Source organism: Ambystoma mexicanum, chromosome 11 (assembly GCF_040938575.1).
Source record: "Ambystoma mexicanum isolate Mex_15411 chromosome 11, UKY_AmexF1_1, whole genome shotgun sequence".
Taxonomy (NCBI): domain Eukaryota; kingdom Metazoa; phylum Chordata; class Amphibia; order Caudata; family Ambystomatidae; genus Ambystoma; species Ambystoma mexicanum.
The window spans coordinates 898,817,095-899,970,527 of record NC_090934.1 but is presented as its reverse complement, the minus strand read 5'-3'; the positions used below and the strand labels follow the sequence as shown (position 1 = coordinate 899,970,527).

The 1,153,433-nt window shown below is 46.6% G+C and overlaps 1 protein-coding gene across 1 annotated transcript; it reads left to right on the top strand.

Moving 5' to 3' along the window:
- Positions 1–321,078: 321,078 nt before the first annotated feature.
- Positions 321,079–898,710, top strand: LOC138503896 (mucin-2-like). Its single transcript, XM_069623967.1, has 17 exons — positions 321,079–321,282; positions 363,469–363,564; positions 399,757–400,018; positions 504,318–504,432; positions 545,849–545,939; positions 589,147–589,256; positions 591,371–591,593; positions 665,564–665,689; positions 665,987–666,104; positions 699,905–700,043; positions 717,979–718,086; positions 844,715–844,784; positions 847,264–847,401; positions 847,502–847,666; positions 857,479–857,573; positions 895,188–895,314; positions 898,419–898,710. Exons 1-17 carry the CDS (start codon positions 321,222–321,224, stop codon positions 898,676–898,678), a joined length of 2,304 nt encoding a protein of 767 aa, XP_069480068.1. The 5' UTR covers positions 321,079–321,221; the 3' UTR covers positions 898,679–898,710.
- The last annotated feature ends 254,723 nt before the right edge of the window (positions 898,711–1,153,433 follow it).

Here is a 1,153,433-nt window from a genome sequence, read left to right as displayed (position 1 = left end):
CACATTCCCACAGGTGTTCCTATGAAAACAGTAGCTCACATGTGTGGTTGCACCTACATGGGTGCCAAGGGGAAAGCCTAAAACATAGGTAACCCCAAGTCTGTTTCGACACTTGAATTTGACACTTTCCCCAGACAAGCACAACATACAGATATGGGCCTCGGGTGTCCAAGCCACCAAGGAACACAGGGAACCCCATGCATTTCCGAAAAGAGGACACCCGTGGGAATCCGCAGAGGTATGATTCGCGCAAATCGGCCTACAATTTATTACCCAGACACCCCCGCAAAGCACGAAATGTGGAGAAAAAAATGCATTTTCCGCACATTTCACTCGGCGCACCCATCGAAACACGCCGCCAACAACACATGGCTTACCATCCCGCTTTCGCACAGGCGTCCCGATGAAAACGGTACCTCACATGTGTGGGTAAACCTACCTGGGCACCAAGGGGAAAGCCTAAAACACAGGTAACCCCGAGTCTGTTTCGACGCCTGAATTTGACACTTTCTCCAGACAAGCACAACATACAGATATGGGGTTGGGTGTCCAAGCCACCAAGGAAAACAGAGAACCCCATGCATTTCCGAAAAGAGGACACCCGTGGGGATCCACAGAGGTATGATTTACGCAAATCGACCCAGAATTTATTACCCAGACACCACCGCAAATTACGAAATGTGGAGAAAAAAATGCCTTTTCCGCACATTTCACTCGGCGCACCCATCAAAACACGCCGCCAACAACACATAGCCTACCATCCCGCTTTCGCACAGGCGTCCCGATGAAAACCGTACCTCGCATGTGTGGGTGCACCTACCTGGGCGCCAAGGGGAAAGCCTCAAACACAGGTAACCCTGAGTATGTTTCGACGCCTGAATTTGACACTTTCTCCAGACAAGCACAACATACAGATATGGGCCTCGGGTGTCCAAGCCACCAAAGAAAACAGGGAACCCCCATGCATTTCCAAAAAGAGGACACCCATGGGGATCCTCAGAGGTATGATTTATGCAAATCGGCACAGAATTTTTTACCCAGACACCCCCGCAAATTCTGGAATGTGCGAAAAAAAAGCATTTTCCACACATTTCACTCGGCGCACCCTTCGAAACACACTGCCAACAACACATGGCCTACCGTGGCGCGTTCTCACAGGTGTCCCGATGAAAATGGTACCTCCATGTGTGGGTGCACCTACCTGGGCGCCAAGGGGAAAGCCTAAAACACAGGTAACCCCAAGTCTGTTTCGACACCTGAATGTGACACTTTCTCCAGACAAGCACAACATACAGATATGGGCCTCGGGTGTCCAAGCCACCAAAGAAAACAGGGAACCCCCATGCATTTCCGAAGAAAAGAGGACACCCGTGGGAACCCGCAGAGGTATGATTTGCGCACATCGGCCCAGAATTTATTACCCAGACACCCCCGCAAAGTCCAAAATGTGCAGAAAAAAACTCATTTTCCGCATATTTCAATCAGCGCACACATCAAAACACGCCGTCAACAACACATGGCCTACCGTCCCACATTCCCACAGGTGTCTCGATGAAAACGGTACCTCACATGTGTGGGTGCACCTACCTGGGCGCCAAGGGGAAAGCCTAAAACACAGGTAACCCCAAGTCTGTTTCAACACTTGAATTTGACACTTTCTCCAGACAAGCACAACATACAGATAGGGGCCTCGGGTGTCCAAGCCACCAAGGAAAACAGGGAACTCCATGCATTTCCGAAAAGAGGACACACATGGGACTCCGTAGAGGTATGATTTTTGCAAATCGGCCCAGAATTTATTACCCAGACACCCCTGCAAAGTCCGAAATGTGGGGAAACATTTTTTTTCCGCACATTTCACTGAGCGCACAGATCGAAACACGCCGTCAACAACAGATGGCCTACCGTCCCGCATTCCCACAGGTGTTCCTATGAAAACGGTACCTCACATGTGTGGGTGCACCTACATGGGTGCCAAGGGGAAAGCCTAAAACATAGGTAACCCCAAGTCTGTTTCGACACTTGAATTTGACACTTTCTCCAGACAAGCACAACATACAGATATGGGCCTTGGGTGTCCAAGCCACCAAGGAAAACAGGGAACCCCATGCATTTCCGAAAAGAGGACACCCGTGGGAATCCGCAGAGGTATGATTCGCGCAAATCAGCCCACAATTTATTACCCAGACACCCCCGCAAAGTGCGAAATGTGGAGATAAAAATGCATTTTCCGCACATTTCACTCGGCGCACCCATCGAAACACGCCGCCAACAACACATGGCCTACCATCCCGCTTTCGCACAGGTGTCCCAATGAAAACGGTACCTCACATGTGTGGGTGCACCTACCTGGGCGCCAAGGGGAAAGCCTAAAACACAGGTAACCCAGAGTCTGTTTCGACGCCTGAATTTGACACTTTCTCCAGACAAGCACAACATACAGATATGGGGTCGGGTGTCCAAGACACCAAGGAAAACAGAGAACTCCATGCATTTCCGAAAAGAGGACACACATGGGACTCCGTAGAGGTATGATTTTTGCAAATCGGCCCAGAATTTATTACCCAGACACCCCTGCAAAGTCCGAAATGTGGGGAAACATTTTTTTTCCGCACATTTCACTGAGCGCACAGATCGAAACACGCCGTCAACAACAGATGGCCTACCGTCCCGCATTCCCACAGGTGTTCCTATGAAAACGGTACCTCACATGTGTGGGTGCACCTACATGGGTGCCAAGGGGAAAGCCTAAAACATAGGTAACCCCAAGTCTGTTTCGACACTTGAATTTGACACTTTCTCCAGACAAGCACAACATACAGATATGGGCCTTGGGTGTCCAAGCCACCAAGGAAAACAGGGAACCCCATGCATTTCCGAAAAGAGGACACCCGTGGGAATCCGCAGAGGTATGATTCGCGCAAATCAGCCCACAATTTATTACCCAGACACCCCCGCAAAGTGCGAAATGTGGAGATAAAAATGCATTTTCCGCACATTTCACTCGGCGCACCCATCGAAACACGCCGCCAACAACACATGGCCTACCATCCCGCTTTCGCACAGGTGTCCCAATGAAAACGGTACCTCACATGTGTGGGTGCACCTACCTGGGCGCCAAGGGGAAAGCCTAAAACACAGGTAACCCAGAGTCTGTTTCGACGCCTGAATTTGACACTTTCTCCAGACAAGCACAACATACAGATATGGGGTCGGGTGTCCAAGACACCAAGGAAAACAGAGAACCCCATGCATTTCCGAAAAGAGGACACCCGTGGGGATCCACAGAGGTATGATTTTCGCAAATCGGCCCAGAATTTTTTACCCAGACACCCCCGCAAATTCTGAAATGTGGGAAAAAAATGCATTTTCCACACATTTCACTCGGCGCACCCTTCAAAACACGCTGCCAACAACACATGGCCTACTGTCCCGCGTTCTCACAGTTGTCCCTATGAAAACGGTACCTCACATGTGTGGGTGCACCTACCTGGGCGCCAAGGGGAAAGCCTAAAACACAGGTAACCCCAAGTCTGTTTCGACACCTGAATTTAACACTTTCTCCAGACAAGCACAACATACAGATATGGGACTCGGGTGTCCAAGCCACCGAGGAAAACAGGGAACCCCATGATTTTCTAAAACGAGGACACCCGTGGGAATCCGTAGAGGTATGAAGTGCGCAAATCGGCCCAGAATTTATTACCCAGACACCCCCGCAAAGTCCGAAATGTGGTAAAAAAATGCATTTTCTGCACATTTCACTCAGCGCACCCATCGAAGCACGCTGCCAACAAATGGCCTACCGTCCTGCGTTCCCACTTTTGTCCTGATGAAAACGGTACCTCACATGTGTGGGTGCACCTACCTGGGCACCAAGGTGAAAGCCTAAAACAATGGTAACCCCAAGTCTGTTTCGACACCTGAATTTGACACTTTCTCGAGACATGCACAACATACAGATATGGGCCTCGGGTGTCCAAGCCACCAAAGAAAACAGGGAACCCCCATGCATTTCCGAAAAGAGGACACCCGTGGGAAGCCGCAGAGGTATGATTTGCGCAAATCGGCCCAGAATTTATTACCCAGACACCCCCGCAAAGTCCAAAATGTGGGGAAAAAAACGCATTTTCCGCACATTTCACTCATCGCGCACATCAAAACACGCCGTCAACAACACATGGCCTACCGTCCCACATTCCCACAGGTGTCTCGATGAAAACGGTACCTCACATGTGTGGGTGCACCTACCTGGGCGCCAAGGGGGAAAGCCTAAAACACAGGTAACCCCAAGTCTGTTTCAACACTTGAATTTGACACTTTCTCCAGACAAGCACAACATACAGATATGGGCCTCGGGTGTCCAAGCCTCCAAGGAAAACAGGGAACTCCATGCATTTCCGAAAAGGGGACACACATGGGACTCCGCAGAGGTATGATTTTTGCAAATCGGCCCAGAATTTATTACCCAGACACCTCTGCAAAGTTTGAAATGTGGGGAAAAAAATGCATTTTCCGCACATTTCACTCGGCGCACCGATCGAAAAACACGCTGCCAACAACACATGGCCTACCATCCCACATTCCCACAAGTGTCCCGATGAAAACTGTACCCCACCTACCTGGGCGCCAAGGGGAAAGCCTAAAACATAAGTAACCCCAAGTCTATTTTGACACCTGAATTTGACACTTTCTCCAGACAAGCACAACATACAGATATGGGCCTCGGGTGTCCAAGCCACCAAGGAAAACAGGGAACCCCATGCATTTCTGAAAATAAGACACCCGTGGGAATCAGCAGAGGTATAATTTGTGCAAATTGGCCCAGAATGTATTACCCAAACACCCCTGCAAATTCCGAAATGTGGGGAAACATTTTTTTTCCGCACATATCACTGAGCGCACACATCGAAACACGCCGTCAACAACAGATGGCCTACCGTCCCGCATTCCCACAGGTGTTCCTATGAAAACGGTACCTCACATGTGTGGGTGCACCTACATGGGTGCCAAGGGGAAAGCCTAAAACATATGTAACCCCAAGTCTGTTTCGACACTTGAATTTGACACTTTCTCCAGACAAGCACTACATACAGATATGGGCCTCGGGTGTCCAAGCCACCAAGGAACACAGGAAACCCCATGCATTTCCGAAAAGAGGACACCCGTGGGAATCCGCAGAGGTATGATTCGCGCAAATCGGCCCACAGTTTATTACCCAGACACCCCCGCAAAGTATGAAATGTGGAGAAAAAAATGCATTTGCCGCACATTTCACTAGGCGCACCGATCGAAACACGCTGCCAACAACACATGGCCTACCGTCCCACATTCCTACAGGTGTCCCGATGAAAACGGTACCCCACCTACCTGGGCGCCAAGGGGAAAGCCTAAAACACAGGTAACCCAAGTCTGTTTCGACACCTGAATTTGACACTTTATCCAGACAAGTACAACATACAGATATGGGCCTTGGGTGTCCAAGCCACAAAGGAAAACAGGGAACCCCATGCATTTCTGAAAAGAGGACACCCGTGGGAATCCGCAGAGGTATGATTTGCGCAAATCGGCCCAGAATTTATTACACAGACACCCCCGCAAAGTCCGAAATGTGGGGAAAAAACGCATTTTCCGCACATTTCACTAGGCAAACATATCGAAACACACAGCCAACAACACATGGCCTACTGTCCCACGTTCCCACAGGTGTCCCGATGAAAACCGTACCTCACATGTGTGGGTGAACCTACCTGGGCGCCAATGGGAAAGCCTAAAACACAGGTAACCCCAAGTCTGTTTCGACACCTGAATGTGACACTTTCTCCAGACAAGCACATCATATAGATATGGGCATCGGGTGTCCAAGCAACCAAAGAAAACAGGGAACCCAAATGCATTTCTGAAGAAAAGAGGACACCCGTGGGAAACCGCAGAGGTATGATTTGCGCACATCGGCCCAGAATTTATTACCCAGACACCCCCACAAAGTCCAAAATGTGGAGAAAAAAACTAATTTTCCGCACATTTCACTCACCGCACACATGAAAACATGCCGTCAACAACACATGGCCTACCGTCCCACATTCCCACAGGTGTCTCGATGAAAACGGTACCTCACATGTGTGGGTGCACCTACCTGGGTGCCAAGGGGAGAGCCTAAAACACAGGTAACCCCAAGTCTGTTTCAACACTTGAATTTGACACTTTCTCCAGACAAGCACAACATACAGATATGGGCCTCGGGTGTCCAAGCCTCCAAGGAAAACAGGGAACTCCATGCATTTCGCAAAAGAGGACACACATGGGACTCCGCCGAGGTATGATTTTTGCAAATCGGCCCAGAATTTATTACCAAGACACCCCTGCAAAGTTTGAAATGTGGGGAAAAAAATGCATTTTCCGCACATTTCACTCGGCGCACCGATCGAAAAACACGCTGCCAACAACACATGGCCTACCATCCCACATTCCCACAAGTGTCCCGATGAAAACTGTACCCCACCTACCTGGGCGCCAAGGGCAAAGCCTAAAACATAAGTAACACCAAGTCTGTTTCGACACCTGAATTTGACACTTTCTCCAGACAAGCACAACATACAGATATGGGCCTCGGGTGTCCAAGCCACCAAGGAAAACAGGGAACCCCATGCATTTCTGAAAAGAAGACACCCGTGGGAATCAGCAGAGGCATGATTTGCGCAAATCGGCCCAGAATGTATTACCCAAACACCCCTGCAAAGTCCGAAATGTGGGGAAACATTTTTCTTCCGCACATTTGACTGAGCGCACACATCGAAATACGCCGTCACCAACAGATGGCCTACCGTCCCGCATTCCCACAGGTGTTCCTATGAAAACGGTACCTCACATGTGTGGGTGCACCTACAAGGGTGCCAAGGGGAAAGCCTAAAACATAGGTAACCCCAAGTCTGTTTCGACACTTGAATTTGACACTTTCTCCAGACAATCACAACATACAGATATGGGCCTCGGGTGTCCAAGCCACCAAGGAACACAGGGAGCCCCATGCATTTCCGAAAAGAGGACACCCGTGGGAATCCGCAGAGGTATGATTCGCGCAAATCGGCCCACAGTTTATTACCCAGATACCCCCGCAAAGTACGAAATGTGGAGAAAAAAATGCATTTTCCGCACATTTCACTCGGCGTACCGATCGAAACACGCTGCCAACAACACATGGCCTACCGTCCCACATTCCTACAGGTGTCCCGATGAAAACAGTACCCCACCTACCTGGGCGCCAAGGGGAAAGCCTAAAACACAGGTAACCCCAAGTCTGTTTCGACACCTGAATTTGACACTTTCTCCAGACAAGCACAACATACAGATATGGGCCTCGGGTGTCCAAGCCACCAAGGAAAACAGGAAACCCCATGCATTTCTGAAAAGAGGACATCCGTGGGAATCCGCAGAGATATGATTTGCGCAAATCGGCCCAGAATTTATTACGCAGACACCCCCGCAAAGTCCGAATTGTGGGGAAAAAAATGCATTTTCTGCACATTTCACTCGGAGCACCCATCGAAACACTCCGCCAACAACACATGGCCTACTGTCCCGCTTTCCCACTGCTGTCCCGATGAAAACAGTACCTCACATGTGTGGGTGCACCTACCTGGTTGCCAAGGGGAAAGCCTAAAACACAGGCAACCCCAAGTCTGTTTAGTACCTGAATTTGACACTTTCTCCAGACAAGCACAACATACACATATGGGCCTCGGGTGTCCAAGCCACCAAGGAAAACAGGGAACCCCATGCATTTCCGAAAAGAGGACACCCGTGGGAATCTGCAGAGGTATGATTTGCGCAAATCGGCCCAGAATTTATTACCCAGACATCCCCGCAAAGTCTGAAATGTGGGGAAAAAATACGCATTTTCCGCACATTTCACTCAGCACACCCATAGAAAAACACTGACAACAACACATGGCCTACCGTCCCACGTTCCCACTGCTGTCTCGATGAAAACAGTACCTCACATGTGTGGGTGCACCTACCTGGGTGCCAAGTGGAAAGCCTAAAACACAGGTAACCCCCAGTCTGTTTCGACACCTGAATTTGACACTTTCTCCAGAAAAGCACAACATATAGATATGGGCCTCTGTTGTCCGAGCCACCAAGGAAAACAGGGAACCCCATGCATTTCCGAAAAGAGGACACCCGTAGGAATCCACAGAGGTATGATTTGTGCAAATCGGCCCAGAATTGATTACCTAGACAACCCAGCAAAGTCTGAAATGTGGGAAAAAATGCATTTTCTGCACATTTCACTCAGCGCACCCATCGAAACACGCGGCCAACAACACATGGCCTACTGTCCTGCGTTCCCACAGGTGTCCCGATGAAAATGGAACCTCACATGTGTGGGTGCACCTACCTGCGCGCCAAGGGGAAAGCCTAAAACACAGGTAACCCAAAGTCTGTTTCGTACCTGAATTTGACACTTTCTCCAGACAAGCACAACATACAGATATGGGCCTTGGGTGTCCAAGCCACCAAGGAAAACAGGGAACCCAATGCATTTCCAAAAAGAGGACACCCATGGGAATCCGCAGAGGTATGATTTGCGCAAATCGTCCCAGAATTTATTAGCCAGACACCCCCGCAAAGTCCGAAATGTGGGAAAAAAACACATTTTCCGCAAATTTCACTCGGTGCACCGATCTAAACACAGTGCCAACAACACATGGCCTACCGTCCCGCGTTCCCACAGGTGTCCCGATGAAAACTTTACCTCACATGTGTGGGTGCACTTACCTGGGCGCCAAGGGGAAAGCCTAAAATACAGGTAACCCCAAGTCTGTTTGAACACCTGAATTTAACACTTTCTCCAGACAAGCACAACATACAGATATGGGCCTCGGGTGTCCAAGCCACAGAGGAAAACAGGGAACCCCATGATTTTCCAAAATGAGGACACCAGTGGGAATCCGTAGAGGTATGATTTGCGCACATCGGCCCAGAATTTATTACCCAGACACCCCCACAAAGTCCAAAATGACGAGAAAAAAACTAATTTTCCGCATATTTCACTCACCGCACACATCAAAACACGCCGTTAACAACACATGGCCTACTGTCTCACATTCCCACAGGTGTCTCGATGAAAACGGTACCTCACATGTGTGGGTGCACCTACCTGGGCGCCAAGGGGAAAGCCTAAAACACAGGTAACCCCAAGTCTGTTTCAACACTTGAATTTGACACTTTCTCCAGACAAGCACAACATACAGATATGGGCCTCGGGTGTCCAAGCCTCCAAGGAAAACAGGGAACTCCATGCATTTCCGAAAAGGGGACACACATGGGACTCCGCAGAGGTATGATTTTTGCAAATCGGCCCAGAATTTATTACCCAGACACCTCTGCAAAGTTTGAAATGTGGGGAAAAAAATGCATTTTCCGCACATTTCACTCGGCGCACCGATCGAAAAACACGCTGCCAACAACACATGGCCTACCATCCCACATTCCCACAAGTGTCCCGATGAAAACTGTACCCCACCTACCTGGGCGCCAAGGGGAAAGCCTAAAACATAAGTAACCCCAAGTCTATTTTGACACCTGAATTTGACACTTTCTCCAGACAAGCACAACATACAGATATGGGCCTCGGGTGTCCAAGCCACCAAGGAAAACAGGGAACCCCATGCATTTCTGAAAATAAGACACCCGTGGGAATCAGCAGAGGTATAATTTGTGCAAATTGGCCCAGAATGTATTACCCAAACACCCCTGCAAATTCCGAAATGTGGGGAAACATTTTTTTTCCGCACATATCACTGAGCGCACACATCGAAACACGCCGTCAACAACAGATGGCCTACCGTCCCGCATTCCCACAGGTGTTCCTATGAAAACGGTACCTCACATGTGTGGGTGCACCTACATGGGTGCCAAGGGGAAAGCCTAAAACATATGTAACCCCAAGTCTGTTTCGACACTTGAATTTGACACTTTCTCCAGACAAGCACTACATACAGATATGGGCCTCGGGTGTCCAAGCCACCAAGGAACACAGGAAACCCCATGCATTTCCGAAAAGAGGACACCCGTGGGAATCCGCAGAGGTATGATTCGCGCAAATCGGCCCACAGTTTATTACCCAGACACCCCCGCAAAGTATGAAATGTGGAGAAAAAAATGCATTTGCCGCACATTTCACTAGGCGCACCGATCGAAACACGCTGCCAACAACACATGGCCTACCGTCCCACATTCCTACAGGTGTCCCGATGAAAACGGTACCCCACCTACCTGGGCGCCAAGGGGAAAGCCTAAAACACAGGTAACCCAAGTCTGTTTCGACACCTGAATTTGACACTTTATCCAGACAAGTACAACATACAGATATGGGCCTTGGGTGTCCAAGCCACAAAGGAAAACAGGGAACCCCATGCATTTCTGAAAAGAGGACACCCGTGGGAATCCGCAGAGGTATGATTTGCGCAAATCGGCCCAGAATTTATTACACAGACACCCCCGCAAAGTCCGAAATGTGGGGAAAAAACGCATTTTCCGCACATTTCACTAGGCAAACATATCGAAACACACAGCCAACAACACATGGCCTACTGTCCCACGTTCCCACAGGTGTCCCGATGAAAACCGTACCTCACATGTGTGGGTGAACCTACCTGGGCGCCAATGGGAAAGCCTAAAACACAGGTAACCCCAAGTCTGTTTCGACACCTGAATGTGACACTTTCTCCAGACAAGCACATCATATAGATATGGGCATCGGGTGTCCAAGCAACCAAAGAAAACAGGGAACCCAAATGCATTTCTGAAGAAAAGAGGACACCCGTGGGAAACCGCAGAGGTATGATTTGCGCACATCGGCCCAGAATTTATTACCCAGACACCCCCACAAAGTCCAAAATGTGGAGAAAAAAACTAATTTTCCGCACATTTCACTCACCGCACACATGAAAACATGCCGTCAACAACACATGGCCTACCGTCCCACATTCCCACAGGTGTCTCGATGAAAACGGTACCTCACATGTGTGGGTGCACCTACCTGGGTGCCAAGGGGAGAGCCTAAAACACAGGTAACCCCAAGTCTGTTTCAACACTTGAATTTGACACTTTCTCCAGACAAGCACAACATACAGATATGGGCCTCGGGTGTCCAAGCCTCCAAGGAAAACAGGGAACTCCATGCATTTCGCAAAAGAGGACACACATGGGACTCCGCCGAGGTATGATTTTTGCAAATCGGCCCAGAATTTATTACCAAGACACCCCTGCAAAGTTTGAAATGTGGGGAAAAAAATGCATTTTCCGCACATTTCACTCGGCGCACCGATCGAAAAACACGCTGCCAACAACACATGGCCTACCATCCCACATTCCCACAAGTGTCCCGATGAAAACTGTACCCCACCTACCTGGGCGCCAAGGGCAAAGCCTAAAACATAAGTAACACCAAGTCTGTTTCGACACCTGAATTTGACACTTTCTCCAGACAAGCACAACATACAGATATGGGCCTCGGGTGTCCAAGCCACCAAGGAAAACAGGGAACCCCATGCATTTCTGAAAAGAAGACACCCGTGGGAATCAGCAGAGGCATGATTTGCGCAAATCGGCCCAGAATGTATTACCCAAACACCCCTGCAAAGTCCGAAATGTGGGGAAACATTTTTCTTCCGCACATTTGACTGAGCGCACACATCGAAATACGCCGTCACCAACAGATGGCCTACCGTCCCGCATTCCCACAGGTGTTCCTATGAAAACGGTACCTCACATGTGTGGGTGCACCTACAAGGGTGCCAAGGGGAAAGCCTAAAACATAGGTAACCCCAAGTCTGTTTCGACACTTGAATTTGACACTTTCTCCAGACAATCACAACATACAGATATGGGCCTCGGGTGTCCAAGCCACCAAGGAACACAGGGAGCCCCATGCATTTCCGAAAAGAGGACACCCGTGGGAATCCGCAGAGGTATGATTCGCGCAAATCGGCCCACAGTTTATTACCCAGACACCCCCGCAAAGTACGAAATGTGGAGAAAAAAATGCATTTTCCGCACATTTCACTCGGCGTACCGATCGAAACACGCTGCCAACAACACATGGCCTACCGTCCCACATTCCTACAGGTGTCCCGATGAAAACAGTACCCCACCTACCTGGGCGCCAAGGGGAAAGCCTAAAACACAGGTAACCCCAAGTCTGTTTCGACACCTGAATTTGACACTTTCTCCAGACAAGCACAACATACAGATATGGGCCTCGGGTGTCCAAGCCACCAAGGAAAACAGGAAACCCCATGCATTTCTGAAAAGAGGACATCCGTGGGAATCCGCAGAGATATGATTTGCGCAAATCGGCCCAGAATTTATTACGCAGACACCCCCGCAAAGTCCGAATTGTGGGGAAAAAAATGCATTTTCTGCACATTTCACTCGGAGCACCCATCGAAACACTCCGCCAACAACACATGGCCTACTGTCCCGCTTTCCCACTGCTGTCCCGATGAAAACAGTACCTCACATGTGTGGGTGCACCTACCTGGTTGCCAAGGGGAAAGCCTAAAACACAGGCAACCCCAAGTCTGTTTAGTACCTGAATTTGACACTTTCTCCAGACAAGCACAACATACACATATGGGCCTCGGGTGTCCAAGCCACCAAGGAAAACAGGGAACCCCATGCATTTCCGAAAAGAGGACACCCGTGGGAATCTGCAGAGGTATGATTTGCGCAAATCGGCCCAGAATTTATTACCCAGACATCCCCGCAAAGTCTGAAATGTGGGGAAAAAATACGCATTTTCCGCACATTTCACTCAGCACACCCATAGAAAAACACTGACAACAACACATGGCCTACCGTCCCACGTTCCCACTGCTGTCTCGATGAAAACAGTACCTCACATGTGTGGGTGCACCTACCTGGGTGCCAAGTGGAAAGCCTAAAACACAGGTAACCCCCAGTCTGTTTCGACACCTGAATTTGACACTTTCTCCAGAAAAGCACAACATATAGATATGGGCCTCTGTTGTCCGAGCCACCAAGGAAAACAGGGAACCCCATGCATTTCCGAAAAGAGGACACCCGTAGGAATCCACAGAGGTATGATTTGTGCAAATCGGCCCAGAATTGATTACCTAGACAACCCAGCAAAGTCTGAAATGTGGGAAAAAATGCATTTTCTGCACATTTCACTCAGCGCACCCATCGAAACACGCGGCCAACAACACATGGCCTACTGTCCTGCGTTCCCACAGGTGTCCCGATGAAAATGGAACCTCACATGTGTGGGTGCACCTACCTGCGCGCCAAGGGGAAAGCCTAAAACACAGGTAACCCAAAGTCTGTTTCGTACCTGAATTTGACACTTTCTCCAGACAAGCACAACATACAGATATGGGCCTTGGGTGTCCAAGCCACCAAGGAAAACAGGGAACCCAATGCATTTCCAAAAAGAGGACACCCATGGGAATCCGCAGAGGTATGATTTGCGCAAATCGTCCCAGAATTTATTAGCCAGACACCCCCGCAAAGTCCGAAATGTGGGAAAAAAACACATTTTCCGCAAATTTCACTCGGTGCACCGATCTAAACACAGTGCCAACAACACATGGCCTACCGTCCCGCGTTCCCACAGGTGTCCCGATGAAAACTTTACCTCACATGTGTGGGTGCACTTACCTGGGCGCCAAGGGGAAAGCCTAAAATACAGGTAACCCCAAGTCTGTTTGAACACCTGAATTTAACACTTTCTCCAGACAAGCACAACATACAGATATGGGCCTCGGGTGTCCAAGCCACAGAGGAAAACAGGGAACCCCATGATTTTCCAAAATGAGGACACCAGTGGGAATCCGTAGAGGTATGATTTGCGCACATCGGCCCAGAATTTATTACCCAGACACCCCCACAAAGTCCAAAATGACGAGAAAAAAACTAATTTTCCGCATATTTCACTCACCGCACACATCAAAACACGCCGTTAACAACACATGGCCTACTGTCTCACATTCCCACAGGTGTCTCGATGAAAACGGTACCTCACATGTGTGGGTGCACCTACCTGGGCGCCAAGGGGAAAGCCTAAAACACAGGTAACCCCAAGTCTGTTTCAACACTTGAATTTGACACTTTCTCCAGACAAGCACAACATACAGATATGGGCCTCGGGTGTCCAAGCCTCCAAGGAAAACAGGGAACTCCATGCATTTCCCAAAAGAGGACACACATGGGACTCCGCAGAGGTATGATTTTTGCAAATCGGCCCAGAATTTATTACCCAGACACCCCTGCAAAGTTTGAAATGTGGGGAAAAAAATGCATTTTCCGCACATTTCACTCGGCGTACCGATCGAAACACGCTGCCAACAACACATGGCCTACCGTCCCACATTCCTACAGGTGTCCCGATGAAAACAGTACCCCACCTACCTGGGCGCCAAGGGGAAAGCCTAAAACACAGGTAACCCCAAGTCTGTTTCGACACCTGAATTTGACACTTTATCCAGACAAGTACAACATACAGATATGGGCCTTGGGTGTCCAAGCCACGAAGGAAAACAGGGAACCCCATGCATTTCTGAAAATAGGTCACCCGTGGGAATCTGCAGAGGTATGATTTGCACAAATCGTCCCAGAATGTATTACCCTGACACCCCCGCAAAGTCCAAAATGTGGGGAAAAAAATGCATTTTCCGCACATTTAATTCGGCGTACCCATTGAAACACACCACCAACAACACATGGCCTACTGTCCCGTGTTCCCACAGGTGTCCCGATGAAAACGTTACCTCACATGTGTGGGTGCACTTACCTGGGCGCCAAGGGGAAAGCCTAAAACACAGGTAACCCCAAGTCTGTTTCGACACCTGAATTTGACACTTTCTCCAGACAAGCACAACATACAGATATGGGCCTCGGGTGTCCAAGCCACCAAGGAAAACAGGAAACCCCATGCATTTCTGAAAAGAGGACATCCGTGGGAATCCGCAGAGATATGATTTGCGCAAATCGGCCCAGAATTTATTACGCAGACACCCCCGCAAAGTCCGAATTGTGGGGAAAAAAATGCATTTTCTGCACATTTCACTCGGAGCACCCATCGAAACACGCCGCCAACAACACATGGCCTACTGTCCCGCTTTCCCACTGCTGTCCCGATGAAAACAGTACCTCACATGTGTGGGTGCACCTACCTGGTTGCCAAGGGGAAAGCCTAAAACACAGGCAACCCCAAGTCTGTTTAGTACCTGAATTTGACACTTTCTCCAGACAAGCACAACATACACATATGGGCCTCGGGTGTCCAAGCCACCAAGGAAAACAGGGAACCCCATGCATTTCCGAAAAGAGGACACCCGTGGGAATCTGCAGAGGTATGATTTGCGCAAATCGGCCCAGAATTTATTACCCAGACATCCCCGCAAAGTCTGAAATGTGGGGAAAAAAACGCATTTTCCGCACATTTCACTCAGCACACCCATAGAAAAACACTGACAACAACACATGGCCTACCGTCCCACGTTCCCACTGCTGTCTCGATGAAAACAGTACCTCACATGTGTGGGTGCACCTACCTGGGTGCCAAGTGGAAAGCCTAAAACACAGGTAACCCCCAGTCTGTTTCGACACCTGAATTTGACACTTTCTCCAGAAAAGCACAACATATAGATATGGGCCTCTGTTGTCCGAGCCACCAAGGAAAACAGGGAACCCCATGCATTTCCGAAAAGAGGACACCCGTAGGAATCCGCAGAGGTATGATTTGTGCAAATCGGCCCAGAATTGATTACCTAGACAACCCAGCAAAGTCTGAAATGTGGGAAAAAATGCATTTTCTGCACATTTCACTCAGCGCACCCATCGAAACACGCGGCCAACAACACATGGCCTACTGTCCTGCGTTCCCACAGGTGTCCTGATGAAAATGGAACCTCACATGTGTGGGTGCACCTACCTGCGCGCCAAGGGGAAAGCCTAAAACACAGGTAACCCAAAGTCTGTTTCGTACCTGAATTTGACACTTTCTCCAGACAAGCAAAACATACAGATATGGGCCTTGGGTGTCCAAGCCACCAAGGAAAACAGGGAACCCAATGCATTTCCAAAAAGAGGACACCCATGGGAATCCGCAGAGGTATGATTTGCGCAAATCGTCCCAGAATTTATTAGCCAGACACCCCCGCAAAGTCCGAAATGTGGGAAAAAAACACATTTTCCGCAAATTTCACTCGGTGCACCGATCTAAACACAGTGCCAACAACACATGGCCTACCGTCCCGCGTTCCCACAGGTGTCCCGATGAAAACGTTACCTCACATGTGTGGGTGCACTTACCTGGGCGCCAAGGGGAAAGCCTAAAACACAGGTAACCCCAAGTCTGTTTGAACACCTGAATTTAACACTTTCTCCAGACAAGCACAACATACAGATATGGGCCTCGGGTGTCCAAGCCACAGAGGAAAACAGGGAACCCCATGATTTTCCAAAATGAGGACACCAGTGGGAATCCGTAGAGGTATGATTTGCGCACATCGGCCCAGAATTTATTACCCAGACACCCCCACAAAGTCCAAAATGTCGAGAAAAAAACTAATTTTCCGCATATTTCACTCACCGCACACATCAAAACACGCCGTTAACAACACATGGCCTACTGTCTCACATTCCCACAGGTGTCTCGATGAAAACGGTACCTCACATGTGTGGGTGCACCTACCTGGGCGCCAAGGGGAAAGCCTAAAACACAGGTAACCCCAAGTCTGTTTCAACACTTGAATTTGACACTTTCTCCAGACAAGCACAACATACAGATATGGGCCTCGGGTGTCCAAGCCTCCAAGGAAAACAGGGAACTCCATGCATTTCCCAAAAGAGGACACACATGGGACTCCGCAGAGGTATGATTTTTGCAAATCGGCCCAGAATTTATTACCCAGACACCCCTGCAAAGTTTGAAATGTGGGGAAAAAAATGCATTTTCCGCACATTTCACTCGGCGCACCGAGCGAAAAACACGCTGCCAACAACACATGGCCTACCATCCCACATTCCCACAAGTGTCCCGATGAAAACTGTACCCCACCTTCCTGGGCGCCAAGGGGAAAGCCTAAAACATAAGTAACCCCAAGTCTGTTTCGACACCTGAATTTGACACTTTCTCCAGACAAGCACAACATACAGATATGGGCCTCGGGTGTCCAAGCCACTAAGGAAAACAGGGAACCCCATGCATTTCTGAAAAGAAGAAACCCGTGGGAATCAGCAGAGTTATGATTTGCGCAAATCGGTCCAGAATCTATTACCCAAACACCCCTGCAAAGTCCGAAATGTGGGGAAACATTTTTTTTCCGCACATTTCACTGAGCGCACACATTGAAACACGCCGTCAACAACACATGGCCTACCATCCCGCTTTCGCACAGGTGTCCCGATGTAAACGGTACCTCACATGTGTGGGTGCACCTACCTGGGCGCCAAGGGGAAAGCCTAAAACACAGGTAACCCCGAGTCTGTTTCGACGCCTGAATTTGACACTTTCTCCAGACAAGCACAACATACAGATATGGGGTCGGGTGTCCAAGCCACCAAGGAAAACAGAGAACCACATGCATTTCCGAAAAGTGGACACCCATGGGGTTCCACAAAGGTATGATTTACGCAAATCGGCCCAGAATTTTTTACCCAGACACCCCCGCAAAGTCCGAAATGTGGGAAAAAAATGCATTTTCCACACATTTCACTCAGCGCACCAATCGAAGCACGCCGTCAACAAATGGCCTACCGTCCTGCGTTCCCACTTTTGTCCTGATGAAAACGGTACCTCACATGTGTGGATGCACCTACCTGGGCACCAAGGGGAAAGCCTAAAACAAAGCTAACCCCAAGTCTGTTTCGACACCTGAAATTGACACTTTCTCCAGAAATGCACAACATACAGATATGGGCCTCGGGTGTCCAAGCCACCAAAGAAAACAGGGAACCCCCATGCATTTCCGAAAAGATGACACCCGTGGGAACCCGCAGAGGTATGATTTGCGCAAATCGGCCCAGAATTTATTACCCAGACACCCCCGCAAAGTCCAAAATGTGGGGAAAAAAACGCATTTTCTGCACATTTCACTCAGCGCACACATCAAAACACGCCGTCAACAACACATGGCCTACCATCCCGCATTCCCACAGGTGTCCCGATGAAAACGTTACCTCACATGTGTTTGTGCACCTACCTGGGCGCCAAGGGGAAAGCCTAAAACACAGGTAACCCCAAGTCTGTTTCGACACTTTCTCCAGACAAGCACAACATACAGATATGGGCCTCGGGTGTCCAAGCCACCAAGGAAAACAGGGAACCCCATGCATTTCCGAAAAGAGGACACACGTGGGAATCCGCAGAGTTATGATTTGTGCAAATCGGCCCAGAATGTATTACCCAGACACCCCTGCAACATCCGAATTGTGGGGAAAAAAATGCATTTTCCGCACATTTCACTCGGCGCACCGATCGAAACACGCTGCCAACAACACATGGCCTACCGTCCCACATTCCTACAGGTGTCCCGATGAAAAAAGTACCCCACCTACCTTGGCGCCAAGGGGAAAGCCTAAAACACAGGTAACCCCGAGTCTGTTTCGACGCCTGAATTTGACACTTTCTCCAGACAAGCACAACATACAGATATGGGGTCGGGTGTCCAAGCCACCAAGGAAAACAGAGAACCCCATGCATTTACAAAAAGAGGACACCCGTGGGGATCCACAGAGGTATGATTTATGCAAATCGGCCCAGAATCTTTTACACAGACACCCCCGCAAATTCTGAAATGTGGGAAAAAAATGATTTTCCACACATTTCACTCGGCGCACCCTTCAAAACACGCTGCCAACAACACATGGCCTACTGTCCCGCGTTCTCACAGTTGTCCCTATGAAAACGATATCTCACATGTGTGGGTGCACCTACCTGGGCACCAAGGGGAAAGCCTAAAACACAGGTAACCCCAAGTCTGTTTCGACACCTGAATTTAACACTTTCTCCAGACAAGCACAACATACAGATATGGGCTTCGGGTGTCCAAGCCACAGAGGAAAACAGGGAACCCCATGATTTTCCAAAATGAGGACACCCGTGGGAATCCGTAGAGGTATGAAGTGCGCATATCGGCCCAGAATTTATTACCCAGACACCCCCGCAAAATCCGAAATGTGGTAAAAAAATGCACTTTCCGCACATTTCACTCAGCGCACCCATCGTAGCACGCCGCCAACAAATGGCCTACCGTCCTGCGTTCCCACTTTTGTCCTGATGAAAACGGTACCTCACATGTGTGGGTGCACCTACCTGGGCACCAAGGGGAAAGCCTAAAACAAAGGTAACCCCAAGTCTGTTTCGACACCTGAATTTGACACTTTCTCCAGACATGAACAACATACAGATATGGGCCTCGGGTGTCCAAGCCACCAAAGAAAACAGGGAACCCCCATGCATTTCCGAAAAGAGGACACCCGTGGCAACCCGCAGAGGTATGATTTGCGCAAATCGGCCCAGAATTTATTACCCAGACACCCCCGCAAAGTCCAAAATGTGGGGAAAAAAACGCATTTTCCGCACATTTCACTCAGCGCACACATTAAAACACGCCGTCAACAACACATGGCCTACCGTCCCGCATTCCCACAGGTGTCTCGATGAAAACGTTACCTCACAGGTGATTGTGCACCTACCTGGGCGCCAAGGGGAAAGCCTAAAACACAGGTAACCCCAAGTCTGTTTCGACACCTGAATTTAACACTTTCTCCAGACAAGCACAACATACAGATATGGGCTTCGGGTGTCCAAGCCACAGAGGAAAACAGGGAACCCCATGATTTTCCAAAATGAGGACACCCGTGGGAATCCGTAGAGGTATGAAGTGCGCATATCGGCCCAGAATTTATTACCCAGACACCCCCGTAAAATCCGAAATGTGGTAAAAAAATGCACTTTCCGCACATTTCACTCAGCGCACCCATCGTAGCACGCCGCCAACAAATGGCCTACCGTCCTGCGTTCCCACTTTTGTCCTGATGAAAACGGTACCTCACATGTGTGGGTGCACCTACCTGGGCACCAAGGGGAAAGCCTAAAACAAAGGTAACCCCAAGTCTGTTTCGACACCTGAATTTGACACTTTCTCCAGACATGAACAACATACAGATATGGGCCTCGGGTGTCCAAGCCACCAAAGAAAACAGGGAACCCCCATGCATTTCCGAAAAGAGGACACCTGTGGCAACCCGCAGAGGTATGATTTGCGCAAATCGGCCCAGAATTTATTACCCAGACACCCCCGCAAAGTCCAAAATGTGGGGAAAAAAACGCATTTTCCGCACATTTCACTCAGCGCACACATTAAAACACGCCGTCAACAACACATGGCCTACCGTCCCGCATTCCCACAGGTGTCTCGATGAAAACGTTACCTCACAGGTGTTTGTGCACCTACCTGGGCGCCAAGGGGAAAGCCTAAAACACAGGTAACCCCAAGTCTGTTTCGACACTTGAATTTGACACTTTCTCCAGACAAGCACAACATACAGATATGGGCCTCGGTTGTCCAAGCCACCAAGGAGAACAGGGAACCCCATGCATTTCCGAAAAGAGGACACACATGGGATTCCGCAGAGTTATGATTTGTGCAAATCGGCCCAGAATTTATTACCCAGACACCCCTGCAACGTCCGAAATGTGGGGAAAAAAATGCATTTTCCGCACATTTCTCTCGGCGCACCGATCGAAACACGCTGCCAACAACACATGGCCTACCATCCCACATTCCTACAGGTGTCCCGATGAAAACGGTACCCCACCTACCTGGGCGCCAAGGGGAAAGCCTAAAACACAGGTAACCCCAAGTCTGTTTCGACACCTGAATTTGACACTTTATCCAGACAAGTACAACATACAGATATGGGCCTTGGGTGTCCAGGCCACGAAGAAAAACAGGGAACCTCATGCATTTCTGAAAATAGGACACCCGTGGGAATCTGCAGAGGTATGATTTGCACAAATCGGCCCAGAATGTATTACCCTGACACCCCCGCCAAGTCCAAAATGTGGGGAAAAAAAAGCATTTTCAGCACATTTAATTCGGCGTACCCATTGAAACATACCACCAACAACACATGGCCTACTGTCCCGCGTTCCCACAGGTGTCCCGATGAAAACCGTACCTCACTTGTGTGGGTGAACTTACCTGGGCGCCAATGGGAAAGCCTAAAACACAGGTAACCCCAAGTCTGTTTCGTACCTGAATTTGACACTTTCTCCAGACAAGCTGTGATGCTGGAAATGCATCAGAGGGACAGGGCCTCTGAATCCTTGTCCTTTTCTGCTTTTTATCGTGCTTTCTGTCGTGTTTTCTGCCCAGGAGTCCATATGGGACTCCTGGCAGTGCAGCTCTCTCTTTTGGTTTGGTGAACAGACCCATGGGATACCCTTATGGCACCCATGGGTAGGGGTACAACCCTGTGCCCCTAGTGTATGTTTTTGGGCACCTGTGGGTGGCCGACAGAGCAGGGCAGGGGCTGGTGGCAGCTCCATGCTGAATTTGACAGGTGCTCTGGGTGTCCTCCATTTTGGGATACCCAGGCCCTGCCATTGGGATCAGTTGATTCCTGATAGGAACCAAGATGGCCCCTGTGGCCTCTTGCTTCCTATTGCCTGTTACCTTGTTTTCCCAAAGTCCTGAGAAGCCCTGACTCTGTCCCTTCCCCCTGACTGGCTGTTGGGTGGAAGTTCCATATATGGTGTTGTTGTGAAGGCCCAGCTAGACTGACTGGAGCCTTCCCAGTGACTGTATGTTGTGGGTACCTCCTGTGGGTGGGACCTGGGTGAATGGAGTGTGTGACCAATATACACTCCTTGTTGTGGTTGTCTGGTTTCTAGCATGAGAGACAAAGACTGAGACAGCCCTGCCCGAAACTGGCCTGAATGCAGTGTGTAGTGTTGAATGGCTGGGTACTTGTCCCAATCCACATTCCTTGTTGTGAGTGTCTGAAAGGGAGGAGTGTGGCCTGAATGCACTGTGTGCCTGATTGGCCGACTGACTGCATGAATGCCCTTCTGTATGATTGGCTGCTGAGTGTGTGCCAGCAGTGTGGATGAGAGACAGAATAGTATATCTGGGGATCTGCCTCCCCTCTACCATATAGAGAGCAGAAGCACAGACCACCCCTTACCAGTCCTCTACACTGGTGGCAGCGGTGGGATGCTTATGGTTTTAAGAATCAGTGTATAACCGTGCCACTTACAAAATATCTGCACTTTATTAAATTAAGGTTTAGTTGTGTACCAGATAACTGCATTACAAACAATGGAGTCTATTGCAAATGGCAAATTGACTCGGATGAGCTTGGAGGCTCTCCAGAGTGCTTGTGAAGCCAGGGAGTTAGACTTTGTGGATAAGTCTAGGGCTGAGCTGATAGCTGCCCTGGTGGACTACCAGACTGATGGTGAAACTCTTGATGAGGGGGGGAATGCAACCAATGAGGACTCTGCCCCTGGGGTTTCTGCTGAATCTGTTTCTGGGAATGCCACCATTCCTGCTGCCTCTGTTCCAAACCCCAGCAATTCCTTGGAGCTTGAGTTATTAAGGATGAAATTGGCCTTTGAATACCGCAAGTTGGAAATAGATGCTGAACTTAAGAAAGAGGAGTTGGCTCAACAAGTGGAGCTCAAGAATAAGGACCTTGAACTGAAGAGCCAGGACACTGAATGTCAGAGAATCCAGCTAGAGAAAGCTAGACTGGAGACTTCAGCTAAAACCAGTGAGAGTGTCAGGTCCCCAGCCACCAAGTTTATGAAAGATTTGGTTGGTGTATTTGTGGAGGGTTCAGATATCCTCCAATGGATTGAAGCGTTTGAAATGGCTTGTGCGATTCATGATGTTGATAAAAGAGATTGGGCTAAGTGTTTGTTAAGCAGAGTGCCTCAAACTGGATATGACTGTATTCTGAAGCTGAGTGTGGAAGAAAGGGGTCAGTATGAGTGTATGAAGTCTGCTTTGATTGCCAAGTTTGGCAAGACACCTACCCAATACCTTAAAAGGTTCAGGGATTTTAAGAAAAGAGAGAATGTGTCTTGGGTTGAATGGGTGAGTGCTGCGCACATGAACATGATGGGGTGGATTGATGGATACAAAGTGAAAACGTTTGTTGAATTGTCCCACCTGTTGTTTTTTGAGCATTTTTCTGAAGCCTGTTCACCAGAGCTGCGTCAGTATGTTGCTTACAAGAATATTTTGGATCCCTTTAAGCTGGCTAGGTTGGCTGACAAGTGGGTCTCCCACGGGTGTCCCCTAAGGACTCTAGTGGGAAAGACAAGGACAAAGAAAAGGGGGCCTCTCAGAAAGGTGAGGAGTCCCACAAGCAGTCACAGTCGGGTAAACCTAAACCTTCCTCTCCCAAGACCCAAACATCTAGTGGGGATAAATCATCTGTGGGTGGAAATAAGAGTAGTGGTCCACCTGATGCAAAGCAGGCTCCCAGTGGTTCCCGTACCGTACCCCGCACTCCTGGCACTTGTTGGGACTGTGGGGCTCTGGATCACAGAAGGGGTGACTCCAAGTGTAACGGTAAGGCACTTGGAGTACAGGCTGTCAGCCTGACCTACCCTTACCCCGTGTCTGAGGTGGAGGCCACTGTCCTCCCCTCCTCTACCGGGATCACATTTGGTGCTCCGGTAGAGATTTCCTTAGTGTCCCATGGGGCCTGGGACCAGTATGCAGAAGTACTGGTGACTATCCCGCAGAACACCCGTAGGTTTTTGAGAAGTGTCCTCTTGAATAGCCAGCCTTCTACTGGTTTGAGAGACACTGGGGCAAGCATGACAGTGGTGGACAGGACCCTGCTCAAGCCAGAGGACTATGTAGGTGCTCCTCTGAGAACCACCAGGTTAGCTGGTGGGCCTCCCAAATTATCGCCTGTAGCCTTAGTCACACTCATGATTGGAGACAAGACAGCAAAGCTTCCTGTCCTGGTTCAGGACAAGGTCCCTGCTAACATTCTGTTAGGAAATGATCTAGTAGAGTTGGGGTTGATCTCGGATGGTCTTCCCAGGACTGCTGCTGCAGTCACTAGGTCACAGGTGACACCGGGTCTGGCTGTGAGTCAGGTACCCGAGCCAAAGGCGAGGCCTAAGGCAAGAAGAAGGAAGACCAAGAAGGCCACTTCTGTGGAGGGAACACCTTCTCTTCCTGCTGTTCCGACAGCACCCATTGGGATCCATGCTCCGGACGGGCTGGGTCCAGTGGAAAACCCAAACTCAACTCCTGTGGGAGAAGAGACAGAAGACTCTCCTGTGGGAGAGGTTCTCAACCCGGAGGATCATCCCGACCTTCAATGCTTGTTAGCTGAAGGGGGACCCTCCCGGGCAGACTTCTGTAAGGGACAGAGAGAGTGCCACTCTCTCGAGGGACTGAGGAAACAGGCCCTGTCCCAGGCACAAGGAGAAGTGCCTAGGACGTTCCGGATTTATTGGGAGGGTGAGCTCCTTGTTAGTGAGCCCACTAAGCCTGAACCTGGTGCCCTCAAGAGGTTGATGGTACCCCAGGTTTACAGGCCCTTCCTACTGCAGTTGGCGCATGAGGTGCCCTTGGCTGGTCATCTTGGGACCAAGAAGACTAAGCAGAGGCTCTCTGTCCATTTCTACTGGCCACGGATGGGAGTAGAGGTGGAGTCCCACTGCAGGACCTGCCCAACTTGTCAGTTGTCTGGCAAGACTGGAGGCAGTGTCATTGCCCCACTGCAGCCATTGCCAGTGGTTGGCACACCATTTGAGAGGGTGGGCATCGACATTGTCGGTCCCCTTGACCCTCCCACTTCAGGTGGACATCGGTTCATCCTGGTCTTGGTAGATCATGCCACCAGGTACCCTGAGGCAATACCCCTTCGGACTGTTACTGCCAAGGTGGTTGCCAGGGCTCTCCTGGGCATTTTCACCCATGTTGCATTCCCCAAGGAGGTTGTCTCTGACAGAGGATCCAACTTCATGTCTAGTTACATGAAAACCATGTGGAAAGAGTGCGGAGTAACCTACAAGTTCTCCACCTCTTACCACCCCCAGACCAATGGTCTGGTTGAGAGATTTAATAAAACTCTCAAGGGCATGCAAGGGGCTTTGGAAGAACCCCTAAGGAGGGAATGGGATCTCCTCCTGCCATGCCTGCTGTTTGCTTACAGAGAGGTACCTCAAGAGGGTGTTGGTTTCAGCCCCTTTGAGTTACTCTTTGGACATCCCTTGAGGGGGCCCCTCGCCTTGATCAGAGAAGGCTTGGAAGCCACCCCTCCAGGTCCCGCCAAGCAAGTGGGGGACTATGTGTTAGGCCTCAGACGGAGGATGACACAGATGATGGGTCAGGCAACAGCAAATCTCAAGGCCAGCCAGGAATTGAATAAGTACTGGCATGACCTTAAAGCCTCGCAAGTGGATTGGACTCCGGGACAGGAAATCCTTGTGATGGAGCCTACCAAGCCTAGAGCTTTGGCAGACAAGTGGACTGGACCCTTCAGGATCATCTCCAAGATGGGCGAAGTCAATTATCTGGTTGACATGGGAGCCTCTGGGGTAGCCCCTCAGGTATTCCATGTCAACCGGCTCAAGCCTTTCCACCAGCGAGCAGAAGTCTCATGTCTCTTGCTAGCTTCGGGGCAAGAAGAGGATGAGAGTGAGCCCCTTCCTGATTTGCTGCATAGCAACCCTCAGGATGGCTCAGTGGAGGGAGTACATCTCTCTCCGGATTTGACAACAGAGCAACAGAGGGCCTGCAGGGCTTTGCTCCAACAGTATGCCTCTCTGTTTTCACTGACGCCAGGCCTTACACCGTGGTGTAGGCATGAAATTGACACTGGTGACAGTGTGCCTGTCAAAAGCAGGTGCTACCGTATGTCAGATACCGTCAAGAACCACATCCAGGCTGAGGTTGCCAAGATGTTGGATCTGGGTGTTATTGAACCCTCAACCAGTCCCTGGTCCAGTCCAGTGGTCCTTGTCCCCAAGGCAAGTTCCCAGGCGGGTACCAAGGATTGGAGGTTCTGTGTGGACTACCGAGGAGTCAATGCCGTCACCAAAACTGACGCGCACCCATTGCCCAGGGCTGATGAGCTCGTGGACACCATAGGTGCTGCCAAATTTGTGAGCACCTTTGACCTTACCTCAGGCTATTGGCAAATAGCTCTGACGGACCATGCCAAGGAAAAGACGGCCTTCTCAACACCTGAGGGACTCTACCAGTTTAGGGTCATGCCTTTTGGGTTGAAGAATGCCCCTGCCACCTTCCAGAGATTGGTCAACCATGCGCTCAGTGGGCTGGAAGCCTTTTGTGTGGCTTACTTAGACGACATTGCCGTCTACAGTTCCACCTGGGAAGAGCATTTGACACATCTGGATAAGGTGTTGCAGGCCTTGAAAGGGCTAACCTCACTATCAAGGCCACCAAGTGCCAGATAGCTCCGGGGAAAGTTACCTATCTTGGTCATGAGGTAGGAGGGGGTCAAATCCAACCTCTCTCCAGTAAAGTACAGGATGTACAGAACTGGGAGACTCCCACTACTCAAACCCAGGTGAGAGCCTTTTTGGGCCTCAATGGGTACTATCGCAATTTCATGGCAGACTATGGAACCTTAGCTGCACCCCTGACAGCTCTAACTTCACCCAAACAGCCTAGGAAGGTTAATTGGACCGAAGACTGTCAGATGGCCTTTGATGGCTTGAAAGAAAGTCTGTGTAGGGCACCTGTGTTGTGTGCGCCTGACTACAGCCGACCCTTTATCGCCCAGACGGATGCCTGCGACACCGGAATTGGAGCTGTCTTGTCCCAGTTAGATGACAAAGGGAGAGAACATCCTATCATATTCATCACTGTTGAAAAGGAGTATTTTAGCATAGTTTGGAGCCTTAGGCGTTTTAGGCCCTACCTTACGGGGTCTACCTTCAAGGTCCAAACAGATCATAAGCCCCTGAAGCGGCTTATGCAAATGAAGGGTGAGAATCCGAAATTGCTCAGGTGGTCCATTAGCCTGCAAGGGCTAGACTTCACCATAGAGCACAGACCAGGGAAGAGTCACGATAATGCAGATGGCCTTTCCAGAAGGTATGTTGACCGTCTGGATGAGGGTGTCTATCCCGTGGGAGATTAGACACCCTCCACCTCAGTCTGGGGGGGGCGACTGTGATGCTGGAAATGCATCAGAGGGACAGGGCCTCTGAATCCTTGTCCTTTACTGCTTTTTATCGTGTGTTCAGTCATGTTTTCTGCCCAGGAGTCCATGTGGGACTCCGGGCAGTGCAGCTCTCTCTTTTGGTTTGGTGAACAGACCCATGGGATACCCTTATGGCACCCATGGGTAGGGGTACAACCCTGTGCCCCTAGTGTATGTTTTTGGGCACCTGTGGGTGGCCGACAGAGCAGGGCAGGGGCTGGTGGCAGCTCCATGCTGAATTTGACAGGTGCTCTGGGTGTCCTCCATTTTGGGATACCCAGGCCCTGCCATTGGGATCAGTTGATTCCTGATAGGAACCAAGATGGCCCCTGTGGCCTCTTGCTTCCTATTGCCTGTTACCTTGTTTTCCCAAAGTCCTGAGAAGCCCTGACTCTGTCCCTTCCCCCTGACTGGCTGTTGGGTGGAAGTTCCATATATGGTGTTGTTGTGAAGGCCCAGCTAGACTGACTGGAGCCTTCCCAGTGACTGTATGTTGTGGGTACCTCCTGTGGGTGGGACCTGGGTGAATGGAGTGTGTGACCAATATACACTCCTTGTTGTGGTTGTCTGGTTTCTAGCATGAGAGACAAAGACTGAGACAGCCCTGCCCGAAACTGGCCTGAATGCAGTGTGTAGTGTTGAATGGCTGGGTACTTGTCCCAATCCACATTCCTTGTTGTGAGTGTCTGAAAGGGAGGAGTGTGGCCTGAATGCACTGTGTGCCTGATTGGCCGACTGACTGCATGAATGCCCTTCTGTATGATTGGCTGCTGAGTGTGTGCCAGCAGTGTGGATGAGAGACAGAATAGTATATCTGGGGACCTCTCACCACTGGTAATTGTTCAGAAGCGTTCAGAAGCTGAGTCTCCACTCAAGAGTAACTGGAACTGCTGATCTTCGACGTCCAGCTGGAAGAAGAAGACTTGCTGCCGCATTTGCTTCGACCGATCCGAAGGCTGCCTAAATTGTCGAAGACTGACCCGAGAGAGGACCTGGTAAGGCGCCCTCTTCCCGTGCTCCGAGGGACCATCGAGCACCGCTCCATCTTCGCCAAAGCGCCCTGGAAGTCAGACCCTCGAAAGGCTGCCGACCCGAGACGGGACCGCCAAGGAGATCGAAGTGAAGCACCCGGACATTGCCGCCGTCGAAGTCCATTGCCGTCGACCAGGGTTCGCAGGTCTGTGTAACCGCTGGAGGCCCGTCGAAGTTGTGTTGCCCAGCCGTGGGGACCACTTGACGCCGTGCGGCCGACGACTGGAGCCGCCCGCTCCTTTGCCTAAGAAGATTCGAATCGAAGGACTCCCTCGCCTGCATCGTCGACCGCTTTATCCTGCCGGAGAAAGTCGAGGACGACCAACGCGCCGAGGATAAACCTGCCGGTGGGTTTCCCGCCACCCGAAGACCACAAAGACTCGAACGACTCGACGCCCTTGCTGGGCCCCCATCTCCACAATCTTTGCGGTCCAGAGCAATTGTCATCGAGGTGCCCCGCACGCCTCTGCCTTGCAGGACGCCAACGCTCCGTCGTTGACGAGCACCGCTTGGATCGAAGCTGCCGCCTCATCAACGCCGTTCTACCCTGTATGTTGTCGGACGTTCGACGCCCCGTGTCTCCCACTTGAAAGGGAAGGCATTCAAGAAGGGCCGTCGATTCCCCGACGCCGAACGCCGAGTTCCTCGACGGACGTTCGACAACCCGTGTCTCCAGCTTGAAAGGGAAGGCATTCAAGAAGGGCCGTCGATTCCCCGCCGCCGAACGCCGAGTTCCTCGACGCTTCTCGACACCTCTCGACGATCCGTGACTCCCGCTTGAAAGGGGGTCGCTCAAGAAGGATCTGTCGACGCCTCTTCGAAGAACTCGACTCCACCAGGTACATTGGGGGGGTAAAAACATTATAGGAGGGAATAAGACTTGCAGAACAATATATGGACTGGGCTTGTGCTATATCTTTATTTTACAGGTTGCCCAGGTGGGGGGATCTCCACACAGAACTGTGTCTAGTGGTAGGGGCCAGTATTCTGCCTATTGCTCAACCATCTTATTTTCTCTCCTCTCTCTATTGCTGGTTTCACTCTATTGATCTGTGTGACATTGTTACAGTATTGTTGATGCACTTTAATGAGATCGAATACAAAGGGTGGTACCACTTTAGAATTGTATATATTTGCCATTGTTGATTTTCCTAAGTACAAAGTGAGTTATTATGATAAGTGTACATAACCTTGAATATTGATTATATAAAGACTGTGTTCTAACCAATACAGTGTGTGGACATTCCTTTGTGGGGGCTTGGGGACTACACTGTACTTAAGAACCAGCCTGCATCACCTCCTGAGAAGCTAGGCCTTGATTGCTCGACCATAGCTACCGAATAGAGAATCTAGGCTGGGGTCCTCTGTGCCTCCCCTCTACCATATAGAGAGCAGAAGTACAGACCACCCCCTACCAGTCCTCTACACAAGCACAACATACACATATGGGCCTCAGGTGTCCAGGCAACCAAGGAAAACCCGGAACCCCATGCATTTCCGAAAAGAGGACACCCGTGGTAATCCGCAGAGTTAAGATTTGCGCAAATCGGCCCAGAATTTATTAGCCAGACACCCCCGCAAAGTCCGAATTGTGGGGAAAAAAAATGCATTTTCTGCACATTTCACTCAGCACACCCATAGAAACACACTGACAACAACACATGGCCTACCGTCCCGCTTTCCCACTGCTGTCCCGATGAAAATGGCACATCACATGTGTGGGTGCACCTACCTGGGTGCCAAGGGGAAAGCCTAAAACACAGGCAACCCCAAGTCTGTTTCGTACCTGAATTTGACACTTTCTCCAGACAAGCACAACATACATATATGGGCCTCGGGTGTCCAAGCCACCAAGGAAAACTGGGAACCCCATGCATTTCCGAAAAGAGGACACCCGTGGGAATCTGCAGAGGTATGATTTGCGCAAATCGGCCCAGAATTTATTACCCAGACACCCCCGTAAAGTCTGAAATGTGGGGAACAAAACGCATTTTCCGCACATTTCACTCAGCACACCCATAGAAACACACTGACAACAACACATGGCCTACCGTCCCACGTTCCCAAAGGTGTCCCAATAAAAACGGTACCTCACATGTGTGGGTACACCTACCTGGGCGCCAAGTGGAAAGCCTAAAACACAGGTAACCCCCAGTCTGTTTCGACACCTGAATTTGACACTTTCTCCAGACAAGCACAACATATAGATATGGGCCTCTGTTGTCCGAGCCACCAAGGAAAACAGGGAACCCCATGCATTTCCAAAAAGAGGACACTTGTAGCAATCCGCAGAGGTATGATTTGTGGAAATCGGCCAAGAATTGATTACTTAGGCAACCCTGCAAAGTCTGAAATGTGGGAAAAAAATGCATTTTATGCACATTTCACTCAGCGCACCCATCGAAACACGCGGCCAACAACACATGGCCTACGGTCCTGCGTTCCCACAGGTGTCCCGATGAAAACGGAACCTCACATGTGTGGGTGCACCTACCTGGGCGTCAAGGGGAAAGCCTAAAACACAGGTAACCCCAAGTCTGTTTCGTACCTGAATTTGACACTTTCTCCAGACAAGCACAACATACAGATATGGCCCTTGGGTGTCCAAGCCACCAAGGAAAACAGGGAACCCAATGCATTTCCAAAAAGAGGACACCCATGGGAATCCGCAGAGGTATGATTTGCGCAAATCGTCCCAGAATTTATTACCCAGACACCCCCGCAAAATCCGAAATGTGGTAAAAAAATGCACTTTCCGCACATTTCACTCAGCGCACCCATCGAAGCACGCCGCCAACAAATGGCCTACTGTCCTGCGTTCCCACTTTTGTCCTGATGAAAACGGTACCTCACATGTGTGGGTGCACCTACCTGGGCACCAAGGGGAAAGCCTAAAACAAAGGTAACCCCAAGTCTGTTTCGACACCTGAATTTGACACTTTCTCCAGACAAGCACAACATACAGATATGGGCCTCGGGTGTCCAATCCACCAAGGAAAACAGGGAACCCCATGCATTTCTAAAAAGAGGACACCTGTGGGAATCCGCAGAGGTATGATTTGCGCAAATCGGCCAAGAATTTATTACGCAAACACCCCCGCAAAGTCCGAAATGTGGGGAAAAACGCATTTTCCACACATTTCACTCGGCAAACCCATCGAAAAACACAGCCAACAACACATAGCCTACCGTCCTGCGTTCCCACAGGTGTCCAGATGAAAACGTTACCTCACATGTGCGGGTGCACTTACTGGGCGCCAAGGGGAAAGCCTAAAACACAGGTAACCCCAAGTCTGTTTCGACACCTGAATTTGACACTTTCTCCAGACAAGCACAACATACAGATATGGGCCTCGGGTGTCCAAGCCACCAAGGAAAACAGGGAACCCCATGCATTTCTGAAAAGAGGACACCCTTGGGAATCCGCAGAGGTGTGATTTGCGCAAATCGGCCCAGAATTTATTACGCAGACACCCCCGCAAAGTCCGAAATGTGGGGAAAAAACGCATTTTCCGCACATTTCACTCGGCAAACCCATCGAAACACACAGCCAACAACACATGGCCTACTGTCCCGCGTTCCCACAGGTGTTCCGATGAAAACCGTATCTCACATGTGTGGGTGAACCTACCTGGGCGCCAATGGGAAAGCCTAAAACACAGGTAACCCCAAGTCTGTTTCGTACCTGAATTTGACACTTTCTCCAGACAAGCACAACATACACATATGGGCCTCGGGTATCCAGGCAAAAAAGGAAAACCCGGAACCCCATGCATTTCCGAAAAGAGGACACCCGTGGTAATCCGCAGAGGTATGATTTGCGCAAATCGGCCCTGAATTTATTACCCAGACACCCCCGCAAAGTCCGAATTGTGGGGAAAAAAAATGCATTTTCTGCACATTTCACTCGGAGCACCCATCGAAACACACCGCCAACAACACATGGCCTACCGCCCCGCTTTCCCACTGCTGTCCCGATGAAAATGGTACCTCACATGTGTGGGTGCACCTACCTGGGTGCCAAGGGGAAAGCCTAAAACACAGGCAACCCCAAGTCTGTTTCGTACCTGAATTTGACACTTTCTCCAGACAAGCACAACATACATATATGGGCCTCGGGTGTCAAAGCCACCAAGGAAAACTGGGAACCCCATGCATTTCCGAAAAGAGGACACCCGTGGGAATCTGCAGAGGTATGATTTGCGCAAATCGGCCCAGAATTTATTACCCAGACACCCCCGCAAAGTCTGAAATGTGGGGAAAAAAACGCATTTTCCGCACATTTCACTCAGCACACCCATAGAAGCACACCGACAACAACAGATGGCCTACCGTCCCACGTTCCCAAAGGTGTCCCAATGAAAACGGTACCTCACATGTGTGGGTACACCTACCTGGGCGCCAAGTGGAAAGCCTAAAACACAGGTAACCCCCAGTCTGTTTCGACACCTGAATTTGACACTTTCTCCAGACAAGCACAACATATAGATATGGGCCTCTGTTGTCCGAGCCACCAAGGAAAACAGGGAACCCCATGCATTTCCAAAAAGAGGACACCCGTAGGAATCCGCAGAGGTATGATTTGTGCAAATCGGCCCAGAATTGATTACCTAGACAACCCTGCAAAATCTGAAATGTGGGAAAAAAATGCATTTTCTGCACATTTCACTCAGCGCACCCATCGAAACATGCAGCCAACAACACATGGCCTACGGTACTGCGTTCCCACAGGTGTCCCGATGAAAACGGAACCTCACATGTGTGGGTGTACCTACCTGGGCGTCAAGGGGAAAGCCTAAAACACAGGTAACCCCAAGTCTGTTTCGTACCTGAATTTGACATTTTCTCCAGACAAGCACAACATACAGATATGGGCCTTGGGTGTCCAAGCCACCAAGGAAAACAGGGAACCCAATGCATTTCCAAAAAGAGGACACCCATGGGAATCCGCAGAGGTATGATTTGCGCAAATCGTCCCAGAATTTATTAGCCAGACACCCCCGCAAAGTCCAAAATGTGGGAAAAAAACACATTTTCCGCACATTTCACTCGGTGCACCGATCTAAACACGGTGCCAACAACACATGGCCTACCGTCCCGCGTTCCCACAGGTGTCCCGATGAAAACGTTACCTCACATGAGTGGGTGCACTTACCTGGGCGCCAAGGGGAAAGCCTAAAACACAGGTAACCCCAAGTCTGTTTCGACACCTGAATTTGACACTTTCTCCAGACAAGCACAACATACAGATATGGGCCTCGGGTGTCCAATCCACCAAGGAAAATAGGGAATCCCATGCATTTCTAAAAAGAGGACACCCGTGGGAATCCGCAGCGGTATGATTTGCGCAAATCGGCCCAGAATTTATTACGCAAACACCCCCGCAAAGTCCGAAATGTGGGGAAAAAACACATTTTCCGCACATTTCACTCGGCAAACCCATCGAAACACACAGCCAACAACACATAGCCTACCGTCCCGCGTTCCCACAGGTGTCCCGATGAAAACCGTACCTCACATGTGTGGGTGCACCTACCTGGGCGCCAATGGGAAAGCCTAAAATACAGGTAACCCCAAGTCTGTTTCGTACCTGAATTTGACACTTTCTCCAGACAAGCACAACATACACATATGGGCCTCGGGTGTCCAAGCAACCAAGGAAAACCGGGAACCCCATGCATTTTCGAAAAGAGGACACCCGTGGTAATCCGCAGAGGTATGATTTGCGCAAATCGGCCCAGAATTTATTACACAGACACCCCCGCAAAATCCGAAATGTGGTAAAAAAATGTACTTTCCGCACATTTCACTCAGCGCACCCATCGAAGCACGCCGCCAACAAATGGCCTACTGTCCTGCGTTCCCACTTTTGTCCTGATGAAAACGGTACCTCACATGTGTGGGTGCACCTACCTGGGTGCCAAGGGGAAAGCTTAAAACACAGGTAACCCCAAGTCTGTTTCCTATCTGAATTTGACACTTTCTCCAGACAAGCACAACATATACATATGGGCCTCGGGTGTCCAAGCAACAAAGGAAAACCGGGAACCCCATGCATTTCCGAAAAGAGGACACCCGTGGTAATCCGCAGAGGTATGATTTGCGCAAATCGACCCAGAATTTATTACCCAGACACCCCTGCAAATTCTGAAATGTGGGAGAAAAAAAAATAATTTTCCGCACATTTCACTTGGCAAACCCATCGAAACACACCGCCAACAACAGATGGCCTACCGTCCCGCGTTCCCACAGGTGTCCCGATGAAAACGGTACCTCACATGTATGGGTGCACCTACCTGGGCGTCAAGGGGAAAGCCTAAAACACAGGTAACCCCAAGTCTGTTTTGTACCTGAATTTGACACTTTCTCCAGACAAGCACAACATACAGATATGGGCCTTGGGTGTCCAAGCCACCAAGGAAAACAGGGAACCCAATGCATTTCCAAAAAGAGGACACCCATGGGAATCCGCAGAGGTATGATTTGCGCAAATCTTCCCAGAATTTATTAGCCAGACACCCCCACAAAGTCCGAAATGTGGGAAAAACACACATTTTCCGCACATTTCACTTGGTGCACCGATCTAAACACGGTGCCAACAACACATGGCCTACCGTCCCGCGTTCCCACAGGTGTCCCGATAAAAACGGTACCTAACATGTGTGGGTGCACTTACCTGGGCGCCAAGGGGAAAGCCTAAAACACAGGTAACCCCAAGTCTGTTTCGACACCTGAATTTGACACTTTCTCCAGACAAGCACAACATACAGATATGGGCCTCGGGTGTCCAATCCACCAAGGAAAACAGGGAATCCCATGCATTTCTAAAAAAAGGACACCCGTGGGAATCCGCAGAGGTATAATTTGCGCAAATCGGCCCAGAATTTATTACGCAAACACCCCCGCAAAGTCCGAAATGTGGGGAAAAAACACATTTTCTGCACATATCACTCGGCAAACCCATCGAAACACACAGCCAACAACACATGGCCTACTGTCCCGCGTTTCCACAGGTGTCCCGAAGAAAACCGTACCTCACATGTGTGGGTGAACTTACCTGGGCGCCAATGGGAAAGCCTAAAACACAGGTAAACCCAAGTCTGTTTCGTACCTGAATTTGACACTTTCTCCAGACAAGCACAACATACACATATGGGCCTCGGGTATCCAGGCAACCAAGGAAAACCCGGAACCCCATGCATTTCCGAAAAGAGGACACCCGTGGTAATCCGCAGAGGTATGATTTGCGCAAATCGGCCAAGAATTTATTACCCAGACACCCCCGCAAAGTCCGAATTGTGGGGAAAAAAATGCATTTTCTGCACATTTCACTCGGAGCACCCATCGAAACACAACGCCAACAACACATGGCCTACCGCCCCGCTTTCCCACTGCTGTCCCGATGAAAATGGTACCTCACATGTGTGGGTGCACCTACCTGGGTGCCAAGGGGAAAGCCTAAAACACAGGCAACCCCAAGTCTGTTTCGTACCTGAATTTGACACTTTCTCCAGACAAGCACAACATACATATATGGGCCTCGGGTGTCCAAGCCACCAAGGAAAACTGGGAACCCCATGCATTTCCGAAAAGAGGACAACCGTGGGAATATGCAGAGGTATGATTTGCGCAAATCGGCCCAGAATTTATTACCCAGACACCCCCGCAAAGTCTGAAATGTGGGGAAAAAAACGCATTTTCCGCACATTTCACTCAGCACACCCATAGAAACACACCGACAACAGCACATGGCCTACCGTCCCACGTTCCCAAAGGTGTCCCAATGAAAACGGTACCTCACATGTGTGGGTACACCTACCTGGGCGCCAAGCGGAAAGCCTAAAACACAGGTAACCTCAAGTCTGTTTCGTACCTGAATTTGACACTTTCTCCAGACAAGCACAACATACAGATATGGGCCTTGGGTGTCCAAGCCACCAAGGAAAACAGGGAACCCCATGCATTTCTGAAAAGAGGACACCCGTGGGAATCCGCAGAGGTATGATTTGCGCAAATCGGCCCAGAATTTATTACGCAGACACCCCCGCAAAGTCCGAAATGTGGGGAAAAACGCATTTTCCGCACATTTCACTCGGAAAACCCATCGAAACACACAGCCAACAACACATGGCCTACTGTCCCGCGTTCCCACAGGTGTCCCGATGAAAACCGTACCTCACATGTGTGGGTAAACCTACCTGGGCGCCAATGGGAAAGCCTAAAACACAGGTAACCCCAAGTCTGTTTCGTACCTGAATTTGACACTTTCTCCAGACAAGCACAACATACAGATATGGGCCTTGGGTGTCCAAGCCACCAAGGAAAACAGGGAACCCAATGCATTTCCAAAAAGAGGACACCCATGGGAATCCGCAGAGGCATGATTTGCGCAAATCGTCCCAGAATTTATTAGAAAGACACCCCCGCAAAGTCCGAAATGTGGGAAAAAAACACATTTTCTGCACATTTCACTCGGTGCACCTATCTAAACACGGTGCCAACAACACATGGCCTACCGTCCCGCGTTCCCACAGGTGTCCCGCTGAAAACGTTACCTCACATGTGTGGGTGCACTTATCTGGGCGCCAAGGGGAAAGCCTAAAACACAGGTAACCCCAAGTCTGTTTCGACACCTGAATTTCACACTTTCTCCAGACAAGCACAACATACAGATATGTGCCTCGGGTGTCCAATCCACCAAGGAAAACAGGGAATCCCATGCATTTCTAAAAAGAGGACACCCGTGGGAATCCGCAGAGGTATGATTTGAGCAAATCGGCCCAGAATATATCACGCAAACACCCCCGCAAAGTCTGAAATGTGGGGAAAAAACGCATTCTCCGCACATTTCACTCGGCAAACCCATCGAAACACACCGCCAACAACAAATGGCCTACCGTCCCGCGTTCCCACAGGTGTCCCGATGAAAACGGTACCTCACATGTATGGGTGCACCTACCTGGGCGCCAAGGGGAAAGCCTAAAACACAGGTAACCCCAAGTCTGTTTCGACACCTGAATTTGACACTTTCTCCAGACAAGCACAACATACATATATGGGGTCGGGTGTCCAAGCCACCAAGGAAAACAGAGAACTCCATGCATTTCCGAAAAGAGGACACCCGTGGGAATCCACAGAGGTATGATTTGCGCAAATCGGCCCAGAATTTATTACCCAGACACCCCCGCAAAGTCCGAAATGTGGGAAAAAAATGCATTTTCCACACATTTCACTCGGCGCACCCACCGAAACGCCGCCAACAACACATGGCCTTCTGTCCTGCGTTCCCACAGGTGTCCAGATGAAAAGGATACCTCACATGTGTGGGTGCACCTACCTGGGTGCCAAGGGGAAAGCCTAAAACACAGGTAATCCCAAGTCTGTTTCGACACCTGAATTTGACACTTTCTCCAGACAAGCACAACATACAGATATGGGCCTCGGGTGTCTAAGCCACCAAGGAAAACAGAGAACCCCATGCATTTTCGAAAAGAGGACACCCGTGGGGATCCACAGAGGTATGATTTACGCAAATCGGCCCAGAATTTTTTACCCAGAAACCCCTGCAAATTCTGAAATGTGGTAAAAAAATGCATTTTCCGCACATTTCACTCCGTGCACCCTTCGAAACACGCTGCCAACAACACATGGCCTACTGTTCCGCGTTCTCACAGGTGTCCCGATGAAAACGGTACCTCACATGTGTGGGTGCACCTACCTGGGCGCCAAGGGGAAAGCCTAAAACACAGGTAACCCCGAGTCTGTTTCGACGCCTGAATTTGACACTTTCTCCAGACAAGCACAACACAGCCACCAAAGAAAACAGGGAACCCCCATGCATTTCCGAAAAGAGGACACCCGTGGGAACCCGCAGAGGTATGATTTGTGCAAATCGGCCCAGAATTCATTACCCAGACACCCCCGCAAATTCTGAAATGTGGGAAAAAAATGTATTTTCCGCACATTTCACTAGGCGCAACCTTCGAAACACGCTGCCAACAGTCCCGCGTTCTCACAGTTGTCCCTATGAAAACGGTACCTCACATGTGTGGGTGCACCTACCTGGGCACCAAGGGGAAAGCCTAAAACACAGGTAGCCCCAAGTCTGTTTCGTACCTGAATTTGACATTTTCTCCAGACAAGCACAACATACAGATATGGGCCTTGGGTGTCCAAGCCACCAAGGAAAACAGGGAACCCAATGCATTTCCAAAAAGAGGACACCCATGGGAATCCGCAGAGGTATGATTTGCGCAAATCGTCCCAGAATTTATTAGCCAGACACCCCCGCAAAGTCCAAAATGTGGGAAAAAAACACATTTTCCGCACATTTCACTCGGTGCACCGATCTAAACACGGTGCCAACAACACATGGCCTACCGTCCCGCGTTCCCACAGGTGTCCCGATGAAAACGTTACCTCACATGAGTGGGTGCACTTACCTGGGCGCCAAGGGGAAAGCCTAAAACACAGGTAACCCCAAGTCTGTTTCGACACCTGAATTTGACACTTTCTCCAGACAAGCACAACATACAGATATGGGCCTCGGGTGTCCAATCCACCAAGGAAAATAGGGAATCCCATGCATTTCTAAAAAGAGGACACCCGTGGGAATCCGCAGCGGTATGATTTGCGCAAATCGGCCCAGAATTTATTACGCAAACACCCCCGCAAAGTCCGAAATGTGGGGAAAAAACACATTTTCCGCACATTTCACTCGGCAAACCCATCGAAACACACAGCCAACAACACATAGCCTACCGTCCCGCGTTCCCACAGGTGTCCCGATGAAAACCGTACCTCACATGTGTGGGTGCACCTACCTGGGCGCCAATGGGAAAGCCTAAAATACAGGTAACCCCAAGTCTGTTTCGTACCTGAATTTGACACTTTCTCCAGACAAGCACAACATACACATATGGGCCTCGGGTGTCCAAGCAACCAAGGAAAACCGGGAACCCCATGCATTTTCGAAAAGAGGACACCCGTGGTAATCCGCAGAGGTATGATTTGCGCAAATCGGCCCAGAATTTATTACCCAGACACCCCCGCAAAATCCGAAATGTGGTAAAAAAATGTACTTTCCGCACATTTCACTCAGCGCACCCATCGAAGCACGCCGCCAACAAATGGCCTACTGTCCTGCGTTCCCACTTTTGTCCTGATGAAAACGGTACCTCACATGTGTGGGTGCACCTACCTGGGTGCCAAGGGGAAAGCTTAAAACACAGGTAACCCCAAGTCTGTTTCCTATCTGAATTTGACACTTTCTCCAGACAAGCACAACATATACATATGGGCCTCGGGTGTCCAAGCAACAAAGGAAAACCGGGAACCCCATGCATTTCCGAAAAGAGGACACCCGTGGTAATCCGCAGAGGTATGATTTGCGCAAATCGACCCAGAATTTATTACCCAGACACCCCTGCAAATTCTGAAATGTGGGAGAAAAAAAAATAATTTTCCGCACATTTCACTTGGCAAACCCATCGAAACACACCGCCAACAACAGATGGCCTACCGTCCCGCGTTCCCACAGGTGTCCCGATGAAAACGGTACCTCACATGTATGGGTGCACCTACCTGGGCGTCAAGGGGAAAGCCTAAAACACAGGTAACCCCAAGTCTGTTTTGTACCTGAATTTGACACTTTCTCCAGACAAGCACAACATACAGATATGGGCCTTGGGTGTCCAAGCCACCAAGGAAAACAGGGAACCCAATGCATTTCCAAAAAGAGGACACCCATGGGAATCCGCAGAGGTATGATTTGCGCAAATCTTCCCAGAATTTATTAGCCAGACACCCCCACAAAGTCCGAAATGTGGGAAAAACACACATTTTCCGCACATTTCACTTGGTGCACCGATCTAAACACGGTGCCAACAACACATGGCCTACCGTCCCGCGTTCCCACAGGTGTCCCGATAAAAACGGTACCTAACATGTGTGGGTGCACTTACCTGGGCGCCAAGGGGAAAGCCTAAAACACAGGTAACCCCAAGTCTGTTTCGACACCTGAATTTGACACTTTCTCCAGACAAGCACAACATACAGATATGGGCCTCGGGTGTCCAATCCACCAAGGAAAACAGGGAATCCCATGCATTTCTAAAAAAAGGACACCCGTGGGAATCCGCAGAGGTATAATTTGCGCAAATCGGCCCAGAATTTATTACGCAAACACCCCCGCAAAGTCCGAAATGTGGGGAAAAAACACATTTTCTGCACATATCACTCGGCAAACCCATCGAAACACACAGCCAACAACACATGGCCTACTGTCCCGCGTTTCCACAGGTGTCCCGAAGAAAACCGTACCTCACATGTGTGGGTGAACTTACCTGGGCGCCAATGGGAAAGCCTAAAACACAGGTAAACCCAAGTCTGTTTCGTACCTGAATTTGACACTTTCTCCAGACAAGCACAACATACACATATGGGCCTCGGGTATCCAGGCAACCAAGGAAAACCCGGAACCCCATGCATTTCCGAAAAGAGGACACCCGTGGTAATCCGCAGAGGTATGATTTGCGCAAATCGGCCAAGAATTTATTACCCAGACACCCCCGCAAAGTCCGAATTGTGGGGAAAAAAATGCATTTTCTGCACATTTCACTCGGAGCACCCATCGAAACACAACGCCAACAACACATGGCCTACCGCCCCGCTTTCCCACTGCTGTCCCGATGAAAATGGTACCTCACATGTGTGGGTGCACCTACCTGGGTGCCAAGGGGAAAGCCTAAAACACAGGCAACCCCAAGTCTGTTTCGTACCTGAATTTGACACTTTCTCCAGACAAGCACAACATACATATATGGGCCTCGGGTGTCCAAGCCACCAAGGAAAACTGGGAACCCCATGCATTTCCGAAAAGAGGACAACCGTGGGAATATGCAGAGGTATGATTTGCGCAAATCGGCCCAGAATTTATTACCCAGACACCCCCGCAAAGTCTGAAATGTGGGGAAAAAAACGCATTTTCCGCACATTTCACTCAGCACACCCATAGAAACACACCGACAACAGCACATGGCCTACCGTCCCACGTTCCCAAAGGTGTCCCAATGAAAACGGTACCTCACATGTGTGGGTACACCTACCTGGGCGCCAAGCGGAAAGCCTAAAACACAGGTAACCTCAAGTCTGTTTCGTACCTGAATTTGACACTTTCTCCAGACAAGCACAACATACAGATATGGGCCTTGGGTGTCCAAGCCACCAAGGAAAACAGGGAACCCCATGCATTTCTGAAAAGAGGACACCCGTGGGAATCCGCAGAGGTATGATTTGCGCAAATCGGCCCAGAATTTATTACGCAGACACCCCCGCAAAGTCCGAAATGTGGGGAAAAACGCATTTTCCGCACATTTCACTCGGAAAACCCATCGAAACACACAGCCAACAACACATGGCCTACTGTCCCGCGTTCCCACAGGTGTCCCGATGAAAACCGTACCTCACATGTGTGGGTAAACCTACCTGGGCGCCAATGGGAAAGCCTAAAACACAGGTAACCCCAAGTCTGTTTCGTACCTGAATTTGACACTTTCTCCAGACAAGCACAACATACAGATATGGGCCTTGGGTGTCCAAGCCACCAAGGAAAACAGGGAACCCAATGCATTTCCAAAAAGAGGACACCCATGGGAATCCGCAGAGGCATGATTTGCGCAAATCGTCCCAGAATTTATTAGAAAGACACCCCCGCAAAGTCCGAAATGTGGGAAAAAAACACATTTTCTGCACATTTCACTCGGTGCACCTATCTAAACACGGTGCCAACAACACATGGCCTACCGTCCCGCGTTCCCACAGGTGTCCCGCTGAAAACGTTACCTCACATGTGTGGGTGCACTTATCTGGGCGCCAAGGGGAAAGCCTAAAACACAGGTAACCCCAAGTCTGTTTCGACACCTGAATTTGACACTTTCTCCAGACAAGCACAACATACAGATATGTGCCTCGGGTGTCCAATCCACCAAGGAAAACAGGGAATCCCATGCATTTCTAAAAAGAGGACACCCGTGGGAATCCGCAGAGGTATGATTTGAGCAAATCGGCCCAGAATATATCACGCAAACACCCCCGCAAAGTCTGAAATGTGGGGAAAAAACGCATTCTCCGCACATTTCACTCGGCAAACCCATCGAAACACACCGCCAACAACAAATGGCCTACCGTCCCGCGTTCCCACAGGTGTCCCGATGAAAACGGTACCTCACATGTATGGGTGCACCTACCTGGGCGCCAAGGGGAAAGCCTAAAACACAGGTAACCCCAAGTCTGTTTCGACACCTGAATTTGACACTTTCTCCAGACAAGCACAACATACATATATGGGGTCGGGTGTCCAAGCCACCAAGGAAAACAGAGAACTCCATGCATTTCCGAAAAGAGGACACCCGTGGGAATCCACAGAGGTATGATTTGCGCAAATCGGCCCAGAATTTATTACCCAGACACCCCCGCAAAGTCCGAAATGTGGGAAAAAAATGCATTTTCCACACATTTCACTCGGCGCACCCACCGAAACGCCGCCAACAACACATGGCCTTCTGTCCTGCGTTCCCACAGGTGTCCAGATGAAAAGGATACCTCACATGTGTGGGTGCACCTACCTGGGTGCCAAGGGGAAAGCCTAAAACACAGGTAATCCCAAGTCTGTTTCGACACCTGAATTTGACACTTTCTCCAGACAAGCACAACATACAGATATGGGCCTCGGGTGTCTAAGCCACCAAGGAAAACAGAGAACCCCATGCATTTTCGAAAAGAGGACACCCGTGGGGATCCACAGAGGTATGATTTACGCAAATCGGCCCAGAATTTTTTACCCAGAAACCCCTGCAAATTCTGAAATGTGGTAAAAAAATGCATTTTCCGCACATTTCACTCCGTGCACCCTTCGAAACACGCTGCCAACAACACATGGCCTACTGTTCCGCGTTCTCACAGGTGTCCCGATGAAAACGGTACCTCACATGTGTGGGTGCACCTACCTGGGCGCCAAGGGGAAAGCCTAAAACACAGGTAACCCCGAGTCTGTTTCGACGCCTGAATTTGACACTTTCTCCAGACAAGCACAACACAGCCACCAAAGAAAACAGGGAACCCCCATGCATTTCCGAAAAGAGGACACCCGTGGGAACCCGCAGAGGTATGATTTGTGCAAATCGGCCCAGAATTCATTACCCAGACACCCCCGCAAATTCTGAAATGTGGGAAAAAAATGTATTTTCCGCACATTTCACTAGGCGCAACCTTCGAAACACGCTGCCAACAGTCCCGCGTTCTCACAGTTGTCCCTATGAAAACGGTACCTCACATGTGTGGGTGCACCTACCTGGGCACCAAGGGGAAAGCCTAAAACACAGGTAGCCCCAAGTCTGTTTCGACACCTGAATTTAACACTTTCTCCAGACAAGCACAACATACAGATATGGGCCTCGGGTGTCAAAGCCACCAAGGAAAACAGGGAACCCCATGCATTTCTGAAAAGAGGACACCCGTGGGAATCCGCAGAGGTATGATTTGCGCAAATCGGCCCAGAATTTATTACCCAGACACCCCCGCAAATTACGAAATGTGGAGAAAAAAATGCATTTTCCGCACATTTCACTCGGCGCACCCATCAAAACACGCCGCCAACAACACATGGCCTACCATCCCGCTTTCGCACAGGTGTCCCAATGAAAACCGTACCTCGCATGTGTCGGTGCACCTACCAGGGCGCCAAGGGGAAAGCCTAAAACACAGGTAACACCTAGTCTGTTTCGACGTCTGAATTTGACACTTTCTCGAGACAAGCACAACATACAGATATGGGGTCGGGTGTCCAAGCCACCAAGGAAAACAGAGACCCCCATGCATTTCCAAAAAGAGGACACCCGTGGGGATCCTCAGAGGTATGATTTACGCAAATCGGCCCAGAATGTTTTACCCAGACAGCCCCGCAAATTTTAAAATGTGGGAAAGAAATGCATTTTCCACACATTTCACTCGGCGCACTCTTTGAAACACACTGCCAACAACACATGGCCAACCGTTGCACATTCTCACAGGTGTCCCGATGAAATTGGCACCTCACATGTGTGGGTGCACCTACCTGGGCGCCAAGGGGAAAGCCTAAAACACAGGTAACCCCAAGTCTGTTTCGACACCTGGATGTGACACTTTCTCCAGACAAGCACAACATACAGATATGGGCCTCGGGTGTCCAAGCCACCAAAGAAAACAGGGAACCCCTATGCATTTCCGAAGAAAAGTGGACACCCGTGGGAACCCGCAGAGGTATGATTTGCGCACATCGGCCCAGAATTTATTACCCAGACACCCCCGCAAAGTCCAAAATGAGGAGAAAAAAACTCATTTTCCGCACATTTCAGTCAGCACACACATCGAAACATGCCGTCAACAACACATGGCCTAACGTCCCGCATTCCCACAGGTGTTCCTATGAAAACAGTACCTCACATGTGTGGGTGCACCTACATGGGTGCCAGGGGGAAAGCCTAAAACATAGGTAACCCCAAGTCTGTTTCGACACTTGAATTTGACACTTTCTCCAGACAAGCACAACATACAGATATGGGCCTCGGGTGTCCAAGCCACCAAAGAACACAGGGAACCCCATGCATTTCCGAAAAGAGGACACCCGTGGGAATCCGCAGAGGTATGATTCGCGCAAATCGGCCCACAATTTATTACCCAGACACCACCGCAAAGCACGAAATGTGGAGAAAAAAATGCATTTTCCGCACATTTCACTCGACGCACCCATCGAAACACACCGCCAACAACACATGGCCTACCATCCCGCTTTCGCACAAGTGTCCCGATGAAAACGGTACCTCACATGTGTGGGTGCACCTACCTGGGCGCCAAGGGGAAAGCCTAAAACAAAGGTAATCCCGAGTCTGTTTCGACGCCTGAATTTGACACTTTCTCCAGACAAGCACAACATACAGATATGGGGTCGGGTGTCCAAGCCACCAAGGAAAACAGAGAACCCCATGCATTTCCGAAAAGAGAACACCCGTGGGGATCCACAGAGGTATGATTTACGCAAATCGGCCCAGAATTTCTTACCCAGACACCCCCGCAAATTCTGAAATGTGGGAAAAAAATGCATTTTCCGCACATTTCACTCGGCGCACCGATCGAAACACGCTGCCAACAACACATGGCCTACAGTCCCGCGTTCTCACAGTTGTCCCTATGAAAACGGTACCTCACATGTGTGGGTGCACCTACCTGGGCGCCAAGGGGAAAGCCTAAAACACAGGTAACCCCAAGTCTGTTTCGACACCTGAATTTAACACTTTCTCCAGACAAGCACAACATACAGATATGGGCCTCGGGTGTCCGAGCCACCGAGGAAAACAGGGAACCCCATGATTTTCCAAAACGAGGATACCTGTGGGAATCCGTAGAGGTATGAAGTGCGCAAATCGGCCCAGAATTTATTACCCAGACACCCCCGCAAAGTCCGAAATGTGGTAAAAAAATGCATTTTCCGCACATTTCACTCAGCGCACCCATCGAAGCACGCCGCCAACAAATGGCCTACCGTCCTGCGTTCCCACTTTTGTCCTGATGAAAACGGTACCTCACATGTGTGGGTGCACCTACATGGGTGCCAAGGGGAAAGCCTAAAACATAGGTAACCTGAAGTCTGTTTCGACACTTGAATTTGACACTTTCTCCAGACAAGCACAACATACAGATATGGGCCTCGGGTGTCCAAGCCACCAAAGAACACAGGGAACCCCATGCATTTCCGAAAAGAGGACACCCGTGGGAATCCGCAGAGGTATGATTCGCGTAAATCGGCCCACAATGTATTACCCAGACACCCCTGCAAAGCACGAAATGTGGAGAAAAAAATGCATTTTCCGCATATTTCACTCGGCGCACCCATCGAAACACGCCGCCAACAACACATGGCCTACCATCCCGCTTTCGCACAGGTGTCCCGATGAAAACGGTACCTCACATGTGTGGGTGCACCTACCTGGGCGCCAAGGGGAAAACAAAGGTAACCCCGAGTCTGTTTCGACGCCTGAATTTGACACTTTCTCCAGACAAGCACAACATACAGATATGGGGTCGGGTGTCCAAGCCACCAAGGAAAACAGAGAACCCCATGCATTTCCGAAAAGAGGACACCCGTGGGGATCCACAGAGATATGATTTACGCAAATCGGCCCAGAATTTCTTACCCAGACACCCCCGCAAAATCCGAAATGTGGTAAAAAAATGCACTTTCCGCACATTTCACTCAGCGCACCCATCGAAGCACGCCGCCAACAAATGGCCTACTGTCCTGCGTTCCCACTTTTGTCCTGATGAAAACGGTACCTCACATGTGTGGGTGCACTTACCTGGACACCAAGGGGAAAGCCTAAAACACAGGTAACCCCAAGTCTGTTTCGACACCTGAATTTGACACTTTCTCCAGACAAGCACAACATACAGATATGGGCCTCGGGTGTCCAAGCCACCAAGGAAAACAGGGAACCCCATGCATTTCTGAAAAGAGGACACCCGTGGGAATCCGCAGAGGTATGATTTGCGCAAATCGGCCCAGAATTTATTACGCAGACACCCCCGCAAAGTCCGAAATGTGGGGAAAAACGCATTTTCCGCACATTTCACTCGGAAAACCCATCGAAACACACAGCCAACAACACATGGCCTACTGTCCCGCGTTCCCACAGGTGTCCCGATGAAAACCGTACCTCACATGTGTGGGTAAACCTACCTGGGCGCCAATGGGAAAGCCTAAAACACAGGTAACCCCAAGTCTGTTTCGTACCTGAATTTGACACTTTCTCCAGACAAGCACAACATACAGATATGGGCCTTGGGTGTCCAAGCCACCAAGGAAAACAGGGAACCCAATGCATTTCCAAAAAGAGGACACCCATGGGAATCCGCAGAGGCATGATTTGCGCAAATCGTCCCAGAATTTATTAGCCAGACACCCCCGCAAAGTCCGAAATGTGGGAAAAAAACACATTTTCTGCACATTTCACTCGGTGCACCGATCTAAACACGGTGCCAACAACACATGGCCTACCGTCCCGCGTTCCCACAGGTGTCCCGATGAAAACGTTACCTCACATGTGTGGGTGCACTTACCTGGGCGCCAAGGGGAAAGCCTAAAACACAGGTAACCCCAAGTCTGTTTCGACACCTGAATTTGACACTTTCTCCAGACAAGCACAACATACAGATATGGGCCTCGGGTGTCCAATCCACCAAGGAAAACAGGGAATCCCATGCATTTCTAAAAAGAGGACACCCGTGGGAATCCGCAGAGGTATGATTTGAGCAAATCGGCCCAGAATATATCACGCAAACACCCCCGCAAAGTCTGAAATGTGGGGAAAAAACGCATTCTCCGCACATTTCACTCGGCAAACCCATCGAAACACACGGCCAACAACACATGGCCTACCGTCCCGCGTTCCCACAGGTGTCCCGATGAAAACGGTACCTCACATGTATGGGTGCATTTACCTGGGCGCCAAGGGGAAAGCCTAAAACACAGGTAACCCCAAGTCTGTTTCGACACCTGAATTTGACACTTTCTCCAGACAAGCACAACATACATATATGGGGTCGGGTGTCCAAGCCACCAAGGAAAACAGAGAACTCCATGCATTTCCGAAAAGAGGACACCCGTGGGAATCCACAGAGGTGTGATTTGCGCAAATCGGCCCAGAATTTATTACCCAGACACCCCCGCAAAGTCCGAAATGTGGGAAAAAAATGCATTTTCCACACATTTCACTCGGCGCACCCACCGAAACGCCGCCAACAACACATGGCCTTCTGTCCTGCGTTCCCACAGGTGTCCAGATGAAAAGGATACCTCACATGTGTGGGTGCACCTACCTGGGTGCCAAGGGGAAAGCCTAAAACACAGGTAATCCCAAGTCTGTTTCGACACCTGAATTTGACACTTTCTCCAGACAAGCACAACATACAGATATGGGCCTCGGGTGTCTAAGCCACCAAGGAAAACAGAGAACCCCATGCATTTTCGAAAAGAGGACACCCGTGGGGATCCACAGAGGTATGATTTACGCAAATCGGCCCAGAATTTTTTACCCAGACACCCCTGCAAATTCTGAAATGTGGTAAAAAAATGCATTTTCCGCACATTTCACTCCGTGCACCCTTCGAAACACGCTGCCAACAACACATGGCCTACTGTTCCGCGTTCTCACAGGTGTCCCGATGAAAACGGTACCTCACATGTGTGGGTGCACCTACCTGGGCGCCAAGGGGAAAGCCTAAAACACAGGTAACCCCGAGTCTGTTTCGACGCCTGAATTTGACACTTTCTCCAGACAAGCACAACACAGCCACCAAAGAAAACAGGGAACCCCCATGCATTTCCGAAAAGAGGACACCCGTGGGAACCCGCAGAGGTATGATTTGTGCAAATCGGCCCAGAATTCATTACCCAGACACCCCCGCAAATTCTGAAATGTGGGAAAAAAATGTATTTTCCGCACATTTCACTAGGCGCAACTTTCGAAACACGCTGCCAACAACACATGGCCTACTGTCCCGCGTTCTCACAGTTGTCCCTATGAAAACGGTACCTCACATGTGTGGGTGCACCTACCTGGGCACCAAGGGGAAAGCCTAAAACACAGGTAGCCCCAAGTCTGTTTCGACACCTGATTTTAACACTTTCTCCAGACAAGCACAACATACAGATATGGGCCTCGGGTGTCAAAGCCACCAAGGAAAACAGGGAACCCCATGATTTTCCAAAACGAGGACACCCGTGGGAATCCGCAGAGGTATGATTTGCGCAAATCGGCCCAGAATTTATTACCCAGACACCCCCGCAAATTACGAAATGTGGAGAAAAAAATGCATTTTCCGCACATTTCACTCGGCGCACCCATCAAAACACGCCGCCAACAACACATGGCCTACCATCCCGCTTTCGCACAGGTGTCCCGATGAAAACCGTACCTCGCATGTGTCGGTGCACCTACCAGGGCGCCAAGGGGAAAGCCTAAAACACAGGTAACACCTAGTCTGTTTCGACGTCTGAATTTGACACTTTCTCCAGACAAGCACAACATACAGATATGGGGTCGGGTGTAAAAGCCACCAAGGAAAACAGAGACCCCCATGCATTTCCAAAAAGAGGACACCCGTGGGGATCCTCAGAGGTATGATTTACGCAAATCGGCCCAGAATGTTTTACCCAGACAGCCCCGCAAATTCTAAAATGTGGGAAAGAAATGCATTTTCCACACATTTCACTCGGCGCACTCTTTGAAACACACTGCCAACAACACATGGCCAACCGTTGCACGTTCTCACAGGTGTCCCGATGAAATTGGCACCTCACATGTGTGGGTGCACCTACCTGGGCGCCAAGGGGAAAGCCTAAAACACAGGTAACCCCAAGTCTGTTTCGACACCTGGATGTGACACTTTCTCCAGACAAGCACAACATACAGATATGGGCCTCGGGTGTCCAAGCCACCAAAGAAAACAGGGAACCCCCATGCATTTCCGAAGAAAAGTGGACACCCGTGGGAACCCGCAGAGGTATGATTTGCGCACATCGGCCCAGAATTTATTACCCAGACACCCCCGCAAAGTCCAAAATGAGGAGAAAAAAACTCATTTTCCGCACATTTCAGTCAGCACACACATCGAAACATGCCGTCAACAACACATGGCCTAACGTCCCGCATTCCCACAGGTGTTCCTATGAAAACAGTACCTCACATGTGTGGGTGCACCTACATGGGTGCCAAGGGGAAAGCCTAAAACATAGGTAAACCCCAGTCTGTTTCAACACTTGAATTTGACACTTTCTCCAGACAAGCACAACATACAGATATGGGCCTCGGGTGTCCAAGCCACCAAAGAACACAGGGAACCCCATGCATTTCCGAAAAGAGGACACCCGTGGGAATCCGCAGAGGTATGATTCGCGCAAATCGGCCCACAATTTATTACCCAGACACCACCGCAAAGCACGAAATGTGGAGAAAAAAATGCATTTTCCGCACATTTCACTCGGCGCACCCATCGAAACACACCGCCAACAACACATGGCCTACCATCCCGCTTTCGCACAAGTGTCCCGATGAAAACGGTACCTCACATGTGTGGGTGCACCTACCTGGGCGCCAAGGGGAAAGCCTAAAACAAAGGTAATCCCGAGTCTGTTTCGACGCCTGAATTTGACACTTTCTCCAGACAAGCACAACATACAGATATGGGGTCGGGTGTCCAAGCCACCAAGGAAAACAGAGAACCCCATGCATTTCCGAAAAGAGAACACCCGTGGGGATCCACAGAGGTATGATTTACGCAAATCGGCCCAGAATTTCTTACCCAGACACCCCCGCAAATTCTGAAATGTGGGAAAAAAATGCATTTTCCGCACATTTCACTCGGCGCACCGATCGAAACACGCTGCCAACAACACATGGCCTACAGTCCCGCGTTCTCACAGTTGTCCCTATGAAAACGGTACCTCACATGTGTGGGTGCACCTACCTGGGCGCCAAGGGGAAAGCCTAAAACACAGGTAACCCCAAGTCTGTTTCGACACCTGAATTTAACACTTTCTCCAGACAAGCACAACATACAGATATGGGCCTCGGGTGTCCGAGCCACCGAGGAAAACAGGGAACCCCATGATTTTCCAAAACGAGGATACCTGTGGGAATCCGTAGAGGTATGAAGTGCGCAAATCGGCCCAGAATTTATTACCCAGACACCCCCGCAAAGTCCGAAATGTGGTAAAAAAATGCATTTTCCGCACATTTCACTCAGCGCACCCATCGAAGCACGCCGCCAACAAATGGCCTACCGTCCTGCGTTCCCACTTTTGTCCTGATGAAAACGGTACCTCACATGTGTGGGTGCACCTACATGGGTGCCAAGGGGAAAGCCTAAAACATAGGTAACCTGAAGTCTGTTTCGACACTTGAATTTGACACTTTCTCCAGACAAGCACAACATACAGATATGGGCCTCGGGTGTCCAAGCCACCAAAGAACACAGGGAACCCCATGCATTTCCGAAAAGAGGACACCCGTGGGAATCCGCAGAGGTATGATTCGCGCAAATCGGCCCACAATGTATTACCCAGACACCCCCGCAAAGCACGAAATGTGGAGAAAAAAATGCATTTTCCGCATATTTCACTCGGCGCACCCATCGAAACACGCCGCCAACAACACATGGCCTACCATCCCGCTTTCGCACAGGTGTCCCGATGAAAACGGTACCTCACATGTGTGGGTGCACCTACCTGGGCGCCAAGGGGAAAACAAAGGTAACCCCGAGTCTGTTTCGACGCCTGAATTTGACACTTTCTCCAGACAAGCACAACATACAGATATGGGGTCGGGTGTCCAAGCCACCAAGGAAAACAGAGAACCCCATGCATATCCGAAAAGAGGACACCCGTGGGGATCCACAGAGATATGATTTACGCAAATCGGCCCAGAATTTCTTACCCAGACACCCCTGCAAATTATGAAATGTGGGAAAACAATGCATTTTCCGCACATTTCACTCGGCGCACCGATCGAAACACGCTGCCAACAACACATGGCCTACTGTCCCGCATTCTCACAGTTGTCCCTATGAAAACGGTACCTCACATGTGTGGGTGCACCTACCTGGGCACCAAAGGGAAAGCCTAAAACAAAGGTAACCCCAATTGTGTTTCGACACCTGAATTTAACACTTTCTCCAGACAAGCACAACATACAGATATGGGCGTTGGGTGTCCAAGCCACCGAGGAAAACAGGGAACCCCATGATTTTCCAAAACGAGGACACCCGTGGGAATCCGTAGAGGTATGAAGTGCGCAAATCGGCCCAGAATTTTTTACCCAGACACCCCCGCAAAGTCCGAAATGTGGGAAATAAATGCATTTTCCACACATTTCACTCAGCGCACCCTTCAAAACACACAGCCAACAACACATAGCCTACTGTCCCGCGTTCCCACAGGTGTTCCAATGAAAACGTTACCTCACATGTGTGGGTGCACTTACTTGGGCGCCAAGGGGAAAGCCTAAAACACAGGTAACCCCAAGTCTGTTTCAACACCTGAATTTGACACTTTCTCCAGACAAGCACAACATACAGATATGGGCCTCGGGTGTCCAAGCCACCAAGGAAAACAGGGAACCCCATGCATTTCTGAAAAGAGGACACCCGTGGAAATCCGCAGAGGTATGATTTGCGCAAATCGGCCCAGAATTTATTAAGCAGACACCCCCGCAAAGTCCGAAATGTGGGGAAAAAACGCATTTTCCGTACATTTCACTCGGCAAACCCATCGAAACACACAGCCAACAACACATGGCCTACTGTACCGCGTTCCCACAGGTGTCCTGATGAAAACCGTACCTCACATGTGTGAGTGAACCTACCTGGGCGCCAATGGGAAAGCCTAAAACACAGGTAACCCCAAGTCTGTTTCGTACCTGAATTTGACACTTTCTCCAGACAAGCACAACATACATATATGGGCCTCGGGTGTCCAAGCCACCAAGGAAAACTGGGAACCCCATGCATTTCCGAAAAGAGGACACCCGTGGGAATCTGCAGAGGTATGATTTGCGCAAATCGGCCCAGAATGTATTACCCAGACACCCCCGCAAATTCTGAAATGTGGGGAAAAAAACGCATTTTCCGCACATTTCACTCAGCACACCCATAGAAACACACCGACAACAACACATGGCCTACCGTCCCACGTTCCCAAAGGTGTCCCAATAAAAACGGTACCTAACATGTGTGGGTACACCTACCTGGGCGCCAAGTGGAAAGCCTAAAACACAGGTAACCCCCAGTCTCTTTCGACACCTGAATTTGACACTTTCTCCAGACAAGCACAACATATAGATATGGGCCTCTGTTGTCCGAGCCACCAAGGAAAACAGGGAACCCCATGCATTTCCAAAAAGAGGACACCCGTAGGAATCCGCAGAGGTATGATTTGTGCAAATCGGCCCAGAATTGATTACCTAGACAACCCTGTAAAGTCTGAAATGTGGGAAAAAAATGCATTTTCTGCACATTTCACTCAGCGCACCCTTCGAAACACGCGGCCAACAACACATGGCCTATGGTCCTGCATTCCCACAGGTGTCTCAATGAAAACGGAACCTCACATGTGTGGGTGCACCTACCTGGACCTCAAGGGGAAAGCCTAAAACACAGGTAACCCCAAGTCTGTTTCGTACCTGAATTTGACACTTTCTCCAGACAAGCACAACATACAGATATGGGCCTTGGGTGTCCAAGCCACCAAGGAAAACAGGGAACCCCATGCATTTCCAAAAAGAGGACACCCGTAGGAATCCGCAGAGGTATGATTTGTGCAAATCGGCCCAGAATTGATTACCTAGACAACCCTGTAAAGTCTGAAATGTGGGAAAAAAATGCATTTTCTGCACATTTCACTCAGCGCACCCTTCGAAACACGCGGCCAACAACACATGGCCTATGGTCCTGCATTCCCACAGGTGTCTCAATGAAAACGGAACCTCACATGTGTGGGTGCACCTACCTGGACCTCAAGGGGAAAGCCTAAAACACAGGTAACCCCAAGTCTGTTTCGTACCTGAATTTGACACTTTCTCCAGACAAGCACAACATACAGATATGGGCCTTGGGTGTCCAAGCCACCAAGGAAAACAGGGAACCCAATGCATTTCCAAAAAGAGGACACCCATGGGAATCCGCAGAGGTATGATTTGCGCAAATCTTCCCAGAATTTATTAGCCAGACACCCCCGCAAAGTCCGAAATGTGGGGGAAAAAACGCATTTTCCGCACATTTCACTTGGCAAACCCATCGAAACACACAGCCAACAACACATAGCCTACCGTCCCCTGTTCCCACAGGTGTCCCGATGAAAACCGTACCTCACATGTGTGGGTGCACCTACCTGGGCGCCAATGGGAAAGCCTAAAACACAGGTAACCCCAAGTCTGTTTCGTACCTGAATTTGACACTTTCTCCAGACAAGCACAACATACACATATGGGCCTCGGGTGTCCAAGCAACCAAGGAAAACCGGGAACCCCATGCATTTCCGAAAAGAGGACACCCGTGGTAATCCGCAGAGGTATGATTTGTGCAAATCGGCCCAGAATTTATTACCCAGACACCCCCGCAAAGTCTGAAATGTGGGGAAAAAAATGCATTTTCTGCACATTTCACTCGGCGCACCCTTCAAAACACGCTGCCAACAACACATGGCCTACTGTCCCGCGTTCTCACAGTTTACCCTATGAAAACGATATCTCACATGTGTGGGTGCACCTACCTGGGCGCCAAGGGGAAAGCCTAAAACACAGGTAACCCCAAGTCTGTTTCGTACCTGAATTTAACACTTTCTCCAGACAAGCACAACATACAGATATGGGCCTCGGGTGTCCAAGCCACAGAGGAAAACAGGGAACCCCATGATTTTCCAAAATGAGGACACCCGTGGGAATCTGTAGAGGTATGAAGTGCGCAAATCGGCCCAGAATTTATTACCCAGACACCCCCGCAAAATCCGAAATGTGGTAAAAAAAATGCACTTTCCGCACATTTCACTCAGCGCACCCATCGAAGCACGCCGCCAACAAATGGCCTACCGTCCTGCATTCCCACTTTTGTCCTGATGAAAACGGTACCTCACATGTGTGGGTGCACCTACCTGGGCACCAATGGGAAAGCCTAAAACAAAGGTAACCCCAAGTCTGTTTCGACACCTGAATTTGACACTTTCTCCAGACAAGCACAACATACAGATATGGGCCTCGGGTGTCCAATCCACCAAGGAAAACAGGGAATCCCATGCATTTCTAAAAAGAGGACACCCGTGGGAATCCGCAGAGGTATGATTTGCGCAAATCGGCCCAGAATTTATTACGCAAACACCCCCGCAAAGTCCGAAATGTGGGGAAAAAACGCATTTTCCGCACATTTCACTCGGCAAACCCATCGAAACACACAGCCAACAACACATAGCCTACTGTCCCGCGTTCCCACAGGTGTCCCGATGAAAACGTTACCTCACATGTGTGGGTGCACTTACTTGGGCGCCAAGGGGAAAGCCAAAAACACAGGTAACCCCAAGTCTGTTTCGACACCTGAATTTGACACTTTCTCCAGACAAGCACAACATACAGATATGGGCCTCGGGTGTCCAAGCCACCAAGGAAAACAGGGAACCCCATGCATTTCTGAAAAGGGGACACCCGTGGGAATCCGCAGAGGTATGATTTGCGCAAATCGGCCCAGAATTTATTACGCAGACACCCCCGCAAAGTCCGAAATGTGGGGAAAAAACGCATTTTCCGCACATTTCACTCGGCAAACCCATCGAAACACACCGACAACAACACATGGCCTACCGTCCCACGTTCCCAAAGGTGTCCCAATAAAAACGGTACCTCACATGTGTGGGTGCACTTACCTGGGCGCCAAGTGGAAAGCCTAAAACACAGGTAACCCCCAGTCTCTTTCGACACCTGAATTTGACACTTTCTCCAGACAAGCACAACATATAGATATGGGCCTCTGTTGTCCGAGCCACCAAAAAAAACAGGGAACCCCATGCATTTCCAAAAAGAGGACACCCGTAGGAAACCGCAGAGGTATGATTTGTGCAAATCGGCCCAGAATTGATTACCTAGACAACCCTGCAAAGTCTGAAATGTGGGAAAAAAATGCATTTTCTGCACATTTCACTCAGCGCACCCATCAAAACACGCGGCCAACAACACATGGCCTACTGTCCCACTTTCCCACAGGTGTCCCGATGAAAACCGTACCTCACATGTGTGGGTGAACCTACCTGGGCGCCAATGGGAAAGCCTAAAACACAGGTAACCCGAAGTCTGTTTCGTACCTGAATTTGACACTTTCTCCAGACAAGCACAACATACACATATGGGCCTCGGGTATCCAGGCAACCAAGGAAAACCCGGAACCCCATGCATTTCTGAAAAGAGGACAGCCGCGGTAATCCGCAGAGGTATGATTTGCGCAAATCGGCCCAGAATTTATTACGCAGACACCCCCGCAAAGTCCGAAATGTGGGGAAAAAACGCATTTTCCGCACATTTCACTCGGCAAACCCATCGAAACACACAGCCAACAACACATGGCCTACTGTCCCGCGTTCCCACAGGTGTCCCGATGAAAACCGTACCTCACATGTGTGGGTGAACCTACCTGGGCGCCAATGGGAAAGCCTAAAACACAGGTAACCCCAAGTCTGTTTCGTACCTGAATTTGACACTTTCTCCAGACAAGCACAACATACATATATGGGCCTCGGGTGTCCAAGCCACCAAGGAAAACTGGGAACCCCATGCATTTCCGAAAAGAGGACACCCGTGGGAATCTGCAGAGGTATGATTTGCGCAAATCGGCCCAGAATGTATTACCCAGACACCCCCGCAAATTCTGAAATGTGGGGAAAAAACGCATTTTCCGCACATTTCACTCAGCACACCCATAGAAACACACCGACAACAACACATGGCCTACCGTCCCACGTTCCCAAAGGTGTCCCAATAAAAACGGTACCTAACATGTGTGGGTACACCTACCTGGGCGCCAAGTGGAAAGCCTAAAACACAGGTAACCCCCAGTCTCTTTCGACACCTGAATTTGACACTTTCTCCAGACAAGCACAACATATAGATATGGGCCTCTGTTGTCCGAGCCACCAAAAAAAACAGGGAACCCCATGCATTTCCAAAAAGAGGACACCCGTAGGAATCCGCAGAGGTATGATTTGTGCAAATCGGCCCAGAATTGATTACCTAGACAACCTTGCAAAGTCTGAAATATGGGAAAAAAATGCCTTTTCTGCACATTTCACTCAGCGCACCCATCAAAACACGCGGCCAACAACACATGGCCTACGGTCCTGCGTTCCCACAGGTGTCCCAATGAAAACGGAACCTCACATGTGTGGGTGCACCTACCTGGGCGTCAAGGGGAAAGCCTAAAACACAGGTAACCCCAAGTCTGTTTCGTACCTGAATTTGACACTTTCTCCAGACAAGCACAACATACAGATATGGGCCTTGGGTGTCCAAGCCACCAAGGAAAACAGGGAACCCAATGCATTTCCAAATAGAGGACACCCATGGGAATCCGCAGAGGTATGATTTGCGCAAATCGTCCCAGAATTTATTAGCCAGACACCCCCGCAAAGTCTGAAATGTGGGAAAAAATGCATTTTCTGCACATTTCACTCAGCGCACCCATCAAAACACGCGGCCAACAACACATGGTGTACGGTCCTGCGTTCCCACAGGTGTCCCGATGAAAACTTTACCTCACATGTGTGGGTGCACTTACCTGGGCGCCAAGGGGAAAGCCTAAAACACAGGTAACCCCAAGTCTGTTTCCTACCTGAATTTGACACTTTCTCCAGACAAACACAACATACAGATATGGGCCTCGGGTGTCCAAGCCACCAAGGAAAACAGGGAACCCCATGCATTTCCATAAAGAGGACACCCTTGGGAATCTGCAGAGGGATGATTTGCGCAAATCGGCCCAGAATTTATTACCCAGACAAGCCTGCAAATTCTGAAATGTGGGAGAAAAAAGAATTAATTTTCCGCACATTTCACTCGGCAAACCCATCGAAGCACACCGCCAACAACACATGGCCCACTGTCCCGCGTTCCCACAGGTGTCCCGATGAAAACGGTACCTCACATGTATGGGTGCACCTACCTGGGCGCCAAGGGGAAAGCCTAAAACACAGGTAACCCCAAGTCTGTTTCGACACCTGAATTTGACACTTTCTCCAGACAAGCACAACATACATATATGGGGTCGGGTGTCCAAGCCACCAAGGAAAACAGAGAACCCCATGCATTTCCGAAAAGAGGACACCCGTGGGAATCCGCAGAGGTATGATTCGCGCAAATCAGCCCACAATTTATTACCCAGACACCCCTGCAAAGTACGAAATGTGGAGATAAAAATGCATTTTCCGCACATTTCACTCGGCGCACCCATCGAAACATGCCGCCAACAACACATGGCCTACCATCCCGCTTTCGCACAGGTGTCCCAATGAAAACGGTACCTCACATGTGTGGGTGCACCTACCTGGGCGCCAAGGGGAAAGCCTAAAACACAGGTAACCCAGAGTCTGTTTCGACGCCTGAATTTGACACTTTCTCCAGACAAGCACAACATACAGATATGGGCCTCGGGTGTCCAAGCCACAGAGGAAAACAGGGAACCCCATGATTTTCCAAAATGAGGACACCCGTGGGAATCCGTAGAGGTATGAAGTGCGCGAATCGGCCCAGAATTTATTACGCAGACACCCCCGCAAAGTCCGAAATGTGGGGACAAACGCATTTTCCGCACATTTCACTCGGAAAACCCATCGAAACACACAGCCAACAACACATGGCCTACTGTCCCGCGTTCCCACAGGTGTCCCGATGAAAACCGTACCTCACATGTGTGGGTAAACCTACCTGGGCGCCAATGGGAAAGCCTAAAACACAGGTAACCCCAAGTCTGTTTCGTACCTGAATTTGACACTTTCTCCAGACAAGCACAACATACAGATATGGGCCTTGGGTGTCCAAGCCACCAAGGAAAACAGGGAACCCAATGCATTTCCAAAAAGAGGACACCCATGGGAATCCGCAGAGGCATGATTTGCGCAAATCGTCCCAGAATTTATTAGCCAGACACCCCCGCAAAGTCCGAAATGTGGGAAAAAAACACATTTTCTGCACATTTCACTCGGTGCACCGATCTAAACACGGTGCCAACAACACATGGCCTACCGTCCCGCGTTCCCACAGGTGTCCCGATGAAAACGTTACCTCACATGTGTGGGTGCACTTACCTGGGCGCCAAGGGGAAAGCCTAAAACACAGGTAACCCCAAGTCTGTTTCGACACCTGAATTTGACACTTTCTCCAGACAAGCACAACATACAGATATGGGCCTCGGGTGTCTAAGCCACCAAGGAAAACAGAGAACCCCATGCATTTTCGAAAAGAGGACACCCGTGGGGATCCACAGAGGTATGATTTACGCAAATCGGCCCAGAATTTTTTACCCAGACACCCCTGCAAATTCTGAAATGTGGTAAAAAAATGCATTTTCCGCACATTTCACTCCGTGCACCCTTCGAAACACGCTGCCAACAACACATGGCCTACTGTTCCGCGTTCTCACAGGTGTCCCGATGAAAATGGTACCTCACATGTGTGGGTGCACCTACCTGGGCGCCAAGGGGAAAGCCTAAAACACAGGTAACCCCGAGTCTGTTTCGACGCCTGAATTTGACACTTTCTCCAGACAAGCACAACACAGCCACCAAAGAAAACAGGGAACCCCTATGCATTTCCGAAAAGAGGACACCCGTGGGAACCCGCAGAGGTATGATTTGTGCAAATCGGCCCAGAATTCATTACCCAGACACCCCCGCAAATTCTGAAATGTGGGAAAAAAATGTATTTTCCGCACATTTCACTAGGCGCAACCTTCGAAACACGCTGCCAACAACACATGGCCTACTGTCCCGCGTTCTCACAGTTGTCCCTATGAAAACGGTACCTCACATGTGTGGGTGCACCTACCTGGGCACCAAGGGGAAAGCCTAAAACACAGGTAGCCCCAAGTCTGTTTCGACACCTGAATTTAACACTTTCTCCAGACAAGCACAACATACAGATATGGGCCTCGGGTGTCAAAGCCACCAAGGAAAACAGGGAACCCCATGATTTTCCAAAACGAGGACACCCGTGGGAATCCGCAGAGGTATGATTTGCGCAAATCGGCCCAGAATTTATTACCCAGACACCCCCGCAAATTACGAAATGTGGAGAAAAAAATGCATTTTCCGCACATTTCACTCGGCGCACCCATCAAAACACGCCGCCAACAACACATGGCCTACCATCCCTCGTTCTCACAGTTGTCCCTATGAAAACGATATCTCACATGTGTGGGTGCACCTACCTGGGCGCCAAGGGGAAAGCCTAAAACACAGGTAACCCCAATTCTGTTTCGACACCTGAATTTAACACTTTCTCCAGACAAGCACAACATACAGATATGGGCCTCGGGTGTCCAAGCCACAGAGGAAAACAGGGAACCCCATGATTTTCCAAAATGAGGACACCCGTGGGAATCCGTAGAGGTATGAAGTGCGCAAATCGGCCCAGAATTTATTACGCAGACACCCCCGCAAAGTCCGAAATGTGGGGACAAACGCATTTTCCGCACATTTCACTCTGAAAACCCATCGAAACACACAGCCAACAACACATGGCCTACTGTCCCGCGTTCCCACAGGTGTCCCGATGAAAACCGTACCTCACATGTGTGGGTAAACCTACCTGGGCGCCAATGGGAAAGCCTAAAACACAGGTAACCCCAAGTCTGTTTCGTACCTGAATTTGACACTTTCTCCAGACAAGCACAACATACAGATATGGGCCTTGGGTGTCCAAGCCACCAAGGAAAACAGGGAACCCAATGCATTTCCAAAAAGAGGACACCCATGGAAATCCGCAGAGGCATGATTTGCGCAAATCGTCCCAGAATTTATTAGCCAGACACCCCCGCAAAGTCCGAAATGTGGGAAAAAAACACATTTTCTGCACATTTCACTCGGTGCACCGATCTAAACACGGTGCCAACAACACATGGCCTACCGTCCCGCGTTCCCACAGGTGTCCCGATGAAAACGTTACCTCACATGTGTGGGTGCACTTACCTGGGCGCCAAGGGGAAAGCCTAAAACACAGGTAACCCCAAGTCTGTTTCGACACCTGAATTTGACACTTTCTCCAGACAAGCACAACATACAGATATGGGCCTCGGGTGTCCAATCCACCAAGGAAAACAGGGAATCCCATGCATTTCTAAAAAGAGGACACCCGTGGGAATCCGCAGAGGTATAATTTGAGCAAATCGGCCCAGAATATATCACGCAAACACCCCCGCAAAGTCTGAAATGTGGGGAAAAAACGCATTCTCCGCACATTTCACTCGGCAAACCCATCGAAACACACCGCCAACAACACATGGCCTACCGTCCCGCGTTCCCACAGGTGTCCCGATGAAAACGGTACCTCACATGTATGGGTGCACCTACCTGGGCGCCAAGGGGAAAGCCTAAAACACAGGTAACCCCAAGTCTGTTTCGACACCTGAATTTGACACTTTCTCCAGACAAGCACAACATACATATATGGGGTCGGGTGTCCAAGCCACCAAGGAAAACAGAGAACTCCATGCATTTCCGAAAAGAGGACACCCGTGGGAATCCACAGAGGTATGATTTGCGCAAATCGGCCCAGAATTTATTACCCAGACACCCCCGCAAAGTCCGAAATGTGGGAAAAAAATGCATTTTCCACACATTTCACTCGGCGCACCCACCGAAACGCCGCCAACAACACATGGCCTTCTGTCCTGCGTTCCCACAGGTGTCCAGATGAAAAGGATACCTCACATGTGTGGGTGCACCTACCTGGGTGCCAAGGGGAAAGCCTAAAACACAGGTAATCCCAAGTCTGTTTCGACACCTGAATTTGACACTTTCTCCAGACAAGCACAACATACAGATATGGGCCTCGGGTGTCTAAGCCACCAAGGAAAACAGAGAACCCCATGCATTTTCGAAAAGAGGACACCCGTGGGGATCCACAGAGGTATGATTTAAGCAAATCGGCCCAGAATTTTTTACCCAGACACCCCTGCAAATTCTGAAATGTGGTAAAAAAATGCATTTTCCGCACATTTCACTCCGTGCACCCTTCGAAACACGCTGCCAACAACACATGGCCTACTGTTCCGCGTTCTCACAGGTGTCCCGATGAAAATGGTACCTCACATGTGTGGGTGCACCTACCTGGGCGCCAAGGGGAAAGCCTAAAACACAGGTAACCCCGAGTCTGTTTCGACGCCTGAATTTGACACTTTCTCCAGACAAGCACAACACAGCCACCAAAGAAAACAGGGAACCCCTATGCATTTCCGAAAAGAGGACACCCGTGGGAACCCGCAGAGGTATGATTTGTGCAAATCGGCCCAGAATTCATTACCCAGACACCCCCGCAAATTCTGAAATGTGGGAAAAAAATGTATTTTCCGCACATTTCACCAGGCGCAACCTTCGAAACACGCTGCCAACAACACATGGCCTACTGTCCCGCGTTCTCACAGTTGTCCCTATGAAAACGGTACCTCACATGTGTGGGTGCACCTACCTGGGCACCAAGGGGAAAGCCTAAAACACAGGTAGCCCCAAGTCTGTTTCGACACCTGAATTTAACACTTTCTCCAGACAAGCACAACATACAGATATGGGCCTCGGGTGTCAAAGCCACCAAGGAAAACAGGGAACCCCATGATTTTCCAAAACGAGGACACCCGTGGGAATCCGCAGAGGTATGATTTGCGCAAATCGGCCCAGAATTTATTACCCAGACACCCCCGCAAATTACGAAATGTGGAGAAAAAAATGCATTTTCCGCACATTTCACTCGGCGCACCCATCAAAACACGCCGCCAACAACACATGGCCTACCATCCCTCGTTCTCACAGTTGTCCCTATGAAAACGATATCTCACATGTGTGGGTGCACCTACCTGGGCGCCAAGGGGAAAGCCTAAAACACAGGTAACCCCAATTCTGTTTCGACACCTGAATTTAACACTTTCTCCAGACAAGCACAACATACAGATATGGGCCTCGGGTGTCCAAGCCACAGAGGAAAACAGGGAACCCCATGATTTTCCAAAATGAGGACACCCGTGGGAATCCGTAGAGGTATGAAGTGCGCAAATCGGCCCAGAATTTATTACGCAGACACCCCCGCAAAGTCCGAAAAGTGGGGACAAACGCATTTTCCGCACATTTCACTCTGAAAACCCATCGAAACACACAGCCAACAACACATGGCCTACTGTCCCGCGTTCCCACAGGTGTCCCGATGAAAACCGTACCTCACATGTGTGGGTAAACCTACCTGGGCGCCAATGGGAAAGCCTAAAACACAGGTAACCCCAAGTCTGTTTCGTACCTGAATTTGACACTTTCTCCAGACAAGCACAACATACAGATATGGGCCTTGGGTGTCCAAGCCACCAAGGAAAACAGGGAACCCAATGCATTTCCAAAAAGAGGACACCCATGGGAATCCGCAGAGGCATGATTTGCGCAAATCGTCCCAGAATTTATTAGCCAGACACCCCCGCAAAGTCCGAAATGTGGGAAAAAAACACATTTTCTGCACATTTCACTCGGTGCACCGATCTAAACACGGTGCCAACAACACATGGCCTACCGTCCCGCGTTCCCACAGGTGTCCCGATGAAAACGTTACCTCACATGTGTGGGTGCACTTACCTGGGCGCCAAGGGGAAAGCCTAAAACACAGGTAACCCCAAGTCTGTTTCGACACCTGAATTTGACACTTTCTCCAGACAAGCACAACATACAGATATGGGCCTCGGGTGTCTAAGCCACCAAGGAAAACAGGGAATCCCATGCATTTCTAAAAAGAGGACACCCGTGGGAATCCGCAGAGGTATAATTTGAGCAAATCGGCCCAGAATATATCACGCAAACACCCCCGCAAAGTCTGAAATGTGGGGAAAAAACGCATTCTCCGCACATTTCACTCGGCAAACCCATCGAAACACACCGCCAACAACACATGGCCTACCGTCCCGCGTTCCCACAGGTGTCCCGATGAAAACGGTACCTCACATGTATGGGTGCACCTACCTGGGCGCCAAGGGGAAAGCCTAAAACACAGGTAACCCCAAGTCTGTTTCGACACCTGAATTTGACACTTTCTCCAGACAAGCACAACATACATATATGGGGTCGGGTGTCCAAGCCACCAAGGAAAACAGAGAACTCCATGCATTTCCGAAAAGAGGACACCCGTGGGAATCCACAGAGGTATGATTTGCGCAAATCGGCCCAGAATTTATTACCCAGACACCCCCGCAAAGTCCGAAATGTGGGAAAAAAATGCATTTTCCACACATTTCACTCGGCGCACCCACCGAAACGCCGCCAACAACACATGGCCTTCTGTCCTGCGTTCCCACAGGTGTCCAGATGAAAAGGATACCTCACATGTGTGGGTGCACCTACCTGGGTGCCAAGGGGAAAGCCTAAAACACAGGTAATCCCAAGTCTGTTTCGACACCTGAATTTGACACTTTCTCCAGACAAGCACAACATACAGATATGGGCCTCGGGTGTCTAAGCCACCAAGGAAAACAGAGAACCCCATGCATTTTCGAAAAGAGGACACCCGTGGGGATCCACAGAGGTATGATTTACGCAAATCGGCCCAGAATTTTTTACCCAGACACCCCTGCAAATTCTGAAATGTGGTAAAAAAATGCATTTTCCGCACATTTCACTCCGTGCACCCTTCGAAACACGCTGCCAACAACACATGGCCTACTGTTCCGCGTTCTCACAGGTGTCCCGATGAAAACGGTACCTCACATGTGTGGGTGCACCTACCTGGGCGCCAAGGGGAAAGCCTAAAACACAGGTAACCCCGAGTCTGTTTCGACGCCTGAATTTGACACTTTCTCCAGACAAGCACAACACAGACACCAAAGAAAACAGGGAACCCCTATGCATTTCCGAAAAGAGGACACCCGTGGGAACCCGCAGAGGTATGATTTGTGCAAATCGGCCCAGAATTCATTACCCAGACACCCCCGCAAATTCTGAAATGTGGGAAAAAAATGTATTTTCCGCACATTTCACTAGGCGCAACCTTCGAAACACGCTGCCAACAACACATGGCCTACTGTCCCGCGTTCTCACAGTTGTCCCTATGAAAACGGTACCTCACATGTGTGGGTGCACCTACCTGGGCACCAAGGGGAAAGCCTAAAACACAGGTAGCCCCAAGTCTGTTTCGACACCTGAATTTAACACTTTCTCCAGACAAGCACAACATACAGATATGGGCCTCGGGTGTCAAAGCCACCAAGGAAAACAGGGAACCCCATGATTTTCCAAAACGAGGACACCCGTGGGAATCCGCAGAGGTATGATTTGCGCAAATCGGCCCAGAATTTATTACCCAGACACCCCCGCAAATTACGAAATGTGGAGAAAAAAATGCATTTTCCGCACATTTCACTCGGCGCACCCATCAAAACACGCCGCCAACAACACATGGCCTACCATCCCGCTTTCGCACAGGTGTCCCGATGAAAACCGTACCTCGCATGTGTCGGTGCACCTACCAGGGCGCCAAGGGGAAAGCCTAAAACACAGGTAACACCTAGTCTGTTTCGACGTCTGAATTTGACACTTTCTCCAGACAAGCACAACATACAGATATGGGGTCGGGTGTCCAAGCCACCAAGGAAAACAGAGACCCCCATGCATTTCCAAAAAGAGGACACCCGTGGGGATCCTCAGAGGTATGATTTACGCAAATCGGCCCAGAATGTTTTACCCAGACAGCCCCGCAAATTCTAAAATGTGGGAAAGAAATGCATTTTCCACACATTTCACTCGGCGCACTCTTTGAAACACACTGCCAACAACACATGGCCAACCGTTGCACGTTCTCACAGGTGTCCCGATGAAATTGGCACCTCACATGTGTGGGTGCACCTACCTGGGCCCCAAGGGGAAAGCCTAAAACACAGGTAACCCCAAGTCTGTTTCGACACCTGGATGTGACACTTTCTCCAGACAAGCACAACATACAGATATGGGCCTCGGGTGTCCAAGCCACCAAAGAAAACAGGGAAACCCCATGCATTTCCGAAGAAAAGTGGACACCCGTGGGAACCCGCAGAGGTATGATTTGCGCACATCGGCCCAGAATTTATTACCCAGACACCCCCGCAAAGTCCAAAATGAGGAGAAAAAAACTCATTTTCCGCACATTTCAGTCAGCACACACATCGAAACATGCCGTCAACAACACATGGCCTAACGTCCCGCATTCCCACAGGTGTTCCTATGAAAACAGTACCTCACATGTGTGGGTGCACCTACATGGGTGCCAAGGGGAAAGCCTAAAACATAGGTAACCCCAAGTCTGTTTCGACACTTGAATTTGACACTTTCTCCAGACAAGCACAACATACAGATATGGGCCTCGGGTGTCCAAGCCACCAAAGAACACAGGGAACCCCATGCATTTCCGAAAAGAGGACACCCGTGGGAATCCGCAGAGGTATGATTCGCGCAAATCGGCCCACAATTTATTACCCAGACACCACCGCAAAGCACGAAATGTGGAGAAAAAAATGCATTTTCCGCACATTTCACTCGGCGCACCCATCGAAACACACCGCCAACAACACATGGCCTACCATCCCGCTTTCGCACAAGTGTCCCGATGAAAACGGTACCTCACATGTGTGGGTGCACCTACCTGGGCGCCATGGGGAAAGCCTAAAACAAAGGTAATCCCGAGTCTGTTTCGACGCCTGAATTTGACACTTTCTCCAGACAAGCACAACATACAGATATGGGGTCGGGTGTCCAAGCCACCAAGGAAAACAGAGAACCCCATGCATTTCCGAAAAGAGAACACCCGTGGGGATCCACAGAGGTATGATTTACGCAAATCGGCCCAGAATTTCTTACCCAGACACCCCCGCAAATTATGAAATGTGGGAAAAAAATGCATTTTCCGCACATTTCACTCGGCGCACCGATCGAAACACGCTGCCAACAACACATGGCCTACAGTCCCGCGTTCTCACAGTTGTCCCTATGAAAACGGTACCTCACATGTGTGGGTGCACCTACCTAGGCGCCAAGGGGAAAGCCTAAAACACAGGCAACCCCAAGTCTGTTTCGACACCTGAATTTAACACTTTCTCCAGACAAGCACAACATACAGATATGGGCCTCGGGTGTCCGAGCCACCGAGGAAAACAGGGAACCCCATGATTTTCCAAAACGAGGATACCTGTGGGAATCCGTAGAGGTATGAAGTGCGCAAATCGGCCCAGAATTTATTACCCAGACACCCCCGCAAAGTCCGAAATGTGGTAAAAAAATGCATTTTCCGCACATTTCACTCAGCGCACCCATCGAAGCACGCCGCCAACAAATGGCCTACCGTCCTGCGTTCCCACTTTTGTCCTGATGAAAACGGTACCTCACATGTGTGGGTGCACCTACATGGGTGCCAAAGGGAAAGCCTAAAACATAGGTAACCTGAAGTCTGTTTCGACACTTGAATTTGACACTTTCTCCAGACAAGCACAACATACAGATATGGGCCTCGGGTGTCCAAGCCACCAAAGAACACAGGGAACCCCATGCATTTCCGAAAAGAGGACACCCGTGGGAATCTGCAGAGGTATGATTTGCGCAAATCGGCCCAGAATGTATTACCCAGACACCCCCGCAAATTCTGAAATGTGGGGAAAAAAACGCATTTTCCGCACATTTCACTCAGCACACCCATAGAAACACACCGACAACAACACATGGCCTACCGTCCCACGTTCCCAAAGGTGTCCCAATAAAAACGGTACCTAACATGTGTGGGTACACCTACCTGGGCGCCAAGTGGAAAGCCTAAAACACAGGTAACCCCCAGTCTCTTTCGACACCTGAATTTGACACTTTCTCCAGACAAGCACAACATATAGATATGGGCCTCTGTTGTCCGAGCCACCAAGGAAAACAGGGAACCCCATGCATTTCCAAAAAGAGGACACCCGTAGGAATCCGCAGAGGTATGATTTGTGCAAATCGGCCCAGAATTGATTACCCTGTAAAGTCTGAAATGTGGGAAAAAAATGCATTTTCTGCACATTTCACTCAGCGCACCCTTCGAAACACGCGGCCAACAACACATGGCCTATGGTCCTGCATTCCCACAGGTGTCTCAATGAAAACGGAACCTCACATGTGTGGGTGCACCTACCTGGACCTCAAGGGGAAAGCCTAAAACACAGGTAACCCCAAGTCTGTTTCGTACCTGAATTTGACACTTTCTCCAGACAAGCACAACATACAGATATGGGCCTTGGGTGTCCAAGCCACCAAGGAAAACAGGGAACCCAATGCATTTCCAAAAAGAGGACACCCATGGGAATCCGCAGAGGTATGATTTGCGCAAATCTTCCCAGAATTTATTAGCCAGACACACCCGCAAAGTCCGAAATGTGGGGGAAAAAACGCATTTTCCGCACATTTCACTTGGCAAACCCATCCAAACACACAGCCAACAACACATAGCCTACCGTCCCGTGTTGCCACAGGTGTCCCGATGAAAACCGTACCTCACATGTGTGGGTGCACCTACCTGGGCGCCAATGGGAAAGCCTAAAACACAGGTAACCCCAAGTCTGTTTCGTACCTGAATTTGACACTTTCTCCAGACAAGCACAACATACACATATGGGCCTCGGGTGTCCAAGCAACCAAGGAAAACCGGGAACCCCATGCATTTCCGAAAAGAGGACACCCGTGGTAATCCGCAGAGGTATGATTTGCGCAAATCGGCCCAGAATTTATTACCCAGACACCCCCGCAAAGTCTGAAATGTGGGGAAAAAAATGCATTTTCTGCACATTTCACTCGGCGCACCCTTCAAAACACGCTGCCAACAACACATGGCCTACTGTCCCGCGTTCTCACAGTTTACCCTATGAAAACGATATCTCACATGTGTGGGTGCACCTACCTGGGCGCCAAGGGGAAAGCCTAAAACACAGGTAACCCCAAGTCTGTTTCGACACCTGAATTTAACACTTTCTCCAGACAAGCACAACATACAGATATGGGCCTCGGGTGTCCAAGCCACAGAGGAAAACAGGGAACCCCATGATTTTCCAAAATGAGGACACCCGTGGGAATCCGTAGAGGTATGAAGTGCGCAAATCGGCCCAGAATTTATTACCCAGACACCCCCGCAAAATCCGAAATGTGGTAAAAAAAATGCACTTTCCGCACATTTCACTCAGCGCACCCATCGAAGCACGCCGCCAACAAATGGCCTACCGTCCTGCATTCCCACTTTTGTCCTGATGAAAACGGTACCTCACATGTGTGGGTGCACCTACCTGGGCACCAATGGGAAAGCCTAAAACAAAGGTAACCCCAAGTCTGTTTCGACACCTGAATTTGACACTTTCTCCAGACAAGCACAACATACAGATATGGGCCTCGGGTGTCCAATCCACCAAGGAAAACAGGGAATCCCATGCATTTCTAAAAAGAGGACACCCGTGGGAATCCGCAGAGGTATGATTTGCGCAAATCGGCCCAGAATTTATTACGCAAACACCCCCCGCAAAGTCCGAAATGTGGGGAAAAAACGCATTTTCCGCACATTTCACTCGGCAAACCCATCGAAACACACAGCCAACAACACATAGCCTACTGTCCCGCGTTCCCACAGGTGTCCCGATGAAAACGTTACCTCACATGTGTGGGTGCACTTACTTGGGCGCCAAGGGGAAAGCCAAAAACACAGGTAACCCCAAGTCTGTTTCGACACCTGAATTTGACACTTTCTCCAGACAAGCACAACATACAGATATGGGCCTCGGGTGTCCAAGCCACCAAGGAAAACAGGGAACCCCATGCATTTCTGAAAAGGGGACACCCGTGGGAATCCGCAGAGGTATGATTTGCGCAAATCGGCCCAGAATTTATTACGCAGACACCCCCGCAAAGTCCGAAATGTGGGGAAAAAACGCATTTTCCGCACATTTCACTCGGCAAACCCATCGAAACACACCGACAACAACACATGGCCTACCGTCCCACGTTCCCAAAGGTGTCCCAATAAAAACGGTACCTAACATGTGTGGGTACACCTACCTGGGCGCCAAGTGGAAAGCCTAAAACACAGGTAACCCCCAGTCTCTTTCGACACCTGAATTTGACACTTTCTCCAGACAAGCACAACATATAGATATGGGCCTCTGTTGTCCGAGCCACCAAAAAAAACAGGGAACCCCATGCATTTCCAAAAAGAGGACACCCGTAGGAAACCGCAGAGGTATGATTTGTGCAAATCGGCCCAGAATTGATTACCTAGACAACCCTGCAAAGTCTGAAATGTGGGAAAAAAATGCATTTTCTGCACATTTCACTCAGCGCACCCATCAAAACACGCGGCCAACAACACATGGCCTACTGTCCCACGTTCCCACAGGTGTCCCGATGAAAACCGTACCTCACATGTGTGGGTGAACCTACCTGGGCGCCAATGGGAAAGCCTAAAACACAGGTAACCCCAAGTCTGTTTCGTACCTGAATTTGACACTTTCTCCAGACAAGCACAACATACACATATGGGCCTCGGGTATCCAGGCAACCAAGGAAAACCCGGAACCCCATGCATTTCTGAAAAGAGGACACCCGCGGTAATCCGCAGAGGTATGATTTGCGCAAATCGGCCCAGAATTTATTACGCAGACACCCCCGCAAAGTCCGAAATGTGGGGAAAAAACGCATTTTCCGCACATTTCACTCGGCAAACCCATCGAAACACACAGCCAACAACACATGGCCTACTGTCCCGCGTTCCCACAGGTGTCCCGATGAAAACCGTACCTCACATGTGTGGGTGAACCTACCTGGGCGCCAATGGGAAAGCCTAAAACACAGGTAACCCCAAGTCTGTTTCGTACCTGAATTTGACACTTTCTCCAGACAAGCACAACATACATATATGGGCCTCGGGTGTCCAAGCCACCAAGGAAAACTGGGAACCCCATGCATTTCCAAAAAGAGGACACCCGTGGGAATCTGCAGAGGTATGATTTGCGCAAATCGGCCCAGAATGTATTACCCAGACACCCCCGCAAATTCTGAAATGTGGGGAAAAAACGCATTTTCCACACATTTCACTCAGCACACCCATAGAAACACACCGACAACAACACATGGCCTACCGTCCCACGTTCCCAAAGGTGTCCCAATAAAAACGGTACCTAACATGTGTGGGTACACCTACCTGGGCGCCAAGTGGAAAGCCTAAAACACAGGTAACCCCCAGTCTCTTTCGACACCTGAATTTGACACTTTCTCCAGACAAGCACAACATATAGATATGGGCCTCTGTTGTCCGAGCCACCAAAAAAAACAGGGAACCCCATGCATTTCCAAAAAGAGGACACCCGTAGGAATCCGCAGAGGTATGATTTGTGCAAATCGGCCCAGAATTGATTACCTAGACAACCTTGCAAAGTCTGAAATATGGGAAAAAAATGCCTTTTCTGCACATTTCACTCAGCGCACCCATCAAAACACGCGGCCAACAACACATGGCCTACGGTCCTGCGTTCCCACAGGTGTCCCGATGAAAACGGAACCTCACATGTGTGGGTGCACCTACCTGGGCGTCAAGGGGAAAGCCTAAAACACAGGTAACCCCAAGTCTGTTTCGTACCTGAATTTGACACTTTCTCCAGACAAGCACAACATATAGATATGGGCCTCTGTTGTCCGAGCCACCAAGGAAAACAGGGAACCCCATGCATTTCCAAAAAGAGGACACCCGTAGGAATCCGCAGAGGTATGATTTGTGCAAATCGGCCCAGAATTGATTACCTAGACAACCCTGTAAAGTCTGAAATGTGGGAAAAAAATGCATTTTCTGCACATTTCACTCAGCGCACCCTTCGAAACACGCGGCCAACAACACATGGCCTATGGTCCTGCATTCCCACAGGTGTCTCAATGAAAACGGAACCTCACATGTGTGGGTGCACCTACCTGGACCTCAAGGGGAAAGCCTAAAACACAGGTAACCCCAAGTCTGTTTCCTACCTGAATTTGACACTTTCTCCAGACAAGCACAACATACAGATATGGGCCTCGGGTGTCCAAGCCACCAAGGAAAACAGGGAACCCCATGCATTTCCATAAAGAGGACACCCTTGGGAATCTGCAGAGGGATGATTTGCGCAAATCGGCCCAGAATTTATTACCCAGACAAGCCTGCAAATTCTGAAATGTGGGAGAAAAAAGAATTAATTTTCCGCACATTTCACTCGGCAAACCCATCGAAGCACACCGCCAACAACACATGGCCCACTGTCCCGCGTTCCCACAGGTGTCCCGATGAAAACGGTACCTCACATGTATGGGTGCACCTACCTGGGCGCCAAGGGGAAAGCCTAAAACACAGGTAACCCGAAGTCTGTTTCGACACCTGAATTTGACACTTTCTCCAGACAAGCACAACATACATATATGGGGTCGGGTGTCCAAGCCACCAAGGAAAACAGAGAACCCCATGCATTTCCGAAAAGAGGACACCCGTGGGAATCCAGAGACGTATGATTTGCGCAAATCGGCCCAGAATTTTTTACCCAGACACCCCCGCAAAGTCCGAAATGTGGGAAAAAAATGCATTTTCCGCACATTTCACTCGGCGCACCCATCGAAACGCCGCCAACAACACATGGCCTTCTGTCCTGCGTTCCCACAGGTGTCCAGATGAAAAGGATACCTCACATGTGTGGGTGCACCTACCTGGGTGCCAAGGGGAAAGCCTAAAACACAGGTAATCCCAAGTCTGTTTCGACACCTGAATTTGACACTTTCTCCAGACAAGCACAACATACAGATATGGGCCTCGGTTGTCCAAGCCACCAAGGAAAACAGGGAACCCCATGCATTTCCGAAAAGAGGACACCCTTGGGAATCCGCAGAGGTATGATTCGCGCAAATCAGCCCACAATTTATTACCCAGACACCCCTGCAAAGTACGAAATGTGGAGATAAAAATGCATTTTCCGCACATTTCACTCGTCGCACCCATCGAAATATGCCGCCAACAACACATGGCCTACCATCCTGCTTTCGCACAGGTGTCCCAATGAAAACGGTACCTCACATGTGTGGGTGCACCTACCTGGGCGCCAAGGGGAAAGCCTAAAACACAGGTAACCCAGAGTCTGTTTCGACGCCTGAATTTGACACTTTCTCCAGACAAGCACAACATACAGATATGGGCCTCGGGTGTCCAAGCCACAGAGGAAAACAGGGAACCCCATGATTTTCCAAAATGAGGACACCCGTGGTAATCCGCAGAGGTATGATTTGCGCAAATCGGCCCAGAATTTATTACCTAGACACCCCCGCAAAGTCTGAAATGTGGGGAAAAAAATGCATTTTCTGCACATTTCACTTGGCGCACCCTTCAAAATACGCTGCCAACAACACATGGCCTACCGTCCCTCGTTCTCACAGTTGTCCCTATGAAAACGATATCTCACATGTGTGGGTGCACCTACCTGGGCGCCAAGGGGAAAGCCTAAAACACAGGTAACCCCAATTCTGTTTCGACACCTGAATTTAACACTTTCTCCAGACAAGCACAACATACAGATATGGGCCTCGGGTGTCCAAGCCACAGAGGAAAACAGGGAACCCCATGATTTTCCAAAATGAGGACACCCGTGGGAATCCGTAGAGGTATGAAGTGCGCAAATCGGCCCAGAATTTATTACCCAGACACCCCCGCAAAATCCGAAATGTGGTAGAAAAATGCACTTTCCGCACATTTCACTCAGCCCACCCATTGAAGCACGCCGCCAACAAATGGCCTACTGTCCTGCGTTCCCACTTTTGTCCTGATGAAAATGGTACCTCACATGTGTGGGTGCACCTACCTGGGCACCAAGGGGAAAGCCTAAAACAAAGGTAACCCCAAGTCTGTTTTGACACCTGAATTTGACACTTTCTCCAGACAAGCACAACATACAGATATGGGCCTCGGGTGTCCAATCCACAAAGGAAAACAGGGAATCCCATGCATTTCTAAAAAGAGGACACCCGTGGGAATCCGTAGAGGTATGATTTGCGCAAATCGGCCCAGAATATATTACGCAAACACCCCCGCAAAGTCCGAAATGTGGGGAAAAAACGCATTTTCCGCACATTTCACTCGGCAAACCCAGCGAAACACACAGTCAACAACACATAGCCTACCGTCCCGCGTTCCCACAGGTGTCCCGATGAAAACGTTACCTCACATGTGTGGGTGCACTTACCTGGGCGCCAAGGGGAAAGCCTAAAACACAGGTAACCCCAAGTCTGTTTCGACACCTGAATTTGACACTTTCTCCTGACAAGCACAACATACAGATATGGGCCTCGGGTGTCCAAGCCACCAAGGAAAACAGGGAACCCCATGCATTTCTGAAAAGAGGACACCCGTGGGAATCCGCAGAGGTATGATTTGCGCAAATCGGCCCAGAATTTATTACGCAGACACCCCCGCAAAGTCCGAAATGTGGGGAAAAAAAGCATTTTCTGCACATTTCACTCGGCAAACCCATCGAAACACACAGCCAACAACACATGGCCTACTGTCCCACGTTCCCACAGGTGTCCCGATGAAAACCGTACCTCACATGTGTGGGTGAACCTACCTGGGCGCCAATGGGAAAGCCTAAAACACAGGTAACCCCAAGTCTGTTTCGTACCTGAATTTGACACTTTCTCCAGACAAGCACAACATACAGATATGGGCCTCGGGTATCCAGGCAACCAAGGAAAACCCGGAACCCCATGCATTTATGAAAAGAGGACACCCGCGGTAATCCGCAGAGGTATGATTTGCGCAAATCGGCCCAGAATTTATTACCCAGACACCCCCACAAAGTCCGAATTGTGGGGAAATAAAATGCATTTTCTGCACATTTCACTCGGAGCACCCATCGAAACACACCGCCAACAACACATGGCCTACCGCCCCGCTTTCCCACTGCTGTCCCGATGAAAATGGTACCTCACATGTGTGGGTGCACCTACCTGGGTGCCAAGGGGAAAGCCTAAAACACAGGCAACCCCAAGTCTGTTTCGTACCTGAATTTGACACTTTCTCCAAACAAGCACAACATACATATATGGGCCTCGGGTGTCCAAGCCAACAAGGAAAACTGGGAACCCCATGCATTTCCAAAAAGAGGACACCCGTAGGAATCCGCAGAGGTATGATTTGTGCAAATCGGCCCAGAATTGATTACCTAGACAACCCTGCAAAGTCTGAAATGTGGGAAAAAAATGCATTTTCTGCACATTTCACTCAGCGCACACATCGAAACACGCGGCCAACAACACATGGCCTACGGTCCTGCGTTCCCACAGGTGTCCCGATGAAAACGGAACCTCACATGTGTGGGTGCACCTACCTGGGCATCAAGGGGAAAGCCTAAAACACAGGTAACCCCAAGTCTGTTTCGTACCTGAATTTGACACTTTCTCCAGACAAGCACAACATACAGATATGGGCCTTGGGTGTCCAAGCCACCAAGGAAAACAGGGAACCCAATGCATTTCCAAAAAGAGGACACCCATGGGAATCCGCAGAGGCATGATTTGCGCAAATCGTCCCAGAATTTATTAGCCAGACACCCCCGCAAAGTCCGAAATGTGGGAAAAAAACACATTTTCTGCACATTTCACTCGGTGCACCGATCTAAACACGGTGCCAACAACACATGGCCTACCGTCCCGCGTTCCCACAGGTGTCCCGATGAAAACGTTACCTCACATGTGTGGGTGCACTTACCTGGGCGCCAAGGGGAAAGCCTAAAACACAGGTAACCCCAAGTCTGTTTCGACACCTGAATTTGACACATTCTCCAGACAAGCACAACATACAGATATGGGCCTCGGGTGTCCAATCCACCAAGGAAAACAGGGAATCCGATGCATTTCTAAAAAGAGGACACCCGTGGGAATCCGCAGAGGTATGATTTGAGCAAATCGGCCCAGGATTTATTACGCAAACACCCCCGCAATGTCCGAAATGTGGGGAAAAAACGCATTTTCCGCACATTTCACTCGGCAAACCCATCGAAACACACCGCCAACAACACATGGCCTACCGTCCCGCGTTCCCACAGGTGTCCCGATGAAAACGGTACCTCACATGTATGGGTGCAGTTACCTGGGCACCAAGGGGAAAGCCTAAAACACAGGTAACCCCAAGTCTGTTTCGACATCTGAATTTGACACTTTCTCCAGACAAGCACAACATACATATATGGGGTCGGGTGTCCAAGCCACCAAGGAAAACAGAGAACTCCATGCATTTCCGAAAAGAGGACACCCGTGGGAATCCACAGAGGTATGATTTGCGCAAATCGGCCCAGAATTTATTACCCAGACACCCCCGCAAAGTCCGAAATGTGGGAAAAAAATGCATTTTCCACACATTTCACTCGGCGCACCCACCGAAACGCCGCCAACAACACATGGCCTTCTGTCCTGCGTTCCCACAGGTGTCCAGATGAAAAGGATTCCTCACATGTGTGGGTGCACCTACCTGGGTGCCAAGGAGAAAGCCTAAAACACATGTAATCCCAAGTCTGTTTCGACACCTGAATTTGACACTTTCTCCAGACAAGCACAACATACAGATATGGGCCTCGGGTGTCTAAGCCACCAAGGAAAACAGAGAACCCCATGCATTTTCGAAAAGAGGACACCCGTGGGGATCCACAGAGGTATGATTTACGCAAATCGGCCCAGAATTTTTTACTCAGACACCCCTGCAAATTCTGAAATGTGTTAAAAAAAATGCATTTTCCGCACATTTCACTCCGTGCACCCTTCAAAACACGCTGCCAACCACACATGGCCTACCATTCCGCGTTCTCACAGGTGTCCCGATGAAAACGGTACCTCACATGTGTGGGTGCACCTACCTGGGCGCCAAGGGGAAAGCCTAAAACACAGGTAACCCCGAGTCTGTTTCGACGCCTGAATTTGACACTTTCTCCAGACAAGCACAACACAGCCACCAAAGAAAACAGGGAACCCCCATGCATTTCCGAAAAGAGGACACCCTTGGGAATCCGCAGAGGTATGATTCGCGCAAATCAGCCCACAATTTATTACCCAGACACCCCTGCAAAGTACGAAATGTGGAGATAAAAATGCATTTTCCGCACATTTCACTCGTCGCACCCATCGAAATATGCCGCCAACAACACATGGCCTACCATCCCGCTTTCGCACAGGTGTCCCAATGAAAACGGTACCTCACATGTGTGGGTGCACCTACCTGGGCGCCAAGGGGAAAGCCTAAAACACAGGTAACCCAGAGTCTGTTTCGACGCCTGAATTTGACACTTTCTCCAGACAAGCACAACATACAGATATGGGCCTCGGGTGTCCAAGCCACAGAGGAAAACAGGGAACCCCATGATTTTCCAAAATGAGGACACCCGTGGTAATCCGCAGAGGTATGATTTGCGCAAATCGGCCCAGAATTTATTACCTAGACACTCCCGCAAAGTCTGAAATGTGGGGAAAAAAATGCATTTTCTGCACATTTCACTTGGCGCACCCTTCAAAATACGCTGCCAACAACACATGGCCTACCGTCCCTCGTTCTCACAGTTGTCCCTATGAAAACGATATCTCACATGTGTGGGTGCACCTACCTGGGCGCCAAGGGGAAAGCCTAAAACACAGGTAACCCCAATTCTGTTTCGACACCTGAATTTAACACTTTCTCCAGACAAGCACAACATACAGATATGGGCCTCGGGTGTCCAAGCCACAGAGGAAAACAGGGAACCCCATGATTTTCCAAAATGAGGACACCCGTGGGAATCCGTAGAGGTATGAAGTGCGCAAATCGGCCCAGAATTTATTACCCAGACACCCCCGCAAAATCCGAAATGTGGTAGAAAAATGCACTTTCCGCACATTTCACTCAGCCCACCCATTGAAGCACGCCGCCAACAAATGGCCTACTGTCCTGCGTTCCCACTTTTGTCCTGATGAAAATGGTACCTCACATGTGTGGGTGCACCTACCTGGGCACCAAGGGGAAAGCCTAAAACAAAGGTAACCCCAAGTCTGTTTTGACACCTGAATTTGACACTTTCTCCAGACAAGCACAACATACAGATATGGGCCTCGGGTGTCCAATCCACCAAGGAAAACAGGGAATCCCATGCATTTCTAAAAAGAGGACACCCGTGGGAATCCGTAGAGGTATGATTTGCGCAAATCGGCCCAGAATATATTACGCAAACACCCCCGCAAAGTCCGAAATGTGGGGAAAAAACGCATTTTCCGCACATTTCACTCGGCAAACCCAGCGAAACACACAGTCAACAACACATAGCCTACCGTCCCGCGTTCCCACAGGTGTCCCGATGAAAACGTTACCTCACATGTGTGGGTGCACTTACCTGGGCGCCAAGGGGAAAGCCTAAAACACAGGTAACCCCAAGTCTGTTTCGACACCTGAATTTGACACTTTCTCCTGACAAGCACAACATACAGATATGGGCCTCGGGTGTCCAAGCCACCAAGGAAAACAGGGAACCCCATGCATTTCTGAAAAGAGGACACCCGTGGGAATCCGCAGAGGTATGATTTGCGCAAATCGGCCCAGAATTTATTACGCAGACACCCCCGCAAAGTCCGAAATGTGGGGAAAAAAAGCATTTTCTGCACATTTCACTCGGCAAACCCATCGAAACACACAGCCAACAACACATGGCCTACTGTCCCACGTTCCCACAGGTGTCCCGATGAAAACTGTACCTCACATGTGTGGGTGAACCTACCTGGGCGCCAATGGGAAAGCCTAAAACACAGGTAACCCCAAGTCTGTTTCGTACCTGAATTTGACACTTTCTCCAGACAAGCACAACATACAGATATGGGCCTCGGGTATCCAGGCAACCAAGGAAAACCCGGAACCCCATGCATTTCTGAAAAGAGGACACCCGCGGTAATCCGCAGAGGTATGATTTGCGCAAATCGGCCCAGAATTTATTACCCAGACACCCCCACAAAGTCCGAATTGTGGGGAAATAAAATGCATTTTCTGCACATTTCACTCGGAGCACCCATCGAAACACACCGCCAACAACACATGGCCTACCGCCCCGCTTTCCCACTGCTGTCCCGATGAAAATGGTACCTCACATGTGTGGGTGCACCTACCTGGGTGCCAAGGGGAAAGCCTAAAACACAGGCAACCCCAAGTCTGTTTCGTACCTGAATTTGACACTTTCTCCAAACAAGCACAACATACATATATGGGCCTCGGGTGTCCAAGCCAACAAGGAAAACTGGGAACCCCATGCATTTCCAAAAAGAGGACACCCGTAGGAATCCGCAGAGGTATGATTTGTGCAAATCGGCCCAGAATTGATTACCTAGACAACCCTGCAAAGTCTGAAATGTGGGAAAAAAATGCATTTTCTGAACATTTCACTCAGCGCACACATCGAAACACGCGGCCAACAACACATGGCCTACGGTCCTGCGTTCCCACAGGTGTCCCGATGAAAACGGAACCTCACATGTGTGGGTGCACCTACCTGGGCGCCAATGGGAAAGCCTAAAACACAGGTAACCCCACGTCTGTTTCGTACCTGAATTTGACACTTTCTCCAGACAAGCACAACATACACATATGGGCCTCGGGTGTCCAAGCAACCAAGGAAAACCGGGAACCCCATGCATTTCCGAAAAGAGGACACCCGTGGTAATCCGCAGAGGTATGATTTGCACAAATCGGCCCAGAATTTATTACCCAGACACCCCCGCAAAGTCTGAAATGTGGGGAAAAAAATGCATTTTCTGCACATTTCACTCGGCGCACCCTTCAAAACACGCTGCCAACAACACATGGCCTACTGTACCGCGTTCTCACAGTTTTCCCTATGAAAACGATATCTCACATGTGTGAGTGCACCTACCTGGGCGCCAAGGGGAAAGCCTAAAACACAGGTAACCCCAAGTCTGTTTCGGCACCTGAATTTAACACTTTCTCCAGACAAGCACAACATACAGATATGGGCCTCGGGTGTCCAAGCCACAGAGAAAAACAGGGAACCCCATGATTTTCCAAAATGAGGACACCCGTGGGAATCCGTAGAGGTATGAAGTGCGCAAATCGGCCCAGAATTTATTACCCAGACACCCCCGCAAAGTCCGAAATGTGGGAAAAAAATGCATTTTCCGCACATTTCACTCGGCGCACCCATCGAAACGCCGCCAACAACACATGGCCTTCTGTCCTGCGTTCCCACAGGTGTCCAGATGAAAAGGATACCTCACATGTGTGGGTGCACCTACCTGGGTGCCAAGGGGAAAGCCTAAAACACAGGTAATCCCAAGTCTGTTTCGACACCTGAATTTGACACTTTCTGCAGACAAGCACAACATACAGATATGGGCCTCGGGTGTCCAATCCACCAAGGAAAACAGGGAATCCCATGCATTTCTAAAAAGAGGACACCAGTGGGAATCCGCAGAGGTATGATTTGCGCAAATCGGCCAAGAATTTATTACGCAAACACCCCCGCAAAGTCCGAAATGTGGGGAAAAAACGCATTTTCCGCACATTTCACTCGGCAAACCCATTGAAACACACAGCCAACAACACATAGCCTACTGTCCCGCGTTCCCACAGGTGTCCCGATGAAAACGTTACCTCACATGTGTGGGTGCACTTACCTGGGCGCCAAGGGGAAAGCCTAAAACACAGGTAACCCCAAGTCTGTTTCGACACCTGAATTTGACACTTTTTCCAGACAAGCACAACATACAGATATGGGCCTCGGGTGTCCAAGCCACCAAGGAAAACAGGGAACCCCATGCATTTCTGAAAAGAGGACACCCGTGGGAATCCGCAGAGGTATGATTTGCGCAAATCGGCCCAGAATTTATTACGCAGACACCCCCGCAAAGTCCGAAATGTGGGGAAAAAACGCATTTTCCGCACATTTCACTCGGCAAACCCATCGAAACACACAGCCAACAACACATGGCCTACTGTCCCGCGTTCCCACAGGTGTCCCGATGAAACCCGTACCTCACATGTGTGGGTGAACCTACCTGGGCGCCAATGGGAAAGCCTAAAACACAGGTAACCCCAAGTCTGTTTCGTACCTGAATTTGACACTTTCTCCAGACGAGCACAACATACACATATGGGCCTCGGGTGTCCAGGCAACCAAGGAAAACTCGGAACCCCATGCATTTCCGAAAAGAGGACACCCGTGGTAATCCGCAGAGGTATGATTTGCGCAAATCGGCCCAGAATTTATTACCCAGACACCCCCGCAAAGTCCGAATTGTGGGGAAAAAAATTCATTTTCTGCACATTTCACTCGGAGCACCCATCGAAACACACCGCCAACCACACATGGCCTACCGTCCCGCTTTCCCACTGCTAGTCCCGATGAGAATGGTACCTCACATGTGTTCGTGCACCTACCTGGGTGCCAAGGGGAAAGCCTAAAACACAGGCAACCCCAAGTCTGTTTCGTACCTGAATTTGACACTTTCTCCAGACAAGCACAACATACATATATGGGCCTCGGGTGTCCAAGCCACCAAGGAAAACTGGGAACCCCATGCATTTCCGAAAAGAGGACACCCGTGGGAATCTGCAGAGGTATGATTTGCGCAAATCGGCCCAGAATGTATTACCCAGACAACCCCGCAAATTCTGAAATGTGGGGAAAAAAACGCATTTTCCGCACATTTCACTCAGCACACCCATAGAAACACACCGACAACAACACATGGCCTACCGTCCCTTGTTCCCAAAGGTGTCCCAATAAAAACGGTACCTAACATGTGTGGGTACACCTACCTGGGCGCCAAGTGGAAAGCCTAAAACACAGGTAACCCCCAGTCTCTTTCGACACCTGAATTTGACACTTTCTCTAGACAAGCACAACATATAGATATGGGCCTCTGTTGTCCGAGCCACCAAGGAAAACAGGGAACCCCATGCATTTCCAAAAAGAAGACACCCGTAGGAATCCGCAGAGGTATGATTTGTGCAAATCGGCCCAGAATTGATTACCTAGACAACCCTGCAAAGTCTGAAATGTGGGAAAAAAATGCATTTTCTGCACATTTCACTCAGCGCACCCATCAAAACACGCGGCCAACAACACATGGCCTACGGTCCTGCGTTCCCACAGGTGTCCCGATGAAAACGGTACCTCACATGTGTGGGTGCACCTACCTGGGCGCCAAGGGGAAAGCCTAAAACACAGGTAACCCCAAGTCTGTTTCGACACCTGAATTTAACACTTTCTCCAGACAAGCACAACATACAGATATGGGCCTCGGGTGTCCAAGCCACCTAGGAAAACAGGGAACCCCATGATTTTCCAAAACGAGGATACCCGTGGGAATCCGTAGAGGTATGAAGTGCGCAAATCGGCCCAGAATTTATTACCCAGACACCCCCGCAAATCCGAAATGTGGTAAAAAAATGCATTTTCCGCACATTTCACTCAGAGCACCCATCGAAGCACGCCGCCAACAAATGGCCTACCGTCCTGCGTTCCCACTTTTGTCCTGATGAAAACGGTACCTCACATGTGTGGGTGCACCTACCTGGGCACCAAGGGGAAAGCCTAAAACAAAGGTAACCCCAAGTGTGTTTCGACATCTGAATTTAACACTTTCTCCAGACAAGCACAACATACAGATATGGGCCTTGGGTGTCCAAGCCACCGAGGAAAACAGGGAACCCCATGATTTTCCAAAACGAGGACACCCGTGGGAATCCGTAGAGGTATGAAGTGCGCAAATCGGCCCAGAATTTTTTACCCAGACACCCCCGCAAAGTCCGAAATGTGGGAAATAAATGCATTTTCCACACATTTCACTCGGCGCACCCTTCAAAACACGCTGCCAACAACACATGGCCTACTGTCCCGTGTTCTCACAGTTGTCCCTATGAAAACGGTACCTCACATGTGTGGGTGCACCTACCTGGGCGCCAAGGCGAAAGCCTAAAACACAGGTAACCCCCAGTCTCTTTCGACACCTGAATTTGACACTTTCTCTAGACAAGCACAACATATAGATATGGGCCTCTGTTGTCCGAGCCACCAAGGAAAACAGGGAACCCCATGCATTTCCAAAAAGAAGACACCCGTAGGAATCCGCAGAGGTATGATTTGTGCAAATCGGCCCAGAATTGATTACCTAGACAACCCTGCAAAGTCTGAAATGTGGGAAAAAAATGCATTTTCTGCACATTTCACTCAGCGCACCCATCAAAACACGCGGCCAACAACACATGGCCTACGGTCCTGCGTTCCCACAGGTGTCCCGATGAAAACGGTACCTCACATGTGTGGGTGCACCTACCTGGGCGCCAAGGGGAAAGCCTAAAACACAGGTAACCCCAAGTCTGTTTCGACACCTGAATTTAACACTTTCTCCAGACAAGCACAACATACAGATATGGGCCTCGGGTGTCCAAGCCACCTAGGAAAACAGGGAACCCCATGATTTTCCAAAACGAGGATACCCGTGGGAATCCGTAGAGGTATGAAGTGCGCAAATCGGCCCAGAATTTATTACCCAGACACCCCCGCAAATCCGAAATGTGGTAAAAAAATGCATTTTCCGCACATTTCACTCAGAGCACCCATCGAAGCACGCCGCCAACAAATGGCCTACCGTCCTGCGTTCCCACTTTTGTCCTGATGAAAACGGTACCTCACATGTGTGGGTGCACCTACCTGGGCACCAAGGGGAAAGCCTAAAACAAAGGTAACCCCAAGTGTGTTTCGACATCTGAATTTAACACTTTCTCCAGACAAGCACAACATACAGATATGGGCCTTGGGTGTCCAAGCCACCGAGGAAAACAGGGAACCCCATGATTTTCCAAAACGAGGACACCCGTGGGAATCCGTAGAGGTATGAAGTGCGCAAATCGGCCCAGAATTTTTTACCCAGACACCCCCGCAAAGTCCGAAATGTGGGAAATAAATGCATTTTCCACACATTTCACTCGGCGCACCCTTCAAAACACGCTGCCAACAACACATGGCCTACTGTCCCGTGTTCTCACAGTTGTCCCTATGAAAACGGTACCTCACATGTGTGGGTGCACCTACCTGGGCGCCAAGGCGAATGCCTAAAACACAGGTAACCACAAGTCTGTTTCGACACCTGTATTTGACACTTTCTCCAGACAAGCACAACATATAGATATGGGCCTCTGTTGTCCGAGCCACCAAGGAAAACAGGGAACCCCATGCATTTCCAAAAAGAGGACACCCGTAGGAATCCGCAGAGGTATGATTTTTGCAAATCGGCCCAGAATTGATTACCTAGACAACCCTGTAAAGTCTGAAATGTGGGAAAAAAATGCATTTTCTGCACATTTCACTCAGCGCACCCATCGAAACACGCGGCCAACAACACATGGCCTATGGTCCTGCGTTCCCACAGGTGTCTCGATGAAAACGGAACCTCACATGTGTGGGTGCACCTACCTGGACCTCAAGGGGAAAGCCTAAAACACAGGTAACCCCAAGTCTGTTTCGTACCTGAATTTGACACTTTCTCCAGACAAGCACAACATACAGATATGGGCCTTGGGTGTCCAAGCCACCAAGGAAAACAGGGAACCCAATGCATTTCCAAAAAGAGGACACCCATGGGAATCCGCAGAGGTATGATTTGCGCAAATCGTCCCAGAATTTATTAGCCAGACACCCCCGCAAAGTCCGAAATGTGGGGGAAAAAACGCATTTTCCGCACATTTCACTCGGCAAACCCATCGAAACACACAGCCAACAACACATAGCCTACCGTCCCGTGTTCCCACAGGTGTCCCGATGAAAACCGTACCTCACATGTGTGGGTGCACCTACCTGGGCGCCAATGGGAAAGCCTAAAACACAGGTAACCCCAAGTCTGTTTCGTACCTGAATTTGACACTTTCTCCAGACAAGCACAACATACACATATGGGCCTCGGGTGTCCAAGCAACCAAGGAAAACCGGGAACCCCATGCATTTCCGAAAAGAGGACACCCGTGGTAATCCGCAGAGGTATGATTTGCACAAATCGGCCCAGAATTTATTACCCAGACACCCCCGCAAAGTCTGAAATGTGGGGAAAAAAATGTATTTTCTGCACATTTCACTCGGCGCACCCTTCAAAACACGCTGCCAACAACACATGGCCTACTGTACCGCGTTCTCACAGTTTTCCCTATGAAAACGATATCTCACATGTGTGAGTGCACCTACCTGGGCGCCAAGGGGAAAGCCTAAAACACAGGTAACCCCAAGTCTGTTTCGGCACCTGAATTTAACACTTTCTCCAGACAAGCACAACATACAGATATGGGCCTCGGGTGTCCAAGCCACAGAGGAAAACAGGGAACCCCATGATTTTCCAAAATGAGGACACCCGTGGGAATCCGTAGAGGTATGAAGTGCGCAAATCGGCCCAGAATTTATTACCCAGACACCCCCGCAAAGTCCGAAATGTGGGAAAAAAACACATTTTCCGCACATTTCACTCGGTGCACCCATCTAAACACGGTGCCAACAACACATGGCCTACCGTCCCGCGTTCCCACAGGTGTCCCGATGAAAACTTTACCTCACATGTGTGGGTGCACTTACCTGGGCGCCAAGGGGAAAGCCTAAAACACAGGTAACCCCAAGTCTGTTTCCTACCTGAATTTGACACTTTCTCCAGACAAGCACAACATACAGATATGGGCCTCGGGTGTCCAAGCCACCAAGGAAAACAGGGAACCCCATGTATTTCCATAAAGAGGACACCCTTGGGAATCTGCAGAGGTATGATTTGGGCAAATCGGCCCAGAATTTGTTACCCAGACACCCCTGCAAATTCTGAAATGTGGGAGAAAAAAGAATTCATTTTCCGCACATTTCACTCGGCAAACCCATCGAAACACACTGCCAACAACAGATGGCCTACCGTCCCGCGTTCCCACAGGTGTCCCGATGAAAACGGTACCTCACATGTATGGGTGCACCTACCTGGGCGCCAAGGGGAAAGCCTAAAACACAGGTAAACCCAAGTCTGTTTCGACACCTGAATTTGACACTTTCTCCAGACAAGCACAACATACATATATGGGGTCGGGTGTCCAAGCCACCAAGGAAAACAGAGAACCCCATGCATTTCCGAAAAGAGGACACCCGTGGGAATCCACAGAGGTATGATTTGCGCAAATCGGCCCAGAATTTATTACCCAGACACCCCCGCAAAGTCCGAAATGTGGGAAAAAATGCATTTTCCGCACATTTCACTCGGCGCACCCATCGGAACGCCGCCAACAACATATGGCCTTCTGTCCTGCGTTCCCACAAGTGTCCAGATGAAAAGGATACCTCTCATGTGTGGGTGCACCTACCTGGGCGCCAAGGGGAAAGCCTAAAACACAGGTAACCCCAAGTCTGTTTCGACACCTGAATTTGACACTTTCTCCAGACAAGCACAACATACATATATGGGGTCGGGTGTCCAAGCCACCAAGGAAAACAGAGAACCCCATGCAATTCCGAAAAGAGGACACCCGTGTGAATCTACAGAGGTATGATTTGCGCAAATCGGCCCAGAATTTATTACCCAGACACCCCCGCAAAGTCCGAAATGTGGGAAAAAAATGCATTTTCCGCACATTTCACTCGGCGCACCCATCGAAACGCCGCCAACAACACATGGCCTTCTGTCCTGCGTTCCCTCAGGTGTCCAGATGAAAAGGATACCTCACATGTGTGGGTGCACCTACCTGGGTGCCAAGGGGAAAGCCTAAAACACAGGTAACCCCAAGTCTGTTTCGTACCTGAATTTGACACTTTCTCCAGACAAGCACAACATACAGATATGGGCCTTGGGTGTCCAAGCCACCAAGGAAAACAGGGAACCCAATGCATTTCCAAAAAGAGGACACCCATGGGAATCCGCAGAGGTATGATTTGCGCAAATCGTCCCAGAATTTATTAGCCATACACCCCCGCAAAGTCCGAAATGTGGGGGAAAAAACGCATTTTCCGCACATTTCACTCGGCAAACCCATCGAAACACACAGCCAACAACACATAGCCTACCGTCCCGTGTTCCCACAGGTGTCCCGATGAAAACCGTACCTCACATGTGTGGGTGCACCTACCTGGGCGCCAATGGGAAAGCCTAAAACACAGGTAACCCCAAGTCTGTTTCGTACCTGAATTTGACACTTTCTCCAGACAAGCACAACATACACATATGGGCCTCGGGTGTCCAAGCAACCAAGGAAAACCGGGAACCCCATGCATTTCCGAAAAGAGGACACCCGTGGTAATCCGCAGAGGTATGATTTGCACAAATCGGCCCAGAATTTATTACCCAGACACCCCCGCAAAGTCTGAAATGTGGGGAAAAAAATGTATTTTCTGCACATTTCACTCGGCGCACCCTTCAAAACACGCTGCCAACAACACATGGCCTACTGTACCGCGTTCTCACAGTTTTCCCTATGAAAACGATATCTCACATGTGTGAGTGCACCTACCTGGGCGCCAAGGGGAAAGCCTAAAACACAGGTAACCCCAAGTCTGTTTCGGCACCTGAATTTAACACTTTCTCCAGACAAGCACAACATACAGATATGGGCCTCGGGTGTCCAAGCCACAGAGGAAAACAGGGAACCCCATGATTTTCCAAAATGAGGACACCCGTGGGAATCCGTAGAGGTATGAAGTGCGCAAATCGGCCCAGAATTTATTACCCAGACACCCCCGCAAAGTCCGAAATGTGGGAAAAAAACACATTTTCCGCACATTTCACTCGGTGCACCCATCTAAACACGGTGCCAACAACACATGGCCTACCGTCCCGCGTTCCCACAGGTGTCCCGATGAAAACTTTACCTCACATGTGTGGGTGCACTTACCTGGGCGCCAAGGGGAAAGCCTAAAACACAGGTAACCCCAAGTCTGTTTCCTACCTGAATTTGACACTTTCTCCAGACAAGCACAACATACAGATATGGGCCTCGGGTGTCCAAGCCACCAAGGAAAACAGGGAACCCCATGTATTTCCATAAAGAGGACACCCTTGGGAATCTGCAGAGGTATGATTTGGGCAAATCGGCCCAGAATTTGTTACCCAGACACCCCTGCAAATTCTGAAATGTGGGAGAAAAAAGAATTCATTTTCCGCACATTTCACTCGGCAAACCCATCGAAACACACTGCCAACAACAGATGGCCTACCGTCCCGCGTTCCCACAGGTGTCCCGATGAAAACGGTACCTCACATGTATGGGTGCACCTACCTGGGCGCCAAGGGGAAAGCCTAAAACACAGGTAAACCCAAGTCTGTTTCGACACCTGAATTTGACACTTTCTCCAGACAAGCACAACATACATATATGGGGTCGGGTGTCCAAGCCACCAAGGAAAACAGAGAACCCCATGCATTTCCGAAAAGAGGACACCCGTGGGAATCCACAGAGGTATGATTTGCGCAAATCGGCCCAGAATTTATTACCCAGACACCCCCGCAAAGTCCGAAATGTGGGAAAAAATGCATTTTCCGCACATTTCACTCGGCGCACCCATCGGAACGCCGCCAACAACATATGGCCTTCTGTCCTGCGTTCCCACAAGTGTCCAGATGAAAAGGATACCTCTCATGTGTGGGTGCACCTACCTGGGCGCCAAGGGGAAAGCCTAAAACACAGGTAACCCCAAGTCTGTTTCGACACCTGAATTTGACACTTTCTCCAGACAAGCACAACATACATATATGGGGTCGGGTGTCCAAGCCACCAAGGAAAACAGAGAACCCCATGCAATTCCGAAAAGAGGACACCCGTGTGAATCTACAGAGGTATGATTTGCGCAAATCGGCCCAGAATTTATTACCCAGACACCCCCGCAAAGTCCGAAATGTGGGAAAAAAATGCATTTTCCGCACATTTCACTCGGCGCACCCATCGAAACGCCACCAACAACACATGGCCTTCTGTCCTGCGTTCCCTCAGGTGTCCAGATGAAAAGGATACCTCACATGTGTGGGTGCACCTACCTGGGTGCCAAGGGGAAAGCCTAAAACACAGGTAATCCCAAGTCTGTTTCGACACCTGAATTTGACACTTTCTCCTGACAAGCACAACATACAGATATGGGCCTCGGGTGTCCAAACCACCAAGGAAAACAGAGAACCCCATGCATTTTCGAAAAGAGGACACCCGTGGGGATCCACAGAGGTATGATTTACGCAAATCGGCCCAGAATTTTTTACCCAGACACTCCTGCAAATTCTGAAATGTGGGAAAAAATGCATTTTCCGCACATTTCACTCCGTGCACCCTTTGAAGCACGCTGCCAACAACACATGGCCTACCGTCCCGCATTCTCACAGGTGTCCCGATGAAAACGGTACTTCACATGTGTGGGTGCACCTACCTGGGCGCCAAGGGGAAAGCCTAAAACACAGGTAACCCCAAGTCTGTTTCGACACCTGAATTTAACACTTTCTCTAGACAAGCACAACATACAGATATGGGCCTCGGGTGTCCAAGCCACCAAGGAAAACAGGGAACCCCATGCATTTCCGAAAAGAGGACACACATGGGAATCCGCAGAGGTATGAAGTGCGCAAATCGGCCCAGACTTTATTACCCAGACACCCTGCAAAGTCTGAAATGTGGTAAAAAAATGCATTTTCCGCACATTTCACTCCGTGCACCCTTCGAAATACGCTGCCAACAACACATGGCCTTCTGTCCTGCGTTCCCACAGGTGTCCCGATAAAAACGGTACCTCACATGTGTGGGTGCACCAACCTGGGCGCCAAGGGGAAAGCCTAAAACACAGGAAACCCCGAGTCTGTTTCGACGCCTGAATTTGACACTTTCTCCAGACAAGCACAACATACAGATATGGGGTCGGGTGTCCAAGCCACCAAGGAAAACAGAGAACCCCATGCATTTCCGAAAAGAGGACACCCGTGGGGATCCACAGAGGTATGATTTCCGCAAATCTGCAAAGAATTTTTTACCCAGACACCCCCGCAAATTCTGAAATGTGGGAAAAAAATGCATTTTCCACACATTTCACTCGGCGCAACCCTCAAACCAAGCTGCCAACAACACATGGCCTACCGTCCCACGTTCTCACAGGTGTCCCGATGAAAACGGTACCTCACATGTGTGGGTGCACCTACCTGGGCGCCAAGGGGAAAGCCTAAAACACAGGTAACCCCAAGTCTGTTTCGACACCTGAATTTAACACTTTCTCCAGACAAGCACAACATACAGATATGGGCCTTGGGTGTCCAAGCCACCAAGGAAAACAGGGAACCCCATGCATTTCCGAAAAGAGGACACACATGGGAATCCGCAGAGGTATGAAGTGCGCAAATCGGCCCAGAATTTATTACCCAGACACCCTGCAAAGTCTGAAATGTGGTAAAAAAAATGCATTTTCCGCACATTTCACTCAGCGCACCCATCGAAGCACGCGGCCAACAAATGGCCTACCGTCCTGCGTTCCCACAGGTGTCCCGATGAAAACGGTACCTCACATGTGTGGGTGCACCTATCTGGGCACCAAGGGGAAAGCCTAAAACACAGGTAACCCCAAGTCTGTTTCGACACCTGAATTTGACACTTTCTCCAGACAAGCACAACATAGCCACCAAAGAAAACAGGGAAATCTGTTTCGACACCTGAATTTAACACTTTCTCCAGACAAGCACAACATACAGATATGGGCCTCAGGTGTCCAAGCCACCAAGGAAAACAGGGAACCCCATGCATTTCCGAAAAGAGGACACACATGGGAATCCGTAGAGGTATGAAGTGCACAAATCGGCCCAGAATTTATTACCCAGACACCCCCGCAAAGTCCAAAATGTGGGGAGAAAAACACATTTTCCGCACATTTCACTCAGCGCACACATCAAAACACGCCGTCAACAACACATGGCCTACCGTCCCGCATTCCCACAGGTGTCTCGATGAAAACGGTACCTCACATGTGTTTGTGCACCTACCTGGGCGCCAAGAGGAAAGCCTAAAACACAGGTAACCCCAAGTCTGTTTCGACACTTTCTCCAGACAAGCACTACATACAGATATGGGCCTCGGGTGTCCAAGCCACCAAGGAAAACAGGGAACCCCATGCATTTCCGAAAAGAGGACACACATGGGAGTCCGCAGAGTTATGATTTGTGCAAATCGGCCCAGAATGTATTACCCAGACACCCCTGCAACATCCAAATTGTGGGGAAAAACATGCATTTTCTGCACATTTCACTCGGCGCACCGATCGAAACACGCTGCCAACAACACATGGCCTACCGTCCCACATTCCTACAGGTGTCCCGAAGAAAACAGTACCCCACCTACCTTGGTGCCAAGGGGAAAGCCTAAAACACAGGTAACCCCGAGTCTGTTTCGACACCTGAATTTAACACTTTCTCCAGACAAGCACAACATACAGATATGGGCCTCAGGTGTCCAAGCCACCAAGGAAAACAGGGAACCGCATGCATTTCCGAAAAGAGGACACACATGGGAATCCGCAGAGGTATGAAGTGCACAAATCGGCCCAGAATTTATTACCCAGACACCCCCGCAAAGTCCAAAATGTGGGGAGAAAAACGCATTTTCCGCACATTTCACTCAGCGCATACATCGAAACACGCCGTCAACAACACATGGCCTACCGTCCCGCATTCCCACAGGTGTCTCGATGAAAACGGTCCCTCACATGTGTAGGTGCACCTACCTGGGCGCCAAGGGGAAAGCCTAAAACACAGATAACCCCAAGTCTGTTTCGACACTTGAATTTGACACTTTCTCCAGACAAGCAAAACAAACAGATATGGGCCTCGGGTGTCCAAGCCACCAAGGAAAACAGGGAACCCCATGCATTTCCGAAAAGAGGACACACGTGGGAATCCGCAGAGGTATAATTTGTGCAAATCGGCCCAGAATTTATTACCCAGACATTCCTGCAAAATCCGAAATGTGGGGAAAAAAATGCATTTTCCACACATTTCACTCGGCGCACAGATTGAAACACACTGCCAAAAACACATGGCCTACCGTCCCACATTCCCACAGGTGTCCCGATGAAAACGGTACCCCACCTACCTGGGCGCCAAGGGGAAAGCCTAAAACACAGGTAACCCCAAGTCTGTTTCGACACCTGAATTTGACACTTTATCCAGACAAGCACAACATACAGATATGGGCCTCGGGTGTCCAAGCCATGAAGGAAAACAGGGAATCCCATGCATTTCTGAAAATAGGAGACCCGTGGGAATCCGCAGAGGTATGATATGCGCAAATCGGCCCAGAATGTATTACCCTGACACCCCCCAAAGTTCAAAATGTGGGGAAAAAAAATGCATTTTCCTCACATTTCACTCGGCGCACCCATCGAAACACGCCGCCAACAACACATGGCCTACCGTCCCACGTTCTCACAGGTGTCCCGATGAAAACAGTACCTCACATGTGTGGGTGCACATACCTGGGCGCCAAGGGGAAAGCCTAAAACACAGGTAACCCCAAGTCTGTTTCGACACCTGAATTTGACACTTTCTCCAGACAATCACAACATACAGATATGGTCCTTGGGTGTCGAAGCCGCCAAGGAAAACAGGGAACCCCATGTATTTTTGAAAAGAAGACACCTGTGGGAATCCACAGAGGTATGATTTGCGCAAATCGGCCCAAAATCTATTACCCAGACACCCCCGCAAAGCCCGAAATGTGGGGAACAAAATGCATTTTCCGCACATTTCATTCGGCGCACCCATCGAAAACACACTGCCAACAACACATGGCCTACTGTCCCGCGTTCCTACAGGTGTCCCAATGAAAACGGTACCTCACATGTGTGGGTGCACCTACCTGGGCGCCAAGGGGAAAGCCTAAAACACAGGAAACCCCGAGTCTGTTTCGACGCCTGAATTTGACACTTTCTCCAGACAAGCAGAACATACAGATATGGGGTCGGGTGTCCAAGCCACCAAGGAAAACAGAGAACCCCATGCATTTCCGAAAAGAGGACACCCGTGGGGATCCACAGAGGTATGCTTTCCGCAAATCTGCAAAGAATTTTTTACCCAGACACCCCTGCAAATTCTGAAATGTGGGAAAAAAATGCATTTTCCACACATTTCACTCGGCGCACCCCTCAAACCACGCTGCCAACAACACATGGCCTACCGTCCCACGTTCTCACAGGTGTCCCGATGAAAACGGTACCTCACATGTGTGGGTGCACCTACCTGGGCGCCAAGGGGAAAGCCTAAAACACAGGTAACCCCAAGTCTGTTTCGACACCTGAATTTAACACTTTCTCCAGACAAGCACAACATACAGATATGGGCCTTGGGTGTCCAAGCCACCAAGGAAAACAGGGAACCCCATGCATTTCGGAAAAGAGGACACACATGGGAATCCGCAGAGGTATGAAGTGCGCAAATCGGCCCAGAATTTATTACCCAGACACCCTGCAAAGTCTGAAATGTGGTAAAAAAAATGCATTTTCCGCACATTTCACTCAGCGCACCCATCGAAGCACGCGGCCAACAAATGGCCTACCGTCCTGCGTTCCCACAGGTGTCCCGATGAAAACGGTACCTCACATGTGTGGGTGCACCTACCTGGGCACCAAGGGGAAAGCCTAAAACACAGGTAACCCCAAGTCTGTTTCGACACCTGAATTTGACACTTTCTCCAGACAAGCACAACATAGCCACCAAAGAAAACAGGGAAATCTGTTTCGACACCTGAATTTAACACTTTCTCCAGACAAGCACAACATACAGATATGGGCCTCAGGTGTCCAAGCCACCAAGGAAAACAGGGAACCCCATGCATTTCCGAAAAGAGGACACACATGGGAATCCGCAGAGGTATGAAGTGCACAAATCGGCCCAGAAATTATTACCCAGACACCCCCGCAAAGTCCAAAATGTGGGGAGAAAAACGCATTTTCCGCACATTTCACTCAGCGCACACATCAAAACACGCCGTCAACAACACATGGCCTACCGTCCCGCATTCCCACAGGTGTCTCGATGAAAACGGTACCTCACATGTGTTTGTGCACCTACCTGGGCGCCAAGAGGAAAGCCTAAAACACAGGTAACCCCAAGTCTGTTTCGACACTTTCTCCAGACAAGCACTACATACAGATATGGGCCTCGGGTGTCCAAGCCACCAAGGAAAACAGGGAACCCCATGCATTTCCGAAAAGAGGACACACATGGGAGTCCGCAGAGTTATGATTTGTGCAAATCGGCCCAGAATGTATTACCCAGACACCCCTGCAACATCCAAATTGTGGGGAAAAACATGCATTTTCTGCACATTTCACTCGGCGCACCGATCGAAACATGCTGCCAACAACACATGGCCTACCGTCCCACATTCCTACAGGTGTCCCGAAGAAAACAGTACCCCACCTACCTTGGTGCCAAGGGGAAAGCCTAAAACACAGGTAACCCCGAGTCTGTTTCGACACCTGAATTTAACACTTTCTCCAGACAAGCACAACATACAGATATGGGCCTCAGGTGTCCAAGCCACCAAGGAAAACAGGGAACCCCATGCATTTCCGAAAAGAGGACACACATGGGAATCCGCAGAGGTATGAAGTGCACAAATCGGCCCAGTATTTATTACCCAGACACCCCCGCAAAGTCCAAAATGTGGGGAGAAAAACGCATTTTCCGCACATTTCACTCAGCGCATACATCGAAACACGCCGTCAACAACACATGGCCTACCGTCCCGCATTCCCACAGGTGTCTCGATGAAAACGGTCCCTCACATGTGTAGGTGCACCTACCTGGGCGCCAAGGGGAAAGCCTAAAACACAGATAACCCCAAGTCTGTTTCGACACTTGAATTTGACACTTTCTCCAGACAAGCAAAACAAACAGATATGGGCCTCGGGTGTCCAAGCCACCAAGGAAAACAGGGAACCCCATGCATTTCCGAAAAGAGGACACACGTGGGAATCCGCAGAGGTATAATTTGTGCAAATCGGCCCAGAATTTATTACCCAGACATTCCTGCAAAATCCGAAATGTGGGGAAAAAAATGCATTTTCCACACATTTCACTCGGCGCACAGATTGAAACACACTGCCAAAAACACATGGCCTACCGTCCCACATTCCCACAGGTGTCCCGATGAAAACGGTACCCCACCTACCTGGGCGCCAAGGGGAAAGCCTAAAACACAGGTAACCCCAAGTCTGTTTCGACACCTGAATTTGACACTTTATCCAGACAAGCACAACATACAGATATGGGCCTCGGGTGTCCAAGCCATGAAGGAAAACAGGGAATCCCATGCATTTCTGAAAATAGGAGACCCGTGGGAATCCGCAGAGGTATGATATGCGCAAATCGGCCCAGAATGTATTACCCTGACACCCCCCAAAGTTCAAAATGTGGGGAAAAAAAATGCATTTTCCTCACATTTCACTCGGCGCACCCATCGAAACACACCGCCAACAACACATGGCCTACCGTCCCACGTTCTCATAGGTGTCCCGATGAAAACAGTACCTCACATGTGTGGGTGCACATACCTGGGCGCCAAGGGGAAAGCCTAAAACACAGGTAACCCCAAGTCTGTTTCGACACCTGAATTTGACACTTTCTCCAGACAATCACAACATACAGATATGGGCCTTGGGTGTCGAAGCCGCCAAGGAAAACAGGGAACCCCATGCATTTTTGAAAAGAAGACACCTGTGGGAATCCACAGAGGTATGATTTGCGCAAATCGGCCCAAAATCTATTACCCAGACACCCCCGCAAAGCCCGAAATGTGGGGAACAAAATGCATTTTCCGCACATTTCATTCGGCGCACCCATCGAAACACACTGCCAACAACACATGGCCTACTGTCCCGCGTTCCTACAGGTGTCCCAATGAAAACGGTACCTCACATGTGTGGGTGCACCTACCTGGGCGCCAAGGGGAAAGCCTAAAACACAGGTAACCCCAAGTCTGTTTCGACACCTGAATTTGACACTTTCTCCAGACAATCACAACATACAGATATGGGCCTCGGGTGTGCAACTGTGATGCCGGAAATGCATCTGAGGGACAGGGCCTCTGAATCCATGTCCTTTTTCTGTTTTTACCGTGTGTTCTGTCATGTTTTCTGCCCAGGAGTCCATGAGGGACTCCTGGCAGTGCAGCTCTCTTTTGGTTTGGTGAACAGACCCATGGGATACCCTTATGGCACCCATGGGTAGGGGTACAACCCTGTGCCCCTAGTGTATGTTTTTGGGCACCTGTGGGTGGCCCACAGAGCAGGGTATGGGCTGGTGGCAGCTCCATGCTGAATTTGACAGGTGCTCTGGGTGTCCTCCATTTTGGGATACCCAGGCCCTGCCATTGGAATCAGTTGATTCCTGATAGGAAACAAGATGGCCCCTGTGGCCTCTTGCTTTCTATTGCCTGTTATCTTGTTTTTCCCAAAGTCCTGGGAAGCCCTGACTCTGTCCCTTCCCCCTGACTGGCTGTTGGGTGGAAGTTCCATATATGGTGTTGTTGTGAAGGCCCAGCTAGACTGACTGGAGCCTTCCCAGTGACTGTATGTTGTGGGTACCTCCTGTGGGTGGGACCTGGGTGAATGGAGTGTGTGACCAATATACACTCCTTGTTGTGGTTGTCTGGTTTCTGGCATGAGAGACAAAGACTGAGACAGCCCTGCCCGAAACTGGCCTGAATGCAGTGTGTAGTGTTGAATGGCTGGGTACTTGTCCCAATCCACATTCCTTGTTGTGAGTGTCTGAAAGGGAGGAGTGTGGCCTGAATGCACTGTGTGCCTGATTGGCTGACTGACTGCATGAATGCCCTTCTGTGTGATTGGCTGCTGTGTGTGTGCCAGCAGTGTGGATGAGAGACAGAATAGTATATCTGGGGACCTCTCACCACTGGAAATTGTTCAGAAGCATTCAGAAGCTGAGTCTCCACTCAAGAGTAACTGGATTTGCTGATCCTCGACGTCCAGCTGGAAGAAGAAGACTTGCTGTGGCATTTGCTTCGACGGAACTGAAGGTTGTCGAAATCGTCGAGGACTGACCCGAGAGAGGACCTGGTAAGGCGCCCTCTTCCCGTGCTCCGAGGGACCATCGAGCACCGCTGAATCTTCGCCGAAGCGCCCTGGAAGTCAGACCCTCGAAAGGCTGCCGACCCGAGACGGGACCGCCGAGGAGATCGAAGTGAAGCACCCGGACCTCGACGCTGTCGAAGTCCATTGCCGTCGACCAGGGTTCGCAGGTCTGTGTAACCGCTGGAGGCCCGTCGAAGTTGTGTTGCCCAGCCGTGGGAACCACTTGACGCCGTGCCGCCGACGACCGGAGCCGTCCGCTCCTTGCCTAAGAACATTTGACTCGAAGGACTCCCTCGTCCGCACCGTCGACCGCTTTTGCCCTGCCGGAGAAAGTCGAGGACGACCAACGCGCCGAGGAGAATCCGCCGGTGGGTTTCCCGCCACCTCACGATCCCAAAGACTCGAGCGACTCGACGCCCTTGCTGGGCTCCCGTCTCTACAATCTTTGCGGTCCAGAACTATTGTCATCGAGGTGCCCCGCACACCTCCGCCTTGCAGGACGCCGACGCCCCGACGCCGACGAGCACCGCTCGGACGAAGCTGCCGCCTCTTCGACATCGTTCTACCTCGTTTGTCGACGGACGTTCGACGCCCCGTGCCTCCCGCTTGAAAGGGAAGGCATTCAAGAAGGGCCGTCGATTCCCCGTCGCCGAACCCCGAGGTCTTCGACGTTTCTCGACGCCTCTCGACGATCCGTGACTCCTGCTTAAAAGGGGGTCATTCAAGAAGGATCTGTCGACGCCTCTTCGAAGAACTCGACTCCACCAGGTACATTGGGGGGGTAAAAACATTGTAGGAGAGAATAAGACTGTTGAACAATATATGGACTGGGCTTGTGTCATATCCCTTTATTTTACAGGTTGCCCAGGTGGGGGGATCTCCACACAGAACTGTGTCCAGTAGCTAGGGCCAGTATTCTGCCTATTGTTTCAACCATCTTTTATCTCTCCTCTCTCTATTGCTGGTTTCCTTCTTATTGATCTGTGTGCCATTTTTACAGTATTGTGAATGCACTTTAATGAGGTCTAATATTAGTGGTACCACTTTAGAATTGTAGATATTTATCATTATTGGTTTTCCTGAGCACAAAGTGCGTTGTTGTGATAAGTGTACATAACCCTTGAATATTAATTATATAAAGACTGTGTTTTCAGTAATACAGTGTGTGGACATTCCTTTGTGGGGGGCTTGGGGATACACTGTACTTAAGAACCAGCCTGCATCACCTCCTGAGAAGCTAGGCCTTGATTGCTCGTCCATCGCTACCGTAATCGAGAATCTTGGCTGGGGTCTTCTGTGCCTCTCCTCTACCATATAGAGAGCGGAAGTACAGACCCCCCCACCGGTCTTGACAAGCTGGTGGCAGCGGTGGGATGCTTATGGTTTTAAGACTCAGTGTATAACCGTGCCACTTACAAAATATCCGCACTTTATTAGATTAAGGTTTGGGTGTGTACCAAATAACTGCATTACAGGCAATGGAGCCCATTGCAAATGGTAAATTGACTCGGATGAGCTTAGAGGCTCTCCAGAGTGCTTGTGAAGCCAGGGAGTTGGACTTTGTGGATAAGTCTAGGGCTGAGCTGATAGCTGCCCTGGTGGACTACCAGACTGATGGTGAAACCCTTGATGAAGGGGGGGATGCAACCAGTGAGGACTCTGCCCCTGGGGTTGTCGCTGAATCTGTTTCTGGGAATGCCACCATTCCTGCTGCCTCTGTTCCAAACCCCAGCAATTCCATGGAACTTGAGTTATTAAGGATGAAATTGGCCTTTGAATATCGCAAGTTGGAAATAGAAGCTGAGCTTAAGAAAGAGGAGCTGGCACAGCAAGTGGAACTCAAGAATAGGGATCTTGCGCTCAAAGACAAGGACACTGAATGTCAGAGAATCCAGCTAGAGAGAGCTAGAGTGGAGACTTCAGCTAGACCAATTGAGAGTGGCAGGTCCCCAGCCACCAAGTTTATGAAAGATTTGGTTGGTGTGTTTGTGGAGGGTTCAGATATCCTCCAATGGATTGAAGCGTTTGAAATGGCTTGTGCAATTCATGATGTAGATAAAAGAGATTGGGCTAAGTGTTTGTTAAGCAGAGTGCCTCAAACTGGATATGACTGTATTCTGAAGCTGAGTGTGGAGGAAAGGGGTCAGTGTGAGTGTATGAAGTCTGCTTTGATTGCCAAGTTTGGCAAGACACCTACCCAATACCTTAAAAGGTTCAGGGATTTTAAGAAAAGAGAGAATGTGTCTTGGGTTGACTGGGTGAGTACTGCGCACATGAACATGATGGGGTGGATTGACGGTTACAAGGTGAAAACTTTTGTTGAGTTGTCCCACCTCTTGTTTTTTGAGCATTTTTCTGAAGCCTGTTCACCAGAGCTGCGTCAGTATGTGGCTGACCAGAACATTTTGGACCCCTTTAAGCTGGCTAGGTTGGCTGACAAGTGGGTCTCCCACCGGGTGTCCCCTAAGGACTCCAGTGGGAAGGACAAGGACAAAGAAAAGGGGACCTCTCAGAAAGCTGAGGAGTCCCAAAAGCAATCACAGTCGGGTAAACCAAAACCTTCCTCTCCTAAGACCCAAAAATCTGGTGGGGATAAGTCCTCTGTGGGTGGGAATAAGAGTAGTGGTCCACCTGCTGCAAAGCAGGTTCCCAGTGGTTCCAGTACCGTACCCCGCACTCCTGGCACTTGTTGGGATTGTGGGGCTCTGGATCACAAAAGGGGTGACCCCAAGTGTAAAGGTAAGGCACTTGGAGTACAGGCTGTCAGCCTGACCTACCCTTACCCCGTGGCTGAGGTGGAGGCCACTGTCCTCCCCTCCTCTACAGGAATCACATTTGGTGCTCCGGTAGAGATTTCCTTAGTGTCCCTTGGGGCCTGGGACCAGTACGCAGAAGTACTGGCAACTATCCCGCAGAACACCCGTAGGTTTTTGAGAAGTGTCCTCTTGAATGGCCAGCCTTCTACTGGTTTGAGAGACACTGGGGCAAGCATGACAGTGGTGGACAGGACCCTGCTCAAGCCAGAGGACTATGTAGGTGCTCCTCTGAGAACCACCAGGTTAGCTGGTGGGCCTCCCAAATTATCGCCTGTAGCCCTAGTCACACTCATGATTGGAGACAAGACAGCAAAGCTTCCTGTCCTGGTTCAGGACAATGTCCCTGCTAACATTCTGTTAGGAAATGATCTAGTAGAGTTGGGGTTGATCTCGGATGGTCTTCCCATGACTGCTGCTGCAGTCACTAGGTCACAGGTGACACCGGGTCTGGCTGTGAGTCAGGTACCCGAGCCAAAGGCGAGGCCTAAGGCAAGAAGAAGGAAGACCAAGAAGGCCACCTCTGTGGAGGGAACACCTTCTCTTCCTGCTGTTCCGACAGCACCCATTGGGATCCATGCTCCGGACGGGCTGGGTCCAGCGGAAAACCCAAACTCAACTCCTGTGGGAGAAGAGACAGAAGACTCTCCTGTGGGAGAGGTTCTCAACCCGGAGGATCATCCCGACCTTCAATGCTTGTTAGCTGAAGGGGGACCCTCCCGGGCAGACTTCTGTAAGGGACAGAGAGAGTGCCACTCTCTCGAGGGCCTGAGGAAACAGGCCCTGTCCCAGGCACAAGGTGAAGTGCCTAGGACATTCAAGATTTATTGGGAGGGTGAGCTCCTTGTTAGTGAGCCCACTAAGCCCGAACCTGGTGCCCGCAAGAGGTTGGTGGTACCCCAGGTTTACAGGCCCTTCCTACTGCAGTTGGCGCATGAGGTGCCCTTGGCTGGTCATCTTGGGACCAAGAAGACTAAGCAGAGGCTCTCTGCCCATTTCTACTGGCCACGGATGGGAGTAGAGGTGGAGTCCCACTGCAGGACCTGCCCAACTTGTCAGTTGTCTGGCAAGACTGGAGGCAGGGTCATTGCCCCACTGCAGCCATTACCAGTGGTTGGCACACCATTTGAGAGGGTGGGCATCGACATCGTCGGTCCCCTTGACCCTCCCACTTCAGGTGGACATCGGTTCATCCTGGTCTTGGTAGATCATGCCACCAGGTACCCTGAGGCAATACCCCTTCGGACTGTTACTGCCAAGGTGGTTGCCAGGGCTCTCCTGGGCATTTTCACCCGTGTTGGATTCCCCAAGGAGGTTGTCTCTGACCGAGGATCCAACTTCATGTCTAGTTACATGAAAACCATGTGGAAAGAGTGCGGGGTAACCTACAAGTTCTCCACCTCTTACCACCCCCAGACCAATGGTCTGGTTGAGAGATTTAACAAAACTCTCAAGGGCATGCTAGGTGCTTTGGAAGAGCCCCTAAGGAGGAAATGGGATCTCCTCCTGCCATGCCTGCTGTTTGCTTACAGAGAGGTACCTCAAGAGGGTGTTGGTTTCAGCCCCTTTGAGTTACTCTTTGGACATCCCGTGAGGGGGCCCCTCGCCTTGATCCGAGAAGGCTTGGAAGCCACCCCTCCAGGTCCCGCCAAGCAAGTGGGGGACTATGTGTTAGGCCTCAGGCGGAGGATGACACAAATGATGGGTCAGGCAACAGCAAATCTCAAGGCCAGCCAGGAATTGAATAAGTACTGGCATGACCTGAAAGCTTCGCAAGTGGATTGGACTCCGGGACAGGAAATCCTTGTGATGGAGCCTACCAAGCCTAGAGCTTTGGCAGACAAGTGGACTGGACCCTTCAGGATCATCTCCAAGATGGGCGAAGTCAATTATCTGGTGGACATGGGAGCCTCTGGGGTAGCCCCCCAGGTATTCCATGTCAACAGGCTCAAGCCTTTCCACAGGCGAGCAGAGGTCTCATGTCTCTTGCTAGCTTCAGGGCAAGAAGAGGATGAGAGTGAGCCCCTTCCTGATTTGCTGCATAGCAACCCTCAGGATGGCTCAGTGGAGGGAGTACAACTCTCTCCCGATTTGACAACAGAGCAGCAGAGGGCCTGCCGGGCTTTGCTCCAGCAGTATGCCCCTCTGTTTTCACTGACACCGGGCCTTACACCGTGGTGTAAGCACGAAATTGACACTGGTGACAGTGTGCCTGTCAAAAGCAGGAGCTATCGTATGTCAGATACCGTCAAAAACCACATCCAGGCTGAGGTCGCCAAGATGTTGGATCTGGGTGTTATTGAACCCTCCACCAGTCCCTGGTCCAGTCCAGTGGTCCTTGTCCCCAAGGCAAGTTCCCCGGCGGGTACCAAGGATTGGAGGTTCTGTGTGGACTACCGAGGAGTCAATGCCGTCACCAAAACTGACGCGCACCCATTGCCCAGGGCTGATGAGCTCGTGGACACTATAGGTGCTGCCAAATTTGTGAGCACCTTTGACCTTACCTCAGGCTATTGGCAAATAGCTCTGACGGACCATGCCAAGGAAAAGACGGCATTCTCCACACCTGAGGGACTCTACCAGTTTAGGGTCATGCCCTTTGGGTTGAAGAATGCCCCTGCCACCTTCCAGAGATTGGTCAACCATGCGCTCAGTGGGCTGGAAGCCTTTTGTGTGGCTTACTTAGACGACATTGCCGTCTACAGTTCCACCTGGGAAGAGCATTTGACACATCTGGATAAGGTGTTGCAGGCCTTGAAAAGGGCTAACCTCACTATCAAGGCCACCAAGTGCCAGATAGCTCAGGGGAAAGTTACCTATCTTGGTCATGAGGTAGGAGGGGGTCAAATCCAACCTCTCTCCAGTAAAGTACAGGACGTACAGAACTGGGAGACTCCCACTACTCAAACCCAGGTGAGAGCCTTTTTGGGCCTCACTGGGTACTATCGCAATTTCATGGCAGACTATGGAACCATAGCTGCACCCCTGACAGCTCTAACTTCCCCCAAACAGCCTAGGAAGGTTAATTGGACTGAAGACTGTCAGAGGGCCTTTGATGGCTTGAAAGAAAGTCTGTGTAGGGCACCTGTGTTGAGTGCGCCTGACTACAGCCGACCCTTTATCGTCCAGACGGATGCCTGCGACACCGGAATTGGAGCTGTCTTGTCCCAGTTAGATGACAAAGGGAGAGAACATCCTATCATATTCATCAGTAGACAACTCAAGGGTAGAGAACTTAGGTGGGCTACTGTTGAAAAGGAATGTTTTAGTATAGTTTGGAGCCTTAGGCGTTTTAGGCCCTACCTTACGGGGTCCACCTTCAAGGTCCAAACAGATCATAAGCCCCTGAAGTGGCTTATGCAGATGAAGGGTGAGAATCCGAAATTGCTCAGGTGGTCGATTAGCCTACAAGGGCTAGACTTCACCATAGAGCACAGACCAGGGAAGAGTCACGATAATGCAGATGGCCTTTCCAGAAGGTATGTTGACCGTCTGGATGAGGGTGTCTATCCCGTGGGAGATTAGGCACCCTCCACCTCAGTCTGGGGGGGGCGACTGTGATGCCGGAAATACATCTGAGGGACAGGGCCTCTGAATCCTTGTCCTTTTTCTGTTTTTACCGTGTGTTCTGTCATGTTTTCTGCCCAGGAGTCCATGAGGGACTCCTGGCAGTGCAGCTCTCTTTTGGTTTGGTGAACAGACCCATGGGATACCCTTATGGCACCCATGGGTAGGGGTACAACCCTGTGCCCCTAGTGTATGTTTTTGGGCACCTGTGGGTGGCCCACAGAGCAGGGTATGGGCTGGTGGCAGCTCCATGCTGAATTTGACAGGTGCTCTGGGTGTCCTCCATTTTGGGATACCCAGGCCCTGCCATTGGAATCAGTTGATTCCTGATAGGAAACAAGATGGCCCCTGTGGCCTCTTGCTTTCTATTGCCTGTTATCTTGTTTTTCCCAAAGTCCTGGGAAGCCCTGACTCTGTCCCTTCCCCCTGACTGGCTGTTGGGTGGAAGTTCCATATATGGTGTTGTTGTGAAGGCCCAGCTAGACTGACTGGAGCCTTCCCAGTGACTGTATGTTGTGGGTACCTCCTGTGGGTGGGACCTGGGTGAATGGAGTGTGTGACCAATATACACTCCTTGTTGTGGTTGTCTGGTTTCTGGCATGAGAGACAAAGACTGAGACAGCCCTGCCCGAAACTGGCCTGAATGCAGTGTGTAGTGTTGAATGGCTGGGTACTTGTCCCAATCCACATTCCTTGTTGTGAGTGTCTGAAAGGGAGGAGTGTGGCCTGAATGCACTGTGTGCCTCATTGGCTGACTGACTGCATGAATGCCCTTCTGTGTGATTGGCTGCTGTGTGTGTGCCAGCAGTGTGGATGAGAGACAGAATAGTATATCTGGGGACCTCTCACCACTGGAAATTGTTCAGAAGCATTCAGAAGCTGAGTCTCCACTCAAGAGTAACTGGATTTGCTGATCCTCGACGTCCAGCTGGAAGAAGAAGACTTGCTGTGGCATTTGCTTCGACGGAACTGAAGGTTGTCGAAATCGTCGAGGACTGACCCGAGAGAGGACCTGGTAAGGCGCCCTCTTCCCGTGCTCCGAGGGACCATCGAGCACCGCTGAATCTTCGCCGAAGCGCCCTGGAAGTCAGACCCTCGAAAGGCTGCCGACCCGAGACGGGACCGCCGAGGAGATCGAAGTGAAGCACCCGGACCTCGACGCTGTCGAAGTCCATTGCCGTCGACCAGGGTTCGCAGGTCTGTGTAACCGCTGGAGGCCCGTCGAAGTTGTGTTGCCCAGCCGTGGGAACCACTTGACGCCGTGCCGCCGACGACCGGAGCCGTCCGCTCCTTGCCTAAGAACATTTGACTCGAAGGACTCCCTCGTCCGCACCGTCGACCGCTTTTGCCCTGCCGGAGAAAGTCGAGGACGACCAACGCGCCGAGGAGAATCCGCCGGTGGGTTTCCCGCCACCTCACGATCCCAAAGACTCGAGCGACTCGACGCCCTTGCTGGGCTCCCGTCTCTACAATCTTTGCGGTCCAGAACTATTGTCATCGAGGTGCCCCGCACACCTCCGCCTTGCAGGACGCCGACGCCCCGACGCCGACGAGCACCGCTCGGACGAAGCTGCCGCCTCTTCGACATCGTTCTACCTCGTTTGTCGACGGACGTTCGACGCCCCGTGCCTCCCGCTTGAAAGGGAAGGCATTCAAGAAGGGCCGTCGATTCCCCGTCGCCGAACCCCGAGGTCTTCGACGTTTCTCGACGCCTCTCGACGATCCGTGACTCCTGCTTAAAAGGGGGTCATTCAAGAAGGATCTGTCGACGCCTCTTCGAAGAACTCGACTCCACCAGGTACATTGGGGGGGTAAAAACATTGTAGGAGAGAATAAGACTGTTGAACAATATATGGACTGGGCTTGTGTCATATCCCTTTATTTTACAGGTTGCCCAGGTGGGGGGATCTCCACACAGAACTGTGTCCAGTAGCTAGGGCCAGTATTCTGCCTATTGTTTCAACCATCTTTTATCTCTCCTCTCTCTATTGCTGGTTTCCTTCTTATTGATCTGTGTGCCATTTTTACAGTATTGTGAATGCACTTTAATGAGGTCTAATATTAGTGGTACCACTTTAGAATTGTAGATATTTATCATTATTGGTTTTCCTGAGCACAAAGTGCGTTGTTGTGATAAGTGTACATAACCCTTGAATATTAATTATATAAAGACTGTGTTTTCAGTAATACAGTGTGTGGACATTCCTTTGTGGGGGGCTTGGGGATACACTGTACTTAAGAACCAGCCTGCATCACCTCCTGAGAAGCTAGGCCTTGATTGCTCGTCCATCGCTACCGTAATCGAGAATCTTGGCTGGGGTCTTCTGTGCCTCTCCTCTACCATATAGAGAGCGGAAGTACAGACCCCCCCACCGGTCTTGACAGCAAGCCACCAAGGAAAACAGGAAACAGGGAACCCCATGCATTTCCGAAAAGAGGACACACATGGGAGTCCGCAGAGTTATGATTTGTGCAAATCGGCCCAGAATGTATTACCCAGACACCACTGCAACATCCGAATTGTGGGGAAAATAATGCATTTTCCGCACATTTCACTCGGTGCACCGATCGAAACACGCTGCCAACAACACATGGCCTACCGTCCCACATTCCTACAGGTGTCCCGAAGAAAACGGTACCCCACCTACCTTGGCGCCAAGCGGAAAGCCTAAAACACAGGTAACCCCGAGTCTGTTTCGACACCTGAATTTAACACTTTCTCCAGACAAGCACAACATACAGATATGGGCCTCAGGTGTCCAAGCCACCAAGGAAAACAGGGAACCCCATGCATTTCCGAAAAGAGGACACACATGGGAATCCGCAGAGGTATGAAGTGCACAAATCGGCCCAGAATTTATTACCCAGACACCCCCGCAAAGTCCAAAATGTGGGGAGAAAAACGCATTTTCCGCACATTTCACTCAGCGCATACATCGAAACACGCCGTCAACAACACATGGCCTACCGCCCCGCATTCCCACAGGTGTCTCGATGAAAACGGTCCCTCACATGTGTAGGTGCACCTACCTGGGCGCCAAGGGGAAAGCCTAAAACACAGATAACCCCAAGTCTGTTTCGACACTTGAATTTGACACTTTCTCCAGACAAGCAAAACAAACAGATATGGGCCTCGGGTGTCCAAGCCACCAAGGAAAACAGGGAACCCCATGCATTTCCGAAAAGAGGACACACGTGGGAATCCGCAGAGGTATAATTTGTGCAAATCGGCCCAGAATTTATTACCCAGACATTCCTGCAAAATCCGAAATGTGGGGAAAAAAATGCATTTTCCACACATTTCACTCGGCGCACAGATTGAAACACACTGCCAAAAACACATGGCCTACCATCCCACATTCCCACAGGTGTCCCGATGAAAACGGTACCCCACCTACCTGGGCGCCAAGGGGAAAGCCTAAAACACAGGTAACCCCAAGTCTGTTTCGACACCTGAATTTGACACTTTATCCAGACAAGCACAACATACAGATATGGGCCTCGGGTGTCCAAGCCATGAAGGAAAACAGGGAATCCCATGCATTTCTGAAAATAGGAGACCCGTGGGAATCCGCAGAGGTATGATATGCGCAAATCGGCCCAGAATGTATTACCCTGACACCCCCCAAAGTTCAAAATGCGGGGAAAAAAAATGCATTTTCCGCACATTTCATTCGGCGCACCCATCGAAACACACTGCCAACAACACATGGCCTACCATCCCGCGTTCCTACAGGTGTCCCAATGAAAACGGTACCTCACATGTGTGGGTGCACCTACCTGGGCGCCAAGGGGAAAGCCTAAAACACAGGTAACCCCAAGTCTGTTTCGACACCTGAATTTGACACTTTCTCCAGACAATCACAACATACAGATATGGGCCTCGGGTGTGCAAGCCACCAAGGAAAACAGGAAACAGGGAACCCCATGTATTTCCGAAAAGAGGACGCCTGTGGGAATCCACAGAGGTATGATTTGCGCACATCGGCCCAGAATTTATTACCCAGACACCCCCGCAAAGTCCAAAATGTGGAGAAAAAAATGCATTTCCTGCACATTTCACTCGGCGCACCCATCGAAACACGCCGCCAACAACACGGCCTACCATCTCGCGTTCCCACAGGTGTCCCGATGAAAACGGTACCTCACATGTGTGGGTGCACCTACCTGGGCGCCAAGGGGAAAGCCTAAAACACAGATAACCCCGAGTCTGTTTCGACGCCTGAATTTGACACTTTCTCCAGACAAGCACAACATACAGATATGGGGTCGGGTGTCCAAGCCACCAAGGAAAACCTCATGCATTTCCAAAAAGAGGACACCCGTGGGGATACAGAGAGGTATGATTTACGCAAATCGGCCCAGAATTTTTTACCCAGACACCCCCGCAAATTCTGAAATGTGGGAAAAAAATGCATTTTCCACACATTTCACTCGGCGCACCCTTCGAAACACGCTGCCAACAACACATGGCCTACTGTCCCGCGTTCTCACAGTTGTCCCTATGAAAACGGTACCTCACATGTGTGGGTGCACCTACCTGGGCGCCAAGGGGAAAGCCTAAAACACAGGTAACCCTGAGTCTGTTTCGACACTTGAATTTGACACTTTCTCCAGACAAGCAAAACATACAGATATGGGGTCGGGTGTCCAAGCCACCAAGGAAAACAGAGAACCACATGCATTTCCGAAAAGAGGACACCCGTGGGGATCCACAGAGGTATGATTTACGCAAATCGGCCCAGAATTTTTTACCCAGACACCCCCGCAAATTCTGAAATGTGGGAAAAAAATGCATTTTCCGCACATTTCACTAGGCGCAACCTTCGAAACACGCCGCCAACAACACATGGCCTACTGTCCCGCGTTCTCACAGTTGTCCCTATGAAAACGGTACCTCACATGTGTGGGTGCACCTACCTGGGCGCCAAGGGGAAAGCCTAAAACACAGGTAACCCCAAGTCTGTTTCGACACCTGAATTTAACACTTTCTCCAGACAAGCACAACATACAGATATGGGCCTTGGGTGTCAAAGCCACCAAGGAAAACATGGAACCCCATTATTTTCCAAAACGAGGACACCCGTGGGAATCCGCAGAGGTATGATTTGCGCAAATCGGGCCAGAATTTATTACCCAGACACCCCTGCAAATTACGAAATGTGGAGAAAAAAATGCATTTTCCGCACATTTCACTCGGCGCACCCATCAAAACATGCCACCAACAACACATGGCCTATCATCCCGCTTTCGCACAGGCGTCCCGATGAAAACCGTACCTCGCATGTGTGGGTGCACCTACCTGGGCGCCAAGGGGAAAGCCTAAAACACAGGTAACCCCAAGTCTGTTTCGACACCTGAATTTAACACTTTCTCCAGACAAGCACAACATACAGCTATGGGGTCGGGTGTCCAAGCCACCAAGGAAAACAGATAACCCCATGCATTTCCAAAAAGCGGACACCCGTGGGGATCCTCAGAGGTATGATTTACGCAAATCGGCCCAGAATTTTTTACCCAGACACCCCCGCAAATTCTGAAATGTGGGAAAAAAAAGCATTTTCCACACATTTCACTCGGCGCACCCTTCGAAACACACTGCCAACAACACATGGCCAACCGTTGCGCGTTCTCACAGGTGTCCCGATGAAAACGGTACCTCACATGTGTGGGTGCACCTACCTGGGCGCCAAGGGGAAAGCCTAAAACACAGGTAACCCCAAGTCTGTTTCGACACCTGAATTTAACACTTTCTCCAGACAAGCACAACATACAGATATGGGCCTTGGGTGTCCAAGCCACCAAGGAAAACAGGGAACCCCATGCATTTCCGAAAAGAGGACACACATGGGAATCCGCAGAGGTATGAAGTGCTCAAATCGGCCCAGAATTTATTACCCAGACACCCTGCAAAGTCTGAAATGTGGTAAAAAAATGCATTTTCCGCACATTTCACTCAGCGCACCCATCGAAACACGCGGCCAACAAATGGCCTACCGTCCTGCGTTCCCACAGGTGTCCCGATGAAAACGGTACCTCACATGTGTGGGTGCACCTACCTGGGCACCAAGGGGAAAGCCTAAAACACAGGTAACCCCAAGTCTGTTTTGACACCTGAATTTGACACTTTCTCCAGACAAGCACAACATAGACACCAAAGAAAACAGGGAAATCTGTTCGACACCTGAATTTAACACTTTCTCCAGACAAGCACAACATACAGATATGGGCCTCAGGTGTCCAAGCCACCAAGGAAAACAGGGAACCCCATGCATTTCCGAAAAGAGGACACACATGGGAATCCGCAGAGGTATGAAGTGCACTAATCGGCCCAGAATTTATTACCCAGACACCCCCGCAAAGTCCAAAATGTGGGGAGAAAAACGCATTTTCCGCACATTTCACTCAGCGCATACATCGAAAAACGCCGTCAACCACACATGGCCTACCGTCCCGCATTCCCACAGGTGTCTCGATGAAAACGGTCCCTCACATGTGTAGGTGCACCTACCTGGGCGCCAAGGGGAAAGCCTAAAACACAGATAACCCCAAGTCTGTTTCGACACTTGAATTTGACACTTTCTCCAGACAAGCAAAACAAACAGATATGGGCCTCGGGTGTCCAAGCCACCAAGGAAAACAGGGAACCCCATGCATTTCCGAAAAGAGGACACACGTGGGAATCCGCAGAGGTATAATTTGTGCAAATCGGCCCAGAATTTATTACCCAGACATTCCTGCAAAATCCGAAATGTGGGGAAAAAAATGCATTTTCCACACATTTCACTCGGCGCACAGTTTGAAACACACTGCCAAAAACACATGGCCTACCGTCTCACATTCCCACAGGTGTCCCGATGAAAACGGTACCCCACCTACATGGGCGCCAAGGGGAAAGCCTAAAACACAGGTAACCCCAAGTCTGTTTCGACACCTGAATTTGACACTTTATCCAGACAAGCACAACATACAGATATGGGCCTTGGGTGTCCAAGCCATGAAGGAAAACAGGGAATCCCATGCATTTCTGAAAATAGGAGACCCGTGGGAATCCGCAGAGGTATGATATGCACAAATCGGCCCAGAATGTATTACCCTGACAACCCCCAAAGTTCAAAATGTGGGGAAAAAAATGCATTTTCCTCACATTTCACTCGGCGCACCCATCGAAACACGCCGCCAACAACACATGGCCTACCGTCCCACGTTCTCACAGGTGTCCCGATGAAAACAGTACCTCACATGTGTGGGTGCACATACCTGGGCGCTAAGGGGAAAGCCTAAAACACAGGTAACCCCAAGTCTGTTTCGACACCTGAATTTGACACTTTCTCCAGACAATCACAACATACAGATATGGGCCTTGGGTGTCGAAGCCACCAAGGAAAACAGGGAACCCCATGCATTTTTGAAAAGAAGACACCTGTGGGAATCCACAGAGGTATGATTTGCGCAAATCGGCCCAAAATCTATTACCCAGACACCCCCGCAAAGTCTGAAATGTGGGGAACAAAATGCATTTTCCGCACATTTCATTCGGCGCACCATTCGAAACACACTGCCAACAACACATGGCCTACCGTCCCGCGTTCCTACAGGTGTCCCAATGAAAACGGTACCTCACATGTGTGGATGCACCTACCTGGGCGCCAAGGGGAAAGCCTAAAACACAGGTAACCCCAAGTTTGTTTCGACACCTGAATTTGACACTTTCTCCAGACAATCACAACATACAGATATGGGCCTCGGGTGTGCAAGCCACCAAGGAAAACAGGAAACAGGGAACCCATGTATTTCCGAAAAGAGGACGCCTGTGGGAATCCACAGAGGTATGATTTGCGCACATCGGCCCAGAATTTATTACCCAGACACCCCCGCAAAGTCCAAAATGTGGAGAAAAAAATGCATTTCCTGCACAATTCACTCGGCGCATCCATCGAAACACGCCGCCAACAACACGGCCTACCATCTCGCGTTCCCACAGGTGTCCCGATGAAAACGGTACCTCACATGTGTGGGTGCACCTACCTGGGCGCCGAGGGGAAAGCCTAAAACACAGATAACCCCGAGTCTGTTTCGACGCCTGAATTTGACACTTTCTCCAGACAAGCACAACATACAGATATGGGGTCGGGTGTCCAAGCCACCAAGGAAAACCTCATGCATTTCCAAAAAGAGGACACCCGTGGGGATATACAGAGGTATGATTTACGCAAATCGGCCTAGAATTTTTTACCCAGACACCCCCGCAAATTCTGAAATGTGGGAAAAAAATGCATTTTCCACACATTTCACTCGGCGCACCCTTCGAAACACGCTGCCAACAACACATGGCCTACTGTCCCGCGTTCTCACAGTTGTCCCTATGAAAACGGTACCTCACATGTGTGGGTGCACCTACCTGGGCGCCAAGGGGAAAGCCTAAAACACAGGTAACCCCGAGTCTGTTTCGACACTTGAATTTGACACTTTCTCCAGACAAGCAAAACATACAGATATGGGGTCGGGTGTCCAAGCCACCAAGGAAAACAGAGAACCACATGCATTTCCGAAAAGAGGACAACCGTGGGGATCCACAGAGATATGATTTACGCAAATCGGCCCAGAATTTTTTACCCAGACACCCCCGCAAATTCTGAAATGTGGGAAAAAAATGCTTTTTCCGCACATTTCACTAGGCGCAACCTTCGAAACACGCCGCCAACAATACATGGCCTACTGTCCCGCGTCCTCACAGTTGTCCCTATGAAAACGGTACCTCACATGTGTGGGTGCACCTACCTGGGCGCCAAGGGGAAAGCCTAAAACACAGGTAACCCCAAGTCTGTTTCGACACCTGAATTTAACACTTTCTCCAGACAAGCACAACATACAGATATGGGCCTTGGGTGTCAAAGCCACCAAGGAAAACAGGGAACCCCATGATTTTCCAAAACGAGGACACCCGTGGGAATCCGCAGAGGTATGATTTGCGCAAATCGGCCCAGAATTTATTACCCGGACACCCCTGCAAATTACGAAATGTGGAGAAAAAAATGCATTTTCCGCACATTTCACTCGGCGCACCCATCAAAACATGCCACCAACAACACATGGCCTATCATCCCGCTTTCGCACAGGCGTCCCGATGAAAACCGTACCTCGCATGTGTGGGTGCACCTACCTGGGCGCCAAGGGGAAAGCCTAAAACACAGGTAACCCCAAGTCTGTTTCGACACCTGAATTTAACACTTTCTCCAGACAACCACAACATACAGATATGGGGTCGGGTGTCCAAGCCACCAAGGAAAACAGAGAACCCCATGCATTTCCAAAAAGAGGACACCCGTGGGGATCCTCAGAGGTATGATTTACGCAAATCGGCCCAGAATTTTTTACCCAGACACCCCCGCAAATTCTGAAATGTGGGAAAAAAAAGCATTTTCCACACATTTCACTCGGCGCACCCTTCGAAACACACTGCCAACAACACATGGCCAACCGTTGCGTGTTCTCACAGGTGTCCCCATGAAATTGGCACCTCACATGTGTGGGTGCACCTACCTGGGCGCCAAGGGGAAAGCCTAAAACACAGGTAACCCCAAGTCTGTTTCGACACCTGAATGTGACACTTTCTCCAGACAAGCACAACATACAGATATGGGCCTCGGGTGTCCAAGCCACCAAAGAAAACAGGGAACCCCCATGCATTTCCGAAGAAAAGAGGACACCCGTGGGAACCCGCAGAGGTATGATTTGCGCACATCGGCCCAGAATTTATTACCCAGACACCCCCGCAAATTCTGAAATGTGGGAAAAACATGCATTTTCCGCACATTTCACTAGGCGCAACCTTCGAAACACGCTGCCAACAACACATGGCCTACTGTCCTGCGTTCTCACAGTTGTCCCTATGAAAACGGTACCTCACATGTGTGGGTGCACCTACCTGGGCGCCAAGGGGAAAGCCTAAAACACAGGTAACCCCAAGTCTGTTTCGACACCTGAATTTAACACTTTCTCCAGACAAGCACAACATACAGATATGGGGTCGGGTGTCCAAGCCACCAAGGAAAACAGAGAACCCCATGCATTTCCAAAAAGAGGACACCCGTGGGGATCCTCAGAGGTATGATTTACGCAAATCGGCCCAGAATTTTTTACCCAGACACCCCCGCAAATTCTGAAATGTGGGAAAAAAAAGCATTTTCCACACATTTCACTCGGCGCACCCTTCGAAACACACTGCCAACAACACATGGCCAACCGTTGCGCGTTCTCACAGGTGTCCCGATGAAATTGGCACCTCACATGTGTGGGTGCACCTACCTGGGCGCCAAGGGGAAAGCCTAAAACACAGGTAACCCCAAGCCTGTTTCGACACCTGAATGTGACACTTTCTCCAGACAAGCACAACATACAGATATGGGCCTCGGGTGTCCAAGCCACCAAAGAAAACAGGGAACCCCCATGCATTTCCGAAGAAAAGAGGACACCCGTGGGAACCCGCAGAGGTATGATTTGCGCACATCGGCCCAGAATTTATTACCCAGACACCCCCGCAAATTCTGAAATGTGGGAAAAAAATGCATTTTCCGCACATTTCACTAGGTGCAACCTTCGAAACACGCTGCCAACAACACATGACCTACTGTCCCGCGTTCTCACAGTTGTCCCTATGAAAACGGTACCTCACATGTGTGGGTGCACCTACCTGGGCGCCAAGGGGAAAGCCTAAAACACAGGTAACCCCAAGTCTGTTTCAACACCTGAATTTAACACTTTCTCCAGACAAGCACAACATACAGATATGGGCCTCGGGTGTCAAAGCCACCAAGGAAAACAGGGAACCCCATGATTTTCCAAAACGAGGACACCCGTGGGAATCCGCAGAGGTATGATTTGCGCAAATCGGCCCAAAATTTATTGCCCAGACACCCCTGAAAATTACGAAATGTGGAGAAAAAAATGCATTTTCCGCACATTTCACTCGGCGCACCAATCAAAACACGCCGCCAACAACACATGGCCTACCAGCCCGCTTTTGCACAGGCGTCCCGATGAAAACCGTACCTCGCATGTGTGGGTGCACCTACCAGGGCGCCAAGGGGAAAGCCTAAAACACAGGTAACCCCAAGTCTGTTTCGACACCTGAATTTGACACTTTATCCAGACAAGCACAACATACAGATATGGGCCTCGGGTGTCCAAGCCATGAAGGAAAACAGGGAATCCCATGCATTTCTGAAAATAGGAGACCCGTGGGAATCCGCAGAGGTATGATATGCGCAAATCGGCCCGAAATGTATTACCCTGACACCCCCCAAAGTTCAAAATGTGGGGAAAAAAAATGCATTTTCCTCACATTTCACTCGGCGCACCCATCGAAACACGCCGCCAACAACACATGGCCTACCGTCCCACGTTCTCACAGGTGTCCCGATGAAAACAGTACCTCACATGTGTGGGTGCACATACCTGGGCGCCAAGGGGAAAGCCTAAAACACAGGTAACCCCAAGTCTGTTTCGACACCTGAATTTGACACTTTCTCCAGACAATCACAACATACAGATATGGGCCTTGGGTGTCGAAGCCACCAAGGAAAACAGGGAACCCCATGCATTTTTGAAAAGAAGACACCTGTGGGAATCTAAAGAGGTATGATTTGCGCAAATCGGCCCAAAATCTATTACCCAGACACCCCCGCAAAGTCCGAAATGTGGGGAACAAAATGCATTTTCCGCACATTTCATTCGGCGCACCATTCGAAACACACTGCCAACAACACATGGCCTACCGTCCCGCGTTCCTACAGGTGTCCCAATGAAAACGGTACCTCACATGTGTGGATGCACCTACCTGGGCGCCAAGGGGAAAGCCTAAAACACAGGTAACCCCAAGTCTGTTTCGACACCTGAATTTGACACTTTCTCCAGACAATCACAACATACAGATATGGGCCTCGGGTGTGCAAGCCACCAAGGAAAACAGGAAACAGGGAACCCCATGTATTTCCGAAAAGAGGACGCCTGTGGGAATCCACAGAGGTATGATTTGCGCACATCGGCCCAGAATTTTTTACCCAGACACCCCCGCAAATTCTGAAATGTGGTAAAAAAATGCATTTTCCACACATTTCACTCAACACACCCATCGAAGCACGCCGCCAACAAATGGCCTACCGTCCTGCGTTCCCACTTTTGTCTCGATGAAAACGGTACCTCACATGTGTTTGTGCACCTACCTGGGCGCCAAGGGGAAAGCCTAAAACACAGGTAACCCCAAGTCTGTTTCGACACTTGAATTTGACACTTTCTCCAGACAAGCACAACATACAGATATGGGCCTCGGGTGTCCAAGCCATCAAGGAGAACAGGGAACCCCATGCATTTTCCAAAAGAGGACACACATAGGATTCGACAGAGTTATGATTTGTGCAAATCGGCCCAGAATTTATTACCCAGACACCCCTGCAACGTCAGAAATGTGGGGAAAAAAATGCATTTTCCGCACATTTCTCTCGGCGCACCGATCGAAACACGCTGCCAACAACACATGGCCTACCGTCCCACATTCCTACAGGTGTCCCGATGAAAACGGTACCCCACCTACTTGGGCGCCAAGGGGAAAGCCTAAAACACAGGTAACCCCAAGTCTGTTTCGACACCTGAATTTGACACTTTATCCAGACAAGTACAACATACAGATATGGGCCTTGGGTGTCCAGGCCACGAAGGAAAACAAGGAACCCCAGGCATTTCTGAAAATAGGACACCCGTGGGAATCTGCAGATGTATGATTTGCACAAATCGGCCCAGAATGTATTACCCTGACACCCCCGCAAAGTCCAAAATGTGGGGAAAAAAATGCATTTTCCGCACATTTCACTCAGCGCACACATTAAAACACGCTGTCAACAACACATGGCCTACCCTCCCACGTTCCCACAGGTGTCCCGATGAAAACGTTACCTCACATGTGTGGGTGCACTTACCTGGGCGCCAAGGGGAAAGCCTAAAACACAGGTAACCCCAATTCTGTTTCGTTCCTGAATTTGACACTTTCTCCAGACAAGCACAACATACACATATGGGCCTCGGGTATCCAGGCAACCAAGGAAAACCCGGAACCTCATGCATTTCCGAAAAGAGGACACCCGTGGTAATCCGCAGAGGTATGATTTGCGCAAATCGGCCCAGAATTTATTACCCAGATACCCCTGCAAATTCTGAAATGTGGGAGAAAAAAAATTCATTTTCCGCACATTTCACTCGGCAAACCCATCGAAACACACCGCCAACAACACATGGACTACCGTCCCGCGTTCCCACACGTGTCCCGATGAAAACGGTACCTCACATGTGTGGGTGCACCTACCTGGGCGCCAAGGGGAAAGCTTAAAACACAGGTAACCCCGGGTCTGTTTCGACGCCTGAATTTGACACTTTCTCCAGACAAGCACAACATACAGATATGGGGTCGGGTGTCCAAGCCACCAAGGAAAACAGAGAACCCCATGCATTTCCGAAAAGAGGACACCCGTGGGGATCCACAGAGGTATGATTTCCGCAAATCTGCCCAGAATTTTTTACCCAGACAACCCCGCAAATTCTGAAATGTGGGAAAAAAATGCATTTTCCGCACATTTCACTCGGCGCACCCTTCAAAACACGCTGCCAACAACACATGGCCTACCGTCCCACGTTCTCACAGGTGTCCTGATGAAAACGGTACCTCACATGTGTGGGTGCACCTACCTGGGCGCCAAGGGGAAAGCCTAAAACACAGGTAACCCCGAGTCTGTTTCGACACTTGAATTTGACACTTTCTCCAGACAAGCAAAACATACAGATATGGGGTCGGGTGTCCAAGCCACCAAGGAAAACAGAGAACCACATGCATTTCCGAAAAGAGGACACCCGTGGGGATCCACAGAGGTATGATTTACGCAAATCGGCCAAGAATTTTTTACCCAGACACCCCCGCAAATTCTGAAATGTGGGAAAAAAATGCTTTTTCCGCACATTTCACTAGGCGCAACCTTCGAAACACGCCGCCAACAATACATGGCCTACTGTCCCGCGTCCTCACAGTTGTCCCTATGAAAACGGTACCTCACATGTGTGGGTGCACCTACCTGGGCGCCAAGGGGAAAGCCTAAAACACAGGTAACCCCAAGTCTGTTTCGACACTTGAATTTGACACTTTCTCCAGACAAGCACAACATACAGATATGGGCCTCGGGTGTCCAAGCCATCAAGGAGAACAGGGAACCCCATGCATTTTCCAAAAGAGGACACACATAGGATTCGACAGAGTTATGATTTGTGCAAATCGGCCCAGAATTTATTACCCAGACACCCCTGCAACGTCAGAAATGTGGGGAAAAAAATGCATTTTCCGCACATTTCTCTCGGCGCACCGATCGAAACACGCTGCCAACAACACATGGCCTACCGTCCCACATTCCTACAGGTGTCCCGATGAAAACGGTACCCCACCTACTTGGGCGCCAAGGGGAAAGCCTAAAACACAGGTAACCCCAAGTCTGTTTCGACACCTGAATTTGACACTTTATCCAGACAAGTACAACATACAGATATGGGCCTTGGGTGTCCAGGCCACGAAGGAAAACAAGGAACCCCAGGCATTTCTGAAAATAGGACACCCGTGGGAATCTGCAGATGTATGATTTGCACAAATCGGCCCAGAATGTATTACCCTGACACCCCCGCAAAGTCCAAAATGTGGGGAAAAAAATGCATTTTCCGCACATTTCACTCAGCGCACACATTAAAACACGCTGTCAACAACACATGGCCTACCCTCCCACGTTCCCACAGGTGTCCCGATGAAAACGTTACCTCACATGTGTGGGTGCACTTACCTGGGCGCCAAGGGGAAAGCCTAAAACACAGGTAACCCCAATTCTGTTTCGTTCCTGAATTTGACACTTTCTCCAGACAAGCACAACATACACATATGGGCCTCGGGTATCCAGGCAACCAAGGAAAACCCGGAACCTCATGCATTTCCGAAAAGAGGACACCCGTGGTAATCCGCAGAGGTATGATTTGCGCAAATCGGCCCAGAATTTATTACCCAGATACCCCTGCAAATTCTGAAATGTGGGAGAAAAAAAATTCATTTTCCGCACATTTCACTCGGCAAACCCATCGAAACACACCGCCAACAACACATGGACTACCGTCCCGCGTTCCCACACGTGTCCCGATGAAAACGGTACCTCACATGTGTGGGTGCACCTACCTGGGCGCCAAGGGGAAAGCTTAAAACACAGGTAACCCCGGGTCTGTTTCGACGCCTGAATTTGACACTTTCTCCAGACAAGCACAACATACAGATATGGGGTCGGGTGTCCAAGCCACCAAGGAAAACAGAGAACCCCATGCATTTCCGAAAAGAGGACACCCGTGGGGATCCACAGAGGTATGATTTCCGCAAATCTGCCCAGAATTTTTTACCCAGACAACCCCGCAAATTCTGAAATGTGGGAAAAAAATGCATTTTCCGCACATTTCACTCGGCGCACCCTTCAAAACACGCTGCCAACAACACATGGCCTACCGTCCCACGTTCTCACAGGTGTCCTGATGAAAACGGTACCTCACATGTGTGGGTGCACCTACCTGGGCGCCAAGGGGAAAGCCTAAAACACAGGTAACCCCGAGTCTGTTTCGACACTTGAATTTGACACTTTCTCCAGACAAGCAAAACATACAGATATGGGGTCGGGTGTCCAAGCCACCAAGGAAAACAGAGAACCACATGCATTTCCGAAAAGAGGACACCCGTGGGGATCCACAGAGGTATGATTTACGCAAATCGGCCAAGAATTTTTTACCCAGACACCCCCGCAAATTCTGAAATGTGGGAAAAAAATGCTTTTTCCGCACATTTCACTAGGCGCAACCTTCGAAACACGCCGCCAACAATACATGGCCTACTGTCCCGCGTCCTCACAGTTGTCCCTATGAAAACGGTACCTCACATGTGTGGGTGCACCTACCTGGGCGCCAAGGGGAAAGCCTAAAACACAGGTAACCCCAAGTCTGTTTCGACACCTGAATTTAACACTTTCTCCAGACAAGCACAACATACAGATATGGGCCTTGGGTGTCAAAGCCACCAAGGAAAACAGGGAACCCCATGATTTTCCAAAACGAGGACACCCGTGGGAATCCGCAGAGGTATGATTTCCGCAAATCTGCCTAGAATTTTTTACCCAGACACCCCCGCAAATTCTGAAATGTGGGAAAAAAATGCATTTTCTGCACATTTCACTCGGCGCACCCTTCAAAACACGCTGCCAACAACACATGGCCTACTGTCCCGCGTTCTCACAGTTGTCCCTATGAAAACGGTACCTCACATGTGTGGGTGCACCTACCTGGGCGCCAAGGGGAAAGCCTAAAACACAGGTAACCCCGAGTCTGTTTCGACACTTGAATTTGACACTTTCTCCAGACAAGCAAAACATACAGATATGGGGTCGGGTGTCCAAGCCACCAAGGAAAACAGAGAACCACATGCATTTCCGAAAAGAGGACACCCGTGGGGATCCACAGAGGTATGATTTACGCAAATCGGCCCAGAATTTTTTACCCAGACACCCCCGCAAATTCTGAAATGTGGGAAAAAAATGCTTTTTCCGCACATTTCACTAGGCGCAACCTTCGAAACACGCTGCCAACAATACATGGCCTACTGTCCCGCGTCCTCACAGTTGTCCCAATGAAAACGGTACCTCACATGTGTGGGTGCACCTACCTGGGCGCCAAGGGGAAAGCCTAAAACACAGGTAACCCCAAGTCTGTTTCGACACCTGAATTTAACACTTTCTCCAGACAACCACAACATACAGATATGGGGTCGGGTGTCCAAGCCACCAAGGAAAACAGAGAACCCCATGCATTTCCAAAAAGAGGACACCCGTGGGGATCCTCAGAGGTATGATTTACGCAAATCGGCCCAGAATTTTTTACCCAGACACCCCCGCAAATTCTGAAATGTGGGAAAAAAAAGCATTTTCCACACATTTCACTCGGCGCACCCTTCGAAACACACTGCCAACAACACATGGCCAACCGTTGCGTGTTCTCACAGGTGTCCCCATGAAATTGGCACCTCACATGTGTGGGTGCACCTACCTGGGCGCCAAGGGGAAAGCCTAAAACACAGGTAACCCCAAGTCTGTTTCGACACCTGAATGTGACACTTTCTCCAGACAAGCACAACATACAGATATGGGCCTCGGGTGTCCAAGCCACCAAAGAAAACAGGGAACCCCCATGCATTTCCGAAGAAAAGAGGACACCCGTGGGAACCCGCAGAGGTATGATTTGCGCACATCGGCCCAGAATTTATTACCCAGACACCCCCGCAAATTCTGAAATGTGGGAAAAAAATGCATTTTCCGCACATTTCACTAGGTGCAACCTTCGAAACACGCTGCCAACAACACATGACCTACTGTCCCGCGTTCTCACAGTTGTCCCTATGAAAACGGTACCTCACATGTGTGGGTGCACCTACCTGGGCGCCAAGGGGAAAGCCTAAAACACAGGTAACCCCAAGTCTGTTTCAACACCTGAATTTAACACTTTCTCCAGACAAGCACAACATACAGATATGGGCCTCGGGTGTCAAAGCCACCAAGGAAAACAGGGAACCCCATGATTTTCCAAAACGAGGACACCCGTGGGAATCCGCAGAGGTATGATTTGCGCAAATCGGCCCAAAATTTATTGCCCAGACACCCCTGAAAATTACGAAATGTGGAGAAAAAAATGCATTTTCCGCACATTTCACTCGGCGCACCAATCAAAACACGCCGCCAACAACACATGGCCTACCAGCCCGCTTTTGCACAGGCGTCCCGATGAAAACCGTACCTCGCATGTGTGGGTGCACCTACCAGGGCGCCAAGGGGAAAGCCTAAAACACAGGTAACCCCAAGTCTGTTTCGACACCTGAATTTGACACTTTATCCAGACAAGCACAACATACAGATATGGGCCTCGGGTGTCCAAGCCATGAAGGAAAACAGGGAATCCCATGCATTTCTGAAAATAGGAGACCCGTGGGAATCCGCAGAGGTATGATATGCGCAAATCGGCCCGAAATGTATTACCCTGACTCCCCCCAAAGTTCAAAATGTGGGGAAAAAAAATGCATTTTCCTCACATTTCACTCGGCGCACCCATCGAAACACGCCGCCAACAACACATGGCCTACCGTCCCACGTTCTCACAGGTGTCCCGATGAAAACAGTACCTCACATGTGTGGGTGCACATACCTGGGCGCCAAGGGGAAAGCCTAAAACACAGGTAACCCCAAGTCTGTTTCGACACCTGAATTTGACACTTTCTCCAGACAATCACAACATACAGATATGGGCCTTGGGTGTCGAAGCCACCAAGGAAAACAGGGAACCCCATGCATTTTTGAAAAGAAGACACCTGTGGGAATCCAAAGAGGTATGATTTGCGCAAATCGGCCAAAAATCTATTACCCAGACACCCCCGCAAAGTCCGAAATGTGGGGAACAAAATGCATTTTCCGCACATTTCATTCGGCGCACCATTCGAAACACACTGCCAACAACACATGGCCTACCGTCCCGCGTTCCTACAGGTGTCCCAATGAAAACGGTACCTCACATGTGTGGATGCACCTACCTGGGCGCCAAGGGGAAAGCCTAAAACACAGGTAACCCCAAGTCTGTTTCGACACCTGAATTTGACACTTTCTCCAGACAATCACAACATACAGATATGGGCCTCGGGTGTGCAAGCCACCAAGGAAAACAGGAAACAGGGAACCCCATGTATTTCCGAAAAGAGGACGCCTGTGGGAATCCACAGAGGTATGATTTGCGCACATCGGCCCAGAATTTTTTACCCAGACACCCCTGCAAAGTCCAAAATGTGGAGAAAAAAATGCATTTCCTGCACATTTCACTCGGCGCACCCATCGAAACACGCCGCCAACAACACGGCCTACCATCTCGCGTTCCCACAGGTTTCCCGATGAAAACGGTACCTCACATGTGTGGGTGCACCTACCTGGGCGCCAAGGGGAAAGCCTAAAACACAGATAACCCCGAGTCTGTTTCGACGCCTGAATTTGACACTTTCTCCAGACAAGCACAACATACAGATATGGGGTCGGGTGTCCAAGCCACCAAGGAAAACCTCATGCATTTCCAAAAAGAGGACACCCGTGGGGATACACAGAGGTATGATTTACGCAAATCGGCCCAGAATTTTTTACCCAGACACCCCCGCAAATTCTGAAATGTGGTAAAAAAATGCATTTTCCACACATTTCACTCAACACACCCATCGAAGCACGCCGCCAACAAATGGCCTACCGTCCTGCGTTCCCACTTTTGTCTCGATGAAAACGGTACCTCACATGTGTTTGTGCACCTACCTGGGCGCCAAGGGGAAAGCCTAAAACACAGGTAACCCCAAGTCTGTTTCGACACTTGAATTTGACACTTTCTCCAGACAAGCACAACATACAGATATGGGCCTCGGGTGTCCAAGCCACCAAGGAGAACAGGGAACCCCATGCATTTTCCAAAAGAGGACACACATGGGATTCCACAGAGTTATGATTTGTGCAAATCGGCCCAGAATTTATTACCCAGACACCCCTGCAACGTCCGAAATGTGGGGAAAAAAATGCATTTTCCGCACATTTCTCTCGGCGCACCGATCGAAACACGCTGCCAACAACACATGGCCTACCGTCCCACATTCCTACAGGTGTCCCGATGAAAACGGTACCCCACCTACTTGGGCGCCAAGGGGAAAGCCTAAAACACAGGTAACCCCAAGTCTGTTTCGACACTTGAATTTGACACTTTCTCCAGACAAGTACAACATACAGATATGGGCCTTGGGTGTCCAGGCCACGAAGGAAAACAGGGAACCCCAGGCATTTCTGAAAATAGGACACCTGTGGGAATCTGCAGATGTATGATTTGCACAAATCGGCCCAGAATGTATTACCCTGACACCCCCGCAAAGTCCAAAATGTGGGGAAAATAATGCATTTTCCGCACATTTCACTCAGCGCACACATTAAAACACGCTGTCAACAACACATGGCCTACCCTCCCACGTTCCCACAGGTGTCCCGATGAAAACGTTACCTCACATGTGTGGGTGCACTTACCTGGGCGCCTAGGGGAAAGCCTAAAACACAGGTAACCCCAAGTCTGTTTCGTTCCTGAATTTGACACTTTCTCCAGACAAGCACAACATACACATATGGGCCTCGGGTATCCAGGCAACCAAGGAAAACCCGGAACCTCATGCATTTCCGAAAAGAGGACACCCGTGGTAATCCGCAGAGGTATGATTTGCGCAAATCGGCCCAGAATTTATTACCCTGATACCCCTGCAAATTCTGAAATGTGGGAGAAAAAAAATTCATTTTCCGCACATTTCACTCGGCAAACCCATCGAAACACACCGCCAACAACACATGGCCTACCGTCCCGCGTTCCCACAGGTGTCCCGATGAAAACGGTACCTCACATGTGTGGGTGCACCTACCTGGGCACCAAGGGGAAAGCCTAAAACACAGGTAACCCCGGGTCTGTTTCGACGCCTGAATTTGACACTTTCTCCAGACAAGCACAACATACAGATATGGGGTCGGGTGTCCAAGCCACCAAGGAAATCAGAGAACCCCATGCATTTCCGAAAAGAGGACACCCGTGGGGATCCACAGAGGTATGATTTCCGCAAATCTGCCCAGAATTTTTTACCCAGACAACCCCGCAAATTCTGAAATGTGGGAAAAAAATGCATTTTCCGCACATTTCACTCGGCGCACCCTTCAAAACACGCTGCCAACAACACATGGCCTACCGTCCCACGTTCCCACAGGTGTCCCGATGAAAACGGTACTTCACATGTGTGGGTGCACCTACCTGGGAGCCAAGGGGAAAGCCTAAAACACAGGTAACCCCGAGTCTGTTTCGACGCCTGAATTTGACACTTTCTCCAGACAAGCACAACATACAGATATGGGGTCGGGTGTCCAAGCCACCAAGGAAAACAGAGAACCCCATGCATTTCCGAAAAGAGGACACCCGTGGGGATCCACAGAGGTATGATTTCCGCAAATCTGCCCAGAATTTTTTACCCAGACAACCCCGCAAATTCTGAAATGTGGGAAAAAAATGCATTTTCCGCACATTTCACTCGGCGCACCCTTCAAAACACGCTGCCAACAACACATGGCCTACCGTCCCACGTTCTCACAGGTGTCCCGATGAAAACGGTACCTCACATGTGTGGGTGCACCTACCTGGGCGCCAAGGGGAAAGCCTAAAACACAGGTAACCCCAAGTCTGTTTCGACACCTGAATTTAACACTTTCTCCAGACAAGCACAACATACAGATATGGGCCTTGGGTGTCCAAGCCACCAAGGAAAACAGGGAACCCCATGTATTTCCGAAAAGAGGACACACATGGGAATCCGCAGAGGTATTAAGTGCGCAAATCGGCCCAGAATTAATTACCCAGACACCCTGCAAAGTCTGAAATGTGGTAAAAAAAATGCATTTTCCGCACATTTCACTCAGCGCACCCATCGAAGCACGCCGCCAACAAATGGCCTACCGTCCTGCGTTCCCACAGGTGTCCCGATGAAAACGGTACCTCACATGTGTGGGTGCACCTACCTGGGCACCAAGGGGAAAGCCTAAAACACAGGTAACCGCAAGTCTGTTTCGACACCTGAATTTGACACTTTCTCCAGACAAGCACAACATAGCCACCAAAGAAAACAGGGAAGTCTGTTTCGACACCTGAATTTAACACTTTCTCCAGACAAGCACAACATACAGATATGGGCCTCAGGTGTCCAAGCCACCAAGGAAAACAGGGAACCCCATGCATTTCCGAAAAGAGGACACACATGGGAATCCACAGAGGTATGAAGTGCGCAAATCGGCCCAGAATTTATTACCCAGACACCCCCGCAAAGTCCAAAATGTGGGGAGAAAAACGCATTTTCCGCACATTTCACTCAGCGCATACATCGAAACACGCCGTTAACAACACATGGCCTACCGTCCCGCATTCCCACAGGTGTCTCGATGTAAATGATACCTCACATGTGTGGGTGCACCTACCTGGGCACCAAGGGGAAAGCCTAAAACACAGATAACCCCAAGTCTGTTTCGACACTTGAATTTGACACTTTCTCCAGACAAGAAAAACAAACAGATATGGGCCTCGGGTGTCCAAGCCACCAAGGAAAACAGGGAACCCCATGCATTTCCGAAAAGAGGACACACGTGGGAATCCGCAGAGGTATAATTTGTGCAAATCGGCCCAGAATTTATTACCCAGACACCCCTGCAAAATCCGAAATGAGGGGAAAAAAATGCATTTTCCACACATTTCACTCGGCGCACAGATTGAAACACACTGCCAAAAACACATGGCCTACCGTCCCACATTCCCACAGGTGTCCCGATGAAAACGGTACCCCACCTACCTGGGCGCCAAGGGGAAAGCCTAAAACACAGGTTACCCCAAGTCTGTTTCGACACCTGAATTTGACACTTTATCCAGACAAGCACAACATACAGATATGGGCCTCGGGTGTCCAAGCCATGAAGGAAAACAGGGAACCCCATGCATTTCTGAAAATAGGACACCCGTGGGAATCCGCAGAGGTATGATTTGCGCAAATCGGCCCAGAATGTATTACCCTGACACCCCCCAAAGTCCAAAATGTGGGGAAAAAAATGCATTTTCCGCACATTTCACTCGGCGCACTCATCGAAACACGCCGCCAACAACACATGGCCTAGCGTCCCACGTTCTCACAGGTGTGCCGATGAAAACGGTACCTCACATGTGTGGGTGCACCTACCTGGGCGCCAAGGGGAAAGCCTAAAACACAGGTAACCCCAAGTCTGTTTCGACACCTGAATTTGACACTTTCTCCAGACAATCACAACATACAGATATGGGCCTCGGGTGTCCAAGCCACCAAGGAAAACAGGGAACCCCATGATTTTCCAAAACGAGGACTCCCTTGAGAATCCGTAGAGGTATGAAGTGCGCAAATCGGCCCAGAATGTATTACCCAGAAACCCTGCAAAGTCCGAAATGTGGTAAAAAAATGCATTTTCCGCACATTTCACTCAGCGCACCCATCGAAGCACGCCGCCAACAAATGACCTACCGTCCTGCGTTCCCACTTTTGTCCTGATGAAAACAGTACCTCACATGTGTGGGTGCACCTACCTGGGCACCAAGGAGAAAGCCTAAAACACAGGTAACCCCAAGTCTGTTTCGACACCTGAATTTGATACTTTCTCCAGACAAGCACAACATAGCCACCAAAGAAAACAGGGAACCCCCATGCATTTCCGAAAAGAGGACACCCGTGGGAATCCGCAGAAGTATGATTTGCGCAAATCGGCCCAGAATTTATTACCCAGACATCCCCGCAAATTCCAAAATGTGGGGAAAAAAATGCATTTTCTGCACATTTCACTCAGCGCACCCATCGAAACACGCCGCCAACAACACATGGCCTACAGTCTCGCGTTCCCACAGGTGTCCCGATGAAAACGTTACCTCACATGTGAGGGTGCACCTACCTGGGCTACAAGGGGAAAGCCTAAAACACAGGTAACCCCAAGTCTGTTTCGTACCCGAATTTGTGTCACTCCTCCGCCAGTCCGTAGGTCTCACTGGTGTCTTTGGAATGGTTGGCGCTGGTGCCGCCGTTAGAATATTCTGTTCTAGCCCTCTTATGTCCTGGTTAACGGTCTAGTCTTTTCTTGTCTGTCTTGTTTTCCTATTTAGCCCCGCCTCCGCTTCCGGTTCCGTGCGTTGCAACTTTGCCTTTTCGGTTTGTTGCCGTGCTCCGCTCCGCTTCCGACTACATTGTTTCCTTTGCCCTTTCTCCCGTTACTTAGCCCTTCTCGCTCTTTCCCGCTTCTCTTTGGACTTGGCGGCGGTTTTCTTTTTCCGCTCGCTCCTCCATCTCCTCCCTTTTTCTTCTCCTCCCTCTCTCCCTTTCTCTCCTTCTCGGTTTTCCCTGTTTCTGCCTTTCCGTTTCCCTCTTCTCTCCGTTGTCTGGTTCACCAGTTTCACTTCAGCGTTCCCACTCCTCGGGCCGAGCTGCAGGGTAAAGTTCGGGTGCCTTCCTTGACGGGTTGTTTACTCCACGCTGCCATTCCAGACGTGCCTGCCTGCTACACTCTCCAGACTTCCTTGTCTTCAGTGTACTCTCAGCTGCATCCACGCCTCTTGGGTCATTCGTCCTGGGACACCTTGCCACTCCATCCATTCCATTGAGCATCAGAACCGGAACGAATCCTGCCTACCTGTATCGCACAGACACAGATCCGCTAGAAGAGGTTTTTTTTAAGCTGTTGCTTTTTTTCCTCTTCTTGTGTTTTCTGCTGAGGAGGGGTCCCCGGCTTCCCTGTTTACCAGGGAATCGGGGTGGCTTCCTACCGCGGAAGACCATTTCTCTTCACAAAAAAAAGAAGACCAAAAGAAAGCCCCGTCAACGCGGAAGCTCCTCTGAAGAAACAGGTGAGGAGGAAGGGGAGGTGGACTTGGACATAACTGATATACAGCCCGTTACAGCAGAGTTTGACAGTTTGCAACGCCAAAAAGACCAGATCATGGCATCTCCAGAACAAGTCCAGGAACTCCTTTCCGCAGTCCACAACTTGACTCAAGAATTACAGGCTGTCAAGGCCGAGAACACTGCCCACAGACAGAGAGTCGATCACTATGAACAGTCTTGTAGCGATTTACCCCCCATGCCGCTGTCTTGTGGCAAATACGATGGGTCTCCCCATAAATTCAAGGAATTCATGGAAGCATGCATAATCCACTTTACATTTAGACCACAGACATATGCCACGGATCAGTCCCGCATTGGGTTTCTGGTCTCTAACTTAACTGGGAATGCTTTATCCTGGGCAGCCCCTCTTGTGACTAGTGCTAGTCCATTGTTGCAGGACTATTCCGGATTCATTGCCCAGTAGCCCAGTTTAAAACGGCCTTCGAAAGACAGGAGATGGCCGTGGTCACCAGTGAGCAACTCTTGGATATACGTCAAGGTAATTCTGATTTACTGTCCTATATTTCACGCTTCAAAAGGGTGGCTGCTGACGCAGGTTGGCAAGAAAACGCACAATTCACCATTTTTCGTCGGGGACTAAGAGAGGACTTAAAGGATGAACTAGCAAGGGTTCCAAGGCTACACCTAGTGACCTTTGGTCCACAGTCCTCCAGTTGGACTTCCGTCTATCTGAAAGGCGTTCGGAGCGCTGAAAGAACCAAGGATTTCTTATTCCACTGGAACCTAACGCGTCCATCTCCACTCCCACCTGTCAAAGTAAGGAAAGTAAGGAAGAACCTATGCAAATTGGGACAACCAGAGGACCACTTTCTCCGGAAGAACGCAAGCGGCGCAGGAACAACAATCTGTGCATGTATTGTGGGTCGAATCAACATATCCTGAGGGATTGCCCTGATGTGCCTCCCCGATGGTCGGGAAACGCAACCCCTCGGAACTAGTAGGGACAAGTTACCGAGGGGGGTTCCCAAGTCCCTATGTGTCGCTGTCTATCTCTCCAGCCTACACCACCGAGGATAACCGGCTCATGGTAATAACGGTCCAGTTGTGTCTCCCAAGTCAGACCTGTGATCCGTTGGCCCTGCTGGACTGTGGGGCAGCAGAATGCTTTATGGACTTTGTGTGGGCAGACAAGACCGGCATCGGTAGGCTGGAAAAAGAAGAAGACCAAAAGGTGGAGGGAGTCGACGGAAAGCCGCTGAGTTCTGGTCTCATCACCCATACCACCTCATCACTGGTAATGAAGATTCTCCACCACACCGAGTCAATTCAATTTGACCTTATCAGGGCGGCTCACTTTCCCATTATCCTGGGAGTGTCATGGCTAAGAAAGCACAATCCACTTATTGACTGGAAGAGGAACCAGCTTTCGTTCTCTTCTGAGTTTTGTCGGCAATCCTGTTCCTCAATTATTCAGCAAGCCACGGTCCACACCCTTCCAGATCCTTCCATAACTAGGGAGGTTTTGAAGATTAACAATATACCCAAGGAGTTTGGTCAATACCAGAAGGTATTTCAGGATGGAGCCCCTCAAGAGTTACCTCCCCATAGGCCGGAGGATTGTGCCATTAATCTGACTCCAAATGCCATTGTTCCTTTCGGGCGCATGTTCTCCCTGTCCTTACGGGAGAAAGAGGTGCTTAAAGAATACCTGGATTCTAATCTCCAACACGGCCTCATCCGTCATTCCCACTCTCCTGACGGGGCATCCCTGTTTTTCGTTCCCGAAAAGGGATCGAGCGAACTGAGACCTTGTATAGACTATAGGGGACTTAATCAGGTTACCATCAGGGATCGGTATCCCATGCCCCTAATCAAAGACATCCTGGAGGCTGTACAAAGAGCCAAGATATTCTCCAAGATTGACCTCAGAAGAGCTTACCATCTGCTACGTATACACACCGGAGATGAGTGGAAGACGTTCCGCACACCATTCGGTCACTTCGAGTATTGTGTGATGCCGTTTTGTTTAGTGAATGCTCCTTCAGTGTTTCAGCGTTTTATGGACCGCACATTTTTGGATCTCCTGTTCCATTGTACCATCATCTACCTAGATGACATCTTGGTTTTTTCCAAGGATACTCAATTACATACTACTGATCTTCACCAAGTACTACAAAGGCTACAGGATAATCATTTAAAGGCCAACCCCGACAAATGTGTCTTCCGTGTTTCTGAAGTCCGCTACCTTGGATTCATCCTATCTCCGGAAGGCATAAGGATGGATCCCTCCAAAGTCGATGCCATTCTACATTGGCCCACGCCTGGATCTGTCAAAGAAGTGCAGAGGTTTCTGGGGCTTGCAAATTTTTATCGCAAATTCATCTCGGGCTTCTCTGACAGGGTACTACCCATCACGCAGTTGTTGAAGAAATCCTCATCCCCTTTTTCCTGGACCACAGAGGCCGATCAGGCCTTCCAGGTGTTGAAGACAGATTTCTACACTGCTCCCATACTCTGTCAACCTGATCAAAATGCGAGATTTATTGTTGAGACTGATGCCTCCGCCACTGCCCTTGGGGCGGTTCTTCTCCAGGAGCAGGACGGTACAGAGCATCCCATCGCGTATTTGTCCAAGACCTTGAACGACAGTCAGACCCATTACTCTGTAATCGAAAAGAATCTGTTGGCCATGAAATCGGCCTGCGAAGAATGGCATCACCTGTTGCAGGGGAGTCTCTATCCCTTTGAAATTAGAACAGACCACAAGAACCTCAAAGCCATACAGAGTATGGAATGGGTCAACTCCCGACAAGCCCGGTGTGCCCATTTCTTCACTCAATATGATTTCACCCTGACATACTTACCTGGTTCCAAGAATATGCTTGCGGATGCCCTCTCAAGAAAGCCTTACCCAGGCGTATCTCAATTGGAAACACCCAGTCTCATGTTTCCTGATACCAGAGTCATCTATACTATCGACTCTTTCTTGGAGAAGGTCCACAGTGCCTTGTCCTCTTCGGAAATTCCATCTATGTATTCTAAAGACTTGGTGTTCAAGGATGCTTTATCTTTCCACAAGCAACGCGTGTTCCTACTGTGATGCTGGAAATGCATCGGAGGGACAGGGCCTCCGTATCCTTGTCCTTTACTGCTTTTTATCGTGTGTTCTGTCGTGTTTTCCGCGCAGGCGTTGATGTGGGACTCCTGGCGGTGCAGCTCTCTCTCTTTTGGTTTGGTGAACGGACCCGTGGGATACCTTTATGGCACCCATGGGTGTGGGTACAACCCTGTGCCCCTAGTGTATGTTTTTGGGCACCTGTGGGTGGCCCACAGAGCAGGGTATGGGCTGGTGGCAGCTCCACGCTGAATTTGACAGGTGCGCGGAGTGTCCTCCATTTTGGGATACCCTGGCCCTGCCATTGGGATCAGTTGATTCCGGATGGAAAACAAAATGGCCCCTGCGGCCTCTTGCTTTCTATGACCCATTACCTTGTTTTCCCAAAGTCCTGAGAAGCCCTGACTCTGTCCCTTCCCCCTGACTGGCTGTTGGGTGGAAGTGCCATATATGGTGTTGTTGTGAAGGCCCGGCCAGACTAGCTGGAGCCTTCCCGTGATGTATGTTGTGGGTACCTCCTGTGGGTGGGACCTGGGTGAATAGAGTGTGTGTCGAATATGCATTCTGTGTTGTGGATGTCTAGTATCTGGTGGTTGTCACAATAACTGAGACAGCCCTGCCCGAAACCGGTATGAATGCAGCTTGGAGTGTTGAATGGCTCGGTACTTGTCCCAATACACATAACTTGTTGTGAGTGTCTGGAGAGAAGTGAATGGCCTGAATACCTCGTGTGCCTAACTGGCTGCCTGCCTGCATGAATGTCCTTAGTCGTGATTGGATGCTTGAGTGTGACCCAGCGGAATGAATGGGAGATCAACAGTATATCTGGGGATCTCTCACTGCTAGGAATCGTGTTCAGAAGCTGAAGTCCACTACGATGAGTAACTGGAGTAACTGAAGCTTGACCTTGAAGCCCCGCTGGATGAGAAGAAGTGCTGTTGCTCTCCTTCACAATCTGAAAGCTGCTGTGTCTCCAAGGACTGACCCAGAGAGGACCTGGTAAGGCGCCCTCTTCCCGAGCTACGAGGGACCACCGTGCACAGCTGATCTTTGCCAAAGCTCCCTGGTAGACAGACCTTGGACAGGCTGCCGACCCGAGACGGGGACTACCGCTGAATCTCAAAGAGAAGCACCCGGACTGCTGTCCACCACTGTCGACGACCGCCGTCGCCGACCGGATGTGCCGTGCTCCCGTTTGCCTAAGAACTTCTTTTGATCATCGGACGCTCTCGTCTGCATCGTCGCCCGCTTTATCCCGCTGGAGAAGGCCCGACCATCGACGCGCCGATGAGCATCCGCCGGTGGGTTTCCCGCCACCTAAGGACCACAGAGACGCCGACGACTCGACGCCCTTGCTGGGCCACAGTTCTTCATCATCTCTTTGTGGTCCAGAGCTATCGTCACCAAGGTGCCCTGCATGCCTCTTCCTTGCAGGACGCCAACGCTCTGTCGTCGATGAGCACCGCTAGGAACGAAGCTGCCACTTCACCGCCGTAGGTCAACCTGTTCGCCGTCGGACGTTCGACGACCCGTGACTCCTGCCTTAAAGGGAGGGCACTCAAGAAGGTCCTTTGATTCCCCGACACCGAACGCCAAGTTCCTCGACGCCTCTCGACGATCCGTGGCTCCTGCTTTAAAGGGAGTCACTCAAGAAGGATCGGTCGAAGCATCTTCGGAGAACTATACTCCACCAGGTACATTGGGGGGGTAAAATCTTAATAGGAGGAAATAAGACTTTCGAACAATATATGGACTGGGCTTGCGCTATATATCTTTATTTACAGGTTGCCCAGTGTTAAGATGGATTTCTGAACTCTGTCCTGGAGGGGCAGAGGTTCAGAAGGCCAGCCTAGTTTCTTGGAACAGGGTAACCTCTGGACAAGCCAGACCAATCAGGGTAGCGATCGCGGCGGTCAAGGCTAGGTCTCAAGAGGGGTGAGGGTGACTGAAAGCCCGCAATGAGCACACAAAGCAAGGACACTTACAAATTACTCCAAGCAGGTGTTATATTAAAAATATATACACATTTATTACAAGGCCTTTGTAACATTGACCGTAGCGAGAAATCACAATAAAACTCAAGTAAACCAACACATACCAATCCAATTCTATATATATACAAATACAAACGAGTCTTAAGAGTTAGACGCACAAAATGTGTAGACCACCTAGATGGGGAGGAAAACAGGCAGTGTGAATAATAATTAGACTCAATCCGCCTTCAGAGGCACCTAACTAAAAGGAAGTCCAAGCCCTAGGAAGAGTGGAGCCTTGTGCTCAAAAGTACCTGCACACGCTGGTGCCAACGGGCAAAAGGGGAGTCTCTTCGATGGAATCAGGCAGTTTAGTTCGATGAACAAATGAAGATGAACAGAGCTCCGTGACTCAAACGCAGCCTCCACTGGGGGCAGAAGCAGAGCACGAGTACGGAAAGGCGTGCTGTTAGACACACTGGGGAAAAGCTATGGGCTACTGCAGGAGGGCGACCAGTTCCTAGCGTTGCTACTCACCGGTCCCCAATGCAGGCAGACCCAGGCTTCTCCACGTCAGTTTCAGTGCTGGCAGGTTCAGATACGAGCAGGGGACGTCTCGGCATCATGTAGATTCGGCGGCAGCAGAAGTTCGAGTTGAGGATGTCCCAAACGCAGTGAACCCGCACAGATTGTTACCACAGCAGGGCAACGAAGCGGCCGTGTGTATTTCAGCCCAAGGTACACTTCTCACTTCAGACCTGGGAATGCCAAGTGTACGAATCGTGTGAGAGTGTCAAGGACTCGGAATACAGCACAACCTGACGGCGGTAAGACGCAAGACTCCTGTGGAGGCTGGTCAGTCCACTGGATGGCCCAGAGACGCTTCCGAAGGCCTACATGCAGGAGATGATGAAGATGCCGAGAATAGTTGTTCCCACTATTCCAAAGGGTCGAAGTACCAGTACAGGCCCTCTCGTTCGAACAGAGGCAGAATGGTTTCACAGAGTGACAGCAGTGCAGAGGAGCAGTCATTCGGCGGGTCACCAGCGATTCCTCGGTTCAGCCTCTTGGTTGCAGGATACTTGGCTCCTGTATCCGTCATTCATGAGAACTCAGGAGATCGACATGGTAGTGGTGTTTCCAGCCTCCTCTTATCCAGAGTTCCCTTTGCGCCAAAACGGAGATCTGCTCACAAAACACTCACACTATACGTGGACCTATCACGGACCGTGGTGGTCCCAGGCATTCACGACACACTAGACTCTCTGGCACCCAGGATGTGTATTGGGACCAGACATCCCAGCCCACCCTGGAGGCACACACAAGGCCTGTAGAAGCCCGCGAAAGCATCTGTGTTTCGCGGGAAAGTACATGCCCAAATAAGGAAGGCCCCGAGTCTGCTCGACCTGGGGAAGGTGAAGGGGGCAAGACGGTTAGCGGGCAGGACAAAGAGCCTCGTGGTCTGGCCATTTTGGGAGCCAGGCCACCATTTTGGGCTAAGCGCGAGAAACACGCTTAAACAGCCAAAAGGAGCTCAAAACTCAAAGAAACGATTGCTGCCACCAGTCCCGTCCGTGATTCACATGCACCATTCGTTAACAATCCAAAGAGAGTGTCGAGGGCCTGTAGAGTGACTAGAGACCCAAGAGAGCAGTAACTTAGCTTACAGTGCCCTCTTGTGTCATGTTGCGCAAAAGCTGCAACATGATAAAAGAACTACGGAAAACAACGTTTCCCGGTACCGACTGTCTTAAGGGCATGCCAGTTTCCCCGTAAGAATGGATCGAAAGCCCAGAGGAGTGTGGCAGAAGGCTGCACTTCTCTGGCAAAGTCTAGATCAGGGTGAAAACAACAGCAAAAAGTTTAGGGGTTGCCACATGGAAGGAAAATTACCCACAATTAAGAAATCTTTCCTAACAACATGCACACACTTAATGGGAATGACTCACATTCGAATGTTGTGAGCGACAACTGTGGTGGGGGCAACCTGTTCACAGGCAATGGAATGTCATTTTACCCCCAATAGGACAGCCCACGGAAGGACCTGATGTATTCCATGGTATTGTATGTTTTGACCGTATCTAAACGGTCGCACATACAAAAAGGTCTGAAAATGCTACCACCAAAGGTTTGAACACCAAAAGTTCGAACCTTTGATGGTAGCATTGTAAACAGTATAGTGAGTAGGGGTTTTGGGGGGTATACCCCTGCAGCCTTCAGTAAAAAAAAAAAAAAGAAAAAAAAAGGAAAAAGACCCTGCCGCGCTGGTTCCCGATCACGGAAGTGAAAGGGAACTGGCGCCGCAGGGACCCAGCGTGAAGAAGGTAAGTGGGGTTTGTTTATGTTGGGGGTATGGGTGGAGGTGTGTTGAGGGTGTGGGTGGGGTTTGTGTCATAGGTGTGTTGTGGGTGTGTTGTGGGTGGGGGTGTGGGTATGTACGTGTTTTCACATGAGAAAGGTGCAAACTTTTGGTAGTTTTCACCTTTCTCATGTGAACCTTCCGGCTGCAGCAAAATCAGCCAGGGTCAGATCACTTAGATCCGTGTTCCCTCCTATCGATTACAACCAACCCAGCAGAGGAACCACGTATAGGGTGATGATAGATGACAAGACTGTTTCCTTTCTCGTAAACATGGGGGCAACTAGATTGTGTATCAGGGAGGGAAGGTATACAATGTCAGGCAATGTCATGAATGCACAGGGATTTTATGGGGCAATGGATTTGCTTACTTTTACAGACGATCTTACACTTTCTATAGGGGAGCATGACTTAGCTTTACCATTGTTGTATTGCCGACAGACACCAGTGAACAGAATGGGAAGAGACATTATGAGCAAACTTAACATGACCAGCCATTCGCGTACCAAGGGATAGTGTGTTCCACACCTGAGAATCACCTCCTAAACATGAGGGAGATTATTCAAGCCTATTGCAGACGTTCAGTACAGAGACGGGTGCCAGCAGATGAAGAGTTGCTCCTATATGGAGTTGAAGTAATAATAGCATGGCTCCCAGGGATTCAGAGCAAATTGTGGCATCTTCCAAATTAATACATATTCAGACCAGAGCTACCATTGGATGAGCCAGAGGGGACGGTGATCCTGCTAGAACTAGAGACAGTAATAGTGGGAGAAGACAGGATAACAGTGCAGGGGACAGATTACACCCGATGAGCATGGAGGACAGTGATTGCAATGGGAGAAGGTTACCGGTTGACTACTGTGACTGACGCAGGATTGTTCAAAGACAACCGCTCGGATCATGAGATGGTGTTTGACATTAGCATTACATACTAGGTGTAGATACACTACATAAAGGTACTACAGAGAATGGCAATGATGCTACAAGCACCACCATCATTTCTCGAGGAGGACTTGGCCAAGGTCTCCAGTGTCTTATGGACCACAAGTCCCTATGACGTGCGGCTTTTGAAAGGAATAGGAGCAGTTAAGATAAAACTTAAGACAGGAGACATTTTACAGAGAGTAAGGCAATACCCTCTGTCAAGGGAGGTGGATTATGTCATTTATGAGACCATTGTGGCCCTAGTCAAGCAAGGCATTTTAATTCCATCAGAATCACTGGCCAACACAGTGGTGTACCCTGTGAAAAAGGCAACAGAGGGGCTGTGGCATTTTATATGGGATTCACACCCTTTCAACCACATTGCTGAGGCTGAATTTTCTCTAGTTCTGAATTCAGCAACAATTTTCTGTAACATTCCCACGAAAGCTACCCACTTCACAGTTATAGACTTGAAGAATGCCTTCTTCTCTATACCACTCCATACAGACTCACAAGATTTGACTTCATTGCTATATAGAAATAAAATTTGGAAGCACACTTGTCTCCCACAAGAGTACTGCAAGTTCCCTTCCATATTGAACAGGATCCTCCAGATGGACTTAGGCAATGTACAGTTAGAAAGGTTTGTTGTACAGTACGTGGACAACATTTTCATCTACAGCAAAACAGAAATGCAGTGTAGAAATGACTCTGTGCATATGTTGACTGTACTTGGAGAAAAGGTATATAAGGTAGACAAAGCCAAACTACAATATTGTCTAAAAGAAGTGTTATATATTGGACAACTGATATCACAAGTCAGACGAAAAATGACACCATAGAGGGCAAAGGCAATTCGCAAGACTCCATGCCCATAAGACAAATGCAGCAGTTTTTAGGCCTCTGCAATTACTGCAGAGCATGGGTATTTGACTACAGCACAGATACAAGGTATTTGTTGAAGACAGCAATATGCACAGCTCCACTGTTAGGGATCCCAGGCTATCATAACAAATTGTATTTATTCTCACACTCAGTGATGAGAGGACACTAGTCCTGCCAGCAGGCACTGGCTGCTGCCGCCTTTGCAGTGGAGAAATCAGTGAGTATTACCATGGGATGCATCACAACTCTTTTTGTGGAACATGCTCTCTTCACAGTACTAGAACAACCCAAAAGAACACTGACTACAGAAAGGGCTTCAGGATATGAGTGATACTATAAAATTGTAATGCTCACCTGATTCCCCTAGAGGTGCCGGTCTTGACTGGGCGTATACCGTATCTTCAAAGGTGATGTGTAACACACGGCTGGCTCTTTGGGCTGGACCTTTGTGCACTGTATGTCTGACTCGAAGGGTAAGATGTCTTAGGTAAGTGAACGCCGTGCTCTCCATCTGCCTCGGGGGCAGGGTGCTGTAACCAGTTTCTTCACTGGATAAGGGGAGCAGGCCTCTTGACTTCAGAGGACTGCTGTCCGTCGTTTACTGCACGAACGGTAAATTTCGAGTAATTCTAATGTCTTTAAAAGTCTTTAGTAATGATGTCTCTTGTTTTGCAGGGTTCCGGCGATGGCGGATGACGGGCTGAAGTGAGTTGAAGATGGAGCCCGTGTGATGAATAGAAGCGCCTGGAAGCACGTAAGTAAGCGCTTGTTGCCTGCTTCACGATGCGCTCTAACTGTCTTTTTATTTTGCAGGTACAAGTTCGGAGCGGCTGCAGGGTGCCGGAATACCCACTGGGTTAGATGTGGAAAGGAGTAATGGCACGTGAGAATTAAAGTTCCCCAATGTCTTTAAACGCACCTTGTTTTGTCTTTCAGATGCGGGATGCAGCGCCGAAGGCCTCCGGAGCGTGCGAAGAAATGGTGAGCTTTTGTCTTTCAGATGCCGGAATGCAGTGCGAAGACCTCCGGAGCGCACGAAGAGTAGGTAAGCCTTTGTCTTTCAGATGCCGGAATGCAGCGCGAGGCAGCCGATGGACCAGGTAAGTGAAGCGCTGTCACTGAAGACCGTAATGCTAACCTGTTCTTTCTTGTCTTTATAGGTGTTGCTGAAGACTGGATTCAGGATGGTAAGCCTTTTTCCTTAGGCCCAGGATCAGATGCAGAAGACACGATGAGCGTTCTGCTGCAGAGGATGCAGAATAACGCAAAGCAAGATTCATCCATCGGGTGTGGTTTAAATAGCCTCCTGTAGTGCTTAGGTGTCTCCTTCCACAGCCACGTCTAGGTAAGAAAAGAGTTCCTGCTTTCCAGAAGAGTTCCAGTGTTCTGAACCCAGGGAGTGGCTCCTGCCCCACCCAACAGGAAAAGTAGTTCCAAACAGAAGAGGATCAGAGGCTCAAATGGCAGGCAAGTAAGCAGCATGGTCTGCTGCAGGTAAGTCCACCCAAGCATTATGAGCCCGGCGCTTCCAGCGCTGGGACTGGGCATATTTATGAGCCTGGTGCCACTGGCGCCAGGACTTGGTCCAAAAGGTCCCAATTGGGACTGGTTGGCCCTCGGAACCTGGGTTATGGATCTGCTTCCAAGGGAGTTGGGAAAACCCTGACCTTTTGGAAGCAGAGATCATGACAGTACCCCCCCTCAAGGCCCCTCCCAAACCGGGCTTCTCCGGGGGTTTTGGCTTGTCAGGAAATGTTCGGTGAAATCTTTTGATTAGGCGAGGAGCGTGGACATATTCAGCAGGTTCCCAGGATCTCTCTTGGGGGCCGTAGCCTTTCCAGTCAATTAGGTAAAATAGTTTAGATTTGGAGATCTTGGAGTCCAGAATGCTTTTGACTTCAAACTTGAGTTCTCCATCAACTAGGATGGGTTTTGGAGATTTAGTTAGTCGAGTTTGAGGTTGCACGGGTTTTAGTAGAGAGACGTGGAAGACCTGATGTATCTTCATGTGTGGGGGCAAGTCCAACTTGACCGCTACTGGGTTTACTATGGTAGTGATGGAATAGGGACCAAGGTATCTTGGGTTGAATGTGCGTGGCCCTTTTAGAGGTAGATATTTGGTGGATAACCAGACTTGATCCCCTACTTGATATTGAGGGGCTTCCTTCCGATGTTGATCTGCTCCTTTCTTGTATTGTTCTTTAGCCCTTTGAAGGTGAGAAACAGCTTCCTTTAAGGCTTAGGTGATTGTAGAATGCAGGTAGTCTACTGCTGGTGTTTCAAGATCTTGGAGGAGATCCAACTCCGAGGTTCGAGGGTGACTGCCGTATAAAAGAAAAAACGGGGTTTTCCCAGTCCCCGAATGGACAGAGTTGTTGTAGGCATATTCGGCTATCCAAAGGATGTCTTTCCAAGTTTTTTCAGTTTGTTGCAGCATGCAGCGTAAATACTGTTCCAGAGTTTGATTGGTTCTCTCGGTTTGTCCGTCGGTCTGAGGGTGGTGACTGGTCGATAGTCTCACATCAATTTGAGCCGACCGACAGCAACTTCGCCAAAAATGAGAAATAAATTGACTACCTCGATCCGAAATTAGAACCGAAGGAAAACCGTGCAGTCGGACGATGTTTTCGAGAAATTCTCGGGCCAGAGTTGCTGCTGTTGGCAAGCCTTTGAGCGGAATGAAATGCGCCATCTTGGAGAATAAGTCCACGATTACTAGAATCGTATTGTATCCGGAGCATGGAGGTAGATCGGTGATGAAGTCCATAGAAAGCGTATGCCAAGGGCGAGGTGGGATGTCAATAGGGCGTAAGAGGCCTGCTGGTCTTTCCTTTTGACTCTTGTTTTGGGCGCATACTCCACAGGACATTATAAAGTCTCTGATATCTTTTTTCCAAGACGGCCACCAGAAGTAGCGCTTGATCTTTTCTGAGGTCTTGGCCATACCGGGATGTCCTTCCATTAAAGAATCGTGATAACAAGAGATTACTTTTTTCTGTAAATCTGTGCTGGGCAGGTATAATCGTTCTTGGAAATACAATAAGTTGTCCTTTACTGCAAAGTCCTTTCCCTGCAGATGCCAATTCTGTATGTCTGCTGGAGTTACAAGTTGCCTGGCTTTATCCTTAACTTCCTCTATGGATTGTGTGGCGATTACACCCAGAATTCTTTTTCGGGAATGATTGGTACAGGTTTAGGGTTGATCAAATGTTCTTCCACTCCCATCCGAGAAAGGGCATCAGCTTTACCGTTTTTTGTACCAGGTCGATAGGTAATTATGAAGTCAAACTCGGCAAAGAATAATGCCCAACGGAGTTGTCTAGAGGATTGGGCTTTTGCGGTTTTCAAATATTGCAGGTTTCGGTGATCCGTAATCACAGTAACGGTGTGTCGGGCCCCCAGCAGATAATGCCGCCAAGCCTTAAAGGCAGACTTGATAGCCAGAAGTTCCTTGTCAGTAATCGTGTAGTTGATTTCACGAGGCAAGAATTTGCGGGACCAAAATGCCACGGGATGCAACTGATTGGTTACCGGGTCCTTTTGTGATAGAACTGCCCCCATGCCAAGGCTTGAAGCATCAGTTTCCACGATGTAGGAGAGTTCGGGGCGAGGGTGTTTTAAGATTGGTGCAGAGATAAATCTAGTCTTCAAATCCTGGAAAGCTTGTTCCGCCTCGGTAGACCATTCAAAACGTTTGTTTTTCTTTAACAAGGCAGTGATGGGCTGGACTATCCGAGAAAATTCGGGGATAAACCTGCGATAAAGTTAGCGAAGCCTAACATGCTTTGCACACCTTTTACGGAGGATGGTGATGGCCATTTGAGAACTGCATCGACCTTCTTTGAATCCATCCGCACTCCGCGAGGTGATAATATGAATCCCAAGAATTCAACTTCAGTCACGTTGAAAACACATTTTTCCAATTTAGCGAAAAGTTTGTGTTGACGCAATCTTTCGAGGACCATTTTCACGTGTTTCCGATGTTCAGATTCCGATGAAGAATAAACGAGGATGTTGTCAATGTAAACCACAACACACACATCTATGAGTTCTCTGAGGACATCGTTCATAAAATATTGAAAGGCGGCCGGGGCATTGCAAAGTCCGAAGGGCATGACCTGATATTCAAATAGCCCATATTTGGTGCGGAAGGCCGTCTTCCATTCATCGCCCTCTTTTACTCGTACCAAGTGGTAGGCTCCTCTAAGATCCAGCTTTGTATATATGCATGCTTTTCTGACTTGGTCCAGGAGTTCAGGGATCAAAGGTAACGGATATCTATTCTTGACGGTGATCTGGTTCAGGGAACGATAATCTATACAAGTTCTAAGGTCTCCTTCCTTTTTTGGAACGAAGAACAAAGCTGAAGAAGCAGGGGACTTGGAAGGACGAATAAACCCATTTGCCAGGTATTGATCCAGGTATTGTCGAAGGTGAAGGTTCTCAGGCTCGGTGAGGGCATAAATTCTACTACAAGGAGGAGTAGATCCAGGTATCAGGTCTATCTGGCAGTCATAAGACCTATGAGGAGGTAGAGAGTTAGCCTGATCCTTCCGGAAGACATCTTGGTATTCTAGGTATTCGGGAGGTAACTGGGGAGTCTCTGAAGAAATTGCTGCCAGTGCAACACCAGGTGGAGGGTGACAAGTAGAGACACATTCTGGAAACTGGACCGTTCTTGCTCGCCAATCGATCAGAGGATTGTGTTTCTCTAACCAAGGTATTCCTAGAATAATTTGAAACTGAGGAGCCTTGATCACATCGAACACGATCTTCTCATGGTGTCCATCTTGACTTACTCGCGTCACTTCTTGAGTGGTATGCGTTACTGGTCCGGAGGCTATCTCCGTTCCATCCACCGTAGTAATGACGTCCTTTACAGCCTTGGGACAAAGAGTTAGATTCATCCTCAAAACCATTTCATGATCCACATAATTGCCGATGGCACCGCTGTCGACGTAAGCTTCAATTGCATGTAATCGATCCGGATTATCAGTGCTAATGAGGACCATAGGTATCACGAAATGCGAGGTCACGGAACTGGTTTTCACGCTCGGCAAGAGGACCTCTATTCTTGTCGGGCGAGGTCGTTTCCCTGCTCAGAGTTTGTAACTTTGGTAACTGCAGCTCCTACTGCCTTCTTGGCAGGTTTCACCGGACAGTCTCGAAGAAAGTGCCCTCAGTTTCCGCAATAGAGGCATAATTGCAACTGTTTTCTCCTTTCCCGCTCCTTTTGTGTTAGGGGACCTTTCAGGCCCCCTATTTGCATGGGTTCCCCGGAGTCTACTCCTTTGGAAGGATTTGACGGTTTGGAAAATACTCGAGCATCAAACTTGGAACGATCGGCCTTCCTGTTCTGCAGTCTGTGATCTATTTGAACGACTTAGTCTATATAGTCCGAACAATCTTGTGGGGGATTCACTACTTGGGCTAACACATCTTTGAGCTCTCCACGTAGACCTCTATAAAACAGCGTAATCCTTTTGTCCTCAGGCCATTGAGTTTCCACTATCAGTCTGTTGAAAGACGCAATATAAGCCAAAAGGTCTTGATTACCTTGTCGCAACGAAAGAAGCTCATTGTCCAAGGCCTGCCCCTGTGAATGTCTTGCGAACAGTTTTTCCATACTGAGCTGAAAAGCTTGAAAATCATGGAGGACCGGATCATCTTGATTTACTAGAGGGATCGACCAGTCTGCCGCATTGCCACTAAGGTACGAAAGCATGAAAGCTACTTTAGCTTGATCAGTTGGAAAGGCTGCTGGCCGGCATAAGAAATGCAACCTGCACGGATTGATAAATACTGCAAACCTCTTTGGGTCACCAGAAAATCGTTCGGGCGGAGCCAGAGGTACATTCCCAGGTAGGTTGATCTGCACTGGATTCATAGAGGATGTAGAAGGAAAACTTTTCCCCCAGATGCGGGTAACGGGGTCTGTCCGGCTTGTGACTGTAGCAATTGTCTAGCGAGATCATCTGTTCGCTCCTTGGAAATAATCAGTTCCCTTCTTAGAGCGTTCGTTTCCTGACGGGCTGCATGCACTTCTGCCCTTAGTTCCCCAAGTAACTGGGCTAGCTGGTCGGTATCCGAGGTTTCCATAGCGCCTGGACGGGAGTTTTGCGGTAGGCTTTGCGTTCTGTAACGCTCACCTGATTCCCGTAGAGGTGCCGGTCTTGACTGGGCGTATGCCGTATCTTCAAAGGTGATGTGTAACACACGGCTGGCTCTTTGGGCTGGACCTCTGTGCACTGTATGTCTGACTCGAAGGGTAAGATGTCTTAGGTAAGTGAACGCTGTGCTCTCCATCTGCCTCGGGGCAGGGTGCTGTAACCAGTTTCTTCACTGGATAAGGGGAGCAGGCCTCTTGACTTCAGAGGACTGCTGTCCGTCGTTTACTGCACGAATGGTAAGTTTCGAGTAATTCTAATGTCTTTAAAAGTCTTTAGTAATGATGTCTCTTGTTTTGCAGGGTTCCGGCGATGGCGGATGACGGGCTGAAGTGAGTTGAAGATGGAGCCCGTGTGATGAATAGAAGCGCCTGGAAACACGTAAGTAAGCGCTTGTTGCCTGCTTCACGATGCGCTCTAACTGTCTTTTTATTTTGCAGGTACAAGTTCGGAGCGGCTGCAGGGTGCCGGAATACCCACTGGGTTAGATGTGGAAAGGAGTAATGGCACGTGAGAATTAAAGTTCCCCAATGTCTTTAAACGCACCTTGTTTTGTCTTTCAGATGCGGGATGCAGCGCCGAAGGCCTCCGGAGCGTGCGAAGAGTTGGTGAGCTTTTGTCTTTCAGATGCCGGAATGCAGTGCAAAGACCTCCGGAGCGCACGAAGAGTAGGTAAGCCTTTGTCTTTCAGATGCCGGAATGCAGCGCGAGGCGTTGATGACAGCCGATGGACCAGGTAAGTGAAGCGCTGTCACTGAAGACCGTAATGCTAACCTGTTCTTTCTTGTCTTTATAGGTGTTGCTGAAGACTGGATTCAGGATGGTAAGCCTTTTTCCTTAGGCCCAGGATCAGATGCAGAAGACATGATGAGCGTTCTGCTGCAGAGGATGCAGAATAACGCAAAGCAAGATTCATCCATCGGGTGTGGTTTAAATAGCCTCCTGTAGTGCTTAGGTGTCTCCTTCCACAGCCACGCCTAGGTAAGAAAAGAGTTCCTGCTTTCCAGAAGAGTTCCAGTGTTCTGAACCTAGGGAGTGGCTCCTGCCCCACCCAACAGGAAAAGTAGTTCCAAACAGAAGAGGATCAGAGGCTCAACTGGCAGGCAAGTAAGCAGCATGGTCTGCTGCAGGTAAGTCCACCCAAGCATTATGAGCCCGGCGCTTCCAGCCCTGGGACTGGGCATATTTATGAGCCTGGTGCCACTGGCGCCAGGACTGGGTCCAAAAGGTCCCAATTGGGACTGGTTGGCCCTCGGAACCTGGGTTATGGATCTGCTTCCAAGGGAGTTGGGAAAACCCTGACCTTTTGGAAGCAGAGATCATGACAAAAATCCAGCCATCAACGTATTAAGATGCCGACTGGTGAACCCGGCGACATTCGAGGAAGATTATGTACATGACTGCACTACAAATATACAAAACTAGAACAACATCCCAAAAGTGAGAGACAAGGCACTTGAGGGGGGAGAAGTACTTTACATTGATGGTTCGTCAACTATAGACCAGACCACCGGGGAAAGACATACCGGGACGGCAGTAGCGAAGATAAAAGAGAATGGGACAAGTAAGGTTTTAGTAAGCACACCCTTACCATCACATTTTGCAGCACAAGCTGCAGAGCTAGTAGCTTTAATACTGGTGCTGGAATAGAGTAAGAACCAGGAAGTGACAGTATATTCAGATTCAGCCTATGTGATGCCTAAAGTCCATTCTGGACTGTCATGTTGGCTAAGGAGGGGCTTCCGACGCGCTGCCTGGTCACTGGTGCAGCACGCACTCTTATTGGGCAGACTGATAGAAGCGCTCCATTTCCCAGCAAGCATAGCGGTCGTGAAATGCTAGGCCCACAAAAGGTGGTAGGATCCCATCTACAGGGGCAACGAGGCAACAGATGTGGAACTAAATGTGCAGCATATTTCGCTGACATCCTAGATATGGACACCCCATCTCAGGTGCATAGTTATGCACGAACAATGGTACTGAAAGAAGGCTATAATACACTACCGTTGACACAAATAATGCCCACAGAGGAGAAGGGATTATGGGTAAAAAAGCAGTGTTATATATCACCTTCAGATGCCCTATGGTGGCAGAAAGCATGGGTAAGGTAGTAATGCCCTTATCGTTGTTACACACAGCACTGAAACAACTACACCATCCTACCGATATGGGGAAGGATGTAGTTGCTGCTCACATTGGAGAAGATTGGTTCTGTCCCAGCCTGGCAGAGCATGTGGCAGAACCTATGACTAACTGACTTGTCTGCATGCAATTTACAGCAGGCCATATGCTGAGGGTAGTGAGAGGAGCCATACCTTTCCCACTGGGTCCATTCCAACACCTTCATGTTGATTATGTAGACATGCTCCAAGTATGTCAGGGTTACCGCTACATGATAGTGGTTGTATGTCAGTTCTCCCAAAGGATCAAATATGGCCCCTGTTTCCATCTTGATGCCCTTCGGGTGGTAAAATTCCTGGTTAGAGAAATATTCCCAAGGCGTGGCATATGTGGGGTCCTGCGGTCTGACAACAGCCTTCACTTCGCCAATGAGATGTTCCATCACATTACTGCTTTGCTTGGAATTCAACACAAATTCTCCTGTGCGTACCACTCGCAGGTAAACAGGATTCTCAAGTGCCTCAACAGGCTGCTCAAAGAGTTCATCGTCAAGATAAAAGTCACCTTAAATAAAAATTTATCTCCACTGTCTGCCTTTTGCATTATTCACATTGCGCAACAAACCAGACTCTGACCACCACTTAACCCCACACAAGGTGGTAAATGGGCGGTGCATGTGATTTCCCCTGGCTCCTCCCACTGGGGCTTTCACAGCTGCATAATCAATGTCTAATGTATTGGGACAGGAAATGTATGATTAAACTGCTGCCTTGATGGCTAGTGCCTCTTGTATTTCTTGCCAACTGCAGGCATGACGGGAGGGTCTCAAAGGAAAGGAAGAAGGTAGCGATACAGAAACAAACAAAGAACAGCTCATGCCACCACAACTGTACCCTGGGGATACAGTGCTCTCTGGGACTTCACCAGGTCCTGGTTCAAGCCCAGATTCAAATGAAATAGAGGAGGTAACAGATCGAACATTGAAATAAAGGGCAAGAAGGCCTGGAATTTCCTCAGTCACATCAAACCCTGTCGAGCAGTGGCCTCTGTTAGCAATGACAACGAAAGAGCCAATGTCCTGCAAGAAGAAGAACAAACAGATCGACAAGGCGCATTACAGCCCAGTAGAGACTAGCCTATGATTACTCGCTCCAGAACGAGAGAGGTAGGGAAAGGACTTCCTACACACCCAGAGTGAAGATATACTGTTCATTTAGTATTTTCCTTTCCGAAAACTGACAGCATTCATCGTGAAAGTAGCAACTGTGATTTCTCCATTGTTCCATGCTTCCCCAAGACCCTCACCCCATGACCTTTCAAGGCCAATTTGTTCATTTCGCTAGAAGATGCAACCGTGTAAAATGGCCCTCTCCCAGTTCATTCTTTTGTATTTTCCTGGCCTATTTGTCCCAAAAATATCCACAACTCCATAGAGGAAGTCCCTCAGTGATTGAAGTTTTTCGGGACCCTAGAATACACATTGTGTAGGAACAATTATCCTTATTGCAGTAGAACAACATCTCTACCACGGAGCTTAAAGTAATATGTACTAATACCATAATAACGCATTTCTAGTGCATTGCAGGTCGTTCATCAATATTTTCAAAGCTGTTCCGAAGCAGAATATGTTATGAATGCCATTATTAAAAGTGTGATAATGTTGACTTGTGTCCTGTTTTTTCACTTTGCATCTTTGCTCTCAATTCTTGGCAAATGTCTTTCGTTGTAGAAAACAAAGCTGTGACAACTACTAACATAACCACAATTCCGGCAGGTATGGCTCCCATGTCAGGTAGGGAGGTAAACACTGCCAGACCAGTAAGGAGAGGTAAATGCAGTGTTGATGTAGTTGTAGGAGGGGTTGATTCATATCTTACTGACACTGTTAGAGTATCCAATAGCATGCGGTACAAACATATGACTATAGTAGGTAAAAAGACCACTGGAGAAAGCTGCTATGTCTGCTCTCTCATCCCCTATGCTATGCGTGCCTCCAGAACGTTTGTGGCCACTAAAATACCAGCAGCAAGAGCACAGTGCTTTATGTACCTATCAATGTTTACCACCCGAGGAAGATTCCAAGGGAAACAGCAACCTTAAGATGGATGTCCAAGACAAATGTTCCCTATGAAGACAGTTGTATAAAACACTAGACATGATGGACAGTTATTGGAAAAGGAGCTGAGCTATACAACATATGACTGACGGCCCGCAGAAAGGAGAGACTAAAACAATAACATTAAAAGAATTACCTTGTCCCAAGAAAAGACCAGCAGAAATAGGAGGTGAACCAGGATGCTGGTAAAGACCACACAGTCGAAGGATGGAAAGAGGGACTAGTGGGGAGAAAGGCGCATATGCTCCTAACTATTCCAGTTCATATAGTACAAGAAGAGAATGACAAATGCATAAAGGAATTGGAAGCAAGTGCAAAGCTACTAATGTGGGTGGACAATTAGGCTGGGCCCATGCCCATGGTGCTACTTATAGGAGCAGCATTGTGTTTCCAGAATGACAGAGCAGTAAAGGTTGGTGAGAAGAAAGGAATGCAAGCAGAAATAAAAGCTCCAGGCATGAAAGTACTAATGGATCATTATTGGGCTTGGGGATCCAAGGCGTATGAAAAAACTACCACCCAACTGATGAGGAATATGCTCACTGGTACACATTAACACACCAGTATTAGTAGTGCCACGGAAGGACATCAAAATAGACCAATTCCCTAAAATTGACTCTGCCAAAAGAAAGAAGAGGTCTGTCGAGTTAATTAGAATGAAAAGAGGAAACTACATATCAACGGCAATGGAAGACTCTCTAGATGACATACCACCTGAGCATCGATTATTCAGCAGGACATAAATGTTCTTCACATCCTTTGTTCCAGTAGTCCAGACATACATGAACGCAAAATGGCTTCAACGTCATAAAAGAAGAGCTCCGGGGAGTGAGGTTAATGGCCCTCCAGAACAGAAATGTTATAGATCTCGCACAGCATTGGAAGGAGGAAGGTGCGCCAAGATTGGATCTTCTTGCTGTACATTCGTTCCACTAAATGATGAAGCCAACATGCCACTCACTGAGGCAGTTACCAAGTTATCACAAATGCATACCGAAATGGAAGTAGAAGCGAAAGGTGCAGAGAAAGATAAAGATTGGCTATCATACATCTTCTCATGGATACCTGCATGGTTGGCCAATGGTGGTACAGGCAGCATTAGTTCTAGTGCTGCTGACACTATGCATGATCAGAATAAGCATCACACAATGCCGAAAGACGATAGAGAAAACTGTAGGAATGAAAATACTAGTAGAAACGACTTCCAAAGAAGATAAAATAATAGCAGCCTGAGATACCCTAAGAACACAAATAACAGGTTGTTCATTGTTCCGGTCTGGAGTTGTGTTCCAAAACCCCAATAATTACAAAGAAAATTGGGGAAAATGGGTGTGGTGTATCCCTGAAGGAGATTGCTATTACGTGACATGGAGTTAGGATGACCATGTAAGCGTTTATGGACACTTTGGAGGAGTAACAAAGATTTGGTTACCGAAGATGAAGGTGAATAGGTTTGGGGGACTAAAGAGAGGGTCCCTGGACTTGCCCTCATGTCCCCTATGCACATGTCAGCCTGAAGGATAAGAAACAAGAGATGCCACTCGCTGTTTGGCCAACCACTGGGTGAACCAGTGTATCTTACGTATGGGAAAAGATATTCTCTTATACAACCATTCAAACCTTATCCAGCTGATGTCTTCGCAGAGACATGTGCCTCATCACTGAATCAGGTTGACTGATAATAACAACCAGCTGTGCTGACATCACTGGTGATAACACGACATAGCCATGTTAGTCACAAAGTAAACTTGCACGCCTGCATGAAGTTACGCAGACACACATGCACACACGAAGAACATGCTTGCACCGTTCTGTAGATAGAGGACAGACACATATACATACTGTCAAAAGCTTTTCCTTTTCACTAGCCAAATGAAGAAGCACAAGACAGCAGAGCTTACACGGAGCAAGCTTGCAATTGCTTCATTGCATCTAACCATAAGGAGCTATAGGGACATATGAGGTACATATAAGGGCTCGATCAATACTAATCTCTAAAAAGGAAGTACTAGAACATATATGGTAACCATAGAAGGACTATAGTGAATTTGCATGAAGCCATAGGGCTCATAATATGGAAGAAGCGATGCATACTCTGCAGCGCGAAGCACAGAGCCAGTGTTCGCAACCAAGGACAGCGGCGGGTGGGAAATTCCTGAATTCAAAAGCAGTGAGTCACCTTCAAAATACAGAATAAAATCCTCAATAATTGCAGACCGAATGGCTCAATTTCATGGTCCTTGCCCACGTGACCCAGCCATGCCGAATAATGGCCATATACTCATGGTGGGAAGAGGAGCTGTTCCCAGCGTAGCAGACACGACCGATACATGCGTTGTCCACAGAATATTGCAACCTGCAGGCACTCTCCCAAGCTACGTGGCTATATCAGTGGCAACAATGGGGGCTCAGGGCCTCATTACAACTGTGCTGGTCTGGAAACACTGGTGCCGGTAAGCCTACCGGCACCAGTGTTTTCCGACCAGCACACTATGACTCTGCGGGCGGGTGCCATCCCGCCCGCCAGGGTCAGACATGGTGGGCGGAATGGCACCCGTCCGCAGAGTTTCAAGGATGCACCAGCACCGTTATTAATAAAATTACCGGTGCCTAACTTCCAGGCCGCTGGACTCGGAATAGCCCGGTGGCACTGGGAAGTCAGGCACCGGTAATTCATTAAGGGTCCGGCGGCAAACTGCTGGTTTTACCGGCACGGTTACCGACAGACCCGTAATGAGGCCCACAGTCTTTCCCGTCACTTTGAAAAGGTACACCGAGCGCTGTGAACAGAAGAGGGACCCAGGTCTGGGGTGGTGTATAATGATTTAGGGGCCAATGGTCATTGTGCGATCCTGAATCAAAGTAATAGATCGTTTTTGGGGAAGTCCCAGGCAAACGTACCAGACATGGGAAGACCAATGGAATAACTCATATAGGGGGTTTCCATAGGTGGTATCACCCAAGCGAGCCAATGGATACAGCCCTTAGGTTTTTGCGAGGGGTTGGTGGTTGTGACGCTACTAAGAAACACAATCAGGTGACGCAGACTCTGGAGCTATGATTGCAGGATATTTTGTTGTTTCCTGTATGATCCCTGTCTTTTTGGAGAATAACGACGGTTTATTTGCCCCATGGCTGAGTTCTCTATTATTGCCAGGGGAAGGGTTCGGATGGACCCCAAATGCCCTGCTAACATGTGACATTACTGGTACGAACACCCCCCGACCTCGGGTATCCTGTTACAGTTTTATGGCATATTTTTTATTTTTTTGCAGTGGAACTTATTCAGTTTTTTTCGCCAGTTAACTATGGAAGTGAAGTGACATTAGTGTGCGGGGAAGGAAACGCTGAAAGTGAGATCTGATTGGTGGTATGTCCCATGGGATTCATCGAGATGTAAATGCAGATGCCCTAGGGTGACACTTGGGTGCACAGATGAGAAGAGAATGCCTTAGGGCAGCATGTGCTATTGAGAGACAATAGGCCTCATTCCAAGTGTGGCGGTCCAGAAACAAGGGTGCTGGTAAGCTTACCAGCACCCTTGTTTTCGGACCACCACACTATGAGTCTGCCTGCTGGGGTCATTGCGCCCAACAGGGTCAGACCTGCCTGGCGCAATGGCCCCTGCAGGCGGACTTTTCACAGAAGCATCGGCACCATTAGCAACGGCGCCGGTGCTTCAGTCTCCCCACTCCATGGGAATGGGGAGTTACCAAATTCGCTGCCTGACTTCACACACCACAGGGACTTGTAACGGCAGATTCAGTGTTTCCAGGTCGGTGGCAAAACGCTGGTAGTACCGGCGGGTTACCACTGACCTCGGAATGAAGCCCAATGACTTCACACTTGGTATAGGGGAAAGTTACAGTGACCTAATCACATTTGATCACATTTATTTTACCTTTATTTCAGCCTAAAATGTAGGGGGGAGACTCCCAAAACCCTCCCCCACTTCCCCTCAACCTAATCTATACCCTTACACACACCCATATATATATTTAATTAAAGTTGACCAAAAAAAAGTCAACAAAATTCGATCAAATATTTTCGCTCCAATGTTTTTAGGTCACTTATGCTAATATCATCCAAACAGGCAGGAGATACATGTCAGTGACCATCCGTCTCTTCTATTGAGTGAACTGCGCAGATAGCCATGGGTGACACTGTATGTTTAGGGAAGATATTTAGGGAGTCACTGCAAAATATATCATGTCTTTAACTGAGGGAACTATGCAGGTGCAACATGTACGGAGGGGAGCAGAGACTCCCTTAGCACACCTTGTGATATTCTGTTAAGAGATAGTGAAGTGGCAATTGGGGTGGAAGTAAGTTTAACGGACAATTCTCAAACTGTTTTGGGTCTGTTCAAAATTCAAACCGGTTGTTCGTCCTATAGAATCACTAAGAGTTGGAGTTGCAAACTGTTCAAACCACTGTAAATTGGTTTGAAAATACCATGAACCGGTTTGGGAAAAGTTCAACCAGCACTAGTAATCAATCCATGGAGAGAACTGGTCAAATGCCTGTGACTGGATGTGAACTAAGGAATTTCATTGCTCAGTTTTCTTGAGTACCATCAAACAGTCTTGCCAGGAATCCCTTTCTGACAACACCTCCTTGTGATCATGTGCTGCCATGCACCAATCACCTTTGGGACCATTCTTGCCTGCCCTGCCAGTTCTCCAGTCAAATCCTTGCACTGTAGCTGCCACCCCATCATTACCCCCAAGTGCGCGAGACCATATACAGGGCTGGGAGTCTACCCTCAGTTTTCCAAAGGTTTTTCCCACAGCAGATGCAGGTGCATGCCCAATGCACCAATCCCAAATAGGGAAATGCCCCTCATGGCCCACCTTCCCGGGACACAGCTCTGATATTCATGACAGTGCCCTTAACGTGAAGGAATGACACACAATCCAAACACCACAGCATTGAGCCATCTTCTGCAAAGAATGATAAGAATAACAACTTAGCCACATCATAACACATCCTCTGCAATTCACACCAGACCTTGGGAAACCATCCTACACTAACTCTGGCTTCATTAATCACAGGGCTCAAGCTTCCTGACCTGCTCTTTCCCATATAATATACTGGCTGCAGACGTCACTGTCACTATCCAGAATAAATGTGAGGAAAACCCTCCCACCACAAGATCTGTTGCTTTGAGAGCCTTTCTGAAAACCCTGTTACATCGAAATAGCCACAATGTGGATCCATGTTGAGGAATCAGACGATGGCCAGTTTGGTTCTTCAGTCATACTGATAAGGATTCAGCCACTGCTGTCACTGGGCATGGCATGTGCCCTAGATCCTGGTGCAGCATAAGCCAAAGCCAGTGCCCTCTACGCATCCCTGACATTAATTTCTCCCAACTAGTTACCTCATCCACTAGTGAAAAGGGCACAACATTAGACTGGATACTGATGTTAAAAGTCTGCCTTTCTATTGATTCCAATATATCACAAAGAGAGTAGCCGCCAGACAGAGTTAGAACATACTGCCAATTCTGTATGTTGCTATTTAGAACAAGAAGATCGTGGTGTTCTATAAATCACCAGTGGCCCATTCTTATGGTCTAATGTTAGAATCCTTTAAGTCTTAAGATTACGTGCAACTTAATTTGTACATATATACATAGGGCCTCATTACACGGTAGGCGGAGGACCAAGGTGCTAATAGCACCTTGGTCCATGGCGGTAAAATACCGGCACCGCCTTGGTGGAAAGGGGAATTACCGCCCTATTCCAAGGTTGGCGGGGCGGTAATTCCCCCTTCCCCCATTGCCCTTCCCCATTCCCATTTTTGCCCCATAGGGCTCTATGGGAATGGGGAAGGCGCTAATTGCGGTACCGTAATTAGCACCCTGGTCCCTTTGCGGGTTGGTTTTTAACGCCTGCTAAACAGCAGGCGTTAAAGTACCAACCCACAAAGGGACCTCGTAGTAAGGTGGTAAGGGTTTACCGGTACCGGTGCCCTTACCGGTACCGGTAAACCCTTACGGCCGTCTGTCTAATGAGGCCCATAGGCCCTCATTACGACCCTGGCCCTAGGTGAAAAACGATGGCGGTAAATTTTTGCCGCCTTCGTTTTCCGCTAGGTCCGTTCATGACCCGTGACCGTTAACTACGATGCCATTAGCGGCATTGTAGTTAACGCTGCCGCTAACTGCACCAAGGACGCGCGCACGCGCCCTCCCACACCGTAATTACCGGCATGGCACAAAGGTACGCGAATGCCGACCCAAGCGGACATTCACCTATCGCCATCACCCAGCCCGTTAAGTACCTTACCGCCATGGTGCTAATTATGCCATCGCGTACCAACCGTAAAGGGCCTTGTGCAGTGAATCCAGCTGCCACAGGTGCACAGAATCAGCACAGGTGGAGGCAATACAGACTCAGGAAGTAGAAAAAGAGCACACCCAACCCCTTCCCAGACCCAGTCACTCTCCACAATGATACCAATAGGACTAGCAATGTTGGGGCTAGAGGACCTGATAGCAATGCAAGTGCTACAACTTCAATTACAACAACAACAACAACAACAACAACAACAACAACAACAGGCTGCACAGAGGAGACGCAGGAGGAGAAGGAGGGCAAGGCAGGGCCAGCAAGCCCCACCAGCACAGCCAGTGGCACCACGCAGGCAGCCCCCAATCCCACGCATCAGAGCCAGTCCATTCAACCTCACCGCTGAGCAGATCCACACCCTGTACCGACTGGACCGGGACACCATCACCACCATTGTGGACATGATACACAACGACATCGTCAGCATGATTGAAACACCCACCGCCATCCCCCCCCTACTAAAGGTAGTGTCCGTGCTCCACTTCCTGGCCACAGGCACCTACCAGCACACAGTGGGGCACTTGCATGGCATATCACAACCATTATTCTCACGTACACTGATCCAAGTGCTCGATGCCCTCCTCAAGCACACAGACAACCACATCTCATTGCCACGGTCTGGCCAGGAGATTGCTAACACCAAAGTGGGTTTCCATGCACTAGCTGGCATACCTGGTTGCATTGGTGCCATCGACTGCACCCATGTGGAATTGGTGCTCCCACATGACATGGAGGTAGCGTACCGCAACCGTAAACTATTTCACTCAATCAACATGCAAATGGTCTGTGACTCCAACAGGATCTTCACACATTGTTGTGCTCTATTCCCCGGATCAACCCATGATTCAATGGTCCTGAGGAACTCCACAATACCACGCAACATGGAGCAACATGCAGGCCCAAGATCCTGGCTACTCGGTGAGTCTAATGTCATGAGCATGGAAATGTGAAGTGGGTAGGTGATCGACGTACCAATGCATACTTCACCTGGCAGAAAGGGTGGGGGATGATGCATACTTCACCTGGCAGAAAGGGGGGGTGATGCATACTTCACCTGGCAGAAAGGGTGGGGGGTGATGCATACTTCACCTGGCAGAAAGGGTGGGGGGAATGATGCATACTTCACCTGGCAGAAAGGGGGGGGGTGATGCATACTTCACCTGGCAGAAAGGGGGGGGGGTGATGCATACTTCACCTGGCTGCGACTAGCAGTAGCCAGATCATACCCTGAGGCAGCACTTGCGTCATCTGACAACTGTATACATGATGCCTGACCTAAGCAGCCCTAACTTGGGAATGAAGGTGTCTCCCAACCATGACACAACCATCTGCAAGTGCATTGTACAAAATGTGACCACATTGACTCCAACGAAAAGCACCTACATGCACGTCACCAAACACCATCAACTGAAAGGCCTGTCCCCCATAACTGCGCACAAAGGAGGCACATGACGGACAGGAACATCAATACACCACAACACAGACAGCAAGGCCCACAAACTGTCCCTATTGACATCAGTATTGTTCACTGGGGTCATAATGAGGCAGACAGCAATGTTGCAATCATGTGAGCGTTGACCTCACAGGACACGTGCCAGGTCACCTAAAGAAACGGCCTGAACAGACACAGTGGATGGGCACTCACAAGGCACTTGTCCCCCCTGCATTGTGTCTTGGCATGAAAAACTGTACATGAGAGCCATGAACATATACCGGTTGCATAGTGTGAATCCATTAGCGCAACTAAAAGTGGTGCAAAGTAACAGTTGAATGCAAGGCATGGTGGCACGTCATGTACAGAAATCAATCTCATCCCTGACACATACATTGTTGCCCACTTACAGGTGATGCAGGCTATCCCCTAAAGAGGTGGCTCCTTACACCAGTCCGGAACCCACAGAACCAGCATGAGGAGGACTTCAACCGTGCCCATGCACGTACCCGTGTGGTGATTGAGCAGGCATTCGGCCTACTGAAGGCACGTTTCCGCTGCCTCAGCAGGTCTGGCGGGGCACTCCTGTACCGCTATGAGAAGGTTGCGAAGATCGTCATGGCATGTGTCATGCTACACAATATGTGCGTCAGATGAAATGTGCCCCTGCCCCCTGACGCAGAAGTGCAACCACCTGACGATGAGGATGATGAGGGTGGGGATGGGGCAGCACCTCAAGAAGGCAGCGATGCACAGGAGGGGCGTGAAATGCATCAGAATCTCATTGACCAATGCTTCTAGCACACACGGCGTGTGCGTGTAACATGGAGACGGCACTTGGGGCACTGTGTGTGTCTGGGACATGCACACTGTGGTCTGTACAACAACAAAGCACACATACGCAATGAGCAATGTCCACACATTTGATTTGTGGTAAATGAAAAAGTGTATTATGATTGTGAAAAGGTATGACACACCCACTCCCCCCTCCCCCTGAACACCCCAACACACCCACTCCCCTCTCCCCCTCCCTCCTCCCCCCTGAACAACCCAACACACCTGCTCCCCCCTCCCCCCTGAATGCCCCAACACACCCACTCCCCCCTCCCCCCTGGAATCCCTACGAAGGTGTGAGTGAGTCTGTGCAGCAGTGTGTGATGCAGTAATTCTCCACTGTCCAGCCACTAATGACAGTCCCCTCCCCTGGCCCCCGGGGCACCCCTGCCCGTGCTGCGCAGGTTCCTCCCTGATCGTCGGATGGTTGATGAGGAGGTTCCTGCATGCACATTTGGACGCATGTCCCGAATGGTCTGCACCAGTTCTGAGATTACGTGCTGCACAGCGGCGAGTTCTGTGCAGATGTCCTTCGTGGAGGACTCAATTGCAGCCGTGACTCTGTCTGCACATCTCTCCATTGCATCCTTTGCCCCCCCCACACTCTGCAACGTGCTCATTGAGGAGCAAGGATAGTTGCTGCTGCCGGGTGACGATCTCATCCAGGGTCTGTTGATTCCTCTGGCTCATGGCTAATGGCATTGGCATACCCATTGGGCTGCTCACCTCCGGCAGCGGGGATGGGGTGGCTGGCCAATCCTCGTCCTCTAACTGCCTCTGTGTGGCATCCGCATGCAGGCTGCTTAGGGATATGTAGGTGGAATGTAGGTGGGCAGTGGGGCTTGCATCCTCAATCTCCTCAATGGTCCCAGCTTCACTATCGGTGGAGGCTGCAATGGCAGTGATTTTGCCAAGAGTGCTGCTTGCAGCAGAGCCTGTCCCTTCGGTGGGCACGATTTGTGTAATGTGCGCTGCTGCTGCTGATTCTGTGGTGACAGTTGTGGTGGCTGTCAGTGCCCTGTCCTCTTTCCCTGGCAGGGATTGTGGCTGCTGTGGTGTTTTCATCGGGACGGCAGAGGTGGAGGCTTGCGGTCTTGGCACAGTTGTCCTGGCCCTCTTGGTGGCTGTGGAGGCAGTGGTGTCCTCATCCTGAGGGTCAGAATCTGAGCCTGTGGTGGAGCAAAGGAGGGATAGTGTTATTGATGGGTCAGCGGACATTGGGCCTGCATTGTGACGAATGGCATCTTATCAGTTAGTACATGCAGCACATTTGAGGCAGGGGCATACAGGTTGTCTGCCTTTTGTGTGGAAGTAGCATGGACGTATGTGGGTGCCGGCATTTAGGGTGTGCCTGCTGCATGTGTACAGGGTGGAGATCGGATGTGTCTGTGGTCAGTCTCCTGCTGCTGTGTTGCATTTGCACTATGGGGCAACATTGTACTTCCGATGATTGGACTTTGGTGAATTTTGCATGGCTTGATTTGAGCCACCTACCTGCATCTCCTGATGTCGGGGCTCCTCTCTCCATCCCTCCTACTCCTTCTATGCTCTCCATTCCAATAGTGGAGGCACAGATTTCCTCCCATGCTTGCAATTTGATGGGTGATTCAGATCCTCCCCCGGTTGCCGTGCCCAGGTTCCTATTCGCCGAGAGGATGCTCCTGACGCGGAGCCTCAGGTCGTCCCACCGCTTTCTACACTGCTGTGCGTTGCGGGGTACGGTTCCCACCGCACTGACCCACTCTGCCACCAGGGCCCATATGGCCTTCTTCTTGGCAATTGCCGGCCTGGTCATTTGCGTTGAGAAGACCACAGCAGCATTGTCCTGGAGGGTCTCCGCAAGCATGGTGAGTTCCTCACGAGAGAAGCGGTCCTGGCGCTGCCGATCGCAGGCTTTTTTGACAGCTTTTGGCATTTTCAAGTTGGTAAATGGGTGGGTAATGGGTTATGACAGGTCTCAGGGTCGGATGTGGAGTGGTTGGGGAGGATGGCAATGGATTGTGTTTTTAAAGATGGCCGCCGTGCTCTTTCCCGTTCCGCCGCGATGACGCTACTTCCGGTTCCGCTTATTTACGGTCACCGCTAATTACGGTGACCGCTAATTGCGGTGACCGCTATGATGGGTGGCGGAAGTGCACCTTGCGCGGCGTACGATGCCGGTACGGGCCGTTTTGGGGTCATTTACGGCATTGCGTACTTTACATTACCGCCATGGCATAATGCTCGAGCGCGATGGGTCGAAATGTGCCGCACTTTACGACATGGGGCCAGGGCGTAAACGTAAATTACGCCATGGCGGTAATGTTCGATACTTACCGCCTGGGTCGTAATGAAGGCCATAGTCTTGTTGAACAAGGAGCTTTTTTGGTATGCATAGGCTTCTCGTACTGGGTATGTGACAATCAAGGTAGAACATCCCAGTACAACTGTAAATAGGCAGACGAAATTAGAGCATGTGTCTCAAATATGTTCTGCATCAATACATTTCAAAGACATGAACTACAACAACATGTTACTTGCATTTAGTACAACAATATCATGAAAATAATATGAAGAAATAAAAAAAGAAAGAAAATGAGTACATTTCCAACAGTTTAGAAAATGGAACACAAAAGTGGACTGCAACATAATACAAGCAAGTTTAGTGGGCACTGGTTCCAAGTGCAAATGCATATAGTGAGGGGGGAAAGAAGAGAGCATGTGTCCTTATATAAAACAAGCCCCCTAAACTATTTGTTTGCTGTGATCTATTGGTACCAGTCCTCGGTCTGCGTTGGGAAAGTAAAATTCCCAGGAGTGTGAGCAGGACGTGCAAAGGTAAGGCTTGGTCCTGGGACATTTCGGCTTCCAGATGTGGTGCCTTCTTCTGGGCCATAGGCTTGTGTCTCCCTATAGGTAGTAAACACAAAGTGAAGGGGAAATTAAAAACTCACGAGGTGGGTTGTACCATACACTGCTACCATTAACTAACAAAGATGAGCACAACTGAGTGTGGCTAAAAAGAGAAGCACATTCTCCTAAAAACACAAATGCGGGCCAACCTTGAACTTGAGTCCAGGGGGAGCGTGGGGTGGAGTGACGGGTCAGTTTTTTATTCAATCAGTGTGGATCATGGTGTGATCCAGCAGTATTCTGTACTCAGCAGCCAGGGTGCGTCTGCAAAATAGTGGCAGCCATGAATCAGAAACTGAGCACGTGGTGCAGATCCCAAAATCACTGAAATCGTGTGAAGGTCAGGTGGGTTATATTACCTAATTGGCAGTAGCCAGTGGTAGAGCTTTAAGAGGTAAGGGACTGGCAGCTCGGAGCACTGAATGCACGTGTGTGCCCCGAAGGGTGGTTCTGAACTTGAGGCAAAGGGCCAGTAAGAGCTGGTTGCTGAAGTCAGCGTAGTGTGTAGTCCTCTTAAGATGTAGCAGGGATGCAACGGTTTGATTCCAATGTAAAGACTGGAGGGGGTGTCCAATATGCACTTTTTATTGTGGCTGTCTGGTTTCTGGTATGAGAGACAAAGACTGAGACAGCCTTGCCCGAAACTGGCCTGAATGCAGTGTGTAGTGTTGAATGGCGGGGTACTTGTCCCAATCCACATTCCTTGTTGTGAGTGTCTGAGAGGGAGGAGGATGGCATGTACTGTGTTCCTGATTGGCTGACTGACTGCATGAATGCCCTTCTGTATGATTGGCTGCTGAGTGTGACCCAGCAGTGTGGATGAGAGACAGGATAGTATATCTGGGGACCTCTCACCACTGGAAATTGTTCAGAAGCTGTGTCTACACTTTAAGAGTAACTGGAACTGCTGATCCTCGACGCCCAGCTGGAAGAAGACTTGCTATTGCATTTGCTTTGACCTGATCTGAAAACTGCCGAATTCGTTGACGACTGATCCGAGAGAGGACCTAGTAAGGCGCCCTCTTCCCGTGCTCGAGGGACCATCGAGCACCGCTAATCTTCGCCGAAGCTCCCTGGAAGTCAGACCCTCGAAAGGCTGCCGACCGGAGACGGAGACCGCTGAGGAGAACGAAGTGAAGCACCCGGACTTCGCCGCCGTCGAAGTCCATTGCTGTCGACCAGGGTTTTCAGGTTTGTGTAACCGCTGGAGGCCCGTCGAAGTTGTGTTGCCCCAGAAGAGGGGACCGATTGACGCCGTGCTGCCGACGACCAGAGCCGCCCACTCCTTTGCCTAAGAACAATTGAATCAAAGGACTCCCTTGTCCGCACCAATGACCGTTTTCTCCTGCCGGAGAGAGACGAGGATAATAGAGAATCTTGTCTGGGGTCCTCTGTGCCTCTCCACTACCATATAGAGAGCAGAAGTACAGACACCCCCCTCCAGTTTTTACAATGGTGGCAGCGGTGGGATGCTTATGGTTTTAAGAATCAGTGTATAACCATGCCATTTACAAAATATCTGCACTTTATTAAATTAAGGTTTAGTTGTGTACAAAATTGCTGCATTACAAGCACTGGAGTCTATTGCAAATGGTAAATTGACTAGGATGAGCTTAGAGGCTCTCCAGAGTGCTTGTGAAGCCAGGGAGTTAGACTTTGTGGATAAGTCTAGGGCTCAGCTGATAGCTGCCCTGGCGGACTACCAGACTGATGGTGAAACTCTTGATGAGAGGGGAATGCAACCAATGAGGACTCTGCCCCTGGGGTTTCTGCTGAATCTGTTTCTGGGAATGCCACCATTCCTGCTGCCTCTGTTCCAAACCCCAGCACTGCCCTTCAGGGGGAAGCCCTGAAGACTGAACTTTTAAAATTGGAGCTGCAACGGGAACAGTTAGACTTTCAATACAAAAAGTTGGCAACAGAAGCTAAGTTGAAGAAAGAGGAGTTGGCACAGAAAGTGGTACTCAAAGATAGGGACACTGAGCACCAAAGAATCCAACTAGAGAAAGCTAGAGTGGAGACTTCAGCTAAACCAGTTGAGAGTGGCAGGTCCCCAGCCACCAAGTTTATAAAAGATTTGGTTGGTGTGTTTGTGGAGGGTTCTGATATCCTCCAATGGATTGAAGCGTTTGAAATGGCTTGTGCAATTCATGATGTTGACAAAAGAGATTTGGCTAAGAGTTTGTCAAGCAGAGTGCCTCAGACTGGGTATGACTGTATTCTGAGGCTGAGTGAGGAAGACAGGGGTTAGTATGAGTGTATGAAATCTGCTTTGAATGCCAAGTTTAGCAAGACACCTACCCAATACCTTAAAAGGTTCAGGGATTTTGAGAAAAGAGAGAATGTGTCTTGGGTTGACTGGGTGAGTGCTGCGCACATGAACATGATGGGGTGGATTGATGGATACAAAGTGAAAATGTTTGTTGAATTGTCCCACATGTTGTTTTTTGAGCATTTTTCTGAAGCCTGTTCACCAGAGCTGCGTCAGTATGTTGCTTACAAGAATATTTTGGATCCCTTTAAGCTGGCTAGGTTGGCTGACAAGTGGGTCTCCCACCGGGTGTCCCCTAAGGACTCAAGTGGGAAGGACAAGGACAAAGCTGAGGAGTCCCAAAAGCAGTCACAGTCGGGTAAACCTAAACCCTCCTCTCCAAAGACCCAAAAATCTAGTGGGGAGAAGTCATCTGTGGGTGGAAATAAGAGTAGTGGTCCACCTGATGCAAAGCAGGCTCCCAGTGGTTCCAGTACCGTACCCCGCATTCCCGGCACTTGTTGGGATTGTGGGGCTCTGGATCACAAGAGGGGTGACTACAAGTGTAGAGGGAAGGCACTTGGAGTACAGGCTATCAGCCTGACCTACCCTTACCCAATGTCTGAGGTGGAGGCCACTGTCCTCCCATCCTCTACAGGGATCACATTTGGTGCTCCTCTGCAGATTTCCTTAGTGTCCCTTGGGACCTGGGACCAGTACGCAGAAGTACTGGCGACTATCCCACAGAACACCCGTAGGTTTTTGAGAAGTGTCCTCTTGAATGGCCAGCCTTCTACTGGCTTGAGAGACACAGGAGCAAGCATGACAGTGGTGGACAGGACCCTGCTCAAGCCAGAGGACTATGTAGGCGCTCCTCTAAGAACCACCAGGTTAGCTGGTGGGCCTCCCAAATTATCGCCTTTAGCCTTAGTCACACTCATAATTGGAGACAAGACAGCAAAGCTTCCCGTCCTGGTTCAGGACAATGTCCCTGCTAACATTCTGTTAGGTAATTATCTAGTAGAGTTGGGTTTGATCTCGGATGGTCTTCCCCTGACTGCTACTGCAGTCACTAGGTCACAGGTGACACAGGGTCTGGCTGTGAGTTAGGTACCCGAGCCAAAGGCGAGGCCTAAGGCAAGACGAAGGAAAAACAAGAGGCAACTTCTGTGCCAGGGGCCCCTTCTCTTCCTGCTGTTCCTACAGCACCCATTGGGGTCCATGCTCCAGACGGGCTGGGTCCAGTGGTAAACCCCATCTCAACTCCTGTGGGAGAAGAGCCACAAGACTCTCCTGTGGGAGAGGTTCTCAACCTGGAGGATCATCCCGACCTTCAATGCTTGTTAGCTGAAGGGGGACCCTCCCGGGCGGACTTCTGTAAGGGACAGAGAGAGTGCCACTCTCTCGAGGGTCTGAGGAAACAGGCCCTGTCCCAGGCACAAGGAGAAGTGCCTAGGACCTTCCGGATATATTGGGAGGGTGAGCTCCTTGATAGTGAGCCCACTAAGCCTGAACCTGGTGCCCTCAAGAGGTTGGTGGTACCCCAGGTTTACAGGCCCTTCCTACTGCAGTTGGCGCATGAGGTGCCCTTAGCTGGTCATCTTGGTACCAAGAAGACTAAGCAGAGGCTCTCGGCCCATTTCTACTGGCCTCGGATGGGAGTAGAAGTGGAGTCCCACTGCAGGACCTGCCCAACCTGTCAGTTGTCTGGCAAGACTGGAGGCAGTGTCATTGCCCCACTGCAGCCATTGCCAGTGGTTGGCACACCATTTGAGAGGGTGGGCATCGACATTGTCGGTCCCCTGGACCCTCCCACTTCAGGTGGACATTGGTTCATCCTGGTCTTGGTAGATCATGCCACCAGATACCCCTGGGCTATACCCCTTCGGACTGTAACTGCCAAGGTGGTTGCCAGGGCTCTCCTGGGCATTTTCACCCATGTTTGATTCCCTAAGGAGGTTGTCTCTGACAGAGGATCCAACTTCATGTCTAGTTACATGAAAACCAATGGGAAAGAGTGCGGGGTAACCTACAAGTTCTCCACCTCTTACCATCCCCAGACCAATGGTCTGGTTGAGAGATTTAATAAAACTCTCAAGGGCATGATAGGTGCTTTGGAAGAGCCCCTAAGGAGGAAATGGGATCTCCTCCTGCCATGCCTCCTGTTTGCTTACCGAGAGGTACCTCAAGAGGGTGTTGGATTCAGCCCCTTTGAGTTACTCTTTGGATATCCCGTGAGGGGGCCCCTTGCCTTAATCAGAGAAGGTTTGGAAGCCACCCCTCCAGGTCCCGCCAAGCAAGTGGGGGACGGTGTGTTAGGCCTCAGACGGAGGATGACACAGATGATGGGCCAAGCGGCAGCAAATCTCAAGGCCAGCCAGGAATTGAACAAGTACTGGCATGACCTTAAAGCCTCGCAAGAATTATCTGGTTGACATGGGAATGCCAGGGGTAGCCCCCCAGGTATTCCATGTTAACAGGCTCAAGCCTTTCCACAGGCGAGCAGAAGTCTCATGTCTCTTGCTAGCTTCAGAGCAAGAAGAGGATGAGAGTGAGCCCCTTCCTGATTTGCTGCATAGCAACCCTCAGGATGGCTCAGTGGAGGGAGTACATCTCTCTCCAGATTTGACAACAGAGCAGCAGAAGGCCTGCAGGGCTTTGCTCCAGCAGTATGCCTCTCTGTTTTCACTGACACCAGGCCTTATACTGCGGTGTAAGCACACGATTGATACTGGTGACAGTGTGCCTGTCAAAAGCAGGAGCTACCGTATGTCCGATACTGTTAAGAACCATATCCAGGCTGAGGTCGCCAAGATGTTGGATCTGGGTGTTATTGAACCCTAAACCAGTCGCTGGTCCAGTCCCGTGGTCCTTGTCCCCAAGGCAGGTTCCTAGGCATGTACCAAGGATTGCAGGTTCTGTGTGGACTACAGAGGAGTCAATGCCGTCACCAAAACTGACGCGCACCCATTGCCCAGGGCTGACGAGCTCGTGGACACCATAGGTGCTGCCAAATTTGTGAGCACCTTTGACCTTATCTCAGGCTATTGGCAAATAGCTCTGACAGACCATGCCAAGGAAAAGACGGCGTTCTCAACACCAGAGGGACTCTACCAGTTTAGGGTCATGCCTTTTGGTTTGAAGAATGCCCGGCCACCTTCCAGAGATTGGTCAACCATGCGCTCAGTGGGCTGGAAGCCTTTTGTGTGGCTTACTTAGACGACATTGCCGTCTACAGTTCCACCTGGGAAGAGCATTTTATACATCTGGTTAAGGTGTTGCAGGCCTTAAAAAGGGCTAACCTCACTATCAAGGCCACCAAGTGCCAGATAGCTCAGGGGAAAGTCACATATCTTGGTCAAGAGGTAGGAGGGGGTCAAATCCAACCTCTCCCCAGTAAAGTACAGGATGTACAGGACTGGGTTACTCCCACTACTCAAACCCAGGTGAGAGCCTTTTTGGGCCTCACTGGGTATTATCGCAATTTCATGGTGGACTATGGAACCATAGCTGTACCCCTGACAGCTCTGACTTCACCCAAACAACCCAGGAAGGTTAATTGGACTGAAGACTGTCAGAGGGCCTTTGATGGCTTGAAAGAAAGTCTGTGTAGGGCACCTGTGTTGTGTGCGCCTGACTACAGCCGACCCTTTATCGTCCAGACGGATGCCTGAGACACCGGAATTGGAGCTGTCTTGTCCCAGTTAGATGACAAAGGGAGGGAACATCCTATAATATTCATCAGTAGACAACTCAAGGGTAGAGAACTTAGGTGGGCTACTGTTGAGAAGGAATGTTTCAGTACAGTTTGGAGCCTTAGGCGTTTTAGGCCCTACCTTATGGGTCTACCTCCAAGGTCCAAACAGATCATAAGCCCCTGAAGTGGCTTATGCAGATGAAGGGTGAAAACCCAAAACTGCTCAGGTGGTCCATTAGCCTGCAAGGGCTAGACTTCCCCATAGAGCACAGACCAGGGAAGAGTCACGATAATGCAGATGGCCTTTCCAGAAGGTATGTTGACCGTCTGGATGAGGGTGTCTATCTTGCGTGAGATTAGGCACCCTAACCTCAGTCTGCGGGGGGAGACTGTGATGCTGGAAATGCATTGGAGGGACAGGGTCCCCTGTCCTTGTCCTGTAGTCCTTTTTTTTAAATAAAACATTTTATTGTTTTTTGGTAACATAAAAACATACAGCCCCAAACAGAACTTCCCTTACCCGCCTGCCAGTGCTCCCCCACCGCAGTCTTATACTAATGAACCTTTAAACATGTCCCGACACTTTTCCTGTTTACCTCACACACCCTGGAACACTCCTGAGTTTTGGATGACATTTCGGTTCGACGTTATATATTACTTTTAGTGCGCTTCTTCCCAGTTTTGCCATATTTTCTGAGATTTTTCAGGACACCCTCTAGCCGTGTTAACCCTTTTTTCCATTGCGATGCAGATGTCTACATCCGGGATCCATTGTTCGTAACACAGTGGCCTTTCAGAGCCCCACAGTTGTGCAATATTCCTTTTGAGGATCACAGTGGTGGTGGATAGGAACACCTTTTCGTATCTTGTTAGTTCAATATTTCCTTCTATCCCCAGCAGTAGTTGCTTCGGATTTACATCTATTCTCTTTCCCATTACCCTTGACAGTTCGTCGCAGCACTGCTGCCAGTATTGTTGAATGATGGCACATCCCCACAGTATATGATAGTAGGAACCCTCCTCCCTCTTACATCTCAGGCAGTTTGGGTTAGTGGTCTTCCCCCAATTGAACAATGCCACCCTCGGATAATAAATCCTATGTAATACCTTCAGTTGAATTAATCGAAGTCTGGAGCGAATAGCCGATTCTCTGGGGCACATTAATGTGGTTACCAATTCTTCTGGAAGTATGTCACCTACCTCCCTTTCCCATTTGGCTTCAGAACCTGACAGTTCGCGTTCCGGGAATTACAGCAAAGTGCTGTTTGCTGGGAGGAGACTCTGCTTGAGCTGAATCTCGCCTTCGCCGTGGTTGCTGAGGATTCTTGCCCGACGCTGTGTCGGGAGGACGTCTTTGTACGGAACACTCTTTACCTGACTCGGAAGTGGAAACCGAGGGCATTAACGTTGTAAGCATCCCCTGCATCTCTGTGACGTGGTCTAGGCCTCCATAAGACCCGGGGCTCCAGCGCACCCGCGCTCACACCGGGAAGTACAGCGAAGTGCTGTTTGCTGGGAGGAGACTCTGCTGGAGCTGAATCTCGCCTTCGCCGTGGTTGCTGAGGATTCTTGCCCAAAGCTGTGTCTGGAGAACGTCTTTGTACGGAACGCTCTTTGCCTGACTCGGAAGTGGAAACCGAGGTGACTTTTGCATGAACTTGTGTGCGGGAGCACCTGGTAGACTCTAGTGTTTTTGTTTTTTTTCCACTTCGTGGATGGTGCGCTTTACGCACGCTGTGTTTGCGTTGCAGACGTAGAATGCTGTGCTGTGCTTGGTCACACACACACTAATGCTTTGGTAGTGCCTATCCATTACATGGACCACTGCAATCTGCTTACAAGGCTGCTTATATTTGTTTGGTACTTTTGTGCATACTAGTCCTTTACTGATTATCATTATCTGCTCTCTTTTAGGGCGTTAACGTTGTAAGCATCCCCTCCCCTGCATCTCTGTGACGTGGTCTATGCCTCCATAAGACCTGGGGCTCTAGCGCACCCGCGCGCGCACTGGGAAGTACAGCGAAGTGCTGTTTTCTGTTCGCGGTGCACGCGTGGGTGTGTGGTGCCGCTTTCATCGGTGGGTCAGCCTTGGCTTGTAAGTTGAGGGGCTTAGCCCTACTGTAACTTGGGACGCTTGTCGGCAGCTTTGCCAAGTTAAGTGATTCACCCTCATAGGGAGAGAGAATTCCGACTTTAGGGGGGCCCATAAGATAGCGTTGATTGCGTGTTAGTGGGGACTGTACACGAATTATGGATTCCACATTGAGAAATGGGAAAAAGAGGAAGGAGTGTCCTTCAAAAATGCTTCCCACGTTGGAATCCCCAAAAAATGCAAATAAAAATAATTAGTCCCGCTTTTTCGTTGAATGGCAAGACATCATTCTTGTCGATGTCTCCCCACTCGGACGAATTGAGGGACACGCCTGGAATGAACCTGGCACCCGAAAGCCACCTGGTGGCATCGGACATTAAAGAACTCTGTTCCATAAAAGTAGCGAATGAAAACATTACTAACGATCCATTCGCTATTGATGAGCACACAAATGAAGTGCAAAAAATCATTGCTGACATCCATGCTAATAAATATTTGCCTATTTCCGATATTTCAATGCTGGCGCCGGTGATCATGTCCGACCTCGATAAAAGAGTTAGGCTGTCCTTGGGACCTTCAACACCGGTGTCCACTCATAGTCCATGGAGAGAGCATGTACACTTTCATAAACCTAGTGAGTTGCCTGCTGGACTAATTAGTCCCGACAGGGGAAATACTGATAATCTTGTTAGCCAAACTCCTGTAACCAGCTCTCCAGCTAAGAATGTAGCTGACATTAGTAATATGCAGAAAAATACCTTGGAACAGAGACCCTTTAATACGTCTATACCTATATTCAACTTTTCAAATGTCCCCGATGTGCCCCCATCTCAAGACATAATTGAGGATGAAGGTACAGAGCAAAAATTTTACGATTTACCTATCTTTACGAGAGTTCTAATTTTGCTCGATCGCGGCCATGGATATTCACACCTCCTACTACAAGAGATGAAAAAGGAACTTGCAAATAATAAGGCTCAACTTTCAAAAATTGAAGGTTATATGCTAGCACAAGAATCATGCCATGTATATCATTCAGAATGTCACATTAGAGCAGCCTCAATAGTAAAAAAGGATTTGCTCCAGGCCACTCATCTTGTGGAAAACAAAAATGCCGCTTCTCAGACCTCAGATGAACAGTTTCTGTCCAATGGAATTCTGATAACTTTCGCACAAATACTTCAGCGCAAAGACAACAGCGAAACCCAAAAAGCCAGCTTCGTAATTTGCGACAACATGGACTATTTGGAAATAGCAAAACTTCAACATGACATGAATGTAAGCCTGCCTGTCAGTTCACCAGACAGTCCTTCGAATTTGATAAACCTGATCGAAAAAGAAAATCTCAATGAAACTGCGCAGGGGCACATCAATGCTCAAGAAAAACTTTATTTTGTGTCTCGACGAGCCAAAAGAAATCATTTGAAAGCATTGAAAAGAAGACATAAAAATAAGGGGCACTCGGTAAGCGCAGAGACAAAAATTCGTGAATTAGTCTCTGAACTTGCAAACCATAATGCGGCAAAATCGTCAACTAACAAAAAAATAATACCTGCAGAGCGGTAGAACAAAATCTGAATTTAAATGAATTAAATGACGAAAGCAAGACCGCTCTACAAATTAGACCTACAAAGGCTCAGGAAATTAGCTTGCCAGTAAAATCTAATTCACCAAAAAAAAAAAAGATTACACTGAAATCCCCTATTCAAAAGTGCATAGTAGGAGATAAAACAATGAAGAAGGAAGCCGATTTACAGCCCATTATCGAAAATATGATCCAATCACAAGTAACAGCATTCTTCAAAGATCTGTCTTCGAAAAAATCCGAAAGCCTCTTGCGAAATGCCAAAAGCATATGCAATAATGGTAGCACAGAATATGCAGAGACAACGGAGATCGTCAAAGATTCTGAGAGAACGATTGCGCAGGACTCTGACGTGAATGAAAAACTCAACGCATCAGTGGAAGCATGTATCAAAAATGGAGGAAACAAACTTGATAGACAAATGCCACATGCCCAGAAGAACGATCAAGAACAATCGCAATCTATGCCATGTGTCTCATCTCTCGAGGAAGTGAAGCATTCACTGCAAAATCCATGCAACGTGAATAACTACCCAGAATCATGTACCCTCTCGATAGATCAGCAGCCGGGGGAAGGGAGTGCCTCTAAAGGAAAAGACAAGGTGGAGACTGAAAACAAAATGCAAGATCTATTTAGGGAAGAGCAAGTCTCTCAGATCATTGAGCAATTTTACAACATACCAGGAGAAATGCAAAACATCATCGGCTGGAGAAGCGATCCCAAGATCAACGGCATGGTTCGTATTAATCGATCATTTCTCATGAACTTACTCTACAAAATCCCATCTTTAAGAAGTTTAGTGACAAATGATATAGAATGGATTCGTCTACCAGCAACGAATAACAACAGAATGTTATCAAATATGACATCACCAATTATTGCCAAACTGATCTGGGAGCATCGCAGCGACCTCGTGGTACTTGGGCTAGAAATGGTGGGGTTTGATCATATAAAGACAGCTATGGAGTTCATGGAATTCCAGCATCCACCACCTGTAGTGATCTCTGAACCCAATGCTTCCAACCCGGGACAAACAAATTCCCAAAATGCCATGATGGAATAGCTCACCGCCCTCACAAATGCCCTTAATGGGCTGAAATGGCTAGAACCTTTGGTGAAAACAGTTGTTAACACAATTCCCCCTGTAAATATGTCATAAAATGATGATCTAGTCATCACCTCATGGAATTGTTGTGGCATAGGTAACTTTTTAAAATGGAGAGAAAATCTTCATTTAGAGCAGGTTCCTAACATTGTGCTTGTCCAGGAAACTATGGCACTTAATAATGTGGAAATTGAGGGATTTACTGTATGTTCTCATCGTGCAAAAAAAGGCACAGAAGGATGACCCTCTGGGGGTCTTATGATTTTGATTGATACCACTTTAAAGTTTATCATTAATAACATATATCATACTGACTTATTTATTATATGCAATATTTGTTTGGATGTGAATTTACATGGTCACCTACTTTTGATCTCCCTTTATTGGAATCCCTCGCAATTTAGCATAGAAGAAGCATGTGAACTTTTTGGTGAGACCCTCACTGTTGCCATTTCTAAGGCACATCTTGCGGAAATATTTATTGGAGGAGACTTCAAAGCAGCTTGTGCTTCCTGTAATGGCAACAGGAATGGTATTTCTCCTTACTTGCAGGGTTGAATTAGTAAAGGAAACACATGGATCAAGTTATTTGAAGCTTGGAACATCTTCCTAGTTTCAGTGTCAGTATCTCATGGAAAATGTTCGTGGAAAAGAGGTAATAGGCAGTCTTGGATTGATCATACGTTTGCATCTAAAGAGTTATCGGGCAGACTTTCCCCAGTTAACTCCTCCAAAATTGTATTTGGGGATCATTCCATGATTACATCGTCAATAACAAACTATTTTACACGCTGTTTACCTTCATCGCAATTGGCGCTCATTCAATGTGACAGACCAACGCTCTCTATTAACTGGTCTTTGAAAACATGTAGGTTGCTAACGGCACTAGTAAATAGAGACCTCTGGAAAACCTACAGTGGAAATAACAGTGAGAATTCAATCATCATAAATTGGAACTGTAGGATGATTGCTTCACATCTTGCAAAGTTGTCCACATCTGGAGTCACGCAGAATGTGAGTAAGGGGGAAGTTAGACCATTTTGTGCTGTCACTGCTTTTCTAAAAAGAAAGAAAATGCTAGACCTACGTAAAATAACGAAATCTAGGTTTAGCATCTCCCAGAGTGAATACCGCTCACAGAAAAAAACAATAGTGGTGAGTTATAAAAATGCTCTCAAAGAGTTACGTATCTTAAAGAAAATTCAACAAAATCAAAGAATTGTTAATCTGTTATGTAACAGGAAAAACAAAGAAATTTGGCAAACTATAAGATCACTCGAAAAAGAGGTGCCTCGAGAGTTTGAATCTGGCATCGACAGCACAACATGGTATTCATTCTTTCTCGAAAAATGTGCACTGCAGCTGAATTCTTATCGTATGAACACCCTCCTGATTCTCACTTAATTCCAGATTCCTGTCCCTGGAACAGGAATGACAATGTGCTGCAATTTATAATCTTAAAAGCTCAAAATGTCCGGGGCCGGATGGCCTCCCACCATGCTTAATTAAGGATGATCCACTGTTTTGGTCTGCTATGTTTTACAGTGTCTATCAAGAGATATTTCATTCTAAGGAAATTCCATGTTCTTGGCTCACGTCCATCATCATCCCTATTCATAAAAAAGGTAGAATCTCTGATCCCAATAACTTTAGACCAGTAGCAATTATTGATGTGGCAGCCAAAATCTTTGCAGCATTAATTCTTCAAGAACTTGAAAGCTTTGCCGCTAACAATAATAGCTTGTGTGCCTCTCAAGTTGGTTTCCGTAAGGGGATGGGAACGCCGCTTAATGCAAGTATCTTGGCCCATATGATTGCCCACGCCACAAGTTCGGATAATACACCTATTTTTGTGGTGTCCTTAGATCTAAAAGCAGAGTTTGACTGTGTGATTAGAGGGAGGTATGGGAAAAACTTCAAAGAGCTAGAATACCACAATATCTCATAACATTGATAGAAATGTTACACTATCACACAAACTTTAAAGTAAGAATAGATCGGTTGGTCTTTCTTACTCAGGCTATACCTTCTTGGATAGGGGTGAAACAAGGATGTAATCTCGCAGCGATTCTTTTCAACTTCTATCTCGCAGAAATCGATGAGATTTGGGACAAAGAGAAATCTTTTCCGATTCGTATTGGATCGTTTTCCTTGTCATGGCTCGCATATGCGGACGACATCTTGCTCTTTGACCGCACACAGGCTGGGCTTCAACAAAAACTAGAGAACTTCTTGGGTTACTGTAGAACAAATAACTTGTGGGTGAATCCCCAAAAATCTAACATAATAGTTTTTGCGAACAAAAAAAAAGTGCGTCATTATACATGGAGATTTGATGATGCCCTGATTACGACTGCAATGGAACTTCCTTATCTTGAACTTATTCTAACAAAAAACATGTCATTTAAAAGAATTAAGGAAGTGTTTACTATCAAGGCAAATACCCTAAATCAAATGAAGGTGCTCCAATATAAGATCTGTAAATTGCTAGAGTTTTATCTAAAAAAAGTAGAGGCAATATTGCTGTATGGCGTAGAGTTACATCTTTACGATTTGGGCCCGTTACTAGATCAATTGCAGGGGCAAATGTGGAAATACACCCTTGGTCTACCTGCGTCCATGCCAAACGCGATTGTTAGACATGAATTGGGACTGAACTCATTATCCACCAAATACAACTGGAGATTACTTGTGAACTTTGCGAACATTTTATATCCGCCACAGAATTCATTATACATAGATTTACATACTATGATGTTGAATAATAATCCACTCTCCGTATTGCAATTCAAAAATGCATATTAGGGATTATGGAAAAGATTAACCTACCATGTGAGGATCTAGAACTCTTTCAGGAAAAGATTTAAAAAAAATGGTTCCAATCTGATTGGGAGGACACTTGCACGAAGATTGCTTGTTATTCTTCGTTTGCAGAATACTATAAATTTGTGCACAAACAAATACCACGGATAGCGTATTTAACTCTATGTCCTTGTACCAAGGTTCGCCAAACTTTTATGTTGTTTAGACTTGATTCGCTTCACACACGGGTTAGACAAAAGCATTGGTTTAAGCAAGTTTCAGATGTTACTTGTGAAAGATGCCGCTTTTGTACGCAAACAGTAGAGTCCCTTAAACATCTCTTCTTATACTGCACTTACTTTGAAAATGCGCGCTGTAGAATGATAGAATCATTTGCAGATGCAAATACGATTGAAGGTAGGGAATGGATCTGGCTTAGATGCATGTGGGGTGCTACAAAAGCCTCGATAATTCAATCTACACGACTAGTAAAGACAATCCAATCTGAATTGACTCAATTCCTCAATATAATACCTGACAGATAAAAAAGTAACGCTAATGAAGTGTTTTTCACACCTGCATGTAGATGATTAGTCTTGGTTTAATAGATCAATTTTTTTTTGAGAGTGCGTTATTGTAGGTTTATGGAGCCTCTCTTTTTATGACTTTTGTAGCTGTATTGTCATGTTGATATCTAGTTTATGTTCTCTGTAATAGGTGATTCTACCTGATTTATCTTTTAATGTGTGAACTGTAACGGGTGAATTTTACAATTGGATACGAATGTAAACACGTAATATTTGTAAAGGTCTTGATGTTCTTTTTGGATCTTGACTAAAAACAAATAAACAATTTTATATAAAAAAAAAAAACCTGATAGTTCTTTCGTGGCAAAGGAGTTTATGGCATTGTACATTATGGATGTGACTTTATATTTAAGCAATTCTGGGAAAAGGTTCTGTTCCAACGGAGAGCAGTCAGGCACGTCAGCCAGTTCAGGGAGGTGAGCCTGCAGCGCATGTTTGAGTTGCATGTAAAGGTATTGTTCATTGGAAGGGAGTGCGAAGGTGGCAACTAGATCCGCAAATGGAATTCTTTCATTTTCTTTTAACACATCTCCGAGTCTTGCAATGCCTAGTTGGGCCCATGATTGCCACTTAGGGAGTTTGTTCACTTTCGGGAGGTGTCTATTGTTCCATAGTGGTTGTGCTAGGGTTCATTTTTTGTCCCAACCTAGGTATTTATGTATGTCTGTCCAGACCAGGGTTATATGTGTCAACATAGATGGGGTGGAAGGCCACTCTCTTTCCGGTAAAGGAGGTTCATGACGGGTCTTTCTTGCGTACGGGGTCCTGTATTTTGTTGTGTGGAAGTGTGATGTCGCCATGCAGTTTATCATTTACTACTGCCATTTGACTGGCCCATTAGTAGGTTTGCAGCTGGGGTAGTCCAATTCCCCCTTCCCATATGGATCTCTGTAAGGTAGTGAGTGCAAGTCGTGGATGACCCCGGTTCCATAGTAACTCTCTAAGTGTTACGTCTATTTTCCGGAACTCACTGGGTGCAATGGGTAGCGGTGCATTTTGTAACACGTAGAGAAAGCGGGGGAGAGTCATCATTTTGATAAGTGCAGCGCGACCCAGTAGCGTCAGTGGTAAGGACATACAATGGCGGATATCCTCCTTGAACCTGGTCATTATCGGGTGTAAGTTATTGCGACATAGTCTGATAGTTTATGTGTCATTTGTATACCTAGGTATCTGAATTGTTCCCTTTCAACGCGATAGGGGCATTCGTCTGGTATTGCATTATCTATCTGCTTCACTGGGAATAGTATGGATTTTGCCCAGTTGACAAGAAGTCCGTTGAACCTGCCGTATCTCTCTAGCAGACGTGACACTACAAGACAGGAACTTGTGGGTTCTCCAGGTATATTAACAGGTCATCCGCGTATAGGGACGCCTTGGCCTCCCACCCGTCCACCCACTTGAAGCCACCCCATGTTTGTGTGGATCTCAACAGGATCGCTAAGGGTTTGATTGCTAGCGCGAAGATCAGGGCTGATAGTGGGCAGCCTTGTCTCGTGCCTTTACCTAGCTGGAAGGGTTTTGAAGTGTACCCATTTACTTTTGTTACTGCTGCTGGACGGTGGTATAGTAGCTTGACACAGCTCGTGAAGTATGGGTCTATGCCCATTCGACGCATAATTTCCCAAATTGCTTCCCAGTGCACAGAATCGAAAGCCTTTTCAAAGTCTATGGATAGTAGGGCCAGGGGGTTTTGTAGCCTAGGTAGTTTTTCTAATGCTGTGTGCAGTCTATATATATTCTGCCTGGTGGATCTTTGCGGCATGAACCCACACTGGTCTGGATGTACGAGTGTGTGTATGACGTGCTGCAGCTGATTGGCCGATGGGTCTGTAGGAGCTACAGAGGTCAGGTGGTTTATCTGCCTTTGGTAAGACTATTATTGTGGCTTTTCTGAGGTCTGGGGGAAGGAAACCCTATGAAGGCGAGTGTTGGAACAGGTGCAGTAGGTGCGGGATAATTACGTTTGCGCCTATTTTCTTCCATATTTCGACCGGTAAGCCGTTTGGGCCTGGGTTTTCCCTGACTGGAGTTCTGACATTGCTTGGGTTATTTCTTCTTCAGTAATTTCTTGTTCTAATAGGCTGGCCTGTTGCTCACTTAGGGTAGGGAAGGTGATTTCCTCTAGGATATCGGACGGAGGCAGAGAGGAAGGTGCGCTGTATAATTCAGCATAATACTTTGCGAATCCTTCCACTATGTCTCGATCTGATGTTAGTGGTTCTGATTCGTTTGTTATTGGTTTCCTAACTTGGGTAAGGCCTAGGTCTCTGCGCTCTAACCATGCCAGTATTTTCCCTGCCTTGTCTCCTGTTTCGTATATATTTTCACTCGCATTGCTGCGTGCGTTTGCTTGGCGTTGTCTAAAGCTATATGTTGTAATTGCTTTTGTGCTAGTTGTAGCGCGTGCTGTGTCTCGGGTTGGTCATAGGATAGGCGATCAATCTCTGCGTTTCGTACCTTTGCTTCAGCTTCACGTATCGTTTCAAGATGTTTTTTCTTGTGGGCTGAGGTCCAGGCTATGATTTTGCCTCTTAATACTGTCTTTAGTGCCTCGCATAGTGTTGTGGGGTTGTCTACCAAGTCTGTGTTTATTTCTAGGTATGTGTCAGTGTGTTACGCTCACCTGGCTCCCACAGGGGCGTCGGTCAGACCCAGACTGCTGCGGCCTCCACCAACGTGATGCGTAGTGCAGCGATGACTGACTGGATCTGCCCTCCTAATCTTGTCTGCTTGGCCCGTAGAAATATTCTCCTACAAGTGGAGAGATGGATTTAGCCACTTGTGGATTCAAGTGATAGCACCCCCACTGTCCTCCCCACTAATTACCTCTGAAGCGCCCTCTCAGCAATCTCACCTTATATTCTTGAAGGATGAGCCCTCCATCCTGCGAAGCACCAGGGGCGCATTGATGACCAGTTACTTCACTGGCCTGAAGATATTGGAAGAGTTGTAGACGAATCCTGACTCCAAAAGATCCTGGCGAAGAGCCGTAAGTATATAGTTCGTAAGAGTTCAAAATGTCTGGAATGCACTCCTGTCCAATTCCTCTTTTATCTTGCAGCTTTGACCCAATAAGACGATTGACAGCTGAAAGGGCTCCGGTAAAAGTCTGTGTTACCCAACACTATCTGGTAAATAATGCCAAGGATTAAACTTGCTGCTTTCTCCTTATCTTACAGGTGCGGCATAAGAAGATGTGGCGTGCTGATGAATTATACCTCCGGCGGTAAAATGAGGTAAGCATATGGCGGCTAAAGAGATTGTCTCTGTCTATTCTCTCTGCTCACCTTGTTGTTTCTTGTTCCCCTTAGGTGCCGGGATTCGGCGATGTAAAGATGGAGACAGCGCCGGATCGAAGAAATGCTGCGTGGAACGGTGAGTTTGGCGCGGCGCTGCTGCTGGCAATGCGACGCGTTTAAAACAAAGTCTTTCCTCTGGTTTGAAGATGCGATGAATCCGGAATCAGGTAAGAAATCAGGTAATACTCTTGTTCTAACCTTTGCTTCTTTCCTTCTTTCTAGGTGCTCCAGGTTCGAGGCAGGCGTGGCAGAAGGCTGGATGCTGCTGCTGGCACGGTGAGCGTTACGCTGCTGGATGCAGAGTAACGTGAAGCGTGTGCTGCTCTTCGGGCGTTGTTTAAATAGCCTCCAAAGTAGTCCCAGGTAGGTATTCCTCCCCGACCACACCCGAGTAACAAAATAGTCCCTAAGGTAAAGTAGTCCCTTCAAGGCCTCACATGGGCTTGGATCTTCTTGCAGCATGGTCTGCATCAGGTAAGTGTGCACTTATGAGCCTGGCGCCTATGGCGCCAGGACTGATGTCCCATATGAGCCTGGCGCCATAGGCACCAGGACTGAACCCAGACAGCCCCTAGCAGGGTTTGCTGGGTTTTCTCAAGGCGACATGATGCCTGCTCCCGGGGCTGATGGACGTGGTCTGGATGCCTGGGGGTATGCATCATGACCCAGTGGCCTTTTGTATATGCTCCACTAGTTCTGGGAATCCTAGGTAGTAACCATTCAATCTCCAGCTAGGTGGGGGAGTTGCTCTGTTGGTACTGATCGTTATCGCAAGCAGGGAGTGGTCTGATATTCCCCTGGGGAGTAGTTGTGCTTCACAAGCTTCGTGTATGTTGCTTGGTTGGAGGAAGAAATATGTTAGGATGCAGCGATCTGCATACGTCGTGCAACCCCAGTGCATTAGTGAATGTGGCAAGTTTAGTATGTATGTCTGGATTCCTGGATCGTACATGCGTCCTGTCAAGGTCTATGTTCATGACTTCACTGAAGTCTCCTCCAATCAACGTGAGGTCTTCAGGGTTATTAGCAATTAGGGGCGTAATGTCGTTAGTCAGAGGGGTTAGTAGGTTAGGTGGTGCATACACAGCGATCATAGATATAGTGCGTTCCCAGAGGGTCCCCGTCGTGTGGACAAACCTGCCTCCTTGGTCCTGGGGGACCGTACTGGGGCTGTAGGGATGTCTTTTGTGTACTAGGATTAGTACCCCACATGCTCCCATCGAGAAACCGGCGTGAAAGTCTTGCCGGTAGTTTGAACGTCTAAACAAGGTACACTTTGTACCCACCAGGTGTGTCTCTGTTAGGAAGGCTATATCCGGGGAGTGGCGATTTAGTGCTTGTAAGACTAGACGCCTTTTAATGCTATTTCCGAGCCCGTTTACATTCCATGTCATCACCCGGATGGTTCTGCGTTTATTTATGTCGGTGATTTGTGTCATGTGATCTGTGTGTGTATGGCGTTGGTATGATGCATATATAAGGCTGTTACATGATCCAACCCTCTGGGTAGGCTATGGTCTTGATCATACTTGGGTTGGTTATTTGTCGAGACTCGCTTGTTCCATTGTTGTACCGGGCTCATGTCAGGCTGAGATCCTGGTGTCTGCAGAAGCTGCTGAGCCCCCGACAATCCACCCAAAATGTGGCACTCTGAGCTGATACTATAAACTGCTCAGTTTACCTCACTTCCAGGGGAAAGGGGGAAGGGACAAATTAACAAACACCAGGCTGGAAGCTAAGACTAGCTGGTTCTTCACCTGTGGTAAAACATAAACATATAATACACCTTGTTATTCATGAGGCACTATACTAACCTTAAGTATCAATATCCTTTACCAAATAAAGTAAAAACCATACCTGGAACTTCTCTACAATATGCCCAGAGAAGTGATAAGCTGACTAGACTTCCTTACTAGTTGACTTGAATCTCAACGATCATTCAGCCTTCTTAGTAGGTCCATGAATGTGAAATTAACTTTGCAGGTAATCTTCTTTAAACTCAAGAAGCTTGAACAAAGTCTTAAGTTCATTAAAAGTAAATGGAAGTTCTAGTGTTTCTGGAAAGTATTTATATTTCTTCTTATAAATTTCTTTTTAGAGTGTTTTTACTTAAATTAACAGTTCTTAAAACTTGCGTCAAAAATCTCACGTAGAAATCTCTTGAACTCGCATAGGGATCCAAACTGAGTGAAGATCGTTGAAGCGCTGTAGATTAAACCACAGAAGAAATCCACACGCGATTAAACGAAAGCACGCACACGCGCTGAAGTTCAACCGCGGGTAAAAATCCACACGCGCTTAGTCCAGGATGCGAACACACGCGCTGACGACAAACCGCGGGTAAAAATCCACACGCGCTTAGTCCAAGATGCGAGCACACGCGCTGACGACAAACCGCGGGTAAAAATCCACACGCGCTTAGTCCAATATGCGAGCACACACGCTGACGACAAACCGCGGGTAAAAATCCACACGCGCTTAATCCAATATGCGAGCACACGCGCTGAAGTTCAACCGCGGGTAAAAAACACACGCACAAGAGTATCACGCGACACCAAAGAGCTCGCGCTAGATACTCAAGCGAAGTCTCTCACGCGCAGGCTTCTGTTAACGGAAAAACCACGCGCTTGATAGAAAACGTAGCGTAACAAAGCCAAACATGCGACAGCAATAAAGTTCTTAGTAAATATTTTTCATATGAACTTGAAAATCAGATTAAATCTTCTACAATGACATTATAGAAAGAGTCTTGAGTTTTAAAAGAACTTATCTTGTGGAGAGTCTTTGAAGCCTTTCTTTTTTCTTGGATAACTCGAAATCTTCTTACTCCTGTTCAGTGCCAAAATGAATCTCCGCAAGATTCCTGTTTGCTTTTCCAAATAAGCCGCTCGACCGCTTGAAACTTGAAACACCTGAACAAGTTAAGCAGGAGCAGCTTAATACGCGACCTCTCAGCTGGGCAAAGACGATGAAAGGCAGTTTAGAATGTTCATTGTCTTCCCTATAAACAATCACCAGCCAATCAGAACTTAGACTGAGGACCTCCATCTTGGCTTGGGGCATTCTCCATAGACTGCAATGAATGTTAAGGGCAAAATTGGCTGTTTTAAAATTAAACTCATAATAGCTTCCAAAAACCTTTCTATACTAATTTTCCCCAGACCTAATGTCTCAGATTATGTCACTGTATCCTAACAGTACCTGACAGCTCATTCGTGGGGAAAATGTTACTATGCGCGCGTTGGTAGTGGTGCGGTTTTTAACATCTAAACAACGGATAAGAACATTATCCCCAACTCCCCCCTCCCCATACTCCACCCCCAACTGAAGTATCTGTCAACCCAACATAAACTTTCAAGCAGTTAAACTCTAAACTTTATCCAACATGCGCTCGCTCAGCTTTTAGCCGGGGTCAGCAGTTTGTGTGTAGCCAGCGCCAGTCTGTGTAGCACCTCTTTACGGTGCTTTGGTTCGTTGCCTTGTTTGGGGGCGGCTGTTTGGTTGGCCGGCAGCCTAGATGTGTCTTATATTTTATTTTCCGTTGTGGAGCATAAGCTCTGTTGCATTGCTTGTTTGATGTTTTGGGCATTTTCACTGGTTGTTGCAGCTCTCTATGCGTTTCCTTGATGCTGATTCTCTATTTGTTGTTGCTGCTGCAGATCCATGTCTGGTGGGTGCTCAGGATGTGGTCTATTGTGTTCCTCTCTCCCCCTCCCCGCAGAGCCCCAATTACCATCTATGTGTCTCTCTGCCCAGTTCCACGCCTCCTTGGGATTTATAAAATGCACTGATGTGCCCTTATGGTAAATCTTAAGTTGGGCAGGAAAGATTAGCCCATATTTAACACCCAGTGAGTGCAGGCGCTTCTTGAGTGGATCGAATGACTGGCGTGCCTTTTGCACTTCCCTGGTAAAGTCATGGAAGAAGGCGATTCTTTAACCATTATACGTGATTGTCCCTTTTGATCTCACCAGCTGCAGCACCGTGTCCCTATCCCTATAGTTTAGGAATCTTGCGATGACTGTGCGCGTTGGTGCCCCGGGAGTGATTTTGCCGGATGGAATGCGGTGGACCCGCTCAATGGAGAAACATTTCGGAAAGGATTGCGCATCGTAGGTGTCCACAAGCCATTCCTCGAGGAATAGTTCCATACAGTCCCCCTCCGCCTTCTCGGGGAGGCCAAGTATGCGTACGTTGTTTCGCCTGGATCTGCCTTCGCTATCATCCACTCTCGCCTCCAGGAGCTTGATGCGTGCCATCATGCCGGACATATTGCGATTTATTCCCCGTAGACTGTCTTCGGTTTCCGAAATTCGTGCCTCCGCCTTCCCAGTGCGCTAGGTCAACTTTTGGAGGTCGTGTCTTAGTAGGGACATGTCCGCACCGATACTGTCCATCTTTTTCTCCATTGACGTTCTGGAGCTGGCAATGGCACCCATTATATCTCTGAGGGAGATATCTTCCTCCATGCAGTCTGGGTCAGATATTTGCAGCCACTCTGGGGAGCGAGCCGATGGTGTGGTAGCGTACTGCTCAATTCTGCTTTGCGTAGAGGTTTTCCTGGGTTTATCCTTCCCCATTTACGGGTATCTGATCTGGTGTCGGTAGGGGCCCATCCTGTGCAGGGCGGGAGAAGACAGCGGCGGGGTGAAACGGCCGATGGTATCGCTGGGTCGGGAGTGCTTTTGCCGGGTCCTGGTGCCGAGTGGACGGAGTTCCCTAGGGTCTGCGTCAGTTATAGAGTTGATGTTCCAGTGTCACTTTATGTCCGGAGTGACTACCGGTCACCAGGACCTTCCCGGGATTGCCCTGGATACGGACTCGTGCACCGTTCCGATCATGTAATTCCGTTCGCTCTATTGAGGGTACGTAGCTTGCTCCGCACGGGGGAGGAGCGCAGTTCAGCTTTGGTGGTGTGCTCCTGTGCTAGAGTATCACTGCAAGCGATATTCTCGGTGCTCCGGGCCGTGTGAAAATTCAGTCGCATAAAATAGGTACACAGTTGTCATCCAAAACCAGGGGGAGGTTTCTACGGCTGTTTCGGGGGGTGTAATCACTGTGGTCCGCAACAGACAGTGTTGGAGCAGCTCTGCATAGTTGAATACCGCTCTGTTGCCCACTGCACCTTTACTTAATGAAGCTGGGTGCCTCAACCAGTCCGTTTGTATGGGGGATCAGAATGCCTGCCTTGTACTTGCACCTGTCGTCTTGTGGTATCTTTCTCTGGGTGGGGCAGTGTCGGGATGGTGGCGACCCACGTGCACTTCCGTTACTTCATGCTCCTGACACAGGGCTTGTGGGTTTTTTCTCTTGATCCCTTGCCGCCAGATACTCAGTTGCTTGTTTGCCCCTATACTCGGTTCCTCTAGGCCCGCTCTGTAGATCCAGGGGGTCCCCAGGGATCCAGGAGGGCCACCCCAGTGAGCAGGGGGGTTGGGAAGTGCGGACAGTGTCTTCAATCACGAGCCCCTCGCTCGCTGCCTCCCCCCTCTACTTACCACTTAAGTGTCTTCTGGGGTAGAGCAGCAGACGTTAATGGCTGCGGGATGTGGAGGCTTTCGCAGGCGCTCTACGCAATGCGGAGCGCCCACGCCATTGCAGGCAGTTTAACAGCCGTTGCAGGCAGTTTAACAGCCTGTGTCGGCTCCGTTCCCGCGTCGCTGAAGTGTCTTGGCAAGTAGGCCTCGGCTCGTCTCAGTGTATGAAGGTGTCGATGGGGGTGAGTTGGCGGCGGTCAAGTGCGTCTTCGTAGTTACAGATGCCGGCTCAGCACCATACCGCTCCGCGCCCCCTTCGGGAGACACCCCGGCTCCCCTCGGCCTCGGGGAGCAACCAGGGCACAGCAGGCTGTGTGATGCTGCTTCAGGGGCAGGAGCGCCGGCTCCGCGGCTCGTGCGCAAGCCTACACAGGGGGCGGGGGTTGGCAAGCGCCCTGTGCCTTCGCTGGTTCCACGCGTCCACCTTCACCGGCAGGATCGGTGTCCCATTGCGGCAGGCGATCCCAAACACCCGGGCAAAGCTCGTTTCCTCCTCCTCACTGCTCGTCCCCCTCTGCCGCGTCTCGTTCCCTCTGCCTACATTGGTCCCGTGGCGGCCATCTTGAGTTTGTTGCATGGCACAGAGACCGCGCCTACAAAGCTTCGACTCTGTTCCGCTGTCGCTGGAATCAATGCAACATATGTTCTCTTTTTCCCCTTCCCGTGCTCTGGTTTTCACAATGTCCAGCTACAAACAGTGGAGTGATCCCAGGGGTTGCAATGTCTCGTGGAGGGGGGGGGGGACCGGCCGAGGTGTGCCCACACTGATCGACCACCTCGCTCCCCTCCTTGCCCTCTCCTTGCCGCTGTTCACGATTTATCCCATGCGGGCAGTAGGGATTGCAGGCTCCGCACTGTGGGTTTAGCGGGTGCTCTACGCCGCGTGGAGCGCCCGCGGCTTTGCTCTGGATCTGGATGGTTCAGCGGTGTCGTAGCCCTCATCACTGGGGCGGGTTATGGCAGGGCAGCCCCCCGCGTATTGTCCCGGCAGTAACGACAGCTGAGCTGTCCATGTCTTCTGGCTTCCAGGGATTCGTTTTCCAATTAGGATTGCCCGCTTCTTGGGCGCTTCTACTCCTTGTCGCCGCCGCACAGCGGGGAAGGAGATCACCCGATTCCAGGTGCCTGCTCGGGCGGGAGACGGTTGCAGAGTCGCGCCGGCACACAGAAGGGGAGCAGGCAGTAGCGTTGACCACGCTCGCTCAGCACCCCAGTTCACAGTAGTCCAGCGTTCGTTTGGGTCGCTCTTCTCTCGTTGTCTCATCAATGGTATGGAGCTTCCTCCCAGGATGACTCTACCGCAGATGCGTGGCACCCCAGCTCAGTCGCCGCGTACAGTGGCCATGTTGTCAATCCCAAGCACTGCGGGTTCCGCTTCTTCCAGGCGTCTCAGCTGGGGTTTTCCACACCGATTCTGGTCCGGAATCAGTTAGTTTTGTGCCACAGTCGTTCTTGCCTTGCTCAGACAGTTTTGGCCCTCACAGGTCAATGATTGTGGCAGGATTTTGACAGGATCTGGCTGACGGCCCCAGAGCAATGCGAGATCACGTCTGCATCGTCCGCCTGCTGGCCACACCCCCCCTGTAGTCCTTTTTCATTGTGTTCTGTATTGTTTTCTGGCCAGGAGTCCATGTGGAACTCCTGGCAATGCAGCTCTTCCTGTTTTTGGTTTGGTGTACAGACCCATGGGATACCCTTATGGCACCTATGGGTGGGGGTACAACCCTGTGCCCCTAGTGTATGTTTTTGGGCACCTGTGGGTGGCCCACAGAGCAGGGTATGGCCTGGTGGCAGCTCTATGCTGAATTTGACAGGTGCTCTGAGTATCCTCTATTTTGGGATACCGAGGCCCTGCCATTGGAATCAGTTGACTCCTGATGGAAAACAAGATGGCCTTCTGTGGCCTCTTGCTTTCTATTGCCTGTTACCTTGTTTTCCCAAAGTCCTGGGAAGCCCTGACTCTGTCCCTTCCCACAGACTGGCTGTTGGGTGGAAGTTCCATATATGGTGTTGTTGTGAAGTCCAGTCCAGACTGGCTGGAGCCTTCCCAGTGACTGAATGTTGTGGGTACACCCTGCGGGTGGGACCTGGGTGAATGGAGTGTGTGACCAATATGCACTTCTTGTTGTGGCTGTCTGGTTTCTGGTATGAGAGACAAAGACAGAGACAGCCCTGCCCGAAACTGGCCTGAATGCAGTGTGTAGTGTTAAATGGCTGGGTACTTGTCCCAATCCACATTCCTTGTTGTGAGTGTGTGAGGGGGAGGAGGATGGCCTGAATTCACTGTGTGCCTGATTGGCTGACTGAATGCATGAATGCCTTTCCGTATGGTTGGCTGCTGAGTGTGACCCAGCAGTGTGGAGGAGAGACAGGATAGTATATCTGGGGACCTCTCACCACTGGAAATTGAAGAGTAACTGGAACTGCTGATCCTCGATGCCCAGCTGGAAGAAGAAGACTTGCTGTTGCATTTGCTTCGACCTGATCTGAAACTGCCGAATTCGTCGAAGACTGATCCGAGAGAGGACCTGGTAAGGCGCTCTCTTCCCATGCTCTGAGGGACCATCGAGCACCGCTAACCTTCGCCGAAGCTCCCTGGAAGTCAGACCCTTGAAAGGCTGCCGACCGGAGACGGGGACTGCTGAGGAGAACGAAGTGAAGCACCCGGACTTCGCCGCCTTCGAAGTCCATTGCCGTCGACCAGGGTTTGCAGGTTTGTGTAACCGCTGGAGACCCGTCGAAGTTGTGTTGCCCCAGAAGAGGGGACTGCTTGACGCCGTGCCGCCGCCGACCAGAGCCGTCCGCTTCTTTGCCTAAGAACAATTGAATCGAAGGACTCCCTTGACCGACGACCCCTTTATCCTGCCGGAGAGAGACGAGGCCGCCGATGCGTCGAGGAGAATCCGCCGGTGGGTTTTCCGCCTACTGAAGGCTACAAAGACTTCAACGACTCGATGCCCTTGCTGGGCCACAGTTCTTCTGAAACTCTTTGCGGTCCAGAACAATCAAATGCCGAGGGGCCCCGCACACCTCATCCTTGCAGGACGTCGCCGACAAGCACCGCCTGGATCGACACCGTGGTCTCGGCACCCTCAAACGTCTCATCGACGCCGTTGATGCCAAGTTCACCTTCTTCAATTTCTCTCGACGATTCATGGCTCCCGCTTTAAAGGGAGTCACTCAAGAAGGATCCATTGACGCTTCTTCGAAGAACTCTGCTCCACCAGGTACATTGGGGGGGGTAAAAAGATTATAGGAGGAAATAAGACTATTGAGCAATATATGGACTGGGCTTGTGCTATATCTTTATTTTACAGGTTGCCCGGGTGGAGGGATCTCCAGGCAGAACTGTGTTTAGGTAACTGACTCAGTATTCAGCCTATTGTGTCGACCATCTTGCTTTCCTTCCTATCTCTATTGCTGGCTTCCTTGTTATTGATCTGTGTGACATTTTAACAGTATAGTTGATGCACTTTAATGAGATCTGATAATATTGGTGGTACCACTTTAGAATTGTATATATTTACCATTGTTGATTTCTGAGTACAAAGTGAGTTATTGTGATATTGTACATAACCTTGAATATTAATTATATAAAGACTGTGTTTTCAGTAATACAGTGTGTGGACATTCCTTTGTGGGGGCTTGGGGACTACACTGTAAGAACCAGCCTGCATCACCTCCTAAGAAGCTAGGCCTTGATTGCTCAACCACGTACCAATAATAGAGAATCCTGACTGGGGTCCTCTGTGGCTCTCCTCTACCATATAGAGAGTAGAAGTACAGACACCCCCTCCAGTCTTTACATCCAACACAATAATTAACTGGTCTGACCACCACCTAATCTGCTTTACTATTGCACCACAATCAAAACTCGCCCTCCTCTCCACAACTCCCAGCCTAATCGAAATAAGAAACATCCGCAACCTCACGATAGACAACCTCCCCACAATACTAGCAGAGGCACTTGCAGCCCAATCCTATGCCAATTCTAACCCTGGCGATATCTATCACAGCTGTCTCAAAAACTCAATTGACGCCCTAGCTCAGCTCAAAACAAAAATTCCCAATTCAGCCAAACACTGTGGCCCTCATTACGACCCTTGCGGAAATTGACTGACCGGACCGCAACAGCGTAAATAGCGTTTCCGCCATTGCACGAAGGAGCAAAGTGCGGCCAATCACGACCCATCGGGCACGAGCATTACGCCATGGCGGAATCCGAAAGGCTGCGATGGCGGAAATGACCCCAAAACGGCCCTTACCGCCGCCGTACGCTGCACCAGGTGCAATACCGCCACCCATCTTAGCGGTCACCGTAATGAGCGGTCACCGTAACGAGCGTGCACCGCAAATTACGGCCACCGTAAATATACGGAAACGGAAGTAAAAGCATGTGGCCGGAACGGGAAACAGCACGCCGCACAACTATAAAATCCGAATCCCAACACAACCATAAAAAATCCGACCCTGACACACATCCCAACCCGTTAGCAACCCCAGTTAAAAAAATAAATATGGGAAAGGTAGCCAAGAAAGCGTGTGACCGCAAGCGGCAGGTACACTTCTCCCGAGAGGAACTGACCGTGCTCACCGAGACCCTACAGGAAAATTCCGCCGTCGTCTTCTCAAGTCAAATGACCAGGACGGCCCTTGCCAACAAGAAGGCCATATGGGTCCTGGTGGCACAGCGCGTAAGTGCGGTGGGGACAACACCCCGCACGCCACAGCAATGTCGCAAGCGGTGGGACGACCTGCGGATCCGCGTACGCAGCATACTTTCTGCGAACAGGAACATCGCCACAGCTACCGGGGGGGGTTCAGAGTCGCCCATCAAGTTGACCCCCTGGGAGGAAATCTGCGCCTCCACCATAGGAATGGAGAGCATAGAGGGAGTCGGAGGGATGGAGAAAGGAGTGCCGACATCCGGAGAATCAGGTAGGTTGGCCAAGAGAAACAATGCGAAATCCACAAACCACGAACATGTGCAGTACCATGTGACCCCATAGTGCAATACATACTTAGCCCTGACAGCGCCCTCTAAAAGTCAGAATGAACAAACAAATCAATCAAGAAGCCATAAACAACCCCTACATGTGCAGCATGCACCCCCTAACTGCAGGCAGCCAAATGAATGCATCCTCAATCCACACGGAAATGAGACCACCTCCAAGGCCCAGTCCCAAATCAGCCTCATGTACCACCCCAATGCATTTGATACGTTGCCATTCCAAATCCGACAGACCCATAACTAACGCTCGCCCCTCTTTACTCCACCACAGGGTCCGATACCAACGACGAGCTGCAGGACACCCCTACCAGCACGCCTGCAAAGAGGGCCAGGACCAACGTCCCAAGAGCCTCCACCTCAGGTGCAAGGATCAAGACACGGCAGCAGCAGGAATCAAGTGGCAGCACACTGGAGGGGACTGCAACAGGCACCCCAGCAGCCAGCAAGTCCACAACCCCAGCACCACAGGTCCCCCCAAAGAACGTATCTGATGGCACCGCCTCTGGTGGTAGCAGCACCATAGGGGACACAGCTGTCATGCCAGCATGCTCCGACACGGAAAACAGTGCTGGCGACGTAGGTACCATCCATGACCTTTCCCAATCCCCCTGCATGTCCCATCCCCTACACCATGACGAAACCACGCAGGGGCACCCTGAAGACGACGACTGGCCAACCCCCACAAGTCCTGTGCCAAGGCAACATGTGTTGAGCAGCCCCCCTGTCACACCACCGCAAATGTCCATGGCCCAGCAGAGGCAACAGTCCCTCGACCTGCTGATCGAGCAACAGCAGGAAGCGTCCACGCTACTCAAGGACCATGCAAATGAATGCGGGGGTTCCAGGGCAGCCATGGAAACATCCACCGAGACACTCAGGGCACAAATAGAGAAAAGTAGTGAGAGCCTCAGGGGAGAAATGGAGAGAAGCACCGAGAGCCTGAGAGCACAAATGGAGAAAAGCACCGAGAGCCTGAGGGGGGAACTGCATGCGACGTCCAAAGACGTCTGTGCTGAACTTGCTGCTGTGCGCCGTGTGCTCTCGGAGCTCTCACAAACCCTCAGAGACATGCATGGACGCGAGCAGGCAGAGACCTCATCCGTGGCAAGTTCCGTCCAGGGCAGCCCCCAACGCAGATCTGGCAGGAACCTGCGCTCCACGGGCAGGGGTGCCCCTGATACCCGTAGAGGGGGCTTGCAATAGCGTCTACCCACGGACAGCATGCATATTTGGACACTGGTGTTGGGGGGGGAGGTAGTAGGGTGGAGGGGGTGTGTTGGGCTTCACTGGGTGGCGGGTCCATAGGGTGTATAAATCAAATCACATTAACAATACAGCATCTCATAATCATCCAATGACATGTGTGGACATTGATATTTGCGTACGAGGCCTTCATAGGCGTACAGTCCACAATGTGCCTGTACTACACACACACAGTGCCACAGGTCCCCTTTCCGTGTAATAGGCACCATGCGTGGTTGCTAGAAGCATGCATCTATGATGCTCTGTCGGATTGCACGTGCATCCTGTGCCTCATGGACTCCTTGAGGTGCCTCCACATCCCCACCCTCATCATCATCATCATCTTCAGGTGCATGCAGTACAGCGTCAGGGGGCATGGGCACATTCCTACGTATGCACATGTTGTGCAGCATGACACATGCCATGACCATCTTAGAAACCTTCTCATGGCTGTATATGAGTGCCCCGCCAGACCTGCTGAGGCTGCGGAAACGAGCCTTCAGTAGGCCGAATGCCTGTTCAATGACCACACGGGTACGTGAGTGGGCATGGTTGTAGTCCTCCTCATGCTCGTTCTGTGGGTTCCGGATTGGTGTAAGGAGCCATCTCTTCAGTGGATACCCAGCATCACCTGTATGAGACGAATAAAGGGTGTCAGTGGAATGATAGTGCTAAGTAGCCCCCCCCCCCCCCCTGCAAGGTCATTGACGCATCAAATGGGCCACGATGTCATGCATGAAATGAGACTCACCGAGTAGCCAGGATCTGTGCCCTGCGTGTCGCTCCATGTAGCGTGGTATTCTTGTGTTCCTCAGGACCATAGAATCATGGGTAGATCCTGGAAATCTGGCACAACAATGCGTAAATATCTTGTTGGAGTCACACACCATTTGCACATTGATTGAATGAAATTGTTTCCGGTTGCGGTACTGGACCTCCATGGCATGTGGGACAACCAATTCAACATGGGTGCAGTCGATGGCACCAATGCAACCCGGGATGCCGCCAAGTGCATGGAATCCCACTTTAGCGTTGGTAATCTCCTGGTACGTGCGTGGTAGTGTGATGTGGTCGTCGGCGTGCTTCAGGAGGGCATCGTGCACTTGGAAGAGTGTCCGTGAGAACAGTGGCTGTGAAATGCCATGCAACTGTCCCACTGTGTGCTGGTAGGTGCCTGTGGCCAGGAAGTGGAGTGCAGACACCACCTTCAGTAGGGGTGGGATGGCGGTTGGGCTATCTATCATGCTCACGAGGTCAGCATGTGTCATGTCCACAATGGCGATTATGGTGTCCCGGTCCAAACGGTAGAGGGTGTGGATCTGCTCAGCAGTGAGGTTGAACGGATCGGCTCGGAGGCGTGGGATTGCGGGCCGCCTGCGTGGTGGTGGTGGCAGTGCTTGTGGGCCTTGCTGACCCTGCCTTGCCCTCCTCCTCCTCCTCCTCCTCCGTCTCCCCTGTGCGCCCGGTTGTTGTACCTGTTGTTGTTCGTCGTCTTCTTGTAGTTGTAGCACTTGCAGTGCTATCTGGTACCCCAGGCCCAACATCGCTAGTCCTGCCGGTAGCATTTTGGAGTGGGAGTGGTTGTGGGAGGGGTTTGGGTCTGCAATATATGTGCTGTCGGCCTGTATGGCCTCCACCTGTGCTGATTGAATGAATCTGTGGCAGATGCAATCCCTTCTGGTCGAGCACGGCCCGCACGTAAGGCTGCATTTGGCCGCATGGCATCTTGGGATTGGAATCATGTATCAAATCCCGATGGCAGTGTGATGTACTTTGACTGATTTTCATGCTATGCTCCCATTGTTACACATGCTATGATTGCAGCCGCTTACATACCTGTGAAGAGTCAGTGGTATGTAGGGCTCGATCGATGGCCGACCCTCATGCAGCACAGTAACGTAATTCACCGACGGGCGTGGCGTCCCATTTGTGATTGCAGCCAGTTAGCATCATGACACACAGCCGCACTACATTGATGTAATTGTGAATGCAAGCGTTCACAGAAGCCTTTTCGACGTAATGTTGCAAGTGAGGAATTCGAAGGCCAGCATTTTTGGTTTTGAAGTAGCGGCGAGGATACGCCCACAGGTCTGGCTGGAAATGTAACGTTCTATTGTAGAATGTCCTTGGGACATGGCCCATAACGAGCAGGCAATGAATGATATGAATTGAATGGGATGCGCAATAGCGTAGTGGACGATAAGGCAGGACGTTCCCAAATCCATCTTGCTTCACAACACTACAGATCCGGCCAGGGGCACAGTGGTTTTTGCGGACTGCATTACGCACAGACGCGATGGAAGTTTCACATATTATGTGAGTGAATATTCATGCGTTTTCATTGCGGGATGAGGGAATGATGTGTGGATGCATGGACTGATGAATCCGTTCAGGGTCTGCCATGTACATGGGTTTCTTGGTTCACTCCCCTTCCCCTGCGTTATGTGATGCAAGGCTGCCATAGTGGGACATACGTCTCTCTGCCCTTGTCGGATCCTCCCTGTCTCGACGCGCCTTCATACACTTGTGTCTAGGCACGTTACTAATCCCATGTCATGGGTTCTATCTTGACGGACGCATGCACAGTAACCGACGTTGCCAATGGTGTATTTAGCTCGATTGGTTTCGTTGTGATTCGATACTGGATTAGGGGTGTGTATATTCCTTTGGAGTGGGCTAGCATGCATATGGGTGTGGATTTGGTGTGTTGAATGAAGATTGTAATGCATCATGAGTCCCGTAATGCAATCGGTTGATTTGTGTTTCTTTTGGGTGACAGGTATCTCCTGCCCTATTGCAGATGCCATCTCTACGCCACTCCTCCAGATGGTTTTTACTCTCGACTCCTGCAGCTTCGGGTGAATCAGTGGAGCACCATTTCGATCATATGGGACGATCGCCAATGGGCCACATGCCCTTACGCTGTACTGGTGGCTAGGTGCAACATTTCGGCCTTTCAGCTCGACTAGTGCCTGCCTCATGGGACGGACCTGCGGTTCTTGCCGCTTCCATGTTGCCTTTTGGAACGTTGATGTAAGCCCTGTGTGCCATGATGGTACAGGGCGTCACACAAGTGGAAGCCGGTCAATTATTGCAGATGCAGCCCTCGGTGATGATGGTTGTTTTGGTGGGATTTTGCAAATTGATGTGGGGCCTTTGTCATTTGGATGTGCATTTAAATTGTATTCCGATATTTGTCGTGTTGCGTTGTTCTTTGCAGGTGATGTGGCGATTTTCGCTTTGTGGCGGTATGTATTGCATGATGATCTGCTTTGTGTTCCGCCTTCTGAGTTGAGTTGTGTGGTACAGTACTGGCCGCGTTTGCCTACGTAGCACAGTATGGTCACGGATAGAGGCTGCCATTGTGTCTGTTTACATGATGTGCTGTTCAGGGGCGGGGGATTGGCTTTTGGCCGACTGGTGCCTGTCAGCCAGGTCGATTGGTGGAATGATGGGTTGTTCAGAATGTGGCTGGTCACAGGTGACTGTGTTTGCGTGCGTTTGTTGGAGGGGGACTGGGGTCATGTCCATTGGAATAGCTTCTGTATTGATGCCATCTGTGCCCTGCAGCTCCCATCGGCCCCTCTTGGGATGGGCCTGGCTGCTCAGTCACTCTGCCGACTTGTGTGGTACATGCTTCTGCTGATGGTTGGTTTGTTTACTGGCATGAGTACAGGGCTGGTGCAATCCCCCTCAGGATGCTGTTGTGGATGTTGCCTTGCGCTGGTGGCAAGCGATGGGGGACTACTGTTGTTTTGTGTCATGTGTTCTTGATTTTCATTTTGATGTGTTGTACCTTCACATGCCTGTGCTGCGTCAGTACGGCTATGGTGACATGCCGTACATGGATGCCCACTCACGGGGCGCTTTGAGCCCCTGCATGCTTTTCTACGTTGGCATGCATGGGTGAATAGTGGATTTCACTGGTTGCATAGTGTGTGTACATTGCGCCTGCCAGGAGTTGTGCAATGAGGCCAGGGAGTGGAGTACAGGCACTCAGTGGGCCATTTACGGTTGGTTCGCGTTGCCGTATTTCTCGCCATGGCGGAATGGTACTTTACGACGTGCTTGATGGCGTTCAGTACATGTCCGCTAGGGTCAGAATTCGCGTACCGTTGCGCCATGGCGGTGATTCCGGTTTTGCAAGGCGCGCGTGCGCGTACTTGGTGCAGTTAGCGTTGCCGTTCACTGCGGTGTCGCTAATGGCATCGTACTTTACGGTGACGGGTCATGATCGCAACGAGCGGTGTTCGATGGCGGTATTGCATTTCCGCCATCATTTTTCCATTTCCGCAAGGGTCGTAATGAGGCCCTGTAACTTCTGATTGAATGAGGAACTTGCATCACTACGACAAAACGAAAGATCCCTCAAACAAATTCCCGGGAAATCCCCCTCTGTCGATTCAGCCAAAACATTCTTAGTAGCAAACAAACTCTACAAAGCCACTATTATAGCACATTACGCCAACACCTTAAATACCTCTATTAATAATGCATCTTCGAACTCTAAAGAACTCTTTACCATCCTCAAAGAATTGGAAATTCCCACACCGTCAACCACTCCTACTAATATGGGTAAAGCCTGGTGCACCACTATAAAAAATGCACTATCCTCAAAAGTAAATATTCTCCAAGACAAAATCTCAACAAAGAGAAAATTACTAGACGGCAAAAACTCACCTCCCTTACTCTTGGACACGGACCATGAAAATGCAGCAAATCAATTCAAATGTTCACAGGTCAGCCAGGACCAGGTGCTAGACACCATAGCCAGGCTAAAACCATCCAAATGCAAAGGAGACTGTTTTCCCGCCCACTTAGTTAAACTCTGTGCACCGACTTTAGGACTGATCATTACTAACTTTGTCAATTCCTAATTCTGCACTAATACTGTCCCGGCCAGCATTAAAGAAGTATGGGTCACCCCTTGCCTTGGCTTCTCACGTGTACTGTTCTTCGCACTCCGATAATCAATTCTTGACTGCTTCCAGTCTTTGACATCAGGCCTGACAGCCTCTCCAATCTTGCTTCAAATTGAAGCCTATTCTTTACTGCGACACACGTAACTTCAAATCCATCTTCCTTTATGTAGACTTGTTTGCTAAAATATGTCATCGAATGTCCAGAATTCTACATGCATATATGTTGGTGGCACCACATGCAGTCGATATACTACGCATATCCAGCCTTTTGAATACTTGTGTTGCAGATTCTGTACAGTTATTGAATGGCTTGCATTTTCTTCAGTGTTCTTCACACTTGTGCAATCTTTGTTCCGCACATGAAAGTCTTTGCAATTCTTTACTTCGTCATGAGATTCTATATCACCTATGCATTCTCCTCTCTGGTCGTCCTTCTCAATGCGTCATTCTCATTCTTCATGACGTCACCAGCTTCTCCTTTTCACATCTTTACACATCTTCAGGTGCCTTTCTCAAGAGATCATCAGTCTTTCGGGGATAATTCACATAGGGCTCTCTTAATAGATACATCATCTCAATGACTCTTCGCAGTATAGGTATCATTACTGGCGTTGCACATGTCGCAATTTCCGGTTTCCAACATATAGGCAGAATAGGGGAAGGACTTCCTGTAGCGGCACTCAGCTTCTCCTCTACACTGTCATCACGATAGGATACAATTAATTATACATAACATTCTGCACCAAACCGGATGACTTCCATTCTTCAGGCCACATCTGCATATACCACCTTGGCCCTAGTATTGCACTGAGCCCCACACTCCGTGCTGCATAAGTGAGCAAGCCCAACTCCTTACTTGAAACTACTTGTGTGCACCATACTGAGGATCTGTTTAAATCTTTTTGAAACTCTGCCTAAATCTCAGTCCCCTTTTACTTACACAGACAGACATATCCTTTGAGGCTTTTCTCTCAGACCTGACATTGCCCTTGAAATTGACCTTGGGAACAGACAACCAACCCATCAGTATATTCCACAGTGCAACATTCAACTGCCCCAGCAAGTACTGCAGTTGATTCAACAGCACCTTCCTTGCAGCTGTAGAGTGCTCTAGTGATAACTACAATTCTCAAACGTTACCCATAAGCAACCTACTCACCCCTGACACTGATTCCAATTCAATCCCCTAAAAGGTGAGTTTAGTCCTCGGTTCCTCAATCTTTTCGTGAGCTAAGGGCACCCAAACTTACCCATCATCCAAACAAAAATGTTGTAATATTTTAACACCCAAACCAACAGAGGGGGGTTTGCATGGGATTTCCCCACCCCCAAGAACATTTTCTAACTAATGGGTTCAACATTGTGAATTTTCAAGCACAATATTTGAGAATAAATGGTTAATAAACACCCACAAAGTGTGCAATCAGTTTTGTATGGAGCACATGAAACAATGCAATCCATGAAACAATGCAATCCATGTAAGTCACCAACAGTGCACAGGAGCTTTTTCCAAAACATGTCCATGACACTGTTGCCCACAATTTTTCATTTTATGTTTTATTTTTTACATTTGTATAGTGCAAAAAGCAGCCATTAGGCATTGCAGCGCTGTTACAGTGAGGTATATTTATGTTGCTTAGTTACAGAGGGGAGACATATAATGATGTACACAGTTCCTAGGGTTACAGAAGAACCTGGTACATATGTTACTTAGTTACAGCGGTGAGACAAATAAATGGTGTACAAGGTTTGTGTGGTTACAGAAGAACCTGGTACATATGTTACTTAGTTACAGAGGTGAGATGTATAAACGGTGTACAAGGTTCGTGTGGTTACAGGAGAACCTGGTAAACCATAATAATAACTTTGCACAAAGGGTAAGTAGAGGTTACAGGCTTGGGGTGGGTGTGTGGGTTAGTAGACAGCCTTCTTTTGAGGGCTTTGTGGAAAGCAAGATGTGAAGGTTCATTCCTGAGGGTGGGTGGCAAGGCGTTCCATTGTCTCACAGCAATGAAAGGGAAGCTGGCACCGCCCGCTTTGGCATGTTTAACAATGGGGATGTTGAGTTGGTGTGAGCTGGGTGTTCCGGTGGGCCTGGAAGAGCCGACTCTCACTATTTTCACTGACAGGTATGCTGGGGCCGTGTGAGTAAGGCACTTATGAGTGATGGCAAGGGTCTTGAATAGGATTTGTTCTTTGACAGGGAGCCAGTGTGCGGAGTGTCTGGCAGCAGAGATGTGTTCCCTTTTGGCTATATTGAGGGCAGCACGGAGAGTGTTGTTTTGAATTGTTTGAAGTGTATTAATGTTTTTTGCTGAGGTGCCAGCGAAGAGGACATTGTGGTAGTCCAATTTTGCACCTATTGTGGCTCTGGCAATGGAGAGACAATTCTCAGTAGATAGGAAGGGTTTGACCGCATTGATCAGCTTAGTGGAGTATGAGGCTGAAAAGGCATTAGCGTTGACTTGGCGGGACATTGAGAGTGTGACATCAAGGTAGACCCCTAGCGTCTTGATGGAGGGTGAGACATGAATCTGTGTGTTGTCAATATTGATGGAGATGTATTGACTGTTGAGTTTTTTTTAGGGTTTCCTTGGGGCCGACTAGGAAGTGTTATCTCTATTTAGGCAGAGCCAGTTGGCCCACCATCAAGGCCTGAATGGTGGAGTAGACTATGTTGAGGGCTTTTGCATTAGTTTCATAGTTACTGGAGAGAGGGAGGAGAATTTGGAGGTCATCGGCATAGTTGGTGTATGCTATCCCGATGGAGTCCAAGATGTCAAAGAGCGTCTTTGTAAATATGTTGTAGAGTGTGGGAGAGATGCATGAGCCCTGCAGGACTCCTGGTGGTGGGTGCTGCGCAGGCCTGGTCTTAGAACACTCTCATGGCTCTACCTTCAAGGAAGGAGGTGATCCAAGTTGTGGCTTTGTGGGCGTACTGAGCTGAGGTGGTGAGGTGTTGCCATAGAGTATTGTATTGCGGTCCACTAGGTAAAACACAGCAGATAGGTCGAGGAGGAGTAGTGCTGGCTTGCCTACAACAATGATCTTGCATAATAGATTTTTTTAGGTCAAGTAGTGCTGATTCAATGATGTGACCAGGGCGGAAGCCAGATTGACGCATACCAAGAATGCAGTTGGTTTCTAGGAAACGTTGGACCAGTGTGTAAGCTGTTTTGTCGAGGATTTGTAGCGGGAAGGGGACTGTTGTAATGGGCCTGTAGTTGTTGGGGGAGGCAGGGTAAAGTGAGTTTTTTTTATAAGCAGCCATACCCAGGCTTCTTTAAGGCAGGGGGGAACCAGTCCTGAGGCGAAGGAGGCATTTATGTATGCGTTGAGGAATGGTGCTAAGGTAGTTGCTCATTCTTTGCTGATAGTAGATGGGAAAATGTCGCCTTTACAGTTGGATGCTTTGATGTGTTTGAGGAGGGTGAGCACTCAGGTCTGTGAGTTCTTTGAATGCAAAGAGTGGCATGTCCTGGGTGGGAGTGTTGGTGGTTGGAGTGATAGGGTAATTTGGTGTGGTCAGGGCATTCTGGCTTGTTCAGATCCTGCTCTGCAGTAGGTTTAGTTTGTTGAGCATGGCCGTTTGAATGCTTGAGCCCCAAGTTTTATCTTTGGGAATTACCTTTGTGGTCGGAGCCAGTATTAGTAGTTCCCTGAAAATGGGTTCCGACTTCGCATTTGCAATTCTGGTGTTAAAAGAGGTGGATTTGGCTAGGATAATGGCTTTTTTGTATTGGGTAGCTATCTTGTTGAAGTCTTTTATGGTAGATTCTAAGGGGTTAGCTTGCCACTTAGTAGGCACAGTCCGTTTCTAAGCACACAGTTCCAGTAGTTCTGGGTTGAACCAGGAGTTAGCATGTTTTACAGCTTTTTTTTTTTTAATGAAAGTGGGGCTATGGTCTAAACAGCTTTCTTTAGTGTAGAGTTGTAGATCTCAGCTAAAACTGTAGGGTCATTGGAGAAGGGGGGTCTGAAGACAGGAGAATCTAGATAAGGTAGAAGGTTCTCTTTAGTTAACTTACATGAGCTCCACACTAAGGCCGGTGGTAGGGGAGTGGTGAGCGTTTTTGTTTTGTAGGTCTGGGAATGGAGACGAGGATAACATGGTGGTCTGTCTGTGGGCATGGGGAGTTGGAGCTGACTGTAGCGGAGCAATTGTGGTCCAAGATCCAGTCCAGGATACAGCCTTTTTCTGTGAGTGGGATTCGTGACCCGTTGTGTGAACCACATGGTATCTGGTGCTTTTGCAATGGAATTGGCCTGTAAGTCTTTTAGATCATTAAATCCCAGGTTGAGGTCGCCAAGGATAATGGATTTGGTGGAGGCTTTTAGGTTGTCACCTAGTAGTTGGAGGAGGTTCTCGTGGAAGTCAGCTGAAGGACCGGGTGGTCGGTAAACAATGTGAATTAAGATGGTGCAGTTAGGGTATAAGGAAAGTTTGAGGGAGATGGTATTGATGTTGCCATCTAGGGAAGTGATGATTTGTCTGAGCGGAAGGGATTCCTTGGCGATGAGGGCTACTCCCCCTCATTCCATGTGCTGGCGGTCCTGCTGGTAGATGGTGTTTCCCTGGGGAAGGGCTAAGGAAATGGCAGGGCCAGATGCCTCCTGGAGCCAGGTTTCCGTGATAGCTAGGAAGTCTAAGTTGTGGAAGGTGATTATGTCCCGGATTTCCGTGGTGTGTGCTGGGAGGGATCGTGCATTGATGAGTGCATATTTATTTATTTATTTATTTAAATTTATATAGCGCGCAAGTAACCCATGGGCATTGAGGCGCTGTTACTTGCAAGAGCTTAGTTACAGGCAAAGAAGCATTCATCAGTACATTATGTATTCAACAGGCATAGATCTGCTGTTTTGGTTGGTACAGTTGGTCATTACAAACAGTTTATGCAATGGAACATAGGAGATGTATTCAGCTGGTGCGAGGAATCTTATGTGAATAAGATGGTTTTTATGGATTTGCGGAAGGTGCAAAGGGAGGCCTCACCTCGGATTATAGGAGGGCGTTCCAGTGAGTGGGTGCGAGATATGGGAAGCTGGAGCCGCCAGCTCTGGCTTTTTTTACTAATGGCACAGAAAGCATGTTAGTATATGGTGATCTGGTTGGCCTCGTAGTAGAGACGGGGTGGATCCTTTGGGAGAGGTAGTCGGGGGCAGTAAGGTGAAAGCACTTGTGAGTCAGTGTAAGAGTTTTGAAGATGATCCTTTCTTTTATTGGGAGCCAGTGTGCTCGTTTTCTGGCTTCCGAGATGTGTTCTCGTTTGGCAATGCCTTGGGCTGCCCGGAGAGCGCTATTCTGAATGATTTGTAACCTCTCTAGGTTTTTGTTGGATGTACCTAGGAAGAGTACATTACAATAGTCAAGCCTAGATCCAGTGATGGCTCTGGCTATGTTAGTGCAGTTCTCTTTGGAGAGAAAGGGCCTGACTGCGTTGATTAGTTTGGCATGATATGCAGCTGCAGAGGCTATAGCGTTGACTTGTTTAACCATGGATAGGTTGGAATCTAAGTAGACGCCAAGTGTTTTGACTGATTCTGAGACAGGTATTTTGATGGAGTCTATGGTGAAGTGACTGAACTGGGAGTCTAGATTTTTCAGCGTGTCGGGTGAGCCTACCAGGAGGAGCTCAGTCTTGTCTGAGTTGAGGCATAGTCCATTGTCTGCCATCCAGGCTTGGATGGTGTTGTAGAGGTTGTTGAGGGTCATGGAGTCAGTGTCGTAGTTGCCAGTGAGGGTGAGGAGGATCTGTGTGTCATCAGCGTAGTTGGTGTATGAAATGCCCATGGCGTCAAGGATGAGAAAAAGGGGTCGAGTGAAGATGTTGTAGAGGGTGGGTGAGAGGCAGGAGCCTTGGGGCACACCACAGAGTATGATAGTAGGTGAGGCGGATGCTAGGTCCGAGAATACTTGCATAGTTCTGTCTTGTAAGAAGGAGGTGATCCATGCTGTGGCTTCAGGGGAAAATTTGGCCGTAGAGGAGAGGTGGTGGCATAGGACGTCATGATCCACGAGGTCGAAAGCCGCGGATAGGTCAAGAAGTAGGAGAAGTGCTGGTTTGCCCATGTCTCTGGCATCGTCCATTTGGTTTTTCAGGTCAAGTAGGGCGGTTTCGGTCCCGTGTCTGGGGCGGAAGCCTGATTGTCGGAGTCCTAGGAGTTTGTTCACTTCAATGAAATGTTGAACCTGCAGGTATGCTGCTTTGTCCAGTATTTTGAGGAGGAAGGGGACAGTGGTGATGGGTCTATAGTTGTTAGGGGAGGTGGGGTCAAGGGTGGGTTTTTTTAGGAGAGGGCGGACCCAGGCTTCCTTAAGGGAGGCGGGGACTTTCCCTGTAGCAAAGGAGGCGTTTACGAAGGCTGTAAGGAAGGGAGCTAATGCTTCGGCGCAGTCTTTGATAATGGTGGCTGGGCATACATCACCTTTGCAATTGGAGGGTTTGATGTTCCTCATTATGTTGGTGATGTCTTTTTCTAGAATGGGTTTGAATGAAAAGGGTTGGGGGGTGTCCGGGGCTGGTGGTGGGACAGAGGTGTGTGTGTTGGGTAGGGCTTGCTTGGTGGCTAGTATTTTGTTTTGGAGCAGACTCAGTTTATTTTTCATGGCTGCTTGTATATCATCACACCAGGCCTTGTCTTTGGTGAAGTTCTGGGGGGCAGGCGCGGGTGTCTCTAGCTCCCTGAAAATGGCAAAGATTTCTTTAGTGCTGGATTGGGCTTCAGAGATTCTGGATTCAAAGGATTTGGCCTTAGCTAGGGTGATTGCTTTTTTATATCTAGTGGAGCATGATTTAAAAGTCATCTTGTCTTTGTCAGAGTGAGAGATTTGCCACTGAGTGAGGGCATCCTTTTTTTCAGTGCGGAGTGCGAGGAGGTCTGGGGTGAACCAGGAGTTGGAATGGGTGGTGGGTTTGGCTTTACAGGGTTTAAGGGGGGCAATGGAGTTAATGGCTGCTTTGATGGCAGCTTCGTAGGCTGTTGCGAATGTTTCTGGGTCGGTGGAGAAAGGGGGTCTGAAGGCTGGGCCTTGGAGGAAAGGCAGTAGCCTTTCCTTAGTGAGTTGGCGGGAGCTTCTGGCGAGGCAGGGTGGCAGTGGTTGGGGTGGGGGGGTGGTGGAGCAGGTGGTGAGGATGCTGAAGGTGATGATGTGGTGGTCTGACCATGGGGTGGGAAGGTTTCCAGTGATGATGAGTGGGCAGTTATGTTGCGCAATCCAGTCAAGGGTTCTGCCCTGGGCGTGGGTTGGGCTAAAGATGGTGTTGTTGTAGCCCAGAGCCTTGAGGGCTGAGTCAAGAGATTTGGCTGCTGGGTCCTTCCTGTCCAGAAGACCTAGGTTAACATCCCCCAGGAGAATGGCTTGAGATTGTTTCTTGAGGTTGTCAGAGAGGAGGTGGATGAGAGAGGCTTGGAAGTCACCTGTTGGGCCTGGGGGGCGGTAGACAATGTGGACAGTAATGGTACATTGGGGAGATAGGTTAATTTTGACTTGGAGGTAGTCACTGTTGTGCAGGGATTTCTCTACTTTCCTGATAGAAAAGCAGTCTTTGGCAATAATTGCTACACCTCCCCCTTTGGATAGCCGATATTGTCTGGTGATGGAATATCCAGGCGGTAGTGCGAGGGTGAGTGCCGGGCCAGATGCATCGTGAAGCCATGTTTCAGAAATCATGAGTAGATCGAGGTCATGGGTGGTTAGGAGGTCATGGATGTCTAAAGCGTGGGCATTGATGGATCTAGCGTTAATCATGGCGCATTTAAGATGGGGTTCGGTAGTGGCTGGGGAGTGGGTGGACACAGGTTGTAAAACATTTGGCACAGTAGCATTCAAAATGGTGGTAGAAGAATTGCTAACCACAGATTTTACACTGGGGGGCCTAGTTTCAGAAGTGGTGGACACAGGTTGTAGAACATTTGGCACAGTAGCATTCAAAATGGTGGTAGAAGAATTGCTAACCACAGATCTTACACTGGGGGGCCTAGTTTCAGAAGTGGTGGACACAGGTTGTAAAACATTTGGCACAGTAGCATTCAAAATGGTGGTAGAAGAATTGCTAACCACAGATTTTACACTGGGGGGCCTAGTTTCAGAAGTGGTGGACACAGGTTGTATAACATTTGGCACAGTAGCATTCAAAATGGTGGTAGAAGAATTGCTAACCACAGATTTTACACTGGGGGGCTCACTTTCAGTAGAAGTGGGCACAAGTGGTGACAAGTTTAGTACGGTTGAGGCACACCTGTGGATGTGGTACAGTACTTTATTGTCTGCTTTATTGTCTGTATTCATAGACGCTGTAGGCTTTGGGCGGATGAGTCTTGCAGTGATCAAATATGGCGAGGGCGGTGAGGTGCGCGAACTTAGCCGGGCATTGCGGGTGTTCGTGGGTAGGGGATGGGAGTAGAGAGTGGCTTGCAGCGTGCGGGTGCGTAATCTGATGAATCTACTATGCAGGCATGGGTATGAGCGAGATGAGTTGTGGTTCTGGCTCTTACCTCCGGAGTGCGGCATAGATTTCTGGCAGACGGCAGACGAGCAGCAAAGAGCTGATAAGAGCATGGGAGGCCTTTCCTCACGGCCTTCCCTGCTCGGCTTCGCCTCTCGGCCCTCTCCCCCTCCGTTTAAAGCAGGAGGGGAGGGGCAGGCAGAGAGAGGCAGCAAATGGGCGCTCGGGCCCGCGGCGGTGATGTCGGCTGGCTTCTTTGCTGGGATGGCGTCCATGGCAACCATGGACGCCATTTCGAGTGCATCCGGAGCCGTGAGACACGCGGCGAATGGCGCCGTGTGTGTGGAACACATGGTTGTTCCGGCTTCGTTTCTTTCGGCTCTCAGCTGATGCGATCGCGGTCCTCGCAGCAGAGCTGATAAGAGCATGGGAGGCCTTTCCTCACGGCCTTCCCTGCTCGGCTTCGCCTCTCGGCCCTCTCCCCCTCCGTTTAAAGCAGGAGGGGAGGGGCAGGCAGAGAGAGGCAGCAAATGGGCGCTCGGGCCCGCGGCGGTGATGTCGGCTGGCTTCTTTGCTGGGATGGCGTCCATGGCAACCATGGACGCCATTTCGAGTGCATCCGGAGCCGTGAGACACGCGGCGAATGGCGCCGTGTGTGTGGAACACATGGTTGTTCCGGCTTCGTTTCTTTCGGCTCTCAGCTGATGCGATCGCGGTCCTCGCAGCAGAGCTGATAAGAGCATGGGAGGCCTTTCCTCACGGCCTTCCCTGCTCGGCTTCGCCTCTCGGCCCTCTCCCCCTCCGTTTAAAGCAGATGGGGAGGGGCAGGCAGAGAGAGGCAGCAAATGGGCGCTCGGGCCCGCGGCGGTGATGTCGGCTGGCTTCTTTGCTGGGATGGCGTCCATGGCAACCATGGACGCCATTTCGAGTGCATCCGGAGCCGTGAGACACGCGGCGAATGGCGCCGTGTGTGTGGAACACATGGTTGTTCCGGCTTCGTTTCTTTCGGCTCTCAGCTGATGCGATCGCGGTCCTCGCAGCAGAGCTGATAAGAGCATGGGAGGCCTTTCCTCACGGCCTTCCCTGCTCGGAGGGGCGTTGAAGGTTTGAAGTTGTTGGTGGAGGATTGGCTGTGGGGCAGGGTGACTTGGGCAAGGTTGGAGTTAACTGGGGTTGTTGTGCCAGTAAAGCTGGGGGAGTAGGTAGGGAGTGCCTTAGATGCAGCACAGTTGTTATTCCTGCAGACCGGAATTGGCTGAGAGTTTTGTGAGTGAATTGCAACTTTGGGTAGTGCAGTGTTGGCAGGTGTGGCAGTCGTGAGGGATAGGTACACTTTTGAGTGTGGAGTGCTAATGGCTGAGGCAGCATAATTGGCTGGAGCAATACAGTGGGCCTCATTACAAGTTTGGCGGTAGCCTTGCCGGTAAAACCGGAAGGTTGCTGCCGAACTTGCATTTTTTTCCCGGCCTCTGCCAATGGGCACATACAGGGCCATTACAACCTTGGCGGACCCTGTATGTCTTCATTGCCAGAGGCTGGAATCCATTACTCCCCATTCCCATTCGCGCCCCCAAGGGCTCAATGGGAATGGGGAGGTCGGATGCACCGGCACCCTTCAGAATGGTGCCGGTGCATCCGACATGCTGTGCTCGCGGGTGCTGCTCTGCACACCAGGTCCGACCGGGTGGGCAGAAAGGCACCCGCGAGCACAACTCGTAGTCTGCCGGTCTGGGAACTATGGTACAGGCAAGCTTACCAGTACCCTAATACCCGGACCGGCAAACGTGTAATGAGGCCCAGTGTGGCTGACTGGTCTTTGGAAAAGCATGGACTGCAGTGCACTGCGCTGGGGAGCCTGAGTCCAGGGAAGTGGAAGAAGTGTGGGATGATGGTGAGCAGGGTGCTGGGGAGAACTTCAGGGAGTCATGGGCATGGGCTATGGTAGGGTCAGTTGTTGCAGGATCACTGAAGGTGCCAGCGAAGGAGAAGGAGGGAGTACCAGGGTGCAGATGAAGTGCGGTTTTGCAGCTAATAGGTCGTTTAGGAAGGGAGACAGCTTTTATAAGGTGAGTGTGCTGGGGTGAGGCTAAGGTAGCGCTGTGGCAAATGTGGGAGAGCAAGGAGCACTCCTTGACAGGGTGCTACTGCTGGAGAGGTAGGGGCGAAACATATGGTGTTGCGGTGCATTAGATAGGGTGTCTCGTTTGGAATGGAGTGCATGGTGGGACCTTTTACTTGGCATGGGGGTTGAGTTACTAACAGGAAGTGTGTTGCTGGAGTCTGCAGAAGGGCAGGGAGAGACGACCTTAGGAGACTTGGATGTGGTGTGCTTGGTAATTATCCCAATGGTATTATTTGGGGGAGAGGCATGGTGCATGCTTAGGCCAAGAAGGTGGTTTCTCAAGGAGATTGGCCTAGGGTGTGATGAGCAGGGCAGGGGTTACATGCGGTACCTCAGCATTGCTAGTCTGTGGCTTGGAAAAACCTGCAAGGTCATGGGGCTGGGGCAGAAAACTGCTAGGTGTGAAGGTGTTAGAGGTGTCCAGGTGAGGGGTGGTGATTCCCGCAAGGTGGGAAGGCAGGGTACGTTGCAAGAGCACATATGGGAAGGTGTGAGTATACGTCTTGCTCGATGGTGTGACAGGGTGCTGCTGTGGTTGCATGGAAAGGATGTGCACTGATTGTCAGTGGTGGGGGGGAGATGGCATAGGAGATAGGCTTGGTGTTGCAAGCGAGTGGCTGAACTAATGTGAGGGGGCGAGTGGGCGTTTGGCAGGGACTATGTTGGTGCAGGTGTAGCAAAGTAAGTACAGGGCATAGATAGAAATACAAAATGTTGATGTACACTGAGAAGCCTAAACCATGCTTTATAGCAGGAAGCTTACTTTATAGGCTCAGAATCAACAAAGTGCAGGGGGCTGCTGCAGAATCCTAAGGTCCTTGAACTGGCTTCAGGTTTTCTTCGCATTCCGGTCCACGTGGAGAGCGTGGAGTAAGTTGGATCAGGTTTGAAGGGTCCTTCTGGCAATTTGGCGCCTGCGACAGTGTGTGAGAAGGGTGAAAATCATCAGACTCAGTTTACCACATCGTGGCCTAGGGGTGTTTCCGCTCGTGGCTCATCCTGTCTCGGACAGGCTCAGACAGGAGCTTTGATAAAGGGGCCTTGGGTAGGAGGGGCCAGCTTTCTGCCTGCCTGCGACATGATTGGGGCTTAAGGCAGCAGAAGCCAATCATACGGGTCTAGTAGCTCTATGCTACTTAGGTTGCTATGCTACAATGCAAGTATAAACAACATTTTCATGCTTTCTGTGCACATGCATATCTATGCAGAATTCACAAATTGTTGCCATTCTTACCATATGCCAATGTACTCCTGTTGGCCTTTGGCAGTACAAATGACATGTAACAGAACGAAAGTACATCCAAACTCTAGCTGCACCAGTGAAAGCCATTGTAAGAAGGTTTAGCTAGACTGGCTGCACCCATCACTCCTCATGTTCACTTTACCCCTGATGCCAAAGTATTGATGCCCAGTATTAATGCCAATGCCACCAGTAGCAGCCACTGCCTCTACACAAAGAGGCCTGCTCCCTCTCAAAGACTCTGCACAGGACAGGAACACACATGCTCTCATTCACATAACATACTCTCTTTCATACACCCAGGCATTCTTACATTCACACAACATATACTCACTCATTCACCCAGACATTCATACATTCACACAACATATACTCTCTCATTCACAAAGGTATTCAATCATTTACACAACATACATTCCCTCTTTGACCTATGCATTCACATATTCACACAACACTCGCATTTACCCACGCATTCACACACCATACACTGTCTCATTCACACGCATATTCATACAGCAGCCATGCACGCATAGATTAACACATTCACATATTCACAAGCATACACATTCCCCCATGCACACTCAGACAACCCCACTTCAAGGTACAAATTCATACAAACAAATTACACATCATACACAATATATTTTTACTGACCTCACACCTTCAGCACGCTGACAACGTCCATGACACAAACCGGAAGGCCTGCCCCATGCAGAGTGTGCTGGCTGAGAGAGGAGGAGAGGAATTTCAAAGTGCATCCAATATGTGAATTCAGGATGCACTTTGAAAAAAAAAACATTAGTTGTGCAAATGCGCAAAGACGGAAAAAAGCGCATCTGAATTGGGATGATAACTTTTTTTTTGGCTTACGTGAGGAAATGCGCTAATGCATCTCCTCACATGCGCCAAAAATGTGGTTGAGAATCTGGCTTATTGCCTCTTGCTTGTATGAGAACATACCAGTATGCCAAACTTCCTCACATACGTGTACATGTGCAAGGAAGGAAATAGTTGTGCAATGTTTGCTAAACTACTGATAGTGATATCACACGAGCTGGCGTCTAATGCCAACATCCTTTCTTGAACAAAATGTTGTGAACGTGGGCAAGATAGTATTTACATGTATCTTTCAAAACGAACAGTCCCTAGAAATATCCGTAACACCAGCACTAAGGTCTGCATCAAAATGTATACTGTTCTTTTTAGCCAAAATGTGTCTGATCTTTTATTTTGTCATGTTGCACTTTGCACCAATTTCTCTCACTTCAGGATCCAACATGTCTGACATTTGGGCCTGCTGCTCATGTTAAGCAGAAGCCAGAACTCAGTGATCTTTTTCTGCACTTGAAGAGTTTGTCCTGCCTAGCTTGGGATGCAACAATGCTTGCTCACTTGAATCCTTCCCCATTCCTGTCTTTGAAGAGGCTTTGTGATTAGCACAGACATGTATCACACTGGAATTCAGTGAATTTTTAGGGGAACATACTGCTCATTATAGAAGCATGATGGAGGTACTGGAGGCTGGTATCTTGTCCTGCAGTGTGCCCGGTTTCACATGGTGCTGCGCCAGAGCCCTATAACACATGGCAGAGATCAATCATCCCTTTTTCACTGCTCACATCAAACTGCTCATGTGGAGGGATTCACCCCATGCAACATGGAGATGCCTCCGGACATGTATCTCAGATCATGCATGAAAATTCAAATAAAGGGCTCAAATGCATGTACATGCGCAGGAACGTTTGATTTTAGCTGTGGCACACCTGTGCCATTTTACACCTAAACCTTAATTAGGCCGCTTAGGCTAAATTCGGGGCCTGGCACACCATATTGCACACATACAGATGTTGTATTTTGTGTTCAGAACTTGCAATCACCCCGTCTCCAACCCGCTCGACATTACCCATTTCAATCATGGTGAGGGCTTGTTCCGCCCACAATTGTACCTTCAATGGCACCTGTGGAACTTCCACCCTCAAAATGTTCTGCGTCTGACTGGGCTGTGCGCACACGCTACTTGAGGTCTTGCCTGTGTTTTGCATGTTCTCAAATCTGCAAAGAGGCCGTCAAGACGTTGCTCTTCCCTTGGATGTCCTCCAGTTTGTTGTGCTGAAGTGGCATGGTCTTTGCCACTACATACCCAAAGAGGCGGGTTTCTTCCTTCATGATACAGCCCATTGGGACACGGAGCTCTTCAGTTGAGAATGTTGCTATGCGAGGTGTCCTGCCCATGATCCGGGGAGACCACCAGCAGCAGAGAGTTAGAGTAGCACAGTGTGTAATGAGTGGTGTGATTTTTGAGACGGCGAGTTAATGTTCCAACAATGCTGGTTTGGTTTTCACCACAGTGTGTATTAATTGCTCAAACCTCAACTGGTTATTACATTTAGGAACATACATCTGTATGCTCTGATATCTTTATATTTAGGAAACAATGTGCATTCTGTTTTCATTCACCATGTACATTATACACGGTAATGTGTACTAGAAGATGATTTTTCAACCCATGATATGTGCTTTCCTGTAAAAAAAATGGTTGTTCCCTTTGAAAATGTTTGTTTTTTCAGCCCCTAAATTCATCTTTATTGGGGAATGGTTCTTACTTTTACCAAGAGCTGATTTTGAAATATTTAATATTTAATGTCATGAAAGAATGGGGCCAAAAATCCATATGTTAACGCATTACTGTGCTTATTGTTTTTTTCTTGCAGTTACATTTAAAACGGAAAGTGTTTTTCTGTGTTTTATTTTTTTGTGCTTATTGTTGTTAGGAGAATAGGAGATGCGTGACTTGGAGCAAACAGATAATGGGAATAAGTGTACTTTTTTATTTGATCATTGCAAATTGAGATAACGTTCAAACTGCCTTTTAAATTGAAGTGGACATTCAGATGCACTTGCACTTTGTGATTAGGGCTCAGCGACTGGCTCAAAAAAAGAACCTTAGGGACGAATTGGTTGGAGCCAATTCGAGCGGATTCAAGCATTTACTGACTCAAGCCGATTCTAACGTTTCCTTCAATGGTTCGAACTGCCATTAGCATCAAGCAATTTAAATCTTACACATCCCTAAATAAGCCCCATTTGTAGGCTGTCTGAGGAGACTGGGGTGACCTTGAGGTCTGGGTGCCATCGACCGCTCCATTAGGGAAACCTCAGTGGAGGTGCTCTGAGTATATCACTGGCTCCCTAGTCCATCAGCAGCCTCAGAGTCCAGTTGGACATCAGGACCACCAGTAGGTGGGAGTCAACGACCTGGCTGTCCCCTCAGACTAAAAGTGTCAAGCATGGAACCCTCAACTTGGTTGGGAACAATAGAACGGGGTAGAGAAGAGCACACCAGCTGTTGTGTCCCCTGGCAAGGTGTAAAGGGGGACCAATAGCTCAACAGCACTCAGGGGAAATTGTTGTGTCATTTAGGGCATATGTGAGACTCTCTATAACCACAAGGGTCTCTTGTCCATCGGGGTAAAAGACCAAAAGATTGCTGCCCACTAGGATGGGGGAATGGATCCTTTGCGATACACTAACATCACTGTTAAAAGACAAACTCCTGTGTTGGTGGACAGAAATGATTTCAGCACTGTAATTCATGTGGATAAATAGCCACGTCACTACCATTTTGTGGGAACCACATGAGAACTCTTCTGTGGGGCATCACAAGCTGGAGAGCATCAAATCTTACAACATGAAGAGAGTAAATCTGAGCATACTGTATGTGCCGGCTTAGGTTCATGAATTGAGTTTGTGAGATCCCAGACCAATGTAAGCCTGCCAATGCTTACCAGCAAAAGAGAAAGGACAATGCAGGGGTGGGCCAAGCTGTCTGCTCTGCAGCCACCAAACAAATGGATTTAAGAACGTGGCCCCCTCAGTTTTATAGTCCAGGCTGCGAGCTACAGTGTTTCATGCTCACCAATATAGAATATTTGCTGGTTTTGTAGTCGGAATGCGGGTCAACCATTCACAAGACATAGCAGTGTCGGGCATCAGGTGACAGGAATATGGCAACCACGCTGGTAGTGAGCGTATCTGCTTCACTAAAAAAGGGCTGAGGAGTTTTGGAAATATGGGGGAGTTAGGAGTTGGAGGCTTAGGGATCAGTAGAGTGTTCAGTGGTATGGGGAGGAAGTTAGAGGCAGGAAGTGGAATCATGTTACTGAGGAGTTGTTGTAGAGAAAGGCACGTGGAATGGAGGTAAACATGAGAGACAGAGAGATAGAAAAACTAGTAGGAGGAGGGCCAGGGCCGGTGCAAGGAATTTTGCCACCCAAGGCAAACTGTCAGATTGGCGCCCCCCCCCCCTCCGGATCCTAACCGATCTCAACCAACCATCCTCATTGTGTTACTGATTGCCGCAAACCCATTACCCCCACCTAACACATTGCTCACGCCTTCTGCTGTGGATCGATTCCATTGCACTTTCCTCACCCTCACGTCCACTCACAGTGTTAGGTTTCAGAGATGAGATTGAGGCGTTTGGGATCAACATCTACCAGTTCCCAGAATCTGACGAAGAGATCAGAATGAGGATGAAGAGATCAAGCAGCAGGACATACAGCTGAAGGTGAGGTGTATGAGTTGCATTGCAAGGGTTAATGGTCATCATCACGATTTGGGGGAAGGAATTCCCACACCGATACTTCACTCACAATACCACATGCCCACCTTTTGATGAACCCTTTGGTTAGATTTGCACTGCGTGATCCGCTCTCCCATAGACCAGCTCCTGGGGAGCTCAGTTGATAGTCTTGTACAACGTTATCCCATTTAACTCAATCTTTATTTGGTAGAACTGTAGTGCGATTGTGAATAGCATTACTGACCCCATTATTATACATTTGTTGCCCTTTTAAATAGGAATATTTTGGGAGCTTGCTTATTTTAAAGAACCGCAGTGGGTCGTGTGAATGTCGGGGGGGGGGGGGGGGAGTGAAGAAGTATTCTTTCTACCTCAGATATCATGATTGTGCATTTATAAACATTTATAAAGCTCTGATGGACTGTACGTAACATAAGTAAAGCTGCCTGGGCTGACACAGCAGTGAGTGATGGAAAAGGCAACTGAAAAAGAAGTAGGGGCTGGGGTGCAGAAAACGCCTGACATTGCACTAACAAGACACAGCGATGGCTACCAAACGAAGAGGCGTAAGAGACAATGAGGAGGCAAGGCAGGGTGCCGCCCAAGTGCACACTGATCGACTACTTGTGCAAAAAAGCCACGTGGGCTGGCACAGAAGAAATGTTGGACATCGCGTGGCTCCCCAGGAGAGACAAGTGGAGGGGCAGAAGCAAGTTGTTCAATGTTCATGGCTTCTGCTGCAAATGAAAGAGTGACGGGAGACGGGGTGGCACAGGCTTGTTCAAAACAGAGGTAACATGCATGGGCAACTTGAGAGGCAGCGAAAGGACACAATGCAGTTTGCATGTAATAAAGGGGGGCTGCTGTTGACCTGTGTGTGACAGGGCATTATGGCTTTGCTGACTTCATAACAATTTGTAATTTCAGAACACATTCCAGAAAAATTCATTTAACATTAACAAAAAAAGGAAACAAAAGGGGTCGAGAACGGTGCAGAGGGCTATATAGGAAGTGTGGGGAAGGTCAAACACCAAACCAGGCTGCCTGGGGGAAAGGAATAACAAAAAAATCAAAGGGGCAGGCGCGCAAAGGTGACATTGTTGGCCGCATCTCCCTGAATGTGCAATTCAGCAGAAACACAGGACAGGACACTGCAGGGAGCTTGAAAGGGTATCGGGCTGCACTTTCCTACCAAGAGGCTCACGGTTGCTCCGAGTGGAGGACTCTGCAGTGTCGACTAACAACAACAAAAAAAAACTCGACACACAAATGGGTAACCCTTTCGAGTCAAAAGGCGTTAATGTATTCACTACACTGCCTGACACTGTACAGTAAAGTTGCCTGTGCCCAGAGTTGGCTAATAAACACTAACAATATTGTACTGGTCGTCCATTCAATTAGCAGATGTAAGGCACAGATAACGCATACAATGCAGTTGTACTAAGTTTCCTGCAGCTTGATTAAAGAATAAATACAGGCGACATTCCCTAGTGAAGTATGTTCATGCTTATTATGTGAATGAGCTGCACGAAAACGTACATTATACATTCTGCATCATGCAGCGCCTAATGATTAATTGATCGGAGTGCAGCGCTGGATGCCCAGGGCACTGCGCGCAATTAGTTTACCTTTAAAAGCGAGCACTCTGCGGGTCTTGATTTATGATGGCGCTGCTCAGCTGGACATCTTCCCTTCGGGTGGGTGTGGGCCAGCCGGGCAGGCTTCGAGGCCTCTCCCGGCAGCAGGGGGACAGGGACCTCCGGCTCCGCTATGTTATCCATTAATTCCCAGCATATTTATTTCTATTTCCCCACAGCAGGCAACAGCAAAGAAAAGTACCTTGAGTCTTGGGGGTTCCTTACCTCCGCCGCCAGGGTGTGTGGCCTGCTCGGCTGGCAGCACACCACAGCAGAAGGCTGTTGCAGGCTTGCAGGCTGCAGCTAGTGCAGGGCCGGCCCAGGACAGGTGCAGTCAGGTCAGGTCACAGGCTCAGCCAGGCGGCAGCTCAGAGGCAGGCTGCATCGGACTGACGATCGGGCCTGGGTGGGCCGCTGGGGTATTTTAGTTCCAAAGAAGAAGTTAACTCTGCAGCAGCAGCAGACTGCAGCATTCATGACAGTCTACAGCGGGCAATGGCACGTGTGTGCTCTGTTCGTGATATGCCTAATGCGCAGGTGCCAGCGCTTGAGCAAGCGCTACTACGCCCATGCCCACACTCATGAGTGACCTTAGCCGACCTTACCCTAGCCATTTCACGTGCCTGGTGCTGCGGCCACGCTGCCGGGCCTGCAACTGCAACAGCTAGCCTCAGTCTGCAGACCGTGTGACCAGGGCCGGTGCTATGACAGGCAGAGTAGCGTTTTGCTGCTCTAACATTTGCAAATATAGGCAAACGCCTAACCTTGCCTAATGATAGCACCGGCCCTGAGGAGGGCTACAGAAAAAGGAAGGAGACAGTAAAGAACAGGAGGAGGCGAGCAGAGAAGAGATAGATAGAAAAGGAGAGAGAGAGAGAGCAACAGAGAGACAGGAGGAGGATCGTAGAGCAACTGAAGGAGTGGAGCAAAGAGGAGGGATGGAGAGAAGAGAAAGCGAGATAAAGTGAGAGACTGAAAGATATATACCCAGAGATGGTGGGATAAGCAACCAAGGAGAAAAAAAGAAATATCGATATCGAGAAACATTAAGAAGAGGAAATGGAATAACCAACTGCAGGACATAAGAAAGTTGAGGAGAGGCTGAGGAGAAAAAAGTTATGGGGAAGGAAGAGAGAAGCCGAGCATTGTATGACACTGAGAAGGGACGAAGGTGTGAGACTCAGAAGGTGCAGAACGTGGAGACAGGAGAATGTTATGAGAATGTAGTCCCCAAGTCAAGCACCAAGGCGTGATCAAGGTGCTTAGGGCCCAAGTGCGGGAAGAGACTGTGGCAGAGTGTGTGACCAACAATGAGATGCTTTAGCCTGACAGTCTCCAGGTCTAGCAGAATCCTGAAAAAGATACAACAAATTCTGATTGGATATCAAATGACCTGGACCACTAAGGACATTGATCCCATTGCTACAGCTGCAGGATAGCTAACATACTGAATACTGACAAAAAACACATTTCCAACCACTTCAGCCATAAAAGAAGTGTTGAGGCACTTTAACCCCAACAACTATGAGTTATTTGATGTTTTCACTGCTGGTTGGTGTGGATCAATTGAGAGGGAATAACTGTTGGACTAATGTCCTCCACAAAGCATACCTATTTGTGTTTATTTGGAATTGTCCACCATGACACCCCACTTCTAACCAACCCATTAGTATTTGAGTTGCACAAAACCCTTGAACTGTCAGGCCTTGGTTTCAATTTACGTGTTGATCCCCCACCCATAACAGTATGTTGTTTCAATCCATTGTTTTATGTGACTGCTTTTTTACATCTGCAGTGTGCCATGGTAATGTATGTGCCTAGGATATTTCTGCAAAGTGCTGAGTGTTGCTTCCCTGGACCCACTGCATGATTCTGATTTTCATCTACAGTGATGCTTAGTCTGCAAGGCATGGAATGGTGTCACTCCCAACCCACTGTACATGTACAGATATAGTGTCACATACTGTTAGGGAGAATTCTCTTATAAGGCTAATTTCCCAAACCTAGTGAGTCCCCCAGCAGCTTTGCTGGATTTTTGGGGTTTGTTTTTTTTCTCCTGCTAAGATTGAGACTCTTTTCCTCCCACTCTTAAGTTTGATTTGAGGAATGTCTTTGACTTTTTATGTGCTTATGGGCTATTGGGTCCTTTTCTCCATAGGGTATCATCTATTTTTTGTGTATGTGTTACACAGCACCCTCAGTGCAGTAGCACAGGCGTGTCATAGTGACCCCCAAACATAGACTCCATACCCTGGGACTGACTACTGTCTCCCAAGGCATGTAAAGTCACCATTGACTTTACTAGTCCTAAATTGTGAACAGAACCAGTACAAAACATCATATTGTGGAAGTACTGGAAGGGCTTAATTATATTGCCCCTGGGTCTGTTTTCAAGGGGGCACTGTCCAGTCCCCCCTTGTCGAGTTTCTGGCTGGTGGCAGTGGTTACCACGCAAAATATTCCACCGGAATATTCTCTATGGGTTTTTCCCATTGATTTTAAACGCACCACTTTTTGGTTCATTGTTAAAGATTCCGCCGGTTTATTTATTTAATATTAAATCAACGGTTGGGTTTTTTTGACAGAACTCTTTTCTAAAATGGCGTTTGTGTCCGTCTCTGTAACTCTGACCAAGGTCGAGCCCTTTGTTCCACTTTTTGGCGGGCATCTCCACAGAAGCCCTCCAAATGGTGCCACTGTGTCTGGGTTCCACAGGATGTGTGGGGAGGGGAATTGGCACCCTGGACTGCGTTGCCTTAGCAACTCAAGTCACACTCTATTCTGATTGGCCCCGTGGTGAGCCGCCCGGCTCATCACTTAGCATGTTTGAGTGAGAGCTAGGCTGTTGAATGGGGGGTTTTCTGCATAAAAGCAGGGCTTTTGGGACTGGAACTTCAGAAGTCGCCACAGGACCTAAGAAATCCAAAGAGGGAAGAAGTTGAGCCATCTGCAACGACGACACCACCGGTGGAGCCCTGCTGTGACGACCTCACCACTTTCCCGACGACAAGAGGAGATCTTCTGCTGGAAGAGTCTTCTCCCTCTTAGCTGGTGGGATCAACCAGTTCGCCCTTTTCGCCTTCCAAAGATGTCTCTTGTTCGAATCGCTCGTGCCAAGCACCCTGGGGGCCGGATAGCCAAGCTTCACCACTTTGACCGCAAATAAAAGTAACGCACCTTTTACCGACGAACTCCGCGGCTGGTTTCATCTCTGTGCAGTGCATCGACTCCATGTTTCCTCCTTGATGAGATCCTTCCTTCCCCTGGTCGAAACAATGAACTGCAACCACTGCCAGGAACAACTGCCACTGCTGGAGCTTCCTCTTTCTTTAAGGTACTGTGTCCCCCCTGGCCTCCCTTTCTTCGGTTTGCCCAAGGTGACCCTTAAATCTGTGGCTTTCCCACTAGGTTGGCCCCAGACCTTCTAATTTTACCTTCTTGAATCGCCCCAACCTCTTTTGAACATTCTGCAAAGACTTTTTAGTGCATTTTAAACTGTGTGATCCTGGGCACATTTCGCTTTGCTCCATTTAAAGTGGGCCTGGCCTATGAACTTTGGCTCTACAGTGTCTACTGCCTTTATTCCCTTGCTGAGAACTCCTAAAAGTGTTGGGACTTGTTTTATTTCTATGCTCTGCCTTTTTCTCTCCCTTTAACTGAACTATTGGAGTGCCATCAGGTTACGCGCTCACATCGGTTTTAACAAATCGTAGTGTTTTAACTCTGACTTGTCTAATAGTTATCAAGGGAGGTGTGTATACTTTACCTGACTGGGTTTTAACTTGCTTTTGATTTAGAATGCTAGTATATTGCCTAAAGTGTGTTTTAACTAAATAATTATATACTTTTTATACAAAGCTCTAGTCGGTGTTTGTTTGCTCTACTGTGTTTTTGGCCCTATTGTGTATACTCTATATACTGCATTACTCTTCTTGAGAGAAGTCTGACTGCTCAGCCACAGCTACCAGGTAAATCTGGGTGGTGCAGACTGCTACCAATTGGGTTCACTGCTAACTCCTGTAGTCTTAATATTTTTGCAGTGGTCCCCGAGGGAACTGCACAGGATTCTGCCTAACACATACATTTTGTTTAAAAAGGCAAAATCTCATATTTGACTATTTTTATTGTCAATATTGTTGCAGCATGCACTAGTTCACCTGTCACACAGCAGTTACGATTGGGACTAATTGTCTATGAAGTTTCAGAAAATACATTTAACTAACAACTCTTAAATTCGGCCAAGGAAATATGTGAATCCACAGTAACATTTTAAGGGTGGTCCTTCTGCACGGATTTCTTCCCTTTATTATGGATGGCTTTATATTTAAAAACAATGCTGTTTTGTTTGTGTTTGGAACAACCTTTTACATAGGGTTTTCTCAGAGGGAAAAAACAAAATGGTTTGGACCAAATATCTCAAAATTGGTCACTTCGATTTTCCAGACTTTTTGGGATGCACCTAGGTGTTATCATGAAGTGATGCACTGAAACGGAATTTAAACATCGAGATGGCCAATTTTGAGATATTAAAGTTTTAAGATTGCTCTATACATCACACATGTACATAATTAATGTCCATCCTTTATTAGAACTTTACACGTCAGTATAGAAGATGCAAACTTCGTTCATGTACACATATGAAAACTCAGATCCAAGTTAGCAATGACTTTCATGTCACTTTGAATCTGTATATAAGATGTATAGTAGATGTCACTTGCGTACATGTACAAAATGCAAAACTCCTTTACGCCTCTTAAATGTATTGAAAACGCACATCAAAGTTAGACCTCAATTTAAGATGAACTTTTATATGTATAGGAGGCATAGAAGGTATTATCAGAACTAATGTACATCTTATATGTAAACAATAGACGTAATTGTAGGAGATGTACATTTGTATATGTGCACTTATATACACATGAAAACTCATATCAAAGTCAGGATTGACTTTGATATCAGTTTTTAGGAGATGTTAATTGGCACATGTAAGAACAGTACAACCCTTAATCGCCTCCCACACTTACGACATGTGCTCTTACGATACTCACATGCATGCAACTTACACTTACAACATTCACATTTATGACACTCACACTTCCAACACATGCTCTTATGACATGCTTTTACAACACACTCTTATGACATATGCCCTATGACACACCCACCCATATGTCACTCACATTTATGACACACACACTAATGACAAATTCTCTTATGACACACGCATATACGACACATGCACCTAAGAGACAAGCTGTTTCTACTACATGCATTCTTATGACACACACACTTGCAATGCTCACAGTTAAGACACTCACACTTATGACACACATGCTCTTACGCTACTTAGTCTTATGACACACTCTCCTATGACACACACTATTATGACAAATGCTCTTACAACACACTCTCTTAAGACACATGCTCTTACAACTCACACTCTTGTGACACACAGGCTTACAACACTCTCTTATGGCACACATACCTATAACATGCACACACATTTACGCAACCTGCTCTTACACCACACACACACATACAACACATGTTCTTACAACATATGCTAGTATGAGACACACTCACTATCAATGTACATTGTCTATAAAAACTGTACAGGTAAGTCTAGCAGATTTACATTTACTACAGGCACACTAATATACATATAAATATCCACATCAAAGTACAGACTGACTGTTAAGTCTTTTTTCATATGTATTTGAAATATATAGATGTTAATTGTGTACATGTATGACTGTAATACTTAAAATGCCGCCTAAACGTATACACATTTAAAAACTCACATTAAAGTGAAACCTCATTTTGATGTGAGTCTTCATACATAGATGATGCCTATAGGACATGTGCATTTCATATTAATACACACCAAACACCCATGCACAAATGATATATTATACACACATGCCAGGCACTTACACACAAAAGACTCTTACACCTTACTCTACACACTCAAATGACACATAATCTGCAGCTCACACACTTATGCAACCCAGCCGCATACATATAGAAAAGCTGCAAGATATGTGCTACAAGAACTGGACATGTATATGTTTGAAATGTACATCACGCACATGTCCATTACAATATGTAAACAAACGCACTTCAAAACCAATACAAACTTTAATGTGAATTATTATACTTATATACAACATATTTGAGATGTAAATTGGGTACAAGTATCAACTGTAAACCATATTGCTCATTTGCCATACACTCAATACTTGATACACTTGCACAGCAAAGACTACATACACTTATATAACATACGCTCATACACTATATGCCATACTTAACACAAAAACACTGAAATTAGATGTATAAAAACCTCACAAAAAGAAAAGTCTTAAATAGTGGGGATAACATAGTACAAACACCTACTGTACACCAGGACAATTTCAAACTTAAGACTCAAAGTAGAAAGACCACCCCATACCACTGCAAATCCAACACACATACTGTCTTCAAGTATTAGCTAGCTTACATCAGCACCACAATGAGTGTTAAGGTTGGTACAGAGTGATGTCTCCAACCCATATCCTCCTGATGTGTCCAACCAAACTGCTTCCTGGGATCTGTAACCACCTCCTCTTAACATTCTTCTCCAGAGTACTTCTTTCATCCCCACCTCACCCCAAACACCCACCATGCCTGATTGGGACTCTAAGCCTATATTGCCTAAATAGCCCTGCAAACCCAACCATGGAGCTGGGCTTCTTGTGAAGGTCTGAACCTGGATTTGAATGAGAGAGTGACTGTTATTGGCTGCACTCAATTTGTACACCTGTATTTGTTTTGACAGTCTGGGGCCAGACTAAATATTTGGAAGGCTAATCCACCATCTTGGATGGTACTGTCACCAATGGTGGAGATGCTGCCAGTCTCCAGAATGTTCCTTTTTTCTACTAGTGGCCCCAGCCTGGTATTATGCTTTCGAGGAAAGCCAACAGGTGGTGAGCAAAGAAACGCACCTTGAAATGGACCAATGCTTCCCTGCTTGAACACTTTGAGCTTACACCACTGCAGGGAAACAAATACATAGTAAGTTTCAAACCGTGTGATTGTTAAACAAAAGTGTTGTATGAGATGTTTGAGAGGACTTGCTGTAGGAAGGCCATAAAAAATGTGATGTGCTTCTGATATTTGAGTGGACCCTGTAAATGATTTATTAATTTCAGTTGTCTCTAAGGTACAGTGTTTACCAATTCCTCTGCTCCAGGAATCAATGTAGTACATAATGTAGTTGATTTGGGGAATGGGGAGAGCTTTGACTTATTGATTCCATATTGCTGTAGCCTTCTAGGCGTATTAGTGTTCTCCCTTAAAATTACAGTGTCCTTAAATGTCCTCATGTGACAGTGCTCTGCCTTTAGTCACAGACTAAGTGTGAGTGACATGGTAATCCTACACCTTCCACCTCTGGGTCCAACATCCACTAGCTGTGGGAGGACCCCAGCTGCTTCATCACCACACTAGATATTCCCAGAGTTAAGCAGATAACTTCATCACAAAGGGGTGATGAGGAGGCAGAGACTGAGGATTGAGGAGGAAGTCATTTGTTTCTGGTGATGTATGCTCACAGTGCTTTGAAATAAGCAGCAGCTTTGTTCCTTGATTGTGTGACATTTCAGCAAGCTCCTGTTTCTAAATTCATTCTAGTTGCTTGCCTGCCTATTAGACCGGTGTATTAGTTGCTTTGCACTCGATAGACTAACAGACCAAGAGATCCTATTGCCCCAGGGAGACCTTGGGCTATCCAGGGGGGCAAGCTGTTCCTGACTCATATGTGACATGGGTGTTGCATCTCAGACTGAAGTACATGTGCAGAGCTTGTGAAGGAGAATCTAGCTCAGCTTGCATCTTCATTGCTTTACAAGGTCTCTTAGTCCCAAACCTTTTATTTCCTGGCAGAATGTGGAAGATGCTTTACAAGGTCTCTCAGTCCCAAATCTTTGATTTCCTGGCAGAATGTGCAAGATGGAAATGCTGACAAAGCCATTTTGGTCAGATTGCATTGCTTTTTTGCTCGTTCAATATGTTTAGCCTACCCCACGTTTATTATGTGTGTGCGTTCACCCTTCATCAAAGCACTTGGCAACATGACACACTTAGAACCTTAAAACAACAGCAATTACACTGTGCATTTTCCGCTTGATTGACCATTAACAGAATGCTCCCATTCCATATAAACAATTCAGCTAATGGCAAGAGCAGAGAGTGAAGCACAGGGAGGTTTGGTGACCAGCCAATTTCATCGCATATACATAACAGGTTACATTAATTAATCTTTTCAATATTGAAAACATTTACCAGCATACATCTTCCACTCATACCCTAGTTTCAACCCCTTTCTTAGTCTAGCAGCTGCGCTGTGGCTTAGGTTGGACAACATTATTCTGCTATATTTCTAATCAGCCAAATACAATTCAGTTGGAACAAACCCTCCCAATCTTCACACAGGTGAGGTGATTCGGGAGAGTTGGGGTGATGTCAAACAACCTATGCATGCTTGGAATGCATGATAAGTCTTGTAGGTAGGAGGTTGTTACAATAGTTGAGGGAGAGTTAGAACACTGAAACTGGATTTAGTTTAGGGAGAATAGAAAACTGAAATAGGATTTAGTTGAGGGAGAGGTAGGAAATTGAAATAAAGTAGGCAATCTTTTTGTGACTCATCGGAAATATTTCGCCAGGGACCGCCATTGACCAAACTGCATGAAATGCACACATGCCACATTACTTGCCAGTGATTAGTATGGGTTGAAAATCATGTAATTGTTTGCAGAAAGGAGATTACATTCATTGGCTGTAACTGGTGCCATCTTCTTTGTGGCTATTGGTGCTATGGGGAGAAGAATACCAGTGACCAACTTGCATGACATACATTCATGACATTTCTTGTCAGCGATTGGTAGGGAGCAGCAAATACCAGCATTGGATGAAGGCAGGCAGGCAATTACATTCCGTTCCTCTCTCTAAGTGTGATATCTTTTTGTACTGAAAGTTAATACTGTAAATCTAATACTGTGTGGATTGCACACTAAATTCACAAAGTAAGAAAAACTAAACAAATAGAAAAGTATTTATACTGTAAGAATGATGGTGCAATGTATAAAACGTAAGAGAGAGTATTTCCTGCAAGATTACTAATGACACACATGTCTTTCTCTTTAATTGAATAAGGTATCGGATTTACATTATTCTAGAGAGGCTTTTATATCGTTATGACCAAGATACAATATATCAATATATTAGTAGCACAAATAGTAACCACTGTGCCAAACCTCTGCGCCAAGAAACTGGCCTCTGAATGTCATCCATTTTATTTTAGTTTTAATGCCATGTTGAAGTAAAGTTGCAGTTCTGCATCCAGGGAGCCCTGACTGTATGGCTCAGCAGAGCAATTTATTACCTTTTATTCAGAGAAGTATGGTTCTCGTACACTATCTCATGAGAACCTCCAATGGGAGGCTAGTACACAATTAATTTGTAGCTTCGTCCTTGGCATTGCCAGACAAGAAGATGATAGTTGCAAGTGCAAACAGCAGGTGCAAAGAGTTGCACAGGAGTCCCAGTAACTAGTCTCACATGGAAGGGTGGCTTTGAGATTAGTTTATTGCCAAGAATGGAGATTTTCGCTCTCCTTGATGACTGCACGTAATTAGGTCACCTGCAGGGGATACACACCTTAATGAACCTTGTGTTGTATCAACCAATGGGGAGCGGGGAAAAGTACTAATCTATTAGAGCAGTGGTAGGCACTACAAATTAAATTAGAGGAATGTATATGGACTGATGTTCTCTATAGGTGAGAGCCAATCGAGTTCTTAGACTACGATTACAAATAATATTATGATTTCATAATCAATTAACCTAATTTTGTGGTTTTTGTCTTTAAATATTACTGAAGGATGTGGGCAGAGAGAGTTCTCAGCTTTTCAATCTGAAGAGACTGTCTGACCTCTCCTGGCCGTGAAATGTTTTAAACATTCCTGAATTTTCTTAGAACTCGTCCATCTCATAATTTTTACTGGAGAATCACCGAAAGGGCCTACCTATTCAATACTAAATAAGACTGAGCTACAGGTGAACACACCCTGGCTTTGTGTGAACTGAGAAATCAGTACTCAAGGTTTTTCCACCCTTTCGAGAGACCACCGATGCTCGACTCCACAAATGAAAATACATTCATAATAATGTTTGATCATTGCATATACATTTTGCAGTGACCCAGGCCAAGGTAAGGAGTCTCCCGACCCCCTCCTCCCCAAACACCGGCACGTGGTCCCTCTCCCTAGCCCACCTGCTTCCTGGTCCCCCTGTGCCCGCCTCCCCACTGTCCCGATTGGTCCATTAAAAAAAAAAAAAAAAAAAAACAAGGCCATGGCGAAGGTCTGCAGCCGGCGTCCCCGCCATTTGCAGTGACCCAGGCCAAGGTAAGGAGTCTCCCGACCCCCTCCTCCCCAAACCCTGCAATGCAATATTGCATAGGTGCTTAAAAGCACCATAGCGCACTAGGCGCGTGGTCCCTCTCCCCAGCCCACCTGCTTCCTGGTTCCCCTGTGCCCGCCCCCCCACTGCCCCGATTGGTCCTTTAAAAAAAAAACCAAAAAAAACGAGGCTGTGGCGAGGGTCTGTAGCCGGCGCCCCCGCCATTTGCAGTGACCCAGGCCAAGGTAAGGAGTCTCCCGACCCCCTCCTCCCCAAACCCTGCAATGCAATATTGCATAGGTGCTTAAAAGCACCATAGCGCACTAGGCGCGTGGTCCCTCTCCCCAGCCCACCTGCTTCCTGGTTCCCCTGTGCCCGCCCCCCCACTGCCCCGATTGGTCCTTTAAAAAAAAAACAAAAAAAACGAGGCCGTGGCGAGGGTCTGTAGCCGGCGCCCCCGCCATTTGCAGTGACCCAGGCCAAGGTAAGGAGTCTCCCCACCCCCTCCTCCCCAAACCCTGCAATGCAATATTGCATAGGTGCTTAAAAGCACCATAGCGCACTCGGCGCGTGGTCCCTCTCTCCAGCCCACCCGCTTCCTGGTTCCCCTGTGCCCGCCTCCCAACACGCCCACTCCATCCGGATTGGTCCCCATACCCCACTTCAATGACATCCAAGGGCAGCCCTCTGCCCGGCAGCCCTGCGGCGAAGGACCCCGAGGCAAAGGACGGCCCCAAGATGTGTCTGCAGGTGTCTGCAGGGGACGCCAAGGAAGCCAGCAGCTAACAGACACCAACAAAAACTGTGAGTGTGACATGGGTGGGGAGTAGAGCAATCACTCCACTCCAGAAAACCCCTGTCACTCTATCTTACCTCCCTTATTAGCATGTCCACACCTAGATAGAACTGTGAACATTAGCCTGCATCGCATCTAGATGGACTTGTGAATGATAGCATGTCCACACTTAGATAGAATTGTGAATGTTAGCATGTCAACACTTAGATAGAACTGGGAACATTAGCCTGTGTCGCATCTAGATGGAATTGTGAATGGTAGCATGTCCACACCTAGATAGAATTGTGAATACTAGCATGTCCACACTTAGATAGAATTGTGAATGTTAGCATGTCCACACTTAGATAGAATTGTGAATACTAGCATGTCCGCACTTAGATAGAATTGTGAATACTAGCATGTCCACACCTAGATAGAATTGTGAATACTAGCATGTCCACACTTAGATAGAATTGTGAATGCTAGCATGTCCGCACTTAGATAGAATTGTGAACACTAGCCTGCGTCGCAACTAGATGGAATTGTGAATGTTAGCATGTCCACACTTAGATACAACTGGGAACATTAGCCTGCGTCGCATCTAGATGGAATTGTGAATGGTAGCATGTCCACACCTAGATAGAATTGTGAATACTAGCATGTCCACACTTAGATAGAATTGTGAACATTAGCCTGCGTCGCATCTAGATGGAATTGTGAATGGTAGCATGTCCACACCTAGATAGAATTGTGAATACTAGCATGTCCACACTTAGATAGAATTGTGAATGTTAGCATGTCCACACTTAGATAGAATTGTGAATACTAGCATGTCCGCACTTAGATAGAATTGTGAATACTAGCATGTCCACACCTAGATAGAATTGTGAATACTAGCATGTCCGCACTTAGATAGAATTGTGAATACTAGCATGTCCGCACTTAGATAGAATTGTGAACACTAGCCTGCGTCGCATCTAGATGGAATTGTGAATGTTAGCATGTCCACACTTAGATAGAACTGGGAACGTTAGCCTGCGTCGCATCTAGATGGAATTGTGAATGGTAGCATGTCCACACCTAGATAGAATTGTGAATACTAGCATGTCCACACTTAGATAGAACTCCGAACATTAGCCTACGTCGCGTCTGGATAGATTTGTGAAGTTAGCATGTCATTGGCAGATGCACTGGCCACTAGAGTCTAAATGGAGGATAAGGGGAGCTATCAGAGAGCATGTTAGAGGCGGGGACTAGAGGAGTATGGAACCCCTATGCCAGTCAGACACAGATCAGGACAGAGCCGCAACAGGGAATCTACACTTCAATGCAAGATAGAGACGCAAACTAACCAACCCTACTAACAATTTCCCTTTCTGCATACACCTCTCCAAACCAAACTCCAAACCAAACACAACCAAAACCTACAGCACAACAAACCGCACAAACCTCACTACATTGCATCAACAAAACAAAAACACACATAGCCTTGCACAACAGTACACAATGACTACCGGCCGCAAACACCCCAGGCCCAGCCAACGGACCCACCGGGCTGAGGTCGCCAACAGCACATCACTGCTCTCTTGCACTTTTCCTGCTTCCTCCCACTAACTCAACCTCCCCTCCTCTTTCAGAACCGCCAGAGCGCCAAGGGACCACTACGGTGGTGATAGTGCGCGGTACAAATGTCCTTTAACATTAACATACATTTCTATGTAAAAATAGATAACATGCTAATCACTGTACTTTGCATGACATGTGTTAGATAGCATTTAATTTCTCAGTCTTCAGGGTTGCATTTGTAACGAATCCATGTCAGGATATTTAGCTTAATGCGTTTCAATCCTGAGACTTTCTTCAGAAGCAACAACGGCTAAAGAGAAGGGAAATAATCAGCATCTTAATAGTAAGGCTTAATTTGAAATGATCAAAACACACAGCTACACCTCCACCCCAACTTAAGTTGTACTTAGAAGATACCTGTATGTACGCACACCTGTATTTAGAAGGGCGACAATTGCAACTTCCTTGAAAGGAGAAGATAACGGGATTCAAAATCTTCTGCACAAAGTATTTCGGTTTAAATCATGATTGCAGAGTTCAGAAAAATAAGTAAACATTACCAATTAGGTATTCCATCTTCAGTGGACCATGGTGAAGTTAAAATTCACCAAACCAACAGAAGAGAAAACGTATGGGAAAAACATACTGCTGAAGCAATTTAGATATATCTTTAATAAAAAGAAAAACCCACTATGCGGAAAAATCAAAAATAAAGAATTATTCAAAAATATAATGAAACATCATTTTATTCACTCTTACCAGTGAACACTATATGTTCATGTGGACAAGTCCAGCAAGGGGTCAAAGGGATTCCTATGAATTCGAACCTTTGTTTGAAAATCCAACCAACTTACAGGGTAATTCATAGAATTTGGCACAAAAGTGGCGCACGCGGCTGGCGCACAGTGTCCCCGTGCGATACACTGCGCCAGCCGCGTGCGATAAAATCCATTTCATCGCACAGCGCATTCATGTATTTTAGCCTCCAAAACCAGCCGTGGCGCAGAGTGGCGCAGCGACCCTGCAGCAGTGCCAGTTATGCCCCCAAGAACGCCCTTGCGCAAGGAAAAGCCATCAAAATTCGCAATTCATCGCAAAGGGCTGCGCTAACCCTGGACCAGTTCACATGGCTGCCAAACAGCAAACGCCAAGCAGGGAACGTGTATTTCAGGGGTGCGGGGAAGTATCACACGCAATTCTATCAGGGTACGTGTATTTCAGGGGTTCGCGGGAAATATCACATGCGATTCCATCAGGGCATGTGTATTTCAGGGGTGCGTGGGGAGCACTACACGTGAATTGGCTGTGTGGGTCCTCCCAGGTGTTCCCTCTACACCCCCTACGGCCCCTGCAGCCAGCCCACACCACAGGGGACTACCATGCACCCCTGCTCATGTCCCGCAGGCAGCCCATCCACCATGGCCATGCCCCCCAGCCAAGCCACATGTCACCTTGCACTACTGATCAACAACGCATGTCTCCCAGCACCCTCACCCCCCAGCACTGTTGGGCACCTGCCAGCAGGCCCCCACACATGTCCAACTCATGGCCCCCTGCACTCCCACCCCCCAGCACTGTGGGGCACCCTCCACCAGGCCTACACTCATGTCTCCCAGCACCCCCACCCCCCAGCATCCAGGGGCACCCTCCACCAGGCCCCCACTCCTTTCTACCACCCCCCTCCCCCCCCAGCAGTGCGATTCGCCTGTGTACGTGTATAGCAGGGATGCGCGTGTAGTCTGACATGCGAATTCATCAGGGTACTTGTATTATGGGTCCGCATGAACTTCCACACGCGATATCAGCAGGGTACGTGTATTACGGGGTTCGCGGGAAGTTCCACACGCGATTGCCCTGGGTACGGGTATTTCGGGGTGCGCGGGAAGTTCCACATGCGATTTCAGCAGGGTACATGTATTCCAAGGTGCACGGGAAGTACCACACGCGATTGCCCTGGGCACATGTATTTCGGGGTGCGCGGGAAGTTCCACACGCAAATTCAGCAGGGTACGTGTATTCCAAGGTGCGCGGGAAGTTCCGCACGCGATTTCCCTGGGCATGTGTATTTCGGGGTGCGCGGGAAGTTCCACACGCGATTGTCCGTGGTGCGTGTATTCCGGGTTCCGTGTGAAGTTTCACACACGATTTCAGCAGGGTATGTGTATTCCAAGGTGCAAGGGAAATTCCATATGCGAATCCAGCAGCCTACGTGTATTCCGGGGGTGCCGGGCAGTCCTACACGTGAATCGGCCATGTGGGTCCTCCCAGCTGTTCACTCGACACCCTCCACGGCCCCTGCAGGCGGCCCACACCACAGGGGACTACCCTGCACATGTCCCGAAGGCAGCCCATCCACCATGCCCATGCCCCCCAGCCAACCCACTTGTCACCTTGCACTATTGCCCACCAACACATGTCCCCCTGCACCCCCACCCCCCAGCATCCAGGGGCACCCTCCACCAGGCCCCCACTCATGTCCCCCTGCACCCCCACCCCCCAGCACTGTGGGGCACCCTCCACCAGGCCCCCACTCATGTCCAACTCATGTCTCCCAGCACCCCCACCCCCCAGCACTATGGGGCACACTCCACCAGTCCCCCACTCAGGTCTCCCAGCACCCCCACCCCCCAGCACTGTGGGCCACCCTCCACCAGGCCCCCACTCATGTCCCCCTGCACCCCCACCCCCCAGCACTGTGGGGCACCCTCCACCAGGCCCCCACACATGTCTCCCAGCACCCCCACCCCCCAGCACTGTGGGGCACCCTCCACCAGGCCCCCACTCATGTCCAACTCATGTCCCCCTGCACCCCCACCCCCCAGCACTGTGGGGCACCCTCCACCAGGCCCCCACTCATGTCCAACTCATGTCCCCCTGCACCCCCACCCCCCAGCTCTGTGGGCCACCCTCCACCAGGCCCCCACTCATGTCCCCCTGCACCCCCACCCCCCAGCACTGTAGGGCACCCTCCACCAGGCCCCCACACATGTCTCCCAGCACCCCCACCCCCCAGCACTGTGGGGCACCCTCCACCAGGCCCCCACACATGTCTCCCAGCACCCCCACCCCCCAGCACTGTGGGGCACCCTCCACCAGGCCGCCTCTCATGTCCAAGTCATGTCTCCCAACACCCCCACCCCCCACCAGTCAGGGGCACCTGCCAGCAGACCCGCACACATTTCCCCCAGCCAACACGTCATCACAATCTAGATCCCTGGGCCTTATGGGCAGCCTCCAAATGCCAAACACCCACCCAAGTATTGCATCCACCCACTTAAAAATGGCAATTACATGATACAACCCCAGTGGCAAGTTTGTAAATGAACACATGTCCCTCACATACACACAATGGGTGTCAGTGAATGTCAAAACCCATATCATGATATGCATGAAACCAATGAGATGATACTACACATTGAAGTTTGAAGAAACAGTTCACAAAAGGAAATCCAATGGAAAATTAAAATCGAAAACCATTGCTCCATGGGTAAATTATTAAAAAAAAAATAGAAAATCCAACAGTCAACTATATACAGATAAACAATCCAGGGTCCATGATCCCAACAGAAGAAATGAAACCTATCTAATAACACTACCTAATAAAAAAAACTATATACAAAAATGTGGCCCATTGTCAAAAAGGTCCAAAAAAAATGCAAAACCAAAGGAAACCTAACAACAACTATAGAACTATTTACAAGGGCAGCGGACCAGTCCGACGGCTCACTTCAGGATGTTCCGGGCCAGGGCATCATCAAACTCCTGCTCAATGTCTCGGAGGCGATCCTACTCCATGTCCCCGAGGGTCTGCAGGGCCGTCGACATGTTCACCTCCAACTCCCTGCGGATTGCCTCGAGGCACTCGGCCCGCCTCAGGGCCCTCCGCATGGAGTTCTCCGCCCTGACCATCGTGAGCCGTGCCTCTTTCGCCCGCTGCCGCTCCGCATCTATGGCGTGGCCCAACCGCTGCCACACGTTAGACAATTCCCGTCCTGGGTCCTCCTGCCCTCTGGCCGATGCCTTCCCCTCCGATGTCGAAGGCCCCGAGCCATCATGGCTCCCACCTCATTGCTGCTGCTGCTGTGCCTGTGCCCGTGCCCTGGCTCCTGCTGCCTGCACATCCTCCACCGGCTGTGGTGCAGTCGTTGATGTGGCCACCCCTACTGGACGTCCGACTCCCGACTCTGGCAGGGATGCCTCCTCCACCAGCCTGGCCGCACCATCAGAGGCAGCTCCACAGGGCACCCAGGTGACTAATGGGTGTGAAGATGGCACGGAGGACGACTGGCGCATAGGGGGTTCAGTTGAGGAGGGGGTCGGAGCAAGCCCCATCAAACGGAGGAATCCGGCCTGGGTGACCTGTCCCAGTAGGCCGACGCGGTCAACGAGCCATTCGAGATGACGTGCAGTCTCCTCATGAAAAGACTGCAGGTCACCTCGCATGGCCCGTTGACGCAACGCCACACTAGTCAGGACAGGCTCAACCCGGACCCGGATAGCCACGTCCGCAGGCAGAGGAAGGCCAGTTGTTGTGAGCTCATTCCCTGCCTGAAAACGGGTCTAGACGTAGGCATCCCTGCTGGTGCAAGATGATGCAGTGACAGGATTGCACACAGGCACCTCCGCGGCGACCTGTGCTGCCTCCTGTCCCTGGTCCTGCACTGCACCACTAGCACCAGTGGAATCCCCACCTCCAGACCCCGTCTCTGTTGCTTGCACAGCCTCCTCCTCCACCATACCCCCACCAACCTGGATGACTCCGTGCCATCTTCCCTCGTTGGGCCCTGTGGGGTCCCAGCTGCCCCTTCTGCTGCCGAGGAGTCCAACTCTGACCTCTGCCTCTTGGACCTCCCCCCGGCAGCTGCGGCCTGGGACGCGGCACCAGAGTCCTCACTCCCCGACGAGATCACAACCTGGGAGGGGAGCCGGGCCTTGCGTCTCCGGCTGGCAGTGCGATCCCCGCCGCTGTGCTGCACAACACCTTCTCCGCCCTCTTCATCAGTTGACGCTGCAGACAGGGAGAAATAAAACACAGGCATCAGGGCACTGTACAATGGACACATACACACATGACAGTTGTACATGAGTGGCACTGGCAAACCTCAGACATGGCATCACAATCGCAAACACACATGTCATTTCAACTTGCACACATGAGCCATATCACAGCCATATCGCAACAGCCAGCACCATCCATACACATACAACAGCATGAGCAGGCAAAGGTGAGCCAGACATCACATGCAACACAGGGAGTGCACTGCTGTCATGATGCCTACCCCCGGAGCACCAGGCCAGGCCCAACACCCCCGGGAGCAGGCATCATGCCCCCGGGTAAAAGCCCAGCGGCCCCTTATAGGGGCTCTTTGGACTCTGTCCTGGCGCCTTTGGCGCCAGGCTCATGTTGGACATCAGTCCTGGCGCCATAGGCGCCAGGCTCATAAAGGAAAGTGTTTGGTGCACTTACCTGATGCAGACCATGCTGCATACTCACCTGATGCAGACCATGCTGCATTAAGACCCAAGCCAAATGAGGCTTAGGAGGGACTATTTTACTGAAGGGACTATTTTGTTACTTGGGTGGGGCTGTGGAAGAATACTTACATGGGACTTCTTCCAAGGTTATTTAAGCCACGCCCGGACAGCCACACGTGCTTCGCGTTGTTCTGCATCCCAGCAGCTGAACGCTCTCCGTGTCTGCTCCTGCACCTGGACTCCAGCCACGCCCGCCTCGAACCTGGAACACCTGTAAGGAAAGAAGAGAAGAGAAAGGTGAAAACCAAGATCTTATTCAAACTTCTTACCTGCATCCGGAATCTTCACGCCAGCATTCTTGAAGAAAGACTTCCATTTAAAAGCATTGCGTTGCTCGCTGCAGCGCCGCGCTTCACTCACCTGTCCTCGAGACATCTCCCGGCTCCATCGCGGCTGTCAGCACCGGTCGCCACATCTCTTCACCTAGGGGAGAGAAGAAGAGACAAAAGGTGAGCAGAGGGAACACAGGAGGAAAGCCGAATTTTCAGCCATAATACTTACCGGCTTTTCTTGGTGAACCATTCCACATTTCGGGTCGGCGCCGCTTCGTTGGCAGGTACCGCACCCCGGCCCCTATGGGGAAAGGACCAAAGACATTACTGGGGAATTATGAAGACATTTAGAGGGGTCGCCCTCATCACTAACTCACCTGATTTTACCATCAGCAATTTAACCCCTCAACGCATCGCCTTCGTTCTGCACCTGAAATAAAGGACAGATCACAGGTTAGGAAGACAACATAAAGAGAGGCTCACACTTGAACTTTTGAATCTTCATACTAACGGCGTATCGCTCCGAAAAGTCAAGTGGATTTTGCCAGTGCCATTCTGAAAACCAGTGAAGTAACTGGACGAACGCGCGCCCCTGCACCAGAAGCAGGATGGAGAGTTCATCCTTCCAAACCATAAAGTGAACTTAAACCGGGGGTTTTGGAGGAAGTCAGAGAAGAACGAAGGGGGAAAGGGGTGAGCAAGCACACTATTCTGCAGACAGTTAATCCCCTTTCTCATCTGCAGAAGGATATTCCTACGGGCCAGACAAGCAAGATTTGGGGGTCCTGTTCAATCGGTGGTCCGAGTTCTGCGCATCACGCTTGAAGAGGCCACAGCAACCCAGACTAGACCAGCGCCTCCATGGGAGCCAGGTGAGCGTTACAACTACACATGCACACACACCACCACACTTGCATGCATGTGTACACCTCTGCCAACTGTCGCAGTGTTCAGATCGGCATCCATGTCACATCTGCCAATCAGGCTTCCACATCCCGCTGTCACATGCATCCATGTTGCATCACTGTTGCACCCTTGTCAAATACACACACATGCACATGTACACAGTGCTGATACATGCAGCTGAAAACAACATCCATGTGTGACATCACGAACATGCCTACTTACATACACATTCATCCAAACATGTGTGCCCACACAACTGCATTTGGCATGCAAGCCTACACACACAAGCACCATCCATGTCTCACACATGAGAGCCCTTGCATGTGTTAGCCTCACGGCCCTGTACACCCCCACCCTACTTGGCCCCATACAAACACATGTGCAACCTGCACACTGCTGGCACATCACCACATGCACAGCTTACAATCATGATGCATGTACACTTACCGCTCGACTCCAGACGGGTCTGCCTCTCAAGGACCTGGACGTGGAGCGCTGGGGATATGCGCTCCAGGAACCTCATCTGATCGTCCGACAAGTGGCCCCGGCGCCCCTTAGCATCCGCTGCCTTCAAGAGGCGCCGGGCCTTGTTGAGGGTCCTGGACCTGAAGTCCTCCCAGCGCTTCTTGACATGATGGAATAGTTGGACTGCCACCCCCTCCGCGTTGATGGCAGTCACGATGTCCGTCCAGATCCGAGTCCGTCCTTCCTTGTCGGCGCTCAAACTTCCGAAGAGGGCATCATACTGCCCCAGGACTTGCTCCACCAGGACATCAACTTCGGTGGCAGTGAAGCTGGTGCCCCTCTGCCTCTCTGGCCGGGGGTTGTCAGTGGTGCCAGATGTTGCAGTGCCCGACATGACAACCCCAGAGGCAGGAGTGGGTGGGCAACTGGGTCCTGGGGCTGGGCTGTGGAGCGATGGAATCCCAGTCGGGAGTCTTCAGTTCCAGCAGGGGTGGTCACAGCAACAGCACCCCTGGCTGATGTGCAGGCAGGAAATGGCAGGACACTGTTAGGGAGAATTCTCTGTTTAGGCTGAATTTCCTAACCTAGTGAGTCCCCCAGCAGCTTTGCTGGATTTCTGGAGTTTGTTTTTTCCATCTGCCAAGAGTGAGACTCTTGTTCTCCCACTCTTGGACATGAATGTGTGTAATTCCTTTAAATGTCAATGCGTTCTATGGGCTATGGGGTCTTTTACTCCATAGGATCTCATATGTTTTTCTATGTGTGTTACACCGCACCCTATGTGCCATAGCACTGGGGCGTCCTAGCGGACCTCCATCATAGACTCCATACCCGGGGACTGACTACTCTCTCCCCGGGCATGTAAAGTCACCATTGGCTTTACTAGACCTAAATTTACTAACAGAACTAGTACAAACCATCCTATTGTGGACGTACTAGTAGGGGTAATTCGATTACTCCTGGGTCTGTTATGCGAGGGGGCACTGTCCCGTCCCCCCTCGTCGAGTTTTGGCTGGTGGCAGTGGAAACTACTTGTTATATTCGACCCCGAATATAACCCTATGGGATTCTTACCATTGTTGGAGATTGATACTTTTTCTCGTTAATCTCTAACATACCACCAGTCTACTTATCTTAAATAAGTCCATCGGATGGTATTCTCTGCCAGAACTCGGTTTTTAAAATGGCGTCTGTGTTCGTCTCTGTGACTCCTAAACCAAAGGTTGAGCCCTTTGTTCCACTTTTGGCGGGCTTCTGTACAGAGACCCTCCAAAGTGGTGCCATTCTGTCTGGGTTACCACAGGGGTGTGGGAGGGGGTTTAGGCACCCTGGACCGAGTTGCCTTGCCAACTCCGGTCGCACTCTGGTGTGATTGGCCCAAGTGGTGAGCCTCCCCGCTCACCACTTAGCGTGTTTTGATTGACAGCTAGGCTGAATAAATGGGGGTTTTCTGCATAAAAGCAGGGCTTTTGGGACTGGATCTTCAGAAGTCGCCACAGGACCTAAGAATCCGACGAGGGTAAAGCTGAGCCGACCTGCAACGACGACACCTCCGGTGGAGCCCTGCTGAACCGACTCACCACTTCCCGACGACAGAGGAGATCTCCCTGCCGGAGAGTCTCTTCCCCTGACTGGTGGGAATAACCAGTCACCTTTGCTTTTTCTTCGCTCCAGGACGCAGTGGTCGAATTGCCCGTGCAGAGCACCTCGGCAACCGGATAGCCACTACCCCTGTACCGCGACCAAAAGGTGGTGCCTTGTGACGGAGCACTCCGCGGCTGTTCTCTTCCCTGGTGGTGCACCGGACTTCACTTTTCTTCAACGATGAGATCATCTCTACTCTTGGCAAAGACCCGACGTGCATCCACCACCAGGAACAACTGCCCCCGCCGGAGCTGTCTCTCCACAAACAAGGTACCGTACCCACCTGGCTTCCCTTTCTGCCGGATAGAGTGAGGTGTCTGAATCCTCGCCTTTCCATTGGGTCGCCTCCAAGCGTCCTTTAACTTTCTGTTCTGAACTGGTCCAACCTTTCCATAACAATTTGCGATAAAGACTCGAAGCGCATTTCCACTGAGACACTTTTGGGACATATCGCCTTGCCTCTCTCCGAGTGGGCCTGGCCTCTGAACTTTGTGATCTGCAGTAGACCCTGCCTTACTTGCCTTGCATTTGTCCGTAAAGTATTGGTACCGAGTTGATTTCATAACCTGCCTTATTTTTCTCTCACGTCCTAACGAATACTAGAGTGCCATCTAGGTTAAAGCATACACCGCTGTCTGCAAATAAGTGATGCCGGTGAACCTAGACTTGTCGAACTATTGTTAGGGGGATTGATCTTTTTTTCTGCATATAGTAATTGTGATTGAATTTGTTTGCTGTATTAGTGCCAAAGTGTTTTCTATAGAGGTGTTGTTAAAAATAAATACCTTTATATCTTTACACCGAAGCCTTGTTCCGTGTTTGCTTGTTCTACTGTGTAAATTGCCCTATTTTGTATACTCCACATACTGCCTAACTCTTCTTGAGGGAAGTCTGACTGCTCAGCCACAGCTACCAAGTGAATCTATGTGGTACAGACTGCTACCAAGTGGGTTTACTGCCAAACACCTGTAGTCCTAAATCTTTTGCAGTGGTCCCAGAGGGAACTGCACAGGTTTCCGCGTAACACTGGTGTACAGCGGTGGGATTTGTATCGAGTATATAGTTTAGAGTGCTTTCCGACACTTTAGGATAACTAACCACAAATCTTAGCACTAAAAAGCAACTTTCAAAAACATGTCTACTATGGAAGCTTACAGTCAAGAGTCCTTGTCAGGTGAAAATACTGAGAGTTTACGAGCTCTCTGTAGGCAAGAGAATCTTTCTGTAAGAGGCAAGAAGTTAGAACTGTTAGCGAGATTGCTGAAAAACCAAAGTCTGGGTACTGGTTCAGAGGAACCAACTTCTCCAGCAGATGTAGATAACAGTGATGGTGTTGATCTAAATCATAATTCTGATGATAGTGATGAAGAGGCTGAAGAGGAAGGAGAGGCTAACGAAACTGTCTCCCCTGCTCCTCTACCTGCCTTACCAGCTGTACCTACAGGGCCCATACCAGGTCCCACATGTAACCCTGCTTATTTTGAACTTGAGAAAATTAAGCTTGAATTAGAATACAAATGGTTCTTGGCTCAATCTGAAAGAAACCAAGAGCTTGAGTTTAGACGGATGAATGCCCAGGCTGAGCAGAAGCAAGCTGAGTTAAGGCTCAGGGAAATAGAACTTAATCACGAGTTAGAGATGAAAAAGTTGTCTATGGAAAATGCTTCTCTCTCCTCTGGTTCCTCTAGGAGCTCCAGTCCCAAAAGTCCCCGGATGCCGAAGGAATTAGTGGGTATGTATGAACCGAGATTGGTGTGTTAGATTGGTTAAATCTGTTTGAGTACAATCATGGGCTCCAGGTCATCACCGGGAATGATTTACTTCGCTGGTTGTTCTCTAGGCTCCCTCCTGTTGCGACTGATGTGGTAATGGAGTTGGGGGAGGCGGATAAGACGGATTAAGAAAGTGTGAAACTAGCTTTGATAGCTAGATTCGGGAAGACCCCTTCCCAGTATCTTAAGAGGTTTAGAACCCTCAAAAAGCATGATGGTACCCCTTGGGCTACCTGGGTGAGTGAAGGGTTGAAAAACTTAGAGGGATGGATTAAGGGTTACAAAGTGAACACTTATGAGGGCATGAAGAATCTTTTTATGTTGGAGTCGATTTATGATGCCTGTTCTCCTGAGCTCAGACAGCACTTGGCTGATTCGAAGGAATTGGATTCCCGGAAGCTGGCTAAGGCTGCTGACTTGTGGGTTGCCAACAGGGCTACTCACAAGGATTCTGGGGCAACTCAGAAAATGGATGAGGGAAAACAGCCTAAAAAAAACTCAAAAGAGAATTCGAATAACTCAAATTCCAAAGAGGGCCCCAAACAAAACCAGAAGGGTAAGCCACATGGAAAACCGCAGCAGAATAGTGTGTCTTCTGGTGCCAAACCGGAAGAAGGCCAGAACAAGCCTCCATTCCAGAAAGCATTCGGTAAATGCTTTGTTTGTGGCTCGACTGACCACGTGAAAGGAGATCCCAGATGTAAGGGTAAACCTTCAGGGGTCCAGCTTGTCTCCTTAGCCTTCGCTCCAGAGGAGGAAGTCCAAATGGCAAGTGGAAACTTTCTACTGCTAGCTGACGAACCCATTGGAGTCTCAGCCAGCGTTTCTTTAGTATCTCTGGGGTTGTGGGAACAACAGAATTTAGATGTCTATAATTCTATCCCCCATAATACTAAAGAGTATTATAAGGACAGTGTCCAGGTGAATGGTCAGGAGACTCCTGCCATTAGGGACACTGGGGCCAGCAATAACTGTGGTGGATAAATCGTTTTTTCAGGCTGAGAATGTTGCTTAGGCACCCAAACGCCTCACCAAGTTAGCTGGAGGGCCTGTGCAGATGCTTCCCCAATTACCAGTTCTCATCCAGTGTAACGACATGACTGTGAAGATACTTGTCAGCATACAGAATGAGGTACCAGGACGCGTACTGTTGCGTAACGATTTGAAAACTCTCGGAGTTGTATCACATACTCCCAGACCTCCTAGTAAAAGGTTACAGGAGCTAACCAGACCTGCAAGAGAGAGGACGATGCGCGGTACTCTCCAGGAGATGATGAAGAAAGAGATCACTCCTGCTCCACTGGAATTGTCGGCAGCTGTCTCGAAGAAATCAGAAGCGAAAGGGAAACCTAAGACGTCTACCCCGAAACCAGCAGCCAGTTTCAGTGCAGCCAACAAGGACTTCCCCGCGGTTGTCCGAAGTTACACCCGTAACTCCACCTCCAGCTGAGGCTGAGAGGAAGGTACAACCCTGTGTGGTATAATTAGACTCTGAGGAAGCGCTAATGGAAGGCCAGTAACTCATTGCAGATCTGGATCCTGTTGACCATCCTGAGCTGCAGTCTTTACTGGCAGAAGGTGGACCCAGCAGGGCAGACTTCAGTAAGGGACAGAGAGAATGTCCAACTCTGGAAGGTCTTCGCCACCAGGCAGAAGCTCAGGCTGAAGGGCAAGAGCCTTGGAAATACAGGTTGCACTGGGAAGATGGCCTCTTCTACAGTGAACCGACTGAGTCTGCCCCTGGAGACTACAAGCGGCTTGTAGTACCCCAAGAGAACAGACCACAGTTCTTGCAGTTAGCCCACGAGATTCCTTTGGCTGGTCACTTGAGTTTCAAGAAGACTAAGGAAAGGCTCTCTCTCTACTTCTATTGGCCAAAGATGGGGGCCGAAGTAGAAAAACACTGCAGGAGCTGCCACACCTGCCAGACCTCTGGTAAGGTTGGCTCCAAGAATGTGGCACCGTTAGTGCCTCTCCCAGTTGTGGGAGTCCCGTTTGAGAGAGTAGGGATTGACATTGTTGGTCCCCTTGATCCTCCAACCTCCTCAGGCAACAGGTTTATACTTGTTGTAGTAGACTATGCTACTAGGTACGCTGAGGCAATTCCTATGAGGACTGTTACAGCTCCGGCTGTGGCTAAGGCCCTCCTTGGTATTTTTACCACGGTCGGGTTTCCTAAGGAAGTAATCTCTGACAGGGGGTCAAACTTTACGTCCCACTATATGAAAGCCATGTGGAAAACCTGTGGAGTTACTTGCAAGTTCTCAACAGCTTACCACCCACAAACCAATGGATTGGTAGAACGGTTCAACCGAACCATGAAGAGCATGATAGGTGCTTTAGAGGAACTCCTTAAGCGTAAGTGGGACCTTCTACTGCCATGCCTTCTATTTGCTTATAGAGAAGTCCCTCAGGAGGGAGTAGGTTATTCTCCCTTCGAACTTCTCTATGGTCATCCCGTCAGAGGTCCATTGGCCCTGATTAAGGAGGGGCTGGAGAGTACTCCTTCCCCCAAGCCAGTCAGAGTGACTGACTATGTGATAGGTCTCCAGAGGAGAATGTCGCACATGATGACGGAAGCAAGCGATAACTTGAAAGCTGGACAAGCATTGGTCAAGAACTGGCACGATCAAAAGGCTAACATGGTTGAGTTCGCTCAAGACCAGCTTGTTCTCGTTATGATCCCATCAAGGCAGAGGGCCTTGCAAGATAAATGGATGGGACCCTTCAGAGTTGTGGGTAAACTCGGAGAGGTCAACTATCTGGTGGACTTGGGCAATCCCAAGGAGGCTCCGACAGTCTTTCACACCAACCGACTCAAAGCGTATGTCTCCCGACCTGATGTAGGAGTGTTGCTTCTAGCATCATCCGAGGAAGAAGAAGAGAGTGAAGCTCTTCCGGATCTCCTCAGAGGCTTACCTTTAGACGAAAAAATTGAAGGAGTAAATCTCTCCTCCAATCTGACACCCGAGCAGCAAGAAGAGTGCAAATCTATGTTGAATCAGTTTGCCTCTCTGTTCTTGCTTTCACCAGGCTTGACCCCTTGGGGCCAGCATGACATACTCACTGGTGACTGTCTGCCAGTCAAAAGCAGAGGATACCGAATGTCAGAAAACGTACGAACCCACATCAAAGTTGAGGTCAGCAAGATGCTCGATCTCTGGGTAATAGAGCCCTCTACTAGTCCATGGTCTAGCCCAGTTGTGTTAGTACCAAAGGCCGGATCTAAAGAGCTTAGATTCTGCATGGATTATAGAGCTCTTAATGCAGTCACCAAGACTGATGCCCACCCTTTGCCAAGAACAGATGAGTTGGTGGATAAACTTGGTGCCGCCAAGTTCCTCAGCACATTTGACTTGATGTCAGGCTATTGGCAAATAGCCCTGACAGACCATGCCAAGGAGAAAACTGCATTTTCTACCCCCGTTGGCTTATACCAGTTTAAGGTAATGCCTTTCAGATTGAAGAATGCACCTGCTACGTTTCAACGGATGGTAAACCAGGTTCTGAATGGGATGGAGGACTTCTGCATGGCATACTTGGATGACATAGCAGTGTTCAGCAATCCCTGGGAAGAACCTGTAACCCACCTGAGAGATGTTTTGCAGGCTCTTGGACGAGCCAATCTGACCATAAAGGTGAGTAAGTGCCAAATTGGACAGAGTAAGGTAGTCTATCTTGGACATGAGGTAGGAGGTGGAGAAATAAGGCCTTTGCTCAGTAAGATAGAAGCTGTGCAAAATTGGACAACACCTACTACTCAAACCCAAGTGAGAGCCTTCCTAGGCCTCACTGGGTATTACAGGAATTTCATAGAGAAACCACTGAATGTCATCTCCTCGCCCAAATTTCCTAAAAAGGTTAGATGGAACGAGGAGTGCAATCAGGCTTTTGAAAACCTGAAAAAGGCTCTTTGCCAAGCCCCAGTACTCAGAGCTCCTGATTACCGCCAACACTTCATTGTCCAGACAGATGCTTCAAATGTAGGAATAGGTGCCGTACTCAGTCAACTGGATGGGAAAGGTAGGGAGCACTGCGTTTGCTTCATCAGCCGCAAGCTGAAGGATCCTGAAACAAGGTGGGCAACAATCGAAAGAGAGTGCTTTGCTATCGTGTGGGCTCTGAAGAAGTTTAGGCCGTACTTGTATAGTCTACTTTTGTCATTCAGACTGACCACCAACCCTTGAGATGGTTAATGCAAATGAAAGGGGAAAACCCGAAACTATTGAGACGGTCGATCTGCCTGCAAGGGTTTGATTTCACCATTGAGCACAGGTCTGGGTGTCACCACCAAAATGCTGATGGTATCTCTAGGATGTATGTCATCGACTAGAGGTATGAGATTCATCCAGGAGTGGATTAAATCCTCCTGTCCCTTAGTCTGGGGGGGCGAGTGCTAGGGAGAATTCTCGGTTTAGGCTGAATTTCCTAACCTAGTGAGTCCCCCAGCAGCTTTGCTAGATTTCTGGAGTTTGTTTTTTCCATCCTGCCAAGAGTGAGACTCTTTTTCTCCCACTCTTGGACATGAATGTGTGTAATTCCTTTAAATGTCAATGTGTTCTATGGGCTATGGGGTCTTTTACTCCATAGGGTCTCATATGTTTTTCTATGTGTGTTACACCGCACCCTATGTGCCGTAGCACTGGCGCGTCCTAGCGGACCTCCATCATAGACTCCATACCCGGGGACTGACTACTGTCTCCCCGGGCATGTAAAGTCACCATTGGCTTTACTAGACCTAAATTTACTAACAGAACTAGTACAAACCATCCTATTGTGGATGTACTAGTAGGGGTAATTCGATTACTCCTGGGTCTGTTATGCGAGGGGGCACTGTCCCGTCCCCCCTCGTCGAGTTTTGGCTGGTGGCAGTGGAAACTACTTGTTATATTCGACCCCGAATATAACCCTATGGGATTCTTCCCATTGTTGGAGCTTGATACTTTTCCTCGTTAATCTCTAACATACCACCGGTCTACTTATCTTAAATATGTCCATCGGATGGTATTTTCTGCCAGAACTCGGTTTTTAAAATGGCGTCGTGTTCGTCTCTGTGACTCCTAAACCAAAGTTTGAGCCCTTTGTTCCACTTTTGGCGGGCTTCTGTACAGAGACCCTCCAAAGTAGTGCCATTCTGTCTGGGTTACCACAGGGGAGTGGGAGGGGGTTTAGGAACCCTGGACCGAGTTGCCTTGCCAACTCCGGTCGCACTCTGGTGTGATTGGGCCAAGTGGTGAGCCTCCCCGCTCACCACTTAGCGTGTTTTGATTGACAGCTAGGCTGAATGAATGGGGGTTTTCTGCATAAAAGCAGGGCTTTTGGGACTGGATCTTCAGAAGTCGCCACAGGACCTAAGAATCCGACGAGGGTAAAGCTGAGCCGACCTGCAACGACGACACCTCTGGTGGAGCCCTGCTGAACCGACTCACCATTTCCCGACGACAGAGGAGATCTCCCTGCCAGAGAGTCTCTTCCCCTGACTGGTGGGAACAACAAGTCACCTTTGCTTTTTCTTCGCTCTAGGACGCAGTGGTCGAATTGCCCGTGCAGAGCACCTCGGCAACCGGATAGCCACTACCCCTGTACCGTGACCAAAAGGTTGTGCCTTGTGACGGAGCACTATGCGGCTGGTCTCTTCCCTGGTGGTGCACCGGACTTCACTTTTCTTCGACGACGAGAACATCTCTACTCTTGGCAAAGAGCCGACGTGCATCCACCACCAGGAACAACTGCCCCCTCCGGAGCTGTCTCTCCACAAACAAGGTACCGTACCCGCCTGGCTTCCATTTCTGCCGGATAGAGTGAGGTGTCTGAATCCTCGCCTTTCCATTGGGTCGCCTCCAAGCATTCTTTAACTTTCTGTTCTGAACTGGTCCAACCTTTCCATAACAATTTGCGATAAAGACTCGAAGAGCATTTCAACTGAGACACTTTTGGGACATATCGCCTTGCCTCTCTCCGAGTGGGCCTGGCCTCTGAACTTTGTGTCCTAACGAATACTAGAGTGCCATTTAGGTTAAAGCATACACCTCTGTCTGCAAATAAGTGATGCCGGTGAACCTAGACTTGTCGAACTATTGTTAGTGGGATTGATCTTTTTTTCTGCGTATAGTAATTGTGATTGAAGTTGTTTGCCGTATTAGTGCCAGAGTGTTTTCTATAGAGGTGTTGTTATAAATAAATACCTTTATATCTTTACACCGAAGCCTTGTTCCGTGTTTGCTTGTTCTACTGTGTAAATTGCCCTATTTTGTATACTCCACATACTGCCTAACTCTTCTTGAGGGAAGTCTGACTGCTCAGCCACAGCTACCAAGTGAATCTGTGTGGTACAGACTGCTACCAAGTGGGTTTACTGCCAAACACCTGTAGTCCTAAATCTTTTGCAGTGGTCCCAGAGGGAACTGCACAGGTTTCCGCCTAACAGGCACGTGGGCAGCAGGCAATCAGGCAGCAGCAGATGGCAGGTGGGAGCGTGCTCTGGGCTATGGGGGGCAGTAATTCGGCCTTCTGGGCAGGAGCGTGGTCTTCCGTGTGCTTACGCGTGGCCAGCTTGATACGGAGTGATTTGGCATGTGAAAATCCAGCACGTCGTCATGTAATTCGAGGAAAGGGCGTAAGCGCGTCAGCACACATATGCAAATTCATTGGCCCAAAGGCCACCAGCGCATATGCGCGTCTGTGACGTGCGTGCGCGGGCATTTCCCTGTACACGGGTGCATTTTACACGGCCAATGACTGCACGTCAGAGTGTCAGCTCGTGTAATTGGAGGATGGGGCCTTAGCGCGTACACGCGGAAGTGACGCTGGACGTGTGGGCATGTTTAAAAGGTACGTGGAGAGCGAGTGGGTGAAATCTGTACTTCTTGTCGGTTCACACGCGATTTACTTCACGGCCTTCCAAGTTTGTACTCCCTGTTACCTCTGCCAGCTTTTTCTCTTCTTGTCTTTTTCCTGGGCCTGTTTCCTCAAACTGCGTTCACTTCTCCTGTTGTCCTGTCTCCTCAGACAGCGTACAATTCTTCTTTTGGCGGGGGTGTTGCCAACGCGCACACGCGCGTATTTTTCATATGGTAGGTTGGAGGTTGTGTAGGTGATTGGTATTATTGGTAAGTATTTGGTAATGTGTGTGGTTGGTCATGCATTACTGTGAGCATTTCATGTGTGGCCAGTTTCCATTAGGGACACTGTAGTTGGTGACACTTGGGTCATGTTGTGGGGATTAATTTGTTTGCTCTCACATTGCATGACATGCCATGGTGTGTTGTGTGGCTGTGCCGGGGAGGGGTTGGGTGAGATGGCACTGTTCTCATGTTGTATTTTGCAAGTGGGTATTCATTTTTGCTGCATGGAAGTGTGTCTTTTCATGACACTGCATTGGTGGTGTTTGTGTAGGTAGGGATGCACATATTGTGACACTTCCAGATGAACAATCTCAGGCTGCTATGGTTCTGACAGTTGACTGTCCCTTATTTCATCAGAATTGTCAGATTGAGTCATCATTGATTGTCAGATGGTATGTGCCAGGGCTGTGTGCACTCCACAGGGGTGTGCTTTCTATGTGAAGTAATTAGCCACCAGCTGCGTACGGGCTGCCTCACCCCGTGCCCTTTCCCCTCCCATGCGCAGCGGTCGTGCATGTGGTTGGAGATGTGGGGGCACCACCATGTCCACAGCCAGGCCCTAGCGTGTTGCAACATTGTGCAGGACACATGCTGCCACTATGATCCTGCACACTACTGGGGGAGCGTATAACAGCTGCCCATCAGAACGGTCAAGGGAGCGAAAGCGTGACTTGAGCACTCCGAATGTGTGCTCCACTATGCCCCGTGTTGCAATATGGGCTGTGTTGTATCTTACCTCGGGAGGCGTGATGGGGTTCCGAATTGGCGTCATCATGTGTGTGCTCAGAGGGTAGGCACTGTCCCCTGGGGAGGTGGTGATGGGGATCATTAGTGGGGTATTGGCATTACTCTGTATCGGTCATGCATGCGTGTGCTGTGGCATTTCTACTCACCAAACAGCCATGCATCGCCATGCCGCCCAGCTTTCGTGTCCCGGTTTAGGGTTGACATCCTGTAAATGAAGCTGTCGTGGGTGGACCCTGGATAGTTGGCATATACTGAGGTGATGATTCCCTTGGCATCACATACTACCTGGACGTTGATGGAATGCCAGTGCTTGCGGTTTCTATAGATGTGCTCAGATGCCCTGGAGGGACGTAGAGCCACATGGGTGCAATCTATGGGGCACCTCGCACGTTGGGGAATTGTGCCACCCTGTAGAAATCCTGGCTGACAGCCTGCCTTTCTGCAGGTGTTCTGGGCAGGTATATGTGCCTGCGGACTGATGGGCGTGCAGTGATGATGGCCAACACCTGGTGTAGGCACCGTGACTGCGTGGCCTGTGACACCCCCCCACTATGGCACTTGTGCGCTGAAATGATCCGGTAGCCAAGAAGTGCAGTACATTAAGGACCTTCTCCAGGGGGCTGAGTGCTTGGGAGCACAGGGTGGGTGATGTGAGGTCATCCTCCCACTCACTGACCAGGTCGAGTATTATGTGTGGTGGAAACCGGTACCTCCCATACACCTGGTCATCAGGCATACCAAATAGGCTGGTTCTGGGTGTGAAGATTCTGGCCCTGACTATCCTTCTCCTCCTCCTGCGGTATCCCATGGCCACTGCTGCTAGGAACGGTATATTCATCCTGGCGTCTGAGCTTGTTTGTTGTTTGCGCACTCTTTTATGCTGCGCGGGACGTGCGCCTGCTTCATGCTGGCGTACGTGTTTCAGGATTGGACCTTTTATTTTTTGGCGCGTTGTAGGCGACCGTGTAAATCTTCCCGCCCACCCCAGGAATACACTTAACACGCTCTCCCAGGCCCAATCGCGAGTAAATATTCCCACCCACCCCTGGAATACACGTACCCCACTCTCACAGGCCCAGTCGCATGTGGAACTTCACGCGCACACCGAAATACACGTAACCTGCAAATTTGCGTGCCAAACGTCACGCGCACCCCGAAATACACGTACCCAGGGCAATCGCATGTGGAACTTCCCGCGAACCCCATAATACATGTACCCTGCTGGTATCGCGTGTGGAAGTTCACGCGGACCCATAATACACATACCCTGATGGAATCGCGTGTGAGACTACCCGCGCACCCCTGAAATAGACGTACCCAGGCAAATCACACGGCTGGGGGGTGGGGGTGCTGGGAGACATGAGTGGGGGCCTGGTGGAGGGTGTCCCTGGATGCAGGAGGGTGGAGGTGCTGGGAGACAGAAGTGGGGGCCTGGTGGAGGGTGCCCCTGGATGCAGGGGGGTGGGGGTGCTGGGAGACAGGAGTGGGGGCCTGGTGGAGGGTGCCCCTGGATGCAGGGGTGTGGGGGTGCTGGGGGTGCTGGGAGACAGGAGTGGGGGCCTGGTGGAGGGTGCCCCTGGATGCAGGGGGGTGGGGGTGCTGGGAGACAGGAGTGGGGGCCTGGTGGAGGGAGCCCTACAGTGCTGGGGGTGGGGGTGCAGGGGGACAGGAGTGGGGGCCTGTTGGAGGGTGCCCCTGGATGCAGGGGGGTGGGGGTGCTGGGAGACATGAGTGGGGGCCTGGTGGAGGGTGCCCTACAGTGCTGGGGCGTGGGGGTGCAGGGGGACAGGAGTGGGGGCCTGGTGGAGGGTGCCCTACAGTGCTAGGGGTGCAGGGGGACATGAGTGGGGGCCTGGTGGAGGGTGCCCCTGGATGCAGGAGGTTGGGGGTGCTGGGAGACATGAGTGGGGGCCTGGTGGAGGGTGCCCTACAGTGCTGGGGGGTGGGGGTGCAGAGAGACATGAGTGGGGGCCTGGTGGAGGGTGCCCTACAGTGCTGGAGGGGGGGGGTGCAGGGGGACATGAGTGGTGACCTGGTGGAGGGTGCCCCACAGTGCTGGGGGTTGGGGGTGCAAGGGGACATGAGTTGGACATGAGTGGGGGCCTGGTGGAGGGTGCCCCACAGTGCTGGGGGTGGGGGTGCTGGGAGACATGAGTTGGACATGAGTGGGGGCCTGGTGGAGGGTGCCCCTGGATGCAGGGGGGTGGGGGTGCTGGGAGACATGTGTGGGGGCCTGGTGGAGGGTGTCCCTGGATGCAGGGGGGTGGCGGTGCTGTGAGACAGGAGTGGGGGCCTGGTGGAGGGTGCCCCTGGATGCAGGGGGTGGGGGTGCTGGGAGACATGAGTGGGGGCCTGATGGAGGGTGCCCTACAGTGCTGGGGGGTGGGGGTGCAGGGAGACAGGAGTGGGGGCCTGGTGGAGGGTGCCCTACAGTGCTGGGGGGTGGGGGTGCAGGGGGACAGGAGTGGGGGCCTGGTGGAGGGTTCCCCTGGATGCAGGGGGGTGGGGGTGCTGGGAGACATGAGTGGGGGCCTGGTGGAGGGTGCCCTACAGTGCTGGGTGGTGGGGGTGCAGGGGACATGAGTGGGGGCCTGGTGGAGGGTGCCCTACAGTGCTGGGGGGTGGGGGTGCAGGGGGACATGAGTGGGGGCCTGGTGGAGGGTGCCCTACAGTGCTGGGTGGTGGGGGTGCAGGGGACAGGAGTGGGGGCCTGGTGGAGGGTTCCCCTGGATGCAGGGGGGTGGGGGTGCTGGGAGACATGAGTGGGGGCCAGGTGGAGGGTGGTGCCCTACAGTGCTGGGTGGTGGGGGTGCAGGGGACAGGAGTGGGGGCCTGGTGGAGGGTTCCCCGGGATGCAGGGGGGTGGGGGTGCTGGGAGACATGAGTGGGGGCCTGGTGGAGGGTGCCCTACAGTGCTGGGTGGTGGGGGTGCAGGGGACATGAGTGGGGGCCTGGTGGAGGGTGCCCTACAGTGCTGGGGGGTGGGGGTGCAGGGGGACATGAGTGGGGGCCTGGTGGAGGGTGCCTCACAGTGCTGGGGGTTGGGGGTGCAGGGGGACATGAGTTGGACATGAGTGGGGGCCTGGTGGAGGGTGCCCCACAGTGCTGGGTAGTGGGGGTGCTGGGAGACATGAGTTGGACATGAGTGGGGGCCTGGTGGAGGGTTCCCCACAGTGCTGGGGGGTGGGGGTGCTGGGAGACATGTGTGGTGGCCTGGTGGAGGGTGCCCCACAGTGCTGGGGGGTGAGGGTGCAGGGTGACATGAGTGGGGGCCTGGTGGAGGGTGGCCCACAGTGCTGGGGGGTGGGGTGCTGGGAGACATGAGTTGGACATGAGTGGGGGCCTGGTGGAGGGTGCCCCACAGTGCTGGGGGGTGGGGGTGCAGGGGGACATGAGTGGGGGCCTGGTGGAGGGTGGCCCACAGTGCTGGGTGGTGGGGGTGCTGGGAGACATGAGTTGGACATGAGTGGGGGCCTGGTGGAGGGTGCCTCTGGATGCAGGGGGGTGGGGGACCTGGGAGACAGGAATGGGGGCCTGGTGGAGGGTGCGCCTGGATGCAGGGGCTGGGGGTACTGGGAGACAGGAGTGGGGGCCTGGTGGAGGGTGCCCCTGGATGCAGGGGGGTGGGGGTGCAGGGAGACAGGAGTGGGGGCCTGGTGTCGGGTGCTCTACCGCGCTGGGGGATGGGGGTGCAGGCGGACAGGAGTGGGGGCCTGGTGGAGGGTGCCCCTGGATGCAGGGGGGTGGGGGTGCTGGGAGACAGTAGTGGGGGCCTGGTGGAGGGTGCCCCTGGATGCAGGGGTTGGGGGTGCCCTACAGTGCTGGGGGTGGGGGTGCAGGGGGACATGAGTGGGGGCCTGGTGGAGGGTGCCCCTGGATGCAGGGGGGTGGGGGTGCTGGGAGACAGTAGTGGGGGCCTGGTGGAGGGTGCCCCTGGATGCAGGGGTTGGGGGTGCTGGGAGACATGACTGGGGGCCTGGTGGAGGGTGCCCTACAGTGCTGGGGGGTGGGGGTGCAGGGGGACAGGAGTGGGGGCCTGGTGGAGGGTGCACTACAGTGCTGGGTGGTGGGGGTGCAGGGGACAGGAGTGGGGGCCTGGTGGAGGGTTCCCCTGGATGCAGGGGGGTGGGGGTGCTGGGAGAAATGAGTGGGGGCCTGGTGGAGGGTGGTGCCCTACAGTGCTGGGTGGTGGGGGTGCAGGGGACAGGAGTGGGGGCCTGGTGGAGGGTTCCCCTGGATGCAGGGGGGTGGGGGTGCTGGGAGACATGAGTGGGGGCCTGGTGGAGGGTGCCCTACAGTGCTGGGTGGTGGGGGTGCAGGGGACATGAGTGGGGGCCTGGTGGAGGGTGCCCTACAGTGCTGGGGGGTGGGGGTGCAGGGGGACATGAGTGGGGGCCTGGTGGAGGGTGCCTCACAGTGCTGGGGGTTGGGGGTGCAGGGGGACATGAGTTGGACATGAGTGGGGGCCTGGTGGAGGGTGCCCCACAGTGCTGGGTAGTGGGGGTGCTGGGAGACATGAGTTGGACATGAGTGGGGGCCTGGTGGAGGGTTCCCCACAGTGCTGGGGGGTGGGGGTGCTGGGAGACATGTGTGGCGGCCTGGTGGAGGGTGCCCCACAGTGCTGGGGGGTGAGGGTGCAGGGTGACATGAGTGGGGGCCTGGTGGAGGGTGGCCCACAGTGCTGGGTGGTGGGGGTGCTGGGAGACATGAGTTGGACATGAGTGGGGGCCTGGTGGAGGGTGCCCCACAGTGCTGGGGGGTGGGGGTGCAGGGGGACATGAGTGGGGGCCTGGTGGAGGGTGGCCCACAGTGCTGGGGGGTGGGGGTGCTGGGAGACATGAGTTGGACATGAGTGGGGGCCTGGTGGAGGGTGCCCCTGGATGCAGGGGGGTGGGGGACCTGGGAGACAGGAGTGGGGGCCTGGTGGAGGGTGCGCCTGGATGCAGGGGGGTGGGGGTACTGGGAGACAGGAGTGGGGGCCTGGTGGAGGGTGCCCCTGGATGCAGGGGGGTGGGGGTGCAGGGAGACAGGAGTGGGGGCCTGGTGTAGGGTGCTCTACAGCGCTGGGGGATGGGGGTGCAGGCGGACAGGAGTGGGGGCCTGGTGGAGGGTGCCCCTGGATGCAGGGGGGTGGGGGTGCTGGGAGACAGTAGTGGGGGCCTGGTGGAGGGTGCCCCTGGATGCAGGGGTTGGGGGTGCTGGGAGACATGAGTGGGGGCCTGGTGGAGGGTGCCCTACAGTGCTGGGGGGTGGGGGTGCAGGGGGACAGGAGTGGGGGCCTGGTGGAGGGTGCCCTACAGTGCTGGGGGGTGGGGGTGCAGGGGGACATGAGTGGGGGCCTGGTGGAGGGTGCCCCTGGATGCAGGGGGGTGGGGGTGCTGGGAGACAGTAGTGGGGGCCTGGTGGAGGGGGCCCCTGGATGCAGGGGTTGGGGGTGCTGGGAGACATGAGTGGGGGCCTGGTGGAGGGTGCCCTACAGTGCTGGGGGGTGGGGGTGCAGGGGGACAGGAGTGGGGGCCTGGTGGAGGGTGCACTACAGTGCTGGGGGGTGGGGTGCTGGGAGACATGAGTTGGGGCCTGGTGGAGGGTGCCCTACAGTGCTGGGGGGTGGGGTGCAGGGGGACATGAGTGGGGGCCTGGTGGAGGGTGCCCTACAGTGCTGGGGGGTGGGGGTGCAGGGGGACATGAGTGGGGGCCTGGTGGAGGGTGCCCCACAGTGCTGGGGGGTGGGGGTGCTGGGAGACATGTGTGGCTCCCTGGTGGAGGGTGCCCCACAGTGCTGGGCGGTGGGGGTGCAGGGGGACATGAGTGGGGGGCTGGTGGAGGGTGGCCCACAGTGCTGGGGGATGGGGTGCTGGGAGACATGAGTTGGACATGAGTGGGGGCCTGGTGGAGGGTGCCCCACAGTGCTGGGGGGTGGGAGTGCAGGGGGACATGAGTGGGGGCCTGGTGGAGGGTGGCCCACAGTGCTGGGGGGTGGGGGTGCTGGGAGACATGAGTTGGGCATGAGTGGGGGCCTGGTGGAGGGTGCCCCTGGATGCAGGGGGGTGGGGTGCTGGGAGACAGTAGTGGGAGCCTGGTGGAGGGTGCCCCTGGATGCAGGGGGGTGGGGGTGCAGGGAGACAGGAGTGGGGGCCTGGGTGGAGGGTGTTCTACAGCGCTGGGGGGTGGGGGTGCAGGGGACAGGAGAGGGGGCCTGGTGGAGGGTGCCCCTGGATGCAGGGGGGGGTGCTGGGAGACATGAGTGGGGGCCTGGTGGAGGGTGCCCCTGGATGCAGGGGGGCGGGGGTGCTGGGAGACATGAGTGGGGGCCTAGTGGAGGGTGCCCTACAGTGCTGGGGGGTGGGGGTGCAGGGGGACAGGAGTGGGGGCCTGGTGGAGGGTGCCCTACAGTGCTGGGGGGTGGGGTGCAGGGGGACATGAGTGGGGGCCTGGTGGAGGATGACCCTGGATGCATGGGGGTGGGGGTGCTGGGAGACATGAGTGGGGGCCTGGTGGAGGTACCCTACAGTGCTGGGGGGTGGGGGTGCAGGGGGACATGAGTGGGGGCCTGGTGGAGGGTGCCCTACAGTGCTGGGGGGTGGGGGCGCAGGGGGACATGAGTGGGGGCCTGGTGGAGGGTGCCCCACAGTGCTGGGGGGTGGGGGTGCAGGGGGACATGAGTTGGACATGCATGAGTGGGGGCCTGGTGGAGGGTGCCCCACAGTGCTGGGGGGTGGGGGTGCTGGGAGTCATGAGTTGGACATGAGTGGGGGCCTGGTGGAGGGTGCCCCTGGATGCAGGGGGGTGGGGGTGCTGGGAGACATGTGTGGGGGCCTGGTGGAGGGTGCCCCTGGATGCAGGGGGGTGGGGGTGCTGGGAGACATGAGTGGGGGCCTGGTGGAGGGTGCCCTACAGTGCTGGGGGGTGGGGGTGCAGGGAGACAGGAGTGGGGGCCTGGTAGAGGGTGCCCTACAGTGCTGGGGGGTGGGGTGCAGGGGACAGGAGTGGGGGCATGGTGGAGGGTAACCCTGGATGCAGGGGGGTGGGGGTGCTGGGAGACATGAGTGGGGGCCTGGTGGAGGGTGCCCTACAGTGCTGGGGGGTGGGGGTGCAGGGGGACATTAGTGGGGGCCTGGTGGAGGGTGCCCCACAGTGCTGGGGGGTGAGGGTGCAGGGGGACATGAGTGGGGGCCTGGTGGAGGGTGCCCCACAGTGCTGGGGGGTGGGGGTGCAGGGGGACATGAGTGGGGGCCTGGTGGAGGGTGCCCCCCAGTGCTGGGGGGTGGGGGTGCTGGGAGACATGAGTTGGACATGAGTGGGGGCCTGGTGGAGGGTGCCCCCCAGTGCTGGGGGGTGGGGGTGCTGGGAGAAATGAGTTGGACATGAGTGGGGGCCTGGTGGAGGGTGCCCCACAGTGCTGGGGGGTGGGGGTGCTGGGAGACATGTATGGGGGCCTGGTGGAGGGTGCCCCACAGTGCTGGGGGGTGGGGGTTTAGGGGGACATGAGTGGGGGCCTGGTGGAGGGTGCCCCACAGTGCTGGGGGGTGGGGGTGCAGGGGGACATGAGTGGGGGCCTGGTGGAGGGTGGCCCACAGTGCTGGGGGGTGGGGGTGCTGGGAGACATGAGTTGGACATGTGTGGGGGCCTGGTGGAGGGTGCCCCACAGTGCTGGGGGGTGGGGGTTTAGGGGGACATGAGTGGGGGCCTGGTGGAGGGTGCCCCACAGTGCTGGGGGGTGGGGGTGCAGGGGGACATGAGTGGGGGCCTGGTGGAGGGTGCCCCACAGTGCTGGGGGGTGGGGGTGCAGGGGGACATGAGTGGGGGCCTGGTGGAGGGTGGCCCACAGTGCTGGGGGGTGGGGGTGCTGGGAGACATGAGTTGGACAGGAGTGGGGGCCCGGTGGAGGGTGCGCCTGGATGCAGAGGGGTGGGGGTACTGGGAGACAAGAGTGGGGGCCTGGTGGAGGGTGCCCCTGGATGCAGGGGGGTGGGGGTGCAGGGAGACAGGAGTGTGGGCCTGGTGGAGGGTGCTCTACAGCGCTGGGGGATGGGGGTGCAGGCGGACAGGGGTGGGGGCCTGGTGGAGGGTGCCCCTGGATGCAGGGGGGTGGGGGTGCTGGGAGACAGTAGTGGGGGCCTGGTGGAGGGTGCCCCTGGATGCAGGGGTTGGGGGTGCTGGGAGACATGAGTGGGGGCCTGGTGGAGGGTGCCCTACAGTGCTGGGGGTTGGGGGTACAGGGGGACAGGAGTGGGGGCCTGGTGGAGGGTGCCCTACAGTGCTGGGGGGTGGGGGTGCAGGGGGACATGAGTGGGGGCCTGGTGGAGGGTGCTCCTGGATGCAGGGGGGTGGGGGTGCTGGGAGACAGTAGTGGGGGCCTGGTGGAGGGTGCCCCAGGATGCAGGGGTTGGGGGTGCTGGGAGACATGAGTGGGGGCCTGGTGGAGGGTGCCCTACAGTGCTTGGGGGTGGGGGTGCAGGGGGACAGGAGTTGGGGCCTGGTGGAGGGTGCCCTACAGTGCTGGGGGTTGGGGTGCAGGGGACAGGAGTGGGGGCATGGTGGAGGGTGACTCTGGATGCAGGGGGGTGGGGGTGCTGGGAGACATGAGTGGCGGCCTGGTGGAGGGTGCCCTACAGTGTTGGGGGGTTGGGGTGCAGGGGGACATTAGTGGGGGCATGGTGGAGGGTGCCCCACAGTGCTGGGGGGTGAGGGTGCAGGGGGACATGAGTGGGGGCCTGGTGGAGGGTGCCCCACAGTGCTGGGGGGTGGGGGTGCTGGGAGACAGGGGGTGGGGATGCTGGGAGACAGGAGTGGGGGCCTGGTGGTGGGTGCCCCTGGATGCAGGGGGTGGGGGTGCTGGGAGACAGGAGTGGGGGCCTGGTGGAGGGTGCACCTGGATGCAGGGGGGTGCGGGTACAGGGGGACAGGAGTAGGGGCCTGGTGGAGGGTGCCCTACAGTGCTGGGGGGTGGGGATGCAGGGGGACATGAGTGGGGGCCTGGTGGAGGGTGCCCCTGGATGCAGGGGGGTGGGGTGCTGGGAGACATGAGTGGGGGCCTGGTGGAGGGTGCCCTACAGTGCTGGGGGGTGGGGTTGCAGGGGGACATGAGTGGGGGCCTGGTGGAGGGTGCCCTACAGTGCTGGGGGGTGGGGGTGCAGGGGGACATGAGTGGGGGCCTGGTGGAGGGTGCCTCACAGTGCTGTGGGAAGGGGGTGCAGGGGGACATGAGTTAGACATGAGTGGGGGCCTGGTGGAGGGTGCCCTACAGTGCTGGGGGGTGGGGGTGCAGGGGGACATGAGTGGGGGCCTGGTGGAGGGTGCCCCCCAGTGCTGGGGGGTGGGGGTGCTGGGGGACATGAGTGGGGGCCTGGTGGAGGGTGCCCCACAGTGCTGGGGGGTGGGGGTGCAGGGGGACATGAGTGGGGGCCTGGTGGAGGGTGGCCCACAGTGCTGGGGGGTGGGGGTGCTGGGAGGCATGAGTTGGACATGAGTGGGGGCATGGTGGAGGGTGCCCCACAGTGCTGGGGGGTGGGGGTGCTGGGAGACATGAGTTGGACATGAGTGGGGGCCTGGTGGAGGGTGCCCCTGGATGCAGGGGGGTGGGGGTGCTGGGAGACAGTAGTGGGAGCCTGGTGGAGGGTGCCCCTGGATGCAGGGGGGTGGGGCCCTGGGAGACAGGAGTGGGGGCCCGGTGGAGGGTGCTCCTGGATGCAGGGGGGTGGGGGTGCTGGGAGACAGGAGTGGGGGCCTGGTGGAGGGTGCCCCTGGATGCAGGGGGGTGCGGGTGCAGGGAGACAGGAGTGGGGGCCTGGTGGAGGGTGTTCTACAGCGCTGGGGGGTGGGGGTGCAGGGGGACAGGAGTGGGGGCCTGGTGGAGGGTGCCCCTGGATGCAGGGGGGTGGGGGTGCTGGGAGAAATGAGTGGGGGCCTGGTGGAGGGTGCCCTACAGTGCTGGGGGTGGGGGCGCAGGGGGACATGAGTGGGGGCCTGGTGGAGGGTGCCCTACAGTGCTGGGGGTGGGGGCGCAGGGGGACATGAGTGGGGGCCTGGTGGAGGGTGCCCCACAGTGCTGGGGGGTGGGGGTGCTGGGAGACATGAGTTGAACATGAGTGGGGGCCTGGTGGAGGGTGCCCCTGGATGCAGGGGGGTGGGGGTGCTGGGAGACATGTGTGGGGGCCTGGTGGAGCGTGCCCCTGGATGCAGGGGGTGGGGGTGCTGGGAGACAGGAGTGGGGGCCTGATGGAGGGTGCCCCTGGATGCAGGGGGGTGGGGGTGCCGGGAGACATGAGTGGGGGCCTGGTGGAGGGTGCCCTACAGTGCTGGGGGGTGGGGGTGCAGGGAGACAGGAGTGGGGGACTGGTGGAGGGTGCCCTACAGTGCTGGGGGGTGGGGTGCAGGGGACAGGAGTGGGGGCATGGTGGAGGGTGACCCTGGATGCAGGGGGGTGGGGGTGCTGGGAGACATGAGTGGCGGCCTGGTGGAGGGTGCCCTACAGTGTTGGGGGGTGGGGGTGCAGGGGGACATTAGTGGGGGCCTGGTGGAGGGTGCCCCACAGTGCTGGGGGGTGAGGGTGCAGGGGGACATGAGTGGGGGCCTGGTGGAGGGTGCCCCACAGTGCTGGGCGGTGGGGGTGCAGGGGGACATGAGTGGGGGCCTGGTGGAGGGTGGCCCACAGTGCTGGGGGTGGGGGTGCTGGGAGACATGAGTTGGACATGAGTGGGGGCCTGGTGGAGGGTGCCCCCCAGTGCTGGGGGGTGGGGGTGCTGGGAGACATGAGTTGGACATGAGTGGGGGCCTGGTGGAGGGTGCCCCACAGTGCTGGGGGCTGGGGGTGTAGGGGGACATGAGTGGGGGCCTGGTGGAGTGTGGCCCACAGTGCTTGGGGGTGGGGGTGCTGGGAGACATGAGTTGGACATGAGTGGGGGCCTGGTGGAGGGTGGCCCACAGTGCTGGGGGGTGGGGGTGCTGGGAGACATGAGTTGGACATGAGTGGGGGACTGGTGGTGGGTGCCCCTGGATGCAGGGGGTGGGGGTGCTGGGAGACAGGAGTGGGGGCCTGGTGGAGGGTGCACCTGGATGCAGGGGGGTGCGGGTGCAGGGGGACAGGAGTAGGGGCCTGGTGGAGGGTGGGCTACAGTGCTGGGGGGTGGGGGTGCAGAGGAACATGAGTGGGGGCCTGGTGGAGGGTGCCCCTGGATGCAGGGGGTTGGGGGTGCACAGGGACAGGAGTGGGGGTCTGGTGGAGGGTGCCCCTGGATGCAGGGGGGTGGGGTGCAGGGGGACAGGAGTGGGGGCCTGGTGGAGGGTGCCCTACAGTGCTGGGGGTGCAAGGAGACAGGAGTGGGGCCCTGGTGGAGGGTTCCCTACAGTGCTGGGGGGTGGGGTGCAGGGGGACAGGAGTGGGGGCCTGGTGGAGGGTGCCCCTGGTTGCAGGGGGGTGGGGATGCAGGGAGACAGGAGTGGGGGCCTGGTGGAGGGTGCCCCTGGATGCTGGGGGGTGGGGGTGCTGGGAGACATGTGTTGGTGGGCAGTAGTGCAAGGTGACATGTGGGTTGGCTGGGGGGCATGGCCATGGTGGATGGGCTGCCTGCGGGACATGTGCAGGGTAGTCCCCTGTGGTGTGGGCCGCCTGCAGGGGCGGTGGAGGTTGTAGAGGGAACAGCTGGGAGGACCCACATATCCAATTCACGTGTGGGAATCCCCGGCACCCCCGAAATACACGTAGGCTGCTAGATTCGCCTGTCGAATTTGCCACGCACCCGGAGTACACGTACCCTGCTGAAATTGCGTGTGGAACTTCACGCGCACACCGAAATACACGTACCCTGCTAATTCACGTGGGAAACTTCACGCGCACCCCAGAATACACGTGCCCAGGCCAATCGCGCGTGGAACTTCCCACGAACCCCGTAATACACGCACACGCTATTTTTCACACAGCGGGTGTCTGTGTTTGTCGGTACCCCTTTGCACCTCATTTGTCCTAGATGGCCATTGTATGGATCATTCATCATAGCTGTATATGGGTGCTTTTTGTTAGCGCACATTTTGGTGCACATTTATTTCAGGCGCAGGGACGCTACCGCCTGCTTTCTTGTGGCGTACTTGTTTGGCCCTGTGCACGTCTTTGACCGTGCGCTGGTTTGCCCTATTCGATTCCATGAATAGGAGTTGTAGGCGAGCGTGTGGGCGTTCCGCGCACTTGCCTCCTGTACTTCCCCGTGACGCCCATATTTTCACGCATTTTTCCCCATTCCGAGTGTTACGCCCCGTGTTCCGCCTACTTTTGTAATGTGCGCCGTGCTATGTGCGATTTCGCAGCGGCCGTAGCGCACGCCGTTGGATGACCTGTGCGCCGGCGTGCACTGCGCACTTTTTCAGAGCACATCTAATATTTTTCTTGCGCACGGACTTCCATGAATCGATGTGCGCTGTTTTCCTTGCGATTTTCGCAGTTGCACTGCGATTTTCTCACTTTTACTGCGAATCGCACGTTTTGGCACCTCTGCACCAGAATTTTCGGCGCACATTAATTCCATGAATCGGCCAGTTAGTAGTGTTTAGCGCACATATGTGCACATGACACAGTTGTGCTGTATGTAATGATGTCACTGCGCTAGATGCGACGATGCTATTGCGCACCATGGGAAAGCACACCGACCCACATCATGGCTGTATTATGATGGTTTTGGGAATGAATTGACAGTTCCAGTTAAAATCCAGAGAAAGGACATACAAATTAACAAAAGTTGCAAACTAAAAAAACAGCATGTAATAAAATGAATTCAACAACTAGTGATGACATAATGTTCAGAATTTGACATCTCACATTATCTTTCACTAATATGTATGACCCTGTCATTCAAATGTCTCAAATTGATAAGAAGAATACACTATATAATCTATGGGCCAACATTTCTTTTTAAAATTCATAACCTGATCGAACTAAAAAAAGAATTGAAAATAAATAGATACAATGCATAGTGATTAAATGATCCACTATTTAGAAAAAATCTAAAAGTAAAATTCATAATACAAATTTCATCAGAGATCGAGTTTAATTGATGTCTCTAACTCTGGCAGTCTTAGGGTACATGCAAAACTCTTAAATCACTTTAGGAAATTATTCTTACAAGAAATGTAGGAACTTGTGCGTTTTTACAGGCCCTTCGGGATTAGGGTGTCCAAAAAGTATGTCCAGAATGCTTCACCCTGAGACAGCAAAAACTAGCCAATTGAAAATGATATCATTGTTTTGCTGGAGGAGATTGCATTTGTTGGCTCAGAGTATGCTACACATTTTCCATATTCTTGTGGCTACTAGTACTAGGGAGGAGAAATTCACAGGGTACACCATGAATTTCATGCACGTGTTTGACATTTCTTGTCAGTGATTATTGAAAGAAACCACCCATAATGTGTGAAATGCAGGCAGGATATTACAATCAATGACTGTACCTACATGTGTTATGTTTTTGTGACAAGAGAAATACTTTTAAAGAGAAAATCATATCATTGTTTGGAGACATGCAATTATATTAAATGGCTATAGCTGTATGTATAAAGCATGTGCCACGATGTGGCTATTAGAACTGAGAAGCGTGAATTAAAGTGATCACATTGCTTGAAATACATACATTTGACATTTTTTCTCAGTGAATAGGCATGCGAAAAACACAATATTTGGTGGAGTCAGGCAGGAGAATACATTTAGGAATTATACCTGAATGTGGCATTATTTTGTGACGAGATCGAATTATAACAAAAAAAGAACAATTATTTGGAAACAGTCAATAATCAGCGGCTGCAAGTAACTGTGCACATAGTATGCCAATTTCGTAGGCTAATAGTACCAAAGAGGAGAGAATCACTGCGACTACACTGTAAGATTTACACAATCATGACATTCCTTGTCAGTGACTAGAAGGGAGGAGAACACACCAGAATGTGTTAGTTGGAGACATTAGATTGCATTGTTTGTATATAGTGTGTCATTTATTTGGTGATGAGGGAGAACACTAACAAATACACAATAATATAATTAATTGGAGGCAGATGATTACATGCGGTGGCTGAAGAAACAACACACAGTGTAGGGGAGCAGGATATGGGACTGAGAATGAGGAAGATGATGATGATGATAAGCAAGGTAAAATGTTTGGCCCATCCGAGACTATGTTGCAATACATGATGCAGCAAAGTACTGACACTGAGGAAGAGAACAATGCCACAGTTACAGAGATGAGAGGAGCAGACTATGAAACTCGTCCATCTATGTATGGTGTATCCCAAACACATCCTGGAAAACCTCAAATTGCAAATAGTTAGTGTGGGCAGCAGGAGTACCATGCCACCACCACCATATCACATTTACAGCAAAATTGACATACTGGGCCATGTCTTAGCTCACCATGAAATTCAATTTTCCTTTTTGTCTTAATAAAGGACAAAGAACAACAATAGTCCACTCCCTGCACTATTGTCAAGAACATTGTCCATAGCCGAAATTCCAAGAACCAACCTGGGTACCACGTTTTTGTGGTTTCATATGATGTGGTACAATGCACAGGAACTCAGATAAACTCCAATACATTGTGCAGCCCTAACACCAGCGGTCAACCCGATGTCACCCCCAGCTGTATGGTAACCCATTTCCTTTGCAAATAAATGGGGCAGCATGCAACATCCCCCTTTTCCACAGTAATCCCATTGTGACCGGTCACTATGATGGAGGGGTTTGAGTGTGGAAATAAATATCAAAACTAGGATTATTTATTTTGTCAGGATGCTTGTCTGTTCCTCTGGAGATTTAGAGTGTACCCACACTATTAAACAGCCTCTTTGTGGTTTGTGGTCTGGTCACTCTTCTGGCTTGTATTCCCCTTGGCTTAATGTCCAAGCCACTCCTCCTTGTCGTATTCAAGTGTTAGTGACTGGTACTCTCTCTTGATTTTGCTTGGCCGGAACCTCCACAATTTCTTTCTCTGCCTTGTTTCTTGCTCAGGGCCTCAGCCTACTCATTCTCTGCTTTCTCCTTGGCCAGGGTGTTAACCACCTATTCTTTGCCTTTTCCTTAGCCAGAGCTCAGGGCAGCCTTTTTTTAAATCTGCACTCCCTCCTTCGCCAGAGACCCTACCTTTCCTTTCTGCTCACTTTTTGTCCAGAGTGTCTTCTTTTCCTCGCCTTACCTTGTCCTTGGTCACAGCCTCTGACTTTATTTTTGATGCCTTTGAAAGGGATAAAACCTAAACCCATTCACATGCTACAACCTCTGTACTGTATCGTTTCTATGGAGGTAAGGTGTCATGCTGACCTTCTTTTCACCTACCTTTTCACGGGCCACAGTTACTCCTTGTGCACAAGCCAGAGACTTTTTCTTTCTTCTTTGTGGGGAAGTTGGCCTTTTCAACATCCCCCCTCTGCCCTTTCACAGGCTACATCATTTGCCTGTATGTGGGCCACAGGCTGTTTATTTATTATCTGTTGATACATTGACCTTCCTAGTTTCCTGACGTAAGATTTGTCACCCATCCTTTTCCCTACCTCTATGATGTTCTCCTCTTCTACCTTCCTCCACACTCTGGATGCTCTCTTTCTATCACCTTCCTCCACTCTATGGATTTCTCTTTTGCTCCAAATTCCTCTACTCTCTCCGCTTTCCTTTTTCTCTACTTTCCGCAACTTTTTAGGTTTTCTTTTACTCTACATTTTCCAGAACCCTCTGAATGTTCTCTCCCCCTCTTCTTCCACCACTCGCTGGGTTTCCTCTTTCTTTTCACCTTCTTCCACTCTCTGGATGTTTCTATTTCTCTCCACCTTTCCCTCCTTCTCGCTGGGCTTTTTTTTCCCTTTACCTTCTTCATACTTTTACAGCCTACATCCTCTTCACTCCTCTGATGGTCACCTTCTCCACTCCACAGTCTTTGCCTCCTTATACAACAGTTATCCTACTTCCTAATATTACACTTGCTAGTTCTGCACTCGAAAACATTCACCAATGTCCTGGGATCTGGCCTCCATACAGGGACTGATCTGAGTAGCTTCTTCCTGAAAGGCTGGAAACCTCAGGTGTTCTTAGTGACAGGAATGCTTTGAAGTCCTGAACCTAGGATAGAAATATTTACATAGGTTGGCCGCTATTTTGGATTTCATTTGTGGTTGGAGCTGCTGTGATGCTACTGCTGTTCTGTCGCATCCCCTCTGGCTTCAAGGCATCTCTCTCGAGGAGTCCAGTATGTCTGCCCCCTGTACTCATTAATGGCATTTGTGTGCTCTAGAGACCTTTGGTTGGAGTGGTACTCTAGAAAAACATCCCCCCTATGTGCTGTATAATGCATGGGTTACTTCCAATGATTTCAATGGGTTTGTTGGCTGCAGGAGACTCTTTCACACAGGGTTCCAGCTGAAGGGAAGAAATTAATTTGTCATTCCCTAAGTCTCTTTTTACTAAGATAACATGATTGTTATTAAACTAATTGCCATAGTAATTGTCAAATTATTCGGCTCTCACACCTAAATATAACATGAGATGTAATAGCTACAGAATGCACTGCATTTGATCCATCCACCCAGTTCATATATGCATGCTGCTTTTCTCTCCCAAATCCTCAAGCTTTAACTGGCAAGAAAATGCATGTTACATGCCCACTGCAGTGTCTAAGATCTGTGAAAATGTCTCCACTTGAAAACCAAATGGTAGTTAAATAAAATAAATGTGGTCATTTCTTCAGAATTGTAAAAGTTCACATGATATGATGTAGTGCAATTATTGAGTCCTGTAAGTCTTGATGTTTAAAAAAAATATTAATCTTTATTAAGTTTTCTTAGGAGCAACGTTAACAAAGTACATTGAAGTGTGAACGTTGAATACACATTGCCATATTAAACTGTGAGCTGACATCTGTAATTGTGTTGATGTTTCCATGTTACCAACTTCTACTATAAACACCCACAGAGGCAAAAAAGAAAAACATAATTCACTTCTATAATGCGCCAATGTTTAGCCTCCCACTCACCCGGTTCCCTCTCTCCACCTTCTTTCCCTGAAGTGGGGTCCTACATCTAACTTACTTAATCACAGGTTGTCTAGTCTTTTTGACTCTTTCCGTAAGGTACTCACCTCTAGCCTAACTAACTAAATGGGACAAAACCCAAACAGTGGCCTGAATTCCGAGTTTGGAGGTAAGTACCATCCCTTACCGGCACAACGAAAATAGCGTGTCCGTGCTGGCACCAGCCCGTTAATAAAGGACTATTACGACTTCGCGGGCATGAGCTTTGCGCCATGCCGGTAAGGGACGTAGCATCATGCCGCAAAAGGCCCCCAAAAAGCCCTTACCAGCATGAAGCTAGGCGCAGATTACCCCTCCGACATAGTCCAATGCGACATTAGCAGTGATCCTAAATAGCGGTGACCGTAATTAGCGAACACCGCTATTTACAGTCACCGTTAAATAGCGGAACCGGAAATAGCGTCATTGCACAGAAACGGGAATGAGCATGGCGGCCATCTTTAAAAACACAATCCATTCCCATCCTCAGCACACAGAACCCCTGGGACACTGCTGACCGACCGAAAAGTACATCCTACTACCCAAGAATGCCTAAAGCACTCAAGAAGGGATCTGCCCGCCTCCGAAAGGAGAGATTTAGCCAGGATGAACTGCAGATGCTCGTCGACACCTTGCATGAGCATGCAGGGACAGTGTTCGGCAGCAACCTGAGGATGGAAGCAGTGTTGCGCGAAAAGGAGATCTGGGCACTAGTTGGCCAGAAGGGCAGTGCAGTGGGCAACACATCCCGCACGGTGAAGGATTGCCATAAGCGGTGGGATGATCTGCGCCTGAGGGTGCGCAACATTCTCTCGGTAAACCGTACTCAGGCCTTGGAAACTGGAGGAGGACCAAGTTCTCCCATTAAGCTCACCCCGTGGGAGGAAACATGTGCAAGCATGATTGGCCCGGAATCAATAGAAGGCATAAGAGAGATGGAGTGTGGTGCCACGACATCTGCTGATGGAGGTGAGTGTCCAAAGTAAAAACTGCTAAGCCAAATCTGATGAATGTGTCATGATCTCTGCTTCCAAAAGGTCAGGGTTTTCCCAACTCCCTTGGAAGCAGATCCATAACCCAGGTTCCGAGTACCAACCAGTCCCAATTGGGACCTTTTGGACCCAGTCCTGGCGCCAGTGGCACCAGGCTCATAAATATGCCCAGTCCCAGCGCTGGAAGCGCCGGGCTCATAATGCTTGGGTGGACTTACCTTCAGCAGACCATGCTGCTTACTTGCCTGCCAGTTGAGCCTCTGATCCTCTTCTGTTTGGAACTACTTTTCCTGTTGGGTGGGGCTGGAGCCACTCCCTAGATTCAGAACACTGGAACTCTTCTGGAAATCAGGAACTCTTTTCTTACCAGGAACTCTTTTCTTACTTAGGCGTGGCTGTGGAAGGAGACACCTAAGCACTACAGGAGGCTATTTAAACCACACCCGGTGGATGAATCTTGCTTTGCGTTATTCTGCAACCTCTGCAGCAGAACGCTCATCGTGTCTTCTGCATCCGGTCCTGGGCCTAAGGAAAAAGGCTTACCATCCTGAATCCAGTCTTCAGCAACACCTATAAAGACAAGAAAGAACAGGTTAGCATTCCGGCATCTGAAAGGCAAAGGCTTACCATCCTGAATCCAGTCTTCAGCAACACCTATAAAGACAAGAAAGAACAGGTTAGCATTCCGGCATCTGAAAGACAAAAGTTTACCAACTCTTCGGCGCTGCATCCCGCATCTGAAAGACAAAACAAGGTGCGTTTAAAGACATTGGGGAACTTTAATACTCACGTGCCATTACTCCTTTCCACATCTAATCCAGTGGGTATTCCGGCACCCTGCAGCCGCTCCGAACTCGTACCTGCAAAATAAAAAGACAGTTAGAGCGCATAGTGAAGCAGGCAACAAGCGCTTACTTACGTGCTTCCAGGCGCTTCTATTCATCACACGGGCTCCATCTTCAACTCACTTCAGCCCGTCATCCGCCATCGCCGGAACCCTGCAAAACAAGAGACATCATTACTAAAGACTTTAAAGACATTTGAATGACTCGAAACTTACCGTTCGTGCAGTAAACGACGGACAGCAGTCCTCTGAAGTCAAGAGGCCTGCGCTACCTATCCAGTGAAGAAACTGGTTACAGCACCCTGCCCTGAGGCAGATGGAGAGCTCGGCATTCACTTACCTAAGGTGAGAGCGTTAACCTTTGGGGGTCTACAGGAGAGGAGAAGAGGAAAGAGATAGGGACACCCCAATAACCCCAGTTCATTAACCCCATATTTTCTATCTGCAGACATCTTACTCTACACGTCAGGCATACAGTGCACAGAGGTCCAGCCCAAAGAGCCAACCGGGTGCTACACATCACCTTTGAAGATACGGTAGTCGCCCAGTCAAGACCGGTGCCTCTGCGAGAATCAGGTGAGCGTTACAGAACGCAAAGACTACCACAAAACTCTCGCCCAGGCGCTATGGAAACCTCGGATACTGACCCCCTAGCCCGGTTACTTGGGGAACTAAGGGCAGAAGTGCATGCAGCTCGTCAGGAAACGAATGCTCTAAGAAGGGAACTAATTATTTCCAAGGAGAGAACAGACAATCTTGCTAGACAAGTGCTACAGTCACAAGCCGGACAGACCCCGTTACCCGCATCAGGGGCAAATCTTCCTTCAACATCCTCTATGAATCCAGTGCAGATCAACCTACCTGGGAATGTACCTCTGGCTCCGCCCGAACGATTTTCTGGTGACCCAAAGAGGTTTGCAGTATTTATCAATCAGTGCCGGTTGCACTTCTTATGCCGGCCAGCAGCCTTTCCAACTGATCAAGCAAAAGTAGCTTTTGTACTTTCGTACCTTAGTGGCAATGCGGCAGACTGGTCGATCCCTCTAGTTAATCAAGATGATCCGGTTCTCCATGATTTTCAAGCCTTTCAGCTTAGTATGGAAAAACTGTTCGCAAGACATTCACAGGGGCAGGCCTTGGACAATGAGCTTCTTTCGTTGCGACAGGGTAATCAAGACCTTTTGGCTTATATTGCATCTTTCAATAGACTAATAGTGGAAACTCAATGGCCTGAGGACAAAAGGATTACGCTGTTTTATAGAGGTCTACGTGGAGAGCTCAAAGATGTTTTAGCCCAAGTAGTGAATCCCCCACAAGACTGTTCGGATTATATAGACTTGGTCGTTCAAATAGATCACAGGCTGCAGAACAGGAAGGCCGATCGTTCCAAGTTTGATGCTCGAGTATTTTCCAAACCGCCAACTCCTTCCAAAGGAGTAGACTCCGGGGAACCCATGCAAATAGGGGGTCTGAAAGGTCCTCTAACACAAAGGGAGCGGGAAAGGAGGAAACAGTTGCAATTATGCCTATATTGCGGAAACTCAGGGCACTTTCTTCGAGACTGTCCGGTGAAACCTGCCAAGAAGGCAGTAGGAGCTGCAGTTACCAAAGTTACAAACTCTGAGCAGGGAAACGACCTCGCCCGACAAGAATAGAGGTCCTCTTGCCGAGCGTGAAAACCAGTTCCGTGACCTCGCATTTCGTGATACCTATGGTCCTCATTAGCCCTGATAATCCGGATCGATTACATGCAATTGAAGCTTACGTCGACAGCGGTGCCATCGGCAATTATGTGGATCATGAAATGGTTTTGAGGATGAATCTAACTCTTTGTCCCAAGGCTGTAAAGGACGTCATTACTACGGTGGATGGTACGGAGATAGCCTCCGGGCCAGTAATGCATACCACTCAAGAGGTGACGCTAGTAAGTGAAGATGGACACCATGAGAAGATCGTGTTCGATGTGATCAAGGCCCCTCAGTTTCAGATTATTCTAGGAATACCTTGGTTAGAGAAACACAATCCTCTGATCGATTGGCGAGCAAGAACGGTCCAGTTTCCAGAATGTGTCTCTACTTGCCACCCTCCACCTGGTGTTGCACTGGCCGCAATTTCTTCAGAGACTCCCCAGTTACCTCCCGAATACCTAGAATACCAAGATGTTTTCCGGAAGGATCAGGCTAACTCTCTACCTCCTCATAGGTCTTATGACTGCCAGATAGACCTGATACCTGGATCTACTCCTCCTTGTAGTAGAATTTATGCCCTCACCGAGCCTGAGAATCTTCACCTTCGACAATACCTGGATCAATACCTGGCAAATGGGTTTATTCGTCCTTCCAAGTCCCCTGCTTCTTCAGCTTTGTTCTTCGTTCCAAAAAAGGAAGGAGACCTTAGAACTTGTATCGATTATCGCTCCCTGAACCAGATCACCGTTAAGAATAGATATCCGTTACCTTTGATCCCTGAACTCCTGGACCAAGTCAGAAAAGCATGCATATATACAAAGCTGGATCTTAGAGGAGCTTACCACTTGGTACGAGTAAAAGAGGGCGATGAATGGAAGACGGCCTTCCGCACCAAGTATGGGCTATTTGAATATCAGGTCATGCCCTTCGGACTTTGCAATGCCCCGGCCGCCTTTCAATATTTTATGAACGATGTCCTCAGAGATCTCATAGATGTATGTGTTGTTGTTTACATTGACGACATCCTCGTTTATTCTTCATCGGAATCTGAACATCGGAAACACGTGAAAATGGTCCTCGAAAGATTGCGTCAACACAAACTTTTCGCTAAGTTGGAAAAATGTGTTTTCAACGTGACTGAAGTTGAATTCTTGGGATTCATATTATCACCTGGCGGAGTGCGTATGGATTCAAAGAAGGTCGATGCAGTTCTCAAATGGCCATCACCATCCTCCGTAAAAGGTGTGCAAAGCATGTTAGGCTTCGCTAACTTTTACCGCAGATTTATCCCCGAATTCTCTCGAATAGTCCAGCCCATCACTACCTTGTTAAAGAAAAACAAACGTTTTGAATGGTCTACCGAGGCGGAACAAGCTTTCCAGGATTTGAAGACTAAATTTATCTCTGCACCAATCTTAAAACACCCTCGCCCCGAACTCCCCTACATCGTGGAAACTGATGCTTCAAGCCTTGCCATGGGGGCAGTTCTATCACAAAAGGACCCGGTAACCAATCAGTTGCATCCCGTGGCATTTTTGTCCCGCAAATTCTCGCCTCCTGAAATCAATTACACGATTACTGACAAGGAACTTCTGGCTATCAAGTCTGCCTTTAAGGCTTGGCGGCATTATCTGCTGGGGGCCCGACACACCGTTACTGTGATTACGGATCACCGAAACCTGCAATATTTGAAGACCGCAAAAGCCCAATCCTCTAGACAACTCCGTTGGGCATTATTCTTTGCCGAGTTTGACTTCATAATTACCTATCGACCTGGTACAAAGAACGGTAAAGCCGATGCCCTTTCTCGGATGGGAGTGGAAGAACACTTGGTCAACCCTAAACCTGTACCAATCATTCCCGAACAAAGAATTCTGGGTGTAATCGCCACAGAATCCATAGAGGAAGTTAAGGATAAAGCCAGGCAACTTGTAACTCCAGCAGACATACAGAATTGGCATCTGCAGGGAAAGGACTTTGCAGTAAAGGACAACTTATTGTATTTCCAAGAACGATTATACCTACCCAGCACAGATTTACAGAAAAAAGTAATCTCTTGTTATCACGACTCTTTAATGGAAGGTCATCCCGGTATAGCCAAGACCTCAGAAAAGATCAAGCGCTACTTCTGGTGGCCGTCTTGGAAAAAAGATATCAGAGACTTTATAATGTCCTGTGGAGTATGCGCCCAAAACAAGAGTCAAAAGGAAAGACCAGCAGGCCTCTTACGCCCTATTGACATCCCACCTCGCCCTTGGCATACGCTTTCTATGGACTTCATCACCGATCTACCTCCATGCTCCGGATACAATACGATTCTAGTAATCGTGGACTTATTCTCCAAGATGGCGCATTTCATTCCGCTCAAAGGCTTGCCAACAGCAGCAACTCTGGCCCGAGAATTTCTCGAAAACATCGTCCGACTGCACGGTTTTCCTTCGGTTCTAATTTCGGATCGAGGTAGTCAATTTATTTCTCATTTTTGGCGAAGTTGCTGTCGGTCGGCTCAAATTGATGTGAGACTATCGACCAGTCACCACCCTCAGACCGACGGACAAACCGAGAGGACCAATCAAACTCTGGAACAGTATTTACGCTGCATGCTGCAACAAACTGAAAAAACTTGGAAAGATATCCTTTGGATAGCCGAGTATGCCTACAATAACTCTGTCCATTCGGGAACTGGGAAAACCCCATTTTTTCTTTTGTACGGCAGTCACCCTCGAACCTCGGAGTTGGATCCCCTCCAAGATCTTGAAACACCAGCAGTAGACTACCTGCATTCTACAATCACCCAAGCCTTTAAGGAAGCTGTTTCTCACCTTCAAAGGGCTAAAGAACAATACAAGAAAGGAGCAGATCAACATCGGAAGGAAGCCCCTCACTATCAAGTAGGGGATCAAGTCTGGTTATCCACCAAATATCTATCTCTAAAGGGGCCACGCACATTCAACCCAAGATACCTTGGTCCCTATTCCATCACTACCATAGTAAACCCAGTAGCGGTCAAGTTGGACTTGCCCCCGCACATGAAGATACATCCGGTCTTCCACGTCTCTCTATTAAAACCCGTGCAACCTCAAACCCGACTAACCAAATTTCCAAAACCTATCCTAGTGGATGGAGAACTCGAGTTTGAAGTCAAAAGCATTCTGGACTCCAAGATCTCCAAATCTAAACTATTCTACCTAATTGACTGGAAAGGCTACGGCCCCCAAGAGAGATCCTGGGAACCTGCTGAATATGTCCACGCTCCTCGCCTAATCAAAAGATTTCACCGAACATTTCCTGACAAGCCAAAACCCCCGGAGAAGCCCGGTTTGGGAGGGGCCTTGAGGGGGGGTACTGTCATGATCTCTGCTTCCAAAAGGTCAGGGTTTTCCCAACTCCCTTGGAAGCAGATCCATAACCCAGGTTCCGAGTACCAACCAGTCCCAATTGGGACCTTTTGGACCCAGTCCTGGCGCCAGTGGCACCAGGCTCATAAATATGCCCAGTCCCAGCGCTGGAAGCGCCGGGCTCATAATGCTTGGGTGGACTTACCTTCAGCAGACCATGCTGCTTACTTGCCTGCCAGTTGAGCCTCTGATCCTCTTCTGTTTGGAACTACTTTTCCTGTTGGGTGGGGCTGGAGCCACTCCCTAGATTCAGAACACTGGAACTCTTCTGGAAGGCAGGAACTCTTTTCTTACCAGGAACTCTTTTCTTACTTAGGCGTGGCTGTGGAAGGAGACACCTAAGCACTACAGGAGGCTATTTAAACCACACCCGGTGGATGAATCTTGCTTTGCGTTATTCTGCAACCTCTGCAGCAGAACGCTCATCGTGTCTTCTGCATCCGGTCCTGGGCCTAAGGAAAAAGGCTTACCATCCTGAATCCAGTCTTCAGCAACACCTATAAAGACAAGAAAGAACAGGTTAGCATTCCGGCATCTGAAAGGCAAAGGCTTACCATCCTGAATCCAGTCTTCAGCAACACCTATAAAGACAAGAAAGAACAGGTTAGCATTCCGGCATCTGAAAGACAAAAGTTTACCAACTCTTCGGCGCTGCATCCCGCATCTGAAAGACAAAACAAGGTGCGTTTAAAGACATTGGGGAACTTTAATACTCACGTGCCATTACTCCTTTCCACATCTAATCCAGTGGGTATTCCGGCACCCTGCAGCCGCTCCGAACTCGTACCTGCAAAATAAAAAGACAGTTAGAGCGCATAGTGAAGCAGGCAACAAGCGCTTACTTACGTGCTTCCAGGCGCTTCTATTCATCACACGGGCTCCATCTTCAACTCACTTCAGCCCGTCATCCGCCATCGCCGGAACCCTGCAAAACAAGAGACATCATTACTAAAGACTTTAAAGACATTTGAATGACTCGAAACTTACCGTTCGTGCAGTAAACGACGGACAGCAGTCCTCTGAAGTCAAGAGGCCTGCGCTACCTATCCAGTGAAGAAACTGGTTACAGCACCCTGCCCTGAGGCAGATGGAGAGCTCGGCATTCACTTACCTAAGGTGAGAGCGTTAACCTTTGGGGGTCTACAGGAGAGGAGAAGAGGAAAGAGATAGGGACACCCCAATAACCCCAGTTCATTAACCCCATATTTTCTATCTGCAGACATCTTACTCTACACGTCAGGCATACAGTGCACAGAGGTCCAGCCCAAAGAGCCAACCGGGTGCTACACATCACCTTTGAAGATACGGTAGTCGCCCAGTCAAGACCGGTGCCTCTGCGAGAATCAGGTGAGCGTTACAAATGTCAATGCCAAGTGAGACACATGCCGATGCCTGGTGCAAGGCCATAACGTACATGACACATACCACACAAAGTAGGAAATTCCATGAGGCACACTGCGTGCATGACCTAAATTGTGAGCATGTCAGACAGCAAGGTACCTGGCTAACATGAGTGACACTGACATATGGCTGCATTTACTACCCATGTATGAAATGACGTGCCCTTCCCAACACAAATGCCTATGACCCACAATTGTGTGGATATGCAATCGTCCCAATGTATGTATGATGCCTATCCAAACATCACTCATGCCGTCCCTCTCTTTTACCCCCACAGGCAGTGAGCATGACAGTGAAGAGCAGGACACCACCCCTGCACAGGCCAGACCCAGTAAGAGGTCCCAGGAGGACAGCAACCATCCATCTACATCCAGGGGACAAGCCAGGGGGCGCCATGTCCCAGCAAGCAAGCCACAGCAGGGACACATAGCACCTGCAACACCAAGGTCCATGGAGGGCACACCAGCCCCCAATGTTCTGCCTGCAGACACCTGTCCGACACCCCGCTCGGTGGCTGGCGAAGTGGCAGCCATGGCACCCCTCACAGTGGAAGACAGCCAAGATGACATCTGGGGCATCATCGAGGATGATACAGTGGATGTTGTCCACACCCCAACACAATTTGCATCCCCCCAGGTATCTATGAGCGATACCGTTGACAGAAACACCCCGGAGCAGTCTGGGCAAGACCACACCCAGGGACATATCAGTCCGGTATTCAGTCTCGGGGAGAACGAGCAAGCTGGGCATGTCAGCCAGATTCCCAGCACGGCCACAGGGGCAGCCGCAGGAGCACAGCGGGCTGACCTGCGCACTGCACTCATCTGGGAATTTGTGCAGGACAACTGTCAGTCCATGGAGGACTGGCGCACAGAGTTGTCAGCACTGAGCCAGTCCTTCACGGATAACACCAACCGCCTCTGTGAGGAGGTCTCGGGGCTCCGGCAGGTGCTAGGGCGCTTCGTTGATGCTTTGGAGGCAGGTCATCCTGCACTACTACCTCAGCAGGAGGCCACACGATCCACCAGCAGTTCGACACAAACCAGCCCGCTCCGCCGGTCGGTCCGTGCAATGCGCCGATGGGACATGCCACCCCCTGGCTCTGGGAGTGCTGAGTGAAAGTTCAGGCAGCCTCATTTAGGCTTCGTGGACTCTATGGGACTTGTGTGGGGGAGTTTTGGGGGGAGGGGGGTGAGGGTGTGTGGGGGAGTTGTGGGGAGAGATGGAGGGGGGTGAGGGTGTGTGGGGGAGTTGTGGGGTGAGGGGGTGGGGGGTGAGGGTGGTGGAGGGTTTTGTCACGCATGTTAATTTTGTTACTTTCAATACACCGGTTGTGTGAAAAAGAAGACCAGAGTGGACATTCATCATTGCGCATGTGTCATTTAATCAATCACAGTGCATAGTGTACATGTACCCCCACACCCAGTGCCCAATTTCGAACCATTATGTCACCCTCTGCTAACATGTATGTCAGAAATATTGTGCGATCACTGACTGGCGCATGGCACATCCCTCCTGTGCATCGCCACCGTGATGATGTCCTGCCACATCTTCCTCACCCCCTTCATCATCATCAGGTGGTAGCAGTTCCATGTCAGGGGGCAGGGACACGTTCCGGCAGATGCACATATTGTGCAGCATTACACATGCCATGGTGATATTGGCCACCTTCTCATGCCTGTAGAGGAGTGCCCCACCCGGCCAACTGAGGCAGCAAAATCGTGCTTTCAACAGGCCAAAGGTGTGCTCGATGACCACTCGTGTACGGGTATGGGAACGATTGTAGTACTCCTCGTACCTGTTCTGTGGGTTTCAGATAGGGGTGAGGGGCCACGGCTTCAAGGGATAGCGACCATCACTTGCATGCGAGGGGAATGAAGGTAAATGTTCACAAATTCATGATGGACAACTGTACTAGTCTCACATGCCTGCAGGTAATAGGTGCCCACATGCACATGTCCCTGGATGCATTGACCCCATTTCAGGTCCCTCTATGTGTCCTGTGCCATGGACTAATGGCGTGGGTTGCAGCTTCAAGATTTTACATGGTGTGCACTGACATCTTGTTGCACGTGCATCATATATGCATACAGCAGTGTTGGAGTCAAATTAGTGATGTGTTGTGTTCTGTGAGATTTACTTGTAGGGAGCTTTGGCAGTGTTCTGTACAACATTGGCCATTCTGCGCTGATCATTTCCATGGTGGCATGCAGCACTCCTATGGGTGTGCGGACCCGGTGACACACTGTGGAATCCCTAGTTGGTTCAGTTCAATGCACTCCCAGGGATGATTGTTCTGTGTGGTGGTATGCTGGAGACAGCAACATAGTGCATATGCAGTGCATGGTGCAGGATGCCCTTACGGTGGGTGGGGGCGCTGATGAGTGGTGCATGTGTTGTGGGATGTGGGCTGGTTACCTATTAGTCATGTAGTGATAGGTGTCGACCTTACTTCATCACTATGGGATTTGGGTGTCATGTACCATTTGTGATGCTTTGGGGCACAGTGTTCGGTGATGTGCACATCGTGCAGTCACATCAACATTCCCACCCAGGTGGAGCATGCATCCCCCCCATTCCCACCCGGGTGGAGTATGCATCCCCCCATTCCCACCCAGGTGGATTATGAATCCACCACCCCCATTCCCATTCAGGTGGAGTATGCATCCACCCCCCCATTCCCACCCAGGTGGAGTATGCATCCCCCCTCATTCCCATCCAGGTGGAGTATGCACCCGCCCCATTCCCACCCAGGTGGAGTATGCATCCACCACCCCCATTCCCACCCAGGTGGAGTATGCATCCACCCACCTCTCAACCCCGATGCACTGCCATGGCCCAGTCAGGCAACTCACCAAGCAGCCAGGCACGTCGTCCAGCATGTCGCTCCATGAAGCGTGGTAGCATGGAGTTCCGCAGGACCATAGAGTCATGAGTTGATCCGGGATATCGGGCACAGCAATGTGTTTTGATCTTGCTGATGTTGCATACCATCTGCACATTGATGGAGTGGTATTGCTTGCGGTTGCCATACCCCACCTCCATGGCATGCGGGACCACCAACTCCACATGGGTGCAGTCGAGGGCACCTACACAATTTGGCATGCCTGCCAGTGCATGGAAGGCAACTTTTGTATCGATTATCTCCTGGGGAGTCCGTGGTAGGGATATGTAGTCCCTTGTGTGCTTGAGGAGGGCATCCAGCACTTGGTTCAAAATCCGGGAAAATAAGGGTTGTGATATGCCATGCATGTGCCCCACTGTGTGCTGGTAGGTGCCTGTGGCAAGGAAGTGGAGCACAGACACTACCTTCAGTAGAGGGGGGATGGTGGTGCGTATTTCTGTGAGGCTCACTATGTCACTGTGTATCAGGTCCACTATGGTGGTGATGGTGTCCCGATCAAGCCGGTACAGGGTGTGGATCTGCTCAGGGGTTAGATTGAATGGACTGGCTCTGATGCGAGGGATTGTGGGCCGCCGGAGTGGTAATGGTGGCTGCACTGGTGGGGCATGCTGGGCCTGTCTCACCGTCCTTCTCCTCCTGTGTCTCCTCTGTGGTGGCGGCTGTTGTTGTTGTTGTTGTTGTTGTTGTTGTTGTTGTTGATGTTGTGGCAATGCAAGCAAGTCCTCCAGCTCCAGTAATGCTACTACTATTGGAATCATCTTTGTGTGGGAGGGGGTGTGGTGTGTGCTCCTTTTGTACTGGGCCTGACTACATTGCCTCCACCTGTGATGATTGTGTGCACCTGTGGCAGTTTGGGACACTGCTCAGGGCTTTTTACGGCATGTCGGCGATGCCGGTATTTACGCCGTGCCGGTAAGCACTTTTTTCAGCTTCATGAGGCCGTTATTTGCATGTCTGCCTCACTTGTGATCTACTCCGATTTAAGGCATCCCGCTAATGCCGGCATGGTGGGTCGCGTGCGCGCGACCAGACCGCTATTAAGCACATCGTACTTTACAATGCCGTTAATAGCGGTCTGGTTGGTTGGAATATGCCGTAGCGGTAATCGATGCCGGTATTCCTTTACCGGCATCGTTTTTCCCTTTGCATCAACCACGGAATGAGGGCCAGTATCTGTAGTACTGTACTAATAACAGGTGCAGCTGGAACTCGTACCAGGATGGAGTACGAAAGCATACACTGTCAGGATTACTTGTACCTGAGCTGATCTCTTTATTCCCCCATTTAAGAAAAGCTTGTTTTAATCTTCAGTGATGCAAATTCTGCATTTGCCTGTAGTATGTCTGATGGGGAGCCACTCAGAGTCAATGTGACTGTGTGTTTCGGTAAGAATTGTAGGTAAACTCTCCATAAACTCTCCATATCATAGCTATCAAAAGCTTGTTGATCCATTCTTGTTGTGGTGGGAGATGGGCTTTTTTCCTGAAAACCGTTATGCATAACCTTGCCCCTAACATGTTCCTTGCCATATGTGAGAGCCCCATGTAATGTTCCCCATCCTCCTCTAATTCAGAAAGCTCCAAAAGTGGGGACATTGATCTCTCTATCCCATCAGAATGCTTCATCCAGGCCAGTACGTCCTTCGAGTACAACTGCTCCCATGGACAATCCCACCAAATATGCCAATACATGCTCACGATTTGACATCCCCTCTAACAGTATGAATTTGTTCACAGATACATCTTGGCTAATGTGACAGAGGCAGTTGCTAGCACTGTATCAATCTATAGTTGTGCTTTTTATATTGCAGTGCATTAGAGCCTGACCATACCTGCCTATATTTGGCCGACCAAGGATATTTGTCTTCAGGAACATCAACGTTGCATGCCCACAGTGATCAAGCCCTTTGTATGCCCAAGTTTGTAGCTTCCACCAAGGAAGTATACAATCTCGAGATGAGGCCCTGGTGTCAATGGACGATTCATGCAACCCTCCCAGGTACTCTCCATTAGGACCCCCTTTAATTGCTAGTACATAAATACTGACACAGGTTCCCCCTTCAGTACTTCATCTAGGACTGGTTTGCTCAGAAAAGTCCCATTGCGCCTCAACTGTCCAGCTCTTATCAAGCTTTGTTCATACTGGGGTTGGAATTGAAGCGGTTAATGAATTGTGGCAGAGAACAGAGGCAGCTAAGGAGCGAGGGCCAGGTATTCACTGCCTCCATAACCTTTGATTTTCACCTACAATCGCCATAGGATGGCCAGCACTAGATGTGCCCTTACCTTGTGGGGCAACTGTCTATAGGGTATCTATAGCCATTTACCAATGGTAACTAGGGCCATCGGATTGTTTTCTAGTTCAAGTTTTTCCTTGTCCCCCCATAGATGATCTAGGAGCACTCAATATTGTGCTACCTTATAGTATTCCTTTGGGCCTGGAAAGTTAACTCCTCCCTTTCCCTTTTTTCGTATAATTAGGGGCGCATTGGCAATACAGGGTTTCTTCTCTCCCCAAAGGAAATGTATAAACATTATTTTTCGCTTCCTCAAAGAACACAGAGGGAACGTCCACTGGCAATGACTAAAACAAGAATAGCAATAGTGGTAATACATTCATTTTCAGAGCGGCAAGACAATCTGCCCATGATTGCAGCAGTCCATACCTTCTAGTTAAGTCCTTTTTGATCTGGTCCCAGAGCGGATGGTAGTTTACCTCGTAGAGAGTGGCCAAATTGCTCTGAAACGGAATGCCCAAGTATCTAACTCCTTGAGTTGTATCCTGAGCCCCATATTGGTGATTGTTGGATCACCTCAGCTGTGAGGTCCATCAAAGGGAGAACTTTTGATCTAGTGAAGTTGATTTTAAAGCCTGGTAGGGCCCTGTATTTCTTCACTACCTTGATCAGTTTGGGGAGGGATGAAGCCGGGAGGTTATATATGTCAGGATGTCATCTGCAAAGAGAGCTAATTATATTCCCTGTCATGTCTTACAATCCCTCAAATCTCCCCCTCCCTTTAGATATTTTTGCCCAATGGTTCTAATGTTAGCACAAAATGTAGTGGAGAGAGGGGACACCCCTGTCTGGTCCCCCTGTTCAAAGGGAAGTTCTCTGAGGAGATCCCATTAACCATGATGAGCCTGCTCCTGTATAGCATCTGGATACCAACTCCGCCCTATGGAGGAATGCATTGAGAAAGGGTCATTCAATGCGGTCAAAGGCCTTTTCTGCATCTAAGGAAACCAGTAAGGGGGCCTTATCCCTGATGTGTATGATAGCCATTAGGTCTAGGGCTTTCCTTATCTTGTCCGAACCTTGTCTGCCTCTAATAAAGCCAACTTGGTTGAGGTGTACATATTTGGCATGTGCCTGCCCAGTCTCTCATCTAGCACACTTGTATACATTTTTGCATCTAAGTTTAACAATGATAATGATATCGGTCAATAGTTACCGCCCTCAAGCTTATCCTTCCCTTCTTTTGGAATCAGTACAATAATAGCCTGCATAAACAAAACAGGGACTGTACTCTCTTCTAATATATCATTAAAGAGCTTGCTCAAGAATGAGACCAAGTCATCTCTATGCTTTTTTATAGAAAGCCAATGTAAATCCATCTGGACCAGGAGTAGAGCTTGACTTCAATTTGCCAACTATGTGATTTACTTCCAGGGTATCAATCGGGGTATACACTTGAGCAGGATCGTCACTAGACTATCTGGGAAGCTGGATGTCATCAAGATAGGCCAATGTGTCTTGATCAAAAATATTACTCTCACTAGAATATAAGGTGGGAAAAAAGCAATAACATGTTTGTGCTATATCTTCCAGACGTGTCACTATATCCCAGAGTCGGTCTCTCAATTCGCCTACTGCTCTGTCGGCTATCTGTTTCCTTAGCCTTGCTGCCATCAGTGTGTCCACTTTTCCCCTTCCTCAAAGAACCCTTGTTTTAAACAACGGAGTTGGAACATGGCTTTGCCTTTCCAAAGATCTTTAAATTCTTGTCTTAGATCTGCCACATCCCTCTGTTTTTCTTCTGAATGTGCCCGGTCCTCCAGCAGAGCCACCTCATGTTCTCTATGGGTTGCCTCTGGACATTTTCACGTAGCACCACAGCCCTCTTTTTTGTGACACCTTCTGAAATCAATAGGCCCCTGAGGGTGGCTTTAGCTGCATCGCAGACCATGTGACTAGGAACCTCCCCAATATCCTTAGCTTTAAAGAACTCCCTTATCTCCCACTTGAACATGTCCCAAAAAAAGTACATCCCTGAATAATGTATCATTACAGGTCCATCGCCTGTCTGTTGTTGGCAGGGGACCCCAATCTATGGTGGTCCTGCCATGGCATGATCTGACTAGGCTACTACCCAAAAAGGGTATAGTCTATTTGTGTATAACTTCTGTGGGGGGTTAGGGGGTTGAATGCGTATGCTCTCTGATTGGGATGTTTCATCCTCCATGTGTAATTGTGCCCAGCTTATAGTCTGGGCTACCCACTGATTTGGTCGCCCCTTCCCTCAATGAGTGGGAGTCTTTGAATGGGTATGCTACCATGTTGAGATCCCCTCCGCATATCAATACACCCCTTTTCCACCTTTCTAGTACCCTGAATACCAAAACTACTTTGTTGTTGATTCAGAGAATACAAAGAACCTAGGGTCACCTCCATGGTGTGAAGCCTCACTCTCACAGCTAGGAGATGCACATCCATACCTCGTTTGACCTGTTGGAATGTGAAACACAATGATTTCCTAATCAGCATCCCTATCCCTGCCTTTCTTCTTCTCAAAAAGGCCCACAACACTGTACCTAAACCATAATCTCTCATCTGAATGTCTTCCCCTCTTTTATATTTTGTTTCCATGACAGATAAAACATCCAGGCCAGAGTGCTTGAATTCCCTTCCCAGCATAGAACTTTTGTGAGGCGAATTTAAACCATTTACGTTCAAGGTCCCTACCCGCACTACTCTATTACTCATGATCCATGCCCTCTCCACCATGCTCTCTTGTATTGCTCTGGAACCCTTTTCTCCTATGGTGTGGGGGGAGCCTTAACATCTTGCTAGTTATGGGACTTGATGCATCTCTTGTAGAGGCTTCTAGTTGTGTGGACCCTTCTCATAAAGGATATACTGTACCCCCCACTTTTGTTTTAACACCTCCGCCCCATTCTTATCCTATTCTATTATTATCAAACATTCCCCTCCCTACTTTGCAAGAGATGCCCTTTGGAACTAGTGCCACCAAAAAGGGACTCTTCAACCTGCTGAGACAATTTATAGAAAGTACAAGAAGACCCCTCTACGCAAAATGTCTTTGAACATATGAAGCCAGATGCTAAATCGCAAACCTGTGGATGCCCAGAGTTGAACCCCCCATATGCAGTGAGTCCTTAAAGTCGTTAACCAACATAAACTCTCTCTATCCAATCTAATGAACCAGCAAAAAGTGTTCAGTTTACAGTATTTTCTGGAACTATTCCGTTGTCCTCTCTTCAGTTGGGGCACTGACTCTCTTCACGTTGATCGTGGAAGTACGCCCTCAATTGGTATCCTTGGATCACGCATTTCTTTTACTAAATGTTTCAACGCTCCCTCTGCTTCTTCCAACAATGTGATCCTGAAATCCTCTTTCTGGAATTCAAAGATTACAGCAATCACTCTGAATTCTTGAATACACAGTTATGAACCCTCCCAATGGTATGTATTTTGCAAACCTCTGAAGCCTGAAAAGTAGATCCATGCAAGCTTCGCATGTGGCCAACTTTGCACCGACCTGCAGATGAACTGGCCTGCTGTTCAATCAGTTACCAGTTTAATGGTATCCACTAGAGTGTAATTTGATTTCTGACTTTGAGAACATTCAAACATGTAAATGCTAATTTTACTATAGCCGGTAAGAATGCAATAGCCGTCAAGATAGCTCAGTGGGTTGAGCGCGCTCTGTTGCAATGTGTGTGTGATCGTCAGGGTCGAATACCCACATGGACAACTGTGAGGTTGATAATTGAGTACCAACACAGGTTGGATGATATTGTATGCATATCTATTCCAAATAAAGCTCTTAAGGGTAAGTGCTATATAATAACACATCATTATTTTACTTCACTTTACATTTATACCGCGCACCAGGGACCCAAAGGCTGAGGGGCGCACACATCACAAGGAACAAACGCAACATAGACACACAGTGGGAGGGTGCATCTGTACTTAGAAGAGAGCCAGTTAGAAAGCGGCTCACCAGGTACCCAACAGAATAATAGTGTGCTTAATTTCTTTTTAAAGACATCAGTGGACTTGACCTCTCTTAGGTCCTGTGGGTGAGAGTTCCATGCTATAGGGGCAGCTATACTAAATTCTCCCTTAAGAACTTTGCTGGTTTTGCAGCAGAGTGTTCTCAATTGGTTGGTGCTATTGGAACTAAGGGCCCTGAGACTCTGTTTCTCCACTACGCACTCCTTCAGATAGTATGGCATACGACACATGCAACATTTGTGGGTGAGCAATAAGATTCTGAATTGAATTCTTGCCTTCACTGGGAGCCAATGCAGACTCCGTCTGGCATCAGACACATGGAGGCTCATTCTAAGCATACCGGTCCGGAAACAACAGTGTCAATAAGCTTACTGGCACTGTTGTTTCTGGACCAGCACACTACAACTGTGCGGGCAGGTGCCGTCCTGTCTGGCAGGTCAGACCTGCTGGGTGGAACAGCACCCACCCGCAGTGTTTTCACGGAAGCACCAGCACCGTTGATTCCGTGATCCCCACTCCAACTCTATGGAAATGGGGACTTCAAATTTACTGCTGCCTAACTTTCCGGATCGCCGGGGTTGTAATTCCTTCGGTGTTACTGGGAAGTCAGGCACCGATAAATCATTACGGGTCTGGCGGCAGCCTGCCGGTATCACCGGCAGGGTTACCGCCAGACCCGTAATGAGGCCCATGTACTCTCCACTTAAGGCCCTTCACCACCCTAACTGCACTATTCTGAATAACCTGCAAGCGGTTATTCTCTGATTTTGAAATACCAATGGGAAGACTACCACAGTAGTCAATCTTTGAACCAATTATGTCTCTAGCTATCGTCTCAGCATTCTTTTGCAAGATGAGCGGCCGGAGGTGAGCGAGTAGTTTTATATAGTAAGTTGATGAGGATACCAAATTGCTAACCTGGGATTTCATATTCAGGTTCTGATACAAAATTATACCTAAGGTTTTAACTTTCTTTTTCACCTCTATCTTGCAGTTTGTGATTGTGAAGCAATTGAACAGTGGACCTAAATTAGCCAAATTCTCCAGCTTGGGGTCTGGCATGGATTCACATGCTCATGAATATTCACTGCTGTCAGGCCGGAAATCCTCAGTAAAAGAAAAAATCAGTTTCAGTTTCATTTCTGAACTGTGTTTCTCCTAACAACCAATCACTGCTCTCTGGGTCATACGGCCCCCAGCTAATGACTGCCCTCTACCTAAGCCCCTTCTCTGGAAGGCATCTTCAGATTTTTACCACACGTTCAAGTGTTGGGAGTCTTCGTGCATAGCTCTCAAGCTTTTACTGTGTTTTTTCACTTTTTGGAAGAGTTTTACTAAATTTTTCGGTCAATCGAGCCTTGTGCTCCATCGATCATCCTTCTGATTAACGGGGACCCGTTTTTTGGATTCTTCAGCCCCCCTCAAGGTCGGATTTCGTCGGGTTTCTTCGTGGGAGCTTCCAGAAGATTCTTGAGGCCTACACCATGTGGATCATGTCGGAAGAGAGGAAGTATTTCCCTTCCCTTTTCAAGCTTTGCTCCGACTGCAGTTTGCAGAATGTTTACATGGACGATAAACATTCCCAGTGCCTGTACTGCCTGTACCCAACGCATAAGGAGGAGGATTGTGCATTTTGCCATGAACTCTCAAGAAGCATGTTGAAGGATCGGCGTAAATGGCTGGAGGAGTGGCTTAAGGCCAAGGCCTCTGCACCGGGTGGGTCCCAGGAGCATGCCTCTGCCGGATCTGGGAAATCTGAGCAGGATTCTAAGTCCTTAAGGGTGCCCCTCCCGTGGGTCTCCAACAAAAGGCGAAGCACCGCGAGTCTGCTATTGTCAGGAGTGCCGTTGCGACAGGCTCCTCAGCAGCTAGGGGGCATTCGACATCCCCAGCTGCATCGGTCTCCAGTCAACGCTCTGGATCTTCATCCAAGAGGAAGTCGGATCACCCGGGCAAGTTAAAGGTGGCCCCGGAGATGACCAAGGGGAAGACCAAACAGGGTACGTAGTCCGGACTACCATCGGCACAGAAGGCCAAAGGGGGCAGAGCCTCCGACCCGGCCCCTAAGGAGAAGGCCAAACAGGACATGGAGCCCTGGGCGACCATGAATTCCAAGGAGGACAAGGGTCCTGGCCTGACAGTGAAGGCCCAAGTGCGCCAGATGAAGGTGCCACCTTCCATCAAAGTGGTGGTAGCATCCCTTTTGAAGGCTGCTTAGGCGGGCCCGCAGGGTGCCCATCCGAAGGCAAGAGTGCCCCTTCCTCCCAGGAGGGAGGCTGCCTTCCAACCCATTGAGAAGACCCCAGAGAAACGGATGCCAATCATCTCCCCGAGACCATCCCCTCTGGACGCGAAGAAAGGAAGGGGAGGCGTTGAAGTCCTCTAGGGCATGGATATCTCCTCTACTGAGGAGGAGGAACTTGTCTACTTGTAGACCATCCAGGAAGACACTGGCGATGAGGAAAATGTCAGAGTCATGCCCTACGACGAGGGCACCAACGAGGGTGACGATGAGGGTTACGACAAGAAGATACTATCGAGGAAGGCGACGGAAGGCCTCAGCACGACAAGGGCCCAGACTCCTATGCCCGAGCCGCCTATCCCTACGCTGCAGCCGCCACCTAGAGTTCTTTCAATGGACATTCTCTGCACCCTGCATACACTGGTATCCGAGATACAGAAGAGGATGCTGGCGATTCCGCTGCCTGCTCTCCCAGCGGCGCTGCTGCCGACCGTCCCACTGACAATGGGGGAACCGCCATCTAAGAAGAGGAAGAGGCACCCGCTGCCTCCTTGCCACCTGTCGCCTCCTTCTCCGCCACCCCTCACGGGTGAGACTGAGTCAGACACATTGATGACAACAGACTGGGGGACCTCCCGTCACCAGCTCACACCGGAGGAGAAGAAGGAGGGTTTCTTATACCAGCGCTGCAAGGCGAGGAGAAAGACCATCCTTTCAGTCCCGCTCTTGGATGACATTTGGGTTGAAGGGCTGGAGCTCATGAAGAACCCTTCTAAGGCTCTGGTGAAGAGGGATCGCCTAGAGAAGAAGTACAGGGTGCCAGTCTCCCCACATAAGTGCTTGCGTGCCCAACCGTCGCCGGACTCAGTGGTTTCTGCAGTGACCAAGAAGAAGTCGTCGAGCTCTGCATCTTCGGCAGCATACACCCCTCCTGACAACAAGGGGAAGAAATTCGACACAATGGGAAGGTGAGTTATCTAGTCTACAGCGACAACCATTAAGGCTGCCAATGCCCTTACTATCATAGCATGCTACGACTGGGAACTGTGATTCAAGCTTGCACCTCTGCTGGACTTCCTGCCTGACGATAAGAGGTCAGAGGCATTGGAGATTCTACAAGAGAGCTAGGTGGCATCGGATCACGCCATCACGGTGGCCACGGACATCGCAGACGAGGGGTTCCGTCAGATGGGCAATGGCATTTGCCTTCGCCACCGTGGCTGGCTCAAGGCCACCAATTTTTGACAGGAGGTCCAAACAAGGGTTTTGGACATGCCCTTTGACAGAGACAATCTTTTCGGTAAGGCTGTGGATGAATCCCTACAAGCCATCAAGACAGATACAGAGATGGCACGTGCCCTGGGCATGCTACAGCAGCGACGGCCATCCTTTTGGTCCTAAGGAGGCAAGTCTCCCTGATCTTCGAAGGCTTACAGATGGGGCTCCTCTTCTTACCACCAACCCTCCCGCTCCTCGGCCCAAGAAACCAAAAGGGGCTGCTCCAAGGTCTTTGGAGGAGGACGCTGTCGTCGCCAGGGACCCCAAGGCGTCCCGTAGACCTCCAAGCAAGAATGAAATGGCCAGGACATCGGGCCCCCACCCGTGCACCCCTTTAGGAGGCCTGCTGGCGAACTTCATCATGCTCAAGCCCATGGACACACTCTAGAGTTCCAACGAAAGTGTCCCCAAATACCAGCGCTGGCCCAGCAAGAAAACCACGTCCCTCAGCTGCTGCTGGAAGTTCGACCCATGCCAAAGAAAGGGGCGATAGAGCTAGCTCCAAAGCGGCTCTTGGGCCCCAGCGTTTATTCAAGGTACTTCCTCGAGTAAAAGAAGACCGGGGGCTGGAGGCCCATTCTCGATTTGCAACGACTAAACAAATACATAAAGTCCCAGAAGTTCTGAATGGTCACTCTTCAACACGTGCTGAGACAACTTGAATAGGGAAACTTTCTGTCGTCGTTGGATCTGGAGGATGCATACTTCCATACCCCCATCCACAAAGGACACCGCAGGTTTCAGCGCTTCGTCGTTCGGGGGAAGCATTCCCAATTCAAGGCCCTCCCCATTGGGCTGAAGTCGGTGCCCAGAGTTTTCATCAAGTGCCTGGTGCCAGTAGAGGCCCATCTACGACTACCAGGGACGTACTTGGACGACTGGCTCATCCGGGCTAGTTCAAGAGACATCGCCGTCAACCACACAGCGAGGACCGTCCCCCTACTGACGGATCTGGGGTTCTCAGTGAATTATGCAAAGTCCTGCGTGACTTCAACAGAGGACATGCTGTTCCTGGGATCCTTGCTCAACACTGTGTCATGCCTGGCGTCACTGTCGGAAGAGAGGGTAGCGGCCATATTGGGCAAGGTGCAACGGCTGCTAGCTCTGAAGATAGCCACAGAGGGCTATCAAGTCTCTGCTCAGCATGATGTTGTCATGCATTTCCCTCATTCAACTCTGCAGGTTACGGATGAGCCCACTGCAGGAGTTCCCCGACGGCCATTGGATTCAGGTGTCCAGAAGCTTCCAGGACAGGATCACGCTCGACGAGGGGTTCCGTCGGGCGATAAGGTGGTGGGGAGTGCGCTCTCATATGACCAGAAGCGTGGATTTCCAGGCCCCACTGCACCAGGTGAAGTTCATGACGGACGCTTCCTTGGAAGGATGGGGAGCCCACACCGGAAGTCTTCACGCCAGAGGCCTAGGGCTGCTGGAGGAGAAGACATTGCACATCAATGTTCTGGAGCTATGGGCAGCGTTTTGAGCCCTCAAATTGTTCCTTTCGTCCCTCAAGAGCAGGGTGGTGTGGCTCTTTACAGACAATACCACCACAGTATTTTACTTCTGGAAACAGGGGGGCACCAGATCCCTAGTGCTCCCCAAAGAGGTGCAGGATTTATGGCACTGGGCCGTCGCCCAGGGGATGTTCCTCATTCCTTTTCATCTGGCGGGAGTAAAGAACACAGTTGCCGACTCTCTTCGCTCTTGCCACGATTGGGAACTTCAGCAGGACCTAGTGGAGAAGCTTTTGCTCAAATGGGACAATGCCCAGATCGACTTGTTTGCAACGGCGACGAACACCAAGTGCCAGAGGTTTGTTAGTAGGTTCCCCGAGCAGGGGAGCATGGGGGACGCATTCACATTCCCTTGGGAAGGCCTGTTTCTGTATGGGTTCTCTACGTTATCATTGTTACTTCGAGTTATCAGTCAACTCAGACGGTGCCAGTGCTGGATGATCCTCGTTACCCCGATGTGGCCGAGGAAGATCTGGTACCCAGACCATCTCAGCATGTCAGCATGTCCACCAGTCAAGCTGCCAGTGGTCGCGGATCTGCTCGCATGGGAAGGAGGCGTCATTCTTCACCACGATCCAGGGCTCCTGCAGCACTAGAATTCGGTGGCTACCATCTTCCGGCAGACAGCAAGGAAGTGCTCGCCAATGCTAGAGCATTGTCTACTTTGAAATGCTACCGACTCAAGTGGTAGAGATATGCTATTTGGTGCCGTTCCCAGAAGATCGACCCTCTGAGGGTCACGGCCCCTCAGGTACTTCCATATTTGCTGTCGTTGGCCAAATCGGGACTGGCTTACGCCTTCATCAAGGTTCATCTGGCGGCTATCTCCCCCTTCACCAGATCCCCAGGATGACCCTCCTTGTGGTTGCACCGGTTGGTCAAGGAATTCGTCAAGGGACTATTTTGCTTGTTCTCGCTGGTGAAGGCTCCATCCCCAGCGTGGGAGCTCAATGTGGTACTTACTAGGCTCATGGGACCCCCGCTCGAGCCTATGCATTCTGTTTCACTCAAGTTTCTGTCGTGGAAACAACTTTCTCATGGCCATCACCACTGAATGACGAGTGGGTGGGATCCAGGCCCTATCCTGTAAACCACCTTACTTGACTTTTCACGAGACGAGGGTGGTGCTGCAGACACACCCCTCCTTCATGCCCAAGGTGCCGTCGGACTTTTACCTAAACGAGCCCTTGGTGTTACCTGTATTTTTTCTGACGACTTTGTCGCCGGCTGAGAGGACTCTGCAATCGGTGGATGTGGCTAGAGCGCTGAAAATGTATGTGGCTCTCACGAAGAGTTTCCGGAAAACCTCTCAACCTTTTGTGAACTTTGGTCCTGTGAACTATGGGAAGGCCCTGTCCAAGGCTTCCATTTCCAGGTGGCTCTCTGGCTGTATCACTCACTGTCACTGGTTGGCAAACTGACCACTGTCTGGCCGTCCGAGAGCCCATTCCACCAGAGTGATCGCTGCTACAATGGCGTTTCTGTCTGGGGTGCCCCTGCTGGACATCTGCAGGGATGCTACGTGGAGATCGACGCACACCTTCATGAAATTCTACTGCGTCGACAGGGATTCCAGGAAGGAGTCGGCCATGCAGTGCTGCGCAAACTGTTCGCTTGAAGGTGAGCTTGGTGAGCAGGTAAGAGATTCTTATGTTGAGCCTTGCCACTCCCGTGGCTGTGCATTTGTGCACTCCTATGTATTCTTTATTCAGGAGCATGTGAATCTGAGCCAGACCCCATGCTGGAGAAGTAACAGGTTACTTAGCTGTAACTGTTTTTTCTCCAGCATGGGTCTGGCATGGATTCACATGCGAACCCTCCCGCCAATCCCTCTGCGGCCCTTCTCTTGGTCCTCCTCCCATTCTACGTGCTACCAAATCTGAAGATGGCTGCCAGAGGAGGGGCTTAGGTAGAGCGTAGTCATTGGCTTGGAGCATTATGACCCAGAGACCAGTGATTGGTTGTTAGAAGAAACACAATTCAGAAATGAAACTGAAACAGATTTTTTCTTTTACAGAGGATTCCCGGCCTACGACAGGGAATATTTCTGAGCATATGAATCCATGCCAGACCCATGCTGGAGAACAACAGTTACAGGTAAGTTCCCACCACCATGAGTTCGGTCTTTTCATTATTAAGGGCTAATCCATTCTGTACCATCCAGGTTTTGATGATATCATAGACCTTGTTGATATTGGTTTCATCTGTACTGTGCGACCCTGTTAGCGGGATGATACATTGAGCGTCATCCATATAATTAACAAATGTAATGCCATTGTGCACTAATAAGTCAAAAAATGGAGCCATGAAGATGTTATAAAGAGACAGGGAGACGCATGCACCCTGAGGCGCCCCATAAACTAAAGATACTGGTTTGGTCTTAGCTTCCCCACTGGCTACTATGCACTGTCTTTCACTCAGAAATGACACAATCCATTGGGAGGCATTATCTGAGAATAAGGCAAACTCCTTTAACCTGGTGATCAAGATGGAGTGATCCACCAGGTCGAAGGGCACAGAGAGATCTAAGATCATAAGAAGGGAGGCTTGGTCCATATCCATAGATTCCAATAGCTTAGATTTCAAATCAATGAGAGCTGTATCATGATTTTGTCTAAAACCCGATTGAAACTTGTTCAAAATCTGATAGCTGTTAAGATATAAGGAGATTTGATTGTATGCCACCCTATCCAGAATGTTTAAAATAAAATGTGTATTAATGATCGGCCTGTTGTTTGTTGGTGTCAGTGGACAGAGATCATGCTTCTTTAGAAGGGGGGTGATCCACGCTTTCTTTAACCCTTCAGGAACATAGTTTTACGCAAACTAGGTGTTCACAAATTTTCTGAGGGCCGATATTAAATAGGCAATCAATCTTTGATGATCATAGATGAGCAGGGGTCCCCCTTACACATAGTGGTGTTGTGTTGCATGATGACCTTAGACAACTCTGCTTCCGAAATAGGCGAGAAATGAAATACCTGCTGAACCCCAGACTCACCTAAAGTTTTGACGCAGTCTATCTCTGGCTGCTTGTTTAAGATACAGATTTTACCCTCTATACCTTTTTTTTATTTTCTCTAATTTGCCCATCATTGCATCCTGGATTGAAGCACACCATGCCTCATCTTTCAACAGAGGTTCCTTACTCAGTTCATTAGGAGATTCCTGTTCTTTTAAAATGTTAAATAATTCCTAACTATCTGAATTCGAATTTACAATTCTGTCATTAAACATTTCTTTTTTAGGCCAGCAAAATTGTGGTTTATAAGTCTTGGCTGGTTTTTCAGACATTTCCAAACTTGGTTTATCCAAATTCTTTCTCCAAGCCTAGAATGTTTTTTTTTTACTGTAATCTATTGGAGATCTGCATTAAACCACTTACTATACTTTTGTCCATCAGAGCAACATTTTTTCTTTAATGGCGCTAGAGCCTCTGAGATTTTCTCAAAGGAATCAAGAAAAGATGAAGTCATCTCTTGCATTGTCTCAGATTCAAGAATCTCTGAGGTCAAGGTAAAACCTATGGTTTTAATATCTCTGATGTTCGTTTTTTGCAGTTTCTTACTAACGTTGAGGCCTTACCATGACCTATTTTTTTTGCAAAACTTTCATTGTTGATCAGGAAATGAATAAATGAATGATCCGACCAGGGACATGGGAAGACTTTGAGATCAGAAATGTTCACATTAGGGGAGGCAACGTAATCCAAAGTGTGTTCCTTTACATATGTGGGGACTCTAACCGATTGCCGAATACCGATTAGCCTTGGATGTGTGCTTGGATTCACTGTAACTTGGTAATATGGGCCTATACACACTGATATTAATGATGCATATGGTGATACATTCTTCTTTGAATTGTATATCACATTACAGTGACATTGTAACCATATTTTGCCAGTCAAGTGAAAGCATCATGTGCCTACACTACTTGAAAATGCTTCATGTTGTACAGAATAATCCAGTGCATGTTGTTAGCAGCCACTCCAGAAAGATGCACATGATTGAGGCTTGTATCTCCTTGCACTGGCTTCCTATTAAACACTGCAATACATATAAGGTTCTACTCCTCACCCATAAATGTCTTAATGATAAAGCACCAGTCTACCTTAGGAATCGGATTAAGCATCCTCGTCCCGTTTGCTCACTTCGGTCCAATTTCACTAAGAAACTTGAACCACCTAGGTACAAGCTAGAACGCTATGGTGGCATCTGGTTTGATTCCATTGCCTCGCCCCTATGGAATCACCTTCCTACCTCTCTTCATCTCTGTGAGGAACTATCCTCCTTCAAAAGATCTCTTAAAACATTTCTCTTTAACTCAGATGACTAGTCTTTTATCCTCTGTGACGTCTCCTGATTCTAATCTCTTTCTTCGTTTCTGACTTGCTGTGCACTGAGGCCTCTGGCGAGTTGCGCCCTATGAAAGTTATATAACAATAACAATAACTTCCAGTGCTATGCTGATGGCACACAACACTCCTTCAAGCTTCTGTCTCCTCCTCTTCTTCCTCTCTCATTCCTGACTGTCTGACTACTCTTCAGGCATGGTGCATGGCCAACAATCTCTGTCTTAATGCCAGTAAGACCGAGATCATTCTCATTGGGAACCCTGCACCCTGTTACCCTCTCTCCCTCTGCACACCCTCCTTTGGGCCCTCTGCATCCTGTGAGGTGAAAAACCTTGGTGTCATCTTCGACTGACCTCTCTCCTTCCCCCTTCACATCTCGGACCTTGCCAAGAATGCCCACTTTTAGCTTCAACTCCTCAGAGGCATTCTCCCTTTCCTCGCCTTCTGCCACAAGCACCTCTAGAGCTCTGGTCCTCTCTAGGCTGAACCACTGCAAGCGCCTCTTCCTCAATCTGCCTCTATCCTCCTTTCGCCCCCTTTAATGAATCCAGAATAGGACTGCAAGACTAATCCTTGGCCTCAAGCCCAGGTAGCGCATCTCTCCAGCACTAAAATCTCTCGATTGGCTCTCGTTGGCTGCAAGGATCAAATTCAAGACCATCTGCATCATCCACAAGACTTTTTGGGGCCTGCCTACATCCAACTCTCTCTCCCTAAATACCTCCCTGCTAGAGCCCTTCGCACCTCTAGCTCCAACTCTCTGCAGATTAGATGTTTCCACAAGCAGAGAGTCGGGGGAAGATCTCTCTCTTTAGCAGGTGCCTCTCTGTGGAATGGCCTCCCTGCCCCTCTCAGACTTGAGCCAGACCTCCTTAAGTTCTGGAACCTTCTCAAGACTGTGCTTTTTCTACCTCCTTCCCTTTCAACCTCCCTTGCTAATGTCCCCATCTGCCGCTGCGACTGGTGTCCTGGTCACTTATGAGTCTTGCAGGTTACCAGACCCTCAGTGTCCAATCTTATCAGCACCCCCCAACCCCCCTAATCCAGCACTGCCCTTACGGGCCACCTTCCCTGACTAGTCTGGTGGGTTGGGCATCCCTCCTGAGCCTACCTCCGTCCTTGCACTTAGATGGTGGCACTTCTTGTTACTGCACTTCCATGATCCGAATATCACAAGGCCTAGTAGGACTGTTACTGTTATTATCTCCCCTCTTTTTTTGTCATGTTGCGCCTGGAAACACCATTTGCTGCATAGGGGCCTTATAAATATTCAATAAATAAAAAAATATATAAGGATCCTTTTAATTGATCTGCAAGGGGAAGCATCATTACCCAGAGCAGCTCAATACCCATTGAATAATTTTTTCAGATTCAGCTTATTTTTTGGCTCATGGTCCATTCCAATTGACACTAAATTTCTTTTAACGCTTTGCTATAGCAATTGGAGACCATGATGGGATTTATAGAAGGTTTTTGCCATTGGATTTGATATGTTGTTGATATTGTGGTTTATTCCATGATTTTTGGATTGTACAAACCCAAAAAGTCTTCCTCCAGCTCTAGGCTTTCCTCTCTCAGCTCTCTACTATCACAGATAACTTTTCTGAATATGAGCGCTGGCTTTATCCATTTTCTATATCACATTGAGAAAGAGGAGATGTAGTGAAAGGCAGTTCAATTTGTGAGGCTTTCTAGTGTGAATTGATGAGCAAGAGGTATGCTCTAAAGATTTTTGTTGATTGCTTCATTTGGAGTAGAGATGTGGGTAAGACAATGATAGAAGTGTTTTCATTGATAACCTTTCTCTTATTGAGTTTGCTATGTGTAGTTAAAGTGATAGCTGCAATGCTTTTCTATTACTTTTTTTCATAATAAAATGAAATGTGCTTTGCAAAAGAGTGTGAGAGTTTTCATTGAGTGTTCTTTATTGAGAATCAATTTATGAACATTTAAGCATGCACATTAAGTGTGTGGCCTCTATCTGTAGTACCTTATATTGTTTTACACAATATTGTGCATGCGTTTTTAAGGAATGGCTTGTTAGGAGTTTTAACGATTCTGCCCAGTGTGGATGAGTGAGGGTGGCTAGTCCACTGCAGGGGTTTTATTGAATACTTACTCTTTAATGCACAGTGACAGGAATACACCTTTCTCTACTGCAATTCCTACCACAGTCTCTACTGGAGCAGTCTAGTAAATTCCCCTTGTGGTGGAGGAAAGGCTCTGAATCTAGGGGTGATAAAAATCATGCCAGGAAAAACAAACATATGTGTTATCACGTGGCTAGCCTTGCCTACATTAGTAGTGCCAGTCTAAATTTGATTTCTTAATGTGGCATGATATTTTGTACATAGCATCAACTGTGATGCAAACATGATAAGTGTTATTATATGGCTAGCTTGGCCCATGGTGTCAGTGTGCACTGACTTTCTTACTGTAGCATGGCATTTGTTACTTTTCACTTACCTACCTGGCTAGATGGGCTTAAATTGGTGGCTACAATCTAGCCCTATATTCTTTGTTTGTTATGGCATTTGTGTACTTTGAATTAAAGGTAAAAGCAAACATAAGTGTGATTAATTGGTACACTGGCCTATCTTTGTACAGCCAGTAGAGATATACTTTCTTTCTCTGGCACTGCATTTTTTACTGGCTGGGAGTCCTTATATGGGTATAATGCTATATGCTGGTGCAGCACACACGGACGTTGTTGTGGGCAAAGGCATAAATAAAATGCATTGGAAAATTGTCCCATCCACTGTTGGTAATTTGCACCTATTAGATTTCTTTCATGCACTACCATACAAATTGATTTCAAATTCTATGGCTTTTTTGCTCAATGTTCACAGAAAGTGCTTTAAAATGCGCAATTTTAGCCAATTATTTAAAAATTGTTCTTGCGGGAGAACACCCACGAATCCTCCTTTTTCACATATTAGAGACATCAATTTATGCTGCTCGAGTTCAAATATTCACCAGCCGCCACTCAGCGTCTGCTCTTTTGTTACAAATTATAGACTTACAATGGTTTTCCAAAATTTTGTGAGATATTAAACATGAGGAATGATCACTTTCTGGCTGATTAATAACTGTAAAATCAATGACAATATGAAAAGAAAAATAATCAAACTGACAAAAATCTATCAGAGAAGACCTACCACCTTAACTAAAGGTTGCTTTTGGAAGGCTGTTGCACGTACACCTCCCGCTCAATTCGACCCGGAAATGTGATGCATAAAGGTGTTGATGATAAGACCTCTCTGGTCCTGTTCTGAAAGTAGAGCATTCCGCTCAGGGATACGGCAGGCTACTTCGAAATGCCCCAAATCAGTGCCTGAGTACACACTCTGTCCAAGCATTGTGTTCACTTGAAAGGAAGTTAAATAAAGGACTGTTCATTTAAAATAATGTATTATATTGTATTGTATTGTAGTAGTCATTTATATAGCACATTTTCCCTTTTGTATGGCCTTAAAGCACTTTGTGGTAGGATCACCCTTAGGGACCAACATCCAGGTATGGAGAAGGTTCTAAGAGAAGGCTTAATATGCGTGTGTGCATTTGGCCAAGATTAAGGTTTAGGGGGGCTGGCTAGGCTCCAGTAAGCAACCGAAGAGGTCAGGCACATTGGCGAGTGCTGAGGGAGGTCACGACAGAGAACTAGTGCAGGAGACTCGATATGTACCCAGCTAGACTGAAATTTGTTGTACGTTGTCGCTGTATTCTAATGGCAGAGGTGGTGAGGCAAGTCTGGTTTTTCAGTGCGAACTGGTTATGTGACCATCTAGACCGAATTTGCATTAGTCATAACTGCATTCCAAAGATTGTGGATAGATAGCTGTGCCTGTGGCAGATGTTCACTGAAGTTGTGCATGTATGCATACCTTAAGCTCAGATGGAGTTTAGCTTTGATATTGCTGTGTCATCCAATCTTCAGCGGGGAAGAAAAAGCCAGGTACCGTCGTTAGTTTTGTTAAGCAATTTGGACAGGTTACCCTCAAGTCTACCAGGTGCAATAGACTAGTTGTCATAGAACATCTTCTTGGTGGGACAGACAGGCTACCATAGAAACTTGGCTAATGGCATTCTCTGAGAGCAATTGACAGGTTACCTTTATAGTCTTACTACATAACTTCCACGTTCTACAAACGCTAACCAAAGCAGTCCAACAAGGGTATTATCAAGGATACCTGCATGTAACCATTGTGCATTACACTGGCTAAATTAGGCAGTTATAAGTGCAATGGAGGGTTACCAGAATATATTTCTGAGCATCATGGGTAGGCTAAACATGGTAGGTGTAAATGCTCTAAGTGTACCACACATGTTAACCTGCATTTGCCTTCTTATAGTTGCAATGCTAGGCTACCTGAAAATCTAGGTACAACCCCATGGCGTCCTTACAGGTATTAAAAGTGGGCTAAGATTAAACTGTCATGTCCAGTACCAAGGCCCCAGAGCAGTGGCAAACTATCCTGATGGATCTTTAAGCATATTAGGTGGTAATCCCAATATATCTTCTTGTGCAATTAACAGTCTGTCCTCAAATGTCTTTCGGTGCATTGGGCCAGTTCTCCCTATGATCTTTAGAGTGCTGGGGATAGGACAACATCCTAAACATCTGCGTGAATGGACAGGCTAACAAAAGTGTTTAACACCCTGCCCACCCCCAGAAATCCATCTAAGTGCAACACATGGCCTAGCCCCAAAATCCATTTAAGTGCAGTACACAGATAACTCCCAACAAATCTAACTGACCATCTTATAGACTAATGAAAGAACCACCCAGATTCAACTTTGGCAGAGTAATGAAAACCAGTTACACAAATAGGCTAGATGCCCGTAGGTATGAGATTTTAGGTAATAATAGTGGTGGGGTTTTACTGGAGTATAATAATGGCTGTTCTCCCCACTTACAAAACACTTACCTTATCAGTCACTGTAGGTTGTCTGTGTCAGGCGTCCCAGGGGAACACGGCCAAACATGGAGTGGAGCTGCTTAGTAGGGAGCTGCCCTTTGCTTTGTTCCCCTTGGCCGGTGGCTGCCCAGGCAAGGCTGCCCTGGCACATGCAGTGAAAAGGGCTAGTCATGAAGGAAGCATCCAATCATGGGCCGGGTGGGCGGGGGAGGTCAGGGGAGGGGATTGTGTAGAAGCAGGAATGGGAGCAGGATCAGGAAAAAGCAGTGTTTGGTGGGGACACAAATAAGCAGTAAACCAGGAGCAAATAAATAATGCCAGGAGAAGAGGAATATTAATAAAAAGCGCAGGAAACAGGGGCAAAATGTATGAATGCAGAGGGCGGGGTCACTCACCCTAGAGCAGGTTCACATAGCAGCGAGAGCAGTGCAGGACCCGCACTCAGGGTCGCACAGCCGAAAGAGGGTCTCAAGCTCTGTGTCGAGGGCTTTCTTTTTTCGCTTCTTGAAGGAAGCATCCAATCGTGGCCCGGGTGGGTTAGGGAGGGGAGGGGTTTGTGAAGAAGTAGTCATGGGAGTGAGATTCAGGAAAAAACAATGTGTGGAGAGGGCTGAAATAAGCAGCAAACCAGGAGCAGGGACAAATAATTGAATAATGCCGGGAGAAGAGGACAATAAATAAAACGCACAGGCAACAGGGGGCAAATTAAATAATGCAGAGAGCAGGCAGGGCCACTCACCCTAGTGCAGGATCACAGAGCATTGAGCCCAGTGCAGGATCTGCAACCGCGACCCCCACTGCAGAAAGGGGGTCTTGAGCTCCAAGCTTGTGGGTTTTCTTGATTTGCTTCCTGAAGGAAGCATCCAATCGTGGGCTGCGGGGGGTGGACAGGGGAGGGGGTTGTGAAGAATCAGACATGGGAGCGGGATCCAAGAAAAAGCAGTGTGTGGCAGGGCAGAAATTTGCAACAAACCAAGAGCTAGGCCAAATAATTAAAAAGTGCTGGGAGGTGAGGAAAATAAAGAGCGTGGGAAACAGGGGCCAAATTAATTAATGCAGAGATTGGGCGGGTGGCGGGCAGGGAGGGAGGCGGTCATACACCCTAGTCCAGGATCACAGAGAGCTCAAACCAGTGCATGACCCTCACTTAGGGCCTGCAGAGCAGAAAGGAAGAGAGTATTAAGTGTTTGCGTGACTACATGAAAGTCAAAGCAGAAACGATAAAGGTGAAAGACACGTAACTTCCAGGAGGGATGGGGGGGATGCATGTAAATCTAAGCAGATACAAGCATCAGAAATATGATTACAGTAAGTAATGGATGCCTTCTAAGGTTTGTGGATCTGCTTAGAATCACATGCTATGCATAGATTAGCGAGCAGTACCTGGAAAAGGAGCTGGGTTGTTTGAAGGTACAGCTGCAAATAGATGTCTTAATAGTGCTTCACTCGCCTGTGAATCTGCTTTACAGTGTGTATCTAAGCAGTAGTGTTGTGTATAAGTGTGAATGGTACTCCAAGTAACTGCTTTGCAAATTGCCTCTAATTGAACATTTGCAATGAAAGCCAGAGTAGCCCCTGTGCCTCGAGTAGAGTGGGCTCTTGGTGTGAAAGGTAAGGATTTGTTACATAGTTAGAAGCAAACTGGAATGCATTTGTCTATCCATTTTTAGATCGCAGACTTAGAGACATGGGGCCTCATTCCGAGATTGGAGGCAGCTATGGCGCTGATAGCGCCATGGCTGCCTCCAATAACGGTACCGAGTCCGCCCTCATTCAATGGGGACTTACCGGTCTAGTCGGACCTTTGCGGGACCGGTAAGTCCCCATTGAAAATACCATTCCCCATTCCCATTTGAGCCCCCATAGGGCTCAATGGGAATGGGGAAGGTGAAAATAACGGTACTGCAATTTGCGGTACGGTTATTTGCTCCCTGGACCCTTTGCGGCTCCCGCTAAGGCCGGCTGGTGAAACCAGGCGGCCTTAGTGAGACCTGCAAAGGGACCTCGGAATAGAGTGCAAAGGGATTACCGGCACCGGTGTCCTTACCGGTGCCGGTAATCCCTTTGCGCCAGCCTCGGAATGAGCCCCATGGTCTCCTCTAGAAGTCTTTATAGAAACAAAATGCTGATCTGTTTTCCGTAGTGGTTTAGTTTTATTTAGGGAGTACATGACTGCTCTCCTTGCAGTATGAAGGCTTCTTTCTGCAGAATTTCTAGGGTTTTGGAAATAGCTGTAAGTTCAATGACTAGTTAACATGGAACTTAGAGATGTATTTAGGTGAAAAATGAGGATGGGTTCTGAGAACCACGTTGTGTTTGTGAATAGTAATGAAGGGATCTTGAACTAACCGGGCTTGTAGCTTACTGGCCCTTCTTATTGATGTGATTGCAACAAGAAAAGCAGTCTTATAAGTTACATGTCTAAAAATAGTTTTGTGCAATGGTTCAAACTGTGACCCATGAGTTTTGTGAGAACAACATGTATGTCTCACCCAGGAAGTGGATTTTAAATTGGAGGGTGTACCCTTTTTATTCCTTCCATGAAATCTTTGATTACATGAACTTTCCACCATGACAATTTACAGTGTAGTGCAAGCAGAGAATGCTGCTAAATGCACTTTTAGGCAATTAAAGACTAAACCTTAGTCTAAAAGGTAAAGCAGATAGTGTACTATATGAGAAGGGGAACAGTCAATTGGATTTATGTTATGTGATTTGCACCGGATGACAAATCTCTTCCATTTGTTAAAATAGTAGTACCTTTTGTTGTGGTTTTGTGCCTCTTTTAGGATGTCCATACACCTTTGTGGAATGTTTAAATGTCCAAACTGTATGACTTCAGGAGCCAGTCTGCCCAGTTCAGGTTTGAGTTTATGGGTGGACTGCTGTCCCCTTGTGTTGGGATAGCATGTTGTATTGGCACAGATGTTTGATTGGCTTGCACATTGACAGGTTGGTGTGGAAATGATGGCCGTCGAGCCCACATTGGATCTATTAGGATCAGAGTGACTTGTTCCTGGTGCATCTTGTGGACTACCTTGTTGAGGAGTGGTGTTGGTGGAAAAGCATAAGCAAAACTCCCTGATCAGCTCATGCAAAGTCTGGGCATTGTGCATTTTGCTGTTTTGCAAACAGATCTAGATTTGGATGCCCCCATCGGTCAAAGACATTGTGTAAAATATTTCTGTGAATTTGCCACTCGTGATCTGCAGGAAGTTGCAGATTTCAGCTTAAAGTTTCTGCTAGTGAATTGTGTCCCCCCGGAATGTGGCGACAATAGAAAAATCTTTTCGGCCAACCTGGACAGACTTACTGAGTGTTTTACACCGTGCTTGTTGAGAGAGAACACGGAAGTAGAATATGGAAGTGAATGTCTGTGAGGACTAGAACTGTTGGTCTTCCTAAGTAATGCTGAAAAGCTTGTAAGGCTTTGACGACTGCTAGCAACAATAGTAGATTGATGTGATTTTTTGCTGTTGATTGTGTCCATACACCATGTGCAGTGTGATGAATGCAATGTGCTCCCTGCCCTGAGAGTGAAGCACCTGTTGTGAGAGTGGCCTGCACTGGAGGGTTTCCCTGCTAACATATTTTCTTTGGACCACCAGATTAGAGCCCGTACTAAGGGCTGCAAAACGACCACTAGCTTGTCCCACTGACCACTTGCCTGAGACCATTATTATGCTAGTGACTCTTGCATTGGACACATGCGCAGACGTGTGTTTGGGACCAGATATGTGCAAGAAGCAATCATCCCGAGCCGGCGCATTGCTTTGCGCACAGTAATCTGAGGTCCAGCCACATAATGAGGTACTTGGAACAGCATGTTTTGGACTCTTTCCTTTGAGGAAAAAACTAAGCCCACTTGAGTTTTTATTAGTGCTCCTAGGAATTGTTTTGACTGGGGACGAGAGTCGACTTTTCCTTGTTGATTGAGTACCCCAATTGGAACAATGGATTAATTGTTGCTTGAGTGTTCTTTGTCCTGTTATGAGCCAGCCATCTAGATAAGGGTACAATGGGATGGATGGCCTTTGCAGGTGTGCTGCTACCACTGCTAGAACTTTCGGTGAACACCCTTGGGCTGATGAAACGCCAAAGAGGAGCACTGTGAAATGATAGTGGATATTTCCTAGTTGGAAGCACAGGTATTTTCGATGCGCTGGAATGTTTAATGTTGCCATGCAATCTCCCTGCTTCAAGAGAGCAATTACTTCTTGGAGTTTTGTCATACGAAACATTTGAGGTTTCACATATGTGTTTGCTGGGTGAAGGTCTAACACAGTGAACATAGTTAAATCCTTTTTTTGGCACTAGTTAGTACACTGAATAGATACCCTTGTTTACCTCATGAGCAGGAACCAGCTCTATTGCACGTTTTTGAAGGAGAGACTTGATTTTATCCTGCAGGATTTCTTGATGTTTTCGAGACATCTTCCTGTGTCTTGGTGGTTGATGTTGGGGTATTTCTAGAAACTCGATTAACGCTTTGCCACTGTAGATTACACCTACTGAGCTGATGTGATTCCGTCCCATTCTTGGGTGAATTCAGAAATGCGGCCTCCTACTGGGAAGACATGGGAGGGAACTTGGATGTGAATGTCATTGCTTAGAGGCAGAGGCACCTCTAGCAGTGGCAGCTCTACCGCTACCCTGAGCTGCTAATACCTACCATCATTGGGTAATAATCATCAATAATAACTAGTCCTTATGGACTCACTCGCCTTTGACTATCACTGTTCTTTCTGCTTGTTACTCCCATGTTGTGATCCTGATGCGCTGTGCTTCCTAAAACCCTTTGCTAACATCCGATTCCAATATTGAAAAGTCAAATCTTGCTGTTTTTGCTTTGTGCGAAAAGTCAAACCTTGCTGTTTTTGCTTTGTGCTAAAAAGTCAAATCTTGCTGTTTTTGCTTTGTGCTAAAAAGTCAAATCTTGCTGCCCATTGCAAAATTCTCTGTATTTTGCTTGTATACTGTTTCTTCTCTGTAACTTGCCAGCCTAGTGACCTCACCACTCTCTTTTGTCCCACACATACCTACCTTAGCCCCCCCAGTATCTCCATCCTCTCCTCGCTTCCACCCCAATGGCGCTTTCTGTTTCGCCTATCTTTTCCAACTGCTTCTCCATTGACTAACCTTCCCTTCTCACTAAGTCTGGCAGGAAGAAGTTCAAAAAGGATATCTTGGCCTCTAACCCTGGTCTTCCTATCACCGACACCTACTCCAATGCTTACGCCAGACAGACCCTCATAGACATCCTCTTTGTAGTTCCTTCACCAGATCTATGGACTCCTCATATGGTCTCGGTGCTCTGCCCTATCTCCTCCTCTCCCATTAATGGTGCCTGGAAGTTCTCATGGCCTCCTTCGACTCCTCTAAAGTCAGCATTAATGTCTACCTAAATGGCACTGTCATGGTCCAAGGTCCTCAGGCCAATCTCCTCCTCTTTGATAGGCGCTTCCTTTGCCTCATCAATTTCCTCTCATCTCCTGCTGGCCCCTCCTCTCCCCCCTTGGCTACCTTGCCCTCTCTCTGATCCTCCTCCTCTGCCCCTCCTAGGGCTCTTTCTCCTCCGCAGGGCGTACCTCTGATCTGTAACCCTCCCCGGGAGGTCTTTAAGGCTGGCAACCTTCTTCATATTGCCACTCTCAACTCTCGCTCTGCTGTCAAATACTCCTCTGACATCTGCCACCTCCTTGAAGAACTAGACCTCGATGTCCTTGGTCTTACTGAGACATGTTTCACAGCCAGCTCTGTCATGAGCTTTGACACTCTCCTCCTTGATGGCTACAGGATCCTCTCAGCACCCAGATCCTCCCGGTCCGGTGGGGGTGGTAGCCCTGATCTTTTGTTCTTTCCTGAGTGGATTTTTGCCTCTATCATTCCCACTCAGACCTACTCTTTTGAATGCCTTGTCTGTAGGCTTTCTCTCTCGCCTACCCATTCTCTTACTCTGGTTACCATCTACCGGCCTCCTCGTCAAATCACCTCATTTCTCTCGGAGTGGGCAGACCTCTCCTCCTCCCTCCTGGCCTCTACCACTCAACTCCTCTTCCTTGGTGACCTCAATATACATTTAGACTCTCCTTGCTCCTGCTCTATACTCTTCTGTGACCTCTGCGACTCCCTCTCCCTGTCCATCTTCCCCTCTGGCCCGACTCACTCTGCAGGGCACACACTTGATGTCTTGATCTCCTCTGACCTCCCCTTCTCCATCCCTCTGACCACTCCTCTCTCCTGGAGCGATCACCCACTCCTCTCCTCTCATCTCTCCTTCTCTTCCCCCCAAACCAAGCCTACCCCAACACTGCCACCTACCTTCTCGGACATCCAGCCCATGAAGCGTGTGTCAGTTGAGGCTTTTACCGCCACTTTCTCTCCCCCCTCCACCTTTGGCTGTCTCACATCCTGACACAGCCCTGTCTCTGCTCTACTCTTCAATTTCTGATACGCTTTATGCTCTTGCCCCTGTCATGAGGATCCGTTTGAAGTCCAAAGCCAAGTGCAATTCCTGGTATGACTCTGACCTAGCTACACTTAAACGTAAGTGTAGGGTGGCTGACAGGAAATCGAGGACTTCCTGTTCATCCTCTGACAAACTGGCCTGTCGCCTGCTACAAAGGCAATACCGACTCTCTGTCCTCACCAAGAAGAGAGTCCACATTCAAGCCCGTGTCTCTGCAGCATCTAACAACTCGGCCGAACTCTTTAAAATCTGCAAGGAACTGGTCAACTCTGCTGCAGTCTCTTTTCCGCCTGTTGCCTCCCAGGCTCTTTGTAATGCCCTTGCCTCTCACTTCATTTAAAAAACCCTGGACATCCTGTCCACCCTCTTCACCCACACCCCTCCTCTCCCCTCCACATCTGTGCTTGCTGACCCTCCTTTAGCCACCCCCCCAACATCCTTCTCATCCTTTCCTCTTTTCTCCCCTGACGAGGTCACCAGACAAGTCCGATCTATGAAAGCCTCATCAAAACAGGTTCATCCCTGTTCCTCTAAAACCATCAAGGACCACATTGACACCCTGGCTCCGGCCCTTGATGATTTTTGCAACCACCCCTTTGCCTCTGGATCCTTCCCCTCCCCTCTGAAGCACTCCTTTGTGCATGCTCTTCTCAAGAAACCCACAGCTGATCCTTCTTGTCCAGCTAACTATCGCCCAATTTCCATTACTCCCTTTATGGCAAACTCCTGTCCTGGAAAAGTTGGCCATCTCTCAGTTTAACCTTCATTCTAATTCTGTGTGCTCTCTCCATGACCACCAGTCTGGCTTCAGAGCTGCCAGAAGCATGGAAACTGCTCTCCTGAACATCCGTGAAGATCTGCTCTCCAACCCTGACTCTAACATTCCCTCTGTCCTCATCCTCCTCGATCTCTCTTCTGCCCTCGACACGGTCAACCATACCATCCTGCTCAACCATCTCTGTTAAAACCTGGGTATCACTAATCAGGCTCTGGCCTGGCTGACCTCTTTCCTCTCAGATCGACCCTCCCAGGTCCAACTTGGGTCCTTCCTTTCATCTATCTTCCTCTCTACCTGTGGTGTTTCCCAGGGGTCTAACCTCTCGCCCTGGCTTTTCAAGCAATACCTGGCAACTCTCGCCCACTGCATTGCCACTTTCTGCTCAAATTTCCAGTGTTACGCTGATGACACTCAACTCATTTTCAGGCTGCCCTCTGCCACCTCCTCTCCCTCTGTCATCTTTGATTGCCTAACTGCCATTCAAGATTGGTGTGCCGCCAATGATCTTTGTCTGAACGCCAGCAAGACGGAGATCCTCATCGGTACACCTTCACCATGCTTTCCCCTCACTCTCTGGCCTGCCTCCCTTGGCCCTCCTCCTACCCCCACCTGCGAGGCTAAGAAACATGGGGTCATCTTTGACTCCACCCTTTCCTTCTCCACCCACTTCTCTGAGGTCTCTAAAATGTCAAATTTCTGACTGTACCTCCTCAGAGGTACTCTGCCTTTCCTCTCCTTCCCCCAGAAGCTCATGGTTATCCCAAGCTCTGGTTCTCTCAAGCTTGGATTATTGTAACAGCCTCTTTCTAAATCTACTTGCCTCTACTCTCCGCCCTCTGCAACTAACCCAGAACAGGACTGCGAGACTTGTCCTTGGCCTCAGCCCTGGATCATATCTCTCCAGCCCTGATATCTCTCCATTGGCTCCCAGTGGATGCAAGGATTAAATTCAAAACCCTCTGCATTGTCCACAAGGCTTTCTGGGGCCTGGGTCCAAAATACCTTCAGCTATCCCTCCGCAAATACCTCCCCTCTCGAGCTCTTCGCTCCTCTACCTCCAACACCCTCAGGGTCAGTTGTTTTTCAAAGAAACGAGCTGGGGGTAGATCTCTGTCTTCTGCTGGAGCCTCCCTAAGGAACAGCCTCCCTGCCACTCTAAAACTTGAGGAGAACCATCTCCGGTTCCGGAAGCACCTCAAGGCCTTCTTCTTTTCTTCTGCCTTCGCTCCCCTTCTCCCCTGCTGATCTGTTCTCTCTTGGCACTGTGCACCTGGCCACCCTCTGTCCTCCGGGCACAGGTACCTGCTCACCCTGCCACCCTCCCGCAATGCCTCCGGGCCACCCCTTGCACTGGGGTCTGTATCTGTACCCATACAGCCCCCCTTTTTTCTTCCTGCACTTATCAGTCCTACCCTGTCTGCTGTCTTAAACCTAGCACTTGCAAATTGCTGGCTGCACTGAAACTGTTTGTTACCTTTATTATTTATTGTTATTTATAAGTTTCTCCTCTGCTTTGCACTTTCCACTTCTCCCCCTTCTATGCACTTTTCCCCTCCCCCTCTCCCATGCACTTGCGCGTTCTCAATGTCACTGGGCCTAGTAAGATCGCTGTTTTGTTCTCCCCTGTTCCCCTCCCTTGCCTTGTCGCGCTCTGAAACACTTGTGTACGAGCGCGATAGAAATAAAATATCATACCATATCATACCAATAACCTATAAAAAAGTGACCATTCGTTTTACCTGAGTTTACACTAATTTAAGTATGCAGGCCTGATCTGCTACATTACTCAAGATTGACAAAATGTATTCCCAAGGATGTTCCAGGTGCAGCCAGCCAGTCAGTGGGGGACGATCTACTTTGAATACTGGGCATTCCTGGTTATGTGAACAACTATGCAGTCTTATTGTAACTTATTACAGGTATCGATACACACTAACCCATTCATTGCACTGGGGATTGTTGAAGCAAACAAGAACTTAACTTTGAAAGCTACAGAAAGGATCCGTCCAGAGCAGGGCCATATGTTAAAGAGATACATTGCTTGATCTTACTCTACAAGATGACATTGGTTGTGCTTGGATAGTCTTCTTTGAAATTGATGTTTAAGAACCGATGGGCAGATACATTAATGGAGATCGGTACATCCGGTTTTCTAGAAATGGAGAATATTATTTTGTCCAGCAAAGAAAGCTTGTATCAAAAGATGCAAGAATGGACTTTCCAAGAGAGTAACTGTTTACGGTATCTTTGTAATATGGGAATACGAAGACGGATGTTGCAATGAATCGAGATGTAGAGTGCTCCATTGATGGCAAGTATGGGCCTGAATTTAATACTTGGTTTAAAAACCAAATAATCCAATATTCTGCGTCAGGAAACCAGCAAACCAGCCTGGGCAACTTTCAGATATTTTGCAAAATTTCCTACAGAATGAGGTGGCAACCAATTAGAATAAACCATTATTAAGATAGTTGACAAAACACTTCTTTGTAGAGTCATCAAGTTCAGATCTGGTCAGAGAAAAAAAATAGTACCCTTGGGCTATCTGAAATTAACATTTAATCTTCCAAGACGGATCTACCGTCCTCACTAGCAGGGGGCCTCGGTTTGCTGAGATGAGCGCAAATGGCAGATAAACATTTTTTATTAATTTATTTTGATTTGTCTCCCACCACATTTCTATTGCATTTTTGAAAAGGCATGCTCACCATAAAAGCGGGCCTCAAAATGTCCACTATCCATGCGCTATTGTCAATGGACTCCTGAACAAGTAAAACATGTGCTTTTTTAACTGAGGGGACGAGATACTTGTTATTCCTGGCTAGTAATTTGAACTTGAAATAGAAGTGGTTTCTTGGCTATGTTGACCTGAATAAAAAGTCACTTCACAGTGCCAGGGAAAGGGAACAGTGTATAAAGTAGGCCATAGCGCTTTAAAATCACTCCCAAGAACTATGGAAAAATCACATTGCAGTGAATATAAAAGCATGTAATCAAATACTTCAGTGGTGGTTGTGTGGGGCAGGACTACCATGTTACATTAGTTTCAGCCTTCAGTGCCTTATTGACTCTTGACTCCATAACATCATAACTCCAGCAGCACTTCACTCCACACAGTTTGAGGCTCCGAATCAATGATTAGCAGTCTAATTTTCGATCTGGCAAAGTAAGTATTTAGTTGCTGGGGAAAGTAGTGTTCTTCCCTATTGGCAGTGAGGGACACTGATAGCTACTTCAGATCCATTTTCCAATAGTATATGTAGGTGTGGCAAAGTGACTTCAAACCAAATCCTCTTCTCAACAGACAGTTGTAGTAGCACTTGGGCGATGCGGCTGCTGGGAAACATTGTGAAGATGATGCTTTAAGGCCATACCGGTTCATGACAAGCTGGAATTGTCTAAGGAAGATTTTAGGCAAGCCCAAGTATAGGACATCACTCTAGTCAAGCCAATTTAATACAAACAGCACATTATCGTGGAGATCATGAAACAGACTTTTTGGTAGGTGTAATTTGAAATGAACATTTCTTTTCAGTGAATTGGTTTGGTGCTTAAAATATAGACAGCATGTTCTGTCAAGCTTCATTACGATGTCTGAGGGACAGGGTGGGTTTCTGAAGGGAGTTGAAATGTACGGTTGAAAGCCTATGATATCTAATAATGTCATCTTACTGTGTATATTGGTTTTGAAGCCAGAAATTCAGTAGCAGAAAAGGGCGTTAGATATGGAGTATGTTATACATGTTACAAATGCAAACATTTCTCGAAACTTACGGCCTGATTCATGGATCGTTTTCCTATCCGATTGTGCCATTTTAAAACACTTCCATGAATCAGGCCCTTAGTGAGGAAAGGTTTACTAGAGATGGGGCTAAAGTTCACTCTGCTTGAGGTGTGTGCATTCGGTCCCACTAAGAATGGAGTTGTTAGGGCGGTATTACCCAAACTGTTCGAACACAATTGTTCGAATGAACAACTCACCTAATTTAAAGGGTCCGAATTGACCTTTTCACAATTGACCGAATATATATCAATTGTCATTTGAGCAATTGTGACTCGAACAATTCGTATACAACTGTTAGGGCTCGTTTTACAGTGTCTGGAATGGAAGCAGCTTGGAAGAAGGAGTCACAAATCATAGTGATGATTGATCCTACAACAAGGATTTGGACCCTCATAGCTTACGCTGTACATCGTTGGCAGGGTTTTCATAACCTGTGCTAATTTGATTGTTGCTTGCTCTGTGCTAGTAGGCAAAAAAAGCACAGCTTGGACCGTGGTGTAACAATTCGTGCCTTGTGTAGGTGGGTGGGGGGCAAGATTTGTGCAAAAGGATGACTGCATGGAATTCATTTTTGTCATTGCAGGAGAGTCTGCAAAGTTCAGTACCGCCCTGTTAGACCTTGCCAAAAGACAATGGAGAAAGGAAAAAAGAAGTTCAAGTTTAAGTAAATGATTACATTTCCAGAATCGCTGTAATCTTAGTCTGCAGCTGCATAGTCAATTGTCAAGTCATTGCCAACTCATCAATTCAGAGAGAAAAATACAGACAGTAAGCTAGAGCACCAAGCCTGAGACGATATCACATCATCGACAACCAGGCTCAGAGCAGTGAATTCTAACACCATCATACATTACAAGGCTTTCCTACTGCACCAAATCACCCCTGGGTGGTCTCCGAAGAACACCTGTCAGAGATGACAAGGATGTTCGATGCCCCAGTAGGTTTAGAATGTACACTTCAGTATGTACCCATTCTCCTTCTGCTGCAAATTTATGTTAGCAATTATACATTTATCAGTTAATCCGGGCTTAAATTCAGCTCTGGCTCCCACTGTCTTCAATGTCTATCCTTCTGACATAGAGGAGTTGTGGGAGTCCAATGATTTGATTCCAGTGAAATTGGGCCTTCTTAGGATGGATTGGCCCACTTTTGCAGCTAACATTATTCTGTTCGACAAAACTCCTTTCGGTCTCCAAAGAAAGGTGAACATTTTCCATTCTTATACCGAGGGTAACAATCTTACGGAGAATGGAGTGAAATTCAAAGTGGTTATTTTTTCCAATGAAAGAAAAGTAAAAACTACATGGTGGTCTCTTGGAGGGGAGAGAGTGGAGAGGGTTGCTTCATTGTGCTACCTGGGGTATATTTTGTCTACTTCTGTCTTACTACAGACATAGAAGCTTGCGCTAAAGGCCAAGATGGTTCCTTTGTTGTCCCATATGAAGCGACTCCACGCAAAATTGTACATATTTTCACTTATCCCTATGCTAACATTTTATCTATCCAAAATAGAACCTATCCTGTTATACAGGAAAGATTAAGATTTGTGGATTCAATATATTTTTACTGTGCGCTCGTGTCCACTCTTGGGTATAGAGAGAAAAAAAATATTGATCTAAACTGGCAGCGACCACTCTTAACCTTCCAACTCATCCACCAGAGCTGGAAAGAATTGTAATCAGAAATGTGAAGGTAGGAAGGTGAGTCACGCTCAAGTTAATATTGAGTCATCAACATCCAAATGACAGTGTTCCAATACAAATTCTTCCCAAAGGTTGGAAATATACAGATGTCTATTTTCAGAGCTGGACAGCTGACACGTGTTTCGACCGACAGGTCGTTTTCAAGGCCAAAGTCGTATTCACGTGAAACCAATTGCTGTAGATGGACGTTAATGCATTTTCCCTCATGGGTTGTTATATGTAATCCGCACAACTGCGTGGAAGTAGATTCGTAGGTTAGGTAAATAATGCCCTACAATAGGTACAATCCCTGTGTTTCGCACTTTCGCACTATCTTGTGCCTGACATTGACTCATCGCTAAACCCATTGTAGGGCATTATTTACCTAACCTCAAATGAAAGGTCATGTCTAGGGCTTCAATGAAATTCAAAATGCAAGGACGAAAATGAAGATTCAGAAGCCCAAACCTAACGTTACACCCCTTGCAACACATGCACTCCGAAAAGTATACGAACAATGGAAAACAACTTAAAAGAAATGTGAGGATCTTTTGTAGGAATTTGTGTTTCCAAGTGTAAGGCCCTTGAAACAGCAATTTAAGCTCTATTTCCACCATCCCCCTAATGGATAATTCTGCAAGTCTACGCCTTCTTGAGCAAATGGCAAAGAGCAGTGTGAGCGAGTTAAGACTGATTCACTACTCCAGGTACTTGTAAAAACTGTTTTCTCAGGTCCAGGAACCCCTTCAATTTACTAACCCCAAATCAACCGCCTCCAAGCCCTTGATGAAGCAAATGCTGTGGGTAGAGACACTAGGGTCTTGATTAACTGGCGCCTTTTCTACAACATGTGGCAATGTTCTGACGAGGTATACTGCCCTTAACCACACCCTTCAGCCAGATAATATCCGAATGCGGTTTCGTCCTGTTCGCATTTGCTTTAGTTGTCCCGATAGGTAGGGCCTAACACTGCACTTACTCAAATTTTGTCTCTTGCATATCTGTTCGAGCTGCTTTTGCCCCTACCCCTCACCCCCGTAGCATGAGGAGTGTTTTTCCAGACTGTGCACCTACTCTAATTCTGACTCTTGCGTATCTGTTCAACTGAGGGAGCCCCCCGTAACATGAGAAGTGTTTTTTCCAGAATGTGCACCTACTCTAATTTTTTCCGCTATGCATATCTGTACAACTTTGTAGCCCCCCGTAACATGAGGCATGCTCAGCCAGATTATGCTTCAAGATCCCCCGTTTGTTGTAACCTTATGGCGTGATGTTCAAGGTGTAAGGACGTCGATCCCTTGAGCTCCGGCCGAGCCGCACAGTCCGATCCTGCTTTGGGTACTGAAAATTCATCCACATAACCCATCCTTTGGTGCAGTTGTACATCAGGTGATTAGCTGCACCCTGCAACTTGTTCCGACAAAAATCGGAGACCGGGGACCCTCTGAGACGCTCCGGCCCCCCCTGTCCCCTGAGGGAGGCACCCAAGATCTGGCCGAGCCACGCAGTCGGATCCTGTTTCGGGTGTTACAGATTCACCTGCATCACCCATCCTTTGGTGCAGTCGTACATCTGGCGATTGGCTGCACCCGGCAATTTGTTCCGACAAAAATCAGAGGTCGGGGGCCCGCTGGGACGCTCCGGTCCGGCTCCCCCTGTCCCCTGTGGGAGGCACCCAAGATGGCGGCCATGCTGCGCTGACAGTCCCAGAGCGACTGAGGAGTTCGTACCCCAAAGGAACCTGACCCCGGCCGCCCACACACCTCTCCCATCGTTCTCTGCTGCCCAGGGGTGTAGGGTGCCCGGCGGGGCAGATCAGTGGGCCCCATCGATACACCGGCTGGGGACCGTGTGACGGCACAGCGGAGGCTCCCGCACCGGGTACTGCAAACTCTGGGCGCCTGCTGCTGGTGCTCCCACGCCAAACGGAGCTGGAGTGCGACTGGTGGGGGACCACCGTGACAGGACCATTAGACTCTCTGGATCACCTGCTACGTACCCGGTCCGGGGCACCTAGGACGGATTTCCCACTTCCCGGGGAGCGGAGCTTCTCGCCCGCGCAGTCCTCCTCATCCCGACCTGGGGCCGGAAGCTGGCCGCATGGGACGGACTGCTGCTCACCTTATGTGAAGCGGACAGGCAACAGGCCCATCCTGATCCATCTGAATCATTATTCTGAGGGCAGTGTGACCCTCCCCCCGTAGTACACACAAGGGCTTCAGCAGGATCTGCCTCTTACAGGTGAGACCATCCTTCTCTTGAGAACTGATTTCACCATATTGCTCAGGCCGGGTCCGATTTCTCCCATATTTCTCAGGCTTGGCCTGACAACTTACTCACCAGATTGCAGGATCGCGCCTGTCCACCCCAAGCAACACTAAAAGGCCACGCTGCGCCGCTCCCCCTGTCCTACCAGCTCCGCTGCACCCTCATCCCCTCAGCTCATCACACTACACCAGGGGATCGGACCAGTAATGCAGACAATGATATCAGCCTGAGCGACTTGGGCCTCAGTTTCTCCTGTACTACTAAAGCAGGGCGACCACATCCTCTGAACGCCCGGATCCTGGACCACATTAAGCCTAGTAGCCCCGCACATCTGCGTGGCGTCATAATCAAACCGGAAAAGGCGAACGCAACTGCTTGCCCCGATAGGGATTTCGAGATCCTCTGTGCTGTCAACCAGGACCGAGACAATCCACCATGGCCGCCGCAAGAAACAAAGCCAAAAATGCCACTTCGACCCTTTTGTCACATCGAAATCTCACCCCACTGCCCAAACCACACCGAACAACCCAACAGCACGGGACAGCCCAGAGGCGGACACCAGACACAATCAGCTGTTGGGGGCGATTGAGGCCCTAAGATCATTCATAGACACGAAGATTGGCGAAGTAAAAGCCGACATCCAGCTGATAAGGCAAGATGCCCGCAACCTAACGGAATGTGTCACCATTGTTGAGTCCTCTCAGGAGGACATGGCAAGTGATACGGCGGCCCTGAAATCTGAAGTCGCAGACCTCAAAAATAAGGTATCCCTGCTGGAGGCATGGTCCGAGGAGGCGGAGGGCCGCGCTAGATGCAGTAACATTAGAATACTGGGCGTACCGGAGGGGACGGAGACTGCTGACCCGACGGCCTTCGTGGAATCCTTAATTCAACAAGAGATCGGGGTGGCAAACCTCTCACAGGGCTTCGCCATAGAGAGAGCTCACAGGTCGCTCCAGAAGAAACCCCCCCAGGCTCCTACCCTCGCCCCATCATAGCGAAGGTCCTCAACTTCCGAGACCGGGAGGTGATCCTAAAATTCTCGAGGGAGGGTGGAGAAATAGAGCGAGGCAACTCAAAAATCACCATATACCCCGATTACACTCAGTCGGTTCAGAGAGCGAGGAACTCTTTTGTCCCAGTCAAGGCCAGGCTAAGGAAACTAAACCTAAAATATATGCTGCTCTATCCCTCTAGATTGAAGGTAATTTATAAAGGAAGAGTAGTATTTCTCGAGACACCAGCCGCGGCTAAAATGTGGATGGAACATAATAACCTGGCCGAGGTCCCTATTGAATCCACCCATGGGAAACTTAACGAAGATAGTCAAGGATGAGGGCTGCACGCCCCGACACAGGTGCTTGCACCCTCCACAATATACCCGAGAACTCATGAAATCACCACCATCACCGAAGCAAAACTACACTATGAGAAGCTAAATGACTGCGGGGCTCACCTGATCGCCCATGCATGGACACAGACCACGACCCCACGAAAGACCAGTGCAGGCTAGTTGCCAGCACACACCTACTCGCGCCAGACACCCGGATTGGGACAGGCAGCGCGAGAGCACCTGAGCACTCCACCTTTGTGTCAGTTGCTGGGTGCACCAGTTATAATTGTTTTACACAAGTTGTTATTGTTTTGACTGCCCTAACTCTGAGGACCTTCAACCAAACTGAAATGAACCCAAAACTAAACACTGGAGTTGACCACTCCACACAACCAGAACTAGACATGGCTCACAACAACATACGACCAAGCCGCAGAGAGGACATAGATCTCCCCTCGACAATTAATACAACCATGCAATGGCATCAAAACTTAAGGTAATCACATGGAACGTCAGAGGGATGGGATCCTACCTCCGGAGAAACCAAATACACTCTTACCTGAAGAGGAAGAAGGTATCATTTGCCCTCCTACAAGAAACACACCTCTCTGCTGACTCTGCAGATAATTTATCAAATTACTGGGGGGGCCAAGGTAACGGCTCATCCTACTCGAAATATGCAAGAGGAGTGTACACATGAGTGAGCCCAGACACACCATTCCAACAGATGGGGGTAGAATCGAATAATGAAGGCAAGTACTTGCTGGTCTGGGGCATGCTGGAGAACACTCGAATATGTATAATGAACTCATACTTCCCCCAACACAGCATACCTTCTTACCTCAAGAAGTTATGCACCAAAGTCATGCTCCATAGGGACTACACCGTGCTGTGGGGAGGCGATTTCAATGGTGTCATGAATGTGGAAATGGACGGATCCACCACACCACAAATACACAATAACCTCCCCGCCGCTCTGGCCCTCCATAGAGCGATTGAGGACTTGCATTTGGTCGATATCTGGCGAGACCTTCACCCCGCTGATAGATCCTATTCATTCTACTCGGCCCCCCACAACCTGCACACCAGGATAGATTACCTCTTTATAAATGATGAGCTAACGCCTCAGGTCGAATCCGCAAATTACCTGGGCAGGTCAATTTCGGATCATTCCCCACTAATAATACAACTCTGCCTGCGACCCCCCCGACCTCCTATCCCAATGTGGTGTATGCCAGTAGAGACATTATCTGACCCCGCATTCAAGGAGTCCCTGGCCGAGAAACTAGAAGAGTACATAGAGATTAATAAGGGAACAGTTGAAAAATGGAGCACTCTTTGGGAAGCAATGAAGGTGGTGACGAGGGGAGCGGTGATTGCCGAGGCAGGTGGGATCAGGAAGCAATTGAGAAAGGAACTAGAGGCCGAGGAGGAAAAGATCAGGCACCTCGAAAACAATTCCTCCCCCACAATTGAGACGGAAATCAAGCTGAGGGAGATCAGGGAAGACTGCAGAACCGCATGGGAGAGGCTCTCAAAATTTGACTTCTCTACTCGCACTATGAAAGCTCATAAAGAAGCGGATAAACCAGGTAGGATACTAGCCTGGTTGTGCAGGAAGGAACACCCGAAGCTGGCCCTTACTGCGATCAGAGACGATAATGGCATAGTCCACAGAACACAACAAGCAATAAATGATGTTTTCTCCGATTTCTATGCGGAACTGTATGCCCACAGTGACCAAATTCCCGAAGCAGACATAAGAGACACCTTGGCAGAAGTTGGCCTACCTAAACTGAACCAGGAGCAAAAAAATATGCTGGGAGAGAACATCACGATCAAAGACATTACCGAGGCGATTAGATCCCTTTCCACAAGTAAGACCCCTGGAACCGACGGCCTTACCCCAGAGTTTTACAAGGCATACGAGGAGATCCTGTCTCCCATACTGCATGAAGTCTATGCGGAGGCATTCGAGACTGGCACGTTACCAGGCACTATGAGAGAAACCCTCATAGTGCCAATGCTCAAGCCTGGCAAACCTCCTGAAAAATGTGACTCGTATCGCCCAATAGCGCTCCTGAACTACGATAGCAAAATACTAACAACCATATTGGCTAAGAGGCTCTCAAAGGTGATAGGTTCCCTGGTACACGTAGACCAGAGCGGTTTTGTCCCTGGACGCAACACTACAGCCAACTTGAGAAGGCTCCAGCACATAATGGCACAAAAAGAGAGGAATGCAAAGAAGACCTAGCGGTACTCTCGCTCGATGCCATTAAGGCTTTTGATTCAATTTTCTGGGAGTGGCTGATTGAGACCCTGAGAGAGTTTGGACTGGGTGAACACTTTATCCGATGGGTCAAGGTACTCTATAACAACCCAGTGGCAAGAGTTAAGACAGGGGGCTTGGTATCAGGGGCCTGGGCTCTTCAGAGGGGGACCATACAGGGATGCCTGCTCTCGCCAATGTTATATATCCTGGGTCTGGAACCAGTAGCAATTTATTTTAGGAAACAGCTTTTTGACGCGGGCATCAACATCGGTGGAACAGACAATATCATCTCCCTGTACGCCGACGATGTTCTTTTATATCTTCGAGACCCCCAGAAGAATGCCCCGACAGCTCTAGACATCCCGGATAACTTTTCGAAATATTCAGGCATAAAGTTCAGTCGGCAGAAATCATGCGCCTTCCCTCTAGCTGGTCTCAGGGGAAGGAGCACAGAAGAACTCCCCGAGGTCGGGATTCCGTGGCAAGTGGAGGCCTTTCGCTACCTGGGCCTTACCATCAAGCACACACCAATCTCCACCCACGAGTGCAACACTGAGGCCGCAGAGTCTGGGGTAGGAAGATCCATCAAATTTTGGTCGAAACTACCGCTTTCGGTGATGGGCAGAGCTGCAATATCTAAAATGATAATATTACCTAGATTCCTCTATTACTTCACCAATATAACATACTACATCCCCCCATCCTTCTTTAGGAAGCTGGAATCCTTAATCAGAGATTTTCTTTGGGGACGAACCAGGCACAGGCTCACATTGAACATCCTCACACTTCCCTATGCCACAGGTGGTATCCAGCTACCCGATTTTCAAAGATATTATCTAGCGGCACAATTATCCCATGTCGCCAAGTGGCTGTGCGACGAACCCTCAGCCGAGACGAACCTTCTCTGCCAACTAACCTCACCCATGCATCCTAAAGAACTAATATGGAACACCAGAATTGGGCCTCCTGACCCGTCCATGATCGTACAGGTGGGTCGACAGGTATGGAAAAAGGTTAGCTCTATGCTTGGGCTACAACACTCATACTCACCTGAGATTCCCATCCTAGCAGACGTATGCAAAGTCCCCGGCGACTTACCAACAATGAGGAGATGGGAGAACTTTGGCCTCTACACGTGGGGAGATATGTTCGATGAGGGGCTATTCAGAGACTTTGAATCACTGCAGGGGAAAGACAGGCTCACCCCGAGCCAATTCTTATGGTATCAAAAGGTGAAACTTATCGCCAAGGAGAAATGGAATGTGTGGCCCGAGGAGCCTGAAACACACGCCCTTGTACAGGAGATATATGGTGTTAGCGATGGTTGGAAACCGACATCAAGGTTAAACACCCAAATAAACGACAGGCCCAACCCGAGAAGTGCACGTTTGAAGGAGAGATGGGAGTCCGACTTGGGGACCGAAATCACAGAGGGAGAATGGTCGAGAGCCCTATCATACCCGAAGGAGGTATCTAGGAACGCTAGATTCAGGCTAATTCAGCTCAATGTCCTCTATAGGACCTACATGTCCCCACATAGAGTATCCACCTTCAATGATAGATTCAGCCCGACATGCCCATGGTGCCCCTCTGACCATGCTGACATGATCCACATGTTTTGGACTTGCCCTAAGTCTCAGAAACTTTGGTTCGCTGCTGGACAGACCTGTAGGAAAGCTGGCCTGGAGGTATATGAATGGACACCTAAAGAGTGCCTCCTAGGCACCCACCTAAGGCTGAGTAAAATCAAGCACTTAGTGAAGCTCATGGACATAGCATGTGTGCTTACAAAAAGAACGATCGCCATGGACTGGAAATCCCCAGTAGGCCCCAGGTACGAACCTTGGATCAAGGAGATGGAAAGATGGACGGTAGCAGAAACTAGAGCCTGGGAGGAGGGGAACAACTGGGGTGGGGAAGACTCGAGCACCACACTCGAGGCCTGGAAGACCCTTCTGAGAGACATGATCTTCTCAACAAGCTACAAACCCCCCTGAATCCACCCCTCGCACTTTGTATAACGGCTTAATCCATGTACTGTACCATCAATCCCACACACACTCCCTCGTCACGCTCCATGAAGAGCAGACAGAGTCCAATGGAGTAGAGGCTGGGGTTCAGACTATGAATCAAGGACCACAATAACTCAGAGGACAAAAAGACAGTCATTGTTACCACTGTTATTTGTTTATTTGTTTGTTGTTTAATGTTATCCATGCCCTATATGGCATAAGTGATTTGTAACGCAAGATTTGACACACACCATGATTGTAATGGTTCTGTGTATAACCGTAAATGCCAATAAAAACATTTCAAAATAAATTGTTGTAACCTTATGCAGTGTCTTGCACCTTTGTTAATATCACTCCACACTTACTCTAACTAGCGCCTAGATGCCTGAGGGTTTTGTGCACTGCTATAAATGTTAAATAAATAAATAAAACAATTAAGGGTGACCACATCAAGATCTGCAGGAACCTCGGTCTCCGAGGTTTCATCAGCATGAGGTACTGCTGGCATACTAGATAAAACATCTTTGCAGGCACCCCTGACCAAATTACTTACAATGTCCAATAATGTATCAACTCATGAATCTTCTGTGGCCTTAACTGCCTGCAATAGGGTACATCTCCTTTTTTAGCTCCAGTAATGATGCGTGCAAATGGGCTAGCCACTTAGTCAGGCACTGCAAGCTGTGCATGTTCGGAGGGAGTTTCGAGGCACCTTGCACATGGCGTAACAGAGGCTGTCGATGGAGCAAACCTATCCCGTTAATACCTATTCCAGGAAAATGCGCCGGTAATGACAGCTTCACTGGAGTAGGTTGCTCACAATCATCCAGGAGTGGGACACACAGGGCAGCTTGCAAGTCCAGAGGTGAATTAAGTCTTGTATCTGAGCAATTCACTCCTGGACCCCAGGCAACAGCTCCCCAGTATAATAAGTGATCATTTTGTTGACACCTAGCATTTCCATATACTTTGGCAGGGTTCTATGCTCACGATTAAAACTGTAATCACCTTCAGGCACATTCGTATACTCCCCCACAGACGTTATGCTCTCCTGAGATGAAGCAACTTCACCATCCATCTTGGAGCAGTCCATCACGGATGCATTACTGTTAGACAGGTCACGAGTTTACTAGAGGAGTCAGCGGAGGGAGCAGCTGTTCATCGTAAGGAACTTCCACTTGGAGCAAAGGCTGGAGGCAGTTCCCCAAAAGTAAGCCGTCTATGGAGTTTTCCAGAGCCTCAACAATCGATCTGTTCGAGGGGGCAGTAAGGGCAGGGTGAACAAGGGTCACCTCCTCGCACCCTTTAATTATTCTAGTACTAAAAGAGTCTGAGGAGCCATCAAGCCCTTGAACCCTGCTTGCTGTACTCTCCAGCACAGCAGTATCAAAGAGAGGGGGTGCAAGGGCACCAAAATGCACTGGCACACTCAATGCAAAACTACGGGTACTATGCCCCAAAATACCCGAACTGCGAGCACTGCATACACTGTATCAGTAAGTCCCCCCTGACCAGCAAACGGCCCAACTGGGTCCGGGTTCTCGAGCCTCCTGCTTCTAAAAGCCTACTTAATAGATGACTGCCTGTTCTTGTCAACAGATCGCAGGGAGACATGCTGAGTTGCATGTTTACTCTTTCTACCACCTTGAATCCAGGCTTGCAACATTATGTGTTACTACTGACTTCTGCAATTGTATTCACTCTCCCCTCTTGCTTCTCCACTTTTTTTTGACTGCTTACTCTCTGTTCTCTCCTCCTCTCCCTTCTCCCATTTCCTATCTTCTCCCCCCCCCCACCTTACTTTCTTCAATGCACTTACTCTATCAGCATTGTCCCTGGACCTTGTATGATAGCAACCACAACTGTTTCCTCCCCCCTCCCCTTACTTGCCCTCCCCATCTCCTCCAGCACTATCTGAAATGTTGTCAGGCCTAGTACTATAGTCGCTTGTTTTGTTCCATTTTCCCTTTCTGCACCCCTCTCCCTCACCTTTTGTTTTCTCCAGCTCTACCAGAAATAGCGTCAGGACTAATACTGTAGTCGCCTGTCGGTTTCCATTTCCTTCCCACTCTCCCACTCCCTTCCTTATCTATGTCTTAGCTCTTGCACTATCTGAAATGTGGTCAGGCCGAGTACAATAGTGAATTTCACATCATTACTGTTCATGGCCTGTAAGACTGTCATTTTATTTTCCAATTTGTTCCCTCCCTTGCCTTGAAGCGCTTTGAGACACATTGAGTATAGGCACTAAATATATAAACTATCATATCGTATCATTACTAGAAATTGTATGCTTGCTCTTAGGTTTTAAACCCATGCTGTTACGGATGATGGGGATTTAACTGGGAAGTGGTACAATGGGACAGGCCTCTTGACTTTATTATCACCTCAACCTTATGAAGGGGCAGCACCACATTTTCTGCTCAGATCTTTTTAAACTCAAAGCCAGTGACCCAAAGGGCCGGTATGTTAATGCCAGGAACTGGGCCCACCAGCTGTAACCCCCAGTCCTCTCCCCACCAGGGAGGATTGCTGAGGGCCAACGTGTTTGTCTTGGAAGCAATACAAGGCAGAGCAACACAAGTTTGAATCCCAGTCCTGCACTGAGAGACTGGTCTCTGGTGTTAAGTGTGTTATAAAACATTAATTAATAACATGTATTAATTACCAACCCACCACGGGAAACCAAACAGCCACATCAGCGAACACTCTGTCAGTGACACACCAGATTTAGGAGGAGGTCCAAACAGCCACATCAGCGAACACTTTGTCAGTGACACAACAGATGTAGGAAGAGGTCCATGACTTGATTGGAGGGGGAAGCCAATCCAGAGGAAGCTGGCAAAGAGGTCTGTGATGCACCAGGCAGGTCATCTGGAGACTGAGGATGTTTTGTGGCTTGCATTTTATGTAGAAATGCTGGTATGCATGGTGGGGGACCAAAGTTATCTGAGAGCAGACCAGTGACCCAAGCGCATTGGGGAAGCAAGCAATAGAAAAGGGTTGCCTTTGGGTATAGTGCCAGAGGGCACCCAGCATCACGCTGAACATCATTTAGAAGGAGCGATGTGACAAGCTATGCAGTAGTCTAGTAGCCTGCTGAATGTTCCCATGGCACTCAGAAGTTGGGATAGCCAGCCTTTTTGAAAAGGGGTTATGCCAGTTTGTGTGGGGATGCTGCTTTGCATGTCATCCTGAATGAGCCAGAAGAGGAATTTGTTGGTTTGCCGGTTAGCTTTTCTAAAGTTAGTATTTTGCTAATTGCAGAGGTGCCAGGAAGAAGGTCCTGTCCTTGACACATGACCCTGCCTTCTCATTCTTCTCCTCTGGACCAGCTGTCTACTCTAATATTCCCACTAGTCTTCCATATCACTGTCAAAGATCATCTTCAGCTCCTACAGATGCCTGTTGATGATATCAAGCCCTTACATATTGCTCCATGGAGTGTATCTTGGGCTCTGACCTTGCATACCCTTTTTAATGTTATTGACAGCACTTATTGACAGCACCTGACCCTAATCTGGTCTCACATGCCAATAATTGGCTTCAGATGTGGCTTGTTGGTTATCTCTATCACTTACTTTTCTTTCAAATGTTGACATGCACATTTCTGTGTGATATGAGGGCCTACCATGGTACCCCAAATTGCAGAATGGCCACTATCCACTGTTTCTTTCTTGTAATGCAGAACCTGCCTACCACTGGAACCCTTTTAACATCCTTGCCTGGGAGGACTGAGCTGTTTTGAACCCTGGTGGGAAGATGTGCCTTCTGGCAATGCCCCATCAGTCAGTGGCCTTGCCTCTATTTCATGCTGTGTCGACTGGCAGAAACCAATCACTTGGGAGCCTAGCTTCCATTCTAATGTGTCATTTCCCCTTCCACCTTAGGTGGAACAATGTGTGGAAAGCATGGCCAAATATGGGATATTTAGCAATTGGTCCTGAATTTTGACTATTCCAAATGGCCAATAGACTAATCATTAGAGACAACCAATCATGTCAAAAGTGTGGTAAAGGGTATGCAGATTCCAATATGTTCTGTCCTGTGGAGGTGCTGAACCAACAGGGATATCACTCCATAATGATTGCAAGCAGAAAAAGTTGCTCCTTCTTCTAGATTTCTGGACAGGACTGCAGCCCTTACTCTCTGTGAATCACCTTTCCTTCTTATTGGTAATAGAAATATGGTTATGTGCATGGCTGACTGCCCAAATGAAAACATTGTTTGAAAGAATAACTTGATGAAACTGTGCTGTTCTTGGTCATCAACAATGTCTAATAAAGAACCATTCGTTGTTAGATTCAGGGCCATATTCGGCTAAATGGGGCAATTACAAACTCCTGTTGGGCTTTGTAGGGAACAGAGATGAGAGCTAATCAAGGGAGGAATACCAAATGGACAAGGACACCTAGTCACCCGACACGTCATTGATTTTAAGTACACGAATGTAAGTTGTTTTTGTGTTTTGTTCAGTCCTTCCTCAGGGTAAGGCGTCCCCTTCTCAGGTTATGGTTCTCACTTCAGCAATTTCAACGTTTGATCAGTAAGCATTGCATTCGTGGTAAATCGCTTCAATCAGCAGTCTCCATGTTCCTTCTTTGTTTTAATGGCATTTGAACCTCATGACCACAGCATTTACGTGCCAGTGTGACACATTAATTTTCTGTTTTTAAATTGATTCTTCGCGTCTGGAGAGGCTGACTTTGGCTGAGTAAAATGTGCTTGGGCAATGAGACTGCCTGTCACACCATGGCACCCAAACATCAATCAAAGAACAAATAAAACACACATTGTAGAATAATTCATCCTACAGGATCTGAAAGAGCCAGGGTACATAATGGTGATTTGTGTTCACAGTAGACTCCATCAATGTCAGAAATAGGATTTGTTGCCAGACCAGCAGGACTGAAAACCTGAATACGTTTGGCAGAGCAAGTTGGCATATGACTTAAATGCTAACCAGCACATGCACCCCCAGTGTGTCACACATTCTCTGGTATGATCAACTTTCAAGGGTAAGGGCCAAGGTCAGAATCGATCCGAACCTTGAACTTTGATATTCCTCGCCAAAGAGACAACTAAAAGCCAGAGTAATAAGGAGTGGAGTTGAGTCTCCATTCTCATCCAGTTCATACTTTTCTCGAGTTTTAGGTGAGAGAAGTAACCTGTACTAGGCCACCATTATTCAAGCATATTCACTTTTTGATCACTCTTCGGGGATTCCCACCTATGACTGAGGGCAACCAGTGTCCTTATTCTTTCACTGATTAGGCACATTCTAAAGACATCTAACATAACCATAACTTACTGGACAATTGGCGCCATGTGTCATCCTTGCTCTAAACATTAACAGCTTTCTTTCCTTCATGGTGTCCTTTACATCGCCAGCCACTCACATTGGGTGTCTCCTCTTTCAGCAAGCAGCACTGCTTGCTCTGGGCCCATCTGTCCCCTTCTCTTTTTGTAGGGGGGCCAAAAGGTGCCCACCTGACTGGATCTCTGATACCATCTTTCCCTATAATCCTGTTCCCACAGACTTCCTTTCCAATTCTTTCCGAGGGCTCCATCCCACAACAACCTGCTGTTGACAGCACCTGCCTTCCTGTCCTCTCCCGTCGCAGCCCTCTCCTGCCACCACCCCTAACCACCATCACTTTTGTGCTCCACCTTTGTCTTATTTGCCCTCCTTTGTCTACACTTGATTCTTCACTGCTCCTCTGATATTTTGTATGTCTCTCCCGAGTTTGTTGTTCACCAATGACGGCACCATCGCTTGGAAGGGGGTCTACTACTTCAGCCCTTGTCTCTCATGTTCTTCTCTCTCGCCTCCCCAAAGCGGGCTTGTTCTCACCTTTCCTCCACATCATGCATCTCTTTTTGCTATGCCGTCCATCTTTTCTGATGTAGGTGTGCCACTGTAATAGAACTTGAGCAATGAATTCAGCGATGGGCTTACACCTTGACACAAGTAAGCATTACAGTTAACAGACATGCCACTGTTCAGTCATGCTTTCTTCATGTATGGATTTTAGTGAGTGGGAGAAAGAGAGAAAGAGAAAGAGAGAGAGAGAGAGAGAGAGAGAGAGAGAGAGTAAGTGAGGGAGACAGAGAGAGCGAGAGTGTACAGTTTACTAGCTATACACATCACTTTGTTGAGCATTATGCACATGCACATGAAGGATCTCCTAGCTCCAGAGAAGAGAGGAGCATAGGGATTTCCCTCTCTGGCATTTCAATGAACAAAACAGTGATCCATAGAGTGAAAGGTCTTCCCTGATCCACAGTGAGAAAGGTGTTTCTTGATCCATAGTGAGAAAGGTATTGATTGATCCACAGTGATAAAGGTGTTCCTTGATCTGTAGTGATAAAGGTGTTCCTTGATCCATAGTGATAAAGGTGCTCCTTGATCCATAGTGAGAAAAGTGCTCCTTGATCCATAGTGAGAAAAGTGCTCCTTGATCCATAGTGAGAAAGGTATTCCTTGATCCACAGTGAGAAAGGTGTTCCTTGATCCAAAGTGACAAAGGTGTTCCTTGATCCATAGTGAGAAAGGTGTTCCTTGATCCACAATGAGAAAGGTATTGCTTGATCCACAGTGATAATGGTAATCCTTGATCCATAGTGAGGAAGGTGCTCCTTAATCCATAGTGAGAAAGGTATTCCTTGATCCATAGTGAGAAAGGTGTTCCTTGATCCAAAGTGACAAAGGTATTCCTTGATCCATAGTGAGAAAGGTGTTCCTTGATCCATAGTGAGAAAGGTGTTCCTTGATCCACAATGAGAAAGGTATTGCTTGATCCACAGTGATAATGGTGTTCCTTGATCCATAGTGAGGAAGGTGCTCCTTAATCCATAGCGGGAAAGGTATTCCTTGATCCATAGTGAGAAAGGTGTTCCTTGATCCAAAGTGACAAAGGTATTCCTTGATCCATAGTGAGAAAGGTATTCGTTGAGCATAGTGAGAAAGGGGTTCTGGTCACAACAGCAAGCAAATGGTTGCCACCTCTCTAAAGAAACCATCTACCAGAGAACTCAAACCAGTCATTTCTGTGTACACGCCATTTTAATATTTCTCTCTGGAGACATCACAGAATAGGAGTGAGGCAGGTGTGCAGCATTTGTGCCTATTCATCTATTGAACTGTCTGCAGGGACATTACAATAAGGAATGCAAGCTGATCTCACACTACACGGGAAGTCAATTCTAAGACTCTCTCTGGAGGTGAGGACCATTGAGAGAGGAGACAAGGTGGGGGCACTTAGAAAATACCATTTATTTTGGAGAAATACTTTCTAAGACAAGAGGAGTTCACTGTTAACACACCTTGGGCCTTATTACACTGTAGGCGGAGGACCATGGCGCTACTAGCGCCATGGTTCATGCCGGTAAAATACCGGCACCGCCTTGGTGGAAAGGGGAATTACCCTTTCCAAGGTTGGCAGGGCGGTAATTCCCCCTTCCACCATTGCCCTTCCCCATTCCCATTTTTGCCCCATAGGGCATAATGGGAATGGGGAAGGCGCTAATTACGGTACCGCAAATTGCGGTACCGTAATTAGCTCCCTGGGTCCCTTTGCGGGTTGTTTTTTAACGCCTGCAAAAAGCAGGCGTTAAATTCCCCCACCCGCATAGGGACCTCGTAGTAAGGCGGTAAGGATTTACCGCTACCGGTTAAATACCGGTACCGGTAACCCCTTACCGCCTACCGTGTAATGAGGCCCATTGAATCATTGGCCTCTCCTTTCAGTGGCCAGCAGTCTCTGGCTGAGAACAGTGTACCATCTTAAAGTGCACTTAATCACTGACCTCTCTCCAAAGGGACCAAGGACTGGTTACACACATGGCTTGCCTTTTATTCACCCTTTTACAGGGTTCACTTTGGGCAAGGTTATTGGAGGAGAAGATGCCATGAAGCAGAACTACAGAAGTGTGTATTACACTGTGGACCAGTCCATTCACATTATTTCCAAAATAACAAAACCATTACATTTGTGCAAAAGTAAGTTCAGACCACTTAACGTCGTGGGTTTTAACATGTGAAAGTATATAATAGGCTAGTTTGTGGAGTGGGTGTCACCAGACCTATGGATAAGGGGTGTATCAGCCACTTGTACTCCCTAGAAATAGGCAGATTCTCCCAAAAAATAAAAATAGGGAGTAAACATACTCCCAACAAAAAGTAGGAATCAAACATAGGGAACATTGTGCCCCTGCTTTCACCCACACAGCTTCATGGATATCTTTGGACCCGTACTGCACATAGTAACAGGAAGAAACTACTATTACTGCCTGATTGGAAGAAGTAAACATCTGTCTTGTAATGTGCATGCATAGCTAGGTGCAAAGAAATCATCATTACTCAAAAAAATCAGTTTTCCAGTTGAAACCTATTTTTACTCGTGTATAAAATACTTCTATTGGGAATTGGAATTACATTTTTACTCCCTAAAAAATCATTTTACTCACAACTTTAAAAAATAGGGAGTAACATACCCCCACTTCCAAATCTTATCTGGAGCACTGGTTGTCACAGAGCGCAACTAAAGGTGTGGGTGAACACACACACACACACGTTTGGTCACTGTTTATTGTCTCTGCTTGGCAACTAGAAAGTTCTCTGCTTGGCAACTTGAAAGTCCTACTGAAGAAAATGGAAAAACATGGCACTGAACGACTACAGTGTGGAACACAAACATTTCTGATTGACCAATGGAAAATATTATTGCTGTTTTAACAAGTTCCGAACAAAAACCCTTTCTTTTCTCCATCAAGGAATTGGTATTGATAGTGTTCCATCATCACAATGGCATACAGGTGTTGCCTGCCAACCAATCTCGATAGACATTCTTTCCACCAATGAAGAGATATTCCCCGCCTCTCCCCAATCCTGTGTGGCACAATCTGGGAAAGCAGCCAAGGCTTCTGTCTATAAAAAGGACACGCTCTCCCTAGGTGTGTGTGCCTCGTCCAGAAGCACAGCCCGACGATGGGGTCCCAGCTGCCATTATGTCTTCTTGTGCTAGTAGCTATCAGCCCACACCACAACGGTAAGATAACCTTGGCCTGACCCATGATCCCAAAAATTACATGAACATCTAGCGGTTCATCTGGCAAGTGTGGAATATGAATGTACCGCCTTGCCAGATCTTATCTTGTTGGCATAGCGCTATCAGTTTAGGAATGGAGTCCCCACTGTATGAGCCAGGGCGATTATGCCTTTGAGACTCCTCACTTCCACGGTTTGGGCTATGGAATTAAAACATGGCCAAGACAAACCCATGTTCTTGCAGAGAGTATTCTTGTTACCTCCCAGCACCATCATCTAGCACTGCATTTGCACCCAACTGAGCAGTCCCTCCCAGAATTCTCGGTTCACTGGACTCCTTTGCTTACAATGGAGCTCCCCTGCATCTTTGGGATTCTATAAGCCAACCATCAAAATGGAGTCCTTTCAAATCTTCTAGCTACATGTTCCAATACCATCCAGGCAATAGTGCAGACTTCTTACGATCCCAGAATGTCATACTAACATAGAGCCTCACTACAAGTTTGGCAATATTTCAGTGATGAATCAGCCGAAATGCTGTAAAACAGAATTGACGTTATCACCACTTGGTCCCGCAGATTTGCTGTGGGATTATAGGTGGCGGTAAGTGGTATAAGTGCTCATTATTTGGAGTCCATGGGATTCCATGGAAATTTCAGCAGAAATACCGCTGGTGGTAATTCTGCTGATTTTGCCATTTGTTGGCAGTAAGGTGGAGGGTTTACCTCCAGCATTTTGGTGGAGGAAAATCCTTCACCTTACCACCAAAGTTGTATTACAGCAGTGTGGTAATGCAGCGGTAATGTAGTGTACCAGAGTTACCACTGCCTTACCACTGTTTTTTTCCCACACTGTCAAACCCAGTTTCATGCCATTACCCAGGGGGTGTCCTAATACTTTCTGGATTTAGAACCACAGCTCTGAGGAACGTTCCTAGTGAATTATCTAGGCTCCAAGCCTCTTGACCCTGAATGACCAATGTGTTTCCTGATGCTGCAGCTGTCCACCCTGTGTGAGGTAGTCATCCTAGGTATTGCTCTGGCGCTGGGCCTTCTGGACAAGCCCTCATTTCTGAAAAGGACAACATGAAACCTATTTGCTAACTATGCCTAGGGGTGGTTGAATAGTTAATATCGTGCTCTGTTCCCTTTCCTGCAACATTTAGTGAAACATCGACATTTAAGCAACATTATTTTGTGCATTTTATAGTGCTCATTTCCTGAATGTATTATTGATTCTTGCAGCCACTGTAAACACAGCGTACCTATGTGTCAAAAAAGAAGGAAGAAATCTATACTTCGCTTCCCCATTAAAAGCAAGAGTAGGGAATGGATGCTCCTGCTGTGGTTTAATAGATTTATTTTGAAGCTCCATATAATTTGGTGGCAGGGATCTGGCATGTTTGCACTCAGGTGTAGCCAGATCCCTATTGCCAAATTCTTTAAATTTGCACGGCCAAGTGCAAAAGGCAGGGGGCAAAATGTGGCACCTTTCATTCATGTCACGGCTCATTTTGAGTAATTTGTTTGGCTGAGAGGAGTGGCAGAACACAACCAGCGGTTCAGCCGCTCACATCCTTCCGCCATACAAATGCCCTGGCATTTGCACTTGGCATGCATTTTCACTCCGGTGCAAATGCTGGGGATGCCTATTGAGTCCGCCAGCTTTAAGCTCCAGCAAAAAGCAGGCAGACTCCATAGGGAGCCATTGTAAACGCTGCCTGCCAGGCGTACCTGGCAGGCAGATTTTACTTTGCAGAGTGGAGTGCAAAAGATGAGGGCACCCAAGCTTGGAAACTACCTTTTGCCCTCACCTTTTGCACTCCGCCATGCAAATGATGAACAATGTCATGGAAAATGCATGTTAGTGCCTCAGTACTGAAGGCTTGGAACGGGTGCCAGGCCAGGTTTCTACGCTCACATTTCCATCTTTGTATAATAGCCCCCCTGAAAGGTCGGGGCTCCAGCTAACCACATGTTTTACATGTAATCCTTCAGAGTACTGTCTGCGGAGTTGGACCGTAGTGCTTCGAAGCCCCACCTGTAAGTAACAGTCCTGCTACTTGTTTGGCTGCAAGTTAATTTCATGGAAAGTTAGTCCTGAGGATTTCAGTTGGCCTCTCTTTTGTGGACGGAAGTTCTCCCTTTCCTTAACGGAGGTGCCTGCTACATCACTTCTCAAGATATTTTGTACTACCACTCCCATGAACCCTCACCATTGTCTTTGCGGGCTAGATATGATGGAGTTCTAGTTACAATCATCTGGAGAACCTAATGTTGCATACTACTGCCTTATCAGACCACATGAGTACTTTCCATGTTCTGCTCTTTGCTACCCATTAACCTTCATCTTGAGAACGTGGTTTTGCAGAATGTAATTCAGAGATTAGCAATCAAATCTTGCAGATCGCGTGTCCAACATGATCATTTAGTCAGTCCCTCAAAAGGCGTTATTTTGAAAAAATACAGACAGCTTCATAAACACACGACTCCATATAATACAGTACTCTATATTCTGAAGTGCACATTTATAAATCATTGTTATCATTTATATTATTTAAGTTCTACAGGCGGTGGCCTCTGCTATTCAGAACTCAGAATACATTAGATTGGATAGAATAAGATAAAATAGGGTCACATAAGAAAACGCACATGGTACACATATCACAAGCATTGGCAAAGTCAATGCGCCTAGTTTTTGATAGGTTTTCGTTTTATTTATGGATGGATGGAAAGAGGGGTGATTTTGATTTCGTGATTGGAGGATGGATGGACTGATGAACGTGCTTGTTTAGATGGATTGTAGATTGTCATTGTGTGAATGGATATGACTGGGTGGATATGTGGGTGTATTGTGCTGGACAAAACAGCACCATCAGGCTTTGCTGAGGTTCGAACTGGGACAAGTCACAGAGTTGGTGTGTAGAGGTGGGGCAGGCTGAACAGGTTTGGTGTGAGAGTGTCAAAGTGGCGGGCTGCTGTGTGTAGGGTGGATGGCACATGCCTCAAGGGGTTGGTGTGTGCTTGAGAGCATGGGGTTGATTTGAGGGGGCATGCTGCTGGGTATGGAGTTTTTTTTAGGAACATTGGGTAAGAAGCCATACAATTTATAATTTGCTCTTTAGGGTAACAAGTGAAAAAAAGAATCGAAAGATGCCACCACACCAATAGCACACATGAGCATTTACAACATTTTAAAGAAGCATGGGGCCAACAATATATGCCAGCATTGCCTCTTTAAACACTCTCATGAAGTTGATCCCACAGTATGTTTTAGCATGACCACTATAAGGCACATATTCATGGTGGCTTGTGCCCACAATATATGTCAAAATGTGCCTGTAAAATCTCCTTTCATGCTACCATTCCCCAAATATAGGCCAGTATCACCACTGTAAACACAATCATGATGGTTGCTTGGTACAGACCAACAAAAAATAGGTGGCCTATACAGCATTTTCATGATGCATGTGGCCAACAATATGTGCTATCATAGCCACCACAAAACACTTTAATGTATGCCTTTATTGCCTCTGTAAAGCACCATGCATTTGCCCAGCAATATATGCATGGATTCCATAACCTGAGTACAATTATAATTCTTCAGTCATTACAGCGCCTCTAACAAGTACAAGTTCTGACATTCTCAGACACAAAAACCTGCAACCCCACCTTTGCTGCAAAAGAGCTCCAACCAGAGCCCATGCCAGGCAGTGGTAGAACAAAGGCTGTTCAGTCCCACTGTAGTTGCTGTTTGCCTGGGGCTCTTCCAGACACACTGAAGTGGGAATGCCCATAGTCCCTGCAACTGAAATCTACATGGGACTAGCACTTCCAATAATCACATGCTCTCCCTGCCTCAGGTCCCACCCTCCTCTATACCCACTCATCCAGATTCAAAATCATGTTTGGTGGGGTCACTTCCATGTATTGACGGTGGTCAGAGAAGATATAAGGTTTTGACGCAAAATGGGCCTCTCTACAGAGGCACCAAAAGTAGGACAGCACGGTCATTGTCGATATCAACATTCCTGCTTCCACACCTGGCTGCTCACGTTACATTAATAGAGAAGTAAAAGGTGAATGTGCAAATGAGACATCAATAAATCTGACCTGTATTGGATTGTCCCTGCTATAGTACTCAGGCTGTCCGTGGTGTAACTACTCTTCATTGATTGACACCATTAAAAGATTCAATGATGTTCCTCTGATGTTGGACTGCTTGTGTGCCTTTAGTATTTTGAGGACATGCTTTATAGTGAATGAATAATGTGATGAATTATGGAGAATCATTATTATATGAATCAAATGATGGTTGTACACACAAAATAAAGCTCACTTGAGAGCTAGGAATATAGTATTCACTCCTTAGTTTGTAATACCATTCAGCAATCACTACGGCTCCTTTTCTGGTCACAGTCTAGTGAGAGCAGGCCAGGGTACAAAATCCATGTCTATAGGTAGAGGCAGAGGAATTGGTAACTGCTGGTTCAGGTTGGTGTGTGACGCGATTCTCCAGCGGTTCAAGATGAGGTCCGCCAGTTTGATGCCATGACCTTGGTGATCCGATGCAGGGTTCAAAGAGGCAGCAGTGCGAGTAAGTTATCAGCGGCAAGCAGGTTGTTCAAGAAGAACTGGTGAAGTGCTCCCCTTGGCATGATGCAGTGGTGAGCTGGTTTGACAGGTGAAATGCAGAGGTAGTTCAACATTTGATGGTGTGCCAAAAGCAGCACTGTGAGCACCTCTAGTTCAAGTGTAGTGATCATGGCTCAAATGTGGTTCAACTGGATTGATTCTGGTAAACAGGGAGCTTTGGCATACCGTGTCTTTCAGATGCTTTGAGACCCACTCCAGGGGCTTTAGGACAGGATGAGTCCATTCAGTTTCTGTTCTCCCTGCTTAGGGGGGTTTGGTGGAGAGTGATGGATCCTTGTCATCGGCAAGAGTTACGCCCAATGTGCCCTGGGAGTGGTAGGAAGCAGTGCTTACCTCTGTCTTGGACTTCTCCTTCCTCCCCTCAATGGCTGATGGCTTTGTAAAGATCAACTCGCCCAAAAGATGTCCAAATTATGTCTTCTTTAAATTCATGAATTCCAAAAGTGAATCAAAGAAGGAGTGGGAAACACCCTCTTTTACATTCAAAAGCCTACAGGTGATTGGACTAAAACAATCCTGCTTTAAGGGGTCCCATCCCTGGCCTTGAGACAAGTGGTATTTGCCTAAAGGAAGTGGAGGAGGCAGAAAGGAATGAGACCCTGCTGTGGCAGTGCCAGGCTGTCTGACAAGAATGCACACAATTCTTCCACAGCTGGCCTAGCTTTCAATGCTAATACATGTATGATATCAATCCGATGTGGCTTCTTATAGTTATGTGAATTACTATCCACCATACCCTAAACTCAGGCATGACTTTATGTTTAAAGATTAAAATGACAGGAGAATAGTAATCCTCATGACTATGTGGTTTTGGAACAAAGGTACAGACTTTAAATGCAGCCTCTGTTCTAAAGTGACTTTGCTGTCACAGCAGCTATCAAGGGGACTCCTGTGACCTCAGGACATGCTCTGTGACAATGGGGAGGAGAGGATGCTGCAGAGCATGATGCTGATTCAGCAGGGTACTATGATATGATATGATAGGTTATTTATAACGCGCTTAATACCCAGAGGTTTCTAAGCGCGGACCCGGGGATCGAACGTGTGTTGCTCCGTGTCGTCTTGCTTCCAAGGCGAACACGTTGCCCCTGAGCTATCCTCCCGAGACAATCTACACTATGCTTTTCCAAGTAGCTTATGAAAGGGGGATCTGATTATCAGATCACCATTACTGAGATTGAACTACCCTCATTATTTGATTAAATAATAATAAAAAAGTTACAGCATCTACATCCTTACCAGGTGGCAATTGCTCACAAATCCCTAGACAAAAAAGTTGAGACCCAACCTTCTAAGTGTCAGGCTCATCCTCAATGTCAGAAATATCTCGTGGCCATCTGCACTATAATTATTAGATCCTGGCTTAGGCAGCATGTCCATTTTACATCTCTGTAGAGATATTGCCCAATGCCCAAGTTCTGCATTCTTCTCAACTATCACCCATTTTTTCTCAGACCCCATCAGCTGCCTGTGAAGTTAGTCAATGGGCTTATCAGCAACTTTTAAGATCTGTTTTGCTGAGTCGACTCCAATGAAAGTTTTCCTTTCCTATAGTCTGGGAGTTTTAGAACTGATGTACTGCTCAAACAAGCTTTGTTACGCTGGATATGTGTCTGGCAGGCAGAGGCATGATGATTTATCTGTCGTGTCTGCACAGCTATAAATATGTCCTGAGGTTCCCTGTGGGCTCTGATTTCAAAAGGGGATCCCACCTGGGAGAAGTTTATTTTCATTTCACAAGACCACCCAGACACAGGTAGTGTATTTAAGGGGGTCTGGTGTATCTATCCTGGCTTGCCAGTGCCTAGGCAAGACTGGACAGAGTGCTCGGTTTGCATTTGTAAAAATGATCTGACAAGCTTGCAGATGTCCCGATCACATTTAAGTGACCAGCAAGTGTCTCAGAAGTCAAGTCTGGTAGGAAACCCCTGTGGTCTGGTTGAACAACCAATTCCTGGCTGTCCCATGCCTCAGAATTCTTGGGATCCTTGACTTTGAAATGGTCAGGGCTTTCACCTTACACCAGTTCCTGGTTTTTAAATATTGCAGGGCTTTCACTCTTTGCCTGGTCCCCTTTTTGGAATAGTTAAGGGCCTCTGCTGTGCACCTGCTCCCCTGTCTGCCTCAACAGACTTATCAGTTGGACATTCCCCTGTTCCTGGCAAACATCAACCTGACCTGTTACTCCAGCTGAAAACAATTATTTTAGTTATGGCAGGCCCTTCAGATTTTAAACTTGTCTCCTCGCCCTCACAGGCTCCTTTGCTATGCCAGTAGGCAACCCTGAGATCACTGAATTGTCAATTCGCAGAACCTTCTTTCACAAGAGTAGGTGACTCAGTGGACTTCAGGACTGAACTGGGAGTTGCCAGTGAAACCGGTCTCTCACGCTACCCAGCCGAGGATTTGTCTTGTTTTTGGAATAGGCCATGTCTTGCGCTCTGCACCTGTTCCCCTTGTGGGAGTCGCTCAGGCCCTCTGCCCTACACTTGCTCTCTGGTCTGCTTCCAAAGACCTGCCAGGGTGGCACAGTTACTCTGTTTGTGGCAAACTTCTGGTACTCCAACTGAAGGCAACTCATTCAGTTTGGTATGCCTTTTAGGTCTGAAACTTCCCTGTCCACCAACTCAGCTCTTTTTCTGTGCTGTAGGAAACCCTGAGATCACTGAGCCTGGTACTAAATCTATAGTGACCTCAATTGCATCTGATCCCTCTCTCACAAGAGCAGGCATCTCAGGGAGCTTCGGGTTAGGACAGGAAGCCACCAGCAAGACCCATCTCTTGTGCTCTCCAACTCAGGAAGCCTTATGACAAGGTTGTTTTGGAACATATCTGCAGACTTTACATGAAGCTTCTGTGCTGAAGTGAATTGGTTGTCAAGGCAGCTGTCAAATGGGCAACTCTGATGTCTGAACCTGCTCTGTACCACTGGAGAGCAGGTGCTGCAAATAAAGATGCTGATTCAGCAGGATTTATGAAACAAGGAACTGATTAGCAGATCACCATTTCTGAGATGGATTTACCCCCTTCATTTCATTAATTAATAATAATTGAAAAAGCTAGAGCTTCTCTATTCTTGCCAGAGGGCAGTTCCTCACATCATCACAGCTCCTGGACAAACAGTGTCTTACATGTTTGGATTTTTAAAATTTCAAAAATAGGGATATTGTAGGAATTATGAACTTTGACCCAGATTACATGCCTTGACGCAACATTCCAGATGTTGCAAATATCAATAAAGAACAAATAGCTACCATAGCAAACAAAATACTATTTTAGTTACCAACCAAATGTTCTACAGTGGTCTGTATTGCAAGTAGTGAAGCGTAATTTGATTACTTCTGTGACTCCACTCTAATTTCCTTGTCCCTCCTCATTGACTAGCTTGACTAGCCTGAATATTCTATCCTGCAACATAGCTGGCATTCAGGAAAACCTACTTGATGAGGTTTAGTGGGACCTTATTTGGTAATACGACCTGGTTTGTTTTCAAGAAACATAGTGCCTTTCCAACTTGTATTTTCAAGGATATTTAAGCTTTGCTATTTCTGCTGTGAATGGCACTCGATCGAAGACCTGGCGGGGGAATGATAACATGGCTGAGTGCTTCCTTTGATGCCTGAATAATTGCTCATGATTTTGCTCACCAGATTTACAGGCACTATTTATTATTCCCAAGGGTAAGAAACTTGAATATTTGTAACAGGGTCAATCAGACAGCCAGTATGGTCACTCCAATTCGTGCTAGATCTAAGACCTACAAGGATTTGCATATTATGTAACTAGACTACCTCAACTTATTTGAGCCAATTGAAATCATGACTCAAATTATGGAAGATGAGGATGTTACGTAGTCCATCCCAGATCTATATTCCACTAAACGTAAACATTTGAATAGACACGCCATAGAGAGAGCATGCATTTTATGCAGCCTGGAGTTGAGGGTCTGCAATGGCAGAGTTGAGGGAGACGAACCCGTGATTCCCACATATGCTGCTGGTAAAAATAGTTCCCATATCGATTACATTCTAATCAAATCCCACAACTGGCCGTATGTGAGATAATTTGAGGACAATTAACCACATTGAATGTGACCGTCGACCTCTATCCCTAGAACCTCTGATTCCCTTCTTCAATTGTACAGAAACAATAAGCGATGTTAGAAATAATGTCTGTGACCAGGAAACCTGGAAATGGGCCTTCTATCCATAGAACTGTACAAATGTATTCTACCTTTCCTGGAGAGAGTTTATCACCCATCCATATTGGTTGGGAGAAGTAATGGATTAGTATGCTGATACAGGCCTACAATACTATAATTCAGGCAAAAAAGAAATGCTTTGTACAAAACACATTGAATATCCTCCTTGAGGCTGTGAACAATAAAGATTCCAGGACATTGTGGAGAATAATATCTAAAGGTGAAACTGGTCATCATAATGAACTTGGAGTTAACATTAGGAAGGATGATTGGTTTCGTTTCTTATATGAAGACAATCGCCCACAATTCACCAACAATATCATTGTGCCCCTAAAGGCTGACAGTGCACCGTGTATCATCTTGCAATTTACATTGAATGAAGTTCAGTAGGCAATTTACGCCCAAATGTTTAGCAAAGCAGCGGACCCTGACAAGATACCCATTGACTCTTTCAAAAGCGAAATCATCCTTTGGGCACCTACCTTATTAAGTTTGTTTAACCTGTTAGCATGTTCTGCTGTAGTGCCTAATTCTTGGACAAAGGCAGAAATAATATCTGTGTACAAAAAAGACGATAGAAATGATTTGAAAAACTGTAGGCCTATCTCTTTACTCGACACAGAAGGTAAAATCTATGCCAATGTGCTGTTAGGCCGACTATTAACCTGGATTAAATCATGCAAACCGATCAATCATCACCAGGCTGGTTTACAACATGGCCTTAACACCACCGATCAATGATTTAGATTCTATCTGTTAGTGCTAAATTATATTACTCTAAGAAGCCCAACCTTTATGTCTGCTTTGTGAACTGCATTCAGCAGTGTTCCCCACAGTAGACTATGGCAGAGATTGGTAACTATCTACACTCCACTGTCTTTGGTAAAAGCAATCATAGCCTTGTATAGAAATAATAATGCTGCTGTCAGGTGGTCCCTGGCAGGAGTCCTGACTCCATTTTTTCCCATCCTGAAGTGGACCCAAAAGGGATGCATCCTGGAAACAACTTTGTTCTGTCTATTCATAAATGCTCTCTTTGAATTGCTGGACAGTGCGAATGTTGATGCACCCCTACTAGGTCATGACAGGATCTTGCTTCTTTTGTTCGAACATCATGCACTATTAATTTCTATGACGGCATCTTGACTACTCAAGTAGTGGGATCTTTTTTATAAATTCTGTGAGGAGAATGGACTAGAAATCAATATGACCAAAACCAAGACCATGGTCTTCCGTCATCCTAGAAAATAAGTGTCAAGGCTGCAAATCATTGTAGTTACACTTTCCTTGTGCAGGTGTATGAGTATGATTATTTAGGTATTAGATTCATTAGTAAATGCTCCTGGGTTGGTCAAATAGATAAAGCCACACTTGGTAGATCAAGTAATGCTATTGTTAAATTTGCCAGAGTTTGTGGTAATGGTGCTGGTTGTCCATCTCTCCAAGTATATAATGGCAGGGAAAAATAGGCCTCCTGTACTGTGCTGAATTGTGCGGCTACTTTAAAAACCATAACTTATCCAGAATAGAGACTAGATTCCTCAATAATAAATTATGTTTGCAGAGGACCCAGACCACCTCTCTAAAAACGGAATTCAATTGGAATAGTGTTAATCAAGAATTAATACTTCAATCGCTGTTATTCTGGGCTACAATTGGTCTTCTCCATCTTCATCCACGTTTTGTGAAAACCTTACTGATGTTCTTAACCAGAAGGTTCATCCCCCTTTGCCTTGGTGCAGTTATATCAACTTCTGGGAGCCCATTCTATTAAAGTGGGATTGCTTGATACTTAGCAATGAGTGTGTTACCTCAAGAAAGAGTCTTTGGAGAGAGGGCCCTCAACTAAGGTGAGGTGCCTGTCCCTAGGGGAGGGGTGACGTGCGGGTCTGGGGCTTGAGCAGTGTCACAATCACTAGGGCCACATTTCTGTGAGAAACTATTTGTGGGGGCCTTTTAGACCCCTCTGATTTTAATTCGAACTTCAGGGAAGTGTGTGGGCCCTAAGTTGTTGACTACTTGCTATTTAAAATAACGTACAGACAGACGTTACAGACATCAAGGTGCAATAGTAAAAAGCCCTCTTAGATAGGGCCTGGGATTAAGTGAGGCTGGATGAGTTCAGTAGTCCAGCCCCCGGGGGGTCTCATCGTTAAAAATGTTATACGGACCACAGGTTGCTTTTGGTGTTCAAAGGCCAATGTCCATGTAAATGAAACAGAGGAGTTGGAGAATCATTTCCAATTGGTATCCCTGCATAATCTTTGGGATATCCTGTTAGGAGGGGTTGACCGGTTTCGATGACGTCCTTAATTTGTCATCTTCTTCAGGACCAGATGGTTGACTCTGTCTTGCATGAGATCAGCGTTTAGGTCGATTTGGGGATGTGTCACCCCATCTACCTCATACCACAGACCCAGTGGTGAAGGTCTGGGTGTTTTTCGGATGGCTGTCCAGTCATTCACAGGTTGCCAAAGTCTGGAATGGACCCAATTGGGTCAGGGTGCTCCATATGTCTCGTTGAGAAGCTCGTGCTGGTAGTAGCGCGTAGCATGGGATGTTGCTCTCCGTGTTATCCCACACCTCACACGCTCATGTTGCCAGGCATTGTCATATGTTCTTAAGTACATTAAAAAAAATGTACAAAAACAACTCAGGATTGATGTGTCTCTACTTTTAACAAACTATCTAAACTCAGTACAAAGATAACCTCATTGAAACTGGACAACCACCAACTGCCAGCGCCCACACTCAACAAGGTTTGTCACCCCATCTAGTACCTAACGTCTAGGGAACCTTGGAGTTTTGGTTCTCTGACAAACCATATGCCAGGCTGCAGGCAATATTATAATCCAATATTGTGCGCAGGGGACCGGCTATCCCGAACACAACTTCAAACCTTTTGGACCTTTACTCTATCTATAGGCTGTATAAAGAAAAGGTGGAATGCGACTTTCAATGGATTATGTCTGTGCTGTTATGGCATGATCAAGACTTTTTACCATTTTATATTTTTCTGGCCTTTACTTAAAGATCTGTGAGCTGCTTATTTGATCCCATTAATGATCCCATGAATACAATGCTTCTGTGTTAGTTGTGTTAGTGATGCCCTAAACGTGTGTAGCTCTACGACAGACATCAAGATGGCCTTAGGCGTGGCTACTTATATTCACAGAGCCTAGCCTTGTAGAATTAAATGGTCTAATGCTGTTACTACTCGATTTTTGTAATCTCCCTTTTGCTGTTGTTAAGGGACATTTGTTATCATATTTGATACAATTGGGATATTTTTAAATACAAATTTTGCATAGTGCTATGCTCTCACGTGTATACTCTGGGTGGAACATATTTGTATATTGTTTTCACTATCATGTTGTATGCAGTGCTTTATTGACATGTGTCGAATAGAGCTTGACATTGAATTTTATATTACATGCCCCACATTGCATGGTATGGTATTGCGTGTCATGATGTCAAGTCATGATATTGCAGGGATACATCCAGAAGAACCAACAGAGGCCTAGAGCTGTGCCTTCATAGACCGTTACAGCAGCAACATTACAAATCGCTGCCACCCAGTCACAGTTAAAGCATCACATGCCCTCTATAGTCATCATATGCAGCACATTTCCACATGCTGCTATAAAATGCCAGATGCTGCCTCCTGCATGTGAGTATTGCCATCTTATATGAATTATCCCCATCCTAAATACCCCTGGTGGCAGCACAATATGCCACTCTATAGACTAGTGTCAGTGCTGTTCGACCAATATGGTGATGAGTGATAGAGTTAAGGGCCTAATTCATGGAACGTTTAGCGTTGTGCAAAGTGACTTTGTACTGCCAACAAACACGTTGAACTGGAACAAATTTACAGAGAGATGTGAAGTGTAATTTTTGCAGAGCATAGTCACTTGCACTGCAAAAGAACTCTTTGCACTGCGGTTTGTGGCCCCCGTTCGCATTTTAAAAATCCCTGCCTCTTCAAATTCATCTATGAGATTTTTTAGTTATTTTCACTAGACCTTAAAACGCATCTATTTCGTAGACCTTTGCTCCTGTTCTTGATCGTTAGCCATTGTTCTAACTGCACCCAGATGTGGCCTAGTCTTCTCAGTGCAGGTTATACACACACCCACAAACACACATATATATTCAATGAAAACACTTTGTTAAAGTGATGTTATGGTTAAGGTGCACTAATAAAAACCTATCAAATTCAGTTAAAAAAACGTTGTTGCCCCTCTAAGGGACCTGCAATGACATAATACACATCTGGCAACACCACCACACATGAGCTTACCTATGGTCAAGTGGCAATGACTAGAACCTCCCATCACAATATCATATTACCACAAGATGCCGTGAGCCTGTGGTACATTTTAAAGAAAAACGCGGAATCACTTGTAATCACTGATCTACTATTTAACAATGCTCTGTAGTTACAGACACTCACCGTGATGAGCACCTGCAGTGTTAGTTCTGTCTGCTAGGATTGGCAGGGTGTTGCAACTTGTCCCTTTGAAAGGTTGCTACAAACTGTGCTATTGGGCACTAGCCACACGATTAGCATTCTGCATGGTGTGCATCAAAATATTCTGCTTGTCCTTTGTGTGGAACTCTTGAAGGCACGCCCCTGTACGCTCATGCCAGAAAAATGACAACCCACCAGGGAAAAAAGGCCCAGAGACTTTTTGCAAGGATAACACGTTTGAATCATACAAAAATAAGAATGCAAGCAAAGAACTCTGCTGCTCGTGAGCTTTCTGGCCGAATTAGTACAAGCAGAGGCATATAAGACATCACAGCGTCATCATTGTACAGTAAAAATCTGCATGGCTGGTTGGTGAGACCATAAGCATGGGCCTGCTCCATAGGGGATGCCGGGCTGCGATTGGCTCCAGTCTCGGCTAGCTGTCTTCTGCCACGTATGGTCAGCTGGGCTCATCTCTCCAGGGACTGACGGTCAGGCTTTTCACATGTTGCTATCACGGAGTTACTATTATAGAATAATACTATTACATCATTATGGCATGCACCTGGGAAACTTGGGGACTGGCACAGGAGGAGGAACATGATCATTCTGACCCCCACATTCTTTCTCAGTTCATATCGCACTATCCGCACCCAAGGCTTTCACCTTCGCTTTGGACTATAATGTATTCCTCCCTGTACCTTGTATGGCAAAGGGTGTCATTCTGGGATAAGGTTAACGGCTGTGTTCATTTTAGATCTTTTACTACCACTGGGTCTATGGTTGGTGGTCTGAGGTCACCTACTTTCACGAAATTCAGGGGTCTTGGTTTGGGTCGGTGGTGGGTGGGTGCTATTACTCCTGGTGGGTTGGGTGGGGATTGGAAGTTTGCTGGTGGCCAGGCTATGATGAATGCGAGCCACATAGAGCCTGGTGCTGTCTCATGGCCTTGTAGGGCATGTTCCTCTCTGGGATAATGAGTAATTGTAACAGTTAAGGAACAAATGGAAGTTTCTGTGGGAATTAGCAATGCAGGTATATCTGCCCTCAGTTTTTGGGCCTGTTCAGGTTTCTCCGCCGGGCCTGCGTTTACCGCGCATCCATGCAGAACTGAATGTGTCTACCATAACTACAAAAATGGCACCTCTTTATATGCACACACTAAGTCTATACACCTACACTTCATGCAATATTGTGTTGTATTTTTGCTGGGATTCTTAGCACAGCCCTCTCCCCCCTGGTACATCACATGTCTATCTATGAGACTTGCCTCACTCTAACGCACATAGGGGGGGTTAGAAAGGCTAATTTCCTTCCCAACAATCTGCTGGTTGTTTGATAAACTGGACCACATTGTTCACGGCAATCGGACCGCTTGTACAAACGATCGCTGCACACGCCCTAGTACTTTCCTAACATAGTGCCATTACCGATTCTATTCAGAAGTAATTTTGCCACACTCCAATTCGGGATTTTGAATCATGAATATGTTAAACATGAAGCAAATGTTTAACCTTCAATTATGAAATAAGAGAGCAATCTACTTTATTTTTTGAAATTCACTAGCCACCAAACCCCTGAGGAACCGCCAGAGATCAAGCGGGGAAACATGTGTCGGGACTAGGCTGAACACTAAATGAATGTATAAATACTTAACTTTAATTTCACAAAGAAGATAATGCTAGACATTGAATGACTGTACAATTCAAATTGAATATATTATTCAAAACAACAAGCATAATAAATCAAGGTTAAGACAACTATACCATTTGTCCCATGCAAGAGTGAATTGTTTATTCTGTTTTCGGATTTTTTCTGACTGTGAAAGTCTTTTTTCTGTTCAAGCACGGACTACAATAAGGTATAGTTCGTTTTCTTTGCTAGGTTTTTGCCTTCTGCAGTCTGAGGGTAATAGACCTTTGTCCTGCTGCTTTTACATCAGCTGAAGACTGTGTTGTTTCTGGCTTTTTCTTTGTTTGATAAACTGCAGCTTAACAACACAATTTTAACTGTATTCAATGGCTACATTTTATCCATCAAGGGGACATTTGTTGGCTATTTGGTGAACTGCACTCTTCAATTTCAATGTAATTCTATGTGCATAGCTTCACATTCTCTGCATGCGTCAACTGCTAAATAAGGCACAGGTGATCATTTCAAAATCAATACCATGAAAAATACTGCTTTAATTATAAAGACACCCACTGGTTGTTTGATGTAGTGCAGATTACATCAAACTATTAATGGTATCCCTTAGCTCTACATTATCCATCGTGGGGTTATCACTGACTGTTTGGTGAAGTGCACACTTCAATATCCATTTAATTATTGGGTGCAGTTTCAACCTTTCTACATGAGTCTACACGCTTGTCAGGCGGAATTTCTCTGAAGCAGAGGAAAAGAATACATCCTCAAAGCCGTGCAGGATGATGCTAGACTGTCCTCAGACAGGGACATGTCTACTGGACCTGTCCCTTTTGTACCCTTCCATTTTGCCACATTATACATGGGTGCTAATCCCATCGTAATTAACTGTATAACTGCAACAGTGATACACGGGTCAGCTAAAACTGGATCACTTCTTCCTTCACTAACCACCATCAAGTGGCACTCCCACATTTTAAATTCTTTTCCTTCTTTACCTAAAATCTGGTGTTCCACTGGGTTCATCTTGTTCTTCTGTATTTAATCTTTATGTCCAGCTTATCTGTTGTCCCCTAAAGCTGACCGACATCATATTGGACATCCAATGTATGAGTATCTGGTAGATATCATGCGCGATGCTCGATTGTCCAACATGTTGCCAAAGTATTTGGTTTAAGCATCCAGAAATGAAATAAATCTAGCCCAGTAGTTTTCACTACTATCAGTGTTTTACGAATGGGTACTTGTAAGGTTTTTATTTGACTTACCATTGTTCTCTCAGCCAGCAAAATGTAGTAATATATGTTCAAAAGCAATGGCCCCAACACCTATTCATTGGATTTAAAAAGGCTCAAACAGCATGAATGTATTCTTTGCTCTTATTTGCTGCCTGTGATCTAATTGCTTGACTGATGTGTAGATTTCCTGCAAAGAGATAAGGTCAAACTGAAAAGACTTTTGTATTACATTCAGAGAGGAGTAGATGTGTTGGGGTTTCTCGGTCTGGCTATTTGGGATTCAAGAGGTGTCTCTCGGTTTGCTGTCAGCATACTATTGACTTTGGAGTAGATCTGCTTCACGTCCTCCACTATATACTATAGCAACAACACCCGATCTGGTGGTAACGGCCCAGGGCTGAAGTTACAGGCCTGAGCGCAGTGAGGGTCTTCATAATGATCCCTGGCGTTGTTACCACCAGATCCAGCGGGCCGGGTTGGGTGTTTTAGCACCACCCGTTTTCAATTCTGAAACACAGGGTGCTGAGAGCATTTATTGAGATAAAATATTTACCTAATATGGCCTCCATGGAGCTGGAAGGTGGAGCTTCATGCAGAGTCCCTCTTCCATCTCAATGGGAGCCGGGTAGGGTGGAGCAGCAGCGGTTGCACTGCCGCCAAAGTAATCAGGTAAGTGGGGTAGGTGGTTGGGGAGGGGAGGAAATGGCGACCAGAGGGGAAGATGACGGGCAGGGGAGCAGCCTTCTGGCTGATCGCAACATGGGTTTGGATCGTGGGATTCAGCTCGCGATGAGAGCAACCTGATTGGTTGGCTTCCCCACTCCAGGGGCTAATAAGTATTTTCTCTTTCGTTCATTCTTGTACTTCGACATTTGACTGGGAGTTTGCTCTTCAGTAAAAGACAATCGCTTTGCCTTTTTCAGTCATTCAGTCATTGATAGACTGGAGACAAATTAGGTATCCATTGCTCGTTCAGCCTTTCACGAGTTTGGGCAGCTGGGGTGGAGGCTATCAGGGTAATTCATGGAATAAATGTGCGCCGAAAAGGGGAGCGCACGCGTGAAAATCGCAGCGCACGCGTGCCAAAGCCACGCACGCAGCCGTTCATCGATTCATGGAATGCGCGGCGCTATTAAAACCTGGGATGTGCGCCAAATCCGTGGTTGGTGCATGCGGGCGCACACGTCACTAAACAGCGTATGCTACGCGCACAGGGAAAGCGCACATTGTGTAGAAAAGTGGGCAGAACATGGGGCGTAACATGCGGAATGGGGAACAACGCATGAAAATGTGGGCGTTACGGGGGAAGTACAGGAGGTAAATCTTCGCAACGCCCACACGCGGGCTAGCAACACGTATTCATGGAATCGAACAGGGGAAAGCCATGCGCCAAAAGAGACGCGCTAATCCGGAAACACGTACGCCAGCAGGAAGCAGGCGTAAGCGGCCCCGCGCAGCATAAAAGTGCGCGCAAACAACAAACAAGCTCAGACGGTACGATAAATATACCGTTCCTCGCAGCAGTGGTCGTGGGACACCGCAGGAGGAGGAGGATAGCCAGGCCCTGCATTTTGTTACCCAGGTTTACCCAGGACCAGCCTTTTTGGGATGCCTGATGACCAGGTGTATGGGAGGTACAGGTTTCAACCACACATAATCCCAGAACTGGTCAGGGAGTGGGAGGATGACCTCACATCACCCACCCTGTGCTCCCAAGCACTGAGCCCCTTGGAAAAGGTGCTCAATGTACTGCACTTCTTGGCTACTGGGTAATTTCAGTGGACAAGTGCCATAGTGGGGGGTGTGTCACAGGCCACGCAGTAACGCTGCCTACACCAGGTGTTGGCCATCATGACTGCACGCCCCTCAGTCCGCAGGCACATATACATGCCCAGAACACCTGCAGAAAGGCAGGCTGTCACCCAGGACTTTTACAGGGTCGCACACTTCCACAAAGTGCTAGGTGCTATTGCTTGCACCCATGTGGCTCTACGTCCTCCCAGGGCCACTGAGCATATCTATTGAAACCGCAAGCACTGGCATTCCATCATCGTGCAGGTTGTATGTGATGCAAAGGGAATCATCACCTCAGTATATGCCAACTATCCAGGGTCCAGCCATGATAGTTTCATATTCAGAATGTCAACCCTAAACCGGGACCTGGAAGCTGGGCGGCATGGCGACACATGGCTAATTGTTGAGTATAAATGCCTCTGCACATGCATGCATGTCAGAGACTGAGAAATGTGAAAACCCCACTAATGACAACCATTATCACCTCCCCAGGGGACAGTCCCTACCCTCTGAGCACCTACATGATGATGCCAATTTGGAACCACACCACCTGAGGTAAGATACAGCACAGCCCATATTGCAACCCGGGGCATAGTGGAGCGCACATTCAGAGTGCTCAAGTCACACTTTCGCTCCCTTGACTGCTCTGGTGGGCAGCTGCTATATGCGCCCCCAGGAGTGTGCAGGATCGTAGTGGCAGCATGTGTCCTGCACAATGTTGCAACCCGGTGGGGCGTGGCGGTGGACATGGTGGTGCCCCCACATCCCCAACCACATGCACGGCCGCTGTGCATGGGAGGTGAAAGGGCACGTGGTGAGGCAGCCCGTACCCAGCTTGTGGTAAATTACTTCACCTAAAATCCCACCCCTGCAGAGTGCACACAGGCCTGGCACACACCAGCTCACAATCAATGATGATGACAAAGGGACAGTCAACTGTCACAACCATACCAGCCTGAGATTGTTCACCTGGAAGAGCTACATTGTGTGCATCCCTAGCTACACAAAGACACCCAATGCTGTGTCAGAAAAGGGCACACAATCATGCAGCATGACGGACTACCCCCTTGCAAAATACCACATCAAAATGTCACCCAACCCCTCCCCATCTCACCTACCCAACACACCATGGCATGGCATGCAATGTGAAAGCAACCAAATGAATGCACAACACATGACGCAAGTGTCACAAAGTGCACTGTCCCAAATTGAAACAGGCCACAGACAGTTTGCTCTCAATAATGAATAAAAAAACAACACACATGAACAAATACTTACCAGCAAGAGAAACATCAGTACATGATCAAACAGTGGCAATATATGAGAATAAAAAATTAAAGTAGTGCAAGTGTCACAACCTGACTAAGGCAGCACATTGACCCCTTCCAACTGCAGAGTGTTGATGGTAGGCAAATGTTTCAGTGTACTGCATACAACATGAACTGCATCTGCAAAGTAGACGGGCTTGTTAAGACATGAAGAAGGTACATATATATAAGGAAAAAGTAATGGATGTAGAACCATACATAAATCCACCATGCAGTGGAGATTTCAACAACAATACCCACTAGGGATGTATACACAGTTTTGACTACAGACTGTCCACACAACCTATGGGAGCCCAATGTCACTGTGTAAGTTACTGTCACTTGGCCACACCCTTTGCGAGCCCATGGAAAGGGGAAGCAGGAGTGGTGTGTGTGTCAGGAACCTAAGTTTCTAACCCAAAGACAGGACAAGCCTGCATGTGCCCAGCTAGAATACACAGTGGATGCCTACAGGAGCCACACAAAGCAACTCACTGTAAAAAAAATATTTTAAAAAAATAAAATAGAAAACGGCCATGTGTGGACCAGGGGGGGGGCACCCAGGAGGGACGAGGTACATGCGTGGATGTTGAGAAAACAAAAAAAACCTCCATGGGCTCATGGCCTGCACGGCTACGCTACAGTGGGAGAACTGCCGTTGCTGTCATCACCCTCTGGTGGTACATTAGAAGGTGGGCGTGATATGGGGGGGCAGACCACGCAAAGCCCTGGTCTGCTCCTCCATGGCAGCAAGCATGCAGGTCTGAAAGGTTTGATTCTGCAGGATGATGGTATGGAGATCCCCATGCAGCACCTCACGGGTAGCGCGCATTTCTGCCTGCATGGCCTCGTGTGATGCCCGGATCTCCTGACGAGTTGCCTGGAGCTCAGCTGAGAGTGTGCGTGTCAGCTGCTCCAGCTGCTGTTCTGCCCTTGTACTCCGGGACACCTCAAGTTCACACAGAGTATCTCTGAGGGAGCTGTGTCCCAACCTCAGGACTTCGCTGTGGGCCTGTGACTCTACAGATATGGCTGTGCGCAGAGTCTCCAGTCCAGCCCGTCACTCCCTGTCGGAGGCCAACATGTCCTCCCTGTGTGAGTGGCAAATGGACTCTGTTGCCTGCTGCTGGAGCTCTATCTGCCTTTCATGGGGGAGAATGGAAGTGGCCACCCTATCCATTGCCTGAGCCATCATTTCACACAATGCCCCGTGTTGTGCTGCTATAGTGTAGATGTAGTTCTCCCACACAGTATTGCCTGGTGGCACACGGCCACCGCGTTGGCGGGCACCACACCTGTTTGGGTCAAGGTGATGTGCACCTTGCTGTGCTGGCACTGCCTGAGGCTGCAGGACTGCATTCCTCCTTTGATCTGCTGGCCCAGGAACAGGAGCAAATATTTTGGAGTGTGACCCTGCATCCGTAACCGCCACAGGCGGACCTTCCAACACTGAAATCCCCATAGAGGGGTCTACCCCCGGTGCAGGTGGGTTGGACAGAACAGCATCCCTGCCAGAAACACTCACCTGCAACGGGACATATGTCTCAATTGCCGATTCAGCACCTGATTCATAGCAGTCTCCGGAGGTGTACCCATAGACACCCGTGGACAGTATGGTCTGTAGGAGGATTGGGTTTTCACCCACCACCACCCTACGTCCTCCACTGGTGCCCGGTTGTGGCTGTGAGTACTCCTGGCTCTGCGCCATCTCCTCCTCCTCAACAGCATCAAGTGCCTCATCACCTACAAAAACATGAAAGATAACTAATGAAAAAAGGCATGAGCACCATAGCACACACACATAGGCATGACAAGGCAGACATCCAGTACATAAATGACACATGTCACACATGACAATAACTCTGGCATGCATGCACTGTCAATGAGTTGGAAGGGGAGGCAAAAAGCAGACACTGATGACTCCAAGATGGAAAACCAACACATGTGCTGCATTCTGGATAGCACTGGCATCACACATTAGCCTGTGAGTGGCATGGACAATCCACATACATGACACATGATGGCACATAGCATAGCCATGGCAGATTTGACACAGACACCCAGATGGTAGCAAATCACTACTGTCACCGATCCATGTGAGATGGACATCATGAAATTAAACATGGATAAAAGTGTGACAAAACATGCATGTGCCACATGCTGCAACAAAGCCAGTGTTCACTGATGCAGTGATGGCAGGCATATCGATGCAATGCATCAATGGTTGCTCACTTCAACATGACAGAATACAATTGTCATGTTCAACATTCAAACAGGGCCCCAAAATGGTTGTGTGCAGGCCATATGTAGGTGCACATTACTCAATCAGCCTGATTGTTCAAATCATTCCCATAATAAGTTGAGAAATGTGGGCCATTGTGGGGTGTAATCTCTGACTGATGTATGTCAAATTTGGGGCAGTAGGCCACAAAAATGTGTGGTAAAAATGCTAATTATTTCATCAATCAGGCAGATTGAACAAGAAAACAGTATGAATAATGTTGTGGCAAGAGGACAGTTGAAGGGCAAGTGCAGTAATCATGTGCAAATTGTCAACTGCAGTCAGAAGGGATACTGTGAAACGGAAACCCAAGGCCGGGGAATGGTTTGGAGGGACCACATGGGTGACCCATAGCAGTCATGACTACACAGCCTCACCTGGCACTCAATCAGAACACATCACCCAAGCAACATACACATGGATTGCACACACATGCATGGTCACTCACCGGACATTGCTTCAAGAACTGGTAGGTCTCCCACGCCTTGGATCTGATCCTCTGTGATGAATGCTCCAGCGATAGACTCATGATCAGTGAGTTGTTCCTCCTCTGGTGGAGACCCACCGTCAGTCACCAGAGTAGAGGCATGATTGGAAGCCAGCTTGTTCTTTGCTCTGCGTTTCAGGTCATTCCACCGCTTAGAGCAATCATCAGCTGTGCGCTTCACAAATCCAAGGGAACTAATGTGGTCCGCGATGGTCTGCCAGTGGGCCCTACGTTGAGCAGTCGTAGTCTTGCACCCTGTAGTTACCACCATTTCGCCGCCATGTTCCGACACGTAGCTCACAAGTGCATCTAGTTCAGCATCATTGAAACTAGGCTTCCTTGACGTGCCGGAGTGGGTAGCCGTGTCTGGGGTCCCAGCCTGTACCGAAAGAGCACCCTTCTTCCTCTTGGAAGGTGGTGCGGACCTTCAGTGGCTTAGCCCTTCTGGTTGGTAGGGGCAGAAGCGCAGGTGGACTGGGCACTGGAAGTAGCCAAAGGCACGATGACCAAAGGTCTCACTGCAGGCATTATCTGCTGGGTGATGTTGGCAGGACCAACCTTGGTGTGATGGACTTGGACCAACACTGTCCGGGCTGGGAGACTCGGAGCTGGGGTGGATTGAGCTGCAGCTGCCCCTGCAGCCTCCTCGCCCTGACTACTTGGGGCAGCAGATGACATTGCTGTCCCAGATCCATGTGGCCTGGTGACAGCAACTTTCACCGTCACACGTGGCTTCGACTTGGTGACACGGAAGTCAGCCTGGGAGTCATCCAGTGCCAGTTCGGTTGACAATATGGGCCGGGTTAACAAGGCCTGAGTTGGGATGGTGTCAGCTACATCTCCCCGCCCCATTGGGGGGGCATACGTGTCCCTAATTGGTCATCCACACACTGGCCTCTTGGGCCACCCTGCACATCCTGGCCACGCCCCCTACCGTGCCCACCTCTTTGAGGTCGGCCACCTTTGACTCCCTTACTGCTTGGTCGCCTCCCAACCATGGCACTGATATTGTTGCGCGAATGAGAGTTGCAGTAAACAATTGTCCTGGGCAATTGGGTTGAAAGAGGTAGGGTACTAGATGGAATACATACCCTAGTGCTCTAGCAAGGCTGTCTGTGACCCCAGGGGGAAGATGACGGGTCAGGCAACACAAAGGCACCCCGAAAACAAAATTTAACGTGCACGCGACCCCTGGTAGACCACGTACGTGGAATAGAGAACCCCCACTACGCTGTGGCACCCAGAAACACAAAAATAAGCGGATGCGTGGTACACACAGCCTACAATGACCTCTGAATGGGTATGCGACACACGGGGGCAACCACAGTTGAAAAATACGTGCGCGACTCACCATCTGCCTGGAAAAAGAATGTGAAAAAGATGCGCGTGTGCGCGTTGGCAACACCCCCGCCAAAGGAAGAATTGAACGCTGTCTGAGTATACAGGGAGTACGAACTGGAACCGTTGGGAATTAATCGCATGTGAACCGACAAGAAGTACAAGAATCACCCACTCGCTCTCCACAAAAAGCACGTACAAGAAAATGGCGTCCTAAGCGTACCTTTTAACCCAGCCCACACGTGCAACGTCACTTATGCGCGTATGCGCTAAGGGCCTTTCCTCCAATTACACGCAGTGACACCCGCACGTGCAGTTTTTGCACATGTACAATCAACATGCACCTGTGTTGAGGGAAACGCCCTTGCACATCACGTCACAGACGCGCTTACGCGCTAAGGCTAAGGGCCTTTCATCGAATTACACGCAGACGTGCAGTTTTTTTAAGTGCCAAATCACTTCATATCAAGCTGGCCATGCAACAACACACAGAAGACCTGTCCAGAAGCCCATTTTCCTGCCCTCCAGAACCCCGAGCACACTCCCACCTGCCTGCCTGTCTGCCTGCCTGCTGCCCACGTGCCCTGCTGTTTAGTACCTGCACATCAGCCATCTGCAGGGGTGCAGTTGCTCTGACCACCCCTGCTGGAACAGAAGACTCCAGACTGGTATTCCATCGTTCCACAGCCCAGCCCCAGGACCTAGTTGCCCACCCACACCTGCCTCTGGGGTTGCCATGTCAGACACAACACCATCTGGCTCCAACGGCAACCCCCAGCCAGAGAGGCAGAGGGCTACAAGCTTCAGTGCCAATGAAGTTGGTATCCTGGTGGAGCAAGTCCTGGGGCAGTATGATGCCCTCTACGGAAGTTTGCGCGCCGACAATGAAAGACGGAAGAGGATCTGAATGGACATCGTGGCTGCCATCAATGTGGAGGGGGTGGCAGTCCGCGACATTCAACAGGTCTGGAAGCGCTGGGAGGACTTCAGGTCCAGGGCCTTCTACAATGCCCGGTGCCCCTTGAAGGCAGCGGATGCTGAGGGGTGCTGGGTCCGCCTAAACAACAACCAGATGAGGGTCCTGGAACGTATACGCCCAGCGCTCTACCTCCAGGTCCTTGAGAGGCAGACCTGTCTGGAGTCAAGCGGTAAGTGTACATGCGTACTGATTGGACGCTGTGTATGTTGAGGTGTGGCAGGAGTGTGCAGGTTGCACATATGTCTTTGTAGGGCCATATATGGATGTGTATTTACAGGAACCTGTGCAGTTCCCTTAGGGACCACTGCAAAAGTTTTAAGGCTACAGGTGTTTGGCAGTAAACCCACTTGGTAGCAGTTTGTACCACACAGATTCACTTGGTAGCTGTGGCTGAGCAGTCAGACTTCCCTCAAGAAGTGTTAGGCAGTATACAGAGCATACAAAATAGGTACAGAAATACAGTAGCACAAGCAAACACTGACCAGAGCTTGGGTGTAAAAGTATATAATTATTTATTTAACACACACTTATAAAACACACTAGCACTCAATTTTTAAAGAACCACAGCAAGTTAGGAAGGCACAGTCTACTGGTGAGCAAGGAAGTTTAGGTGCCAGGCCCACTTTCAAGGGAGCCAGGCGGAAGATGCACAAGATCAGATTGTTACACAGAGTCTTCAAAGTTTGTGGGGATAGTTCGAAAAAGGTTTAGTTCAGAGCAGGAACGTTAGCTAAGTTGTCCCAGGCTAACCCAGGTTCGAGAGACGAGGATTTAATACACCCCGTTGAAACGGTTGCAAGGGAAGCCAGGCGGAACACAGTACCTTAAATGGAGAGGATCCTCCAGCGGGGGCAGTTGTTCCTGGCAGCGGGTGCAAGTTGCAGCGTCGTCCAGAGGAAGAGAAGATCTCGTCGTGGAGGAAGGATGAAGGTCATTGCACTGCCAGGGAAGAAACCAGCCGCGGAGTTCTCCGGTACAAAGGTACTACCCCTTCGGTTTGCGGTAGTGGTGAAAAAGTGGAATCCCGGTTGCCGGGGTGCTTGGCACAGGCAAGGCGGCCACGAGATGCTCCAGGAAGGCGAAAAGAAGGTAGACTGGTTATCCCCACCAGTCGAAGGAAGAAGACTCTCCGCGCTGGAGATCTCCTCTGTCGTTGGGAAAAGTGGTGAGACGGTTCGGCAGGGCTCCACCGGTGGTGTCGTCGTTGCAGGCTGGCTCAGCTTCTCCCTCCTCGAATTCTTAGGTCCTGTGACTTCTGAAGTTCCAGTCCCCAAAGCCCTGCTTTTATGCAGCATACCCCCATTCACTCAGCCTAGCTGTCAATCAAACATGCTACGTGGTGAGCCGGCCGGCTCACCACTTGGGCCAATCACACAAGAGTGCAACTTAAGTTACCAAGGTAACTCAATCCAGGGTGTCCAAACCCCCTCCCACATCCCCTGTGGTACCCAGACAGATTGGCACCACTTTTGGAGGCTTCTGTGGAGAAGCCTGCCAAAAAGTGGAACAAAGGGCTCGACTTGGGTTAGAGTCACAGAAGAGAACACAAATGCCATTTTAGAATCGAGTTCTGGCAAAAAATACCAACCGGTGAATTAATATTAAATAAATAAACCGGCGGTATGTTTGAGGCTATAAGAATTAAATAATTAAAGTTGGTAGCCTCGAACAATGGGAAAATCCCATAGAGATATATTCGTGGTCGAATATAAAAAGTAGTATCCACTGCCACCAGCCAAAACTCGATCAGGGGGGACGCAGACGTGCCCCCTCAAACAACAGACCCCAGGGCAATCGAATTGCCCCGACCAGTACGTCCACAATATGATGGTTTGTACTGGTTTCTGTTCATAATTTGGGACTAGCCAAGCCAATGGTGACTTTACATGCCCTGGGAGACAGTAGTCAGTCCCAGGGTATGGAGTCTATGTTGGGGGGTCGCTACGACACCTCTGGGTTACGGCACGGAGGGTGCTGTGTAACCCACATCAAACAAACTCATGAGACCCTATGGAGTAAAAGACCCCATAGCCCACAAAAAACATGGAAAGTTAAAGGAACACCTCAAATCATGCCTAAGAGTGGGAGAAAAAGAATCTCACTCTTAGCAGGAGAGAAAAAAATAACCCCAAAAAATCCAGCAAAGCTGCTGGGGGACTCACTAGGTTTGGGAAATTAGCCTTACAGAGAATTCTCCCTAAAACTCGCCCCCCCCCCCAGACTAAGGGACAGGAGGATTTAATCCACTCCTGGATGAACCTCATACCTCTAGTCGATGATATACATCCTAGAGAGTCCATCAGCATTTTAATGGTGACACCCTGACCTGTTCTCAATGGTGAAATCAAACCCTTGTAAGCAAATTGACCATCTCAATAGTTTTGGATTTTCTCCCTTCATTTGCATTAACCATCTCAAGGGTTGGTGGTCAGTCTGAATAACAAAAGTAGAACCATACAAGTATGGCCTAAACTTCTTCATTGCCCACACAATAGCAAAGCATTCTCTTTCGATTGTTGCCCACCTTGTCTCAGGATCCTTCAGTTTTCTACTGATGAAGCAAATGGGGTGCTCCCTACCCTTCTCATCCAGTTGGCTAAGGACTGCACCTATAACTACATTTGAAGCATCTGTCTGCACAAAGAAAGTTTGGTGGTAGTCAGGAGCTCTCAGTACTGGTGCTTGCCAAAGAGCCTTCTCCAGGTTTTCAAAGGCCTGATTGCATTCCTCATTCCATTTGACCTTCTTACGGAATTTTGGAGAGGAGATCACATTCAGTGGAGAAGCTATGGTCCCATAGTTCTCAATGAAATTCCTGTAATACCCAGTGAGGCCTAGGAAAGCTCTCAGCTGGGTTTGAGTAGTAGGTGTGGTCCAATTTTGCACAGCTTCAATCTTACTGAGCAAAGCCCTTATTTCTCCACCTTCTACCTCATGCCTAAGGTAGACCACCTTACTCTGACCAATTTGGCATTTACTTGCCTTTATGGTCAGATTGGTCTGTCCAAGAGCCTGCAAAACGTATCCTAAGTGGTTCACATGTTCTTCCCAGGTTTGGCTGAATACTGCAATGTCATCCAAGTATGCCATGCAGAAGTCCTCCATCCCATTCAGAACCTGATTCGCCATTCTTTGGAATGTAGCAGGTGCATTCTTCAATCCAAAAGGCATAACCTTACATTGGTATAAGCCAACTGGGGTAGAAAATGCAGTCTTTTCCTTGGTATGGTCTGTCAGGGCTATTTGCCAATAGCCTGGCGTAAGGTCAAATGTGCTGAGGAACTTGGCTGACCCAAGTCTATCCACCAACTCATCCGTCCTTGGCAAAGGGTGGGCATCAGTCTTGGTGACTGCATTAAGAGCTCTATAGTCCACGCAGAATCTCAATTCTTTGGATCCTGCCTTTGGTACTAACACAACTGGGCTAGACCATGGGCTAGTAGAGGGCTCTATTACCCCGAGATCAAGCATCTTCTTGACCTCCCCTTTAATGTGGGTTCTTACATTTTCTGACATTCTATATCCTCTGCTTTTGACTGGCAGACAGTCACCAGTGAGTATATCATGCTGTCCCCAAGGGGTCAAGCCTGGTGAAAGTGAGAACAGAGAGGCAAACGGATTTAACATGGCTTTGCACTCTTCTTGTTGCTCAGGTGTCAGATTTGAAGAGAGATTTACTCCTTCAATCTTTTCGTCTAATGGTAAGCCTCTGAGGAGATCAGGTAGAGCTTCGCTCTGTTCTTCCTCTTCTGTTGAAGCTAGAAGCAAGGCTCCTACTTCAGGTCTGGAGACATACGCCTTTAGTCGGTTGGTGTGGAAGACTCTAGGAGCTTCCTGGGGATTGCCCAAGTCCACCAGATAGTTCACCTCTCCAAGTTTACCCACAACCTTGAAGGGTCCCATCCATTTATCTTGCAAGGCCCTCTGCCTTGTTGGGATCATAACTAGAACTAGCTGGTCTTAAGTGAACTCAACCATGTTAGCCTTCTGGTCGTGCCAATGTTTGACCAGTGCCTATTTAGCTTTCAGGTTATGACTAGCTTCTGCCATCATTTGTGACATTCTCCTTCGGCGACCTATCACATAGTCAGTCACTCTGACTGGCTTGGGGGAAGGAGCACTCTCCAACCCCTCCTTAATCAGGGCCAATGGACCTCTGACTGGATGGCCATAGAGAAGTTTAAAGGGAGAATAACCTACTCTATAAGCAAAGAGAAGGCATGGCAATAGAGGGTCCCACTTTCTCTTAAGGGGATCCTCTAAAGCACCTATCATGCTCTTCATGGTTCTGTTGAAACTTTCTACCAATCCATTTGTCTGAGGGTGGTAGGCGGTAGAGAACTTGTAAGTAACTCTGCAGGTTTTCCACATGGCTTTCATGTAGTGGGACATAAAATTTGACCCCCTGTCAGAGATTACTTCCTTAGGAAACCCAACCCTGGTAAAAATACCAAGGAGGGCCTTAGCCACAGCCTGAGCTGTAACAGTCCTCATAGGAATTGCCCCAGGGTACCTAGTAGTATGGTCTACTACAACAAGGATAAACCTGTTGCCTGAGGAGGTTGGAGGATCAATGGGACCAACAATGTCAATCCCTACCCTCTCAAATGGGACTCCCACTACTGGGAGAGGCACTAAAGGTGCCACATTCTTGGACCTAACCTTACCAGAAGTCTGGCAGGTATGGCAGCTCTTGCAAAACTTATCTACCTCAGCCCCCATTTTTGGCCAATAAAAGTAGAGTGAGAGCCTTTCCTTGGTCTTCTTGAAACTCAAGTGACCAGCCAAAGGAATCTCATGGGCCAGTTGCAAGAACTGTTGTCTGTTTTCTTGAGGTACTACAAGCCGCTTGTATTCTCCAGGTGCAGACTCAGTTGGTTCACTGTAGAAGAGGCCATCTTCCCAGTGCAACCTATACTACCCAGGCTCTTGCCCATCAGCCTGAGAAGCTGCCTGTTGGCGAAGGCCTTCCAGAGTTGGACATTCTCTCTGTCCCTTACTGAAGTCTGCCCTGTTGGGTCCACCTTCTGCCAGTAAAGACTGCAGCTCAGGATGGTCAACAGGATCCAGATCTCCAATGAGTTCCTGGCCTTCCACTAGCTCTTCTTCAGAGTCTAGTTCCACCATACAGGGTTGTACCTCCTTCTCAGCCTCAGCTGGAGGTGGAGTTACAGGTGTAACTTTGGATAACCTCGGGGAAGTCCTTGTTGGAAGCACTGGAGTGCTTGCTGTTGGCTGTTTCTTGGAAGTCTTGGGTTTCCCCTTTGCTTCTTTTTGCTCAGAGATAGCAAGTTGTAATTCCAGTGGTGTAGGAGTGATATCTTTCTTCATCATCTCCTGGGGAGTACCTCTCATGGTTCTCTCCCTTGCAGGTCTGGTGAGCTCCTGTAACCTTTTACTAGGCGGTCTGCGGGTGTGTGACACTACTCCAAGAGTTTTCAGGTTATTACCCAACAGAACCCTTATTGGCACCTCACTTTGTATGCTGACAGGTATCTTTACAGTCATGTCATTAAACTGGATGAGAACTGGTAATTGGGGAAGCATCTGCACAGGCCCTCTAGCTAACTTGGTGAGGCGTATGGGTGCCTTAGCAACATCCTCAGCCTGAAAAAAAGATTTATCCACCACAAGTTATGCTGGCCCCAGTGTCCCTAATGGCAGGAGTCTCCTGACCATTCACCTGGACACTGTCCTTATAATACTCTTTGGTATTATTTGGGATAGAGTTATAGACATCTAGATTCTGTTGTTCCCACAGACCCAGAGACACTAAAGAAACACTGGCTGAGACTCCAGTGGGTTCATCAGCCAGCAGTAGAAAGTTTCCACTTGCCATTTGTACTTCCTCCCCTGGAGTGAAGGCTAATGAGACAAGCTGGACCCCTGAAGGTTTACCCTTACATCTGGGATCTCCTTTCACATGGTCAGGCGAGCCACACACAAAGCATTTACCAAATGCTTTCTAGAATGGTGGCTTGTTCTGACCTCCTTCTGAGTTACCACCAGAGGTTACACTACTTTGATTTGGTTTTCCTTGTGGTTTACCCTTATTGTTCTGTTTGGGGCCCTCTTTGGGATTGGAATTATTAGAATTCTCTTTGGAGTCCTTTTTTGGCTGCTTTCCCTCATCCTTTTTCTGAGTTACCCCAGAGTCCTTGTGAGTAGCCCTGTTGGCAACCCACAAGTCAGCAGCCTTAGCTAGTTTCCTGGAACCTAATTCCTTTGAATCAGCCAAGTGCTGTCTGAGCTCAAGAGAGCAGGCATCATAAATTGACTCCAACATCACAAGATTCTTCATTCCTTCATAAGTGTTCACCTTGTAACCCTTAATCCATCCCTCTAAGTTCTTCAAACTTTCACTCACCCAGGTAGCCCAAGGGGTACCATCATGCTTTTTGAGGGTCCTAAACCTCTTAAGGTACTGGGAAGGGGTCTTCCCAAATCTAGCTATCAAAGCTAGTTTCACACATTCATAATCCTTCTTATCCTCCTCTCCCAACTCCATTACCACATCAGTTGCAACAGGGGGGAGCCCAGAGAACAACCAGGAAAGTAACTCATGTCCTGTAATGTTCTGGAGCCCATGATTATATTAAAAAAAATTCAACCAGTCCAACACATCCAACCTTGGCTCATACATACCCCCTAACTCCTTAGGCATCCAGGGTCTTTTGGGACTGGAACTCCTAGAGGATTCGGAGAGAGAAGCACTTTCCACAGACATTTCTTTCATTTCTAGCTCATGGTTGAGCTCCATTTCTCTGGGCCTTCGTTTTTGGTGCCGTTGTTCTGTTTGAGCATTAATTCTTTTGAATTCTAATTCAAGCTTCATTTTTTCTAGTTACATATATTGAGGATTAAGTGTGGGACCTGGTAAGGGTCCAGTAGGCACAGCTGGCAGGGCAGGGAGAGGCCCAGGGGAGACAACTCTAAATTCTTCCACCTCCTCTTCTGCTTCTCACTCAAAGTTATCAATACTAACATTGATATCAATATCATTGCTGTTATCTACAGTTTCTGGAGTGGTAGGTTCCTCTGAACCACCATCCAGACTTTGGTTTGCTAACAACCTTTCTATTAGCTCCATTTTCTTGCCATTAGTCAGGAGATTTTTATGCTTACAGAGAACTCTTAAACAATCAGCAGTTTTTGTAGCAAGGGACTCTTGACTATAACTTTCCATAGTTGACAGGTTTTTAGAAAATACTTATTTTAGTGCTAAGCTTTGTGGTTAGTTGCACTAAGGTATCTTTAAGCACACTAAAATGTATACTCAATACAAATCCCACCGTTGTACACCAGTGTTAGGCAGAAACCTGTGCAGTTCCCTTAGGGACCACTGCAAAAGATTTAAGACTACAGGTGTTTGGCAGTAAACCCACTTGGTAGCAGTCTGTACCACACAGATGCGCTTGTTAGCTGTGGCTGAGCAGTCAGACTTCCCTCAAGAAGAGTTAGGCAGTATACAGAGCATACAAAATAGGTACAGAAATACAGTAGCACAAGCAAACACTGACCAGAGCTTGGGTGTAAAAGTATGTCATTATTTATTTAACACACACTTATAAAACACACTAGCACTCAATTGGTAAGATAAGTTCAAAACACAATCACTATTATCATATGTACATCCCTGATTACTTGTTGGGCAAGACTTAGTTAACACCACTTATTTCAGACAGAGGTGAGCGCTTAACGTTCGATGGCACTCCAACAAGTTAAATAAAAAGGGAGGGAAAAGCAGAATTATGGAAGCATACACACTAAACACTTTTTAAAGAACCACAGCAAGTTAGGAAGGCACAGTCTACTGGTGTGCAAGGATGTTTAGGTGCCAGGCCCACTTTCAAGGGAGCCAGGCGGAAGATGCCCAAGATCAGACAGTTACACAGAGTCTTCAAAGTTTGTGGAGGTAGTTCGAAAAAGGTTTAGTTCAGTGCAGGAACGTTAGCTAAGGTGTCCCAGGCTAACCCAGGTTTGAGAGACGAGGATTTAATACACCCCGTTGAAACGGTTGCAAGGGAAGCCAGGTGGAACACGGTACCTTAAATGGAGAGGATCCTCCAGCGGGGGCAGTTGTTCCTGGCAGAGGGTGCAAGTCACAGCGTCATCCAGAGGAAGAGAAGATCTCATTGTGGAGGAAGGAAGAAGGTCGTTGCACTGCCAGGGAAGAAACCAGCCGCGGAGTTCTCCGGTACAAAGGTACTACCCTTTCGGTTTGCGGTAGTGGTGAAAAAGTGGTATCCCGGTTGCCGGGGTGCCTGGCACAGGCAAGGCGGCCACGAGATGCTCCAGGAAGGCGAAAAGAAGGTAGACTGGTTATCCCCACCAGTCGAAGGAAGAAGACTCTCCGCGCTGGAGATCTCCTCTGTCGTTGGGAAAAGTGGTGAGACGGTTCAGCAGGGCTCCACCGGTGGTGTCGTCGTTGCAGGCCGGCTCAGCTTCTCCCTCCTCAGATTCTTAGGTCCTGTGGCGACTTCTGAAGTTCCAGTCCCCAAAGCCCTGCTTTTATGCAGCATACCCCCATTCACTCAGCCTAGCTGTCAATCAAACATGCTAAGTGGTGAGCCGGCCGGCTCACCACTTGGGCCAATCACACAAGAGTACAACTTGAGTTACCAAGGTAACTAAGTCCAGGGTGCCTAAACCCCCTCCCACAACCCCTGTGGTACCCAGACAGAGTGGCACCACTTTTGGAGGCTTCTGTGGAGAAGCCCACCAAAAAGTGGAACAAAGGGCTCGACTTGGGTTGGAGTCACAGAAGAGAACACAAATGCCATTTTAGAATCGAGTTCTGGCAAAAAATACCAACCGGCGAATTAATATTAAATAAATAAACCGGCGGTATGTTTGAGGCTATAAGAATTAAGTAATTAAAGTTGGTAGCCTTGAACAATGGGAAAATCCCTTAGAAATATATTCGCAGTCGAATATAAAAAGTAGTATCCACTGCCACCAGCCAAAACTCGATCAGGGGGGACGGAGACGTGCCCCCTCGAACAACAGACTCCGAGGCAATCGAATTGCCCCAACCAGTACGTCCACAATATGATGGTTTGTACTGGTTTCTGTTCATAATTTGGGACTAGCAAAGCCAATGGTGACTTTACATGCCCTGGGAGACAGTAGTCAGTCCCAGGGTATGGAGTCTATGTTGGGGGGTCGCTACGACACCCCTGGGTTACGGCACGGAGGGTGCTGTGTAACCCACATCAAAATAACACATGAGACCCTATGGAGTAAAAGACCCCATAGCCCATAAAACACATGGAAAGTTAAAGGAACACCTCAAATCATGCCTAAGAGTGGGAGCAAAAGAATCTCACTCTTAGCAGGAGAGAAAAAAATAACCCCAAAAAATCCAGCAAAGCTGCTGGGGGACTCACTAGGTTTGGGAAATTAGCCTTACAGAGAATTCTCCCTAACAGGGACATGAGCCTGCCGCATGTGAGTCCTCTCATGTGTGAGACACATCGATGGTTTATGTGTTGGTAAGCATGCTGGCCAAATGCAGGTGTGGGTGCACACATTTTTAAATTTCTGTGTATGTACTGTGGCATGGTTGTGGTGACACAAATGGATGCTTCTTCCACCTGCAGGTATCTGCACTATTTACATGTGCATGTGTTTGTATTTGACAAGTGTGCAACTATGATACACCATGGATGCATGTGACACTGACATGTAGGGGGCTGATTGCCAGATGTGACATGGATGGTGATGTTATCATTGCGACAGGTGGTGGAGATGTACAGATGCATGCATGTCTGGTGGCGTGTGTGCATGTGTTCTGCACTCCCCGTGTTGCATGTGATGTCAGGCTCACCTTCGGCTGCTCATGGTGTTGTTTGTGTATGGATGGTGCTGCCTGGTGCAACATTCCTGTTGATTTGCTCATGTGTGTGAGTTGAAATGACAGGTGTGTTGGGGAGTGTGATGTCATGTCTGAGGTTTGACACTGCCACTCATCTGTCATGTGTGTATCAGACCATTGTACAATGTCCCGATGCCTGTGTTCTATCTCTCCCTGTCTGCAGCGTCAACTGATGGAGAGGGAGGAGATGGTACTGTGGAGCAAAGCGGCAGGGATCGCACCGCCAGCCGGAGACGCAAGGCCCGGCTCCCCTCCCATGTTGTCATCTCGTCGGGGAGTGAGGAGTCTGGTGCTGCTCTGTGGCTGCAACTGCCAAGAGGCAGAAGTTGGACGTGGACTCCTCAGCAGCAGAAGGGGCAGCTGAGACCCCACAGGGTCTAATGGAGGAAGATGGCACAGAGTCATCCAGGTTGGTGCGGTGTTTGGTTGAGGAGGAGGCTGTGGAAGGGACACACACAGGGTCTGGAGGGGGGGATCCCACTGGTGCTAGTTGTGCAGTCCAGGTGCAGGGACAGGAGGCAGCACAGTGCCTGTGTGTAATCCTGTCCCCGATCCTGTGACTGCATCATCCCACACCAGCAGGGATGCCTACGTCCAGACCCGTTCTCAGCGAGGGGATGAGCGCACAACAACTGGCCTTCCTCTCCCTGCGGACGTGGCAATCCGGGACCGTGTTGAGCCTGTCCTGGCTGGGATGCCGTTGCGTCAACAGGGCATGCGAGATGACCTGCAGTGTTTTCGTGAAGACTCTGCACGTCATCTCGGATGCCTCTTTGACCACGTCGACCTACTAGGACAGGTCACCAGCACTGGATTCCTCCGTGTGCTGGACCTTCTACCGACCCCCTCCTCACATGAACCCCCTATGCGACAGTCGTCCTCCGTGCCATCTTCCGGCCCATGTGTCACCTGGGTACCCTGTGGAGCTGCCTCTGACCCAGCAGCCAGGCTGGTGGAGGACACATCCCTGCCACAGTCGGGAGTCGGAGGTTGTTAAGATGGATTTCTGAACTCAGACCTGGAGGGGCAGAGATTCAGAAGGCCAGCCTAATTTCTTGGAACAGGGTAACCTCTGGACAAGCCAGACCAATCAGGGTAGCGATGGCGGCGGTCAAGATTAGGTCTCAAGATGGGTGAGGGTGACTGAAAGACCTCAATGAGCACACAAAGCAAGGACACTTACAAATTACTCCAGACAGGTGTTATATTAAAAATATAGACACATTTATTACAAGGCCTTTGTAACATCGACCATAGCAAAGAATCACAATAATACTAAAGTAAACCAACACAACACAATCAATGCAATATGTATACAAGACCGAGGGGTCTAAGGAGTTAGGAGCACGTAATATGTAGACCACCTAGATGGGGAGGAAAACAGGCAGTGCAAGTAATCATTAGACCCAGTTCGACATCAGAAATACACCTAACTAGGAGGAAGTCCGAGTCCTACGAAGAGAGGAGCCTTATGCTCAAAAGTACTTGCACGCTTGTGCCAATGGACAAAAGAGGGCCTTTTCAAGGATATCCGGCAGTTCAGGAAGGTGAATGAAGCGATGCAGAACAAGTCCCCACTACTCAAGCAAGGCCTCCACTTGTGGACAGAAGCAGGCTGAGGGTGCGGGATAGAGTCTCTATTTCACAATAGCGGTAGAAAAGAAACAGGCTCCTGCGCGAGGGGCCACCGGTTGGGGTATGGACTACTCACTGGTCCCCGACGCAGGCAGACCCAGAGTTCTCCAATTCAGGTCACGTTGCTGGCAGGTTCAGCTGCGATGATCAGGACGTCCCGACACTGTGTAGATTCTGCATAGCAGGACGCAGGGTAGAGGGTGTCCCAAATGCAGCGGACGTGCACAGGTTGTTACCTCAGCAGGGCAACGCGGCAACCGCGTTTACTCTGGTCCGGGCGCACTCATCTCATTTCAGACCTGGGAATGCCAAGTGTACTAAATTCGGTGTGAGGGTGCCGTGGACGCAGAGCAAGCAGTGGACCAAGTTTCGAGGGCTTCCCCTAAACGGCAGCGGTGACAGAGCAAAGCGTCCTGCGCAAGCTGGTCAGCCCACTGGTTGGCCAAGGGACACTTCCGAAGAGGCTTACTTGCAGGCTTTGATGAAGGTGCCGGGAATAGTTGATCCCACTATTCCAATGGGTCGAAGCGCCTTCGCAGACCTTCTAGGACGATCAGATGCAGAGGGGTCTCGTAGGACGACAGCGGTTCAGGTTGCCAAACCTTCAGCGGGTCACCAGCGGTTCCTCGACTCAGCTTCTTTTTCCAGGATACTTGGCACTTTATCTCTTGTTCGGTGTGAACTCAGGAGATCGACATGGTAGTGGTGTTTCCAGCCTCCTCTTATCCAAAGTTCCCTTCGCGCCAAAACGGAGAGGACCCAATGGGAGATCTGCTCACAAACACTCACAGCATACGTGGACCTATCACGGACCACAGTGGTCCAAGGCATTCAGGACACTCCAGACTCTCTGGCACCCAGGATGTGTATTGGGAACAGACATCCCAGCCCACATCCTGGAGGCACACACAAGGCATGCAGAAGCCCGCAAAAGCTTTGGGTTTCGCGGGAAAGTGCATGACCAAATAAGGACTCACCCTGGTCGGCTCGACCTGGGGAAGATGAAGGGGCAAGACGGTCAGCGGACAGGACAAAGAACCTCGTGGCATGGCCATTTTGGAGCCAGGCCACTCATTTGTGCCAAACGCGGTAAGCGCGGATAACATGCCGAAAAAGGTTTCAAAACACAAGAGAACCGATAGCTGCCACCAGTCCCATCCGTGACACACTTGCACGGTTCATAATCAGTCCATCGAGAGTTTCCAAGGCCTTTGGAATAACTAGAGACCCAAGAGCGCGGTAAAGTAAGTTACAGTGCACTCTTGTTTCATGTTACACAAAAGCTGCAACATGAGAAAAGGACTAAGGGAAACAAAGTCTCGCAGTACTGACTGTCATGAGGGAATGTCAGTTTCCCCATAAGAATTGAGCGGAAGCCCAGAGGAGTGTGGCAGAAGGCTGCGCTTCTCTGGCAAAGTCTAGGTCCGTGTGTAAAACAACAGCAAAAAGTTTGGGGGTTGCTACATTGAGGGAAAATTACATATAATTATGACATCTTTCCTAACAGAGGTCCAGCAGGGGTGGCCACACCAACAACTGCACCCCAGCAGGAGGAGGACGTGCAGGCATCAAGAGGCAGGGCACAGGCACGGCAGCAGCAGGCTCAAGGTGGAAGCCATGATGCCTTGGGGCCATCAACATCAGAGGGGCAAGCATCGGCCAGAGGACAGGAGGACCCTGGATTGGGAGTGTCTTCCGTGTGGCAGCGTTTGGGCCAGCAAATAGATGCGGAGCGGCGGCGGGCAGAAGAGGCACGGCTCACTATGGTCAGGTCGGAGAACTCCATGCGCAGGGCGCTGAGGCGGGCTGAGTGCCTCGAGGCAATTCGCAGGGAGTTGGAGGTGGACATGGCTACATCCCTGCGAAACCTCGGGGCCATGGAGCAGGCCTGCCTCCAGGACGTGGAACAGGAGTTCGATGATGCCCTGGCCCAGGAAATCAACAAGTGAGCCGTAGGACTTGCCCGCCGCCATTGTATATAGTTAATTAGTGTTAGGTTTTCTTTCTGTTTTTATTTATTTTGGGGCGCTTGGACAATGCCCCACCTTTTTGTATATAGTTGTTCATTAGGTAGATTTTTTTGTAGATTTCCTTTCAATGGTTGGGCTCATGGAACCTGGATTTGTACTTTGTATATAGTTCTACACTGGATTTCACTTTTTTTTTTTTCATGGATCAATGGTTTTGTCTTATTTTCACTTTGGATTTGTTTTGATGGACAGACACTCGGGACCCATGTGCTTTTGGATTGATTTGGATTCTGCTTTCACACATTTTTATTTTATATTTTGGACATGCAGCTTTTTCATTATTATTTCCATTATTGTGTGTTTCATTTCATTCCCTTGCTTTTGTGTTTAATACATTTTTAGTTCATACTTCAATGTGTGGTATTCTATCTTTGGTTTCATGCATGTCATGATTTGTGTTTTCTCAATCACTTGCACCCATTGTGTGTGTGTGAAGGACATGTGTTGATATGCATACTTGCCATTTGGGATGTATCACGTGATGGGGATTTCAATGTGGGGTGGATGTAATACTTGGTTGTGTCTTTGGACTGGAATGGCGTGGTGTGTGATTTGGGTGGCCATAAGGCCCATGATTGTGGATCGTGATAACGTGTTGGGGGGGACATGAGTCGGAGCCTGCTGGCAGGTGCCTGTCACTGCTGGGTGGGTGAGTGGGTGGGAGGACATGAGTCAGGGCCTGCTGGCAGGTGCCTGTCACTGCTGGGTGGGTGAGTGGGTGGGGGGACATGAGTCGTGGCCTGCTGGCAGGTGCCTGTCACTGCTGGGTGGGTGGGGTCGCAGGTGGACATGAGTCAGGGCCTGCTGGAAGGTGCCTGTCACTGCTGGGTGGATGAGTGGGGGTGCAGGGGGACATGAGTCGGGGCCTGCTGGCAGGTGCCTGTCACTGCTGGGTGGGTGGGGGTGCAGGGGGACATGAGTCGGGGCCTGCTGGCAGGTGCCTGTCACTGCTGGGTGGGTGAGTCGGTGGGGGGCCATGTGTCGGGGCCTGCTGGCAGGTGCCTGTCACTGCTGGGTGGGTGGCGGTGCAGGGGGACATATGTCGGAGCCTGCTGGCAGGTGCCTGTCACTGCTGGGTGGGTGAGTGGGGGTGCAGGGGGACATGAGTCGGGGCCTGCTGGCAGGTGCCTGTCACTGCTGGGTGGGTGGGGGTGCAGGGGGACATGAGTCGGGGCCTGCTGGCAGGTGCCTGTCACTGATGGGTGGGTGAGTGGGTGGGGGGGACATGAGTCGAGGCCTGCTGGCAGGTGCCTGTCATTGCTGGGTGGGTGAGTGGCTGGGGGGACATGAGTCGGGGTCTGCTGGCAGGTGCCTGTCACTGCTGGGTGGGTGGGGTGCAGGGGGACATGAGTCAGGACCTGCTGGCAGGTGCATGTTACTGCTGGGTGGGTGAGTGGGTGGGCGGACATTAGTCTGGGCCTGCTGGCAGGTGCCTGTCACTGCTGGGTGGGTGGGGGTGCAAGGGACATGAGTCAGGGCCTGCTGGAAGGTGCCTGTCAATGCTGGGTGGGTGAGTGGGTGGGGGAACATGAGTCGGGGCCTGCTGCTAATAGCACCATGGCTACCTCCAAACTCTGAATGACCCCTACTGTCTTCTCATGATGCAGCTTACAAATAACTCCTGTGTCAATAGCCCCTTTTACTATTGGCCTTATTCCTACACTTTATAGCTTCCCATCTTCCAGTGGACCTTTTCCCTGACTCCTGCTCCTTTTCTTCCCACTGTGCACATTTCCCCCTACTCTCTTCCTTACACGCACCTCTGCTTCCCCACCTATCTTCATGATCGGTTACCAGCTCAGTGCTGCCCCACCAATGTTCTGTCATGCTGTTCTACTGATACCTTTTCGGTTTCCTGCTTACACTCAATGAGGGGGGCCGGGTTCCCGCCGGAACACTGTCTCCTCCTCACCTGGCCTATCTGCCATCAGTGTGCTACCTGTGGGAGCTTATGTCACAGAGGACCATCTCTCCAAATGCCTCCATTCTAAATACTGACGCTACTGTGCCACACGTCAGAGAATGGCACCTACGACATTCCTGCGCACATGTTCACACCCAAAAAGCTGTGATGACTCCAATTCATCCCTCTGCTACAGTAGCGCGGTGTATTTGTTTATTGTTTGCTGGTTTCCATGTGTAGCAGTTTACAGAGCAGGCGTGAAGAAGGATTGCATTCTCGAAGTATTTTTTCTATGTTTTGTTAGGCTATGCGGATTTATGCAGTGCACCGGTGCCACGTTCATGGTCTGAAAGGGAATTGGTGGGTTGGCTTAGTGGAAAGAGGGGCAAGATCACATGCACCACCTGCATCGCATTCTATCTCACTGTATATGTTAAATGTTCCGTGGGTATTGGACAGTTTTCCCAGCATGCAACAAGCAACTTAACATCACTGTCTGTGTTAGACTTTAGGTTGGTACTGGACTTTGTTTCTCAGCATGTAGCAAATTATTCAATTTGTGTGTCATTATTATCTTTTGGAGTTTTGTTCCATATTGTACTGTTTCCTATTGTGCACAAAATTATTGAACTTTTCCCAGGGGCCCCATTGATTGGTCCACAGTCCTTCCTGGTCCCTGCTCTCTGTGATAACCATACAGATTTCTCTTGCCTTACATGTGAACCTCCACTCTTCCTGCTTCGGTATTCTAACTGTGCTGCTTGCACCGCTCTTTGGTCCCATTTCCTCATTTTGGGATATACTTTCTGTGTGAGAGTCACCCTTACAGGGAGTGCCAAACTCCTACATCTCCACACCTTTCATCCCTGACGCAGGTTCACTGTAGTGTTTGCAAAGTCTGTCTCTGCTCTAGAGTGTTTTCAAATTCGGGCTCTGTTCTTTTCTGAACCTGCAACCCCTTCAGGATCTCAGTCAGGGGTGGACTGGCCTATATGGTACTGTGGAGATTTCCCTGTAGTCCTATGCACCTTGGGCCTCTTTTGTGTGGTAACCTCTTTTATTTTCTAATTTTCCCATAGGAAAAGGTTTGTGCTTGCTGAAAATTTGCAATATGGGGCCACTTTGAAAATTATTTCTAGGGCCTCTTTTGGTTGCCATTCCACCCCTGCTCAGTGTCAATCCATCACCATTCCTTCACCCTGCAGTACACTGCAATCTAGTTTGTGACATCCATGGGCTTGTCTGCTTTACTGCTCCCTGTCAGCGACCATCTGCCTTGACCACTAGATGCGCCACTGCCTTCCTTCTATTACGTCCTGTTTCAAAGGTCCATAGTTCCAGAGGCTTAGTCATGTGATGAGTAACATGGAATAAAGACTCTGTAACTTGCTTCCATAGTTTCTCTGTGCTGGGCGATGTCCCAATCTAAATTCATTGCGGAACGTGTCCAAACTCTTAATAGTTCCTGGTACTTGTTCGCCTTAGGTAGCTTATATTAATGATCAGCCTCTTTCCCTTGCTGATCGATTTAAATGTCATAATAGTCCTTTCAGAAATGACTTTTCCAATGATTTTCATTTGCATTGACATTTGCAGCAGACGGGATTTTTTTTATTATCATTGAGCCCCTTGGATAGATATTTCCCAAAAGGTTGGTAGTTCTTACCTCTGCCTTTTCTGATGAACCTGCTAATTAATTGTCCATTTATATGGCACAATTTTACAGATTTCCTCCCTTTAGCCTTCACATTTGGTCAGTTTTTAAAGTAACGTAATCATTGTTTTCACTCCTGTCAACTATGACGATAGTGTCCAAAATATTTTCTTGCCTGAATATTTAAAAGATAGTAGATGATAATAGACCGAAAAAAGAAGTGTGCCAATGCAATCAATTAGTTGGAAAGTATTATCATGGAAACATGCTATGTGGATCAGCATTTTTGACAAGTGTTCTTTGGATCTATGAATATGCAGCCCTTTCGCTGCATACTGTCTCAATCATATGCTTTAATTGGCTTTTTTCACCTCAAGCCAACTAACAGATGTGTGTTTGTTTTTGATTATATTCTTATTATAAAACTAGGGATACACCAAAATAACACTGTTTTTACAACTAGGACTAATCCCTATACTTTACTTTTCTCTTCTTTATTACTGTTTTTATTCCTTATTTTGTGTCTCTATATTCAGACCTACTATTTGCTTTTAATTCCTTCCTTCCTTCTTTGCTTCCTTCCTGAAACAGTTTGCTTTCCATTCATCTTTTGTAGTGAGATTGAAAAAGAGACGTTTCTTTTCAACTACAGCTTGCAAGTCTTGAATACACTCCAATTTTCTTTCCTAGCCCGTGCTAAGTATTGCCTGCCGAAGATCTTAGAGGGAAGCGTGAACTTGACAATGGACAGCCCCTCGAACCGCGCAGACTTTACAGACAATGAAAGTAAGCTCTTTATCCCTTGACAATGTGTGCCTCGATCTACAATTCAAAGGATTTTCATGTTTGAACATGTGAAATTATGTTTTTAATGGAGTGAATATGTATGGGAAAATGCGGCATTACTTCAATTCAGACAAGAACTCAAAACACTTTATTTAAAATACCAGGGAAACTAACCTTCACATGTGACCCTATTACACTACATGTATGTAATGAAAGGCTTTGATGAAGTGTGAACCTAGCTATGAAGGAATGGATGGCTGTAGTACATGTGGATTATTCGTCCAGAGGGTCCAATGCGCAGGTGACCGCAATATAGGAGGGAGCCGTCTGTCCAGCATGTTTTCAACATTGCACAGTTCAGGAATTTCTTGAACAGAAGTGTCTTTAACTTTAGGAGTGGAGGAGCGTGCAGCTATATGCTGGGATAGTACTCCAAAGTGCGTCACGTAATTTCCTGTGTTTTTTTTCGGACAATGTTTATTTCCAGTCTCAGGATGTTGCAGCCCCTGAAATTGTACTTGCCTCCTAAAATGACAAGTTTTTCAGCTAGGCATGGCAACAATTGACATTGTTCCACGCAGAGCAATGAAGTAAAGCTTAGAACATATCTCCTTTTCCTCCTACTGCAACCAAAACCATAATGGCCTCCAGGCCTGCACCATCCAAGCTACCACATCCTCTTTAACTTCGCCAGACAGATTGAGTTCCCTGCATAACCTGCAAGAATACACTCACTTCTGTCAGCAGGTTGGCTTATCCTTCTATATATAATAGGTTGCATCTCCACAGAGCCCACAACATGTCTCCTTTATGGGTTGACTCTCAGAGACCCCAAAGCACTATCTCCCAGCAGAGCCCAGAACAGTTCTCATTTTGCAGGTTGACTTCCCAGAGCCCGCAGCACAACAACTTCAGATACCGGGTTGCATGCCAGCAGATCCCAAAACAATTCATACCCGCATGCCACAACATTTCCCACAATATACACACCATGGGGTTGGATCCCCACAGAGCCCCGCATATTCTACCTCATTCATCAATAACACTCATTACTGGCAGGTTGCATCCTTACAGAGCCCACTATAACTTCTGGCATCACAATACTGAGCCCACGAGCCAACAATAACTTCCGATGGCGGGTTGCATAACACAGAGCCCGCATAGCATCTCCACTCACCTCCACACACTATATCTCACGTTTGCACTACGTCACAAATAGCGAATTGTATAACCCACAACCCAACATCTTGCACATTTCTACAAGCAGGTTACACTACCCGAAGCCTGCCAAACAACATATTGATTCATCCTTACACATACTGTACCTCACATTAATACAACATCCCCATAAAGCAGGTAGAACGATTCAGACCTGCAGTCGTTCTAAACATGGAAGCCACAACATGGACTGCACTTACCACAAGACAATGGCTTCTGAGATATTCTTCTGACATTACAATACACTATCCTCCCTTCACCCTCACTGCAATAATGTCTGACATACCCTTCTAACATTACACTGATATAACTTCCTTCCTCCCACCACCCTCATTGGAAGAATGGTTTCTGACGTACACTTCTAACATTACAACAATGTAACTTCCTTCCTCCCATCACCCTCATTGCAATGGTTTCTGACGTACACTTCTAACATTACAACAATGTAACTTCCTTCCTCCCATCACCCTCATCGCAATGGTTTCTGACGGACACTTCTAACATTACAACAATGTAACTTCCTTCCTCCCATCACCCTCATTGCAATGGTTTCTGACATACACATTACAATAATGTAACTTCTTTCCTCCTATCACCCTCATTGCTCCCTCTGAAGACCTTCCCTTCGCCTTCAGGTAGGCCCAGCCTCAAACTGGCCAACAACTGGAGCAAATCTGGTGCAAACTCTGCCAGTGCACTTTGAAGCTCGCAGCACTGTAGAGAACAAGTTCAACGTACATGCTGGACACTCCTCCATAGCCCATCCCTGCCAAGGTTCCAAATCGTCCCTTGCTCCACCTCCAGTGTCACTGTCATTCGTGTTAATGTAAACTCTTTCCCCCTCACACTGGGGATGACAGGTTCCAATACCCTGGTCCTGTCCATGTTCTCCTATTTGTTATTGTGCCACGTTCTCCTCTATTTTCACTTGCCACTCCTCCCTGTGCTTCGGGTTAATAACAGCGCTCAATCATGCTCTCTTGGCGCTGCAAAAGTTCTCTATCGCCCTCAAATGTCTATCTCCTTCACTCTCTGCTTTTGCTCCTGTGTTTTCTAGACTTCACCCATCAGAACAGATAAGTAGAACTTTCTTCTTGTCTCCGTCCCCACTTCAGTTCTGGTGTTGGTAAAATGCAGTGCCAAGCTTCCTTGCCATAGTTGGCTCTTCATCAAATGCTTCCTTGCAGCCAAACACCTTCCTCCATCTTATTCCAGGAATCATAACAGAGGAAAGGATCTTCCACCTCCTCCCTTCATGTATCCTTGGAACACCAACCTCCACGAGACCAATGGCCAGCTCTGCCTCCACTGACGTCATCGTTCCGAGTGTCATACCGGCCACGCCCAGAGCTCCTGTGGCTTCACCAACTCTCTCCCCTCCAACGTCGTTCACAACATTCAGCGGGGTGCCAACAGCCCCTACCATGGTGGCCATCCACTCACCACCACCAGCCCGCTCTCTAGGCCAACGCCCAGAAGCAGCTGCAAATCTGCTGATCTGGCAGTCTCTCCCTTTCTCACCAGATGCTTGCTGCATCCTCCAGCAGCAGGAAAGGTTCTGCTCCAGAATCAGAGAGTTCCTGTGCAGCTCAGGACTGCAGCTCCTCACTCCAGCGCCTTCACAAAACGCACTTCTGATTCAACAGCGTTTTCCACTCGAGCACCTTGACAAGAAGCACCACTCGATGCGCAATGACCTCCCAACGTTTCCACTTCCTGCTCCTGTGCCCTCAAATGGCCCCCTAGATAAGGACAAACGTCCTCCAGGACGTTGTGAGGAAGGCATGGTATCAATAGTAGACACAGACAAAATGAATGCAAGTTTCGAAAACCTTTATTTACACTTTTGATTGGATTGCTAGAATTCCTAACTGGCCCTAACTCTAAATACGTCCAAATCAGTCTGGTCAAAATAAAAAGGCTTATATGAAGAAAACCTAACCTGCCCTCCTTCTTAGAATAACAAAATGTGTAATGGGAATACCAAATGAAAATAGTGTCTTAAAAGAAAATTTCAGAATGGTTCGAGCACCAACTCCCTTCCCCAGGTTCAACCCTACTGGGTCTAGAGAGTCTCTCCAACAACAAAGGATGATATGATATGATATGGCATTTATGACGCGCCTATACACTAGTGTTTCAAGGCGCGACGAGGCACGGGAGGGGAACAAAAGGGAGGACGGACAACGATCCTACTAGGCCAGGTGTCATTCAGATCGCGCAAGTGCGTGGGAAGGGGGCAGTGCAGTACATGGCAAAGATAATAGCAAAAGTAAGTAGCAGCCAGCATGTGGCAAGTGCATGGATAAGTGCAGACCACAGGTGTCAAGGACTGGGAGGGGGACTGTAGGGATACAGAAACAGTCCCCAAGTGTGGGATTGCAAGGTGGACAGTGCAGGTGGTGCCGAGATCAGAGGGTGTTGAGGGGGCAAGTGCAGTTCTAATTCCAGTTAGGGGGTCAGCAGAGGAGAGGAGGCAAGAAAGCAGAAGCAAAGAGAAAGGTTTTGAGGTGCTTCCAGAACAGGAGATGGTTCTCCTCAAGTTTAAGGTAGGCAGTGAGGCTGTTCCAGAGGAAGGCATGTTAGGGAGAATTCTCAAGAACGGATAATTTACCTTGCCTACTGAGTCCCTCAGCAGCTTTGCTGGATTTCTAGGATTCATTTTTTCACCTGGTAAGAGTGTGAGCCCTTTTTCCCACTCTTACATGTCTTTTGCTGTGTGTGTTTAACATGTTTGTGTTCATGGACTGTGGAGCCTCACCACAGGCATCATCTTTTTATTGTGTGTTACACAGCACCTTCAGTGCAGTGACACAGGGTTGTCTTTTAGACTTCCCAACTCAGACTCCATTTTCTGGGACTGATTATTGTCTCCCAGAACATGTTTTTTGTTGACATTGACTTTATTAGTCTTTTAAAACCACAGACCCAGTACACACCATCTTCCATGGAGTACTGGAAAGGGTTAATATTTGTCCCTTTTTGTCTGTTTCTCTTGGAGCCTTGCTTCGCTCCCTTTTCAACAAGACTTCGCTGGTCGCAGTGGTAACTACCCTATTTTTCCTACCGCGGTTATCTTAAATAACCCTGGTATTGTTTTAGGCTATCTTGGTAGCCTCGAACTTAAACCCGCTTAACCATATTGATTTTAATATTGTTCTGGCTGGGTTTATTCGCCATTTCTTTTTGAAAATGTCTTTCTCGTGTTTTTCTCTGCGCGCCAAACCAGGTTTGGTTCCTTTGTTCACCGTCTTTTTGCAGGCTTCCACGCAGAAGCCCTCCTTGGGTGCCTGTATGTCTGGGGGAGACAGGATGTGAGGGAGGAGTTTAGGACTCCCTGCACAGGGTCTCCTTGAAGACCCATGTCACACTCTCACAGGATTGGCTGTGGTGGCTGTTCCGGCGGGACAGCAACCCTGTTGTGTGATTGAAAGCCAGGCTGTGTGAATGGGGGAAAACTGCATAAAAAGCAGGTCTCTGGGTCTGGAAAGGCAGTCGCCACTGGAATGAAAGAACTGACGAGGAGCTGACGTAAGAGTACCCCTACCACGACTGAACTGCCCGGTGAAGCCCTGCTGCAGGTATGAATCCTTGAACTCCAATGACAGAGAAGATCCTCCAGGAATCTTCTTCCCCTGAGCTGGTGGGAACAACCAGTTTGCCCAAACTGCAAGCCAGGACTCCCTCCTCTGGTCGAATTCGCTGTACAGAGCTACAGTGGGCCGGATAGCCAGGAAGGTCGGACCCTGCTTGGGTTTTAAGGAACGCACCTTTTATTTGTTGCTTTGCTCTGCTGCTGGTTTCTTCCCTGGGTAGTGCAGGACCCTCCAGTCTTCCTACTTCATGTCAGTCCGACAGTTGCTTCAGGAACTGTGAGCCTCTAGGAACTACCAGGAACGTCCGCCTCAGCTAAAGCTTCTTCGCCATTGAAAGGTATTGTTCGAATCCGGTTGTTCGTTTCGTTCAGCAGTGGTGAAAGTGTGTAAAATCTTTCTCCAATCCGAGGGCTGGTCCTTCTCTACTCTCTAAACTAACTTTTCTGCCGACCAACTTCGTCCGGAACTCTTGGCAAAGACTTAACCGCGAACTACCCTGAACTGTGTGATCTTGAGCAAAAGAGTTTTGTCATATTGACTGTGGCCCTAAGCCTATTTGATCTGATTCCATCACTGTAGTTCCTCTTTCTAGATTGCCCTGCCTACTTACCTGTTGGAGCTACTCAATTTCTGCCTAACTTTGTCTTTTCCTCCCTTTTAAATTACTAGAGTGCCATTTTGCTCCCACTTCATTTTGTGAGTTTAACTTGTCTAGAAACTATTGAGAGTGGTGTGGTGTATTAAGAGTGTGATTTTTGAACTGTTCTACTTTAGTGAAATGTTATATAACTGATGTGTAAATAAATGTATATTCTTTTACTCAGAAACTTTGAGTCAGTGTTTGCCTGAATCATAATAATTGCTGTCCTTTGTGTAACTATTGATACTGCTCACTTGAGATAAATCTGGCTGCTCAGCCATTTCTACCACTTTTACTGTGTAATACAGGCTTGTACCAAAGGCGAATTTGTGCTGCCACTTGTAGTCCTAATTGTGTTCGGTGTTCCCAAAGGGTACTGCATATAATTCTGCCTAACAAGGCACCAGCCGAGGCAAGAGATCTTCCACCAACTCGTTGTTTGGAGAAGTGACTGACCCTGAGGGAGTTGGAGGCGGATGAGCGAAGAGCTCTAGAAGGAAGGTATTTAGGAAGAGAGAGCTGAAGGTATTGAGGTCCCAAGCCCCAGAAGGCCTTGTGGACGATGCAGAGGGTTTTGAACTTAATCCTCGCAGCCACTGGGAGCCAGTGCGGATATTTCAGTCCTGTAGAGATACGATCCCTGGGCTTGAGGCCAAGGACAAGTCTTGCAAGTCCTATTCCGGATTAGTTGCAGAGGGCGGAGATTAGAAGCAGGCAGATTTAGAAGGGGCTGTTACAATAGTCCAGCCTGGAGAGAACCAGAGCTCTGGAGACAGTGAGCTTCTGGGGGAAGGAGAGGAAAGGAAGTATACCTTTGAGGAGGTGCAGCTGGTAGTGTGACTTCTTAGAGACAACAAAGATGTGAGTGGAGAAGGAGAGAGTAGAGTCAAAGATTAACCCGAGGTTTTTAGCCTTGTAAGTGGGAGCAGGAAGAGGGCCAAGAGAGGCCGGCCAGAGAGCTACAGGGAAGGAGGGAGAGGGTGTGCCGATGAGGAGAATCTCAGTTTTACTGGCATTAAGGCAGAGTTCATTGGCGGCACACCACTCCTGGATAGCAGACAGACAGTCAGAGATAAGGGAGGGAGAGGAGGAGGCCGAGGGTATCCTGAAAATGAGCTGGGTGTCATCCGCATAGCACTGAAAGTTGGGGCAGAGAGCGGAGATGCAGTGGGCAAGGAGTGCCAGGTATTGGTTGAACAGCCAGGGAGAGAGGTTAGACCCCTGGGGGACACCACAGGTACAGAAAAAGATAGCGGAGAGAAAGGACTTAAGTTGGACCTGGGAGGGTCAGTCAGAGAGGAAAGAAGTCAGCCAAGCCAGAGCCTGACCAGTGATAACCAGGTTATCACGGAGACGGTTGAGCAGGATGGCATGGTTGACAGTGTCAAAGGCAGAAGAGAGATCAAGCAAGATGAGGACGTAAGGGGTGTTGGAGTCAAGGTTAGAGAGCAGGTCTTCACGGATGTTCAGAAGTGCAGTTTGCGTGCTTCTGGCAGCTCTGAAGCCAGACTAACGGTCATGAAGACAACCAACAGATTCAGTGTGGAGATTAAGCTGGGAGATGGCCAGTTTCTCCAAGAGCTTGCCCAGGAACAGAGTGATGGAGATTGGGCGATAGTTAGCCGGGCAGGAGGGGTCGGCAGAGGGTTTCTTAAGAAGAGGGTGCACAAGGGAGTGCTTCAGGGGGTATGGGAAGACTCCAGTGGAGAAGGAGTGATTTCAGAAATCAGCCAGGGCAGGAGCCAGGGAGTCAATATGGTCCTTGATAGTTTTGGAGGAACAGGCGTGAACCTGTTTCGACAACTTTCATAGATCGGACTTCTCTAGAAACCCCGTCTGCAGAGAAAAGGGGAAAGGCAGTGAAGGAAGGAGGGGGGCTGGCTGCAGAAGGGCCAGAGGAAGAGCAGGGAATAGTGGGAGGGAGGCGATAGGAGGAGAGTGAGGACAGGATGTCCTGAGTTTTTGAAATGAAGTGAGAAGCCAGTGCCGTGCAGAGGGCCTGGGACGGGACAGTAGACGTAGTGACTGCAGCAAGATTGGCCAGTTCCTTGCAGATTTTAAAGAGTTCAGCCGAGTTGTGATGCCGCAGACATGCAGGCTTGGATATGAGCTCTCTTCTTGGTGAGGACGGAGAGACGGTATTGCCTTTGCAGCAGGCGGCAGGCCAGTTTGTCAGAGGATGAACATGAAGAACACCATTTCCTCTTGGCCACCCTGCACTTGCGTTTTAGGGTGACAAGGTCTGAGTCATACCAGAAGTTGCACTTGGCTTTGGGCTTCAGGCGGATTCTCATGACAGGGGCAAGGATATCAAGAGTATAAAATGTAGAAGAGTGGAGCATGGAGAGGGCTTTGTCAGGGTGAGAGTAGCTAAAGGGGGAAGAGGGGTGAGAAGGTGGCGGCAAAAGCCTCAACTGACACACGCTTCATGGGTCGGATGACCAAGAAGGTGGGTGGCAGTGATGGAGGTGGCTTGGCCTGAGGGGTAGGGAGGGTGAGGTGGGAGGATAGGAGAAAGTGATCACTCCAGGAGAGAGGAGTGGAGAGAGAGGGACAGAGAGGGGAAGGTCTGAGGAGATCAGAACATCGAGAGTGTGCCCAGCAGAATGAGTCGGGCCAGAGGGGAGAATGGTGAGTGAGAGAGAGTTGCAGAGGTCACAAAAGAGTCCAGAGGGGGGACAGGAGGCATCCAGGAGGATGTTGAAGTCTCCAAGAAGGAGGAGTTGTGTGGTCGAGGCCAGGAGTGAGGAGGAGAGTTCCGCCCACTCAGAGAGGAAGCAAGAAATCTGACCAGCTGGCCGATAGATAGTAGCCACAGTAAGGGAATGGCTATGGGAGAGAGAGAGCCTGCAGACGAGGCATTCAAAAGAGGAGTAGGTCTGCGTAGGAGTGAAGGAGGCAGGAATCCACTCAGGGAAGATAAGGGCTACACTCCCACCAGAGCGGTTGGGCCTGGGCGCGGAGAGGATCTTGTAGCTGTCAGGTAGGAGCATGTCAAAGCTGGTGACAGATCTGGCCGAGAACCATGTCTCAGTGAGACCGAGGACATTGAGGTCCAGTTCTTCAAGAAGGCGGCAGATATCAGAGGAATGTTTGACAGCAGAGCGATAGTTAAGAGTGGCAATGTGGAGAAGGTTGCCATCCTTGAAGGACTTCTGGGGAGAGGTACAGATCAGAGGTACACCCTGCGGAGGTGTAGAAGGAGCCCGAGAGTAGGCAGAGAGGGAGGGAGAAGGCAAGGTAGCCAAGGAAAGGGGAGGGGGGTCAGCCGGAGAAGAAAGGAAGTTGATGAGGCACGGGAAGCGTCTACCAAAGAGGTGAAGGTTGGCTTGATGTCCTTGGACCAAGGCGGTCCCATTAGCGTAAACATTAATGATGACCTTAGAGGAGTGGAAGGAGGCCAGGAGGGTGTCCCAACGTGTGCCACCATTAATGGGAGAAGAGGAGAAAGGAGAGAGCACAGAGACCATATGAAGGGTCCATAAATCAGGTCAAGGCACGACAGAGAGGATGTCGTGAGAGTTTCCTTGGAAGAGGCACTGGAGTAGGTGTCAGCGATAGGGAGGCCTGGGTTGGAGACCAGGATGTCCTTTTTAGACTTCTTCCTACCGGATTTAGTGAGGAGAGCAGGATAGTCAATAGAGAAGCAGTTAGAGAAGATAGGAGAGACAGAGAACACCATAGAGTAGGTGGGAGAGGAGGGGGTGGAAGAAGAGGGGGAGACACTGGCGAGAGTAGGCAGACAAGATAGCGAGCGGCAATCATGTTGCGCAATAGGACAGACTCTCACGGTTAAAGAGCTCACAAATGCACAACTTTAGAACCGGTGAGAAGCCACTCCTAAGTTTGAGAATCCTGAAAGGGGAGAAAAAGGCCTAGTCTTCACACTGAAAATGTTTAAATACTGATACAGTGCGTATTACAACAACATGGGGGACAGCACAGCCGTGTTTAAGAGTCTGAAAGTGGGGTAGGCATGGAGGCTAGTGGGACTAACCTGTGGAGACTGACTGGCGTCCCCTGCGGACACCTGCAGACACAACAGGAGCCGCAACAATGGGAGATGCCCTTTGCCTTAGGGGCCCTTAGCTGTGGGGTTGCCGGGCAGGGGCTGCCCTGGTAGTGCTTGTAATGAGGAGGGGATGTGCTCCAGCCAATCAGGGTGGGCTGGGAGGGCTGGGAGGCGGGAGGGAGGGAGGGGACACCAGCAAGACCACGGAAGGGGAGAGGGGCAGGGGAGCACACACGAGGGAGAAATATAAATCAAACAAATAAAGCTTTTTAAAATATACACGGCCCACAGAGGGGCATAATACCTTGTTGTGGAGCCTGCAGTCACCTCTCAGCCCTGGATGGAAGTGGCGAGTGCGGTGAACTGCTAGGCTACTTAGCTTGGCCTGGAACGTGCACCAGCCAATCAGGGTGGGCTGGGAGGGCTGGGAGTTGACAGGAAGGGAGGGGACAACAGCAAGACCACGGAAGGCAAGAGGGTCAGGAGAGCACACACGAGGGAGAAATATAAATCAAACAAACAAAGCTTTTAAAAATATACACGTCCCACGGAGGGGCGGAAAACCTTGTTGTGGAACCTGCAGTCACCCGCTCAGACCGGATGGATGCATGGCACAGTTCTGTCAGTCCTGCACACTTTGGCTTACTGGTACAATTAAACGGTTCAATCTTAGGCTTTCAACTTCTGGTAGTTCAATCACTTCCTTTGACTTTCCCTGCACTCAGTTCACATATTGTTAATTTCTTACAGTTCTGCACAGGCTTCCCTCTGCTGGGCTCAAGCCTGTCTTGTTAGGTATAGGATGAATTGACCGAATTTAAAAGTCCAACCCCACCAAAATACCTAAAACAAACACTACCAGCCTGTCTTGTTTCGCTTTATCACACACATTCTCTCAGTTCTGCACAGGCTCCTCTGCTGGGCTCAAGCCTGTCTTGTTAGGTATAGGATGAATTGACTGAATTTAAAAGTCCAACCCCACCAAAATACCTAAAACAAACACTACCAAAAGTTCAGACTACCAAAAGTTTGAACTTTTTGTGGTGTGAGTTTAGGTGTTTCATTGGGTTCAGACTTGGGGCTGGGGGATTGTCCCCCGCAACCCCCACTCAATGTTGTGAGCGGGGTGTTGCAGGGGACAACCCCGCCAAATGACAAAAAATAAATGTAAAAAAAAGCTAGGGCTGCGCGGGTGTCTCCCGCAATACCCCGCTCACTATACTTTACAGTATAGTGAGCGGAGTGTTGTGGGGGACACTCCCGCAGCACACCCGAGAATAAAGAAAAAAGAAAAAAAAAGAAAAAGAAAAGGATCCTGCGGCGCTGGTTCCCCATCACAGAAGTGAAAGGGAACTGGCGCTGCAGGGACACAGCGTGAAGGAAAGGTAAGTAGGGTGTGGGTATATTGGGGGTGAGGGTGGGGGTGTGTTAAGGGTGTGGGTTTGTCGTGGGTGTGTTGTGGGTGTGGGTGGGGGTGTGGGTTTGTAGGGGTTTTAAATGAGTGTTCGCATGGGAAATTTACAAACCTTTTGTGGTTCGCACATTTCTCATGCAAACTTTTCCATCGCTGACTTTTCTGTGATGGAAAAATCACAAAGATCCGTCTTGTTTCACTATATCACACAATTCCTCACAGTTCTGCACAGGCTTCCCTCTGCCAGGCTTGATCCTGTATCTCCTTCATGGGGGACCCCTTCCTGAAGTTTTAACTCCTATATCTTTTCTCTATCAAAGACTTTCGAGACTGCAAGGAATTTACATAGACCTCTGCATGACCACTTCAACCTCTCGCTCAACATTCCTTCAATTCACCATTAACAACATCTTGTGGCACCAATACATGTTGGTACTTATGATTTACACTCTGTTTAGTCTGCCCTCTTGGCCTTTTCAAAAGTTCATACGTAATACCAATACCTCTTGATATTTGTAGTTCTTGTTCTTTTTTTGTTTCAAAATTCAAATCAAAACCAATTGTGTAGTTCTTATTCGCCTTCACTTTCCATCGTAGCCTTTTTCCAAAGTTCTTATATTTTACTTTTGCCCTCTTGGCATATTTCACAGTTCACAAATGTTCCAAAATTCTTATATATTTCTTTTGCCCTCTTGGCATATTTCACAGTTCACAGATATCACTTTCTTCTTATTCAACTTTCTTTGCTTTTTGAGGCTTCCTTTGATCTCTGATTGCAATATCTTCCAAAATCCCAAAACATTTTACAGAGACTTTCAAATGTGCGACTTAAACTTACAGGACCACACTGCTACATTCGATCACAATTGTTCTCTTCATTTATGTTTTATCGGCGCACGGCCAACCTTCAACTTTCAAATTGCAGTCACTTTCCCTTTAACATCAACCAGACTTGTGTTTCCCTTGATAACTCCCTGGATGTGTTAATTGGATTCCTTTCATCTCTTTCCTGCAGATCAAGGCCATTATCAACACCTCTTCTGCTCCTCCCCACCACTGCCATTTACCCAGGAGGGTCGCGGGCCACTTTCTGGCAACCTGAAGGTTTCTTTTCTCTGCTCGCTCGGCTTTGTTTTTTGAATGCTCATGGCCTCCCGAAAGCATGGAAATCTTGCCTGGCTTTCTCTTGATCCTCTCCACTGTTGATCAGCCCGTTGACCTTCCACCTTCCAAAGCCTGGATCGTAAGAGCTATTCCCTCTCGTACCCAGCCTCGCTCAAATTGTCCCTGTGTGCACCACCTTTTATCTTCACAGGGAGTGCTAATAAGTGGCAGGTGTACATTGTTAGAGTTACGTCCCTGACTCTGCCTGGCCTCATTACAGGGACATGGTTAATGCAAGTCAGGGGAGGTAATCCGTCTAACCTCATTCCTCATCTTCCTTGGTGCAGTACTTTTGTCAAGGTAAAGTGGGGAGGAATTATGGGAGTTGTAGTTTCCCATAGAAAAGGCAGGGATAGGGGTTAGATGGGTTTTGGAAAAAGGGGAATAACATGTCTCACCATTGGGTGCTTCTCCCCCACTCCCTGAGGGCCACCGACCCAGGGGATCCTCCCTCAATTGTCCACCACCAGGGTCGGGATCCAAAAGCGATGGCCTTTCCCTAGCCACCAGAGTACAAGACCCCCGGGACTAGGTTGTGAAACACCATCTGGTTCTTCACATTTCCGTCCCCTGTGTGTTGTGGACGAATGTGTTTCACAGGAGAACTGGGAAGGAAAACCTATGTTGCTCTGATTCTTCCCTTTTTGATGTTCTACTGTGAAACGGCATGGATGTAAGTCCAGTAACCATCGGACATCCCGTTAATTGGACTCTTTTTGACGACTTACCCAGATTAGGGGAGAATGATTAATTTCAACAGGACCCTCTGACATATATCCCATAAAGGCCTCAGGTAGATCTTTCTTATTCCTTTTATGTTGTGTCTCACCTAAGGTGTTTTTGTTTTTAGCTTCTAAGGATCCCCCTTTATTTCCCAGGACTGAAGATCACTTGGATCCAGAGGCGAAAGGCCTCTCACGTTTTTCACAAATGTTTCCCTTGGGTCTTTGGCTACCCGCTGAAGAAACGCTTGGCATAGTATGGTTATTAGATGATAACTTTGACCGATCCCATGTTGGTGCTGGAGGGAAGAAAAAAGCTGATTGCCAATTTTTTGCAGGGGAAAATTGAGGGAGCTGCGGTGGAACATCCAGTATTAGCATAGGAAAGCTGGCAAAGTCCCTACCGATGATTACCTCTTCTTGAAGGCCTGGTATAATGGCAGAGGGTATGCTGATTTGCTGCCCTCTGTTATTAATGGGCACTGGTATTTTGGGATACATTTCATTGTCCCCATGCACACATGTGATTCTGACCCGTGTTTGCTTTTCGAGATCCTTCTGCAAGATCAGGTCTGCTCTGACTGATGTGTGTTTACTCCCTGAATCTATTAAAGCATTTACCACTCTTTCATGAATGGATGCTTTTTCATAGGTAAATGCAGCAGGTGAATGACAGAAACGAACATTAACAGACTCAATATCTTCTTCTGGCTCTTCCCATTTGTTCACCATCAAACATCCTATTTCCATGGGTTCTTCCTTCTGATTCTTGGGGCAATTTCTAGCCAGGTGACCAACCTCTTTAAATGAATAACAGATAGGCAACTGAATGTTAGGTTCTTTCGACTCATTCTTCCTTCCCTCTTCCATGACTTTGAATTCTGGTTTTCTAAAGTCATACTCTCTATGTCCTTTCCCATCCATTCTTCAGTTTTGAGAGGATTTCCTCCTCGTTCTGACATGAAGGGTGTCGAACAGGAAGAACATTTATGATCTCTCCTCTCCTAGAATTTATGGAGAGAGTGAAAATGTGTATTGGCATCTGAATAATTTTGTGCTTTCTCAATGGCCAAAGTGAGAGTAGGTTTGTTCAATTGTAAGACTGCCTTCTGTAAAGAGGTCGGTAGAGAGTTAATGAATTGTTCTATGGTTAACAGCTATATTAATTCCGGAAAAGTGTTTTAGCCGTCCAAAGAGAAATTGTGTTTTTAACTTGTTCCCCCAACTCTAAGGGAGTTTCTCCAGCGTTAAGTTTAATATTTCTTAATTTCTGTCTGTAGAAATTACTAGTTTGTCCTACCCCTTGCAGGAGACCTTCTTTAATATATGCAAAAGTAGCATCCCCTTTGAGATTGAGTATCTGATACGATGTTTGTAATTCACCTTTGACTAATAGTCCTAAATAACAAGATTTTCAAATTATCATCCCATCCAAACTGTACTGCCAAATCTTTCAAAGTTTAGAGAAAAATCCCCAAAGTCTTCACCATCCAGGTATGGTTGTAGAATAGCTTGAGGCAACATGAGTTTAGTGTGGATGTCAATTAATTGTTACAAACTGACTGAAGGCAGGTTTCCGCTTGTATCTGATGGGCAGCCAGTTGGGCTAATGCGTCTTCAATAGCGGTCACATTTCTATAGGGTACTAAAGTTCTTTCTGATTCTTTCCCTGACTCAGAGGAAAAAAGGATTGACCCAGCCTCTTCTTCTTTGGGATTGCTCTAAAATAAATCAAAGTCCTTGGCTCGGAACCAGATTGGGATACTGCAGGCTGAAATTTTAGGTCTCTTACTAGTAAAGCAGAGGTGGAAGGGGAGCTCCCTGCAAGGAAGGGTTTCCCTTTAAGGATTGATTCCAGGACACTAGGTCTAATAAAAGTATGAGATGGCCTTATCTTCAGGATTACACGGTCCCATTGCTGTAGATGATAATGGGAAACCGGCACAGTATCAAGCAACAGTTGGAACTGAAAAAACAGATCTTGATCTCTAACGGGGATATGAGCTTGTAGGAAAAGGGCCTTATTTATGGCATGAATTTGGAGTGAGGCTTCAAGTTCAACAATTAGTTTCTCACTGATGGGTGGTAAAACAATAATCAGTCAGTTTTCAACTTTTATCCATTGAATCGCATCCGACCCCTGACACCATGTGTGAGGAAGGCATGGTATCAGTAGTAGACACAGATACAATGGATACAAGTTTCAATAAACCTTTATTTACACTTTTAATTGGGTTAGTAGAATGCCTAACTGGCCCTAACTCTAAAATGGGAATAATCTCGACCATTAAGCAATAATAAATACGTCCAAATCAGTCTGGTCAAAATAAAAATGCCTACAGTAAGATAACCTAACCTTGCCCTCCTTCTTAGAATAACACAATGTGTTATGGGAATACCAAATGAAAATAGTGTCTAAAAAAGAAATGTCAGAATGGCTCGCGGACCAATTCCCTTCCCCAGGTTAAACCCTACGGGGTCTGGAGAGACTTTCATACAACAAAGGATGGAACCGTTCTGTCAGTCTTGCACACTTTGGCTTACTGGTACAATTTGACAGTTTAATCTTAGGCTTTCAACTTCTGGTATTTCAATCACTTCCTTCGGCTTTGTACATTTTGCCATCAAATACTTAGTTCACATATTCTCAATTTCTTAGAGTTCTGCACAGACTTCCCTCTACCGGGCTCGAGCCTGTCCTGTTTCACTTTATCACACAATTTCTCACAGTTCTACACAGGCTTCTCTCTGCCAGGCTCAAGCCTGTCTCTCCTTTGTGGGGGACCCCTTCCCCATGGTTTAACTAATATATCTTTTCTCTGTCAAAGACTTTCGAGACTGCAATGAATTTACATAGACATCTGCATGACCACTTCAACCTCTCGTTCAACAATGATTCAATTCACCATTAACAACATCTTTTGTAACCAATACATCTTGTTACTTATGATTTGCACACTCTTTAGTCTGCCCTCTTGGCTTTTTCAAAGGTTCATAGGTAATACCAATACCTCTTGGTATTTGTAGTTATTGTTCTTTTTTTAGTTTCAAAATTCAAATCAACACCAATTGCCTCTTGGTACTTGCAGTTCTTATTCACCTTCACTTGCCTTCTTGGCCTTTTTCCAAAGTTCTTATATTTTACTTTTGCCCTCTTGGCATATTTCACAGTTCACAAATGCTCCAAAGTTCTTATATTTTACTTTTGCCGGCTTGTCATATTTCACAGTTCACAAATGTCACTTTCTTCTTATTCAACTTTCTTATTTCATCTCCACTTGCAATATCTTCCAAAATCACAAGAACATTTCACAGAGACTTTCAAATGTGCGACTTTATCTTGCAGGACCACTCTGCTACTTTGTATCACAATTGTTCTCTTCATTCTCATTTTATTGGCACACGTGCAACCTTCAACATTAAAATTGCAGTCACTTTCACTTTATCATCAACTACACTTTTGTTTCCCTCGATAACTCACCGGCTATGCTGATTGGATTTATTTAATCTCTCTCCTGCAGCTGAAAGCTGTTACCAATGCCTCTTCTGCCGCTCCCCAACTCCGCTGTTTACCCGGTAGCATTGCGGGCCATTTTCTGTCAACCTGAACGTTTTTTCCTCCCCTCGCTCAGCTTTGCTTTTAAGAATGTTCACACCTCTCGAAAGCATGGAAATCTTGTCTGGCTTTCTCTTGATCCTCTCCAATGTTGATCAGCCCATTGGCCTTCCACCTTCCACAGCATGGCTCGCATCAGCCTCAGGAGAGCTGTTCCTTCTCGTACCCAGCCTCGCTCAAAGTGTGCCTGTGTGCCACCTTTTTTCTTCTCAGGGAGTGCTAATAGGTGGCAGGTGTACATTGTTAGAGTTACGTCCCTGACTCTGCCTGGCCTCATTACAGGGAGAGGGCCAATGCAAGTCAGGAGAGGTAATACGTCTAACCTCCTCCCTCATCTTCGTTGGTGCAGTACTTTTGTCAAGGTAAAGTGGGGAGGAATTATGGGAGTTGTAGTTTCCCATAAAATAAGCAAGGATAGGGGTTCGATGAGTTGTGGAAAAAGGGGTATACCATGTCTCACCATTGGGTGCTTCTTCCCCACTTCCCAAGGACCCACTACCCAGGTGATCCTCCCTTGCTTGTCCACCCCCAGGGTCGGGATCCAAAAGCAATGGCCTTTACCTGGCCACCTGAGTACGAGATCTCCGGGGATTAGGTTGAGAAACACCCTCTGGTTTTTCACAGGGGGCAGTAGCTGTATCTGGGTGTTCCCCTTGCTCCCCCCCACTTAGCAACTTCCTCCTTTTCCGTGGTTCTTTCAGCTCATTGCAATGTGATAATAAAGCTCCACGGCTGTAGGTGAGATTTCATGTTTGTTTATATGCTCATTAAGTATCCAGTACATATCACAAGATGTACACTTGATTCAACCACTGGCCTCCCTTGCCCAGAGCAACTGATAACCCCCTTCAAATCTCAACATTCCACCTGCATGACTTCACACTCTCAAACATTCTACAATCTTCATGCTCAGAGATTTCACACAGAACAATGATGTTAAACTGACTAAGATGCAAGTTACAACAGTGTGTTCATATTTGTTTAATCTCAGCAAATAGTCTGACGGTTACATGAGGCACTGCTTTGACTGGGGGGGCTGTAGCAAAGATTGTCCGGCTGTCTGAAACTCCAGCAGTAGCAAGTAGTGCTTTATCTTGTGTCGCGGTTATAGCAGGTACCAGGTAATGTGGGCTGTTATGGTGATCTGATCTTGGAAGGAGAGGTTGCAGTCGATGATGAAGCATAGCAATTTGATATTTGTGCCTAAATGCAGCGTGTTAGGCAGAAACCTGTGCAGTTCCCTTAGGGAACACTGCAAAAGATTTAGGACTACAGGTGTTAGCAGTAAACCCACTTGGTAGCAGTATGTACCACCCAGATTTACCTGGTAGCTGTGGCTGAGCAGTCAGACTTCCCTCAAGAAGAGTTAGGCAGTATGCAAAGTATACACAATAGGCACTCAGATACGATAATACAAACAAACACTGACCAGAGCTTTGGTATCAAAGTATATAATTATTCATTTAAAAACACACTGTTTGAAACACTCCAGCACTCTTATTGTAAAATACACTAAACACAGTTACTATTATAATATATACAACCCTTATTCCTTATCAGATAAGTCTTAGTTAACACCACTTATTTCCATACAGAGGTGAGCGCTTAACTATAGATGGCACTCCAATAAGTTCATGGAAAAGGGAGGGAAAAAGACAGAATATGGAAAGGTGCACCACTCGAAGATTTAGGAACACTATTAGCAAGGCAGAAGAGCAAAAGTCACTTGTGAGCCAAAGTCCATAGGCTGGGCCCACTCTTAGAGAGAGCAGAGCACAAATGCACCCAAGATCACACAGTTACACTAGGCTTAGAAAGTCTTGCAGGGAGTTTGAAAAGAGTTTAGAGAGGCTCAGAAAAGTTTAGCCAGGGTGTCCCAGGCTAACCCAGGTTCGAAAGCCCGGGCTAAATCTACCCCGTACAGTCGGTGGCAAGGGAAGCCAGGCGGGACACGGTACCTTAAGCTGGAAGGATCCTCCAGCGGTGTCAGTTGTTCCTAGCAGTGGGTGCAAGTCTCGTCGTCGTCCAGGGGAAGAGAAGATCTCGAATTGGAGGAAAGATGAAGGTCGTTGCACTGCCAGGGAAGAAACCAGCCGCAGAGTTTTCCGGTTAGAGGTAATACCCTTTAATTCGCGGTCATGGTAAAACGTCATATCCCGGTTGCCGGGGTGCTTGGCAAAGGCAAGACAGCCACGAGATACATCGGGAAGGCGAAAAGACGGTGAAATTGGTTATCCCCACCAGTCAAAGGAAGAAGACTCTCCGGCGGGAGATCTCCTCTGTCGTTGGGAAAAGTGGTGAGACGGTCCAGCAGGGCTCCACCGGTGGTGTTGTCGTGGCAGGTCAGCTCAGCTTCTCCCTCGTCGGATTCTTAGGTCCTGTGGCGACTTCTGAAGTTCCAGTCCCCAAAGCCCTGCTTTTATGCAGAAAACCCCCATTCACTCAGCCTAGCTGTCACTCAAACATGCTAAGTGGTGAGCCGGCCGGCTCACCACTTGGCCCAATCAGGATTGATTGCGACTTGAGTTGCCTAGGCAACTCAGTCCAGGGTGCCTAAATCCCCCTCTACTCCTCCTAAGTACCCCAGACAGAGTGGCACCACTTTGGAGGGCTTCTGTGGAGAAGCCCGCCAAAAAGTGGAACAAAGGGCTCGACTTGGGTTGGAGTCACAGAAGAGAACACAAACGCCTTTTTAGAACCAAGTTTTGGCAAAAAATACCAACCGGAGAATTAATATTAATTAAATAAACCGGCGGTATGTTCGAGGCTATCGTAATTAAATAATTAAAGATAGTAGCCTCGAACAGTGGAAAAATCCCATAGAGAAATATTCGCGGTTGAATATAAAAAGTAGTATCCACTGCCACCAGCCAAAACTCGATCAGGGGGGACGGAGACGTGCCCCCTCGACTAACAGACCCCGGGGCAACTGAATTGCCCCAGCCAGTACGTCCACAATATGATGGTTTATACTGGTTCTGTTCAGAATTCAAGACTAGTAAAGTCAATGGTGACTTTACATGCCCTGGGAGACAGTAGTCAGTCCCAGGGTATGGAGTCTATACTGGGGGGTCACTATGACACACCTGTGTTACTGCACTGAGGGTGCTGTGTAACACACATCACAAAAACACATGAAGCCCTATGGAGTAAAAGACCCCATAGCCCATTAAACACATCTAGAGTCAAAGAAACACACTCAAAGCATGCCCAAGAGTGAGGGTAAAAGAGTCTCACTCTTGGCAGGAGAAAAAAAATAAACCCCAAAAATCCAGCAAAGCTGCTGGGGGACTTACTAGGTTAGGAAATTCAGCCTAAACAGAGAATTCTCCCTAACACAGCGTGAGCCCCTCGAGAACCAAGTTAGCTAGACTAAACATTTTTTGATCTGGGTGTGACTTATAGGATTTCTGATATGCACAAACTTGGTTTTGGTCAAGTTGACTTTAAGGAATAAGCTTGGGTTCTATGTGTTAGGAAGAATTCTCCAAAATGGCTAATTTCCCTTACCTACTGAGTCCCTCAGCAGCTTGGCTGGATTTCTGGGGTTTATTTTTTTCACCTGGTAAGAGTGTGAGCCTTTTTTCCCACTCTTACATGTGTTTTGCTGTGTGTGTTTAACATTTTTGTGTTCATAGACTGTGGAGCCTCACCTACTCAATAGGCATCATCTTTTTACTGTGTGTTACACAGCACCGTCAGTGCAGCAACACAGGGTTGTCTTTTTAGACTGCCCAACTCTAACTCCATTTTCTGGGGCTGACTACTGTCTCCCAGAACATGTAAAGTTGCCATTGACTTTATTAGTCTTTTTAAAACCACAGACCCAGTACAAACTATCTTACATAGAGTACTGGAAAGGGTTAATAGTTATCTCTTTTTGTCTGTCTCTCCTGAAACATTGTTTCATTCCCTTTTCATTAAGACTTGGCTGGTGGCAGTGGTAACTACCCTATTTTTCCTACCACATTATCTTAAATAGCCTTGGTATTGTTTTAGGCTATCTTGGTAGCCTCGAACTTAAACTCGCTGGACAATATACGTTTTTATACAGTTCTGGCTGGGTTTATTCGCCATTTCTTTTTGTAAAGGTCTTTATCGTGTTTTATTCTGCGCACCAAACCCGGTTTGGTTCCTTTCTTTGCCGTCCTTTTGCGGACTTCTACACAGAAGCCCTCCTTAGGCGCCTGAAAGTCTGGGTAGGCAGGATGTGAGGGAGGGGTTTTAGGACCCCTGCCATGGGTTCCCTTGGTAACCCAAGTTACACTCCTGTTTGATTGGCTAGGTGACTGTCCGCCAGGACAGCCACCCTGCTGTGTGATTGACAGCCAGGCTGTGTGAATGGGGGAAACTGGATAAAAAGCTGGTCTATGGGACTGAGAAGTCAGAGTCACCACGGGATCGAGAGAACTGAAGAGAAGCTAAAAGAGGAGGACCTCCACAACAACTGAACCTTCCGGTGAAGCCCTGCTGCGGGTCAGAATCTTCAAACTTCGATGACAGGGAAGATCTGCATGGAATCTTTTTCCCTTGAGCTGGTGGGAACAAACAGTTCGCCAAAATGCTAGCCAGGCCTCCCTCCTCTGATCGAATTTTCTGTGCACAGCTACAGTGAACTGGATAGCCAGGAGGAACGGACCCTGCTTGCGTTTTAAGGAGCGCACCTTTTATTCATCACTTTGCTCCGCTGCTGTTTTCTTCCCTGGGCAGTGCAGGACCCTCCAGTCTTCCTCCTTCTTGTCAGTCCGACAATCGCTTCAGGAACCGTGAGCCTGCAGGACCTGCCAGGAACGTCTGCCGCAGCTACAGCATTCTTCTGCTTTAAAGGTCCTGTGCTAATTTGGTTGTTTGTTTCGTCCAGCTGCAGTGAAAGTGTGTGAAATCTTTCGCCAATCCAAGGGCTTGTCCTTATCCATTCTTTAAAGTAACTTTTCATCCGACCAACTTCGTTCTGAACTCTTGGCAAAGACTTAACCGCGAACTACCCTGAACTGTGTGATCCTCTGCAAAGACTTTGGTCCATTGACTTTGGCCCTGGCCTCTTGATTTGATTTCCTCACTGTAGTTCCTTTTTCTAGATTGCCCTGCTTACTTACTTGGTGGTGCTGCTCAACTTCTATCTAACTTTGTCTTTCCCGCCCTTTTAAACTGCTGGAGTGCCATTTTGCTCACACTTCATTTTGAGCCTAACTTGTCCAGAATCTATTGGGTGTGGTATAGTGTATTAGTAAATTGATTTTTCAACTGCTTGATAATAGTGAAATGTTTATTAACTGATGTGTAAATAAATGTATATTCTTTTACTCAGAAAACTTGAGTCAGTGTCTGTTTGAATCATAGTAATTGCTGTCCTTTGTGTAACTATTGATACTGCTCACTTTACTCTTGAGATAAGTCTGGCTGCTCAGCCATTGCTACCACTTTACTGTGTAGTACAGGCGTGTACCAAAGGTGAATTTGTACTCTCACTTGTAGTCCTAATTGTGTGTGATGTTCCCAAAGGGTACTGCATATAATTCTGCCTAACACTATGTTCTTTTACAACCAGGTTTATTTTTTTGATTAGTTTTTGAATGAAAATATTTAATTAAAAAAACGAATTTAAAAAAAAATGGGGGTCCCCCAGAAGCACCTTCTCTATTATTTAATCCCTTTCCCTAACCCCCTGCCCCTTCTATCCTCTTGCCCACCCATGAAAAACTCATTAAAACAAAAACATGGCAGTAAAACAACTGTATGCCATGATCTTGTAATCCAGGAATAAATGAGCGTGAGACACCATTTCAGACATGGGATTACATGCTTTTTGATTCTTGATTTACATAGCGCCCAGTCTAAGACAAAGTTGGTACTGAGTGCTCCAAAAGACAAGAATGAAAAGGGGGGTGAGGAGTAAGGTGGTCTGTTCATTCACAACCTTGCACATTCCAGATAAATTACGTCCAGGTTAAGGCAAAGAGGTGGAGTGGTGGGACTCCATGACTTGATAACAATGGAAGCGCAGTGTTGAAGTGTCCCTAGTAAGTACCTTCCTTAAAGAAATTACTGAAAATATACTGTGATGGCCCTTGTGGGGGCAGCGAGGCACTTAAAGTATTAGGGGGTTAAGGAACTTCTTAAACCAGTGTGTCACGAGCTTTTTGTCTAAAGGACGTGAGGTGTTCCTCATTGTGCATCATGTCAAGAAGATTGTTTGAATGTTGGGCACCGGCAATGTTCAGCATCTTACTCGGAACCTTTTCTTGCCAATTATTTTGGATTTAGTGGATCTTAGCAATCTGTTTGAGTGTTATATCCTGATTGCATTCAAATGGGATGAGGGGCCTGAATTCTAGTAAGCCTGATGGATGATATATATGGACTTGAAGATTGTACAACCTTCCATGGGCAGCCAGTGAAGAGCTTTTAGTGCTGGAGTAATATGGTCTCTAGGCTGGTAGTTGGCAAGGTGTATTTTATCTTCTGAAGGTTTCTTTAGCAGTAGGATGAACTGTGACTTTTATCATAAAGCCGAGGAACGTGTTGTGTGAGAAACAACTGTTTACCAAGCCAACAAGTGAAAAAGCCAGGGCACCAATGTTGGATTGGAAAACGCCTTAATATTGGTACGTGTTGACAATTTCTTTAGTCGTGATACCTCTAAATGATGAGAACATTGTGGAGGGAGAAGGTTCTGGGATTAGAGGGCCCAAAGGTCTTGAATGGATTTACCGTATTGACAAAGAAAGAGGCCAGGAATCCAGCCATGTCTTGTGAGCTAGTGGTAAATGCCTGGGTTTCCAGAGGATGTTTAGCTTGTAGATGTTGTAAAAGTGTTTGTTGACTGAACTATTTTGTCTTGAAAAAGTGATTTTTAGTATGTTTGTTAGAGGCATGGTACACATGTTGGTGTCTCAGTTCTGCCACTTTGTCAAGGGAGGAAAAGGGGGTAAGGGGCAATGTATTTCTCTATTTGGTCTCCAGTACTCTGTTTTTAATTTTGAGCAGTGCAAGAACTGTATTGTACCAGTCTCTATATTTGTGAGACACTTGTTTTCCTTTTACAAATAGCAGGAACCAGATGGTCTAAATGTCTATTACTTCATTCTTTATGGAGGCCAATAGCTTCCCAGGGAGTCCCAGATTGGTGCAGGTTGGTTCATGTTTCAGTGGTTCGGTCGGCTGTTACTCTCTTAACGGCACAGACCTGGATACATTCTTCCACTAGTTTTGGGTGCTGGGATTTTTCATTGGTTCTGTCCCACCTGTCATGCATGACCTGGTGGTTGGACCAGGGGTCTGGGATAAACCACATGCTAGCGGGAGAGAGTTTGGAGGCGAGCAGAGTGTCCAGAAAACACCCCCTATATGGATGGTGAGTAAAGGGCAGACAGCAGTAGATATGAAGTTACAGCGCCTGTAGAAAAAGGACATTGTAGGGGTCCAGAAAGTAGTCCTTCAATATCAGAGACATAAAATCATGAGGAGTGACACCTTAACAAGGAGGCACACATAAAAAAATATGAACTTCCTGCAAACAAGTCAGACAGCTGTATTCTTACAGGGAATTTGATGATGAGTCCTGAACCTCGAACGGATTAAGCTCATATGTCAGAGGAAGAGGTAAATCCTGTACATGTGTTCATCTGATATGCCTGTAGAGGGTCCAAATGCCAAAACGAGGTCTGAATCTCAATGTACGACACATGTTTTACATGGGCCAAATCAAGCTGAGCCCAATGGGACATGGTTCAAGTTTCTGCAATCTACCTAGATTTTGCCACTATCTGGAACCATTTTAGTGTTTTTTCAAAATGCCAGAAAATCAAAAGGTGCCCACATGGCAAAAACAAAATTAATTTCATATGTTTTAGAACTAGCTATCAAACTACAAAAAAACTGTTTTTACCATTTCCATGGTTCTTAGCCCTTTTGGTCTAAAGATTTATTTCATCTCACAGTAACTTTCACAAGACCATTCCAATCCTACCTGGACTCCAGCAGGTGGCCAACTAGACCAAGCACTATGAGGTACAATCCACACTCACTTTTCCTCTTCCCGTTGTGTGCCCACCACATTCACCTTGCACAAAGCCCACTCTGGGCTCTGTTACTTCCAAAATGCTTCCGTCTTGGGGTCTGACAGTCTACAGTGAAACCTAAGAATTCTGCAATTATCAAGGGTATCCTGGAGCACAAATGAACCCATTATCAAGACACTTCTTGGCCCATTTCAGTACTCATTTAAAGTACTAGAAACAGCCCTCATGGGTTAAATGGTAATTCCTAGGAGCATTGTGAATTAACTCTATTTGTGATCTGCCACACGCTTTGATCGTTCGTCACTGGCACCACAAGCATCCAAACTATCACAATCTCCATCCCTACCTTTCATACCATGTCTTACCGTAGTACATCTTGCATGTATTTACTGCTCTGTTCCCCTTCATCCATCTTATCTTCTGATGCCATTTTTCATTCCTCTCCAAATGATGGTGTGGATACCCATGGCAGACACAATACATTACTATCTGGACAAGCCTCAGCATTGTTCAACCACTACAGCAGTGCCTGATGCAGTATAAAACCTTACTAGCATACCATACTACAACGTATGTCAAGTACCAGGACCAGATACAACAAGCATTGACAAAGCCACAATGTATGGATTATTTAGTGAGAATGTTCTGTGTGTTGAATTTTGAAATGTACAATGCTTTTGTTTCATAAGAAAGAGAGGAACAGAGAGAGTCAAGAAACAGAGAGGCAAAGAGAGAGAGAGGCAAAGAGAGAGAGAGAGAGAGAGAGAGAGAGAGAGACAGCGAGAGAGACAGAGAGAGAGAGAAAGTATTTTTGTGTGAAAAGTTCACCCACACAGAACAAGCACAGTTTCAGCAGCAGTTTCATTCACACAAAAACAGACCCTGCATAGGTAGTCCCATGCAACTTCATTTACAACCACTGAACAGTTACAATTCAGAAATAAGTATTAGATGCCTGGAGCACCACTGGTGGATTGCATGCAGCAGCAGAGCAAGCTTCATTCCCAAATGCAAAACCGCAACTGTATGATAATCTGTACTGCAGGCTGCCCTGTCAAACACAAAACAATCACTGCACTGCACATACAGTGCTAGTGACAGCTGCTTGATGAAGGCTAACTCCCAAGTGGGCAGCCAGTTACACCAGAATACAAGATAACACTGTATTACTCTGCAGGGTCTGGCTAAACACGCACTCTAAGGCCAATACGAGATTTAGAGGTAGCCAACGTTTTGTCTCCCATAGAAATAGTGGAGGAAGCAAGTAGGCTTCTGATTGGCTGAGTGGGATACAGGTCCTAATATTGTGTTAGGTGGAGGCCTAATGTCCGAGTTTGGGTCTTGCTTTGAGGCCACAGTTTGGATCTTGGTTTGGGGCCACTTAGTAACCTTTCCAAAGATGAGCTGAGTGGGGGAAAACTTGCAGTTGATTATCTCTATGCCCAAGTGGGATGCGAGGTCATTGGTGGCAGGCACTGGAAGCAGAAGAACAGCTCTCATGATTTTCAATCAAATAGGAAAATGGTGGAGCAATTGGAAGTGAAGAATTGCAGAAGAAAGAGAACTCCTCCTGTTGGGGTGCGGTGCATCTTTCCAGGTCAGGTGAGCCATAGCCTGGTCAGCAGAAGGTAACGCTGGTGTCAAGCAATGATGGATCAGGTCGAGGACCCAGTCTCTGGAATGTCAACATTCACTAGAGGTTTCTTGGTAGCTAGCTGGTATTTCATTTTTAGCAGCCGTAGGTTTAGGACAATATAGTTTGCTGGTGCCTTCATTTTCTGTTGTCCCATCCTCTTCATGCGAGGCCCACAAATGCCAGAACATCAATGTTTCCTGGGAGCAGAAAATCGTCAAGGGCTTGTGCCACCAGGTTAGGAGAACATAACCTCGCTTTGCTCTCCGGTAACTTTTAAGCCTGGTAAATATAGTACTTGAGTAGGACTTTCCTGTCAGAAAGGGTGTAGGTAATGTGAACGTTCACAATAGCCTCCTAGTAATCCATCTTTTGGCATCTACGTCTGTACTTTGGGTCTCGTCCACAGTTGTTGCAAGGTAAAGGAGCAGACCTTCCACTTTTAGGGGAACTGGAGCAGGAGAAGGAACCCAGGTCTTAATCATAGGTTTACATCTATTCATTCATTCTCGCAGCCACCTGACCATTCAACGTTCAACTTTCACATGTTTCTTCCTGGTTAGGCTCTCATATGTTTATTCAGGATTAAATCTAGGCATTGTCCGCAAACTGGCCATAGCTTGTCTTAACAACTGTAGTCCATGATGTCAGAGGCAGGTAGTAACCATGACATCATATGAATGCAAAGGTATCCCATTCACTCTGACATAGGAACAATGTTCAGCCACAGTACTTCGTACTGGATTTTACGTAGGGATTCCCCATAGGGACACACCCAGGAATCAGCAAACTGTATCATGTTATGATGACTAAAAGGCTTCCACCAACCAGTGAACCCCAAACAGCCCTGCTTGCAAGGTGCTATGCTGATTCCATGGAACCTTGTCATGGAACACTTCCTTGTGGTATTGTGAGTGGGGATGCACTCAGAATAATGCCAGACACCCTCTGGCTTTTCTGGCAATCCCAGGTGAGCCTCCAGTATTGTGGGTGCTTTCAAGGTCTATGAGGGGGTTGTATAGTAAAATAATGGGGAAAAAATGCAAATGCGCATTTACGGAGCATTCGGTATTGATGAAAATGTCAGTCCCATAATAGCGAACAAGGGGAGCGTGGGTTGCAGAGGTGTCCTCCGCACCCCTTGTTTGGTAAAAATGGGAACAGGTTGCGTTTTTGAAAAATAAAGTTTGGATGAAAAAAAGAAAAAAAGAACCCCGCGGTCGAATTCCCTATCCACTTTAGGAATAGAAAACCTCTGTCGCAGGCAGACGGGATAATCGAGGTTGTGGAGTGAGGGTAAGTAAGCAGAGAAACAGGTAAGTATGGTTCAAGCGGTAGCGGGTATTTATTGAGTTATTTATTTGCATTTTTAAAGCGCTCACACAGCCCGGGGGCATCTAGGCGCTGTTATAGGAAGGAATATGTCTCTTGGTTGCGTATTTATAACACGCTTAATACCCGGAGGTTTTCAAGCGCGGACCTGGGGATCAAACCTGTGTTGCTTTGTGTCATTTTGTTTCCAAGGCAAGCATGTTGCCGCTGAGCTATCCTCCCGGGTAGATGGAAAGCAGTACAGGGTGATTTATTTAATCACGGTACACCGCCATTTTCATATTCAACATTTTTGGATTTGCCAGAACGAGATGCGCAGTGATCACGAGATCCTCTGAGGAGAGCAGGTGGTGCTGCCTACAGTGATGACAAGAAGGAAGCAGCCTTTTTAAATTGTCTAGGCACTGAAGATCTCAGAGTTTTCAGACATTTGCCAGGGGAAGACATAAGCGTGGCAGCCTCCGTAACAGGGAAGGTGAAACTGAGGCGAGCCTGTGCAAAACAGCCCTCAAGAAATTAGAAACGCGTTTCAGTAGGAGGCCTACATTAGTGCTTGATTGTTACCATTTCTTCTTGCGGGTGCAGTTGCCAGGAGGGTCTATAGAAATGTATGTTATGGCTCTGAGGACTCTTTGCTACTTGTAAGTTTACCAGGTTACAGGAGGAGTACATCAGGGACCAGATCATGATGAAAACTAGCAACAAGAAAGTGTGTGAGAGGTTATGGATTGATCAGAACTCTCCTCTGGACAAGGTTATAGAGACTGCCAGGGCTATCGTGGAGTTCTGTGCCAGAGTGCAGGTTGTCACAGAGAGACCCAACAGACCTCTACATAGTGACAATGTGCAAGCAATATTGACTGCCTAGAAGGGTGGTGGTGAAGGAAAAAACAAGCAAGAGGTGCCTCAAAGAGTGGAAGGACAAGGACCACATACAATAGGATCTTGACTGGCAGACAGAGGCAACTGTGCACAAAATGTGGATGTACAAGTCTCCCTACAGGTGCTAAAGAGTGTCCAGTTGGGGCAGTTGAATGGAGGAGTTGTACTGGCAAAGGCCATTTTGCAAGAATGTGTGGGTTGAATGGCAGCACGGGAGTGGAATGCAGTTCAGACAGGGCATTAGAATGGTTGAGGCGGATGACTGCGGCACTGGTGTGGTGGGAGAGGTACTGCTTTTGCAGATTCAAGGGACAGAGAAAAAGGTACTGTGGGACATGCTGACTGTTACTGGTATATGGATCAAAATGTTGGTGGACTCGGGTTCACCCTATATGATGATTGCTCCGCAGATTAATAGAGATAATTATGGAAAGGACCTGTCTGCACTCAGGCCAGCAGACATCAAGCCCAGTACTTATGAGCAAGTACCTATAAAGGTTTCAGGATATGAGTGGGCCAAGATTGAATTCAAGGGGTGGTGCACAGAGGGGAAATTATATGTAGCAAACAAAGGGGTGAGCGTACTTGGATGGGCCGAGCAGGCAGCTTTAGACATACAGATTCGTCCAGGTAGGAGTTGTGCCTGATTTGTGTGTGAGGACGGTGATCAGCCAATGGCCAGTATATCTGCTGAGGATTTGAGGTGGGAGTAGCCTTTGGTTTTTGTGTAAAGGCTAGGAATGTTGCATGGTTTTTCATACAAGATTGTGCTAAAGAGGAAGGCAGTGCTGGAAGTTCATAAGGCCAAGAATGTGCTGGTGCTTGCCAGGGAGGCACTTAAGAGTGAACTTTGCAACCTAAAAGAGGTAGGCATAAGAGAAAAAATTCAATCTTCAAAATGGCTGTCACTCGTTGTGTTGGCTAGCAAGCATGACAGCGGCTTGAGGATGTGTGCCGACTTCCGGGAGCTCACGCGAGCATTTGGGTGGACAGGCACACTTTGCCAAATATTAACACGTTGTTGGCAACTGTTGGCCACGCTGTGTATTTTTCCACATTCAATCTATTCTCAGCATACTACCAGATTGACCTACATGAGGAGTCTTACCCTCTCATATCTTTTGTTACCCACTTTGGGGCATATAGGTTCTGTTGTATGCTATTTCGGCCTAGTGTTGGCTTCCGCCATGTTCCAGCGGTTGATGTAGGTGTTGTGTAGGGATGTACCCGGCATAAGCTACTTTTAAGATGACACTTTGGTGTATGGGAGAGATGAGCGAGAGCACAATACTTGTGTGCACCGTGTGATGCAAATCCGGTGGGAGAGAGGTTTGATATTAAAGTTGGGGAAGTGTCATGTGGGTGTTTGTTGCATCACCTATTTGGGGCACACTATTAATGTCAGTGGTATATTGTCCAGGGAAGGTTTGTTGGAAGTGATAAAGGGGATGCCTGCTCCTCAAAGTAAGGAGCAGCTCAGGACATTCCTGGGAATTACTGCTTATAACTTGAAGTTCATTCCATTGTATGCAGACAAGGCGGTCAGTATGCGCGCTCTTCTGAAGAAGAATACCAAGTTTGAGTGGACGCCTCATTATCAGGCAGAGTTTGTGTGGTAGTAGGAGGATGTATAAAGGTGCCCTCTTTGTGTTCATTTGACCCCAAGTGCAAGACGTTTCTTACGGATGATGCCAGTGAGGTGGATTTGGGTGCGGTTCTGGCAAAGTGACAGAGTGGGGCGTATTGTTCCATTGTATTCGCCTCTAGGACACTTAGGGATGCAGAGAGACATTATGCACTAATCAAAAGGGAGGCTTTGGTAACATCCTGTGGGGTGTTCCATATATCATAAGAACATATCACAAGCCGTTCACAAACGTGTTGACTACTAAATGCTTATGGTCTGTATCTCCCAGGATAGCAAGGTGGATGGTGGATCTACAGGAATTCATTTTTGTGGTGGAGTACATTCCGGAATCTAAGACTGCTGTAGTGGATTGTCTTTCTAGGTTGCCCGTTCCAACTTGTGGTGGTGTTGAGGAGGTGGATGTGTGCATGCAAGTGGCTAGTGTTATTCTGTTGGTTGAAAAGAGTGAGTGGGAGGAAGAGTGCACTACAGATGTGGAGTTGGAATGGATCAGGTCTGCAGAATGGTTGGTTTGCCAATGTTTCTAGAGTGGAGGGGAAGGGTTACATGCAAGCTCTGGATGAGATGGCAGTGGACCCTTGGGGGGTGACCAGAGGTGACCGATTGGTACCACAGGTCAGTCTGAGCGGGAGGCTGGGGACTCTGGCCCATGAGTGCCATCTTGGCCAGTCACTGACTAAGCGGAGTCTGTGCGAGTCATATTGGTGGCCAGGAATGAGGAGGTGGAGGTCAGGGTGAAAGATTGCACAATGTGTATGACCAGTGACAAAAGCAAGGTTCTGCACCCGCAACCAGTGCATCCTGTGGAGGTTCCATGATAGGTATGGTGGATTCTGTCTCTGGATATCATGGGGCATATGGACACCATGGGCAGCGATGCAAGGTTCGTTGTAGTTTTCGTTCATTACATGTCGTGGTGGGTGGGGGCCATGGCAATGGGATCGGTGACGACAGAGAGAGTCATTGAAACATTACACAGGGTTTTTTGCCAGGGTGAATCCGCAAGCATAGTTACGGATAGCAGTTTTCAGTTTGTATCTCACTGCATTCAGGAATTCTTCACAGAGTTTGCCATCAGGCATGATAGGACTGTGCTGTATAATCCCTTGGCTAATGGTCTGGCTGTGTAGTCTCTCCTTCTAGCTTCCATCCTTGGCAATCACCATCTCCCCTATCTATTCTAACTGCTATACTATAACCTAGCCTCCTTCCCTTATGAAGTCTGGAAGGAAAAAGTTTACAAAAGACATCCTGACCACTAACCCCAGTCTACCCATTGCAGACAACTAGATCAGCGCAACTTCCAGACAGATAGTCTATGATATCCTCTTTTCTGTCCCCTCTCCAGATCTGTGGACTCCTCATCTTATCTTTACTCTCTCTCCATTCACATCTTCACCCATTAATGGTGGCACTAGATGGGAAGTACTTTTGGTGGGCTTCTCATCATCCAGGTGTATCATTGATGTCTATTGCAATATCACTCATGGCTCAGGGTCCTCAACCCAACCTCCTCCTCTTTGACCGACCGACGCTTGCTGTCCATCATCAATTTCCATCCTACACCTGCTAGTCTTTCTTCCTTTCTCTCTGTCACCATCCCCCCTCTTCCGACTGCTGTACCACGCCCCTGATCCCCTCATTGAATAACCTTCAAAGGCAGTGACCTGCTGCTTCTAGCCATGATTAATGCTCGCTCTGCTATAAAACGCTCTGCTGACATCTGCCACCTCCTTGAAGACCTTGACCTCAAAATCCTTGCTTTTACCAAGATGTGGTTCAATACCAGCTCAGTCACTGCTTCTGCCTGAGGGCTACAAGATCATCTCTAAGCCCCGCCCTAACCGTACTGGCGGTGGGGTTACCCTGATCTTCCCTGAGTGGGACCCTTCTTCCCTCATACCCACCCATCCATACTCCTCCTTCGAGAGCCTGGTCGGCAAGCTGGTCATCTCTCCCACTTCCTCCCTGACCATTGCCACTATCTACAAGCCACCTGGCTCTGTCACCCTGTTCCTCTCGGAATGGGCTAATTTCTTCTCCTCTCTCCTCACGTCTACCTCTAAACTCTTTTTCCTGGGTGACTTCAACATCCACCGTGACTCCTCAATCATGGCTTCCACTCTCTTCTGTGACCTCTACACCTTGCTCTCCCTCTCCATTATCCCCTCTGGTCCTGCCCACTTGGATGGAAATACTCCTGATGTCTTGCTCCACACTGATCTTTTGCTTTCTGCCCCACCCACCACCTCACTCTCCTGGTCAGACTACTCCCTCCTCTCTTCTCACCTGGGTCCTCTCTGCCCTCTGACCACACCTCCCCTAGCTCTGCCAACCTCGTTCATTGACATCCACCTGATGAAAAGAGTGTCAGCTGCTGCCTTCACATACACCTTCATCTCCCCTCTCCTGCCACTATAGATTCTACCTCTTACTCTGTTCTCTGCAACCTCCATCTTGCCATCACTAACACTCTCGACATTCTTGTACGACATTCTGTCATGAGGATCTGCCAGAAACATGCCACCAAGCATAATACCTCGTACGATTCTAAACTTCCAGCCCTGAAACGCAAGTGCAGAACTGCGGAATGGAAGATGCAGACCTCAGGCTCACACTCCGACAAACTGGCCTGTCACAGACTCTCCATTTGTTCCAAGAAAAGGACCCACATACAAGCATGCATCTCTGGAGCATCCAACAACACGGCTGAACTCTTTACAATCTGCAGGAACTTGCCAACCCTTCAGCAATCTCGACCTAGCCTCTTCCCTCTCTGGCTCTATGCAATGCATTGGCCACACACTTCACTGCAAAACGTCAGGACATCCTGAGCACTCTCTCTTCTTTTTCGCCCCTCTCCTTCTCCCATTCCACTGCCACCTATGGCCTCCCATCCTCCCTCTGCCATTCTCTCTGCCTTCTCTACTAACACATCCGATGAGGTCACTGGGGTTGTCCACTCTATCAAGGTCTCCTCCAAGTAGGTCTCGCCATGTTCTTTCAGAACTATTAAGGACAATATTGGCTCCCTTGCCCCTGCACTTGCTGATTCATGCAATCAATCCATTTCCCTCAAGCACTGTCTTGTGCGCCCCCTCCTGATAAAGCCTTCCGACGACCCCTTGTGTCCCGCTAACTACTACCCCATTTCTATCACCCCCTTCCTTGGGAAACTCTAGGAGAAGCTGGAGTTCCCCCAACTGAGCCAGCATACTGAGCTTGTCGGTTGCCTACACGACCATCAATCTGGATTCCGAGCATCCAGAAGCAGGGAAACTGCTCTCCTGAACACCCGTGAAGAACTGCTCGCAGCTCTCGACTTTAACTCTCCAGATGTCCTCATTTTACTTGATATCTCCTCTGCATTTGATATGGTCAACCACTTCATCCTCATAAAATGTCTCAACGATACCCTTGGTATCTCTGAGCGGGCACTGGACTGGCTGACCACCTTCCTCGCTGACCATCCCTCCGAGGTTATCCTGGACTCTTTCTCCTCTCCCATCTCTATTTCCACCTGTGGAGTTCCCCAGGGCTCCAACCTTTCCCCCTGGCTCTTTAATATCTATCTTGCTCTGCTTGCTCACCTAATTTCCACTTTCTCCCCTTACTTCGAGTGTTATGCTGATTATACACAGCTCTTCTTCAAACATGCCTCTGATCCACTCCTTACTTTCCCCATCATTCCTGACTGCCTATCTGCCATCCTGTCCTGGTGTACCTCTAATGATCTCTGCCTCAACGTCAGCAATACTGAAATCCTTCGCATTGGGACTCCTGCTCCCTCTTTCTCCCCTTCACTCTGGCCACCCTCTATGGGCTCTCCCCCTTCTGCTGCATTTGAAGCCAGAAGCCTTGGAGTCATCTTCAACTCATCTCTCGCCTTACTCCCTCACATCCAGGACCTTGCCAAGAAGGCCCACTTTCATCTCCATCTCGCGCAAAGGAATCCTTCCTTTCCACACTTTCCACCAAAAGCTCAATGTCTCTAGAGCTCTGGTACTCTCTAGGCTTGACTAATGCAACAACCTCTTCCTTAATCTACCCTCTTCCTCTCTCCATCCCCTCCAGCTTATCCAGAATAGGGCTGCAAGACTTATCCTTGGCCTCAAGCCCAGGAACCGTATCTCTCCAGCCCTAAAATCTCTCCACTGACTCCCGGTTGCTGCAAGGATCAAATTCAAATCCCTCTGCATAATCCATAATTATGTCTGGGGTTGGGGAACACGCTATCTGCAACTGGCCCTCACCAAATACTCTCCCTCCATCTCTTTATGCTCCTCCCGCACCAACTCTGTGTGTGGCAAGGGCTTCTCTAAACAGCAAGCTGGTGGCTGATCTCTTTCCTCAGCTGGCTCCCTCCTCTGCAACAGCCTCCCCCTTCCTCTCTGCCTTGAGCTGGATTTCCTCAATTTTCAGACACTCCTCAAGACTTCCCTTTTCACCTCCTTCTTCCCCCTCTCCTTCCCGTGCTAAACCCCACATTCCCTGATATTGGTGACCAGGCCCCTTATGTGTCCTTCTGGGCCCTGGCCTTCCCCCACAATCACCTTCAGACTCCGCCCACTCTCAGCATTTGCCTTTGGACACCCACTGGCCTGTGCTGTCTCACAGGTCTGCACTTATTGTATTATCTGTTGACCACTCTTACCACGTGATCTCTGACAGTTGCTATAACTTACTTCCTTGCACTTCCCTCTGTGGAACTCCTAGCATGTACCCCCTCTCTCTCTGCACTTGCCTTTCTCGCTTGCATGCTCTGAATGCTCAAAAGGCCCTGTGAGCGCTTTGAAATACAATTCCTTGATGTATAAGTGCCTTATAAATGCACAATAAATAAATAAAATAAATACATTAATTAAGTGGGCGGTAAAGATGGCTGTGGCTAATGGTTTGTCTTGGTGGGATACTTTCTCGGAAGCGTTGACGGCATATAGGCGCACTCCATCCTTTTTGACTGGGAGTAAGTACCCTGTTTGATCTCATGAGAGGAAGGTTTGAAGCTTAGATCGGCTGCCCTAGCTGAGGGTCAGGGGCTCACTGAGATCAACATGTGTGAGGTGCTGTAGAGAGTGCATGTCTTTCAGGATTTGATGAGGTTGCGGCGAGGGTACAAATTGCCGACCCAGGTGCAAGTTGGTGACTGTGTGAGAGTGAAGAATCCAAGGTATGTGCCCAAGGGTGTCCAAGTGTTCCTGGCCCCACAGGTGGTGGTTAAGGTGGGGGCGGATATGTGGTTTTGGATGATGGCTCACGGTGGAGCAAGAAGAGGGTTGTGGTGCTGGAGGACATGTTTGTGGTTCAGGGGGATGACCTGGGCAGGTAATTGTATTGGTCTGGTGATAAAAGTTCCAATTTTTCAAAGGAAGGGGAAAAGCTTGTGAGGCATGGTGCATATGGGGGAGAGATGGGTGCAGGAGAATTCGGTGCCCGTTGATGAGGACTGCGAGGTGGGTAGTGAGAATCTTGTATGTGAGGGTGTGGGAACATCAAGTGACTCAGGTGGTGAACGGGGTTGCATGGCATTGAGTCGCTTGCCGAGACCAAGGGTCCCACCCATGAGATTGAGAGATTATGTGTGTGATGGGAATTGAGGTCCAGTTCTTACATTTGTTGTTCCGCATTGGACTGGATGGAGTTCCATCTTCTGTTACATTTGTTGTTCCGTTAATGATTGGTGTTTGTCCATCCTTTCACTCTTCCTGTGTTTGTCTTTGTTGTTGTTGTTTGTTGTTAGAGAGGGAGAAGTGCTATAGTGGTTCCATGGAACCTTGTCATGGAACACTTGCTTGTGATTTTGTGAGTTGGGGATTCTAATCGCTGTCTCACATTGAATGTTGGTGGGCACTCCTGTTGGCTTTGCGCGTCCGGGTCTTCCTCAATAACCATTACCTGCCATCCCCACTCCCGACGTCCTCTCCTCATTTCACAAAGATACTCACAAAGAAAAGGCCTGGTTCAGGGTTCCCGGGAACCTGAGTGGCCTAGCTCCCTCAGGAGGCTCTCGTGGTATTTGTATCTCTGATCAGGACTTGGATGAGGACTTTTCAGGAAAAAAGTCAGTCAAACCAAAGCAGAAATCTGAAAACAAAATCACAGGTGATTTGTGCTACAGGGTTAGGATGGGAGTTTGAGTCTCACATTTATGACCTGAAAGATGTTGATGTTTATATGTTTTTCACATAATTTAGACAGATTACTGGAAATACCATACCATACCATACCATACCGTACCAAAGAAAACAAATGGCTGATATAAGTAGAATTTAACACAATGCATTAATTTCACAGCTGGACCCAATCTCAACAACAACTTGTTGTGCAGCACATGGGGAAACTTCCACTATAAGACCTTTGACCGGGATGTTTTCTACTTCCCCGGAACCTGCAATTACCTCCTCTCCTCCAACTGCAAAAGCAACATTGAGAGTTTCAACATCCAGCTTCGGCGCACAATTATAGATGGCATCCCAACTATCTCCTACATTACCATCGTGATAAACGGAGAGTTCTTCATCATAACCAAGGACTCCATCCGAATGAACGGCAACTTGTAAGTCCAGACGTCATAACAGATCAAGGGCCTATCTTAGAAGGCCTCATGCTATACACATGATTTTGTGCATAGGTTCAAGTGTGGTATTTGTACCATTCTTTTATAAATGTATATTTAATTAATGTTTTTGTGATATTTATAGAGCGTGGGCATATCTCTTAAATTTGGCAGATTATTATACGTATTATACCTAGAAAAAAGGTGTCCAGACATATAAAAGTACATGATAGTGGCAGTGTGAATGATTGCCATCTGACGAGGGTGTAAAAGCCCTGGACTTTTTAATTTGTTTTAAATTAATAAAATGATGCGGGTAGTTCTACTTCAGGAAGGGAAATCTGCTAATCAGATTCCCCTTTCATGAACTCTATGCCAAAAGAATAGTGTACAATTGTTCCCTGCTGCATTAGTAGCCTGATCTGCAGCTCCTCTGCTTCATTGGCACAGAACTTGCATTTAGAGGTCACTGGTGCCCAGTGACAGCCAAGTCTTTGCAGTGCAGGGGTTGCCTTTCAGATATGCACCTCTGTTTAAAAAAAAGCTAATTATGAGTCTACTGTTCTGGTGGCACGTTACACTTTAGGTATGCATAAGGTTTCATGGGATTTATTTATTCAACAATTTCATCTGTATTTTTCCATATTTCATTTTGTGCCTACATTATCTGTATATATTTTTTTACTGTGTAGAATAAAAAGGTGTTACTAATATTTTTCCACATATATTACAATGAGAAAATATATAATGCTTGGATGCAATAAGGAAATTCTCAAAGAGCTGAGTCCCCACACATCCAGCTACAATGTATTGTTACAACCCCTCAAGTGCCAAGGACGAGTCGTCCTTTCTGCATAAACTTGCATAAAAGCCTGTCATTTAAGGGACACATGGCCTGCTATTGTTACTGGCCCGAGAAACATCTCTGTAATCATGTACACAACTGGAAAGGGAAATCAATTCATTTTTATATCCTCTCTGTTGAATTAATTTCCAGACATTGGACAGAAAGACATGATAGAGATATAAGCAAGAGACCTTAATTTTTGCCCTTTTCTGTTTTTTACAATTAAATACTGAAAGGAACCCCACGTTATTTCCTTCTGTATTTATGTAAAGAAATCAGTAAAATCATAAAGTGGAAACCTTAGATTTAAGCCATACCTGAGTTAAGGTTTGGTGGATGGTATTTTTCAAAATGATTACAGCCACATCAAAGTGGTATCAAACATATGTCGGTGATCCCTGCTTAACTGTGGAACGATTATGTGTATTCCCCCAGCCAGACTGTTTCTGCTTTCCCAGCAAGACTGTAACCATGGGGGATTACCTCTCTTTGTTCATTTGTGAGGGTAGGTAACCGTGATCAATTGGATTCTGCTTCGCAGGAGTACAAGGACGAGTAGGGGTAAAATAACCCATTGAAACCTCACACTTCTACAAACCAAAACACAACACAATTTATTTGTATTTGTATTTGTATTTTATTATTTATATAGCGCTTTACACCAAAGCGCTTTACAGCATAACAACCAAAATACATTAAACATGGAACACAGAAGCAATAAAATAAACATGATTCAAACCAGAAAAACAGCATGTAGAACAATTTGCATTTGGGAAGGAAGAGAAGAGGAGAGGTATGGGAAGGAAGAAAGGGAAAGGGGAGAGGGAGTAGAGGGGAGGGTGGAAGTCAAATGGGGGAGAGACCGGATGAGGTAATGGAACAGGAAGGTGGAGGGGAAAGAAGAGGAGGAAGGGGAAAAGAGTCTTGGAGGGGGTTGCAGAAGGAGTGTTTTTAAGGAGGAACGGAAGGATGAATAGGTGGAGATGGGGCGTATAGAGAAAGGGAGCGAGTTGCAATGTAAGGGAGCAAGGAGTTGGAAAGAGCGGAAACGAGAGGAGGCACAGGGAGGAGGGGAACAGAGAGTAAAAAGTGATCAGCGGAGCGTAGAGAGCGAGAGGGGGCACAGAAAGAGAGAAGAGAGGAGAGGTAAGGAGGGGCAAGGTCTGGTCACTGAAGCAGCAGCTTAATCCTGCAGCTCCTGGGCCCTCTCCTTCAAGATATATAATTGACGATAATGAACTCAAAGAAGAAAATTTAAATGGTGGAAAATCCTACCCCCAAGTAAACCAAAGTAGACCTCTGAGATGAGTGAAACTCCCAGCCCTCAGGACATCTATACTCTTGTACTGAAGGTGGCCCAAGATGCTCGAGACGTCAAGACATCTATGGCTGAACTTAACCTGAAGGTGTCCCGTCTGGATAACAGGGTCACTGGTTTGGAAAAAGGCTCTGCATCTATGGGCTCAGAAATTGCAGGAAGCTTCAGAGCCTATAACAATTTGAAGGATGAGCTCCAGAAAGAGAAGGAGAAGTACCTGGAACTGGATTTAAAACTACGAGGTAAAAACATAGGATTGGTGGGGATATTAGAAATGGCAGAGTCCAAAAGTGGCAACTTTTCTTTACTTTATTTTATTTATATAGCGGACAATGGACCCATAGGCATGATGGCGCGTAACATGACAAACAATAATACAAACAATAGGTAACATAGAACAAGAAACATTATAAGTACGACCTAAAGACCAGTATAGAGCCCCTAAGTGAACAGGAAGGCAAGCCCATATTGCAACCATAAGCAAAATAAAGCTAACATGTAGCTTCATAGTTATTCACTAGAAAAACACTTTGAGAATTAATTTACAGTTAGTGTCCCCTCTCACGAAGTAGTTACACAGACTGAGATAGCAGGGGAGCGAGCTAAACCAGCACCTTACTATGGCACAATCACTGTTTGGCATGGAACACCAGTCGCTCAGCTCAATACGACGAATGACTTTAGGATCCGACAGTCTAACAGAGCCTGGTCCTCTGCGTTGGCATAGCCATGCTAGAACTTTATTTCTTAAAGTTTCTCTTGTCTCTTTTGCAGTAACTTTCGGGATATTTGAGATAATAAAATTACATTGGTCCATGATAAACGCATGTGTACTAAGGTCCTTCATACAAGGCATTAGCAGTTTAATTGATCGCACATTCCGCTTGACAGCTTGCTTGGGAGCAGGATTGCTTTCAGGAGCTTGTAATTCACAATTGTTATCTTGGATGTAATCTGGTACTAATTTTACCTTGGATATGTCCTCGAGTAGCTCCTTATCAACAGAACTGGAGTGATTGGTCTGTTCCTTAATGCTCGTCGGTGTCCCAACTGATACTTGGAGGGAGTCAGTGATGTGGTTAGTTTGCGGAGCTTGTTCATGACTCGCTACTAGTATATTGGTTACGGTAGCCATGCTCTGATTTTTTTTGCTGTTTCAGCTCAGCTGTGGGAAATGTTGGGACAGTTTGTGTTGCCATGCTGACTTTATGCAGACATATGACCGCTACAGACTCATTTAGAGTGGCCATAAGAGCACAGAGATTCTATAAGTTATGACACTGCTGGAGTTCTGTCAGGATACATTCTTTTAGATGTAAAAACTGCATAGTGGTAGTGTGATCTGCTTGGATAGATGATCTCTAAGGGCCCTTTGCTAAGGTTAAGGGTGTGGATCTTATAGGGTCAGAGTCTTTAACCCTCCTAATAGGCTAGCCACAGCTGGTGAGAAAGCTGCCCCAGCAAGGTCTATCAGGCTCTTGCCGACTGAATGCTCTTGGGTGGATGGTACTGTATTTTCAATAATGGGGACCGGACCGACCAGGTCCAGATTGAAATTCCTGCTGATAGAGTCTCCCTCGTGTGCTTAGGGCTAGAACCTCGGAAAACGGTCCCTGATGCACAGAGGTGAGATAGCTGGAGAGCCATGGCCAGACCAAGAGAGAGTCTCCCTCGCCTCCAATGCAGATTTGTTTACAGCCTGGTGACCAGGCAAACAGCTTGGAGAACCAGGCTTGTTTATGTCCTCCATATAGAAATGTGGAGGGAGTCAGTGGACTGACAGATTTATAGCTGCACCTCATGGCTGTCACCACTTGAATTGGTACCTGCAGTTTAGCTGCGTGCAGGTGTTCAGATGAAGAAAGAGATCCTAGCGAAATCTTACCCCGTTGGCTTAAGCCATGCAGTATAAAACACGGACCGGCACCTCAAAGATATTGCCCAGTAGCCGCCCGAAGTCGCCGGCCACTGTGTATACACCCCATTCCTGGGTAGCAATGGGCAAAAGGGGGTCGCAAGGTCCAACGGTCGGAGCAGCTATCAGTTTCCTATCTCGGCGACCCCTTTGTGATTCAGGTCTTTAAGAAATGCTTTAACTTTGACTCAGCTGCTGTAAATGATATTGACCATTTCTATAGAGTTGGGAAGAGATCAGGTCCCAGGGCCAGACAAATTCTGATTGCCTTTCTGAATACGAGGACAAAGGAAAATCTAATGAATGCAGCCAGAATTAAAGGTAACACCAGTTATAAAGGGAACCCTATATTCCTTTATCTGGATTATCCTAAGGAGATTCTGATGAAGAGAAGGGCTTTTAAGGGAGTTAAAGACTTGGCTAAACATTTGGGCATATATGTATACCTGACTAAAATTAACATTTTGACCTTACGCTTACCAGATGGAGAGAAAGCTACTTCTGATCCGAAAGAAGCCATGCAGTGGTTGGAAGTATTAAGAAAGGGGTCTGCCTGTGCCCCATGATTGGTTTTGTGGCTCCCTTCTTCTGGCTGGTGTTTTTGATTTTTTAGTGATTTTTATTTTTTAAAATTTTTTTAATTTTTGGTTGAAAATTGGACTACTTGTGCCAATAAAATGGCGCTGCATGGTTGTGGCAGTTAAACGTTATTCAAATCAACAACGTGGGCAGGATGTTTTCTTTCGTTTATTCGCTTGTGCGGAGTGAAACAAAGGACCTTTGACGTGCTATTGGTGTGCTGTGAGATTAGCTGACTCGAGTCTGCGGAACGGCACAGCTGACTTTCGGAGTTCGTATGCTCGGAGGAGGGAGCTGCGCAGATCAGAGTCATAGTTTCCCGCTCTGAAACAAGATTATTCGATACAATGAACGCGGGACTTAGATGCCTGCCAGAACCCGATGACAAGGTCAAATTCTATCAGACGGGTGGCGCAGATCTCACTACGGTGAGCTTGCGGGTGCTACTGTAACTCCCCCTTATTCCTGGACTGCAGCGCTGCCATTTCTTCGGTGAGAACAATCGCTTTGTTCTGGCTTGGTGTATGGAAACTTTCTTATCCGAGTGGCTGACAATGTATGATGTTTAATATTATGAACTAAATGAACTGCGCCCAAAGACAGTTTTCTTCTCTTTCGAGCCCAGCAATGCAACAGTGCTGTTTACATCCTGCATTGGCATGTATCTGATCATTGCATCTAATGCCATTCAATCGAAATTTTTCCATCTAAAAAATGTCCATCGAATGCATATTTTTGGGGAGTAAAGGGTTCATTTTTGTTTAGGTGCATTTTAAAGGGTAAAAAACAGGGGTTTGGGACAACGCTGGAAAAAATTTGATGCAAATGCATGTCGATGCAAGGAATTCGATGCAATGACCAGAAACGCATTGGCATTGAAGCTATGTTCATTATGACGGAAAGCATGCTTATACTTGCCAGCTTCCTGTTTGAGATTTTATTGGTTATTGCAAGGCTAAACGTACATGCTTGTTGTTGTTAACATATATGCAATCATTTTCTACGCCTGACACACGCTGAGTCTAGCAATCTGGGTTCATTGGTTTTGAATGCTCGTTGAATCAATATTGTGTAGTAGACTGTAACAAGAATTGTGCTCCACCTTGCTTGAAGTACTGGATGACGTGTCCATGAAACTCATTCATTTACTTATCTCACATTCTGTTCCATTGAGCTTATGAACCTCAAAGGCTTTGAGTCTAAACATGTTTCTGTTGCAAATCTACCTCTTCCAGGATCTGATATTATTTCTATTGACCTCAAGGGCCCTCATTTCGAGTTTGGAGGTAAGCTCCGTCCATTACCGGCATGGTGCAAATAGCGTGTCTGTGCTGGAAATAGACTGCTAAAAGCGCACCATTACGAGTTCGTGGGCACAAGCTTTGCGCCATGCCGGTAATGAACGTTTCAGCATGCCGCAAAAAGTCCCGAAAAACCACCTACCGGCATGAACCGCACCATAGCGAACATTACCGCCATAGAGCAACGCAGCATTAGCGGTGACCGTAAAAAGCGGAACCAGAAATAACGTCATCGCACAGGAATGGGAAGAAGCAGGGCGGCCATCTTTAAAAACACAATCCATTGCCATCCTCACCAGGCAGGACCCCTGGCACACTGTTGACCTACCGGAAAGTAAATACCACTACCAAGGAATGCCCAAAGCGCCAAAGAAGGGAGCTGTTCAGCCCAGATGAGCTGCATATGCTTGTGGATACCCTCCACGAGGATGCTGGAACTGTTTTCAGCAGCAACATGCGGAAGGAGGCGGTGCTGAAGAAAAAAGAAATATGGGCACTAGTGGCCCAGAAGGTGAGCGCTGTGGGCAACACCCCCCGCACCACAAAGGATTGCCGCAAAAGGTGGGACGACCTGCGGCTGAGGGTGCGGAGCATCCTCTCTGCGAATAGAAGCCAGGCCCTGGAGACTGGGGGAGGCCCAAGTTCGCCTATGAAATTCATGGCATGGGAGGAGACATGTGCAGCCATGATAGGCTCCGAATCCATTGAAGGGGTCGGAGAAATGGAGTATGGTGCTACGTCATCCGCTGATGGAGGTGAGTGTCCAAAGTCAATACTGCCAACACCAATGTTATGAAAGTCACTGCTAAGGTCTGGCCAAGGAGTCACGGCATGGTCGGCCACACCCCCCCTTGTAAATAATGCCGAAGCAAGTGAGACCCAAGCTAGTGCCAGGTGCAAGGCCGTAATGTATATGACACATACCACACAAAGTGGCCCATTCCATGAGGCACACAGGGTAGTTGAGGTAAACAGTGTGCATGTTAGACAGCACAGTACCCGGCCAACATGAGTGACACCGACATATGCATGCATTTACCACCCAAGTATTGAATGATATGCCGTTCCCTACCCAAATGCTGATAACCCACAGATATCTGAATGTGCTATTGTAGCCATGTATAAATGCTCGCTCTCAAATCATCACTCCTGCCGTCCCTCTCTTCCACCCAGACAGGCAGTGAGCATGAAAGTGAGGAGCAGGAGTGCAACCATCCCAGCACTTCCAGGGGCCAAGGCAGGGGCCACCGTCTCCCAGCGAGGAAGACAACACCTGGACATGTACCACCAGCTCCAGCAAGGCCCGTGGAGGGTGCACCACCACCACACCCACCCCCACCCTTCCCTGCACTGACTGCAGACACATGCTCAAAGCCACGGTCTGAGGAGTCGAGTGTGGCTGGGGTGGTGGCAACCTCGGCCCCCCTCGAAGTTGCGGACTGCCCCAATTCCATCTGGGGAGCGACTGAGGATGACTCAGTTGAAGTCATGCACAACCCTGAAGCCTACTCTAACACCCAGGTATCTTTTAGTGACTCAGGAGAGACCGACACATTTGAGCAATCTGGCCAAGGACCAAAACAGGGACATGCCAGTCCTGTGCCCAGTTCCCTTGAGGAAGAGCTGGCAGGACATGTCAGCCCAATCCCCAGCCCTGATCACAGATTTTGCGCAGGATGATCGGCAGGCCAGGGAGCAGTGGCATGATGAATTGAGGGCACTGGGCCAGGTAATAACGGACAGCACCAACCGGCTCTGTGAGGTGCTCAGCCGCATAGCCGATGCTTTGGAGGTTGCTCATTCTGGCCAACAGCCTCAGCATGAGGGCACCCCTTCAACGAGCAACTCCACCCAGACCATCCCACTCCGTCGGTCGATCCGTGCCCAGCGCCGCCGGGACATGCCTCCCCTTGGCCCCGGTAGCACAGAATGACTTTACTGCCAGCCACATGTGGGCTACGTGGACCCTATGGGACTAGTGTTGGGGAGTTGTGGGGGGAGGAGAAGGGGGTGAGGGTGTGTGGAGGAGTTAGGGGGGAGGGGAGAGGGGTGAGGGTGTGTGGGGGCGTTGGGGGGAGGGGGAGAGGGATGAGGGTGGTGGAGGGTTTGTTTTTCACTTAGACATTTTCACTATTAATACACCGGTTGTGTTGCAAAGAAAAACCAGAGTGGACATTCATCATTGCGCATGTGTCATTTAATATATAACAGTGCATAGTGTACATGTATCCCCACACCCAGTGCCCTATGTCTTCAAATTATGACACCCTCTGTTGACTTGTGTGTCAGAAATATTGTCCAATCAATGACTGGCGCACGGCACGTCCCTCCTGTGCATCGGCACCCTAATGATGTCCTGCCACATCTTCCTCCTCCCCATCATCATCATCTGCTGGTAGCAGTCCCATGTCAGGGGGCAGGGGCACGTTCCGACGGATGCACATATTGTGCAGCATTACACATGCCATGATGATCTTGGTCACCTTCTCATGGCTGTAGAGGAGTGCCCTACCCGACCGGCTGAGGCAGCGAAATCGTGCCTTCAACAGGTCATAGGTCTGCTCAATCACCACACGTGTACAAGTATGGGAATGATTGTAGTCCTCCTCGTGCATGTTCTGTGGGTTTCAGACAGGGGTCATGAGCCACGGCTTCAAGGGATAGCCACCATCACCTCCATGAGAGGGGAATGAAGGTAAGTGTTCGAACATTCATGGTGGACAACTGTACTAGTCTCACATGGCAGCAGGTAATTTCTGCCCACACACACATGTCCCTGGATGCATTTACCCCATTTCTGGCCACGCTATGTGTCCTGTGCAATGGACTGATGGAGTGGGTTGCATCTTCGAGATGGGTCATGGTGTGCACTGACATCTTGTTGCACGCGCATCGTATATACATGCAGCAGTGTTGGAGTAAAATCATTCATGTGTTGTGTCCTGTGAGATTTTGTAGTAGGGAGTGTTGGCTGTAGTCAGTACCATATTTGTCATTCTGCACTGATCAGTTCCATGGTGACTTGCAGCGCTCCTATGGGTGTGCAGAACCAGGGACACACTGTGGTATGCCTGGTTGGCTCAATTCAATGCACTCCCAGGGATGACTGTCATGTGTGGTGATATGCTGGATATAGCAACATAGTGCATATGCAGTGTATAGTGCAGGATGGCCTTACGGTGTGTGAGGGCTGCCGATGAGTGGAGCATGTGTTGTGGGATGTGGGCTGGTTAACTGTTAGTCATGTAGTGATAGGTGTCGGACTTACTTCATCACTATGGAATTTGGTTGTCATGTGCCGTTTCAGTTGCTTTGGGGAACAGTGTTCGGTGATGTGCACATCTTGCACTGACGTCAACATTACCAGCCAGGTGGAATATGTATCCCCCCTTCCCACCCAGTTGGAGTATGCATCCCCCCCATCCCACCCAGGTGGAGTATGCACCCCCCCTTCCCACCCAGATGGAGTATGCATCCCCCCCTTCCCACCCAGGTGGAGTATGCATCCCCCCCTTCGCACCCAGGTGGAGTATGCATCCTCCCCCTTCCCACCCAGGTGGAGTATGCAGCCACCCACCTCACAACCCCCATGCACTTCCATGGGCCAGTCAGGCAACTCACCAAGCAGCCAGGCACGTCGTCCAGCATGTCGCTCCATGAAGCGTGGTAGCGTGGAGTTCCGCAGGACCAATGAGTCATGAGTTGATCCAGGATATCGGGCAAAGCAATGTGTGATGATTTTGCTGGCATTGCATACCATCTGCACATTGATGGAGTGGTATTGTTTGCGATTGCGATACACCACCTCCATGGCATGTGGGACTACCAACTCCACATGGGTGCAGTCAAGGGCACCTACACAATTTGGCATGCCTGCCAGTGCATGGAAGGCAACATTTGAATCGAATATCTCCTGGGGAATCCGTGGTAGGGATATGTAGTCCCTTGTGTGCTTGAGGAGGGTATCCAGCACTTGGTTCAGTATCCGGGAAAATAAGGGTTGTGATATGAAATGCATGTGCACCTCTGTGTGCTGGTAGGTGCCTGTGGCAAGGAAGTGCAGCACAGACACTACCTTCAGTAGAGGGGGGATGGCGGTGCGTATTTCTATGAGGCTCACTATGTCATTGTGTATCATGTCCACTACAGTGGTGATGGTGTCACGGTCAAGCCGGTACAGGGTGTAGATTTGCTCAGGTGTTAGGTTGAAGGGGGTGGTTTTGATGCGAGGGATTGGGGACTGCCGGTGTGGTAACGGTGGCTGCACTGGTGGGGCATGCTAGGGCTGTCTCACCCGCCTTCTCCTCCTGTGTCTCCTCTGTGGTGGGGGCTGTTGTTGTTGTAGTTGTTGTTGTTGTTGAGGCCTTGCAAGCAGGGCCTCCAGCTCCAGTAATGCTACTACTATTGGTATCATCTTGGTGTGGGAGGTGTGCTCCTTTTGTACTGGCCCTCACTCCATTGCCTCCACCTGTGTTGATTGTGTGCACCTGCGGCACTTCTTAACACTGATCAGGGTTCTTTACATCTTCTCTGAGATGCTGGTATTTACACCATGCCAGTAAGCTCTTTTTCGGCCTTCAGGAGGTCATTATTTGCATGTCCACATTACTTGGGATCAGCTCCGGTTTACGGCATGCCGCTAATGCCGGCAGGGTGTGTCGCGCGCACGTGCATAGACCGCTATTTACGGCATCGTAAAGTACGATGCCGTAAATAGCAGTCTGGTTGGTCAGAATAGCCTGTAGCGGTAAGCGGTGCCGGTAATCCTTTACCGGCATTGTTTTTCCCTTCCCTCCAACCTCGAAATGACCCCCAATATGTACTGTTTTTGAAGCAGATGGCTCATATGTACTAAAGATGGAAATGTACTTTACCTCTCTGATGTTCCATTAGATTGCTAATTTTGTCAGTTCTTGAAACGGTTCCATGTGTTAATAAGTCTGCAAAAATATCACCATACAAAAATATCGCCATATTTTTGCAGTGATATTAAGCCATGCAACCTGCGGGGGACATTCCAGCAAAACCCATAATTTTTTTAATGGGAGCGGGGGACAACCCTGCAACCCCCAGACCTAATAAACCCATACATTATCCCCACTAATAATATCACCTATGGCCATACCCCCCATATATATGGTGATATTATTGGTGCGGATATTACCTGATACCCTTGAAACCTATAAACAGTAACAATGAGGGTTGGTCTGACATCTGTATAGAATATCATTCAAATATCAGTAACACAATTCTTCACAAGATAATTGTATGACTTGAGATATTTCATGAACTCACTAAGACCCTCTCGATGGGAGTATTTAGTTATTGTCATCACTTTCAAGCATACAGATTTGATTCATGGGTATCATTTCTGTACGTTGTTTATTTTATCTCACTATTTTAGATCATTTGTGACTCCACTGAGGCTTGGAATTGTCATTAGGTGGGAAGTTGCCCGTTGGCAATGTTTTTTTTTTTGTATCATGGTTTGGTATTTTATGTCTTTAAGCAACCTTCAAATATTATTGACAGTATTTATTGCAGATTCTCAGGAGTTTACACATGTTATATGCAGGAATTCTTTGCTCTTCACACATGTTTTGATATTTGCCTTTTAATCCCTGCTAAGCTTCAGATTTATGTCTCTGTTATTAAGGGTCAACTATCTATCCAAGTTAGTGTGCCTATGCTTAATGGGCTGAGTCGGCGGAACCAAAGGATAGTTGTTTAAATGAGTTACTTCTGTAGTCCTAGGAACTAGTTCTTTCATTGATGTGGCCCGACATTGCTTTCCTTTAGGATGTATATAAGTAGAATTCTTGTTTTGGACAGGGGAGGGGAGAACACGTTAGAGCCATGATGGTCTGAGTTTGTGCTGTCTTCTTTTGATTGGAGTTTGACAAACACTGTCTGTTGTTAACTTTTTGGTTGTCTACATACTGACAATGACCTGATTTCTACAGCATATAGCTTTACTTGCAGTATGGCTCTGATACTCGGTCTTGCCATGCGTTGAATTATATTAATTGTTGTATCTAATGAATGATTATCTTCTTTTTAAGAATCGGTTTTGATTGGGATTTTCAATCCTGAATTTGGATGCGTTATTCATAGTAGTCTTTATGACATTTTAGTTAATATGATAATTAAACATAGTTGAACGAAATCACCAGCCTGGAGTTAATAGGGAGGGCGCTTACGAGATTTATTTTATTTCGAATTTGAAAGTTGGTCAGTAGTAGTTAGGATTACTTGGGATCAGCTCCGGTTTACGGCATGCCGCTAATGCCGGCAGGGTGTGTCGCGCGCACGTGCATAGACCGCTATTTACGGCATCGTAAAGTACGATGCCGTAAATAGCAGTCTGGTTGGTCAGAATAGCCTGTAGCGGTAAGCGGTGCCGGTAATCCTTTACCGGCATCGTTTTTCCCTTACCTCCAACCTCGGAATGACCCCCAATATGTACTGTTTTTGAAGCAGATGGCTCATATGTACTAAAGATGGAAATGTACTTTACCTCTCTGATGTTCCATTACATTGCTAATTTTGTCAGTTCTTGAAACGGTTCCATGTGTTAATAAGTCTGCAAAAATATCACCATACAAAAATATCGCCATATTTTTGCAGTGATATATAGGATCGTTTAGTATGTTTAGTCCACATTACAAGTGGAAGTTGGTGTCTTGCATTTTCTTAAGCGGGTGGGTGTTCGGGTTTTGCATTTTTTGTTTAACATTGAGTCTAGTGCTTTTCCATGAATGTGAAAGGATGAATGGGTGCATGATGGGAAAATCTGCTGATGAAATATGTATTGCAACTTGGAATGAGAATGGGTTTAATAATCAAGTAAAAAAAAATATTTAAAACTATCTAGATGATATGAAAACCGACATATGTTTCCTGCAGGAAACTCATTTGCTGCAGGATAAACTTGTCAGTCTGGAAAAGGAATGGGTTGGGAAAGTTTTTGGCTCTTCATTCAAAATTAGATTTAGAGGTGTTGCGTTTTTAATATGCAAAAATACGCCTTTACAGGTACTAAAACAATGCTCTGATAAGGAGGGTAGGATAATTGCTTTGTTGGTCATGATTCAGGGAGAAGTTATGATCTTTTGTAACATTTATGCACCATCAGTAGATGATGGGTTGTTCTTCACACAGGTGACTCAGATGATCCAAGATTTAAATACACAGAACGTTCTATTAGGTGGTGACTTTAATGTGGTTATTGACCCCACAATCGATAAAAGCAAGTGTACAATACATAGGAAATATGATAATCAGTATTTGGTGCTTTAGGCTTTCATTAAGGAACATAATTTAAAGGATAAGTGGAGATTGGAGCATCCTTCCGTGAGGGAATATCGTTTCTACTCGGGCGCTCATGACACCTTTTCTAGATTGGATATGTTGCAGGAAAATTGGCAAAAAATTATTTTATTAGCAATGTTGGAAATATACTTTTAACAGATCATGCACCAGTGGCTATGTATCTGAAGTTGGATTTTGAGCTCTGCAGAACTTTTGCGTGGAAGATGAACACATCGATTTTAAATGACGAGAAGATTCTGGAGAAGATTGTTTCTGAGACGGCTCATTTCGTGGAAGAAAATCACTCTGGGGAACTAAGTCAGAAGTCAATTTGGAAAGCCTTTAAGTGTACTATGGGGGGGTTACTGCTTGGTCTATTTAGTAGCAAGAAAAAAAGTCTGGAGAAGGAAAGACAAAATCTAGATTAGAGATCCGGGGACTTTTAGAAGAACTGATGAATGAACCGATGCAATCAGAAAAAGTTAAAAAGCTGCGGAAATTGAAGACAAAAATGAATACTCTGCTAATTGAAATAGCTGAGCGGAGTTTGAATCAATTAAGATGCTCCTATTATGAAAAGGGGGGAAAGTGTGATCGATGGTTGGCGCAGCGATTGAGGAAGATTAATTCTGATAGGGCTATAACCTCAATTACAGGCCCTGCTGGCATAACCATGTTTAATCCCAAAGAGATAATTGACATCTTTAAGAGTTACTACATGAACGTATACTGCAATGAACCTGAGATATCTGGAGTGGGCAAGAATTTCTTTGCAAATCTAGAGATCCTGAAGATTTTGGAAATAGAACAAAAGTCTCTAGAGAAAGATTTGATGGTTGAAGACTTGAGAAACGCAATAAGTAAGTTGAACACAGGCCTGACGGCCTTCCACTTGAATTCTATAAGATTTTACTGAATTCAGCCCTTCACTTATTGAAAGAAATGTTTGATTTGTCATGAAGAGATGGTCTTTTGCCTCAAACGACTAACCACACCATTCATCTGTGTTTCTAAAGAAAGGGAAGCATGAAAACCTGCCTTCGAGATACCGCCCAATAATTTTAATAAATACGAACAACAAGGTTCTTTCCAAGTTTTGGCTATGAGGCTGGAACATTTGCTTCCACAGCTAATTCATGATAACCAATCTGGCTTCATAAAGAACAGACAAACTTCGAGTAACATACACAGACTTTTCCAAACAACGTCACAAGCCATGGACTCATGCGATGATATTGCGCTGTTGTCTTTGGATACCGAAAAGGCATTTGACCGCGCAATTGGAACTATCTTAATACTGTGTTGCGCAAAATGCGCCTAGGTGAAAGTTATTTATCTTGGATTACTTTACCGTATGCTAATACGACTGCAGACACAAATACCAATGGATTAAGACTGGACATTTTCAAAATAGAGAGGGGTACTAGACATGGCTGCCCATTATCACCGCTTTTGTTCATCATTGCAGTCGAGCCTTTGGCCATCGCTCTCAGGTACGAACAATGGTTAGGGAGGGTAAGTTGTTGGGTGTGGAACAGAAGATCTGGTTCTATGCAGACAACCTTCTCTTGATCCTGAAAGATTTGGAAACATATCTGCCTATTTTGATGGAAATTCTGTCTAGATTCAATGGTTCATCTAGATATAAATTTAACTGGGCGAAGTCAGAAGTAATGCCTTTGACAATGATGTATAATAAACCCATGATCACTTCCTTGGGTTTTAAGTGGTGTGCTGAAAGGTTGCGATACTTGGGTATTTGGCTAACACCGAAGATTGAGGACGTTGCTGATGTAAATCTAAAGGAGCTCTGCAGAGATTTCAGACTAGATCTAGAGAGGTGGGCGATACTAAATTTATCATTGTAAATGCACCAAAAAAAACCTCTAACCCGACGATTAACTATGTACTCGGCATGTCGCCGCTGAAAATTGGCCCGCATTATTGGAACAAAATAAATAGGCTTATGCAGAATTTCATCTGGGATCAGAAACCTCCAACATTAAAGCTTTGGAAGCTACAATTGCCTCTAGAAAAGGGGAGCCTTGGAGTACCTAATTTTTACGCTTATCACTTGGCGTTCATGGCTCAATTTCTTGTCCTGTTTCTTGATAACAATCCCGATGAATGGGCGATGCGGAAGCAAGCTTTGCAGGGCCATTGACGCCTAGAGCGATTTTAACTACAACATCAAGACCTGGCTGTAAGAATAATCAAACCACTGAATTTTGTGATGCTCCAGTACCAAACTGCTTGGTCTCCTGGGTGTTGATGCATTAAAGGCCCCTGAGGCTTCAAGTTGGTCCAATGCAGGGATTAAAGATAATGGAAGAACACTATTTTGGCCGCAATGGTTTTTGAGAGGGGCCAGGTGGATTGGGGACCTTCACAAGGAAGGAAAAGGGCTTACGGCTAAGGAGGTCAGAGTAAAATAGGATAGTACAGGTTTTTCGACCAAGGACTACCGGCGGTTGAAAATAGCCATAGGAAGGGTGGAATGGACGAATGGGCTAGACTTAGATCTTTTTACTATCAAACCCAAAAAGGGTGAGGGAGGTCTGACAAGCCGGATTTATATACTGATTTTTGTAAAATATACAGAGAATGATTGTTTGCGGGAAGAGTGAAGTAAGAGACTTGGCTGTGACATTACTACGGAAATCTGGTTGAGATTGTGCAAAAATGTGAATCTTTGCACAATTAGTTTGGGTGAAAGGTCCAAGCAAATAAACATTTCGAACAGATTCTTTTGGACTCCAGAGCATGTATACAAGAGATATTTCTGAATCCAATGCTTGCTGGGACTGTGTACACATCATATGATGTGGAAATGCACTAGGGTGCATGATTTTTGGCTTGATATTTGTGCAATATGTGAGGAGGTACTTTGTGAGAAAATGTATTATGATTTTAAAACATTGATCTTGGGGGGAGACGAGTTGCTGGAAGATTTGACTACCTCTCAAAAGAAATGGCTACTTAGAGGTCCTGCGATTGGAAAGAAAATGATTCTGCGTGGGTGGAAATCTAGGGTCTCCCCGATTATAGATGACTGGATTGATGAGATGCATAAATGAGCTGAAATGGAGAGAATGATCTATAGGAGAGAAAAGAAATTCTGTCATTTTGAAAGGATTCAGAGGAAATTCATGGACTGGTATTATTGTCTCTGTTTGTTGTGTAGATAACCTGGGAGGAGGGTGGGAGGGGGGAATGTATATATTATAATACTAATGTACATAGTTTGTATTGCTTATAATTGTATGTTTCTTTATTCTTATGCATTTTTAATGTCTGGATCATTTCCACTTGCTATTTTTAATTCTGAACAAAATGAACATAAATAATTTAACAAAACGCAACACAATAATAAAGGTAAAACAGGGACAGTTAAGACATATACCTCCTTAAACTTTTGTGGTAATGTAGAGGAGCAGCTGTATGCATCTGCAGGAGATCCTGCCCCCCCGCCCTACCTACTATGTATTGGAAACATGAGATCATGCCATGTCTAACACAGCCATTATACCAATACTGCAGCAAATGTTTGAAAGAAGATACCCATTGAGGCAACCCTATCAAATGTACCCTTGACGTGATGATAACCTACAGGCGAAGTTCAAAGACAATTTCATGGCAGAAGGCATGGGCGATGAGAGATGTTGCGTGGTGAGGTAGCTCTTCATGACCTACCTCCATGCACTTGAGTCTTGGCTTACGTGCTGCTAAGTGAACCGAATATTCCAGAAATGGCACAAGCGTGCCAACCAATTATATCAGACCATATAATGAAGGACCTTATAATTTGAAAACCAATGAGAAACTGTGTATCTAATGTTTCCAAAATGACATGTTTGTTAGAGGTAGGCATAAGTTGTCCACCGATAATGGGCAGCCAATAACAATCCTAGCTCCTATAGAAAAATATACTTAGATGTTTCCCTTAACCAATCCCAACCCGCCGTTGCTTTTCTATTATTGCCACGTAGTATGACATCACTCTCACACAGTATTGTTTTAAAAAGTATGTTCTTTGTGGAGATCTTTGAGAAACTGAGCGTACGCCCGTTGATGTTTGTTGTAACCTCCCTGCTTTAGATAATTGTTAATAAAACAGTACTTTGCCATCTTCCTGAGTTGGTTCCGTTATTAGATTTAGAATTATTCTGGTGTGATCCTATCCATTACATATGCACATTCCTAAAGGACCTTAAGCTCAGTAACGTAGGCTCAGACTGGACTATACTCTCAAGGCAGGCGTGAAGGTGAACTAATGGTGATCCAAACAACACAGTATCACAGTCCAAAATAAAGGGAATGTCCAATCAAGGTTATATATATATGAGAAAAAAAACTGATATGCCAACATAGTGCTCAGCCTACAAGTTTCTCTCTGCCTCTTTCCTTCATGTTCCCTTGTTAGGCAGAAACCTGTGCAGTTCCCTTAGGGACCACTGCAAAAGATTTAGGACTACAGGTGGTTGGCAGTAAACCCAAATGGTATCAGTCTGTACCACCCAGATTTACCTGGTAGCGGTGGCTGAGCAGTCAGACTTCTCTCAAGATGAGTTAGGCAGTATATAGAGTATACACAATAGGTACAGAGATACAGTAGCACAAGCAAATACTGACCAGAGTTTGATGAAAAAGTATATAATTATTTATTTAAAGACACACTTGTAAATTACACAAGCACAAAAAGATGTAAGTACATTCAACACACAGTCACTATTATATATATACAATCCTAATTACTTATTAGACAAGTCTTATTTTCAGACAGAGGTGAGCGCTTAACATAAAATGGCAATCTAATAAGTTATAGAAAAAGGGAGGGAAAAGGCAAAGTTATGGAAGCACACAATTTCAATACCTTTCAAAGAACCACAGTGAGGCAGGTTAGGCAAAGTCTACTTGAGAGCAAGGAATTTCAAATGCCAGGCCCACTCTTAGAGAGAGGAAGCAAAATGTGTCCAGGATCACACAGTGGGGTTATGCCCAAAGAGTCTTTGTAGATAGTTCACAAAAGATTGAGATCAAGTCAGGAAAAGTTAGTTAACAGGCCCCAGGCTAACCCAGATTAGAAAGTCGAGGATTTACTGTCACCCCGAACGATCTGTCGCAAGGGAAGCCAGGCAGGACACAGTACCTGAAATGGGAAGAACGCTCCAGCGGGGGCAGTTGTTCCTGGCAGCGGGTGCAAGTTGGTGTTTCGTCCAGAGGAAGAGGAGGTCTCGATGTGGAGGAAAGATGGAGGTTGTTGCACTGCCATGGAAGAAACCAGCCGCAGAGTTTCCCGGTTACAAGGCATTACACTCTTCTTCGTGCTGGTGGTAAACCGTGGTATTCCGGTTGCCGGGGTGCTTGGCACGGGCAAGGCAGCCACAAGAGGGTCCAGGAAGGCGAAAAGACGGGCAAACTGGTTATCCCCACCAGTCAAAGGAAGAAGACTCTCCGGACTGGAGATCTCCTCTGTCGTCGGGAAAAGTGGTGAGACGGTTCAGCAGGGCTCCACCGGTGGTGTCATCGTTGCAGGTCGGCTCGGCTTCTCCGTCCTCAGATTCTTTAGGTCCTGTGGCTATGTCTGAAGTTACAGTCCCCAAAGCCCTGCTTTTATGCAGAAAACCCCCATTCATTCAGCCTAGCTGTCACTCAAACATGCTAAGTGGTGAGCCTAGCAGCTCACCACTTGGGCCAATCACACAAGAGTGCGACTTGAGTTGCCGAGGTAACTCAGTCTAGAGTGCCTAAACCCCCTCCCACACCCCCTGTGGTACCCAGACAGAGTGGCACCACTTTTGGAGGCTTCTGTGGAGAAGCCCGCCAAAAAGTGGAACAAAGGGCTCGACTTGGGTTGGAGTCACAGAAGCGAACACATACCAACTGGTGAATTTATATTAATTTAATAAACCGGCGGTATGTTCTAGGCTATTTTAAAAAGTGGTAGCCTCGAACAATGGGAAAATCCCATAGGAATATATTTGCGGTCGAATATAAAAAGTAGTATTCACTGCCACCAGCCAAAACTCGGTCGGGGGGGGACTGGACAGTGCCCCCTCGAACAACAGACGCCGGGGCAATCGAATTGCCCCGACCAGTACGTCCACAATATGATGGTTTGTACTGGTTCTGTTCACAATTTGAGACTAGTAAAGCCAATGGTGACTTTACATGCCCTGGGAGACAGTAGTCAGTCCCAGGGTATGGAGTCTATGTTTGGGGGTCGCGACGACACCCCTGGGTTACTGTACGGAGGGTGCTGTGTAACCCACATATCAAAAACACATGAAGCCCTCTGGGGTAAAGGACCCCATATCCCATAGAACACATACAAAGTCAATGGAACACCTCAAATCATGTCTAAGAGTGGGAAAAAAAGAGTCTCACTCTTAGCAGGAGAAAAAATTAACCCCAAAAATCCAGCAAAGCTGCTGGGGGACTCACTAGGTTTGGGAAATTAACCTTTACAGAGAATTCTCCCTAACACTCGCCCCCCCAGACTAAGGGACAGGAGGATTTAATCCACTCCTGGATGAATCTCATACCTCTAGTCGATGACATACATCCTAGAGAGACCATCAGCATTTTGATGGTGACACCCTGACCTGGGCTCAATGGTGAAATCAAACCCTTGCAGGCAGATTGACCAATCCAATAGTTTTGGATTTTCCCCTTTCATTTGCATCAACCATCTCAAGGTTGGTGGTCAGTCTGAATGACAAAATTAGAACCATACAAGTATGGCCTAAACTTCTTCAGTGCCCACACAATAGCAAAACATTCTCTTTCAATAGTTGCCCACCTTGTCTCAGGATCCTTCAGCCTTCTGCTGATGAAGCAAATGGGGTGCTCCCTACCTTTCTCATCCAGTTGGCTAAGGACTGCACCTATACCTACATTAGAAGCATCTGTTTACACAATGAAAGTTTGGTGATAGTCAGGAGCTCTCAATACTGGTGCTTGGCAAAGAGCTTTCTTCAGGTTTTCAAAGGCATGATTGCATTCCTCATTCCATTTGACCTTCTTAAGGAATTTTGGAGAGGAGATTACATTCAGTGGAGAAGCTATGGTCCAACAGTTCTCTATGAAATTCCTGTAATACCCAGTGAGGCCTAGGAAGGCTCTCACCTGGGTTTGAGTAGTAGGTGTTGTCCAATTTTGCACAGCTTCAATCTTACTGAGCAAAGGCCTTATTTCTCCTCCTCCTACCTCATGCCCAAGGTAGACCACCTTACTCTGACCACTTTGGCATTTACTTGCCTTTATTGTCAGATTGGCCTGTCCAAGAGCCTGCAAAACATGCCCCAGGTGGTTAACATGCTCTTTGCAGGATTGGCTGAATACTGCAATGTCATCCAAGTATGCCATGCAGAAATCCTCCATCCCAGCCAGAACCTGATTTACCATCCTTTGGAATGTTGCGGGTGCATTTTTCAATCTAAAAGGCATAACCTTAAATAGGTATAAGCCAACTGGGGTAGAAAATGCAGTCTTCTCCTTGGCATGGTCTGTCAGGGCTATTTGCCAATTGCCTGACGTAAGGTCAAATGTGCTGAGGAACTTGGCTGAAACAAGTCTATCCACCAACTCATCTGTCCTTGGCAAAGGGTGGGCATCAGTCTTAGTGACTGCATTAAGAGCTCTATAGTCCACACAGAATCTCACTTCTTTGGATCCTGACTTTGGTACTAACACAACTGGGCTAGACCATGGACTAGTAGAGGGCTCTATTACCCCGAGATCAAGCATCTTCTTGACCTCCCCTATGATGTGGGTCCTTACATTTTCTGACATTCTATATCCTCTGCTTATGAATGGCAGACAGTCACCAGTGAGTATATTATGCTGTCCCTAAGGGGTCAAGCCTGGTGAAAGTGAGAATAGAGAGGCAAACTGATTTAACATGGCTTTGCACTCTTCTTGTTGCTCAGGTGTCAGATTTGAAGAGAGATTTACTCCTTCAATCTTTTCGTCCAAGGGTAAGCCTCTGAGGAGATCAGGGAGAGCTTCACTCTCTTCTTCCTCTTCTGTTGAAGCTAGAAGCAAGGCTCCTACTTCAGGCCTGGACACATACGCCTTTAGTCGATTGGTGTGGAAGACTCTGGGAGCCTCCTTGGGATTGCCCAAGTCCACCAGATAGTTCACCTCTCCAAGTTTTCCCACAACCTTGAAGGGTCCCATCCATTTATCTTGCAAGGCCCTCTGCCTTGTTGGGATCATAAGTAGAACTAGCTGGTCTTGAGTGAACTCAACCATGTTAGCCTTTTGGTCATGCCAATGCTTGACCAAAGCGTGTCCAGTTTTCAGGTTATCACTAGCTTCTGCCATCATTTGTGACATTCTCCTCCGGAGACCTATCACATAGTCAGTCACTCTGACTGGCTTGGGGGAAGGAGCACTCTCCAATCCCTCCTTAATCTGGGCCAATGGACCTCTACTGGATGGCCATAAAGAAGTTCAAAGGGAGAATAACCTACTCCCTCCTGAGGGACTTCTCTATAAGCAAAGAGAAGGCATGGCAATAGAAGGTCCCACTTTCTTTTAAGGGGATCTTCTAAAGCACCTATCATGCTCTTCATGGTTCTGTTGAACCTTTCTACCACCCCATTTGTCCGAGGAGGGTGGTAGGCGGTAGAGAACTTGTAAGTAACTCCACAGGTTTTCCACATGGCTTTCATGTAGTGGGACATAAAATTTGACCCCCTGTCAGAGATTAGTTCCTTAGGAAACCCAACCCTGGTAAAACTACAAAGGAGGGCCTTAGCCACAGCCTGAGCTGTAACAGTCCTCATTGGAATTGCCTCAGGGTACCTAGTAGCACGGTCTACAACAACAATGATAAACCTGTTGCCTGAGGAGGTTGGGGGATCAAGGGTACCAACAATGTCAATCCCTACCCTCTCAAATGGGACTCCCACAACTGGAAGAGGCACTAAAGGTGCCACATTCTTGGAACCCACCTTACCAGAAGTCTGGCAGGTGTGGCAGCTCTTGCAAAACTTGTCTACCTCAGCCCGCATTTTTGGCCAATAAAAGTAGAGTGAGAGCCTTTCCTTGGTCTTCTTGAAACTCAAGTGACCAGCCAAAGGAATCTCATGGGCCAGTTGCAAGAACTGTTGTCTGTTTTCTTGAGGTACTACAAGCCGCTTGTAGTCTCCAGGTGCAGACACAGTTGGTTCACTGTAGAAGAGGCCATCTTCCCAGTGCAACCTTTACTTCCCAGGCTCTTGCCCATCAGCCTGAGAAGCTGCCTGTTGACGAAGACCTTCCAGAGTTGGACATTCTCTCTGTCCCTTACTGAAGTCTGCCCTGTTGGGTCCACCTTCTGCCAGTAAAGACTGCAGCTCAGGATGGTCAACAGGATCCAGATCTCCAATGAGTTCCTGGCCTTGCACTAGCTCTTCTTCAGAGTCTAGCTCCACCATACAGAATTGTACCTCCCTCTCATCCTCAGCTGGAGGTGGAGTTACAGGTGTAGGTTTGGACAACCTCGGGGAAGTCCTTGTTGGAAGCACTGGAGTGCTTGCTGTTGGCTGTTTCTTGGAAGTCTTGGGTTTCCCCTTTGCTTCTCTTTGTTCAGTGATAGCAAGATGTAACTCCAGTGGAGTAGGAGTGATATCTTTCTTCATCATCTCCTTGGGAGTACCTCTCATGTTTCTCTCCCTTGCAGGTCTGGTGAGCTCCTGTAATCTTTTACTAGGAGGTCTGGGGGTATGTGACACTACTCCAAGAGTCTTCAGGTCATTACCCAACAGAACCCTTCCTGGTACCTCACTTTGTATGCTGACAGGTATCTTCACAGTCATGTCATTACACTGGATGAGAACTGGTAATTGGGGAAGCATCTGCACAGGCCCTCCAGCTAACTTGGTGAGGCTTTTGGGTGCCTTAGCAACATCCTCAGCCTGAAAAAAAAGATTTATCCACCACAGTTATACTGGCCCCAGTGTCCCTAATGGCAGGAGTCTCCTGACCATTCACCTGGACACTGGCCTTATAATACTCTTTAGTATTATCTGGGATAGAGTTATAGACATCTAAATTCTGTTGTTCCCACAGACCCAGAGACACTAAAGAAACACTGGCTGAGACTCCAATGGGTTCATCAGCCAGCAGTAGAAAGTTTCCACTTGCCATTTGCACTTCCTCCTCTGGAGAGAAGGCTAAGGAGACAAGCTGGACCCCTGAAAGTTTACCCTTACATCTGGGATCTCCTTTCACATGGTCAGGCGAGCCACAAACATAGCATTTACCAAATGCTTTCTGGAATGGTGGCTTGCTCTGACCTCCTTCTGGTTTTCCACCAGAGGGTACACTACTCTGATTTGGTTTCCCTTGTGGCTTACCCTTATTGTTTTGTTTGGGGCCCTCTTTGGGATTGGAATTATTAGAATTCTCTTTGGAGCCCTTTTTAGGCTGTTTCCCCTCATCCTTTTTCTGAGTTACCCCAGAGTCCTTGTGAGTAGCCCTGTTGGCAACCCACAAGTCAGCAGCCTAAGCTAGTTTTCTGGAATCTAATTCCTTTGAATCAGCCAAGTGCTGTCTGAGCTCAGGAGAGCAGACATCATAAATTGACTCCGACATCACAAGATTCTTCATTCCCTCATAAGTGTTCACTTTGTAACCCTTAATACATACCTCTAAATTCTTCAAACTTTCACTCACCCAGGTAGCCCAAGGGGTACCATCACGCTTTTTGAGGGTCCTAAACCTCTTAAGGTACTGGGAAGGGGTCTTCCCAAATCTAGCTATCAAAGCTAGCTTCACACATTCATAATACTTCTTATCCTCCTCCCCCAACTCCATTACCAGATCAGTTGCAACAGGGGGGAGCCTAGAGAACAACCAGGAAAGTAACTCATTTCCTGTAATGTTCTGGAGCCCATGATTATATTCAAACAAACTCAACCTTTCCAACACATCCAACTTAGGCTCATACATACCCACCAACTCCTTAGGCATCCGGGGTCTTTTGGGACTGGAACTCCTAGAGGATTCGTAGAGAGAAGCACTTTCCACAGACAATGTTTTCATTTCTAGCTCATGGTTGAGCTCCATTTCTCTGAGCCTTAGTTCTTGGTGCCGTTGTTCTGTTTGAGCAGTAATTCTTTTGAATTCTAATTCAAGCTTCATTTTTTCTAGTTCCATATATTGGGGATTAAGTGTGGGACCTGGTAAAGGTCCAGCAGATACAGCTGGCAGGGCAGGTAGAGGCCCAGGGGAGACAACTCTAACATCTTCCCCCTCCTCTTCTGCTTCTGACTCAAAGTTATCATTACTAACATTCATATCAATATCATTGCTGTTATCTACAGTTGCTGGAGTGGTAGGTTCCTCTGAACCACCAGCCAGACTTTGGTTTGCTAACAACCTTTCTATAAGCTCCATTTTCTTGCCCTTAGTCGGGAGGTTCTTATGCTTACAGAGAACTCTTAGACAATCAGCAGTTTTTGTAGCAAGGGACTCTTGACTATAACTTTCCATAGTTGACAGGTTTAGAAAATAACTTCTTTAGTGCTAAGCTTTGTGGTTAGTTGCACTAAAGTACCTATAAGCACACTAAAATGTATACTCAATACAAATCCCACTTCTGCTACCAGTGTTAGGCAGAAACCTGTGCAGTTCCCTTAGGGACCACTGCAAAAGATTTAGGACTACAGGTGGTTGGCAGTCAACCCAATTGGTAGCAGTCTGTACCACCCAGATTTACCTGGTAGCTGTGGCTGAGCAGCCAGACTTCTCTCAAGATGAGTTAGGCAGTATATAGAGTATACACAATAGGTACAGAGATACAGTAGGACAAGCAAACACTGACCAGAGCTTTGGTGTAAAAGTATATAATTATTTATTTAAAGACACACTTGAAAATTACACTACCACAAAAAGAGGTAAGTAAATTCAACACACAGGGGGTCATTACGACCCTGGCGTTAAGGGTTTAACGGCGTCGTAAAAGGTTTTGGCGCCGTTAAACCCTTAACGCCTGATTACGAAGTCCCTTAAGGTTGCCGCAAAGGGACCTCGGTGCTAATTACGGTACCGCAATTTGCGGTACCGTACTTAACGCCTTCCCCAGTTCCATTGAGCCCTATGGGGCGAAAATGGGAATGGGGAAGGACCATGGTGAAATGGGGAAATACCGCCCCGCCAACCTTGGAATGGGGCGGTATTTCCCCATTCCACCATGGCGGACTCGTTACAACACCGGCACCGAATATAAAAAGTAGTATCCACTGTCAACAGCCAAAACTCGGTTGGAGGGGCTGGACAGTGCCCCCTCGATCAACAGACCCCAGGGCAATCGAATTGCCCCAACCAGTACGTTCACAATATGATGGTTTGTACTGGTTCTGTTCACAATTTGAGACTAGTAAAGCCAATGGTGACTTTACATGCCCTGGGAGACAGTAGTCAATCCCAGGGTATGGAGTCTATGTTTGGGGGTCGCGATGACACCCCGGGGTTACTGCACGGAGGATGCTGTGTAACCCACATATCAAAAACACATGAAGCCCTATGGGGTAAAGGACCCCATAGCCCATAGAACACATACAAAGTCAAAGGAACACCTCAAATCATGTCTAAGAGTGGGAGAAAAAGAGTCTCACTCTTAGCAGGAGAAAAAATAAACCCCAAAAATCCAGCAAAGCTGCTGGGGGACTCACTAGGTTTGAGAAATTAGCCTTTACAGAGAATTCTCCCTAACATCCCTCCATTTCCTGTAGCACAAAGCACTTTGGGTGTGATGTCAGAAAGCGAAGTCCACTTTTTTCAAGGACATGGATTGGCTCCCTACAGCAGGCTTGATTTTGTCCAATAACCTGTAGACTTTAAAAGAAGGGGCCTCCCACTCCCCACTTCATCTGTGATTCATCTCTGAACTGCAAACCTTCAAGACCGGCCCCCTTCATTCCGTCAGGGTTTAAATATGAGGTTCCCTTTGCGGGATCCAGATCAGATGTCTGGTAAAACCAGGTGTCTTTTCCGGGTCCTGCGAGGGGAAGAGGGAGGTACCAACGGGACACTTGTATTGTGCCCGTTGTTACCTCCCTCCCCATCCCCATTAAGCCCTATGGGGGCTCAAATGGGAATGGGGAATGGTTCCTGCAAGGAGGACTTACCAGGTTCTCCTATGTCGGAATGACCCGGTAAATCCCCATTGCAGGCACCCAGTAATGGAGCCCGCTTTGGAGGCAGCCATGGAGCTAATAGCTCCATGGCTACTTCCAAACTCGTAATGAGGCCCTGAGTGTCTTATACAGAAGCAAGCTCTTACCCCTAGCCCTCCCTGAGGCACATTGGGGGTGGAACTGTCTCTCTGCCAGCCACATTGGTACTGAGGATCTTAATGTGTTAAAGTATGCCTGCAGTTGTGTGCCAGCCTCCCCTGGGGTTGGGAGATGAGAAAACGGACCCATCTTGTCCCTGAGGCTCTGGAGTGGGACCCATAGCACATGAAAGCCAGGACACTGTGCTGTCATGGTTGAACTGCTTTGAACCATGATTTTAGCCCGTTTGACCCATCCGAACCAACAGGACCATTTGGTGCTGCCTTGGACAATCTCTTGATCTACGAAACAATCTGTTGTACCTTTCAAACCAGTTTGCCATTGCACCTTTCTAACTGAGTGCGTCTTGGGAGGATAGCTTAGGGGCAATGCCTTCGCCTGGGAAGCAAGACGATGCAGAGCAACACAGGTTCAAACCCGGGTCGGTGCTTAGAAACTTATGGGTATTATGCGCGTAATAAATAACCAATTATAGTCGTTAGCCTGGCTTGAACTGGAAGCTCATCGTTGTACTGAACGTTTCGGACTGCCAACATCTTTGTTGCCAATATTTATCGACATTCAATAAGACCCTGGGGAATCCTTCGAACTGTGGCATTTGAATGCTGCACCAGAGCTTCCCAGCTTGAACTGTGCATCCATTTACCAGCATCTTCATTGATGAACTGACTGTTGACCCTCGTGGACCTCATCATCTGCACTTCCCTGAATGTCACTTTGATCTGCTCTTCGGACCATCAGCATCTTCACTGCTGATTTTTATCACCAGTCGAGCCAACCCTGATGGCCTCATCATACCACGACCCATGATACCGCATTTAACCACCTGTCTCGAACTGCGCATCCAGTCACCAACATCTTCACTATCAAAACCAACTGCCAAACTGACCGTGATGCCCTTATGATCCGAACTTCAAAATGCTACAGAACAACACAATCAATGCATATGCGCCAGATTTGAACCTTGCAAACAGTACCAAGAAGCTTGATTTGTTGCTGTTGAACTGCCAAAAACCACAGAAAGGTACTATTGACTCATAACTGCCCCCTTGGTCCAGCTTTGGGCCCTAGAGACTGGTTAGGTAACTTTGATCCCTACAAGAACATATGCTTTTAAAGAACATTGGGCTTCATCACAAGCTTGGAGGTAGTTTGGCAGCATTTTAGACAAACTAACTAAACAATTGATTAATGTTACATCTACTTGGTCCTGTGGGCTTACCAGGGGACAAGGGGTGTCATGGCAGTGTAAATCCCCATTTTTGGAGTCCAATCTCATAGTTCGGCGGTGTGAGAATGCGTCAGGAATGCAGTGCTAATGGAATTACTGCTGCATTCCCACTGATTTTTCCCACACCTCTGACTTTGTAATGAGACCCATTGTGTTTTTTAATTGCCTTTCACCCTTGATTTCTTACCCAGATTGCTACATATTTCTCTCTGTGCATACTGAGAGTCCGATTCATGGAAAAGTGCGCTTTTATCGCACAAAAGCTGCACGCCGAGAACGACACTGCACGAGCCTGCATGCAGAATGTATTCTGTGTGCTCCACGTATTCATGGATTGCTTGAGCAAGGTAACCGTATACGCAAGTCACAGCCGGACCGCCCCTGACATACCCCCATGCAAAGCAAAGACAGCCAGAACACCTACCTTTGCGTGCTCCCCCAGGCACAAATACATGCACCCTTCAAGCAGTGCATGGTGTCCCACTCAAGCAGGCCTGCATCTCGGAGAACCTGCACCGGGTCCCCAGTAACTGTTATTGGTACCATAACAACATGCATACGATTTATCTTAACTCAGGTAAACTCTGAAAATCTGTGTGTGAACCCCCGTAAACTGTTCCTGCACCCTGCTACACAGCGTACACAATCCCCTGAGTGAGATCAGAACCACAGCTGTGTACACACACCTGTATATTTGACACCGATCTTACCTATGCACAGTGAATCCCCTGTGCATGTGTCTGTACGCCTGCCTTCAGGTGGCAGATATTATGAGGGGTTTGCATGGCCATTTCCCCGCCGAGAGGTTAGTGCTTGGATCCATCAATAAGTTCCATTCCATGCAATAGTGGGTTGTGGGCTGTCCCTCGTAATGCCCACTTTTTGCAGTGTTCTTCTTCATTTTCTGTGTTCCACCCCCTACCTTGCCCTCTGTGCAAGCCACACCCACGCTCTGCGTGGTGTTTTGTGCAAGGCACTCGGCATCTCGCAGTGACGTGCCAAGCCTGTGCAAAGTCCTCACAAAGTACAAAAAACTGCAGCCCAGTAAATTCCATGAATCGATAAACAGGATTTTGCACGCAGTTTGGCATGCAAAGTCATGATTTTCCAAACAGATAATTCTGTGAATCGGGCCCTCAGTGTTTTTTCCTCAGGGGTGGTTATTGTGTAGTGTTTTTCAATTTAGTGTTTCACATAGATGGTGTGTTTAATTAAAGTATATACATTTGTAAAGAAGCTTGATTGGATATTCCTTTTATGTTAGACTGTTATGCTTTGCTGTTTGTGTGGCCTGTGTGTTCCATATTCTTATCCCTCTTGAGAGTATAGGATTCCCTCGGCCCACCTTACTAAAAATGGTGAAGCACATATATCTCTTACCTGTAGCTTTTTTTAACCTTTTTTGGGACCACTCTTGTTTTGTAGAAGATTGAGGGCTGAGTAGGCGCTTTAGCCACTACTCATCCTTGTAGTGCTGCAAGTCAGAAGTCATTTTGTCACATTGGTGGCAGCCGTTGGTATTAGAGAGATACGGCGCCTAGAGCTTAGTTTGCCAAAATAAAAGTGTGCAGTTAATGTTAGATTCACTGACAGGTATTTTTAAATTACTACCACAAAAGTTGATATGGGGCCTCATTTTGACCCTTGCGCTCCCGGAATGAAGGGGGCCGCTACGGGACCGCCACCTTCATTCCGGGAGCAAGTATTACGAGGTTCCCTTCGCGGCACCCGTATCAGACGTCTGGTAAAACTAGATGTCTTTTCCGGGTCCAGCGAGGGGAAGAGGGAGGTAACAACGGGACACTTATAATGTGCCCCTTGTTACCTCCATCCCCATTCCCATTGAGCCCTATGGGGGCTCAAATGGGAATGGGGAATGGTTCCTGCAAGGAGGACTTACCGGGTCCTCCTATGTCGGAATGGCCCGGTCAGTCCCCATTGCAGGAACCTGGTAAAAAAGCCTGGTTTGGAGACAGCCATGGAACTAATAACTACATGGCTACCTCCAAACTCGTAATGAGGCCCATGATCTCTGCGTCCACTTTGTCAGTAGGGGAAGTGTTTGATCTATGCCGAGCAAGGGGACCCCCATGCAGCAGCAAGGTTTGGAAAACTGAACTGTTGAAAAGCCTCCAAGGTTTTGTGGAAGCTATGGGGTGGAGGGTATCTGTGAGGCCAGTAGTAATATTAAGACCCCATATCAGTTACCCAACCCTCTGGGGGGCATGAAAGATAATGAGGAAAGAGACAGTGATAGCCCTTCCTCATATTCTGCCCAGAGAGAGGGCAGCGTTGTTTCCCAGAAGTCCCACTGGTCTCAGACCTCAGCCAGATCCCAAACTTCTGTGAAATCCAAGGCTTCCTGTAATTCCCGAATGAGCCACCCTAGAGGGGGCCTAAGTAAAAGAGAGTTCCTTTTCGAGGGTAGTAGGTTGGCCTTGGAGGAACAGAAGCAGAAGGACGAGAGGCAGAAAGAAAGGTAAGAAGCTGGTCTAGCAGAGTAGAAACTAAGAAATGAAAGTCAAGAGATAAAGCTGCAGCAGCTTTAGCCAAACAAAAACAGAGAAATCTGGTCAAGCTGATGCTGCGCAGACTGGCACTGGAGGCTCAGCGGAAACACAGAACTTCCAGTGTGGAAAGAGAAGTACCTCCAGCAGTGGTTCCCAAGGAAATCCTGGGCGCCACCTGACCAAAGACATGGTCGAAACTTTTGAGGAGGAGAAAGGTGTTCTCGACTGGTTCAGGAAATTGATGTTAGCTTTCTGCCTCCGGTTGAAACTGATGAAATCATTTAGTTGACTCCTGAGGAATGGTTAATCTATTTCAAGATGAAAGCTGTCATACTCAGGAAACTCTGCAAAACCCCTGAAAAATACCACAGGAACTTTAAAGAACTCAAAAAGAAGGGGGTCAAACTTTTGAGATATTTGTGCATCAATCCATGAAATATCTGAAAGGATGTAACGGTAACAGGTAACAAAGTCAACACTTTTGAGGGTATGTTTAATTTGATTGCATGTCAGAATATCCTTGAAAATTGTGAGCTGGATTTATACCAACATTTAGCAACAAGAGGATTCCAGAACCTAGAGTGCTGACGAAGGCTGCTGATAGGGATTTGAGTACTCAGGTCCACAAAAAGGCTTACGTGACCGCATTTAAGCCAATTAGAGGGTAATCGATGAAGACAAGCACAGGGATGGAATGGACAGAGTTTCTGACGGTTCATAGTGACATTTCCGAACTTCATATTTTCGAAATGCCATTTTTTCGAAAATGAATCTTTTTTTTTAATTTAATTTTGTTATGGGGGGGGGTCCTCCCAACCCCCTGTTGTTTTTATTGACACTTTCTTTTACTAACGAAACAAAAAAAAAAACATAAAATAAAAAAGAATATATTCAGAATTACCTGAATTTCCGCTCAGAAAGGTCACCAAAAACGTGACAGGAACTCTTAGCCCCATGTTTGGATGACCCTGGCAAAAAAGAAGAGTGGGGACATCTCTAACACTAAGGCACTTGCACCCTCAACACTTGGATGTTTTTTCTGTGTGGGGAGAGAACACATAGAAAGGGATATTGCAAGGGGAGACCCAAGCAGGCCAGGGTAACTGACTGGGCCTCATTACAACCCTGGCGTTAAGGTGTTAACAGCGCCGTAAAAGGCTGCGGCACCGTTAAACCCTTAACGCCAGATTCACACTTTAACGCCTGCTTTTTGCAGGCGTTAAAGTCCAACCCGCTAAGGGACCTTGCTGCTAATTACGGCACCGTAATTTACAGTGCCGTAATTAGCGCCTTCCCCATTCCCATTGAGCCCTATGGACCAAAAATGGGAATGGGGAAGGGGCCATGGTGAATGGGGATTTACCGCCCCGCCAACCTTGGAATGGGGCGGTAAATCCGCCATCCACCATGGCGGAATCCGGCATGGACCATGGTGCTAATAGCACCATGGTCCAACGCCAGGGTTGTAATGAGGCCCATTGACTCTTGGAAGAGCAATCCATGGTGAATGTGGGCATATTAGCATTTTCTGAAGATTCACAAGGTGTGTCACTTCTCCCCAAGGGGAAGCCCTTTTTCATGAGGCTAGGGAGGCGTGGCCACTACCCAGGGATGTCATTTGGAGGTCACCAGGGGTCTCTTCTGAGACCCCTGTGGTCTCCCGTCCTACCCCTGTGGTCTCCCATGCTACCGCTAAAAAAAAACATTTTATGTTCTTTTTTGTTACAGATTGAAGCTGCTGAGCTGTGCCCAATGACATGTGGCTCTTTATTTCTGGATCGCTGGCGTTCTTGTTCAGGCCTCTCAAAAAACAAGGGGTTCCACAAGTGTAACACTTCGAGCAGCGACCCTAGATGTCTTTCTGGAATTCTATACAATTGCTAGATTCATTAAAGGTTTATTTCAGGCACACTTCAGGGGGTGAGTCACTGATTTAGTTCTTAAACACCTCAAATTCACACTTCAGACAAAAACTTCCAAAAAGCACTTAGAGTAGAACAAACATCCATTTCAGACTATGGGCCTCATTACGACTCAGGCGGTAAGGGTTTTACGACGGCGTTAACAGCGCCGACCCTTACCGCCTGAGTACGAGGTCCCTTAGCGCCATGGCGGATTTAACACCTGCTTTTTGCAGGTGTTAAAATCCATGGCGCTAAGGGACCATGGAGTTAATTACGCCACCGTAATTTACGGTGGCGTAATTAATGCCTTCCCCACTCCCATTATGCCCTATGGGGCAAAAATGGGAATGGGGAAGGGTAAATGGGGATTGGGGACTTACCGCCCCGCCAAGGTCGGAATGGGGCGGTAAGTCCGCCAACCACCATGGCGTAAACGTAGTTTACGCCATGGTGGTAAAGTCACGGCCCAGGCGGTAACTTACCGCCTGGGTCGTAATGAGGCCCTATGTATTTTGCTTTTCACAATTTGCAGTTATTGAATATTTTTTTCTGCCGTTGTCTCTGTTACAATCATCACATTACATTCCATCTCGGTGTCCTCGGTCACTTGACAAAATCCTTGAGCCTAAAGCTTGTGTACAGTGTAGAAATGTTTGACCATTTCACGTAAAGTGGCTCTTGATTTAATTGTGCCAAAATTAATGCTTTGTTGTAATGGGTCTATCTTTCCTATTTCCATGGCATGCTGTTCAGGATGTTTGTTTGCATATATGAGGTAACGAGTGCCCAGAGTACGGGTTGCTGTGTGAGAGTACTGCTGTCCCCACGTTACTCTAAATTCACTAATACACATTTATGAACCCTACCAATGGTACTTTGTCAACGTCTGAAGCCTGAAAAGTAGATCCACGCAGGCTTAACATGTGGCCAACTTTGCACCAGACCTGTAGACGAACTGGCCTGCTGTTAAAGCTCAGTTACCATTTTGATGGTATCCACTACAGAGTGTAATTTGCTTTCTAACTTTGACAATATTCAAATGTAATTGCTCATTTTACTATAGCCGGTAAGATAGCTCAGTGGGTTGCACCCTTGCTGCTGCAATGTGTGTGTGATCTGCAGGTTACAGGTCTGAAGCCCGGCAAGGCCAACTCAGCCTTCTCATCCTTCTGAGGTTGATAAATGAGTACAACCACATGCTGAGTGATATTGTATGTACATTTGTTCTATATAAAGCGCTATATATAATAACATATCATTATCATTTGGCCTTTGATGTCTGCTTTCATTCACAGTTATTTGGTAATATGGGTCTTTAAACCCTGATATTAAGGATACATATGGCGATCCATACTGGTTTGAAATGTATATCACTTTACAGTGATATCATGACGATATTTTTCGTAGTCTACTTTGGAACAATGCTATGTGATGCCACTTCCTGTTTTGTCAAGAGGTGAACAGTCTTGTTCCATCGCTTCCTGTGATGTCACTTCGGGTTGGGGTTTAATGACATCACTTGCGCTACCCTTGGCATTTTGGTGAAATGCCATCCATGCAGCTACCCAATGGTCCCCATAGGGGTAATTTAAAGCAGGAGGATCTCATGCAGGGCTTCCCCTCTGGGGACAAGGATGATCACCTGGGATACAGCCCATTAAGCATTGTTACACTCTGACATTTTCTATCCCTCCCCAATGTTCAGAGCCACTATATTGAAGGCAAACCTATGTGTTACTGTCACCTAGGACATACAACCAAAAGTAGTCAGTCGAGGAAGAACACAGGAGGCATAATGATCATTGACTATAGATATACTTGTATAAGGTGGCCCTGCGGAGGCTGGAAGATATAATCATCAACAGAGTCAAAGGACTAATGCAAACTGCATTGGAGGAACTGGATACAAATTATAAAGAGCAAAAAAGGACAATCAGAAAGAGGAAGCTTCGTCGCGAAATCAAGCGCAGCTGTCAGGTGATGCAGGTACAGGCATTCTCCAGTGTGGGAGAATCAAATCCTGCTGGTGGTCCAGCAGCAGAGGTCCAGCAGCTGAGCGATGCGAAGAACACCAGCGAGCAGCCTTGGGAATCCTCAGTTGGGTCTGTAAGTGCAGACACAAGCTCATGACAAAGAGTAAGAAGGAAGCAGAGCTGTTCAGGGAGACACCGCACTGCCTGTCCCGACACGGAGTGAAGGCACAAGAGCCAACGAAGTTGATCCCAATCTCAGGAAGCCCCGGTTAAATACCTCCAGCCCTGAGGAGGTAAGGGGTTGTACGGGAATGAGTAGAAGAGGCGCTCAGTTTTCCATTTGCCTTGTGAGAGTGAAGCAGTTATTGGGCCTAGTCAGTGTCAGTCAGCCCTCCAGCAGCATCATCCTTGTATCAGTGGCAGACAGAAACACACTGACCACCAGGGAAGGGTTGGGGTCCCTACCACAAACCATAGAAGTGTCTTGGACCTACGAATAGCTACTGAAGGCATCAGGGGAAATATTCCTCATCACAGTGGGAAAGAGAAACACACTGACCATGAGAGAAGGGTCTGGAACCTAAGAGCAGATACTGAAAGCGTCAGGAGAAGGAGAAAACCACTTACCACTAGAGAAGGGTCTGGGACCAAAGAGCAGATACTGAAGGCAGAAGAGGAGATCTTCCTCTTCACAGTGGAAAAAAGAAAAACACTGACCACCAGAGAAAGGTCTGGGACCCCAGCAAGACTTGGAACTTTGCTAGCAATAGATCAGAGTGGCAAAGTGTGCATCAAACCAAAAGCAGAGAGAAAGAATTGTATCCAGCAATATCAAGAGAAGGGAGAAATTTTCCTGGAATGAAATTAGGATTTTTGATCAAGACGCCAGGGAAAGAGAGACACGGCCCTGCCCTTGTGTTAAACTGTATCAAGCAATACCAAGAGAGGGGAGTCATTTTCCTGGTATCGAACCAGGAGTGGAATTAAAGACTCCAGGTCAAGGGAGTCATTCCCCCTGGCCTTGTTGTAAACTCTGCAAAGTCATTCCAAGAGAAGGGAGGCATTCTCTTGGCCCGGAATGGAGACTTGAACTAGAGATACCAGGGGAAGAGAGTCATTCCCTCTGGTATTTTTGTTGTGAGAGAACATTCTTTTTGAGCACTATCAAAGAAGCCGGAGAAGGGAGTTATTCTCTTCAAAGCGAAACTTTCTGTTAGTTTACCTTTTATTTGTAATGTGAGTGACAGAAGTAGGTTGTGGCACAGGACGGTGGAAATGACTTCAATGCACATTCTGACAGGATGCTTTAGTATTAGTTTTGACATAGGGAAACACCTCTTAGAAGTTAGGTATAGTGATGATCTTTTTTCTTAAATAAAATCAAAGTCCGTAGCCAAAACCATGCCACCTTTGTGACAGCTTCCTTCTTCGACACCCTTACATATCGTGTCAGAGTGGGACCTGACTCAACTGATATTAATTGGGGAACCCTGAAATACTCCAAGCTGAGCAATAGAGGCATTAGAATGGGAGTCTAATTTTTTCCGTTGTCTTCGCAAGCCATTCTGCCAGTTAGAAAGAATGTGGACAAGAATACTTATACACTTTTTTGTCCCTGGGAGTATTTGGTTGCTGGCAGGCACACATTTATAATCTCTTTACATCTACAAATATAGCTCCTTACTGGCTCAGTCATGTATATAAACCCTCCTGAGAGACCATCATGTAAGAAGGGCATTAGAGTACTACCTCTTCTTTCATGTTGAGAGGAAATTAAATGTATCCTTTTGACTTTCTTATCTAACCTGGTTTGGCTGAAAAGCAGTGAATTGGTAGGCTACTTGGTGTATGGGATTCTAGGGGATATGGACCCAAACCCTGAAGATAAAGGTTGAAAGGCAGACAAACCAGAGAAACCCTTTAACTTTTTTCGACCTCTTGAAATTCAGAGGATAAGCCCCAAACAGGGAACGACAACACTTTGAGGGAGAAAAATTCATTACCTCAAGAGGGTGGTAAATGTAATGCTCTCCTCTCGATACATCCTGATGGTTCTGTTGTAACCCAAGGAGAAAAGGGCGAAACAAGTATTATAGATAAAGCTGAAGTTAATTTGGATGAGTTTTGTATCCTTAAATCATATGGAGAGGCAGAATCCCAAAACGTCTCTCAAACTGGTGAAACGTTCAGTTTTGAAGAGATCTGACTAGTTGAACAGGTATTACCATCGCCATCTCCAAACCCCTCTTCTCTAACCTTCCACCAGAATGGTCCTACACTGGGACGATAAGAGAAGGAAGGACAGACTAATAAGATAGAACCCTTGGGCACCTTGAAAAGATTGAGACTTGTAAACCGAGAGGGGAACCGACTCCATTGGATATCCCAAGGGATATGGAACTCAGGACAGGTACTCTCAATTAAGGGGGTAAAGATGACCTATCCAAATACTTTCTACCCTTATTTTCCACACCAGCTTCTGTGTGTAAAGAAGTGGGTCATCCGAAAAGCATTGTCCCTTTAATATTGTTCGAACTTCCCCCATACCACCTTTACAAGACCCCACAGGGAAAAGAGTATGGGCCCACTTGGACAGTGGAAGCAACGGGTGGGCTGTAAGACCAGAGCTACTTCCCGGGGACTGGAAGAAAACAGAAAAAGAAGAAGTCTGTTGAATTCATGGCCATGTCGAAACGTACCCCTCAATACAAATATCGGTTACCATCTTGGGGAAGGAGGTATGGATCACAGTGGCAGTGATCATTAACTTACATACCCAGTTCATCATCAATACTAATGTTTATGTTTATGTTTATTGAATGTACATAGCGCTTTAAGCCAAAGCGCTTTACAATATAACAACAGGTACAAAAGTGAGAGAAGCATATTTACAAACATGAACAGGTCATTAAAACAATAAGTAGAACTATTTACATTTATTTAATGTACCTCAATTCTACAAATGGGTGTTACAGGTTTCCCAAATAGACCGAAAAACAAAACCCATGGGCTTGTCGGGCACAAAATCCCAAAGGAGAGAGACATAAGATGGAAAGAAAATAAACAGTTCCTCTCTTGGTTATTTCCCTTTTCACAACAGGGAAAAAGGGCTTCAAAGTAGAGTTCCCAAAGTGGGGTTGGAACAGAATAAAACAAATCCCCATCAAGACTCAGACGATAAAATAACAGCATTAGCTTTAGATAGGGGAACAACAGACGTGACAGAAAGGGTATGTGATGATTCACAAGGTATTGTCACTTCTCCCCAAGCGGGAGCCTATTTTCATTAGGCTAGGGAGGTGTGGCCAGTAATACTGGCAATCCGCCATGGAGTCCTAAGGACTCCATGGAATGTGACTGCTCAAACCAATGCTTTGACTAGTCAGAAATGATCCAACTCTCCCATGCCACCACTAAAATGTGCACTGGTTAATGTCAGATCCATCCCTGCTCAGGCTCCAGACATTAATGAGCTTATCACTGTACTCAACCTAGATACCCTAGCAATCATGGAAATGTGATTACACACAGCCTCTGACCCAGCCCTCTCTATTGCTGTCCCCGTGGGTTTTACCATTTTCCAAGGTGACAGATCCATTAGAGTATTTTCGGAAAATGCCAGTGTGCCCCCCACCCCCACATTCATCTCTTGCAGCATGCCAAAAGGGTCTCCCTGGCCATCTATAATATCTTTACAAAACCTATTTTTGACTTACTGGACTCTATCAGCATTTCCTACTCCAACTATGCTGATGATACCTAAATTGTACTCCCCTTTTCCGGCATCTACCTTGAAGACTCCACCACTCTAAACACTGTATACATGACCATCCAGTCTGGATGGCCACTCACCGCCTCTACCTTAGTGATGAAAAGGCAGATATCCTTCTGGTAGGTCCGTAGGTGGTGATCAAGAATCGTGATGCTCAATACTCCTCATTCAATATTGACAGCATTCCAAACTCGGTCTCTTCCTCAGTGAAAACTCTTGGAGTCTACCTGGATGCTACCCTCTAGCTGACTTGTCAAGTGATTTCCATCATCTTCTATGCTGCCTACACTACAAAACTGATCAATGCTGACAGATCTTTCTTATCCCCCGATAGCTGTCATACAATTGCCCTAGCTATTATCAGATCCATGCTCGAGTTTTAGTAATGCACTTTTTGCAGGCACTTCTGAGAATAACATCCAAAAAATGCAGGTGATCTAGAATAACGCACTTTGATCAGCTCTCGACATCCCCAAACGTGATCATATCACCTCTGCAAGAAGAAAAGCCCATTGGCTCACCATTTGCAAACAGATTGCATTCAAATCCTTATCAATCACACACAGATGTCTCTCCAAGGTGGCTCCCCCCTACCTCTCACAGAAAATTATAAAAGCCAATTCGGGAGGCTCGAGTTTCCCGACTATTGCAGCCAAACAATGGAACTTACTCCCGCCGGCCTTGCATGCTGAGCAATAATACTGGATCTTCCGTAAATCGCTAAAGACTTGGCTGTTTGCATAAACAATGAAATTGAAACGTTCTGCTCTACTGACTTCTGTACATCTTTCCTTGCGAGCAACTGGTTTATGTAACAGCGCCTTGAGGGCTTTGGGTTAAGTGCACTTTATAAATGGGAAAATAAATAAATAAATAAATTAGTTGCCAGCACCGTTAATATGGCAATAATTCTGGCATATCAGGCGCCGGTAACAGCAAGAACGTTTGGTGTCATCCTTTTAGAATTACTGGTGGGATACCACCAAACATATAATGAGGGTGAATGTTACATACCAGGAGAAGGGAGTCATTCCCCCTGGCATTTTTGTTGTGAGTGAACGTTCTTTTTTTAACACTTTAACACTATCAAAGATGCCAGAGAAGGGAGTTATTCTCCTTAAAGAAGGAACCTTCTATTAGTTTACCTTTTATCTGTAGCTTCAGGGTTCGAAGTAGGTTGTGACACAAGACTGTGGACATTACTTTGACAGGCATTCTGACAGGATGCTTTAGTATTAGCTTTGAGGTAGGGAAACCCCTCTTAGAAGTTAGGGATAGTGAGAATATGTTTTTCTTAAATAAAATAAATGTCTACAGCCAAAACCATGCCACCTTTGTGTCAACTTTCTTTTTGGACACACTTACAATATGAAGTCCAACTAGGCATGGGAGTGGTTGGAAATGCCCTAAATCCGAGTGGGAATGGTACTGGTTCCTTTAAGTGGGCCCCAGTTACATCCAATATTTCTGTACCATGTGTCCATAAATGGGGAAAAGTCTGCCACTTTGTGTGATACCACTGCAAATATCAAAAGTGCCAGGCGACAATGGTTTAAAGAAGGGCAGTGCATATCAGCATCAAACCAGCTGGTAAGAGGGTTTGATGTTCTGACATACTCTTACTTGACAATGGTGATAGGTTATTTATAACGTGCTTAATACCCAGAGGTTTCTAGGCGTGGACCCAGGGACCGAACCTGTGTTTCTCCATTTTGTCTTGTTTCCAAGGCGAACACGTTGCCCCTGAGCTATCCTCCTGAGACTAATGGTAGAGCTTAGTCAGAAGGGCTAACACCTCCCTGCACCATGTTGCAGTCAAAAACTATATTCCAGTAGGGTGTCTGTTGGGTAATGACCTCTCAGATACAGACATTGTCGAGGCAGTCATTAGAGCGCAAGTCGGGGAAAGCAAAATGGGAGGGAGCGCTTGGGGGTCGAGGCCCTGAGGCTTCCTCAGCTGGCTAGTCTGAGAGACTATTTTCACAGGTATCTCCCAGTCCAGGCCTGAAGTGGCCTGAAGTGCCTACTCATGCGAGAGAGGGCCTAGAGACCACTGGCGTGACTATGGAGTTATTGCTGTATTCAGAGATCCCAGGGTTGGTTATAGGTTACTGGCATAGAAAATGAACTTGAGACGGTGGACAGGGAAGCTTCAAACCTAAAGGGCCTTTAAGAACTGAAAGAGTTATCTTCAGCTGGAGTCCCAGATCAGGTTGAGCCAACACAATCATAAAGGTAGAACAGGCACTGTTATGAGAAATACTTCTTTCGCTGAGTGGGCAGAGACAAGGCTATACTCTCAAGAGGGTTGTGAATGTGGTTCAGTAGCACTACAAACAGCAAAGTATAATAGTCCAAAATAAATGAATGTCCAATCAAGGTTCTATAAAAAAGATATGTCTTGGTGAAAGGCTGGATATCAATTCGCGCCAACAGAAGGAATTAGTCCAGGATTCAAAATATTTGGTTGTTACAAGTTTTATTGCAAAGTGATTCAAAATAATGGATCATACATTTTAGAAATATCCTCATTTTATTATTTTTGGCTGTTACAAGTATTATTGCAAAGTGATTAAAACTTGTGGATCATACATTTTAGGAATATCCTCGACACGTGTTTCTCCACTACATCTATAGTGGTTCATCAGGAGAATTATGCAAATTAATCATTGATTTGTTACTAAGGAAAAAAAGAAAAAAGAAAAGCAAAAGGTAGCAGTTTTGCCTTTTACAAACGTTACACATCAAATAATTTCTGGAAAGTGTTTCGAATCCTTGCTAAGATCCACATTAATCCTAGGGAAATTTCGAAGGACAGCTAAATTAAAACTGCTTTAGAATTATTACAATAGAGGCAATCTAAATAAAGTATTGCTTCAGGTAAAGCAGAGTCAGATTAAGGGTAGAGTATGAGAGAGAGAGAGGATGCAGAGGTAATGTTGACAGCAATAGTGCTTACCTGATTTGTAAGAGTCAAAAAAGCGTGGTATAAGATAGTCCCAAGTTGGTGCTTTCACAGTGATTTTTACCATGACTTAAAATGGCCACCTTTTTAACGTGAGAGTGTGATGACATCATCACATTTGCGCAAGCAATCGCGTCATCATGCTCATTGGGGATGTCAGCCATCTTGCATTGGGTTGCACAAAATGCATGCTAGGATGCCGGTATTTCTTCTTGTAACACCAGTTTATAATGAAATACTAATCAGTTTAGATGCCTTTACAGGTGAAGAAATATTTAGAAGTATTTTGAATTATTGTGTGGCTAATATCAGTATTTACAATATCTAAGGTCTAATTGTCAACTTTTCAGTATTCGCTCAAACAGATCTGAACTTTATAATTCATATTTAATAAGTGGACAATTTGGTATATCGCTAATCCAGGCTGATCAATTTATAGGGTGCCAGTTATTGTGTTGTGCAAGATGTGTAGCTTATTAGACCTCCAATTGAGGAAACAATAGTGAGCAATGGTGAAATGGTGACAGATTTAGTCATGTAAATTGAAGAAAAGGAAAAAAAGGGAAAAAGAAAATTGTAAAACAAAAAAGGCTAGTGTACAGCATGACCTAAACAGGTAATGGCTCATCTCTGAATCGCTGTTGAGGCCCGCATTACATGTGTCCATAACATTTATGCAAAAGGCTTCTCTGCATCTGAGGATCAGTTCTTTGTTGCCACCTCTTGGTGGCGCAGTTACTTTGTCAATACCAAAAAAAGTTACTTGGGCAATGTTGTCCTGGGTGTGTTCTGTTAGGAAATGGAAGGCCAATGGGTTCTTTAAATCAGCAGTTTTGATAGCTCTTAAATGTTCAAGAATCCTTCTTCTGTGGGGGCGAATTGTGCTTCCTATGTACAGCTTGTCGCATACACATTTGATGCCATAGACAACAAACTTTGTGTTGCAATTGATGAATTGCTTAATTTTGCGGTAAATTCTATCTGGGAGCATTATTGTTTTCTTGCCGTTTTCCGATTGAGGACAAATGGTAAATTTACCATTTTTGTGATTACCACGCAGATTTTGAAAATTCCATAGTTCCTGTAAGGTAGAGTAATGTTTCTTTGGAAGGAAATGGGATGGACTGATTAGATTTTTGATGTTTTTGGCTCTGCAAAAAGTAATTGATGGTCTGTGATCGATATGTGGCCTTAAGTCTGGGTCTAGTTGCAAAATGGTCTTATGTTTAGTGAGCAGTTTTTTCACCATGTGTGTATTGGAGCTATAGGTTGTGATAAATCTTGTTTTTGTTGTTACTCTTTCTGTGGAGTTGTTGGTCTTGATGGATAATAATTCAGCTTGACCTCTTAATTTGGTTTTTTCCAGTGCTTTTTGGAGATGTTTCTTATCATAACCCCTCGTTATGAATTTTTGTATACTGTTAGCTGCATGTTTCTCAAATTCTGTTTATGGATACAGTTTCATCATATGGGGTATTTCTGCTGATGTGACATGGATGGTTGCTGGCAGCATGAAGTATGCTTTTGCTAGCTGTTGGTTTGATATCAAGTATGGTCTGAATTGTATGGTTTTCGACATATAATACCAACTCCAAGAAGGTTAATCTTGTTGTGCTTTCATCCATAGTCAGTTGTAGGTGTCCCTGTTTTTGTTGGTACAATTGATTGTTCAAAATGAATATATTGTTCTTGAGAGTAAAATGGAGCATTTCAATTAGCATCAAATTTTGTGAGTGGTATGACACAGATCTGGATTTCAGTAAATTATGTGTTGTTTCTATTCCTTTGTCATGGAAGATGCTAGTATACAGAGACGTCACATCCATCATTATTAATCAGTAGTTTGGTTTCCAAGTGATGTGTTCCAATTGTTTTATTACGTGTTTTGTTTCTTGGATGTACAATGCTAGTCCTGATGCTAGTGGTTGAAGATGAAGCTCTATAAATTGAGAAATTGATTCTGTCAGTGAGCCAATGCCACTGAGGATAGGTCTGAATGTTGGGAGAGTCTGAAATGACTTGTGTATTTTTTGTATGAAATATATTGTTGCCAAAATTGGATATGGGTTATTCATGAACGTGAACTGCGGTGTCCGACCCGGCCCTTTAAGTCGAGGTAGCAATACTTTGAGATGGATGGAGATGCAGAATATACTCAAACATCAATAATCAAACTAACTCAGGAAGTTGGCAAAGTGTAACTGTTTTAATATCAATTATCTAAAACAGGGAGTTACAACGAACATCAACGAATTTGCTCGATATTCACACTCAATGCATGTCATAAAAAAACGTTTATACTAAAAAGTCATCATCATTGACATCAACCTACATTGCAAACTACAAAAACCTGTTTGGGAAGGTGATAGGATTACAGGGAACATCTATGTATATGTTCCATACTTGTTAGGAAGGTGATTGGGTCTCTAACATCAGGTGGGGCAACTAAGCCTTCCCTTAGTGCAGGTCACTATGAAAGTCATCAAATACACGACGTCCCATTGGTTATACAAACTATAGAGCTCTCTATTACATGGCCCTCTATAATTGGTTGGCACCCTTTTACCCCTCTGTCAGATTCCACTTACGCGAGCAGAATGTAGGCTAACATCCAGGTGACAGTGGGCTGGTCATAACCATAGCTTCCCACCAATTAGCCTGTTCATCTATCATCACCCTTGCAGTCTGCCAGTCAATTAAGCTTTGAACTTAGCCTTGAAAATTTTCTCTGAGCTCAGGAATATAAGGGAGTATAGGCATACTCTCTCTTCTCGGTTTCGATACAGCTCTTCCCATTGTCTATTTTCATCCAACCTTGTGACTGCAGACCATGTTGTGAAGTCTTTCTGAATTTAAAATCCAATTAAATGATGAACCTCTGACGTCTTCAATGTTCTCACTTCTCACCTAAGACAGGATCATCCATAGTTTATAACTTTCCTATGCATATACATTGGTGCATCGCCACAATTGTTTCACTACATAGCCAGCCTTTAAGAGTACTTTGTCTACTTGCGTTACTGCATCTGTACAATTGTAAAATGACTTGATGTCTTCTTCATTATTTCTGCAGCATGAACATCCTCCTCTCAAGCCTAAAATGTTATTCATCTTTGTTACCTCCTTCTTAAGAGGCTACAGATTGTTTACGTTCTCTCGTCTCTGCATCTCTTCTGGGTGCATCAGCTCTTTTCTTCACAATGTCACCAATCTTCTCTTTTGCTCAGTTTTCATGCTTCTTCTGGGATTTCCTTCAAATGGCCATCATATTGTCGTCAATGCATGTATGGCTTTCTCAATGGGAATCTTACTTCCATGATTCTCTTCGGCATTGGTATTCTCACTGGCATTGCATATGTCTCACACTCTGACGCCCAACAAATATGCATCACGGGGGAGGAGCTTTGGGTAGGGGTACTTGGCTCCACCTCTACACTCCCCCCTTTGGGTGATTCATCAACCACTCTCTCATCAGTCTTCACATCTAGACATCCTTGTTTGAAGAAATGCTTCTTCGGGACCCATATCTTTATGAGTCCTTTCAGGCAAACTGCTGATTTCACATGCTCATCAGTACTCAAAGACATAAGCATGCATTGTCCACTTGGACTGCAATAGATCCATTTCCTCACATACTTCTTATGGTTCTTTGGGTACAGGAACTTCGTTCCTTCAGGTGCGTGAATGCTGGCCTTTACGTAGTCTCTGATTTGTTCATCTGTCAGCTCTTTAGTTTTCCATCCTGATTCAACATCAATCATAAATCTTCATTCCTACAGCTTTTTTCTCATTCTTCTTGTATTGTGAGATTATTATCTTGATCATACAAAATCCAAGCAATATCATCACTATCAGGGCTCCCAGGAACTTAAACATATCTGCCATCCATTGTGGGAGCCACGAGAATATTGATCCAAACCAACTGCCATCAGCAATATCTTCCACTTCATCTATCATCTGGACGTGTAACTTCGTCAGCATCGATGTGGCCTCTGTCAAGGTGCCATTCTCGTCATCGTGAGAAGGTATGAATGTGCAACATGATTCTCCAATTTTGGCACAAACACCTCCATCCATAGCTGTAATCAAGTCCAGGACATATCTATTCTGAAGAGTCAGCAGTCGTATGGCTCTCAGCTCTTCCTTGATAGCATTGAATCCCTTTATGGCAGTGTTGATTGTTTCCAAAAATTCCCATCTGGATATTTGTAACCAATTAGTATTTGCATCTGTCTGGATCCTGAGCATGAAGATTATCGTGAATATCGATCAAGTCTTACTAAACAATCTGTGTTCACATGGGATGGAATCAAAAGCTTCTATTGACTTAGCTGAGAAATAGTTCTCTCTCTTCATTCGATTCAGGAGTTCACCAGACCTCTTTTTGCTTAGGTAAGCATCTGCTTTAGGAAAATCGCCAATGTCCAGGTCACTTTTTGGAATCAGCAATGCTGGAACATGAACGTTTACTATAGAACATAGTCCTCCCCAATCCTTTTGCAGCTTCATGTAAGCTCTCGATCCACAAGCCCAGTAGTGGTCCATTATCACTGCTTTTCCAATGCTCATTCCTGGTACGTCAAAAATTCAGCCACAATTCTTATTTTCTCCAAGTTTTCTTGTGGCATTATTTCTGAAACATAGCTTTACACTATCCAGAGGCACTATCTGCAGGGGCCCCGCTTTGTCTTCGACCCATGTCAGTAGTTTCAGCATAGAGGTTTGCATCCATTCTCTACAATGTCAATAGTCGGTCTGTAGCATCCAATCACTACCCATGCTATGCAGAGGACCACTCCTTCTTCCCATTCTTCTGGAGAAAGTACTGACCCCCAAATCTGCTTTTGGCCTTTGTCCTTCCATCTTGGAATGTCTTCTGCTGATTTTCCTTAACACTCAAGTCTTCTGTTCACTTCCCATCTGATTCCAGCCCCTTTCACTCCAGGCTGTTTGTATCTTAACATGTGATTTTTAGTGTGGGCTCTTGCTCTCGTCTTTGTGTCTTGCACATAATCATCTTCATCTGGATCTGTCCATTCTGTTGCCCGTGCTAAATAAGCAGTTTGGCCCATGAACTGACCTCTCGTTCGGCAGAGTGCAATGTGAGGTAAACAGTGTGTTTTCTGAGCATCTATCTCAATGGCTCTGAATCTCTTGGACTTCCCCATACTATAAGGCAGGCATGCACATACATAGTATTCCTCCTCTGAGGTTCTCCTTCCTACCTCTTTCATATGCTGATACCACATGTTGTTTCCCAAATGTGCTGTGCTGTCTAGATAATCAATCAAGTCATGATCATCTTCCCTTATACTTCTCTTAGGTCTCCTTCTTGCCTCATGAGCTCTTATAATCATCTCATGAAGTATGTCTGCATAGTTCCTTCTTAGTAGGGGAATCATAGGGACACTTGTCAGTGAAAGTGGTGTCTTTATATGTTCTACTGGTGTAGAAACAGTCACATAAGGTCTCTTCCTATTGTCAAAATACGAAGTTAACAATGAATCATGAATCACTTCTCATTCGCCTCCCCATTACTAGTTCATGGGGCATGAGATGATGGTCAGAGCCTGGTTGATTCCTCAATGTACATAATGCAAGAGGCAGGCAATGCAGCCATCCTTTTTCAATGTTAACTTAAGCTTTGCTATTCTCTCTTTGAACAGACCGTTGGGTCTCTCACATTTTCCGTTAGCTTGCGGGTGATAAGCTGAAGAAAACACATGCTTTATACTAACCAATAAGCTAATTTGTTTGAATACTTGATTCACAAAATGTGGGCCATTATCTGATCTTAATACCTCAAATATTCCCCATCAGGGAAATACTTCTCAGACTAAGAAATTTGCAGTGCAAGTGGCATCTGGGTGTGTGCATGGACCAGCCTCGATCCACCTAGAAAAGGGGCACACCATCATTATCATATACCTATATCCATTACAGACCTGCACCATATCAACATATTCAATATGTAAATGCTGAAAATGCTGAAAAGGACCATTTGGTCGAGGTATAACTCCTCTGACTGTTTGCAGCTTATGCCCAGCAGTAAACATTTGACATACAATGCAACTTACTAGATAAAAAGCAATGTGTTCTAACAAATTTGATCAATTTTCAAAGAACCATCAATAAAGAAAATCTCCCCAGCGGCTAAAGCATTTCTTTCACTCTTGGGATCTCATCATAGAACTCCTCATAATTCGAGCAGTCATGTACCTGTTCGTCCTCTGCCAGTGGTTCAGCTACAAACATGGCAGGGTTCACTGTTTTACATCTAACTATTTTAATTGCTGGATTTGATATAACGATCTCATAAGCAGAAGCTCTTTGTGACGTCAGTGTACCTTTAGGTTTTTGCAAAACAGCAAATAATGCATGCTCAACAAACAATGTCATGGACCACACCATTACAATGCTGGCAGATTTCTCAATGGTCGAACGTGGCATGTCCTAAAGATTGTTTGCAAGGGGAGTGACTCCTTATTACTGGGTCCAAAATCCCACTGTAATATGCTAAGGGCTTGTACCCCAATGTAGTTCTCTGCGTGAGTACTGCTGTCATGACTGTTCCATTCGTGTGCGGGAAAAAAAAGAATACCTCTCAATAATTAGGAATCCCTAAGACTGGAGTTGTGCGAATTGCCTTTTTTAACTCATCAAACCTTTCCTCAATTTCCTCAGTCCATACAATCTTTTCCTGACTCAATTGAGGCCTTTTCAGGGCCTGCAACAATGGCCTTGTCTATGAACTATAGTCAAATACCCATGCTCTCACATAATTACATAGTCCCAGAAATTCCTGCATGTGCTTTATCATGTGCGGTTTTGCTGTTTTCATAATTGCCTCAGCTCTTTCAGGTGCAATTTTCTTCCCTTCATATGAAATTAACTGACTTAAGTATAACACCTCTTCCTGGCAATATTACAATTTCTCGTTGTCCACCTTATATCATTTCTTGGCTAAAACTATCATTAGCTGTACTGAGTCTCATCTGCACTCTTCCTCTGACATGCTGCAGACCAAAATATCATCTACGTATTGCAACACAACACTTGGCAAATTCAATATTGCTTATGTCCATCTGCAGGACTCTAATGAAAATCTATGGATACTCACAGTACCCCTGTGGTAATCTTGTGCTTTTTAACTTAGTCTGTCTGAACGTAAATAACGTCAGATCTTGAGAATCTTTATGCAAAGTTTTGAGAAAAATGCAATTTTCAAGTCAATCACAGTGAAATATCGCATCTCAACAGGGATACTACATAAAATCATTGCTGTGTTAGGAACTAGAGGAAACTCGGCCTCTACAATCTGGTTGATCGGGCGCATGTCCTGAATTAAACTCCAGAACCCCCCTTCAATTTCTTGACAGGATACACTGTGGTACTGCATGGTGACGCTGACGTCACTAAAATGCCTTGCTCCATCATGGCAGCTATCGTCTTAAAAATACCCTTGTCTGCCTCTCGAGACATGGGATACTGTTGTGCTTGAGGTAAAATTGCTCCTGGCTTCAGTTTAATCTTAACTTCTCCAACCCCCTTTAACAGGCCTACGTCATAAGGGCCTGTGGTCCGTAATGAGACTGGCACTTTCGTCATGTCTTCATCAAAAAATGCAGGGTGATTTCTCACTATCATCATTCTCTGTGGAACCTCACGTTTTTTCTGCCATAACCCTGTGAAAGCAAAAAGAATATATCGAGGCTGAGTACCCTCAAAAGGAAATACACCAACACTGGTTTACAATGATACACAGATCTTTATTTGGCCTAAGCCAAGCGCTAAACTACTTGTAGTCACTTTACAAATAGCTCTACGTCTCAACGTTCATACACCCTGAATCACTTTCGGAGATATCAATTGCCATAAGATCAGTTACTAAGATTTCTTTCAACACATATTCATTGGAGTTCTTGTCTGGGGCATATACCTTGCGTCCTAATGTACCCATCGCCTGTGCGCAACATCCCCCTAGCATCGAACATACACCAGGAAGACATTGTATACAACAACAAAGAAACAGCAGAATTCCTATGATGATCAGCAAGACCGAAAGTAGCTTCCAACCCCAAGATCGCAAGAAGTCCCAGAACCAGGCACTAAGATCCCAGTTTCCCTCAGGAACATGCACTTCTGAACTTAGGACATGCAGATTCTGTATTGCCTTGAAGATAGTTGGGGAGGACTCTGGCACGAAAACACAGCAAGCCGACCCCACTAATTTACATACCCCACCACGTTCAGCCAGGATGACATCTAATGCCATCCGGTTCTGAAGTTCTACTAACCTTATTGCTTTCTGTTCTAAAGTCATATTATAGAGTATGTCAGTAGTCCGGTTGATGGTCCTCTCCAGTACTCTCGCTAGTCTCCTGATATCTTCAGAGTTCATTATTTGCCCAAAAATGGCACAAAGGATTTTGCTACATCGCCTAGAACTTGTGCTGAAGTGTCACCATTCTTGTCCTGCCGTGGACGAGCCTTTGAAATTTCCACAGTACTGGCTATGTATACCCCGGTTAACAGAATCCCTAAATAACAAGTTCCCTGCCAATCCCTGGGTAGCCATGGAAATGCTACATTACCGCAAACAAAGTAGACAGGTTCGCCTACATACAAAGGTCTGTCTTCACTAGTCAAATTCGCAACGTTGGCGCAACCTTTAAAATCACCCATTGACTGAGTACCATTCCTCTCTATGCAGAAAGAAACTGAATCGGGGCTATGATTAACAGTGTAAGAAAGAGGCATGGCCATTTTGAAGGAGATCAAGGCTTGAAAAGGACGGGACAGTTTATCAGAAGGCCTAATAGAAGCAACATGAGGCTTACTCCTATTTTCAAAGAGTGAGCATCCCAAGGGAGTCAGAACACATTTTTCAAACTGAACCAAATTAGTCCCATCAAAGTTCCCTGAGATGCTATTGTTCCAGCGACCAAAGAATAGTGCTCTAAGAGAAGCATAGCATGCAGTTGTCAAAGGTAGAGGATGAATATAGCAACCTAGCCCCTTATCCCTGTGTTGCGGTAAATGCGAGCAGAGCCAACAATTAGATTTGTTGAAGATGGCATGTGTAGCATTCATGATGAGTAATAGTGTATTATTATGATATCTCTGTCTGTGCTGAGACTCTCTAGGAGATAGAGTGTGCAGATGCACGAAAGGAGTAGAAACAGTAGGTACATTTTCAGTCTGCAACAAATTCTCAAGCGGATGTACTTCTTCTAAATACCAGAAGCCTAAAACAATAGCTATTATAAACCCAATTAACATTATCACAAAGCAGCAGTACGTTTTCGGGGCCCTCATAACAGTTTGTCCATTTTCACAGCTGGTCACATGTTCACTTATCAGTCCTGTACAAGCGGTAGCGGTTGCAGGCATTGTAATCTTCAAACGAAAACACGAGTGTTTTAAGCTGACGAACTCCAGGCTGAGCGTCTTCTTAGTCCTTCCAAAAACCCTAGCCAACAGAATCCCCTTTTCGAACAATTAATCGGGCCAAAAAGGCAAGCCCTTGATGACTTTCTTCTCTGAGCGCACAGCCAAACCGTGCCGTAAGTCTATTTCCTTAAACGCAGATCGTACCTTGTGATCCCTGGTACTGATTGATCCGTGAACAATGTGTCGTCACTTCCCGCTGGAAGCAACGAATCAGAAGTGGAATTGGATACAAGATCCGGAACAGTTTCCGGAACCAAAACTGTTGGAGAGTGCGGAGGCAAAATGGCTGTTTCCCCAGGCCCCACAGTCTCAGGGAGAATCCCCAACACACTCTCAATGCTGTTTACTGCTTCGGGATCGTTGGTTGCAGTACTGGTAAGGGGTTCTGTATCTTCTGTAGCGTGTGGCACTGGAAGTGGAATCCTCTTGGTGAGCGTTGCATGGATACAGTTTTTCTGGCATGCCACCCGCACCGCAGTCTGTGTGACCAGCAGGACTTGGAAGGGGCCCCGCCAACGAGGTGCGAGGCAAGAAGATCGCTCAAAGGACTTTACAAGGATCCACTCCCCAGGTCGTATGCTGTGACCGGGACCCTCATATCGTACAGGTAAAGCCTCTCGCACCTGGTGATAAATCAAATAAAAGTTCTTCTGAAAGAAGTACATTTTCAACATTTCGCAAAGAATGACATTTCGGAACATTCCAGATATTAGCAGGCCTCCCCATAACCACCTCAAAGGGGGAGAGTCCAGTCTTAGTTTGAGGGGTTGTCCGCATTGATAATAATACGATCGGTAAGGCGTTCAGCCATTTTAGTTTGGTGCCGGCACATGTCTTAGCGAGCTTGTTTTTGATGATGCCGTTGTGTCTTTCCACTAATCCGGCACTCTGAGTGTGTCTGGCCGAATGGAACCGTTTATCGATCTGCAATCTCGCACATATCTGCAGAATTACAGCAGCGATAAAATGTGGACCATTGTCCGACCAGATGACTCTTGGTAGCCCGAACCTCGGGAAGTTCTCCTTTAACATAGTCTTTGCAGTAGTCATGGCTGTAGCGTCTTTAACAGGAAAAGCCTCAACCCATTTGCTAAAAGCACAGATGACGACTAACACGTACTTTAGATTATTACACTGTTCCATCTCAATAAAATCAAAGTGGATAACCTCGAAGGGGACAGAAGGTGGACCAAAACTACCCCTAGGAGTTGATGTGCCCTTTCCCACATTATGCTGCAAGCAGATCATACATTCCTGAACAAAGCGTTCAGCCACTTTAGAGATTTTATCATTTACCCATACTTTTTCCAACATTTTTGTGATTTTACGAGCACATAGCCACTTCTCTTCAACTCTGTCCACCCAACAGCCATCATCATCAAGTTTCCCCAAGCCCTCAGCCCATTTCTTAGACTCCTCTAATGTGGCATTAGCTTGGATATCCCTTACGGAATCAATACCCTCATCCATAGTACAGGCATTTGTGGCTTCCCTTGAAGTATACATGTCTGAAGAGAGATCAGTGGCAGTCTGTTTAGCTATCTGATCAGCAAAAGCGTTCCCTTTTCCTACATCATCTACAATCTTCTGACGCGCTGCACGTTTTACGATAGCTAGCTGAGATGGGAGTGCAAGCGCTGAGAGTAGCCGTACTATCAAGGAGCCATGCTGGATTTTTGTACCATGTGAAGTCAAGAACCCTCTTTCTGACCAACGTCTCCCAAATTTGTGAACCACCCCAAAGGCATACTGGCTGTCAGAGTATATATTCACAGTCAGCCCTTCAGAAAGTTCACAAGCTCGGGTCAATGCTATAATCTCTGCGGCCTGCGCAGAGTTATGCGTGATTCTCTTGGTTTCCACGACCGTGCTCAATGTAGTGATTGCATAAGCAGCTGTGGATGTACCAGTTTGAAGCAGGAGCCATCGCAAAACAACTCTCCTTGTGGATTGTTCAAAGGAGTATCTTTCAGATCAATTCTACTCTTTGTCTCTTGTTCGGTAGTGTAAAGGCAATCATGTGACCCTTCGTAACTGCAAGCAGTACCTTGCAGGAAAGGTAAGAGTTCAGACAGATTAAGAACACAACACCTCTTAATTTGTATGTGTGGTGCAAACAAGATCAATTCATATCTCGTCAACCGTGCGGAAGTGAGGTGTTCCGTTTGAGTTCTGTTCAGTAGAATATCCACAGAGTGAGGTACCATCAGAGTTAAAGCATGGCCTAGGACCATTCCCTCACTCTGTTTTACAGACGCAGCAGCAGCAGCGACAGCTCGCAAACATCTTGGCAAAGCGCATGCTACAGGATCAAGGGCGGAAGAAAAGTAACCGCACGGCCTATTCTTCCCTCCAAGTTCCTGCATTAATACAGCCAAAGCACATCCATCACATTCATGCACAAACAACACAAAGGCCTTTTCATAATTTGGTGTGCCCAAAACTGGTGCCGAGCACAATGCAGTCTTGAGCAAATCAAATGCACGCTGGTGCTCCATGTTCCACAGCAATGGCGAAGAAATGCCCTTCTTCGTCAGAGCCAACATCGGCTTAATCACTAGTGAAAAGTTGGGGATCCACTGCCTACAGTTAGAAGCCATTCCTATCAAGGCTCTAACCTCTTTCTGTGTATTTGGGACAGACATGCTAGAAATGAGTTTTATCCGTTCAGGTGTCAACCTTCTTCCCTCCTTTGACAGGAGATAGCCTAAATAGGCGACCTCCTGACAACAATATTGACATTTTTTAAGCAAAGCTTTTTGTCCATTTTTAGCCAGGTGAATAAGTAACAACACAGTGCCCTCTTTACAAGCGCTTTCTGAGTCAGCAGCTAAAAGCAACTCATTGACATATTGAAGCAATGTACAAGTAGAGGGGGGCAACTCAAGGGTGTCAAGCTGTTCTTTCAAAGCCCTACTGTAGATGCTAAGACTTTCCGTGTAACCTTGCGGTGCACGGGTGAAGGTAAACGAACGTCCCCCTAAGGTGAACGCGAACAGGTATCTACTATCCTTGTGTATAGGAATACTAAAGAAAGCATTCTTTAGATCCACAACACTAAAGTAAGTAGTTGAAGCCGGGATCATGGTTAATATTGTCGTCACATCAGGCACAATTGGAAATTGTGGGGCGACAATCTTGTTGATGGCACGCAGATCAATTATAAAACGAAAAAGAATTGCATTATCGCCTTTTTTGTACACAGGCAAAATCGGACTATTGCACAAACTACCTGCAATTTCCTCAATCACCCTTCAATGCACAAAATCGGAGATGATGCATTTCAAAGCTTGCTCACCATCGACTGAAATCTTATACTATGGAATACGTGGCAGCTTTACTCCATGTTTCAAGACAATTTTAACAGGCTCAATTTGCAAAACACCGACATCATTGTCGTCAATTGCCCACAAACACTCCGGAACATCACTAAATTCCGGTGGCAAAGGTCTGGTCAAGAATTGAGAGACAGAAAGTTGCTGTGGTGAAATCGTCAAACGCACTCCATCCGGAGAACAATGAATTGCCGCATTTAATTCCTTCAACAGATTCAACCCCAGCAAATTCTCTCCACAATTTGAAGTCAAAAGGAATGGACAATGGTCCGTAAAGGGACCCAAAGAAATAGGAACCGGCGAAGAAACCGGACAAACAACTGGTGTGCCAGAAAACCCTACAGAAACATTGGTTTGCCCTGACAGTGGAATGTTTGGAACCTGAGAATGATCAATGGAACACTTCTGTGCCCCTGTATCTAACAAGAATAGATGTTTCCTATTTCCCACTATCATTTCAACGTAGGGACCTTTCTGATTAACGGGAATAGGCGTTGGTTCCAAACCCTGCTTCGGGCAATCCTAGCGAAACAGAATGTCGTCAAAAGGAAATTCTTCAGAGAGGTAAGCAACAGAAGGATGATTAAATATATTTCTAGTATCCACACTTGATGCCTGATTGTCCTGTGAAAAAGGTTGCTGTGAATCTTGTGAAAACTGACCTCTACCAGAGCCCCCTACACCCGGGCGACCTCTGGATCGTCTACCCATATTCCCAAATGTGTTATTTGACCTCTGTTGGAGGATCGGGCATTGTGCACGCCAATGACCCTCTTGCCTACAATAGGCACACTGGTTAATGTTTACAGGACCCAAGGGCGCATTACCTTGTGGAACATACTGACCTCTAAATTGTGAACTACCCCCTCTAGGGCCCCTAACAATTTGCTGTAATAATACTTTTATCTTTAAATCTCCTTTTCTCTTCTCAACTCTTTCTTTTTCATTATTGACACGATTCTCATAGTACTGAGCCATGTGCAGTACTTCTGATTGAGACTTCGCTTGCCAAGCGCTCTCAGAAGACATCATTTGCGACTGGATGTCAGGCAGCAATCCACGCACAAATTTGTCTACAAATAATCTTTTCCCAGACTCTGTGCCTAAGTCTTGTCCACTGAAATCTGAAAATACCTGTTTGAACCGATTAAAGAACTCGGTAGCACCCTCAGACTTCCCTTGAACACAGGCAGTAAGCTTGTCCCAAATAATTCTCTTCTTGGGAATTATAGTTTTCAATTTTGCAACTATTCTGTCAGGTAAAGTTAGTATCACCTGAGGCAGTCTTTCGCCAGTTGGCCTTTCTCCATCGAGTCTAATTATGTTAGTCCACGTGTGTCCTAGCCCTGCAACATCGTCTATAGTTCTAACCTGTTTCCACAAGTCAACAGGCAGAAGCACAGGATCAACATCACTTAGCGTGAATACTGAGGATTGCAAAACAGACTCTATTTCTTTGTAGAACCCTGTCGGGTTCTTCCTAATGTAGGGAATAGATTGTCTAATGGTGTTCACTTCCTGTCTCGAGAACGGGACATGAAAAAACTGTGACACATAGTGTGCAGGAATTTCATAGGCCTGTGCACCCGTTCCGATATCCGCTGGAACCTCGACTTTTGGGACAAGTGTCGGAGGAACCTCTCTCATAGGCAACTGAGAAGTAGGCAACTCCCAACGCTTAGTATGTAAAAGAGCCAAATCGAGCGCTAAAGCAGCCGAAGAAGTGTCAAACGAAAAAGCTCTCTTGTAAATATTCAATAACTCTGCGGGACAACAAATCTTTCTTTTTACACACTCATCCTGTAGGTATTCTACTATTACCTGTATCACTTTGCTCTGCATTTCTGGCGTATACTGACTATACGTGTCATATACTTCAACGGGAGTTATCGATGCATCTGAAATCCATCTAATTCATGCAAATTTGCGTTTCCCCAGATATCGATTTATGACAAAGAAGAGATTGTTTCTGCACATACATAATGTCCAAACTATCTCCATCTTCGTCTTCATTCTGCAATCTTTCCAACTCCTTTCTATACTCAAATACCCTCTCAACATGCTCTTGTACTTTCTCCGCAGTATCTCTAGAGAATGCTAAAGTGTTCAGATCCCTCAACCCCTGTGGGAGATCTGTATCGTTTAACCTGTCCCACATTACACACAAATGAATTCCTAATCCCTCAATAAAAAAAATGTTCTCAGGAAAATTGTCCATATTAGAAAGTGTGGCAAAAACATTAGCTTGATCACCCTTCTCCATGCAATGCTTAGCCCACGCAATTAACTCACGTTTTTTCTGAGGAGACACAGTATTGCAAGTAACAACCCTCGATCCCGCTCCCCGATCTACTACAAGCGGTGTAGAATCGCTTGGAAGAGGGAGAGTAGGCAAGTTCAGCGGAGGTGCTATCACTGGTGCAACAGGTAAAGGTGGAGGAGCAGGTGGAGGAGCAACGACAAAAGGAGGACCAACAACTGGAGGAAGAGGAGCAGATAGAGGAACGATAGGAGGAGCAATAGGAGCAGGAGGAGCAGGAGGAGGCAAAGCAGCAGGAAGCGGAACATACGGAGGTGGCGTAGTTGCACCAGGCCTTCGTTCATTCAACAATTTATCAATAAGTTTGTCAGAAACAAGAAAGTCTTTAGAATGATAGATTTTCTGGATACCAAGTGAGAAAGCCCTATTCATATTCCTAGCTGACTCAAACTGTTTATTTTGGTCATATAACAACGCTTTTTTGGCGTTCGTCTTATGACGGCGCGCATGCTTTTCCCCACTCTTAAACTGCTGTAAAGCTTCGTTCTTCCAATTCTGTAATACATCAAATGCTGCAGGTCTAGCCTTTTTCTTTAATAATGTAGATTCTAAATACTCAATATGAGGGATTTCAAAACTACCATTGATTGGCCACTGAAGTTCGGAAGCATGTCTAGTTTGTCTGTGCCAAATATCATTAAATACTATACTACCAATGCCGTGCTTACAGTACATGGTACACGCCAGTGATTCATCCATTGGCGCCTGTCGGCCAAATTCCAAAGATTGTCTGTCACTGCGGAGTAACGCCCTGAAGCAGTCAGACAATTTCCCAGGCATATCAGAATACCGGTGTTACCTGGTCAGTAATTGAACTCACGAGTGCAATGCACGAAAACAAATTATCATGATACTTAAGAATCGGGTCACGACTCACCTGATTAAATCCTAAGGAGGTCCGATCGGATTTCAAAGTTTTCTACCAAAGTTTACCTCGTGTTTGGTGATTTCGGCAAATCTGCCTGCCTCGATATGTGGACCCTCGTCAAGATGCCGACTAGGACTGCGTGCTCACCATCCAGGGATCGGGCCGTGCAGCGCTGCTGTGGTGTCCCTTTTCATTCAAGAAAGGGGCACCCTTTACACTGTCCGATCCCGGTCCGAAAGCCGCGTCAACCTTCAACGAGCTGGCATTAATCTTGAGGGTCCCTATTCGAGCGCCATCTGTGAAAGCAAAAAGAAGATATCAAGGCTGAGTACCCTCAAAAGGAAATACACCAACACGGGTTTTCAAAGATACACATATCTTTATTCTACAACTGAACAATTTTCAAAGGAAAAAGTAACAGATAGCTATCAGACCCTCAGTACAACACAGCGAATACCAGCCCTGTTCGGTGTGTGCAGTGAGTGGGACTGTACATCAGAATATTCATACCTTTTATACAGTTTTGTAACAAGATGTTCAGCCCCTCTGCACGTTAATAATTCCCAATCTAGGGTTTGTGCCGAGTTCACCTCTGACTCGCCCAGCTATATGCATATGGATCACCTTTAGTTTACATGTTCAACAAATCACAATAGCAACAGTATATTCTCGGATCTAACATAAGCCTTAGTACATATTTTAATACAATGCAGTCCAACAAGTATTCACGTTTAGTATTTACAGAACATTGTGCTTAATATATGTTCACAGATTAGTATCGTTGGCACAGGTAATCCTTTATCCACAGGTCAACGAAGGACAAGGTCTCAGTATATGACCCTAACATTTGGCCTACAGGCAGTTTAAGCATTATCATGCATGCAGAGGTCAAGACGGCCATGTTACTAACAGAAGAACACTGTCCACCATTTTAGAACACAGGGTGACTTTGGAGTGAGAATCAAAATGGTGGATGAACCTAAAATGGCGGCTAAATCGATGTAAGGTCAGAACCTTGAAGCACAGATTTCTTTGCAGAGCGACTGGGCTTAGGCCAATATATACGATCGAGAGGGTATACCCATTCGACAACCCAATATGCACTGCTCATCTCGAACACTACTTCATCATCAGATGGGTCGTCTTTAAATATATCCTCATCAGTGATGTCAGTTAATCTGTCATGAGCATTGCTCCCGAGAAGCCAAGTCAAGCCCAGCATCCCCGGAAGCAGGCTCACTACCCTCGTCCCCGGCTCCAGCAAACCCCTATTGGGGCCCTTTGGACCATGTCCTGGCGTCTCTGGCGCCAGGCTCATAAGGAACCTCAGTCCCGGCGCCAGGGGCGCCGGGCTCATAATTCTTGCAAAGGTGCTTGGGTGGACCTACCTGTAGCAGACCATGCTGCATAATCACCTTTGCAAATGCTGGCAGGATGAAGTCCCCAGCCTTCTGCTGGGAGGAACTATTCCCTGAACTGGGACTACTTTCTTACCTGGGTGGGGCTGGTGCCACTCCTTAGCTCTGGAACACAGGAACTCTTTTTCCTGGGCGAGGCTGAGGAAGAAGACACCCAATCACTCCAACACTATTTAAACCACACCCGATTGTGAAAACGTGCTTCGCGTTATTCTGCATCTGCAGCAGGACGCTCACCGAGTCAGCTCCAGCATTCCAGTGACATCTCCAGCTTCAGCTCAGCAACCTGTGGAAGAAAGACACGAGAACTATACTTACCATCCAGGAATCCAGAACCCGGCAGAACCTGCAAGCAAAAGAAACATAAGGTTAGCAAGTTGCAACACGTTCGCAGCCGCGCTCGCTTACCTGATCCATCTGTGCTTTCACAGATTCTTCGCGGCCTTCTCTTCAGCAGCCTAACGGCACCTGTAAAGACAAAGAACATTGTTAAGTAGGAATCGGGTGAAGGCGGCCGCATTTACTTTTCCTACCTGCTTTTGTGCGCGTATTACGATCTCTTCAACCGCAGCAGCCCGGCACCTGAAAACAAGAAAAGACATTATTTAAGTGCCATTAAAGACTGCAAGAAAGCCTAACACTTACGTGTTTCCCCACGTGCATCCGCGACTGGGAAAACGCCCGCAAGGTCCCGACACCTGCAAATAAGAAAAGAACATTGTTAGAGGTGCTATAATAAGGTCACAGATCATTATACTCACGTACTTCGCACGTGCAACGGCAACGGACGAACAACGCCAGCAACATCTCAAGACCTGAAAACAGAAAACAAGGGACATTATTGAGGTGTCATTGAAATTCCCATACCTACGTACAACCGCACGTGTCGTGCTCTCAGTGATCACGCCCTCAGCATCCAGGCACCTCAAAAAGACAATGCAAAGACTTCATTAAAGGTGCCCATCTCTTCAAGACTATAAACTCTTTATACCTACTGGCATCCGCTCGTGCAGTAACGGCGGCATCACCTTTTGGCATCTCAGCACCTGTGCCACTTCTAAGGCCACAAAAGACTTTGAGGACCTCCAGTGACGTAACTGGAACACACGCACCCCTGCATAAGTCGCAGGATGGAGAGCCCAGCATTTATACGCCTAAGGTGAGAGCTCACCAGGACATTGGACTTTCGGAGAGTTGGCGACTAGTGAGGAGGAAGTCCAGCCAAACGGTCATTAACCCTTTTTTCTTCCGCCTGCAGAAGCCTTACCCTGCAAGCCAGACGGTCAATAAGAGGAAGCCCAGTCCAGAGAGTCATCCGAGCTCTACGCTTCTCAATTGAAGAGACTATAACAGTTCAGCCGGGACCAGCGTCTCCGTGGGAATCAGGTGAGCGTTACAGAACGCGAATCCCTCCAATAACCTCCTACCCAGGCGCTATGGAAACTTCCGACACTGATCAACTGGCCCAGTTACTAGGGGAATTAAGAGCTGAAGTACATGCTGCCCGCCAGGAAACGAATGCCCTGAGGAGGGAATTGATTATGTCCAAAGAACGAACTGATGACCTCGCCAGACAGTTATTACAAACACAAGCGGGGCAAACCCCTCTACCTAATTCAGGAGGGACCTATACCCCGGTGGCTTCAGCCAATCCTGTTCAAATCAATTTGCCCGGAAATGTGCCTTTGGCTCCGCCCGAACGCATCTCTGGTGACCCTAAGAGGTTTGCGGTGTTCATAAATCAGTGCCGATTGCACTTTCTTTGTAGACCAGCTGCTTTTCCGACTGATCAGACTAAAGTAGCCTTTGTGCTTTCATATCTTAGCGGCAGCGCCGCTGATTGGTCGATCCCTCTGGTTACACAGGATGACCCGATTCTTCGCAATTTCCAGGCCTTCCAGGCCAATATGGAAAGACTTTTCGCAAGACATTCCCAGGGGCAGGCCCTGGACAACGAACTCCTTTCCCTACGGCAGGGCAATCAGGATCTTCTGGCTTATATTGCGTCATTTAAAAGACTAATCGTAGAAACCAGATGGCCCGAGGACAAGAGGATCACGCTTTTCCACAGGGGTTTGCGCGGCGAACTCAAAGACGTCCTAGCCCAGGTCGTGAATCCCCCTCAAGATTGTTCAGAGTACATTGATTTAGTGGTCCAATTGGATCACAGACTGCAAAACAGGAAGGCAGACCGCTCCAGGTTCGAAACTCGAGTATTCTCTAAGCCACTAACTCACACCAAAGGAGTTGAAGCCGTAGAACCTATGCAAATAGGGGTCGTAAAGGGTCCCCTAACCCAGAAAGAACGCGACAGGAGACGACACTTGCAGCTATGTCTCTATTGTCGAAATTCAGGACATTTCCTCCGAGATTGCCCGGTGAAACCTCCGAAGAAGACAGTGAGAGCTTCTGATAAGAATTCCGAAAAGCCCGAGCCGGGAAACGACCTCGCCCGACAAGTGTAGAGGTCCGCTTGCCGAGCGTAAAAACCAGTTCTTTGACCTCACACTTCATAATGTCAATGGTCCTCATAAATCCAGAACGACCGGATCGTTTGCATGCCATTAAAGCATACATTGATAGCGGAGCGATTGGAAATTATGTAGACCGCGAGATGGCTTCCAGGAGGAACCTACCCCTTTGTCCTAAGGTAATTAAAGACGTCATTACCACAGTGGATGGTACGGAAATAGCCTCCGGACCGGTAACCCATACCACCACAGAAGTGACGTTATTAGGCCAAGATGGACATCGGGAGGTAATCGTGTTCGATGTGATCAAGGCCCCTCAGTTCCAAATAATTCTGGTGATCCCTTGGTTGGAGAAACACAATCCTCAAATTGATTGGCGAGCAAAGACGATACAGTTCCCAGAGTGTGCACCTACTTGTTATCCTCGACCCAGTATTGGCCTAGCGGTAGCAACATCCGAAGGACCGCAATTGCCTCCAGAGTATCAAGAATTCCAAGATGTATTTCAGAAGGAACAGGCCCCCCACAGATCTTACGACTGTCAAATAGACCTGATACCCGGAGCCACTCCCCCTTGTAGTAGAATTTACGCCCTTACCGAGCCTGAAAATCTTCATTTGCGACAGTATCTGGACCAGTACCTGGCCAATGGATTTATCCGCCCATCAAAGTCTCCTGCATCCTCGGCTCTGTTCTTCGTACCTAAAAAAGAAGGTGACCTTAGAACCTGTATTGATTATCGTGCCCTGAACCAGATAACGGTAAAGAACAGATACCCCCTACCTCTGATCCCGGAACTCCTTGACCAAGTTAAGAACGCCTGCATTTATACAAAGCTAGATCTCCGGGGAGCCTACCACTTGGTACGGATTAAAGAAGGCGACGAATGGAAGACGGCATTTCGCACCAAGTATGGACTATTTCAATACCAAGTGATGCCCTTCGGACTATGCAATGCACCAGCCGCTTTTCAGTATTTTATGAATGATGTCCTCAGAGAACTCATAGATGTTTGTGTAGTCGTCTACATAGATGACATCCTTGTGTACTCATCTTCAGAAGCAGATCATCGGAAACATGTTAGAGCCGTCCTTGAAAAACTCTGCCAACATAAGCTTTTTGCTAAGCTCGAAAAATGTGTTTTTCACGTCACGGAGGTCGAATTTCTAGGCTTTATTCTGACACCCAAAGGAGTCCACATGGACTCGAGAAAGGTGGACGCTATCATCAAGTGGCCATCACCTACTTCTGTGAAAGGTGTCCAAAGCATGTTAGGTTTCGCCAACTTTTACCGCAGGTTTATTCCAGAGTTTTCACGAGTGGTGCAGCCCATCACCGCCCTCTTAAGAAAAAACAAACGTTTCGAGTGTTCAACAGAAGCAGAACAGGCCTTTCAAGAGCTAAAAGCCAAGATCACCTCAGTACCCATACTGAAACACCCACGCCCAGACCTCCCTTACATCGTTGAGACCGACGCCTCCAGCTTAGCAATGGGGGCGGTTCTATCACAGAGAGATCTGGAAACTAACAAATTGCACCCCGTGGCATTCTGGTCTCGCAAGTTCTCGGCGCCTGAAATTAACTACACCATCACAGATAAAGAGCTTTTAGCAATTAAGTCCGCTTTCAAGGCCTGGCGGCACTATCTCCTTGGAGCCAAACACACTGTCACGGTAATCACCGATCATCGAAACCTACAATACCTGAAAACCGCCAAAGCTCAGTCCTCCAGACAGCTTTGCTGGGCACTTTTCTTTGCCGAATTTGACTTTGTAATTACTTATCGCCCCGGCAACAAAAATGGCAAAGCGGATGCCCTTTCCCGGATTGGAATGGGAGACAATATTGTCAATCCTGAACCTCTGCCAATAATTCCAGAACAGAGAATCCTGGGCCTGATTTCTTCACAATCCATCGAAGATATTGAAGCAAAAGTTAAACAACTTGTGACCCCTTCGGACTTACAAAACTGGCAACTGAAGGGAAAGGACTTCATCATCAAAAAAGACCTGCCTTATTTTCAGGGACACTATTCCTACCACATGCCGATTTACAAAAACAGGTAATCTCTTGCTACCATGATTCCTTGATGGAGGGCCACCCAGGCATTGCCAAAACCTCGGAAAAAGTCAAGAGACACTTCTGGTGGCCGTCATGGAGAAAAGACATAAAGGAGTTTGTGATGTCCTGTGGTGTGTGTGGCCAAAACAAAGGTCAGAAGGAAAGACCAGCGGGTCTCCTGCATCCGCTAGACATCCCGCCACATCCCTGGCATACCCTCTCCATGGACTTCATCACCGATTTACCCTCCTGTTCCGGATACAACACTATTCTAGTAATTGTAGATTTGTTTTCTAAAATGGCCCACTTCGTTCTACTAAAGGGCTTACCTTCAGCTTCAGTTCTAGCACGGGAATTCCTTGAAAATATTGTAAGATTGCACGGCTTCCCTTCGGTTTTGTTCTCAGATAGGGGGAGCCAGTTTATCTCTCACTTTTGGCGAAGTTGCTGTCGTTTAGCTCAAATCGATGTGAGACTTTCAACCAGCCATCATCCCCAGACCGACGGACAAACTGAGAGGACAAACCAAACTCTGGAACAATATTTACTTTGTATGCTACAGCAGTCGGAAAGTAATTGGAAAGATATCCTTTGGATAGCCGAATATGCTTACAACAACTCGATCCATTCAGGAACCGGAAAAAGTCCCTTTTACATTTTATATGGGATTCATCCTCGAACCTCCAATCTCGACCCGCCCCAAGATCTTGGAACGCCTGCCGTCGATCAACTTCACAATGCTATCACTCAAGCTTTCAAAGAAGCGACAATCCACCTACAACAGGCTAAAGAACAGTACAAAAGGGGAGCAGATCAACACTGAAGAGACGCCCCTCAATACCAGGTTGGAGATCAAGTTTGGTTATCCACCAAACATTTATCACTTAAAGGACCTCACACCTTCAACCCAAAATATCTGGGACCATATCCAATTACAGCCATAATAAACCCAGTGGCTGTCAAGTTGGGTTTGCCATCCCACATGAAAATACATCCGGTGTTTCACGTATCTCTACTAAAACCTATGCAACCTGGAACCAGACTGAATAAACCTCCAGAGCCTATTCAAGTAAATGGAGAACCTGAATTGAGGTTAAAAACATCCTGGACTCCAAGATCATCAAGTCAAAATTATACTATCTGATCGACTGGAAGGGTTACGGACCTCAAGAACGATCATGGGAACCCTCTGACCACGTCCATGCTCCTCGTCTAGTCAGAAAATTCCACCAAACTTTTCCCAATAGGCCAAAACCTCCGGGGAAGACAAGTTTGGGAGGAGCCTTGAGGGGGGGTGCTGTCATGAGCACTGCTCCCGAGAAGCCAAGTCAAGCCCAGCATCCCCGGAAGCAGGCTCACGACCCTCGTCCCCGGCTCCAGCAAACCCCTATTGGGGCCCTTTGGACCATGTCCTGGCGTCTCTGGCGCCAGGCTCATAAGGAACCTCAGTCCCGGCGCTAGGGGTGCCGGGCTCATAATTCTTGCAAAGGTGCTTGGGTGGACCTACCTGTAGCAGACCATGCTGCATACTCACCTTTGCAAATGCTGGCAGGATGAAGTCCCCAGCCTTCTGCTGGGAGGAACTATTCCCTGAACTGGGACTACTTTCTTACCTGGGTGGGGCTGGTGCCACTCCTTAGCTCTGGAACACAGGAACTCTTTTTCCTGGGCGAGGCTGAGGAAGAAGACACCCAATCACTCCAACACTATTTAAACCACACCCGATTGGGAAAACGTGCTTCGCGTTATTCTGCATCTGTAGCAGGACGCTCACCGAGTCAGCTCCAGCATTCCAGTGACATCTCCAGCTTCAGCTCAGCAACCTGTGGAAGAAAGACACGAGAACTATACTTACCATCCAGGAATCCAGACACCGGCAGAACCTGCAAGCAAAAGAAACATAAGGTTAGCAAGTTGCAACACGTTCGCAGCCGCGCTCGCTTACCTGATCCATCTGTGCTTTCACGGATTCTTCGCGGCCTTCTCTTCAGCAGCCTAACGGCACCTGTAAAGACAAAGAACATTGTTAAGTAGGAATCGGGTGAAGGCGGCCGCATTTACTTTTCCTACCTGCTTTTGTGCGCGTATTACGATCTCTTCAACCGCAGCAGCCCGGCACCTGAAAACAAGAAAAGACATTATTTAAGTGCCATTAAAGACTGCAAGAAAGCCTAACACTTACGTGTTTCTCCACGTGCATCTGCGACTGGGAAAACGCCTGCAAGGTCCCGACACCTGCAAATAAGAAAAGAACATTGTTAGAGGTGCTATAATAAGGTCACAAATCATTATACTCACGTACTTCGCACGTGCAACAACGGACGAACAACGCCCGCAACATCTCAAGACCTGAAAACAGAAAACAAGGGACATTATTGAGGTGTCATTGAAATTCCCATACCTACGTACAACCGCACGTGTCGTGCTCTCAGTGATCACGCCCTCAGCATCCAGGCACCTGAAAAAGACAATGCAAAGACTTCATTAAAGGTGCCCATCTCTTCAAGACTATAAACTCTTTATACCTACTGGCATCCGCTCGTGCAGTAACGGCAGCATCACCTTTTGGCATCTCAGCACCTGTGCCACTTCTAAGGCCACAAAAGACTTTGAGGACCTCCAGTGACGTAACTGGAACCCACGCACCCCTGCATAAATCGCAGGATGGAGAACCCAGCATTTATACGCCTAAGGTGAGAGCTCACCAGTCCAGCCAAATGGTCATTAACCCTTTTTTCTTCCGCCTGCAGAAACCTTACCCTGCAAGCCAGACGGTCAATAAGAGGAAGCCCAGTCCAGAGAGTCATCCGAGCTCTACGCTTCTCAATTGAAGAGACTATAACAGTTCAGCCGGGACCAGCGCCTCCGTGGGAATCAGGTGAGCGTTACATAATCTATACCCCACCCCAAATGGCAATTACTGTGCTCCAGGATTTTTCTTTATCATCAAATGCTATGAGCATAGCCAAGACCCCTTGTTCTACAGCTGCTTGTAGCTCTAAGGGAAAAATCCACCCCCCCTATTCGTCCATGATAATCCCTGGTCTAAAGAGAAATTCATCAGGTATTCTCATGGTCTTACCCACTAAACCAGGCAAACATCTTAACAAAATGCGTACCCCATAATGAAATACTTCTGGTTCTAACGGTACTCCTAGTATGGCTAGGGGGAGCAGAAGGCTCTTCACTCCCCTCTTTACACTGGTTAAGCATCCAGTCTTCAGGAGGAGGGTCATCCCGTTCCTCCTGGTACTTCTTCCAAAGTTCTAAGCTAGATAACCTTATCTCTAACTTCTTTACCGTATATGCTCCATGCAAATACGTCGTCATATGTTGCGAAACTGCTTTAGACAGTGATCCCCCTTGTGGCCATGGCATGAACATGTTATCTGCCATTCCCTAAACCCATTCTGCACTGTATTGCTTAAGCTTGGGTGCATGTTTTGGCAACTGTTTGCACAGGTGCATGAGCAGAGTAATATCCTCCATCACGCCTCAGTCACAATTGACTGTCACAACTTTATTTTATTTTACACAAACAAATACTTTCAGAAAAATAATACAAAATGAGCTTGCACGAATCATCGCAGCTCCAAGCCTCTGTGTCACGTTTGCTTCAATTTACTTATTCACTGAGCATTATCAGTCGACTATATAAATAAATATCAATATTTCCACCACAGTCTAATTTTTTCTCGTTTTCTAATATTTCATTTCTTTGCCAAATATACCATATGCAATATACAGACAAACAGACAACTGACAGACTGGCCGGACCACATATTTTTGAGATGGGTGGAGAATATACTCAAACATCAATAACCAAACTAACTCAGGAAGTTGGCAAAGTGTAATTGTTTTAATATCAATTATCTAAAACAGGGAGTTAATGAACATCAACAAATTCGCTTCACACTTAATGCATGTCATAAAAAAACAACTTTTATATTAAAAACTCATCATCATTGACGTCAACCTACATTACAAACTACAAAAACCTATTTGGGAAGGTGATAGATTACAGCGAACATCTAGGTATATGTTCCATACTTGTTAGGAAGGTGATTGGGTCTCTAACATCAGGTGGGGCAACTAAGCCCTCCCTTAGTGCAGGTCACTAAGAACGTCATTAAATACACAACGTCCCATTGGTTATACAAACTACAGGGCTCTCTATTACATGGCCCTCTATAATTGGTTGGCACCCTTGTACCCCTCTGTCATATACCACCTATGCAAGCAGCACGTAGGCTAACATCCAGGTGCTGGTGGGCTGGTCATAACCATAGCTACCCACCAATTAGCCTGTTCATCTATCATCACCCTTGCAGTCTGACAGTCAATTAAGCTTTGAACTTAGCCTTGAAAATGTTCTCTGAGCTCGGGAATATGAGCGAGTATAGGCATATTCTCTCTTCTCGGTTTCTATACAGCTCATTGCAGTGTCTATTTTCATCCAATCTCGTGACTGCAGACCATGTTTTGAAGTCTTTCTGCATTTAAAATACGATTAAATGATGAACCTCAGGCATCTTCAATGTTCTCACTCCTCACCTAAAACAGGAGTTTTGTTCTTTTCACACATTCTGTAACTACTGCTTCGAACATTCAGACCCAAGGGGGCTTTGACTTCTTGGTGTTGAGCCAGTCAAGCCCTTCCTTGGTTCACCTCCATGGTTAAGCTTTCCAATTTCTAACTGCGACACACTGAAAAGCTTCCTTTTCACTAGATCTAGCTCTGCTAAAGTGCGTTGTGGAATCATCCATAGTTCATAAGTTTCATATGCATATACGTTGGCGCATCGCCGTATTCGATTCACTACATAGCCAGCTTTTAAGAATACTTTGTCTACTTGCGTTACTGCATCTGTACAATTGTAAAATTACTTGATATCTTCTTCATTATTTCTGAAGCATGAACATCATCAAATCGAAGCCTGAAATGTTGTTCATCTTTGGCACCTCCTCCTTAAGAGTGCCTTTAGAGTGTTTACGTTCTCTCGTCTCTGCATCTCTTCTGGGTGCATCAGCTCTTTTCTTCATGACGTCACCAATCTTGTCTTTTGCTCAATTTTCACGCTTCTTCCGGCTTTCATTCAAATGGCCATTATATTGTCGTGAATGCATATATGACTTTCTCAATGGGAATCTTATTTCCATGATTCTCTTCAGCATTGGTATTCTCACTGGCACTGCACTTGTCTCACACTCTGGCTCCTAAAATATAGGCAACATGGGGGAGGAGCTTTGGGTGGGTGTACTTGGCTCCACCTCTACAAACTGATATTCATCTTCTGTAAGTAGTCCAATTTGAAACCAGTTATGGCTTATGTTTTTCCATTCTTCCAAAAGGCTAGATATAGGATTGGTTGCAAGTTTTTCATAACAATTAGTGTCATTAAGATGTAATTCTGCGGATTGTATATAGTCACTGTTATTCATGAGGACAATCTTGTCTCCTTTATCAGCCATTTTGGTAATGATTGCTGGGTCATTGCGTAGGTCATCCAGGCCTTGTCTTTCTTTAAATGGTAAGTTGAACTTGGGTTTTATACCCGACAGATAGATTTCTCTTAAGTCTATTGTGATTGCTTTATGGAAAAGATCAATTACATTATCTTGTGAAAGGTTTGGGATGAATTTGGATTCAGATTTGAGTGTGGTTTCTTCAGATAGGTTCATTGGAATATGGAGATCCTCAGGGAAACTTTCAATTGTGTGGGTTTCTTGTGCCTCTTGTAGATTGAGGAGCACAATTGTGTGCTCTGTGTGAGATACTTTCAATTCCGAGGGAAGTAGGTTAGAAGTTAACTCTTTGGATGTGTGGATTTTGGTAAATGTTTTTTCAATTTTAAACATCTAGAGAATTTGAAGAGATCAAGATTAGTTGTGAAATAGTCCATGGAGCTTGATGGACTAAAAGAAAGACCTTTATTAAGGGCTGACAAAAGCCTTTCTGATGGAGATAAATGCGACAGACTGACTACTAAGTCTATCTGTTGTAGGTTTTTCTTGATCTTGTTTGCATTCCTGCAGTGATTTTCCTTGATTTGGTGAGCCTGTCCTTGCCGCACCTGCTCCCTCCTGTGCGATTTCTGCCTGTCCTGTTATTTTGTTTTGATGAAACCTGTAAGGAGGGGTCGAATTGCGAAATTATGGGGTAAGTCCTGGCATTTCTGTATTTTATGTATTCCTGACATTTCTTAAAGATATATACTTTAATTAAACACACAGTGTACAATAATAACTAACCAGAAAACACTTAATACCCACCCCTGTGCATTCCAATATGGTGGCGGGACGAGGAGGATGTGTGTGAGGGCATCTCAGTCCTCACCATGCTGCATGAATAGCTGGCAATGATGCAATATGACAAGCGGCAGTAAAACTCCTCCAGTACAAACAACGGAACCCCAGGAGGAGGGGAAGAAAGTGCGTAAGGAAGTGGTGTGGCAACCTCTGAACCCCATTGGGAGGGGAACAATGTGAAGCTTGGACCATAGGGTGCGCAAGATTGAGACCCTAAGTAGTGGAGAAGGCGTTAACAGCGATCGCGGGGGTAGGGGTGTGTGAGATCAAAGCCTCCACACCCCTTGGAGCACAGGACAAGGAACAACTCATCACGCATCCGGCACAGAAGTGGTCCCGGCGTGAGTTGGCAACCGTGACCCAGAACTGATTATGGGTAAGGTGCGTTATTAGTGTAGGAGGAGAGCTGGAGAAGCGCAAGGCTGGGGGGCGGCGGACCGGACGGGGAACAAGCTGTGTATGAACCCGTTGCCACGGTAGTGGTTGAAGACTCATGAGAGTAAGAAGCTCTCCCAGATCAGTCGGCATTGAAAATGCCGACCAATTCAATGAGGCACAAGGAGGGACGGCCCAAGCGTCAGAAAGGCCCAGATGCTAATCTGGGGAGGGCAGGCTCAGGAGGGGCACACGAGGGACGAAGAAGATCTGAGAAAGGGATAAGCGACGTACAAGAAACTTCGAGACACAATATAAAGCACCACAACAAGAGGATTTTGGAAACTCCCAGGAATCTGCATGGCAAGTAGCTCACAACATCAAAAACAGGGCAAGCAAAGTAATGTACAAGAACAAGGGCAATGAGGCATTGGTTGGATACAAACCCCCCATGTGCACCAGGAAAGAATCATTAAAGCATATGGGAAGTGGAATCACCCCCTCAGACAGCGGTAGGAGGAAAAAAGCAAGATATGTCGCAGCAGGGAAGCAGGGAGGAGGGGCATCGACAATGAGAAAAGAAGATCCGTAGAGCTGGTTTAAAGAGTTCCAAGAACAATTCATGACATCTTTTCAATCCTAGTTTGAGGTTTTAAAGGCGGAAATGAAACAGACACACTGGAAAGGGCACTCCAGCGTATCCAGGGGGAAATGCAGAAGAGTGATGAACATCTTAAACGTCTCTTTCATCTGTCATATAACTTGGAAATCCAATGCGAGGACTTGGAAAACCATTCTCAGAGATCCAACATAAGGATTAAGAACCTATCTGAGACAATTACAGATAAAGATCAGAGGGATACTGTGCAACAACTGTTCGCAGACATATTGAAAAGTACCCCGGAGGAACCCGTCCTGATAGATTGGGTAGATTGGGTGGACCCACGAAGGTCAGTGCCTGGCTTACACCCAAGGTATGTATTAGCAGCAGTGGCATCTTACAACCAGAAAGAGCAGATTCGAAGAGCAGCAAGAGCAGTGGGCCCAACAACGTCAATGGATTAGAGGTACAGCTATACCAAGATCTCGCCTAATCCACACTGCAGAAAATGAGGGAGATGGGGCCGGTGGTGAGATTCCTGGCTCAGAAACAAATTAGATACAAATGGACCTTCCCTTTCTGCCTCCTGTTCTTGTGGGAAAGGTGTCAATTTAGGATCAAGTCCTGTGACAAGGGAGCAAAGATACTGGACCTGCCAGAGGAAACCACAGAAGGTCGGGATAGCCTACAAATAAGAGAAACTGTCATCCGCAATCACTACCGCGGGTGGCGGCTCCTTCCACGTTGGAGGCTAACCGGCAGGTAGATAGGTTTTAGTCCCTTTTTTGTGTCTGGTAACAAGTCATGGCCAATCACAGCACTGCCGGGTGTTTATCTGCCCTTCTAGCCCGGCAGTCGCTGCGTTTCAACCCATTGCTGGATCTTGCACCAGCGGCTCTGGTTTTTGCGCTCCCAGCGTTTGCCCTCTGCTCGCCTCGGCGTGTGGCGGGTTTTCTCTGTTTGCTTTTCCCTTCTCCTTGGGATAATTTCCTTCTACTTACCTGACGGCCGTTTCAGTTTCTGCGGTGGCCTTCTTTTCTGCAGCCTCTTCCTTGCCGATCCCTCGGCACTACTTCGCTTTTTCCTTCTAGTCTCGCCGCTCCGGCGGCAGGCATGTTTTTTCTCTCCTCTTTGCCGCTCTTTTCTCTCGCGGCTCTCCAGTTTTCCCTTGTTTTCTCTGTCCATTGTTTTCTCTCCTGTATTTTCTCTCTTTCTTACCGCGCCTGGTAGGTCCTTGGGCCGGTGGTGGCTTCGGCTCCCTTCACCTCTCATTGGTGTCGCTTTGGACTTCTCTCCTGTGTTCAACCCTGTGGACCTCGCATCTGCTTCCAGTCCTACTGGTTACAAGCTTGGATCTTCACCTACCTCATTGCCAGAAGTATCCTAAGGGTTTTTTCCCACGTGTGGGTTTTTTCCCTTTATTCCGGCCTGTTCCCGGTAACGGGGCCCCAGGACGGCTGTCTATTCAGTTGTCACTGTGGCTTCTCACCGAGACAGGCAAGTGCTACCTAAAAAAGAACGGGACTACCTGAGCCGGCGGAATCTACGGAACGCAGGCAACTCTGAAGACTCAGGTGAGGAGAGTGTGGAGGGACGGGAAGAAGAAGGGGTTCTGCAGCTTACACAGTCACAGATTGAAACGCCATTAAGGACCAAGATGTCAGCCGAAGATCAAGTTCAGGAGTTATGGAAGGCTTTTCAGGCCATGTCACTGGAATTACAGGGGGTCAAGACGGAGAATGCCCTGCTAAAACAGATGGTAGCGGTCCGGGAACCCTCACATCCCCCGGAATTGCCTCCTATGGCTCTTTCGTCAGGAAGATTTGATGGCTCACCTAAGAGGGTAAAGGAATTCCTGGAGGCCTGCAATGTGTACTTTACCTTCAGACCACACACCTTCTCCACGGACCAAGCCAGAGTAGGGTTTATGGTCTCAAATATGACAGGGAATGCTTTAGCCTGGGCTACTCCGCAGTAATGCCGTTCTACAAGATTTCTCGGGTTTTCAGAACCTACTGAAACAGACTTTCGAGCGACCCGAACTATCTTTTACTGCAGGTGAGGAACTGCTGGATGCACGACAGGGTGCTCTAGATGTGCTGTCATACATCTCCTCCTTTAAGACACTGGCAGCAGGAGCGGGATGGTCCGAACAAGCACAATATGCGGTATTCCGGAGAGGGTTGAGAGATGAGATCAAGGATGAGCTAGCCAGATCCCCACGCTCTCCCACATTTCCGGACTTACTTGCTGCCGCTCTCCACATCGAGTACCGTCTCCAAGAGAGAAGGACAGAACGCAGAAAGCAAAGAGGATCAGGAAATCCCATGAACCCTCCTTCACACTCTCCCTCTGGACGTTTCTCTTCTACTCAGAGCGAAGAACCGATGCAAATCGGAGCTACCAGAGCACCTCTGTCATCAGCAGAGAGAAGGCGAAGAAGAGAAAAAGGATTGTGCGCCTATTGTGGTTCCGATCAACATGTACTGAAGGATTGCTCTGAGGTTCCGGAGAGGAAGGCGGGAAACGAATACCCTCGGCGTCAATAGGGACGGGCAGCCGAGGGTACTCCGATCTTTTTCAGCGTCCCTATGTCACACTTTCGGTGTCGGCTTCAGAATCCCAAGAGGATTCCAGACTGATGGTACTATCGGTTACCTTGAATCTAAACGGAAGACTGGTGGAAACTTTAGCCTTATTGGATTGTGGAGCGGCAGGGAATTTTGTGGACACTCTGTGGGCTGACAAGATGGGGCTCACTCGGATAGTTCGGAAGGTGGGTCAGAAAGTGGAAGGAGTGGACGGTACACCTTTGTCGTCTGGACTAATCACACATACCACCGAACAACTCTCTGTGGTCATCAACCAACACACAGAGGCCCTGCAGTTCGACATTATTAGAGCCGCACATTTCCCCATAATTCTAGGCATTCCTTGGCTGCGCAGGCATAACCCGTATATCAACTGGACGGAAAATCGACTAAGTTTTTGTTCTACGTACTGTTCGGTCAATTGTCTTCCTCCCAATACCAGGGAAGATCAACAGTCAGTTAGGGTTCTCTCCAAAGATCTTGTAGGTATTCACGCGCTTCCTCATTTTTGTGCACAATTCTCCGGGGTATTCCAAGAGAATCTTCACGCTCAGCTACCTCCTCAACGGCCAGAAGACTGCTCAATCGATCTCGAACCTAATGCACTGGTTCCATTTGGGCGCATGTTCTCTCTCTCTCAGGCCGAAAAGAAGGTATTAAGAGTCTATCTGGATACCAACTTGGAGAATGGCCTTATTCGACCTTGGAAGTCACTAGCTGGCGCCTCCCTGTTCTTCATCAAGAAAAAAGACACGACTGATCTCAGACCATGTATCGGGGCCTCAATAAGGTTACCATCCGTGATCGCTATCCCATGCAACTCATAACCGACATTATTGAGGCGTTACAAGGGGCTCGAATCTTCACCAAATTGGATCTCAGGAACGCATATCATCTGCTTCGCATCACTGATGGGGACGAATGGAAGACGGCTTTTCGAACTCCATACGGTCTTTTTGAGTACAGAGTGATGCCTTTCGGTTTAGTGAACACACCGGCTGCATTCCAGAGATTCATGGACAGGCTATTTTCAGATCTGCTGTCGGTCTCGGTGATAATATACCTCGACGACATTCTGATTTTCTCCCCTAACATGGAGGAACATATTCAACACGTCACACAGGTTCTGTCTCGTCTTCAGGAAAATCAGTTGCTGGTCAAGGGCGGGAAGTGCAAATTTGCAGTACCCTCGGTTCACTATCTCGGATTCATTCTTTCCGAAGAAGGGGTGGCCATGGACCAAACCAAGGTTGATGCTATCCTTGATTGGCCAGCTCCTACTTCGGTCCGAGAAGTCCAGAGATTCTTGGGATTAGCGAATTACTACCGCAGATTTATCTCAAACTTTTCGGAGGTAGTATACCCGATTACGCGCCTACTCAAGAAGGAGGCCGTTCCATTTTTTTGGTCTGATGAGGCAGAGAAGAGTTTCGATTCTCTCAAGAGATTGTTCTGTACTGCCCCCATTCTCCAGCATCCTGATCAATCACAACCATTTGTTTTGGAGACCGACGCTTCTGCGGTAGCTGTAGGAGCGGTATTGCTCCAGATCATCCTAGGAGTGGAACACCCCGTGGCATACATGTCAAAAACTCTTTCTCCTAGCCAGCTCAACGATTCGGTACTGGAAAAAGAACTCCTGGCCATGAAACTTGCCTGTGAAGAGTGGCGCCATCTCCTACTAGGAGCCAGACATCCATTTCTGATTAGGACCGACCATAAGAACCTCAAGGTACTACAAGATTTGGAGTGTTCAAATTCCAGGCAGGCCAGATGGGCCCATCATTTTGCACAGTTTGAATTCCAAGTCTCGTATATCCCGGGATCACAGAACAGTCTAGCGGATGCCTTATCCCGCAAAGACTCCACCAAGGAACATCCGGAAATCAAGAGGGAGTCCATGTTCAAACGCAACTAAATCCTAGCCTTTGTTGGCTCTTTCCTTAAAGAGGTGAAAACTGCCCTCATTCAGGAAAAACCCCAACTATCCCTACGTATTACCTCTCCTTTTCAACAAAGAGGTGGCTGGCTTTTCTACAAACAGAAAATGTACATTCCCAAGGGTCCTCTTCGTTCTAGAATCCTGAAGTGGAGTCACGACTCTCGCTCGGCCGGACATAGAGGGGCTGAGAATACCTTTGAGCTCCTCTCTAGAACGTTTCTTTGGCCAAACGCTAGAAAGGAGACATACGAGTATGTCAAGGCTTGTCCAATTTGTGCCAGAGCCAAATATCGCCTGGGAAAACCGTTGGGTCTACTCACTCAGGTCGAACTCCCAACGCGCCCCTGGGGTCTCATATCTACCGATTTCATTGTCGATCTGCCGGTATCGGAATCCTGTACCTGCATTATGGTCACGGTAGACGCCTTTTCTAAGTTGGCACATTTTTCTCCTCTTCCAGGTCTGCCCACTGCGGCTAAGATGGCGGAGGTCTTCTCTCGAGATATATTCAAGCTACACGGTCTCCCCGATAAGATAATCTCGGATCGGGGAAGTCAGTATATCTCGAAGTTTTGGACTGCCTTCTGCAACCGTTTGGGCATTGAAAGAGCTCTGTCTTCAGGGTTTCACCCGGAGACCAATGGTCAAACAGAACGCCTGAATGCGACCCTGGAACAATACCTAAGGTGTTATATATCTCAACATCAAGACAACTGGGTCTCGCTGCTCCCCACGGCAGAGTACTCGTACAACAATACCAGGCATTCCGCTACAGGACTCTCTCCTTTCTTCTGCACTTACGGGGTTCACCCTCGTGCCGTGTTTCCGGAGGTTCCCAGCTACACCAACTCCCCGACGGTAGAAGAGGTATTAGGGAATATTAAGGAAGCCCAGACTTCAGCCATGCGGAGTCTAGAGGTCAGCAGAAGACGGACAAAATCCTGTGCCGATCAACCTCGGAAAGAATGTCCCGTATGGAAGCCAGGAGATCAGGTGTGGTTGTCCACCCGGTTTCTGCCCAGATGGACAAGGCCTTCTAAACTGTCTCCTCGTTTTCTTGGACCTTTCACTATTCTCTCTAAAGACAATCCTGTAGTTTTTCACCTTCCCTCCTCTCTTCGCCGCATTCATCCGGTTTTTCATTCCTCTCTTCTCAAACCTTACTGTCCCGATCTTCACCATAGAATCATTCCCAGATCTATTCTAGCACGGTCCTCGGAGCCTGATGAGTATGAGGTATCTAAGGTCCGTGATTCCAGGTATTATCGCGGACGTCTTGAGTACCTGCTGTCTTGGAAGGGATACCCTGAGTCGGAGGACTCATGGGAACCGGCTTCTCAGGTTCATGCACCAAGGTTGTTGGCTACTTTTCACCGCCGCTATCCAGGGAAGCCTGGGGCGGTTAGGAGGGGAGGGGGTCATACTGTCATCCGCAATCGCTACCGCGGGTGGCGGCTCCTTCCACGTTGGAGGCTAACCAGCAGGTAGATAGGTTTTAGTCCCTTTTTTGTGTCTGGTAACAAGTCATGGCCAATCACAGCACTGCCGGGTGTTTATCTGCCCTTCTAGCCCGGCAGTCGCTGCGTTTCAACCCATTGCTGGATCTTGCACCAGCGGCTCTGGTTTTTGCGCTCCCAGCGTTTTCCCTCTGCTCGCCTCGGCGTGTGGCGGGTTTTCTCTGTTTGCTTTTCCCTTCTCCTTGGGATAATTTCCTTCTACTTACCTGACGGCCGTTTCAGTTTCTGCGGTGGCCTTCTTTTCTGCAGCCTCTTCCATGCAGATCCCTCGGCACTACTTCGCTTTTTCCTTCTAGTCTCGCCGCTCCGGCGGCAGGCGTGTTTTTTCTCTCCTCTTTGCCGCTCTTTTCTCTCGCGGCTCTCCAGTTTTCCCTTGTTTTCTCTGTCCATTGTTTTCTCTCCTGTATTTTCTCTCTTTCTTACCGCGCCTGGTAGGTCCTTGGGCCGGTGGTGGCTTCGGCTCCCTTCACCTCTCATTGGTGTCGCTTTGGACTTCTCTCCTGTGTTCAACCCTGTGGACCTCGCATCTGCTTCCAGTCCTACTGGTTACAAGCTTGGATCTTCACCTACCTCATTGCCAGAAGTATCCTAAGGGTTTTTTCCCACGTGTGGGTTTTTTCCCTTTATTCCGGCCTGTTCCCGGTAACGGGGCCCCAGGACGGCTGTCTATTCAGTTGTCACTGTGGCTTCTCACCGAGACAGGCAAGTGCTACCTAAAAAAGAACGGGACTACCTGAGCCGGCGGAATCTACGGAACGCAGGCAACTCTGAAGACTCAGATGAGGAGAGTGTGGAGGGACGGGAAGAAGAAGGGGTTCTGCAGCTTACACAGTCACAGAAACATGGTTCAGGGGACTGGGGGAGTGGAAGACAATAACAAAGAAAGGCAAGGGTGGGGACAAGAAATAAGAAGGTAAACGATCCCCAAACCAAGGTCCATATCTCATCAAGCAATGGGGAGGTGACACCATGGACTAATGATGACAATTGAGAGGGGAGGACTATCTATTGTTTCAAGGAAGGAAGCATACACGTTTTAGGCAGGCGGCCAAGGGCATATGTCTGGGTGGCGGAAGACAGGGAGTCAGAGTGAGGGTCAGTATTCCCCACAACATGACTCTGGGAATAAGTGAGGGCCAGGCACAACGGGCAATACGTCTGAGAAATCCTAGGAACCTGAGCCCTCCTCATGGAAGGGGTTGGGAGAAGTTGAGGGGAAGGGGGGAAACTATGGGTCTACCGAGTTAATTGTTGGGGGAAGTTAGGGGGAGGGGCAATACCAGAAGGGAACAACACTGCACAGATGTTTGTGGGGCACAGGTGATTTAAAGGAATCAGAGATCCAATGACGGCTCTCAAGGTACTATCATATAATGTGAGGTGTATGAACACCCCCGCTAATAGGCAAACATTGGAAGATTATTTGTGGGTGGAAAATACTGGATATTCTTATGTACCAGGAAACCCACATACGGAAGAGGGAAAAGGGGAAGCTAAGGATCAATGGGTTCTCTGAGATTTATCAAGCAAATGCTTTGGATAAGACAGTGGGGGTGCTTATAGCACTGCAAGATAGGTTGGGGGTACAGGTCTTGAATTCCCATGCTGATCCAGAAGGCAGGTCCCTATTTTTGAATGTAGCAATTGACTTAAACATGTACACATTGGCCACAGTGTATGCTCCCAACACAGGTCAGGATGGGTTTCTGAGGGAGAAGTTGTCAAGATTGGAGGATTTTGCGAAAGGGGACATAATATTGGTGGGAGATTTTAATATAGCGTGGGTTCCCCAACAAAATAGGAGCACATAAGCCACTCAACAGGCACAGGCCCTCTCCAAGGCTCTTAAATTAAGGATGATGGCACTGGGCCTACATGACACATGGAGGGTAAAAAGGGGACAGGCACAGGGATTTACTCGCTATTCACATGTACACCTATCCATGACTAGGATAGATTATATTTGGGCCTCCACACGCTTGATTGGGCTTCTCAAAAGCGTAGAGCTGGAGTCCATATCCCTATCAGATCGCACCCCACTAACGATTATAAAAACGTTGGGTACTATGGAAATGGAGATTTCCGCCAGAGGTGTTACAAGATCAGGTAATAGCTGAATCGATGCGCGATAAAATAGACTTGTATTTTGGGGACAATAAGACATCTGTCATTCCCCCAGAGACGGTTTGGGATGCCTTTAACGTAGTTTTGAGAGGCCAACTAATAGCTATTAAAGTGGTACGGGACAAAGGCGGCAGTAGGAGGGGGAATTGGAGACGAAACTGACAGAGATACAAGGAGAGCTTATGAAAGGTCCGAATAGGTTGTTGCAGAGGGCTCTGAGGCATGTTCAAGGCCAATTAGATGCTCGCCATACAAAACAAGCTGCAATGGCCTTACTCTATACGAAACAAAGATATTACCTGAAGGCAAATAAAGCAGATAGGCTGCTAGCTAGACGACTGAAGGATAAAACACGATCCCAGAGGGTAATGAAACTCCAGAATTCAGCGAGGCACATAGAGACAGCGAATGAGGCAATAGTGGACATATTCCAGGGGTACTACCAATCATTTTATATGACGGAGAATCCCCTGTCAGATAAACAGGCAATCTACTTGCCAAAAGTTAAGCTTCCTCAAATTTTGGAGGAGGAAAGAGGGCATCTAGAGGGGGAGATACAAGAGGAGGAGTGAAGAAGGCGATTAGATCACTACCGAAGGATAAGGTGCCGGGCCCGGATGGCTACCCAGCAAGCTTTTACAAAAAATATCTAGACATTTTAGCCCCACGACTTACAAAACTCTTTAATACATTTAAAATGAAAGGTACAATCACACAATCCATGAATGTGGCAAAACTGGTGGTATTCCATAAACAGGGTAAATACCCTACAATTCCAGGATCATATAGACCTGTAGTGCTGATCAATCTGGATGCTAAACTATACACCAAGCTCCTGGCAGGCAGAATGACCCAATTAATGAGCAAGCTTATAAACCAAGACCAACCGGAATTGATCCGGGAGAGGCAAGCGCACAATAACACCCACAGAATATGCCATGTAGTCGAGAAAACTACCATGATGCAAAAACCAGTAGTACTAGTGGCCTTAGATGCAGAAAGGGCATTCGACAGAGTCAAATGGTCCTTTTTATTCCACACAATGGAAAAGATGAGGTTTGGCAAAGGGATTCTCCAGATGATCAGAGCCAATTATAGCTCACTGACAATGCGAGTAGCAGTGAATGGGGTGGTGTCAGGTAATATAAAGATTAGGGGTGGTACTAAACATGGCTGCTTTTTGTCTCCCTTACTGTATGTTATTTACCTAGAAACTCATTGGCCAGAATTCGGGGCACAGATCAAATAAGGGGGATTGAAATGTCGGGGGATGAGCATAAAGCTATAGCATTTGCTGACAACATGTTAATTGCGCTGCTGGACCCAGGGAATTCTATCTCGGTATTAATGAAAGAACTGGAGGAGTTTGGGATTGTTTCGGGATTAAAATTAAATAGGCATAAGTCCGAAATGTTGAATTTATCTGTGGACCCAGAGACACTGACTAGGTTGGGCTCTCAGACGCAACAGAAGATTGCAGAGAAGGGGATCTCACATTTAGGAGGAACCCTGACCACAACATTGGGACAGCTGTATGGGGCAGATTACCCCCAACTACTCACTAAAATCTGCAGAAATGGTGCCCCCTAGCAACTTCCTGGCTGGGGAGATCAACAGTGTTAAAGATGGTAATACTACCCAAGCTTTTTTACAATTTTCAGGCACTACCAATCCGCATTCCAAAGACATACTTCCGATCCCTCACACAAATCTTGTCATCATATATATGGCAAAATAAACCCCTGAGGATAGCGAAGACCACTTTGACGGTGCCAAGAAACCAGGGGGTATGGCACTCCCCCTTTTCAATAGGTATTTTGAAGCAGCTCAACTACGGGTGGTAAGAGAATGGTTTGCAGAGGATTGACAGAAAATCTGCACGAGGCAAGATAGGGCCGTGGCAGGGGCACCCCTCTCGGAATTCCTGTGTCTAGATAAGAAGCATAGACACCCTAAACACTCAGGCCAACAAAATAGTAGATCTGAGAGCAGAGGTTTGCGACTCAGTAGTGGGTAGGGGGCCCTGAGTGAGAACACTTTCCCATTCCTAACAATTTTTGGAAATCCAGACATTCCGCCAGGGAACGAAAAAGGGGCATTTAAGGCGTGGAGGGTGGTGGGATGTCAAAAGATTTGGGATATTTTTCAGTGGCACACCCTTCGGACATTTGAGGAATGTATTAGGGATATAGGATTGAAAGAAGATGATAGATTTTGGTATAATCAAAAGAAGCAGTGGCTCAATGGTCCAATTATCAGAACAGCGGCCACACGCCAGCTGGCACCATTTGAAATGTTCATTGCAAACCACACGGACACAAGGAAAATGATCTTGACTTTGTGTAGGCATCTTAATGACCATACACCCCTAGTCGAATGGAAATATACGAAAAAATGGCAAAAGACACTTGGAACAGCCATACCAGAAGATCACTGGGTTTATGTGTGGGGTCTTATCCCAAAATTAACACGCTCCATACAAGTGAGGGAAATGTGGCTCAAAGTACTATTGCAATGGCACTACACCCTGAAAAAGCTTCATGTCAAGTATCCTCTAGTTTTGGATCGCTGCTGGAGGGAATCTGGGGCGTTAGGAGATTGGTTACATGTTTGGTGGGAATGCCCGATCCTGCAGCCATTCTGTAGAGGAGTGCAAGCACAAATGAGGGGAAAGTTTCAGGCAATAGACTCAATGGACGCAGTCCAAGAAACAGAAGAACAAGTTACTTACCCCTGGTAACGTTCCTTTGATTGGATGTTCCTCCCAAGTATTCCTCATTTTATGATAATTATCTACCGCATCAGCAGCTTTGGAAATTGTTTTCGACAGAGGGCACTGTGTGCAGTGTCATTGAGTGATGTACATTGAGGGCCTCCATTCGATAGTGTACTCATCGGCACACCCACTCCCTCCTTCCCTGCAGCTCTCTGGCCTGCCTCTCTTGGCCCTCTTCCTGCTGCCACCTGCAAGGCAAAAAACCTCAGGGTCATCTTCGACTCCACACTCTCCTCTCCTCACATCTATGACCTCTCTAAGAAGTCTCACTACCATCTGCACCTCCTCAGAGGTATTCTTCCTTTCCTCACCTTCCCCCAGAAGCTCACTGTCTCCAGAGCCCTGGTTCTCTCTATGTTGGACTATTGTAACAGCCTCTATCTAAATCTGCCTGCCTCCACTCTCCGCCCTCTGCAATTTATCCAGAACAGGACTGCGAGACTTGTCCTTGGCCTCAAGCCCAGGGATCGTATCTCTCCAGGACTGAAATCTCTGCACTGGCTCCCAGTGGCTGCGAGGATTAAATTCAAAACCCTCTGCATTCGCCACAAGGCCTTCTTGGGGCTGGGGCCGAAATATCTTCAACTCTCTCTTCCTAAATATCTTCCTTCCCGAGCTCTTCGCTCATCCGCCTCGAACTCCCTCAGGGTCAGTCGCTTCTCCAAGCAACGAGTTGGTGGTAGATCTCTCTCTTCAGCAGGGGCCTCCCTCTGGAACAGCCTTCCTGCCTCCCTGAAACTTGAGGAGAACCATCTCCGGTTCCGGAAGCACCTTAAAACCTTCCTCTTTGCTTCTGCTTTCTCTCTTCCTCTCCCCTGCTGATTCCTGGCTGAAACTGCACTGGTTACCTGGCCACCCTCTCTGCTCCCTGCCAGTTGCTCACCTGCATTGCCTCCCTGGCAACCCTGCACTTGGAGACTGTTTCTGTATCCCTACAGTCCCCCTACCTGCACTTATGCCTGAACTTACCTTGCACTTGCCACTAGCTGGCTGTTTTATTTATTCTTATCCTTCTATCCCATGTACTGCACTTTTCCCTCTCCCTGCACCCTCGCACTTTTCCCTTTCCCCCTTCCCATGCACTTGCACGATCTGAATGACACCTGGCCTAGTAGGATCGTTATCTGTCTTCCCCTGTTCCACCTGCCTTGCCTCAGAGCGCCTTGAAACACTTGTGTATAGGCGCGTTATAAATGCCATATCATATCATATCATATCATATCATATCATATCATCATCCTTAAAAGAAGGGGATGGAGGGCCCTTTGGCTTCAGTTCTGTTTTCCCCTCTCCTGAAGACCAGGCATACCAAAGACCGTAGGCTCACAGAAAGCACAAATTGTAATAACACGTAAATTGCATGGCGGGGTAGGCTGGAAGGGGTGAAGAGGAATACGTGGGTGGACATCCAATCGAAAGAATGTTACCAGGGGTTAGTAACTTGTTCTTCAAATGGATTGTTTCCTCCCACGTATTCCTCATCTTATGATAGACTGGCAAAGCAGTAGTAATTTCGGAGGTGGGAGTACTAATTAAATTTAGATGTGATCATGGACTGAATGAAGGGCTGCTTTTGCAAATTGTCCTCCCTGACTGGAAGATGCATCCAGGCAGTAATGTCTTACGAAGGTATTGATAGACGACCAAGTTCCCGCAGAACAAATGTCATTGATTGGTACATATCTTTGATGAGCAGCAGCGGTTGCCATGCCCCTTGCGGAATGTGCCCTTAGGCCTTCCATTGGGTTCTTGCCTGCTAATCTGTAGCATTCCCCAATAGCCAGGATGATCCATCTGGATATGGTTTGTTTAGTAACCGCAAGACCCAATTTGGGAACAGTATAGCCAATGAATAATTGGTCAACTTGGTCATATTTAACCATTCTGAATATATAAAAACTGAGAGGCCTTTTTGGGTCCAGTCTATGCAACCTCTCTTCCTCTCTTCCTGGATCAGGAGGTGGATAGAATGTTGATAAGGTAATCTTTTCTGAAAAGTGGAAGTCGGAGACTACCTTTGGTAAAAAAGAAGGCTTTACCTTGAGAATGACATTGGGCCTCATTATGCGTTTGGAGGCAGCCATGGTGCTATAAGCACCATGGCTGCCTCCAAACCGGGCTCCATTACCGGGTTCCTGCAATGGGGACTTACCGGGCCATTCCGACATAGGAGGACCTGGTAAGTCCTCCTTGCAGGAACCATTCCCCATTCCCATTTGAGCCCCCATAGGGCTCAATGGGAATGCGGAGGGAGGTAACAACGGGCACATTACAAGTGTCCCGTTGTTACCGCCCTCTTCCCCTCGCGGGACCCGGAAAAGACATCTGGTTTTACCAGACGTCTGATCTGGGTCCCGCAAAAGGAACCTCGTAATCAGCCCTGACGGAATGAAGGGGGCCAGTCCCGTACCGGCACCCTTCATTCCGTCAGCGCCAGGGTCGTAATGAGGCCCCTTGTCTTTATGGGATACCGTATGTGGAGGTTTGCAGGAAAGGTCCTGCAACTCGCTTACCCTGCGGGCTGACGTTATTGCAATAAGCAAAATGGTTCTTTTAATGGCAAGAGCCTTAAAGGGCATGAGTGTAAAGGCTCAAAGGGAATGCATGTTACAAAATTTAACGCTAGATTGATGTCCCATACAGCGACATTGAATGGGACTGGTGGATATACATTGGATAGGCCTTTCAAGAATTCAACAATCAGAGGGATGTTAAAATACGAATCCGCCTCTGAACAGCACTTGAAAATAGAAAGCACTGCTAAGTAACCCTTTATTGTTCCAATCTGCAGCCCCAGATTTGCCAAATGCAACAAAAAGGAAAGCATCTTTGGTGTGTCCCATAGAAAGGGATCCACATTCTTATCTCTGCAGCAGTTGCTGACGGCAACGGTACAAATATTTTGTTGCTTGCCTTCTGGCCAAAAGCAACATCTCCATTACGTCATCCGGGAGGTCCCAATCCTTGTATCTCAGCCTTTCAGAAACCATGCATGAAGGCTGAGTTTCTTGACCTCTAGATGGAGAACCCGACCTTCCTCTTGTGACAGAAGATCCTCTGTTTGTGGACGGCGTATTGGAGGGCAGATGGACATGTCCAGAAGATCCAGGTACCATGGGCCTCATAACACGGTAGGAGGTAGCCATACCGCTATTAGCGGCATGGCTACTCCCTTACGGCATACCTGGTCCGGGTAGGCGGTATGGGGATTTACCGGGTCATTCCGACCCTGGAGGACCCGGTAAGTCCCCATTCCAAATACCATTCCCCATTCCCATTTGAGCCCCCATAGGGCTCATTGGGAATGGGAAAGGAGCTAATAACGGTACCGCAATTTGCGGTACCATTATTAGCTCTGAAGTCCTTCAGCGGGTCCCGTCCTTAACGCCTGGTCAGACCAGGCGTTGAGAACGGAACCCGCTGAGGGACCTTGTAGTATGGCGCTAAGCGATTACCGGCACCGGTGCCCCTACCGGTGCCGGTAATCCCTTAGCGCCTACCGTGTAATGAGACCCCATGTCCTCCTGGCCCATTCCGGGGAATTGAGTATCATAGGTTTCCTAAACTTTCTCAACCTCCTGATCACATGAGGAATAACGGGGACTGGAGGAAACACGTACAGGAATGGAAGCTTCCAGTCCACCACAAACGCGTCCCTTAGAGCTCCTCTAGGAGGACATTTCCGTGAACAAAACAGTTTGCACTTCTGGTTGACACTGGTTGCGAACAGATCCACTTGAGGGGGTTCCCCAAAGGGTGAAGATCTCTTGAAAGACTTCCTGAGCTAGTTCCCATTCGTGGAAGACTGTGCTCTGCCTGCTCAGAGCGTTTGATGCCGTGTTATGCTCTCTGGCTAGATGAACTGCTGATAGAGAAATTCCTTCTTGTATTGCCTAGAACCAGAGCTGCATTGCCTCTCTGCACAGTGGTAGTGACCCTACACCTCCTCTTTTGTTGAGATAGTACATTCCCACTGTGTTGTCTGTCATTATCAGGACATTCTTTCCCTGTACAGATGGCAGGAAGGCCTTCGGCATTAGTCTAATTGCCCTCAGCTCCAAAAGGTTGATATGTAGTTTGGACTGCAATAGAGACTAATGACCTGTGATTGTCAGATTGTTGGTGTGGGCTTCCCACCCCGTGACCGAGGCGTCCGTCCTCTGGCACCAGGAAAATGCAGGATGCCATGAGACTGAGCAACCTCAGAAAATCAAAGGCGGGAAGATGCTGGGCCCTCTGGAATTTGCTAACCATCTGCAAAATGTGTTAAGATCTCTCCTCGGGGGGCGAGGCTTCCCCCGAGGAAGTATCCAGGACTGCCCCAATACATTGGAGTCTTTGGGATGTGAATCCCTCCTCTCTGGAGACTCGCTGCCACCACCGCCATCAACTTGGTGAAAACTCTCGGGCGGAGATCAGCCCGAATGGCAGAGTTCGAAATTGATAATGAGAACCCAGCAACTGCTAACCTCAGGTACTTTCTGTGCTTGAGATGGATTGGCACATGAAAGTAAGCATCCTGAAAGTCCAATGATACCAACCAGTCTTGGAGTTGGAGAGCCTGAAGAATCTGAGAAAGGGTAACCATCTTGAACTTGTCCTTCCTGAGGAACTTGTTCAAGTTTCTTAAGTCCAAGATTGGTCTCACTTCTCCGTCCTTTTTGGGGATCAGAAAGTATGGGGAATACAACCCTTATTCCTCTCTGCTACAGGTACATGTTCTATTGCACCTTTTTCTAGCAGGGTCAAAATGTCCCGCACAAGGAGCGGATCCAGAATTTTGAAAGAGTTGTTCCCCGGTGGATGATCATGCAGGCTTTTTTGAAAAGGAAGGCAGTAACCTTGGGCCACAGTTTCCAGTGCCCTAGCATCTGAAGTAATGCCCCACCATTCGTTCAAATGCTGAGTAAGTCTGCCTCCCACCAGGGTCTTGTGAGTCAAGGCCTCAGAGTGGTTTAGGGGCGACTGAAGCAGCGGCTGAAGGTAGGGCTGCCGCTGCTTATACTGACTTTGCACCTCTCCCTCGTCCCCCACGAGGGTATCTTCTCTGACCTCTTTGACCTGCTTGTTCTCTTCCTCTTCCACATGAGGAATAGAACCAAAAGGACTTAGCCTTTCCAGGAGGATCAGCCCGAATAGGGTTGTTGAGGCTGTCTAATGGCAGCACTAAGGGATATAGCTGCCACCTATGGGGTCTGGAGCTTTTCCAAACTTTCATCCGCCTTGCTGCCAAACAGCCTCGAGCCGTCAAAGGGCATGTTGTATAGTCTGGCTTGCACATCTGGTGCAAACCCGGACTTCCGCAACCACTCAAATCTGTGTAACAATGTGCCATCCGCCATGGATGTGGTCTGCAGTATCCAAACTTGACTGGAGACTTTCACCCATTGCCTGCTTACCATCCTTGATGATTGCCAGGAAGCCGTCTCTTCTCCTTCTGGGATGTGGTCACCTGCCATAGCAACAAAGTCCCACAGGGTAAACGTAAATCTAGATAATGTGCAAGTCACATTTGTAGACTTCAATGCCATACTACCCGCAGTGAAAACTTTTCTCACACCCAGGCATCCACTCTCTTATCATCCCTGTAAGTAGGGATGGATGGGTAAGCTGACTGCTTGGTAGATATAGCAGCCTGAACCACCAAGCCTTCTGGTGTGGGATGCTTAGTGAGATACTCCGGGTCACTGCTGGATGGTCTGTACTTCCTCACAAAGTTTTTATTTTCTGCACCCGCAGTTTCTGGTGTCTCCCAATTGGCAGAGACCCGTTCCTGTAATGTCACCTGAAAGCACAAAATTGGATCTTTCTGAGGACCCTCGTACAAGATGTCCGTCATGTCATCCTGCTCAAAAGATGGAGTAGCCCTACTCCATCCTAAACATTCAATAACCTTTCCCCTAAGTTTTCTGTATGATGAGTCCTGCAGCCATTCTGTAGAGGAGTGCAAGCACAAATGAGGGGAAAGTTTCAGGCGATAGACTCAATGAATGCAGTCCAAGAAACAGAAGAACAAGTTACTTACCCCTGGTAACGTTCTTTTGATTGGATGTTCCTCCCAAGTATTCCTCATCTTATGATAATTATCTACCGCATCAGCAGCTTTGGAAATTGTTTTCGACAGAGGGCACTGTGTGCAGTGTCATTGAGTGATGTACATTGAGGGCCTCCATTCGATAGTCTACTCATCGGCACACCCACTCCCTCCTTCCCTGCAGCTCTCTGGCCTGCCTCTCTTGGCCCTCTTCCTGCTGCCACCTGCAAGGCAAAAAACCTCAGGGTCATCTTCGACTCCACACTCTCCTTCTCTCCTCACATATCTGACCTCTCTAAGACGTCTCACTACCATCTGCACCTCCTCAGAGGTATTCTTCCTTTCCTCACCTTCCCCCAGAAGCTCACTGTCTCCAGAGCCCTGGTTCTCTCTATGTTGGACTATTGTAACAGCCTCTATCTAAATCTGCCTGCCTCTACTCTGCGCCCTCTGCAATTTATCCAGAACAGGACTGCGAGACTTGTCCTTGGCCTCAAGCCCAGGGATCGTATCTCTCCAGGACTGAAATCTCTGCACTGGCTCCCAGTGGCTGCGAGGATTAAATTCAAAACCCTCTGCATTCTCCACAAGGCCTTCTTGGGGCTGGGGCCGAAATACCTTCAACTCTCTCTTCCTAAATATCTTCCTTCCTGAGCTCTTCGCTCATCCGCCTCCAACTCCCTCATGGTCAGTCGCTTCTCCAAGCAACGAGTTGGTGGTAGATCTCTCTCTTCAGCAGGGGCCTCCCTCTGGAACAGACTTCCTGCCTCCCTGAAACTTGAGGAGAACCATCTCCGGTTCCGGAAGCACCTCAAAACCTTCCTCTTTGCTTCTGCTTTCTCTCTTCCTCTCCCCTGCTGATTCCTGGCTGAAACTGCACTGGTTACCTGGCAACCCTCTCTGCTCCCTGCCAGTTGCTCACCTGCATTGCCTCCCTGGCAACCCTGCACTTGGAGAATGTTTCTGTATCCCTACAGTCCCCCTACCTGCACTTATGCCTGAACTTACCTTGCACTGGCCACTAGCTGGACGTTTTATTTATTCTTATCCTTCTATCCCATGTACTGCACTTTCCCCTCTCCCTGCACCCTCGCACTTTTCCCTTTCCCCCTTCCCATGCACTTGCGTGATGTGAATGACACCTGGCCTAGTAGGATCGTTATCTATCTTCCCCTGTTCCACCTGCCTTGCCTCAGAGCGCCTTGAAACACTTGTGTATAGGCGCGTTATAAATGCCATATCATATCATATCATATCATATCATATCATATCATCATCCTTAAAAGAAGGGCACGGAGGGCCCTTTGGCTTCAGTTCTGTTTTCCCCCCTCTCCTGAAGACCAGGCATACCAAAGACCGTAGGCTCACAGAAAGCACAAATTGTAATAACACGTAAATTGCATGGCGGGGTAGGCTGGAAGGGGAGAAGAGAAATACGTGGGAGGACATCCAATCGAAAGAATGTTACCAGGGGTTAGTAACTTGTTCTTCAAATGGATTGTTTCCTCCCACGTATTCCTCATTTTATGATAGACTGCCAAAGCAGTAATAATTTGGGAGGTGGGAGTACTAATTAAATTTAGATGTGATTATGGACTGAATGAAGGGCTGCTTTTGCAAATTGTCCTCCCTGACTGGAAGATGCATCCAGGCAGTAATGTCTTACGAAGGTATTGATAGACGACCAAGTTCCCGCAGAACAAATATCATTGATTGGGACATATCTTTGATGAGCAACAGCGGTTGCCATGCCCCTTGCGGAATGTGCCCTTAGGCCTTCCATTGGGTTCTTGCCCGCTAATCTGTAGCATTCCCCAATAGCCAGGATGATCCATCTGGATATGGTTTGTTTAGTAACCGCAAGACCCAATTTGGGAACAGTATAGCCAATGAATAATTGGTCAACTTGTTCATATTTAACCATTCTGAATATATAAAAACTGAGAGGCCTTTTGGGTCCAGTCTATGCAACCTCTCTTCCTCTCTTCCTGGATCAGGAGGTGGATAGAATGTTGGTAAGGTAATCTTTTCTGACAAGTGGAAGTCGGAGATTACCTTTGGTAAAAAAGAAGGCTTTACCTTGAGAATGACATTGGGTCTCATTATGAGTTTGGAGGCAGCCATGGTGCTTATAGCAGCCATGGTGCTTATAGCACCATGGCTGCCTCCAAACCGGGCTCCATTACCGGGTTCCTGCAATGGGGACTTACCGGGCCATTCCGACATAGGAGGACCTGGTAAGTCCTCCTTGCAGGAACCATTCCCCATTCCCATTTTAGCCCCCATAGGGCTCAATGGGAATGGGGAGGGAGGTAACAACGGGCACATTACAAGTGTCCCGTTGTTACCGCCCTCTTCCCCTCGCGGGACCCCGAAAAGACATCTGGTTTTACCAGACGTCTGATCCGGGTCCCGCAAAAGGAATCTCCTAATCAGCCCTGACGGAATGAAGGGGGCCGGTCCTGTACCGGCCCCCTTCATTCCGTCAGCGCCAGGGTCGTAATGAGGCCCCTTGTCTTTATGGAATACCGTATGTGGAGGTTTGCAGGAAAGGTCCTGCAACTCGCTTACCCTGCGGGCTCACGTTATTGCAATAAGCAAAATGGTTCTTTTAATGTCAAGAGCCTTAAAGGGCATGAATGTAAAGGCTCAAAGGGAATGCATGTTACAAACTTTAACGCTAGATTGATGTCCCATACAGCAACATTGAATGGGACTGGTGGATATACATTGGATAGGCCTTTCAAGAATTCAACAATCAGAGGGATGTTAAAATATGAATCCGCCTCTGAACAGCACTTGAAAATAGAAAGCACTGCTAAGTAACCCTTTATTGTTCCAATCTGCAGCCCCAGATTTGCCAAATGCAACAAAACGGAAAGCACCTTTGGTGTGTCCCATAGAAAGGGATCCACATTCTTATCTCTGCAGCAGTTGCTGACGGCAACGGTACAAAGATTTTCTTGCTTGCCTTCTGGCCAAAAGCAACATCTCCATTACGTCATCCGGGAGGTCCCAATCCTTGTATCGCAGCCTTTCAGAAACCATGCATGAAGGCTGAGTTTCTTGACCTCTAGATGGAGAACCCGACCTTCCTCTTGTGACAGAAGATCCTCTGTTTGTGGACGACGTATTGGAGGGCAGATGGACATGTCCAGAAGGTCCAGGTACCATGGGCCTCATTACACGGTAGGAGGTAACCATACCGCTATTAGTGGCATGGCTACTCCCTTACCGCATACCTGGTCCGGGTAGGCGGTATGGGGACTTACCGGGTCATTCCGACCCTGGAGGACCCGCTAAGTCCCCATTCCAAATACCATTCCCCATTCCCATTTGAGCCCCCATAGGGCTCATTGGGAATGGTTAAGGAGCTAATAACGGTACCGCAATTTGCGGTACCGTTATTAGCTCTGAAGTCCCTCAGCGGGTCCCGTCCTTGACGCCTGGTCAGACCAGGCGTTGAGAACGGGACCCGCTGAGGGACCTTGTAGTATGGCGCTAAGGGATTTCTAGCACCGGTGCCCCTACCGGTGCCGGTAATCCCTTAGCGCCTACCGTGTAATGAGGCCCCATGTCCTCCTGGCCCATTCCGGGGAAATGAGGATCACAGGTTTCCTGAACTTTCTCAACCTCCTGATCACATGAGGAATAACGGGGACTGGAGGAAACGCGTACAGGAATGGAAGCTTCCAGTCCACCACAAACGCGTCCCTTAGGGCTCCTCTAGGAGGACATTTCCTTGAACAAAACAGTTTGCACTTCTGGTTCACACTGGTTGCGAACAGATCCACTTGAGGGGGTTCCCCAAAGGGTGAAGATCTCTTGAAAGACTTCCTGAGCTAGTTCCCATTCGTGGAAGACTGTGCTCTGCCTGCTCAGAGCGGTTGATGTCGTGTTATGCTATCTGGCTAGATGAACTGCTGATAGAGAAATTCCTTCTTGTATTGCCTAGAACCAGAGCTGCATTGCCTCTCTGCACAGTGGTAGTGACCCTACACCTCCTCTTTTGTTGAGATAGTACATTCCCACTGTGTTGTCTGTCATTATCAGGACATTCTTTCCCTGTACAGATGGCAGGAAGGCCTTCGGCAGTAGTCTGATTGCCCTCAGCTCCAAAAGGTTCATATGTAGTTTGGACTGCAATAGAGACTAATGACCTGTGATTGTCAGATTGTTGGTGTGGGCTTCCAACCCCGTGACCGAGGCGTCCGTCCTCAGGCAGCAGGAAAATGCAGGATGCCATGAGACTGAGCAACCTCAGAAAATCAAAGGCGGGAAGATGCTGGGCCCTCTGGAATTTGCTAACTATCTGCAAAATGTGTTAAGATCTCTCCTCGGGGGGCGAGCCTTCCCCCGAGGAAGTCTCCAGGACTGCCCCAATACATTGGAGTCTTTGGGATGTGAATCCCCCCTCTCCGGAGACTCGCTGCCACCACCGCCATCAACTTGGTGAAAACTCTCAGGCGGAGATCAGCCCGAATGGCAGAGTTCGAAATTGATAATGAGAACCCAGCAACTGCTAACCTCAGGTACTTTCTGTGCTTGAGATGGATTGGCACATGAAAGTAAGCATCCTGAAAGTCCAATGATACCAACCAGTCTTGGAGTTGGAGAGCCTGAAGAATCTGAGAAAGGGTAACCATCTTGAACTTGTCCTTCCTGAGGAACTTGTTCAAGTTTCTTAAGTCCAAGATTGGTCTCACTTCTCCGTCCTTTTTGGGGATCAGAAAGTATGGGGAATACAACCCTTATTCCTCTCCGCTACAGGTACATGTTCTATTGCACCTTTTTCTAGCAGGGTCAAAATGTCCCGCACAAGGAGCGGATCCAGAATTTTGAAAGAGTTGTTCCCCGGTGGATGATCATGCAGGCTTTTTTGAAAAGGAAGGCAGTAACCTTGGGCCACAGTTTCCAGTGCCCTAGCATCTGAAGTAATGCCCCACCATTCGTTCAAATGCTGAGTAAGTCTGCCTCCCACCAGGGTCTTGTGAGTCAAGGCCTCAGAGTGGTTTAGGGGCGACTGAAGCAGCGGCTGAAGGTAGGGCTGCCGCTGCTTATACTGACTTTGCACCTCTCCCTCGTCCCCCACGAGGGTATCTTCTCTGACCTCTTTGACCTGCTTGTTCTCTTCCTCTTCCACATGAGGAATAGAACCAAAAGGACTTAGCCTTTCCAGGAGGATCAGCCCGAATAGGGTTGTTGAGGCTGTCTAATGGCAGCACTAAGGGATATAGCTGCCACCTATGGGGTCTGGAGCTTTTCCAAACTTTCATCCGCCTTGCTGCCAAACAGCCTCGAGCCGTCAAAGGGCATGTTGTGTAGTCTGGCTTGCACATCTGGTGCAAACCCGGACTTCCGCAACCACTCAAATCTGTGTAACAATGTGCCATCCGCCATGGATGTGGTCTGCAGTATCCAAACTTGACTGGAGACTTTCACCCATTGCCTGCTTACCATCCTTGATGATTGCCAGGAAGCCGTCTCTTCTCCTTCTGGGATGTGGTCACCTGCCATAGCAACAAAGTCCCACAGGGTAAACGTAAATCTAGATAATGTGCAAGTCACATTTGTAGACTTCAATGCCATACTACCCGCAGTGAAAACTTTTCTCACACCCAGGCATCCACTCTCTTATCATCCCTGTAAGTAGGGATGGATGGGTAAGCTGACTGCTTGGTAGATATAGCAGCCTGAACCACCAAGCCTTCTGGTGTGGGATGCTTAGTGAGATACTCCGGGTCACTGCTGGATGGTCTGTACTTCCTCACAAAGTTTTTATTTTCTGCACCCGCAGTTTCTGGTGTCTCCCAATTGGCAGAGACCCCTTCCTGTAATGTCACCTGAAAGCACAAAATTGGATCTTTCTGAGGACCCTCGTACAAGATGTCTGTCATGTCATCCTGCTCAAAAGATGGAGTAGCCCTACTCCATCCTAAACATTCAATAACCTTTCCCCTAAGTTTTCTGTATGATGAGTCAGCATGCTCAGTTGGGTCTGGTTCGCCAACTCTATCTCTGGCGAGGTATCCAAACCACTGGCTGACTGAAGGTTATTGTATAAATATCTCAGACTGGACTCGTCATATATTAGTTCCCATAGCACATTAGGGGTACCAAACTGTAGTCCAAAAGGTGGTGTATTGTAATCAGAACGAGGTTCCTCCTCATATATGGCAGACAAAGATGTAAAATAGCCCTTTTTTTACTTAAAGGTTTGTAAACCTTTTCCCGTACCACTACAGGCTTCGACAATGTCGAAGTAGTCGCCATAGTCGTCGACGATGGTCTAGAAATCGGTAAAGATTTAGACTTCAGTTTCAGAGTCGAGGGCTTTGACGCTGCTGGAGTCGGCGAAGGCGTCGAAGTTGTCGACTTCTTGTGCTTCTTCAATGGAACCATAGATATGCTAGGTTACTGACTCGTCGAAGCCCTCGATGATTTTTCATCGGATCGAGAACTTTCTCAATGCAAAACCGGCTTCAAGCTCGGTTTTGAAGATTTCGTTTTCGACTTCACTTTGTCATCCTTCTGCGGAGCGACTGGGGCATGGCTTTTCTGCTTGACCTTCTAGGGGGTCGAGGCCGCATTCTCGAAGATTCAAAGCATTTCACTACACAAGGTGTCTCTTTTAGCAGGGGAATCCGATTTCGTAGGACACTTGATTACCGCCGTTGAGGAATCACTGCAATGTTGAAGGTGACCTATGACCCTCTTCTTGGCCTTCTTCGAAGAAGACGAAGAATGGCGTGATCGACTTCTCGATCAAGACTGTTTTGATTTTTTGCCTTGGGAAGAATCCCTCGACTCATCAGTCTTTTTTTAACACTTCGAAGGTGACTTCGAAGGTAACCTCCCACCGCCAATTTACCTTTACAATCCCTGAGAGCCTTCTCGGTCATCGCCTGACAAGAGTCACAGTTGGAGGTACGGTGTCCGGAACCCAGACACCACAGACATACATGGTGGGGGTCGGTAATTGACATCTTCGGCCCGCAGTCTTGGCACTTCTTAAAGCCAGACTTGGCCGTCGATGAAGATTTTCGTTTTTAAATCACTATTTTCACTAAAGCATCTTGCAATTCTCTCAAAGCGTTAGCTCGGAAAAACGGAACTGAAGCCAACGGGCGCTGCGTGTGCTACTTATATGGATAATGACATCAAACGGAGGCCCTCGGGGGACATCGACTCGACGACACTGCACAGAGCGCCCTCTGTCGAAGAAATAAATCCAAAGCAGCTGAAGCTGGAGATAATTATCATAAAATGAGGAATACGTGGGAGGACACAACCCATTAGAAGAGGGCCTTTATAACCCTAGTAGTAGCTGCATGGCTCACGATTGCTCAACACTGCAAACAAAGCCAGAGTCTGACAAGCCAGGATTGGTTGCAGAAAGTGTGGAGTTTCGTGTCAATGGAATGGGCAACCTACAACATTCAGGGCGATAGAGACTCCTTTAAGCAGGACTGGGAAACTGTTTTGAAGTACATTCAGAGTGACTATATGTTACAATGGTGCCCACATAAGATAAGGATTTTGGACTTTTTCTGAAGCTGTGTGTTGATTTGTGGTAAAAAGGAAGCAGTGCATAGTTCTGGTGGGAGGGGGATTAAGACATTTTGATTTAGTTGTATCTGTTTAGAAAATGATAAAAATAAAGATTAAAATAAAAAAAAAACCTGTAGATAGAACACAGAATATGCAAGATAATAAGATGCAGCACTCTGGGTAATGAGACAGGGGGACAAAAAGGCAATAAACACCTTCATATTCAAATGATATGTTCTTGAATTGCAATAAGAGATTAATGTGACCTAGCCAATCTCTAGGGGCCAAAATGGACCAGAGGGTAGATATCAGTCAATAATACATTTTCTATGTATTGGTGGATTTAACAACGGCGAACCAGGCTTCTTGGTGCTGTTTGGCGGTTTGATGCAGTTCAAAAAGCGACAGTCGCATAGGTCCAACTGCAATCAGATGTAAAAGCTGCATCAAACGGAAGAAGACTGGTTGAAAATGTTACTCAAGTGCTTCGGATCATGAAGGAGGTTTGGTGTGGTAGTCGAGGTTCAATGGTGGACGGGCCTGATGACGGCATGCACAGGTGAGTCAGTTCGATGCAGGGGCTTGAATGACACAGTTCGGGAAGAACACCAGGGTCAGTTTAGTCAGTGAACCATTAGGCAAAGAAGAAGCTGGAGATCTGAACAGCGATTCAAACTGTGCAAATGCAGCAGTACTTCTGAGGCAATGATGCACTTTCAGATGACGCAGTGCAGCGGTGAACACAAGCAAACTTGTGGGACAAAGATTTGAAGATCAGTGAGTACCAAAGGCAGCTCCGGAGGGTCCTAGTGGTTCGGGCTGTGAAGACACAAGATCTGGCGAGTGGAACTGGAGGCAGTGACCAATGGATCCCAAGTGAACACAGTGACCGTGACTCATTGCAGAGAGATATGAAGCAATGTAAACAGGAGCCTTGTCTGGCAGACAAGTTAAATAATTTATAGAGTGCCATCAAGTGTGTGGACAACAGGATTGATGCATGACAATTGAGAAGGGACGCATTGCAACATACATTTGAACAACTCTGTGAGCATCACAATGAGGCCGATCACAGAGTGTGAGCTACAGATACTTAAGAAAACAGACATGACTCACAGATTGCAATGTTGAAGAACGAACTTGCTACAGTCAAGGCTAAGAATGATGAATTGTAATCTAGGTCACTGAGCAACAATTTATGCATTATAGGCATGTCCGAAACTCACTTACATGGTCTTTTGGAGACTTTCTTACTAAAAATGCTAGCTGAAATAAGAGGAAGTCCAGTCTTTTCGCAGAGAGTGCACAGGTCAATGGGCCCCAGACCTGCCCCAAGACAACATCCCAGACCAATTGTAGTGCACATTTTTAAATACAGGGGCTGTGACCTGCTTCTGAAGGGAGCAAGGGAGGTGACAGAAATCCAGCCCAAAGGAGCGGCAGTGCCCAAGACATTCATTGACGTCAAGAAATCCCTGTGACAATGCAATGACCAATATCAGATGCTGTTCCCAGCAAAGCTCGAAATTATACACCAAAACAAATCTCACTTTTTTGATGCGCCCTCTGATGCCCAAGAGTATATCGATCAAAACCTTAATGTGTGTTAATATGCACAGAGCATAGAACATGCCTTGTTTTAATCCAGCAACAAGCCAGAATACATATCTACCTAATGTTATATCTTTGAATAGCCCCAGATGTACTTGCTTCGACCTGTTTGCGAGCTGAACTATACATCTCCCCTAAACGTATAAGCTACTTGGGGATTTGTTGACCTCTTGGAGGGATGTATCCACCATTAAGTTGGGATAACAGTCGGGGGGGGGGGGGGGGCTGTGTTCTTTTGCATATGTAACAAAGTCAGTAGAGTCGAATTTGATTAAACCAGTTGCGTGTCTAGATGATATGCAAACTCCAGGAGTCGTATCATTATATTGAGGATGACATGGCAGAGCTAACGTATGTCGTGGAATGTCAGAGGGCTACAAACCTGATCAAAACATGCAAAGTGCTGTCATATGCAAGGAGGCACAAACTGTATTATTCCTAAACCCATTTATTATCAGAACATCATACAGTGATAGCCCATGAATGCGGTCCTGGGAAATGGTACGCCTCTTATACCAGGGTCGCACAGGGTGCTTTGATGTTAATTCATAAGAATGAATTATTTACAGTGATAACGCATATTTCTGGTCCACGGCAGTCTATACGGAAAACCTATTACCTTTGTGAATATATATTACCCATATCACAATACCCCCAATTTTGTTTAGTCCGTGTGGGAGCAATGTGCGCCATACTTTGATCGAAACATACACATTGGGGAAGACTTAAACACAGTGGCCCTCATTACGACCCTGGCGGATTTTTTCCGCCATCGACGGACTTTTCCGCCATGGCGTAAAGTCCGTTTACGCCATGGCGGATGGCGGACTTACCGCCCCATTCCGAGGTTGGCGGGGCGGTAAGTCCCCATTGACCCATTTACCCTTCCCCATTCCCATTTCGGCCCCATAGGGCTCAATGGGAGTGGGGAAGGCGTTAATTACGCCACCGTACATTACGGTGGCGTAATTAACACCAAGGTCCCATAGCGCCATGGATTTTTACGCCCGCAAAAAGCGGGCGTAAAAGTGACCATGGCGCTTTGGGAACTCGTAGTTGGCGGTAAGGGGTCGGCGCAGCTAACGCTGGCGTAAACCCCTTACCGCCAGGGTCCTAATGAGGGCCAGTGTTGGATGATGCATTTGATATATCCTCTGTAAAATGTAGAATCCCCCCTAATGCTTCTATGAGGATCCTCGAGCTGATGTCCTTTTTCACTTTGTAGAATGTTTGCAGATGCACACATGACAGGGAAAGGCAGTACACCAATTACCTTAATATCTCCACAGGCATTGATGATTGACTGGCTTCCCCACAACTTTACAAGGCAAAGGTGGATAGTGGTGCTCTGTTGAGAACACTGTCAGATCTCTCCCTAATCATGATGAGCTTTCAGAGCATGAAGTTACATTTAGTTCTGGGGCACGGGATGCAAGGACATATGGGGAGTCCGATAGACCAGGTAGATTACTAGCCAGGCTCCTTATGTTAGAACGTGGGAATACTCTGATAAGTACCTTGAGACACCAGGATGGGAACATGTTACACGACTCTAACACAAATGACTGCCTTAGGGAATTCTATACCTCTACAGTGGAAGTGTTGTCAGATGAGATTAAGCCATTTCTAGACTACCTGGCCATGGGCATAGAGGATGGCTGGGGTTATCCCATAACCATAGAGGAGATTAGGGACACCATGAATGAGCTGGCAGTGATCAAGGCTCCTGGACCACATGGCCTAAGCGTATCATTTTATAGATATCCTAGCACCCAAATTGCAGCAGCTTTACCAAGCCTCACTTGAGTTATGATGGTTCCTTGATACGCTATGGGAAGCCAACATAATAGCATTGTCAAAACTGGGGAAAGACAGCAGGAGTGCAGTTCTTATAGAACTATCCATGATCAAAGTCAATTATAAGATATTGGCCAAACTACTGACGTGCAGGCTATTGCTGCTCATGCCCGATATTGTATTCCCAGATCAGTCAGAAATCGCTCCTGAAAGGACAACACATCTCAACCTTCGCAGACCGTTCACAATTGTGCACCATATATCTCCAGTCCTACCTGCGGTGACACTCCTACTAGTCACACAAATTATTTTGATTCATTAGAATGAAATTACTTACTTCTCGTTCTCCAAAAGGTAGGAATGGGACAAAGGTTCTTAGACATGTGGGCCTCATTACGACCCTTGCGGTCCCGTAATGAAGGGTGCCGGTACGGGACCGGCAGCCTTCATAACGGGAGCGCTGATTACGAGGTTCCCTTTGCGGGACTCGGAACAGACATCTGGTAAAACCAAACGTCCTTTTCGGGTCCCGCGAGGGGAAGAGGGAGGTAATAATGGGCCATTTGTAATGTGCCCGTTATTACCTCCCTCCCCATTCCCATTGAGCCCTATGGGGTCTCAAATAGGAATGGGGAATGGTTCCTTCAAGGAGGAATTACCGGGTCCTCCAATGTTGGAATGACCCGGTTATTCCTCATTGAAGGAACCCGGTAATGGAGCCCGGTTTGGAGGCAGCCATGGTGCTTGTAGCACCATGGCTACCTCCAAACTTGTAATGAGGCCCATGGTATTGCTACGATTTGAGATCTCTTGGCTAGAGTCCTTTCGTCTCCCTTACGAATGTCAAGAGGGACCAGTCAGGGATGTCCAATGTTGCCTCTGATATTTGCGATCGCAATTGAGCCTCTAGCCTGTGCTTTGAGGGACAGGCACAAAAATAGCGGTTTGACCATATACGGTATACATACTTTGGTATCATTATATGAAGACAGCCTCTTATTGTCTGTAAAAAACCTGCTGTAAACCTGTACCCTTTGCTTACAGGGGTTGAACCCTTTTAGCAAAACTTGGGGCCTTAAAATCAACCTTACCAAATCTGAGGTCTTTCCAGCCACGGACTGTAACCCTGATAAATTTCAATGAATGTGGTCCCCTGAAACAGTGTGGTATCTAGGGATACAACTATCCACGTCACGAGATCGTTTAGTAATACTCGATCGCATGGTAATGTTGGATCAAATGGAGCTAAAGGTTAAAAGATCGTCCACTCTCCTGTTATCGACGTTGGGGAAAAATAAAATTATCCATATGGTAGTGCCCAAATGGCTAGACTTATTTATGAACATACAGTCTGATTACCTGCATCCTTCTTTAGGAAACTCTGTCAATTATGCAAAACACAGATTTGAAGTCCAACGCAGTCCAAGGTAACACGATACATCCTAATGCAGCTACTGGATAAAGGGGGCCTAGGAATTTGTGACTTGGAATAACATTAATTAGTAGCACAGACATCACATGCATGTTACTGGTTCATGACAAATGTGGTCCCACCACATGTTAATCTAGAATAAGTATTGCAATATCTTAACAGTTTGACTAGCCCCATAATAGAGGTTCCCAGTGGGTTTATTGATTATATATACATAGGGCCTCATTACGGCCCTGGCGCTTCCGTAATGAAGGGTGCTGGTACGGGACCGGCACCGTTCATTACGGGATGCCTTATTACGAGGTCCCCTAGCGGGACCCGCACAGAACGTCTGGTCAGGCCAGAAGTCCTTTGCGGGTCCTGCAAGGGGACCAAGGAGCTAATAACGGGCCCGTTATTAACGGGCCCGTTATTAGCTCCGTCCCCATTCCCAATGAGCCCTATAGGGGCTCAAATGGGAATGGGGATTGGTTTTGTGAATGAGGAATTATCGGGTCCTCCAAGGTTGGAATGACCCGGTAATTCCTCATTCACAGGACCCGGAGCTGGAACCCGGTATGGAGGCCACCATGCCCTTATTAATGAGGCCCATAGTCAACATTACAGTCTCGGCTTGTTGGAAGATGCATAGATATCTTGACATCGGGAGATATACTTCCTTGAAAATATTTCTGCACAACATCAAAGGTTGGCCCATAAGATATGACACTACATTGCTGGGGTGAGAACGAAATGAAGATATCTTCCCTAGGCACTCTTTCCTGTCATTTGGACAACTGAAATAGCCGGGGGCCACGAGCAGCATGTATATTCTGTGGTATGAAAGCTTCCAGGCCTCTTTAAAGAAGCTGATCAATGGATTGTTCATACTGTTAAAGGACACAGCCAGAATCCCATCAAAGAATTCCTGTATGTCTCCAGGGTCAAGCGTGATCTCTAGGTCGCTAGACCTCATGTGCGCCAGTGTGCTAATTATACCCACGTTGTTAGGGATACACATATTTTAGAATGTGTGAAGGCATGGGAAAGTTGTCATGGTGTATTCCATTTCCTGCTCACAAGCAGACGGTGGGCTCGGCGGAAATGCTATGAAGTGTGTGTGGCAATGACAGATTGGAGAGTCTTATATCTTAGCCAATCTGCTCACCCAACCCCAGGGCCTGACACCCCTCATGAAAAGTCCATTACGCTGACGTGTTGACATGCTGAGTCCTGACAAGGGAGTAGTTTGTGGTCGAGCCCATAGGACAGCAATGTTCTGATACTGATCCAGGCTGGCGCCTTGTGAGTGGGTGAGCCCAGTGAAGGCCTCATCTTGTGCCACTGGATAAATATCAGACCTTGGATCGGGTGTGTCTTGATCTGGGGAGCCAGTTTGGTCGGTGGGATGGCTAAGACCTCTAGCGGGGAGTACCGAGCCAATAAAGAGAGCTCTATCGTCCTCCAGCTTGAAGCTTTGTCTTGATTGAGCCATTGTTTAGCCCAGCACACATGTGCTGCCTGATAATAACCCTTCCACAATGGGAGAGCCAGCCCACCATCAGTTGTCGAGGCATGTGATATTTTCAGTTGCAGTCTTGCCTTCTTCCTCCGCCAGATACATTTGGAGATGGATCTAAGGTCTTGAACATTAGGGGGTAGGTCCTGTAGGGATTACTGTGGCCAGGTATATCAACTTCAGCAGGGAGTTCATTTTAACAGTGTTTACTCGACCCATAAGTGAGAGAGCTAGGGAGTCCCACCTTTGCAGGTCTCGTTGAATTTTGTCAGGAATCCGGGGGTAATTCAGCTTCAGTATTTCACTAAATGTTGCACTAATGTTCATCCCTAGGTATTTGATGTGGCGTAACTGAAACCTAAAAGGGTAAATATACCCGGATTCCACAGGAAGTTGACTCTCAGTGGAAGGACCTCCGATTTAGCCCAATTAATTTTGTACCCTGCCATCGGACCAAATTCCTGCAGGAGCCGCCGCATCTGTGGGAGTGATGTATTGCATTTACTGACATCCAGGAGTAAGGCATCAGTGTATAAAGAAAAACTGTGTACTCCACCTCCCCTTGAGATACTCACCCACCCCGGGTCATGATGAAGCTTGGCTGCTAAGGGGTCAATGGTTAGTGAGTTTAGGGGGGGTACAGGGGGCACCCCTGGCTCATTCCTGTGTGTAGGCAGAAGGGCTACGAAGTGGTGCCATTCATGCTCAAGGCAGCTTTGGAGTCAGTATCTAATAACTTGACCAGCTTGACAAACGAAAGAGTGGCTAACCGAATATATCCAAGACCATAAACATAAAGTGCCACTGGACCTTATTGAATGCCTTTTAGGCATCTAAGGTGAGGACCACATCCTCAGGTTGTGCCTCTCCTGCCACAATATGAAGTAGTCTTTGCACATTGTTGGATGAATGTCTGTTACGAAGGAAGTCTGTTTGGTCCCTGTGGATCAAGAGCAGGAGGAGCCCCTCTATTCACTGCGCCAGGCCTTTTGCCAGGATGTTTGTGTTAGAGTTGATCAAGGAGATGGGTCGATAGGAGCTAAGTGCTCCGGGTCTCACCCCTTCATGTGGAATATTACTATGTTAGCAGCCAGCATTGACTGTGGTAGCCTGCCTCATTCAGCGGCCTTGGAAAATACTGCTTCAAGTATTGGTGCTATTTTATCGGTGAGCACCTTACAGAGGTCAAAAGGCAGCCCATCCAGACCAGACGCCTTGCCCCCTGCGAGTGATTGGATGGCCCTAATTATCTCTAACACTGTGATCGGGGTATCAAGGTTAGGAGTCTGCGACGCGCGGAGCATGGGCAGCGTAATAGAAGCAAGAAAGCTGCACATTTGCTGCACCCTCTGTGCTACAGGCTTAGCATACAGTGCACTATAATCCCCCTATTGGCCATCATATGAAGCAGCCTATCACCCTAACGAAAGAATGTCTGCATCCAACTCGTGAAAGACTTTTGGTTGCAAAGGATACTTGTCTTAATTCGGCCCAAAGTTTAAGAAGGCCAGTATATGGCTCGGATTCATGTGTGTGCTTATGATGTTTATCCAGTGCTAGGATGTCGGTCCCAAGTTGCGTCTTCCGGTTTCCCCAGGTTTTTAATTGGGATACATTGGCCACGCATGTATGCTTCAAAGGCATCCCAACACTCGTGCGCATCATAGCCCTGCAACAGGTTAGTCTGCCAAAAGATCTCCATGCCGCCTTCCATGTGAATGAGAAAGTCCGGGTATCATAAGGCTCTCAGATTCATCCTCCAGCATTGTACTCTATGCAGTACATTAGTCAACATCATTTGCAGAATTACAGGTGCCTGAACCGACAAGGTGGTGAGTAAAATGGCACATTTCTGAACTAGGTGAGTGGCGTTAGAGGGCAGAAGCCAGTAGTCTATTCTGGAATAGCTGTGATATTTATTGGAAAAAAAGGTAAAGTCCCTCTGCCCCTGATGTTGAAGCCACCAGACTTCCCGAAGCCTAAGGTCTTCCATAAGGTCATGTTTGTGCTCTGCTGGTCCAATAGTGGGTGAAGAGCAAGATTTAGCTCTCCCCCCTTCACCGTCAGATTTCCCATGTAGCGTGCACACTCAGTGAAGGCATGTGTGAAAAACTTTGGGGTGTCTAATGTGGGAGCGTAGAGATTGAGAAGGTTGAGAGGTTGTTGTTGGATCCAGCTTACATGATAACATATTGCCCCTCTTTATCTGACCAGCGTGTTAATAACCTGGAAGGGAATGCGCTTATTAATCAGTATAGAGACCCCTCTTTTGCCCTAGCAGAGGGAGTGCCTCGTAAAACAGAGACACAGCCGTGACCTAATTTCACAGACTGTGCAGTACTGAGGTGCGTCTCCTGTAGGAAAATGATGTCATCCTGGAGATCTTGCATGTGGTTAAGCATTCACCTTCATTTGGGGTGGCCCAGACCCTGTATATTCAGCGTCACAAGTGAAAGTGAAGCCATTTCAGTCTAACCATGGGATCACAGACATAGTGGCCCATGAGACCAACCCTTGTACCACCAACTCCACCCTGCAGCAAATTGTCTACACAGGGCGATAATTTGGCTAACAAACTCAGTACTCCTAGGATTAGGTTGCACCTACTTTTAGCCCAGACAGATTGGGGATTGTTTAATTTATACGTCTAGACCTCAGAGAAGCTCCCATGAGTGACCTGAGGTGAACTATGAGAAGTGCACTTCACGTGCACTTCAGGGGTACATTAATCCAGCAGCCAGTTTTTCAAATCCCCTGGTTCATACCGAACCATACTGTTCTTTGCTCCCTACCCTCTATTTTCCACCCACGTAGCCTCTGGATGTATATGGCACAATTCAACTTTTTGGATTCTTTTGCATTTCCAATTTCTAGGTTTTGGTTTTTAAGATGTTTCATTCAATTTGTGAAAATTGTATATTTTACTCTCTAGATATCATTTACCAAAGAAAACAATGGTGATAGCCTGAAAAACAAAACCGTGATGACTAATTTGGCAACCATGTGCTTCTTTCCACATTATACATCTTTCAACCAGATAAGTACTGACCTACAAACATTATGACTCACCTACAGGTCTGGTTCATCAGAGGCATTAGGCCGTGGGAAATCTAATGAATTCCCCATGCAGAAGCTCGCTACTGCTTTAATCTATGTAAAGCACATTTATGTGTGCAGAATTCATTCAAATGTTCTCATGTGTTGTCGCTGCTGCATTCATGGATCAAAATTCAGTATGTTCAGATCTGCGATTTTTCCCAGAGAGATTTTATATGGCTGAATTATGCTCCTTCGTTGCAGAATACAGCTGCCCTACCGAAGTTCGTGGATTGAGATCAAAAGTAAGAACAATTATGTGAAAGTGGTGGCTACGCTTGGCTTCACCCTGACCTGGAACTTGGAGGACAACATTCATGTAAGAAATCGTCTATCCAGGTGGACATGCAAAAAAAGCCAAAATGTTCTGTGCAACCTCTTCAAAATTTGGAAACAGCTTAAAAATGTAATGGGAATTAGCAGATGCTGGTAGTTTTTACAATGTCAAATATTTTGGCTAAAACTATGGGACTATTTTAAAACATCCACGTGGCTGATTTAATTATTTCCCAATCTTTTTGAAAGGATCTCTTTGCCAACAGATTAAAGGAATAAACAGTTTGAAAATGTCCTTATTTCACATTACTGCAACAGGGTTGTCAATTGCCAGACATTCCTCACAGAATAAAAAAGCTTTGCACAGCTCTGTAATATTTCTAGACCTTCTTCAGGCCCCCACAAAATATCTGCACAAGCATTACTTCCACAACCTAGGCTATCCAGCCACAGCATGGGGTTGTGGTCCCATACACAGTTTAGCAGGCTCATGGCCTCCGTTTACTTTTTATTTTTAATACTTTGGACACTCAAACCCTCGAGTTTACCCATGCAAGATTGTCACTATGCAACAGTAGGGAGCAATTAAATAGTTGTACCATCATACATGCCTGATAAGTTTGAAACATGTTTACATCGGTCCAATAATATTTTCAGCCTATAAGTAATTTGCTTATCCACTTCCTCATGTTCAGTTTTGGCTATTAGGTGCTGCTTAAGAGCCACCTATAAGCCAAAACTATTGCATTGGAGTACACATAGGAGGAAGAGGACATGTTAGGTGGGACACATATCTTGTGGGTGTTGTTTGGGTAGTCACCTACCCATCAACCGCCCATGACGATGCTAAACTATATGGTAATTCCCACCCATACCGGCCCCTCCACGACCAAATCACACCCTCCTGGGATCTCTTTGCGCTAGCTCTGTCAAACATTAACATCACTCTTTGGCATGACATCTTTATTTCTAAGCATTCTTCTAGGAGGTAGTGGCTTCATTGCAGTGGTGAAATCATTTCTCATACAATAAATATGTCTTAGCCAAGTGTGCCTTCAGCTACCTGATTTACATCTGTTCCTTGCACTGAAGGTCTGTTAAAAAAAAAAAGGTTTTGGCTTGTGTATCGGTATTAGGCCTTTCACAGGCACAGGTACTTATATCAAATACCCAGGCAATCATGCTGGTTTTTAGCTGTTCCCATCTTATGGCCAGCTACTACCAAGTTGGCAGTGCCGGGCAAATGCCTATTCCATGCCTACCAAAAAGTAAAAACGGTTAACTTATTGTGTTTGTGGCCAGTGGCCAGATCCTTGGAGGCATGGCCACTTGCCACACACACTGTAGTGATGTATGTGTAGTAATTATAGGTACTGTAGGGACAGTAGACAGTATTTTTAATATGGTGGAATTATATAATTGAAGTGTATATGGTATTTACTATTGCAGTACAATTAAGGATACTGCTTATGGGGTCTGTATTTGTTTCTTTGTGAAGAAAAAAAAGGATAATACTGGCTATGGTTAATTAGTTGAGTATAGTAATACAGCTGGAATCTCTGGTTCTTCTTCTGTGAAATAAACAGTATAATTTGTTAAACAAGATAGTTTGACACCTTTAATTGCATCCAAGTGTACATATAGATTTACTTTGTTGACCCTCATAAATAGTACATTCTATGTGCTATGTTTGGTACAACATTAGTGTGTGATGCACTGTTGTTGTATTAACATGAAATAACCACTGGGTCATTGGGAGAAAAAAATCTATAGTGGATTAAAAAAAAACGACTGTATTTACATACAGTTTTTGGCATTTACATAGTTTTCAAAACTATACATTTTACATAATACATGTGTGTGGTAGCATGGGTACATTATGTGAGTGAAAGTGTGATAGAATGTTTGTTTGAAGTGTGCTGTAATTAAGGGTATGTTTAGATTAGTTAGATACTGGTTGGCGTATTCTGACTATATTGGACTTTACAAGACAATTTATAGCAAAAATAACTGTGATGGCTTATTTTAAGTGTAATACAATGAAAGGTATTTTTAAAGTAGTTAGATACCCCTTTGACATAGTCTAACTGTCTTGGATTTAAAAATGACTATTGTAGTTTTATGGATGTAGTTAGATACCTATTGGTATATTCTAACTGTTTATTGCACTATAATTTAGTGAGTGCATGTGGGCTGAAGGTATATTAAGTAGGCATTTGTTAGATTTGCTGGTAGCCTATGTTTTGGAGTTACAGAAGTGTCGTTACATTCAAATCAACCACTTATTTTTTTTGGCACATGCAGTATAATTGCCTGAGGTGGTTGTGGTACCAGTGTGGTAGATTATGCCTACTGTTGTAAAGGTTTTCTGGCCAAGAGATACTTGGCCGTGTATAAAGATAGTCAGGTTACAGTTATTGTTGGTACCATCTGTATTGTACCTTAGAAGCATTTGTATGATATACTGGCCATGTGAGTATATTTGGTGGTGAAATGGCACAGATTCATAATTTGGCATGGTTACATACACAAATCATTCATTAGGGATGTGCTCTTGTGAAACATGGTTGCAGAGAGTGCATGCATGTTTCCACGTGTATGAAATCTGGAAGATTTCATTCATAGGGAAGTTTTTTGTTTCTAGTACTTGTAGTAAGTACATTAGGAATTTGTGTGGATCCACCTGTGTGTTTATGGTGAATTGTACCACTCCTGTACAGTAGTCCAATTCTTGCCTTATATCTGAGACACTGTAAGTGCTGTCAAGATTATTTGTGGCATTACGATGAAGGACATGCATTTGCAAACACAACTGGTCCAAGCCGTTTAAGTAAATGTTGTGAACAATTGGTAACAATTGGAAAAGAAGATTGATTGCTACATTTGAATAGCAATTTACTCCAGTTGTGTTGTTGAATTCAAATGGACCAGAGAGTTGTGCCGCTCTATCCTTTGATGGCTCTGCAGATGTTTTTTGAGAAGAGACTCTTTGGGCTTGATTCATGGAATTAATTGCACCGAAAAAGGGGGACTTCTAGTGCGTGCACGCGCAAGCGCCCATTTTCGATTCATCGAACACAATGCTTGGGGCTTACCAGAGACTGTTAGGAATCCGTGCAGGTCCAACACATCACTGCAACACTACAAACGCCTTGCGCGAGACTACTAGCGAAGTGGCGTACCATCTTGTCCAGTCACCTAAAAAGGGGTCGGAACAAATGGAATGAGAAAAAACAAGTGAAAATGTGGACGTATCGAGGGAAATACCACAGTAAAATCGCCCATATGCGTGCTAACAACCTGTATTCATGGAATTGACCAGGGCTCTCCGGCGTACAGAAAAGGATGCGCAAATCCGGAAACACATCCGCCATGCGAAAGCTGGCTTAAGCGTCACCGCGCACTACAACAAATGCATAAAAATGCAGTGCGAACAACCAACACGCGTATACAGTTACAATGAATGTACCATTTCTCGGAGCATTGATCGTGGGACACTGCAGGAGGAGGAGGATGGCCAGGGCCCACATTTTTCTACCCACGAACAAACTTTTTGAGATTCCTGATCACCAGGTCCATGCCAGGTATAGGTTTCCACCTCATATCAAATTAGACCTGGTCACAGAGTGGGAAGATGACCTTACATCACCCACCCTGTGTTCCCAAGCACTGAGCCCCTTGGAAAAGGTGCTCAATGTACTGCATTTTTTGGCCATTTCAGAGTACAACTACCATAGTTGGGGGCATTTCACAGCCCACGCAGTCACGCTGCCTACACCAGGTGTTGGCAATAATGAGTGTACGCCTCTCAGTACCACTGGAACATCTACATGCCCAGAACACCAGCAGAAAGGCAGGCCATGGTCCAGGACTTTTACCGGGTGGCACACTTCCCAAAAGTGCTTGGTGCAATTGAATACACCCATGTGGCTCTACGTCCACCTACGGCCACAGAGCACATCTATCGCAATCACAAGCACTGGCATTCCATCAACGTGCAGGTTGTATGTGATACCAAGGGAATCATTACTTCTGTATATGCAAACTATCCAGGGTCCACCCATGATAGTTTCATATTCAGAATGTCACCCCTACACAGTGCCCTGGAAGCTGGTAGACATGGCAACACATGGCTCATTGGTGAGTATAAATGCCCCTTCACATGCATGCATGTCACACACAAATGCACACCACTGACAAACATTTTCACCTCTACAGGGGACAGTGCCTACCCTCTGAGCACCTACATGATGACGCCAATATGGACCCCTGCCACACCACCCCACCCCAGGTAAGATACAACGCTTTCCATATTGCAACTCGGGCCATCGTGGAGCGCACATTTCGAGTGCTCAAGTCACGCTTCCACTCCCTTGACCACGCTGGTGGTGAGCTACTATATGCACCACAAGTAGTGTGCAGGATCATTGTGGCAGCATGTGTCCTGCACAATATTGCAACACAGCGTGGCGTACTGGTGGACTTGGTGGTGCCCCCACATCCCCAACCACTTGCAGGTCGCCTGCACATGGTAGGGGAAAAGGCATGTGGCGAGGCTGCCCGTACCCAGCTTGTGGCTACATTTCTCACCTAAAATCCAACCCCTGAAGAGTCCACACAACCCTGGCACAATCCAGATGCCATTCAATGATGACAAAGGGACAATCATCTGTGCCCACCAAATCACCCTGAGAATTGATTTTTGAAAGTGCTACATTGTGTGCACCCCTTAGAACTTAAAACTAATTCAATCTGATGTATGCAAAAGGAACACATAGAAGAGGGAGTATGCCACTAACACCATGTCAAAGTACACATCTAATTGCTGGTGTGTCACATAAACCCTCCCACACGTCATGTAAAATGTTTGCCACACCATGCCATGACATGCAATGTGAAACAAGATACATAAATGGCCAACACATAACACTACTGTCACAAAGCGCTCAGCGATGCATGGAACAAGTTTAGCAATAACACACGCTCATACATTTCCGTAGTAATGTTGACAGGAACAGTAATTGCCTTATACAACATACCATAAACACTGGACCTAACAGTGAATGTGTCTGACAGTGACTCATCATATTTCCACAAGTGCCCCAATGTGTCGTAACTTGTACAGGTCACCCAGGTAGGTTTTGTTTGGCTCTGCAAATTTAAGGTGGGCAGGTAAGTGCATATAGCAGGAAGTCAAACAAGAATGGAGATAGGCAAGGTAATGCATAACGATGGAACGGGAACAACGGATGGATCTCAATGTTCAACCAAAAAGGGATGGGAACCATGCACTGGATAAACAATGAGGAATCCCACTATGGGTGTATACAAAGGTTGGACTCGAGACTGCCCACAAATAAAAGGGAAGCATAATGCCTCTGTGTAAGTTACTTTTACAGGCACTCCTCCTTGCAAGCCCATGAAAGGGGAAGCAGGAGTGGCTTCTGTGTCTGGACCCTAAGGCACAAACAAGGAGTGCACTAACACAAGACAAGCCGGTATGGGTCCAGGCAGAACCCACAGCGGATGCCCTCGGAGGGAATAGAATGCAACACACTGTTTACATAAATTCACAGTAGACCACAGGTAAGACAAGGGAAGGGAAGGTGCAGAGATTGCCTCCTGGGAACCCCAGCAGCCTAACTTTCAACAAACCAATAACAGATGCACAAGTGAGGACAAGAACAGCAACTAAAATAACTAGCGTAAAATAGGCAGTAAAGTCAGCAAGGTTCAGAAGGGGAAAAACAAGTAAATAAAAATCATAAATGTCCATGGGGGGTAAGGAGGGCCCAGGAGGGTGGAGGGGTAGGGTGCACGTCAACACCGACATGTGTGGATGATGAGAACAAAAATACCCCTCCATGGGTTCATGGGCCACACGGCTATCATGGATTGGGAGGGCTGTCGCCACCTTCCTGTGTAGCATCTGAAGGTGGTAGTGGTAAGGGACGTTCACCACATATAGCCATGGCCTGGTCCTACGTGGCAGTGTCCAGGTGGGACTGAGATGAATGCATCTGCAACATGAAGCCTCGGAGGTCCGCATTCAACACCTCACAGGATGCACGGAGTTCCTCTGAAATGGTACAAGTCAACAGTTGCATCTACTGTTGATACTGCGTACTGTGGGCTGCCTCTAGTGCTTCCAGTGTAGCTCTGAGGGACAGAAACTCTTGCCTCAGGGCTTCCCTGTGGGCCCGACCCTCTGCAAGCACAGATGCCTGCAGAGACCTCAGTTCCGCCCGTCGGCTTCTGTTGCTGGCCTCCATGTGCAGCCTGTGGGAGCGGCATGTGGACCGCAATGCCTGCAGCTGGTGTTCTACCTTTGTTGCTGGTGGGATCCTGGAATTGGCCATCCTATCCAGGGCCTGAGCCAACATCTAATAGGAAGCACCCTGTTGTTGTGCAACAGTATACATGGACTGCTCCCACACTGCATCGCCAGCCGCAACAGGCCACCAGGTGTGCGGGCCCCACACCTGCCTGACACAAGGGAGCATGGCCCTTGATGTGATGCCACTGTCTGTGGCTGCAGGACTGCATCCCTACCCTGCTCAGCTGTTCCAGGACCAGTAACCATTACTCTGGAGTGTGACCCAACAGCCGAAACCACCATAGACGGACGTGATGACACTGACTGGTCCTGTGAGGGGACATGACCCCTGCAGATGCTTGGGCTACAACAGCACCAACACCTGATGCACTCACCTGTGACAGCATAGAGGAATTCGCAAATTTATTTCACCGCCAGAGCTACTGGTTTCCTCAGAGGTCGACTCATACTGAGTCAGGCCCGGATGGTCTGTAGCACCAGTGAATTTTCATGGGCTGCCACAACATATCCTCCACTGTTGCTGTCAGATGCGGGCTCACCCTCCCAATTCTCCTCACCTGATTCTTCGGAGGATGTTGAAGTGGGAATCTTGACCTGGGTCTTGCGACTTAATTGCTTCTTCCTTGCCTATTTCTCCTTAGGCTTGTGCTCCTTCCGGTCGTGTAAATAGGGTCTGGCTCCCCCGGAGGCCACCTTGGCAGAGATAAGACCCTGCCCTCGGGGACCCCGGGGAGCCAGCCCCGAAATCAGGTAAAAAGCCAAAAGGCAGAAAAAACCCTGGATAAGCGGTGAAGACTTGTAGTCCAGGAAGGATGATTGAATGAGGAACTGGATCAGGAACTGCCAAAGGCAAGTCTCTTTACTGCGTACTCAGTGCAGGAGTAATGGATCTCGAACCAGGAAATGAAGGTAAGTAAACAGAACTCCAACGGGAAGGGGTGGCTGAATGTAATAGCAATAAAAAGGAAAAAACTAAAGAATATAAAGAGCGATAGAGGATAGAACGAAGGACAGTCTAGATAGGAACAGGAATCCGCCTTGTTAAGAAGTAACCGGTGAAGGAATGGATAGTAAAGTGTGACCGAAACTGGGAAAGGCGTAAGACGCCAGGAGGAAAGCGGTGATTCGGGAAAAATCACGTAAAATACCCTGAAGAAAGATACAAAAGAAGGGGTAGTCACGGGCTATAGACAGCCGAAAGTAGGAAGGAAGGTGCAGAGTGATGCGAAAGGAATTGCAATACTCCGTTCAAGCTATTGACGGCGGCGGTAAAATGCCGAGAGAAACCGAAAGTAAAGGGAGAACGCGAGAACGTGTAAACGGAAAGTAAACAAGTAGGCTGTAGTAGCGAGGGAAGGAAAGATGCAGGGGAAACAGTAATGGACGTTACAAAGGAAGGCTGTTATACAAAGCTAACAGAAGGTAGGCACGGGAGTTCACGGAGCGAAGTACAAAGGTAATAAACTCAGATACAACGCACCGAGTAATGGGCGGAGTCTACCTTTATACGTGACTCCGCCATCTTGAGTGAGGACTAGAGCGAGTCCTAATGCTTCCACCCTCTCCACAGCGTCCATCCACATTTCCTGACAGTTGCTCTGTGGCAGCTAAGGATCCTGTTCCTCCTCAACCTCCTCCGCTGCATCCAGTGCCTCATCACCTGCAAATGGACAGAAAAATACACGAAGAGCCATGTAAATAGCACAGCCCACACACATAGGTATCACAATGGTGTCCTGCAACACATTAACATGCTATGTCACTCATGGCACAATATCCTGCCCGTTGCCAGTGTTAATGGAAGGAATGGGTAGCATGAAACCACCCATGGACATGTGTGGATGGACTTAACACCACATGCAGTGCATGGTGTATAGCACCTGCTTCAGACACAAGCACTTGACTGGCATGGTTGAGTCTCTAACATCACTAATGTAAATACCCAGATGCCACATTGTACAGGCATGCCAGAACTGTCTATTAGCATGAGACGGTTCTTGATGACCACTGTCCCAAAGCCATGTACAAGGTATGTGACATGATATGATTTGGTATTCATAAAGTTCATATACACAAGTGTTACAAGGTGCAACGAGGCAAGGGTGGGGGAATAGAGTGAAGCCAGGCACATCAATCATATGAGGCCAGGTGACATTGAGATTGCACAAGTGTTGGGGAAAGGGGAGACTTGGAGGGGGGAAGGGGCTGTGCAGTAGATGCGAATCGCAGTAAAAAAAATATAACAACGTAAGCACTAAGTAAAATGCAGCCAGATGCTATCAGTGGAAGGGTAAGTGCAGACATCAGGTGTCAAGTGCTGGTAGGGGGCTGTAGGGATACAGTAAACAGTCCCTAAGTGCGGGGATGCCAGGGAGGCAGTGCATGGGTGCAACTGGCGGGCTAGAGGACCGTGCCGGAGATCAGAGGGTGACCAGGTGACCAGTGCAGTTTCAGATTCAGCCAGGAGTTCAGCAGCGCATGCCCCAATAACCAAATTACAGTACACATTTCGCCTTGCTAACGGCCAGGCACTTTGCCCAGTCACCAATGTTAAATCACTTTGTTGTGTACTTACATTTGACACTTTTGAAAAAATAAAACACAGAACATATTTGCAAAACCATGCTTTCAAGTTATGCCTGACCTTCCTTGTGCATATTGCTGCAATCCCATCCAGCACTTCAACCTGTACCCATGAGCACATGTTTTTTCCCATTCAAACCTATCCTAATTTCAAAAAACTTTACCACATAGCCAGCCCCTGGTGGGCATGCCCACTTTAACCCCATTACTGGTCCCTCATGGTCATGGCTAGTAGCCTGATTGTCCGGGTCATGGCCTTGGGCCATGCCTCAGACAATCTGGCCACTGCCCATGGCCACAGGCTATATAGCTCAGTCACCAAAGGTATATCACTATTTTGTGTACCTACATTATGACACTTTTCAAAAAATAAAGCCTGTACCTTTGCAAAACCATGCTTTCAGGTCCAATGCTCCTTACACAAGTTTGCTGCAAATCCGCCCATGTTTTATTTTTTCAAAAGTGTCAAGATGTATGTACCTACTATAGTCATATAGCTTAGCCCCCACTTGATAAAATCCATTCACACTTTGCACAAATATTCAAGGTTGGGTGGATAATCCTTCTAAAAACGTTTGTCCACATTTGTAAAATGGCAACATAGTTATAAGCCATCTAACAATGTTGAGACCCCCATCTAATATTTTCCCCTCTGGACAAAATCCCACCAAACTTTTCCAAAAACATTAATATCTCGCTCTAACATCTTTCTGCAAACTGATGTGCAGATCTGTCAAATGGCACCACATTTATAAGCCTTTAAAATATGTTAGGACCCCCCTCTAATTGTGTTCCCTCTTGTCAAAACAGCACCACACTTTGCAGATCTATTCAGAATCAGGTCTAGAATGAAATTCCAATATTCCATACAGTTTCATTGAGTGGCACCAAAGTTATAAGCCATCCAAAAACTAATAATCACCAACCCTGTAATGCACAAGTAAGCATAGATGTCCCTGAATATCTTTGAGGTTCTTGAACATCACAGGACTGCCCGTGGACTGTTCCCAGACATCAGAGAATAAAGGTATTTGGGCTTTTTAAGGCCATATTACATCCCATCTTCATCAACCCTCACTTCCCCAGAGATTGTTTCATTAGTTTGACAAGTGCAATGTTGTGTTTTTTTATATGTCATAACCGCGGTGTTCATGAACAACAGCGGCTATCCGCAAATCCAACATGGCGGTTATTTCCAAAAATATGACCCACCTCACCATCCAATCAGCGGGTGCGTCTGATGTCTGTGGACATCACGTCACCCGCTGGACCATTCGGAGGCCCGTCTGTGGACCTCAAAGGGAAGTGAGTCTACGGACCAAACGCAGATATCACTAATAAAGTTTTACCTAGTTTTGGGTCATTTTAAAAAGAAATTACTGGATAGATTTACACCAAATTTACAAATGCATGCTTTCGGAACCAAGCCGCCACTCCTGGCGCACATTTGGTGAAAATCCGTCCAGCGGTTTGGGCTGTAGGCATGAGCACATTTTTTATTCCAATGCGTCTATGGGAAAAACCACACATTTTGGGACCCCATATAACTTTGCCCCCCTCCTTGATGAAATCTCACCAAATTTAACAGAATCAATCTGATGGGGCCAAATACTTTTTTTTGCAAAAGATTCGTCAAGGGGGGGCAAAATTATGAGCCGCCCAAAAAGTGCTCTTCCTATGGGGTGAGAAACTTAACCATAACTACAGGGCTGCTACCGCAGGCCCTGTAATAAATATTCACTGAAAAAACTTTGGTAAAGCAACGTTATGGTTAAAATGCACTAATAAAAACCTATGAAATTCAATGAAAACAAATTGTTAATGGGACGTTATGGTTACAAGTAAAACTGAAAAACCTCAGAAATTTGCCAGTTATGGTAAGCTAAGCAACCATAACTCGTGCCACCACTGTACACTGCTAAGACTTACACCAAGGACATCAAATATGACATCACAAATGTCATTGATGACATCACTGATGACATCATGTGTGAAATACATTTTGATGAAAAGTCCCTACAAGGGGTTGTGTTTATAATGTTGGTAATAAGATGTCAGGGGTGATCGGGAGACCTATCATGAACTACTTCATTTATTAAAGAATGTACTCATCTAAACAACATTATATTGGAGTGTTGTTGTTAATACAGGAACCTAATCATACATAAACATAGGCAATGGCTGCAGCATGCACCATAGAAGTACAGCATTTATAATCTTGCAATTTTGGATAGTACAATAATGAATGCTACCTTATAAGAGTTTTGAGTAACTAGCTAACAATAACAGCCCTACTACACGCTTGTGCTAGTACAAACAATACATATGAAGACCCACAATGCATACAAAGCAGAGGCACATACTGGGAAACTAAAGTAAGAAAGAAAGAAACAGCATCATCAGAAAATGTTAATAGCATTACATTTTATCTTCATGTATACAAATTAATTCTGTGGTTGAGGCCTGCTATTGCCCCATGTATGTGCACCATGAGCTGAGACCAAACCCTAAGGAAAGTACTTTAAGAACATATAACAAGGTTAACGTCCAGATATAAAGCACTTTTCGAATGTTCACATTGTGAATGTCATTGAACAAAACCACCTCGCCTAGATATTTAAGTGAACAAAAATAAGTGAGCCAGATATGTGATGTCATCAGTGATGTCATCAATGACATTTGTGATGTCATCTTTGATGTCCTGAGTGTTAATCTTAGCAGGGCGCAGTGGTGGCGCGAGTTATGGTTGCTGAGGTTTTTCGGTTTTACCTGTAACCATAAAGTCCCTGTAACAACGTTTTTTCATTGAATTTCATAGGTTCTTGCCAGTGCAACTTAACCATAACATCCCTTTAAACAAGTTTTTCATTGAATTTCATAGGTTTTTATTAGTGCAACTTAACCATAAAGTTCCTTTAACAAAGTTTTTTCCTTGAATTCTATAGGTTTTTGTTGGTGCAAGTTAACCATAACGTCCCTTTAACAAAGTTTTTTCATCAAATTTCATAGGTTTTTATTAATGCAACTTAACCATAAATTTCCTTTAACAAAGTTTTTTCATTGAATTGCATAGGTTTTTATTGGTGCAACTTAACCACAAAGTCCTTGTAACAAAGTTTTATCAATTAATTGTATAGGTTTTTATTGGTGCAACTTAATCATAAACTCTCTTTAACAAAGTTTTTTTCAGATAATTCCCTGGGTTTTTACCAGTGCATGCTATTTTACTACAACTTAGTAATATCATTCTTACCCCAATATAGCAACAGTAGGAAACAGAAGGAACCAGAGACAAGGTGGTCAACCATAGAGCGTGAACGTTTTGCCATTGTGTGGTGTCTGAAGAAGTTTATACTTGTATGGATCTACTTTTGTGATTCAGACAGACCACCAACCCTTGAGATGGTTAATGCAAATGAAAGGGGAGAACCCAGAACTTATAAGATGGTCAATCTGCCTGCAAGGGTTTGATTTCACGATTGAGCACAGATCAGGATTTCACCACCAAAATGCTGATGGTCTCTCTAGGATGTTTTTAACCGACTAGAGTGAAGAGATTCATCCAGAAGTGGATTAAATCCTCCTGTCCCGTATTCTTGAGGGGGGGGGGGTTCGAGTGTTAGGGAGGATTCTCCAGAATGGCTGATTTCCCTTGCCTACTGAGTCCCTCTGCAGCTTTGCTGGATTTCTAGGCTTTATTTTTTCACCTGGCAAGAGTGTGAGCCTTTTTTCCCACTCTTACATGTGTTTTGCTGTGTGTGTTTAGCATTTTTTGTGTTTATAGAATGTGGAGCCTCACCTACTCCACAGGCATCATCTTTTTACTATGTGTTACACAGCACCTTTAGTGCAGTGACACAGGGTTGTCTTTTTCAGACTTCCCACTTTAAACTCCATTCTCTGGGACTGAATACTGTCTCCCGGAACATATAAAGTTACCATTGACTTTATTAGTCCTTTTAAATTCACATACCCAGCATAAACTATCTTACATAGAGTTCTGGAAAGGGTTAATAGTTATCCCTTTTTGTCTGTTTCTTATGGAACATTATTTCGTTCCCCTTTCTTTTAATTTAGCTGGTGGCAGTTGTAACTACCCTATTTTTCCTATCGCTGTCTATTTAAATAGACTTGGTACTGTTTTAGGCTAAGTTAGTCGCCTCGAACATAAACCCGCTGGACCCCTTTTATTTTATTTCGGTTCCGGCTGGGTTTATTCACCATTTCTTTTTGTAAAAGTCTTTCTCGTGTTTTACTCTGCGTGCCAAACCAGGTTTGGTTCCTTTGTTCGCCGTCCTTCTGCAGATAAGCCCTCCTTAGGCGCCTGAATGTCTGAGGGGGACAGGATGTGAGTGCGGGGTTTGAGACTCCCTGCACAGGGTCTCCTTGGAGACCCATGTCGCACTCTGTATGATTGGCTGTGGTGACTGTCCCGCAGGGACAGCCACCATGCTGTGTGATTGACAGCCAGGCTGTGTGAATGGGGGAATACTGAATCTCTGGGACTGAGAAGGCATAGTCGCCACTGGATCGAGAGAACCGAAGAGAAGCTGACAGAAGAGGACCTCGACCACGACTGAACCTCCCGGTGAAGCCCTGCTGCAGGTTGAATCTTCAAACTTCGATGACAGGGAAATTCTGCAAGGAATCTTCTCCCCTTGAGCTGGTGGGACCAACCAGTTCACCAAACTGCAAGCCAGGCCTCCCTCTCTGGTCGAATTTGCTGTGCACAGCTACAGTGATCCGGATAGCCAGCAGAACCGGACCATGCTTGGGTTTTAAGGAGCATACCTTTTATTCGTTGCTTTTCTCTGCTGCTGGTTTCTTCCTTCGGCAGTGCAGGACCCTCCAGTCCTCCTACTTCATGTCAGTATGACAGTCGCTTCAGGAACCGTGAGCCTGCAGGACCTGCCAGGAATGTCTGCCTCAGCTACAGCCTTCTTCTTCATTTAAGGTACTGTTCAAACCCAGTTGTTTGTTCCGTCCGACCACAGTGAAAGTGTTTGAAACCTTTCGCCAATCCGAGGGCTTGTCCTTCTCTATTCTTTAAAGTAAGTTTTCATCCGACCAACTTCGTTCTGAACTTTTGGCAAAGGCTTAACCGCGAACTACCCTGAACTATGTGATCCTCTGCAAAGACTTTTGTCCATTGCCTTTGGCCCAGGCCTCTTGATTTGATTTCCTCACTGTAGTTACTTTTTCTAATTTATAATTTAATTATAATTTATAATTTATAATTATAATTATAATTATAATTATAATTTAGATTGCCCTGCTTACTTACTTGTTGGTGCTGCTCAACTTTTGTCTAACCTTGTCTTTCCCTACCTTTTTAAATTGCCCGAGTGCCATTTTGCTCACACTTAATTTTGAGCTTAACTTGTCCTGGGTAGGGTGTAGTGTATTAAGAATGTGATTTTTCTACTGCTTTACTTTGGTGAATTGTTTTACAACTGATGTGTAAATAAATGTATATTCTTTTACTCAGAAACCTTGAGTCAGTGTTTGTTTGACCATAGTAACTGCTGTCCTTTGTGCAACTATTGGTACTGCTAACTTTACTCTTGAGATAAGTCTGGCTGCTCAGCCATCGCTACCACTTTACTGTGTAGTACAGGCTTGTACCAAAGGTGAATTTGTACTGTCACTTGTAGTCTTAATTGTGTGTGGTGTTCCCAAAGGGTACTGCATATGATTCTGCCTAACACTTTTGTTTTCAATTTACAACATTTCAACTTAAAACTCTGTCATTTGCCACCTTCTAGCATCATTTTTAACACTTCTATACTTTTTCCACTGTTTTAGCTTCTGTCAATGTCTGCGAATGTCTGACGTCACTGTGGACCTTCCGGACAGTGCCATACATAGACTCAATATGTTTTTCCAACATTTCCATTCGCATTTTGTGTTATGCTAATGGGAATAATGTGGCGTTCATCCTCCATTCCAAGGACTAGAACGGGAGATAACGGACCGGCAGGCCAAGTTATCAGCCCAAGTGAAGTGTGTCTCTGTGTGCGCCCTGATGCCTGCGGGCTTTGGCACATTATAAATAAATAAATAACAAGGGCTCCAGACCATTATCCTCCATTGTAGCCCCTGCAATGGGGGATGAAGTCCATTGGTACTATTGGTTCCCAAAGCGGGATCCTGGGCGAGCATCCTGCTGTAGGAAGGAAAATCCTTTTCCAAGATGGCCACCATGGCAGCCTGCAGAAGGGGAAGTCTGAACCCTATGACCATATTACCACAAGCAATTTTTTTCCCCTTTCAAACCTATCCTACCTTCGAATAACTTTATAACATAGCCGGTCCCAGGTGGACATGGCCCCTTTAACTCAATTTTTCATCCCTCGCGGTCAATGCCAGTAGCCAGATTGTCCTGGTCATGACCTTATACCATGACCCGGACAATCTAGCCACTGCCCATGGCTACAGGCTATACCTCAGTCACCAAAGGTATATCACTATTTTTTGTACCGACATTATGACATTTGTCAAAAATAAAGTGAAGTGTGTCTGTGTGCGCCCTGATGGACGTGGGCTTTGGTGCGTTATAAATAAATAAGTAAATAAATAATGAGGGCTCTGGGCCATTATCCTTCATTGCAGCCCCTGCAATGAGGGATAAAGTCAATTAGAACTCCTGGTTCCAAAAGCAGGAACCCAGGGTACTAAAAAATAGATTTTACTTCCTACAACGGGACACCTGCGGCCGTCCCGCTGTAGGAAGGAAAATCCTTTTCCAAGATGGCCACCATCGAAAAAGAAGGTGAGGCTCAGTACAGAACCCCTCTTCCATTTCCATGGCAGCCTGCAGAAGGCAAAGTCAGAACCCTATAACCATATTACCACAAGCAATTTTTTTCCCCTTTCAAACCGATCCTACTTTCGAATAACTTTACTACATAGCCAGTCCTACGTTGCCATGGCCACTTTAACACAATTTTTCATCCCTTGCAGTCCAGGCCAGTAGCCAGATTGTCCGGGTCATGACCTTACACCATGACCCGGACAATCTGGCCAATGCCCAGGGCCACAGGCTATACCTCAGTCACCAAAGGTATATCACTATTTTTTGTACCTACATTATGACACGTGTCAAAAAATAAAACACAGGCACGTTTTCAAAACCATGTTTTTTTGGTCCTTGCCAATGCACCTTACATGGGTTTGCTTGAAATCCACCCATGTTTTTTTTCTCCAAAGTGTGAAAATGTATGTACATACAATAGACATGTAACTTAGACCCCACCTTCACAAAAACCATTCAGACTTTACACAAACATTCACGGTTGGGTCTATAATCTTTCTGAAAACTTTTGTCCATATTCGTCAAACAGCAACAAAGTTATAAGCCATCTAAAAATGTTGGGACCCCTCTTGAGAAAATCCCACCATACTTTACAAAAACATGTATATCTAGATTTAAAATGGGTTTGCAAACTTTTGTGCAGATTCATCAAATGGAACCACATTTATAGGCCTTTACAATATTTTGGGACCCCCCTCTAATTTTGTTTGCCCCTCTTGACAGAATCCCACCAAACTTTGCAGGAACATGTATATCTAGACTTAAAATCGTCTTGCAAACCTTTGTGCAGATTCGTCAAATGGCATCACATCCATAAGCCTTTGCATTATTTTGGGACCCCCCTCTAATTTCATCTCCACTTTACAGAATCCCTCCAAACTTTGCCGGGCCTTTCAGTACCTGGTCTAGAATGGAATTTGCCGAAATTTCATGTAGTTTCATTTATTTATGCCAAGGTTATAAGCCACCAAAGAACTGCTCCTGAACATCTGAAGTGTCCCCAAACTTCACAGGATTGTTTGCGAACATCCAGACAGTTTGCGTACTTTTACAGTGAAAAACGGTCATTTTTTTGGCTTATTATGGCCGTATACCATCCCATCCACATCACCCCTCACCTCACCAAGAGCTTGTTTGATAAGTTTGACAAGTGTAATGTTGTGTTTTTTTTTATGTTTTTGCCGCGATGTCCCGCAAATGTCTGCAAATCCAACATGGCGGACATTTCCAAATATCTGACGCACTGCACGCTTTTCACCATCCAAACATGGGGCGCATCCGATTTCCGCGGACATCACGTAGCCCTCTGGACCAATCGGAGTCCTGTCCGCTGACCGAACAGGGAAATGGATCTGCGGAGCGCAGCCAGATATCACACATTTATTTTTTTGGACCTACATTTTGCCTGTTTTTAAAAATACTACTGGACAGATTTCCACCAAATTTGCAAAAGCATGCTTTTAGGACCACACCGCCGCTCCTGCTGCAAATTTGGTGAAAATCTATCCGACGGTTTGGCAGGGACATCATTTCACCAAAATGCCAGGGGTCGCGGAAGTGATGTAATTTGACCACACCCCCGAGTGACATCACAGGAAGTGATGTCATTTGACCCCACCCCGAGTGACATCACAGGAAGTGATGTCATTTGACCCCACACCCTATGCAACATCACAGGAAGTGATGTCATTTGAACCTGCCCACATCCGACATCACAGGCAGTGGCATCTTAAGCCATTATCCCCAATGCAGGGAATAGGAAAGAGCATAGAACAAGAGAGTTGGATATAGTTATTTTTATAGTATCTGTCACCTCTAAATCATGGCTTTTCGCAGTTTGCAACACCTTCCCTCAACCCATCCACCAAAAGTAACTAATTCCAAACTCCTTCTCAATGAGGAGGGTCCTCCCCATGTATATGAATGTGGATTTGGTCACACACGCATTCATGTGGTGGTGGCTGATTCCAACTTTTGCCAAAACAGTTATGAGAAGTAGATTCTGCTTCCACACCATGAAGCCACGGGTCTGAATGGGAAAGAGTCAGGGACTTGGGAGTAGTTGGCCTGCTTTAGAATGGATATGTGGTAAGCAGATTATTTTCTTGTCACTTGAAAACAGAACGTGTTTTCAAGAATGATGAGACACGTGCATTCTGCTCAGAACCAAATGAACTGCTGGACTCCAAAGCCAACACTCTATCGCAAAGCGCTATGATTCATGTACTGCGCACCCTAAGGTGCAATGGCATATTTAACCTCAGAAATGGGTTTTACATCGGCCAACGCAGGTCCAGCATGCTTTCAACAAGCAGAGCAATCGGGACCAAGACTGTCTATGAAGAGTTTCACATTGAATTAAAGTGAATGTTTCAACTGGGGAGACATTGCAGGACCAAACTCCTCAAGCACTATGTACCAAACGTACAAGGAATATTAAATCAAAAGTCGGATACCATCAGAATATCTGAGGAATGTACCGAAATGTTGTTTTCCTTACACAACTTAAAAGGGTAAGCATTTTGGGGTCTTCGTGTTCTTATTTCAAAGCTGCATGCTGCTGTTTGCATTCTTACTAAATGCTCCCTTCAAAGCCCTCTCAGAAAAGCCCTGCAGCAGAGCACTTTCCGTTGACATCTTCAAAGCCATGAATAGTCCTGACCATGAGGCAGGAGGAGGAGGACGACGAGAATAAACATTTTTTTTTACATGTTTTTAAACATTTCAAATTAGTGGGGCAGATCGAAGTCAAGGGCATTGTGCACAATGAGCAGTCTAAATTTTACTGTGCGGCCACCATCGCAAACATCGTTTCACCATCAATGGTTGCATCAGTTTACATTTTGATTTAATAGTTTTAAATGATAAAACAACTAGCGTATTTACCAAAGCACTGCAAGTTAACGATGCCTGCTGCAGCATGCCATTTGTCCACGCTCTGCCTGGACCTTCACGCACAGACCAGGATTCACATCTCCCCTCTCAGGAGTATTAATTGTTGCAGGGTCACGATCAGGGCAGGAATGTTTACTCATTCAGTGACACCAGGCCAACACTTGTAGATAAACACAGCTTTTGTGAAATTGTAAAACGGCCAAGCGGGAGAATAGGCATTTTCTTCATTTTTCTCTTTGATGGTCAAGAAAGGGCAGCCTGCCTTCGCTTGGCCTGATCATTCAAATATCCCGAGTGCATTTATCAAGAGTGATAGAGAAACAGTGAACATGTTTTGCAAAGCTATCTCACCAGCAGTCTCCCGGCGGCAGGAACAGAATGCTGGCCGAGATAAACGGCTGCAAAAACGCTCTCCACACATTGTAGCTGGCAGCGGAAGCAGCCATTAATTGCCTGCACCCTGCTAATGAAAGTTGGCAGCTGGGGTCTGGGTCTGCCGGAGCTACAGTAGTGGCAGTGAAGATTCCCATCCTCTGCGCTGATTCTCGGGAGGAGTTGGAGCTTCTGTAAAAATAAAAATAAATACTTTAAAAAAAAAGAAAATACAGCGGACGCAAGATGACCACAAGGTTGCAGCCACGGACCCAGAGGTCGCAGTTGTGACCTCTGGCGACCCCCGAATGACATCCCTGCAGTTTGGGCTGTAGGCGTGAGCAAAGTTTTTCACCATTCAGTCAATGGAAAAAAGAAAATGTGGGGCCCGCCTATAACTTTGCCCCCCCCTGATGAAACGTCACCAAAGTTAGCAGAAAGATTCAGAGCAGGCCATATACATGTTTTGCAAGGCTTGGTGAGGATTTGTCCAGGGGGAGCGAAGTTATAAGCTGCCAAAAAGTGCTCTTCCTATATTTTTCAAATAAAAGGTTTGTCACATACCCCCCCCCCGACTGGAAATTTGGGAAAGATTTGTTAAAAAATTAAAAGGTTAATTAGAAAGCAAAACAATAGCTGTTTTCGACCTACTCCCATTAATTCCCCCATAGAGAAAAAGAAACATTTTGCACCGCGCACAGCAGAAACCGCTGGACGGAAATGGACTAGGTACAAAACAACTTGGGTATGAAGCATTGACTCGATTTACGGGCAGGGTTTGGGTGTTTTCCGTCCAGTAGTTGTTCAAATATTTGACGCTGAAGGGGGTTCCCCCTTTTCCCAAATCGATAGCTATATCTCCCATGGTGCTTTTCAGCAGAGAAGCTTTTTCAGAAATAAAAAAAAGCCACCCTTTTTTGGTCTATTTGAGAGATATCCAGGGTTATTACGTGCATAACCAGGGTGAGATGAAAACGAAAAGTGGAAAAATACCATTTGGAGGAGGAAAAGGTATGAAATGTCGTGAGGCTAAAGGTGGCGAGGGGGAAAGAAGATGCTATGTGAAATTGGGAAATCGGGTGGTGCTGGCGTCCAATTTGACAGCTAAAATGTTTTCGCATTACTGGGGTTATAGCGGGAATAACCAGGCTTATAGTAGAAAACGGGATAAGGAATGAAAGTGCATCACACAAATAACCAGGGTTTTACGAATAATCTGAGTTATTTTATGGATAATCATTGTTACTTTACAGATAACTGGGGCTATTTGTACTACATTACTATTTTCGGGGTTATAGTAACTGCAGTTATGGGAAAACTGGAGTGGAATGTTACAGCTAAAGTGAGGTGGGGAAAATGGATGTGGCGGAAGGTTATGGCTACAGGGTTAATGTAATCAACCTAATAGTGCAATATGGAAAGTCGATACGGCCGAAGGCCATGACTAGTGGGCCCCAAAAAACCTATTGGGGCTACATCTCAAGGGTACATGGCTACTGTGTCCAAAAGAAACCTAGTGGTATGGCTGGGGGCCATTGGCCATGACCCAAGTCATGGCTAGTGGGCCCGTTTAGGAAAGTTATTGTAGCAATATGTCGAGTGGCCTGTAATAAAACAATGGTATAACAAACCCTTTAATTTCACTGAAACAACTTAGTTACGGTGTAGCTAAACTGTGCAGATTTAACGCAACAACACCCTTGAAATTCAGCAGATGTAGGAAGTCATGACCACATGCATATTATAAGAGAAGGGATTCACAATGGCATACAAAATGGCATTATATGGGAAATGGCATTAAGGGGGACATCAAAGGGAGTGTGCGAGTTAAGCTTGTCATGACAACCAAAATCTGCTGAATTTCAAGGGTTATGCTGTGTTAAATCTGCACAACTTAACTGAAACTTTACTATTCAGTGAATACATATGTGACCATGTATCTGAAGATGATTTAATTGCAAAAAAGCAGTGGACATAATTGATATTTGCTTTACAGGTGCCTTTATCAACCTATTTATTTAAAGCAATAGCAGGCTTTCCAAGGGAAAGTTGTTTAAACAGCAGGATAGGGTCATACAGATTTTCCAACTTTATGGTCTTCATGACTGTTGTTATTACGTGTGGTCAAACAAGCATTTCATAAGGATATCTCTACAAGTGTCCTAGTGTCCTTGGTGCATTTAGAAATGTGAGTAGAGGTTGTTGTCCTTGGCCTGGTCTTAGCACAGAAGTGCACAGATGGGCTTGCATTCGGCTCACCTTTGGGGTGCCACCACTACACCTGCTGGGCACAATCACTTCATTGCTGTCCCATACGAGAATTAGCAGTTTTTCTGGGGGCATGTCCACCTAGCGTGAAAGAAAGTGAAAAGGGACTGGTATTTTAGTGGGGACTCCTACAGGAAGTCTTAATGCTAAATGTGAACAGAATGCAATCTCGGCCTTGCCTTCTATGCCAGGGGCACTTTGTATCTGCTGTGCTGAAAACTTTCTATATAACGTATTTCAATGAAATTAAATATTAAAAAACATGCTAAAAAATCAAATCTGTAAAATTGTCAGCTGCTAAATACATATACTTCTGAGAGGTTGTCACACATTAGAAATAGTATCCTTTCCAGGGAGCAGAGAGGATAGGGGGGAGCATGCCACCTAGTGCAGTAAAAGAGAAAGAGCTTTGGTGATGTAATGATATGGAGCTCTCACACTGGTCAGCAACTTCTGCTCAGGTTTCCAACCTGCTCAAAGAAGCTTCTCATGCTGCTGGGGATAGGTATTCTGATTACCCTAGAACTAGATGGTTTACACAGATTCTGCCTGGTTTTCTTGCACCTGAAGTAATCAGGAACTATTCATGTAAATAAATGAGTAATGATGGCTGAGATTTCTACAGTGTGTTTTGTCATTATAGTATCATTAACACTGGAGACAATCACTGAGTAGACCATACCTTTTAATCATAACTTAATTGCTGACAAACCTCACATTCCACATCCCCAATCCATCCCATCTTTCCATCAGTGACCTACTGACATTCTACATTCCAACAACTATTAACAATACAACAATCCCCCCTTACTTATCATTTAACTTATCCCTAATATAAAATACTCAAAACCGTTAACTAATGCTTAATTTCATCAACTATATATATAGGTTTATAGACATAATTTCGAAATCAAAAATTTCGAAAGTCAAAAAGTCGAAAAAAAAATGTCGAAAAAAATAATGTCGAATTTATTTTTTATGATGTTTTTTTTCGAAATGGGGGGGTTCCCCCCAACCCGTTTTTTCTTTTTTTTTTTTGTTTTGACCTATTTTTTTTATATAAACTAGAGCCCAAAAAAAAATATCGAAAAAAAAAAAATAATTCGACATTTTTTTTTCGACATTTTTGATTCGACATTTTTGACATTCGAAATTTTGTATTCGATATTATGACTGGACACCATATATATATATATAACATTGTTTACTTTGTACTTTGTACTCACAGGTCGTTGAATTACCATCTACATTTGCTCAATTAGTCGGTCTGGCTTACGCACCATTCGATGACGATGATTTCTCACCTCTATGGTTCTGGAATCAGATTCTCGCCACACCCTGACTCATCAGGATGTGACACATCTGCCACGGAACGCAAACCACCACCATAACCACCACCACCCACATGTCTAGTCACTTCTCCACTGTTTTGAAGATCTCATAAATTCACAGAGATATTGCCCAATATCAAACTGTCAATTACTTCACCACCAGGACCACATCCTGCTTCACTCTCGGGATCGCCACCAAGGTCCTCTTGAAACATCCTCCTAAAGAACGATGCATTCCTTATTACTTCATGATTGTCCTCATCAACGGCAGTGATCATGGGTCCTTTCACTGTCTTCACTTTCCAAACCACCGGTTTGTACCTTGAGTCTAATTTAGAGCGCACTCTCTGCTGTTCTAATACACGTTCTCCTACCTCAATCTTATTGTCCTTTGCTCTCCTTTTGTAATCAGTCCATTCGTTGACCTTCTTCCTCCTTACTTCATCTTGTTTCCTTATCTCTTCATCTTCTTCCAGTGTATAGTCACTAAACTGCGGGTTACGGTTCGAGGTTTATATCGGATCATTAGCTGTCACCTCATGCAGAGTATTCCGGTAACTCAAACTGATGTCGTTGAAACAGAGGTCCATTACCCGTCTTAACTGTTTTACCCGTCTTAACTGTTTGGGAATTTCCCATTCGCTGAATACCTCGTCAAGAACCCCAACGACATGATGGAAAGCCGTTGACATTACATGTTTTACCAGACGAAATTGCGAATATTCATCCAATATTACTACAAATATCCCCCTTCTTCCAGAGGTCCATAGAAATCCATAGATACTCTACTTCAATGTGCATCTGGTAAGGGGACAATTTGAAGCGGACAAGCATTGCTATCAGATGCAGAAACCTGACACGCAAAACACTTCTTCACCATATCTTCAACTATTACAACCATCCACGGGAACCATACCTGATTACTCAATATTTTTTTCGTATTTGTTATTCCTCTATGGCCTTCATGTGCTAGCATTACCAGCATTTTTCTTAAGCTCTTAGGTGCCACTAGTCTATTTCCCCTCAGGAGCATACCAGCATCCATTGATGCCAATTCTCCACTGATTCTCGCCAGTCTCTGCAACTCCTTCATGTCTACTCCCCTTTCAACCTCTTGTTTTTTCAACATCCTTTTCCACTGACGAGTCACGGTCAAACGTATAGCCGCTTGAATTCTCGGATCAGTCTTGCTTTTTTCAGCAAATAGTACTCTCGATATTGTTGGTGGTAAGGCATTAGCAGATAAATATGACACATAATGTTCTGCCTCCATTTGCATTTTATCATCATTTTCTTTTGTTGGATGTCGAGATAAATAGTCAGCCAGATTTGCCTCTTTTCCAGGTTTGTGTACGATAACATAATTGTATTCCAGCAGGTGTATTCCCCACCTTTCAATCCGTGGAGGCATTTTAACTCTGGGATTTCCAAATAGCGGTATCAGAGCCTTGTGATCTGTAATGAGCGTGAATGGTCTTCCAATTATGAAATTATGAAATTTTTCACATGCCCATACGGCAGCTAAACTTTCTCTTTCTGCCTGTGAATATGCTTGTTCAATTTTGTTCAATGCCCGACTAGCATACATTATAACGTGCCTTTCATCCTCTTTTCCTGGTTCAATTTGCGCCAGAATTGCTCCTAGTCCCACAGGGCTAGCATCCACAGTGACTTCCGTTTCCCATTCGGGGTTATAGTAGGCTAGTTGCCGGCCATTAACAAGTTCTTTTTTTATCAGCTCCAAACTGTTTTTGCACTTTTCATCCCATATGAATGCTGTTTCTTTCTTCAACAGTTGCCGCAAAGGGTCTGTTAATGTTGCGAATTCAGGCACATAACAAGCACAATGACCTGTCATTCCCAAGAATGATCCTAATTCAGTTACATCTCTTGGCGGTTCCAGATCAAGAATAGTGTTCACTTTGTTTGAATCTGCTCTTATTCCCTTTTCGGAGAATACCTGTCCAAAAAAACATAGACTTTGTTTATTCACATCACACTTAGATCCATTCAAAGTCAGGCCACTATTTTGTAAAGCCGTACACACTTACTCTAATGCTTCATCATGTTGTTTTTCAGTGGTACCATACACTAATATGTTGTCACTGTAATTAAATGCATTTTTTACACATGCAATGATCTTCCTGAATGCTTCTTGGAATATTTCCGCTGCAGATGATATTCCAAAACTTAATCTCTTATATCTATACAAATCCTCATGAGTTGTAAATATAGTTATATATCTGGACTCGGGATCAATTTTTAGCTGGTGGATCCTTGATTTAAATCAAGCTTTGTGACTTTAGTTGATCGATTTAATCTAATGATTATGTCTTCGATACTAGGTCCCGGATGTCTTTCTCTTTGTATAGCCACATTAGGGATCCTCATAACCACACATAAGCGAATGCGCCCATCATCCTTTGGAACCACTGCAAATGGCGACACCCATGGCGTGGGACCACTTTACACTTTTTCATTTATATCATTGTTAATTAGTTGTTTTAGTTCCTTAGACACTTTTTCCTGAAGGTGGAACCCTATTCTCCTTGGATGCTGGGAAACCGGCTGAACTTGCGAATCAATGTGATGATGTACTGCATCTCCTTTCAACTTCCCCACTCCTTTGAACAAATTGGGAAATTTCTCTTTGAGCATTTCTATGTTCATTGTGCTTTCTGTTATAGTTTGTACATCCTGTCTTTGTGGTGGTATGCCCTTTATCATCTCAGATATGTTGTAGTTCACATTGATGATTTTCAGGCTTGTTGCAGTCTTGCAGCTGATGAGACATCTGCCTTCTACAGGACTGTCTATGACAAACATTTCCACAGGTATGTGAATATCTTTATGTATTAAATCACATATGAATTTCCCTTTTACAACCAATGGTCTTATGGCTCCCCATTGAAATATGTTAGCTCTTGTCGGTCGTAATGGGTATAACTGTGCTATTTGTTCATATATTTTGTTGCTCATTACATTCACCTTAGCACCAGTGTCCACCCAGAACGGTATGTTTTGATTTCCTAGATTTATGGTTACCTTTATGGCTCTGTTTCCGTCTGATACATCATATATCAGTCTCACATATTCCTTGTTGTATATGTCGTAGTCTAGGTATTCATTGTTCATGTCTGCGTTCATGTTTCTGTCTTTTCTGTCTTCTATTGGAGGATTTTCATAAGGATCATTATATACTTCTTTTGCACATTCTTGATCATTATTTATCTGTGGCATGAGTATTTGTTCATGCCCTGTTTGTCTGGTTTCGTCAACTTCCAGCGCATCCATTGTTCTTACAAATCTTGGTCGATATTCTGGTTGATTTGAACTTGGTCTCCCACTTCCGCTTGGTCTTTCCATGTTTGTTCTTGTATTAAAGTGTCTTTGATTTTCATACCTCCGAGCTGGAATTATTTGTGCATTTGATTTTTGTATGGGTGTCCAGGACAATTTTTCTCTGCACATATTTTGAAAGTGGTTTTCTTGCCCACATCGTAAACACATGTGGCCTAAAGCCGGACACTGACCTCTATGTGGGAATTCGAAACCACACCTGTAACATTGTCTTTCTCCACCAACTTTATGACTGCTGTTCCAATAGGATTCATTTGGAATTCTTCTTTGTCATTGTTTGCCTTGCCTCTGGTTTATAATAGCGATGGTATCCAGCCTTTTTGGATTTTCTATATTAGCTGCCTGTGTATCCACTCTTTCATAAATTTGTGCCAGCCAAGTACTTCCTTCAGTGGAAGGGACATTTTTAGTAAATGTTTTCTAAACTGTGACGACAGACACCCTTCAATAATCCGTATTCTAATTGCTTCATCATCATTGAAATGCAAAAAATCACAATATATCGCTTTCCGTTGCAAACGTGGTGCAAATTGTGCAATGGTTTAATTTGGGCTTTGAGTGCATTGATTGAAGATGTAGCGCTCATAGTCTCTATTTGGTGGTAGAACGATTCTAGCGTTTATTGCTGTTATCAGCAGTTGGTAGGTCGTTTCTGGAGGTATTGTTTTAATTACACTCTTAATTTCACTCCCCACTACATTTGTAAAAATGTCTAATTTATTGACAGCATTTTGATTTCCTACCGCTCTCAAAAATTCTTCGAATTCATCTAGCCACTCCTGCCATCTTTGTCCTTGGTCATCTTGTGGTTCTAGTTTGAAAGGAGTGGATTTTCTCAAATAATTGGTTGGGTCTGTTGATATGACTGGTGTCCCTGATATGACTTGTGAAGAGGCACCTGTGTCCCAATTGCATTATCAGAAGACATCTTTCTGCTTTCCTTGTGCAATGTTTACATGTGCTGTGCTGTACTGTATGTGTCAGTATTGTTACTGTTTCTTTGTATGGTGTCCTTTCTTGGTGCTATTGACTGTTTGCTTTATTTGTTTGCAACTCTGCTTATGTATGTCTTTTATTCACTTGTCATCACGAGTCACGGTATCTATAACTGTTGCGTTGACTGGTTGATATGGTGTATTTCTTAATACTGCATTCACCGTTTTGTTTTTGTAACGCACTGTTGCAATCGTGTTTCCTCGTTATATTGATTCTTGGCTTTTGTATGATTGCCGGCGCCGGGTTACTATAGTAACGTTTCCTTAATGATGCAGTGTTATTTAAGATGGCGGCACATTTTGGTGCCTTTTTCTAATGATTCCACATCACAAGGCATGTCTGAGGGTCGCGCTCTGCCTCGTGCTCTGCCTTGCTTTATGTATTTTGTTTATATTATTTAAATGATGCAACACTTTCTTTTCTACGCGCTTTGATGCCACCTTCACTACACATGCTTTCTTATTAAAATACTGCTTGTCGATCACCCTACCATTTATGCGTGTTCCTCTGTTTTGTTTATCTGGGCTCAGCTTTCCGATCTTCTGCTGCTCACGTTTAATATTTCATTGTTTTCTCACTCCTGCTTCATATGTTGCATGTTGCTTATTCTTCTACGCCACGTTTATCCTCGTTGCCATTGTTTTGTCATTATATTATCATTAGCACTGGAGACCATCACTGAGTAGACCATACCTTTTAATCATATCTTAATAACAGACAAACCTCACATTCCACATTCCCCAATCCATCCCATCATTCCATCAGTGACCTAGTGATATTCTACATTCCAACAACTATTAACAATACAACACAGTGGCGGCTGTCATTACTGACTTCTGCCTACAACATCCACACAGAACAGAGACCACTCTGGAAATACTGCATGACTACCTGTTGCAAGAAGGTATGGGAATTCAGTCATATCAGAGCACTTCCCTTAACCTTTTCTACAATGAATGGAGATGCATCAAAATCATTGGAAAAAGTATAATTATCTGGAGAATTCACTTAACCAAATATAGCAAGGCACATGAGGTGTTTCTTATACTTGTTTTTCAGTTTATAAATCACATGTAAAAGTCTACCCTATTCAATTTAAATAGCTGTTGCCATAAATGCACATGGCTTCTTAAATATTTGCTCTCCATGGCTTGTGTTGGAGTGACATTTACAAGGGTGTTTATAGGAATGCCTAAACAGACATTGTGTAGGTGAAATATGATTAAAATTAAGGATTGACTGTAGTATTCAACAACATTGATTGACCACTCAGGTCAGGTTCACCTGATCCCTCATTATTGACTGTGTTGGCTACGGCGCATGGGAGTTGTACATTAAATGATCTGGAGAGTCAGGAGATGCAGGTCCCTGTTTTAGAGGTTGTCAGCTTGAGACTAGCACATTATTTAGTGAAAGCGGCGGAACGTGCTTGATTTCACATTTCCAGAAACATTAGAGAGAGAATCAAACCAGAACAAATGGGAACATCTAATTCCAAAAAGACTAACGCTCTAGGAATACAAGTAGGGGCCCACACTAATTAGTATCTGGACATAATGTCCAAAAATAATTTCAGTAGAATAACTTATATATAAGCAAAATGAAAAAACACCTGTCATTTAAAAGTCATAAGATTGGATTTTTCCTAATGGTCCTAACAGTCTTTGTCCTTTCCTCCCAAAACAGAACATCATAATTGAGAGAGGAGGCAAGCTAAAAGCAACCTAAGACAAATCAGGGAGTCATAGTTCTGTGGGAAAACGGGGATAGCTGTATTAGGTCACTGATTAAGCCACTAACGGGTGGACATTGCCAATCCTTTGACTGGAAGTACCCCAGACAAAATATTTAGACGAAAGGTGACAACTATGTGCCTTGTTATGCTCAAACTATTTGCAACTGAAATGTTTTAAAAGGAAGTAAACCATAGATGTTTCCCTCCCAAACTTCCTAAATGAATCACAGACTCCACTGCATCCTTCTTCTCTTTATTCTTCCCCCAAATTGAAATGTGTTGCTTTAATCTGAGTGTTATTGGGCAATATGCTGCTAAGAGTTGTTTACACTCTGTTGCCTGTCAAGTTTGTATGGAGTTCGTTGAGCAGGTGGTTATGAAACCAATACATAGCATATAACTTCTAATACCCTTAATACACAACGTCTTAGCAATTTTAGTACCTTTGAACTTGAGGATCAGTGTTTATATGGGCCTTCCTGTAAATTAGCACCCCAAAAACTGGAACTTGCTTGATACCAGGCACATCACCCAGAAAGTAAACCTTTTCCTAAGGCAAGGAACTTATAGACAGAAGACATGAAATCATGTGCTTTCCAAAATAGATCTTAAGTTTACAAATAACTATAGATCTAATGTAACAGGATGGAGGAATTGTAGATGGCTTTACCATTGGAAGGAATGGTAGATTGGGAGAAAAAACAGCCCCCCTCTCATATACCTCCTTGCAGTGCGAAATTCATTGTTGATCACATTTTGTTTTTGATGATTTTTGTGTCAGAGAAGTGGACATATTGGCCAATAGGGAGACCTGTGAGGGTTTTTGTTGAAGGATAATGGTTTATTTTATTGTATTTCGTATTATATAGCTATGTTTCCAAAAACGTTCTATTATTATTTTTCTTTTTTATAATATGGAATTCTTTCAACAAAGTAAAACGAGATCTGGCACACCCAGAAGCCTTGTTTCCTGTTTGCCAAAGCTTATCCCCACCTACACCGATCAATAACTGTGTTTGAATGGTGATATTAATGCAATCCCACAGCTGTAACAGTGCTTATGCAAAAATCTCTCTTTATTAATCAAAAACCCAGAGAATCATACATCAAGAAGCTTTTTTTCTTTGAAATTCAAAATGTAGCACAGTGATTTCAACGCACAGCAGAGAATCAGAAATAACTTTCTCATAAATGTGTCATCAGTATTGTGAAACTCATTTAAAATATCAGTGTTCTTAAGGGCAAGCGTCACTGAGTGTTGAATTTTATGTACAACACCTTGCTTAGTGCCACTGCAAATGTGCAATGTTAGGTATGAATCCAAACATACTGCATACTTTACCATTTGTCATACATGGCCTCATGTGTAATTATAATCTCAGAGTGCAGAAAAGTAACCACTTGTTCCCCAAATATCATGCCGTCTAATTGCCCTGATGTGTTCTCTGAAAATACACTGACTTCCTTAAGAAGTAGCAAATCATTCACCTCAATATGAGCCCCTGAGTAAATACTTACAAATGTGTCTTACTGTATTCAGCCTGCACAGGGTACCCTTAGATAGCATTGAAACACTGAAATGAAAATGGCGGCTCTGATCTTGGCCACCCTTTGGTACTCTTCTCAGTCCTCCTTTGCAGCATCAATGGAGGCCAACAGTAAACACATGAGGCATGTGTTGTGTCTGTGACAGAATGTACACTTCCCTTGCAAATTTTCAGAAGAAGGAGCAAGCTTGCATTTTCAGAGTGCAATGGCCTCTCCATTCAGTCAGGAAAACGTCAGCCCCCCTATCCAGCTCAAATTCCAGGGAGAACAAGTAAGAAATCCTTCTCTAATGTGTAGTCTAGTTTTAAAAGATAGTTACTTAGCATCGTGTGTACACTTCCATAGGCATCTATATGTCTAACCAATCAGAGCCGTATTACTCCTAAAATGATTATTCACTTCTAACATGACATTTCAGCAACACACCCCGAGGTGTCACCATAACATAATGTTGAGTAATGAATGCTCCATTCTGGACACAATAGCCCTCAGTAAAAGCAAACACCCTACAAACTAAATGTTCTCAATTGTACTTCATTTAGTTTCCACGCGGGTCTGCTCTCCAATAAACCTGCTTCATCCTTCCTTTAGCGAACGTGCACTGTAAGAAATCATGCCCAAAAGCTTTTTTACTGTCATTCGTGGAAGAAAAATGCCTTTGTTTAGCCCTTAAGTGTAAGGACGTGTATGCTCGTCCTTTTCTTAACTGAAGACATGCTTTTCTTTATTTTTTTCCACCTCCTATAATGAAGATTTGCTCATGCCACATTTCATTTGTCATTTCTTGTTCCATTCAAATTTAACCCTCTGAGACTTTGTGCAAGTACTTTTCTCTAAATTCTAGACTTTAGCTAAATGAAATTCTGACTTTCACAGTATTTAGAAAAATACACTTTAAAGCAGGTTATCCCTTACCATTATAGCACAGTCTTTGTTAAGGCTTTGGTAGGATCTTAGTGCATCAGTGCATTTCCAAATATATTTTTATATTTAAAGATCAGATTGTTATTTTTGCTAAATGACACATGTTCATGTCACCACAGCCCCATTATATCTCTTGCCCATGTCTCGGATTTAATTACCCCTGACACCTTTTACATTGATTTATTTCTGACAGACCCATAAAACCATGCACTTACATTGTCTGAAATATTTATCTTTTCAGCCAATCCGAGCACCCAAACATTTTTGGGCTCAAAATAAGCTAACATTAGAATGTGCTTGGTAAATTGACTATGTAAAAATCACAAGTTGATTACATACAATAAAACATTTTTTTTAAAAAAATGTGCTTGGTGCAAACATTATCAAAAATGTAACAATAGATATTTTCCACACACAGGAAATATGGTATGCTCACTGAGTGTAATTATAAGCAGGATGGCATTTGGGGGTCATCAGGGGTCGCACCTGCTACCTCTGAGGTCTTGCTTGCTACCCCTGTGGTCTTTCATGCAACCACTAAAAATAAACATTACTTTTTGTTAAAATGGAAGCTCCTGGGCTGAGGCCAGCATCATGTGGCTCTTTGTTTCTGGAATGGCTGGGTTCTGTGTTGAGGCTTCTTAAAAAAACGGGAGGTACCACGAGTGTAACACTTTGAGCAGTGAACCTAAATAAGAAAGAATAGGAATAACACAGAATTTGTCTTTCTTTAATTCTATACAATACTTGCTGGACTCATAAAAGCTTTCTTTCAGGCACACTTCAGGGGGTGAGCCACTGATTTAATCTGTTCTTAAACACCTTAAATTCACAATGCATACATCTTCCAAAAAGCATTTAGAGTACAATAGGCATCCATTTCTGACAATGTATTTTGCTTGTCACAAGTTGCAGTTATAGCATGTTTTTTTCTGCAATTGTCTCTGTTATGATCATCACAAGACATTCCACCCCAGTGTCCTCGGGAACTTGACAAAATTCTTGTCCCAAAAAGATTGTGTACAGTTTATAAGTGTTTGACCATAGCACTTGGTATCATTGTGCCACATTTAATGCTTTGTTGTAATGTACCTGTTTCCTATCTCCATGGCATGTTGTTCAGGATGTTTGTTTGTATATATGAGGTATTGAGTGCCAGTATGCTGTGTGAGTGTGCTGCTTTCCATGCGATGCTCGTAAATTCTTTAATGAACAGTTATGAACCCTGCCAATGGGATGTATTTTGCCAACATCTGAAGCCTGAAAAGGAGATCCACGCACGTTTGACATCTGTCCAACTTTCTGCCAGACCTGCAGATGAACTAGCCTGTTGTTAAATCTCAGTTAGCAGTTTAATGGCATCCACCAAAGAGTGTAATTTGCTTTTTGACTTTGAGAACAATCAGACATGTAATTGCTATTTTTTTTATAGCCGATAAGATAACTATAGCCGTTAAAATAGCTGAGTGTGTTGAGCGCTCGCTTCTGTGATGTGTGTGTGTAAACTGCAGGTTGAAGGTTCGACTTCTGGCATGGCCAACTGATCCTTTCATCCTCCTGAGGTTGATAAATGAGTACCAACACAGGTTGGGTGATATTGTATGCATATTCGTTCTATATAAAGCGCTTAAGCGTAAGTGCTATATAATTACTATCATTTGGCAAGGAGGCGTGGCTAACCGTCATGTAGGAGAGAAGTGTTTGGTGCAGCTCCGCGCGATACGTTTAACGATCCGCTGCCAACTACTGCTTTATACGACTACAAACATCTGAAAACCGCACACAAGCCGTGCGAAAGCTTGATCCGCCCGCTGTCGAAGTTTGGAAGCCCTACATCTCTCTGTTGGCCCGCAACGTCGAAAAGAAAAGAACGCCATGCGGGCACAGAAAATGGCGGCCATTGCGAGTCCTGGCCCGACGCTGTAAGCGGAGCGCTGCGACCGGCCTCGAAGGAGCTCGCTGAGGACCTGGGCGCCCGACCAACGGTGATCTGAAGAGGGCTGCCTGCACCCGCGGGGCCCGGACCTGCACGCCCGAGCCCCAGGCCGTCGAAGGGGGGGTCGGAGATGCCTCGGAGGAATTCGGACTGGGGCGGCACCGGCGGCCTCCGCTGAGATCCGCACTCCCGCAACCACGAAGGAAAGCGGTAAGGAGTCGGAGGGGGGAGCGCCTGGCGCGGCCTTTACTACACTCCCACTGGACCCGAGGCAGGGGCCCTGAAGCCGATCTGCACCCAGCCACACTGCCAAGCAGCTGAGGTGCTCACACTCCGCTGACAAGGCCTGAGGACAACCAGCGCACGAACACGTCCACCGGGAGACAGGCCCCTTGGAGCGCGAAAGCTTCCCCCCACACTGGCCCGCAGTACCGGCTCCGACGACACGCGTAGGACTACCCACCTCGGGCATCCCTCGCACGACAGCGAACCATCAGTACAACCAGAGGCTACAGACCGCACAGTACCTGCCGAGGACTGGGGGGCCTTGTGGCGGGGACATGACCACCAAGGGTACCCGAAGCAAACACCACCAAACCACCATGGAGTCCTTCGCGGCCGCCGGAGCGACTGGGCCCGAGGCGGCTCACGCCCCTGGGGAGGCGCCGGGCGCTGAGACGCCTGAGCCGGCCAACTCCCAGCTACTAGAGGCCATCATGACACTTCAGAAGACCATGGAGAACAAAATAGACGCGGTCGCCATTGACCTGAACTTACTGCGGCAGGATGTGCGCTCCATCGCCAACAGAACGGACGCCCTGGAGATCCAAGTTCGAGACAACACGGAATCCAAAACACAGCTTTTAAAGGAAGTGGACATTTTGGCGCAAAAGGTGAACAATCTGGAAGACAGGGCTGATGAGGCCGAAGGACGGGCCCGCAGAAATAACATTAGAATCATCGGCCTCCCCGAGGGCATCAAGGGCAACGACCCCACTAATTACATCGAGGACCTCCTCATACACGAAATTGGAGCCGGAAAACTGTCACAGGGCTTCACCATAGAAAGAGCCCACCGCTCCCTAGCCAGGCAGCCCCCTCCGGGGAACCCACCCAGACCTATAATAGCCAAAGTCCTCAACTACAAGGACAGGGAAACCATCTTGGCCTTCTCCAGAATGGGTGGCTCTATACAGAGGGATGCTGCAAAGATCGCAATATACCCCGATTACACCCTGCAGGTTCAAAGGAGTAGGGCCCAGTTCCACCACACCAAAGCTAGACTCAAGAACGCAGGCCTGCGCTATTTACTCCTCTACCCGGCTAGACTGAAAGTCTTGCGCAACAACAAGGCACACTTATTCGACACCCCCGCAGAGGCCTGGGAATCGATGGACAGAGAACAGATCCCAGGCATTGAACTGAAGCAACGCAGACCGTAGCCGCCCGCAGCGATGGTCCCTTCCTCACTTCTCATGGACAGCACCCATCAATCACACAGTAACACGCCACAAATGGCGGTAACACTGATGGTACGGGAGCGGCGCCGGACACGGCGTACCTCTTGATAACATCCCCGGAGGCGACCCCTCCCCTACCCCCAGGCTGGTTTGGGTGAGTTCACCCGCCCGTAGGGCACCGGAAGACCCAGGTCCGATGGGGCAGAAACGGGAAAGTCAGAGCAAGGGTAACCTCGCTAGACGTGTTGTGTTTAAAGTTAAGTTACACGTTATTATTCATGGGGGGAACCCCAAGTTGGGATTTCAGTTTAAGTTCTCCACACGCCAGACCGGGACCACGCGCAACGGAAACGCCATCAGGCTGACCAAGTTTGTTAAATACCTCAACCTCAGACTGTCCACAGCCCCACGACCACATCCAGACTATGGATGAGAAGATCAGAGTCATGTCCTGGAACGTCAGGGGACTAAATAGCTACATCAAACAGCGCCGCATCCACGCCTACATGAAACGCCACAGAGTCGGAATCGCCCTCCTTCAGGAGACCCACCTAAGGGCCCCCAAGCTAGCAGCGCTGGCCAAAGTCTGGAGAGGTGCCCTGGTGGGCTCCTCGTACTCCACATACTCCAGAGGAGTCTTGATATGGATTGCCCCCTCCGTCCCTGTCTCGCTGACCCACACCAAAACGGACAATGAAGGCAGAATGGCCCTGGTACAGGGCACCATAGAAGGGCGTGATATGTGCCTGATCTGCACCTATGCCCCGAATCATGATGCAACTGTCTTCTTTCACTCGCTGTACACCCGTCTGTCCCCGAGTAACGAATACATAACAATATGGGGAGGCGATAACAACTGCACCTTAGACCCTCGCATAGACAGATCGGATGGTAAACATAGTGACCCCTCCCCACCTGCCAGAATACTGAACGCCCTCACGCAGCAATACGCCCTGAAAGACCTGTGGAGAGCACAAAACCCCGAAACCAGAGGCTACTCCTTCTACTCCCCCCCACATAAGGTTCACACCAGAATAGACTGTTTGTTCGTTAGTGAAGAGCATGCGGCCAGATTTGAGGACACGCAGTACCTGGCCAGAGTGCTATCGGACCACTCCCCCCTGATGACCTCATGGGCGATCACAGCCCCTAGGCCCCCCATCCCGACGTGGAAACTAAGAAGCGAAGCGCTACTGGACAAAGCCTTTAATGAACAAATCAGAGAGGGCACTACACACTATTGACAAACCAACATTGATAGCGTCCAACACATAAGTACAGCATGGGAAGCCTATAAAGTGGTAACAAGGGGGGAAATGATAGCCGCCGCTGGAGGGGCCCTAAAACTCATCACGTCCCAACTAGCGCACACCGAAGCCGAACTCCAAGCCCTCGAAGCAACACCATCCCCTGACCATGCCCATACGCACAAATTGATCGAAATCAAACAGACATGCCTGACACACTGGGAGACACTGGGGAAACTAAGCTATACCAAATACACTGAAAGGAACCATGCCCTAGGCAATAAACCCAGGAAACTACTCGCGTGGCTTTACAAGCGGGAAACCCCCAGGCACCCCATCTGCTCTATCCGTAACATAGATGGCCTGACCCTCCACACGCAAGTGGGGATCAATGCAGCGTTCAAGGAATATTATCAAACCCTCTATTCCGATCCCGCCCCGCCCCCAATTGAATTGTCCTGGACATCATCAGGCTCCCTTGCCTGGAAGACCACCTGGCAGACCCCCTCGGAGGCCCTGTCACCCCAGAGAGGTTGCGGCCACCATCAGGTCGCTGCCCTCCGGGAAAACGCCGGGACCAGACGGTCTCCCAGGTGAATTTTATAAAACCTACGAGGACATACTAGCCCCCCTATTGTCCAAAGTATACAACGAGGCGTACGAAAAAGGCCACCTCCCCGACTCCATGGCTGAAGCCACCATCATCCCTTTACTCAAACCCGACAAAGATAGCACTGACTGCGGCTCGTATCGCCCCTTATCCATGCTAAACGTGGACAACAAAATCCTTACAGCACTACTGGCCAGAAGGCTTCAAGCAGCCATCCCACACCTCATACACCAGGACCAAACGAGTTACGTGCAGGGCCGTTCCATCTCAGAGAACCTGCGCAAGCTGCATCACGTCATACACAGCACAAACAGCATACCCGGCAAATACGCAGTTGTATCCCTCGACGCCACTAAGGACTTTGATTCGGTCCGATGGAAATGGCTCTACGCCGCCCTAACCAAGATGGGGATCGTTCCGGCTTTCATGAATTGGGTCAAACTCATCTACACCAATCCCACCGCCAGAGTGCGAACCAATAACACCTTTTCAGGAAAATGGAGCCTGGCCAGAGGCACTCGGCAAGGGGGCCCCCTATCCCCTTTGCTCTACATTTTAGCGATCGAACCAGTGGCGGCATACCTCAGGCAGGAGTACGGAGACGGGGGTATAATGATAAATGGAGTGAACCACCTCGTTTCCATGTACGCGGACGGCATGCTCCTCTACCTAAAATATCCCGAACACATCCTCCCTTACATTCTTGAAACCCTAGATGGGTTCCACAGATGCACCGGGATCCAGATCAATCACAGCAAGTCTTGCCTATTCCCCCCGGCTGCCCTTAGCGAGACCGAGAAAGAACACCCCCCCCATCTAGCCCTCAAATGGGAACCCACCACATTCAAATACCTGGGTGTTATGATCCACCGCGACCCCGTAGCCGAACACGCATTAAACACCGGCAGGGCAAAGGAAGGCCTGGCTAAATCAATTGACTTCTGGTGCAAGCTGCCCCTCTCGATGGCTGGTAGGGCGGGACTCCTTAAAATGGTGGCACTCCCGCGCCTTCTACACTTCTTCACCATTGTCCCTTACAATATCCTGCAGCATTTCTTCAGAGACTTGAATAAACTTTGCAGGAAACTTCTATGGCGGGAAGGAAGGCACAGAGTCGCCCTAGACATAACACAGAGACCGTACGACAAAGGAGGCCTAAAAACCCCCAACTTTGAGCTCTACTATATAGCAGCCCAGCTCAAGCACGTGATTCAGTGGATGGCTGATGACGCCTCAACGGACACACGCCTCTTACAGCCCCCACACGCACCCTGGTTGCTCAGGGACCTTCTCTGGATCAAACCAGCGCCAAAAACGCATAATACACACCTATTCCGCCTGGGCACCCAGATCTGGACCCGGGCCTGCAAATCGGTCAAGCTGACCGACCCTTACTCCCCACAAATCCCAATAGCTGCCATCATGTCCAACAGACCAGAGGACCGAAAGGCGATCCGGAACATATGGGAACCCTCCGGTGTCGCCACCCTGGGTGACCTGGTGGATGACCAGGGCATCCACACATTTCCTGAGCTGCACGAGTTGATAGGGGTCCTGCTGGGTCAGTTCCTTCTACACGGGGCGGTGTTGGAAAAGCTCAGGAAGCGATGGCCAGATGCAGAATCCATCTGCGCCGGGCATCAGGCCATCGAAAACTTGCTGAGCGTCGCAGAAGGAGGGCACAAAACCTCGAGGCTCTATGAGATCCTAATTGACAACACCACACATAACGATCTCAAAAATAAAGGCAAATGGGAATCTGAACTAAACACGCAGTTTGGAGACACGGAATGGGAAACAATAACACAATACCACAAAAGAGTTTCCAGGAATGCCCGATTCCAGCTCATTCAATTCTATATCATCCACAGAGCCTACCTTACCCCAGCTGTCATCTCAAGATTCAGCGGCACCGGTGTAGTGACGTGCCCCAAGTGCCAAGAACCCGCACCCTCACTGACCCACATGTTCTGGGCCTGCCCGGCCATACAGACCTTCTGGTCCCAAATTCAAGCTAGGGTAGCAGAAGAGGACATAAAACTGGATGTGCAGTCCCCCAGGGCCTGCTTATTGGGCTCGTACCCGCGAGGCAAAAAAAACAAGCCCTTTAACAGACTCAAGGATTTAATGTACATCCTGGCAAAAAGGCGTATCGCCATGGCCTGGAAGCGCCCCAGCGCCCCTAGACTCATAACATGGTGGGAAGACCTCCGTAGATGGACTGTGGCCGAAACCGGAGCCTGGGAGCTCGCGCACCAACAACAAAAAATTGGTGACTCTGAGAACCTTTTACAATGGATAGCCCTTATAGCTGCTCTGTTCCGCCCTAAAGAGGACAGCTCCTCAGGCGAGGACCTGGACAGCCCAGGCTCACCTTAGCGCAAACAGTAGACTGCCCAACGTCCCGGTCTGGGTTTGCATTGGGGGGAAGGGGGGGAGAGTTACTATCGATACATAACCGATTATTATGTTGATGAAGCTGGTTGTATTGTATTTTGAAAAAACAATAAATATATTTACGAAAAAAAAAAAAATACTATCATTTGGCCTTGGACGTCTGCTTGCATAAAATGTATATCACATTGCAGTGATATCCTACCATTTTTCTCAAAAATGATATCACTTTCTGTGATGTCATCAGAGGTAAAGGGTTGCGTGATGTCACTTCCGCTACCCTTGGCATTTTGGTGAAATGACGTCCCTGATTGATGGAGATTCTGCAAATATTGCTCTGCTGGCAGAAATCATGATCATCTATATGCACAATCCATGATGTGTATTATTAAAACAGATAGCCTATTGACAGTCAATCCCATTGCATTATCATATTTCCTACCCACAAAACACAAGATACATGTAAAGTCTGGTGCAGGGAGCTGCAAGGAAGGAGACATTCAGCCTCATTACGAGTCCAGTGGCCCGGGAAGTCAGGCGTTGGTGAAATGTTGTTCCCGATTCCCATGGAGTTCCATAGGACTCCATGGGAATAGGTTCACAGAAGCTCTGGCACCGTTTCTGATGGTGGCAGAGCTTCCCTGAAGAGTCTGCCTACTGTGGCTACTGCACTCGGCAGGGTCAGACCTGCCGGGCACAGCGGTGCCGGCAGGCAAACTTGTAATTTGCCAGTTCGGAACCAAGGGTGCTTATGAACTTACCCGCACCCTTGTTTCCAGACCGGCAAAGTCGTAATGAGGCTGAATGTCTCCTTCCTTGCAGGAGATATGCTGCCAGACACTAGTTGACCCTGACCTCGACAATACCTCAGAACATTATGCACAGTATGAACATAACAGCACTCCTGCCCTTGACGTAAAGTGTGATCCTACCCAGAGATTTCCAATACCCGGATTCACAAACTCCCATTATCTCAGAATGGCATTAGAGCAAAGTCTAACCAATAGAGCAATCACAAGACTGGACTTTTACCCACGATTGTGATAGGGCTCTAAATACAGCACAGATGGATACATGAACAACTGTTGATGTGTGGTGAAGGTTTCGGAACCACAGATTCCGCCAGGGTTTCCATACCATGTATTGCAAGTACACAATCATTTTGGGGAGATATCCACCACTGGAAGTAATCACATGGCAGTTAACAGCAGTGACTCCAGCCCTTACAAAAAGGGTGGTTTTAGTTTCCTCAGATAATTCTGGGGTTGGGTTCAGAATGATCACCAACAGCATCAGTAATTCCAGAACCACAGCAAAAATCACACCCAGGAACCACACATCAGTGTTCAGTAGCAATCAGGATGCCTGTTTCTGGAATATTCAGGAAAAAGGAAAATCAACGTAAAGTTGTTTCAATGGATTATCACTGTGTTCACCTCAATCTGAATGATGGTGCAGTAGCTGTAAACCTCAGAAGTGGATATCACTGGAAAGACTAACAATCAAAATGTGGCATTTTAGAATTAGGACTGTAGTGACCATGGAAAGGATTATAAGAATCATCAGAAATTAAATGCACAGATGTAGCTGTTTGGTCAACTTTGCAAAGTATGCCTATAATAAAGCAATAGGCCCCTGCGAGGGGACTGTTGCTATTAGTAGACCCGGCCTGTAAGTGTGCTTGGCATTTCGGAACAGAAAACAAAATAATGGCTGCCAGGAAGGTAAAATGGAGTCTGTTTTCCCTTTCCATGGCAGCCATTCGAAATGAGTGCAAAAAGGTAAACAAACAAAATGGCTGCCATGGAAAGGGAGAAGGGACTCCAAGTAGTCCCTTCTCCCTTTCCATGGTGGCCATTCAAAAAATAGGGAAAATGTAAACAAAGAAGTGTTTACTGCGAGCAGACATTCTGCCCATTTTTGGATGCCAAATGGTGGAGGATGTACCTACAGCTTTTTGCTGGAGGTGAACCTTCCACTTTTCCTCCAAGCTTGGAATTCGGCAGTGTGTTAAACACAGCGCTGATTTCATGATAGCCAAAAAAAGTGGAGATAATGGAATTCCTCTCATTTTTCCCCCCTGTGACAAACTCTTAATGAGTTTCCTTTTTTACATAGGAGGGCCACCTCCCCCTTTTTTCTTTCATTTGTTTAATAATGTAGGTGCCATTCTTCCCAGTAGCCCCCGTTCCTCTTGCCAAGCATATGGTGCATGCTATGGAACAAGTCTGTATGGTGTGCATCAATACCTTGTTGGAGAATGTTGACTACAGCGAGTTGATTCAATATTGTTACCCTCATTAACAATCATACATGTAACATGCCAGTCTCTTAACACTTAGTGTGCCAATTCAAACGTGTACACCCTACACGTACTGACAATTGCATTTAACACCCGTTCATAAAGCAATACTAATTAAAATAAGAGTAAAATGGACTGTATAGATTATCGTTTCGTCCCACCAGAGGAAAACGTTTTTGGGAAGGACCACTTCCAAGTCCTCTTGGTGTTGGTGTTGCTCGCTATACCAATTACTGTAACATGGGGAAATAATGCATTTTCAGGATTATTCTTGCTTGTGGGTTCAGCATGATCCAGCCACCGTCTTCTCATTGAGGCCAAAGATAACTGTACTCTTTGTGTTTCAGCTGGAATTGGATGCAGCATACACCAACATGACCTGCGGGCTTTGTGGGGACTTTAATGGCGTTCCGCTCTATGATGAGTTTTTTTCAAATGGTAAGACTTTTTTTTCATGGGACTGAAGAAACACTGATCACCACTACCCTTATTACATGACAGCACTTGTCTTGAACGATGACGTATGAGGTGCAGATTGCCTTTCTAACTTTTTTTTTTCCAGCAATTGCTTTTAACTTAAGAGAATGCCACAATAACAGCTTATATTGTATTTGTTCTTTGTAAAATATGTATAAACATTTGCAGTAGTTTGTATATTTGCGCTCCAAGGCATTTGGACTTTTGTACTTCCTGTAAGTCTGCACATATGGACGGGTGTATTTCCTGTAGTTTGCAAGTTGTGGGTGTTCCTGTAGTGTGTACTTTCAGAAGTGTGTGGTCCGTGCAGTTGATACATTAGGATGTATATGTGCGCCCGCCCGGCACTGTGTATTTTAGGATCCATGTGCTTTCTAGGGCATGCACATTTGAATGTGGGACATGCTCTCTTTAGTGTAAACATTAGGATGTGCACGCCTCCTGTTGTGCATTTATTAGGAACTATGTGCCTCCTATAGGACATATAAAAGGACGAGTGTGCTCCCTTAGCCATGAACATTGAGCGGCATGTACTCGCTGTATTGTGTAATTTAAGATGTGTGTGCTCCGTTCAGTGTATACACTACGGTGTGCATTAAGGTGCATTCTTTAGGATGTGTGAGATACATGTAGTGTGCATATCACAATGTATATGTTCTCTCTAGTGTTTATTAAGATGAGTGTGCTTAGTGTAAACATTAGGATGTGCACGCCTCCTGTTGTGCATTTATTAGGAACTATGTGCCTCCTATAGGACATATAAAAGGACGAGTGTGCTCCCTTAGCCATGAACATTGAGCGGCATGTACTCGCTGTATTGTGTAATTTAAGATGTGTGTGCTCCGTTCAGTGTATACACTACGGTGTGCATTAAGGTGCATTCTTTAGGATGTGTGAGATACATGTAGTGTGCATATCACAATGTATATGTTCTCTCTAGTGTTTATTAAGATGAGTGTGCTCCCTGCAACAAGTAAAATAAGATGTGTTCATGCACACTGGGCTATGGATATGTGTGTTTACGTTTCGAGTGTGTGTGTATTTACAGAGTGACACATGCACTTCCTGTAGAGTGTTTAGGAAGATTAATGTGGCAACTGAACCCTCAGAATTGCAGAATTTGGAAGCAACAGCATACAATTGGATACCCTATCATTTCCCTTGGATGGTACCTGCAGTGCATATTTCCTTTTGCAACACATCTGACTGCGAATCCCATGTATGATAAGGCAGTAGGATTAAACAAGTTAAATGCAGCAGCTCCTTCTATGGCTTTCACCCCCAGGGAGGCACAAGCAAAGTGAGGGCCTTGGTGAGGGTCGGGGGCCATTAAAGGCCATGTCTGCCACCCACAGCAGGGGTGCGAATGGTTTGTTATGTTTGACTCCCCGTTGGTGTGCAAGCGATGTTAATCTCCGCAGGACAAAACAAAAAAAAAACAAAGATGGCCACTTCCATATGGAAAAGAGACTAAGTCTGGCGGAGGAGCATCGCTAAGTGTCTTTCTCAACTGCCACACATGGCATAAACAAGAACAATGACTTTAACAAGCTGGGCACTATATCCCTGAGAAGTGGGGTTGGCACTGTATCCATTAGACATGAGCTTGGTACCATATATCTGAGGAATGATCTGGGCACTGTATCCCGAGGAGATATCTGGTTACTATTTTCCTGAGTGGACTGGGAACTGTATCCCTGAGAGCTTAAAGGAGGGAGCTGGGAACCATATGCCTAGGTTCTGCAAGCCTTGAAGCATGCTGAACGTGTTATCCACGAAAGAAATAGGTTCACTACTGTTTACCCATCATGACACCATTTTCTCAAAAAGTTTCTGGATAAGTACATCCTTTTCAGCTCTAGATAAACTGCTAGTTCCCAAACACATTTAACACCACTCAGTATAGTGACAAATATGCTGGTCCATCACAACATCAAAGGAGTATGTGCACTGTTACAGGATACAGCTCCATCTGTGAGCAACAGGAGGTTTCTTTTAAAACACAGAGGCCCTTGATAATCCTGGTGTTATACAGCCAAGATGGTATGTTGTGCTTTGAAGCCCATGAAAGCTGTATGACATTGTTTTCAACCTGGGACCTTCCAAGTCCCATACCTGACCAAATATTTCTGATTCAATCCCAAATTGATCTATCTATGTCAAAGTAATTTAAGGTGATGTAAAACAAAATCTGGGATGTTAATATGGGACCTGCCCACTTGGCCAAGCCCGTTTCACCACATTTGGTGAAACAGAATTGTTTTCATTTTTCTTTGCAGCATTTGTTTTGGGGGGGGGGTTACGTTACATGTACACTTGGTTTTTAGGATATTGGGGAAAAGGAAGGGGTGGGGGGACATGGGAAGTTGTATGGGGGCCTGTCCCCATGAGAAATACTGTGGATGAGGAGACACAAAGGCAAAAACAAGCAGATGGGCCTAATCACATATTATGGAAGGACCTTTATTGCACGGCCTGTGTTAGCGGCCGTGTAGTTATGGTTAAGTTGCTCAACCCATAGGAAGAGCACTTTTTGGGCGGCTTATAACTTTGCCACCCCCGCCGGACAAATCTTCACCAAACTTTGCAAGAAAGTAAATGGCTCACGCAGATTGATTCTGCGGAGTCTGGTGAGGTTTAGTCACGGTGAGGGAAAGGGCTAGGGGGTCCCAAAATGTGTGGGTTTTCCCATAGACACAATGGAAAATAATTTTTGCTCACGCCTACAGGCCAAACTGCTGGATGGATTTTCACAAATTTGTGACAGGAGTGGTGGCTTGGTCCCAAAAGCGTGCTTTTGTAAATTTGGTGTAAATCCATCCAGTAGTTTTTTCTTAAATGGCCAAAAAGTAGGTAAATAAAATCTGTGATATCTGGGTTCGGTCTGCGTACTCACTTCCCTATTTGGTCCACAGACAGGCCTTCGATTGGCCCAGAGGACAGAATGATGTCTGCGGACATCGAATGAGCCTGCTAATTAAATGGTGAAAAGCGTGAGGTGCTTCATATTTTCTGAAACGCCGGCCAATATGTATCCATGGACAGCGGCCACTATCCGCGGACAGCGTGCTGGGGAAAAAGTCAGGAAAACACATTTGGGGTTGTTTGGTGGTGGAAAGGGGATGGGAAGGGTGGGGGAGTGGAAAAAAGGTGATATGGGGCTATAGGTGGAAATAGGGTGAGTAGGTGTGGTAGTCTGCGGATATCGCAGTTTATGGACGGCCTGGGAAACAGATTTGAAGTTATTTGGTGGGGGCAAGGGGGTTTGGAAAGGGTAGGGGAGTGGAATAAAGATGATATGGAGCTGTCTCTATAGGTGGAAAAAAGGGTTTGCAGATGCTGCAGAGTCCACAGTCAGTTTCGGTGTCTGCGGACATAGTTTTCATTGGAAGGGGGTTCTGGGTGTGTTTGATTATTTCAATATGTATTGTATGTACTTGTTATATTGCTTCATTATATTTTGGTGGTTATAGCCAGTGGCCAGATTAACGTATAGTATAGGTTCTATTTGTATTACTTTACTTTTTAAAGGTTTCGTTTTTTGAGGTACAGAGTACATATCTAAATAGGGGGCGTACAGTCTTTGTTTGAAGCAAAGTTGACTAGGAATAAACCTTCAAGTGTATTGTCATGGCCACTAGTCAAGGGGCCAGTCCTTACTCATCCCAGGGGTCCCATTCGACCCAGTCCTGGCGCCTCTGGCACCAGGCTCATGTAAAAGTGTGCTCTGCACACTCTATGCCAAGGGAGTGTGCGGCTGGGTCGGGCGTGGCCATAGAACAGAACTGGAAGGCACGTGCTACAGTCCCAAAGAAGGGCAAGGTGGAGCCAGTAGGCGGGGCTAAAGGGAGGGGCCTGAGCCAGCCTCTATAAGGCCAGCCCATCCACGTGCCTTTGCTTTGCATTCTGCTTTCAGCAGCGTAACGCTCTCTGCCGTGCTTACCTGTGCATCACTGGATTCCAGCAGCCCATCCTGAAGATACTCCTGAGAGCGCTCCTTACCTGCAGTCTACCGCTACATCGCCGTGAGCGCCTTTCACCACAACTACTCCGTAGCTGTGGGCGCATCTTACCTGCTGCCAGCTGCTACATCGCTGGGCGCACATCTTACCTGCTACCAGCCACTACATCGTTGAGTGCGCTTCTTACATGCAACTCATCGCGGCCGGAGCCGGACTCTTCTTCTTACCTGCATTCCATCACGGTCAGAGCCGAAGTCTTCTTTCTCACCGGCATTCCATCACGGTCAGATTCGGAGTCTTCATCCTGCAACCACGAATCATCATCGAGAATCCGGACACCATTCTTCAAGAACACAACAGGTTAGAACTCATATGCACATCGAATGCACGGCCACATCATACAAGAGACTAGAGTTCCAAGACCAATTTACCTGTCACTGTGGAAACTCCATCAGCCTCTAGGTCTTCCAGACTCTCTTCAGTCCTGATTTACTTCTCCGTACCCATGGAAATGGAAAGAGACATTGCAAGAATTATTATTAGACGAAATACAGACAGTCTAATCGAACAATAGTCATAACAAAAGACTTACCTTATAAGTGGATTGGTCGCAGCTGGTATGGATCAACTTGGTCCATTCTACGTGCCCCTGTTAGGATAAGCAGGATGGATAGCTCAACATTACAAAACTACAGTTGAGCTTATATGGGAAAGCGCTTGCACACCGAATTTTGGCACGAAAGGGTTGGGGGAAGTCACGATATCCCCACTCCATTTTCATTCCCTCTCCTCTTCACTTAGGGGCAACACCCATCTCCTGAGCCGCAGGTCCAACCACTATCTGGAGGGGAAGGTGATTTCGAGGAGTCAAGTAAAGGGAGGGCTCCAACCGTGCTCCAACGCCCCCGCTGAGACCAGGTGAGCGTTACAGAATGCAAAACCTCTCCAAATTTCCTCCAGGGTTTTATGGAAACTTATGAAACCGACCAGTTATCCCAACTATGGGGAGAGCCTCGGGCCAAGGTGCATCCCTCAAGACAGGAGACTAACTCCCTGAGGAGAGACCTTATTATAGCCCGAGAATGAACAGATGACCCGGCAAGACAAATGCTTCAGGCACACGCAGGACAAGTCCCGTTACCCAGAATTACACCAACTCTGTTGCCGCAGCCCTCACCACCAGTACAGGTGGTTCTCCCAGGGGTGGTTCCACTTGCTCCAGCTGAACGCTTTTTTGGTGACCCGAACAAATGCGCTGTGTTCATGAATCAGTGCTGCCTCCACTTTTTGTGTCGACCAGGAGCCTTCCCTAATGACAGTGCTAGGGTGGCCGTTATGCTTTCTTATTTAGGAGGCTGCGCAGCTGATTGGTCCATACCATCAGCGGCTCAGGATAATCCAATACTTCGGAACTTTGCAGAATTCCAACGGGAATTGGAAAAACTGTTCGCCAGACACACTCAAGGGCAAGCATTAGACAGCAAACTACTGTCTCTGAGGCAAGGAAACCACGATTTATTGATTTATATTGCCACCTTCAACCGCCTCGTTGCACAGACCAACTGACCGGAGGAGAAAAGGACAACACTGTTTTACCGGGGGCTTCGTGGTGAGTTAAAGGACGTACTAGCTCAAGTTGTTAACCCACCCGAATGCTGTGCAGACTATATCAACCTAACTGTGCAGTTAGATCACCGGTTACAAGACCGAAAAATGGACCGCACAAGGGCTAAAGGGCGATCAGTCTACATAAGGCCTCGGGACACTCAGGCCAGGGGTCATGAAATCCCTGAACCTATGCAATTAGGGGGATTGAGAGCTCCCATTTCTAAGGCTGAAAGAGAAAAAAGAAGAGAACGGCGGCTTTGTTTATATTGAGGAAAAGCTATACATTTCTTACGGGATTGCACTACAAAACACCACCAAGAACGGACAATGACAACAAAGACAAGAAACAGGAGCCAGAAAACTTGGATGCCTGGCAAGTGTAGAGGTCCACTTGTCGAGCGGAGTCAAGAAAGTTGTAACGACCTCACACCTGGTAATTCCAGTATTAATATCCCACCCCCAACAACCATCGAGAGTACATGCTCTAGAAGCCTACATTGATAGGGGTGCGGTGGGAAATTACATCGATCAGGGGTTGGCTGCACGGATAGGCCTTCTACTTCAGCAAAAACCACACTCGGAAAATGTCACTGCCGTGGATGGCTCTCAGCTGTCTTCAGAGCCAGTAACTCAACACACCGACGAGGTAATGCTGACATGTCAGGATGGTCACCGGTAAATCATTTAGTTTGATCTCATAGGGGCACCCCAGTTCCAAATGATTCTAGGAATGCCATGGCTGGAAACCCATAACCCAAGGATCGACTGGCGCACCAGAAAGCTGACCTTTCCTCGAGAATGCACCAAGAGCTGCTACCTTAAGGATGTGAGGAGATTACAACACAAGGAGAAACCCATCCTGGGAATGTCGGGCTCATTGCCTTCCGAATATCAAGACTTTGCGGATGTGTTCCAAAAGGAACAAGCCAACACCCTACCATCACACAGAACTTATGATTGCCAAATCGATCTGGTTCCTGGAGCACAAGTTCCCTGCAGCAGAATCTATGCTCTGACTGAGCAGGAAAATCAGCATCTACGAACATATCTTGATCAGTATCTAGCTAATGGGTTCATCCGCCCATCCAAGTATCCAGCCTCCTCAGCTCTCTTCTTCATACCAAAGAAAGAAGGGGACCTCAGGACCTGCATAGATTATAGGGCGTTAAACCAGATCAGGTATCCTCTGCAACCCATTCCTGAGCTACTCGACCAGGTAAAGAATGCTCAGATCTATACGAAGCTAGATCTGCGACGAGCTCACCACCTGGTCAGAGTGAAAAAAGGAGTCGAATGGAAGACAGCATTCCAAACCAAATATGGGCTTTTCGAGTACCAGGTTATGCCCTTCGGGCTATGCAATACACCAACCGTATTTCAGTTATTTATGAACGACATACTCCACGAACTGCTAGACATATGTGTCCTTGTTTATATCGACAATATCCTCATTTATTCGGCATCCAAGGAGGACCACGTGGGCCATGTAAGAGCTGTTTTGGAAAAGCTCTGTAAGAAGCAATTCATCGCCAAATTAGAAAAATGTTTTTGTCCACGTTACAGAAGTCGAGTTCTTGGGCTTTATGCTTACCCCACGAGGGGTATACATGGATACTCGTAAAGTGGAAGCAATTCTTCAATGGCCATCTCCGACATCAATCAAAGGAGCGCAGAGCGTACTCAGGTTAGCCAATTTCTATCAGCGGTTTATTTCGGGATTTTCAAAAATCGTCCACCCTATCACCTCTTTGCTAAGAAAGAATAAAAAGTTTTCTTGGACCTCTGATGCTGAAAAGGCATTCCAGGAATTGAAACCGTCTTTCACTTCAGCCCCTAGTCTCCGGCATACTCGACCTGATCTACCTTCTGTGGTTGGGACCGATGCCTCCAATGTGGCCATGGGGGCGGTGTTATCACAGAGAGACCCAGACAGCAGACAGTTACATCCTATAGCATTTTGGTCCCGCAAGTTTACAGCACCTGAGATGAACTATGCTAAACCGACAAAAAACTATTGGCAATCAAAGGAGCCCTTAAAAACTGGAGACATTACCTCCAGGGGGCTAGGCATACTGTCACCAATTTCACGGACCGTCACAACTTGCAGTATTTAAAGACAGCCAAGGCCCAAACATCATGTTAGCTTTGCTGGACTCTCTTCTTTGCGGAGTACGATTTCATAATCACGTACCGACCTGGAGTGCGGAACGGAAAAGCTGACGCTCTGTCCGATTGGGCGATAACCAGGATGCATTTATGCCATCAGAACCAGTACGCATTATTCCGGAAGAACGGATTCAGAACCAGATTGCAGTAACCGCCTGTTGGAAAGAAATAAAGATTGACCTCCACTCGCAAATGGATCAGACCACTCAACAAGAATGGTTGAATAAGGGAGATCAGTACTCTGTTGTGGCCAGTTTACCCTATTTTCAGGGGAGACTATACATTAAGGATAAAGAAACCCAAAACAAGATCATCGCCAACTACCACGACTCACTAATGGAGGGACACCCTGGGATCACTAAGACACGGGCCAAGATCAGGAAGAATTATTGGTGGCCAACTTGTAGAAAGGATGTGGCCCAATTCATTGAGACTTGCAGAGTCTGCGCACAGCAGAAATCTCAAAAGACTTGCCCTGCAGGATTATTACGTCCCCTAAGCATACCACCGGTTTCTTGGCATACTCATGGACTTCATTACAGACTTACCTCCTTGTGACGGCTTCAACACCATTTTAGTAGTGGTGGACTAATTCTCTAAAATGGCACACTTTACTCCGCTAAAAGGACGTCCTCCTGCTGGAATCCTGGAACAAGTAGTCAAATTGCATGGCTTCCCTTCAGTACTGATCTCTGATCGGGGGACACAATTTATTTGTCTCAGCCTTCCGGAGGAGTTGCTGCAAGATAGCGCAAATTGACCTCCGCCTTTCCACCAGTCACCACCCCCAGACCGATGGTCAAACCGAAAGGACTAACCAGACACTGGAGCAGTACCTGAGGTGCATGCTGCAACAGACCGAAGGATCCTGGAAAGATGTTCTTTGGCTAACGGAATTTGCTTACAATAACTCTATCCACACTAGCACGGGTCAACCCCATTCTACATTATGAATGGTCGGCACTCTCGGACATCTTCATTTGATCCACTTGATGAGATAGAAATACTGGCAATTACCTCCCTACATAAAACTATTACTCAAACCCTCAAGGAAGCAACCAAGAGCTTAACTAGGGCCAAAGAACAATAAAATAAGTTTGCTGACCGGCATAGAAGGGAAGCTCCACACTACCAAATCAGAGATAAAGTCCAGCTAAAAGGGCCTCGGGCCTTCCGCCCTAGGTATCTTGGGCCCTATCCCATCAAAGCCATCATCAGCCCAGCCACGGTAAAGCTGGAACTATCTGACAATTTGCGAATCCACCCTGTATTTCACGTTTCCCTTCTAAAGCCTGTGAAGCCTGAGACAAGAATTACACAACCACTGGATCCCAAAATTATCGAGGGAGAACCTGAGCATGAGGATAAGGATATCTTGGACTCTAAAATGGTGCTGTCAAAACTGCACTACTTAATTGACTGGAAGGGTTATGGAGCTCAAGATTGCACCTGGAAGCCTGTGGAGTTTATCAATTCGCCTCAACTAAACAGGCGGTTTCATCGCAATAACCCCACCAAGCCTGTACCCGGGAGAAGATTACCCGTGAGAGGGGCCTTGCGGGGGAGGGCTGTCATGGCCACTAGTCAAGGGGCCAGTCCTTCCTCATCCCCAGGGTCCCATTGGACTCAGTCCTGGCGCCTCTGGCACCAAGTCCATGTAAAAGTGTGCTCTGCACGCTCTATGCCAAAGGCGTGTGCAGCTGGGCCGGGTGTGGCCATAGGACAGAACTGGAAGGCACGTGCTACAGTCCCAAAGAAGGGCAAGGTGGAGTCAGTAGGCAGGACTCAAGGGAGGGGCCTGAGCCAGCCTATATAAGGCCAGTCCATTCACGTGCCTTCGCTTCGTGTTATTCTGCTTTCAGCAGCATAACGCTCTCCGCTGTGCTTACCTGCGCATCACTGGATTCCAGCAGCCCCATCCTGAAGATACTCCTGAGAGTGCTCCTTACCAGCAGTCTACCGCTACTTCGCCATGAGCGCCTTTCACCCCAACTACTCCATCGCTGTGGGCGCTTCTTACCTGCTGCCAGCCGCTACAACGCTGGGCGCGCATCTTAACTGCTGCCAGCCGCTACATCGCTGGGCGCACATCTTACCTGCTACCAGCCACTACATCGCTGAGCGCGCATCTTACCTACTGCCAGCCACTACATCGCTGAGTGTGCTTCTTACCTGCATTCCATCACGGTCGGAGCTGAAGTCTTCTTTCTCACAGGCATTCCATCACGGTCAGAGTCGGAGTCTTCATCCTGCAACCGCGAATCGTCATCGAGAATCCAGACACCATTCTTCATAGTCGGTCTGCACCTACAAGGAAATAAGCACACAACGGGTTAGAACTCATATGCATATCGAAGGCACGGCCGCATCATACAAGAGACTAGAGTTGCCTTATAAAGACCAACTTACCTGTCACTGTTTAAACTCCATCAGCCTCTAGGTCTTCTGTACTCACTTCGGTCCCGATTTGTTTCTCCATACCCATGGAAATGGAAACAGACATTGCAAGAAATATTATTAGATGAAATACAGATAGTCTAATCGAACAATAGTCATAACAAAAAACTTACCTTATAAGTGGATTGGTCACAGCTGGTCTGGATCAACACTCCCACTGACCAATGAAGTAACTTGGTCCGTTCTAAGCGCCCCTGCTAGGATAAGCAGGACGGATAGCTCAACATTACAAAACTACAGTTGAGCTTATAAGGGAAAGTGCTTGCACACCGTATTTTGGCACAAAAGGGTTGGGTGAAGTCACGATATCCCCGCTCCATTTTCATTGCCTCTCCTCTTCAATCAGGGTCAACACCCGAGCCGCAGGTCCAACCACTATCTGGAGGGGAAAGCGATTCTGAGGAGTCAAGTCAAGGGAGGGCTCCACCGTGCCCCAACACCCCCACGGAGACCAGGTGAGCGTAACATGTACATAGACATGAAAGTGGTACATAACTCATACCTTCATTAAAGACTGTGCTGTCAATGTCCATCAATGCGTGATCTAGGGTTAGACCTTGGAATTTGTGAATAGTTACAGCATATACAAGAGACAGAATTGTTCTCTGTGTACATACATGTCTTTGAAAAGAAGGAATCGTGGTATTGTGTGGCCTATCTGCAAGTTTTTCAAATTGGATGTTGACAAACTGAATGTTGTTGTCATGTGGATATGTCTGGAAGCCAACAACTGTAGCAATTGCTCCATTGTCTAAACCTTGTGCTACGTCAAGGTCCTTTCACAATTACTCTGCAGTTCAGACGCAACTTTAATATTTTCTCCAATCCAGCTGTATTGGCGATAGATTTTTTGAAGCTATTTAGTCATGCTGTTGCTTGCCAGATTGTCTGTGGAGCCGATATGCAGTATGGGTTGCATTTCTTTTTTTAATATTGTTTTGTTGAATTGACTGCAACTTGCTAGAGTTGGCATTAAGGACATGCATTTTATATTTTGTTGAGTTAATTGTTCCATCATTTATTTTTATTTATATAATATTTATATATCGCCAACACGCCCGCAGGCCTCAGAGCACTACAGCACACATTATGCACAAATTAGACATGAAATACACAACAAAAATAACAAAGCGTACAAAACCTAGATCAAACTAACACAGAATTAATCTAAAAGGAAAATAACTCAGTCAATTATAATTCTTAAATTAGTGGTCGATGTCAGATTTCCCAAATTATTGCAGCCGCTCAAAAAGAATGGAAGGCTACTGCCACCACAACCAATGACAATACAATCTGTATCATTTGTCAAGGCCCAGTCCTTAATTTGCACTCTGCAAAGAAATCTAAAATCATGAGTCCTAATGCAGCTCCCCCCAAATTTTGACTGCATCCGAGCCAGGATTTTGTTCCGAAGTGCTTCTCTCAGCTCAAGTCTTTCCTGCTTGTTAACAGTTGTGATAAGGATATTTCTACAATCTGCCACAAATCCTTTTAAATATGGGTCCACAATCTCTGCCATTAGAGAGTTTTTGATCCGTAGATCCTTCTTCAAGGGGTGGTTAACACAATTATTAGTGTCAGGGGCCCTAGATGTACACATATTTACCGGATTAGGAATAGCACCACTGGTTTGGAAAATAGGTCCAGATAGCAGAGTCACGCCAAGGGCTGACCAGCGAAATTTGCTATGGTCTATTAAGGGAACATTAATGTCCACTTTAGGGCTACTCAATCCTTTTGGCTCAGGGTCAGTTTGGCAGGACACATCCAATATACTTATCACTGCCTGAGAAAGGCAGAGGCTTGCTTGACATCCTTTATATATCCTGTCCATCTGAGGTATTATCCTCTCAAAGCAGTATACCCAACTGTGAAAAGCCATAACGTTGTTACATTGATTCAAATCCCCAATGATCCTTTCCTTAATGATCTGCCATTTACCATTGGCATTCATTGCCTTCTCTCCCATGTGGGAGTTTACAAGAGACTCAGCAATGACTTAATCATACCCCCTTACAGTCATCAGGTCATAGCTTTTTAGTTGTTCCATAGCTGGTAGTTTTTGGTGTTAGTAGGGAGAAAATATTGGGGGACCCAAGTAGGTTTTAACATTAATGCTATAGTAACAGGCATTATGTCAGGAGGGACCAGAATGCAGCAGGGGTAATGCCAGCAAATACCACTGCTCACCACCCAACAGGGGGACTCTATGGCTGATACTGGGGGAAATACACAGGACAATAAAGCCCAACTCATCCAACTTCGCTCTAGGTTCTCATTTGACTATAGCAGGGAACCACAACTTTCAGCACACACACACAGCCTGCAGTGCCTCATGTGCACGCACGTTAGGAAAGTTCAATATAGTGTCCCCGTGGTAGGATGGGGCGCATATATCTTGTACATTCACTGGCAGCAGGGACCCACCAAAATACTTTCCACTCACCTCCACTATGCTCGAATTCTCTTCCCACCGGCCCTGCTCCAATTCACCGGCAAGCCACACAGTTGAGGTTGAGGATCTATCCGTGTTTCAATACACAACGAACAGCTCACTCCAGCTCCTCAATTAATGAGCTGCTGCTTCTAGAGTTGCTGTAGCAAAGGACCCTTTGCCGTCAAGTCGCACCGCCTAGAAGCCACCTCCGACACTAAAGCCCTAGATTAATGGTTACTGTTCCGACTGCATTACATCAAGAGAAGATAGTCTACTATTTATGATGGATTTGGCATCTTTAGTCAGCAGACCAGTTATAATGCTTTTTAAAATGTTAGCATATGTGAAGTCTGCAGACTGATGCATGTTTTGAGTTAGTTCTCTGTTCTGAAAATGTTGCCAGAGATTTACATTTCCTATGCTGCCAAGTGTTTTGCAGCATTGTTTGTGTCCTAATGTATTCTAAATAGGTTGACCCTTTACTGGTGTTAACTGTAGGAGGTCTTTGAAAACAATAACGTGTTTTCCTCCAAACAGTTGTTCGTAGTTGGTTTTTAGGACTTCTTCCATTCTGAGATGAATTGAAGCCAACATGAGGTTGGAAACCATGCTTACTTCATCTATTAGGAGAAATTTCATTTGTTTCAGAATTCTGCGTACTTCAGTAGCAGCTTCTGCTAATAATTTGTAGTATTCTAATTTGCTTTGGTGTTATACTGGAAGGAGCAGTAGTCAGTGTAAAGTTACACCTCCTATGTTGTAGGCAGCTAAACCTGTGGGGTCTGTTACAATGGCCGAAAGGTTCTTGTTTGTTAAGTTTTGTAGAAATGTGCTGATTATTTCAATGAAGAGTATTTTTCCAGAACCAGATTCAACACTCAGGAGCATAGGTTTATACTTTTTACAGCTACAACTTTTAGTTTCATGTTTAAAACCATGTTCAATTTCTTCAGTGACTTCTAGATAAATGTTGAGTTGTTCATCATTTAGCTGTAATTGGAGCACTGACAAGTCTTCTTCCGATTGTTTATATTGATACATGGTGTTTTCTATTTCAGTCATGTCTATTTCTGCTTCATTTAGAATGATTGGTTCTCCAAGTGGTTCTCGGCTTCCTATAAGGGAAAGTTGACTGCCCTCAGGAGTGTCTTTATCTAGTTGAGCTTCAACTTCTTCCTCTTGTTGACGTTCATTGTCCAACATTTCTTTGTATTGCTTGAAATTGTCATTTGTTATACTGCTTTTTGCATTGAATGCAGCTTCAAATGAGTTATGGTTACCTAATAATTCTTCTTCTTTTCTCCATGGTTTAAAAAGTGGCAGTAGGGCAATGACATAAAGTTCCCTACGTTGTGGAGATTTAAATGATAATTGTATATGATTAATTACACTGGGTTTGGTAAGTCTGACTAGGCTTCCTTTACAAGTTGAGACTACATATTTGTCAGTTGTCTCATCTGGTGTGACATTATTTTTGTAGGAGTAGTTTTGGGCTATGTGGTACAGGCACAGTTTTTCCAAAGCAATACTTCTGTTTGGGTATTATGCGTCTGTTAAATTGTTTTTTAAAATGTCGTAGCTGTTGGGCAGGGGCATAGGAGACCCATAAATCTGTGAGGGACAGGGGACACCTTGGGAACTTTGCTTTTTTAATTTATTTATTGGATTATTATAATGCGCTTATAAAAACAAAAACAGTGGGCGGGGAGAGGCAGGAATAGCCTGCTCACAGATACTCCTTTACATCTTTCCCCCGTCACTGAAATATGCAGTAGATTGTGCAGGAGCTTACCTAAATGTATGGAAATACTTTGGTCTTAATAATATTCCCCCCACAGGCCTTGTTTTTCTTTTCAACCTCAGATGGTCTGATGATCGTTTCACTTTTTGTGTTTCTCCAGGTCTCCCAGAGATGGACCTTTAGAGAGATCTTTTATAATACTCTCACCTGTACTTTAAGGGCATATGCTTTATGGAGTTTCGCCAACCCATCCTATCCTATTCCAATCGAACCCCCAATGATGGAACATGTGTGTGCCCCTTTAACACAGTGTATGAGCTGCAATCATACCTCGGCATCAGGGTATCCACTGGATTTACATGGATAGCAGATCAAGTGCTGTTGTGAATCTCAAGGCTCTGACCCAGATTGCTTATGGTGGCCTCCATTAAAACCTGTCTACAACTCATTATTCAGCTGGTGGTGGGTACCAAAAAAGCAGTTGCATCCCTATTGTAAAACAAGCGTTGGCAACGCCAACCATTTGGGCTTTAATGTAGGCATGGAAAAGGCACTTACCAGTTATCGCCATAGTGGTATTAGGTAACCACTGATGGTAGCAACTGCAAATTGGGGCAAGTACCTGGACATTTAATAGCAGTGCCTGGCAAATGCCCAATACGTATACACAAGCAAACACTTGCCATTGCTGGTTTTTAGCAGGACTTCAGTGAAGGAAATGCAAAGTGCTAATAGAGTGGCTGAAGGCATCCCTGGATAAGACATTTGTATTACACCAGTAGTATGATCCCAGCTCCAAGTAAGTTATTAACTACACAGGGCTTTGTAGTAAACATTCCTAAGTCAGTGGCTTTATCTAAACCGGAAGTGGCACTTTACGTGCCCTTTATAGATCATGCTAGTGTTTTTTAAAAGGAATAGGTTATGGCGTAAAATGAGTCTGCGGCCCGCGTGGCATCCATCCACCAAAAACCCATGAAAGTTGCTAAAATAGCCCAAATAACATGATGCTGTGTCGCAAGGAAAGATGCCATGCACCCTGGCACCAGCTCCCACTACAGGACAGGTCAGAAGTTAATATATACCTCAACCTCATTTAAGGTTAGTCCTGACTTCAGACGTAGGCTTCAGGTAAGATTGAGTGAAAAGGGAGTTGATGCAGGAACACCCTGCTGTGACCGTCTCTACCTGGACAGGAACCAGACAGGAGCGCATTTGACACTGGGGCAGTGGGAGAGCGCCGAGCCTGAGCTCCCACGTTCCCTCTAATAAATCCTCCCCATGCCGGCCTGCACCTGGGAGAGGGGGGCCACTGTGTGTATTATCAGGCTCAATCAATGCACAGACAGATATGGAGTAGTGTATATATCTGCAAGTATTTAAAGAAATTACTTCTAATCGTCCTTGGGCAGGCCTCGTGACGATGGATCAAGCGTTAGAAGATGACGAATTCGAGACTGCGCCCTTTATCTGGGAACATGAGCCAAGGCACCATTCCTCCTTGTACAAATCTCGCCTCTGTACCCTTCTCTACTCCACATTCTTGTCTGCTGTACACCCTTTTCTCCCAAGTCCCTTCCCTGCACTCCACACCAAGTCACTCCTCTGACACACTGCCCTCTGCACTTTCTCACCTGTCTGTACTTCTCTCTCATTTGCAAAACCCAAAGCACCTCCTATGCCATTTCTGCCCTATACCACTTTTCCTGTGTTCTGGTCTTTCCTGCACCCCTCTCTCCCCTGTACACACTGGTCATCCTGTGCTGCAAACCATCCCTATCTTTCATCTGCACTCCGCTCTTTTTCCTATCTCCACCCTCCCTTGATCTTTTTCTATCCTCTGCACCCTTTCTACTCCTTTTCACTTTGCAGTTCCACACTCTACTGCACTACAGTACCTTACTTCCCATTCCCCTATGGCCAGCACCCCACAACTCTCATCTGACCACTTACTCAGCACTTTCTCCTCAGTCTTCAGAGCACCCTCGATATCCTGGCTTACATTTCACAGGTTTTCTCTTGCACACCTTGCATGACCAACCACTCCATATAGCTTCTCAGAATAAGCTGGAACAGGCATGCCAGATCCATGACCTTAAAAGGGCCCATTGATACCTGCAAGCATTAACTCTTAAGAAATAGTCAGGAGCATGGATATTTGGAAGGGGGACAGACACACAAGTCACTAAATCCATATAATGCCGAGACTCTACCCCCAAAATACGCCTCAAGTACGCTGACAGAAACAGCTACGCTGAATAAAACAGGTGAAGCTTAGCCAAGACCTACGGAAGATTAGCGCCTGATTTCTTTTGAGAGATGCGCATGATGGGCACCAACAAATGGTTTATTTTGGGCAGGGACAGAGTTCAGGTCTGTGCTGGTAATAGTTTGTTTTATGGAATATAACACTTTGGCCATAGCGCTTCATGCTACATGCTTTCAGCTTCCAGGCAATGTAATAGCAGATATTATTACCCTCATTTGAATGGTACTGAATTTATGAAAGGTTAAGTAGACCCTGCTGCTGGGTTTGAACTAGCGAAATGCAGGTAACCCTCCTGTCAGAGACCAAGCTTTAGGTGTGGTACCATCCAAATTTCAAGCAGGTGTGAGTTGGTGCGAAGAGGTGGAGGAGTGTGCCTTAAGTGGGGCCTACTGACATTAGAGTATACATCAAGTGTTTTCCCTTGCCTACCTTAGACACTATGGAAAAGAGCACACATCCCACGAAGTGGCCCTTCTTGAGATTGGCTCATCCTCATTTTACTTTAAATGGTTTCATGAAGATTTCGTATACAATGTCAGGCTGATATCTCAGGCAGCGTCTGCCCTTTGCAAGCCAGGCCTGGGGTACTGGGGCATCTTGGAGAAAATCCAGTCTTCGCCAGATTGTGTGATCCTGGGTGAATAGTGTGACCTCCTCACTGTGCATTATTTTCTCTATATGTTTACTTGGGATCACCTAAAGGGACTCAGTTGGCAGTGTACACTATAACGAAATGCCTCAATTGTAAATGTTCTAACAGAGATTCGTGTTGCTCCATGTATGATAAGTATTTTGAGTGAGTGCGAAGAGGGACAAAGTGTCACAGCAATAGATGTCACCTCCAGCTGGGGGACCGTGTCTCATTTTGGGAAGCAGTCATAGATACGTTCATAGAATTTGCAATTCTTTTTGCAGAAAAATATGTCAGGTGCAGTCAGCGTGATCCAACTCTAAGGAAATAAACTAGAAACAATCTCAAAGTAACCTCACGGTTTCGGGGCACTAGTATAGTGTAAGCAGCAAAAATAATCGTCACGCCCTTCTCCTTAAAAAAGGCAATACATAAAATTCTAAACGGTGTTGTTTCATTTGTACAGAAACTGCATGTACATGTCAATACCGGCTCCCATTGTGCACCCTTTATCCTCCGCTGTATCGGTGAATGGCCTCTGTATTTTGTTTGTGCGGCCTTGCAAGCTTGTGTTGGCCAATGCTTGGAACTTAAATCTGAGCTTTGGCTGCCCATCAGGAAGGAAAGAACAAAGAGCCGCTCCGAATGTGACGTTCTTCGTTGGCAGGGGCACACTTTCATGAATTGAAACATTAAGAGGCCAGGATTTTCTGATCAGTTTTGCAACGCGCCGCACGTGTTTAGAAACTGTATATCTGACGTTGGAACACATTCCCAATCCTCCCCATGCCGCCTTGCCCCTGAGGTCTTAGGTGGAGGAGGTTGAGTCTCAGTCGGACTCAGAGTCTGTCTCACTCTGTCTCCCTCAATAACACACGCTGTCACAGAGTCACTGGAGCACACGTCACTGCCTGGCTTCTCCTTCATTAAACGAAGGCTGAGGCTGCACAGCAGTGCACTGCGCAGGCAGGGCACGTGCAGTTTGGTCCCGGGCCTGGGCACGTTCATTATGCGCAGGCGTGGGGCACGGGCACGCATGAGCGAGCAGCACAAGTTGCTTGCAGACAGTCTACTTTAATTTTCCCAAGCTGACATGACAACTGCAGCCTGTATTTATCATGCTGCAGAGACACACATTCTGGGAGGGATAAAAGCTTTTATATCCCCCCACTTAAAACTGTGGGGGGGATTTGTTCCCCTCACCCCCCCCTCCATGTCCTACGCCCATGCAGTTGGGGTCATTTGTGGCTATTCTTTCTAATTCTTAGTAGGATTTCAGTACTCTTTTTTGGGATGAAGCTGGACCAAGGTTTAGCCAGACAATGGGCCTCATTAGGACCCTGGCGCCAAGTGTTTAACGGCGCCGTTAAACACTTAGCGCCTTACTACGAGGTCCCTTTGCGGGACCCGACCTGAACGGCTGGTCTGGACCAGCCGTTAAAGTAGGGACTCGCAAAGGGACCTTGGTGCTAAGTACGGTACCGCAATATGCGGTACCGTACTTAGCGCCTTCGCCATTCCCATAGAGCCCTTTGGGGAGCGAAAATGGGAATGGGGAAGGGCCATGGTTCAATGTGGAATTACCACCCAGCCAACCTTGGAATGGGGTGGTAATTCCCCATTGAACCATGGCGGACCCGTTACAACACCGGCACCAACCATGGTGCTAATAGCGCCATGGTTTAGCGCCAGTGTTGTAATGAGCGCCAATGTATTTAATTTACCATATAAGGCTGCACCTGTTAAACAATCTGCAGCTTTGTAGCACCCGCATTATCTATGGGAGAGCATTTTTATACCGAAGCTGTATACGTTTTGTGACGTGTTTTGTCAGATGATATGTCATCCCAGAGGTCTTTTAGCACTGTTTTCTCAGTTTTGGTAAGATAGGCTGTGACATATCTTGCAACAGCAGTGGAATTGGTATTCACATTCAACAAGAAGGCAATGATTGCATTGTAATCGTTGATGTACTTTGATGCTTCACCCCTTTTAATGTTGTATGTGTTTTTAGGCGTTTTGTCTTTTAGACTATGTCTAACAGAAGACATCAAGCTATTTACTTGTCCTTTTTCTAAAACTGGTCTAGGGAAGCCAAAGCAGCATTTGATATACTATTTACCTTTGTTTTATATCTACGTTGGCAGTATTTGCCACACTTATGTTTTTGGAAGCGTAACATTTGTGTACATAGGTCACTATGTGTGGTTTCTAAAGGGATGTTGCAGGTAATGTATTTTTGAATAAACTGTAAAACAGTGGAATCACTGTTATGGCCAAATTTGAGAGCATCTTTTGTCCACAAAAGCATGTGGATGTGTGGTGCCCCTCTGGATTGATATTCTTTTCTCTAAAAGAAGTGTTCCACTTATTTGAATGGATAGGTTATTTTATTGCAGATGAAGTGCAGCATGGCAATAAGGCGATGGTGAAAGTACCTTGATACATTCACAGGGTAAAGAGAACAGAATTCTCCTATTGTTTTTATGTCTATTCCTTCTTTATTTTGGTTTGCTATGCTATGACACTGATACAATGGGTACAATTTGTAAAATCTTTATTGAAATTGTTGGGGCTGGAGAAACTCCTACTTTGCCCACTAGCTAAAATGGGAGTAGTTTCTACCATCAAATAATAAATAACGCAATCCTAGTGGAGTCCGTCAAATCAAAATGGCCTATGCTTATAAAACCTAATGCCTGCCCTATCTCTTTTACATAAAGTGTAAAAAGGAGAAATGTAGGCAAAAGGAAAAATCAGTGTTCAAATGAGTAAATGTGGTTGGAAATTCTCTCCTCCATATGCTAGACCTTATGGAGTATGGCAGTCTCTGTAGGCAAAATGGCACATTCTTGCTTGGTTCCAACACAATAAACAGTTCCAAAACGTGGATCGAGGCCTGCCTCGCCTTCATCTTTAAAGTCTTCTTTCCTAACATCCAAAATAATGTTTCAACCAAAAAGTTCACAAAGGTCCCCCTATGCCAGGCTCAGACCTCTCACCACACAGTTCACATAGATCCCCTTCTGTCGGGCTCAGACCTCTAACGACAAAGTTCAATACAAACTTCCAAGGGGGCTCCCTTCCCCAAGCTTATTATACTTTGGGTTTCCCTCAGTCGGGCTCAGACCACCTTCGGATGTTGAAGACATTCGAATATGCATGGCTTTCTTTACAGACCACCACAGGACCACTTAGAATCACAGTTCACAGTTTAGCTTTCACTCTCCCCTTCTCTAGGAATCAAGCTTCTTTATTTCCCTTTTGCTGTTCATACGCTTTATAGCTTCAAACAATGTACCTTCAAACAGGTCAGTTCCCTCAAACTAACATCATCAACCGTCTTCTCCACACCTGGGAATGTCCCACCTCTCTCTCCCAGCTGCTGCATTGTGTTCTTGTTTCTGCCAAATTCAATTTTTGCTGGTCCCAAATGCTGCACTGTGTTCACCTTTATCCTGCCATATTCAAATTTAGCTGCGTCCAGCTGCTTAGTGTGTTTTCCACCTTGTGCTGACATAATCAAATCTAGCTGTATCGAGCTGCTTAGTGTGCTTTTCACCTCGTGCTACACAATTTGAATCTAGTCGTGTCCAGCTGCTTTGTGTGTTTTTCACCTTGTGCTGCAAAATCGTTTTTTAGCCTGTGTCCAGCTGCTTAGTGTTTTTTTCACCTTGTGCTACAAAATTCGAATCTAGCCGTGTTCAGCTGCTTAGTGTTTTTCACCTTGTGCTGCAAGATCGTTTTTAGCCTGTGTCCAGCGCTTATTGTGTTTTTCACCTTGAGCTGCCATTTTCGAATTTAGCCTGTGTCCTGCGCTTAGTGTGTTCTTCACCTTGTGCTGCCAAATTCGAATGTAGCTGTTCCCAAGTGCTGCTTTGTGTTTCACCTTGTCCTGCAAAAATTGATTTTATCTGTGCCTAGTGGCTGTGCAGTGTCTCATTAGCTGTGTGTGCAACCATCTCCCCCCTTCCCCTCTGTCCCCCACCCCACCCCATTCCACCTTGTGCATCAGTGTCTCTGACTGGTAATTGTCCCCCCCCCACTGCAGCCAACCATGTCGCTATCTAGCTCTCCTATCCTCTATAACTACTTCACTATCTCCTATCCTTCTCCTATCACTAAATCTGGCCACATGAAACTTAAGAAGGACATACTGGGCTCCAACCAAGGCCTTACAATTGCAGAAACCTATGTCACGGCTTCCGCCAGAGAGACTTTCACTGACATCCTCTTCTTTGTTAACGCACCTGACCTATGGACTCGTTACATGTTCGGCTTTCTCTCTCCTATTGCCTTTTCTCCCATTAACAGAACAAGGTTTCACCCAAAAAGTACTTGACCCTTCACACTCAAAAGGAAGAACTCTGGATTGGATAGCGGACTATAACTGTAATGCGACTATCTCCTCCAATTCACCTGTGATATGGTCAGACCACCATCTTATAACTTTCACCCTTAACACTGGGAAAACTATTGCCCTGCCTGCTTTACCAGCTCCCCCAGTCCCTACTCGCAATAAAAAAAAAACATCACGTGTGACAAACTACTCCCTCTTATCTTACCCACCCTTAATGCCCTCCCAGAAAACCTGGGACCAGATGCCCTGATCAAAGAATTTAACAATACTATGACCACTTCCCTAGACACAATTGAACCACTTAAACTCAGAAAAAACAAACCCAAGGCTCACCTCAACTCTTGGTATACACCCTATTTAAAAACCCTACGCACTAAAAAAAGATCATGCCAGTCACTATGGAAATCTCATCCATCTGAAGAAAATAAAACGAATCTGGGCGCCATCTCTGCCCTCTACAAAAAAGAAATTCTCCTAGCCAAACGTGAATCCTACAACACAAGAATAGCCCAAGCTAACTCTAGTACTAAGGAACTCTTTGTTATCCTCAAAGAACTTGAAGCACCCATCCCTGTACCCGACAACTGTATTAAGGACAAACCTTGGTGTTCGAATATCCAACAAGCATTGACAGGTAAAGTTGCGACCCTTCAAACAAAAATTAAGAATAAAAAAGCCTCACTATCAACCAATTCGCCCAACAATATTACCTTAACCACTCCCACTATTTCTGACACATTACCCCGATTCAAATTCTCAAAAGTTACTATTCTCGAAACAGAAAAGACAATACTCTCACTCAAACCCTCTAACTGTCATGGTGATCAGTGCCCTGCCCAACTCATAAAGGACGCAGCCAGAGAACTGTCACCTTTTATCACTAAAATGGTTAACGCATCATTCAGGACTAACTCCATCCCCACTAACCTTAAGGAATCCTGGGTGCTCCCCTTACTAAAGAATCAAACTTTAGACCCTCTAATTCCCACTAATTACCGACCTATCACCACGGTCTCTAGGTATCCACGGTATCTCTAGACTGGAAGATAGCAAGTCAGGGCTGCTGATGTTGTTGGATTTATCGGCAGCCTTCAACTTGCTAGACCGCAAAATCTTGCTTGAGAGAATGCAGACTGTTGGGGGCCTCTCCGATAATGCCAATGCCTGATTAAGAGTATTCATGGAGGGTTGTCGGTCACAGGTGCATTGGGGGGACAGTTCCTCTGGGTCACAAATCATAATGTGTGGAGTGCCCCAGGGGGCATGTCTTTCCCCACTGTTATTTAACATCTACATTTTTCCTCTTTGTTACGAATTAGATCTTTTCCAGACCTTTTTTTGTAACTATGCCGATGACTTCCAGTTGGTCCTCAACTTTACTGGCGATTATGACACGGATTAACTTACAGTAAATGCGGTTTATCAACTGATAAAAAGGTGGATGTCCACTAACTGGCTGTGTCTGAATGCCACAAAGACGGAGCTCATGATCTTTGGCCCACGTCAGGCACAAATCAAGTTGGGCCAGGAGTATACTGGTTTTAGGATAGATGGTACTTTCATTAACACCGTGCAGAAAGTAAAAACCTTGGGCACATTCATGGAAAACAGTTTAGACTGTGAAGCACATGTTGCAGCCATTACCACTAGCACTAATTATCATCTTAAAGTGCTCAGACAAGTTGCACCACTAGTCTCGGTTGAAAACCGTATTAAACTTGTGAGAGCTGTCATCTTACCATGCGTAGATTACTGCAACGCACTTCTAGGCGGTGCAGGTAAAGCAGAAATCCAGGAGTTACAAAAAATACAAAACAAAGCTATTTGCATCATTTGTCAAATGAAGCGCTCAGAACCCACTACTGTAGCTAGAAAAAAAAATGCATTGGCTTCCTGTGGAAAGCAGAATTCAATTTAAATTGATAACTATATGCCATAAATGCATCTTTGGTAGTGCTCCTGCTTACCTTAAGGATGTCATTAGCATTTACCAGCCTAAAAGAAACCTCAGGTCGGCTGAAGGCTATCTTTTGGTACTGCACCGGGTGAAACGCTCTCGAGGCTCTGGAAGGGCCTTTCACACCCAGGGAGCTAAGGCATGGAATGCATTGCCTGCATCCCTGCGCAAGACAACAGATCTTCTTTCCTTCCGAAAACAATTAAAAATGCATCTTTTTAATTAGAGTAAACCCCTGCGGTAGTCTTTTTGCTCACTGTACTCTGTTCTCTCGGTGCCTGGATGCCTATGGGCTTTGGCGCGGTAGGTATAAGCACAATAACAATAACAATAACGGTACCATTCCTTCTGAAAATCATAGATAAAATAGCTTATCTACAAATTCAAAAACACTTGGAATCTAATCATCTGCTAGGATCTAAACAATCAGGCTTCCGGCCTCAACACGGGACTGAAACTGCGCTAACTGACTTGAAGGCCCAGATCGATGACCTCAGGGACAAGGGCGACCTAGCTCTCCTCCTGCTCCTGGACCTATCGGCCGCCTTCGACCTGGTCGATCACCAGGTCCTGTGCAGCCACCTGGACTCGGCAGCACACTTCTCCCCAGAAGCCATTGCTTGGATACAATCCTTCCTCAGTGATCGTACCATGAGAGTATTCTCTCCCATTGCTTCAGCTGACCCTATCCCTATCACGTGCGGTGTTCCCCAGGGTTCATGTGTCTCGCCCACCTTATATAATATCTTCACTAAGCCCCTTTTTGATGATTTGGATCATCTGGGTATCACCTACACTAACTATGCAGATGATACGCAGATCCTCCTACCAATTACTGGTGATTATAAAAAGGATTTGGCCTTAGTGAATAAGGTTTACCTCATCATCCAGGCATGGATGGCCTCCCATGGACTATGCCTGAATGATGACAAAACAGAGATCATCATCCTGGGTACACAATCATCTCTCAAAAAACTAAGCCCAAAATATTCTGCCTTTAGCGTCGACAATAACATCATTACAACTGCTAAGAAAGTAAAAACATTAGGGTTTTACTTGGATTCTGCCTTAACGTTTAACAAACAGGTAAATACGCTGGCCTCGGCCACAGCCTACACCTGTAAATTAATCAGAGCTGGCAGAGCCTTCCTTTCCAATAACAGCTGTATCACCCTTGCTAGAGCTCTCATACTATCAAGACAAGATTACTGCAATGCCATGTACATTGGGGCGAGCAAGCAAACTACTAAGAAAATCCAACTCCTGCAAAATAACGCCCTTAGAGCTGCGCTTGGAATTGCCAGGAGAGACCATATTTCGGACACCAGAAGAGCTAATAACTGGCTGTCTACAATTGATAAAATAAAACTTAAAGTCGCCTCCCTTACTCATAAATGCGTAAACAAAGCAGCCCCTCACTATCTTGTGGACAGAATCATTACTAAACCTGAGACAAGACTAACCAGACATTCCAATACTAATTGCCTCCTGACCCCTAGATTCAAACTTGCCATAGTGGGAGGAAACAGTTTCCAGGTTAAGGCTACCCAACTATGGAATTCACTCCCTACCCCACTCAGACTAGAACCATCTTACACAAAATTTCGCCACAACCTTATAAAAATGCTCAAAGTTACTGTCGGCTAAGAGAGATTCTGGCTTCAGTCCACTTCACCTTGAATTTACCTTCCTCTACTTCGGACCACACTCGGTATGCCCTTTGTAAAAATGTTGTATAATCTCATACTGTATATAAATTCTTTGTGCAATCACCCTGTAAAATGAAACAATGTTTTTACTGCAATTATGCTTTTTGACTTTATATAATAACACTGCAACTGTAATGTCTTTTTATGTACAACCAAGCTGTGAGTAAACTTATGCTATGTGCTCGACTACCTTTGGGTTTGGTGCGCAATACAAGTAATAAACTAAACTAAACTAAACTAATGGTGACACTCGCTGGGAGGTTCTCCTTGACTTCTTCGCCATTTCCAGAGTTATCATTAATGTCTATTTCAATGGAACCATCATGGTTCAGGGTCCGAAACCCAACCTTCTTCTCTTTGACAGGCTGTTTACCCCACCTGCCTTTCTTACCTCACCTCTCCCTCCAGCCAGGATCACTTGCCCACTGTGCCTCCCTCCTCCTGTGTACAGGCACCCTCACCATACCATACTGTCCCGGCCCCCTTGTCAGCCTTGGCTCCTTCGCCATCCTACACTTTCCCTCCGGCCTTCTCGCCACCCTCAGGTGGGACCACCATCTCCTGTGCCCCCCCCGAGGAAGATCCTCAAAGATGGCAAACAGCTCCACTTTGCCACCCTAAACACTCGCTTTGCCATCAAACACTCGTCTGACATCTGCAGCCTCCTCAAACTGATGGATCTTGATGTGCTCGCCATCACAGAGACCTAGTTCAAGAAGAGCTCCGTCACAAGCTTTGACACGTACCCACCTGAAGGCTACAAAATCCTCTCTGTGCCTAGGCCTAACAAGACAGGTCGTGGAGTGGCGCTTATCTGCTTATCTTCCCAGAATGCATACCTATATCAATCATCCCTACTCAAGCCTACTCCTCCTTCTAGCGCCTAGTTTGCAGACTCTCTCTCTCCCTAAATCTTCTCTCACTATGGCCACCTTCTATCGGCCACCAGGACAATCCATTCTCTTCCTCTCAGAATGGGCTGACCTGGCCTCCTCTCTACTCGCCTTCTCTCAGCTCCTCCTGATGGGTGATCTCAACATCCATCTGGACTCTCCTGACTCCTTGGGACCTTTCTGCAACCTATACGACTCTCTTTCCCTATCTATCCTACCGTCTGGCTCCACGGACACCGCGGTCCACACCTTGGATGTTCTCATCTCTACTGACATCCCTCTCTCTACCCCTCTTACTACCTCTCTGCCTTGGACCAACAAGTCTCTTCTCTTAACACATCTGACGCTCTCCTCTCCTCTTGGAGCAACACACCCAGCATTGCCACTCAGCTTCAAAGTTGCCAGACTCATGAACAAAAGTGACAGTGGCTGCCTTTGCCTCCACTTACTCTCTTCCTCCCATTTCTGTGGCTGACTCCCACCCTGTCACAGTCCTCGCTAACCTCAACCTCTCTATCTCCAACACTCTTGACACTCTTGCCCCTGCCATGAGGGTCTGACGGAAGCCTTCCAAAAAGTGCGACTCTTGGTACGACTCCCATCTGGCTGCCCTTAAACGCAAATGTAGGGCAGTTGAGCAGAAATGGAACACATCTGGTGGACCATCTGACAAACTGACCTGCAGCCTCCTTCAAATGCAATATCGACTCTGCATCCACTCTAAGAAAAGAGTCTTTATTCAAGCCTGCATCTCCGCAGCATCAAACAACACAGCCGGACTTTTTTCGAAGTCTGCAAGGAACTGGCCAATCCTGCAGCAGCCTCTTCTTCTGTCACACCCACCCAGGACCTTTGCTCAGCCCTGGCTGCACACTTCACAAAAACTCAAAACATCCTTTTCTCCCTCTCTTCCACTCCACAGCATACACCAACACTAGAGCCTCCCTTGGCCCACCCTCCTCTTACCCTCTGCTCTCTCTAACTTGTCACACCTGATGAGGTCACCAGTCCGGTATATGAAGGCTTCATCCAAACAGGTGGACCCCTGCCCCTCCAAAGCCATCAACGACAATATTGACTCCCTCACTGCCGCCTTACCTGATCTCTGAAATCTCTCATTTTCTACTGGAGTTTTCCCAACTGCTCTTAAGCACTCCCTTGTGCACCCTGTGCTCAAAAAACCCTCTGAAAACCCCTCCATTCCGGCAAACTTTTGCCCTATTTCCATCACTCCGTTTTGAGCAAACCCCTGGAGAAGTTGACTATCACTCAGCTGACCCTCCACACTGAATCTATTGGTTGCTTCCATGACCATCGGTCTGGCTTTAGAGCATCCAGAGGCACAGTAACTGCTCTTCTAAACACATGTGATGACCTGCTCTCAGATCCTGACACTAACACTTCCTTTATCCTCATTCTCCTTGACCTCTCCTCTGACTTTGAGATGATTAACCACAACATCCTGATCACACGTCTCTGTGACACCCCGGGAATCACAGGTCAGGCCCTGGTGCGGTTAATATCCTTTCTCTCCTGCCGCCCATCCCAGTTAAATCTCAGAGCCTTTCTCCCGACTATTGCTCTCTCAACCTGTGGTGTTCGCCAGGGATCTAACCTCTCCCCCTGGTTCTTTTACATCTATATGGCTGCCTTGGCACCTGGGATTGCCACATTCACCTCTAACTTCCAGTGTTACATGGATGACACGCAACTATCTTTCAGGCTACCCTCAGCATCCTCTTCCCCCTCTCTCACATCTCACTGTCTGTCCACTATTCTGTGATGGTGTGCTGCAAACAACCTCTGCCTCAACAGGAGTAAGACTGAGATTGTTAGCATTGGGACCCCTGCTCCCGCTTTCCGACTTGCACTCTGGCCAGTCTACCTTGGCCCTGTGCCTGCACCCACCTCTGAGAAAAAACTCAGGGTCATCTTTGACTCCACTCTCTCCTTCTCCTCTCACATCTCTGACATCTCTAAAAAGTCTATCAACTACATCTCCTCAGAGGTACTCTACCTTTTCTCACTTTCCCCTAGCAGCTCACTGTCTCCAGAGCCTTGGTTCTTGATAGGCTGGACTATTGCAACAGCCTCTTCCTGAACCTCCGTTCTGCCCTGCGCCCTCCTCTGCAACTCATCCAGAACAGAACCGCAAGACTTATCCTGGGCCTCAAGCCCAGGGACTGCATCTCTCCAGTGCTGAAATACCTTCACTGGCTCCTCATGGCTGCAAGGATCAAGTTCAAGACTCTTTGCATTGTCCACAAGGCTTTCTGGGGCCTGGGACGTACCTACATGCAATGTTGCCTAACTAAATACTTTCCCTCACAGGCCCTCTGCTCATCTACCTCCAACCACTGTAAGTGAGCGGGCTCTCCAAGTAGAGATTTGTAGGGAGATCCTTATCCTCAGCAGGTGCCTCCCTCTGGAATAGCCTCCCTGCCACCCTCCAACTTGAGCCTGACCTTCTTAAGTCCCGGAAACTCCTCAAGACCTTCCTCTTCTCCTCTTCCTTCTCTTTCCCTCTACCCTGCTAACCTAGCGCTCTGCTCTCTCCATCTCTCCCTCCTCTTTCTTGCAGCTTGTTGACTGGCCACCTGGTGTACCTCAGAGGCTCACCGGTCCTGGGCACCCTCATCAGTCCTCTCTCGCACTTGCCTCAGGCTGCTACACCCACCCACCTTCACTGCACTTAGAAAAAACCTGAGAGAGTGGCTCTCTCTGCACTTACCCCATTCTCCCTCGACTGGGTGCACTTGGACCTCCCCCTCCCTGTGCCCGTTCTATGCACTTGCACAATCCAAATGCAACATGCCTGAAGATCCTCTGTCTGTTCTCCCTTGTCTTCTCTCCTTAATCGCACTGGTAAAACTGCAGAATCATTGTCAGGCCTATTTGCTGTGTCTCATCTGTTAAATGTATTTTATGCACTTACTCTGCCTGTGCAGACTATTATCGTCTCAGAATTTCAAGGGCTCAGAGCGACTGTTGTTTTTTCCCATGTTTCCACCCGCCTTGCGCACTTTGAAACACTTTCCTGTGTATAGGCATTATATAAATAAACAAGACAAAACAAAACAATACAATACCTTTCACAGAGACTTTTGAGTGGGCTACTTCCGTTTGCCAGACCACTCCATTACTTAGTACTGCTAATTTTGCAGCTGTCTTTACTTCAAAGTTCATTCACAGGTTTGCCTTTCCTCGCGTCTCATCCAGATGCCTGCAGCCTTCACTTGTGATATAATGTTGCCACTTCAAACTTTAACACACACCGGTCTCTCAGGTCACTTGCCAACTCACTGACTGTGTGCGTCTCTTTTTTGGTTTTGCGAGTTCCAATTCATGAGTCAAGGTTAGTACCACAGGCCTGGCATCCCCATCTCTGCTGTTCACCCGGGAGGGTCGCTGGCATACTTGAAAAACAATACAGTCTTCTCTTGTGGGATCTGGCCTTCTCCACGTGTCTTTCGCGGCCTGTCAGAGGTAAGGACCGCCAGTAGGGAACTCTTGAGGTTTTCGACCCGCTGCTCTTGTCACGGTATGGTTCTGTGCTGCTTTTGTGAACCCATTGACCTTCACAGAAGTTTGAAAAGGTATCTATATTGACATTGCACATGTTTAGAAGTACTTTTTGTAATTTAATGATTAATTTAGTTAGTGGTTTCATTCTGTTTAAAATTGTGCTGTCAATTAGAGCTTTGAGGACTAGTCTTCTGCTATACATTTTAGGGGTAGATCAGCTGCCTTCATAAGATAGTGAAGCACTCTATGGTGGACATGTTTTTGCAAAATGTATTTTTTGGAATGCTTCACTGTGGCTACGTTAACATTGGTAGATGTAGTGTTAGCTTCATTAGTAGGTTTGGTTTTGTTTATACATTTTTTATTTTTTTGGAAGAGGGGGCATTACATATTTTTAGTGCTTGCTGGTTCTAGTGACGTTACTAGCAGTTTTGTTTTAATGTTTTCTATACATTGTTTTAGAGGTAGATGACTATATGGCTTGCTTTTATTCCCAGCTGCTCTATTTTTCCTTTTGTTTTCTACATAGTTGATTTTTAGTAGGCCTTCTGTTCTGTCTGTTGGAAAAAAGAAAATGTGGGTGTCAAAGTTGTGGAAAGTATATGGATGCATTGTGAATGGGTGTGTGAATATGATGGTAGAGATTAATAGAATGCTGTATGATTTTGCAGTGGGATGATTGTTATGGGTGTGAAGGATGTAAGAGTGTGTAGAGGTGTGAAGGTTTTGGGTTAGTGAGTAAGAGAGTGGTGGTGTGAATGAATAAGTAGGGACTGTGTGATGTTTTGAGGAGAACAGGGGGTGTTGTAATGCTGGTGTTTGTTTGGCGGAGCTGTGCTGAGGTGAAGGCAGGAAACGCTGCATACCTTGCTGGAGTTTGGTATGTCTTCCATTGTGGCTGCCTCTCAGGAGGAGCTACCCTTAAAATCCCGTTACTCCCGCGCAGTGGCGCAGAGCTGTGCTGAGGTGAAGGCAGTCTCAGCAGGAAATACTGCAAACCTTGCTGGAGTTTGGTCTGTCTTCCATTGTTGCTGCATTTCAGGAGGAGCTACCCTTAAAATCCCTTCACTCCAGCGGAGCGGCGCAGATCTGTGCGGAACTGTGCTGAGGTGGGGGCATTCTCGGCAGTCTACGGTGAGCGACAGCGATGCAGCGTATCCATTCCTTACAAATGGTTGTAGTCTTTCAGTGTCGATTTAATTCGGTATGACTCTATGAGTTGTTTGTTGTACCCCAAATAACTTCTTCCTCCATTCCATAATAAGCACTACTGTACCTTGGCCTCTGTACATGGGGGAAATTTAGGAGCGAAAGCCCACACTGCACCTCAGAGTTAGCCTCTTGGGAACTGTGGGTCAGTTGTGGGGCTCCTCCTTCTCAAGCAGAGCCGGTCACCGAGTTGATTGGTGGCTAGCGGAGGCCAGTGTAGGAACATTGTTTATTGAGTGGCCGTTAAAATTGGTGCTAGGTGACTGCGGGGTAGTGGAAAACTTCCCTTTGAACACAGAACTTGTGTATACCCTTGCCTTTTTCTCGCAGAAATGACACGCAGTGGCCCCCGACACACAGGGCTTCCCAGCTCATCCACAAATGGAGGAAATGCCCAATGCATATATTGCCTTATAAAAACAAAGGCAAAATGACTCACTATATCAAGTAAGTACAAAAAATGCACGAGTGCAGAAACAAATGATTGCAGTAGACTGATTATCATGAAGACATTCGCCACAGAGTAACTATGCTGCCACTAACCCGCCCATGAACAATGAAACCTCACCCGTGTCCACAGCAATTGATAACAAATACTCGCTTATGAAAATGTGTATTGCCTCCAGAGTGCACCATCGGCAGGTGGACATAAAACAGTGGGGGTAAAGTATCTGTCTGACATCCCGTCTTCCAATCTTTCAGACTCCCCAGATTTGGGAGCTTTGGCATCCTCACCTGACTCTTCACTGTATTCCGATTCAAAATCAGAATTTTCGGAAACCTCCAACCATGCTACACAACGTATATCTTCCACAAATCTAATGGAAAATCATCAAGATAACATCAACCTGGTTATAGAAAAATTTGTTTGGATGGAGTCAACCATGAGAAAAATCGCGGAAGGTCAAACAGTGTTAAAAGACATGGCAGCAACACTAACCGATCTAGTATTACAACTGGCAATCCCTGACAAAAAACAGCCATTTATTGGTCCCTGAACCAATAAAGGTGAGGACTAATGATAAGGAAAAAAATCACTGAACCGTGGGAAATTGGATTGTGGGCTTCCAGATTCCATACCCTAGCAATATAGCGAGATTGGCTACATCCTTGGTGGAGTTGTCTGGCTGGGAATATGAGGAAAATATTTGTACCATTCAAGGAAGCAGCATCTTGCACAGAGGAGTCACCAACCCTTCTGAGTAAGAGCAGAAACAAGGCAGAAGAAGCAGGTGAAGGATGAAAAGTATCTAAGGGGAAGAAGGCTAAGGAGAAGTACAGAAAAGGTCACATCATTGAAGCTTGCCTACCAGATGACTCCAAGAGGAGCACTTGCCTCAATGGCCCCTCAGTTAATTGGAAGCAAGACCAGGAGAAAGAAGACATAAATAATAAACCTCCAGAAGCCCCAAAAACTATTCAATCAACCTCCAGAGTGCACCATCGGCAGGTGGACATAAAACAGTGGGGGTAAAGTATCTGTCTGACATCCCGTCTTCCAATCTTTCAGACTCCCCAGATTTGGGAGCTTTGGCATCCTCACCTGCCTCTTCACTGTATTCCGATTCAAAATCAGAATTTTCGGAAACCTCCAACCATGCTACACAACGTATATCTTCCACAAATCTAATGGAAAATCATCAAGATAACATCAACCTGGTTATAGAAAAATTTGTTTGGATGGAGTCAACCATGAGAAAAATCTCGGAAGGTCAAACAGTGTTAAAAGACATGGCAGCAACACTAACCAATCTAGTATTACAACTGGCAATCCCTGACAAAAAACAGCCATTTATTGGTCCCTGAACCAATAAAAGTGAGGACTAATGATAAGGAAAAAAATCACTGAACCGTGGGAAATTGGATTGTGGGCTTCCAGATTCCATACCCTAGCAATATAGCGAGATTGGCTACATCCTTGGTGGAGTTGTCTGACTGGGAATATGAGGAAAATATTTGTACCATTCAAGGAAGCAGCATCTTGCACAGAGGAGTCACCAACCCTTCTGAGTAAGAGCCGAAACAAGGCAGAAGAAGCAGGTGAAGGATGAAAAGTATCTAAGGGGAAGAAGGCTAAGGAGAAGTAAAGAAAAGGTCACATCATTGAAGCTTGCCTACCAGATGACTCCAAGAGGAGCACTTGCCTCAATGGCCCCTCAGTTAATTGGAAGCAAGACCAGGAGAAAGAAGACATAAATAATAAACCTCCAGAAGCCCCAAAAACTATTCAATCAACCTCAAAGGAATTTAGCACCCGATCAATGACAATTAACATTAAAAATGGAGCACCCGAGGAAGGCCTCGATATAGGAAATGTGGAAATTCCCTGACAACAAAGCACTTAGACCGTGACTGCAACTGAGCCAATTGTGGCTAGGAAATCTTGACAGGTGAAGAGGACTTAACGGCCCTGGGTAGGTGGATGTTGATACAGCAAAAGAACCCCACAGCCTACAGCTCATTCTTGAACCAAGCGTGTTTGCTGGTCTTGTTTGCAAAGAACGACCAACGCAGGGTAATAACATCACGTGAATTGACCAGGATAGGCAGTGAATCCAATTGGGTCTTGGTGGAGTTTTCGTCCCCGTTAATGGTAGCATTGATAAACGTAAATATTGATCCTTTGGAAGCACTAGGCCTATCCTTAACTGTATGAACAAAGGCAAAAAGCATGGTTCATCCATTAGATTACTGCCAAAACCCTCATGAAGAAGGCATTAAATCAGAGAAATCAGTATTGGTGACCTTGGGTCCCCTAAAAATTCAAGAGCAAAATAATTACCTTTGGAGATCAGAGTTTGTGCAAGGTGGTGCGTATTGATAACTTGACTTGAGGAATGAATTAAAATGTTTAAGCTGGAATACAGAGAGATATAACTCTTTTCTAAGGAAAATGGAGGGATTCTCATTTATTGTTCAGATTGATCTCTTTTTCTTGCAAGAAACCTAGTCTTTGTGGCTATTTTATGTAGATGGGTTTTGTATACTGTACAAGCATACTACCCCCTCAAACAAAGATAGAGAAAGCGGAGGGCTTGCTATAGGGGAACAAACAAACCTAAAGGTACAAAATTATATGGGACATCGCAGTTAGAATTATGTTCTTTCAGCGGTAATTCAGATCTCCACCTCTACATTGCAGCAGATCCTGTTTATTAATGTTTATGCCCCCACCCCATGGGACAGTATACTGGACAAATGTTTAAAACTATCAGGTCATTATGGGCTCCTATGGTTTGGGTATAATCCTGGCAGTGATATTATACTTATAGGCAATTTGAATGTCAGAAATGTGCCTAAGTCCGATACTGTTTTATGTCGACGTGCACAGAAATGACAGAAAATGATAAATGCTTTTGATCTGAAATGCCTCAATTATAAAGAAGATGAATCACCCAATGAAAGTAGTACTTGGTTGAATGGCACTAGCCGCTGAAACATTGATTAAAAAAAGGTTGACTGTTTCCATTCTATTACCTTATTGAAAAATGAAGTTAGGGATCATAAAGGCCTATCCTGGCAGATTAGTATAACAAGGCCAGCTAGACCAAACTCCATTGGTGGAACCTTCTGTGTGAATAATCTGGAAAACTGTTTGCGATGGACAGTGGCCAAAATCAAAGAAATAAATAACTACTTATTGCAAGATCCCAAAGATGACACGTCTCTAATGACTAATGGTGAATGGCATTTAGAGTAATTCATGCAGAAAATAAAAATTGGTACAGGAATGGAGAACATACATTCTATAGGAACCAATATAAACCTCCATATACATCCTTTTGATATATATAGTCATATGGAAAAGGTTACATTTAGAAAGGCTAGGGCAGGCGTGCGTGGGAATGCCTAATTGTCAGAAACTCAAAAAAAGGCAAGATTGGTAAATCTGAGGACTAGTTACAAGAATTGGCTACAACAGTATAACTTCTCGCAAAGAAATATCAAATGACTCCTATTCCTTAGTTTACTTAAAATTCTGAATAAACAGAAATGTTGGCATTTTTTTAACCTAAGTAAATGTTCATCAAATGCAATGGAGTTAAACCCAAATAATACCTCACATTGGACTAGCTATATTGAGAGCATGTATTACAGGAATGACAACAAGAGCTCCATGGGAAATACAGAGCTGTGACATGTTAATGGATTATGACACTGAAGATGTAAGAATCATTATATCTCACCTGAAATCCACCTGTGCCTCGGACCCGGATGGGATACCTAACACACCATATAAGGGAGATGCAGAGCTTTGGTCAAAGATCCTTTTTACAGTTTTCAGATTGATTGAAACCACAGGGATTATCCCTAATACCTGGCAAGATTCTATTCTCATCTCCATATTCAAAACAGGCTCTAAGTCGGACTCAGCGAATTACCGCCTATTAGCGATGCAAGCCTCAAGCCAAAAAATATTCACCTCTATATTGCTTAAGAGAATAACAAAATGGGCCAATGAAAAAAGCCTTCTAAAACAGTTGCAAACAGGATTTCGGGAAAACTACAGCACTGCGAATAACATTGTAGTGGTGCAAAGTCTCATGGTGAAGTCAAAATTGAATATGGGGAAGAGAAACCTTCACTGCTGTTATGTTGATTACAGCTGTGCTTTTTATAGTGTCTCCCTTGCTATAGGAGAAGCATTCTAAGTGGGGCATTGACAGTCACCTACTGTATTTTATAAAGGGCCTATATTCAACAACATCGGTCTCAATTTGCTCGACCAAAATGGAGCAATGGCAGAGTCATGCAAAACAAACCAGGGTTTGAAGCAGGGCTGTGGGCTGGCCCCCATATTATATAATCTGTATGTCACCTACCTCCCTGATGCTCTTAGCACAATGTGGAATTTGTCTCCAAAGATCAATGGTACTACATTAGTTGGCTCACATATGCGGGTGATACTATTTTATTTGATCTAACACTGATAGGACTGAAGCGATCAATCACTGAACTGTCATTATATGCAAAAGGAAATCAAATTACCATAAACACAGCAAAGACAAAGGTGCTGATCCTGAGTGGTGCTGATCAGGTTTTCTAATCTCCAAATGAAAGTACATATTCATTTGGAGATTAGAAAATGAGGACCTTGAGGTGGTGGCATATTAAAAAAAAACTAGTATCACTTACTGTGCAGAGATGTGCATTCCATGTGTGTGGAGGAGATGGTCAGCGGCTAAACAATATGTAATAAAAATGGTGGCTACAATATCCTAACCTTATTGGAGATATATAAGGTTAGCATAGTGCCTAGTCTATTGTACGGATCATTGACACTTCCTAGTGCACATGTCAGATGGCTAAACCAAATTGAAGGGAGGATACTACGAAGCATTGTAAACTTACCTCCAGCCACCCCAGTGGAGGACCTTAATTTGGAGTATGGCACCACTTATCTTCACACAAGCTGGGCCACCCAAAGAACGTTGTTGATGGACTGCAGAATTTGGGGCAGACCCTGGTAGTCCCAGAATGGTCTTGAGAAAGTCATTCTCGGGCACCTGAATGAGCTCCAATCTGTCAAAACCACACTGCTCCATACTAAATTCGAAAATATGTTTTCGCCCATTGCTCAGAGACAAATGTGGATGCACTCTAATTGATTTTGTCCGCAAATGGAAATGTTGTCATGACATCTTTTCATAATGAGAACTTAAAATTTGGCATTGTCAACATTTTTCAGAGAGATGGAGTCCATCTAACTGATGTGGCTAATCAGATTTTTATGGAAAATATTCAAAATGCTTTTAGGCAGTTTTTGTGAGCATATAAAGTATTGATTTAAATATTCTGTAGTAGTTGAAATAAAGACGATGAAAAAAACGGAAAAAAACACACTTTTTGTGAAAGTTCCAAGAAATAATTAAGTTCTGTAAAATGTTTCTTTGTTCAGTTTATAGAACCAAAAATTAAAACAAATATATAAGAGCCAAAAAACACAAACAAGGTTTGTTTTAAGAGCCACCATTTTTTAAAGTAAAAAAACTTAAATGATTTTAATTCCCCCTTCCCACGGCTAGAATTTTTCCAGATGTCCGCGGACTATGAAGAGTGCACAGGGGCCTGTGACTTTTTTTTCTCACTTCTATTTTTTTAATCGTGAGAGGTGGCTCCTAAAGGAGCCTTTTTTTGTGTTTTTTTGGTTTTGTTTATTTTTTTTGCTTTTTGGAGTTTGCTTTCCAGGAGAGGTAAGGTAAGATGGGGAAGGGAAGGCAGGGAAGGGAAGGAAGAGGCACCAACCACAGAGACGAAGAGGCAGGTGGACAGAGGAAGATGTTCGGTGGGCCTTAATCAAGGTAGGTGGCAGTGTTTCTTGACCACAGCTTCGAAAAGCACCCCAAAACTGCTCCCCCCTACAGATTGGTGTTTCACAGTGCAAACATAGGACTGTGACCCTCAAAAGGTAAGGGTCAACAGCATTTTGTATGGCCTGTGAAGCCACTACTGGGATCCTCTGCCCCAAAGGATTATCTGTTGTGGTAACAGGAGCAGTTGAAGATGATGGGGTGGAGGATGTCAACCTACTCTTACCTGAGAAAGTCGGGTGGTTAACTTTGGTGTGGCACCTCATGGAAGTTGTCCCATAGGACTACAATCTCCAGGTTCCTACAACTAAGTACAACTTTAAACTCAGTGCATTTTCCCTTCGGGGCTCACTCAGACTACAGGGACTTCCTCCATCTCATCCCCTTCTTCCTCTTAATCCTCATCTTCTGTTCCCCTGTCCAGGCCCTCCAGGTTGTTGAGGTGTTGGTGATGCGGGTGGTTGGGAAGCAAAGATAGCCAACACAGATGCCATTGCAGCAGGTTTTCAAAAATCTGCAGAGCAAGTGTTTCCAAAATGCTTTCTTCTGGACAGCCAGATTGACAATGAGGAAAACAAATGGGTGGGTCCCTCCAGAGGAGCTGTCTGCGGACTGCGCGACTGTCCGCGGACTACCAAGTAAAAAGTAGGCTTTGAAAAGTTGTAAAAAGTTTTTTCCAGATCAATGAACAATGGGTCTGGTTGCTGTGAAAGCATAAAGTTTATGCTTGAAACATACTAGATTGGCTAAAAATGCACTTTTAAACTGTCTGTGGCCACGGACACTGTTCGTGAACACGCATTCATGCTGCATGGTTGCGGTCACATGCTGACATCCGCGGGCGTCCGCGGGCATGACGGCTGTCAGTGGACACCCATCAGACAGGAATCGCAGGGCGCATGTCTGTAGTCCGTGCCAGGGCTGCATTGAAATAAAAGCACTGCCCTTTTAAGTAACCTTCTAGAGCCAAGTTAGGCGGTTTCCAAATGTTTTTTTCTCGTGTGAATTGACTAACTACATGTTTAGTCAATTTGGTGGATTCTTCCCCTCTGCACTGTGGGCTGGTATTTCCTCCGGCACATCCTTCATCGTTCTTTTTTTGGACCGTGCTTGATTTAGATTTTTTTCCTCTCTGGCTTACGCTTCAATTCAGTAGAGTTAGTATCTCCGGATTCTCGTCTGGCCCCATACAATCAGATATGTTATTCACGTAGCTATCTTCACTATCCAGTTGAATTTTTCTCTTTGAGGTTATTCTTGGCGCCACCAACGCCTTTTGTGGCAAACTGATGTTAGGCACCTGAGAATTCAACAGGGGCCTGTCAGTAGCCCCTTCCCGCTAGTGGGTCGACAATGACTGCTGTTCCTGGGCCTCCACTGCAATTTCTCTAGGTAAGGCCTCTTTCCTTGGCCCAGTTTGTGCTGGTTCTGTGGTGTTAGTTTCATTAAGTTGCTCGTTATATAGGGGGTCGCACTGAAAATCTTTACAGCTACATCCCCTTGGTCCTGGTACTTGTAGCATACCTTCCGTGGTTTCATGGTTTGTTTCAGCTAACAACTCCTTAGTGTGTAAATTGTCAATATAGAGTGCAGTGCTCGCCCCAACTTCCACTCTAATGTCAAAGGGGCAGCCTGTGCCTAACGGTCTGCTGTCTGCCCCTTTGCCCAAGGTGGGCTCTGTCACATTAATTTTTACTCTGGGGGTTGAACACTGAGTCCCCTCCACCCTGGTTGGGGATTAATTGGCTTTTACCATAGCGGTTATCCAAGTGTAACAGGGGGCCAGGAAGCCCAGAGGATCTCAGCCTTGGCTGGTGACTAAGTAATTTTTAGAAAGCCCGCCTCCCTTTACCAGTCTCCCGCTTACTGACTTACTTTCTGATGTCCGTAGCGGTCCGTTGATAATCTTTTTGCCTGCTGCTTACTGCCCACCACCTGACACCAGACACTCTGCACACACGCCACTACGCTTCGCTGGAAGGGCAGTACTTAATTGCACAGCGAGCGTAGGTGGAGTTTGGTGCCTGGAAGTCGAAATAGGACTGCAGATTCCTCGTCCTCGCGTTCTCCACAAATTCTAAAAAGCGTGTCAGCACAATGTTCCCAAAAGGCTTCCAAAGGCTTCTGAAGATTCCTGGATAAGACCAGAACTGCACACAATGTCCGTGCAGCACACCACACTCTGTACACACTCTGCTACGCTTCGCTAGAGGGGCAGTACTTATTGCACAGTGAGCGTAGCTGGAGGTGGACCTTGGTGCCTGGAAGTCGAAATAGGACTGCAGATTCCTCGTCCTCGCGTTCCCCACAAATTCTAAATAGCGTGTCAGCACAATGTTCCCAAAAGGCTTCTGAAGATTCCTGGATAAGACCAGAGCTGCAGACACAGTCCGTGCAGCACACCATGCACTCTGAACCCACTCCCTGATTTGATTATGTACAATTGGGGATAGGGCTTCTCTTTGTCATTTTTAGGATTGTGTATAATTAGACTGGGCATGGTTTCTTCATGAAAGAAGACTATGTACTGTAAGGAAAAAACAAATTATTATTTTTGTGAGGTCTATACAAATTACATTATTTGTTTACATTTATTGTGTACCAATAGACATGTTATCATCACTCATTTCTTCTATTGGGAAGTTCTCCTCTAACCAGTCAAGTGTGTTTGCCATTTTGTTTATAATACATGTTTACATAATGAATGGTAATAATAATGAAATAAATACAGTGTACTTACTGTTTGGTGAGAGATTGTTTTAGAATAAGCACTTGGTGTTTGTTAGTCTCTAAGAGCAGTTGTAATGAAGGGATAATATCATGTGTACAGATTTGGTTTATGCTTGGTGTATTCCATGATATTGTGTGTTATAAATACAAAATAATGTGTACATTTTCAAGTAATAATTTCTACAAAACGGTATATTTGGGTACAGTAAATATAAGTGATATTGTTTTATGTATATGTGTTTGTTGGTTGATGGGTACAAAATGTTCTGTTGTCCCCTGTGCTTCTGGACTGTGTGAATGCTACTCGATGTCTGCGTACTCTTGTGCTTTCTGCGGTCTACATAGATGCTGCATTGGGGTGAATACAATGGGCCTCATTACGACCCTGGCGGTAAGGGGTTAACGCCAGCGTTAGCTGCGCCGACCCCTTACCGCCAACTACGAGGTCCCTTAGCGCCATGGCGCTTTTAACACCTGCTTTTAGCAGGTGTTAAAATCCATGGCGCTAAGGGACCATGGAGTTAATTACGCCACCGTAATTTACGGTGGCGTAATTAACGCCTTCCCCACTCCCATTATGCCCTATGGGGCAAAAATGGGAATGGGGAAGGGTAAATGGGGATTGGGGACTTACCGCCCCGCGACCTCGGAATGGGGTGGTAAGTCCGCCAACCACCATGGCGTAAACGTAGTTTACGCCATGGTGGTAAAGTCACGGCCCAGGCGGTAACTTACCGCCTGGGTCGTAATGAGGCCCAATATAAGGAACTTGTAGCAGATTAAGGGTGCACTGGTAAAATCTATGAAATTCAGTGAAACAACTTTGTTAAAGGGACGTTATGGTTAAGTTGCACTAATAAAAACCTATGAAATCCAGTGAAAAAACTTTGTTAAAGGGATGTTATGGTTAAATTCCACTAATAAAAACCTATGAAATTCAGTGAAAAAACGTTCTTAAACAGATGTTATGGTTACAAGTAAAACAGAAAAACCACAGACATTTGCCAGTTATGGTAAACTACACACCCATCACTCGCACCACCACCGTGCAATGCTAAGACTAACACCCAGGACATCAAAGATAACATCACAAATGTCATTGATGGCATCACTGATGACATCACATATCTGGGCCACTTGTTTTTGTTCACTGGCATATCTAGGCCAGGTGGTTTTTTTCAGTGACAGTCGTAATATGAAAATTAAAAATGTGTTATATATTTAGACGTTAACCATCTTGTATGTTCTTAAAGTACTTTCCTTAGGGTTTGGTCTCAGCTCATGGTGCTTATATATGGGGCAATACGAAGGCCTCAAACACACAATTCATTTGTATACATGATGATGAACTTTAATGTTGTTGAAATGTTCTGGTGATGTTTCTTTCTTCCTTACTTTAGTGTTCCTGTATGTGTCTGTGATTTGTAAGCATTGTGGGCTTTCATATGTATAATTTGAATTATTAGCCATTTTTCCATGTTTAACACTACTCAAGACTCTGATGAGGTAGCATTCATTATTTTACTATCCATAATTACCAGATTAAAAATATTGTACTTCTATGGTGCATGCTGCAGGCATTGCCTATGTGTATGTATGAATAGGTTCCTGTATTAACAACAACACTCCAATATAATGTTTTGTTTAGATGTGTACATTCTTTAATACATTAAGTAGTTCAGGATAAGTCTCCCGATCACCCCTGACATCTTGTAACAACATTATAAACACCACCCCTTGTAGGGACTTTTCATCAAAATTAACTTCATATGTGATGTCATCAATGGCATTTGTGATGTCATCTTTGATGTCCTGGGCGTTAGCCGCGGCAGTGCACGGTGGTGGCGCAAGTTATGATTGGTTTGCTTACCATAACTGGCACATTTCTGGGGTTTTTCGGTTTTACTTGTAACCATAGTGTCCCTTTAAGAAGGTTTTTTTCACTGAATATATATGAGAACAAGCCACTAGGTTGTGGCAAAACGCGTCAGGCTGCCGTCTGGCAAGAGACTCTCACTGGGGGAACTTTAACCTTTTAACTGCTACGAACGAAAATAAAGGTTGTTTTTATAACGTGCAACCCGAGTAGCAGTGTTTGTTGTTGGCTACAAATTACTATTTTTGGAACATTTATGTGCTGAGTGCGGCTCGCCTGAATTGCGTCTTTTGATGTTCTTCAACATTACAATATATATATATATATATATATATATATATATATATATATATATTATCAGCAATTCCCCTCACACACCACTTCAAATGTTTAATTGTGCAGACCGTATGCAACGTGCAACTTATGTTTTCAAGCACTGTCTGACCATTCCCATTGATACACAAGCTTAATTCACATGGATCCCTCGCTGCTATTGGCTTGTTATACACCAGGGCAATCATATTTATTTACTTGCATTTTTTAAAGCGCTCACACAGCCCGCGGAATTGTTTTTGTCTTAGTTGCGTATTTATAATGCGCTAAAATACCCAGAGGTTTCTAAGCGCGAAACCTGTGTTGCTTCGTGTCGTCTTGCTTCCAAGGCGAGCATGTTGCCGCTGAGCTATCCTCCCACGAGATAGCTACTATCAATGTCTGGCCCTTTAGTAAATTTTTTATTTTGTTTATTGTTTGTCTCATTTTCAGAAACATAATATTGCATCAAACAACAAGCACTAAGCATAGTCAAAAACGTATGCAACAGTGAAAAAAGCACTTTATGTGTACCATTACTGTTTTACAGAATACATTAATTCAATCAAAAGTCAATAACAACAATAGATGTTAGAGGACTTTGTTACTTCCACTGCCTGGGTAGTGTTCAATGTTCAGGAATCAAAAATGTTAATGTGTTCCCCAGCCACATCTATTGGTACACAACCCCACGGTGAACCCCTTGTTGCCTACATGGGTCCCGGGGCTCCCACGCCTACAACAGACAGGCAATATCACGTTGGTAACTTCAATAATGTCCCCATTTCAGAGAGTGATTCTAGTCCTCTCTGCTGCCCACTTTGTATAGGTTGATTGCCTCATGTTCCACAACCAACCACTTATTCATATCTGATATCCACTGCACCAAAGTAGGAGACTCTTCGCAAACCACATCCTTGTTCTATTGTGTTTTTTGCGAATAGAAAACCATAGTCTACATAAATCCATGTTATTCATACATTAATATACTTATTGGTCTAATTGTTATGTTTAGGTGTCCAGCTGTCATCATACGAGTATGCCATATTACAGAAGGTGGAAGGGCCTACAGATCAGTGTGATGAAGAGCTGGGGCCTTTTCAAGACGATCCCTGCGTTGATGATGTAAGAATTGACTTTGTTTATCTGATTTATATTTTCTGGGAATTTAGTCATGCACAGGCCTTCTGTCATAATGTTCATCCTTTTGGATAAATATGGAGGTGCTGTCAGGCTCTGGAGATAGAAAGATTTAAAATGTCTATTTAGAAAATGGTAACTAGTTGGATCAGCATATGAAAGCACATCTTCTAAAGAAGCATGGTTTAGAGCAACGGTATCCAGTATTTTCAACAAAGAAATTATGTGGTCTCTTTACAAACACGTCACTACTGGGAGTAAAACAAGAATACAAAAATGCACACAACAGTAGAAGGCAGAAATATGTATTTCTTGACTGATATTTAAAATATTTGGGTGTGTGACTATGCGTTCAGAGTAGCTCACTAGTACTGAATATGCTTTGCGGTCACGGTGGTAATATACTGGTAATACAAATATAAGCAAATCACTCTTAAATGTCTCCCAGTTGCAATGTCCAATTTGCAAAAGGTGGCTGATTCTCAAAGTCTCAGGCAGAATGGCTAGTCCCTCGGGCAAAAATACATATTTCTTGTTTAGATGTATAATCGCACTCTTATAGCACAGTCCAACTGTATAAAGACAGCAGGGCTACATTATGCAGATCTAAGAATTACCTTTAGACATTTGGAGTACCCACTATACAAGTCTTTGGAAGAGAGAAACAGTGGCTGGAAAATAGCTGTCTAATGCTTCTTTGGGACTGGACCTAGTTTATTTTGGCTCCCTTGCCCCTAGGCCTGTTGCAGTCTTGATGTAGGTGGTCAGAAGCTAAAACCAATATCATCCCACAACTGGACACATGCCACTAAGAACTCATATGGTGAAATGGCTTCACAGAGTGCACTTAATAGGAATCCCACATGTCCACCATAACTATATTGGTCATGGTCGCCTCACTCCTTATGATGGAGGAAGAGGAAAGTTGTATACATCGTGGTGGACAGCAAGAACCAGGTGGAAACATGAAGTTAATGGAAGCTTGTACAGCCGGTGTTTTAGGAGAGAAACTAGAGTGGCCCACACCCTAGTAGTGGTAATAAAAGTACGATATATTAAAGAAGAGAGCCAGCAGTTCTACAGCTACTGGTATGCACATTAAATAGAGACACCAAAGGTAGCGTGTGAGCCCTCCCATGAAACTCGGGAAGCTCTGTAGGCAGGAAGTGGAGTTGGAGAGTCTAAACGCTGGCACGAACTGCCAAGTGTCCAAGGTCAACCGGCAGGCCTATTTAGGAGTCTGACAGTAGAGAGAACATTCACTCCATAAATGTCTAGACATATTTGCGGGGGTCCCCACAACACTGTTCTCCTATGGGACATGGTTTATACAAACAGTGGTCCCCTTCTCTTGGCCCCACAAGACTGAGATAATAAGAACAAACATTTGCGACTCCAGCTGTTCTTCTGTTATATTTATGCAGACCTATTTCTCGTATTCATATATTTTTAACATTGCAGAATTTATATATTACAATTTTCTACCTTCTATCCCATTACAACTAATTGTATGTTACTAATAATCTTTATATTTTTACTGTAAACCAAAACAAAAGAATAAAACAATGGCTTGTAGTCTTTATCCTTGATATATAAAAGAAATGTAATGGGACAGGGGTAGCACCTTAAATCAGAGATATGTGCCAAGGTGCTGTTTTGCTTAGTAAAGGCAAACATGGGTGCTTGATATCACATCACCATGACGCCATTTTAAAGACCAGAGAATGGGTCATTGGTCCAGCTACTGGTAAATGTGCATCCTGCCACAAATACCGTTATTGTTTTTCATGTAGGTGGGAGGTGGATATTATCACCTTTAAGAGCCAAAACAAAAAACCTTGAGGGCCTGTTTCATGGAACGTTTTCCTATGGGATTGCGCCATTATAAAACACTTCCATGAATCAGGCCCTTAATATGGTGCCTTTTCTGAGGTGAAAGAAGGACAACTGTAGCCACAAATAAAAATATGTAAAATTATTCAGTAGAAAAACATAAGGGAGTGCAATGCATTATAAAATACAGCCACATGTAGATAGCATGACGAAAGTGAGAAGACTCTGAAACTCAACTCCCTTTTTGTGCTGGTTTCTCTTACTAGGGTAATGTGTGCCGCACCATATTCAACAGCGTCCCATTTTCCGAATGCCAAGCTCTGGTTGGTACTCTCCCTTACATTAAGACATGTATTGAGGATCTCTGCCGATGCAGCTCTTCTGACGAATTGTCTGCTTTCTGCTTCTGCCGCAATGTGGCTGAGTACTCTCGACAGTGTGCTGATGCTGGAGGAGAGCCGCTCAACTGGAGAACTCCTGAAATGTGCCGTGAGTACCTCTGGAAAATTGAATGATCAGACCAGGCAAAAATGTAATACCACAGACAGAGGACTTGAGTGAATTCCAAACTGTCAATCACAGGGTTTGTAGGGAGGCTAAAATGGGGCAATTGTTTAAGGAAGCCACAGAAGCCTTCAAATAATGGAATAATGGAGATGTTGGCAACTTAGAAAGACAGGGGTTTTCGAACTTTCTTTAAATGTTATTATTTCAGTTGAAACTTAGTTGTCTGCAAGCTCATGATATTTCTTGTCAGGCATGCTGGAATGGGCCACAGTTGTTTGGTGTGGTAAAATATTTTGCATTCAGAGATACCAGGAGCAGCCTTGGGGGTCCTCATTGACAGTGGCCTGAAATGCAACCTTTTCATCACAGCCCCTGCCATTACAGCCAGGACCAACCAGCTAATTATTTTGTTTTATTTTGTGCTAAGTTGCACTTGTACTGCACCATTCACGACCATAGTGGTCTTTTGGCGTATCACCTATAGATCAACTTTAAAGAGCTACGAAAGTCCTCTTTTTAGGGGCTGTGTGGGTGAGGACAGTTAAACACAAAATACAAAGAGTCCCACAATACAACTTCCTTCCCTTGCTGATCAGAATGAGTCACCAAAGATGCATGTCAACTTGCTTATGCTCACCCCTTAGCCAAAAAACAAGCGAAAAACCATATACTTATCAAAAATATGCACATATTTTAATGTTTATCAAAAAACACTTCACATTCACAACTGAATTTTCTTAAAAGTAACACATCATTGTGGTCGAGACACGTCATGAACCACATATATCCGTGTGTACATATTTAACAACTGGCATAGAGACTGAAACTTCCAGAGAGACCTTTTCTATGCCTCCATGTGGGGTATTTTTATATTTTATATTTTTATTCCTGCCCTCCTTGACTTCTGCGGGCACCAAGGCATCACCTAGAGATGACATATTGGGACCCTTTGACCTTGGTCTGTTGGTGTAAAGAAAAGGATATGAAAGGGACCTAAAAAAGATACACATAAAATAGAAAATTAAGTCACTTAACAGAGATAAGGAGAAGGGATAAGTTAGGTAATGCCAGCAAGTTTAGGGAGAATGATGGTAAGGGAGAAACTGTGGTAGTGTGGATGTGCGACTTTAATCTGTGCTTGCTTATTTAACAGCATTAGAGAAACATAGATGAATGTGTTCATGGTTTAACAGGTCGCATTAACATGCACAGTAGCATTTAGGCCTGGAGTGGCCTAAGGCTAGAACTAGGTAGTTTCTGGTTGCCTGATGGGCTTCAGATGTGCTCAAGTGGCCACATGAAGAAGTGTGCATATGGAAAATACAGGGTAAGACGTGGAGGTAGAAGTGGAGATGTAATGAAATTATTTGTCCTATTATAAAAAGCCATGTGAGCCCTTGTTTAACTGAAATCTGTGTGTTAATGTACATGGAATGTATGGAATTCTGGTAACCTAAACCTAGTGTGGGATTGTAGGAAGGTGAGGAGGTCTTGCTTGAAATGTACTTGAATCAGATTGGTCTTGGGTTCTTACTTTGATCTCCTTATTTCGTAATTCGGGGTGGTATAATCTTAGTTGCATAGGTCTACCATAACAGAGTAGGAAAATGAATCCTGTCAATGATGAGTGTGTGGGAGATGGCTGGCATCTATGTGCCAGTTGAAAGCAGGAGGTATCAATGTTTGGTATACCATCCAATGCATTACTTCGATGTAAAACGATTAGTAACATATGGTCAGTTAAACAATTTAGCCTAGATGCTGTTTTAAAGATGATATGCACAATTACCTAATTTACTTTATTAGTTTGGATTTACAAGGAAGTAAGTAAGATTAAAGCACTGTTGATTCTTGTTGATACTTGAGCATTGACAAATAAAAGAAAATAAAGGAAACTAAACATGTTAAAACAAGTGTATTTAAGCAAATTCATTTAAAGCTTGTAAATAAATACACTCATAATTCGGTAAGTGGAATATATAGCAATCATCATGATAGGTAAGTACAATTTGTAATTATTGTTCCAGTAACCATGCGAGTTGTAAGTGGTTGATCTATGAGCTGTGCTTTTCTCGTGATTACAATGTGTTCTTGTTGGGGGAGAGGTCATGGTGATGGTAGAATTTATAAGTCATTGAGGCTATTGAGTGTGAAATGAGCTATCTATGTGTGTGATTGAAATGAAAAGGTGGTTACTTAATCGTAGTTAGGATTAGTTCAGGAATAGATTGGTTGTAATCACTTTTTTTTAATCCTGGGTATGTTGTAATAGGTTTGATGTTGGGAGAGAGAGAGTTCCAAAGTTTGGGGGCAAGGTGGGCACCCTCCTAATTTCATTTTTTTTTTTAAACTCTTTTTTTATTGACTTGACAGCTCAACAAAAAACCAGAGGATGCCACAAGGCACCAGTGCAATTTGCAAACAGTACGAGCAATAAACAATACACATTCCATGATTATAGCATATCAATAACCAGCAATATACAGAGTATTAATAACATGCCCCAGAACAGAATGCTATCTAGGGGGACCCACCAGGGGAGGTAGAGGAGGAGGTGGAGGGTGAAGTCATGGCAGAAATGTAGTCGCGGAATCTCGGCCAGATGTCCCTCGGCCTGGAGTGGGGATGCTGCATAGCACTCCAGGACTGTTCAGTATCGTGAGCCCATGTGATCGATCTGAGCCATTGGGTATAGGTGGGCACTCTAGGGCGGAGCCAACAGAGTAATATACAGCGGACCGCCAGTAGCATGCAGAGGCCTGCCAATTTCCTGACATCACGGGGCAACTGTGGGAGATCATGGAATAGGCAGTGCAGTGGGGTGGGGGTGATTGGGTGTTCTAGAATGTCAGATAATGTAGAGCAAATGTCTAGCCAAAATTGGGACAAATGGGGGCATAGCTACAACATGTGCATATAAGAGGCCTGATCTGCGCCGCACCTAGGATGAGTGGGGGGGTTGGCAGGAAACATACCGTGGAGTCTCATGGGTGTATGATGGTACCTGTGTAGGACTTTAAACTGAATGAGTTTAAATTTAGTGTTGTAGGAAACCTCGTGGGTCCGAGCGCACATCCGTGCCCACTTCTCGTCAGTGATCTCGGTACCAAGGTCCTCCCCCCATCTGCGTCTCAGCTCGGTAAAGTGGGGGGCCGCTCTGGTCTACAATAAGGAGTAGAGCCTCGACACTTTACCTCTGAAGGAGAGATAGGAGCAGAGCTCCTCAACTATAGGTTCATCAGTGGGCAATGCAGGGAAGTCTGGATAAGTGGACTTGAGATGTGCTCGAAGCGAAGAATACTGTAGCCACACCGAGTGTCGGCGCCTGAGTAGGGGGGGAAGGTCAGACCATTCCATGAAGTTCCCCTGTTCAAAGACATCGCGTAAAGTCAGGAAGCCAGCAGAGGCCCAGCGGGCGACCACCGAAAGTGGGATGTGTGGAACATCAGGAAGGAAGTTCCACAAAGGCAGATCCCCATGGAACGGGCGGGGTGTGCCGACCATGGCTAATTTCATTTTTGTAGATGGTGGGGACTGTCAATATGGGTTGTGAGCGAGACCTGAGATTACTGAGGGATAGTATATTTCCTACTGTGCGAACTATTGTAATCTTTTATGTACCAAATTTATTATGAGAATGTATTGGAATTTCTGAACCATGATTATGTGCACATGTTTGTATTGTATGCTTGTATATACAAAGCCAGTGTGGCTGATGGTAAAATAAATAAATAAATAAATAAATAAATAAATAAATAAATAAATAAATTATGGGTTGTTAGCGAGACCTAAGATTACTGAGGGATAGTATATTCGGAGTATTTTCCCTCAAGAATTCAGGTCGTTGTCATGCAGTACTTTGAATGTGATGCAGAGGGCTGTGAACTCAATTCACCTCACCACTGGGAGCCAGTGGAGGGAGATGAGGATTTGAGAGATGTGATCTCGGCATCCTAGGTGCAGGATCTATCATGTGACACCCATGTATCTATTTTATAAAAGCAGTCTGCGTTGTTAAATGCGGGAAGTGCCTTATTGTTCATTTTTTCGGATAAGTTGAAATTCATCTGCATAATTATGGACTGACAGATTGAGGTAGGTAGAGATTGAAAACTAAGGGAGATAAAGGGCTTCTTTGAAAGACCCCAAAAACACATGGTTTTAAGGTTGATTGGAATGGTTAGATTGTCATGCATTGAGATCTACCGGTGAGGAAGGATATTATACAGTTTACTGCAATATCTCCGATCTCACAAATGAAGAGACACCTTTTAAAGTGGTTGGGGTCCACCAGCTCAAATGCAGCTGATAGGTATTGGAGGATCAGGGCACAGTCATTGTCCTGGCCCCTATTGATTTAAGGTCATCCCATATTGAGAAGAGTACAGCTTCTGTGCTGTGACCCGTCTGAAGCATGCTTGTGCAGGATCTAGAAGCTTACAGTCTTCAGAGAATTTTATTAATTGGGCATATGCTGATTGTCATCTAATTTATAAGTGCATTTACAATTGGAGTTGGTGTGGAAGTTATTTGCATCATTTTGCTTTAGCTCTGGTTTTTAAGTGGCTCATGTAAGGCTTCTCAGAATTCTGTTGGTACCACTCCTGATGCAAAGGAAGCACTGATCCTTGTCGCAACATATTCTGCAATAATTGGTTATTCCAAAAGGTTTTAAAGAAGGCTCTAAGGCAAGGATCAGAGGCAGAGCCCACCAGCAAGCTATGTGTGATTACTGTCTGAAATTACTTCGGTGATAAATGAGCAAAGAAGAGAAATAGTTTCTCTAGTCAAGGTGTCTCTGGATTATCATGTCGAGAAGGGGGATGGGAAGCGAGTTTGGAGAGAATGTTCTCCTCCATTTTTTTTTGTTTAGAGTAGAAATTGGCGTAAAAGGTGTTAGGAAAGATTTCTCTTTCCTCTTTATAGCAACTTAACCTTCATTTCTATGGACCCCCAAACATTTTGCTTTTTATTTTTGAATCCGACCTGGACTTTTTACAGTCCAGTGAAGCCTTCAACTTCACTACACTGGCTTTTGCTCATTGTTATGGGGAAACTGCCACGTCCTACAGGCTTTGTTTCTCTTAGTCTTTCGACTTTGTTGCCACTTTTCAGAAACGGGCTCCTGCGCGAGGGACCACTGGTTGGGGTATGGACTACTCACCGGTCCCCGACGCAGGCAGACCCAGACTTCTCCAGTTCAGTTCACATTGCTGGCAGGTTCAGCTGCGATGATCGGGACGTCTCGACACCGTGTATATTCGGTGTAGCAGGATGCAGGGCGAGGGTGTCCCAAATGCAGCGGATGTGCACAGGTTGTTACTGCAGCAGGGCAACACGGCAACCGCGTTTACTCTGGTCCGGGCGCACTCATCTCACTTCAGACCTGGGAATGCCAAGTGTACGAAATTCGGTGTGAGGGTGCCGTGGACGCAGAGCAAGCAGTAGACCATGTTTCGAGGGCTTCCCTGAAACGGCACTGGTGACAGAGCAAAGCATCCTGCGTAAGCTGGTCAGCCCACTGGTTGGCCCAGGGACACTTCCGAAGAGGCTTACGTGCAGGGTTTGATGAAGGTGCCGGGAATAGTTGATCCCACTATTCCAATGGGTCGAAGCGCCTTCGCAGACCTTCTAGGACGATCAGATGCAGAGGCGTCTCGCAGGACGACAGCGGCTCAGGGTGCCAAACCTTCAGCGAGTCACCAGCGGTTCCTCGACTCAGCTTCTTGTTCCAGGATACTTGGCACTTTATCCCTTGTTCGGTGTGAACTCAGGAGATCGACATGGTAGTGGTGTTTCCAGCCTCCTCTTATCCAAAGTTCCCTTCGCGCCAAAACAGAGAGGACCCAATGGGAGATCTGCTCACAAACACTCACAGCATACGTGGACCTATCACGGACCACGGTGGTCCCAGGCATTCAGGACACTCCAGACTCTCTGGCACCCAGGATGTGTATTGGGAACAGACATCCCAGCCCACATCCTGGAGGCACACACAAGGCATGCAGAAGCCCGAGAAACCTTTGGGTTTCGCGGGAAAGTGCATGACCAAATAAGGACTGACCTGGGTCGGCTCGACCTGGGGAAGGTGAAGGGGCAAGACGGTCAGAGGACAGGACAAAGAACCTTGTGGCATGGCCATTTCGGAGCCAGGCCACTCATTTGTGCCAAACGCCGTACACGTGGATAACACGGCAAAAAAGGGTTCAAAACACAAGAGAAACGATAGCTGCCACCAGTCCTGTCCGTGACACACTTGCACAGTTCATAATAAGTCCAACAAGAGTTTCTAGGGCCTTTGGAATGACTAGAGACCCAAGAGCGCGGTAAAGTAAGTTATAGTGCACTCTTGTTTCATGTTGCACAAAAGCTGCAACATGAGGAAAGGACTAAGGGAAATGAAGTCTCCCAGTACTGACTGTCTTAAGGGCATGTCAGTTTCCCCATAAGAATTGAGCAAAAGCCCAGAGGAGTGCGGCAGAAGGCTGTGCTTCTCTGGCAAAGTCTAGATCAGGGTGTAAAACAACAGCAAAAAGTATGGGGGTTGCCACTTGGAGGGAAAATTACATACAATTATGAAATCTTTCCTAACAGCTGGCTAAGTGTAGGCACTTACCTGACTTTAGATAAGAAGAGGGGTCTTGCATTCATTACACAGATCAGAAGAAGGAGCAACTAGCCTGAGGAGCCTAGCAGAACAAAGGACTATCCTGTGACGCACTTCAAGAGGTCCGGCACCCGAAACCCACTGCTTTCCCAGTGAAGCCCTGCTTTGCGCCTAATCTCTGAAGACCCGCAAAGGTGATTCAAACCCATGGACCGGTGGCAACAACCACCCTTGATGCCTCCTGGTAACACTGAAATTGAGCCTGTTCAGAAGTGTTCCTGGGCCATCCAATGGGCTGTCCAGCTCGAACTTAACTTGTTGTGCCAGAGCGTCATCATTGCTAGTTTTGACCCAAGACTTTCAGGAGTTGTAGCTTATCCAACAAGGCACCCTTCTGCTGATTTTGTTGTCCCAGCCGCTTTGGGCCATGAGATAGAAGGCTGCATCATACAGCGAGAGCTGGGTCCCATTTCATCACTGTGCTGCAGTGATGGTCGCTGACGCCGGTTTTCCTGTGTTCCCTCCAGTGTACTGGGATTTGTTGCATCAGTGTTTTCTTCTTTTCTTGTCAGAATCGAGTGTAGCAGCTCCTGTGCCATACCGGACCTGTACCTGCACCTGCAGCACCTGTGCATCTTGAATTCGTACGAAGGGTGGAAAATCGTACCTCTAGTGACCACCTCTGGACCTGTCAAGTTTGAACCAAAACTAAACTAAGGGTAGTGAGTAGTGAAATCACTTATCACTGGCCCTTTGTTCAAACAAACACATTCATTCATTGAGGGCTAACAGTTTATCTTATAGTTGGCTAAGGTGTTACTCGCTGCCTAGAGCCCTCCCAAAGTCAGGAACACTTTTGTTGGCAGTAGCAAACCCTCACCTGACTCTTGGAACCCATTTCACTCCTTCAGAATTCTTCCCCTAACTGTTTCGTGCTACCTAAGAAGTACTTGTGTACTTTATGCAAGACCATGCGCTTTACGCATGCATTGAACATTGAGCACAAGGCTGGAATCTTACGTTTTTCCTTTGCAGGTATTGGTGGAGTTATTCACTTCCTTGTACTGACTATAGTGGTTGTTTATATATTACTTAGTGTGTTGTTTGTTTGATATATTACTAGAGCATTTCATTACTCATTGTGTTGTTATTGGGCCTATATTGGGCCTATAATAAATGGTATATTTTTGTATATTAATATATATTTATAATTCTTGGTGTTTCACTGTGTGTGCTTATTCTAGACCCCTTATCACCCTCACTCTTCCTGAGATGTAGCCTTGACTGCTCTCCAAGCTTCAATGAATTGATCTGGCTATGTTCCCAGTAGTGTCCCCTGTTTAAATAACAAGGGTGGCCTCCTAAACCTCATTTAACCTTGACTAATCTCCAAGCTACCGTGAATTGGTACAGCTATCTTCCCAGAAGTGTCCCCTGTTCATATAATAAGGGTGGCCTCATAAACCTGTGTCCACCAGGCCATAGATTAGAAATCCATTCTAACAAAAGGTATCACAGAGTTCCTGTAGTTGGTAGCAGCAGTAGCGGGCAGTTCCCGCTGTGAGAGAGCACAGAGCAAAGGAGACTGAAGAAAACTGATGACAGTGACTTCCTTTGAGAGGGATGATAGGCCTGAGGGTTTTCTGAACTCCTCAATAATTTTGAAGGCGTCTCGTTGAAGAACTCTGCGGACTTGGAGGGGTACAATCCCACAGAAAAGGTTATTGTGCCGTGTTGTTTCTTGCAGAGGGGCGTCCTGACCTCTTTTTGTATGTAAAACTCTTAACCTAAAAACCATTACTACACAAGGAAAAGGGGAACAGATGTGCTTCATCACAGTGTCCTGGATGATTCTGGAATTTTGCTTGAGAAATTGGATGCTGCAAAGCCATCTCAGCTCTGGAGAGGGGCATCTGCCTACATCTCATAAACTGGTAAACCCGAACAAAAAGTATCCTAGCTGTCTCTCTATCTTTGTGCTCCACATTCCTTATTGTGCTTGTTATTTGGCTAAAGTTATGTGTCTTCCAATTTCTCAAAACAGATGTGAAAAGGTTAGTTTGTGCTCAAGTTATGGTTTAATTTCTCCAAAATCAGCTGACACGTTTTGCTCCACAGAGAATTTTCTCAAGGCTTTTATTTGGCTTTTCATATTAGATGGATGGAAAAGTCCCTCTATTATTCAACCTGATGGTTACATGGCTGTAAATATGCCCTGGGCCCTGAATTCCATCTTGGAACTCCTTGTGGCTGGGCTTGTGGTACTGCAATACTCCACGGCTGCTTTTTTTGGGGGGATACATGGTTGTAGTGCTCCTCCCTGAACCTATAGTCTACGGGTGGCCTGCAATCTGTTTCCTCTGGTGAGTACATTTGTTTTGTTAAGCACTCATAGTTAGGAATTGATCCCCTTTTACAAACTGTCTTGCTCAGAGACATGGCTGCCTGGGACATGTAGCCCATTTGTGATGTCTGAGGTTTAGCATCCTCAGTGCTAATGCATTATATATTCTCAGAGCCCAAGGAATCCCACCCATCCATTCTATGTAAAGCACACCTGATGGCTTGGCCCCCTCAAAACAGAGGATGGTGTGTGTCTTTAAGACATGGCATAATTTTTTCCTTTCACCTTGTCTCCCCCATATGTTTTCTAATGGGAACCTACTCCATAGTCTATGTTATTCTGTTATTTTACCCCTTAATGTTCTACCTCAAAGGTGTATGACTGTGAAGCAAGGAACCCAGGTATCACTATGTATTTATTGATTTATTTATTTAATTGCACAAGAACTTTTACAATCAACATTACTTACAAAACCATACACCTATTTACAATAAATACATAATGCAAATCCAATTTGCGCAGAATTGATCATCCTATTATTCATATACACAATCACACCCTCATAAGACACCTATAACAATTTCATATTACTAAAAACCAATTTTATCATACTAAAACCCATTTCATCGTATGTACATAGTTTACTCAAACAATGTAATTCAGATATTTGACTGATTAACTCGATATGATCAAATACAGAAATAATGAAGGACCCCTTCCCAGGCCCTATAAAGTGCTAAATGGGCCTTGTTAGAAACTTTGTATAAACAGAACACCCAAAACTCAGCAGATTTAATCAAATTATAATCATAAACAAAAGGTCCCAAGGTAAATATATGTAAGGGTCCCATACACAGGCATTCCGTGAGTACATGTTTAGCAGTCTCCCGATTTACCTTCACCTTACAGATTCTACAAAATCTGACATCTTTAGGCAGCTTCCATTTAGCTCTGCAAACCGCCCGTACTTGTAGCAGGTTAGTGCACAGTTTTTACCGAAATCTGCGTACATCGTGGTCAGGGCAGAGCGACAAATATACTTCTGGTTTCGTATACCGATGGACAACTGATGCCACACAACTATATCCCTTTAATTTAGTAAGATGATCGTAGTTGCACTGCCGATCCCATTTCGCCAAACGATGACCGAACGCACCTTTTAACGTGGCAAAGACTGAGCATCAACTAAAATCAGGGAACCAATACATTTTCTTACACAGCTCCCTAAAGCTTTCAACATGAGGGGCTAAAGCATCCACAGTTTGGCCAAGATCATAACCAGTCAATAAAGGACAACATGGCATAGTCGTTCATTTAACACTAAGGCACCACTTTGGGACATTAGCTGTTCTTTCAATGAGAGCATCCCAAGTTCGAGTCAGATACATTCAATTGAGGCAGACCTCGGTAAACCTAATACAGATCTCCAGAAACGAGCCTCCACAACATCTAGCCACTTCAAGTCTGTCATCTCCAGGGCCTCCAGCTCATAGAGAATCGAAGAGCAAACCCCTGTTTACAGGAAGCCAATACTCCTTTTAATGAGAAACCTACATGTTCAATGGAAAACTTTCACATCCAACAAGTGATTTGTCTTGCCCTTCTAACTTTGCCTTCGATTATGTCCCGATACTGAGATAAGGCTGACATCCCAAGACCTAGATATTTATATGAGTCAGTATATTCAATTGTACCAACGTTAACCATCATTTTGCATCTATTCACTTTTTTTGCAGAGACCAGCATTACCCTTGTTTTACTCAGGTTTATCGATAGCTGATTTTCATTTGCATACAACCCCAGTTCTTTTAGCATACCCTTCAACCCATACAAAACACATAGTCGAAAATAGCCAGGTCGTCTTAATAGAACATCCCGGGTCCGAGCAGTTTCCAATTTTAGGGGAACAACCAGCCCTATCGGTCAATCGACCTAAAAGATCAGCGATGTAAATATTGAAGAGCAGGTGAGCGAGCATACAACCATGCCTCTCTCCCCTGCTAATTATCATCTGCTCTGACATCAGGCCGTTGTCACCTAACCGAATCTGGGGCAAAGTTTTAGTATGCAAAGCCCCACTTACTTCTAAAAGCCAACTCGGGCAGCACCACTTAAGTATTTTCTTCAAAAGGATGCTACGGTCTACTTGATCAAATGCGCATCTGTAATTTACAAATGCGAGATACACTGAGGCACTAGATCTTAACTTCGCCTGCGAGATTATCATGTCTAGCACTCTAAGATTATGTACCATGCTAGAACCCGGGCAAAAACCCATCTGAAACGGGTATAAGATGCTATTTTCACTGTCCCAAGACTGTAGATGTTCCAAAACAAAGGAGGTGAACACCTTTCCAGTGATATCAAGTAAGGACAGCAACCTACAGTTTTCGGGGGCCAATCGATCTCCGGATTTGAAGACTGGCACCAAGATCGATTTTCTCCAAGAATCCGGTATCGTCCTGGTAGCACACACTTTTTCATACAAAGGGCACAAAATACCTGCCCGTAAATCTGCATACCCCTTCAGTACTGCCGCAGACAGCCCATTGGGCCCAGGTGCCCTTGAATTGTTAAGCGTTTTCAAATGAACACACACATTTTCAGGATTAAACACAATAGGTCATTCAAGATGAGGTTGTCCAGATTCGTCGGGCATTTCCATAGCATGGAACATTCTATCCTCAATAAATTCAAGACATTCCCTCTCCGTGATAGAGTTTAATATTAAGTGATCAGGGAACTGCCTAGCAAATGACAATATCCTCCACATACTACTCACGTTCCAACTCATCAAAGCCTCTAGCATCTGCTGCCAGTTCACCGTCCTCCCCATTTTCCACCTCCTCCGACACCAGTTTCTATATTGCTTCTTCAACCTGCAGGAATTTCTCAGCACAGAATAAGGCGCAGAGTTGGATATGGTTAAATCCCTGAACTGTTTATGTAACCTTCTTTTAGCCATATTGATCTCCGGATCATAGGAATGGGTAGTCTGTTTCTCAGACCTTATCATCACTTTACCCGTCCTTACACCGGTTCTAAAAGCAAGCACCATCAACCAATGCTCAATTTCGTTTACAGTTCGAAATAATAATAATAGATCGACATTAGGGTCGTGTAATGTACACCATAATATTTCGCAAGCTTTTATCTCATTTTGTACCATGCACATCAGCCTATTGCCCGTCTGAGAGGGGACAAGATCTACCGGGCCCCTAGGCCTATGCACCGGCGGCAGTGATGACTATGTCATACTAAGAACTGCATGATCACTAGAACTGATTCTTTCAATAATTACATTATTACAACACACATAGTCCAGGGAAGCCCTCCTTTTTCCGCCCTGCCAGGTAGGGTAGGCTCCCCGGGAATATCACCATCTGTTCTACCGTTTAGGATCACCAGTTCCCATTCACACAAAATTCAGAGCCACTTTTTACCCCTAACATTCACCTCCTTGAGTATCATTTTACTTTCCTCGGAAACAGCACCATATTTTCCCGCATTCAGATGGTCACCACACCGGACATTTAGGCCCCCCCAACATAATACCAACCTCCTCTGGAGCCTTTATCCAGTTTATAATCACTGCATCGACCTAGGCGAATTTATCATCAGTTGCTGCTCCACCTGGGGGGGCATAGATATTGATCAACAAAACCCGTTTTAACTTTGAGGCCTCCCCAAGTATCACTTCAACAGCCAAGTGGATACCATCAAGGTCAAGTGTGAGCACTAAACTGGATTGTAGCTCAAGCTTTACTCCAATCAGTAAGCCACCAAAACGGTGCCCCACCATCCCTTTTTTGCCAGAACCTGGTGGATGCTAAACCCATCGACTGGGAACTGCTCAGTTAACCATGTTTCTTGGAGCATGAATACTAAATGGCTCAGTAATAAATCGATGGAGCGGCCTTTCTGAAGGAAATGAGAATGGCCTCTGGTATTTCATGAGACCAGAGTACATTTTCATTTAACTGTACCTTCGACACCTGCAAACATACTCTTACGCCATTGCCATCCTTGGGCATTGTCGATTACCATGCATGTTGTTTCATTTTTGCCTTTTCCCACAGCCCCTTTAAGGCTCTGTGAGCATGCACACTAGTTGAAACAATGCTCTACTTGCGGGAAAATGGAGGTTACATCCAACTCATACACAAGAAATTCAAAGAGTCAGCCTGGGCTCTTATCAGCAAAGCCGTCAACGATAGGCAACAGTGCGCCTGCACACACCCACCCAACCCAGTTTTCACAGGCTCAAAGTAATCAAAGTCGTATTAAGTCACTATGCGAAGAACGGGTATTTTCCCGCAAGTTCTTAGTAGTTCTCTTCTATTAATATGTGGGCTGTGGCCTTCCACCACAATCTTCCTAATGGTTGACATTTCTGAGATCAAGTGCCGGGTTGCTCGCTGGGACAGATTTAGGAGGGTTCAGAGGACCCCCTGCCCCAGCAAGTGCCATCACAGAGTTGCCCCTGCCTTGATTCATCTCCAGCCACTGTAGGCACACCCTTGATCACTTCAGTCGCCGTTTCCAGAGGACCGTCCATTCTAAGAGGTGGGGGCTCCCGGGGAGAATGCAGCATCTCCTTGTTATCTATGAGTAGCCAACTGGTCAGTGTGCCTACTCTCCTCGTCCTTTAGCAAGGTTCTTTGCCTGGCATGGCGAAGAGATACGCAGATGTCTTACGCTTGCTCCTTTACCTTCAGACTGCCGGTATCAGCGCTGGGGTCCTTGTCCTTGCCCGCTTGCACCTAAACAGGCTTGCTCATTCTTCATGGTAAGGAAAACCAGGGCTTCAAAGACCGCAGTCAACAGAGCACATTGAGCTCACAGAGAACACAGAAAACACACTCCCCACACTCTGCGATGCTATACGTCCGGCTATTGGGTTTTATGCAAATAGTCAATCATAGCAGCAATGGTAAGAGTAGACAGACTCTTGCTCAGTCCTCCAACACGGAAAACACACTCCCTACACCCCTGCTATCACTATGGTGTCAGTGTCTTTATGCTGTGCCAAACTTGCCAATGGGGCATATTCCATGATGAGGGTATGTGTTTGGCCTTGAAAATAGTATTGTAGGGTTCTAATAGCCCTTTGTATGTTAAGGGATACACGCTCAATTGGCACATTGTTTTTTACCTTTGGGAAGGGCATGCAATTGGTGTACAGTAATGGGTGTTGTTTTTCATAATATATCTGGGAGACCACAGTGCCATGCTGACCACAGAAGCCTCCATTTGCAATAGAAATGGTTATTAGAAGTCAGGCATTCATAATAATGGTGGATTGCAGAGGCAATCTTTGAACTTTTCAAAGGCTTCTTGTTCTTCCTTCCCCCAAGTTAGCCTTGTGGGTGGATGGTTCTTTAACCATTCTATTAAAGGGTTTGCTATAGTTAAAAATGCTTGGTCAAACCTCTGGTAAAATCCAATTAGACCTAAAAATATCTTAAGGTCCTCTTTGAAGGTGGGAATGGAAGTCATTTGTGCCCCTGTTTCCTTTGTCTCTTAGGGTTGAATCAAGCTCATTCCCTACCAAAAAACTAAGGCATTTTACACCATTTTGGTCTAGATAGCAGTTAGCAGAGTTTTCCCTTAGGCATGGATAGATAGACTTGCACGATGATGTATAGATGAGGCATAGTTTCTTCCCAGTTATTACTATATATCTTTCAATGCCATACAGATTTGATCTGGAAATGGAGTGATAAGTTCTGAGGCTTATGCCCATTATAATAATAATAATAATAATTTGCTTTTATATAGCACAACAAACCCTCAGGCAATGTGGTGCTCATTTATCGACCATATGGATGAAAGGCCGAGTTTGGCCCTGCGGGATTCGAACCTGCGTTGGCAGGCTCTGCACATATGTCAAAGTGAGCGCTCTGCTCGCTGTGCTATCTGACCGGCTATTATCCTTTGATATATAGTAGGAGCTCTGTGAAGTCCAAAGGGAAGGACTGTGAGTTGGAACAATCCTTTAGGGATGTAAATGGCACGTTGTCTTTATCCATAGGACATAGTGGAACCTGGCAATATATCTTGATCAGGTCTACAGTAGAAATAAACTTTGTGGTCGCTAGTTTTTAATTAATTCATTGCTGCCGGTCACTGGTTAGGCAACGAGCGTTGAGGTGACAGTCGCCCTTCTAAAATCTATGCAGAACTGCCGTTTTAATTGGGTTATCTGACTCTGTTGGCCGTTCACTACTTTTTATAGGCTAGTTAAATTACTCAGAGCTGTAGCATTCTTTTTTAACTGTTCTTTAATAATCTCCTATCAAGACAGAGGTATACTACAGGGTCTTATGGGAACCTGCTGCTTTGACGGGGTCCAAATTTGATCGAAAAAACAATCAACTTTTCCAGTATTTGGAGAGAAGACATCAGAAAATTGTTCTACATTGTCAAGGTCTTGTTTTTCCTGCTGACCTAGATTTTCCTGGATGAGACTGAATATAGATTCGGACCTCAAAATAGTTGCTTTACAGAAGTGGAGATACTGAGTGCTCTGAACTCCTTTGAAATATTTATATGACAGACCTGGTCTTTATGTCTCGTATTTTGATGTCCGACTTGGTAATTCAATGTGATCCACTATTATATGATCTAATAAGGCCCAGGCCATTTCTCTTATAGCTGTCTGATAGTGGGACTAACACCTTAGCTCTTACTTTAAAACTCTGGCCGTTATCAGTCATATGTAGTCTTCTGTTTTTCTTGGGCATTAGTCAGGTGGTTCTTAACTAGGTCCCATACAAGGGTCTTACAAGCCAGACCTGGATACATCCTCCCTCTGATTACTTTGGTCTTACCAGCACTCTCTGAGCATGCCTAAAACATATCTCTACTCTCTCCCATATATTACTTCAAATGAAAATAACCCTGTAGAATTCTGTGGGATCATTTGTATGGAAAATAGGGCTCATAGACGCACAATGTCCCAGTTCTTTCCATCTTGACTGACTAACTTCGTTAAGAGCGTCTAAAGGTTTTTATTAAACCTTTCTACGAAGCTACTGGTATGCTGATGGTAAATGGAATTTTGGGGACTTTTACCTCACCTATGCGTTTGGGCATACAAGTACTCTCTTGATTTGTGAGTATTTAATTAGGAAACAATACCTGGTAATAAAAGCAGGGGAAGTTTCAGAATCTGTTATGTTAAGTTGGCCATCAATGGAACAGCTTTTGGATAACAAGTGACATAATCCACTATTACAAGGATGTATTTATTCCCCTGTTTGGTTGGACCAAAAGGACCGACAACGTTCATTGCAATTCTTGAGAAAGGCACTTCGGTTATTGGCAGCTGTTGAAAGGGAACGCTTGGGACAGGTCCAGTTGCAGTCATCTGCCATATCAATCAAGATGTTACATATTACTTGATTAAGCCATACATTTCAGACCAATAAAAACAGGAGAAGATCATTATCCTGCGGATCGGGGGACTGGCTACTCATTCGCCCATTGAATCCACACAAAAACGAAGATTGCTGCAAGTATTAATTCCTCCTCAATCACAAAGGAGAGGAGGCAGAAGAGTGCTGGGAACTCAAGGTAGGCCCACTTAATTAAGGCTCATGCTGCCATTATAACATTGCACATCTCCTGCATGATAAGATGGCCGCCGTCTTTGTCAGCAACTTGCTGATGCCGCATTGAGGCATTGCCCACCTCAAATTGGTTGCCTGTTCCCATCCTTACAGACAGCGGGGAGCCAGCAGGCAAGCCGCCCAACCCCATGGCCCACACAAGACCCTTGGCGGCCTGTTCACTTCAGTATCCTGTGGACTGGGGGACTGGCTACTCATCCCCCCATTGAATCCCCACAAAAATGAAGATTGCTGCAAGAAATGATTCCTCCTCGACAATGAAGAAGAGGAGGCAGAAGAGTGCTAGGAATTCAAGGTAGGCCCACTTGGGGCTCATGCTGCCTTTATCAGATTTCACCTTTCCCACGTGATGAGATGGGTGCTGCCTTTGTTGGCAACTTGCAGAGGCCACACTGAGGCAGTGCCTGCCTCGGATTGGTTGCCTGTTCTGATCTTTACACCCAGTGGGGAGCCAGCCCCACCCTAGGGCCCACACAAGGCCGAGACTGACGTGACCGCCAGACTGCAAGACGCTGTTCCCTGCCTCCCTGCTTGTTTTTTGGCGCTGCTAAGCCTGGCGATCTAGATCATTGATCATAAGGTGAGCTTTGCCTCCTGTCTCCTTCTATGTCCCTGTTTGCACTCTGTTAGCACCAGCAAGCCGGCGCTAAGTGCCATTCTTCCTCCTTGCCTTCTGCCTGGCCACACTGACTAGATGATAATCCCTTCAGACATCTTCCCTTCTACTGTACGGCTGCAATCTAAACCTTTTGTGAACTTACTCTATCTCCTGACTCTTGTACCTCTTCTGTTTACTGTGTTCTGTGCTCTCTGGCTCTGGGCTGTTACTGTACTTAATAATTTTTAAATGTGGCCATTTTGCTCCACTGATGATTCTCAAATTTGGGCATTTACTATGTTTCATGGTTTTTGAATTTGGGCATTTTACTACGTTGCATGATTTTCGAATATGGGCATTTTGCTGTTTCATGATTTTCACATTTGGGCATTTTACTATGTGCCATGATTTTTTTGAATCTGGGCATTTTACTATGTTTCCTAATTTTTGAGTCTGGACATTTTACTATATGTTATGGTTTTTGAGTCTGGGCTTTTCACAGTGTTCTGGGTGTCAGTGACTGTTTTGTATCTCAAATGTAGGTGCTTTCTAAAATCTGTTGCCCCATTGAATTGCATGCATTTTAGTGGCTGTTTTGTAACTCAAATCTAGACACACTTTTACCTGTTGCCCACACCATATGGCTTTTCTTTCTCTGCGTCTCCTGGAATTCCTTTTTCGGGGTATGTAAAATGTTTTGCCCTGCTCTGGCATTCCTCATGTATGTTTGAACCTTCACATCTCGAATTTCTAACTCTGCTGCCCTCACTGGAATCATGGCTATAGTACAATTTTTTTCTGTTCCTGTTTGGCTGCTAGGCCACCTGGTGAGTTCTGTCATGCACCATGCAGTTCTGTCCCTCTCCCTCCCCTGTGCATCTCTCTTATCCCCTCCCCTGTCCCCATGGTGCTCCCCATCTCCCCTATCTATTCTATCTGCGTTTCCATCACCTATCCTCCCTCTCTCTCTCGAAGCCTGGAAGGAAAACACTTAAGAAGGCACTTTTGGTCTCCAACCATGGTCTGCCCATAGCCGACACCTATGCCAATGCTTCCTCCATGCAGACTATCACTGACATTCTCTTTGTTGTTCCTTCTCCTGATCTATGGACTCCCCATAGGGTTTCTGTCCTCTCCCCTTTCTCTTCCTCACCCATTATTGGTGGTACCAGATAGGAAGTGCTCTTGGCAAACTTCTCATCATCCAGGTGCATCATCACTGTCTATCGTAATGGCACTATCATGGCCCAGGGCTCCCAGCCCAACCTTCTCCTTCTTGACAGGTGTTTACCATCTCTTTTCAACTTCCTCCCTTCTCCTACCACTCCACTGTCTTCCATCCCCCACCTGCTTCCCCCAATGCAGTGGTGGTACCCCGCCTCTGCACCCCCCATCGGAAAACCTATAAAGGGGGCAACCAGCTTCAATTAGCTACCATCAATTCTCGCTCTGCTGTCAAAAACTATTCTGACTTCTGTCTCCTCCTTGAAGACTTTGAACTTGACATCCTTGCTCTCACTGAGACGTGATTCAAGGCCAGCTCTGTTACTGCATTTGACTCTCTTCTCCCCAATGGCTACACGATCCTCTCCAATCCCAGGCCCATCTGGTCTGGGGGGGGAGTGGCCCTGATTTTCTCTGAGTGGGTTACCATCATTCCCATTCTATCCTACTCCTCCTTCGAATGCCTCGTCTGTAGGCTGTCTGTCTCTTTTACCCTCTCCCTCACTCTCGCCACTATCTATAGGCCCCCAGACCTACACCCCTTTTCCTCTCAGAATGGGTAGGCCTATTCTACTCTTTCCTAGCATCCTCCCCCAAACTTCTCTTCCTTGGGGATTTTAACATCCATCTTGACTCCAGATACGTCCACTGTACTGTTTTGCAACCTCTGTGACTCCATTTTCCTCACAATTCTTCCCTCCGGTCCAACCCACTCTGCCGGACACACCTTGGATGCACTCAATTCAGCAGATTTCCCTCTCTCCAACCCTCAAACTTCTCCTCTCTCCTAGTCTGACCACTCTATCCTCCCCTCCCATCTTGAGGTCCTTGGCTCCCGATGATACCTCTGCCTGCACTGCCAGTCTCCTTCTCTGTCATTCAACCGATGAAGCGCGTGACAGTTGCTGCATTCGCTGCCACCTTCATCTCTCCTCCCACCCTTGCCTTTGACTCTCAGACCCACTCAGCACTGGCTAACTTCCATCTCTCCATCTCCAACACTCTGGGCATCCTTGACCCTGTTATGAGGATTCGCATGAAGCCTGCTTCCAAGTGCAACTCTTGATATGACTCTGACTTGACAGCTCTGAAACGCAAGTGCAAAGCTAATTAAAGGAAGTGGCAGGCCTCAAGTACAGCCTCTGACAAACTGGCCTGCCACCTGCTGCAAAGGCAATATCGACTCTCCATCCGCTCGAAGAAGAGGGCCCATGTCCAAGCCCATATCACTAGGGCCACCAATAACACGGCTGAACTTTTCAAAATCTGCAAAGAACTTGCCAATCCTACTGCAGTCTCCTCCTCTCCTCTTCCCTCCCAGGCTCTCTGCACTGCACTGGCCTCCCACTTCTCCATCAAAACTCAGGACCGCCTGTCCTCACTTTTATCTACTCCCATTACTGCCCCCCTCTTCTCTTGCCTCCTTTGGCCCCCCTCTGCCTCACACTCTCTTCCTTCTCTCCCATTGCATCGGAGGAGGTCTCTCGAGTAGTCCGATCTATGAAAGTCTCCTCCAAACAGGTGTTCCCCTGCTCTTCCAGAAGTATCAAGGACAACACCTCCTCTTTCACCCCTGCCTTGGCTGACCTCTGTAACCATTCCTTTGCAACTGGCTCTTTCCCACAACGCCTCAAGCGCTCTCTTGGGCACCCTCTCCTAACAAAGGCTGTCTTTTGACCCTTCCTGCCCAGCTAATTATCATCCTATCTCTATCACCCCTTTCTTGGGCAAACTCATGGAGCAGGTGGTCATCCCCCAACTGACCCACAACACAGAATTTGCTGGCTGCCACCACGACCACCAGTCTGGCTTCAGAGCATCCAGAGCCACGGAAACTGCTCTCATGAACACCCTTGAAGACCTGCTCTTGAATCTGGATTCAAACTCTCCCTGTGTTCTGATCCTTAATGATTGTTCCTCTGCCTTTGACACAGTCAATCATGCCATGCTCATAAATCATCGACATGATACCCTAGGCATCACAGACCAGGCACTGGCCTGGCTGACCGTTCTTTCAACCCGACCATCCGAAGTGCAACTGAGCCCTTTCTTCTTCTCCACCTCACTCTCTACCTGTCGTGTACCCCAGGGCTCTATCCTTTCACCATGGCTCTTCAATATTTACCTTGCCCCTCTGGCTCACTTCATCTCCAACTTCTCTCCTCACTTCCAGTGTTATGCTGATGACTCATAGTTCTCCTTTAAGCTTCCATTCTCTACCTCCTCTTCTTCCTCTCTCATACCTGACTGCATGACTGCTATTCAGGTGTAACTATCTCTGCCTTAATCTTAATGCCAGTAAGACAGAGATTCTTCTCATTGGGATGCCTGATCCCTGTTTCCCTCCCACTCTCTGGCCACCTTTCTTGGGCCTTCCCCTCATCGTCTTGTGAGGCAAATGATCTTGGGTTCATCTTCTCCTTCTCTCTGCACGGCACCGACCTTGCCAAGAAGTCCAATTTACAGTTCCACCTCCTCAGAGACACTCTGCCTTCCCCCTAAAGCTCAATGTCTCAATAGCTCTGGTTCTCTCTAGGCTGGACTACTGCAACAGCCTCTTCCTCCATCTGCCTCTTTCCTCCCTTCGCCCTCTTCAACTAATCCAAAATGATATGATATGATAGGTTATTTATAACACGCTTAATACCCAGAGGTTCCTAAGCGCAGACCTGGGGATCGAAGTTGTGGTGCTCCATGTCGTCTTGCTTCTAAGGTGAGCACGTTGCCCCTGAGCTATCCTCCCGAGACTATGGCTGCGAGAATCATCCTTTGCCTCAAGCCCAGGGACTGCATCTCTCTGGCCCTAAAATCTCTCCACTGGCTCCTGGTGACTATAAGGATCAAATTCAAGACCCTTTGCATCATCCACAAGGCTGTCTGGGGCCTGGGACCTCACAACATTCAGCTTTCTCTGCCTAAATACCTCCCTGCTAGAGTTCGTCTGTACTCTAGCTCCAGATCTCTTTCTCCGCAGTAGCCTCTCTCTGGAATGGCCTCCCTGCCCCCCTCAGACTTGAGCTAGATCTTCTTAAGTGTTCTGGAAACTTCTCCTCCTTCACTCTCCCCCTCCCATGCTAATGTCCCCCTGCCGCTGCGACTGGTGCCTTATCCCTTGTGAGTCTTACAGGGGCCAGGCCCTCCTCGACCAGTTTACCCAAGCATTCCTAACCAGCACTTACTCTCTGGCACTCTTCCCAGACTAGCTTGAATCTGGTCCACCCCGTCCATTGCACTTGCTTTCCCTTTCCCCTGTTTCCCCTGGCACTTGCCCTCTCTGTCTCCCCTTAGTACTTGCTCAACCCCTTCGGCCCTGCCTCCTGCACTTCCACCCCTTCCTCCATCCCAGCCCTTCCACCCTGACTTTCACCCTCCCCTTGCACTTCTGTCACTGCACTTGCAAGGTCAGAATGTCACAAGGCCTATTATGACCGTTACTGTTGTTTTTTCCTCTGTCCCCCACCCCCTTGTTTTGTCTTGTAGCGCCTGGAAACACTTGTGGTCCTGGGTCTTCAAGATCTCTTGGTGTCCTGCTAAGAAATTAGGGTACCTTCTCCATTACCTGCTTCTGGGAAGGGATAGGAATCAGTTGTTGGCATCTCAGCTTCTAATCTACCTTCACATTGTTCTTTGCCCTGTGCGGAGGTCCATTCATTTTAATAAAATATGGGCCTTGTTTTGGGCCCCTTCAGTTTCAGAGATGCCCTTCCAGAATGCATCCATCCATGGGGGGTAATTTCCTTGCACCCTAGGGGAGTGAGGTAACAGGGGCCAAAGTAATTCAGATCTGGCATTGATAAAAGAGGGCATGAGGAGTTAACTGGAGGGGTTAAAGGTACTGATGCAGAACCAAATCCTCCTCTAGCTCTCATAGTTTGTTCCAGGATTTCACGTCCTTCATATCATGGCTTAGGATCACTTCACATAACAACTTTGCTGCTGGGTCTCTGATGTGGATAATGTATTCTTCGTACCCTCATTAGCCAAGAAGGTCTGCAGCTTCTCTCTGTAATCACCATTAACATTCATATCCACTGAATTGAGGAGCGCTTAGCTGGATTTTGAGGCTATTCTCCTGTAATTTTCCATGTTTATTTGTCTTTCGAGGCCAGTTCTAATTGTATGCCTTCCTTCTGATGTGACTGACACCTGCTCCACACCAAATAGGTCACCACTGAAGAGCCCTGAGTGACTCAGTGAGCTTTTGCAGATACTTTGGACCTTTTCAAAGTTTTGTTGCTGGGATGAGTCCGTTGTATCAGAGCTCAGAATCCCATTTCTGAAACCACATGTAAGAAGGTCGAGAAATGATATAAGGGAGAATGTGTTTGTGATATATGTAAGTGAAGTTTCAGATGATAATGATGATAATGATAATCATGTGTTATTTATATAGCGCTTTAATCCAAAGCGCTTTACAGAGCACATATTTACATACAATATCACCCATCCGAAATTGGTACTCAATGATAAAAGGCCTAGAGTAAATAGGGGAATAATCTCCAAATAATAAGGAGTAACTCTTTAGCATAGTGTTGACAGAGGGGCTTCCTTAGGTGTTCCTAACATCTTAAGTAAGTAAGTTGTAAAATTCTCAAACCAAACCTTATCACGCCCCTTGTCCTTACGGATACCCACATTCTATAAAACACATTTGAAAGGTAATGGCCAACAGAAAATTCCACCCTACTCTTAACAAGTCCTTTCGCCTCATGGCTAAAAACAAGCTGATACAATAAATGTTCCAAATCATAGCCAACACAAGAATCCACAAACCTCATCTTTCAATTCCCAGAATGAATCTGAAAATAAACACAAACAATAGTTCCCTGGGTCTCTTTCATGTACAGATCATTCCACAGCCTTTTAGATTCTTTAGAATTCGCCATAGAATCTTGCTTTATTTTCAGGACTTGGCTTTCTCATACCCACTCGTTCCTCTGCCTTTGGGTTTGGGATGGGGGCTTCCATTCCCTCCACTTTTCACACACACAGTCACAAACACACACACACACACACACACACACTCAAGACAAGTCCTTTTTTACGCACATTCCAGACTAAAGTCAACACTCTAGGGAAATAGGCCAGGAGATAGCATTGCAAGGATAACAAGGTTTAATTGTACAGAATACAAATATCAGCAAAGGACTCTGCTGCTCGAGAGTGCTCTGGTTAATCTAAGGACAGGCAGAAGCTTAAAAAACCATGTGGCGTCATCATATACAGTACAAACTGGTGCTACTGATTGGTACTACCGTATAGAGGGCCTGCTCCATAGGGGATGCCAGGCTAAAATTGGTTAGTTCGGTTGCCGTCGATCAGAATCCACGTGGGTCAGCTGGGCTCATCTCAGTCTTGGGTGAAGGTCAGGTTGCTAGTATAATACATTGTTTCATCTAAACTAACATGCTAAACTTCCTATTCCATCACTGTGGCATGCACCTGGGCGGCCCGGGAAATGTGCCAGGGGGAAGGGAGGATAAAAAACAGTCATGCTGACCCACACATTCAGGGCTTCGTTGATACCGCACTTCCCACACTCAAGGTCTCCACCCTGGGTTTGATCTTTAATTTATCCTTCCCTGTACCTCATGTTACAAAGGCGAAGTTTTAAGTTGGAAGAAATACAGTTGTGCATGCTTGGATCTTTTATTGCCACTTGATTTGTGTTTAGGACAGGAGGATCGCTTGCTTATCATAGAATGCAGAGGTGTGGGGGTCGAGTCAGTGGTGTGGGCCTGACTTTGGGCTCGCTGGGTGGGGTTAGAGGCCTATTGGCAGTTTAGTGGAGATGGATGGACATACTGCGGCACCTAGGGTTGTCTCACGCTCTTGCAGGAGCATTTCTTCTGAAAGATACTAAATGTTTGCAATAGTGGAGGCACAAGGGGGAAGAGAATTTCTGTAAGAACTGGCTGCGTGGATTCATTCTGTCCTAATGAGTTTGGGCCTCGAGAACTGGGTCCATGGAGTTTGGCAGGTGCAACGAAATCACACATGCCTTTGCTTTTGGCCTACTACAAAATGGAGTTTCATTTGATGTGTTTTGTAGTGCGATGCATCTACGGTTGGCACTACATTGCCTCTAAATTGCGTTTAAGGGTGCGGTTTTCCACACACACACACACACACACACACACACACACACACACACACACACACACACACTTGTTCATTTCAGACACAAAGAATGCTTCTTCCCCCTCAAGCAGGGAGTTAAAGTCAGGCAGCTGATGTTCTCACCTTCCCGCCAGGGATCTCTCCTTATCAGGATTTCCTTCGGCTCATTCACCTTCAAAAGAACACAATTCTCAGGTCATCTACCTTTTTGTCAGTACCTGGGTAGAAACTTGCAGTGGGCCAAACTTCCTGCAAACCAGATTGTGTTGTCTATTTCTAGAATCTGACAGAGATTCTGCTGGATAATTTCCATCAGATGGGTTACTTCGGTTCAGGTAGCAATCACCCTCTTTCTCTAGGTAGCGTAGCACGTCTGTTTCCTCTCATCATCTGCACATTACTCACCCTTTTGGCTCCTTTAATACACCTAGGTTGTTGTATGCATCCCAGGTGTATTTGTATGCCAGATATGGCATATCAGGTCTTCTGGTTGGCCTCTTTTCTAGCGGTTCCCTAATTGCATTTTTAGGCAATTACTGTTAGTCGGTTGATATTGGGTAAATGGTAAACTGTCAATACTATTTTGACTTGCCAGATCCAAAGCTTCAAATATGTACTATGCCCACAGCGCTATCTTGGAATTCCTTGTGCCTGTGCTCTCAGTTCAACGGTGCTCCACAGGTTCCTGTGTTGGTGGGGCAAATGGGTGGAGTGTTCTTGCCGGCTGCATGTCCCACGGGTGGCCTTGAATCTGCCTTCCCTTTCAGTAAGTGAGTATGTTGATTCTACTTCTACTCACCCTCTGGGAGTCAATTCAGGTGGTGGCCTGATTACCCCAGTCCCCTGTGACTCGCCACTCTCATAAGTAAAGATGGGGTGTACCTCTAACTCACAGTATGGGGCAACATTTTTTCTCATGATAAATATCATGTATTATTTCTTCAGAGATGGTGATGCAAATATCCAAGTTATGTTATGTTATCTGTATTTTTAAGCACACATTCACCGAGGCATCTTTGTGCTAGACGGGAGTAGTCCAGTATTAGAAGGCTAAGTGAAATAACAATTAGAACACGTACATATTGAGTGCGTGCCGAAAAGCAAGAATATTGTTCGTGGTGCGGCAAGTCAGAGGTATAAAGTTCCACAGTTTGGCGGCCAGTACCGAGAAGGAACGGTCCCCGACCTGCTTATAGTGGTAGCAAGGAATTGGGAGAATACATGCATCCTTAGAGGGAAGCACACACAATGGTAAGTAAGGCCAGAATTTTTCCTGCAGGTATTCCGCTCCCGTGCCATAGAAGACACAATGAACTGTGACAAGTGATTTTAATTGTACCCGTTGAAGAACAGGGAGCCAATGGAGTGAGGGAAGAATTCATGATATATGAGAGCCATAGGGAGTGCCTTTACAGACCTGAGCCGCATAGTTTTGAAGGAGCTGTAAGTGATGGATTAGGTACAGAGGCTGGGCAAGAAAGAGAGAGTTGCATTGGTCCAAACAACTAAGAACTAAAGAGGCCATCACCACCGGCCTAAGTTGGAATGGGAGGAGCGGCAGACATTTACGTAACTCTGAGTTGGAGGAACCCAGTTCTTTACCTCATGCACAGGAAAGGGGCAGGGACCCAGCTCTGCAGGCCAGAAAGCAGAGGACTAAGCTAGAGTGTTCAGAAGAGACAGAGTTAGGACCATAAGGCGGGTACACAATCAGGACCTCACTCTTGTCCCCATTAAGTTTCAGCCAGTTGTGGCCCATCCACCTACCCAGTGCTAGCAGGCAACCCCTAAGCTGAGATGCTGTGCTGAGCTGAGTGGAGTCAAGCCGGACGATGATTTGAGTATCATCAGCATAGGAGTAACACCTGAAGCTGTGGGTGCGGATGAGCAGGACAAGAGGCTGGATATAGATGTTGAAAAGTGATGGGGACCAAACTGAGCCCTGAGCGACCCCACAGAGTAGAGAAGAGGCTACAGAGAGAAATGAAGAGAGTGCCAGTGTTTGGCTGCATTCTGTCAAAAAGGAGGCAAACCAAGCCAGAACCTGACCTGAGAGGCCACCAAGTGCAAAGTGATCGAGCAGTACCTGATGGTCAGCTGTATTAAACACCGCTGACACGTCCAACAAAATCAGGGCACCCACCCTACCTTTATCGGCCAACTGGGAGAGGTTGTCATGCACTGAGACCAACACACTCTCTGTGCCTCAACCAGGACGAGAACTAGATTGAAACAGATTCAAGAAGGAGGAGGAGTGCTCCAAGAAAGAGGTGAGAAGGGGAGAGACCAGAGACTCCAGCAGCTTCATAAAGAAAGGCAGAAGTGAGATGGCGGGTACAGAATGTATTTCTCATTCAGTAGAGAAATCGTTGTAGCCAAATCTAGCTCTTGATCCTTGACATGCTGCCTGGACCTTCCACCTCATTCATAGCCATCTCAGCTTCATCCTGTACAAAGGCTCTCCTAGTGGTCCATGACTTTCACCAATAGATGCCTAACTCCCTTCAAAGTGTCTTTATCAATTTCAGCTGCTAACAGTTATTCTAGGTGAACTTCATCATCTAATATTTTCTTGTTCATTTCAAAGTTAGAGGAATTAAACTTTGTTCTTTGGCATCAAAAGCTACCTGTACTTCTGTTTTGTCCGAATACCTGACTTTCAGTACACCAAGGAGTAAGGAGCTGCAACTGAGACATGTAGTCGACCTGATTATTTTTAGACTAATAGGATAGTTTTGCATGATTGATCATGTTGGCTTTGGAATGTTTAACAAAGAGCCCCCAGATTATTTTATGGAGTTACAACAAGCTGCACTAAGTGTCAAGTACTGAGTAATTTAGTACAGACACATATCTTCCAAAGCAGAGTGTCTGTTTAGGTACTACAGAACTATTAAATTGCTCTTCAAGATACTCTTGCTGTCTGGTTCAACCCCCGTTGAGCATGCAATCTCATCATATGATTTAAGGATTGTCTCCTGAGAAGTTTTTAGCCCTAAACTAGACAAAATTATGTTTTGGGATCTACCTTACGAAACTGTACCAATCAGCAACTTCATGACCAATACCCTCTGCTGAAAAGAATTATTATGGCATGCTGCACATTTCTGTGATAGACCTTTTACAGAAGATATATTGTCCCATAACTCTTTTAACTCATTGTCCTCTGCTTTCATCAAGTATACAGTCACATAGTGAGTCACAACTGTTGAGTTTTCATCAACAGAATATAAATCAATATAAGCATTCCACTTTAAAGCCATGGTTGTTTTGTTATTTTCTTAAGTTCTGGAAACTTCTCAAGACTTACCTGTTCTCCTCTCCCTTCCCTCTGCCCCTCCTGTGCTAATGTTCTCTCTGCTGCTGCAAATGGGCCTGGTCCCTTCAGTGTCACACAGGGGCCAGAACACCCCCCTACCAGTTCCACCCAGCATCCCTTGTCAGCACTTGCCCTCAGGCTCCCTTCCCCGGACTAGCCCTAACCTGGTCCCCCTGTCCGCTGCACTCTTCCTCCCCTCACCCTCTCTTTCCCCTGGCACTTGTTGCATTTCCGCCCATCACTTGCCCACCCTCCCCTCTCTTTGGGCCCCCACTCCTGTACTCCTCCCTCTACCCCCTCCACATGCACTTACTACCTTCTCTTGCACTTGCACAGTAATATTGTCACAAGGCCAATATAACCATTTGTTCTACTTCTTTCCCATGTGCCCCCCCCCAACTTGTCTTGTGGCATCTGGAACACTTGTGTATGTTTGGACAGTTACCATTCACGCATTGTCTTACAGAAGACAGGGAACTGTTCCCTTGACTGTTACTACATACATATCCGGGATATCCAAACCCACATTTTGTGTAATAGTTGCCCTTACCTCTGTAACCAGCATCATCAATGCTGAACAAACATATGTGTTTGGAAACATAGGACTTGCTTTATGAGCACCTTGTTGATGTCTTCTAAAAAAATGACAAATGTTATATGTCATTCAAGAAAACACAGCACGGAATCATCTGTATATTGACCAAACTCGGGTGCATTTTTCAAACACAATGACATATAAATCTGTGGTGCTCATCAAGACTGTTATTTCTTTCCTCCAGAAAAAGTGTTTATCTTCTCTAAATGGAGCACAATCTTTGTTACAAATAATATGAGAAATAGCAAGAAATCAATGATGAAATGTTAAGCAAGATCTGGTACATCTAAAGGAATACAATAGATCAAATATTTCATTTGGAACTTCTGCAGAACTGTTCACAGGCTTTGAAATTTATTTTTAAAATGTTTTTTTGGTGGAACTCTTTACTAACCAGCTCTTCATTTTAAGTATTTACTATCAGAATTCTTCCTTCATATTCTGCAGGTTCCAAATTACACATTTTGGATTTGGTCAATATTCTTTTTAAACATCTTCATCAGAACCTAAATTCAAGCTTACATTTAACTGTTCAAGCTCAAGACATTACATCTTTGCATAATATGGTTTCCTCACTATGTTGCACGTGATGGAGTAGCGTGTAACCAGCATTTGGACATGATTAAATGTGTTTTTATAAACCTTCTCTGATAAACACCTAGTGAGTGCCCAATTAAAGCCTACAACATCACACACAGTGCTAAGATCTTTAATATTGTCCTTTGGAGCAAAATGGACCAAATGGGATTTCCACCATGGATGATTGCTTTATTGGCTATGCTACATGACAATGCTATCTTTCAAGTAAGAACTACTCAATCGGGAGCACTGACAGAAATGATTCCTAGACATATTGGAGTAAAACAAGGATGCAATCTGGTAGCCACCCTTTTTGATTTGTATTTGTTCGACATAGACACCATATGGTCACATACTCAAACCTATCTGGCAAGGCTAGGAAAGCTTAACATTCATTGGCTAGCCATTGCCGATGATATTTTACTGTTTGATAAAACCCCGATCGGATTACAGACCAAATAAGATCTCTTTGCCAATTATGCATATGATCACAATCTGCAATCGAATGCAACGAAATCTCACATTGTGATCTTTAACAACCTTAAAAAAACAGTGGCTTTTAAATGGTCAATTGACAGTCTTAATATTGAACGCACTCCATCCGTAAAATATCTTGACTATAATCTTTGTAACAAGGCATCTGCGACAATGTGGAAAAAATCTCTCACAAAGAAATGAACCCCTCTCCAATCACAAATAAAAATTATCTACAGTAGATATTGCACATTTTCACTGTCCCGTCTCATTGAGTAATACACCTTAAAAATACAGGCACTTATTCTATACAGCCGGGAAATGTGCAAATTGTGGAAAAAAACTTTGAGGCTTTCTAACGCTTTACCTAATGCAATACTACGTCATGAATTGGGGTTAACATCTCTGGCTGCAAGGTACAATTGGCATTTATTAAATAACTCTGCAAAGAGGCTGTCTCCACCTAGCAACTGCGTGTACAAAGATAGTTCCACTATGATAACAGAACATAACCCAATATTGTTCAAGATCTACTCTGATAAGATGCTGGCTTTGTTAACGACCATCGACTTAAAACTAGCAGATTTGCTAGAAAGAAATATGTGGCAAAAAGATATTCGAACATTATTGGTGCATGACTATTGAAGCTCCTTCTAAATATAAACAATATAAAGAAATGGCATGTTCTCCCACTAAAAGAGTTCCCCGCCAAACATATCTTATTCGATTCCCCTGCAATAAGGCATGAGACACCTATCTGCATTTCAAGCTGAACCAATTTCAAACCAAGAAGAAAACACGGCATTGGGCCGTGATGAGTCCAAGATGAGAAGAAGGAAACATGTCGATGCTGTGGAGATATTACACAAAATGAAAATTTCAAGCATTTGACTATGATTTCTCTTATTTTGAGTCACACAGAATTAACATTCTTGGTATTGATAATTTGGGCATCCATATTATGATATATCCTTAGTAACATACTAATCTTTTTAAAATCTTTTTCAAAATTTCCCCTCAATTCATATACAAAACAGTTTTAAAATAGTAAAATACAACTTCATTTTCCTTAAAAATAGGTTTAGTATCAATCTGTGCAAAGATTAACATGTGCAAATACACAGTGAAGCATACTCCTACCGACGGAATTAGTCAATTTACATTTACAATACAGTCTAGCTCTTCATGTTTTAGCCTATATCCAATTCTTCAAAGAATCTTCGCCGAGCTCATACTTTTTATACAGAATATAGTTGTGCCCTTGCATTACAGATTTACTTAGTCCTCGTAACCTTTGTAGAATCATCTATTCTCATCACTAAGGAGTTCCAAAATGCACATTCAATGCTAAAAGATGTTTGGTTTTTTGAACCAAAAATATCTATTTATGTTTTTGTGTACCAAAAATATATATTTATGACTGAAAAAAGGTCCTATGCATATCAAATAACCTCATAACTTCAATCAATGTTTAAATGCTGAATTTGCTAACACAAATATTTACCTCACATCAGCATAGTACAATTTGCAATGACATTAGATACCTTAATACCAATGTGGCAATACCTTCCGGATTATCAAATCATAACATATAGAGTTATCCAAAACATTTTCTATCTTATTAATGCAGAGACTTTATTTTGATGTAAATAACCCGCCAGATGACTGCAAATTGGGCCTTGTTCTTCATATTTTACTTTGCATCTCAATTTCGATGTTAATTATATTTAGGAGACGTGTTAAAGATAGTACTAAAGTTGTACTTGTCCCCCACATACATCGTGTCCAGAGCCAGGCTCGGATACCTGTGTCGATCAACTGAAGCAACTGTGTTGTAAAAGTTTGTAAATTAAGCTAAAAAGAACAATAACACAAAAAAAAATAAAAAATGCAAAAAATATTGCCTTTCCTTTGTGACTTTTATGACACATCCCGGCACAAATGTTCTAAAAGAGTTGATGGATTAAACCCTAATAAAATATTACACTGGGAATTACAGTCACATGTGTATGCTGAGATTATTATTGTTCTGCAGGATTAAGGCCTTACCAACACCCCTGAGGAACTTTCTTTATTCATGAGTGCCTCATTCACTACCTTATACCCTCTTCAATCAACATCCACTGCAAGATTATTGATTGTTTTGATACTGATGACAAGCCTCCTCATTAAGAAATGGTTTTGTGTTAGTAGTATGGAACCATTTGCCCTCACAAAATGTGCAAAATTATGTATGCGTTCACATTGCACTGTGGTCTCATTTTCTTTTGAAACATGTCGATCACTTAAGTTACAGCTATATTCTGTTCAGAATTAAAATAGGAAGCTTTCCTTTAACGTGAATTGCATTGTCTATTAGAGCCTCAATCACAACTTTCCTTCCATACAGCGAGGGGACTTTGACTCCTTTTTCAACAAAACACTCAAAAGGTGTCTACAAACATTTTTCTTACAATACATTTTTGGATCTGCATTGCTTGGGCACACATCTCTAGCAAAAAACAACAGGGCAACACAATGAGCATGCACCCTGAGCAGTAGAACATTAATTTAAAGTTCTGTTGCTTTTATTTGATTTCTTAGATTTCCTTATTGTATTTGATGTCTTTCCAGAGCTTTTCACATTCTCTAATGTTTTGAATATGCTCTCTGCCTAACGCATCCTCTGCAAATATTTTTAGATGAGGATCTTTGCAATTGTTTATACATATGTTACCTCCGTATCTTCCTGTATGCCAAAACATTTTTGCTCATGATTTATTGGCATGTTCTAATAGTTTTTTGAAAAAATACATTTCTTTCTATTACTATACATTATACTTTTTTAAATACATTTTCAGATGAAATTGTTGTTTCTGTTAAGTCTTAGGGCCTCATTCCGACTGCAGCGGTAAGGGGTTAACGGCGCTGGTAAGGATGCCGGTGCCGTTAACCCCTTACCGCCGCATTCCGAGGTCCCTTAGCGAGTCCCACTTAGGCTGGCTGGTAAAACAAAAGGGACCAGGGAGCTAATAACGGGCCTGGAATTAACAGGCCCTATGGGGGCTCGAATGGGAATGGGGATGGGTTTTTTGAATGGGGACTTACCGGGTCCTCCAAGGTTGGAATGACCCGGTAAGTCCCCATTCAGAAAAGCCAGACCCGGATATGACTTTGGAGGCAGCCATGGCGCTAATAGCACCATGGCTACCTCCAAACTCGTAATGACCCCCTTAGTCTCCTAACAACAGGTTTCTCAAAACACATGAAACACTGCACATTTATGTACCTCTGCATATCTAAAGGAAGACACACTTTGTAGAGGTGGAGCCAAGTACCCCCACCCAAAGCTCCTCCCCCATGTTTCCTATATGTCGTTAGCCAGAGTGTGAGACACGTGCAATACCAGTGAGAATACCTATACCAAAGAGAATCCAGGAAGTAAGATTCACATTGAGAAAGCCATATATGCATTCATGACTATATGATGGCCATTTGAATGAAATCCCAGAATAAGTGTGAAAACTGAGCAAAAGAGAAGATTGGTGACGTCATAAAGAATAGAGCTGACGCACCCAGAAGAGATGCAGGGGCGAGAGAATATATACACTCTATAGGATCTATAAGGAGAGGTGCCAAAGATAAACAACATTTCGGGCTCGAGATGACGATGTTAATGCTACAAAAATAATGAATAAGATATCAAGTCGTTTTACAATTGTACAGATGCAGTAACGCAAGTAGACAAAGTATTCCTAAAGGCTGGCTATGTACTAAATAGATTGCGGCAATACGCCAATGTAAATGCATAGGAATGTATGGACTATGGATGATTCCACAATGCACTTTAGCAGAGCTAGATCCATCGAAAAGGAAGGTTTTCAGTGTGTCACAGTTTGAAATCGGGAAACGTAACCATGGAGGTGAACCAAGGAAGGGCTTGGCTGGCTCAACACCAAGAAGTCAAGACCACCTTGGGCCTGAAAGTACGCACAATGTTTACAGAACTTGTGAAAATAACAAAAGTCCTGTCTTAGGTAAGGAGTGAGAACATTGAAGACGTCAGAGGTTCATCATTTAATAGTATTTTAAATGCAAATAGACACTGGGATGAGCTGTATCGAAACTGAGAAGACAGAGTATTCCTATACTCCCTCATATTCTCGAGCTCAGAGAACATTTTCAAGGCTAAATTCAAAGCTTAATTGACTGGCAGACTGCAAGGGTGATGATAGATGAATAGGCTAATTGATGGGAAGCTATGGTTATGACCAGTCCACCAGCACCTGGATGTTAGCCTGCATGCTGCTTGCATAGGTGGAATAATACAGAGGGGTATAAGGGTGCTAACCAATTGTAGAGGGCCACGTAATAGAGAGCCCTATAGGTTGTATAACCAATGGGATGACGTGTATTTGATGACGTTCTTAAAAACTTGCACTAGAGGAGGGCTTAGTTGCCCTACCTGATGTTAGAGACCCAATCACCTTCCCAACAAGTATGGAACGTATACCTAGATGTTCCCGTTAAGCCTATCACCTTGCCAAGTAGGTTTTTGTAGTTTGCAATGTAGGTTGACATCAATGATATGATATCATATGATTTGATAAGGCATTTATAACATGCCTATACACAAGTGTTTCAAGGCGCGAGTGATGAGTTTTTAGTATAAATGTTTTTTTCATGACATGCTTTGAGTGTGAAGATCGAGCGAATTCGTTGATGTTCATTGTAACTCCTTGTTTTAGATAATTGATATTAAAACAGTTACACTTTGCCAACTTCCTGAGTTAGTTTGATTATTGATGTTTGAGTATATTCTGTATCTCCATCCATCTCAAAGTATTGCTGCCTCGTCTTAAAGGGCTGGGTCGGACACCTGAGTTCAACTTACTTTGGACAAACGTGAATTAAATTTGGAGTAATGGATGAGAATACCTAATTGACCTTGGTTAGAGTTACACATTCTGACCTAATGATAAATATGTTTGTTACATTATGCTTTATGTCGGCAACAATGTGCCATACAAGCCATAGACTGGTGATACCCTAACATATAACAATAAAATGCACAAAACATGAGTAAAAAAATTTAAAAACATTGCAAAAGTTGAAAAGGCAAAAACATAAATGCACAGTTCCTGATAACCAGTGTCCTCCAAAATGCTACACAATGCAAGGCACAAGTTCACATACAATATTGTAGTGCATGAATCAATTCACAAGTTACATGTTCCGTTAAAATGAATTAGGAACTGTGAGCTCCATAATAATTCTGCTTTTAAAAATGTTTTTGATCACAAGAGGCTGAAATATTATATAACCGGCTAAAACTTGCACACATGTGCAGTCTCAAAAACTCATAGCCGGCTCATGCAAAATGTATCGCACACAGGACTCTCCAAATTGATTCTCACCTCCCCTCTAGGTTGGGCTTAAACTTAGTCCTCCTTCTCCAAGACCAAAGCCTCATTGTGTGGGTTGCTAGGGAGTGCTTGGCTGCACTGCACAGCAACAATGCCTCTGTGGTCGATCTAACTCGGTGTAGTATAAAAAGCAGTCTTAAATAGTTTTTCCTTAAATCTAGATAATATAGGTAAAGTAAAACAAAATGCACAATGCTCTCAATTTCATTTGGACAGAAAGGAGAAAATGGTGAGACATTACTATTCCATGTATTTCCTTGATTCGCCAATGGCAGCATCCCCAGGTGTAACTTTATAAACTATGATCTCATCTGCATGGGGTGCATACTGTCCAGATAAGCCTCGTACCCATACACCTGCTTGAGTGCCCATTAGCTTGAGAATTGATTGGATTGAGCTATGCTGGACATCACTCCGGCTTCAATTTTTAATGCATACACATTTTTTTAAAAATTGGGATTTTGGAGTTCCTGTCCAAGCTTTCAGGGTTAAGCCAATAATCCCCTATCACAATATCATGTAGCTCTTTTTTCAGATGCACGAACCAGAACAGCTGCCTGCCCACTTCCTGGTCCATGAAATCTCTCTTCTCCCTATATTTGCCCAGGTTGTGTGTGATTCGTCCAGACTCTTGGCTAGTAATTTACAGGTTTTGCTTTGCAGATCATCATAATGCTTTTTAATGGTAATCCCAACAGTTTCTTTAAAAACATATGCTCTGCTTTCGCAAGGATCCTAATGTTACTCCCACCCCGCAGGTCTTCTACATAAAGAGTAGCTTGTCTGGTATGGCACTTGTAAAGCCTGAGGGACCCCCACCGCCCCATTTCCATGTCAACGTTGCCATAGCAGCCAAACTGCAGTCCTCTCTCACTCTCAGTCCCAAATATTCGTACACCTTTACTTTCTACAGCGGGACTTTCCTAAGCTCCTGACTTAATAATAGGATTTGTCCTTGTTATTCTACCCCTAAAGACAATCCACTTTTTTTCTGTTTATTAATGGACAGCCCATTAGAGTCGCAGAATTCTTCGAAAATGTGTAATTGGAACCTGAGGTCTATTGGGGTGAGGGACAGAAGAACAGCATCATCTGCAAACACGGCGACTGAGATCCTGTCTTTCGCTAGCATAGGGGAATCTGTCGGTGTACTTAACAGTTTCGTGATCACCCCATTGTTAAAAACACCGAAAGAGTTTGGGGGCCAGGCTGCATCCTTGGCTCACTCCCATTGCAATGCCTACTGTATTAAAAGAATGCCTTATACACCCCCATTTGATCAATGCTCTATTTCCTGTATACAACATCTGTATTGCCCTCATCAGTGCAGATGGGATGCCCAATCCTTCTAGGGTACCCCAGAGCCTTTCTCTCGGTACCCTGACGGATGCCGTCTTCAGATCTATAAACACGTCATGAATGCACATTTTCCAGAGAGATGCGTACTTGTTACAGATTAAGCGTAATCTCATGTTTTGGTCCACTGTACTGGTTTCCCTTTGATACCCGGCTTTCGTGTGGCTCAGGACCCCACATTCCTCAATCCATGACTCAAAATGAGCCAGGACTGCCTTTGCAAAGACTTTGCCTCCTGCAAACCGCACATTTGTGTACCTCTACATAGTTTAAAGAAGACACACTTACCTTGGATAAACATGAATGACATTTGGAGAGAAGGATGAGAATACCTACTTGACCTTGGTATGAGTAACAAATTCTGACCTAATGATAAATACTGTAACATATGGTGATATGGTGAGAACAGAATTTGGAGAGCGGTTTGCATACATTAAGGATTTGCATAACTGTTAGGGTTGTAATACATTTTAGGATAACTCTAGCGGTAACATTCAAATAAATGTTTTGCTTAATGTTAGAGCAAAGGATGGTTCAACAGAGCTCACATTGTTATGGCTTTGGTGCGTTTGGATAAGAACCAGGATCACCCATGGACTGGGTCACTGATTGGTATTGGCTGTATAGTTTACTTGAATTGTTCAAGCAATGAATGAGAAGTCTTGTCACTTGTTTTTAGGTAATTTAATTACACCCTTCTAACCGACACGTGTTTTGACCCGATATGGGTCTTTTTCAGGGCTTTGGTGAGTATACAGTATGTGAAATAGTGTTCATGTTTGGTGGTAAGCAGACACCCGAGTCGTGGGAACCAAGGTGAAATATCTTTGATCAGACCAGTGTTCACCAGTGTGAGGTTCTGTGGCATTGCAACATATTAATACACCAATGTGAGATGGTAACAGATAATAATACATGTGTGGTATGCATGATGATAACACTGTAATGATGCGACAGTTGTGAGTGACATGGTGTGCATAAGTTATGTTGGGTGAGTTGGAATTGAACATTAGAGAATTTAAAGTTTAGTTAATGGTGACACGTTTGGACATATATAGATATATATATAGCAGAGAGAAACAAATTCATGTCATATAGGTAAGTAGGACTAAGGAGAGAAGAAAGAAGAGAAAATTAGATAAGTAGTGTTCATTTTGGGGTGTGGGTACCGGGCCGTCTATGGCCATGTGAGATGTGTTTCATGAATATAGGATTCCATTCCATGCGTGATATGCATGAGCATAGTGTGTTGGTAATGAACTCTTGAGTAAGGGCTCAGGTTGAGTAATAAACCTGTGGGATAAAAGTACATGATACATGATTAGGCACCAGTGTGGCCACAATGGTACTTTTCTATAATTCGGAAGGTAATGCAAATTTTAGAATAATAGGGCTCAGTAGTGAGATGTCAAGGCTGGCTGTGCTAGCCTGTTCTTGTCCTGGTGGTCCCAGGTTGGGTCGCTAATGTGGGGGATGTTTTAGGGGTGCTGGCTGACAAGTAGTAAAGATCATCTCAGAACAAAGGCTAAATCCCTATGTGATGCAGGGTTTTCATTTTATATCGCTTGCTGGGCGCAGCATGGCGGGAATGTGGGTATCGGAAGAATGTTGATGCCTGCATAGGGGGTCACAGGCTCTTGCACCAGTTGATTGAAGCAATTGCTCAGTCTTAGCATCGGAAGAGGAGCGAAGACGAGGCAAGGCGGTTTAGAGAACCCCAGTGCCACCCTGGCTGACCAGCAAAGTAGGGGAAGATGGGGTGTGGTGGGTGCTGGTTGCAACCGTGCCATTTCTACATTTAGAAAACAATATGCGCGTTTAGTTATGGGGCTTAATGAGTATAGTGGCCCCTGATAGAAGGCAGCGAGAGCTGCAAAAAAACGAAAAGTACTTATGTGTCTCTGGTTTAGTAAACGCAGAGGATGCAAGCCACGCCAGGCTTGAGTTAAGTGGGATTGTAATAACAATGGTGCAGTTGGCCGGTGATAATATACATGTGGTGTGGGCTGCTACTAGCCTAAATACTTTACATATAATAAGGCAAATCCAGCTGCAAAATTGCCTGACTCGTGCGCCTCCGGTCTCAGCTCTATAAAGTGAATCTGCGGGGACTTGCATTAGTGAAGGCCAGCTGGGAACACACAGGGTAAAAGTGACTTACCTGGCAGGCCTGCTGGGCCTTTACATCAAGATGTGTGGTCCCAGCAATCCTTTGATGCTGGCCGCCATCTTTGTTTGAAATTTAAATACCCTTGGAGGCCCTTTGTGAGTGGCACGACTGAAGTACACATCTAATTGATTCAGAGTGTTGCTTCTAGGTGAAGGAATTAACCACAGAATGTTTGTTTTATCAGTGGGCTGCGAAAGTGCAAATGCATGTCAAGTCAAAGGGAGGGGCTTGTAGTTGGAGGAGGTTATTGTGAATGCCCGAGGGCAGCATGCGGGTGCATCGGGATGGCTATGATTATGTTGAGTGGTGCTTATGTGTGCCAAATCGGTATCCCCCGCTTAAGAAGGGACCGCTGGGGCGGTCCTGTCATGTGCTTTGATGGTGGAGCTGGATATATAGAGAGTTGAAAAGTGTGAAGAAAGCAGGAGAAAACATATTTTACAGGAAAACATTAATTTCAGTGTTTAGGTTTTGCAAACACATATATATTTGCATATTAATTGTGCTTCTTTTTGTCATAGTCTCAGCTCCACGTCTCCTTCTCTTGCTTAACATTTGACCATTTTGAGACCAATGAATTGAATGTCAATTTTGTTGTCCAGCTGGTGCATTTCTTGCCAGTGTGTGCCCAGAGGGTATCTTGCGTCCTGGGAGTTTATGAGGTGTTTGCATATTCGTGTCCTCAGTTCCCTGATGGTACTGCCAAAGAACGTGGGCTTGCAGACACAAATAATGACATAGAAAACAAATATTGATGTGCAGTTAAAGATATGCTCGATCTGGTGACAGTGGGTGCCATTGAAGTTGACTGACCTCGCATTTGGTGCATGTGGGCACATAGAGAAAGTTCTGCATTTGTGGAAGCCAGATACTTTCGAGGCAGTGAGCCAGTTTTGGCTTGCTGGTTGTAATGGTGCCATGTATGATGGGTTGAGAATTGTTCTTAGGTTAGGAGCTTTTGTGAAAGAGAGTTGTGAGCTTGGTGAGATCTATTCAAGGATATCTTGATCTATTGCTAATAGGTGCCAGTGTTTACTTAGGATTTTTTGAAGTTTGAACTGTCTTGGTGGAACTCGGTTAAATATCTTATTGTCCCTTCCCTTGGTTTGTCCTTCACTTTGGGGTTAAGTAGCGTGTCCCTGGTAATGGATGTGGCAGCTTATATTGCAGTTTCAATTATCTTATCTTGGTATCCTCTGTCGATGAATCATTTTTTCAAGAGTTTGCACTCTGCTTGTTATGCGTGATCATTAATTCCTTTTTGCGTGAATGAATTCTCCCTTGGGGATGTTCTGTATGACAGTCTTTCTGTGGCAGCTTGTAGTGAAAAGAACAGAATTCCCTTTCTGTTGGATTTCTCTAGGTTGTTGTATGTAGACCCAGAGCGCCAATTGTGATTCTGATGTCTAGGAAATCTATGGTGTCATAGCTCTGACTCCCTGTCAGTTGTATACCATACAAGTTAATGTTCAGATATTCTTTGAAGGTGAAGAGCTGATCCAATGTGCTGGACCAGATCATTAGTACATTGTCAATATTGTCATTGTATATGTGGCAGTTGAAGTCTGGATTGGCACATGCAAAAACCTGTTCATAATGGTTCATAAAAAGATTGGCCACTGCAGGCGCATATGTCACACCCATAGCAATGCCTTTGATTTGTCAACAGTGTATACCGTTGAACAAGAAGACATTGTTTGTGAGTGAAAACTCTAAGAGTTCCTTTGGTTATTTTGAGATCTGAATAAAAGGAAGCTGAAGCCTTTGCATAGGTGTGGTCTATGGCTTTTAGAGCTAACCTGTGGTCGATGGATGTGTAGGGCCTTCACATCTAATGTCACAAGTAAGTATCCTGATTTCCAATCAATGCCTTGAAAAATTAGTCAGGTGTGCATTGTGTCCCTGAGGTACGTTGGGAACTTTGGTACCTCTGCGTCTATGACATTGTTAATGTACTTGGTGATGGGTTCAGTCACCCAACCAATGCCGCTTAAGATTGGTGTGCCCTCTGGGATGAGCGTCAATTCTTTGTGCACTTTATGCAGAAAATAAATGTTTGTCCTCCATGGGTGGTTAGTTCTTAAGAATTTGTGTTCATCATCCATCAGGAGATCTTGTTTATGCCATTTGTTAATTAGGTCTTTGGCTTGTGTTACAATTATGGTGGTTGGGAATTGGAATCGGGCTACTGGGGAGTCCCCATGGGCATGGCTGGTCAATATAAGTCATGGACCTATTTGCAGAGAGCCAATAGGCAGAACATGTGTCTCTGTTTGTTGAAGAATTAGTGGTATTGAATTAATTGGGGGCCTTAGGGTCGAGTGCAGTATTTCCACCCCTCCACCAGAGGTCCAAGCTAACAGGGCTACTGAATGAGCCCAAAACCTGGTGAATTTCGCTGATTAGCAAATGTGTCTTCCCCAGGGGCCTTACAGGAAAATAATGCTCCTCTCAGTGGCACTAACTGAAGGTGTGGTGGTTACAATTCACAGTTTCTTTTTTGGGGTCAGGAGTTTCCATTTAGTTGTGTGACCGGGTACGGGCACTAATGCGGGTGATACTACAATGGAACAGGTTGTCATGCTTAGTGGACTATCCCGCGGATAGGAGGTGAGTTGTTAGTGCTCTTGAAAAGTCAGTCAAATACAATGTTCAGTGATAAAGGGCAGCACAAACCCACTCCTACTTTTCCAGGCTAAAGCCGCTAATCATTGCAGGACAGGTTTAGTCTCTATTGGTTGAAATTCAGGGTGTCGCACACCCTGCATGCCTTAATTCTCACTTGGTCTTGTTGCTCTCACCGAGCTTCCTATGCGGGTGATGTTTCCCCAATTTTTTTGCTTCTTCTCCCCTTCCCTTTCCCAGAGCCTCGTGTATATCGAATGGATGTAAGTCAGCCAATTGAGGGGAAGGAGACCGTTCCTGTCAGCAGTCAGCTGGGAACTTCTGGTGTCTCGTGGACAGGTACTAAACAAAGACTGGACCTCGGTAGTGAGGTTGGACTGATACAAGTAGCACATTATTTTGATACAAAAATTGAATTTATTACAAAATATATCACAACATTAAGACCATAACGTTACTAGGACAAATTACTGTTTTGACATCACATTTTTTTCCACCACTCATACCCATACTCTCATACACGCAAACAATCTCAGCTTAAACACAAATAAAGGTCAAAAATCCTTTATTATGTATATCCACACAGTGTTTCAATATTCACATCCATATCTCATAGTGGTATGTATATTTTTACAATAGCAACAACAGCTTGATGACCACCTCTACATATGTTTTGGTCAGCAAACAGTGGCTTTAAATGACAGCCTGAAATCGTTGCGACCTTCTTCAGGACAAAGGTGAGGTATAAGTCTTCCCTCACAGTCTTCCCTCACACACATAACATATTCCGGTGGAAGATATCTTCCAATATCTTCCAATATTCTTTCTGCATAAAACACAAATACAACTTTAATTACAATTTACATTTCAATCCAACCTCTTTTCATTAAAACCATGTCATATTTAATTATGCTAGAAACTCTTTCATAGTTACATGTGTTTGCACTGACCTCTTATATTAATTAAGGGCGGTGGTGCAAACCAGGGACCAAAGCCAACAGTGCTCCAAGGGATAATTCCGCGAAGCCTGAAAACGACATAACCACAGAGTGAATCTGATGTTCTATAATCAAGATGATCTTAGTAATTGGGTTTGAAGGCCAGAAAGCAACTTACTAATAGCCTAGCTCATGTATCACAGCATTGATAAAGCGAGTAACATTCCGCACTTGTAGTAACTCGAATCTCTCAATCCTGAGGTTTCTAAATGAAGTATTCACACTGCCTGTAAAAAACATATAGAGAATCTATAAGCCAACTAGTCTATAATTACATATGATCTCAAACCATAAGTAACTTCCGACTACTTACTTCTAACCATGCAGCTGTTTACTGGCACAAATGGAGATAAATGCCTAATGAACAGGTCATCTCATCCAGTATCCAAATCATGTGGATGGAATGGAAGAACGGTTGCTATACCCAAACCACCTGTATATGAATCAAACAGATGACCAGGATTCCTGTTAATAAGGTATCTTATGCTGTGGAACATAATAAAAGTGTTGTCCAGCCAGGCCACTTACAGATCTGATGCCTGTCTCCAGCTCAGCACTTTTCTAGCAGCGAGTTCCCTTCGGATAACGTCTGCTGCCGGGTACATAACATAACACCTAACACTTAAAATATACTTCAGAACACATTATTAGTTTCTCTAGATCAGATGATCCCCATTGGGGATGGCACACAGACACGTCCTACACCCGCAGGTCACTTAAATAGCTAAGACACTATGGACATTGATTTATCACTGGTACATTTAGAGCAATACTGAGTTTGATGTAACAGATTAGAAGACAGGAATGAAACAAAAATTAACAAATAATTCATAAATGGGTAAGTACTTTTGAAACCTTCCAATGTTTAGTAAATTAACCCTTTCCCAGGGAAACGATAAAGCACGGAGCCAGAGGTAATAAGAGTCACTCAGAGAGCCAGGACAGCCAATGTTAATTGCACAATGTCTAGGGGAGCTGAAGATCTTCTGTGCAGGTAGGTAAAAAGTCTTGCACAATGTTTTTAGAAATGTTTTTAGAAAATAGAACACTTGAAGGGCCACAAGCTGGAAGGCTTGTGAGGGGCAAAGCTATAGCAACTCTGCAAGGTAACTAAGACAGGTGTCAACTGAGAGAAAGCAAGACTACACAACAAGAGGTAATTTCTCTTAGACTTTACAGTACCTCTGGTTAGAGGAAATAGTTCCAGCTGGCATCTGCTTCTGTACAGCTCTGCAGATTATGTTGTTCCTGAGCCTCAGTCGTGGGGACAAGAGGGAGAACGTCTGTGGACTCCTGCTCTGCAATGGGAAGGTCAGCGGTGGCAATGGGCAAACTTCAGTTCAGCGGGCCTTCAATGTTTCAGCTCCACGCGTCTGACAGCAAATAGCGACACAGCAGTTCTCAGATACCACTCTGGACTTTCCTTGCTTCTGGGGTCCAGCACTCTGTTGAGGTGGCTCAGGCTTGGTCAGTCCTGCTTCAGGGAAGTCCAGAGGATCTTCCTGGCGCCAGGGTCTGACTTAAAAGCAACGCACACAATCTGGTGTTCCTCTCCCTGGCACTTCGGTTCCAGCAGCAGGAGCAGTGGAAGTACAGCCAGCTCTGAGAGGATGTCCAGACGGGCGCACTTTGGAGTTGATTGCTCCCACCAACGCAAAGGGAGAAGTCGTCCTTGCAGGGCTTCTCTAGTCGAGGTGAATTCGAAGATTCAGCATAGCAGCAGGGCTTCACCGGGAAAACCAACGGTCCAGGAGTTGGAGCAAGCATCTCGTCCAAGTTCTTCTTCGGATTCTTTCATCCAGTGGTCGACTCTGCCTTCCAAGCCAAAAAGCCTTGCCTTTTATGCAGGTTTCTCCCATTCATTCCAGCCGAGCTGTCAATCACACAACAGGGTGGCTGTCCTTGCTGGACAGCCAGCCGGCCAATCACCTTTGGGTGCATTCCTGTAACCAAGGGGATTAAGCACAGGAAGTTTCGGGCACCTCACTTACTTCCTACCGCTGCCAGACATACTGGAGCCAGAGGCGGGCTTCACTTGTAAATCCCGCCAAAGACAAAATGAACAAATGGACCAAACCTAGTTTGAAGAGCAGAGTACATCTCAAGAAGGACCTTTCCAACAAGAAATGGCAAATTTTAACGAAATGGGCATCCATGGTTGCCTTAATGCAGCTGCAAACGCAGCCCACGGTAAAAAATCCCAATGGTAGTTAATAAGTAAACCACTGCCAACAGCCATTAATTGTAGAAAAGGGTAACAAATAAATGTTACATGAGAAACTAGATAAAGGGGATACAAAGTAACCCCTCAGCACCCTATTGTAAGATAGTGTGGGCTGGGTCTAGAAAGTTACAAAATGTAAATCAAGTCAATTTCACTTCACAGCTCTTGGAAACAGTAGTTTCACCAAGAGACGGAATTTAAACCTTTGGGAAATCTAAGAGACTTCCCTGTGCCACTGCACTGAAGGTGCTGTGTGTCACAATGTAAAGATGATGCCTATGGAGTTTGTCAGATTCCAAAGCCAAAAGAAACACAGAATCTAAATCACAATAAAAATACATGAGATTGTGAGAAAAAGGGCTCACTCTCTCCAGGTTAGAAATGAAAAAATCCTAAAGTCAAGCAAAAGAGCTGGGGGTCTCTAAAGTAGAAGGGAATTAGCACATTTCTGAGAATTCTCCCTAACAGGGGGGATAACACAGGTTATATCGGTTTGCAGCTCCAAAAGGGGGTGGGCTCCTCAGTGCAACAGTGCCACGGCAGACAGGAAGGAGTTCAGGAAGTCAGGCAGGGACATGACCCTTCAGGTGCTTACACCCGCACCCCTAACCCCCACGGGCTTCACACTTGCAGGGGGATATTGCAGGTTATAACCGTTTGCAGCTCAAAAAGGGGGCATGTTCCTCAGCACAACGGCACCAAAGTTGACAGTGAGGAGGTCAGGAAGTCAGTCAGGGACACAGACCTGCAGTCGCTAACACCCACACCCTTTACCCCCACTGGCTTTAATTTGATTTTAAGTTGAGAAACGGCAACCGTGCCACTTCTCAACTTTAAAAAAACATCTATTATCATCCCGGTAAACATGCTGGGATGCTAATATCAATAAACCCCTCTGGGTGGGGGGCATTTTATAGGGGCTGCGATTTTCTCAGGATTCTAACTGGCCCTGGCATTACCTGGCCCAGTAAAGCCCCCGCTTACGTATTCTCTTTATGTAGTATAATCACATACTTCCTAATAAGAGTAAATATCAGTAAGGATGTCTGCATAATTTGGGATAAATTAACAACGCACCCTTTTGAGGCCAGGATGGTGTCTAAGGCCATACATTCTTCAGAACCATTGTGATCAAGCCAACTACTTTGTTTGGTATTAAAAAAGGGATTCTAAGGTGTTATACGCTACTTTTTGTAACAACAATGACAACTTAAAAAACTTGTCACAAGTAAGTTTAATACCTACTCCTGCAATCATATAAACCATGTCTTTAGGAAATGTTTCCCAGCATGATTCTTTTGTTTCCCTTCAGGATAGGGTACTACAGTAATGACACTTTGCATATAATCCATATAAAAACTCAAATCCCAATTCATTACATGCCATCTGTAGGCTGAAACTCCACATATGAAACAGGTTCCATGATGTAAAAGCAAATCCCTTATGAAATGAGAAAATTGCACCATTCAAAGTAATGCTGTTCCTTGTAAACAGAGAGTATGTGCAAATGCTTTTTCACATAAATAATGAACCACGATTAGAATAAAAAAGAAGGTCTCTGGCAGGAGATATCAATGGAAGCAGCAACTTTCTTCTTCTGACGCTGATCAGGAGAGGAGGGGGTGGGGGGTTTTGGCAAACCTGAAAAAGACAATTGCGAATAATGACAAGAATCATGCATTGGACCATACGATGTAGGGGCGAGTCCCAACAAATGTCACTCCAGTCAAAAGGAACTGGCACAATAGGGAATCTAGAATCAATACCATCAGGAAGATGGGCATACATCCAGCATTATGACACATTTTGGATACATGTGTATTGCCTTGCAGCATGCAAGTAACTGGGCCTCATTACAAGTCAGCCGGTCCGGGAAAGATTGGTGGTGGTAAATCCGCCACCACCGTTATTTACGGACCGGCTAATTAAGAGTCCTGCAGGCGGGAGGTGTCATGCCCGCCAGGTCCGACCTGGCGGGTTTAACACCACCCGCCTGCAGGCGCACATGGAAACACTGGCACCATTACAGCATGGTGCCAGTGTTTCCATTTCCCCATTCCCATGGCGTCCAGAGGGACTCCATGGGAATGGGGATTAACAGAATTCCGCCTCTGGAATTACCGGACTACCGGGGTTGTACTGCCCCGGTGATTCTGCCAATCACAGAGGCGGAATGGTTTGTTTGTTTGTTTGTTTGTTTGTTTGTTTATTCATTTGTTAAGCGGACCAGACTCGTAAGTAAAAAGGGCGCATCGGTAAGGAAGTGCAAGGCTTACATAGTTACATATACACAGGTTACAAAATGTACATATAGCAAGATAAACAATTTTTACATGACTACAGGATATATACAATATGCAAAATAGGGCTGAAGCAAAGGGGTGACCAGGTACTTGAGATATAAAACTTATATAGTTACATATACACAGGTTTAAATATTTACATATAGCCAAATATAGCAAAATATACTATTTTTACATGACTACAGGATATTGTCCTCAGAGGAGATAGAGATGGGAGACTAAGGATTCGTAGCAGTGATGTGTTTTATTACATTTTTCCTGAAGAGTGGAAAGGGTTGGTCTACTCTCAACTCCTGAGGCAGTGAATTCCAGCTTTTGGCTGCTTTAACAATGAAGCCATTACCCCCAATGGTAGTAAGCTTGTATTTGGGGATAGTCAGGCAGTTGGTGTTCCCACTTCTGGTGGGTCTGAGAGAAATTCTTCTCTGAAGTTTGTCTATAAGGTAGCTAGGGGCAGCATTGTTAAGGGCTTTGTGTGTCAAAGAGTGTTTTTAGGAGTATCTTATTCGATGTGGAGAGCCATTTGTGTTGACGTCTCAAGGCAGAGATGTGGGTTTTCTTATTTATGCCAAGGGCTGCTCTTAAGGCGTTATTCTGTAGTGTTTGGAGCTTTTGAATAGTGGATTTGTTGGCCCCAATGTAGAGGGCATTATAATAGTAGATTCTAGAGAGTATTAGAGCTCTGGCCAGGATCAGACAACTATTGTCAGAGAGGAATGGTTTACCAGCTCTAAGTAGTTTGCATGTGTAAGCCGTGGCCGAGGTAAGGGATTTGACCTGCTTGTCAAAGGATAGTGTAGAGTCCAAGTAGAATCCCAAGGTTTTTATTTCCTTGGAAACTTTTATGGTATTGCCGTCAATATTAAATGATGAATATTCTTGGCCTAATTTTTTAATATTGGCCTGCGAACCCAAAATTATTAGTTCAGTCTTATCATCGTTCAAGCATAGGCCATGAGTGGTCATCCATGCTTGGATGATAAGGTAAACTTTGTTCACTAGGCCCATGTCCGTACCGTAATCCCCAGAAAGTGGTAGGAGAATCTGAGTATCATCTGCATAGTTAGTGTAGGTGATACCCAGCTGGTCCAGATCGTCGAACAGTGGCTTAGTGAAGATGTTGTAGAGGGTAGGCGAGACGCAAGACCCTTGGGGAACACCGCATAGGATGGGTGTAGGATCGGCAGATGCTGAGGGGGAAAAGACTCTCATGGTCCTCTCACTCAGGAAGGACTCAATCCATTTGATGGCGTCCGTGGAGAAGTGAGCTGCAGAGTAGAGGTGCCGGCATAAGACCTTGTGGTTGACCAAGTCGAATGCGGCAGAGAGGTCAAGTAGGAGCAAGAGTACTGTCCTTCCTTTGTCTCTCAACTCGTCTATTTGGGACTTTAGGTCGATTAGGGCAGTCTCTGTTCCGTGCAGTGGACGGAAGCCAGATTATCTGTTGCCCAGGAGTTTGTGCAATTCTAAATGCTTCTGAATTTGAGTGTAGGCGGCCTTATCCAATATTTTTAGTAAAAATGGGACTGTGGTAATGGGCCGGTAATTGGTGGGAATAAGGGGATCAAGTGTCTGTTTCTTGAGGAGTGGTAGCACCCAAGATTGTTTGAGGTTGGCTGGTATAGTACCTGTGGCAAATGAGGCGTTTATTAGTTTGGTTATGAATGGGGAGAGTTCTCTGGCAGCATCTTTTATTAGCTGTGCAGGGCAGATATCGCCTTTACAGTTTGAGGGCTTCAAAGATAGGATAATTCTTTCTACCTCTAGGATGGACATTTTGGAGAAGTGGAAGGTGGCATTATGTGCCGATGGTGTCTTGTTGGGCAGGAGAGTGTTAGGCGAATACTTTAGGTTTAGAGCCTTTTTTTGTTGGATTTTGTTCTGAAGTGTGTCAATTATATGTGCTAAGGCCTGTTGGATGTCTGTGCACCAGGATTTGTCCTTGGTGCAGACGTCAGGGATAGCAATAGGGGACTCTAGTTCTTTGAGTATGCAGAAGAGTTCTTTCATACTTGAGTTTGAGTTAGCTATACGTTCATCGTAGGAGTTACGTTTTGCTTGGCAGATTTCCTTTTTATAGTGTGAGGAAAGTGCAGTTAATTTAGCCTTGTTCTCACTAGAGGGGCAGAGCCTTCAGTTAGTTTCACTTTTGTTCTTTAAGGTGCGGAGGTCTTTGAGTTGTGGGGTGAACCATTTGTTTAGGTGGGCTGTAGGTTTGCTCGGTCTGAGTTTGATAGGAGCAATTTTATCCAATGTTGTGAGCATAATTTTGTTAAATTCCTGAACTAGGCTGCTAGGGTCAAGATTTTCAGGCAGTGTGTTGAGAGTAGGCAGTATGGCGGGGATGATTTTCTCTACCGTAATACTTTTTTTACTTCTGGTTGGACATGGTGGCGCTAGTGGTTGTGCCAATGGAGTGGGTCTGATAGTAGATAAGTGAAAGGAGATCAGAGAGTGGTCTGTCCATGCTAAAGGCAGGATAGATGTGATAGTGGCAGAGCAGTTAAGGTCCGCTATCCAGTCCAGTATTCTCCCTTTAAGGTGAGTGGGTTTATTAATTTTTTGGGTAAGGCCTAGTGCTTTGATCGTATTGGCTATTTCCGTTGCATTTTTGTCCATTTGGTCGTTAAATCCTAGGTTGAAGTCGCCTAATATGAGTAGTTGCGTGGTAGGTTTAAGGTTGTTCATAATTATATTATGCAAGTGTGATGCTGGAAATGCATCAGAGGGACAGGGCCTCTGAATCCTTGTCCTTTACTGTTTTTTATCGTGTGTTCTGTCGTGTTTTCTGCCCAGGAGTCCATGTGGGACTCCTGGCAGTGCAGCTCTCTCTTTTGGTTTGGTGAACAGACCCATGGGATACCCTTATGACACCCATGGGTAGGGGTACAACCCTGTGCCCCTAGTGTATGTTTTTGGGCACCTGTGGGTGGCCCACAGAGCAGGGTATGGGCTGGTGGCAGCTCCATGCTGAATTTGACAGGTGCTCTGTGTGTCCTCCATTTTGGGATACCCAGGCCCTGCCATTGGGATCAGTTGATTCCTGATAGGAAACAAGATGGCCCCTGTGGCCTCTTGCTTTCTATTGCCTGTTACCTTGTTTTCCCAAAGTCCTGGGAAGCCCTGACTCTATCCCTTCCCCCTGACTGGCTGTTGGGTGGAAGTTCCATATATGGTGTTGTTGTGAAGGCCCAGCTAGAATGACTGGAGCCTTCCCAGTGACTGTATGTTGTGGGTACCTCCTGTGGGTGGGACCTGGGTGAATGGAGTGTGTGACCAATATACACTCCTTGTTGTGGTTGTCTGGTTTCTGGCATGAGAGACAAAGACTGAGACAGCCCTGCCCGAAACTGGCCTGAATGCAGTGTGTAGTGTTGAATGGCTGGGTACTTGTCCCAATCCACATTCCTTGTTGTGAGTGTCTGAAAGGGAGGAGTGTGGCCTGAATGCACTGTGTGCCTGATTGGCTGACTGACTGCATGAATGCCCTTCTGTATGATTGGCTGCTGAGTGTGTGCCAGCAGTGTGGATGAGAGACAGAATAGTATATCTGGGGACCTCTCAACACTGGTAATTGTTCAGAAGCGTTCAGGAGCTGAGTCTCCACTCTAAGAGTAACTGGAACTGCTGATCCTCGACGCCCAGCTGGAAGAAGAAGACTTGCTGTTGCACTTGCTTCGACCGATCTGAAAGCTGCCGAATTCGTCGAGGACTGACCCGAGAGAGGACCTGGTAAGGCGCCCTCTTCCCGTGCTCCGAGGGATCATCGAGCACCGCTACATCTTCGCCGAAGCGCCCTGGAAGTCAGACCCTCGAAAGGCTGCCGACCCGAAACGGGACCGCCGAGGAGATCGAAGTGAAGCACCCGGACATCGCCGCCATCGAAGTCCATTGCCGTCGACCAGGGTTTGCAGGTCTGTGTAACCGCTGGAGGCCCGTCAAAGTTGTGTTGCCCAGCCGTGGGAACCACTTGACGCCATGCCGCCGACGACCGGAGCCGTCCGCTCCTTGCCTAAGAACATTTGAATCGAAGGACTCCCTCGTCCGCACCGTCGACCGCTTTATCCTGCTGGAGAAAGTCGAGGATGACCAACGCGCCGACGAGAAACCTGCCGGTGGGTTTCCCGCCACCCGAAGACCACAAAGACTCAAACAACTCGACGCCCTTGCTGGGCCCCCGTCTTCACAATCTTTGCAGTCCAGAACAATTGTCATCGAGGTGCCCCGCACGCCTCTGCCTTGCAGGACGCCATCGCTCCGTCGTCGACGAGCACCGCTTGGATCAAAGCTGCCGCCTCATCGATGCCGTTCTACCCTGTTTGTTGTCGGACGTTCGACGCCCCGTGTCTCCCGCTTGAAAGGGAAGGCATTCAAGAAGGGCCGTCGATTCCCCGACGCCGAACGCCGAGTTCCTCGACGGACGTTCGACGCCCTGTGTCTCCCGCTTGAAAGGGAAGGCATTCAAGAAGGGCCGTCGATTCCCCGCCGCCAAACGCCGAGTTCCTCGATGCTTCTCGACGCCTATCGACGATCCGTGACTCCCGCTTGAAAGGGGGTCGCTCAAGAAGGATCTGTCGACGCCTCTTCGAAGAACTCGACTCCACCAGGTACATTGGGGGCGTAAAAACATTATAGGAGGGAATAAGACTTGCAGAACAATATATGGACTGGGCTTGTGCTATATCTGTATTTTACAGGTTGCCCAGGTGGGGGGATCTCCACACAGGACTGTGTCTAGTGGTAGGGGCCAGTATTCTGCCTATTGCTCAACCATCTTATTTTCTCTCCTCTCTCTATTGCTGGTTTCACCCTATTGATCTGTGTGACATTGTTACAGTATTGTTGATGCACTTTAATGAGATCTAATACAAAGGGTGGTACCACTTTAGAATTGTATATATTTGCCATTGTTGATTTTCCTAAGTACAAAGTGAGTTATTATGATAAGTGTACATAACCTTGAATATTGATTATATAAAGACTGTGTTCTAACCAATACAGTGTGTGGACATTCCTTTGTGGGGGCTTGGGGACTACACTGTACTTAAGAACCAGCCTGCATCACCTCCTGAGAAGCTAGGCCTTGATTGCTCGACCATAGCTACCGAATAGAGAATCTAGGCTGGGGTCCTCTGTGCCTCCCCTCTACCATATAGAGAGCAGAAGTACAGACCACCCCCTACCAGTCTTTACACTGGTGGCAGCGGTGGGATGCTTATGGTTTTAAGAATCAGTGTATAACCGTGCCACTTACAAAATATCTGCACTTTATTAAATTAAGGTTTAGTTGTGTACAAGATAACTGCATTACAAACAATGGAGTCTATTGCAAATGGCAAATTGACTCGGATGAGCTTGGAGGCTCTCCAGAGTGCTTGTGAAGCCAGGGAGTTAGACTGTGTGGATAAGTCTAGGGCTGAGCTGATAGCTGCCCTGGTGGACTACCAGACTGATGGTGAAACTCTTGATGAGGGGGGGAATGCAACCAATGAGGACTCTGCCCCTGGGGTTTCTGCTGAATCTGTTTCTGGGAATGCCGCCATTCCTGCTGCCTCTGTTCCAAACCCCAGCAATTCCTTGGAGCTTGAGTTATTAAGGATGAAATTGGCCTTTGAATACCGCAAGTTGGAAAAAGATGCTGAACTTAAGAAAGAGGAGTTGGCTCAACAAGTGGAGCTCAAGAATAGGGATCTTGAACTCAGAAATAAGGACCTTGAACTCAAGAGCCAGGACACTGAATGTCAGAGAATCCAGCTAGAGAAAGCTAGAGTGGAGACTTCAGCTAAAACCAGTGAGAGTGTCAGGTCCCCAGCCACCAAGTTTATGAAAGATTTGGTTGGTGTATTTGTGGAGGGTTCAGATATCCTCCAATGGATTGAAGCGTTTGAAATGGCTTGTGCGATTCATGATGTTGATAAAAGAGATTGGGCTAAGTGTTTGTTAAGCAGAGTGCCTCAAACTGGATATGACTGTATTCTGAAGCTGAGTGTGGAAGAAAGGGGTCAGTATGAGTGTATGAAGTCTGCTTTGATTGCCAAGTTTGGCAAGACACCTACCCAATACCTTAAAAGGTTCAGGGATTTTAAGAAAAGAGAGAATGTGTCTTGTGTTGACTGGGTGAGTGCTGCGCACATGAACATGATGGGGTGGATTGATGGATACAAGGTTAAGACTTTTGTTGAATTGCCCCACCTCTTGTTTTTTGAGCATTTATCTGAAGCCTGTTCACCAGAGCTGCGTCAGTATGTGGCTGACCAGAACATTTTGGACCCCTTTAAGCTGGCTAGGTTGGCTGACAAGTGGGTCTCCCACCGGGTGTCCCCTAAGGACTCCAGTGGGAAGGACAAGGACAAAGAAAAGGGGGCCTCTCAGAAAGCTGAGGAGTCCCACAAGCAGTCACAGTCGGGTAAACCTAAACCTTCCTCTCCCAAGACCCAAAAATCTAGTGGGGACAAGTCATCTGTGGGTGGGAATAAGAGTAGTGGTCCACCTGCTGCAAAGCAGGCTCCCAGTGGTTCCAGTACCGTACCCCGCACTCCTGGCACTTGTTGGGACTGTGGGGCTCTGGATCACAGAAGGGGTGACTCCAAGTGTAAAGGTAAGGCACTTGGAGTACAGGCTGTCAGCCTGACCTACCCTTACCCCGTGTCTGAGGTGGAGGCCACTGTCCTCCCCTCCTCTACCGGGATCACATTTGGTGCTCCGGTAGAGATTTCCTTAGTGTCCCTTGGGGCCTGGGACCAGTATGCAGAAGTACTGGTGACTATCCCATAGAACACCCGTAGGTTTTTGAGAAGTGTCCTCTTGAATGTCCAGCCTTCTACTGGTTTGAGAGACACTGGGGCAAGCATGACAGTGGTGGACAGGACCCTGTTCAAGCCAGAGGACTATGTAGGTGCTCCTCTGAGAACCACCAGGTTAGCTGGTGGGCCTCCCAAATTATCGCCTGTAGCCTTAGTCACACTCATGATTGGAGACAAGACAGCAAAGCTTCCTGTCCTGGTTCAGGACAATGTCCCTGCTAACATTCTGTTAGGAAATGATCTAGTAGAGTTGGGGTTGATCTCGGATGGTCTTCCCATGACTGCTGCTGCAGTCACTAGGTCACAGGTGACACTGGGTCTGGCTGTGAGTCAGGTACCTGAGCCAAAGGCGAGGCCTAAGGCAAGAAGAAGGAAGACCGAGAAGGCCACCTCTGTGGAGGGAACACCTTCTCTTCCTGCTGTTCCGACAGCACCCATTGGGATCCATGCTCCGGACGGGATGGGTCCAGTGGAAAACCCAAACTCAACTCCTGTGGGAGAAGAGACAGAAGACTCTCCTGTGGGAGAGGTTCTCAACCCGGAGGATCATCCCGACCTTCAATGCTTGTTAGCTGAAGGGGGACCCTCCCGGGCAGACTTCTGTAAGGGACAGAGAGAGTGCCACTCTCTCGAGGGACTGAGGAAACAGGCCCTGTCCCAGGCACAAGGAGAAGTGCCCAGGACATTCCGGATTTATTGGGAGGGTGAGCTCCTTGTTAGTGAGCCAACTAAGCCTGAACCTGGTGCCCTCAAGAAGTTGGTGGTACCCCAGGTTTACAGGCCCTTCCTACTGCAGTTGGCGCATGAGGTGCCCTTGGCTGGTCATCTTGGGACCAAGAAGACTAAGCAGAGGCTCTCCGCCCATTTCTACTGGCCACGGATGGGAGTAGAGGTGGAGTCCCACTGCAGGACCTGCCCAACTTGTCAGTTGTCTGGCAAGACTGGAGGCAGTGCCATTGCCCCACTGCAGCCATTGCCAGTGGTTGGCACACCATTTGAGAGGGTGGGCATCGACATCGTCGGTCCCCTTGACCCTCCCACTTCAGGTGGACATCGGTTCATCCTGGTCTTGGTAGATCATGCCACCAGGTACCCTGAGGCAATACCCATTCGGACTGTTACTGCCAAGGTGGTCGCCAGGGCTCTCCTGGGCATTTTCACCCGTGTTGGATTCCCCAAGGAGGTTGTCTCTGACAGAGGATCCAACTTCATGTCTAGTTACATGAAAACCATGTGGAAAGAGTGTGGGGTAACCTACAAGTTCTCCACCTCTTACCACCCCCAGACCAATGGTCTGGTTGAGAGGTTTAATAAAACTCTCAAGGGCATGCTAGGGGCTTTGGAAGAACCCCTAAGGAGGAAATGGGATCTCCTCCTGCCATGCCTGCTGTTTGCTTACAGAGAGGTAACTCAAGAGGGTGTTGGTTTCAGCCCCTTTGAGTTACTCTTTGGACATCCCGTGAGGGGGCCCCTCGCCTTGATCAGAGAAGGCTTGGAAGCCACCCCTCCAGGTCCCGCCAAGCAAGTGGGGGACTATGTGTTAGGCCTCAGACGGAGGATTACACAGATGATGGGTCAGGAAACCGCAAATCTCAAAGCCAGCCAGGAATTGAATAAGTACTGGCATGACCTTAAAGCCTCGCAAGTGGATTGGACTCCGGGACAGGAAATCCTTGTGATGGAGCCTACCAAGCCTAGAGCTTTGGCAGACAAGTGGACTGGACCCTTCAGGATCATCTCCAAGATGGGCGAAGTCAATTATCTGGTTGACATGGGAGCCTCTGGGGTAGCCCCTCAGGTATTCCATGTCAACCGGCTCAAGCCTTTCCACCGGCGAGCAGAAGTCTCATGTCTCTTGCTAGCTTCAGGGCAAGAAGAGGATGAGAGTGAGCCCCTTCCCGATTTGCTGCATAGCAACCCTCAGGATGGCTCAGTGGAGGGAGTACATCTCTCTCCGGATTTGACAACAGAGCAACAGAGGGCCTGCAGGGCTTTGCTCCAACAGTATGCCTCTCTGTTTTCACTGACGCCAGGCCTTACACCGTGGTGTAGGCATGAAATTGACACTGGTGACAGTGTGCCTGTCAAAAGCAGGTGCTACCGTATGTCAGATACAGTCAAGAACCACATCCAGGCTGAGGTCGCCAAGATGTTGGATCTGGGTGTTATTGAACCCTCAACCAGTCCCTGGTCCAGTCCAGTGGTCCTTGTCCCCAAGGCAAGTTCCCAGGCGGGTACCAAGGATTGGAGGTTCTGTGTGGACTACCGAGGAGTCAATGCCGTCACCAAAACTGACGCGCACCCATTGCCCAGGGCTGATGAGCTCGTGGACACCATAGGTGCTGCCAAATTTGTGAGCACCTTTGACCTTACCTCAGGCTATTGGCAAATAGCTCTGACGGACCATGCCAAGGAAAAGACGGCCTTCTCAACACCTGAGGGACTCTACCAGTTTAGGGTCATGCCTTTTGGGTTGAAGAATGCCCCTGCCACCTTCCAGAGATTGGTCAACCATGCGCTCAGTGGGCTGTAAGCCATTTGTGTGGCTTACTTAGACGACATTGCCGTCTACAGTTCCACCTGGGAAGAGCATTTGACACATCTGGATAAGGTGTTGCAGGCCTTGAAAAGGGCTAACCTCACTATCAAGGCCACCAAGTGCCAGATAGCTCAGGGGAAAGTTACCTATCTTGGTCAGAGGTAGGAGGGAGTCAAATCAAACCTCTCTCCAGTAAAGTACAGGATGTACAGAACTGGGAGACTCCCACTACTCAAACCCAGGTGAGAGCCTTTTTGGGCCTCACTGGGTACTATCGCAATTTCATGGCAGACTGTGGAACCATAGCTGCACCCCTGACAGCTCTAACTTCACCCAAACAGCCTAGGAAGGTTAATTGGACCGAAGACTGTCAGAGGGCCTTTGATGGCTTGAAAGAAAGTCTGTGTAGGGCACCTGTGTTGTGTGCGCCTGACTACAGCCGACCCTTTATCGTCCAGACGGATGCCTGCGACACCGGAATTGGAGCTGTCTTGTCCCAGTTAGATGACAAAGGGAGAGAACATCCTATCATATTCATCAGTAGACAACTCAAGGGTAGAGAACTTAGGTGGGCTACTGTTAAAAAGGAGTGTTTTAGCATAGTTTGGAGCCTTAGGCGTTTTAGGCCCTACCTTACGGGGTCTACCTTCAAGGTCCAAACAGATCATAAACCCCTGAAGTGGCTTATGCAAATGAAGGGTTAGAATCCGAAATTGCTCAGGTGGTCCATTAGCCTGCAAGGGCTAGACTTCACCATAGAGCACAGACCAGGGAAGAGTCACAATAATGCAGATGGCCTTTCCAGAAGGTATGTTGACCGTCTGGATGAGGGTGTCTATCCCGTGGGAGATTAGACACCCTCCACCTCAGTCTGGGGGGGGCGACTGTGATGCTGGAAATGCATCAGAGGGACAGGGCCTCTGAATCCTTGTCCTTTACTGTTTTTTATTGTGTGTTCTGTCGTGTTTTCTGCCCAGGAGTCCATGTGGGACTCCTGGCAGTGCTGCTCTCTCTTTTGGTTTGGTGAACAGACCCATGGGATACCCTTATGGCACCCATGGGTAGGGGTACAACCCTGTGCCCCTAGTGTATGTTTTTGGGCACCTGTGGGTGGCCCACAGAGCAGGGTATGGGCTGGTGGCAGCTCCATGCTGAATTTGACAGGTGCTCTGGGTGTCCTCCATTTTGGGATACCCAGGCCCTGCCATTGGGATCAGTTGATTCCTGATAGGAAACAAGATGGCCCCTGTGGCCTCTTGCTTTCTATTGCCTGTTACCTTGTTTTCCCAAAGTCCTGGGAAGCCCTGACTCTATCCCTTCCCCCTGACTGGCTGTTGGGTGGAAGTTCCATATATGGTGTTGTTGTGAAGGCCCAGCTAGACTGACTGGAGCCTTCCCAGTGACTGTATGTTGTGGGTACCTCCTGTGGGTGGGACCTGGGTGAATGGAGTGTGTGACCAATATACACTCCTTGTTGTGGTTGTCTGGTTTCTGGCATGAGAGACAAAGACTGAGACAGCCCTGCCCGAAACTGGCCTGAATGCAGTGTGTAGTGTTGAATGGCTGGGTACTTGTCCCAATCCACATTCCTTGTTGTGAGTGTCTGAAAGGGAGGAGTGTGGCCTGAATGCACTGTGCGCCTGATTGGCTGACTGACTGCATGAATGCCCTTCTGTATGATTGGCTGCTGAGTGTGTGCCAGCAGTGTGGATGAGAGACAGAATAGTATATCTGGGGACCTCTCACCACTGGTAATTGTTCAGAAGCGTTCAGGAGCTGAGTCTCCACTCTAAGAGTAACTGGAACTGCTGATCCTCGACGCCCAGCTGGAAGAAGAAGACTTGCTGTTGCACTTGCTTCGACCGATCTGAAAGCTGCCGAATATGTCGAGGACTGACCCGAGACAGGACCTGGTAAGGCGCCCTCTTCCCGTGCTCCGAGGGATCATTGAGCACCGCTACATCTTCGCCGAAGCGCCCTGGAAGTCAGACACTCGAAAGGCTGCCGACCCGAGACGGGACCGCCGAGGAGATCGAAGTGATGCCCCCGGACATTGCCGCCGTCGAAGTCTATTGCCGTCGACCAGGGTTCGCAGGTCTGTGTAACCGCTGGAGGCCCGTCGAAGTTGTGTTGCCCAGCCGTGGGAACCACTTGACGCCGTACCGCCGACGACCAGAGCCGTCCGCTCCTTGCCTAAGAACATTTGAATCGAAGGACTCCCTCGTCCGCACCGTCGACCGCTTTATCCTGCTGGAGAAAGACGAGGACGACCAACGCGCCGACGAGAAACCTGCCGGTGGGTTTCCCGCCACCCGAAGACCACAAAGACTCGAACGTCTCGACGCCCTTGCTGGGCCCCCGTCTTCACAATCTTTGCAGTCCAGAACAATTGCCATCGAGGTGCCCCGCACGCCTCTGCCTTGCAGGACGCCAACGCTCCGTCGTCGACGAGCACCACTTGGATCGAAGCTGCTGCCTCTTCGACGCCGTTCTACCCTGTTTGTTGTCGGACGTTCGACGCCCCGTGTCTCCTGCTTGAAAGGGAAGGCATTCAAGAAGGGCCGTCGATTCCCCGCCGCCGAACGCCGAGTTCCTCGACGCTTCTCGACGCCTCTCGACAATCCGTGACTCCCGCTTGAAAGGGGGTCGCTCAAGAAGGATCTGTCGACGCCTCTTCGAAGAACTCGACTCCACCAGGTACATTGGGGGGGTAAAAACATTATAGGAGGGAATAAGACTTGCAGAACAATATATGGACTGGGCTTGTGCTATATCTTTATTTTACAGGTTGTCCAGGTGGGGGGATCTCCACACAGGACTGTGTCTAGTGGTAGGGGCCAGTATTCTGCCTATTGCTCAACCATCTTATTTTCTCTCCTCTCTCTATTGCTGGTTTCACTCTATTGATCTGTGTGACATTGTTACAGCATTGTTGATGCACTTTAATGAGATCTAATACAAAGGGTGGTACCACTTTAGAATTGTATATATTTGCCATTGTTGATTTTCCTAAGTACAAAGTGAGTTATTATGATAAGTGTACATAACCTTGAATATTGATTATATAAAGACTGTGTTCTAACCAATACAGTGTGTGGACATTCCTTTGTGGGGGATTGGGGACTACACTGTACTTAAGAACCAGCCTGCATCACCTCCTGAGAAGCTAGGCCTTGATTGCTCGACCATAGCTACCGAATAGAGAATCTAGGCTGGGGTCCTCTGTGCCTCCCCTCTACCATATAGAGAGCAGAAGTACAGACCACCCCCTACCAGTCTTTACAGCAAGTCTTCCTCAAAGGTACCAAGAGGGCCAGGTGGTCTATATATAAGGTGTATAGTGAGGGATTGCGAATTATTTATCTGAATTTTGGCAGTGAGAGTTTCGCATGATTGTGGAGGCTGGGTAGGGACTAGTCTGAGACCTAGAGCCGTTTTAGAGATAATAGCAATACCACCGCCTCGTGCATTATCACGGTCTTGTCTGATTATGGTGTAGCCATCGGGGACAGCTAGCATGAGGGCAGGTCATGCTGCATTATGGAGCCAAGTTTCCGTAATTGCGAGGTAATCCAGGTTCCCTTCAGTAATTAAGTCGGCAATGTCCGTGGCGTGTGCGACGAGTGATCTAGCATTAAGGAGCGCTCCTTTGAGAGGGGGTGCCTCAGGTGTTCTGTTGGCTCGGATGGGTTTGTCAGCAATAGGGCAAGCTTTAGGTTGGAGGTTATTAAGCTGAAGGGTATTCACATTCAAGGTGGATGTTGGAGATGGCCATTTGGACTGGCTGGGCAGTCGTGGGTTAGGTTTGTAGTTAGTTTTGAGGTTGGAGGCCGGAAGGGCTCTTCTCAGTGGTTCGTATAGTTTGGCTAGTCTTGCGCGAAGTCTGTTATTTCTATTGGACGTGGCGCAAGGTAGGGAAGCATAAGATATTGTTTCTTGGGTCTTGTAGAATATGGAAAGATTTGGTTGAATAGTGTTAATGGTAAGTAGGCTGAGGTTTGAGGTAGGTATTGGTGACTGATCAATGTGATCTTGACTGCTAGGGACAACCTCTATGGCTATAGCCATGATACAGAGGACTAATGCTAGGTATAGCATCCTTCCAATTCCAGTAACAGGATAGTGTAGTATCAGTATCAGAGGTGGGGCTACCGTTCACGCTAATAAAGCAGATGAAAAGGTAGGACTAGGGATTGTCTAACGTAATGTGAATAGCAGCACTAGGTAAGACATAGCAAGAGGCACATTAATGTTGACTAGCGACCAAAAGGTATACAACATGGGTGAAATGTGGTCTACTAGCGATCATAGGGCACAATAAGGGCACAGCATCGGTCAAGTGTGGTCTATTGGCGACCATAGGGCACCACAAAGGGGCGCAACATAGGTCAATTGTGGTCTAATGGCGACCATAGGGCATAACATAGGTCAAGTGTGGTCTATTGGCGACCATAAGACACAGCAAAGGGCACAACATAGGTTGGGTGTGGTCTAGTGGCGACCATAAAGCACAACCTAGGTCAAGTGTGGTCTAATAGCGACCATAGGGCACAACACAGGGCACAACATGGGTGAAATGTGGTCTAATGGCGACCATAGGGCACAACATAGGGCACAACATGGGTCAAGTGTGGTCTACTAGCGACCATAGGGCACAACAAAGGGCGCAACATAGGTCAATTGTGGTCTACTAGCGACCATAGGGCACAACAAAGGGCGCAACATAGGTCAAGTGTGGTCTATTGGCGACCATAAGGCACAACATAGGTCGTGTGGTCTAATTGCGACCATAGGGCACAACACAGGGCACAACATGGGTCAAATGTGGTCTAATGGCGACCATAGGGCACAACACAGGGCACAACATGGGTCAAATATGGTCTAATGGCGACCATAGGGCACAACAAAGGGCACAACATGGGTCAAATGTGGTCTGTCAATGACCATGGGGCACAGCACATAATACATTGGAACAGCTGCTCAGTTCAGAGTGTCACATTAGCAGAAATGCAGTTCACCTGCCTGCGAGTGAAAGTGTGCTAGAGACACTGTTTGATCAATCTCGAACGGGGGTACTTGGACAAGCAGGCAGCTCATGCAGAGACACCGTAGAAGCTCGGATAAATATTAGGCTTTTGCATATAAAGTTTACCTTTGTGACGTGAATGCTGTTTGCAGACGCCAGTTCCATTAGTACATATTGGCCAGTTTAGGGCAGAGTAACTGGCTGACGGCGTGTACGGCTGTGGACAGGCTCGGGACAGGTGGAAGCCTTGTTTCCAGGGGTCTTCGTTCCGGGGGGCCGGCTTACGGCTGTCGGCTGTGATAGGTGCTTCAGGTGCACCTTCCAGCCAAAACAGGCTTGGATGGGGCAGAGCTACCCAGATAGGGTGCGTGCAAATATCGGGGCGGCCATCTTGGAGTGAACACCAGCCTCGTGGTGCTCAATGGAGGTTGCTGTGGGGGCAGGTCTTACCACCTGCACAGGCGACGTAGGAAAGCGAAAGGTAAAGCGGATGGCTTTCATCGGGTGCGCATAAAGAAAAAAATGCCGTTTTCAGGAAGCAAGCGCAATTTGAAGCGCACTGTCTAAATATGATGGCCTCTCACCATATGAGTATGGGAGCTCAGGGCAGCTCGTCTTCTTGGATGGGGACCGCTGCTCCAGCAACGGTCCTGATGCTCAAGCTCCTCCGATGGGGCCGCGTAGGCGATGTGATGTGAATTTACGGAAAGTGAAATGAAGGTTATCCAGTCAGGAAGGAAGACCGCGCCTCACCGCGGCGAACAGGAGGCAAACAGGGCCTTTTCACTGGCCTTCTCCCGCTGCCGGCTTCCGCCTGCTGGTGCAGCGGATTGGGCAAAATGCGAGCTGGTTGCTTAGCAGCCGAAAGCAGCCTCACTTTCGTGCTGCGATGCGCCCGCCATTTTGGGACAGGTGGCGCTCGTTGGGACGGATGCTCAGGACGAATGCAGCCGAAGTCAGCTGCTGGAGTCGACGAGGGAGACGGGCTCCTGCCCTCTTGCTGGTCCGAGGGGAATGGGCACTTCTGGAGGCAAACAGGGCCTTTTCACTGGCCTTCTCCCGCTGCCGGCTTCCGCCTGCCGGTGCAGCGGATTGGGCAAAATGCGAGCTGGTTGCTTAGCAGCCGAAAGCAGCCTCGCTTTTGTGCCGGACAAGACAAAAATGGCTCCTAAGGACAATGTGGACATTCGAAAATATGGTTTTGGCATTGTGAATAATGCCGTCTCAGCGGCCTTGCTCTTTATTGATGGGTCTCAAGCCGCCACAAATAATGGCGCTATTGCTTTGACCCTGATATATGCATGGATGACTGTGCTTTGCCCATTTCGAATATTGACACACACCCGGAAGAAAATTCTAAGACATCCAAAATGCCTATCTCTCTGACAGACAGCATGGTTTTACAAAATGCACCATCTGGGGCACCACGCTCAGTGGTTCCCGTAATGCTTGAAACCTCTAAAGAGGCTGTAATTGAACTTGACACCAATAACTCGTGTTTCTCGGCCAGAGCAGGTGGCTGTAGCTTTTCTCAATCACCTGATATGTTTCGGCGCTCTAACTGTAACATATCAGTGTTGGACGTGTCCTACATCCCTCCGACCCCTCGGAGAACAAGCGATGATCCAGCGATCCCGGTAAAAACCTCTCATTCACCTAAAACCTCTCATCTGACGCTTGAGGTAATGAACATCACCCTTATGGCCCTTGCTAAGCTATTTGAATCGGTTGATAGCACACTGAAGTGTCTATCTGACAATTTCAACTCACTCAAATCCGATCAAATGAAACTGTCCATCAGTGTTAACCATTTAAGTGGTGATACCAACACAAAATTAAATAACGTAGTCAACCTACAAAAAGAAATAGCCCAGACTCTGGCCCAGAAACAACTTCCAAAAATGAAAGATAATGCAACATATGTAAACGTGTTTACTCAAACACTTGAAGATCCAGACTGCCAAATTGTAGAAATTATTCCGGATTCACAAACACATCAGCATTTATCTCCAACTACTCATACACATAATACAGAGATAGCCATCCCTTTTGTTGCAGGCATTATAATGGAAAAAATTGCATCTACCTCCTCTTATATGGCTCCATCTAATAATCCCCAGTCAAATCAAACAGAACGATTTTTAAATGTGGATCAAGCGTCCAATCGACATACTCTATTTTTGATTTGAGAGCTGCAAACCAGGCTGCGGGAAAGACAAACTCAGAAAAATTGTGTCGACAGCCAGCACAAAAAAAAAAAATGTGAAAGCTTCAAAGCTGGCGGTCTCATCCTCCACCAAACAATTCATTAACAACTTAACACGGGCTAATAGCAGATCGATAGCGGCCTCGAGCCACATATCTAAAAAATATCTTGCTCTAGCCAATCTCAAAAAAAATAAGTCATGCCTCTCCCCAAGAGTAATAGCAGATCACCCTCCGCTAGATGAATTGACCGAACTGGCTGAAAGTCATCTCCCACCCAAACAAAGCAAATCTGTGAGTGTATCTTTGAAAACTACACCAAAGCCTTCTTGTGATTCTGGAGGTGACAACACTGAACTTTCCAAAGATGCTGTAGTATCAAGGCAAACCTTAAGACACGAAATTGATCTGTACCTTGAGACTCGAAAATTTGAACCCCCAATGTTTCCCATTATAACCAATGGCCCGGCTAAATCCACCATTGTTTCCACCTCTGAATTACTACCAAAGCTGTTTCCCAGAGATACTCAAAATATCACTGCGAAGCGAGTCTCCTTTGCTGAGTCGGTACCTAATGCTGTTGAGACCCCAACTCAGGCTTGCATCTCTAACAACTCCCTCTCGCAAACAGATCTGGATGAAATTAAAGATTCCATTGCTCGCCTGTGGATGCTCAACACTAAATCGCATCTTGTGTCTCCACCAAACAAAAAGTCTGGTAAAAATCAATTAAGCTTACAATATCCAGACACTCGCATAGATGCCCCATTGGGCAACTCGCCTCACAAACAGAGCACCCCATCCTCTAAGAAGATCTTGGCTAAAGCAGAAAATAGACATTCTTTGACACTCACTTGTCGAAATAACCTATCCTTATCATACATAATGAATCGACAGAGCATCCTGATACTCTTTTCTGACACGACTTCATTGCGAGAAATTGACTCAAATGATATAGACCAAATTGAATTTCCAAACAAGCATGACCTTGGTACAGTCCTTGTCTGAACCCGGTCTTTAATCATTCACAACATTATCTCGGCTGCACGAGAGGACTTGTTTAAATTGGGTTTTGTGCTGTCCCTAAATGATGCGTTGAAGGGTTCTTTAAAATCATGTCTCAAAACTACCCAAAAATTCCAACCTTATGCCCCTAGAAATAACAATGATGCAATTCCAATTGGGCTGAAGGGCCACAACTACATGACAATGAGTATAACTAGAACAGATTGAAGAGCGGGTATGTTTAACTATTGTGAGCTGGAATACCCGAGGATTTACTCACCTTATTAACAATCCTGAGAGTTTTGTGTGTGACTATGATCTGTTGTTATTACAGGAAACATGGTTGTCTATTGCTCCAACTTGGAACAATTATGACATACATCTAGAACCAGCCATACGAGCAACCAGAGGAAGACCAATATCGGGTCTACTCACTGCAACTAACTCTCTAGCAAATATACAACTGCTTCCACTGCCTGCTCCAAACCCTTTTATCCAATGCTCTTATATCACTGTTGGGGCTTTCAAAATTGCCTGTTTCAATTTGTATTGGAATCCTATGGGTATCTCAACTGCTTTATTTCTCAAAGACCTAACAACTGCATTTGAAGATATTATGCTTTCACCTGGTATCATACATTTCATTGTTGCTGGTGACCTGAATTTACATCTTTTAAAAGCGGAGACATCTAAACAGCAAGAACGGGTACGGATGTGGAATAAACTTGTAAAATCTTGGAATTTGGTTATGCTAAATGGTACGAGTGCAGCCGACTCCCCACCGCTTCCAACCTGGTCTAGACAAAAACAGTCAGCCACTATTGACTTTATTTTTGTCTCAAGAGGCCTTTTTGAACATACCACCAATTTTGAGGTTAAACCATCTGAACATAGTGACCATCGCCCGCTGACTTTTAAAATTGTGTTGTCTCTTGCTCCAGCTGCGAAGAGACACTCACTTAAGGGCGTGTTCGAAATTAACAATTCTCTAAATCGGCTAAAATGGTCAAACCAGTCTTTACTATGCTATTGTGACCATTTAAAGACCTATGAAGATACAAGTAGTGCACCTGCTAAAGTAAACAATGTGGCTCCTTTCGATCTAATGCAACTATATGCCTCCAAGCAGAATGTTAACCCGAACATACCACAAGTATCTGACAATGCAGTCCGTATCAGGAAGGCTCAGTTTAAAAAACAGAAAAGACAAGTTCGAAATCTATTACCAGCTCTGAAAATTGCTGCATTAAGATCCATCAAAACTGCCTATAGAAACGGGCTATTGGAATACAAATCCACAAAATACCAAAAAGATGGAGAAACCATGCTCTATCAGATCCAAGGTAAAAACACAGCGCAAATTTGGCAATTACTCAACTCTATCACCAATGCAACTCAACTCTCTTCGCACATAAATGGGGTGTCGGAAAATGACTGGTCACTCCATTTTACTTCTCTGTATGCTGCTCCAACTTCACCCGGGACCCCGGACATGCTCTCTACTCCCTTTGATCTTAAATTTGATGAGGAGGACATTTATTACTTTATTAACAAAGCTAGCATGTCCAGAGCCCCAGGTCCGGATGGACTTTCAAATGCTGTATTAAAGAAGAACATTGATCTATGGGTTCCTATTTTATATTCACTATTTCGACTAATCATCCATTATCAAGAAATTCAGAAATCTTGGACCCACTCTATCATTGTTCCAATTCACAAAAAAGGAAATAGGCAAAACCCAATGAGCTATCGCCCTATAGCGCTTTTGGATGTCTCTGGAAAAATCTTCTGCAGACTAGTCCTGTGAGACTTAAACACCTGGTCTCTCCTACACAAACGAAGAGACCTGTTTCAAACTGGTTTCGTGGCAGGTCTTGGTACTAGTATTAACCTAACATTCCTCAATGCCATTAAATCCTCTTATGCTACGCGGAAGCAACCACTATATGTAGCATTTGTGGACTTTCGCATGGCATTTGAGTCTGTTGATCGCATTTTGCTTTTGAGGAAACTGGTGAATTATGATTGTCCTAAAGAACTGATAAAGATTGTGAGCCTGTTACACTGAAATACATCTGTACAAGTAAAGCTAAATGTAGAGGGTCTATTATCCAAAATAATTCCAACTGCTAGAGGATTGAAGCAAGGCTGTATACTTGCTTCAACCCTATTCAACTTATTTCTACTGGATATAGCTGATGAATTTGCGGCTGTTCAATCTAATCCCCCAAAGCTCTGAAATCAAGCTATTGCATGGCTCCTCTATGCGGATGAACTAATCTTGATTTCCCAAACTCCATCTGGGCTCCAAACTTTGCTCAATGTGCTTGGCCGGTATGCCTCAGTAAATAATCTCACTGCGAACCAAAACAAAACTCAAATTGTTATTCTTGGCAAGCCCAAAGTATCAACTCAAAATAAATGCCAATGGCTGATATGTAATAACAAATTACAAGTTGTATCTGAATATAAATATTTGGGGCTACATTTTAACAATTCCATTTCAGAAAAATCGCTTGAATTAACAATTCGACTCAAATTAACCAGGCTTATTTCCCAAGCTAAAATTATTCATGCAAAATACGGTAAATTTACTTGCACGCCGATTATGTGCTTTTACCAGCAAAAAGTGCTACCCGTTATTACATACGGGTTAGAATCTCTGTTACCTAGAACCTCCAAATTCTGGAATGTCCTAGAAGCTACATTTTGGAAGAGCATACTTGGGCTTCCAAAAAGCACTCCTAATACGCTCTTAAAATTTGAAGTTGGGTTATTGTCAATACATGTCCAAGTCACTTGGAAAATGTGTACCCTATTAAGGAAATGTATTATGGGCACATCCAATCGAGACAGTCTAGCCATTCTGGCCAATTATCTGCTGACCTCGTCTCACACGTTTCCCTTAAAATGGAAAAAACACATCTCAAATGCCCTTGAAGAGGCAAATATCTTGATTGATCTACTTGTTTCCAATCCGAATCGTGCAAAGATCAAACTTTACCAAGCTGATTGGTCTTTCATGCAAGAAAGATGCCTTGAATTAAAGGACTTTAACAGAACTCTCTTTGGTCACAAACAATTCCGCAGAATGGCAGATTACCTTGTTAGATGCCCATCACCAGATTTGAGACTAAAATTCTAAGGTTTCGTCTTAATCTGTGGCCGGTCAATCAAGTTTTACTAAGACGTGGACTTGTTACCAAGGAACTGAGTTTCTGTCGTTTCTGCAAAGACCTATCCTCCATTGAAACACTTGGTCACATTATAATGCACTGTAAAGCCTTTATCTTACAACAAACTAAACTTGATAAATGCTTGACTCAGAAATATGTGGATCGCTCTTATGATGAAATATGGGCTGAAATGTTTGTTTCTAGAAAAATATCTGTTAGGATTGCAACAGTACAAATCCTTGATGCCGCTTTTCCTTTTGAAGGAAAGTCTCTCACTGCTCTAAAATTAAACATACTATAAGCATATTTTGAGGGGAAAATGGAAAATGTTTTTATACTTTGCCATAAGGATCTTCCTGATCTCTTGTTTTTAAGAAATGATTGCACAATGAACAAGAAGTAATAATTGCACAATGAACAATAAGAAAACATGTAAACTTAGTGTCTATTGATACATATGTATTTCTTTCCTTTTTACTGATGAATATTTGTAAAGTTGTAATTTCAACTAAATCAAATAAAAAAAAGATTTTTTTTTTTAAAAAAACAGAATAATTTCTCAGTATGTTTCCTCTTACGATTACAAGTATGCGGCTCTTGGACTCCCCAAAGTCCTATGGCTCTGTGGCAGACTTGTTCAGTCTCAGCATCATGCTTTACATAGGGCATTGGCTCACTTGGGTTTCTCAAGTTCCTGAAACCTCGTAGGCTTCCCAATTTTGGATGAGAAGTGTTTTGTATTTAATTAGATTAGATTTACATAGGGTGCTTGCCTGTTTTGGTTTTTTAGGCTCCTGTAACCTTGTAGGTTTTCTCAACCTTGATAAAAAAGTGTTTGTATTCCTCTTACTCTGATTCATACAGGGTCCTTGCTCACTCGAGTTTCTCAGGGTCCCATAACTTTGTAGGTTCTCTCAACCTTGATCCACTTTATTAGTACCTTTCAGTGATGCTGCTTCACTGAACAGCTAACATCCTTTGGGAATGGAGTTCAGCTACTCAGGCTCTAGTGATCTGTTCTCGTCTTCTGTTGCTAGGCCCTAGGCCTGCCATATCTCGCTCATGGTCACACCACCAGACGAAATGGCTGCTTCCCCAGTTTCTGCCTCTCCCTCTGACCCTTGCTTCCTGGTCAGATGCAATGCCAACTTTCCAATGATCAGCTAGTGTTACACTTATTCTCCACGCTACCACTGGCTCAGCAGTCTAGCGTGTCTCTGCACCTGCAGGACGTCTTCTTGTCAGAGGCTCACGTCTGCATAACAGCCACTCTTCTCTATTCCAGGTTTCTTTTGGTTTTATGCTCGTCATCCAAAACAAAAGGGTTGTGGTCTTCTTCTATGACTATGACGAGATATATTATTACCTGGAGTCAAAGAGATAGATGACATGTCACTGTCAAAATATAAGTAACAACAGTCTTACTAATTCTAATGTAGACAGACAATGTTATTACAGACTGGGAGTTCCTTATTAGAATGGGAGTCCTTCTCCTGCAGAGGGGAGTTACTCCCAGTGAAGTCCCACTTGTCGAAACCCTTAGGGAGGGTCCTGCTGAGCAGGCCCACCTCCCTAGCATTAAAGTGGGTGTATTCCCCTTGGGAAGAATGGACGAATGCCTTGGATTCGTCACAGTACCTTGTAATGGTTGAATAAGAAATTTTGCAATATCTTGCATTGTTCAGAGATCACTGTACAGCTGCACCAACATTAGAATGCCAACTGTGATCAGGAATACCCAAATAATTACATTTTAGGGAGGGAGACAGACATGTCTTGTGTTAAGAAAAGTTCCTTGCAGCTCCGTCTTCTATCTCTCACGCTTTCAAGCTACTCAATAGGAATCATATTATATGACAATGGCATATAAAATCATGTAGTGATGTCAGGAAAGGTTTTCCTTTAATCCTTTCAAATACTGTATCATAATCTACTTGGACAGAAATTATACTTGCACTGAAGTGAATATTTAGAATCTTGGAGAGCAGAAGCTGGCTGTTGCTGTACCATGTCTTCAAGGTCAGCATTTTCTGTTGATAAGGGACTGCACTGTCCACTGAATCTGATGATATGATAAAGCCTGTGCTGAAATAACATTGATCTTCCGAATAGTCATCACAGTAATGGCACTGTTGAAGAGGATTCACGCCTTCCAAGATTTTGATGTGAAGGATACCGATGAGGCAAACTGTCCAGACGTAAGCGAAGCAGAGATCTTCAGAGGCACTGTAGTCAACTCTAATGTTTCAGATGGAGGCTGCACCTTCTAGCAGCAGGAGGCATGATACAACATTGGATTCAACATACACTATATGGAAGTTTGGGTTATGAGTAGGATCTGATATGGTCACCACCGGTGTAGTTGCAACTCTGATTTTATCTGGTGCACTTGTAGGTAAACCCAATATACAGGTCTAAGGGAGTGGCAGAAATGTTCAGCAGGCTCTGACAGTCCTTCTTTGCCCGGCAGATAGATAAATCTGATAGCCTTTACACGAGATTTGCAATAGTTCAAAATAGGATCCTCCTCCAAATAAAGATTTAAATTGCCTGCGAATGAAAGAGGAGTTGGAGCAATGTCCATGCAGTATCCAGTCAGATTTTCATAGAGTGAGGTCCATACATCTTATTAGGTTTATTTAAAATATGAAGCAGAGCTAATGTTAGATCTTCAGGCAATTTAAAGCCAGTCACTTGGTAGGCCTTGGAGAAACTGTTCTTCATATCTCCATTGCAGCTTTTTACTGCTCTGCTGATTTGTAGGTGATAAACACAATGAACATGTCAGGAAAAATACAAAGCCTTTTGAATACTGTTGACCACTTGACCAGTAATGTATGTGCCTCAGTCGCTGTCTACAACTGCAGTAATAAAAAAAGTGAAATACATTCTGTACACAGTTTCTTTGCCAGAATGACAGAGTCAGCCTTTGAAAATGTATATCCTCCTACCCACCTAGAAAACATGTCTACGATAACTAAACAGAATTCAAAAGATAAACATTTGGATGATTGAATGAAATCCACTTAGATATTCAAAAAATCTGCTCTGAAACAGGGTATGCAGAAGGCAAAATGCTCAGAGCTTGTCCCACATTGTGAGATAAGAACAATGAAAAAGTGCTGCAATTCGTCTGTGAAAAAGTAGGAACACATGCTGGAAACCAGTCTCTATTGATGATCAAAATCATTTCATTCTTTCTGGAATGGGATATTGAATGGGCTAGTCTGGTAAGATAAGGCTAAAGCAACACGGATGCCATATGGGCTGTTTCACGAAGTACCACTAGACAACCTAGAGTTCTTCCGGGACAGTGAGTATTAGAGGCCAACCGATACCCCTGCCAGTTACATTACCTATGACCGTTACTTTAGCTACTTTTTCTGAATGTCATGTCCTTTTGTTAAGGCCTTCGACACTAATGAATGCAATAGGATTGAATCTACTGGGTAAATTGAGTTGCGTTATTTATTGTTCTCCAGATGGTATTTATTTAGATGTCATGGGACATGGAGAATTGGAATTTGGGCCTACCTTGCACCTTGCACTAGACATCAGATTAGATGAATGGACTGCAGAATGACATTCTTTTGTTGCAACAGGGACTGTAAGATGACTTTCCTTTGCAATTATGGTGCGCACGTGCAAATGAAGCAGAGCCTGTATGAATTACTCTGATACTCTTCTGGATATCCCACACTATCCATTTAACAAGAATCAGATAAGGAAACAAAACCTGTTTTTGAATCCTTACTTCAAGAACGGAACTATTGTGCCTATTCGTAGTCATTGCAATACACCCACTTTAACTGTGAAAAAGCATGATAGAGGAACTTATTGATTTGTTCAGGACCTCTCTGCTGTTATTGCAGTAATTATGCTAGGATAATAATTATTCCTTATTATCCTGTTGTTGCAAACCATTTTACAGCGTGCGCGTCTTGGAAGCAAGACGACACGAAGCAACAACAGGTTCGATCCCCGGGTCCGCGCTTAAACCTCTTGGTGTTTAAGCGCGTTATAAATACGTAACTAAGACAAAAAAAAAACACAATTACGCAACTAAGAAAAACAAGCTATTCCTGTAACAGCGCCTCGATGCCTGCGGGCTGTGTGAGCGCTTAATAAATATAAAAAAAAAAAAAAAACTGTGGTAGATCTATGTTCAGCATTTTCTATATACCTGCATAACTTGTTAGTCAATATATTTTGCTTTTATATATGAACATCTTTCATTCAAATTCACGATACTCCCAAAGGTGTATTTTGGAGACCTCAGCTATTGTCTCTCAGATTTTAAAAGGAGATCCAGTTTCACTAGTGTTCAATGAGGGTTTGTTTGATTCAGTATGTTGATGATCTTGTATTAGTATGCTCCTTACAAGAATCATGTAAAGAAGATTCTTTGGATTTGCTCTTGCTTTGAAAGGACGTAAAGTTTCAAAAGAAAAGCTCCAATTGTGTCAGACCTGAGACCATTATCTTGCTGGTGAGAGATACTTAGTCAATGCACACAATAATGTAATTCTCTTGGTAGTCGAAACCTCAAGCACACAAATAAATAAGGCTTTCTTTGAATAGCTGGTTACTGCTACAAGGGGATAATGGGCTATGCCTCTATTGTGAAACCTATGCAGAGCCTTACTTTTGATTCAACCAGTAAGCCCCTTCATTGGTCCTCTGAGACAGGCAAGACATGTGTTAAGATCAAGCAAGAACTGTCAGATGCTCCGGCCTTAGGATTGCCAGATTATAAGAAATGATTTACCCTTGATGGTGATGAATACACTGGGAGTTCTGACTCCAAGGCACAGTGACAAACATCATCCTATTACTAATTATTCTTCTTTACTGCATCCTGTCACAGTGGGATTGCCACATAGTTCACATTCAGTGGCTGCTACAGCTCTAATTAGTAGAAAAAGCATATACTTTAGTTCTGGGGCACACTCGTATGGTAGCAGTACCTCATGCTGTGTTAGCAGTACGTCTGAAAGGGAAGACACAACATATTTCAAATTCCTGTTTAGCTAAGTATGACCAATTGCTGTTGCATCCTGCTAATGCAACTGTGACACAATGATCCATATTAAATCCTGCTTCCTTGCTACTACTGACTGCTTCTGATGGGTGACCCATGATTGTTTGTTAATTAATGGAAATCATCTTACTCCCAGAGTTGATTTGAAAAGGTGTAGCACTGCATATACCACTTCATCAAAACATGGAGCATGTGGACATTCAGAAGCTAAGCTCTCAAAGTAGAGAATTATGCACCAGGATCAATCAGCCATGACACATTATTTCCCCTCATGACAAATTTCACACAAGGAGCAGAAGGATCAAGGGGAATCAGAAGCCCAACAATATTACTTGTTCCCAAGCTGTCCTAATACATATTAAGTGAAGCAGGAAGTGGTGGTTGTTGAAATGATGGTGGAAAAGGAGGGAGATGCAGCGGCCAAGCTTTCAGTTGGCCAGTTCGACTTGGACACTCAGAACTCCAGTGCCCAAAATCCTTGCAATAATTACATTGATCATTATACAATTTGACATCTGTCTATCTAGAACTTCCCTTCAACCTATGCTGATGGGAATTTCTCTTCCCCTATTCTCCCTTTCCCTCTGTGCCTACACCGGGTCCTACCTGTACCCGTAAAGGCTGTAGCTGTTGAATTTGCATTGCCATTAGAGTTGTCTCATTAGTCTCTTTCTATGTTTCTGCTCTCTCATAGAAACGCTTTGATGCCAACAACACCTCAGTTACATTTGTGCCTTCCCAACTAATGAGTATTCCTTTAATTTGCTCTGCAATCCTGGGCTGCAGTGCCATTGCAAATGTGGAGACTACTTACTGTGCATCTCCTATGCATCCCAAGTACTCCCAAATGTAAGCATAGCCATCATGCCCTCTGTCTAATGGATCCTATATTTTACAATCGCCAAAGTAGCTTTTGGTCACCACTTTGTATCTGGAGCCTAGTCCTAGCAGTCTTGGATAATTTGTATCCACATTTCTCTTTCCACCCCAGGGGAGATTGACCTCCTCTATGTCTGGTGAATGAAATAAATGGGTGTGCCCCTGACTTTGCCCTAAGCCCCCCCTCTCTGTCACTTAACAATAGCTTTGGACTTCCTGATAAAAGTATCCTTCTCGGAGAGAGCCAGGGAACAAGGAGTAGCAGCTTGCAGGCAAGGTGGGGGGCGGGGGGACAGAGAACTACACGTGTGCAATCTCTTTGTCCTAATACCCCTTTCACCATGTTTTCCAATTAATCTCTAAATAAAAGTCAGACCCATCCTTCTCTCTGTCCTATTGCCCCATGACCCCTTCCCTTCCTTCTCTTCCTCTACAGCACATTAAACCAAACTTGAAGCCAATGGTCAGCGTTATGCAAAAATCCTATGTGCATACATTATATGTATGTGTACAGGGCAAATGTTTAATAATATGGGTTGGTGTTGATTAGGTTGTGAATTTAGATATACACATATTTGTACTGTTTCCCCAAAAAATTAGGAATGCTCCCTTTTATATAATTATGTGTGTATGATGTATTTTTATACTCCATGGAAAACATGACAGAAAGTAAAACTGTCAATCTCAATGTTTCTTATTTTAGCCAGAACATGCCCTCCAGAAATGGAGTATAAGGAGTGTGGCCCATGGACCGTAGACAGCTGCTCCTCCCGTGGTGTGTCCCTATTCCATCAAGAGCACTGTTTGGATGGCTGCTTCTGTTTGGAAGGTAAGTCTGTTTATTCCAATTACTTATTCACAAGACTCAGAGAATGCCCTCAACACAGTGCCATGCAGGATTCTCAATGAGTCGAGGGAGGTGGCAAAGAGAGGCCTAATTCCATTTTTGATGCTCTGCCTTGGATAAAAATGAGGATAGCATACATATGAGATCAGATCTGCTGGTGGCTTGATGTCTGCTTCCGAAATACAATGATTATTAAAGGCAATAGTATTTACTTTGAGAGTGAGATGTGGAATTATGTATTAAAAGTATTTGCTCATTTTCCTCTTGCTTTTTTTGTAGGAACAGTGTTAGATGACATCAGCAACATAGGTTGCATTGCTGCTGACCAGTGTTCATGCACATCTAATGGACTGATTTATCCTCCGGGAGAAACCTTTACTAACCCTTGCAGTAATTGGTAAAGTGTTTTGTTGAGATTATGAGTTTGTATAAGATTATGTTGTATAAAGTCACTAAGTTTGTTTTTCTGTGAGTACACTTCATGTAAGGCACAGCTTTGCCCATAGGTTATGCTTTTGAAGTTGTATTTTAGTTCTACCTACAGCGATGAATCTTAGAGTGTGTACAACAGTAAGAAGAAATTGAGACGGTTAAGAATAGAGAGAGTATATGCAGATAGGCATAGAACAGTCCAATGATTTGATACTTCAGCAATGGTGGAGAATGCAGATATATAAAAGCAATCCAAGCAGCAGTGCAGATGTGTCCCAGAGGGATCAACCAATGATAATGTGAAGGTATGGTGATCTTATGAAAAGAGACAGTGTCTGAAAAATCAAGGACTCAGTAGAAAGGTACATCACGGGCCAGCCCTGAAGTCCATCAATGTGATGTAAATATGCTGTCTTATCAGTGTCAGCAAGGGAAATGGGGGATATGGTTCTACAAAAGGTGTGTAATGACAGGTGGAAAACGATGCTGGGTCAATTAAGCTGCAGGGTGGGGCAACCATGTATATGTACATGCATAGTGTGGGTTTGAGATTCGGTCAGTTATGATCATACAGAAATATCTACAGTAGTCTTTAGGTAAAGGAAAACATACATCCCTTTAAACAATACAAATGGATACATATTATGAAAATTTGGTTTTAGAAAAAGGTTATGGGTGACTTAAAATGGGTTCTTTTTGAAAAGTTACGGCCAGATGCATACTGGAGTCAGGGCTCAACTGCAAGGCATCGCCAGAAGGAGATGGTTCTTTCCTAAGGTTGTGAGCAAATTAAGCTAGTAAAGGTTTACAAAGTAGTGTTTCATATTCTCAGGACTCTGCCGAAGAACAACAACTAAAGGGCCTGTTTCATTTTGATGATTGATACACCAAGATGTAGATTTTTCTTGCTGTCAAGGTTCTTGCTGCTTTTAGGCATTAGGATTTTGCCAGCTGTGTATACAAATGTGTTAAAACTGGTGATTTTATTTGCTAAGCAGGTACCTTGACGAAGCAGTGGGCCTCAGAGTATGACCATATTAAAAAGGCAGAGACCATATATCAATTGATTGAGGCATTGGGGGTTACTTTAGGGTGATTGGTGTTAGGGCTGCCCTTTTCATGTTCCAATTTAGTAGATGGGGTACCATGGAGTTCAAGGTGTCCTTGGCATGAGGACTGTTTTGATTGCTAAATTGCCTGGTGCTTAGGGATCGCCTCAGATTGTTATGGGAATGTTTTAGCAAGGCTTTGTCCAGGGATTTGCTGACCAATTAAGGCATTAACTTATAAAGCTTTAAGAACAGGAAGAGCATGGGCACGTGGTCGGGATTGTGAATATCTTTCAGCATGATTTTCTGCATGTTTTTGACATCATCTATGGCAATTCTTGCTCCTCGAATATATCTGATACTGTAATATTGTAGATTTGAAGGGGTGTAGCTGATGGATTGGCAAAACACATTTTGTTGTTAGAGGGAGGTGATAATGCTTATATTCACTTTTCGTTATTGATGAAGGACATTGAGAAATTGCTGATATGTGTGTAGGTAGTCACAGGAGAAACATTGCTCTTCTAAGAAACATTTGTTAAGTAGTACTCTTGACTCTTATCTCTTTAAAAAGTAAACACTTAATCCCATTCTCAAATACAATTTATAAAACAGTTGACCCATCGTCTTCCAGATGCAACCCAGCTCACATTCAAATTGGAACTTCAAATTGGGACCCATTCTCACTTTACTAAGATTCCAGATCTACAGTTGGTGGTACACATAGGTAAACACGAGGTCAGCACTCAGTTGGCAAAGCGTTCCATGTTTTGTTCATCTTCAGCCACCACTTCATTCTAATTCCAGATTCAGCCAACATCAGTTTCTATTGTTACATCCATCGCTGTCTCAAATGTTATGGGTTCGGAGTTTATGGGAGCACTCTTCCATATCTAACAAGAGCTTTTTCTTTTTCTGTTTCTCCCTGTTTAACCACAGTTGATTGACATGGGCATTTACAAACATAATGCTCCTTCATCTTCGGAATCCTCACACTCTCTCACTTCTTGGTTAATCCATTCCATGTGTCACACACTGAAGTCATCCTGGATAAATGTATATACAGTCTTGATCTGAGTTCACAAGGATTTTGAGTTCTTCTTCTTCTCTTACATATTGATGACACAACTACACATTTTTCCTGGTCACTAGTCACCATTGTTCAATACTACTCTCCACACTGCACTCTTCCGCAAAAGACTTCTTCTCATCTTAAATAAAGTTAATTACAATGAACCCCAAGGAAACATGTCATTCTCTTGACCTGTTCTCTTATAACTGCTGTCTGGCTCACATTCTAATTGTAACCATTCCTCAGTTTACCAGCATTTCAGAATTGCATCCTTGTACATAGAGAGTAAACATATGAACAAGAGTGTACAAAGCACACAATGAATCATTGTTACAAAATACAGAGTCATTTTAGTCGTGAAGTGGTATACGAGATGGGTAGTCAATTTGCCCTTTGACATTAGTTAAAGTGATGGGAAGGGAGTAGAATTCTACCTATTTAAGATGGTGAAATTGCTCCATTTATAGGAGGTTGTTGAATCCTTGGCTCATGGAGTCTGCCTGCTAGTGGTGAAATAGGGAGCTTGAGCAGTCCTCTGGGTTTAGGATTAGGTACATGATGGCTTTTATTGCAGGTGGAGCAAGGAACGTGGTGGGGTTGCACTGGTGTGGTTTACATACCTAAATTGGGACTTTATGTAGATATCAATGGCCGCTGATATCTGCTTTTTGGAGTAGAACAGCAGCGTGTCTATGTGAGTGGTGTTGATACAGTGTGTTGTGTAGTGGCTGCAGGTGGCTGTGGTTGGATTGGTTGTGCCAGGAGTTATCTCAGGCTCCCACTTGGACAGATGCTGCCTGCCGTTCCTGAAATAGGCATAATTGAAGACAACTGCAGTTTCGATGGAAGGAGCAGGGTCTCACAATGCTGTTGGACCATTAACAGGGCAATCAATGGTGAAGTATGCAATTGCACTTTTCAGCAAATGATTGATCCTGAGAGGGACTGCCCAATACATGCTCATTTCTCAGTGGCTGTGAGGAATGGAATTCTGCTCTGCAGGAGTACAAGGATGACTAGGGATAACAATGCACACTGAGTCCTCACACTTCTACAAACCAAGTGCCAATGCAATCATAAAAGTAAAACAGGTACAGTTAAGAGATATACATCCTTCACCTTTTGTGGTATCATGGGCTGCTAGAAGGCTATGCTCGCAAGAGAGGTGTAAATATAATTCAGGAGCGACCCAAACAGCAAAGCATAATAGTCCAAAATAAAGGGAATGTCCAATCAAGGATCTATAAAAATAGATATAGTTCAATAAAACACACCGTCTGCAAGATAACTAAATAGAAACCTACCCCTGTTGAAAGACAGAGAAAATGCAACAGCCTAAAGAAAGTAGCACTATGAATATAAATACAGCAGTGATAGGCAAATAACCAACCACAAAAAAGTATATGTCTTTGGGTAAAAGAAGGTGTTGGGGTGACCTAGCCAGTCTCCAGGGTATCAGTGGCCCGAAGGGGTAGCTCAGGGTCAACAGTGCGTGGTGTTGGTTCTTGTTGGGTTGACCGATGTCGAACACGATATTGAACATAGATGCGAGTGGATCAGGCTCAGTTTGGGCACATTGGTACGTGTGGGCCCATGCAACAAGCGGGTGTCAAGTATGGGTGAATACAGTTGCTCTGTACAGTTGGATGCGGGCTCTCAGTGATGCAGGTCAGGGCGGTCCCATGATCTCTTTGCAGTTGGGCCTGGGTGAATCGGCTTTTAGCCACTGGGAGCGGTCGATGTATGACACTCAAGTGGTTCGAGTTGGCGGGTGACAGTCGTCAAAGGTGGTGATCTTGGGTGTGTCCATATACAGGTCGGTGAGGTAGAGGGGTAGCTTGTCCATGCCATGGTTGTAACCTGTGGTACAGAGTGACAAGTCCTGGTCAACAGCAACGGTTCACCCCAATATGCCCTGGGGAGTGGATAGGGAGCAGATCTTTCCTCTGTCTTGTACGGCTCTTTCTTCACCTCAGGCTGAGGACTTTGGAAAGTGCAGTTTTCCCAAAGGAAGTCCAGTGAGTTCTTCTTGGTTGCTTCAGAACAAATCTTCAGTGTCTTGAGAGGATCTAAGAAGGGGCGGGAGACCCCTTACTTTAAAGGGAAAAGCCTGCAGGTGATTGGATGTTTGAGGGCTAGCTCGGCCAAGCCATGGCTGTAACCTCCATTTAGAGTTGCCATGACTCGCCAGTGGTTCAGGTCCTGGAATTGAGCAGTAGCTGGGTGCAGCTAGGGCATGATGCAGCGTTGAGCTGGTGGTAGCGCAAGGAATCGTTCGGAATGGTGAAGGAGCACAAAAGCCATCACTGAAAGTTGGGGCAGAGAGCAGCAATGCGGTAGGGCCAGAAGTGCCAGGTATTGGTTGAACAGCCAAGGAGAGAGGTTAGACCCCTGGGGACACCAAAGGTAGAGATAGAGATAGAGGAGAAGAAGGATCCAAGTTGGACCTGGGAGGGTCGGTCAGTGAGGAAAGATTATCACAGAGACGGTTGAGCAGGATGGCATGGTTGACTGTGTCAAAGGCAGAAGAGAGATCAAGTAAGATGAGGACACAGGGGGTGTTGGAATCAAGGTTGTAGAGCAGGTCTTCACGGATGTTCAGGAGAGCAGTTTCTGTGCTTTGGGCATACCTGAAGCCAGACTGATGGTCATGAAGACAACCAACAGATTCAGTGTGAAGATTAAGCTGGGAGATGGCCAGCTTTTCCAGGAATTTTCCCTGGAAAGGAGTGATGGAGATTGGGCGATAGTTAGCCGGGCAGGACAGGACGGCAAAGGGTTTCCTAAGAAGAGGGTATAAAGGGAGTGCTTCAGGGAGGGTGGGAAGACTCCAGTGGCGAAGGAGTGGTTGCAGAAGTCAGCCAGAGCAGGAGCCAGGGAGTCAATGTGGTCCTTGATGGTTTTGGAGGAACAGTGATGAACCTGTTTTGATGAGACTTTCATAGATTGGGCTTGTCTAGAAACCTCATCTGAGGAGAACAGGGGAAAGGCAGAGAAGGAGGGAGTAGAGGTGGCCAATGAAGGGCCAGAGGAAAAGTAGGGAATAGAAGGGGGAGGGGAGAGCAAGAGAGAGAAAACAGGATGTCCTGAGTTTTAGAGATGAAATTAGAAGCCAGAGCTGTGCAGAGGGCCTGGTAAGGGACAGGAGAGGTGGAGACTGCAGCAGGATTGGCCAGTTCCTTGCAGATTTTGAAGAGTTTGGCCGAGTTGTTAGACGCTGCAGAGATTCAGGCTTGGATGTGAGCTCTCTTCTTGGTGCGGACAGAGAGCCGGTATTGCCTTTGGAGCACTATGTGGTTGTATTCTCTGTTTCAGCAATTCGAATTACATATACCAACATTAACAACATGTAGAAAATTGGAAAGCATAGAAAGAACAATGTCAGAACAGAGCATTATGACCCAGTTTTGTTATTCATACATCTTGTTCAATAACTTACAATGTTATCCCGGGTGATAATAACCGTGTGCTTAAAGGGGCTTCATAATTTTGGTGTTTAAAGCTGTTCTTTCCATTTTGCAATGATAGGCACCAGGGTGCAAGTAGGATAGTGCAAAGTTTCAAAGGAGGATGCGGTATGGGGCGCAGGTGTGCAAGAGAACGAGAAGGTAGGAGAATAGAGTAAGGGAAGAAACAATTGAGAGAGGGTGCCGCTGATGATAAGCAAGAGGAAATATGAGCGAGAAGAACAAGTTATTTATCCCTGGTAACGTTCTTTCGTTCTTTCGACTGGATGTTCCTCCCACGTATTCCTCATCTTTGATATAAGATATCCAGCTTCAGCTGCTTCAGAAAATTTTTTTTGGGCAGATGGCGCTGCGTGTCGAGGGTCTCGACTCGATTTCCCGCAAAGGCCTCTGTCTCAAGGGTGATGTCATTGAAGGCATATATAGCACACGCAGCACCCGTTGACTTCAGTTCTGTTTTTTTCCTTCAGCCGAAATACCTGCATAACTACCGGAATTACCGTACTCAGCCTTGTAGGAACGAAAGCTGTAATAGCATGGGAAATTCTACTGAGGAGTAGGCTGGTAGAGCGATGAGGAATATGTGAGAGGAACATCCAGTTGAAAGAACATTACCAGGGGTAAGAAACTTGTTCTTCGAATGGATTGTGTCCTCCCACGTATTCCTCATCTTTGATAGACTCCCAACGCAGTGTTTGTTTTGGTGCAGGGAGTAGAATTTGTATTTTAATCGTTTTCATGAACAAAGTGGAGGACTGCTTTACCAAAGCTACCATCTTGACCAAGGGAAGAGTCCAGTCAGTAGTGTTTGTGAACATGTGGATAGTAGACCACGCTGCCACTTCACAAATATTTGTTATTGGGACACCCCTTTGCAGGGCTGTAGAGGTAGCCATGCCCCTGGTGGAATGGGCCCTTCAACGTTCTGGAGGCGCCTTCCCTGCCAACCTGTAACATTCTGGAATGACCAGAATGATCCATCTGGATAAGGTCTGCTTAGAGACAGCCTGACCCAGTTTGTGGCCCATATAGCCAATGAAAAGCTGATCATCAAAACACAGTTTTGACAGTATAGATATGTAAAAGCCTAAAGCTCTACGAGGTCCAATCTATGTTGTTTCTCCTTCTCCTTGCTAGGATGAGGGGGGTACAGAAACAAGGCAGAATAATTGTTTGTCCTATGTGGAAATCAGAAAGGAATTTGGGTAAAAATGAAGGTTTGACCCTTAGAACAAATCTATCCTTGCGGAAGATAGTAAAAGGTGGCTTGGATGAAAGTGCCTGCAACTCGCTCACTCTACGGGATGATGTAAGAACTACCAATAAAATGGTCTTAAAGGTTAACAACCGTAAGGGACATGAATGTCAAGTTTCAAAAGGTGCACACATTACAAATTTTAGAACCAAATTAATATCCAAAATTGGGACCTGGAACGGAGATGGGGGAACACGTTAGTGAGCCCCTTTAGAAATGGTGTCACCAGTGGTTTTCTGAAGTAGGAATTTTCCTCTGGCGAGCACTTAAAGATGGACAGCGCTGCCAAGTAGCCTCTAATAGTACAAACTGGAGCCCCAGATTGGCCAAACATAGCAGAAAGGATAAAACATCCAGTGTTTTACACAGAAAAGTATCTACATTCTTTTCTCTGCACCAGTTGCAGAATGTATTCCAACGGCAACGGTACAAAGACTTTGTTGCTGGCCTTCTGGCCGAAAGCAAAATCTCCATTATGTCATCTGGGAGGTCACAATCCTTCTATCTCAACCTTTCCAAAATCAAGCGTGAAGGTTGAGTGTCTTGACCTCTGGTTGGAGAAACTGACCCTCCTGTCGCCAGAGAAGGTCCTCTCTTTGTGGAAGACGTATTGGAGGGCAGATGAAGATGTCCAGAGGGTCCGGGTTCCACGCCCCCCTGTCCCAATCCAGAGCAATTAGGATCATGGATTCCCCAAACGTTCTCAACCTCCTGATCACGTGAGGAATGATTGGGACTGGAGGAAACGTGTACAGGAGTGGAAATTCCCAGTCCACCATGAATGTGTCTCCTAGAGCTCCTCTTGGGGGAAATTCCCTGGAGCAGTACAGATCGCACTTCCGGTTGACACTGGTCGCTAACCGATCCACTTGAGGGGTTCCCCAAAGGGTGAAGATCTCTTGAAGGACTTTCTGAGCTAGTTCCCACTCATGGGAGACCGTGCTCTGCTTGGACAGAGCACCCGCCGCCGTGTTCTCCTCTCCGGCTAGGTGTACTGCCAACAGGGAGATTCCTTCTTGAATTGCCCAGTACCAGAGCTGCATTGTCTCTTTGCACAGTGGTAGTGACCCTACACCTCGTGTCTTGTTAAGGTAGTACATGGCCACTGTGTTGTCTGTCATAATCAGGACATTCATTCCCAGTACAGAGGGAAGGAATGCCTTCAGCGCTATTCTGATTGCCCTCAGCTCCAAAAGATTGACATGTAGTTTTGACTCTGATGGAGACCAACGCTGCTGACCGTCAAATCGTTGGTGTGGGCTCCCCACCCCGTGAGTGAGGTGTCCGTCACTACTGTTATTTCCGTCCATGGTTGCCAAAAGGGTTCTCCCTTCAGAATGTTGTCCTTGAAGGCCCACCACAGAAGATCCTGTGCGATCCAGTTTGAAACCTGAAATATGTCCGACATCGTTCCTGAGAACTGGAACCATTGAGTTCTTAGAGCCCATTGAAGGGATCTCATTCTCAGGCGAGCCTCTGGCACCAGAAAGAATGCAGGATGGCGTGAGGCCGAGCAACCTCAAAAAATTAAAGGCTGGAAGACATTGGGCACTTTTAAGCTTCTTAACCATCTGTAGAATGTCTTGAGAGCTAACCTTGGGTGGCAAGCTCTTTCCCAAGGATGTATCCATAACAGCTCAGATAAATTGGAGTTTCTGAAAAGGTGTCATATGAGACTTCTTGTAATTGAGGGAAGGGGAACACTCCATGATCAGCCAATCGTCCAGGTAGAGGTAGACGTGAATCACCCCCCTCTCCTGAGACCGGTTGCCACTAATGCCATCAGTTTGGTGAAATCCCTTGGGGCGGTGGTCAACCCGAATGGCAGAACTTGGAATTGATAATGAGAACTGCCAACTGAGAACCTCAGGTATTTTCTGTGCTTGAGATATATTGGGACATGAAAATAAGCATCCTAAAGGTCCAAAGACACCATCCAATTGTGTAGTTGGAGTGCCGGAAGGATCTGAGAAAGTGTGACCATCTTGAACTTGTCCTACCTGAGGAACTTGTTCAGGTATCTCAAGTCCAAGATGGGTTTCAGTCCTCCCTCCTTCTTAGAAAATAAGGAGAATACCAACCCTTGTTCCTCTCTGCTACAGGCACTGTTTTTATCTCTCTAGCAGGTTTAAAATCTCCTCCACAAGGAGCGGATCTGGAACCCTCAAAGAGTGGTTCCCCGGTGGATTTTTCTGAGGTCTCTGTATAAAAGGAAGGCAGTAAGCGTGGGCTATGGTTTCCAAGGCCCAAGCATCCAAAGTAATGTCTCGCCATGCTTGTAGATGCTGAGAAAATCTGCCCCCCCATTGGTGATCTGTGACTCAAGACCTCAGAGAGGTTTTGAGGTGGCTGAAGCAGTGGCTAATGGTAAAGAATCCCCCGCTTGAGCTGGCTTTGCACACCTTTCTCATTCACCATGAAGAAATCTTCTTTGGCCCCTTTGAATGGCCATTCCTCTCACCCTTCCAACTAAGGATTAGTAGTGTAAAGATCTACCCCGCCAAGCATGTCCACTATGTCAAAAAGGCTGAGGTGCCCTAACAGCAGTGTCTAAAGATTTCTCAAGTCTCTTATCAGCCTTGTTGCCAAAAGGGTGAGACCCGTGAAAAGGCATGTTGAGAAGTCTGGATTGCACATACGGTGCAAAACCCGACTTCCGCAACCATGCAAACCTGAGCATAACGGTGCTAGTATCCATGGCTCTTATAATGCTATCAGCAGAATGCAAACCTGACTGGAGAGACTCACACATGACTTCTTTGCCGTCTCTAACTATGGCTAAGAACCTGTCTCTCTCCTCACCTTTGGGAATGTGCTCTGCCGCCATGGAAATGTAGTCCCATAGAGCAGGATTTTGCAAATAATGGGTTAGATTCTGGAAGAGTCGAAAACTTTCTGTATTGGTGCCGTAGATTTAACTGGGGTTCTCGGTGTCGATGGCGCAACTGGCAATGATGGCGCAGCTGGTGTGGATGCCTTTGGTGTTGATGTTAACGTTGAGGGTTTGGCTGGCGTTGAAGGCACCTCCAGCGTCAAAGGTGTCGATGGCGTTGACGACCTTGACCTCGATTTATGCTTCTGGCTGACTGATCCTTTGATGGGACTTCGTGGCCTCTAGGGCTCTCAAAGTGGGTTCGAGGGCGCACAGGATTTAGGTCGACCCCTTTCCTTCCCAGCTTCTTTCGAATGTGTGGTAGGAGTATGGCTTGGGGGCTTTTGTTTTTCAAATATTTTGAGCATCTCTGCTCAGACGGCCTCCCACTCTGCCGGACTGGACTTTTTGGTTGTGCAAGAAACTCTCTCGGGGGAAGCATCTGACGAAGAAGAGTAGTGGGAGTCTCTCAACTTGTCACTCACCTCTCGACTCATCAGTCGAAGGTTTCACGGTCGGTAGGAGATTTAGGGATTCAACCTACCTTCTACTTCCCCTTACATTCCTTCAAGGCCTTCCCAGTCATAGACTGGCACTTGGAGCAGTTAGAGGTGTTATGGTCCACCCCGAGGCACCACAAATAGATTTGATGGGGATCGGACATATTTGACCCATAATCCTGACACTTTTTGAACCTGGTCTTCGGAGGTTGTTGGTGTCGATGAAGAAGACATTCGATCTCGAAATAGCAAAATAGTAACAAAAGTGAAGAAGCACGCCGTATTTCTCGAAGCAAAAGCTGTCACGGCAAAACAGAACTGAAGCCAACGGGTGCTGCGCATGCTATATATGCCTTCGATGACATCACCCTCGAGACGGAGGCCTTTGAGGGACATCGAATCAATGCCATTGGAGCACAGTGCCCTCTGCCTGAAAACATTTTTCTGTAGTTGCTGAAGCTGGATATCATATATCAAAGATGTGGCAGGACACAATCCATTCGAAAGGTTGAGCTTGAGAGGGAAATAAATGAAGTGAGAGAGTGAGAGGAAGGATGATAGAGGGTAGAGAGTGGGGTGGGTGCGTTATAGAGAGAGCGGAGGGGTGGAGGTGGCAAGAGTGGCATTAGGGTTGTGGTAGAGAGAGTGGAGGTAGGGTGCGCAGAGAGTATTAGGTACAGAGGTTGGAGGTAGGGTGGGTGGTTGGTGGTAGAGATAGTGGCGTTAGGGAGGGTGGTTGGGAAAAGAGATAGTGGTTGTAGGATGGTTGGGTTGGTGGAAGTAGAATGAGTGGAGGTATCATGGGTGGGTGGGGTAGAATGAGTGGTGGTAGGGTAGGTTTGGGTGGAGAGGCTGGGGATTGGTTGAGATGGGTAGAGAGAGTAGAGATAGGGTGGATGGTGTAGGGAGAGTGAGCTAGGGTGGGTGGGTTATAGAGAATGGAGGTATGGTGGGTGGTGGGGTAGAGTGAGTGGAGGTAAGATAGGTAGGTCGGGTAAAGAGAGCAGATGCACGGTGGATGGGTGGTGGTAGAAAGATTGGAGGTATGGTGGGTTGTGGGGGTAGAGAGAGTAGAGGTATGGTGGGTGGGTGGGGGTAGAGGGAGTGGAGATAGGGAGGGGGGTGAGGGTAGAGAGAGAGGAGGTGGGGTGGGTGGGTGCTTGCTGAGTGAGTGGAGCTAGTGTTGAGTGGGTGGGGGTGAAGAGAGTGGGAAATATGTATCTAGGTCGTAACACTGAACATGAGCTTAATGTCTTTTTGTGAGTGATCAAATCATTAAACTGTCGGGTCCAACTGCTTAAGTCAGCTTAGGCCCCAATGCTTTCTTCTTTCACTTATACACAACCCTCACAGGAAATGTATAATTGTATTACCCCCACTGACCCCTTCTTTCCATGCCCCCTCATCATATGGCCATTACCCTTACATAGAAACAGCATTTTTATCGCCTTCCATGAATGGCAGACATACCAGTGTTAAGAATTTAGCAACTCATTTCTTTTTTCAACAGCCCGGGATATCAGACCAAACAACTGTTTTTACCTGCTCTTCCTGAACCTCTGTGGTTATAGCTACAACAGTAAGGGTACCTTTCTAGTTTTATAGACATACCAGTGTTGTCATGCCAGCAACAACTGCTCACCTACCTGCATTAGCTGATCAGCTCCAATGAGTATAATGATTAATGATATAAACATAAGCAATCTGCTTTATACATTAAGATGCTCAATTAGTCCCAGAATCTATCCCACTTACTTTGCTCCTGGCTGACAGATAACAGCTGTTCATTTCCGAAATAAGCATTTATCAGTGACCTTCAACACCCTGTCTTTAAATCATACCAATCAAGATTATAATGCTTTATACACAAATCTACGCTTACACGTCTCAAATGTATATTTCATACACATGGCCTCTAGGGAAGCCCTCTATCCAGTCCAATTAACGCATTCAGTATGTAACCGGCAGTAGCTCACACCACCAAACCCCTAAAACAGCACGGCATGGAAATCTCTTCAAAGCCAACCAGGGACAACTTAGATTCACCCAATCAGTGATTGTCTCTCAGCCAACTAATCAACCACTAACTACTACTTATACGGCATCCAAAATGGCAGACGGGATCGATACTTTCTCTGCTGACACCCCACCCTTGTCATGGCACATTTATTTATTTATTCACACTTGTAGAGCGCACAGCAGCCCTAGGGCATCGTGGCGCTTGTTACAGAAGGTAGGCTTAGCTTAGTTACAGTAGCAGCAGGTATACATTTAACAATTTTTGATAGTATATCAAATGTATACAATATATACAGCAGTTAAGGGAGAGAGGTGAGGTATGGGGTCGGTAGTAGGTGAGGAGATGTGGAGGGGCGTGTTAGTTGAAGAGCAAGGTTTTCAGGTTTCTCCGAAAGGCATAGAGCAAAGTTTCAGCTCAGAGAGAAATGGGAAGAGCGTTCCAGAGCTTAGGCACTATGTAGGGGAAACCTAACCCTCCTGCTTTGGCCCTTTTGATGCAAGGGATAGTGAGTTGATTGGTGTAGCATGTTCTAGTGGGTCTAGCTGAGGTGGCTCTAAAGAGAGATTTCCGATAGATAGGAAGGTGCTGTGGAGTTGATGCATTTGTGGGCTGTAGTAAGAATTTTGAATGTAATGCAGTCTTTGACTGGAAGCCAGTGAGCTGCCTGTCTGGCTTGAGAGATGTGTTCTCTTCTTAAGATGCATAGTGCTGCTCTTAGCGCATTGTTCTGGGTGATCTGGAGTCTGTTTACATTTTTAGAGGAGGTGCCTGCTAAAAGTGAGTTACAGTACTCTAACATAGCACCTGTGGTGGCTCTAGCAATTGAGAGGCAGTTAGACTTTGTTAAGAAGGGCTTGATGGCATTGATGAGTTTGGTGCTTAAGGCGGAAGCCGAGGCTATGGCATTGACTTGCTTATTCATGGATAGCGTGGCATCAATGTGAACACCTATGGTCTTGAGGGACTTGAGGACGGGGATGATGGAGTTATTTATGTTAAAGTTAGAGTAGAGACCATCAAGTTTAGTTAGAGTAGTCTTTTGACCCAAGATGAGAATCTCAGTCTTATCTCCATTTAGGCAAAGACCATTTTCCGCCATCCAAGCCTGGATGGTGGCGTAGATTTGGCGTAGTGCAGCCGCATCAAGGTCATATAAGCCAGTTAGCTGTAGAAGCACTTCGGTATCGTCCTCATAGTTGGTATATGTGATCCCAAGCGCATCAATCTTATCAAAAAGGCGCTTTGTAAAAAGATTATACAGTGTTGGCGCGGTACACGATCCCTGTGGGACTCCACAGTGAATTGTGGTAGGTGCTGCATTTGCTGTATTTGAAAAAACTTTCATTACTCTTACTTCTAAGAATTAGGTAATCCACGAAGCTGCTTGTTTGGAGAATTGTGCTGCTTGAGTGAGATGAGTGGTGAGAGTTTTGTGGTCAACTAAGTCGAAGGCCACTGAGTGGTCTAAGAGGCACATGCTGCATTCATGTATGCAACCCTCCAAAGTGCCGCCTTCACATTAACTTGTCTGCCCCTCCCCAATCGTGTCGAGATCAACTTATCCATTTCTGGTTCTGCTGCTACCCCTGCATGTCCCGGCAAGGGCTGCACGCATAGATTGAACCGTACTAAATGCCTCCACCTTTTTTTATCCGCTCCTCACAATACGTGTCTAGCCTAGGAACACTAACCATGTAATGCGCATTTATAATAAACTGAACCCTAACCTGATTTCCCTCATCATAACACATCAGTGCACCAACCATGAGGCAAAGACTTGTCCGGAGCCAGCTCTATGGCAAACTCTACATAACTGGCTGCCCTATGCAATTGCTACTCGAAATCGCAACCACAATTGTTCCCATAGGTCTTATGATGTAATGCTTCTAGCGAAATAGACCACTGATGGGCTACAACAGCACCTATTGCTACAAATATCCAATAAATAACATGGGCAGTTATTCACCACAATTCACCGACTAGCGGGGACCAGGAGTCAGTGTAATGGTTAGCAAGCAGGCTAAATCTAATTTAATCCCACAGCTAACTGTCAACACACTCAATGCACCCAGCATCTGAGTGATATACCGAGTACTGAACGCAACTGGCCTTTTGCACTCTACCAGTCACGACCTTACACTGCCACATCCACCCTAAGCTCCACAGACCCGCTGAGCAGATTAATCACACATCTAAATCTAACTCATATATTTTCAACCCTAGCGTGAAATCCAGCAGAACAAATAACAAGCCCTACAAAGGGCACACACCGTACTTACGAAGCCTACTTGATCATATAAATTGGTAAGTCTAATTGAGATCTAGCTACTTTGGAGCTACTGTATAGGCCCCCTAAACACTCTGGTAGAACTAATTAAATATTCTAACCCTTTACTCTCAATTTTGTTTTCCCCTTCTTCTCCCCCCTCGGTGTTACTCTGCTCTTCTTGTTGTACCACACAATTGTCACATCATTCAAACATGTAAATGATGATCATTTAATAAATATTGTATGTTTGATGTATAAAATGTGCAAATTGTAATTCACACTATACCTCGCGTGGTACTCACACGGTACTGAAACCCTGGTTCCTTCACCTCACCTCACCCACACCCAACACTGACCACCTTGGTTTCACTTTATAACCATTGTTTTGCGCACAAATTGATACACATGCACAAAATTGGCAATTGTGATATGGTTCATAAATACCAGAGCCTTGATAAAGATCCTTGTGGGGTCAAAACACGTGTCAGCACCTTCAACACTAATAAAAATAGTTATGGAAACCAACTGAAAACATAAGTAATCCTTCCACCTTGAAATTTCCCAACGAACCAAAGAGGTTTACTTAGAATTCCAATACGAACCACTGGTTTCTTCTGATTCCCACCACAACCCTAACCTTTCAAAACATGGGACAATTGAGCACTGTCCCATGGGAAATGACAAACTGACAGCAGAGCGTATGGTACAAAAAACCCTGATCAGCACGGCACTGCAATGTTCCTAGTGCTCTAAACTCTGACAGCGTAGGGTGGGAAGGGCAGAGAGAGTGGGGGTGGGGTGGGTGGTTGTCAGAATAGAGGGTGGTGGTAGGGTGGGTGGATTTTTGTAGAGAGATTGGGGTAAGGTGGATGAGGGAGTAGAGCTAGAGTAGGTGGATAGGGTTAGATAGAGTGAGGGTTTGTTGGGGTACAGAGAGTGCGTTTAGGGTGGCTTGGTGGGTGGTTGTGAGTGGGGATAGGGTGGGTGGGGGTAGAGTGAGTTGGGATATGAGAGGGTGGGTTAGTTGGGGTAGAAATTGAGTTAGGGTAGAGTGGATGGTGGTAGAGAGAGTGGGGGTAGGGTGGGTAGGTGTGGCTGGGGGTATAAAGACTGGGGTAGGGCAGATGGGGTAGAGAGCAGGGGTAGGGTGGGTGGGGGTAGAGAGAGCAGGGGTAGGGTGGGTTGGTGGTAGTAGACATTAGGGGTAGAGAGAGTGGTTATTGGGTGGTTGAGGCTAGAGAGGGTAGCGATTGGTTGGGTGCGGGTAAAGAGTGGGGGTAGAGGTGAGTAGGGTAAAGCGAGTGGGGCAGGATAGGGGGAGGGAGTGGTGGTAGAGTGGGGGTAGAATGGGTAGGTGAGGTAGAGAGGGTGGGGGTTGGTAGACACAATGGCCCTCATTACGACCCTGGCGGAGATCGTGGTGCAATATGCACCATGGAGCACGGCGGAAAGCTGCCGATACTGCCATGGGGGTTGGCGGATTTACCGCCCCATTCCGACCTTGGCGGGGCGGTAAATCCCCATTCCCCATTTTACCCTTCCCCATTCCCATTTTTGCCCCATAGGGTATAATGGGAGTGGGGAAGGCGTTAATTACGCCACCGTAAAATACGGTGGCGTAATTAACAACAAGGTCCCGTAGCGCCATGGATTTCTCCGCCCGGAAAAACCAGGCGGAAAACGGCTCCATGGCGCTACGGGAACTCGTAGTAGGGCGGACGGGTCCGCCGCGAATACCGCTGGCGTAAACCCACTCCGCCAGGGTCGTAATGAGGCCCAATGGGAGTTATGGTTGGTGGGGGTAGAGAGATTGGGGTGGGGGTAGGTGATGGTAGTTGTTTAAGGCAAAAAACATGAAGAACAAAGCAGCCTCTGGAGGACTTTTCAAAAGTAGCCCAAAATAATCTAAACAAAACCCAACCAGCACACCTAATGGTGGTGGAGTGGCTGAGCAGGGGTACAGAGAGTGGGGTGGGTGGGGTTCGAAGGAGTGGGGGTGGGGTAGAGAGATTGGGCATTCCGTGGGTGGATGTCTGTAGAAAGGCAGCCTCAGGTGGACAACAAGCAGATCTGCCATCAAAAAAGCCAAAAATAGCCTAATATGTAATCGCTGCACGGTTGAGAAATGGAATCCTGGCACCCAATTTGATTCTTGCAAAGCTACTGATTAGAGCAAATATTGTTAGGGAACTTCTCATTGGGTAGTTTTGTGGAGGAGTCTGGAAAAAGACATTTGAGTGATTTGGCAGTTTCATGCCATGGCATTGCCCGTTGCTATGCTAACCAGATATTCTCAGTTCAGAAACCCCATTCCCCTTCTCTATCTTCTGTAACAATGGCTTCGGAAATGTTGAGCTGCAAGCACCACAGAAATTCACCAAAACCAATCGGACAAACTAAAAGGCCCTTTGTGACGAAGGGACACCAACAGAGGGGTATCAGTTGTATTGTGTGCCTTACCAGGAGGCAAAGCACTATCATCCATGAGCACAAATCAACCTTCTGCATTTTCAGAAAACATTCTGTGCTCTAAGACATTTGGAATGGCTGTTGCCTGCCTTTATTGTGTGGACATTCAGTGTTCCATAATCAAATTAATGTAACTTCATCCATCTCAGGGTCTATTGTTACTTCACAGGAAATAAGCAAGCAGAACATGGGGGCATCCCACATCCTGCTTTGCAATCTTCCTTTGGGTTGTCGTTGCTATGCTGGTTTGCCCTAGCTCAGCTGATTTACCGTGATGTCTTTTCTGTTAGCGTGACACAATTTAGTTTGATAGCTGGTATTTTCTGGTGGTCCTGTGTTATTCTCTTCCATCCCAGAGTTTTGGTGTCTCACCAGTACAGTGATCATTGGAGTGATCAGCACAGTAGGGGCATGTTATTATGCATTGTGGAGAGCAATTGAACATGCCTTGTGATGTCTGGTGCACCAGTGATTAGCCCTTCCACGAATGCAAGAGGGCTCAACACTGCTTCCTGAGAGGGAGCATACCTGATCAGGTTGTTCTCAAAACCAATGACAGTCGGCATGTATCAATCCAGGCCTTTCCCTAGACAGCACATTACTGCATGATGTGACGTTGTGTGTATTCTATGACAAGACTGGAGGCAAGCATTATGCTTCAACTTCTATTTATTACTACTCCTCAGCAGTTTCAACAAAACATAAGAAAACTGTCCAAAATTAACTTTGAAACTACAAATCCCAAAGTCTCTGTAGTCCATCCTCACACAGCTCAGCTATGACACACATCCTGTCTCTGGGCTACATCTCTTCTTTTACTGTTCTTCACCAAGTTGAGTGCCATTATATCACCTCTTTGTGTTTTACAGTGTTTTAATGGAACATAGATTATTAGGAGGGGGATACGAGTGATAACGTTATGTAGGGAACATAACTGCATAGAATGACATCTTTATATGTAATTACCTTAGCGATTTAGATAGCATATACTTCACGCGTAGGCACGCTGAGGCCCATATTCTCATCAAGGTGTTAAGTACCGAAAAGGACATTAAAAGGGTTAACAACCTTTTCGGTACTTAAGACCTATTCTGAAGGTGGCACATTCTTCCAAAGTCGGAAGGAATGTGCCACTTTCGGAATACATGTGGCGGTTGCTTGGATGGGTTGGAAACCAACCTAGCAAACGCCACGTTCATAAACAGGCTTTTTGGAAGGCTATTCTTGTTGCACTCCACCAATTTAATATGTGCGCTAAACTAAGGCACATATATGGTACCCTTTTGGTAGCGTTAAACTGGAGGAGTGCCACAAGAAGCCTTGTTTGGTGTAAATGAAAAGGTTCATATACACCCCTGTGTTGTATATGAACACTTTCATGAACACCAAAGCAAGCAGCTTCATCGTTGCTGCAACGTTGAAGCTGCTTGCTTTGGGATACATGAAAGTGTTCATATACAACACACAGGTGTATGTGAACACTTTCATTTACACCAAACCGAGCAGCTTCAATGTTGCATCCTGCAACGTTGAAGCTGCTCGCACTTTCATTTACACCAAACCGAGCAGCATCCTGCAACGTTGAAGCAGCTCGCTTTAAATGGAAGTGTTTATATAAACCGCACAGGTGTATATGAACACTTTCATTTACACCAAACTGAGCAGCTTCAACGTTGCATCCTGCAACGTTGAAGCTGTTCACCTTAAATGAAAGTGTTCATATACAACACACGGGTGTATAGGAACGTGTTCATACACACCTGTGTTCTCAGGAGCATTTTTGTAAAATAACGAATATGTCGTTATTTTACAAAAATGCTGCAGAGATTTTATTGCGCCCGTTACAACTAAAAACAGGTGCAATCCAAACAGTGCACTGTTGTGCTCTACGAGGACACCCAGGCCCACTTAAGAATACTAGTGGAGCCTGGGCGTCCTCTTTTGGCGCAGTGCATTGTGCTGTTTAGCACCTTCACTGCGCCAAGTTCAGAATATGGGCCTGAGCGTATTGATTGATTTTGAGATGGTACGACACTGCGCGGACTCAGCGGTCTGTTCGGCTGTGTTTTCAGGTAGGTAAAGCACAATAGCACCGGGAGGCGAGTGGCCCCGTTCCGTATACTGTGCACGCTGGGGGCTTAGCTCAACCTCGCGGAGCCAAACCGAAGGCTTCGCTCTCCATCCCACACTTTCGAGGGAAGAGGGAGAGCATTAGGAGTGCTCCAGTCCACACCCTCTGGTAGGCAGAGCCAGATCGCGGCTCGCAAGTCGCATTTACAAAGTAACTGCAAGAGAATACGGACGCCGGGCCCGGCGGTGATTGAGACCTCATATAGCCCGCATTCAGGCTAATATTACCAAAGCGCATGCCAGTCAGTGACGTGACAGACCAGTGGTAGATCAGCTGGGAAGCTGACCAACATTCCGCGATAAGGAGACAGATTATCTCCCTACACATAGGCGTTTTGACCTGTGGAAGGACAGATAGCCACCAGAAAGTGGCAAATTGAGCACAATTAGCCTATTGGAGGGGAAAACAACATTATCACAGTCTGGTGCAAGCCACAAAAAGTTTTAAAAAAATTATAATAATAATAAATAAAAAGAAGATCACATCACACCAAGTGAAGTCGGCGTGCAGGTTCACCTGCTTCAGGTATTTTGGCACACAGCACTCTGTTTAAGATGTCAGAATTTAAGTGGAGCAAGGAGGAGCAGCCTCTGGACCTCTCTGCCAGCTTCAAGGAGGTGCTTGGAAATTCGCTGGTCGATGCATTGACTCAGTGGGTGAGACCCCTGCAGGAGAGGCTGGAGTCTTTAAAAGCAATGATTACCCAGCCTAAAGAGAGCACCAAGGAGACTGAACGCATGCCCACAGGACCCTGAGAACCAGGGCCAAAGGGGAGTAACCAGGCCCAGAAGAGAAAATCCTCTTGCAACCCGCAGGGCCCATCTGATGGGGTAAGAGAAAAGACCCCGGAGGTAGCCAACACATTCGCTAAGCTTAAGGAAGCTTACCTGCAACGTCAGGCAATGCCAAACCTTGCGATCCCCACTCCTGGGGAGGATAATTCAGGAGAGGATGACCCAGGCTCGGAAGAGGAGCCAGGGAAAAAAAGAGAGACCTTTCTTCGCAGGATGGCGAGGAGGTAGCAGAGGAGGAATGGGCAAAACCCAGCGCGGGGAAGAGAGCCTGTAAAGAGAAACATCTCGAAGAAGAGCAAGATGACATGTTTGACCCGTACACCATCCGGAACTCGAGATCCTCAGACTGGCAGCCATCTCCCAGGGTTGCACAGTATATGACAATGAGATTGTGGAAGGCCCTCGACAAAGAAGTAAGGCAACGCCTGAGCGCAGAATGCCCACGCCCAGACCTCCTGGGGAAAGTAGCAGAGACCCCTGAGCTAGATCCTAAAATGTTGACATTTGTGTCCAAGACCATTAAAGTTCCTTGCAAGGGAATTGACAGGTCGTGGAGGAGCTGTCAAGAGAAAGTGCTGGATTTGACAGGACCTCTCGCGAAGATAATGGACCTGGCAGAGAGGGCTAAAGATACAGGGGAAGAAATGGACCGCGATGCACTAGCAGGCTGGGCACAAAGAGCAGTCTGCCTTCTAGGCAACGCTAATTGCGCCATCGCCTCAGAGAGAAGGAGAGGATTGCTGCTCAAGATTGACCCAAAACTGACCAACCTCGCATCATAGGAAGCAGCACAAGGCCTCCTCTTTGGAGAGACTTTGGAAAGGAAATGGGTGGGCCGTCAGCACTTACACTTCCCTGGAAAAAGCACAGGCCTCCATTATTATACGGAAGATAGTTCGAATAGAGTTTTTGCCGTGACCGGCCATTTCAGGGGTCGTGCAGCTGGTCGGAATCAGGGAGGAAGAAGACCCCCCAATCCCAGAGCCCAATACTGGGAAAATAAACAGCAAGATACTTTCTTCCCAGCCAGGAGACGCTTACCTAGAGGATGCAGAGGAAGAGGAACCAGCCGTGGTCAAGGTCTCACACCAGGTGAGAATGATAGATTATCCTCAAGTAGGGGGAGGACACATATGTTTTGGGAAAATTGGCGTGCACTTTCCAGCAATGCTTGAATATTGCAAACCGTCAACGGTCTGTGACTGGAGTTCGTAGAACCGCCAGTGCAGTTAGGCTGGCCACACCAGCAGCGATAAGCACGTGCAGAGCAAGAATGCCTAGATTGCGAACTATCCCAGCTAGCGCAGAAAGATGCCTTAGAGAAGTGCACAGCGCACCCCAGATTTGTGAGCAATATGTTGCTAGTGCACAGAAAAGAGACGGTCCGGCCAGTTATAAATCTAAAAGAATTAAACAGATGGGTTGTGTACCGCCATTTCCAGATGGAGGGTATCCATCAGCTCAGAGACTCCCTGAGAGAGGGAGACTGGCTAGTGCAGGAGGATGTCAAGACGTTCCTAGCTTTTCGCTGGAACTGACAGCTCTGGCAATTCAAGACGATGCCCTTCGGGCATGCGTCAGCGCCCTGGTCTTTCATCAAATTGATGAAGCCATTAGCGGCAGCGATTTGAGGGAAAGGTATCAGATTGATCATATACCTAGACAATCTATTACTCCTAGCAGAGGACCGAGACACACTAGTTTACCAGACGAGTTCGGTGCAAGACCTACTGCTATCCTTGGGGTTTCTAGTGAACATGGAGAAGTCAGAAACCACGCCAGCACAGAGGCTAGATTTCCTCGGATTTGTCCTAGACACCTGGAAGGCTACACTGGAACTGCCAGCCCAAAATATAAGAGATATCAAAAGGGAGATCAGAGTCTGCTTAAGGAAGCAATGGATCTCTCTCAGAGTTCTAGCAAGGATTGTGGGGCTATTAGCAGCCTATATCCAGGCGATATTTCCAGGTCCTTTGCACTATCGAGCACTACAGAGGCTGAAAATAAAACACTTGCAGCAAGGTATGAAATATCAGCAAGTGCCATTGGATCAAAAGTCCATCACAGAGCTGGAATGGTGGTTAAAGAATATGGATGCGTGGAATGGGCATGCCATCTTCGAAGACCGGCCAGACCTGATAATAGAATCAGACGCCAGCCGCATAGGCTGGGGAGCACAATGCGTAAATCTGGTAACAGGTGGGAAGTGGAGAAAAGAGGAGCTTCGCCTGCAAATAAACTGCCTAGAACTTCTTGCAGGATCATTTGCGATCAAAGCATTCACGAGAGGGAAGGTGAAGTCATGCATCCTGCTGAAGATGGACAATATCTCGGCACTCCGCTACATAAATCACCTAGGAGGAACGAAGTCCAAGTTGCTAGCGGAACTAGCAACAGATTTTTGGCATTTCTGCCTCCAGTCAGGAACGTCAGTGACAGAAGACTTCCTGCCCGGGGCGCTGAATGTAGTAGCCGATTGAAACTCGCGGTACCTGACAGACTCCAGTGACTGGAGACTGGATTCGGCAGTATTTCAGATTCTGGCCTAGTGCAAATGGACCTCTTTGCGTCCTGGCTCAATGCCCAGAAGGATGATTACTTCAGCTGGAGGTTAGACCCGGAGGCTCAAGGGACAGATGCATTCCTGCAGGAATGGTCGGGCAGTCCGCACTATGCATTTCCCCCCTTCCTGAGGCTGAGCAGAGTTCTAGCGAAGTGTCGGAGGGAGAGGGCAGAGTTAATCTTAGTAGCACCACTGTGGAAGTCACAAGTGTGGTTCCCGATGCTAATGGAGCTAGCAGCGGATCTGCTGAGGGTGCTCCCCGAAGGAGACCGACTGCTCACGGACCCAGCTGGGTCGTGTCATCCCCTGAGAGTGAGAGGGACGCTCCCGCTCGTCGCTAGCAGGATATCAGGAGACGTTGGGTGCTGCCAGACATTTCGGTCCAGGCTGCAGAGTTTATCGCAGAATCCTGGGCTCCATCCACTAGGAGGAGCTACGACGTGGCGTGGTCCAAATGGACAAATTGGTGTAAAGGGAGAGGTCTGCATCCCGTTTCAGCCCCTGTAGTGGCTACATTGAATTTCTTAGCACAATTGTTGCAAGACGGGAGAGCATTCCGTACCATAGGTGTGTACAAATCTTCGATTTCGGCAGGGCGCCTGCCGTTTGTGGGAGTTCCAGCGGGAGAACATCCAGCGGTAGTGAGGCTCATCAGAGGAGCAAGGTATAAGGTGCCTCCAGAGCCTAGGTATAATACAGTAAGGGATGTAACGGTAGTACTGCGTTTATTAGAGAGCTCGCCTACAGATAGATATCTGTCCCTGAAGCAGTTGTCGGTAAAGCTAGCAATGCTATTATGCCTAATATCATGCAAGCGCATGTCAGATGTCAAGGCGCTGGAAATTAATAGGAGATCTTTTGGCTCGGAAGGGGTGACCTTCTCGATAGTGAAGAGGACTAAGACAGGGATACTACGGTTCATTATCCTTATTTTCCAAGCAATACTAAATGGTGTGTAGCGAGATGCATTAAAGAATATAAAAGTAGGACAGCAGATTGCAGGGCAGCTGGTCCCACCCAATTATTAATAGTGCGTAGAAAACCTTTCCACGCAGTTACAACTGCCACCATTGCGAAGTGGGTTAAAGAGGTAATGCAAGCAGAAGGTATTGATTTGGGGATGTATGCAGAATATTCTGTAAGAGGTGCAATGGCTTCCAGAGCCTTTACAACAGGGGTTTCATTGTGAGAAAATATGTTAGCAGCTGAATGGGCCAGTGATCTTACATTTAAGGAGTTTTACTTCAAACCATCTGAGAGTTTAGCTGTTACAGTGTTGGGGAAGCTTTGAATAAGCATATTGATCACCCCCAGTCTTGTCATAGAATAAAGATTACCCCTGCTAGCTGCGCAGGGAGTATTAATTCTATTAAATTCCCACCCAATCATGTATTGTGTGATAATGTGAAATGTATAGATTACAACAATACATGGACGCCACCTTGAATTTCTTCATTGTATATTCCCTTGGGGAAGAGCAGATGAGTAACTGAGAGCAGAGGCTATGGCCGCTGAGGCTTGAGTGAAGGAACAGAAAGCCAAGGGAGCTGCAGCGATTCAGTTGATGAGTTTGAGAGTCTTCGCACTGTTGGACGGACATGGTTATAAAGTTCAAGATACAATTCAGAGCATGTATAAGAGAGGAGGAGCGAGAGACAGGATGTGTGTCATAGCTGGGCTGTGTGAGGATGGACTACAGAGACTTTGGGATTTGTAGTTTCAGAAAGGAAAAGTTAATTTTGGACACTGTTCGGAGTTTTCTTATGTTTTGTTGTAACTGCTGAGGAGTTGTAATACATAGAAGTTGAAGCATAATGCTCGCCTCCTAGTCTTTAATAGAGTTAATACTCCCTGCGCAGCTAGCAGGGGTAATCCTAATTGTGCTGGTTCCACATTTTGTTATCTAAGTAGTGACTGGTTATGTGTGGAGACAAGTATATCCATTGTAGGTGCTGCCAGGCTACAGGAAAGCTGCATTCAGAGATGCACTGGAACCTTTTTGCCAAGAGATTCCTTTGGATGACCCTTTCATTTTTTTTCTCACAGAGATGAAGTTGCAATTCAATGAATCAGGCTAAAATGACTTTATGGCCAGGGTTCTGCAACCTATGGCCCTCCAGATGTTTTGGACCACAGCTCCCATGAACCCTCACAATTGACCCTGCTGGTTAGGGCGAATGGGAGTAGTCCAAAACATCTGGAGATCCAAAGGTTGCAGACCCTTGACTTAACCAAGTCTAGACATTAGTAGAGTACATACTTTAACTCGAGAGTATATGTGCAATGGGGTCAACACTCACGCCGCTTCTTAGCTAAGCTGATCTGTCTTCTGGATTTCAAGCAACCACTGCATCCAACTCCATTGCATAGTGTGCTACACCCAAGAATGCTATTCCCTAAGCGGCCTCACTCCCCTATGGGATGCATACACCTTCAATCAGGGAAAAGGGGAATATTCTTGCTTTTTATGTTCCTGTTGTGGATATCTGCAGACTGAATGTGCCACTCAGCATTCTTCTTTTAACATTAAATGCATGATGGGTGTCCATGTGGGGAAATCCATGATAACAGATATACTTGGTTAAAAAGGGTTTCTTTCAGTAGCTGTTAACCACCTTCAATGGTGCTTCATAGTCGCCCTATAGTGTGGAGGAAAGGGCTATGCACCCAGGACTAAGGATAAATGACTCAATGCAGTATCCCTTGTAATACAAGTCTAAAAGCTACATTCCACCACAGAGCACTCCTTCCATCCTTGGTAATGGAAAACCCTGAATTCAATCATTCATTCAATCATTCTAGTCATTTGTATAGCATCTTTAACCATGGGAGTGGTCCCAATGCGCTGTTGGTTGAAATCCCTCGGTGGTACCAAAGTTAAAATATGTGAACATTGGAATCACTATTATTTGTGTGTGCATTGGGCCATTAAAGTAACAAGAGTGCAGCCAAGTCTCTGGTAGACCCCTATGTCTAAATGACATGTAGAGGGGTGGAAAGGGGTAAAACTAGAGAACTAAACAGGAGAGTTGTGTAAGAGGATAGATAGCTATGTGTGTAAGGTAGCTGCATTCTTATGAAAAGGGTTTTGTACAAGTGTTTGAGCTGCGTCTGGAGCTGGTGTGTGGGGGAGTGCGGCCGTGCCTTCAACTAAATCCTTAAGGTGCAGGGTGCAGATGGAATACAATTGTTAGAAATATATCAAACATTGCCCCCCCCATTGGATTCCATCTTGGTGCAAGTCAATACTCAATCTCAAAATCCATCTAAGTGCAATACAAATCCCACCCTCAATGTTCTTATGAGTGTGGTACATTTCCTAACCCCAAGCCCTTCCAAGTGCAGTAAATTTCTCCCTGTAAGATGTACAGGTGCAGATACAATGCCTTACCTCTTTTTTTATTATTATTATTTTTTATTTCATTTAGTTTTTACAAACTTTTTGAAAATTTAAAAAACCAAGAAAAAAACTTTCACAAAAAATCATCACTTTCTTTCTACATCTCAAAACAATTAGTAAGTTTCGTCTAGTTCGTTTTTGTTTGAGACATTATCATTTCTGTTCTATATATATGCTTGATAGATGTATTTGGTGACTTTTTTAGCATCCTCAGCCCTCAGTTCCATCTGACAGGCAAACCTCATCTTCAGAGTATGCTGATGCCCCATCTAGTCGAATTTGTATTTGTTCAAGGAATCTCATCACTGCAATCAACAGGGATTTGTTTTACCCAATATGGAGATGTTTCCACCATTCCTCAGGATTATACGACTGGAATTGAATCTTCTCCTTCCCTAAACATGTTTCACGCTGATCTTTTAGTTCGGCGCAAAACAAGACCAGATGTTTTAAATGTTCTTCTTTTTTCGTACACATCCGGCATTTGGAATTTTTTGCTGAGATCATCCTTCAATGTTTTAAGATTTCTTTTGTTTCGTACATGTTCAGGCGACATTTTAAGTACAGTCTTCTTAACCGTTTACAAGGTGATAGCATTAGTTAATTCGGAAGTGTGTTACGTCTTTTGGCTTCTGGCGGAGTGTTTTGCATGCATTTTTGAGTTGATCTTTTCTCATTGATTTCCATCCAATCCAAATCTAATAGTTTTCTTTTCACCAAGTCTGGATTGTGCCATAGAGTTTGTTCATCTGAACCCAATTGTACTAGGATATCTTTGCACTGCCTCTTCCAGTCACTCAGCGCTGATTGGCTTTTGACAATTTTTTCTGCCAAGATTTTAACGGAGGGCAAGTTTGCTTCTTCAAACGTCTTCCTGAACAAAGCTAATTTATTCCAGGTGATTCTTGCGTTGAGAGTGGAGATCCCCACTTCATACAAAGCACATGCTGTTGGTATACTTTGTGGGATCTGCAAAATCCTCTTCCAGAATAAACCTTCACATCGTGCCCATATTTTGTGGTCACACCCAAACATATTCTCTGCACCATATGTGAGAATTGGAGTTACTTTGCTTTGGTAAAAATTTCTTACAGGTTCGCAAGAAAATTTCCCGTATCTTTTCTGTATAATGGTGCCTTGCACTGTTAATAATTTGCAACTATTTAGGAGTTTTTTTGTCATTGGATCGTCATTTATACTAGAATTGATGGTTGTTCCTAAATATCTTGTATGTGGCACCTTGTTTATCTTTTTTGACCCGATGGACCAAGTTGATTTTAGATTATTGGTCTTCTTTCCTCTTTGGTGTTCCAGTACTAAAATTTCCGATTTCGCCACATTGATCTCTAGACCCAGATCTTCAATTAAGGTTCTTAAAGCTGTCAATTTCCTTTGGAGACCAATGGGCGTACAGTGTAAGACTACATGTCATCTGCATACAAGATGTGATTTTTTTGAACTCCATTTATAGATGGTGGAAATGACACCACGGATGCCAATGCCGTTCCTACTTCTGATATATAGAAGTTAAATAGAGTAGCTCCTAATGGGCATCCTTGTTTCACTCCTCTCTCCGGTGGTATAGGATTTGTTAGGTTTCCTTCACAATCTATCCGGACTTGTATGTAGGTTTCAGAGTATAGATCTTTAATGGCTTGGATGAGACTCATGTTGCACCCTCTTTCCTTGAGTTTTTTCCACAAGGTTTCTCTATCCACTCCGTCGAACGCGTTCGCCATATCGATAAATGCCAAGTATATTTTTTGGCCCGCTGTAATGCCGTCACTTTTTTTAGCAGATTCAGTATGAGCAAATTTACACTACACCCTACTTCTTTGACGAACTCCGACTGGCGTTCGTCATAGATTTTTTGTTGACGAATCCACGCAGTCAGTTGGGCCAGTAGCAACGATGCAAACACTTTCCCTACTACATCGAGTAGTGCTATTGGACGATAGTTCGCAGGATCAGATCGAATGCCCTTCTTAAAGATTGGTACAATGATCCCAGATTTCCATGTCGCAGGAATTCTTCCTTCTCTTATTATCGAACTAAACAGGATGTAACAGAAATTTGACCATTCTTCGATATTTTCTTTCAGATCAGCGTTAGAAAGGCCGTACGGCCCTGCAGCACGGGAGGCGTTACTTTTTTGAATAGTTGCTCGGATGTCGTCTCTCTATTTTCATTTCCCACAGCTGTCTTGGTCCCACCTTTGTTGGACTAGTGGTTTTCCTTTTTTTGAACAGGTTTGTGTAGTGCCTTTCCCACTCCTTTTCTTGAACCATGCTTGACAATAGTGCCTTATCGGAGTTCTGTGTGTCATTTATAATGGCCCAAAATCCTCTAGAGTTCTTTTGATTTAAGGCCTTCAGCATTGACTCTGCATCCCTTTGTTACATTATTGCTCTGTGTTGTTTGCACCAGTTCTTGTATTGGTTTTTCACAGTTTTTAATTGAATTTCCACATCCACAGACTTTAAGGCGAGAATTTTCCTTATTGATTTCCTTAGTTCTCTCTTTCTCCTTGCCACCTCCGATTCATATTGATGCTTTTGAAACTAAGGCCTAGTCAGAGAGGACCTCTTTTTGATTTTGTAGATCTCAAGAAAGTGCTGGTATTCTGTTAACATAGGCAGACTCTATTCTTGGGTTTGTTGCAGCAGTTCTGTTACTGTCACAATGTCGCTCTTTTTCATGCGCAATCTATTCCAGCCATCTATTCCAGCCTAGAGCCACAGAGATTTCTTGTCTGCAGAGACTACACTCAGCCGAAATGGTCTTATTCCATTCGGCTGACACAATGTTGTGGTCACTTTGATTGGTCATGAGCACTTGAAATGAGTCTATTTCGTGCAATAGGCTGTCTGAAACAAAGATGTAATCTAATATCGATTTTTGACAGCCTTGTTCCCATGTTGGTTTAGCTGGCGTGTCACCTCTCGTTACTCCATTCAACATTACTAGATTTCTCATGGACCTCTTATGTATCCGAATATCATACCTTTGCCCATCTCCAAAACCATCCGAGTGCAGTTACTTGTTCTCCTTCACATCACTCCAGTTGCTCATCATAAAGGTACGTTTAAGTGTGATACATTGCCCACCCTCAAAATCATATAAGTGTATTACCTGGCCTACTCTAAGAGTTCTATCAAGTGCCACCTGATGGATGTCCTCTTGGCTCCTCTCACCTTCAATAAACAGAGGCGGCATTGTCGGAAAGGGGGGCAGTGGTTCAGGAGGCGGCGGTGAGAAGCAGGGACCCAGCTCAGAGGATACCTTAAGGAGTGCAATCAAGGGACTGCGCTCTGAGGATACCTTAAGAGACGTAATCAAGGCAGCTGAATGGCGATAGGGTAGATGTGGGGGCCGGGATTAGGAGGGGTTGCTTAACATTGATCAGTGCATGTGAGAGAGGAAGTAGGTATGTGGCTTCAGGTTGCAGGAGGGAAATGTCAGGTTTTGAGCACCTTCCTGAAGGCTAGGTGGTCCTCTATGAGACGTAGGGGAAGGCCGTTCCAGATGTTGGGTACTAGGGCGGAGGAGGAGCCACCTAATCTAGAGAGCTTGTAAGAAGGGACGACCAGGAGGTGGACTGAGGTGGTAGCATGAGAGTTTGTATTGGAGGAATTCAGGACCTTTCTTGTAATGGCTTACTGGGTATTGCACATGACTTTGACAGTTATTTGCCTTTCAGCTGATGGGGAGCCAGTTGAGTACCCTAAGTGCAGGGGAGATGTGTTCTCTGGGGAGAGTGCGAGTAGAAGCCTTGGCTAAGAGTTTTGGATACATTGGAGCTTTCTGAGTTGGAAGACATGAGTGCCTACATAGAGGGCTTTGGAGCAGTCTAGTCGAGAGAGGATGATTGCAGATTCTCCATGGGGGTATGAAGGGTAGGGAAAATTCTGCTTGATAATGCACAGGTGGAAGTTGCGTGATCTGGAGATAGCATTGACCTGTTTTGGTGACTTTTTAACAGTACACACAACATCTTACAAAAAGTGGGGATACTTTTGTATCACTCTAGTATTTTACACTTGAGTTTTTTGTTTACTTTTATATGTGCCTAAAGACAAGCCAGTAGCAGCAGATACATTTTAACTATTTTTGCATTATTTTTAGTGTTCACATTCGCGTTTACCACATCTGGCCACTAAACATGGCTTGTGCCATAAAATAGCCGTGCCAGGAGATCTTGCATTTGTCCTTTAGCCATATTGTTGTTTGGCCTTCTTCCTGCCTTCTCAGGTCAGGAAATTCCATATATGGTAAGGCATTCACCCAGGAAGGCTGCTGCTTTCACGGGCAACTGCATGCCATTTTTGTATGGCCCCAGGAAGTGGGTGGGACTGTCTGGTCGCATTCCTCATCAACAGCACCTGAAATTCAAGGTGTGGGGCATGAGTGAAACTCACAGTGGTCGCTGATTGGACCACTGCTGGCTGTTTGCATTATGCTGATCCTTATCATTGGTGGGCTTGGACTTGCTTCCATCCAGGATTTGGGACAAGAACAGAACTCCTGCAGCCATTTCTGGAGATCAAGTTGGAGCCATGTATCCTGCCCAGAAGATCAGCCAACAGAAGAGCTGTGGACGACTCTTGAAGAGGCTTTTTATCCCTTCCTGCATTTGGCCTTGTGAAGCCCTGCTGGACTATCTGATTTGTGAAGGCCATTTGCAGTGATTCAACCCTTGGTGGGACCAAACAGTCTAACTGCCTTCTCAAGGATCCAGCCGTCCAGAGACTTTGGAAGTGTCCCTCGACGACGCTAGAATAACCTGCACCCTTTATTAGTTCCAGGACTAAATCACTAAACATTGGAGATAAATATATTGAGTTAGAGTTGATTTTTATTTAGTGTTTCAGGTGCAGAGGTGAAAATAACAGCCCTGGCATATGGGTTGTATTAGGGGAAACTAACAGATAAGATCTCTAATTTGGGAACTTGCGTCCCCTGCACACTGTCTGTGGCTCAGTAACTAAGTCCAACTTTCTGGATAAAGCTGACCCCACCTGTGGGCAGCTTATATACTCTTTCTTCACAATATACTCTTTCTTGAATCATTCAAACAAATACTTTTTGTCATTTCTTTTTCAATTGTTTAGAGACAACATGGTAAGTAGCAAATTAATTTCTTCAATTAAGGATTTTTATTGTCCAAAGCATTTCGAGATTGTAATTCTCTTCTTCAAGGGTTGTTTTTAACAATATCTACAAAAATAATTAAAAATTGCAAAAATTACAAAATTATCACATTTTCATCAGTTACACTTCGTTTTATCGTTGGTCATACAAATCCATTATATACTCAGAATCAGCTTGTGTGCTTTTTAGACATCATGCAATTAAACACCTGGGAAAGGATTATTTCTGGATTTTCAGCCTTTCCATACTTGTGGTTTAGTAAACCTCAAAAATATATGCAAATGTGTTGCCTTCACCTCAAGCTTATACATACTGTTACATATGTAAATTGGTGCATCTTACTATATTGCCAAACCCTATGTAGAATGTAGTCATGACAAGATTCTCTGTTCATCCATACTTCAAAAGTGAGGGAATTCTTAAAAAAGCCTAATCAATTGGTTTCCTTGATTATAATTATAAAAGGTGCGAACTTGTATTAGTAGCTGTGGCGCTAGTATCTCGTCTGTATGGGTTTCCCCACTGGGTTCCACAGATTCTCCCTCTATCCTAAGGTCTTTCAATCTGTATAGGTAGAAGTACATTTAGGGGATTAGATTTTGATAAGCACCTGATAGTTCCAGCTTTCCAGTGATCTAAACATTGTGGTACCACGCTCACCCTGTTTTTCTTCTTATAATGTTCTCAGCGTTTTGCAATGTTGCCGGTGCTTTAAGGATGGAATTTTTCACAGAGGGTCTGTTTTTGGCAAAGAAGAGGAGAACATATGTTTGTTTGGAGAGTCTCTTTTCTACAGATCTACATATGATCTAAACTATTCACTTGTCTTAAATAAAATTTACCTGAGTTTTCGAAAAGGTGTCCCACGCTGGAAACACGGGTTGTGGAGAGACCGGGTCATCCCAAATGGCCGCCATTTATCATGGTGTCATCACGTGTTGTGTCGATGATGTCACGTATGTCAACAAGGTAACTTCATCTTTTTAGAGGTTCCAGGATCTTGTCAATATTAATGGCATCTAATATGGTTATGGTTATATCCCCTTAAACATGCTTATTAGAGATGAGCAAAAATATTCCAAAGTGAAAATCCCCAAAAATATATTTTTTTAAATGTTCAAAATATTCATTGTGATTTCCTTGATTGTCCCACGCTCACTCTTGTGTTTACTGTTTATTGTCTAGGATATAAAGACAGGGAACAGGGTGGATTCATAAGGATTCGAAGGTTTTACCTTATAAGCAGTTCTGGCATGTAAAAAAGGGAGGGTAACATCCATTCCACTGTACTTACATACAAGCTTTCTGTCCAATCCTTCCAATATGGTGAACTTTTGAGTGGGAAATACGATCTAGCATCTTTTTTACCAACAAGGTTATTGTAAAAATCGTCCCAGAACAGGCTGCCTAGGCTCTATTTGATTAAACTGACCAGCTCTCCAGCGGACTGCATCGCCAGAAGCGTTGCCGTTCTGTGTTTTCGTCTGCAACTTTGGTGACCGCCAGCTTGTGGCACAAGTTACCTTCCTGGAAGGGCTCATGTCCTGGAAGGTTGTCTTCAGTCATGACTGGAGAGACACCTGCATCATCGCTGTGCGATGACCGCCGGTGGAAATCGCTTCCCTGTGTCCTGAGAGTCCTGCATTTTTTTTATCCTGCTTGCCTTCTTCACCAGGGGCTTCACCGTGAACAAGCAGCAGAGCAGAGAAATCCTCCGACCCGCAAGCCAGCACTGAAACAAACTGTGGGAAAACTGACAGCCAGTGACTCCCAGTTCACCGACTCACAAAGCATTCAGCAGCCCCTGTTTCCCCTATAATAAACTTTGCAATAAACTTTTCTTTGTTCCATTTGTTATTTTATCGTTTGATGTAACAACTGTCCATTAAGGTAGTAAAATAATTGTTCTGACCTTTAACATTGTTGAAGCATCTTCTGGAACATGATCACCACCACATGAACTATTTTTACATCTGTCCCCTCTTCTAAGAAAAAGCTTTGTGACATTTGGGCACAAGACGTCATACATCATAGGGATTGGACTCATAAAGTTAGGGTATCATTCTTCTGAACTGGTTTAATTCTACTGTATCATTACTTATCTTCTATTGTGTTGACTAAGTTATTGTATGGACTCCTACAAACCTAAAGGTGACTGTATATATGTTTTATAATTGAGTGTTATGTGATAATACTACCTGCTTGTTTCATTTGTGTGTTTGTTTGGGTTCTATACAAAAATAGAGGATATTTGTGAGTGCCAGTCTAAATTGAATTGTTGTGTGCTTCACTGTGTGGGCTCATTGTGGACCCCTGACCCCACTCACTGCTCCTTAGACTAAGCCTTGACCACTCTCCACGCTTACCTTGGTTTGGTTTAGTCAACCTCTCAGAGTATCCCAGTTTTCCAGAACTAGGGTGGGCTTCTATAATCCGTCCACCAGGCCAGATTGTAGAAATCCATCTTAACAATGCCATTAATAGAAATCCCTTTAGATGCACATTCTACGCCAGTGGGAAGTCAGTATGATAAATCTTGTGTGTATTCTTCCTTCCACCAGCAAAGCAGAGAGGAATGCCAGCCTCATGTCCCTAAGTGTGTCTATTAGAGACATGTGAGCTGCAGGATGTGAATACATTTGAGTGTGCATGATGATCATGAGGGTGATGTGGAAGGCACAGATGTGATTCTATTGGATCAGAAAATATGTCCAATTTAACATGTGTATTTGTCCTTGCTCTCTTCTTCTTAGTCAGTGCACCAAAGGCCAGTGGACCTGTGTGCCACGTCCGTGTCCGGGCTTTTGTTCTATCGAAGGAGGGTCCCACATCACCACCTACGATGAAGTGACATACAATTTCCATGGAGATTGCGACTATGTGCTCTCCCAGGTGGGTGTGCGCCGACATTGCAGGTGGGGTGCGCAGCAAATGTTGAGAGTGAATTGCCAGGATTGGGCGCGGCATTGGTGGGGGAGGCAACATTTCCAGCACCGTCAAAAGAGTGTTATTGGACTGACAAAAGGAGTGCCCTGGACTGACATTGGGATTTGGACTTATTCAAGGCCTTCTCCACAACCCGACTCAAAAAAAGGCCAGAATCTTTGCCGATAATTGATGGACCCAGTTCAAGTAAAAATATACCTACCCTAATGATGAAATGACTGGCCCAGAACTAATAAACATAACTGACCCAAGAAATTGAGGACCACTAAACTGACAAGGACTATTCTTGAACCATTGAAACAACTGTGCCTGAAATGTGCCTGTAATGTGTGCCTCTAATATGGTAAAGAGACTGACCTTAAATTGCTATTAGACTATACTTGACTAGGTAAGGAAGGTAAGGAAGGAGACACAGCAAAGTTGCCAAGGCGACTGCTCTGGATCCTTGAGACCCTGGTTCAAATGGGAATTCCCCTATTCGATCATATTGAGACACCTCTTTCGAGGGAAGTCACTTCAATTGCCAGTGTATCAGATTAGTCATCTGCCACAAACAAGAACACATAGTAGTGGGCTAAATGATGATACTAAGCGTTATATGAATATTATGGACATTCAACATACAAGCACAATATCGGTATTCTGCATTGGAACTGATGAAAGTAGCGCCCCACTGACATGTAAAACGGATCAATTGTTGTATGAGGAAATTACTGTCATGTGACTAATACAATTACTTAATCTCAATTAGCAAAACAAACTATATACCTGCTTAAATTACTCTGACTGAATGATGGAAAATATGCAGAATTATTGATAAAATATATGATGAAAGGAGTGCCACTGAATATGCAGACAGAATTCCTCAGAAATGGTAAAATAACTGTGCATACACTGATACAGACAAGCTTTAAATTGATTCCATAACATCCACTATACCTCAGTAAGGGCCTGATTCACAGAACGTTTTCCTAAGGGATTTGCCCATTATTTTGTGAATCATGCCATTAAATCTCCTCCTGACCTAATTCCTGAATTAAAACGGACCCTCTACATATACAACCCCATAGCTCTTGAAAGGTTATAGGTTATAGTATCGAATTAAAAGGGTCGAATGACAAAAGGGTCGAGTCAATTCGACCGAAAAAAAGGATCAACATTTTTCTTTTTTTTAAAATTTTGGGTGTAAAAACACCTTTTTTAAGCTAAACTAGAGCAAAAAAAAGAAATACATTTAACATTTTGTTCGATCCTTTTGTTTTCGGTCGAATGCACTCTCACCTTTGGCATTCGATCCTTTTGTTTTAGGTCGAATGCACTCTCACCTCTGGCATTCAATCCTTTTGTTTTCAAAACTTTAACTGGACGCCCTCTTGAAAGAGGCCCATCCGGGCTGTAATGCATGGCTCCTTAACTGATTGAAGCACTATTCCTGTACTAATCACAAACTCCCCTTATGCATCTATGAGCAATAAAGAGAAAAGGTTTCCCCCGGTCTAATAGACATGAACTCTACTGTCATGTATGGGAAAACGACGCCCATACAGGACGTTATAAGGATATAGCTAAACTATGCACGAGGAGTTACCTGACCAAATAGAGAAACGAGGCTGAAAGCTGAGTTTTGTATAAGGTCATGGAACACGAAGCTCAGTCGCAATAGCATCATGAAAATAAAAATGGCAATTATTCAAATGTGGACAAAATATAGAATCTGTTAGGGAAAATACCTCTAAAAAACCACAAAAGAAAGTGTTACGATGTATTGCAAACACATATTGTAAGCAGATTTAATAAAAATGCATTTAAAGTCATTTCATGGCTAACAAAACGCAGTAGCATTCATATAATTGACAGGGCCCTAGGTTATTATGCTGGCAGTAGAGTGCTGTTAGTAACAATCACTGATTGAACAGACGAATTATACGTGCGCTTGCACTCTTTCAATGTGTGTAGAAAAGATAACTTGTTCACTCCTGGTTTGTTCCTGGTTTGTTATGCGAGAATACATTTTGAAGCTATCTATGAAAAGGACAGCAAACAGTGACTAATATGCAATCTACCACTCAAATATCAAAGGCCAAATTCATATGCATTGCAGGAAGAAAAATCGCATCAGGAAGATGTCACGTGACGTTTGGCACTAATTACTCCACAGGCAGTGATGTTAATTGAACTTTGACGCCATTTACATAATTGAAGTCTCATATGTGCATGTGCTGCGACACATTACAAGTGTGGCTTCAAATACCTCAGTTATTTCATCTAATAGCAGTCAAAGCCTGATCTGCCTGGGAAACCAACCATGTGTTGGTACAGCATCACATGTGCTGCCATCATATGCCAAGTGCAGCCTCGGAAATCTCAGTGATGCCATCTAATGCCTGTCAATAACTTGTATGATTGGTGCACTCACCATGTGCATGCTGCAGCCCCACATTTGCAGGTGCTCTCACCATATGCCAAGTACAGGATCAAATGTCAACTAATGCCCGTTAATGCCTAATTTCCATGCAATAGTTAAGAGATGTAAGGTGCGCCCTAACATGTGCAGGTGCTGCCATAATATGACAAGTCGTGCACCAAATGCTGCTGCAATTGCAGTCAATGCTGCGTATGCACAGAATCGTCACAATGCGAAATACATGTGTGGATGCTGACATCATGTGTCTTTCCCCTTTCTCTAATGGCGTGGCAGGTGAAGAACGATGGTCTGGAGTGTTGTCCAGAGAAATTGCCAAATGTTTAAGAATAATTCTAAACCTTCCAGCCATCACTTCTTTGTTTTGCTTCATCATGTGTCTAATGCAGCCTCAAGTGCTCCACTAATGCCAGTTAATGCCTTGTATGCATAGTACCTTTTACTACTTATCGTAATTTATTTTGGATTAAAAGGTACAATCCATAAAACTGTCATGATTAATCAGGCGGTCACTCTCAATTCAGGGAGTTCCTTTCCCCCCCCAAGCAAGGTGGCACGTACCCAAAGCGCTTATACAACCAGCCACGCACACTCCCCAACAAATACCCTGTGTACCACCAATGAGGTGGGAACCGGGCCGGTGTATAGTAACAATATATATCTATATTTAAGGTTTGACAAAGACGACTAGCAACCAAAAGATCAACCACAAATGCAGTGGCACTACACAATATAAAAAAATTCAAATGTCTTGCACCAATTGACTAACACAGGTTTGAAGAACTTTCCGTTTACAGATGACACAGGCAACATTTTGAATTTGCAGTCACAATTTACATCATATGTCTTGCAAATTAACCAATAGGAAACATACAAAACACCCAGTAGTTGCTTAGTTTGGCACAATACTCATTTCTCCCAGCAACCTCCATCCTCTAGGCATCAATTCCATATGACTCCTCTGATCTGAAGACAAGGTACAGGGAGTGGGAATACAGTAGCAACATTTCTTTGTTTTTTTTATTTGAAAGGCAAAGTCAAGAAAAGAACTCAATGGGAAACACGTTTTTTGGATTTTTATTATTTTTATTTGAATGAAAGGCAAAGTCAGGAAAGGAACTCAATGGGAAAATCGTTTTGAGATTTTTATTTGCACGAAAGGCAAAGTCAGGAAAGGAACTTAATGGGAAAATCGTTTTGAGCTTTTTATTTGCATGAAAGGCAAAGTCAGGAAAGGAACTCAATGGGAAAATCGTTTTGGGCATTTTATTTGCATGAAAGGCAAAGTCAGGAAAGGAACTCAATGGGAAAATCGTTTTGGGCATTTTATTTGCATGAAAGGCAAAGTCAGGAAAGGAACTCAATGGGAAAATCGTTTTGGGCTATTTATTTCCATGGCATGCAGGGCTTTGGGAACTTTGTTTTGAGATGCAAGTAAATGAATGGGAAATGTTGTTTTGCACCCTCTACATTCACTTGAATAGCAGCGTTTTATGGTTACTTATTTGGGGATTATGGGCCCCCCAATCGGTACAGAAGACAGGGGTTTAAGAAAGGTAGAATCATCCAAGTCCTTTATTTTCTATACCGACTCTAACACACTGGGCATGAACATTGTTAGTTTTAAACTGTAACAACAATCATCCCGTGATTTTCTATATAGGAATTAATTGATTTAACTTCAATTCAATTCAATGCGCTAAGGATCTACAGAGCTTCCACTCTCCCCACAATTTAATGGAAAGGATTAAGGCAGGCAGTTCCCAACACAATTTAATGTAAATGGATAGGGTGATTTTCTATAGTGGACTTAATTTGAATTGGATTTAATAGAATGTGCCAAGGGTCTCCCCAGTATCACCCTACCACCTGCAATGTGAGATGGAGATTAAGGCTGGCAGATCCCCTTCACACTTTTGATAGCTTTGGGATGTATCTACTTACATGGGAGGCCTTAGTTCTGGAGCATCCAGGGAAACAGCAGGGCTCCTCTGAGGGCAGCACAGATCTGGTCAAAGGCTTCGGTCAAGGGTAGTCCCCTGCACCCTGACTCCTCTGGCTCCTCAAATGGGCATCCCAGCTAACTTCTAGATTCCGCAGTCTCCGGCTCCATCGCAATGCTTAAGGCCCAGCAATAAAGTAGGAAAGTCAAGGAATAAATCAAAAGTTCAAAGAAAGGTCCCAAGAGTCGCAAAGTCAAAGAAAGATCAGCAAGTCAGTCCCTCGCAGATAGAAAACTGAGATCTTATAGGGCTTGCGATGCTCCATTATTATCATATTTCCCACGCTACGGATTGGCCAGTTTTCTCCCTTCACCTCCCACCAAGACGCCCCATGGCTGCTGATAGGACCAGAAGTTGGGAGGTATGGGTTATGGAAGCTGAGGGAGGAGGAAAAATACATCATCCAAAAATGACAGGTGGATTTTACCTTTTAATTTTGAAAAATCTCACAACGTGGCACCTACCCTGATTTTTCAGATAACTGCATGAACCTATATATTTTTGGATTCTGCATTTTATGGCGAGCCGGACAATATTAATTTTATTTCGGCATGCCATACTTGGGCGGAGCTATCATTTTTCGCGATTTGCTCCTGAGCCGAAATAGTCACAAATCTGCCCTTTCCTGATTCCAACCTTACTTGCATATCCTATCATCACAACAACTGTCTATTATATAATAATTATAAATGGTTCATTTTTTGTGTTTTTCCATAGGGACTGTGAATCATAAGATATTGCCTGGTTTTTGGATTAAGACATTCTTTGCAAAAATATTGATCAATTATATGTTGGTCTAATCAAATGTGTCAACTGTGTCATTTCTATAGATTTGTGATGTGTTTGTACATACACAAATCGGTAACTGGTAGCACAATTTATGGATCTGTGTTCAGTAACATGAGACAAAGATCAGTAGCCATGTTACTGTAATGTTCATTCACCACATCGACCTAAACACATCCCACAAGAAAAGAGAAATGAAGTATGTCTTGCAGTTCCAGCAATCAAAAAGAATCTGTTGTTTTACTCTGGGCTTCATATAACATCACTCCTAATAATGTTGGGTGAGTGGCAGGGAATATCATTGTAAGTTTTTGAGTATCTGCAGGAAAATACGGGGAATAGAGATACAGAATGACCAGAAGATGAAGTGGTTCACTATTAAAGATTAAATAGATTAACCCCTACAGTGCCAAGGACGAGCTATCTTGTCCTTGGAATTGCATGTGCAGTGCCAAGGACGAGATAGCTTGTCCTTTTTGGCACCTTGTTTTGAGCAGGGATCACTCAAACTGTAATCCAACCCCCGGGCTATGTGAGGGGGAGGTCCCCCCTCACTGCCAGGGGGCTGGATTACCTTCAATTTCACGTCGGCGTGCGTAAAGCACGTCGGCGTGAAACTGAAAGTAAAATCACTGCAGCAGCCATTTTCGGCTGCTGTGGTGAAAATATAAGGTGAGTGTTCACCTTTCCCCCCCCTCGATCTCTGGCTGTGTTTCAAGCCGGAGATCGGGGGAGGTGTCGTTGGAAAGGGGAGATCCTCCCCTTTCCAACGACACCCTGTGTGGCGCTGGGCGCTCGATGCGCGGGCAGCAATGCCCATTAGACACTAGGGAAATGTTTGTGATGTGGGGGGAAGGGGGCTGCTTACAGTAAGCAGCCCATACCCCCCAGCCCCCAAAGTATGGGGGCACATATATAATGACCCCTGGGGACAGACAGGTGACCCTCTGCATAACAAAAAAAAGCAAAATAAAAAAAAAAGATGGGAAGGGGGAGGGGGTTTGGGGGCCCTAGCCACCACGGACTTTGTCGTAAAAAGTGTCATTGGAAAGGGGAGACTCTCCCCTTTCCAATAACACCCTTTCTGACAGCATTGCTGCACACGGATTGGGCACAGAGCGCTCGATGCACGGGCAGCAATGCCCACTAGTCACAGGTATGTCTTTGAATGTGGGGGTAGGTGGGGGCTGCTTACAGTAAGCAGCCCTCATCCCCCCACCCCCCAAAGCATGGGGGCACATATGTGTACAACCCTGGGGGCAGATGGCTGATCATCTGCCCCCAGGGAAGGGGACAAAAAGAATAAAACAAAATAAACAAAAAATAAACGGAAAGCAATGGGGATGGGGGTGGGGGTAGGAGGGCCTGGGATTTTTTTGCCCCCCTGAAATGGTGGTGGCTCTCCCCCTCCCACACCAAGTGTCTTGGTACAGAGGGGCACGTTGGTGTGCCAATCTGGCACCAGGGTGCCCAAACCTTACTGCCCCACCCACTGGGGGGCCTGTCCCACCATTTTTGGGGGCCCTCTCCCCCTCACCCCAAATGGATGGGGTTTGGGCACCCTGGCACCAGATTGGCACACCAATGTGCCCCTCTGCGCCAAGGCAGGTATAGTAAACAAAGAAAATAATTAAAAATGGCAGGCTGCCCTTTAGCATGGGCGGAGGGGCCCCCTAGACCCCCGTGAAATGTTCTAATGTGAAGGGGGGTGCACCTCTCCACCCCCACCCCAATTGGAGGGGTGGGCCATCTCATGTAGCCCTCCCCAGGGGCAGATATGTTGGGGGACTGTCCTGCACTCCTCCCTGGGATCAGGCGTCCCTTCCTAGGAGCAGATATGTGGTCCTAGGGAGGGCTGCATGACATGGCACCCACTCCATTGCGGGTGGGGGAGACGGGGTCACTACCCCGTCCCATTAGAAAATTCCCCGTCCCTTTGGGGTGCCCCACAGCCCCCCATAAAATGCGTTCCACCATTTTCCATTTTTTTCTTTGTTTACGAAACTTGCCTTGGTGCACAGGGGCACATTGGTGTGCCAATCTGGCCCCGGGGTACCCAAACCTTACTGCCCCACCCACTGGGGGGCCTGTCCCACAATTTTTGTGGGCCCTCTCACCCCGCACTCCAAATGGGTGGCGGGGGCCCCTCATGCAGGCCTTCCTGGGCCTCCTACAAAAGGCTGCGTGAGGTACACCCCCCTCTAATTGGAGTGGGGGGGAGAGGGCTCCCAAAAATGGTGGGACAGGCCCCCAGTGGGTGGGGCAGTAAGGTTTCAGCACCCCGGCGCCAGATTGGCACATCAATGTGCCTCTCTGCACCAATGGGAGTTGAGTTACCAAAGGAAAAAAGTGAAAATGGTGGAATGCTTTTTAGGGGGGCTGTGGGGTACCCCAAAGGGCCTGGGAATTTTCTAATGGGATGGGGCATTGACCCCCTCCCCCCAGCCACAATGGAGTGGGTGGCATGTCATGCAGCCCTCCCTGGCACCAGATATTTGCTCCTAGGAATGGACGCCTCAGCCCAGGGAGGAATGCAGGACAGCCCCCCCCCTTATCTGCCCCTGGGGAGGGCTACATGAGATGGGCCGGCCCTCCAATTTGGCCATGTTTGGATTCCCATGGGTGTCCTCTTTTGGGAAAAGCATGGGGTTCCCTGTTTTCCTTGCTGGCTTCGACACCCTAGGCCTAAATCTGTAGGTTACCCACATGAACAAAATGGGCAGTGGTGAAAGGCTTGGGGTTCCCAGTGGGTTACCCTATTCCTTTTGCGACCCCTGTAGGTGCACCCACACATGTGAGGTACCATTTTCATCGGGATACGTGTGGGGATGCGGAAGGTAGGCCATGTGTTGTTGGCAGTGTGTTTCGGTGGGTGGTCAGAGCGAAATGTCTGAGAATTGTCTTCATTTCCAGCCAATTTCAGTGACATTTCCCTGTGTCCACTCACCGAAACACGTCGCCAACAACATACCTTCTCGCATTCCCACAGGTGTCCCGACAAAACAGGTACCTCACATGTGTGGGTGCACCTACTGGGGGCGCAAAAGGGAAAGGGTAACCCGCTGGTAACCCCAAGCCTTTCGCCATAGCACAATTTGTTCATGTGGGCAACCTACAGATTTGGGCCTAGGGTGTCGAAGCCAGCAAGGAAAACAGGGAACCCCATGCATTTCCCAAAAGAGGACACCCATTGGAATGCACAGAGGTCTGACTTGCTCAAAGCGGCCCAGAATTTATTACCCAGAACCCCATACAAAGTGAACATGTTGTTCTTTCCCCACCAAATATCACACTTTGTCGGGGATTGTGGCTAATAAAAACTAGGGCAATTTGCACAAGGCAGACATCTGTGGATTCCCACGGTTGTCCTCTTTTGGGAAATGCATGGGGTTCCCTGTTTTCCTTGCTGGCTTCGACACCCTAGGCCCAAATCTGTAGGTAAAAAACACAATTTCCAGACATTTCACTCTGCTCAACCACCAAAACACTCTGCCAACAACAGATGTCATACCTTCCTGCCTTCCCCCAGGTGTCCCAACGAAAAAGTGGGTTCACCAATCTAGCCGCAAAGGGAAAATGCTAACCCACTGATAACCACAAAAGGGTTTGGGGAGATAACCTACAGATTTGGGCATAGGGTGTCCAAGCCACCAAGGAAAAATGAGAACCCCATGCATTTCTGAAAAGAGGGCACCAGTAGGAATCCACAGAGGTCCAAATTGCGCGAAGCGGACCAGAATGTTTTACCTAGAACCCCTGACAAAGTGAAAAATGTGGGTTTTTTCAGCACATTTCAGACTTTGCCAGGGCTCCTTGGTAATACATTCTGGGCCGATTTGTGCAAATCATACCTCTGCGGATTCCCACAGGGGTTTTCTTTTTGGAAATGCATGGGGTTCCCTGTTTTCCTTGGTGGCTGTACACCCGAGGCCCATATCTGTATGTTGTGCTTGTCTGGAGAAAGTGTGAAATTCAGGTGTCAAAACAGACTTGGGGTTACCTGTGTTTTAGGCTTTCCCCTTGGGGCCCAGGTAGGTGCACCCACACATGTGAGGTACTGTTTTCATCGAGACAGCTGTGGGAACATGGGACGGTAGGCCATGTGTTGTTGGTGGTGTGATTCGATGGGTGAGCCGAGTGAAATGTGCGGAAAATGCATTTTTTTCCCCACATTTCGGATTTTGCAGGGGTGTCTGGGTAATAAATTCTGGGCCGATTTGCGCAAAGCATACCTCTGCGGATTCCCACGTGTGTCCTCTTTTCGGAAATGCAGGGGGTTCCCTGTTTTCCTTGGTGGCTTGGACATCCCGAGACCCAAATCTGTATGATGTGAGAGTGTGAAATTCAGGTGTGAAAACAGACTTGGCGTTACCTGTGTTTTAGGCTTTCCCCCTGGTGCCCAGCTAGGTGCACCCACACATGTGAGGTACTGTTTTCATCAGGACAGTGTGGGAACGCGGGACGGTAGGCCATGTGTGGTTGGCAGTGTGTTTCGATGGGTGCGGCGAGTGAAATGTGGGGAAAATTCGTTTTTTTCCCCACATTTCGGACTTTGCGGGGGTGTCTGGGTAATAAATTCGGGCCCGATTTGCGCAAATAATACCTCTGCAGATTCCCACGGGTGTCCTCTTTTCGGAAATGCATGGGGTTCCCTGTTTTCCTTGGTGGCTTGGACACCCAAGGCCCATCCATATCTGTATGTTGTGCTTGTCTGGAGAAAGTGTCAAATTCAGGTGTCGAAACAGACTTGGGGTTACCTGTGTTTTAGGCTTTACCCTTGGCGCCCAGGTAGGTGCACCCACACATGTGAGGTACCGTTTTCATCAGGACACCTGTGGGAATGCGGGACGGTAGGGCATGTGTTGTTGGCAGCGTGTTTCGAAGGGTGCGCCGAGTGAAATGTGCGGAAAAAGCATTTTTTTCCCCACATTTCGGACTTTGCAGGCGTGTCTGCGTAATAAATTCTGGGCCGATTTGCGCAAATCATACCTCTGCGGATTCCCACGGGTGTCCTCTTTTCGGAAATGCATGGGGTTCCCTGTTTTCCTTGGTGGCTTGGACACCCGAGGCCCATATCTGTATGTTGTGCTTGTCTGGAGAAAGTGTCAAATTCAGGTATCGAAACAGACTTGGGGTTACCTGTGTTTTAGGCTTTCCCCTTCCTTGGCGCCCAGATAGGTGCACCCACACATATGAGATACTGTTTTCACCGGGACACCTGTGGGAACGCGGGACAGTAGGCCATGTGTTGTTGGCGGCGTGTTTCGATGGGTGCGCCGAGTGAAATGTGCGGAAGACGCGTTTTTCCCCCCACATTTGGGACTTTGCGGGGGTGTCTGGTAATAAATTCTGGGCCGATTTGCGCAAATCATACCTCTGCGGATTTCCACGGGTGTCCTCTTTTTGGAAATGCGTGGGGTGCCCTGTTTTCCTTGGTGGCTTGGACACCCGAGGCCCATATCTGTATGTTGTGCTTGTCTGGAGAAAGTGTCAAATTCAGGTGTCGAAACAGACTTGGGGTTACCTGTGTTTTAGGCTTTCCCCTTGGCGCCCAAGTAGGTGCACCCACACATGTAAGGTACCGTTTTCAACGGGACACCTGTGGGAACGCGGGACAGTAGGCCATGTGTTGTTGGCGGCGTTTTCATCGGGACTCCTGTGGGAACGCGGGACGGTAGGCCATGTGTTGTTGGCGGCGTGTTTAGATGGGTGCGCCGAGTGAAATGTGCGGAAAATGCATTTATTTCCCACATTTCGGACTTTGCGGGGGTGTCTGGGTAATAAATTCTGGGCCGATTTGTGCAAATCATACCTCTGCGGATTCCCACGAGTGTCCCCTTTTCGGAAATGCATGGGGTTCCCTGTTTTCCTTGGTGGCTTGGACACCCGAGGCCCATATCTGTATGTTCTGCTTGTCTGGAGAAAGTGTCAAATTCAGGTGTCGAAACAGACTTGGGGTTACCTGTGTTTTAGGCTTCCCCTTGGCGCCCAGGTAGGTGCACCCACACATGTGAGGTACTGTTTTCATCAGGACATCTTTGGGAACGCGGGAGGGTAGGCCATGTGTTGTTGGCGGCGTGTTTAGATGGGTGCGCCAAGTGAAATGTGCGGAAAATCCTTTTTTTTCCCCCACATTTCGGACTTTGCGGGGGTGTCTGGGTAATACATTCTGGGCCGATTTGCGCCAATCATACCTCTGCGGATTCCTACGGGTGTCCTCTTTTCGGAAATGCATGGGGTTCCCTGTTTTCCTTGGTGGCTTGGACACCCGCGGCCCATATCTGTATGTTGTGCTTGTCTGGAGAAAGTGTCAAATTCAGGTGTCGAAACAGACTTGGGGTTACCTGTGTTTTAGGCTTTCCCCTTGGCACCCAGGTAGGTGCACCCACACATGTGAGGTACGTTTTCATCGGGACACCTGTGGGAACGCGGGACGGTAGGCCATGTGTTGCTGGCGGCATGTTTCAATGGGTGCACCGAGTGAAATGTGCGGAAAATGCGTTTTTTTCCCACATTTCAAACTTTGCAGGGGTGTCTGGGTAATACGTTCAGGGCCGATTTGCACAAATCATACCTCTGCAGATTCCCACAGGTGTCCCCTTTTCGGAAATGCATGGGGTTCCCTGTTTTCCTTGGTGGCTTGGACACCCGAGGCACATATCTGTATGTTGTGCTTGTCTGGAGAAAGTGTCAGATTCAGGTGTCGAAACAGACTTGGGGTTACCTTTGTTTTAGGCTTTCCCCTTTGCAGCCAGGTAGGTGCACCCACACATGTGAGGTACCTTTTTCATTGGGACACCTGTGGGAACGCAGGACAGTAGGTCATGTGCCCTTTGTCACACAACCCTTTCATTTCCCAAATGTGACCTACATTTAGTCGCTGTTTAGGCACCATACACTTTGTAACCTGCACAAGTCACCATCCCTTGAAAAGGCCTGCCTGTGCTCTTTCAAAAAATTGTTTCTTGCCATTCCTCACCACATTGGTTTTCCCAATTTACACATGCAAAGTGCATCTGTTCAGGCCATCAGCATAAAACTCGTGTTTACCATGGCTCAGTGTTTGGCTTGTGGTATTGCTTGTTTTGTAAAACACTACAAAAAATGTGTGCTTTCCTAACTGCAAGAATCGGGGGAATGTAGCGGAGCATTGCTTTTCTCAAAATTCATAGAAGCCATTGCTGTACCAAGCCAACCATGTCCAACACATACCTTTTTTTCGGTCATTTTCCCGCTTTTCCCCCAATCTATGGCATTTTCCCCCACCTAGTTGTTGCCCCACCTATGCAAATCACCCCTTCCTAAGCTTGGAATTTTGTCTACTTTTCAGAAATATATGCCTTTCTGTCCTCCAATTCGGCTTTCCTACCCTTTTCTTCCATTCCGTCCATGTATGTCCAATTGGCAAAAATGGCCAAAATCGCCTACCTCTCACAAAACAGTTGATAACCACATAAAAATATATTTTTTTCGTTTCCACTCAACCTGTTCTTGAAATTCAGGAAATTGGGGAATTCAGCACAGCAAACCATTTGTTCCTAGCTCTGACTAGGAAAAAACCACAGGCTTCTTTGTACTTCATTTTATTGGCATTCTTTGAAAAAACCCGAAATGTTTGTGCTTTTTGCTTATTTTCGCTCACCCCCCCCCACAGCAACCTATGATTCCTGGGTGGGGTTACCACCGCCTACATGTGGGAAAAAAGGAGCCAAATTTGGCCGAGATATCTAATGTAACAAAAAAGTTACAAGCCATTGATTGGCCACATACCGAAATCACCAAAAAAGGTCCTGGCACTGGGGGGAAATACCCATGGCACTTAAAGGGTTAATTCAGGATAGACCATAGGAAGCAATGGGAAACAAGCATTGGCAAAGCCAACAGTTTGGGCTTTCGTGTAGGCATGGAAAAGGCACTTTCCAGGCGCAGTCGTAGTGGTATTAACTGTCCAATGATTATAGCAGGTGCAAATCGGTACGAGCATCTGGGCATCAAATAGCACTGCCTGGCAAATGCCTAACACTTATACGTATGTCAAAATGGTTGGCTTTGCCAATATTTGTTTTTAATAGGACTTCAGTGAAGGATACTCATAGTGCTTATAAATCGAGTGGCTGAACGAAGACCTCATTAAGACATTTTGATTATACAAGTAGCAGTTTTACAACTCCAATTAAGTAATTAACTCTCAGAGCACTGCATTGAAAAAACACTGGCAGGCACTATGAGTGCAAAGTTTGTTGGTAAGGCTTGATTAAAGTGAGCTTTATTGAAGAAAATGTGTTCAATGTTAAACATATGGTTAAACATATGGCAATACTGACCCTTTTGCACCTTCCATCATCCCTATCTGCCATCCAGTCCTGGTGCACCGCCAATAATCTCTGCCTCAACGCCTGTAAAACTGAGATCCTTTCCATTGGGACCCATGTTCCCTCCTTCTTACCCTCACTCTGGCCTTCCTCCACAGGCTCTCCCCGTGCTCCTTTCTCTGAAGCCATAAACCTTGGAGTAATGTTCGACTCCTCTCTCTCCTTGCTCCTTCACACTCAGGACACTGCGAAGAAATCCCACTTTCAGCTCTTCCTTCTCAAAGGAATTCTTCCTTTTCTCACTTTCCCCCAGAGGATCAATGTTACTTGAGCCCTGGTTCTCTCTAGGCTTGACTATTGCAATAGCCTCTTCCTGAATTTACATGTATGTTGGCTTGACTATTGCAATAGCCTCTTCCTGAATTTACATGTATGTTTGAGGTGACCAGGTAAAAGTGCACTGTGGCTGTGGTGAAAAGAGATGATGTCAAATTCCTTGACAGCTGCAGTCTATGGAACTGTAGGCTACCCCTACCTAAAGTGACAGTAAAGAAATAAGATGTGTTCCATGTACATGCGCTGTCATAAAGCCATTATAATGAAACGAAACAGAACTCTATGATCACAGTGTTTATTCCAAAATAAACACGTGTTTCAACCACATCGGTCTTTTTCAAGGCACAGTATCTGTCCGAATATTAAGGTTAATCTAGACCAATAGGCCCCATTGAGTTTTTATGGCCGGCAAAGGCAGGGACACTTGCAAAGTGGACCTGACATGATGAAAGGTAACACGAATTGAATCAAGGACAATCCCGCCATGTACTCAAATCAAGTGAGCTTTTTCATAATACCAGACGCCGCTTGACTTGCAACAAGACTTGACCTCAACAATCAGAAATCTGCTAAAAACTGAATAGGGCCTATTGGTCTAGATTAACCTTAATATTGGATAACATTCTGTGCCTTCAGCAAGACTGATGTTGTCGAAGCACGTGTCAGCAACTACAGTATTGATTTTGGAATAAACACTGTGATCATAGAGTTCTGTTTTGTCTCATTATAATGACTTTATGCCAGCGCATTTACATGGAACACATCTAATATCTTCCCGAATCTACCTTCTTCCACTCTGCGACCGCTCCAGTTAATCCAGAATAGGGCAGTGAGACTTATCCTTGGCCTTAAGCCCAGGGACTGCATCTCTCCTGCCCTAAAACGTCTTAATTGACTCCTAGTTGCTGCACAGATTAAATTAAAATCCCTCTGTATCATCCACAAGGCTGTCTGGGCCCAGGGACCACATTATCTTTGACTTTTTCTCACTAAATACTCTCCCTCTAGACCATTACGTTCTTCTGGCACCAACTCTCTGTGTGTAAAGTGTTTCGCTAGAGATTAGGTGGTCGATCACTCTCCTCCACTGGCTCCCTCCTATGGAACAGCCTCCCCCTCTCTATGTGCCTTTAGCAAGACTTTGTTAAATTCAGGAAGCTCCATCAAGACTTTCCTCTTTACTGCCTCCTTCCCTTCTTCTCTCCTCTGCTAAATTGCACAGCTGCTGTGATTGGTGTCCTGGGCCCTCATGCATCCTCAGGGCCCCTGACCTCCCACACCCAATCGTCCCAGCACCTGTTTGCCCTCAGCACTTGCCCTTGCACTCTCTCCATCTTGGAGGCTCACACTTACCCATCGCGGCCCCAGGTTGTGCAGCACTCTCCTCACAATGCACCTCTACCATGCACTTATCTGTGGCTCACCCACGAGCCCGGACACTTTAGCACTTCCCCCCTTCCTTCTTCCTTGCTGCACTTGCACGTTCTGAATACTCACAAGCCATAGTAGGTTCATCCTTTTTCTCCCTTTTTCCCCCTTAGTTTAAAAAATATATATATTTGTTGTGTTTATTAATGTGTTTCACTCCCTTGTTCCTTCCCTTTGCCCTTTGGGCGCTTTGAAATGGTATTTACTTGCTTTATAGGCACCTAGCAAGTGAACAATAAATAAATAAAATAAATATATCCATTTAATGATGACTGTCAAAGGGGAGATAGTTATCTTCAAAATTCTTTATCTTGAACCACATACACCTCACCTTATATGTGTGGGAGTAGCCACAAGTGTGTCTTGAGCAATGTACGTTCTTGGGCGGTTAATGCTTCCAGAGGCTGTCACCTCCCCAAAGATTGCCAAGTTCTCAGATAGAATGCCTGATGCGCGTTTTAATGGGAGTTACCGGTGACATTTCAGTCTACTTGGAAGGCAAGGATGGATTTTCAAACAGTTATTTGAGATTGTATGTCACTTTAGCATTCTTTTCAATTCCAAGGACATTTTCCACACGAATTTCTGTGAAACTATCCATAGAAATGCCCAGAGGACTTTTGGAAAGTCTGCAGGAATTTACATGGTATAGAAAACGTTTATTATTGAAATTTCACTTTATCATTTCATCATCTCGAATATTGTGTGGACATTAACATGAGAGTTATAGAGAACTCTTCCAAGAAAACATTAGGAGGGCATTTAGTGATCATTTTTACAAAATTGACCTTATTTATTTTTTCTCCAAAACATTCCACAACTATTCCTGTGAAATGCTTGTTGCAATCCTTTGAATTTATCCTTGCACTTTTCATTCCACCTCCAAATCATCACTTGCTCTGTAAAGCTCAGGCTTCTGGGTGCTTTGTGGATTTCTATGTTTGTCTCACTCTCAAGTATTAGTACAATGACTTTTGAACTGCAGATTTTTGTATGAGCTCCTGTAGATTTTAGTACATTTGTGTATACTGTAACACATGTGTTTGTAAAATGTACCTAATAACATATTTGGGTATACAGAAAAATAACATTTCACATTAACACAAATGTGTGTGCATAATTGGTCACATGCTTATCACCATGTACTGTAACTGTTTTGGTATCAAGATGTTAATGTGTCTGTATAGCTCCAGTTGCAATTTATTTTTGTAAGGGCGCAAACACATCAACCCACAAGGGACTTCTCTGCACAAGAGTTTGGAAAGTAATAAAGCAAAACAGAGAGAATGAAAGACAGAAACATAAACCATTGCAAGAGTGGGGAAGACAGCCATAGGCAGGGATGCAAAGACAAGGACAGAGAGGCTGACTCCAACTATCCCCATCCAAATGCATGGGGCCTGGGGTTTGGGGGATAGCCACGCAAATGCAATTCAAGTCCAAAATGAAGGACTTGATGGCCAAAGTCTAGATGAGTCAAACCTTGACAAAAGTATCTGTTGAGGAATGAGGGCAGCAATGAAAGTCGCCATTTGTCTGGTGTCAGAGGGGGTTCATACATGTTAGGTGGAAGAATCCCACCCAGACATGCCAAACTAGTCCAGCCAGCCTATTATGTCTGGCAGCTCTTCTGCCAAAGGTAAGTAGGGGCTACAGCAAATATATACCTATATCTAGCTCCAGATATTGAGACGCGTGCTTCTAAACAGATTGGTCTGACCGAGAAAAGAGCAAGTGGTTAAGTGACATCACAGGGGAGTAAGTGCCATAAGAAGAAGGAAAGGGATCACTGATGAATTCCATTTGGACCTCCAACACCCCTGCTGCCCACTAAGGCTAGCTTAGAGAACCAGGGAGGTAGGAATCATTTCAAGCCCCTCCCACCAACTCCAGTCCTTCATTGTCACTAGAGGACAAGTCCTCGTCCTTCAACTGCATCCAGTCGCTTGTGCATAGCTCTCTCTAATTGTTCCCGGTGAGCATCAACAAGTCCTCCTGCATTGTGCTCTTTCAACCCTATCCCTGGTCCACTGGGTGTGCTGCTCCATAAAAATGGAGCGCTCTTCTGTTATCCTATACAAAATTGTTGCAGGCCCAAGCAACCATACAATTGTGCAGAGCCTATCACTGTCTCCACCAGCTCGGAATAGGCTGAAATGTCATGGTCAAACCACACCGGCATGGCGGTGTGACTTGGTAGAACAATAAGTAAGGTGTGATCAAATACGAAACACAGCAACAAGGGTAGTTCAACAAATTGAAATACATAGACACAAAGAAACTCTGACAGCACTTGTGCCTACTCATGATCACCAGGGTAAGGTGGAAGGGACATCAAGTCCAAAAGAAGTAATGTTTGGAAGAAAAAGTTCTGCCCTGCTTGCAATGCAAATGAATGGAAATGTTCATAGACTAAAGAACATGAATCCTTACCTGTCATATGCCTTTAAAAGCCACGTGCTCGCTGCTCCACAGCATGAGCATCACAGGTTCTCTGCCAATTACACATGTCCCCCTTGCATGAAATGCTTTGATATCGAAGCCCACCCCTCCCCAACCGGCTGTAACTTTGTCTTTCTGTTTTAATTTTAAAGCAATGTGAAAACAAATCGTTCATTATTTTGGGAGAATTGAAAAAGTGTGGCCAGACGGACATGGAGACGTGCCTCAACAGTGTCACCGTTGTTAGCAGCAGCAACGCTGTAAGTACTCAAAAGATGCTGATGAACAGTATGTGTGCTAAGGAAAAGATGCAGATGAACATCATGGGCCTCATTACGAGTTGGGCGCAAAGGGATACCGGGCACCGGTAAGGACACCGGTGCCGGTAATCCCTTTGCGCCCTATTCCGAGTTCCCTTAGCGGGTCCCTTCCTTTGCCAGGCGTTATGGACGGGACCCGTTAAGGGACTTTAGAGCTAATAAAGGTACCGCAATTTGGATAATAGGACCAATTTGGATTAGTGGAAAGGGACTCTGATAATTGGCCTGCACGGATTTACATGTGGAATGCAAGAATGATGTCACAGCAAATATCATGCCTCTTGTCAGAGGTCCCCCCTCGATTTCAGCTCCCTCTTAAAGCACTGCATACAGCAACACATGGCAGTTTAATTCAGCCCTATATGAATGTACCTGGGATAAGGTGCAACTGGAGAACACTGAAAATTATATTAAAAAGCATGTTTGCTTTAAAAAACGAAGCAACGGTTTGCAGCCTTTGCATGTGCAGTTTAACATAATTTAGGATACACCATCATGACATACAACTTCACATCTGGCAAGAGTTTGAAACCGCTGGCTTTGTTAATGTTTTTTATGAATACAATTAAGTGGGTAATCCATTTCAGAAAGGGTGGTCTTCTAAATATACCCCCTTCATTAAACGATTTGCTGACAGCATAGTGCACACCTATGCCCTGCTAGATCTGTATGCTCATCTGCAGTTCCTCCTCTACAGTGGAACAGAGTGGGTACAGAGATAGCAGGTGCCCTGTTTGACAGCTGCAGTTGACAGCAAAGCCACTGCAGTGGCAGGATAATCTGGAAATAAAAGCCATACCTGAGTTTTGGTATAGTGACTAGTAGTTAACATCATTATTAAAAGCCAAATCTGATTTGCAACATATATATGTCAACACTGTTAATCGCTGCCTAGTCAGAGAACGGCTGCACATATTCTAGTCCAGCTGCTTGGCTCTACTGCCAAGCAGAACAGTGGGCAGGAAGACTGGGCCTTTATTTTGAGCCTTTGTGGGGTCAGATAACATCTCTCACCAGCACAGCTTCCAAAGGGAGTGCCCCTGGGAAACAGGTGTCAAATTGGCACACTGTATACAAAAGGGCCAGCCTCATAACAGGGTGTTGCTTACCAAAAGGCCTTTGGAGTACAGGTTTGAAGAACGGGTGTGTTTGGGCAGTCAGGAAGAGCAGAACACAAGGGAAGAAGGATTCCTCCATCTTGGTTATCTGTGGGCTCCTCTCCCTGTCTCCTACATTTCATGCACAAGTAAAGCACTTTGGGTATGTTCCCAGAAGAAAAAAGTCACTTGTTACCTCTACAGAGATTGGGTATCGTCCAATCCTGTGTGACATTTTGCCTTATACGGTAGGGATCTCCCACTCCTTCCTTGATTCATTTTGGACCTTCAGGACCTCAGGAAGAATTTGTTTGGGCCAAGCAGGGAGAGCAGTCCTTTCCTGAGTCCTCCAGTACGGAGTTGAAGCCAGATCTTCTGATGAAGAATGAAGCTCGGCTCCCTACCTATCCACAGGGTTCATTGGGGGTGATCTGTTATTGGAGCAAGACCAGCCTTTCTCTGCAAGCTGCACTGGTACCCAGGATCAACTATGGAAGTGAAGGAATCATGCAGGTGCTAGCTAACCACCACAGAGTTGGAAGTACAAGAACCAATTTTGCCCTTCAGTCCCTTGATTGTGACACACAGAACCAGAAATAAATTAGCTGATTTCCTTGATTCTATCATCAACCACAAAGCCTTCATAAACCCAGGTCCCCGGGTGCTGCTTTTGGCACTTCTTCAAATATCCTCAAACCACAGTTGGGTGTCCTCAAACTAGTTCAACAGTGTACTATGCCATCTGAGTGTGTCACTTGCTCCGGCTTGAACTAGAAGCACGCCTCTGAATATGACTTCGGACTGACACATCTGAAACCCAGTGACGGCTGGTGATGTTTTTCAGTGGTGGGGCATAAATATGTTCAACAAATTATTGTGAGCTATGGGACATGGCGAGAAAATCCAAACTAAGCTAGGAGGTTTTGGAGGGTTCCTCTTCCCAAGCAATATTTTTAAAGAATGGGTCCAAATGATGCAATTTTACAGCACATTTTTTTGCAAACATATCTGGCAAAACACCTTACAATTTACAATTAGTTCTGCAGAGTAACAAAATAAACAACCCAATAGATTTCAGGTCACAAACAGTACCCAATAACATTTTACAACACATTTTCACGATGCGTCTGCCCACAATAAATGCCAACACTGGAACTGTAAAGCATAGGTTGACTATGACTGTGCCCACAATATTACCCTATAATAAATGGGCCTTGAGTTCGTGTATCACTGACCACTGATGTTCATCTGGACTGTGCAACATTGTCTTGGGAGGATAGCTTAGGGGCAACATGCTCGCTTCGGAAGCAAGATGACATGGAGCAACAGAGGTTCGATCCCTGGGTCCCCGCTCAGAAACTTCTGGTTATTCAGCACGTTATAAATAACCTATCATAGCGTTTCAATGGTATTAACCTAATACTAAGTATGTAAAAACTTCTAGAATAATTTGCACCACATACATTTATTTGAGAGGAAAGCATCCCAAACCCTGCAAGATTGAGAAAAGAAAAAAACTGATTTCAGACTGGACAAACTCTAAAAGACATTTGCAAAATGGTTATAGAACTACAGATTATAATGAAGTGAAGATACCACCGTCGTAACTCCAATATGTAGGCTATAATGTAATGTAATTGGCCCTATTGGGGTGCTACTCCTGAGGATTGTCACCAGGGAAGATGTATACTTATGTGATAAAGTCCTGCAGTGGTTACTGACTACTGCAGTGATGATTCTAATAATAACAACAATTCTAAACATCCCCTAACTTACTTCCTCCTAATTGGCTCACTTTCTGTGCTCTCTCGTTAGTTGTCGAAATATGGGGTCAATTTGGGAAAAACATGCCAGGGCCATTTCTGGTTCCCAGCCACCCCTGGCTGATACCCGTACTTCTCTCTCACGCAGAGTACATACACAGACATACCCAAATACATACTAAATGCACACCATTTTCTATCTTACCTGTCAGCTCGGGCCAATCCCTCCTGCTGCTTTGCCTCGAGGATTCCACCGTGCGAGGAACCAGGAATCTTGGAATCAAGTTTCGGAGCCTGGGCATGCAGGCCTTGCGCTTGTCAGGGGCTCTGAAACTTCAATGCTCTGCTGATTCCAATCAGGCGCAATGAGAAGAGGCTGTGCAGGAGTGACCCCTCTCCCTGCAATGGCCTAGCCAGTAAGCCCAGTGATCCATGCCTGGCTGAGAGAGACATATGCCCCAGCCAGATATGGCCCATTGGGCATGCTCTTATTCTAGGGATTACTGTGGGGGAGAAAGTGTGCTCCTGCAAGCAGATCTCGTTCTACCCTTGCCATCTCCTCCCTAATGGCTGGATGGTAGGCAGATCACCGCCCATCTACCCATTATGGGGGAGCTGAACCCTGCTCAAACTGCTCTTCACAACAACAGAATCGTCTTCATCAGCCCAAGCTCGAACATAGAACCGATCCCGGTGGCCTCATCAACCCACATTCTTGGAAGGCTTCATTACAACGCAACAAGCTTCATCTTGAACGAGACTTCATGCTTTCTCCCCACAACTTACTGTATTTGAGCCTGGTTTGACCCACTCGGAACCACGTTAGGAAGCTGGTTTAACACTGTTGAACTGCAAGAAATTGATAAAGGTACTATTGTAAATCCCAAGTCCCCTTGGTCCAATTTTGGGGCCCTAGGAACTGCTAAATCACCCATTTGAACCTTTTCCCCAACAAAGACATACTTTTAGTAAAATTGTTGTGATGTATTTGCCTTTCATCCCTGGTACAATACCCAGAGTGCTTGCATCATTTACATTCTTCACTTTGTGTGTTCTTTCCATGGGGGTGGGTTTTTGTTAGTGTTTCTCTAGTATACTTATTCCATATGGTGTAATTAACTAAAGCTTTTATAGAACTTTAATTATAGAACTTTAATTGGACAAATCTTTATTTTGGACTGTTGTGCTATTGATGGTTCGGTCAGTACTGTCATCACATTTAAATCCCTCTTGAGATTATAGCCTGCCCTCAGCACACCACACAAACCAAAGGAGTTACATCTCTTGACTGTGTCTGTTTCATTTTTATGATTGGTATCACAGTTGTTTTGCATAAGTGTGAGGGATGAGCAGGTGATGTAGCCACCACTCATCCTTGTACTCCTGCAGGGCAGTAGTCATTTCTTCACACAGGTGTCCTACACAGTGACATGCTCGATGCTGGAGAAAAAAAATTGAACATTTCCCAAGGAAACCTTTGCTCTCTGAACATGGGGATTAAATTAAAAAATACTAATAGGGACAAGATTGTAAAACAGGCCAATGTGCCAAGAAGCAAGGAAACAAAAAACAAGCCTCATCATGTGTTTCTCCTTCCTCAGTCTCCTCTTCCTGTTCTTCTTTTTCACCTATTTCTGCTGATGACATTAAAGCTCTGATATCACAGACTCATCTTACTGCAGTTCGCTCAGATCCTCTTCTGGCTTCTGTGGTTAAATCTATTTTTCCTTCTCTTGTCCCATTTACCGACGCTCTGTTCAATCTTTCTCTCTTTTAAGGTACCTTTCCCTCCACATTTAAGCTTGCCACTGTTGTTCCTCTTCTTCACAAACCCACCCTAGACTCTTTAGATCCTTTCACTTTTTGCCCAATCCCTCTCCTCCCGTACCTTCCCTCCTGGAACGTCTGGACCCTTCACCACTTTTCTCTCATCTTAACCTACACAAACTACTTCCTCCTCAATAATCTGGTTTTCGTTCCAGTTTCTCTACTGAAACTACACCCCTGGCAGTTTGTAATTCTATTTGTCATGCATGCCACCAATCTCCGTGCTGCTTTTGACACTGTAGATCATCCCACTTTACTCTCTATTCTCTCTTCCTTCGGTCTTTCTGGTACTGTTCTAGACTGAGTTTCCCCTTACCTCCCTAACTGTTCTTTCTCTGTGTCTTGGAAGGGTTCGACCTCATGTCCCTTTCCCCTTTCTCACAGTGTCCCTCAGAGCTCTGTTCTTGGACCTGTCTTATTCACTCTCTACACTTCTTCTCTCCAATCTCTTATTGCTAGTTTTGGGTTTCAGGCCCACCTCTATGCTGATGACAACCAGATTCTTCTTTCTTTCTCCTCCTTTAACAATTTCATTCATCACAGCCTTTCCTCCTGCCTTTCGGTAATCTCTTCTTGGATGTCCTACCGCTTTTTGGGTCTGAATTCTAAGAAAACGTAGATCTTATTTTTTCATTGCTTCCTTTAAGATCTGTCCTCCTCTATTTACTTCCCCCCATTGCATCTTCCTATATCTTCTAGAACTTGCTATTTAGAAAGCATCTACGACCCCTCTCTTTCCTTGTAATGTAATGTATGTAATGTAATGTAATTATATATATATTTTTGTTTTTGCTTTTGCTTTTATCAATCTTTTGATTTTGCAAAGTAGTTTGCTTTGTGTCCTTTCTTTCTTTTTTTTTTGTGTTCTTTTAGTTTCTGATTATCTTTTCGTTTCCCACCATTACTTTATGCAGTCGAGTTTTCTGTTAGGCGATCTGGGACTTTCTTTGCGCATTCATCCAGGGCGGCTTTTAGAATTATTGCCGTCGCTATGGACCACGAAGTCCTAGACCCACTCATTAAGCGAGACCACCACACTTCTTCGTCGTATTGCGAAAAAGGTTCCAATAGGGGGCCAAGAAATGATCTTCTCCATATGATGGTCTTTGGGCAGCTTAAGAGGAGGTGTTTTACTGACTCTTTTTCAGATTGGCTCTTACACAGACGACAATGGTTTGTAGCAGAGAGGCCCCTTATGGCCCAGACCTCGTTGGTTGGCAGTAAGTTCAGCCTAGCCCTGAGGAGAGTTGCACGTAAGACTCTGTCTGGAAATCTTTTGAATAATTCGAGAGTTGCATCCAGTTTTTTCGGTTGGGCAGGTAGGTGTTTTAGGAGTTTGTTTTTTTCCGCAATTGTGTGGGTTTCGATCCTGTCCTCCTGGTCCATTTTCTTTTTTATTTTTATTGGATTTCTGATCAAAGTCTCTTCTGTGCATGCAATGTTTTCTAGGGAAATTCTTTGTTTGGATGCCCATGTGGTCAGCATTTTGCATTACTCGTTCATTTCTGTGTTTATCAGGTTGTAGAGCGGAGGAGAATCAGGCATGAGAATTTTCCTGAAGAGTGACATTTCCCCGGCCTCTTTGGCTGCTTTCAGGTATCTGAGGCCTAGTTCTCTTCTGATCCCAGCGATCGGCGTCGAATTAGGAAGTTGGAGTACCTTCCGCCAGAAGTACCCCTCCAATTTTCCCCAAATCGCCGTGGGAAGAGTGGGCAGGGCATCTCCTCCATAGACCAGACAGGGGACCACTTTTCCTTTATAGAATTTCAGGACCGGTAACAGAGAGAATCGTCCATACTTCCTGTCGATGATCTGCGCTTGTGTTGTTAGCTTTCGTGTTTTTTCCCACAGATGTTTCTGCATTGCGACTTCTGATTTGGAGCTATCCATCATCACACCGAGGTATTTGTAGTTCTTGACAACCTCCATGGCTGCTTTTTCGATGTGCCAAGTCGATTTCTTTTTTGACTTCTTCCCTTTTGGTTTTTCCATTATCAGGATTTTTGTCTTTTCTTTGTTAATCTCCAGATTGTTAGCGGATATGTATGAAGCCAGATTGTCTAGTTGTCGTTGTAGTCCTTTTTCTGTCTGGTCAAGGAGAATGATGTCATTGGCGTAGAGAAGTCGACCCAGTGGTGTTTGGCCTATTTTTGGAGGAAAAGATCTTATTCGGTTTGCACTTTCTTTGTAGTCGCCCAAAAAGAAGATAAATAAGGCCGGAGCCAGGGGGCATCCCTGCTTGACTCCTTGGAATGTTGGAATGACTTCCGAGAGTAAGCCTTGGTGGTTCAGTTTAACTCGCATGGAGGTTTCTTTGTGAAGGGCTTTGATGGGTTCCAGTAGCGATGGCGGCCAATTCCAAGCGGACAATTTGGACCATAACCTCTCTCTGTCGACTTGGTCGAAAGCCTGGGTAAGGTCTATGAAAGCTAAAAAGACCTTCCCAGAACCTTCCATGATTTTGCTCTTCAGAATGCTAAGGATCAAGATGTTGACTTGAGTTCCGCAGTTTTTCATGAAGCCTGCTTGGAACGGGTTGTTGCAGTTAGCCGATTTTGCCCTTGTTTGAAAGCTCCTTTGTAGGAACGAGCCGCAGATTTTTCCAATAGTGTCCAGCAAGGTGATGGGGTGGTAGTTTACAGGGGCCGACCTGTCTCCTTTCTTGTATATAGGTGCGACAACTGAGGTGGACCAAGAGACTGGAATCGAGTTTGACAGGGTACAATTCTGAAAGACTTGGCTGATGAAGCAGGCCCATTCTGACGGGTGATTTTTCAAACCGATGTTGGTAATTCCATCGGGACCCGGGGCTCTTGAAGATTTTAGCCTTCTTATGGCGGATTTAATGTCTTCAATGTCGGAGAAGTCCTCCCAAGTATTGTAAACCAATGGCGCTGTTGTCTTGGGAGCATTCAGCTCGGGGAGTTTGAAAATAGTGGAGAAATGGGTTGTCCAGGCAACCTCGCCGACGCAGTTTGATGTTGAGGAGGATGTTCGGTTGTCATACTTTTTTATCAGCTGCCAAAAGGGTCTGGAATTTTTGTCCGCCAGTTTCTTCAGCGTCATGTAGGTATAAGGCCGATCGATGGAATCTTAGCCAGGATTTGTAGCTTTTTTGCTCTTGCAAGTAAATTTTCACTGCGTCGCTTGTTTTTAAGTTAGCCGCTTGTCTCTTCAGTTTCTGAAGTTCTCGTCTTCTGAGTACTAGCTCTAAGTTATACTCATGCAGTGGGTTGGTTGAAGGCCAGTTTTTTTAATGTGGTTTCACGTAGTATAGAATTAGCAGAGGTTGGTAGTCTGCTAGATGGTTAGGTGGCCCAGATTCTCTGTACTGTTGACCTCTGTATTTTTTCGTCAGTTCTCTGATTCCTTCGCTTGTAAGTCTGAGTCTGTTTCCTTGAGCTGTGGGTTCCGGGGCTTCAGGCAGGAATACTCTTGTGCTATGCTCCACCGGCCAGCTGGCTTTCAGAATGTTGTGATCGCTCTCAACGGTCCGCAGAATCTCGAATGAGGTCATCCTTGCTAACATCTCTTCGGGTGTGAAGATGTAATCTATAGTCCTCTTTTGCGCGCCTCTTTTCCAAGACGGGATGGGGTTTGATGGGACGAGGGCCTCTTCGATGTTATGGAGGTTTCTGGTATTCATCAGTGTCTGCCATTTCTCTCCTCGTGACTCAGCCTTGGTTTTTTCTCTTAGGTAGGTGGTTTTTTGTCTCTTTTTTGGGCACGTAGCATTTAAGTCGCCGCTTATAATTATTTGTACTCCTTCTTTGGCTGCCAAAATTCCATCTATCTCTGTTTCGATGATGTTGAGGAATTTCTCGTCCATGATCGACTGCGGGTTCCAGTACGCGGTGATTATGGCCAACCATTGGGTCTCGTTTTGGTTTTTGTTTCTGTTCTTGTATTTCTCGGCCTTTGCACCGAGAGAGGGAGCCCATTCAACAAGGACTGCTAGGTGGTTTTGAGTAGCGGCCAGTCGTTTCTTGATTGAAAGACCCACTCCGTTCTGGACTGCTATCAAGAGACCAGAGGACGGGCGACCCAGACGACCCTTGCTGGCAGGGGCAACCATGACAGAAAAACCATTGATACCTGGTTTGTCAAGCAGCCATGTTTCTTGTAGCATTATAATGTCAAATTCCGACAGATTGACTTCGCCCGGTCTTGTAAGGTGATTGAAACCTCTTGTGTTCCAGGATATCATTGTGATGTCTGAGAGGACTTGAGTCGTTGTGTGTTGTGAGGCTGCTGAAATTGAAAGTTGGGTTGTTTCTCTGTTTAGCAGACTCACTGCTGTTGATTGCTATTTTGTCATCGAGTACTTCGGCGCTTTAGGCAACCATGCTAGGAGTTGTTTTATAGGCGCGAATGATGATGCAGAGTTTGAGGCTTGCGGGGCTAACCCCGCCTTCGTCTCTTCGTTTGAGGTGGCGTTCATTTCATTTCTTGATGTTTTAGGAGAGCCTTTTGGAACTGGGCTTGTGTTACTTCCTTCTCTTTCTAACTCAGATGGATTTAGGTTTGCTTTCCTTTTAGGACCTAAGCTCTCTTTGGCAAGATCGTGTGAGTGAGCCGTCCGTTGGCTTGAAGGTTTGAATTGATCATGGGTGCTACAGTTTGTTTCTGTTTCGGGTTGGTATTTGGTGGACTGCGCGTTCGTCGCAGAATTGGTTTCCTTTTCAGCAGTACTTGTCCATTCTGTGATGGTGTACCTGCATTTGAGGAGATCGCTGGAGTCGGCTCGTGAACCCCTTCTCACCGCATGAATCTTGACGTGGAGGAAGGCCTTAGCCCTATGCCCATTATGATAAGGTTCCACTAGCGTAAGGTCTGCCGATGTCAAGTGGTTTAAGGTTTTGGAGTGTTTCAGGATTTTTAGGACCGTTCCTCTGTTCAATGTTATGGCTTCTGAATTTTGTGGAGTCTGTTCAATCTTGAAAATAATAGACGGCGGGTAGTTTTTCTTAGATCTGTGGACTCGTGAAGAGAATTTTAGTCTGTTCGGACTAATTTGCCTTTTTGGGCTTTTGCGTCTTCTTGGGCTGTCCGGACTGCTTCTGCTTCTTTTCTTGTGGTAGTCGTTGTCCTTTATTTCCGCTTCTCTTTGGCGGTTTTTTGTTGGTGGTAAGCGGTTTCTTGTTTCTTGTGGGCCTCTCGGGTTTCTGGGGGTATTATCTTGGAGCTCGTCCTTGCGAGGGCCGCTCTGTCGTCTACGTTTTTTCTGGAGAGGAGAGACGGGCTTGTTGCTTTTGGATTGGCTTTTTTGGTAACCAAAGTCCCAGTTCTGTGGTTTGGCAGCACTCGTCGGTGACAGGTGGATTGTTAAGTTCATGAGGTTGTCGTCTCTCATAAAGTCCTCCGCTGTTATTGGGGACTTTCTTGAGTTGGCTGGACTCAAGAATTCTTTCTGAGGCGCACCCGATGATGTCAGTCTCGGAAGTTCTTTTATTTTGGGCCTGGCTGAAGGGCCGGTTTGAAGCAGTTGGAGATTTACGGCCTTGTGTGCACCACACTCTGAGGTTTTGTCTGTCTGTAGTGATGCCTTTGCTGTCTCCACCCTCTTTGGGGACGTTGACACACCATCCAAAGTTTTCCTGTAGTTCTGGAATTCCTGCAGCTTTGTATGTTGCACTTTAGGTTGTAGGCGCGGGGTAGAGGGCTCTCGTGACCCGTTTACTGTCAGAAGTACGTTGGTTAGAACCGGAAGAGCCGGGAAGGACAGGCTTGCTTTTTGTTTGTTCAGAAGAGCTGGAGAGTTGACAGAAAACTGCTTGTTCCCCGGCCCTCGTTGGTGGAATGTCAACTGTTGCCCAAGTGGGAAGCCGTTTTCTGTTTGGGAGCCTTGATCTGCAGAATCTTTGATCTCGATGGGTCTCTGACTTGGCTGCGTCGATGTAGGGGTCACTCTGGTGGTCGTGAGCAGGATTTTATTGAAAAGTTCGGAGTCCAGTTTTTCTTTTGCTGCAATGTACCCTTCCAGGTAAATCAGTTTCGTATGGGTCATTGCGAGCAAGGTAGTTTGAGCTTTGAGGGAGTCACTTATTGCCTCGTATAATTTGCCAAATGGGGCAAGTGCGATGGTAATTGCAGACATTAGGGTTGCTATGTCAAGCCGCTTGGGAGATGACTCTTTCTGAGTTTCGTCCTGTTGCCGCTCCCCTGATTTGCTTTTTCTTCTTGGTGTTCCCATGGGCGGTGTCAAGAGAGGGGAAGGATTTTGCTCCCGACTCTTTATCCTGTCTCTCCAACTCGAGTCCCTCGCGATTGGAGATAGGTTCACTTGTTGTGGGGAAAGGTTGATGGGGGAGCTGGTCTGGTTTCCCTTTCTATTTCCCTGATTTAAGGACGCTGAGGGGAGTTCTGTTTGAGGAAGAGGTTCCTTGGAAATCTCCGCTTGACCCATCTTAGGGGAGAGAAATTCCTCCAGCAACAGTACACTTGGAGTAAGCAATGGCAAAGGGTTTGGTGTGGTGGAGTTGGGGGTGACTGGTTCCAGAGCTTCACAGTTAATAGGGTCCGTATAGCTGATAGGAAATGCTGGATTTTCAGGGACTGGTGAGGTTAAAGGATGCGGGGGCGCCTGGGTTGCCTCTCCTTTACAAGGAAGATTAGATGGGTCTTTTGCTTTATTGTAGTTTCTGAAGTCAATTTGGGCAGGCATGCTTTGAATTTGTGATGTTGGGTGCTCGATGGTTACTTCTAATATCTCTGCGTCCGTAAGTTCTTTTAGGACGTCGTATTTTCTTTTCCCTTGGCTCACAAAGTATTCCTTCAGGGAATTGCATATCGCCGTGTTGGACAAAGATTTCAGGGCAGATGTTTTTTTTTTTTTTTTGGGCGGTTTGCTGAATAAGTTTTGATTTTTTTAACACTGCTGGATGTGCCGCCTTAAGACCCGGTCTTGGATTGTAGTTTTTTTTCTTAAGAGGAGGAGTCATTGAAGGCGAGGCGGAGGACTCCATAATGTCTAATTCCACGATCGAGTCGTCTATTTGGACACTAGATTCCGAAGACGGGGCTGGCAGCCTTGGCCCCTCAGACGATGTCAAATTTTCTTCTGCTGAGTTCCGCATTGCTCCGCCTTTACTTGGGGGCGGGGACGCGTTTTCGGAGGCGTGGAATAAAGCCGCCGTCTGCCTCTGTTCTGATGACGATCCTTGACTCTCCACACCCTCTGGTGCGGCAGGGAAGTTCAGGCCCGATACATCGACCAGGAGATTCGTGGATTCGCACGGCGAGTGAAGGGCGTCCATAGATGGCGGCGAGGAAACGGTAGGTGGAAGTCGGTTCCTGGGCTCACAGACGTGATCCTTACATGGCTCGTGCGCAGACCCAGGGAAGCAACTCAAACCGGCAGCCAAGTCCCTCGCAGTCCGCCCTTCGGCAGGCTGCACTAGGGGCGAGCCGGGAGTTTGCCCCGCCACGGGTTGCGCCGGCTGATGAGGCACGTCCTTTGCAGGTGTCTGTGAGCCTCTCGAGGATTGTTCAACCTTTTCCTGGCTGCTTGAATTGGTTGACTCTACCATACCCAGGGTGGCTGAAGTGAATGTCGCCTGGCTAAGGGGGGTAGGAGACCCCACTCGTAGCATCGAAGTTACTGGTGGTGAAAGCCTGCTAATGGTCCTTGAGGCGCTGGTACCCTTGGGGGCTTTGGTGAGAGATATAATTAGAGGCGGGCAACCTCGAGAGCCTGTGTAGCCACTAGAAGGCTCTGGTCTGTTGTGTGAAACGCTGATGCTCCGCGTCCGGCGCCGATCTTCCTCCTGATCCAAAGGGGGTTTCAGGACCATAGTTGGGAAGCTGCTCGTCCTGCTCACGGACTACCACAGACTGCAGCTACACAACTCTGCTGCCAGCTCCGCAATTCTGACACATGGGCCTCCGTGTGAGCATGAAAGAGGAAGAGGTCAGAGAAAGGAGGTACAGCATACAAGCAGCTCTGCATGGAGGAAGGGTGTGTTGTATCTGGACTCCCCACCTTGCATTGCTCTGTGAAAATGAAACCAAAACAGATAGGAAGTCTCTCTTGTCAAAGATGAGAAATCCAATGCTCCTATTTCTTCTCAGTGCCTCGAAATCCAGCTCCCGGCAACTAATTCAAAACACAGTCGATTATATTTATAAAGCACTATTTATGGCCCGAAGGCATCTAGGTCCTGAAAAAGAGAATGGAACAAAAGGACACAGAACATATGCGAGACAGAAAAAAGAACAACACTCAGAATAGGAGAGTCTTCAAGGCTTTACAAATCCCAAGATGATCCACAGCTACCAGGGGAGGGGGTTCCACATTGAGGGAGCAAGAAAAGAAAATGCTCTGCCACCTACGTGGGCTCACTACCAACAACTTCTGTGAAGCGGAATGAAGTGACCTTGCTGGGACATAAGGAATCCGTTTTTCTTGAAGATACTCTGAGGCCACAGAATGGACTGCCCGGTGGATAATGCAGAGCACCTTAAATTTGATTCAGCTCCTAACCAGGAGCTAAACTTTCAATCACAAATCTCATCTGTAGTTTGCTCCTGCCACCTTCACCTGTTCAACATCAGGAACATTTGTCACTTGCTTCTGTTACACGCTTCAATCCTTGGTTCTTTCCCGTCTACATCAGGCTCCCTAACTATGGGTCTCGTTCTATGTCAACTGGTCTGGTAATAAAGTGCCTTTATTCATGGATACCAGCACTTTATTGGTCTGGCCAACTTTGGGTTTGTCGGTGGGGCACCTGAGTTACCTCCAGCGAAATGTTGGAGGTAAGGCTTGTGCCCCACCGCCAAAAAAAGCTGTCATTACCGGCACCAGCAACTGTAATGACGACAAATCCCCTCATGGAGCCGTATGGGACTACGTGAATGGGGATTAACACCGCCCCTCTGGCACCTGTAATCTGGTGGCAATGCCGCCGGACAGAATGCCAGAAACGGTAACAACATTTTCCGGTATCTTGGCGGGTTTACCGACCAGGATACCGGCAATGTTGGAATGAGGCCCCAAGTCTTTCTCCCTTTACATTCTATTTTACACTCTGCTATTAGACCTCTTTTCCGTTTACCTCCTACTACTCACATTTCTCCCTATCTTGCTTGCCTCAAGTGGCTGCCAGTTCAATGTCATTGCGAATTTCACCTCCTTTGCTTAGTCTTTAAATGTGTTCACTCTCTTGCTTTTCCATATCTCTGTCCCCTTGTCTCTCTTTATCATCCTACTCAGAACCTCCACTCTTCTTCTCAATTCTTCTCTCAGTCCCCCATCCATCTTGTGCTCGCTCTTGCTATCATTGTGAGGAGTTCATCCATTCGCACGGTGGGTGTGGGTTCGACTGGGCTTTTTTGAAATTTTAAATGAAATTCAATGATAGTAGATCAACCTCTGGAAAATGTGTGGGGCTAATTTGCACACATTTTACTATGCTCACCGCATGACATACTCATAGTCCTGTGTACTCTGGGTGGACACAGCCTATAGGCGAAGTCCTCCCTGACATTCTTTGTTGGGATATGTGTATAGACTGGATGGGGGTTATCTGTACTCCTGCCCTCTATATGACAGAGTAGAAGCACAGAACACCCTAGCCAAGATTCTCTGCTGCTGGTAGCAATGGACGAGCAATCAAATCTTAGCTCACTGGAGGTGATGCAGGCTGGTTCTTAAGTACGGTGTAGTCCCCCAAGCGCCCACAAAGGAATGTCCACACACTATGTTAGTGATAACACAGTTCTTTATATAAATAAGATTCAGAATAAATACACAATCAATAACACACTTTGTGCTTTGGCAATACTAATATGGTAAATGTGTACAATGTCTATGTGGTACCACAGTTAACTCTTGACTCCTTTAAAATGCACCAACTGCTGACAGTATCAATAGCATACAAATCAAATAGTAAAGTGAATCAACAATAGACATAGGGAAGAAGACAAGTTGGGTTAAACAATGGCAGAATACTGAGTCCCTACCACCAGACACAGTTCTGTATGAGGGTCCCCCCACCTGGACTACCTGTACATAAAGTGTACCAACAAGCCTAGTCCATATATGTTTAAAATAGTCTTGCTTCCTTCTAAAATGTTCTACAGAGCCATGGGTCTTCGAGATTCCTCAAAGAAAAGGGGAACAATGTCGTCGAGACATTGGCTTCTGCCTTTACGGTGCTTGTTGGCGATCGGTCATGGATGCCCTGCGAAGACGAGGCATGCGGTGCACCCCGATGACTTGAGTTCATTGCTGCAAAGCAGATTCAAATAATTTGTTTGCATTTTTAAAGCGCTTACACAGCCAACAGGCATCGAGGTGCTGTTACAGAAATGGTTTGTTTTTTAGTTGCGTAATTGTTTTTTTTGTCTTAGTTGCATATTTATAATGCACTTAATTACCCAGATGTTTCTAAGCACGGACCCGGGGGACGAACCTGTGTTGCTTCTTGTCGCCTTGCTTCCAAGGCAAGCAAGTTGCCGCTGAGCTATCCTCCCAGGACAATGAAGAACGTAGGCCCAGCAAGGGCACCGGGTAGTCAGCGTTTGGCGTTGATGATCAGGACTCGACCACGGCTGGCTTTTGGATCTTCATTGGCGTCTTTGTGGACTTCATGTGGCGGGAAACCCACTGGTGGATTCTCCTTGGTTGGTCGGCGACCTAGGCTTTCTCAGACAGGACAAAGCGGTCGATGGTGATGGCAATGGAGTCCTTGATTTCAAAGTGTCTTAGGCAGTGGAGCGTCATGGCTCTGGTCGATGAGATTACAGTGGTCCTCAGAACCTCAGTCGACGGTGATGGTGTTCGACGGCCTCGATGTCCTGGCGCTTCACTTCAGATTCCTCGGCAGTCCCCGTCTCCGGTCGGCAGCCTTTCGAGGAATGACTTTGAGGGAGCATTGGTGAAGGTTAGCTGGTGCACAATGTTCCCTCGTAGCTCAGGAAGAGGTCTCCTAGCCAGGTTCTCTCTTGGACCAGTTCTTGGTCACACAACAGCTTTTGGATTGTGTCGAAGGAAAGCAGCAGCAAAGCCTTCTTCTTCCAGCTGGGCTTCAAGGTTAAGCATCAAGTTTCGACTTCAGCTTCTGAACAATTCCAGTAAGTGAGAGGTCCCTAGATATACTGTTCTGTCTCTCATTCACACTGCTTAGCCAGGCTTAGGCAGCCAATCATTTATAGGGGCATTCAGCAGGCAGGCAGCCATTCAGGCTCACAGTGCATTCAGGCCTTTCTTCTCCATCCAGACACTCACAACAGGGAATGTGGATTGGGGCAAGCACCCAGCCTTTCAGTACACTACACTGCATTCATACCAGTTTCGGGCAGGGCTGTCTCATTCATTGTGTCACACACAAGAAACCAGACACCTATAACATGAAATGTATATTGGTCACACACTCAGGTACCATCCCAAGGGTGTACTCACAACATACAGTCATTGGGAAGGCTCCAGCCGGCCTGGCCTTCCTGGAATTCTCGCAGAGGCGCCGGTCTTGACTGGGCGACTACCGTATCTTCAAAGGTGATGTGTAGCACCCGGTTGGCTCTTTGGGCTGGACCTCTGTGCACTGTATGCCTGACGTGTAGAGTAAGATGTCTTAGGTAAGTGAATGCCGAGCTCTCCATCTGCCTCGGGGCAGGGTGCTGTAACCAGTTTCTTCACTGGATAGGTAGCGCAGGCCTCTTGACTTCAGAGGACTGCTGTCCGTCGTTTACTGCACGAACGGTAAGTTTCGAGTCATTCAAATGTCTTTAAAGTCTTTAGTAATGATGTCTCTTGTTTTGCAGGGTTCCGGCGATGGCGGATGACGGGCTGAAGTGAGTTGAAGATGGAGCCCGTGTGATGAATAGAAGCGCCTGGAAGCACGTAAGTAAGCGCTTGTTGCCTGCTTCACTATGCGCTCTAACTGTCTTTTTATTTTGCAGGTACGAGTTCGGAGCGGCTGCAGGGTGCCGGAATACCCACTGGATTAGATGTGGAAAGGAGTCATGGCACGTGAGTATTAAAGTTCCCCAATGTCTTTAAACGCACCTTGTTTTGTCTTTCAGATGCGGGATGCAGCGCCGAAGAGTAGGTAAGCCTTTGCCTTTCAGATGCCGGAATGCTAACCTGTTCTTTCTTGTCTTTATAGGTGTTGCTGAAGACTGGATTCAGGATGGTAAGCCTTTGACTTTCAGATGCCGGAATGCTAACCTGTTCTTTCTTGTCTTTATAGGTGTTGCTGAAGACTGGATTCAGGATGGTAAGCCTTTTTCCTTAGGCCCAGGACCGGATGCTGAAGACACGATGAGCGTTCTGCTGCAGAGGTTGCAGAATAACGCAAAGCAAGATTCATCCACCGGGTGTGGTTTAAATAGCCTCCTGTAGTGCTTAGGTGTCTCCTTCCACAGCCACGCCTAAGTAAGAAAAGAGTTCCTGGTAAGAAAAGAGTTCCTGCCTTCCAGAAGAGTTCCAGTGTTCTGAATCTAGGGAGTGGCTCCAGCCCCACCCAACAGGAAAAGTAGTTCCAAACAGAAGAGGATCAGAGGCTCAACTGGCAGGCAAGTAAGCAGCATGGTCTGCTGAAGGTAAGTCCACCCAAGCATTATGAGCCCGGCGCTTCCAGCGCTGGGACTGGGCATATTTATGAGCCTGGTGCCACTGGCGCCAGGACTGGGTCCAAAAGGTCCCAATTGGGACTGGTTGGCACTCGGAACCTGGGTTATGGATCTGCTTCCAAGGGAGTTGGGAAAACCCTGACCTTTTGGAAGCAGAGATCATGACAATACCATTCAGACGGTAATTCAAACAGGCCCACATGGGGCTTACCTGCAGAGGTTAACAAAGGAGACAGGGAACCCCAACAACCTTTCATATGTACTGTGTCAACCTGAAGCCAGCTCCTGCCCTGAGTATCAATTGACAATGAACTGTCATGTCTGGTACTGCGTGTTTACAGTAGTTCAGCCCGCAGGGCGACCCTATTTATAAGGTACAAGAAGTGATTTGCAGGAGCCAGAAAGTCTGGTCTCGCCACAGCTTCAAGGGAGATCTGCCGCTTTAACCGGGAACCACAGAGAGTTCCATTAAATAGAGAGACCCTTTGATCCACAACAGGCAAGAATATCAGTGGGACTTAGTATTACATGTTTCACCCCTTTACCTTTTCTATTGCAAAGCACTCTGGTTATAACCTCACGCATACAGAAGATTGTTGGTGGGGACCCAAGATTGGTTAATTAAGGTAGGCTTAGCCTTCACCAATCCCTGTGGTCCATTTGACTTTAAAAGAGGGCCAAGCCCCTCTTTTGGCAGATCATCTGAAGGCTTCACCAGAAGCAGAACTCATCATCAGACCCTGGCAGAAGGTACAGTCTGCCTTACATCTTCTGCCAGTGAAGGAAGGCCAGGACCTCCAAAGAGGGAAGCAAGATCACTCCCTTAAACATCTCCCAGGGAATAGAGGGAGATGTCGAATCCAGAGGACCCTCCAGATGCTCCAGAACTGGTACCCAGGCAGCACACGGCATGGCCTGCTGGGATCTGCAGCAAGCTTCCTAGATGGGAAGTGCCAGAGAGTCTCTGAACCCGAAACCAAGGACAAGGCAGCTGTCTGCAACACCCTCCTGAGCTTTGGCCCATCCATCTTAAAGGACGACCCAAGCCCAGTGAAGAAGTTGGGAGTAGTGCCTCCAAGAGCATCTACCGATGTCCACCTTAAAGGAAAGTTTTTCGAGCCAGTCGAGTTTCTCGAGCTGCAACCGACTGCAATGCTGACAGTTGTTACACCGCAGTTGCTGAAAGCCATCCGATACATCTCGATCAGTGCTTCAGAACCACCTACCAGCACTGAGACAACGATTCCTGACTCTGAGCTGCTGTATAAGCCAACCTGCAGCCGTCCGTCCAGCTTCGCTCGTCAAACTGGTTGCTGCCTGATACCCAAAGCTGTCTCCCATCTTGAACTCTGTTGCAGAAGTTGCAAGGCACCCTGAAACCAACGCGACCCAGTCGAAAACCAAGAACACCTACAGTACAAGGTACATTGTGGTTTGGTCCACCGGGTCTTTCTCTGAAGGCCCCTGGAGACAATGTATGACCCATTGCTCCCTTTGTGCTGAAACAAAGTATTCTTGAAGTGTTGCGATTATTTACAATACCGACTACCATCCTGTCAGTTTCCAGAGTGCATCCCTTTTCTTTCTTTGAAACTGTCTGTCCTCTGCATTCCTTTAGTCCTTTACAGGGTGGGTTGTATTTCATAGTGTTGCTAGAACTGTCTATTGTGATAATAATAAAGTAAATATTTGTATACAACCTTGACTGGACAATCCCTTTTATCATTGAATAATAATTGTATTTTTTCTGTGTTGCAACTAACCACTAATCCACAACCTTTTCGGAGATAAGCCCGCCGTTCTGTCCACGTTACCAAAATTGGAGAAGGAGGTTTATAAATGGCTTGTGTTTCCAATCTGTTCGGATCCCTTCTGGTGTACTAGAGGTGTGGGGCTGATTGATGGTTTGGAAACCAATATTCATCCCGGGACCACTAGTGCCCCTGAAGTTGATCTGTCACAATCGTTCTTTTCAGCTTCTAGCCCCCAAACTCTGGAACGCTATCCCTTTTGACAATTGGTGTTGTCTTTCTCTTTATCAGTTTAAATATAATCTCAAGATTCATGTATAAAAAAGTATATTTTCTTATCCCGGATAATGTATCTGGTCATTAATCCATACCTACGGATTGTATTTCTCATTTTTATTGTACCTTACCTTTTTGTGAACGCTTTGAATACAAGTACTATATATGAACACTGAAAATATATCGATAAATAAAGAAATTATGCTGTTACAAGCAACCATCGACACATGACTCCGTAACGTTAAACAGTCATGATCGCTCCCAAAAATGGGCTGACGCTATTACATCATTTTCAACATAATGCGCTCATTGTGCAGCGCAGAGCAGCGATTGACAGCGATTGACAGCATGGACCCTCGACTATGTAACTCAGAGATTCATTGCACAGAGCTAAAGCTCTCACCAGTAAGGCCTAAAAAAGTGAGTGCACATATTTAAAACGACTTAAGAATACAAACAAAATCTTGTTGGGTGTCTGAATGAAAAGGTGTACTCGTCTCTGAATGGTTTACTGAGCTGAAGACAGGAGAGTGCAGACACGTGCAGCCATCCCAAAAATCCTTCAATGTGAAGATTACCTTCTGGCAGACATTCCATGTTTTCTTATGGAGATAGATCAGTAGTTTCCTGTAATTTAGTGCTAAGGCACTGTGAAGTTGATGCCACTGCTACTGATCTCCTGGTAGTCCACTTTCCATTGTAGATCAGAAGCCTAAGAGGGGAAGCCACCAATTCATGCCTCCACTAGTCTTTTGTCTTTTCGAGCTGGTCATACCAGGGAAGCATCTATAAACAATGCTAACGAACAGCAGCACTCTGCTTTACATCACACTGGTCTTTATGTGCCACTGCTAGTAACGAACACGAGGTGTACACATGTCTTTACTTAGGGAGAAGGATATTGTAAAATTGTCAGGTTACGCTATAATTAACCTATTGGTGATCTCTACTTTACACCAAGCCAGTCAGCACCAAAGACATGCATTACAGTTCAATATTGGACTGGGTGCCAAGACACAGAGCTTGGCCTATTTCCCCATAATGGACCTTCTTCAGAAATGTTCGCTTCTCGTCCTTTATGCCTGATCCACTGTCTAATTGACTGGCTGTTGACTGGCTGGGCCAAACACCCACATAGGAATGTCATCATTGTTCTTTCTGCCAACAAAGCAAGCCTGATTCCACGTGGACATCCTACGGTGGCCCAGACACTTCCTGTTGAACTGCTTCCAGCATGGCTCAACTTTTCTATCCCAGGGAGCCATTCAAGGTGGTCAGCCAGTCACAATGCTAGATCTTCATGCTCACATCCTCTTACTTTATCAATTCAAGAGCTGATGATTCTCTAAAAGGATATGGAGGCCAGTAGTATGTCATTTCTCTGTCGATGATGGTGCTGACGAAGATCACTTTTTTTGAGCAATGTAAAGAGGTTGCTGCTCTGGACTCATTTAAGCGTACTCCCATCTCTAAGAACAGAGGATGCTATCACGAGGTCTCCATTCTCATGGTGATCAACAACCAAAATCTATGGCTTTCAAACCATGAGATCATTTGGTAAAGTATTTTCCATTAAATCCATTGGCATTTGGTGAATGACTGCCTAGTGTTTTGCAGGTAGAATGTCCTCCAGCTTGTAGGTTTTATCCAATTGCTGGATCTTGCTGTTAATGCCCTCTCATCTGACAAATTGAAATAGCTGGATCTTGCTGTTAATGCCCTCTCATCTGACAAATTGAAAGATGGTGATTGTCTTGCTTGCCCACTCAAATCTTGGCATGTTTAAATAATATTCGGGTGCCAATCCCTCATCCTCTGTGCTTAATAGTTGTCATTGTTGGATTCCTGTAGATCCCATGAGGAGATCTGATCTTGTTAACACATGTACCCTGTGCCAAGGTCACGAGCTTGAATGTGCATATTAGTTAAATGATGTATAGTACTGTTGGGTGTGTGAGGAATGATAGGAATTAAAATGGTCTGCCACAATAAACAACTGTTATATGGCCCACCAGTCCCCATACCTGCCATCTATCCAGCATACCAAACAGACCAGAGGTAAATATCGCCTCAGTTTGTACTAAATATTTGTACACACGTAAAAAGTAGCTGGCTCCTTGGTTCCTGTGATTATGTGGAGACCATTTTCCTTAAAAAGATGTACTACTCATATTTGTAGTGTCGTTGTAATTGGCACACATCCAGCAAGAACAATCAGATGCATCACATATATGATATGATATTTAATATCAGGCGCTCATCGATTTGCTCTGGTTTAAGCGTGTGGTGAGGCTATATGTTAAGTTTATTACAATATGAGTAGTTACACAATTAATTAAGGGGTACATTTTTCCCCAAACGATACGTCCAACTAAGCAGGGATATATGTACAGGGGTATATGTATGATGTGTATGAGGGTGATCACGATGGGGACGTGGGAAATAAATGTAGACTATTATTTATAGTTAGCAGGTGCTAATAATAGTAATGAACACCTCCATTCCTTTAAGCAGGTAAATGTAGGGGCATACCGCCTGCCCACAAATAATAGCATTATTTGTTTTACCCATTTCTCTGGGGAAGTTAAATACATAGCACCAATGAAAATATTAGTTCCATTAAAGTGCATTTTCAATGATGTTTTGCACAAGCAGCATCCTCACAGTCTATAGGCCTCACTCATGTCACTTCTCAGAGTCTGCGAGTGAGTCTCCAATGAAATGAAAAGCAGAGAGACATCCCACGCAGGGATTGCGTCCTCAGAACATACTGTTTTACACATTGAACAATGCATACATTAGGGGGGTCATGAAACATAGAATAAGATACTGATGAGCAACCAGTCTCATTCCAAATGGGAATACCAAAGTACCCTCCCACCCCCCAATGGCGTGAATATACAGTTCTGCAAATTAAGAGCCATGATGTTTGAGACCCCTTTCAAAGAAATCAAACATATACGCGTGACAAGATTGGCAGTTAAAGCTTGCAGAGAAAGATCTTCATTGGAACCTCAGTCCAGTAAGAGGGATAGCACAGAACTGACTTCCCACAACACTAAGTATTTGGAGCGTGTGGGTTTACAAACTTGAATACTCTTCATAAGATGACAAACTAGAGAGTGCTGACCCGTAGTGCTAAAAGTGGCACTCTTTGCACATTAACTATCCTATAGAAGAGGGGCAGGGACAAACAAACTTAGAAGTTTACCACCTCCACGGCAGGAGCTGAAAATGGATCCAGGTGCCTAGGTAGACACTAACGAACCCATGCCTGCCAATTGGAGATTTATAAAGGTAGCATGCCTGTTGCCCAGGCTTCCTTGAGAAAATCCTCAGCAATCGCCAAAATGTCCTTGGGGAATCGGAATGGGCTGTAATTTTCCATACTAACAGATGTAGGGATCTGTCCAAGATGAGCGGATATGGAAGACTCTTCAGGTCTAACAACAACCTGTCCATCTGTGGGAGAAGCAAGGAAATGTCTGAGCACATTGTTGGCACCTTGCACATCGTACTTCAGACATCCGCTTCGTACATAAAATACTCAAACTGATGGGCTCTTCTCTCTTGCATTCGCAGCTGCTTCAGTGCTCGCAAGCAGCTGGGCTCCACCGCCCTTCAGGGTTGCAAGGTCATCAGTGTTTCATTCCGGGTAGGTCTGCTGGGCAAACACAGCACTTCGATGCTTGTGTCGCTGGTTACTGGACGGCCATCCTACTGCTAAGCATAACGGTCCCACCTCTTCTATTGCTGGGCATAACGGTCCCACCTCTTCTACTGCTGGGCCTAACGGTACCCACCTCTCGGTCTCCGTGGGCGTGAATGCCTCGTCGCCAGTTGCTGGCACCTTGCACACCGTACTTCAGACATCCACTTCTTACATAAAATACTCAGGAGCCTCTTCACATTAAACCTTCCCTTTATTCTGTCACTACAATTCTGATCTTCCCATATGCTTATAAAAATAAGAATCAAGACCGGGCCAGCCAAAAGGGTGTGATCAGCAGAATGTTTGCTCTGCTCACTTTTTCTGTACCTGTATCAAGATATTAGGAATGAGTAAAAATTGAGGTAAAGCATAATGCTAACCCACTCCCCAGTCTTGGAAGAAAGCAACTGTCTCCAATATGTCTGAGTCTGGCCTCCAACCGAAGAACTGGGGAAGCTGGGAATTTAGGCAGGAAGCAAATGAATCAGTGCTCGGTGAAACCCAAACCTCCTGAAGAACCTCAAAATCTGGAGGAAAGAGAATCCAGTTGCTGGAGTGCCTTAGGGACCTCCAGCATCAATCTACCACAGAATTGAGAGACCCTGGAAGGAACTCTGCTCGGACATTGATGTAGTGGTAGAGTCAAAACCTTCAAAATACTTTTTCCAGATCCAAAAGTAATAGAAACCGCATCCCAAAAGATTGACTCATCAGACTGCAGATACGTTTTCCATCCTGAAGATGATGGAGCAGCTCAGGGGGTCTCATACAAAATACCAGATTGCAAGGGCGCTGCAAGAAGTTCTAAACAACTGATGTGCATCTCAAACTCCTCTAAGAGTCATGGACCGACAATCAAGATGCTTCCACATCTGGCTCCACAACCCATCAGGCTGACATCTGATTCTACTACTAGACTGTGGGAAGAGGCAAAAATGTCCCTTGCATTCCAGGCTTTCATGTGCGTGAACCACCAGCAAATCTCTTCCCTGGCATCCTGAGAGATTGTTGTCCAATATACATACGTCAGGCCTTTCCCGAGGGCATTGATTTTCAGTCATTGCACGGCCTAGTAAAACAATGGGACTTGAAATATGGCTTCAATCAAGATTGATAGGGGACCTATAGCCCAGGCTAACTGTTGAATAGAAATAACAGGATTCTGTAGTGCTAGATGTAACTCTTTTTTAAGTTAATTATTTTTGCCAGAGGTAGGGATAAGGTGGCCTGAGCGAAATCTGTCCAAAATCCTAAAAACTGTACCCGCCAAGACATTTTTCTGATTTGTCTCCATTGATGATGAACCCCAGTACGTGAAGTTGATTCAGGGTGGTTGACAATTGACTCAGCACCAAATTCCTGGTAAGGGCCAGGATCAGAATGTTGTCTAGATAAACAATTATGCAGACCCACTGGCTCCACCATGCTGTCAACTCTGTTGTCATCAGTTTCATAAAGCACTACACAGCAGAGAAGAGGCTGAAAGGTAGGCAGGTGAATTGAAACACCTTCTGTTTCAAACAAACTGAAATAAACAGTGATTCAAAGGTTACATTGGAATTGAAAGGTAAACACCCTTGAGATCCAATCACACTATATAATTCCCATCCTTACAATGACTTGCAGAAGTTTCGTAGTCTCCATTATAATGTGTCTGTATACTCCAAATTTGTATAAGTCCTTGAGATTTATGGCCGTCCAGACACCCTTTTCTCTTTTCTGTACCAGAAGCAGAATGCTTAAGTACCCTGATGATAAAAAGCTCTGTACATTCTATGGGTCCCTTGCGCAGTAGCTCCAACACCTCCTGAGAGGTAATCTTCACACTAAATCTTTCTGGGAAATCTGGTATTAATAGGAACAGAAACAAAGTCTATCCGAATGCCTGGTAATGTCAGCAGCCCCCGAGGTCTCTTGTAATCTGTAACCAGTTTGAGAGGAAGTGTCTTATATGCCCCTCAAACTTTCTGGGACTATTGAATTGCATGATACCCAAATGTATTGCGTCTTTGCCAGGAGAACCCTCCCCTAAAACCTTGTCCCATCTGTGGAGAAAAGGGTTTAAGTTGCTAGTCTGTGCCTGCCATTTGCCAGCAGAAGCCAGAAATTACCTCATTTCGCCAGTGGAGTGGCCCTTCATCTAGTGCCCCTTGGTAGAACCTGTGTAGGATAAATATTTTTCTCAAGTGTAGTCTGAGCCTTATCTTGAGAGGGAAAAATGGACACATATTTGGTGACCCTTTTCATGTATCGGTTCCAAAATAAAAGACCCTCTGCATTACAAGGCTGTGCATCCACATTAGCTCCCAATTTATGGTTAATCTTTAATAGAAAGCCCTTGCATCTTTCTTCAATAATGGGCAAATTAGTATTAGTCAAAAAGCAGTTACTTAGGGTTGTGGGATCCACCAAGAAACATCCTTGTTTGGGGTTTCCGCCATATCCACAATCCTCACTGTAGGGCCCAATATGACCAGACCTTCATCTTTGCAAGGGAACTAAGCACTATGCATACCCTTACTGAGATCCTTCCCAAACCTGTCCAGAAACACATTGATCTTGGGGTCCACAGCAGGGGCAAAAATGCATTTGACTGGAAGAGCAGGCCTAAGGCATGCAGATCACATGTGGCCTCTAGACACCGTTTCTAATCTGGATTGAATAAGTGTCTTTGTACATACTAAGCCACATTAGGGAGAGGGACCATTCAGAGGAATTAGGGTAAACAATGGGCAATTGATCACACATGATATTACCTGCTGGATCGTGTGTACTTCTAGGGCCAGATATTTCTGAACCTAAGTGATTGATAAGCATCCCAGGATCTCCCAGATGGATCAAAGTATCGTTAGTATCCTCATAAGCCTTCTCAGTGCCCACCTTATCCCCCTGATCATCATCCTTATCATCAGTGATCCCATGGTCATTATGAAGAACCATTATGAACATATGCCTTAGGCTTCCCCAATCCACAGATGGTCTTAGGGCTGGTATATACCTTTCTATCTTAGTTGGTAATTTTGCCTCATCCAGACCTACGGTGCTTGTTGGGGCATAGGCCCTATCATATGTCTTCAATTTGACAGGGTGCATCGAACCAGGTAAGGCATGGCACCCATCCACTGTGCCTTCAATGCTCTTCTTCTCATAAGCCTGTTTGGATGAGCAGACATTTTCCACATGTAGAAATAGAATGGCTTGAAAATAGGGAGGAATGAAGCGGCTTCAACAGGGCTCAGAGCAACACAGAGCTCATCACAATAGCACCAGGGGCACTATTTCCATCTGCCTGAGAATACCTGCAGAGGTCAGGGGACCTACAAGAACCAAACAGGATCAATATGCGGACTGCTTATGTAACCTCTGATCTCGAAATGGCCATCTTTGAAGGTCTTGCCACCTCAAAGAATTGCTTCAACTGGGCTGAGAGCAACACAGCGTGCATCACAACAGCATCAGAGGCACTCATTCCACCTGTCTGAAGCTGCCTGGCTCCCCCATAGGTTTCTGATTCTAATCTGAGTGTGGCATCCTCCATGAAGCCTGCTTCACTCCACCACCTGCACCACCATTAAGCAATGAATAGGGCACCCGTGCCAGGACTCCTTCTCTATGGGCAAAGGCTGTTGGTTTTGCCACCCCTTCCAGCCATTGGATGCTCCTCGCCACTTCCAATACTTGACTTCTTGCCTTGGGGTGACTCAGCTCAGGCAACCCAGCCAAGGGCAAGCAGCTAAGGGCCAACCTCCAGCCTCTTTGACTATTTGCCTTTGCGCTATTATTTTTCTGTGTCCTGCTACTTGCTTGTGAGTACCAATTTCGTCTTTGCTCATCCTGCCCTCACTATGCACTTCTCTTCCTATCTCTTCCTTTTTCTTCTACTTCTTTATTTATTCTACTCTGCTCAAAACCATTTCAAATGTCTTCCTATGCCTATCACCTCTTTTCCTCAACACCACCCCTCTTCTCGCTGACCCACTCTCTCTATTCACAAAACCCTCTTGATCTCTGGAGCATATAACTTTTACAGGAACCTGGATTTCTTCCTCAGACTCTGCAACCCTTGCTGCCTTTCACAACCCTGTCTGCACCTTCACCCACTCTTCACTAGGAGTGGTGGTATAGGACTGTTTGCATCTTCCAAAGAGACATCATTTACACGTCCAATGCTATTTCTCCTGAATAGTGGATATAAGTACTATTTCCTCAATCTTCTGTATCCATCACAGAATATCATAAAATGGACAATGGATTCTAAGGACTTTCACACACGGTGCAAAGAACTGAATGAAAGGTATTTCATTTCTTGGTAAATTTGGCCACCTGCAGAATAATCAGTCTGTACTCAATGTAGAGGGCTCTTGCATATGGAGGGAATATGTAATCTAAATATGCCTGAAAACCTAAATCTAACTTACTGGTTAGATGCAATGCTTCCATGCTCAACTGGATTCAGGCGTCCTCCATTTTCTTTCCTGATCTAACTAGAGAGGTGTTCTTAACTTAGTACTTTTCTTTGAATGTTAATTTCCCCTGGTGTATCCTACATATATGAGAGGTCCAACTTGGCCATCCCTTGCTTTACAAAGTTTAGCCATGGGAGTGCCCTGTCTCCTTCCAGTGAAATAACATGGGAACGAGCTTATTTATTTATTTATTTATTTATTTATTTATTTATCTATTCACATTTGTTAACCGCACAGCAGCCCGTGGGCATTGTGGCGCTGGTTACAGTAGAGGTTCATATCTTAGTTACAGTGGTCACGTAAAAACATACAGAATGAGATAGCATTGTAGCTTGTAGCGCATAGGTGCAGGGAGCATAGTAGTGTGCAGGTATGTACAGTACGCTAGCAGCTAGTTGAACAGTGTAGTTTTTAGATTTTTTCTGAAGGTTTGATGCAAGGTTTCCGCTTTGAGGGCTGTGGATAGCGTGTTCCAGAGTTTAGGTGCGAGGTATGGGAATCCTAGACCTCCTGCCGTGGCACTGTGAGTTGGTTGGTGTACTTGAGTCTAGTGGGTCTAGTGGATTGTGATCTGACTAGAGAGTCCGTAAAAGTAAGAGGGTGCCATTAGGTTGATGCATTTGTGTGCGGTGGAAAGAATCTTGAAGGCGATTCGGTCTTTAACTGGTAGCCAGCTTTACTGTATTATTCCAGCACCCGTGTCCCCCAAATTCTAGCCCAATACAATAGTGGTTTGTTGGTCGCATGTTCTGTGACTGGTCTCATATCACGTTACATGAAGAGTGTGGGATTAGGTGTGCTCTTAGGTAGTCGGAGCAAGGATTTGGAGATTCTAGTAGTTGGAGATGGATTTTTTTTCCTCCTAAAACCTGCCACAATAAGTCTCTGGGAACCCTGTCAAAAGTAATTTGCAGATCCACAAAAATTGCATAGATCTTTGATTTCCCAAGAGCTAAATACTTGGTTAGAATGAGCTGGTCAGCCATACTTCTCCTGGCTTGGAACCCAGCCTGGAGATGACTGAGGATGCCATCTGCTTCAACCTAATTCTACAGATGTGATAGAATTGTTTTGGCAAATGTCTTTCCTGCCCCGTCTAGAAGTGAAATGGCACTCCCCTATCACTCTTTTTGTACATGAGAACTATTTCTGCATCCATCCAGATCTGGGGATAGATATTAAGGCTATTGCTGCATTGAATAAACAACAAAGCAGAAGAGCCCAGATCTGTGTCTCATCCTTGTAGAGATTGTTAGGGCTTTCTAAGATCGCATTTTATAGCTAACTTCCCTTCCTTGATGGTCCGCTTAAAGGTTGCGGCCCCATGCATCGGATTGATGACAGGAAGCACATCATTTATTGGATTCTCGTCGGCGGATGCCTCTTGATCCCTATCCAATTTCTGGAAATTATTTCTCCAGGCATCTGGGGTGATGTTGCACAAAATCTCATTGTCCTTTATAGTCTCCGCACCAATGACAAAGTTATTCACCGTAGTGACTACCTTACTCCTAGTCCATAGTCCTCTTCCCTTCATACTTTTGGGATGGGACCGGAGTACATTTTAAAGCATCACAAAATTTACTTTTTTGTCCTTTTTTATTTTTAGGCGGGGCCACCCCACGTGACCTGTCTTCTAGAGCTCTGGTCCGCACATCACCCTCAGTCATTTTCTATAGACCTGTCTTCTAGAGCTCTGGCCGGCACATTGCCCTCAGTCATTTTCTACTGCCAGTTCCAGGACCATTTAGCAACAATACAGGAGAGTGCAGTTGGAAGCACTCCTGAGTTTCCAGAGCGACGGAAGAATCAGCGGCAAAGGAGGACAAGTGTAAGCCTTCATGTTGTCCCACAGGATCTCGAGGGCAACCCCCAAAGAAGACACTCTGAGCCCATTCCTGGAAGCATGAGCATAAAGAGGACGTTTCCGGTTCGATGAGTTTGCAAAGAGGTCCACCGCTGGAGAACCCCATTGCTGGAAGATCTTGGTGAGAACATCGGTGTTCATCTCCCACTCGTAAGTCGCTGCAGATTGGCAGCAGACGGAGTCTGCAGCCACATTGATATGACCAGGAATGTGCACAGCTTGAAGCCAGACATTGTGTTGGATAGCCCAATTCCAAAATTTGATTGCAAGGTCCACCAGAAGAGGAGACTTGGTGCCCTCCTATTTGTTGATGTAGAACATCGCCAGAGAATTGTGTGTGCAAATTAGAACCACACTGTTGGTGATAGTGGGTTGAAAAGCCTTGAGTGCCAGAAAAACTGCCAGGAGCTCCAGGTAAATGAGATGGAACCACATGTCATGAGGCGTCCACAAATCGTACACCTCAAGATGAGGCAGCATCACTCCCCACCCCATAAGGGACGAGTCTGTAGTAATCATTGCTTGTCGACAGGGCTCCTGGAAGGAAGTCCCCACTGAAAGGTTTCTGGCATGCAACCACCATTGAAGATCCCAAATCATGTAGGATGGTACTAGAATCATCTTGGAGTCTGGACCCATAGCCTGGGACCAGCAGCTCCGAAGAGCAAGCTGAGTGCGCCTCATTTTCAGGTGTGCAAGAGGTAGAGCTAACGCACAAGAGGCCATGAGGCCCAGGAGTCTCTGGAACAGCCAGGCCGACACGGTGTAGGACTGCAGGACGAGCTGGCACATGGCTGAAAGGTCAGCAATCCTGTCCTCCACCAGGAACACTCTGGTACTGATAGTATCCCAACGGAAACCCAGAAAGATCAGGTTTTGAGCAACCGTCATCGAAGATTTCTGCCAGTTCACCGACAGCCCAAGATGGAACAGGATCTGAAGGAGTGACTGAAGATTGGCCGTAGTGGCTTGAGGGCAAGGACTGCGCAGGAGCCAATTGTCCAAGTATGGATATACAAGAACTCCCTGCAGCCTGAGGAATGCTGCGATGACCGCCATCATCTTCGTAAAGACACGCGGTGCCGAGCTGAGATGAAATGGAAGTATATGATAATGGAAGTGTTCCGTTCCCACAGAGAACCGCAGATATTTTGATTTAGCTCAGAATGTGCATGTAGGCATCCTGAAGGTCTACCATGCTGAGCCAATCACTCTTCCGGAGAGAGGACTTTATCTGTCAGGGCGTAATCATCTTGAATTTCTCATTGCGTAGAAAGAGATTGAACTTGTTGAAGTCGAGGATAATGCACAGGCCAGCCGGGTTGAGTTTGGGCACTGTAAAAAGAATGGAGTAATAGCCCTCCCCTTGGTCCCACAAGAGAACATGTTGCCCTGCTCTGAGGTCTAGAGAAGTTTAAGCACCTGAGCTCTGAGGGAGAGCGACCCAGTCTGCTAAAGAGGAGGGTGGGAGGGTGGGGTAAGGTGGAGGGATAAGCAGTAGCCCAACCGGGCGACGGACAAATCCCATCAGTATTCTGTGATGGTCTGCCAAGCCTCCAGATGAGACGAAATTCATCCTTCCACCGGAGTCTTGTGCGACCGATGAAAAACATCATTTAAATGGTTTCTTACCCTCGAAGGGGAAATCAAGCACCTTATTCTGAACTTCCCTCGAAAACTTCATAGCATGTATCCACTCTTGGCGGGAGATGTCTACTCCGACCATAAGGCCTCGAGCGAAAGTGTCTACATGATGGGCCAGGAATTTCAGTAGATCCTGCGCCAGAACTCTGGCATCAGATAAGCCGCCCTTAAAGTCTTTGAGCCTCTCTGTTCCTTCCACAGCTTGACATTAGCAGCCGAGAGGATAAGCTCGGTATTAGCCTGACATAGCTGAAGAGCCAAATTGGAAAAGACCTTGTTGTCAATGGCGTCAAGAAGGTTATCCTCGTTGGAAAGGATCTGAGATGTTACTGTGGTGATGGAGAGGCCGGCTTTGACTGGAGCGTAGTTGCTGCCACCACCGTTGATAAGGGGAGTGGACATGCAGAAAAGGTTATGTCTTCAGACGCGTGTAGCTTGTAGCAAGCATCAATTTTCTTGTTTAGGTGTTGCCCGGAAAGAGATTTTTCCCACACCTTGCAGGCTTCGGCCAGGACATCCTTTTAAAGGAACAGGCCAGCACTCTCCTGTGTCGAAAGAGTAAGGCTCCAGAAAGTACCCCTTGTGGAATGGAGGCTTGGATATCGGGATGTCTAGCAATGCCTTCATATCCAGGTGCCAGTGAGGCCGTGGTCACCAGCTTAGAAAAATGGGTGGGATTGAGCCTGACAAGCATGTCTTCGATGCTGGGCCCTGGGTGCCTTTCTCTTTGGATGGCTGCATTGGGTATGTGCATATCGACGCACAGGCATAATCATCTGTTGTCCTTCGAGACGATGACGAGGGGGGACAACCAGGGTGTGGGCCTGAGGTAGGCGATTTGGGCCTGCTGCCTGAATTTTGCGCGCTTCAGTTCTGAGCCGCTTATTTCAGTGTCTGGCTGCCGCGCCGCGTGTCAAGGCGGGCAGCGTTCAGTTTGCCCTGCCTGGGCACACTTGTGCTGTCTCAATGTTCCTGAAGTGCGGGTGCGGCAGCTTTAGGATGAAGCTGCTTTGCCGTACCCCACAGTGTGGGTTTTCGTCAGGTCCGTGGCGGTGGGGAGGGGCGTGGGGGTTCCTTACCGGCTACAGGCTGTGTTGTTCTCGTCGTTGGGGCGGCCTCCTCCCCACACGGTGAGAGCCTTCCCCTAGTTACCGGGTCTCTCCGTGGGTTGTCAGGAGCTGCTGGGTTCTCCTCCTCTGTAGCAGTTTTCTTCCACTTACCGAGTCTTCCTGCGTGCTGCTGCAAACTGATGGGCTCTTCTCTCTTGCATTCGCAGCTGCTCCAGTGCTCGCAAGCAGCTGGGATCCACCGCCCTTCAGGGTTGCAAGGTCGTCAGTGTTTCATTCCGGGTAGGTCTGCTGGGCAAACACAGCACTTCGATGCTTGTGTCGCTGGTTACTGGACGGCCATCCTACTGCTGGGCATAACGGTCCCACCTCTTCTATTGCTGGGCATAACGGTCCCACCTCTCCTACTGCTGGGCCTAATGGTACCCACCTCTTGGTCTCCGTGGGCGTGAATGCCTCGTCGCCAGTTGCTGGCACCTTGCACACCGTACTTCAGACATCCACTTCTTACATAAAATACTCAGGAGCCTCTTCACATTAAACCTTCCCTTTATTCCGTCACTACAATTCTGATCTTCCCATCCCTCATCCCTCCCCTTCCTCCCTCCTCCCATTCCCTTGCCCTTGCCCTGAGCCTCTCCTGTTCTTAAAGGGGCTCTGTCCTTTTCTTGTATGCAACACACATGCTCATAAAAATAGGAATCAAGACCGGGCCAGCCAAAAGGGTGTGATCAGCAGAATGTTTGCTCTGCTCACTTTTTCTGTACCTGTATCAAGATATTAGGAATGAGTAAAAATTGAGGTAAAGCATAATGCTAACCCACTCCCCAGTCTTGGAAGAAAGCAACTGTCTCCAATATGTCGGAGTCTGGCCTCCAACCGAAAAACTGGGGAAGCTGGGAATTTAGGCAGGAAGCAAATGAATCAGTGCTCGGTGAAACCCAAACCTCCTGAAGAACCTCAAAATCTGGAGGAAAGAGAATCCAGTTGCTGGAGTGCCTTAGGGACCTCCAGCATCAATCTACCACAGAATTGAGAGACCCTGGAAGGAACTCTGCTCGGACATTGATGTGGTGGTAGAGTCAAAACCTTCAAAATACTTTTTCCAGATCCAAAAGTAATAGAAACCGCATCCCAAAAGATTGACTCATCAGACTGCAGATACGTTTTCCATCCTGAAGATGATGGAGCAGCTCAGGGGGTCTCATACAAAATACCAGATTGCAAGGGCGCTGCAAGAAGTTCTAAACAACTGATGTGCATCTCAAACTCCTCTAAGAGTCATGGACCGACAATCAAGATGCTTCCACATCTGGCTCCACAACCCATCAGGCTGACATCTGATTCTACTACTAGACTGTGGGAAGAGGCAAAAATGTCCCTTGCATTCCAGGCTTTCATGTGCGTGAACCACCAGCAAATCTCTTCCCTGGCATCCTGAGAGATTGTTGTCCAATATACATACGTCAGGCCTTTCCTGAGGGCATTGATTTTCAGTCATTGCACGGCCTAGTAAAACAATGGGACTTGAAATATGGATTCAATCAAGATTGATAGGGGACCTATAGCCCAGGCTAACTGTTGAATAGAAATAACAGGATTCTGTAGTGCTAGATGTAACTCTTTTTTAAGTTAATTATTTTTGCCAGAGGTAGGGATAAGGTGGCCTGAGCGAAATCTGTCCAAAATCCTAAAAACTGTACCCGCCAAGACATTTTTCTGATTTGTCTCCATTGATGATGAACCCCAGTACGTGAAGTTGATTCAGGGTGGTTGACAATTGACTCAGCACCAAATTCCTGGTAAGGGCCAGGATCAGAATGTTGTCTAGATAAACAATTATGCAGACCCACTGGCTCCACCATGCTGTCAACTCTGTTGTCATCAGTTTCATAAAGCACTACACAGCAGAGAAGAGGCTGAAAGGTAGGCAGGTGAATTGAAACACCTTCTGTTTCAAACAAACTGAAGGAAACAGTGATTAAAAGGTTACATTGGAATTGAAAGGTAAACACCCTTGAGATCCAATCACACTATATAATTCCCATCCTTACAATGACTTGCAGAAGTTTCGTAGTCTCCTTTATAATGTGTCTGTATACTCCCAATTTGTATAAGTCCTTGAGATTTATGGCCGTCCAGACACCCTTTTCTCTTTTCTGTACCAGAAGCAGAATGCTTAAGTACCCTGATGATAAAAAGCTCTGTACATTCTATGGGTCCCTTGCGCAGTAGCTCCAACACCTCCTGAGAGGTAATATTCACACTAAATCTTTCTGGGAAATCTGGTATTAATAGGAACAGAAACAAAGTCTATCCGAATGCCTGGTAATGTCAGCAGCCCCCCGAGGTCTCTTGTAATCTGTAACCAGTTTGAGAGGAAGTGTCTTATATGCCCCTCAAACTTTCTGGGACTATTGAATTGCATGATACCCAAATGTATTGCGTCTTTGCCAGGAGAACCCTCCCCTAAAACCTTGTCCCATCTGTGGAGAAAAGGGTTTAAGTTGCTAGTCTGTGCCTGCCATTTGCCAGCAGAATCCAGAAATTACCTTATTTGGCCAGTGGAGTGGCCCTTCATCTAGTGCCCCTTGGTAGAACCTGTGTAGGATAAATATTTTTCTCAAGTGTAGTCTGAGCCTTATCTTGAGAGGGAAAAATGGACACATATTTGGTGACCCTTTTCATGTATCGGTTCCAAAATAAAAGACCCTCTGCATTACAAGGCTGTGCATCCACATTAGCTCGCAATTTATGGTTAATCTTTAGTAGAAAGCCCTTGCATCTTTCTTCAATAATGGGCAAATTAGTATTAGTCAAAAAGCAGTTACTTAGGGTTGTGGGATCCACCAAGAAACATCCTTGTTTGGGGGTTTCCGCCATATCCACAATCCTCACTGTAGGGCCCAATATGACCAGACCTTCATCTTTGCAAGGGAACTAAGCACTATGCATACCCTTACTGAGATCCTTCCCAAACCTGTCCAGAAACACATTGATCTTGGGGTCCACAGCAGGGGCAAAAATGCATTTGACTGGAAGAGCAGGCCTAAGGCATGCAGATCACATGTGGCCTCTAGACACCGTTTCTAATCTGGATTGAATAAGTGTCTTTGTACATACTAAGCCACATTAGGGAGAGGGACCATTCAGAGGAATTAGGGTAAACAATGGGCAATTGATCACACATGATATTACCTGCTGGATCCTGTGTACTTCTAGGGCCAGATATTTCTGAACCTAAGTGATTGATAAGCATCCCAGGATCTCCCAGATGGATCAAAGTATCGTTAGTATCCTCATAAGCCTTCTCAGTGCCCACCTTATCCCCCTGATCATCATCCTTATCATCAGTGATCCCATGGTCATTATGAAGAACCATTATGAACATATGCCTTAGGCTTCCCCAATCCACAGATGGTCTTAGGGCTGGTATATACCTTTCTATCTTAGTTGGTAATTTTGCCTCATCCAGACCTACGGTGCTTGTTGGGGCATAGGCCCTATCATATGTCTTCAATTTGACAGGGTGCATCGAACCAGGTAAGGCATGGCACCCATCCACTGTGCCTTCAATGCTCTTCTTCTCATAAGCCTGTTTGGATGAGCAGACATTTTCCACATGTAGAAATAGAATGGCTTGAAAATAGGGAGGAATGAAGCGGCTTCAACAGGGCTCAGAGCAACACAGAGCTCATCACAATAGCACCAGAGGCATTATTTCCATCTGCCTGAGAATACCTGCAGAGGTCAGGGGACCTACAAGAACCAAACAGGATCAATATGCGGACTGCTTATGTAACCTCTGATCTCGAAATGGCCATCTTTGAAGGTCTTGCCACTTCAAAGAATTGCTTCAACTGGGCTGAGAGCAACACAGCGTGCATCACAACAGCATCAGAGGCACTCATTCCACCTGTCTGAAGCTGCCTGGCTCCCCCATAGGTTTCTGATTCTAATCTGAGTGTGGCATCCTCCATGAAGCCTGCTTCACTCCACCACCTGCACCACCATTAAGCAATGAATAGGGCACCCGTGCCAGGACTCCTTCTCTATGGGCAAAGGCTGTTGGTTTTGCCACCCCTTCCAGCCATTGGATGCTCCTCGCCACTTCCAATACTTGACTTCTTGCCTTGGGGTGACTCAGCTCAGGCAACCCAGCCAAGGGCAAGCAGCTAAGGGCCAACCTCCAGCCTCTTTGCCTATTTGCCTTTGCGCTATTATTTTTCTGTGTCCTGCTACTTGCTTGTGAGTACCAATTTCGTCTTTGCTCAGCCTGCCCTCACAATGCACTTCTCTTTCTATCTCTTCCTTTTTCTTCTTCTTCTTTATTTATTCTACTCTGCTCAAAACCATTTCAAATGTCTTCCTATGCCTATCACCTCTTTTCCTCAACACCACCCCTCTTCTCGCTGACCCACTCTCTCTATTTACAAAACCCTCTTGATCTCTGGAGCATATAACTTTTACAGGAACCTGGATTTCTTCCTCAGACTCTGCAACCCTTGCTGCCTTTCACAACCCTGTCTGCACCTTCACCCACTCTTCACTAGGAGTGGTGGTGTAGGACTGTTTGCATCTTCCAAAGAGACATCATTTACACGTCCAATGCTATTTCTCCTGAATAGTGGATATAAGTACTATTTCCTCAATCTTCTGTATCCATCACAGAATATCATAAAATGGACAATGGATTCTAAGGAGTTTCACACACGGTGCAAAGAACTGAATGAAAGGTATTTCATTTCTTGGTAAATTTGGCCACCTGCAGAATAATCAGTCTGTACTCAATGTAGAGGGCTCTTGCATATGGAGGGAATATGTAATCTAAATATGCCTGAAAACCTAAATCTAACTTACTGGTTAGATGCAATGCTTCCATGCTCAACTGGATTCAGGCGTCCTCCATTTTCTTTCCTGATCTAACTAGAGAGGTGTTCTTAACTTAGTACTTTACTTTGAATGTTAATTTCCCCTGGTGTATCCTACATATATGAGAGGTCCAACTTGGCCATCCCTTGCTTTACAAAGTTTAGCCATGGGAGTGCCCTGTCTCCTTCCAGTGAAATAACATGGGAACGAGCTTATTTATTTATTTATTTATTTATTTATCTATTCACATTTGTTAACCGCACAGCAGCCCGTGGGCATTGTGGCGCTGGTTACAGTAGAGGTTCATATCTTAGTTACAGTGGTCACGTAAAAACATACAGAATGAGATAGCATTGTAGCTTGTAGCGCATAGGTGCAGGGAGCATAGTAGTGTGCAGGTATGTACAGTACGCTAGCAGCTAGTTGAACAGTGTAGTTTTTAGATTTTTTCGGAAGGTTTGATGCAAGGTTTCCGCTTTGAGGGCTGTGGATAGCGTGTTCCAGAGTTTAGGTGCAAGGTATGGGAATCCTAGACCTCCTGCCGTGGCACTGTGAGTTGGTTGGTGTACTTGAGTCTAGTGGGTCTAGTGGATTGTGATCTGACTAGAGAGTCCGTAAAAGTAAGAGGGTGCCATTAGGTTGATGCATTTGTGTGCGGTGGAAAGAATCTTGAAGGTGATTCGGTCTTTAACTGGTAGCCAGCTTTACTGTATTATTCCAGCACCCGTGTCCCCCAAATTCTAGCCCAATACAATAGTGGTTTGTTGGTTGCATGTTCTGTGACTGGTCTCATATCACGTTACATGAAGAGTGTGGGATTAGGTGTGCTCTTAGGTAGTCGGAGCAAGGATTTGGAGATTCTAGTAGTTGGAGATGGATTTTTTTTCCTCCTAAAACCTGCCACAATAAGTCTCTGGGAACCCTGTCAAAAGTAGTTTGCAGATCCACAAAAATTGCATAGATCTTTGATTTCCCAAGAGCTAAATACTTGGTTAGAATGAGCTGGTCAGCCATACTTCTCCTGGCTTGGAACCCAGCCTGGAGATGACTGAGGATGCCATCTGCTTCAACCTAATTCTACAGATGTGATAGAATTGTTTTGGCAAATGTCTTTCCTGCCCCGTCTAGAAGTGAAATGGCCCCCCCCTATCACTCTTTTTGTACATGAGAACTATTTCTGCATCCATCCAGATCTGGGGATAGATATTAAGGCTATTGCTGCATTGAATAAACAACAAAGCAGAAGAGCCTAGATCTGTGTCTCATCCTTGTAGAGATTGTTAGGGCTTTCTAAGATCGCATTTTATAGCTAACTTCCCTTCCTTGATGGTCCGCTTAAAGGTTGCGGCCCCATGCATCGGATTGATGACAGGAAGCACATCATTTATTGGATTCTCGCCGGCGGATGCCTCTTGATCCCTATCCAATTTCTGGAAATTATTTCTCCAGGCATCTGGGGTGATGTTGCACAAAATCTCATTGTCCTTTATAGTCTCCGCACCAATGACAAAGTTATTCACCGTAGTGACTACCTTACTCCTAGTCCATAGTCCTCTTCCCTTCATACTTTTGGGATGGGACCGGAGTACATTTTAAAGCATCAAAAAATTTACTTTTTTGTCCTTTTTTATTTTTAGGCGGGGCCACCCCACGTGACCTGTCTTCTAGAGCTCTGGTCCGCACATCACCCTCAGTCATTTTCTATAGCCCTGTCTTCTAGAGCTCTGGCCGGCTTATTGCCCTCAGTCATTTTCTATTGCCAGTTCCAGGACCATTTAGCAACAATACAGGAGAGTGCAGTTGGAAGCACTCCTGAGTTTCCAGAGCGACGGATGAATCAGCGGCAAAGGAGGACAAGTGTAAGCCTTCATGTTGTCCCACAGGATCTCGAGGGCGACCCCCAAAGAAGACACTCTGAGCCCATTCCTGGAAGCATGAGCATAAAGAGGACGTTTCCGGTTCGATGAGTTCGCAAAGAGGTCCACCGCTGGAGAACCCCACTGCTGGAAGATCTTGGTGAGAACATCGGTGTTCATCTCCCACTCGTAAGTCGCTGCAGATTGGCAGCAGACGGAGTCTGCAGCCACATTGATATGACCAGGAATGTGCACAGCTTGAAGCCAGACATTGTGTTGGATAGCCCAATTCCAAAATTTGATTGCAAGGTCCACCAGAAGAGGAGACTTGGTGCCCTCCTATTTGTTGATGTAGAACATCGCCAGAGAATTGTGTGTGCAAATTAGAACCACACTGTTGGTGATAGTGGGTTGAAAAGCCTTGAGTGCCAGAAAAACTGCCAGGAGCTCCAGGTAAATGAGATGGAACCACATGTCATGAGGCGTCCACAAATCGTACACCTCAAGATGAGGCAGCATCACTCCCCACCCCATAAGGGAGGAGTCTGTAGTAATCATTGCTTGTCGACAGGGCTCCTGGAAGGAAGTCCCCACTGAAAGGTTTCTGGCATACAACCACCATTGAAGATCCCACATCATGTAGGATGGTACTAGAATCATCTTGGAGTCTGGACCCATAGCCTGGGACCAGCAGCTCCGAAGAGCAAGCTGAGTGCGCCTCATTTTCAGGTGTGCAAGAGGTAGAGCTAACGCACAAGAGGCCATGAGGCCCAGGAGTCTCTGGAACAGCCAGGCCGACACGTTGTAGGACTGCAGGACGAGCTGGCACATGGCTGAAAGGTCAGCAATCCTGTCCTCCACCAGGAACACTCTGGTACTGATAGTATCCCAACGGAAACCTAGAAAGATCAGGTTTTGAGCAACCGTCATCGAAGATTTCTGCCAGTTCACCGACAGCCCAAGATGGAACAGGATCTGAAGGAGTGACTGAAGATTGGCCGTAGTGGCTTGAGGGCAAGGACTGCGCAGGAGCCAATTGTCCAAGTATGGATATACAAGAACTCCCTGCAGCCTGAGGAATGCTGCGATGACCGCCATCATCTTCGTAAAGACACGCGGTGCCGAGCTGAGATGAAACGGAAGTATACGATAATGGAAGTGTTCCGTTCCCACAGAGAACCGCAGATATTTTGATTTAGCTCAGAATATGCATGTAGGCATCCTGAAGGTCTACCATGCTGAGCCAATCGCCCTTCCGGAGAGAGGACTTTATCTGTCAGGGCGTAATCATCTTGAATTTCTCATTGCGTAGAAAGAGATTGAACTTGTTGAAGTCGAGGATAATGCACAGGCCAGCCGGGTTGAGTTTGGGCACTGTAAAAATAATGGAGTAATAGCCCTCCCCTTGGTCCCACAAGAGAACATGTTGCCCTGCTCTGAGGTCTAGAGAAGTTTCTGCACCTGAGCTCTGAGGGAGAGCGACCCGGTCTGCTAAAGAGGAGGGTGGGAGGGTGGGGTAAGGTGGAGGGATAAGCAGTAGCCCAACCGGGCGACGGACAAATCCCATCAGTATTCTGTGATGGTCTGCCACGCCTCCAGATGAGACGAAATTCATCCTTCCACCGGAGTCTTGTGCGACCGATGAAAAACATCATTTAGATGGTTTCTTACCCTCGAAGGGGAAATCAAGCACCTTGTTCTGAACTTCCCTCGAAAACTTCATAGCATGTATCCACTCTTGGCGGGAGATGTCTACTCCGACCATAAGGCCTCGAGCGAAAGTGTCTACATGATGGGCCAGGAATTTCAGTAGATCCTGCGCCAGAACTCTGGCATCAGATAAGCCGCCCTTAAAGTCTTTGAGCCTCTCTGTTCCTTCCACAGCTTGACATTAGCAGCCGAGAGGATAAGCTCGGTATTAGCCTGACACAGCTGAAGAGCCAAATTGGAAAAGACCTTGTTGTCAATGGCTTCAAGAAGGTTATCCTCGTTGGAAAGGATCTGAGATGTTACTGTGGTGATGAAGAGGCCGGCTTCGACTGGAGCGTAGTTGCTGCCACCACCGTTGATAAGGGGAGTGGACATGCAGAAAAGGTTATGTCTTCAGACGCGTGTAGCTTGTAGCAAGCATCAATTTTCTTGTTTAGGTGTTGCCCGGAAAGAGATTTTTCCCACACCTTGCAGGCTTCGGCCAGGACATCCTTTTAAAGGAACAGGCCAGCGCTCTCCTGTGTCGAAAGAGTAAGGCTCCAGAAAGTACCCCTTGTGGAATGGAGGCTTGGATATCGGGATGTCTAGCAATGCCTTCATATCCAGGTGCCAGTGAGGCCGTGGTCACCAGCTTAGAAAAATGGGTGGGATTGAACCTGACAAGCATGTCTTCGATGCTGGGCCCTGGGTGCCTTTCTCTTTGGATGGCTGCATTGGGTATGTGCATATCGACGCACTGGCGTAATCATCTGTTGTCCTTCGAGACGATGACGAGGGGGGACAACCAGGGTGTGGGCCTGAGGTAGGCGATTTGGGCCTGCTGCCTGAATTTTGCGCGCTTCAGTTCTGAGCCACGTATTTCAGTGTCTGGCTGCCGCGCCGCGTGTCAAGGCGGGCAGCGTTCAGTTTGCCCTGCCTGGGCACACTTGTGCTGTCTCAATGTTCCTGAAGTGCGGGTGCGGCAGCTTTAGGATGAAGCTGCTTTGCCGTACCTCACAGTGTGGGTTTTCGTCAGGTCCGTGGCGGTGGGGAGGGGCAAGGGGGTTCCTTACCGGCTACAGGCTGTGTTGTTCTCATCGTTGGGGCGGCCTCCTCCCCACACTGTGAGAGCCTTCCCCTAGTTACCGGGTCTCTCCGTGGGTTGTCAGGAGCTGCTGGGTTCTCCTCCTCTGTAGCAGTTTTCTTCCACTTACCGAGTCTTCCTGCGTGCTGCTGCAAACTGATGGGCTCTTCTCTCTTGCATTCGCAGCTGCTCCAGTGCTCGCAAGCAGCTGGGATCCACCGCCCTTCAGGGTTGCAAGGTCGTCAGTGTTTCATTCCGGGTAGGTCTGCTGGGCAAACACAGCACTTCGATGCTTGTGTCGCTGGTTACTGGACGGCCATCCTACTGCTGGGCATAACGGTCCCACCTCTTCTATTGCTGGGCATAACGGTCCCACCTCTCCTACTGCTGGGCCTAATGGTACCCACCTCTTGGTCTCCGTGGGCGTGAATGCCTCGTCGCCAGTTGCTGGCACCTTGCACACCGTACTTCAGACATCCACTTCTTACATAAAATACTCAGGAGCCTCTTCACATTAAACCTTCCCTTTATTCCGTCACTACAATTCTGATCTTCCCATCCCTCATCCCTCCCCTTCCTCCCTCCTCCCATTCCCTTGCCCTTGCCCTGAGCCTCTCCTGTTCTTAAAGGGGCTCTGTCCTTTTCTTGTATGCAACACACATGCTCATAAAAATAGGAATCAAGACCGGGCCAGCCAAAAGGGTGTGATCAGCAGAATGTTTGCTCTGCTCACTTTTTCTGTACCTGTATCAAGATATTTGGAATGAGTAAAAATTGAGGTAAAGCATAATGCTAACCCACTCCCCAGTCTTGGAAGAAAGCACCTGTCTCCAACATGTCTGAGTCTGGCCTCCAACCGAAGAACTGGGGAAGCTGGGAATTTAGGCAGGAAGCAAATGAATCAGTGCTCGGTGAAACCCAAACCTCCTGAAGAACCTCAAAATCTGGAGGAAAGAGAATCCAGTTGCTGGAGTGCCTTAGGGACCTCCAGCATCAATCTTCCACAGAATTGAGAGACCCTGGAAGGAACTCTGCTTGGACACTGATGTGGTGGTAGAGTCAAAACCTTCAAAATACTTTTTCCAGGTCCGAAAGTAATACAAACCGCATCCCAAAAGATTGACTCATCAGACTGCAGATACGTTTTCCATCCTGAAGATGATGGAGCAGCTCAGTGGTTTCATACAAAATACCAGATTGCAAGGGCGCTGCAAGAAGTTCTAAACAACTGATGTGCATCTCAAACTCCTCTAAGAGTCATGGACCGACAATCAAGATGCTTCCACATCTGGCTCCACAACCCATCAGGCTGACATCGGATTCTACTACTAGGCTGTGGGAAGAGGCAAAAATGCCCCTTGCATTCCAGGCTTTCATGTGCGTGAACCACCAGCAAATCTCTTCCCTGGCATCCTGAGAGATTGTTGTCCAATATACATACGTCAGGCCTTTCCTGAGGGCATTGATTTTCAGTCATTGCACGGCCTAGTAAAACAATGGGACTTGAAATATGGCTTCAATCAAGATTGATAGGGGACCTATAGCCCAGGCTAACTTTTGAATAGAAATAACAGGATTCTGTAGTGCTAGATGTAACTCTTTTTTAAGTTAATTATTTTTGCCAGAGGTAGGGATAAGGTGGCCTTAGCGAAATCTGTCCAAAATCCTAAAAACTGTACCTGCCAAGACATTTTTCTGATTTGTCTCCATTCATAATGAACCCCAGTACGTGAAGTTGATTCAGGGTGGTTGACAATTGACTCAGCACCAAATTCCTGGTAGGGGCCAGGATCAGAATGTTGTCTAGATAAACAATTATGCAGATCAACTGGCTCCACCGTGCTGTCAACTCTGCTGTCATCAGTTTCATAAAGCACTGCACAGCAGAGAAGAGGCTGAAAGGTAGGCAGGTGAATTGAAACACCTTCTGTTTCAAACAAACTGAAGGAAACAGTGATTCAAAGGTTACATTGGAATTGAAAGGTAAACACCCTTGAGATCCAATCACACTATATAATTCCATCCTTACAATGACTTGCAGATGTTTCGTAGTCTCCATTATTATGTGTCTGTATACTCCAAATTTGTATAAGTCCTTGAGATTTATGGCCGTCCAGACACCCTTTTCTCTTTTCTGTACCAGAAGCAGAATGCTTAAGTACCCTGATGATAAAAAGCTCTGTACATTCTATGGGTCCCTTGCACGGTAGCTCCAACACCTCCTGAGAGGTAATCTTCACCCTAAATCTTTCTGGGAAATCTGGTATTAATAGGATCAGAAACAAAGTCTATCCGAAAGCCTGGTAATGTCAGCAGCCCCCCGAGGTCTCTCGTAATCTGTAACCAGTTTGAGAGGAAGTGTCTTATATGCCCCTCAAACTTTCTGGGACAATTGAATTGCATGATACCCAAATGTATTGCGTCTTTGCCAGGAGAACCCTCCCCTAAAACCTTGTCCCATCTGTGGAGAAAATGCTTTAAGTTGCTAGTCTGTGCCTGCCATTTGCCAGCAGAGGCCAGAAATTACCTCATTTGGCCAGTGGAGTGGCCCTTCATCTAGTGCCCCTTGGTAGAACCTGTGTAGGATAAATATTTTTCTCGAGTGTAGTCTGAGCCTTATCTTGAGAGGGAAAGATGGACACATATTTGGTGACCCTTTTCATGTATCGGTTCCAAAATAAAAGACCCTCTGCATTACAAGGCTGTGCATTAACATTAGCTCGCAATTTATGGTTAATCTTTAGTAGAAAGCCCTTGCATCTTTCTTCAATAATGGGCAAATTAGTATTAGTCAAAAAGCAGTTACTTTGGGTTGTGGGATCCAACAAGAAACATCCTTGTTTGGGGTTTCCGCCATATCCACAATCCTCACTGTAGTGCCCAATATGACCAGACCTTCATCTTTGCAAGGGAACTAAGCACTATGCATACCCTTACTGAGATCCTTCCCAAACCTGTCCAGAAACACATTGATCTTGGGGTCCACAGCAGGGGCAAAAATGCATTTGACTGGAAGAGCAGGCCTAAGGCATGCAGATCACATGTGGCCTCTAGACACCGTTTCTAATCTGAATTGAATAAGTGTCTTTGTACATACTAAGCCACATTAGGGAGAGGGACCATTCAGAGGAATTAGGGTAAACAATGGGCAATTGATCACACATGATACTACCTGCTGGATCCTGTGTACTTCTAGGGCCAGATATTTCTGAACCTAAGTGATTGATAAGCACCCCAGGATCTCCCAGATGGATCAAAGTATCATTAGTATCCTCATAAGCCTTCTGAGTGCCCACCTTATCCCCCTGATCATCATCCTTATCATCAGTGATCCCATGGTCATTATGAAGAACCATTATGAACATATGCCTTAGGCTTCCCCAATCCACAGATGGTCTTAGGTCTGGTATATACCTTTCTATCTTAGTTGGTAATTTTGCCTCATCCAGACCTACGGTGCTTGTTGGGGCATAGGCCCTATCATATGTCTTCAATTTGACAGGGTGCATCGAACCAGGTAAGGCATGGCACCCATCCACTGTGCCTTCAATGCTCTTCTTCTCATAAGCCTGTTTGGATGAGCAGACATTTTCCACATGTAGAAATAGAATGGCTTGAAAATAGGGAGGAATGAAGCGGCTTCAACAGGGCTCAGAGCAACACAGAGCTCATCACAATAGCACCAGAGGCACTATTTCCATCTGCCTGAGACTACCTGCAGAGGTTAGGGGACCTACAAGAACCAAACAGGATCAATATGCGGACTGCTTATGTAACCTCTGATCTCGAAATGGCCATCTTTGAAGGTCTTTCCACCTCAAAGAACTGCTTCAAATGGGCTGAGGGCAGCACAGCGTGCATCACAACAGCATCAGAGGCACTCATTCCACCTGTCTGAAGCTGCCTGGCTCCCCGACAGGTTTCTGATTCTAATCTGAGTGTGGCATCCTCCATCGAGCCTGCTTCACTCCGCCACCTGCACCACCATTAAGCAATGAATAGGGCACCCGTGCCAGGACTCCTTCTCAATAGGCAAAGGCTGATGGTTTTGCCACCCGTTCCAGCCATTGGATGCTCCTCGCCACTTCCAATACTTGACTTCTTGCCTTGGGGTGACTCAGCTCAGGCAACCCAGCCAAGGGCAAGCAGCTAAGGGCCAACCTCCAGCCTCTTTGCCTATTTGCCTTTGCGCTATTATTTTTCTGTGTCCTGCTACTTGCTTGTGAGTACCAATTTCGTCTTTGCTCATCCTGCCCTCACTATGCACTTCTCTTCCTATCTCTTCCTTTTTCTTCTACTTCTTTATTCATTCTACTCTGCTCAAAACCATTTCAAATGTCTTCCTAGGCCTATCATCTCTTTTCCTCAACACACCCCTCTTCTCGCTGACCCACTCTCTCTATTCACAAAACCCTCTTGATCTCTGGAGCATATTATTTTTACAGGAACCTGTATTTCTCCCTCAGACTCTGCAACCCTTGCTGCCTTTCACAACCCTGCCTGCACCTTCACCCACTCTTCACTAGGAGTGGTGGTGTAGGACTGTTTGCATCTTCCAAAGAGACATCATTTACACGTCCAATGCTATTTCTCCTGAATAGTGGATATAAGTACTATTTCCTCAATCTTCTGTATCCATCACAGAATATCATAAAATGGACAATGGATTCTAAGGACTTTCACACACGGTGAAAAGAACTGAATGAAAGGTATTTCATTTCTTGGTAAATTTGGCCACCTGCAGAATAATCAGTCTGTACTCAATGTAGAGGGCTCTTGCATATGGAGGGAATATGTAATCTAAGTATGCCTGAAAACCTAAATCTAACTTACTGGTTAGATGCAATGCTTCCATGCTCAACTGGATTCAGGCATCCTCCATTTTCTTTCCTGATCTAACTAGAGAGGTGTTCTTAACTTAGTACTTTACTTTGACTGTTAATTTCCACTGGTGTATCCTACATATATGAGAGGTTCAACTTGGCCATCCCTGGCTTTACAAAGTTTAGCCATGGGACTGCCCTGCCTCCTTCCAGTGAAATAACATGGGAACGAGCTTATTTATTTATTTATTTATTTATTTATTTATTTATTTATTTATCTATTCACATTTGTTAACCGCACAGCAGCCCGTGGGCATTGTGGCGCTGGTTACAGTAGAGGTTCATATCTTAGTTACAGTGGTCACGTAAAAACATACAGAATGAGATAGCATTGTAGCTTGTAGCGCATAGGTGCAGGGAGCATAGTAGTGTGCAGGTATGTACAGTACGCTAGCAGCTAGTTGAACAGTGTCGTTTTTAGATTTTTCCGGAAGGCTTGATGCGAGGTTTCCGCTCTGAGGGCTGTGGGTAGCGTGTTCCAGAGTTTAGGTGCCAGGTATGGGAATCCTAGACCTCCTGCCGTGGCCCTGGTGATTCGTGGCACTGTGAGTTGGTTGGTGTACTTGAGTCTAGTGGGTCTAGTGGATTGTGATCTGACTACAGAGTCCGATAAGTAAGAGGGTGCCGTTAGGTTGATGCATTTGTGTGCGGTGGAAAGAATCTTGAAGGTGATTCGGTCTTTAACTGGTAGCCAGCTTTACTGTATTATTCCAGCACCCGTGTCCATGTAAATTCTAGTGCAATACAATAGTGGTTTGTTGGTCGCATGTTCTGTGACTGGTCTCATATCACATTACATGAAGAGTGTGGGATTAGGTGTACTCTTAGGTAGTCGGAGCAAGGATTTGGAGATTCTAGTAGTTGGAGATGGATTTTTTTTTCATCCTAAAACCTGCCACAATAAGTCTCTGGGAACCCCGTCAAAAGTAGTTTGCAGATGCACAAAAATTGCATAGGTATTTGATTTCCCAAGAGCTAAATACTTGGTTAGAATGAGCTGGTCAGCCATACTTCTCCTGGCTTGGAACCCAGCCTGGAGATGACTGAGGATGCCATCTGCTTCAACCTAATTCTACAGATGTGATAGAATTGTTTTGGCAAACGTCTTTCCTGCCCCGTCTAGAAGTGAAATGGCCATCCCCTATCACTCTTTTTGTACATGAGAACTATTTCTGCATCCTTCCAGGTCTGGGGATAGATATTAAGGCTATTGCTGCATTGAATAAACAACAAAGCAGAGGAGCCCAGATCTGTGTCTCATCTTTGTAGAGATTGTTAGGGCTTTCTAAGATCGCATTTTATAGCTAACTTCCCATCCTTGATGGTCCGCTTAAAGGTTGCGGCCCCATGCATCGGATTGATGACAGGGAGCACATCATTTATTGGATTCTCGCCGACGGATGCCTCTTGATCCCTATCCAATTTCTGGAAATTATTTCTCCAGGCATCTGGGGTGATGTTACACAAAATCTCATTGTCCTTTATAGTCTCCGCACCAATGACAAAGTTATTCACCGTAGAGACTACCTTACTCCTAGTCCATGGTCCCCTTCCCTTCATACTTTTGGGACGGGACCGGAGTACATTTTAAAGCATCACAAAATTCACTTTTTTGTCCTTTTTTATTTTTAGGCGGGGCCACCACACGTGACCTGTCTTCTAGAGCTCTGGCCCGCACATCACCCTCAGTCATTTTCTATAGCCCTATCTTCTAGAGCTCTGGCCGGCACATTGCCCTCAGTCATTTTTTATCGCCAGTTCCAGGACCATTTAGCAACAATACAGGAGAGTGCAGTTGGAAGGACTCCTGAGTTCCCAGAGCGACGGATGAATCAGCGGCAAAGGAGGACAAGTGTAAGCCTTCATGTTGTCCCACAGGATCTCGAGGGCGACCCCCAAAGAAGACACTCTGAGCCCATTCCTGGAAGCATAAGCATAAAGAGGACGTTTCCGGTTCGATGAGGTCGCAAAGAGGTCCACCGCTGGAGAACCCCATTGCTGGAAGATCTTGGTGAGAACATCAGTGTTCATCTCCCACTCGTATCTCGCTGCAGATTGGCAGCTGAGGGAGTCTGCAGCCACATTGATATGACCAGGAATGTGCACAGCTTGAAGCCAGACATTGTGTTGGATAGCCCAATTCCAAAATTTGATTGCAAGGTCCATCAGAAGAGGAGACTTGGTGCCCTCCTATTTGTTGATGTAGAACATCGCCAGAGAATTGTGTGTGCAAATTAGAACCACACTGTTGGTGATAGTGGGTTGAAAAGCCTTGAGTGTCATAAAAACTGCCAGGAGCTCCAGGTAAATGAGATGGAACCACATGTCATGAGGCGTCCACAAATCGTACTCAAGATGAGGCAGCATCACTCCCCACCCCATAAGGGAGGAGTCTGTAGTAATCATTACTTGTCGACAGGGCTCCTGGAAGGAAGTCCCCACTGAAAGGTTTCTGGCGTGCAACCACCATTGAAGATCCGACATCATGTAGGATGGTACTAGAATCACCTTGGAGTCTGGACCCATAGCCTGGGACCAGCAGCTCCGAAGAGCAAGCTGAGTGCGCCTCATTTTCAGGTGTGCAAGAGGTAGAGCTAACGCGCAAGAGGCCATGAGGCCCAGGAGTCTCTGGAACAGCCAGTTCGACACATTGTAGAACTGCCGGACGAGCTGACACATGGCTGAAAGGTCAGCAATCCTGTCCTCCACCAGGAACACTCTGGTACTGATAGTACCCCAACGGAAACCCAGAAAGATCAGGTTTTGAGCAACCGTCATCGAAGATTTCTGCCAGTTCACCGACAGCCCAAGATAGAACAGGGCTGAAGGAGTGACTGAAGATTGGCCGTAGTGGCTTGAGGGCAAGGACTGCGCAGGAGCCAATTGTCCAAGTATGGTTATACAAGAACTGCCTGCAGCCTGAGGAATGCTGCGATGACCGCCATCATCTTCGTAAAGACACGCGGTGCCGAGCTGAGATGAAACAGAAGTATACGATAATGGAAGTGTTCCGTTCCCACAGAGAACCGCAGATATTTTGATTTAGCTCAGAATATGCATGTAGGCATCCTGAAGGTCTACCATGCTGAGCCAATCGCCCTTCCGGAGAGAGGACTTTATCTGGCAGGGCGTAATCATCTTGAGTTTCTCATTGGGTAGAAAGAGATTGAACTTGTTGAGGTCCAGGCCAGCCCGGTTGAGTTTGGGCACTGTAAACAGACTGGAGTAATAGCCCTCCTCTTGGTCCCACAAGAGAACAGGTTGCCCTGCTCTGAGGTCTAGAGAAGTTTCTGCACCTGAGCTCTGAGGGAGAGCGACCCAGTCTGCTGAAGTGGAGGGTGGGAGGGTGGGGTAAGGTGGAGGGATAAGCAGTAGCCCAACCGGGCGACGGACAAATCCCATCAGTATTCTGTGATGGTCTGCCACGCCTCCAGATGAGACGAAATTCATCCTTCCACCGGAGTCTTGTGCGACCGATGAAAAACATCATTTAGATGTTTTATCATCGGGGAGAACACCCGTAGCTTAAGAGGAGGCTGTTGACCGAGAAAAAACCGGCCACCTTGCCTTTGCTGTTTACGGCGTGGGCCACCAGCGGACCATCTGCCCTCCATGCACAGTGGTCCTGAGAGCCTCTGAAACCAGAGAAGGTCCTCGTTTGAGACCCCGACCTCTGAGTATAAGGTGTCTTTGCTGGGTTTTTGGCAAGGGCCAATAATGACTTGGCAGTTTGTGTGCTTGCCTTAGTTTTTGTGAGTTCCTCATCAGTGGAGGAGTGGAACAGTTCCTTACCCTCGAAGGGGAAATCAAGCACCTTGTTCTGAACTTGCCTGGAAAACTTCATAGCATGTATCCACTCTTGGCGGGAGATGTCTACTCCGACCATAAGGCCTGGAGCGAAAGTGTCTACATGATGGGCCAGGAATTTCAGTAGATCCTGCGCCAGAACTCTGGCATCAGATAAGCCGCCCTTAAAGTCTTTGAGCCTCTCTGCCCCTTCCACAGCTTGACATTAGCAGCGGAGAGGATAAGCTCTGTATTAGCCTGACACAGCTGAAGAGCCAAATTGGAAAAGACCTTGTTGTCAATGGCGTCAAGAAGGTTATCTTCGTTGGAAAGGATCTGAGATGTTACTGTGGTGATGGAGAGGCCGGCTTCGACTGGAGTGTAGTTGCTGCCACCACCGTTGATAAGGGGAGTGGACATGCAGAAAAGGTTATGTCTTCAGACGCGTGTAGCTTGTAGCAAGCATCAATTTTCTTGTTTAGGTGTTGCCCGGAAAGAGATTTTTCCCATACCTTGCAGGCTTCGGCCAGGACATCCTTTTAAAGGAACAGGCCAGCGCTCTCCTGTGTCGAAAGAGTAAGGCTCCAGAAAGTACCCCTTGTGGAGCTGGAGACTCGGATATCGGGATGTCTAGCAATGCCTTCATATCCAGGTGCCAGTGAAGCCGTGGTCACCACAGGGGAATCACAGGGCTTATGTTCTATTTTAGCCTTGTGACAAGGAACCTCGGCAGAGCGTGTGCTAGCAGACTGAGAGTGTTTCTGTGACCCCCTATAGTCTGCTGATAATTAGCTTCCAGTGAGGTAACATCGGCGGACCCGGTACTCGAAGTCTTTAAGTGTTTAACCAACTTCTTTACCCCCTCAGCAGGATCGGTACGACCTCAGGCCTGAGTGTGGGATGGGAAGGTTTAGAGTCTTCCCCTGAAGTCAGAGCCCTCGAAGGAGCCCCCTAAATCTTGCTGGTCTTAGATATTACGCCAAAATGGGGAACCTGGGGGTAACCCCGGTACGTTTAGTCACTTCAACAGGAACCTCAAGCCGAGACTCAGTAAACGTAGTTCCAGATGTGGAAACGTCAGGACTGACCCAGTGACAACAGCCCCAGAAGTACTAGGCCTAACTTTAGCCCCCAAAAGGGGAACACCGGATGAAGATCTGGTCCTGGCAGCCCCTTTACAGGGGCCTTCAGAGGAAACTGCAGAGTGCCGATTTGATCCCTTTCCGGTACGCCTCAGGGAGATCCCTGGTAACAGAGCCACTTCAGCCCCTCTCGAACCCCAAAAACCCCAGGAAAGAGTCCCCTGGCCGGGGTGCCCTAAAAAGGAACAAACATACTGGTTGCTTCCTTTTTTTCTTCAATGAACTGTTGTAAATGTGGAGGAGGAATTTGCAGGAACACCTCCTCCGACCTGACAAGCCGATGCTGAAGGGCCTGGACAGAGAGGGAGTCGCAGTAGAAACACAAGTCCCAACGGTGTTCCGGGCCTAAGCGCTCCAGGCAAAGAGAGTGGGGATCCGCCCGCGCGAAACAACATTTGCATGATGAACAGGACACAAATCCCAGACGCTCCGGCATAGACAGAAAAAAGATGACCGTGGAACTGGAGCAGGAAATTAAGGAAAAAGGGAACAAAAAGAAAAATATTCCCTGAGATGAAAGTGTGTCCGACCTTGACCGTGAAAAGGACTGAAGGGCGATGCGCGGGCGGAGCTCAAGAAGGCGGGGCTACGGTCACGTGCAGTGTCCCACGCAAAAATAAAAGAAGGACAACAAAGTACATTTTTTGATGCTTTAAAAAGTGCTCCAGTCCCGTCCCGTTGGACAGAATGTCCCACAACTATGGAGGAGAGGGGACGGTACATAGGACTATGTTTAATTTTTAAAACTCAGTAGGGTCCCTTAGTTGGGACACCTCCAGCAAGGTATCCCACCTTTTTCTTTGTATTGACCACTTTTTTATAGTCATCCCATGCCGCTATCAACTTCAGTTTATCTGTGGGTCCATTTCCTACCACACATGATCGTATTTCACCTTTAGGCGATTTAAACTCGCAACGCGCGTGGCAGTTGCTATCCAACTCGCGCTGGATAGTGTTGGATAGCCGTTGCCACGCGCGTTGAACTGCCTTCCTGACAGGAAGGACAAAGTTTTCAATATTTACCCTCTTGATTAACAAGATGACATAATAAATACTAAGGAAGAAGGCTGGCACTCTTTTTGAGGCCCAACAAGGAACAGTAATTGAGGAATTGATCTGTCCAATTGGGCTAATAACGTTATGAGCACTCATGGCCACATTGAACTGAAGGAGGATTGAATACTAAATAGCCTCCTCAGACTCCTTGTTCTTAAATCCACTCTTATACGACTCGGAGTGACTCATCAACATACCTTAATTCAAGGAAATGGTTCAATATTGTTTTTGTTGCAATCCCTCCACTTCTTAGTTTGGTATCCCCTTTGACCTGTATTTTTTCCTCCTTCTTTTGAGCTTCAGTTTAGTGGGAGAAGTTGCGACCTTGCTTTTACGCAACATTTTGTACCTATGTGTCAATGCAATAGCTGGGGCAATTCTGAAGCCTGTACTTTCCACAGTGTCCTTCTCTTGGGTTTCAAGCCTTTCCACGATGGATGTTCCCGCTTCTACTCGCAGCCTTCTTCACCTTCATGCTCACCTGCATCCTCAGCTCCCATCGACCCTCTCTCAGACACTTCTGCCCCATTTCCTAAGACAATGACCCCTTATAGGGTTACAGTGCATTTCCACCATCCCTCCTATCAACGACCCAATGGCTCCACCAGGATCTCATGATTCCCCCTGCCTCTCCCTCTTGTACCACCTTTTTCCCCACCTCATACAAAAGCAACAGATCCTTGGATTCCAATTTCCCCTTGAGGGGCACCAGAGTTTTAGTCCCAGGCTCCTCCCCCACTTCTGTCTCCGTGGAGTCTATTAACACCAGATCAGCTATTTCAGCTGCACAATTGGACTTGGATCTCTTTTACACTATCCTCTATTTCGTAATATCACCTTCCGTTTCATCCATATCATGTAACAAGTCATGGTTATTAGGACGTTGACTTCATTTATTTGTCCAAACAATTTCAACAATGTATTTGGGCCTTCTCGAATGGAGATGGTTGAATTGGCTTCCCGTTGGGACATTCTCAATAGCCTGTATTTGATGCTAATTGGATGCGAATTAGCCTTGTGTAATTTAAAAAGTGGATTGTGCACTGTGAGATTTTAAATCACTCACTAGTGTAATTCACTAGGTCCAAGGTCCTAGCACACATCTAATGCAATCTTTGTCACAGTAAAAAAATAAAAACTTTCAAGGTTGTTACACATCTATTAAAATTGAAACAGCGACATATCAATGTGATGTTTAGTCAACAGCACACTTATAAACAGATAATAGCAGCAAAAGAGTGAGCAACAGTTAGCGTCTAAAAATTTGCAAAAAAGTGCATACAATTTGCGGGATAGATAAATGTGGGATCTTCAATGGTGGTTGCACGCCAGAAACCTTTCAGTAAGTACAAAGATAGGTACAATGGCACCATTTAAAACAATTAAAACAAGATAAATAGGTAAATGTAATTGTCGAAGAGATGCCAATATGTGCCATGGTGACAGGCCAGACCAGTCCACAAAAGTCAACACGTAACGAGGCAAGCCCGACCGCTTAGAGGGGTGCCCTATTCCGACTCTCTTCCCTCGTTCCCATGTAGTTAGAAACAAATATGTTCAATGACATTTTGCCTGCAATAAACGCAGCAGTTTTAGGCACGGCAGATGCAATGGAAGCAATGAAAAGCAATATGGAACAAGGTTGACACAGAGCTGTCACAGGCTGCCACAAAGCCCTTGGGAAATGAAGGTGCGGATATAGTTCAAATAAAGTTACAGCTGTTCATTACATTTTGAGCATAGCACTTCGCAGCAGTCGCTTCTGGAAAAGTTGAACCGTGAGGAATCAAGCCCAGCAGTTTGAATTGGACATAAGTGATCAGCAAACAAATGATGGACATTACAGACAGTGCAGTTTTATGGAGGTCACTTTCTTACTGGCAATCCATTGGTGTTCATGGGCCCTTGCAAGCTCGAACAATTAGGTTGCCATCCTGCGAAAAGCCTTTAGCTGCCAACATATACACCTTTATCCAGCACGGGGCTTGGAGATCCAATGGAATAAGTAGTGGGAGGGATGTGTCAGCTGACGCAGTGCATAAGTAGTTTGAGGGGTGTGTAAGGTGACACAGGCATCAAACTTTCCTCACACATACAGCTGCATACACCCTTAGCCAGCGCAGGGCATTCATATTATTTATTTATTTATTTATAAGACGTTGGAGCCCAGGGGCATCAGGATGCCAGAACAAAAACACAAATGTGCAACAAAATACACAGGAAAATCTGATATAGGAATGGGCAGAGAGGGTCTCATTTGAAAAGTGTAGTTTTTAATTGTCAACGAAACCTGTTTGGCTCCTTCAAAAGTCTAAGATCTAATGGAAGAGAATTCCATATTTTGGACGCATGAACAGGAAAAGATCTTCCTAGACATTTAACAAGTTTGAAGTTTGGGTTAGGCCAATGCTAATGTAGATTAACGTAGCTTTCTTGGGGGTTTGTAAGGGTGCTCAAGGTTTTATATATAGGATGGAAGAGTACCATGTAAGGATTTAGGGACAAGTACAACTGCTTGAAACTTTAGTCGAGCAGCGATAGGAAGCCAATGAAGGTCTTGTTGACGGTGGATAATATGGTCTCTTCTGGATTTTCTTTTTACGATGCAAACTGTATCATTCTGGATCACTTGTAGGTCCTGTATGTTTTTTTATGGGCACCAATTAAAAGGGTGTTTCCATAATCTAGTCTGGACAAGATGATTGCCCGCACGATGGATGAACAGTTGGACATGGATAGAAAAGGTTGAAGATTCCACAGTAGTGGAAGGTGATTCGAGCAATTGTTCACGGTCTAATTAACATGTGTGGCAGAACTAAGCATGCAGTCTAGATGAAAACCAAGAGTCTTGACCCTCTTAGAGACCTGAATGCAGCAATCGTGGATGGAAAAAGACTGGTATTTGGGTCCGGGTTTGGATCTGGAGGGCACAGTGCCAAATATCAATTGCTCAGTCTTGTTCCCATTGAGACACATCCAGTTCGAATTCATTCAGGCTTCAATACGGTCATAGATGGAGTGCAGCAAGGTAGTATCACATTTGTAATCTCGTGAGAGCTCGAATACCAACTGAGTGGCATCAGCGCAGTTAGTGAAAAACACATTGAGCTTGTCCAAGAGGTCACATACAGGCCCGTTGTATAAGTTGAAAAGTAAAGGAGACATACAGTACCCATGTGGCACACCACAGGCAATAGATGCCGGTGGTGAGATGGAATTACCCCAACAAATTCTAGAAGTCCAATGTGAGAGAAAGGACTGTACCCATTTGATGGCATCTAGACTACATAATCCAGTATTTCTAAGGGTGAGGAGGAGACGGTCATGATCCAGGAGGTAAAACGCTGATGACAAGTCCAACAAGCCAAGCATTTCAGCATTGCGTTTATCTGAAGTACTCAGCATGTGAGTTTGAAGATCTAGGAGTACAGTCTCAGTAGTTTAATGTGGACAAAAGCCAGATTGTCTACTGGGCAAGATGTTAGATGCTTCGACAAATGACTGGAGTTGGATGTTGGCACTTTTGTCCACTATTTTTAGCAGAAAATTACAGTTCATGATAGGCCATAGTCTGTTGGGGTCCTTGGGATCAAGCCCAGGATTCTTAACCAGGGGTGTGATGGTGACTTTTTGGATGGAGTCTAGAACCTGGTTATTGAGAAACAAGGAGTTTACAAACCTGACAAGGAAGGGTGCAAATATTTCTTTATGTTTAAGAATAAGATTAGGAGGAACAGTATTTTCTGGGCTCTGAGAGAGGCATAGCGAGGAAAGTGGATTCTTCATGTCAAGAATTGTGATGGGAATGAAATTAAATTTAACATGTTCTTGATTAGAAGATATTTTGGAAAGAGAGCTGGAGCTAGCCTTGTTCTTAACTAGTTCAGATTTGATTTTAGTGCCTTATCCACTTTTGCCTTGAAGACCTGTTGTATTTCAAAGCAATATTGGTCCTTTGGGAACAAGGATGTGGATAGGGTGCTAGGTTCTCCAGAAATGTAACAATTTCAAAAAGGTTTTTGGTGTTTATTAAAAAGGTGTTAGGCAGAATCATATGCAGTACTCTTTGGGAACACCACACACAATTAAGACTACAAGTGAAAATACAAATTCACCTTTGGTACAAGCCCTTACTACACAGTAAAGGGGAGCGATGGCTGAGCAGCCAGACTTAGCTCAAGGGTAAAGTGAGCAGTATCAATAGTTACACAAAGGACAGCAATTACTAAGGTTCAAACAACACTGACTCAAGGTTTCTGAGTAAAAGAACATGCATTTATTTACACATCAGTTGTAAAACAATTCACTAAAGTAAAGCAGGAGAGAAATCACGCTCTTAATATACTACACACCACCCAATAGATTCTGGACAAGTTAAGCTCAAAATGAAGTGTGAGCAAAATGGCACTCCAGCAATTAAAAAGGGAGGGAAAAACAAGGTTAGACAAAAGTTGAGCAGCACCAACAAGTAAGTAAGCAGGGCAATCTAGACAAGGCAATTGCGTTGAGGAAATCAAATCAAGAGGCCTGAGCCAAAGTCAATGGACCAGAGTCTTTGCAGAGGATCACGCAGTTCAGAGTAGTTCGCGGTTAAGTCTTTGCCAAGAGTTCGCAACGAAGTTGGTTGGAAGAAAAGTTACTTTAAAGAATAGGGAAGGACAAGCCCTCGGATTGGCGAAAGGTTTCAAACACTTACACAACGGTCGGACGGAATGAACATCCGGGTTTGAGCAGTACCTTAAATGGAGAAGAAGGCTGTAGCTGAGGCAGACGTTCCTGGCAGGCCCTGCAGGCTCAGGGTTCCTGAAGCGACTGTCAGACTGACATGAAGTAGGAAGACACGGGGGTCCTGCTCTGCCCAGGGAAGAAACCAGCAGCAGAGCAAAGCAACAAATAAAAGGTGCGCTCCTTAAAACCCAAGCAGGGTCTGGTCTTTCTGGCTATCCGGTTCACTGTAGCTGTACACAGCAAATTTGAAAAGAGGAGGGATGCCTGGCTTGTAGTTTGGCAAACTGGTTGATCCAACCAGTTGAAGGGGAGAAGATTCCATGAAGATCTTCGCTGTTGTCGAAGTTTGGAGATTCGGACCCGCAGCAGGGCTTCACCGGGAAGTTCAGTCATGGTATAGGTCCTCTTCAGTCAGCTTCTCTTTCGGTTCTCTCGATCCAGTGGCGACTCTGCCTTCTCAGTCCCAGAGACCTGCTTTTTATGCAGTTTTCCCCCAGTCACGCAGCCTGGCTGTCAATCACACAGCAGGGTGGCTGTCCAGGTGGGACAGTCACCACAGCTAATCATACAGAGTGCGACATGGGTCTCCAAGGGGACCCTGTGCAGGGAGTCTCAAACCCTTCCCTCACATCCTGTCCCGCTCAGACATTCAGGTGCCTAAGGAGGGCTTCTGTGCAGAAGCCTGCCAAAGGACGGCGAACAAAGGAACCAAACCTGGTTTGGTGCGCAGAGTAAAACACGAGAAAGACCTTTACAAAATGAAATGGTGAACAAACCCAGCCGGAACCAAATAAAAGTAAATGGGGTCCAGTGGAATAAAGTTCGAGGCTACTAACTTAGCCTAAAACAGTACCAAGGCTATTTAAATAGACCGCGGTAGATCCAATAGGGTAGATACCACTGCCACCAGCCAAATCTTAAAGAAAGGGGAACGAAATAATGTTCCACAAGAAACAGACAAAAAGGGATAACTATTAACCCTTTCCAGAACTCTATGTAAGATAGTTTGTACTGGGTCTGTGAATTTAAAAAGACTAATAAAGTCAATGGCAACTTTACATGTTCTGGGAGACAGTAGTCAATCCCAGAAAATTGAGTTTAAAGTGGGAAGTCTGAAAAAGACAACCCTGTGTCACTGCACTGAATGTGCTGTGTGACACACAGTAAAAAGATGACGCCTATGGATGAAGCCTAGGTGAGGCTCCACAGTCTATGAACACAAAGATGCTAACTCTGATGAGGTTCTTGACCTTATGCTCAGGGCTAACCCTTCCTGTGCCCCTATCTACCCTCTATCCCCACACATAGTGAAACTCATAGCTCCCATTGTTGCTCATATCGTTCTTCCTTCTTCATCTCGTCTCTTGAGCGTGCCATGCTTTCATCATCCTACAAGTCAGCTTCTGTCATCCCTATCCTTAAGAAACCTGGCCTAGATCCTAAATGTCCTGCCATCTTCCACCCTGCCTCAGGATCCTCTTCAAGCTGGGTTCTGACCTCTGCACTCTACTGAGTCTGCTCTCCTCAATCACAGCAACTAAATATTGTCTGCTCTTTGTGCTAACTCTTCATCTATTCTTATTCTTCCTGACCTCTCTGCTGCCTTAGATACCGTCAACCATCCTGACCTTTTCTCAGCACTATCTATCGTATGGCATCAGCTTGGTTTGCTTCATATTTCACCCAAGACACTTCCAGGATTCCTGGAACACCCTTACCTCCCCACTCACCCCCCTTACAGTTGGTATTCCCCAAGGGTCAGTCCTGGGTCCACTTCTCTTTACTCTCCATGCCTCTGCTCTTGGGACTTTGATCTCCTCCTATGCTTCTCCTATCAACTCTTTGCTGATGAAACTGAGATCTTCCTCTTTCCCTCCTTATCTGTCAAGCTATGGTCCTCTTCAGTTTCGGCTTTGTGACTGTGGAAGGCGCTCCCCCTGTCCCTCTGCCTTATTGAGGACCATCTCAGCTTCACAGGGGCCATGAAAACCTGGCTATTCGTGGCATAATTACTATTTTAGTGTGGGGCTCCTGATTTTTGTATGGTTTCTGCCTTAACACCAAGATGCTCGAGTTGATAGTTTGCACTTTATAAATGTTCTAACATAACATAACATAACATAACAAACATTGTCAAATCTCTCTCCACCAGGAAATACTGGATGGCATCTCACTCACTTATGCTCAACTCCACTAAGACTGAAGTTCTCTACTTCTCATCCAAACAGGCAATCTCTTCCTCCCCCCTCTTCTTTCCTCATTACCTTCCCTACTCTGCTTCTGCTCACAAACTTGGTGTCATCATCAACCCATCTCACAACTTCTCATTCTCCATCTACAAATCTGCCAATGCAGCCAGACTTAATCTCCTCAACATTAGAAAAAAAAAGAGACATCTTCTCCCCTTCAACACTGCTAAGCACCTAATCTCCTCTTTATTACTCTCTTGATCTCAAACAGGTTCTTCCCTGTTCCTCCAAAACCATCAAGGAGCACATTGACACCCTTGCTTGTGCCCTGGCCGATTTCTGCAACCTCTCCTTTGCCTCAGATGTCTTCCACTCTCCCCTGAAACACTCTCTTGTGCACCCCCTTCTCAAGAAACCCACAGCTGACCCTTCTTGCCCAGTAAACTATCACCCGATATCCATCACACCTTTTCTTGGCAAACTCTTGGAAAAGCTGGCCATCTTGCAGATTAACTTCCACTTCGATTCTGTAGGTTGTCTACATAATCATCAATCTGGCTTTAGAGCTGCCAGAAGCATGGAACCTGCTCTCCTGAACATCTGTGAAAACCTACTCTCCAATCTTGATTTCAATATCCCTTCTGTACTCATCCTACACAATCTCTCTTCTGCCTTTGACACGGTCAACCATGCCATCCTGCTCAACCATCTTTGTGACAACTTGGGTATCACAGATCAAGCTCTGGCCTGGCTGACTGCTTTCTTCTCTGATCAACCCTCCCAGGTTCAACTTGGATCCTTCCTTTCCTCTATCTACCTCTCTAACTGCGTTGTTCGTCAGGGGTCCAAACTCTCTCCCTGGTTTTTCAACCAATACCTGGCAGCTTTTGCCCATCACATTGCCTCTTTCTGCTCCAATTTTCAGTGCTATGCGGATGACACTCAACTCATTTTCAGGCTTCCCTCTGCCACCTCTTCTCCTTCTCTCATCTCTGATAGCCTGTCTGCCATTCAGGAGTGGTGTACCGCCAACAATCTCTGCTTTCATGCCGGTAAAATGGAGATCCTCCTCATTGACACACCTTCACTCTCCTTTCCTGTCACTCTCTGGCCGGCCTCCATTGGCTCTCCTCCTACCCCCACTTGCGAGGCCAAGAACCGCTGGGTCATCTTCGAATCCACACTTTCCTTTTCTGTCCTCAGAGGTATTCTGCCTTTCCTCTCCTTCTCCCAGAAGCTTACTGTATCTCGAGCCCTGGTTCTCTCTAGGCTGGATTACTGCAACAGCCTCTTTATAAATCTACCAGCTACTACTCTCCACCCTTTACTACTCATCCTGAAGAGGGTTCCGGACTTGTCCTGGGCCTCAAGCCGTGGGATCATATCTCTCCAGCCCTGAAATATTTTTATTGGCTCCCTGTGGCTGCAACGATTAAATCCAAGACCCTCTGCATTGACCACAAGGCTTTCTGTGGCCTCGGTCCAAAATACCCTCCTTCTGGATCAGTCGTTTCTCAAAGAAACGCGGTGGGGGTAGATCTCTGTCTTTGGCTGGGGCCTCCCTCTAGAATAGCCTCCCTGGCTTCCCGGGCACTCTGAAACTTGAGGAGAACTATCTCCAGTTCTGGAAGCACCTCAAGACCTTCCTCTTTGCTTCTGCCTTCTCCCCTCCTCTGTTGACCTGTACTGCCTAGGCATTGTGCATTTGGTCAACCTCTGATTTCGGGCCCTGGTACTTGCCCACCCTGCATCGCACCCGCATTGCCTCATGGCAACCCTTGCACTTTGGGGTCTGTATCTGTAACCCTACAGCCCCCTCCCCTTTTTCCCTGGACTTATCAGACACCTCTGGTCTGTACTTTTAACCTAGCAACTTGCCACTTGCTGGCTGTACTACCATTTTTTGTTTATTGTTGATTTTCATTCCTATGCTCAGCACTTTCCACTTGCCCCCGCACCCACCCTGCAATTTACCCCCTCCCTCTCCCATGCACTGTGTGTTCTCAATGTCACTGGGCATAGTAAGATCGCTGTTTTTGTTCTCCCTTGTTACCCTCCCTTGCCCCGTCGCGCTCTGAAACACATGTGCATGAGAGAAATACAAATGAAATATCAATATGAGACAGAAGGCAAAGTATAAACTAATTCTCTTCAGCTTCAAAACTATACACTGACTTCCCTAACTTAGCTATTAGCCATTTCTCTCTCTACTCCCCTCCTCGCTCCTTACAATCATCCATGGCTCACCTCTGTGCCACCTCTCGGTCCCCTTGCACTACCTCTCGTTTCAGCTCTCTTCCTCTCCTCTCTTCCTTACTCTGCAATACATTTCCTCTCTCTCTCCACCCTACTGCCACCCTATCTCTATTTAAATCCAGCCTCCTGGCTCTCCTCCTTTCTGAAGAACCACTTGCATATCATTCTGTGCCACCACGTCCCCCTGTTCTCCTCTCTCCCTAGCTCTTTACGACAACCCCACAGCACTTATTCCTCACCCTTTCATTCTAAAACGTAGTACTTCCTCCATTATCCTTTTCCTATATCATGCTCTAACGTTCTTGACCCTGGTTCATGTTTCTACCTCCCCTGCATCATCTGGGCTTATGCCCACATTCTGTCACTATTTGGTGAGGACACTGGCACTCTGCTCTGTAAATCGATATTAAATGATTTTGTATGCATTTTTGTGCCAGAAATGAATTGTTTCCACTGTACATTTCATGAAATAAACAAACAAATAAACACATATAAACACATTGCAGCTTGCAGAGGTTTCTGTGCTTTAGATACAGCTGAAGGTATGGATGTCCACAGCTGGGATGGTAGGATTGCAATTATGCCTTCAGGGTTTTGCCCAAGGCATCACCCACTGAACTATCAATGAATAGGGCTAACTCTTTATTGGATAAAGTATAAAGTTTTAGAGTTTCAGGGGTATCAAAATATTTCTGGAGGGTAGAATATTCCTCTAAGTGCCCTTCCATATCTGCCACTCTGCTGCTGCAGGGAAAACATGCTATTACTTTAAATAAGTGATCTTATTTGGCTCCCAGTGGATGCAAGGATTAAATTCAAATCCCTCTGCATTGTCCACAAGGCTTTCTGGGGCCTGGATCCAAAATACCTTCAGCTATCCCTCCGCATATACCTCCCCTCTTGAGCTCTTCGCTCCTCTACCTCTAACGACCTCATGATCAGTCATTTTTCAAAGAAACAAGCTGGGGATAGATCGCTGTCTTCGGCTGGGGCCTCCATCTGGAAAAACCTCCTTGCCACTCTAAAACTTGAGGAGAACCATATCCGGTTCCGGAAGCACCTCAAGACCTTCCTCTTTGCTTCTGCCTTCGCTCCCCCTCTCCTCTGCTGATCTGTTCTCTCTTGGCAGTGTGCACCTGACCACCCTCTGTCCTCCGGGCCCAGGTACCTGCTTACCCGGCCACCCTCCGGGCCACCCCTTGCACTGGGGTCTGTATCTGTACCCATACAGTCCCCCCTTTTCTTCCTGCACTTATCCGACCTACCCTGTCTGCTGTCTTAAACTCAGCACTTGCCACTTGCTGGCTGCACTGCCACTGTTTGTTGCCTTTATTATTTATTTTTTATTATTTATCTGTTTCTCCTTTGCTCCGCATTTTCCACTTCTCACCCTTCCATGCACTTTTCCCCTCCCCCTCTCCCATGCACTTGCGCGTTCTCAATGTCACTTGGCCTAGTAAGATCGTTGTTTTGTTCTCCGCTGTTCCCCGCTCTTGCCTTGTCGCGCTCTGAAACACTTCTGTACGAGCGCGATAGAAATGAAATATCAATATCAATATCAATATTATGAGTTATTCATGTTCTGGGACACACATGTTCAGTGAATAATGCTTTCCAGCATGGAGATGAGCCTGGTACAATTAAAATGTATCAAGCGGTTAAAAGTTAAGAAAAATAATTATCTGTTCCCCTGAAGCAGCAACAAAAGAGGATATGCATAGGAGGAGGAGCATTCTTGTGGAGAAGGGGCACAATAGAGGAAATTCTGCACATAATGCAAGGACATATGCATTTGTAGTTATTTAATGAAAAGAAAAGTTTTGTAAATTAAATGAATTCTTGCTGCTTCCCAAAAAATATAAGAGATTGAGCTTTATAATAAGAAGCTTCCATGCCGGTCAGATATCACAGTGAGCTAAGTGCTTGCCCCTGGTATCTGTGTGCAGCCTGCTGTGGCAGTTTTGAATCCCAGCAGCGTCAATTCAGACTTTCATCCTTCTGAGGTTGATAAATTGAGTACCACTCTGTGGGATAATAATGTCTTCTGTTGTTTCATCACTCAGTGACCTATGGGTTTGTAGCACTATATAAGAAACAAGTTATTTTGCCCTGTCCTTAAATCCTGGAACAGTCTCCCACATTAGAGGCCTCCAGTTCGTGAGATGTAGAAACATCAGAAATAGCTATGCTACTTTGAGACAAAGAACCAAAAGGGACAGTAAAAATCGAACAGAGTCAAAATTATTTCCCTTTCCTAGAAAAGCCTCTTTCTCAAATTCTCAAACATGAAGGGTAATGGCTGGAAGGTTTAGAAATAATCATAACCATTGACATTGCTCACGGCAACCATCCAGGCACTTATTTTTCAGTGTGCCAAGCTATAACAGAAGGGCAGCAACGATATAGAAAATTAGCTTTGGTCCCATCCTAAAAGGTGAAGTCAAACCTGAACTTCTGGTTCACATCCCTTCTGCACAAGACACGTAATCCTAGACATGCTTCAGCCCCATTGGGCATCGTCAGTGACATGTGGCTTTGGTCTCCTGTCCTAGCAAGCTCGCAACCCATCTCTGAGCAAACCTGCCCCACTTGAAGTGACATAAGCAAAACTTAAGTGTGATGGTGGGAATGTTTTAAATTAATCATAAACAGAGGCATTGTTCTGGGGGGAAACACAACGTAGATGTTCTATCTGTCGCACCCTTTAACCCAGTAACAAAACGCCCCTCCCTCTTAGGGGGACAAATGCAGAAACAAAAATGGTAGAGTGGAACAATCCAAGACCACTTTACATTATATCAATCATGGAATGGAGGCTGCAAAAACCCACAGAGAAAGGACTAGTGGATTCATTTGTATGTGTTGCGCATATGACTGATAGTGTATATTATGTAGTCTCTGGTCCCCAAGCGGAATCCACAGTTTTCCAAGATGATTCCATAGTATGTTGGTTTCAAAAAGCCCTATAAATAGCTGTTTGCTGCCCCATCAGAGCCACAAGAAAGCATAATACTAATTGGCAGCCAAGAGGGGGCAGGAAGGTGCATTCAATTAGCACAACAACAGATGTGGTTGAACAAGTCCCATATCAGGTAGCCGAGACGTTTGGAAGTAGGAAGTAGGAAAAACACACTCATTTTTGAAAGTCTGTATGATTGGTTCAGAGATTGCAGAAACTGGAGCTAACATTCAACCACAACAGGTTCTGCCAATGGACCTTAGATCAGGACCTACGACAGAGTGCAGTACTGTATGGGTGACCTGCATTGGTGGATGAAACTGGCTTCTACTGGACATGTGTATTCCAAACCCAAGCCGCAAGCTCGCCTACTATCCCAAAAGGGTGGCCAGACCTCCAGGTCCATTCGTTAGAGTCAATTTGTGTTAGATAATAGTGTTGGTCCACGATCCCTCTAAGATGGCGTTGCACGCAGGAGAAGAAATTGTCAGGCGAAAATCCAGCTCAGCTCACAGAGGCTGAGATACATACAGATGGAAGATTAAACAAGGAGCCTGCAGAAATTATGGAACACATTATTATCTTGCTATGTGGCAATTTAGTACCAGCCATTAAGGGGCAAACATAAAGAAGTTCTACATAATCACCTTAACATTATTCTGTATGTTATCCAGAATAATGTCATGATAGTAAATGTGATGATCCATAGGATGCAACCCTAAATGTATAACAAGTTTGTGGGTAGCAGATCATATTTTCCAAGAGTTACTTGTAATGTTCTTATCTGTAATGTTCTCCACCTTTTCTATTATAAAGACACATCAGTGTGTCTTGAGAAGCGGGTTAAATGCACCATTCACTTTTGGTGCCCTTCTAGAATGTTTAGAGATAGGAACAGGTTGCTAGAACCAGGATCTACATGAATTGGCTGAATTGTGACACGTGAAATACCTTTCTACTGCATTTGTTCACTGAATGTTTTACCTCAAAATGTGTGGAGAGACCCCATGCACCCCTCCATTCCATACACCTTACCACAACCCACCACCTAGCTATTATCAGTAGAAAAAGTGTGGTCAAAACAATGCAATTAGTCGGCATTCAAGCAAAACACATAAACCCCTTCATCTCAGTCCAGATACCGCAGTACAGGTTGCTGCAGGCCATGATGAGAAAACAGGCATACAAGTGCCCCCCCGTGCACTTTAAAACCCAGTGCCACTAACCCCTAAAGGAGCATGGAGACTGATCAAGGACCCAATTTCGATCCTTCTGAATATAGAGGAGATGGGCAGGTCAGGATGTGAAGCAGGAGTAAGGAAGTATATGTATGAGAGGAACCAGGGAATGAAGGGATGAACAACGGAGAGGAGAGCACTGTATCAAAAGTAGAAAGGGCGAGGTGAGTGCTCAGGCTGCCTCTGCTGCAAACCTGTCCCAAATAATGTTATCACAATAAGGAGGTCTGCGGTCAGGTGTCCCCGCTACACAGAGACAAAAAAAGGTTGGGCTAGATCATGCCTAGTGTTTCCCACATACTTCTCTACTTCTGTTGATCTCTAGGCCCCATAAGGGGACCACGCCCTGTGCTGCACTTCTACTGCTCCTAAGTATCCTTTAGACTTAATGAGATGTAGAGCGGTAGCCGAATATGCATAGAGCACAAAATATATCATGTGAAGAGGGCTCATGACGCTAAGCTCTTAATAATAAATACCCCCAACCTCTTTGATGAATATTGAGAAAATACATAAAGAACCATAAGGGAGAATATAGAGAAAACTAAACCTGCTATCATACAGAGGGAGTGCTAGACCGCAGCATGTGCAATACATTAACTCCCTTCCCAAAAGCTCAGCAATGATACTCCTGTAGACTCTTCATTTGTTCGTTGGTTTGAGTGAGCGATTGATCTGTCTTCCTTCCAAATGTCCCATATTCATTAAAATGTCTGTCCTTATGATGTTAGATTAGACTTCCTCATGAATGTCAGCCACCTAAGCTGATAGTGAATTTTCTAGATTATGATAACATGCCCAACAGCTTATGTTATAGGGTTTTTAGGGTCCACACCAAGAAACCAAACTTGTTCTTTATTGTGACATAATCTAGTTTCATCAGTGAAGATTTGTGTCTGAGATACACAGAGATAGGGTCCACCTAATGATCACCCTTGAGGATTAAATTGTTCTCTACCCATTGGGCAACAGAACAAATAGGATACAGATACCTCATGCCGGATTTCAGAGAAAAGCAGAGAATGAAAGCAGCACCCCAAGTCTCTGTCTAGACTACCTCATAGCTATGTACCCCGGAGATAGCTGGTCAAGGAGGAAGCCACATTGAACTAGTACGGGAGAACTTTGTTTTTCTGTAGTGCCCGGCTATTACCCTAATTGCCCATACTAGAAAATGGATCAAAGGCTACACCACGTAAAACAAGTCTGTTTTTTGGAAGTCATAGGTTTTAAATAGTGGCTGGTACAAAAATGGGAACACAAACTCCTTACTTCCCGCTAGGTATTTAGCTATCTATTTGGATGAAAACTGTAGTCAATGCATGTTTTCAAAAACAGTTCTAAAGGCATTTAAATCCTTGCTATGCAACACATTTTTCCTTACTAAAGTTTCAACTGAAGCAGCAAGATACCCTTTTAGGACTGTATCCCTTCCAAAGATTACACCATTCTTGGGTGACTATCCAAAAATGACCATGCTTCATAAGCTACACCTAGTTTGTTACACGACAAGAGCTGTCCCTTTCTTGATGGACAGCTATGTATGTCCCACAAGGTATTTGAGGTCAAAACCAAGAAAAATAATGTACAGTCTATGTTTAAAACTAAAATGTAGTCTTATACATCTAAAAAAAATAAAAATAAACACATAGAAGGCAAAACTGTTGGCCCCCTCCACCCTACAGACTTTGTCAACAACACCCCCATAGGAAATCACATTGTCTGTCAAAACACATTTTAAAAATATATATCTACATTATTATGAATGCAATAAAACGTCACATTGAAGAAGAGATTCATTTTCCTCACAGCAATGTTTATTCCGCTGTGTATTTAAATTACCTATAGTCCTCCCAGGATGTCTATTAAATGTATGTAACTTTGGACTTATTATTATTATTTTGGTATTTATTGAGCACCGATCTAGCTTCGGGAAACAAAGGAGCACTTTACAATCATAGGGGAACACTATGTAGAGGGACCCAGGAAACAAGGGAGCGGGAAGCTAACAGAGAGGGTGGGCAATTTGGTAGCAAGGGTTCTACAAGTAATCAGGTCAGGGGACAGTGGGGAGAAGATCACCCAGTCTCAGGTAGGGTGGGCAATGGAGGGTGTTTGGACCTAGGTGTTAGGGAGGAGCCATTCATTCAGGCGGGTTGTCTTCAATGAACGACTTCCAGAACAGTAGAAGCAAGGGGGCGAGTCAGATGCTGATGCATAGGTGGTTCCAGAATCTTAAGGCATAGACATAGAAGGCCTCTCTTCTTGTTCTTTCCTTTCTGCACTGGCAAAGTTCAAGTCTGCCCATTTCCTTAGTGCTGGTGGATCATAGTTCTCCAGAGATCCTGAATTTCTCAGTGAGCTTAATGTTAATGGTAATGTTAAAGGACATTTGTACCGTGCACTAACACCACCGGAGTGGTCATCTGGCACTCTGGAGGATCTGAAAAGGAAAGGGATTGGTGTGAGTTAGTAGGACCAAGCGGGAAAAGTGCAAGAGAGCATGCATGTGCTGCTGGCAGCTTCAGTTTGGTTAACACCGTTTGCTGAGCTTGGGTGTGCTTTTTGGTTGGTTGCCATCGTGTTCTGTTGTGTGAGGCTATGTGTGATTTGTTTTGTTATTGCAGTGTAGTGATATACGTGCAGTTTGGTGTGCTTTAGAGGTGTGGTTGTGTTTGGTTTGAGTATAAAAGGTGTATGCAGAAGGGTGAGACGTTTAGTGGGTTGTTTAGTGGCATCACTATAAAGATGTGATGCATGCTAATTTCCAAATTCTTTCTAGATGTGGCAGGTAAATATCTCACATTTCTGTCTAGATGTGGCGCAATCCAATATTCACAATCCTGTCTAGATGTGACGCAAGCTAATATTCACACTCCTGTCTAGAAGTCACACAAGCTAATATTCACAATTCTATCTAGATGTGACGCAAACTAATATTCACAATTCTATCTAGATGTGACGCAAGCTGATATTCACAATTCTATCTAGATGTGGCACTGGCTAGTATTCACAATCTTGTCTAGATGTGAGGCAAGCTAATATTCACAATCCTGTCTAGAAGTGATGCAAGATAATATTCCCTCATCAGATAAAACTTGCTTGGGCATATTATGTATATCATTGATTTACAAAATGAAAAGAAGATGTGCTATCACACACCCCTGGAATTCTCCTCTTTCAAATCAAAGATTATGCTGGTGATCCCTCTTCATCAACTTTAATTTGTGCTGCATCATCTTGGTAGTGGGCCATTATACATCTAAACAAACTCTCATCTATACCAGGACCTCAAACAACTTTGTCCATTTTATCGTGGTAAATATTGTTTGTCGACACAATAACGCAAGATAAGTTGGAATACTACTGATTAATAAACTCTTTACAAGAATTGACTGCAGTTTCATACATTGGTCTTCTGTATGTACTGTTATTAGAAGAAAGCCATACTGAACTACAGAGATCAAATTCTTGGTTTCCACCCATTGTATGACTTAGAAAACAATTTATAATTTGAATGAACCAGCATTGTAATCTTGCAGTAAACAACAATATTTAAGTCTAAAATGCTACCAAATGCAGACTTTGTTTATATGTTTCATTCTAAGTTTACATAAAGCCAGAGCTCAAAAAAGCACTTATTAGAATCTCTAATTTTCAAACTCTAATTGTCAATTTTAGAAGGAATTAGTACAAACATGAATTGGATTATTTGTGAAACTGTATAGATTATTTGTTTATATTCATTTTAAGAAAATGGTATCACCCTAAATTGGTTGTTTCAAATTGACAGCATGGGACAACTGGCCGAATTCAGCCAGTACCATTTAGTCGTTTTGAAACAACCAATTTGGGTAATCACTACCAAACATGGGGAGTGGAGGTTTTGCCTTTGGGGGTAGCGGGGGTGTCCCCCATTTCCGGAAGTCTGGAGGCAGGGACCGAAAAAAAAAAACAAATATGAAAAGCAGACCCTGCAGCATCGGATCCGACCCGCGTTGGAGGGACGTATCTGACGCCACAGGGTAAAAAAATGCACGGTCGGCTAAAGGTAAGTAGGGGGGTGGCTCGGGAGGTGTGTGGGTCGGTGCTTTTAATAGGGCCGTGGCAAAATTGGGCCACAGTCAATTTGGCCACAAACCACAGCCAAAACATATACATCCAAGAAAATGTATGGACAGAGTTTATGGAAATATTTTCTGTACCATAGATATTGCATAATAATAACTACAACAATCAGCAGCCAAGTTGGAATCCTGTTAAAATGAGGTGACAATTTTGGTTTTTAATTTTCTAGGTTAATATCCTGGTCCAACTTGTCATTGTCAATCAAGATGTTAAAATGTGAGAGAATAAATATTTTACGAAACAGTCAGGGAAGAGATGTGCAGCATACTGGTGTGTTTCATATGGTACATGTTCTTATTTCATTCAGAAATTGATTGTTGCAGAACATTGTTCTACTTAACTTATGACTTAGGTTTCGAGAGCAATAGATGAGTTAGCATCTTAGAAAAAGCCCAGTCTAGGTTTAGGGATGCTATTTGAATATAACAATGCACCCTACAGGAAAAGGCAATACATATGTGGGTTTGACTGTAGATTAGTTTTATAGTTTTGATCAAAGAAAAAATTGCTTTGTAAAAACACATGGATGTATCAATTTAGGTGGATTAGTAAATTAACTTACCCTTATCAATCTCCCTCCAAAATTTTAGCTTTCCGTGCTTGCTGTTTTTTGCATAGATGTGGTGGGTTACTTCCTGCATACTTTTTCAAGCTTCTGAATCTCCCTATAGATTGGAAAACGTCACTGGGTCTCATTATAATGTTGGCGGCGCGGGGGGAAATCCAGCAGTATTTTCATTACAGTTGCATTACTGCACTGCCCAACTACGAGTTCAGGGGTAAGGTGGAGGAAAAACCTCCACCAAGAAGTTGGAGATAATTCCTCTACCATACCACCCAAAATCGGCCAATTCAGCAGTATTACCACAGGTGGAATTACTGCCAGCGGTAATACTGCCAAAAAACCCCTGGAGTCCTGTTGGCTCCAATTAATGTGGACTAAGGCCACCTTCCACCACTTGTAATCCAATTGTAATACCGCCAGACAAAGTGGTGGTAACATTAATTCCGTTTGGTGGTATGTCAGCGGATTTACTTCTGAGATACCACCAAACTTGTAATGAGGCCAACTGAATGTTAATATAAAAAGGGTGATGTTTATAATTGAAAGGGCTATACAATAGTTTAATCAATTGGTTCATGCTAATAAGTAGCCAGTGTACTATATTAAAATGAGAGAAAGTGTATACCAAATCATGTGAATACTTAATGTTTCTCAGGATGACCCCTCATGAAAAGAGTTTGTCAAGCACAGTAAAAACATAATCTACTCATCTATAAAGTATCAAGAAAGATTATTTTAATAAGTGTTAGGACACCAATTAATGGAAATTATTGCAGTCATCACTCTAAGAAGGAGTTGGCATTTAATTGGATTAAACCCACCAGATATGAGGGCTCTTGTAAAATAGAAATACTCATTTGGTTGCTACATTTAGAGTTTGATAAGAGAGCAGTCATTGGCTGCCTAGAAGGAGACATCCCAGTTAAATGTAAATTTGACAAAGGTTGATCGAAAATATAATTAGTAATATGCTAATTTAATTATTAAATTGGAAGAGGGCTTAGCAGTTTAAGGTTATCTCACGCGTTGCAATCAACCATAATCCACTCTCATTTCGGACAGAAATTAATTCTAACAATAATAAAATGTACTTATGCTGTAATAATTCTATGAACGGTTTATTGCATACAATGAACAAGTTACTTACCACCGGTAACATTCTTTTGACTAGATGTTCCACCTATTCCTCATCTTTGATATTCGATATCCAGCTTCACCTGCTTTGAAATGTGTTATTTGTCATAGGGCGCTGTGCGTCGATGCAGTCCACTCAATGTCCCTTGAGGGCCTCCGTCTTGAGGATGATGTCATCGAAGGCATATTTAGCATGCGCATCACCTGTTGGCTTAAGATCTGTTTTTTCTTACAGTAGAAATACGCAAATAACTACGGTATTGACCTACTCAACTTTGAAGGAGCGAAAGCTGTAATACCTTGGAAAATGCTACTATGGGGTATGTTGGGAGGGCAATGAGGAATACGTGGGAGGAACATCCAGTCGAAAGCACGTTACCAGTGTTAAGTAACGTGTTCTTCGAATGGATTGTGTCCTCACACATATTCCTCATCTTTGATAGACTTCCAAAGCAGTATTACATTTGGTGGAGGGAGTAAGAATTGAGTTTCTAATGGTTTTCATGAACCAAATGCAGGACTGCTTTTCAAAAGCTCCCATCCTGACAGAGGAAAGACTCCAGGCAGTAATGTTTTGTGAACATGTGAATAGTAGACCACGTTGCTGCCCCACAAATACTTGTTATCGATACACCCCTTTGCAGGGCTTTAGAAGTAGCCATGCCCCTGTTGGAATGGGCCCTTTATCCTTCAGGAGGATCCTTGCCTGCCAGTCTGTAACATTCCAATATTGCCAGAATAATCCACCTGGATGAGGTCTGTTTTGTAACAGCCTGGCCCAGTTTGTGGCATGTATAGCCAATGAAAAGCTGACCATCAATACAAAGTTTTGATATGTAGAGAAACATAGGGTGGGTGAGGCGTGCACTCTAGTTCCCAGTGTTAAATAACTGTTGCATTTCAAGTTGCTGTTCACCTCCAAGCGCTTTCATGTCTCTAAGAATCTTCAGGGAGGCTGTCTTTTCTGGTGTTACAAATTAGTCTCAATTAGTCTCAAGGAATTCTGGTAGCTGTAGTGTGTTTTTGGTAACCAGGAACCAATTCACCTCCAAAAGCACAATTTTTTCCTGGAGGGGGGAAAATCAATGATGTGGCTCTCCTGGGTAGGGCATGGTGACCCTGGTGCCGCTGCCTCTAACTGCTGCCTCTAAAGTCCGGGACATCTGAGCCAATATGTAGAGAAACAGAGGGTGGGTGAGGCACACACTCTATTACCCAGTGTTAAATACCTGCTGCATTTCAAGTTGCTGTTCTCCTCCAAAGTTTTGATAGCCTAGATATATAAAAGCTCAGTGCTCTTTGAGGTTCCAACCTATGTAATCTCTCCTCCTCCTTGCTAGGATGAGGTGGGAGATAGAAAGAAGATAAAACAATGTTTGGCCCTACGTGAAAATGAGAAATGATTTTGGGTAAGAATTAAGGATTAACCCCCAGAACAACCCTATTCTTATGGAAGATAGTAAAGGGTGGCATGGATGAAAGTGCCTGCAATTCAGTCACTCTACAGACTGAAGTTAGAGCTACCAAGAGAAAGGTTTTAAAAGTTAACAACATTAGTGGACATGAGTGTAAAGGTTCAAAGGGTGCACATATTAGACATTTTGGTACCAGATTAAGGTCCCAAATTGGAACCTCGAAAGGAGATGGCGGAACACATTGGTGAGCCCCTTTACAAATGGTGTCATCAGTGGAATCTTGAAATATGAACATTCTTCTGTCAAGCCCTTAAAGGTGGATAGCGCCACTAAATAGCCCTTAATAGCTACAACCTGGATCCCCAGATTGGCTAAGGATAGTATAAAGGATAACACCTCAGTTGTTTTGGACAGAAAAGGGTCTGCATACTTGTCTCTGCACCAGTTGCAGAATTTGCTCCAATGGCAATGGTACAAAGACTTTGTTGCTGGCCTTCTGGCCAAAAGCAAGATCTCCATTACATCATCCGGGAGGTCCCAATCCTTGTATCTCAGGCTCTCAGAAACCATGCATGAAGGATGAGGGTTTTGACCTCTGGATGGAGAACCCGACACTCCTATTGCGAGAGAATGTCCTCTCTTAGTGAAAGACGTATTGGAGGACATATGGACAAGTCCAGAAGGTCCGGGTATCAAGTCCTCCTGGACCAATCCGGGGCAACTAGGATCATGTGTTTCGCGAACTTTCTCAACCTCCTGATCACGTGAGGATTGACAGGGACTGGAGGAAACGCATACAGTAGTGGAAACTTCCAGTCCACTATGAACGCGTCTCCTAGAGCTCCTCTCAGGGGAAATTCCCTGGAACAGTACAGTTCGTACTTGCGGTTGACACTGGTTGTGAACAGATCCACTTGAGGGGTTCCCCAAAGGGTGAAGATTGCTTGAAGGACTTCCTGAGCTAGTTCCCACTCATGGGAGACTGTGCTCTGCCTGCTCAGAGCATCTCCTGCCGTGTTCACTTCTCCGGCTAGGTGAACTGCCAATAGAGAGATTCCTTCTTGAATTGGCCAGTACTCAAGCGGCGTTGCCTCTCTACACTTACTCTTTTGTTGAAGTAGTACATAGCCAATGTGCTGTCCGTCCGATGACAGCTAACTGTCAGTTCATTGGTGTGGGCTCCCAATCCTGTGAGTGAGGCATCCGTCACTACTGTTATCTCCAGCCATGGTTGCCTAAAGGGTTCTCCCTTCAGAATGTTGTCCTCACAGGCCAACCACAGAAGATCCTGTGTGACCCTGCTTGGAACTTGAAGTAGGTCCGACATCTTTCCTAAGAACTGGGACCATTGAGTTCTGGGGGCCCATTGAAGGGATCTCATTCTCAGGCGGGCATCTGGTACCAGAAAAATACAGCATGCCATGCGGCCGATCAACCTCAAAAAATCAAAGGCCAGGATATGCTGGGCACTCTGAAAATTCTTGACCATCTGCAGAATGTCTAAAGCCCTCACCTTGTTTGGCGAGCTCTTTCCCAAGGAAGTATCCAGTACAGCCCAGATGAACTGGAGCTTTTGAGCAGGTTTTATATGGGACTTCTTGTAATTGATGGAGAAGCCCAGTTTGTAAAAAGAGTGGCAGGTACATTGAACTGATGCAGGACTTGTTCAGGAGAATGCACACTGATCAGCCAATTGTCCAGGTAGGGATAGACGTGAATCCCCCTATCCTGAGACAAGCTGCCACCACCGGCTTCAGTTGGTGATAACCCTCGGGCGGAGGTCAGCCCGAATGGCAGAACTCAAAACTGATAATGAGAAGCCCCAATAGGGAATATCAGGTATTTTCTGTGCTTGAGATGGATTGGCACCTGAAACTAAGCATCCTGAAGGTCCAAGGACATCATCCAATCCTGGAGTTGGCAGGCCTGAAGGATCTGAGAAAGTGTGACCATGTTGAACTTGTCCTTCATGAGGAACTTGTTTAGTATCTCAAGTCCAAGATGGGTCTCAGTCCTCTGTACTTCTTTGGTATTTGGAAATATGGAGACTACCATCCCTTGGTCCTCTCCGCTACAGACACCGGCTCTATAGTGCCTTTCTCTAGCAGGGTTCAAATTTCCTGCACAAGGAGCGGATCTGGAATCCTCAAAGAGTGGCTCCCCGGTGGATTTCTCTGAGGTCTCTGAATAAAAGGAAGGCAGTACCTGTGGGCTATGGTTTCCAATGCCCAAGCATCCGAAGAAATGTCTTGCCATTCTTCTAGATGCTGATACAGTCTGCCCCCCACTGGTGAACTGTGGCTCAAGACCTCAGAGAGGTTTTTAGGCGGCTGATGCAATGGCAGATGGTAAAGATGCCCCTGTTTGAGCTGGCTTTGCACCTCTCCCTCGTCCACCATGAGGGAATCTTTGTTGGCCTCTTTGATCAGCCATTCCTCTCGCTCATCCAACTGAGGAGTAGTAGCGAAAAGATCTACCCCTCCAAGGCTGTCCACTTGAGTGAAAAGGCTGAGGCTGCCTAATAGCAGCACCTAAAGATTTGGCTGCCGCCTTTGCGGTCTGCAACTTCTGAAGGCTCTGGTCAGCCTTGTTGCCAAAAAGATGAGACCCGCCAAAGGGCATGTTGAGGAGTCTAGATTGCTGATCCCGTGCAAAACCCGACTTCCTCAACCACTCAAATTTGCATATAACGGTGCTAGTAGCAATGGCTCTGCTGATGCTGTCAGCAGAATCCAGACCCAACTGAAGAGACTCACACATGGCTTCTTTGCCATCTCTAATTATGGCCAAGAATCTGTCTCTTTCTTCCCTCTCGGAATTGTGCTCTGCTGCCATTGAAATGCAGTCCCATAGAGTGAATAAGAATTTTGCAAGGGCACATATGGAGATGGCTGATTTGAGTGCCATATTCCCTGCAGAAAACTCTTCCCTTGCCCATCCATCTACTCTTTTGTCGTCCCTATCTGGAGGTATGGTAGGGTAAGCTGCCTGCTTGGAAGCTGCGGTAGCTGCCTGTACCACCAGACTCTCTGGAGTGGGGTGTTTAGACAGGTAGTCGGGGTCATTACTGGAAGGGCAGTATTTTTGGTCAGATTTTTATCCACATCCGGATTCGTTTCTGGCGTCGCCCAATTTGCTGCCACCCTTTTTTGGAGAGCAATATGGAAAGGCAGTATAGGATCCATCTGTGGACCCTTTTCCAGGATGTCCGTCAGATGATCCTGCTCAAATGGTAACGGAGGCCTACTCCACCCCATATATTCTACGACCTTGGACATTAGCTGCCTATATGAAGCATCAGCGTGTTTCCCAGCCTCTGGCCTTTCAAAATCTAGCTCAGTTGAGGTATCTACCCCACTGGCCATCTGTAAATTATCATAAAGTTCTTTCAACTGTGATTCCTCAGAAATTAAACTTTCAGGCACATTTGGTGTGCCAGATTGGAGACCAAAGGGTGCATCACTGTCTGAGGGTTTATTCTCCTAATATATTGAAGTGAGAAACTTAAAATATTCTTTCCTTGGTAAAGGAACATAAGTTTTTTCAGGCATCAATGGTATGGAAGAGTTGTCGAAACCTTTTTTTACTTCGATCGAGCCGTAGGTTTAGATGTGGCACTCAACGTTGTTGGTACAGCTGGTCTCGAGTGCGCAGCTGGCGTTGATGGTGCTGGTGTTGATGGCACATCTGGTATTGGTGGTGCAGCTGGCGTCGATGGCGCTGCCGGCGTTTAAGGTGATGCCGGTGTCGAGGGCTTAGCTTGCATTGAGGGATCAGCAGGCGTTGATGGCGTCTATGGTGTCGACGACCTCGACTTGTGTTTATTTTTTTGGCTCGAAGTATCCTTCGATGACTTGTCATCGCGTCAATGCCTCAATGGCTCTCGATAAGGATCAAGCCTTGGTCCCGGGCTTGGGGGCATATGCAATTTGGCTCGAGCCCTTTCCTTACCGGCTTCTTTGGAAGGTGCGGTAGGAGCATGCCTTGCTGTGGGTTTTTGCTTTACAAATGTTTTCAGCATTTCTGCTCTACATGCTTCCCATTCGGCAGGTGTGGAGTTTTTTGTGGGACAATATACCATCTCAGGGGAGGTGTCCAACAATGAAGGCTACCTATGGTGCCTCTTTTTGTACTTCCTCGACGACAATGAGTAGTGGTGGGAGAGACTCCTCGATCTCGATCTCAATCTCAATCAAAGGTTTTTTGGCCGAGTTAGATGGACATTCATAAGCTACACCTAGTTTGTTACACGACAAGAGCTGTCCCTTTCTTGATGGACAGCTATGTATGTCCCACAAGGTATTTGAGGTCAAAACCAAGAAAAATAATGTACAGTCTATGTTTAAAACTAAAATGTAGTCTTATACATCTAAAAAAAATAAAAATAAACACATAGAAGGCAAAACTGTTGGCCCCCTCCACCCTACAGACTTTGTCAACAACACCCCCATAGGAAATCACATTGTCTGTCAAAACACATTTTAAAAATATATATCTACATTATTATGAATGCAATAAAACGTCACATTGAAGAAGAGATTCATTTTCCTCACAGCAATGTTTATTCCGCTGTGTATTTAAATTACCTATAGTCCTCCCAGGATGTCTATTAAATGTATGTAACTTTGGACTTATTATTATTATTTTGGTATTTATTGAGCACCGATCTAGCTTCAGGAAACAAAGGAGCACTTTACAATCATAGGGGAACACTATGTAGAGGGACCCAGGAAACAAGGGAGCGGGAAGCTAACAGAGAGGGTGGGCAATTTGGTAGCAAGGGTTCTACAAGTAATCAGGTCAGGGGACAGTGGGGAGAAGATCACCCAGTCTCAGGTAGGGTGGGCAATGGAGGGTGTTTGGACCTAGGTGTTAGGGAGGAGCCATTCATTCAGGCGGGTTGTCTTCAATGAACGACTTCCAGAACAGTAGAAGCAAGGGGGCGAGTCAGATGCTGATGCATAGGTGGTTCCAGAATCTTAAGGCATAGACATAGAAGGCCTCTCTTCTTGTTCTTTCCTTTCTGCACTGGCAAAGTTCAAGTCTGCCCATTTCCTTAGTGCTGGTGGATCATAGTTCTCCAGAGATCCTGAATTTCTCAGTGAGCTTAATGTTAATGGTAATGTTAAAGGACATTTGTACCGTGCACTAACACCACCGGAGTGGTCATCTGGCACTCTGGAGGATCTGAAAAGGAAAGGGATTGGTGTGAGTTAGTAGGACCAAGCGGGAAAAGTGCAAGAGAGCATGCATGTGCTGCTGGCAGCTTCAGTTTGGTTAACACCGTTTGCTGAGCTTGGGTGTGCTTTTTGGTTGGTTGCCATCGTGTTCTGTTGTGTGAGGCTATGTGTGATTTGTTTTGTTATTGCAGTGTAGTGATATACGTGCAGTTTGGTGTGCTTTAGAGGTGTGGTTGTGTTTGGTTTGAGTATAAAAGGTGTATGCAGAAGGGTGAGACGTTTAGTGGGTTGTTTAGTGGCATCACTATAAAGATGTGATGCATGCTAATTTCCAAATTCTTTCTAGATGTGGCAGGTAAATATCTCACATTTCTGTCTAGATGTGGCGCAATCCAATATTCACAATCCTGTCTAGATGTGACGCAAGCTAATATTCACACTCCTGTCTAGAAGTCACACAAGCTAATATTCACAATTCTATCTAGATGTGACGCAAACTAATATTCACAATTCTATCTAGATGTGACGCAAGCTGATATTCACAATTCTATCTAGATGTGGCACTGGCTAGTATTCACAATCTTGTCTAGATGTGAGGCAAGCTAATATTCACAATCCTGTCTAGAAGTGATGCAAGATAATATTCCCTCATCAGATAAAACTTGCTTGGGCATATTATGTATATCATTGATTTACAAAATGAAAAGAAGATGTGCTATCACACACCCCTGGAATTCTCCTCTTTCAAATCAAAGATTATGCTGGTGATCCCTCTTCATCAACTTTAATTTGTGCTGCATCATCTTGGTAGTGGGCCATTATACATCTAAACAAACTCTCATCTATACCAGGACCTCAAACAACTTTGTCCATTTTATCGTGGTAAATATTGTTTGTCGACACAATAACGCAAGATAAGTTGGAATACTACTGATTAATAAACTCTTTACAAGAATTGACTGCAGTTTCATACATTGGTCTTCTGTATGTACTGTTATTAGAAGAAAGCCATACTGAACTACAGAGATCAAATTCTTGGTTTCCACCCATTGTATGACTTAGAAAACAATTTATAATTTGAATGAACCAGCATTGTAATCTTGCAGTAAACAACAATATTTAAGTCTAAAATGCTACCAAATGCAGACTTTGTTTATATGTTTCATTCTAAGTTTACATAAAGCCAGAGCTCAAAAAAGCACTTATTAGAATCTCTAATTTTCAAACTCTAATTGTCAATTTTAGAAGGAATTAGTACAAACATGAATTGGATTATTTGTGAAACTGTATAGATTATTTGTTTATATTCATTTTAAGAAAATGGTATCACCCTAAATTGGTTGTTTCAAATTGACAGCATGGGACAACTGGCCGAATTCAGCCAGTACCATTTAGTCGTTTTGAAACAACCAATTTGGGTAATCACTACCAAACATGGGGAGTGGAGGTTTTGCCTTTGGGGGTAGCGGGGGTGTCCCCCATTTCCGGAAGTCTGGAGGCAGGGACCGAAAAAAAAAAACAAATATGAAAAGCAGACCCTGCAGCATCGGATCCGACCCGCGTTGGAGGGACGTATCTGACGCCACAGGGTAAAAAAATGCACGGTCGGCTAAAGGTAAGTAGGGGGGTGGGTCGGGAGGTGTGTGGGTCGGTGCTTTTAATAGGGCCGTGGCAAAATTGGGCCACAGTCAATTTGGCCACAAACCACAGCCAAAACATATACATCCAAGAAAATGTATGGACAGAGTTTATGGAAATATTTTCTGTACCATAGATATTGCATAATAATAACTACAACAATCAGCAGCCAAGTTGGAATCCTGTTAAAATGAGGTGACAATTTTGGTTTTTAATTTTCTAGGTTAATATCCCGGTCCAACTTGTCATTGTCAATCAAGATGTTAAAATGTGAGAGAATAAATATTTTACGAAACAGTCAGGGAAGAGATGTGCAGCATACTGGTGTGTTTCATATGGTACATGTTCTTATTTCATTCAGAAATTGATTGTTGCAGAACATTGTTCTACTTAACTTATGACTTAGGTTTCGAGAGCAATAGATGAGTTAGCATCTTAGAAAAAGCCCAGTCTAGGTTTGGGGATGCTATTTGAATATAACAATGCACCCTACAGGAAAAGGCAATACATATGTGGGTTTGACTGTAGATTAGTTTTATAGTTTTGATCAAAGAAAAAATTGCTTTGTAAAAACACATGGATGTATCAATTTAGGTGGATTAGTAAATTAACTTACCCTTATCAATCTCCCTCCAAAATTTTAGCTTTCCGTGCTTGCTGTTTTTTGCATAGATGTGGTGGGTTACTTCCTGCATACTTTTTCAAGCTTCTGAATCTCCCTATAGATTGGAAAACGTCACTGGGTCTCATTATAATGTTGGCGGCGCGGGGGGAAATCCAGCAGTATTTTCATTACAGTTGCATTACTGCACTGCCCAACTACGAGTTCAGGGGTAAGGTGGAGGAAAAACCTCCACCAAGAAGTTGGAGATAATTCCTCTACCATACCACCCAAAATCGGCCAATTCAGCAGTATTACCACAGGTGGAATTACTGCCAGCGGTAATACTGCCAAAAAACCCCTGGAGTCCTGTTGGCTCCAATTAATGTGGACTAAGGCCACCTTCCACCACTTGTAATCCAATTGTAATACCGCCAGACAAAGTGGTGGTAACATTAATTCCGTTTGGTGGTATGTCAGCGGATTTACTTCTGAGATACCACCAAACTTGTAATGAGGCCAACTGAATGTTAATATAAAAAGGGTGATGTTTATAATTGAAAGGGCTATACAATAGTTTAATCAATTGGTTCATGCTAATAAGTAGCCAGTGTACTATATTAAAATGAGAGAAAGTGTATACCAAATCATGTGAATACTTAATGTTTCTCAGGATGACCCCTCATGAAAAGAGTTTGTCAAGCACAGTAAAAACATAATCTACTCATCTATAAAGTATCAAGAAAGATTATTTTAATAAGTGTTAGGACACCAATTAATGGAAATTATTGCAGTCATCACTCTAAGAAGGAGTTGGCATTTAATTGGATTAAACCCACCAGATATGAGGGCTCTTGTAAAATAGAAATACTCATTTGGTTGCTACATTTAGAGTTTGATAAGAGAGCAGTCATTGGCTGCCTAGAAGGAGACATCCCAGTTAAATGTAAATTTGACAAAGGTTGATCGAAAATATAATTAGTAATATGCTAATTTAATTATTAAATTGGAAGAGGGCTTAGCAGTTTAAGGTTATCTCACGCGTTGCAATCAACCATAATCCACTCTCATTTCGGACAGAAATTAATTCTAACAATAATAAAATGTACTTATGCTGTAATAATTCTATGAACGGTTTATTGCATACAATGAACAAGTTACTTACCACCGGTAACATTCTTTTGACTAGATGTTCCACCTATTCCTCATCTTTGATATTCGATATCCAGCTTCACCTGCTTTGAAATGTGTTATTTGTCATAGGGCGCTGTGCGTCGATGCAGTCCACTCAATGTCCCTCGAGGGCCTCCGTCTTGAGGATGATGTCATCGAAGGCATATTTAGCATGCGCATCACCTGTTGGCTTAAGATCTGTTTTTTCTTACAGTAGAAATACGCAAATAACTACGGTATTGACCTACTCAACTTTGAAGGAGCGAAAGCTGTAATACCTTGGAAAATGCTACTATGGGGTATGTTGGGAGGGCAATGAGGAATACGTGGGAGGAACATCCAGTCGAAAGCACGTTACCAGTGTTAAGTAACGTGTTCTTCGAATGGATTGTGTCCTCACACATATTCCTCATCTTTGATAGACTTCCAAAGCAGTATTACATTTGGTGGAGGGAGTAAGAATTGAGTTTCTAATGGTTTTCATGAACCAAATGCAGGACTGCTTTTCAAAAGCTCCCATCCTGACAGAGGAAAGACTCCAGGCAGTAATGTTTTGTGAACATGTGAATAGTAGACCACGTTGCTGCCCCACAAATACTTGTTATCGATACACCCCTTTGCAGGGCTTTAGAAGTAGCCATGCCCCTGTTGGAATGGGCCCTTTATCCTTCAGGAGGATCCTTGCCTGCCAGTCTGTAACATTCCAATATTGCCAGAATAATCCACCTGGATGAGGTCTGTTTTGTAACAGCCTGGCCCAGTTTGTGGCATGTATAGCCAATGAAAAGCTGACCATCAATACAAAGTTTTGATATGTAGAGAAACATAGGGTGGGTGAGGCGTGCACTCTAGTTCCCAGTGTTAAATAACTGTTGCATTTCAAGTTGCTGTTCACCTCCAAGCGCTTTCATGTCTCTAAGAATCTTCAGGGAGGCTGTCTTTTCTGGTGTTACAAATTAGTCTCAATTAGTCTCAAGGAATTCTGGTAGCTGTAGTGTGTTTTTGGTAACCAGGAACCAATTCACCTCCAAAAGCACAATTTTTCCTGGAGGGGGGAAAATCAATGATGTGGCTCTCCTGGGTAGGGCATGGTGACCCTGGTGCCGCTGCCTCTAACTGCTGCCTCTAAAGTCCGGGACATCTGAGCCAATATGTAGAGAAACAGAGGGTGGGTGAGGCACACACTCTATTACCCAGTGTTAAATACCTGCTGCATTTCAAGTTGCTGTTCTCCTCCAAAGTTTTGATAGCCTAGATATATAAAAGCTCAGTGCTCTTTGAGGTTCCAACCTATGTAATCTCTCCTCCTCCTTGCTAGGATGAGGTGGGAGATAGAAAGAAGATAAAACAATGTTTGGCCCTACGTGAAAATGAGAAATGATTTTGGGTAAGAATTAAGGATTAACCCTCAGAACAACCCTATTCTTATGGAAGATAGTAAAGGGTGGCATGGATGAAAGTGCCTGCAATTCAGTCACTCTACAGACTGAAGTTAGAGCTACCAAGAGAAAGGTTTTAAAAGTTAACAACATTAGTGGACATGAGTGTAAAGGTTCAAAGGGTGCACATATTAGACATTTTGGTACCAGATTAAGGTCCCAAATTGGAACCTCGAAAGGAGATGGCGGAACACATTGGTGAGCCCCTTTACAAATGGTGTCATCAGTGGAATCTTGAAATATGAACATTCTTCTGTCAAGCCCTTAAAGGTGGATAGCGCCACTAAATAGCCCTTAATAGCTACAACCTGGATCCCCAGATTGGCTAAGGATAGTATAAAGGATAACACCTCAGTTGTTTTGGACAGAAAAGGGTCTGCATACTTGTCTCTGCACCAGTTGCAGAATTTGCTCCAATGGCAATGGTACAAAGACTTTGTTGCTGGCCTTCTGGCCAAAAGCAAGATCTCCATTACATCATCCGGGAGGTCCCAATCCTTGTATCTCAGGCTCTCAGAAACCATGCATGAAGGATGAGGGTTTTGACCTCTGGATGGAGAACCCGACACTCCTATTGCGAGAGAATGTCCTCTCTTAGTGAAAGACGTATTGGAGGACATATGGACAAGTCCAGAAGGTCCGGGTATCAAGTCCTCCTGGACCAATCCGGGGCAACTAGGATCATGTGTTTCGCGAACTTTCTCAACCTCCTGATCACGTGAGGATTGACAGGGACTGGAGGAAACGCATACAGTAGTGGAAACTTCCAGTCCACTATGAACGCGTCTCCTAGAGCTCCTCTCAGGGGAAATTCCCTGGAACAGTACAGTTCGTACTTGCGGTTGACACTGGTTGTGAACAGATCCACTTGAGGGGTTCCCCAAAGGGTGAAGATTGCTTGAAGGACTTCCTGAGCTAGTTCCCACTCATGGGAGACTGTGCTCTGCCTGCTCAGAGCATCTCCTGCCGTGTTCACTTCTCCGGCTAGGTGAACTGCCAATAGAGAGATTCCTTCTTGAATTGGCCAGTACTCAAGCGGCGTTGCCTCTCTACACTTACTCTTTTGTTGAAGTAGTACATAGCCAATGTGCTGTCCGTCCGATGACAGCTAACTGTCAGTTCATTGGTGTGGGCTCCCAATCCTGTGAGTGAGGCATCCGTCACTACTGTTATCTCCAGCCATGGTTGCCTAAAGGGTTCTCCCTTCAGAATGTTGTCCTCACAGGCCAACCACAGAAGATCCTGTGTGACCCTGCTTGGAACTTGAAGTAGGTCCGACATCTTTCCTAAGAACTGGGACCATTGAGTTCTGGGGGCCCATTGAAGGGATCTCATTCTCAGGCGGGCATCTGGTACCAGAAAAATACAGCATGCTATGCGGCCGATCAACCTCAAAAAATCAAAGGCCAGGATATGCTGGGCACTCTGAAAATTCTTGACCATCTGCAGAATGTCTAAAGCCCTCACCTTGTTTGGCGAGCTCTTTCCCAAGGAAGTATCCAGTACAGCCCAGATGAACTGGAGCTTTTGAGCAGGTTTTATATGGGACTTCTTGTAATTGATGGAGAAGCCCAGTTTGTAAAAAGAGTGGCAGGTACATTGAACTGATGCAGGACTTGTTCAGGAGAATGCACACTGATCAGCCAATTGTCCAGGTAGGGATAGACGTGAATCCCCCTATCCTGAGACAAGCTGCCACCACCGGCTTCAGTTGGTGATAACCCTCGGGCGGAGGTCAGCCCGAATGGCAGAACTCAAAACTGATAATGAGAAGCCCCAATAGGGAATATCAGGTATTTTCTGTGCTTGAGATGGATTGGCACCTGAAACTAAGCATCCTGAAGGTCCAAGGACATCATCCAATCCTGGAGTTGGCAGGCCTGAAGGATCTGAGAAAGTGTGACCATGTTGAACTTGTCCTTCATGAGGAACTTGTTTAGTATCTCAAGTCCAAGATGGGTCTCAGTCCTCTGTACTTCTTTGGTATTTGGAAATATGGAGACTACCATCCCTTGGTCCTCTCCGCTACAGACACCGGCTCTATAGTGCCTTTCTCTAGCAGGGTTCAAATTTCCTGCACAAGGAGCGGATCTGGAATCCTCAAAGAGTGGCTCCCCGGTGGATTTCTCTGAGGTCTCTGAATAAAAGGAAGGCAGTACCTGTGGGCTATGGTTTCCAATGCCCAAGCATCCGAAGAAATGTCTTGCCATTCTTCTAGATGCTGATACAGTCTGCCCCCCACTGGTGAACTGTGGCTCAAGACCTCAGAGAGGTTTTTAGGCGGCTGATGCAATGGCAGATGGTAAAGATGCCCCTGTTTGAGCTGGCTTTGCACCTCTCCCTCGTCCACCATGAGGGAATCTTTGTTGGCCTCTTTGATCAGCCATTCCTCTCGCTCATCCAACTGAGGAGTAGTAGCGAAAAGATCTACCCCTCCAAGGCTGTCCACTTGAGTGAAAAGGCTGAGGCTGCTTAATAGCAGCACCTAAAGATTTGGCTGCCGCCTTTGCGGTCTGCAACTTCTGAAGGCTCTGGTCAGCCTTGTTGCCAAAAAGATGAGACCCGCCAAAGGGCATGTTGAGGAGTCTAGATTGCTGATCCCGTGCAAAACCCGACTTCCTCAACCACTCAAATTTGCATATAACGGTGCTAGTAGCAATGGCTCTGCTGATGCTGTCAGCAGAATCCAGACCCAACTGAAGAGACTCACACATGGCTTCTTTGCCATCTCTAATTATGGCCAAGAATCTGTCTCTTTCTTCCCTCTCGGAATTGTGCTCTGCTGCCATTGAAATGCAGTCCCATAGAGTGAATAAGAATTTTGCAAGGGCACATATGGAGATGGCTGATTTGAGTGCCATATTCCCTGCAGAAAACTCTTCCCTTGCCCATCCATCTACTCTTTTGTCGTCCCTATCTGGAGGTATGGTAGGGTAAGCTGCCTGCTTGGAAGCTGCGGTAGCTGCCTGTACCACCAGACTCTCTGGAGTGGGGTGTTTAGACAGGTAGTCGGGGTCATTACTGGAAGGGCAGTATTTTTGGTCAGATTTTTATCCACATCCGGATTCGTTTCTGGCGTCGCCCAATTTGCTGCCACCCTTTTTTGGAGAGCAATATGGAAAGGCAGTATAGGATCCATCTGTGGACCCTTTTCCAGGATGTCCGTCAGATGATCCTGCTCAAATGGTAACGGAGGCCTACTCCACCCCATATATTCTACGACCTTGGACATTAGCTGCCTATATGAAGCATCAGCGTGTTTCCCAGCCTCTGGCCTTTCAAAATCTAGCTCAGTTGAGGTATCTACCCCACTGGCCATCTGTAAATTATCATAAAGTTCTTTCAACTGTGATTCCTCAGAAATTAAACTTTCAGGCACATTTGGTGTGCCAGATTGGAGACCAAAGGGTGCATCACTGTCTGAGGGTTTATTCTCCTAATATATTGAAGTGAGAAACTTAAAATATTCTTTCCTTGGTAAAGGAACATAAGTTTTTTCAGGCATCAATGGTATGGAAGAGTTGTCGAAACCTTTTTTTACTTCGATCGAGCCGTAGGTTTAGATGTGGCACTCAACGTTGTTGGTACAGCTGGTCTCGAGTGCGCAGCTGGCGTTGATGGTGCTGGTGTTGATGGCACAGCTGGTATTGGTGGTGCAGCTGGCGTCGATGGCGCTGCCGGCGTTTAAGGTGATGCCGGTGTCGAGGGCTTAGCTTGCATTGAGGGATCAGCAGGCGTTGATGGCGTCTATGGTGTCGACGACCTCGACTTGTGTTTATTTTTTTGGCTCGAAGTATCCTTCGATGACTTGTCATCGCGTCAATGCCTCAATGGCTCTCGATAAGGATCAAGCCTTGGTCCCGGGCTTGGGGGCATATGCAATTTGGCTCGAGCCCTTTCCTTACCGGCTTCTTTGGAAGGTGCGGTAGGAGCATGCCTTGCTGTGGGTTTTTGCTTTACAAATGTTTTCAGCATTTCTGCTCTACATGCTTCCCATTCGGCAGGTGTGGAGTTTTTTGTGGGACAATATACCATCTCAGGGGAGGTGTCCAACAATGAAGGCTACCTATGGTGCCTCTTTTTGTACTTCCTCGACGACAATGAGTAGTGGTGGGAGAGACTCCTCGATCTCGATCTCAATCTCAATCAAAGGTTTTTTGGCCGAGTTAGATGGACATTCATAAGCTACACCTAGTTTGTTACACGACAAGAGCTGTCCCTTTCTTGATGGACAGCTATGTATGTCCCACAAGGTATTTGAGGTCAAAACCAAGAAAAATAATGTACAGTCTATGTTTAAAACTAAAATGTAGTCTTATACATCTAAAAAAAATAAAAATAAACACATAGAAGGCAAAACTGTTGGCCCCCTCCACCCTACAGACTTTGTCAACAACACCCCCATAGGAAATCACATTGTCTGTCAAAACACATTTTAAAAATATATATCTACATTATTATGAATGCAATAAAACGTCACATTGAAGAAGAGATTCATTTTCCTCACAGCAATGTTTATTCCGCTGTGTATTTAAATTACCTATAGTCCTCCCAGGATGTCTATTAAATGTATGTAACTTTGGACTTATTATTATTATTTTGGTATTTATTGAGCACCGATCTAGCTTCGGGAAACAAAGGAGCACTTTACAATCATAGGGGAACACTATGTAGAGGGACCCAGGAAACAAGGGAGCGGGAAGCTAACAGAGAGGGTGGGCAATTTGGTAGCAAGGGTTCTACAAGTAATCAGGTCAGGGGACAGTGGGGAGAAGATCACCCAGTCTCAGGTAGGGTGGGCAATGGAGGGTGTTTGGACCTAGGTGTTAGGGAGGAGCCATTCATTCAGGCGGGTTGTCTTCAATGAACGACTTCCAGAACAGTAGAAGCAAGGGGGCGAGTCAGATGCTGATGCATAGGTGGTTCCAGAATCTTAAGGCATAGACATAGAAGGCCTCTCTTCTTGTTCTTTCCTTTCTGCACTGGCAAAGTTCAAGTCTGCCCATTTCCTTAGTGCTGGTGGATCATAGTTCTCCAGAGATCCTGAATTTCTCAGTGAGCTTAATGTTAATGGTAATGTTAAAGGACATTTGTACCGTGCACTAACACCACCGGAGTGGTCATCTGGCACTCTGGAGGATCTGAAAAGGAAAGGGATTGGTGTGAGTTAGTAGGACCAAGCGGGAAAAGTGCAAGAGAGCATGCATGTGCTGCTGGCAGCTTCAGTTTGGTTAACACCGTTTGCTGAGCTTGGGTGTGCTTTTTGGTTGGTTGCCATCGTGTTCTGTTGTGTGAGGCTATGTGTGATTTGTTTTGTTATTGCAGTGTAGTGATATACGTGCAGTTTGGTGTGCTTTAGAGGTGTGGTTGTGTTTGGTTTGAGTATAAAAGGTGTATGCAGAAGGGTGAGACGTTTAGTGGGTTGTTTAGTGGCATCACTATAAAGATGTGATGCATGCTAATTTCCAAATTCTTTCTAGATGTGGCAGGTAAATATCTCACATTTCTGTCTAGATGTGGCGCAATCCAATATTCACAATCCTGTCTAGATGTGGCGCAAGCTAATATTTACACTCCTGTCTAGAAGTCACACAAGCTAATATTCACAATTCTATCTAGATGTGACGCAAACTAATATTCACAATTCTATCTAGATGTGACGCAAGCTGATATTCACAATTCTATCTAGATGTGGCACTGGCTAGTATTCACAATCTTGTCTAGATGTGAGGCAAGCTAATATTCACAATCCTGTCTAGAAGTGATGCAAGATAATATTCCCTCATCAGATAAAACTTGCTTGGGCATATTATGTATATCATTGATTTACAAAATGAAAAGAAGATGTGCTATCACACACCCCTGGAATTCTCCTCTTTCAAATCAAAGATTATGCTGGTGATCCCTCTTCATCAACTTTAATTTGTGCTGCATCATCTTGGTAGTGGGCCATTATACATCTAAACAAACTCTCATCTATACCAGGACCTCAAACAACTTTGTCCATTTTATCGTGGTAAATATTGTTTGTCGACACAATAACGCAAGATAAGTTGGAATACTACTGATTAATAAACTCTTTACAAGAATTGACTGCAGTTTCATACATTGGTCTTCTGTATGTACTGTTATTAGAAGAAAGCCATACTGAACTACAGAGATCAAATTCTTGGTTTCCACCCATTGTATGACTTAGAAAACAATTTATAATTTGAATGAACCAGCATTGTAATCTTGCAGTAAACAACAATATTTAAGTCTAAAATGCTACCAAATGCAGACTTTGTTTATATGTTTCATTCTAAGTTTACATAAAGCCAGAGCTCAAAAAAGCACTTATTAGAATCTCTAATTTTCAAACTCTAATTGTCAATTTTAGAAGGAATTAGTACAAACATGAATTGGATTATTTGTGAAACTGTATAGATTATTTGTTTATATTCATTTTAAGAAAATGGTATCACCCTAAATTGGTTGTTTCAAATTGACAGCATGGGACAACTGGCCGAATTCAGCCAGTACCATTTAGTCGTTTTGAAACAACCAATTTGGGTAATCACTACCAAACATGGGGAGTGGAGGTTTTGCCTTTGGGGGTAGCGGGGGTGTCCCCCATTTCCGGAAGTCTGGAGGCAGGGACCGAAAAAAAAAAACAAAAAAAAACACATATGAAAAGCAGACCCTGCAGCATCGGATCCGACCCGCGTTGGAGGGACGTATCTGACGCCACAGGGTAAAAAAATGCACGGTCGGCTAAAGGTAAGTAGGGGGGTGGGTCGGGAGGTGTGTGGGTCGGTGCTTTTAATAGGGCCGTGGCAAAATTGGGCCACAGTCAATTTGGCCACAAACCACAGCCAAAACATATACATCCAAGAAAATGTATGGACAGAGTTTATGGAAATATTTTCTGTACCATAGATATTGCATAATAATAACTACAACAATCAGCAGCCAAGTTGGAATCCTGTTAAAATGAGGTGACAATTTTGGTTTTTAATTTTCTAGGTTAATATCCCGGTCCAACTTGTCATTGTCAATCAAGATGTTAAAATGTGAGAGAATAAATATTTTACGAAACAGTCAGGGAAGAGATGTGCAGCATACTGGTGTGTTTCATATGGTACATGTTCTTATTTCATTCAGAAATTGATTGTTGCAGAACATTGTTCTACTTAACTTATGACTTAGGTTTCGAGAGCAATAGATGAGTTAGCATCTTAGAAAAAGCCCAGTCTAGGTTTGGGGATGCTATTTGAATATAACAATGCACCCTACAGGAAAAGGCAATACATATGTGGGTTTGACTGTAGATTAGTTTTATAGTTTTGATCAAAGAAAAAATTGCTTTGTAAAAACACATGGATGTATCAATTTAGGTGGATTAGTAAATTAACTTACCCTTATCAATCTCCCTCCAAAATTTTAGCTTTCCGTGCTTGCTGTTTTTTGCATAGATGTGGTGGGTTACTTCCTGCATACTTTTTCAAGCTTCTGAATCTCCCTATAGATTGGAAAACGTCACTGGGTCTCATTATAATGTTGGCGGCGCGGGGGGAAATCCAGCAGTATTTTCATTACAGTTGCATTACTGCACTGCCCAACTACGAGTTCAGGGGTAAGGTGGAGGAAAAACCTCCACCAAGAAGTTGGAGATAATTCCTCTACCATACCACCCAAAATCGGCCAATTCAGCAGTATTACCACAGGTGGAATTACTGCCAGCGGTAATACTGCCAAAAAACCCCTGGAGTCCTGTTGGCTCCAATTAATGTGGACTAAGGCCACCTTCCACCACTTGTAATCCAATTGTAATACCGCCAGACAAAGTGGTGGTAACATTAATTCCGTTTGGTGGTATGTCAGCGGATTTACTTCTGAGATACCACCAAACTTGTAATGAGGCCAACTGAATGTTAATATAAAAAGGGTGATGTTTATAATTGAAAGGGCTATACAATAGTTTAATCAATTGGTTCATGCTAATAAGTAGCCAGTGTACTATATTAAAATGAGAGAAAGTGTATACCAAATCATGTGAATACTTAATGTTTCTCAGGATGACCCCTCATGAAAAGAGTTTGTCAAGCACAGTAAAAACATAATCTACTCATCTATAAAGTATCAAGAAAGATTATTTTAATAAGTGTTAGGACACCAATTAATGGAAATTATTGCAGTCATCACTCTAAGAAGGAGTTGGCATTTAATTGGATTAAACCCACCAGATATGAGGGCTCTTGTAAAATAGAAATACTCATTTGGTTGCTACATTTAGAGTTTGATAAGAGAGCAGTCATTGGCTGCCTAGAAGGAGACATCCCAGTTAAATGTAAATTTGACAAAGGTTGATCGAAAATATAATTAGTAATATGCTAATTTAATTATTAAATTGGAAGAGGGCTTAGCAGTTTAAGGTTATCTCACGCGTTGCAATCAACCATAATCCACTCTCATTTCGGACAGAAATTAATTCTAACAATAATAAAATGTACTTATGCTGTAATAATTCTATGAACGGTTTATTGCATACAATGAACAAGTTACTTACCACCGGTAACATTCTTTTGACTAGATGTTCCACCTATTCCTCATCTTTGATATTCGATATCCAGCTTCACCTGCTTTGAAATGTGTTATTTGTCATAGGGCGCTGTGCGTCGATGCAGTCCACTCAATGTCCCTCGAGTCTTGAGGATGATGTCATCGAAGGCATATTTAGCATGCGCATCACCTGTTGGCTTAAGATCTGTTTTTTCTTACAGTAGAAATACGCAATAACTACAGTATTGACCTACTCAACTTTGAAGGAGCGAAAGCTGTAATACCTTGGAAAATGCTACTATGGGGTATGTTGGGAGGGCAATGAGGAATACGTGGGAGGAACATCCAGTCGAAAGCACGTTACCAGTGTTAAGTAACGTGTTCTTCGAATGGATTGTGTCCTCACACATATTCCTCATCTTTGATAGACTTCCAAAGCAGTATTACATTTGGTGGAGGGAGTAAGAATTGAGTTTCTAATGGTTTTCATGAACCAAATGCAGGACTGCTTTTCAAAAGCTCCCATCCTGACAGAGGAAAGACTCCAGGCAGTAATGTTTTGTGAACATGTGAATAGTAGACCACGTTGCTGCCCCACAAATACTTGTTATCGATACACCCCTTTGCAGGGCTTTAGAAGTAGCCATGCCCCTGTTGGAATGGGCCCTTTATCCTTCAGGAGGATCCTTGCCTGCCAGTCTGTAACATTCCAATATTGCCAGAATAATCCACCTGGATGAGGTCTGTTTTGTAACAGCCTGGCCCAGTTTGTGGCATGTATAGCCAATGAAAAGCTGACCATCAATACAAAGTTTTGATATGTAGAGAAACATAGGGTGGGTGAGGCGTGCACTCTAGTTCCCAGTGTTAAATAACTGTTGCATTTCAAGTTGCTGTTCACCTCCAAGCGCTTTCATGTCTCTAAGAATCTTCAGGGAGGCTGTCTTTTCTGGTGTTACAAATTAGTCTCAATTAGTCTCAAGGAATTCTGGTAGCTGTAGTGTGTTTTTGGTAACCAGGAACCAATTCACCTCCAAAAGCACAATTTTTTCCTGGAGGGGGGAAAATCAATGATGTGGCTCTCCTGGGTAGGGCATGGTGACCCTGGTGCCGCTGCCTCTAACTGCTGCCTCTAAAGTCCGGGACATCTGAGCCAATATGTAGAGAAACAGAGGGTGGGTGAGGCACACACTCTATTACCCAGTGTTAAATACCTGCTGCATTTCAAGTTGCTGTTCTCCTCCAAAGTTTTGATAGCCTAGATATATAAAAGCTCAGTGCTCTTTGAGGTTCCAACCTATGTAATCTCTCCTCCTCCTTGCTAGGATGAGGTGGGAGATAGAAAGAAGATAAAACAATGTTTGGCCCTACGTGAAAATGAGAAATGATTTTGGGTAAGAATTAAGGATTAACCCTCAGAACAACCCTATTCTTATGGAAGATAGTAAAGGGTGGCATGGATGAAAGTGCCTGCAATTCAGTCACTCTACAGACTGAAGTTAGAGCTACCAAGAGAAAGGTTTTAAAAGTTAACAACATTAGTGGACATGAGTGTAAAGGTTCAAAGGGTGCACATATTAGACATTTTGGTACCAGATTAAGGTCCCAAATTGGAACCTCGAAAGGAGATGGCGGAACACATTGGTGAGCCCCTTTACAAATGGTGTCATCAGTGGAATCTTGAAATATGAACATTCTTCTGTCAAGCCCTTAAAGGTGGATAGCGCCACTAAATAGCCCTTAATAGCTACAACCTGGATCCCCAGATTGGCTAAGGATAGTATAAAGGATAACACCTCAGTTGTTTTGGACAGAAAAGGGTCTGCATACTTGTCTCTGCACCAGTTGCAGAATTTGCTCCAATGGCAATGGTACAAAGACTTTGTTGCTGGCCTTCTGGCCAAAAGCAAGATCTCCATTACATCATCCGGGAGGTCCCAATCCTTGTATCTCAGGCTCTCAGAAACCATGCATGAAGGATGAGGGTTTTGACCTCTGGATGGAGAACCCGACACTCCTATTGCGAGAGAATGTCCTCTCTTAGTGAAAGACGTATTGGAGGACATATGGACAAGTCCAGAAGGTCCGGGTATCAAGTCCTCCTGGACCAATCCGGGGCAACTAGGATCATGTGTTTCGCGAACTTTCTCAACCTCCTGATCACGTGAGGATTGACAGGGACTGGAGGAAACGCATACAGTAGTGGAAACTTCCAGTCCACTATGAACGCGTCTCCTAGAGCTCCTCTCAGGGGAAATTCCCTGGAACAGTACAGTTCGTACTTGCGGTTGACACTGGTTGTGAACAGATCCACTTGAGGGGTTCCCCAAAGGGTGAAGATTGCTTGAAGGACTTCCTGAGCTAGTTCCCACTCATGGGAGACTGTGCTCTGCCTGCTCAGAGCATCTCCTGCCGTGTTCACTTCTCCGGCTAGGTGAACTGCCAATAGAGAGATTCCTTCTTGAATTGGCCAGTACTCAAGCGGCGTTGCCTCTCTACACTTACTCTTTTGTTGAAGTAGTACATAGCCAATGTGCTGTCCGTCCGATGACAGCTAACTGTCAGTTCATTGGTGTGGGCTCCCAATCCTGTGAGTGAGGCATCCGTCACTACTGTTATCTCCAGCCATGGTTGCCTAAAGGGTTCTCCCTTCAGAATGTTGTCCTCACAGGCCAACCACAGAAGATCCTGTGTGACCCTGCTTGGAACTTGAAGTAGGTCCGACATCTTTCCTAAGAACTGGGACCATTGAGTTCTGGGGGCCCATTGAAGGGATCTCATTCTCAGGCGGGCATCTGGTACCAGAAAAATACAGCATGCCATGCGGCCGATCAACCTCAAAAAATCAAAGGCCAGGATATGCTGGGCACTCTGAAAATTCTTGACCATCTGCAGAATGTCTAAAGCCCTCACCTTGTTTGGCGAGCTCTTTCCCAAGGAAGTATCCAGTACAGCCCAGATGAACTGGAGCTTTTGAGCAGGTTTTATATGGGACTTCTTGTAATTGATGGAGAAGCCCAGTTTGTAAAAAGAGTGGCAGGTACATTGAACTGATGCAGGACTTGTTCAGGAGAATGCACACTGATCAGCCAATTGTCCAGGTAGGGATAGACGTGAATCCCCCTATCCTGAGACAAGCTGCCACCACCGGCTTCAGTTGGTGATAACCCTCGGGCGGAGGTCAGCCCGAATGGCAGAACTCAAAACTGATAATGAGAAGCCCCAATAGGGAATATCAGGTATTTTCTGTGCTTGAGATGGATTGGCACCTGAAACTAAGCATCCTGAAGGTCCAAGGACATCATCCAATCCTGGAGTTGGCAGGCCTGAAGGATCTGAGAAAGTGTGACCATGTTGAACTTGTCCTTCATGAGGAACTTGTTTAGTATCTCAAGTCCAAGATGGGTCTCAGTCCTCTGTACTTCTTTGGTATTTGGAAATATGGAGACTACCATCCCTTGGTCCTCTCCGCTACAGACACCGGCTCTATAGTGCCTTTCTCTAGCAGGGTTCAAATTTCCTGCACAAGGAGCGGATCTGGAATCCTCAAAGAGTGGCTCCCCGGTGGATTTCTCTGAGGTCTCTGAATAAAAGGAAGGCAGTACCTGTGGGCTATGGTTTCCAATGCCCAAGCATCCGAAGAAATGTCTTGCCATTCTTCTAGATGCTGATACAGTCTGCCCCCCACTGGTGAACTGTGGCTCAAGACCTCAGAGAGGTTTTTAGGCGGCTGATGCAATGGCAGATGGTAAAGATGCCCCTGTTTGAGCTGGCTTTGCACCTCTCCCTCGTCCACCATGAGGGAATCTTTGTTGGCCTCTTTGATCAGCCATTCCTCTCGCTCATCCAACTGAGGAGTAGTAGCGAAAAGATCTACCCCTCCAAGGCTGTCCACTTGAGTGAAAAGGCTGAGGCTGCCTAATAGCAGCACCTAAAGATTTGGCTGCCGCCTTTGCGGTCTGCAACTTCTGAAGGCTCTGGTCAGCCTTGTTGCCAAAAAGATGAGACCCGCCAAAGGGCATGTTGAGGAGTCTAGATTGCTGATCCCGTGCAAAACCCGACTTCCTCAACCACTCAAATTTGCATATAACGGTGCTAGTAGCAATGGCTCTGCTGATGCTGTCAGCAGAATCCAGACCCAACTGAAGAGACTCACACATGGCTTCTTTGCCATCTCTAATTATGGCCAAGAATCTGTCTCTTTCTTCCCTCTCGGAATTGTGCTCTGCTGCCATTGAAATGCAGTCCCATAGAGTGAATAAGAATTTTGCAAGGGCACATATGGAGATGGCTGATTTGAGTGCCATATTCCCTGCAGAAAACTCTTCCCTTGCCCATCCATCTACTCTTTTGTCGTCCCTATCTGGAGGTATGGTAGGGTAAGCTGCCTGCTTGGAAGCTGCGGTAGCTGCCTGTACCACCAGACTCTCTGGAGTGGGGTGTTTAGACAGGTAGTCGGGGTCATTACTGGAAGGGCAGTATTTTTGGTCAGATTTTTATCCACATCCGGATTCGTTTCTGGCGTCGCCCAATTTGCTGCCACCCTTTTTTGGAGAGCAATATGGAAAGGCAGTATAGGATCCATCTGTGGACCCTTTTCCAGGATGTCCGTCAGATGATCCTGCTCAAATGGTAACGGAGGCCTACTCCACCCCATATATTCTACGACCTTGGACATTAGCTGCCTATATGAAGCATCAGCGTGTTTCCCAGCCTCTGGCCTTTCAAAATCTAGCTCAGTTGAGGTATCTACCCCACTGGCCATCTGTAAATTATCATAAAGTTCTTTCAACTGTGATTCCTCAGAAATTAAACTTTCAGGCACATTTGGTGTGCCAGATTGGAGACCAAAGGGTGCATCACTGTCTGAGGGTTTATTCTCCTAATATATTGAAGTGAGAAACTTAAAATATTCTTTCCTTGGTAAAGGAACATAAGTTTTTTCAGGCATCAATGGTATGGAAGAGTTGTCGAAACCTTTTTTTACTTCGATCGAGCCGTAGGTTTAGATGTGGCACTCAACGTTGTTGGTACAGCTGGTCTCGAGTGCGCAGCTGGCGTTGATGGTGCTGGTGTTGATGGCACAGCTGGTATTGGTGGTGCAGCTGGCGTCGATGGCGCTGCCGGCGTTTAAGGTGATGCCGGTGTCGAGGGCTTAGCTTGCATTGAGGGATCAGCAGGCGTTGATGGCGTCTATGGTGTCGACGACCTCGACTTGTGTTTATTTTTTTGGCTCGAAGTATCCTTCGATGACTTGTCATCGCGTCAATGCCTCAATGGCTCTCGATAAGGATCAAGCCTTGGTCCCGGGCTTGGGGGCATATGCAATTTGGCTCGAGCCCTTTCCTTACCGGCTTCTTTGGAAGGTGCGGTAGGAGCATGCCTTGCTGTGGGTTTTTGCTTTACAAATGTTTTCAGCATTTCTGCTCTACATGCTTCCCATTCGGCAGGTGTGGAGTTTTTTGTGGGACAATATACCATCTCAGGGGAGGTGTCCAACAATGAAGGCTACCTATGGTGCCTCTTTTTGTACTTCCTCGACGACAATGAGTAGTGGTGGGAGAGACTCCTCGATCTCGATCTCAATCTCAATCAAAGGTTTTTTGGCCGAGTTAGATGGACATTCATAAGCTACACCTAGTTTGTTACACGACAAGAGCTGTCCCTTTCTTGATGGACAGCTATGTATGTCCCACAAGGTATTTGAGGTCAAAACCAAGAAAAATAATGTACAGTCTATGTTTAAAACTAAAATGTAGTCTTATACATCTAAAAAAAATAAAAATAAACACATAGAAGGCAAAACTGTTGGCCCCCTCCACCCTACAGACTTTGTCAACAACACCCCCATAGGAAATCACATTGTCTGTCAAAACACATTTTAAAAATATATATCTACATTATTATGAATGCAATAAAACGTCACATTGAAGAAGAGATTCATTTTCCTCACAGCAATGTTTATTCCGCTGTGTATTTAAATTACCTATAGTCCTCCCAGGATGTCTATTAAATGTATGTAACTTTGGACTTATTATTATTATTTTGGTATTTATTGAGCACCGATCTAGCTTCGGGAAACAAAGGAGCACTTTACAATCATAGGGGAACACTATGTAGAGGGACCCAGGAAACAAGGGAGCGGGAAGCTAACAGAGAGGGTGGGCAATTTGGTAGCAAGGGTTCTACAAGTAATCAGGTCAGGGGACAGTGGGGAGAAGATCACCCAGTCTCAGGTAGGGTGGGCAATGGAGGGTGTTTGGACCTAGGTGTTAGGGAGGAGCCATTCATTCAGGCGGGTTGTCTTCAATGAACGACTTCCAGAACAGTAGAAGCAAGGGGGCGAGTCAGATGCTGATGCATAGGTGGTTCCAGAATCTTAAGGCATAGACATAGAAGGCCTCTCTTCTTGTTCTTTCCTTTCTGCACTGGCAAAGTTCAAGTCTGCCCATTTCCTTAGTGCTGGTGGATCATAGTTCTCCAGAGATCCTGAATTTCTCAGTGAGCTTAATGTTAATGGTAATGTTAAAGGACATTTGTACCGTGCACTAACACCACCGGAGTGGTCATCTGGCACTCTGGAGGATCTGAAAAGGAAAGGGATTGATGTGAGTTAGTAGGACCAAGCGGGAAAAGTGCAAGAGAGCATGCATGTGCTGCTGGCAGCTTCAGTTTGGTTAACACCGTTTGCTGAGCTTGGGTGTGCTTTTTGGTTGGTTGCCATCGTGTTCTGTTGTGTGAGGCTATGTGTGATTTGTTTTGTTATTGCAGTGTAGTGATATACGTGCAGTTTGGTGTGCTTTAGAGGTGTGGTTGTGTTTGGTTTGAGTATAAAAGGTGTATGCAGAAGGGTGAGACGTTTAGTGGGTTGTTTAGTGGCATCACTATAAAGATGTGATGCATGCTAATTTCCAAATTCTTTCTAGATGTGGCAGGTAAATATCTCACATTTCTGTCTAGATGTGGCGCAATCCAATATTCACAATCCTGTCTAGATGTGGCGCAAGCTAATATTCACACTCCTGTCTAGAAGTCACACAAGCTAATATTCACAATTCTATCTAGATGTGACGCAAACTAATATTCACAATTCTATCTAGATGTGACGCAAGCTGATATTCACAATTCTATCTAGATGTGGCACTGGCTAGTATTCACAATCTTGTCTAGATGTGAGGCAAGCTAATATTCACAATCCTGTCTAGAAGTGATGCAAGATAATATTCCCTCATCAGATAAAACTTGCTTGGGCATATTATGTATATCATTGATTTACAAAATGAAAAGAAGATGTGCTATCACACACCCCTGGAATTCTCCTCTTTCAAATCAAAGATTATGCTGGTGATCCCTCTTCATCAACTTTAATTTGTGCTGCATCATCTTGGTAGTGGGCCATTATACATCTAAACAAACTCTCATCTATACCAGGACCTCAAACAACTTTGTCCATTTTATCGTGGTAAATATTGTTTGTCGACACAATAACGCAAGATAAGTTGGAATACTACTGATTAATAAACTCTTTACAAGAATTGACTGCAGTTTCATACATTGGTCTTCTGTATGTACTGTTATTAGAAGAAAGCCATACTGAACTACAGAGATCAAATTCTTGGTTTCCACCCATTGTATGACTTAGAAAACAATTTATAATTTGAATGAACCAGCATTGTAATCTTGCAGTAAACAACAATATTTAAGTCTAAAATGCTACCAAATGCAGACTTTGTTTATATGTTTCATTCTAAGTTTACATAAAGCCAGAGCTCAAAAAAGCACTTATTAGAATCTCTAATTTTCAAACTCTAATTGTCAATTTTAGAAGGAATTAGTACAAACATGAATTGGATTATTTGTGAAACTGTATAGATTATTTGTTTATATTCATTTTAAGAAAATGGTATCACCCTAAATTGGTTGTTTCAAATTGACAGCATGGGACAACTGGCCGAATTCAGCCAGTACCATTTAGTCGTTTTGAAACAACCAATTTGGGTAATCACTACCAAACATGGGGAGTGGAGGTTTTGCCTTTGGGGGTAGCGGGGGTGTCCCCCATTTCCGGAAGTCTGGAGGCAGGGACCGAAAAAAAAAAACAAATATGAAAAGCAGACCCTGCAGCATCGGATCCGACCCGCGTTGGAGGGACGTATCTGACGCCACAGGGTAAAAAAATGCACGGTCGGCTAAAGGTAAGTAGGGGGGTGGGTCGGGAGGTGTGTGGGTCGGTGCTTTTAATAGGGCCGTGGCAAAATTGGGCCACAGTCAATTTGGCCACAAACCACAGCCAAAACATATACATCCAAGAAAATGTATGGACAGAGTTTATGGAAATATTTTCTGTACCATAGATATTGCATAATAATAACTACAACAATCAGCAGCCAAGTTGGAATCCTGTTAAAATGAGGTGACAATTTTGGTTTTTAATTTTCTAGGTTAATATCCCGGTCCAACTTGTCATTGTCAATCAAGATGTTAAAATGTGAGAGAATAAATATTTTACGAAACAGTCAGGGAAGAGATGTGCAGCATACTGGTGTGTTTCATATGGTACATGTTCTTATTTCATTCAGAAATTGATTGTTGCAGAACATTGTTCTACTTAACTTATGACTTAGGTTTCGAGAGCAATAGATGAGTTAGCATCTTAGAAAAAGCCCAGTCTAGGTTTGGGGATGCTATTTGAATATAACAATGCACCCTACAGGAAAAGGCAATACATATGTGGGTTTGACTGTAGATTAGTTTTATAGTTTTGATCAAAGAAAAAATTGCTTTGTAAAAACACATGGATGTATCAATTTAGGTGGATTAGTAAATTAACTTACCCTTATCAATCTCCCTCCAAAATTTTAGCTTTCCGTGCTTGCTGTTTTTTGCATAGATGTGGTGGGTTACTTCCTGCATACTTTTTCAAGCTTCTGAATCTCCCTATAGATTGGAAAACGTCACTGGGTCTCATTATAATGTTGGCGGCGCGGGGGGAAATCCAGCAGTATTTTCATTACAGTTGCATTACTGCACTGCCCAACTACGAGTTCAGGGGTAAGGTGGAGGAAAAACCTCCACCAAGAAGTTGGAGATAATTCCTCTACCATACCACCCAAAATCGGCCAATTCAGCAGTATTACCACAGGTGGAATTACTGCCAGCGGTAATACTGCCAAAAAACCCCTGGAGTCCTGTTGGCTCCAATTAATGTGGACTAAGGCCACCTTCCACCACTTGTAATCCAATTGTAATACCGCCAGACAAAGTGGTGGTAACATTAATTCCGTTTGGTGGTATGTCAGCGGATTTACTTCTGAGATACCACCAAACTTGTAATGAGGCCAACTGAATGTTAATATAAAAAGGGTGATGTTTATAATTGAAAGGGCTATACAATAGTTTAATCAATTGGTTCATGCTAATAAGTAGCCAGTGTACTATATTAAAATGAGAGAAAGTGTATACCAAATCATGTGAATACTTAATGTTTCTCAGGATGACCCCTCATGAAAAGAGTTTGTCAAGCACAGTAAAAACATAATCTACTCATCTATAAAGTATCAAGAAAGATTATTTTAATAAGTGTTAGGACACCAATTAATGGAAATTATTGCAGTCATCACTCTAAGAAGGAGTTGGCATTTAATTGGATTAAACCCACCAGATATGAGGGCTCTTGTAAAATAGAAATACTCATTTGGTTGCTACATTTAGAGTTTGATAAGAGAGCAGTCATTGGCTGCCTAGAAGGAGACATCCCAGTTAAATGTAAATTTGACAAAGGTTGATCGAAAATATAATTAGTAATATGCTAATTTAATTATTAAATTGGAAGAGGGCTTAGCAGTTTAAGGTTATCTCACGCGTTGCAATCAACCATAATCCACTCTCATTTCGGACAGAAATTAATTCTAACAATAATAAAATGTACTTATGCTGTGATAATTCTATGAACGGTTTATTGCATACAATGAACAAGTTACTTACCACCGGTAACATTCTTTTGACTAGATGTTCCACCTATTCCTCATCTTTGATATTCGATATCCAGCTTCACCTGCTTTGAAATGTGTTATTTGTCATAGGGCGCTGTGCGTCGATGCAGTCCACTCAATGTCCCTCGAGGGCCTCCGTCTTGAGGATGATGTCATCGAAGGCATATTTAGCATGCGCATCACCTGTTGGCTTAAGATCTGTTTTTTCTTACAGTAGAAATACGCAAATAACTACGGTATTGACCTACTCAACTTTGAAGGAGCGAAAGCTGTAATACCTTGGAAAATGCTACTATGGGGTATGTTGGGAGGGCAATGAGGAATACGTGGGAGGAACATCCAGTCGAAAGCACGTTACCAGTGTTAAGTAACGTGTTCTTCGAATGGATTGTGTCCTCACACATATTCCTCATCTTTGATAGACTTCCAAAGCAGTATTACATTTGGTGGAGGGAGTAAGAATTGAGTTTCTAATGGTTTTCATGAACCAAATGCAGGACTGCTTTTCAAAAGCTCCCATCCTGACAGAGGAAAGACTCCAGGCAGTAATGTTTTGTGAACATGTGAATAGTAGACCACGTTGCTGCCCCACAAATACTTGTTATCGATACACCCCTTTGCAGGGCTTTAGAAGTAGCCATGCCCCTGTTGGAATGGGCCCTTTATCCTTCAGGAGGATCCTTGCCTGCCAGTCTGTAACATTCCAATATTGCCAGAATAATCCACCTGGATGAGGTCTGTTTTGTAACAGCCTGGCCCAGTTTGTGGCATGTATAGCCAATGAAAAGCTGACCATCAATACAAAGTTTTGATATGTAGAGAAACATAGGGTGGGTGAGGCGTGCACTCTAGTTCCCAGTGTTAAATAACTGTTGCATTTCAAGTTGCTGTTCACCTCCAAGCGCTTTCATGTCTCTAAGAATCTTCAGGGAGGCTGTCTTTTCTGGTGTTACAAATTAGTCTCAATTAGTCTCAAGGAATTCTGGTAGCTGTAGTGTGTTTTTGGTAACCAGGAACCAATTCACCTCCAAAAGCACAATTTTTTCCTGGAGGGGGGAAAATCAATGATGTGGCTCTCCTGGGTAGGGCATGGTGACCCTGGTGCCGCTGCCTCTAACTGCTGCCTCTAAAGTCCGGGACATCTGAGCCAATATGTAGAGAAACAGAGGGTGGGTGAGGCACACACTCTATTACCCAGTGTTAAATACCTGCTGCATTTCAAGTTGCTGTTCTCCTCCAAAGTTTTGATAGCCTAGATATATAAAAGCTCAGTGCTCTTTGAGGTTCCAACCTATGTAATCTCTCCTCCTCCTTGCTAGGATGAGGTGGGAGATAGAAAGAAGATAAAACAATGTTTGGCCCTACGTGAAAATGAGAAATGATTTTGGGTAAGAATTAAGGATTAACCCTCAGAACAACCCTATTCTTATGGAAGATAGTAAAGGGTGGCATGGATGAAAGTGCCTGCAATTCAGTCACTCTACAGACTGAAGTTAGAGCTACCAAGAGAAAGGTTTTAAAAGTTAACAACATTAGTGGACATGAGTGTAAAGGTTCAAAGGGTGCACATATTAGACATTTTGGTACCAGATTAAGGTCCCAAATTGGAACCTCGAAAGGAGATGGCGGAACACATTGGTGAGCCCCTTTACAAATGGTGTCATCAGTGGAATCTTGAAATATGAACATTCTTCTGTCAAGCCCTTAAAGGTGGATAGCGCCACTAAATAGCCCTTAATAGCTACAACCTGGATCCCCAGATTGGCTAAGGATAGTATAAAGGATAACACCTCAGTTGTTTTGGACAGAAAAGGGTCTGCATACTTGTCTCTGCACCAGTTGCAGAATTTGCTCCAATGGCAATGGTACAAAGACTTTGTTGCTGGCCTTCTGGCCAAAAGCAAGATCTCCATTACATCATCCGGGAGGTCCCAATCCTTGTATCTCAGGCTCTCAGAAACCATGCATGAAGGATGAGGGTTTTGACCTCTGGATGGAGAACCCGACACTCCTATTGCGAGAGAATGTCCTCTCTTAGTGAAAGACGTATTGGAGGACATATGGACAAGTCCAGAAGGTCCGGGTATCAAGTCCTCCTGGACCAATCCGGGGCAACTAGGATCATGTGTTTCGCGAACTTTCTCAACCTCCTGATCACGTGAGGATTGACAGGGACTGGAGGAAACGCATACAGTAGTGGAAACTTCCAGTCCACTATGAACGCGTCTCCTAGAGCTCCTCTCAGGGGAAATTCCCTGGAACAGTACAGTTCGTACTTGCGGTTGACACTGGTTGTGAACAGATCCACTTGAGGGGTTCCCCAAAGGGTGAAGATTGCTTGAAGGACTTCCTGAGCTAGTTCCCACTCATGGGAGACTGTGCTCTGCCTGCTCAGAGCATCTCCTGCCGTGTTCACTTCTCCGGCTAGGTGAACTGCCAATAGAGAGATTCCTTCTTGAATTGGCCAGTACTCAAGCGGCGTTGCCTCTCTACACTTACTCTTTTGTTGAAGTAGTACATAGCCAATGTGCTGTCCGTCCGATGACAGCTAACTGTCAGTTCATTGGTGTGGGCTCCCAATCCTGTGAGTGAGGCATCCGTCACTACTGTTATCTCCAGCCATGGTTGCCTAAAGGGTTCTCCCTTCAGAATGTTGTCCTCACAGGCCAACCACAGAAGATCCTGTGTGACCCTGCTTGGAACTTGAAGTAGGTCCGACATCTTTCCTAAGAACTGGGACCATTGAGTTCTGGGGGCCCATTGAAGGGATCTCATTCTCAGGCGGGCATCTGGTACCAGAAAAATACAGCATGCCATGCGGCCGATCAACCTCAAAAAATCAAAGGCCAGGATATGCTGGGCACTCTGAAAATTCTTGACCATCTGCAGAATGTCTAAAGCCCTCACCTTGTTTGGCGAGCTCTTTCCCAAGGAAGTATCCAGTACAGCCCAGATGAACTGGAGCTTTTGAGCAGGTTTTATATGGGACTTCTTGTAATTGATGGAGAAGCCCAGTTTGTAAAAAGAGTGGCAGGTACATTGAACTGATGCAGGACTTGTTCAGGAGAATGCACACTGATCAGCCAATTGTCCAGGTAGGGATAGACGTGAATCCCCCTATCCTGAGACAAGCTGCCACCACCGGCTTCAGTTGGTGATAACCCTCGGGCGGAGGTCAGCCCGAATGGCAGAACTCAAAACTGATAATGAGAAGCCCCAATAGGGAATATCAGGTATTTTCTGTGCTTGAGATGGATTGGCACCTGAAACTAAGCATCCTGAAGGTCCAAGGACATCATCCAATCCTGGAGTTGGCAGGCCTGAAGGATCTGAGAAAGTGTGACTATGTTGAACTTGTCCTTCATGAGGAACTTGTTTAGTATCTCAAGTCCAAGATGGGTCTCAGTCCTCTGTACTTCTTTGGTATTTGGAAATATGGAGACTACCATCCCTTGGTCCTCTCCGCTACAGACACCGGCTCTATAGTGCCTTTCTCTAGCAGGGTTCAAATTTCCTGCACAAGGAGCGGATCTGGAATCCTCAAAGAGTGGCTCCCCGGTGGATTTCTCTGAGGTCTCTGAATAAAAGGAAGGCAGTACCTGTGGGCTATGGTTTCCAATGCCCAAGCATCCGAAGAAATGTCTTGCCATTCTTCTAGATGCTGATACAGTCTGCCCCCCACTGGTGAACTGTGGCTCAAGACCTCAGAGAGGTTTTTAGGCGGCTGATGCAATGGCAGATGGTAAAGATGCCCCTGTTTGAGCTGGCTTTGCACCTCTCCCTCGTCCACCATGAGGGAATCTTTGTTGGCCTCTTTGATCAGCCATTCCTCTCGCTCATCCAACTGAGGAGTAGTAGCGAAAAGATCTACCCCTCCAAGGCTGTCCACTTGAGTGAAAAGGCTGAGGCTGCCTAATAGCAGCACCTAAAGATTTGGCTGCCGCCTTTGCGGTCTGCAACTTCTGAAGGCTCTGGTCAGCCTTGTTGCCAAAAAGATGAGACCCGCCAAAGGGCATGTTGAGGAGTCTAGATTGCTGATCCCGTGCAAAACCCGACTTCCTCAACCACTCAAATTTGCATATAACGGTGCTAGTAGCAATGGCTCTGCTGATGCTGTCAGCAGAATCCAGACCCAACTGAAGAGACTCACACATGGCTTCTTTGCCATCTCTAATTATGGCCAAGAATCTGTCTCTTTCTTCCCTCTCGGAATTGTGCTCTGCTGCCATTGAAATGCAGTCCCATAGAGTGAATAAGAATTTTGCAAGGGCACATATGGAGATGGCTGATTTGAGTGCCATATTCCCTGCAGACAACTCTTCCCTTGCCCATCCATCTACTCTTTTGTCGTCCCTATCTGGAGGTATGGTAGGGTAAGCTGCCTGCTTGGAAGCTGCGGTAGCTGCCTGTACCACCAGACTCTCTGGAGTGGGGTGTTTAGACAGGTAGTCGGGGTCATTACTGGAAGGGCAGTATTTTTGGTCAGATTTTTATCCACATCCGGATTCGTTTCTGGCGTCGCCCAATTTGCTGCCACCCTTTTTTGGAGAGCAATATGGAAAGGCAGTATAGGATCCATCTGTGGACCCTTTTCCAGGATGTCCGTCAGATGATCCTGCTCAAATGGTAACGGAGGCCTACTCCACCCCATATATTCTACGACCTTGGACATTAGCTGCCTATATGAAGCATCAGCGTGTTTCCCAGCCTCTGGCCTTTCAAAATCTAGCTCAGTTGAGGTATCTACCCCACTGGCCATCTGTAAATTATCATAAAGTTCTTTCAACTGTGATTCCTCAGAAATTAAACTTTCAGGCACATTTGGTGTGCCAGATTGGAGACCAAAGGGTGCATCACTGTCTGAGGGTTTATTCTCCTAATATATTGAAGTGAGAAACTTAAAATATTCTTTCCTTGGTAAAGGAACATAAGTTTTTTCAGGCATCAATGGTATGGAAGAGTTGTCGAAACCTTTTTTTACTTCGATCGAGCCGTAGGTTTAGATGTGGCACTCAACGTTGTTGGTACAGCTGGTCTCGAGTGCGCAGCTGGCGTTGATGGTGCTGGTGTTGATGGCACAGCTGGTATTGGTGGTGCAGCTGGCGTCGATGGCGCTGCCGGCGTTTAAGGTGATGCCGGTGTCGAGGGCTTAGCTTGCATTGAGGGATCAGCAGGCGTTGATGGCGTCTATGGTGTCGACGACCTCGACTTGTGTTTATTTTTTTGGCTCGAAGTATCCTTCGATGACTTGTCATCGCGTCAATGCCTCAATGGCTCTCGATAAGGATCAAGCCTTGGTCCCGGGCTTGGGGGCATATGCAATTTGGCTCGAGCCCTTTCCTTACCGGCTTCTTTGGAAGGTGCGGTAGGAGCATGCCTTGCTGTGGGTTTTTGCTTTACAAATGTTTTCAGCATTTCTGCTCTACATGCTTCCCATTCGGCAGGTGTGGAGTTTTTTGTGGGACAATATACCATCTCAGGGGAGGTGTCCAACAATGAAGGCTACCTATGGTGCCTCTTTTTGTACTTCCTCGACGACAATGAGTAGTGGTGGGAGAGACTCCTCGATCTCGATCTCAATCTCAATCAAAGGTTTTTTGGCCGAGTTAGATGGACATTCATAAGCTACACCCAGTTTGTTACACGACAAGAGCTGTCCCTTTCTTGATGGACAGCTATGTATGTCCCACAAGGTATTTGAGGTCAAAACCAAGAAAAATAATGTACAGTCTATGTTTAAAACTAAAATGTAGTCTTATACATCTAAAAAAAATAAAAATAAACACATAGAAGGCAAAACTGTTGGCCCCCTCCACCCTACAGACTTTGTCAACAACACCCCCATAGGAAATCACATTGTCTGTCAAAACACATTTTAAAAATATATATCTACATTATTATGAATGCAATAAAACGTCACATTGAAGAAGAGATTCATTTTCCTCACAGCAATGTTTATTCCGCTGTGTATTTAAATTACCTATAGTCCTCCCAGAATGTCTATTAAATGTATGTAACTTTGGACTTATTATTATTATTTTGGTATTTATTGAGCACCGATCTAGCTTCGGGAAACAAAGGAGCACTTTACAATCATAGGGGAACACTATGTAGAGGGACCCAGGAAACAAGGGAGCGGGAAGCTAACAGAGAGGGTGGGCAATTTGGTAGCAAGGGTTCTACAAGTAATCAGGTCAGGGGACAGTGGGGAGAAGATCACCCAGTCTCAGGTAGGGTGGGCAATGGAGGGTGTTTGGACCTAGGTGTTAGGGAGGAGCCATTCATTCAGGCGGGTTGTCTTCAATGAACGACTTCCAGAACAGTAGAAGCAAGGGGGCGAGTCAGATGCTGATGCATAGGTGGTTCCAGAATCTTAAGGCATAGACATAGAAGGCCTCTCTTCTTGTTCTTTCCTTTCTGCACTGGCAAAGTTCAAGTCTGCCCATTTCCTTAGTGCTGGTGGATCATAGTTCTCCAGAGATCCTGAATTTCTCAGTGAGCTTAATGTTAATGGTAATGTTAAAGGACATTTGTACCGTGCACTAACACCACCGGAGTGGTCATCTGGCACTCTGGAGGATCTGAAAAGGAAAGGGATTGGTGTGAGTTAGTAGGACCAAGCGGGAAAAGTGCAAGAGAGCATGCATGTGCTGCTGGCAGCTTCAGTTTGGTTAACACCGTTTGCTGAGCTTGGGTGTGCTTTTTGGTTGGTTGCCATCGTGTTCTGTTGTGTGAGGCTATGTGTGATTTGTTTTGTTATTGCAGTGTAGTGATATACGTGCAGTTTGGTGTGCTTTAGAGGTGTGGTTGTGTTTGGTTTGAGTATAAAAGGTGTATGCAGAAGGGTGAGACGTTTAGTGGGTTGTTTAGTGGCATCACTATAAAGATGTGATGCATGCTAATTTCCAAATTCTTTCTAGATGTGGCAGGTAAATATCTCACATTTCTGTCTAGATGTGGCGCAATCCAATATTCACAATCCTGTCTAGATGTGGCGCAAGCTAATATTCACACTCCTGTCTAGAAGTCACACAAGCTAATATTCACAATTCTATCTAGATGTGACGCAAACTAATATTCACAATTCTATCTAGATGTGACGCAAGCTGATATTCACAATTCTATCTAGATGTGGCACTGGCTAGTATTCACAATCTTGTCTAGATGTGAGGCAAGCTAATATTCACAATCCTGTCTAGAAGTGATGCAAGATAATATTCCCTCATCAGATAAAACTTGCTTGGGCATATTATGTATATCATTGATTTACAAAATGAAAAGAAGATGTGCTATCACACACCCCTGGAATTCTCCTCTTTCAAATCAAAGATTATGCTGGTGATCCCTCTTCATCAACTTTAATTTGTGCTGCATCATCTTGGTAGTGGGCCATTATACATCTAAACAAACTCTCATCTATACCAGGACCTCAAACAACTTTGTCCATTTTATCGTGGTAAATATTGTTTGTCGACACAATAACGCAAGATAAGTTGGAATACTACTGATTAATAAACTCTTTACAAGAATTGACTGCAGTTTCATACATTGGTCTTCTGTATGTACTGTTATTAGAAGAAAGCCATACTGAACTACAGAGATCAAATTCTTGGTTTCCACCCATTGTATGACTTAGAAAACAATTTATAATTTGAATGAACCAGCATTGTAATCTTGCAGTAAACAACAATATTTAAGTCTAAAATGCTACCAAATGCAGACTTTGTTTATATGTTTCATTCTAAGTTTACATAAAGCCAGAGCTCAAAAAAGCACTTATTAGAATCTCTAATTTTCAAACTCTAATTGTCAATTTTAGAAGGAATTAGTACAAACATGAATTGGATTATTTGTGAAACTGTATAGATTATTTGTTTATATTCATTTTAAGAAAATGGTATCACCCTAAATTGGTTGTTTCAAATTGACAGCATGGGACAACTGGCCGAATTCAGCCAGTACCATTTAGTCGTTTTGAAACAACCAATTTGGGTAATCACTACCAAACATGGGGAGTGGAGGTTTTGCCTTTGGGGGTAGCGGGGGTGTCCCCCATTTCCGGAAGTCTGGAGGCAGGGACCGAAAAAAAAAAACAAATATGAAAAGCAGACCCTGCAGCATCGGATCCGACCCGCGTTGGAGGGACGTATCTGACGCCACAGGGTAAAAAAATGCACGGTCGGCTAAAGGTAAGTAGGGGGGTGGGTCGGGAGGTGTGTGGGTCGGTGCTTTTAATAGGGCCGTGGCAAAATTGGGCCACAGTCAATTTGGCCACAAACCACAGCCAAAACATATACATCCAAGAAAATGTATGGACAGAGTTTATGGAAATATTTTCTGTACCATAGATATTGCATAATAATAACTACAACAATCAGCAGCCAAGTTGGAATCCTGTTAAAATGAGGTGACAATTTTGGTTTTTAATTTTCTAGGTTAATATCCCGGTCCAACTTGTCATTGTCAATCAAGATGTTAAAATGTGAGAGAATAAATATTTTACGAAACAGTCAGGGAAGAGATGTGCAGCATACTGGTGTGTTTCATATGGTACATGTTCTTATTTCATTCAGAAATTGATTGTTGCAGAACATTGTTCTACTTAACTTATGACTTAGGTTTCGAGAGCAATAGATGAGTTAGCATCTTAGAAAAAGCCCAGTCTAGGTTTGGGGATGCTATTTGAATATAACAATGCACCCTACAGGAAAAGGCAATACATATGTGGGTTTGACTGTAGATTAGTTTTATAGTTTTGATCAAAGAAAAAATTGCTTTGTAAAAACACATGGATGTATCAATTTAGGTGGATTAGTAAATTAACTTACCCTTATCAATCTCCCTCCAAAATTTTAGCTTTCCGTGCTTGCTGTTTTTTGCATAGATGTGGTGGGTTACTTCCTGCATACTTTTTCAAGCTTCTGAATCTCCCTATAGATTGGAAAACGTCACTGGGTCTCATTATAATGTTGGCGGCGCGGGGGGAAATCCAGCAGTATTTTCATTACAGTTGCATTACTGCACTGCCCAACTACGAGTTCAGGGGTAAGGTGGAGGAAAAACCTCCACCAAGAAGTTGGAGATAATTCCTCTACCATACCACCCAAAATCGGCCAATTCAGCAGTATTACCACAGGTGGAATTACTGCCAGCGGTAATACTGCCAAAAAAACCCTGGAGTCCTGTTGGCTCCAATTAATGTGGACTAAGGCCACCTTCCACCACTTGTAATCCAATTGTAATACCGCCAGACAAAGTGGTGGTAACATTAATTCCGTTTGGTGGTATGTCAGCGGATTTACTTCTGAGATACCACCAAACTTGTAATGAGGCCAACTGAATGTTAATATAAAAAGGGTGATGTTTATAATTGAAAGGGCTATACAATAGTTTAATCAATTGGTTCATGCTAATAAGTAGCCAGTGTACTATATTAAAATGAGAGAAAGTGTATACCAAATCATGTGAATACTTAATGTTTCTCAGGATGACCCCTCATGAAAAGAGTTTGTCAAGCACAGTAAAAACATAATCTACTCATCTATAAAGTATCAAGAAAGATTATTTTAATAAGTGTTAGGACACCAATTAATGGAAATTATTGCAGTCATCACTCTAAGAAGGAGTTGGCATTTAATTGGATTAAACCCACCAGATATGAGGGCTCTTGTAAAATAGAAATACTCATTTGGTTGCTACATTTAGAGTTTGATAAGAGAGCAGTCATTGGCTGCCTAGAAGGAGACATCCCAGTTAAATGTAAATTTGACAAAGGTTGATCGAAAATATAATTAGTAATATGCTAATTTAATTATTAAATTGGAAGAGGGCTTAGCAGTTTAAGGTTATCTCACGCGTTGCAATCAACCATAATCCACTCTCATTTCGGACAGAAATTAATTCTAACAATAATAAAATGTACTTATGCTGTAATAATTCTATGAACGGTTTATTGCATACAATGAACAAGTTACTTACCACCGGTAACATTCTTTTGACTAGATGTTCCACCTATTCCTCATCTTTGATATTCGATATCCAGCTTCACCTGCTTTGAAATGTGTTATTTGTCATAGGGCGCTGTGCGTCGATGCAGTCCACTCAATGTCCCTCGAGGGCCTCCGTCTTGAGGATGATGTCATCGAAGGCATATTTAGCATGCGCATCACCTGTTGGCTTAAGATCTGTTTTTTCTTACAGTAGAAATACGCAAATAACTACGGTATTGACCTACTCAACTTTGAAGGAGCGAAAGCTGTAATACCTTGGAAAATGCTACTATGGGGTATGTTGGGAGGGCAATGAGGAATACGTGGGAGGAACATCCAGTCGAAAGCACGTTACCAGTGTTAAGTAACGTGTTCTTCGAATGGATTGTGTCCTCACACATATTCCTCATCTTTGATAGACTTCCAAAGCAGTATTACATTTGGTGGAGGGAGTAAGAATTGAGTTTCTAATGGTTTTCATGAACCAAATGCAGGACTGCTTTTCAAAAGCTCCCATCCTGACAGAGGAAAGACTCCAGGCAGTAATGTTTTGTGAACATGTGAATAGTAGACCACGTTGCTGCCCCACAAATACTTGTTATCGATACACCCCTTTGCAGGGCTTTAGAAGTAGCCATGCCCCTGTTGGAATGGGCCCTTTATCCTTCAGGAGGATCCTTGCCTGCCAGTCTGTAACATTCCAATATTGCCAGAATAATCCACCTGGATGAGGTCTGTTTTGTAACAGCCTGGCCCAGTTTGTGGCATGTATAGCCAATGAAAAGCTGACCATCAATACAAAGTTTTGATATGTAGAGAAACATAGGGTGGGTGAGGCGTGCACTCTAGTTCCCAGTGTTAAATAACTGTTGCATTTCAAGTTGCTGTTCACCTCCAAGCGCTTTCATGTCTCTAAGAATCTTCAGGGAGGCTGTCTTTTCTGGTGTTACAAATTAGTCTCAATTAGTCTCAAGGAATTCTGGTAGCTGTAGTGTGTTTTTGGTAACCAGGAACCAATTCACCTGCAAAAGCACAATTTTTTCCTGGAGGGGGGAAAATCAATGATGTGGCTCTCCTGGGTAGGGCATGGTGACCCTGGTGCCGCTGCCTCTAACTGCTGCCTCTAAAGTCCGGGACATCTGAGCCAATATGTAGAGAAACAGAGGGTGGGTGAGGCACACACTCTATTACCCAGTGTTAAATACCTGCTGCATTTCAAGTTGCTGTTCTCCTCCAAAGTTTTGATAGCCTAGATATATAAAAGCTCAGTGCTCTTTGAGGTTCCAACCTATGTAATCTCTCCTCCTCCTTGCTAGGATGAGGTGGGAGATAGAAAGAAGATAAAACAATGTTTGGCCCTACGTGAAAATGAGAAATGATTTTGGGTAAGAATTAAGGATTAACCCTCAGAACAACCCTATTCTTATGGAAGATAGTAAAGGGTGGCATGGATGAAAGTGCCTGCAATTCAGTCACTCTACAGACTGAAGTTAGAGCTACCAAGAGAAAGGTTTTAAAAGTTAACAACATTAGTGGACATGAGTGTAAAGGTTCAAAGGGTGCACATATTAGACATTTTGGTACCAGATTAAGGTCCCAAATTGGAACCTCGAAAGGAGATGGCGGAACACATTGGTGAGCCCCTTTACAAATGGTGTCATCAGTGGAATCTTGAAATATGAACATTCTTCTGTCAAGCCCTTAAAGGTGGATAGCGCCACTAAATAGCCCTTAATAGCTACAACCTGGATCCCCAGATTGGCTAAGGATAGTATAAAGGATAACACCTCAGTTGTTTTGGACAGAAAAGGGTCTGCATACTTGTCTCTGCACCAGTTGCAGAATTTGCTCCAATGGCAATGGTACAAAGACTTTGTTGCTGGCCTTCTGGCCAAAAGCAAGATCTCCATTACATCATCCGGGAGGTCCCAATCCTTGTATCTCAGGCTCTCAGAAACCATGCATGAAGGATGAGGGTTTTGACCTCTGGATGGAGAACCCGACACTCCTATTGCGAGAGAATGTCCTCTCTTAGTGAAAGACGTATTGGAGGACATATGGACAAGTCCAGAAGGTCCGGGTATCAAGTCCTCCTGGACCAATCCGGGGCAACTAGGATCATGTGTTTCGCGAACTTTCTCAACCTCCTGATCACGTGAGGATTGACAGGGACTGGAGGAAACGCATACAGTAGTGGAAACTTCCAGTCCACTATGAACGCGTCTCCTAGAGCTCCTCTCAGGGGAAATTCCCTGGAACAGTACAGTTCGTACTTGCGGTTGACACTGGTTGTGAACAGATCCACTTGAGGGGTTCCCCAAAGGGTGAAGATTGCTTGAAGGACTTCCTGAGCTAGTTCCCACTCATGGGAGACTGTGCTCTGCCTGCTCAGAGCATCTCCTGCCGTGTTCACTTCTCCGGCTAGGTGAACTGCCAATAGAGAGATTCCTTCTTGAATTGGCCAGTACTCAAGCGGCGTTGCCTCTCTACACTTACTCTTTTGTTGAAGTAGTACATAGCCAATGTGCTGTCCGTCCGATGACAGCTAACTGTCAGTTCATTGGTGTGGGCTCCCAATCCTGTGAGTGAGGCATCCGTCACTACTGTTATCTCCAGCCATGGTTGCCTAAAGGGTTCTCCCTTCAGAATGTTGTCCTCACAGGCCAACCACAGAAGATCCTGTGTGACCCTGCTTGGAACTTGAAGTAGGTCCGACATCTTTCCTAAGAACTGGGACCATTGAGTTCTGGGGGCCCATTGAAGGGATCTCATTCTCAGGCGGGCATCTGGTACCAGAAAAATACAGCATGCCATGCGGCCGATCAACCTCAAAAAATCAAAGGCCAGGATATGCTGGGCACTCTGAAAATTCTTGACCATCTGCAGAATGTCTAAAGCCCTCACCTTGTTTGGCGAGCTCTTTCCCAAGGAAGTATCCAGTACAGCCCAGATGAACTGGAGCTTTTGAGCAGGTTTTATATGGGACTTCTTGTAATTGATGGAGAAGCCCAGTTTGTAAAAAGAGTGGCAGGTACATTGAACTGATGCAGGACTTGTTCAGGAGAATGCACACTGATCAGCCAATTGTCCAGGTAGGGATAGACGTGAATCCCCCTATCCTGAGACAAGCTGCCACCACCGGCTTCAGTTGGTGATAACCCTCGGGCGGAGGTCAGCCCGAATGGCAGAACTCAAAACTGATAATGAGAAGCCCCAATAGGGAATATCAGGTATTTTCTGTGCTTGAGATGGATTGGCACCTGAAACTAAGCATCCTGAAGGTCCAAGGACATCATCCAATCCTGGAGTTGGCAGGCCTGAAGGATCTGAGAAAGTGTGACCATGTTGAACTTGTCCTTCATGAGGAACTTGTTTAGTATCTCAAGTCCAAGATGGGTCTCAGTCCTCTGTACTTCTTTGGTATTTGGAAATATGGAGACTACCATCCCTTGGTCCTCTCCGCTACAGACACCGGCTCTATAGTGCCTTTCTCTAGCAGGGTTCAAATTTCCTGCACAAGGAGCGGATCTGGAATCCTCAAAGAGTGGCTCCCCGGTGGATTTCTCTGAGGTCTCTGAATAAAAGGAAGGCAGTACCTGTGGGCTATGGTTTCCAATGCCCAAGCATCCGAAGAAATGTCTTGCCATTCTTCTAGATGCTGATACAGTCTGCCCCCCACTGGTGAACTGTGGCTCAAGACCTCAGAGAGGTTTTTAGGCGGCTGATGCAATGGCAGATGGTAAAGATGCCCCTGTTTGAGCTGGCTTTGCACCTCTCCCTCGTCCACCATGAGGGAATCTTTGTTGGCCTCTTTGATCAGCCATTCCTCTCGCTCATCCAACTGAGGAGTAGTAGCGAAAAGATCTACCCCTCCAAGGCTGTCCACTTGAGTGAAAAGGCTGAGGCTGCCTAATAGCAGCACCTAAAGATTTGGCTGCCGCCTTTGCGGTCTGCAACTTCTGAAGGCTCTGGTCAGCCTTGTTGCCAAAAAGATGAGACCCGCCAAAGGGCATGTTGAGGAGTCTAGATTGCTGATCCCGTGCAAAACCCGACTTCCTCAACCACTCAAATTTGCATATAACGGTGCTAGTAGCAATGGCTCTGCTGATGCTGTCAGCAGAATCCAGACCCAACTGAAGAGACTCACACATGGCTTCTTTGCCATCTCTAATTATGGCCAAGAATCTGTCTCTTTCTTCCCTCTCGGAATTGTGCTCTGCTGCCATTGAAATGCAGTCCCATAGAGTGAATAAGAATTTTGCAAGGGCACATATGGAGATGGCTGATTTGAGTGCCATATTCCCTGCAGACAACTCTTCCCTTGCCCATCCATCTACTCTTTTGTCGTCCCTATCTGGAGGTATGGTAGGGTAAGCTGCCTGCTTGGAAGCTGCGGTAGCTGCCTGTACCACCAGACTCTCTGGAGTGGGGTGTTTAGACAGGTAGTCGGGGTCATTACTGGAAGGGCAGTATTTTTGGTCAGATTTTTATCCACATCCGGATTCGTTTCTGGCGTCGCCCAATTTGCTGCCACCCTTTTTTGGAGAGCAATATGGAAAGGCAGTATAGGATCCATCTGTGGACCCTTTTCCAGGATGTCCGTCAGATGATCCTGCTCAAATGGTAACGGAGGCCTACTCCACCCCATATATTCTACGACCTTGGACATTAGCTGCCTATATGAAGCATCAGCGTGTTTCCCAGCCTCTGGCCTTTCAAAATCTAGCTCAGTTGAGGTATCTACCCCACTGGCCATCTGTAAATTATCATAAAGTTCTTTCAACTGTGATTCCTCAGAAATTAAACTTTCAGGCACATTTGGTGTGCCAGATTGGAGACCAAAGGGTGCATCACTGTCTGAGGGTTTATTCTCCTAATATATTGAAGTGAGAAACTTAAAATATTCTTTCCTTGGTAAAGGAACATAAGTTTTTTCAGGCATCAATGGTATGGAAGAGTTGTCGAAACCTTTTTTTACTTCGATCGAGCCGTAGGTTTAGATGTGGCACTCAACGTTGTTGGTACAGCTGGTCTCGAGTGCGCAGCTGGCGTTGATGGTGCTGGTGTTGATGGCACAGCTGGTATTGGTGGTGCAGCTGGCGTCGATGGCGCTGCCGGCGTTTAAGGTGATGCCGGTGTCGAGGGCTTAGCTTGCATTGAGGGATCAGCAGGCGTTGATGGCGTCTATGGTGTCGACGACCTCGACTTGTGTTTATTTTTTTGGCTCGAAGTATCCTTCGATGACTTGTCATCGCGTCAATGCCTCAATGGCTCTCGATAAGGATCAAGCCTTGGTCCCGGGCTTGGGGGCATATGCAATTTGGCTCGAGCCCTTTCCTTACCGGCTTCTTTGGAAGGTGCGGTAGGAGCATGCCTTGCTGTGGGTTTTTGCTTTACAAATGTTTTCAGCATTTCTGCTCTACATGCTTCCCATTCGGCAGGTGTGGAGTTTTTTGTGGGACAATATACCATCTCAGGGGAGGTGTCCAACAATGAAGGCTACCTATGGTGCCTCTTTTTGTACTTCCTCGACGACAATGAGTAGTGGTGGGAGAGACTCCTCGATCTCGATCTCAATCTCAATCAAAGGTTTTTTGGCCGAGTTAGATGGACATTTTTTGTCTTTTCGACCTACCACCAATTTACACTTTCACTCCTTGACAGCCTTTCGTGTCATTGACTGGCACATGGAGCAGGCCGAGGTCTTATGCTCCACCCCGAGACACCATAGATATATACAGTGTGGGTTGGTCAACAACATTTTTGAGTTACAATCTCGACACGTCTTCAACCCGGTCTTCGGCAGTGTTGACGAAGAAAACATACTCGCGAGTAATAAATGAAGCATGCTGTATTTATCAAAGCAATAGCCTTTGCGGAAGAAAGTACCTAGAAACAGAAGGGACAGCCCTATAAAGGAGAAGGACTATGGGTTTATATAGTACATGGATACATGGGGGTGTCCTTTCTTGGGTGTTTTGTTGTTTTACTGTCAATTTGGTAAAACAGACTTATGTCTTTGTCATGAGAGGTACACTAGAGAACAGTTCATGTGTAGCATATACATTATTTGTAACCTTATTAAGCATTTGAATACACAGGTTTTCATAAATCTGACCAGTATTTGTTAGTGGTCTTGAGCTGTTTATAAACTTAGAACAGAGTATTGCAGGTGGCATAAGCAGCAAAAACTCAATGGTATAAAGTGCTTTTAGTGAGTAAATCCTTCACATCTAGTGACTTGTGAAGTAGAGTAGTTACAGAGTTTTTTGGTCACATTACAGCAATCTATATGGGTACATAGTTGCAGAAGCCGGGCACAAAAGGGTGGCCTAATCAAAGGTCAATGTTTGGGTTTAGATCAAATAGTTCAGATGTAGTGAGGGTTAGCTTCAATGAAGACAGTAGAGGGACCCTGGACGTTTCGGCAAAATTCTGTTCAAGAGCCAATTGACGGTGAAGGTCTCCCTACAGGAGGAACATATAAAAGAACTGGCGCTAGCCATATTCACTTTGTATTCACATATGTGCTTAGAGCTCACTGACATTAAAATATGCAGAAATTCTGCTGACACAAAAGACATTACTAGGAGGATGATGGGAAGACACTGAGTAAAAGGTTCCTAATTCCTTTGGGGACCAAGAGTAGCAGAGACTCCCACTTTGGAAATGTAGCGCTGTGGGAGACATATGGGGACATAGGTGAAAATACTATCCCGGTTACATTGTAGCATTGAAAGTAAAGGGTAAAGTGTCTAGATGTATTTACCATGCGTATTTGGTGGAAAAGAGTTCCCAAAGCGCTGGTATGCGAGCTGGTGCCTTCAAAGGGGATGGGAGTCATGCTCGCCATCTGTTGCTGAGCTCCTGATGTGTGGAGGGTCCAGCAGTCAGGTGCGAGATCCTATGGATATGGAAATGTGAGGTTAGCTGTGCCTCATTTGAGGACAGGACAGGAGCTGCTTACCTGGGCTGGCTGGATAAATTGGCCGCTCGAGTTGCAGTGCTGGAGTGCTGTTCGTCACTCGGTGCTGTAGCCCTATGAGATCTAAAATAAGCTGTGTCATGTTGGTTACGTGCGCATGCTCCCCAAGAAAGACATTATTTGCGGAAAAACAGAACTGAAGCCAACGTGCGCTGCGAGTGCTATATATGCCTTCGATGACATCATCTTCGAGACAGAGGCCCTCGGGGGACATTGAATCGACTGCATCGACGCACAGTGCCCTCTGCCGAATTATTTATTTCTCCAAAGCAGCTGAAGCTGGATATTGAATATCAAAGATGAGGAATAGGTGGGAGGACACAATCCATTCAAAATGCATTATAGTTAAATGTCAGTGCGAAGGGAAGAGATAATACCTTAAAATGTCTGGGAGAGGATATTAGCAATGAGGAAAGAGTTCACTCATTTGAAAGCTTGAGGTCATTAATTAAGACACTCTTGCTAAAACCTTTGATTCTTAGAGGGAAATAGCTAGCTAGTTGAAAGTGTACAAATCTTTAAAGAAATCTCTTTGACAGACTTAAACATACTCCTAGGGGCCCTACACAAATCACCAAAGCAAGAGTAGTATTTAATGGGGCTAGGGTAAAAAGAACAGGTTTAAAGGAAGACCTCTGGGCTAAATTCATGGTTGCCTCAAATGATAACGATTCCTCTCAGATTCGTAAAATAGTGGCAGTACATGAGGATCTTAAGCACAGAGATAATGAGCTGAAGGTATATGTCGAAGGCCAACAACGGCTGTACCCCCTGTTACGTTAAAAGGAGCCTTACATTAATTGGACTAGCAAATTGGTTTAATTATCCAGAAAACATTTCAATTACTGGTAGAGACCACATGGAGGTCTCTATTATAAAAGAATATCTCTGATTTGAGAAGTTCAAATGAAGGACAAACCCACTGTAAAACAGTATTTACCTGGGGACCCATATTTGAACCGGCTCACTGTTTACTGGCAGTGACACTGACAAAACGTAGTCTTATCTAGATTAAGTCTAAGGGCATGATTAATAGTTTGGCATTATTATCTCAGGTAGTACTGTCACACTCTTTTACTATTACCACATGATGTAATCTACCGGGTACACTGACATGTCCCAATGATTCCAAGTCGTGCAGACCTTTCTGCCATTCCCCATTTGAAGTGCCATAGGACTTCATGGGGGAGGGGAGGTTGGTATTTGCTGCATATGGTTATTACCACAAGTGATAATTACAGCTTACATTACTGCTTTTGTATGGACGTTTTTACTTTCACACAAAAGCAGGAAGAATAAGAGTTTCAATTATGAAACTCAAAAGTTGGCAGAGCAGTAAAACATCTGCTATTTAAAAAAAACAAAACAGATGTTTACCACTAATACCTCGCTCTTATTCAGGCTCTAGGTCTTCTGCCCATATTCTCACATCTAGGGAGAATCATTAAGAAAACTTAAAGAACAAGGGTCCCATTCATGGTTTTCTTAATCATATGTGCCTGTAGACAAGCTAATGAATCTTTAAGCACTGTGTGTTGAAAGAGGAGACTGACATGCAGGTGACATGATTGTCATCAAAAACTTTGATTAAAGAAATGAGGGTTGGCAAAATACGTTCCAGTTAGCAAAACTACCTCGAAAGAATATTCTAAGCAGTCTGTCAGGACAGTTCAAAGGATAGGTCCACTGCTGTATCAAAACATCCTATTTCCAGCCCTCACACTAAGAACTCAAACTGTTGTGAAAAGGGGATCTTCTTTAGTCCTTTAGTCTCAAAGTTATTTTCCAGCTTACAAAACAATGTTCCAATATGGTGCAACAAATAAAATGCAAAAGGAAGTTCAACCTTTCTCCCCAGGTTACCTCACCCTCCGAATGTCCAATGATGGTCTTCCTTCTTTCAGTGTTCCATAAATGTCCACCAAATAACAACAGTTATAAGCGGATGATACTGCTCTTATAGATCAAACACAAGTGGGGCTGCAGGGTAGGCTTGAGTATGCCACCAAAGATTTTAAGACTAATAAACTAAAATTGAACATGAACAAAACAAAATCATGGTCTTTGGTAAAGGTAGGAAAAAAGTGAATTACTTCTGGTCTCTAAATGGTGAAAACATTGCACTAGTGGATTCATTCTGCTATTTGGGTTTAGTTTTCAAAAGTAGCCGGAAGTGGGTGAAACACCTGGATTTAGTTAGTGCGAAAGCAAGGATTAGGCTGGGAGGCTTAATAAGATTTTACCACAGGCTTGGTGGGCATATGCCTGATAAATGCTTAGAGGTGCACAAGAGCAAGGTGGGGAGTGTGTTATTGTACGACAGTGAATAATGTGGGCATTCAATGTGCGATAAGCTAGAGGCCATTCATAATGGAAGTTTGAAAATGTTGACTGGTCTTCCACAGGGAACACCTAATTGCGCTCTTCGTATAAAATTGGGGATGACCAAATTTGCAACACAGGCCAAAATCAGGTCTGGATCCTTTTTCCTGAAAATATTTCAGGCTGACCTAAGAATCCAAACATGTAAAATATTCCCGAGGAATTGGTAAAATCCGTACCATGCCGAAAGTTCAGATGCTTTTATGAAGGTTTTAAACTATTGAAGAAATGTGGGGTTCAATTGGTGGATATGCTCAGATGTGCACATCTGTCGCCTTGAAATCCTCACTCTCAAAGTGCGAACTTAGTGAGGACCGGGCGGAGGATCAGAGAGGAGCCTATTCCCTGGGTTCCTAGAGCTGCTCCTCCTCTACGAGATGTAGAATTGTGGGGGGAGGGGAGATGTGAGTACAATTCCATCGCTCAATTGTCGGCGTCTGATTCTGATGAATCGCCTAAATATGCTCCCCCTGAAGGATCGTACTAATCAGGATGACCCAGTAAAATTATGCTCTTGTGGGTTTGCAGCAAATGAGTATCTGTGCCACTTTTTGTTGATCTGTAAATGATACTTGGATTTGCGCAGTGTTCTGTTAAGGCCCTTTTTTAATAAAAATAATATTTGGGATTGCGAGGGGACTTTGAACTTCATCCTGAATTGCAGGGATAAGGATTTTATCTATAAATTGGGTAATTATATAAGACTGGCTCTGGCTCAGCAGGCAAGAAATCTGCCAATTTAGCCATTTTATTTTTAGGTTGGGATAGATTGGGTTCGGTTTGTGGGGGTTGGGTTGATTGTTTCTGTATTTTAATCTGCAATAGGACCATGTTGTTTTTGTATTTGTTTTTATGCTTAAAGTTTTGGCTTTAAACTTTGTATTTGTTAATGGAGAAATCCGAGCTAATAACGTATACATTCATTCATTTAACAACGGGGGGGCTTTGCTTCCTTCTCTTGTTTTCCTCTCCAGCCTTGTCCAAATGTTGAGGGGATGTCGTCCTTTTCTTACCTTTGTCTTGTACATACAAATTATTAGGGAAGATGCTTGCCTTCCCTTAGATTCGTCCCACTAAATTTCACAGTCACCCTGGCTCTTGTTTCTCCCAGATGCTGTGACTATGAAGATGCCTCTGTTAGGGAGAATTCTCAAAATGTGCTAATTTCCCTTACCTTTTGAGACCCCAGCAACTTTGCTGGATTTCTAGAATTTTTTTTTTACCTGGGAAGAGTGTGAGCCTTTTTTTCCCACTCTTCCATGTATTTTGTGTGTGTTTTACTTTTGTGTTCTTTGGTTATGGAGTTTTAAAGCAACTCCATAGGCATCATCTTTTTCTATGTGTCACACAGCACCTTCAGTGCAGTGGCACAGGGATGTCTTTCTGACTCCCCAAGGTTTAAATACCTTCACTGGGACTGACTACCGTCTCCCAGGGCATAAAAAGTTAAATTGACTTTACAATTCGTTTTAAATTTACTGACACAGCACACCATATCTTCCTATAAAGTGCTGGAGGGGTTGCCTAGCTTCCCCTGAGTCAAAACACTCATGTAACAGTAAAATATTACCTTTTCCTACTTTAAATGGCTGGTGGCAGTGGTTTAGATCAACTACTGTGATTTTTCCCTACCGCTAACAACGGTAGCCAAAAATCGGGTGAGCCATCTTTTTCAATATGGCATCCCTGACCTATCTGTAAAAACAGACTTTGGTCATCTTTTTTCGCCATTTCTTAAAGGGAAAGTCCTTCTTGTGGTTGTCTCTGCGCGCCAAACCAGGTTTGGTCCCTTTGTTCATTGGCCTTTGGCGGGCTTCAGTGCTGAAGCCCTGCTCTGGCGCCTGAGTGTCTGCGGTGGACAGAATGTGAGGGAGGTGCCCGAAACTCCCTGTGCTTAGTCTTCTAGTAGACCTGAATGCAATCTGGTGTGATTGGCCAGCTGACTGTCCGGAAAGGACAGCCACCCTGCTGTGTGAGTGACAGCTAGGCTGGAATGAATGGGGGAAAACTATTTAAAAGCAGGTCGCTGGGACTTGGAAAGCAGAGTCGACCACTGGAATGAAAGAACCAAAGACGAGCTGAAGGAAGAGGACTGCTGCAACTCCTGGATGACCGGAGAAGCCCTGATGCAGGTCCGAATTGCCTGAAACTCCAATCGACAGAGAAGCTCTTCAAGGTTAACTTTTTCCCTTGAGTTTGGTGGGAACAACCAACTCGTAAGCCACCTGGACACCGTCCCCATCTGGTCAAATTTTCATCAGAGTGCTGTTGAAAACTGAATAGCCAGACGGAAGGAAACCAGCTTGTGGTCTTTAAGGCACTCACACCTTAATTCGACGTCTTGCTAAGCTTTTGGCCTCATCCCTGGGCAGTGCAGGAACCTCCCGTCGTCCTCCTTCTTGTCCCCATGACTGAAGCCCAGGAACAGCGAGGTCTGCTCGAACTGCCAGGAACAACTGCCTCAGCTCTTCTTCACTAACAAGGTACTGTGCAAACGCGGTCCGGGAATCTTTTCGGCCATCACGAAAGTTCATGGAACTTTGCTCATCTTCGAAGGCTTGTCCTTCCCTAAACATTCATCAAACTTTTCATCTAGCCAAATTCTTCTGAACTCTGTGGCAAAGTCTTAAACGTCACTACCAGAACTGTGCTATCCAATACAACGGGCCTCATTACAAGTTTGGAGGTAGCCAGGGCCCTTAATAAGGGCATGGCTACCCCCAAAACCGGGTCCGGGTTCCCTGAATGGAGAAATACCGGGCCATTCTGACCTTGGAGGGCCCAGTATTTCCCCATTGAGGGAACCTGGACCCGGTCCATCCCCATTCCCATTTGAGCCCCCATAGGGCTCAATGGGAATGGAGAGCATGCTAACAACGGACCCATTAATGATGGGCCGTTGTTAGCATGCTGGGCCGCTCGCGGGACCCGCTAAGGACGTCTGGTAAAACCAGCCATCCTGAGCAGGTCCCGCGAGTGGACCTCGTAATGGGGCGGTAAGGGGTTAACCGCTCCGGCACCTTTACCGGTGCCATTAACACCTTACCGCCCTCCTCGTAATGAGGCCCAAAGACTCTGAACCATTGACTTTGACCCAGGCCTATGAGATGAATTGCTGGTTGTAGTATACTGAAACCATTTGCCCTGCTTATGAATGTATTTGTGCTATTGATTCATATAACCTTGTCTTTTTATCCCTTTTTAAAGTATATGAAGTGCCATTTTGCTCCCACTTCACAGGAGAGCTAAACTTGTTCATTTACTTACCAGTTGCGTATTTGTGGTTTATTAGTGTGTGATATTGAGCTGTTCTTGCTAATGTAATGTTTTCAAACTGACTGAGTAAATAAATGTGTATTCTTTTACCAAGAAACCTTGAGTAAGTGTGTGTTTGAATCACTGTATTAGTTGATCCTTTGTGTAACTTTTTCTACTGCTCACTTAAACTCTTGAGATAAGTCTGGCTGCTCAGCCATGGCTACCACTTTGCTCTGTAGTACAGACTTGTGCCAAAGGTGAAATTGTACTTACACTTGTAGTCTTAATTGCAGTTAGTGTTCACAAATGGTACTGCCTGTGATTCTGCCTAACAGCCTCTTGTCTTCTCTTTGGTTTCACAGCTGCCAGGTACGGTGACTATGAAGAGTGCTTTGGCTCTCTCTTTATATGGGTGCAAATCCCAGACTTGCCTTTTCTGTATTTATGGTGGTCTTCTTGCTTTGCTACTACTTCGCTGGTCATTGCCAACCTGGTACATTATCCTGCCAGGTACTGTGACTATGAAGATTGATTTTGGAGGCCTTGATTAAGTTTGTGGGTGCTGGTACCAGACTCACCTTCGTGATTCTCCATTTTCTTTTAGTCGTCCCACCAGCCGTACTGGTCTCTCCAACCTCTCTGGGGGGCTTACTGGTAGTCTTCGGGTGCTTTGGGCCATATCAGATTTCATCCATGACTTACATGAACTGCCTGCAGCTCCACATGGACTCCCAGCCTCTCAGCTGTGCATCTCAGCTTCTCCACATGCGCCAGGCTTCCAGTCTAGCTGGGGGCTCAGGCTTTGGCTCCTCTTGGTATTCGTTTGTGACAAATGCCTTAGGAATGCCTCTACCAGGGGGTAAGTGTGCCACTCCTGGTACCATCGGCGTCTCGTCTCCTCTGCTGCTGCCAGGATTCAAATCTCCTGCTTCCTCTTGTGAGGGCTTCTTCCTTCAGCAAATCCTTATTCGCTTTTTATGTTCCATTCTCATTTGCTTGACACAAATTGACTAGTGCATTTGTAGTGGTTTAGTGGATTTTTTCCCATTACTCTGGCTTCATCCTCATCCCGGTACTATAATAATTCCTGTAATCAATATTCTTCCTTGTCCCAGTGTTTCCTGGGGAAGTGACATGTCTATTCTGCAGACATACATGGAAATATCTGGGGTTACTCTGTCCTGTGAAGGTTAACAGGATGAGGGATGTTGAGTTGTAAGGGAATTATACTGTGTTTCTCTCAAGGTGTCATCCGTCATTCCATATGGGGATCCCCCCCCATGAGATTCACTCACTGAGTACCACCCCCAGGGGAACTATCGTGTAGCAACCTCACCTCCCTGGCCTCATGGGAAGGTGCTTCCCCCATGGAAGCAGTGATGGCATCCTGGGATTCGTCACAACACGTTATGATCTGCTTGTACTTTATATATTGACATAAGGAAGAATACATGTATTCCTTTGTAGAAGAGAAATATCATGAATAACTGTAGACTGAACCAGGTACGTTCTGGTTCCTGATCATTTAACTTGTTATATGGTTGCAACTTTTTTAATACACGTTTTAAGATGAAGAAAAATAATCCTGAAAAATTGCGGCAGAGTATGAAGTGTAAAACAGGTAAAGACTTGATCTGTCTGTAATGATTCTTTTGTTTGTTTATTGGTTTTTATCAATCTAAATGTTATTGTATTGTGTATTTTATATGCATGTTTTTATGGATTTAAAGGAAATCTAAAATTAAGTTTATTACTACGACTACTAGACATTTAATGTAACATATTCGGAATGCATGGAGTGGAGTCCTAATCATGAGCAGGCAGGCAGACCTCTAGATCTCTGTATTCCTCATAAGCTGGCATAGACTAATGATTGGTAGTCACTTAAAAGGACAGAATTGGGGTGGGGGTGATTAGGCATCTATCTGCAATCCAGTATCATTCTTAGGAGGTTGATGATGGATGACAAAATGAGTAACCGGGGTAGATGATGGCAAATGCACAGTAACAAATACAGATGTAAAACCTTTACTTTTTACAACTACAACATGTGGACATTATTGCACAAATCTATACACTAAGTCAAAACCCATATGTGTTTCCATGACCCACTGATTGGTATACTAGCCTTGCTGACATCACTTTATGAATGATTCATTGCTTTTTCCCATTCCAATGGTACACCAGATTTGTAGTGGGCACTTATGCATTCATATTTCCTTGCCCATATCTGCATCCCTTAACCATGTACCTGCTGTGTTGTGCTCTCAGTTGTAAATATCACTATTTTCTTTTAATGTAGGATTGCTTCTTTGTCTCTATCAGTAACATCAGCTAATGGACATTTCTCATTTTCCCCACCAGCTGATTTTCATTGACTCTACTGGTAGTGGGTATTTAAATTCCATCCGTCTGCAGCTACCAGTCATTGCAGGTAGGCCTATGCTAAGTGCTAACAGTATTTCCCTGGCAACTCATGAATACCTGATGACCAGAGCCATTCACTTAACATTACACAAGCCTCCTTTCTGCCAAGACCAAATTTGACCAATGTATACACCAGGAGCCAGCTAAACTCCTACTGCATTCTCCATAGAATCAGAGCCAGACTGTTCTGTTGGGGGAATCACATGGTTTCTTCAAAGGTGTGTATGATTTAGTCACAGTAGTCACATGTAAGGTAAACCTGAAACACAACCGGCCTGTCAGTGTTCATACCGACCTACCAGAACCCAGACTACAAGTAAAGGAAACGCTGGGAGAGATATTCTACTACCACCACCACAATGCAGCTTTGATTAACAGGAAAGAGGGAGCAGGCCCTGCCAATGTCATGGGAAGAGTGTTGTGCATCAAACAATGTAAATGAGAGGAACGAAATTGAAAAACGTTTTCAAAATCAACCCATATAATAACAATTACCTCTTTTCAACTGTGATGGGAAAAGAGGTAATTTAGAAATGTCACTTGAACGCAATAAATGCATCATTGCTTATCAGCATTTTAATGATATTATTCTCCACTTCAGTGCAATCCTTATAAAAAAGTGGATTAAGACCAGAGTAAAAATTTACTACAGCAACAATGAGTAAAACTTTACTACAGCAACAATGAGTAAAACGTTACTACAACAACAATTAGATTAATAAAAATACTAACAGTAAATAGGTTTGAAATGTTGGTCCAACTGGAAATCTGCTAGCTAGAATGTTTGTAAGCTGTGGATTTAAAGTCCCACAATTGTGTTGATTCAGCACAAGTTACTTTATTTGGCTGTCGTGCACATGTCACTTTGATGACATTGAGATATTGACACATGTTGTATGTGCTTGAATAATATGTATACTTTCTAAAGAAATACCACGGTATTCACATGTGTTCTAAATAACACAAGATAATGCAATAGATCATTTGGATATACTAATACTTGCGAATTGCTCAGCAAGACTTATATGTGTTGTTGAAAATTGCCACAATATCTGTCAGAGGGCTCTATCAAGTATGGTATATCTGTCTTTATAATCATCACATAATGAACAGTGAGGCATTCAGCCTTACTGCAATCGTTACCGCTATAACTCAAGTTCCATATGGTAAGAACATTACTTGCCTCACTCCAGATGTAAATGGTCTGAGCTGCCTTACAGAACAACTCGAACATTACCCAGAACATAGCTATGGAATTGTGCAGGAGCAGAGCCAAGAGCAGAGCCAAGAAGAAGGAATGCAGACTAGACATGGCGGCCCTTGCAAGAAGGAAGCTTAGGACAGGTCAAGTGAAAGATAAGGACAAGGGTCTTCCCTGGATAATAATGTGGAATTACAGCCGGGGGTCGGGGGGTGTAACAGGCAATATTGGCCTTCAGACGATTTATTTGGTTAGAGGGGAAGCAGAGGGTTCATAACGAGGGAAAAAAGATAATAGCAACTGCTACAGCAAACCTATCCAGCACTGTAATTTCATTATAATATGGCAACATCTCAAAACCAGGTTTATAATAGGTTAAAAATAAAATAAAACATTTGGAGAAGGTACCTGGAATCTTGCAGAGAGAATTATTATGGTGGAATGGTCGCTGAAACTGAAAACCTTTCTATTTTGATTTGCTGCTCCCTCTTCCCCCACGATCTCGTGCATGACTTTCCCCCTGCTTCCCATCTTTGGGTCCACCTCAGCACTGGGATGCTCCAGTTGGGCCTTGCAGGACTATATACATAGGTCAACATAAACAAAAACATAAACATAGCATGAAAAGAATTCTGAAAGAATGCTTATGGTGTTCATCAACATGCAAGTGAATTTACACCCCTTGTAAATAATTCTCACAGTAGTGCTGTGTCTGCCCATGACTGATAACATCAAACAGGCCTCTCCTTGTGGACCTGTCTTATTCTGCAGTTGATACTTGAAAACTAGGAAGATAGAGAAAGTGCTAATATTCAAGCAATAGAACCTGTAAGAGGAATAGTTATGATGTCTAAGGCCTGGAACATTTAATTTCATTGCAACCCTTGGGGAAAGCTCTTCTGTTTAGTGCATGATCCGAAAGTGTTGGTGAACCCGAGGGTACCTGCACCCAGTTTAGTGCCTGTCCGTGCAAGATCTGTGTAATGGGAGAGGTATCTCTGCTGTCCAAGGTTTATGCTTCTGAATGGCTAGCAATTATATCTGAGATACTAAACTACCCAAGAAGGGGGGCCTAAAATATGATGTTATCGCTTTCACTTTCCAAGACAGATATAAGTAGCTTAATTGCAGCAGAACTGTGATAATGTGTCAGTGGGGGATGTTCACATGTGCACGATGATAGTTTACTAACAGCCATTTGCTCCTGACCGCACTCTGTGTTTGTATTGCCAATGTGCCATACATGCTCCAGCAAATATCTAAAATGTATATTTTATGTCCACAGCCGACTTCCATATCTTCAGGCCTTCCTCCTTTTTCATTATTGTACACCTAAACATTGGTCTGCAGCTACAGATTCAGCTGGTACCCATCATGCAACTCTACATCCTGGCAGAGCCTTCCTTTCGTGGGAAGCTATGTGGTAATAAGCTTGAGTCTATCTGCTTCAGCTTCTGTGGGGGCTACCCTTCTCAATGTGTTAAAGTGATGGCTCTCCCAACTTTCTCTCCGCTCTCACAAAGGTCTCTGTGGTAATTACAACAACATCCAGAGCGACGAGTTCACAGGCACTAATGGGATGGTGGAGGGAACCGCCTCTGCTTTTGCCAACACCTGGAAAGCCTACCCGCAATGCCCGGACATCGGAAACATCTTTGGTTACCCTTGTATCATCCACTCGGAGAATGGTAAGTATAATGTTGTGTTTCTTAACTCTCTAAAAGTTAAATGAACTTTTAAGTAAGCTCATAGAAAGTTCATATATACAATACATTTCACGAATTTGGTGATGAGCACAAAAAAAAGGTTTCTCACAAAGCCACACAAGAGTAATAGATGTACAAAAAATAAGGATGATGGTAGAGTGGGAGCTGGGAATGGCAACAGAGGAGAATGGACCTTACTGAGAAGGACCCAACACCTGCATAGCCTTTAAACACAAGGTGACCCAACGCATCTGAAATACACTGCTAAAGCAGGTAATTACTTAAAACTAGGCTACATTTCACCAAAATTCTCTGACAAGAAACCTCTGTCACTTCAATGTTCCAAGAGGTCCATTTGTTGACCTGAAGTAAGGATACCGGGCACATCCTACGGCCATGTCCTTGAGCAATACTACTCTCTGGAGGAAGTAGGTACATGCTCAAATACTTCTTATTAAAGCCCCTACATGCCCCAGTATCAAGTTGCTATTGGAACTTGTGCCAGCATAGTGAGAAGCCAGAGAAGTACCACTCGAAGGATGGACACTTGCATCACAGAAACTACAAATTCCCATATTATACCAGCAGCCGCAGTAGTAAAATAAAGATCATACCTACTTTTGTTCATCCTTTGACTTCCTATAATTTCCTGGTATTTTGAAACCCCTTGACAGAGCAACTGAAGCCCAACCAGGGCCCCAAATCTGGACTGTCCTAAGCGCTGAAGATTTTAAAATGGCTACAAAAGTTCCTTTTCACCTAGAAATGCACTCACCACTTCCAGACACTGTGCACGCTTAGTGTTGTGAGACAAGTGACATGCCCAGTGAAACAGTCCTAAATTTGTATATTGCCATTTCTTTACCCAAAAACCCATCATCTAACAACATAATAAAAGGCCAGATGTATGTTTGTCCCTGTATGTTTGTCTGATGCAATAGCTTCACTGTTGTCACCACTAGAGGGAGCTGTTGCCTTAGGATGTTTAGTGGTCCTACTTTGTCAATGTACCTGCACGATTGTACACAGGCTTCTACACGAGTAAACTAATATTGCCCCTAGCCATTTAGATCAGTATTCTGGAAGAAATGTTATTGGATACGTTATTGGACATACTTCATTTATCTTCATTTATCAACTATGATGGAAAAATTGTGTATCTTTTTTATGTTCTGAAGGAGCCTATATGACAATAAGCTGTTGAATCACGCCCCAACACCCCCCCCCCCCCCGTGTGTGAAGAAGGCTACAATAGAAGCAGGTCCAGTTATTGTGAACTTCAAAAACATAATTGTCCTATTTTAAATTGTACTAACAATCATAGTTCTATCATCACTCTTTTACTGGTGTATTCAAGACTGAATACAATTTATATTTACATGAATACATATTTGTACTGCACCTACATTTTTCAATACATCGTTTGACTCTGGAATGTCAGTGGATGTTTCAATCACTCACAAAGTCTATGTAGAGTTCACATCAGTCAACACTACCCTTAAGGCCCAACTTTGATAATAGAATGCAATCCTTAGAAAGACAGTGTTCCAAGGACTAGGGTGTGAACTTAAAGAATCAAACATGATACGAATATAGTGATTACAATATTCTGTTTGAAATTGAGTCACCAAATGCTTACAAGCAGTTGCATAAATGAACAGAAGAACTTTTAACCACATCTGAAAATAACATATCTCTCTTGCATGTGGTAATTGAACACCATATTCATGCTCCCCATCTCATACCAACCAATTCAACAACATGGGTGGTACAAATTACCCTTCTTTTAGCATGTGCATATTTGTATCTATAATAAAAGAATCACCTGCCACACCCATATTTATGCTCTTCCTAACCACAAGCCTCCACACCAGGTATACATCTCATTGTTTTACGTTTTACATGTAATATCAGAAAGGTGACATCCATACTAGTATTTTACAAGTTGTTCTGGTAACTCAATTTCACAGAAAACAATATTTTCTAATTTAATCTGATGGCATAGTCATTATTTAGATCAATCCCTTCTGAAATTGTAGATCCTCTTGTTGAATCAGGGGCTTAATATACTTTAACATTAAACAAAATGAAACAAAGGCACCATTGTTCTTCTATGCTTGATTTATCAAAAGTCGCTCAAACATTCATTCATCTCAAGACACAAAATGTACATCAAAATACCCAATGCAAAGCAAACCTTTCCAAGGAAATTACTGTATTTCTTTTTTTTTAAAACTTTTCTTTATTGGCAAGGAACAGCAGCAGGTGCGTCACAAATTACCACAACAACCATGTTACATGATTTACAACTTGACACCCACACAGAGCGTTAGCAAAAACCCATGTACATTCATAAGGTGCATAGAGTCCAACGATGCTGCTCACAGCTCCGATTGCACAGCTGCCTGGTCTGATGATGGGGGAGAAGACAGAAGCTCCAAGTCCGCCCTTCCGTTTAAATAGCTACAAAATTCTGACCATACGTTTCTGGGGCGAGCCTTCACGGGCAGTGAGTTGATATAGTCCTCCTCACACGCCTGTGTCCAGGTAAGAGCCTTTAACCACATTTCTAGCGAGGGGGGGATCGCCGCTTCCAGCACTGCAAAATGCATCTCTTAGCCACTATGGCCCCCACATTCAAGAATTTAGCAGCACGCCTTGTTTCCGCCCCCTCCCACATCCCAAACAGCACAGCCAGGGGGTTAGGGTCAATTCGGAAGCCCACCATCTCTGAAAGAGCCTCAAGTACAGCCTCCCAGAACGGAGCCAGCATCACACAGGTCCAGAACATATGGGCGTGATCCGCCTCGTTGGATCTGCATCTCTGGCAGGCGTGAGGCTGACCGCATGCAAATTTCCCAACCACATGAGGAGTATAATACAGGCGATTGAGTAACTTATATTGCACACATCTAAATCTAGAGTTGAGGGAGACCTTACGCGTATGGGTACACATTTTTGCCCACATGTCATCAGTAATGTCCACCCCCAGATCTCGACTCCAGGCGTCCCGGACCTTGTGGGACGATTCTGGCACTTGTGATATTAGCATTTTATACAAGGCTGACACTATGCCTCTAGCCCCTGCGGAGTTTGTAATGTAGCAAATCTCAGGGGACTCCGGGGGTTCGTCCGGGTACGAGGGCCACATGCCTTGCACTGCCGCTCTGAGCCTAAAATATTGCAGTAACTCCAATGATGACTTGGCGTGTCCTGGCCTCCATGTTTGCGGGGTGATAAATTTCCCCTCAGGGAACAGGTCGGTAAGCGCACGGTATCCCAGGTGCTGCCAGTGTCGCATAAGGAGTTTATACTGTGTGGGGGCGAGGCCCAGAAACAACCATAAGGGCAACCATTTATAGTACGGACGGGATTCAGAGTGGGGCTGCAGAATCTGTTTCCATGCCATGATTGTGGTGGCCACTGGATCAGCCGGGGCGTCAGAGTGATACGAGTGGAAAAGGAACAGGGGCATGACATTCACCTCCTCGGTCGCCAGGATCTCGAGTTTAACATGCGGAGGAGGATCTTGGTGCTTATTTCAGTGTGTTGCATGTTGGGCTTGTGCAGCAATCCAGTATTGGGTTAGATCCGGTGCATTGAAGCCCCCTCTCTCGTAGGGTAATGTCATATGCTGCCACTTCCTGCGTACGGCACCAGAATGCCAGAGGAATCGCGTGCACACCGCATGCAAATTCATGAAATAATGCTTCCCAGGCCAGAGTGGGACATTAGGAAATATGTATAGAAGCTTCGGAACTATAATCATTTAAATTAGCGACAGTCTCCCTGACAGGGACAAGGGGAGGTTACACCACCTCTTCATCCTGGCTTCTGCATATTTTGCGGCAGCAATATAATTGTCGGCCAATAAGGAGGGTCTCGACAGGGATACCTGGATCCCGAGATACTTGATGCCCCCAGGAGCCCACCTAAGCGGGAATTCGCATGTCGGTTGGGGAGTTGCAGGTGTGAGGGGGAAGATGTCTGACTTGGTGTAATAAATAGTGAAGCCCGAGAATGTGCCTATTTTGATTATCTCGCGGATGATAGGGTCAAGATGGACCGAGGGGTCCCTGATGTACAGGAGCACATCGTCCGCGTACAGTGATATGATTTCGGGTGTGTCACGCAGGCGGATCCCCTTGCGTGTATGCTTGTCTCTCACACTATCTGGCACGGGCTCGATAGCCATCGCAAACAGAAGAGGGGAAAATGGGCACCCCTGGCATGTCCCTCTATGAAGGGCGAAGGGGGCTGACAGATGCGAATTGACCAGGACTCTGGCCTCAGGATTGGTATAAAGCAGTTTGATGTATGAGAGCATGTGCGGGCCGATCCCCATCTTCTCAAGCACCGCCCATAGGTATTGCCATGAAACCATATCGAACGCCTTTTGGGCATCTATTGTCACAGCAACCGCGTTAGCCTGAGTGTCATTGAACAGTCGCCGGATATTTAAGGCAGTGGAGCAGGCAGGGACAACGCCACTCTGATCGGAATGAATCAAATATGTCATAATGGGGAGGAACCTGTTCACAATGATCTTGGCGAATATTTTGGTGTCAGTATTCATGAGGGAGAGAGGTCTATAGGAGCCGCACTCCTCAGGAGGCTTGCCCGGCTTAGGAAGCACAGTGATGGTGGCCTCACTTAGGGATTGGGGGAGAGTGGCAAGGCGTAATGACTCGATCCACACCTCGTCTGGGCGTGGGGCAAGCTATGTAACATGTTCCTGGTAAAATTTGGCGTTTAGGCCATCCGGGCCAGGAGCCTTCCCCTTGGGAAGGGCCGAGATGGCTGCAGTAATCTCATCTAGGGTGATGGGGGTGTCCAATTGCTCTCTAGTGGCGTGAGATATATAGGACATGGGGATACGGTCAAGGAGAAGATCCAGGTCCTCCGGGCTATGCTCGCGCTGCGGGGCATAGAGGGCAGCATAGAACTCTGCAAAGGTCTCAAGAATGGGTTGGTCCGACCAGTGCCGCACTCCATTCTCATCGATGATACTATCAATCCGGGTTCTGCCCCCCTCGATCCGGGCCAGCCTAGCTAGGGTTCGACCAGATCTCTCTCCCTCGCCATATTTCCGAGCCGCAATGGGTCGGGCATAGTATCGTATCTCGCCTAGGGCGAGGGTCTCGAAGGTTTCCAGTTCCATTCGTATCTGAGCCAACTTCGGTGGAGAGGGGGCGGAGGCGTATTCGCGCTCCAGTTCCCTGAGTTTGGTCTCAGAGCGTTGTAAAGAGTTCCTAATGACTTTCAGGACCCCAGCCTCCCTAGAGATGCACATCCCTCTGATGAACACCTTGAATGCCTCCCATCGGACCCCATCAGTTGTATCATGATGTTTATTGTTATCAAAGAAAGCGGCAATGTCTGCAAGGATTTCGGCCTTGAAAACTATGTCGTGCAATGCCTCCCATTTGAAGCACCAGTTAGAGTGGTGAGGGAGGGCAGGCTGTAAAGTTATATCTAATGTCACAGGGGAATGGTCAGAAAGCGTGCACGGGAGTATTTGCACATTGAGAGTTTTCCCTATGAGCCCAGCCGACAGGAGGAAGAGATCAATCCTGGAATGACTATCATGTACAGAGGAGTAGAATGTATATACCCTAACCAGTGGGTTAAGCGCTCTCCAGGCATCGACTAGGCCAGCAGGACCCATGTGAGCGTGAAGCCGCCGAGCGGCTCTGGATATCATCCTCGGAGCGGCGCCAGATCTATCCAGCTCAGAGTCTAATATGAGATTCATGTCCCCTTCCCAGATAACCGGGACCCCGACATATCTCTTGAGCAGGGTGTTGATGCCATCGAAAAAATCTGGAGCATCTATGCTCGGAGTGTATGTGTTAACGAGGAGGCACTCCATGTTAGCGAGCAGGCAATGAAGGACTACGTATCTACACTCCCGATCTATATGACTAGTGCGTACAGAGAATTCCACTGACTTGTGAATCAAAGTGAGGACACCCCTGGACTGAGAGGAATATGACTTGTAAAACTTATTGGCGCCCCACGTCAGTGCCAGAGAGGAAGAGAGGTGTGTCAGGGCGTGAGTTTCCTGCAAGAGGAGTATTTTGACCCCATGCCTCTGGGATACGCCGTTATCCTGCGGGCTTTCGTGAAGTTGCTGAGCCCCGGATATTCCATGACATTAGCTTAATGGCCATGTTTCAGTGTTATGGGGTATCCCAGCACCATGTGGCGTTGTTTGTTGACCATGGGTGGGTTGTAAACACAGTAGCGCACCATTCGGGCCTCCAGGCCACTGCCTCCCTGCCATTTTTAATATAACATCCTGCAATTATACCCCCCACCACCCTCACTGCCCCCCCAACTCAGCAGTGCATAAAAACCCACCCGTAGACCTTATGCGAGCATGCCTAACAAAACAGGGCACAGCACGCCTGCTCGCCCAACTGGGGCGCAACCAGTGACCATAACATGCCAAACTCGCCATTGCAATTGCAGCGGGGGTCGCTGCTGCCGTGGGCCTGACGGAAATAAGAGATTGGTGCAGTGCACTGTGAAACGTTCAGCGGCATCAAATATTAATTCAATTACTAAGCAGTATTACGACAAGTTACAAGTAGCGGAGGATACACAGAGCGCAAAATATGCAAACTCAACAAAGGGGGGTGCAGACAATTAGCTTGCCAGTGGTTCACCAGGAGGGCTACCCGCAAGTGTCAGAATGGATTCCCTCAACCGTCATCAGCCGGCTCACCTAGCGGGCAAGTAAGCGGAATGTGGGATTCAATGAATTTCACTGCTTCCTCGGGCACCGTGAAAAAATACAACTTGTTGTTGTGGGTGAGCTTCAGCCGTGCCGGGAACAACATGGCATATTCAATTTTCCTCTCCCTAAGCAACTTTTTCACACCGTTGAACTGCCTGAGCTCCATCTGTACATTGACAAACAGTCAAGGAAAATTCGGATAGTTTGAGATTCTGGCTTCAGCTCCCCTTTCTCCCGAGCCAGGCGTAATATGTGATCTCTATCTCTAAAGCTTAGAACCTTAGCTATGATTGGCCTAGGGAAGTCGTCCGGCTTGGGACGGGGGGATAGCGCCCGATGAGCGCGTTCGATCGTAAAGTGCGGGGACAGTTGAGAATTGCCCAAGAGATCTCTTAGGAGATTTTCCACAGCGAGTTCCATTCTGCCTTAAGGGCGGATTCCGGGACCCCCACAATGCAGATATTGTTCCTGCGGGATCTGGACTCCAAGTCATCACACTTCGCCTTGACTCGTTTCATATCATGCACCAGGTCCGAGACTGTGTTTTGGAGAGTGTACACTTCATCCTCGTTGGCCCCGATTCTGGTCTCACCCTCCGCCAACCTGGTGCCATGTTGATCCAGTTTAGCACGCATGGAGGCCACACTAGCATTAATGTCATCCAGTTTCTCGTTGAATGACGCAAAGTTTTTCGCCATGGACTCCATTAAAGTCGTGAGGTCAGGCTGGGGTGGACCAGAATTTGTGTCTGAATCATCTTGTGTCGAGGCAGAATCTCCCTGCTCCTGTCTTGGCAAATGTATCCATCGCACCCGTCTTATTAGTCCCCTGCGACTTACTTGGCATATTTTGGGAGCACTGTGGGTCCTCGCAGGGTAGTATTTGCAAGATATTAGTCAATGAGCCTTGAGCCCCTTGAGTATAGGAGTATCAGGAGGGGGGAGGGGAGTCACACCTCCCGGTAACCTAGGGACCAAGGGCAGTATAGGGGTAAGGGTAGGGTGTACAGTAGGCACCAGTGTTCCAGGGCGCCAGCCTTTTCACGTGGGGTGCGCTGTGTGTTCACTAACCCCATGCAGTCCAGGCCGCAGTGTAGGAGGATCCCAGTTGGAAGGAACGGCGCCCCCCCGACCCCAGTCAGAGGGGGCGCAACACCAAGATGGAGTCCAAGGGCCCAAGGGCTCGGGGCAGTTCTAAGTATATAGGGGCTGTTGCGCACCGCTGGCAAAATGTGCATGTATCACGTGGCCAGGGCCCCCAACTCCTCACCTGCCGTCGTCAAGTGTCCAGCTCCCAGTCGCCACGGAGGCCCCAAGCCACCGCCGGGCCGCGGCACGACCAGGCAGGATGTGTGTAGGCAGAGGGCCGCAGACAGCCGACACCGCAACCAGCCCCCGAGAGGGGCCATCAGCAGCCCGGCACAGGCGAAGGGGCCGCGTCATTTCCCGGGCTCCAGCAGCTACGTCAGCGGGGAATCCTCCGGGTAAGTCCGGCCCGGCACCCCAAGCGCGGCGGTCAGCACGGCAGCCCCCGCAGTGCAACGCAGGCATGTCCCAGAGCATCCAGCACACTGCAGCAGCCGCAGCGACCGCGCCCCTCCAGGGGCGGGCCAGAAGGAGGAGCCGCAAGGCCCACAACGTGCCCAGGCACACCCCGCCGAAGGGAGAGCGGGCCTCCGGGAGAAGACCCTGCCTCGGAGGCACGCGAGGGCCGGGCACGCAGGCGGCCAGGGAGCGGGGAAATCCAGCCAGCCACACCCGGCGGGGACACACAGCACAGCCGGTATCGACAGGAGGCAGCCGAAAACGATGAATCACAGCCCCAGCAGCACACAGGGGGCAGGGGTCGCAGCGCGAGCGCGCGGCTCAGCGGGCCCCAGATGGCGGGCGCCGGGCCCAGGGCGAAGAGGGGTCTCACTCAGCACCAGGACTCCGATTTTCACCAGCACGCAGACCAGTGTTTTGGTCAAATATCCAGCAACACAATGCACTCGTCACCAGCGCTAGATGGTATAGGGAACTGCTGATACAGGCAGATTTTCAGCCGTCAGGTCACGGAGCGAAAGAGCTAGGCAGCCATCTTGCAGGCTGCTCAACAGCGCCCACGAAATTACTGTATTTCTTTAGCTACAATGCTAAATGTACACAATTCACGTATCAGAAATAAATACATAAGTCCCTTAAACTGGCTAACAATTGCTTAACGTGCCAATACTGAATTCAACCTAGCTTCACCATCATGTTTCACTAAGCAGGTTTCAGAAAATAGATATCGTTGATTTCATGATTTTTTTTTCTTTTAAATGTTATTTCTTGTTGTCTTCAAGAGTAATGATTTTCATAGAAAGGTTTACTGTATTTTGATGTACAATGTGTGCATTGAGTGTAATGGAATGTTTAAGGGACTTTTGACAAATCAACGCAGAGAAACATGCGTGCATTTGTTTGATTTTTCAAAAAAGGTAGCAGGCGCTCCTCTGCAGAAAGAAAATGGCATGATAACTTGTTCGTTCTGAGATGAGAGTTTGCAGCACAAGCTTTTTGCTCACTTTGCCTTTCACAGATGGGAAATATCCCTTTGCATATCAGTCTTTGTCCCGCCCACATGGGCAGTCCAGCACCGAAATGCTATGGCAATTCCTCTCTGAACAAGAGTACCAACAGCAACCCCATACACTTGTTTCAGCCTTATTGGGCCTCATCAGCGAGGTGAAGCTGTGCCTCTCTGAGCACAGTGAGCAGGGAGTCCCCGTCTGCTTGCTGTAACTTACAGATAACTTAGGGTGACCAAGAGGTAACTTGGGGTGACCAACCCCATGACAAAACTTCAATTCCACCTAGCACCATAATATAGGGATTTCTGTGCTTTCCATTATTTATGAGTTTCCTACAGGAATCCGGGAACTTTATTTCTGGCAGGCCAGTGTCCGTGAAAGCCCAGTGGGGTAGGGACAATGTTTGCAACGTGCTGTAATTGTTCCCAGATATATATTGATGACAGAATACAATCTGCAAAAGAAAAATGACATTTGTGCTTTTGTATCTCTTTTCAGAGCAGTATGCCCGTGAGGGGTGTGACTTGCTACTCAGTTCCAATGGGAGTTTTGTTGCCTGTCACCACATGGTGAATCCAGAACCATACCACAAGGTACAATGTCCGCCCCTCCTCTCTTCTTGTTTTCTAAAGTGCAGTCATAACCCACTTTTCTCCCAATGTCTTTGTCCATCTGCATTCTTGATCTGCCCATCTTTGCTTCTATCCTCAACCCCTTTCTCAATCTGTAGCTCTTCTCTTGTACTGTTTCCACATAGATCAACAAGTCCTCTGAGATTATTAAAAAGGAACATACTGATACGATGTAAACACAGGAACCAAGGCATTTATCTTTACTTCCATTCTAATACTTAGTCCTTTCCCCACATATATTGAAAGTAAAATAAGCCATTTCAGCAAAGTCACACATGCCACATTTGCACTCATCTCCTTCAAGTCCCTCCAAAGTTCTTCAGATGTTTCCATTGCTCCTCATTCCCTTTGATAACTCACCCTAGGGCCTTGAAGTGTTGATGACAACTTAATCTGAGTTTACTTACCTTGCTCAGAGTGTCCCTATTCTCATGTTAAATGCCATAGCACCTATCCTCTTCCCAGTGACCCTACATTTGGTTCTTCTCAGCAACCACTGTCCCCAGCTACAGGTCTCCTCAACTTTACGTCCACGCCTCACACAGAAGAGATCTTCTGCATCTCTGTACCTCTGATTCTTCCCCTTTGCATTACTTTGGTCCCTTGTCCCTTTTAGTGTTCTCTACATCTGTACGTCCACCCACTCCTCTAGCATTCTCTCCAGCTTTACTTTCTAGTCCCCTTTTCCACTAACCCACACCTGTTTCTTGATCTTCCCATGAAATCCTCTGACATTGCTGAAGAAGCATGTAAAAGTGATAAACGCAGACAAATAAATACATTAATCAACAAGTACATTTTGTACTTAATGTTCAGCACAAAATTGTGTCCTGTGTTTATGCATTCATGAAGGACTACATGAGAAGCAACATTGAAAATGAAGTCATAGATTTCCAGGAAGATTCAGTAAATATACAAGAAGATGAGTTAAAATGATCCTCCAATATCTCTTTTACTTAAATAATCTGAAAGTAAAATAAGACATTTCAGCAAAGTCACACATGCCACATTTGCATCCAGCTGGCATCACTGGAAGTTCACCTCCAGTTCAGAGGCGCATGAACATTGGGTGTGAGGAGTAACACAAATGCAATGCTTTTTGCCCAAGAAATTATTGTATATCTTACAGGGCAGTGCTTTTTATACATAGTGTGGTCCATACAAGTCAGGCAGGTTTCAAGGCTGCAAATAACTACAAAGAGGTTTTACCCTTATTGACGATTACTGCAGTATAGTCTTACCACCTTATGGTGGGAAAATTGCGGCATGTGTAGCAAACACCAGCCAAGTTATGGTTGTTCTAAAAATGCTTAAAAAAGAGCTTTCACCTGAAATGTGTAAGTAGAGCAAGTAATGTGAACTATGTCACACTTGCCACAGCAACACCCAGTAGGAGTCATCGCTCTATGCAAACCTCTAATTCAGAGCCACATGAGCAAAGCACATAATCTAAAGTGCTGCCTTACCCGTGGAGAAGCAGCCAATAGCATTGGGGACTCAATTCAACAATCCTTAGAGGAGGTCGAGGCATACTTGATTCATGTATATGATCATTAGTATGTAAGATGTACAACTCCTTCCTGTCATTTGTCTCAAACAATGCACTGATAAACAAACTGGACAATAGATTGACTCCTCTATTCATGGAGCCCGAACAAATCAATGTTTAAGACAGTTGAACCATGCTGGATTTTAGATTGTACTTGTTTCAGGGCCTCATTACACGAACGGCAGTAACCGTGGCGCTATTAGTGCCATGGTTGCTGCCAGTATTTTTACAGATTCCGCCTTGGTGAATGGGGGAATGACCCCCCATAGGGCTCAATGGGAATGGGGAAGGAGCAAATAACGTACTGCTATTAGCGGTACCATTATTTTCCCTGAAGTCCCTCGGCGGGTCCCTTCGTTTATGTGTGGTCTGGCCACACGTTAAGGACGGGACCCGCGGGGGACCTCGTAGTATGGCGCTAAGGGATTACCGGCACCGGCGCCCTTACCGGTGCCGGTAATCTCTTAGCGCCATCCGTGTAATGAGGCCCTCAGTCTTTTTAATATCTCTATTGGGTATGTAGCTCACATGATGGATCTTTCATTCGTTATATGCAAAAATATATACTAGACTGCTATTTGAGTCCTAATTGGAAAAATGCACCCCTCTTAGTAGACTGTTCCATTACTCATGCCTTACCCATCCCCCAATTCAGTAGGCTTGGAAAGGGCAAAAGGTTTTCTTTACACCGGAGCAAAGTTGTGTGGTTCTCCTTTCCGAACTATGAAAGAAAGACATGGAAATACTAATGAAAACAATTAGACTTCCATTTTTTAACATGGGTCCTCTTCTCCTGGGGACATAATCATGGACGTCATTTCATCAAAATGCCAGGGGTAGCGGAAGTGACATCACACGACCCTTGACCCCCTGATGACATTACAGGAAGTGATGTTATTTGACCCCACCCCAAAGTGATATCGCGGGAAGCGATGGAACACAACCTTTAACCCGTTGATAAAACAGAAAGTGGCATCACATAGCATTGAACACTACGAAAAATTTGGTTACGATATCACTATATCACTGTGATGTACATTTCATACCTGAATGGATCGCCATATGTATCGTTAAGATCAGTGTATATAGGCCCATATTACCAAATTACTGTGATTGCAAGCAGACGTCCATGACCAAATGATAATGATGTGTTATTATATAGCACTTACGCTTAAGCGCTTTACATAGAAGACATATACACCCACTATCACCCAACCTATGTTGGTACCCATTTATCGACCTCAGAAGGATGAAAGGCTGAGTTGAGGCGTTTGAGAACAGACTAAATCAGTGACTGAAATTTGCCTGAAATAAACCTTTATTGAGTCTAGTAGTTATAGTATAGAATTCCAGAAAGACACATTTTTTGCCATTTCTATTCTTTCTTATTTAGGTTCAGTGATGAAAGTGTTAGACTTGTGGCCCTCATTTTCTTATTTTTCTTCTTTTTTAAGGGGCCTGAACAAGAAAGCTAGCCACTCCAGAATTAAAGAGAGACATGGTGCTGGCCACAGCCCAGGAACTTGCATTGGAAACAAAAAAACGATTTTTTTTTTTAGAGGTTGCATGGGAGACCACAGAGGTCGCAAGGGAGACCTCAGAGGTCGCAAGGGAGACCTCAGAGGTCGCAAGGGAGACCTCAGGGGTCGCACTTGCGACCTCTGGCGACCCCCAAATGATGTCCCTGGACATAATACAACCTGTTCATCAGTCCGTCTGCCAAAGGTCTTGCTATGTCATCAATAATAATGTGTTTACTGGAGAATCACGTCACTGAGTTTGCGGATTGCATGCGATGTAAGAATATGTGAGTTCGGTAGCTCCTTTCTAACAAAATGTAAATAGGGTTCTTACATATTGCATAAAATCAATCCATTGAAGTATTATTTTAGTCCAGAAAATAAATACTTGAATTGACGACACTCCTTCCAATAAACAGACTTTGTACTTAATTAATAATCCATTTAAAACAATTGGATTGGGATTATATCCTTAGACACTGAACATTCTATTTTATTAGTCAGAAATCGACAGCCAGTATTGTGCAGGTGCTGTCCCTCCATTCTCATACACTAAAATGAAGGAGGGATTATGTATTCATTGCAAGAGACAAAATATTGATGTGATAAAGTACAAACAACCATGCATTATAATGATATTGCAAGCCAGATATGAGTTCTCTGACCATAAAGAGGCGCAAGCCAGAATGCCGTCACCTTCATAAAATCACAGTGCATTGTGATTTGCAATATCATTATAATATGTTGTTGGTGGTACTTAATCTGTGTGGGTGTTTATATAGGAATGAATGTAGCAGTTTTGAAAAAAATGTTTTCAATGAGCATTACTGGATTTTTAAAGATGTCAGGTAAATACACTTTACAAAAAGTTCGTGCCTTTCGATGTCAGCTGTTTGGACAACAAGGGATTAAACCTTTGTTCTGTTTTACTCTGCAGGGAAAAGGAACTTTGAGATGACTTGAACTACCTGTTTTTTCTACAGTAGTGGTTATTGTGTTCCTTGTGATCCATGACTTTAAACTAGCATCTCATTTAATAGCTGGCCACTTGCTTAATCTAATATAAGCAATCTTCTACCTGTTGGCAATATAGAACCTGTTTGGATTAAAAAACACTAAAGTCAGCTTGTGATATATTGCATATAATTAATTTAAAGTGCAGAAACACTGTTTAAAATAAACGACATCCTAACACAAGAGTGATACATCTAATTGATAGAAGACAGTCAAGCATGGCCACTTTATTTAAAATGTTGACTCAGAACCTTACTAATAGGATTCCTTGTAGCGAATTTAAAGGAAGATTATATTGATAACTGTAAATATCTACTTATGAAGATCTTCCAAAAACGTTCTTCTTCCAGTCTTAAGGTTACGCAACATAAGAACAGTGGGATAGGCCAGAGATGATTGTTGTCATGCTGCATCAGAGGCTGCTCCTTGGGGAATATCAGAATACCTAAAAGCCTCCTGTAAACCTAGAAGGAGAAGGGTCCATAAAATGAATTTTGCAAATTACTTAATTTGGACACCATTGTAGAATTAAACGTTCAAATTGTTTTAGTAACCAAAAATATAACTGTCTTTCTTTTAGGGAGGATGCTTTATTCATATTTTTATGGTGTTCCATAATATGCATTATGGAATGTTCTGTTATTGCAGATATTTTAAATTGATTGTTTATTGGTGTTTTTAAATGTATTGGATTTTATTGCTTTAAATTCACCGCAATAAATCTTGATGATGATAAAATAAATCACAAAATGCAGTGAGATTCTCACTTTCCTACTGTTGGGAAGGGGACAGCCCCGTCCCACGCCCTAAGCACTTTAGAGTGAGGCGAAATGCATTAGAAATACTAGGAGGGTCAGCGGGAGGGGAGACAGTGAAAAGAGCACACCCTAATATAAAGGAACCCACCTCAATATAATAAAATATACTCAATCCACACAGTGTAGCACAGGGCGCAAGCAACATTGATATTTTTTCATAGATGTTGATAATTGTTTTTAAGAGCAAGGCCTGCACAGCAAATGTGGCAGTGCATGCATTAGGCCCAAATTGCGAGATGAGGGAAATTTCCAGCCATGCCTGGGCTCCCATGAGGACAGTCCCCAACCCCAAATGCCATAATGCCTATTCATTGGTCTAACAGCTTGGCAAAGATGTGCAGATGCCCTACAAGACCACGATCAGAGACCGGCACCTGGTGTGCATGTTATCTCACATTGACCAAAGCATGACCTGGCCCATCCCCAGGCGACCACGAGTTATAGCCCATATAACTGACTGAGCCCTGAGACCCCAGAATTCCATGGCACCAGGTGCCCTCTGACCACCAACCCTAAAAGTAACAAGTCCTGGATGTTCAAAGAGCACAGATATTGTATGTATTTGAAATACAACCATGTGATTTGTATTGCATGGTGCTGGGAGGGATAAATTATAGTTCAAAATGAGGGTGGAGACCTGGAGGTGGATGGCGCAGAAGGGAGTGAGTGAGTGAGATGTGTGTGTGAAGGTCAGAGTGCCCCAGAACCTTCTTTGAGCCAGTCTTAAAATCTGTTAGGTGCACTTGTGTTTGAGCGCGATATAAATATAAATAAAATATCTTATCATATCATATCATATCACAGTATAATGACAAAGTAGCAATGTGATAGGAGTATAGTTAATTTGTTCCTTGACCGTGAGAAGAAGAAAATCACTGAATCACCCACGTGATGGAAGACGGACGGACTGGACTTGAACCAATAACCTGCCATCGCATATGGAGCAGGCAGATCATGTATAGGCGCACACCAACCAGCCGCGCAAGTTTCAACTGCATATGTTGCATCATAAGTGATGATGTTTCTCTTTATGAGATTCTGCTTGCACTACTTTTCGCCAGAGCATTCTTTGCAGCAGAGTCCTTTGCTGTTGTGCTCATCTGTGTATGAGATTAAAACTTGTTATCCTTACAAGATTAACTTGGGCCTTTCTTGCCTAGAGGGTTGTATTCTTTCTAGTGTGAGCGTTCAGGGACTTGCTCTCAATTGGTGATCCCAGCACCCCTCCACCCCCGTACTTGCGGAGGCTTCATGGCTGCTTCTACCAAAATACATGTTCCAAGTGGTTTAGCAGGAGCCATTTTAAGATAAGTCCTCTCTGCTCTTTGAAGCGGGGCGCGGCTCCCAGGAGATTGCATGCCGGTGTTGTAACCCTGTGACAGAGGAGTTTGGGTGAGCGCGCACTTTTGAGTGGACATTTTTAAGCTATAACAAGTAGGGGAGAGATGCATGGGGAAGTGTGAAAGGTGTTAGCATGTGGAGAACGAGGTTGTTGATGTGATGTGGTTGAGGTTTGTGTTATTTCTTGTTGGTGTTCTAACTGTGAAGAGATTATTTCGGTAAGGCATTATAAGGTAAGACAAAGGTAAGGCAAAGGTAAGGAAGGGGAGGGAAGGTAGGACCACGATAAAGTATATTATTTAAAGGAGGAATACAGAAATAAAAGTAGTGTTCTCATATAAGTAATAGGCCTGGAATAAGTAGTGGTTGTTATTTTAGTTTGTTATTTTGGTTTATTGTATTCGTGTTTCATTGGATGAAGAACAGGCCATAGGAGGGGCATTAATTGTGTGTGTCACAGCGTGGTGTGTCATTGAATGGTTGTGTATAGTAGTGTGTTGGCATGGGGAGGGGGAACAGAAAAGGGCGGAGGTTGATTTACCTTTTTCTTGTTACAAGCAGCAGCAGTGTGTGTGGCACGTTAGTGGTGCTTTGTGGGATTAGTAAAACAACAGACAGCACTAACATGGGAGGAGGAACACCATTAGAGTGTATGTATAAGGCCCCACCACTGTTTCATGACATGGTGGAGAAATACCATAAGCAGTGGATTGCGGAAACGGGAGGAGGAAGGATGCCCTGCCCACAATAAGAGCATCCTGGAACATATGTCCAAATTTTTAGCAGCTAAGTATAAGAGGAAACAGCTAGAGTAGAGAAAATACATTTTGGATCTTTGGCGTTTGTTTGAAGACACAAAGGATCCAGGGGATGGAAAATGGGCACAAAGACAGAGAAATGGAAAGTGCAGGAAGGGAGAAGAAGAGGGCGGGTTGCCAGTGGAGCGCAGGGGATTATATCCCTTGACCCCGTGTCCCGCAGAAGGGTACACAAATCCAACTTATGTACCCGCCGTGATAGGGACCCCCTCAGCTGTGATAGGGACCCCTTCAACACCAGTAACACGGCAGGCTACCACTCCCCTACTCACGTATGCAAACCAGCCTGAAACGTCGGCATCCGCAGGTGTTAGGTAAAGAGACTTCAAAGACAGGTTGTCAGAGTTTTTAGCAGAACTGAACAGGATACAAGCATCCTCAAGAGAGGTGGGGGATGTAGGGGCACCGGAACATGGATCAGGGGACTGGAGATTAGGAGATTTGTTGCTCTAAATGGATAAGGGATGAATAATACATGTATATGTTGAAAAGGAAGGTAGGGGGTAAGTGGACACTCTTTGGACAAGAGGATATGGTGGAGGGAAATGGTGAAAGGGAGGAAGATAGTGACTAATTTGCTGAGGAACAGGGTGAAGGAGAAGGAAGGGGTGAAGAAGTGGCATTGAGTACTCCCCAAGCAGCAGGCACATGGCAGGTGGGCAGGTTGAGGAGTAGCACCGGCCATATGGCGTTAGCCCATGATACATAAAGGGGCGGGGATAACACAGTATTTGCCCTGGCCCCAGATGGATAAGTATAATTTGTTAAAGGCTCTCCCACAGCTCATAGCAGGGGAGAGCACATGAATATATGAGTTTGAAAAGCAAACTAAGGGTGTGCTCCTGGCAGTGGGTGATATTAAGAGCTTGATGGTTTCTATAATTGGGGGAAATCAAGGGGGTCCTGGGAGTCTGTCTGCCAGACATTAGTCCTGGTTGCAAGAGCCTTACCCAGATTCTTCAGCTCACTATCTTTCTCAGAGGCAAAGTATTTCTAACATATCAGTCTTTGTCCTGCCCATGGGCAGTCCAGCATCGAAATGCTAGGCAATTCTCCTCTGAACAAGAGCACCAACAGCAACCCCAGACACGTGTTTCAGTCTGGTTGACCTCATCAGTAGGGTGGAGCTGTGCCTCACTAGGAATAGTGAGCAAGGGGTCCACATATGGATTCCCCATGTAACTTAGGGTGAGACCCAAAGTTACTTAAATATGCAAAAAACAAGGGGGTCCTGGGAATCTCTCTGCCAGACATTAGTCCTGGTTGCAAGAGCCTTACCTAGATTCTTTAGCTCACTATCTTTCACAGAGGAGAAATATCCCAAACATCTCAGTCTTTGCCCTAGCCAGGGGCGGTCCAGCATCGAAATACTGGGCAATGCTCCTCTGAACAAAAGTACCAACAGCAACCACAGACACGTGTTTTGGTCTGGTTTGACCTCATCAGTAGGGTGGAGATATGCCTCTCTAAGAATAGTGAGCAAGGGGTCCACGTCTGGATTCCCATAGTAAGTTAGGGCAGGACCCAAAGTTACTTAAACATGCAAAAAACAAGGGGGGTCCTGGGAGTCTCTCTGCCAGACATTTGTCCTGGTTGCGAGAGCCTTACCTAGATTCCTTAGCTCACTATCTTTCACAGAGGAGAAATATCCCAAACATAACAGTCTTTGTCCTGCCCAGGGGCAGTCCAGCACCGAAATGCTAGGCACTTTTCCTGTGAACAAGAATACCAACAGCAACCCACACATGTTTTGGTCTGGTTGGACCTCATCAGTAGGGTGGAGCTGTGCCTCTCTATGAATAGTGAGCAAGGGGTACACATCTGGATTCCTCTAGTAATTTAGGAAACCCCAAAGTTACTTAAATATGCAAAAATTAAGGGGGGGTTCTGGGAATCTCTCTGTCAGACATTAGTACTGATTGTGAGAGCCTTACCCAGATTATTTAGCTCATCATCTTTCACAGAGGAGAAATATCCCAAACATATCAGTCTTTATCCTGCCAGGGGCAGTCCAGCACCAAAATGCTAGGCAATTCTCCTCTAAACAAGAGTACCAACAGCAACCCCAGACACGTGTTTCAGTCTGGTTGACCTCATCAGTAGGGTGGAGCTGTGCCTCCACTAAGAATAGTGAGCAAGGGTTCCACGTCTGGATTCCCTTAGTAACTTGGGGTGAGACCCATCATTACTTAAATATGCAAACAACAAGGGGGGTCCTGGGAGTCTCTCTGCCAGACATTAGTCCTTGTTGCAAGAGCCTTACCTAGATTCTTTAGCTCACTATCTTTCACAGAGGAGAAATATCCCAAACATATCAGTCTTTGTCCTGCCCAGGGGCAGTCCAGCAGCAAAATGCTAGGCAATTCTCTCTGAAAAAGAGCACCAACAGCAACCCCAGACACGTGTTTCGGTCTGGTTAGACCTCCTCAGTAGGGTGGAGCTGTGCCTCTCTAAGAATAGTGAGCAAGTGGTCCACATCTGGATTCCTCTAGTAACATAGGGTGTGACCCAAAGTTACTTAAATATGCAAAAAACAAGGGTCTCTCTGCCAGACATTAGTCCTGGATAAGTCTCTCATAACATGAACTAATGTCCGGCAGAGGGACTCCAAGGACCCCCTTGTTTTTCTGCTATAATTGGGGACCAGGCTGGGGATGTGTGGGTCAAAGCTGGGTATCCGGGTATAACTCTGGGGACGATGAACATGATGGAGCACCATTTAACGGAATTAGAGCACAGGTGTTGGATCCGTTACGGAGAGCTTTCATGGATACTACCGATTTACAGTCCCTGATGCATTATAGAATGAGTGATGATGAGGATCCAGCTAAATTCATTCTTAAAATACAAGAGATGTGGAGAGCTATAATGGGAGGACAGTGGGATCGTTCAATATTGTTTTTCTCTTTTATTGTAAAGAGAGGATTGCCAAAGGAAGTGCTGAAGGCATTAGATAAGATTGTGGGTATTGAGGCTGTTAGGGAGAATTCTCCAGAATGGCTAATTTCCCCTACCTACTGAGTCCCTCAGCAGCTTCACTGGATTTCTAGGATTTATTTTTTTCACCTGGTGAGAGTGCAAGCCTTTTTTCCCACTCTTACATGTGTTTTGCTGTGTGTGTTTAATATTTTCTTGTGTTCATAGACTGTGGAGCTTCACCATAGGCATCATCTGTTTACTGTGTGTTACACAGCACCTTCAGTGCAGTGACACACGGTTGTCTTTTTCAGACTTCCCACTTTAAACTCCATTTTCTGGGACTGACTACTGTCTCCCAGAACATGCAAAGTTGCCATTGACTTTATTAGTCTTTTTAAACTCACAGACCCAGTACAAACTATCTTACATAGAGTTCTGGAAGGGGTTTATATTTATCCCCTTTTGTCTGTTTCTCATGGAACATTGTTTCGTTCCCTTTTCATTAAGATTTGGCTGGTGGCAGTGCTATCTACCCTATTTTTCCTACGGCAGTTATTTTAAATAGCCTTGGTATTATTTTAGGCTATCTTAGTAGCCTCAAACTTAAACCCGCTGGACCATATTTACTTTTATACGGTTCCGGCTGGGTTTATTCGCCATTTCTTTTTGTAAAAGTCTTTCTCGTGTTTTACTCTGCGCACCAAACTAGAATTGATTCCTTTGTTAGCTGACCTTTGGCGGGCTTCTGCACAGAAGCCCTCCTTAGGCGCCTGAATGTCTGAGTGGCACAGGATGTGAGGGAGGGGTTTGAGACTCCCTGCACAGGGTCTCCTTGGAGACCCATGTCGCACTCTGGTATGATTGGCTGTGGTGACTGTCCCCGCGGGACAGCCACCCTGCTGTGTGATTGGCAGCCGGGCTGTGTGAATGGGGGACAACTGCATAAAAAGCAGGTCTCTGGGACTGAGAAGGCAGAGTCGCCACTGGATTGAGAGAACCGAAGAGAAGCTGACATAAGAGGACCTCTACCACGACTGAACCTCCCGGTGAAGCCCTGCTGCGGGTCCGAATATCCAAACTTCGATGACAGGGAAGGTCTGCAAGGAATCTTCTCCCCTTGAGCTGGTGGGAACAACCAGTTTGCCAAACTGCAAGCCAGGCCTCCCTCCTCTGGTCGAATTTGCCGTGCACAGCTACAGTGAACCGGATAGTCAGGAGGATCGGACCCTGCGTGGGTTTCAAGGAGCGCACCTTTTATTTGTTGCCTTGCTCTGCTGCTGGTTTCTTCCCTGGGCAGTGCAGGACCCTCCAGTCTTCCTACTTCATGTCAGTCTGACAGTTGCTTCAGGAACCGTGAGCCTGCAGGACCTGCCAGGAACGTCCGCCTGAGCTACAGCCTTCTTCTCCATTTAAGGTACTGTTCAAACCCGGTTGTTCGTTCCGTCCGATCGCGGTAAAAGTGTTTAAAATCTTTTGCCAATGCGAGGGCTTGTCCTTCTCTACTCTTTAAAGTCACTTTTCGTCCAACCATCTTCGTTCTGGACTCTTGGCAAAGACTTAACCGCGAACTACTCTGAACTGTGTGATCCTCTGCAAAGACTTTGGTCCATTGACTTTGACCCAGCCCTCTTGATTTGATGTCCTCACTGTAGTTACTTTTTCTAGATTGCCCTGCTTACTTAATTGTTGGTGCTGCTCAACTTTTTTCTAACTTTGTCTTTCCCTCCCTTTTTATTACTGGAGTGCCATTTTGTTCACACTTCATTTTGAGCCTAAGTTGTCCAGAATCTATTGGCTGTAGTGTAGTGTATTAGGATCGTGATTTTTCATGATGTGTAAATACATGTATATTCTTTTACTCAGAAACCTTGAGTCAGTGTTTGTTTGAATCATAGTAATTGCTGTCCTTTGTGTAACTATTGATACTGCTCACTTTTCTCTTGAGATAAGTCTGGCTGCTCAGCCATCACTACCACTTTACTGTGTAGTACAGGCTTGTACCAAAGGTGAATTTGTACTGTCACTTGTAGTCTTAATTGTGTGTGGTGTTCCTTAAGGGTACTGCATATAATTCTGCCTAACAGAGGCAAAGGGATGGCTGGAGGTACAGAGTATAATAGTGCATCATTGCATAAGGATTAAGGAATGGGAGAGAGAAACAGCTCAAATGCGTCAGGCGGAGGAAGTGAAATTGGTTGTAAGGAAAATTGCAAAGGTTGTGATTCAGGTATCTGTGTCGATGCCTGTACAGGTGAAAGGGACAGAGAGTAACCAACACATTTTGAGCTGCACCATCACTGTGCTCTGGGCAGAAGGGGGAAAAGGACAGTGGGGCGGGGGACAACAGTACCCCAGCCCGCACTGGCAGCAGGGAGGACCCCAGCGAGGAAGAGGGGGCTTCTGAGGAGCAAGAGGAGAAGGATTTGGACCCAGTGGAGATGGGTTTGGACCGTCACAATTTTGGAATTGTTTATGGTGGGGGCATTTCGCAAGATAGTGCAGTAGTAGGCCTGCAATGAGCTACAATTACGGGTCACCGCAGCAGGGCCAAGGGCACCAAAAACGAGGGTATCTGCAACAAGGTCAACAGTATCAAAATCAAGGATATCTACACGGACAGCCCGAGACATATAACCAGCGGCCGCAAGTACTTGATATACAGGTGTGGCACTCGCCACAGCAGCAGCAGGGTGGTTCTACACTGGTCAATAGGGTACTGAGTGGGACCACTGCTCCCTTTGGAGGAGCAACAGTAATGGGGGCCAACCCCTTTTCGTTCCCTGGAACTAACATATACCCTGATTAGGACAGCCCACAGAGAGCACTAGCGTGTCTGGTCATGTCAACGGCCATCCATCCTGAGAAGGAACCCTTGATGAGAGCAGAGATAGGAAACAAGCAGTTCATATTTATGGTGGACTCCAGTACAACAAAGTCATGCATCATGGAGGGGAATTTTCCTTTATCAGGCAAATATCTTGACATGCAGGGATTCGCTGCGGTTATTTCCAAGGTTCCATATACTGAGGAGCTGGACATAAAAGTGGGAGTGAAGGTGGTGCAGGCTCCCTTGCTATATTCTGAAAGTTCCTCAGTCAATCTTCTGGCCAGGGACCTGCTCAGCAAATTAAACATGGCAATATAATTTACTGACCACTGTAAGTTTCACACCTGGGATGTGCGCGATAAGGGCAATGCTGATAATATGCACAATGGCAAGGGAGGTGGTGGTTCGCGGGATTCCCGTGGACCCGGACCTGTTCATTTATGGTATTGCTGTGCTTGTGGAGGCGGTGCCTCAGATTGCCATGCACTGCTGGCGGGTGCCCACAGATTTCATTTTTCTCCCAGTTGTGCCTCCTGAGGTGGTGGCAGGAACAATATTGTCACTGGATTTACAGGGTTTGTTGGTTTCTGAAAAGAGGTTTATTCTACTAGGAATTGACAGTGACGGGTGTGAGTGGCGCACAGTGCTCTGTATAGCTCTGATAGTACAATTAAAGAAAGTGACGGATGCTGAGCTGTTTAAGAACAATGATGAAGATGGGGAAATAATATTAGAGATTTGTATCCCCTGTGATATAATGATAAAATAACAGAGGGTTCAGTGCCCTTTGGCGGCAGTACTAACCCCACCTCCATTTCTTGATCAAGACTTACAACATGTGCCACCGCATTTGTGGGATTACTGAAAGACATAACCCCTGTGTGTATAACATTGAAGCCAAGTGCGGTGCTACCTAGGGTAAAACAATATCTGTTATAAAGGGAGGCGGAGGAGGGTATTAGAAATACACTGCAGGCCCTACTGGACCAGGGAACTATCATGCCGTCCATGTCTCTGTGTAACACAGCATTATACCCTGTTAAAAAATCGACAGGGGGCAATTTGAGAATGATCCAGAACTTGCGCCCCCTAAATGACGTGGTGCAAAAAGAATCTCCAGTTTTTCCTAATCCTGTGACATTTGATGCAGTATCCTAAAGACGTTACATACATTTTTCTCGATTCCACTCCATCCTGAATCAAGGTAGCTCAAAGCATTTACACAGGGCCAGATGCGGTTTGAACATACTAGGTTACCTCAGCCGTACTGTGAGAGGCCGAGTATTTTTAACAGCATATTGCATGCTGATTTAGGGAACATTCAGGTGCCCAGTATGATTATTCAGTACATGGATGATTTGTTAATGTGTAGCAACAGTGAGTAACACTGCTGCAAGGATTCCATTATGCTCCTACAATTGCTGGCCTACGAGGGTTACAAGGTTGATAAGGCCAAGTTACAATACTGCCAACAGGAGGTGCTCTATCTAGTGCAGTTCATATCAGTGAATGGTAAAAGGCTAGGCGGTGTCAGTATGCGCCAGCCCCAATCCTGCTTAATTTTAAGAAATGCAGACGTTTTTGGGTCTGTGCAACTACTCTAGGGCATGAATTTTAGATTATATAGCATACATGAGGCCACTTTTGCGATCCCTTGGGGAAGCACAAAATCGAAGGACCACAAGTTACAGTGGATGGCAGACATGATCAAACAGTCTGATGATTTAAAAGAAGTCATTAGTTCGGCACCCGTACTGACCAACCCAGACTACATGCAGGAATTGTACTTATTCTCACATTCGGATTGCCAGCTCATGGCAGCGGTACTGACACAGAAGAGCACTATGGGCCATAAGCCATTGGCCTATTATAGCGGTACTCTGGATGCAGTGATGCAATGGCAGTTTGCGTGCAAACAAGCTTTAGCAGCTGCTGCTTTTGCAATAGACAAAAGTTCTACAATTGTAATGGGGTGCTCAGTTATGTTGTATGTGGAACACTCTTTGTTTGCCATTCTAGAGAGGTCAACATCTATTCTGACTACACAAAGGTCTTCTGTATATGAGCACACCCGCTCCCTCCATTCTGGTCACTCCTTGGCCGGCCTCTCTTGGCCCTCTTCCTGCTCCCACCTGCGAGGCTAAACACCTCGGGGTCATCTTCAACTCCACACTCTCCTTCTCTCCTCATATCTCTGACGTCTCTAAGAAGTCATACTACCTGCTGCACCTCCTCAGAGGTATTCTTCCCTTCCAATCCTTCCCCCAGAATCTCACTGTCTCCAGAGCTCTGGTTCTCTCTAGGCTGGACTATTGCAACAGCCTCTTCCTAAATCTGCCTGCCTCTACTGTCCGCCCTCTGCAACTCATCCAAAACAGGACTGCGAGACTTGTCATTGGCCTCAAGCCCAGGGATTGTATCTCTCCAGGACTGAAATCTCTGCACTGGATGGCTGTGAGGATTAAGTTCAAAACCCTCTGCATTGTCCACAAGGCCTTCTGGGGCCTGTGGCCTCAATACATTCATCTCTCTCTTCCTAGATATCTTCCTTCTCGAGCTCTTCGCTCATCTGCCTCCAACACCCTCAGGGTCAGTCGCTTCGCCAAACAATGAGTTGGTGGTAGATCTCTTTCTTCAGCTGGGGTCTCCCTCTGGAACAGCCTCCCTGCCTCCCAGAAACTTGAGGAGAACCACCTCTGGTTCCGGAAGCACCTCAAAACCTTCCTCTTTGCTTCTGCTTTCTCTCCTCCTCTCCCCTGTTGAATTCCTGGCTGAAACTGTACTTGTTACCTGGCAACCCTCTGATCTCGACCCAGGTCCCCTCCCCCACCAGTTACACACCTGCACTGCTTCCCTGACAACCCCTGCACTTGGGGACTGTTTCTGTACCTCTACATTCCCCCACTAGCACTTGACACCTGATGCCTGCACTTTCCCTTACACTTGACACCAGCTGGCCCTACTTCTCTTATTGTTTTTTATTTATTCTTTGTCCCATGTACTCCACTGTCCCCACCCCCTCCCATTCTGCACTTTTCCCATTTCCCCTTCCCCTGAACTTGCGCCATCTGAATGACACTTGGCCTAGTAGGATCGCTGTCTCTGTCTTTCCTCTGTTCCCCCTCCCTTGCCTCGTCGCGCTTTGAAACACTTGTGTATGGGCGCATTATAAATGCCATATCATATCATAAACCCCAGATTCATGTGGTTGGATTCAAAACTGTGAACCCTGCCACCTTCCTAACAGGCATGCCTGCTACAGAGGTTTTAACAGTGCACGACTGTGCCACATACAAGGGGGAGGAGGATGACATCTCAAAAGCAAGTGACTGTGAATTGTCAGAGGGTAAGATACTTTTTGTTGATGGGTCGTCCACAATTCGACCAGGAGAGTGGGCAAAGACATACAGGGGCAGTGGAGGCATACAGGGGCAGTGGTGGTACCACTTGAGGAAGGGGAGTACAAGACAGTGGTCATGAAAAGATTGCCCATGCATTATTCTGCACAGGCAGCAGAACTCATAGCACTTATTGAAGCTTTGAAAGTGTCCCAAGGGTGCCATGCCACAATATATTCAGATTTGGCATACATCACAACAAGAACCGTACATGCCGGTCTATCCTGCTGGAAAAGGAGCGGGTTTCGGAGGACGGATGGATCCCTGCTGCAGCATGCAGCTTTTGCAGAAATACTGGCAGAAGCATTATCCCAGCCATCTGTTGTGGTGGTCATCAAGTGTGTCACCCACAATCATGGCACATACAAAATATCAATGGGGAATGCAGTCACCGATGCAGCTGCCAAAATAGTGGCATATATACATTGTGAATACATTGTGACCACCCCACCAGTAAGCGAACACCCAGATTATCGAGTTACAAGGAAGGGCATCAGGGATGGAGAAAGAATTAGGGCTATGAATGATTTGAAATCAATCCCCAACTGATTTGTTATGGAGACAAGAGAGCTCTGGGAAGACAGTAATGCCCCAGGAGATGCTAGCAGTGGCATTTGAACAGTTACACTACCCATCTCACTGTTCGAAGCAGCACATAGCAGCAGATATACAGGAGGACTGGTTTATATAAAACATCCAGGAAAGCATTACAGAAATGGTCATACATTGCACCACATGTCAGAGTTTCAGTACAGGGATACACTACGGAATGCTACAGGGCACATTGCCCCACCCTCTGGGCTGTCCCGTGAATTACATGTACACTATGCTGATAAAGGTGAGCGTTGCACTGGCTCCCGTTACCTCACAGTAGTGGTTTGTCCCTTCTCAAGGTGGGTGGAGGTGGGGCCATGTACACATCTGGATGCCAAATGTGATGCTGTATTTTTGGTCCGTGAGGTTTACCCTCGGTGGGGTGTGTGCAAGGTTTTAAGGTCAGACAACAGCATGCATTTTTTCAATGCACTGTTTCAGCATGTCACAGCACTACTCAGCATTAAGCACAGGAGGTGTTCAATTGACCACCCAAAGGCCAACAGCGTTGTGGAGAGGATTAATGGGCTACTCAATAGAAAATTGTCCAAACTGTGTCCCACGTTGAAAAAGAACTGGGTGCACTGTTTGCCCCTGGCACTCTTCAGTTTACGCACACAGCCCAGCAAAGACCACCATGTGTCTCCTCACGAAGTGGTCACTGATCGGCCTATGCACAACGCCATATCCCTTGTAAGAAAACCTTCAGACGCATATAAGGCAGCAGCGGTGTTAGGCGATGAGGTCAAAGATTATTTGGCCACAATAACTAGGGCAATTAAATGTGTCTCGCGACAGATTGCACCTCCCAGGATTGAGATGACAGAGACACTGAACGTAGCAACCATGACGGTGACAGATCCCGAGCGCATGAACACACAACTGATGCTGTTTCGTGATTTCATATATGTTGGTGATTTTGTGCATAGAAGGAACAACCCTTGGTACCGTGTGCCGTACGAGGTGGTATTTTGCACTCCCCTCACGGTGAAAGTAAAGGGCTTGCGTTATTGGGTCTACCTCTCTGACGTCCACTGGACACCTCTAGGTAGTATTTTGGCACATCAATTATATTAAAAGGAGGGGTAGCCATACCTGTACCCCATCTACCTCACTGGTCTGTCCAGGTGCAATACGTGTGCAGTGACACACTCCATTGCAGGCCGAAGCTCAGCTGCTAGCTCCATACCTTTCTTTTTGCAGGAGCTCTTTCTTTTTTTCCTTCTCTTTCTCTCTCTCTCTCTCCCTGTCTCTCTCTCTCTCTCTCCCTGTCTCTCTCTCTCTCTCTCTCTCTCTCACTCTCTCTCTCTCTCCCCCTATTTCCCCCTCTCTCCGGGGTAGCAATAGTGCTGATACAAGTGTTAGTGATGATGACAATGGGGGAAACAATGCAAAGCTTGTTTTCAGCAAGTAGGAGATTGTCTAACAATTTAAAACAATATGATGTTATTTACAATAGCACTGTTAAAGCTGGCATACCTGAAAACATGTATAGAATAATGAAAAGAGTAGTACGAAGAAAGTATGACATGCATCAATGGATGGGTTTGGATGTGATTGAGGATATCCGTCATTCCTGAGTTTAGCAAATCATGGTATTCCGACATGAGTGGTGTGGGAAGAAACCCTGTGAATGGAAGCTGTTATGTGGGTTCAATCATTCTGAATGCGTCAGGGGCTGCAAGGTGTTAGTATCAAAAGCAGTCCCAATTAGAGAGACACAAGTCCTAGTTCATCTTGCGATATGCAGAATAAAAGGAACATTCCAGGCACATAGGGTGCAACTGCAAATGGTGGGTCCAGATCTTGTACAGTGCAGCAGTGATTCAAAAAACATCAAGTGTGTGGAGCTACTGTATCTGATGCTGAAAGGGCGTAAACATGTAAATACCAAATGGCAGGATACCACACTAACTTGCTTGGCAGAAGGACTGGTAACATACAGCAGAGAAAGTATAGCATGGGCGGACAATTTCTGTGCACAAATTGATACCATTGTAAAAGGATAAACAAAGTGAAAATGTTGCTGTGTCTCAACTAAAGCAAAACAAAAGAGGTGATGGCAGGAAGGTTTATAATTAATCTCAACCTCTGGCACCGCTCTGGCCAGCCCTCCAGACAATCATTTTTCACCTGCCGAGCCATTACAGAAAGGCGAAAAACCAAATGCAAATCAGGTTTGGTCCCACCCTAAATGGGCCAGTCCAGCCCGAAATACAAGGTCACATCCCTTCTGCAGGAGACCACAAGCATTCCCAGACAAGTTTTATCCCCATTAGGTGTCATCAGTGAGGAGTAGTTTGGATCTCTAGGCAGAGCAGCCACTGGACCCACGTCTGGGCATACCCATCCCATTCAGGGTGAACATATGGCTGGAAGGTTTAGAATGAATCAAAACATCTGCCATTACTCTGGGCAACCCTTTAGACCATTGTTACCATTGTTCTGCATCTGATAAGCCATGACAAAAAGGGGAAAGGCCATATGCTAATCAGACTTTGTCCCGCCCTAAAATGGGCAGTCCAGCCAGAACTGCTAGTCACATCCTTTCTGCTACTCCTATGAAATAGAAGCAAAAACATGAGGACTTAGAGGTCCAGTTTTTCGTGAAGGATACCACAAGTAGCGTTCCAAGTCTAAATTTCAGAAATATGCAACACTAAAAAGTGAATTCACTTTATCTAAGTATTCCTCATAACTTCCTCCCAACTTAGAAAGCTCACCAAACAATGATCTATCTGATGCTTTAAGTGCCATCTTGAGATCACATTCTTAATCCTTGACTTCGAAAGCCACTCTATACAGCCAGTGTGTATCCACAGGTACTTAGATTGGGTGCATGACATCTTTTTCATGTGTTTAATCTGGGAAGCAAAAATGCACATGCTTGATTCTGTACATTCAACAAGAGCTTCTCTATATTTATGCAAATGTGAGTTTGCTCATAACATAGCCCAATAGAGTACAGGTCTAATAGCTACAGCGGAATCTAATCCATCCAAGTTCAATGGTAGGCGTACTCATGGACAAATTCAATACTAAAATATTTTCGGAAACCCCCAAATTATTTCATCCAACATGCCTTCAAATTGCCAAACTACATACAGATGCTTGTCTTGCCTGAATTGTATTAATCTCTAATCTAATAAATAAAGCTGAACTTATCTATGTGTGTATGTTTGTTCGGCTATACAAACCCACACCATTGAACCTATGTCTACCAAATTTTGCATGGATTCCTCATTTGTCTGGGGCAAGATCGTAGTCTGTCTGGATGCAAAAAATGTACTCTGTAGTCACCATCATTTACTAAGGCTCACCCCGATTCACTACAGTAGGTACAAGGAGGCAACATTTGGAAACGTGTTTGTAGCAACATGTTTGATGTGTCGGTTATTCCTTTGAATGTATTATTACTGTACAACATTCCAAAGTGTTCATTAAAGCATTTTTAAAGGGAATTAAAAAGAAATTGAATTTTGTTTTTATCACGCCACTCCAAATATGGGAAATGGCAAGGTTACAGTCCGCTTAGGTTCATTTAAGAGAAGAGAGCACAATCAGTCAATCTTTCTTGGACATTTTCTCAAATGTGTTGAAGCCATTGAGTGACTGAAACATGCAACCCAAAAAACGAATATCTCTTGGAAAAGCTCCATCTGATGCAAAGCGACAATAAATATCAAGAGCTTCTGAAACACAAAAACAAACAGCAGCATGATTTGCCGATCAGAGACAAGAGCAACTTTCTCCAGGGCAAATGAGATGCCAGAGCAAACTGAAGCAAGACTTGCTGACATAAGGACAACAGCAACATCCTCCAGGTTACATGAGACACCAGAGCAAACTGAAGTAAGACTTGCCGACAAGAGGATAAGAACAACATCCTCCAGATCACATGAGACACCACTCGATCAGGACATGGGCAACGCATAGTACCCCAGCTAGTGTGGGATAAATAGCCTTTCTTCCAAAATTTCTAAAACACATAGGTACAACAGAGGTATTTCACTTATGCAGAATTGAGCTCCTCATCAGTTGTTTTGGTAAATTCCCACTTTTGGTAACCTTTATACTTAGATAATCGTATGCCACTTGATCTTCAATAAGATGTCTTCTACATCCAAGTGAAATTTTGTACATGTCACATTACTCATGGTAGAGCATACGTTCGGTTTAATTTTAATTAACTTCAATTGTTATTGTTACACTTATTTTGGTAGATAGCTTCTATTTCAGTTGATTTTAGTTCATTCATTTTTTAGATTAAACTTGGTGTTACGCCTGAAAACATGGCAAAATTCTATTTTGAATTTTATCTTGATGGAATGAGAAAGGGGGACTCTTAACCTTGCCTCTTTTCTCAAATGTTGTTAAGGGATGTACAGTTACCATTTGCTTGAGTGGAAGGATGTATTTCCACTCAGATAATGCAGCATTAATTTGGTATGCACTAGCTAGCTGAGGTCATTGAAAAGGTAACAGTAATTGGACTACACAATGTGTGATGATGGACCTTAAATGGTGGAATGATCCTCTGGGAAGAGAACAGGCAAAGCATGGCAGTGCCTTCCTTTCATGCAATCCATGACTGTTTTATCGATGTTCAAAGTTGGATGCAGTTCAGTTGCTTAGGACTTTATTCAAAATGAAGATATTAAACATTGACACATGGAAACATATAATATTTACCATTCTATTAAAATGGCAAGCATCATTGAGGGTAGCCACTCTGTGGTGAGAACATTTAAGAATTGATGTTCAGCTACAGTACACATTAGGTGCTTTGCAAGTTCAGGAGGTGATGAAGACTTGCAATTTCAGCCCGAAAACATCATAAGCCCAATCAATTTACTGTAAAGTAAATGACAGCCGGGCACTCATGGAGACAATAACCCTACAATTCCTGGACTGTGCCAATTCAATGTACATTTTATAATTATGCTGCTTTAACGCATTCCAAATTTCGGAATCTTACTAGACAGAGCAGCAAGACTAAATCATATGATTGTGTGAAGTCTGGTTTAAGGTCTGATTACTGTCCTCCAGTAAAATTAACATTCTGTTCTTGGTCTACAGAGTGGATTGGAAGACAGACTGGATCTGTTCATTTGAAAAACTGCGGAAAAATACAGAATCTCCAGATCAATTAGATCCTCCAAATCACTTTGCTTACATTCAGCACATTTCAATGTGCAATGCCAAAGTGAAGCACATTAGTAGACCAGGCAGGGTATTTCCCTTCCTTTCAACTTCATGGTCTGAAGACTCCTTTCTGTGTGACCTTTGGGATTTGTAGACTGTAATCTAAGTTTTTGGTCAATCTACTTAACAGATTCATTTGTCTGGTCTTCCTCAAAATATTCTCAGACAAAGGATACGGTTGCATGTGGTGGTTTGTAGAAAAAATAAAAATATGATCACTATAAGATTGGAAAGTGGTTGCAACATACTTATTTCAAAAGAGGACATAAGCAAAAATGAATGATTCGAGAATAGCAGCAGAGGGAGGAGCGTGAGACGAGGAAGACGTGCTCTGGAAAAATGGAGCACACCCACCTTGCAACAGCATCCGTATGGTAATTCACTGATTACGTGAATGAGTGGCCCTTTGTAGCACGACAACCTTATGTTCTTGTCCCTCTGTAGAGTAAAGGACTTCCAGGAAGTCCTGTGCCAAGTCTCGCGAGAATGACAGCAAGATTATGAGCGGAGCTTCCCGCTCATGATATTACGAGCGCGGCAAGCTACGGAGAGGGAGGCTGCCTAACGCTCTGTCTGTTAACCACTTGATCAGGGGCCCATCACTTACCTTAAAAACAGGAACTGCTAGCAGGACTAAATTAATCATACCACCAACTACTGCACTGTATGCTGAGAGGTAAATTGGCAGTAAAGTCAAAGTTATGTGTAGCATGTGAATAAACAAACACTAAATCAATCTCCTGCCTGAGTGTGATCATTCATACGACAACAACATAATTGGCGACGAAGGATCGGATCGGCCCACCCGCCCTACGATGCAGGGAGCAACACCACACCACCATTCCTGAAAGTCCCAGGCAAGCCAGCCATTCCATGGCTCCAGTGGGACCTTTGTTTTGAACTTATCTGGAAGCTATGGGTGGAACGGGCTATACAGCGGCAGGCAAGAAGGCTGCGTTACTGAATGTGCAGGGCGTGGAAGGACACAGACCTTTTGCAGGCCTGAACCCAGAAGCCCCAGGAGAAGGTGATGATGTTTATCAAGAAACAAAAAAGAGAATAGCCAAGAGATTATCATGTAAAGAAAACATGGTACTACACAGAATCAGATTCTATGGCAGGAAGCAAGAACCGCTGGAACCAGTGGACGATTATGTAGTCAAGCTAAGAGAACTTACTGAGTTGTGTGCATTTGGAGCAATGTCAGAGGGAAGGATCTGCGACATGCTCATAGTCCACACCAACAAAAGAAAGGTATAAAATACATTTATTCTGGAGAAGGAAATAGTGTTGGACAAAGCAATCCAGATGTTGAGGGCAGTAGAAGAGACGTTCTGCAGGCGCAAGGAGTGGGGAATCACTGCACAATCATCCAAAGTACAATGGGTGCAATCCAGAGGCAGAAGACACAGAGGGCAACTTGAGCGCAGAGATGACGCAGAGGTGAAAAGTGAACCATTGAAGGGACACAGATGTGCCAGTACAAGCCACCGAGCCAACATCAGAAAATGCCTGGCAACAAATAAAGATTGTTAGAAATGTAGAAGGTATGGACATTTTGCGTCGGTGTGCACGTGCAAAGCAAGGAAGACAGTGGGCTTCATTAGGACCCAGGTGGAATGGGTTTAACGGCGCTGGTAAAGGTGCCGGTGCCGTTAAACCCATTCTGCCCTATTATGAGATCTCCTTGCGGGACCCGCTCTGGACGTCTGTTTTTACCATGGAGCTAACAACGGGCCCGTTGTTAGCTCCCTTCCCATTGAGCACTATCGGGGCTCAAATGGGAATGGAGATGGTCCGGGTCTGGGTTCCCTGAATGGGAAAATACCAGGCCCTCCAAGGTCGGAATGGCCCAGTATTCCCCCATTCATGGAACCCGGACACAAGTTTGCAGGGGCTGCCTCCAAACTCCTCATGAAGCCCTGTGACAGCAATCCAGAACAAAGAGGACAGAGGCCTACTTAAAAGAAGAAGCATCCACCACAGTTTTCATGGTGAACAGCAGCAAGATTCGGAGGGAAAAGTCCCACTGTACCATTAAAGTCAAAGGCCATGAAACAAGTGTGATGGCGGACTTGGGCTCCGACCTCACCATGCTACCTTTAAACTTGTACAAAAGCATGGTGGGAAGGGAAAGAGTAGAAGCATCAAAACGAACATTAGTCCTACATCATACGTAGGTGCCAGTGTGAATATTCTGGGGTACATCAGAGCGACAGTGGAATTCAAAAGCAGGGTCACCAACACCAAGGTGTAACTTGCGGAAGAAGTACCACCAGTATTAGGGTGGGATGACCAGGCCAAATTGCAAATCAGTCTCGACCCCAGCATGGAGGGACAAGTGCTGTCTATAAACAAAAATGGCGCGTCAATCACCAAAGAAGAATTTGCAGAATTATTTTCAGACACACTGGGCTGCATCAAAAACTATGTGCACAAGATAAAATTAAAACAGGGAGGAGTGCCAGTCAAGCACAGGGTGAGACCTCTGCCAGCGACAGCGATAGTTGCGCTACAAGAAAAGCTCAACAAGATGCTATCGGAAGGAACCATAGAGACGGTGGAGTCATCAGAATGGCTCAGCCCAGTGGTCCTCATAAAGAAACAGAACACCAGCGACTTGTGGATCGGCATAGACTTACACAGTCTAAATCTGGAGTTGATAGCAGACAGTTACCCCTTACCGAGCACAAATGAACTGATTTTGCTGATGAAGGAGGCAAAAGTCTTTTCGAAATTAGACATGAGGGACGCCTCAACCAGAAAACCTTACATCAAGAATCCAGACAACTCACAGCGTTCATAACCCCATTGGGAACGTATCAATTCACCAGAATGCCTTTTGGGTTGTCCTCAGCAGCCTCTGTGTTCCAGCGCATGATGGACTCCCTCTTGAAAAACATTAGAAATGTCTTCTACTTTAAGGATGACATATTAATCTATGCAGAAGATAAGGAAGATAAGGAGACACATGATACAGCTCTCTGCAAAGTGTTTGCGAAACTGCAAGACGCATGTGAATAAAAGAAGACTAACTCAATCGCCAGCTTGAGTGTGATCAATCAACCACAACACCCTATTAGTGTTACGGATATAAATCCTCTCCAGGCTTTCAGTGAGGATTTATTAGGACACTGCAGCATCCTGCTAAGACTTGAAAACCAAAGGTGAGGGCAGTGGTCAGAACCATCCCTGTCAATAAACCAAGACCATCACTCACTAAGTTCACTTTCTCCTCCGACAGATTTCACAGGAAATGAAACCCACTTGAATGATGCGTCTCCCAGCACTGATAGTAATATGCAGAACCTAGGGCCTGATTCACAGAAGCGTTTTATAATTGTGCAATCCCATTGGAAAATGCTCTGTAAATCTGCCTTCTGGAGGCTCAGAGACGTGCAGACCTTATTTTTGCCTTCAGCACTTCAAAAGCAGATCCATGAAACATCTGCAGGGTTCCTTAAAAAACCTTTTTAAAACAAGCACAGCCGGGACGTGAACTGCCAACAAAAATGTGGGATTAGCTCTACCACCACCTCTCAGCCTGTAGCTCTTTTGAAAAGGCCAGAGGAGCCATCAAGCTAAGGATTTTAAGAAACATGTAAAACCCCGAAACCAAGGCCAGCAGAGACTTGGGATCGAATATGCAGGATCTGCTCCAGGCTCTGCCCATCAAATGCCCTGACATCTTGGGGGCGGGGGGTGAATTTGATGGGCATACAATTCATGCAGTAAAATGTGCAGAAAAAGGTTAGTTATTGTTTATCTGCTCCATACAATATTGGTCCACATGTAATATACGTGCACCTCTATCACATGGAAATTACATTAGAAAAGACCGCCCAGGCACAGGTGGTGCTGTTGCATGTACAACATTTTGCAAATTGACGGCCTGCGACAGCCAGTCTTTTTGCACTTATTTTGCAAGCGAAAAATTAAAAAAATTGAATAAGAACATGTTATCCCATGCAAATATTTATGAATAGAGCACCTTCCCCCAGGAGTTGTTCACAAAGGTTGGCCGTCATGAAGCAGGACCATGACAACTGAAAAAACCACAAGTCTGTAAGAGGCCACTCATGTACCCATTAACCAATTAGTTGGGAACAGCATAAAAAGTACAAAATAGCCAAAGCCTGTGAAAGCAGCACTCATTTCACTTGCCATGAGACAAATACATTCTGTTCCAGCAGCTGATCTGCTGGACCAGAAGCACACACCCCGCCCAAGTGTATAGCCGATTGATTGCAATTCAGGTAGCCCATGAACCTTTTCTGCAACCCTGTTGCGATCAGTTAGCCCACCAACCTGCTTACGAGCCCCCCAGCACGTTGTCCCTTAGCCCAGGGAGCCAATCTACCAAGGCTGCTTGTGCGTTGAAGCCCTGACTCCTTGGGTCATGTGGAAACTCGTTATGTATGGTTCATTCATTCCACTCGAAATCTCACTGCCAATAAGTCCACAAGAGGCCTACGGCTGGCCGCAAATCTACCTTTTAACAAAATAGGGGTTGTTGACAGCATTCAAGGCACAATCTAGGAAAAGCAACCTTGGATGAAGCAACATATATTGTGCTTGCTATGGGACAAATTTATTGTGTTCTATCAGCTGTTCCGTTGGACCAGCAGCAACTCCCTCTCCATAATGTAGCCCATTGCCCCAGCAGCTCCATCAGCCAGCCCTGCACTCCATACTCCAATCAGGTAGAACAACAACCTGCCCAGTTACCCGTGTTAGCAGGTAAACCATCTTGGCTGTCTCAGCTGGGGCCTCACTGATCAGCAGATCCCTAGTGCTTGGACCTGCCCACAATGTTTACCTTTCTCACAGAAAGAGATCAAGACCTCGAGGCTGAAAGGGACATCATAACAGTCTTCCCATGCATGTTGTAGGTGGTCATTGGGCTCCATTAGGTGGCACTTTCTAACACACAGTGACACTGGTACATGTGCATAATGTAGCTCTGCTTTTCCCACATCCTCATCAAGATATTTGCTGCCATAATGCGAATAATGCACCACCACATTGCATTTCCTACTGGCCCAGCTGATTTCAATGCTATCAATTCTAGGTTCCCAAATGGATGGATGCTACGAACAGTATGCATGTGGCTCTTTTACAACTGATGGCCATAGAACAGGTATTCCGTAACAGGAACATGCTTCCCACCATCCACAGGCAAATGGTCATTGTCACTTACCAGCTTTCCATCCACGCACACAGAAGATTCCCAGGCCTCACAGACAACAGATCATCAGAAACCAAAATATAGGTTCACCTTGCCTTTCCGTACAAAGCAAAAACAGTGGGCCAGGGTTCATAATATGCCCAGGTTCTAGGACATATTTCTTTCTGCCCAGCAGCCATATTCCGTCTCTCTCTCTCTCTCTCTCTCTCTCTCTCTCTCTCTCTCTCTCTCTCTCTCTCTCTCTCTATCTCTCTCATAAACAGATCTGCCTCCTGCAGAGTGACAAACAGTCATTCACAGTCTTTGGGGTTCATTGTGCCTACATTTCATGCTTTGCCTTTCAAGGGCCTCTCTTGGCTGGTGCTTTACTCGTCAAGATAATGCGTTGATTTCACTGGACTTGTAGATTACTTGGCACTACCACCCCTGGTACTTTGGGTCTTCTGGACAAGGGTCAGGTATGTAACTCTTTCAGTTGTAACTTGAGGTCATTTCACCACTGTTTGATTGTCTCTAGTTGTAACGTTTGAGGTTCAGGGTGCTCTCTCTCATTATACTGTGTTATCTTTCTTGTTTCTTTTGCCCTTCTTCCCTCTCATTCCTCATCCATGCCACTTCAGCATGCTCTTCTTTCATGTGCAGCACCTCCTATCCAATTCTCATTCTCTCTTTACAACCCCTTCTGGTCTGCTCTTCTTCCTTTTCACCTCTCTCTCTCTCTCTCTCTACTGCATCATCCAGTCTTCTCCCACTCCTTTTGATGCTATCTGCCAGGTCAAAGCTCTCCACCTCCTCAGATCTTCTCTCTGTCCTCTTCACCTCGTCCCATCTCATTCTGTCATGCCTCTTTTTGTCCTGCCAACCTCAACCTTTCGCTTCTCTCCACCCCCTCTGCTCCCTTATCTCTCTCTCCCACTGCCTCAGTTTTCCATCACTCCTCTTTACTTCCTCAATGTTCTTATCTCCTTTTCCACCTCCTCCACTCCCTTTCTTATTTACCTCCTTCACTCTTCGCTCTCTCTTCCTCACCTACTTTATAACTCCAAACCTCGACTCCTGACACCCATGCTCCTCCTTTCCACCGGCTCTATTGTATAGCTCTGTGTGATTGGAGTCATAGTGCATAATATCCTGAGTGAGTGTTTGCTGTATTGGAATCATTCAGTCTATATTACCTATGCTTCTATGGACCAATATGCACCAATAATTGGGTGCCTGGATTGCTGCCTCTTTTGATTGTTTTCTGTTCTCTCTTCTTAACTCATTGCCAGCCCCTACAGGGTCCTAGAAGCGGAGATGTGCAGGGTCCCAGTACCATCTCATGCGGGGTGTCTGCATACCTTGGGGTTTTTGGTAACTTGACTATTTTTCTCATTTGGCTTGTAGACACTTTCAGTAGAGGACATGAAACCAATATTCTTCTCCTTCATACCTTCTGGGTGTTAACCAGGCCACCCATCCTTCCCATGCATCAATGGAGATTGTCTTTTGATAGCAGTCATTCTAAATGTAAGACTGAGCTTGGAGTGGGGGCCAGTGAGATCTTCTATATACCTCTTGTGGGGCATGCATCACACAGCTGGTTGCATTTTCTGCCCCCCATGGCCACTCCAATTTCCTCTTCCACGTGTGGCTTTGTTCCCATGACTCTCTGCTTTTGTTAAGCTTCCCCTTGACCCTGCCCCCCTAGGAAAGGTGTACAAAGATATCTTTCTATTCACAGTTAGAGTAGTTAATAGGACCTTTTGCTGGGGTTCCACTTGGAAATCTCATGGACGCTTCTATATTTCCTTCCTTTCTTTCTTCCTCTGGCCTGCTCTGGGAGTCCTTCTGTTTGGCTTGGTGGCTCTGAATACAGGTGGGCATTTCCCATTTTCTTCATGCTTGGGACATCCATGACAGGAAGGGAGTGTAATCCATGCCCAGGAATCATGGCAGCTCAACAGGGATGTTCTTGACTTCTACCTCACAGTATGACTGTGCTTTCAGGTAGATTTCTTAATATCTTTGGGCGTAGGGTATGGTCATCCTCTGCTCGGCTAAATGTTGTTCAAGTAGGACCACGTTTGCCTAAATAGCTGTTTGACCGCTGCATGAGTCCAGTAATTCTGTCACACTGTCTGGCCTTGTAGATCTACTGGAACATAGTACTACTTGTTCCAATCTCCCTCTTCTAACATTTCCAGATTTGTTTCTGGGTCTTCGTCAAGCTCTGCAACACCTGACCACCATTCTTATAGATAAATATCAGGCATCGCATTTGTTCGTATATATCATTTGTCACTTGGGATTCACCAGGCAGGTGTGTGCAATGTGATAGTTTCTCCCAGTCCTTGAACTTTAAAATAGGTGTCTTGATTCTTCTGAGGGGAAGTTCTTGACCACACTCTATAGAGTTTCTGTGAGGCATGAAGGTGGCCCCCTGGAGCTGTTTGATCACCTTCTGGTTCCAAGCTCGGCTTGTGATTAGTAAGTGGGACTTCCAGTCTCTGCTTAGCCCCACACAGGTCCTCTTTTTGGTTGGATCTTAGTTCTGGTTCAAAAAGGCCTACTATTCCCACTGTAGACCTGTGGCTGTTTAAACCTTCAGAACTGTTGGTAGCCAGTGCTGGAGCCAAACCCACATGTTGGAGTTACGATGGCAGGGAGTAACAGAATAGTTCTATTTTTAAAGAGTCCTTCAGTTATTCTAGGCACATGTCCACAGTCACCTTGATTGATGCACGTTTGATCCTATAGCATAGTTGTTTCAGGATCTCCTTTGATTGCATGTGCAATTCTCATAGGTGCTGTTGAATATATTAACGCTCATGACCTAGCTTTAGGAAGCCCTTTTTGCCTTCATCATACTGCTCACTCCACCACGGTTCAAGATGTCAAAGGCATCCAGTAGCTTGCCAACCAATAGCAGAGTGCTGATGCAAGCCCTATGTCCCTGTTTCCTTTTGTTTGTTTCCAACACTCGCTGAAAGTAGGTGCAATGTGCCTGCATCCTCCCCATTCAAAGTACTTCTAAAACCCTGATGGTGTCGGATGTGGGGTTTGGAAGACCTAAGCTATTGCCTTCTTCTGTTCTCCAATAACCTTCAACTGGCCAGTGGCCAGCTTCTGTCTCTCCAGAGACATCTCAAGCTCAAGTATGACCTGTGTCTCAACCTCTTTCTTGACTCTTGATGTTGATGGTGTATGAAGTAACTGGGGTTTGGGTTCCCCGGAGCTTCCACTCCTTTGGACACATGCCTTGTTTCTATTTGCATAGGGAGGATGTTGACCATTTTCCTGAATGGTAGTGTGGGATTAACTGCAGCTAAATGCTTTGCGGGCCTATAAGGATGTGCCTTGCAGATTTTGTCTGCTGGGATATTGGTGGAGAAAAAATCCTTGTCACTGTTAACTGATAGTGCAAAGATTTTCTCTTCCGGAGAGGAGCTAGCTTGTTTGTCTATATTTCATTTCATTTCATTAGTTATATGCATATTCTCCTCCAAAGGGGAAATCCAAGCAGACAGAAATGCATCTAGGTTCTAGTCTTAATGTAGGTAGCAGAATATTAGGGAGATGGAGAGATATGTACTGAAAAAGAATACATATGAATTCTGTAATCTAAGATGTTTGGGAAGGGAGTTCCATAGACATGGACCCAAAACCTGAGAAACATCAGTCTCCTCTAAACAAAAAGAGAGACATGAATAGTTAAGAGGAATGGAGCAGAGGAACGCAGCGATCGTGATGGACACTATTCTACAATTATTGTCATGAGATAAAGAGGAGCAAGCCTGTGGAGGCACTTGCTCTGTTGGACTGGATGCTAGTGAACGGACTGGCGAGAGTGAGAAACAGGTGAGACATTTGGTAGATTGAACAAGAGTCTCACCACAGAGTTTTGAGCCTGTTGTAATTGTGAGAGCTGCTTTTTCGAGATTCCAGTCAGAATGCCATTACAGTAATCAAGTTTGGAATTGATTAGTGACCACAAAAGGTTGATCCGCCACAGGGATGCAAGTGAGAATGGGCTGTAGGAGTTGGAGATGATAATATATAGATTGAACTATTTTCCCTACATGGTGGTCGCAGTCCAAACTGGATACAACCCAGGCTCTTTACCTGATGAAAAAATAATGTTGTTAGATCAAAAAAGCAAAGGGCAGGGAGGAGGCTTGACAGGGGTTCAACTGCAGTTTATTTAATGAAGATTTTTCCCCTGTTGTGCAGTACAAAACATGTTGGGAGGAGACAGCCACATTTTTTTTACATGCAGACACATCTGTATATCATCTGCGTATAAATGATAGTGTAGTCATACTTTGTAAAAATATACATGAGTGGTTGAATATAAATATTAAACAGCAGCTGAGACAGAAAAGAGCCTAGGGGACCCCTCATATCACTGGTTTTGGACTGGAATAATCTGGTTCTGTGAGATAAAAAAGAGTCACACCACTTTAGGGAGTTTGACAACTGTGTGGAATTGCCATCTGACAAGGGTGCGGAGCAATGACCTTTTAGATTTTTAGTACATAAAATGATGCAGGTTATTCCTTCTCCAATGGGGTAATCTGCTAACCAGATTCCCCTTTGTCGCAACGCCATGCCAAAAGCTTAGCACACTTGTGCCCTGCTGCATCAGTAGCCTGATCGGCAGCACACACTCTGCTTGTGGGCAGAGCAGATTCAAATGTCACAAGATGCCTACTCGACTGCCGCAGTGACAGCAAAGTCACTGCAGCACAGGGGCAACATTTAAGATATGCCCCCACTACCCAAATTACGATGATCATCATGAGTGCCCAATGCTGGTGGCAGAACAGAACATAAATCTGTTAGAGGACCCAGCCTCTCTTTGATTTTCTTTGGGATGTCCCGGTAACACCCTCCCCCAGAAGGAGCCACACAGCAGGCAGCTGTCCTGGGCCCAGGTATCAAAGAAGCATGCCCATTCAGGAGGACTAGCCTCACCCCAAGGTGCTGCATAGCCAAATGTCTTTTTCATCAGACGGGGGCTGCAGTAGGATAGGCAGAAGTATTCTGGACACTGGACGAAGCCTTCCACCATCTTGTTAATCACTGTCTCGCTTAGGCTTTCCTGTCTCTTCCACTTCCTTTAGAGCAAAGCACTTTGGGTGCATGTCAACAGGGCAAAGTCCAATACGATCAGGAGCCGGGCTTAGTCCACTGAAGCTCGCTAGCTTTGGCCCAATCATCTGAGGATTTGTGCATTTAAAATATGGAATATCACACCCCTTCAGCAGAATTCTCTCAGTTCCTCAAAGACCCTATAAGGTTGAAGACACATTCTGATGATTCTCAGTTGGACTTCCTTTGGAACAGTTTCACTGTCCAAAGCCCTTCAATGCTGTGGACCAGGACCCACCACTCTGCAACAGATCTGTGCCAGAAGAGCAGACCATGAACTGAAGCATTCTGTCCGTGAGGCCTTTTTGAAGGCCTCACAGCAACCAGGAGTGCCAGACCAACCGAAGCTCCCTGTTCTACCACACTGAACTGGTTGCTCTGTGTTCCTTACATCGTGAACATAGGGAAGGCACTGGTGCTGGTGTCTGCATTCCTCCAATCAGCTGACCTATTGCACTGGATCTAAACCAGCTGGACTCTGCATTTTGTCCTAGCAAAGTATGTCATGTGCTAGTCCTGAAGCATCTGCTCAATGGCGGAACCCAAACTGAATTTATAGCGAGTCACTCGCTAACTTTAACCAGGGGTTACAACCATGGGTCCGCCCAGCTAGCTGCCACCTCATTGATCGCACATTGATGCACCCTCGATCACCTCTTTGACCACCATCGCCCTCTGACTTAAATCGCTGGAGCATCACTCTCTGACCTCTCCCAGCTGCTAAAGTCTGAGTCGGCCTGGGCTACTGTGAAGTGTTCTTGGGAGCGCCCCCACCTGCATCACTTCAACCTCTGCTGTTCGACCACAGAGAACACTGTATTTGGCCCTTATTGATGCACGCTTGCTGCCAGGGCCACCAGAATCCTACATGCCGACTGAACTTGATCAGCTCGCATCAACGTGTGAACCCCCGGTCTGATGAATCACCCCACCAAGAACCGAATCCAGGAACTGTGACACTGAACTTTCCCTATGGTCCACTTGGGCCCTAGAAACTGGTTGGGTCATGATCGTTCCTGTTTTAAACCTAATATCCTTCTTATGGTAATAGCTAACATACCACCCCTGGAACTACACTTAGAGTGCAACTTTCCTCAGTCTGTTGCACCGTCACTGTTCCTTCCTTTGGTGTGTGTTTTTGTATAGTACTTGCAGATGGTGTGTTTTATTAAAGTGTTCATATTGTTATATAACCCTAATTGGACATTTCATTTATTTTAGACTGTGATACTGTGGTATTGAGTCAGTACTGGTTGACTTTCACATCCCTCATGAGATTATAGCCTTCCCTCAATCTGTGTGATCACAAAAGACTAATGGGGTATATCTCTTGGCTGTCCCTGTTTTACCTTTATGATTGTATTGTGTTTTGGTTTGTAGAAGTGTGAAGGCTGAGTGGGCCATTTTACCCCTTCTCGTCCTTGTACCCATGGACGTCATTTAGGAGTCAAGAGGGGTCACAACTGCGACCCCTCAGGTATCCTTTGCTACCCCTGTGGTCTCCCTTGCTACCCTTAAAAAACAAAAGAATTGTTTTTTTAAAAAAGATGTTATGCAAGATCCTGGACTGTGGCCAGCGCATGCGGCTCTTTGCTTCTGGAGTGGCTGGCTTTCTTTTTCAGGCCTCTTAAAAAAGATTTTTTTGTTTTAAAACAGGGATCCACAAGTCTAACACTTTCAGCAGTGACCCTAAGTAAGAAAGAATGGGAATACCAAATAATTTGGCTTTATAGAATTCTATACAATAATTGATAGACTCATTACATGTTTATTTTAGGCACAGTTCAGGGTCTGAGTCACTTATTGTCTGTTTTTAAACACCTCAACTCAGCCTTTCATCCTTCTGAGGTCGTGAGTACCAACATAGGTTGAGTGATATTGTATGTATATTTGTTCTACATAAAGCGCTTCAGCGTAAGTGCTCTATAATAGCACATCATTATCATTTGGCCATGGACGTCTGCTTGCAATCACAGTAATTTGGTAATATGGGTTTATACACACTGATATTAACGGGACGTATGGCGAACCATTCTTGTATGAAATATATATCACATTATGGTGATATTGTAACCATATTTTTCGTAGTGTGCTTAGGAACAATGCTATGTGAGTCCACTTCCTGTTTTTTAAGGGGTGAAAGGTCATGTTCCATAGCATGATATCACTTCGGGTGGGGTCAAATGACATCACTTCCTGTGATGTCATCTGATGTCAAGGGTCATGTGATGTCACCTCTGCTACCCCAGGCATTTTAGTGAAATGACGTCCCTGCTTGTACTCCTGCGAGGCCGACTCCAATTTTTCACAATGACACATAGGCAACCTCGATTAGTCTGGAACATAAGATCTCGAAATTGACTGAGAGGTCTAGCATAACCAGCATGGTATGGTCACCCTCATCAGCATCATCCCAGACAGATTCAAGGGATGCCTCTGTTCTATTATTTGACCTAAGACACAATTGCACAGGATCTAAGAGTTGGTGGTCTTCCACAAATGTTTGCAGCTTTACTGTAACTGCCTTCTCAAGGATGTTTGCCTGCCAGGGGAGGCCCAGAATAGGGAGATAGTTCTATAATATGTTGTGGTCTAAAGATTTCTTTTAGCAAATCTGTAAGAGTCCTTCAGTTCTTTGATGGCTGATTCCTGTAGAATGGAATAATTAACAAGGCAAGTAATTAAAGTGCTTAGGGCAGAAGTCTGGAACTGAGCAGGATAAAGAGGAAAGGGGATGAGACTGTTACTGGTGGGTTTCAGTGATTTAATTAGTGATAATATTTCCTCAGTTCTTACTGGGGAAAACAAAAAACTACAAGGAAAAATAAATGACTTGGAAGTTTCTTCAAGTGAAAACGTTGGAAAGGTGGCTAATGACGTATCATTGTTGATTCGAATGGAACTAACTTTATTCAGAAAGAACGCAAGGAACACAATATAATTGTCATTGTTAACTGCTAGGGCAAAGGCATCCTCTTCCGTAGAGGAGGTGGTTTCTTTGGCTATAGAGAGGTTGAAGGCTGTGAAGCAGTAACATCAAACTGGGTACTGTCTTGCTTATCTAATAAACCAGACTCTGGGTACTTGGAATATCTGCCAACTACTAAATACATTCCAGCAACAATCAATAGTTCCAAGAAGCTTTGGCACTATACAGTTATCACAGATGCAATAATTCAACTAATCCGACACTGCAGTTTCCATTCACTCCAGTGATATGATATGATAGGTTATTTATAACGTGCTTACTACCTAGAGGTTTCTAAGCGTGGACTCGGGGATCGAACCTATGTTGCTCCGTGTGGACTGGCTTCCCAGGCGAGCATGTTGCAGTTGTATTCAAAAGATTCGATGGCACAATACATTTCAATGAACACCACTGTCACTTCATTAACACCACACTCACATTCTCATTCATTTCTGTGATAAACACTCTTTTGTGTAGCAATGCCAGTGCTTAGACACATACGGGAAGGCATCTAAACTGCTTACAATAAGAACTGTTATAAGTTAGTTAGCTAAGGAATTACACTGCAGCTGCACCACAACATCCTTCCGTAGAGGAGGTGGTTTCTTTGGCTATAGAGTGGTTGAAGGCTGTGAAGCAGTAACATCAAACTGTGTACTGTCAGTCCTTGCCAGTGGAATTCCAAAGTCGTCTTTTCAGAGCTAATGGCTTAATTTCAGATGTAAATGTTGTAAATGTGTTCCTGATATACGAAACGTGTCTTAAAAAAGTGTGCCTTCAGCTACTTGATTAATACACAGTATGCGTGTCATTGCACTAATGTCATGATAAAAACAAAATGCATCGGCAAAGCCAGTGTTGGCTTGTGTATAGGTGTTAGACAGGAATTTGCCAGTCACTGCTATCATATTGCCAGATACTCGCACCATTTTCCAGCTGTTAAATGTATGGCCATGTGGTACGGTAATGGCAGCATTTTGCAACTAGACATCCCATGCTGACACAAAAGCCAAAACTGTTGATGTTGCCAATGCCTATTTTTTTACTGTTTCTTAATGATACTTAATGCAATACTATGCTATCCTTTTGAGTTATGCTTTTTAAAGTTATAATATGTCATGCTAGGTTGTTAGGGTATGTTATGCTACTGAGCACTCAATGACTGCCTCAATATTATATTTTTTTTAACCTAGTCACTATCCCCACGTCTAATTTCCTGTTTCGTTTTCTAGTTTCTTCTTCTTACCCAGGAGCTGATAGGCTATGCGTTCCATCCATTGTTGGATGTTTTGGTCTGAACAGATGGGCAGTAGCCTTCTGCAGTTGTCTGGAAGCCCCTGGAGAGGCCTTCGTTTCCTTTGATCTCATTCACTTATGCCCCTTAGATCCCACTCACGGAGGCACACATCTCTGGATCCCCAACTGGCCAGGAATGCATACCACATCAGACCTGTGTGAATGCTGCTTTTGGTTAGATCAGTAGGAAGCACTCTGATAGTTGCCAGTTCAATGCCCCCATCCTCATAAACAGATTCTCTGGGATGGTATTTACAGTATCGCATATGCCCGCCATCTACAAAAAGATGGAAATTAATTCCCTGTCATGCAGAGGTTATTCATTGGACTGCATGACCACTAAGGGATTAGCTGTAAACTATGCGAGTCATTATTTGTACATTAAGACACTCTTAATTTAGTGCTCTGATATCGCTGCAGAGGCAACACATTGGCCCTCATTACGACCCTGGCGTTAACCAATGGCACTATTAGCGCCATAGTTAACGCCAGTAATTTACCGGATCCGCCATGGTGACATGGGGAATTACCGCCCCATTCCAATGTTGGCGGGGTGGTAATTCCCCATTTACCATTGGCCCTTCCCCATTCCCATTTTTGCCCCATAGGGGAAGGCGGTAATTACGGTACCACAAAATGCGGTACCGTAATCACCTTCAAGGTCCCTTTGCAGGTCCTTACCTTAACGGCTGGTACAGACCAGCCGTTAAGGTCGGGACCAGCAAAGGGACCTCGTAATCAGGCGTTAAGGGATTACCGGTACCGGTACCCTTACCATTACCGGTAATCCCTTAACGCCAGGGTCGTAATGAGGGCCATTGACTGTAAACTGATGGGATAGTGCAGTATCACCAGATCTTGGCACGACCTTGCAGCCACAATGACAGTGAAAGCTTTTAGTTGCTAAAGTGAACCAGAACAAGGATTGTAGATGTGTATGTACTGCGCTAGCTAATAAAGGGATTTTCTGGTTTGTTGTATTCCTAGAAATGCTTGTTCAATACCTGTGCCTGCAAAGAGAATGAGGACTGCCTGTGTGCTGCCCTCTCCGCATATGTCAGAATCTGCACTATGAAAGGTGTCTTGCTGACGGGGTGGAGAAGCAATATTTGTCGTAAGTAATTTTATCCAAGGAATTCGACACTCTTTGTTGCAGCATTTCAACCCTGCCAAGCAATGTCAATGCATATACAATGAATCTATAACTCTTGAACCACCAAAGGTATCTTAAGTCGAAGTGCTCTTCTCAAGGATGGGGCAAGCAGTGCTCAGCTTCTATAATGAGCCCCCAAAATAAGAAAGGGCCCCTGCAACAGAGACTTAGATCTCCTCCACACCCAGCACATGAATCCTTTGGCTCGGCCATGTTGGTGGTCCTGTGGGGCTGCGCATGAGTAGCAATCTCTGAGTACTATTACTTTTTGTGTTAGGCAACAGTGACAACTCCATAAAGCACCAATGCCCCCTCCACCATATGTTTTCAGTCCTCATCTATGACAGATCACCTACAAAACAATAACACAGTGCAGTGCCTACTTGCACACACAAATGTATGTGGAACACCATTGCATGTCCCTTGTGTCATTTACCATAGGTTGTGAGTAGTGTTTGGGGCCCCCTTTCACGCACATCATCATATTGACAAGTTGGAATGTCCCCTGCTTCCGGTCTTAGTCCTGCCTTTCTTTTGATAGGATTTTGATATAAAGTGAATATACATTTTATATACAAATTATAAAAAATGATATTGCTTTGATATAAAATGAACATTTTATATGAAGTGGGTATAAAACAGTGATAAAAAGGTTTTGATAGGATGTTGAGAAGATTTGATATACAGTGAATATACATTTTATATAAAAATGTGTTCAAACATTGGAGCAGCCTGGATGACTATGGCGGGCAAAGTGATTGTGAATTTAGGGTTTTGCCGAGTGACACAGCGATGATGCCGGAACAGGGTTTGGCCTTTAATGTTATATGAGACAGTGGATAACTAGTTACAAAGTTATCTACATCATTAAAACAGTTTCTGTGAATTTCAAAGACGCAAACATCATTGACGGGTTTTCCCCAATTAAAAATAAGTTCCAACATTCTTCCGTTGTTAATGATTTAAACTGAATTCCCAAGTCGGACAGATGCTTCGTTCTCATTGGGATCAGTTCGGGACATTCTATCATTAGATGTTTTATTGATTCTATTACCGCACAAACCTTGCAATATCTACATATTGGCCCCATTGCATCAAATTGTCCTCTATTGTTTAGTACCTCTTTTGTTGGTAAGATATTTAGCTTCAATCTCTTGAATAAATCATGGTACTTTGGTCTTGGAAATTTCAAGCGCTTCCTCTGAGCTTGTTTAGCAGATCTATTGTCCAACTCTGGCTTGAGTGTGGTTTTATATGTTAGTCTTCAGGCTTGGGTCCCAATCCAGTCTAGCCTCCTAATTTGATTTTGTTTACCTTTTCTGGATTTTTGACTACAGTGTCCCATGTCGTGTCTAAACTATTCAACACCTCTCCACAGTCTTGTTTCCATCTATCCAGAAAGTGATCTTTATTATTTGAATCTCGATTCTTTAAGATTTCCCAGGGCAAGATATTGTCTGGATCTATACATTTCCGATAGAGTGCCAATGATTTCCATCTAATGATCGACTAAACGGATTGCAGTCCTAGTTCCAATCTAATGAAACGGATCGGCACACTATTGAGAAGTCAAAGTACCCTTTTCCAGTAAAAACCTTCATACTCTCCCAAAATCTAGGAGCAAGGGTTGCGACAGCTTCCACGCCATATGTGAGGATGGGAATAACCTTCTGCTTCTAGAAGGTAATACTTGGTGTTAGAGAGTATTTCCAATCTCTTTTGTGGAAGATTTGCGCCTGTGTGGTCAATTTTATACACATACGTTTTATCACTTCAATCCAGGGTTTTTTCAATGGCACTGGGATTGATCGAGGCTCTCAGATAAGTCATTGATTCTACACATTTCACCCTTTCCTCACCCACACACCACCTATACTTAGGTCTTCTTTTTCCGGACATGTTAGGTAGCATGACTATCTTGGTTTTCTTAACATTTATGTTAAGACCATTTTCCTCCAGCTATAGTAATAGCTGATTTAGCCGACGTTGTAGGCCAATTGGAGTTTGGTCCATCAAGACCAAGTCGTCCATGTACATTATCCACAACAGCAGTTGGCCATATATCTTTGGGGGGAAAGCTTTTATCCCCATTTGATTAGCCACAAGAATACTCTATTTGTTGCATCAAAATGAAACAGAAATTACAAAAAAACAAACTCTTCAACGTCTACTAGGCATCAGTGACAGGTGTCGGTCCTTGGGCATTTTCTCAACAAGCTGATGGGCACTTGACACTGTAGACTTTGCATTTGTACTGCCAACAAAATGAAAGAGGCTATTACTTTGTGTTTAAGCACTTTTTGAATGGAGCACATCTCATCCCACAGTGCTTTCCTTTTGATTTAATGTGCACCATAACAGGTAAGGATGCAGGGGATTCCGTAGGAAATTCAAGATAACAGCTTATCTAATACACCAGACTCTGGGTACTTGGAATATCTGCCATCTACTAAATACATTCCAGCAACAATCAATAGTTCCAAGAAGCTTTGGCAGTATACAGTTATCACAGAAGCTATAATTCAACTAATCTGACATTGCAGTTTCCATTCACTCCAGTGATATGATATGATAGGTTATTTATAACGTGCTTACTACCTAGAGGTTTCTAAGCGCGGACCCGGGGATCGAACCTCTGTTGCTCCATGTCGACTGGCTTCCCAGGCGAGCATGTTGCAGTGGTATTCAAAAGATTAGATGGCACAATACATTTCAATGAACACCACTGTCACTTCATTAACACCACACTCACATTCTCATTCATTTCTGTGATAAACACTCTTTTGTGTAGCAATGCCAGTGGTTAGACACATACGGGAACGCATCTAAACTGCTTACAATAAGAATTGTTATAATAGTTAGCTAAGGAATTACACTGCAGCTGCACCACAGCATCCAACGCCAAGGCTGCCAATAAGCACAATCAGCCCTTCCATGGTACACTCTGAGATGTGACTCTATATCACATTAAAGAAACTTTCACTGATGTTTTAAAGTCAGGCATGGTTGTGTATGAATGCCAAGATGTGGAACTAATGTATCCTCGTCCCTACTATTTTCTCCAGGGAAATATGCAGACGAGTGCCCAGACACTCTGGTGTACAGCTACAACGTCATGTCTTGCCAGCCCAGCTGCCACTCCCTGAGTGACCCCGACGACACATGTGACATTCCGTTTGTACCTGTGGATGGCTGCGTCTGTCAGGAAAGTAACTATCTGGATAACTCTGGAGCATGCGTCACTCTTGGTAATTGCCCCTGTTACTACCAGGGATCTGATGTGCCTCCTGGTGGCGAGATCAATGGAAACGGCATCCGCTGGTAAGGCTAACATTCTATAAACCTGGTTTGTGCATCAGAACATTGGTTGAGTCTTATTTGATAATTATTCTCTGACACCTTTTCACCATTAAACATTGTATAGACAGTCCTCTCTAGGCCGTTTTGCAGGTACACAATTCATTCACTTTCCATGCTTGATAAAACACCATCTGAGATGGCCCCGGCGCGTGATCTCACACTTGGTCTTTGTACCATCGCCTGAACCTTTGCCTAGACCGGTGACGTTTTACTGATTTGGTCATCAGGATGTTGAGCTGGGGGTTTGGCACTGCTGTTGTTGCTTGTGCTGGGTATCAGACAGATGTTGCAGTGGTTGGTACACTGCCATGCATCATCTTCCCTTCTGCCTGCACTGCAGCAGCAGTATTTGAGCAGAATTCACTCACCTTGGTCATAGGTCGCCTTACCACTCAGATGGGCATTCCTGCCCCATCTGGAGGACTCTTGGCAATCTGGGTGTGTTGTGTCTTGGATTGGTCTACTTGCATCTCCATTTGCTGCTCCGCCCTGTTGTGACTTTAATGGCTGCCATGTTCATCAGTGGTCCTACTCCTATTGCATCTGCTCCATGTCACAGTAAATGTTTTCCCTACCACTGGTATGCCTCCAGTGAGCTGTGACTGGAGAAGGACTCTTGTTTTATATATAATACCTGCTTTTGTAATAATTCGATTTTGTCAGTTTATTATTTCTTGTTTCTTTCTTGTCATTGATTGTCTTTAACAATGTATTTGTCTTCACGCTTTTCTGTACTGCCTGATATTGTTCATAATTTCTTCCACTATTCCAGCAACTTTATGCAAATAGCTTTTGCGAATTCGCTATAAAAGGAAATGAAATACATTAATGAATAATATTCGTGTTTGTTGGTTCCTGTGACTGCTTCACCCTCCCCCCCCCCTTGCCATTCATATGCGCCTATGTTTCAATATACCCCCACTTCTTGGCTCACTCACAGAAAGGGGTCAAAGGAGCTGTACATTAATGGAATTCTAAAAGTTTCTGCCTCTTAAAAGAAACACAACAGCTAAGTTAAAGGGGATTGGCTTAACACCCACCCCACAAGAAACCATGTCTGAATGCTTACTCTTTGTTCATTGGATACGATTCTCGGGAGCCTCAGCGTGGCAACGTTTTGTGTCTTAATGCATTGAGCTACATTTTCAGCATAAGGGTGTCTGAGAACATGGAGTCGGCGCTCATGTTCAGGATATTTGTTTACAATGAGGGCAAATAAATAGAACGTATATATTCTGGTCAATCTATTCAACATATTAATATAGTTTAATGTACATAGTCTGCTGTACCCCGGTTTCCCAAATACCAAAGAGAGCAAAAACACCTGGATCCGATTCTTACTAAGGTAAATCCGGATGACACAGTTTCTTCCTTGAATGCGAAACACAGTAATTTACTTTTCTGAAGTAAAGACCAAGTATAGTTGATGCTGTGGGATTGTTGGGGGGCTGTTGTGCGGAGATGAGGCTCCATTTGGGCTTCCTAGGGCCTGAGCACAGAAAGAAGTAATTATTATTATTTGGCTTTTATTGAGCGCGGATCTAGTTTCGAGAAGCAACAGAGCGCTTTACAGAGGTATACACCCATACAGATAAGTAACGGAGTGCTTTACAGAGGTGTACAAAATTACAGATGCATGATGGAGTGCTTTTCAGTGGTAACAACAGCACGGATATACAGGGGGGGTAGGAACAGAGGGAGACAGAGGAGAGATACAGCTGTACTGGGTGGTAGAGCGGAGAGGGGCGGGTTGCGTCTAGCGAGTCAGGTGGCGTGACGGCAGTGATGGCCTAGGAGTTGCTGTCAGGAGGTCTTTGGTTAAGTAACTGATTGTCTATAAGGTTGATTATGTGACTTCTTCTCAGCCAAAGGCAGGGCCGCATTTGGGATGGTGCAGGGTTGATATTGAGCAGGTACAGTAAGCCCAGGATTCGTATTGGATGATGATCAGAGGTTGAAGTGCCAACGGTGGAACAACTTTTTATGACCTATGGGCCCAATACAATAAAGTATAAGCACATGAATGTGGATTGTCCCTGTCCCAAACTGAGTTATCCATCACAAACTGCAAAGCATCCATTCACTGTAAGCAGGTTTTGTGCTATCTAAAATGACTGTTTCTCAATGGGAGAGGGTATGCACACATGTGGATCCCTTGGTTCTTGCACGCTATGCCTACATAAACTTGTTGAGAAAAGGCAGCGATGCCAGAAAATGCCAATGATTGCTTGTGTTCATATCTCTTGGTGATGAAGCATAGCAGATTGGCTGGCATGGTTCTTTGATGAAAGTATCATGACTGATTTGCATGTGTTCGGTCCCCTTTTGCAATGTCACAGCAAGGAGAAAAATGATGGAAAGCAGCCATGCAGAATTTTCAGTGAATATGGTTGATTTGAAGCTCTTCAACCATCACCCTTAGGCATTTATGCTCTTTTCTTGTGTACTTTACAGATTTTCCTTGTACACCTCTCTGCAAACAATTAAACCGTTATTTAATCATTTGCAAACGTGTGAAAACACCTCTTCTGATAATGCACACGAATCACATAACCTGTTCTATGGAATACATTTCACCCAGGAGGGTCTACAACCACATTGCCAGCTTACTCAGGGCCATCCAGACGTGCATCCCTTGGTCACTGGGATTAGAGAGGTACCATTTCACTGAAGTGATGAGTCCAAATAAGGCCAAAACATGTGTCTTCGGTGGCTGTTGGTACACTTGTACAGAGGGGCATTGCCTAGTTTTTCAGTACTAGACTTCACAGGTGGGTGTGTAGGGAGGTTGTGAGCTAATAACTGGTACAGTATATTCTGTGTGTAGTTTAGTATATTAGTACTAACATGCAGTATTAGGGCTAAACCAAGGAGGCTAGAGTTGTACAATGTGGGCCCTAATAGTACTAACATTGTAGCAGTTGCATGAACAAACAGCATTGCTGGTGATTGCTAGGTTCAGAAATTAAAGTGAAAATTGAAAAAGGAACAGCAGCGTTTGCGAGGCGAGATTCAAAGCTCACAGTGATGGGCCTTGAAAAAGAACACATTCTTTGTTCATACAAAGCAAGTGCAGGAAGGAAGGATGGGAGGACGTTTTCTCACCTATGAACAAAGCAAATGGAAACATTTGTTTCTTGCTAACAGATTTTATTACTTTCATACAAAGTGCATAACTGTGAGCATGTGTGGTGGTTTTTATTGTGTCGAGAGCCTGTTCTGTTCATGGTTCCCAGTGTTACAGGGACATTATGTGTGTCTGACACAGTACAAAGTCTGCTGATGCTTAGTCAACAATCCTGTGGTATGATAAAATTGTGGTAACAAGGAAAGAGTTAGGATTCTCCCCTACAGGTGGGAGCAGACTGATATGCATGTGTATTTTTCTTCTCTCTGACAGGCACAGTGAGCTAAAACATGGATGCTCGCCCATCTGAGTGTGAAGCTTTCCAGAGAACACGTTAGTTGGTTCGCTAATTTAGTTATTTAATAATGATTAACACTTTTCTGACCAGCATAGCCCAATAAAGGCAGTATGTTTAGGAGAAATAATGAACCAATTTTTACAACAGGCAAAGTGTTATTAATTGAATCACATCTTCCCCACATAAGACATTTACCTTATCCACAAGAGAAAAAAAACACTGATGTTGTTTGAATAGCTCTATGGTCAACCCAACTGACCCATCTCTATTTCCCCCAAAACAACTGTTGGAGATAAACTGTAGGGGCCCAATCATAACTTCTAAAAAGAGCACTTTCAAGCAGAGTTGCTTGTTTCAGTTGTACATTTAAGTACAACCCATGAGTGGGAAGGAACTTCTTAAACTGGAAGAGGAAGGCAATTCTGTATAGACACTGCCTCAAACAATCTCATATACATATATATGTAAAGCCTCCACTATGTTTTGATAGCCCCCTCCTTAGTTTGAAGCAGCTCCCAATCCTGGCTGCTTATGGTTATCTATGATCAGCGGCTCTTGCACATCCCGAAGTTGCTCCTTCACTACTCAAACAAGGGTGCTCCAGTTCCATGAATGATCACAAATATGGACATTCTTATCCACCTATGTCTCTTCTGGTTCATATAACATTTCTTCAGTGAGATCCTTACTTTGATGCAGAGATCTGTGGAGGGTTCATTCTCTCTTCTTACAGGACTATGGTCCTCCAATAACCTACCTTACCACCGATAATATCTGTTCTTTTTTCTGCCCTGTGGTCAATAGTGGTCTTTGGCATGACTAGACACTCAAGAATCCCTACTGACACTGCTGCCATCCCTGGAGCTGATCAATTGTATCTATGGTCCCTCTTTCCTCTAAGCAGGAATTGATGTTCTCTATCCTGTGCTGGTTGTACTTTCTGAAGGTATTTGGATGACCACCACTCAAGGTTCCTGCTGATGGCTGCCCTTGGGTATGAGCTGGCACTTAGATAACTTAGATACAGACATCCTCACCTTTGTCAGCACACCAACTCTCTTTTTTTCTAAACCTGACTTGTATTACTAACATGTGATTAATGACCTTTACGGCTAGCACTTTACAAGCTATACATTTAAGAAGGCCTATTGAGGGATTCCTGTATTGAGGCAAAGCAGAGACACCGTTTTCACAATCCTGCACAAGCTAACACTTCTTACTTCATTCACATCAAGCACTGAAACTGGTGCACCTGGCTTGAATCTCAAAGCACACTCACATTGACAACATCTGCATAATAGATTTTCTTTTGTGGTTTAAGAGTGAATCCCATATCAGAAAGCACAAACAATACAATCTATAACTATGCACAATAGCAGATGGTGTGAGAAACCTGAAGGCCTCTCACCCGCTAGTCCACAGGGATTTGTCATCCAGATGGGCAGGACAGGTCCATCGCTATTGGATCCAGTTCCTGGGGGGAGAGCAGTGCAGGAGGATCACCTGGATGGGGAGTGGAAGTGGGACACCGACAGGTGAGATGTGATACCCCCTTCCTTATAACACCTTTTCCCCATCCTACCCCGTAGGATATTCAGAAGCTTCCCCCCCCCCTTTTCCTACATGAACACTTTCTTACACAGTGAAAGACAATGAACTAAAACCAGAGCCGTTTACCTGACATGTCCCAACAGAAGGGTCAGGCAGCGTCAGGCAATTGACAATAACTATGCACACCTGACACCCCTTTCCCTTTCCCAGAGGGATAAAGGGCAGAGCACAAGAGCACACTTTGAGCAAGGCCGAACACACAAGGAGGCAGCTATTCTGAACTGGCTGTTCAAATGGCAGACAAAGGCGACGAGACATGTGCCCTTTTCAACTCAGACCCACAAAGCCTCCAAAAGGGAAATCATAAGACCGGGAAGTCCAGCTGGCATGTGGTGTGACAGGTGTCAACAGCACACAGGGCCCTCCTTCGTTGACAGCCAACGCAGGGAGAAGCGATTGCGACCGTGGTGCCATCCTTGACTCCTGAGACAAGGAACTATAACAGTTCGGCAGAGCCGGTGAGTCGGAGAGGATTGATAGGAAACCAAACTGTGCTGGCCCCATGGTTGCAGGTGGCAACAACGTTTAACAAAGAACTTGTCTAATTGAACTTTAAAATAAACCCCAGTAAAAGTCCATTGGCAGAGTGGTCTGGCGCCACAGCAGCGCTCATTCCAAGGACTCTGACTGGAACCTTTAGGCTTTGTTTTTATTGAAAATACAAGATCCAAGAGGCCTTAGGGGAGGCCAACAGAAGGTGTCAAAGTAGTCATACAAGGGGCGAGCAAAACAACTCGTATGCTCAAAAATCTTTGACACATTGAGGAAAACTGAGTGAACCATGAAATTGGCAAATGTGAACCCTACTGAGGGATGCCTGCCAATTGGGGGTAAACAGGGATTTACCCGTGAACACTGTGGCAACAAATGTGAACTCGGCTGAAGGATGTTCTCAGTGAATAAGTGTTTAATAACACATTGAGACTTTTGAATGTTATGTTTTGAGTGAAAGGCCGTAATGAACCTGACTCAAAGAGGCCTTAGGGGAGGCCAAAGAAGGTGTCAAAGTAGTAATACAATGTTTGAGCAAAACAACTCGTATGCTCAAAAATCTTTGACACATTGAGGAAAACCGAGTGAACCATGAAATTGGCAAATGTGAACCCGACTGAGGGATGCCTGCCAATTGGGGGTAAACAGGGATTTACCCGTGAACACTGTGGCGACAAGTATGAACCAGGCTGAGGGATGTTCTCAGTGAATAAGTGTTAAAAAACCCATTGAGACTTTTGAATGTTACGTTTTGAGTGAAAGGACGTAGTGAACTGAGGGAGGCTAACATTGAGAGAACGATCAGAGCCCGCCTGAGGGGGATCCACAGGTGAAGAGTAATCGCCCAACTTGAAGATTTATTGAAGATACTTTGTTTGTTGTTTATGGTCCATCAGACCTTCTCAGGCAATAGACTTTGTAGAAAAGAGACGTGGCCCCAGAAGGTCCTGGTATCGTTGCAAGGAACTATAACCTCATAATGGCAAGGTCCAGGAGTGTGCTGTGCTCAAGAGTCCATCCTTGTCCCATGATAAAAACGTGGGGAAGGGAGACCCCAGCCATACCATCCTGATTTATTATTTGGTGAACACTTCTTTCTTTTCTGCTGAACATTATACAACACTATTCTGTAACTTAGTGGTAAGGAGTGGCAATAGGTTTTTTAGTATAACCCCTTTTTATTTCACAAGACGCCACTAGTACTGTTGTGGTATTATTTGATGGTCGTAGCTTGCTCTTATCGTAGATTTAGGTTTAGATTAGGTGTTTTTCCCACCCTTTCATACAGTTTAACAAACACCCTTGAACTGTGATCACTTGTATCTGTCTTTACTGTTGCCACCATTATTTCCTTACAATAGGCACATGAGAATACAAATGTATCATGCTAAATGTAAGATTTCCTTTCCCTACAGTAATAGTTAAGTAGCTGGTTAACAATTATGAAATGGGTGCTGTGAGAAACCAGAAGGTGTCTCACCCACTAGTCCCCTGGGATCTGTCATCCAGGTGGCCAGGACACGGCGCTTGCTTTTAGATCCAGTTCCTCGGTGTGGCCCAGTGCAGGAGGATCACCTGGGTGAGGGGTCTTTGGGGAGTTTGGAATGTTACACCGGATGGTGAGATGCGGTATCCCCTTCCCTATAGCACCTTCACCCCATCCTACCAGGTAGGATATTTAGGAACTCTACCCTACACACTTTTGCAACACAAACACTTTTTCATGGATAGACCGCTATGAGAGAAAACAGACTAACACCTGAGCCGTATACCTGACGTGTCCCAATACAATGGTCAGGCGAAGTCAGGCAATTGCAGACCATCACATGCACCTGACTTCCATTAAGCTTCCACAGACGTATAAAAGGCAGAGCATGAGAGCACACTCTGAGCGAAGCAAAGCACACGGGGAAACAGCAGTTTTGAGACGGCAGCTGAACGAGAGAAGAAAGACTGCAAAACCGAAGGAGATCGCAAGGAGGGAAGTTCCCTTGACCTTTTCGACAAGGAACCATTACTTTCCAGAAACCTCGAGAATAGAAAGAGTAAGACCTGGAAACCAAGCTGAAGAATCCTGCACTTTGTGTCAGAGATACCCAGAGCCCTCCCGCGTCAATAATCAAGGTCGGGAGAAGCACGAGCCGCTGTGGTACCAACCTTGGCTCCAAGAACAATGCAGCTTCAGTGAAATCCACACAGCCGCTGAGTTGGGGAGACTGATACAAGATCGGTCTGTGTTGAAGCCAAGGTTGAAAGCAGCAACATTGTATGGCGGCCGCTGGAACAATCATTGTTCAAACGTGTGTGATAAAAGACACAAGTAAAGTTGAACTGCTGATAAGTGATTACATTTTCAAAGCAAGATACAATACCTTTGACAGAGCGGTCCAGCACCGTGTGGGTGCTCAATTGAAGGTCTTTGTAAGGTTTTCAGCTGAGAAGTGGCAAAAGTGAAAGTGAGAAAGAGGTTATATTGAGAAGAGAGCGAGTCATTGTGAATCGAAATGGTCATGCAATGGGTTGAGCAAAATCCTGGACACAGTCAAAGGACTTCGATTTTTGAAGTAAAGAAAGCTTGGCAAAGTAGACAAAGTTGGTCCGAGCCTGGCAGAGGGAGATCATTTGAAAGCTTTGTGTTAAAGTGGGTCTGAGCCCGGTGAAGGAGGACCCAGAGTGAAGCGAAAATTGCCCGAGAAGGTTTTGTGTTAAAGTGGGTCTAAACCTGGTGAAGGGGAACTCGGGGTGAACAGAAAATCACCTGAGAAGTTGTACATGTAAAATCCTAAGAGGAAATTAATTCTGATGCTTGTCGTGTTGCATCAGGCCCTCTGAAATAAGAGATGCTGAATGGCAAAGAGACATTGCCACAGAAGTCCCTGATGTTGAAGTTTTGATCTGCATCCTCATGCTAGAGAAGCCAGAGACTGTGCTATGCTTGAGTGTGTCACCTTATGCCGTGCTGAAAACGTGGGGAAGGGAAGCCAACAGCTTGAATATCCTGACATATCATTTCTTTAACACTTTTCTTTTTTACATAACATTGTTTCCCACATTATTTGTATTTAGAAGTAAAGATTAGCAATAGGTTTATTAGTATAAACCCTTTTATTTTGACAGACCCATTTATGAATGTGTTATTATTAGTTGATGGTCGTAGCTTGCTCCCATCTTTAGATTTAGGATTAGATAGGCATTTTTCAAATCCAACTGAAGTTCAATAAACACCCTTGAACTGTGATCACTTGTGTCTGTCTTACTGTTTGATACCATGCCTTCCTTAGAGTGCCCATAGTCAAACACGCAATCCATTAGAAAAACATTATTTTGGAAGCAACTACTGTTAAATGCTACCAACAACATATAACAACAGTACAAATATACAGATACAAACAATATGCAATTAATTACGGCTAGAAATTGTGATGACACATCATATTAAAACCATATTATTTCTACTTAAAGAAGATCAGAGGGGGGTCTGGGAAACTCTCTACCAGCACAAACACAGCCCAATGACTTGTTCTTGGGTGGATGGCCCCTGGGAGAGTCTCAACCAAGTCTTTAGCTCACTGTTCTTTTCACAGAGAAGAAATGTCCCCACATATCAGCCTTTGTCCTGCCCAGGGCAGTCCAGCACCGAAATGCTAGGCAATTCTCCTCTGAACAAGAGTACCACAGCAACCCCATACAAGTGTTTCAGCCTAGTTGGGCATCATCAGTGAGGTGAAGCTGTGCCTCTCTAAGAGCAGTGAGCAAGGGGTCCAGGTCTGGATTCCCCTGGTAACTTAGGATGAGACCCAAAGTTACTTGGTATGCAAAACAGAGGGGGGTCTGGGAAACTCTAGCAGCACCAACACAGCCAATGACTTGTTCTTGGGTGGATGGCCCCTGGGAGAATCTCAACCAAGTCTTTAGCTCACTGTTCTTTTCACAGAGAAGAAATGTCCCCGCATATCAGTCTTTTTCCTGCCCAGGGACGTCCAGCACCGAAATGCTAGGCAATTCTACTCTGAACAAGAGTACCACAGCAACCCCATACACGTGTTTCAGCCTAGTACATTTTCACCATGAGCAACCCTCAACTCATCCCTCCAATCCTGATCATCTCCCCCAGGGCATCTGCGGCTGTGACTCTGTGGCATTTATTACAGCTCAGGAGGACTAAAAGTATTTAGCCTTTCATTCTGTCAGGTCTACGTTTTCTCTTTTGTCCTCAGGAGCTGCCGATCCCCACAGTCCCTTCAAGGTTTTTCACACTTAACCTGGTTTAAAACAGCTGAGCCCAGAACAACCCCCGCAAGAAAGGGGAAGCAGATATAAAACAAACTGTTGAGATTCCTGGCTTTGAATCCAAAAGATGTCTCTATAAGTGTGAGAAAGAATCACAGGTTAAGTTAAACATTCCCAAATTAACTAATCCACTTCTGAATTTCTTTAGGTCTTTATAATTAAAATTGGTTATTTTTAATGCCCTTACACAGAGGTTTCTAAGCATGGACCCGGGGATCAAACCTGTGCTGCTCCCCACCGTCATACTTACAAGGTTGACCCTGAGCTATTCTCCCGAGACTCCCTTTACCTGAATTCCCACTGCAACTGCCTCAATGGATCCTTGCACTAAAGTCTCTTGAGTTTCAATGTTCCTTACACTAGTCTTCTGAGATTGTCACCTGGGAAATCTCAGCATGATGACCAAGAAAATATAGTTTCCTGTTAAGACGATCCTTGCTCTTCTGCCCAAAAATCTTCTCTTGCAAATCTGAGGTGACGCATTGTGGCCATCTGCACTGTGGGCCTCTCAGGCAGTTGGCCTATTCAATGAAATAACAAGGCATGACAACTGTCTAACCACAGTCACCCCCCTCTTCCCTGCAGGTCTCGCCCCCTCCCTAACACAACGTCATTGTCCCTTGAAATATGGCCTGAACATCAGCCTTCCCTCACAACAATGAGGGTGGGGTGCATGCCCTAATTCACAACATGTCATCTCCCCCTTTTTAACATGCCAGCTCACTACAGTCTTACCCCATTTCTTAGATCAGTCTTCTTCTGACTGCTCGCCTTCTCCCATGTATGAGTCATCTGAGAATATGACATTTTCGAGTGTGAGGAGTTGCGCGTTACAGGCGGTGTTGCCTTCCACTTTCCATTATCATGGTTCCACTTTTGCTGGTCACGACTAGTGACTCGGGCCCAAAGGTAGGATCTTCCTTTCTTGGTTGTGGCTGACGCACAAGTATTGGATACTCTATTTCACATTCTTTCGCTTCTCGTCGGGTGTCCGATCTTTCTTTCATCTTGTCCTCCTCTTCCTGATCTCTACTCCTTGCTTGTTGTTTAAGGGGTTCTAGGGTTTTTCTACTTGGCCACCTTCGGGTAATCTTGTCCTCATAGTTCTACAAAACATGAGATCCGAGGGGCTTACTCCTGTGGTGCTGTGAGGCATATATCTGTACTCTCGCAGGAATTTGTACAAAGCTTGTTCAAATGGCTTGTTGAGGATGTTCGCGACCTGCAGTGTTCTTTTGATTTTTGCCATGAATCCTTCAGCTATGCATTGGCATAGGGCCATTTGGGTGTTACTTTCTGGTGTAGGAAACCCATGTAGTGTGCAAAGTTCTCAAAGTCATGGCTAGTGAATGGTGGTCTGTTTTCCGATTGTATCATCTTGGGTATTCCATATGCGGATAGCGTGCGGTCTAATACAGGAATCACACATGAGGTTGCGGTGGACTCTATCAACTGTGCATTCGAGAAACGTGAGTATTCATTCATTAATACTGGTACATATGCACCATTTTTCAGGGGGCCAAAGAAGTCCAGGCGGTTGGGCCACGTGAGCAAACGGCACACTGGCCCATGATGTCTTCCACTGAGGCATCTAATTTTGGAAACCACACTTTTTATTTTAGAAGTCATTTCATGGAGACCACCCCCAGGTGGCATTCATGCTCTAGCTTGACTATTCATTCTCTGAGCACTGCAGGTATGACTACTTTGCATCCCTTCAGGATCAGATGGTCATCCACCAGTGTCAATTCGTCCTTAACGAGCTCCAGACTTTTGATATCCTAACGCACAGGTACCTCCTCATCTCTCGTTTGGTCTTAAAAAAAATCATTTTTCCTGTTTTATACAGTATGCCACTATTGACATAGCCGGATCTTGCTCAGATTCTTTTATCAGAGTGGTCCAGTCCACAGGCAGCGGTTGTAGTTGATGAACTACATAGTTTATATATGCATCCGCGATGGAGGGACCCGCTTGTGCGGGTCCGGTAGGATGTCTCGACAGGTAGTCGACAGGCTTGTGTTCTTTGCCAGGGCAGTGTATGATGTCAAATTTATAGTCTTGTAACCTTAAACCCCAATGTGCTATTCTCTGTGGTATTCTTGCTCGTGGGTCGCCATAGATTGTCAGGAGCGCCTGGTGGTCAGTGACAACTGTAAAAGCCTGCCATATAGATAAAGACGAAAATATTAATAGGCCCAGATGACTGCCAGGCTTTTCTTCTCAGCCTGGGAGTATGCCTGCTCTGTTTGGGTGAGGCTCCGGCTCTCATAGGCCACTATACATGTGTTGATCGGGTGTGACAGGTCTTTCTGTGTCAATATGGCTCTTAAAGCCACTGGGCTGGCATAAACAATTACCTCAGTTGTTCTTTCTGCATTAAAGTAAGCCGTATCCTTGACTTTGGGCTTTGGATATGTTATCTCTGATGGTTTCAAAAGCTTGCTGGCAGTCCATTGGAAAGGCTGATCTTTTCATTTGAGTAGACGAAGGGGCTCGCTAATCACTGCATAGTCTTTGTGATATCTCGAGCAATAGCTCACCAACCCTAAGAACGAGCGCAGTTCAGCAACTGACTGTGGTGACTGAGCATTGTTCAGGGCTGCCACCTTGTCCAGGTCAGGACGCATTCCCTTTTCTGAAAATATGGGGATGAAAAAGATGAGTGATCCCTTTTGGAATTCACACTTGTTCTTGATGAGGGTCAGTCCGGCGGCTTGAAGTGCCGCAGACACAAGGTGAAGTGCTGCATTGTGTTCTTCCTTCATACATCATCCGAGTAGTTGAGGCAGTTGGGTACATGGCGAATAACTTTGTGGATTTCATCTTCAAAGATCTCTGCGGTTGACGAAATTCCAAAACTAAGCCGCTTGTGTTGAAAAAGACCCATATGGGTAATGAAAGTGGTTATGTATCATGATTCTGGGGCAATTTCAAGTTGGTAGTAACCTTTTGTGAGGTCCAATTGAGAGAAACATTTTGCACCATGTAGTCAATGAATCATGTCAGTCACCCTGGGTTCTTGGGTTCCCCTTGATAGCTTTGTTTGGCCTTCTCATGTCTACAGACAACCTGATTCACCCATCTGGGGATTTCTTCAGGACGTTTCAGCAGTCTGTCTAGTTCTTCTTCTACTTGTCGCTGAATGTTAATGGGTATGCCCCGATAATGCTGAGCAATGGGCTTTATTTCAGGGTTGATGTGCAACTGAATTTTCAGTATATTTGCTTGCCTAGCCCATGGAAGAGTTTTGGGAATGCAGACTCTATGTCTTCAGGTCTAGCAAAGTATTTGTGCACCATTAATTGATATAAGATGTGCACTAGACCCATTTCCACTGCCGTTTTAAAGCTGAGAATGCACCCGCTGTTTACTTCGGTCTTTAGAACGTATAGTGACATTTCCGCAGCATGGGCTTTGTGGGGCTGCATGTGGCCTTGATAACACTGTTCCATGGCAGTGGTGTTGTTATTTTTTAAGGGTAGATGTCAATTGTGGATTGCTTTAGTCGTGGGGGTCGTTGTATTAACTTGTAGGCTTCCTCACTGATTATGTTGACTGTCGCTCCAGTGTCTATAAAGAATTCTACAAGGGTGTCATTGACCTGGAGTATGTGAACTGGGATGTGTTCTTTTGCCGAGTTGTTGTTTAAGGCCCACACATATCCTTTTTTGCGTTGGTCATCTCCCAACGAGGGTGAGTCAGTGCTGGAGGGTGACCTTCTTTCAATGTCGAGGACGTATCATCGGCAAACTCTGTGTCTGGGACTGTCAGACCTTCAGTGATCTTGTCGTGGGCGTGCCCTGTTGTGGTCACGCTCCTCCCACTTGGATCTTCTGTACTTGCAGTCTGGTCCATTTTCTTGCGAGATGACCTGTGCAGTCTTTCTTCATTCTTTGATTGATCTTTGACTCATGGGACGTAGTGGTGCATTCTTGCAGACAGCGTAAAAGTGGTCCTCTCCTCCACAGGCTGCACATTGTTGCACTAGCGCTGGGCATCCTCCTGTGTGTGAGTATTCATAGCCACATTTGAAACATATGGCGTCCATACGTTGTGCCGGGATGTGCTGGGCAGTGTTCAATTTGTTGACGGCTTCAGGTTTAGTAGTCTTGGGCTGTATCACCACCTTCCCTAAATTGTCTAATTGTGTCTCCACTGCTGCTTCCATGAGGATTTCTTCTAGCAATCTTTATTTCTTCAACAGATTTTTCCTAAATGCTTGTGCGTCACACCCAGCTATGACCTGGGATCTCAAAGCCTCTTTGTTGGAATATCTATGGAACTCGCAGTGTTTGAGTTTTATTCTTAATCTCATGACATAGTTTGTCAGAAGGAATTCTCAAGAATGTACTAATTTCTCTTACCTTTTGAGACCCCCAGAAACTTTGCTGGATTCGTAGGATATGATTTTTTACCACTCTTCCAAGTATTTTGATGTGTGTTTTACTTTTGTGTTCTTTGGATATGGAGTTTTAAAACTACTCCATAGGCATCATCTTTTTCTGTGTGTCACATAGCACCCTCAGTGCAGTGACACAGGGGTGTCTTTCAAACTTCCCAAGGTTTCAATACCTTCTCTGGGACTGACTACTGTCTCCCAGATCATGTAAAGTTAAATTGACTTTACTAGTCTTTTTAAATTTACAGACCCAGCACACACTATCTTCCTAGAGTGCTGGAGGGGTTGCCTAGCTTCCCCTCAGTCTAAACACTCATGTAACAGTCAAATGAAACACTTGTGTATAGGCGCGTTACAAATGCCATATCATATCATATCATATCATAAATGTTACCCTTTTCCACTTGAAATGGCTGGTGGCAGTGGTGTTAAACAAACTACCATGATTTTTCCCAACCGTGAACACCGGTAGCTAAAAATCGGGACAGCCATGTTTTCCAATATGGCGCCCAAGACCTATCTGTAAAAAAAGACTCCGGTCAATTATTTTCGCCATTTCTTTTTGGAAAGGTCCTTCTTGTGTTTGTCTCTGCACGTCAAACCAGGTTTGGTCCCTTTGTTCATTGGCTTTTGGCGGGCTTCAGTGCTGAAGCCCTCCTCTGGCACCTGAGTGTCTGGGGTGGACAGGATGTGAGGGAGGTGCCCGAAACACCCTGTGCTTAGTCTCCTAGGAGACCTGAATGCACTGTGGCATGGTTAGCCGGCAAGGACAGCCACCCTCCTGTGTAAGTGACAGCCAGGCTGCAATGAATGGGGGGAAACTGTTTAAAAGCAGGTCTCTGGGACTTGGAAAGCAGAGTCAACCACTGGAACGAAAGAACCGAAGACGAGCTGAAGGAAGACTGCTGCAACTCCTGGACTACCGGTGAAGCCCTGCTGCAGGTCCTAATTGCCTGAAACTCCATTGATAGAGAAGCCTTTCAAGGTTAACCTCTTCCCTTGAGTTTGGTGCAAACAACCAACACGTAAGCCGCCTGGACATCGTCCCCATCCTGGTCGAATTTTCTTCAGAGTGCTGTTGAAAACCGGATAGCCAGGTGGGAAGGATACCAGTTCGTGGTCTTTAAGACACTCACAGGTAAACCAACATTTAGCCAAGCTTGTTGCCTCTTCCCTGGGCAGGTCAGGAACCTCCTGACGTCCTCCTTCTTGTCCCCACGACTGAAGCTCAGGTATAGTGAGATCTACAGGAACTGACAGGAACAACTGTCTCAGCTACAGCTTTTCTTCACTTACAAGGTACTGTGCAAGTGCGGTGCAGAACTCCGTTCAGCCGCGGTGAAAGTTTGAAAAACTTTCCCGACTTTGAAGGCTTGTCCTTCCCTAAACCAACATCTAACTTTTCGTCTGACCAAATTCTTCTAAGATCCGTGGCTAAGACTTAACCGTTTACCACCAGAACTGTGCTATCCTATACAAGACTCTGAACCATTGACTTTGGCCCATGCCTATTGAATTGAATTGCTGGTTGTAGTGAAATGAAACCCTTTGCCCTGCCTTTGAAAGTATTTGTGCTGTTGATTCTTATAACCTTGTCTTTTTACCCCCTTTTAAAGTAACTGAAGTGCCATTTTGCTCCCACTTCAGGGGAGCTGAACGTTTTCAGAAACTGATTGGTTGTGTATTGTAGTATATTAGAGTGTGATATTGAACTACTTTTACTAGTGGAATGTTTTCCAAATGATTGTGTAAATAAATGTGTATTCTTTTACCAAGAAACCTTGAATAAGTGTTTCTTTGAATCACTGTAATTGCTAATCCTTTGTGTAACCTGTTGTACTGCTCACTTTACTCTTGAGATAGGCCTGGCTGCTTAGTGACAGCCACCACATTACTGTGTAGTACAGGCTTGTACCAAAGGTGGAATTGTACTGACACTTGTAGTCTTAGTTGTGTGTAGTGTTCCCAAAGGGTACTGCATATGATTTTGCCTAACATAGTTGTCTAAAGATTCTGCTTTTTCTTGTCCCGTTGTATGAAAAATATGCCTTTCATTATCAACATTGGTGTGAGTTGCAAAATATTCTGATAGTTTTGTATGCAAATCTGGGAATGATGCTGTCTCCAAATTTAGTAATACCCCTGCATTGTCTCTTACAGCTGGTCCCACTGCCATAGACAGAGTGTTTTTCAGCCTCTGATTGTCGCTCAGTCCCAGGCCCCCCCATAGAATTTGAAAACTCTCAGCCATAGCCTCCACCATGGCCTCAAGTTGCTTGTATCACACATATCAAATGAGTGAGTTAGGTGAAGCATCTGAGTTCCACCACATGAGGGGAGAGTGGAACCCTCCTCCCGATGTGGACACAACCTCGTCTCAGGACATTTTGTGGGCTTAGCTACTCTCAGGTGTGCGGTGTACCTTTTTGTGTATGTTTGGGGATTGGTGCTCACTTTTTAAGTTCTTTTTTTCTGACTTTTGAGGGAGGGGGTGGCAGCTCTTTGAAGACTTACTTGTTTTTTTCTTATATATGTTTGGCCTTTGTTGCCCTAGGCCCAGTCCCGGTATGCCATAACGCGGTGAGGTGTTTTTTCTTTCTCGTTGTTTTTCACACAAAAAAATGTTTCCCTCTGGATTCTCCTTTTTTTTGCTCTCTCTCTCCCCCTATGTACCTCTTCTCCGAGATATGTTGCTGCTTTTCTTTAGCTGTGGAGGCATGCTCAAGTGCATGCCATGTGCCCGACAGCACCCTCCGTGTTCCTCTCCTCAGTGGAAGCAGCTGTGTGTGAGCGGCCTCCCGTGCACGAGTCGTGTCCCTCACAGCGCTCTCGGTGTGCACCTTCTTTTATAGCGCGGGTTCCTCTACCACTTCATCGCCAATGTGAGGTTGTGGCCGTCTGCTCTGAGGGCCCCTTAGGCGGGTGGCCCATTCAATGAAATAACAAGGCAAGACGGAGGCCGGTGCAAACGGTCATCTTTATTTTTTCACGCCAACTGTCTAACCGCAGTCATGCCCACCTTCCCTGCAGGTCCTGCCCCCTCCCTAACCCAACGTCATTGTCCCTTAAATTATGGCCTGAACATTGGCCTTCCATCACAACAATGAGCTTGGGCTGCATGCTCTAATTCAGAGCAGGACATGAGGATCCACCTTGAAGGTTGACTTGTAAAACTGTCACTTGTTCAAACCTTCTGGTAACAGTCCAGAAAGGATTCCTTTCCACCTGCACAATATTACTACAAGCTTTTGTCAAAATGAAAAGAATTTAAATTGCATGCATGCAGAAACCAAGATGGCCATTAGAGGACCTCCAAACCCTATAGCTTTAGTGAAGCTTCTGAATATTGACATGGAATTCAGCTTTTGTTTTGTCACTGTGAAAAGTCTCCTGAGAAGTCCTGACACTTAGCTGCCTTCAGCTACCGGTAAAGTCACAGCGCAAGCCACACAACACTCTCTCTCTCTCCATAGATGTCTAAAGACTATGAAAATCATTATCACTCTGGAGCTGCATTTTCCTGCTCGGATACTCTGCCTTACTGCGTCCTGCTCCTCTGCTTTTTACTTCCTTACCTTGAAGATAATGGGATTTAAGGGCATAACGTACAGAGATAACATAAACATGGTGTAGTGGTCTTCAATGATTACAGGACACTTGCGTGGTAGAAAGAGGTGTTTATTTTCACACCTAACACATTAGGCGTAACAGGGGTATATGAGTCCAGGAACAGGGTGGGGGCAGTACTCACAGTTCAATTCCTTTGCCCCATGAAATTAGCTTCACTGTGCAGCATGTGTGCATGGGTATTGATGTCCCCTGCTAGCTGGAGCTCCCACGAGGCTGCCCTTACCCATGGTTTTACGCTCAGCTAGGTAGGGGTCTGCAGATGGGCAGACTTGCACAAGAGGGCTGATTTACCTCAGAGTCTGCATATGGCCAGACCTGCACAGGAGGGCTGATTTCCCTCAGTAAGGAGGAGCGCAGAGGCCCTCGCTCCACTTCTGGCGCATATCTGTCATTCCTCACGCTTTACAGGCAAACTCTCGTGAGTACTCGCTGCAACAAGATCTCATGAGGCGAGTCCCCACAGACCTCCTTCCGTGGGTAAAGCTGGTTCCTAGTCCATGACAAAGTCTGAGAATCTGGTTGGCTTCCTTCTTTCCCGTTGGGGGCGGTTCTTGTCAGTGGTTGCTTTGGGGGATTGGGTGGTTATGTGGAATGTGTCACAAAGGGTTTGCTCCGCTGAGGCAGCTTCCTGGTTTGAATGTCTAGAGCAGGGTGTGGAGCTCAGGTGTACATGTTCATTTTGGTTTCTTTATTCACTGACTTCCATCTCTGGTTGTTGGGGGTTGTTGGCCAACTCCCATGGCTCATGGCCATCTCCTACTCCCATGGAGGGGCAGGTTGTGGGAGCCCTTTTCTTGTACATGGCCGCCCTCTCCAAGTTTCACCTTCTTCCATCACTGGTGTCATAATGATTGGTTCCTATCCATGTGACTTCTGTAGCCTTGCTATATTTGAAGCCTGTTGCAGTGTCTTTGTGGGGTAGTCATATTTTCACCAAGCCCCCTTCATTGACATCAGTGCGATATGTTTCTCTGCATTTGTCTCCCTGAGATTTCATGATCTTCTTGTTCTTTTGCAATCTGAAAACAATGTCTCTTATATCATTGTCATCGTCCTCTCTGACTTTGTGTAACCACGGTGGTAACAGCATGGATGCAGCCGCCCTTCTCCCTCTCAACATCTAAAACAGAGATACTCCTGTGATGGCATTTGGCGTCAAGCGATGTGCTGCCACAGCCCCTTTAACGATTTTGCATGAATTCATCCCTGATGCGCATGCTAATTGTGAGGCTCCTTTGATGAAAAGGTTTGCCCTTTCTACTAGCCCGTTGGCTTGTGGGTGATACCATCTTGGTCTCAACTGACGGATATTGTGCTTCTTTAGAAAGCTTTCCATCTCCCTGGAAACAAGTTGCACTCCATTTTCCATTACAATCTCTTTGTGGAGCTGTTTGTGCATTCATGGCATCTTTCGATCATTGCACTTACTTCTTGATCCATTCCTGGCCACCAATACGCATTGTGCACACTGCGTCGTGTCATATTGCTGCCTAGATGACCTGCATGCGCTCCACACAATATCACCTTATGGATGCCTCTTGGAGGAATTACTTGGTCACCTCTCATTATTAGACCATCCATTTCTGTGATTTCGTCGCTAACTTTCCAATATGGTTGCAGACCTTCCGGCACAGCTCTCTCATTGGGCCAACCCTTGTGGGCCCATTCTGCTACTCGGCTTAGGGCATCATCATGTACCATTTCCTCCTGCCAATGAGACTTGCTCATCTCCAAGAAGTCTTTGTTCCTTATATCTCCTAGGGATGCCACGACACATTGGTCTTCCAGGAATGTAGTGCCCGGGGTGCTTTGATCTCGTAACCTGGACATGCAGTCCGCTTGGGTGTTCTTCCAGCCTGCATTGTCTGCAATCTCATATGTATAGTCCTGCAGTTTTGCAGCGATTCTTGCAAGATGTGGTGTTGCTGTTTTTGTACCGCCAGGGCTCAACATGTGCACCGGGGGTTTATGGTCGGTGACTAGGCAAGCTTTGGTTCCTTAAACGTACTACCTGAATTAGTCCACAGCCCAGGTGCATGCCAGCATCTCTTTTTAGACAGTAGAGTAGTTTTTCTCTGAGTTCGACAGTGCTTTTGACATAAAGGCAACAATATTTTCTGTGTCTCCCTTTCTTTGGGTGAGGGTGGGACCCAAGCCGTATGCACTGGCATCTGTCGTTATGTACATCTCCCATTCAGGATTGAACGGTTAGAGATATGGTGTGTGCAGGATTCTCTTCTTAATTTGGGTGAAGGCCTCGACTTGTTATGATTCCCACGTGTACTCCACACCTTTCTTCAGGAGCTGTCTCAAGGGAGATGTGGTTTCGGAGAATTTGAGAACAAATTTCACGTAATACTCAGCGAGACCCAGGAATGACCAAAGTTCATCTTTTGATGTCGGGGCTGGAGTGTCGTCTATAGCTTGTAGCAGGTTTTGCTTGGGGCTTACTCCTTCCTTTGAGATGCGGTAACCCAGGTATTCTACTTCGCAAGTTCCCAGTATGCTCTTCTCATGAAGCAGGTGGACTTCTGCACTCTGTAGTTTTCCAAGTACCTCTCCTAGCACTCTGTCATGGGTTTCTGTGTCCTTGGCGTACACCGGGATGTCGTCTTGAAAATACAACACGTAGTCGATGTCATGGAGCAGTGAGTTCATCATTCTTTGGAATGCTGACGTGGTGGATGACAACCCAAATGGCATTTGTGTATATTGAAATGTGCCAAATGGCATGATAAATGTTGTGAGAGGACGTAAGGCCTTGTGCAGATCTATCTAATGGTAGGCATCACACATGTTGAGTTTTGAAAATACTGTTGCTTCCAGTATGATTTTGTTGATGCTGGGCAAGGGAAAACTGTCTAGGACCACCTCCAGGTTGAGGCTGCGTAGATCTATGCACACTCTCAACTCATTGGAGGATTTCTTCTTTATGAGGACCACTGGGCTTAGTCATTCAGAAGACTTGACAGTCTCAATCGTTCCTTCCTTGACCATTTTCTGAAGCTGGGATTCGAGTGCCAGCCTTGCTACTGCTGGAACGGGCCTGACCTTGTGTTTGACTGGTACTGCACTGGGTTTTAGGCAGATTTTGTGCACGTAATATTTTATTCTCCCGGGTGTTTCGGAGAACAGCATGGGGAATGTACTTTTAAGATCAGGCGCTCCTCCTAAGGAGACCAACAACACTTGTTGGGCAGTGCTGGAATGTAACCGGATGCTAAGTTTATGCTGGTCATCCCATTCCAGTACATCTGGACCCTCAGACGAAAAGTAGACTTTTGTTGTGGTGCACTTATCCTTGAATTCGAGTTTGGTTTTGATGTAGCCTAATAGATCTGTGGTGGCACCCCCAAATACTGTGTGCATCTGCTTGGTGCTTCTAATCTTTACCAAGTCGCGTTCATCATGTTTTTTTATGCATGGATGGGGAGGATGGTCAGGTCGGAGCCCGAATTGGCCATGCCGCGTGTTTCCTTTCCATCTACCCTCAGCACGCAATGTGGTTTCTCCCTCCTTGCTCGAGTTGAGTTGACGATGATTACCATTGGTTTATCGTAGGGATCTTCCTCATCGCTCGTTCCTCTGTCTCCGTTAATGTGGTCAACATTCTTTTCCCACCACGTGCATGCTACGGCAACATTGCTAAATCGCCTGCACTTTAAGCATTCTTTGTTGCTCGCGGGACAATCTCAATCGTTCGCCAGGTGCTTAGTGCTGGTGCATCTTTAGCACTTGGGTGCTTGTCTTAACTTTGGTCCTTTCTCCTTGAGAGCTTCTGGTAGCTCTCTGTCTCTACGCCCCTTCCATTGCACAACCACCAATTCTGGTGTGGGCGACGCCTACTTACTTCCCTGCACATGCTCAGGTCTCCTCTTTGACCTTTGCAATTTGTATGGCATTGTCTAGGTCCAGTTCTTTCTCTTGCATAACCTTATCCTGAACTTTGCGGGGATTAGTGTGGACCACTAACATGTCACAAATGACTTGTTCCACGTTGTCCCCGAATCCACACAAATCCGACAGTTCTTTCTTCCTGGTGATGTAGTCATCGACAGGTTCATACTTTCTTGTTTCCTCGTATAAAACATGAGTCTGTGGAGGACGACGTTTTCTTTGTTGGAGAACCTTTTGATTATGCTGTGAACTGCCACTTTGTAGACATCATCGTCTTCGTCTGCAGTGGGCACTGCCTTCAAACCCTGGGAAAATGCCCTGTCCTTCGATGTCCAGTAGCATGGCCTTCTTTCTGGCCGGCGAATAGCCTGTACCTCCCAGTGCCTCCAGAAACATTGAGAACAGTGGTTCTTATTGCTGCCACAGGATTGCAGGGATACCGGGGGACTGGAGGAAAGTGGGAGGTGGTGTGGTGCATGGCTCCTGCGTGGGTGTTTTCTTGTCCTCGTTGCCAATTATGTAGTGGCCTTCAATGATTACAGGACACTTGCATGGTAGAAAGAGGTGTTTATTTTGACACCTAACAAATGAGGAATAACAGGGGTATATGAGTCCAGGAAGGGGCTAGGGGAAGAACTCACAGTTCAATTCCTTTGCCCCATGCAGTTAGCTTCACTGCACAGCACATGCGTAGGTGTATAGATGACCCCTGCTAGCCGGAGCTCCTACAAGGCTGCCCTCAGCCATGGTATTACGCTCATTTAAGTAGGAGTCTGCAGTTGGGCAGACTTGCACAAGATGGCTGATTTCCCTCAGAGTCTGCAGATGGCCAGACTTGCACAGGAGGGCTGATTTCCCTCAGTAAGGAGGAGCGCCGAGGCCCAATTGTCTTCTAGTGCCTCGCTCCACTTCTGGCACGTATCTGTAATTCCTCACACTTCGCGCGCAAACTCTGGCAGGATCTCACTGCAACGAGATCTCGTGAGGCACGTCCCCACACATGGCCTGCCTCTAAGGCAAGACTAATGAAAGGCAATTTATAACGTTGGTTAAATAGCCTCTGTTCTGACTGGGACCAACCATTACAAAGAGTCACATTTTGGCCAGGAATAGTTGCCCTACTCTGAAAACAAGAGTTAAGGCTGAAACCAAAGAGATACTTGAAATACAGTTTTAAAATCGGACACCCCTGGTCCTGACAATTGTGTGGTCTTCTTTTCCATGGCCCACATGCACTTTAAGAAGTAATGTATATATATTCAAGGCTTTTTTCAATTCCAGAACGGAGAGGGGTAGTCCTAAGGGATCTTGACAATAAGGGTACACCCATGCATACGCATGATTGGGGTTTATCAAGCATAAGCATAGATGGAAAATAACCCTGTGCTGTTCATAGGGGACGCAGACAGGGGGTTATATGTAGTGAGTTTAGGTAGGAAGATGGATATGGTGTAGAATGCTTGGATGATCCCAATTAGTACCTTGAAATAAAAGCAATTGCAATGGAATTCCTCAAGGCTGTGCACCTTCACAAAATCGAGTGCCCGGCTGTTGCAAAGACTTTTGGCCTTGCAGGTAAGTGGGTTGGGGACCACTAAGCCACTCAATGCACCGAAGGTCTGTTACCTATTGGAATTCGCACATATGAGATTGCTTTGAAGTCAGAGGAGTCTATGCTATGGGGAAAAAGCAAAATATTCTACAGTGACAGGATTGGATGTAATCACTGTTAATCAAAGTTTGCCAAAATTCAACACATGTTTTTTTTTCTGTAAGCAGGGGCGGAGGGCAGGCTTAGAGTGGGCTCTGAGACACACATTTAGAGGAGAGAGAAATCCAGTCAAGTACGACCCTCTACCAATCCACATTAGGCAATCTCACCAACCACATGTGACATGCAGGGCATGAGATGAAGCATTTTATCCATTTCACAGCAATGAGCCCACGCACATTGGGACCCCAGTCGCTCACACAGTGTTCCGTTGTGAATGACTGAGTGTGGAAGTAATTAGTATATGTATATTTGGGGGTACGCGTTATAAGAGAGGGATGGGAAGGGGTTTGGTGGAAAGTGTGTGAGGGTTATGGGGGAAACCTCCCATTATGAATTAAAAAAGAACAACAAATTCGAACGTATTGCATCAAAGTGAATTACAACGATTTCATTAACTTCAATGAAACAACGTAGAACCGGATTACACAACAGCATCAGAGGATTGGGTATACCCCTAACCACTGTAAAATGCACACTTTCCAGCTTCACAGCTTCAAGAAAAAAGGTCATCAACATCTAATTATTTAAGAGCTCTCTTGCATTAATTGTGTTTTTGCTCATTTCTAGATGCATATGGGCAAAAGATGTTTAACAGTCATAGATCTAGATGAGCGTGCTTTGAGTTGTTTGGTATAGGAGAGTGAACATGAAAAACTATGCCTACACAGATGCTGGAGCATTTGTATGGTGGAGTGGAAAGGAGCGGCGGAAATGCAAGTTGCGGTCCGCCCCTCCTCTCCGCCATAGAAACGATTGAATATGAGCCGTGGTGTGATTGCAAGACATAAAGCCTAACTCAAGGATTTTATGATTTGCAATCATGTTACGGCTCAGTGGAAAATGAACCCCAGAATACTATCAAAATTCAAAGGCAGTGTCACTTTAAATGTGGATTTGTCAGCCAGAAAACAGGACACTGTCGGAAAATTAGTTAAGTAAGTATACTGGTCTTGTATGGCATCCTTCTGCCACTTGTTGGCCACACTCTGCATGGCTGTGTAAAATAAGGGGAGAGAAGGCTAGTTGTTAGTGGGATAGCAGGAGTGGCAGAAGCAAAACCTGTAGCATTGACTTGTGAAGATTTGAAGTTTCGCGGATCCTGTGTGTCGGAGTGCTTAACTGAGTTTATTCAAGACCTTCAGGCATATGCTGTTTGGAAGGGGCCTCCTGTGATAAGAGAGAGGAAGTGCACCATGTGTCATTTACCCGTTGATGTACGGGGCTAGTAGGAATGGAGAGGAGAGCTTACTCCAAGCTTGATGATGTTGGTGTGTAATTGCATGGGAAGTGTTGGTCATGTGTGGGGGATGTGCATGTACATTGCAAGTGAGGTGTTTGGAGGTTTTTTGGCTGGGTGTTAGAGTAAGAAGGTAGATGGGATGAGTAGTGTGGAGGTAAATTATGGGTGCTGTCTGGCTAAGGGGTAGTGTGGACCTGTCAGTGAAGTGAATAAGGGTACTTGTAAGGTTTAAAGTGATAATGTGTGTGTGGTTTCTGGTATGATGTCAGGTCCATGTGAGCCTGTTACTCAGGGATTAGTAGGCCTGGTGCATGATAATTCAATGTCATTTCATGGTTTGCACCTTCCATGGGGCAACATTGAAGTGGGCATGTCAATAGAAGGTTTGGATCTGATGCTGACTGTCAGACTGAGTTAATTAAAAATCCAGGTTGTAGGTTCTCTGAAGTGAGATGTTCTTCTAAATTAAGGTGTGTGGGGAGTGAATTCCAGAGTTTAGTTGCAATGATGGAAAAAGTTGACCCTTCATGCTCTTACCAGTTAAAGTTTGGTACAGTTATTTGTGCGTCATTGCTGATTCTCAGTGTTCTCGCTGGTATGCATTTTGATGATTTCCTTTATATGGACTTTGGGCCCCTTTTATTGTAAGAACGGTGGGTGATGCTTAGTATCTTTAAGTGGATCACTTATTTGGAGTGTGCGGAGTGCTAGGGTGATACGTTTATATCTTTTCATTCTCTGGGGCAATCTGGCTGCTGGTTCTGGAACCATTCAAGACCTGTTTAGTATATATCCTTGAAGTCTGTGGTTAAGGTTGTTGGTGTAGCTGCAATGAGATGACTTCCTTGGTCATATGCATGAGGCAGGGGATTATTCATCATTAGGTGCAGAGTAGAAAGAAACAACTCCTCAGATCTTCAGATTAAGAAGGCATTATTATGTGATTCCCTCAGACAATCATGGCATCACTATCAGCACAACTCCGACAGGAAGGGTCTCAGAGTCTAAGCCTCTAAAACTGGGAGGTCCACTGAAACACATTGCCTTATACTGGAAGGGTCTTCATACCAGGTCCTCTCAGAGAGGGATGGTCTTAAGATCAGATCACTTTAGGTTTGGGGGCTCTTTGTTCTAGAATCCTTTAGACTATGGGGTATTTGAGCTATATATTTTGAAACTAAGCCAATTCATGAAAACTCTTTTAGGCTCTCAATGCGAGAGTCTCTGAGTCAGAGCATGTCATATTTTGGGCTTCAGTGTCAAAACCCATTGCACAAGGAGTGTGTCAGAGACACTCACATGGGAAATCCCCCTGATTGCAAATGTATTAGTGTCGCAGAATCTCCAAGTCAGTGCATCCAGTAGAGAGGACTCTAAGAGTCACATACATTCAGACTATCAAAAACTGTGTGTCAGGAGCTCTCATGTATGGAGGGCCCCAGAATCAATGTCCTTCATACTGGGGTATTGTCAGAAACATAGCCCCTTGCTGTAGAAGGTGCTGAAGTTAACGCAGCACATGCTGGTAGAGTGTACAGGTCTGCTAGAGTAGCAGGGTATCAGTGTAAGAACCACTCAGACTAATATGGTTTCACAGTCAACAATCACTGATTATGAGTATTCCAGTGTCCTAGCCCCTTAGAGTAGTAAGACCTTAGAGTCAGAGCCCTTTAGACTAGAATGGTTTTAGATTTAGAGACCCTATGACTAGGAAGATCCCCGACATATACTTTCTCAGACTAGGGTAGTGTCCAAATCCATTCAAAAGGGTCCTGGGAGAAAAAGAACCAGAAACGCCATAGGCCTCTACAGGAGCATTTCAGCTAAAGACACCTGTGAGCAAACAGGCTAAAAATCATCTAGGATCCAGCAATGTTAATAAATAATTGTGTGAAGTATAGGAAGAAAACCAGATCATTTTATATCACGATAATTACATTTCTTGATATCAGCTTTGTTTTCTGATGAGATATTTACATTAGGATTTAAAACTGCACCATAAAAGCTCTGCTTGTGCCCCAAAAAATATAAATATTTCCCAACTGCTGTTCCGCATTTGTATCTCTATAACTGTAGGCAGGCTGACCCTAGTGATAGGCAAGTGTACTCCCAAGGATCATTTTGAAATGGAAGCCTATTCGCTCGCACAGGTGACATGTGCATCCTGTTTTCACATAAGACTGATGCACCATTCACATTTGTCTGTTTTCCTTTTACAGCACCTGCAGGCAGGGGAAGATGGAATGCATCACCAGTCATGGTAAGAGCTACTATTTTCCCCAACATTTTTTTTTACGTGTTTTCACTTATCTAGATCCTATAAAACGTGTCTAATTGTGAAGAGTTTCGTCTACAGTTTTGTGAAACAACGCAATGGCTAGTCTACACACAGAACATGTCATCAAGTTGCATGGATCACTGTTGAATTGGGACTTCACCACAACACAACCACTTGCCCCACTCCGAAAACAAGCAACCTAGAGATGACTGGTCCACAATCATTAGGACCAAGAGAACAATAAACACATTATTAAAAACTATGTGGCCGTTTTACATGAACAATGAAATGTTGCAAGTGTAATTTCGCACAGTATTTCCACTAGCACAAAAATTGGCAAGAACAAAACAAACATTCTTTCAATGTATTTTTGCATTGAAAGAATACGTTTTTGAGCAATGCATATTAACTGGAGCAAAGCTTCTGTAAAATGGCCCCTGTCCTTCTAGAACTGTGCCCTATGAAATTGATCGTTTAATGAGTCCAGCTGTCTCCATAACTCTACGTACTATCACCAAGGCAACACATTGCTGAAGGGGTTTCCCATTGTTTTCTCAGCCAAAAAACACAGCTGACCCAAAACAGTCTTATACCCAGATGAGGCAAATTTCAAAATCTTATCACTGACATAAAGTTACTCCATTCAGAAATTATCACATTCGAGATTCACAAAAACGAACTGTTAGCACACGCCACAATTGCTCTTGCAATGTTCTGACATCAACAATGTGGGGGTAGGTATTTCCCTCTGTTCCACATGCGGCTGATATTCTTTCCATGCCGTGGGACTCAACCTTAACGCCTTAAGGCAAGTATGCTCCTCCTTTTTGCTAGTAATCTCTAATAGCCACAGAGTTAAACAAAACCAGGTATGTTGTCCTTAGAAAAAAAACTCTAAACTAACGGCTACTTAGTTCTGCTTACCTTCCTACCAATTGCTTTAGTTTCTGTAAGGCATTCCCTTGTCCAAATATTTGACTTCTGTTCTCCGGTTAGGCAATAGAAAGAGAACTTAAAATAATTTCAAATAATAGTATTCCTGCACTTGCCCAGGAGCAGATACAATGAGCAAGGTTGGATATTGATGAGAGTTAACTATTGAGGACTGACCTCATATTCTTTCATCATCATCTTTACTGAGGGTTAGAATTATGTCCAGTGTATATCTGCTACTCCGAACAAAGCAGTTAACTGGAAAAACCAATCACAAGCTTGTTGGCATGAGTCTATCACCTGATATCCAACAAGTTGGATTTTCAATTGCAGCCCAATTTCTCATCAGCCATCCTGGCTCCCTATAAGGATGTGGATCTGATGGGTTAGGATACAGGTTGTGGCAATGTGCTTCCTTTTGCAATAGGCATAAGGAGGTAACAATGTATTTGGGTTACTGGCAGGAGCACTGGCATCAGCTACAGAATCCATGAAAGAAGGAGATGTGCAAGGCATCAAAAACGCATGTGAGTCTCACCGGAGCTTGCCCATCGGTGGTCATAATTGCCTATCAAAAGATGAACAGCAAAGTCTTTTGACCTCTACCGTTTTCCAGGTGGAGCCATAGGACAGCACTTGAATGAGCCAGTGCTGAACCATGGTGCAATGCCATTGCTAATATGTTTTGCATAGATGCATGTGACTCTCAGAATCAAGGTGTTTCCCTCTTTGCACCCCCATTATATGTCTCACCTAATTAATGTTGGTTCGCCATGTTTGGCGAAATATACAAAAACACTATTCTGATTTAATCCTGTTTTAAATTTGCCCCATAAAGAAAAGGAAATCAAATGGAAGCACAAAACAAGAGGTACCACTTGACTTAAGGTGGGCATCAGGAATTGGCCCAACATAGACTGCGAAATGATGCCACTTTTGCAGGTAACCAAACACAGAGCTATCATTGGTAGCCAATAAAAAGAAATGCAGACAACACATAATTAATCTGTATTGGGGTGTTTGGAGCGATGGCCAAAATAATGGAGAACCCATGTTGCAGGGTTATACAGAGTGTACCTATAAATTAGACTGTACATCCTCTGATTGTGATCAGGTATTGCAAAGTTAAATGCACCCATATACATCTAAAGCAAAGATATCCACTAGAGGATCAAGCAACATGCATTTAAGTGTTATATTTTTCCATTTATAATGAACTGTCCAAATCTTCTGATTGCATAATGCTGCAATCAAGAAACAGGAGTTTAAAACAGTCACCACCCTTATTATCGGGACGATTCCTAGGAAAAGTGCCAGTGACCTCAACAGCTCAACTATAGATGTATCATCCCCTGAAAAGTGTCACTGGGAAAATGCAACATTAGTAAAGCACTTGGAGAAATAAGGGAGTAACGGTAGAAGAACTACCCTAGACAACATTCTACTGTTTAGTTAATGAACTACTATGAGTCGTAGATATCTTTAAATTATTCCCTATCCCCAAATACTTGTTAAAAACTTTAATAAAAATATGATAATTCATTAATTTTAAAGTGTCTGGTGATTTTCCCAGTGGCTTTGTGGCAGGAGTTTCCCCCGTGCCCAAGCACTACCTTGGTTTTTAATTGATCACAAAAAAACATGAGAAATCGTTGTCTAGATTCTGTCTCCAGTGCCTTTAACAAGGATCTTTGAGGAATTGAAAAAATCCAACATCTACTCTCAGCAATTCCCCCGCACAACCCATAGTTATACAATACAACAGATTCTCAGACCAATGCACAACAGACAGTATTTTCTTGACACTTGTCTTGAAAATAGAGTAACACTCTTTCAAAACTAGCCAATCCTCCTATGCCATTGTCAATCCCATTCCCCGATACAAACTTAACGTTAAGGTCTGTATACCAACCATGTTCTTGACCTGGGTTTGCAAACAAAATATCAAACAGAATTCGACAGGGCAAGAATAATCTTCCTACATAAATAATCTTGCCGGGATTCCTAATCTTTTGGATTAGAAAACATAATTACCTCAAATGAAGAGAAAACAAATCTAAACATTAAATCAGCTGGAAAAGTCAAAAGGTGTGACCTAAGCAAATCAAACAGGTGCAAGTAATCTAACATTCTCAAAAAACAATCTAACATACTTTAAAAAAATCATGACTAGAACAGAAACATGTTGATGCTATGATATTGCGATGCTATGAAAATGTACCACGAAAAAACATTATCGACGATATGCTACAAAGAATGTGTTTTGGAAACCTTTGTAAAAACATAAAAAATAAAGAAATACAGTAGGACATGATCAAAAAATAATACATGGTGTAATATGTTTTTATGTCAGAAAGCAACAATGTACTTGTCTGTACACACTTTGACTGATATATGCAAATGATATACCCTTTAAACATGATTTTATATTTTAAATATCAGCATTTTCTTGATTCAATTAAAATCTATTTTTTAAATAAGCATGGTAGTTTATTTTAGAGATACAGTAGCGATACAGTAGTAATCCAATCAAACTCATAACACCAGGAAATTACCTTGAGACACTCTAAGCAAATGCAGTTCTACACTAAGAGGAAGTTCCTGGAGTCAAGGCTAGTTAACTATGAACATGGTTACAGGGATAGCAGAATAGCATCTATCGATAGGCAAGAGTATTTGAATTTAAAAATAAAACCTTGAGGTTTGACAACGCATCCATGCTGAGAAATGATACTATATCAGAATCAGACTGGAGTTTGGAGTGTCCCTAAAACATCTGTAAGATTTTGATCGATTTACTACCAGCCAGTAGAAATAGTAGGAACAGTAAAGATAGGTATGCAAACAGGATAACTTTGACAAAGTTATAGAGTTCTTTTATCTCCAATTACACACTCTCAATCCAGTGTTCATTCAGGTGTCCCTATAAGTCACAAAAACATCTGGAGGCTCACCTTGGTGTGAGTTGGTGTAATGGTATATTGCAGTGTTTACTTATCAGTTGTCTTCCCTTCCTTCCAGGCTGTACCGCTCCTCAGACCTACTTCAACTGCACTTCCATGCCATTGGGCACCACCGGGTCAGAGTGCCAGAAGAGCTGTCAGACTTTAGGAGTCTCCTGTGTAAGTCACTTTCTAACACCCATATAGCGTTAAGTGATAGTAGTATTTATAGTGAAGTGGGCATTGAGGGCCAGGAAGTGGTATTTTGCTTATAAAGCATAAGCTTAGCTAGAGAGCAGTATTATGCTTCCAATTATGGCATGGCATAGGAGATGATTCAGGATCAGGCACAAGAGTAGTGAGGGGTGGGCTGGAGGGAAGAGGGATGTCTTTGCTGTTAGCAATTGGTCCTGAAATGAGCTGAGAAAACCTTTATCAGTGGCAGATGAGGTGCCCCTTGAAGAGACATGTTTCAGCTCCTTTCTGAAGGGCAAGATTGAGGGGAGGCGGTGGAGGGAAATGTTTTTTCACAGGACCTCCTTGCAAGGAGCAGATGCTAGGACACAGTGCTTATAAATTGAGTGGCACACTTGGTTAAGAAATTCTTATTACATCAGCAGGCATTTCAAACTGTAATTAAGCCATTCACTCTCAGAATATTACTTAGAAATAACACTTGCAGCCCCTATACAGCACAGACTTTGATGTTACTTATTGATAGAGCTATCACAAAGAGATCCCAAGAGGATGTGATATGAAATGGAAGGGAATGTAGTATGTGGGAATGGCCATAGTGATTAGGATGGCCATAAGAAATAAATGGGTGGGTAAATAACCAAACAACACCCACAAGCAATATATCCCCCTCATACCCCACCCCTCCACCTATCTGTGCGCCAATGGAATAGTTTTGGCCCACAGTGGGTGATTAGGCTCCACATAAACTCAAGAGTTCTAGGTCGTGCACACCTGATGGCCTTTCAAATCTGGTTATAAAGGGCAATATTTGACTGTGTGCAGAAGTTACTAGAGCTTTTTTCTCAAGTGGCCTTGAAACATGTTGTTCCTGCCTCCTGGTCTATTTCTATTATAGATCACATTTATAAAATAATGGGACCAGGTGTTGCAGACAAATTATCACCCAATATTCCTGATTGATTCATCATCCAAAGAATTATCCAGTTTTGTATTGAAAGACCTTGTCAAATGTATGGATGAAACTCATCGACTTTCTATGTTTAGATGGGCTTCAGGAGAGGCTTAGGTACTTCGCTAAATGGACTGACAGTATCCTTACTTTAGAGAAGGGCAAAACTTGCTGGGTGCAAGCCGCTATATATTGCAAGCCGAGATATGTCCTCTGCTTTTGACAGAGCTGGCCAAGGTAAATTAGGGCACAAATTGTCCAGCTGGTGTATCCCTCCCGGTCTCCTAACTATACTCTTATTGCACAGTTCCCCTACTGAGCCACTGATGATCTCCTACCGGTTTCTGTGCTGGTCACATTGCCACGGAGGCAGTCTTTGCTTACAGCTCAAAGCCATTGCAGGTGTTCTCCGTCATTGATGATTCTGCTGCAAGGACTTCTGGTAGCTGTAGTAATCAGGTCACACCCAGACCCACAGTGGGAAAAGGGGGTTGGCGGGTAGACCAAAGCAGGGCAAGTGTCGCCCTGGTGCAGCACTCTGTGAGATTCCAAAGATTCGACCCTTCAGAAATCCATGAATTTAAACAGTATGGGAAAGAGGGGCGCACTCTGGTTCCCTGCCCAGTTAATCTACTTAGCCACTGATGTTCTCTTCCTACCGGTTTCTGTGCCCTTCACATCGTCAGATGTATTCAAATGGAAAAGGGGCCCATTCCATTTTTCTGCTCGCCTTGCACCCGTGGAAGGCACCTGTTAGGTTCTCTATATCATAAATGCCCCTTGCCTTCAATACCAGTAGTTGTTTTGTAGGCAAAGCCAACTGTTTCCAGCATATCACGACGCAGAAGCGTGCAGCAAGCAGAGTGAACGTATTCCTATGCCATCTAACACCATTATCCATCACAGGAACTCCCTCCAGTATATCTGCACACTAGAGCAGGCCCAGCAGATGTGCCAATAGTCTGCATCCCCCCCACACTCCCTCCAACATCTTGGACTTGCCCCTGAAAACATCCTGGAAAGATGTGTGGAATCCCATTGACATCTGTAAAGAACTTTGATGCCATGCAGCTTATATTGGCATGAAATGGAGGACCGATGTGCATTCAAGAACATGGTTCTCCACTGGTACTTGTCTAATTATATGCCTAAGTCCCTTTACCACTTTCTTCTGTGTGTGTCAGGTGCTCCCATTCCCGTCTCCAGTAGGGAGCCTTACAAATGTGATGTCAGACGCTTCATGGTACGGGCTGTGCTGAACGCTGTTTCTGTGGGTGCTAGGGCTCTATGGAGGCTATCTTTCCATTTAGGCGCCATAAGGACACCCTTCGACTGTAAGTACTTTAATATCTGGAGCTTCCCTATTTGCACGTTTTCTTCCAGGATGGAAACCTCTACACATTCTGTCTCCCTCACTACCTGCCCCACTCGCTCCAGGCCTGACTCAAATCATGCCTGAAATTGGAGCGGTTCCCAGAAGTCGTCCCATATCGGGGAGACCAAAAGTGACTCAATGGCGACGGCCACGTCATGACCCATATCATATTTTCCTTGTCCCCGTTATTCAATCCATCCCCACCCCACGCAAGTATTCCTCAGGCTTCTCCCCTTCGCTTGGGCTCTCTGTCACAAACAGCTTTTGGTAATACTGCGCAAATCCCACCGCTTTGACCCCTGCATGCGGTTTGACCTCCCCCTTCTTGTCTATAATTGTTTGAATGCACCCCTCTGCCTCCTGTGTGCGCAGCCTGGTGGCTAGCAACATGTCTGCTTTGTCTCCTTTCTCGTAATATTTATGCCTGAGGAATCTTATCTTGAGAAGATTGTCACCAATCGCCTTGAGCCCTGCCTTTTTCAGACTTAGGACTTGCAGGTCCTATCCTGTGTAACATACCCCTGCATTGAGTCTATCCTCTCCCTCCCTGATTTTCCTCCTACAGGCTTATTTAATTTATGTATTTATATTTATTCTTTGCTTGTTAGGCATTTATACAGGAATTAAATAGGTAAATACTGTTTCAAAGTGCCCACAGTTCCACCGGGAGGGGAAGGGGATGAGAAACAATTAAAATACATAAAAAATGATTAAATACAGTAGGGGGAATTAACCTACTATAGCTTGTGATTGTTCAGCACGTGCAAGTGAAGGAGAGGGGGGGATGGGATAGGTGCTTGGGTGCAAAAAAGGGGGAGCAACAGGTGAAGTGCAATGTAAGGTAGGTGTGAGCCTCCAGGGTAGAGGGTGATCCGGAGCAAATGCTGAGGATAGACAGAAGCTGGACGATAAGGTGTGGGAGGTCAGGGCCCTGAGGATGCATAAGGGCCCTGAACACCAAACAAGCAACTGTGAGATTAGTAGAGCAGTGAGGGAGGGAAGGACGAGGTAAAGGGGAAGGTCTTGAGGAACTTCTGGAATTTAAAAATGTCCTGCTCAAGACAAAGAGGGAGGGGAGCCTGTTCCAAAGAAGGAGCCAGCTATGGAAAGTGGTCAACTCCTGCCCTCTGTTTAGCGAAACACTTTACACACAAAGAGTTGGTGCCAGAGGAGCACAGGTTTAGAGGGGGAAGATTTAGTAAGAGAGAGTTGCATATAGTGTGGTCCCCGGCCCAAGATAGCCTTGTGGATGACACAGAGGGATTTGAATTTAATCTGTGAGGCAACCAGCAGCCATTGAAGACTTTTTAGGGCAGGAGAGATGTGGATCCTGGGCTTGAGGCCAAGGATAAGTCTTGCTGCCCTATTCTGGATTAGCTGGAGGGGTTGTAGAGTGGAAGAAGGTCAATTCAGGAAGAGGCTATTGCAATAGTCAAGCCTCGAGAGAATCAGGGCTCGGGTAACGTGAAGCTTCTGGGGGAAGGTGAGAAGATGTAGAATTACTTTGAGAAGGAAGAGCTGAAAGTGGGATTTCTTGGCAATGTCCTGAGTGTGAGGGAAAAGAGAGAGGAGTTGAATATGACTCTGAGGTTTCTGGGGCTTCAGAAGAGGGAGCAGGGGGAGAGCCCATTGATGAAGGATAGCGTGAAGGGAAGAAGTCAGAAGCAGGGGTCCCAATGGGAAGGATCTCCATTTTGCTGACATTGAGGCAGAGGTCATTGGAAGTGCACCAGGCCTGGAATGCAGAAAGGCAGTCAGGGATGACTGAAGGTTCAAGAGGTTCAGCAGGAAGTTTGAAGAAGAGTTGTGTGTCATCATGGTGCTGGAATTTGGGGGAGAAGGATGAGATAAGGAGTCCCAGATGAGTAAGGTTGAAGAGCCAAGGTGAGAAGATAGAGCGCTGGGTAACACCACACGTTGAGAATGAAGTAGGAGAGGAGAAGGTTCCCAGGATGACTTAGGATGAGCGGTCAGTTAGGAAGGAGGTCAGCCAGTCCAGTGCCCACTCCAAGATACCAATGGGGTCGTGGAGCCTTTGTATGAGGATGGAGTGGCTGACTGTTTCAAATGCAGAGGAGAGATCAAGAAGGATGAGGATAGCAGGGGAGTTGGAACCAGGGATGCAATCAACTCTTCACAGGTGTTCAGAAGACCAGTATCTATACCTCTGGATGCTCAGAATCCAGATTGATGGTCGTGGAGTCAGTCCAAAGCTGTTCATCAAACACCTAGTCACGCCATAGGGACTCTTTGCACCGCCAGCTGGTGTCTGCTCTATTAATGCTGTCACTTAAATCTCCACTCTTACCATGTCATGGTCTTTTCAGGCCACCGGTATATGCTCACATTTCCCCATCCACCCTCCTTGGTCCCCTTTAAGAGCATGTAGTCAGTCCTTGTGTAAGTGGCACGTGGTATTGAATAACAGGTGTCTACATGCATCTATGAGCCCGCTTGCTTCTATAGTCAGTCCAAAGACGCTCATGATATCCAACCCATTCACTGCCTGCAACCCATGTGTTGCCACTCTGTCTAATCCCTCATCCGCCAGGAATTGAAATTGCCCCCTATTATCATGAGGTCTCCTCCTAGCGCCATCACCTTATCCAATGCATCAGCATTGAAGGTTGCAAGCCAATGATTGGGTAAGTAAATCACAGCCAGCACCACTCTTAAACCATCAAGGTATCCCTCCACTATCAATAGTCACCCCTCGCATTTCTTCTTCACCACCATGTATAACAACTTTAGGTGTTTATGTAGTATCACTCTGACTCCACCCCGCTTCACATCTCCAGATGCCCAGTAAACTCTCCCAATTTGTGCTCCCCTTATCAGCCTTTCCTCTCCCGCTTTCAATCTTGTTTCTTGAAGGAAGGGAATATCATGGACTGCATTCCTAAATTCATGAGCCACAAGCAATCTCTTTGTGTATGAGTTTAGCCCCTTAACATTGAGGGTGCCCACTACAATCATTGAGCTCTGCGACTGCTGGATTATCTCAACTGACTTTCATCTGGCCCAGCGTCTTAACCATGGCTCCTGCACTTTGAACTCCTCTACACACTTTCAGACATTTAGGCCCACAATCCCTAAGCACCCCCATCCTCAACTACTACAAACAATAGCTTAACACTAAATATTGCACCCATTTGGGGTCGGGGAGCGGTCCTTCCCCTGTTTACCACTATCCTAAGCAGCACCACTATGACCCCAGGGCACAGTTCGATATCAACCATTAATGACAATAGGATGCCCTCAGTTTGTCTGAGGGCCACCTGTGGCAAGGAGCCCCTACATTCTATGCCGGAATGAATTCTTGAGCCCCTGTGCCTGACTTTTAAGATACTTGGTTGCTTGACTCCAAGCCCAGTACCCGTACCCACCAACCCAGTTCTCATGTGTTCTTTAACAGTGAGGGACCATTAAGCCTTCTGTACTTTTGACCATTTCTGGCTCTTCCCGGATGCTGCAGTGCAGGTCCTTTTCTTGGCTCGCTCGCCATTGTCCCCTGTTCCAGAGGGCACCTCTTCTAGGATCCCCAATGAGGTGAGATGGTGCAGAGCTTGTTCCGCCTCTTGCGCTGTGGTAATACTGTAGTCCACATTTCAACTTCAATATGCCCAGCGATATGGTATCCCCTGTTCTGTTAGCCACTTTGTCAGGTGGTGGCAGTCTCTTCGCCTAGCCAGAGTCATGTTCGAAAGGTCCTGGTAGATCTTAATCTGGGAGGGGAGCCTTCGAGGTGAATGTCCTGCATTAGCCTTTGCCAGCACATTTTCTCTATCTGTTTAACGGAGGTACTTTGCAATCACTGATCTGGGTCTTCCCCCTCTGTGAGCTTGCTCTATCTGCACCATTCTACCCCCTCTGACGCAAACAGGAGGTTCACAATCCTATGCACCACACCTTCTAGTTGCACAAATGTTTCTCCATCCCTTTCCATCAACCCGATTACTCTGATATTAATCCTCCTCTCTCGGTTTTCCAAGTCATTGAGTATCAGGAGCGCGTCCTCTTCCCATAGTTTCAGGTGTGTCATACGTGCATCCAATCTCATCTCCACTAGGTCTGCATTGAGCTAGTTGACTTCCAGACCTTCCATTTTGTCTTTGAATTTACCAGCCCTCTCTTTCAGGTCTCTGTGGGAGGATTGAATGTCCATGCAGAGCACCCTAATTTCCACAATGATGCCTCCCCACATCTTCCTTTGTGGAGAATTTTGACATGTCCATCTCCATTGGCTCGCTTGCCATAAACCTTCTGGGGATTCTCCTCCTCACACCAGTCCTCTCGCCCCCGTCTGAAGCCCCTGCTAATTGCTCTTATATCTTCACAGTGTGTACCTTAGTGTATGTCTGCTTGCCACGTCTGCCCCTTTGTCCCCCTCATTCTTCACTTCATTTTAAGAGTTGACCGGTTCAGGGACGTGCCTTCCTTTACTTCTACCTCCTCTTAAGGGGACATGACCAGACCCTTCAGCACTAGCTATGTGCCTTTCCTTGCAGAGTGGCTCACTGCTGGCATCAACCCTGCCTGTCAGCTCACTCTGGGAACTGCAGCGGTGCCCCAATGCTGGGGGGCTCAACAACCTTGGCAGGTGCTGTTCCTCATCCACAGATAAAGCTGCATCACGTGACCTTGGGTGGGAGGGGTGTCCCAGCGCACACTCACCTCCAAATGTCACTGTGCATTAACCATCATCCACTTAGGGATCAGTCTCTCCCCTCCTCTGATGCAGCCGCCCCTGCCTTTCCTGCTGATGACTTGCCTCGCAAGCCCTACCACTTCTTCCAGGGATGCGCCAGTGGCAGGCCCTCACCGCAGGGGGGCTAGTCATCGCGTCCTCTTCCCCTCTGCTCTTGGCAGACTCTGGTTCCCTCTCTTACCAGCTTCTTGTGCTTCCTTTGGTCCTCGCTCCTTCGGCCAGTAGTTTCCCAGCTTGCCGCAATACTCCCATGATAGGTGCTGTCCTGCACTCTCTCACTGGCATCCTACAGCTCTGCTCCCGCCTCCTGCAGGCCTCTGGTCCAGCGTCTCTCTTCTTGGAGCTGTGGCCACTCCACTGATCGGGTATGGAAGCCACACCGGGCCACTTCACTCATGTCCCCTTTGGAAGGGGTAACTGGTCAGGATGTCCTTGCTGCTTCTCCTTATGCACCGGGCCCAACATGTTCCTTCTGCAGGGCACACAGCTCCAAGCCCTCTCTTCTATATCAGGTGCACAGCACCGAATTTCCCATCTCGGAGCACCTGGTGGGAACCAAAAAGGGGTTCTCTCTTGTTTCTCATTTTGCTGTGGGGTTACCAGGTTTCAGTTCCCACAGGCAGCTTAGGCAGGCCTCTGCTCACCTCTGGGGATGCTGCTTTGGCACTGTCGGTGCATGGATGTTTGTGGACCCCAAGGCCCTCCCAGCTTTCTGCTCCTAGCGCCAGTCCAGTTGGGTTTTTCGAATGCAGGCTCTGGATTCTGGGTCCCTCAGCACCTCACCACCTCCTTTTCAGGTCTCAGGCTTGGGCGAGTAAGCACTTTATCATCGCTAATCTGACTCCTGTTCATGCGGCCATCTTCGTCAATGCTCCCTGTTGGTCTCTGTCCACTGTATATTTTTAAATAATAAAATGCAATAAGTGATGGTCTTCGGCCGTGCCCACTGTATATTATATACACTAACCTGCCAATAGCCATGATCTTCAACACAATACTAGCCAGTGGCCACCGCCTTTGGATGTGCTGACTGTTTATTCTAACAAATTAATGGGCACTAGCTATGTCCTTTAGCCATGGCCACTGACAACAGCTTTTAACGTTGCCCACTGTATATTTTAAAACAGTGATGGGCTACTAGGCATGCTTTTAACCTTGCACATTGGTATTTATTTTTTAACACTAACCGACCACTAGTTATGGCCTTTGATACTGGCCAGTGACTCCAGCCTTTGCCATGGCCAAGTTCACGTCCTACATTGTTATTAAGGTGATCAAACTTTGCATGAGCTAACTTATACATTATGTAATATCTAATTCCATTATTGATATAGACATAGTCAATGTAATTAGTGTTGTCACCAGTGATGGCATCAGGTATGTGATTTGTAATATCATCAGTGTTCTCATACAAAATATAATTAGTAATGTGATCTGTGATGTCATCATTGTGGTCATAGGTTGCACAACAGTGGGTGTGACGTTAAGGCAGATTTAGCTAAATTTCACAGGTTTTTGCTGCATTAAGTTCTCACCTTCACTTCCCACAACTAATGTTTTTTCCGTGAATTTCAAGAGTTTTGTTATTCCACAGATTTTTAGAACACTTCCAGACCAGTAGCATGGTCTTCAGCCATGCTCAGTGGTGCCCACTGTCCATTTTAAAATGCTACAAGATGACTAGCCATGGTCTTCAGGTTGCAGGCTTTGAGAACTCACAATATTTTTAGACAATGCACAGTGAGACTAAATTATTTGCCATGGACCACACACTTGGGTTAAGCAGCGTGCTCCAAGAGGTACACCGGTTTCGGTACTGTCATTTTGCCGTGCACTGATTTGGCACTGCCATTCTACCGCAGCACCCATTTCGTCACACCCTTTTTGGCGTAAAAGCCATTCCGGCACCGTTATTTTGGTGTGAGGGATGCAAGGACGTGGATGACATTGCAGCCACGTCTCAACGCCCTCATGCCAAATAAGATCAGAGGACTGCACTGCAACAAACCTCGTCACTTCCCAGTTGCGTTGCTTTTCCTTTAATTCAATTAGTTAAATAGAAAAAAATTAAAACATGTAGCCATGTACCCTGGTTGCCCGAGTTCAATGCCCAGCATTTCACCACTAATTTAACCACTATGCCACAATAGTTTGCTGCTTCACAGGGCATACATTTCATACTTAGTCTATAATGTAATATGTTCCATGATAAAAGGCTAGGTATGAAACTTGTGACAATGCAAACTATAACATCATTGTAGCATAATAGTTAAGTGTTGCATCTCAAACTCCTACAGGCCAGGGGTTTCCAATGGCAGTGTTCAGCATAAATGTGATTTCTTTTTATTTCATTCTTTCTATTTTATAATGTTGCCCACAGACGGTGTAGTCCTCTTTTTGAATATATGTGCCATGTATGGGGGAATGTGTCGTTTGAGGGTGTGCATGTCTTCTGAGAGGGTGTGTCAAACTGGATATTAAATTATGCCTCCTATTGTAACGATTGTATGTATATTGGCCTATGCCAAGTTGCTTAAATCTGTACGCGAATAACTCTCTACGGCAAGGTCTTGACCTTAGAAATTGATGTAAGCCGCCATCTTGAATCAAGCCGCCATTTTAGGTTCTCTTGCTGTGTAAAAGTCACCCTGTACATCAAAATGGTGGACAATGCCATTCTGAATAGAATCTAGGTCGACATGACCTCTGAACAGCTAATGTATAACTTGCCTACAGGCCACTTGTTAGGGTCGTGAACTGAGACCTTGTCCTACTGTTGACCTGCATGTAAATGGATTACCTGTATCAACGGAACTGATCTATGCGCATACTGATGTATGTATTAGAAGATTAACCTGGCAGAGACCCTAGACCAGTAATACATTCATGGAATTGTTAACCCGCGAAGGGGTTGGACAACAAGGCTGGAGAAATGTATAAAAGCCTGAATGTCCCAATGTACAGTCTCTCACTGAATACATCGAACCACGTTAAAGTTTGTTGTGTTGTACTGAGGGCCGATAGCTATCTGATCTGTCATTTGACTTTGTCATTGCTTGACCTTAAAATAAAGTACTTTGTATGTTCCTTTGTAACCAGTGTTTGGTGTGTTTCCTTTAGGTTTCCTGGCCTCATATTATTTTCCTCTTTTCACAGTTGGCGCCCGAATAGGGACCCTCAAGATTGATGTCGGACCATTGAAGGTTGACGCATGCTATCGGACTGGGATCGGAAGGTGTAATACTACAGGCCCGACTGAACGAGACGCGACACCTCTACAGCGCTGCACGATCTGATCCTTGGACGATAGCCGTGCGGTCTGAGACGGAATCTTGACGAGGGTCCACTTTTTGAGGCGGGCAAATTTGCCGAAATCACCAAACACAAGGTAAAATTTGTTAGGTAAGTTCTTTGATAAACCGTACGGTTCTCCTTAGGTTTGGTCAGGTGATTCGTGACCCGACTCTTAATTTAACCCTGACAATTTGAATTTGGCGCATTGTATCTGCAGACACAATTATTGACCAGGTAACACCAAGTTTTTGATAAATGCCTGGGAAATTGTCTAGCTGCTTTAGGGCATTATTCCACAGCGATCAACAATCTTTGGAATTTAGCCGCCCGGCACCACCGGAGGGGTCACCAGCGTTTACTATGTATTGTAAACATGGCATTGGAAGTGTAGTATTTAATGCTATTTGGCACAGACAAACCAGACATGCCTCTGCACTTCAGTGGCCAATCAATGGTAGTTTTGAGATCCCTCGTATTGAATACTTAGAGTCGGTCTTGCTAAAGAAAAAGGCCAGACCCGCAGCATTTGATGTTCTACAGAATTGGAAAAAAGAAGCGTTGCAGCAGCTTAAGAGCAGGGAAAAACATGCGCGGCGTCATAAAACAAACTCTGAAAAGGCGTTGTTATATGATCAGGACAAACAGTCTGAGTCAGTTAGGAATATGGATAGGGCTTTCTCACTCGGTATTCAGAAAATCTATCCTTCTAAAGACCTTCATGTTTCTGACGAGTTTCTCGACAAACTGTTAAACGAGCGAAGGCCTGGTGCCTCTGCACCACCTCTGTATGATCCTCTTCCTGTTGCTTTGCCTCTTCCTGCTGTTATTCCTGCTCTCCCTGCTCAACCTGTTGCTCCTATTCTTCCAGCTGTTGTTCCTCCGCCTGTTCTACTACCTCTTCCCATTGCACCAGTAATAACACCTCCATTGAATCTGCCTGCACCTCCACTCCCGAGTGGTTCTGTACCGACTATAGTTGATCGGGGTGCGGGGTCAAAGGTTGTTACTCGTAATACTGTCCCTACAGATAAAAAGCGGGATTTGTTTGCATGGGCTAAGCATTGTATGGAGAGAGATGATCGAGCTAATGTTTTTGCCCCACTGTCTAATATGGATAATTTTCCTGAGAAAAATGTTTTTATTGAAGGTTTAGGGATTCATTTATGCGTAATGTGGGGTAAATTAAATAATGTGGATCTCCCACAGGGGATGAGGGATCTGAATACTTTAGCACTATCAAGAGATACTGTGGAGAAAGTACATGAGCATGTCGAGAGGTTGTTTGAGTATAGGAGAGATTTGGAGAAGTTACGGAATGAGGATGACGAAGAGGAGAGTATGTATGTACAGAAACGATTTCTTCCGTGAAATGGGCATCTGAGGAAGCACAAATTTGTACAAAAGATGCGATTGGATTTCGGATTTATCGATAACTCCGGTTGAGGTATATGACACACATAGTCAATATACGCTAGAAATGCAGAGGAAGGTGATTCAGGTAATGGTAGAGTACCTGCAGGATGAATGTGTGAGGAAGAAGGTTAGTTGTCCCACAGAGTTACTGGGTATTTATAAGAGAGCTTTTTCACTTGACACTTCTTCGACTGCTTTAGCGCTCGACTTAGCTCTGTTGCTTAGTAACCGTTCGGAGTTGCCTACATCCCAGTTGCCTATGAGAGAGGTACCTCCGACATTTGTCCCAAAAGTTGAGATTGCCGCTAATGCTGCAGCCGGTATAGCTGCTGTGGACATTCCTGCACATTATGTATCGCAGTTTGTTCACGTCCCATTTTCACCACAGGAAGTGAACACTATTAGGCAATCTATTCCCGATATTAGGAAAAATCCGACAGGATTCTATAAAGAGATAGAGTCCGTCTTGCAGTCCTCAGTGTTCACCCTAGGCGATATTGACTTGTTATTCCCTGTACTCCTGCCGTAGATTTGTGGTAGCAGGTTAGAACAATAGATGATGCACCTGGGTTGGGAGATACGTGGGCTAATATAACTAGGCTTGATGGGGAAAGGCCGGCTGGTGAGAGACCGCCTCAGGTGATGCTCACTTTGCCTGACAGAATCATTGCGAAATTAAAAACTATAATTCCCGAAAAAAGAATTATTTGGGACAAGTTTACAGGCTGTGTCCAAGGAAAGTCTGAGGGTGCCTCAGAGTTCTTTAATCGGTTCAAACAAGTATTCTCGGACTTTAGTGGACAGGATTTAGGCACAGAATCTGGGAAAAGGTTATTTGTAGACAAATTTGTGCGTGGATTGCTGCCTGACATCCAGTCACAGATTATGTCTTCCGAGAGCGCTTGGCAGGCGAATTTCCAATCAGAAGTACTGTACATGGCTCAGTACTACGAGAACCGTGTCAATAATGAAAAAGATAGAGTACAAAAGACAAAAGGAGACTTAAAGACTAAAGTATTGTTACAACAAATTGTTAGAGACCCCAGAGGGGGTAGTTCGCAGATTAGAGGTCAGTATGTTCCACAAGGGAATGTGGCCTTGTTTGTTTGTTTGTTTGTTTGTTTGTTTGTTTTATTTAGTATAGCGCTCCAGACCCAGGGGTAAATGGGCGCTTAACAGGACCCCTTGGGTCCTGTGAACATTAACCAGTGTGCCTATTGTCGCCAGGAGGGTCATTGGCGTGCACAATGCCCCGCCCTTCGACAGAGATCGAATAACACATTTGGGAGTATGGGTAGATGAACCAGAGGTCGCCCCGGGGTGGGGGGCCCTGGTAGAGGTCAGTTTTCACAGGATCCTCAGCAGTCTTTTTCACAGGACAATCAGACCTCGAGTGTGGATACTAGAAATATATTCGATCACCCTTCTGCTGCTTATCTCTCTGAGAAGCTTCCTTCTGATGATATTCTGTTTCGTTAGGATTTCCCGGAGCAGGGTTTGCAACCTACACCTATTCACGTTAGTCAGAAAGGTCCCTACGTTGAAATGGTAGTGGGAAATGGGAAACATCAGTTCTTGATAGACACTGGAGATAGAAGTGCTCCATTGATCATTCTCGGGTTCCAAAAATTGCACTGTCAGGGCAAACCAATGTGTCCGTAGGGTTTTCTGGCACACCAGTCATTTGTCCGGTTTCTTCGCTGGTACCTATTTCTTTGGGTCCCTTTATGGACCATTGTCCATTTCTTTTGACTTAGAATTGTGGAGAGAATTTGTTGCGGTTGAATCTGTTGAAGGAATTAAATGGGGTAAATCATTGTTCATCTGATGGAGTGTGTTTGACGATTTCACCACAGCGGTTTCCTGTTTCACAATTTTTGACTAGACCTTTGCCACCAGAATTCAGTAATGTCCCGGAGTGTTTGTGGGCGGCTGACGACAATGATGTTGGTGTTCTACAGATTGAGCCTGTTAGAATAGTCTTGAAACATGATATTACGCTGCCACGTATTCCACAGTATAAGATCTCGGTTGAAGGTGAGCGAGCTTTGAAGAGCATTGTTTCAGATTTTGTGCATCGTGGGGTGATTGAGGAGATTACAGGAAGTTTGTTTAATAGTCCGATCCTACCCGTGTACAAAAAAGGCGATAATGCTATTCCGTTTCGTTTTATAATTGATTTGCATGCCATCAATAGAGTTTTCACTCCACAATTTCCAATTGTGCCTGATGTGACGACCATATTAACTATGATTCCAGCTACGGCTACTTACTTTAGTGTTGTGGAACTGAAGAATACTTTCTTCAGTATTCCTATACACAAGGACAGTAGATATTTGTTCGCGTTCACCTTAGGGGGACGCTCGTTCACATTTACTCGTGCACCTCAAGGTTACACTGAGAGTCCTAGCATTTATAGTAGGGCCTTGAAAGAACAGCTTGATAGTCTTGAATTACACCCTACTTGTACGCTGCTTCAGTACGTTGACGACTTGCTTTTAGCAGCAGATTCTGAGAGCTCTTGTAAAGAGGGCACTGTATTGTTGCTCATCCATCTAGCTAAACATGGTCACAAAGCTTCGCTTAAAAAGTTTCAATATTGTTGCCAGGAGGTTGCCTATTTAGGCTACCTCCTGTCAAAGGAGGGAAGAAGATTGACACCTGAAAGAATAAAACACATTTCTGGCATGTCTGTCCCAAGTACACAGAAGGAAGTCAGAGCCTTAATAGGTATGGCTTCTTACTGTAGGTTATGGATCCCAAACTTTTCACTAGTGATAAAACCGATGTTGGCTTTGACAAAGAAGAGCATTTCTTCACCATTGCCATGGAAATCGGAACATCAACAATCATTTGAGCTTCTCAAGACTGCATTATGCTCTGCACCGGTTTTGGGTACACCAAATTACAACAAGGCCTTTGTTGAATTTGATGGATGTGCTTTGGCTGTATTAACGCAGGAACATGGAGGGAAGAATAGGCCGTGCGATTACTACTCTTCCGCCCTTGTTCCTGTCACATGCGCTTTGCCAAGATGTTTGCGAGCTGTCGCTGCTGCTGCCGCGTCTGTAAAACAGAGTGAGGGAATGGTCCTAGGCCATGATCTAACCCTAATGGTGCCTCACTCTGTAGATGTTCTATTGAACAAAACTCAAACGCAACACCTCACTTCCGCACGATTGACGAGATATGAATTCATTTTGTTTGCTTCCCATATACAAATTAGGGGGTGTTGTGTTCTTAATCCGGCTGAGCTTCTACCTTTCCCGCAAAATACTGTTTGCGGTGATGATGAGTCACATGACTGTCTGTATGCTACTGAACAAGAAACGAAGGGCAGAATTGATCTTAAGGATACTCCTTTGGATAATGCGCAAGGGGAGCTATTTTGTGATGGCTCCTGTTTCAAACCTCTGGATGGTACATCCACAGCTGCTTATGCAGTCACTACATTAAGCACGGTTGTAGAGACCAAGCGAATTACACATAACTCTGCACCGGCCGCAGAGATTATAGCATTAACCCGAGCTTGTGAGCTTTCCGAAGGGCTAACGGTGAATATATATACTGACAGTCAGTATGCTTTTGGGGTGGCTCACAACTTTGGGAGACTTTGATCAGAGAGAGGGTTTCTAACTTCACATGGGACCAAGATTCAGCATGGCCCCCTGATAGTACAATTGCTCTCGGCACTCGCGCTCCCTAGTCAGTTAGCGATTATGAAATGCGCAGCGCATCTAAAGATCACAGACGATGTAGGAAAAGGGAATGCTTTCGCTGATCAGATAACCAGACAAACTGCCACAGATCTTCGCACAGAAATGTATGCTCTAAGAGAAACTAGGGATGTCTATGTAATGGACGAGGATATTGGGTCTGTGCAGGATATCCAAGCTGATGCCACAATGGAAGAATCTAAGAAATGGGCTGAAGGCTTGGGGAAATTAGATGATGACGGGTGTTGGGTGGCCACAGTTCAGTGGAAATGGTTACTTCCTAATGCCTACATAGTCATGATGGTCACTATGGGACAGGGTCCCACACATGTGTGTGCGCAACAGATTACGAATGTGCTAGAGAAAGTCTGGGTAAATGATAAGATTTCGAAAATTGCTCAGCATTATGTCCAGAATTGCATGATTTGCCTACAGCACGATGTGGGGAAGGAGACGGTAACTCCAAGGGGTAGCTTTGGGCCTCCTTCTGTCCCGTTTGAAGTGATTCATTTTGATTTTATTGAGATGGAGCGGTGCAATAGTTTACAATATGTCCTTGTGGTCATTTGTGCCTTCAGTAAATGGGTTGAGGCTTTCCCTGTCAAAGATGCTACAGCCATGACCACTGCAGAAATTATGATAAAGGAGTACTTCCCGCGGTTTGGGTTGCCAAGAGTCATTTGGTCGGACAATTGTCCACATTTTGTTGCTGCTATAATTTTACAGATATGTACGGCACTACATATTAATAAGCGATTTCATTCGGCTAGACACCCTCAAAGTTGGTAGAGAGACATAACGGTATCCTAAAGAACAAACTTGCTAAAACATGTGCCGGTACCAAACTAAAATGGCCGGACGCCTTACTGATCGTGTTATTAGCTATGCGCACTACCCCTCAAACTAAGACTGGGCTCTCTCCATTTGAGGTGGTGATGGGGAGGCCTGCCAATATTTGGGGTCTTCCAAAACCTAAAGCACTGAGAAATGTTGAGAATGTATTGCTTTCAGACTACTGTAACCAGTTGACTAAAAATCTGTATTTCATTTATCATCAGGTACGATCAGCTTTACCTGTACGTTATGAGGGCCCAGGACACAACATCCAGCCTGGAAGCTTGGTCCTGGTGAGAGCATACGAGCGGTCTTCTTGCCTCGCGCCTCGCTGGCGCGGACCATTCCAGGTCTTGTTGGTCACCCAAGCGGCAGTGCGGGTGGCTGGAAAGAAGAACTGGATACATGCAACGCATGTCAAGAAACTTCCTCACCTGACGCTGCACGTTACAGAAGAAACAGAACTGCTCACTAACGCTGCAATCGATGATCCTAAAGCAGCAAATAGCATTGTGAGTGAGTCGGAGAATCTCTCTGAGCCTGTGGGGCTTGGGGAACCGTCCATTTTGTCTCCACACTCTTTGGAAAAGTCATTTCCGGAAACCATTGCTTCGAATTCTGCAACTTCCGTTGCCTCTGATACGTTGCTTCTCTCAGGGAGTGACGTTACCTTATTTCCGGATAAAACAGTACCGGGAACCACCAGATATAATCTTCGGCAGAGAAAATAGACCTACGGCACGGTTTGACTGTGCATTAAAAAGAACGGAAAGGATCATCAAGGGCTTGCTTTTGCCCAAATTTTGAGAAAGATGGCTCTGTCGGCTAGGGTTGGGGAAGGACTAAGAAGCCGCACGACCGGGGGGTCGCCAGCAACGAACATTGGGGTTTCCATCCGAAGACTACAATGCCTGCCACCGCTACTGCCCGTATTGGACTTGTAAATAAGGGGGTGACCAACTTTGAGAATGAACAATTAAGCCTGGGCCCCGAAAACATATTGCTTTGTGTTGATGATAATTATTGGGGTTTTTATAGTAACTGCTTTAGGATTCTGGTACGTCGAGGAGATTTATCCTCTAGAGCCTCTTTTGCCAACTGAAATTGTACCTACTGTTTTTATTCCTTTTTTACATTTGCATACTCTGTCACCCAGGGACTCTCAGCATAGACAGAAGTATCACAATAATACTATGATGCTGATTATGAATTCGGCACATGCCATTTTTAACAAAACCAATTGTTGGGTCTGTTCACATTTACCGCAACATGGGGATAAGGGGCTAGGTTGGTATATTCATCCTTTACCTTTGACAACTGCTTGTTATGCCTCTCTTAGAGCACTGTTCTTTGGCCGATGGAATGATAGCATCTTGGGGAATTTTGATGGAACTAATTTGAATAGCTTTGAGAAACGTGTTCTGACTCCCCTGGGATGCTCGCTTTTCGCAAATAGGAGCAAATTCAACGTTGCTTCAATTAGGCCTTCTGATAGACTATCCCGTCCTTTCCAATCTTTAGTTTCCTTTAAAATTACTCCGATAGGCAATAAGGATGCCGTGCCTCCTTCTTACACTGTTAACCATAGCCCCGATTCAGTTTCTTTCTGCATACAGAGGAATGGTACCCAGCCAATGGGAGATTTTAAAGGTTGTGGCAACGTTGCAAATTTGACTGGGGAAAACAGAGCTTTGTATGTAGGCGAACCTGTCTATTTCGTTTGCGGTAATGTAGCATTTCCATGGTTGCCCAGGGATTGGCAGGGAACCTGTTATTTAGGGATCCTGTTACCTGGGGTAGTCATAGCAAGCACTTTGGAAGTTTCAAAGGCTCGTCCACGGCGGGACGAGAATGGTGATACCCCCGCACAAGTGATGGGAGATATAGCAAAATCAGTTGTGCCATTTTGGGGGCAGATAGCAAATTCCGAAGACATCAGGAGACCAGCGAGAGTACTGGAGAGAACCATCAACCGGACCACAGATATACTCTATAACATGACATTAGAACAGAAAGCGATAAGATTAGTAGCACTCCAGAACCGGATGGCATTAGATGTCATTCTGGCTGAACGTGGTGGAGTATGTAAATTAGTGGGGTCCGCTTGCTGTGTTTTCGTACCAGACTCCTCCCCAACCATTTTCAAAGCAATTCAGAATATGCACGTCCTTAGCTCAGAAGTACATGTTCCTGAGGGGAACTGGAATCTTAGTGCTTGGTTTTGGTATCTCTTGCGATCTTGGGGTTGGAAGGTACTTTCAGTTTTGTTGATCATTTTGGGAGTTCTGCTATTCCTTTGTTGTTGTATCCAAGGCCTGCCTAGTATATGTTCGATGCTAGGGGGATGTTGTGCTCAGGCAATAGGTACGATAGGACAAAAGGTATATGCCCCGGATAAAACTTCCAAGGAGTATGTGTTAAAAGAGATCTTAATGAACGACCTGATGGCCATAGATATCTCTGACAGCGACTCAGGGTGTATGGACGATGACTTATGGAGTTACTTGCAAGGAGATCAGAAATAGTCTTAGCACTTGGCATAGGCCAAAAGGAGGGTTTGTCAAACTGGATATTAAATTATGCCTAAACTGTACGCGAATAACTCTCTACGGCAAGGTCTTGACCTTAGAAATTGATGTAAGCCGCCATCTTGAATCAAGGCGCCATTTTAGGTTCTCTTGTTGTGTAAAAGTCACCATGTACATCAAAATGGTGGACGATGCCATTCCGAATAGAATCTAGGTCGACATGACCTCTGTACAGCTAATGTATAACTTGCCTTCAGGCCACTTGTTAGGGTCGTGAACTGAGACCTTGTCCTACTGTTAACCTGCATGTAAATGGATTATCTGTATCAACGGAACTGATCTATGCGCATACTGATGTATGTATTAGAAGATTGACCTGGCAGAGACCCTAGACCAGTAATACATTCATGGAATGGTTAACCCGCGAAGGGGTTGGACAACAGGCTGGAGAAATGTATAAACGCCTGAATGTCCCAATGTACAGTCTCTCACTGAACACATCGAACCCCGTTGAAGTTCGTTGTGTTGTACTGAGGGCCGATAGCTATCTGATCTGTCATTTGACTTTGTCATTGCTTGACCTTATAATAAAGTACTTTGTATGTTACTTTGTAACCAGTGTTTGGTGTGTTTCATTTGGGTTTCCCGGCCTCATATTATTTTCCTCTTTTCACAGGTGTGCATGCAATGTGTGTGTGTTTGATGTGTGTGTGTACATAGTGTGAACGTGGGAGTGAGGGATTGTACGTGCAGTGTGCATTTGCTCTGTGATGACGAGTGTCAGTGTGTGCTCACATGTCTGCACCCATGTGTGTATGTGACACGTGAAGTGTGAGTTTTCAGTGTGAGGGTGGGTGTGTGTGCATGTCTCCATGTAACTTCAAAAGATGCCCATCCAGTTCTTGTTTTTTTTGCATTTTTTGTGACTTGTAGTTTTGTTTTGTCCATCAAGTGTCCTGTACCACAAGTCCCAAAATGCAAAGTAAAAGAAATCAGAATGATCATCTTCCAAATGACAAGGGACGTGTGGCATATAAACAGATATCCTACACATGTAACTTGGCTTTATTCATGATTTCACCTGCACCACTATTTGTTTGGGTTGAATGGCAGTAGGGGATCTGTAAGTTGTTGAAGGAGGAGGTACATAGTGCAGAATCAGAGGAGGGGGGAAAATTCAATATGTTCTTTTCAGCTGGGAGAACGTGAGAATAAGGGACTGGAGAGGAGTGGTGTCTACTTGCCCCCGCCATTTTCAAAGTCTAAAAGTAGTGCAACATCAAGTAGTGATTGGTTGAACTTTTCCATGAAGGAGGCCACATGGATCAGTGTTCACCAAAATATACTGTTTTACAATCGTCTGCCAGAGTTCAAGTGCCAGCTTTCACCCACTACGCCACTATAGCTTAGGGCTTCATGGTCCATAAATATGTCCAATTGTAAAAGGCTAAGTATGAAACGTGTGAGAATCCAAGCAATGATTTGATTGTAGCATAACGATTAAGGGCTGTGTCTCGAACTCCAAATTTAGTTCCATAGATCTACTCCTTAGAAGAAAGAGTCCAAGACAAAATAGCATTGGACTATTTAAAAAGTAATGAACACCAGAAAAATAATCAGAGAGAGAAAATGTTGCAATAAATATGCTGGCAAAGTATAAAACATGCTCACATTTTATACCCAGCAATATGTTGTGAACTATTCCCTGGAAAACTAAATCCCAATACAAAACAAGTTCTTGTGGTCTTGTGAGTAAGCGTCTGCACTTGACAAACTTAGTAAAATCCTGGTAGCCAAATACTTGACCAAGCTTGACAACCTCAAAAAAAACAAGGGGTTGCATCCGCCCTCTGAAAAAAGTTAAGCTGTCCACCCACATGTGCCTTTTACTGGTGCCGTGAAAAGCAGCCACAATCAGGGGAAAATAGCTGCACCAGTGTCCAGGATTGCAACCTGTCTTGCCACATTGTGGCCAAAAATTCATGACTTACTTTCCCTCTCATCATTTTCCCCTCCTCACCACCATGTCTAGCTTTCAAAAATACTCTGCTTTATAAAGCTAACTTGAAAAGTGCACATACCATACTGTCACTCAAATGTATACATCCTCATAGAACTATGTTAGGCAAAAAGAAGAAAAATAGACTGGTCGGACTTCTGTATCATCTGTTCAACTTAACACTATTGATCCTAAATATCGCCTCCATAGAAATCTCCGTATTGGGAAAACCTTGATGCCCCCAATTGTTGATGACCTTATAAAGAAGATTGTTATGGATCATAGACATTTTATTATCACCAATGTAGAGATCCCTCTGGGGCATGAACCAAGGGATGCATTAAGGAATATGGTGCTGGCATGGTTATGACAAAAGACGGGGCCAGGAGTTGTAAGGATGTCAGATCTAAAACTTGTTTGGAGGATTAAAATCGACCAGTGGTCTACCCAAAATGAGAAGGACTGTATCTTGGTTGGATGTAGTACAACTAATCTGCCATCTTGTTTGTCCCTTTGTACTGAATCGTTGAGAGTGTTATCTGATTTGAAGTTTGTTGTTGACATTTTCTGCTTTATAGTACTGTCGCCAGTGGATATGGACTTTGAGCCCCAAATTTGGACTAGGTATATATATTCTGTATTATGTTGTTTGGTCTTGTTTTTTGCTGTGCTTTGAACCCTTCCGACGTATAGCGCATTATAAGAATTAAATAAATAATAAAAAAAAGAAAGTGTATAGTTGGGGCATTATTACCCCCAACTTGACTGTGAGACTACAACTACCAGAATGCAATTCAGCAAAAGGCAAAAAATGGTCTCTGAGTGAAAAACTTTCAAGGTATGACGCACGGTATAAAAAAAAATATGCGGTTGCCATGTGTTATGAGATATTTAAAACTAATAAAACATATGGCATTTGGGATTGTCTTCCATCCATGCAGTAAATGGGACTGACCCTGCTTAGGTGCAAAGCAAGGAATGGTCCAGCCAACTTAGGCCATGTTTCTCTGTGTGTTCTTGTAAGGTGGGTTAATTTATTAAGCAACATGGCCTTAGGGGGCTGGCCCTTCCCTCTCTTTGGAGTTAAGCAGGGTTCGTCTCAGTGACTGCCGGGATGGGAAACCAACTGTTGCTGTAAACATATTGACTGGGAGACTACAACTCCCAGAATGCAATACAGCAAAAGGCAAAAAATGGTCTCTGAGTGCAAAACTTTCAAGGACTAACTAACAGTAGCACGTTTAAAAAAAAATAAAATAATCGGGATGCCCATTCATGCAGTAACTGGGACTGACACTACATAGCTTCAAAGCAGTACTGACCCTGCTTCAAAGCAAAGAAAGGGCTGGCATGTTTGTTTCAGTAGTCTTGTATGTTTGGTTTGTTTATTTGGCAACAATGCCTGAGGGGACTGGCCTCTTCCTCACTTTGAAACTAAGCGGTGTCTGCCCAGGTAACTGCGTGGATGGGAGACTTTGATGGCAATTGTATCATAGTTTTTGGCCCCGATGTCGCCATAGCTGTAAAAATATATTTCAAAAAACAAAACTGTAACTACACATACCCTCGGCTATCTGTAGTCCTTTATGGCCTTGAATATCGTCGAAACGACAGAAAATAAATAGCTTTTCTGCCCCCAAGTGCCTTCCTTATCTCTGCCTGCTCCCGGCACTCTCCAGACGGCCTCCTCATCTGCCTGACCACTCCCTTTCCCCCCACAACACATGTTGTTTCTGTGACACAGTTTGCTTTGAGATGTCGGCTATTTTTTGTGTTGCAAACTCAGTCTCTAGACCCCCTCCAACTCCCAAATGACACTTGTTGCCCTCTTACCACCCCACCACCTCTAGCCTGATGGCATTTGCATGTTTATTGACCTTCAAATAGCTTTTTTGCTGCCTTTCATTTGTTCATATTCTCGGCCATAGCCGCAGATATCTCTTGCATCGATCGTTGCATTACTAAAAACCCCGGTTTTGGGTAAATCCCTGAGATATCTCTATTTTTGGGAAGGGGGCACCCCCTTCTTTGTCATATATATAAAACTACTAGAAGGAATACCCGCAACCCACACATGGATCGCGATTCAAGGATTCCTGGCTTCGTTTTTTCAGACCTGCTCCAAATCCGTCCAGCTTTTTGGGCTGTGCATGTTGGCAAAAATTGGTCTTGTTTGTCTATGGGAAAATCAATGGTAAGTAGGGCGCACTTTTGGAAAAGAAAATATTCCTTGACGCTTAATAACTTTTATATTTTTTAACAAATCTTTACAAATGTTCGCAGTCTGGGGGGTACTGCAAGCTTTCTTGCAAAGCCATGAATTAGGAGGTGGGATTCCACTGGTGAGAAATGGTAAAGTAAACTCCGTCCAGAAATAAATAAATTACTGTATTGTATGTTTTCAATAAGTTCAGCCCCAGCAGATTTTCACCGCAGTTGCTCATTATCAAAAAGGGACAGAAGTCAGTGAAAGGCCCCCGAGAAATTGCCACTGGTTGGGAGACCACGCTTACCATCGGAGTACCAGAGAACCCTACTGATACATTTTGTTGCCCTGACAGGGGGATGTCTGGAACCTTTAAGTGGTCAATAAAGCATTTTCGAGCTCCTGTGTCTACTAGAAAAGTGTGCACCAATATCCCCAACTTTCATTTTTAAGTAGGGTGCTTTCTGCCATACGGGGAGAGGGGTGGGTTGCAGATCCTGCTTCAGGCTGCCCTAGTGAAATAAAATATCATCGGATGCATAATCTTCAGAAAAATAAGTGTGGGTAGTGTTGGCAAACATTTTTGCGCCCATAGTATTCTGTCACCCATCTTGATTGCCTGCATTATTGTAGTATTGCTGGTTCTGGGAGACATGATTTCGGTTTGGCCCCAGCATGCCATTGCTATGTGCTTGCTCAATTGCCTTCTACTGACATCCCATTCACTTTCTGCTCGGACACTGTGCCCTCCAATTGCCTGCTTGCTTACAATAGGCACACTGGTTCACATTCACAGTTCCTGTGTGTGAGGTGAACTGTCCTCTAGATTGGGCATTCCCTCCACTTGGTCCCCTTACAATTTGCTCCAAGAGCCCCCTTGTTTTTAAATCAATCCTTTTCAATCTTCTCCTTCTCACTATTCACTCTATTCTCATAATTCTGGGCCATATGTAGGATTTCGGATTGTGATTTGGTCTGCCAGGCACTTTCAGAGGCAGTGATTTGAGACTGAATGTGAGATGTTGGTGGCGAGGGCTCAGGTGATTCCAGTGTGAGAGGGCATGCAGTCCACGTACAAATGTATCAACAAACAGTCTTTTCCCTGGTTCAGTACTCAAACCTGGCCACTGTGATCCAAAAACACTTGCTCAAATCTATTAAAGTATTCTGTGCCCCCCCCCCCACTGTTTTCCCTTGCATGCAGTAGGTCAGTTTATCCCAAATAATCCTTTTCTCTGGCACCAATGACTTAAGTTTGTTTACAATCTGGTTAGGTAATGTCAGCATGCATTGTGGAGGTTTTTCTTCCTTGTCTTGTCTGCCTCCAGAAGGTCAGCCCATGGGTAGCCAAAGGCAGTTGCATCATGCTGCCTCCCTGTAACATGGGGTCAGGCTCAATGGATGTAATCACCTTGTACCTTTCTTTTTGAACTTTGCGTATGATATATTACCTTTTGCACTTTCTGCAATGTTGTAATTCACCTTGCACCCTTCCTTTTCTGTAACCTGAAGCACTGAAACCATGTTTCAGCGCCTATATACCTCAGGGTTTTGCGTGCTATATAAATAAACAAACAAACAAACAGCCAAATAGGGTTCTGACATGTTTCCATAAATCTGATCATAATATGACAGGAAATAACAAGTCTATGGGCCTCATTACACTGTATGCGGTAACCATGGCGCTATTTTACCGTGTCCGCCTTGGTGGATGGCAGAATTACCGCTCTACTCCAAGGTGAGCGGGGGCGGTAATTCCCCATTTACCAAGCCACTTCCCCATTCCCATTTTTGCCCCCATAGGGCTCAATGGGAATGGGGAAGGAACTAATTACGGTACCGCAAATTGCGGTACCGTAATTAGCACCAAGGTCCCTTTGCGGGCCTGTTCCTTAACTGCTGGTAAAACCAGCCGTTGAGGTCGGGTCCCACAAAGGGACCTCGTACTAAGGCGGTAAGGGTTTACCGGTACCGGTGCCCTTCCCGGTACCGGTAAACCCTTACCGCATTCCGTGTAATGAGGCCCTATGTCCCCTAAGACGGACTCATTTTTCTTATAAAATCCTGTTGGATTCTTTCATATGTTGGGGGTGGACTGTTAACTTCCTGTCTCGAGTAGGGGACATGTACAATTTGTGAGATATAATGCACAGCAATATTCCTTGCAGGTCCCTCACCATCGGCCGTTTCCTCTTTCTGTGGTACAAGAGTAGGGGGCACCTCCCTCATTGGTAATTGCGCGTGGGATTCTCAAATCTATTACTTAGGAGCAAAGCTAGGTCAAGAGACAGTGACATCGGCGGGGTGTCATCAGCAAACGTGTGTTTTGTATATTTTTTATAATATCGGCCAGACAGCATGATTTTTTCTTAAGACATGGGAGAAAGAGGCATCTGAAATCCATCTGAGAACATCTCTGGTGATGACGCGCATTTCTTCAGTATTCCTAATGCGCACAGGTAAAGTTATTTTCTGGACATAGGATGTAGCCAGTGTGGCACCTGTCTCTCTGCCTAATATTGATTGGTGTAGCTGGGCTAGTTCTTGTTTAACGGAAAATAATCTTAACATGTGGTCACATATTTTCATCTTGGGTATAAGTAAAAGAATTCAAATCCTGCCAATCCTGAGGGATCGCAGTGTCGGTAAGATCACCCCAAATCTGGACCAGGTGTTGTCCCATTTGTTTTAGCAATACTTTATGTTCAGGGATGTTTTTATGATCATTTAGAGAGCTGGAAGAGGGTGTTCAGGCCAATACTCAGGGCATGTGTTGCGGGCTGGTGGCTGTGGCTGGAATGGCACAGGCGGTGGTGGAACATAGGGAGGGGTGGCGGTGCTGAAGGAGGTGCTTCTCTTTCATTCAGCAGTTGGTCCATTAACTCATCAAATGAGTGCAAATCGTTTGACAGATATATTTCATGTACATCTAATCGGAAGTTCCTGTCCATTGCCCTAATAGCCTCATCCTGCTTCTGCTGGTCATGTGCTAAAGCCTGTTCTGCTTGGGTAATGTGTCTGCAAGCACAGTTCTCCTACTTTTGAGGCGCTGGGTGGCTTCTTTGTGCCAATCCTGAACCGCATCAAAAGCAGCAGGTCTAGCCTTTTTCTTTAACAGCATTGACTCTAAGTGCTGTATTATAGTGAGTTCAAAAGATCCATGCTTCGGCCACTGAAGGTCTGCCACAAGTCTGTTATGGTGGTGCCAAATACTATTAAAAACTATAGCTCCTAACCCGACCTTTATGTACATGTTGTACACGGGGAACCTTCATGTGGGGGGGCTGACACCATATTCGATCCTGGGGCGGACTGACCATATTCTGACCCATTGGGCTGTTTTCTATTACAGCAAAGTGCTGACCAACATGTACACATCTTACTAAAACCAGGCATATTACTTTACTCAAAAAATGGTTTTACCTGGCAAAATATTTTGCAAAATATTTTTATATCAAAACAGTTTGAAACAAACTCACCTGATTCAAAACGAAAAACAATCCCCAATCAAGCAAACCCTGTTGAAGCTAGTGGTCTTCTAATAAAGGCCTACTGCTTGGTCTATAAGTGCCTTGATTGTACTGCTCCTCGGTACTTACAAGATCACATTAAGAGAATGCTCATTAGACAAACTCTTCAGTCTAATGAAAAGGACCTGTTGCAACAACCACGCTTCAGGTTAAAAATGTACAGGGACCTCATCTTCAGTGCATGGGGTCTGAAGGTTTGGAATGACCTCCCTTTTTCTCTCAGACAACTGTCGCCATATGCTCAGTTTAGAAAGTCCATCAAAACCAGTCTGTTTGATTCTGGAGGTGTTTAGATCACCCCCTCTGACCTTCCCATTGGGATCATGGATATATTGGCATCTTGAGCCACCTTATTAGTCTGAGATGACTGTTTTGTCTGTTCTGTGTTGTCTGTTAGCGCTCTAAGGCCTGCGGGCGAGTTAGTGCTTAATAAAAATTAAATAGAATAGAATGGAATAGAAACTCAGTCGCAGGTTACGGTATGGGACTCTCGCCATGATGACTTCTGGGCAAACAGACAGACTTGGATCCATGAGTAGCAGCTCGAGACACTCTGTCTCAGATTAGCAGGTGCCCCGGTACTCCCTGGTCCTAGTGTCTGTTTACTCCGTCCTCGAAAATCGATGGATCATCATTGGAAGAGCCCCATATTGGGCGCCAATTTATGAAACCAACATCTGGTACTTCAAATAATGTAAGAGAGACCAACAGTCATGAGATATATAGTTACAACAGTTTTTTTGCTTCAAGCAGACCCAGGTTCATCTAGGACTGAGAACAGAAATAGAGAAATTGAGCAATTTACATCGTGGTATGTTCGCCTTCTAAACAGTTCTGGTTAGCTGAGGTTGTCAATTTCCAGACAGTTTACATATTCCTGCAATGTCTACATTTTCAGTGAAAAACATACATTTCTCATCAGTGTCATGTTTGCACAAATTAACGTTTTGCAAAGTTCAAACTGTTACCAGCACAAGGAGACATTCTCATACACCTAATCTATGTTTTGCCCAAAGAAAGGTCGTTGTGCATCTCTGGCTCGGCATTTCATTTAGGATACCCCCTTCCTGAGATGTACAGAACATGTCATGCTTTTGTTAATCATTGGTGCATATATTTACAGGCCTGTGCAATTAGCTTTGGGAGACGGGAGGCAGGAAGGCATATATTATCTCGTATCTTACTTGTGCCAGGCTGTTCAAGGTCTGAGGCCTGCACAACCACTGAGCTAATCATTCCTTCCAACAAAAAAACATTTCTGAAGAGCTCAGCAACTTCCAGGCTGCGATCATACTTAGCTGAAAATGGGACACACAAAATGTAGTCGGATGGTGAGCAACAATGTGAGAGCTTAGACTAACCAAAATGGATGCTGTTTCATACTACTGCAGTCTCTACCTCTCTTGTTCCCTCCCAGGCCTTCTGCATGGACCTGACTTCTCATTTCATCACTAAAACTCAAGACATCCTGTCCACTCTCTCTTCCTCTACCTCCTCTTCCTCCTCCTCTGCCACCCTTGGCCCTGCTTGGGCCGCTTCCCCTCCTCCTTTCTCCTCCTTTCCCCTGTTCACCCCTGATGATGTTTCTAGACGAGTCTGATCTATGAAAGTCTTATCATAACAGGTTCTCATTGACACCCTGGCTCTAGCCTCGGCTGATTTCTGCAATCACTCCTTTGCCACTCACTGGAACCTTCCTCTCCCCCCTTAAGCACTCCCTTGTGCACCCCCTTCTTAAGAAGACCTCTGTCTTTCCTTTCTCTCCAGCTTACTATCACCCGATCTCCATCACTCCTTTCCTGGGCAAAATTCTGGAAAAGCTGGCCATCTCCCAGTTTAATCTGCATACTGAATCTGTTGGTTGTCTCGACAACCACCAGTCTGGCCCCAGAGCTGCCAGAAGCACAGAAACTGCTTTCCTGAACACCTGTGAAGACTTGCTTTCTACTCTTGACTCTAATCTTCCTTCTGACCTCATTCTCCTTGATCTATCCTCTGCTTTTGACATGGTCAACACTGCCATCCTGCTCAATCGCCTCTGTGACAACCTGGGTATCACTGGTAAGGCACTGGCGTGGTTGACCTCCTTTGTCCCTGACGGACCCTCCAAGGTCCAACTGGGATCTTTCCTCTCTTCTATCTATCTCTCTATTTGTGGTGTTCCCCAGGGGTCTACCCTTTATCCCTTGCTGTTCAACCACTACTTGGCACCTCTGGCTCATCACATCACTGCATTCTGTTCTAACTTTTAGTGTTATGCGGATGACACCCAGCTCTCCTTTAGGCTTCCCTCAGCCACCTCTCCTCCGTATCTCATACTGGATTGTCTGGCCGCAATTCAGGAATGTGTGCTGCCAATGATCTCTGTCTTAATCCCAGTAAGACTGAGATCCTCCTCATTGGGACACCTGCTCCCTCCATTCTTCTCTCTCTCTCTCTCTCTCTCTCTCTCTCTCTCTTTCTCTCTCTCTCTAGCCACATACTCTGGGCCCTCTTCCCACTCCTCTCTGTGAGGCTAAGAACCTTGGTGTCATCTTCGACTCCACCCTTTCCTACTCTCTTCACATCTCTGATGTCTCTAAGAAGTCACACTTTCACCTGCACCTCCTCAGAGGTATTCTGCCTTTTCTCACTTTTCCCCAGAAGCTCACTGTCTCTAGAGCCCTGGTAGAGGACCAGGCTGGACTATTGCAACAGTCTTTTCCTAAATCTGCTTGTCTCTACTCTTCGACCTTTACAACTCATCCAGAACAGGACTTCAAGACTTTTTCTAGGCCTCAAACCAAGGGATCGTATCTCTCCAGCTCTGAAATCTGTACACTGGCTATCTCTGGCTGAAAGGATCAAATTCAAGACCTTTTGCATCGTCCACAAGGCTTTCTGGGGTTTGGGACCACACTACCTCCAACTTTCTCTTCCTAAAAATCTTCCTCCTTGAGCTCTCCACTCATCCACCTCCGATTCTCTGAGGGTCAGATGCTTTTACAAGCAGAGAATGGTGGTTGCAGATCTCTTTCCTCAGCTGGAGCCTCCCTCTAGAACAGCCACCCGGCATCTTTCAAACTTGAGCAGAACCACCTCTGGTTCCGGATGCAACTCGAGACCTACCTTTTCACTTCTGCTTTCTCTCTTCCTCTCCCCTGCTAATGTCCCTGATAGCTCTGCCCACTGGCCACCTGGCCACCCCTGAACTCGGGCCCAGGCTCCTGCATGTCCAGTTACCCTTGCCCTGCTCTGGGCTCCCTCAGCACTTAAGGGTCTGTATCTCTAACCCTAAAGTGCCTTCTCTTTGCACTTAAAATCCACCCTCTAGCAGCACTTATCGAGTCACCTGCACTTCCCCTTACCCCATCCCCTCACTTTGCACTTCTTCCTTCTCCTCTTCCACGCACATGCGCAATATGAATGACACAAGGCCTAGTAAGATCGTTGTTTGTCCTCCTTCTGTTTCCTCCTCCTTGTCTTGTTGCACCTAGAAAAACTTGTGTACAGGCGCGTTATAAATGGCTTATCGTACCTATCGGGTACGAGTGGCAGATGGAAGCCAACCCCCAACAGACCCGACTCCGCCTGAAGGACCAAGACATTGAGAAAATCAAATTAGGCTGGGAACTGAAAGGCGGGGATGAATCGTCGAGGAGCCCAAACACACGCCCCAACTATTTGCCCCTGCTACTGGCCTTCCAAGTAAAGGGAATGAACAACAAAAAGAAAAAAATCTATACGTCTCACACATACGATAAGGAACTGGTGAACAAAAGAAAACTGGTTCGCCGAGCACGAAGATTAGCGAAAAAAACCAGTACAAAGGAAGACTGGGAGAACTGGAGCAGTGAGCAAAAAAAATATAAAAATTGGCTCAGACAACATAAAGCGCTCCAATATCAAAGAGATGCAGAGGAGATGTTGGCAAAACTATCCGCGAAAAAACAAAGCGAATTTTGGGCACTTATAAAAGACGACAAGCGCATGCACACAGCCACTATGCTAAATGCGGTAGCCGAAGAAAGATGGGTCGATTACTTCACGACTGAATTTGACGAAGTGCCAGGAAATAAGGAAGAAACGACTTCCACCCAGGAAACCCCGTGGGTTGATCTATCCGAGATCCAAGACATTGAAACCGCAATACGAAAGTTGAAAACCTCCAGAGCCCCAGGCCCCGACGGGCTGACCAATGCAGACTTAAAATCAGCTCCAGCGGAATGGGCTGAGTGGATCGGAAAGATATTCGCACTATGCGCCAGAACAAAGATGGTACCAGACTCCTGGTTAAAGGCAGTCATAGTTCCTATCTATAAGAAGGGCCCCAGACAAGAACCAGCAAGCTATAGGCCCATAGCTTTGCTAGACATCTTGGGCAAATTATTTGCCACTCGCCTCTTGGAACATTTTCGAGTCTGGGAGAAAATCAGTCCGGCACGAGATCAACTCCAAACCGGATTCCAAAAAAAGGGTTCGACAACAATCAACCTCATGGTGCTGAATATTCTGAAAGCAAGAGTCAAAGAAGGAGCACCGAAGATCTTTTTGGCTTTCGTCGACCTCTCCAAAGCCTTCGACATGATCGACCGCAACATCCTGTGGACAAAGTTACAAGGGTGGCAATGTCCGGGATCAATTTTGGAACCAATAATGGCCCTCAACAAGGACACCACTATGAGAGTAAAACTAAACCACCAAGGTGCACTGTCAGGAGAAATTCAGGTGAAAAGAGGAGTTAAACAAGGATGTCCGCTGGCTCCAGCCTTGTTTATAGCCTTTCTAGGCGATTACAAAGACACTGAAGCAAAAACGCGCGCCTTTCCCCCCAAGATCGGGAAAATGGAAATTCCACGTCTATTATATGCAGACGACGTCATCCTGGTCGACCAGAACAAAGTGGGCCTTCAAAGGAAACTACGTAACCTCGAAACCTACATCGAGAAAAACCACCTGGCGATCAACAAGACCAAGACAAAAATCATGGTAATGGAGAAAGCAACTAGCAAACGAACTGCTAACCTAAACTTTTACCTGGACAACACAAAAATTGAAATTGTCAATTCTTTCAAATACTTGGGGATAGTGTTGGACAATTCCAAAATGGAAAACAGCCTTTTAAATCAGATATGGGAGAAAGCAAAATGTCTTACAGCCCAAACCAGAGCCATTGACCGTAAATTCGGTAAATTCTCTTTGCTTCCAGCGATTACATTCTACAAAGCCAAAGTGGTGCCGGCACTAATATATGGAACCGAGACCTCCCTCTACCTCCCTCGCAATACCTGGACCAGGCTGGAAGGGCACATATGGAAGGCAGTTTTGGGTCTTCCCAAATCTACCTCCATGCCAGCCATTAGGAGAGAACTAGGGCTATACTCCCTCGCCTCAATGGTAGACAAAAGCGCATTGCGCTTATATAGAAACATCATCCTGGATGAGGCTTTGCCGATCATGGCAGCGATGGCTGAGGAAATTGAATCGGGGAAGTGCATGGCCTTGAATCACTGGGTAAAAAGGAGAAAGGAAGATCTGACAAAGATCGCATGCTCGGAGATAGAGCTAAAAGAAAACCCAGACAGAATTAAAAAGAAGGTGGAGGATCTGGACTGGATAACAACTATCGAAAAAGCAACCGGTAACAAATTACTAGCCCACCTCCCCCCGACCTTCAATAAGGTAAAAGTCCCACTCCAGTACTGCATGAAGTTCCCGGAAAAACGGCTCAGGACGACGATCATGAGGGCAAGGCTTAACCTCCTACCCACCAGGGAGATCATAACCATCAGAGGAGGCGGAAATGAGAAAAAGTGCAGATTATGCAAAAAAAACGAGGCGACCGAATCCTTGAAACATCTGGTGATGGAATGCACTAGCATGGAAACACAGAGAAACCAGTACCTCCCCTCGTTAGAGGACAACCTATGGATCTTCGATACGAATGAGCTATGGAATAGATTGATCTCCGGGGAAAACAACAAGTGGTCACAAGCCCTAGCAAAACTAATTGAAATGGCGTTTGACCAGATCAGACAATCTGACAGTAAAAAGGAGCAAATCAATTAACCCATTTCTAGCCACTGGAGACCTGGGGGAGGTTCTGTAGAAACCCATAGAAACCTGAGACACCAATTTTACACGGTGAAGGATGAAAGCGTGCACCTTCGTCCATGACCCTCAGTTATTTTTGACAAAACTCAGTTTTCACCGAGTAATAGTTAAAAAAAAAAAAAAAAAAAAAAAAAAAAAAAATGGCTTATCATATCATATCATATCAAATGTACTTTCCGGCATGAGGACTGTTAGGGAGAATTCTCCAGAATGGCTAATTTCCCTTACCTACTGAGTTCCTCAGCAGCTCTGCTGGTTTTCTAGGATTTCTTTTTTTCACCTGGTAAGAGTGTCACCCTTCTTTTCCCACACTTACATGTGTTTTTGCTGTGTGTTGCACATTTTGTGCTCATGGACCATGGAGCCTCACCTACTCCATAGGCATCATCTTTTTATTGTGTGTCACATAGCACTTTTAGTGCAGTGACACAGGGTTGTCTTTTTAGACTTCCCACTTTTAACTCCATTTTCTGGGACTGACTACTGTCTCCCAGAACATGTAAAGTTGCCATTGACTTTACTAGTCTTTTTAAATTTACAGACCCAGTTCAAACTATCTTCCATAGAGTACTGGAAAGGGTTAATAGTTATCCCTTTTTGTCTGTTTCTCATGGAACATTATTTCGTTCCCCTTTCTCTAAGATTTGGCTGGTGGCACTGGTATCTACCATTTCTGTTTTACCGCAAGCTATGAAAATAGCCTCGGTATTGTTAGAGGCTAGAGTGGTAGCCACAAACTTTAATCCGCTGGACCCCTTTTAATTTTATTTGGTTCTAGTCGGGTTTATTCGCCATTTCTTTTTGTAAAGGTCTTTCTCATGTTTTACTCTGCGTGCCAAACCAGGTTTGGTTCCATTGTTCGCTGTCCTTTGGCGGGCTTCTGCACAGAAGCCCTCCTTAGGCGCCTGAGTGTCTGGGTGGACAGGATGTGAGGGAGGGATTTGAGGTCCCCTGCACATGGTCTCCTTGGATAGGCAAGTCACACTCTAGTTTGATTGGCTAGTTGCCAGGACAGCCACCCTGCTGTGTGATTGACAGCCAGGGTGTGTGAATGGGGGAAAACTGCATAAAAAGCATGTCTCTGGGACTTGGAAGGCAGAGTCGCCACTGGATCGAGAGAACCAAGGAGAAGCTGAAGGAAGGCGACTGCTGCAACTACTGGCACCCCGGTGAAGCCCTGCTGCAGGTCCGAATTGCCGGAATTCACTGACAGAGAAGAACTGCAAGGAATCTTCTTCCCTTGAGCTTGGTGGGACCAACCAGCTCACAAAGCCCTTGGACCTCCTTTTCAGCCTAGTCGAATTTGCTGTGCTACAGGAAACCGGATGGCCAATGAGAGAGAGTCCATTTGTGCTTTTAAGGAGCACACCTTTTATTTGACGTTTTGCTCCGCTGCTGGCTTCTTCCCTGGATAGTGCAGGACCCTCCAGTCTTCCTCCTTCTTGTCAGTCTGACAGTCGCTTCAGGAACCGTGAGCCTGCAGGAACGGCCAGGAACCACTGCCGCAGCTACAGAATTCTTCTTCTTGTAAGGTACTGTTCAAATCCAGCTGTTCGTTCCGTCCGACCGTGGTGAAAGAGTTTTAAAATCTTTTGCTTCTCTGAAGGCTTGTCCTTCTCTACTCTTTTGAATAACTTTTCCTCCGACCAACTTCGTTTTGAACTCTTGGCAAAGACTTAACCCGCAAACTACTTTGAACTGTGTGATCCTCTGCAAAGACTCTGAACCATTAACATTGAGTCAGGCCTATTGATTTAAATCCTAGTTGTAGTAAGCCTTTTCTAAATTGCCCTGCCTATTACTTGTTGGTATTGTTGATTTTTGATAACCTTGTCCTTTCCCTCCCTTTTAAATTACTGGAGTGAAATTTTGCTCACACTTCATTTTGAGCTTAACTTGTCCACAATTGATTGGGTGTTGTGTAGTATATTACGATTGTGATTTTCTGCTGCTTTATAAAAGTGAACTGTTTTATAACTGATGGTGTAAATAAATGTATATTCTTTTACTCAGAAACCTTGAGTCCGTGTTTGTTTGAACCATAGTAATTGCTGTCCTTTGTGTAATTTCTGATACTGCTCACTTTACTCTTGAGATAAGTCTGGCTGCCCAGCCATCGCTACCACTTTACTGTATAGTACAGGCATGTTCCAATGGTGAATTTGTACTTGCACTTGCAGTCTTAATTGTGTGTGGTGTTCCCAAAGGGTACTGCATATGATTCTGCCTAATAAGGACTTCAAAACACACCTTTGTACACCTAGAAACAGGAGAAAGGACAGGTCTCATACCATAACTTTGGCAATGTCAAATCTATAGTGAAGGAGTAGATCCACTAGTCACTCGCAAGACTGCCATGGAGGCCAATGCATACAATCAAAGAACTAAGCTATCATGAGAAATCTCTAGAAATAGAAAACCTTGTGTGGTGAGCCAGAGGTTGGCAAATAGTTCTTTTCAACAGAAGCAAAGCATCTTAAGGGGCGGCACCCAGGGGCAATCAAGGCAGAGATGGTCAGCTAAGGAGATTATGGAAAGGGTGTCAAAGTGGAAAGAAAAAAGTATAGACACAATGATTAGGGGTGTGTTAGGAAGCAATGTATGGGTGTTCAGCAATCAGGTGGATAATGAGCTGTCGAATGATGAATAGGGAGCTGAAATGGTGCTCGGTTCTATTTAGCTGGAAGCTATATAGAACCTGGAGCAGATGTGAGCATAAAAAAAACAACATGAGAGGAGAGCTGACCGATGTCAGAGCTGTCCTTTTCCACAGAAGGAAAGCAGGTGAAGGTCCCAAATACAATCAAGATAGAGAAGTTGAGTCACAGAAGGTAAGGAAGAGGGAGTCAAGGCAGAGTGCTGAGAATATAGACAAAAAGTGCTTGGGCCACAGTTGAGGTGCGATAAGTATATAGAAATAAGGAGGACAATGATAGTTCAGCATTCAAGAGGTGTAAAGAGAGGTAGAAGATGATGGGTAACAACATGCTGGGACATTAGAAGAACCATTAGAGGGCGCAAGCACCAAAAGCATGAGCGGAGAGCTGGAGGCTTACACTGGAGTCCTAAGCCATGAAGGGGAAGCTGGGTGAGGAAGAGTTTTGAGGGGCTATCAAGACAGAAACAGTCAGCCAGAGGAGATAAGAAAAAGTGTTTCTGGGGGATAGCCAAAGGCATATACAAAAGGGTCAGGAACCACTTTGAAGGAATGATGTGGGTTGTGCATTTGTATGGACAATGATGGTCCAGCAATCGAGTGGTGCAAAGGGAAATGAAATGCGGTGGGTGAAACATGTGAAGGTAGCCAAGAAGAAGTGAGAGGAGATGTGACCATCAAAACCTCTCCTGTTCCCTGCCACGCCCATTGCATGGCTCTGGCCCCACATTTCATCACTAAAAACTCAGGACATCCTTTTCTCGCTTTCTTCTTCTTCTCCCTCTCCCTCTACCTCTCCTAGGCCCCCTTTGGCCACCTCTCCCTCTCCTCCTTTGCTCGGACTACACCTGACAATGTCTCTAGACAAGTCTGATCTATGAAAGTGTTGGCCAAACAGTTGTTCCCTTGCTCTTCCAGAACCATCAAGGACCACATTGCCACCCTTCTCCATCCTTCCTCTATCCTTGCCTTCTTGTGATGGTGAAAACCTTGGAGTCATCTTCGACTCCTGCATCTCCTTCTCTCGCCTCATCATGGACCTTGCCAAAAAGGCACATTTCCAGCTGTACCTCCTCAGAGGTATTCTACCTTTCCTCACCTTCCCCCAGAAGCTCACTGTCTCCAGAGCCCTCGTTCTCTCCAGGCTGCACTCCTGCAACAGCCTCGTTCTCAATCTGCCTGACTCTTCTCTTCGCCCCCTGCAACTAATCCAGAACAGGACTGTGAGACTTATCATTGGCCTCAAGCCCAGGGACCGTATCTCTCCAGCCCTGAAATCCCTCCACTGGCTCTTGGTTACTGCAAATATCAAGTTTAGGACCCTCTGCATCATCCACAAGGCTTTCTGGGGCCGGTGCCCATACTGCATCCAACTCTCTCTTCTGAAATACCTTCCTGCTAGAGCCCTTCGCTCAGGTACCTCCAACTCTCTGAGGGTCAGACACTTCTCAAGGTAGAGAGTGGGGGGGTAGATCTCTCTCCTCCGTATGTGCCTCCCTCTTGAATGTCCTACCTGCCCCTCTCAGTCTTGAGCCAGACCACCTGAATTTCCGGAAACAGCTCAATACCTTCCTGTTCTCCTCTGCCTTCTCTCTCTGGCTCCTTTGCTAACTGTCTGCTGCACCGACTGGTTGCTTGGTTCCCTCATAGTCTCACTGGGTACCAGGCTCCTCCAAAACCAGTATTCCTGGCACTACCTCCTGGCCTACCACACACTTAGGGGCTGTAACTGTAACCCCTACAGCCCTGCAGCTTCCTGTCCTACCAATAGCCATGCTGCCCTGGCTGCACTTACTCAGAGTCTTGCTGCCCAGTTCGCCCTTCTTCCTTTCCTCTCTCTTGCACTTCCCCTCTCCTTCCCCTTTGATTGTCACACTTCAACAAGCTGAATGACGCAAGGCCTAGTAGGATCGTTTGGCTTGTCCTCCTTATGCCCCCCCTATCTTGTGGCACCTAGAAACACTTGTTTACAGGTGCGTTATAATTGCCATATCATATCAAATCATGATTGGAAAGCCAGAGGTTGCTGAGGGTGTTCTTGTCCATAAAGGGCAAGAAGATCAAGGAGGAGCACACAGTGGCATCAAGACAGAAAGGGTCCGCCAGAGGAGAAAAGAAATAGTGTATCAAGATCCAGAGCCAATGACATAGACAAAAGGATTAGGGCTAGAGTTAAGGGAGCTATGAGAGTCCAGCAATTGGATGAACAATAAGAATCCAGCTGGCGAACTGTGAGCAAGGAGATTAAAGGAGGGCTGAACAAAGTGCAGGGAGTTATTGCACATGGAAAACTCTGTAACACATAACAAAAGTACTTTGAGCAATATATGAAAAGCTGGGTTGGGCTGTATGGAAATGTGTGTCGTGATACCTGTAAATGTATGTAGTGGTTGTCTTAAGAACCACCCTCAGTTAATCTAGGAGAGGACTTTCCATAGAATCATAAAACATCAACACTCTTCCACTGTGGTAGGCCTCAGAGCAATCCCTCTTTTAACTCAGGTAAATGATTTTCTACAACATATCCCTCTAAGTCTCTGTCTTTCTTTCCCATTTTGCAGATCACCAGACATTGCATCTCCGGTTGTATGTGCCCAATTGGCATGGTGCTGTTGGATGGCACAAGTGACTGCATTATGCCTGCGCAGTGTCCTTGTGTACACAATGGACTCACATACCAGGTCGGCGACACGATTCAAATCAACTGCAACAACTGGTAAGACAGAAATATTGCATCCCAACCGGTCACACAATCCTCGTATAGACAGTAACATAACCCAAGACTAGTGTGCGCAATGTTGACAACCTTTGGTTGTCCCATGTCCACTCAAAGCATTATTCAAAAATAAGTTGCATTACAGGACTCGAATGGGGGAAATATGGTATCTTCAGAGGAACGCAAAGATTTATATAATCCCCTAAAATAAAAGTATTTTAAATTGCCCAATGCATACATACCACTTGCTCCGGGTGCCACAGACATGATCAAAACATTGGCATTCTGTACCCCTTTCATCGTTAACCCCCATGCACTGGAGGAATCTATGGAGAGAAGGCTAACAAGGTATGCAGCTATCTGAGGCATATTTCTTACTACATGTGATCAGACAATCTTTATAGGTCTTTCCCTAAGAAAGCATGGGAATCTCTCTGACTCTTTAGAGAAACTCTCACAAAGACAAAAACATGCATGGATCATGATTCAGGTGGTAATGGATTGATGAATGTTTCCTCATATCCACATAATCTAACACTGCATCTGTTATATGCTTTCTGTCTCCAAATCGTGTACAGGATGTGATCTCACATCATTAATATCAAAGGAGGGACATGACAACAATAATCAAAGAGAAAGAAATGGAGAGAGAGTGAGAGAGAGAAGGAGGGAGAGACAGAGAGGAAGAAATAGACAGAGAGAGAGAGAGAGAGAGAGAGAGAGACAGAGACAGAGAGAGAGAGAGAGAGAGAGAGAGACAGGGACAGAGACAGAGAGAGACAGGGCAATACCAAATAAATAACTCCAACATGACAATTTGACATCCCTCCCAATAGACAACAATCATCAGAACACTGCACCTCTACAACCAGCTTAATATCACAGCCCCGGCCAATGCAGACTATCACCATGGGCAAATGTGGCTCTCCTCAGAACACACATGCCTTTGTGCTCTTGAAAAAGAACACATAGAAGCAGACCCACGTGCAGATCTCAGGGTACTTTCTGTCTGTATCCATCAACACAACAGTGAAGCTATCTTCTATTATTTTCTTTTGATACCCACTAACATAACCAACTCCCAAAACTTGCACCTCCTTCAGGGCGCCTGGAGGCCATGAAAATGGCAGAGATGTGCAATTTAAACACCATTAGCATAAGATAATATTGAGACACAAAAAATGTTAGTCTATTGATAAAGCCTATAATTATTTCAAACAAAACAATTTAGTTAATACCAAACATTGGCAAGGCCACCATATATGGTGATATAGTCACCATATGGTTAAGCATAACCACACATGTGCAGTTGATATCATCATATGCCAGGTCAAGCCTCGAATTCCCCAATTATGTGCTGCATAAAACCTCCAGTTAAATAGATACATATATGTATAGTCATGCAGGGAATATGCATTCCGTCCACTTACTGGAGGCATAATGGCAGTGTTAATCCCCATTCGTGGAGTCCATTAAATTTCATAAGGATTTGCAGAAATTATCCGATGCAATAAATCCGCTCGCTGGAGAAAACACCTCCATCTATATGCTAGAGGTGTTGCCTCCTCTTCAGCCCCAAAGTCACAATTTGGCAGTGCAGTAATGTGGTGGTAGTTGTATTGCTTCCACTTTACTGCCATTTTGTGCAGTATTGCCATACTAGGAATACAGTCCATTATCTTCACTTGAACTATGAAGAAATGATGAATGATGAAACCCTCTTTTAAAATCTGCTTTTAAATGTTCTCGTTTTATAAATCAATATCTATTACCCCAGCACCCTGCTAACTAAATTGCACATGTATGCATGTATGTGTGTGTGTTATTTATTTAATGGAAGTTATAGAGCGATCTTGACAAAACACTGTACTAAAATTACAACAAAGGCAGTGACAATATTTTATGGTAAATAAATGCAACTAACATATAATAAAACCATTTTTATCTACGGGGTTAGCTAGAACATGAGGGTTCAAAGACGCGTTTTCTACGCGTTGGTGTGCCTTTTTCAGGTTTTAGCATATTACAAATAAATAAATAAAATAAAGAGCACAAAAGATAAGATTGGGATATAATGATGAGCAAGAGGAAATCCATTCCAGAGGTTTGGAGCAATAAGAGAAAATGAAAGAAAATGGGCAATAAGCACACCGGGGACCGGGAACAGTCATTAAAAAGAGAGAGGAAGAATATAGAGGGTGACTAGGAGAGCAAATAGAAAAAAGAAATAATGAGAAGATGGTGCAAGACTATTAACACATTTTGTAAACAAAATTCATGCATAGCAAAGCTGAAGTTGAGCCAACAACGAGCTGCAAGAGAAGGAGACAAATGGGGAAGAGGAAGGAGCAGCCATAGAGGGCGAATAGCAGAGTTAAAGCTAGAATAGCAAGGAAAAAGAGTAAGGGCACGGGGACCCAGGTGGAGTGATGAACAGCAATCAAGGCATGGAAAAAACAGTGTAAGAATAAGAGGCTTAGCAACCGAAAAGCTAAAGAAAGGGTGTTGTTTTACATATGTTACTAAGTTGGAAATGACACGGAGATGAAACAAGGGTAAACAAGGTTAAACAAGCCAGCAAGACAATGATTAGAAGTAGAGAGTGGACTATTGTGAGGCGCCGGAAAATGTTAGTCCCCATTCCCATTTGAGTGCATTGGACTCAATGGGAATGGGGAGGCCGGATGCACCGGCACCATTCATGAATGGTGCCGGTGCATCCGTTGAGGACTGCTTGCGGGTGCCTGTACGCAGAGCTCGTAGTTTGCCGGTCCGGTAACAACGGTACCGGCAAGTGTACCTGTACTGTACCTGTACCGTTGTTACCAGACCAGCAACCTTATAATGAGGCCCATTGTCTCTTCCTGAAGCTGGGGAAGGTGAAACATTCTCCCATCCTTTCTTACTTCACCTGCTTTGTTTGTTTGAACAATGCCTGTGTTATTTTCAAGGCCCATGACGCAGGTTTTGAATCTCACCTCATAGTTTTCAATTTTTGTTTTATTTTCTGAAACTTGCACTTCACAGCCAGTGGCGTTTGTGCGCCTACTGCATTGTTAGTGAAATTAGGGTCTACATCCTACAACTCTTGCCCCCTTGGTTTACCCAAATACTGTTAGTACCTAAGGTCACCCCCTTTATTGTTCCTAATGCTAAATTGTAATACCCATGTTAGTAATCCATGTACTACACAACTCTACAAAAAGCACATGCTGTGCAAATCCTTTAGTTCATAGCCCTTCCTACAGTTTAGTCTTGGATTGAGGTGGCAACTGTGGGTGAGCATAACGTGCTTGGTAGCTGAGAGACAGAAGATGTGGCATGAAGATGATCTGTAAAGGTAGAAAAATAGTTTAAAATATTGAATCGTCAGCATAAAATCCCTGTTTGAGGTATGGGGATTTTCGGGCAGAATGGCGCGCAAATCTGCGTTTTACGCGCAAATAATTCCATGAATCAGGGGAATAGAGTGATGAGGAGAAATAAGGACATTAGTTACATGTAGAAGAACAGTTTAGGTGGAGCAAAAATACCACAAAAACAGATTGCAGTGAATGGAATGAGTAAATTAGAATGAAGATAGAAACCATTTAAAATAGGTGGTGCATTCGAGAATTTCTGAAAAAAAAAGAAATATTTGGTGGTTGGTAATTTGAGAGAAGGTATGGGTCAAGGGAAGATTTTTAAGAATTGGTAGATTAGCAACATGTTTAAAATGAAGAGACAACATGCCACAAGGATGCACGAGTTGGAATGTCAAGTCACCCAATAAAGAAAATGAGTATACTCTGATCAGAGGAGCAACAGTGGGCTTAGCAGGTTCGGGGAGGAAACTAAGAGAGGCATCAGAAGGAGGCGGATCAGTATCTGAAAAGAATACCACATAACGTGAAAAGACTATTGAAGTCCACTATGCATCAAGGAATTGATAATAGTGAAGAGGATGTTAGGCTGAGATCTAGTGTGCTTAGACATGTTTTGCCTTTTGACCCAGAGAATGTGCCTACTGAATACCTTGTTTCTATCACCAGGAATCACCAATGTGTTATTGTGTCCCCTATGAGATCTAATAACCTCCCTTTGGGATCAGCTAGGGCTTTATGTGAGAGAATTCCAAACATGAGGGTGACATCCATGTGTCATTGTGGTCAATTGGAAACTGTGGTGCATTTTCATTCGTTTTGTGGATTATATGGCTCATTACAAAACATGGTTTTTGATACTGATACTCTGTGGGCATAGGCATAAGGCAGTACATATGGCAGTATAGGTTGCTGTACTTTGTTGTTTTCAGGTGATCCATATGTGTGCTGTCGTTTGTTGTCTTATGCTACAGCAGCCTGATATTATAAGAAAAGCTTTCTGAATGGCTAATCCATGTCTTTTCTGGATTCCATTTTAGGGATTCAGAAAACATTAATGCTATTGTATTAGGTCTGTTTGAATTTCAAAATTAGATATCTGTACTTGATATTTTATCACATGGTTTTAAGAATGTCCGTTTATAGAAGGGGTTATATTTATTTATTTATCTTCATATATTTTTGTACCCGTTTGTATGATACATTTAATTTTGTATGTGTCATGTTGTATTTTATGGATATTTGTATATCTAAAGAAAGATTTGACTTGACTTTAAAAAGAAGTTAGATTTCGCTATAGTAGTGTATGGGGCCTCCTTTCACAGACATCAACATTTTTACAGGTGGCAATGCCCCCTGTTTCCTGTTTTAGTCCCTCCCCCTTCCTTTTGATATTGATTATATATAAAGTAGATATAAATTTGCTATTAGAATATCAAAAAATGTATTTGATATCAAATGTATATTTTATGTAAAGTGGGTATAAACGGCTATCAAAATGTTTGATATGATCTTGAGATCGATTTGATATAAAGTGAATATACATTTTAAATGATGTAAACATTGGAGCAGCTGCTGGTGGTCGTGCTTGGACAATTATTGTGGGTGAAGTGAGCTCTGAAGACAGGGACTGTGAACATAGGGTTTTGCTGAGTGAAGAGGTAATGGCAGGCATGCAGTCAGGGTGTTTCTGCTGAGCTCAAAAGAATATAGGTTTTGCAATATACACAATATTCTTATCTATGACTTGCCAGAGGGAGGTAGGTAATTTTAGGTTTGTTAAAATGTTTTTGCAAAGTGAGCAAAAAATACATGGGTGCAGGAAACCTGTGGGGTGTTGATAAGAAAACTGTGCAGGGAGGGGTCTGTGTCTTCACCCCTTAAAAGGGGGCTTCTGACTGCACCAGGAGTATCTCTTGTCTGGGCTTGGGAATTCTGTCAGCGCCCGGGGAGGATGTCCCCCAAATGAATTGCATCTTTGCCTGCCCAAATTCCAGCATTAGCAATTTCTCCCATGTTACATTCTCGCTTATTAATCCTCCCACCCACTACAATCTCAGGTAAAAATGGATCTGCCAAACAAAGAAATGGGTAGGGTGAGCCACCCGTTTGCCCTGCTCGCAGATCGCCAAATGTGTCATGGGAGCCGTCGCTTACAGTTCGGCCCCACGCATGTGTTATAAAGGTGGCACACAATAATTTTAAATAGCACTGGGGCATGGTGTGACAATTAGAAAGTCTGAGCTTCTCTCGTAGCCCACACTTAGCAATGTGTAATACATCCATTTTACAGTGTGGAATTGCATTGCGGTGCTACACGGGGTGAATGATTTTGTTGTTTCCTGTGGAAGTTCAAAAGGTTGTATCCCAAATGTTAAGTAGTTAATACATTTTTCCATTTCAAAAGTACTTTGTTTTATAAACCTCTTACAATTTATATCAAGTTTACTGTGATCTCAGGTGATTTTCCGAAGGTTGTTCTGATGTGCTGCACCACTCAACAGAGCAGCCATTCACAAAACCACCCATTTGACAGCCCTAATCATGCAGCTAAATTGATAAATGCCCTGTTTATTGCTTTGACCCTATAGGTAGCCTATTTTTTTCTCTATTGAGAGAATACGACTAATTAACGTAATGGGTTTTCTCATGATATTGTTGGATCTATCACATGCGCAGATTGAGGTGTTGGTATAAATAATTGATCTTGCTCCAGAATTGCAGCAGCGCATTGTTTCTTGAGACATTTCCTAGGCACCAAAGATCATAAAGTATTTGCAATTATCAAGTCCTTTCTTTTCTTTGTGACTTTAAAATATAGTATCTGAATGGGAAATGCATTAGCATGGTTAAAAAGCAATCTTGATTTTTAATGTAATGCATTTTACTCCCTGCTCAGATAGTTCATTAATTATTGCTAAAAATAACGTGAGCACAATGTGCTGTTTTTCACTTGGGTTTTGTCTTTTCTGAAGGATTTCTTTTTACGTACGTCATAGACATGCGAGACAAAAGATGAGGAACATTTTAAGAACCATTATACATTTTAAAATCATTACACGGCCACCATCTTTGCTGTTTTTGGTGAAGCCACGGTGGACTTTGCACAATGTCCTTGAACACTACTTAGATGACTCTCCTTATGCGATGAACCGTGCACCTTCATTCACGTATCCCAATGCCACATCATCTACACTGAGACGCCGAACTTCAATCGCCATGTGCACTGTCTGGGAGCGGGAGCGGCGGGTGGCTGAAGTGGTGCTCTGTTTACAAATCCATTTTATTGTTATTGTACATTTTAATGTGGCCGTTACTGCTCGGACAATTTACCTAAGAAAATGTGCAAACATTGTTCCCTATTTATTTAGAATTTCTCTATTAAAGGATATCACATTTGGCCACTTCCATATGCGGCAAAATTAGACAGAGGTTTTCATACACAAGAATTTCCAAAATAAGCAGCATCAAGTCATGACGCACATTGAAAATCCCAGAGTTTCGCCATGTGCCGATTTCTCTCCTGGATCTGATGCATTGTGCATGATATTCGAGAAATCTATCAGTAATTCGGTCCTGCACAGTGGACCTAAATGAAGTGAGTGAGTTAGTGTCGATTCTTTTGTGAGATGACTTGATATTTTGATGGTTCATTGCAGAGAACCACATTTCTCTGAAGCATGTAAAGACAGTTCTGTGATTGATACATACTATATAAACGATAGGCATGGGAAAGCGTCAGTGGGGCATTCAACGGTAGAGGTAATTTCCATATCCTGCTTGTATTGGGTTGTAGTATAACCCATTGGAGATGACAGAATTTGGGGCACATGAGGCTACAAGCGAACAGGGATCACCTCCTTACTTGTTTTACTATTCATTATTAAGCCCTTTTTCGTATTCTATGTGTCATTGCAGCACGTGCACAGAGCGGTCCTGGAACTGCACCACACAATTTTGCCTAGGATCCTGCACCACATATGGAGAGGGCAACTATGTCACTTTCGACAGCCTCCACTACCGGTTCAGCGGCAACTGCGAGTACATCTTGGCTCAGGTACTGCCTTGTTCTGCGGTCAAAGCAAGCTCTAAGTATCTCTGTTGCAAAAGGAGTGGGAATCTGAAATGGGAAATAGCAACAGTAGTGGTCAGAGTGCCGGGTGAATAGCTTGGTGTCTTAGTACTTGCTTTAGAGATCTGTGCGCAGAGGTCAATATCTGGTCTGAATTGTTGCAGGGCTGACTTTGTTTTTTCTCCCATTAAGGTCCATAAATTCAGTGTAATTAAACTTCTACATGCGTGTTTAGAAGCAGGGAAGGGGCTATGATGAAGGATTATTTTATTTACATATTTACTATTAGGTGTGTGAATACCGACCAAAAATAACTTTCCATAAAATGTCTAACTCAATAAGTTCTAAATAAAATGGATAAAACAAATCTAATCATTGTATACAAATGCAAATGTATATGAATAAGCAGTCTGAATTTGCTTTCTGCATTCGAATTTTGGGGAATTCTCATTTTTAGGCAAACAATGATTAGGCCATTGAAACTCCAACTCCAAATGTGTGCATACAGCTGTCCTGTTCCCTCTCACATCTTTGCATCTCTGACTTCTCTCTTTGGTCTTGTTCGGGGTGTTCTCCTTCCACTCTGGACCAGCCTGGTCTGTAAATTAGTCTTGGGATTTGTGTCTTTACCCCACCACAAGTACCGAGGTGACCTCTGGGGTCAATCATCACCCCTCACCCGACCTTCTCTGCCATGACACAACATCTAGCTACATGGAGTTTGTTTGCTAAACTGTAAACTCTAAATCATTGAAGGTGGAAGTTGGATAGTGTCAACATTCATATTCATGGTGTCTGAAGTTTGAGAAAGGGCTTATCCTTTAGGAATGACATTTACTATCACAGTGACCTCTGTTGTGGTTCCAATCATTCATTCGAAAATGCACCTTCTGCTACATCTCCAAAAGGATATGAAGGAGTCTTTAGAGTGCTGGGCTGATGGAAAAAGACTCTGAGTGTGAGTATTGTTCCACTCATTTTATCTGGCAGCAATTACATATTGTAGGAACTAGTCACGTATGTTAGGGTGTAGAATCTGAAACTCCCTTCTGAAGCTACCACGCTTACGTCATAGGGGCTCCAGACACACCTGGACAGCTGGCATTACTGAAAGTGTGCTTTGAGGCGTTGAAGTGTTTTGATAATGGTGCCTTGACACTTCTAACTGGCACATGGCTGTGCTTCCTCACTTTGGACATAAAGGCAGTTATTGGATGGCAGAGCCATGGTTCTGATTCTGCATAAATCTAAGCACTGCTCATGAGGAAAAGTGGAGCCTGACAGGGGAAATGTGCAGAACTGAGAGTATCAAAAGTGCATTCCTTGAAACAGATACTTCATTCTAGTGTGTGTTTTGGGGAGGATCTGTAACCTCAACTCGCTTTTGAATGGCCTCCCATGGGCACTTAGCACAGGTCCGTAAGGATCACATTTTTGCCAGACTGAGGATTCTCAGAGCAGAGTAAATGAGTAGCCTGGTGTAGGCCTCACGGCGTTATGAAAGTGAGCTTCTCTAGAACAATGTGGTAAACACAAATGCGACAAACTGTCAAATGATTTAGAAAAGTAAATTGCTTTCATATTAAGACCAAACCCTCTAAAGTAGAGCAAGGAAAATCGCATGTGAATCTGGGATCCGTTTAGCATTGTTACAGCTAAATATTGGGTTACTGTATCAATCTGTCCTGCAAGGCAAGGTTATCCAGAACGAATAAATGTTGCTTTCACAATAGAAACATAGACATTTGAAAAAGTTGACAAATGAAATCCCTCATAGGAAAAAATGGCCATATAATTTAACCAACAATGTTAATCTGTTGGAAAATTAGCACATATTCAAAACCAAAGCATTCCACTGGAGATCTTGCGAGTTAGAATTCTCACACGACTGCTTAGCTGTGGAAAGGTTAGCTAACATTAATAGCTGAGTTTCACCGAATGGATCACTTTTGGGTGGTGGGCAGTTCAGGACCTTGCACTTTAAAACGGGTGGTTGCTCTTTCTTTTAGTTTCTTTGAGATAACGGTTCACTTCAGGAGATTGCTTCATTCATGAGGTGAGTTCAAGACCCCCATTGTTCTGAGCATGCTATAGGCAATTCATACTGGCTCCAGTATGCTAGGAGCTATGCAGTTCACAGCAGCCCATGGGTAATGCAGGGGTCCTGGATGGACCTCTTCAACTTCCCGGAAAGACCGACCTTGGTTTTGCTAATGAAAAGATGTACGTTAGAGCAGTGGTTTTCAAACCTTTTTATTCTGAACCCCACCACCTCTGGAGTAAAAATATTGTTTCTGTCCCCTCAACAAGCTATAACAGCTTATATTTTCTATTGAAAACAGTCATTTTTTAAAGGGCATTGCAGCCTCTGCCCCCTAAAACCTTCGGGCCTCATTAGGGGGGCAAGTCCCACAGTTTGAAGACCAATGCTAAGCTTAGCAAGTACTTGCAATCTTGTGCTCTCACTGATTTCCCTGCTTGACAATCTGCTCTCCTTTCTCTGGAGTACAGACTGGAAGCTGCCAGGGAATTGTCACCTGCAAAGTACTGCAGTGGATTCAAGGTTTGATAGTACTTAGAAACTATCTGCAAGTTTCTGAGTGCTGTAGCTGCACTCCCCAGGGAGGAAGAAAACAGATGATTTAATTGTACCTTTAGGAGATTCACATTTGCTTATGCAGTGTTGTTGTCATTTCTGAGCTATTCTGTTGGCAGCTCGTCAAAGGGAATTGCAAACGAAGTAATTAAAGCATCCTCAAATTGTGGACATGTATTGACTTGAATAACAATGGGTGGGTGCCAACCTTCACAGGAACACGAGAGCCCAAGCTCTCCCTGTAAGAATACAACAGTGCCTCCATGCCTGTCTCTTACTAATAGGGTGCTGGGTGCTGGCTTAGCTTTGGGAACGTTCACCAAATGCAATCCATATTTTCTATCAATTCAATACAATGATATGTGTCCCCAAAGTTTGCCCTGTTTGGAATGTGAGATGTTTCATAGAAGCATCTGCGTGATTGCTCTCAGGGTGTTCCGAGTCAATCTTCAGCAGCAGAAGCACCCCAAGCATGATTTCAGGAGATTTACATTGGCCCATCGTACAGGATGAAGGCAGGATACTGAATCCTAAGGCCAAAGCTGCTTACTACTCCACCACCATTGCCGCAACGTCTAACAGGAGCAAAGCTCTATTTGAAGTAGTAAAGCATTGTACCAAACCCTCACCTGACCCTGAGGTGCCAGGAACTCAGAAAAAAAATCAGACATTTAGCAACTATTTTATTGAAAAATTAGACAAAATCAGACAGACCATCAAATCAACATCAGACAGCATTAGCTCCCCAAGCTGCGCTCCAGGACGCACACTGCCGCTCTGGACTAAATTCTCTCCCCGCTCGAACTAGAACGCCTAAAAACAAGTGCTTCCCTCAAACCTACTTCCTACTAGAACAATATCATCTATCCTCCATCATTAAACAATTGATGAACTCAGCCCTCAACACACTCCTCAGCATCATTAATGTCTCCTTCATAGAAGGGTCATTCCCTGACACACTCAAGACTGGTCTCATCTGGCCTCTTTTGAAAAAAAAAACTAGACGTAGATGGACTGGCCAATACTGTGCCATTACAAGCCTTCATCTTATTGGTAGAATCTTGGAAAAAGTAGTCACTATACAACTAATCTCCAGAATTGAACAACTGCACCACCTACACGACTATCAGTTGAGGTCCCGGACCAAATGTAGCATTGAGACAGTCACATTTGAGGTGGTAGATGATGCTCTGCAAATCATGGATAAGGATGACTCATGACACCTCATCCACCTTGACATTTCAGCTACATTCGACACCATCAGCAAGCACATCCTCCTCGCCAACAGGATGGGATTCTCTGGCACATTCCTGAATTGGTTTAGCTCCTACCTCTTGGGTAAACACCAGGCTGTCCAGATAAACATGTTACAATCTAACCAACTTCCAGTCTTCTGCAGAGTCCTCCAAGGCTCCTTCTTCTCACCAATCCTTTTTAACCTTTACCTGGAGTCTCTTGGCACACTCCTCAGATATCCCAATATAGTCATCCATCATCACACGAATGATACTCAATTGTACGTAAGAGTGAAAAGCCTCTGTGATTACCTAGCCATCATCCAGTCCTGGATGCTGACTTTTGACCTCAAACTTAACCTATCCAAGACCGAATTCGTCCTCACAGTCCACCTGCTAAACAACAATTTGTCCGACAGTGGCTCTATGACGTGCACCTAGAAGGATTTGATCCTCAACTCTCGGATTCAGAAACATTCTTAGCCTTTGCCATTGACAGTAACCTGTCCTTTCAGAAAAACACAGCAAAGAAGCCCAAACGGCTTGGCTCCACTTTTTGCAAAATCAAACCCTTCATCACACTGCAGGACTTCCAGACTTTAGTTCAGGCCCTGTGCACTTTGACAGGGAAAATGCCCTCCTGATGAGGCACCCCTGTTCTAAGCAAACCACATTGGTTCCTCTGCAGGCCAGGATATTGTTCAAGACTGCATGTACCATTTACAAAGCAGTCACAAGTAGCACACCATCATACTTGGCAGCTAAGCTCCACATATCCAGTGGTACACACTCCTCACGCATCAAGTCAACCAAACAGCTCAAATCACAACTCACCTGCAAAGAGAGGACCCACAAACAATCCTTCTCTTGCTACGCACCCAACCTTTTTAAGTCGAACCCGGTATCGGCTTGGAATGCACCCACAATTCTGCAATTTCACAAGTCTCTCAAAACGTGGCTTTCTAAACAACACCTGATCAAAAACGTATCCTAATGGATGTACAAATCGACACACAGACAGTACTACAGTACTGTTAAAAAATGGCAGCCCATACACTGGCTTGCCATGCCCTATAAAGCTCTCTGCTGCTTTCTAGGTAGGTCCCCCCTTTAAAAAATACAAATAAACAAAATAAAAAGGCATAATGTAGTGAATATTGTGAGAGCTCACTCTAATCTGCTGAAAGACCCATGGGGAGTCTTTGTGATCCTTGAATACCTGTGGCACACTTTGGGTTTGGCTAGGCAGAGCTACATGCTTGTCCCCTGAGAGAAATAGAGAAACAAAGAAGCAGATACCAGGATGTAGGGAAAGAATACTGAGGGGCCGATTCATGGAACAAACGTGCGCCGAAAATCCATGCGCAAGCAGACGCAAGGGAGCGCAAGCGTGAGAAACGCAGCGCACGTGGACGCATGCGATTCAAGGAAGACGCGCGTGCTTCCCGCTGTCCGTGCGCTCAATCCAGCCATGGCGCACGCAGGCATACACGGTGTGCGCTGCGCGCACAACAAAAGCGCAATTAGCACGGCGCACACAACCGAAGTGGGCGGAACAGTGGGCGTAACACGCGGAATGGGGAACAACGCATGAAAAAGAAGGCGTATTTGGGGAAGTACTGCAGGGAACTACACGGAACACCCACACGCACGCGAACAACCCGTATTCATGGATCCGAATACGGGAAACCCGTGCACGGCAAAAGACGCACACAGGCGTCAACGCGTCCGCCACACGAAGGCAGGTGGAAGCGTCCCCGCGCACAGTATAAAAGTGCGCGCAAACAACAAACACGTATATACAGCTACGATGAATGCCCCATTTGTCGCAGCACTGATCGTGGGACACCGCAGGAGGACGAGAATAGCCAGGGCACGCATTTTCGCACCACAGACAAGCCTTTTTGGGATGCCTGACGACCAGGTCTATGGCAGGTATAGGCTTCCACCCCATATCATCCTAGACCTGGTCAGGGAGTGGGAAGATGACCTTACATCCCCCACCCTTTGCTCCCAAGCATTGAGCCCCTTGGAGAAGGTGCTCAATGTCCTACATTTTTTGGCCACGGGGTCATTTCAGCGGACTACTGCCATAGTGGGGGGGGTCTCACAGGCCATGCAGTCACGCTGCCTACACCAGGTACTGGCAATCATGACAGCGCGCCCTTCAGTCCGCAGGCACATATACATGCCCAGAACACCCGCAGAAAGGCAGGCCGTTGTCCTGGATTTTTTCAGGGTGGCACACTTCCCCAAAGTGCTCGGTGCCATAGATTGCACCCATGTGGCCCTACGTCCACCTAGGGCCACTGAGCACATCTACCGAAACCGCAAGCACTGGCATTCAATCAATGTACAGGTGGTATGCGATGCAAAGGGAATCATCACCTCTGTCTATGCAAACTACCCGGCTCCACCCATAACAGTTTCATATACAGAATGTCTGCCCTGAGCCGGGCCCTGGAAGCTGGGCAGCATGACGACACATGGCTCCTAGGTGAGTACAAATGCCCTTGCACATGCATGCAAGTCACACACAGACAAATACCCAAACCCTAATAATCTCAACTATTATCACCTCCCCAGGGGATAGTGCCTACCCTCTGAGCAACCACATGATGACGCCAATCCGGAACCCCACCACACCACCCCAGGTAAGATACAACGCCGCCCATATTGCAACCAGGGCCATAGTGGAGCGCACATTCGGAGTGCTCAAGTCACGTTTCCGCTCCCTTGACCGCTCTGGCGGGCAACTACTCTATGCACCACCAGTAGTGTGCAGGATCATTGTGGCAGCATGTGTCCTGCACAATGTTGCAACACGGCAGGGCGTCCCGGTGGACATGGTGGTGCCCCCACATCCCCAACCACAGGCACAGGCGCTGCCCATGGGAGGGGACAGGGCACGTGGCGAGGAAGCCCGGACCCAGCTTGTGGCCACATTTTTCACCTAAACTCCCACCCATGCGGAGTGCACACAGGCCTGGCACATACCAGGTGACAATCGATTATGACAAAGAGACAGTCAACTGTCACAACCCTACCACCCTGAGATAGTTGCCATGGAAGTGCCACATCGTCTGCATCCCTAGCTACTTAAACACAAGCTATCCTGTGTGACCAAAAGGCACACATATGACATATGACATGATATGGCCTATACACAAGTATTTCAAGGTGCGATGAGGCAGGGAGGGGGGAACAAGGGAAGACAGACGGTACTACTAGGCCAGGTACTACTAGGCCAGGTGTCATTTAGATTGTGCAAGTGCAGGGGTAGGGGAAGGGAAAAGTGCAAGGGGAAGGGGAGGGGGGGTAGTGCAGTACAGGGGAAGTAGACCAAAAAACAAATATATAGGTCAGCTGGTGGCAACTGCAAAGGTAAGTGCAGACAATTCCTGGGAAGGGGGCGCTGTAGGGATAGAGAGACAGTACCGCAGTGCAGGGGTTGCCAGGGAGGCAGTGCAAGTGGAGAGTGGCTGGGCCAGGGACCGAGGTCGGTGAGAGTGGCCCAGTTGCAGATCCAGTGAAGTTCCAGTGAAGAATTCCGCAAGGGAGAGGCAGAGAGAAAGCAGAAGCAAAGAGTAAGGTCCTGAGGTGCTTCCCGAACCGGAGATGGTTCCCCTCAAGTTCAAGTGAGGCAGGAAGGCTGTTCCAGAGGGAGGGCCCTGCCGCGGAGAGAGATCTACCCTCAGCTAGTTGCTCTGAGAAGCGGATGACCCTGACATGCAAGGTGTGCATCACACACACCTGCAAAAAGGGCCATGACCATCACTGTTCTGTCACTCAAACCCTCCCAAACCACAACATGACATGGCAAGCAATACCAATACACCAAAACAGTAACAATAAGGTACACATTGTCATGTCCAAAATGTACAGTGGCATCAGACAATGATGCCTCACCTGGAATCAGATGAAATGACTGACCAACAACCTCCCACCCAAAATAAGTCATTTCCAAATGCATTACAAGAGTTGTAGACGTAACATAAAAATGAATGCCTGTCTGCATGCACATTGTGCATTGCAAAATCAACACTGCAGATTCTGTGTGCTGTGTCCTACTCCTGCAACACACTGCTCAGCGCACATCACAGTGAACAGCCATTGTGTGTGATGCACACCCTGAGCATCACATCTAAGCGACAGACCACATCAAAAAGCAAATTAGGCATGTACAGGATCCATAATTGGTCACAGAACATGTGCTGCAGGGACACAGTGGCCACCAGAAGGCAAACAGTGTACACATGGATATGCAAGGGTGAGAGTACATGTAGTGCATCAGAGTGCAAGTGTATGGGTCTGCAAGGACATGCACTCAAAATATGGATGTGCACACAAGTGACCATCAGTGTTCTCTACACATCACATGTGAACATTCACCATGTGTACACCCCAGCATGTCAAACCACAACTATCCCCTTGCACCTGAAAGGTAAACACAACACATGAACAGGCATTGATCAGCCCAACACAACATGTACATAGGACACCACCATTACAATGTCAGAGTTCCCATCACACTGCAGGGCAAGGCAACTATCAACAACAACCCCCCCTCCCTCACAAATGACCATGACCCACTGAACAACTGCACCTGGGTCATGGAGCCTTCAACCCTCAATTCCACCTGGCCACAGGATCACCTTTACCCTTCGTCACCATCTCCCACCTTGTGTGTAAAAAGGTGCCTGCACCCTCAGAATCCACACTCATTTCCAAAATCACAAAATCCAAGGCATAAAAACGAACCCGAACACCCTCCAGTAGATGACTTGACGTAGCAGTACCTCACAAAGGCCAAGTACTACCACAATGATGCAACAACCAAGGTAGCACAGTAAAACAATGTCACAACAGGATGTCAACCATGTGTGGTACATAACATAGGATGATGCACCATGAACGGGTGTGTACTGTCACAGGTCCCGTGTACAGGCGCGGGAGTGTCACGAAACAACCACCCCTACCTTGTCCCGGGTGCCTGCAACGTCAAACTCACACAGGCCCCTGAGACCCTGGTGGGGAAGGAGGTTCAGGGATATGCAGTCGGGACAGGTGTTGGCACACTGGATAACTGGAATGAGTGGCAGGAGAGGGGAGGAGGAATGACACATGAAAGTAGGGAATGCACGAAAATGTACTACCTGCATGAACACTTACACAATCCAAACAAACTTGGACATCATTGTCATGGCCTTCTGTAGTCCAGGCTTAGGAGTGGTACGAACCAACCACCCCCTCTAGGGTTTTGGCGCCTGCAAGTTCAGGGCTTACACAGGCATCTGAAACCCCAGCGGGGAAAGAGGGTTAGGGAACGTTGCTTCGATATGTACGGGAAGCAGGAACACCGGGTAGAGGGTACAGGGTTCAAAATTGCATAGGTTTCCGGGTGATTAGGGGGAAAAAACATACCAAATTGAATCACACATACATCCATGCATTAGTGCACCCCCCAGCAAGCCTATGCAGAGCAGTTTGAAATAATAACAACAAGACACTTAGCTCTGGTTTTGAGTGCTGGCCTCCTACCTGCGCACTCTCAGGTCCGGTTACAGGAGCATTGCAATGCTGCAAAGAGAGCCACAGTCAACAACATGTACGTGCCAATTACACAAAAACACACCACCAAACATGCCCCATAGCAACAAACTACTCTACAAAAAGACAATCTGGTGTAGATGCTTCGTACCCATATATAACATTACCCCTGTGACGGGTCATACCGTCAATGCAGTAAGTCAGCCGCCGGTGGGTGCGTGGCAAATGGAACACCAATGTGTCACAATTCACACAACATGCAATGTTCCCTGGGTAAGCAGACAAACCCATATAGCAAGCCATGACTTCAGAGCAAGTTGCGTACCACCATGACCGAAACAAAGTTGGCAGTGCATTTATCATAAAGTACATGGAAATTAAATGCACTGCACCCGTGTATGTCCCTTGCTGTATGTCCCTGTGAGCTGCCCCTTTCCATGTCTCGGAAGGCTACATGGTTGATACAAGTGCCTCAATGGACCTTGGTGTACCGGAGGGCATGTGCCACTGCCCCTGCAGCTGTCCCAGACAACCTTACAATCAACAGCCATCAGTCCGCCAACACATCTGAGCTGCATTGTGTGCTTCAACAACAATATTCGTCCAAGCTCACCCTCAGTGCTGTGACTAAGCCTGCATGTGCAACTCGCCTGGTGCAAGCTTGGCTGTGTTGTGGCCCCCCTGTGCTGCTCACCTTGCCTGGAGTTCCTTGGAACACGTCAGCAGTTCTAGGATCTACGTCTGCAATCCCTGTGCCTCTGCTTGTGCACACATGTGCATGTGGGCACCAACTAACGTGTCCAGAATTCCGTCGTCCAATGGGCCATGTCTGCTGGCTAAGGTGCTCTGGAGGCTCATCCCCCTGCAGAAAGGGCATGAAACACATGATTAATGCTTCAAAGTCATCTGTGTGTGTCTCTTCAGGCATCTCATTACTTGACCATGTCAGAGAGTCACAGCATAAATCACACTATCAGTCCGTTTTTCACATCCAAAGTGTGTAACACTATCTACAGCATGAATTGAAACAAGCACATGTACAGTAAAGATAAGAAACATACTACACAATGCATAGCAATGAATGTACACATTAATCATGTAACACCCCATCTAGCAAAAGCTGAACAGTGGACAATAACACCAAAATCATCCCCACTAGGGGTGTAAACACAAGTCACACAGCACCAGACATGCCACAGATATGACAGTCCAAGGCCCTTGTGTAAAAGTTTGTGACACCGAATCATCCTTGCGAGCCCATGGATAAGGGAGGCAGGAGTGGCATATGTGAGTCAAGGACCCCAAGCAGCAAACACATACACAAGACAAGCCTGAAGGGCCCAGCTGGAACAGACAGTGGATGCCTTCAAAAGCCACAAAGCACCGCACCGTCACATGAAAGCACAATAGACGGGCAATTTTAAACTATAGTAACTATTAACTAATTACACCAACTATGGAAAACCTACATTACCTAATTAAACTAACTATCAAACAGAAACTTAACTAACTAAACTAAACGAAAAATCAAAAATGGCCACATACAACCCGGGGGGGAGGGGAGGCACCCAGGAGGCGGGAGGCACATGCGATGATGCTGAGCCAAAAAAAAAAACCTCCATGGGCTCAACTCCTGCACAGCCCGACCTATGTGGGAGATACATGGTCGTCCGAGTCTGGCTCATCCTGTAAAGGAGGACGTGGCACAGTAGCCTGGCCACGCCTAGCCGCAGCTTGCCCCTCATCGGCAGCAAGTCTGCCGGACGGGTGAGCCTGGTTCTGTGTGGCGATGTGATGTAGGTCTGCATGCAGAACCTCACGTGATACACGTGCTTCCTCTTGCAAGGTAGCACGTGTAACACAGAGTTCCTCCTGCAAGGCCTGGCTGGACAACCGCTGCACCTCCCGGCAAGCCTGTAGCTCAGCCGAGATGGTACGCTCAAGCTGTGCAAACCTCTCCTCTGCCTGCTGCCTCTGGGACATCATAAGGACACCCAGAGTGGATCTGAGGGAAGCATACTCCTCCCTCAGGGCATCCATGTGTGCCTCTGCGTGAGCAGCAATTGCTTGACGCAGAGACGACATTTTAGCCTGGCATGCCCTGTCTGAGGCCGCCATGCCCAGCCTGAGCGAGCGGGCCGTAGACCGTGCCGCCTGCTGCTGGAGAAGCACCTTTTTGTAACTAGAGGGAAATGCCCTTGGAGTGTCAGAGCAAAGGGCTGTAGAGAACAAGATACACAAGTGGGTTCGCTCTGACAACTGGATTTGAGGGGGGGTACTCTTTTTTTAAAAAATTTAAATAGTACACATTAGGTTATTTAGTCATGTCACACGTGTTCAATTCTGTGTAGTAGAAGTGAAATCTAAACACAAATAGACTTAAAGATTCACATCTTCATATAAAGTAAAGTTGCATTTATTAATTATGCATTTCAACATAAAAAGATTAATATTCAAAAATGTTTGGTTTTTTATCTTTGCATTTAAATTTATAAATTCAAAGAAATTTTATAAATTCAAAGAGGTTTTTTTGACAAATATAATTCATTTTGATGCTTTAGAATTCAAATAGTGACCACCACCTATTAGTGACAAGTGATAGTCAAGTTTAGCTTTAGTAAACATATTACAACCAATGTTCAAAACAATACAAAGAGCTATTGGTTTTCTGTAGCCAGGCTTGGGGTGACCTAACACGTGGTCCATGCTCTCAGCGATGTTCTCCATTGCTGCCCCCTGCTGTTCTGAATTGGCAGTCATGTCTTGCTCCGACTCAGTATACTGCGGTTGCGCGCGGCGACCGCGTTGCCGGGCTTGACCCCTGCGGGACCCAAGGACCGGGGGTCCTCGCTGTGTTGGCACCGCCCGCGGCTGCACGACTACATGCCCCCTTCGATGTGATGTCCCAGGCACATCAGTGACTGGTGTGGAGGGTGACCCTGCGTCCCGATCCACCACGGGCGGAGGAACCAAGACTGTCTGATCCCTCAGTGCAGGTGTCGCAGACAGAGGAGTGTCCACATCAGAATCACTCACCCCTGACACATGGACTTGATACTCATCCAACTCAACATGGACGTCAGAGTCGTCATCAAGGCTGGACTCATAGGCAGCCAGAGACAAGATGGACTGTAGCACTTGGGGGTTTTCGTGGCCTACCACCCCATGACCCCCACTAGTGCCAGGTTGATGTAGTGGTAACAACCCTATGTCTGGCATGACAACACCATCCTCCGCCTCCATTGCGTCATCACCTGAAAAATAGAGAGAAAAAAGGTCACTTCACATGTCAGAAGCACACAACACACACACACACCGACATCAAACGCATCAGGCAGACATGTGACACACAACATATGACCTGTCATGCATGCTGGGTCAACTTTGAATTGCTTCTGTGATCAGACCTGTTGAAAGGTGGCAGTTTCCATGGATGTGGGTCTATGCAGTGCAGAAAATGTGTACGCCACTCACTACCTACATGTACAAGGACTACATGGTGTGTGCCAGGAAATGTGAAGGCAGTGCAATGTCAAATTCAGACATCACGTGTATTGTGCATTCAATGTGTACCATATCTAGAAGCCAAGCACCCCTCCACCCCAGTATCAAAGCAGGGATGCCTAGCATGGTATCAAAAGGCTGACCATACACCTGTGTATTGACAGGCAGTGTTGACTGGCATCAACAGCTGAATGTGATTCAAGTGACAACACTGCAAATGATGCAGGGACAGTAAGCAGGACACATGATGAAAACTCTGGATTTCGCCCATGTGTGAAGAAGACACAACAACAGTTGGACAGAGTCATTGGTCATTGAACAGGCTGAGGGCTGTGAGCCACACAGATTGTCAGACCCTAAACATGTGTGCAACGCAGGACTGAGCCACAGTTGACATGGAAAGGCTGATGAGATGGCAGGCAATGTATGTAACCAAGGACTTGTATTACAGTGATCATCCATTCAAGGACACATAGGGGCATGCGTGCAATGCACATGGAGCATGAATGGGCACTCATGTCCCTGCGGGAGATCTGACCTATGCACAGTAGAAGTGAGATACCATGCATCAAGTACTAAGGCTGTACCACACGGCATATGTTTGGCAGATTCTACACTGGAAGTTAGCATCTACACAGGACGCATGAACAAGAAAGTACACATTGGCAAGATTGAAGAACACCAGTGCAAGGGTGGAACTGGGGTGCAGAGTGGCGGAGGAGGGGCAAGGGAGCATGCCTACATGGAGTCCCTGTATGCAGGCAGAGGAGACATGCATGACGGAAGCATTGCATTACTTACACATCAGAACCATGTACACGTCACATGTAGCGGCAATCATGCACAACACATCCCACAAGTGAAACACACACGTCCTCAACAAACACGCATCAACACTCACTGGACTGGGCATCAAAGTCCAGCATCTCTCCCACTCCTTCGACCAATTCAGGTGGTATGAACTCCGCAACAAGTGCCTCATGCGGAGTGAGCTGTTCCTCCTCTGGTGCAGGCCCACCGCCAGTCACCAGAGTCAAGTTTTAATTAGAGGCACGCTTAGCCTTAGTGCTGCGTTTGATGTCATTCCAACGCATTTTGCACTCTTGCGCCGTGCGCACCTCATGGCCGAATGAACTGACATGTTCCGCAACATGCTTCCAGTGGGTGTCACGTTGGGCAGCCGTAGTCTGACTATTGGCACCCACTAGCATGTCACGGCTGTGGCCCCGCACGTAGTCCACGAGGAAGTCCAGTTCCTGCTTACAGAAAGGCTTCTTCCTCGACGTGCAGGAAGTCGTGGCTGTGTGTGGGGTCCCAGCCTGTGCTGCAGGTGCAACCTTCCTCCTCTTGGACTGTGGCGCAGACCCTGGCTGGCTAATGCCGCGGCCAGTGGGTTCGGTGGATTGAGCCAAGGGAGTGGCAGGTGGAGGGATGACCAAAGGCCTGACTTGTGTCAGTGGCAGCTGGGTGCCCACTAATGGACCCTGCGCAGCAACACCAGCTGTGGCAGGGTCATTGACCGCAACAGTCCTGGTTGGCAGACTCACAACCGGGGTGCTGTTGGGTGCATCTGCCCCTGCACTTGCCAACACCCGGCAGTTCGGTGCAGCAGACGACATGACTGCCCCAGGGGCACGTGTCTTGGTCTGAGCAGCCCGGCCTGCTCCTATGGTTTCCTCCCTGGCCTGTTGGAGATCTACCAAGGGCTCTTCAAGTGCCAACGCAGCCTGCGCTGGCAGACCCCGAGCCTGGGTGGCGGTGTCCACAGCTGTACCTGCAGCTACCACTACCCTTCGGCCCGTGGCAGTCGATGGAACGGACTGCCGGGTCACACGGGTGCCAGTGCCAGATGCAGATGCTGCATCCCCCGGAACCACAGGGGGTGGTGGCATGACTGCACCGACACATGGCACAACATTGTGCTCAAGTGGGGCACCCCTGCCTCTTCCCCCTCTGTGGCTGCCCTGGACACCCTAGAGTCCCCCTACTCCCTGGTCACCACGGCCACGTCCCCGACCACGCCCGCCACGAGGAGGACGCCCAGCTGAGGCGCCCCTCACCTTTGGTGGCCTCCCAACCATGGCACAGATGTAGTAGTGCCGGCACAGATGGAGTGGTGCCAATGGGAGGTGTACACCACAATTGACCTGGGCAATTGGGGTGAAGGGGGTGGGAAGCAAGATGTTAACAGCCCCCCTCCACCTGCAAGGCTGTATGTGACCCCGGTGATGTAGTGACGGGTCACGCAACGCTCAGGCACCCCAAAACTGCAGTAAAACCCTGCACACAACCCTGCAGCCTACATGCGTGGATTCAACCTCCCGCAGTACGCGGTGGCACCCAGTAACACGAATAACGCGTACGCGTGGGACACGCAGGCTACTATGACATCAAAAATGGGTGCGATACACAGGGGCACCCACAGTGGGAAAAAGAGCATGTGCGACTCACCGTCTGACTAGCGCGATGCAGAAAAACACACGTAGCCAATACCCCCGCCAAAAGAAGAGATACGTCCTTGATAGCTGTGAAGTTGTGATGGCGCGCGAAACAACAGGAAGCAGCAACCCACTTCGGTCTCCACGAAAGGCACGTACAGCGAACTGCTGGGCCCGCTCACCCTTAACCCGTGCTGAGGGAAACGCACATGCGCGTCACGTCACTTACGCGCATGGGCCCTTTCCCCATATTACACGCGGAAGTGCAGTTTTTCACGCGCGCTGAAATGGCCATGCACGCCTGTGCGCGTCACGTCACAGGGGCGCTTGCGCTTGAGGGGCCTTCTGTCCAATGAAATTGCATATGCGTGCAGACGCGCTTACGAGCTGAGGGCCTTTCCTCGAATTACACGCTGATGTGCCAAATTTTCACGTACCAAATCACTCCGTATCAAGCTGGCCACGCGTAAGCACACGGAAGACCACGCTCCTGCCCAGAAGGCCGAACTACTGCCCCGCGAGCCCCAAGCACGCTCCCACCTGCCATCTACTGCTGCCCACGTGCCCTGCCATTTGCTGCCTGCACATCAGCCAGGGGTGCTGTTGCTGTGACCACCCCTTCTGGAACCGAAGACTCCCGACTGGGATTCCATCTCTCCACAGCCCAGCCCCAGGATCAGTTGCCCACCCACTCCTGCCTCTGGGGTTGTCATGTCGGGCACTGCAACATCTGGCACCACTGACAACCCCAGGCCGGAGAGGCAGAGGGGCACCAGCTTCAGTGCCAGGGAAGTTGGTGTCCTGGTGGAGCAAGTCCTGGGGCAATATGATGCCCTCTTCGGAAGTTCCCACGCCGACAAGGAAGGACGGACTCGGGTCTGGACTGACATTGTGACTGCCATCAACGCGGAGGTGGTGGCAGTCCGCGACTTCCAACATGTCAAGAAGCGCTGGGAGGACTTCAGGTCCAGGACCCTCATTTGATCTTCCGACAAGTGGCCCCGGCGCCTCTTGAAGGCAGCGGATGCCAAGGGGCGCCGGGGCCACTTGTCGGAAGATCAAATGAGGGTCCTGGAACGCATATCCCCAGCGCTCCACGTCCAGGTCCTTGAGAGGCAGACCCGTCTGGAGTCGAGCGGTAAGTGTACATGCATCCTGATTGTGAGCTGTGCGTGTCGTGATGTTTCAGTAGTGTGCAGGTTGCACATCTGTTTGTATGGGGTCGAGTATGGGTGGGGGTGTACAGGGCCGTTGGGCTAACACATGCAAGGGCTGTAATGTGTGAGACATGGATGATGCTTGTGTGTTTAGGCTTGCATGCCAAAAGCAGTTGTGTGGGCACACATGTTTGGATGAATCTGTATGTAAGTAGACATGTCCGTGATGTCACGCATGCATGTTGTTTTCAGCTGCATGTATCAGCACTGTGTACATGTGCATTTGTGTGTATTTGACAAGGGTGCAACAGTGATGCAACATGGATGCATGTGACAGCGGGATGTGGAAGCCTGAATGGCAGATGTGACATGGATGCCCATCTGAACACTGCGGCACCTGGCAGAGGTGTACACATGCATGCAAGTGTGGTGGTGTGTGTACATGTGTGGTGCACTTCCTGTGTTGCATGTGATGTCTGGCTCAGCTTTGCCTGCTCATGCTGTTGTATGTGTATGGATGGTGCTGGCAGTTGCGATATGGCTGTGGTATGGCTAATGTGTGCGAGTTGAAATGACATGTGTGTTGGGGATTGTGATGGCATGTCTGAGGTTTGCCAATGCCACTCATGTACAACTGTCATGTGTGTATGTGTCCATTGTACAGTGCCCTGATGCCTGTGTTTAATTTCTCCCTGTCTGCAGCGTCAACTGATGAAGAGGGCGGAGAAGGTGCTGTGGAGCACAGCGGCGGGGATCCCACCGCCAGCCGGAGACGCAAGGCCCGGCTCCCCTCCCAGGTTGTCATCTCGTCGGGGAGTGAGGAGTCCGGTGCCACGTCCCAGGACGCAGCTGCCGGGGGGAGGTCCAAGAGGCAGAGGTTGGAGTTGGACTCCTCGGCAGCAGAAGGGGCAGCTGGGACCCCACAGGGCCCAATGGGGGAAGATGGCACGGAGTCATCCAGGTTGGTGGGGGGTTTGGTGGGGGAGGAGGCCGTGCAAGTAACAGAGATGGGGTCTGGAGGTGGGGATCCCACTGGTGCTAGTGGTGCAGTGCAGGACCAGGGACAGGAGGCAGCACAGGCCGCCGCGGAGGTGCCTGTGTGCAATCCTGTCCCTGATCCTGTCCCTGCATCATCTTGCACCAGCAGGGATGCCTACGTCCAGACCCGTTTTCAGGCAGGGGATGAGCAAACGACAACTGGCCTTCCTTTGCCTGCGGACGTGGCTATCCGGGTCCGGGTTGAGCCTGTCCTGACTGGTGTGGCGTTGCGTCAACAGGCCATGCGAGGTGACCTGCAGTCTTTTCATGAGGAGACTGCACGTCATCTTGAATGGCTCGTTGACCTACTGGGACAGGTCACCCAGGCCGGATTCCTCCGTTTGATGGGGCTTGCTACGACCCCCTCCTCAACTGAACCCCCTACGCGCCAGTCGTCCTCCGTGCCATCTTCCCACCCATCAGTCACCTGGGTGCCCTGTGGAGCTGCCTCTGACGGTGCGGCCAGGCTGGTGGAGGAGGCATCCCTGCCACAGTCGGGAGTCGAACGTCCAGCAGGGGTGGCCACATCAACGACTGCACCCCAGCCGGCGAAGGATGTGCAGGCAGCAGGAGGCAGTGCACGGGCAGAGGCGCAGCAGCAGCAGCAACGTGGTGGGAGCCATGAAGGCCCGGGGCCTTCAACATCGGAGGGGCGGCAGCTGGCGGAATAGTCACGGCTCACGATGGTCAGGGCGGAGAACTCCATGCGGACGGCCCTGAGGCGGGCCGAGTGCCTCGAGGCAATCCGCAGGGGGTTGGAGGTGGACACGTCGACGGCCCTGCGGACCCTCGGGGCCATGGATGAGGACCGCCTCCGGGACATTGAGCAGAAGTTCGATGATGCCCTGGCCCGGGACATCCAAAAGTGAGCCATCAGACTAGCCCGCTGCCCTTGTACATAGTTATGTAGTTAGTGTTAGGTTTCCTTTGTTTTTTTATTTATTTTGGACCTTTTGGACATTGGCCACATTTTTGTATATAGTTTATTTTATTAGTTAGTGTTGTTAGATAGGTTTCATTTCTTTTGTTGGGATAATGGACCCTGGCTTGTTCGTCTGTACATAGTTCACTGTTGGATTTTATTTTTCTTTCACAATTTACCCATGGAGCAATGGCTTTCAATTATTATTTCCCTTTGGATTTTATTTTGTGGACAGTGAATTTGGACACCATTACTTTGGATTATAATTTTTGGTTTTGCTTTTTTTCACGGACATGCTTCTTTTCTTTTTTGTACATCCGCATTTCTGTTTCTTTATTTTTGAATCTATTTATGTTTCATTTAATACATATTTTTTTTATCGAACTTCAATGTGTAGTATCATCTCATTGGTTTCATGCATATCATGAGATGGGTTTTGAGATTCACTGACACCCATTGGGTGTATGTAAGGGACATGTGTTTCTTTCGAAACTTGCAATTAGTGTTTTGTCATGTAATTGCCATTTGTGAGTGGGTGGATGCAATACTCGGGTGAGTGTTTTGCATTTGGAGGCTGACCATAGGGACCAGGGATCTAGATTGTGATGACATGTTGGCTGGGGAACATGAGTTGGGGCCTGCTGGCAGGTGCCCCACAGTGCTGGGGGGTCAGGGGGGTGGGGACATGGGTGGGGGCCTGCTGGCAGGTGCCCCACAGTGCTGGGGGGTGGGGGTGGTGGGGAACATGAGTTGGACATGGGTGGGGGCCTGCTGGCAGGTGCCCCACAGTGCTGGGGGGTGGGGGTGGTGGGGACATGAGTTGGACATGGGTGGGGGCCTGCTGGCAGGTGCCCCACAGTGCTGGGGGGTGGGGGTGGTGGGAGACATGGGTGGGGGCATGGTGGAGGGTGCCCCACAGTGCTGGGGGTGGGGGTGATGGGGACATGAGTTGGACATGGGTGGGAGCCTGGTGGAGGCTGCCCCTGCACTGCTGGGGGGTGGGGGTGGTGGGAGACATGGGTGGGAGCCTGGTTGAGGCTGCCCCTGCACTGCTGGGGGTGGGGGTGGTGGGGACATGAGCTGGACATGGGTGGGGGCCTGGTGGAGGCTGCCCCTGCACTGCTGGGGGATGGGGGTGGTGGGGACATGAGTTGGACATGGGTGGGGGCCTGGTGGAGGGTGCCCCTGCACTGCTGGGGGATGGTGGGAGACATGGGTGGGAGCCTGGTGGAGGCTGCCCCTGCACTGCTAGGGGGTGGGGCTGGTGGGGACATGAGTTGGTCATGGGTGGGGGCGTGGTGGTGGCTGCCCCTGCACTGCTGGGGGGTGGGGGTGGTGGGGACATGAGTTGGACATGGGTGGAGGCCTGCTGGCAGGTGCCCCAGAGTACTGGGGGGTGGGGGTGGTGGGGAACATGAGTTGGACATGGGTGGGGGCCTGCTGGCAGGTGCCCCACAGTGCTGGGGGATGGGAGTGGTGGGGACATGAGTTGGACATGGGTGGGGGCCTGCTGGAGGCTGCCCCTGCACTGCTGGGGGGTGGGGGTGGTGGGGACATGAGTTGGACATGGGTGGGGGCCTGGTGGAGGCTGCCCCTGCACTGCTGGAGGGTGGGGGTGGTGGGAGACATGGGTGGGAGCCTGGTGGAGGCTGCCCCTGCACTGCTGGGGGGTGGGGGTGGTGGGGACATGAGTTGGACATGGGTGGGGCCTGGCTGGAGAGTGCCCCTGCACTTCTGGGGGGTGGGGGTGGTGGGGACATGAGTTGGACATGGGTGGGGGCCTGCTGGCAGGTGCACCACAGTGCTGGGGGGTGGGGGTGCTGGGGAACATGAGTTGGACATGGGTGGGTGGCTGCTGGCAGGTGCCCCACAGTGCTGGGGGGTGGGGGTGATGGGGACATGAGTTGGACATGGGTGGGGGCCTGCTGGCAGGTGCCCCAGAGTGCTGGGGGGTGGGGGTGGTGGGAGACATGGGTGGGGGCCTGGTGGCGGCTGCCCCTGCACTGCTAGGGGGTGGGGTGGTGGGGACATGAGTTGGAGATGGGTGGGGGCCTGCTGGCAGGTGCCCCACAGTGCTGGGGGGTGGGGTGGTGGGAGACATGGATGGGGGCCAGGTGGAGGCTGCCCCTGCACTGCTGGGGGTGGGGGTGGTGGGGACATGAGTTGGACATGGGTGGGGGCCTGCTGGCATGTGCCCCACAGTGCTGGGGGGTGGGGATGGTGAGGACATGGGTGGGGGCCTGCTGGCAGGTGCCCCACAGTGCTGGGGGGTGGGGGTGGTGGGGACATGAGTTGGACATGGGTGGGGGCCTGCTGGCAGTTGCCCCACAGTGCTGGTGGTGGGGGTGGTGGGAGATATGGGTGGGGGCCTGGTGGAGGCTGCCCCACAGTGCTGGGGGGTGGGGGTGATGGGGACATGAGTTGGACATGGGTGGTAGCCTGGTGGAGGCTGCCCCTGCACTGCTGGGGGTGGGGGTGGTGGGAGACATGGGTGGGAGCCTGGTGGAGGCTGCCCCTGCACTGCAGGGGGGTGGTGGGGACATGAGCTGGACATGGGTGGGGGCCTGGTGGAGGCTGCCCCTGCACTGCTGGGGGGTGGGGGTGGTGGGGACATGAGTTGGACATGGGCGGGGGCCTGGTGGAGGGTGCCCCTGCACTGCTGGGGGGTGGTGGTGGTGGGAGACATGGGTGGGAGCCTGGTTGAGGCTGCCCCTGCACTGCTAGGGGGTGGTCCTGGTGGGCACATGAGTTGGACATGGGTGGGGGCGTGGTGGTGGCTGCCCCTGCACTGCTGGGGCGTGGGGGTGGTGGGGACATGAGTTGAACATGGGTGGAGGCCTGCTGGCAGGTGCCCCACAGTGCTGGGGGGTGGGGGTGGTGGGGAACATGAGTTGGACATGGGTGGGGGCCTGCTGGCAGGTGCCCCACAGTGCTGGGGGGTGGGGGTGGTAGGGACATGAGTTGGACATGGGTGGGGGCCTGCTGGAGGCTGCCCCTGCACTGCTGGGGTCTGAGGGTGGTGGGGACATGAGTTGGACATGGGTGGGGGCCTGGTGGAGGGTGCCCCTGCACTGCTGGGGGGTGGGGTGGTGGGAGACATGGGTGGGAGCCTGGTGGAGGATGCCCCTGCACTGCTGGGGAGTGGGGGTGGTGGGAGACATGGGTGGGGGCCTGCTGGCAGGTGCCCCACAGTGCTGGGGGGTGGGGGTGGTGGGAGACATGGGTGGGGGCCTGGTGGAGGGTGCCCCACAGTGCTGGGGGGTGGGGGTGGTGGGAGACATATGTGGGGGCCTGGTGGAGGGTGCCCCTGCACTGCTGGGGGTGGTGGTGGTGGGAGACATGGGTGGGAGCCTGGTTGAGGCTGCCCCTGCACTGCTAGGGGGTGGTCCTGGTGGGGACATGAGTTGGACATGGGTGGGGGCGTGGTGGTGGCTGCCCCTGCACTGCTGGGGCGTGGGGGTGGTGGGGACATGAGTTGAACATGGGTGGAGGCCTGCTGGCAGGTGCCCCACAGTGCTGGGGGGTGGGGGTGGTGGGGAACATGAGTTGGACATGGGTGGGGGCCTGCTGGCAGGTGCCCCACAGTGCTGGGGGGTGGGGGTGGTAGGGACATGAGTTGGACATGGGTGGGGGCCTGCTGGAGGCTGCCCCTGCACTGCTGGGGGCTGAGGGTGGTGGGGACATGAGTTGGACATGGGTGGGGGCCTGGTGGAGGGTGCCCCTGCACTGCTGGGGGGTGGGGTGGTGGGAGACATGGGTGGGAGCCTGGTGGAGGATGCCCCTGCACTGCTGGGGAGTGGGGGTAGTGGGGACATGAGTTGGAGATGGGTGGGGGCCTGGTGGAGAGTGCCCCTGCACTGCTGGGGGATGGGCGTGGTGGGGACATGAGTTGGACAAGGGTGGGGGCCTGGTGGAGGCTGCCTGCTGGAGGGTGGGGGTGGTGGGAGACATGGGTGGGAGCCTGGTGGAGGCTGCCCCTGCACTGCTGGGGAGTGGGGGTAGTGGGGACATGAGTTGGACATGGGTGGGGGCCTGGTGGAGAGTGCCCCTGCACTTCTGGGGGGTGGGGGTGGTGGGGACACGAGTTGGACATGGGTGGGGGCCTGCTGGCAGGTGCCCCACAGTGTTGGGGGGTGGGGGTGGTGGGGAACATGAGTTGGACATGGATGGGGGGCTGCTGGCAGGTGCCCCACAGTGCTGGGGGGTGGGGGTGGTGGGGACATGAGTTGGACATGGGTGGGGGCCTGCTGGCAGGTGCCCCAGAGTGCTTGGGGGTGGGGGTGGTGGGAGACATGGGTGGGGGCCTGGTGGAGGCTGCCCCTGCACTGCTGGGGGGTGGGGGTGGTGGGGACATGAGTTGGAGATGGGTGGGGGCCTGCTGGCAGGTGCCCCACAGTGCTGGGGGGTGGGGTGGTGGGAGACATGGGTGGGGGCCTGGTGGAGGCTGCCCCTGCACTGCTGGGGGGTGGGGGTGGTGGGGACATGAGTTGGACATGGGTGGGGGCCTGCTGGCAGGTGCCCCACAGTGCTGGGGGGTGGGGATGGTGGGGACATGGGTGGGAGCCTGCTGGCAGGTGCCCCACAGTGCTGGGGGGTGGGGGTGGTGGGGACATGAGTTGGACATGGGTGGGGGCCTGCTGGCAGGTGCCCCACAGTGCTTGGGGGTGGGGGTGGTGGGAGACATGGGTGGGGGCCTGGTGGTGGGTGCCCCACAGTGCTGGGGGGTGGGGGTGATGGGGACATGAGTTGGACATGGGTGGGGGCCTGCTGGCAGGTGCCCCACAGTGTTGGGGGGTGGGGGTGGTGGGGAACATGAGTTGGACATGGATGGGGGGCTGCTGCCAGGTGCCCCACAGTGCTGGGGGGTGGGGGTGGTGGGGACATGAGTTGGACATGGGTGGGGGCCTGCTGGCAGGTGCCCCAGAGTGCTTGGGGGTGGGGGTGGTGGGAGACATGGGTGGGGGCCTGGTGGAGGCTGCCCCTGCACTGCTGGGGGGTGGGGGTGGTGGGGACATGAGTTGGAGATGGGTGGGGGCCTGCTGGCAGGTGCCCCACAGTGCTGGGGGGTGGGGTGGTGGGAGACATGGGTGGGGGCCTGGTGGAGGCTGCCCCTGCACTGCTGGGGGTGGGGGTGGTGGGGACATGAGTTGGACATGGGTGGGGGCCTGCTGGCAGGTGCCCTACAGTGCTGGGGGGTGGGGATGGTGGGGACATGGGTGGGAGCCTGCTGGCAGGTGCCCCACAGTGCTGGGGGGTGGGGGTGGTGGGGACATGAGTTGGACATGGGTGGGGGCCTGCTGGCAGGTGCCCCACAGTGCTTGGGGGTGGGGGTGGTGGGAGACATGGGTGGGGGCCTGGTGGTGGGTGCCCCACAGTGCTGGGGGGTGGGGGTGATGGGGACATGAGTTGGACATGGGTGGGAGCCTGGTGGAGGCTGCCCCTGCACTGTTGGGGGGTGGGGGTGGTGGGAGACATGGGTGGGAGCCTGGTGGAGGCTGCCCCTGCACTGCTGGGGGGTGGGGGTGGTGGGGACATGAGCTGGACATGGGTGGGGGCCTGGTGGAGGCTGCCCCTGCACTGCTGGGTGGTGGGGGTGGTGGGGACATGAGTTGGACATGGGTGGGGGCCTGGTGGAGGGTGCCCCTGCACTGCTGGGGGGTGGGGGTGGTGGGAGACATGGGTGGGAGCCTGGTGGAGGCTGCCCTTGCACTGCTAGGGGGTGGGGGTGGTGGGGACATGAGTTGGACATGGGTGGGGGCCTGGTTGAGGGTGCCCCTGCACTGCTGGGGGGTTGTGGTGGTGGGAGACATGGGTGGGAGCCTGGTTGAGGCTGCCCCTGCACTGCTAGGGGGTGGTCCTGGTGGGGACATGAGTTGGACATGGGTGGGGGCGTGGTGGTGGCTGCCCCTGCACTGCTGGGGCGTGGGGGTGGTGGGGACATGAGTTGGACATGAGTGGAGGCCTGCTGGCAGGTGCCCCACAGTGCTGGGGGGTGGGGGTGGTGGGGAACATGAGTTGGACATGGGTGCGGGCCTGCTGGCAGGTGCCCCACAGTGCTGGGGGGTGGGGGTGGTGGGGACATGAGTTGGACATGGGTGGGGGCCTGCTGGAGGCTGCGCCTGCACTGCTGGGGGGTGGGGGTGGTGGGGACATGAGTTGGACATGGGTGGGGGCCTGGTGGAGGGTGCATCTGCACTTCTGGGGGTGGGGGTGGTGGTAGACATGGGTGGGAGCCTGCTGGAGGCTGCCCCTGCACTGCTGGGGGGTGGGGGTGGTGGGGACATGAGTTGGACATGGGTGGGGGCCTGGTGGATGCTGTCCCTGCACTGCTGGAGGATGGGGGTGGTGGGAGACATGGGTGGGAGCCTGGTGGAGGCTGCCCCTGCACTGCTGGGGGGTGGGGGTGGTGGGGACATGAGTTGGACATGGGTGGGACCTGGTGGAGGGTGCCCCTGCACTTCTGGGGGGTTGGGTGGTGGGGACATGAGTTGGACATGGGTTGGGGCCTGCTGGCAGGTGCCCCACAGTGCTGGGGGGTGGGGGTGGTGGGGAACATGAGTTGGAGATGGGTGGGGGGCTGCTGGAAGGTGCCCCACAGTGCTGGGGGATGGGGGTGGTGGGGACATGAGTTGGACACGGGTGGGGGCCTGCTGGCAGGTGCCCCACAGTGCCGGGGGGTGGGGGTGGTGGGAGACGTGGGTGGGGGCCTGGTGGAGGGTGCCCCACAGTGCTGGGGGGTGGGGGTGATGGGGACATGAGTTGGACATGGGCGGGGGCCTGGTGGAGGCTGCCCCTGCACTGCTGGGGGGTGGGGGTGGTGGGAGACATGGGTGGGAGCCTGGTGGAGGCTGCCCCTGCACTGCTGGGGGTTGGGGGTGGTGGGGACATGAGTTGGACATGGGTGGGGGCCTGGTGGAGGGTGACCCTGCACTGCTGGGGGGTGGGGGTGGTGGGGACATGAGTTGGACATGGGTGGGGGCCTGCTGGCAGGTGCCCCACAGTGCTGGGGGGTGGTGGGGAACATGAGTTGGACATGGGTGGGGCCTGTTGGCAGGTGCCCCACAGTGCTGGGTGGTGGGGGTGGTGGGGACATGAGTTGGACATGGGTGGGGGCCTGCTGGAGGCTGCCCCTGCGCTGCTGGGGGGTGGGGGTGGTGGGGACATGAGTTGGACATGGGTGGGTGCCTGATGGAGGGTGCCCCTGCACTGCTGGGGGGTGGGTGTGGTGGGAGACATGGGTGGGGGCCTGCTGGCAGGTGCCCCACAGTGCTGGGGAGTGGGGGTGGTGGGGAACATGAGTTGGACATGGGTGGGGGCCTGCTGGCAGGTGCCCCACAGTGCTGGGGGTGGGGGTGGTGGGGACATGATTTGAACATGGGTGCGGGCCTGCTGGCAGGTGCCCCACAGTGCTGGGGGGTAGGGGTGGTGGGAGACATGGGTGGGGGCCTGGTGGAGGCTGCCCCTGCACTGCTGGGGGTTGGGTTGGTGGGGACATGAGTTGGACATGGGTGGGGGCCTGCTGGCAGGTGCCCCACAGTGCTGGGGGCTGGGGGTGGTGGGAGACATGGGTGGGGGCCTGGTGGAGGCTGCCCCTGCACTGCTGGGGGGTGGGGGTGGTGGGGACATGAGTTGGACATGGGTGGGGGCCTGCTGGCAGGTGCCCCACAGTGCTGGGGGGTGGGGTGGTGGGAGACATGGATGGGGGCCAGGTGGAGGCTGCCCCTGCACTGCTGGGGGTGGGGGTGGTGGGGACATGAGTTGGACATGGGTGGGGGCCTGCTGGCATGTGCCCCACAGTGCTGGGGGGTGGGGATGGTGAGGACATGGGTGGGGGCCTGCTGGCAGGTGCCCCACAGTGCTGGGGGGTGGGGGTGGTGGGGACATGAGTTGGACATGGGTGGGGGCCTGCTGGCAGTTGCCCCACAGTGCTGGTGGTGGGGGTGGTGGGAGATATGGGTGGGGGCCTGGTGGAGGCTGCCCCACAGTGCTGGAGGGTGGGGGTGATGGGGACATGAGTTGGACATGGGTGGGAGCCTGGTGGAGGCTGCCCCTGCACTGCTGGGGGTGGGGGTGGTGGGAGACATGGGTGGGAGCCTGGTGGAGGCTGCCCCTGCACTGCAGGGGGGTGGTGGGGACATGAGCTGGACATGGGTGGGGGCCTGGTGGAGGCTGCCCCTGCACTGCTGGGGGGTGGGGGTGGTGGGGACATGAGTTGGACATGGGCGGGGGCCTGGTGGAGGGTGCCCCTGCACTGCTGGGGGGTGGTGGTGGTGGGAGACATGGGTGGGAGCCTGGTTGAGGCTGCCCCTGCACTGCTAGGGGGTGGTCCTGGTGGGGACATGAGTTGGACATGGGTGGGGGCGTGGTGGTGGCTGCCCCTGCACTGCTGGGGCGTGGGGGTGGTGGGGACATGAGTTGAACATGGGTGGAGGCCTGCTGGCAGGTGCCCCACAGTGCTGGGGGGTGGGGGTGGTGGGGAACATGAGTTGGACATGGGTGGGGGCCTGCTGGCAGGTGCCCCACAGTGCTGGGGGGTGGGGGTGGTAGGGACATGAGTTGGACATGGGTGGGGGCCTGCTGGAGGCTGCCCCTGCACTGCTGGGGGCTGAGGGTGGTGGGGACATGAGTTGGACATGGGTGGGGGCCTGGTGGAGGGTGCCCCTGCACTGCTGGGGGGTGGGGTGGTGGGAGACATGGGTGGGAGCCTGGTGGAGGATGCCCCTGCACTGCTGGGGAGTGGGGGTGGTGGGAGACATGGGTGGGGGCCTGCTGGCAGGTGCCCCACAGTGCTGGGGGGTGGGGGTGGTGGGAGACATGGGTGGGGGCCTGGTGGAGGGTGCCCCACAGTGCTGGGGGGTGGGGGTGGTGGGAGACATATGTGGGGGCCTGGTGGAGGGTGCCCCTGCACTGCTGGGGGTGGTGGTGGTGGGAGACATGGGTGGGAGCCTGGTTGAGACTGCCCCTGCACTGCTAGGGGGTGGTCCTGGTGGGGACATGAGTTGGACATGGGTGGGGGCGTGGTGGTGGCTGCCCCTGCACTGCTGGGGCGTGGGGGTGGTGGGGACATGAGTTGAACATGGGTGGAGGCCTGCTGGCAGGTGCCCCACAGTGCTGGGGGGTGGGGGTGGTGGGGAACATGAGTTGGACATGGGTGGGGGCCTGCTGGCAGGTGCCCCACAGTGCTGGGGGGTGGGGGGGTAGGGACATGAGTTGGACATGGGTGGGGGCCTGCTGGAGGCTGCCCCTGCACTGCTGGGGGCTGAGGGTGGTGGGGACATGAGTTGGACATGGGTGGGGGCCTGGTGGAGGGTGCCCCTGCACTGCTGGGGGGTGGGGTGGTGGGAGACATGGGTGGGAGCCTGGTGGAGGATGCCCCTGCACTGCTGGGGAGTGGGGGTAGTGGGGACATGAGTTGGAGATGGGTGGGGGCCTGGTGGAGAGTGCCCCTGCACTGCTGGGGGATGGGAGTGGTGGGGACATGAGTTGGACAAGGGTGGGGGCCTGGTGGAGGCTGCCTGCTGGAGGGTGGGGGTGGTGGGAGACATGGGTGGGAGCCTGGTGGAGGCTGCCCCTGCACTGCTGGGGAGTGGGGGTAGTGGGGACATGAGTTGGACATGGGTGGGGGCCTGGTGGAGAGTGCCCCTGCACTTCTGGGGGGTGGGGGTGGTGGGGACACGAGTTGGACATGGGTGGGGGCCTGCTGGCAGGTGCCCCACAGTGTTGGGGGGTGGGGGTGGTGGGGAACATGAGTTGGACATGGATGGGGGGCTGCTGGCAGGTGCCCCACAGTGCTGGGGGGTGGGGGTGGTGGGGACATGAGTTGGACATGGGTGGGGGCCTGCTGGCAGGTGCCCCAGAGTGCTTGGGGGTGGGGGTGGTGGGAGACATGGGTGGGGGCCTGGTGGAGGCTGCCCCTGCACTGCTGGGGGGTGGGGGTGGTGGGGACATGAGTTGGAGATGGGTGGGGGCCTGCTGGCAGGTGCCCCACAGTGCTGGGGGGTGGGGTGGTGGGAGACATGGGTGGGGGCCTGGTGGAGGCTGCCCCTGCACTGCTGGGGGGTGGGGGTGGTGGGGACATGAGTTGGACATGGGTGGGGGCCTGCTGGCAGGTGCCCCACAGTGCTGGGGGGTGGGGATGGTGGGGACATGGGTGGGAGCCTGCTGGCAGGTGCCCCACAGTGCTGGGGGGTGGGGGTGGTGGGGACATGAGTTGGACATGGGTGGGGGCCTGCTGGCAGGTGCCCCACAGTGCTTGGGGGTGGGGGTGGTGGGAGACATGGGTGGGGGCCTGGTGGTGGGTGCCCCACAGTGCTGGGGGGTGGGGGTGATGGGGACATGAGTTGGACATGGGTGGGGGCCTGCTGGCAGGTGCCCCACAGTGTTGGGGGGTGGGGGTGGTGGGGAACATGAGTTGGACATGGATGGGGGGCTGCTGGCAGGTGCCCCACAGTGCTGGGGGGTGGGGGTGGTGGGGACATGAGTTGGAAATGGGTGGGGGCCTGCTGGCAGGTGCCCCAGAGTGCTTGGGGGTGGGGGTGGTGGGAGACATGGGTGGGGGCCTGGTGGAGGCTGCCCCTGCACTGCTGGGGGGTGGGGGTGGTGGGGACATGAGTTGGAGATGGGTGGGGGCCTGCTGGCAGGTGCCCCACAGTGCTGGGGGGTGGGGTGGTGGGAGACATGGGTGGGGGCCTGGTGGAGGCTGCCCCTGCACTGCTGGGGGGTGGGGGTGGTGGGGACATGAGTTGGACATGGGTGGGGGCCTGCTGGCAGGTGCCCCACAGTGCTGGGGGGTGGGGATGGTGGGGACATGGGTGGGAGCCTGCTGGCAGGTGCCCCACAGTGCTGGGGGGTGGGGGTGGTGGGGACATGAGTTGGACATGGGTGGGGGCCTGCTGGCAGGTGCCCCACAGTGCTTGGGGGTGGGGGTGGTGGGAGACATGGGTGGGGGCCTGGTGGTGGGTGCCCCACAGTGCTGGGGGGTGGGGGTGATGGGGACATGAGTTGGACATGGGTGGGAGCCTGGTGGAGGCTGCCCCTGCACTGTTGGGGGGTGGGGGTGGTGGGAGACATGGGTGGGAGCCTGGTGGAGGCTGCCCCTGCACTGCTGGGGGGTGGGGGTGGTGGGGACATGAGCTGGACATGGGTGGGGGCCTGGTGGAGGCTGCCCCTGCACTGCTGGGTGGTGGGGGTGGTGGGGACATGAGTTGGACATGGGTGGGGGCCTGGTGGAGGGTGCCCCTGCACTGCTGGGGGGTGGGGGTGGTGGGAGACATGGGTGGGAGCCTGGTGGAGGCTGCCCTTGCACTGCTAGGGGGTGGGGGTGGTGGGGACATGAGTTGGACATGGGTGGGGGCCTGGTTGAGGGTGCCCCTGCACTGCTGGGGGGTGGTGGTGGTGGGAGACATGGGTGGGAGCCTGGTTGAGGCTGCCCCTGCACTGCTAGGGGGTGGTCCTGGTGGGGACATGAGTTGGACATGGGTGGGGGCGTGGTGGTGGCTGCCCCTGCACTGCTGGGGCGTGGGGGTGGTGGGGACATGAGTTGGACATGAGTGGAGGCCTGCTGGCAGGTGCCCCACAGTGCTGGGGGGTGGGGGTGGTGGGGAACATGAGTTGGACATGGGTGCGGGCCTGCTGGCAGGTGCCCCACAGTGCTGGGGGGTGGGGGTGGTGGGGACATGAGTTGGACATGGGTGGGGGCCTGCTGGAGGCTGCGCCTGCACTGCTGGGGGGTGGGGGTGGTGGGGACATGAGTTGGACATCGGTGGGGGCCTGGTGGAGGGTGCATCTGCACTTCTGGGGGTGGGGGTGGTGGTAGACATGGGTGGGAGCCTGCTGGAGGCTGCCCCTGCACTGCTGGGGGGTGGGGGTGGTGGGGACATGAGTTGGACATGGGTGGGGGCCTGGTGGATGCTGTCCCTGCACTGCTGGAGGATGGGGGTGGTGGGAGACATGGGTGGGAGCCTGGTGGAGGCTGCCCCTGCACTGCTGGGGGGTGGGGGTGGTGGGGACATGAGTTGGACATGGGTGGGACCTGGTGGAGGGTGCCCCTGCACTTCTGGGGGGTTGGGTGGTGGGGACATGAGTTGGACATGGGTTGGGGCCTGCTGGCAGGTGCCCCACAGTGCTGGGGGGTGGGGGTGGTGGGGAACATGAGTTGGAGATGGGTGGGGGGCTGCTGGAAGGTGCCCCACAGTGCTGGGGGATGGGGGTGGTGGGGACATGAGTTGGACACGGGTGGGGGCCTGCTGGCAGGTGCCCCACAGTGCCGGGGGGTGGGGGTGGTGGGAGACGTGGGTGGGGGCCTGGTGGAGGGTGCCCCACAGTGCTGGGGGGTGGGGGTGATGGGGACATGAGTTGGACATGGGCGGGGGCCTGGTGGAGGCTGCCCCTGCACTGCTGGGGGGTGGGGGTGGTGGGAGACATGGGTGGGAGCCTGGTGGAGGCTGCCCCTGCACTGCTGGGGGTTGGGGGTGGTGGGGACATGAGTTGGACATGGGTGGGGGCCTGGTGGAGGGTGACCCTGCACTGCTGGGGGGTGGGGGTGGTGGGGACATGAGTTGGACATGGGTGGGGGCCTGCTGGCAGGTGCCCCACAGTGCTGGGGGGTGGTGGGGAACATGAGTTGGACATGGGTGGGGCCTGTTGGCAGGTGCCCCACAGTGCTGGGTGGTGGGGGTGGTGGGGACATGAGTTGGACATGGGTGGGGGCCTGCTGGAGGCTGCCCCTGCGCTGCTGGGGGGTGGGGGTGGTGGGGACATGAGTTGGACATGGGTGGGTGCCTGATGGAGGGTGCCCCTGCACTGCTGGGGGGTGGGTGTGGTGGGAGACATGGGTGGGGGCCTGCTGGCAGGTGCCCCACAGTGCTGGGGAGTGGGGGTGGTGGGGAACATGAGTTGGACATGGGTGGGGGCCTGCTGGCAGGTGCCCCACAGTGCTGGGGGTGGGGGTGGTGGGGACATGATTTGAACATGGGTGCGGGCCTGCTGGCAGGTGCCCCACAGTGCTGGGGGGTAGGGGTGGTGGGAGACATGGGTGGGGGCCTGGTGGAGGCTGCCCCTGCACTGCTGGGGGTTGGGTTGGTGGGGACATGAGTTGGACATGGGTGGGGGCCTGCTGGCAGGTGCCCCACAGTGCTGGGGGCTGGGGGTGGTGGGAGACATGGGTGGGGGCCTGGTGGAGGCTGCCCCTGCACTGCTGGGGGGTGGGGGTGGTGGGGACATGAGTTGGACATGGGTGGGGGCCTGCTGGCAGGTGCCCCACAGTGCTGGGGGGTGGGGGAGGTGGGAGACATGGGTGGGGGCCTGCTGGCAGGTGCCCCACAGTGCTGGGGGGTGGGGGTGGTGGGGAACATTCGTTGGACATGGGTGGGGGCCTGCTGTCAGGTGCCCCACAGTGCTGGGGGGTGGTGGGGACATGAGTTGGACATGGGTGGAGGCCTGCTGGCAGGTGCCCCACAGTGCTGGGGGGTGGGGGTGGTGGGAGACATGGGTGGGGGCCTGGTGGAGGGTGCCCCACAGTGCTGGGGGGTGGGGGTGATGGGGACATGAGTTGGACTTGGGTGGGGGCCTGTTGGAGGCTGCCCCTGCACTGCTGGGGGGTGGGGTGGTGGGAGACATGGGTGGGAGCCTGGTGGAGGCTGCCCCTGCACTGCTGGGGGATAGGGTGGTGGGGACATGAGTTGGACATGGGTGGGGGCCTGCTGGCAGGTGCCCCACAGTGCTGGGTGGTGGGGGTGGTGGGGAACATGAGTTGGACATGGGTGGGGGCATGCTGGCAGGTGCCCCACAGTGCTGGGGGGGTGGGGGTGGTGGGGACATGAGTTGGACATGGGTGGGGGCCTGCTGGCAGGTGCCCCACAGTGCTGGGGGGTGGGGGTGGTGGGGACATGAGTTGTACATGGGTGGGGGCCTGGTGGAGGGTGCCCCTGCACTGCTGGGGGTGGGGGTGGTGGGGACATGAGTTGGACATGGGTGGGGGCCTGGTGGAGGCTGCCCCTGCACTGCTGGGAGGTGGGAGTGGTGGGAGACATGGGTGGGGGCCTGGTGGAGGGTGCCCCTGGTGGCTGGGAGTGCAGGGGGACATGCGTTGGTGGGCAGTAGTGCAAGTTGACATGTGGGTTGGCTGGGGGGCATGGCCATGGTGGATGGGGTGCCTGCAGGACATGTGCAGGGTAGGCCCCTGTGGTGTGAGCCACCTGCAGGGGCCGTGGAGGGTGTAGAGGGAAGACCTGGGAGGACCCACACGTGCAATTCACGTGTGGTGCTCCCCACGCACCCCTTTAATACACGTACCCTGATGGAATTGCGTGTGATACTTTCCGCGCACCCCTGATATGCACGTACCCTGCTGATATCGCGTGTGAAACTTCCCGCGCACCCCGAAATACACGTAGCCAGGACATTCGCATGTGTAACTTCCCGCGCACCCCTGATATACATATACCCTGCTGACTTTGCGTGTGAGACTTCCCATGCACCCCAAGATACACGTAGCCAGGAGATTCGCGTGTGTAACTTCCCGCGCACCCCTAAATACACGTAGCCAGGAGATTCGCGTGTGGAACTTCCCGCGCACCCCGAAATACACGTAGCCAGGACATTCGCGTGTGGAACTTCCTGCGCACCCCTGATATGCACGTACCCTGCTGATATCGCGTGTGAAACTTCCCGCGCACCCCGAAATACACGTAGCCAGGACATTTGCATGTGTAACTTCCCGTGCACCCCTGATATACATGTACCCTGCTGACTTTGCGTGTGAAACTTCCCACGCACCCCAAGATACACGTAGCCAGGACATTCGCATGTGTAACTTCCCGCGCACCCCTGATATACATATATCCTGCTGACTTCGCGTGTGAGACTTCCCATGCACCCCAAGATACACGTAGCCAGGAGATTCGCGTGTGTAACTTCCCGCGCACCCCTAAATACACGTAGCCAGGAGATTCGCGTGTGGAACTTCCCGCGCACCCCGAAATACACGTAGCCAGGACATTCGCGTGTGGAACTTCCTGCGCACCCCTGGAATACACGTACCCTGCTGATATCGCGTGTGAAACTTCCCGCGCACCCCGAAATACACGTAGCCTGGACATTCGTGTGTGGAACTTCCCGGTCACTCCTGGAATACACGTACCCTGCTGATATCGCGTGTGAAAATTCCCGCGCACCCGTGAAATACACCTACCCTGATGGAATCGCGTGTGGAACTTCCTGCGCACCCCTGAAATACACGTACCCTGCTGAAATCGTATGTGGAACTTCCCGCGCATCCCTGAAATACACGTACCCTGATGGAATCGTGTGTGAAACTTCCCGCGCACCCCTGAAATGCACGTACCCAGCTGAAATTACGTGAGGTACTTCCCGCGTACCCCAGTGATACACGTAGCCCACTTGCTGTGCTGGTACAGGGTTAGCGCAGACCTTTGCGCTGGATTGGGGATTTTGATGGCTTTTCCCTGCGCGAGAGGCATTCTTGGGGGCATAACTGGCGCTGCTGCAGGGTCCCTGCGCCACTGTGCGCCACGGCTGGTTTTGGTAGCTGGAATCCATGAATATGCTGTGCGCGGAAATGGGTTTTGGCGCACGCGGCTGGTGCAGGGATTCGCACGCGCACACTGTGCGCCAGCCGCGTGCGCCACTTGTGTGCTGAAATCTATGAATTACCCCCTTAGTATTTATGTAGTGTTTGTGTTTTACCATAGGGGTTCGAAGGAATCTGATCAAATAAAGTAGAAGAGAAAAAAAAAACAAAGGCCAGTGATTAAAGATTTTAAATGAAAACGTTTGATAGAACCATGGGGAAAATACAAAGACAAGAGAAAACTGAAACCTATGGTTTTATTTATTTATTTACTTACTGCATTTATATAGCGCTTTTATCCATAGCACTTCACAAATAAAAAAACGGCACAACAATACAAGAGGTCACAAAAAATGAATCACCAAAAGTGTTCAAACATTATTCTGAAATAAAGATCAAGGGGATGCATTTTTAAGCATTTTTTAAATTGTAAGAGATTAGAACAAGAACGGCTGTTCAAACACAAAGAGTTTCACAGTTTGGGAGCAAGCAGTTGAAAAGAACGAAGGTGTGAAACAGCACAAGTAGGAGGAGGAACAGAAAGAAGGAACTGAGAGGCAAAGCAAAGATTGTGTGCTGGATAATAAAGTGAAATCAAAGCACATAAATAAGGAGGGGCAAGCTCATAAATTGATATAAAATCCATACAAAGAAAATGGAATTCAGTGTTGATTAACTGGTAGCCACTTCAGATAATCCAATCACAGAGAAATGTGGGTGGACAGGAGGAGATGAAAAATAATCCAAAATGCAGCGTGAAGAAGCAAATCTAATGGAAGTAAATTTCAGAAGACCAGCATAAAGTGAACAACAATGATACAATTGAGATACGACCATGGTTCTAGGAGGCGTTTTTGCAGAAGAAAAAGTAAGCAAGGGAGAAAGGTTCTTAATGTTAAATAAATGAAAACGACAAGAGCAAACAACAGAAGAAATTTGAATCAGAAAAAAAGAAGGATCAAATAAAACACAAAGTCGACAGAGGGGGAGCGCTTTTGGAAGCAGACGGAAAAAAAACAATTTCAGTTTTCTTAGTATTTAAACAAAGAAAATAAGAAGAAATCCAAGAAGAAATGATGTCAAGACAGGAAGACAGACAGGAGTGAATAGAATCATTAAATGAAGGAACATATAGGAACATCTGGGTATCGCAAGCAGACACATGCACCTGAAAATCAAAATCAGGGATAAGAGGGAACAGTAAACCGGTGTAAAGCGTGAGTAGAACATAATTGTGGACAGACACTTGAGGAACACCATAGGAGAGAGAAGATGAGTAAGAGGTCAAACCATTCCAGGAAACGGAAAAGGGACGATTTGCAAGATAGGAAGAAAACCAAAAGGACAAAGATTCAATAGTAAAGTAGAATGATCCACAGTGTCAAATGTGGCACTGAGGTACAACAGAATCAGAATATAATGAAGTTTACAGTGATGAGCATGAAGAATGGAATCAGATACAGAAAGAAGAGCAATTTCACTTAAGTACCCCAAGTGGAATCCAGGTTGAATAGAAGGAAGGAGATCATGTGAGTTAAGAAAGGGCGAAAGTTGAGTATTCACAAGATACTCCAGCAATTTCAAAAGATATGGGAGCAACATAATAGGCTAGAACCTAGAAGGATCAGAAGGAGAAAGAGATGTTTTTAAAGAAGTGGAACAAAAATTGTGGAAGGTTTTAAATGAAGACGGAAACAAGCCAGAGGACAAAAATAAGTTGAAAAAGTCATTGAGAAATGGGGCTTGGGCAGCAGAAAGATGGTTAGAAAGAGCAGTCGTAGGGTGTGGTAGAGAAATAGAAATAAAATCAGCCTCACTAATGAGGGAAAAAGAAGAAAAGGAAGGAATAGTGTGCAATGGAGGATTATTCAAGAAGGACACAGAGGGTGTGGAAAAAGAACCAGCAGAAGACACAGAGGTATTAAACAAGGATGATCTAATATCGTCAATTATTGCCACAAAGAAAGAGGCAAAATGGTCAGAAGAAAGGGAGGAAGATGTACTGAGCTCAATTGGAGGAAAAATTAAAATCTTATTAAGAATGGAAAGGAGAGGTTTTGGGTTTGAGAGTAGAGATATAGTGCCCAAGAGATGAAGAGAACAAGTCATAGTTGGAACTGGTTTAATTTCTGAGCCAGCATGGCTCAGCTGTGCATGCTTCAACTATAAGGACCTCAGCACGAGTTGGGCGGTATCCCGACAGTATTACTGCTGGGATGCTGCCTGTGCTAAAAGCGTTACCATCACCTGGTCCAGCGCTATTAGTGCTGGATCAAGGGTTGGGCAGTAATGGGTATTCTCCATTCCCCAAAGCACCATTTTCTGCGCAATTGGCGTGCGCTAATATCGTAGCGCTAATTGCACCCGAAAATTGGCATTTTTCCAGCGCATTGCTGGGGTAAAAGCTGCCAGACTCATGCTTGGGCGGACCCTTAAATGCGGCTGTAATAGCGTTATCGCCGCATTTATGGGCTACCGCCCAACTCATGAGATTTAAGCAGAGGGGAAAACCACGGATGAGGAGGCTTGCACTTGGGAGTGAACAGAAATTAGATCAAGAGAATAAGAAATAGTCACATAGATATTATTAAGAATATCATCAATATCCCAAGATGACATTGGTGCTGCCATAGCAGGATGCGAAAGAATGACAGAAATTAAAGATGCACAGTCTAGATTACATAGGTTACAGCGATGAAAGGAAGAAAGTGAGGATACATATGGAGAAAGCAAAGAAGTAGAAACTAAAAAATGATTGGAAAAGGGCAAGATATGAGAATTAATAGATTCCAGTGAGTCGATGTTAGAAGAGAGAAAGATCAAATCAAGAACTCCACCCTTAGAGTGGGTAGGAAGGGAGGGAAGCAGATTAAGATTATAAACAGAAGTAAGGAACATTATGGACTCGCTTGAAAATCAGGCTGAGTAGAATGCATATTAAAGTCAACAGCAACGATGAAGGTAGAATCAGGGGAAGACAGAGATGACAGAAGACAATCAAAGTCATCAAAGAAAAAACTAATGGAACCGGGGGGATGATACATTATCAGAATAGAAAGAGGGGAGGAGAGGAAAAATGAATAAAATTAAATTCGAATGATAAGCAGGAAGGTAAAGAAATGGAAGCAGGAGTAGTAATCCAACAGGGATGAAAGAGTATGTCAGTACCACCAACTTCACGGCAGAGCCTAGGACAATGCGAGAAAGATGAAGACTGAGAAGTAAGAGCAGCATCAGAAGCAGTTTCATAATCACATAATCACAAAGCCAGGCCTCATTGATACACAAAGAAATCAAAACCAAAAGAAAGAAAAAGATCCAAAAGTAATTCAGTTTTAGAGGTGAAAGTGAGAGGTCCCTAATGTGCACTTAACCACTCTGAATAAGAGTCAAATAGTACACATCCATGAAGGGAATGAGACCAGACCAAGTGCTTGTGATATAAAAAATTGTTTATCTAAAATAGGGTAAGCTAAAGCTACTTTGCCAACTCCTAGAGCGATCTGCAGAAAACATGTTACATTCTTGTTTTAAAGCATAATTTCGCCATCAACGATGGGGATGCCTAGGGGGCACATCGAAAGTGGGGATTGGTTACTAAGGACTGGCGCCTATGGCCTCCATAGGTTCATGGATCGGTGATTGGCCAAGGCTCATGTGCTGCTGTGGTGACACTTCTCCGGTCAATCGGGCAGCTGGGCTGATCGGGCTGGCATGTGGTTCCAGACAGTTCTCAAAGTTTTCTAATAGTTTCTAACATTTGCCCTTGTGGCTACACATACTCATTCATCTATCAACTACAAATCATCATGTCCTGCAAATCTACAAAGCCATTAATCTAGAATCAAAAGAGAATAAAATCTATGGTTTAGATTATTTTTTCCGGGTTAGAGGTTAAGGGTACCTTGATGGGTCTGGTGTTAGATCTTATTAGTGAACGGGTTAACCATAAGTTATGCTGCTCTAAGACATATTTATTCAGAGACCCTTAGGTTGGAATAACAGATTCACTTGGAATGTTCACCTGGCACTTCAAATGGGGACACAGGAATGGGGTGTACATCATAAATAGACACCAGTTCATGAACATCGTATATCATAGTGGTAAAGGGTTTGAGAGTCGGTGAATCCAAACACCATTGTATACCCCCTTTCGTTCATTATGGCATGGTGGGCTGAGGGGAGGGGAGTTGGACTTGTTTAAGATGCAGCCTCATTTTGCGCGAAGAGACGGGATTCTTTACTTATAGGCTTTGACACACATTCACTACAGTGAAATTATACCTTCCATAACATGTGAATACTTGGTTATTATTAAACACTTATAGGCATGTGGTTACTTTGAACTAAGGTGAAGTATCTTATGCTTACATGTGCAGTTTTATATTTGCATATACATTCTAATATTATAATCTAGTTCTATGATACCTCTAATTATACATCATACTATTCTATTACACTTCATACTCCTACACATGGATCTTGGTGGCAATACTCCATTATTCATGTCTTATACAGCAAAATGATAGGCTGTCATTTACTACAATTCTCTTAACAATCCATATTTAAGAAAGTGGTTCATGAGCACCCCATTCCCAAATGCGCGGTTTTAGAAAGGAAAGTGCTTTTACATATTGAGACGCGAGCAAACATTACATACTTAAGGGTCGCTATCAGTTATTCAGGCACGTTCAAAGAGTATGGGGATGGTATTCTTTATGGCCTGTGTCTGGATGTTGGGGGCAGGTTTATGGAGACAAATGGCTTTCTGCGCCAGGCCTTGAGCTGGGCCGCGGCCGGGTCAGTGAGGTAAGACGGAAGACATAAGATACAGTGTGAAGTTTGTTTCATTCTCGTGGCCAGTCTCCCATGAGAACCAGACAGCTGCAGGGATGACAGAGGGGAGTAGCTGGGGGGAGTAACTTACTCGCTGTGTGCGTCTCAAGAGGAGAGCTGCAGGCCTGTGTTTTCTAGTTCCGTGGCTGGGCCTGCCATGGTATGAAAACAAAATGGAGTCGAAGGGGACACAAAATGGAGTCTTATTAGGTTCTAGTCTGGGCTGTCCTCAGGGTTCACAGTTCTCTTGGCTATTCCTGCACGGGTGCTCCGGGGCCGGGGCCCTGAGCCCAAAGCAGCCACATCAGAACTCACCCGAGAAGTGTGTGTGTTAGCTCGGAATGGATGGGGGGGATCTGGGACCCACTCCTCCCACATATTACCCCCTTTCGTTACTAAAGTAACGAATATTGTAATTGCCCCAACCTCTTGCGTTCTTCTTCCTCAGCTACTGCCTTGTCCCATGCAGGGGTTCCCTTTATTAAAATCCATGCTCTACACACTGCTCTGAGGCTTCCCCACTTCTAGCATATTCATCAGGGGTGCAGGTCATGTAGGTCATGTAAATTCACCCTCCATCTCCCTCCAGGTCCACCCATACTTCCTTGTACCATTGTACCTCCCTTGGTTCTTTTATGGTCATGTGATATAAGTTATCTACTATGTACCCTGTGTTGTATATTGCGGTCATCCTATATTTTGGCTCAGTGGTGTCTCCTGTTTATACTTCTGCCTCGTGTTTTATTTGCGCCACTCCATTTGCACGTCCCATTGTCACCATCATTAACACACCATTAGGTACCACGCCGGCACAGCACCTGAGGCCTATTTTGCACAAACAAAAAACGAGGAGTAAAAAAACAATGAGGGGTATCAATAGTTTAACAGTCATTCCGAGCCAGGACGGTACCCAAGAAAAAATATTGTCGAACCAGGTGCTGGGCTGCGCTCCCCCTTCGTCCTTCATATGTTCTCCATGGTTGTGCACCGCCGGTACGACATGGGATAGGGAGCCGTTGTCCACGTCTGCAGAAGGCACAAATGTGCAACATGCGCTCCCGATTTTTCCGCTAACACCGCCATCCATTGCTGTTAACAGGTCTAGCACATACCTGTTCTGCATAGTCATTAGCCGTAAAGCTCTGAGTTCCACTTTGATGACATTGAATCCTTCTTCTGTGTTGTTGGCCAGTTGGGTGAGCTCCCATCTTGTAATCTGAAGCCATTTTGCATTTGCTCTTGCCTGGATGCTGGGAACAAGAGACGGAAAAAATGTCTCTACAGAGCTGAACAATCGTAATCGATCTGGGATTTGTGCTAAAAGTTCTGAGGATTTGGTGGAGATGTAGTTTGACGATCTTTTCTTCCTCTGCACCGTGCTCTGCAGGCTTTCCTCTGCTAGGACATACACTGGAACTTCTTCAGTCGGTGTCTGGGACAGTTCATTCAGAGCCACCATTGGTGGTTTTCCTCCTTGGATATGACTTTCTGGGATCACCATCAGGGCAGAATGCAGCATTGCCAGGGAGCACGTGCCCCTCCATGATTGCGAGAGGTGCAAGTATGCCAGTTTGCCGCAAACCCAGTATGTGTCCATCATTGCAGCTGTCCCTTTCTTCATATCAGGTATTATCAGAGTTTTGCTGAAGTTCTTGTTTTCTCCCATGTTCTTTTTCCCTTCTCCATGGAAACACAATTCATATGGAATTTCTCTTTGTAACTTGAAGGGCTTCGCGAGGGCTGAAATCCATGTTAGTTTTGCTATGTGTTCGGCCCATATCGGAGCGCATGTTCTCTGTACCCATGCTAGTTTTTCTTCGGATAGTACTCGCAGTGCCTCTGCTTTGCATAGTATCTCTTCGTTCTGCCATTTATTGTCCAAATGTAATGTTCCTTTTATTACCAAAAAAGGCTCCAGATTACCCCTTGCGGTCTGGAGTAGCATGTACGTTCGCTCTGCAGTAGTTCAAATGAGACAGTGTGCGCTTGAAAAGTATTTTTGATTCTGCATATTGAAAGATGTAAGAGACACTGTGCCTCCACAAATGGAATTTCTTGTGGCAATAATACCTTAGGGGTACCTGAGGCATGGGTTATAAGTGAGCAAACATAACAACTTTCATTTGTTGTCTGTTTTGCGTTGTTGCTCATGTCGGCATACCATTTGTTTGGTGTGGGTGTTGGGGATCATCTACTCTCTCAAGGCTGATGTTATAATGCTCTTCCCATTCCTTTTTTTGGGTCCCTCTTTTTTTCCTCCTATTGCCATTCCATTTATTAAAGTACCTTGCCATCTTCTTTTTCTTCCCATTCTGTGTATAGCCAACGGTAGTGCTCGGTCATGTGTTGTTTGTGTTTTGTCTCCTGCTTGGTAAATACACTGGGCCTCATCACGAGTTTGGCAGTAATCCAGCGGTTTTCCCATCGAGTGGTATTAGCGCTAACGCCAAGCCCTCGGCGGATAATCCGCTAGATCACGTGTTTGTGTGCACGTGCACAGGGACATGGCGTTAGCGCAAATAACGCTTGACATAAAAATGGCTCAAGAACCTATAAATTCAGCGCGCCGTGCGCTTCTGCCGTGTCAGTATCCCGCGCTAATAGCGTGCGCCATAAGTGCGCGCTATTAGCACGCGGGAAATGCGTCAACGCCAGAATGGGAAATAAAGCGGCGGCCATTTAGGAAATAACAATCCATCGGATATCACAGCCCCTGCAAGCCATCCACCCCCGGGAAGAGTGAAAAATGTTATAGGAACAGGAGCGCACTAGGGGCAAGTCAGCCCTTGACAGGGTCAGGAAACCCAAATTCAGTGGCCAGGAGTGGGCCGTACTTGTGGAGGAAGCAGAGACCCACCATGATGAATTACAGCAGCGCAAGACAAGCGGGCAGCGTCGTGCACAGATCTGGCGGGACATCAGCCAGATGGTGTCTGCAGTGGGGCTCGTGCCCCGGAATAGGGAGGACTGTCGCAAGTGCCTCAATGACTTGCATGTCAGAGTATGTGGCATACTCTCACAGCACAAGAGTGCAAGCAGGGGCACTGGAGGAGGGCCACCACCACCACCACCACCCGAGCTCACGCCCTGGAAGGAGAAGATGATTGCGCTAATCGACATGGGCACCATAGAGGGAGTTGGCGGAGCGGAGGCTGGCACTGGTATCCAGCCGGCTGCAGGTGAGTCCCCCCAAAATGCATACAACTGAAAGGACCACACATGCAGGCCCTGAGTGATTGAATGTGCATGAAATGTGTGTGAGGCACTGCAGATACCCATAACTGAGCCTTTGAACCACTGTACCGTAGTGCCCCATAGACTCCCCTGTACGTGCACAGCTACGTAGAGTGTGAGTGTGCATGAATAAACCCCCAGTACCATGTGCATCCCCATCACGCTTGTGATGATGACACACAAACATTTCTGTGCAGTGTTCCTCCACACTGACACATTCCACCAATCACGACATGGGGATTGAAAACAATGCAAGTGCTATGCATAATTGCTACTGCCTACAATCCCACTTGATGCCATGAACTGCATGATACTAATGTGGCTGCCCTGAACTCAATCCACACCCTATGTACCCCACAGGCACACGGCGATCGCCACAGGATGACGATGAGGGTGAGGAGGCCATTTTATCACAGCGGCCGAAACAGCGCACCTCGACCAGCACCACCACCCCGCAAAGGGGCTGCCCGGAAGCAAACCGACTCCGGACTCATCCCACATCACCACCCCGCAGCCCAACCAGACAGCTGCAGCACCCACATGGCCGCAGGGTATCATCACCTACCTCACCCCAACCCATCATGCAGACTCTCGGTGCAGAGGGAGTCACCTGTGGGTCAGAGCCCGATGAGCGACAGACACCTCCAGCTGCGCCTCAGGCAGGACTGCTGCATTCCCCCAGATGCAGCGACACCGAAGGGATGGCCACACCAGAGGGAAGCCCAGTGCCAGTCACATAGGTAGCACAAACCCCACGTGTGCCTGATGTTGTCACACCATCATATGGCACCCCAGAAGACAGGCACTCGGACCACAGCACCCCCATCCAAGCTGCCAACATGTCCCCATGTAGCACCCCCCCAGCAGCGCACAGCTGCCAGGCCAGTACCGCCGCACCAGGGGTACCTTTCGTCACGGGAGCAGCTGTGATGGGATGTCTGAACATAATTGAGGCCAAACAGGCAAAAGTGTAGTCCATGACCAAAGTGCACAGCCAGAACATCAAGGGCATCAGCGGATCCAAACGGCATAGCTGCAAGTACATGGCCCGAGACAACGCGCGCACCCGGAGAGTGGTGGAGCAATGCACCGCAGCCCTGACAGGTTTCGGCCAAAGGGTACGGGGGTTGTGCGAGGCAGTATCTGCACTTGCAGAGCAGACCAGGGAATCAAACAACCTTCTCCGCCAGCAGCTGCAGGTCACCGGGTCAGTCCCATCAACCTCCACTACACCCACAGAGGGATCCCTTGAGCCTTCACCTAGGCGCCGTTCATTGCGCCACCTGAGATCCCACACACCAGAGGAGCCAGGACATGGAAAACGTCCGCGACCATCATAGATGGACATGGCATTGTTGTGGGTGCCCTGAGAACATGCACCTACCTGCACTGTTGTGGGGAGTTAACTGGGGGGAGGGGTGATTGTGTGCTGGGTGTTCACTCGGGGGAGGGGAATTGTGTGCTGGGTGTTCACTGGGGGAGGGGGGATTGTGTGCTGGGTGTTCACTTGGGGCAGGGGGTTTGTCAATCATTAAATAAATAACATTCAAATTCATACAAAGCATGGACAGTCATGATTGTGATAAGGTGCTCTTTAATGATCAAGTGATATGTGTAAAATGTAGCCATCACCTGTATCAAGATCAATTCTCAATCAAGCCTTGTCTGGCCAAACTCCCCTCCCTCACCCCATTCCTGTGTGCACGTGCAACACCTTCTGGCACATCATCATCTTCACTCCCATCCTCAGGTGGCCGCACATTAGCATCTGGGGGCAGTGGCACATTCCTGCAACAGCAAATGTTGTGCAGCATGGCACATGTAAGGACGATATTACCAACTTTTTCAGGGGCATACATCAATGTCCCTCCCGTACAGTCTAGGCACCGGAGGCATGCCTTCAGCAGTCCGAATGCCCTCTCCAACCAGATGTGTGTACGTCCATGGCCAATGTTGTATGCCCGCTCAGCTGCAGTGTGTGGATGATGCACAGGGGTCATTGGCCATGTGTACTGGGGATATCCAGATTCACCTGCAGGGGAGAGAATGCAGGTATGAGGACAAGGTTGGATCAGTGGGTGTACAAGTCTCAGTCATCAGTGACATTGGCAGCAGGATCACGTTTGTGTTGAAGAGGTCATGCTGTCTTATTGCAATGCTGGCATCCACCCTTTGCCTTCAGGGACATGAATGGTGTGAGGTTGCCATGCAGCTGTGTATCTATGTATATGTGAGTTGTTATGTGCATCAAACTCATGTGTCACATGTGGGCTAATTATCACATGGTCACTTACATTGTGGGGTGTGCAGTGCTAGGGGCAGCATTGATTCAATAGAGTACTTACTAACTGCAACATCCCTGTTGCCAAATGTAACAGTACTCTGTCCCTTGGCACTGGAGGAGGGGACCCTTCCATTTGCTTGTAAATGCAACATGTTCTTAGCCCCTGTGTCATTGGCAATCCCTTTGGCTGCTGTTGCGTTTGCTGAATGGCACAGTTATGTACAGTTCTCCAGGCATGTGATTGGACAATCAGGGGTCAGTGTTTCTGGGATGTACATTGTCGTGAATCAAACTGCTTTTGTGGATGTGCCTACCTTCACGCACCTTTGGCATGACTGTCGGGTGGCCAGGGTGGGATGTCTCTGCTGTGTCAGGGTGAGAAGCAAAACAGCGACACACAGGAGGCTTTGTGGTAGTTGGCCTTCAGACTGGTGTCTTCTGCCGTGTTGAACAGGTCCAAGGGTTCTTGTTCGAGGTACATGCATGGGAATGTTGCAGTGCTTGTGCTGCCTTTGTCTCCTGATGGCATGCAGTGATTTCACTGTGTATGCCCAGCCCCATCAGATGTCATTTAACATGCATTTCGGACTACATTTGTACTCACCCAGCATCCATGTGTTTTGGCCTCGATGCCTTTCCATGTACGCTGGCAGGGTACTGTTGCGCAGGTCCATGGAGTCGTCGGTGGATCCTGGTAAGCGGGCACAGCAGTGGCTGATGGTGAGGCCAGGTCTACATGTCATCTGCACATTCATTGAATGGTAATGTTTATGGTTTCGGTAGGCTGCCTCATGTGCCTGGGGTGGTACTGGTGCTACATGTGTGCAATCCAGGGCTGCTATGACATTCGGGACTTGGGCAATGGCATGGAATTGACCCTTCATCTGGTTCACCTGTGCCTGTGTGGCTGGCAATGCAATGTGCTCATTCACATGGAGCAGCAGTGCATCCAGCACTGTGGAAATCGAAATAATATTGTACCTCCTATCGCATTGTTTGAATGTATGTTGGCCTATGCCAAGTTGTCTAAAAACATTGTGTACATAGATTCCGCGGCAAGGTCTTGGCCTTAATGTATTGCGCAAATCGCCATCTTGGATTTAGCTGCCATTTTAGGTACTCTTGCAGTGTGGAAGTCACCCTGAACAACAAAATGGAGGCCGAATGACATTTCGAGTGGGATTCTGGCCGTTGTGACCTCCGCACACATGAATAAGTAATATGCCCGCAGGCCACTTGTTGGGGTCGCGAACTGAGACCTTGTCCTATCCCTGACCTATGTGTAAATGAACAACTGTATCAGCGGAACTGATCAAATTGCATACATTATGGGATTGACCTGGCAACGAACCCTAGGCCTGGTCCCAAGAATGGTTAACCCGCGAGGGGGTTGGCCAGAACTGGATAAAAAGTATAAAAACCCGAGTATCCCAATGTACGGTCTCTCACACTAACACGGCGAACTACCGTTGATGGTTCGTCCTGCTACTCTGAGGGTCGAATAGCTATCCGTATGTCAATTGACTTTTTGGTAATTGTTGTATCTTTGAATAAAGCGCTTTGTATGTCCTTTGTAACCTGTGTTTGTGTGTTTCCTTTGGGCTTCCCGGCCTCATATCAATTTTTCTGTTTCCACAGTTGGCGCCCAAATAGGGACCCTCAAGATTGATGCCGGATCATTGAAGGTTGACGCAGACTATTGGACCGGGATCGGACGGTGTGATTCTGCGGGCCCGACCGATCGAGACGCGATACCTCGGCAGCGCTGCACGATCCGATCCTTGGACGATAGTCGTGTGGTCTGACACGGCATCTTGACGAGGGTCCAATTTTGAGGCGGGCAGATTTGCCGAAACCACCAAACGCAAGGTAAAATTCGTTAGGTAAGTTCTTTGTAAACCGTACGGTCCTCCTTAGGTTTGGTCAGGTGCAGTCGTGACCCGGCTCTTAATTTAACCCTGACACTTTGAATTTGGCGTATTGTATCTGCAGACACAATTATTGAACCAGGTAACACCAATTTTTTGTGAAATGCCTGGGAAATTGTCTAGGTGTTTTAGGGCTCTGTTCAGCAGCGATCGACAATCCTTGGAATTTAGCCGCCCGGCACCACAGGAGGGGTCGCCGGCGTGTACTATGTACTGTAAGTATGGCATTGGAAGTATAGTATTTAATGATATTTGGCACAGACAGACCAGACATGGCTCTGAATTTCAGTGGCCAATCAACGGTAGCTTTGAGATCCCCCATATTGAATACTTAGAATCGATCTTGTTAAAGAAAAAGGCTAGACCAGCAGCCTTTGATGTGTTACAAAATTGGAAGAAAGAAGCATTGCAGCAGCTTAAAAGTAGGGATAAACATGCACGTCGTCATAAAACAAACGCTGAAAAAGCATTATTATATGATAAAGAAAAGCGGACAGAATCAGTTAAAAATATGGATAGAGCCTTTTCACTCGGGATCCAGAAAATTTATCCCTCTAAAGATTTCCATGTGTCTGAGGAATTTATTGAGAAATTATTAAATGAACGCAGGCCCGATGCCTCAGCGCCACCTCACTATGCTCCTGTTTTGGGCACTCTGCCCATTCCTGCTATTGTTCCTGTTGCTATTCCTGTTCCCCCTGTACAGCCTATTGTTCCTAGTCCTTTGGTTGTTGTTCCTCCGCCTATCGCACCGCCCCTTCCCCCTGCACCTGCACCTTTGTTAAATTTACCTATACCTCCGCTCCCGAGTGGCCCCGTATTGATTGGAGTCGATCCAGGTGCAGGGTCAAAGATTGTGACTCGTAGTACTGTTTCTGCAGATAGGAAACAGGAATTGTTTGCATGGGCTAAGCATTGCATGGAGAAAGGTGATCAAGCTAATGTTTTTTCTACATTATCTAATTTGAATAGTTTTCCTGAGAAAAATGTTTTTATCGAAGGTTTGGGGACTCATTTGTGTGTGATGTGGGGTAGATTACAAAATTCGGATCTTCCACAAGGGGTGAGAGATCTGAATGCTTTGGCACTTTCGAGGGACACAGAGCAGAACGTATATGGACATGTTGGAAGATTGTTTGAGTTTAGGAAAGACTTTGAAAAATCACGAGATGAGGATGATGAGGACCATAGAATATATGTACAGAAACGGTTCCTTCCGTGCCGAAGAACAGCACCTGAGGAAGTACGAACTTGTACCAAAGATGCGGTTCGATGGATCTCAGATTCATCGATACCACCAGACGAAGTGTATGACACGTATAGTCAGCATACAGTAGAGATGCAAAGAAAAGTAATTCAGGTGATGGTGCAGCACCTGCAAGAGGAATGTGTAAGGAAGGAGGTTAGTTGCCCCATAGAAGTATTGGGGATTTGTAAAAGGGCTTTTTCGCCCGACACCTCTACAGCTGCCTTAGCGCTTTACCTGGCTCTATTGCTTAGTAAGTGGCCGGAGGTACCTATATCTCAGTTGCCTATGAGAGAGGTTCTGGCCAGAGGTACCTATATCTCAGTTGCCTATGAGAGAGGTTCCTCCGACCTTTGTCCCAAAAGTTGAGATCCCTGCCAACGCGGCGACTGGTGCCCCCGCAGTGGATATCCCTGCACATTATGTATTGCAATTTCTTCACGTCCCGTTTTCACGACAGGAAGTGAACACAATTAGACAATCAGTTCCCGATATTAGGAAAAACCCGACAGGGTTTTACAAAGAAATAGAGTCCGTTCTACAGTCCTCTGTGTTCACCTTGAGTGACATTGACTTGCTATTTCCTGTACTCCTGCCCGTAGATGTATGGAAACAGGTTCGGACAGTAGATGATGTGCCGGGGTTGGGAGATACGTGGGCAAATATGATTAGAATTGATGGAGAAAGACCAGCTGGTGAGAAACCGCCACAGGTAATACTTACTTTACCTGATAGGATTGTCGCTAAACTAAAAACTATAATCCCAGAAAAAAGGATTATTTGGGACAAGCTTACGGCCTGTGTTCAAGGGAAAACTGAAGGCGCCACCGAATTTTTCAATAGATTTGAGGAGGTATTTTCTGACTTCAGTGGACAGGATTTAGGTACAGAGTCGGGGAAGAGGTTGTTCGTGGACAAATTTGTACGTGGATTGTTACCTGACATCCAGTCACAAATTATGTCCTCTGAGAGCGCTTGGCAGGCAAAATCTCAATCTGAGGTTTTGCACATGGCTCAGTATTATGAGAACCGTGTTAATAATGAGAAGGAAAAAATTGAAAAGAGAAAGGGAGATTTGAAAACCAAAGTATTATTACAGCAAATTATTAGGAACCCCAGAGGAGGTACGACACAGACTAGAGGTCAGTACGTTCCAAAAGGAAATGCTCCTCTGAGTACTGTGAATATTAATCAATGTGCTTATTGCCGCCAGGAAGGTCATTGGCGAGCACAGTGCCCTGTCCTTCGCCAGAGGCCAAACAGTGCGTTTGGGGGTATGGGTAGACGACCTAGGGGCCGCCCTGGAGCAGGGGGCCCTGACAGAGGTCAGCTTTTACAGGATTCTCAGCAACCTTTTTCACGGGAAAATCAGACCTCGAGTATGGACTTGAGAAACATATTTGATCACCCTTCTGCTGCCTACCTTTCCGAAGAGCTTCCTTCTGACGAGGCTCTGTTTTATTAGGGTTGCCCGAAGCAGGGTTTGGAACCTTTAATTCCCGTTAATCAAAAAGGCCCCTACGTTGAATTATTAGTGGGGAATAGGAAACACCAGTTTTTGATTGACACTGGAGCACAGAAGTGCTCCATTGATCATTCTCGGGTTCCAAACATCCCACTGTCAGGGCAAACAAATGTTTCCGTAGGGTTTTCTGGTGTACCAACTGTCTGTCCGGTTTCTATGTCGGTATCCGTTTCTTTGGGTCCCTTTATAGACCATTGTCCTTTTCTTCTCACTTCAAACTGTGGAGAGAATTTGCTGGGGTTGAATTTGTTAAAGAAATTGAACGCAGTAATTCATTGTTCTTCGGATGGAGTATGGCTAACGGTTTCACCACAGCAACTTCCTAATTCTCAGTTCTTGATTCGACCTTTACCTCCCGAGTTTAGCATTGTTCCGGAATGTTTGTGGGCGGTGGACGACAATGATGTCGGAGTGTTACAGATTGAGCCTGTTAAAATAGTTCTGAAATATGGGGTGAAACTGCCACGCATCCCGCAGTATAAAATATCAGTCGAAGGTGAACGTGCTTTGAAATGCATTGTCTCCGATCTTGTACATCGTGGGGTGATCGAGGAGATTACAGGTAGTTTGTGTAACAGTCCGATCTTACCCGTATATAAGAAAGGCGACAATGCAATTCCATACCGGTTTATAATTGATCTCCGTGTTATTAACCGGGTGGTCGCCCCACAATTTCCAATTGTGCCTGATGTGACGACGATATTAACAATGATCCCTGCTACGGCTATGCACTTCAGCGTTGTGGATCTAAAAAACGCTTTCTTTAGTATCCCTATACATAAAGAAAGCAGATATCTGTTTGCGTTCACCTTGGGAGGACGCTCATTTACATTTACAAGGGCACCTCAAGGGTATACTGAAAGTCCCAGTATTTATAGAAGAGCTTTGAAAGAGCAGCTCGATACCCTTGAATTGCCACCTACTTGCACGCTGCTTCAATATGTTGACGATTTACTTTTGGCTGCAGATTCTGAGAAGGCCTGTAAAGAAGGCACTATACTGTTGCTTGTTCATCTAGCTAAAAATGGTCACAAAGCTTCGCTTAAAAAATTTCAATATTGTTGTCAGGAGGTTGCCTATCTAGGCTACCTCCTGTCAAAGGAGGGGAGAAGATTGACACCTGAAAGAATAAAATACATTTCTGGCATGTCTGTTCCAAAAACACAGAAGGAAGTCAGAGCCCTGATAGGGATGGCGTCCTACTGTAGGTTGTGGATCCCGAATTTCGCACTAGTGGTAAAACCGATGTTGGCTTTGACGAAGAAGGGCATTTCTCTGCCACTGCCATGGGAATCGGAAGATCAACGATCATTTGAGCTTCTCAAAACCGCGCTATGTTCGGCACCGGTTCTGGGTACTCCAAATTATGACAAGGCCTTTGTGTTGTTTGTGCATGAATGTGATGGATGTGCTTTGGCTGTGTTAACACAGGAACACGGAGGGAAGAATAGGCCGTGCGGCTACTACTCCTCCGCCCTTGATCCTGTCGCATGCGCTTTGCCAAGATGTTTGCGTGCTGTTGCTGCTGCTGCCGCGTCTGTAAAACAGAGTGAGGGAATGGTCCTAGGCCATGATTTGATTTTGATGGTACCTCACTATGTTGATATCCTATTGAACATAACCCAAACGCAACACCTCACCTCTGCACGGTTAACAAGGTATGAACTAATTCTGTTTGCCCCTCATATTCAAATTAAGAGGTGTTGTGTTCTCAATCCGGCTGAACTCTTACCTTTCCCGCAAAACACTGTTTGCGGTGACGAAGAACCACATGACTGCCTGTATACCACCGAGCAAGAAACGAAGGGCAGGATAGATCTCATAGATACTCCTTTGGATAATGCAGAAGGAGAGCTGTTTTGTGATGGCTCCTGCTTCAAACTTTCGAATGGTACATCTACAGCTGCTTATGCAGTTACTACATTGAGCAAAATTGTTGAAACTAAGAGAATTCCGCATAACTCCGCGCAGGCCGCAGAGATTATAGCGTTGAGCCGAGCTTGTGAACTTTCCCAAGGGCGAAGAGTAAATATATATACCGATAGCCAGTACGCATTTGGGGTGGCTCACAACTTCGGAAAACTTTGGTCGGAAAGAGGGTTCCTGACCTCACATGGGACCAAGATTCAGCATGTCCCTTTGATAGTGCAATTACTTTCGGCGCTCTCACTCCCTAAACGGTTAGCAATCATGAAATGTGCAGCACATCGCAAGGTCATAGATGATGTGGGCAGAGGGAACACTTTTGCAGATTTGATTGCCAGACAAACGGCCACAGACCTTAGCACGGACATGTATACCTCGAGGGAAATGAGAGACGTTTGCATAATGGATGAAGGTATTGGGTCTGTGCGAGATATTCAGACTGATGCCACGATGGAAGAATCTAGAAGGTGGGCTGAAGGAATGGGGAAACTGGATGACGAAGGGTGTTGGGTGGACACATCCGAAGGGAAATGGTTGCTTCCTGATTCTTATGTATTGGCGATGGTTACAATGGCACACGGTCCTACGCATGTGTGTGCCCAGCAGATCACGAAAATGTTAGAACAGGTTTGGGTAAATGACAAAATTCTGGAAACTGCAAAGAGGCACGTCCAGAACTGCATGATCTGCCTACAGCACAATGTGGGTAAAGGGACAGTGACTCCAAGGGGAAGTTTCGGGCCCCCCTCTGTCCCCTTTGAGGTTATACATTTTGATTTTATTGAAATGGAGCGATGTAATAATCTGAAATATGTTCTTTTAATTATTTGTGCCTTTAGTAAATGGGTCGAGGCTTTCCCCGTCAAAGATGCTACCGCCATGACCACTGCAAAGATTATGGTAAAAGAATTCTTCCCTCGATTCGGGCTCCCGAGGATAATCTGGTCGGACAATGGTCCTCACTTTATCGCAGCAGTAATTTTGCAAATATGTGCAGCCCTAGGTATTGAGAAACAATTTCATTCAGCTAGACATCCTCAAAGTGCTGGGTTGGTAGAAAGACACAACGGTATTTTAAAGAATAAACTTGCAAAAACATGTGCTGATACCAAACTGAAATGGCCAGATGCTTTGCCTATTGTGTTATTAGCTATGCGTACCACACCTCAGACTAGAACTGGGCTTTCTCCATTTGAGGTAGTAATGGGAAGGCCTGCTAACATTTGGGGCCTCCCGAAACCTAAAGCCCTGAGGGAGGTGGAGAATGTATTGCTTGTAGACTACTGTAACCAGTTAACTAAAAATCTGTATTTCATCTACCACCAGGTGCATGCTGCTTTACCTGTACGGTTCACGGGCCCAGGACACGATATACAGCCTGGAAGTTGGGTCCTCGTGAAGGCCTACGAGAGGTCTTCCTATCTCGCGCCTCGCCGGCGGGGACCCCACCAGGTATTACTGGTCACCAGGACAGCAGTGCGGGTGGCTGGAAAGAAGAATTGGATTCACGCGACGCACGTCAAGAAACTTCCTCACCCGACGCCACACGCTACAGAAGAAGCAGAACCCCTCGCTGATGCTACAGTCTCTGATCTTGGAGTACCAAACAGCGCCGTGAGTGCGTCGGAGAAGGTCTCTGAACCTGAGGAGCTTGGGGAACAGTCCATCTCGTCTCCGCACTCTCTTAAAAAATCACTTCCGGAAAACACTGTTTTGAGCTCTGCGACTTCCGTCGCCGCCGACACGTCGCTTCCCTCAGGAAGTGACAATACTTTGCTTCTGGACCACACAAATTTGGGTACCATCAGGTACAACCTTTGACCACGGAAATAGAACTACGGCACGAGTGTCGTGCATCTGGAAAAGGAAGTGATCAGAAAATTGTTTTGTTTTGTTGAACAAAAAGGGATTCTGCTGGCTAGGGTTGGGAAGGACTAAGAAATCACGCGACCGTAGTGTCGCCAGCAACGAACATTGGGGCCGTCGATCAAGGAACTACGATGCCTGCCACCTTCACCGCTGCTCCCCGCACTGGACTTTTAGATAAGGGGGTGACCAAATCGAACAATGTGCCTGGGCCCCGAAAACGTACTGTTGTGTTTTGATTTTGATTATTGTTATTTTTGCAACTGCTGCTGTAGGACTTTGGTATTTCGAAGAAGTCTATCCTTTGAAACCTTTATTACCGACCAAGATCGTACCAACTGTTTTGACTCCCTCTGTACACCTTCACACTCTGTCCCCTAGAGACTCCCAACATAGACAGAAGTATCATAATAATACTCTGATGATAGTAATGAATGCTACTCATGCCATTTTTAATAAGAGTAATTGTTGGATTTGTACTCACTTACCGCAACATGGGAACAAGGGACTGGGATGGTATATGCATCCTCTACCTTTAACGACTTCTTGCTATGCCTCTCTTAGAGCACTATTCTTTGGCCGATGGAATGATAACATCTCAGGGAACTTTGATGGAACTAATTTGAATGATTTTGAGAAACGTGAATTGACTCCCCTGGGATTCTCGCTTTTCGCAAATAGAAGTAAACCTAACGTTGCTTCTATTAGGCCGTCTGACAAACTATCTCTTCCTTTTCAAACTCTGATTTCCTTCAAAATGGCTCCGATAGGCAATAAGGACGCTGTACCTCCTTCTTATTCTGTAAATCATAGCCCCGACTCGGTTCCCTTCTGTGTACAGAGAAATGGCACTAGGCCAATGGGAGATTTTGAAACTTGTAAAAATATTGTAAATTTGACTGGGGAAAACAAGCCTCTGTATGTAGGAGGGCCTGTTTATTTTGTTTGTGGTAGTTTAGCATTTCCCTGGTTGCCCAAGGATTGGCAGGGAACCTGTTATTTAGGAATATTGTTACCCGGGGTATTTGTAGCTAGTACCTTGGAGGTTTCTAAGACTCGCCCATGGCGAGACAACAATGGAGATACCCCTGGGAAAGTGTTGGGGGACATAGCTAAATCGGTTGTGCCCTTTTGGGGACAAATAGCAAACTCAGAGAACATTAGGGGATTAGCAAGGGTATTGGAGAGGACGATCAACCGGACCACGGACATACTCTACAATATGACCTTAGAGCAAAAGGCGATAAGATTGGTAGCACTTCAAAATCGGATGGCATTAGATGTCATCTTGGCAGAACGAGGTGGAGTATGCAAATTGGTGGGGTCCGCTTGTTGTGTTTTCGTACCAGACTCCTCACCAGCAATTTTTAAAGCAATTCAGAACTTGCATACTCTCAGTTCTGAAGTCCATATCCCTGTAGGAGACTGGAACCTTAGTACTTGGTTTTGGGATTCTTTGCGATCTTAGGGTTGGAAGGTGCTTTCCGTTATTCTGGTTATTTTGGGGATTCTGTTATTCCTTTGTTGTTGTTTTCAATGCCTCCCAAGTATATGTGGAATGATAGGGGGGTGTTATGCTCAAGCAGTGAGTGCAATAGGGCATAAAATATATACCCCAGATACAGCATCTAAAGAATTCATGTTACAAGAGGTTCTTATGAACGATCTTATGGCTATAGACATTACAGACAATGAGGTGGAACCTATGGATGATAATGCATGGAGTCATTTTCGAAAGTATTAGGGATGATGTTTAGCACTTGGCATAGGCCAAAAGGAGGGTCTGTGGAAATCGAAATAATATTGTACCTCCTATCGCATTGTTTGAATGTATGTTGGCCTACGCCAAGTTGTCTAAAAACATTGTGTACATAGATTCCGCGGCAAGGTCTTGACCTTAATGTATTGTGCAAATCGCCATCTTGGATTTAGCCGCCATTTTAGGTACTCTTGCAGTGTGGAAGTCACCCTGAACAACAAAATGGAGGCCGAATGACATTTCAAGTGGGATTCTGGCCGTTGTGACCTCCGCACACATGAATAAGTAATATGCCCGCAGGCCACTTGTTGGGGTCGCGAACTGAGACCTTGTCCTATCCCTGACCTATGTGTAAATGAACAACTGTATCAGCGGAACTGATCAAATTGCATACATTATGGGATTGACCTGGCAACGAACCCTAGGCCTGGCCCCAAGAATGGTTAACCCGCGAGGGGGTTGGCCAGAACTGGATAAAAAGTATAAAAACCCGAGTATCCCAATGTACAGTCTCTCACACTAACACGGCGAACTACCGTTGATGGTTCGTCCTGTTACTCTGAGGGCCGAATAGCTATCCGTATGTCAATTGACTGTTTGGTAATTGTTGTATCTTTGAATAAAGCGCTTTGTATGTCCTTTGTAACCTGTGTTGGTGTGTTTCCTTTGGGCTTCCCGGCCTCATATCAATTTTTTTGTTTCCACAGCACCTGTTCAAGCATGGCACTGAAGGTGGACTGGGCCATGCCATGCATCATGGCAACCGTGTGTTGGTAGCTGCCAGTCCCGAGGTATTGTAGCATGGACACATGCTTCACGAGCGGGGGCACGGCAGTCCTGATAGCTATACGGCTGCCGATGTCAGCCTGGATTTTGTCCAGCAACTGGGTGATGGTTGCCCTGTCCAGCCTATCCTTGGTCACTAAATGCCCATCAGTCATGGCCCAGGGTGTTGGCCTGACCCTGGGGATGGCTGGCCGCCTTGCAGGTGCTGCTCTCCTCTTCCTTCTCCTCATCTCCACCATCCCCTGCGCTCCTGGATATTCCGCCGCTTTTCTGGCGCTAATAGCACCTACGCCAGACTTGTGATTGCTCTGTAATAGGGCAAATGGACACTGGGGCTTTTACAGCCGGTGCTTTTACAGCCGGCTGCACTTGCTCTGGCTGTAATAGCGCCGGCGGTATTTGTACTCATGATCCGGTGGACCCTTTAATCCGGGGCTGATAGCGTTACTGCCGGATTTAAGGGTTACCGTCAAACTCGTGATGAGGCCCACTATCTAATGATGAAACCCTTGTAGCTGGCGTTGTGGTTGGGTAAGGGTGGTTCTGTACCCACGTGAGTTCGGAGGGTGTTCTGTCATTCATTGAATAAACAATAAACTCAGATTAATTAACGTGGTGTGGGACTTGAATGGCCTGCGTAATCATATCATTAGTGTTATTGTTGTAATGCGATTCATTCTTGTTACTTCCGTGGGCCCAAATTAACTTGAAGCCATCCCATATTAGATGGGTTCCTTTCTTAATTGATTTTATCCCACCACCTCCCTCGTTTATCTCAATTGAAATAAAGGCTATGACCCAATACAATATCAGCCCAAATATTGTGGAAAAGAATACTACTGCACACACAAACAACACACACTCATATGAATAACTAGGATAACTATTCGTTCTCCTCCTATTCCTGTCTATTCTATTGTCGTTGTTCATTGGGGCCTCCTCCACGGCCATTGTAGCTCCTATCAAAATGAGATATAAGCTTTTGGTAAGCATTCACATTATATTTTAATTATTTACAAGTCCAATTTATAAATACGTTTGCTATTCTTTTTTACTTTCGTTCTCCAATGCAGGAGTTTATTTTGCATCCGTCCCTTGTCCGGCATTTCATCATACAATTATTTACATCTAGCAGTGCTTCTTCATTTTGTATACTGCATTTAACACTTGTATCCATCAAGGTCATGCATCTTTGCTAACAATCTCTTTCATCATGCACCTATTCCTTTGGATACTTGCGATAATTTCCTGCATTTTGCTTTATCATTCATTATGTTTGTGCACTGTATTCATCTCTGCCATTTCCTTGGTCTTCACAGTCTGTGCTCCTGTGAGCCTTGCAGACATCTGTTAGGTGCACCCAATACCTCAGGCCCTGCACTTTCACTGCAGAGGCCGTGCAGTATATTACCTTATAGGGGCCATGGAACCTGGGTCCGTTCCACCTGCGCACAAAACTTCTCACATATACCATGTCACATGTCATCAACTGGCAGTCTGGGCTATCTGTGGCTGGGGTGATCGTGTCGGTGGCCATCTCTTGTGTGAATGCAGGTGCTATTTGCTTTGCTATGGCTCATGCAGCTCTTGTGAGGTTTCTTAGATACTCAAGAAACTCTTCTCCTAGTATTGTGGCACTTTGGTGTGCATCTGACTGTCTGCGCAAGGGAGAGTGGGCTGTGTGCATCCTCCTACCTGTCATGATCTCATGGGGTGACAGGTGGCGGTCCTTACTGGGCTGATTTCTCATTTCGAACAGGGCTAAAAGTAGACAATATACCCAGTTTGTTTTAGTGTATGACACAATTTTGAAAATCTTCTTTTGACTAATTTTTTCATTTTTTCTACAACCCCGCTCGATTACGGATGATAAATCATGCAGAGTTTATGAGTTATGCCCAACATTGCTGTTATGTGTTTGAACATGTCATTTACAAAGTGCGTCCCATTGTCGGAACGTATAACATCACAGATACTCCAGCGAGGGAATACTTCCCTGACCAAAAATTTGGCAGCACACCCTGCATCCAGATGGGCACAGGGACCTGCCTCCACCCACTGAGAAAAGGGGCAAACCACAACAATTAAATATCCGGACCCATTGCACCGCTCTCCCATGTCTGCACAATATATGCAGCTCTCTGAATGGGCCTTCTGGCTTTGGTAATGTCCCTCTCAATGTTCGCAATGTCATTCCAGAGTTGTATGTTTGGCACGTGACACATTCTATTATCAACTTCGTAATTTGCTCTTGTAACCCCCGGGCGAACCAGTCCTCCTGTATGTCTGCAATTATATGTTGTTTTGCATTGTGGGCGGGAAAGTGCAATTGTTGGAATGCTACTTCCAGTAGTTTTACGGGCATTACTACCTCACCAGTGTTATTTTGTCTCCACAGAAGGTCAGTGGATGACTGGCTACACCCTCCCTTTACCCACATCTCTTTTTCTTCATTTGGTGTATCTTGCTGAAGTTCAATAAATAATTTGGGAAATTGGCAGTGAGTTGAAACCTTCTGGGTGCTCCTCCTCAACCACCTTTTGTAGTATGTACTCACCTGTTGCTTCTTTTTGTAAATAGGATGTTTCCTTGGCGGCAGCATCTGCCGCCACGTGTCTTAATGAAATGACGTTATCACCTCATGTATAGGCTTGACATTTCACGACAGCCACAACAGTGGGTTCTGTTAATGCATCAATTAGTTCTCCTAACAGTGCTGCATGTTGAACGGGGACCCATCTGCTCTCCTGAACCCTCTCCTTCTCCCTCTTGCTAATCCTCCATGCACTGCCGTTGCCATGTGGGCAGAGTCTGTATATATTGTCACTGCGCATCCTTTAGCGGTGTGCAACGCTTCTATTAACGCTACGAGCTCTGCTGCCTGGGCTGAAAAATGGGATGGTAACCTTTTTTGGACAATAACTTCAAATTCCCCATCCTCCACCCAAACTACTACTGCTCCCACGTGTTTTTCTCCAGTTTCACAATCCATGAAAGCTGAACCATCTACAAAATACATTTCTCCTTTTGTTAGTGTGTTTTCATGTGCTGTAGGTGTGTCACCATCGTCACCTCTGTATGTTGCACAGTCATGTTGCTGCATGTCCTCTACAGTGCATACTTCAGTGAGGAATCTGGCAGGGTTTACACTTTTACACCACACAATGTATATGTTTGCGCTAGATATGATTATCTCATATGCTGTTGCTCTTTGTGTAGTAGGTGTACTTTTTGATCTCTCCAGGATTGCAAAAAGGGAGTGTTCCAGATACAATGTGACAGAGCACCCCATCACGATTGTGGAGCTTTTTTCGATTGCAAACAGGGCGGCTGCGAGAGCCTGTTTGCAAGCAGAATGTCGTTGCATTACTGCATCCAGTGTTCCACTATAGAATGCCAGGGGCTTGTGGCCTAGAGATGTCTTCTGTGTCAGCACAGCTGTCATAAGTGTGCCGTTGCAATGCGAGAACAGGTAGAACCTTTGGTCATAGTTGGGTGTTGCTAAAACTGGAGCTGTTCATATCAATTCTTTGAGTGTCTTAAAGGCTGTGTGCATTTCTGGTGTTCACTGTAACTGAGTGTTTTCTCGCTGACCTTCCTTGAGTGCCTGTAATAGGGGCCTTGTGTATGCTGCATAATCTAATATTCAGGCTCAGCAGTAATTAGACATGCCGAGAAACTTATGCATCTCTTTAACTGTGTTGGGTTCTTTTACCGCTTGTATTGCCGCTGCTCTGTCAGGTATTATTATCTTGCCATCTTTGGATATCAGCTGGCCTAAGTATAATACCTCTGTCAAGCAATATTGCAGTTTCTGTCTGTCTACCTTGTACCCTTTCTGTGCCAACAATGTTAACAGGATGATGGAATCCTCCCTACACTCCTTCTCATCCCTACCACAGACTAACATATTGTCTACGTACTGGATTATGGTACTCGTCGTGTGTATGTCCCTCAAGATCCTACACCGACCCTTCGCTAGGTTTGGCCGTAATACCCCATTCTGCCCTGGGGGTAGGTGGCCCCCCTTGCTCACCCATGGCCCTTAGGCGGGACAGCTCTGTTCGAGCCATGGTTAATCGTGAATCTAGATCCTGTGTAAGTTTCTCAATATCTATTGTGGGGGTACTTACCTGCCCTGTCATTCCTTGGCTCTCATATGGGGGTGGCGCTGTGGCAGATGGCTTAGGTGTGGATAATAATGTGGATTGTGCCATGTATACAGGGTCGCAATAACCCTCTGCAGGCACTGGCTTTGTTAACAAGGGGTATATATGTGTAACCTCTGTCTTATTCTCGTTTTGTTCCGTGAACCCTTCACTGCCAGCTGTTGTCAGGGGAGATGCAGTACACTTGCTAGTTTTACTTGGGGGCACTTCTTCAAAAAGTCTCCACAAGTTTAATATTTCTCTCCTGTTCTGCAATTGCTTTCCTTTATATTTAATGAACAGACAAGTAGCAACCATGTCTAATACAGCCTTATCAAATGATCCTCCCTGTGGCCAAACCTGGGGTAAACCTTCTTCTTTAAACTTTGTTACCCACTGATCGTGATACTTGACAATCTTGTCTGCATACCCTGGCAGTGTTTTACAAATATGAGCTAAAGGTTTCTCTGCACCCATTATATTGACTTGTAACTTTTTCAACCAAACAAAATCGTTTCGACTTTGCACCTCTTTGATAACTACTTCACTATATCAGTGCCTTGGGTCTTAAACTCGTTTTAATTTTTTTAAATGTTTTTTTTCAAACTTCAATTTTTGCAAACTATGTCAATGCACAATTCTTTTCAAAACATTTTGCTACATTTTAGTGAATACTCACAGACATAAACAACACCTCAACACATAATACATACCGCATGCAACAAATAGCACAAAGAACATGAACTCCCGTCCTCTTTTTCCCTTGTACTACCTAGCACCCTTAACTTATGTCTATATCTCTTCCTGATTCCCTGATACCTTTAAAGAGTTCTTCCCGTCCACCCTATCCTTGCCCAGGTTTTAAGGAAGGAAGAGGAAGAAAAGGTAGGGAAAAAAAGTGTTTCTAAAATACTACTCTGAGCCTCCCTTTGAGACCCCTACGTTTTCACCTTATTTTTTCCACATACATATATCCTGTCCTAGTCGAGATAGTACTATGCGGCACCGCCTTCGATCCCCCACGGAGTTAGGATCCCCTTATCCTCTTTGCACCTTATTTTCCCTCACTGTCCTTATGGCCATATGCGATAGAGAAAGAATAGAGTGGAACATATAACAGACCCTAAACTTCCCCCTTGTGGCTAACAACCTCCCTTCTTATATGCCCCTGCTGGTTTTCTACTTCCCAAGCCTCCTAACCTGACTCCCACCCTCCTTTTGATATCACCCGCACTTGATACTCACGTGTCCGTCTTCATCCAAGACCCTCCGGACCCGATCGGTCAGGACGCCGCCCCTCACTCAAAGACCATGCCTGGCTCCGTCGAATGGTACGGTGGGTTTTGTAAAGGGGATCCCATACTCTTTGGCCCTATTGCGTGCGCACGTCTAGGTGCACCGGTTGCTGTTGGTGGGTAGCACTGGTGGGTAGCTCTTGAGGGAGCACGCTCTGGGTCGTGACGGGGGGACGTCTCATGCCAAAAGGAACAAAAAGAACGCTATCGCGTCAGGGTCACCAATGAAAGTCAGAAGTCCCCAATTTGCACTGAACTACTCCCAATAAGAGTCAAATAGGACACATCCCCGAAGGGAATGAGACCAAGACCAAGTGCTTGTGATATCAAAAATCGTTTATCTAAAATAGGGTAAGCAAAAGCTACTTTGCCAACTCCGAGAGCCTTCTGCAGAAAACATGTTACATTCTTGTTTTAAAGCATAATTTTGTCATCAGCGAAGGGGAGGCCTAGGGGGCACATCGAAAGTGGGGATTAGTTACTAAGGGCTGGCACCTATGGCCTCCATAGGTTCATGGATCAGTGATTGGCGGAGGCACATGGGATGCTGTGGTGACGCTTCTCGGGTCAATCGGTCAGCTGGGCTCATCAGGCTTGCATGTGGTTCCAGACGGTTCTCAAAGTGATAAATGTCAAGTTTTCTAATAGTTACTAACATTTGCCCTTGTGGCCACACAAACCCATTCATCTATCAACTACAAATCATCTTGTTCTCCATCAGGCTACAGGTAAGCGTTCTCCTGCGCCTGCCCTGAGAGCCCTAAAACACCTCCCCTGGCCAGCGTGAACCTCACGGTACCCCGGCACCTTTCCTGCTTCCCGACCTCCAGTCCCGCCTCCCTAGCCCTCCCCCAGGCCCTGATGGCTGGATCCTTGTGTGCAGCAGCAGCAAAATCCAGGTCTAACCCGTGGGCACAAACGCTCCCTGTGCCATTTCTCTATCAGGCTACAGGTAGCCGTTATCCTGCCCCCGCCCTGAGAGCCCTAAAACACCTCCCCAGGCCAGCGTGACCCTCGCGGCACCCCCGGCATCTTTCCTGCTTCCCGACCTCCAGTGACCCATTCCCTTTGTCCCCCTGACCTCCTCCCTCACCCCTTATGCCCTGATGTGTGTGTCTCCTGGTTTTTGTGCCTCACTTCTTACGTTGTGTCCCCCTCCTCTGCCCGCCTCATAGTTCCCTGTTCACCCTGCCCATAGCCCTCCCTCTTTCATCATTGGCCATCGACCGCCACTGTGAGAGTTTTTACCTTGCCGGGCACACCTGCACTCCATTCCCGAGTTTGAGTGCAGTTGAGTGGAGACCCCTTCCCTTTGTTCCCCTGACCCCTCCATCACCCCTCATCCTGATGTGTTTGTCTCCCTGTTGTTGTGCCTCGCTTCTCGTGTTGTGTCCCCCTCCTCTGCTTGCATCGTTGTTCTCAGTTTCCCTCCCCATAGCCCTCCCCCATTGGCCACTGACCTCGCCTCTGTGAGAGTTTTTACTCTGCAGGCCACCCCTGCATTTCATTTCCAGCTTGGAGTGTAGGTCAGTGGAGATCTCATCCCTTTGTTCCCCTGCTTCCCTCCTTCACCCCTTACGTCCTGATGTGTTTGTCCCCCTGTTTTTGTGCCTCACTTCCCATGTTGTGTGCCCCTCCACAACCTGCCTCGTTCTCTGTTTACCCTCCCCGTACCCTCCCCCCATTGGCCACCGACCTCACCACTGCAAGAGTTTTTACCTTGCCAGCCACCCTCCACCCAATTCCCAGCTTGGAGCTAAGGTGAGTGGAGACACCTTCCATTTTTCCCCATGCCCTTAGCCTGCGCCTGTTATGTCCTGTTGTGTGTGTCTCCCTGTTTTTGTGCCTCACTTCTCATGTTGTGTCCCCCTCCTCTGCCCACCTCAATGTTCTCGGTTTCCCCTCCCCATAGCCCTCCCTCTTCTCCCACTGGCCACCGACGTCGCCACTGCGAGGGTTTTTACATTACCGGCCACCCCTGCACCCAATTCCCAATTTGGAGTGCAGGTGAGTAGAGACCTCTTCCCTTTGTTCCCCTTACCCACTCTTTCCTATCTAATGTCCTGGTGTGTTTGTCTCCCTGTTTCTGTGCCTTACTTCTCATGTTATGTCCCCCCACTAGGCCCGCCTCATCATTTTCTGTCTCCCCTCTCCATAGTACTCACCCATTTGCATTTGCTTCCTGAAGCAGGTGAGTGCTCTGCTTCCCATGCGCCCCAGATGCCCCCAAAATGTATTCTCCAGGCCCCGTTCCCCTCGTGCCCCCCCATTTGGGTGGAGATTCAAGGTGAGTGTGCAGTAACTCCGTCCCACCTGACCCCATCCTTAAAGTAAATGTATGCCCCCAGGCCCTGTGTAGCTCACTGTTGCCCTCCTCTCCTCACCGCTTGCCTTCCTGGTTCCCTGTCCCTCCCGCCTCCCTCCCCGCCGACCGTGCCATGATTGGCGAGCCTAAGCGTCAAAACCGCCCACCTAAGGCAGCCCTCTGCTTGGCGGCAGCCCCTTCGGCTAAAGGCCGATGGCAAAGGGCAGCTCCTACAGTAGCAGCTCCACAAAGTGTATGCAGGTGTCAGCAGGGGAAGCTATTGAAACCAGCAGAGGACAGACACCAACAAAACTGTAAGTGTGGCATGGGTGGGGTGTAGAGCAATTACTCTACTCCAGAAAGCCCTTGCCACTCTACCTTACCTTCCCATAACGTAAACTGACAAATAATGACACCATGCACACCTAGAGAGATCCCAGCACCAACCTAATTCAAGGCTGGACTGTCAATGTTGTCCTGCATAACATTCTAACATACTTGCAATACTTTGGTGTAAAGCGCTATATAAACCAAATAAATACAAATACAAATACTAACTAGTGCCACTCCCAGAGACAATAGTGAACATTTGCCAGCCTCACATTGAGATGGGTGTAACAATGTTAGCATGTCCCACTCTTGGCTTGAATTGTGAATAATAGCATGCATCACACTTAGATGGAATTGTGAAAAATGGCTTGTGCAACACCTAGGTGGAACTGCAAATGACAGCATGTGCCTCTCCTATATAGAATTATGACTGGTAGAATATCGCTCACGTAGGTGCACTGTGAATGATAGCATGTCCCACTCCCAGTTGGAATTGCGAATGTTAGCATGTCCCACACTTAGACTGAACTGTGGAAAATAGCATGTGCCACACTCAGACGGAATTGCGAACGCTAGCATATGCCTCTCCTAGATAGAATTATGACTGGTAGCATATCCCTCACGTAGGTGCATTTTGAATGATGGCATGTCCCACTCTTAGTTGGAATTGTGAATGATAGCACGTACCACACTTAGACAGAATTATGAATGATAGCTTGTGCCTCACTCAGACGGAATTGTGAAGAACAGCATGCACCACATTTAGACAGAATTGTGATGGAATGTACCACATTTAGACACAATTGTGATAAATAGCATGTGCCCTAATAGCGTCACTGTGCTAAAGTTGAATCTAGAAAGTATGCCTAATAACGTCACTGTGTTAATGTTGAATCTAGTTTGTGTGCCCTAATAGCGTCACTCTGTTAAATTTAAACTTAGAAAGTGTGCCTAATAGCGTCACTGTGTTAATGTTGAATTTAGAGGGTATTCCCAACATCATTGAGGGTGCCTTAATAGCACCACTGTGTTAAAGTTGAATCTAGAAAGTGTGCCCTAATAGCATCACTATTCTAAAGTTGAACTTAGAAAGTGTGCCTAATAGCGTCACTGTGTAAAAGTTGGAAAGTGTGCCTAATAGCGCCACTGTGTTAAAGTTGAATCTAGAAGTGTGCCCTGATAGCGTCACTGTGTTAAAGTTGAATCTAGAAAGTGTGCCCTAATAGCGTCAGTGTGTTCAAGTTGAACTTAGAAAGTGTGCCCTAATAACGTCACTGTGTCAAAGTTGAATCTAGAAGTGTGCCCTAATAGTATCACTGTGTTATTGTTGAATTTAGAGAGTATTCCCAATATCACTGAGTGTGCCCAATAGCGTCACCGTGTTAAAGTTGAACTTAGAAATATGCCCTGATAGCGTCACTGTTTTAGTGTTGAATTAAGATGGTATTCCCAACATCATTGAATGTGCCCTAATAGCGTCACTGTGTTAAAAGTCGAATTTAGAAGGCATTCCCAACATCATCGAATGCGCCTGGTCGCATGCAATTTACTGATTACCACAATATCACACTACTATGCTTACTCTCTCCTATACACCACCATTCAACTAGAACACAGCAGTACTATGATACATTCGGGAAAGCTCTTCTCATACTAAGATGACTCATCAAACTACCCATCATCCTAATAAAACACAGCTAGCTAGCACACACTGGCTAGCATAGGCGTCTCCTCATGCCTGACGCAGCCAGAGCTCAGTCTGGATGTCCACCCTCTAGACTGAACACATTCAACTGATCTCCTCAGCACCACACCTACCGCTAAGAAGCAGCTATCATGCAACAACCACACCAGCTGCACACATACCTGGTGCGCCCACGCACTTTACGACTCTCTCTCTCTCCCAACTGACTTGAACTGCGGTTCCCGAGGGCATTCAACCTACCAGCACCTTGAGATCATACCAATGATACATAAGGCGCTATACAAATGAAAAATAACATTACATAACATAACATGTTCTGCAAATCTACAAAGCCATTAATCTAGTATCAAAAGAGAATAAAATATATGGTTTAGATTATTTTTTCCAGGTTAGAGGTTAAGGGTATCTTGATGGGTCTGGTGTTAGACCTTATTAGTGAACGGGTTAACCATAAGTTATGCTGCTCTATGTCATATTTATTCAGAGGCCCTTAGGTTGGAATAACAGATTCACTTGGAATGTTCACCTGACACTTGAAATGGGGACACAGGAATCGGGTATACATTACAAATAGACACCACTTCATGAACAACATATATCATAGTGGTAATGGGTTTTACTACGAGATGAGAGTCGGTTTATCCAAACACCATTGTATAACCCCTTTGGTTCATTGTAGCATGGTGGGCTGAGGGGAGGGGAGTTAAGGATGCAGCCTCATGTTGCACGAAGAGACTGGATTCTTTACTTATAGGCTTTGACACACATTCACTACAGTGAAATGATACCGTCATTAACATGTGAATACTTGGTTATTATTAAACACTTTGAGGCATGTGGTTAATTTGAACTAAGGTGAGGTAGCTTATGCTTACATGTGCAGTTTTATATTTGCATATACATTCTACTATTATAATCTAGTTCTATCATACCTCTAATTATACATCATACTATTCTATTACACTTCATACTCCTACACATGGATCTTGGTGGCAATACTCCATTATACATGTCTCGTGCAGCGAAATGATAGGCTGTCATTTACTACAATTCTCTTAACACTCCATATTTAAGAAAGCGGTTCATTAGCAACCCATTCCCAAATGCGCAGTTTTAGAAGGGAATGTGCTTTTACATATTGAGGCGTGAGCAAACATTACTCACTCAAGGGTCGCTATCAGTTATTCAGGCATGTTCAAAGAGTATGCGGATGGTGTTTTTTGTGGCCTGGGTCTGCATGTTGGGGGCAGGTTTATGGTGACAAACGGCTTTCTGCCACCAGGCCTTGAGCTGGGCCGTGGCCGGGTCAGTGAGGTAAGACAGAAGACATAAGATACAGTGCGAAGTTTGTTTCAACTATGGTGAAGCCCAAGTGACCATTTTTCAGGACCTCTGTGTGCTTACTTTTGCATGGAGAAAGATGTGCATCCCACCCACCAAATGGTTGTCAGACAAAGGAGTGCAATACTGTTGGGGCTTCCCTTTCTCCCTTATGTTTAAATATGGCGGCCAAGACTACTGCCTGGCCATGGAGGGTAAAATACCGGCATCGCCTTGGCGGAAAGGGGATTTACCGCCCCATTCCAAGGTTGGAGGGGCGGTAAATCCCCTTTCCGCCATTGCCCTTCGCCATTCCCATTTCTGCCCCATAGGGCTCTATGGAAATGGGGAAGGCGCTAATTACGGCACCGCAATTTTGCGGTGCCGTAATTAGCTCCGAGGTCCCTTAGCGGGTTGGATTCTAACGCCTGCAAGAAGCAGGCGTTAAATCCTCCAACCCGCAAAGGGACCTCGTAGTACGGCGGTAAGGGTTAACGGTCACCGTTGCCATTAACGGTGACCGTTAACCCTTACAGCCGTCCATGTAATGAGGCCCAATGTATTTATTCAAAATACTATTAATATTCTGTTAAAAATAATGTTATATATATATTCTACATTAAATAGTTAGACAATAAAAGATTCAATAAATGTGTAATTCATTATAAAAAAATCGGTGAAACTAAATTCGATATAAAGGCAGTCTATATACACACTGGGCCTCATTACGAGTTTGCCGGTCCGGTTACAACGGTACCGGTAAACTTGCCGGTACCATTGTATCCGGTCCGGCAAACTTCGTGTTGTGCTCGCGGGTGTCTTTCATTCCGCCAAGTTTATCCTGGCGGAATGAAAGGCACCCGTGAGCACTGCAAGCCTGTAGTCGGGGGGAGAATTCTGCCGGGGTCGGCCGGGCCGTCCGCAGACCTCCGGGCAGGGAGGCCCCAACTCCTCCCGTATATCCCAAAAAAGATAGAGTATGAGACACACGCAAGAAGCAAGGTGACTCTGCTGTTTATTAGACAAAACGGCAGGGATGGGTCAAGGGGCGTACGCGTCCGTCCTGACACACACACAATCGTGGGGCTCGCAGGCCCTTTTTACCTTAGTATGACGCGCTACTTGCGTCATCTTACAAAGTTTAGTAAAAAACCTATTTCCACTCTGGATTGGTTACTCGAGTGGTAGGGTTAGTATAGCACACATATAGAGAACGGTGTTAGTGGCTGAGGGTTAGTCAGGTGGTATACCTGGGCTGTCCCTTCAATTTGATACATGGAAATTGTTACATGAAGACCTCTGAGGATTGGTCAATGTTAATGGCGTCAGTGATAAGAGCCCCCTGTTCTGATTGGTCCGCTCGCGAGCCTCCCAGTCTGGGACTATCGCTGTTCCCAGCTCGCGGTGCACCTGTAATTTGCAACAATGTTTTAATATGGGTAGGTGTAAACAATGTGAGGATTTATTCATATGTTGGGAGGTCGACTACTCCCACTGCTGCAGATGTCCAATGAGTCTTTTAATTGTATCTGCCTGTGTCTTCAAACGTGGGATTCAGGCATCTTCTTCCTCCTTGGCTTGGCATCTTGTCAGGTTTGGCTTTGTCACGTGAGGTGGGACCGTGTTTGAGGCAAAATTCAACATAATTAATATTGTTTTTCCTACTGTGTGCCTGGTTTATCTTGCAGGTGCGACCTTGGCGTTGGCTTGCAGCGTGCGAGATTGCAACATCGTGCCCTTGGCGGTGTGCTTTCGCCGGGCTCATTTTGCAGGGTCAGCAACCCAGTTCTTGCTCATTCAATGTTCATGGAAGCTTTTGCTTGCGGCCTACTTGGGCCTGGTGCATAGGTGGAACCGTTTGATGCAGAGCGCTTTAGGTTACGGTATCATATTGCTTTATCCTCAGTATCGTGTCCGTTATATTCTTCATTATAGTACATGGCTCTTAGAAGAAGCGTGAGCAAGCCTTTTTAGATAAGTTCATTATGCGTCTTGCGTTTCTGCATTTTGAGAGCATATGTGGAAAATAATAAAGATGCACGTCCGTGAGTATGTCTGTCGCCTACGTCATAGCACTGAGTATATTCTTCGTGTGGATTGGTGTGGGAGTGTCCGGTGTGTATATTTGCACAGGTGTGCTGACCGTTGGCTAGGTCGTCATGGCATCTCTAACGACGTGTAGGTTTAGTTGAGTTGATCCGTGCTGCAGGTGTCGGCATGGACAGGGCGGGCGTCTGGGCAGGTAGATGGGCACATCCGTATGTTCCTGTACCAGGGTATTTGGTCGTCTGGTAGACAGGCAAACTCCTCTCGTGGCGGGTGTCTAGGCCGTGATCCTCTAGGCGAAGCGCGAGGGGGGAAGGGCGGGAGCCTGGTCTTCCATTCTCCCACTTCAGTCCCCCCTCTGGTCGACTTGTCGACCACAAACATATTCTTTTCTTTATCTCCTCTTACTCTCCATATTTTAGTTATTCCTCCCAAATGTCCATAGTGGTTAACATGGTCTTCAAATGACCAATACATATATTCACAGGTTCCTCCAGGAGTGCAGTATACCCATTTCCCTATGTAGCTCCTTGGGTTTCTTGGGTTTTCGAGCTTGACAGATGGTGGGTCCAGGTGGTTGGTGATGATCTGGTTGCGCAACTTCTCTCTCTCTTTTATTATTGTGCCTGTGTGTTGGCCGTCATCTGTTGGCATCAAGAGGTGTATACCAACCATTTCGATCATCTCGTCTGTGGTGCGTGCCTTCCGGGCTTTCCAAAATCTTATTATGATCAGTGTAGCTCCAACCAAAATAGTACATCCAACTATAATCTTCAGTCCATCTGACAGCCAAGATGGCATCCATGACCATAATATTGAAAACCAACTCTCATCCTTTTTCACACCTTTACTTTCATCCATCATTTTTGAGTGCATCTGGGCCAATTGTGATACAGCTTCCGTGAGTGTACCATTGTCAGCATCGTTAGCAGGAATGAACATGCAGCATGATTGTCCTATCTTTGCGCAAACTCCTCCTTCCATTGCTGTGAGGAGGTCCAGTACATATCTGTTCTGCAGTGCAACCATTCTTACTGCTCGCAATTTCTCTTTTATTGCGTTGAATCCATTCACTGTAGAGTTAATTGTCATCATTAGTTCCCACCTAGTTATCTGGAGCCATTTCGCGTTTGCGTAGGCCTCCAGTCCAGGATGTATTATTGAGGAGAAGAACATAGCTGCTCTGCTGAATAGTCTGTGTTCCGGCGGAATTGAGGTCAGTGCTGTTTCCGACCTTCCCCACAGGTAATTTCCTGTCAGAGGTTCTCCTTGTCTTTTCCTTCTGTTGAGGACAGTGTTGTTGCCGTTGCGTCTGTTCTCTGGCCCTTTCCGAGGCTGTGCAGATCTCTTCTTGCTTTTGTTCCCTTCATCCATCTTGGGGAAATTCGCCATGTTTACATGCTTCTGGGGTACCACCAGTGATGGTACATTAACGTGTACTATAGTGCATACACCATTCCACAAAGGGGGCAGTGTGTGGTACGCCTTGTCTCCACAGGCCCTGTAATGGTCCATTACTACTGCTGTTCCTGCTCCCCCCTCAGGTAGCTCCATCACACTTCCACAGTTGGTATTGTATCCTACATCCACCTCTCCCTTATGTTGGTAGCATACCTTAGGCGCAGTTAGCGGCAATATCGTTATTGGGTCTTCATCCTTCTCCATCCATGTGAGCATGGGTACGTACTTGATCCAAGTCATCCAACATCTATGGTTATGTCCATCAATAGTTGAAATGTTTTCCCTTGTTACCATGTTACTGCCAACCACTCCTATGTCCCATTTGTTGTCCATGTACACCTTCCCTGTTATTATAATCAGTGGTCTTTCCCAACATCCGTTTTTACCAGGGACTTCAGTGGCGTACCAATCACATGGCAGGTACTGCAGTGTTACCTTCTTTGTTTCTCCTTTTTCAGGACCACTTGTTATGTATTTGAATCCTTCAGCATGTAAACTTCTCTTGTGGTAACTCAAATAAGTCTTGAGGAAGTTGTTTTCATATGGATATGTATCTCGTGTTTTCCACACCAGATGCACCACTGTCCCTTGAAATCTTCCTTTCGTCTGGAACAGTGCCAGGTATATTACACATTGTGCTATTTTTCCATCTATCTCCGTGGCAACAAATGTTCGAGAAGCGCTCATGGCGTATGGGATCAATGAGCAAACGTAGCAGCTGTCTTTTGTTGTATGCTTACCTATGTGGGTCATGTGTTGATACCATATGTTGTTTGAGATGTGTGCTGAATCTTGTACGTAGTTGTCAATGCCTTTATTATCTGAGTATGTGCTGCGTTTAACTCTATTTTCCTTGTGTGGGATTTTACTAGTACCACCTGACATAACACTTGTTGCAGCTGGGGGTGGGGGTGTATTAGGTTTGGGTACAGCAATAATATTGATAGCATAGCTGTACTGCCATACAGAGGAAGCCAAGAACCCGGTGATCATTAAAATCCCTATCAATTTTATTTTACAAATGCTGATTTCACCGGCATTTAGCTCTTACCTTGCTGCAGTCCGGCAGCTTATTCTTGCGACGTTACAGTTGCCCGCCTGAAAATTCTTACTATGCTCGTTATTTAAGGTTAGTGATTGTTATTAAGCTCTCCCTATCAAGTAGTCATTCAGTGCCCAGGCGAAGAGCTGTTCCCACGCCAATCTAAGCGATCTATCTCTCAGGGCAGGCAAGTATGGTTGGAGGTGGGGCATTGAATGTTCTATGGCCAAGAGGAATGCTGTGTAGTAGACACGTACCCTCCTTCTTTTCAGGTACGTTGGCCTTCTTACTTCATATACAAATTGGTGTGACAATTCTTCCAGGTAATTATCGTCTGAGGGTACCATCTACTCCTGGGCAGTGAATTGATTAGGTATCTACTTTCTTAACAGTACAATAATACGCTGTACCTGCATGTGCGAGAGAAAAGAAAGAGAACATTCAGGTGTTTACATGTGTATAGGTGCAAACAATGTCCTTCAGTTCAATTGTTACTACGGTGGGCAGGGGGTCAATGGGCAGAGGGTTTGGGTTTTAACTGGCGGAAGTCTCTTTACCCTTTGATCGTGTAACCATGGGGTGGGCGGTATGGGGATCACCCCTTTCTTTTCTAATAGTTGTCTCTGGGGGATCTGGGGGTGGCAGGGTATGGGGACACTTAGGCTGTTAGTTGTGGTAGAAGTCTCTTCCTCCGTTGGTGACGCTGTTGTTGCTCTTCCAGTGGCCCTGTCGGTGGCGCTGGGGCGGGTCTGGAGTTTGTAGACCTTTACGTCGTGTAGGTGGTTCCAAGCACGTTTGTCCTGTAGCTTTACTGCTCTCGTTGATACCTCTTCTACCAGATGGGGGCCAGTGAATCGTGGACTGTTCCGCTTTCTGTTGAAATTGCGAAGTAGTACGTGGTCACCTTTAGCAACTTTGCACAGTCCTTCCTTTTCCAGTTCTTTATCCACGTCTTCTTGTTGATCGCTGTTAGACCCGCCCCGCGTGCGCTCGAGCTGTTGAGACACAAACACTACACTAGTAATCAAAGAAGACACATATTTGTACATTTCATCACCAAGAACACTCGCAGTACTCTCGTGGTCAGTAAATGCTCTTGATGTTGGCGTTAGGGGAAGGTGCATTTGACGTCCGGTAACCACCTCGTGAGGGGTGAGGTGGTGGTCGGACCCTGGTCTATTCCTTAGCTCAAATAGGGCTAATGGAAGGCAATATAACCAACTCTTCTTTGTTGTTTGCTGTATCTTTGCAATTGCCTCCTTTAATAGGCCATTCAGGCGTTCACATATACCGTTGGCCTGTGGGTGGTATGCACATGCAAACTTATGCTTGATGTTCAGCAAGGATGTGATGTGCTGGAACATTTCGTTTGCGAAATGTGGGCCATTGTCTGACCTTAGTACCTCGCACACTCCCCACCTGGGGAAGACCTCCCTCACTAGGAATTTAGCTGCTCTAAATGCATCTGGGTGTGAACAGGGCCCTGCTTCAATCCACCTCGAGAATGGGCATACTACTACAATCATATACCTATTTCCTTGACATACGTTAATCATATCAGCATAGTCAATATGGAGATGCCGGAAAGGTCCCTCTGGCCGGGGTATAGTACCTCTTATCACCTTCAGAGTATGGCCGGCCGTAAACTGTTGACATGTGAGACAGTTGCTGATAAAATTTGACACATGAGAATTTAACTCGGGAACCAGTCTTCCCTAATTCGTGCTGCAATTACTTCCTTGCCTGTGTGGGCTGGGTAGTGCAGTTGGCTCAGGGCGGTGTTCAATAGTGCCAGTGGTATCATAATCTTTCCAGTGTCACCCTGGCGCCATAGTGCGTCGGTTGGTGACATTGCGCATCCTCTTTTTAGCCATATTTCTTTTTCGGCCATTGGTGCAGCCGCTTGTAGCTCCATGATCTGTGTGGCTGGGAGATGGGTGTACCCTTCTCTTATCAACATCTCCTTAGCCACTCCCCTCCCTCTCCCTCTCTGTGACTCTGGGGGGTTCCATATCTCACCAAAGTATGCAGCATACTTCGCATGTGCGTCTGCTGCTGCATTCCCTTTTGAGATGTGGTCTTCACCATTGGTGTGTGCGGTGCATTTGACCAAAGCTAATTCTTGGGGATCATTTATTGCTTCAATTAGTTCAGCGAATAGGAGGGCATGTTGCACTGGAGTGCCATCAGCTCTCCTAAACCCTCTTCTTCTCCATTTCGACAGCCCTGAGTGGACAGTGGATGTAACATGTGCGCTGTCGGAATATATGGTCACTCGTTTGTCAAAGCTTTCCTTCAACGCCAAGATCAGTGCAACTAATTCCGCTGCTTGAGCGGAGTAATGCTGTGATAATTGTACACATTTCATGGCCACACACACCGGTACCTCCATCATTTTTACCACTGCTGCACCAGTCCTCCTTACACCATCCCTTTGGTCGATAGTTGATGATCCATCAATGAACAAGAGCTCACCTCCCTCTAGTGCGTTTTCTTCAACCTTTCTAGCACATGAGTACATGTCAGTTATTTGCGTACAGTCATGGGCATAATCTCCCTCCTCAATTACTTCTGCTAGGAACCTTGCAGGGTTGACCGTGCTACATCTAACAATTGATAGTTCAGCTCTGGATAAGATGATCTCATAACCTGATGCCCTTTGCGTGGTTAGGGTGGACTTAGGTTTATTCAATATGGCAAATAGTGCATGTTCCACAAACAGCCTAGTTGGGCACCCCATGGTGATTGCTGATGCTTTCTCTACTGCAAAAGCAGCTGCGGCGAGACCTTGTTCGCAAGGGAAATGACCTAGCATCACAGGATCTAAATGGCCGCTGTAAAAAGCTACTGGTTTGTAGCCCATGCTTGTTTTTTGGGCCAATACTGCTTTCATTACTGCTGAGTCACAATGTGAAAATATAAAAAATTGTCGCTCATAGTCTGGGGATGCCAGTACCGGAGCAGTTGATATCGCATCTTTCAACTCATCAAAAGCCTCTTTCATTTCCATTGTCCACCCCAGCTTTTTCTAACCTTTATTAGCTTCCTTTAACGCCTCAAGCAGGGGTCCTATGTATGAACTGTAATCAAATACCCATGCTCTACAGTAGTTGCACAGACCCAGGAACTGCTGCAGTTCCCTCACTGTTTGTGGCACTGGTGTGTTTGAAATGGCCTGTGCTGTTTGTGGTGCAATCTTTCTTCCATGTTAGGATATGAGCTGACCAATGTAAAGTACCTGTTCTTGACAGTACTGTAACTTTTCCATGTCTACCTTGTAACCTTTCTCAGCCAATATGGTCAACATCTTTAATGAGTCCTCTCTGCATGTTGTTTCGTTCGTACTGCAAATTATTATGTCATCGACATACTGCAACACTGTACTTTCCACTTCAATGTTACCCAAATCCATCTGTATTACTCTGTTGAAAATTGAGGGTGATTCGCAATACCCTTGTGGCAATCTGGTGTGTTTCCACTTTGTGTTTCTGTAAGTGAAGCTTGTCAGATCTTGTGAGTCTGGGTGCAATGGTATTGAGAAGAATGCATTTTTAAGGTCGATCACTGTAAATCGTGATGCTTCTGCTGGAATGCCACACAATATTGTGGCCGGGTTTGCTGCTATGGGGTATTCTGCTTCTACTATGTTGTTCAAGGGCCTGAGATCCTGTATGAAGCGCCAAGAACCCCCTTTAGCCTTGCGCACTGGGTATAGAGCCGTGTTACATGGTGATTCTGAGGGGACCAATATGCCATTATTTATAAGGGCCGTTATGGTTTCATATATGCCCTCATCTGCCTCTTTTGATAGTGGGTACTGTTTCACTCTGGGGAGTATTGCACCTTTTTTCAATGTTATCCTTACTCCCCCTATACTTTTTATACACCCTACGTCATAGGGGCTAGTAGTCCACAATGATGTGGGTACCTTTGTCATATCCTCCTTAAAGAAGGGGACTGGGGTGCATGCGGGTGCCTCAAGTGCCATTGCAATTTTCTGTGCTACTTGTTTGTACGCCACTCTTAGCCATACTTCCACACTCATCATAAACACCATTTCACCTTCCTCCTTTTCTTCTGAGAACAGCTCCTCATCTGACACCTGGGTCAGTCTACATCCTTCTGCTAGTGCTATCACTGCCCTCCATGCCCTTCCTTCTCTGTCTTGGGCATGTACAGCAATGTAATCAGCTGTTGCTATAATGCTCTCAATGTCCACTGGAACCACCTTCCCTTCTGGTTCACCGACTGGTGTTTCTGGTCTGAACAGATAGGCTGCTGGCCTCCTCCATATTTTTCCCTCTATCCCTGGCATCCATGCAAATGCCATGTCTGTCCCGTACTGGAAGAGTTCGCCATCTACTGGCTCCGCCCTAATCGCTGTCTGTCCGCAGTATGCTTGCATAATCTGTCGTGCTGTGAGCATGTTAATCCCTGGGGTAGAGCAAATTATGCCGTCCTCAGTAAAGGAGATCGTCATATTCAACCTGTTCATTATGTCTCTCCCCAGTATATTTACTGGTGAGGCACTATAATATAGAAGTGGAACTGACAGGTCATAATCTCCTATAGATAAGGGAATGTTATCAGTAAAAGGAACCAACCCTCTAGCCCCAGAGAATCCTTGGGTGTTCATGACTTCGCCTGACATCTTAAATTTACCTTCCCTTATGCAAGACCTGGTCGCCCCGGTGTCAACAAGGAATGATAATTTTTTGTCACCTATCGTTACCTCTATGCGTGGTTCCTCCGCACTATTAGGTGTTACTGACAGGATGGGACACACCAAGGCCGTCTGTGGGCTGTCCTATTGAGGGTACAACGATTGACCATTTCCTGTGTAAGGGTTGTGTCCCAGGACCGTCACCCTACCCAGTTGTGTTTGTTGTACTTGGGGTTGTTGTGTTATCGCTACCTGTTGTTGTGGCAGTGAATGTGTCTGTGGCTGTTGTTGTGTTATTAGTTGTTGCTGTCCATTTCCCTGTTGCAACGTCTGCTGTTGCTGCATGCCCTGCTGTTCCTGTGTGGGCCTTGGTTGTCCCTGTTCACTCCATGATGGTGTTCCTGGTCTTACTCTACACGTGCGTGACATGTGCCCTAATAATCCACAACTCCAACACACCGGTGGTTCCCTACTCTGCCATGGAAAGCTCCCTGTGTTGTCCTGGTATGCTGGTTGCCCTGTGGGGTAGGAATTTCTAAGTCCTCCCCCCTGCTGTTGGGTATTATATCCGTATCCTCTCCCTCTCATAATTCCTCCTCTCCCCCTGTTGTAATTATAATACCCAGCTCCTGGCATTGGGTATCCTCCTCCCATGTTGGTCGTGTATGGTTGGAGTGGCGGCACCTGTTGTGTTATAGTCTGTGAAGGTGGTATTTGGGAGGGATCTTGTGCAGCCACTACTTGTGTGGGGTTTTGGGTCATTGTTGTAGGCGTAGTTATTAGTGCCCCTTCCATTGTGTATTTAGTGAGCTTTTTCTGTACTAGTTTAGCCTCTTCCGTTTTCCTGTCCTCTTCCTTTTGTTTCATTTTTCCTTGCCATGTCCTGCAATGATGCACTATAGTCAGTTGTATCTCTGGCCATGCTTTTGCTTCCATTCTCACTACTTTCTTCAATTGTTTCTGAACTCCTTCTGGGAGCCCTTGTACTAGTATATGATAAAATATTGCTGGTGTTTTATCCCATTGTTCTCTAGTTTCCATGCGCCACTTCTCTTGGATTTCCTGGATATAATCAACATGATCTTCGTTCTCACGCATCTTGCGTGAGGTAATTGCTCCTATGTCTGATGTGTCTGGGTACTGTACCCTCAGTGCCTGCCATAGTGCATGTCTGCAGTTTGCGAATGGTGCCCCATCATGCGATGTGTTTGCTATTGTTACCCCAGGGAATCCCGCTCTTTTCCAAATGTCATCTGCTGCATCCCCTAATATTGATATTAGAAGGCCCTTTACATCTCCCACTGCCAGTTTCTGTCCTGCGGTGTGTTTTTCCATTTCATATATCCATTTACCCGCACCTCCACTTAATGATGGGAGCCTGCACTTTATATTTTCTTTGTCTGTATGCTTCCAAGGGACGTACTGTGGTCTAACTCCTCCCCTCTCCAGAAGTGGCATTAAGTTATGTCTCGTTTTACCCTTTGTGTTCCATAGAATCAAGTCCTCACACCCTTCCTCTTCTTCCCTCTCTTCTACATCGTCAATTTCGTCTGTATTTCCCCTGCTCGTAACTCTTTCTTCTCCATCTTTTCCCCTTCTTCCATCACTTCCTGTATTTAATATGGGTATGTGTATTCGTCCTTCCTGCCTGCGTCTAGGGAGGTTTCTAAGCCGACATGCATAGGGTGTCAGTTCGTCTGTAAAGGGCGCAAGTTTTATTGTTCGTAACGAGCGTGAGGTGGTTGAGCATGTAGGGTGGGACGGGAGAGGGCGTGATGGGGACGGTGTGGCCTCATATGTCTGTCTTTCCACTATTCCTTGCTCTTCCCCCTCACTTCTCTCCAGTTCATCCTTTCTCCTACGGATCCATGGTGAGTCTGTGTTGGTCCGGGTGATGTATAGTTTATCTAGGCTTTCCCTTTCACTGTTTCTTCCTTCCTTCCCCACTCCTTCCTCTTCTTCACTACAAAAGTCAGTCATAAACAGTAACCCCCACTCGGTCTTTTTCCCCTTGATTGTTACTGTTTTTAAGTCTATTAGGTCCAGTCCTCCTTTTTCTCCTTTATCAACCGCTCCCCCTTGCGCTGATGTTGTTGCTACTTCTGTGTCTCTATATACATCCCCCCACAGTTCACTCTCCCTTCTCCTATCTTCTCTTTCTCCTTCATTTCTCTCCTCCATCTCCCTACCATTTTCCTCCCTTTTCCTTTTTAATTCCTCCATTACTTCACTACTCACCTGTTCCAATATTCTTTCATCCTCTTTCTTCCTTTCCCATTTCACCCTTTCCCTTTCTAATATGCTCTCTATCACCCTCCCTTCTTCGTATTTATTAGTCGTTTCTGATAGTAATCTCCTCTTCCACATTGCCATTTCTTTTTCTTTCTCTTCTTCTTCCCTTTTCTTTTCTCGCAGCACTGCTCTTGATACCCTTTCTGCTGCTGCCTTTACCCGTTCAGCTTCTCTCTTTTGCTCCTCAGTTCGTTCCCTTATTTTTTCCAATTCGTTCTTACCTTCTTTTCTTTTCCTCGCTCTCTCTCTTTCCTCCCTCTCGAGCTGTTTGATCAGTTCGTTCTGCTCATCCCTTAACTCTGCTAGTCGTTCCTCCAAAATCTCTTCCTTTTGCCGTAACAGCTCTTCCCCTCTCATTCCACTCTCCCTGGTATTATCCTCGTCTGTTTTCCTTACTACCTCCTTCTCTTCTCCTGTTAATGAACCTCATAATTTTAATAGTATCTGTGCAGCTACCCACTCATCATTTCCTATTTCCACAGTTTGTTCTTCTCCAGTCCTCCCCTCCCCTGCTGGCATTTTCCTATGAGCCACATATGGTGGAGGGCTGTATGCCGGATTCGAGTACCCCTCAGCCGCCCTTAACTGACCTCTTTCTATTTCTCCTAACTCCCTTAAAGGGTACAATCCCCCTCCCTCTGTTTTCACTCCCTTTTCTAGGGGTATATCGTTGCTCAGTTCCTTTTTTATCTCATTTGATTTATTATTCTTTTCTCCTCCCTCTTGTCTGTTCCCCGTGTTCTTTGGGTCTTCACTCCCCTTTTTCCCATCCTCTCCTTACTCCTTGATCTCTTTTTCTTCCGGTATTTCCCCCACAGTGAACATTCCATTTGGTCCTGGTCGGGACCCCTGGAACATCCTCCATAAGTTAAACACCTCCACGTGGTTTGCCAACTTCTTCCCTTTGTATGTATTATGCAGATGGTTTAGTAGTGAATGTTGGGCATATGGGTCGAAACTACCATTAGGCGGCCACGGTGTTATCATTTTGTTGTCCGTCCCCTGGGTCCATTCTATGCTATACTTAATCAGTTTCTCCCTATGGGGTGACAGTGTGGTACATATGTGTTGTAGTGGGGTAGTGAGGGTGTTCCCCCACCCTCCCGATCCTGTCCCGTATGACATAGTAGCGCTCCACTTGTTACCCTTCCCCTATTTGGTAGCGGTTATCTCACTAGTAGTTTACAATATACAGCCTTATATCGTTACCTGGTTTTGCAAAGGTAGCAGGCGCCCCTCTCTCGAAAGAACAGACTTGATAACCTGTTCAGTGGTTATTAACCACTTGAGAGTTCGCAGCCACTGCTTTTACTCACTGTGCCTTTCACAGATGGGAAATATCCATTTGCATATCAGTCTTTGTCCTGCCCAGGGGCAGTCCAGCACCGAAATGCAATGGCAATTCCAACCTGAACGAGAGTACCACCAGCAACCCCATACACGTGTTTCACCCTTGTTGGGGATCATCAGTGAGGTGAAGCTGATGCCTCTCTAAGCACAGTGAGAGGGAGACCACGTCTGGTTGCCCCCAGGAGACCTAGGGTTACCAATCCCAGGTTCCTTGAAAAATAGTTTTGCAAAGGTAGCAGGCGCCCCTCTCTCGAAAGAACAGACTTGATAACCTGTTCAGTGGTTATTAACCACTTGAGAGTTCGCAGCCACTGCTTTTACTCACTGTGCCTTTCACAGATGGGAAATATCTATTTGCATATCAGTCTTTGTCCTGCCCAGGGGCAGTCCAGCACCGAAATGCAATGGCAATTCCAACCTGAACGAGAGTACCACCAGCAGCCCCATACAACTATTTTTCAAGGAACCTGGGATTGGTAACCCTAGGTCTCCTGGGGGCAACCAGACGTGGTCTCCCTCTCACTGTGCTTAGAGAGGCATCAGCTTCACCTCACTGATGATCCCCAACAAGGGTGAAACACGTGTATGGGGTTGCTGGTGGTACTTTCGCTCAGGTTGGAATTGCCATTGCATTTCGGTGCTGGACTGCCCCTGGGCAGGACAAAGACTGATATTATTTCCCATCTGTGAAAGGCACAGTGAGTAAAAGCAGTGGCTGCGAACTCTCAAGTGGTTAATAACCACTGAACAGGTCATCAAGTCTGTTCTTTCGAGAGAGGGGTGCCCGCTAACTTTGCAAAACTATTTTTCAAGGAACTTGGGATTGGTAACCCTAGGTCTCCTGGGGGCAACCAGACGTGGTCTCCCTCTCACTGTGCTTAGAGAGGCATCAGCTTCACCTCACTGATGATCCCCAACAAGGGTGAAACACGTGTATGGGGTTGCTGGTGGTACTCTCGCTCAGGTTGGAATTGCCATTGCATTTCGGTGCTGGACTGCCCCTGGGCAGGACAAAGACTGATATGCAAATGGATATTTCCCATCTGTGAAAGGCACAGTGAGTAAAAGCAGTGGCTGCAAACTCTCAAGTGGTTAATAACCACTGAACAGGTTATCAAGTCTGTTCTTTCGAGAGAGGGGCGCCCGCTACCTTTGCAAAACTATTTTTCAAGGAACCTGGGATTGGTAACCCTAGGTCTCCTGGGGGCAACCAGACGTGGTCTCCCTCTCACTGTGCTTAGAGAGGCATCAGCTTCACCTCACTGATGATCCCCAACAAGGGTGAAACACGTGTATGGGGTTGCTGGTGGTACTCTCGCTCAGGTTGGAATTGCCATTGCATTTCGGTGCTGGACTGCCCCCGGGCAGGACAAAGACTGATATGCAAATGGATATTTCCCATCTGTGAAAGGCACAGTGAGTAAAAGCAGTGGCTGCGAACTCTCAAGTGGTTAATAACCACTGAACAGGTTATCAAGTCTGTTCTTTCGAGAGAGGGGCGCCCGCTACCTTTGCAAAATTATATCGTTACCTGGCCCCGTAAGTTTGGGGACTTGCGATAGTCCGCTAAGGAAAATTATTAAAATATAGTACTTACATTTATATATTTTCTTCTTTCTTTCTTCCTTACACAACACCCTTACGGCCCCCTGCGGCCGAGGCGCACATAGCCCCCTGCGGCTGCGTACCCCTTGTGACGTTCTTATACAGTCGTCCTATTTTCAATTGCTCCTCCTCCTTCTTCTACACTCGCCGTGGCCGGCGTTCTTCGTGCGCCGCCACGTCCCCCGTTTCGCCTTTCCTTGATTAATTCATTACCGTTTATCTCCGTTCCCACTCCTCTACCACAGTTCTCTTCCCCACCACTCTCAGAAGGAAAGATGCCTTGTGCTCGGGATATCCTATGAAAGCCCTATTGGTGATGTCACCGATCTCTTCGAGCTACTGGTAAGTTTTTCATATATTCTTTAAGTTCAAAATACACTTGCAATCTACCCCCGTTAACCTCACAGCTGTCTTCCTGTCACTCCTGGAACAAGGTAATCAATAATATAATCGGACTGTGCACGCTGCGTCGCCTCGCGTGTGATACGCCCCTCGACAGGAGGGCTTAACCAGCCAATTATCTTCCGTATTGGGCAACTGACTAGCTACCACCTACAGGGAAACGTCATCTACCTATCGAGTTTCTTGCTCGAACAATAGGGATCCTCATCTACTCATTGATCAATAAATGCCAAATCGTAGGAAACCACACACACACACACCCTTACACGTAGTCGCGACCTAGGCCAATCGGTGTCTACGAGCGGCCGCACGTGATGTTTTTGTGCTCCGCCCCCCTCTCTCGCGTAACGTAGCCGACTGCTCTCGCATTCGTTCGGCTACCATTCATGTCATTGCCAACACTAAATTGTCAAGACCTTCGCCGCGCACCTGTGCAACACCTCCCACCTCCCGTATTTGATTCCTCCCACCTCCCTCACAATTTCACATTGCTTGTTGTGCGTGGCATGCTCACCAAGTTCTCTTGATGCGGGGCCGCTCGACTCCGTGCACCCCTCCAGGCGGCTCGCCACCTCCCCTCGTCTGGACCACGTCTGGACACTCGCCAACCGCGGGCGGGATACTTCTCAACCGGCTCCCTAAGGCCAATATCCGGATTGCGCTGTCCGGTCTTCTCGCAGTTCCGCGATGGTCCTGTAGTCCTCAGAAGGGGGCAACGGCAGAGGGGGCCGCGCCGCCGGGCCTCCTCGCAAAGGGAGTACCTGGAAAAAAGTAAAAATAAAAAAGCAGACCTTAAACAGATCTCAGCAGTGCCTCCAACTTGTCGGGGGGAGAATTCTGCCGGGGTCGGCCGGGCCGTCCGCAGACCTCCGGTCAGGGAGGCCCCAACTCCTCCTGTATATCCCAAAAAAGATAGAGTATGAGACACACGCAAGAAGCGAAGGTGACTCTGCTGTTTATTAGACAAAACGGCAGGGATGGGTCAAGGGGTGTACGCGTTCGTCCTGACACACACACAATCGTGGGGCTCGCAGGCCCTTTTTACCTTAGTATGACGCTCTACTTGCGTCATCTTACAAAGTTTAGTAAAAAACCTATTTCCACTCTGGATTGGTTACTCGAGTGGTAGGGTTAGTATAGCGCACATATAGAGAACGGTGTTAGTGGCTGAGGGTTAGTCAGGTGGTATACCTGGGCTGTCCCTTCAATTTGATACATGGAAATTGTTACATGAAGACCTCTGAGGATTGGTCAATGTTAATGGCGTCAGCGATAAGAGCCCCCTGTTCTGATTGGTCCGCTCGCGAGCCTCCCAGTCTGGGACTATCGCTGTTCCCAGCTCGCGGTGCACCTGTAATTTGCAACAATGTTTTAATATGGGTAGGTGTAAACAATGTGAGGATTTATTCATATGTTGGGAGGTCGACTACTCCCACTGCTGCAGATGTCCAATGAGTCTTTTAATTGTATCTGCCTGTGTCTTCAAACGTGGGATTCAGGCATCTTCTTCCTCCTTGGCTTGGCATCTTGTCAGGTTTGGCTTTGTCACGTGAGGTGGGACCGTGTTTGAGGCAAAATTCAACATAATTAATATTGTTTTTCCTACTGTGTGCCTGGTTTATCTTGCAGGTGCGACCTTGGCGTTGGCTTGCAGCGTGCGAGATTGCAACATTGTGCCCTTGGCGGTGTGCTTTCGCCGGGCTCATTTTGCAGGGTCAGCAACCCAGTTCTTGCTCATTCAATGTTCATGGAAGCTTTTGCTTGCGGCCTACTTGGGCCTGGTGCATAGGTGGAACCGTTTGATGCAGAGCGCTTTAGGTTACGGTATCATATTGCTTTATCCTCAGTATCGTGTCCGTTATATTCTTCATTATGGTACATGGCTCTTAGAAGAAGCGTGAGCAAGCCTTTTTAGATAAGTTCATTATGCGTCTTGCGTTTCTGCATTTTGAGAGCCTATGTGGAAAATAATAAAGATGCACGTCCGTGAGTATGTCTGTCGCCTACGTCATAGCACTGAGTATATTCTTCGTGTGGATTGGTGTGGGAGTGTCCGGTGTGTATATTTGCACAGGTGTGCTGACCGTTGGCTAGGTCGTCATGGCATCTCTAACGACGTGTAGGTTTAGTCGAGTTGATCCGTGCCGCAGGTGTCGGCATGGACAGGGCGGGCGGCTGGGCAGGTAGATGGGCACATCCGTATGTTCCTGTACCAGGGTATTTGGTCGTCTGGTAGACAGGCAAACTCCTCTTGTGGCGGGTGTCTAGGCCGTGATCCTCTAGGCCAAGCGCGAGGGGGGAAGGGCGGGAGCCTGGTCTTCCATCCTCCCACTTCACGTGCCGGTGCTACAGGCATCCCCATTCCCATTGAGCCCACACATGTCTAAAGAAAAATCTTCCAAGATTAGAAAACAATAGGAGTCTGCGGGTGTTAGGGGGTCAGCCTGAGAGGACTTACCAGAAAATATGTTTGAACTGCACGGGTAGTGATTTGAATGTAATGAAAAACAGTAAATGAAAAAAAGAACTCTTCTTGGATGATATTTTTTCGAGATTTTTTTAAAATTATCCCTAACATGCAAACAACATGTTCTGCTTCAATTATACAAGTCCCCAGATACTATGTTCATCAATCAGCAGAGGCAGTGAATGGTGCTGGTTAGCAGCTGTGGTCTAAAAGATGGCTGGTCAGATCATTCACATAGACTTTGCATGACCAATAAAGTCATTCTATTTAATGAAACCTCAGAGCTCTAAGACTCAGCTTGATCAAAAGTCTAATGCTGGCATGAACAAATGTGTTGGGAAACTAGAAAATACATCCCGTTTGTGAAATGAAGACCAGGTTTCAGAAATAGGTAATGTTGCAGCTTGTGGAAGTATAAAATATCGCCTCAAGGGAGAGACCTGGAATCAGGTCTGGAACTAGTCCTAGAGATGTATTTAGCTCCTCATCTAAATATGTGTCCTGTTGCACACTCTTCCTTGTCTGTTTTAGCTCTTCTTCGCTGTGGTAACTAGATACAGGGCTTTTCATATATATTTATACTGTACAGGTATGTTTATAAAAAGTCTGCCTGGTTTTCAATAATCTAACACAGCTGGAGTGCCCCAGATTGCAGACCCATGATGTAACATAAAATAGCATAAAATAAGAGAAGTAGCTATAACACACAACGTCACTCTAATGGATGAAGTGCTAAGTGGACCAACTAGTATTAAACTTTGAGATTTGTATTCTATGTAAAATGCATGCCCTTTTTTAATATTGTATTCGCTTTCGGAGTTCCGAGCTGAGTTCCAGTCTGCCCCAGAACTCTGTTGTGAGAGGACGTGTTTCTGCAGCAGTGCTCCATTTTCACTGCGTTTCATCGCATTTCACCTTTAAGAAAAAAAAAAAAAGCCCAACCGACCTTCAAAAAGCCCGTGGCCGCGCGGAGCGCGCGCGGAGTTCCGAGCTGAGTTCCAGTCTGCCCCAGAACTCTGTTGTGAGAGGACGTGTTTCTGCAGCAGTGCTCCATTTTCACTGCGTTTCATCGCATTTCACCTTTAAGAAAAAAAAAAAAAAGCCCAACCGACCTTCAAAAATCCCGTGGCCGCGCGGAGCGCGCGCGGAGTTCCGAGCTGAGTTCCAGTCTGCCCCAGAACTCTGTTGTGAGAGGACGTGTTTCTGCAGCAGTGCTCCATTTTCACTGCGTTTCATCGCATTTCACCTTTAAGAAAAAAAAAAAGCCCAACCGACCTTCAAAAAGCCCGTGGCCGCGCGGAGCGCGCGCGGAGTTCCGAGCTGAGTTCCAGTCTGCCCCAGTCCGCTCCGGGAGCAGAGGGCTGGGGGCTGGCGGCTCCACCAAGGACTCGCGGTCTGAGGGACTGAAGTGCTACAAGGACCTAGAGGTAGGATCCTTCCTGTTTTCCTGTGTCTGCTGGCGCTGGTGTAGACCTCACGAACCATAGGCAGTTTTTTTCTCACCGCTCTGTGCTCCCCGCTGTCCCCCGGATTTCCCACTACCGTCGGCTTATTATTGGCGGAAAGCTACTGATTTGGTTCCTCCCTCCCCCCCCATCCCCACCACTCATTTTCTTTTCTCCCTCTTCCCTTCCTTTCTTGCCCCTTGTCCCGTCCCTTGCTTTCTCTCTGTTCTTATCCCCTTCCCTTTCCCATTTCCTGTAAGCCTTTTCCTCCCCGCCTCTTCCCTCTTCCCTTCCCTCTTCTGCCCTTCCCCACTGCCGTTTCTCTCCCCTCTTTTCCCTCCCACCCCCCTCTCTCCCCTGCCCTACCTGCGATGGAGGAAGATCTGGACCAGCGTCTCCTAAGGAGCCGCACAAAGAAAACTCTAATGACGGCGCCTCTGTCGGTGCCCAGCAGCGCCGCAGGCTCCGTCCCGTTTCTGCACCCGGCGAGAGTGTTAGCGGCCAGCAACCCGCTTTCTCGAGAAAACCTGGGTCAACCTGACACAAACCTGGATAACGCTCACCCTGGGTTCACCAAAGAACCCTCTCTGACCGATAGAGATAACGACCACGGTCTGAACCCACCCCTCCACCTGGGGGGCCTAAGTAATGTATCCGTACTATCTACTTTCTGCCCGCCCATGGCTCCACGGACTTCTCTGTCTCTACAGGCCCCTAAAGACAGAGCACTTGGAGGCCGACTGGGCCAGCGGCAGTCTTTGGACACTGAACCCTTCATGGCCCACCCTCGTACCGCCTCGGCGAGTGACCACCCCTGTGCGGGGACCGGAGGGCCCCTGTCAGGGGGTCTGGGGGTGGGCCCAGCTGCAAGTGAAGCGTTACGCGACACTCAACTTTCTCCAAATCCGCCTGCTCCTCCGGTAACCAACTTCCAAGAAAATTTAAGTGTCTCCGACCTGTCTCAACAGCCACAAGATGCTCAGCGGTCACTCCACCTGATCACCGACCTGTATCAACAGCCACAAGATGCTCAGCGGTCATTCCACCTGATCACCAACCTTTCCGCTCAAGCCCCGCTCCTCATTTCACATGTTACCCCAGAAGCCCAGACCACTACGGCCCTGATTCACCCTGCCGTGCCGGGTAGCCGGGGCTCTTTCTACCGCGGCGGTGAAGGGCGTCCAGAGAACCCAATGGCCTCTGCCAAGACAGGCCAGCACCCCGCTCCGGACGCTCTCACACCACCAGGGATGGGTGTGCCGCCAGCCCCTCCCGGCAACATCCCTGACACCGGGGACTCAAGGCCGTCCGTCATCCTACCCTCAGACCTGCATAATCTTCCAATTTCCTCGAATCTCCCTTTGGAGGAGCTTAGTGAGGCAGACTCTGACCCCTGTTCTGTAACCTCAGACAAGAGCAGCCGTAAATTGACAACTCACCAAAAGAAAAAAAGACCGATTTTCAAAAAAAAAGTCAACTCGGCATCCAAGTCCATAGATTCACTGTTTACTGTTAAACCTATAGCCGTCTCTAGACAGCCGAAAAAGGCTGTTTTGCAACAAGGCCAGAAGAAGAAGACCCACACACAAGCCACTTTACCGATTCCACTTTTGTCAAACGCTCTGCTGAATTTCTTTCAGACGCAAGGCAAAAGGAAACTGTCTAATGACTCAGAACTTTCGGATGCGGAAATTCTTGAAGCCCTGGATGAGACGCCTCAGGCATCTAAATCTAGGAAAATCTCTACTCTCGTCAATTCCCAGAGCTCGTTTCCCGGGCAAATCCCGGCTTCAACTATACCGCCCCTCGGTCCACTAGCAAACTCCTCCCCGCGATCTGAATTAGGACTCGCCCATCTGGACATTTCGACCTCAACCGCATCCGAAGCTGTTCAACTGATTGCACCACCGCTAGCCACGCCAAGTCGGCAGGTCCCAGCTCCAAGTCCATCAGACCTCGGTCAGACGAAGGTTCCATCACTACCGCTTCCAAGGCCGGCGGTCACTACAACGTTCAGCCCATTAAGCAACAAAAGGGCCTCATACCAGCCCCTTTCAGAAATCTTTGACTTGCTACACCCCAAAGGTGGGCCACAAAGAGAAATGTCGCCTCAACCCTGGTCAGAGAACCATCTGACGACTACGTTGCCTGCTGCCAGGCTCCAAGATCCCCGGACTCAGCTACCTCAAACAAGGGACCTAAATCTGAGGTCCTTTAGCACGTCTGACTCTGGAGAGTGCAATACTAGGCGCAGACACTCACTAGCGAATGCGGCGGCTCCAGGCCCAAGGGACTTGACAGCAAGCGGAAGAACTGATTTCTCTTCATTACCTCAGAAAGACCCACTTAACACCAGAAAAGATCTCACAACAATAATGTCGGCAATCACCATCTCTTTGGCCCCGTTCTGCAAGCTGTATGAAACGCTAAGTGACGTTTCCAAAGACAACACGGCCATTTTAGCAAGTATTCAGTCGAAGTTAACCTTCTTAGAAGGCTATATAACAGCTATCGACTTAAAGTACGAATCTCCGCCCACAACAAAAGAGGCGGTACCCTCAGCTGTGGAGCGGTCTGTGGCCTCGTCACCAATACAAGGCCCTTTACCACCACTGATAAAGCACAAATCTACACAGACGACTCAGTCAAAATATCCAAATGAAATTGCTCCAGTGTTCCTACACAAAGCAAAAGTGTCCCAAACATCCAACCTGTCTACATCTACTTTAAATCTGGCCTTGGGAACTTGCCCGGGCTCGATCCAACCCCTGTCTAAAGGAAAGAAAATCCTGAAATTAACCGGGATCGATCAACCACTCCCTTTAGCCGACAATCTAAATGATCATAGCCCCCCACAAGAGGACTTGCCTTTCAATCCTAGAGATCCCGGAAGTTCGGCTGAAAATGTCACACGCTCAGGCTCCGTGATGGACCTCACCCAGTCCCCAAGACCGATAGCAGTCTGTTCGACCTCAGGTATACATTCCCCAACGCTGCCTGGCAAGGGGTATTCCGCTCTTGCGAATGTCCCTATTCCTTGCGAGACTAACTTGAATCCCAGAGCGCCTCCTCACTCCAGCCGGAGGGAGGCCCCTGAGCTGAGCAAATCGACGAAGATCCGACATAATGAAGCTCCTTCAAGATATTCAACAGATTCTCAAAATAGACCCAGGACGAGAACTCACTCGGCCAGGTCGTCATCGCAGGAGATGCAGACATCTAGAAGCGCAACAGATAAACACACCCTCCGCACAAGGGGTAATTCTACCCGCCTCTTTAAAATAGAGCAACTTTCCAGCAAAGATAAGTACATCATCCTGAATAGAAAAACTGTGCTAAAAATTACATCGACTACACCTTCGCTATGCAAACTAAATTCGGACGATTTCAAAAGGGTGGAGCCTTATCACAGAGACAATAAAGCTAAAGCCTACTTGCACATCTATTCGTCTGCAACTCAAGATATAGGCCCCCGAGCTTGCGACGAACTTAAAGTGCATGGCCTCTTACTGTCAGAGCTAAAAACCCCGGCCCTTAAGAATAATACACAAGACCAACATTCTACAAAAGGAAGACCTAGTGTCCATAGTCCGTCCCAACGGCATAACGATCGAAGAGACACATTGAAGGCACACTTTCTCTATCCATCAAGAACCCGGAAACCGAGGCAAGACTCACCTGAACGCCCCATAAGACCCGCCGGGGACTCTCTGGATCCATCTCCATGGCCATCTCAATTCTCCAAGCGGTCTATTGACACTCAAGACCAAACCAGACAACGTCTACGGCATTCCCCATACCAGCGACCTCGTATGGCGCAAAGAAAGCTAAGCTGGAGAGATCAATCTCCACGAAGAGATCATGCACCTCACAGATCGGGTGGGCAACCCAAACTACCATCGTCGCCAGTTCTGAAAAAATCTGCTCCGCAAACTGGCCCTTGGGACTGGATAAAAGGGGCCCTATCATCCCACCGTCTTAGATAGCAATTACCCAAAGAAGCCGACGCCCATCTAAGTGATAAACTTTTGTCACTGGCCTCCTGGAACACCAGAGGTCACGCGCATCTGACTGACCCCAATACCTTTGACCTGGGCCACTTTGACATCTTCTGTTTGCAAGAAACTTGGCTCCAGGATACACCCTCTATGGATGGGTACGACATTGTGATCTCGCCGGCGACAAAAGGGCTGTTAGGCCGTCCTTCAGCAGGCTTGCTCATTGGTGTACGGTCAGATCAAAATCTAAAAATGCTCAGGACCATAGCCAGTTCATATGGGGTACTGGCAGTCCTAATTGAATGGAACCCTGCTTCGGTACCTCTAAATCGCCGGTCAAAGCAACCTTCATCTCCACCACTCGCTTTGATCACCACATACTGGAACCCGCAAAGAACCACAACGCAACTCTTCTGCCAAACTATGGCAGAGGTCATTGATGAGATCCTTATTGAATGGAACACTCCCTTCATATTGGTATGCGGTGACCTCAACGCGAAGTGCAGCCAGCAGAAGACAGTCCCTAAAAAATCAACCGAGACAACGCAAGCAGAGCACAGAGGACAAGCATGGATGACCCTCATGGCATCCCGGAACCTACACAACGTTGCCTGGATCCGTGAAGGACAGACGCCTCTCCCGACCTGGGAGAGGGGCCGGTCGACAGCCACATTGGACTATATTTTTGCGTCTCAAGCTCTGTGTGCTGCAATTCAAGACTTCAAGGTGGTTAAAACGGCCGCCAGCGACCACAACTTGCTCACCACTTCTTGGAGCTCTTCAGCAAGGCATTCAACTTATTATTTACCATCGATTGAAACAAATCCCCAACAATCACGCTTGCGACTGACCCTGGCCAACATTAGAGCTATCACCGATCAGTACGTGGCCGAATTTGGGATTGATCAACTTTCCATACCATCGTCCAGGCCGGACTACCTTCCCCTGCTCCTAAAGTATAGACATCATCCGGCAGTGGGCCCAGCTTTCCCTAAACCTTGCAACCACCAGTATGACATGGAAACTGCGAGGAAGAAAAACAGCTTGAGAAATCTGAGAAGACGTGCAAAGTCCATTAACACCGTAGAGGCATGGGATTGCTGGAGCACTGGAAAAAAAGCCTACAAATCATGGATCAGGGCACGTCGTGCTGTTTTATACCAACAGGACGCAGAATCTATGATGAAAGTCCTAAATGCAAAAAAAACGGCAGATTTCTGGGACTTGGTAAATGCTACGCAAGGAGCCACAACTTACAATATGAACAACTCTGTTCCGGAACAAGTTTGGGTCACGTTCTTCACTGAGCTATTCGCCAGCCCAACCCAGGATATAATCCCGTCCTTTGACACCACCGGAGCCCCCTGGATTGACCTTTCCCTAATATCAGGCATAAGTACAGCCATTCAAAAGTTAAAATCATCCAGAGCCCCAGGCCCGGATGGCCTGTCGAACATAGATCTAAAGAAGCATCCCGTGGAATGGGCCGCCTTTATGAGCATTCTGTTTGACCACTGTAGATCTACCAGACAGATCCCATCATCATGGTGTAAAGCAATCATCATACCTATCTTCAAACATGGAAGCAGAGAAGTACCGGAAAACTACCGCCCGATTGCCCTATTGGACATAATGGGAAAACTATTTGCCACCCTTCTCTTGGATCACTTCCACCGCTGGGAGAAAATAGCTCCCTGCAGCGATCCCTACCAACTAGGCTTCAAGAAAAACGGCAGCACCACATTGAACATCTTCATACTTTCAATTCTAAAAGCCAAAATAAAGCAGGGAGCCCCTGCGGTGTATGCGGCTTTTATTGACCTTTCTCAGGCGTTCGACAAAGTGGACCGACCTAGATTATGGAGAAAGCTGGAAAACTGGAAGTGTCCTCCGGCGATACTACACCCTATAATAGCCCTGCATACTAATACCTCTCTTAACGTCCGTCTAAATAAAGAGGGGGCCCTGTCCAGAAATATACAGGCGCATAGAGGTGTTAAACAAGGCTGCCCTCTGGCTCCGGCACTTTTCGTGGCTTTTTTGGGGGACTTCAAAGATTCAGAAGCGTTGGTGCGATGCTTCCCCCCGAAGTTTGGCAATCTTCCCCTGTCCCGCCTCCTATACGCCGATGATATGATTTTGTTTGATCAAACGCCGATCGGCCTCCAAAGGCAGTTGGACAATTTGGCAACCTATATGACCACCAATAGTCTACAAATAAATCAGACTAAAACTAAAATTATGATCTTGTCCTCTGCACGCCACCCGCCGAAACCCACCGGGTCTTGGTCAGTCTGCGAAACCAGAATTGAAGTGGTCCATCAATTTAAATACCTAGGTGTGCTCCTAGACGGGTCGTTACATGAAATCAAAATGCAGCAACACCTCTGGACCAAAACAAAACAATTGACTTCCCAATTACGAGCACTCGACAGGAAGTTTGGCAAATTCTCACTAATGCCGGCCATCAATTTCTATAAGGGTAAAGTGGTACCCTCTTTGACCTATGGCATGGATGCCATGTTCACCGTACCTTCCCAACTATGGCGGAAACTAGAGGCCTACATATGGAAGTCCCTCTTAGGTCTGCCGAACGCTATTCCCATAGAAGCAATCAGACGAGAGCTGGGCCTTTTGTCTCTAAGCGCCACCGTTAGTGGGGCTGCACTGGCCCTATTCAGGAAAACATTAATTAAAGACAGTCTGCCAATCTTCAAAATAATTGGGCAGGAACTCGAATCAACCACTACCAAGTCGGTCCAAAAGTGGGTCTATCTTCAAAAAACCAAACTGGAAGGCCTGCAATGCTCACTCAATGATCTGATAACGAATCCACAAAGAGTAAGTGAAAAACTAAAACTGCAGGACTGGATCACCACCGTGGACAAAGCAGCCTCCACCAAGTGCTTAAACCATCTACCTCCAACCTATAATAAATTGAAACTTCCCATGACGTACTGTCTCCAATTTCCAGATAAAAAACTACGCGCAACATTTTTAAGGGCTCGCTTAAATCTGCTCCATACCCGTGAAATCTTAGGAAGAAGATTGCAGGCCAGCTCAATTACATGCAGATTGTGTGAAGACCCTGGCTCTGTGGAGAACATCCGCCATCTGCTCCTAAATTGCCCGGCTTTGAACGACATTCGCGCCCCATTTTTGACTCCGCTTTGGCATGACTCGGTCTTGATCGAGGAGCACACGTGGTGGTGCCGTCTAATATCTGGCGAGAAGTCTCGATGGGCGGTAGTCACGGCCAAAATATTAGAAGCAGCCTTTATTAAAATCGGCGGCTTAGCCAGTGACCGGCCGAACATGGCTGTTTAATTGACGTTTCTGTGTAACCATTGAAAAATTTCTGTGAAGCTGAGTCGCTGGGCTGTAACTTGGTGAACCTTTTTTCTTCTTTTGATTTTCATTTACTGTAACTATCAACTTCTTGTAAAAATCATTTTTCCTTTGATTATACACAAGTAATAATAAAAAAAAAAATATTGTATTCGCTTTACTCTAGATAAAAGTATTGTAAAAAAATAAGAAGTAGAGTGATAGTTTTGAAAAGCAAGGATAGAGGCTTGTGTGATGAGTGGGTTGAAATAATCAACGTGGGTGAGTCTGAATGACCGTATCTGGCATTATGTTCTTATGTCATATACTTGAATATTTCAGTTTCACATGTCGGCCAACTTTATTATGGTTTGTTTAACACATTGGATTCTGCTTCTCAGGACTTCTGCCAGAGCTCCACACAAGAGGGTACTTTCGGGGTCATCATCGAGAACGTCCCTTGCAGCACGAGTGGCATGACTTGCGCCAAGGCACTCAAGCTCTTCCTGGGGGTGAGTATTCCAGCTGCTACTGACAAGGCTGGCTAAATGTTCAGTACTCCCCGGCGTCTCTTTGCATTAGAAAAGGAAGCCACACTATATGAAGCCATGGTCTGGAGTTCCCCAGGTAGGATTGCTTCACTGGTGGGCCTCTTTTGAGAAAGAGAAAGTACCTCTGCATATTCCTAGATCTCAGAGGCCCGACTTCGCAATATGAAGTCACGTCTCTTGAACCCACTCCTGCTTCAAGGGGAGACCATTGGAAATGTTGTTATTCTTAACGAAACCAAGATGGTGCTCTCAAGCATTTGTACAGGGTAAAGCCTGCTACTGCGGTAGCCCAAGCCCTGCTCGGTTATTTACCAAGACACTGCATTCAGCTCTCTTTTAGAATTGCCGCCACTGTGTCACCTTTCTCCTGGTAGAGTAGGAAAATCGAGAGCTCATGATTATGTTATACTATGTTAGTCCTAACCGTGGTGTGACACATTCTTTCTTGAGAATGCTTCTAGGGATTCTAACTCATGAACAGAAGAACAGGCAGTTGTACAGTGATGTAGGGAAACAAGGAAGTAATTGTAATGTAGGCCCATTATAACGTGATAGCAGACACATCAGAATATGTGGACCATTTTTCAGTGCTGTGAGAAAAACCTGATGGGGGTCATTTCTTTGACTGTACATAGAAGAGCATTTCAGAGGGTGCATCCGCAAAACGACAGGCCTGGAGCACCTGCTCTGTTTTTCTTGAAAGATACAGTCTAACTCATTACTAGATCTTTGGGAGTTATGTAGGGTCCTATTCTCCTTTAGCAATATCATGCATGATCTCCTCTTTCACTTTATTTTGGCATTTCTTAGAGTGACACATCCAGCGTTAAAGCGGCTGCAGAGGGCTGAATGAATGACTGAAAATAACTTTATTTTCTACTGCCGCCTCCCTCCACAAGCATTCATGAGTTATTTTTTGCCATGCAGTCATGTTTCTCTTCTGTTTCTGCTTTTGATCTTGCTTCTTATTTTTCTTCTAAGGCCATTCTTCCCTTCTTCCATCTCCATCTTCTGCTTCTCTAGCTCTCTTCACCCCCCTTGTGGATGCTGATATCTCAGCTCTGCTGACTAAACCTCTCCCCCTCTTCATCCCCTTCCGTCTTCGCTTATTTTTAAAGTCTATCCTTTTCTCCTTTCTTTTCGTAATACTTTGAAGAATAACTCCCTCTTAACGTCTTTTATTTCTTCTTTTAAACACGCAACCATTCTTCCTATTCTGAAAAAACGTTCTTTACACTCCTCTGTCCCATATAACTTTCATCCTATATCCCTCTCCCTTATCTGCCTAACCTTGGAGCACCGCTGTTTATGCTCACGTTTCTTCCTTTATCAACCCCAACTCATTGCTTCTCCATTTCCAATCTGGTTTTTGCCCCCACCATCCTATAGAAACCACTCTACTCTCAGTGTGTAATTATTTACTTTCTGATTTCTGCATTAATCAGTCTTCTCTCTTCATAATTCTCAATATCTCAGCAGCATTTGACACTGTCAACCACTTTCTGCTTTTCACTCTTTCCTCGTTGCTTCTCTGGGTCTGTCCTTAAATGGTTCATATTTTAAATGTCCAATCACAATTAGTCTGTCTCCTAGGCCAGTAATACCTCTCCTACTATGCCCCTTCAGTGTGGTGTCCCTTAAGTCCTTGGTCGCCTACTCTTCTTTCTCTTCACTATTTCAACGCTGACAACCCTCAACTTTTCTGTCTTTTTCCTCCTTCGCGCCCCTGATCCATGGTAAAATGTCTTCTTCTTGCCTATTGGCCATCCAATCATAGATGGCTGAACACTTTCTAGTCTTAAACCCTTCCAAAACAGAGGTTCTCTTTTTCCTGCTTCTATGATTCTTTCCACCCCTTTCTACTTCTTTTCTTCCCTCTACTTTATCTGTTTCCACTATGGCTCGAAACCTTGGAGTCTATCTGGATCTTCAGTCATCTTTGCACATAACACCTCTTCTTTATTCCGTTTGCGTCGTGTGCATCTTTATAACATTTGTAAAGTTCGTCATTGTCTTTCTTTTCATGCCTCTAAGCTGCTTGTATCCTCACCCAATTTCTCACACCTCTTTTAATGCTCTTTCCTCCTCTATTGCCTTCCTGTCTCACACTTAAATCATCTTACATCTGTTTATAATTCTTCAATTCGCCGACTTTTCTCTCTTTTTACTAGCAATTCTATCTCTCCCCTGCTGTCTACTCTTTGATTGGCTTCCCTTCCATTCCCGCCTTTAATTCAATTTCCTCTAATTAGTTTTCAAATGTCTTCATAATCTTTCCCCACCATATCTGTCTTCCTTTTTGTCCTTCTACTCCCCTGCTCAATCTCTCCATTCAAACTCTCCTCGCCCTCGTTGTACTCAATCACGTTTCTGTTCTTTTACTTTGTTGAACCCGCTGCACTGGAACGCGCATCCATTTCACATTCCTTCCCTTTCCTCTTACCCTCTTTTCCATACTCACCTCAAACAATATCTTTTTTCCATTTAACTGGTTTATTTTGTTTTCTCTCGATTGTTTGCACTTGATGTACCAATGTTCACTTGTTTGGTGCTTTTGTGTAAAGCGCAGTATAAGTACAAATAACTGCACAAATTCAAATGTTGAAGCTCTTGGGCTCACCCCATGTTGCATTTATTTACAAGGCACTACGCAGTTGTTTATTTTCTTTTAAAATAGGAAACTCCTACCTTGTGACAGTTTTGCATTCATTGAACCTGACAACACTTAACTGAGAGGGCAGCGATCAAATGGCCATAGAGACAGCACTCTCTTGTGGTGATCCCTTTATCAGTATATTTGATCAGTTCTCTATAAAGTTTTCTAAAGTATGAACCAGGCTTGGAAATTCAAAAGCGAATGCTGTTCAATAGAATAAAACCAGACCCTCGCCGACAATCTACATTGCCTCATGGGGATCAGCGAGATTGTCCTCAGCTGCTTCAAATTCTACTTTGCTAGTCACGAACAGTTCAGACACAAGGCTCTTCCAGTTCACCAACTCTACCCATCACCTGTAGAGTCATGCAAAGATCCATCCTTTTGCTGTGATCTTCAATCTTGACATTCAACCACTTGGAACCCTCCTCACTCCACATAACATCCACCAATAAGCAGTTGATATGCAGATCTACCAAAATATATCTTCCATTGAAGACTTCCACAGGCTCAATGCCTACCTCACATTGATCCAGTCCTGGATGTCTAGTGCTTACCTGATGCTCAACCCCACAAGACTAAATTCCTACTGCTGACCAACAACACTGAACACCCTGACATTCAGACATGGCTCTCTGCTATGCACCTCGAGGGCTTCACACCCCAACTGACCACATGTGCAAAGTCCCTTGGGTTCAACATCAATGGACAACTCACATTCAAACAGCACATACCAAGGAAGACACAAACGGTTTGGTACAAACTTTGTCTCCTGTGGAATGTCAAGCCTGTTCCTCCCAAAAAACCATTTCCAATCCAACGTCCACGCCTTGCTAATCTACCACCTGGATGCAGGCAATGCCCTTTTGGAATGCCTTCTGGCAACTACCCTGGTACCCCTGTGGTTTGTCCTGTGTTCTGCAGCAAGACTCATCAAATTTACCACATCACTCAGACCCTCATGAACTGCTCTGACCTCCGCTGCAAGTCGCATCATCTACAAATCCTGTTGCATCATCAATTTCGATGTAACAATTTCAGTACTGCCAGGACTACTGGTTGTATGCACCTGGGTACCAGTTTCCTACACAATAGCTGTCAATTGATGGAAAAGCACATGGCCCAGAAATAATAGACACTCATTTCCCAGGGGAGCAGCAAGTGACGTGTGGAGTTGCTTATTTGGAAACTGGCTTGAAATGTGGAGATGATCTCTCATCATAATAAGCCAGGATGACATTTTCAGATCATTTTTCGGATACATCTAAAAAAATAGGATATCAGGTAGAGTGAGGCAGGCTGTTTGCCTGTAGCTACAACTGTATTTTGGCACCATTTTGGCCCCTTGTAATGCATTGGTTACTAGTCCCTAGAAGTATACATAGGACACAGCTTCTGATGAAGCATGAATATCACAATAGATATTTCCTTGAGATCTGGAATCGATAGTTTAAATAATTAATTTATGAATGCAGTCTGTTGAGTAAGTTGGTGCCATTGGCACAATAGAAGCTCCTATCTAACTATACTTTAATCTAGCAGGATTCGAATCAGCAATGTCCAATGGAGGGACAAGTAATAAATAGTCTTTCTGTCATGCTGATGAAAAGGTGTCAGTCTTTTGAATGACACCAAACATCTGAGCCCATCAGCATCGTGCATGCATCTACTTTTTCTTTGGAAGTACTGAATTTGAGAGTGATATTTGGGCATAGCTCTGATTTTCCTTGATGGGAATGCTCATCTCGTGGAGAGATTCTGGCAATCTAAATCCCTAATGAAAATGGTGACCTTTACTGGGCATTGAACTGCAGATATGAAGTGCCCACCACCAAGTCAGCAGCTATCCAAATGCAGAGCATGCAGGAGTCAGATAACAAAAAATCAGCTTCCTTCATTTCGGAGTCGCTATCGTGCATTACTGTGTTCATTCACAGGGACTGCTGAGAAGCCAGCAGTACCACTGTGCCAAATTGAAGACAGTAATTCCGACACTTACTATGGTCTGTTGGTAAGTATGGGTTAATCCTGACAAGATGATTTTTCTTAGCTAAAGTAGTGGCAGATCAAAACAGTGACTGTTCTTCTTTGGTCCCAGTCTTACTGAGGGAGGTCAGGAACCTTTACAGAGTTATCTTCTTTGGAGGTGATATGAAAGATTGGCTTACGCACAAGGGGGTCATTCCGAGGTTGGAGGTAAGGACTTACCGGCACCGGTAAGGGTGCCGATGCCGGTAATCCCTTACCTCTGTATTCCGAGGTCCCTTTGCGGGTCCTTCCTTACCTCCTGCTTTTAGCAGGAGTAAAGTACGGGACCCACAAAGGTACTTCGGAGGTAATTACGGTACCGTAATTTACGGTGCCGCAATTACCTCCTTCCCCATTCCCATTGAGCCCTATGGGGCAGAAATGGGAATGGGGAAGGGCAAAAGGTGAATGGGGAATTACCGGTCCCTCCAACCCTGGAATGGACCGGTAATTACTCCATTCACCATGCCGGATTTGGGACGGTTTCGGAGGCAACCATGGAGCTAATTACTCCATGGTTAGCTCCAAACAGGGAATGAGGCCCAATGCTTTCTTTCAGCGATGCAAACCCCCTTCTTCGGGAGAAATGAGAACAAGCAAAACAGCACATTCCGAAAATACGAGAGCCACTGTTGTGGCTATGTAGTTATGTGCTCATAGTGGATTTAGCCATTTCACTTTGCCTACAAATATTGCCCATTGATCTAGTTAGTCCGGGTTTTTCCAAAAACATTTATGAATGTTAAGAACTGGCCAATCAGTTGACTCAGGGTGTTTATAACGGAAAGCATGTGACAGCTGCTATAATATTTATTAGTAATGGTTCATGAAAACATATATAAGCAGTCATCATGTGTATATCCTCCAAAGAAGACTTTGTCAAGATGGTGACATCCAGGAAAATAAAAACCTTCAAGGAAGACTTGTTTTAAACTGCTAGATCTCCTGAAATATAACCACCGTGAAATATGATATCCTTTGCTGCTACTTGTGCCCAGACTGTGATACTTTCACCTGACATATTCATAGACAACAGTCAAAGCACTGAATCGCTTTTAGACCCAGGTGCCCTGATGTGAGAAGTAAGCATCCTCTTTATGAATAACCAGTCATAGGGCCTCATTATAAGCCTAGCAGTCCAGAAATAAGGGTGCTGGTAGCAGCGTACCGGCACACTTTCCGGACCGCCAGACTACTAGTATGTCTGCAGGGGCCATTGCTCCCGGCAGGTCCATTAGCAACGGTGCCAGTGCTTCGTGTACCCATTCCCATGGAGTCCTATGGGACTCCACAGGAATGAGGATTTACACTTTCTGCCGCCTGAAACCCCGGGTCGCAGAGACTTGTAATGTCCCGGTTACACTGGGATATCAGGTGGTGAAACAGTGTTACGAGTTTGGCGAAACCTGCTGGTAGCACCGGTGGGTTACCGCCACACTCATAATGAGGCCCTAGACTCTTAGCCTGAGTAAAGCATCTTTGCAGAGAGTGAATAATCAGTAAACATGAAGCATTCCTGCAGCCAACATCATTAGTGTAAGTGTACCATGGAAATCAGCATGACCTTCCAGCCTGGCTGGATTTTATAAACTGTTTGCTCAGGAACTGGCAAGTCGTTTGAATATGTGGTCCATTCTACATACAATTGTGAAAGAGAACATTACCAGATCCACCCTATGCACTGCAATTGAATGGTCAATTGCTAAACGAGAGGATAACATGAACCCTTGGCCAAAAGATTATATGAGAACTTGTTAAATCCGAGAATTCAAAGTTGTGCACAGGAGTTAGGGGAGAAGGGCCTTTACTAAAAAAGTACATTGTGTTCTGGCACCAACCAAAAATGTTAACCTGAATATCAAAAAAAGAGATTATTGACGCCTTGACCACTATGAACCCATAGTTTTCGAACTCAGAAAATTGAAAAATAAACCTTTTCATGATGCATAAAGGGGTTCCCATAACATTGAACCTCTCCACACTAGTACATGGGCATCTGAAGTACTAAAGCTATGGTAGTTAAACATACAATTAAGTATTACATGAGTGCCACATTCATCATGCAATCATACAAAACAACCACTATAATCCGGGAATGGGAACAATAGATTCTAAAGTTGTAATTGTTAGAAAGAACAACACATTATAGTGACAAACAGCCAGTGTTCAATTACTTTTAACACTAATATTTTGTGTGTGTAAAATATATTTTTATTGGCTCATAAACGCACTTCCACAAAAACCATCACTGCCCAAATCCTTCTCCCCTACCATCCACGCCCATCCTAACCCAGGTGCGATGATATTGTTTAAAACAAACTATTCGTTCATATTTCTTGGCCCCTCCTCTGTACTTAGTTACATTTCACTGCTGCTTGGATAATCACACAACATCTAGGGCCTCCCTTTGCGAGGGGCTCAGTGGTCCATGGAAAGGTCTCTAACACAAATCTATGAACTACCCGAGTCAGGATCCTGTCTATGGGCTTCCCTGTTATTTGTTGCATGCTTATTTGTGAGGGGAAACCATTCCTTAGCTCTAGAACTATTCACTCTGTGCACCATTTCTGTCACATTTTCTAATTTAAAATCTCCCCACCTTTTTAGCTCAATCACTTTCTGTCGGCAAACCACTTATTTTCCAAAGAATAGATGAACAGGCTCTTGCTGACACCAGCAAAACGTAAATCATGTGTGGGAGGCCAACCCATCTTCTTTCTCCAAACCAAATAGGATCAGGCCTGGATCCAACTCCCTCTGAATCCCCTCCAGGTCTTTGACCGATCCCAACACCTCTTTCCAATATTGTGTCACCTTTACACAAGACCACCACATGTGCCAATAATTGGCCCTTTCCCCACATCCCCTCCAGGATAAGGGGCTGTTTCCCTGAAACATCCCGACAACCGGACTGCCACCTATGCAGTAGCATAATGCTATGAAGCTTAGGTTGACATGCTGTGGACGTTTTGTGCACCCTTAAACACAATTTATTCTAGTCCCTATCAGTCAATATAATTTCCACATATTCCCTAACACTTCCCCCACCTTTGCCAGCAGCAGGACCGTATAGAGCTTTAAAATGAGGCCCCCAGACCCCATCGTATTGTTCAGAATATTTTCTGTCACAGTCAGATCTGTCTGGAAATTACTTTTCCTTTTCGTAGCCGTTATGATACCCTTGAGTTGTAAATATTTAAATATGGACAGAGTACCTATGTGTAGGCTCTCCTCCAATTCTTGAATTGAGATAAACTCCTGTCCTTTCCAGAGCCGTCCCTCCCTTTCTAAACCCACCTTCGACCATTCCTGAAATCTAAGGGGATCCGGAAATTCCTCTTGTATTGGGGGAGCCCAAATATAGCTCAATGACGATGGCCACATAGTGACACCACTCATATTCAGTTGGTCTTTCCAAATATACCAATATAAGTCCAATATCCCATGCCTTAAAACTCATCACAGGATTTTCTCCTTTGGGGCCCACAGCCATTTCCCGATCATCACTGAACTCAGCCAATAGTTTTCAAGGCAGCCCCATTGTTTAGTTTCATCTTTCTTTGGTGTGGTATCAGAACCCTCATCTGTGCTGCCCTATAATCAATCTCTAAGTCTGGTAGCCCCACCCTTCCTTCCTCCTTTGGCAGAGTAAGCGTATTGTAACCAATCCTTTGCTTCTTCCCGCCCCACAGGAAATGAGTCAATCTACCATTTGCCTCCTTAAACATCAAGCACGGTACCTGAATAGTAAGCATCAGAAAGTGTTAGGGAGAATTCTCCGAAATGGCTAATTTCCCTTACCTACTGAATCCCTCAGCAGCTTTGCTGGATTTCTAGGATTTCTTTTTTTCACCTGGTAAGAGTGTCATCCTTCTTTTCCCACTCTTACATGTGTTTTGCTGTGTGTTTTACATTTTTATGTTCATAGGCTGTGGAGCCTCACCTACTCCATAGGCATCTTCTTTTTACTGTGTGTCACACATCACCTTTAGTTCAGTGACACAGGGTTGCTTTTTCAGACTTCCCCCTTTAAACTCCATTTTCTGGGACTGACTACTGTCTCCCAGAACATGTAAAGTTGCCATTGACTTTATTAGTCTTTTTAAATTCACAGAGTTCCGGGCAGAGTTCCAGTCTGCACCAGATACTGCTTGGAAAGGACGTGCTTTTGCTGCTTCTCCTGTCTCCACGCTATTTTTCCAGCGACCTGCACCTTTAAGGAAAATAGCCTCCACTTCCTTTAAAAACTCTGTTTCCACGCGGAGCGCGCGCGGAGTTCCGGGCAGAGTTCCAGTCTGCACCAGATACTGCTTGGAAAGGACGTGCTTTTGCTGCTTCTCCTGTCTCCACGCTATTTTTCCAGCGACCTGCACCTTTAAGGAAAATAGCCTCCACTTCCTTTAAAAACTCTGTTTCCACGCGGAGCGCGCGCGGAGTTCCGGGCGGAGTTCCAGTCTGCACCAGATACTGCTTGGAAAGGACGTGCTTTTGCTGCTTCTCCTGTCTCGACGCTATTTTTCCGGCGACCTGCACCTTTAAGGAAAATAGCCTCCACTTCCTTTAAAAACTCTGTTTCCGCACGGAGCGCGCGCGGTGTTCCGGGCAGAGTTCCAGTCTGCACCAGATATTGCTTGGAAAGGACGTGCTTTTGCTGCTTCTCCTGTCTCGACGCTATTTTTCCGGCGACCTGCACTTTTAAGGAAAATAGCCTCCACTTCCTTTAAAAACTCTGTTTCCGCGCGGAGCACGCACAGAGTTCCGGGCAGAGTTCCAGTCTGCACCACTCTGCATCAGGACGTGAAGAGTGGAGCGGAGGCCTGTGCAGCATTGACGGGAGGTAGGCTGTCTTATTTACACCTCCCGTCTGACTTTACCATGACCCTTTGAACTGCTTCGCGTCCTATTTGCATGATCCATCTGCTCTGCCTTCATTGCTGGAAAAAAGAAAAACAGTGACTTGCTGTCCGAGGCGTCCCATGCGCTACATCCTCCCTTCCCCCTCCTTCCTCCTTCTTTCATCCCCATTTCTATCTCCCTGGCATTCACCCTCCCCGTACTCTTCCCTTGCTGCTTTCCTGCCTTCCCCCGTTCTTAGCTCCTCCCTTCTGTCCCTGTCCCCTACTTCTTGTCTTCTCCCCCACTCCCCCCCCCTTCCCCTATCTTACCTTTTGTTGCCTTTTTGGAGCCCCTCTGAGATGGAAGAAGACCCGGAGAAGCGCCTCCTGCGAAGCGATGTAAAAAAAAAACGGCTTCTAACGCAGACTTATTCACCCACGATTTCCAATACAGACCTGCCGGTGGCTGTTTTGACTGCTCCTTTGTCCAACTCAGTCCAAGTGATGAACTGTAAGTCTACTAGCCCTTTTTTGGGGCAAGATGGCCTTAGTGGAATAAAAGCGGCAAACTCTTTGCTTCCCGGAAGAACCTTCCCCACTTTGAATTCTGCGGCAACTAACTGTGTCTTCAACGGGCCTGTGTCACAGGCCACAGTGACAGGCCCTGGAGAGCACCCAATCTTCTCCGCTGCTAACTACGGCCTGGGATTGCACACGCTCCCTCTAGACAGTGCTGCTTGCCCCGACACCGCCTCGGCGAGTGGTCTGCCCCCCGTGAGGGTCGGAGGACCCCAGGGGGATGACCTGAGGGAAGCGGCTCTGGCGGGCGGACCTGCTCGAATGGTATCCCAGCCTGTCTCCAATAAGGCAATGCTGGATGTGCCTAAGACTCCTGAGCCATCTCCTCAGACGCAGCTCCAGCCACAGGATGTAACCCCCCTTGGGAGGCGCGACCAACTGACTGTTCGACCAGATGCTCTTCCCCTACAAACTATCACGGCCATGATGCACGCTCCTTTGGAGGTCCTGACCACAGAATCTAACGAGGCAAGAAAAACTCTATCTTCGTTGTCTCCCATAGTCCCAGCAACAATGGCCTCGTCTTCGAGGAATTTTTACATCTTCCTACTGTGGATTCACATATGGGCCCTCTTCCATCTAGGGTCGACGAGCAGGACATGGCTGCCCGCCCTATCCCTCAAAGGATGAGAGACCCCCCTGAAGCTATTTCAGAATCAGAATCCGAGTCAATCTCAGACCTCTCCTCTGTATCCCGAGGGAGTCCAAACCCGTCCAACATAAAAAGACCTTTATATAAAAAAAAAGGGAAGGCGATTCAGAGAAATGTCCCGTCCCAAGGCCTCATTGGTAAAAGTTTCCCGTCTAACAAACCACAACAAAATCAGGCGGATCCTAAAGGAAAGAATACTAAACAGACGAAACAAACGGGGCCTACGCTAGCCCATAAAAAAAAGACCCTCGGGGAAAAGTCTCCCTTCAACCCCCATGTTGTCGAATGCCCTTTTGAACTTCTTTAAGACACAGGGGAAAAGAAAGGCACTCATTGATTCCGAACCATCGGATGCTGAGATACTGGAAGCATTGGAGCAAACCCCGCCGGACTCTAAGTGCAGGAAAACAGCAGGGGTGGCAGCTCCCAGCTCAGTGTTCGATGAGCCTGATGCCCCCCAGGCTCTGGACTCTCGGCAAACCACTATAGCGGTTCAATCCTCGCCCATACCGCCCCCACAAACTTCAATGATTACTACCCCAGTGCAATCAATATCTCCGCAACCAGATGTAGGGGCAGCTAACCTCACTATTCCGCTATGCATAGTGCCGCAGTCTCCACTCCCCGAGGCCAGGCCTCTTCGGAATGGAGTCTCAGAGATCTTGGATCTCCTACAGCCTAAAGTATATCCATCCCAAAAAGAGATGTGTGCACAAGCATGGATTCCAGCCCACTTGAATACACCTAAAGCGGTCTCTCCGTCTCAGGAACCTGGCTTGAGACGGAGACATTCAGTTACTAATGCAACATCGATAGAACTGAAGTCTACACCTGCCAGGAATGGAAGACCCAATGAGGCCAAATCTCTGAGGCATAAAGAATCACCTACTAGGAGGAAGGACATGACAACGATCATGTCTGCCATCACAATAGCAATGGCTCCGTTCTGCAAACTCTATGAGTCTCTGGCGGATACATCAAAAGACAATACTGCATCTCTAGCTATCATTCAATCCAAGCTTACCTTCTTGGAGGGCTTCATTGCGGCAATCGATCTAAAATATGATACTCAACAAAAAAAAAGAGACTTGCCGGAGGCAGGCGTGCCCTGCTCCTCATCACGCACATGCTCCAAAGGAAGACTTGTGGACGTGGTGGTCCACAAATCCACACAGACCTATGCATTTACAGACATGGAGGAACTAGCACCTTTGTTCCGAAATAAACCCTCAGCTTCAACAGTGCCAAATAGATCTACGGTGAGCGAAGCACTGACAGGGGGATCTGGCTCCGGTCAGAGGCTTCTCCCACCTGAGGGAAAAAAAATAAACACTAAAATTAAGCAGGAAAGAAGAGACAGAACGGTCGACCGCCCAGTCCCTACTTCAAAAACTGGAGATAAGTGGTTCAGCCTCCCAGGTCTACACAGAAGGGGGCGCATTGTCCGTAAGGGGCAACCTGGCAGTCTCTATTACGGACTTAACTCAGTCGCCAAAATCAGCAGAGGACTTTTTGGACTCAAGTCTTGTAGCAAACATCTCCGTTCATCCCGATGAATCTCCAACAGCTGCAGACTCAAAGTCTATAGAAACTCAGAAGCGGCCCATTGCTATAACTACCCCGCCACGGAAAGCTCACTCTAGGAAGACCTCAACATCTCATAGAGCAGCCTCGGAGGAAACTACGTTTTACCCGCCAGTCTCAAGGGACACCTCTGCAAAGATGAATCTCCAAAATGGATTTTCGGAATCCCATCATAACAACTCACACAGCCGTGTACAATCTCGTGAGGCAGAAGTGAACAGGAAGAACCATACCCGCTTGTTCAAAATTGAACAAATCTCCAGTAAAGACAATTTTATGATTCTAAACCGAAGAACAGTTTTGAAAATCATATCTTCGACAGCTAGTCTAAAGAAACTGAAATCTGATGACTTTAAATGGATTCAGCCTTATCACAGTGATAACAAGGCCAAGGCTTACCTGTTCATATACGCCGCTCCATTACAGGACCTCTCCAGGGAAGTAGGAGATGAATTAAAATCCTTGGGGTTCTTGTTATCAGAAATAATATCCCCGGAAAACACCAGTGATTGGACAGAAGATAGGGTCGCTGCCAGCAGCTATAAACCCCGAAGCCCGTCTCATTATCTTTCTGCACGGAGAGAAACCTTAAAAGCACACTTCTGTGACTCAGTGGACAAGAATAAAGCACTTAGGGGCCTAATCCAAGACACACGCCACTCACCGGAAGTCACTCGATGGACAGATAAACAAGTTCGTTCTCCCGAACCATCCCGACGAACACACCATCTCGCCCGAACGTATGCGGCGGCTGCAACTGACTTCTCTAATAGAGGAGGCCGCATTGAGAAGAACAGGGATACCCCGCGTGAACAATGTATGGACAAACATCGACCATATGTCCCGAGACATGTTACCAGAGTCTACTCACCGGCCCCAAGAAAGGACATCCAAAGAAAATATCGGCAAGGCTCACCTACCAGGAAGAGCGAAGGTACGGAAAAAACATCTTCAGCAGGTGGTCCTTGGAACTGGATCAAAGGCGCACTGAGTGCTAAACGATCTAGATAGCAACCATCCTCCGAAGCCAGCGAGTTGTGTGTCCAAAAGACTTTGACCCTGGCTTCATGGAATACGAGAGGACACACCCACTTAGCGGAACCCAGTACCGTAGATGATATCTTCTGTCTCCAAGAGACCTGGCTCCAAGAAAAACCGTCGATGGACGGATTTGAAATTGAGACTTCACCAGCTATTAAGGGCCTGCTAGGCCGCCCGTCTGCCGGACTTCTAATCGCTGTTCGCTCAGGACAGAACCTGAGAATTATCAAGACTATGAAGAGGTCATATGGGGTTCTGGCAGTCCTTATAGAGTGGAACTACGAGGCTAACAGCTTACGCCCTGGTACTAAAACCCGTCATAAACACCCTCTAGCTTTGATAACCACGTATTGGAACCCGCAAAGAACAACAGCAGCAGACTTCTGTCAAATCATGGCTGAAACCATAGATGAAATTATGCTGGAATGGAACACCGAGTTTGCAATAATTTGCGGAGATCTTAATGCGAATTGTAGCCACAGTAACCAACAAGATCTTGTGGACGTTTCCACTACGCAATCGGAACATAGAGGTAAAGCCTGGATGAACCTCATGGTTGCAAGAGGGATGCACAACGCAGCGTGGATCTTGGGCAAAGACACTCACATTCCAACCTGGGAAAGAGGCCAGTCGACGGCAACTCTAGATTACATCTTTGTCTCACAGGCACTAACCACAGAAATTCTCAACTACCAGGTGGTGAAAACGGAGGCAAGCGACCATAACATGCTCACTTTGGAATGGTCAGCCGATGTCAAGCTGTGTAACCAGTATTCTCCTTCCATCGAGACGAATTCCAACAAACCCGGCTTCGCCTTACTGCGGCCAACGTGCGTTCTCTAACCCAGCACTACGCTGAGATAGCTAAAACTCCTAACACCTCCGGAAAGACACAGAGGCCCAATTACCTTCCGCTTCTGATTGAACATAGAAAGAAGATGGGGCCTAGGAGGACTACGTTATCATCCTTTACTCATAATTATGACAAACTCATAGCAGAGAAAAAGAAGGAGTTAAGAAAACAAAAATGCAGAACAACGATTGCAAATACACGGGCAGCGTGGGACGTGTGGGAAAACCACAACAAATCTACAAATCATGGATAAGATCAAGGAGAGCAGTTATATATCAAAACGACGCAGAAACAATGCTAAGAGCCCTTGCCTAAAAAAAAACTGCCGACTTTTGGAATCTGATAAACCATTCGCAGAGCAACACACACAACAACATGCTCAACGCAGTGTCAGAAGCAGCCTGGGTTCAATTTTTTACAGCGCTTTTTACCACCCCACACTCCACCATGAATCTGCGGGTAGAGTTGACGCAGTCATCTTGGGCCGATTTATCAGACAAAACAGATATATCTATGGCCATTCAGAAATTGAAATCCTCTAGAGCCCCGGGCCCTGACGGCCTCTCCAACTTGGACCTAAAAACTCACATCAAGGAATGGGTTCCCTTTGTAAGTCTTCTCTTCAAACACTGTGCCGATACTAGAAAAATCCCTTTATCCTGGACCAAAGGTATAATAATACCCATCTTCAAAAAAGGAAGTCGAGATGAACCAGGTAACTATTGGCCCATAGCTTTGCTGGATATCCTGGGAAAACTATTTGCTTCTCTTCTGTTGGACCGCTTCCGCCGCTGGGCGCTTTCAGCCCCCTGCAGAGACCCCTTTTAGGTTGGCTTCAAGAAGAACGGAAGCACGTCGGTAAACATCTTGATAATCAACATCTTGAAGGCGAAAATCAAACAAGGGGCCCCGACAGTATACGCGGCCTTCATCGACCTCTCGCATGCTTTCGATAAAGTGGACAGAATGCTTTTGTGGAAGAAGTTAAAAAATTGGATATGCCCAGATGCCATCCTGAATCCAATAATGGCACTGCATTCAAACACCACGTTAAGTGTCCGTCTCAATAAACAAGGGTCTCTGTCAAAGGAAATTTCAGCCAAAAGAGGAGTCAAGCAAGGTTGTCCGCTGGCTCTGGCGCTTTTTGCTGCCTTTCTGGGTGATTTCAAAGAGTCAGAATCCACTGTGCGCTCCTTTCCTCCGAACTTTGGTGGCTCCAAGCTTTCTCGAATCTTATATGCAGACGATATGATCCTGCTTGATCAAACGCCCATTGGCCTCCAACGCCAGCTGAAAAACTTAGCCCAATATATGGACACCAACAACTTGGCCATAAATAAACTGAAAACTAAAATCATGATCTTCTCCAAAAATCAGCCATCGATGAAAAATATTAGGCCCTGGACTGTCCACCAAACAAAAATTGAAGTGGTTTCCCAATTCAAATACCTCGGAGTCATTCTTGATGGAAGTATTCAGGATTCTAAAATGCAAGAACATCTATGGGCGAAAGCAAAAAATCTAACTTCACAACTAAGAATGGTGTATCGCAAGTACGGCAAATTTTCTTTGATACCGGCTATCAATTTCTACAAGGGCAAAATGGTTCCGGCCCTAACTTACGGTATGGATGCTACACTTACCATACCAACCTCCTTCTGGCAGAAACTGGAGGGTTTCATCTGGAAATCTGCTCTCGGCCTCCCGAACTCTGTTCCCATTGTGGCCGTGAGAAGAGAGCTGGGCCTATTGTCATTGAGGGCCACGGTGAACGCTGCTTCTACACTAGCACTATTCAGAAAGATTCACATAAAAGATGAGCTCCCCATCTGCAATGTCATTGCTCAAGAGACGACTTCAACTGAGTGTAAGGCTCTTGCCAACTGGGCTGAACGCCAAAAAAACAAACTGCAGGAGCTAGCGTGTACCATGGATGACCTCATCTCCAATCCAGTAAGAGTCAGCAAAAAACTGAAAAATCAGGATTGGATAACGACCAATGATCAAGCACATGCTTGCAAGCTGTTGAGCCACCTCCCTCCTACGTTCAATAGGCTAAACACTCCTTTAGCCTATTGTTCAAAATTTCCGGATAGGAAATTAAGATCTATTTTTTTAAGAGCACGCTTGAACATACTTCACACAAGAGAAATCTTGGGAATAAGACACTAAACTGCTATTAAAAGCTGTACACTATGCAAGGCTCCAGACTCAATTGAGTCAGTTCGCCACCTCCTTTTGAACTGAACTTCCTTAACGAAAGAACGAATTGCTTTCCTTTCATCCTGCTGGGTTGATCGTCAATTAATAGAAGAAGACACCTGGTGGTACTGTCTCATTTCTGGGGAAAAAACCTGCTGGACTGTTGCAACATCCAAACTGCTGGAAGCAGCGTTTATTAAAATCAACGCCCTTGGGGCATAGCGCATTCCCAGCCCATTTTCTCGTTCTAACTGCTTCTGCGAGGGGTGAGGTTCCCAATGGAAATTCTCTTTCTCACATACAGGCAAACTATTTACCTGTCACTACACTCGAACTCTGGTAACTGAGCCATACATGCCCGATCTCTTTAATCAATGTTTAGCCTTGTAAAAATCATGTACTTTTGATTATGCACAAGTGTCACGGATGATGGGAACCAGCGGATTATCCTCCAAGTCTGATAAATCAACGTCCACCTCCCCATTCTCCTCACCTGTCTCTTTCGGAACGGTTTCTTGTCTGGAGGCCTTGTTCTTGGGCTTCTTCTTCTTTGTGAAGAGGTACGGCCGTCCGCTGGAAGAAGCCACCCTGATCCCCTGATAAACAGGAAACAGGGAAGCAGCCGGCCCCCGTCCCGCAGAAACCAAGACGAGAGGAAAAAAGCAGCCGCTAAAAAAAACCTCTCTACGATGTAGTTGGTACGGATGCTGTGCAGGCAGAGATGACTGGAGAGCCCGGGAATGCAGGAAACAACCGGAGCAGGAGAATCAAGGTAAGTAAGCTGGATAGTCCGGAGATGCTGATACTGAACTAGGAGCAGTGCGAGGGACTGGAATGGAAGCACCGCCAGGAACCAGGAACGAGATCCGGGAGAAAGGAAGGAGAGGAGAAACCCCGAAAGGTAAGAGGACCGAGAGGACGGAAAGGCAGAAAAAAGGGAAGGAAGGGGGAGAAGCTGAGTGAAAGGATACCGCGATAGTCTCCGCGGAAAATGGCAACAGGAAAAGGCACGGAAAACAAAGTAGCACGGCAACAAGGAAAATGAAACAAAGTTGCAACGCACAGAGCCCAGGGGAGGGCGTGGTTAAATACAGAGACAAGAGAAAAAGACTAGACCGTCAAACCAGGAAGTGAAAGGAAAAAACACGGAACAATCTAATGGCGCCGCCAACGCCAAGCCTTCCATAACCGCCAGCGACCACCAAAAGTCGGCGGCATGACAACAAGTAAATAAAAAAAATAATTGAAAAAAAATTCACAGACCCAGTTCAATCTATCTTCCATAGAGTACTGGAAAAGGTTAATAGTTATCCCTTTTTGTCTGTCTCTCATGGAACATTATTTTGTTCCCCTTTCTTTAAGAATTGGCTGGTGGCAGTGGTATCTACCATTTGTTTCCTACCGCAGTCTATGAAAATAGCCTTGGTACTGTTTTAGGCTATGTTAGTAGCCTCAAACTTTAATCCACTGGACCCCATTTACTTTTATTTGGTTCCGCCTGGGTTTATTCTCCATTTCTTTTTGTAAAGGTCTTTTTCGTGTTTTACTCTGCGCGCAAAACCAGGTTTGGTTCCTTTGTTCACCGTCCTTTGGCAGGCTTCTGCACAGAGGCCCTCCTTAGGCACCTGAAAGTCTAGGTATACAAGATGTGAGGTAGGGGTTTTAGGACCCCTGCACAGGGTCTCCTTGGAGACCCAAGTCACACTCTTGTTTGATTGTCCTGCCAGGACAGTCACCCTGCTGTGTGATTGACAGCCAGGCTGTGTGAATGGGGGAAAAACTGCATAAAAAGCAGGTCTCTGGGACTTGGAAGGCAGAGTTGCAACTGGATCGAGAGAACCGAAGAGAAGCTGAAGGAAGAGGACTGCTGCAACTACTGAGCCTCCCGGTGAAGCCCTGCTGCAGGTCCGAATCTCCTAATCTTCGACGACATAGAAGATCTGCAAGGAATCTCCTTCCCGTGAGCTGGTGGGACCAACCAGTTTGCCAAACACCAAGCAAGACCTCCCTCTCCTGGTAGAATTTGCTGTGCATCGCTGCAGTGAACCGGATAGCGTGGAGGACCGTATCCTGTTTGGGTTTTAAGGAGTACACCTTTTATTCGTTGCTTTGCTCTGCTGCTGGTTTCTTCCCTGGCCAGTGCAGGACCCTCCAGTCTTCCTCCTTCATGTCAATCCGACAGTCGCTTCAGGAACCGTGAGCCTGTAGGACCTGCCAGGAACTTCTGCCTCAGCTACAGCATCCTTCTTCTAAGGTACTGTTCAAACCCGGTTGTTGGTTCCGTCCCACCGCGGTGAAAGTGTTTTAAATCTTTCGCCAATCTGAGGGCTTGTTTTTCTCTACTCTTTTAAGTAACTTTTCTTCTGACCAACTTCGTTTCGAACTCTTGGCACAGACTTAACTGCAAACTACTCTGAACTGTGTGATCCTCTGCAAAGACTCTGAACCATTAACATTGGACCAGGCCCATTGAGTTGAATCCTCATTGTAGTAAGTCTTTTCTAGATTTCCCTGCCTACTTACTTGTTGGTGTTGCTTGATTTTGAATAACCTTGTCTATCCCTCCCTTTTTAAATTGCTCGAGTGCCATTTTGCTCACACTTCATTTTGAGCTTAACTTGTCCAGAATTGATTGGGTGTTGTGTAGTACATTAAGATTGTGATTTTCTGCTGCATTACTTAGTGAACTGTTTAAAAAATGATGGTGTAAATAAATGTATGTTCTTTTACTCAGAAACCATGAGTCAGTGTTTGTTTGAACCATAGTAATTGCTGTCCTTTGTGTAACTTCTGATACTGCTCACTTTACTCTTGAGATAAGTCTGGTTGCTCAGCCATCGCTACCACTTTACTGTGTAGTACAGGCTTGTACCAAAGGTGAAATTGTACTGTCACTTGTAGTCTTAATTGTGTGTGGTGTTCCCAAAGGGTACTGCATATGATTCTGCCTAACAGAAACATATACAATCTGTTATGTTAACTTGTTTTTCCTACCCATCCATGAAATAGTGAGTTTGGCCCAGACATCAAGGTCATGAAACAATGGGGGATAGTTGGCATCATATAAATATGGCAATGAGCTGGTTAGCACCACTCCTAAATACTTTAATCCTGTCCCCCGAATCTCCACTTCAAGTAGAGCCTTGTCCACTATTTCATCTGTCAATTCCCTATTAAACGGGAGGAACATCGACTTTTGGACATTTACCAAGAATCCTGATACTGCCCCATAATGCCAGATTAACGCCAGTGCCACAGTTATCGAAGTCAACAGGTTACGAACATGTAACGTCTCAACTGCATACATTCTAAGCTTGTATTCCCCTCCCTCTACTCTTATCCCCTCAACTTCTGCAGTGCCCTTTGTAGTGCCCTTTGTTGGGCAGGTTGAAAATCGATCAACAGAAAAATCTGTGCAGCAAATAAGATGTACACGTTTTTGCAAGGATAACAAGATTTATTACATGCAAACACGGCCAGGGAGAGTAGTCGGCTCTGCAGAACTGAAAGTTATCACTGAGCTTACTCATACAAGTTACACGTTTATATGGCGGTAAACCTGCATATTAACATAACAGATACACATTCCCACCTTCCCTATTGGACAAATAGTATACAAAACCCTAAACATTCACATATATATTGTTACCCCATTGGATGCACAGTTATTTAAAACACACCTCTAAAATGATCTAATTGTGCACTCATCATAAAATATTATAATATAATTAATTTCCACTAATCAGATACTTGTTACAGTGATAGATCGTCCTAGTTAGTCAAGACGTTTTGATCAGCTCGAGATGTGCATACCACCGGGACACCCGTTTGAAAATACAATTGTCTCTTCATGTGATCAAACAACTTGACATACCGAGACGGCCCCTTCAACCTTACATTTTATGTGTGCTGTCACACCTTATACTACTCCCATCTTGAAAGATGCTCCCTCTTTCTGAGAATCCAGATGGCTTTATAATGACACAGCCATGTGCCACTCTCACATTTATGTGTCTTAGTTAGCTGGCACCACGTCTGACACCCATGATCTGTTTGCATAAGATTTGTCTTTGTAGCCGCAGTATAAATTGAATACACCTTCCATTCTTAAATCAATCACTATCTACACAGTGCCTAGCTATGCTGCTCACAACCTTGACTGCTAAACACTCATGGAGGCAGTGAAAATACCTTCTAATTAACTGAATGAACTGCAGGCATCTGAAACGTGATCTATGGCTCCTTCTATCAAACAAACTCTTGCAGCAGGACCAACTTCTAACAGGCCTAATGTACCAAATGGCAAACCTCTTTCTAACGTGGCCCACGGCCCTAACACTGCTAAAGCCAGCTTCATAATACTATATGTGTGTTCTACAACAAGCTATTCTGAGTTCTTTCTCATACTAATAAAACTCGGCATAACTCACTGCCGTTAGCTGCATGCTATCAATACGATTCAACCTCAGCCTCTTCATTCCAATATGATTGTAGCTCTTACTTCCATCATGTAATACTCTCTAGTGTGTGTTAATTCTAACTATAAAATAACATGTGTGCCTCGTGCAGAACTACCAAGCCAAACAGCAAACATGCTGATACTACATATACTACATAGCCAATAGAATGTACACAGTCTGAACCTCTTGCCTCTGTAGGAATGCTGTACCTGCATCCCAACAACCTAATCATTGCCACCAATGGCTCCAGACTCAATGCAAAAGAGAGGGTAGACAGGGGACATCCTTGCCTCATACCCCTGTGCAGACCAAACTGCTTTGACCTTTTCCAATTGATTATGACCCATGCTTTGGGACCCATATACACTGCGCAAATTCCCCTTAGAACCCAGGCCCTAAAACCTAACCTCTGCAGGACTGCATTAAGTAGCTCCCTTGCCACCCGGCAATACCTTTTCAGCATCTAGAGAGTGAAATACCTGTCACCCCCTGCCAGCATCCATCTAATGGTGGCTCCAATTTCCTCTTGAGCCACTGGGGTTTCCAGAATCTCAGACTCCTCCTGGGTCAGGCATGGGAGGACCACTGTATAAAAATAAGCCGAAATTACTGCTAGTCTGCCCGTATCCCTTTTTTCATGTAATTTAGAATAGAAATCCACAAAACTATCAGCTATATCCCCCAAGCCCATTAACACCAAACCACCAGCCATCTTAATCCCTTTGATCCCTCTCTCCACCTCTGCGCTCTCAGTCTGGCTGCCAGAAGCATGCCCATTTAATCCCCCTTCTCATAATACTTTTCTTTCAGGAATCATAGATTCCTAAATGTTCCCCCATTCATATCACCTTAAACTCAATCCTCCTTTTTTTAGTGAACCCAAAAGGTCCTCTCTCTCCCCTTTCAAAACTTTCCCTCCAATTGGGAGATCTCCTCTCTGAGTGCACTCTCCACTAACTCCCTTTCCCTCTTTCTATGTGCCCCCTCACATAGCAATAGCCCTCTCCACATTGCCTTAGATGCATACCAGATTGAACCCATCCCAATCTCCCCAGTGTTGTTAATCGTAGAACAATTCCCACATTTCCCATTTCATTGTTTCCCCAAAGATCAAATATTTCCAAAGAGTATCAATGCATTTCCATGTTGAATCTTGTTTATTGAGCTCTACAACTTGTGCATCCATAAGGACCAGATCATGAACTGTCCATCCCACAGGTTGTAACTCGCAGGTCCCAACCTTGCCCTCCATCGTCCTATCTAACAGCAAGTGATCTATTCTCATATAAGTACTACAAAAGGTGAAAATAAGGTAAAACCTTTCCTATCTGGGTTCATATGGCATCACAAATCTGCCAGGATGCTAGACACTAAAATACTTCCCAATTTGTACACCTCTTGTAAAACCCTTCGAGTATCCAGGTCTCTCAAAGAGAATCTATCCAGGTTCTGATCAGCCTACATAATAAAATCCCCTCCTATAATAGTGAGATCAGTTTAATGACCCACTATGAGGCCCAAAGCCTGACTACAAAAGATGCCTGCTCCTGATTGGGCCTGTATACCATAGTCAATATTATCCACATGACTCCCAACATTCCACATACCCTGAAGACCTTACCCTCCATTGCCTTGTACACTTCTGGTTTAATAAGGACTAATGTTCTGAGAAGCAATATTCCCACCCCTCCTTTCTTGACATCTCCTAAGGACCAAAAGCACTATTCCACCTACCCTCTCATAATCTTGCATTCCTCCCCGTCTTTCCATATTGTTTCATGTACAAAGTATACATCCAATCATGCACAGTGGAATTCACCTGCCACCAATTCTCTATTTGTGGGTGAGTTGATCCCCTTTACTTTGAGAAACCCCAACCGCAGGAGCCCGCCCACCCGACCAACTCTTTGACCTCACACCATCATTATGAAGTGAGCAGTCCCCATCCATAAATGTTCCTATCCCGGACAGCCATGCTCAAAGACCCGGGTCATATCCATACCAGTTTCTCGAACCCTCATCCCTCTCATTCCCACAACCCCCCACCTGCCCAATTTTGCCCTCAAACCTGAGATGCCCACTGTCTAGTAGGCCGCTAAGGTAACTTAACTCCCCACCCCACTGGTTCAAACCCATCGCTCACCACCCCCCACAACTCCCTCCAGTCTCCTCCTCCTCTCAAGACACCATTCCTTGGAAGTCACCTCAAGTATCCCCACATTCTGCTCATACATCACCTAACCAAGGAAGGAGTGCCCAATTTCAAGAATGACCTTCCCCTGGAACTCTTTTATGCAGCATGGGGAAACAGGGCTTTCTCCTCCCGTTCCCGAGCCCTTCTTCCGATCTTCCAGGTAATCCTGTCGCCTCCCCTGAAGTGAGGTGTTGCAATGCCCAGAGCGTGTCCTCAACAGTAGTTATCCTGTAATCCAACCCTGCATATTTGAAGACCAATCCAAATGGGAAGGCCCACCTATATTGGATATCTTTTTCTGACAATCACTGCATGAGCAGGCGACAGTCTCCTTGAAAATGTGATTGAAGAAATGTCCTGATAGATCCTTATCGTATCTTCCCAAAGTCAGAGTTGGTTCTGTTGTTTTGCTGTTTCGAGGATCTCTGCCTTATATTGATACTGGAGAAATCTTAACACTATAAGACACGGACCTCTCCCATAAGAAGCTCCGACTCTGTTCACTCTCTCAATTTGCACTTTTCTGCCTTGTCATTCTCCAACATATTGTTTACCATGTCTTTTGAAGAAAAACATACTAATTTGGACACTGGAGGGTATTTTTATAGACCCCGCCAAACAATCCCCCCTTTTTAATAACTTTTAATACTCAAATGGTGTTTGGGTGGTCCTATGTCGTCTTGGGTATGCACTTGATTATCAAGATTCCAAAAGCTTTTGGACATGTGAAAGAACAAACATTTTGTTATATATTTAAAACGTATATAATCAATCATAAAATGATTATCTATACACCTTTTGCGAATAGAAAAAATATATAAAATTATTTCTTATAAAACATATTCTTGCATGAATACAAATCGTTTGTTTACCATATTTGTGCTATTGCATGGATTATAACTTTATAGTGCATTTGCAATGAATGTTTTCTCAGTTTCTTATTAAAACATAAATTTCTTATTCAGTAGAAAAAATATATCTGTTTCAACTTCATTCATACTAACACTGTTTTTCACATTTATACCTGTGTACCCAACATGTTTCATTTCTCATCTCGCTTTTCTAAAAATAATTTTTCGGGAAATTCATCAGGGGCATGCACTACACCAGGTAATCACGGTCCTACTTCTTGTTATTTCTGTAACCTCGAGTGTAGGTTTTAGTGATTCAGCATCTGATTAAAGCAACTGAATTGCTATTGTTCAGTTATTATTCTTCTTCTGGGCTCAATAATCAATGTTGAATTTACCTGCTACGACAATATTTCACAGTGTTACATTTTACCATTCTTTTTTGGTACACTTTAGTTATACCATTAGTTACTTTCGATTTAGTATCGAGAGAATAATTCTCTTTTTAAAAAATGTCTTTGCAATACGCTGCATCGGCTTATTATTTCCTTAGTTTTCTTAGTTCGCTCTTTTTATCTCTGGCAGTGTGGATTGAATCCACTCTGCTCAATCAACTTTTCTGCTCACTAGTGGGCGACAGCAAAAAAAGAAAAAGAAAGGTGGACTGTTCACTGTCTAATGTGTTTATTTAAGTGGTACTTGTTTAACATCTTGACCGCATTGTTTGGAATTTTGACTCACTGTTATTGCGGCGGCTATTTTCTTTGAAGCTAGTCTGTGGCTTCTCATTCAGGAACTTTTTTGTTCGCTGCACTTGTATCCATTAAGTCAGATTCTCAACAGTATCTACAATCAGAGAAAGCAAATGGTTTGTTTGTTAAACCCATCTGTCTCCTTTACTCTTCCTTTTCATAACGCTTCTCTCGTTGAGGGGTTTAGATACAGCTAGCTATTTGGCTTACCTCTGTCTTTGTGCTTCTTCCTCTGTCAATCCTCGTTTCCGAATTAAGGATCCTCAATGTTCCATACTGTCACAATAGATACTGCGTTTATCTTTCACTTTCTGAGTTACTTTCCTCTAAGTTTCTTGTCATCTGTTACTGCCGCATTACCATGGGGTTAAAATGTAAACTTATAAAGCACAAAAAAGATTAATCTACTCTTTCATCATTTGTTATTCACTTTTTTTGCTTATTGCTTAACTCCTTTTGCCAACTGTAATTCTTAACTTTTTTTTAGACATTCAATACTCTGTCCTTTTATTTAGTTCTATTACTATACTGTTGGATAGGGAGATCAATTAATTTTCTTTTTGTAATAATCTTCTTTTATCTGAATTCATGTCACTTCCTTGTTTTATTTGGTAGATAATTGTCAATTTCAAGTCTTCTACCTTGTGTATCAGTTTCATAAAATGGCTCACTAGAGATGATGTATGTTTTCTGTTTTTAATACAGCTATTAAATTCTGTAATTTGCGTTTTTATTTTTATTTCTGTTTTCCATATATGTATTTTCCCACATGAGCACCATATTGCATACTCTTTCATTTTTTAATTACGATATGTTAGTGTTTGTTGTTTGCATGGTCTTTCAAGACACATATTTGCTTCTTTACTTTTACAGGTGTGACTACAGCAAGTGCAGTTGTCACATGGATTATGCCCTTTTGGCCTTTGTAATCCCCAACTTTCTGTTAGTGTTGGCTGTCTTTTAGTTTGAACCTTGATGTTATTTTGCATTATTTGGTCTTTGATACTCTTGCTTCTTTTGAAGGCAATTAAAGGTCTTTTCAATGGATGTTACCTTTCTCCATTATTTTCCAGTTTTTGTGAATAATCTTTTTGTTCTGGTTTGAGAGGTTTCTGTACTTGTTAACACACACTAGGTTAGCTTAATTTTCATTCCTTTTTTCTTTGTGTGGTCTAGCAGAGCTTCACGATTGTTATTGTTCACTTGTTTCATCATATTTGTCATTAATTTAGATGGATAACCCCTCTCAGACAGTTTTTCTCTTAATTTTATTGTCTCCCTTTTGTAATCCTCTCGATTTGTAATGTTCCTCTTGAGTCAACAAAATTGTCTTAAGGTTAGATTATCCCATATGTGTCGTGGGTGGAAACTGTTATAGTGCAATAGAGAATTCCTGTCCCATGGTTTATTGTATGGTTTCACAAAAAGTAACCCTCTTCTCCACTTCTTATAAAGTTTCTCCCTTCCTTTTGCTCAGGCCAAAAATCTGTAGGTTATTCTTCCTTTCTCTATTCTCAAAATCGTCCACTTTCAACCACACCTCGTCCTCCCTGGTTTTCAAATCCAAGAGCCTTGCATCATATTTCATCTCCACGAGGTCTCAGGTGAGCTGATTATTTTCCACATTCTCCTTCTTTCCTTCCAAATAACCAACTCTGCCCATCAAGTCTGATATGGAGGTGTGAATATTGCAGTATCTTCTTTTGTTTCGGGATGGATCATTCCCAAAACTCTCCAAAATCTCTGCACAGTGACTATCAACTGGTTAGCAATCCTGGTCCTTGCGCCTCTCCAGTGTATGGCTCTAACCTCTTGTCACCACCCTGGAGCCGGCAGTCGGTACTCCAGTACAGCAAACCCCCTTATTCCTCACTGCCTCTCAACCTTAGCCTGCACTGGGCCTTACCACAGGTCTCCAGCCCACCATTTGCCTATTTCAGCAGACTCCCAACTATTGTGAAGGCAGGGGTTATCAAAATGTATAAATCCTGAAGTGCACTCAGTTCCAGTTTCAGGTTTGTGCACCAACCACTGGCCTCGAGTCTCCCTCTACTCCCCACGTTCCACAGACAAACCAGAAATGTTCTCCTGTTAGAGCATCCAGGCCACAACCAAGATGGCCACCGGATACACAACTGTAACAGGCCTTCCATGCTGGGAACTGGGACCTCGTTCCTGAGCCCCACCATCCCTCAGACACACGGGGATCTCTCAGCCTCACAGTGTCTTCACCCTGTGAAGACCTTCCAGGCTTCCACCGATTATTCTTCACCACAGCATCAGAGCCAAGCACCCAAGCTCACTTCAATTCAGAGCTCCGGTGCCGTCGCCCGCACTCCATCAACCTCATCGTACCAATAGGACCTTTCGATCTCCTTATTAACCGGCATTGCCTTCTCTTAACTTTCTCTCCACCTCACATCACCTCATCCATCCTTCCTTGGGGTGGATGTGCTCTGAATTTCTCACTTACGGCAAGACGGAACAGAGCTGCAAGTTACGTGGCCACCATGGTCTGTACCCCTTAGCTGTTTCTCAAATGTTGTTTAAATAAAAAATATATCACAAAATGATTTAACATGGATCACTTCACATGGGACAAGAAAGAGAAGGGGTTAAACATAGGAATAGGAACAAACATTGATCTTTGTATTGAGGGAGAAGGGGAGAGGGAGTCTCAAAAAGGCTTCACCAGTAGAAGTAAATAGCTTTTCATGTCACATGGACTGTGAATGATTATCTGTTCCCACAACACATGCACATTAGATAAATGTGAGTTAGCTCCCACTTGGTGTGAGAGAAGCATACATGAATACAATAAGGGCATCTGAATGGCTTTAAAATACAAAATAAAATGAAACATGGTTCATGAACAAATGAGTACAGCAAACTAAAACAAAGTAATAAAATAAAATACCCCTAGAATTTAAGATTATGAAAGTTAGAATGTTTCAAAACAAAAGGGAAATTAGAAAACATGCTCAAACTAGGTGCATGTACCAAGAGAATGATGGTGTGTGGTAATATAACAATGTTTTAGTTGTCTTGATAAGAAAGTTCAAATGTTTGTTTGAGAAAACATACCAAATCAAACATCTTTATCACCCTTTGGGTTTAAGGATGGCTAGAAAAGGAGATTCTTCATACCAACGATCCGGGTAACTTTCGCACAATTATTTATGTTCCTTTTCTCTTAAGGATTTTTGACAAATTAGCAACAAATCAATATTGCAGCTATGTGCAGGAAAACAACATCCTCACCACTGGCCAGTCTGGGTTACGTGTGCATCACGGAACCAAAACTGCCCTCTTAGATCTGAAGTTCAACATCATTGAGAGCATTGATAAAGGTGGTCAGGCGTTTTTACTTCTCCTAGATCTGTCGGCCGCCTTTGATCGTGGTGATCACAACATTCTGGCCGACAGACTAGTTCAAATGGGCGGATGTTCAATTCCTGCAGCTAACTGGCTTAAATCGTTCCTTGTTCCACACAGTCTCTATGTAACTAAGGACAGTGCACACTCCACCAAAACAACACTGACTTGCGGTGTCCTGCAAGTATCATGCCTTTCGCCGCTATTGTTCAACATTTACATAAAACCCCTGTGTGACCTGCTCACCTCTCTGGGTGTCTGTTTCACTAATCATGCAGACGACACCAAGCTTGTGTTTGTACCTTCAGGCCATTACAATAAAGATATTGAAATGATAAACACCATCTTTAACAGTATTCAATCCTGGATGGCTAGAATATCGCTAGCTCTGAACAGTATTAACACGGAACTACTTATTTTAGGCACACATAAAAAGCTTGATCCATCGTATAGTCGTTTTGTGATTGCAGGTAATTTGATCAAAGCCTCTGATTATGTAAAAACTCTGGGGGTCTATTTTGATCCTCACCTTTCTTTTAATAAACATGTGCTTTCTCTTAAACCCTCCTGCTCTTACTACACTGATTTTCTCTGCCATCTTTGTCTCTACCTCCCTGAGACCAACAGGGCCATGATTGCGACTGCCATTATCAACACCAAGCTTGATTATTGCAACAGATTATTCATTGGTTAACCTCAGGCAAAAATAAGAAGTCTCCAGGTCATTCAGAAGGGAGCCATCTGGGCTGTTTGTGGCATAGGCCGACACATTCATGTTACCAGCTCTTGTTGGAAATTGCACAGGCTCCCGGGTGGCCAAAGAATTACTTTAAAAGGCATTATGATCACCCATAATTGCTTAACAGGTAAAGCTCCTTGTTACCTCTCAACGAGAATTTCCAAAATGCCTTTTCATCTTACTCTTCCGTTCGGATGATGACACTGTTTTGCAGTAACCATGTGTTGTGCTAAAAAAAAAAGAAGCAACTCAAGCTTTAATGCCTGAAAAACAATTGAAGACATATTTGTTTGACTCAGGCCCAGACTAGCCTTGCCTCTATTTCTTTCTGTGACCCCCCCTTCTGTTAAGACCTTACTTGTTTTTTGTTGTATTCTCTGGTTGACCGATTAGAGGACCATTGGTGTAAACTGCAATACAAATAATGAATAGATAGATAGATAGATAGATAGATAGATAGATAGATAGATAGATAGATAGATAGATAGATAGATAGATATCAAATCCATTGTAACTCCTTCTGTTTCGAGGTCCTAAGATGGTTCTCCGATGTCTTGGGAAATGTTCCAGTTCCAAGAGTCAAAGTTGGGAGTTGGAATGTTGTGCTTCTACAAAATGAAGAGATAAGAATGATGATTTAAAGTTGCAAAATGTAATTTATGACCTATGTTCTCTCAGACGCTCTTTAACTGGTCAAGGCATCTCACCTATATACGGTTTTCGAAAGGGGTTCTTGATGACAAATACAACCAAGCTAGTTAAGCAGATCGCAAACCTTTATAAGTGAATGGTCACCACTGATTATAGACTAAATTTGTTTGAAATGCTTGCACACACTGCATGCTAAGATGTAAAATGTTTCTTTCTTTAATATCTATTCTATTCAATGTTCTGCAATTCGCAAAATAGCACACATATTGTAAACAAACTGTGTCAGTTAAGTTGTTCTCTCCATCACATAAACCTGTTTGATCAAAGGAGATGCTGCAATTATTAAAATATAACATGACGATATTTGGCTTCAAATGTCTGCATCACAGGAGCTAGGAGAGCCCAGGGTCCCTGTAGCTTTGTAATGGCTTGGCAGGGGAAGAACGATGGTCTGGAGGGTTGTACAGGGCAATGCCAGAGGTTAAGATTAATTCAGAACATTCCAGCCATCACCTCTTTTGTTTTGCCCTGTAGTTTTGATTACATAGTTCAGGGAAAACTGTAGCATGATTGCTGTCAAAATAGTTTCTGGAACATAGGCAATAGTCATTACAGAAACAACAAACTAAAAAAGAGTGTGGGAAACACCACTTGTCGTGTTTCATTTTTTAATGGTACAAATCTCTTTTGTTGATCCAGTGTACTGAGTCGGTTGGCTTTAATGACCAGATCCTGTTGTTAGATTGTCACCTGCTGCCTATCAAAATTTTCATCTGTGGGCTAGCATTGCTTCTTAAAATTATGTGTCTCAGGTCTGGGGTCTAACTGATTATCCGTATTTTGGAATCATGTTTTAAATGGTTACAGAATGCAACTCATGTATTAAGACACTGCTGATTTGTGCACGTTCAGATGACTAAACATAGGGTTATGATAACTTAGCTCTTCATTGTGTTTAAGCCATTGTTAAACATTTCTCTAATAGACTTAGAGGATACCCTATATTAGCACCTTTAACCTTGAGTGTGTTAGCTGCCTCAACACAATCTTTTTCAGAGCTGGAAAAGGTGCTGACGTCCCAAAAACTGATAACAGGGGAAGTTCTTCAACTTGATGGAATGACCTGAGTTATACCTGAAAAAGGTCTTAGGGTATGTGTGCTTGCTGAATGCTTGCACTATAAACACTACTTTCTCAAATCTGACAGTGGCATCTAAGAAATGTATAAATCTTGAGCAAGTTTAAAAATGAATTTAACTTGTAGATAAGCTCTGTTAACTCACTGACCAAAATGGATTAATAGTGCAAGAGAATGTTGCAAATTAAAAGAAAAATCATCAGTGTACCTCGTTCAGTTCCAGGCATGTTTCTGCATTTATAGTTTGTCTCTCACAAGCAACTTCTCTTACAGAATCAGCAAACTGTACACCCGTTGTTGTTCTGGTGGGATGTTTGAAGGATTGCTTCCCTCTACGCACTATGTTTACGGCAAAACAGTCCTTATTGGTGGCCGAGTGTTCAGTGCTGCCACATTGATAACATCTCCTTTTGTATGTGTTCCTTGTGTCACACTGAATGTTCTCCTGTCCCACCCTTCTTCGTGTAAAGGCCTGGTATGGTTCTTTGCCGGTTTTACCCTTGTTGAACCATTCTACCACATTTACGCTACCTGAACGTTGCTTGGTTGATTCTGTCTCTCATTCTTTAATGCAGGATTCAGTGTGCTTCACCTTTTTTGTTACTGCGATAGCTCTGTTGAGTGTCAAGTCGCCTCTCTCCATAGTGCTTCATGAATATTGTGGTTGGTGCACTTGATCATGAATTGGTCCCTTAAATATTCCTCTTTGCAATGCTTTAACCCACATTTAATTACAAGGCCACACAAGGCAGATACAAATTCCTCTAGAACACATTCTTTTTTGTTCCATGGAAGTAAAATGGTACCTGGCTAGTATTTTGTTCTTGATGCCAAAATGCCTGTCCAACTTGATCAAACTAATTTCAAAAGCTTTCAAGCCCTCTCACTCACCTTAAGAAGGTTCTGGAAGAGTTGTATAGATCACTTAACCGTCATGACCCAGCCAGTGATACAGATGGGTATTTTCAATCACTAGGAAAATGGGCCTCATTATAAGTTTGCAGGTCCGGTAACAACGGAACCAGTAAGCTTGCCGGTACTGTTCTTACCAGACCGGCAAACTACAAGTTCTGCTAACGGGTGCCTTCTTGCCCGCCTGGTCTGACCTGGTGGGCGTACCGGCACCCACAAGCAGAGCATGTCAGATTCACCGGCACCATTATAAATGGTGCCGGTGCATCCGACCTCCCAATTCCCATTGAGCCCTGTGAGGCTCAAATGGGAATGGGGAGCATTTCATTCCGGCACCCGCGAATGGGCAATTACCGGGTCCGGCAGGGGCGTAATGACCCTGTAATTGTCGGCAAGGCTACCGCCAAACTTGTAAGGAGGCCCAATGTGTCAAATAGATTCTGTGGATGTACCTCAGAAATCCATCTTTCCAGTCCACCCACTTAACTGGAGGATCAACTGGTGCTTGTAAAAACAAAGGTGGTCCTGGTAGGTTTGCCATTGTCAACCTTGTACAAGTGTCACTATTATTTATATCAAGTCACCATTGTTAGGGAGATTTCGCATTCAATGACTAATTTCCCTTACCTAGTGAGTCCCTCAGCAGCTTTGCTGGATTTCTGGAGTTATTTTTTTCCACTTGGTAAGAGTGTGAGCTTTTCCCCCACTCTTACCCATGTTTTGCATTTCATCTATTTTTCATCTATTTTTGTGGTTGTGGGCTCTGGAGTACACCACTTCAGTAGCCCCCTTCTTTTGTGTGTTACACAGCACCTTCAGTGCAGTGACACAGGGTTGTCTTTTAGACCTCCCACCGACTTCATTTCTGGGGCTAACTACTTTTCCCCAGAAAACGGTAAAGTTCCCATTAACTTTACTTAGTCATTTAACCACAGATCCAGTACACCCTATCTTACATGGAGTACTGGAAAGGGTTAATCCTTAGCCCTTTTTATCTGTACCTCCTAGAGCATTGTTTCGCTCTTTTAACATTTAGACTTGGCTGGTGGCAGTGGTATCTACCCTAACTTTTCTACCGCAATTATACTATATAAACGTGGTATTGTTTTAGGCTATTATATTAGCCTTGAACTTAAACCCGCTTGACCAAATACTTTTTCATTTGGCTCCGGTCGGGTTTATTCACCATTTCTTTTTGTTAAAGTCCTTCTTGTGTTTTACTTTGCGCGGCAAACCAGGTTTACCTTCTTTGTTCACTGTCTTTTGAAGGGCTCTGCAAAGAAGCCTTCCTCTAGGCGCCTGGGTGTCTAGGTGGGCTGAATGTGAGGGAGGGGTGTGGGGTGTAGTCACCCCCTGCTCAGGGTATCCTAGGAAACCCAAGTCGCACTTCGCCATGATTGGCTGAGGTGGTTGTCTAGGCTGGACAACCCCCCTGCTGCGTGATTGACAGCCAGGCTGTGTGAATGGGGAATTTTCGCTTAAAAGGCAGGACTCTTGGGCTAGAAGTCAGAGTCGCCACTGGAACTATAAGGAACCGAAGAGAAGCGGAGAACAAGTCGGCTGCTGCAACTATCCTGTCCCGGTGAAGCCTACTGCATTTCTAAGCTATCTACCCTTCAACGACCAGAGAAGATCCAGTCCAGAGTCTTCAACCCTTGAGCCTGGTGGGGATAACCAGCTCATCTTCTTCAGCCAGAGGATCCTCTTCATGGTTGAAATCGCTGCACACTGCTGTAGTGGTCCAGATAGCCATCTGAAGAGCCTCTCCTGTTTTTAAGGAGTGCACCTTTTATTCACCGTCGCTGCTGCTGGCTTCAGCCCTGTGTGGTGCAGACCCCTCCAGACGTCGTCCTTCTTGCCGAAGCTCCAGGAACCGCGGGTCTGCAGGAAACTACTAGGAACAACTGCCGTGGAACCAGCTTCTTCATGGAATAAGGTACTGTGTTCTGCTTCAGGAAATCGGGTGAATCCCTTTTTCTCCTCCTACAAGGCTTGTCCTTATCTTCCCTCCTTCTTATAACTTTTGCTTCCTCCATTGACAATATCTAAGTACTCCTGGCTATGTTGAATCGTGAACTGTCCGACTGTGTGATCCTTGACAACAGGAACCCGGTTCCACTTGACACTGGCTCCGGCCTATTGACTCTTGAATTCCTGTCCATGAGTGTTCTCTGATTCTGTCTGCCTTGACAAAAGTATTGCCTATGATTTTTTTACCCCAACTCTCTCTGGGTATCTCAGGTGCTAAGTGTGGTTTTGCCCCGGTAACTTTTCTTGCCGCGTATATGCGTTTCTTTAGTAAGACCGAACTGTCATTACTGTCAAAATGTGATCGCAAGTGTATTCCCGGTAACGTCTATTGTTTCACAACACTGGTCCGTTAAAACATAGGGTACTTACCTTGAGTTATATCATACAAAGTGAATTGATTAGTTGTAGTATATTTTACGTGTGGTTTTGAATTAATAGAAGTGTTGTGTTTATAGCAAACAGTTTAAAAATAAATGTATTTATGTTTTTTACCTGAAACCTTGAGTCAGTGTTTGCTTGAGTCACAGTAATTGTGGTCCCTTTGTGTAATCTCTTCTACTGCTCATATACTCTTGAGATAAGCCTGGCTGCTCCGCAACTGCTACCACTTTAACATAGTAGTACAGGCTTGTACCAAAGGTAAAACTTGTATTACTACATGTAGTCTTAATTGTGTGTAGTGGTTCCTAAGGGCACTGCACAGGAATCTGCCGAACACTGATGTACAGCAGCGAGGATTTGGAAGTAGAGTGATTAGACTTAGAGTGCTGCTATTGCTTGGGTTCAACTAACCACAAGGCTAACACCACTATTTCTATTTAACTGAGCAATCATGTCAAATATGGATAGCTACACTGAAGAGGGTCTCTTGAACTACACTGCTGAGGTTTTGAGAACCATGTGTAGGGAGAGGAGTCTCTCTGGTAAAGGAAAGAAATCTGAATTGATTGCAAAGTTAATGGGAAAACAAGGTCTTGGCAGTGGGTCAGAAGGGCCTACCCCTCCAGCAAATGTGGATACTGATGTTTCTGATTCTGAGAGTGTTACTTTGGAAGAAGTAGATGAGCCCTTGTTAGGAAACCCTACAACTCCTTTGCCTGCTCAGAAAGCACAACCTCTGTCTACAGGGACCCCCACAGGTCCAACACTTACTCCTATGTTTATTGCACTTGAGAAAATGAGACTTGAATTGGAGGTGAAATGTATTGATGCACAAACTGCCATGATACATCAAGAGTTAAGACTCAGACACATGGAGCTGAATCATGAACTAGAGATGAAGAAATTGTCTGTAGAAAATGCTTCTCTCCCAGAGTCTTCTAGGTCTTCCAGCCCTAAGAGACCCTGTATGCCAAAGGAAATGATTGGTATGTATGAGACTAAACTTGATGTTTTGGATTGGTTAGCAATGTTTGAGTACAATCATGGGATTCAAGGTATCTCAGGGAATCAGCTGATTCCCTGGCTTTTCTCTAGGCTTCCCCCAGTTGCAAGTGATGCTGTAATGGTGTGGGGGAGGAGGATACACAGGATTATGAGTGTGTGAAGCTAGCATTAATAGCTAGATTTGGGAAGACCCCTTCCCAGTATCTTAAGAGGTTTAGAACCCTCAAAAAGCATAATGGTACCCCTTGGGCTACCTGGGTGTGTGAATGTTTGAAAAACTTAGATGGTTAGGTTAAGGGTTACAAAGTGAACACTTATGAAGGTTTGAGGAATCCTGTAATGTTGGAGTCTATTTTTGAGTCTGCTCCCCTGAGCTTAGACAGCATTTGGCTGATTCAAAGGAGATAGATCCTAAGAAACTAGCTAAGGCTGCTGACTTGTGGGTTGCCAACAGGGCTACTCACAAAGATTCTGGGGTACCTCAGAAAAAGGATGAGGGAAAGCAGCCAAAGAAAGACAACAAAGAGAATTCCAATCCAAAAGAGGGTCCCAAACATAACCAGGGTAAGCCACAAGGGAAACCGAATCAGGCTAGTGTACCATCTGGTCCCAAAGCAGATGGAGGTCAGAACAAACCCCCATTCCAGAGAGCATTTGGAAAATGCTTTGTTTGTGGGTTGCCTGACCATGTGAAAGGGGATCCAAGATGTAAGGATAAACCTTCAGGGGTCCACACTGGCTCCTTAGCCTTCTCCCAGATGGATGAAGTACCTATGGCCAGTGGAAACTTTCAGTTACTAGCTGATGATCCCATGAGAGTCTCAGCTAGTGTTTCTTTAGTGTGATTGGGTCTTTGGGAACAACAGAACTTAGATGTCTATAACTCAATCCTAGATAATACTAAAGAGTATTACAAAGTGTTCTTGTGAATGGTCAGGAAACCCCTGCCATCAGAGACACTGGAGCCAGCATAACTGTGGTTGATGAATGTTTTTTCAAGGTGGAGGATGTTGCTAAGGCACCTAAACACTTAACCAAGTTAGCTGGAGGCCCTGTAGAAATGGTTCCCCAGTTACCAGCTCTCATCCAGTGTAATGACATGACTGTCAGAATACCTGTAAGTGTGCAGAATAACGTACCATGGAGGGTCCTGCTGGGTAATGACCTTAAAACTCTTGGAGTTGTGTCCAGTACCCCCAGGACCACCAGCAGAAGGAAGCAGGAGCTCACAAGGTCTGCAAGGGAGAGAACCTTGAGAGGCTCTCCTGGGGACATGATAGAGGAAACTATCACTGCAAGTCCACAGGAATTACTTACTGCTATTGCAGGTCAGAAAGAGACAAAGCGGAAACCCAAGTCTGCCAGCAAGAAACCAACAAGCGCTCCTGTGCCCAGAAGGACATCTCCAAGGCTGCCCAAGGTCACACCTGTGACTCCTCCACCAGGTGAGGCTGAGTGTGAGGTTCAACCGAGTATGGTTCAGCTAGATACTGAGGAATCAGATCTAGAAGAAGATATTACTCTGGTTGTAGATCCGACCCTGTTGACCGTTCTGAGCTGCAGTCTTTCCTGGCAGAAGGTGGGCCCAACAGGGTACATTTCAGCAAGGGACAAAGAGAGTGTCCTACCTTGGAACGTCTTTGCCTAGAGGCAGCTTCTCAGCTCAATGGGACTGAGCCTGGGAAATATAGGTTGCACTGGGAAGATGGCTTCTTCTACATTGAACCAGCTGAGTGAACCCCTGGAGACTGCAAAAAACTTGTAGTACCTCTATGAACCAACTCCAGTTTCTGCAGTTAGCCCACGAGATACCTTTGGCTGTCACTTAAGTTTTAAGAAGACCAAGGAAAGGCTTTCTCTTTACTTCTACTGGCCTAAGATGGGCTCAGAAGTAGACAAATTCTGCAGAAGCTGCCACACTTGCCAAACCTCTGGGAAGAGTGGAGCCAAGAATGAGGCATCCTTGGTGCCTCTCCCAGTGGTGGGAGTTCCTTTTGAGAGGGTTGGGATTGACATTTTTGGTCCTCTTGACCCTCCCACATCTTCAGGCAACAGCTTTATCCTGGTTGTAGTGGATCATGCCACTAGATTTCCGGAAGCCATACCTATGAGGACTGTTACGGCTCCGCCTGTGGCTAAGGCCCTACTTGATATTTTTACCAGAGTAGGTTTTCCTAAGGATGTGGTATCTGACAGGGGATCAAATTTGATGTCCCACTACATGCAAGCTATGTGGAAAACCTGTGGAGTCACCTACAAGTTCTCAACTGCCTACCATCCCCAAACCAATGGATTGGTGGAGAGGTTTAACAGAACTATGAAGAGCATGATAGGTGCTTTAGAAGGACCCCTTAAGAGAAAGTGGGACCTTCTACCGCCATGCCTTCCCTTTGCATATAGAGAAGTCCCTCAGGAGGGAGTCGGATTCAGTCCCTTCGAATTTCTCTATGGCCATCCAGTCAGAGGTCCATTGGCCCTGATTAAGGAGGGGCTGGCGAGTGCTCCTTCCCCCAAGCCAGTCATAGTGACTGACTATGTGATAGGTCTCCGGAGGAGAATGTCACACTTGATGGCAGAAGCAAATGATAACTTGAAGGCTGGTCAAGCTCTGGTCAAACATTTTCATGACCAGAAGGCTAACATGGTTGAGTTTACCCAGCTTGTTCTTGTTATGGTCCCCACAAAGCAGAGGGCCTTGCAGGACAAATGGATAGGACCCTTCAAAGTTGTGGATAAACTTGGAGAGGTGAACTATCTGGTGGACTTAGGCAATCCTAAGGAGGCTCCCAGAGTCTTTCACACCAACCATTTGAAGGCTTATGTCTCTAGACCTGACATAGGAGCTTTGCTTCTAGCTTCAGCTCAGGAGGAGGAGGAGAGTGAACCTCTGCCTGACCTCCTCAGAGGCTTACCTTTAGATGAGCAATTGGAAGGAGTTAATTTCTCTTCCAGTCTCACATCTGACCAGCAGGATGAGTGCAAGTTACTGTTAAATCAGTTTGCCTCCCTGTTCTGACTTTCACCAGGCTTCACCCCTTGGGGCCAACATGATATACTCATTGGTGACTGTTTGCCTGTCAAAAGCAGGGGGTACAGAATGCCAGACAATGTAAGAACCCATATAAGGAATTAGGTCAACAAGATGCTTGATCTCGGGGTTATAGAACCCTCTACTAGCCCATGGTCTATCCCAGTTGTGCTTGTACCAAAGGGAGGATCAAAGGAGTTGAGATTCTGCATGGACTATAGAGCGCTAACTGCAGTCACAAAGACTGATGCCCATCCTTTACCTAGGACAGATGAGCTGGAGGACAAACTTGGTGAAGCCAAGTACCTCAGCACATTTGACCTAACGTCAGGCTATTGGCAAATAGACCTGACAGACCATGCCAAGGAGAAAACTGCATTCTCCACCCAAGCTGACCTCTACCAATTCAAGGTAATGCCTTTTGGACTAAAGAATGCACCTGTTACATTTCAGAGGATGGTTAATCAAGTTATGAATGGGGTGGAGGACTTCTGCATGGCATACTTGGATGGCATTGCAGTGTTATCCCTACATGGAAAGAATATATTGAACACCTAGGCTATGTATTGCAGGCTCTGGAACAGGCCCATCTGACCATAAAGGCAAGGAAATGTAAAATTGGTCAGAGTACAGTGGTCTACCTTGGACATGAGGTAGGAGGAGGTGAAATAAGGCCATTGCCTAGGAAAGTACAAGCTGCACAGAACTGTACCACCCCTACTACTCAAACCCAAGTGAGAGCCTTCTTAGGTCTCACTGGGTATTACAGGAACTTCATAGAGGAGTAGGGGACCATAGCTTCTCCCTAGAATGTCATCTCCTCTCCCAAATTCCCTAAAAAGGTCAGGTGGAATGAGGAGTGCAATCAAGCCTTTGAAGGTCTGAAAAAAGCCCTTTGTCAAGCTCCAGTCCTAAGAGCTCCTGACTACCACCAACCCTTCATTGTACAAACGGATGCTTCTAATGTAGGTATAGGTGCAGTCCTTAGTCAACGGGATGAGAAAGGTAGGGAACACCCCATTTGTTTCATCAGCAGGAAGTTAAAGGATCTTGAGACAAGGTGGGCAACAATAGAACATGAATGTTTTGCTATTGTGTGGTCACTGAAGAGGTTTAGACCATACTTCTATGGTTCTACCTCCATCATTCAGACTGACCACCAACCCTTGAGATGGCTGATGCAAATGAACGGGGCAAACCCAAAGTTAATCAGATAGTCAATCTGCCTGCAAGGATTTGATTTTTCTATTGAGCACAGAGGAGGAAGTCACCACCAAAATGCTGATGGTCTCTCTAGGATGTTTGTAACCGACTAGAGGTATGAGAACCATCGAGGAGTGGATTAAATCCTCCTGTCCCTTAGTCTGGGGGGGAGCGAGTGTTAGGGAGAATTCTCATTCATTGGCTAATTTCCCTTACCTAGTGAGTCCCTCAGCAGCTTTGCTGGATTTCTTGAGTTATTTTTTTCCACTTGGTACGAGTGTGAGCTTTTCCCCCACTCTTATCCATGTTTTGCCATGTGTATTTCATCTGTTTTTGTGGTTGTGGGCTCTGGAGTACACCACTTCAGTAGCCCCCTTCTTTTGTGTGTTACACAGCACCTTCAGTGCAGTGACACAGGGTTGTCTTTTAGACCTCCCACCGACTCCATTTCTGGGGCTAACTACTGTTCCCCAGAAAAGGGTAAAGTTGCCATTAACTTTACTTAGTCATTTAACCACAGCTCCAGTAGACCCCATCTTATATGGAGTACTGGAAAGGGTTAATCCTTAGCCCTTTTATCTGTACCTCCTAGAGCATTGTTTCGCTCTTTTAACATTTAGACTTGGCTGGTGGCAGTGATATCTACCCTAACTTTTCTACCGCGATTATACTATATAACCGTGGTATTGTTTTAGGCTATTATATTAGCCTCGAACTTAAACCCGCTTGACCAAATACTTTTGCTTTTGGCTCTGGTTGGGTTTATTCGCCATTTCTTTTTGTTAAAGTCCTTCTTGTGTTTTACTTTGCGCGGCAAACCAGGTTTGCCTTCTTTGTTCACTGTCTTTTGGCGGGCTTCGGCCAATAAGCCATCCTCTAGGAGCCTGGGTGTCTAGGTGGGCTGAATGTGAGGAAGGGGTGTAGTCACCCCCTGCACAGGGTATCCTAGGAAACCCAAGTCGCACTTTGCCATGATTTGCTGAGGTGGTTGTCCAGGCAGGACAACCCCCCTGCTGCGTGATTGACAGCTAGGCTGTGTGAATGGGGGATTTTCACATAAAAGGCAGGACTCTTGGGCTAGAAGTCAGAGTCGCCACTGGAACTACAAGGAACCGAAGAGAAGCAGAGAACAAGTCGGCTGCTGCAACTATCCTGTCCCGGTGAAGCCTGCTGCATTTCTAAGCTATCTACCCTTCGACGGCGAGAGAAGATCCAGTCCGGAGTCTTCAACCCTTGAGCCTGGTGGGGATAACCAGCTCATCTTCTTCAGCCAGAGGATCCTCTTTGTGGTCGAAATCGCTGCACACTGCTGTAGTGGTCCGGATAGCCATCTGAAGAGCCTCTCCTGTTTTTAAGGAGCACACATTTTATTCACCGTCGCTGCTGCTGGCTTCAGCCCTGTGTGGTGCAGACCCCTCCAGACGTCCTCCTTCTTGCCGAAGCTCCAGGAACCGTGGGTCTGCAGGAAACTACCAGCAACAACAGCTTCTTCATTGAATAAGGTACTGTGTTCTGCTTCAGGAAATCGGGTGAATCCCTTTTTTCTCCTCCTACAACGCTTGTCCTTATCTTCCCTCCTTCTTATAACTTTTGCTTCCTCCATTGACAATATCTAAGTACTCCTGGCTATGTTGAATCGTGAACTGTCCGACTGTGTGATCCTCGACTACAGGAACCCGGTTCCACTTGACACTGGCTTCGGCCTATTGACTCTTGAATTTCTGTCCATGAGTGTTCTCTGATTCTGTCTGCCTTGACAAAAGTATTGCCTATGATTTTTTGCCCCCAACTCTCTCTGGGTATCTCAGGTGTTAAGTGTGTTTTTGCCCCGGTAACTTTTCTTGCCGCGGATACGCGTTTCTTTAGTAAGACCGAACTGTCATTACTGTCAAAAAGTGATCGCAAGTGTATTCCCGGTAACGACTTTTGTTTTACAACACCGGTCCGTTAAAACATAGGGTACTTACCTTGAGCTATACCGTACAAAGTGAATTGGTTAGTTGTAGTTTATTTTACATGTGGTTTTGAATTAATAGAAGTGTTGTGTTTATAACAAACGGTTTAAAAATAGATGTACTCATATTTTTTACCTGAAACCTTGAGTCAGTGGGCCTCATTACACGGTAGGACGTAACCATGGGGCTGTTAGCGCCATGGCTACCCCTTACCGCCTTCTGGTATGGGGATATTCCGACCCTGGAGGACCCGGTAAGTCCCCTTGCCAATTACCATTCCCCATTCCCATTCGAGCCCCCATGGGGCTCAATGGGAATGGGGAAGGAGCTAATAACGGTACCTTTATTAGCACTGAAGTCCCTCAGCGGGTCCCATCCTTAACGTGTGGTGACCACATGTTAAAGATGGGACCCGCTGAGGGACCTCGTAGTGGGGCAGTAAGGGATTACCGGCAACGGTGCCCTTACCGGTGCCGGTAATCCCTTACCGCCTACCGTGTAATGAGGCCCAGTGTTTGCTTGAGTCACAGTAATAGTGGTCCCTTTGTGTAATCTCTGCTACTGCTCATATACTCTTGAGATAAGCCTGGCTGCTCCGCTACTGCTACCACTTTAACATAGTAGTACAGGCTTGTACCAAAGGTAAAACTTGTATTACCACCTGTAGTCTTAATTGTGTGTGTTGGTCCCTAAGGGCACTGCACAGGGATCTGCCTAACAACCATCCAGCCCAACATTAGTCCTTTCTTGGTGTCCAGTCATTTGGTCGACTGAAAACTGGTCGAATGACATTTGGTCGACGCAATTTGGTCGAAAACCAAATGGTCGAATTTTTTTTTTTATTTATATATTTATTTTTTGGGTTTTCGTTTTTTAAAAAAAGGGGTTTTTAGAGAAAAAAAGGGGATTCGGGGGGACCCCCCCAAAAAAATAAAAAAAAGGGGTGAAAATAAAAAAAAAAAAAATCGACCATTTGGTTTTCGACCAAATTGGTTCGAACATTTGTCTGGTCGACCAATTTTTTTCGACCAAATGTCTGGTAACCTCCTTTCTTCTTTCACAAGCAGGTGCACCATCCAATGATTTTCAAATATTGCGAGGCCTGCATGGGGCTGCTCTTTCCATACAAGTACCTCAGGCATAGCTTGGGCCTCATTCCGAGTTTGGAGGTAACCACGCCGCTATTTGCAGCATGGCTGCCTCCAAACTCGTTCCGATTACGCCCTGGTGAATGGAGCATTTACCGGTCCATTCCAAGGTTGGCGGGACCGGTAATTCCCCATTCAGCAGGGCCCTTCTCCATTCCCATTTGAGCCCACTAGGGCTCAATGGGAATGGGGAAGGTGCTAATAGCGGTACCGTAAATTACACTACCTTTATTAGCTCTAAAGTCCCTTTGCGGGTCCCGACCTTAACGCCTGCTGAAAGCAGGCGTTAAGGAAGGACTCGCAAAGAGAACTCGTAGTAGGGCGGTAAGGGTTTAACGGCACCGTTCTCGTTACCGGTGACCGTTAACCCTTACTGCCCTACTTGTAATGAGGCCCCTTATCTCCCAAACAGCTAATTTGTCCATTCCGGTTGCTAGTCAAAATTAAAGACACGGAGGGCAGAGACACACTGCGTCCCTCCTAGGCCAGCACACACCAAGCCTTGCGGCCAGGTGAGCCATTGCAGTCTGAGCTCGAGCCCCTCTCGTGGCTTTTGAGTCAGCATCTGTGGCTCCCGTGGCCTTCCTCACCCCCCCTGGTAGGAGTGGAGAGTCGCACCGATGCAATGCAGTGCCAAAGAACTGGCTCACCCAATCGATAAGACACAGATCGGAGGTATGGAGCTGCTGCAGTGCCCGTCTATGCCTCCTCATCAGTACTACATTGTCAACCAATGCAGCAACTCGCAAGGACTCATCGGCAGGTACATCTTCTTTCTATTCTTTATTCATTTCCTTCTAATACAGCGCCAGCACGTCAACCTCTCTCTATCCTCTGATTTGTTATGGGTCAAAACCATACATTCTAAACACATTCTTATAGTCGGTGGCTTGTACATTCTTTGATGGAATGCCCCGTCACTATTCTAACCATTTAAATGAGCACCTCGGTAACACTTTCCATATCCAAAAATATTGTTTTTCAAAGCAAAGTATTCAATGAAATAAAAAAAATGTAATGATTATCTTGTTCTAGTGATCTTGCTGGAAAAGTATCTTAGTCAGCCAAATGTATTCAGAGAGATCAGCATTGCCATTTAGGCTGGCAAAAACAGTATTTGCCAGAATGACATTAGACCACTTATTCACACTTTCTTCCATCTTCACTAAAACGTCCTCCAGGTTCCACTTTTAAACACGCAGGGATGCAAATAAAGTGTGCACTTATTCACAAAGTAGAAACTATGTCACATACTTAAACACTATAATAGGCGGAGCAAGATAAACTAACTCCTGAATCATAAAATATGTTTAACATTAAAACACATTGGGCCTCATTCCGAGTATGGCGGTAAGGGATAGCGGCCACCGGTAACGAGACCGGTGGCGGTAATCCCTTACCGCCATACTCCGAGTTCCCTCTGCGCCCTCGCCCTTAACGCCTGCTTTGAGCAGGTGTTAAAGTCGAGGGCGGAAAGGGGCCTCCAAGCCAATAACGGTGACCGTTATGAATGGTCACCGTTATTTGCATCTTCCCCATTCCCATTGAGCCCTATGGGGGCTCATTCCGGAATGGGGAAGAGCCTTGGTGAATGGGGAATTACCGCCCCGCCAACCTTGGAATGGGGCGGTGATTCCGCCATCCACCAAGGCGCTGCCGGTCCGGGTACGGCGTCAACCAAGGCGTTAATAGCGCCATTGGTTAGCGCCGTGCTCGGATTGAGGCCCATTGCCTCTTTGCAGGTTTAGCGGTATTTCAGTCTTAAGTCCAAACAGATTTACCATTACTGCCACATGGTCTGGCAGAATGACTGCCAGATCAGAAGTGGTGGTGTGGTGGTGTTAGACCCCATTTATGGAGTCCATTGTCAATTTGCATATTCAAGTAACTTTGGGTCTCACCCTAAGTTACGAGGGGAATCCAGACGTGGACCCCTTGCTGACTATTCTTAGAGAGGCACAGCTCCTCCCTACTGATGAGGTCCAACCAGACCGAAACACGTGTCTGAGGATGCTGTTGGTACTCTTGTTCAGAGGAGAATTGCCTAGCATTTCGGTGCTGGACTGCCCCAGGGCAGGACAAAGACTGATATCTTTGGGATATTTCTTCTCTGCGAAAGATAGTGAGCTAAAGACTCTGGGTAAGTCTCTCGTAACCAGGACTAATGTCTAGCAGAGGGACTCCCAGGACCCTCCTTGTTAATTTGCACTGCTGTATCCTTACACAAATCCACGAACCTCACTATGATATTATATCGTTCAACAAAATACCTGCACCATTTTTTGGCCAATACTAAAAAGACAGTTTTCTGCTTTGTTTCCATTGTAGCCCAGCCTAGAATTTGATGTGCTGTGTTGACTAATTCAGAACTAACTCTCACTTTCTCTTTTATTCTTAGAGGTACAAGTTCACATTTAGAAATGCACAGTTTACAGTGGTGGATACATCGGTGGGAGTGCAGGTGTCTTACAAGATCCGATACATGGGCATCTACCTGGTGGTGGAAGGATCTAATGGAATGATCCTTATGTGGGACAAGAAGATCACCATCTATGTCAAACTTACCACACAGTTCACAGTGAGTGTCGTAGTCCTGAGCCCGTTGTCATTCTAGAAAGTGCTCATGGCAGAGTTGGTGCTGAACAAAACAAAAATGTTCTGCTATGTAGGCCACGGTTTAAGCATCAAGGGCTAAAAATCATCCTTGTGGAGAGTCCACTGTTCACTATCAGAAAGTGTTCATGACAAAGTATGAAACACAGGCAATAACTTACATACCAATATAAAGAGGATGCAGTCAGGGGTGGGCTGGGAACTACAATAGGCACTGGAAATAATGTTCAATGTGGCCCCATATGACATATTTTCAGCAAGCCCAATGATTTTCCTATGAGACAATTTGGAACTACCACTCAAAAGAGGCCTAGGGTGCAGAGGCCCACCGGGAAATCTCCAGAGTTCCTTATAGACCATTCCACCCATGGATGCAGTGCCTGAGATATAATCAGAGAGAGAATCTAGATGGAGAAAAAACTTAAATTCACAAAGAAAGTTGGAATCGCAGCGCAAGCAGTGCTAATTATATTGCCTGCCGGCAGTTTCTTATTTTATATTATTTGAAAGTGCAACTATTGCAGCAAAGGTGGACAAAACTCAGACAACTCGGAGAGGACCAAGTCTAATAAACTAATTAGAAAATCAGAAATACTTCATTTTTGCAAAGTGAGGTTCAGCAATTTCTCTTTTGTAAATTTCCCAAAATTATGCACAAAATATATCAATTTTCACACAATTTGAGCAATGTGACGTTAAAAAAAAGAATATGGGCCTCATTACAGGTCGGGTGGTCCGGAATTAACAGTGGCGGTAAACCCGCCGCCACTGTTAATTCCGGACCGCCCGATCCCGAGTCCTGCAGGCGGGAGGTGATGTTCCCGCCAGGTCTGACCTGGCGGGATTAACACCGCCCGCCTGCAGGCGGACATAGAAACACCAGCCCCATCACAAGATGGTGCCGGTGTTTCCACTTCCCCATTCCCATTGAGTCCTATGGGACAAAATGAGAATGGGGATTTACCGAATTCCGCCTCTGGAATTCCCGGGACACCAGGGTCATAATGCCCTGGTATTTCCGGGAGTCACGGAGGCGGAATGGTAATACGAGTCCGGCGGTAACCATGCGGTTTTACCACCTTGGTTACCGCCGGACTCGTAATGAGGTCCTATATGTGACAGTATCATTTTCAAATGCAAGTTTTTGAGGGGTTGTACATCTGCAAAGTTAAGAGACTTTGGGCCTCATTACGAGGTGGCCGGTAAGGGGTTACCGGGCCTGGTAATGGTGCCAGAGTCGTCAACCCCTTACCGCCCTATTACAAGTCTGCTCTCGGGACCGCAAAGGGCACCTGGTAAAACCTGCCTAGCAGACCAGCGGGCTAACAACGGGCCTGTTACCGGGTCCTCCAAGGTTGGAATGGCCCAGTAATTCCTCATTTGAGGAACCCGGGCCGGTACCCGGTAAGGGAGTAACCATGCCGCAAATTGCGGCATGGTTACCTCAAAGGTCGTAATGATCCCCAATATAGGGCTTCATTACAAATTGGGTGGTATTCCAGGGTTACATCTGCCGGAATGCCGTCCAGCTGAATTACCGTTACCGCCGCTTGGTCTGTTGGAATTACCGCCAGATTACAGCGAAAATCCCCTTTTTGAATGAGACCATAGGACTCTGTGGGGCTTTTTTTGCAGAATTACTTGCGGTGGTAATTCCGCCATGGTAATTCTGACGACTTTGCCGATTTTTTGGCAGAGAGTTGGAGGATTTAACTCCAGCATGATGCCGGAGGTAAATCCCCCAGAGCAGGAATATTGGCAGTAATTCTGTTACCAACAATTTATTCCTGCTCGGCTATACTTAAAATGAGGCCCATGCCTTTACTGTTTGTTTAGTGAGAAAATGCCGGCATACTAGGTAAGATATTTTGGAAACATGTATTTAAACTTTAACACAAATAAAATACCTTACTTATTTTGATAATAATCCCGCAAAACTATTTTAAAATAATTTTGCAGGATGAGACATATAAACCTTGCTGAACAATTTGCATGAATAATGTTTTCACATTGTTGCATATTTGTTTTCAACACATTTCATAAAAAGATCATATTTTATCTTCAAAGATTTTTCATTTCATAAAACAATTAAAGTGCTATATTTTTTCCCCAGAATAAGCAAACAACACATTTAAGGAACAATCTCTTTTGTCTATTTAGCATGTATGTAATCTCACCATTGGATTGTAAGGCCCACCATAGCTCCATGTGAATTTACAAAAATCTTCGGTGGTTTTAGGCAACATCATTTTCATCATTCCCCCAACATTACAGTTAAAATTAGGCTCTAACATTGTTGTTGACCTTTCACAAATGTGAGTGCTGCCAAATGAGACCCCTTTCTGAGCTACTTTGAAATTGCTTTTCTTGGAAATAAAATAATTCCAAATGTATGTTCAAGTTATAAAACTGAATACCTTTTATACCAAAATGTTTATTTGGTAATTACCTCCACAGAGAAAGTTTTACCGTATGCGGCACTTACACAGGTAGTAATTCCTACATGCAATAATTGCTGATCCCCATAGAGTCTGTGAGAAACCTCAGGGTATTCTCACTCCTATTCCCCCAGAATACTCTTCCTAGGTGGCCAGGCGATGGCTGCCACTGTTGTATCGAGAACCTGGGGGTTGACAAGCAGGGGAGGATCGCCTGGGTAGAGAGTCCTTGGGGATTGGGAATGAGGTATCCACGGGCAGGACGTGGTATCCCCACGAGATGGAAGGAGAAGAAGTCCCACAAGCCTCCATGGGATATGCAGGTCCTATGGTCCCTAAGCCAAGAGAGAGACAAATGTGTCACCCCGGAACAAAACCCGGAAAGAGGGAGGAAAAGATAGACAAAGAAATAATGCCAGTCCCAACACTTCTTTATCTTCCCCTTGTTTAGATCATAGGAAGTGCTATGAAGACCGGTACCCTCCTGTCAGGGCAGTTGGTGTAGAGAGTAATCTCACACAAAGGGAATCACATGTATTATATAAAAACAGGATCAGGAGATTACCCCCTCTCTTTTTCTAATCACCTTATAACAATGTCAGCTTTAGACAAAACCCCATTGGGTCTTGTACACCCCCTCCCCCATTTCCAATAAATACTGGGATGAGGAAGAGGCGATAGAGAGCAATGAGGATTACCCCTAGAAACAACATAGGATTACAAAGTGAGGCTTACCATCTAACACCTCTAAATTGTGCCATGAATAGAGTCAGGCAAAAATCAGGCAATTTTCCCCAACTGTGCACACCTGACTCCAATTAACTCTCAACTGCTGTATAAAAAGGGTGGTTCTGCCAGGATCATTGAGCGAGCTGGGGATGCTGGACGGTACCAGGAGGCAAAGGAGCAGAAGACTGCAAGAAGAGGAGCCCAGAAGGACCGGTGGAGTACGGAACTCCGAGACGCTGGCCCAGTGTGTGTGAGGGACTGCAGCGTAGCGAGGGAGCCTTGCCTCCAGGAAGCCGGAGCAGAATGGAAGGCAGTCTATCAGCCTTGTTTTGGCCAGTGTTCGTTCCCCTGGGACATGTGTGCGTCCCAGGTATGTCTGAGGAGCAGGTAGTGAGACCCTGATCTCGACCCAAGCCCATTAGACCTGCTCGCCGGTGCCACGCTACTGTTGGTGAGTCTCATGAGACAGAGAGAAAGTCAGCAGCCTGTGGGTGGCTGGATCAGGAGAAGGAGTGTTGTGGAAAGAAGAGCCCAATGAGTGAAAGCAGGAAGAAAGCAAACGAAAGCTGGAAAGCAAAGCAAAGAAAGAGAAAGGTAAAAGCAAAGCGAAGCAAGCAAAAGCTGGAAAGCGGTGAAAGAAAGTAAAGTGGAAGGACAGAAAAGGTACGCTAGCGCCACAAAAGTAATGAAAGGCAGCAAAGTGTGCTGGCGCGGTAATACGCAAGAGTGGCTGCGAGAGACCCGAAAATTAGGAGAGGGATGCCAGCGATCGAAACCGAGAGTGACAGCAAAGAGATAGTCAAAAGAAACACAGACAGTCAAGAGAGGGTGAAGCAAGCCAAATGTTTTCAGGCGAGGATTAGACTTGGGGAAGGGAACCCTGATATGCCCACAAGGACATTATGAACTTTACAGGCGAGGTCTAGACCTGAAGAAGGGATCCCCAGGAGGCCTGAATGGAACTGTGAATGCTTAGTTGAGTTGTAAAGTAAGAAACTGTGAATCCTTTGACCCAGAGAGCCTTAGACATGAGGAAAGGGAACCATGAGAGGCCTGGAAAGAACTGTAACATTTTGTTTTGAAACGAGAGGCTTCCGATATATGGGAAGGCAACCATAAGAGACCCGGAGACACTGTGAACTGTATTGACTTACAGCACAAGCCCTACGTGGAAGGTTTCAAGGGCATCCCTTTTGAGTTGAACTATTTTGAACTGGCAGAACTACACCTATTGGTAAGACTACCTGAGACCAGCTGTGGTTTACTTTTCCTTCTTTTGAACCACTATTTTCATTTAAGAAGACTTACTATCAAATTAGTTTCAAAGAGTGAGGGCAAGCATAGGTTCTGACACGTACGGATTTTGGTTTTGGACTTTCAGACATCGACGGCCCTTAGAAACATCTGTTGAGGGAATACTCTCTTTAGAATTAAGGCCAGTTAGGTATTACACCAACCCCCGGAACTTTATTGAATAAAGGTTTTGAAACTATTACCTTTTGAGTCTGTGTCTCTCTTCATACCATGCCTGTTTCGCATGTCCTATGCAGAACTAAAAATACTGCAAAACTGAAGCTTTAAAAACACCCAGGAAAATGGCAATTTTTGCAAAAACACTGGTAAAACAGGCATTTTGCAAAAATTGTTATATTTTTTAAAAAAGAAGCAGAAAATTTGTATTTTGAAAAAAATGAAGCCACAGTATGACGGGGAGCACAGGGAGGGGTGGAACGGTGGGCCAAAGGGGGAGCAGTTGGAAAGAAAGCAGAGAGGGAGCAGTGGGCCATAGAGGGATCAGTGGGACCACAGGGGGAGGCGAGGGGGTAATGGGTCAGAGGGGGGCAGTGGGGGAGTAAGAGAACATTTGGCCAGAGGCACAACAGTGGACAAGAGGGGCAGCAATGGGGCCGCATTTCTGTTAATGCATTTTCTTTTAACTGTATCCGGTAATGGTAATATTGCAAACTCATAACCAGGCCAATTGTATGCCTGAAGCACACTGATGTTGACAGTTATCTTATGTTATTTTTTGTTATGATATCTAGACTTCTTAAGCACAGCTATGTGCTTAAGAACAGTACAGGTATCTTGGTGCTATGAACAGTAGCAGTACAGGTATCTTGGTGCTATGAATTACCAAAGCCAAAAAAGGAGAGGAAACACAACCAGAAAAAGGGAGGAAAAAAGGCGGGGAAACAAGAAGGGCTAGTTAAAATGATGCATTTTAAGTGCTTTCCGAAAGGCCAAGTGAACAACAATGGCACGCAGGGTCAGGGGAAGAAGGTTCCACAAGGTCAGAGCTGCGACCGAAAAAAATGTGTCCCCCGATGGTAGCTCAGAGAAAGCAGGGCACACACAACAATAGATGATTTGCAGAGCAAAGGTTCTATGCATACATCGTTTCTCACGAAGATAGAACGCTCTGGAGCCATAGTAATCCCAATGAACAAGACACAAGGTCTTAAATGTAATTCTCGCTGCCACTGGCAGCCAATGAAGGCTATGCAATACAAGGGTGACCTGGGCACATTTCGGGAGGCCAACGGCCAGGCGAGCGAGAGAGTTTTGCACCACCGGCAAACACTGTATGAAAAACGTGGGCTGAGTGAGCAGCGTAGCGTTGCAACAACCAAAGTCCCTCAGTTGGCGCTGAGACTACAAGGCCCCAGAGTTCTGTAGGAATAAACAGAAAAATTTACCTCAGCATCCTAAGTTTTGCAAATACTGCACAAAAACAACAAGGTGCATGTGGGCGTGGGGCCATTATTGAACATCCACACATTTGTCTTTAAGGGTGTGAGGGTGGGTTTATCTATCAAGAGTAACTACCAACTTCTTGGCCAACATAGACATGATGCATGTGCTTTCTCCTCCACTTAGGGAAGAGTCTGTGGCCTCTGCGGGAACTATGATGGAAACAGCTTGAATGATCTCACCACGCACAGCCGTTGTATTGTTGAAGACGCCGTCGAATTTGGCAACAGTTGGAAGTTCTCATCCTATTGTGACGATGTAGACTACCTTCCAGTGCCCTGTGCAGACAATGCACACAGGAAGGTCTGGGCCCAGAGACAATGCAGTATCATCACAAGCAGTGTATTTGCAGAATGCCACCACCAGGTTTGTAACTATGACACATGTTCCCTTGCTGAAATGTATAAGACAGCTCATCGTCTAAATGTACGGTGAAAGGTTTGTTATCTGACATTATAAGGAACCGGATGAAGCCGGATAAGCAAATATACCGGACACCTAGATATTTGCTAAATGAGAGGCTGAAAATCAGTGCAAGCAAGCTGGAAAAGAAATCGTACAGGCTTCTTTTGCTCTGTTTACTGGCTGTCTGTCATCTGGACACTTGGGTATCTGGGCTTAAACTTTTTCATCTAGCACTTTTGTAAACATAACCATTCATTTACTCGCAATGGGAGATGCTGGTTAACAGAAATGTTCAGTTACTGTGTAATAAAAGGTTCACTGTACAGTTTAGAACTGAATGAATACACCTAAAATGCATAACTTCTTCCTTGACACTTGTACCGTGTTCCCATTGGGTGAGGATGTCCGATCTAATGATGAAAATCTAGCCATGTTCTCTTACTTGTCCAATAATTGGAAGCTTATATTTTGATGCGTGTTTTTGTGTTTGTATTTTTGTTTTGGGACTATATCATGTAAAGGAAACATTATTCAACAGCAGGCTGCAGGATGTTATCTTATTGTCAATTCTTTCCCAGATGCTCATTCTAAATGTCCCTTAATAGGATGCAATTATTGAGAATTACAGAAAGTAATTATTGTTCTCATTGATTGAACATGTTCGCAAGTATATTCTGTTGCAAATGCACACTCAATATCCTATAATGCATAATGATATTGTCTCCATGAAATGAGTGATCCACATATTGTTCTGTCTGTGAAATGATTTAGATATATAAGATGGTTGGTTAAAATAATCAAAACATGCATTATAACGTCTGCACCCATCGTTTCTCTGTAAACTGCATGGGCAATGTGGTGCGGCTCTATGTTTGAATGATGTTTGACTTGTTTTCCTTACTGTGAACCTAGCTTGGGACTCTCTTTGTCACTCCTACATATATTCGTGCCTAGGCCAGGCTTGAAGAGTGCCAATTAAATGCATTATTTACAGAGCAGAGCCTAGAGAGACATAAATCAAGAAGATGAGGGATACAATTATTATTTTAGTTATTTTGGCAGTTTTAACGAAACAGTCATAGGATTGCGAATTCGCTTTGGAACAGGAGGGATGGGCAGGGAGTGCTTCCGATGAAAGTGTCTGATAGTGACGGAACCCACTGAGGATCCGGTTCATAACTTGGTGCAGTGAATGTCAGATAAGTTGATTCCTATTGTGCTCCCATCCTTGAACGCATCCAAGTCTCAAGACTCAACAGAACTAGTGGACTTATATAATACGACTATGACCCAAGCATTAGACTCCATTGCCCCACTCAATCTGCGGAAAAGTAAACCTAAAGCTCACCTTAATTCCTGCTTTACCCCACAACTTAAAATACTTACGGCAGAAAAAAGAAAAATAGAAACCATTTGGAAAAACCTCCCCTCTAAAGAAAATAAAAATAATGTAAATAGAATATCTGCCAAATATAAAGCTGAGATATTACTTATTAAACGCAACACCTATAATGATGGGATTCACAAAGCCAGTTCCAGCACAAAGGAGTTATTCACTATTCTGAGCGAAATGGAATCACCTATAACCTTGAATGACTTGTGTCTAAAAGACAAAGTCTGGTGCACAAATATTTAAAACGCCCATTCCAATAAAATCGCCACTCTCCAAAACAAAATAGCAGATAAAAGGCATAGCATATATAACCTAGAACCCCATCAGAAACTACAAAAAAATGTTTCCATCAACTCCCTCCATGAATTTAAATTCACGCAGGTTACCACCTTAGAGGTCCAGAATATCATAGCATCGCTTAAACCTTCAAGATTCCAAGGCGACATGTGCCCTGCTCAAATAATCAAAGAAGCTTCAAGAGACCTTGCCCCATTTATAACCAAACTAATAAATGCCTCATTCCGTGCAGGCAAGGTACCTACACACCTCAAGGATGCATGGGGGTTACCTTTGGTAAAGAAATCCACTTTAGACCCAACTATTCCAACTAATTAGATGCCTATTACAACGGTCCCATTTTTACTTAATATTCTAGACAGAGTTGCATACCTCCAAATCCAGCAATATCTAGAATCCAATAATCTAGGACTAATACAATCTTGCTTCAGACCACTTCACAGCACTGAAACTGCCCTGATCGATTTGAAAACGCAAATTGATCAACTGAAAGACAATAGGCAGTATGCCTTACTCCTACTACTGGACCTCTCAGCTGCATTTGGCATGGTGGACCTCAAAATCCTTTGTGACCACCTATCAACGGCCTCCAACTTCTCACAAGAAGCCTCAGAATGGATGAAATCTATCCTTAGTAAGAGATCGATGCAAGTCTTCTCTCCACTGGTGGCTGCTGACCCATTTCCTATCACATGTGGAGTCCCACAAGGGTCAAGCGTCTCCCCCACTATGTACAATATATTCACAAAGCCTTTTTTTGATGACATGGATCATTCGGGTGTCATCTACACTAATTACGCAGATGACACCCAGATACTCATACCTCTTTCAGGAAACTACGAGACGGACCTCGCCCTAGTCAATAAAATCTACCGCATCATTCAGGCATGGATGGCAGTCCATAGCCTTTGCCTGAATGATGACAAGACTGAGATCCTGATCTAAGGTGCCCCCCTAACCTCAATAAACTTGATGACCAATACTCAACATTCAACATTGCTGGCACCATCATCAAAGTTGCGAAGGAGACTAAAACATTAGGATTTTATCTGGATTCCACTCTTAACTTGCGCAAACAAGTCAACGCCATGGCGTCAGCAACGGCGTACACGTGCAAGCTTATACATGCATGCAAACCGTATCTTTCAACTAAGAGCGGTCTCAGGCTATCAAGAGCCTTAATCGTGTCCAAACTCGATTATTGCAATGCCCTCCATGCAGATGCTAGCAAACAAATCACCAACAAACTAAAGATTCTGCAAAATAATGCTCTAAGATCAGCATTGAGGATCTCTAGGAGAGACCATATCTCTGAGGTCAGAAGACAGCAAAACTGTACTCTTATAACTGTATTTTTATGTATTGTAATCTAGAAAATGTTTATCTATGGCCTTTTGTAACCAAGAAACTGCATATTCTTGTAATGTGCCCAGATACCTCCGGGTGTGGAGCGCTCTATAAATAAATAAACAACCAAACAAACAAACGTGCTAAAGAGCACGATTCACTGCGCCAAATGAGAATGCCCAGTCTTCACCAGTATTCTCAAGTGGACCTGGGAGTCCTCGTAGTGCATGACAGTGCACCTTCAGGATTGTGCTTGTTTTAGTTATAACGGGAGCATTCGTTATTTTACAAAAATGCTGCCGAGAACACAGGTGTATATGAACACTTTCCTCTACACCAAAGTAAGCAGCTTCAACATTGCTGGATGTTGAAGCTGCTTACTTTGGTGTATAGGAAAGTGTTCATATACACCCGTGTGTTGTATGTGAACACTTTCATATACACTAAAGTAAGCAGCTTCAACGTTGCAGAGCAAAGATACAGTTTGTGTGATACTTTATTTTATGTGTATTAGACCTAATACTTGCGTGACTTTCAAAAAATCAACCTATGAAATGAGCTGATAAAATGATTGCTATTTAAAAATTTTACGGTTAGCCAAACGTGTTTTAATATTTTGCCTCGTTGCAAGGTCCAATGGTCCAAGTAAAGAAAATATAAATGTTCTTTAGTGTTCACATAAACTTAGCAATCTTTTTCTGAATTTATGTTTGCACAGATGAAAGAGTGAAATGAAATACAATGGATCCCTTTTATTCTCCTTTTGTGACAGGTCGATCCTGTTCCGTATTATGACATATGCGTCACTGACACCTGTGCGTGCGACACCGGTGGAGACTGTGAATGCTTCTGTACTGCGGTAGCTGCCTACGCACAGGCCTGCAGCGATACTGGCGTCTGTGTCTCTTGGAGGAGCCCGGACATATGCCGTGAGTATTGAATTCAGGATTCCAGCGACATGGGTGTTGTACATCTCCTGGAGAAGCCCTGAGAAACGCTGTGCGTATTGCATGCCCATCTAGTGACTGTAAAGAACAATGTGAGGCAATAGGCAGAGGGGGATAGTGGGGAAAAACTGTAAACGCTAAAAACTAAAAAGATGAGGTGTAGAATTAGTAGAGACGTTTTTGGGTGCATCAAACATACACATTTCAATAAAAGCACATAAGCAGCCCCCATAATTAGATTTCAGCTTCCAGCTCAACGGGCAAGACTTGCAGGAGATCAGGATAGCTTAGCCCTGCTGCAACCAATCATGTATCTCTTGTGTTCTTCTATTAACCACACAATGCACCATCTAGAATGGTTCTTTGCTATGTCCTCGGAAATATGGAGTAACCAAATATTCGTAACCCACTTGAACAAATCTCGGTACATACCAATGAAATAGCAGTGGGGAAATTCCTTTTCCCCCTTGGCAAAAGGTATAGGTATGGATTTAGGGTCTGTGAAATTGACATTTCTTGATGGGAGAAGATCAGTTTCAAATGATAAAACTATAATTTCTTACATTAAAAGTACAATAAAGTGAATATTTAAAACCAAATTCTTTAACAAGATGAAATTAGCTTTTATGTATTGTTTTCTTAGGAATGTACTCGTTCACTACACTCCTACCAGGCTTGCAGTACATACTGCCTCTGTTGCTGCTCTAACTACTCCTACTTCTAAGTGTTCTCATTCCCCTTTGGCCCTGGTGGTGGTACTGGGATTCTCTCACACTCTTCCTGTTCATTGTCTTCCCCATGCCTTGATCTACCGTTCTTTTCCTCGCTTGAATATCTTTTTAACTTTTTCAAGTCTTGCTTCCTCCTGCATCTCCTTCTCATCTCTCGCCCCCCTGGACCTATTACATCCTTTTGTGACGACTTTGATGTGTTGCTTTCTTGTCAGCTTCTGTCCTCTACTTCAATTATCAGAGTTGGAGACTTTAGCCTCCACCTTGCTGCTATTCATTATTCATGCCCCTTCTTACCAGCTATTTAATCATATCACTTGTTTCAACTGCCTACTCCTCACTCCAGTCACTCTGGCTCTTCACAGAACCTCATCTACTCCTCTACTCCTTCTTATTCTTTTGTTTCTGCTATCAGTCTACATTCTTCTGAACACTTTGTTCTTTCTCACTTTCTTTTCCCCAATCCACACTCCTCCTCCCTCTCCCCCGGCGTTGCCTTGTCGTGACTTTAGAAACTTTAACCCATCCACTTTTGCTTCCCTGCTTAGTTCTGTTTTTCCTTCTGTTGCTCAATTCTCAATGTTTTCAGTCAAGAATGCTGCAGACTCCCTCACCACTGGCCGTCAATATGCCCGGGATCATCGCTATCACTGTCACCCTTTTTCTCTATCTCATAAAAAACCTCAACCATGGCTTATCCCTTCTCTCCATTTTCTTAGATCCCAGGTCTGGTGAGTCGAGTGTTGCTGGAAAAAAATTTCACTCTTCCTTTGATATAGTGCATCTCTCTTATGACCATACTCTTTATGCCAATTTGTTGCTTTCTGGTAAAAAACACTATTATTCCAATCTTCTCACTAATCTTTCTTCTCACCCTTGCAGTCTATTCGATTAACTTAATTGTCTTTCTTCTACCCCTCCAACTTCCTTTCTCTCCCCTGATGACTTTGCCACCTATCTCACTGCTAAATTAGTTAACCTTCGATCATCCTGCTCGTCTCACCCTGAAACACCATTTCCTGCCGCTTTCCCTTCTGCTCCCCATTTTTTGTCTCTCTTTTCCCCTCTTAGTGATAGTGATACCTCTCTTTTGCTTGCCAACCCTACAACTGCTTCGACTGATCGTGTCCCTTCTATTATACCCCAAATATGTTCCCTTCTAATGCCTTATCTCACTTCCCTATTCAACTCTCTGTCGTCTGCTATATGTCCCACTTCCTTTAAGCATGCTGTTATTCCTGTCATAAAAAGCATCCCCTGACCATTCGAGCCCTATTACTCTCTTGCCCTTTATATACACAATCTCTGAAAAAATTACCTATTCTCAGGTGTCCTCCTTTTTATACATCCATTTCCTACACCGACTTCTACAATCTGGGTTCCAACACTTTCACTTTCCTGAAGCCACTCTACTCTCTGTAACTTCTCTCCTGTCTGCTTAATATGCTGAGCACTCTTCTCTTCTTATTGTACTTTATCTCTCTGCTGCCTTTGATAATGTCAACCACGATATTCCCACTTATTTTGCACCACAAATGCAAGGGGGACCCCCAAATCCACCCTTATTACCACCACACCTCTATATACCTTACGCCCACTTGTCATGTGCATTTTTGCAGCAACAAAAGTGGAAAACCATGCAGAAACAAATCGGTACAAATGTATTTGATGAAGGTGGAGGTCAGCATAAGTGGGCTAGATGTCTGTCACTTGGTATATCTGGTTCTGTCCACAAATGATTCTGCCCCCATCTAGCTAGCTTAACCTAATCTGCTTCATGGATCGGGCACTAATCATCTTCTTTCTCCCTACGCAAAGGGGGTTCGCTAAAGGTCACTTGGTCCTTGGTCCCTTGCTCTTTTCTCGCTACAAAATCTCTCTCTCGGCTATCTCTTCGTATTATTTCTCTTATCATTTATATACAGATAAAACCCACATGTTCTTTTCCTTTTTATCTTTCTCATCCTTTGAGTCCTTGGATTCAAAACGTCCTACCTGTCTTTCTTCTATTCAGTCAATCCGCCTCCTATCATCTCAGTATTACCTTTGACTCTTCTCTGTCCTTCTCCTTGTATATTCTTGATAAAGCCTGCACGTGCCATTTTCACCTTTACAATTTACAGGAAGCTTGTCCCTTTGTAACTTTTAGTGTAACTAAGCACTAGTGTCTAACATTATTCTTACCCACCTCGATTATTTATACGTTCGCTTCCTTGGTCTTCCTGCCTGTCATCTAGCCCCACTCAATCAATTTTGCATTCCCATATATGACTTATATGCTCTCTCACTCCTCCTAGCTCAATTTCTGATGCTCTTAACTCATTTTAATGGCTCTCTTTTGAACACCATATTCAATATCATTTTTTTAAATTTGTTTTCAAAAGTCTCCTTGGCATGGCGCCTCGCTTTCTTAATTCTCTAGCAACCTGGTATCAACCATCACTTCCCCTCCGTTCTCATTACCTTTTCCCCATCTCTGCTCTTTGTCCTCCCTGTGGCCAATTCCGTTTTTTCGCTCGTTTTCCCTTCTAGCTCTTATTGTGGAGTTCTCTTCATCTATTCATCCACTCCTTTACTTTACACTCTTCATCTCGTATACTCATTTGAAAACTCACCTTTTCACTTCTTAATGGAATATTATTTTTAAATCATTTAATTATTTGTTTAGCGCTTTGGCGATATATATGCACAAATAAATGAAATGTAACCTTTCCTAGCTTGTTTTTATACACGCATTAGCTTGAAAGTTAGCCCTCACTCTCACCTAACCACAATACGGTTCCTGGCTACTGTACTATGCTTCCCATGTATGCAGCCTCTGGCTGTTTAAATTAAAAATTGAGTTTCCAATTTACTGTGCATTTTGAAATTCACAATGTTGATTTTTTCTCTGGACAATATGGGCCTGATTCTGAGCTCAGTGCAAAATAAGAATAGTGTGGTTCTGTGATGGAACAACACTTTTCTATTTGCTCCATATTCGCTATCTTTATAAATATGCGCTCAGAATATGGAGCAAGTAAGAAAAGTGTTGTTGCATCATTAGACTATGTATTTTCACATGCAGCTCATATGATATGATATAATATGATATGATAGTTTATTTATATAGCGCCTATACACAATGTGTTTCAAAGCACTTCACGGCAAGGGGGGGGAACAAGGGAAAAATACAATGATATTCTTGCAGGCCATGAACAACAAGAATGTGAAATTAACTATCGTACTCGGGCTGGCAACATTTCAGATAGGGCAAGTGCAAAGACACAGATAGGAAGGAATGGGAAGCAGACAGGCGACTACCGTACTAAGCCTGACAACATTTCTGTTAGAGCCAGAATTTTACAAGAGGAGAGGGAGAAGGGGTGAGAAGGAGGGAGAGGAACAAAACAACCGACTATCGTACTAGGCCTGACAATGTTTCAGATAGTGCTGGAAGGGGGGGAGGAGAACAAGTATACGAGGAGGGGGGAGACAAACGTTGTTGATATCATACTAAGTCAAGGGACAATTCTGATAGAATAAGTGCATAGAAAAGAAAGGGAGAGCAGAGGAGGGAGGGAGAAGGGAGAGGAGGAGAGAACAGAGAATAAACAGTGAAAAAGACCAGAGAAGCAGAAAGGAGAGTGAATACAGTTGCAGAGGTCAGTAAAACACATACTGTTGCAGGGAACAGAGAATGTACTCAAAGAATCAAGAAGGTCACAGCATGATTCAGAGCCACCCTGAGTGCGAGATCGCGGGGAGGTCCAGCATGAGAGTTGAGAAGGTGAAACACCAAGTCAATGTGTTCATAAAGTCAAATCCAAGTGTTGGCAACAGGTCGATGATGGTGAGACAATAGTGAATCGAGACAACTCCTGTAGTGAAAGAGGTGTAGGGCTTGGGGGGTGGCATTAAGGATAAGGTAGCAGGGAAGAGGAAAGAAGAGAGCTGGCAAGCAGGGGGTACATAATGAGAGGCAAAAAAGGGGCAGGGAGTGAAGGGGGGCACAAGGACATTACAGGGGTCAGAGGAGAGGGGGGTAAAGTAACATCACAGGGGACCAGGAAGGGGGTGGGCCACGGAGCACCTCTCCTCGCCCCAGCACCGGAGAAGATGATGTTGCCTGATGATGGTGGGGAGGGCCTGTGGGGACAGAGGGAGAAACCACATGTTGGTGCATACTTACCTGCTGTCTGAGCAGGGGTTCGGAACCTGGGTCTCCTGGCCCGAACAGGTCCAAACCGGAATTGCCCTTTTCTTCTTCTGCCCTTCACTTTGGATGCCCGGGAGAGAGACGCCCTTCATCTAAGAGTTGAGAGCAGAAAGTAAGAGGCAGGGCTGAGAAGGTGGGTGGGGCTTAGGCCAGGTGACCTAGATCCCATTGGTCCTGCTCCCCATCTGCAGAAGGAAAAGAGGCTGGAGGGCTCCTTAAGGAGGGAACAAGAGCGGCAACCTGGAAGGCACCTGGCGGGAAGGACTTAGGCCTTCTCAAGTGGGGAAAAAGACTGGCAACCAGGAAGGCACCAGATGGGAGGGGCTTAGGCCTGGTGCCCTGGATCCACTTGCACCTACTGTCCATCTGCAAAGGAAAAGAGCCTGGAGGGCTCCTTAAGTAGGGAAAAAGAGCGGCAACCAGGAAGGCACCAGGTGGGCGGTTCTTAGGCCTCCTTAAGTGGGGAAAAAAGGTGGCAACCAGGAAGTCACCAGGTGGCCGGGACTAAGGACAGGCAATTTAGATCCACTTGCACCTCCTTCCCATCTGCAAAGTAAAAGAGGCTGGAGGGCTCCTTAAGTAGGGAAAAAGAGCGGCAAGCAGGAAGGCACCAGGTGGGCAGGGCTTAGGACAGGTGACCTAGGTCCACTTGCACCTGCTCCCCATCTGCAAAGAAGAAGAGGCAGGAAAAATCGGCATAGACAGGCCCTATGACAATTATATATGGTATAAAGTCCCCCTACCTTACATTATAAGGATTTTGCAAGTTATCGAGAAGTTCTGTGACCAAATAGAATGCTGAGTTCCTTTATAAAGTCACAAAAATCTGAGGTGACTTTATAATTTTTACGCATGGTGGGTGGTATTTTATTCCTTATAATACATGACCAGACAGTGTCATCCCCTTTAATACCCAGTGGTCATTACGAAAAGTAATATTGGAGCTATGTTCCCTACTGGTCTGCACCGCTCCCCACAAACCCCATCGCCACACCCCCTCGCATGCACAATATAAACCCCTAAATGCATGCACCTGCAGTGTAAGGGAATGTTCAGTGCACTGCACTGAAAGTTCAATTTTCAAATGCTTCCTACACTTTTATTTTAAAACGAAACCGTTCCGGAACAGTTTATTTTTCAAATAAAAGTATAGGAACGGTAAAACTTCATTAAAAGAAGTAGAGGAGCACCGCTTCCGACCGCTCCCGCCCACTTCGACCACTGTTAATACCTGCTTCTTGCTTAATCTAATATAAGAGATCTTCCATTTGATGATCGATATAATCATTGTAGAATCTGGATTTACAAAAGGTAATATGCAGCACCTATTGTGTTGTAGAAACATAGTCTAAGCATTTTAATTAAATATATACGAGAAACGTTTCAACTTGTGATTTAAAATTATAACATGCAGATTCTGTCTCACATGTGTTAATCTCCAGTAGTGCACACATTAAACAGTCTACCATAAACAGTTCCTTGTCAATTAATAGTTCTAAAGTGTTCCAGAAAACTATTTTACAAGCATGATATTTGAAAAGCTTGTAGCAGCTTTAATTAAGTGCTGGAGTAACAGATGGAATTATGTTCTGTGCGGGCTCAAGCAGAAAGCATTGTGCGGTCACAACTAAAGCGTGATAACTGTTTACAGAGCAGTTGTGATGCCCTTTTCTTATTGCAGGTCAGTTGTGATGTCACAACTAGTCTGTAATAAGAACATCATTTCAAGGCTTTCTTAAGGATACTACAAGCAGCCATGCATTATTTATTCTCTCATTTTATGTGCAGAGTAGATGCAATGTATTGGAGCGGTGCCCTACCCAATTTAGTAAAGGGGTAGAGTGATTTGTAGGGTAGAGTGGTATAAGGACTTGTGAGGTACCATCTGTGCCCCTCTTTCATGCAGCTTAAGCTGCAAAGTGCCTACAGTCTATATGTTATGTAATAGGTTTGATGTAGATATCTTGCAAAATGCAAAAACAGGTGCCACCCTGGCATTCTGTGCTCCACAAGCGTGAAATGCAGGTAATACAGTTAAATGGGGCCACACAAATCACCCATGTGCATCACAGATCAGGGCACCAGTCAGATGAGGACTGCCAGATGATGACATAAGCATTCCGTTCCCTGCCCTGGGCACAAAGTGTTGCAACCAGTTGACCTTAGCTCCCCCTCCCAACTCCTACCTGATTATGGGGTACAATGTGGGTGTAGGTTTTTGGTACTTAAAAATGCATTGAGGAGATGGCTTAACGTCCCTGCATGCCCCTTGCACCCACAGCGTGTTTCTTTCTAAATATGCCTGCAAGTCCACTCTGTGAAACATGAAATATGGGTTTTTGGGCTGCCGCTACAGAATGCTACGATGACTTTTTGCCTCACCTATGTTGCACCCCATTTAATGAGTGGCTTTTCCCAATAGATTATGTAATACTTTGCTTATTCCCTTTCCGACCATTTCCCACAAGCTGTGTAAATATTTCTATAGTCAGTAACACAAAATGAATGTCTTATGTGAGATCGGATTTCTTCAATTCTTTTCAGCTTTGTTCTGTGATTACTACAACCACCAGGACGGTTGTGAGTGGCACTACAAGCCCTGCGGAGCCCCATGTATGAAGACCTGCCGAAATCCCAGTGGGCAGTGTATGTATGTTCTGCCAGGGCTTGAAGGTAAGAAAAATTGATGGTGTGAAGATATTGATGTGTGGTGTGCCCCTGGAACTTTCCAATTACTGCTGAATTTGTTGACCTTACTACCATACCATTGTTTAGAACAGTTGGCAAGGTGAGTCTTAGTGACTTTGTGAAAGACAGAAAACAGATGAGCTGATGCAAGTGACCATCATATGCCTGTTTTGGGTGTTTGAGGATATCACAGATCACAACAGCAAGGCATACATAATGGCATCACAAACTCAAAATGTAAGTACTGTCTCTTCTGAAATGGGGTAAATAATTAAATGAACACAGTGGGCGTTCTTCTGTCTAATTTTCTGGAGTGATCATTAAGACCAACTTGAATGGAATTTTAAAAGGAGCTCCCATCCCAGTTCTCTGAGGTTGCCACTCTAAAGAGAGAGTTAGTGCCTAGGAGTATTAATCTTTTAATTATAGAGTTAGGGAATATCAAATAGAAGGCATAGTATAACTGGTTGTGGTGCCACCAGGAAATGAGCACATAGTGACTGCAGGAACCTATTTATATTTGTTTATCAATGAAAACAAAATATTCAATCCTTGTTCTGCTGCTTTTAGATGAGCCTGTCTGCCACTTGAGGGGCTTGATCTTTCCGAAATGTGTCCATAGAAGCTAGAGCCTACTTGGGTAGGTTTGACACATCCTGTGAGATTCCTGTTGGTTCTTCCAAGGGTTGATCCCTGCCTTGGGAGTCAAGGCATGGTTTAAGTCCTGCTATCTAATCCGTAGAACCTAAACTTTGAAGGGGAGTTTGGCTAACCAATCAGAGGTCCAGAGCCATTACGAAAGAGGATTGATGGCCTTTATAAGCCTCAGCATGATTCATGTTTTGGTCATGGGTTTTATATAACATTAGTACCCGGTGTGGGTGTGTCCACGGGATACACGTAACGTGATTGGCTAGTTTCCGAGCCATACCACAGTGTAATCCTGTGGACGCACCTACGTGCCTGCGTTTGTTCCCAGTGGGGGGGCATGGCAGCCCCTTGGCCAATGAAGAGGCTCAAAATGGGGAAATCCATGCTCCAAGCCTCCCCAAGGCTGGAGGCTGCATACGTCCCCCGCCGGGGACTCAGGTTATTTTTTTCCTCCACCCCCTCCCCTCCAAACTATCCCCTCCCCACCCTCCAAACCTCACTTACCTTCCTTTTTCTTCTTTTCTCGGGAGCGAACCTGCTGGGAACACTTTTGTTCCCAGCGCATCCGTTCCCGATGGCTGACATGGAAAGGGAAAACAGACTACGTTTTCCCTTTCCCGGCGGACATTTTATTGACTTGACGCGGCAGCGTTTCAGAACAGAAAGAAATGCTATTAGTACCCTGGTCTAACGGGCTGGGGTACTAATGGCTATAAGCCCCTCGATGGCGGGCCAATACCGTCCACGGTAATGCCCCCAGGGCTTCGTTAAGGCCCTTGTTACGCTCTGGCCTGTAACTATGGCCCCGGCGGCATTACCTGGGGCGGTATTGGCCCGCCGTCTCGTGGTTTATTGCCACAATCCAGAGAGGAGCAGAACAGATAAACTGTGACTTAATGACTGCCGCTCTGCAGGAGTAAAGGGATGTGCAGTGGCTAAAATTCCTTCTCAGCTACACACTTCAACTCTACACTACTGCTAAACCAACAGTGATCCCAATAATAAAGTTGAAAAAGGTGCAACCTGAATGGTATACCTCATTTGCCTCTTAACGTAGCATAGGCTGTGGGCAGACTATACTTTTCAGAAGGGATGTGTACTGGTAACATTAGCAACTCCAACATATTGCGGGTTGATTGTGAAGACTCGAGGGGAGGGTGTGTTGCCTTACTTTTCAAGGATAAGTTTCAATGCCACTTCTCACCTCACAACTCCTCTGATGAATGTGAATCACTACTGGCCAAACTAAGAATCAACGATAACACCTCCCTCACCCTCATCGTTATCCACAGGCCTCCTCTACCCCTTCCACTGTTCAAGGAGCAACTTTTGCACCTTCTTAATAAAACCTCCAACACAAACACACCAGTCGTTCCAATAGGGGATTTTAATCACTGGGCCAATGTGCCAACTGACAAAGCCCCCCGGTCACTGTTAGCAGCCCTTAACACCATTGAGCTTGCCCAACAAGTTAATGAGCCCATCCATGTAGGAGGTCATACTCTTGACTAGATCCTCTTACATCAGGGTTAGGCTCCTACCCCATCTATTTCTCCATGTCCCTGGTCTGATCATTGTCTTCTAACCTTGTCTGTAAATCTTATGGTTTCCCCAGCCAGAGTTGAAATCCTCCCAAGACAGTCATCAACACAAGAAGCCTAACAAATCCCGAAACCCTTTCCCATCATTGGTTCAAAGATGACATTCTTACTTGTTGACATCGTAGGAGAGCTGCAGAATTCGCCTGGCGGAACCAGCCATCAACAGCCACACTTTCCCTGTACAAACTGGCAGTGAAAAATGTCAAGGCTGCCTTTATCCAAGCCAAATCCTTTTACTACAACATGAGAATTTCACAGGCTGTCAAGCTCCAAAGAATTGTTTGCCATCCTGAGGGACTTTAAAAATAGATCTCACACCAAAACTGGACCTCCCAAGTACCCGGCTTGGTGTCAAACAATCCATGAGACATTTACTGCCCAAATTGCTTCCCACCTGAAATCTACCGTCACCCACAATGTCCACACCCCTGCCCATGGGCCCGCCCCACCCCACTTAACATGGCTCCTACTGACCCCCCTGTCACGATCAAACCCGTACTTTCTTTTACCCCATGCACCATGGCCGAAATGACCCAGGTCCTTTCTAAGATGAAACCCACTACTTATAAGGGTGATTCATGTTCCTCTAGGCTAGTGGTTGGCTGCCTCGATACCTTGGGCCCATGGTTTACCAAACTCATTAATCAGTCATTCCTTGAAGGTTATGTTCATGTGGACCTCAAAGAGGCCTGGATTAACCCTTCTTAAAAAAGGACAACCTGGATCCTCTTCAGCCTAAATATTATCGACCTATCACCAATGTGCTGTTTCTTCTCAAGGTCATGGACCGGGTTGCAAATCTACAACTCCAGAAATTCATCGAGGATAATGCCATACTGGCTCATGTCAATCTGGTTTCCGAGCTGGACATGGCACAGAGACTGCCATGCTCAACCTTAAGTGCAACCTCGCTGCTATTATTGATCAAGGCCAACCAGCCCACCTCATGTTGATCGACCTCTCTTCCACCTTCGACCTGGTCGACCATGCATTACTGGCGGCCAGGTTGGAATCACTGGTTGGCTGCTCTAGCATAGCTACACAATGGCTCTCCTCCTTTTTGGACCCCTGTAATACCAGGGTCACGCTAGACAATGCTCGTTCCTCTCCCACTTCTCTTACCCCTGGTTCTTCGCTCTCGCCCACTTTGTTTAATATTTACATTCTTGCTCTCCTCAAAATCCTTGATGACTTGCGTGTCCACTATATGAATTATGCTGATGACACTCAGGTCATTCTTAAACTCTCAGGCATTTACTCTCAAACTCAATGGCCCTCAATGCAGAGAAAACGAAAATTCCTGTCAGTACCTCCAGTCATATGTTGAAGAACAAGGCCCCGGAGTATGACAACTTTACCGTCGCCGACGTCACCATCCCCGTGGCCAAGAGCGTGAAATCGCGGGTCGTCACCATTGATGCCGAACTCACTATCTATGAGGCAGCACGTAGACAGGATCTGTGCTTCATATGGCCTTGTCAACAAACATCTTGGACACATACGCCCTTTCCTTTCGAAAAATAACACGTCCCTTCCAGCCTCAGCCCTTGTTAACTCATGGCTTGACAATTGTAAAAGTCTCTTGGCCGGCAATACCCAGTCCAATCTCTCCACTCTCCAGGTTACACAGAATGGTGCTGAGAGAGCAGTCCTGGGCATTCCCAGAAACCTGCACTGGCTGCCCAGGAGGCAATGTGTCTCTTACAAGATCTACACCCTTACTTTGAAGTGCCTTTCCCTTGAAGCACCTGTCTACCTCATAGAGAGTCTGAAGCCCTATGTGCCCTTGCGTTCCTTCAGGTTGCTAGATCAGGCCAAACTAATCCAGCCCAGATTCCGTCTGGCCAAATTCAGGAAGACAATCTGCAATGTCCTGGCTCCTGCCACCTGGAATGACATCCCGCTTGACTTAAAAAGGATTCTGTCTCTCGCCGAATTTCAGAAGCGACTCATTTCTTTTCAACGCACCACCAACATAGACTCCATCCAGATTCCTCTGCATCTGACATCTGACTACTTTGTCTCTGTCCTATGTGCCCTGTGTGTGCCCTGAGGCCTTTGGGAAAGCTGGCACGTTATCAAAATTTAAAATAAATAAATAAACAGCAATGTGTGCAATGAACACAACATAAAAGAACGTCCAATCATTGTTGTATACAAATAGGGCCTTTAATTACACTAAAATTGAAGACAACTAATAACAACACAACACCTGATCTTTGTTAGAGTGAGCACAGGGAATGCAGAAAGGGGACTATGGGTTTTTAAGACAGGGGTAGACTAGCATTCGTTTCAGAGTGGGGTCAGGAGACAGCGTACGTAAAGTTACAAAGGTGAACCATGCTTTTACTGGGTGTGCAGTCATAATGTCGACATCAATAATGTCGACAGTCAAAATGTCGACAAATTAATGTCGAAAAACAATAATGTCGACAAACAAAAATGTCGACATTTTTCGATATTTTTTCGAAATTTAATTTAGTGTATGCATAAATAAATAAATAAATATATATATATATGATGTGTTGAGTATGAGGGGTGGTTGGGGGGTGTGGGGGGGTGGCAGGGGGGTGTTGGGTGAGGGGGGGTTGGGGGGGGACCCCCCCATAGTAAATACAATTTTTATTTATTTAATTATTGAATAAATAAATAAATAAATAGATAATTGGTATGTGTTGAGTATGAGGGGTGAAAGGGTGGTTGGGAGGGTGTGGGGGGGTGGCAGGGGGGTGTTGGGTGAGGGGGGGTTGGGAGGGGACCCCCCCCATAGTAAATGATCCTTTTTTAGGTTATTTATTTATTGAATAAATAAATAAATAAATAAATAAATAAATAAATAATTGGTATGTGTTGAGTATGAGGGGTGAAAGGGTGGTTGGGGGTGTGGGGGGGGGGGGTGGCAGGGGGGTGTTGGGTGAGGTGTTGATAGTTTTAAGGGTTTATAGTCATAATGTCAACAAAAAAAAATGTCGACATTTTTTTTTCGAAAAAATGACTTTTTACATTATAAGTATAGGATGTCGACATTATTATTTTCGACATTTTTGTCTGTCGACATTTTTTTTTCGACATTATGACTATAAACCCTTTTACTGGCATGAAGCATTTAGTCGGTGAGGTCTGACTAGCAGGCCTCCATAGGTGAGCCTACAGAAAAATAACTATGCACAGTATTTTATTAGATAAAAATCAAAAAAAACTCAGGCCATACCACCTTCATAGGTGGCCATTCTGTCACACAAGCTCAGAGTTTGATTGCATTGGAGTTTTTGAGTGCTGTTGGTGAGTTCCAGAGAGTTTTGGATGAGTCATTTGTTTGTATTGTTTATGGTTTTTGTGAGGTGTTTGTGTACCCTCTCCGATCTTCACTTTTTACTCATATTGCAACCCAAAATCCATTTTAAATAAAGCAAAATAAAATCCTCTTGTATGTTACTCGTGTCCCCTTCATCACCCCCACACATTTATTTTAAAGTTCCTTTTGTTCTTTCACCTGCTCCTTTTCCCCTCTACATCACCACAACAATTAAAAAAACAAGAAAAGTTTCCTAAGACTTGCTCTTTCCTGTGTGAAACCTTTGTTTGATTACAAAATGTCTATCTGTGCTGTCTATTAGTCACCTTCCCTACTGTTTGTGTGTTCCAAGAACCATTTTCCATTGTGCCAGCCTTGTTGGAATACTCCTCAAGCACTATGTCTGTGGTCAGATTAGGCAGCCAGGAAGGAGAGACAGAATTAGAGGAGGAGCAGACAGAGGTTGTTGCATAACACAAGGAGCTGGGATGGTGTCTGAGGAGAGAGAGGCAGAGATTGCAGATGGGCAGACATACCTTTAGGGCCAGTGGATCACGACGAGCAGGAAGTGCAACAGGCTGGTCCTTTGATGGCGGCGTTGTTGCATCAGGGAAATGTTGGGCCACACGTGGTGGTCAAAGAAGCTGCTGAGGTGTCTGCCTGTGAGGATCAATTGTCTTAGCAGCAGCATTCATTTTTTAGTACTTGCAGAAAATATGAGAGTACATTCTCCTTGGAATTGGCAGCTAGCTGTAGTAATCCATGAGCAGCAGCTAAAGGGAGTCACAGAGGTGCAGTGGGACGACATGCAGATGGGAAAAGAGGTAGTGATTTGGTGGTGCTGCAGGAAACCGAAGAGCGTCAGGCAAAGATACCAGGTATGGTCCACCAGACGATGTTTCAGGAGAAGCAGACTGGGGCCACTGGAATATTGCCTGCACAGACCAGAAAGTAAGAAAGTTAAGGATCTATTTAAGAGCTTGAATGTAGGGCATAAGTCATCTAGCTCCCCTTCCCCTGACATCACCACCCATCTGATCCTGTCAGCTTACCAGAAGTATGAATGTCGGGAAGAGGCATGAAATGCAATATGCAACCTCTGCCTAAAGACAGTTAAGCAGAGTAGCCTACAGAATAGTGCTCTGGGCACCTCATTGATGATCAATCTGTGGCAAAATGATATCGGCGGGGAACATATATCACATGAAAACTTGACCCATGTTTGTACTGTTAGTATAAGACAAGGTAAACACTCATTTTTATCATGCTAATTATATTTTCTAAAGGCAATTAAACCAACAAAATGTGTTTTCTCACCATACCTTTGTGCACTTTGGGTAAACAATAGGTAGCTTGATCTATATGATGATCTAAACTATTTTTTTCAATTGCACACATTTATGGTGAGCAGGTGTTATTTGCCAGTATTTAATACTAAATAATTGGAGCACGCTACGCGTTAAAACTGGTTTTAACAGATGTGTTTTAATGAGTTTATGTGCTTTATGTTGTACATGGTTTTATGTAATGCTCTTTTACTGCTGAAACTCAGTGTAACATTGGTCTTAAAAAAAAAAGTATATTTGTTGGATTCATTGCCTTTAGAAAATACAATTTGTATGATGAAAATGGGTGTTTACCTTGTCCTGTACTAGTAGTCCAAACAGGGGTCAAGTTTTCATGAGTTTGTTGAACCAGGGGTAACCTGTTTTGCTGTATTAACAAAAGTCCCTGGAATCTAGCAGATTGTTTTGGAACATATATCACATGCCACAGACCCTGATAGTGCAACAAGAGAGTTTCAGAAGGCACTCCAGTTTGTTGACGGTCACTCTCTAGAAATCAACCCCCATGTTCACAGAATCCAGACCTGCAAAAACATGTGTGGCCCAGCAGAGCCTGATCTACTGGCACCATAGACTAGCAGAGTCACCTAACCTCCATTATCAGCACAACCTTCTTTTTGTGGTTGTCACACCTGCATTGCCTACCTGTAGTCTCTCATTTGAGGGGATTGAGCTCCCTTGGCGACTGTCATGGAAGATGTAAGTCTTCAGCACCACTGTACCCTCTTGTAGGTGATTTGGCAAGAGGGTAGAAGAAGGGTAGAAGAGGGTAGACAAAGAGAAGAAGAGTAAATATGGACAAAAAAAAGGAGCAAATCCACTGACAGGTCAAGCCAAACACATTGAGGCAGAACGTCCAGTTTTTGAACAACACAGGATGATTTAGAGAGTGACTTGAATGGTTGGTAGAGCCAAATAGATTGTGACATATGCTTGAGTTTGTGAGCACAGTACTAGGACTTGGAGAGTGGCTCTGCTAGTTGGTAGATCCAAAAAGACTGCGGCAGAACTTCCAGTTTGTGAGTCTGGTGCTAGGATTCAGAGATTGCATTCACATGTTGGAGGAGCCAAATATATTGAGGTAGAACCACCACTGGATGCCATGTTGATATTTATCATACTGAAGAAGACACATGTATAACATAACATAGTGGATTTCATGAGTGCAGTACTAGGACTTAGAGTAAGTCTGATCTTTCAAATAAATGAGACAGAACCTTCAGTTTGAGATTTTGGTACTAGGAGTTGCAGAGTGGTCAAGTGGGTTCAGAATTGTAATCTACAAATGCACTAAAATTACTCCAGGCATAAGGGATTGCATTTACAGCCATTGGTTCTCCTGTCCCACCCGAATTTTCCCAAAATTGCCTTTTGATGTTAGAGGTCTGTTTACTTTTTTTGGTAATTTAGTTTTTCTAGAAAGAATGCTTATCTTCATGTCATCATTGTGAATGTTCAGGTAAGCATTTATTAGAGTTTGCTTAAAGGATACATTTGTGGGTAAACATACATGTCTGACGATGCTATTTACAATACAATTACGTTTATGTGTTGCCAAGATGGCAGCTATTGCATGATCTGGAGCTGTGGAGTTACAAAGAAAGTGTTTGCCCTCTATACACATGATTTCCCCTTTGCCCAAAATGGTAAATCATTGTACAAAAGCGGGAACAGTGATCGTCATACAGTCCTTTATACCATATGTTACCTGTCTAATGTTTTGTTATTTAAAAAAGGGTTGAGATCATACTTGGGATTTGTTGACAAGTATGGGGTAAGATAACCTACTATCCAGTAATAACAATGAAATAAGCATGTTGAGCACATCTTAACAATGAAATAAGTAAGTCTAATGTTTTGTTATTTAAAAAAGGGGTTGAGATCATACTTGGGATTTGTTGACAGGTATGGGGTAAGATAACCTACTATCCAGTAATAACAATGAAATAAGCATGTTGAGCACAGTTTAACAATGAAATAAGTATGACCTTTGGCAGGTGGACGTTTTTCCCCTTGCATTGGTCCAATGCCCTTCCCATTGTTTCCAGAACATGGTCATGAAGGTATGGTGCTGAGGTGTGTGTACATATACCCAACTCAGTATTTCCAAGTGTTGAACAACTGAGCTAAAGAGCTGGCTGATGCAACAGTTTTCGAAAAAAAGGGATGTTGACAGTAAATCTATTGGTGATCTACACCACCAAGGTTGCCATTGTAGATTCAAAGGTTTTCGTGTGTTCTGTGATATTTTGTAGAGTACTACAAAGCCTCAGCAATAGTGGGCAGGTGCATTGAGGGGGAATAAGTTGTCTGTGTGCCATGCGATCTGCTTGAAAAGACGGTGTTCTGAAAGAGCTTTTGAAATTCTGTGGATCAGCATTTTCAGCAAGATTCTCCAGTGGTGGTCGAATGATGCAGTTGGTAGTGCATATGTCCATTGTCTGCAGTCAAAGGGAGGCAGGGGGCAGAAGTGTGACATTTTCATTTTTTTGATGCCATCTCAGGCTGGCTTATGAGAAAAGGAGCCCAAACTGGGTCCGGGATTCTGTCAGAAGACCCCTTTTTGGCATTTAAGGCAGGGGGCCACATTTAGTTATTGCTTTTCTGATGTGAAATAATTCCATATGCCTCTCTTTTTAGAGGGATGAGATGGGCACTAACCTCTTCCCATTCTTAGGATCTGCTCAGTGTACATTTCGGTGGATGACCTCATGCATCCCATTGACAGAAATGCTGGTGGTGATGTTGTGACTTATTACAGCTGTACTTGCACAAGCACGTGCCTTTTCAGATAACGTTTTGGAAAAGGTTGTGCACTGGTGGCAAGGAGTGGCTTTTTTTGTTCCTGTATGGAGTGTTTGCTCTTGACAACTGCATGTGTTCATCGATGCCTGCACCCATTTGTTGCATCTCGTTGTCTCCCTCGCTACCTGGGGTACCAGCCTCAAAGAAGAATTGGGATGGACCATAATATTTGTCATGGTCTTCATTGTCATCTTTTTTCCTCTTGTTCGCCATTTGTGCATTGAGCTCTTGGTTGCGGAGGGAATGTGACCTCTTCTCCTTCGTGTGCCTCAAATGGTTGGTGCCTCAGTTTTCCTCATCCCCCAACTCCCGTACTTCATCTTCTGTCACTGAATGCAAGTGTGACAGCAATGCATACATGTTTGAATTTCTTCCCAGTGCAGCAGATTCACTTGAAACAGATGCTCCTGTTCTTTGCACATGAAGAGAGCTGTTGTTACTAAATGAAAAGAGTGGCTGGAACACAGACAGCATAATACCTGGTATTCTCTAATGCATACAGTCACTGCTGGATCAGGTGAAAGACTCCCACCTCCTCCTATGTTTGTGTACTGATTCAAACATGTTCACTTTATTTACCTCCGCCATACAATAAGTAGACTGTATGTGCCCAGCACCAACATGGGTTTGGTCTTCTCTCCATCCACTACATTTTAGGGTGTCTTAAGATTGCAGAGGTCCTTTCCCCCACCTACAGAATTCCTATGTGCCTAAATCTGCTTTGGCTTTCACCCTGCCAGTATAATTTACAGGTGCCTAAGACTGTTTTGGTCTTCTACCCACCTACAAAATGAATGTGTGCTTGAGTCACATTGGCGTATTCACCCACCTACAATATTCATTTGTGGCTTAGTCTATTTTGCCATACTCGCCCACCTACAAAAGTTCAAGTATGCGTAAGACTGCCTTGGCATACAACCCAGCCTTAAACAATTCACCTGTACTTAAGACGTCTTCAGAATACTTTTCTGCCTACAAAATTCACATGTGCCTCAGACATCTTTGGTGTACTCCTCCTGCCTACACAATTCACATATGCCTAACATTGCTTCGGTGTACCCACTACACCACAAAATTCAGATGTGCCTAAGACTGCACTGACATTTACATTGCATAGACTTTTGCCTTACTCGACTGCCTAGGAAATTCACATGTGTCTAACGCTGGTTTGCCCTTCTCCTACACTGATGTAGAACTCCCCCTTCAAATCACACATGTACCTCTCACTGCTTTAGCCTCTTTCTGCTTTGGTATGTTCACCGTCCATCTGCAAATTATGTGCCCTCAAACTCTCTATATGATACTTCTCTATGTCCTTAACTCTACCCAGACCCCATTTTTGTTTCAATAATACTCTAACCTGCACTATTAACACTAGATTGCTGCATGAGGCAGAATGTTTTGCAGTCATGTGTCATGTATCCTTCTGCCTCCTCAATAGGCCATTGCGGCTTTTGATTATTTTGTTTCATTATCTAGTGGCTGGTTTACACATATTTCGTATAGTATGTTTGGTTGTGTATCCTGTTCTCTTTCCACGGTGATCAGTATTACATCATCATCTTTTTTGTTTGTTGTATTTGAAATGAGAGTTATGCATTTCTGGAAGTGTGAGACATTTTGGTTGTTTGTCAACTTAATTTCGCAGCCATGACCAATATGTATTTTCTCTTTGTTACCGGAAGAGGTGTTTTGTCATATTTGGAGCCCAGTTTACTTTTATTCTTGACAGACTGTTACACAGTCACCTTCCTGTATTCCAGAGTCTTGTCCTTTTTATCTTTGATTTGTGCAGGTTCTCATCTTCTCCAGTTGCTGTCGAAAACCCTCTTGGTTTTATCTGCATGGAAGCACCTGACATGTAATTTCAGGTTTAACTATGTCAGCCATGCTTAAAGCAGCATATTATTGAGCCATAGATCAAGCCTTGATTCAAATGCTTTCATATTTAATGAATGCGAGATGTATCTTAGCAAAGATAAAATTCTATTAAAACAGTGTTCTGTGCGAGAAACTGGGAGGAGCACCAGTGACCTTGATGCAGGAACCCTATATTCATTTTCTATAAACAGAGCCGTTCACTTCTCTCCAGGATTTTCGAGCGGAGTGCCAAGTGTCCTTAAAGAAGAACGCTGTAGCTGAGTAAATATAAACAAACCCTCTGACTGTGAGAACAAAAGTGTTAAAAATCTCTGTATGACACATTATAGACTTTCTGGGAAGAATGCCAGGTGCCCCGTAATAGTAAACACAGTACCAGAACTACTGTACTTCCTATGATTCATGAACTAGGTGAAAGGGCTCTGATGACGACAGGTGGCCTAAGCAACTTCTTGCCTTTAATGCTCTGATTGGTAGACAATGACAGTTGATTACATCAGTTTTATGCTGCTTAATGCTCATTGGCAGGCAACAATAGGTGAATAACCTATACTTCTTCTGCTTAACACTGAATGGTAGAAAAAGACAAGTGATTAAATTAGCATTCTGCTGCTTAATACTGATTGGTTGGAGCTGGGTTGAGCAGGGGGTGGAGACTAAAACTAGAGACTATAAAAAGCAACTGGATTTAAGAGAAGAAAGGCTTTTCTCAAAGCAGGCTGGAAGACCTCAAGAGGCAGAAGAAGAGCTGGAGGACATGAAGCAATCTGGGGAGCTCCCTTCGAGCAAACCAATGCAGGGGAAATCGAGGAATTCTCCTCCATATTCTGGCTATAATTTGATGTCAATGTAATTCCATTATTGGGGCTTTTTTAACCTCAGAAAGATGTTTTTCTCTCTTAACAGAGCTATTTTATTGAAAAGGACTACCTTTCAATAGGATTTCAGGCTCCCACCTCAATTTCATCTCCCTTCCGTCCTAGGCATAGTGAGTATGAATGTTTTGCCAATTTGTAATATCACATTGGGAAAGAGAAGAGGTATAGAGGACAGATCATTCTATGAGGTGCCTAATGAGATCTGATGAGGCAGGCAGCTACTTTTGAAGTGGCTAGAATGCCCCTGAGATGATTGATTGATCTTGATTATATATAGAGGCATTGATGAAGATAGCTGGCTACTCATTAATGACTTGTTTTAAATTAAGGCCATTATTCACAGAGTTTTTCCAATGGTGTTTTGCCATTATAAAACACTTCTGTGAATTATCCCCTAAGTGTATTATGTTTAGTGGCTATAACAGTAGCTATGCTCCTTTATCACTTATTTCTCATAATTACAAGATTTGCTTTATACATGAGAGTCTAAGAAGCATTCATTGAGTGTTCATCACTGAGATGTTTGTCAGACGTGTTTGAACAAGAACATTAAGTGTGGGGCATCCATTTAAATGTATTGTGTATTGATGTGTTATATATGGCACATGTCTTTTAATAGACATATGAAGGGTTACTGGATGGTGTACGCAGTGGACTATCAATACAATATATGTGATATTGGTAAACCCCTCCTAGACAGATGAAAGATTGTGGCTGTCTACTACAAGGTTGTTACCTTCTCTCTTTCTTTATGCACATTGATGGGTATATGTTTTTCCCTACCCGTACTTCTATCACAGCCCCTGCTTATAGTGGGCCTTCTGGCAAGGTCTGAGATCTGAGGAGAGAAGGATAGTGAGGAGTCAAAAATCACACCAAGGTTTTTTGCCTCATAAAAGTGTGAAGGGGGAGACCCATAGAGGGCGGCCAGGGGTAGGAAGGAAAGGTGGGATCAGGGGTCCCGATGCGAAGGATCTTGGTCCTACTGCCATTAAGGCAGAGATCATTGGCAGCATACCAAAACTGAATAGCAGCCAGACAGTTAGGGATGAGAGAGGAGGAATATGAGGGAAGCTCGAAGTAGAGTTGATTGTCATCAGCATAGCCTTGGAAGTGGGGAGAGAAGGAGATCAAGTGGGCCAAATCCAGGCCCCACCAGTTGCACACCTGCACTGCCTCCTCGGCAACCCCCACACCTGGGGACTGGTTTTCTGTATCCCTACAGTCCCCCTACCAGCACTTATATCTGATCTTACCTTGTACTTTCCACTATCTGGTGGCCGTTTTTATTTATTTTTGTTTGTTTTTTTATTATCTGATTATTCTACTATCCCATGTACTGCACTTTCCCTCCTCCCTTCCCCCACGTACTTTTCCCTTTCCCCCTGCCCAAGCACTTGCTCGATCTGAATGACACCTGGCCTAGTAAGATTGTAGTCTGTCTTCCACCTGTTCCCCCTCCCTTGCCTCGTCGCACCTCGAAACACTTGTTTATAGGCGCGTCATAAATGTCATATCATATCATATCAAAGTGGCAATATAGATGTTAAAAATCCACAGCGAGAAGATAGAGCCCTGAGGGATGCCGCAGGTGGAGAGTGAAATTGGGGAGAGAAAAGGGCCCGGCTGAACCTGGGAATGTCAGTTGAAGAGGGAAGAGGACAGCCAATCTAGGGCCAGGGCAGTGATATCAACAGTGTCACAGAGCCGATTTATCAGGATGGCATGATTGATCATGTCAAAGGCAGAGGAAAGATCCAAGAGGATAAGAACAGAAGGAGCGTTGGAGTCTGAATTAGAGAGCAAATCATAACAGATTTTTCAGAAGAGCAGTTTCTGTGCCTCTGGTTGCACTGAAGCCAGACTGTTGATCCTGGAGAAAGCCAACAGATTCAATGTGTTGGGCCAGCTGGGAGATTGCCAGCTTCTCCAATAGATTACCCAGGAAGAGGGTAATAGAGATAGCAGGGCTGGAGGGGCCATCTGAGGGCTTTGCACATGGGAGTGCTTGAAGGGTGAAGGTAAGGGGCCAATGGCAGAAGAGTGTTTGCAGAATTCAGCCAAGGGAGGTGCAAGGGAGGAAATGTCCGTAATAGTTCTAAAAGAGCAGGGGAGCACCTGTTTGGAGGAGACTTTCATAGTGAACTTTTCTAGATACCTCATGCAGTGCTAGAGATGATTATCTGGATATGAAGATAAATATCAGTAGTGCTGCAGAGACTTTCGAAGAAGCATCAAACAGAGCACTGCAATTGGCCAAAGACCTGCTGGAGAGAACGCCAGATTGTCCAAAGGAAAGCTCCAAAGGAAAGCTCCACTCCAACAAATGGGACCTCCATCCTAGGATTCATCACAAACTGGCTGACAAGTACGTTTTTTTCCTTCAATATATTTAAACGCATTTTGGACTTCTTTGGAAACATAGGCTCAGGGATTACACCTGTGTTCTACATCCTTCTAGCTTGGTTCATTCTGGTATTGAACATCTTTTTATTCTGTTGTGACAAGTAGCAGAAAACGTTTTCAGTGCACCAAAGCTGTATGTATCCTCACTAACAAAAGGGAAATGTTTAGCACTTTTCATGTGATGAGCATCCACCTGTATCTAAGTCATCAGCAACCATCAGCGGCTAGAAATTGTCTGCTGGCCAGAACCTGCTGCAGCCAGATCTTCTCAAGATGATATATATTTATGTTTTAATGTTTAGTAACCTGTGAAGGTCCTGCGTGAACACTTATTTTCATGATACCCATGCTGCCTCTATGGCCTATTATACGGCTCATGGGGGAGGGGTGACATGTAATTTCTTGTCTCACCATGTGAGCCATGCTTAAAGCAGCATATTATTGAGCCATAGATCTAGCCTTGATACAAATGATTTCTGACTTAGCAAAGATAGAATGATATTAAAGCAGTGAGTGTTCTGTGTTAGAAACTGGGAAGAGAGCCAGTGACCTAAAAGCCGGAACAGTATAGTCATTTTCTATAAACATAGCCATTGACTGCTCTCTAGGACTTTCCGCGAAGAGCTTCAAGTGCCCTTGAAGAAGAACGCTTTGGCTGATTAAATATAAACAAACCCTCTAACTGCAAGAATAAAGTGTAATCAATGTCTCTATGACACACTACAGACTTTCTGGGAAGAATGCCAGGTCCCCATAATAGTAAACAAAGTACCAGAATGACTGCATTTCCTATGATTTATGAATTAGGTGAAAAGGCTCTGATGACAATGACAGATGACCTCAGCAGCTTCTTGCTCTTAAATGCTCTGACTGGTAGACAATGACAGTTGATTAGATCAGCCTTATGCTGCTTATTACTCGTTGGTATACAATGACAGGTGACTACCTTATAATTCTGCTGCTTAACACTAAATGGTAGAAAATTACAGATGACTACATTAGCATTCTGATGCTTAATGCTGATTGGTTGAAGCTGGGGTGAGCAGGGGTCAGAGACTAAAACTAGAGACTTTAGAAGGGGACTAGTTCTAATAGAAGAAAGGCTGTTCTCAAACCGGGCTGGAAGAATGCAAGAAGCAGAAGAAGGACTGGAGGATATGAAGCAAGCTGGGGAGCCCCCTTCAAGGAAACCAATGCAGGGGAGAGGGAGAATCATCCTCCATATTCTGGCTAATTTGATACCCATGTAATTGCATTATTGGATCATTTTGAATCTCAGAAAGACTTTTTGCTCCCTGCATGGAGCTATTTTATTGAGAAGGGCTACCTATTCAACAGGATTCCAGGCTCTTGCCTCCATTTCATCTCCCTACCTTCCAAGGCTTAGTATGAATGTTTTACTCAATTTTAAAATCACGTTGAGAAAGAAGAGAGATGTAGAGGGCACATATTTCTATGAGGTGCCTAGGGAGATCTGATGAGGAAGGCAGTTACATTTGAAGTGGCTAGAATGCCTGAGTGGGTTGATTGGCTTGCTATAGAGGCAGTGACAATGATAGCTTCCTAGAGACCTAGGCTAAATAGCCTTCGGTGTGGGCCGCACACCCTTAATACCCACTATAGGTTAAACATTTGCTTGGTGCTTAAATATAAACTTTGAAATCATTGTAACCATTCAACAGTGGTTTTATTTTAAAAAAATAATCTGTGTTGTCAGATCATCAAGTTAGTGCTTAAGCACCAAGCAAATGTTTAACCCATAGTGGGTGTTAAGGGTGTGCGGCCCACACCAAAGGCTATTTAGCCTAGGTCTGTTTTCTGTTACAGTTTACTTTTAGTGCCTCACACGGTGGCACTTGATAGTGGGCTGCACCCTACTAATGAACATCCAATTGATAAAAGAATATTACCAAGATAAGTACAATACAAGAAATTAGATAAGCTGTGCACTCTCGCTTTCTCTATTTCAATGATAGCTGCCTACTCATGAATGACTTTTTGCAAACAGTATTACCACCACATTTAACAGCTAGCCAAATCCCAAGTTGGGCGGAAAATGGCATTTTTAACTCCAGCTTTTTGCTGAAGGTAAAAATTACGAATGTCAGGACGTTTTCAGCTGTTCTCGGTGCTATTACTGCAGGCGCAATTACTGCCGGCGGTATTAGCGCTCTCCAACCCAATTGGGTCCTCAATGGGATATGGGGATTTCCCGACCCACCCGCAACTCGAGTTGCGCTAGTGCTATAAGCATTGGGTGGTATCCCGCCCATATTAACATTCGGATACTGCCCAACTCGTGATGAGGCCCAAAGTGTGTTATGTTTAGTGACTGTAACAGTAGCAATGTTCCTTTATTACTTATTTCTCATAATTAAAAGATTCACTTTATACATGTGAGTCTAAGAAGCATTCTTCGAGCGCTTGTCACTGAAAAGTTGGTTAGAAGTATTTGAACAAGAAGATTAAAGTGTGCAGCATCTATCGAAATGTATTGTGTATTGATGTGCTATATAAGGTACATGTCTTCTAATACACATATGCAGGGTTACTGGATGGTGTGAGCAGAGGACTATCAATAAAATGCACGTGACATTGGTAAATCCCTCCTGGACAGATGAAAGAGAGGAGCCGCCTCTGCGGGAGGTTGTTGCAGTCTCTTTTTTCTGATGCACAGTGATGGGTATATGCTTTTCCCTACGCCTACTTCTAACAAAGCCCCTGCCTGGGTGTCTAGGCGACTCTGTTGGGGGTGGAGGGAAAGCTCTGGAGGTAGGGGTGATTAAAAAGTGATGTGTGGTAACTAACGCTGGGCAACATGTTCAGTAATTCACGCAATCATCTGAAATTGGGTGTTTTTTGTTCCTGCAAACTGTTAGAACTTTTCTGGATATTCGCCATCGGAAGGTTGAGGTCACCCAGAGGTAAAAATGAGGGCTTGTCAAAAGAGGGATAGATTCATCCATCCCCCACAGGGCCTTAAAAAGAAAGAAAACATTCTTGGGGTACTTGGGGGAGGCAATGCCAAGATGTTGTGGGGCCATAGCAATGCGTAAGGATACTTTAAGAGGTACGGGAGGGTGGGGGGGGAGTTAAACTCCAAAAATAAAATGGCCCAAGAAAAAGTGCAGGAAATAGGATTTTTGACTGCAGGTTTCAGAAAAGAAATGAGTGGGATACTTTTGGGTAAGTTCTTCCAGTCTTAACGGTGAACTCACAAAGTGATGTGCTGACTGTCACATAGTCACTGATGTATTGGGAAAAATAACTAGCATGCCAAAGAATAATCCTCCCATGGTGATATCAGTTGGGGGAAACAACATTTTCTAGTACAGGACACACGACTTTATTTGAAAAGATATGTTGATAATGGTTATATGTGATTTTACTGAATAAAAAAAGAATGACAACTTTTTTTTAATTTGGGGGATTCGCCACAAAGCCCCGTCCCATTTCCCTTCATTTATTTTCCTTCCCCAACCCCCTCCCCAACCATTTTAACTCCTTACCCCACCCATATATATATTTTTTTTAAAATATACTTTTTCGTTAAAAATGTTTAGTTACAAACGTTAGTTATTTTTCATTCAGTAAAATCACTGCATACCATTGATAACATTCAACCTTGTTTTTTTTTCAAATATATGGTTTGAATCTTAAATCTTACATTTATACATACATACATGCATTTTAAAATCATTATGATATTCATTTTTATCAGAAAAAGAACTAAAATGTTTAGTTTCTTTCTTGGTATTTGTTCAGGTCATTGATGTCCATTCAAAATCGAACTATGGTTATCACCATTTTTCTATTATTACCCATTAATATTTGTGACCAACGCTCTGTAGTGTCCATCTGGCTTTCTGTGCTGAGGTATCTTTCGCTTAAAGCTAAGCATGTTGCTGTTAATGCTGGACATTGCATTAAGATGTGCTATATGCTTTCAGTTTTTCTGTATTTTTGCAAAATCTACATGCCTCGGTGATCACTTGTTTCGCATTTCTTATCCCTATGATTTCTTGTGTGGGGAGGATGTTAAGTCTGAGGGGGTAATTCATAGAATTCAGCGCACAAGTGGCGCACGCGGCTGGCGCACAGTGTGCGCATGTGGCAGTCTGCACGAGCCGCGTGCGCCAGAATCCAGTTCCACGCACAGCGTATTCATGGATTTTAACATCCAAAACCAGCCGTGGCGCAGAGTGGTGCAGCGACCCTGCAGCAGCGCCAGTTACGCCCCCAACCCCTCCCCGTGCGCCATGAAAAGCGCACAAATCCCGTACATGGCGCACAGGCCAGCATACAGCCCCCCAACCATGAAAAAGTCCGTAAAAATCCCTGCGCACCCCTCCGAATACACGCACCGCGCTGCGTGGGAAGTATTACACGCGATTGGCCCTGTGCAAGTGGGGGACGTGTATTTCAGGGGTGCGCAGGAAGTTTCACACACGATTGGCCCTCTGCGAGTGGGGTACGTGTATTTCTGGGGTGCGCGGGAAGTTTCACATGCGATTGGCCCTGTGCAAGCGGGGTACGTGTATTTTGGTGGTGCGGGAAGTTTCACATGCGATTGGACCTGTGCAAGTGGGGTACGTGTATTTGTGGGGTGTGCGGGAAGTTTCACACGCGATTGGCCCTGTGTGAGCGGGGTACGTGTATTTCCGGGGTGCACGGGAAGTTTCAGACACGATTGGCCCTGTGCGAGCGGGGTATGTGTATTTCTGCGGTGCGCGGGAAGTTTCAGACGCGATTGGCCCTGTGCGAGCGGGGTACGTGTATTTTGGGGGTGTGAGGGAAGTTTCACGTGCTTTGGCCCTGTGCGAGCAGGGTAGGTGTATTTCCGGGGTGCGCAGGAAGTTTCACACGCGATTGGCCCTCTGCGAGCGGTGTACGTGTATTTGCACACTTGTCACATACACACACATGCACATGTACACAGTGCAGATACATGCAGCAGGAACCTACATCCATGCGTGACACCACAACCATGCCACAGTACATACACATAATTTTCACATGTGCGCACCCACACATGCATTTGCCCAGCATGCTTGCCAACACATACACCATCAATGTGTCTCACACATGAGAGGAATCACATGTGGCTGGTTCACGTCCCTGTACATACGCATCCATACATGGCCCTAAAAAGACATATGTTGAACCTGCACACTCCTGCCACACCACAACACGCACAGCGTACAATCAGTAGGCATGTACCCTTACCGCTCGACTCCAGACGGGTCTGCCTCTCAAAGACCTGGATGTGGAGCGCTGGGGGTATACGTTCCGGGACCCTCATTTGGATGGTGGTAAGGCGGACCCGGCACCCCTTGCCATCCACTGGCTTCAAGAGGTGCCAGGCCTTGCTGAGGGTCCTGGACCTGAAGTCCTCCCAGCACTTCCGGACGTGTTGAATGTCGCGGATTGCCACCTTCTCCGTGTTGATGGCAGTCACGATGTCCATCCAGATCCTCTTCCGTCCTTCATTGTCGGCACGCAAACTCCCAAAGAGGGCATCAGGACATGCTCCACCAGGACACCAACTTCACTGGCATTGAAGCTGGTGGCTCTCTGCCTCTCTGGCTGGGGGTTGCCAGTGGTGCCAGATTATGTAGACATGGCAACCCCAGAGGCAGGTGTGGGTGGGCAACTGGGTCCTGGGGCTGGGCTGTGGAGCGATGGTATCCCAGTCGGGAGTCTTCAGTTCCAGCAGGGGTGGTCACAGCAACCGCACCTCTGGCTGACGTGCGGGCACCAAATAGCAGGGCACGTGGGCAGCAGGCAGGCAGGCAGCAGCAGATGGCAGGTGGGAGCGTGCTCCGGGCTCTGGGGGGCAGGAATATGGCCTTCTGGGCAGGAGCGTGGTCTTTCGTGTGTTGTTGCGTGGCCAGCTTGATACGGAGTGATTTGGTACGTGAAAAAAGTGCACCTCAGGGTGAAAATCGAGGAAAGGCCCTTAGCGCATAAGCGCGTCTGTGACGTTGTTGGAAACGCGCGGGCATTTCCAACAATATGGGTGCATAGTGGATCAGCACGTGAAAAAACCACACGTCCGTGTGGGAATGCGTGTAATTCAAGGAAAGGGCCTAAGCGGGTAAGTGACGTGACGCACGCGGGCGTTTCCTTCAGCACGGGTTAAAGGTGAGCGGAGCCAGCAGTTCGCTGTACGTGCCTTTCGTGGAGACCGACGTGTGTGTTGCTACTTCGTGTTGTTTCGCGCGCCATCACTACTTCACAGCGGATCAAGGACGTATCTCTTCTTTTGGCGGGGTTATTGGCTACACATGTTTTTCATCATCGCGCTAGTCTGACGGTGAGTCGCGCACGCTATTTTTCCCACTGCGGGTGCCCCTGTGTATCGCACCCGTTTTCGAGGTCATAGTAGCCTGCGTGTCCCTCGCGTATGTGTTTTTCGTGTTACTGGGTGCCACCGCGAACTGCGGGAGGTTAATTCCACGCACGTAGGCTTCAGGGGTTCCATGCACGGTTTTACTGCAGTTTTGGGGTGCCTGAGCGTTGCGTGACCTGTCACTACATCACCAGGGTCACATACAGCTTTGCAGGTGCAGGGGTGCTGTTAACACTTGCATCCCACCCCCTTCACCCCAATTGCCCAGGACAATTGTTCTGTACACCTCCCATTGGCACTCCTCCATCTGTGCCGGCACTACTCCATTTGTGCCATGGTTGGGAGGCCACCAAAGGTGATGGACACCTCAGCTGGGCGTCGTCCTCATTGCGGGTGTGGTCAGGGACGTGGCCATGGCGACCAGGGAGTAGGGGGACTCCAGGGTGTCCAGGGTGGCCGCAGAGGGGGAAGAGGCAGGGGTGCGCCACTTGTGCACGATGTTGTGCCATGTGTTGGTGCAGTTATGCCACCACCCCCTGTGGTTCCGGGAGATGGAGCTTCTGCATCTGGCACTGGCGCCCGTGTGACCCGGCAGTCCATTTCATCGACTGCCACGGGCCAAAGGATAGTGGCAGCTGCAGGTGCAGCTGTGGACACTGCCACCCAGGCTCAGGGTATGCCAGCGCAGGCTGCGTTGGCACTTGAAGAGTCCTTGGAAGATTTCCAACAGGGCAGGAGGGAAACTGCAGGTGCACGCAGGGCTGCCCTGACCGAGACAAGTTTCCCTGGGGCAGTAATGTCATCTGCTGCCCCGACCAGCCAGGTGACGGCAAGTGCAGAGGCAGATGCAGCCAACAACACCCCGGCTGTGAGTCTGCCAACCAGGACAGTCACGGTCAATGACCCTGGCACAGCAGATGTTGCGGTGCAGGGTCCATTAGAGGGCACCTAGCTGCCACTGATGCAAGTCAGGCCTTT

What these genes read in the sequence shown, in the direction of transcription:
- LOC138503896 (XM_069623967.1), top strand. Translation starts at nt 321,222, where the DNA reads ATGGGGTCCCAGCTGCCATTATGTCTTCTTGTGCTAGTAGCTATCAGC. An exon ending in GCAGCTACCAGTCATTGCAG is followed by an intron (nt 844,785 to 847,263) that starts GTAGGCCTATGC and finishes TTATGTCCACAG; the next exon opens with CCGACTTCCATATCTTCAGG. An exon ending in TATCATCCACTCGGAGAATG is followed by an intron (nt 847,667 to 857,478) that starts GTAAGTATAATG and finishes ATCTCTTTTCAG; the next exon opens with AGCAGTATGCCCGTGAGGGG.